Source organism: Podarcis bocagei (assembly GCF_964188305.1).
Source record: "Podarcis bocagei genome assembly, chromosome: 9".
NCBI lineage: Eukaryota > Metazoa > Chordata > Lepidosauria > Squamata > Lacertidae > Podarcis > Podarcis bocagei.
The window spans coordinates 28,185,518-29,338,950 of record NC_138134.1 but is presented as its reverse complement, the minus strand read 5'-3'; the positions used below and the strand labels follow the sequence as shown (position 1 = coordinate 29,338,950).

The 1,153,433-nt window shown below is 42.1% G+C and overlaps 21 protein-coding genes and 8 long non-coding RNA genes across 116 annotated transcripts in view; 16 read left to right on the top strand and 13 right to left on the bottom strand.

Annotated features, from left to right (window-relative positions):
• The window catches only part of TENM3 (teneurin transmembrane protein 3), a 1,319,439-nt gene extending 1,078,119 nt beyond the window's left edge, over window positions 1-241,320 (top strand). For 12 of the 31 annotated variants that reach the window (XM_081208565.1, XM_081208576.1, XM_081208559.1 and 9 more), the window contains 29 exons: window positions 65,750-65,959; window positions 104,415-104,652; window positions 125,527-125,765; window positions 140,216-140,338; window positions 149,430-149,644; window positions 154,331-154,541; window positions 154,985-155,086; window positions 155,264-155,458; window positions 157,460-157,660; window positions 161,739-161,924; window positions 174,073-174,099; window positions 176,039-176,059; window positions 176,973-177,119; window positions 186,934-187,150; window positions 188,862-188,981; window positions 189,224-189,485; window positions 193,931-194,198; window positions 195,128-195,271; window positions 199,342-199,591; window positions 199,952-199,972; window positions 206,058-206,290; window positions 206,896-207,050; window positions 209,748-210,622; window positions 223,335-223,510; window positions 224,172-224,407; window positions 229,074-229,370; window positions 231,253-232,864; window positions 235,519-235,649; window positions 238,357-241,320. In XM_081208565.1, the coding sequence (XP_081064691.1) occupies window positions 65,750-65,959; window positions 104,415-104,652; window positions 125,527-125,765; window positions 140,216-140,338; window positions 149,430-149,644; window positions 154,331-154,541; window positions 154,985-155,086; window positions 155,264-155,458; window positions 157,460-157,660; window positions 161,739-161,924; window positions 174,073-174,099; window positions 176,039-176,059; window positions 176,973-177,119; window positions 186,934-187,150; window positions 188,862-188,981; window positions 189,224-189,485; window positions 193,931-194,198; window positions 195,128-195,271; window positions 199,342-199,591; window positions 199,952-199,972; window positions 206,058-206,290; window positions 206,896-207,050; window positions 209,748-210,622; window positions 223,335-223,510; window positions 224,172-224,407; window positions 229,074-229,370; window positions 231,253-232,864; window positions 235,519-235,649; window positions 238,357-239,112 (7,868 nt within the window). In that variant the 3' untranslated portion in view covers window positions 239,113-241,320. The remainder of the gene's footprint in view (window positions 1-65,749; window positions 65,960-104,414; window positions 104,653-125,526; window positions 125,766-140,215; window positions 140,339-149,429; window positions 149,645-154,330; window positions 154,542-154,984; window positions 155,087-155,263; window positions 155,459-157,459; window positions 157,661-161,738; window positions 161,925-174,072; window positions 174,100-176,038; window positions 176,060-176,972; window positions 177,120-186,933; window positions 187,151-188,861; window positions 188,982-189,223; window positions 189,486-193,930; window positions 194,199-195,127; window positions 195,272-199,341; window positions 199,592-199,951; window positions 199,973-206,057; window positions 206,291-206,895; window positions 207,051-209,747; window positions 210,623-223,334; window positions 223,511-224,171; window positions 224,408-229,073; window positions 229,371-231,252; window positions 232,865-235,518; window positions 235,650-238,356) is intronic. The other 19 variants (XM_081208562.1, XM_081208560.1, XM_081208568.1 and 16 more) reach the window with 10 other exon arrangements.
• LOC308594449 (uncharacterized protein) lies at window positions 86,470-90,276 on the top strand (the record flags this gene model as incomplete). Its single annotated transcript, XM_081207520.1, has 3 exons — window positions 86,470-87,072; window positions 87,406-87,680; window positions 90,217-90,276. Exons 1-3 carry the CDS (start codon window positions 86,508-86,510, stop codon window positions 90,274-90,276), a joined length of 900 nt encoding a protein of 299 aa, XP_081063646.1. The 5' UTR covers window positions 86,470-86,507.
• Window positions 206,165-273,084, bottom strand: LOC308595189. 5 transcript variants are annotated; one of them, XR_014011887.1, is made up of 6 exons: window positions 269,959-271,036; window positions 268,818-268,990; window positions 259,001-259,104; window positions 230,275-230,399; window positions 215,804-215,981; window positions 206,220-206,300 (listed from the first exon to the last, which is right to left on the bottom strand). It is a non-coding gene; the product is annotated as an uncharacterized lncRNA (long non-coding RNA). The 5 variants fall into 5 exon arrangements; XR_014011888.1 differs by lacking the exon at window positions 230,275-230,399; XR_014011885.1 differs by lacking the exons at window positions 215,804-215,981; window positions 230,275-230,399; window positions 269,959-271,036 and adding an exon at window positions 271,579-273,084 and having other exon boundaries at window positions 206,165-206,300.
• A 13,723-nt stretch (window positions 273,085-286,807) lies between these two features.
• Window positions 286,808-310,193, bottom strand: DCTD (dCMP deaminase). Its single transcript, XM_081208524.1, has 6 exons — window positions 309,983-310,193; window positions 300,033-300,144; window positions 299,168-299,303; window positions 295,992-296,108; window positions 290,723-290,819; window positions 286,808-288,075 (listed from the first exon to the last, which is right to left on the bottom strand). Exons 1-6 carry the CDS (start codon window positions 310,078-310,080, stop codon window positions 287,997-287,999), a joined length of 639 nt encoding a protein of 212 aa, XP_081064650.1. The 5' UTR covers window positions 310,081-310,193; the 3' UTR covers window positions 286,808-287,996.
• Window positions 310,194-357,794: 47,601 nt separating this feature from the next.
• WWC2 (WW and C2 domain containing 2) lies at window positions 357,795-486,860 on the top strand. Of its 2 annotated transcripts, none has more exons than XM_081208725.1 (23): window positions 357,795-358,285; window positions 405,594-405,703; window positions 420,370-420,573; window positions 422,566-422,642; window positions 423,787-423,866; window positions 428,535-428,664; window positions 429,001-429,147; window positions 431,090-431,163; window positions 435,191-435,430; window positions 444,459-444,548; window positions 445,347-445,963; window positions 455,647-455,770; window positions 457,308-457,388; window positions 457,669-457,755; window positions 460,828-461,020; window positions 463,598-463,762; window positions 467,317-467,468; window positions 468,762-468,960; window positions 471,748-471,909; window positions 478,083-478,175; window positions 479,482-479,724; window positions 481,644-481,771; window positions 483,755-486,860. In XM_081208725.1, exons 1-23 carry the CDS (start codon window positions 358,155-358,157, stop codon window positions 483,819-483,821), a joined length of 3,594 nt encoding a protein of 1,197 aa, XP_081064851.1. In that variant the 5' UTR covers window positions 357,795-358,154; the 3' UTR covers window positions 483,822-486,860. The 2 variants fall into 2 exon arrangements, with proteins under 2 accessions (XP_081064851.1, XP_081064852.1); XM_081208726.1 differs by lacking the exon at window positions 357,795-358,285 and adding an exon at window positions 358,821-359,173.
• Window positions 486,861-489,317: 2,457 nt separating this feature from the next.
• Window positions 489,318-490,248, bottom strand: CLDN22 (claudin 22). Its single transcript, XM_081208243.1, has one exon. The coding sequence runs from the start codon at window positions 490,146-490,148 to the stop codon at window positions 489,480-489,482; it is 669 nt and encodes a 222-aa protein (XP_081064369.1). The 5' UTR covers window positions 490,149-490,248; the 3' UTR covers window positions 489,318-489,479.
• Window positions 490,249-495,829: 5,581 nt separating this feature from the next.
• LOC308595376 lies at window positions 495,830-512,833 on the top strand. Of its 2 annotated transcripts, XR_014012023.1 has the most exons (4): window positions 495,830-495,923; window positions 510,579-510,660; window positions 510,770-510,835; window positions 512,750-512,833. It is a non-coding gene; the product is annotated as an uncharacterized lncRNA (long non-coding RNA). The 2 variants fall into 2 exon arrangements; XR_014012024.1 differs by lacking the exon at window positions 512,750-512,833 and having other exon boundaries at window positions 510,770-512,711.
• A 13,920-nt stretch (window positions 512,834-526,753) lies between these two features.
• LOC308595304 lies at window positions 526,754-533,489 on the top strand. The gene is made up of 3 exons (XR_014011987.1): window positions 526,754-526,894; window positions 529,895-529,929; window positions 532,886-533,489. It is a non-coding gene; the product is annotated as an uncharacterized lncRNA (long non-coding RNA).
• A 6,949-nt stretch (window positions 533,490-540,438) lies between these two features.
• CDKN2AIP (CDKN2A interacting protein) lies at window positions 540,439-546,080 on the top strand. The gene is made up of 3 exons (XM_081209322.1): window positions 540,439-541,084; window positions 542,538-542,665; window positions 543,145-546,080. The coding sequence occupies exons 1-3, from the start codon at window positions 540,798-540,800 to the stop codon at window positions 544,281-544,283; spliced, it is 1,554 nt and encodes a 517-aa protein (XP_081065448.1). The 5' UTR covers window positions 540,439-540,797; the 3' UTR covers window positions 544,284-546,080.
• Window positions 546,081-551,848: 5,768 nt separating this feature from the next.
• ING2 (inhibitor of growth family member 2) lies at window positions 551,849-557,413 on the top strand. 3 transcript variants are annotated; one of them, XM_081209076.1, is made up of 2 exons: window positions 551,849-552,245; window positions 554,399-557,413. In XM_081209076.1, exons 1-2 carry the CDS (start codon window positions 551,993-551,995, stop codon window positions 555,067-555,069), a joined length of 924 nt encoding a protein of 307 aa, XP_081065202.1. In that variant the 5' UTR covers window positions 551,849-551,992; the 3' UTR covers window positions 555,070-557,413. The 3 variants fall into 3 exon arrangements, with proteins under 3 accessions (XP_081065202.1, XP_081065203.1, XP_081065204.1); XM_081209077.1 differs by lacking the exon at window positions 551,849-552,245 and adding an exon at window positions 552,590-552,747; XM_081209078.1 differs by lacking the exon at window positions 551,849-552,245 and adding an exon at window positions 552,590-552,829.
• On the bottom strand, window positions 556,390-602,969 carry LOC308594975 (uncharacterized protein; the record flags this gene model as incomplete). Of its 4 annotated transcripts, none has more annotated exons than XM_081208601.1 (32): window positions 556,390-557,832; window positions 559,408-559,665; window positions 560,087-560,208; window positions 562,308-562,402; window positions 563,075-563,281; window positions 563,776-563,930; window positions 564,479-564,639; window positions 566,563-566,693; window positions 566,861-567,062; window positions 567,812-567,980; window positions 568,340-568,587; window positions 569,664-569,792; window positions 572,588-572,721; window positions 573,225-573,556; window positions 575,230-575,358; window positions 576,300-576,439; window positions 577,946-578,817; window positions 580,509-580,718; window positions 581,786-581,909; window positions 582,309-582,467; window positions 584,336-584,446; window positions 585,828-585,967; window positions 588,486-588,694; window positions 588,797-588,951; window positions 590,072-590,484; window positions 591,372-591,571; window positions 592,183-592,744; window positions 593,520-593,615; window positions 593,696-593,773; window positions 598,694-598,813; window positions 599,586-599,648; window positions 600,108-600,212. In XM_081208601.1, 31 exons carry the CDS (start codon window positions 600,210-600,212, stop codon window positions 559,427-559,429), a joined length of 6,210 nt encoding a protein of 2,069 aa, XP_081064727.1. In that variant the 3' UTR covers window positions 556,390-557,832; window positions 559,408-559,426. The 4 variants fall into 4 exon arrangements, with proteins under 4 accessions (XP_081064727.1, XP_081064729.1, XP_081064730.1 ...); XM_081208603.1 differs by lacking the exons at window positions 556,390-557,832; window positions 600,108-600,212 and adding exons at window positions 601,165-601,373; window positions 602,683-602,969 and having other exon boundaries at window positions 558,236-559,665; XM_081208604.1 differs by lacking the exons at window positions 556,390-557,832; window positions 600,108-600,212 and adding exons at window positions 601,165-601,220; window positions 602,683-602,969 and having other exon boundaries at window positions 558,236-559,665.
• On the top strand, window positions 575,792-600,115 carry LOC308595220. The gene is made up of 3 exons (XR_014011934.1): window positions 575,792-575,912; window positions 581,176-581,263; window positions 599,997-600,115. It is a non-coding gene; the product is annotated as an uncharacterized lncRNA (long non-coding RNA).
• A 5,477-nt stretch (window positions 602,970-608,446) lies between the features above and the next one.
• RWDD4 (RWD domain containing 4) lies at window positions 608,447-614,385 on the bottom strand. Of its 2 annotated transcripts, XM_081209167.1 has the most exons (7): window positions 614,227-614,385; window positions 611,346-611,426; window positions 610,519-610,628; window positions 610,283-610,427; window positions 609,543-609,660; window positions 608,736-608,785; window positions 608,447-608,587 (listed from the first exon to the last, which is right to left on the bottom strand). In XM_081209167.1, exons 1-7 carry the CDS (start codon window positions 614,248-614,250, stop codon window positions 608,474-608,476), a joined length of 642 nt encoding a protein of 213 aa, XP_081065293.1. In that variant the 5' UTR covers window positions 614,251-614,385; the 3' UTR covers window positions 608,447-608,473. The 2 variants fall into 2 exon arrangements, with proteins under 2 accessions (XP_081065293.1, XP_081065292.1); XM_081209166.1 differs by lacking the exon at window positions 608,447-608,587 and having other exon boundaries at window positions 608,655-608,785; window positions 614,227-614,384.
• A 315-nt stretch (window positions 614,386-614,700) lies between these two features.
• On the top strand, window positions 614,701-692,172 carry TRAPPC11 (trafficking protein particle complex subunit 11). 4 transcript variants are annotated; one of them, XR_014011733.1, is made up of 31 exons: window positions 614,703-614,900; window positions 615,487-615,715; window positions 617,271-617,440; window positions 619,456-619,526; window positions 620,269-620,383; window positions 621,163-621,262; window positions 621,792-621,865; window positions 622,247-622,343; window positions 624,227-624,360; window positions 625,194-625,341; window positions 626,632-626,725; window positions 627,907-627,986; window positions 628,062-628,140; window positions 628,224-628,278; window positions 629,697-629,842; window positions 630,403-630,464; window positions 630,554-630,686; window positions 631,490-631,620; window positions 632,520-632,672; window positions 633,310-633,497; window positions 634,425-634,573; window positions 635,109-635,230; window positions 635,715-635,834; window positions 637,035-637,100; window positions 637,189-637,345; window positions 637,952-638,063; window positions 639,933-640,024; window positions 640,999-641,132; window positions 642,149-642,316; window positions 678,872-678,998; window positions 687,547-692,172. XR_014011733.1 is itself a non-coding variant. In XM_081208736.1 (30 exons), exons 2-30 carry the CDS (start codon window positions 615,512-615,514, stop codon window positions 687,571-687,573), a joined length of 3,381 nt encoding a protein of 1,126 aa, XP_081064862.1. In that variant the 5' UTR covers window positions 614,703-614,900; window positions 615,487-615,511; the 3' UTR covers window positions 687,574-692,172. The 4 variants fall into 4 exon arrangements, 3 of the variants coding, with proteins under 3 accessions (XP_081064863.1, XP_081064862.1, XP_081064861.1); XM_081208736.1 differs by lacking the exon at window positions 678,872-678,998; XM_081208735.1 differs by lacking the exons at window positions 678,872-678,998; window positions 687,547-692,172 and adding an exon at window positions 644,558-645,860 and having other exon boundaries at window positions 614,705-614,900.
• Window positions 654,066-787,121, top strand: STOX2 (storkhead box 2). Of its 5 annotated transcripts, XR_014011735.1 has the most exons (5): window positions 654,066-654,615; window positions 763,637-763,789; window positions 772,850-775,121; window positions 781,487-781,862; window positions 782,386-787,121. XR_014011735.1 is itself a non-coding variant. In XM_081208763.1 (4 exons), exons 1-4 carry the CDS (start codon window positions 654,141-654,143, stop codon window positions 781,680-781,682), a joined length of 3,096 nt encoding a protein of 1,031 aa, XP_081064889.1. In that variant the 5' UTR covers window positions 654,066-654,140; the 3' UTR covers window positions 781,683-787,121. The 5 variants fall into 5 exon arrangements, 4 of the variants coding, with proteins under 4 accessions (XP_081064889.1, XP_081064892.1, XP_081064890.1 ...); XM_081208763.1 differs by having other exon boundaries at window positions 781,487-787,121; XM_081208766.1 differs by lacking the exon at window positions 654,066-654,615 and adding an exon at window positions 706,596-706,973 and having other exon boundaries at window positions 781,487-787,121.
• Window positions 787,122-789,094: 1,973 nt separating this feature from the next.
• On the top strand, window positions 789,095-850,368 carry LOC308595138 (uncharacterized protein). 16 transcript variants are annotated; one of them, XR_014011742.1, is made up of 12 exons: window positions 789,099-790,164; window positions 797,883-798,028; window positions 801,224-801,305; window positions 822,572-822,598; window positions 823,952-824,155; window positions 830,815-831,001; window positions 840,812-840,954; window positions 842,822-842,985; window positions 844,587-844,637; window positions 845,730-845,761; window positions 847,662-847,774; window positions 848,807-848,962. XR_014011742.1 is itself a non-coding variant. In XM_081209124.1 (11 exons), exons 6-10 carry the CDS (start codon window positions 830,936-830,938, stop codon window positions 845,740-845,742), a joined length of 441 nt encoding a protein of 146 aa, XP_081065250.1. In that variant the 5' UTR covers window positions 789,095-790,164; window positions 797,883-798,028; window positions 801,224-801,305; window positions 822,572-822,598; window positions 823,952-824,155; window positions 830,815-830,935; the 3' UTR covers window positions 845,743-845,761; window positions 847,662-848,962. The 16 variants fall into 16 exon arrangements, 12 of the variants coding, with proteins under 12 accessions (XP_081065250.1, XP_081065249.1, XP_081065251.1 ...); XR_014011743.1 differs by having other exon boundaries at window positions 789,100-790,164; window positions 847,665-847,774; XM_081209124.1 differs by having other exon boundaries at window positions 789,095-790,164; window positions 842,822-842,989; window positions 847,662-848,962.
• On the bottom strand, window positions 797,139-825,496 carry ENPP6 (ectonucleotide pyrophosphatase/phosphodiesterase 6). The gene is made up of 8 exons (XM_081208968.1): window positions 825,246-825,496; window positions 818,027-818,206; window positions 810,855-810,966; window positions 809,929-810,070; window positions 806,672-806,851; window positions 804,961-805,098; window positions 800,573-800,696; window positions 797,139-797,387 (listed from the first exon to the last, which is right to left on the bottom strand). The coding sequence occupies exons 1-8, from the start codon at window positions 825,484-825,486 to the stop codon at window positions 797,182-797,184; spliced, it is 1,323 nt and encodes a 440-aa protein (XP_081065094.1). The 5' UTR covers window positions 825,487-825,496; the 3' UTR covers window positions 797,139-797,181.
• IRF2 (interferon regulatory factor 2) lies at window positions 845,315-887,991 on the bottom strand. Of its 6 annotated transcripts, none has more exons than XM_081209007.1 (11): window positions 887,759-887,991; window positions 887,160-887,527; window positions 879,487-879,607; window positions 856,383-856,475; window positions 853,412-853,511; window positions 852,515-852,691; window positions 851,827-851,864; window positions 851,351-851,465; window positions 850,377-850,541; window positions 848,971-849,017; window positions 845,315-846,708 (listed from the first exon to the last, which is right to left on the bottom strand). In XM_081209007.1, exons 4-11 carry the CDS (start codon window positions 856,467-856,469, stop codon window positions 846,385-846,387), a joined length of 1,053 nt encoding a protein of 350 aa, XP_081065133.1. In that variant the 5' UTR covers window positions 856,470-856,475; window positions 879,487-879,607; window positions 887,160-887,527; window positions 887,759-887,991; the 3' UTR covers window positions 845,315-846,384. The 6 variants fall into 6 exon arrangements, with proteins under 6 accessions (XP_081065133.1, XP_081065130.1, XP_081065129.1 ...); XM_081209004.1 differs by lacking the exon at window positions 879,487-879,607 and adding an exon at window positions 871,664-871,749 and having other exon boundaries at window positions 887,759-887,990; XM_081209003.1 differs by lacking the exons at window positions 879,487-879,607; window positions 887,160-887,527 and adding an exon at window positions 871,664-871,749 and having other exon boundaries at window positions 887,759-887,990.
• Window positions 885,896-887,331, top strand: LOC308595238. Its single transcript, XR_014011951.1, has 2 exons — window positions 885,896-886,315; window positions 887,136-887,331. It is a non-coding gene; the product is annotated as an uncharacterized lncRNA (long non-coding RNA).
• A 3,242-nt stretch (window positions 887,992-891,233) lies between the features above and the next one.
• On the top strand, window positions 891,234-895,871 carry LOC308595235. The gene is made up of 2 exons (XR_014011948.1): window positions 891,234-892,101; window positions 892,950-895,871. It is a non-coding gene; the product is annotated as an uncharacterized lncRNA (long non-coding RNA).
• A 1,091-nt stretch (window positions 895,872-896,962) lies between these two features.
• CASP3 (caspase 3) lies at window positions 896,963-912,088 on the bottom strand. 3 transcript variants are annotated; one of them, XM_081209087.1, is made up of 7 exons: window positions 911,951-912,088; window positions 908,413-908,494; window positions 905,686-905,810; window positions 904,577-904,705; window positions 903,223-903,398; window positions 901,218-901,335; window positions 896,963-900,192 (listed from the first exon to the last, which is right to left on the bottom strand). In XM_081209087.1, the coding sequence occupies exons 2-7, from the start codon at window positions 908,484-908,486 to the stop codon at window positions 899,966-899,968; spliced, it is 849 nt and encodes a 282-aa protein (XP_081065213.1). In that variant the 5' UTR covers window positions 908,487-908,494; window positions 911,951-912,088; the 3' UTR covers window positions 896,963-899,965. The 3 variants fall into 3 exon arrangements, with proteins under 3 accessions (XP_081065213.1, XP_081065214.1, XP_081065212.1); XM_081209088.1 differs by lacking the exon at window positions 911,951-912,088 and adding an exon at window positions 911,808-911,944; XM_081209086.1 differs by lacking the exon at window positions 911,951-912,088 and having other exon boundaries at window positions 908,413-908,537.
• A 79-nt stretch (window positions 912,089-912,167) lies between these two features.
• On the top strand, window positions 912,168-926,545 carry PRIMPOL (primase and DNA directed polymerase). Of its 2 annotated transcripts, XM_081208909.1 has the most exons (14): window positions 912,168-912,297; window positions 914,098-914,180; window positions 915,582-915,766; window positions 915,914-916,005; window positions 917,349-917,490; window positions 919,258-919,405; window positions 920,323-920,610; window positions 921,558-921,720; window positions 922,176-922,273; window positions 923,222-923,308; window positions 923,394-923,502; window positions 923,656-923,738; window positions 923,827-923,873; window positions 925,952-926,545. In XM_081208909.1, the coding sequence occupies exons 2-14, from the start codon at window positions 914,171-914,173 to the stop codon at window positions 926,252-926,254; spliced, it is 1,755 nt and encodes a 584-aa protein (XP_081065035.1). In that variant the 5' UTR covers window positions 912,168-912,297; window positions 914,098-914,170; the 3' UTR covers window positions 926,255-926,545. The 2 variants fall into 2 exon arrangements, with proteins under 2 accessions (XP_081065035.1, XP_081065036.1); XM_081208910.1 differs by lacking the exons at window positions 912,168-912,297; window positions 914,098-914,180; window positions 915,582-915,766; window positions 915,914-916,005 and adding an exon at window positions 916,249-916,525.
• On the bottom strand, window positions 926,239-951,264 carry CENPU (centromere protein U). Of its 6 annotated transcripts, none has more exons than XM_081208993.1 (14): window positions 951,134-951,264; window positions 948,674-948,741; window positions 947,805-947,856; window positions 946,177-946,246; window positions 945,558-945,684; window positions 943,967-944,039; window positions 942,750-942,881; window positions 942,268-942,343; window positions 934,828-934,951; window positions 933,382-933,460; window positions 930,656-930,703; window positions 929,358-929,419; window positions 927,955-928,111; window positions 926,239-927,326 (listed from the first exon to the last, which is right to left on the bottom strand). In XM_081208993.1, exons 2-14 carry the CDS (start codon window positions 948,688-948,690, stop codon window positions 927,204-927,206), a joined length of 1,140 nt encoding a protein of 379 aa, XP_081065119.1. In that variant the 5' UTR covers window positions 948,691-948,741; window positions 951,134-951,264; the 3' UTR covers window positions 926,239-927,203. The 6 variants fall into 6 exon arrangements, with proteins under 6 accessions (XP_081065119.1, XP_081065121.1, XP_081065122.1 ...); XM_081208995.1 differs by lacking the exon at window positions 951,134-951,264 and adding an exon at window positions 950,927-950,968; XM_081208996.1 differs by lacking the exon at window positions 951,134-951,264 and adding an exon at window positions 950,553-950,574.
• Window positions 951,265-951,345: 81 nt separating this feature from the next.
• Window positions 951,346-1,084,146, top strand: HELT (helt bHLH transcription factor). 6 transcript variants are annotated; one of them, XM_081209104.1, is made up of 5 exons: window positions 951,346-951,426; window positions 1,022,985-1,023,065; window positions 1,080,604-1,080,708; window positions 1,080,998-1,081,094; window positions 1,083,348-1,084,146. In XM_081209104.1, exons 3-5 carry the CDS (start codon window positions 1,080,691-1,080,693, stop codon window positions 1,083,833-1,083,835), a joined length of 603 nt encoding a protein of 200 aa, XP_081065230.1. In that variant the 5' UTR covers window positions 951,346-951,426; window positions 1,022,985-1,023,065; window positions 1,080,604-1,080,690; the 3' UTR covers window positions 1,083,836-1,084,146. The 6 variants fall into 6 exon arrangements, with proteins under 6 accessions (XP_081065230.1, XP_081065229.1, XP_081065228.1 ...); XM_081209103.1 differs by lacking the exon at window positions 951,346-951,426 and adding an exon at window positions 1,060,926-1,061,020 and having other exon boundaries at window positions 1,022,862-1,023,065; XM_081209102.1 differs by lacking the exon at window positions 951,346-951,426 and having other exon boundaries at window positions 1,022,862-1,023,065.
• Window positions 957,166-1,003,008, bottom strand: ACSL1 (acyl-CoA synthetase long chain family member 1). Of its 4 annotated transcripts, none has more exons than XM_081208861.1 (21): window positions 1,002,649-1,003,008; window positions 990,705-990,939; window positions 982,738-982,852; window positions 981,806-981,870; window positions 980,713-980,814; window positions 978,296-978,395; window positions 977,624-977,802; window positions 974,686-974,718; window positions 974,512-974,563; window positions 974,045-974,118; window positions 972,337-972,414; window positions 967,955-968,089; window positions 967,593-967,727; window positions 966,344-966,439; window positions 965,403-965,475; window positions 963,790-963,878; window positions 963,325-963,441; window positions 960,638-960,781; window positions 959,841-959,942; window positions 959,255-959,326; window positions 957,166-958,480 (listed from the first exon to the last, which is right to left on the bottom strand). In XM_081208861.1, the coding sequence occupies exons 2-21, from the start codon at window positions 990,897-990,899 to the stop codon at window positions 958,340-958,342; spliced, it is 2,097 nt and encodes a 698-aa protein (XP_081064987.1). In that variant the 5' UTR covers window positions 990,900-990,939; window positions 1,002,649-1,003,008; the 3' UTR covers window positions 957,166-958,339. The 4 variants fall into 4 exon arrangements, with proteins under 4 accessions (XP_081064987.1, XP_081064986.1, XP_081064984.1 ...); XM_081208860.1 differs by lacking the exon at window positions 972,337-972,414 and adding an exon at window positions 972,467-972,544 and having other exon boundaries at window positions 1,002,645-1,003,004; XM_081208858.1 differs by lacking the exon at window positions 972,337-972,414 and adding an exon at window positions 972,467-972,544 and having other exon boundaries at window positions 1,002,649-1,003,004.
• On the bottom strand, window positions 1,021,710-1,057,452 carry LOC308595212. 3 transcript variants are annotated; one of them, XR_014011921.1, is made up of 3 exons: window positions 1,056,284-1,057,452; window positions 1,051,675-1,051,791; window positions 1,021,710-1,021,834 (listed from the first exon to the last, which is right to left on the bottom strand). It is a non-coding gene; the product is annotated as an uncharacterized lncRNA (long non-coding RNA). The 3 variants fall into 3 exon arrangements; XR_014011922.1 differs by lacking the exon at window positions 1,021,710-1,021,834 and adding an exon at window positions 1,040,810-1,041,014; XR_014011923.1 differs by lacking the exon at window positions 1,021,710-1,021,834 and adding an exon at window positions 1,042,265-1,043,663.
• Window positions 1,084,147-1,088,373: 4,227 nt separating the features above from the next.
• Window positions 1,088,374-1,114,973, bottom strand: LOC308595222. Its single transcript, XR_014011936.1, has 3 exons — window positions 1,114,875-1,114,973; window positions 1,099,497-1,099,579; window positions 1,088,374-1,089,318 (listed from the first exon to the last, which is right to left on the bottom strand). It is a non-coding gene; the product is annotated as an uncharacterized lncRNA (long non-coding RNA).
• A 388-nt stretch (window positions 1,114,974-1,115,361) lies between these two features.
• Window positions 1,115,362-1,119,710, top strand: SLC25A4 (solute carrier family 25 member 4). The gene is made up of 4 exons (XM_081209082.1): window positions 1,115,362-1,115,627; window positions 1,116,785-1,117,271; window positions 1,118,494-1,118,634; window positions 1,119,209-1,119,710. Exons 1-4 carry the CDS (start codon window positions 1,115,517-1,115,519, stop codon window positions 1,119,364-1,119,366), a joined length of 897 nt encoding a protein of 298 aa, XP_081065208.1. The 5' UTR covers window positions 1,115,362-1,115,516; the 3' UTR covers window positions 1,119,367-1,119,710.
• Window positions 1,119,711-1,129,657: 9,947 nt separating this feature from the next.
• On the bottom strand, window positions 1,129,658-1,151,995 carry CFAP97 (cilia and flagella associated protein 97). Its single transcript, XM_081208933.1, has 6 exons — window positions 1,151,862-1,151,995; window positions 1,147,236-1,148,142; window positions 1,147,085-1,147,156; window positions 1,137,358-1,137,626; window positions 1,131,972-1,132,122; window positions 1,129,658-1,131,099 (listed from the first exon to the last, which is right to left on the bottom strand). The coding sequence occupies exons 2-6, from the start codon at window positions 1,148,110-1,148,112 to the stop codon at window positions 1,130,966-1,130,968; spliced, it is 1,503 nt and encodes a 500-aa protein (XP_081065059.1). The 5' UTR covers window positions 1,148,113-1,148,142; window positions 1,151,862-1,151,995; the 3' UTR covers window positions 1,129,658-1,130,965.
• Window positions 1,151,996-1,153,433: the final 1,438 nt, after the last annotated feature.

Genomic DNA, 1,153,433 nt, shown 5'->3' with positions numbered 1-1,153,433 from the left:
GTACTACTTTTTTCTTTAAAGAGCAGCTCCCCCCCACCTCTCCCTGCTATAAACAATGCTTTTAAAACATTTTCTGAAATTCAAAAATATTTGGGTAGGAGGCAATCAGATATTAGAAGAAACCCACAGGTTTATTAACAGATTCTAACTTAAATGTTAGCTCAGTGACCATGTTGGTTATGCTGGTGCAAAAAGTGAAAAAGGAAGTGAACTTTAATTTTTTTATATTGCTCATTTTAATGTCTCCTTTTTCATTGCATTGATTTCACCTCTTTATTTAGTAGTTCTTGGGTTCTTTTTCTATCAGACTTTGAGACATTCATTTAATAATTCAAGCTAGTTAAAATTTGATTGAAAATTATTAAGCCGCAACCCCTGCTGGGTGTATGAAATTCGTCATGTGGCACACTGGTTTGTACTATAATTTTTTTAAGAACCCTGACTAACAGAGTTTGTTTTTTGTATGTTGTTTGCTGCCTTAACTGCATGAGAGGCGGACAGGAAATTTACCAATAAATAGGTAAAAGAGAGGGGATAGCTGTGATCTTTTGGTTGTATTTTATGGCTATGTTGTTATTTTGTTCTCAAGATGTGAACTGATACGAAAGGATCATGGTGCATAAAAGTGCCAGGTAAGCTATAGGAGGATCTGCACACTGCTGTAACCAGAGTAATATATAGTAGATTTTACTTACCTTTGAGTGTTGTATCTTAGGTTTATTACTGCATTAGCGCAAGAATCAAGAGTAGTCATTTCTTGTGGACGACTTTTGAAAGAAAAAGATTTACTTAGCCTTTTGTAAATGGGTACATTTTTATTTTAGACAAAAGAAATAAATGTAGCTGTCCTGCAAATTTCAGTTTTAAAATGAACTTTTTATTGAAAGTAGCCATGTTCAAATTGTTTGTGCTAATTTTTGCAGAACACCTCTTTCAGTCATAAACTGATTTTAAGAGGAGGGGAATGTTGCCCGGGGAGCTGTAAAATGTAGTCTGGAAGACTTTTAACACTCTTTCTTTTTAACTAAAACAAAATTGCCTTATGTAACACAGTTAACATAGTTAACCTTTTATAATTATTTAACCATTATTTCATTAATGTTGCCCTCTGCTTAAATGTTATACATTACTGCAAAAGACACCTGGCCGTGCTCTTAAAAGTTTATTTGTCTTTCAGTTCCTGTGATAGTAGGGGGCAGTACATCTCCTTAATTATCTTTGTTCAGGGAAATGCTGAAAGGCCAGGGTAGTTAAACAAGGCCATTTGGATTTGCGATAAGGTCGAAGTCAGATGCAAGGAAAGTGGTTAAATGCATTATCATATTATTGAGCATATCATCAGTAAAGTGACCTTGATGGAGGTGGAAAAAAACATTTGGCCTTTTTTTTAATGACAGTCTCCCCCCCCCCCCCGCTTGGTTTACCACTGCAAGAGAATTCATCATATAGTTTTATCATCATCTTCTCTTTCTGTTTTGAAAGCTGGTTTCTTTTTATCATAACTCATCAGTCAGTTTTTCAAAATTTAGATGGTCATTTTACTGATGATGGTAGATTTTAGTACTTAAAGGTTTAGCCTATCGTTTGACAGATATGGAAATACACTTCATTAAATATTAAAGTGACCCGGCTAGCTGACCAGCCTTAAGGATCTTTTAAAGATAATGGTTATTTTCTATGCAAAGGATCAGCTGCTATCCTACTTCCCAGATAGCCAGTGTGGTGTAGTGGTTAAGAGTGGTGGACTCGTAATCTGGTGAACTGGGTTCGCTTCCCCACTCCTCCACATGCAGCTGCTGGGTGACCTTGGGCTACTCACACTTCTCTGAAGTCTCTCAGCCCCACTCACCTCACAGAGTGTTTGTTGTACGGGAGACAGGGAAGGAGATTGTCAGCCACTTTGAGACTCCTTCAGGTAGTGATAAAGCGGGATATCAAATCCAAACTCTTCTTCTCTAGATTTTTTTTTAAAGCTAATATGAAGAGTAAGTTACCAGCTTCAGTTTTAGCTGGTGATGTAGCTGGTGTATGAAACGGCTTAATTGGACTTGGTTCAAGTCAAAGCAGAACTGAGGCTGTTCTAGATATTACAGTAAAAATTAGATAAAAATGAAGGCTGTGCCTCTAGTTAAGCATACTATATGTAAGTTTTCTTGATCTGAATAAAACTTTAACTGGACCTCTTCCAAAATTCACAAGTTGTTATGGTGGCTTTATGTATTCTTGGGTCAATTCAGTCAGTAAATGCATTTAGAAAATTGCTGACTGATTGTGTGAATTCCCGTGAGGACTTCAACCACTGAACTGGAACTTTGGATATTATGAAAAGTTATTTGAAGACTATCATTGCAATACGAAAGCACATTTACTTAGAAGTAACTGACATGGAGTATGATTCGATCAAGTTAAGAACTTTTAAATCCTATCATTTCTCACGTTAAGCACATGCATAACTCCCGCCCACTGAAATTCATTATTGATACTAATTGCCTTTTAAAGTTCAGGTCTTCAGACTTTAGTTATAATTGAGATCAGTCACTACCAACTTTTTAAAATTAAAAATGTCCAAAATGTCTGTTGACCAGCAGTTACCACAATTAAAATCACACAAACCTACCTCACAGGGTTGTTATGAGGATAAAATGGGGAGGAGGGGAACTATGTATACCACCTCAAGCTGCTTGGAGGAAAGATGAGATATAAATGTAATTAAAGAAATAAATTAGGTAAGACAATTGGGTTTTTTTAAAACGACAACAGCAGTGGTGGTTAATCAGAGAGTTGCAGTCAGAGGCTTTTCAACATATCACGAGGCAAAGGTTTTTATTTCTGCCATTTGATTATAATTAAGCAAAATGTTTTTTCCCCTCTATCCAATAATATTGTCTATACTGTATAAATTATTTCATAGGTTCCAATGTTCTCAGTGGTTAATTATGAAACTATGTCAAGATGTAACTTAAGTGGTTTTTAATTCTGTGCAATGTAGACAAACTCCCACAAGCTAAGCATTTTCTCACTTAGATCTCTCTTATACACATTTTCTGCCTCTTTGTCTGTCTCAGTTTGTCTCTATCTTTCAATCATTTTAAAGTTCTAAAAAAAAACACAAAAACCCTATAATGAGCCTTTTTTAAGTTCAGAGCATCCTGCCAAAAATATGGCCAGGATCCAAAGAACTATGGAAGCACTTCCAGGAACCCAAGGGCCCTTTCTCTCCGCCTCCACATACCATGCCACATGGCTTTGAAAGTAAGGCAAGCCTTAGTACCCCGTGATGCTTCATGCATGCTCAACAGCAGTCAAAAAATTTTGGTTTGGCTTAATAGCCAGCAGTTACTAGGTTTTCAAATGTCTTCTTCCAAATGCCCCCAGGTGAGGTACAAGGAAACACAAGAGAGGCTGTTTTCAATGTTCCCACCCATCTGTGAAATGCTGTCTTCAAGTTTTCCTGGATACATCATTTTTTTGTTTTCTTGTGTCCTTTAATACTTCTAAATTTGATCTCATGCCCTGTTTATGGGGAGGAGTGACTAACCTGAGAGGCATGTTCACCTCTGGGCAACCCTCCAAGGACAACATGGCAGTCAAAAGTGGTTCTGGCCACCCTACACTCACACATGCATGCACACACACACACACACACACACACACACACACACACACGTGCACAGCCCCAAAGCTGATCCATGCAGATCAGCTGAGAAGGGGGGAATATTATCCCCCATTGATGGATCAATCTGAGGGCTGAGTTTTAGCAGTTTGGATCTTAATCAGGGTGCTAGACTGCCAAATCACAGGTGAATTGATAGGGTCCTGCAGAGGAAGAAATATTTTTTGGGGGGAGGTGCAGATTAGCTTCCTCTTATTTATAAGATGATTTTTAAATACAGCTATACCTTTTGTTGCTTTGTTTTATTGTAATAGATTTATATTGAGTAAAGCAATCCTGGATTGTTATTTTTTATACAGGATCTCAAATAATTATGTATAGTAGCCCAACTCTGCTACTTACCCCATTTATTGTATTTTAGTGTTCTGTTGGTAGCCGCCCAGAGTGGCTGGGGAAACCCAGTCAGATGGGCGGGGTATAAATAATAAATTATTATTATCCCTAAGCTCTCTAGCACATGCAGAAAGCTCAGCAAAAAAGGTGGTGCTTTTCTCTTATGTATCATAGATAAATTAAAAAAGAAAGTACACTTGGTGAGCTACAGTCCGTCCGTCCGTCCGCCCACCCCCGCATTTGCTGCATCTCCCTGCATTGTAGGCCTTTCCTAAAGGCCTCCACTTCTCAGGAATTTCCCAGGAGAGACTTGTGGTGGGCAAGGGCACAAAGAAGGGCCACTAGCCCCTTACCCCTGTAGCAGGCATAGAACATCATAGCAGTAAGTTCCTGTAAGGGATTGGTCTCGAGTGTAGGGGGGGAAAGCTGTCAAAAATGCTGTCAAAAGAACTGAAGGTACTGCTTGAAGTAAAGCACATGAAATACTGCTGCAGTGAGACATTAAATAATGGAGTCAGTCAAAGACAAACCCTTTCTTTGCTTTAAAGAGTTAGTGCTTTCAGAATATTCGACCATCATTTCAAATATTTCACAATATTTGACTGGTGGATTGACCAATGATTTTTGACTAATCAAAAGCACAACTTCAACACGCATCTTGTTTTCTATTTATTTATTTTGATAGGGAATATCCTTTCAAAGCACTACAGCAAAAGCACTCCTGAAAGTTACATCCATGTGTCTTTCATAGCTAGACAGCAGGTTAAAATTCAATAGACTTAGCCTCTTTTATCACTGTATCTGCAGCTCTTGAACTTCTGCTTGTCATGAGACATTTAAAATACAGAAACCCTGCCAGCAAATGTGAACCTTATCAGAAAACACACACATCATTATTGTCTAGTTTCATTTAGGGTTGGGTTTTTGTTTTAATACATAGTGGAGAGAGTGAGAGAGAGCAATGAAGCTAAAAGGAGCCTGGCTACTTTGAGTATTATTATTGGTTCCTATGTACCGTATTTTTCGCACTATAGGACGCACTTTTTCCCCTCCAAAAATGAAGGGGAAATGTGTGTGCGTCCTATGGTGCGAATGCAGGCTTTTGCTGAAGCCTGGAGAGCGAGAGGGGTCCATGCGCACCGACCCCTCTCGCTCTCCAGGCTTCAGGAAGCTATCCCAAGTCTTGCAAGCCCGGCGGGATGTCCCGCGGGCTCGCAAGGCTTGCGGGCAGCAGCCTGCACCCAAAAGCTGGGGACAGCGGGGAGGCGCAGAGCCGCCACCCCGCTATTCCCCGACCTGATCTGGAGGCTGGCGGGGGGAGAAGCAAGCCTGCTTCTCCCCCCCCACCATCCCCACAACCTCCAGATCAGGTCGTGGAAAAGCGGGATGGCGGCGCTCCGCTATCCCGCTTTTCCCCGACCTGATCGGGAGGCTGGCGGGGGGAGAAGCAAGCCTGCTTCTCCCCCCCACCAGCCCCACAACCTCCAGATCAGGTCGTGGAAAAGCGGGATGGCGGCGCTCCGCTATCCCGCTTTTCCCCGACCTGATCGGGAGGCTGGGGGAGGGAGAAGCAAGCCTGCTTCTCCCCCCCACCAGCCCCACAACCTCCAGATCAGGTCGGGGGAAAGCGGGATGGCGGCGCTCCGCTATCCCGCTTTTCCCCGACCTGATCGGGAGGCTGGGGGAGGGAGAAGCAAGCCTGCTTCTCCCCCCCACCAGCCCCACAACCTCCAGATCAGGTCGGGGGAAAGCGGGATGGCGGCGCTCCGCTATCCCGCTTTTCCCCGACCTGATCGGGAGGCTGGGGGAGGGAGAAGCAAGCCTGCTTCTCCCCCCCACCAGCCCCACAACCTCCAGATCAGGTCGGGGGAAAGCGGGATGGCGGCGCTCCGCTATCCCGCTTTTCCCCGACCTGATTGGGAGGCTGGGGGAGGGAGAAGCAAGCCTGCTTCTCCCCCCCACCAGCCCCACAACCTCCAGATCAGGTCGGGGGAAAGCGGGATGGCGGCGCTCCGCTATCCCGCTTTTCCCCGACCTGATCGGGAGGCTGGGGGAGGGAGAAGCAAGCCTGCTTCTCCCCCCCACCAGCCCCACAACCTCCAGATCAGGTCGTGGAAAAGCGGGATGGCGGCGCTCCGCTATCCCGCTTTTCCCCGACCTGATCGGGAGGCTGGGGGAGGGAGAAGCAAGCCTGCTTCTCCCCCCCACCAGCCCCACAACCTCCAGATCAGGTCGTGGAAAAGCGGGATGGCGGCGCTCCGCTATCCCGCTTTTCCCCGACCTGATCGGGAGGCTGGGGGAGGGAGAAGCAAGCCTGCTTCTCCCCCCCCACATCCCCACAACCTCCAGATCAGGTCGGGGGAAAGCGGGATGGCGGCGCTCCGCTATCCCGCTTTTCCCCGACCTGATCGGGAGGCTGGGGGAGGGAGAAGCAAGCCTGCTTCTCCCCCCCACCAGCCCCACAACCTCCAGATCAGGTCGTGGAAAAGCGGGATGGCGGCGCTCCGCTATCCCGCTTTTCCCCGACCTGATCGGGAGGCTGGGGGAGGGAGAAGCAAGCCTGCTTCTCCCCCCCACATCCCCACAACCTCCAGATCAGGTCGGGGGAAAGCGGGATGGCGGCGCTCCGCTATCCCGCTTTTCCCCGACCTGATCGGGAGGCTGGGGGAGGGAGAAGCGAGCCTGCTTCTCCCCCCCCACCATCCCCACAACCTCCAGATCAGGTCGGGGGAAAGCGGGATGGCGGCGCTCCGCTATCCCGCTTTTCCCCGACCTGATCGGGAGGCTGGGGGAGGGAGAAGCAAGCCTGCTTCTCCCCCCCCACCATCCCCACAACCTCCCGGCTTCAGGAGAGCCCCACCGCCAGCCCCACAAGCTCGGGGGACAGCGGGAGAGGCGCAGCGCGCCATCCCGCTGTCTCCCGACATGGTTTGGAGGTTGGCGGAAGGCTTCCTCCTCCCCCAGCCCCGCAAGTTCCCAGAGCGATGCCAAAGCATGGCTCTGGGTCCCGTTCTGGGGGAGGGGGAAGCTCGGGCTTCCCCGCCCCAGCCCCGCGCCTGGGGGGGGGGATAATTTTTTTTTGCCTTTATTTCCCCCCCCCAATCTAGGTGCGTCCTATGGACCGGTGCGTCCAATAGTCCGAAAAATACGGTACTTCTACTCTTTTCCCTACGCATGGAGGGTTTCCCCAGGTGCAATAAGGAACTGGCAGTCATGCTAGAGAACCATTAATACTTTAGCTGCTTACTTCATTCCTTCCTCAAAATGCAAGGCAAAATGTGAGAGGAGAGAGAGACCCCAGAAGACTCAGGGAAAGGGTTTTGCTTCAATTTTTGCTGAGCTTTAGAGAAGATGAAAGTGATGTGGATCTTCACTGCTTCTATGCCTTGATTCACTCTCTCTCTCTCTCTCTCTCTCTCTCTCTCTCTCTCTCTCTGTGTGTGTGTGTGTGTGTATAAAAGAGAAAGAGACACTCAATCCTTTACTCCCCTGATTTCTTTGTGTATTTTGGGACTAAGCTAGATGTGGAATTAATGAATGCCATTAACAGACCCATTTTTGTTTGTTTGTTATGTAAATAGCAGGTAAGGGAAGCCTGAACAGTCTTGGAATGCTGGGAGTGAGAGGGGAAGTATGACTTTTTTCTGCCACAGTCCTGAGCTCCTGTTAACATGCAATTAACATGTTTGGCCCTCAGACTTGGATGGAGCGGGATTAGCCTCTTATGCAGAGCCTAGAGGTCATTCTTTCTTCAGATTGCCCTACAGGTCTTTTGGAACACTTTTCAGAGACACCTCTAGAAAGGCTCTATATACCTGGATGTAATTGAGTTAATTGAGATTTTGTTTTGCTCTTGACAACAAATAGAGTTCCTTCCAGGATACAGTCTAATGGGATAGCTCAGATCTAGAGTATTTATGGCTTGAACCAACCTTGCGGGCCTGTTTGCTCATTAATTTCCCCAGAGAAATCTCAATTTGGTATGAGTCTTTTGCTCATGCATGCCCCTTCCATTCACTACAAGTAGAAATTAAAGAGTGAATAGGCTATGCAGCATTTGTTTGAATGCAATACCTCCCTGCCCACCAACCTGTCCTTGTAAAGAATGGCTTTGTTTTACTGGGCTTTCAGAAAAATATCACGCTCATATAAATGCTGTGCTACCCCATTCACTTATTACTTTCTCCCTGTAATGAAGGGGCATGCATGCTCCAGAGACTCATAAAGGACTGGCATTTCAACCTATAAAGTAATGAGTGAACAGTGAGCCCAGGTGATCTCACTCCACGGATAAAAACCATTATTCTTTATTACTAATTGATCAGACTGAGTATAACAGAGCGTGAATTCTAGGCATACGCTTTTCAGTTGGAGAAGCTATCTGTAGGACAAACAAAGCTTTGGCCTTCAAAGGACTTGTACACACTCTAAGGCATTGTGATTCTTGTGCACTAATTTACAGTTACTTTCTTTAATTGTTTGCATGCTGGTAACTTCTATTGTTTAGTTATGTGCTGGAGTAAACAGCTGTTTTGTAAGATACAAAATGAGATAAAAATGATGCAGTTCCCCTTACAATATTGATCCAAATTTTGTCATTGGCAATCAGTACTACAGGATTCACTTGAATCCCAACTTCATAGTTTGGGTGTGCACACATGTATGTATTACAGACAATGGCCAGTTTATGCATGTCCAATTGATGTGTGGCTGTGCATGCGCACATCACAACAACCCAGAAGTGGCTGGAAAAGGAGGTGGAACAGGCAGGCCGGGGGCAGAAGCGTTAAGTGTAACAGGATGAAGTGGGCTTATACATGCTCCACTGTCACATGTTATGACCTGGAATGCAAGCCCCACACAAATCGAGGGTTGCCTATACAGTATTATCCCACCTTTCATCAATAGAACACAAGGCAGTGTATGTAATTTCCATGCATCAAGTGTCCCTTACTAAGGGAGTGTTGCCTGAATTAGGTACTGCAAATGAACAACAGCTGCATACCTCAGGTGTGAAAAAAGAAGGGCGGAGGATCACCCTTGTCTGTAAAGACCAATGGAAGTTGGTGTGAGCAAAAGCATAAAAATGAAGGTGAAATTCATTAGGGCAATGGTTTAGAAGAAAACATTAAAAGCTGAGTTGGGCAACACTTCTCATATTATGAAAGGATAAATCCCTAACTCTATTGTAACTTTAGTGGCACAACTTGGAATATTATGAAAAAACTGGAGGGGAAAATGCATGTTGTTAAAATGTAATTGGCAATGAAAGAATCTCATAAGGGACCATCTATTTCCAAAGGCATTGAAAATGGCACCATGTAATACATGGCTGCAATAAGGAATGATTGAATGATGAGCCGTGTAGCATTCTTTGGGTTGTATCCAGTGTTGTCTCTCGCACTGGTGGATGGCTATTTGATCCAGAAAAGGCTTATGTCAGTGAAATAAGGACTGTTATTGCTGATCTCACTTGTCCCCTGAAGCCCCTGCCTCTATGCTGTTCCAAAGGATCCTAACCCTTTAGCAGTTTTGGGAGTGTGCAGGGAGCTGCACGGAGAGGAAGAACTAGTGAAAATAATCTCCCAGTTCTGTGGATGGATGTCACCACTAAAACAGCCATCTATCACAAGGAACACCATTGAATAGGATATTGTAGTTCTGCAAAGTTGTCCTTAGGTATCTGTATGTTTAAACTGGGTGGAATTTTACACACTTGAGTAATATTGACTTAAACTCACAGAGGATGTGACAGAATTGACCCCAGTTTCTATAACCAACAGTGGTGCACACTAAAAGTCAAAATGATTTGCAGTATGTTGAACTAGAATCATTGTACAAGCACTAAATGGTTTATTCAGGCAGAAATCCTAATCCCACTTACCTGGGAGCAAGCCCTATTGGGTTCAGTAGTATTTACTTCTGAGTGGAGATGGTTAGGATTACGCTTTAAGCAAATGTTGAAAGTCATTTGCTGGCTGGTGCATACTTCAGGAGCATGATTGTATCTGTGGCAGTGTTGATTTTGCCCAACATGACAATCATTAATAAACAATTTTTCTTTTAAAATCATTCTCCATATGTCATAGAGGAATTCATAATTTATTTATTATTATATTTGTATATTGGGTGGCGTTGTGGCTAAACCACTGAGGCTAGGGCTTGCCGATCAGAAGGTTGGTGGTTCGAATCCCACGACGGGGTAAGCTCACATTGCTCGGTCCCTGCTCCTGCCCACCTAGCAGTTTGAAAGCACATCAAAGTGCAAGTAGATAAATAGGTACTGCTCCAGCGGGAAGGTAAACGGCATTTCCGTGCGCTGCTCTGGTTCACCATAAGCGGCTTAGTCATGCTGGCCACATGACCCAGAAGCTATTTGCAGACAAACCCTGGCTCCCTCGGCCTAAAGAGTGAGATGAGTGCCGCAACCCCAGAGTCATTCACGACTGGACCTAACGGTCAGGGGTACCTTTACCTTTACCTTTTTATATTTATGTGGATCTAGATTATGGGTGGAATTTCTGGGACCATGCTTATTTCAGATATGATCAGTATTTCTGGATAGAATTGTCAGATTTGTAGAAACGAGAAACATATTTCCATGCACTACAGCAATACAGTCATTGTGGTAACAATAGGCAATACTTGAGGATTAAATAATGGCAATCTTTTACAGCCAGTTGTGCCAGTGTACAGTACTGATATATGTCATGCAGTACCATCCCTTTAGAAGTAAGTTCCACGGTGTTCAGTCTGTAATCCTGTACTTACTAACGAGAGAAAACCCTCACTGAAATCAATGGAAGTTACTTCTGATTAATATTTATTCCACCTGTGTATATTTACTTGGAAGAAAGTTGCATAAAACTTAATGGGACTTATTTATTGGGCTTTATAGTTGTCAAGGTGAGCAACTTATTGGAGAGAAATTGAAGTCAATACAAACAATATGTTTAGAACTGAACTCAAAGGCATGTATTTTGATTGATAAAATTGCAGTTGGTTCATGATTCCATATCATGAATAATAGAAGTAAGCCTACTATCCTACCTTAGACCAATTTTCTACAAACTAGCACTGCATATTCTAATGTGGCATATTGAAACAAACAGTTGTTAAATCTCAATTATTAGACATTGAGAGGAAGAATAATTCAAATATTCATCTGACGTGTGTGTTCATATTTGTAGTGTTTCTTTTCCATTCATTCATTTGTGGAAACAGAGTTCTTGGGAAATGACATAAATCTACATGCTATAATTTTCCTGAGTGCTAGATATTGCGTTTGTATATCTGACTTGGCTGAAACATTTCTAAATGGTCCCTTTGGCTACACATCTGAGGAGGCTCATAAACAGAAATAATTCCTTTCCAAGTCAATTATAACTCATGCTTGCTAAATTGATTCAAGATCTGCTTGTGTCAGACAAGTAACCTAATGAGTATTTTGCTTTTGAGGAAACCACATCTCAGTGCTTAAAGGGGAGATGAAGGATATGGAAACGAGAAGATCTTCATTTTTGTAGAATGACAGAATATGAACAAATGGAAGTTTTCTTCTAAGTGCTCTTTTGTGCATATGCCAGCTAGTTTGAGGTGTGACTTTAGTTATGAAGAAGAAGAGGAGGAGTTTGGATTTGATATCCCGCTTTATCACTACCCGAAGGAGTCTCAAAGCGGCTAACATTCTCCTTTCCCTTCCTCCCCCACAACAAACACTCTGTGAGGTGAGTGGGGCTGAGAGACTTCAAAGAAGTGTGACTGGCCCAAGGTTATGCTGTTGTACTCTCCTTTAATTTTTTTCCTCAGTAATATAAAAACATATTGTTAATATTTGCTCATGTTTCTTACTTGGAGAACTGAAGTGATAGGATTCCAAGGTAATGGAAGACATTCTTTTTCACCAATTCTGAGTGCTGCCAGATGGTGTGTTTAATGAGCACTCATCTTGATGTGTTTGAAGCGAGATCAGATGATGCTGTCCATTTATTATCATTATTATGTTATATTTGTTAAATTTCTATATTTAATAAGCATTCACTCTGATTTGTTTATGGGATGGCTGGATAATGTTGCCTCAAAGCTTGTGGAACATGTTGGCATCAGTTTGTCTTGGGAGACAATGGATGAGTGTGCCTTTGGGGGTGAAGACAAAGTGTTGGAGAGTTACAGCACCTGCTGTGGCTGTAGAGCAGGCATGGTCAAACTTGGCTCTCCACCTGTTTTGAGACTACAATTCCCATCATCCCTGACCACTGGTCCTGTTAGCTAGGGATGATGGGAGTTGTAGTCCCAAAACAGCTGGAGGGCCAAGTTTGGCCATGCCTGTTGTAGAGACTGATATGGAAAGACGTGTTTTGTTGCAGCTGGGCAGATGAAGGCATCCAGTTGTGCTGCTGCACCATGGCATTTATTCTCTCTGCACTCCCCCCCCCCCCAGCAGTCATTTCTTCTCTGGTCACTGCTATGGATGCACAACTTGACTATCTGGGTCTAGGAACTTCAGTCATTTGCAGAGGAATCTCACATGACAGGGTTGATGTTACCAGCCTTCATATCAGAGAACCAGTGTGGTGTAGTGGTTAAGAGCGGTAGTCTCGTAATCTGGTGAACCAGGTTCGCGTCCCCGCTCCTCCACATGCATCTGCTGGGTGACCTTGGGCTAGTCACACTTCTCTGAAGTGTCTCAGCCTCACTCACCTCACAGAGTGTTTGTTGTGGGGGGAGGAAGGGAAAGGAGAATGTTAGCCGCTTTGAGACTCCTTCGGGTAGTGATAAAGCGGGATATCAAATCCAAACCCTTGTTCTTCTTCTTCAAGTTTGCAGACATCTTTGTAATGCAGAGTTGGTCTTCCAACAGGCCTAGCACCTGAAGCCAGCTCCTTGTAGAGCATGTCCTTGGGGATTCTGCCATGTTCCATGCCTCAAAGCAACCCCATACTTTCTACTGCATTTTCTCATCACTTTCTCATCCCTTACTGCAAACAGTCCAATCTTTGGAGAAAGTGTTTTTGTTGTGTAAGAGATCCAAATTAGCTTTAATTGAGCACCCTGAATTTGCCAGTATGTATTTGAATCCCACCTGAAAGTAGTGATATTCTGTAAGTGTGTATACCTACATCTGATTATACTGATGGTACCAGTAGTGTTTGAAATAGAATAATGATTCCCACATAGACAAAAGCGCCTAAGCTGATATGCATGTGGAATTTGAGTATTGCTGATTTATGAATGCCCATATCCAAATATTTTAGGGTGGGGCAGTTGCTGGTGCAGATTAAGAATGCATATTGTAAGACAGGGGTTTTCAACCTTTTTTGAGTTCACAGCTCTCTTGACCAACTACCTTCTTTCTGTGGCATCCCTGCAGGGCTCAGGAGCCCAGTTATGTTACCCCTTAACCTGCAGAGCTGGCAGCCTCTCACCCTTTTTCAAACACCCTCGCTTGTGGAGTGTTCCCTCAGCCTCCTCTCCCCTCTCCTTGAGAGTCCTCTGTGCAACCACTGCTGCTGCCTGTGGTCTCTGAGCTGACCCTCCCCCCTGCCCCAAAGAAAGGACTGGCTGGCGGGGCTCCCTCACCCGCTTGCTTGCTTGCTTGCTTGCTTGCTCCAAGGCCGCCTCAACTCAACAACCAGCATCCCCCTGCCCCAGAGGCACCATTCGCTTGCAGTGCTTGTAGCCAGGGCTTCTGCAACAAACAGCTGTGCAAGCCTTTGGGAGGCAGAGATGTGAGACAGCATCAGAGGAGGGCGGGAAGGAATGAGGGACAGATGTCAGTGTTACCTGTGGCACCCCTGGCCATCATTCAAGGCACCCCAGGGTGCCACGGCACGCTGGTTGAAAACCACTGTCCTAACAGATTAGGAAAAGCCTGTACTTTTGCAGGTTCCTTATAATCTCTGCCTTCCCTGGTGCATCTCTCTCATACCCTTTTAGACAAACATACACTTCACATAGTGGTTAATGTTTATACAAGTGCCTCTCTTGACTGCAGCTGAAGTTACTTCAGTCTGGTTAAGATGAGAAACCTGTTTATTCATGTTAAAGATTGTAAATCCTGGTTAAGCAAATACCTTGGATAGCTTCAACTCTGGTCAAGGCCTTTCCTGATATATCTTAACAGCAGGGTTAAGAATTCCATGGGGTGGAATTTGTTATAGGACGGGAGGATCTAAGTATTGTCTTGCTACCAGCTTCTGATGGCATGATGGTTAGCAGAAAACCAGCATTATCAGGGCTGGTTCCAGGTTTGAAAGGACCTGCAGCAAAGTGCCACCACCATAAGTTTCTCCCCGCCCCCCCCCCAAGTTATCCCTGATGGAAGCTGCTGTCTTTTGTGCTACTGGATGGGCAACTGATCAGTATCCTGTGGAGAGGCAGTCATTATTTATTCCTCCTAGCTGTTCTTGCTTGGTTTATAAGCAGGTAGTTGATCAGTGCAGCTAGGAGAATTTGCTACTACTGCTTCCTCTTCTTCGCCCAGGCAGCTGTCATAGCTCCAACCCCCAGGAGGCCATAGAGAGAAGAAAATTGAGGTGGGTGCAGAAGCTTCAGCAACCATACAGTGATGCCAGCCCCTGAGCATTAAATTTATACTACTCTCTTAAGTTGGGACTAGCTGCTACTAGATATGGGCATAAGAACTTGCTTTCTTTACAACTATTTATGCTTCTTAGTTAACTTGAATCTTGCTTCATTGCTGTCCATATTTCTGTTGGAAATTATGTGAAACTTATTTTTAAAGTGGCCTTAGCAAATGTGTTAGGTGGAGAGAGGAGTTTCCACATTACAATGGAGACGTTAGAAGGAGAAGCTTTTCATCTGACACATGGACACCACAGGCATTAGTAATAAGAGTGTGACACGCAGAAGGAGCACTGCTGAAATGTAAGAGCACTTGTTTAAAATAAAAGGCTAAGAGTAAGGAAGGATTTCTTCTACATTCCCATATTAATCCTTGTCTCCAAATATCTACTCCTGGCATTCTTCCCAATCAACAATGATTAATATTTGTCTTAGTCTCTACTCCAGATTCCTCCAGTGCATGAAATGCTTTACAAAACGCCATCCAACTGGAAACTAAGCCAGTTCAGCTACTTAGCTTCTGACAGTCAGGAACAAATAGGGTGACGCAATCCAGGAGAACCTGAATTGCTTAAAATCAGCCCCAGATGAAGGTACCAATAAAATAATTTATTTTTAATGGGGATGCTTATTGTCCAGAATGTGATAAAGGGAATTTTTAAAAAGTAAAATTTGTATTTTTCAAATTATTTCATGTTCAGCAAAAAACAGAAGGCAATTTATTAGATAGGCAATTCCTACTCCACTATCTGCCCTCTCATGTGAAAATTCACTTATCCAAATACAAATAATTATGCCCAAAGCTCACTATATGCATGGCTGATTCAGCTATCTGAACAGCCAGAGTTTTCCCTGACTTTTTTTGTTTTGCTGGTTGGCGACAGCCATTTTCTGGTAGACCATGGAGAGAAGGAAGGGGAAGAGAGATTGGACAAATAAGGGAGCAGGACAGTTTTTCCTTTGTCTCTCTTTTGCTGGTTGGCTGCAGCCATTTTTGGAAGCAATTGGGGGGGGGGTGTTATTGCATATAAATGTCCCCATAGGATATAATGGAAATTGTGAGCTCGTTAAGCAAACGCTCACCTAACATAACAATTTAGTGGAAATACATTGTGTTCAGAAAATGAGACCTTTTTGTGTTTGTTCTGTAGCATAGGGTAGGAATTGAACTTGCCAGGTGTGAAAATCTAATGATCACTTTTGCTGTTGTTTAGTCGTGTCCGACTCTTCGTGACCCCATGGACCAGAGTATGCCAGGCACCCCTGTCTTCCACTGCCTCCCGCAGTTTGGTCAAACTCATGCTGGTAGCTTCGAGAAAACTGTCCAACCATCTCGTCCTCTATTGTCCCCTTCTCCTTGTGCCCTCAATTTTTCCCAACATCAGGGTCTTTTCCAGGGAGTCTTCTCTTCTCATGCAGTGGCCAAAGTATTGGAGCCTCAGCTTCGGGATCTGTCCTTCCAGTGAGCACTCAGGGCTGATTTCCTTCAGAGTGGATAGGTTTGATCTTCTTGCAGTCCATGGGACTCTCAAGAGTCTCCTCCAGCACCATAATTCAAAAGCATCAATTCTTCGGCGATCAGCCTTCTTTGTGGTCCAGCTCTCACTTCCATACGTCACTACTGGGAAGACCATAGCTTTAACTATATGGACCTTTGTTGGTAAGGTGATGTTTCTGCTTTTTAAGATGCTGTCTAGGTTTGTCATTGCTTCTCTCCCAAGAAGCAGGCGTCTTTTAATTTCATGACTGCTGTCACCTTCTGCAGTGATCACGGAACCCAAGAAAGTAAAATCTCTCACTGCCTCCATTTCTTCCCCTTCTATTTGCCAGGAGGTGATGGGACCAGTGGCCCTGATCACTAGGAGTTGGAATTTAGCATTTGAGGATTTTATCTTCTTCCCATTTCTCATTAGGTGAGAACCTAGGTTTTGTAGAAATTTTCATGCCATATGCTTTGGTGACTTTTAGAGGGGCACAGTCTTGTTTGTGGTGGAGCAGGACATGCTTTGGCCGATTGCCAAGGACACACTGCATTGGCAGGACATTAAATTCCAGCACAGCATGGCAAGACAGGCACCCCATTTCAATTCAGGAGGTCAAAATGTAGAAACTGTCACTTACTGTATTATGATCTGTTCATCAAAATGTTCATCTGAGTGTAAATACTGCCTATCTGTACTGCATTTCTTTCAAGGGGATGCATATTCAGATATTTATTCCTAGGTTGTTTGGTGAGCATTAGCATCCCAGGCCATCCTACTAGCATCTGCCCACAAATACCTAAATTATAGACCCAGAACCAGAAAACTGCATGGAAGCCTCTTGATTGTCTAGCTTCAGGTAGTCGAAGAAGATTGTTTTAAAAAGAAATAATGCTGAAGCAACTGTCATAATGGCCAGCAAAGATGTGTGGTAGAGGTAAAGAGGCCTGCAATTCCTTTTCATACAAAAGGAATGACCAAAAAAATGGTCCAATGGCCAAAATAAAGTCATAAAATTTATACACCACTTAATTGTAAAAAAATTACAAAGCAGTTTACAAAAGATAAAACAATAAAACTAGCCAAGAAAAATCTACAACGCTACTTTAAAACTTAAAATTCTAAAACAGATTAAAACAGGAATGTTTTTAGCAGGTGAAGGCTACTGCTTGATCTCAATAGGCAGGGAGTTCCAAAGTGTCAGTGCTGCCACACTAAATGATCAAGTTATTACAAATGTGGAACGGGGATTGTGTGGCAACTGTAGTTGTGTAAGTTCCACTGATCAAAGCAGTCAGGGGGGGGCACATGTAGAGTAAAGCAGTCTCATAGGTAAAATCAAACTACATATTGTCATTACTACTGGGGGAAGCAAAATACCCAGAGGATTATAATTTTGTGGGTGAGAGAAGATTAACATTTATGGTCTTGCAAAATCTTTTACTGTTTTAGCCAGTGGAAGTAAATGAACTCATTTTAAAACTGAGGGCTTATTGATGACTTAGTGTATTACAAGATAAATGTGGCATTCTTAGTTGTTTTGAGGGAGCCTTTTTTTTTTTTTTTTTACTAGAAGTAATATACTCTGGGACAATTGTGTTTTGACCTGACCATTCCAGTGGCTATGTTATTCACGAGGAGACTATAAGCTTACGTTTAAGTAGCTGCATAGAATGGTTGGGCTTGAAATGTGTCTTTATTTTTCAATTCACTATTTTGCATTCCACTTCCTCTCCTAAACCTTATTCTTAACAAACTCACAGATTCTGGAGATGGGGGCTGATGCATATTTATGATTGTTCACAAGAGATAGTACTTGCCCTGCTGTGCCCAGATCTCTTTGGCCCATGCTGTGCCTTTGGGTCCAGAGAGAATTTGAAGAAAGAAAGCTGTCCTGCTTCCCAAAGAGGAAAACATGCAGACTCTCATCCCCAAAGCTAGTATTAATCCCTCAAAGCCTTGAGAATTTGCTCCTATCTCAAGATCAGAGGTGAAGGGGGTACTAGTGTCAGTGTGCATAATTGCATGAGATGACCTCTGTTCCCAAGAAGTGATCTCTCAGACTGTCCTCTGCAGCTATAATCCTAAATTGAGGGTAGACAAGTGTGGTGCCCTCCAAATCTTGTTTGGCTACAACTCACAGCAGACCCAGCCAGCATGGGCAATAGTCAGGGATGGTGGGAATTGTAGTCCAGCAACATCCAGAGGGCACCAAATTAGCTAAACACACTGCTTGGTGAGTAAGCCCCATTGAGCACAGTTCTGAGTAAATTGGGAAATGATTGCACTATTATGTGTTTAATTTTACCCTTTTTCCCCATGTTCCTTTTTTTAATACAGCCAAGCTTTATAAAATGTGTAAAAAGAAGTAGAGAAAATCCCAGTGATCTGTAAGCTGTCCATAGAATTTTTGTTCTTTGTTTGGATCATTTGGCATTTGTATAAACACTATGGTTTAGTGTTGTGTAAGACATTGGTGGTCTTCTCACATCTCTTCTCTTCTCTTCTCGTGTGGCCACAAGAAGATCAGGAGCTTTCACTTGAATTTTAAGCTAGGCAGTTAGTGCTATATATGAACATAGCCTTAGCTATGGTCTATTGAGACAAGTCAACTTCACAGCCAGATGGGCGGGGTATAAATAAATAAATAAATAAATAATAATAATAATAATAATAATAATAATAATTATTATTATTATTATTAATTTATGAAGGTTCTTTCTTAAGGGGGGGACCCTTAGTTTGGGGAATAGCTGTAGATCAGTGATAGAGCTCGTGCCTTCGGTGCAAAAGGTTCAGTCCCCAACATATTTAGGCAGGGCTGGGAAAGATGCTATCTAACACCTTTCAGAGCAGCTGCTGTCAGCATCAATAATACTGGCCTGGATGGACCAGTGGTTTAACTTGGTATAAGGCAGCTTCCTGTGTTCATCATTACTGTTATTATATTTCTATTCCACACTTCAGCTCAAAAGTTCCCAAGGCAGTGCCTAACAATATATTAAATTCACAAATCTGCACAGTAACCATAAAACTTACAACATCAAACAAATCCTAAAACAGAACAACAAAACATCAATAAATTCAGTCAATCCAGCGGAAACCTCTCCCGGGAGCTAAATCCATGAGCCAGGCAAAATAAATTTACCTTTATCTGATTTCTAAAAGCAGTGTTTGGGACAACTGGATCTTTCCGAAGAAGAAATTACACATGCAGGGTGCTACAACCGATAAGATCATGCCCCACATTGTCACACCATGAGATAGGCCCTGCTCAGAGGTTATTCATATCACACAGATCTCCAGGCATGGGATAACAGTTAACAAGGTTTAGGGTTGGGCTGTAAAGCTAAACTGCGGTTAATTTTAAAAAGTATATATGTCTGAATTCTTATGCTACACTAAAGGATATGCAGAGTGGGAGGAGCAGACAAGCCTGAAGTTTATACACGTCGCTAAGTTCTAGCCAGGGTCTCTAATTATACAACTCAAGTCTTTGAAACAAAAACCTGTACTTTTCAAAACATTGGGGGGTAATATCCGAATTAATAGGAACATTAGTTTACTGAATTTCCACCACCAGATATGTATTCTGGTAAAATGAGAGTGTTTGAAAAACAGAGTTCATAATGGAAATGACAGCTCCACCATAGTACTGTCAGAGCTGCTGGAACAACAGTATTTAAAACGCCATAAAATTAAAGACTTAGCACATTTACATTTTCTTGCTACAGAATTATAATATGACCATGAAATGCAGGCTTGCTTTTATAACTAAATTCTGTGCCATAAGTCTAGGCCATAGTGGAAATAAGAACTTTCACATCTACAGCGGTAATTTCTTTTAAAAACAGCATTTCATCTAAAGCCAGTCTTTCCTTCCCCCAGTCATCGCAGAGGTGTTCTGAAATCTTTATCGGTGACAGATACAAACTTAAATTACTGTCTACTGGAGTATTGAAATAGGGCTGCTTTATATAGCTACACTTGTGTTTAATGTTTCACTTAATACATTGCAAGTGCTTATGCCTTAGCGATTCAGTTATTCTTATAACATATTGAAGGTTGTTGTTTTTTAACAGCCTGTGGCAGTAAATTAATTGTATATAACAATTACTGTGGTGAGCATTTAAGAACAGTCATCCCCACTTTTTCTGCCAAACCTTTTGGAAAAGAGAGTGTAAATGGGGGGGGGGCTACCCCAAAGTCTATTCTATCATATTTACATTTTGAAAATTATTGCTAGCATTTTATACACATTTGTCTCATACTATTAGTTTAGCCCAATACTTTTGTATGATGAGAAGACTATTTTAAGCTTTTCATCAATTTACTTAGAAGGTTATCTTGGAATATTTTATCCAACTAAACCTTTTATTGTCAAAGCATTACTAAATCTACAGGATTATTTTGTAACACACGGCCTTAAAAGAGCCTTAAAAATTTACAGAAGAGTAAATGGTCATTTTTGTAGTGTTACAACAAATAATAAAAATATGTTCCTGCAACCAAGTAAGATAATAATTGTGGCTGTCTAATAAAATTCTAAGAAATCATATACATTAACTTACTTATCAATCTCACGTTGCAGCCATTACCTGGTTCTTACTCCATGAAAAACTTTAAACTCTTGTTTGTAGCTGCAATTATTCACCCAAATTCAGCATGAAAGCTTTTGTGGTGTCAGCTGAACCTTGTGGGTGTGACTTATGAAGATAGGAAACTATAGTGGGGATTAAGAGGGAACAGCAAGGCAAAAGATATACCAGTGAAGCAGTTAGTGAGATGAGGAGCAAGTCCCAGTCACCATCCTCCTGCAGAAGGTGGTCTGGAGAGGGGGCTGGTTCTTAAGGATGGACCTGGATACCATGCTTATCTGTATTTATAGCAGCAAGCAGTTCACAGGTATACCTATGAAGGATCATACCGTTAGACTTAACAGACAGGTTTCGCTTAGAACTTAGGACTTCCTTGAGCAATAAGAAATCAGTTAAATTAAATGAAAATCTTTTCAAACCACTTTACATTTTAGCCTTTGAATGTTATGCATATTCATCAATTTAGTAAAATAATGCCATCTGTACAAGATCTAAAATAAGTGCAGATTTTGCTGTTAAAACAGAATTGCACATTAAAATGTTTTCTTTAAAGGATTCTCCTACATATCTTTGAAATGTAAGCTTTTAGGAACCCCATCTTCCGTAACACACCACAGTTTGCTGGCAGGGGCATACTTTGTTAAGTGTTTTTTTCATATTATTGTATGGCAACACCAAGCTGTTCTTAAGTCTAATATAGCACTTGTGCTTTCTTTTCTTCATCAAAGTGACATACATGACTTAAATTTGCCAGAGAATTTCAGGACCAACTCCAGGTTTTTGCGGGCCATGGGTTACAAAAATTTCAGTAGGCACCCATATGATGCTGTCCCTTACTCCTCTAACCACATCCCTTCTTCCTTAACCTTCCAACCACACCCATCTCCTCTCTAGCCTTTCCCTTCTGTTCCTTCCCTATAAATACAAAAATTGTCCAACATGACAGTCCTGTTCTCAAAGAACAATTTACAGTTTTGAACTTCATAGCTTGCCTTATACATATTTTTTTAAAGAAAACTTCAAAATACCAACAGCATGCAAGCATATCTACACCAATCTAGTTCCAAAGTAGAATCCATGAAAAAAGGGTAAAACACACCAACTGGCAAAATTTGCGTAGGATTGGGGTGAAAGAATAGATCAGAGCAGAATAGAGTGTGCGGTCCTTTACTCTAAATTTAGTGGGTCATACTTCTGTGTAAACATGAAGAGAATCAGACTGCACATCTTTCCCTAAAAGTAACTAAGCCTGCAATTCTATACCCACACACTTCAGAGTAAGGCCCACAGAAGACAGTGGGGTTTACTTCTGGATGGACATAGAATTATAATTTTTCAGAATGCCCATTGTGGGGGTGGAACTAAAAAAAGCAAATTTTATATTAATAATTGTAGCATATCAGACTGTGTTATATCTAGTATTTTTCTTATTAAACTATATAGATAGTTCAGTAATGGATAAACATAAGGAACCAATTTCATACATGTTGTCATCAGATTATTATATGCCGGTAAATGGAGAGCATAAACTACACAAACAACAAAATAACAAACTGATAAATGTTGGAGTATTGCTTTAATCAATAGCAAAAATTGAGTAAAAAAAGCAAGATAGTTATGGGGTAAATGGAAGCTACTTATTGATTATTGTATAGTAAATTCATTACTTCCACAGTCAAATTGAGGTTTTAGATTATCTTCAATTACAGTACTCTGTTAGGTCCTTTGTAATTATTCATATGTTTGAACAAACATCTTCAAATTCATGATCAAGTTTAAAACTTGTTGATTTTAGTAATGTGTCACATATACTCATTAGTGTGTGTGTATATCACACACTTTTGTATATAAATGTTTTATTTGTTTGTGTGTATGTATCATCCCTCTTCTTGTTCTATTTGAAAAGCTCTGCAGATCTTTAAATTTGTTAAACAGTAGATTTTCCTTCAGCTGGTGCCATTTAAAAGATGACACTGTTATTCCTCTCTTTTTATTCTCATCACCTCATACTAGTTTTTATTCTCATCACCACATAGTAGATGTGCAATGTTGATCTCTTTTCTTGCCTCAGCCACGTCATACAAATTTGTGAAGTTGCCTTGTACAGAATCAGACAGTTGGCCCCTCTTGCACAGTAACTCTCTGCTGCACATTACAGCAACTCTCCAACATGCCAGATATTTTTCTTCCAAGCACTGTACCTGAGAGAATAGTCACTAAATCTGGAACCTTAGGAATGCAAAGCATGTTTCAGCTTGTGAGCTATTGCCCTTCCCTCCTCCTCTATCACATTTTTGTCTCCATGTTTTCTGCCTGTTGGCATAATCCCCATCAACATATATATTTTTTATTTTCCAGACCTCCTTGGAGTTTCAGTCTGTCATAGTTGGTGCTAATATAGTTAAATTAAGTCCTGTTGTTGTTGTTTTTCACTGTTGAAATTGATTGCATTCCCAGGATAGGTTGGGAGGAGAAGCTGACACAGAAAATTCAAATGAGCTACTGAATATTTAATGAAATTTTTGGTTGAGCTTCATGGTAAAGCTTATCCTCAATATTCTGCTTTTTCTACTCCTTGCTATCTTGTGAACTTCCTATCTCAATTCAACTCACTATTGGAACCTTTTCTCAAACACCATTAAGACCTCAGACTAGTTTAAATAAAAAAGAAAAACCTCTCTGCTACTGTAGGTATGAGAACTAAGCTTACACTCTTGAATTTACATTGTCATTGTGGAAGTTGCTTTCAGGCAAGAAAAGCTGTTGAAAAAAATCACTTATCAAATGATTAAATAACATACTCTAAAATATTTAATAACTTGTTGTAAAATTAAGTTTGCTTTTCTTAAATGAAAGAAACGATCTATTAATTTTTCCAATTAATGATATTTTTCCACTTGAAAGAGCTTTCATATTACCTGTGAACATCTTTAAATAGATTCCATGTGGTTTGTGGTTAATTAAGAGAACCACTTATTAGCATCATAATCAGCATGATTCTGCCATGCTCTAATAACGAAGCTTCTTCCTCTGCAAAATCGATATCTGTAGTACAGATATGAAAAAGCATACGGAATGTGGTCATCAAAAGATAGTTGTTGCTAACTGAAGCATGTCTGAGCAGCAGAACTTGCAATGTCACAGGTATATCTTATTGAAATTAGCATTTATTATTCAATATTTAAGCAGGAGTGCCAAATAATCTGAAGTAAAATGAAAGATTCCTTTCACCTGCATATACAAATTATGTGAGAAAGTTTTGGAAAGAAACAGGATGTAACATTTGGCCGTTCATCCAATCTAAAACTTGTTAATGCTTGAAGACTTTCTATTATATTACATAATTGCCCCATCTCATCAGGCAATAAACTGGCAAGGGGTACTGCTAAAAAGCCAGTGGTGAGTCAAGTTTGGTCAGCACAGGAATAGTACAGTCCATTTAGGATCAAGGAAGCCTTGCCTCAAGAAAACAATGAACTTACATGGGGCTTTATGGCTAGAACACCTGCAGGAGGAAGAGAGGGTACAACAGCTCTAAGACAGCAGAGGATAGCTTGAATGTGAACATTACCTTCGTACAGTAGCCTAGTGTCTACACACATTTCTATATTCTTCTCTGTCCTCCATCCAGGCAAGCAAGATACATTAAAAATCAAGGATACATTCTAGTCAAACAATAGCACCTGGGATGTGAAGCAGGGCCAGTGGGTGGTATGGTCTGAGGAGAGCTCTGAGGGCCAGATAGAGAGACCTGAATGGTTGCCAAAGAATGTTGCTGCATTGATACATAGCAAACACTCTGGCAAGAGGGCACAGCTTTCAGGCCGAACTGATAGACTCTGGTGCATCTCATCAACTTTAATGTTTTGCTGGCCTCTTTAATAGCTAGGCTTGAACTGATGTTAAATTGAACTGAAACTCAGGTCCATTGCCAATGGTGCTCTAGGGAAGCTAGAAAATAGAACTTATAAAAATCTCAGGCTGCCTTGAGACATCGGGCTCTTTGAGTGAAACCAGTGTAGCTGTTGTGACCAATTTATGGCTGGTCCAAGACATTTTGCTACTTCAGGCAAAGAACAAGATGGTGTCTCCCCATTGCCCACGCCCCTCTGAAGCCTGGTAGACTAGCTCTTTTTTTAATCAGTGGCCCTAGAAAGTATCATCCAGCATACCTGTCAGGGAACTGCCATCAGAGCATCAGGTGGTGGAGGGACTCAGGCAGGATGAAAGAGACTCAACTGCTGAAGCAGGGACCAGCAGGGGGAGGAGTGGCTCTCTGAGGGAATGCGAGCAGGAGGGAGGGCTCAGGGAGGCTTCCAGCGAGAACAGTGGTGAGGTATCGGAGTCTCCCATAGGGAGACCCATACCTCGCAGGAAACTGTCACGCCGTGAGTCCAGGAGACGCGTTTCCGTTAAGGAACTTCTTTGCTGGAAACGCTTCCGCAGACAGCCACTGTCGGACTCTACTAGTGATTAGAGCAGACATGTCTGAGGAGCTCCGTCACACACGGAGGTTTGTGGGGGCGCACAAACTCTGAGGGAGCACGTTTTCACGCACAAGCAGCTAATCAAACCCTCACAGCAGTCCGACAGTCTTTGTACGCTGCCTGTGCAAGAGAAGGCATCATGAGCGAACCAACCGGAACCGGAGGAGCAGGGGCTGGAGCTGGTCCAAGCTTGGAAGATAGATACCGAGCGTTGGAGGTTCAACTGGCCCTGCAGACGGCGAGGCTGGAGGAGAGAAGGGCTCAGGATGCAGACAAGAAGGGGAGAGCCACTCAATTCCCCAGAAAGGTACCAGGATTGGTGCAGAAATTTGGGGGGGACCCCAAGGACTACCATGCTTTTAGGACAGAGATGCAATATGCCCTTAATGTGCAGTTCGATGAGTTCCCTGATGAGGAATCGCGAGTTGCTTTTGTAATTGGGCATCTTGAGAAAGGGGCTAGAGACTGGGTTCGACCCCTAATGGCAACGCACAATGACATACTAAAGGACACAATGAAGTTCTTTCGTGCAATGGATATCATGTTTTCCAGCGATATTGAGGAAGGGGTGGTGCGCAGACAGCTAATGGCTTGTAAGCAGGGGAGTCGATCTGTCCGTGAATATTGGACTGAGTTTACCATGCTGATTCACAGACTGAGTTGGGATTTATCGGCGGCACCCGTTCAAATGCTATTTGAAGAAGGTCTTTCTTCGGGGGTGAAAGACGAGCTGGCACGGAGCCCCAGGGCGGAGTCTATGGATCAGCTGACCAAATCTGCGCTGACCATAGGAGCGCGGCAGGAGGCAAGAGCCTTGGAGAGGCGGGAAGGGAGAGGGGAACGTTGGAAGGAGTTCCGCATTCCAGACATTCCTGAGCCAGCTTTCCCGCCGGCAGAGCCGATGGAAATCGGAACAGCGCGCGCGCGCGCATTTTCAAAAACCAGCGAGGGAGCTAAGAAGGAGGGAAAGGGCCCCCGGAAATGCTATCTCTGCCAACAGCCAGGCCACTTTGCCAGAGTCTGCCCCCAGAGGAAGGAATGGCAAGGGATGGTGGGAGCTGTTGAGGGGGGAGAAGAAGGGGGAGCGGAGCAGGTAAAAGCCAACGCCTGGTTGCCACAATTGGGGCACTGCAGCCAGGCCAAAGAGCAGTGAAAGTGCCCGTGCCAGAAGCTCCTCGACCTGCTCTAGTGATTGAAGTGTCGCTAGAGCTGCAGAATGGGCATCCCCTAAAAATAAAGGCGCTATTGGACTCAGGCAGCTCCTGCAATTTTATGAGCAAGGAGTTTGCTGCTGAACACCAGATACAGACCATCCCTTTAAGCAACCCCCTGCAGGTGACCACGATCGATGGCAGGGAGTTGTTGGGAGGAGGAGTCCGCTTGCAGACTGTCCCAATGATAATGAGGGTGGCAAGGCACACAGAACTGATAGCGTTTAATGTGGCCACCCTGGGAGGCGCTCCCATTATTTTGGGAATGAGCTGGCTAGCTCTACATGATCCGCTGGTTGGCTGGCATCAAAGAGTGGTGTCCTTTGGTTCAGCACATTGCCTAGAACACTGCAAAGGGGAGAAGGGTTCAGTAGGGGCCCAAGCCACCCTAGCAGGGACTGAAGTAATGGGGAAGGTGAAGGTACCACCACAGTATGCAGATCTCAGCGACGTGTTCAGCGAGAAGGAAGCTGACCAACTACCACCTCATAGACCCTTTGATTGTCAGATCAATTTACTCCCTGGAGCACAGCTTCCCGTGGGCAAGTTGTATGCCATGTCAGACAGGGAAATGCAGGAGTTGCGAGGGTTCATTGACAAGAACCTGAAGAGAGGCTTCATCAGAGAGTCCAAAGCAGCAGGGGGGAGCCCAGTGTTCTTTGTGGACAAAAAAAATGCGGACAAGCCGAGACTTGTATGTGATTTTAGGCGGCTGAATGCAGTGACTGAACCGGTGGCGTTCCCTATGCCCAGAATTGATGATATTTTGACCATGGTGAGGAAGGGAAAGATTTTCACAAAGCTGGATCTAAGGGGGGCGTACAACCTGATACGCATAAGGAAAGGGGATGAATGGAAAACCACCATGTTTACCCCTTTGGGGGCGTTTGAATACCTCGTTATGCCATTTGGATTACAAGCCGGCTCCGCGTGTTTTCAATCTTTTATGAACCACGTGCTGGGCCCTTTGCTCTACAAGAATTGCGTTGCCTTTCTAGATGATGTGTTGGTGTATTCTGAGAATGAGGAGCAACATGTGAGAGACGTCAGAGAAGTGTTGAGCAGACTGCAAGCCAACAGGCTGTGGGTCAAACTGGAGAAGTGTCGGTTCCATACCAAGGAGGTGGAATTCCTGGGGTACCGCCTGTCAGACAAGGGATTGGCCATGGATCCCGGCAAGGTACAGGCAGTGCTGGAATGGAAAACACCCAAAACCAAGAAGGATGTGCAGAGGTTCCTAGGGTTTGGAAACTTTTATCGTAAGTTCATCCGCAACTTCGCCCATCTGACGGCGCCCATCACTGACTGTCTCAGCAGTAAGAAGAAGTTTGTATGGACGGCGGAGGCGGAGCGAGCGTTTGAGGAACTCAAAAGGGCCTTCGCCTCTGAAGAACAACTTCTGCATGTGGATTTACGAAAGAAGCTAAGGGTTGAAACAGACGCATCTGACAGAGCCATAGGGGCGGTGCTTCTTCTGCAGCCGGGGAAGGAGGAGTCGGAGTGGCGTCCGTGTGCCTTCTTCTCGCGGAAGCTGAACAAATCCGAGAGGAACTACGCGGTGTACGACCGAGAACTGCTTGCTATTCATGAGGCGTTCCGGAGATGGAGGCATCTGCTAGTTGGTGCACAACATAAAGTGCAAGTGTGCACGGACCATAAAAATCTAGAGTACTGGAGAACGGCGCGAGTGCTCAACCAAAGGCAGTTGAGATGGGCCCAAGAGTTCTCCAAATTTAACTTTGAGATTTGTTATGTGCCAGGCCCAGAGAATGTTAGGGCGGACGCTCTCTCACGCAAACCTGAATATTTGGAGGGGGAGGGAGTACCCGAAGAAACCCATATCATTCCAGAGGACCGCTGGGTGTGTGGGGCGACTTTGGTGGGGCAAAGGGAATTGGTAGAGGGTACGGTGCAGGATGCATACGCCCAAGGGAAACTCAGGGATCTCAGAGGGGAGGAAGACAAACCCGGTGGTTTTGAGGAGAGAAATGGGGCATTGTATTATAAGGGAGCGTTATATATACCTGAAGGGGAATTGAGGGAGAAAGTACTCAAGCAGCTGCACGATAGCCCCACAGCAGGGCACTTTGGGCAACACAAAACCATGTGGCTGGTTACCAGGGAATTTTGGTGGCCCAAGGTCAGGGAAGATGTGCGGGAGTATGTGAGAGGGTGTGAACAATGCCAAAGAGCCAAGGGGGAGAGGCAGGCGCCGGCTGGTTTATTAGAACCACTGCCCACACCTGAGAGACCGTGGGAAGCAGTGGCAATAGATTTCATGACTGATCTGCCAAGGTCTAGAGGGAAAACAGCCATCATGGTTGTAGTAGACCTGTTAACTAAAATGGCCCACTTCATAGCCTGCTCACATGCGGTTACAGCAGAAGAAACCGCCAAATTGTTTGTAGAGAATGTGTTTAGGTTGCATGGCGCCCCCTTGAGGGTGGTTTCAGACCGAGGGAAACAATTTACTTCCAGGTTCTGGAGGAAGCTCATGAGCTTACTGCATGTAGAGGTTAATTTCTCGACGGCTCGTCATCCTGAAACCAACGGGCAGGCGGAAAGAGCAAATGGGGTTCTCCAACAATATTTGAGGTGTTATGTTAATGACAGAGAGAATGATTGGGTGGAGAAGCTGGCGTTGGCAGAATTTGCCTACAACAATGCAGAGAACGTGTCCACGGGGATGAGCCCCTTTTTGGCTAATCACGGGTGCCATCCCAGAGCCTTCCCAGGGGGGGAGGGGGAGAACTGGAGCGTTCCAGCTGCGGAACAGTTCGTGGAAGAAATGGAAGCGATCCATCGCCAGCTCCAACTCAACTTAAACAGGGCTAAGGAGGAATATAAGAGGCAAGCAGACAAAAACAGAAGGGAAGGTGAAAGCATCAGGGTGGGGGACCAGGTGTGGCTGTCAACCCAAGGGTTGCCATTCAAAGGAGGTTGTAAGAAATTAAGACCCAAAAGGCTGGGTCCGTTTGAAGTCATACAGCAGGTCAATCCAGTGGCTTTCAGGCTCCGGTTACCGAACCACATGAAGCTGCACCCAGTTTTTCACAGGTCGTTGCTGTCACCGTATAGAGGAGACAGTGAGGGGAGGGTCACTAGGGGACCAGCAATGGAGGAGAAGGAACACAGCTACCATGTAGCGGAGATCCTCGATTCCAGGTGGAAGGGAGATCAAGTAGAGTATTTGGTAATGTGGGAAGGGGAACCGGAGTCGGAAAACACCTGGGTTAGGGCAGAGGATGTCAATGACGAGGTTTTAATAGAGACTTTTCATCAGAGGTTCCCACGTAAACCTCAGCCTGTAGCGAGGTTCCGAAGGGAATACTTTGCCACCACCGACGAGGAAGAGGAGTTGGAGGGGTTCCCAGATTCTGAAGAGGAGGAGGATTCAGCTGGCCAGGACGACGATCGATGGAGAGAATTGTTCGAGACGTCAGAAGATGAGGAAGATTCGTTTCGGGGTTTTAGCCCTTCACCTCCCAGGGGGGAGGAATTGGGAGGGGGTGAGGGGGGCCCTGGAGGGGAGGTGGATGTCAGGGAACTGCCATCAGAGCATCAGGTGGTGGAGGGACTCAGGCAGGATGAAAGAGACTCAACTGCTGAAGCAGGGACCAGCAGGGGGAGGAGTGGCTCTCTGAGGGAATGCGAGCAGGAGGGAGGGCTCAGGGAGGCTTCCAGCGAGAACAGTGGTGAGGTATCGGAGTCTCCCATAGGGAGACCCATACCTCGCAGGAAACTGTCACGCCGTGAGTCCAGGAGACGCGTTTCCGTTAAGGAACTTCTTTGCTGGAAACGCTTCCGCAGACAGCCACTGTCGGACTCTACTAGTGATTAGAGCAGACATGTCTGAGGAGCTCCGTCACACACGGAGGTTTGTGGGGGCGCACAAACTCTGAGGGAGCACGTTTTCACGCACAAGCAGCTAATCAAACCCTCACAATACCTAAGGGTTAGGGGATGCTGGTCAAGCCATGTAACACACACAGCACTGTTGTGCAGTGGAGGGGATTGCCTGGGGCTGAAGAGGAATGCTTGGTGTGGCTGCTGCCCCCCCCCCAGCATCACCACCACCTGAGGTGGTGCCTAATGGTAGTGGTAGCACTGGATTAACCAGTTATACACCTTGATGGTAAGTAGGAATAGGTCATTGATCTCCTAGTACTGGTTTTGTCTTCTTCCAGGAAAGTTATTGGTTTCTGAGTTAGGCTCTGAGTGGGTTATGACACCATTTGCAATAGAAACACTGTGCTCTAGAAAAAAGCTGTTCTTTCTTCAAGGTAGCCCAATGCATAAGCTTTTCAAGACTCCCCTCTCTCCCCCCACCCCATTACTTTATAGAAGAAAAGGTTCCCTGCGAGAGAGAAAGATAGCTCGATCAGCAGGAGGCATATGTGTTACAAAAATATTTTTCCCACCAAGCCAGGCACCCATTCCTCAGACAGCTCAATTTGTTCTTTTCTCTAACACAACTGACAGATGTATACAGATCAGGTGTTCTCTGTTGAAGAAAGAGTGCTTCATGGAAGAATGCTTTTTAACTCTAGCTGGATTTTTTCCCTGGAAATTCATTCCCTGTTTTTGATAGTGTTGGGTTTTGAGTTACAGATTTTGGGACTGCAGCTCCCATCATTGCTGACCATATTGATGAAAGCTAGAGTCCAACAACATCTGGAGGGTCACGTCTCCTGTCCCCTGCTATGGAATTTTCCTCTTACTCCTCTGAGAGCTTGCACTTCTGCAAACATTTGCAGAACACCAGAGTTGGTTATTTGCCTTCTGTTCTCTGCATCCAATACTTTCTGCTTCTGAATTACTAGTATCATGCTAGTGTATCAAATCCATTATCTCTTTGCGTAGAAGTGCTCGATAAGCACAATCACTCTGAACAAAGAAGAATACAATAGCCTTTTAAATCCAAACATATCTGAAAAGAGGAAGAGGCCACTTATCTGTGTGTCTTACTCTGTGGCTTGTTGCTATTGCAGCTCTGGCATATTAACACAGCCCTGCCTGAAGGATAACACTGCTGTGCAATCAGTACTTTAGAGCTTTCTGTCCCCTAAACCCCTGCAGCTCAATGCTTTGTAAAAATCGTATTCTTAAAAATACTTCTCCAGCAGCTACCCATGGGCAGTGTCCCAGCAGTGCCTAATAGGCTACCTGTTACAGTAAAAATAGCTCTTCTAGCTGATATAGCAAGATTAAACCAAGTTTCTCACAGAGGGGAGTGTGCGTATCTGTGTGACTGCATTCATACGCTTTCTCCTTGCTGCACATACTGGTGTGCCACAGTTTCAGACAGTACTTATTCCTTGACAGCTTTGTGGGGCAAAGGAAACAACCATACTGCATTTATAGTTGATTCCTCAGATGTTGAGTAATCTGGTTTTTGCATTGATTTCTTGATCTGCCCATTATGCATGGCAAAGACAGAATGTAGCATTTCCGATAAATTAAAAATTACAATTAAAAATGTCAATGCTTTTCCAATTAATACCGTAGCATGTAGCCTAGCCTTCTTTGAAAGGACTGAATTTGAGGACAAGATCCTTTTGATTGTTATGTTCAATTAACAAGCGTGTCAGAGATTTGTTTAGTTCAGCAACTGCTTTGGAAATCACATAAACAAAATTGGGTGTAATGCAAAGTAAAACATGAGCTCTGAATAGTTGACATTATAAATTTAGGTGATTTGTCTTAAACATCCTCACTGTCGTTCTCTGACAGAATCCTATTTCTAACACTTTAGAGAATAATAAAATTGACAAGTCCATATCTCTCTCTCATTTATTTTGGAAAGCAGTAAGGAGTGAATGTTCATCTTCATAGTTTTCTCTATCATATGCTCATCTTTGTGGCCGTAATTTATTTATTTATTGTGCCCTAAGCAGATGGGAGTTTAAGATTTTTAACAGCTCTAGTATATTGAAAGAGGAGGAATACAAATCCCGTTTTCCTCCTTGTCAAGAAGGAGACATAAAATAGAAAATGTCATTTTAAGTATCTGAAGGAGGGGTGGGAGAAGACAGATCATATATTGGACCTGTCAAACATGACAGGCACTCTTTAAGCTGTATATGACAAATGAGTACATGTAAAGTCTCTCTCTATGCTTTTTGGCTGCTCTTGATTTACTATGGACAATTTTAATTACTCTACAGGGCTATGTGTGTATGCCAACTGTTAGGAGAAACATTTGTTTTACAGTACTAGATTGATCAATGTATTTGTGTGTAGAGAAATGGTCTTAAGTATGTACTACTGTAATTTGATATGGACAGATTTTATTGATACACGACCCAACACCCACATAAGTACATGCGCATGCGCACACATACTTTATTTCAAAAAAGAAGAGAAGTCAGAAGGGAGGGTTGAAGTAGTTATGGAAGCAGAATGCATAAACATACCTATCTGTTCATGGATAATTGATGTGGATTTCCTAGGACTGCAACGATTTTCTCAGGTTGCGCTTCTAGTCTTATGATTCTATAAACATGGTAATAGAATTATGCTTACATGTACACTCCTAAATAATGTTCTTGTGGTACAGATGTTGCCCCTTCTTTTCCTTTGCTCTTTTGGAAATCCTACTGTTCCGTGCAACCAGTCTGATTGTTGTCTCTCAGTTATATTGTTGGATGGTGGATATTATGTTGTTTTTATTATATTTTTATTACAAAATCACTCTGGTGTCTAGTAGGATCACAGGCAGTTTAGATTTTAAATAAATAAAAAATTGGTATTCTGATTAGATTTGTGTGGGTTTGGTAGACTGATCAGCATTGTTTGTAAGTTGGCTTTATAGTTAATTAAGGCATTTTATGTTCTGCTGTCTGTTTTCAGTCTATCTATTTTTCTTCCCAAGATTACTGGATACAGAGCTAATAAAAATTCAGGGTTGCATAGGCATTTGGTGAATTTGATGTATAAGATTTATTTGGGGCTAAAAATCTTCACTTTTTGTGCATTGTGAAATCAGTAGGCATAAGTCTATTACAACTGGTTGGAATTGGATACCGTTTATACATTTGTAGGGAGATAAAATGAAATGTTCTGACATTCCTATACAATGTGCAACTTGGCATGCTTATTTCTGCTAAAGGTTTTATTCTGGGATGGGTTGGCAGGAAGAAAACTGTGTTACATACAGCACTTAAAATACATATTGAACAGATTAAATGCATTTCTTGAAAAGTCTTTCTTGAAATGCATTTCTTGAAGTTTGTCTTTGTTATTTTCAGAATTACTTATTTTATAATAGATCTACAAACCTAATCTGTTCTGTACCTATTGTGAAGTTTCAGAATAGTTAATTTCCCTCTTGTACCCTATTCACATGCCTCCCAAGGCTAGTGCACACATGACTGTTTGCATTCGCTCATAAATCATGGCGTTGCCCTACATGAATCGACTTCAAAGAGCCTTAGTAAACCATTTAGAACCAACTCTGGTAAATGTAACAAGAAACAGGGTTATTGAACTGGTTGCTTTAAACTAAACTGAGTTCAATTTAAATTAGGATCCCTGGTTAGAACATAATGCTGTTCTGTAAAAGTGAAGCTAATTTGCCAAAGCCCTCTTCCTGGCCTGCACAGGAGCCTAAAAAAATCCCCTTCACTTTTCATGTTGGCCTCAACTATGATCAACACTAAGCAGTATTTTGAAACGTGTCATCTTCAAATCCTGGCTAAGAGCAAACCTCAGATGGAACTAACCATGATTAAGGCACACGCCAGTTTAAGCCGTAACTATGGTTGAAAGAAGGGACTGTGATAGGACGCAGGTGGTGCTGTGGGTTAAACCACAGAGCCTAGAGCTTGCTGATCAGAAGGTCGGCGGTTTGAATCCCTGCAACGGGGTGAGCTCCCGTTGCTTGGTCCCTGCTCTTGCCAACCTAGCAGTTCGAAAGCACGTCAAAGTGCAAGTAGATAAATAGGTACCGCTCCGGCGGGAAGGTAAATGGTGTTTCCGTGCGCTGCTCTGGTTTGCCAGAAGCGGCTTAGTCATGCTGGCCACATGACCCGGAAGCTGTACGCCAGCTCCCTCGGCCAATAAAGCGAGATGAGCGCCGTAACCCCAGAGTCGGTCACGACTGGACCTGAAGGTCAGGGGTCCCTTTACCCTTTGCCTTTATGGTTGAAAGATACTGAAGATGATATTTCCATGTTTTGGTGAATTTAGATAATGCGAAATTCTCATGATGTTCAGCCAGCATTATGATAAACTAATACATTTTTTAAAATAATAATGCAGCAAGGAGTGGTAATGTTAATTTAAAAAACAAAAACAAAAAACCTACAAAACACATATGTACAGACCAAACCTAACTGTATAAAGCTGGTGTAGATTATGTCAGCACACAGTACACTGGTGTAGGTTCCCCCTATTCAAAACTCCGTTCAGGAGGAATTTGACTTACAACCCAGTTCCTCTGGGTTTAATCACATTGCCAAACTGAAAGTCTCACTTTGCCCCATGCTGCCCCCAGAATGCTTTTGTGGGGAACTGAGACTCAGTCAGGGTGAGGGACTTACTTCAGCATAGCCCTGTATCAGCCAGGAAACCTGAAGATCTACTAAATCTGAACTCTGTCATGCTGAGTTTGGTCATGCTTTTAGGCAGTAGTCCTATGTACACTACGTATATCCCCACGGTTTTGCACATACATTTTTTGTTGCAAGGACTTCATCCTCTCAGTAGTAAAATTCCAGTCATTGCTATAAATAATTCTGAGCTCAAATCCAAACTTGCTTTTTAAAAATCTTTTAAAAGTAGTATGTACAGCATTGCTTCTCCAGCCATTTGAAATGGAATGTTATCAGTGGATTTGATGAAGTCTGGCTTTCAAACTTTTATCATAGTTTTAAATCCCCATGCAAAGCCTTGAACTTGTTTCTACAGTTGTGTGCAATTCCAAATATCTCATTATCAATTTGCTAATATAGTGTGTTTGCTGCTTTCACAGCTCTCAGTGAATATTTTATGTTTGAACGATGATACTTAGTAAGCAGTTGCCACACTGCAGGCATTGTCAATAAGATTCAAATAGTTCACTTTTTAAAAAAATCCTGGGAATTAAGCTGACTTTAGTACCTCAATTATAAATCAGTGCAGTCTTTCAGAAATGATGCACCATGTTTGATCCCCTTGCCCTGCCCACTATTTGTTGAATTTTTGTATTAACAGACATTTCTCATTTTATGTGCTCCTGATTATGGAACGTAAAGTTAATTAAATATTATATATCTGGCCTGTTCCTTCTTTTATCTATAGATAAATGATACTTGAAGTTTCTAGTATCGTCAGTGTTCATGATGTTCATTGGAACTATGTCCCGGATGATTATCTGAACGGTGTATGCTTTCACTTCCGCAAGACCTCAAAGTATTTGGGTCACTGCACAATGAAATACTTTTTAGGTTGAACATATCCCATAAGACACTCTAGAAAAGAACTGGCAACCAAATAGCAAAGTGAAAATGTAAACCTCGGAGTTTTATATGTTTAAAAGGATTTCCCGAAGAACAAAAATAAGAATGCATTAGCTGTGATCAACTTTAACTGCTTTGGTTTAGATTACCGTACTTTTGACCTCCTTAAATGCATCTGCTAGGCATATATCAAAATAAATAAATACTGTTCCTATTATAAAAGCTGATCAATAAAAATATGCTGTTTTTGCAGGAAACTTATTAATATGATACATGATACATGACTAACCCATTCCTCTCAAAAGAGATGTGTATTGTAATTAAAGTCTTCCTGTTTGTATCACATTTTCTATCAGATTTTCTTGGTTTCTGTTGATTTTAGTCTAGAAAAGAATTTTCTGGGGACTGTTTGCTTTCTACTCTCTAAAACCACACAAACTGCTATTCTCATGGGGTTATACTTGTGCCTTCTTCGTATTTCACGATAAGCTACAAATTTCCATAATCTGCTGTAACCAAGGTGTAGCAAAACACTACAATTTGTTGGTGGTTCTGAGACACTCCTCAATGATGCAGACCTAACATGCTTAACCTTTGTCTTAATTCTGCAGATCTAGAATGAAGCATTTGTCTCCCCCTAGGTTGGAGTCTTGGAGAGAAACTGGGGCACTCACTTTTAAGATGAAACTGGCACATCTCAAGAAACAGGGACATTGCAAGATATAGTCCAGTCAATGCTAGTATAGCATCAAATCTGGTTGTTCTGTCGAGAGCCGGAGAGCTCCCTATGACCAGTGTTGGCTGGAATACTTTATGTAGGCTGACCAGTTAGATATCACCTTTTAGCTGTCTGTTCCTTTAAAGGCTGCACTTTCCCCTCTCCTCCACATCTCGTAGAATAATTAAAAGTGGTGGAGAGATGGCTTGCAATTGCTTTTTCACTCTATGATCCCATGGTGATATAATCAGATGTGGCCATGTTACGGTGTTATGGTGGGCAAAATAAGTTCCTCAACTGGCCTCACTCTGGGAGACAAAGACGAAATGCATCTGTGTGTGCAAGAAACTGGGTCGATACATTCTGAGTTGCCACAATCTGCTAAGATTTTCCTTGGCAAGAATTTCAACTCCACTTATGAATGTGGGTGGAGCTAGAGAATGCAGATGGCGATGTCATCCATTCTCACTGCACACTTTTCAGTAGAATGTGTGTCTTAGGCCACATTCTGCCCCAGTTAGTCATCTCTGCTTGACTGGATTGGGATGAGAGAGCCTTGCCAATGGAAATGTGTTCCGTCTTCTCGGTAATAGAACGTTTCATAGCTTTTTTGGATAGAGAGGGCGTATATATGAAAATGCACTCCCTGTTGCCTCATCACTACGGAGCAGGCACACTGCCTCTGTTGGAAAGTATAATGAGTTAGATGAGATTATGTGAAAGCTGTGTGCGCACTTATTAGCTTAAAATACCCTAACTTGTCCTGTTCTTGCTATTATTTCTTGCCAGCTCCTCTGAGGGAGCCCAGTTCAGCATGGCATAGCGAAACGCTTAAAACCTAAGTGATTTCTCCACTCTTACCACTACTACCACTGAGGAGATATTTAGAAGATATATATTCATGAAAATGCAGCCTATAAGGTTGTAGGAAGCTGCAGGCATTGTTAATTAGCACAGCAGGTAGTATCCCAAAGCTCAGACTTACAATTTGGTTCCTTCTTGAGTGTAAAGAAAAAGTGTGCAGGAAAAAGAATTGTAAAATTACTGAGAGGTGTATAGAGCTGGTGGGGAAGTGTTGTAAGCTCAGTGAATGAGCATATGTTCTGCATGCAAAAGGCTCAATTTCCAGCATATCCAGGTACCACTAGGAAACTCTCCTGTCCAGAAGAGCCAGTAATAGCCAGTTTAGACAAGTGGTCTGATTCAGTACAATGCAGCTTTGTTTATTCTTTCCTAGAGGGTTCTTAACAACAAAAAAACAAAAAAACACACTGCAGATTGACTTCATAGAAGATTTGAAATTGCAGTTGATTCTTCTATTTGGATAAATTCCTCCCGGTTCTTTTTTCATCTTCTAAATTTATGTTTTCTGGGAATTAGGTAATGGTGTGATTGTTTTGTCAAATTTCCCTAGCCTCTGTAATTTTGCAGCTCTAAGATAGTGTGGGATTCTTCTAAGAATATGTTAGATTTATGATGTGATGATTCTCATCCGCAAAAGCATTATTACACCTGATACTCAAATCCCAGATATTGTATTTGCAGGTAATTACTGGAAAAATTACACTGTACTCACTTTAGGGAGCAGAAGTATTCTGAGTTATAATTTCAGATATTGGAGTTCATACAGAGAATGCTGACTGAAGGCAACCTTTTTCTGCAACTGGCTTTCAGTGTTCTCTTCTATCCTTTGAATAGGTGGCGAGGTTATGTAGCTTTTCATTCCTTGTCCCCCAGCATAAATGGGCATTCATTAAAGCAACATTGTCAGATGTTCATATATTTTGCAATTACTTTGCTGTAGTCTTTTGTTGTTGTTGTTGTTGTTGTTGTTGTTGTTGTTGTTGTTGTTGTTGTTGTTTCTCAGTTCTCCAGACAAAATTATGCTTGATTCTTCTATAAAAGACCCATTCAGGTAGTTTTGCTGTTATTTTGCACAAGTCTTAACAATTAATATTGTAAAGTTATCTTTTAGTTCTAAATAAGATAAATATTTTCTGCTATTTAAAATTGCATATCTTTAAAGATCAATGCCATGTAGGACAAAAAACAGCATGCTGTTTACTCACATTGAATGAAATGTAATAAATCAAATCAGTTTATAATCTCTGTTCTTCGATAGCTATAGAGATAAGGTTTCATTCTACACTACCATTCACATTTCTGCTTAGCAAGCAAAAGAAATTATTGCATCTTATTCTTGTGGTTTAGCACTTGTGTTACAAATTGCCTGTGGCTTACAGAAATACTATTATGGCCCAGTTCATTATGTTACCATGATTTGGTTCAACCTCAGTAATGTATGGAAGCTCAGATGATATGGAGTATTCTCATCATGCCATTATTACCCTTGGGAATTCCCACATTATATGAACATCCATAGGTTACCAGAGTGTTGTGGAGTCAGACAGTAGCTCAGAAAATTTAGAAATTTAGAAAGAAAAATGGTATTTCTGATCCCCTCATGGTTACAGGGATAAGCTTGATAATATGATGGTAAATAATTTCCAGTGTGGACTTCAGTACTAAGTGCTATTTAGTGTAGTGTTTGAGAAAACCATCAATCATTTTTATATGTTTCAAACTTTGTGTGTGTGTGTCTTTGAATTTCCAACGCAAAACCAAAATAGTTTAAAATTCTGTTCCCTGCTGTGCCAGCTGCACAAGTAAAAAAATCATTTTGTGTGGAAGAAGCTGCTTTAGAAAGTGCCATCCATGTCAAATAGTTACATAGGATGTGCTTGACCAAAATGAAGCTCATTTGGTCCAACATCCTGTTTGCCACAGTGGGTAAGCAGATTCTTCTAGGATGCTTGTGAGCAAAACATAAGGGCTGAATAGCTTTCCAGCAGTTGCATTCAGAGGTGTCCTTTCCCTAAAAATTGAAGTATTTCATGACTTTGATTAGGTAGAAGCGAAATCTGTAGCAAATACATTGTCTAGTTTAAACATAATACCAAACTCTATTTGGGTGAAACATGAGCAAGTCACTAGTGGATTGAGCAATGGGTACCTATCCTCAGAAAATGTGGGAGGAGTATTTTCTTTGTGGGCTTCTCCTCCACCACTATTTAGAACATAGGAATACATGCCCAGCCCTTCTAAAAGCAATCCGAGAATATCCTAAATAAAAATTATGATATAAATTTAGACAGGTAGACAGTTAGAACTACAAATGTTCATTTGACAGCCTAAACATTTTCTCTCCTTTTATTAGTGTACATATGTGAAAGCCGCCATCCAAATATTAATTCAGTAAGGGAAATTTCCTATTTGGAAAGGTTTACTTTTGCTTGAAATGTGTCCTCTCCCCACCCCCACCCCCTTCTGAGAAGAATACATCACTACAATTTTATATTCAGGCTTTTAGCAGAGTCCGTCAAAATCTGTTATGATCTCCTGATAATGTACAGCCACTGACTTGCTCTGTCTAATGCAGGCATTGTCTGATAGAGTTATAGCATCACTGTGGGCCACTTGATTGTTGTGGCTTGAAGGAGTATTTTCTTTGTAGCAGCATCAGCATGAACTGCCTTGCACCTGAGCCATAAGGCGGACACTATGAAATTGATGTGATAAACTAATTCATGGATAAAATTGCTTTTGAAAACCATTTTAAAAAAAAGAATTGAAGTCGCTATCTAATACTGAAGATAAAATGCTGCAAAGTTGTGCTGCTCTGTAGCATAATTAAAATGTGGCAAGGCATTTTCTGTTTCCAAGTATTAAAGGCTCAGTCTTTTATTTTATTTTCCATTCTGTGCTGCCTGAATTGCATACATTTTAGTAACTTTTACTAATTCTCCTAATAGCGAAAGCTTGTTCATGCATGTATCACAGTGCCTGGTACATTTGTCAGTCGAATGCAGCAAGCTCTGAGGTAGTGTTAATATCTGTCTTCCAGCCTATAAGACTGACCTACATAGTATTACGACATCCAAGGATACATCACCTTTACGTAATGAAAATTATATATTTCTTTCTCTTAGTCTTGATGGATGTCTACCTTATAAGATGTAAGCTATCCGTTTTTAGTTAATAGGGTCAAGGTTTAAAAAACTTATGATTTATAGCATTGTGATAGCGACTCCTACTTTTCTGCTTTGTTTCTGTATTAACTGTCCAAAGGATGGCAGTCTGTCTAAAACTGAACACTTTTCAGTCAGTGGGAGAGTTAAGTATGTTGTGGGAGAGTTAAGTATGTTATGTATAGTAGACTTCTGCCCTGAAACAAACGTTGAAAATGTCTATCATTGGCTGGATCCAGTGTTGTTTCTTTATCACATTTCTCTTTCGCATTCCCCCTACTTCAAGCCCCCAAGCAACTAACAAGAGGCCCTTAGTACGGATACAGTCGACCCTCTTGTTACGTCAATCTCCGGTTGCGTTTTTTCAGGATACAAAAGCGTGTGCGCAGAAGCGGCAGTCTAGTTGCAGACTTTTCGGGGTGCAAACGGCATCCCGGAACGGATCAAGCCTGTAACTAGAAGTACCACTGTACTGGGTTTTAATAGTCTCCTCTTCCCCTTTTCTGCATTGTCCACAATCTCTTCCTATACCGCCCCGCCCCCCAGAGAGAACTGTTAGGAAACCGCTCCAAAAGGGCTGCCCTTCAGATCTGCTGCTAAGCAGTAGCAAAATAAATCTATACTACTTTATCAGTTTCGCCACCAGTACTATTTTGTAGAGCCAAAAGTTCAGTCATACTCTACATAGGAATGTCTTTCCCGTATGCCGCGGGAACTCCCACCGGGCTTGCAAGGCTTGCGGATAGCTTCCTGAAGCCTGGAGAGCGAGAGGGGTCGGTGCGCACTGATGTCTCTCGCTCTCCAGGCTTCAGCGAAAGCCTGCATTCACCCCATAGGACGCACACACATTTCCCCTTCATTTTTGGAGGGGGGAAAGTGCATCCTATGGGGCGAAAAATACGGTACTTAAATCAGAAGCATAAACTTACAATCATGCATACTGATGACCTCTGGAGATTTGGAATTAGGAGACTAGGAAACCTCAAAGAAGTGGAAGATTCTTACCTTGTTCTGATTTTAATTAACAACACAATAAACCTTTTAATAGTGGCAAATACCAAACCCTTTATTGAAATTAACCACAGAAAACAAATGAGATAAGACAGTATATGGTTACATATTCATTCTGTATATAGCTGCTTAAAGAAATATTTCGTGCCATATTGAAAATACAATTTTGTACATTTTATGTGAGATTAGGTTCTTGGGGGCAAATGCTGAAAGATTTAACATTGTAGCCCTGATCACGTATTCATGCTGCCGTTAGCTAGCAACCTGCACTGTCCCCAAACATATTATAGTTCTGATCATTGCGGATTACCTCTTGGGACATTGAGGAAGAGGATGTCTGTACGTATCCAATCCCTAGGCCCTAGGCAAGTGAACTGTAACCAGAGATTACAGTGCCCTAAATATATGTGTGGTGCTGTGCTACAAAGGAGCAAGCAGCAGTCATTCCAGATGCCAGAGGTTATATTTTCACAACAGATGTATGCAGGCACAGGACTAAATCCTAGAAAGCACTTCTGTTTACATAAGAATTACCTCTGGACCAGGGCAGTGGAAATCAGTAAAAAACAGGAAATAGGAATATATTATTACATAATAGTTGATATCTGAATAAATTAATCTCTGAAAAAGGTATAACATTGCCTTTTCGTTGTTGGGGAAAATGTTGGAAATGTAAAGAAACAGTTGGTACATTCTATCATTTATGGTGGTCATGTAGGATAACAAAAAAATAAAATAAAATCGGACATGGTGTATAATAATTTTAAGAAAATGTTCAGAATAATGTTTCCCCAAAATCCAGAAGCTTTTCTTCTGTGAATAGTAATGACCGAAATCCCCCCCCAAAAAAACAACAACACAAATTGCCTTATGGCTGTATGTGACAACAGCCACTCAAATTTTCTTTCCCCCCAAATGGAGAACAGATACAGTACCATCAAGAGAAGAATGGCATCTCAAAATAATAGATTACATAGAACTAGCTAGAATGACAGATAAAGAAATAAGACCCTGAAAGAGGATTGCATATTACATACGGATTATATGTTAAAATATAACAATAAAATATTCGTAACAGGCTGAAAAAATACTCAGCAGTAGTAATAATAATAATGTGATATTATGTAAGGTAATGAAAATAATTTAGTAGAGTAAGAAAACACAGTTAGAAGGATAGTAGATAGGAAACCATGGAAAGAGTGGAAGGGGAGTATAATTTAAGACACAGAGGATTTAAATAATCTTGGAAGAATTTAGATACGTTGTTATTACTGTCATACGTTTGTTTTATACCTATGCTATATTTTTTCTATTTTATGTATGACTGTAAACATAGCATGTGTTGATGCCGAGATATAACAGAGTTCTTTGTATCTTAGGTATAGTATTTTGTTATCAGTTTGATTGTTTCTACCTGCCCCAATAGCAGTTCACAATGTTCTGTTGGCAGTGTAGCCATTTAGACCTGAATGTTATGGATGTCATACTGCACAGTAATTGATTTGGTCCAGCTAACCATACCAAGCAACCTCTGTTTGGCTGTTTGCAAAGAAGTTTCTGTGCCTTCTTTCATGGAAGATATGCAGATGCACACTCAAGTGCTGCACAAATGGTTGCAGAATTTAAGAGGACTTCAGAAATAATCTTCAATGCAGGACAACAAACTGCTGCTAGGAAATAAATAGGGAATGAATGAACTGGCTGTAAAGGGATTCTCTGAATTGTGTCCATGATTGCTATAATAAGATACTCAGTGTGGTATCAGTGTTAATTATTAAGTGGAAACAATAATATGTGATTGATGGATTGCCTAAAAAAATAAAAAGGGACAGTTATAGCCAGTTTTGATGCTACATCTGCTAGAAAAATTATTTCCTTTGGAATGATTAAGGTAATGCTCCAGCCATAAAAATACTTACTTTGGCAGCCTTCTTTGAAATACACAGTCCTATTCAGTGAATATTCTAGGCCTTTCTAAAGCAGAATCACAGCTATTTTACTTATGGTAAAATTACACTTGATTCAATCAAGTATGAATCTTAAGAAAGACGCAAATGTAGGTTTTTCCTATTAGTTTTCTCCCATCTCTTAAATGTAGTTTACCTTTTAGTTCTAAAGTGAACTAGGTGCTGTTTGAATTGTTGGTTTCCTAACACAGATCCTTTATGCCATAAAAATATCACAAGCAGATGCTGTAACAGGATTTGACACTTTTAGCATAATGCATTATGCGTAAGAATGACAGCATGCAATAGTTTATTCTTCCAAGCAATTTTTCTAGAGGAATATAGCAATAAAATATGTTTCCTCTGGAATAAGTACATGATCCATTGCAGATTATTTTTTTAAAAAGCTTTGTACTCTTCAGGACTGATACTATATTTTACAGTAAGCCAGAAATACTCAGTTGAAATAACTGTAAGTCATCAGTGTGTTGGTGATTGCTTGTACCAGCATTTTGTATTTGTTTCTTCCTTCGCCAGTCGTTGTGCTCTTGTACCATATGGATTATTCGCATGTATAAAACACTTACACATACTGATCTAGTTTTAAAATATCTCAGTTGCTGTTGCTGTTTTTAGTCTGTGGCTGTATATGTTTACTTGAAAGAAAATCTCACTGTGTTTATGGTCATACAGTGGTGCCTCGCAAGACGAAATTAATTCGTTCCGCAAGTTTTTTCTTCTTGCGAGTTTTTCGTCTTGTGAAGCACGGTTTCCCATAGGAATGCATTGAAAATCAATTAATGCGTTCCTATGGAAACCGCTTGCCAGGCTGGCGGTGCGGAGAAGGGCTTTTCTCCCCACCGCAAGCCTTCAGGACAGGTACGGGAACAGAGGGGAAGGGGCGCAGCGCTTCTCCTCTGTTCCCGGGGCTTGCAGTGGGAGGAGGGTTTTTCCTCCCCACCGCCAACATTCAGAACAGCATTCTGAATGTTGGCGGTGGGAAGGAAAACCCTCCTCCCACCGCAAGTCTTCAGGACAGCCGTCCGAAGGCTGGCGTTGGGAGAAGGGCTTTTCTCCCCACCGTCAGCCTTCGGAGGAGCCTTCCGAAGGCTGGCGCGGGGAGAAGGGCTTTCCGCCCCACCGCCAGCCTTCGGAGGAGCCTTCCGAAGGCTGGCGCGGGGAGAAGGGCTTTTCTCCCCACCGCCAGCCTTCGGAGGAGCCTTCCGAAGGCTGGCGCGGGGAGAAGGGCTTTCCGCCCCACCGCCAGCCTTCGGAGGTGCCTTCCGAAGGCTGGCGCGGGGAGAAGGGCTTTCCGCCCCACCGCCAGCCTTCGGAGGAGCCTTCCGAAGGCTGGCGCGGGGAGAAGGGCTTTCCGCCCCACCGCCAGCCTTCGGAGGAGCCTTCCGAAGGCTGGCGCGGGGAGAAGGGCTTTCCCCCCCACCGCCAGGCTTCGGAGGAGGTCCAAGGACAGTGGGGAAGAAGCGCTGCGCTTCCCCGCTGTCCCGGAGATTTCCCTATGGGCTTTCGTCTTGCGAAGGAAGCCCATAGGGAAATTCGTTTTGCAAAGCGCCTCCAAAACGGAAAACCCTTTCGTCTAGCGGGTTTTCCGTCTTGCGAGGCGTTCGTCTTGCGGGGCACCACTGTACTTCCAAGTAAGCAATCCTGTATAAAAGAAGCTGGCATAAAGCAAGCCAGTCTAATTTAAGATGGCATAAGGTAACATCAAATAACTCTCTTTGGCAGCGTGGCTACTACCAGCTGAGGTAGCCAAAGCCTGGCAGAGGGAAACAAGTCTTTCAAATGCTGCCTGTTATACCACCCTTTTTGCTGGTTTAACTTACGGCACATTGCCAGATCACATCATGTAGCTGAATGGACTTAATTTCCATCCTAAATTCCCCATCTTTGGTCCCACCCCATTTCTAGAACACCCCTTTTTCAGGGCTAATGCTGGCTTAAGATCCATTGGCTTTGGCTCAGCCAGCTGGGTTCCAGCTGAGCTGAAACAGCAGAGATATGCCAGCATAGCCCAGCTGTGCCAGGAATCACTTGGCTCAACCAGAGATCCACTGATCCCAACCCAGGCTTCCTCAACCTCGGCCCTCCAGATGTTTTGAGACTACAATTCCCAGCATCCCTGACCACAAGTCCTGCTAGCTAGGGATCATGGGAGTTGTAGGCCAAAAACATCTGGAGGGCTAAGGTTGAGGAAGCCTGTCCTAACCCTCTCATCCCTGCAGATCTTGCTATAGGATTGCTTCCAAAGTGTGTCTAGGATTGTAGCCTTACTGCACAATCCTAAACATGTTTACTCAAGAGGAAGTCCCACAACCGTTCTATAAAACCTGTGTCTCGGTTGCATAGGACTGCTGCTTAGTTTGCTTTAGATTGTTTTTAATATTTGGCTGCAGTTTCTTTTTCGTTAGCATATTTGTATATTTAAAATATCTACTGATGTAAAACTGTCTTGAATCCCTCTCAAGATTGTCACCAAATTCATTGTACTAACCATGGGTCTTGATAACTTAAAAAGAAAAAGAAAAATCAATGTAAAACTTCCAACACAGAAATAATGAAATAATGATAAATAATATAACAAAAGTTTTAAATACTGTATACTCAAATAGTTAACTCTGTGCAAACCCCCCCACCACAATTTAATCTGAGAAAAAAACTCTTTAACACTCCTACAATGCTGCACAGACCCTTTACATTAGACGTTTTCTTATAGCCAAAGTGTACGATGCTTATTTATATATCACAAATGGATAAATATATTCTAACATAAAACAGATAATTTGCTCAAAATAGATTGTTAAACTGGACAAGATGTTTTTCAAAGAAAAATTACTTGGTTCATCATATCAAGGATATTTCATTAATTAATAGATTACATTCTCTATCTATTTCATATTACAGATGCAAATACATTGGGAGACAGGTTTCTGTTTGTATCTGCCATCCAGCAAAGCACAATCTTTAGGTGTAGTCCTAGAAGAGTCCTGTGTAGAAGAACAGTGGTCAGTTCAATGTATACTTCTCTAGATGTAATTCTCTAGAAAGGCAGGACATTATCTCTTTATCAATCAATGAATCAATTATCTGTTTGAATGTAGATTACTGCATATGAGAGTATTTTATGTTTAAAAGTGTACACACCTTGGTAACCAATGTAGATTTCTGCATGTGTTCAGAATGGATCACATTAAAGGGGGTAGTTCTCCCCAACTGTTAGGATTTCCTTTTGGTGGAAAATTTTCAGAGTGATTTAGTATATGCATCAATGAGAAAAGCTAGTTGTAGCAATTCAGAGCATGCATTCCACTTTATGAAAGGGAATTGTAAAAATCCTTTAAAAATGACATTTGAAATAGCATTAAAATACAATTTCCCTCTGATAAGGTTTTAGCTGCTGGGTGACCTTGGGCCAGTCACACTTCTCTGAAGTCTCTCAGCCCCACTCACCTCACAGAGTGTTTGTTGTGGGGGAGGAAGGGAAAGGAGACTGTTAGCCGCTTTGAGACTCCTGAAGGGGAGTGAAAGGCGGGATATCAAATCCAAACTCTTCTTCTTCTTCTCTTCTTTTAAGACATTCATATGAAAAATTATACCACCCAGAGAGGGTTTGTGTCATCATAATGCAATGTTGTGTTGCTCATAAGTGGCATTAATCCATTAAGACTGCAATAATTTATTGTTATCTGTCATTAGATAAAATTATATATATTGGTTCAATCATTTGGTTTGCTGAAGTGCAATAATCTGTGTAATGATAAGAATTAGTAAACTGTTGTGAATATGTTTTTCCAGATCAGATAATATATTCATCGCTGCTAAATAAACCTTTTAATAGATTGTGATAATTTTGAGATACTCAGCAAAATTGATTTGTAAATTACTTAAGAATATTTGACACCCTGATTCCTCAGTCCTAAATACCTCAACATATTTTAATAAGGAATATTTAGTATTGTTATTGATATTAACAATAAATTATGGGCAACTAGGAACAGGAATCATGACCTTAACTAATCTAAAAGAGCATATATGTTAGACCTGTATAGGCAAATAATTTATTCAAAGCTTGTCTCGATCTATATAGTCTAATAAAAGAATTAACCCATTTAAATTAAATTATAAATACAAAATTCCAAAATTCCTGTTATGATAGGCTAAACAATGGCATAAAATTCTGAGTTTAGATTACTATTACACCCTAACCCTATTCCACTCCTTGAAAATAAATGATCTATCAAGATTTGCAGTTTAGCCCAGACTAGTATGTTAAACTTCACTTCCACATTATTCAGTTTCACTATGAATCATGGATCGTGTCCCAGATGATTAGAAATTTATCAGTGTTGTGGGCATCTTTATTGGGATACTAGAGGGTCTCCGAAAGGCCTTGCAATGTATACTTGCCCTTCTGTGTTTCGCAAATGATGTCAAATAGTAGAAAGTTTATTGCAGATTCTCTAGAGAAGCCATTGTGCACCCAGCCCTTTTTTCTCATAGTCCACTTGACTGCTTCATTGAAGAAAACCTGTGTAAAGTCATGCTATGATGACAAGCCTTCTGCCTATCAGCTTTCCCCTTTTAAAAGAAAAAAACTTAATGGAAGATGTTCGTAAGTGCTCATTCCATTCTGATGTGAATATTCAGAAAGCTGTGAAGCTGCAAGTGGCAGCGTTTAATACTGTGTCTCATAATGCCTGAATAATTTTCCAGAGAATGATCGCTGCAGCTGCTGTGAGGATGTATATTTGTTTATTTTCCACCTTGGTCCTTCTGGAATGCTGACATAGCTAATCTGCCATGCACATAGGAGAGAATGGTTTCATATTCATAGCTCTCTGCCATTCTTTCGAACAAACAGAATCGGAAGCCAAACCTTTGGACAATGTATGCTACTGTAATCCCAGAGAGTTTATTTGAACTGACTCTTCTGAGCCTCTTTCTTGAGTGAAGAATCTGAAGTGTCTTCATGAGGAATTTGGAAAAAGAGAGGTAGAAGCTGTCCTTTGTGTTTTTTAACAGATGCTTGTGAGAGAAAAGGGGATGGCATAGGCTGTCGGGGTGAGTTATAGAATGCATTTTGTGATCTTCCCCTGGTAGTACTGCTCATTATGTTAAACAGTGTAGCTCTTAAACCCTCTGTAGTTTTCATTTTATGTGCATTGGCCTTCATTTGCTGAAATGCTTCAAGTTCACAGCACTAAAGTCATTTTGAAAACAGGATGTAATTACAAAGGTTTCTTATGCTTACCCACAGCTTTTTGGGACCAATGTAATTATCATTACATGGGGATACTGTAAATTGAATATCCCTTCCCTAATTACATTAAACTCAAGGGTTAGCTGCTTAAGCATCCAAATAAGAAAAGTTCACCCTTCGCTATAAATAGTAGAATTGTTCTGTTAGTTAAGTTGACCTTTAAAGCTCAGCATTTACATGATATTGTCAGGTGTACATTATAAAGATAGCTTGTAATGAGATCTGTAATGAGTAACCCAGTTATAATGGCCTTTTTCTAAAAGTTCATTTATTCAGCATTTTCTAACGGCATGATGAAATTAAAGTTTGAATCTGTGCATGTCAGGCCCTTTTTAAGGGACCAGTCACACTGTTCTTAGTTTCGTGCTGTCCTGCCAACGGCTGGAATTAGTTTAACAATCCTGCCACAGCACAAAATTGACAAAAGTTACTATACATGTGATTAGTTAGTCCTGCCTATGTAAAGAAGAGTATTGAAAGGTTTAGTGTGTTCATTGATTTAGTGTTTTCTGTTCTACTTTCTCCTCCTTTGTGAATATATTCTAGTCTAGCTACATTTTGTGAAAAATAAAGTTGGAGGGTGTGAGTAGATGGAAGTGAATTCTCATAACTTTGGCGGTTGTGTCTGTACGTGTGTCCTAATCTATTTGTAGTTGTAAATGTATTTGCAGTTGTATTAGTTATATGTTTTGTCGCTGGAGGAAAAAGTTCTACTAAGTATTGATACTTGATGGATTTCTGCTTGTTTGCAAATTAAAAATATTAATGTTCCACATAGCTATCTCTTACTATTGAGTTTGTTTTTCTACTATGGCTTCAATAAAATACCATTCCACTATTGAAACTCCCTTACCCCACCCCACCGACACTTTTTACTGAATTCCCTTTATAAGCAATCACTTAAAAATGACAACCTGCTTATGTTGGACAAATCGGGAAGTATGCATTACAAAGGAATTTTCCTACTGTACATAAACTATAATTTTGACCAAACAAAATGAACACTAAAGTAACTTACTAAACAGCACAGTGCAAAGCTTGAATTGCAATAACCTAATGATTTAAACATTTTATCTTTTTAGTCTTGTGCTCCACTTTCTTGTACAATCATGCTTTCCTGATTTGAGTAGTAAATTATTTTTCTTGAATGTGTTTCTATTAATTTTAACATTAAACAGACTTTTGATCTAAGTCACATTTATTTTAGCAAAAGGTTAAAATCAAGTCAATTGTGTTATTTGACTTGTACAATAATATAAGGATTAGAATATACAAGAAAAACGAACACATCCCATTCGGCTATGAAATATAGGATTATGTTTTCTATTATCAGACATTATGCAACCTCGGGCAGGGGTGGAGAAATAGGCTGCAGTTTTATGTGACTGACTGAATTGGAATTCATTCAAAGCATTTTTGCAGAAATATATGTGAGGCTAGACAGTGCCACTAAGCAAGTAAGTAAACTGTTCAATTGTGAGGAGAACAAAGAGGTTACACCAAGAAGACAAATGAGACAGACGGCCTCTCTGAAAGTACAGCGGAATGCAGAGAGCCCTTTTCACCTGTTGATTCTTGGCTCAACTACAGTCCAGATATGTAGCCACCAAAAGTTATTTACCATCTGTTGGCTTGTCACTTCTCTGGGAAACTTTGGAAATGTGATCTCCCATTTCTAAACAGATTTACTTGGTGCAACAATATATCTAAGTTTCCCTCTCCTCTGCAGTATCTGTTCGATGCTGGCAGACAAGGATGGCCTGTCATTTAGTCAGAGGGAGGCAGCTGCCTCAAGTGTTGGACGTACGGAGCCGCAATAAGGTGTTTGTAGACAGCTGTGTGTACTATGAGGTCAGCCTTGCACCCCCTGCAGTGGAAGACGCTGCCCCATTACCAGTGTTGAATAGAGATTCAGCTGCCAGTCTGGTTTGCATCTGTATGTGGGGAGGAGGCGGTATGGTGCACCTCGGGCAGTAAAATGTTTTGGGCTGCTGCTCCTAGTGGAGCCATTGGCTGCAATGCTTATTGCCACATTCCATGTGGAACAAGTGTGCTACAACTAGACAAATTGCCACACTTGTAATTAAAGGGAAACCCTGTTTGCTGCAGCTGCTGACCAATTCTTGGCTGCACAGATGTTGGTTCTGTTCTTACAGTCCTTTAGGTGAGCCACAAGTTTAAAATAATAATAATAATAATAATAATAATAATAATAATTTATTATTTATACCCCGCCCATCTGGCTGGGCCTCCCCAGCCACTCTGGGCGGCTTCCATAAAAACCAAAAATACAGTAAAATGTCACACGTTAAAAACTTCCCTGAACAGGGCTGCCTTAAGATGTCTCCTGAATGTCAGATAGTTGTTTATCGCTTTGACATCTGCTGGAAGGGCGTTCCACAGGGCGGGCGCCACTACCGAGAAGGCCCTCTGCCTGGTTCCCTGTAGCTTTGCTTCTCGCAGTGAGGGAACCGCCAGAAGGCCCTCGGCGCTGGACCTCAGCGTCCGGGCAGACTGATGGGGGTGGAGACGCTCCTTCAGGTATACTGGACCGAGGCCGTTTAGGGCTTTAAAGGTCAGCACCAACACTTTGAATTGTGCTCGGAAACGTACTGGGAGCCAATGCAGGTCTTTCAAGACCGGTGTTATATGGTCTCGGCGGCCGCTCCCAGTCACCAGTCTAGCTGCCGCATTCTGGATTAGTTGTAGTTTCCGCGTCACCTTCAAAGGTAGCCCCACGTAGAGCGCATTGCAGTAGTCCAAGCGGGAGATAACCAGAGCATGCACCACTCTGGCGAGACAGTCCGCAGGCAAATAGGGTCTCAGCCTACGTACCAGATGGAGCTGGTAAACAGCTGCCCTGGACACAGATTTGACCTGTGCCTCCATGGACAGCTGTGAGTCCAAAATGACTCCCAGGCTGCGCACCTGGTCCTTCAGGGGCACAGTTACCCCATTCAGGACCAGGGAATCCTCCACACCTGCCCGCCTCCTGTCCCCCAAAAACAGTACTTCTGTCTTGTCAGGATTCAACCTCAATCTGTTAGCCGCCATCCATCCTCCAACCGCCTCCAGACACTCACACAGGACCTTCACCGCCTTCACTGGTTCTGATTTAAAAGAGAGGTAGAGCTGGGTGTCATCCGCATACTGATGAACACCCAGCCCAAACCTCCTGATGATCTCTCCCAGCGGCTTCATATAGATGTTAAAAAGCATGGGGGAGAGGACAGAACCCTGAGGCACCCCACAAGTGAGGGCCCAAGGGTCTGAACACTCATCCCCCACCACCACTTTCTGAACACGGCCCAGGAGGAAGGAGCGGAACCACTGTATAACAGTGCCCCCAGCTCCCAGCCCCTCAAGACGGTCCAGAAGGATGCTATGGTCGATGGTATCAAACGCCGCTGAGAGATCCAGCAGAACTAGGAAACAGCTCTCACCTTTGTCCCTAGCCCGCCGGAGATCATCAACCAGTGCGACCAAGGCAGTTTCAGTCCCATGATGAGGCCTGAATCCCGACTGGAAGGGATCCAAATGGTCCGCTTCTTCCAGGCGTGCCTGGAGTTGTTCAGCAACCACTCGCTCAATCACCTTGCCCAGGAATGGAAGATTTGAGACTGGGCGATAGTTGGCCATCGTGGCCGCATCTAAAGATGGTTTTTTAAGAAGCGGTTTAATAACCGCCTCTTTCAGCGGGTCTGGGAAGGCTCCCTCACGGAGGGAAGCATTCACCACCCCACGAAGCCCATCGCCCAGTCCTTCCCGGCTAGCTTTTATAAGCCAGGATGGGCAAGGATCCAGGAGACAGGTGGTTGGTTTCACTCGTCCAAGCAGCCTGTCCACATCCTCGGAGGTAACAGATTGAAATTGAATGAAACTGAATGGGTGGCTTTTCCCACATTCAGCTTAACTGATATACTGAATTCATTCTCATGTGTTGTGAGGTGACTGGTACTATAGCTGGGTTTTATAAAGGTCACCAGTGGAGGATAGAATTGGAACATGGACCTCCTAAGCAAGTGGGCATGATTTGGATGTTGACTCAGAAGAGAAGCAAGACTAAGACTGGATGGAGCATAGGGAAAGGTTAGGCAGAGACTGCACAGGACCAGTCCATGCTTACCTACCAGCAAGTCCATCCTTAGCTATGAATAGCAGCAAGTTCTTTTTCTTTTCTTATTTTAATACCCCAAACCCAGCTACCCAGCACTCTGTGGAGTTCCACATAACAGGAATTTCTCCCCCCACCCACCCAAGTACCCTCAAAATCTGCTCTGGAGGGCCTGCGCTAGAGGGGTTGCAAGGGAGAGGAGATGGTAGGGCTGCCATACACCCTGGATCTTAGGCAAGTCAATCTAAAAAATGAGTTTTTTGGCGTTTTCGAAAAGTTTAGGTCCACTGAAGTCTAGTGGAACAGCAGCTTTGGTTACAACCCCTGGCCTGAAAGGGGCCTTGTCTCATGAGTGTTACGATTTTCTGTTGTAGGTCTATTTCTGTCCCTTCTGCAATTAGCCTAGCATATAGTTTACACTTTCTGTGAAATATGTGTGCTACACTTCTGTTTTAGAATGAATTGGTAGCCACGATATGCAACATAAATAAATTCTATTGCTGAAATGAATAGAAGCTTTGCTGGGATAGTTTGTACTTTACTGTGTGGAAGTCCTGTTGTTGCAGAATAGGCAAGTATGTAAAAAGTAATTATGTCAGCTGTGCTGTCTACTATTGGAAAGCTGGTTATCTGGAATTTCAGTTATCCGAACAAAAGAATTATACCCAAACCTCACTGCCCGAAGAGCTGATTCTGATATAAGGAAGTGGCAAACTCTGGCTGTTCAGATTTGTCTGTGTTTCGCTGGCTGTCGGCAGCCATTCTGAGAGGAAACCATGAATGGAGGGAGATCGGACCATTCAGGTAGCAGGAGAGATCAGATAGGGAACAGTTTTTCCTTGTATTTGTCTTTTGCTGGTTGGCTGCAGCAGTTTGGGCCGCAAACGGGGGTGGGGTGGGGTGGAGATAAGAGAAATCACAGATTAGAATGTTCTCTTAGGAAATAATGTAAATAATGAACTCATTATGCAAATCTTGCCAATACCAGAAACTCATTGTATGCTGTGTAAAGATAGCTGGGAAAAGGGAAATTTGCTGGGAGTGGGCGGAAGAAAGAAAGACCTCCCTTTTCAGAGGAAGTGTTAAAGTAAATTAGAAAGTGAGATGATTATTGTTGTAATAAAAACCAAAGCTGTTACTGGAGGAAGAAGTGAATGCAAAAAGACAAGACAAGAGAGTTGAAAGAAATTGGCAGTTTGGGGAAAGGTGAATAGGGTACAAGTTGAGTAGGGAAAGAAAATAGAAAAAATTACAGGAAATGGATAATAATAAGATGTATATGGGATTGGCAATGGGAATATAGATATTTTTAAAAGTCTTCCCTGCTTAGAGCCTCTGGATCAGCAAATCCTATTTGAACTGGTAAGGATTCACAAAACTTTCAGATCAAAGTTAGCTTGAGGAAAGCAGAGTTCCTTCTTGATGCAAGGAAAACACACAGGAAAAAACGTAGAAATTTCCAAAAATTGGCATCAGTAGAAAGTGATGTTAGTAATTGTGACATGATTATGCCAAACTCTGCTTCCACCTGCCATCATTTTGAGACTGGATCTGGGTCTGCACCTCTGTTTTGTGACTAGTGGGCCTCATAAATCTTTCAGGCATTTGAAGTAGGTCCTGGAAATAAGAATCCACAGTGGTACCTTGGGTTACAGATCCTTCAGGTTACAGACTCCGCTAACCCAGAAATAGTACCTCGGGTTAACAACTTTGCTGCAGGATAAGAACAGAAATGACGCAGCGGCAGCAGCGGGAGGCCCCATTAGCTAAAGTGGTGCTTCAGGTTAAGGACAGTTTCAGGTTAGGAACGGACCTCCAGAACAAATTAAGTTCTTAACCCGAGGTACCACTGTATATGATCCCGTTGCAATTATGCCAGCACCCTTTAAGCTTATGCATTCATTTAGACTATGGTTGAGCATATCCCAGGATTCCTGTAAGTACTCACACAGTCAGTCATTTCCATTTTCTTCAGAAGCAGACAGAAGGAAATAAAACTGTCATTTATCTTTAATATTGCTAAATCCACTGTGGTTTTTGTGTGTGTGGCAAGGACACTTTTTAATAAAGGTAATACCCACATTACCTATGGCTAGGTCAGGATGGTATTGGGATGAGGGACCAACTCCCTTCTCTTGTGGGGGCCCAATTAGTGCCATTGCCTTCCGTTAAGAGTTTGGGTGTAATCCTTGACGCCTCCCTTTCCATGGAGGCGCAAGTTACAGCAACAGCCAAGGCGACATTGTTCCACCTTAGCCGCATCAAGCAGTTGGTCCCTTACCTTTCCCGCCCCGACCTGGCCACAGTGATCCACGCGACGGTCATCTCCAGGCTTGACTACTGTAATTCGCTCTACGCGGGGCTGCCCTTGAAGCTGTCCCAGAAACTTCAGCGGGTACAGAATGCTGCAGCGAGGCTCCTCACGGGGTCTCTGCCATGGGAGCATATTCACCCAGTGCTTTTCAAGCTGCACTGGCTCCCGGTGGAGTACAGGGTCAGATTTAAGGTGCTGCTTTTGACCTTTAAAGCCCTTCACGGCCTAGGACCCTCGTACCTACGGGACCGCCTCTCCCGGTATGCCCCACAGAGAGCCTCAAGGTCCATAAATAACAACACCCTAGTGGTCCCAGGCCCTAAGGAAGTTAGATTGGCTTCAACCAGAGCCAGGGCCTTTTCAACTCTGGCTCCGGCCTGGTGGAACACTCTGCCTCATGAGACCAGGGCCCTACAGGATCTGATTTCTTTCCGCAGGGCCTGTAAGACAGAGTTGTTCCGCCTGGCCTTTGGCTTGGAGCCAATTTGATTCCCTCCCTCCCTCTCTTTCTTTTTTCTTTTTCTTCTCCTCCTGCGATGAGGCTACATTTTAATATTTTAATGTTCCATTATTTTAATGTTGTATTTTATTTTTGTTTTTAAGTTGTAATCATTCATCTTGTTTTTATTATTGCTTGTAAGCCGCTCTGAGCCCGGCCTTGGCTGGGGAGGGCGGGGTATAAATTAAAAAATATTATTATTATTATTATTATTATTATTATTATTATTATTATTATTTATTTTTTATTATTATTTCCCCAGCACATAGAACTGCTCTTCTGGGTGCTTGTTAGCCCTTCCATCCCACAAAGAAACCCTAGTTTATATATAATTGTTTGCATAAAGACCCACATATAATGGCAGTAGCAAACATTGGAGAGCAGTAGGCATGCCATAGTGATATTTGGGGAGGTAGGGCTGCTCACTTTTTGGTCATTTGGGGGGGCGGGATATATTTTTCTTTATTTTCAAGAATTGTATCTAGGTACAGAGTAATAAAAATGCCTTCAGCAGTACAGATATTTGTCATTTTTGAGTCAGTAACAGTTATGCAAAGGTTGATGAATGCAATACATCAAGTAACAACAGAACAAATAACTGTTTAACCCACCCACCCAAATTATTATTTTTCTTAGCAATTCACCCACAGTGCATCAGAATAGCACTCAAGCAAAACTCTTGTTGCAAGTGGGAGACAAAGAAGATAATTTTACTGGCATTATTAAAATGACAATTTATTGGTCAATAGCAGCTTGTTTTCGAATCTATTCCTTTAGCCACTTTATTTGTACACTTGTACGCTCTTTCATCTTGCTCATTCTAAGCTTTCTTATGAACTGCATCTTAAGCTAAACATTTCAATGATTTTTCCCCTAGAATTTTGCAGGCTTAAAGGGTTTCTGTTGCCTGCTTCAACTATTTAGATTAAAAGCAGTTGCTGCTGAATTTGCACAGCGTTCAGATGGGATTGTGCTTTCATGCTCCTTCAAACAGATGGATAACCTCTGTCTGTTGATAGATTTGGATGGCCTAGTTGGCATTTCTTTCATCCCTGAACATACGCTGAAGTACTTGGAAGCTGTTTTGTGAAAGCGTTAGTTACTCCTGGTTTTAGGCTTGTGTAAACAATAATTTCCTCTGTCCTTGGAATTGTTTCCCCCCTCTTGTTGGCTAAAATTGGTTGTGGTCTACATGTTCATCTGTGTTTTTCATTTTCGTTTAGATCAGAATTATAAGGCATAACTGGTTTGTTTGTATTACACAAATTGGTTGCTTTTGTGATTTTTAAAAAGACTTCTATTCTAGTCTTTATTTTATTTTTTTGGTAATACTTGTTCCAAGGAACAGTCATTACAACTTCTTTTTTCATAACACATAACATTTTGAAATAATGAAATGGGGCAGATTCCTTCTAAGCTTGAGTTAAGGCCAAAATTATTTTTGTGATACCCTGCTTAGCCTTTTCTACAAGCAAGTTTATTTCTTTCCTTCTCCCTGCTCCTTTGCCCCCCACATTAAACCGGTCTTGTAATCCAACTATCTCTAAAAATTCATGAATTCTTTCCAAAATGGATTTTTACATTGAAAACTGGTATATATACACACCTACTCCCAGGTAGGTCTGTATAAGATTGCAATCTGGGTTGTGCAAATTATGTAGATTAGGCTTCCTCTAACAACAGAATGTGTGACCTGTGCATTTTGTATTCACAGGGGAAACTAGTATCCATACTTTCAAGCTGAAAAATATTCAGCATCTGCTATTTGATGCTACTTTTCATAGTGGTATCTGAATTGAGCTGTTATTTCCTGAGTATCTGACCCTTAAGCCTCCAGTCCCTTTTTACACTGCTGTGTTGTCTTAGCCAAGCCAGTGGTGTCCTAAGTTTGGGTGATAATATTAGGGTGTTTTATTTAAGCTTCCAGCTACCTGCCTGTGGTGTTCCATTTGTTCTATGGGCAAGAACATTTTCTCCACATGGGCCTAGCTCCTAAGTTCTGTTCCAGCAGAGAAATAAATTACAGACTCAGTATAATGAGAACATCTATGTCCAGTAAATGTCATTTTAGTTGTGAGAGCACTATTATGTGGGGCAACATTTAAGAATTTTTCTGTAATTTTTCCATTTCTCAAATAATGTTCCAGTTTATACATGATCTGTGTGAATTATTTTGTAGGATAGCTGCTGCTGAGATTGCCAGTAGAATGCCAGATATAATGCTAAGTCTGATAGTGCCAAAAGCAATTAACTATTTGTTTCAGCCAATTTAAGTATGCTTTCTCAAATAATTACACCTCCTAGCTCCTTAATTGGTGGTGATGATCCTTATAAGATGAATAAGAAAAGGCATTTATTTCCTAACAACCTTAATTCATTATGGCCACCAGTCTTAATAATGAATCAGACAATCCACCAAATGATTAAAATCTGCAGATAGTAATTATGAAAGTTGTCTGGATTACGAATATCCACCAGACACATTAGACACCTTTGATTATTCTTCTTTGTCAGTTGGCACCCTGGCTCTGGTCCCAAGAGTTCTCCATACTGCCAGGTAGTCTCTTATCCTTAGAAATTCCCCCTGGTCATCATAGGACCTTCCCTATTTTTTACATTCAGCTTTCCTTCTCTTAACACACTTTCCTCCCCATTCTGGCTCACTAGTGGGGTTAACAGCCCCAGACCAGTATTTCCTGTTCCTCTTTCCTTCTGTCCTCCCCTTAGCCCTCACTATGGCAGGGCAATTTCCCTCTGCTGCTCTCTCCTGTGTTCTAAAACTCTTTGGTCTTCTCACTTTGTGTCTCATCTTTCTTCACATCCTTCCTTTGCCGCTCTGTGCTCTTGCTATCTCTCTTCTCTCCCTTTGTCTTCTCTCTCCCCCCCCCCTCCCCACATCCGTGGGACCAGAGCTGGGTGCTCCTGTACACAGGCTTTTAAGTTGTTGTATGTCGTGCTGTGTCTTGCCAATGTAGATTATCTCCACGCAGCTCCACGTCAAGTCCTGACACCTTTGTGTCTTGCCAGACTGGCTGAAAAGCTCCATTGAGACTGCCCCCACTGGAGTCCTCTCACATTCTTAGGGCTTGTCCACATTTGACCATTGTTGTTGTTGGGCTCTAAAGGCAATGGCGTATGCTTCCAGGGACAAAGTCAAACCACATAGTGACATCTCCAGGGAGCAAGCCTGGGCAGTGTATATGGAGTTTACTCCTTGGCCTTTTCTTCTCTCAAATATATCCTCCTGCCCCTCACTTGCCTCTACAGCAGGCATCCTCAGATTCGGCCCTCCAGATGTTTTGAGTCTACAACTCCCATCATCCCAAGTTAAAAGGACCAGTGGTCAGGGATGGTGGGAATTGTAGTCCCAAAACATCTGGAGGGCCAAATTTGGGGATGCCTGCTCTACAGCAACTGCAGAAACTTCCTTCTTGATCGTTGAACCCACTATTATTCTCATCTGCTGAATCCACCAGAGCCTGTCTTTGCACGCAGGTGAAGTCCCTCACTCACGGAGGGTTTGAGACCCATTTGAGAATTATTTAGCTCTTACTCCACTTTCCCCTGTTCAAATTAGACTCGAGAAGTCCACACCCAGAAGTACTTGAATATGCGGAGTAACTTTAGTTTTTCCCATTGATGTTCATAGTCCCATAGGTGTTCATGGTATTGTTCTTGTGTTTCCCCCATCTTCTAATCTGTTGATTCTATTATTCCAATTAAGTACCAATAGGGCATGTGTGCAGATAGTTGTATGCAGGCCCATGCAGAGCTTGTCTGAGGCCCAGCACAGGAGTCTTGTTAGGATAAAACAAATCTGATTTCAGTGTGACCTAAGCAATGCACTAGATTGACGCCTCTGTGTAGACACAGGTCACTTTTGTTTCACTGTTCCAGAAGGGAGTGTGTATACAACTGAAAAGACATTTTGGAAAGCTAAGCATGATCAGATGTTCATATTTAGGAGAGTTAGACTTTAAAGGACCATTGTGATTTTCTGTTAAGAGAACATCTCCTAAAACTCAGTCTACCTGCTTCAGCTTTAATCAGGAGCAGCTGTGCATAATTAGGCATGGAAGCTTTAAAAAGAGTTGGCTCCCTTCAGAATGGAAACAGTCAGGGGGTCCCTGCCCAGATTCCAGGACTGGGAGCTTTTCTAAAGATGCAAGAGCTGTCTCCTTTATACTGCTTCATTGCTTAAAGGCAGTTTAGCTTCACAAAAGAACTTCAACTGTGGATTTCGCTGGCCTGTGCACCAAGAAAACAATATTTTATGAATCTCAACCCCCTGAAACATTCCCTTATGTTTAACTTGAGATTCATGCCGAGTTCTGTCTGGCTATACAGACTTTGGCTTTGGCACAGAGCAATGTGTTACGCTTGCTAGCTTTTCAAAAAAGTACCCAGCAAGAATAGTATGCCAGATTAGTCTAACTGAATGTATGCTAGTTAGAGCTCAGATCGTCACACAGAAAATTACTTGCTAAAGTTGGAGGAAAGCCATACTTGATTGTAAATTGCTTAACTTGACCTCCTTTAATGATGTACTAGCTAGGTAGCGGCTGTTGCCATAATAGCTACAACATTTTTTTTAAAAAAATCTCTCTTTGTGGGGAATTTGTACACATACTTCTTTTAATTGCACAGTTTGAGCTGTCTCCTACTATTGAATAATTTAACTAGGAATTTCACACCACTAAAACTAGTTTTTCCATGAACTTAACTGGGCTGCTCTTCAGTGGAGGAGGATGGTGGCTAACACATTGAATCCTGACAAGACAGAAGTACTGTTTTAGGGAGGCAGGCAGGTATGGAGGACTCCCTGGTCTTGAATGGGGTAACTGTGCCCCTGAAGGACCAGGTGTGCAGCCTGGGAGTCATTTTGCACTCGCAGCTGTCCATGGAGGCACAGGTCAGTTCTGTGTCCAGGGCAGCTGTTTACCAGCTCCATCTGGTACGCAGGCTGAGACCCTATCCGCCTGTGGACTGTCTCGCCAAAGTGGTGCATGCTTTAGTTATCTCTCACTTGGAGTACTGCAATGCGCTCTTTGAAGGTGACCCGGAAACTACAACTAATCCAGAATGTGGCAGCTAGACTGGTGACTGGGAGCGGCCACTGAGACCACAAAACACTGGTCTTCAAAGACCTACATAAGCTCCCAGTACATTTCTGGGCACAATTCAAAGTGTTGGTGCTGACCTTTAAAGCCCTAAACCAGCCTTTCTCAACCTGTGGGTCCCCAGATGTTGCTGAACTACAGTGTTCGTGAACTCCCATCACCCCTAGCTAGCAAGGCCTGAGCTCAGGGATGATGGGAGTTGTAGTCCAACAACATCTGGGGACCCACAGGTTGAAAACTGCTGCGAAACAGCCTTGGTCCATTATACCTGAAGGAGCATCTCCACCCCCATCATTCTGCCCAGACACTGAGGTCCAGTGCCGAGCGCCTTCTGAAGGTTCCCTCGCTGCGAGAAGCCAGGTTACAGGGAACCAGGCAGAGGGCCTTCTTGGTAGTGGCTCCTGCCCTGTGGAACGCCATCCCACCAGATGTCAAAGAGAAAAACAACTACCAGACTTTTAGAAGACATCTGAAGGCAGCCCTGTTTAGGGAAGCTTTTAATGTTTGACGGATTATTGTATTTTAATATTTTGTTGGAAGCCACCCAGAGTGGCTGGGGAAACTCAGCCAGATGGGTGGGGTATAAATAATAAATTATTATTATATTCAGTGGCAGCCTGTGTCCAGTGGTACTGGTAAGCTAGGGGGAAGAGGTGAATTGTTGGCAAAGCCAACTAATTCTGGTTTTGTTCTTTCCTCCTCCAGTGCAATGACACTAAGAACTCTTAACTACTGCAGCACATTTCCTTAGTACTTAACATTTGCCAGCTCTTCTTAGACAGAGAGCAAGGCCCAGAGCCAGAGCAGTCTGAGGGGCTAAAATCCGTTCACCAAGCTTGACAGCCTGCCTTTCTCCCCAACGTCTCACTTTCCTCCTACTGCTTCATCATGGGCAAAGACTACAGCTCCCCTTAAAACCTCTTATATATTTAAGTCTCCTATGCCTCTAACTCTTTATAGGAAAGAATTGCCTGCTAAGGAGAGCGCCAATAGCCAGTGCCAACCTCTGGACTGGTAGTAGGTAAGGAGTCTGGCAGGAAGGAAATGGGCAGGCTGGGGGTAGCCTGAACCTGGTGAGAGAGTGCCCCTTTCAGTCTAATAAGCCAGCATCTACTGCTGCTTTGGGTAGATGCTTTGAAGATTGTGGCGTTTATGACACCTCTAAGCAAAATGTTCTTGTTCTTTTCAAAAGGGAGTAGACATCTGGTGGCCACATAGAAATATCGGGCAGTTTCAGTTCACATTCTGAGCATATATGCTACGATAACAACAGAGGCATGTTCTGTACCAAGCCCTGCTTCCAGACATGCAGTAGAATCAAGGAAGCCGAGGAAAAGGATGAATAAGCAGCAAAATATAAACAATAATGTGAAGGGCGGGTTCTGTTGTGATGGTAAACTGAGTCTAGGAAAGAAGCAGTAAGTGAACTGTTCTGGGAGCTTGTGATGATGAAGAAGTAAAGGCTTTGTGGGGGAATTCCCCAGGGTGGGGGAGCATCATAAGAATAGAGAAATGATTGGGGGGTGTTTTGAAGAAAAGAGATGTGACAATGGTAGAACCTCAGCTCGTGTTTTATGAACTTCAGCTGCTTCTGCTCTGGAAGTTCAAATGAACACCTAAGTAATCACCCTTTTTGTTTATAAATGACACCTTTGAATTCTCCATTTAAGGGAATATATCATTTCTTCTCAGATTTGTATCTTGAGATATAGCTGACAGTTCATTAGAATTCGGAGGAGTCTGAAACTCAAAAGCATACTTCTTGATGCAAGGGTAAATGGGTCATCATCCACTACGTTGTTGGTTTTTGTTGGTTTTTAAGTGTTTTTTTTAAAAAAAGATGTTGCATAAAAATTGCTTTTAAAGAAGGAGCATTGTAAATTTTTTTTTTAAAAAACTAATGTGTCACGACTATGGAAATATCTATTAGTATCTTAAGTAATAAGAATTTGTTAAGCATATTTCCCAGAGGGAGAACTTAAACACTAAGTACACTGGTGCCCAGTATTAAAACTGAAGATAACAAGGCCTGTGCCGTTACAAATAATAGTGCTTTGTGTGCGCTCTGCTACAGCACTTTTCAGTAATGCTATTTGCATGTAGAGTTTTAATTAAGAGATAACTGTCACCACAGGTTGACTGCAGAAGGCTCTAGTATCCAGCAGAGAGATAAATGCCAGTGCCAAGTTATGCAGGTTGGATAGCATACAGGGGGTCTATAATATAAAATGGATTCATAATTAAAAGTCACTTATTACATAGCCATTGTGTTATAGAGAGAAGAGAATGCCTGAAATCTGGCCATTTTATGGTATAATATATTACCTATGCATTTTTTTTCTGGCTCAGCTGCATATGATCCTGTTTTAACAGAAAATGTTTTATGAACTTTTTGAAGTGTAACTTTATAGTCTGCATATACACACATACCGTATTTTTTGCCCTATAGGACGCACTTTTTCCCCTCCAAAAATGAAGGGGAAATGTGTGTGCGTCCTATGGGGCGAATGCGGGCTTTCGCTGAAGCCTGGAGAGCGAGAGGGGTCGGTGCGCACCGACCCCTCTCGCTCTCCAGGCTTCAGGAGAGCCCCAGCACCAGCCCCACAAGGTCGGGGGACAGAGGGAGGCGGAACGCCACCATCCCGCTGTCTCCCGAAGTGGTTTGGAGGCTGACGGCAGGGAGACCCCGCCGCCAGCCCCGCAAGCTCCAGGGACAGCTGGGAGGCGCAGCGCGTCTCCCCGCTGTCCCAGGACCTGATCTGAAGGCGGGCGGCGGGGAGAAGAGTGCTTCTCCCCGCTGCCTGCCCCGCAAGCTCCGGGGACAGCGGGGAGGCGCAGCGCTTCTCCCCGCTGTCCCCGGACCTGATCTGAAGGCGGGCGGCGGGGAGAAGAGCGCTTCTCCCCGCTGCTGGCCTCGCAAGCTCCGGGGACAGCTGGGAGGCGCAGCGCGTCCCCCCGCTGTCCCCAGACCTGATCTGAAGGCGGGCTGCGGGGAGAAGAGCGCTTCTCCCCGCTGCCGGCCCCACAAGCGCCTGGGGGGAAAAAAATTCCCCTTTATTTCCCCCCCAAAAAACTTGATGCGTCCTATGGGCCGGTGCGTCCTATGGGGCGAAAAATACGGTACTTAGATTTACTTCTGTCATGTCCTAAGGCTAAGAAAATATGGTAGATGGCCACTGTTCCATTTTATAAGATGGGACATTGAATACAAGAGTGACACATCCAGAATCTTCTAATGGACATGATCAAATGCCACATACTCCTCCCCTCTTTCCATACATCTTCAAGGAGGACATTGGAAGCTTTCATTTCCACTTCTGGTTAATTGTGATTTGTCATGCCATCTGGACTTAAACTGTGGTTGACGTTGCTCTAATTAGTATAAAACTGTGGTTTGTCTAGTTGGCTTATTTGAACTAGCCATAGTTAATGTTAACCATAGTTCCAGATAACATGTAACTGGGTGACTTAAAACAGAAGCCTCCAAACTCCTTGCAGCCGCAGAGGGGGAGGAGACAGGGAAGCATGTGATCCCAAGGCTTGCTACGGTTCATTCATGTCACATTAAACCATGCTTTGATAAAACAAAATTTAAAAAATCCTTCTAGTAGCACCTTAGAGACCAACTAAGTTTGTTATTCAGATACTGAAGAAGTATGCATGCACACAAAAGCTCATACCAATAACAAACTTAGTTGGTCTCTAAGGTGCTACTGGAAGGAATTTTTTTTATTATTTTTTCCCCAACTACGGCAGACCAACATGACTACCTACCTGTAATTACATGCTTTGATACGTAAGACATTTGAATATGTGATCAATGAGTCCATGTGTAAGGTGGGATTTCAACTTGGATCAGTGTATAGTTATCAATTGTTATCTATGCAATGAAATCTGAAAAATTATTCGTGTATGTTAGCAACATGGAATTTTGTGAAAATGGATCTCTAGGTTTCTTAAATCTAGGCCAGTCTCTTCATGCCTAAAGGGGGAAAATAGCATTGTCTATTGAAGGAGATAAGAGTCTGAGCAAAATAATTTGTCAAATGTATAGGTATTTCCCCCACCCCTGCCATTCAAAAATTATTATATTGGAAAGAAAAAGTATTCTATTGCTAGTATAAAATCCATATTCACTTCCTGTCATTTTCTGCCTTGCAATCTATTTGTAAAACATACTGATGTTTGTCCTGTACAGGATTACAGATTCATAAGTGCTCTGTTCTGTTCTACAGACACAATAAAGAAGAAATAGATTAAAGCAAGTGGGCTATGCAAATACAGTGGTGCCTCGCAAGACGAAAATAATTTGTTCCACGAGTCTTTTCGTCTTGCGATGTTTTTCATCTTGCGAAGCACGGTCCGTCGCAACTGCACCTCTTCAAGCAGCTTTAAGAAAAAAGCGCAAGACGTTTTCGTCTTGCGAAGCAAGCCCATAGGGAAATTCGTCTAGCGAAGCAACGCAAAACCGAAAAACCCTTTCGTCTAGCGAGTTTTTCGTCTTGCGAGGCATTCTTCTTGCGGGGCACCACTGTACTTAGTCTCTGAAACTAGAGCAGAACCATTGAGTCAAAGTTTGCAGTCAGAGATGTTTTAAAACTCTGAATTAATATTAAAATAAAGTGAAACTTAATAATTAAATTATCCGGTTCTGCTGTTATATACAACTAGGTTCTAAAAGCTATGTTGTTCAGGAAAACAAGCATCATATATACAGTGTCAATACCACAAGCTATCCATAGCATCATGAATTTCAAATGAACATTTTCATTATGTGCTATCATTTTGTTTGACCATGATTTATTAAACTTTTATAAATAGATATAATTTGAAGGATGTAAACAGTGTTTTTTGATCTGTCACTCATACAACCCTAACCATTTTTTTAAAAAAAAATATTTTTATTTTTTTCCTTAGGTCCTCCCATGCCATCCTCTTCATCTAGTCAATCCGTTATTGAACATTTACATTCCCCTCCTCCATCACCTAATCTCCATGACAACCAGAGATGGTTGCTAAGTACTAGTGCTATCCAGCCAGTTCAGGACTCTGACACTGATGAGGACTATACTGCCAGCTCTTATCTAGTACAGACCGGTCCTGTTTCAGTTTTTGCCTCAGGTCATGGTAAGATCAGCACATCTTGTCCATAGTTTAAGCGCACTTTTTATTTTTTTTCATCCTGTTTCTTCATTCTAATGAAATATTAGCAAAGTTGTTTGAGTGCATATGTGAAAGCACAAGTAGATTTACTTTGTTGAAACCAAGCAAAAATAAGAAGACAGAATCACTTTTTGTTGTTTATTTAATTACATATTTAATGAAAAAGTCCTAATTTAATTGAGATGTAGTAGCGTTTTCATTATATAGGAAACATTGATTCTTAATTGTACAGAATTGCAGTCAATACCTGCCTAGCTTTGTAGATGTTTCTTTTCCAGTTGTATGTCATTTAGCTCAGCTTTGCTGTAAAAATATACTCTAGTTGCCTGTACCAAATTGACTTCGTAAGCTCACAGATAATCCGTAATGTTTAAATACAACCAGCGCTAGCCCAAGACATTTTGCTGACAGAGAAGCACCCTCTCTCCTGTATCATTTACAAAAGCCCAGTGCTGCCAGTGGGACAGCATCCTCCATGGTGAAAGGTAAAGGACCCCTGGACAGTTAAGTCCAGTCAAAGACGACTATGGGGTGCAGCCTTTAACTTCCTTTAGGCCAAGGGATCCAGCATTTGTCCACAGACAGCTTTCTGGGTCACGTGGCCAGCATGACTAAACTGTTTCTGGCTCAGTGGAACACCATGACGGAAGCCAGAGCGCATGGAAACGCTGTTTACCTTCCTGCCGCAGCGGTACCTATTTATATACTTGTGCTAACTGGTATGCTTCTGAACTGCTAGGTTAGCAGGAGCTGGAACAGACCAGCAGGAGCTCACCTTGTCGAGTGGATTCAAACTGCTGATCTTCTGATCGCCAAGCCCAAGAGACTCAGTGGTTTAGACCACAGCGCCACCCATGTATCTATCCTCCATGAACACATGAAGGCAACAGGATTAGCTCAAAGTGGCAGGGTAAGATGCCTGGCATACATCGCTGACCTCCAATACCTTGCCAGTGCTTCCCAGCCCAGTAGCTGCCTCCTGACACAGCTGCTTCACTGTGCAAATATATAAATTATTTACGTAGCCAACCTTCTAAGACCAAATATGTCACACATTTTTTTGCCGTTGCATTATGCATTTATTTGCTTGGCAGCAGTTAAATGTTGGCAATTATGAGGGTTTGTGTTTTTAATAATAATAATAAATAATGTAATTATTGCCCGGTAGTGAGATAGGCCTCATTGATATGTTTAGGGACATTTTAGGAAAAGTAAAGCACAGAGAAGGACAAACAGGGCTCATGATTGGAAGGAGCTGATAATTCCCAGGTCCTGTTTGTGCTAAGGAGCACATTGTACAAGTTGACCTTTGCAGAGTGTGAGTTTGAGCATTTTTCGAGTGTGAAAAGTGTGTGTGTGCAATATTAGTGACAGAATCACATCCTTTTTGATATCTTGAAATTTACATAACTACCCAACTAAAAATCAGTTAATATTCAGATAGGAAATTAACTTCAAAGAAACATTTTATATATATTTTCATCTCTAATGACAGCAACAATCATCTCGTCCCTGCTGCCATTGGCAGGGCTAATAGTTGATTCAGGTGGGATATGATATTTTTGTGGGACAGCAGTGTATGTTCTGGCATGCTGTACTCCACACTAGCGACTCCACACTAGGGTTTCAAATAGAGGTGTGGTAACAGTGAGTTTAAGCACCCACATTTCCATATTTATTATGGGTGTAAGTTTTTAAGCAGCTAATTTGAAGTAGGCCCTAGGTATCCTATTATACTGTGTTATGAGAAAATGTTCCCAACATACAAAAAAGGAGAACCTTTTTGGGGAAATGATGGTGTCCCCAAGTTCATTGTGTTATCAAGGTTCCTGATCATGAGGCAACTTCTAAGCATGTTAGGATGAATATACTTAGGTGTCCCCTTCGGATATTAGTGAGAGGCATGTGAAATTTGGATGGTGCAGTGGGTGCACCTAACTTGCAGGAAGCATTGGACTGGCATGTACAGTCTTGGCTCTGTATTCAGCCTTAAGGCTGATAAGGCTGAATGTCTCAACAGGGCTAAGGTTTCCATGTTGTGTGGCTGTCAAGCGGACTCTTACAGTGGTATGTAAAAATGGGAATCATGGTATAAAAAGCAGCCATTTTTCCTTAAATGGTTGCATATTTTATTGCGCTTCATGATTTCTATGCTTTTGGGTTTTTTATTGTTTTAATGCGTAAGGATAGTAAGCAGAAAGAAAAATTTCAAAGTATACAAATGAAATGATTTGTAATTCAAAATATAATATGTAGCCACAAAGCAATTTCTAAGTGTTTTTAACAGTTTTTAAATGTTTAAAATATGTTTTCAATTTATCTTTAATTGCATTTTTATTAGATACTTTTGCTGCCCCAGGTTCCTTTAAGAGGAAGAGGGGATATAAAAAAAAATCAATTTTAAAGTATAAAAAAACTAACCATGAAGATGAAGGGGTTGATACACATGGAAATCTTTGAAAGGCTGGATATATATTGCACATACTGGCTAAAAATGGACAGGGAAGAAACAGAACATCAAGAGTGGAAGATATATCCCTGTGCATTGCATATAATTTATTTGTGAGCAATAAAATTTAGGAAGAGAAAATGTAGGCTGGGTAGTAAGAAAACTTTTCTGCCAGTGGATTATATTACAGTGCAAGTGTGTTTCCTGAGGGAAATGAAAAAAGTGCTACCACTTCCTAAGTTTTAAAACAAGAAGAAAAAATTTCTGATCAGTGCATCGTTGCAAAAGGTGGCCTGGTTTCTCTAGTATAAGGGTACCTATATTTTATTACTGCAACATTAGTTGACAAATGTGTAAATAGGTATATATAATTGTAATGAACAATCGGCTCATAATATGATAGTGAGCCATTTATGTGTGGTGTTCTTTCAGTGCTCTAATCGTTGTTTAAATTTGTATTTTTCTTACCACCCCTGAAACGTACATTATTATTTTTTTGTTATCACACAATATTTGACTCCAATAACATTAGCATGTTTTGAACTTGGAGCGTACCAGCAGAGTTGAGTAATCCAGGTGCCTCATAAGACAAAGTGCTGTGCTAGGCAAGGCAAATATATGTTTACCTATCAAACAACAATAATAAATACAAATTTAGCATGCATCAGCAACCAGCAGTAATAGTGGCGAACTGGACAATCTGGGCGGATTTATAAAATCATTTTATACAGCAGTATGTACTCTCTTCATTTATTATATATAAAGCATATAAAATATACCGTATACTACGGAGGTGCATTGCATTCGGATCAGTCCTGAATCCCAAGGTGAAGCAGAGTTTATTTGTCAGAGTTGAAGTGGGATCTGTACAAGGTGGTGCGAATCAAAGTGGGGGCTCTTGAAGCACATCGTGACACCTCAGCAATCCAGACTTTTGTTTTTTAACTGCTGAAAGCAGGAATAATGTCTGCAAGCTTGTTGCAGTAGGTGGTGATAGAGGAGAGCTGAAGGAGAGCTCCATTGTGATTGGCTCATCAGGCTTGTACACAGAGGAAGTGTTTTCACATTTCAATGAATGTCTTTTACTTCTCCCCAACGCAAAAACAATTTAAATAATGTCTAGCACCAAAGCCTTTGGACTGAATTGTCTGCAATTTGGCAGGTTTCTTACCAGGGTCACCTTTTGAATGTCTGCAGAGACTTAGAAGAACAAGCAAGCTTGCATAGGAAGAGGCAATACTTAGGTCTCAAGCATCTCCTATGCAATGGAGATGGTTGACTAGTTCTGTAGCTTACAGAGTAAGGCTTATTAAAAACCAACTAGAAAGAGGTGGTTGTCATAGATGCTCTGGTGTAAAGCTTATATAAATTCACAGAAAGAAGAGACTTGTTCTTTTAGTTTGCAATCCTGTACACATTTACCTGGAAATGTCTCATTTAATTCATTGGGGCTTTCTTCTTTCTACATGTTTTCACTGTTAGTTTCTTGTCTGCTTAAACAAGAGTACATATTTTGCTTTTTTTCTTTGATGAATTGGTTAGATCATCAGCAAACAAACACATGTAGACTCAGTCTAACAGAAACTGAACTTGAAGATTCAAAGGTTATCTGCTGAGGTTACTGAGGTTTAACATTTATCCCATAACCCTGGCATTCTGTGCAAACCTATTCATGTTCTTACATTATTTCCCATCCGTTTTTTCTCTCTCCCCGCCTTGTATCCCTTAGTGTAGACAAAATAACATTTAGACGGTAGCCCTAAACACAGTTGTTTTAATGACAGTTCAGTTGTGAATAATGGCACTTACTTTCAAGTATATACATTTAGAATGGGAATAACAGGCATCTTGGTAAAACTGTTTATACACTACAAAGATGTTTATTCAAACACAATAATTTGAAGGGGGAAAACCCCTCAGTAAATACGAAGCAAGCTTGTTCATGTACATTTTGCAAAAATGCATGTTGTATTCATCTAAGCCCACTGATTTGTTATGATTTATACACAGCACTAGCACAGGAATGCTTGAAGCATTTCTCAGTAGCTAGCCATAAAGGCATTTAATCTCCCCTCATACAAAACCAGACAATAAAGAAGGAGGTCAATATCCTTTATGTACAGTTCAACTAATTTCTCTGTTCAACATGCTTGAGGAAAATGGAGTGGCTTTTAAAAGTCAACAAATGTTCCTGAGTACCAGCCAAATCTGATCTTTGATTTGATGAATCTAGCATACATATATATATATTTCTTTTAATCACCCTGCCAAAAACCTGTCAGCATTGCTCCTCTAATGTGAAATAAAATGTACAGTTGTTCGGTTTAATTAAGCATTCAGTTCTTCTGCCAAGAGCAAATTAAAGTTCCCCATCATCTCAACCTATCCCTACCAAAATCAAATTATACAAAGTGGTGGGCAATTGGTTATAACAAACAGCTGTAGGTTATATTTGATTTCCAGGCTTTTTTAAAAAAAAAAAAATTTAAAAAATATATGTTACCTGAGAGAGAAGCCAAGACCAATTATTCCTTTACTGATTATGGCTTTCACAGCTTTAAGAGAACACTCACACCCACATTGGCTTGGTTTGGACAATCATTGTAGGCTTCATAAGCCTGTTAATGAGACCAGGCTTCCGCCATTCTTAAGCTTTGGCACAAAGACCCCAGTTTAGATTAATACAAGCATTCCCGTTATATCGGAACTGGGGAAGTCAGGATTAATGTTTGTTTAACTCTGGTCAACAACGCGTGAAAAATAAGTATTCCTGTTCATTTCCTTTTATAAACATTTTATACCACCTTTTGGCCCCAAATGGTACTGAAACCTGGAGGCTGTATATATTTGGTTTATCCAATTTGAAAGCCATTAAGCATTAAGCAGAGAGCCAGTGTGGTGTAGTGGTTAAGAGCAGTAGTCTTGTAATCTGGTGAACCGGGTTCGCGTCTCCTCTCCTCCACATGCATCTGCTGGGTGACCTTGGGCTAGTCACACTTCTTTGAAGTCTCTCAGCTCCACTCACCTCACAGAATGTTTGTTGTGGGGGAGGAAGGGGAAGGAGATTGTTAGCCGCTTTGAGACTCCTTCAGGTAGTGATAAAGCGGGATATCAAATCCAAACTCTTCTTCTTCTCTTCTTAAACATGGTAAGCTTCAGCCTTCATTTCTCCATCAGCACCATGCCCATAAGACCATGCCCATTGCAATAGGTGCCCCCCCAGCTCCTATCTCTAATCCTCCTGGTCAGTAAAAGTCTACTACTGGTATAGAGGCTAGTGGGTGGGACCTTTCCACACATAACATGAACATGAAGTGGATGTGGTGACACTAACGGAGGAACCAGAAGTAGCATTGTGGGTGAAAGAGGAGGAAGGCCAGGAGCAGCTGCCCAGCCATGCTGCCTGGTGCTGCCAGCCAACATTTAAGCTAGTACTCATCACCACATCCTGTACAGTGGATTCCATACATTTTCTGCTTTGCAAATGTGTAATTCATTTTGTCCATCCTTCATGGGAAAGGGGCAGTTTCCCTATGAAGAATGCTTGCGACAGTTGTTGTTGGTATTGTTGTTAGTTTAGGGAGAGGGTTTTTTAAGTTAGAGAGAGTTAAAGGAGAATAAGAGGGATATGATAGGGGTATATGAAGGGGTGTTCACTTTGTTTCATAAATAGGATTCTTTATCTTCTGCTCTCTATATGACCATAGCAGCTTCCTATATAAAAATATGGTTCTGTTGTCAAATCTAGTTCCTGCAAGGAAAGACTACTATGCCAGTTAGGATTTTTTAAGTTTAGAAAAGGGGGTGGGGGTCAATGAGAGTTTTATAAAATAATGCATGGTGTGGGCAAAGTGAGTATAAATGTGTCTTTGGATGAAATCCTGTTGGAAGAATGTGCAATTTTATCAGCCTTTGCTGACTTCTTCTTTCTACTGGATAGGTTCTGTGGAGGTCCTAAACATTCTACTTCAAGTCCTACCTGTACTTAAATTCTGTTCATTCATTGTTGTATCTATTTCTGTGATTGTATTTACTGTGATTGTATTTATTGAAAAGTGGACTAAATAGCATTGAGAATACATGTACAGCAAACCACTTCAGCAGGCTTGCAACATTTCAGCTTACTCTGCATTATTAATAAGATTGCTTAGTTTAAGGTCATACCTCTCCCAGATTAATAATATAATATTAAAATCCTGCTGAATGTGTTGACAGTGGTGAAATTTGGTTAGGGTCACCAAAATGAAAATGAAACTAGTTTTTAAATCTTATATTTTTACCTATGATTTTTTAAACAGTTGCTTATGAGGGGTGAAGAACCTGTGGGCCTCCATACATTGCTGCACTACATCTCCCATCATGCCTGATCACTGGCCAAGCTGGCTGGAGCTGATGGGAGTTGGGAGTCCAGCAACATCTGCAGGGGCCACAGCTTTTAAATCCCTGTTGCATATCATTAGTGGCAGACCTACGCTTTTGGAGCCCTGAAGCTTGAACTGTTATGGGGGACCCTTCTCAACCAGCAATGAGGTCTGGGTAACCCCTCTTATCTTCTTCAATGAGGTTGTTCCATGTCAGATCACCACATTAAAAACAACAACCCTACTACATCTCAGATTTTGATTAAAATTGCTGTCCTGAATTTTCTCGCCTGTCAAAGTCACTGGGGTTGGACTAGATGACCCTTGTAGTCCCTTCCAACTCTACAATTCTATGATTCTATTATTCTTTTTCTGGTTTTTCTAGCCACATATTCACGTCCAGTTTCATAATTGGAGAACTTTGCAATGTCATTTTCCGGAGACAATATATAGAAAGAATTTAAGTGCAGAACGGCCAATTTGCCACAACACTCTGCCTTTGCAACATCTGCACTACTGACTCTCAAACTTTGGGATTGTGGAAATATATCCGTCCAAAATTAATCTATTTGAGTTGAGTGACTCAAATTGAATCTACTGGACCCGTTTATTTCAATCAAGATGGACCAGTGTCGCTTTTGGGGCCCTTCCAATATTGGGGCCCCTGAAGCTTAAGCTTCATTGCTTTTGTAGTAGATCTGCCCCTGCATCATTAGAAGTTATTTTAAATCTGAACCCAAATTCAAGCAAGAATCTTTGCAAATTGAAATAGAAGCTTTCAAGATGCTGCAAAAGATTTCAGCTATTCATTCAGCAACCTTTGCCTTTGAATGTATTCCCTTCTCCCATTAAAGCTTCAGGGTAACTTTAAAAGAATAAATTTTCTGCTCTTCCCCATCTCTTACAAAAGACTTCTCCATTTAGTATCTTTCTCTGTCCGGATGCACCATTGACATGAATCTTGCTGTCACTAACCCATTAAGAGCACACTGAAGTAGTATCCCTGGTTTTTAAGGAATGCAAAATTTTGACTAGAAGGCACATCAACCTCCTTCCCTCATGCTAGATCAAGGATTCCTATTGTCAGATGCAATGGGCATGAAAGCAGCAATTTTACAGCACAAAAACTCCAATAACATTTACTGCGGTTGGCTGAGATTGAAATGCACACAGGCACTGCTCAGTCTTGGTTTCTTAAGCACCAGCTTCCCTTGGCTTCTTGCCAGTTTGTGCATTTCAAAGAGACAAGTCCTTTAAGGGGAAAGAGTTTTCCTTGTAACTTGCTGTGGGGTAAACAGACCATTCAGGCATAGTTTATTGCATTACATAGTTGACTATGCATAGCAGAATGGAACACCGTAATTGGCAGAATTATTTTGATCATTGGAATTCATAAGTATGAAATAGCTTTTCTAAGCCAAAAGAAAAGGAAAATGTGATAATTTATTATAGTGAATTGAGTGGTAGCCTGCATGCGAGAACACTTAAGCCATTTTGATTTTGACATAAATTGATTCTCCAGTTTTGCAATACCGTAATATAGAATATTAGCGGTTAGAAACAAATGGGACAATCCAGCTTAAGCACTCTTAAGACTCACTGATTTCAAACAGTTAGTGAACTTGCCTATTTCTCCTACTGAAATCAGGAGGACTAAATGCTTAATGATGGCTGGAGCATTCCCAACTTTTGCAAAATTTACCAGCAGGTGGGTATTATTTTGTTAGATCTGGTATATATGTTAATTAATCCTTCCTCTATCGAGCATTCTCTACCCCCATTCTTTACCCTAAGCCCTCACCCTTAACCATCTCTAACCTTTATAGGAGTACTGCTAGGATCAGTGCATACCACCATAACCTGAATTTGTTATCAAATTTTTAAGCCACTGGTGGCATATACAAAGAGGCATTTGGGGTTTTTTAAAACAAAAAATTCTTTTATTTATTTAATAAAAAGCATATTAAAATAAAGAAATAAATAAGAAATAATATAATTTCATGAAAATTAAATGCGCACACAGAGGATACAAATTTAGGTAACTGCATTTGGAGAGTAGTTACATGTCCTTAAAAAAAACATGTTTATAAATTATGAAGATATTGGCCTTGAGGGGGTGTATGGGGTGTTAGGGGAGGGGAAATACCTTTGGTGGGGTCACACCATGCTCTATCTGGGTAGTTCATCCACCACTGGTCTCCACTCTCATCTGTATCTCCTAGAAGCTGTCAGCATGCAGCGGTGGCCACACCCCAGGTAATTGCTTTGACTGGTTGGCTAAAACAGGTGAGGTTACCTGATATGTCTCAAACCCTCGTGAGTGAGGGATTTGTCTGTCTCCTGCATGCAAAGACAGGTTCTGCCTGATTGAGTGGATAAGACCAATAGCAAGTCTAACGGTCAAGAAGGTAGATTCTGCATGTGCTATAGAGGGAATTGAGGTGCAGATGGGGCTCATCAATCTCAGAAGGTAGTCCATCTAGGAGAAGGAATACTCTGATCCTAAACCTCCACCCCCTTTCAGCTATACTGATTCGTGAGAAAGTTTTCAGAAGTAAACCCTGAGGAAAAATCCATACTGACTGCCTTATTGAGTACAAAAGGCTAAGGAGCAAATCCTACACACATACGGAGTAGAGTCCCAAAGGTGGTTGGATGGCATCTTGTATGCCTGCTTCTGGCACCTCCTGTAGCCAGGTTGGTGCTGAATGTGTTGCTTTGCTTTGCTTTGAACTACATCAGTGAGGCTGAGAGGGGGGTCTTGTCGTCTTAGCAGCTCAGGACCTCCATGCACACTCTCCAAGCTTGTGCCCTGGTGATTGAAATCTTAAGATATTCTGACTTGAAGATGAGAAGTTAGTAAGAGTTCTAAATAGCATATTTCACAGGAGACATTTGAACCATGTCATTATTTACATACATATATATATATATATATATATATATATATATATATATATATATAAAGTTTTGTGTAATAGTTGAAAATTAATATTTTTTGTATATCCTCTACTTTGTTCATCATATAAAACCACAAATTTTAGCCAGTCTTACAACTGAATCATAGAATCAAAAAATTGTAGAGTTGGAAGGAACCCCAAGGGTCATCTAGTCACAGCTAAAGAATCCCCGACAAATGGCCATTCAACCTCTATTTAGAAACTTCCAATGAAAGAGAGTACACCACCCTCCGAAGTAGTCCATTCCACCGTTGAACAGCTCTTGCAGTCAGAAAATTCTTCATAATGTTTAATCAGAATATCCTTACTTGTAATTTGAATTCATTGGGTTGGGTCCTACCCTCTGGAACAGCAGAAAACAAGCTTCTTCTATCTTCCATGTGACAGCCCTTCAGATATTTGAAGATGTCTATCATGTCACATATCAGGTTTTTCTTACCCAGGCTTAACATACTTTCTCCATTTGTTTACCACTGTTTATCTGTAGATCTCAGGGTGATTCACAACATAAAAATGCATGTTAAAAACTCTAAAATACGTAATAAAAATTATATATGAGATATTATTTTTATCTTTAATATATTGTTATAGGTTCCCTCCTTTTTCTTATTCTCCTTTCCCTCTCCCCCCCAAATGGTAGAGTTGTTGTGGTGGTGAAACCCAGCTAAGTTCAAGTCATAACCCACATACTGAAGGGCAGTATTTTAAGGGAAGAAAACTTGATGTGAAAAACCTAATTGGAGCTTTTGATTGCATGAAGAAAAAAAGAGAGTAAGGCTTACCAAGAATAATCAGCTTTGCCATGATTAAAATGTCTAGAATACTGCTAATTGTTAACAGCAGCCTTGTTACATTGGCACAGACCGCAGTCCTATAGTGAAACAGTGAAAAACCATTTTGTGCATGTGCTTCTTGAATCCTTTAAAGAGTGCAGTCAACACGTTTGCTTTTTGTGTTATCAAGGGTTATTGTTATGATGTCCGAATATTAAGTAGCATAATTTGGTTATTATTGAACAAAAAATGTGACTGCAGTGTTTTTATGAATATTTTAGTTGCTTCAGATAGCTGTCAGTATGGTTTGCTATAAATGGTATTAAAACAGCCGATTTTTATTTTGTAATAGAGAGTGCTTAATTCAAAAATGAGCTCAAGGTCTCTCTTTTTCTTTCTTTTGTGTTGTGCTTTTTCCACACACACCCCAACACTCTTTCATGAACAATTGTATGTTGTATCTGTAGTAATCTTCCATTTCTGCGTTGCTTTCCAGTAGCTTGCCCTCTGCTGAGTAGGAAAAAGGCAAGAATAAGAATGACCTTGAACCCCTCTGCCAGTGTGTGCCTGTAGCGAAAATGCTTCAGAAACCAAGTGAAGCACTTCTAATGAATTGTGCTTTTGATTCTTTGAATCTGCACAGCATCTCCATCAGGTTTTTACAGCTGGACTCTTGCTGTAATTGCTACTGAGATGAGATGCACAACATGGGGTGTTGAAACCAAGTACTTATATTGTCTTACTGGCCAAAAATATATGGCATAGTAGGAGCAACAGACTTCATGAAATTTACACTTCATGTCTTCATGTTCTTCGCCCATTTCTGACATGCTGCTGATCTGTCAGCAGGCACTCTAGATGGAGGTGATAAAAACGACAAATCCAAAAGGTGTTTCTTAAAGCTGCTATGTATCCTTTGAGTAGAAAATTCTGGTTGATAAATATAGAATGCTCCAAGACTATAGTGTTAGCTGCAATCCCTAAACTATATGTACTGGAGTAAAAATGTTCTCCGTGGGACTGCTCTGTTGTAAATCATTTGTAGTCCTTTGAGAAACGCTGTCTCAATCAAAAAAGAGAGCTACGGCCTCTCAGAGGTTTATAATTACCGTATATAGCCAAAAAGTAAAATTCAAGAATCTTACATTTTTAATTCCTTAAAATGAAATATTACCTCAGGATGCATTTCGGTAATATTAGAATGAGGTTATGACCTACACTGATCCTATGAAATGGGGCAGGATAGAAATGCAAAAAATTATATTAGCTTTGAAATCTCTTTGCTGCACTGCTATACTGAAGAAACTTTCTCTTCATGACTACGGTTTTGTAGGAGAGTCTTATTAGTGATGTTTTAGATTGTGGCTATTCTCCTTAGATAATTCACAAAACAATGCATCTTACAGTTACTAGTTTCAAGTCTTCTTCAATGGATGTTAGTAATATGTAATTAGTTTTAACCATTAAAGTTTGTTCTTCTCTATTCTAACCCGCTGTGCCTTCTATATTGTGAAGAGTTAATTTTAACAGTACAGTCGTACCTTGGTTTTCAAACAGCTTAGTTCTCGAACATTTTGGCTCCCAAACGCCGCAAACCCAGAAGTGACTGTTCCAGTTTGCGAACTATTTTTGGAAGCCGAACGTCCGACGGGGCTTCCACAGCTTCCAATTGGCTGCAGGAGCTTCCTGCAGCCAATCAGAAACAGTGTTTTGGTTTCTGAACGTTTTGGAAGTCGAATAAACTTCCAGAATGGATTCTGTTCAACTTCCAAGGTACGACTGTACAGGCAATGACCGATTAATGCGCATCTGAAAGACACGCTACCATGCACACATAGTGCCGAACTCAGAAGTGATCTAACATCACTAAGAGGGAAGGAACAGGGATGGAGTGTGCTTGTATGTGCTCGGCCAATGCATGTGGGGGCCAGAATGGAACCCCCTTGCAAAATGGTTATTGACTGTGTCATTAAAAATTGTATCTTACATTTACAGTGGTGCCTCGCAAGACGAAAATAATCCGTTCCGCGAGTCTCTTCGTCTAGCGGTTTTTTCGTCTTGCGAAGCAACCCTATTAGCGGCTTAGCGGATTAGCGCTATTAGCAGTTTAGCAGCTATTAAAGACTTAGCGGCTTGGCGGCTAAAAGGCTATTAGTGGATTAGCGGCTTAGAAAAGGGGGGGGAGCAAAAAAAATTGCAAGACGCGCAAGATGTTTTCGTCTTGCGAAGCAAGCCCATAGGGAAATTCGTCTTGCGAAGCGCATCGAAAAACGGAAAACCCTTTCGTCTAGCGGGTTTTTCGTCTTGCGAGGCATTCGTCTTGCGAGGCACCACTGTATGTGACATTATGTTGATAAGAGACAATTACTTGTAGCCAGTATTATTGCTGCAGCATGGGAACCAGACTGCTATTGTCTGACTCCCATTGTGCTGGCTCATCAATCTTTGAATAAGGAAGTATTCTCCATTTTGCTTAGTCCGATCATGCTTGAACTGAGCCCACATGATATTTAGAAAGAACACAAAGAAACAGGAAACAACATCAAGTTCAAGAGAGTTCTTATCCCTTGAGATAAATGTAGACATTCACATGTTATGCAAATTGATGAAAATAGATGAAATGAAGAGCTGGAGGTTGGAGTTAGGACTCCAGAATCAGCCATTCAAGCCTGTTTCATAACCAGAACCTGCCCCGACTGCTCTTAAGTAAGCTTTGCTGGGCTTAGTGTGCAGCCTCCTCTTCTGGCAACAGCATATAGCTTCAGGAAAATGATTCTTCATCCAATGGGTATGGGACAATTCAATGACGGATACGTGGCAAGATGATGTGATGGATCCTCATGGGATAGCAGGTCAATTAATTATTCATAGGTAGGGACACCAGATGAAAGGAGTTTAGATACTAATACATAGTTCTTCCAGCAGTCCCCATCCCTCACCCCCTGTTCTTTTCCTGGGGAAAGAGTAACTCTAATAGGCTGGTACTTAATACTGCTTAGGGGTAAAAAGGCTATTAATCTGCCCTTGAGACTCAGATCAGAAGAAAACAACAGTTTCAAAGAATGCCTTTTCATCTTATTTAGAAAAAGCAAAGGGATGCACTTGGAGAAACTGATAGTGGTCGCCATGACGTTTATGGTGAGGATCAGGTTTTGCATCCTTCCAGCTGCTTTCCAGAGAGCAACTTATTTGGGTCGTTCCACAGAACTTAATGGGAGCCACTGACAACTGAGTGTGCCTTTATCTGCATAGCCCTTCTTCTTCAAAGTCATGTCTTTGTTAGAGCCACATATCTTGCTGTGAAAAGAATGTGCCAATACTCTGGGGGCTGTATATAGCTTGCTAGTTAGATTGATCCAAACTCAGAATACCATAATTCTCGTGTAGCACAAACATGTGCATTTCCGTCACACCCTCCATTCCCTGGCACAGTTCAGTCTGGCTACTTTCCCTCCTGCTAAGAAAATGTGATCAGGGAAGGTAGATTCATTGAGTCTGGGAACAAGCCAGTGAGAGAATTCCTTCTTTTATTCTCACACATCAGTCTCTTTCTGCCTAGCTTTGCTTTCTGGGAAGACTGGAATTAAAGGCGACAGAGACCACAGCTTCTTACAAGCATGAATAGAGATGGAGTGCTCCAGTGAAAAGGTTCTTCCTCTTATTTGTGTGTTCCTGTCTTCCACTTTCCAAAGCAGAGAGGGGAGGGAAATTGGCAGCTGAGCGTGTGTGTGAATGAAGCTGGTCAACTGGCAATTACCAGCCCCTGTGATAAGTTGTGCTATATGCAGCTTATTATGGGAATCCAGATAAATTACAAGACTACAAATGAAAAACCGTTGCTTTCATATAAACAACACCACATAAATGTTACTGCCCTGCAACTTGCGCTCATTTCAGCAGGACTAGTACAGAGTGAAATATAAGCTTGTCAAAATGGAGGCTGCACAGCAAAAGTGCTTGGTAGATAGTTCTCACTGGTGCTGACCTATACCTGATTGTCTTCTCTGTACTGCCAAAATTCAGGTCTCCCCTCCGGAAACCCCAGTTGGTCCCAGTTCCAGCTCAGCCACAGGCATCGCTGGAATTCTTTCACTGTAGCTTGTTGTGAAATGTTCCGTTTCTTAATTATAATGGACACAGGTAGCAAGGTATACATTCTGCCTAAGAGGAGTGATTAAGTTATTAGCATTGCATTGCTGTGCGTGCTTACTTGGGAGTCCCATGGAGCATAGTGGAACTTATTTCTGAGTAAGCATGTATAGGATATCACTGTAAGAGGATCAGCTCTGGCCAGTGACTTCACTTCACAACATACACATACCGTATACAGTGGTGCCCCGCAAGACGAAAAACTCGCAAGACGAAAAACTCGCTAGACGAAAGGGTTTTGCGTTTTTGAGCTGCTTCGCAAGACAAATTTCCCTATGGGCTTGCTTCGCAAGACGAAAACGTCTTGCAAGTTTGTTTCCTTTTTCTTAACACCATTAATACAGTTGCGACTTGACTTCGAGGAGCAACTCATAGAACGCGGTGTGGTAGCCTTTTTTGAGGTTTTTGAAGACTTTGGTGATTTTTGAAGCTTTTCCAAAACTTTCCCGACACCGTGCTTCGCAAGACGAAAAATTCGCTAGACGAAAAAACTCGGGGAACGAATTAATTTCGTCTTGCGAGTCACCACTGTATATCACTTGTATACTACAAATAGTGAGTTTCCCAAAAGAAATGCCATACAGTATCTTGTCTTTCCCCTCTCTTCTCTTGCTCCCCATTGCAACCTATTTTTCTTAATTTATATTTCATTATTTCCTAAAAACATTTTGTAGACTTTTTAGAAACTCTGTTTTATTATTTTTGCTTTTCTTATTGCCCCCCTTTATTATGTCCTTTGCATTTCCTCCTCAATTGCATTTGTTAAACCTCTCAATGGAATACAAACTTTTCAGTAAAAGGTGATTTTCTCAAAATGTGCCTGCCTTAGGACAGCTATTTAATTGGGAGAAATCCAAATTTCCAGCTCATACCACTTCCTGACAAAGACCTGCATAACAAATACCTATTGCATCTTTTTTCATAATTGAAATAGGCATATCATGTTTTCACTTTATTGATATTAGTTTCTCCCTGTAAAAGAAATGAAACATGTATGTAAATATATATACATATATATAGACAGTGAGTTTTCGCTCCATTACAGGCTGCAGTTCCCTATAATCATCCTATATAACCTAGGTCATCCAATGAAGTTATACTTTTACACACAATGCATCGTTAACCAATCGAATTCAGGCCCATAAGATGTAGTGGTAGTAGCATACTTTGAGGCTTTAAAAGGGGGTTAGACCAATTCATAGATGATAAGGCTATCTCCATGGCTACTCTAGTGCTGGAGACAGTATGTGTCTTAACATCAGCTCCTGGGAATCACAAATAATGTGTATACTGCTTGTGGGTTTCCCATAGGCATCTGGTTGGCCACTGTGATAACAGAATGCTGGACTAGGTGGCCTTTGGTCCAGCAGGTCTCTTCTTAGATTCTTATGCCTTGAGACTCTAGTGCACTGAGTTGAGTTGAGTTGAGTTGAGTTGAATTCAATAACAGCTTTTGACATTTGTTTGCAATCACAGCTTTTTCATAAGCTATTTGTGAGACAGCTCAGCTTAGTGCCTGGCAGTTAGGAATCACGTGACTTGCCTAGACTGGCTGAAAACATAGCTCCCATGAACTGAAATAATCTTCTTCAAAACGGCAAGTCTTTTATGAACCGATAGGCACTATAGCTCTACCTCACACCATAGTTAACTTTGTTCTAAGACTACTCTTGAGAAAACTCGGTTTTTTCCTCCAGAATTCTCTGCAGAAGCTCAAAATATTGGAACATCTAGAGAAGCTCTCTACCAACCATCTGTGTTGTTCTTACCTATTATTGTGAAAGGTGCAGGCCGGCTAGTGCAAATTCTGGGCACTCTTTAGCTTCTTCAGGCATGTCCAGTGTCACTGGGATGCATTCCAATATACTGTATTCATACCTAGGTCAGTGAACTGGGAGAGCTGAATGTTTGTGAGCCTATTAGAAAATGAACCGAGACTTTGTTATAATTGTAAGCTGGGTTCACAATGAAGGGTGAGCTTCTGCATGAGCTTCCATTAACCCTTCTGTCATACCTGGAGGGCCCCTGCGCCCTGAAGTTAGATGGGTGGTGACTGGAGAAAGGGCCTTCTTGGTTGTGATGCTCCATCTGTAGATTGCCCTTCCTAAGGAGGCTTGTCTGGTGCTAACTCTGCTGTCATAAGCTGCCTGCAGACGGATCTTATGTGTTCCGCTGAATTTTGTGAGCTACTTTTATCTGCTACTTTTTTTAGTTTTAGCTTTCCTAGACGTTTTGCTTAAGGTTGGCATTAAAGTATTTAAAATAAATAAATGGGGCAGTATCCAATGAAGTAATTCTTTTAGCACAAGGGTTTGCCTTTCTGCTATAGAATTTCCCCTCAGTCTACTCTCTACACGTGTTGCACAAGCTTTCCTGCACATCTGCTTCATAGGGTTGCGGAAAACTGCATGACAGAAGAGAAGAAGGAGAAGCTTCATTGCGCAACCAAATGTCCTTGTGCTAATGGAACTACACTTTTGGATACAGCCCTTAGCCTCTCTTGCTGAAGTGTCAGAAGCTTCACTACTTGGACATAATCCTAGGTTATAAACAGCCCCACTTTAGCTTATGGTAAGTAAGAATTGCCACAAGGAAGGGAGCTTCGAAATTTTTACATACAAGTAGATAACCTTTTCTTTCTTTCTTTCTTTCTTTCTTTCTTTCTTTCTTTCTATTGGTCACAAATAATTAGCATAGATAACTGTGGCCAGTGGGTTTTTCCTAGAAAAATAGGTGATGGCACTCACCATGAAGGTTTTACAGTAAATGCCACGCTTTTTAACCAAAAATAAGATGTGCTGGTACTGCGTACCCTTGAGTACCTCCGGGGGGAGCACTGATTGTGGCCCAAGTGGATTATTTAATATATTTATGGAGCTATTCACTAGGCTGATATAGGCTTTAATATCATGATAGACGAAATCTACAAAGCATTGTTTGTGCCATTTTAAAAGATGGATCATGGTTTTCTAATTTGGCATTTTCTTTTTTCCCCACTACAAATTATGTCCAGGCCTATGTTTTACTAGCTGCTACAATAATCATATTGTTTCCAAACACTTTGAGGGTTTAAAAAACAACAACAATCACCTGCAGTTTGATGAAGTTCTTTACCAAAAGTGGCTCCTGCTGTTAGTTTTGAACCCTCTAGGCATTTAGTAGAACAAGATAGTCATAGTGTTCTAGGATCACATATCTGCACCCTTCTAAGCTGTTGGATAACCTTCAACAGTTCTCTTCCCAAAATATTAGAATGACCGCTCCCCACTTAAAACGGGGGGGCGCCCTTTGCGTGGACGCGCGCAGCCCCTAGATCTGGAGCGGCTCCATCAGGAGGACTGCCCAGGAGGACTCCCCTGAGTGAGTGCTTGAGGGCCCTGCTCTTGCCACTTACCATCTGGCCTGGGGCGGGGCCTGGGGCCTCATAAGTACTGCGTGCTGCTTGCGGCCTGCTGCCCAGGAGGGCTCCCCTGAGTGAGTGCTTGAGGGCCTTGCTCTTGCCACTTACCATCTGGCCTGGGGCGGGGCCTGAAGCCTCATAAGGACTGCGTGCTGCTTGCGGCCTGCTGCCCAGGAGGACTCCCCTGAGTGAGTGCTTGAGGGCCCTGCTCTTGCCACTTACCATCTGGCCTGGGGCGGGGCCTGGGGCCTCATAAGGACTGCGTGCTGCTTGCGGCCTGCTGCCCAGGAGGACTCCCCTGAGTGAGTGCTTGAGGGCCCTGCTCTTGCCACTTACCATCCGACCTGGGGCGGGGCCTGAAGCCTCATAAGGACTGCGTGCTGCTTGCGGCCTGCTGCCCAGGAGGACTCCCCTGAGTGAGTGCTTGAGGGCCCTGTTCTTGCCACTTACCATCTGGCCTGGGGCGGGGCCTGGGGCCTCATAAGGACTGCGTGCTGCTTGCGGCCTGCTGCCCAGGAGGACTCCCCTGAGTGAGTGCTTGAGGGCCCTGCTCTTGCCACTTACCATCTGGCCTGGGGTGGGGCCTGAAGCCTCATAAGGACTGCGTGCTGCTTGCGGCCTGCTGCCCAGGAGGACTCCCCTGAGTGAGTGCTTGAGGGCCCTGCTCTTGCCACTTACCATCTGGCCTGGGGCAGGGCCTGGGGCCTCATAAGGACTGTGTGCTGCTTGCGGCCTGCTGCCCAGGAGGACTCCCCTGAGTGAGTGCCTGAGGGCCCTGCTCCTCCCTGCCACTTACCACCTGGCCCAGGGCGGGGCCTGACAGGCCTCACTAGGACAGTTGTTACTGCCGGAGAGGCACAGAGTGTTTTTAAAATGTTTTAAAAAATTTTCTCTGGATTTTTTGTATGTGGGGGGTGGGGGTGGGATTGATGTTTGGTTGGGCTTGGGGAATTATTATTTTTTTTATTTTTATGTTTTTGTAATTTTTACATTTTTTGTTTGTATTGTTTTATTGGTTTTGTTTGTTTAAGGTGTTATTTTGTTTTTAGGGGGAGGGGTCAGGGCTGCCGGGGAGTGGGCCCCAGCCCACAAAATGGCTGGGGCATGTTCCGCAGGGGGGGGATGCACTGGGACAACCGATCTCGGTGATCACGGGTAGGAGGAGGAGTTACGCTAAGACCAGACCATGTCATTACAGAGGAGGCAGGTTTAGTCGTTGTCTGAGGACTATCCCTGCCTCCGGGTCTGGTCCTGACCGGATGGATACTAGAATCAGCAAGGGATACCCACATGACCTGAAGGTGCTGCTGTGCAATGCCAGGTCAATGATTCATAAGACCACTGCCATCCATGACTTGATCATGGATGGAGGATTTGACCTGGCATGTGTAACAGAGACTTGGTTGGATGAAGCAGATGGGCCTGTCCTTGCCGCTGCTTGTCCACCAGGTTTCTCTTACGCACAGCAACCCAGGTCACATGGGCGGGGAGGGGGGGTTGAAGTGATTTTTAGGAAGTCATTAGTTTGCACCAGGCGTCCTATTGGGAAGACCCAGTTTTCTGAGTGCATGTTCTGGAAGTTGGGCAATAGGGGCAGTACAGGATTCCTTTTGGTGTACCGACCTCCCCGCTGCACCAAGGATTCCCTGCCCGAGCTGCTTCAGGTCGTGGCGGATGTTCTCCTGGAGACACCTAGCTTGGTCGTCCTAGGGGATTTTAACATCCATGCCGACACGACCTTACAAGGGGCCGCTCGGGACTTCGTGGAAAGCATGGCCTCCATGGGGCTGTCCTTGAATAAGTCTGGCCCAACCCATAGCCGTGGACATGCCTTGGACCTGGTGTTTACCTCTATGGATGTTGGTGATCTGACACTAAGTAAAAGCGAAACGAAAGAAGTGCCATGGTCAGATCACTTCCTGGTGCAACTGGACTTCTCTGCAACCCATCCCCTCTGCAGGGAGGTGGGACCAATTCGGATGGTCCGCCCCCGCCACTTAATGGATCCAAATGGTTTCCAGAGAGTGGTAGGGGATGCTTTATCCCATGTTGATGGCCTTTCAGCTGATTCCCTGGTGGCCCGCTGGAATGTGGAGCTAACCAGGGCTATTGACTGTTTGGCTCCGAAGCGCCCTCTCCGATTGCATGGAGCCCGGACAGCCCCGTGGTTTTCCACGGATCTGAGGGCAATGAAACAATCGTTGAGACGGCTAGAGCGCCGGTGGCGGATAACTCATTCCGAATCTGACCGGACACAGGTTAGAGCTCAACGTCGAGCCTACCAAGTGGCGATAGCGACGGCGAAGAAGAATTTCTTCACCGCCTCTATTGCATCTGCAGAAAACAGCAGCAGGAGACTTTTTCAGGTGGTTCGCAATTTAGCAGAACCACCTGCAACATCGGGGCCCAGTACGGGCCACATGTTCTCCTGCAATGATTTTGCAAAGTTTTTTGCAGATAAAATCGCTCAGATTCGGGAAGAAGTAGACTCCACCGTGGGAGCAGGGCCGGGGCGGGAGAGTGCTAGAGTTCTGTCTAGTCAAGTTGAGTGGGATCAATGCCAATCTGTTACCTCTGAGGATGTGGACAGGCTGCTTGGACGAGTGAAACCAACCACCTGTCTCCTGGATCCTTGCCCATCCTGGCTTATAAAAGCTAGCCGGGAAGGACTGGGCGATGGGCTTCGTGGGGTGGTGAATGCTTCCCTCCGTGAGGGAGCCTTCCCAGACCCGCTGAAAGAGGCGGTTATTAAACCGCTTCTTAAAAAACCATCTTTAGATGCGGCCACGATGGCCAACTATCGCCCAGTCTCAAATCTTCCATTCCTGGGCAAGGTGATTGAGCGAGCGGTTGCCGAACAACTCCAGGCACGCCTGGAAGAAGCGGACCATTTGGATCCCTTCCAGTCAGGATTCAGGCCTCATCATGGGACTGAAACTGCCTTGGTCGCACTGGTTGATGATCTCCGGCGGGCTAGGGACAAAGGTGAGAGCTGTTTCCTAGTTCTGCTGGATCTCTCAGCGGCGTTCAATACCATCGACCATAGCATCCTTCTGGACCGTCTTGAGGGGTTGGGAGCTGGGGGCACTGTTATACAGTGGTTCCGCTCCTTCCTCCTGGGCCGTGTTCAGAAAGTGGTGGTGGGGGATGAGTGTTCAGACCCCTGGGCTCTCACTTGTAGGGTGCCTCAGGGTTCTGTCCTCTCCCCCATGCTTTTCAACATCTACATGCGGCCGCTGGGAGAGATCATCAGGAGGTTTGGGCTGGGTGTTCATCAGTATGCGGATGATACCCAGCTCTACCTCTCTTTTAAATCAGAACCAGTGAAGGCGGTGAAGGTCCTGTGTGAGTGTCTGGAGGCGGTTGGAGGATGGATGGCGGCTAACAGATTGAGGTTGAATCCTGACAAGACAGAAGTACTGTTTTTGGGGGACAGGAGGCGGGCAGGTGTAGAGGATTCCCTGGTCCTGAATGGGGTAACTGTGCCCCTGAAGGACCAGGTGCGCAGCCTGGGAGTCATTTTGGACTCACAGCTGTCCATGGAGGCACAGGTCAAATCTGTGTCCAGGGCAGCTGTTTACCAGCTCCATCTGGTACGTAGGCTGAGACCCTATCTGCCTGTGGACTGTCTCGCCAGAGTGGTGCATGCTCTGGTTATCTCCCGCTTGGACTACTGCAATGCACTCTACTTGGGGCTACCTTTGAAGGTGACTCGGAGACTACAACTAATCCAGAATGTGGCAGCTAGACTGGTGACTGGGAGCAGCCGCCGAGACCATATAACACCGGTCTTGAAAGACCTGCATTGGCTCCCAGTACGTTTCCGAGCACAATTCAAAGTGTTGGTGCTGACCTTTAAAGCCCTAAACGGCCTCGGTCCAGTATACCTGAAGGAGCGTCTCCACCCCCATCATTCTGCCCGGACGCTGAGGTCCAGCGCCGAGGGCCTTCTGGCGGTTCCCTCATTGCGAGAAGCAAAGCTACAGGGAACCAGGCAGAGGGCCTTCTCGGTAGTGGCGCCCGCCCTGTGGAACGCCCTTCCAGCAGATGTCAAAGCAATAAACAACTACCTGACATTCAGGAGACATCTTAAGGCAGCCCTGTTCAGGGAAGTTTTTAACGTGTGATATTTTATTGTATTTTTGGTTTTTATGGAAGCCGCCCAGAGTGGCTGGGGAGGCCCAGCCAGATGGGCGGGGTATAAATTATTATTATTATTATTATTATTATTATTATTATTATTATTATTATTATTGCATAGGCTTGGCTTTGCCTTCCCTCAGGTGGGATACCTGGAGGTCTCCGCCTACCTCAGTCAGTTGTCCAATCCCACCTGGGGGAAGCGTTGCCAAGGAGACCAGGCCAGGTAGGGGAGGGATTACCTGCCCACACAATAGAGGGAGGATCTTACCTAGGAATCCTCACTTGGCTCCAGAGCTTCTCCCACCCTCAGTTAATGTCTTATTTTGCAGGTTAACTGTTCTTCACAGGTTTTGCAGGTTAACTTTTCTTCACAGGTATGCGGGCACTGCTACATTAAGGTCGCTGTTAAAGGGCCAGAAAAGAATTTCCCTGCATTGGCAGGTTTCGCCTTTCCCGTAGCAAAACGTCACAACTTTGGCGGTATCAGGCCTTGGGCGGAATCCTTTAGTCCATCTTCCTATTTGTGGCGGCGATACCAGGGTTCCCCGTTAAAGGGGTTTCTGAAGGGAGGCTTTGACCGTACGCTGAAAGGTCGTCATTGCTCTCCCCTGCGGCGGCGGCGTAACGGGGGCAGCTATCTCTGCTTGAACATATGTTCTCCAGAGCCGGCCCACCCCACACACACACACTGGATAACCCTGATGCTCCCTAGGTCCCCGGCTGAGGACTGGGGAGGGAGAACGCCCAATGCCTGAGCCAAGGTCTACCCACATTTGAAATTTAATAAAGTTGTGGCCAATTTAATCCCATAGCACGTTGTCTTGAGGTGTTATTCCACATGACGGGGGGACCGCTCAGGATCTGGGGACTCCGCCTGTCCACACAAATAACCTTATCCTTCCCCACTCCCCTGCTGAATGCCATCACTACTTTTCTCCTATTTCTCCTCCTTCACCACTTACTGTATTTTTCGTCCCATAGGGCGCCCCGGCCCATAGGACGCACCTAGTTTTTTTTGGGGGGGGAAATAAGGGGGGGTTTATTTTCCCCCCAGGCGCAGGGAAGCCAGCCCCCAGAACACGCAGCTCTCCGCAAAGCAGTGGGAGAGCTGCATGACTTCGCGCAGCTCTCCCACTGCTTGCGGAGAGCTTCCTGAATCCTGGAGAGCGACCGACCCCTCTCGCTCTCCAGGCTTCAGCGAAAGCCTGCATTTGCCCCATAGGACGCACACACATTTCCCCTTCATTTTTGGAGGGGGGAAAGTGCGTCCTATAGGGCGAAAAATACGGTATTTACTTCTTGTTGTTGTTTAGTCGTGTCCGACTCTTCATGACCCCATGGACCAGAGCACGCCAGGCACTCCTGTCTTCCGCTGCCTCCCACAGTTTGGTCAAACTCATGTTGGTAGCTTTGAGAACACTGTCCAACCATTTTGTCCTCTGCCGTCCCCTTCTCCTTGTGCCCTCAGTTTTCCCAGCATCAGGGTCTTTTCCAGGGAGTCTTCTCTTCTCATGAGGTGGCCAAAGTATTGGAGCCTCAGCTTCACGATCTGTCCTTCCAGTGAGCACTCAGGGCTGATTTCCTTAAGAATGGCTTATTTACTTATTCTGTGACAATTACTTTATATCATTTTTTTAATGCTGCAAGTCAAAATGGGGTTTAACCTGTGCTTTTTGTTTTTATTACTATTTTCATAGCATTTAATGCAAGTTTTATTAAATAAGAAAGTTGAAATAAGTCCCCAAAGTGCAGCCAGTTTCTTAAACCTATAATTTCCATTAAAACATACCATTGCTTTGAGCTGTTACTTCTAATGTACTATGAGATAATTTGCCCATTACACAAGGGAGAAAGACGGTGATAAGGTTGTGATAAGATTACGTGAGAGTGTGTGATTAAATTGATTTTCTTATTTTTCTATTTTCTTTTTAAGTCTTGTAGCCTTTCTTGGTGTTCATAGGTATTGCTATTTTGTCAATATGACAGGATTCTATAGGGCCAGAAACACCTTTACGTGATTCTTCTGTCAGTCCTATAAAATCATGAACTTCATTTTACCAGTTAAATGATGGTGGGCTTTTAAAGGCTCCTTACATTTTTTGTAAGGAAACAAATGTAAACTCCATTGTAAAATGTGTGGATATTATAAGTACACATTTCTTTAAAATCCTAAATTCTTTCATTTTGCCCTTGAGTTCATGGAGACAAGGAGAGTTAATATGATCATTTATCTTCCTTTCATGAAATATGTAAAACTTTTTATCGCAGTTTAATTGACTGAATTTAGACATCAGTGCCTTTGAATTCTAATGAAAATATAAATGAAGACTATTTCCTTCAATATTGTACTGTTTAACAGTTGTACACAGTGAGGGGGTTATCCTAGATGCCACACGTTTTGGGTTTTTGTTCATGTTTCATCCAGTGTGATTCCTGAATCGAAGAGTGCAGGCATGAACAGGGTTGAGTCATGAGCTCTGATCTCTCTATCTCTTATCTGTTCTGGCAGTCTCTGCCCTAGGACTAAAGCTTCACAGTAAAAAGAAAAGTTTAATATTGCATGGCTGGGCCACACGTGTTCATATTTAGCTTCAAACTGACGTTAAAATTCACCTGCACGAAAGAGAAATACCTGAGGGTGGTTCTACAATAGGTGGATTTTAAGATTGGTGTGAAGCTCATGCAGCCAGCCTGATTTTGACTAATGAAATACAAATAACGAAGGGCATACATATTCCAGCCCTATATTTTCTTTATCTTTAAGAAACAAGAGCTTCTGCGTAGTTGAAGAATTTCAAATATATTAATAATGCAGTCATAAACATTTCTACACAGAAATTAGCCCCAAAGTCTGTAAAGGATTGTAGCCTAAGTAGGGGGTTTTGACTATTTATGTTCTTGGTCTTTCCAAGGAAATAATTTAGTAAGACATTCTTCCTTCAGACCAATTTTGGAGACATTTCTCTACCTATTGTCCTTTGTCTCTTCTTGTAAGTTAAAATGCTATGCAAAGATGCAAACCTCTACTTTAATCTTCTTTCATAGTCCCCAGATAATAGACATTGCAATTGCATAGTGAGGTGATGGCCATTTCATTGTTTAAAATGGGCTCAGTTACTTGAATTGAAATAGATTCAATCTGGAAGGTGGAATTTGTTTTAATTACCTTGCCATTTTAAAGTTTAGTCTGACTTGAAATTACTGAATGCATCATGCTGTTAAACTAGAAGGCACATTAATTCAAAGGAATGAACATCTTTTGTGAAACTGAAAGGCATACCCATTTCTAGAATTGATATCTGAAAACACCTGATGGGTAGTGGAGTAAAGAAGTTGTTTCTGTGACCAGCCTTGCTTTGTTCCCGCACTAAAAAGTGTCGGATTCACCTGTATGTTCACAGAGTTTAATTAAAGTCATTAACGAACTGAGTATCTTCAGAGCAATTTTGGAAGCTTTAGTTTCTACTCTTCTTTGCTCTCATTTACTCTTTCCTTGTCTCATTTGCCTATCTTTGTTTTCAACAAAACATTTAAAGCTACTGTAATGTAGCTAAATGTATTGTTTAGTAAACCAAGCACTATTTCCTTTTGTCTTTGGAAGCATCCCTGTGTCAAAAAACATTCCTGGGGTTTTTGACATATATTTGTTCATTCATTCATGGCGCAAACTTGGTTTATTTAGGACATTATTCTAGCCAAGGTTAAATACTTCAGATCACCTTTATTCCCACAGGAGAAATTTTAGCACATGTCTAACACATGTAGAGAACACTGAATGTGGTAGAATCAAAAGGAATGAAAATGGCAAGAAATATTTCTGGATACAAGGGCAGAAAGATTGAGAGGGTGAGGGTATTGAGAGTTCTAACTGCAAGGACAATGACTTTCTGTTGGATGCGGAAGGGTATGGGAAGCCAATTCAGTGATTTAAGGAAGGGTGTAACATCTGTATGGTGAGACAGTTAAATGATCTTGGCAGTGGAATTTTGGGATGTTGTGAAAAGACAAAAGTGCAGTAAAGGGTAGGACAGGCTTGAGAAAATGCTGCCATAATGAAGGCAAGAGCTGAAAAGATCTGGATAGAGGGAAGGGGCTAGGTGTTTGAAAGGAGAATCAGCATGACTTGGCTACAACTCTGGGGTGTGCAGGAGAGGGAAGAATCCAAAGAAGGAAAGATTGTGACACTGTCACTGTCATTGTAGACTGATATCTAAAATGAAGTGAAGCCTAGCTCTATTGTGGGGGAGGGATGGAGGTATCTCATACACCTTGAGTGGACACAGACTTTCCTTATATTTTCTGGGTTACTAACCCATACATTTCCCATTAGAAGTATTTCCTATGGAGAATGCATAACTGAATTTGAGTTAGGATTCCATAAATGTTTTGTAAGTTGTTTTAAAAGTCACTGTAAAAATAAAATGTAGTAGATAATATTTGGGATAATATTTTCATGTTGTCCCAATATGGTTTTCCCTTCCCTTCCCACTCGTAACAGCTATTAATACTGTTTAAATTGGCCTTCTTTCATTCCTGTGTCTGTATTTTTCGCTCTATAACACGCACCTGACCATAACACGCACATCGTTTTTAGAGGAGGAAAACAAGGGGGGGATTCTGAAGAAACAGTGGATGTATCATTTTTGTGCCTCATGCTGTGGCCACAGACATGTTATCTGATGGTAAATTTGGGGTGACCCAATGCAAAAATCCTGAGAATCCCTGTGGATCTGTGCTTTGTAACCACGTTTTTGCACCATTGTGGCCCCAGGCAACAGTGGGTGCATGATTTTTTTGGTGCAGGCTGTAGCCATGGACATGCTATGTGATCTGATGGTGAATTTGGGGTGACCCAATGCAAAGATCCTGAGGATCCATGTGGATCCATGCTTTGTAACCACGTTTTTGCACCATTGCAGCCCCAGGCAACAGTGGGTGCGTGATTTTTTTGGTGCAGGCTGTAGCCATGGACATGTAATGTGATCTGATGGTGAATTTGGGGTGACCCAACGCAAAGATCCTGAGGATCCATGTGGATCCGTGCTTTGTAACCACGTTTTAAGTGGGGAGGGAAGGAAAAACACAGAAGGGACAAGGAGCACAAGAGGGGTGTGCAGAGAAGCAGCTGGCTAAGAATGCAGGAGAGGGGTTTAACGGGAGGGGAGGGAGGAAAGTAAGGCAAAAGTTTCCCCCCACCCAGCCACCCAAGCCCCCCCCCCTCTCTCTCTTTCCCACCTGCATGTTTTCCGGCTGCCTGCGAGTCCCTAAAATGCTTCCCTGGACGCAGCAGCACCGGAGCACGGAGAGGAATTAGAAGGAAGGACACGATGCTATCCTTTCCCCTCTGCTTGCTTGGAGGGGAGGGGATTTGCCTGCTCCTTGTTCTGTTTGAGCAAACAGCAACTGAAACAGAAGTGGGTGGGCAGTAAGACCCTGAGGCAGAATGCAGGAAACAACAGCTTCCTCTCTCATGGAGCTCCGTCCTCCCTGACGCGCGCAATTGGATTTTTGCTTGATTTTTGCCTCTGCGCTAGGGACAGTCGGCTCCAGGGACCACACATTCGCTCAATAACACGCACAGACATTTCCCCTTACTTTTTAGGAGAAAAAATCTGTGTGTTATAGAGAGAAAAGTACGGTACTTCTTTCTCACAGGTTCTGATCAGCAGGACACAAAACTCTCCATCTCTGTGAGATTGAAATTGCAAAAAAAAACAACCCACCTCAGTTCATTCATTCTTTTCAAGTGATGTTAATGATCTTGTCTTGTGGCCCCATAGTTAGTAGGCTACCCTACTCAGCGCTAAACTCAGTCACACCACTGACAGTAAACTTGCTCTTATTTGTTTATGTACGAAATTTCATAAATATTTTAGGAATTGTTCAATGTCTATGAGTGACACTTCTGCATTAGTGTTTGGTGATGCTTCCATCTGCTGAAATGTGCGTCTTCCCGTATGTTCTCGTGGCAATATTATAGAAATTCCCTGGGGAATTGTTCAGTTTATTGTGTGATTGTTGATAGTGCTCTTTCCTCTTCCTTTGCTGCCCAACACAATTGGCATCCTTATTTACATTTTTTTAAAAAGCTATGGACTAACAGGGATGCAGCTAATGTATAACAAATACTAGTTGTTGTCAGTTATTTTGTCCCTAAGTATTTCCAGTATAAGGCTGCAGCAGCAATGCATTCATAGGCTCAGCATATGTGGCAGAAAGAGCAGGCTATTTCAGAGTTCTGGTGGCAAACAAAAGAGGCCAAAAGCTAAGGTGACAGTCCATGTGGCAAGAGGAAAAGGGGGATAATCAAGTGTTATGTCTCACTTTTGGATAGCCATGTATTCTGTCTGTTTGTCTGTCTGTTTAGTATACTGCCCTTTATCCGTAGATCTCAGGGCAGGTCACAACATAAAAATACAAGATTAAAAACCACAAAATACCTAATAAAAATAAAAGCAAACCAATAACCCCCCTAACACAACACTATTCCATGCCAGCCATTAATTCATTATTTTATACATTAGTTCTTAATTGAATTTTGTCATTATACCCATACTTTTTTTTAAAAAAAGATATACTCTGCACATGTGCAGTTTCATATTTTAAAGTCATTAAGTCACAGAACTATAATGACTACAAGCATTATTTGCTTCTGCTACCTGATGTTAAACGTATTTACTGGGTATGCCACCATGTTGTAGTGGAAAAATGAATACATATATTAAGAATAATAACCATATACGTACTATAGAATAGTTTTTTAAATAAGAAGAAAAGATTATGCAGTAACCAACATCAGCTACAGTGAACCCAGATGCTGCTGTAGAGCCTACGTACTGCTGCCCCCATCATCTGCTGCTCTCTTTGTGGTTATGTGAGAACCTCACTGGCATCACTGGACTTTAGGTCTGAGGTCCAGCCCTAGCTGCACCACTGATTTAAGACTCGGCAGGGCAAGCTAAAAAGCAGGCAAGCAACAGCCAAACAAATGAAGTAGAGCAATCAATTGGCTTCCTATGGCAAGCAGTTACTTGACTGAGGAACCACAGCAGATCCTAAGTTCCTCAGAATTACTGTGTAGCCTGTGGATATGGAAATAACCAGCTCAAGACAGTCCTGCCAGAGATTTCTGCTAAATTATTTTTAAAACTATGTATATTTGTAATGGAGCTACCAGTGGCCTTCTAAACAGATTACGAATCTCAGCCATACTTCAACAGCACTATACACAGCATCTGGATTTTCTGACTAAATCCTGGGTCCTTCAGGCTGAAACGTTCCACCTCATGTGGTAGGTGGAATTCCCCTTCCTCAGTCTGACATCAGAACACATATCTGAGGAGCCCAACACCCAAGCAGATTGCCTAAGATGACCAGGTTGGACCCAGGCGAATGGACCCTCCGTGATCAAACATTCCAACAGCTACAAGCAACACTGGGACTGTGTGAGATTGACCACTTCACCAGCTGAGGCAGTCACCAATTCCCTGGATACTTCTCCCAATACCAGGATCCTCCAAGCAGAAGCATGAGATGCTCTCATATCACCCAGCCAACATTACTCCTTCCTGCCAATGTCTATACTGCATTCTATACAACACCCCATTCTGACCATGTTGTAGACCATGGGTGTCCAAAATTCTATCTTTAGTGATATTTCTAGCATAGTTTCTACCAGTCTGCCATGACATCCTATCACCAGTTCTAAGGACCAGTTATTCGCCTGGAGCCTTAGTGGTACAACTTAACTCCATGGACTTTGAACAGCAGATTAAGAATATACCAAGCCATCTGGAAGACTTTCCCGCAGTAGTGTGCAGCTAGATCTGCCCCAGTACATAAAGCAATGGTTCTGGATCTCCTGCCATTCCTCCAAGATGGCCTCAGAAAAGGCCAACATGCTGAAACATCAGGTGGCAGCTATTTCCTCAATCTTATCCCACTCATCCACACTGCCCCCCTCTCTCTCTCTCACCGCCTCTCTCTCACTTTCTAGTGCTTCCTACAAGGAGCCATACTACAGTGTCCCTGGTGGCACACCACTTTCCTTCTTAGGATCTTCATAAAGTGCTGTCCGTTCTTCAGAAACTGTCATTCTAGCCACTGAAGCAAGTTTCAAGGTCTTATTTCTAGTAGCAGTAACCTCTGCCCGAAGGATCTCTGAATCAGTCACCCTATATATGGCTAGATAACTCTGCACATTGTTGCTTTCTGGATGTGAAAATGCTGTATTGTGCTGCGCTATTCTTTCCCAGCTAGTGAAAAATATTTTAGAGTGAACATGTGCAGCCCCCACAGAATGAGAGTCAGGAGAAGAGAAAACAATTCCTAACCAGTAAATACTCTTCCTTCCTTTTGTCACAGCCAGTACAAAAGTTTGTCCTCTCCCTGCACATTGTGGGTCTCATTGCTTTACTTACATGCATTTTTGTAGTGCTTGAAAAGTTCTGACTGTCCATTGATCTGCGAATAATTGATAAATATATGTTCTTTTCATCCTGTGCACTCCATGTTAATACCTTGTTACAGTTTTTGCCAAGTGAGATGTAGTACCTGCAGTTTTGCTACTATGGAAACACTCCTGTAGCAGCTTGCTCTGGGTGTGTGCCTAAGCTTCATTGTTGAGCAGATTTCAGCCATCTGGTTTTGTTATCCTCCTTTGTATGTGTGCTTGCTTATTTTTCACAATGTTGGGATCCACATTCAAAACAACCTTCTCTTATGGTTGTACGAAAGTAAAAAGTCACCTGCTAAAATTTGTTTCTCACTGCTGTATTAGGAATTCATGTAACTGAGAAAGTGTGGCAATGCTGTCATGTCCTGCAAGAAAATTCCCAAAAGTAATATCTTGGGGCAGAAGGAGGCAAGTGCATCTCTCCCAGCCGGCTGTGAAAATAGAGGGCAAAAAAAGTGCATAAGCAAAATCATAACTTTATCAGCAATTCCTTTATGTTGACACAAAAATCACTTAAACCAGCACTATCCCTGTACCAGTACATATTGATGGAACCATTTAAATTATTCACATATAATGCCAGTGTACTCCAATCTGAAGTGGGTTAAAATCCATGACAAACCATGTTTTACAGATCTACATTACAGCTCTACATTAAAAACTTTTGGCCGACCTTAATTACTGCGCAGTAAGTTTAGAATTTTCATAAAGACAAGCATCAAATGTCCCATTATAATATGTTCAAAACATATATCATTTCTAACTATTGTGGGGAGGGCAGATCTCAGACATCATACTTTTCAGCTTTATGAAAGCCCCTTCCAATAGATATTTTTACAGCTCAAACAAACTATGCTAACAAAACCAGGGCATTGTCTGCTTTGAATACAGATTGGAGCATCTAAAGCAACATCATGCTATGAGATTAGTTCTGCATGTCATGACTCACAGCAAAGGTTCGGAAGAGGGAAGAAGAAAAGGAGAACTGTATATCAAAGGAAAGAAAATATATGGGTTAACCCCATTCTCAATATCCTAACTTGCAGTCTTTTTTAATCCAGAAAAAATAAACCCACCATTAGAACATAAAAAGAGCCTGTGGCCCATTTAATCTAACCTCCTGTTCTCAATGTGGCCAGATTTTTGTGGGAAACCCAGAAGCAGGACTGGAGCACCAGAGCACACTCTCCTCCTGCAGTTTCTGGCAACTGATATTCAGAAGCATGGTGCCTCCAACAGTCCAGGCCAAGCCTAGCCATCATGGCTGGAAGCCACTGAGAGCCTTTTATCCTCCAGGATTTTTTCTAATCCTCTTTTAAAGCTGCCCAAGTTGTTGGCTATCATTGCCTCCTATGGATATGAGATCCATAGTTTAACTATGTGTTGTGTGGAAAAGTCCCTTTTTTAAATATGTCCTGGATCTTTCAGCATCCAGCTTCATTGAATGTGCACGAGTTCTAATGTTATGAGAGAGGGAGAACAACTTTTCTCTATCCACTTAGTGCATAATTTTATGAAATGCACTTTCTCAATGCATAATTTTATGAAAACTTCTATCATACCACCTTTTGTTTGCCTCCCCCCCCAAAAAACTAAAAAGTGCCAAGTGCTACAAACTTTCCTTAGATGAACTTCAAAGTACTTACACTTATTAAAATCCTCCACAGCAGCTATGTGTGGTGAGAAATTTCACCCTTTTACTACTCAAACAGAAAAATTGACTGGATGGTTACAGCCATCATGTGTTTTTTGGGGGGACAACCATGGTATGCAGAGAGGGCATGTATTAGTGGAAATGTACATTTAGTGGAAATGTATTGACTAAAAGAGAGTTCATGTGGTGGGCAGTGTGTTTTTGTAATCCTACTTTCAGTCACAAATGAAGAATATTTATTTGTGATGTGTTCTTCTCTACTGCCCAGCAGTAGTTTTTATCCACATACGTGTATATGCATTCTGGCACTTGGTGAAGTGATAAGCTGGGCAGACTGATTGATTGTGGCAGTCGCTGAGCTACATTCAAATATATTGCAGTCACTGCCTTCATGGGCTTAACAATCACTTTTATTGGTTTGGTTTTTTACTCCATTAGTCCTTAGCTTGCGAGTTGTATAGGTTTCCAATGCCCTTTAAGTCCATTTTGTGTGCCTCGGTCCAGTTCATGTCACAGTCAGTTTCTAGAGGTCTTTCCAGATGTTAAATAATATGAAACCTTGTATCACTGCATTACTTGCCAGTAGTACAAGTCCCTGTTCAAAGCAATCAAAAGGGAAAGGGAGAGTGGTCTTGCAGTTAGAAAAAGGAAAGGGTGGGTGGGTAGGTTTATCGGTAGTTCTGTAATGGGACATTAGGAAAGTGTTTAGTTGCTGAAAATACTGTGGGAATGTTGTAGATACTAGGAGAGGATATATTGATTTAACAGTATCCTTCCTAACTCATGCTTTTGAGCCAGCAGCAGAGTGCATTCCCCAGTATATAGCAGGAAGCTAGTTGGTAGATTTGTTTGAATCTCTTTACTTAAGCAATCCCATCTGGCTTTGTTCAGATTGGGTTTGGTTCCTGGTAAGTCCCCTTTTATCCCTCCTAAAAAGAATAAAGACACAAGGAGCTTCTTTTAAAAATATAACAAATAGTTTACTCACTTTCAGTTCACAGTTGGATCCCTGAAGGCAGGCTTTAGCTTAGAGTTACAGAAGAGGGTTTGAGTTCATCCCAAATGGGAATATAGTCACAAGACAGTGGAGGTTTGGGATCAGAGGTTTTTTTACCCCAGATGGGCTACCTTCCCAGGTTGACGAACTCCATCTGCCCCTCATTTTCCTCTACAGCATGTGCAGAAACCACCTCCTTGACCATTAGACCCACTATTGGTCTCGTCTACTCAGTCTGCTAGAGCCTTTCTTTGCATGCAGGTGAAGTCTCTAACTCATTAAGAGTTGGAGACCCATTGGGTACCCTCACCTGGTTTAGCCGGGCAGTCAAAGCCGTTTCCCGGGATGTGGCCAGTGTCACATACTGACAGCTTCTAGGAGCCACAGGTAAGAGCTGAGTGCAGGGTGGGGACCAAAGATGGACAAACTACACCAGAAGGAGCATGGCATGTCCTCCACCAGAGGTACTACCTCTCCCCTAACACCCCATACAACCCTAAGGTGAGATCCATGTCTAGTTAAATTAATAAACTAAAGCCATACAAGACAATTCAAACAATGCGTGTTCTAGAGCATTCTTGATCATAGGGAAATCCTAATCATTTTAATTATTCTTTGGGAGGTGCTGATATTTCACACACATTTTTGTATTTTGTTTGTTAAAGTAGCTCAGTTTTCTTTAATACCAAATCCTGCCCCCCGGTGTACTGTTTTTATCAAATGAAAAATCACTATTTTATATGAGTGGCTAACTGACAAGTCTTAGCTATCCAACTGTTATGTAACCAGTACATGTAACTAGTACATTTTGGGATAGTAAAGGCATACCAGTGTGAGTAGATAAATAGGTACTGCTGTGGCAGGAAGGTAAATGGTGTTTCTGTGCGCTCTGGCATGCATCATGCTGTTCCCTGCACCAGAAGTGGTTTAGTCATGCTGGCCACGTGACCCAGAAAGCTGTCTGCAAACAAACACCAGCTCCCTCAGTCTGAAAGTGGAGATGAGTGGACAACTTTTCCATTCTTTAATAACTAAGATTATAAATTACAAAATATTAAAGTGTTATTAATTCTGTGTATTGAACCATTTTAATTTTTCTGTCATCCTGCCACTCAATCTTTCACATGTTTGTTTTATGCTGTATCCTGCTTAAATTCAATAATAACAATTACATGTAGGTTTTTGAAAAGGGGTTTTGATGGAAAGCTAAAAAGAGAAACTAACCATTATCATTTTACTGCCCAAGTGGAAAATACTTCCAGTAGTTTTTTCTCTTAGATAAACAACTGTGTAGATGGGTGTTTAAAACAAATCAGAATATTTTAGACAGACCATTCCCAATCAGTTCACTTCAAGTCTTCATAGCATGCATCATTTTGTATGTTTATTTAATGAAGACAATTTACACAGGAAAGCACCCTTTTTATGTTTTCTTTGCTTATATCTCAATTATTATGTAATGAGATCAGTCAGGACTAGCCAAGCAATACATGGTAAAACAATGTGCTGTATTTTATCATTTGACTGCATAAATAATCTTTCCTTCCGTATATTAGATAAACTAATGTAGCTGCATGCTTCTACATTATTTTATTTTCTTGAATTTCTGCCTCTTTCCAAAATAGTTATTGTAGCTGCTGCCTTTATAGCCTTCAGGCTCGATGTCTTCTTTCTTTTCGCTCAGGCTTAGCATCAAAATGGAGCTGTCAGCCAGAAAGCTGGGCTGCTTTTGGCTGCAGCCCCATTAGAATTACTCACCAGCTGACTGACATTTCACTAAGTCTGAAAAGAATCCTCCTTCCTATGTATCAATTAGGATTGCCAACACCTGACTTTGAAATGTGTTCCGGTGCCTTTAATAGCTGTATGGAATGGATATGCTTGACAGGTGTGGCTTCCTTCATCATTGCAGTAGTGTGACAGGAGAAACTGCACCTCTTGAGTATTTGTCTGCCACATGGTTATGAAAGGGGCCATAATTGGCCACCTTAGACTCAAATCATGAAACTGCTTATGTTGACGTTGCCAGTCGTCTAGGATTACCATCACCATCTTTAAGGAAATAAGAAGAAGCCTGGCTGAATGAGTAACCTAAATTTGTGAGAATTATGGATTTCATAACATTAAACTAAAATTATCTTTAAAGAAGGGAACCCCTTTCCCCAACTATACTCGGGCCTGCTCTCAAGCATATATCATCTAATTTACAACCTCCTGACCTGTTTTGGATGCTGTTACTGAAATAGGCCAGAATCGGAAATCAAAGTTCAACCTTTGTTTGTTTCCGTAAACTATAGTTTAAATTGACCACAATTTTTCTGCACTGACTCTTATGACAAATTACAGCTAGATGAAAGACTGAAGCAGATGCTTCCAATTATTTCCTATGGTGCATGGTAAAGAAAGAGAGGGGAGGTCACTCAAGCCTGAGACTCAAACAGACTCAGTCCACTAATGCTAAATGATGATTTAGGGTTGCATCCAAACTAGGTTATAATAATAATAATAATAATAATAATAATAATATACCACCCTATACCCACAGGTGTCAGGGCAGTTCACAGGAGAGCCTGTCTAGTTTATTGGGTACCAGAATGACACTTATTCTTCCTGTTAGTCTTTTAGTTCCTCTGTCCATCTCCCATGAGTGTAAAATTACCAAGTCTCTTCCTCCCCCTTAAGTGGACAATGAGTATATTCAATGAATGGGTATTTAAGAGAGGATATTGGCAATTTGATCCCCTCTAGAATAAGGATCTGACTCCCTATAAACTTCCCTCAATTGACACTTTGCTAAATCTTGGGTGCTTCCCAACGGATATTTCTGTACTTATGTATACAATAAATTAAGTTCAACCAAAAGTGTGTGAAAGTAAACATTACTCACCCTTAGTTATGTTTCACAATTGGCAAAGATTTGAGCTTTTAAGGGAAAGAGGTGTATGGTACTTATTCTCAGTTGGTTTCTTTAAAAAAATAGTAAGTGGGTAGGCCTTACATAAAAGCAACAACAGCAAAATGAGCTGTGAATCAAGGAGGCTGGTGGAGAACTAGATAGGAAGTATAGTGACCAGATTTATTGATTACCTGAATGTATTAAAATGCATAGGTAGGGGACAACTTAGTAAACTTAGTTCCAACATAGATACATTTATAATGCAAACCTATGCTTATTTATTCAGAAGTAAGGCTTGCTGAGTTCAATTATACTTACTTCCAGGTAAGTTAGATAGAATTGCAGCAGAGGGAGTTTTAACTTTATTCTAAATGAAATGGTGAATTTACTAAGGCTTACGATATTGTCACAAATCACAGATAACTGGGTTACTTTCTTTCCCGTTTTCTGGTTTGGGACCTTTATTCTTTTTTTAAAAAGAGGTGGTTTGTTACGGAGATTATAGTTTGTAAATGAGATGTAGAAGTGAAGAGATGAAATTTAAAGGGATGTGCCATAACGGATGTTTGCATGAAATAAAGTGGCTTGTGGTAGCCATGTTAGATATTAGATGAGAATTGCACCGGGGTGGGGGGAATCTAGAGAGAAAGCTTAAAGTCATGTGTACCTTGAAGACTAACAAAATTTATTAAGGCATCAACGTTTGTGGACTCGTGTCCACTTCATCAGGAAAAAAATGACTTGTACAAACAGTTCCTGTAGCTCGAGTAATCATTTTCATATGTATTTTTACATAATGACCTAAGTTACTTCTCGAGCAGCTGATAATTAACTTCTAATCTAAATCAGATAAAGTTTTAAGCAGACTTGAAAAAAAGCCTTTGTGGGCTTTAGCATGTTAAATTATCCTGTAGCTAGCTGTGAATATGCCTTAAAGCTTTCTATAGTGATTCTAATCATATGCATTGACACCCACTGGTGTTGGTAAAGACAAATCTGATTAATTGTATGCTACCTGAATAATAATATTTTCTTCATATGATTTTGTCAAGCTTTTTCTATACCAAAGTCTGAGAAAACTTTGTGGATTGTGTTAAACTTTTAACCATGCTATTGCCAAAACTGCATGTCTCTGTCAGCCCAATTCACAAGTCCAATAAGATGAAGTAATTAGATGCAAGTCGACCTACTACCACTGAAATAAAAAGGATGAAATTAACCCATGTACATTCTTTGTATAGCTTCAGAAACATGTGCTAGGAACTGGATCTGTAGTATCTACCATTTGTTCTATGATGTACAGAAGGTGGGAAAGCACCCCTTATTAACCACGGATGATATAAAGCATGCTGAATGAAGCAGTATTGGCATTATTGCTTTAAAAACAATAGGTATACACTTTCTTAGGAACCATGACATATATATACTGTTGTGATGGCAAGTTTCTCTGATCACCTGTGACTTGCTCTAAAACATAGTTATACCACATAGTGTGAAATTGGAAAATCTGTTCTGTGTGTGTTCTAATGGATGTAACGGTCATTAAGTATATGAGTCTTCTGACGTTGTAATCAGATGTGATTCAGGCTGTTAAATATCCATGAAGCAACATCTGCTTCACAGAGTGACCTTCTGCTAAAGAATACTTAGCATCTATTAGCAGATCATAGTGCAGATCTGCCTTATTTGAAATGCTCTAAACTAGACTAGTCTACTGCTGTTTAGTAACTAGCTTGCAATAATTTATTGCAGTTAAATAAAGCTTTTAAAAATCCATTAAATAATTATAGGGATTACATGCATTTCAAAAACCTTTGTATTCTATTTAAATTACCCATTTAATTTCAGGGTTTGTTTGTTTAAAAAACCTGAATTCTAAAGGCATGTTAGGGCACTCTTAACTGTTATTTTCTGTAGGTGTTAATAAACCAGTTTAAAAAAGAAAAGAAAGAAAACACAACCTGAAACAAATTAAAACCAAAAGCAGCCACACCATCTGTTGTATATTAATTAGATCTTAGTCTATCAAGGGTAAACTGACACTTGAAAAATGTCATTGAAGACAATCAATAGACTAACATGCAAATATATTGGATTAAGGTCTTTCATTTCAGTTTCTGCTTTAGATCTAGTAAAGGTGAGGATGATGTATATAACAAACTTTAATTTTCTTTCTTCTCAGAGCAACCTCCAAATAACCAAGGCCAGTCGACCCTGCAACCTTTGCCACCTTCTCACAAGCAGCATTCAACACAGCATCACCCATCTATCACCTCCCTTAACAGAAACTCACTGACAAATAGGAGGAACCAGAGTCCGGCCCCGCCGGCTGCTTTGCCCGCCGAGCTGCAAACCACACCCGAGTCGGTCCAGCTGCAGGACAGCTGGGTCCTTGGCAGTAATGTGCCACTGGAAAGCAGGTAATCCTTTAGGAACTTGTAAAACTTCAGTTTTGCTCAGAATATTTAAGAAGCCTAAGATTGATGCATCCCTTAATTCTGCCAGCAAGAGGTGTAATCTGTGGAATTTTAACCCAGTACAGCCAAGATTGGTACTGCCACCTTGTCCCAAAGCTCACGTTGTAACTTAATTATTCCCTTACAGTGTTTTGACTTAGAACATGTATAGAAGCTGCACTTAAGACATGTTATTATCTAGAAGCAAGCAATTTCTCCTTAATGTTCATTATTAGTGCTGCTGTATTAGTTATCACAAAGAATTGTTTATAGGAGTTAACAGACACGTGATCACAGTGCAACTAGAGAGGCTTGTCCACTTCTGAAGCAAGTTTCACTCTTTTGTACATTGTGATTACTTGATCTTAGCCTTAGGGTTGTATTTAAATGCACCCTGTACTTATGTGACCTTTCATTCTTCCATAATGACCAGTTAAAGTTACAAATGTCTCCATTTAGGCTTAGACCTATGATTACCACATTAACAGATCCAGAGTGTGAAGTCTGTCTTTTCAGCTCATTTAGATGAGCAGCAGTTGTAACATTAGTGGAATGCCATTTGTGTTTTGACCCCTGTTGGGAATGTTTTTGTAACTCATCAGTTTTGCTTGTGTGAGGATGTCCCCAAGCACTGATAAGTAAGAGCTTCCTTGGAGATGCCTGTACATGGTTTCAGGCAACTAGGACTCTGTGTTGAAAAATGGAGAGAAATAGTAGTGGGTGCTCTAACAACCTCCCCATGCAGTTCTGAAGATGAGGGACAACTACCTCCTTCCTTCTACTCCCTGCCACATGGAGCACTGAAAATGTGCACTTGCTGTCATTATCCCTACTGGATGGGGGAAAGTGGGGAAACTTTCCCTGCCTTAAGGCCCGGGATGTCACTCTCACTTTACTTAGGCATGTGAAATATTTTGTGTCTGAGGGTAAATTAAAGATGTGAAAGGGTATAGAATGATGGAGATTATTCTGCACAACGTATCATGTTTGTTTTGGAACTGTCTTTCCAGATGGATGTTTTATAAAGCTGTTTTTCTCCCTCACCCCCATTGACAGCAGTATCTTGCTGCAACTAGTATTTGTCAATATGTATAGGATATGAAGCTGTGTTGTTACTGATTAAAAGGACAAATGGTAAAGGGATGTGGAGCAGGGATTCCCATCCTTACTTAATAACTGTCTAAATTCAGCAGGGAAGAGAAACTGTCGCTTTCCCTTAAAAAGCAGTCTGAACAAGTGGTGATGATAAAAGTCATTCCACTCTTTTGTTGTTGTTTAGTCGTGTCCAACTCTTCGTGATCGCTTGGACCAGAGCACGCTAGGCACTCCTGTCTTCCACTGCCTCCCGCAGTTTGATCAAACTCATGTTAGTAGCTCCACTCTTCTAGAGAATAATAATTTATTCCTGCCATCCCTCCTTTTTCAACTTTCTGATTGCTTACCGAAGCCACAAAACTATCTTCCAAGTTTTAGTATTATGATTATTATTGCCACTGCTCATTACTCCTCTAGATATACATTCCCACTCTCTTTATGTAAGATCAGCCAGTAGGCCTAGTTCTCACTGAAGTGGTAAACTTTGGGGCTGTACCACTTCAGGTTGTAGGTGCGGTCTCACATGCCTGAACACATACAAATATAGAAACTAATGCAGCTAAACCCTTCTCCCTGACATTTAGTGTTCTATATGAAAGGATTTATTTGTTTGCTTGTTTTTGTTTGGAGGACTGTTTGGTCCCATAGGCATCCATTTGCAGTCTGAAGTTGATACATTACAGACACAGATTTACTGTGGAGAATCAGGCTACAGAAAGACGGGGTGGTGAAACTGGAGTCATTTTAGTCATTTGAACCTTTTATGTGACATTCTGGACTACACATAACATTCTGATGAAAAACAGTATCTCCTTGCTGTTAACAACATAGCTTATTTGTAGTTACTTGATAAGAGATATATTAAAAACCTGTCCTGAGGTGAATTTATTTATTAAGCTTTGATACCTCATTAGTTAATGTTTCTCTAGTTTTTTATTGTTTCATTTAAGATGAAACAACAGCGCAAGAATAAAACTACCAAATGTTTAGCCATTACCAAGGTAACAAGCTTCATTAAACAGCAGGACCTGGTGCCAGAAAACAGATAGGGTAGTTATTTTTGGAGTAGCCAACTCCAAAACCTTGAGTGCCACTAGATAAAAGGCCCTCTCTTAAGTGCTCATCCTGCAAACAAGGATCTTGGCACAGGAGGCATTCATAACTTATAAGGAACATTTAAAGAGCTAGTTTGTACTTCACAATAAACCATAGCTTATGGTGATGAAAATGAGCTGTAGGGTATCTCATGCTTATGTGATCCACCTTCCTTCACCTTTGGCATGATCACAAAGAGGCAATTAGAAGCTTTGTTCTCGCCTAAAGGACTAGGTGTGCAGCCTGGGAGTCATTTTGGACTCACAACTATCAATGGAAGCACAAGTCAATTCTGTGTCCAGGGCAGCTGTCTACCAGGTTCACCAGCTGAGACCCTACCTGCCCATACATTGTCTTACCAGAGTGATACATGCTCTGGTCCAACTTGGACTACTGCAAAGCGCTCTACGTGGGGCTACCTTTGAAGGTGACTCAGAAACTACAACTACTCCAGAATGCAGCAGCTAGACTGGTGACTGGGACCATATAACTGTTGGGATACTGCCAGGGAGACAAAGTCCATCATGGCCCCACGTCGCCTCTGGACGTCCATCGATCTCCCATAGACACGCAGTATCAGCAATTAGCGACACGAGCTCCAGAAATAGCTTGCCACATTCCAGAGCTTATGCACGCTCTTATCAGCAGATAATGCGCAGCAAAAGATGCATGCAGGAGAGCATATTTACAAGTTTATTCAGCGTTGGTCAGAACAGAGAAAAACATGACCGCCTGCTTCAGCGTTCAGGCACCGAGAGAGAGAAAACGAAAGCAATAGCAAAACATAAACATCCTGTGAACAGGAAAATACACAGACTCTGTGACTCACAAAGCCTGCTCCCTTTTAAGGTGGAACGGAAATATCCTAACATACTCCCCCTTTCCGCGTAACCTGTAGTACCTGTGGTTCAACCCAATTGCAACCTTTGTACGTAAACCTTAAGTTGTTCTCTGTTAACAACCTTAGACAACAGATCAGCAGGAATTTCATTTCCTGCCATGTAGGACACCTGAATGAGTCCTTTCTGAATACACTCTCTTGCACGATGTAGCTTAATCTGCAAGTACTTGTTTTTTTGCTTGCAACTCTCTGAGTTCAGCAAAGCCAAACAGGATCTATTGTCTTGATACACTTGTATAGGACATTTCACAGAAACACTGATGTCCTTAAACAGTTGCATCAACCATTCACAATCCATGAGTGAAAATGACAGAGCATTGAGTTCTGCTTCACAGGAATTTAGGCTTACTGTTGTCTGCTTCTTGAACAACCAGTCAAACAGGCAGTGGTTGTACATGTAGCATACTCCAGAAGTGCTTGTACCATCCGTGGTGTCACTTCCAAAACTAGCATCTGCAAAGATTTCAAGACCTCCAGTCTTCTGACTGGTGAACCTCAGCCTGTAGTGCAAAGTCCCTTTCAAATAGCGGGCTATGCGCTTCAGAGCTTTCCAATCCTGAACGGTAGGATTGTTAGCATGTCTGCTAAGCAGGTTAGTGCTTACAGCTATGTCAGGTCTTGAGCATCTAGCAATGAAATTCAACTTGCCTAGAATGCATCTGTACAGCATAGTGTCAGAAAACGCTTCAGCAGTACTATCTACCTGGTAACCTGTCACCATCGGTGTGTCTGCTGGGTTTGCATCAACCAAATTCAACCTGGTTAATACATCAGCAATTTTCTGTGTTTGGTGTACCAGAAAATTACCTGCTTGGTCTCTCTCCACCTGCAGAGAAAGATAGTTGGATACCTCACCAAGATCCTTCATGTCAAAGTGCTCCTTCAGCTGAGCTAGGGTGCTTTGGTAGAAAGCCTGATTCTTCCAAAACATCAGAAGATCATCAACAAAACATAAACAATACAGTTTGTTTTGCCTCTCCTCCTTGACAAACACACACGGATCAGCCTTGCCCTGGTGAAAACCTAGAGAAAGCAATGTCTCAGTGAGTTTTGTGTTCCAACACCTGGCACTCTGCTTGAGACCATATAAGGACTTCCGCAGCTTACAGACCATTCCCTTCTGTATCTGCATCCCGTCAGGTGGAAGCATGTACAGTTCCTCCCCCAAAATCCCGTACAAAAAAGCTGTATTAATGTCATGATGGGAAACATGCAGTTTGTCCTCCGCAGCAATCTTGAGCATCAGCCGAATGCTCTCATATTTGACGGTGGGAGAGTAGGTCTCGTGGTAATCCTGTCCTGGTACCTGTGAAAAACCTCTGGCAACCAATCTGGCTTTGTGTCTGACAACCTTGCCATTCTGGTCTGTCTTGGCCTTGAAGACCCACTGCTGCCAACCAGTCTCATTCCTGGGACTACCGGTACCAGTTCCCAAGTTTGGTTCCTATTCAAGGAATCAACTTCAGCCTTCATGGCATTAAGCCAAGTCTCAGCATCTTTAGAGGTTAACTCCTGAACCTCTTTGAAGCTTGAAGGTTCCCACACCTTTTCTGAGCTACTAAGAACAGCAGTTGCCGTCTTAGCAAACTCATCAGCAAATCTCTTTGGAGGTCTGCCTTTGGTCACCCTTTCAGATCTGCGTACTAGACGCAAGTCTTCTGGACTCATCTCCTCCTTCTTAGGAGAAAAGTGACCAATGGTGAACAGTGGTTCTTCCAGTTCATTGTCAGACGCTTCAGATGGTCTGACTGAGGCCTTTGCGCTCTTGTAGTCTGCTGTGTCATCACTGTCGCTGACATCAGCAGCAGCGCCGCCCACTGAGCTGGAATCCGAACTCTGATCATCATCATCATCATCCTCAGCTTCCTCAGCATCATCTGCTTTTTTCACATCACCTTCATCTTCCTCTGGGTAACTCTGGAAAATTCCCACATTTCCCCCCCCCCACTTAGGATTGTACTCAACACTCCTTGTGAACTTTATGGACTTAGAGTCAGTCATCCATACCCTGTATGCACCTTTTTCGTACCCCATGAACAAACCATGTGCCCCACGCTTCCCAAGCTTGTTGCTCTGTGGGGTGTGTACCCACATGTCAGAACCAAAGATTCTCATGTGCTTGACGTGAGGTTTCTTACCAAACATCTTCTCATAGGGAGTGCAACCAATAGGTGATGACAATCTGCGATTAAAAGTGTAAACAAAATTCGACAGAGCCTCCCCCCAAAACTTCTCAGGGAGATTGGCATCATGCAACAAGGTTTTCAGGCCTTGAAGCAAAGTTTGATTTGCTCACTCCGCAAGCCCATTCATCCATGGCGATCTAGGCGTTGACAAGTCATGCTGGATTCCCTTCTCAGTCAGGAAAGCTTCAAACTGCTGAGAAGTGAACTCCCCGCCCCGATCAGTAAAGAGACAGCCAATATGTTTACCGTGAACATTCTCCAACCAAGCACAGAATGCCTTGAACCTAGGAAATGCTTGCGATTTCTGCTCGAGCATAAACACATGAATGTACCTGGAAAAAGAATCAATTAGAATCATGAAGTACCTTGCTCCACCCAAAGAGGGCGCAAGTGGACCAACCAGGTCTGCGTGGACTAGCTGGTAGGGTTTGGAAGCCTGCCTGCTAGACTCCTTGCCTTTTGGAGCAACCTTCACCTTGTTCTCTGCACAAGATACACATTTCATGTGAAACTTACAGGGTTTGATGTTCAAACCCTCAACCAACTCTGGCATCTTGGCCAGTGCCTGCCAAGAGATGTGACAAAATCTTCTGTGTGCATCATGAATGCATCCTGCATGAAGAACTTTGTTAGTTTGTGCAACACAACAAGAATCAACATTAGACACAACAGCACCATTGTCAACATAAGTTATACAGAACAAGCCATCTATAAACTTTGCATGCAAAATGTCCTCTTTGCCTTTCCTGATGACACAGACGCTCCTCTTGAAGGAAATCTCAAAGCCACGCCCAGTAAGCTGTGGGACACTGAGCAAATTGTTTGCAGCACCTGGAACATAAAGTACATCTTTGATGGTAGTGTGCAGACTTGCCAGTTTCACGGTCCCTTCTCCTGCAATTCGCAACGTCTTTCCGTCAGCCAGGTGGATCTCTCCGTCTTGAGGCTTGAAGGAGATAAAAAGATGCTTATCTTTTGCAAGATGGCGGGTGCATCCAGAATCCACAATAAATCTGGCCTTGGCCTTTGGAGCAGCTTTTGCAGCAAGCAAAACCTTGTTTTTCACCGGCATGGGCTTTTGCTGCTTGCCCCCCTGCTCCTGGCCATCAGACTTGCCTTTAGCCTTTGGTGAAGCTGTGCCAGCAAACAAAGCCTTGTTTTCCACTGGCGTGGGCTCTTCACCCTCCCTCTGCTTCTGGCCATCTGCAGGCATCTGTCTCTGTTTACTTCTGGCCTTCCGGTATCTGTGAGGATGACCTTGGCTCCCATGAGAAACAACTCTCAGCTGCTGACTCCTTGGCTCCCCCTGGAGGCAGGAATGCTGCCTGGGATGACATCACAGTCAGCTTCCCCTGCAGCTTGCAACCGGTGCCCTCGGCATCCCTGCATTCACTCGCATTTTGGGAAACAGCCAGACCTCCGATGCAGTCAAACTCTGGGCTGGGATGACTGGCAGATGGGCTATCTTCAAAGCATTCCACATCTGACGTGCAGTCGTGTTGCCAGCTAGCGTGGCAATTTCCTCCAGAGAGACGGACAAGACTATTACGTCTATGGTCTTCGAATGTTGGGCCTTCCATCTATCTGTCAGAGGAACTGGAGGGGCTTCACACACAGTATGCCACACTCCAAACTGACACAGCAAACTCTCACACCACACAGCCCAGGTTTTATAATTGTGCCGATTTAGCTTTGGGCACTCAGCAGCCTCAGAAGCTTGGAAAAACTCCATTCCAGCTTTTTACTTGAGCTGTGAGTCTATTTCACTTCAGAGACTTCTTATCTCGGCAGCCCATTAATCATGAATTCTCTGGCGCAGCTCCCAGATCAATTAGTCTGCCGGAGTTCAAAGTCTCTTGCCGCGGCAAACAGAAAAGCCTTATTTGCTTTCGCTTTTCCACACATACCTCTCTCGCAGTCTTACTCTCCTATAAGTGCCGTGAATCTGGGCCCGAAACCTGTTGTTGGGATACTGCCAGGGAGACAAAGTCCATCATGGCCCCACGTCGCCTCCGGACGTCCATCGATCTCCCGTAGACACACAGTATCAGCAATTAGCAACACGAGCTCCAGAAATAGCTTGCCACATTCCAGAGCTTATGCACGCTCTTATCAGCAGATAATGCGCAGCAAAAGATGCACGCAGGAGAGCATATTTACAAGTTTATTCAGCGTTGGTCAGAACAGAGAAAAACATGACCGCCTGCTTCAGCGTTCAGGCACCGAGAGAGAGAAAACGAAAGCAATAGCAAAACATAAACATCCTGTGAACAGGAAAATACGCAGACTCTGTGACTCACAAAGCCTTCTCCCTTTTAAGGTGGAACGGAAATATCCTAACAATAACACCGGTCCTGAAAGACCTACATTGGCTCCCAGTATGTTTCTGAGCCCAATTCAAAGTGTTGTGGCTGCCTTTAAAGCCCTAAATGGCCATGGCCCTGTAAAGCTAGAGGAGCATCTCACCATCATTCAGCCCCGACACTGAGGTCCAGCTCCAAGGGCCTTCTGGAGGTTCCCTCACTGCAGGGAACCAGGCAGAGGGCCTTCTCAGCAGTGGCACCCTCCCTGTGGAATGTCAAGGAGGTAAATAACTATCCAATTTTTAGAAGACATCTGAAGGCCGTCCTGTATTGGGAAGTTTTTAATGTTTGATGTTTTATTATGTTTTTACGAGTGGCTGGGGCAACCCAGCCAGATGAGTGGGGTATAAATAATAAAACATGTGCTTTTTAAAGGGGGTACTCAAAGGTATGCAGTAACGACACCTATTTTTTGTTGTTAAAAAGTATGGCACTTACTGTAACACCTTCATGGAGAGTACCAGCACCTATTTTTCTAGAAAAGCACGGAATAAAATTATAAAATTATAATTATTATCCAACTGGGATGCTCGCCATGTTACAAAGGTATAATGCAAGAGTGCCTAGGATACAATATGTTCACAAGGTCAAGCAGCTTTCATTGGCAATTAATTATAGTGTACCTGTGGGCAGCACTGCTTCTGAATACCAGTTGCTGGAAACCACAGGAGGGGAGAGCACTCTTGCGCTTGAATCCTGTTTGCTGGTTTCCCAGAAGCAACTGTTCAACCATTGGGAGAACAGGATGCTGGACTAGGTGGGCCATTGCCCTGATCCAGGAGACTTTTATGTTATTATGTTCTTATGACTTCAGGTGATGGACCATTAAGTGTGTTTAAGGATCATGCCATGGGCCATTGGGGAGGCATGGCAGGTCTGCAGTGTCTGTGTCTGCTATGCTTTTCTGATGCCTTCAGTTAATCTGTTCTGGTGTCAAAAAGGAGTTCCATAGTACTATTTCAAGGGAGACAAGAGCTTGCACCTGTGCTTGTTTGAGCCTCACCTGAAATAAAGAAAAGAGAAATCGGGACCACACTCTAAGCGTGCTCCCTTTGATGTTGAATTGGTAACCAGCCACCAGCCAAAATGGCCTCCAATAGGGTGGGGGAGCCCACTGTCCAGATCCAGTTTCCTGCCCCTGATCTGAAGAGATGTGTGAAAGCACTGATAAAATCAGACATTATATAAATCTGGTATAACACCAAGTCTACACCTACTAGTCTATACCAGGAGAAATACTTTTGTCTTTGATTAAGTGAATTTATTCATTTAAGCGATACTGTGAATTGTTCATACAGTGGTACCTCAGTTGATGAACTTAATCTGTTCTGTTCTTAAACCAAAGCCATTCTTAAGCCAAAGCGCTCTTTTCCTAATGAGGCCTCCCGCCACCGGTGCCCTTCCACCATTCGACTTCCATTCATAGACCGAGGTAAAGTTTGCTAACCGGAACACAACTTCCAGTTTTGCGGAGTTCATATACCGAATAATTCGTTAACAGGGCTGTTCTTAAACCGAGGTACCACTGTATTGTATTTAGCATGGTAGCATGTCATAGGATGGGAAAGACAGGTTATAGTGTAGTTTACTAATGTTGCATAATTTTTTCATCAGAATTCTGCTTTAACGAAACAGTTAAAAACATGGCATTGTATTTAATTATCTGTAAATTTCATTATATAGACAGAATTGGAGTCACATTTGAATAATCTAACTACTGTACTAGTGTAAGAAGGTAGAATTTGATCAAAAACGTTTGCTTTTCTATATAATTTCTTAAGTCATCAGCAAAGCTGACCAAGGGGCGTGAAAAGTTTAGAATGCATTCAAGCTTGATGAAGCATTTGTGCTAGTAGACAATTAGGTGCTTTTATTGGTGTGATTTCCAATGGAACGACAGCCTTTAATATTGATTAAGCCTCTGTGAAAACAGGTATTAATCTTTTATGGGAGGGATCGAATCCATTTACCTGAAGGCCTTATGCTCCACAGGAGTACAATATATTGGTAGGAGTAGGGTGCATAAACGTTTAATAGCAGATAGTTTAATGTGCTTCATCAGGAAAGAAAGAGCTCAGCTCTGTCACATTCACAATCATTTCATATGCTGTGTTTTTCCATTAGTTTGTCAGCAGTAAATCTTAGCTAGCAATGACCCAGTTTGGTCGAGTTCCTGTTTCCTAGATGTGGTGTACAGAGAGAAGTTAATTTTAGCTTTAAATGCATCACTGGTTGCTTCTGTTGATGATGAGGTTAAAACACAAACAGTTTGATCTAGGTCCAGGAACATTTATCCACAATTATGTTGCATGTCTGATGCACAGCCTGTCATGATGTTTTTTTCCTGTGAAGTGGGCATTGCCCCTTCATAAATAATTAGCCATTTAGAAATAAATCCTGTTATTCATCTTGTTCTAGTATCCTCATGAGCTTTCCAGTGAAATAAAAATAAAGACAGATAGCTAAAAGTATTATGTATATCAAGTATGCAAAAATGATCATTGTAATAAACCAGAGGGGAAAATAACAAAACAAAAACCCAGTATATTGAGATTGCACCCCTGTAGTTCATTGGACAACTTTTGACTGGGCATATATGGGATTGCACAGTAAGTAATTTTTTAAAAATCCACCACATAAGCATTTTTATCACACAAATTAATGTATGCTCTTGTTCCCTCTAGCTCAATTATCCTACAATGCTAATTCACCTTTATAATTGATATTTAATAGACATATATGCATTCGTTTTTTATATATTTGTTATGGGAACCTCAAGTTGCAGGTACCTGGCAGATGAAGTGAGGTTTGATACAGATAGAGGTAACAGAGCAGTGAAATTTATCTTGTTTATAAGCTTTTGGCTTTTGAAATTATGCTAGCAGGGATCGCCTCCTGGTGTGAAACTTGTCCAGAGATAATAACCCATCAGTTACATAATAGATTTTAGAATACAACATACTGTCAGGTTGACAATGTAGCTTATCAGCCTCACTAATTCACAGCATCACAGCTAGAATTATTATGTTTTTGTTGTTCTCATGTTTTCATATCATGCATTTTTCACTTGCATTTTAAAAAGTTGCTCTTTGCAGGCTTTTGTATGTCGTTTAGCTACCTGCATTATTTGTTTGCTGAAAATCTGAATAAACCTATATTTTAAAAATATATATAAATGTAGGGTAAGTCAGCCAGGTATAGGACTTACATGTCATAAAATAAAATGATGTGTTGTATAGTGATAAATATGTACTGTTTATGTTGTTGTTGTTATTTATACCTACCTGTAAATACAATAATGATACTTGCTTTTGGATTTTGGGAGATGACATTGAAGTTGCATCCCTTAAGTGAAAGCAGCCACCTCTGTGGACATGGCTAAAACTGCAACAACTTTTTTTAAAAAAAAATATTGGTCATATATATTCTCCAGGTCTTTACTTTAATTTACTTTTGCATGGTGGAAAATCTTTTGGTCTTGGATTGACATTTATTTAGTTACTTATTTATCTTTGCACACAGATATAGCAAAAGTGAGAATCTCTTACCACATACTAGCATTTCCCATGATTTTTAATGCATAGCACTCACTTCTAGTCAGCACCCTCACTAATGAAATCCAGAGCCAGAGATTCTGACACCTATCATACTTGCAAAAATAGAACAAGCCTTGCATTTATACATATCAATGCTATACCTTGGATTGCCAAGTTATATCTTTGAAATCCACTTACTCCTTTGAATACACTTACTCAGCATGAAGGAAAGAAGCCATGGCTTGCTTATCCCACCTGTTCAGATATTTTTTTTGATGCCCTCCCCTACATTCAGCATTGTATATCAGCAACATAGTAGGCAGGATAAACTGCAGAACTGAAACACCCTTTTCCGGGAATTTAAAGATTCTGTACAAATCCTGAGATTGTGATGCGTCAGGTCTACTTTGTTCCGTTTCTGTTCATATACAACCTGATGATGCTTTATGACACTGAAAAGCAATGGAATTTTATGCGTTAGCTTTCATTTTCTCATATTAGTTTGATATGAAGTGTGTGTAGGTATGTCAGTAATTCATTGTCAAGGACATTGTTTCATTGTTCATTAAAATCAGAAATGTTCAGTCAGCACTGATTTTCTTCTTTCAAAAATATAGTCAAACTGCTGTGATATTTTTCCGCTGCAAATATTCTCTAGTGACTAGATTTTCAGTGCCATTCCATTATTTATATACCAGTTTGGGTGAGATCAAAAGGGTTTAAAATGAGAGACTACAGGACCTCTTAAGGGCTACACTTGCATGGTTCTCACAAGATTGTTATGGTTACACATATTATCCATATTTTTAATTGTACACATGCAGCACTTGCCTGTTAAATAAAAATATACAGTGGTACCTCGGGTTACATACGCTTCAGATTACAGACTTCGCTAACCTAGAAATAGTGCTTCAGGTTAAGAACTTTGCTTCAGGATGAGAACAGAAATTGTGCTCCAGCGGTGCGGCAGCAGCAGGAGGCCCCATTAGCTAAAGTGGTGCTTCAGGTTAAGAACAGTTTCAGGTTAAGTACGGACCTCCGGAACGAATTAAGTACTTAACCAGAGGTACCACTGTATTACATTTAAAGCACAGGCTGCCCTTTTGTTCTTGATGTAGTGTTTGCACTAGTCTTTAAGTGACATATCCAGTAGGGAAGAATAGACAGTCAGTTTCTAGTCAGTGTCAATTTCACAAGTGTTCATTCATAAATTCATTTTGTCCTGTCTCCATCCTCCGACTGGGGGGGGGGGGAATCCATACCAAAAATTGTATATAAATATTTAACTATGCATTTAATTACATACTTTACCATAAGCATCCTTAGCTTCCAGACACTTGTTCTAGAGTCCAAAACAAAAAATAATAATAATTCTACCCCTCGCTTTCCATTGTTTGAAACAGCTTACACAAATTAATTAGCAATTGAATCTCAAAATCCAGAAAATGTTGACAAAGGTAATATGCCAAATAATAGCAAATCTAATCTACAGAATAAATAATTTAATACCAAAATTGAAATTCCAAAATATTGGCATAAAAGCTATGCCTTGCCATTCATCCTGATCACTTGAGTTACCTAATGACAATGTTTGTAAGAAGTATTGCAAAGCATTTCTTACCTAATCAAAAATAGGTATATTTTTCTAATGCAAACCTTATCCGATAGCCCATTCTATAACCTGAGAGTTACTTCTGATAAGGTCCTGCTTCTCTCTTTTACAGTACAGTGGTGCCCCGCAAGACGAATGCCTCGCAAGACGGAAAACTCGCTAGACGAAAGAGTTTTCCGTTTTGGAGGTGCTTCACAAAACGAATTTCCTATGGGCTTGCTTCGCAAGACGACAATGTCTTGCGAGTTCCTGCTGGTTTCCCCCCCCCTTTTTGTAAGCCACTAAGCCGCTTATCAGCTGATCCGATCAGCAGATAAGCCGCTAATAGCGCTAATCCGCTAATCCTTCAATGGGCTTGCTTCGCAAGAGGAAAAAAACCGCTAGACGAAGAGAATCACAGAACGGATTCTTTTCGTCTTGCGAGGCACCACTGTAGTGATTTTAGTTTGTTCCATAACCTGCTTGACACAGAAACATCTGCTTGGGTCCAACAAAAGGGGAGACTTGTGATGAGACAAAAGTCTGTACAGTGGTGCCTCGCAAGACGAAATTAATTCGTTCCGCAAGTCTCTTCGTCTTGCGGTTTTTTCGTCTTGCGATGCACGGTTTCCCATAGGAATGCATTGAAAATCAATTAATGCGTTCCTAGGGAAACCGCCTTCAGACCAGGTCCGGGGACAGTCTGTCCCCGGACCTCTTCTGAAGGCTGGGGGGGGGACAAGGGCTTTTCTTCCCACCCCCAGCATTTTAAAAAACCCCGGGACAGCGGAGGACTTCTCCGCTGTCCGGGCGATCTTAAAATGCTGGCGGGCGGCATTTTAAAATCGCCCCGGACAGCGGAGGACTTCTCCGCTGTCCGGGGCGATTTTAAAGCCCCTGGGAAGGCAGGCAGGGGGGACAAAGACTTTGGCCCCCCGCCAGCCTTCAGAAGAGGTCCTGGACCTCTTCTGAAGGCAGGGGGGGGCGAAAGTCTTTGCTCCCCCCCCCGCCTGCCTTCAAAAGGTGTCCCCGCGGCGGGAGGTGTCCCCTGCCCCCCGCCCGGCTTCGGAGCACCGGGAGAAGCGATCTCCCCGCAACCCCTTGCTTCAAAAGAGGTCCGGGGGCAGCGGGGAAGAAGCGCGTCGCTTCCTGCTGCCCCCGGACCTCTTTTGAAGCAAGGGGCTGCGGGGAGATAGCGATCTCCCTGCAGCCCCTTGCTGCAAAAGACGTCCGGGGGAAGCGGGGAAGAAGCGCTTCGCTTCCCGCTGCCCCCGGACCTCTTTTGAAGCAAGGGGCTGCGGGGAGATAGCGATCTCCCTGCAGCCCCTTGCTGCAAAAGACGTCCGGGGGAAGCGGGGAAGAAGCGCTTCACTTCCCGCTGCCCCGGACCTCTTTTGAAGCAAGGGGCTGCGGGGAGATAGCGATCTCGCCGCAGCCCCTTGTTGCAAAAGATGTCCGGGGGCAGCGGGGAAGAAGCGCTTCGCTTCCCGCTGCCCCCGGACCTCTTTTGAAGCAAGGGGCTGTGCGGAGATAGCGATCTCCCTGCAGCCCCTTGCTGCAAAAGACGTCCGGGGGAAGCGGGGAAGAAGCGCGTCGCTTCCCGCTGCCCCCGGACCTCTTTTGAAGCAAGGGGCTGCGGGGAGATAGCGATCTCCCTTCAGCCCCTTGCTGCAAAAGACGTCCGGGGGAAGCAGGGAAGAAGCGCGTCGCTTCCCGCTGCCCCCGGACCTCTTTTGAAGCAAGGGGCTGCGGGGAGATAGCGATCTCCCCGCAGCCCCTTGCTTCAAAAGAGAAGACCCGCTGTCCCCGGGGCAAGCTTCGTTTTGCGAAGCAAGCCCATAGGGAAATTCGTCTTGCGAGGCAACTCGAAAACGAAAAAACCTTTCGTTTTGCGAGTTTTTCGTCTCGCGAGGCGTTCGTCTTGCGGGGTACCACTGTAGAGCTATATTTCTTCATATGCCTACTCCAGCTGCATGGATTCGAGAGCAATCTTGGTGACATTGTCATCATCCCCAGCAGACGAGATCATGCCATTTAGAAATAAGAGGGAGGGCACTGTCACATCGCCAGTCTCCTGGCAGCAGTGTTGTTGGATATACCAGGTTGGTATGGGAAAGTCAGGTGGTGTGGGCTATATTGGTTCCACCAGTGCACACATGTCAACTTCACCAATGCCCTGCCCTGCCCCACCAATGATGCCCCACCAAGCTCCAGAATACAGCGGGAAGAGCCAGTGGAGTTATGACACTCCTTGAAGATAGGTCAAAACTTTGCAGTCTTTTTTCTGAAGAGACTCTACTGAAGGTGTTAACGATGCCAAGACGGTTGTGGACCAAAGTGAAGGCTAACCAAGGGCATCATGATAACAGGAATTCTGTCCTCTCTTTTCACATTGGAATTGGGAAGATTCCTGTTGGTGCCCTGTGTGCTACTTTTTGACTTGAGTAGCATGACTACCCATTTGCTTCATTTGCAAAGTTGTGCTGTGCTGGCCAAAATCAGTATGTGAGGCTCCACATCTATTCCAAAAAGCTCCCTTTTAAACAAGAAAGAAAGAAAGAAAGAAAGAAAGAAAGAAAGAAAGAAAGGTGCTTTTCTAATACAGTTGTACCTTGGAAGTCAAACAGAATCCTTTCCGGAAATCCGTTCGACTTCCAAAACGTTCGAAAACCAGATCACTCCTGCAGCCAATCAGAAGCCGTGGAAGCCCTGTCAGATGTTCAGGTTCCAAAAGAACGTTCGCAAACCAGAACAATCACTTCCGGGATTGTGGCGTTTGGGAGCCAAAATGTCCAAGTTCCAGGGCGTTCGACAACCAAGGTACGACTGTATTACAGAAGTCTCTAGAGCTGTAAGGGGCAGTGCCAAGTCACAAAGTGGGCACAATTATCATACCATTTTCTGAACAAGTCACTTGGGGATTGGGTTCCCTAGGTAAAAAGTCCATGATTTGCCTTTTCTCTTACCAGTGCCTGGCAAGAATGATTGGGGCTAAATGGACCTAGCTGACTGACTAGATTTTGACAGTGGACCAACAGAAAGCTACCCCTGTGCTAAGCTGAAACACCAGCCTTCTTGTTAGGGGTTGGCTTTCCCACATTTTAAAGAAAACAAATAGCGGCTAGAAGGTTTTCTGACTACATTTGTCCAGAAAGCTATATAAAGTTGTAAAGGGAAACTTGGATACACTTGGATATTACACTGAAGTTCAGAGTAGTGTTTTGAAATCTCTCTTTTAATGAATTTTCTGGGTAAGGATTTCAGCGGCTTTTTCACAATACATAAAATACATTTCTGTTTTTGGCTACTTTTAGCACAAACATATCATGTAAGAAATGGTTTCTAACTTATCCTCGCACTGATGGATAAGTGGCTTTCATTTAATGTGGGTGATATTTATTTTGTAAGGTTTCCAGTTGGTGGTCTGAGCTACACTGCCTTTGGCTGGATTTACAAGCTGTTCCTGGTTCTTTAGAAGATGTTGTTTCCAGCTAATTTGATTTTACTATCCTACTTCTGTACTCTCTCATTCTGTTCATTTTTTTTAAACTCAACAACTTGTTTTTCCATTCTGGTTCTCTACTAAGAGGCTTGTAGTGAATTTTCTCGGTTTTGTGCTTTCAAAGAGATAGACACAGAACACATAATGCTGTGTGTGTAATTACTCTAGCATTTGTGTGTGTGTGTGTGTGTGTGTGTGTGTGTGTGTATACAGTTGTACCTCGGGTTAAGTACTTAATTCGTTCCAGAGGTCCGTTCTTAACCTGAAACTGTTCTTAACCTGAAGCACCACTTTAGCTAATGGGGCTTCCTGCTGCTGCTGCGCCGCCGGTGCATGATTTCTGTTCTTATCCTGAAGCAAAGTTCTTAACCCGAGGTAATATTTCTGGGTTAGCGGAGTCTGTAACCTGAAGCGTATGTAACCTGAGGTACCACTGTATCAGCAAGTTTTATGAAAAGGGAAAATATGTCATTCTAGAAGTAGAGCCCTGAGTCCTGTGACAATTTTGGAGGGTATGCCTTTTCAGCCTAAGGACCACATGCCAGTAATTGAAGGGGCCAGAGGCAAAAGTAGGTGTGGCAATGAGTGTAAATGTTACCTTTATACAATAAACTAGTTTCTCCACAAACTGACACATCCGTCTTTAACTTCCATTTAGCCAAACTGAAAGGCATTATCAACAGCTAAACAACAAATTCCAGTAAGGCCAAAATATTATTATTATTATTATTATTATTATTATTATTATTATTATTATTATATCTCCCATCTGACTGGGTTTCCCTAAGGAAGCGTGTAAAGCAGGGTAGTGAGGAGGCATGGCTTGTGGAGAGGATATTTGGCCTGGGGAGAATCCTGAAGGCCAGGTGGAGAGGCTTAAAGGGCCACACCCCTGTGCTATACGATGCTTTAGTATTATATGAGCAAATCTAGGCAAGCCTTGGGCTCATGTGCTCTCCCTTTTTCTCTCACAGCATGGCTGTGAGGAGTTTGAAGCATTCCCTTCTGTTTTTGATTAACTGCAGCTTGTCATTATGTCCAAATAGACAAATTGTAGTTAACGTTGACTGTAGTTTGTACAAGCAAACCAACTTGAAACCAAGTTGCAGAAACAGAAGCTAAACAAGAAAGCTTGAAACCAAGTAGCAAAAACATTTGAATTTTTCACAACCACACCAGAAGACGGAATGGGAGACTGCATGAGCTCAAGACTCACAGTCTTGCTCGTGTCACACAAAACTGTGACATCCAAACATGGCCTTAAGCCAGCTTTCTGTTATCCGATTCCTTAAAGATTTCAAACTTAATTATAGTTAATATTAGAAAGCTCACACCACAGCAAAGTCATTATCATAAAAGTCTTCTGGTTTTTCTAAATAAATCAGATTTTATTTCATCAAATATGATATCTTGAGACAAAATAACTTTAAAAAGGTAATTGAGTAATTGTTTACATGTATAAAGTAATTACGAGTTCTTGATTCATAATTTTGTTTAGTTGCTAATACTTCTAGCGGCATTAAATAGAAAAGCTTTTCAAAATGCTGCTAGATTAATTTGCTGCATACAAACAATATTACCAATATGATATTCACAATTAACATGCTACCTAAGTATGAGTAAGAAACTTTTATGGCAGTTTCTCTCATTCAAAATTTAGATCGAAATAGGGATTGTAGCACACATTTTGAATTGCAGATTTCTGTTTGTTAAGGAGGTTTCTGTCTCCCCCCCTTCTTTTCTTTTCTTTTCTTTTTTTTGCACCCTCCCCTGGAATTTCCTAGTTGATCTGCAAATGACAACTCCGTAAAGGCACTTACATTTTTAGCAGAAAGATGGCAAGGAGTTTAAGATGTAAAACTCCATGCCATACTGTGTGCTGTCTCAGACTTTCCCATAATATAACACTCCTGCTTGGTAAGGGTGACTGCGTAGGAGTTTGTAGAAAACCTATGTGACGCTTGTAAAGTGTAGGATCATTGCTGAGTCTACCCATTCCGGAAAGCCATGGCTTGACATGCTGCCTCAGTGCATTTGTGCTCGATGTGGACACAACAGAAGGTGTATGGTATTCTATGTGGGAGCTGGTTTAAAACTCCCTTCCTCGATTGCCTTAGCAAAGAAGCCAAAAGCAGCACAAAAGTGCTTAAATTAGGAAATCAGATTTTTTAAAAACATCTCTTTAGGCACCCAGTAAAGACATTCCTCTGCTCCCAGGCTTTTGGCTAATTAAACAATCTATGGCCTTTTAAACTTTGTGTGTGTGTGGAGTGGGGAGGTATATTGTTATATATTTTTGTGTTTTCATATTGTAAACCACCCTTAATCCTCTGATGAAGGGCAGTATAGAAATGATGGTGATGATAGCAATAATACTGTAGTCTTTTAAGATGTAGATAACGTAAGGTTTGCTACATCTTTATTAAGTTTGAGGTCAAACCACACATTAACTGTATTGTGCACAGCTCTATGCAGGGCCATCTTGCCCATAGGCGCAAGGGGTACAGGGCACCCGGGCTCTCAGGGGCGCCAGGCCAAGAGTCCAAGGCCCGAGAGTTGAGTCCGGGGAAGAGCCTGCCCGTTGGTCAGAGCGCTGCGGCAGGCTCTTCTGCTGCGGGCAGCGCTGCGACACGAGTTCGGGGGCGACCGAGCCAGCGAGACACTGAGGCAGGCTGGCGGCTCTGCCCTCCTGCGCACCTGGGACTGGGCAACCTGGAGGGGGTGCTAGGCGGATCTTTGCACCCTGCACCGCATATATTTAAGACAGCCCTGGCTCTATGCAGTCTTTTTACTTAAAAGTAAATGGAAGGGGGATTTGATTAGAATGGGACCGCCACCCAGAGAGGGGGATTTGATTCTTCCCCCACATACTGCAATGCTGAAAAACGTGGCTGCAGGATCATTGGGAGTAATGGGAGCTTTCTTCTTTCGCTGTTTGGTATGCAGGTCCTTTTTTTTTTTTTTGCATCAGATTAAACCTTCTCTCTCCATTCAATAGTCTTGATACAACTTGGTTGGTTTCTGTGAAGGCTGGATAGAGTTGCCATATTTCACAAAGTCAAAACCAGGACACCCCAAAAGTTGTTGAGCTTTTTTAATTTATTTACAAAAACGCCAAAAAACCATGATTTTTCAGTTGACGTGCCTAAGATCCAGGACAAAGTGCTGCCTTTCAGAAATCCCCCCACAGACGTCAATTCCGCCTTTGAAATCCCGGTAATGTCCAGGAAAATCCAGACGTATGGCAGCCCTAAGGATGGAAGGCAGTCCTTTTATCTTTTTATTTTCAAAGGACATGTACCATGAATACCCTCCTCTCTAACAATATTTATAATTAACTTCAGGAGATACTGAGCCAGATCAACATAGATCACAGTTAAATATAGACTATCTTGTTCGTATCATGAGTATTTGACAGGGTTGACAATTTATTCATTTTCTTCACTGACATTGTCCTTTATATGCTATAAAAATGTTAAGAAATCTGTCATGTTTACCTTGAGACATATATATATATAATCTACATAATACCCTTTATGCATCTCTAGAAACATAATTTGAAAACATTTTTTCCTCCTAACTCAAGTAGAACTGCCTTACCCAGAAAAAACCCCCAAAATACATTTTTTCCTTCCCCAAACCTGCCCACCCCTGTACAAAATTAGGCTAATGTTGGGCAAATGGCATTTCTTGGTCTCATTGTCATCAAGTTGTTTAGGCTGTTACCTAAGGAATACAGTGGTGCCCCGCAAGACAAATGCCTCGCAAGACGAAAAACTCGCTAGACGAAAGGGTTTTCCGTTTTTGCGTTGCTTCGCTAGACGAATTTCCCTATGGGCTTGCTTCGCAAGACGAAAACGTCTTGCGCAATTTTTTTAAAGCCGCTTGAAGAGGCGCAGTTGCGACGGACTGTGCTTCGCAAGACGAAAAACATCGCAAGACGAAAAGACTCGCGGAACGAATTCTTTTCATCTTGCGAGGCACCACTGTATGTGAGAATAAACAAAGAATCACAAATTGGGAAAGAGCTGTTCTAGACAGTATTTCCTCTTGAGTGTGTAAGGACAAATATTCAACTGAGACTTTGTATCTTGGTGCTTAAAACATTTTTTAATGTACACTGTGTATTTCTGGACTTCAAAAAGTTCTGGTAGCCAACAGAAATAAGCCATGAATATTTTTTTCTGAACAAGAGGTTTGCTTAACACTGTTTGTGGTACCACAGTGCCCAGATCCAGGAAGGGCAATCTGCACGCCACAATTACATTTCTGTAGGCTTACCATCTGCATCCAGCTTGCACACCGTAAGTAAGAGAGACACGCTGACTGCGTCAACAGCACCTGTCCCCTAATATAGGAATAGAGGACTGAATCAAAGTAACTCTCTCCCATCCAGAAGATTACATCTTTTGCCAGTCAGAATCTCTGTCAGGGCCATTGTATATAAAAATGCTCAAACCTGAATAAATGTTAAGATGCTATCCCCCAAAATGAGCAAATAAGGAGCAAGAAGAGAAGTACCATTAACTATCCTGGAATCTAATTTGTATTTATTTCTTATTTCTGCAGGCATTTCCTATTCAAAACAGGAACAGGGACAACACCACTGTTCAGTACTGCGACACCGGGTTACACCATGGCATCCGGCTCGGTTTATTCACCTCCGACACGGCCACTACCTAGGAACACCTTATCAAGAAGTGCTTTTAAATTTAAAAAGTCTTCAAAGTACTGTAGCTGGAAATGTACAGCACTCTGTGCTGTAGGGGTCTCTGTGCTACTGGCAATACTACTATCTTACTTTATAGGTAAGTTTGCTTTTTATGATTATTGTCATTATAAATCTATGTATCTTGGTTTCTGGTTATATATGGACACTGGCAAACTGCATAATATACAGCTGTCTTTTTATCCACAAGTGCTGGTAACAATAGAGGCGATGAAAGCAATTTAATTTAAAGTCCTTCAGATGGAATAGAAAATACCTGTGTTTTGTAACCATTTCCCTTCAAAATGGCAAGTGAAATGTCATTTTAAAAAATTGAACTATAATTTAGAAATTCACTACCTTTCCTTTTTAGGAAGGATAAGGCCATAATTCAGCCATCATTTCTCTATTAAAAAGGGGAGTGTGCTTAAGAAGTGAGCAAACTCATGCGGGGGGGGGGATTTGTTTCTGAGAAGAAGCTTAAGTATTTTTACATATGTGAAAATATGTGTACATAATGATAAACAGATAAATTTATAATTTAATAATATAGAATTTTGCGGTTCTAAGTTGCCATGTTCTGAATAATGATTTCCTTTTACTAAAATACTCAACTATTGACAGTGTGTATTCTAAAGCTTCAGTGGAACTATTTATTTTTTTAAAAAAACCCATGATGCATACTTAGTTGTAAAAACTAATACAAAGCTAAAACTCCTCATGAAATTAAAATGTTGGTAGACTCTATGTTGAAACAAACTAGTTAAGTTTCAGTCCATGCCACAGCATTGTGCTGAATAAAATCTTTGAAGTGGATCCCTGTTGAATCAGAAGCCACGGTGAATAATGCAAAAAAAAATAGGCCGCTGAGTAATGTAAGATTTTCACCTTCCCTGCTGATGGAATATGGCTGCCTTGAGAAGATTGCAAGTCTTCCTGTTGCCCAGGAAAGCCAAAGGAGTTTTACAGGAATTATGTTGGCAGTTTTGGCTGTATATTGCTATTTGAGTCCTCAGTGGATTTTCTTTGTCCTCTTTGATGCATACATTGTGATTTTCTGTGATCAATGTATGGGCCATGTTTAAGCAGCATAGTCCATAGATGGTGGATGGTGTAGTTACATTAATCAGTTTATGTTTTTATTTAGATTTATAGCCCACTCTGCTCCCACTTTCCCTGCCCCTGCAAAGTGTCAAAGCAAATTACATATATACGTGTCTTGAAACATTTAGAACAGCCAAGCCTGCATTCCTGAGCAGTTATGCAGATTTAAGTATCACTGATGTCAAGCATATGATGATTTTAATCATGTGTAGGCTGGATTGCAACCCAAAATATTAAGTAGATGAAAATATAAACATGCAATTAATAGCCCTTTTTACAAATTTAATTCTGTTAAATCAAATGTATTTTTATCCTTACCAAGGCATTAATTTTAGATTTTGTGTTAACTAAATGAATGGTTTTCTTTAACCTAGAGGGGTCTAAAAGTTGTCAACTATAGTGTTGATAATAAATACTGCTGCAGAACTGACCTTATTTTTCCACTTCTTAAATTTTGAAGCAAACAGTGTTGACTCTTGGTGGGCAGATAACCCATTAATGGCCCTTTACCTGCATTTATGATACTCTTGCTCACCCTTCTAATGCTTGAAGAAGGGGACAGTGCCATTTTGAACGTGCTGTTTGTACCTTAGAGGAGCCCTCTTGGGTTGGACCATCTTGTAAGTCCCATTGACTCATCTGTTTGCACTGCTGCTAAAGGCAACTTTTCAGTGACAAGTTTAAGGCTGTGTACATTAAACCCGCCATTAAAAATTGTCTGTACAGTAGTGGGGTGCATCTAAATAACATTAAATCTTTGTATTGTTTTTATCGTTTTTTTCATGTTTGTCATCCTGGGCTCCTTTGGGAGGAAGGATGAAGCTATACAATAAAAAAAATTCTATATAAAACGTTGAAATTAGCTAGATATAATGGAATTGGTAGAGTATTCAGCAGGACTGGGCTGCTTAGTTTCTTGTTGCTGTCAAATGAGCCTTGCCAACTCATAGACCAACTAATGATGCTCCTGCAGATGATTTCAGTGATCAAGCTGGGGTATATTATTGTAAGTTGATGTTATCATTTAAAAACAGGCCCATTTATGGCGGGTAGAAAGCAGCTACGTGTTTTGTTTTGATATTTTTTACATTTTCTTGCATGGTACACTGTTTAAAAGGTGCTGCAAAACACAAAATTGTCATGAAAAATACTTAAGGATCATTCCATATAATGGGGGACATCATAAGGGATAAAACAAACCCCAGGATACATGCAAAGCCACCATTCAATTATGGATGTTGCCCAGTGAGACAGAACCAATGAAGAATGAGGACTTGTGATATCAGGAAATAAAATGCTAAATAGAGAATGACACAATTACAATGGCTTGCAGTGCTTCCACACAGATGAAAAATGATTTGAGATATTAATGTGCTGAAGCATGTATTAGAATACCCGTACTTGTGCCATATACCTACTTAGGTGTTGAGAATATTTTTTCAAATATATATATATAATTCCTCAAACTGAGAGCCATACAGCATTTTATATAATTTGATTCTGTTGAGAATGGATATAGCTATGCTGCATTTCATCACAAATAACTAGTTCATCTGCCTGCTGAAATAAACAATTCACAGGGATTGCCTTCTCTATGTATTCAACAGGGAGCTCTTTATGTACTGGTGATATTACTGATATTTCAGCTAACTCAGCAACCTAAATGTAAAACCTGGCACTCAGGGACACACTTTGAAGGTTTTGGGGTCCATAAAGCAGTTAATGGATTAAATTCACTTGTATATGGAGCTTTCCCATCTCTTCGGATGTAATATGAAATTCTCACTTAATAGGCCATCCAAGTATAATTCACAATGAGTTACTTAATATGAAATTGAAATGGTTTCCCATTTTATTTACCTGTTTCATAACAACGTGCTTTAAACAAAGTAGTGAGATGAGAAATTATTGGCTGTAGAAATATTAGCTGTAGTAGGAAGTCACTTTTGAAGAGCCAGTTTGTAGCTGTTTCTAATGTTACACAAAACCATTACCCCAACTGAGACAAGTTGCAACCTGTACTGAAAAATGTGCTAATATATATTGATAATGAAAGGTTGGAAAACCTATTAAAATTCTGTATTGTGGTGTCATAAATGGGACAAATTCTGATTGAGGCACACAAAGCACTTTCTCACAGAAGATTCATAAATGGGCTTTGTAGTAGAACTAATACAGTCATGCCGTCTAGCATAGATATAGAATATAAGTTGGCGTGCATTCCAAGTCACTGTATTTATTTAATTGTTCAAGTGAAGGAAATGCATTTTTAAAGGACTTTTTTTGTTGCCTGCAGTAGTGCAGAAGGAAACCTAGCTTCCTCATCTCTCCGACCTTTCAGCCATGCAGCTGTTTTGGCTAGCTGGCACAAGGGTATGCAGTGAGGGACTGGTGTGTCGTGTCATTCTTCCAATACCATGACAACAAAGCCTTTGGTGATGCAGTGATTCAGAGAAAGGAAATGGGGGAACAAAGGGACGCAACATGAGAGAGAGGGAAAAGCCAGGAGGTCACAACAAGGAGACAGGAGAACAACAAAGAGGGAAGCAAGAGAAAACATAGGAAAGTGAATGGGAAACCAAAAAGTGGCTTGAGCAAAGCCAAAAATCTAATCCCCAGAATGTAGAGAAAAGCAGAAAGGAAGATTTTTTTTGGGGGGGACAAGTTGCTTAAACTCTTAGGAATGGTGTGTAATTTATATATGAGAACAAATAAAATGTATCCTAAAAATGTTGAACATGCTTCTACTTTTCTTCATTGAAAAGGTGAAAGGCAATTAAAGGAAGCAACTATAACATACTTTTAAGCATACTTAAATACTACTGAATACTATTTTTTTAGCAGACCAATATTTTCCAAAGAAATCTTCAGACTTAAATAATCCTATGCCACACGGTCTGCAGTTTAAGTGAGAAACAGTCCCCTTTATCCCTTACCCTTGACATAATCCCCATCTTTCCTCTGTTGTTGTAATGAGGGGCTGATATTGCAGGAGACAGAAAACTGTTGGGCTGGGTTCTTTCATTTGCCTGTGGGGGGGGGGGGAGCAAAATCCCCACAACTTCTCAAGTATGTCCAGTAACTGTGATCTGAGCATGTCGTCTTCAATGCACAAAAAACCCAGGCTGAGAAAAAAATTGGGAGAGGGAAAATCTTATTATGAGCCACTTTACTATATTTAGACCCTTCCCAGAGTGTGTGAACGTACACTTTAGGGCAGGGATGACTAATTTATGTTAGCCAGCCCCCTGCCCAGCTTAATATCCTGGTCGTAGCATTGCAATATCAGCTTAGCAAATTAAAGCTAATCAGTCTTGACAAAGAATTTTGACAGCACAGTGGAACCTCGTATTACGTACTGTCCCCCTTACGAATGCTACGGGTTACGTGCTCTGCTAACGCGGAAGTAGATGCCCCTTGTTGCGACATTTGCCCCGGGATGCGAGCGGAAGTCGTGCAGCAGCAGTGGGAGGCGCCATTACAGAAAGTGCGCCTCATGTTACGAGCGGTTTCCTGTTACGAACAGACCTCCGGAACGGATTAAGTTCATAACCGGAGGTACCACTGTAACAGATTCTGGGCTGCATTTACACGGTACCAAATTAAAAAGTGATCACCAACACATTTACCAGAGACTTGTGGCTTTCAGTACATTGCTGGCTGCTTATTTCATATTCTGGATTTTGGTTATATGTTTTGGAAAGTCCTTTAGTGTGTTTTCATGGACACAAGACTGCAGGACAGATGTGTCACTGCAAACAATCCTATGTCAATGCATTTTACTGGCCCTGTTTTATTTATGTTTCTTCTCTTAAGCTTTTTTTCAATGGAAGGGACAATTTGGGGACAGTTCAGACCACCTGTATGAACAAAAAAGTACTCTGTAAAAAACTGGCTCCAATAATTATAAATACTGTAATGTGTTATTACTAATTGAGATGTTATAAATAATGTTTAAGGGTTAAATAATGTTTTGATGTGGCATTATGACTGTGAAGTAGGTTTATTCATCAGAAGTGTTTTGACTAAAATTGAGCGTAACCTATTTGTCAGCCTTTTCTGCAGTTCGAACCTCCCAGCAGCTGTCATGTCTGCAGGTGCATCTGCATTTTATTAACATCTAACTTCAAAAGTCATTACTGAATTACCAAGGGTCAAAAGGAAAATGTATGCCAAGCAGCCTTTTCCTGTAGTAAAACAAATATTTAAATAGCAATAGCAATGTAAAATGCATTTTGTCATATATATATATATATATATATATATATATATATATATATATATATGTCAGCATCATAAATCCTGCTTGATTAGATTAAGCAGCTCATTGGTGCATGAGACCATGTCTTACTACTGCTTCTGTGAACCCTTGAGTAAACCCATCCATCTTGAGCTGATCTGAGGAGTGACACAACTGAAACATATCATAGCAAAATCATAATTTGTATTGCAGTACATTAAATATCGTGACATTTAAATCTTTATTCAAAGGGTGTTTTACTATGACACAGTAATCACAAGGACCATGTAGTGCAGGCAGCAAGCCAATGAGAAATACAGCTCTAATGAGTATCATTGACACTTCTTATGGTGATGGCTGCCAGCATGTTATTTTCAGTTGTTTTGATTTATAGTTTGCAAAGGGTTATTTCTCTTCCCCAAAAATGAAGATGCAAGACAAATGAGGTAAAGGGCAAAAAATGCAACAACTTATCAAGATCAACTATGAGCACAAATATGACTTTTTTTGTTCTTGCCCACTCATCCACTTACCTTAAAGATAACTGCAGTGAGCAAAAAAATGGGTTTTAATTAACCCATTGCATCATGCCTGGACAGCAGTAGATGTGTTCAAACTGAGTAATTCTTCTTCCATAACACTTCCTGTTGGTCAGCTGTCAGAAATCAATTACCGTAACTAAGGTAGCCTATATTTAACTCCCTTCATGACTATAGTGCACTTGCTAGCTGTGTCAAACTGAGTGTTGCACCAAACCAACCAAATTACCCTATCTCCCCATCCCACCACATGAATTAGGCAAATAAGAAATGAGATTTGTTTTGCTGATTGTGGGGTTATTACTTGGTCCCAGAAATGGGAAAGTAATCCCGTACTTTAAATTATGGGGGTACAAGAGGTTGGGTGGGCTGCCATGCAGGAAACAATAAGGACAGGGAAGGCAATGCCAGTCTTTTAAAGCCACCTGTATCCCTTATCACTTCAGGTGCCTCAGCATCTCAGTTCATTCTCCCAAAGGGGGTGCAACAAACTCACCTAAACTATGGACAGTGGCAGCAAAATTATGGCAAAAATACCCCCAAATACCAGATTTTTAAAGTGTGGTAGAAATAGGTTTGCCACATTTCAAAAAGTAATAATCTGGACACAAAAGTTGTTGAGCTTTTTGTTTTGCCATTTTTGAAAAGCAATCAATGATATGTCTAGATTTTGCAGATTTCTGCCAGGACCCTGCTGCCGACTACAGTATTCCAGGTATGTCCAGGAGATTCCAGACATATTGCAACCCTAGGTAGAAATTGGTGGCAGTCTGTAAGTTCACCACTGGGTACCCCACTAGATGGGTGCTTCACTTGTCTACTTTGTGGCTTTTATTCTACTACTGGTTGCCTGGACTTGTTTGTGTAGTCCAGAAGCAACCAATTTGGTGCCCTTCAGATATACCAGGCTTGCATGTTGAGCACACTGCTTTATGGAAGTGAGTCATGAGCAATTTACACCTGCCAGAAGCTACACCTCAACGCTTTCTACATGCGCATTGTCAGGAAGATTTTGGGCATCACACGGCAGAACAGAATCTAAAACAAAGATGTGCTGTCCCAAGCCCACATTGCCAGCATGTTTACAGTCCTATCTCAGTGACGTCTGTGCTGGCTTGGTCATGTCCACAGAACAGAAGATGGCAGGCTCCCCAAGGACACGCTCTACAAGGAGCTGGCTTCAGGCACTAGGCCTTTGGCAGACCAACTGTGTGTTACAAAGATGTTTGCAAGTGTGAAGAGAAGCCTGGCAACATCAATCCTGCCATGTGGGAATCCTTTGAAGAAAACCACAGTGCCTGAAGACAGACAGTCAGGTTGTGCATCCATAGCAGTGATCAGAGGAGAAATGACCTCTGGAAGGAGCACAGAAAGAAGAAACGCCATGGTGCATTTGCAGCAGCACAACAGGACACCTTCATCTGCCTCAGCTGGAACAAAAAGTGTTTCTAGAACTCTTTTTAAAGAAGCAAAGGGTATAATATTATTTTTTTTAAAAAAATACAGTTTTAATAAGAATTCTGAAGGTAACCTTTTTTTAAGAAATGCTGTATTCTTAGGTTTGGTGGACCTAAGTAAAGGGAGATCAATCCCAGATAGTTTTTCTACTGTCATAGGCAATCACCCCCAGTAATATTTTGAGAAATAGTTATCATGGAAATGCCTTCCACTTCATACAAAGCTCAAAGCATAATACAATATTTACAATTTCAGCACTGCACACTATTAATATTTGATTGGTGTTGCAAGTGTCGCATGTTGTTGTTGTCAGTGGCACTAAAAAGAAAATACTCAGTGGGGCAAGCAGCCTGTACAAAAAGAGATAAAGCAAGATAATTGGCAGTCAGAAGGATAAAAGCAACATGATAAGATATCAAGGAATTTAAAGTATAATGGTTCACCAATCATCACCAACCTCCACCTTGAAATAGGCTCATTTTCAACTGAAGGGTTTATCACAAAGTTGTTTTGCAAATCACACTGCTGCGTTTTATTTTCTGGGTTTGTGCAGTATGGCAAACTGAAACTGCATTTTTGATAATACCAAATTAAATTTTGAGCAAGCCACCCCTAAAATCCTAACGGAACATAGATATATGCATATAGTGATTCCCCCCCTCACCCCCAGAAAGGTTGACCATCTTATCTTATCTGATAATCTAGAAGAGAGATGAATAATTATCTAGATATTTTACAAGTAGAAAGTTTCCTTAGAGAGCTAAAAGTAGTATAAAGTCTGTGGAGCATCATTAATTCATTTCAAATTTTATCATGCTATTAGTGCGGTTCTTTTTGTTAGCTCGACTCTTATGTCTTTCTGTGTTTTGTTTTTTACTTTCTACACTTTCATTTTGAGCACCTTTCCCTGCTTACTTTCCTGTTTACTTGTGACTTAAAATCTAGGCATCTAATCTTTTCTTAAATTTAAAATATGACCTATACTTCAAGCTTGTATGGATTAATACACAGTAAAAAAAAAATTATTGTTCCAGCATCTTGAAGACCTCATTGTTTAAAGGAAGGATTGGGAGCCTGCAACCCTAGCCAGCATGGTGAATGTCCAGGGATGAAGAGAGTTATAGTAAAACATCTGGTTTGCCACTGGTTCCCCTGATTTAAACTAAAATCTTGTTATTTATGTTAGTCTGTACGCATTGCCTAGTCTGTATACCATAAACCTTTGTAGAGTACTAGTCCAGCCTTCTAACTAAAGGAGATTATGGTGTTAATATGAGTGCTGTGAGTGATGATAAGGAATATAATTGAATTCAGATATAATTGAAGTAAAATATAGAGTACTCCTGTTCAGGTTGCCCACCAGCTAGCCATGCCATCTTCCAGAATACTCTGCTCACCACCCCACTTTTCCATTTGCAGCAGACACTCTGTAGCCACTCAGCATCCTTTGTCCTCCTTGGGCTGTTTTGGGATTGTTGTTTTGGTCTCCTCATATTGTTTTGCCTAAAGATTTTGTGGTGCTTCTGCAAAACCTCTGGATCTTCTGAGGCTGCTGACAACTCCATCTTAATTTCTCAATGACCCTGTTTTGGCTACAACCTGAAAGCATTTACCACCTGAGTTTGCTAGAAGATACCTTTTGTTACAGTATTTAAAAAGTCTCTGGAGGTTCTAAAGTTGAAAATGTGGCTGGCAGCCTGGTGCTATGGGTGATTACAGAGAGCTGCTGCTCAGGAATTGCACTAGAAACTAGTCAGAATCCTGTTCTTAATTGGCAACCTGTTGTCTATAATGACATTTGATATTTGGATTTTTTTCCCCTGTGCGCTTTGCATTCATTGCCTTTCCTCGATTGTTTACCTCATTCTCTGACTTCCCCTGTGATAATCTGTCACAAATTTGAAAGCTTCATTAGCACCTTATTGACTTGTCAGAGCCAGAAAGACCCATCATTACTCTGGTCCTCTTGCAGTTGACTTCTTCAGCCCTGCTCCGAAAATTGTTGCAGAGCTGTGCTTTCCCCTCTGCTACACCATGATTACCAGATTGCCACCACAGATTGTGTTCAATAATGTATATATGTTCAATGATCATTTGTTATTTAAGTATTATTATGATATTATTATGATTATGATTAATTATTCAGTTTTTCATGAGAAATGACCCAAATCAACTCACAAAATGATACAAACATTAAAACCAAGTTGAAAAATGAAAACAAAATGAAAACCTAAAAACATGTCCATAATATATATATATAAAGACAGGTCTAACCCACCCAACTAAAGGATAAGAAAGAAAGAGACCACAAGTACCTAATACCCTCCAAATGAAGGGCCAGAAGTCTGGTGAATATATATATATATATATTAAATGCCTGACACCTAAAAATAGGTTAGGGTTAGGGTGGTGATGGGGGAAGAAAAGGGAGGGGGTGGCATAGAAATAGGAGGCACTAAGCAATTTAACTCTAACTGCACTCACTATTGGATCTGGTAGATGAGCAGTCCACCACAGAAAAGAGTTTACTATCCCTGCATTGGCACAATAATCTTTGGTTCAATTTCATCCACTGGTAGCTATACCCAGCTAAGCCATTTATACCACAGAGATGGAAGCTAATACTTCATAGTCATTGAATTATATTGGTAGTGCGCCTATGCTATTAGCAAGTTATTTAAAAATGAATGAAAACAATTTAGGAGCAACCATATGTATTTGGTATGTACAAAGTTCAGAATGCCAGGCTGTGCATCTCAGGGTTGAAGTTGTTTTGCTTAATAGATGATGAACTATGACTTGCCTATATATAACTTGCAGAACAGCATAGTGCAAACCATATAACCTACCTTATGATTATTACTCATATTGCTTTGACAATTTAGTCTCACACCTGCAAATATTTTTCCCACTAGAAATATATAGTTAAATCCCAAAGGATATCTGTAGTCTCCATTGTAGATTCATATAATGGTAGGTTATAATGTGTTATGATTGTAAAGCTTACATGAGCACTTGCATTTTGAATGCTTGGATGTAAAACATTAGGATTCTCCTTGATATTAAAACTAATCAGGCAAGATAATTATTTTGATTTACTTCTATGAAGTAGTATCACACATAGCAAATGGCTTAAGAACTCCATGTGAAAATTTGTGTATGAATACAAGCTCGGTGAGCATTTTTGCAGATAGGTTGGTCTGCAGTTTTGTTTTCTGTACAGTTCAAGGCAGTAGATAGTTTTATGACACCACATTGCAAAATAAGAAAATGCAAAGTAGGCAGTAGATAGTTTTATGACACTGCATAGCAAACTAAGAGGATGCAAAAATATATGCTTAAGCACCATATATTTAAAAGATGAATGATTAGTGTTGGAAACAAACCACTACATTCATTTAGGTTTCACAACACCATTCAATATGCAGCTGAATAGACCTAGACTATGCTTAATAGTCCTAGATTGGCCACTGTTGCAGAAGCAGGAAGTACACCATCCAAAAGAGGTCAAAATAAGTCACAGATTCACACATGCTAATTTATATGTATAGATGCAAATGTAGAATTGAAATAGAAATAGATATCTCACTCTAGGGGAAAAGGCTATGACCAGGTGAACTGTGTGCATGCTCAGTGTGTTGTAGTAGAAGTTTCGATTTTCTAGCCATAATATTTGCTTTCTGTAACTCTTTATATCTAAACTGGATTTGAACTGGACACGTCTTCAAAAAGAAGGCTATCATTGATAGGACACATAGATACAAACTAATAGCCTGTATGCATGAGATGAGTTTGATGGGCAGATTCACACACAATTTAATCCCACCACATCTGTTAATATGTTAATCAGCCATTGTGGATTGTACATCTTGAATTTCACATTTAACAATTTAAAATGAACTCTATCATGATCTTCATTCATCATTCACTTTTCAATTTAAACCAATTATAAAATTAAAATATAAATTTAAAACAATGAAGTTTTTTTTCTTCTGATTTATGATTCAAGGGGATGTAAAACCTTTCCAGTTTTACGGAGTACAAGGCACAATGAGAATGCTAATTTGATAGGACTGTATATGTGAGAGAGATATTTAATATTGTAAATGCACTATCCTCCATAGATAACTTTATGGAACACAAGTTTTCCCATTCATGCAATGAAAGGTCAGCAGATTGGGTTGATTGCTCCACCCACAGTCTTAAGTCAGGAAACAACGTTTGGGGACTCCCAAGTCTCTTATTTTGTTCCTGCCTTCATTGAGTGTAGCCAAATCACATTCTGCTCCCAACTTCTTCTCTCCTGACTTACTCCTGTCTTTATAGAAGCCTTTTACTGCCCCTCTTAGAAATACCTCATCTGCTTTCAGGAAGCCAGGATCCTTTTTGTCATGGCTCTGTGACTCATCACTCTCTTGGGCGGAAACTTAGCTGGAGAAGCCCAGAGTAGGCTAGTGGGAACAGCTGTTTTTTTCTACTTCAATTTTTGGTCCAGAGATCGGGAATGCAAACCACCCTTTTCTTTGGCTCTTCCCCACATCCGCTAAGCCTCTGCTTCATCCCTCCACTCTCACCAAGTCAACCAGATTGGGATAGCTCTGGTATGTCCCAATCTGCTGACCTTTCATTGCAGGAATGGAGAAAAAATACTCTTGTACCTACCTGAAGCATAGTTTTCCATTCCCAATGAAAGGTTCTCTTATTCATTCTCCAATATCCCTTTTATTTTCCTATAGCCACTTCAAATAAAACTTACAAAACTGAGGTTTGGTGTATTAGAAGATGAATGTGTTCAAACATTGTGAAGGGTGAAAGTATTTAAAGGAACCCGTAGGGAATAACTACTGCATTGTGGACAGAAAATACACAAAAGCTGTTTCCCTATCCCTCTCAAAACACACTCCTTCAATCGAGACTGGATGCTGAGTACATAAGTAATGGCACTGATTAACATTTTATCCAGATTAATGTAACATGGGAAATAACCATTGCAATTTTTAGACAAGTGCATTATATGCCTGCTTGGTGAACTAAAAGCAAGTCTAGAAACTCCTCTTTTAACTGTTGCTGAACAACTGTGAAATGAAAAATGAAAAATATTTGTTAAGATATTCTCTAACCTTTTTTGGGGTAAATAGCAAGTTTCAGAAAATTAATCCACAACATCATCTTGACATATTTTTGTAGATTGTAGTGTGAAAACAGAATTGGAAACTATACAATCAAGATTAGATCTTCCATTGATAAAACTCCAAATTGATGGATTGATCTAATCCACTCACAAGAATATATTATGCTTTCTGCCATCCAGTGACAAGAGATATGGGTGCAGTATTAGAAAGGCTAGGAGAGTTTTCATGAGAGCATGAACTGCATTCATTGTGGAGCTAGATTTGATGGGTACATTTTTGCTTTCAGAAGATAAATTTGAAGCACGCTACATTAGTTATATCTAACAAACACCTCAGCTTCTGTTGTCCTTTTCCCCCTAGTAGTTGAATCCACACATTATCGTGAAATGTTAAAATTCCAGAAGAGTGATGTTAACTGTAACAGCAAAAAGAAAAACAAACTATAATACCATAAAGGCTAACTGTCATAATATGGCATGAGCTTTCAGAGGCAAGAAGTATAAAACAGACGAAATAAAATAAGAATGTGATGAGTATATATGCACCATCTTTGAATAACAGGCAAAGATAGCCAGAAAACTACATTTTTATTTTTATCTTACAAAGTGACCGAGGCAGAAGCTGTAAAGAAAGCAAGGTCTTTTAATTAATTTTCTCTCGGAAATTAAAGCAATAAATGTAGGAGTGAATGGAGATGCTACTGTAAACATCAGACCCTGGAGATTGTCAAACTTCATCAGCAAATGATGATAACTCTTCAGCGGTGATTGTTAATATTCACTGGTAGTTGTCAACATATACTGGAAGAATGTTAAAAACTATATCCACAGCTTCAGATTTCTGACATTCACAATAATCGACATTGCTAAGTATTAAATCAGACTAGTTGAAACATTCTAAGTAATGAATATTTAGAACACACATGCCCAAGTGGGAATCAGTCTTTGGGTTTTTCCCCCTATTGAAACCATGATATTGAGACAGTTTAACTGACAGTACATTGGCCTTGGGGATTCTGCATACTCATAGTAAACTAAGGCAACAATAAAACATAAGCAGTAGGCAAGTCATGAAAAGGAATTTCATGTGCAGGGTATTCATAATATGTGTAAATCTGGCAGTGTTCCAGATATGATGTTTAGACAGGAAGAGTGGTATTGGGAATAAGTAATTATTAAGATGTAGAAAAGGAAATAAATGTAGAAAAGGAAATAGATCTTAGAATCAAAGATCTGAAACAAATACTTATTTATGTACCTTAGAGAAAATTTCAACTTTCTGGTTATGAGAGCAACAGAAAAGTGGGAAACAATGAAATGATCCATATGTATTGTTCATAGTTATTACCAGTGCCATCAACCAGGCTAGTGATACTAATTAGGATGGCTCTGAAAGGAAGACAGAATTTCACAACGACTTTCACACCCTTGAAAAGCACATGCCTTTGATAGCTTGAAACGGAACAAAAATACTCACCTGGGACTGGGTGGGATAATAATTAGGCAATGCTTCCTGTCTTGCTATGTTTCATCGCTGTGAAACTGCCACAGCACAGCATGGCAAAACAGAGAACCATCCGCCCTGTCAAATCAACAAGGCTGTTACTTCAGAAGCAGTTCAGTGAGGCAATGCAGGAAGAATCTTCAGGTAACTACTAGTAATCTGGAGGGTAAAGACACTGTCTCAACACTTCCAGGAAACCATTTGTTTTAAGATGAAGTGAGTTGCTCTGGGAAGGTAAGGGAAGTATGGAGAGTGATGTGGGAATTATGCTATAGTAAGAAGTGACAGAGTTGTGCCATGGTGGTGACCTGCATTATGTTTAGCGACCAGAACTATTTATTCTTGCTAAAACTGCTTTGCGTCTTTGAAGTGGATTCAGTAATTACGGTATTACCTAAACCAAAAACAAATTCTGAACAAATTAAATGCTTATGTGAACGAACATGCCTGTTACTGTGTTTAAAAATACAAAACTTAGATGTTCTTTGTAAAAGGCAAACTTCACTACTGGTTTAGTGTGGATTGTTTCTTATCTCTCATGAATTATTAAATGATATATTTTCTTTGTCCCCAGCAATGCATCTATTTGGCCTCAACTGGCAGTTACAGCAGACTGAAAATGACACATTTGAAAATGGAAAAGTGAATTCTGATACTGTGCCAACACACACTGTGTCATTGCCTTCTGGTGAAAATGGTAAGAGAGAATCTTACTTCTGTTTAGCTTGCCTTTTACATATATCAATATTATTAAGGTTCTCTCTCATTTCACAATTGTTCCGTCCTTTATTGAAATTTCAGTGTCAATTTTAAAAGGAAGAAAACCGAGAACTGCCAAGTCGCATGTGATGCAGCGCTTTGCATCTTTAATAGCTGTGAAGAATTAAAAATTTGGTAACCTTGCATAGGCCTTGTCTACTGTGCACACATACTTACTATGGGGTCCAGAATGTAAAAACCGCTTGTTATCCTACATGGAATATGGTTCCATTTGGTGACGCTACACTATGCGATCTCTTTGCTGCCTTCACTGCCATCAAGCCAGTGTTAATATGGGCTCTTAACAGATTCAGATTCATCCCACGTCTTTCTCCACCATCACTCTGCCTATCAAAGCACTTCATTGCTCTTTGTCTTTCAAAAACAGTAAGAGAGAATACCTCATAGTGATTGTGTCAACTGTCTGAGTCACCTCCCCATTCCACAGATCAAGGAATCCACAGCATTCAGGAATCCTTCTAGATCCAAAAGTCTCCAAGCAGGGAGCATATTAATTGAGTTCCTACCCTTTAGAGATCATTAGTTCCAGCAAACCTAAACTGGTACATCAGGCAGTGATCTGCCCATTGAAATTGATTTTTTTTTTTTTGTAGGGGGAGAACCCTACCCATTAGCAGCCTTGCCTTCATTAGCAGCAACTACAACTGATGTTACCTCAAAGAGGTCTCCCCCACTGGCAGTGATCTGCTGTCTGTGGCAAGGCCAAGGGATATTACTCGAAATCACCTCACAGGCCAACACATGTGTTATATAGTCTGGCTGTGGCGGGTGTTATCATCTACTTTCCTTACAGATGGTCTTGTGACTACTCCCAGATCTGCAGTTCCCTCTAGGGCCTAGGCCATTTACTACTACTGCTGGCTCATCTGGAGCTACAGCAGCCACAAGAGATATCTTCCCATCCCATGATATTACATTATGGGACAACACCCATAAAATGGATGCAATAGTCACTTTGGGACGGGGCTTTGATGTTCATCAGTGGAGGTGGAATTAACTTTACAGTGAAACAAGATTGCTTTATTGATTACGGGTGAAAAATGGCTTTGGCATGGGCATTGGGTATGTATCCTGAATCAGCCAACCTGATTGCTGGCTGATAATTCCCAACAGGGTCAATTCTGGGAGCAAACCCAGTCCCTGAAAAAAACTCTTGAGCATCTGCGGACTGTAAATTATTACATAGGCGACAAAGAAACTAGAATGGCTAAATTGTTGTATGTGTTAGTTGTGTGTGGCCTGTTTGCCTTTCTTTGAACGTGCTTAAGGCTTTCCTTGTGTTATATTGAAGATGTATGATTCCCTCCTATTGAAATCTACCAGATCATGTGCAATGTGTTTATCTTTTTTGAAAGTTGTATTAGGATTTCATATTGCATCTGCCTCTGCCAGGTAATATATAAAAGTCAAACACTATATTAATTTTGTTGTAGGAGCTTTTAAAACACAAATCACATAAAGGGATTATATTTTATTGACTTTCCCTGATGTTGCCCTTTAAGTTTCTCTAAAACTTCAAAGAGTCCATGCCCTTTTGGCTAACAGATCAATAGTTTTTAAATGGAAAACCTTATTTAAATGGTTGATGAATACTGTATTTACTGCACTATTTTCTTTAAATCTGTTTTCCCATTCACAGTGTACAGGTGACCTCTGTCACTGTGGAGGAAGATAGAAGAAGCCTTTTCTGTTCACTTTTCTGCCCATCACAGTTCCAAATTATAGAAATGATATGACTCAATTTCCCATTTCTGCCATTTTTTAGACATCTTGCCTAAGAAGAATGCTCCTTTATCCCTCCTCTCATTCCTTTTTGCCTCAAATCTGTGCATTGTACTTTGGTATCCATTATCTCTATCCTTATGTGGGCGGCTTCCTACTTAAAGTAAAGAACAAGGGGAGAATCTATTGTGCATTTAATGAATATATATACATTATAGCAGCAGCTGCAGCTGCGACATTCTTCAGCTATGACTAATGAATGCAAACTTCTATATAAAACTTCATTTTCACTATCATTATTGACAATTTCATGGAATTTGTGACAAACAGAGTGAGAAAGAGATGTGTTCTTGAAACTGCTAATGTATTGGTATTAAAAAAAAGATAAAGAATCAGATCATTATAATTGATGATTTCTAGTACATTCTGTTCAGATAACTAGTTTTTGCTACAAGATAGTTAACATTTCATGACATTCAATACTGGAACACTGCTACAAGTTACAGCGAAAGGAAAAGGAAGTATAATGATGTTATATTTTGGGATTTTTGCCATTTAGATTGTTGTGGACCTTTGAGCAACAGACAGTTGGTGGAGGGAAAGATGCTCTGCCCCCATCAATGCCATTTGAGAAAAGGCTCCATCAGTGCCATTTGAGAAAAGCCTCTCTTCCCCACCATTTAGAAAGTTGTCTCATCCCCCCAATCATTCAGTCACCCTCACGACTCAATAACTGATTGGTGGGTTTCATTGTTCTCCAACAAGACCAAACCCAATTAATGGTTCCTTGTCATCCTGGAAAAATGTGATAAGTGGGCTGCCACAGGGTTCTGTCCTGGTCCTATTGTAGTTCCACATCTTTATAAACGACTTGGATGAAGTAATTGAGGGGATGCTAATCAAATTTGCAGATGATATGAAACTGGGAAAGGTAGCTAATGCCGCAGAAGACAGAATCAAAATTCGAAATGACCTTAGCATTTGGAGAACTGGGCACAAACTAACAAGAATTTCAATAGGGACAAATGTAAGTTTCTGCACTTAGGCATGAAGAATCAGATGCACAAATATAGGATGGGGGACATCTGGCTTACTAGCAGAACATTTGAAAAGGATCTAGGGGTCTTGGTGGACCATAAGCAAAAAACAAAAACAAACTAACACTATTCTAGGCTGCATCAACAGATAAAGGGAAATAATAGTCCCACTCTGTTCTGCCTTGGTCAGACCACACCTGGAATACTGTGTCCAGTTCTGGGTGCCACCATTTAAGAAGGATGTTGACAAGCTGGAGCGTGTACAGAGGAGGGCAACAGAGATGATCAAGGGTCTAGAAGCCAAGCCTTATGAGAATGGTTGAAGGAGCTAGGTATGTTTAGCCTGGAAAAGAGGAGACTGAGAGGAAATATGATAGGCATCTTTAAATACTAAAGGACTGTCACAGAGAAGATGGAGCAAGCTTGTTTTCTCCTGCTCTGGAAGGTAGGACTCAAACCAATGGCTTCAAGTTATAATAAAGGAGATTCTGACTAAACATATGGAAAAACTTTCTGACAGTAAGAGCTATTTGACAGTGGAAGAGTCTCCCTCGGGAGGTGGTGGACTCTCCTTCCCTGGAGGTCTTTAAGCAAAGGTTGGATGGCCATCTAGCATGGATGCTTTAGCTGAGATTCCTGCATTGCAGGGGATTGTACTAGAAGACCATTGGGTCCTTCAGATTCTCTTATTCTAAGACCAGCAGCAAAATTGGCCCATGGGCCAGTCGTGCAGTCACCTGACACCAGTGATGCCAGCCAGAGCATTGTCCATCCCAGTCCATCCCTGCTGCTGCTGCCTAATGCTTTGCTCTGTGCTCCAGCTCCAATACAAGTAATAGTATTCAGGAGCTGGAGTCAGGCATAAGTCAGCAATAGAGCACCTGATGTCAGTGAAGTTAACTCCTTATTCAAAGAAAAAAATAGCTCAGTATTAGTGATCACAGCAACCCTTCCCAGTAGGTCTTGCCCCAATGAGGCAGTTGTGAGGACTGAAGGTCCCCGCCTTCCCACTGCTTTCTTCCCCTAAGGCTCCACCGTCTTTTCTTTTATTGCTCCTCCCTCTTCATTTCTCCGCATGTTCTGGGGTTTCCCCAGCTGGTGCCTTCCACCACTCCTCTGCATCCATGACAAGTATACACTGTGACCCACTCAATAAAAGGCATGCAGGTTACTGAGTGGGGAAAGGCAGTGGGAGCTTGCCAGATATGACCATCCCATAACCTACAGAAATAGCTGTTACTGCTGTCAGTCATACTCATATGTCTTGAGGTAGGAGACAGTTCTGCCACATCTGTGGTGGAAAGTATGGTTACATAATGGGAGGCACATGGCTGTGATGTGATGACTAGAAAGTTGTTGGGAATAAGGCTGAAAGGGCTCAGCTGATAGCTGGACATACACATATTGACCATGGTGGGATCTAATATATCCAAGTCAACTGTTGCCCAACTGCTAGTGGGTGAATAATAGAATCATAAATTGCCTGGTCTACGTTAGGTAAGAAGTATGGGGAAATGGCTGACTTCTGCCATCATTATTTTTTTTCTAGCAACTGGGTGATAGAATGGCATGTTTAATGAAAACAGGACTGTTGCCAAAAAGGGCAAGCTCATTGTCCATAATGCTTAATTCAGCTTTCCTCATGTTCTGATACAGTTGCAGCATGTATTTCCCCAATTTCAGTGCTCTATGTTGGCTGGCAGGAGTAGGAAAAGACACACTGCAGTGACATTATATATTAGAGTTAAGTTGAATCGGGAGCGTTTGGCATGGGGCTGCCATTTTCAGCAGAGTTTTGTTCTTTGTAACTTGTAGTTCTTCTCTGAATGTTCTGTATTTTATGACGGGAAAACTATACAGTCTTTATTTTTAAACAAAATGAGAAGTGAATTGAATGGAACGATGTTAAGAGCTTGGCACAGGCATACATTATATGTGTAAATAAATGGAAAGTGACTAAGGCCGCAATCCTAACCCCACTTACCTGGAAGTAAGCCCTAATGATTTCAATAGAACTTACTTCTGAGAAGTGTTTAAGATTGAGCTTTTAAGATATGGACACATCTGCAATGTTTACTCTGACGCTACTAAATGTTCAGATATAAAGTGCATTGGAAGTGTGCTACAGGGAAAAGTCTATTTAGGATGCCTTAGGTAGCTTAAACATGTAATCTGATTTAGTCCAGTACTGGCTTAGTTCAGTCTGTAGTGATCATTGCATCAATCAGTACAGTACAATATAAGCCAACTTGTTTCATATGTTTACAAACAGACTTTCAAGCTGCTACCAAATAAAGATTAGTGCTGATGCAGAAATCAATCCTAGTAATTACTTAATAAGTGCTGCATGTCAAAAATTCTTACACGTAAAAGAATTACACATTGTCTAAACATTCCTCCCTAATTATTTTGTGACTTTCCCTATGTGAGTAATTACACTGTGAAAAACAGACCATCTATTTAACAAGGTACAGTGTAATTGAGCTCTCTCTCACTTAGAGGGTGAACTCTGCTAGCTAATGTTACATTTACTGTGCATGCTTCCATGGGAGTTTGAGAAATTTCAATAAATGTTTGAAAAGTAAAGTAAATTAGGTTCTCAAATAAATATCCCTGTAAACGTCAGTGGGTTAATTTAAAATATTGATTACAATTAAGAAAACAGTTTGAGAAAAGCCAAGCTTATTCTGTTCTAGATGATGATTATTCTTCAACTACTCTTTTATATTAAAAATAAAATGCTGATTAGCATAATCTTCATGTAAATAATTTATTTGTCATTTGATGTACTCAAGGATCATTTGCTGAAGTTGTATACCTTAAGACATTGAAAAATAGCAAAAGACGAGATTAAAAATGCCATCGCACGCTATTTAAAATATTTGATATATTGTTTGAAATACTTCATTCTGATTAAATGATCTCCTGATGAGATTGTTTATTGATTTTTATACAAGAACCTTTCTTGTTTTTAACTATTTTGAGCTGCAGTTACTCTAACCAAATGTGCTAGGAAATGATGCTAGTTGTTTTTGAAAGAATTGTCTCAGCTATCTCACAGTTGGTGGTATGATTCCAAGGTTATGTTATGCAATTGGATGGTGTGCTATTGATTGGCTATAAATTTAATCTTACTCCTTGATACCCTTTAAAGCTTCCCATGATCACTGAAAGCTTGAAATTATATTAAACTATGCTCTGCAGCAGGCATTGTTAATCTTTTAATGTCTTGGTAAATTATACCAAATTCATTTTGTATTATTAAATTAAATTAATAATTACTTTTATTGATTTGTTTAAACTTTAGCCTACCTATTTGCTAAATAAACATTGTCATAGTTGTGTCTTGATTTTGTACATCCTTAAGAAAAAAATTGTTCATGTTGTTAAGTAAATATTTAAATACAGTAAAGTACAGATTTATGTATGTATGCTGTGTGTGTGTGTGTGTGTGTGTGTGTGTGTGTGTGTGTGTGTTTCTTAATAAAATTATGGAGCACTGAAATATGGGCTGAGGAGAATTTGAAAATGTAGCCTTTTAAACAATTTGTTTTTAACAATCATATAGGAATGTTAATACAAATACCTAGAGTAGTTGTTACTGGCTGTACTTTCCATATGGGTTAGGGGACAAGATTTTGCTTATCAGGAAGCCTAGCACCAATATTTTGTTTTACATTTTATGACAACACACTTTAAGGCACAAAATGAAATTATTGCAGATCCCTTCTACATGAAATGAGCCCAGTGTATAAAAATATCTGGACTGTCAGATCACATGTTCCCTCTTCTCCCACTGTCCCCACTTTATCATCAGCATTAACCCAAAACATGAGCTCCTTTGTTGGTTTTCATCTGATCATGGGAAGACTAAATGAGTTTTGGACTATCCCTGGTTCAATGCGCCCTGCAGGCCAGATTTCCTTCCTCTTCCTGACCTTCACATGCTTAGCACAAAGGTCTGGAGGGGACTTTAAACAGCTCAATTTGTGCAGAAACTTTCTGTTCAGCTGTTTTGTATATAGCACCCTCTGAGTCAGCATTTTGATACTTCAATTGAACCCGTATAAATAATCAGACTGGGTTTTGGGTAAAAACAGGCCACAACTTTATTGAATAAAGTTCAATGAAAGAGGTTTGGCTTGGGCATGGGGCAATCTAAATACTTCTGGCTCACCCGCCGGAAGTAACGCGTGGTCAGTCCAGGCAGGGGTTTCTAAGACTTACATCAAATAGGGTGACCCCCACAGGGACCGCTGTCTGGGGGAGTGCCTTTGGCCCTGGACACATGGACATGGCCACGCCCCCCGGATCCCTTTAATGGGATACCTCAGCATTTGGAGGGGCAGGTGGGGACCACAACCTCCCTTCCATCTAAAACAAGGGATTGCCCCAGTGCTCAACCAGTTGTGACGAATTGCTATGAGGTAGGCAAAACCACTGAATCAGTGCCAATTAGCCTGGTGGGCAAATTCCTACCCAGCCCCGTAAAGAACGGCGACCACCATAGCCACAGCAAAGTCATTGCCTATCAGCGTAAACCATGGGTGGGTGGGATGGGGGAAAACCTGGCGCAGGAACAAACAGGCTGTGCCCTCGGTGAGGGGGCGGATCCAAGGGAAGCCTACCATTGGCTTCGACTCCTGGCACAGCCCACGTCCCAGCCTGCATCCCCATTTGCCAATGCAGGGTGCAGGCTAAGATCCAGCTCCTGATAAGCAACGGGGGCATATGCCCCCTCCGCCTATCAGGAAGGGCCCTGCCATTTGAATTCCACTGTCAGGGCCCCAGTGAAGCCTCTTCTAACCAGCAACGCCGACACACCAAGAGAGGTGAGCGGACTTAGACACTCATACCTAATCTAAACTTGGGAAGTACAGTATTCAAAATACATAGCAGCTAGCATCTTTTGCTTTATTTGATCTTGTCCTATGTTTACAGCATCTTTTAATGCCATTATGTAAAAAAAAATTAATGATGAAATGTTCTTACAACATATTTTAAAAGATACTTTCATTATCCCAATACCTCTGACATATGTATGATCCATTAATAGTTTTCACAGGTGATGCTACACTTTTAAGTCTCTACTTGTTGGTGTTATTAAAGCACTACAGAAAGCAGAAGAGGGGATTTTGAAAATCAAATGTAGGTTTTGCTCAAACGTTGCTTTTCACCCAATTTAGAGATGCAGAAAATTCAAAGCTTGTTTTATCTACCTTTCTGAAAGCACCCTGCACCATTTATCAATAGCACTGTGCTAAGCAATTTAAAGGTAGAAAAAAAAAGAGTAGAGGTATTAGTAATAGCTGACAGGATAGGTGCGCTGCAGAATGGGGAAAGCTTTACATATGTTGCATGGCAGCTAATTTTAAAGAGGAGTTTCAATGATGAGAGACTATATTTTTGTACAGAAACCAAATTTATTGAAATGTTTTAAGGAATATGCACTATCTAGAGAATGATATATATAACACAATTAACACTGATGCTTCACTTGAGTAGGTTATAGATTGTAATGTTCTGTGGTTAGAATAGAAGGATGAGGCATCATAATCATATTTTCATATGCTCAAAGTATGTTGTTTCAAGAGATATCTCGTCATATATTGAAAGCAGGAAATCCCATTTCCCCCCAAAATTTGGCTGAATTTGTGTCTTTGCATGTGCACGTTATGTAACTAATTTAAATAGACAGAGTTTGAATTATTTTTCGCAGAAATGAATACGCTTTGAAAGAATACTTCACAGAGCATTCCTAGTGTGCAAATGAATGCCGTACTACCTAATGTAGCGTAAAATTGTACTTATCAATCCCAATGATTGTTTTGCTACCTGTTTACATGAGAATTTATCTGCAAAGCTGTATACTCCATTTCATCTTAATTTTCACTTGCAAGCATACTGTTGTGTTTAGACAGAATGATAAGCACCAGAGTTAATCCTACTTAACAAGATACATATTTTGCAGAATAATTAGGTTAAGAGTGATCAGAATGAGAGTATGTCCTACAACACTTGCCTTAACAATATACCTTGGGGAAGTTGTGGGATTTTGACTTTGAAGGTATTTATGTAAGCTGCCCTTGTGTTGTTAGCTCTTCAGTGAATTCCCTAGGATCGTTAACATTCTCTGAATGATTCTTAAGTAATATTTCAGTTGAAACTAGTCTAAATATTTGACTGCTTATTTAAAGGATAACTGAAAGCAAATATTTGATGTCTTAATATATTTTTTTAATCTCTCAGGAAAATTAGGAGGATTTGCACAAGAAAACAATACTATAGATTCTGGAGAACTTGATATAGGCCGAAGAGCAACACAAGAGGTTCCTCCTGGGATCTTCTGGAGGTCACAGGTCTTCATTGATCAGCCACAGTTTCTAAAATTCAATATCTCCCTTCAGAAAGATGCATTGATTGGAGTATATGGCCGAAAAGGCTTACCACCCTCGCATACTCAAGTAAGAGCTGTTTTCAAATACTAAATCTTGCTTTCATTAAAAACAATAGCTGCATATTTGAAAATACTTTATTACTTTGGATTTCAGTAATTCCTTTTGAATAGTTTCACTGTCTGTATTCCATATTGTGTGCTAAGCTGATAATGAGGACACTAGCTATTATTCTATAAGTAGCCTTTTAAAATGCAATTTGGACATTTTATCTCAACCACACATGGAAGTCTTTTCAAATCACTTTTATTGGGCATCATAAGTACAGTAAAAAGAAATTTAATGCTTGATTTCCCCCCCAAATGGGTCACTTTGTAGACCCAGTTAGAAATCTGTAATTTAGCTGGGGCTGTACATAAAGAAATCACTTGTACCACTGTATCCTTGCTAATAAATTAATGGTTAAAATGATGAAGCAAGGTTCCCATTGACCCAATTGTGATAGGTTCCCTGACAGAAGTACCTGGGCTGCAAGCTCAGCAACTATGGTGGTGTCACTAAAGGGGGGGGGGGCAAGGATAAGGTAAGCAGTTCATTGAGCCACCAGCTACTGAACATGAAACTACTCCTGAAAAGTACTTTGTATGTGGGTTGATGACAGAGCCATGGTTTGAAGTGAGACTGCTGTAAGAGACAAATGAAGACTACATGGGAGAAGGAAAATAGGACTTGAAAACTGTTTGGAGAGAGGGAGCGAAACAAGTGTTAGCACTAAAGGAGCACTAAAAGATATAGGCATGATAGAAAGAGTGTGGGCACTCAATACTTATGGGCCTCAGCCTGTCTTATAGGGTGATAAATGGGTTTTTATAACTGACATATAGGGCCAGAATGACAGATTAGTTGCTTGAAGTGCCAGGGTTCATGAAAGAATCCAGATACAGGCACACATGTCTAACTTGTTTCTGATCCAGACCCAGCAGATGATCCTCATATGCTTTGCCAACAGCATGAAATCAGTGTGAAATCAAGGCCCTCCAGATTTTCCTGAGCCCTTTCTTTCCTCTATAGCCTTTCCCTTGAAATAATGAGACAAGGTCTTTTTTAGCTCCCATGGTTCCTAGCCTAGCAGGATGCAACTGAGAGCATGTGGAGCAGTGTCCAAAGATGCTGTGGAACATGTGATATATGACACACTCCCAGCAGAGTCTAGGGACAGTGGTAAATAAGAGGATTGTTACACACTACTCTTGACAGGACTGGACATTGCTGTACATGGTGACAGCATATATACAGGACGTGAAGGACATTGCTTCCTATGGAGCTGACTACCCCAAAAATTTTCTAAGCGTGAGGAAGTAAAATGCAGAATTGATATTTCATGTTTGCTTCAGCTCAGGAAGGATCTGAGCCTAATCCAAAGGGAAGATAGAGTGATGAAATCTAGGGTTCGATCTTCTCTCTTCTTTGGGCCCTCCACTATTATAATACGTTAAGTGGCCTTTTGGTCACACAAACACACAGACTTTTTTGCCAGGACCTTTAAATCCCTTTTCTCTGGATATTTGAAAGCAGAGAGTAGTAAAAGTCTTCCTCAGAGAAAGGTATGTTGAATTGTTCTGTTAATACTTCCACACTCTTTTGTCCAGATTTTGTCTTGGTTTACAGCCATGAAAATCCATCTGCGAGGAAAAGCCAGTGAGAAGTCTGGATGTCTTACGCCATTATCACTTTTTACTAAATGCATGTGGTTAATCTATTTTATCATTTTTCCTGGCTGAATCAGCTTTCCTTTTTTAAAAAAAAAGAATCATAATTATTTATTAGTTTGTATTCTAAGTATCCTTTCGTGGCAATTACTGCACCTTTTCAGACCGTATCATTAGAAATGATATTTTGCCACATTTTCCCAGTTTTGCAACTTTATCCCCAGATGTGGTAGAGCCTATTGTGCTCTCTGCCTGTGTCAGAACAGTCTGGGTTGCACAGCTCTGTTTTCTCAGGTATCATAAATAAATCAACCAGAAGTAATTGATAGTGGCTGTCCGTTCAAAAACAATCAATGGTAGTCTGCAAGTCTTTTGTGACACATTCTTAAAATGTCAGTTTCATTGCAACCAGCCAATCAATAAGTTTATTTAAAGAGACTTTAAGAAATAACAAATGACTTTGTTAGCTTAAACTAAAAATGAATAAGTGTGAGAGATCCATATACATATACCCAACAAATATAAGGAGATTAACCTAGGAGGTGAAAATCTTGGGAAAAAATATTTTAGATTCCTACAGATTTATTTATTTATTTATTTTAATCCAGGGCTAGTTGCTTTCTTTTCACACTGTAACTTCCACATGGAAAAGTTGGTTAACAACAACAATTAGGATTCAGGGCATGGATCCTTGAAAGAAATACTATGATTAAGGAGAAGGATTTTTAAGCCAACTGTCAGTATGAAAGAAAAGGAGCAGTTTGCACTTTATCACATACTTAACATTTGGTAATTTTACACAAGTTGCTTCTGTGTTAAGGTTGTGTTTCTGTGGCCCTCAGTTGAAATGCTGGCTACTTCCCATACTACCCAAGTTAACTACTGTTATAGATTTGCTGAGGAACAGGTGAAAAGTAATGTGTAGCAGGTGCTTCTAATGCATTCAGCGATTGAAGGGGGCAGCCATCTTGTTGCCCTCCAGGTATTACTGGACTACAACTCGCCTTAACCGCAGCCACCATGGCCAAGGTTTAGGGATGTTGGAAGTTGTAGTCTTGGAACAACAATGAACCAAAAACAGACCCCTGTGTTTCAATAAGAACCAATCACAACAATACAAACACAACACATAGGCTAATAGTTAGTAGAAAATATATAATAGAATAATGATATCATTCAAATTATAGTCTTTCCGTTGCAACTTTTGAAAGACCATTGAGAGACTTTACTTTTGAAACTTTTGAGATGTCTTCTGTTGAAACTTCTGAAAGACTATTGTGAGACTGTCCTTAGACATCTGTTTTGAACACATAGCTTGACGGTCCTCACTACCACTCTGTTATATTGTACATATGAACTTTGATTGCCTTACTCTTATAATTTGAATGATATCATTATTCTATTATATATTTTATATTATTAGCCTACGCATTGTGTTTGTATTGTTGTGATTGGAAGTTGTAGTCTGGCAATATCGGGAGGACATAATGATGACTTTCCCAATGATTAAACACACACCTTGCAAAGCAGCCTTCTAGAAACACCAGGTTTCTTCCGAGTAAACAAGGATATCCAATTAATTCAATTAAAGGGTCAAAGCATTTCAGTTTAATCCTGTTCAGAGGCTCATTCTGAACTCAGTAGATGACAGTATGATTGTCACAGTTCAAGTAACAATAACTGGCTTTATAACTGGCTTGGATGAATTAGTGATTTTATACACTTACTTAAATAGAACGTAGTTGAGTGGTGAGTATGAAAGAAGAGTTTTTATAGAAGTCGTTCAGAAGCATCTTGGTGGAGCCTGCCAAGAAGGGGAGCAGGAGAGGCAGCACTATTGGAGCTGTGCAGGTGCACAACGGGACTGCCAGATTCGCTTTCCCGGTGCACCTGCACAGCCCCAACCTCATCATCACTTTGCTTCTCCTCCTCCAGGGAAGCAGCAGTGATCATAATCATTGCCAGGATGCAAGCAATGCAACCCTTCCTACATGGTGAGCTGCTTTAGTGGTTGTACATCCATAATAAACAGTGGTTGTACATCCATAATAAACATTTAGTGTAGAAATAAAATTATGGGCAAACACCACTTCAGAGTGGTCAAAACTGGGCAACGTATTTACTGGATGAGTACAAAATAATCAGTTTTAGCTGTGATTGCTTCAGTGCTGGGAATTTGAGGTACTTAGGATATAGTAATAAATCATAATAATTTTGCTGATTGATTGATGCTCACTTTATGAGATTTCACAGTTCTTCTTGTATAGTAACTCCATGCAACAACCCTTTAGCATAGATCAGTATTATTATTATTCCCATTGCTGATAGGATGCTGAGTCTGAGGATAGTAGCTGGGTTCAGGCTAAGAAGAGATTTCCCAGTTCACCCTATTAGCCTTTACCTTTCACCAGAACTTGACCTAGTTTTTCCTAATTTGGAGTGTAAAATAGGAAGTAATGCACACAGCAACTAAAGATTGTCTCTAATTTTGGCATATTTAATACTGTTCTGTCTAAGCCTCTGATAACCTCTTTGTTGCTGTTAATAAAACATAGTGCTTTTGACAGCTATGTTATCTCTTAAAGCTGATATAGTGTTTTCCATTATCAGTGTCTCTATTTGTAGCTTTTCTGTTATGTTCTTAAGCAGAAATAAATAAAATAATGAGTCACTGAGTTGTAGGGGGATCGACTGCCATTGATTGCTACCATCATCATGTGGTTACCTCTAGGTGACTATTCTTATACTGCTAGTTGTGTGCAAAAGTTAATCTTGTTGGCTTTCCTTCAGCAAAGTATATAAAATCATCTACCTCGGTGACTGAGTATAGCCATGAAAATGTACTCCTGGTAGCATACAGGTCAGGATGTTGGCATGCAAGCAGCATATTACGGAAGCTGACACAGGAACTGTGTGTTCCACACTACACTACTTCAAAGATTAACTGTTGAAAATACTTCAGGCACTGGAACTTTTAAAAGGCTGTAATCAATGTAACACTACATAGATGGATAATATATACATTTTGTGCAATTTACCCTTGCAGTATGACTTTGTGGAACTTTTGGATGGTAGCCGGTTGATTGCAAAGGAGCAGCGCAACCTTCTTGAGGCAGAGAGAGCAGGTAGACAGGCAAGGTCTGTCAGTCTTCATGAAGCAGGTTTCATCCAGTATTTGGATGCTGGGATCTGGCACCTGGCTTTTTATAATGATGGGAAAAATGCAGAACAAGTGTCTTTTAATACAATTGTCATAGGTAAGAATTGCATTCATTGTGTTTGTTTACAAAAGTTGCAAGCTGAACTATTCTCTAATATTTTCTTTGTTGGACAATCTTGAGTATTTTGCAGAAAATCTGTTTTGATGGAACACAGTTGTGTCAAAATCTGACTTACCTGAAGTGTATAAAATATTTATGACATGTTGTTATGCTCTGGTGTCAAAGTATAAAGATCTTGTAATAATTCTATTAAAATAGAATTTTGTTAGAAGTTACTGCTTTAACATTCTACAAGTAATTCAAATGAATTAAGCTCTATTTACATTCTCAAAGGCAGTAAACAAGCTAAGCACGCACACTCCTAAAAGTGTCTTAATTTGCTATCATTTACAAGTGATTTAAATAAGAGTTCTCTTCTGTTTTTGCTAACTGCTGTGATTGCAGGGTATTAGAATTTCTCTTCTTACGGTTCCTTTCAGAGTCTGTGGTGGAATGCCCCCGCAATTGCCATGGAAACGGAGAGTGTGTATCAGGATCATGCCATTGTTTTGCTGGATTTCTGGGCCCTGATTGTTCAAGAGGTATATAAATTGAATTCCTTTCTTAAGTCAATACAAATACAGAACAGAAATACAAGTAGTTACTAGAGCAGCAAGAAAAAGAAACTGAAGTACAACTTGTTGTCTAGATGTTCCTCTGCTTCTAAAGCTTGATTGAAAAGAATTGCGTTAAGTCTTCTGTCATGTTTTATTTCACAGCAGCCTGCCCAGTATTGTGCAGTGGCAATGGGCAGTACTCCAAAGGACGCTGTCTTTGCTACAGTGGCTGGAAAGGGACAGAGTGTGATGTGCCTACCACCCAGTGCATTGACCCTCAATGCGGAGGTCGTGGGATTTGCATCATGGGCTCTTGTGCCTGCAACTCTGGATACAAAGGAGAAAACTGTGAGGAAGGTAAATATATAAACATTTACTTAGGATTTGACTGTAATTCTTCAGAAGTGCTTTGCTACACTATTATGTTCTAGGCCCTAAATATAATACCAAATAAATGCAGATGCTAGCACATTTTAGATTTAATGAAAACATCTCTTTTATATGCATATTATTCACATTCAGAATCTTTCAAGCATATTAAACATAGGATTTAGAAAATCTTTCTTGGACTGTAGACTTTAGTTTCCTTAACTATTGAATGTGTAAATACATTTTAATCTCTTAGCTTGTGAGCTTGATCTTCTTTGTTACATCACTGAGCTAAGATGAGGTAGGAAAGAAAAAAGATAGTTTGACAAAAGACTCAGTATTTTCACATAGTAGAAGAAATTGCATGTACTGAAAATCTCCTACATAAACTACATTCCTGAAAGTGCTAATTCAAATCCTTCATGTTGAAAAACAGTACAGAATTTTTCTGTTGTGGTGGTGTAAATAACTATGATAGCCTTTCCTCTGTGCTGATATTTTTTTCAGATGGAAAAAAACCCACACGTTTCCATTCTCAATCAGATTGATTTTATTGATCTGCACATACAAAGTAATACAATTAAGTCTCTGGAATTAAATTTTCAGACCATTGACCCTACAAGTGTAACGTTTTATTGAGTCAAATTGCTAAATTAAATCTTGTCAACTAAAGCACATTAAAGTGAATTAAGAAAGATAGAGGGTATGCAAGTCATTTATTTCCTAAACAGGCTGATGGTGGTACACAGCTGTCACAACACAGGAACAGCAGAGTCCACTAAGACAGTCTATTCATATGCATGTCTTTGGGCAACAGAACTTCCCCTAACTTTTATTCATTTCAGTAGCTACCTTCAGATGATTTCAAACCTGTTTCCTTTGTTCTGAATATTGCAGTAAAGCCATCTTCACTCTGCCCTGGTATAACTCAGAAGATTAATCCATAAAGAGTATTCTTCCTTTCTAGCTAATGACCAAATCTGTATATAGTATGCACATGCACATCTCTATGCTAGAACAGGGAAAGGCCTATTTTCAACAAGGTTTAAATTTTGGAACAAACTAAGCAGCCATAGTAAGAGAAGACATGATAGAGGTGTATAAAATTTTGCATCTCCCTATCTCAGAACACTGGACCTTGTAGATAACCAAAGTAGCTGAATGTTGAACTATTAAGAACAGAAACAGCACAAAGTTAAACTATGGAATTAGCTTTCACAAGAAGTGGTGGTCACCAACTTGGATGGCTTTAAAAGAGGATTAGAAAAATTCAAGAGGATAAGGCTACTAGCCATAATGTTTATGTTCTTCCTCCACTATCAGAGACAAGTTGCCTCTAAATTCCCATTGCTGAAAATCACAAGTGGGGAGAGTGCAGTTGCAGTCGGCAGCTGCTTTCAGGCCTTCCATGTGCATCTGGCTTGTTGGCTAGTTAGGCATGGAACTTGCAGGTATTAGAAAATATGTAGGCACATATATTGGGAATGTAAAGGGGAATTCTAGCTTCTAAGGCTGCAATTCTAGCCATGTCTACTTAGAAATAAGTTCCATGAATTAAGTGGGTCAGTGGGGTTAGGATGGCAGCTTGTTGCATTTTGTTTTGTTTGCTTGCCTTTATGATTTGAAGCTTGCTTTTTTTAATGAGAGCTAAAATAATCATCATTTTGTGTTAGTAAGCCCTGTTCTGCAGCCCCTGCCACAATTACAGCCAGGTCTTTTTCTAGACCTTCTGATGATTAAAGCGTGTCCCTCTATTGATTTTTGCTGCTGCGTTCTGTTAACTTGTAGTTAAAGTAAAAGGAGCATAGCGAGGAATTGAAGGTTTCTTCTGCTTTGTACTCTCTTCTTTTTCAGAGCCTAATAGGAGCATTATACAGATCACTGAATTGTTGTGCTTCTTTACTCATGTGTAAGAATGAATATACTGTAGCCTAATTCATGGGAAATAACGATAGAACTCACAGATGCAAAACTGTCTTCCCGTTTCAGCTGATTGTTTAGATCCAGCCTGTTCAAATCATGGTGTGTGCATCCATGGAGAGTGCCATTGTAATCCAGGATGGGGTGGTAACAACTGTGAAATTCTGAAGACTATGTGTCCAGACCAGTGCTCTGGCCATGGCACGTATCTTCAAGAAAGTGGCACATGCACTTGTGACCCTAATTGGACTGGTCCTGACTGCTCCAATGGTAAGGACTTTTTTTTTTTTAAAGAAATCTGTTTGCTTTAATTGTTCATATTGGGCAATATTCTAGAACGATATTACATTTCGGTCCCAGTGTAGCTAAAGGCTATAAGCAATGAAGCAATGCAAGCAAAAAACATGTAGGAATACTTAACTGAAATTGGCCATAGATTGATAGCAGATTGCCACCACCAAGACTTGATTCATTTCATTTCATTCATATATTTCCACACCGCTTTTTACCCACATGAGTCTCAAAGCAGCTGACAAACAATATGTAGCAATAACATTACAATTGCAACATAAATCATATAGAATAATTAACAAATCAACAGTAAAATCATTTCATTTATTAATACGGGAGTGAGCCAAGTTCACGTCATGTATGCCCGACCACATGTGCAAAAGTGCCTCACATTCTGCATAGACTTGAAGGTTTTCTATTAAACAAACCTCTGCAAATTTCTTCTTCACTTGAAAGATGGTAGTGCAGTCTTTTTCTGAGGTACCAGCCTGCAGCACTATAATAACAAAATTAATATTGTACCTTGTGATGTCGCAGTAAGTCAGTGGTAGCACCTTATGATGCTTAATGTTTATTTTCTGGCTTAGCCAGTTTATATATATATCCAAGTGCCATTTATGCTCCCACCAGATGGTGGCTGCTGAGTTTAACAAACAATAATGTTGCCAGGGTCCTACAATGGCACTATTCTTTGGTAGGCCCTACAGCCTGGCTGCAGAAGTGTTGGTGGCATGGCTGCCAGAGAGTGACAGAAGCTGAGGGTAGCAGTGCAGTGGCAAACAGGCCAAGGGTCAACACCCCTGAGAATAACTAGGCTGACATTAGTCACCACAACATTCCTTTCTTTTCTTTTAAATCATCTTTTTATAACCAGGTGCGGTGAAGCTACAGCTTCACTGACCATCATCGTTTCCCCCCAAATGACTCTGGGCCCCTGCAGGTTCAGAGGCATTGGAAGGGGGTTGAACATGGTGGGTATGGTTGGAGCATCACTGTGCCACTCACTGGCTGCCCAACCTCCACATGTTAAGTAATAATAATGGAAGGAAACGTGACCTTTTCCATTCTTATCACTGCCTGGTAAGGGAGGGGGTGGAGGTGGGAGGAAGAGAAAAGAATGAACGGCTAGGATTGCAGTAGGATGGTGTGGAAAGAGCAGCAGACTGGCAAGTCAGGGTGATGCAGTGTCCGTGGAATGGTGGCGCTCATGGAGGAGCAGCCAGGGCAATATTCCATGGCTGCTGGTGGTGGTGAGTGGGTGGCTAGAGAGCTGATTGTGCTCCAGAACCATTGAAACATAGATTAATTACTTTGCTCCTTATTCTCCAAATGTTTCAAATAACCTGTAGATAATCAGTATAAAAGGGACGCGGGTGGCGCTGTGGGTTAAACCACAGAGCCTAGGACTTGCTGATCAGAAGGTTGGCGGTTCAAATCCCCGCAATGGGGTGAGCTCCCATTCCTTGGTCCCTGCCTCTGTCAACCTAGCAGTTCAAAAGCACATCAAAGTTCAAGTAGATAAAAAGGTACCGCTCCGGTGGGAAGGTAAATAGCATTTCTGTCCGCAGCTCTGGTTTGCCAGTAGCAGCTTAGTCATGCTGGCCACATGACCCGGAAGCTGTACACTGGCTCCCTTGGCCAATAAAGCGAGATGAGCACCGCAACCCCAGAGTCACCCATGACTGGGCCTAACGGTTAGGGGTCCCTTTACCTTTAATCAGTATATACATGTTCCTAATTAAAAAATTGTTTTGTTAAGATTCTAAGAGGAAAAGGAAAAGTTGTTTTGCTCCACCCAAAGGTTTAGCGGGGGGGGGGGGGGCGTTTAAAATCAACTTTGCTTTCCTCTGTCTTCATCAGCAGTTTGTCCATTAATTAGCCCTCCAATTCCTCTTCAGTTAAATTAACTCTAATTAATAAGTTCATTACAAAGACTGACGCACCTTGCTTAAAGCAAGTGTGCTAGAAGCTGATAAACACCTCCACTCTAATGAAAAATTGATTAGATGGAAGACAAAAGGTGGGGCCTCTGAAATAAACCTTTTCCTCCCAGAGCAGGGTTGATGTTTTGAAGTTAATCCATCCAGGATCTCATAATAAATAAATACATCATTTAGTTCAAAGTAGATATAAAAAGATTATATGAGAAACTCTCTTGGCTCCCACACCTTCTAGCGCATAAAATGTGTCACAAGTCTTGATAGTATGTTTAATGTTCTACAGCTCTTTGAGATACAGCAATGCCTTCTCAGGGGAAGGATCCTTTTCAGCTTCTTTATTATACATTCCTATTTCAATATCTATCACAAATAATTTCTGATCTTTGTTTCCAGAATTGCTTTTTCTGCTGTTTCTTTCTTTCAGGAGACAGAAGTCATATAATATGCTTATGAAACATCTTATGGCTGTGCCAGCCTTGTTCTAAGAGTCTTAAACTATATCCCTTAAGCTATGTTTTTCCTCCTCATATTAGCGCCACAGAAAACTATTCCCTCAAAAAAAGGAGAGATAAATGCAAACTGTAATAGACTGGAGTATTATTTCACACCTTGTATTCAGCTTGAGAATAAAGTGTTTTATGTAGCTTAGAAAACACTTTATTATTTTAGGAATCACAGTGCATTTTCACAAGATGACAAATAAGGAACTGAATACTGTAGATGAAAAGTGACCAGCCTACCTCCCACATGCGGCCTTTCCCCTAATTTTATGCGGTCCTTGGCCTAATGTCATGCAGGTCACAAGGATGGAGATAATGGGAGGAATGAGGTTGGCAGAGTGGGAGAACATGGGAAACAGAGTGAAAGAAAAAACAGGTGGCTTCATCCACTTTGGGCCCAACCCTACCCACTGCTTGCATGTGGTCCCCAATAGATTACCCCTGAGGATTACCCCTCCACAGAAAAAAGGTTGCCCACCCCTGCTGTAAATAATGGGTTAAATGGTCAGTTGATACTGTTTGGGGTTTTTTGCCTACCACATAGCAATTGTCACAACCAATCTGGCAGTTAGGGCATTGGGTTGGATCCTTAGTCTAAGCAGGAAGGAGATTGGAAGTCCCAGCCCCCACTCCAGTGGATCAGGGTACTCTGTTAGAGGGGTCCTAGGGGTAGTGCTTGTGTCCAGATGTCCAGATGTAGGTCATAGGGTGATCCTTAACCCAGAGGTGACCCTGCCAATCAGTCATCCAGCAGTCAGGTTGGATGGTTCTGGATTCACTCCCAATGCCTATGCCAAAGCTACCCAGTCAGAACACATGATATTTTGGGCTCAAGGATAGACACACACATACAAAATGCATCCATCTTGTGTTAATGTTCCACACAATAACTATACTTACTTGTGGACTTGGGAGTGTAGTTACATTAAGTTGCCACAATAGGGCAGAGAGTAGGAAAGAGATTTATCTCAGTGCCCTTTCTTTCAACAATCATGAGGATTTCAAGAATGGAAACACTTAATTTCAAGGTTACATTAAATAATACATTAGACTGACAATTTCAGGAACAGAAGTGCTGGAGATCATAGAACGGAAATAGACAAAAGGAATAGCTGTTTTTACTCCCTTGATGGAAGACTTAAGGCTTAACACTGGTAGAATCAAAACATTAACATGATATTGTTGTATCTTTATTTTTCTGTGGGTTAAAACAAGATCTTCTGCTGTAGCTACTATTAGTTTTCAGTGCATATGATCTCAATGCTCAGTAAGAATATTACATAAATCCTCATATGTGTAAGAACAGGTGAGTCTTAAGATATATGTGATTAGGAAATCTAATTTTAAAATACTCAAAGCTAACTGAAGAAAAGCTGTGGTAGATAGACATCACTAAATCTCCTGGGCAACTAATAGAGCATTAGCTAAGATCTAGATTCCCCAACCTCTTGAGAGATTCCTGAAAATGCTTTTATAGTAACTTTTTAAATTACATTTTCAAAGGGTTTGCCTTCCTCTGTGATCAGGTTGGATCAGGAATTTGGCTAATTATTGTGTTCTTTCTCACCCCCACCCCAACCCCATCATCCTATCTCCTGCTGTCTATTTCTGATGCAGAAATCTGTTCTGTTGACTGTGGCACACATGGCGTCTGCATGGGTGGAACTTGTCGTTGTGAAGAAGGCTGGACTGGCCCATCCTGCAGTCAGAGAGCATGTCACCCTCGGTGTGCTGAACATGGAACATGTAAAGATGGGAAGTGTGAATGCAGCCAAGGCTGGAATGGCGAGCACTGCACGATTGGTAGGCTAACTGTGCTTTAATATTATTCTTCAATGCTGAGCTTAAAAAGCCAGAGGTCCTGACCTTGTCTGAATCAGAAATTTAGCACTTTGAAGCCTGTTCCTTCAAATGGAATATTTTCACGTGTCAGTTTGTGTAAAGAAATTGTTACTTTAAAAAAAGAAGAAGAAATGATTATATGATGGATCATCAATCCTTTATAGCTATCTCACCCCCGTTGGAAGGGGCAAGAATCTCTATTCAATTTTTTCTTGGTTTTCTCTACACATAAGTTCACTGACTCGAGTGATAACTATTTTAGTATTCTTCCTAATCATTGGATAAATCAGCTCATTTCTACTGGCTTTTCTGATTTTAGTTTGTAGTCGTGCATCTCATTTCACCTTTATTAACAAAGGAAACTAAAGAAACATTGTACATGAACATAAAAGCTGGTTTGTTTGCCAGGAAATCTAGCACCCTGAAATAATTTTTGTTGAGTTTTGTTAGCAGGCATAATGAATTATTTAACATTTCCACAAAGCTTCTGTTTCGACAAATTGAGCAACTTGCTGACTTTCAGCACTTCCATTCATAGGTTTGTTTGCTTTTTTGCAAGCAAGAGCAGAGGCCCTATGTTTTTGTAGTACATGACTCATTTTTCCTTTACATCCTGCATATTATATGGATATAAAAGAAAGATGCCTTTTTTCTTTCTTAAAAATTTCTTTCTTAGAATTCTGTTATGTTTCTTTTCAGAAACCAGTCTTTGACCAAATAACCTTTGATATCTAACTAAGTTGGATCCATGATAAGTCATTAAAGATCACAAAGAGGACAAATGAAAGAAGACTTTTCATAGTGATCCTTCACATTTGTTTCCATATTTCCTGCTCCTTTTAAAAGTCTATGGTAAAATGGATGTGGGAGACAAAGCCTATCGCTAAGCTTTTGCTTGTCAGCTTGTAATTATTCAGCAAATCACTCTTCTGTTGGCCTCACCAACCTACATGGATTACAATTATATGTGGATGAACTGTTCTTGCACATTTTTTCCCAATGTATTAGACACAACAGGTTTTTTTTCATCAGCATTGGGAAGGCTGGGGTTGGACTAGATTTCAAAAGTATGTGTTGCCCGTGTATTTATTGCATTACTGCTTTTGCAATAATACACCCGTTGTTATGGATATTTGTTAAGCTTTTAAACATTCAAGTGGTTTGGGTAGGGCTTCCATTTTCCTGCAATGACTGACTAATTCAGCAACAGTTCTAATCCCATATATATCCAGTTTCCCCTTATACATAGTCATGGTTCCCAATAACTTTCAATCTCACCAATCTCTTTAAACCCTAATGGATGGGGACAGAATTGCAGCCTGCAGCTATGAGAATACCTATGCCAAAATGGATTAATTTTATTATAAGTATACTTTGAAATTCCATTTACCAATTTTAAACTTATAGAATACCAAATTTATTGATTTAATATTGGTGCTAGAGTGTATTTATTGATGGCAACAACACATAAAAGCTGTCTTGTGTACTCGTTATGCAAATGCTCGCCTAATGAACAATTTCCATGGAGCATATACTGTGTTTGGTAAACGGGAGCTGTGTGTATAAATAAATACAATGATAAAAAGCTTGAAAGGAGAAATGGGTAGAACCAATGAGTTGGATCTCAAGGTTACATTCTTCCAATGAAAACAGTTTTCCCCCAACAGAATTAGTATTTTGGATCCAACCTTCTGTTAGTACAGATAAAATAATATTAGAGAAAAATAAAACCTGCATAATGACAATAATGCAAAGTGTATTGCACTCAGCCTTTGTGGTACTCCCAGTAAGTCTGTGATCACTATCCAATAGCAGTAGAAAAAGGAGTCTGCAATAATTGTCAAGAGGAATAACTTACACCACCTATATTTCTGAGGGTCTTTGTAATCATATTACAGGGTTCAAAAGAAAAAAGACTGGAAATAACACAATGCACCATAATAATTGCACCATATGAGTTTGTACAGCAATACTAGTCGTACAATCATGATGCTTAATAAAACAAGATACAAGGTGCAAGACTGAAATTCTGTCCAGATTTCAAATGTTTTAGTCTTGTATGTAGTGTTTAACAGCTAATTCCCCAGCTGTTAGTGTTTCATTTTCAAATTTTCACTGATTGGCTTCCTAATCTCACATCAGCCTTGGTGTTTAACAGAGGGGCACTGACCAGCTTGCTACATTTTTCTTTCTGAACAAAGCATGTCTTTGTGATCATTAATGATCTTGCTTTCCAATGTAGTGAAGAAATAAAAACAAATAGCAGGTATTTCGTAGCTTAAAGGAATTAGGATTTCCCCTAGGCCAGATTTCCATTTGAATTGCCTACATCTACATGAAAATCAATGTAACTCAATAAAAAGCTTGGTGTTTAAAGCACTATTAGCAGAGAACACCTCAAAGGACTACCTTTCCTTAAACTGGAGAGATGGGATTTTTGGGGGCTTCTAAATATGTGCCCTGCTGAATACAAATAGAAAGAATTCCTTCCTATAGCACCTTAAAGACCAACTAAGTTAGTTCTTGGTATAAGCTTTCGTGTGCATGCACACTTCTTCAGATATCTATCAGATATTCTTCAGATATCTTCAGGTATCTGAAGAAGTGTGCATGCACACGAAAGCTTATACCAAGAACTAACTTAGTTGGTCTTTAAGGTGCTACAGGAAGGAATTTTTTTTATTTGGACTATGGCAGACCAACACGGCTACCCATCTGTAACAAATAGAAAGAGTAATTGAAAATTAGGTGGGAAAGAAATGAAACATTTTAAAAAACTAATAGAAGTTCTCAGTGGAAACTTGCATCAGGTGCTTCCTTAAACCTATGTTTATTGATGGCTTGCATATTGTAGAACTTTACTTCTCACTAATATGATCAGCATATACTTCCTCGCTCTCCAAAGTTGAGAACTTGTCCATTGTTCAGAGTTACATGCCAGGAGAACTGCAAGCTTTTCACATTTTACCAAGTTAATAGCTGTGTGCACAAATAGCTGTGTGAACCCTTGTGAGCATACATTCAGTAAAAGTGAGCAGAACCTCTCCTTGTTTTCAAGTCCAAAGCTTATCTACATGCATCAATTCAGACTGGCCTGAAGCTCATCTGCCTTATCAGCCTTCTTCCTACTGAGTAGAGACGTGGGAGGCATTGGAAACCAGTGCTCTGTAACTGTTGAGATATTAACCTAGTTTTAATATAGCTTTTAACTGGATCTAACTTGTTTGAGCATCAGTTCAGAAGCAACAAGTAATAATGAGTGGAGTCTGTAGTGGCTGGTGCTTATTGGGACAGGTAGGGCAGAAGGTGGGAAGCCCAGGCAGTAGGTGGTGTCAGAGACAGTGATGGGCAGAGCCAACTTATTATTGGTTTGTCCTTCTCATCCTCCTTGCTGAGTTCTACAGGTGTAACACTGAGACTAAGGATGACATACATTACACACCCAGCCCAGCAAGCAGCAAACTTTGAAATGGGCCCAAGGCTGGGCAGCAGTTGTCTCCCAGTGGCTCGATCTTTGGACCTTTCATCTTTGTCAACCTAGAACTAGGATAGCAAAGAAGAATGGGTAAGACCTGGCTGTACTTGGGATATGACAGTGGACTGACCACTCTGCTCCTTACTGGTCCTACTTAAGATTGCCTTCATGGAAAGATAACTCTCTAAAACGCTGGTCCATGTGGAACTGAGAATCAGGCACTAAAATAGACACAAGGAATTTATAGCTTTCAAGATGTTGATGCAGCCACAATTTTTAATATCCTTGGCTATTGGGGGCTGGAGCTAGAGTTCCAATAGCAACTGGAAAGCTACAAGTTCTCCATCACTGCGCCAAAACCTGCTCAACAAAACTTACTGATAAGGTACATTGTACAATTCAAAGAATGCTGTAATGTTTTGAACGGAGGGACCCATTCTGTATTGCTGTTTCAGTGAATGTATGTAGATTGAGTTCTTCCGTTGAACTGAATGCAGATACTGGATTCAGTCACTAGCATTTTGTGGTATTTATATGCTTTTGTATCCCACTTCCAGGGCTAGTGCAAGACTTTCTGCCACCTGAGGCATACTGGCAGCTGCCACTGCTCCAGCATGTTGACCTGCTGCTGTTGCTTTTGCCACTACATCATCAATAGCAACACAAGTGTGCCAAGGCTGACCACAGTCATCTCATCTGACAAAGTCTTGTGCTGCTTTGTTTCCACAGCAATAAATACATTTTTAACTTTAGGCTTCATTCGCCATGGCAATGCAGGGATCATGCAGGCACTCTCAGAGACCACTTTATCCACAATGACTCACTCTGAGGAAGAACTGTTCTTCAAAGTGAGGCATAGGTTATCTAGAGAGCCCTGTAAGAATTGCTACTGAGAGCTTTGCTGCAGCTCCACACTCCGTAGCAGACAGTGGAGGGAGGGGGCAGTTGGTGACAGCACTGACCCACAGTGAGTGGCAAAATGGCACTGAGAGTGTGTCTGGGCTGGGACACACACACAGAGAGAGAGATGCACTGGCCCTCTCCATCTGCCTGAGACAAAGGTCTCACTGTGGCTAATGGGTGGACCAGCCCTGACTATTTCAGAATAAAGTAAATTAAGTTCTCTTTCTAAAATAATTATAGGATGCAATTGGACATGTGATGAAGTATCAATGAGATCAGCTTATAACTAAATGCAGAGTTGTGGGCTTAACTTTAGGTCCATATAAGTTGCATTGATTCACACCCAACTGAGCAAGAGTGTAAAGTTGGAAGGGAGATTGTTAGCGATAGGCTATTGTTTTTGCAATTTAGCTGACACTTATCTTGGGTAAATTAAATAACTGTGATAGGAACACTATAAAAGTGAATGCTTCACCAGCTGCTTTGCCATTAAACGCATTTAGTCGAATGGAATTAGCAAATAATTACATTGGTAGGAATCTACTATATTCAAGTGTTTTATTAGTGGCTCCAATTAAAAAGCTTCATAATTTTTTTCTTTCTATACACATTATTATTGTTAGGTAATTTACATTGCAAATTAGAAAACCTGCATTAAAATTCTGCTGCATTCTGATTTGTCAACAGCCCTTTTGAAATAAATCTGTAACGTTAAATATGGGTGAGTAAGACCATCTGTTTAAAGAACTTGCCTGCAGCTCAAACACTTAACTCACGAGAAGCATTACAGCTGTTTAATTGTTATGGTGTGGAAACAATGATCGTTCTGTCCAAAATTAATATTTATATACATATTCATGTGGTTCAAAGTAAGTGGTATAAATGTGAGTGTACGCCATTAAGCATTCAGAGAAGAGATGGAGTTAGGCGTTGGTGATATTTTAACCTGGCTGGGAGACATGTATATTTTAACCTAGTCTCAAATGGATGGGGGCAATAAGCATATCATTAGTGGGATGCATCTCAGCGTATGAGGAAAACCAACTTAAGGAGACATGAATAGTTAACTGGGACTTCCCTGAGTTCTCTGTTTCCTACAAGAAGGCTAAGCTGTTTAGAATGAATTGACCTTTGGATTTGTGGAGCTAGGCAGAAAGCAGTTGGAGACATCTATCAGCAGACTAGTCTGGATTACTTGAATCCTGTTTTTTGCGCCTCCCATCAATTGGGAGGCAAAGTCAGGATTATTTGTACTGAATTGTTGGGCTCATGGAAGTACAGAGATTGTGTACTTGTCAAGTCTGTGGGGCAAGAAGGCAAAGCCGGGTGACTAGGGGGCTTTTTAAAGGTTATGGCTCCGGGGAAGACTATCTGAAACTGAAAGCACAGACTTTAGAATAGTGAGCTACTGCTGGTTCAGGCCTAATGCAACAGAACCTGTAGCTTCTCAAGCAGCCTATTGTTTGTTACTAGATATATCTTGCTAGATGAAGCTGCTGGAAGTTTGTTCTCCTGCACGTTAACATCAAAAAATGGTGTGAGTAATGGCGAGATTTTAAAAGCTTGTTTTAAATGGCACTATAAATAAGACAGGCATTCTGTGCCATGGAACCATGTACATATATGATTTTACATGGTTTTAATAAGGCACATAAATAGCACTTAGCTGCCTTCATACTGATAGCTAATTAGCAGTTAAGTAGTCCCAAAGTCTACTCTAATCCTATTTGAAATGTTACAATAAAAACATAAATGCTCTTACCAGATTTAAATGGGGAACATAGAACTTTACACAAGTAGTTTTTTTTTAAAAAAGCCTGCACGAAGGAAGTTTGTAAGTTTTAAAATTGCAGACGTGCTGTGAACACATTGAAGTTAGTAGCAGCCATTGCACAGGAAATTGATAGATATACGAGAGGACAAAATGTTCAAAGAATACAGCTGGTCTGGCACTCTACAAGCTATGCAAGAAAAAGTGCAATCTATTACAATTGTAGGTTCAAATTCAGAATTATTCTTACTTCTGCAGAATTAGAAAGTGAAGAGTAAGCATTCTCTGTGGGAAGAAATAAAGGCCTCTGTCAGCACAGAACTTTGAACACTTCAGAAAATGACAGTATTTTGATAATAAAAGAGAAGACTTGGGAAAACAGAAATACCATCTGTCAATTCTGAAAATATTAGGTATTGCATGTGAAACTGAAGATATTATGTGACTGAATTTGCAGCAATGTGACACTAATTACAATTAATGTAGACAAATAGTTTCAATTCAGGCCTGCGTGGAGGTTATGAAAGATCGCATAACTAAGCCTAGCTACTGCTACATGCTTGCACATTTTTCTACCACAGAGTGACTCTGCAGTCATGTTAGGGTATACTGATATCAGCTTCCTAGTTTTCTGAATGTTTTAACATTCATGCAGATTGCACTGGAAAAACATGTTCATGGATGTCCACACCAATTTAAGCAGGTCGTTACGTTTCTTTTGAAGAAAGCTTGACTTATTTTCTTTCTTTTCCTTCCTTTATGATAACTGGTTTCATGATTCTTTGGGCATTAAGTAGAAGTGTCACAAGGAGACTGCCTCCATCCTTTCTGGTAAAGTCCCAAATTGCATTAATTGTAAGGCTACTACAAGGTTAAAGGAAATATAGTAATGAATTTTCAATAATGGTTTATTTAATGCTTCATCACAAAACTAATGCTCAAGCCTTAAACAGCTTTGCTGGCCTATTTGCCTTCAGTCGCAAAGCAAAATCCTTACCACCACACTTCCTAATCATTTACAGCCATACCTTGGTTCCCGAACAATTCAGCTCCCGAACGATCAAAACCTGGAAGTGAGTGTTCCAGTTTTTGAACGATTTTCGGAAGCCGAATGTCCAGTGTGACTTCCGATTGGCTTGCAGGATGCTCCTGCAGCCAATCAGACTTCCAGAACGAATTCCATTCGACTTCCAAGGTATGACTGTATTTGCTAGTTAGCACTAAAATCCATCTCTAAGAGTAATCTCTGTGTCTGCAATCCTTTGACCTAGGGTCACAGAATACATCATGCAGATAACTCCAGTATTGGAGACCCAATATAGTTCCCTCTCCACCTCTGTAGCAACTTCTGTGGCCCTAGCAATGTTGGAGCTCTGATATTGGTGGAGCAAAATATGTTAGAGTGGTTTGGGGTGGGGGGTGGGGTGTTTCAGAGGACCAGGATAAGGCTTTGGGTCCCCTTTGGAACCAAAGGAGGAAATTCAATTTCAAATATTAGAGAGGTGGGACCTTAAGTGACTCTTAGGTAGCTGAAATATACTTAGGAGTCTCCCGTTACTTGTTCCTTCTCTACCCAATCCTGTATCATGCAGTGGGTTTCTGGTGCTAAATTACATCTGGTGATAACTACTGCGAAAACATCACCAAGAATATTCATAGCACAGTGAGCATAACAACCTTTGTAAGTTTTCAAGGCTACAAATTATGAAATTTCTCCAGTGCATCAGTCATTGTGCCCAAATCTGAGTATGAATTCACCAGCTTGTGTTTCATGGAATTAGCCATTGGAATTTGTGTCTCAGCTTTGCCTGCAAGTTTTATTTAAATTCCATTTTAAGTGGTAGGAAGGCATTTTTAATACCGGGTCAATTATTTTACCCCTAGCATGACATCTTAGCTTACAGTCATGTTGAAAAGCTGTGCGCAAAACAGGATAGTATTTTTCTTTTTTATTCTAGCCCTAGACAAGAAAGATCATGGTAAGTGAAAATATCTCGTAAAGGGCATGAATAAACTAATATGAATATGAATTTGTTATACTGCATTGAAAATTATGTCACTGCTATAATCCTTTATGACAGGGTAATCAGTAATAAAACAGTGCAGTGAGTACCAATTAAGGAACATCAAATCACTGAGCATGCTGTTCATGCTGATTTAAACAGGAGATGATTGGAATAAATGGATTTAATATATACTTTTTTGCAGGCTGTAGCTATTCTGTCATATCTACAGGAGCTAGCATATGAATAATCTAAGGGGGATACCTACTTATATCTCTAATGGAAGACTAATGAAAAGCATTAAATTTTAGAAAGCCTGCATTAAGACCTGTTGTTAAAAAAAAACATAATAGTAAATGGGAATTTTCCTGCTAGCTTTAATAGTTTATTGCTGGAGAAATTACAATGGAGATGAATAATTTTTCTTCTTGTTGCTATGCTTGTTTTCACTCTGCAGTTTGTTGATGTTTCTTACGTTAGTTGATTACAGAAGCTATTAGAAATCTTTTATCTTATGTGAATCCTAATGTATTCCCACCATGCCCTCCCACAATTATTGTCAAATTTCTTAATAGTACTAAGCCAACAAATTATATAATTCAAAATTTGTCTTATTTCCACCATTGTCATCTGAGAGATTTTCTTAAGAAGGTGTGAGGCTCAGGGGTGTTTTGGGGGGGGCAGGCTCATATTTTTTGAAGGTCTGAGCTTTTGCTAGGAAAGCAACTATATTTTTATAGTGAAATTTGGAATTTCATCCAGGAGGAAATGATACAGAGTGGAGAAGTAACAGGCACTACATAATCCTTTCTCTGCCTGCTTCTCAGCTCCATATCAAACTACCTTGAGCTATTTCCCCACCAGAGTTACAGAAATGTGTTTAACTTCAAAAAAGGGGTAAGTGCTGTGCTCTGTCTCTTTTCCATTGCACATCACCCTCCCACAAACATCATTTTTCTTGGGAAATAAATGGGATTCAAGTTTGTTACGCACCAAGCCTAATTTTGCCCTTCTATTCTCTGAGTATTTATTTTGGTATGGAGCTGTTATTTATGTACAGTATTAACTATATTTATACTTCCACCAAATTTATGTTAATTATTGTAAGGGTGGTATTCAACTATGTTTTACTCAGAATAGACCTACTGATATTAATGAACACGACTAAATTAGGTCTATTAATTTCAGAGGGTCTGCTCTGAGCAAAGAGTAAGTTTTGGAATATTGGTTGCAATGCCTTTGGCCATGGTTTTCATTTCCTCTCCCCCATTTCTTATACTGGAGCTCCTGACAGACCATAGGCATGGAAAATGAGGAGAGAGAAGCCAATTGGCAGATGATGATAGCATCATATTATCTTCCTGTCTAGTCTTTATCCCCCATCTCCCATCACACTCCTTCCAACCCTTTTGTACCATTGTCTTCAAACACAACTTAATGACATTTCTTACACATCTTCTCCTTCCACCTCCTGTAAACTAACCTTTTCTCCAGTCCAGATACTCCTCTCTGTTACCTACTCACCAGTTAGCTCTATAAGTGCTGTAAGATTCTCCCGTTAAATCCCACCCTAGTCTTCCATTTCACATATTCCCTTCAGCAAGCCACCTCTATACTTAGGATGTTTCCCAATGGGGGACTTAATATTGCCAACAGACTGCTCAGATATCTCACACACGCAGGTTGTTCACAACAGGTTCTTTTAACTTACTGTACTAGATTTTCTGTGGAAAAGATAAATCTAAATGAAATGATACACCAGTGACATCATGTGAACACTGAAAAATTTGTGTGCATGAACACTCATTCCCTAATGAACACCCTCCTGGAAGTACCCATGCTGTTTTTCTCCTCCCTTCCACCTTCCCACATCTTTCCTTAAATTCACCTCCCAAAGGTATGGCTTCCTTTTTCACTTATCCTTTCTGTGTCTTGCCTACAGACATTCCTATGTTCCACACTGGGTCCTCTACAATTCCATTTTATTCTTTCTTCCTATTCAGCGCATACACTGAGCCACTAATGGTATGGACACATGGAGCCATCAGTACAGATGTACATGACACATAACTTTTATCTTTCCGTATAGTCTGGTTCAAATCTTTCATTCTGCATGTAGCTATTGTAAATTGCACAGGGGTAGCCATGTTTATCTGCTGCAACAAAAAATCTGGGACTATTTCTGTTTTTATTGCTGTGTACCAATTGGAAGCAATGGCCAGGTGTGCTTCCTGCCAGCATCATCTAGCTACTAGTACAAAGCTTTCCAGATTTTTCATGCTGGTGACAAACTTTTTAGACACACATCATTTCACAACACAGTAATTCAGTTTTGCTAGTAAACCAGAGGGTAAACTAACTACTTTCCAGCCCAAGGAGGAGCGTAGGCAGCATTCATGCCACACACCTACACACTGCAGCAGACACACTAAGGTGTCACGACACACAATTTGGAAAGCTCTGATCTAGTAAGATGCCAACTTGTCTCCTAAAAGAAGTGAGTCACCAACTACATTTCACCAGTGCTTCAATGTCTGCCTTTTGTGCTCAGTTCACATTGCTGATCATCACTTACAGAAATCTATGTTTGTGCCTACCACACCTGAATATCCCATCGTAATCTCTCTTTAAGAGATTTGCTCATCAAGTTAAGATTCCAGGGATGCACCAAGCAGTAGCATTCTCCATGGTGCATCGAAAAATAGGCAGTCAGAAAGTGTACAGACTGGAATGGCACCAATTCAGTCCACCATCTCATCCTGCATAATGTCACTAATGACTCTTACAAAAAGGGCAAACCAGGTTCAGCTTCACTGATATGATCTTAGAGTGAATTCACACGTGCTGATTAAAGCTACATTTGGTAAGTGTTTCAATGAAACTACCTTCGTAGATCAGTCGATAGATGCTAGGCTAGGCTGTTGCCACTGCAAGTTGGGAGTAAATAAGCTAGTCACATATTGTCTGCTTTTTGTTGGTTTGTTTGTTTTGTTTGATTGACAATTGATATACTCCATCAGTGATTCTAGGTGCTTTATAGCATATTTAAGCAAAACAGTGCAATACAATGCATAATATACGGGTCACACTTATATTGAACTTAGCCTACAGTAAGTGACTAGAAAATAAGGCACATGGTGTGTAAGTAAGTTGCAGTGTTAAACATTAAGCAAGTATTATTTAACCACTGTCCTGTCTTTAAAAAACAGCAGCCAACCATTTCTTGAAATGACAGCTACCTGTGGGGAAAAAAAATAGACTTTCTCTTATTTTATGTTACATGCTACATTGTATATATGTATCTGTAACCTTGTTTCACTCTCAAATTTGAAAGCATCTGTTAGTTTCTTCTGCATTGCTAGGTACCGCTGCTTTCAATAAAATAATATAGTTCTGTGTTTTGCATAATTGCCTAAGTGCGCTGAGACAAATAAGTGGATTGCAGAAGTATATTGTTTCTTTTTTGAAGTAGTGATAATACAGGACAAAATTAAAATACAGTACTTTTTCTGTCCAGAATGTCTGAACTGTACACAACTTGGAAATCAAATATATGGTTCTTCAGTTTGGCCAAGCTGTAAAGCTCATGTGTTACGTAGCTGCTTTAACATGAACTGAAAATCAAAAAAAATTATGACTTTGGTTAGGTTTGCTCTACATAAAAGACTAGGCATAACAAAAACAGCTATAAAGTAAACTGTAGAGTTGGAAATGTGTTGGTTTTGTAGTCTGAAAACACATTTTTAAAATGCTGAGTGTTTAATCAAATGATGACTGTATATTTTTGCTGTAGATATAATAATTTACATTTTTAAACACTGGGAAACTTTCTATGCGATGTGAGATCTCATTTCAGCAAATCACTGCTCTTTCTCTGTGTAAATTCTGAACAATTCCTTTCCTACATTACTCTTCTGAAACGTCTGTCTGTTCTCTTTTTTCTTTTTAATTCTCAAGCTCACTATTTGGATAAGATAGTTAAAGGTACTGTATATTTGCTCTTCCTTGACATGCTTCCATGTATCTCTGTGTATATTATAGCAACCATTCCACTAGACTTGGCAAGTGCAACGTATTTTATATGTACTCCATGAATTATAAATTTCATTCATGTTACTTTCCATGTTCCTTGGATTTAAGAGATAAAGACTTTTAATGTTTTTTGTCACCTGTTAACATTTTTACTAAGCACTTTGTAAGTTTCACTATATCCTGTATAAATGGATTAGCTTTGATGATATCAAAAACTGAAGATAGCTGTGCATCTGCTGTTTGTGGTTTTTTTAAAGCCTTCTAGCTTTTGTTGCTTGAAGGAATCTCTTAGTCATCCTATACGATAAGAAAAAAATGAAATGTTAGTCACAGGATGAGAAAATGTCATAGCTTCAAGGATACATTGCAATAGAGATATGTGTGTAAAAGAAGCCAGTGGTGCCATTGGCCAGGATCCATGTCACACCATGGGTGGTAGCCCATGTAGACCTACTCAGAGTAGACCAATTGAAATTTCTAGACAGTGGATCTACTTGGGGTAGAACTTAGTTGGATATGGGTCCATATATGGGTGAAAAACACCGCTGTGCCTTCCTATTGTTCCTCACTGGGTCCTTGTCAGGACCTTGATGGCTTTGTGCCATGTGAAATCAGAACATCATGTGCGCTGCTTTGGATGCTGGCCATTGCAGCTGACAAGCTGCTTAAATTTATGGAAGCTGCGTAGTTGCTTTTATTTTATTTTTAAAAAATTGTTTATAAGCTTTTTAAAAATAAGCTTATATGTTAAAATATTTTATTGCCATTTACTAAGAAAATCTGTGTGAAATCAAATAATTATACTTCGTAGTTTTGGATTGCAATGGAAAAGTTGATTTAGCCAACTCTTCATTGAGCATGTACCACTAAACAGCGAACGTTCTCATATCTTCAGTTGTGGTAAAAGAAATGTGTTTTTGTTTAATTATCACAAGTACTCCCCTTTTTTCCAGATTGCCTTTCTTCTCTTCCTTATTTGTGCTTTTTCATTAGAGTATGGCAATATTCATGGCAGAATCCAGGCTTTCGTGTAATCACTCTTGAGTGCATTCAATTGTTTTCTGTAATTCTTTGCCAGTAGGACAGATAAAGCTGTGTGTCCTCTGTAACCACAGTGGAAGAAAAACATTTTAGAAGCAAAAAAATTTACCTTCTGCACATACAATTGAAAAGTGCAGATGGCAAATAGTACCTAAAGAAAAACTGGCAGCCAAATCTAATCTCAGCCTGGCATGATGACATGATATCCATAACTATAGCTTCATCATACCTTGTCATGAGATGCTACTATTATTCCCTTCCATCTGTAAGTACTAATTTTTGCTAGAGGCAATAACGGCCTTAGAATGATTGTTTCATTTGTGCTGCGTAAATGGAGAAAGAAGCACGTTAATAATTATTTAAGGATTCCTAGCAAAAAAAAGATGGTTTCAAGCACATGTGTGAATCAACAGAAACAGCACACTAGGCTAGTTCCCAGAGACACTAAACAGATACAACTTAATAAGGTAGTGGCACAAGTTATATTACATGCTGTATAGAGTTAGAAATAACTGCTTTGTCCTAAAATACCTGACTTGTAGCCACTGATCATAGTTCTGCTTCTGTACTTGCTTATGTGAATGTCTTACCGCAGTCATAGATAAGGAATACTAGAATTCTACATATATATACATTTATATATCTATATATCTATATCTCTATATATCTATATAGATATATACTGTTGTCATTCTCATACAGGTCATGTTGGCTGCATGCCAGTTTTTCCATCAGTAGGAAGTGACAGATACTGTTTTTGATGTACTGTTAGATGAAAAAAAGTAATAGATTTTGGATATATTAAATAATTTTAATTGTTTCCCAAATTTTCCCTCCTTGGCCATAAAAGCAGACAAGATAGGATATAAAGGTAACAGCACAAAAGCCTTAGGGAGATTGTCACAAAAGAATCACTCTCCGCTATCTGTCTTGAAGCACGTCACTACCGTGTTTTTGTTCAGTCTATCAATGTTTTATTGTGGTCCTTATGGTATTTCATTTTGTCCGTCCTAAGTAATCAAATACGCACAGCTATTACATTTAGTTGGAAATCCTGTCGGTCCTGTCCCATCCGTATGCAGCCTGAATCCTAATGTTTGTTAGAATAGATGCTAAGCTGCTTCACTATTTCCTGGGCTTTGCTTATTCTGTGAAAAGGAATGTACTTTCAGCATAAAGTATAGTCACTGAAACTGACCTATACTTTGTGCAATTATTTAATGCACTGTAATTTCACATGAACACATGGCAACTCTTGAGACCAGATAAAATTAACGTTGTTGAAAGCAGAGTGGCACAGCTACTTTGAAATTTCCAAGGATTTATTTAAAATAACGAGGAGCTTAACGAAATCTATACCATCAAGTAACCAGCAACGCATATACATCAAATAATTATTTCCTCTATAAATGCAGAACCCCTATCGTTTTGCCTAGAGGCTGTGTTGTGTACTATGTTATGGTCATATTGCCTGCTACTCTGATAAAGAACATGAAAACATAATTTTGTCTGGCCTGCAGGTATTTAGAGGTTTCTTGGATATATTTCCTGCCTGCACAGGTAAGTGGTGTCTCAAGTGTCAGACCAATCAAAGATGCCACTTAGTTAAGAATTAGAATCCCAGGTAATGTTGCTGCTACTCTCCATGTGCAATTACAGTATTTGTGCTGTTCTGAAGGCCTGTTCCCAGTAAGTGTCCCCTGTTCGTATTTTGATTAGATTTTAAATTGTTGTAATAGCTAAATCACATGCAGTGTCATTTTTTTTTTTGTCTGTTTTGACAGAGGGATGCCCTGGCTTGTGTAATAGCAATGGAAGATGTACTCTGGACCAAAATGGCTGGCATTGTGTTTGTCAGCCAGGATGGAGGGGAGCAGGATGTGATGTCGCCATGGAAACTTTATGTACTGATAGCAAGGACAATGAAGGAGGTAGGAGATGCAGAGTGAAATTCCTGCACTGCTAAAAAAAAATTGTAAAATTATCGGCTTCCCAATCAGGTGAAAAAAAGACTGCTGTGAGAATGATACAGAGCTTTTACTACCTGTGATGAGATACATGCAGGAATGTGCTACAACATTTATTGCCTTCATTTAGTATGCTATCAAATCCTTAAGAGATGGTTACAGCAGGCAAAATGTGTACATCGAAATCCATTAGTGAGCATTAAGTTCCAAGTGGTAGTATTTTATCTAAGGGCAAAAATAATACTGTAATTCAGAGAGCTTTATAATAAAGCTGCACACATGCCCAAAGTGAATAGTTGTGACATCCACATTCGGGAAAGTTTTTCAAGAGGTACAGATGTTGAGAAATAATTTAGTAAAAACTTCACATTTTTAAAAGATCCATTGTCAGCAACATTCTAATCCCACCAAGCTTCTTACTAGCACAACTGTTCCTTATCTGATCTCAGCTTTGACTCATTCCTGTGTTGTTCTTATAGCTCGTTATTGAAGGCCTTCCAGAATAATTTTTAGCAACTACAGCAACATTGCCACACCTTCCCCTGCCTTCCATCAATGCCTACTACTTTATCTCCTCTTTCCCCCAGCCCTATTTTCCACTCTAAAAAAATCATCTTCTGTGTACCTCCCATTTCCAGTTCCTCACAGTACCTTTTGCCTTTCTGTCTTCTGTCATTGCAATCATACATAAATACATATTTTTATTTCTATGCTACCCCCCCTCCCACAAACACATTTAAAAGGCCATGGAATGTTAATCAGACAAAGGTCTGGTTGAAGAGAAATATTTTTGCCTGGCACCTAAATATATGTAATGATGGCTCCAGGCAAGCCTCCCTGGGGAGAGCATTCCACACATGGAGATCCACTACAGAAAAGGCTTGTTGCCACCCATCGAACCTCTCATGGAGGAGGCACACAAAGAAGGGTGTCAGATTATTATTGCAGGGGCAGGGGCAGTTCATATGGGTAGAGGTGGTCCTTGAGGTATTGCGGTCATGAGCCGTTTGAGGCTTTATGGGTCAAAACCAGCACTTTGAATTGAGCCCGGAAACTAATTGGTAACTAATGCAGTTGGTTTCCAAACCGTCTTCAGATGCAGCCCTATGTATAATGCATTCCACTAATCTAGCCTAGAGGTTACCAGAGCATAAACAACAGAAGTTAGGCTATATGTCATGGAGTGGTTGGACAGAGAGGAATGATGGGAGGAACCAGCTGGGGAAGCCACAAGGGAAGAAGGTGGGGATTGGTGGTGGGGAAACAATGAGTGGTCAGAGGAAGAAGCGGAAGTGTTGGAAGCTGAAGAGTTAACGGGGCTTAGTGACTTGGGAGCATCTGTGGTGGAGAGAAGTCCAGAATCAGAGGCAGAAGCTGAAGCAGAGGAGGAAGGAGGCCAAGAGGCAGAGATGAGTCCTACTAGTGAAGAGTCATAGGTGTCTCCTTGCTGCGGCAAGCTGCCCTTCCCCCTTGTCTCCCAGAACCAGAAGAAACATGTAAAGGATGGAAGAGAGGTTGGTTTCATGCAGGCACAATCTCCGTTTGCTTGAAAATACAGTGGTGCCTCGGTTTAAGTACTTAATTCATTCCGGAGGTCCGTTCTTAACCTGAAACTGTTCTTAACCTGAAGCACCACTTTAGCTAATGGGGCCTCCTGCTGCCACCGTGCTGCCGGAGCACGATTTCTGTTCTCATCCTGAAGCAAAGTTCTTAACCCAAGGTACTATTTCTGAGTTAGCGGAGTCTGTAACCTGAAGCATATGTAACCCGAGGTACCACTGTAATTCTGGAGGGGAGGGGACTTTGAAGCTGGGGGTCATTAACAGGCACACATTTCCCCTGTCTCTCTCCCGACAGAGGTCATCATACAGGGCGAACAAAGCCATTTCTGTGTCAAAACCAGGCCTAAACCTTAACTGAAATGGATCTAGAAAATCAGTTTCCTTCAAAAGCATCTGATTCGAGTAGCAGGTAGTAGCAGCCAGATGGGATGGTATTTCTAGCCTATGTGGGTGGGCATGAGAGAAGCTGTTCATGTACGCAAGGGAAATGCTTTCTAGATGCTTAGTTCAGTTTACAGTGCCATGTACAGTGTGACTTGACTTGTATTGAAACACAGCCCGTGTTTTGAGTTACAGTGGTACCTCGCAAGACGAACGCCTCGCAAGACGGAAAACCCGCTAGACGAAAGGGTTTTCCGTTTTGGAGGCGCTTCGCAAGACGAATTTCCCTATGGGCTTGCTTCGCAAGACGACAGCCCATAGGGAAATATCCGGGACAGCGGGGAAGCGCAGCGCGTCTTCCCCACTGTCCTCGGACCTCCTCCGAAGCCGGGCGGTGGGGCGGGAACGCCTCCTCCCGCCGCCGCTGGGCTTCGGAACGATGCTCCGAAGCCGGGCGGCGGGGCGGGAACACCTGCCCCCGCCGCTGGGCTTCGGAACGATGCTCCGAAGCCGGGCGGCGGGGCGGGAACACCTTCTGAAGGCGGGCGGGGGGCGAAAGTCTTTGTTCCCCCCTGTCTGCCTTCCCGGGAGAGCGGAGAAACACAGCGCGTTTCTCCGCTGTCCCGGAGGGCTTTTGAAGGCAGGCGGGGGGGGAGCAAAGACTTTCGCCCCCCGCCCGCCTTCAGAAGAGGTCCAGGACCTCTTCTGAAGGCTGGCGGGGGGCAAAAGTCTTTGTCCCCCTGCCTGCCTTCCCAGGGGCTTTTAAATCGCCCTGGACAGCGGAGAAGTCCTCCGCTGTCCCGGGGTTTTTTAAAATGCTGGGGGTGGGAAGAAAAGCCCTTGTCTCCCCCCCCCCCCAGCCTTCAGAAGAGGTCCGGGGACAGACTGTCCCCGGACCTGGTCTGAAGGCGGTTTCCCTAGGAATGCATTAATTGATTTTCAATGCATTCCTATGGGAAACCGTGCATCGCAAGACGAAAAACTCGCAAGACGAAGAGACTTGCGGAACGAATTAATTTCGTCTTGCGAGGCACCACTGTACTTGCTATAGGGTCACATTTGTTGCTATGGCTAATTTCACTGACTGACCTGCTTTGCATGGTTTTGAGTTTTCTGTTGTGGTTTCACTGATTGAATTTCAGATTGTATGCTTATCTACATATCTGTAAACCTTTACGAGAATAACTTCGAAATGCTCAGTTCCTTAATAATGTGGTGTAGAATTGTGATGTAGAATTGCAGCGATGTATTTCGCCTCTACACTCATTCAATTGAATTATTTCCTTTTGGTTGCTAATTTTCGTTTTCAGCCCAGTTGTGGTCTATATTATTTTAGATTAATCTGTCCTGATAGTGTATATAGATGTGCTTCTTAGTGGCAGGAGAGTTTTCCGCATGTGCAGTCACTTACCACATGAGATGAGTGAAGTACTCCATGTGTGCTCTAGTCCCATTCTACCACTGGGTGCTGAATCTGATTCAACAGATTGGATCCCAAGATGCTGACCCCTGGGCCACATTTTTGTCTTCCAAAAATTTGCCATCCTAGCCTTGCAATACTAATGGGATGTGTTTAGTTTGGAGGTTCACTTTTTTTCTTTCTGGATTTTTGTTGTTTTATAACTTGTGGTGGCAACAGGTCCTTATCTGGGTTCTTTGATTCAGCAGCCTCGGAGATGGCATGGCAAAATAATCCATTTTTACCTGACTCCCCATTTTTGCTCTGAGCAGTGTGAGTGGTGGGACTATGGATATGGAAGTGGCTATCCTTCTCAGATAAGCCCTCTACTGCCTGGGGGTTTGGATTGTAGCTTCAGTGTCTATTTCTGCCAACATAAAAAACTGAACAGCTTTGTTGGGTTTCTGATTAGGTCTACCCAGCCCAATATAGCGAGTGAGCAAATGCTTCAGTTGCCTTTTTCAAAAACAAATATCCCAAGCATCATTCCTAGCCTCTGGTCATTTATTAGAAACCTAGTTCATTCTTGTGCCTCCAGCTTCTTGGTATTGCAAATCCACCATGAGATTGGCCATATTTGGTTGATTATACCAAGAATTGCATAAGCCTTATGCTTTGCACATGCTGCCCCATTGCTCCCTCTTTCATGCAGGCCACAATTAAAGCAGGAACACTATAATAACCATAGTTTCCCTTTTTATCAAAACTGGGAATCTGGTTACCACCTGAAGAACAAGCCAGGTTTAATTGTTTAAAGTTGCTTCTTGCCTTGTACCTGGTTAATTTTGAGTTTTTCTTTGTGACTTGAACAAAGAGGCTGCATGCATGGGGGGGGGAGCTGCATGCATATCTTAGCTTACTAAACCAATATATGATTGTCTGAATAGGTCTGCACACACACCTGTATATAAATTCAAGCATCTAGTAGGGAGTCTGCATGACATAGGACAAATTACGTTTTCTTAGTGAAAGCTGCTACCTTTGGATGTCATTGCCTTCCCTCCAAAATATAAAAAGGAACATAGATACCTTTCTTAATTTTTAAAATCTCAAGATTCTATATATGCTTCAGTTGTTATTCTTTAGTTACACCTTCCTTAGCAGAAGATGTTTAATATTTTCCTTTGTGTACTTGAAAGGTTTTGTATAGCCTCTGATTATTTTGTACATTTTCTCTTCACAGTTTCTAGTTATATCCTGTTTGAAATATGAAGATCAAAAGTGCATACAATAATCAAGATGAACCATGTGTTTATATGGGAGCAAACTGATATAATTAGAATTTTTATAAAAGCCCATAGTTTAGATTTTTGTTGACAGGTTGGACTTAGCCCTATGGGTTGAGATATTCTAAATGCAAGACTATCTTCTAGTACTATAATGATAATTTAGTGGACTTCAACATTCTGTGATTTTCTTTCAATTTCTTTCTTAATTCAAACAAAGATTGTTGTTGTTGAACCATAAGAGACAGGTGCAGTTTTTGGTCCCAACTACAATAGACTGATTATTTGGTAAAGGGATTTCACCTTTGTTATTTTACACATGGGGCAATAGAATACTTGGTAAAATGCACTAGCTGTATAAATACAGAGAGAGAGAGAGAGAGAGAGAGAATGAAAAATGTTTTTGCAAGTTAGAAGGAGCCAGATTCATAACCATCCGTCACTTGCTTGGGCAAGTAGCTGATAAACTTCATAGAAAAATAACAAACAGTGTGTCCCTGTATCTTGACTGGTGAAAATGAGATTCTTTTCCTGATTGATGTGAGTGGGGAGGCTTGTAAAAATGCATTTCCAGCTGATTAGTTCAGAAGATGTCAATCTCAAACAGTTTTATGACCTGCAGTCTACATGCCAGATGTACATTTGCTATTTATAAAGTAACAAAGATGAATGACTAAATTCGAGCATTCCTCTATGGCAACTGTGCTAAATATTGCCTGCAGGACAACATAGAGCAAACAGAGCAAAGCCCCCAAAAGCACATATTGCCAATATAGAGCTTTTAACAATTAATATACTGATACTAACATAAATTGGTTTAAGCCCAGATTGACAAGGCATTTGTCTATTACTCTGTTATTTTTAAGAGAATACGTTTTGAAGAAAATCATAAATGCATTTTAACTTAATTAGTGACAGACAACACAAAATATGTCAATAGGTTAATATTTGTAAAGTTTCAAAATACTTTGAGAAGAGCAAGCATCATTTCTCAAACTGCATTTGCAAGACATACATGGCAATCTCACCTGTATCTTAAGATGTGAACATACAGGAAAGCAGATAATGAACATGTTTTCTAAGCAGAAAATATACATGTTGGCAAAGTCACCAGAAGTGTTTACATTCTGGACTCCATACATATTCTTCTGGAAGAAGATAGTGTGTTACCCTTCTGTCACTAGATGTTCATGCAGTTTAACAAATGAAGTAGCCCAGAAAGATGGAAAATGAGTTATGAATGCTGAGCCAAAGCACACATTCTGATGTGTGTAAATAAATACATAATTAGCAATAATTTGTAGTTGTTGTAAAGGTAATTTGGGGATATGATGAAAAGGAAATTGAAGGAGGGGGATAGACGCATGTGTGCTATTTTGTGCACATACTACTAATCTCTTTGGATTGTGGTCACAGTGTAAAGTTTAAGATCTAGCTAATTAATCGTGTTTCCCTCAATGGCATTTAATTTAGTGGTGGCTAAAAACTAACAGAACAGTAAGGTTACTGTGCTAAGTGATGTATAGATATTAAGTGATAAATAGAACTTGTCTCAAAATAATTGCTACCAAGACAAGAAGATAGACACACAAGATAAGAGAAATATAGGACATAGAAGCAAAAAAAATAAAAAATTACATTTTACCGATTTCAGGTCAATTTCATATTTCCTTTCATTTTTCAGTGCACTGAGAAGCAGGTTGTATCATTTTTAGAAGATAGATAGGAAAATGTAGAACAGAAAAAAGATCATTTGAGAATGAGAAATAAGCAGACTGGTAGGAAATAATAAAAGGAGCTGAGGGGCAGCAGAGCTTGCACAGCTGACGCAGGGGAAAGCTTCTTCCCTGCACATCAGCTGAGCTGGTCACATGAGCTGGAGGGGTAGCTTCATTGAGCTACTCAGCTGATGCACTGGGAAGCTTTTCCATGCATTAGCTGAGCAGCCTCCACAAGCCTCTGGCTAACAAGGAGACCCTCACCAGAGCCTGAAGAGGATCAGTGGCGTAGCGTGGGTTGTCAGCACCCGGGGCAAGGCAAGTAATTTGCGCCCCCTAACCCGAGTGAGCCAGGTAGGGGCAGAGAGCTGTGAGTGCAAGCGCCCCCCCCTGATGTTGTGCCCGGTGCGGCCGGCCCCCCCCCTGCACCCCCACGCTACGCCACTGAAGAGGATGTCCTCTGGGCTCTGGGGAGGGTCTCAGTGCGAGCTGGAGGGGCAGCGGGGCTTGCTCAGCTGATGCACAGGGAAATGGCTGCTGCGCTACCCCACACATCCTCTTTGGGCTCTGGGGTGGGTCTCCTCGTAAGCTACTAGGACTCTCCATGGTATTCCCCATTGTATGTGATTTCATTGACTTGCGAGGGGGTTCAGAATCTAATCCCCACGTAAATGGGGATTCACCTCTGTATTTAAATATGTTGTGCATATGTGTGAAATACGCAGGTTTGTATTCACTATGTTATGTTATATAAGCTGGTATTCATCATTAACTGATTTGCATTAAGATTCAATTTGCTGAACATATATTGTGTTCTCATATATATATATATATATTCAGCTGAAAGAGCAGCTGAAATTACCTCTGCTTGTAGCAATGTAGCCTTTCTTCTAAAGGAAAAAGAATCCATCTTCATAAATGTTCTTAAATATTTAAAGCTGACTTGCAGCTCAAATGCTTTAAATATGCTCCAAGAAGCAGCCAAGCTGCAGTTACCTGCTTCTCTTTCTAGAAAACCAAATAACCTCACATAAAAGCTACTTTAAAGGCCCCTTGGAAATTATTTAATATTTATAAATCAGCAATATGTGTGTTAGCTATATCTGTGCTGGCATTGAAATGAAATTCTGCAGTGATTTGAAATCTGGTATACTTTGAACTTCTCAAATTGCAACAGTACTCAGTATCAATTCACAAAAAATTGTGGGTACTTTGTTGCTGTGCCAACATCTGCATAAAATCTGAATTTCATTGTGGCTTTTAGAACTTGTTTGCTTTGTACTAACGCATCACTAAGGACCCAGAAGTATTCCAAGCTACATCCTGCTCCTTCATAGGCAGTGTAAGCCCCGTCAAGAACAGGCCACCTACTATCCATCTGGTCCAGGGAACTGTCCACTAACAGTGTCTCAGTTTTATCTGGATTAAGCTTCAGTTTGTTGGCTCTCATCCAGTCCATTACCGAGGCAAGGCAACAGTCTAGCACATTCACTAGGTAGCACTGAGAAAAGCCTCTATCTGAAACCCTCGACAGCCACTGCTAGTCAGAAAGACAGTATTGAATGTGTTGCCCTCCAGATGTTTTAGGGCTCAACTCCAGACAACTTGGCCAATGGTAAATCATGATGGGAGTTGTGGTCTTTCTCTCTCACCATGTGATATGACGAAGGGGGGAGTATGCTTTATTGTTTCCCAACTTACCTAGAATAACATACCTGGGGTTCCTAGGTACTATCCCCTTAAGGCACTGTCTAGACTTTGCTTAGTTTCAACAGAGTTACTCTATCTTGCACCTTTCAGCTATTCTCAGAAACCTTTTTAGTAACATTGAGGGTTCTAAATTTGAACCAGCAGTGACAAGGCCAGCTAATTCTTTTCATATTCTGAGCATGCATATATCTTCATGTATCACATCAAGGATCAGATTTTCCTCTTGGGGGAATTGCAGCTGGGGAAATAATCACTTGTAAGCTGTTGGCATCATTGTGAATCTCCACTGGATGCATGAGGTGTTTTTGGCCCTAATGCTTAGATCAGGGAGGGTTCATATATATATATATATATATTTGCTTTCGTAGATTTTCACGGGTACAGGAATGCAGGTTTTGGTGTCTTCGGGTATCTTCCCGTGTAAGAGTTGGGGTGTCTATATATATATGCAGGTTTTGGTGTCTTCGGGTATCTTCCCGTGTAAGAGTTGGGGTGTCTAGGCGACGTTTCGACGAGGTCTCACTCGTCATCTTCAGGCTGGTGCTTTCGGCTTCTTGTTACTGGAACAGAGCAGGATCTCAGTGTTTGAGTTCCTATAAATACTGTTGAGGGGGTGTGGTGTATAGCCTCCAACGTTCTGGGCAGAGAGGAAGTTCCCAGGTTAGTGTGTCTTTTCTTCTTTTGTTCATTAATTACTTGAGGGATATCTTGAGTGATTTCTTGAGTGATATTCTGAGTACCACTTAGGAGGGTCATTAGGTGTGGATTAGTTGCTAAAGCTTTCGTGTCTTGACCTCTTGAGCTTGTGAAGAGTTTTTTCTGAGAAGATGGCTGTACTGCACTTAGTTGTGCTCTGGCTTGGCTTCGTGTATAGGGGCGAGCTGTGGTTTTGTGCCCTGTGCCAGCCAGATCTGTGTAGGGATTGCAGGGGGGTGCAGCATCCGGAGGTGCCACTATGGTTTGGCTACTGGATGGTGTCTGTAATTTATCTGTGGAGAGGGTCTGGGTTTGGGTCTGGTGTGGATGATTGGAGATGGCGTTCTGTGTGCCTCTGGTTCTGGTGTCGGTTTTTGTGGGGAGGGCTATTTTCCAGATGTCTGGCAGGCGGGACGTATCGTCACGCTTGTTCATGTTGTGAGGGTGTTTCTCTATCTCGATGGCTTCCATGATTATTCTCTTGTGGTGGTGTTCCATGTTAAAGAGCAATTTGGAATCTGAAAAATTAATTTCGTGTCCAGCACCTCCGGATGCTGCACCCCCCTTATAGCTTAGGATCCTGAAAGTCAGGATTCTGACAGTTGACATGTTAACTTGGAAAGTAAACTGGTTTTCAGCCTTTCCTTGGTGTGGTTATGCAGTTGTGATGTTTGCATTATATTTATAATAACTGTGTTTTTGTATGCACTTTTTAGATATTCATCCAGTTCTGTTGTGTGTGTGCTATTTCTCTTATTTATTTTGTCTCGAGTTTCTTTAATATGCAAATTTATATATGCCACATTTGCAACATGGACCCTCTTCTTCATTGCTTTCAGATTATTACTTAGCACAGTATCTGTCCTTTATTCCTCTGAAAGGCCTGAAATAACTTCTAAACTTCTAATATCTTTGCTTATTATTTACACTGTGAAAACTGCTGAATGTGATTGTTGTCTTTAATTGCTCATTAGGGGAAATGAATAGGAAGTATTGCTCCTTTTCTTCTAACTTTTTTGTCTGTAGATGGATTAATTGACTGCATGGATCCTGACTGCTGTTTGCAGAGTTCCTGCCAAAACCAGCCCTACTGCCGTGGACTGCCGGACCCACAAGATATCATTAGCCAAAGCCAGCAGTCACCATCTCAGCAAGCTGCCAAATCCTTTTACGATCGGATAAGTTTTCTTATAGGACCGGACAGCTCCCATGTCATTCCTGGGGAAAGCCCTTTCAATAAAAGGTGAGGGTTTTCTGTTATTCCTTTTGCTAGACTTTGTTTCAAAGATAGTTGGAAAAGTACAAAATTTGGGACTCTGCATGGCTGATTTTGTACAAAACCTCAGACAGACAGCGATACTGCTTTAACATAGCTTTTTATACTGTGTACTGTCTAAGTTCTAACAGGGCATTCCATTAAGGATTATATAAATCTTCATTGACCCAGCTGATTTGGGTTAGCACAGTTGGAAGTGTATCAAAGTGATGAAAACGCCTCAGAAGGGAAGACAGTGATGCACTTTTAAAGCTGAGCTCAGTAAATAATATAAATTATGAATTAATGTAATAGAACTGTTAACTGCATGACAGTATGATTGCAGAAGCTGCCTGCCTGGTGCTTTGCAGAGTGGTTATATACCTGAAAATAAGCTAGTAACTGAAAGCAGGTGTCCTGTGCCTTACTGAGTGAAAGTAGATGATTTACTCTGGAACTCCTGTGTCTGCAGTAATTTAGCTGCATTAATGTAGTTGAGCACAGCGGTTGATTAAAAGTTGTAACACAAATGTTCCTTATTACTCCTTTAAATTCTGTGCTTTGCAGCCCCCGCAGATTTACAGATTGCCTAAAAATTAATTGGCAAAACACTTTTCCGTAGGGAAGTGCAAAAAGATAGGCTGTTTAGAAGGAAAGCCTTGAGTTTATAATTTTAAAACACCATTGCTAATTTATTAATTTTGCACACTGATCCAAAATGCTTTGGTTGTGATCCAGAGAGCCCCTTTATATGCAGTCAAGAGATTGTTCGCGGTAGTAGGGGTCTATCCAAACAGCAGTTCCCTCCTACTGTAGCATATCATAAACGGCTTTTAAAATTCAAGGAACTTAAAAAGATTCTTACAGTGCAGCGCAGGAGGCTTTTGTTTGAAAAAACAAAACAAAATAAAAATCCTGCTTCATACTGAGGGTACTCCTTATATTTATCAGATTTCAGCCATTGGCTTAGAAGGAAGTTATTTTGATCCCATTGAAACCTACCACCAAGTGAGGGTGCTCACGTTTGCAGAGTTAGCAAGCGAGATGCAGCAGTTCAATTCTGAATACCATTACTAGGAAGTAAGCCACATGGAATTCAGTGGGAATTCTAAATAAACATGCCCAGGATTCTACTGTACAGTGGTACCTCAGGTTAAGTACTTAATACGTTCCGGAGGTCCGTTCTTAATCTGAAACTGTTCTTAACCTGAGGCACCACTTTAGCTAATGGGGCCTCCCGCTGCTACCGCGCCGCCAGAGCACGATTTCTGTTCTCATCCTGAAGCAAAGTTCTTAACCCGAGGTAATATTTCTGGGTTAGTGGAGTCTGTAACCTGAAGCGTATGTAACCTGAAGCACATGTAACCCGAGGTACCACTGTATAAGCAGACAGTATTTTCACATGTGAACACAGAGGCGAACCCAGATCTGCTGCTGAGTGTACATGTGACAACAAACCAATCAGTTACCACTGTATTTGTATGATGCAAGTGTTTGTCATATTCACACTGTAAGTAATTAGGTGTACACGGAAACCATCTCAGAGAGACTATAGATCCAAATGAGTTTTGAAATAAGGCAGTGGCTGCACAGTATACAACGTTGTGAACTAACAGGATGTTTATACTTTGGTACATTGGCATGGAAGTACTTGTTTGAGAAAATATTAAATGCTGTAATTTTGTACCTTTCCCTACAGCCTTGCATCTGTTATAAGGGGCCAAGTATTGACAGCAGATGGAACACCACTCATTGGAGTTAATGTGTCGTTTTTACATTATCCAGATTATGGGTACACTATCACTCGCCAAGATGGAATGTAAGTTTCATGTCACGTATGTTGAGATAGCAGTACAGAAAATTAACTTGCCTTATTTCATCAAAAGTTGTTTTGAGATGTGTGTGTGTGTTTATGTCTACACACACACACACACACGAGAAAAGGGCTACTGCTTCTTCTGACAAACTTAATAAGAATCTTCAAATTTAAATTGTATATATGTTTGTGAGCAAGATGTAAATTTAAGGCATTTTACACAATAATAATCTGATTTACATTAGGTTTGACCTGGTGGCAAATGGAGGCGCATCTTTAACCCTAGTGTTCGAACGGTCACCATTCCTTACTCAATACCACACAGTTTGGATTCCATGGAACGTCTTCTATGTCATGGACACCCTGGTCATGAAGAAGGAGGAGAATGACATTCCCAGCTGCGATCTGAGTGGATTTGTGAGACCAAATCCTGTCATTGTATCATCACCTCTTTCTACCTTGTTCAGGATTTCCCCTGAGGACAGTCCTATTATTCCTGAGACGCAGGTACAATACATCTTAAGTCCAAATATATTTGTGAGAATCAGGACCCTTTCTAAGTAAGGGGGGCTGGGGGCAATGTTCCTTCTAGGGCCCCCACATTCAGTGCCTTGTCAACTCCACTGCTGCTACCCGGCTTCCTACCCTTTCCTGGTTGCTTTGTCTCCCCCCCTCCCCTCCTTAACATGTGTTAATGGCAATAGTTAATCTGTCCCTTGTGGTGATGACTGCCTCCACAGTGTTTGCCATGGAAGCTAAATGTGGCATCTGAAAGCAAGTTAAAATTTAAGGAAATGTGTTACTGCTTAGGATATATGGGCTGCAATAAAATAGACATTGGGAAGGATCTAGGAATTACAAGGTTATCAGCATATTGAAATACATGGTGTGACCTATAGCATGTTTCAAAATGAAGAGTTGTTTTTATTTTGAAATTAAGGACTGCTATGTAATATTATTTAGGCAACTCAAAACATTCTGCTATAAAACTTGTGTTTTAGACTCATAATGCCCTACTCCATTAGCATTGTAAGGTGGAAGGGGATGAAACACAATCATTCGTTGATGTGGACTGGAAGCCTAAAGGAAAACACAGAATAATTAAGCAGGAGCCAGTTTTATCTGTCACTGTTATGCCTCTGCCTTTGGTTACTGCAGATGAGATCAAAAGTTAGTTTCAAAATACTACCCGTGGCAACATAGCTTTGATTTTTGGCAGTAGCTGATGAAATGTCTAAACTCAAGTCTATAAACAATTAAAATTAATAATTTACAAGCCTCTCGGTAAAGTGCTTTGAAAAAAAGGATTGTTTTAAGAAAAAAGTAAACTTTCACACCTTGATTTTATTTAAACTGTACTAATATGAATAGCTTTTTATGATGTGTGGGCACATTAGCGCTGTTGCTAATACATATCTGATATGTATTTTTCCGGGGAAACAGAAATTATAGGGGTGCTTTCTCCAAACTCTGTGCACTCACAGGATTCTTACTTTCTGTTGTAGAAGTGACGCATATATATAATTCCCAAGGGCTGAATGTTAAGCTCAGATGCACAATACATAATATTGAATATCCTCATCTCTCACAAAAACCATTAGTCACAATAAATCAATACAGTTCCAGGCTTTCTTGCAAGTGAACAGTGTAATTTTTCAAAGAAATTATCAAGCAAGACATATAAAGTATGTGTAAGTGATAACTTGAAAAACAAAACAAATAAGTTCATTTCCATTTGGTTTTCCTTCACTAGAATCAGCTACAGTAGTAAAATGAGTTGGCAACATTCTGCATCATTTTCAGAGCATACCAGTGTGCTACTCTAGTTATGGATTCAAAGCTTTATTAACACTTTACTGTTTGCCAGGACAGTCTGGTGGCAGAAAAGAACAGCAATCACAGATAACATTAAGCCAAGGTGTATGATTTGTTCAAATCATAATGTAAGACAATCCTTGACTTAGTTTGATATCTTAGTCAACACTCATGATTTGTTTCTGTCCAAACAAATTACCACGTGAAGCCAAATTTTGCTGTTGGCTTCCTGAACATGGTTGTTTGGGAGAAACAATCCATAAGCACTGGTTCAGACACCACACTAAAACTAAAGTTTGTTGTTCATTGCTCCCAGCTAGACAAAGGAAAAAGTGAAACACCAGAATGCAGCTTGGGCTCATTTTCTTGAACAGTATGCAGTGAAGCCTGGGCAATTGCCCCATCCAAGATCAGGTGGCAGCAGTTGCCACCCACACCCTATGCCATGCTATTGAAAGGGGTCCCTCCCACTCCCCACAGAGGGGGTTTTTTCAGAGGGAGGAGGGGGCAGAGCTTCCTTCCACTTGCAGTTTTCAAGACCTAACCCACAATTGCAGGATTCTGTTTGGGAGAAGGGAGACTCTTGTCTGGTAAACGTGGTTATTCAGCTCAGTTTTGCTCAGTTTTAAATTAATGAGCATAGCTTAGCGCCATTAATTTCAGTGGGTCTACTTTGATTAAGACTTGCATTGAATACTGCTTATACTGTTAACCAGTGAGGCAGGACTTCTTAATGATTCCTGCCACCGTATCCCCCTCATGAGAGCTCATGGAGCCACATGAAGCGTGGTGTGCCCTGAGATCTTGCAACGGGAGATGCTTCTCTCCAAACTTGGCCATGGTGGCTGTTGCATTGCCCTGCAAATTGCCTGAATGGCATCAACATGCACTTGCAGAACCAGTTAGTCTGCAGCAGCTCCTAAACTGGAATGCTGCTGAGCAGTGCAGATCTTTCCTTGATGGCTCCTACCTGGAAGCTTGGGTTAGGCTAACTTTGAGGCAGCTTTTTGAGTTGGTGGCCAACATCCTGAGAATTGAGCTTTATGTGTTTCAGAGGCACCATATTTTAGTGATATGAGATTTATCGTTGTCTTTTTAGAAATCTTCTCATCTTAATGGAGCTGTTTGGTGGCTTTACAGCTAAAGCTTTAGTGGTGTGGTTAAGAAAAAAATCTAGTTGGAAGTCTTGAATGAAATAAAGATGATTGACTACCTCAATCCATGGAAGACAGAAACCCATCTTGTCTAACTATCACCCACACACTTTTCTAGGCAAGAAAGGCTCTAAAAAGAAGATTGAATCATTGTGCTCTCCTGATATGAGAAAGGGTTGAATATTGATCAGAATGCATGAGGAAGCTTTCCCTAAGGCAGCCATCTAGCTTGAGAAAGAAAATTTCTGTTTTAAACATCTTCCTTGAAAAATTGCCAATGTAAATATTCTGAAGGCAATATTTTGAAATGCCATACAACAAAACCATAGTAATTAGTAATTAGAACTAAATTGTGAAATATAGTAAGTAGAAGCAGGAAAATCAGAGAGGGGTATGTTTAGACTTTAAAGAAGAGCAGCTCATCTCTGTAAAAGAAGTGATGTGCCACTCCACTTTCCCAGGGGTATGTCTCCATGCACATCCTCTTGCTGTACCATCTGGGGGCTGAGAGGCCCCCAGACTACACAGATGATGTCAGAAGGGCCAAACACACCAGTGGTTCATCAGACTCCAGAAGCAGCTGATGTGAAGGCTGAGTACCATTTCCCTCTAACCTGAAAAGGCAACTCTCCCAGGGGTTTTGCAGGATACACGGTCATCCTGCTCACCAGAGCCTCAACCCAGGTAGAGAGAGACTCATACAGCTCTCAGCCTGCATGTCCAAAGGTGTCTGACCTTCCCCCCATCTCTTTTCCCAGCCTGCTTCTTGAGGGAATCAACACTGGCAATAAATGCCCTCACATTCATTTCCTCTTCACCCACATCAGTTGATGAGGGATATATTTCAGGGAGGTTTTGTGTGGCTTTTTAAAGGAACCATGGCAAGACAGGAAATAAGTTTGATTGGACCGTAAGAGGCAGATTTCCCAGATAGAAAGGTTCCAAAATAAAAAGGACTTCAAAGCAGAAGGGCATGTGTGCATGCCTGTCCTGTGATGGCTGCAGTGCTTCAATCCTGCTGGATTTACCAACCAGAATTTCAGAGCAGGATGAAATCTTGGTTTAAATTTCTGGTTTAAACACACAAAGATCACAGCACCCTGAAACAACTAACAGAAGTGGAATACAAAAAGGGAGGTGTGAGGAGGTCGTGGAAATAAGTGAATGAAAGATAAGATACTGAAATTGTTTGATGTGTTTTAAACTGTTTTTGTTTGGCTATGTTAGTTTAATGTGTCAGTGTTATGTAGTGTTTTTGTATTGCATTGTATTGTTCTTTTTTTTGTAGTGTTGTATTTAAATTGTTGGGAAAGTAATAAATATTATTTTCAAAAAAAAAAAAAGAAAAAAAGATCACAGCACCAAGCCGGGCTCATGAAGGAGGGGAGGCATACAGACCATTCCTTCCTAAACCATTGTTTAGATCCAATGGATCCAAACTACAAGAAAGAAGATTCCACCTAAACATTAGGAAGAACTTCCTGACAGTAAGAGCTGTTCGACAGTGGAATTTGCTGCCAAGGAGTGTGGTGGAGTCTCCTTCTTTGGAGGTCTTTAAGCAGAGGCTTGACAACCATATGTCAGGAGTGCTCTGATGGTGTTTCCTGCATTGCAGGGGGTTGGACTTGATGGCCCTTGTGGTCTCTTCCAACTCTATGATTCTATGATTCTATGATTGTCTTTTACAGAACTCAGATCACAGTATTTTGTACACATGTATATATGTGACAGTTATTTTCTAGCTAGTACATCCATTGATGCAGCAATTGCTGTAGGAAATATGGTTGTAAAAACTTTCGCATATATTCATCCTAAAAAAAAATCACATCATGCTTCAGAAGTTTAGGTAGTCAACCCAATAATTGTTTAAACAATTGCATCCTTCTACAGAAAACGTATTTCTGATAGTTTCTAATCAATCACATGCACTAAAATTCTTCCTAGTTGAGATTAATTTGTCATTTTCCTCTTTTTATTTTTTAGGTACTACATGAGGAGACCACAGTCCCAGGAACTGATTTGAAACTGTCTTATTTAAGCTCCAGAGCTGCAGGGTATAAATCCGTTCTTAAGATCACCATGACGCAGTCAGTGATACCATTTAACTTAATGAAGGTTCATCTTATGGTGGCAGTGGTGGGAAGACTTTTCCAAAAATGGTTCCCTGCATCCCCAAATTTGGCTTACACATTCATATGGGATAAAACTGACGCGTATAACCAAAAGGTCTATGGTTTATCTGAAGCTGTTGGTAGGTCTTATTTGTGTTATTATGGGTTTTGTTTGCTTGTTTGCATTATCTAGAAAACATAGAATAATATTTAATAATGAAGATATACGAGAAGTTCAGTATGCTGTGTAGAATGAATTTAAACTTATAATTGTTAACAATTACTGTTACAACAGCTTACTATTAACAGTAAATTGTTGTAAGCTGACTTGAGGGCTCTTCTTAGAATTGAAATGTGGTATAGACATATTTTTTCATTTTTATAAAATGAATGGAACTGTAAAATCACAAAGTAATTACACTTCGTTTGTAATTATCACATCTAACCAAACTAGTACCTGGAAGTAACAAATTGTGAGGACTGTGTTGATCAGGTCTGAGACAGACTAAGATGGGGGAAATAGTTGCACCATCATTTTCGCAGAAAAAGTCTTGGACTGCCTGTGGTGCTTTCAAAAAACAAAATGATTTTAATTGCCTTAAATTGCTATTAAACATCTGATGTTTTTCAACAACTCAAGGCTTTAAATTATTTCAAGTGAGCATCAATATATCATGTGTATATAGAGCTTCAAGCTTTAATCAGTCAGTACAATTAATTGACTGAAACTTCAGTCACAGATTAAAATTTGCTCCCTGAATAATTGCTAGAGTTGACAAAACACAGTACACGGGACTCCTGAACTAATTCTAGCCATGCAGGCTATAAAGGTGTGTCACCTCCATCCCTGCAAAAGATTTGTTGAAAATTATAAATATATATTTTCTAGATTGTATCTAACACTAACCCAGAGGAAAAACTGATATTCTAAGTGTGTTGTGTTAACATGCCAAGAAACCTCCCTGTAACTGGAAACCCTGTTCAGTGAAAGTACTTAGAACCTGTCTTCAGGTACCTAGAGAGGAAGGGTAGTTTAAAAATAAATAAATAATTTTATTTTTAATTGCAGTATCTGTAGGTTATGAATATGAATCTTGTTTGGATCTAACGCTGTGGGAAAAACGGACAGCTATTTTACAAGGCTATGAATTGGATGCCTCCAACATGGGGGGCTGGACCCTAGATAAGCATCACGTCCTGGATGTTCAGAATGGTAAGTCTCCATTTTATTTTAATATTCTTTTTTCCTGGACTCATACTGACTATGTAATTAATTCATTGTCTGTCAAACAAAATTTATGAGTAATACGCATTCATGACTATCCTAGAATTATTCTTTAATTTGAATTAATGTCAAATTTATAAGCATAGCTTCAGTCGATGCCAACACCAGGAAATGTTTTCCTCTTCATACTACATAAAAGCATTATGCTGTGCCTAGTCTCCCCCCACCAGATGTGTTTCCATGGAACTGTGTCAAGTACAGCTAGCATTATTGCTCCTCTATTGCCTCACTGTATTTCTATGCAAATAAATAAGTGTTGCCTAAGCCTCTCATTGTCAATTCAAATATTTGGTGGGGAAATGTATTTTATACAAATATGTTATTGGGGGAGGGGGAGGTTTTTAGTCCACAACAGAATTGGGGACGCGGGTGGCGCTGTGGGTTAAACCACAGAGCCTAGGACTTGCCGATCAGAAGGTTGGCGGTTCGAATCCCCGCGACGGGGTGAGCTCCCGTTGCTCGGTCCCTGCTCCTGCCAACCTAGCAGTTCGAAAGCACATCAAAGTGCAAGTAGATAAAGAGGTACCGCTCCGGCGGGAAGGTAAACGGTGTTTCCATGAGCTGCTCTGGTTCTCCAGAAGCGGCTTAGTCATGCTGGCCACATGACCTGGAAGCTGTACGCCGGCTCCCTCGGCCAGTAAAGCGAGATGAGGGCCGCAACCCCAGAGTCGTCCACGACTGGACCTAATGGTCAGGGGTCCCTTTACCTTTACCTATGCAGGAAATATACACCATTCCTACTCGTCTCCAATACCAATTCCTTTCAGAGCTAAAAAGAATCAGATATGGCGCTAGCACATGTCATTAAGTTGCTCCCCCCCCCCTTCTGAATTCTGCTGTGTACCTGAGGCTCTCTTCCAAAAACTTCATACATTTTCCTTCCATTTCTGGTTCCTTGTAGTGGTTCTTCCCTGCTTCATTAACTTTCCTTTACTCATTTTTACATATCTTTATTCTTTAATTCCAACTATTCTTTTATTCTTTTACTTCTTTTAAATCTCTAGTATTTACTGCATTCCCCCCCTTAAATCTCTGATAAAAATCCATGTTTCAAAAAAAGGAAAAGGAAAGCCCATGTTTCCTTCCCGTAGTTCTCTGCTTGACCTGCTTTATCCAACCTTTTTCTTCTCTGCCATCACTAATGATGTTGTTGTTTTTTAGCAGCTAAACTGTGATCCTAAGTACACTTACTCAGGCACAAGCTCCCTTTTCACTTGTGGCTTTCAAGTAAATATGTCTGATTTACCGGAGAGCTTTATTGTTTCAATTAAACAGTTTGCTTGATGCCCCATGAAGCTTCTTCATTCAAACAGTTTAGGCTTAAATATATTGGGACTTCCATAGCAGTATGACTCCAGCTACAACTGCAATATAGCAACATGTATATTTCCTTCCATATTATGAAACACATTACAAGTTGCATGGAGGAAATATTTCTCCTGTCATTGGAACGCTGCCAGTTTTAGAGTGATATGTGCCTGCCATTTAACTGCAGGCGGCAATGACACACAGGTGCTTAGTAAAGGTGACTAATGACACTCATGTTGACTGGAAGTTATGTAATGGAAGGAAAGAAATGATCTCAGATTTAAGATAGGCAAAGACCTATCTTAGAAAGGAGGAAGCCAGGATGCAGAATGTTATGGGAGCCAGAGGACACAGAAATGATGTCTAAGGACTAGTTAACAAGATCATGTTTCTTGGTATGTAATTCTAGCTATTATGGGATTAGTTACAGAGAGACTTCTTTTCATGTGAATATGGTACATTTCACTGGGAGGCAAGGGTTAATAAGTGTACTGCCATTGAATGCCAATTCAACTTATCATGGGAACTGGCAGAAAGCAAGTAAGCACTGAGATAATTATGTGTGCATTCATTTTCCTCATTTTGTTGTTCAGTAGTTTCTGATCGTAAGGTGAGTCAGCTATGCTCCTAAATTTATGCTCAGGAGACTGTTTGACAAGTAATGACTTTTCAAAGTGATGCCTGTCTAATTGAATAAATGAAGTGGCTAGTTGTAATGACAGGGTGGATGAGCTGGGGAAATTTATTCACAAGGGAGCAAAGACAGTGACAGGTGTTTATACGGACACCCTGAATCAGTGCAATAAATATTCTAATGTTCATCTTTCCCCCTGTGGTAATAGAAGAGAGATGCGAAAGGGCAATTTTTCAAAGTAATGACAGAATAAATCAGGTACCATAGTGCTGAGTGCTGACTTGTATGATACCTCTGATGAAAATTATAGAACTCAGCTATTTCAGCAAAATTATGGTTTCCTGATTGTCATAAATGATGTGATCATAGGAAGGGGATTTCAGATTCCATTAGCGCATTCTCGTTCCAACTTTTCTTGGGGAAATGTAATCCATGTGCTGTTATGATGCAGCCTCATTTACATGGCTTTTCTTTTATATTTCATAAGCCATTTTCATTTTCTCTTATTTCATAATGTTGTCCGTCCTCTGGTATACCTCTCTCAGATTGCATGGCATTAGAAAAGTAATTGGCACAGCCCAAGGAACATGTTCTGTTTATGGAAAATATTTACCCATTGAAATTCAACTTAAAAGTAACCTAGGGTGGAGAAAGATGTCATAGAACTTCCTAAATGTATTTTAACAGTTATTGTGGGACAAAAATAAATTCATTAGTACTGTTATCTTTGAAATATTGTACACTTGATCAATAAAGCAAGTATTGCTATACAGTACAAAGTGACATGTGGTTTGCATGGATTATAACACATTGAGATTTACTGTGGAATAAGTGTAACAGTAATAGCAGACAGCTCTCACAGCAGACCTTGACTGAGTCATTAATCAGGATAATAATGAGGATAGTGGCAATGTTTGAACAAAATATAGTTGTAACCGTGGAAGCCTAATATTAGGCACATATATTGCTTCCCCACATTTCCTGTGAAGGCCATAAAAATGATCCTGGAGAAGTGCTTCTTCTTTTCCCAATGATTCTTGCCCAAACATTTTTGTTGTGTTTGACATATGAGTACAGAACTGCAGATACAATACAGAGCCGGGCTCTGCTAGCAAAGACAACTTATTCTTTTGCGTAAAATAATACCATTTGACAATGGGAAATTGAGGCTGTCAGAAAACTTGTTTACAATAATAGTTTACTGGTATAATGTTGTGGGTGTGTGATGCGTAACAGGACATATGTAAGCAATTTATTCTAACAGTACAGAATAAACGAACAGGAATGCATCATTCCAAACTAACGTTCACCCAAATGCAACTGAGAAAAATGCACATGCAAATGGGTACCATGTATGTTTCCCAGAGCCAAAAAATCCAGTTTGGGAGATTGTCAAGTCAAGTGGTTTTGAATAGTATGAGTTGCCTGCTTGGGAGGAAGGAGAAGGAACATAGAACCAGTATTTAGGTCAGAGAGCAATTTTTTATGGCAATCCAGTGGGGGGTTGCACAGGAACAGCTCAGCTTCTCAGCCATGAGAAGCACATGCACAGCACCCATTTGTATATCATTGCTCCCTATTGGATTGCCCCAAGGTAACTGTTGCAAACACGAGTTCTGCCTATTTCTACTTTTCCAGATGTATCCTTTTTTTAAGCATTTGCCAACTTTTCATAGAAGTTTGTTATTAAAAACATCACTGTTATCTTATATACTTTTTTTCTCTTGCTGTGGTTGCTCTGATTACCTTCTGAGCTGATTGTAAATATGAATAGTGATATTTTGATCCTTTTTCACAAAGAGTTTCATTCAGTGGGTGGGATTGAAATGGATGGCCACATGTGCAACAGACTTCTAACGTGCCACTTCCAGATAGCAGCTTCTCTTGAATTTCAGGAGAACCAGCGTGGTGGTCATTGTCCTCTCTCTTGATCTTGACACCTTTGAAATATAGTCCCAGTGTGGAATATTAAATGTATTTAGTATTTTCTGATCAAAATTTGTAACTGACAAAAATACTCCACTGATGTAGGAAACCATATTTGTGTTTTCTCCAGGAATCCTCTACAAAGGCAATGGGGAAAATCAGTTCATCTCTCAGCAGCCACCAGTTGTCAGTAGTATAATGGGCAATGGTCGACGACGTAGCATTTCTTGCCCAAGTTGCAATGGTCAAGCAGACGGCAATAAGCTTTTGGCTCCCGTTGCCTTAGCTTGCGGTATTGATGGAAGCCTGTACGTAGGGGATTTTAACTATGTTCGACGGATATTCCCATCTGGAAATGTAACAAGTGTTCTTGAACTAAGGTATATCTTTACCTACTCCTAAAAAATTTGGTTTTGAGATTATGTGGTGAATCAGTCATTTTATGATACCATGTTTCCATATACACCTGAACACTGTAATAAAAATGCAAATGCTTTAAAAATAATATTTTAAAATGAGGTTGAAGAAAGATGGGACATTTTCTCAAGCCATTTACTCATGGAGATAGCTGTCAAAATATCTCAGCTATTCAGATGATAAAAAATGACTGAATGGAATTACAATCAGCAACCTTATCAGCACCTTTACCTATTTACTGTTCCCTCTTTTAACAACTTTTCATCTAACTTTTTTTCTAATACTGTTTTTTTTGCTCTTCCTTTCCTTGCCTTCCCACCAAGAAATAAAGATTTTAGACATAGGTAAGCATTTTAAGCATGTTCGTACTTTTTGTTCAAAGTGTTCTTTCCTTTAAAAAAGAATGAACAAATAAATTCAATAGATTGAAGTGCTATAAAAATTGTTACGATCATAAGGAAGGAGTGCTCTATAAAAATGACTATTTTTGCCTTAAATCATAGAGAGGTGTAAGTTTGGAAGATTGCTACTATTCAACATAACCCAAATTCTTTCCCTGTCCTAGTTAAAATATTTATATTTTATCATAAGGCATCCCAGGAAAGTCATTTAAAGGATAGAGTATAAATGTCTGAAATGACTAGATAAATAAATAAAAACATTGCTTGCGCCCCATCACTTTTTGTTTTCCATTTCCAGCCTGTCTGTAAGGTATTGCTCCTATTTTTCCTCCTTGATGTGCTTATGTAATCCCTGCCTCACTCATTCACCAACATCCTTTCCTTTTCATTGTTCTATCCTTGCCCTGAATGCCACAGACAGAACTTTCATTTTGTCTTTGCATCACCTGAAATGCTGTGTGTTTCAGTGGAGTCAATTCAAACATTCAGCTGCCAGGTTTATAATAACCACTGATACAGAAATCCAGTGATGGGCATGTTATGTGTGCAGCATGCCTGCGCCACTTAGCAGTGGAGAACAAAACCAGCTATGTGGCTCAATGGCAGAACAATCCCTGGCATCTCCAGGTAGCGCTAAGGAAGACTCGTATCTCGGATTCCAGAGAGAGAGCATCAGTCACTGCAGACAAATACATTAGCCAAGGTCTAACTCAGTATAGATAAATAGTAGATAAATAGGTACTGCTCTGGCGGGAAGGTAAACGGCGTTTCCGTGCGCTGCTCTGGTTCGCCAGAAGCGGCTTAGTCATGCTGGCCACATGACCTGGAAGCTGTACGCCGGCTCCCTTGACCAATAAAGCAAGATGGGCGCTGCAACCCCAGAGTCGGCCACGACTGGACCTAATGGTCAGGGGTCCCTTTACCTTTAACTCAGTATAGGGACGCGGGTGGCATTGTGGGTTAAACCACAGAGCCTAGGACTTGATGATATCAGAAGGTTGGCGGTTCGAATCCCCGTGACGGGGTGAGCTCCTGTTGCTCAGTCCCTGCTCCTGCCAACCTAGAAGTTCAAAAGCACGTCAAAAGTGCAAGTAGATAAATAGGTACCGCTCCGGCGGGAAGGTAAACGGCGTTTCTGTGCGCTGCTCTGGTTCGCCAGAAGCGGCTTAGTCATGCTGGCCACATGACCCGGAAGCTGTACGCCGGCTCCCTCGGCCAATAAAGCGAAATGAGCGCCGCAACCCCAGAGTCAGCCACGACTGGACCCAGTGGTCAGGGGTCCCTTTACCTTTAACTCAGTATATGACATGGCAACATCCTATCTTCATAAGAGCAAAGTGTAGATGATTCACACTGAATTACGGCTAGGCATATCTTTAAAGAAGAGGGTGATAAAACAGCATGGACAGCGCTTTGCTTTCTGTTCTGTGATCACAGTGACTGCCACTAGCTAGAATGAAGTGGGCAGAGTTCAGTCTGAAATTATTTGCTAGACACATGCATTACATCACTGCTGTAATGGGGGGTGACATTAAGAAACCCCCCTTATTATCATGCATGCTTCGTCTTTATTTTTGGTCTTTCTCCCCCTCTTACACAAATCCCCAGAGACCTACATTTTATTTTATTACGTCTGGTTTCTGTTGAAATTCACTCGGGCTTCTGGTTCTACTGCCTCATGTGTGTTTTCTTCCTTAACTGTGAAAGGTTTTTTATATTTCAGAATTAATGTTTCACATATGTTGCTTTGTGTAGTGTCGGCAAGTAGCATTTTCTCCATGACTAAATATAATATGCACCCTTATTTTAAATTATAAGCATAGCTGTCAGCTGTTCTCATATCATTCTGAAGGTTCATTATTGCTTTTAAAAAACAACAACAACCAGTGCCCTCTGTCCATTGAAACCAGCTGATGCTTTAACAGTCATTAGATAGAATACTTTGTAAATTCACATTTTAATATTATACCAAATGCAAAATATGACATGCATTCAAAAGTTGTTACACATGGCTCCCTTCATTCTGTTGTTCATCTGTTGCTAAGCATATTGGGGAATTAAGAACATATGTTAAGTCATACCCATTTTCTGTGATTTAACTATATTATACAGCACTCGTACTCTCAAATACTGGACTAGGGAAAGTGAATGTGTGATCCATATATCATTCTTCTGGAGTAATCCACTTGTCTTTAGTGGGGAAAGTCTTTAGCCTTTGGAGAACTACAGGCAAAAACAGTTGCATGTTCAATGTTATATGAGTTGCACTTCCTGGATAGACTAGTGTGGTTCTGCTACAAAGGACATTTCTAGAGGGAAGCAGGCAATTGTGTATTAATGTTGAGTTCAACATCTTTGAGATTAGTCTACTACTACAGAGATTCCCTAGAGAAATACAAAGATGTATAAAGAGCTGCAGAGGCAACTGCAGTAGCAGAGACTGGATATTTTTCTGTCTATGAAGGATTTTTACTACACCAAGTATGCCCTGTAATGCCTACATTAAGGTAAAGATTTTGTTTCAATAGAAAGAAGGGAATATCCCATGTTAGTCAAAAACAGCCATTTTACAGCCAGCCAAGATTATTATTGTCAATCTCTAGAGCGCAGAGTCTTTGAAGTCTCCTGAGTTGAGGTTATTTTCAGTGCCGTGGATTCTCATGGAGCATGCTAATGATTATTCTTCAGAGATTCATCTACCTTGTGCGGGGCAGGCAATAGCACAGCTAGTGTCATTTTCAAAATTGTACTAAAATGATTTCTCTACTCATGTTATAAATGTTGTACTTGTCAGGAGCCTCCACTAGAATTATCCACACATTTTCATTGATTTAATAATCCTAATGGCAAAGAAATCAGATGACTTGTTCATTCAGCATTCATCCTCATATGCTGGTATAAAGCTTACACAGTGGTTAGACTATGTCCCATCTTTATTGAGCATTTGTTCTTAATTGTTTACAGGGCAGTTATATAACTATGAACATTGATCATTTGACATCTTTCCCCAACCAAGGCTGAGGTAGTAAACTAATTCCTCAGCTGTACCTTTTCATGATGCACGTGGGGCTCCAGATTATTGAATGCTCTGCTGTACAGAAATTTCCCCCACGTAGAAACATAACATGTTAGGGAGACAGGTTCTAGTTTTGTCCCTGACATCGTGTTTTCTTTGTGCGGTTTTTTTTGGCAGGGGAGCAGGATACGGCATTCACTCATGTAGGTCTCTACCTAAAGCTGTACAGACCATTTCTACCATATAAGTTAAAATTTCTCCACCTATAATACTCCAAAGATAACTTTCCTTACATTAATATACTATTTGGGGCCATTCTTTTTCACCATGCAAATAATAATTTGGGTGTGTATGTTGCGTGTTCACTTTCTCCTTTTATCAATGATGGAGTACATTGGTTAAAAATCCAACCAACCACAATATACTGCAAATTATGTGTTTTAAGCTTTAATTTCAAACTGTTCATCATTCTGCAACCAAACTAATTGCCCTGAAACTTATCCAAAGTTGGATTTTATATAAAGATTTGTTTATGCCAATAATTAAAGCACTATCCATACACCTGGTGCTGTTCAAAAAAAGAATTGCATATAACAAATAAGCACATTAATGAACAGAGATTAAAAGTACATATATAAAAAGGCACATATATCTTTTCAAATCTATTATTACCATCATAGTTTAGGTTCAGGGTTGCACAAAAACCTCTTTTAAGTTACGTGGCTAGTTCTCAGAAATAGAGAAAAGCTAAATCTAGTTAACAGAGCATTCAGAAGTTTAAAAAAGGCAAATAAAAACCCTTTTCCTGCTCAATTGACTACTTCCTAGTCGTGAAGCCCTGCAGCACCCCCTAGACTCCGTATCCAGTGCAGTGGAACCAGTCGCACTGCCCTAAATTTCCCTCTGCTTTGGACCAGGTTACCTGACAATCAACTCCACCACTTGCTTGGGTCCTAAAGTCATCTACATAGAGGTGCTTCTTCAAGTTCCCATGCTAAATGTGATGAGGTAGAGATAGGACTTTTTTGTGGTGGCTCCCTAGTAATTGAATAACCTACCTAAAGGTGCCAGGTGAAGACCTTTATGGTTTCCTGGGCTTTTCAGTCTTTAAAAATGTTTAGTGGTTTTAGCTCTTTCACAGTATTGTTATACCATGTTGCTTTTTTATTTTGTGCCTATTCTGCTGCTGTTTTATTTTGTTTTGGATGTTACATTGCTTTAGTTGTATACTTCAGAAATGTCTGTGCTCCAAGATGTAATTTGTTCACAACTTGTTTATGTTGGCCTCGGTTGCCTTTTGCAAACAGAAGTACATTAGCACTGTGTTATATTTATGAAATACGAGGCACTACGTTTTGTGAACAGATGCTCAGATATCACCAAGATTGGTAGGTACATTTTAGCACTGCATTTGCAAACACATTAGAGATGCAACTGACTGCCATGGCGCTTGGGCTCTGTGTTAGCAGGCACTAGCACTGCCATCTATATATTCATTTCAGTTCTGAGCACCATAACTCAGATCCTCTGTCATAGATGCAACTAATTAAGCTTCTGGATTGTATCTTTGAGCAACAAATGTATTCTCTAGAGCTACTCATTCCATAGGAGAGAAATGTTTCAGTTGTATAAGGTTTGTGGTGTCATGTGCTCTATGTTTTTTGAAAAGTGGCTTTATTTCATAGAAGGATGGTCCAGCATATTCGGTAGTTTTATGTGAAAGTTTGCAATGATTTAAGGTGACTTAAGACAAGAAACTGAACTACTTCTAAAACATGCCATCTGACCTGTTAAATCACATCCAGTAATCACATGCCTTCCAATCAGTAGCATGAACAGTCTCTTCTGTTTATGAATATTATGCATCATGTACTCAAGTGGCCTAGATTACTTGAAATAATATAGTTAGTGACATAGGTGCAATTTGAAAAACATAGGCTGTAGAGTGATCTAATCCAGTGCTGTTGATTTGAAGGTAATACTCAAAATGACGTTTGCACATTTATATAATTAAAAGGAACCAAAACGGTGTTTATTCCATTACCTTTCCACAAGGTGGAAGAATCCATACATCAACACTCCTCCCGTCTTTTAAAAATATGTATTTATTTGACTGTTTCTCAATTGCAAAACAACAATACACTAACCAACTTTTAACTAACCAACATTACACTTAGGTAAAGGTAAAGGGACCCCTGACCATTAGGTCCAGTAGTGGCCGACTCTGGGGTTGCGGCACTCATCTCGCTTTATTGGCCAAGGGAGCCGGCGTACAGCTTCCGCGTCATGTGGCCAGCATGACTAAGCCGCTTCTGGCGAACCAGAGCAGCACACGGAAACACTGTTTACCTTCCCACCGGAGTGGTACCTATTTATCTACTTGCACTTTGACGTGCTTTCGAACTGCTAGGTTGGCAGGAGCTAGGACCAAGCAACGGGAGCTCACCCTGTTGCGGGGATTCAAACTGCCGACCTTCTGATCGGCAGTCCTAGGCTCTGTGGTTTAACCCACAGCACCACCCGCGTCCCTTCATTAAACACTTACTTCAAACAAAACCACTGATTTTCGCTTACACATTCTCTTTTCAGAGTCAGCAGAGTTCACACATAACATACAATGTGTTTAAAACAACAGCAACACTTTCTGTTCCCCCTCCCACCCTTGAAAATACTTTGCAGAAAGTAAGAAGCAAGCATACCATGTTTTTATTGGGCCTTTTTGATACCATTATGACTAGGGGTGAAGTGAGATGGACACTGCAGTGCAATAAAAATGGTTTGAACACAGATTTGCTACATTCAGAGCTGTTGGTCCCCAAGACTAAGAATGTGTGTTAAGATCACTTCCACCACACTCAGCTATGGCTGCCTTCTTCACTCTAACTTTTGAATGGCAACAGGGGTTGCTTGCTTCAATTATTTGCTTTCTAAGTCCAACTGATAGACTGTCTTTTGAAATGTAATAGTGAATATTGCTTACTGTGCTAAAACGTGTTGTTTCCCTTTCTGCAGCAGTAACCCGGCTCATAGATACTACCTTGCAACTGACCCAGTCACAGGAGAATTGTATGTTTCTGACACCAACACACGAAGGATTTACCGTCCAAAGTCACTCACTGGGGCAAAGGACTTGACAAAAAATGCTGAAGTGGTAGCAGGAACTGGGGAGCAGTGCCTTCCATTTGACGAAGCCAGATGTGGTGATGGTGGCAAGGCTGTAGAAGCGACCCTCATGAGCCCCAAAGGTGGAGGAAACTGTCAATTTATGAAGAGCAAAACACAGTTCAGTCAGCACACACAAGAGCATTTCATGCTATCTAGTTATTTATTCAGTGTTTCCAAAAGCTTGTTTTCAGTTTGTGAATGGCAAAGCTATCCAAAAGTATAACTACAAAAAGTGAGGTTTTTAGTTCCCCATCCCCACTGAACATTAGTGATTTATTATAATTCATTATAAATATTTTTTCACATTCTAGTTATGCCACAAAGACTTCATACTGAGCAAATTGCAAAGGGTCCAGTCCAGAAGCAATATTTAAATGAGTCCATTAGGAGCAGTGCTTTTTGGATTTCACCCCCCACATGCAGAATGTTTTCCTTTCATACATGTTGTTCTAATCTACTAGCTATGTTTAATAAAGTACCATACATTAATATCTAAATTTTAACCAGTTAAACCTCATGAGGTTGCATGTGATGTTTAAAACCTGTCATTTTTGTTAATATTTTCAGACAAATTTTCTGGTTTTGTGGGAAAAGATGAACAAACAGAGCAGGAAAACAGGTTGAATAGTTTTGATCAAAAACAAGTAACAAGCTCTTGGTGTTGTGTTTTGTTTCTTTATCCAAGGAGTGGCAGTAGACAAAAATGGATTAATCTACTTTGTTGATGGGACTATGATCAGGAAAGTGGACCAGAATGGAATCATATCAACATTACTTGGCTCAAATGATCTGACTTCAGCTAGACCTTTAACATGTGATACCAGCATGCACATCAGTCAGGTATTTTTAAAAAAACAGATCTATTTGTTGTTTTAGGGGGACCATGATAGAAGTTTATAAAATCATGCATGGCATAGAGAAAGTAGATAAAGTTGTTCTCCCTCTCATAATACTAGAACTCATGGATATCCAGTGATGCTGAATGTTGAGAGATACAAGACAGATAAAAAGAAAGTACTTCTAAACGCAACACATAAGTAAATTATGACACTTCCTCCCACAGGAGGTGGTGACTGCAACCAACCGAGATTGCCTTAACAGAGGACTAAAATTCATGGAGGAGAGAGCTATTGATAGCTATTTGTTAGCCATGATAGCTACCGTATTTTTCGCTCTATAAGGCACACCAGACCATAAGATACCCCTAGTTTTTGGAAGAGGAAAACGGGGGGGGGGGATTCTGAATCCCAGAAGCCAGGACAGCAGGCGGGATCGCTGTGCTGCGATCCCGCTGGCTGTCCCGGCTTCTGGTGCAGCCTCTCCCCGGCATGGGGCTTTTTAAAGCCTCTCTCCCGCTCCACGGGGCTTTTTAAAGGGAGCGCTGACCAGAGCCTCCCGTGTGCATTCGCTCCATAAGAGGCACACACATTTCCCCTTACTTTTTAGGAGGGGAAAAGTGCGTCTTATAGAGCGAAAAATACAGTATGTTCTGCCTCCACGGTTGGAGGCAGCAATACTTCATAATACCAGTTGCTGAACACAGGAGGGGAGAATGTTTGAAATCAGTACCGTTGCAGACCCAGGGGCAGTGGAGCCAAGGCTGAGGGCATACACACAATAAAAACACAAGGCAGAAGTATTGGGATTTAATCAGGCCACAACTTCTATTGATAACAGATGTCAGCAGCTTCTGGAGTAGGCCTTGGGTAAGTAGCTTGAAATCAACCAGTGTTACTGCTGTTTGATCAAGGTTAAGGGTCACCTTGCAATGTGCATCACATACAGGAGACCCCCATGATCACTGTTGGGGGGACATTATGGCCCATCAGCCCCCAAGATGGAAGTCTGGATGTGTAGCACCCCAGGCTCCTTTAAGGAGATACTGCATGACAGCAGAGCAAGGAGGGGCATCCCCTGGCCTCCCAGACTGATCAAACCCAATGCATTATCCACCAGGAAGTTATGTTAATTGCTCTGGCGCAGGCAAATCCCTGCAGACAGGCCTAATTGGTCTGCAGGGAGAATTCTTCGCTGGCCCCAAATATGGTGACCCATGTACTTCCATAGCAAGGTCCAGCAAGGTCATGCTCACTTTCCCTCAGGCAGCCCATTAAGCCACATTAACAAGGGACAGAGGGTCGAGAATCCAATGTTGACTGAGGCCTGAGCTTTTATGACCAGAAAGCTGACCAGGAGGAAGTACTCCCTCTGGTCCACTTGCTTGCAATTGGCTGCTGAACCTTGCGAGCATGTCCTAGCAGTCACTGAGGCGAGAGGAGACAGAAGCTTCCCCTCCTGCCATGCTGAAGCTGAGGGGAGGAAGTCGCACCCTGCCATGACCGCACCAGGCCACCATGGCCACTCTCCTCAGTGCTGAGGGGGACAGGGACTTAATTCTGAGTAAACATTCATAGAAAGCGTCCTTTCAAACAGTTAAGATATCATAAATGGGTTGTTTGTTTATGTATTATGTATTTTTCAGATTTTTCCTGGGAAAGTGTAATTCTGGATTAGATGGGGGAAATACAACTGGCAATTTGATGACATGCATTGTATATATTGTAGCTCCAATCCTAGAATAAGCAGGTGTCTAGAAGCATCCCGAAATGTTTTTTATACTATATCTTCACAATAAGGAGCTTATTCTAAGAACATAAGTATCAGTATTATACACCTAAAAATGTGTCTTTATGTCTACCTTTACAATAAGTTTTAGGGACAGTAGAGAAGACCATAATTATTTACAAGAGGTACAGTCATAAAATACAAGTGGAGCAGCAAATATATTAGAAAAGTATTGACATTCTGATGTTTCTAATACCAACTTCTACTAATCCCTCTAGTCTGCAGTTTTGAACTCTGTAATATATTTTTTCAACACCAGATAACTTTTTCTATTGATTTCTATGGTTTCCCCCCAAAGAGACTTGCTATTCTGATAGAAAAATAATAGCAAACATTAATCTGTGTCATATTGGAAAAGATCTTACCTTTATTTAGCATTGGCATATTTTATGTTTAGAAATATATGATTTCTAAGTGCCAGATTCACCCAGAATTATAGTCGTGACTCAGTCCCATTAAAACCAATGGAACAACTTAGCACAATTAACTTGTGCTGCAATCCTAACACCGCCTACCTGGGAGTAAGCCCCACTGAATTCAGTGTGGCTTACTTCTGAGTAGACATGGTTAGGATTCCACCTTTAGTCATGACTAACATTAACTGAATCAGGACCATTACAAACATGTGCTCTTGGACTAAATGAAATGAAAATAAAAATATTGTTTTTAGCGTTCAGTTTTAGTGTTTCCAGCACTCCAGTTTCCCTGGTTCCATTCCCCCCTGCCCTTTATATTCACCCTAGGGGCAATAATTTAAACTACCACATTTCCTTTTATATATGTAATTCTATGTAACTTCAGAAAAACAGAGAGCTGTTTCAAAAGTGGTATCTCTAGCACTTGTTCAGTTAGAAAACTATGATTGCTAAAGATAATAATTGGCTAATAAAACACTTTTCCTTTTTTTAAAAGGTGCGTCTGGAGTGGCCAACGGATTTGGCCATCAATCCAATGGATAACTCCATATACGTGTTAGATAACAACGTAGTTCTTCAGATTACTGAAAATCGGCAAGTTCGTATTGCTGCTGGGAGGCCAATGCATTGCCAAGTTCCTGGAGTGGAGTACACAGTGGGGAAACATGCTGTACAGACTACTTTAGAATCAGCCACAGCAATTGCTGTATCTTACAGTGGAGTGCTTTACATTACAGAAACCGATGAAAAAAAGATTAACAGAATAAGACAAGTCACAACTGATGGAGAGATCTCATTAGTTGCTGGAATACCCTCCGAGTGTGATTGCAAAAATGATGTTAACTGTGACTGCTACCAAAATGGTGATGGTTATGCTAAAGATGCCAAACTTAATGCCCCATCTTCTTTAGCTGCTTCACCTGATGGAACGCTGTACATTGCTGATCTTGGAAATATTCGGATACGAGCTGTGTCAAAGAACAAACCGTTGCTGACTTCAATGAATTTTTATGAAGTTGCCTCTCCAACCGATCAGGAACTCTACATCTTTGATGTCAACGGCACCCATCAGTACACAATGAGTTTAGTCACAGGAGACTATCTGTACAATTTTAGCTACAGTAACGACAACGACATCACGGCTGTAACTGACAGCAATGGAAATACGCTTCGTATAAGGCGAGATCCCAACCGGATGCCAGTGAGGGTGGTATCTCCTGACAACCAAGTTATCTGGCTAACTATAGGAACCAATGGATGTCTAAAAAGCATGACAGCCCAAGGGCAGGAGCTAGTCTTGTTTACCTATCATGGCAACAGTGGACTCCTAGCAACGAAAAGTGATGAGACTGGATGGACAACTTTTTTTGAGTAAGTAACACAAAATCATATACTGTTTTTAGGAGGCATGCTTGGCTTCGTAGTATTGTGAGGGGAAAAGAGGGGGGATCATTCTGTCTGACAATTAGAAGAGTGCAATGTTGAAATAGCTATGGGGTCCTCTGCCTTGTCTTGGCATTCCCCCTTTGTCGTATCTGCATTATTTATTTTTCCAACTCTGTGCTACAAAGCTTGTTTGTAGCTCTTTTTCTCCTTGCCAGCTTGTTGTTATTACATCAGGGTCATTAACATGGCACCCAAGGGTGCACCTGCAGAAGCCTTTGCCCACTAGGTCCCTTCCCCACCGAAGGGACCCCAACCGGATGGGGCCTAGCAAAAAACATTCCACTGTAGCCAATAGAGTAGGTTGCCGAGTGTGTAGTCACCACGTCAGTTTCTTCAGTTTGCAAATGTACCCATGGATTCAAAAGATTTTCTGACCCCTAAACTGTTTAGTAGTGTTCATTGTGATCACTTCTGGCCACTCTCCATCTCATTAGAGGTGCAAGAATAGCAGAAGCTGTTTAATGGAAATGAATACTGAATTCAAATAAAAGTAGCACCAAGTTGCACAAAACCGCTGGCATACAAAATGTATTTTTATAATGATTTACAAATGAAAGGATTATGATGGTAGGTTTAGTCCCAATGCATTAGTGCACACCTGATGTATTGTACTGCATGTTGTACATCATTGCATATCTTTCTCTTTTTCTGGCCCTGCCAAAAGTACGTAGAAACATAATGATGAGAGATTATTCAGCCTGGGGCAATAAATGTACTTCTTATTCTTCAAGAGTTATAAATGTTTTTTCTGTTGCTGAACGGTAAAATCCCAAGTTAATAGCAAATGGGAATCCTTCTCCAGTGGGAATAAATATATAGCCATTGGATATGTTAAGGTTATAAAAGATTTCATCAATTTTGTTGGAAGCACCATATTTTTAAGAGTGTGTGTGTGCGTGAGTTTGTGTGTTTGTGTTTGAAAACAACAAACCATAGCCATAAGAATTAATGTGGGATTTGAGGTTTACCAAATCTGACATTCCTGCACAATGTTCATTGATTTCAATGTTGTCAAGACTAATTGAAGAAAAGTGGCCACTCTGAGGGCACAGGGCTGTATAAATGTTATGGGTCCATTAGAATGACCAACAATGTTAAAAAAATAGCTCAAAACTAAGGATACTTTTTCATTAGCTTGTGGCTTTTCTGTTTAAATAATTTAAATCTGGTGTGCTTTGTTGATCGCATCCCAGTAAATAAGGTTTAATTGTTTTTATGTACCCAATAACCCTGTCTTCCAGCTTGTGAGTTGGACCAGGTGGGGAATGAAAGAGAGGGAAATGCATTTCCAGAACAAATGTGTCTGCTGAGGACAGCTGGCATCTTTAGCACACTGGCATTCATTCTGCCTGGTAGAGACCCCAGCGTTTTATTTCTAGCAGTAATTTCTCCTCGTGTTTCTTGTAGTTATTGTGTGGCTGTTTTAATCCCATTAGGGAAATAGCTGAGGACTTCTGAATGTACTTTAATGGCTTCTATGTGGCCTTTTAAAAGATTTTATTCAGTATCAAGTGGCTTATATGTCTGCCTTTTTTGAATCTTAGGGAGGATTTACAGCAGTGTGCTTCATGAACTGAATAATTACTTTCTGGTTGAAGAGCCATTTCAGTTGCCCAGCTTTGTTAAATATAGAACCTCTGGTCTGTGTGAGAGGGATGTTCAATTGCCTGCTGAAAGGCCCCGTTTGATGCCTTAGACCAGCCTCATAACCAGGCTGGTTCATTTCAGCCCATTAGGGTGATACAAAAATGGTAGCTTGTTAACTAGCCTTTGGTCATGTCCGGCAGTTAATACTGTAAGATGTGCTGGGGCAGATGGCACCAAAAATACACTTTGTTGCCCTGCAGTATGTTAAAAGAAATGTCCCTAATCTTGGTGCTCCTTCATATGCTACTACTGCTTGCACTCTGGTTCTTCTGCCTCGTGAAGGATATGAATATTTCAATTGCTGCTTTTCTCGTCAAGATACAGAGAGTCACGGTCTTTGCCTTTCCTTGTATTTTGCTGAGAAAAGCAATTCCCAAGAACATCATGTTCCTTCTAGATGGGGGCTTAATACAGTGGTACCTCGGGTTAAGTACTTAATTCATTCCGGAGGTCCGTTCTTAACCTGAAACTGTTCTTAACCTGAAGCACCACTTTAGCTAAGGGGGCCTCCTCCTGCTGCTGCTTCGCCGCTGAAGCACGATTTCTGTTCTCATCCTGAAGCAAAGTTCTTAACCTGAGGTACTATTGCTGGGTTAGCGGAGTCTGTAACCTGAAGCATAAGTAACCCGAGGCACCACTGTACTGCAAATGGGTCATTCAGCCATCACAAATGTGTTGCTGGAAACAGGGTTTTTTATTTTTTTTTAAATGGATTTTCCATGGCAATGGTAAATCCAAATTAAATTGGAGATGGGGTGAGCTAGGGTGGCATTTTATGCTCACATGTGGATGTGTGGGCATGCAGATTCTGTGAAAACCTTCCAAGTTTGAGCAGCCCCAGCGTCCTGTTGCCAACAGTGGCCAGCCCAATGCCTCCTGGGAAGCCCACGACCCAGACATGAAGACGGTTGCTATCTCCCGCTCTGTGCTTCATAGCAATTGGTATTTAGACATTGGTTGGCATCCGTCTTCCTCAGGAGACAACGTGCACACATGTTTAAAGTACATGACTTCTCCCAAAGAATTCTGGGAATTGTGGTAACACTCTGAGGGGCAAGTTATAGTTCCCAAGATTCTTTTGCTTTAAATGTGCATTGGATCTGCTTTAAATGTATGGTGTGGATCTGCTAAGAGGCTTACAACTATCAGGTTTTGTAGCAGGCAGACCTGTTTCGTTGTTTTATGGCTCATTTGCCACCCTGGACTTCTTTGGGAGGAAAAGCAGAATGTAAATTTAATAAATAAAGAAAATAATTAAAAAAGACACAAACTGAGTGCACATTGTTTGCACATGCTGTCAGTAACCCACGGATCAATCATAGCTCTGGGCATTTTGTATATGCTGGCTTGGATCCTATTATATGTTAAGGAAGTTTCATGGAGGGAAACTCTTGGCCTGCTGCAGCTCCTGAAAGCTTCTCTGGAGCAATGTGAGATGAGTTGGATTGCTGGGGGAAGGCAGGGGGAATATTCCTTCCTTGAAGTTACATATTAAGTTATTCAAGCCCAGTTTTGGGAGATTCCACCTTCCTCCACATTGATCAGGAAAGCTGTGTACACACCATTAATTTACCTGTCAAAGAATCCTGGGAACTGTAGTTTATTAAGAATGCTGGGAATAACCATAGGAATAGCCGGGGGGGGGGAGGGCAAAAAAGTTCAACAACTTTGGCCCTAACAAAAATCCTGGCTACGCTCATGGGAATAACTACTGAAGTGTTCCCAGGAAGAGAGAAAGAGATGAGTCTCTAACACAGTTGGAGAGGAGGGAAAGCGAAAATTCATGGTAAATCTGAAAAGGCAGCAGAGGAGGATTTAAAGACAGATAATTAGTACTGATCATTGCTTATGTTCTTCTTATGTTCTGGAGAAGTGGTTGATTATAAGGCAGATACTACCCAGAAGCTTACTAGCTTAGGTGAATGGAAGGAGGGACTGCTGGGTAAAAGGAATTGTGGGAGAACGCAGGGGATGGAATTAGGTGGGAAAATCTAATTGTACAAAAAGATGGTTCTGAAAGGGCAATTTCCACATGTCTGCCCAAAAGAATCTGTTGTTTAACAAATGGGTGTCTAGGAACTCAGCTATACAGCTGCAAAAAAAACCACAACATTTTAAATGTGTTGTAAAGTGCAGTATACAAATGTGACACTAGATGTGTTTTTTTATATGTGTGTAGATTCCACCAAGGTTGTGGTGAGATTTGCAGTACTTGTTGGATGAACCTCCTGAAACCTCTGGTTTCTCATATCTAATTAATAGGTGGAACAGTGTGGTTTTGATTTAAGTTAGAACCAGAGGAAGGTTGGGCATTTACATTCTGATGTGATCCCATATGAGCTGAATAGCAGGTTGGAGGCTACACCTTGCTTATGCCAGTAGAGGTTTTTTGGCAAGAAACCTACAACTTATAACAGGGGTCAGCAACCTTTTTCAGCTGTGGGCCGGTCCACCAACCCTCAGACCATGTGGTGGGCCGGACTATATTGGAGGTGGGGGGCGGGAATGAACGAATTCATGTGCCCCACAAATAATCCAGAGATGCATTTTAAATAAAAGAACACATTCTATTCATGTAAAAACACGCTGATTCCCAGACCATCCGTGGGCCTGATTGAGAAGGCGATTGGGCCGCATCTGGCCCCCGGGCCTTAGGTTGCCTACCCCTGACTTAGAATAATAGAATTTGTTGAGGAAAGAGACCATGAGGGTCATCTAGTCCAACTTCCTGCAATGCAGAAAGCTTTTGAGCAATGTGGGACTCAAACTACAACCCTGAGGTTAAGAGCCTAATGCTTTACCAACTGAGCTATCTCAGCCTGCCCTGTGCTGCAAGATCCTTAATAGCTCACCTTTTCATGCAAATTGAATCTTTTGCACCCGAACACACACAGTACAGAATCATGCTCTCCTTGAGCTAAAAAACATGCAAAACAAACACTTCTTTTAGGGGGGGAAATGAAGTGCACTGTTTGGTATTGCTGATGTCGTTAAAGCTGTACTTTTTGGATGATTTCTCCCAGCAGCTGCATATAATCAAAATTATGCCAAAATGCCTGTACCTGTGACCCAGAATGAAAATAAAATACAAACTAAATGTTTGACTCCACATGAAAATTCAGTTTAAATATTTAGTCCACTGTAAGAGTCTTAGGAGACTGCCAACAAAGAAATGATAATTCTACCATCTAAAACACTTCCATGAATTCACAAACATTTCAGCTTTAAAGAGTAATGTAAGCAGCGTAGTCAGTATAGGATTTTTGTAGCCACTTACTGACAACCCTTTGCATGTTTGCTGAGAGGTAAGTCCTGTTGTGGCCAGTGGGGCTTACTTCCTGCTAAATACGTTTCGGATTGCAGCTGTTTTTCAAACAGTACCAAGGTTGATTGTGGCAAAACCTCCTTCATATGTCACATGCAATCAACCAATTGCAGCATCCCTCCCCCCCCCCTTACCTTTCTCCTTACTTTGCCTTTCAGCCTCTCACTGTGCTGTACTTCTCTTCCCCACACCCTTCAGTTCCAAATATTCTCCAGGCTTTTTATCTCTGGCTGTGATCAGGTGCTTTTTTTCCAGCTATGGCTCACCACAGACAGCTTCCCTTCATTTCACCTAGCTGGATAGCTAGTTAGCCTTGAACAAATACATGAATCAGTTTAGTTCAATCAGCTCTATTCTGCAGCATTATATAACTGAAAACTTTGAAAGAGCACGAAAAAAAGACAACTGAGAAAGTTGTGCTCGTTTTGCTGCAAAGGCCACCAAGCTCAGCTTTGGTTACTTCATGCTGCAGATGTTTCTGCTTCTGACTCACAGCAAATGAAGCATTTGCATTATTATACCTCACCTGTGCAACTTTTTTTCTCTAACACGCACAAAAGGAACTTCACGTAGGCAAAAATGTGATACGTTAAAAATTATGTTTGGTAGAGTAGATGCAATTAAATCTGTGATGGTTCAGTCATAATTCTGCAAAGGAATATAAGCTATACAAGAGTTGTCGGGGACTCTGGTGCTGCACTGAAGGTAGTGTTGCATTGAAACACCACACCCAGTGTAGAAAAAGTTTGGAAATACATCTTGCCTTACACTTTTTTACACATCTTGCCCATAACCAGTTATTTATTTGGAGTGTTTTGACCCCCTCTTCAGCCAAAGCAGCTTATGCACACACAATTAAAACAGGGCAAGCTTACCAACTAAAACACATAACACAAAAGGGAGTGGGAAGGTGACCAAAGAGGCTGAGGAGCAGGAGTGTCCAGGGGTGGGGGCCTCGGCAGGGGTCCAGCAATGCTCACCCCTGATGCCAGCCCTGTCAGGGAGACTGGGGCTTCTTCATTTGAATGTGGTATCCTACTCAATCTCTTGGATCTCTACTTGCAAAAGATTGTGATTTACAGTTGCAGCATCAGGAAGATGCCATAAGAAACTACACTCCAGCCACATAACTTTCTTCCCACAGTGAGTGCATGGGAGAGTAATGTGTGACTGCAACTCTAACCAAGTTGAGTCTCCCTCCCACAAAAAAGGTAACATCCAAACTGGTAGGGTTAGCCCTTTTTTGTGATGTCTGAGTTCTCTAGGTATTCTTTTTCTCTGATAAGGAATTTCTTGGCAGTCAGTTGAGGTTCCCCCAAAAGACTCACTATAAGTTAGATCCAAAGAGTTGGTGATAAGTTAAAATACACAATTACTTATTAAATTTTCAGCTAAAGCTTTCAAAGACTAGGCACTGACACTGTTGTAACTGCTCTGTGGAGTTCTGCTATGAAATACAATACCCTCCCTTGAACTGTGGGACATCCTGAAACCTTAATAGTTGGTTTTAAAAAAATCACTGTAACTTTCATCCACAAACTTTTAGCACTTGGCTGCTCTTGAAAGGATCTGAGCACAATTATAAAGCCTCCGTTATAAATGCAGAGGACTTGGGTATTTTTCTGGCATGCAGAAATCTCCAGGGTGTCATAATGCCAGAATAGTAACACTGCCAAGGGTATGATCAACAGAATCGTCCCTTTCAATATATCAGAGGAATGTGCCAGAGGGAATTCATCTGAAAAGGCTTCAGGGCTTTGAAATACACTTTTTGCCTCCAGTCTGAAATATTGTGGATTTTTTTCTTTCTTTCCAGGCCACATTTTGAACATTTCATTTGAACCTCACAATTCAGGAATGCTGGGGAAAATGTAGGAGGACCCTTTGTGAGACAGTATTTGTACTTAGGATTCTTGATTAGTCATAGGAATAGGGTATGAGAGATTTGCATTTTATTGGTAATCCTCAATAAAATCACAACCAACGGGCTTGCTGGATCCTAACTTGAAGGCAACCGTTTTGATTTTACAGCTCCAGCGCAATGACTATAGGAATAGGATCACTTGATGCTGCTCTGTCTGCTTCATACACCTGCTGTGGGGCAAAACTGGCTCTGTTCGTGACTGCAGGCAAAGGAAGTGGAGGGCAGGTCATCAGAAGTGGCAGAGAAAACTCACTCTCTGGGTGGTGTCTCTTCAGGCACTCAGTCTTGGATAGGAGGTGGAAACCTTTCCTCCTAGTGCTTTCTTATTACATTATTTTACAGTAAGATGGTCATTATGGGATAATTATTTAATAACAAATTGCTATTATTATCCACTTGATTACAAATGCACATTTTTAGTATGTGGCGTGGCGTGGCAAGGTAATATATGTCATTTAGCAGCTCTGATTGATTGTGTCATGTCACATTGTTTTTGTGTGTGTTGACCATACAAGCAAATTAAAAGTGGAAGGGAGGGAAGAGGCTGTCATGTTGAGATAAACGATTATGCAAATAAGCCTTCACACAAGATTCCCCCCCCCAATCTCTTTGTTTTTATTTATTTATAAGGTCCATTTGTATACCGCTCCTAATGTAGAAAATCCCGGAGTGGTTCACAAATCAAACTGCCCAATACATTACAAAACCAAAGACCAAAAACAAAACTGTGAAACATCAGCAATTTATAGCATTATGATAGACTTTTACAGTTACACAGAAACAGGCTCATAATTCACCAAACTACGTAGTTGATGGCATTGTGGGGCAGAAGTGATTAACTAATGTTCCAACAGGTGAATCACTGCTGCATGCTGGAAAGGGGAAGGGAGATCAAAATGGTGCAAACGTAGCAGCTGAGCCAATCCAGTAGTCCTGCTGCTACAATGAGCCGCCCTCCCCGCTGCCATGCTCCCCTCCACCGGCTGCAGTGACTAAATTGCCAAGAGGGCAGATCAGTGCCTCTACCCCATGCTGCCATGTGGCTACCAACACAAACATTAGGCAGATGAAATAACCCAACAAAAGGGAAGGCATCAGTTCATTTGATGAATTTATTTATTCAAGGCTACATGGGATCATAATGACTGGGAGGCAGTTGGGGGGATATTTTTTCAATAAAGAATTAGCGCTGACCCCGTCAAAATCAGAGACCCTGGCCCAGTTTTCACATGCAACAGAATCGGGTGGTAAAGCACTGGACTGCACTTCCACTCCAAGGGTGACAGGTGGATCCAAGTTGATTTGAATGCTCTCCCCTCTCCCAAAAGGCTTATTCCATGAAGAAAGCACAGGTATCATAGATATCATTCAGCGTAGACTTTTCCCCATGCTATTTTTATCTGAGCATTGAGCTTTTTAATGGGCAGCGTTGAAACACAGAAATTCTGCATCACATCCGAAGAGTGTTGCCAGATGAGACTAGACTGAGGATGTATTCTGTAGCTCCTACACTCAATGTGCATCTAGTTGTTCAATTTTCTTGCTGTGCTACTGACTTCACATCCTCAGCTCTGCCCCAAATTTGCAAATGTGCTCTTCTTCAGTGACTGTATTTGTATTTTCTTTCTGTTTTGGTATTCCCTGTTCTACAAGGCTACGATGAACATCAATTAGTTCAGTTATTTTTCGTGAAGCATTATCATTTTACTCTGGCAGGTTCAAATTCTTTGCAAAGGTTTTATCACATTGCAGAATACAATGGCTTGCATGAATCATTCAAGGAAAATTGGACTCTTCTTAATTGTGTTTTGGCAGCTGTGTTCATAAGAACAAACTTGAAAATACCACAGTAAAATGATGTTTGGCCTCACTGTCTCTTATGCTGCCATTTCTTCCCCTTTATAATTTCCATTGCTGTGGTAGCTCTGTCTTCAGGTTAGTTTGGAAGAAGTGAGATATATTCATTGTTTCTAAAATAAAAGGATGTGTGAATATAGTCATTGTGTATGCTAAAAGCAAAACTGTTTCTCTAAGCTTTCCATACAAGGAAAATGCCAGGGCGAGGAGAGATTTCCTTTGTGATGGACAAATTTAGCTTGTAATAAGAGCAACTGGTTTTACCAGGGCTCTCCAATCACAGCGCTTTGAGGGAGGAATGTTGTTGAAATAAGTAGCTTTGCTCTCCCACTGTTTCTTGCTGTTTTGCCTCTAAGGAGCAGTACCTGGGAATATTTCTGGTGGTGTGTGACATAGAAGCCTGCCTCTTGTTTAACAGAAGAGCTATTTATCTTCTCACATAAACACATAATAAGCAGGGGCAGAGTAAAAAGCATTTGATGTGAAATCAGACATATTTCATAGTTGTCAAATTAAATCTGAGACATATTTCTCCTGTGGTTTCAGGGTGTTCTGAAAATTATTAGAGTACAATGTGAAAGGCAGGAGTATAGATTAGAAAAACTAACAAACTGGGTGGGAATGTAATTTTAAAAGTAAGGAGGATGGACCTCAGAAGGGAGAATTCCAGTAGTTAAGGGAGTAAAAGATCAAATGTTTGAGATGGTGATCATAATTACCACTGACAAGTTGCCCTTGTACAAAAGTCTTGTAGTTAGCAATCAGAAATGGTTTTAAGAAGAGCAAGAAATCAATCTGTGAATGGTTGCTACCTATAAGATAAAGCTCTCACAGAAAAAAAATAGAGCAGTAAAGGCATAAAAATGACTACAAGTTTAATAAGGTACAACTGCAATATATTTTAAATATTGTGAGACACAATTAAAAATTGAAAGCCTCTTATGAAATGGGATATGTGATTAATGGCTGTGTAAAGCTTTTAGATAAGCCCCTAGATGTGCTGCTTGTGGAAATTGTTTGCCATGGGAAAGATTCATATTTGAATGCTTCAGAATGACTTAGTAAGACCTTGAAAAGTTGGGAGTCGATGCTTTTAACACCGAAATGTATCCCTGGAAGTTACAAAGGAATTGTCACATGACACCCTGCCATTGGCTCAAGAAAAATAGGAATTGTTAGTTTCTACAAGAGCAACTTCATAACAAAGTCTGTTCTGAGATTTGACATTTTAAATATGAAAGAAGTGGCATCACCATTTTTTACTCTCTTTGACTTGTTGAGAAAATCTTACCTAGTTTCTGTGGATTGCTGCTACCCATATTGGGTTCTAAAGAAAAGCTGTCTCATTCTCAAAAAGAAATACGAGGATCCTCACATTTGGTTAAGTGTTTGTTACAAGGCAGGATAATATCTGTAATCTCAAGGGTTGGAAACTGGTGTGAGAGCTGCAGAACGGAATGCAGTGTGTCTGTGGGTGTGCAGTGAATGTCCCAATGCTGGCAAGAACCTGAGACAATGGACCAAGTAGGAGCAATTCATCTGACAGTTTTCTGTAGGACTAGTTGTAGAATTTAAGGCTAAACTAGAAATATAGGAAATGGCCATGAGAAAAAATGGGAATGTAAAAGCTGTACTGGGTTTTATGTAGCAAACCCCAATCATCTGCAGATGAGCTACCAGTCTAACCTTGTAAGTTGAATTTGGAATCATACAGAAGATGAGCACAGACCCTGTGAGACTTGCAGGTGAGATGTGCACTTGAATGAGCCCACTGAACACTCCAAGTGATGCTCACATGATCACTATGGGACCTTTAAAGTACTTTAGAGTATGTATCCGCTGCAGGTCCTGCAACCAACAGCAAATGTAGGGAAGAAGATGATTAGAGTAAGGGAACATGGTACTTAAGTGTCCATTACCCTACAGAGAGGGAGAATACAGCCATCTCTCAAGTATGCCCACATTTTTGAAATTCCTTATTTTATTTTTAAATCTAATTACATATATAAGAGCCCCATTATTGTGTTAACAATGTTGTTAATATTCTGTTTAAGACCAGGGAGTTGATAAAGCTCTGCAAGCAGACATTACACAGCTGCTGCTTTTCCCCCAACACAGATATTTACAATGATTTGAATCCCACAACCACTGAAAGTTGCCCACCTTCAGGGCTCTTAAAAGGGACAGAAGCCCTGTTCTGAAGTGAATTTGGTCTCCATCATCTAAGCCAAGGCCAGTTAGAAATATTGTTTGACACTATTATGTATAACTATATATTGAACAGATCTATGCAGTTGCAAACAGAAGAAATGTGACTGGCACTACAACGTTTTATCTATATTTATACTGATCTCAGGTATTCAAGTGCTTGTAGTTACACCGCCGAAACACACATTCAAGAGTACTCAGGGAAAACCTGAGGTTTACAAAAATACCAGAAAAATATTTGGGGGCTAGGTGAACACCCTCTCCCCAAACATCCCAGTGATGACTAAGTGCCTACAGAATGCTGACTGGCTGTTGTGAAGGAGGAATAGAATGGAGCATCTTGAAAAAAAATAAAAAGTGAACTATCGCATTGTCTGTATATGCTCTTTGGAAGCTTACACTGAGAAGTTTACATGCTCTCCAGGAACAGAAGTGAGAGCTGCACCTAGAAACCAATGGAAAAATCCAAAACTTTCATGTAGATTGGATTGGGCATTCCACCCACCACAGCCCAAGGAAGACTGAGCTTACTATTTGGATAGGAAAAGCTGACTGCCACTGGAATCCTGAACAGAAACACTCCACCCCAAAGCACTGTGGCACCCCAGCTTTAGAATTCCCTCCTCACCGAGATGTGGCTGGTGCCAACTCTTTAAAGTCATTTAATGCTAGCTGAAGAAGGGGTTACTCGTCCAGGCTTTTGGTGGAGTTCAGTGCCGCTACTGATGGCTGTTTTAGCTGGCTGGTTGTAATTGTATAATGCATCTGGAAATGTTTTAATTTCTCCCTGTTCTGGAAATACATTTGCAATGCAGAGCGGCTAAGGAATCTTTTAAATGAATAAATATTGTTGCAAGGTAACCACTTGCTCCTTCTATTTCACAAGTACAGGCAGCCAAAATAGTACTGCTCATATCCAAGAGGAAGGTATCAGAAAGCTTTGGGAGTTGGTGAAATTAAAAGAAAAAGGGGCGTGCCAGTGAGGAAGCTAAGAACAGTGAAATAATTACTGAGCATGTTCAGTGACCACAGAATGCTGACTGTCTATTACAGAGGGTGGGGGGCAAAAAAGGGGGTTGGAAGGGGAAAATATCAGGGAGAAGGGTAGTTTACAGCTTGCTCCATTTGATTTTCTGCTCCAAGCATGTCAGGGTAGCAGCAGAGAATAATTGTTTCCCACTACAGCTTATCCTTGTAATACAGAGAATGTGATGCAGTGAAGAGCATAAGTGGAGGAGGTCTGCTCTCTTCACAGGACGATAAGGCCCGTGCTAAAAAATCTCAAGAGCCCCTGAGATAACATTCGCATAAGAGTGAACTAAATCTAGCCTGATTATGGGAAGCGAGTTCGGAATGTGAAGCAATTTATCCCCACCAAACATGTTCCCTTTGAAACAGCAAATTAGATGTGCAGCAGGATTTGGTCACACTTCAAAGAATAATATGCAGAACTGGAGATCCATCTGTTTTCTCTTCCACTGAGGCTCCTGTATGTTAAACAGGCTTTCAGTAACTTCAAAGCCTGTTTGAAGTCTTCATTGTGCATAACTCAGGCACAAAAACCAAGGATTCCTTAGCAATATTACCATCTGATATTTTCTGTTAGTTTTAATATGTGAAGAAAAACAATTTGTTCTTGTTTCTTATCATTTCATTTTCTGCTTTTTCTGCTTTAGCTACGACAGTGAGGGGCGATTAACCAATGTCACATTTCCAACTGGAGTGGTCACCAACCTGCATGGGGAGATGGAAAAGGCCATTACAGTCGACATTGAATCTTCTAGCAGAGAGGAAGATGTCAGCATTACTTCAAACCTATCATCAATTGATTCTTTCTATACAATGGTACAAGGTACAGTAACAGGATTTAACAAAAGCCCCTTTTTCTCAGAGGAAGAAAATGAAACAAAGCCAGTTATGGTCAGGATATTATAGTTAAGGATTAGCATTGGAGATCTGCAAGGTGAAATATTACATCTCATTCTTAAGCATACAGTTTGAAAGATGGGTTGACTATATTTGGGATGTGTGATTAACCTTTGTTATATAACTAGCCCAAATATTATTATTTGTATCTGAAGCTAACAGCAAATGAAGCATTAAAATTATTCTGTTACCTATTTTTATGTTGGGTTAGAAACTGTTTTTAAATGCTGGTTAATTTGAAGCTACTGCTCGTTAGCTGTTGTTGAAACTGAAGTTATGCTATTGAATTGTGGTTGTTTATATAATTTATAAACAAATTATATGAAGCTCCTATGCATGCAGAAATTCCTCTACAGAAGTGAATGCGGGGGAACACAACTGTGCTTTTTGCAATATCCATGGTGATGTGAATCAAGCAGATACATCTGTCAAATAGTGAAGTTAAAAGGTTGTATACAAACTAAAGAATTAGAATAAATTTTAACAGGGTGAAAAAATCTACAAGCTGTGGTTTGTTCTCCATTATGGCTCCCTTTAAATGAGAAGTCACAGCTCTGGAAGTATGCTATACTTTTGTTCCATTTCAGATCAGTTAAGAAACAGCTACCAGATTGGCTATGATGGGTCTCTCAGAATTATCTATGCCAGTGGCCTGGATACACACTACCAGACAGAACCACATGTTTTAGCTGGCACAGCCAATCCAACTGTAGCAAAAAGAAATATGACTCTCCCTGGAGAAAATGGACAGAATTTGGTGGAGTGGAGGTTCCGAAAAGAACAAGCCCAAGGCAAAGTCAATGTGTTTGGCCGAAAGCTCAGAGTGAGTAATACCTCTAATGCATTTTTAATTTAAGGTGGTATTGTGGAGGATATGCTACAAAGTTGCAGTGCCTGAAATGTGCATGCTCTCCTTTGTTTTCTGATAACAGTTCAGATAAAAGGAAAGGGCCATTAGTGGTTATAGTTTAGGGACAAATTTTGAGGTGAGAACATTTTGAGGTGGAATATCCTCTGTCAGGGACTGGTAGGACACTGACAAGTGTGTACCCGGGGGGCTTGAATCTGACTCAGGAGAGGTGGGCAGTGGTCTGTGGGGCCAGGAGGCAAAAATCAGAGGGAGGGGAAGCTTCAGAGCTGGAGGAAGATGCAGAAGAGGCAGGCCAGGCAATTGAAGGGCCAGGTGCTTCCCCACCTTTCCCTGCACCACTATCTCCCAGAACCAAGAGAGAATTAAGGTGGGAAGAGTAGAAGCAGCTTCCGTACAGGCGTTTTTTTCTGGCTGTGTTCGCACAGCCTGTCAGGGGAGTGGTCCCCAGTGTTGGGAGAGGCCTTGTGCCTTTCTCCAATGCAGCACCGCCTGGGATTCTTCACTCCGGTCTCCTGTCACGCTGTTGCAACCCATATCCTCCTGGGACATGAGCACACAACTAGTAGAGTCCAAAATAGAAGTGTTAGCCTTGAGGTGTAACATCTAATCCTTATTTATTGCAACAAAATCAAACATAACAGTACAAAGTAAACATGGCTCCTCTTTCTCTCTCTTCCTCGGAGAGAATGCTGAAACAAAACATCACTGTGGGAGAACAGTGGGAGGAAGGGAGCAAACAGCGTATCTCCCTTTACGCTTATATAGCTCTAACAATCAGCAGCTGAAATGCATTACATACAGACATGTGATCCAACAATCCTATATCTGCAGTGTAGGGAGGGGTGAAATCCTAACACCCAGTTGCTGAAACTGCTCCACAGAGTGCAGACCTGGGAATACCTGTCTAGATGCTAGATGGGTGTACTTAGGTTTCCAGAGCTGTCAAAGCGACTGTGTTCTCTTTGACAATAAAGAGTTAACTCTCTGCCGTATGCATTTCTTTGAGTGCAGTAAAAACAGGAGTCTTGTGGCATCTTAAAGACTAATGCATTTATTATGGCATAAGCTTTTGTGGACTCAAGTCTAGCATCTGACATGAAAGTCAATGAAAGCTTATATCAGAATGCATTTGTTAGTCTTGAATATGCCACAAGACCTTTTGATTGTTTGTGAATATATGTATTTCAAAAACTTGTCCATGGGACTTTGTGTCTTCAGTTAGCTTTGCTGACGATGAATCACTATTATACCGGAAACACAAACGTATTCTCTTCTCCACATAGCAATATCTTTAATTGTTTCAACACTGAAGAATTGCACTGATATTTTACATTTGACTTGGCTTTCTTTAAAAAAAATAGAGTGCTGTGATGCCTAATTTTAGAAGAAAAGGCTAGAAAGTAGCCTATAGCACTTAACTTCTGAAGGAGTGTTGCATGTAGTACTGCTTCATCAAGTACAACAACCATATATGTCTACAGAAACATACATTTCTAGGCTACCCAAGAACTATGAAAATGTGTAAAACCCTTTTTTTAAGGAAGCAGGATGGTTTTAAAAACAACAGACCATTGCTCTAAACAAGACTAATTGCAGGGCTCTGTTTCATTATTCTCTACTCTTCTTTGAAGTACTTTAACCAAAGGATTATGGAAGAGAAGGGCCAGTAAGGAGAGTTAAGCGTAGGATTGAAATTACCTGTTGGCACTCAACGAACAAGAGGATGGAAACCTACCATCCTTGTCAAAAGTGTCTTCCCTGTTTTAAAGCACCTTGAATAGCTGGAAAACTTTGAGCCCTTTGATAGTTTTGTGTTGCTCAATATAACCAATTCAGAAATGGGATAATACTTTATTTATGGATTATTTCTGCCAAAGGCTTCTGGCTATCTAACAATGTAAATCTCCTGGCTTAAAGATAGTAAAGTCTTCTGATAAATCCCCAAATTGATGAAACAGAAACATCACTAATCCATTTCTCAAAAGAGAATTATATTCCTGTTTTCTCAGTGCTCTATAAAGGGCTTCATTTTCACAGGGGGTTTTTTTTGGGGGGGAGACCAAGCAAAGCTCAAACAGGAGGTAATATATCTAAGCAAGGATAAAAAAATAAAAATTATGAAAGAGTAAAACAAAAAAGCATGCAAGAGCCATCTTCTACCCTTTCATGAAAGGAAGTTATATGAATGCCTCTTCTCTGCATGGTTCCCAATTGACCTTCATATAACTTTCTTTACTGAAACGTAAGAGCCTTGCTGGATCAGACCAAAGGGCTTCTCCAGCCCAGCATCTTGACTTCCACAGGGCCAGCCAGATACCTATGGGAAGCCCATAAGCAGGACATGAGCACAAAAGCCTCTCCTGCTGCTATTCTTCCACAATGGGCATTCAGAAGTATATGCCTCCTAAACCTGGCAGTACCATATAGCCATCATGACTGGTAGCTTCGGACAGATTTCTCCTCCATGACCATAGGCCTGGTTGCCAGTGATGATGATTATGTGATCAAGAAGGTTTTTTTAATTAAAAAAAAATACCAGGTGTTGTGGGTTAGGGGGTATTGTCAAGATTGCAGTGCATAAGGAGAGGCAGTTTAAGCCTTCCATTCCCAGCCAAAATATTTGTGAAATCCCATGGCGAGGGGGGATACTTCAGTAATTGTGTGCAGAAGGTCCCAGGTCGGGCATTTCCAGGTAGGGCTGAGAAAGGTGCCAGTCTGCAGAGATAATACTGAGCTAGATGGACCAATTGTCTGATTCAATATAAGGTAGCTTCTTGTTTTCCTGCTACCATATTATTTTAAGGATTTGCAAAAACTGAGACATACTTCACAAACATGTAGTTAAATCTGTTGCCCTCGGCTGTCTTAGAAGGGAGATTCAGAAATGCTCTATACTGCATTCTGAATGGACCTGCCCTTGTGGTCTAAAGGTTGAAGACCTTGTACATATTATTACAGATTGTCCTTTTTATAATACGTTGAGTAGACGAAAACTGGGACAAATTTTAGGGAGAAATGCAGAGAGGTTTGACCATCCGTCTTTAATTTATCTGCTGGGTTGACAACATAAATAGACAACCTGCCACCCGGAGTTCCTTTGGGAGGAAGTGTGGATATAAATTGAATAAATAATAATAGTAACTGTGAAGACTGCACATTTTGATGCAAATGTGCAGTTCTTGAGAGAGAGTTCTTCAGGGAGATTCAGAAGCTAAGTTATGTTTTATACTTTTATTTATGTTTTAAATAATTTTGAATAAAGTCATATCATACCATTTTGATATAACATTTCTTGAAAGAGTGTCAGTATTTATAAAGAGGCATTTGTTACCCATCAGTAAAATTCAGCATTTAAAGTTAATGTTATAGATGGCTTTATTTGAGTCTGAGTTAATATTTATTGATAGTTACTTTTATAATATTTTGTGATGGTGTGATGACTAGATATACAAATAAATAAATCTGATCTGTTCTAGAATATCTGCTGGCAATTAGCATGGGGGCAGGGAGGGATTCCATTGACATCAATGGGAACTTTTTGCCCAATGCTGATTGTTAGGCAGGGGGAAGTGAATTTCATGAAAATTGCAGCTGGAGAATGAGGGCTTCGGTCTCACCTCCCCCAGCCCTGCAATCTTACTAAAACACACACTTGGTAATAACATGTTTAGTTCAGCCCACAACCTGATCCCCTTAGTAGCTATTGCCACACCTTGTGGTGGTAGCCTTGTAGCACATTTTTGGTTTACAGTTAAAGCATAAGTTTTCACTGTCATTTCTCTTTAATATGTGGAGCTTTTGAGAGAGGGTCAGTGGTCCACTAACAGAAGTTCAGTGGATATAATGCTGTCAATTTCATTATTGATTTAACAGAATTTACTAATCATTAATAAACAGATTGTATGGGGTTTTTTGATGGAGACTGTTGTTTAAGAATGCCACTAACTAGCCTTGTTCTAATGGCAGGTTCATATATGGTTTGAGTCTTTCTGATTGCAAGCAATGCAGTTCCGTCAGCCCACCAGAAATAATTCTTTCAGAACTTACATATGGAGGGCAATCGTGTAATATGTACAATCCTGTGTACATAAATCATGGTTTATGTAATAATTATTAACACTAAAGACGCTTTAATATAAAATAATTTTGGGGCCATGTAAAATAATATTGTGTAGCCCTAACAATTAAATTGAAATATAATTATTTATAATTCATCAGTATATGAGTTGGCCTTTGTTTTCTTTTTCTGTATTAATTCTACACTGATAATTTTGCTGTATCTCTCCTAATATCCCTCATAAATCTAACTATTATAAAGTATATCAATGTATGTATTGTTTATTATATTAACATTTAACTAAATTCCATGGGAATTAACTGGAAAGGTTTGAATAAATGCCAATACATCTTTATTTAATGAAACCTTTTTAAATGGCAGTTAATCTAATGCCGGGTACTTATACCAAGAAGTTTCTAAATTAATTTACTGACAAAGGAAATCAGTCATTGCAAAGGGTGTTTAAATAATGATGTTCAAATAGCTGTTGCTATGAGGAAGTAAAACAGCCTGTGGTGAAACAACATGATTTATTTTGTCATCTTGTTTGTTTCATAAAAGGTTAATGGTAGGAACCTCCTTTCTGTTGACTTTGATCGGACCTCAAAGACAGAGAAGATCTACGATGACCATCGTAAATTTCTGTTGAGGATTGCCTATGACACATCAGGACATCCAACTCTCTGGCTCCCAAGCAGCAAGCTTATGGCTGTCAATGTTACCTATTCATCTACAGGTCAAATTGGCAGTATCCAGCGAGGAACTACTAGTGAAAAAGTAGATTATGATGGACAGGGAAGAATTGTATCTAGAGTATTTGCTGATGGCAAAACGTGGAGTTACACATATCTTGAAAAGGTAAAGTGCTATCCTATCGTAGGAATGTGTGTGTCTTGCAGTTAAATTAGTGAGTTATTACTGCAGAAAATGGTCACAAGCCATACACTGCAGTACAAGGTTTTTAGTTTTAGACTGTGGAGCTACAAATATCCATACCTGAAGAATAAGCATATGGATCTATACAGTTCCTAAAATAAGGTGCACTTCTTACATTTGTTGGTTTGCTGCCAATTGGTGCAATCCAGTGAAAGTTAATGATGCCATCGAAATAGATCAGAATTAAAGATTACTTGAGTGATTGCATCCCAGTGACCTGAAAAAGTTTAATTACAGTTGTTTTTCTCAGAATCATGCCAAATTTTATCCATTTTTAATTTTGAAAAGCAGCTTTCAGCACAGATAAAAACTATTGCTTGTATGCATTTGGTGTTTTCAGCTATTCTCCTACCCTTCTGCAGCCCCCTCCAAAATAAACTCTGGGCGGTTAGAAGGAACAGCATGGCAGGTGCTGCATGGGGCTTCCAAGGGGAAGGAGAATCACTAGAGACCACCCCAGTCCCTGTTCTGATGACAGAAAGCTATGCTGAATGAAAGAGCTTTCTATCAGCGAAAGAAGAGCTATTGGTTACAACCCAATTTAAAATTTGCAACAGTAAGGAAAAAAAGACACAGCAGCAGAGTAACAAGATAAAATCCAATTTGCAAAAGGAAATCTAAAAGGTGTGGAGAGCGTAAAGGTTTTCACCTGGTACCAAAAGGACAGTAGACTTTGTGTCAAGCAAAGCTCTACTGAGACCTCCAAAGCCAGGTCACCATTGCAGAAAAGACTTTTACCTCTAGTCACTACCTGCCAAATGTCACTGGTAGCCTGCTTGCATCCACACTGTAAATTTTACAGATGAACTAGCAAGATAAACTGTACCACATTTTCTTTAAATCTGAACTCTCACACATGTGCTGTGTCTGTGTCTGCGGTATAAGGGCATTTCCCCAGCATTGGTGCAGCAGTGCCAGTAACTTCTGCCGCCTGGCAGAGAGTGCAATTTCCTGTGCCAAAAGAAGGGATAAGGTACTCCTTTATATGTGCACTGGAAACTCAATCCCACACTTTGCTAGCATAGCACAGTACTGAGCAGAGCATAATGTAAGTGCTTCTAAATATGTTATGTCTTAAAATTGAGGGCTTCATATGTTCAGTCTTATGGAATTAATCAAGAAGTAATGAAAGCATCCAATTGTGTTGCCTTCTATTATCTTTTAAGGTGACATCACTTTCAGGGGGCCAGAGCAGGCTTTGCCTTAGATAAGAAAAGCCAGGGACATATTATGACTGTTTCATACATTTTCATGTGAGTAATGTAAACTAGCAACACCACTGAAGCTTTTACCAAAAAAAAGTCATTTGGTGACTGATTAACTCTACAAAGTTTGATGTAAATAACGAGAATAAATTGCTTTGCCCATCTGACAAATAGATGTGGAAGAGGAGGTTCAGGGATCTTCAGGCTAGTAAACTTCTCGCTAAATTATCTCTAATTACAGGAGTGAAATTGTCTCTTCCATATGTTGTTCCCTTCCTGAGTTATTGGCTTTAAGACAGTTTCACTTTTGCCAGTATTAAACATGACTTATCCAAATCCATTGACAATCTGCTGTTTGGCTGTGAGTGCCTGATAAAAGAATGGCTCAGTCACAACAAGTAGCACATTAAGAGTCTGGAAGCTACTAATTACCAAACCCCTTACAATTAAGTATCCAAATGAATTAGGCAGAGAATAATTACCAATATGTAAGGTCAAGGATAACTCAATTTAGAAGATGATGATTTACTCAAACAAAGTGCTGTTATCATACAGTGGTTTTGGCATTGGATTAAACTTCCTTTTCCTTTCCTTTTCAGTCTATGGTCCTCTTGCTGCATAGTCAACGGCAGTACATCTTTGAATATGACTTACTCGATCGGCTTTCTGCAATAACCATGCCTAGTGTTGCTCGCCATACTATGCAGACTATCCGTTCCATTGGCTATTATCGAAACATCTACAATCCCCCTGAAAGCAATGCTTCTGTCATCATGGACTACAATGAGGAAGGGCAGCTGCTACAAACTGCTTTCTTGGGTACAAGTCGAAGAGTCCTTTTCAAATACAGAAGGCAGACCAGGCTCTCTGAAATCCTCTATGATAGCACAAGAGTCAGTTTTACTTATGATGAGACAGCAGGAGTTCTGAAAACAGTAAACCTCCAGAGCGATGGGTTTATCTGCACCATTAGGTACAGGCAAATTGGCCCATTGATTGACAGGCAGATTTTCCGCTTTAGTGAAGATGGAATGGTAAATGCCCGATTTGACTACAGCTATGACAATAGCTTCAGAGTGACTAGCATGCAAGGTGTAATCAATGAAACTCCATTGCCTATTGATCTTTACCAGTTTGATGACATCTCTGGAAAAGTTGAGCAGTTTGGAAAATTTGGGGTTATATATTATGACATTAACCAGATAATTTCCACAGCTGTAATGACTTACACAAAACACTTTGATGCCCACGGCCGCATAAAAGAAATTCAGTATGAAATATTCAGATCCCTTATGTACTGGATTACAATTCAGTATGATAACATGGGACGGGTAACTAAAAGAGAAATTAAAATAGGGCCATTTGCTAACACAACCAAGTATGCGTATGAATATGATGTCGATGGGCAACTACAGACAGTTTACCTGAACGAAAAAATAATGTGGCGATACAACTATGACCTGAACGGCAATCTCCATCTGCTCAATCCAAGTAATAGTGCTCGTTTAACACCACTTCGGTATGACTTGAGAGACAGAATCACCCGGCTAGGTGATGTACAGTACCGTTTAGATGAGGATGGATTCCTGCGGCAGAGGGGTACAGAGATATTTGAATACAGCTCAAAGGGCCTGCTGACCAGAGTTTATAGCAAAGGCAGTGGGTGGACAGTGATATACCGTTATGATGGGCTTGGGAGACGAGTTTCCAGTAAAACCAGTCTGGGACAACACCTCCAGTTTTTTTATGCTGACCTCACATATCCTACAAGGATAACTCATGTATACAACCATTCAAGTTCTGAAATCACCTCTCTCTACTATGACTTGCAAGGACACCTCTTTGCCATGGAGATCAGCAGTGGAGATGAGTTCTACATTGCTTCGGACAACACGGGCACGCCCCTCGCTGTTTTTAGCAGCAATGGTCTGATGTTGAAGCAGATCCAGTACACAGCTTACGGCGAAATCTATTTTGACTCCAATCTTGACTTCCAGTTGGTGATTGGATTCCATGGAGGCCTTTATGACCCTTTGACCAAACTGATTCACTTTGGGCAAAGAGATTATGACATACTGGCAGGCCGTTGGACTACACCCGACATTGAAATCTGGAAAAAAATAGGGAAGGATCCAGCTCCTTTTAATCTATACATGTTCCGAAATAACAACCCAGCCAGCAGAATACATGATGTGAAAGATTATATCACAGGTAAATAAAGGTATTTTTTTTAGTGATTTACACTTGACAGGAATTTCTGTTTGCTCATAATCTACCTGGTTAGCAAATGGCATTGTACGCAACACCTTGGAATTAATTACCAGTGACAGTCAATTTGCACAGGAGTTATGTTCCAGGAATAGCACGTGAAGTCAAAATCGTGTAGAGTCAAAACTCTTGGCATTCAGTAGTAGGTGGTATTGCCAAAGTGTTTTTTTCACTGGCTACTCACACCCTTTCCTCCCCCTTAATTTTTTTTTTTAATTGCCAAGTGCGTAAAGCTGAACGTGCACAAGTTAAATGTGTGTAAATTGCGAGTTACTTGTATGCTATCTAGCTGACAGCAGTGTGTGCTGAATATGATGAAGAATATAGGCCACCAAGGCAAAATAGTTTTTGCCATGCATATTCTAGTTCATTCCATCTCAGTGAGAACAAAAGCAAATAGAGTTGTGTAAAATATATTCCAAAATACATCTGTCAAGGCCATTGCTTCAGTAATAACGATGGACTTTATCTCCTGGGATCATTAACTGGCATTTGGCTAGGAATGGTCAACACTCCTCATAGTGGGCCCTGTCCTTTGTCCTTGCAGAATATTACAGCCCTCTTAAGAGATTCAGAACAAAGGAATTGCAGGAAGGAATACACAATTTTGATGTTTCTATATGTGACTAGACAGTTCCCACAGCAACCATTTATAAACTAGTAATGTATTGAATATTAAAGGTGATATTATGCCAGATGGCAACTTTATCTAGAGTGCCTGGTAGGGATTGTTACTTGCATGATAACACCTCAGATGATCATCTTTGTGAAGGGAATCTTTCCAAGCCATTGTCTACCGGTATGAAAAATAATGTGCTATCACTCCCACTTGCTGTTTGTGGCAGTGTATTCATTTGCATATTAAATGAAAAATAGTGTTTCTTATTTCCCACTGTTTTGTCATCTCTTCTGGTAATTTAGGAGTTCTCAGACCAAATGGATTAATGCAGGACCTAGGCCTGCTTGCCATGTGCTTTTTACTGCCAACTTTCACTTTTCAAGTTTCACAAAACTAAAACTACTTGTTGTACCCATTTTATGTTGATAACTACTGTATAAATTGTTGTCCACAAATACCTTTTCCCCCTTCCCCACTTTGATGAGTAGATCCAGTGGTCATTCAGCTCAAATACTTATCCTAGCACTCCCAGCACCCTAAGAACAGTGTTTCAAAAGTACTTGTGGGTATTGTTTGCATAATTTAACTTCTTAGTAGTACATCTGCAACTAAGATGTGGTGCAAGAGGAATGGGTGGCAGAATGCCTCTTTCCTCATTATTGTATTATTATCCTTCTGCTCTGCAGCAATGGTGTAGACAGATTCCAATTACACTGCAAGAGTACTAGTTTGGCACTTCCCATAAAAAAAGATCCTTCAACTCCTGACATTATGTGCTGAATAAAAGGAGGACTAGATTCATTCCCTGCCTTCTAAAACAGTTATTTTCTGAGTTTTATCTCCAGCAGTCAAAATTATCGTAAAGTCTTGTTCCTAGTAGCTTGTTTTGCCGTAATAGGGGCAGGACAGGTATGGGAACGTTTTCCTGAATTTGCATGGTTCCCAGTCATGTGTAGACCTGAAGCAAGTCAGAATCTTACCATCTTGCACCCATCAGGAACCAACCATGTAAGATATTTAAAGAATAATGTGTGAGATTTTGACTTTGAATATTTACAAAGTTGTTGGCCTCATCTCACAGCAAAGGGATTTTGTCTAGAAAGGGTGCGTTGCTTATGAAGATTAAGTTGAGAGGAGGAAATAAGTTATTCTGGCTCTAGACCCTAGATCATTTATCATGTCAGCTAACAATCATACCTGCAGATACTGTAAAAGTCCATGCATGCACGTGGCTGTGAGTTTTGACAGTGCAGATTACCTGTTAGATGAATGAGCAAGGAAGGAAATTGGTACTTTGCCCATTGACACTTCTGCTGTAAAAGCCAACAGTGTTGCTTTTCTGTTGAGTCTGCACACCTATCCTCACTTCCGTTTGTCTTGTGATTTTAAGCATTTCCAAGTCATGGGTCTGAGAGAGGTTGTTGGGTTTTTTGTACCACCGCTTTCCCCGGGAAAACCCAGTATTTAGTGCTGAATGGGAGCAAACATCAGTCTGGTTTTCTGTAGATTGATGTGTGCTCTGATTAAGCAGTAAGGAGTGGGTATTCCCAGGGAAAATGGGGGAGGAACCCTCTCGAACCCGTGGCTTGAAATCACTTGAGATTGTGGGACAAATGAAAGTGTGGTTGGGCCCACAGTCCCAATCCAGCAACACAAGCCATGGAAACAAATCCAGCTGCTTCTTGCAGAGTGTATGCAGCAGGAGCCACACAGGCAGCTTCCAGTTTGAAAGGGGAGGTGCAGATGACTCTCATGGGCTCAGGATAAGAATGGATTCTGCATCTATATTGCCATTTTCCAAAGAAGAAGAAGAATGTTTAGATGAGCTAAGATATAACCATACTATGGTTTCCCCCCAAAGTATATTTGTGGCTCAAACCTGAATCCAGGCCAACTGATGTGAATGCCTATAAAGTTAAATTAAATAATCAGGGATTGAAAATCTGATATCTCTCTCTCTCCACAATAATTTTGTTAGATGTCAACAGCTGGCTGGTAACATTTGGCTTCCACCTGCATAATGCTATCCCAGGATTCCCTGTGCCCAAGTTTGATTTAACGGAGCCCTCCTATGAACTTGTGAAGAGTCAGCAGTGGGATGACGTACCGGTAAGGGGAAAAAAGGAAGTGAATATTAAACTGTGTCAAAATTGAATAAAAGACAACATGCTGTTTGAGCACTATAATCCTCAAAGGCTTACGTGGCATTAAAAAATATTTAAATACAAAAAAAAAAATATTTAAATACACTTTGTAAAGACTATTTTTTATTCACAAGATAGCCATAGACTAGATGCTAATTCTGCTCTTGCTTGGTGCATTTGCTAAAGATTAGGTCTGAATTTCGACATATCCTAATTGGCTTTTCATAATGCAAACTAAAATAGGAAGAAGGGTAGACCTAATCAATAAATAATAGTATTTTGAAACCCTTTTTTAGAATTGTAACTTTCCCAGTGGAAGCTCTGGAGATTGGATTTATACCGGTACCCTGCCTCAAGGCAGAAAGTGAACACTGTAATAAAAAATAGACTGTGAAATAAACAGAAGAACAGGTGATATAAATTATGCATACCAAGCACCAGTACAATTTTACTTCTCTTTAATATTAACCATGTTTTATATGTGAAGATAAAATATTGAATGTGAAATTACCTCAGGTAAAACCCATTACATTTCATAGAGCCAAAAAAACTCTAGGTGCTTATGAAATTTTTTGATAAAAAAAACCTCCTGCGGTCCAGAAATATGTAGCCAGTTTAAATGATGGACAAAAATAAATGGAATGTAAAACAGAAAAGCCCTATCTGGTATTTAGGAAAATAGCGATTATAAATCTTAACTGTTCAAAGATCAAAAGGCCATGCGCCATCAAGTTTTCAGTTACTGGCAAGGAATGAGAAACTTTAGAACAGTTGCTCACTCACGACAATTGTTATAAAGGATCTTTGTAACTTCTCTGGTTTTTAAATTAAAGAATCAGGATGGTTTCACATGCTATATAGGTCAAGAAGCCACCACCTGCATCAGTTTCCCAAGCTATATTCTCACAACAGAAACCATATTCACACAACCCAGAAAATTGTATCAGCAGATACTTCCTTTCCTGTGCACAGGCCCTGAACACAGGAGGAGCAAGTGCATTGGAGAAATGGCTCTAGCGTCTTCCCTCCTCCATTTTCTTGCATTGCAGGTCACGGGAACATAAGGCCATTTATACCAAATCAGACCATTGACCTAGCTAGCTCAGTACTGGCAACGCAGACTGGCAGCGACTCTCAGATGGGCCCTCTCCCACTCCTGCCTGGTGATGCTGTGGATTGAACCTACAACCATTTGCATGCAGAGCATGTGCTCAACCACTGAGCCATGGCTCTTCCCCTTCTGCGCTGTCCTTTCCTGGCTCAATAGCCATCCACCACTTCCACCTGCCTAGTCTAGGAGTCAGGCACTTCAGGCCAAGGTGCCAAAGCCAAGCCTCCTCGGGTCATGCCCCCTCCTCAGCCCACACCCATCACTGATCCTGCACTAAGCCCTCCTCCTATAGTTTAGTCTGACTGGAATGTGTCTTTGAACTGTAATAACGCCTCTCACTTGCCTGGAGAGGTGCATGTGTAGAAACCTCTGGCTTATATGCAGCTGGACTGTATTCTGCTATACAAAAGAGTCACTCTCATTGCCCCACCCACCACTGCTGTGCAGCCACCAGAAAACTGCCTAAGAGGGAACACTGCTCATGGCAGAGGAAATGTTCCCTGGCACAGCCTGCTCATCCCTCAATTCACTCAACTTTTGGTACCAGTCTGTGTGACCAACATTCAGGGCATTGGGTCTTTGAAAGCTTGAAATTATTCTTTTTGCGTTATGACGAGGTGAATGAGCAAATTAATGCCTTTTAAGTACTTTTAAATATGTACACGCCTCCACACAGGGCAAGGGGAAATGGGCCTTGGTTACTGAATGCCAGTGGAGACATATTATTAAGTGATCCACTCCTCACTTAATAAGTGCCACTTCAACCAATTATGTATGTAACTTTGCTTTATGAGAAGCATTAAATGTTCAAGGTAAATGACAAGAAGCCTACAATAGGTTTATCACCACCTAGCTTATGTTTCCATGTTGGATAATAGGAGAATATAACACTGCAATTATTATGTAAGTGATGTAATGTGCGAGGAAACTCATGACCATGATGTCTTTCAACCTTTCTGCAATAGGAATGATTCGGAGGGAAATTGCTAGAAATGTTTAGATCAATAACAAGTGCAGTAATCCTTTCAAACAATGTTTTTTGTCTGTAAGGTAAGAGCTGCACTGTGAACTTAGCTAGATGTAAATAAGTTTTTTTCATTTTAACCCTTGCCTAACATTTATTTGCCTCTGTAGCGTTTTGCAAGCTAGTTAGCCTCACTGCCTCCATTTCCCCATCTGGAAAATGTTTACGCTACAGCTTTGTACAACTGGTTTCATGATGGATTAATTAACATACGATATACTTGTGCAAATGCCAAGTATTAAGCATAATAATCCTTTATGTACCACCTTTTAAATTTCTTTGGAGTGATTCAGTGCTAGAGACTCTTTTTTTGGATTCTAAAAGAGACAGACAAAAATGAGAAAAACATCAAACAGTATCAAACAAAATAGCACTTGTAACAGTGGAATTCAGTATGTGGATTCAATTAACTCTTTGGCAGTGTCGGTTGTGGCATATCCTATTGTCAGCTCCAGGCATTGTGCCAATAAATGCATGACTGTTGGAATCTAGGGGCTACAGATGGTTTGTAAAACTTCTGTCTGTTCTTGTTTTCAGCCAATTTCTGGAGTGCAACAACAAGTGGCAAGGCAAGCAAAGGCTTTCCTGTCCCTAGGAAAGATGGCAGAAGTCCAGATCAGCAAGCGCAGACCCGGCGGCGAGAAATCGTGGTTGTGGTTCGCAACTGTGAAGTCTTTGATTGGGAAAGGGGTTATGCTGGCTGTCAATCAAGGCAAAGTGCAGACTAATGTGCTTAACATTGCAAACGAGGATTGTATCAAAGTGGCAGCTGTTCTGAACAATGCATACTACCTAGAAAACCTGCATTTCACCATTGAAGGAAAGGACACACACTATTTCATCAAGACCACCTCGCCAGAGAGTGACCTGGGCACGCTGAGACTGACTAGCGGACGAAAGGCCCTAGAAAATGGTATCAACGTCACTGTTTCCCAGTCTACCACTGTAGTGAACGGCAGGACTCGTAGGTTTGCCGATGTTGAAATGCAGTATGGTGCGCTGGCTCTTCATGTCCGCTACGGCATGACACTTGATGAGGAGAAGGCACGGATATTAGAGCAGGCTAGGCAAAGGGCTCTTTCCAATGCCTGGGCCAGAGAACAACAAAGAGTGAGAGATGGAGAGGAAGGTGCCAGGTTATGGACAGAAGGGGAAAAGAGGCAACTGTTGAGTGCTGGAAAAGTCCAAGGATATGATGGGTACTATGTACTCTCCGTGGAGCAATACCCCGAATTAGCAGACAGCGCTAACAATATACAGTTCCTTAGGCAAAGTGAGATTGGAAAGAGGTAACACACTGGTTGAGCCTGGGCTGCCAAAGAGACTGACCCTGTACCAGTGTCTTCTGAGAGGGAGACCAAATTGTTTTGCTGCATTACTACTTGAGCCTAAATGTACACCTTTGCTCAGATTTTTCTGTAGCACAATCCCAATAAGACTCTACAACAAAGAGAGAGCCTTCCAGAAGAATGAGATTGCTAAAAAGAAAAACTGGGAGTTGTTTTTCCCTACTCTGAATGACCTTAAAGGTGATCTGCTTTAAAGAATATGTTTACATATGCATATCGCTGCACTCGAGTTGAACTGAAAGTATTACAAGGAAGACCTAAAGGGTTTGCAACAAGCTGCCTATTCTTTTGAGGCACTGTCTTTTAACTAAGAAACAGATCCATACAGTGTTTCCAAATATTACTAAATTGTTGACCTTTGCTTACAAGAAACTAGTCTCTCTCTCCTCCTCTCTCTCTTGCTCTCTTCCTCTCTCTGCATAGGATGTGGTATATATCTTTGTTCATTTTAAAATGTGGGGCAAAAACTCTTGTTTATAGACACCCCAATGGCTTTAAACTGTGCTTCTTTCTAAAAGGACATTGGCACAAGCAATTTATGCTACAATGGGAATTTAATAATGGATTTTACAATGATAACATGGTTTGCCTTGGGTGGGGTGGGGGAATGGCAAGTAGAATCCTTGTCACAGAGCAGCAAAGGAAACCTTGATTTTTTTTGTAAATTATGTGAGACAAGTTGTTTATGGATTTTTATATGAATTACAATTTACTGTACATCAAATATTAGTCTCAGAGGAGTTAATTTATGTAAAGTGTTTAAAAAAGGTTTATACTTAAAATAAAATGATAAAAATGTGCAGTGTGTGAATTTTTTTAAAGGAATTGCACCTTTTGTTATGTTATAGCTGTACAGTATAAAGAGTTATATTGTAGAGATATAACAGTGTATACTAATGGACAGAAGTGTTAATATTTTTGTATTAGCTTTAAAAACAGTGCATTTTTCTCTTTCAATTGCTTGTGGGAAAGGTTAGTGTGGGGCAGCCACTCCGCCCCGCTTCCTGTGCCCTGCTTGGCCCTCGCCACTCGCTGCTAAGAGGGAGAGCAACTCAATAAAATTTATGTATGACAGTAGAAGACTTTTGTAGGCTGGGCTTGCCTTGTCCTCTTCCAGCCCTAAAGGTGTATTTATTCATTTTGCGGCTCTGTTGTGTATTTTTAATATGTGGGATGTAAAGCTGTGTTATGTGGTGAAAGGAGCAATCCTATACACAGAGAGGTTAGTCTCATTATGTTCAATGGGGCTCATTCTCTAGTGAGCGAGTTTAGGATTGCAGCCTCAGGTGCTCTGCAAATGTACATGAATGGAAAGTTGGTGCAGTGCTCGCTGCCACAACGACAGGGCTTCTGCCTATGTCTTCTGAAAAGGTTTTCAGTATTTCACTGGAAAAACACATAACATGGGTAGGTGGAAAAGCAAGTTAAACTAATACCCTAGCCTTTAAACCTCTTGTCCACCAAAAAGAGTCTATGAATTGCAAGAAAAAGGAAGGTGAGAGTATTGACTTAGTGCCTAATCCACATCATAAAGCTACCATACAGTTTGGCAGAGCTTTTTTCAGCCAGAACCTCACAGGAACTCAGTTCTGGCACCTCTCAGGTGGGTGCCATTGCCATTAGAAGAGAACAAGGGAGGTGTTCATGGTGAGTTCCAGAACCTCTTTTTCTAGGAAAAAATAGCACTACAGTTTGGCATGACCTGCTCATAAGGATAGTCCAATCTAATATGGTTGGACTCAAGACATGCAAACAGCAGAGGTTAACACAGGCCCTTTTGAGGCAGGTTTCAATACTGGGCATCTGCTCTGGAACATCTGAAGTAACAATCAAGGGGAATGCTTCTGATATGAATATGTTCCAAGTGCATCTCTCAACACAGTCTGCTGTCCCTGATCTTAGATTGGGGGGGGGGGGGGCGACATAAGTCTCATACCAAATGATAGAGCTCTCTGGCAGGTTTGAACCCCAGCACCTAACTTTATAACAAAATCAAATCACTGGGAGACAGTGGCTCTTAGTATGCCTGAGACTGCTTTCAGAGGAATCTAGGTCATGTAATCTCACAATATGCATTCTATTTCAGTAGCACAGAATTCATCACTCTTCCAAAATTCTGAGACTCTCAGCTTCCAGTGTGCTGGTTTGTTTTTTTTTTATTAAAAAAAACCTACCCCTCAGACTTGCAGAGATAACATTTAAAAATAACATTCACGTATGTACTTCCCACTAAGCCTTCCTGTGCTAGAGAATCTGCATTAAAGTGTTCCTTGGTTCCTGGCCTCTGCTCACATGCCGCCCCTTCATCAAATTTTATAACTACACCAGTTCCAAAAAGCTCAGCACTTGTAACTGGACTGAACCATGCCTGATTAAAAATGCAGTGTGGGGAGGTTGCATCATTTGTAAGTGGGCAGGGAAAGACAAAGAGGGGCATCTTATTTTTAGGGCTACTGCTTCCCACATTCCTCAGTATTTCTGGATAAGATCCCTTGTTCCTGAGTGCTGTTTTCAGCCACAAAATGACTAAAATATTGTGGGGTTTGATTGGGGTTTTTTGGGTGGGTGGGGGAGAAAGGTTAATTGTGCTGTACTCAGTAATGCAGAAGGGCAACAAATGGCAGGTGAATGTGTCTTAAATACCTGAAGGGGTGAAATAAAAATAGTTTCCTAACTGCTTTCTGCACCGAGATTCTATAGTATTATGTGTGCTCTCAACTGCACAGTAGGAGTCTTGTCAAACAGGCTGTGAGTAGGTCAAGCAAGTTACTGAATCCACACTATCAGTGCTGTTGCTATTCATGTACCCCTTGGGTAGAAGCTACAGAACTGCTGACATTTAGAATAAAAGCTGTTATTTTATTAAAGTGCAAATTAACAGTTAAGTTTGTTTTTATTTTTCAACCTTCAAAGAGCCCAAATTTAGCAACTATGATTCATGAAACCCACAGCTCAGTGCCATTATTTCACATATTATTTTTAATCTGGGAAATGTATGGGGATTGCAGTTCTGTTAACTCGGATTTAACAGCATTGTATTAGAGGTTTGTCAGCTCTAGCTGTGGAATTAGGTTCATGCTCAGAAAATGTAGTGGAATGTTATTGACTTGGAATACCGCAAACATATCCAGTGTGTTACATGTCAGAATAGAATTAAAGCTTCTACTTCCTGTGCCCTTGTTCTTTCTCCCTGGTTTAGGCACTGGTAGCCCCCAAACTATAGTTTCTCTTGATGGTCATCTAGACTTCGATAAAGGCCCAACCAGCAGCCTTTTCTCTAGCTATACACTAAAGAGAAAAACAATCATTCTGAGATGGACATGCTCCTACATGAGACAGAGACTTTGGGGGATTTGTAAACAAGAAAATTTAAAAGAAATGGGGAAAAATGTATTAAAATAAATACCCTACAAAAAACAAGGAGATTCAGAGTATTTTAGGCAAAATGCTTTCATGCTATTTTGAAATGTAAATTTTGTCTGATTTGTATTGTTCTTTTAATTTGCCTTCTGAACTTTATATGTGTCCTGAATTTTTCCACACCTTGATGACTATAGATTGCATCTAGGCTTTCCAATAAAAGCCAAGCCAATGTGTCTGCGTTTAGATTTGTTTTCTTAACTATGTGTGTCAGACATTATAACTGTGTTATTGCTTTTCTGTTCCTACTTGTAGATGCAAAGTGATCCAGTACTGCTAGTATTGATTCATTTGCTGCCCAGTTGGGAGTTATTTCCTGCCCCCTCTGCCCAGTGGCCCAGACTGCTAGCTCAGCAAGGCAAAGTACTCCATGGGATCTCTCTAGCGGCCTACTTTACAGAAGCATTAACTACACCTCACATTGTTAAGCATCATAAAGCTAAGAGAAAATGAAAAATGAAGGCTTATTCCCTTTCATATTAAAAAACACAGCACTTAATTAAAGCAGCTGATTATATATAACCAGTTTGACACTGATAAGTCATTCAAGGCCTGAAGAGCCTTCAATCCAAATTCACACCATTTGCTGAAAAGTGCTGCCTTCAAAACACTCTGCATGTTTTTATGTTAGGTAGAATAGGCAGACTTCATCACATTTGCTTTGTAGTGACAACTGTAGCTTGATAAACATGCTCATCCAGCCCAAATTGGTTATTCTATGTCACCTTAAAAAAAAAATGCTGATTACAGACTTGGTATTTTCACACAGATGAGAGAAACAGATCTTCCATTTTACAAGGGGAAATAATGTCATCCTGAAAGGATTATTAGCGTTTTTATAGAGTACTGACTAAATGCAGCAACAACAGTACTACAATACTTCACACGTGTATAACACTTAAGAATGTTCAAAGTGCTTCACACTGTAGCCTATCCTTATAACAGCTGTGTTAAGCCAATCTATAATTATTGCCATATTATAATACTGCCAGAACTCTAATAAACTATTGATATAAAAGGGGAAAATCCTAGCTTGGAGCCAAGTCCAGCTTCAGGAGAGCAGCAACATTTTGTTTCAAATACGAGTCATGAGAGTTTACTGTCTGAGGATATACTACACTGGTTTTACTAAAGGAAACATTAAGCATTGTAGCCCAAACAACACATTTTCTGTTAATGGTTGGTCTGTCTCAGCAGTGGACCACTTTTGGGGTGGGGGGGCTAAGTCATATGACCAGACTGGGGTGTGCTGAATGAATCCAGAGCCAGACTAGATTAGATAGAGATGACAAAAAGTTATAGATGCTCTACCAGAAACCCAGATTAAAACTCACATTTATGTACCACTGTACTGAGAAGCTGTATCTTGGAGGTAGGGTGAACTGTGTGCTTCGTAAACGGTGAAGCAAGCATGCCCATCACTGCAGCACAGGTCAAACCTAGCCTACATCCATTTAGGTCTGCAGTGGGGAATATGTGGCTCTCTACCTGTTGTTGGACTGTAACTCCCATCATCCCAGACCTCAATCAGATATCTGTTATAAAGACCTGGGTAACAGACCTCTCCACTAAGAGGGAGGGTACAAAAAAGCAATCTCACCTCTTTGTGCAAAAGAAAAATATATTTATAAAAAATTAATTACAAGTACTATTGCAGCCAATAGCATTTTCAAGAGCAAGTAGTTCTGGGGCATGATTTTCATCAGGAAAATGACACAGGTTGTTTTTTTTAATGCCATGCTGTGGTTCTATTATGATTTTGTACTATTATTGCGAATTTCTTATATCCTATGAAACACGTTGAGCACAAATGTATTTGTGGGAATTGTGGTATATAAATAAATAGACTATGGCTTGCCTTTATTACATACACAGCCCAATAAACCCCTTGACAGCATACAAATCAATAGGGCTAATTTAACCCAACAACCCCCACCCCCTCATACATACAAACAAACAAAACTTACTGCAATCAGCTAAATGCAACCAACCATATTCTGGGCTCTCCAATCTCTTGCACCGCCAACAAAAACAGACAGATAAATAAAGAACTTATCCTCACAACACTGGCACAAAAACTCTGCACATACACTAAGCCAAAGAATGAAAAATCACTACCCCCTTATTTCTCTCCCCCCCCCCCACTTCACAATGTCTGTGACAGCTGTGTCTCACACCGAACGTAACTGACCTGTAGAAAGGACTCTATGAATTGAAAACAGAGACATCGTATGTACCCTTGTTAACACTGAAAATCCTTTAAGGAAAACAACTTTAAGAGGTGGAAAGAAAATTAATTGACTATAACTATGATCCAGAGCCAGACCCACTGCAGGTATTCATGCTAAATAAGAAGATGGCCAGTTGCAAACAAGCATGTGTTTGACAAAATGTGTAGATTGGCCCTTCAATCTGTTTTTAGATTGCAGCCATATGTACCCAGCCCTTTCATTTGACAAGTTACATTGCACCTAGGGTGTCCTGCTCCGAGTTTGGAATTAACAATAATCAACAGTATTAACTGTATTTGGTCTCTGAAGCAATGGAATAGACTCTATGGTTTATGAACTGCATGGACCACCAGTGTTTTAACAAGCCCCTAAAGTGTGTTAAAAGTTATTTTGGCTTTTAAGTTCTAGAAATTTGATCAGAACCCACAAACTTTTGTCTGGAGGTTTGATGTACTGGCACCCTGACAAATAAACATCACTTGTAAATGTAAAAGTCTAGCCAACAGAAGGAAACTTTTTTAAAAAAAGCAAGCCTCTTTTGTACTCTATATTGCTCAAGAATGGAAGACTATTGAAATCTTGGCAGTGGTAGTAGGGGAAGCAGCCTATGATTTTCAAGATGGCCTTTATTGTTGACTTTACAAGTGCTTTAGTGCCAAATTTTTCAAACTACTGAGAAGGAGAAAAATAACTGCTGAAGATTTGCATAACTGTAGATGTAGTGGCATTTGCATTTATGCAAGTATAAACAGGAATATATTTTATAGAGATTTAAAGTTATTATTAAATTACAAAATGTAGAATGGAAAGCACATAACTTCAATGCTCAGGAGTATGCCCTGGTGGCCTGCTTCAAGGTTAGTGATCCCCCGTGGCTTGGATGTATGGCTCACATCCACCAGGGGGCATGTGTTTAGTCTGGTGGGTCCAATTTTATGGAAGTCCCTCTTCCAGATGAGGTCAGATAGGCCTCCTTTCTACAGGGCTTCCACTACCTACTGGAAAACTTTCTCCATTCAAGCAGGCCTTTTAACTGAAGTTTTGTTTTGTAGGTAGTTTTGACCTATTTGTATTATAACCTAATAAACCACTTAGGGACTATTGTAGTTAGGGTAATTGTTCATATAAATAAATGTCATGAATAGGGGTGCTGCTACCAAACAGGCAGGTATCACCCCATCTTAAAGGGAACCTGGCTCTCCTATGTGAGCAGATACTTGGACAATCCCGTAGGGGCTGCTCCACTCATGCCCCATCCAATGAAGGGAATGAGAGAGCTCTCGTCAGAAGTGAGGGCCATATGCACATTTAAATTGGGGCTGCCGTATTTCAAAGGTAAAAACCAGCAGACCCCAAAAGTTGAGTTTTTTAGGAAGACCCCAAATTTTTTAGGCCAGTATCTAACGTCTTTCTAGTGTTCAGCCACTCTCTCCCCCCCCCCACTTTTGCATGAGGGTCTCTTCATGCTACTAATAACTTTGAGTAAACTTTTCTATTAAATAACTTGACTTCAAATTATGTCATGGAGGAATAGGAATTCCTGGGGTCCTCCATAAGAGGAAAAATAGATTCAGAATTAACCAATTACCTAATAGTGCATTTTAGAGTCCATGGCTTCTACAAAACAAACTTAATACGTTCGGGAACAAGAAAGGGGAAAATATTATAAAGCTATGATTGAGGCTACTACAGAGGGGGAAGTTGGTTTGGTTCCCTGTGGCTCCTAGGTAACTTCCAAATAACCTGTTTGTTGAGCATTTATCCTGATTTGTTCCTGGAGAGGTTATACAAACATGCACCAAGCAAGTGTTATCCCATGCTTCTCAGTAAATTCCCTCATCACTTTCCCTATCACAAAAAGTCTGGGGGGGGGGTGTAGGAGTGCCAAATCAACTTTAATTGTTTTACCTAATTTTGCTGGCGTGGAACAATGTTTGAAGTGAATCACTGTTCCCTTGTAGCTTAGGGCAGCCATATGTCAACAACTTTCAGGTCTTCCTAAAATAAAGCTCAAGTTTTGAGGAAGCAAAACTCATTCAAATACTGGGACCCTTTACCTTAACATTATTACTGGATACATCCTCTAACTAGCACCGGCAAATTGTTCCAGGGGATGAAATTACAGGATCTAATTAATCTGAGACACTTAGGAACAGAAAACTTACACTTGACCCCCTGGGAATGTGTTGTTTCTATCCCTCATTGAAATTGTACCCATACAATTTAGAAGGCAATGAAAGCAATAGGTTTTTCACAGGAATTACGCTAAAACCTATCAGGTTTAATAGAAAATGGGAGCCTTCCCCTGGGTTGCTTGTTTTAAAGCCACTGAAGAGAATTCTACAGCAGAGGCAGAATCTGTCTGTTGCATTTTATAGCTAAAAGATTATTTTCAATCGCATTCTGTATGACAGTTCAAATAATCTTCACAGGACAGGGCGAACTCATGTTGTGCACGTGGAATAGCTCTCATGGAGAGATCGCTTTAAATGGCCCCTTCCGGGCACTCATGTCCAGTTCTTGCCAAGAGAATCAGTATGTTTTCCATGCTACACTTCCAGAAAATCTCTGATGCCGTTATGGGAAAGACAACACAAGCCGGTCCATACAAATGGCTCACTTGTGTTGAGACAGTCACCCAGGAGTAATTTCAAGGGGGCTCCCAGTAGTTTCAGAAGCTCTTGAGATACCTTGTCACCCATCTTCAATTATTCCCACCCATCCACCCAACACAGTGCTCTCCTCTACTGATGAGCCCTTCCCCACTACTGCTTTTCCAGCTGAAACTATTTTAAAGCCATGTGTCTTCTGATGGGTGTATATGACCAGGGAAGGAGTAGCTAGTAAAAAGTAGACTCCATAGGCAGAGCAGACGGTTCCAACTCCTTTCTCCTGCCCCAAGTGCTACACTTTTTAATTGCCTCCCAACCTGCCCCTCGAACGATTCAGTGGCAAAAACTCTTTTTTGCACACAGAGCTGCCAGCATCACATCTAGTTTGTTCCAGATTTCACAAAGACCAGAGTGCAAACAGACTCTGTGTAGTGCAAGAACGGTGGATCTCTACAACCGTCAGGGGTACCAACTTGAATAAAATATGGGGGGGCAGGTAAGCCCCATCCCGCACAATGAGTCGCATGACATGGCACACACCATTTGAACGGCAATGTCCATCAACTCTGGGGGAGGGGCGGACCCCTCAAATATTTTATTAGGGGGAGTGAAGGTACCTCGACCCAATGCTACGATCAGCTCCTGCAAAAGCTGCAATCCTAAACACCCTTATATTTGGAAGTAAATTCCCCTGAATTTATTGCTTCCCAATAAGTTTGTTTATTATTAGGGTACCAGTTAGTGTATCTGTTTTAAGAGATACAGAAGCAACATTCTGTACTTTTTCTGGCTGATCCGTAACATAAAATTACAAGCTGGCAGTCAAAAACAGCTCCACCACCTCCCACTTCAGCCAAGACCATTTATTCTTCATTTCTGTCATTTAAGCACAGTTTATGAGCCCAGAAGTAATATAAGAATTTGTAAGTCCATTACAAATACACTTTTATAAGTAGAGAGCTTTATAAAAAAATAAAAAAGCAATTTCCTCTGGATTTTGATTACAGGACTTCAGAGAGGTTGATTTTAAAGGGTCCTTGAAAACCAAAATTCCAGCTCAAAGGAAGGACTCTTTCAGGAGCAGCAGGCTTCCTGAAAATGCAAATTCTTTTTGGCAATTCTCCCACCTCTCTCCCTTGTAAACAGAGAGCATGAATGGGAAAAGTCTCGAACTGGTTGGGGAGCAGCCTGCAGTTCACATCTCTACAAGAGAGCAACCAGTGCAACTTGCTTTGATCAAAATACTAAGCACTTGTAGTACTCCTGAAAACAGGATTGGGATTTTCAACCAGAATAATTTGTTGGGATGTCAACAACCTGACTAAGGAGGGACAGGTAAACCTTTAAAAGGAGCCTGTCTTTTAAACATCAGTTAAGCTGCATGTGCTCCCTGTAGGTCGTGCAAATTGCTACACAGTTAATATGTCCCCTGCTCAAATCATAAATGGGGCTTAGACCCATAAAAAGGCCTTATAGGTAACCAGTCATCAGTTCTTCCACATTTGCTCTACCACAAATGTGACACTAGCACCCCCTAGTGGAGGACAAAAGTTTGGGCGAGACTCCGAAAGTGGTTGGGGGAAGGGGGCAGAGTATGCCTTGTGCCATTTAAGCAGAGTCTGCATTTCTTTTGCTATTGTTTGAAGAATTCTAATTATCCTGCATTTTAACAGCTTAGCACTGCCCACAGAGTTTCACAAATAAAGGCTATTACTGCTGCTTCATGCTTCAGCTCACTGATGCCTGGGCCTTGCAACAACAACAAAACAACAAAATCACTCCCTTAAGATTTCTTTTCACCTCAAGCAGAAGCTTTGTCAAACAAGGTTCCTCTCGCCTGGCAGATCAAAATGGAGCTTGCTGCCAAGAATTGTTTTCTGGTCAGCTGAGTGTGGCAGGCCCCAGCGCCAACACCTCTGACTGCTTCATGAACTACAGCCACGGCTCCAATTCAGCTGTTCTGCACGCAGCCCACCAGGCAGCGAAGAGGCCAGAGGAACTCAGAAAAGAACAGATGAAAGTGTAGCTCTGGGAGGAATGGAAGGTGCTGCTAAGTCAGCTCACCAAACTCACCCAGGTGAGCAACAAGCAGCAGGCCTGCTCTGCCTGCCTTGCCTCTTCCAATACTGGAGACTCTGAGCAAAGGAAAATCACCCCTCAGGTGGGTGGGGGTGGCTTGAACATTATCTGATAGCTATGCCTACTTGGATGACCCCTGGCAAATGAACACTAAACAGCTGGGGTGATTCAACTCACAGTTTCGTGGAACTAGGACAACACTCCAGAAACCAACGTTTTGCCTTTGACTTCTGCTGCCTTGAACTATCGCTAACAGCATATTACCACTATTGTGTTGTGGCTTTATTTTTTTATGGCATTTCAACATCTTAATGTGGGAAACAATTTAAAGTCTAAACATACCAACCTTTCTAGAAGACGGCTGTTAAGCTGCTTCCATCCAAGTGTGCAAACACGCACAGCACTAAAGCTGTTTAATTTGCTTCACGTCAGCTCACCAGCAATTAATATGCCTGCTATAACAAGGCCCATAAAACTCGCTAGCAGTAGGGGAGTGAAATGATTATAACATTTTCTCCCCTTTCAGCAATACCCGTCTACAGTTTGAGCACTGTCAAATCTTTTTAAAAGCAGATAAAGAAGCTGAGCTGCATCTGAACAGCTGTTGTTTACTGAAGCAATAATTAGCAACAGGGATAGTGTTAAAATACCTGCTACCTGATACAAAACCAAAACAGCACACACATACACACACAAACCTGCCCCCTACCTGCGGTTAGCCAAACAAACAAAAAATCAGCAATACAAAGAATAAGCTGCTCTGAGGTTTCTTAATTTGTTTTATTAAACAATCAAAAGCCACCCTCTCTACTGTGCACTGCTCATTTAGGCAAACCTGCTTGGTGCCACGTAATTAAATTCAAGTTGTCCCACTTGACTTTATTATGCATCTCTGGATAATTACTAATCAATATGTGCAAGTCTGGACTTACATGGCTGTTCTAGCGTATCTTCTCCAGGAAACATTTGTACCAGGTAGATAAATCAAACATATACTACAATCTGGGACCAGCATGGTACAAATAAAACCCAATTTTAATAATTAATTTAATCACAGACACACCCATGCAGCAAAAAAACTCCCACTAAGTTACATGAATCGAGGATTGCAGCCTAAATCAACACTTCTCCAAGCTTATTCTCAAAAACCTCAATCAGATATCTGTTTCAAAGCAACCTCATCCCTTTGTTGAACAACAGGAAAAGCTTGTGAGTCCGCACTAAAGTTGGCAGACCCAAAAATATACTGACCTTGAACCCAGAGTATGGTCTGAAGGCTCAAGAGGATAGCAGGCCTGCTCTTTTCCAATACTTGAGACTCTGAGCAAAAGGAAGTCATCCCTCAGAGGGGTGGGGGGTGGCTTGAACATTATCAGACATGCACCACACACACTGCCTTGGGTTCCCGGCATGAACTGTGACATAAATTTAACAACATAAATAACATAGGACTCTGAGTAGGACTTAGTTAAATACCACCCATTGGTCACAACCTGGGGCCCTACTAAGCATTTGTTACAGCTGACAGACATTCCTTTGTTAGGCAGATTAGCAATTGCCCAGATTGGTTAGCTGGTTGGTAGTTAATCAGTAGGTTATGAAATAGTCCTCTTGAGAGTCTAAAGACATTGTTTGATTGTTTTAAAGATGAGAGCCATCAGACCTTGAGGAAAGGGGGTTCTCCTTTACTCAGCTAAGAGGAGGCATATGTGTGTGAAGAAACAACAATTTGAGACACATCTGAAACAGACACAGAAAGGAAGGCGTTATCAAAGGAGGGAAGAGTCTCTCTCTCTCTCTATTGACTTGATACGGCACAGCAGATCTCCTGCCTCACTGGAGTGTGAATGTTGCTTGTAAATAAAGCAGTATTTTAAGTCTCCAGTGTTCTTTCCACCCAAAGAAATGCAGCATGGGTAATGCTGCCTCTCTAGAACTTCTTACTGCTCTTGAAGTGAACTGCTGTAACCAATCGTTTTGATTTTTTTTCAGGACAAGCCAGAAAGTTGCCTGAAGAAAAACAGCATCCTTTTCAGGACTGGAAACATTATTCTGATTTTGCCAGGAGGAAACAAAGTGGTTGAACTCTTTCAAAGCACACTCAAAGAGAGGCCACCTTTCTGGGCACATTTGGAGTAGGTAGGTAATCTGCCCAGGCTGAGACCTGACAACCTGCTGACTTCACTCTCTACTGCTGCAGACCTATCCCAGACCGATGCACTTCCCAGCCCTTCATTTAACCCAGGGGTAGGCAACCTAAGGCCCGGGGGCCGGATGCGGCCCAATTGCCTTCTCAATCCAGCCAACGAACTGAAATCAGTTCTGGAATCTGCATGTTTTTACATGAGTAGAATGTGTCCTTTTATTTAAAATGCATCTCTGGGTTATTTGTGGGGCATATGAATTCGTTCATCCCCCCCCCAAAAAAAATATATAGTCCAGCCCACCACATGGTCTGAGGGGCGGCTGAAAAGGGTTGCTGAAATCTGATTTAACCCTTGACTCTAATTCCTAGGAAGTATTACGCAGAAAGGAAAAGACCCTTTCTTGTTAAATTAGAAGGAAATAGTTCACGTGCTCCTGCAAGTTATCTAAGTCCCACCTAGAGCTAAAGATGCTCAATAAGGTAAAAAAGAAAAGAAAAGGTGTGACTATTATCAGGAAGGAAGAACATACCACAAGGTAAAACAGGTGTTGCCTGTGATACCTGGCATGATGTCTGAATTAGCTTTCACAGTGAAGGAGCTCAAAATGATTATCAGGAGCCTGTGCTCTTTTACCATCAAAACCAAGCAAAATAGGTTAAAGTAAACACTCCAGCAGTGACAGCCGCTGAGCAACAGAAGGAAATTCCTTGCTGACAGGCTGCAGTTAAGGCAGACTAGCAAGCCTGAAGTGCACAACCCAGACGTAACACACAATCATAACTGTGCACTGAAACCACCAGAATGAGCAGTCATAGCACCGTGAGTAAGCAATAGAGTGGAAGCCTTTCCACTGAAATGCTTCCTGGTGTCTAAACTAGAGTTCAAACTAACATTTCAAATTTCTTTCTCTTGCTCACTCCTGTATATCCTTCTTGAAGATTTTTGTTTTGTTTCTGTAAAAACAAAGAAGTGGGAATCTTTCACCTTTGGCTATGAGATTTAGGACACAACTGGATGTGATGTGGGAGATCTGCAATCAGGATTTCCTGTGTGGTGATTTTTGTTTTTTAAGTGAAAAGCAGCTAAAGGGAAGAGGCATGTGGGGAACAACCCTTTCTCTCCTGTTGTTTTCCTGAAATAAATTATGTCACCCAAGCCGCTCTTTGCCCCATTGGGAAACCATACATGTATGCTCCCTTCCAGCACGAACTCCTCAATCTAACCCCGCCCCCCAAAAAAACTGTTTTTTAAACTTTTTAAAATCACTGGAGATCACACCTAGTCAGGATGCCCAGATGCAAAAGAGGACAGGGCTCCTACAGTGCAAAATTTAATTTATAAGCCAGTGCATCCACCTCACAAGCCCCAGGTTCCCTTGCCTAAAAAAAATCAAGTGCTTTGAGGATGACATGATCAAAATTACATGCCCTCCAACATTTCTCCAATTAAAACAGGGACGTCCCATTCCATAATAATAATTTTACTATTTATACCCCACACATCTTACTGGGTTGCCCCAGCTACTCTGGGCAGCTTCCAACATATATAAAAAGATAATAAAACATGAAACTTTTTTTTTTTAACTTCCCTATACAGGATTGCCTTCAGATGGCTCAGGGGTTGGATAACTCCATACCCTCCAACATTTCCCCAATGAAAATAGGGATGTCCTAAGGAAAAGCAGGACATTCTGAGATCAAATCAGAAACCGGGACGGCTTCTCTAAATCAAGGACATCCCTGGAAAATAGGGACACTTAAAGGGTCTGAAATTGTCCACTGCTGTCTCACTCCCAGCTTTTCTCGTCTAGCAACACCACTTTCTAATGAAGCTTGGACTTCTGGCAGCGGACAGGCTGATTTCATGCCACATCAAACACAGGACAGGAAGGCAAGTGATCAGGCAAAAGTAGGAAATGCAGGCCTGGTAAGTTTTTCTCCCCTTAAAGGTGCAGGAAACCCAGCCAGAGATTTGTTTTCTTGACTCTCAGAACTTTAAGGTCCAGAAGGCATTCTGCAACCATGATTTCACCATAATTCAGTGGCTCTTGATACTATTGATCATAGTAGCCTCATGAACTGCTCTGTGGGACAGGAACAATATTCTACCATGGTTCTGCCCCTGCCTACAAAGTTGTGTCCAAAGGACAACATTGGGAGACTGTTTCAGCCCCGTAGTCTTTGCGCTGTGGTGCACCACAGGGTAAAACCTTGTCGCTTTCTATATGAAGCCATTGGATGTGGTCATTCAGAGTACTGGGGCAAAGTGTCAAAAATACACTGACGATACAGCTCTGTTTCTCCATAACATCAGTGTTAGGAGAGGGTGTGCATGGTCTGGACTGATGTCTGGGTGCAGAGATGAGGTGCAGAGGATGAGAGCCAATAAACCTTGGGAAGATGGAGGCACTGTGGGCTGGTGGGCCCCACGTCCAGGAAATTATCCATTTGCCTGTTCTGGATTGGGCTCCTTCTGAAATAAGAGGGTCCATCTTTGTCCTTCGAAGCCTCCATTAGCTATGACTTGTACTCCAGTTATGGCCATTCTTGTATAGGGATAGTCTGGCCACAGGGATTCATGGATTGGTAACCTCAAGGCTCAATTATTGCAACATGACCTATGCAGGGCTACCCCTGAGCCTGGTCCAAGGCTCCAGCTGGTGCAAAACACCACAGCTAGAATGTTGATGGAGACAGACCATCACTCCAGCGGCCAAAAGCTTGCACTGGCTGCCCATATACTGCTGAGCCAGGTTTAAAGTTCTTGTATTATGTTACAAAGCCCTTAAGACCTTGGGTCCAGGAAACCTCAGGGACTGCCTGATCTCTTAATGCCCAATTACTGAGGTCTTGAGAGAAGTCACTGTTAGTGCTTCCCTCCTGTTTCATATCCATGAATCGTATCCACAAGGAGCAGTGTGTTCAGTTTTGTGGGTCCAATTCTGTGGAACTTCCATCCAGTTGAGGTCAGAGAGGCTCCCTCTATCTTGAAGTCCCTGAAGACTTTTTATTTCAGCATACTTTTTAATCTGAATTCTGATTTTATATGTTTAACTTGTTTTTAGTCTTATTGTATTGGGGTCCCCAGTGCACTGCTTAGAGGCAGCTGTGATGAAGTGGCACAAAAATTGTTAAACAAATAGGCCATCATCACAGCTCTGCGACACTTGAAAACAACATTTTGCATCCCGAAGCAAGAGCATCTGAAACTTGAGTATTCCGCACACGCCCTTTTTGGCAAATGGCATTCGGACTGAGGCCTGCCTCTTAAGTCTCCTTTCCAGGCTCTGGTTGTTTGATTCCTGCCACTCAGTGGAATCGTGTGTGAAGTTTCTGATTTGTGTTGACTCCTCCAGAGTGGGAGAAAAAGCTGATCTTCAAAGGGGAAAACAGCATCAACCACTGATTAAAGTGCAGCTTTAGCATGCTGCTCAAACGCAACTGGGTGCATCTCACATGGCACATTCTGATTAGGAGCGTGCAGAAAACTCAAAGGAAGGATTTCTTTTTCTTTTTCCAGCAAGCTGATAGGCAGAATGATGAAAGTTTAAGGGATTTTTTAATAGCTTCGGATTTAAAACACAAAATGCAATTGAACTAAGTGCAGTAAATCCAATTAGTCACCCTGGCTCTGTCCTTTTATTAGTTATTTCATTGAGTTTTAATAGGCTCTTTGGCCCCATCTAGAACAGAGGCAAGAGGGCTTTGACCTGAGGGAGGCCTGCACCAAAAGGTACTCTGTCAAATTAGTGATGCAAGCACAGAGCTTTATCTGCAGTAGAGTGCATGGTCTGTCCACCACTCTGCTACCCTGAACCAGCAGACACTTAGTGCTCCCTCCCCTGGCCACTGACGGATTTGCAGAACTGAAGAATGGGGAGACTGCATAAGCACTGTCTTGGGGAACATTGTTAGGAGATATATTTCAAAGACTTGGTGAACTCAGGCAGCCCTCAGACCCCAGGGGCTTCAGCACATGCAAATTCCAAAAAGGTACACCATCCAAGCTGCAGTTTGGATATGGATATTAGTGGTACACTGAGGCAATCCCAGTAGCACACTCTACTCCTGTTCATTGCCAAACAATCTGACTGGCTGGTCCCCATAGTCACAGCTGTAGTACCAGTTAGGATACAGGTTTGTTTATTCCTCCTTTGCAGGAGGACAGGGCAACTAACCAACTGCTGGATGTCCCTCCAATTGGAAGCTTCTCCATTCCACTTTCCTACTTTTCATCTTACACGTGGATCTAGTACCTTATCTTAGAGCCACAGAGTAGGAGTTTAGAACTGCATGATCCAAAGATGAGAACTAGAGTCAAGTAGAAGCCCATCTCACACATGGAACATAGGAAGCTGCCTCACACCAAGTCTGGCCATTGGTCTCTCAAACGTAGTATTTACGCTACACTGACTGGCCAGCAGCACCCTAAGATTTCAGGCAGGGTTTACCCAGAAAAGCCAGGGATTGAACCTGAGACCTTCTGCATAGACATGGTGCTGCAGTTTCTGGATTTTACAAGAATCCTCACAACAAGAGTGGTTCTGGACTATGTACTACAGTGATACTTTGGTTTACAACCATAATCCATTCCGGAGGTCTGGTTGTAAACCAAAACAGGTTGTAACCCAAGGTGTGCTTTTGCCGATGGGGCCTCCCCCAAAAAATTGGTTGTAATCCAAAAAAAGGGACACACACTTCAGGGTTTGCCGTGGTTGTAAGCCAAAACGGTTGCAAACCAAGGTATCACTGTATGTGCAATACCTTAGGAAAGTATTGTTGTTTGTGAGCAGACAAGACAAACTCCATTTCCGGATCACTCTTTCATAGCTAACAAATTGAGCCAAACCTGGGTTTTGAAGGGCCTCTGCTCCAAGAGTGCTGAGTTATATGCCACATGTCAAAACTAAAATTAAGTGTGAAATTGCAGACACCTAGATTATTGAGTTAACCATCCATGGGAGAGCAGCAGGTCACACTATGGCTCTTCAAATAGGTTTTACTATATAAACATAAAGCAAAGATTGCTAAGTGTATCAACATCCCTATAAGGAGCCGAGTATTCTAGGGCAGCTTATATACAGCAGAACAAGGACAAGCAATTTTTTGGTGACCCAATGTTTACAGCAGAGAAAGGTCTAAGCAAAGGTCAGGCAAAATTGTCCTGGAAATATCATCAGTGTTACATTTAAGTGGTCACTTAAGCTAAAGGTTGCTTATTGCTGGAGTCTGCAAATGTTGTAGCTATTCACTCCCTGATAATCATGTTGTTTTATTTTTTCCATTTATTTATTGAGTAAATCGAACTAATAAAAACACAAACCATGACTGTCATGGGAACACTCCAAGGAGGAGTGATCCAGTGCGGCTGAGGAAAGGAGGGGGGTGCTGGCGTCAACTGTATTTTTACTCACAAAGCAATCAATACAGTTTAACACAAATAGTCCTTGAATGTTCCACATTGTGCATTGCTTTCCCGGGGATGGGAGGGGGGAGTGTATTCATTCTCTCTCTCTCTCTCTCTCTCTCTCTCTCTCTCTCTCTCTCTCTCATGGTTTCATACATGCCTTTTGGACTTATTTTACTTCTCTCTAGATCTTCACATCCCATGAAAGGACCTACATCTAAAGCAGGGCTGGGAAAACTTTGGCCTTCCAGATGTTGTTGAATTCCAATTTCCATCAGCCCAGCCAGAATAGCCAATGGCTAGGCAAGATGGGAGTTGTAGTCAGGTAGCATCTAGAGGGTGAAAGGGTTCTCAGCCCTGATCTAAAGCATGACATAAAATAAAAACAGCTGCAAATAATTTTTAAAACAATTCCAAAAATAACTGAAGATAAATTTTAAAACAATACAAAACGAACATCAGTGGCAGAGAGACCTTTTCATTCAGATGGAAAAGCTTCATGTGTAACAGTTGTTCTTCTGTCCTACACAGATTGGCGGGGAGGGCAAAGTCTGAAAAACGCCCATGGTCTACAGGCAAGAGCAGGAACACTTGAGGCTAAAGCTGCCTTTTTACAACCTCTTTATTCAAAGCTAAGGAGACACTGCTCTGTTATGTGGATTAGTTTAATTACATTTCGTTATTCAGCTTCCACATCAAGCAGAATCAGAATAGGGAAACTGTACATGGAGATAAAACTGCTGAAACTCATGACAGACTCGTCTCCTTTTTTTATCATCTCCCAATAAGACCTACAGGGGTCAGGTATAGTAAGATCACTTTTATAGGAAACATGAATTCATTATTTAAAGTCAGGTTACAGAATTTGATCTATCTATGTTTAGTACTGAGGTCAATTGTGTATATATAGTATAAAAATCAAGCAGGCCTAAAATATACACACTAGTTACACATGTCATGTCTGGTAAGATCATTCCACATATGCCTCAGCCAATATTTATCCTCTGTGCAAAAATCCTGTAAATTCATTTTTGAAAGCAAAAGTCTGAGAGCCATTATGAGGCTCATCCTTGATGGCATTTAGACAGGCAGTGAAAGCAGTCCATGTGCCTTTAAATATATGACTGAAGGTTATTTTAACTGTTCCATTTTGGTTCTAATGTTTTAGTTTTAGTTTTTTGTTTGGCTTTATTTTCTTCTTTTATGTAAACCACTTTGCGGACCTTGTTAGGGCAGAGTATTTTTGAAGCAAATAAATGTATGTTCCTATTTCTTTAATTTTTTTAAAAAATACAGGTTCATAGGTTAGTGAGACATTGCTATGGGCATAAACCCTACTCCTCTTCTCTAATTCTTTGCACAATAATCCATTCCAAATATTCTTTTTATAAAAAACACACCAAACTGCAGGTATGCAGGGGAGTAACCTGTAATATTATGACACAAATATTATTCACATAACAATTACAAAAGCAGTAAATGAGGTATGTGGATGAAGGACCGCACTTTGTGTGCTCAGTGAACAGGATGCCCCCACAATCTTGAGGGAAGCTGTGATGTTTTGTTCAATGAATTTAAAACTACTGGCACCAGCCCTTATCTTTTTAACTGACACGGGCTTTTCCATGCCTTTAACAGCTGTATGACAGGTGGGTCTCAACAGGTAAACCTCTTCCCATCACTATATCACCATGATGCAGAGAAGTCATCTGGTGGTTTCTACCTATTACAGAGTTGTTAAATAGATGCATTCTTTGCCCATTTAGAAAAGTTGCAACCTAGGAGAAAAGGCCACGCAGAGGCTACTTTTAAGTAAACAAGTAGCTGCTCAGGAATACCTTCCAAAATATGTTTCATCATTGGTGATGAATTATTCACAAGTGATGTCTGCTAACAATGACAATATTCTAAATATATAATGCAAACAGGTTTCTTACCTGTTCATTATGTTGTCAAGCTGGCATGCTGCACAATTCGCTTTCATCAAAGGTAAGGTGTATGCTCATTTAACCATTTGAAGATTGTATAGATCAGTTTGCTCCTATGTAGATGAAATAAACAATCAGAAATAATATTGGTCAATAATAAAAATGGCTCAAGAGGTTATCACTTACTTTCTAACATAGCAGCTCATTCAAACAGTGCTGAAAAAGAGATAGTTCACAGAAACCACTTGAACAGTATCATATTATAACGAAGTACATGTACAATATATTTGGTGCAATTTCTTTAGATGCCATTTATTATTCCACACAGTACTCAACATCCCTATTCAGAATTTACTATCCATGGATTGTAGCAACATGGTACAGAGTAGACTCATATTTGAAGAGTGAAAGAAGTTACCAGCAGAAATAAAGGCAAATGGAAGCAATTGGGAAAGGGGTCACAGAATTGTGCAGCATCCTCCATATTTCTGAGGCTGTTCTGCCACATTTTATGCCAAGATTAGATACAGAAACTTACATACAAAACATTTAGCAATAGATTATCTTGACCACGCCTGGAATGTGACCTAGAACACTGTTCCACACTTAACACAATAATATTTTATTATGATTTGCTGCTTGCAGACAAGTGAATCCTGCACTCTGCACATAGGCTAATATTTCAGCTAATTTTCAAGAAGAATGGCATTTCCCAGATCTACAGAAATGTCTACATCATGGTAACACTGGCCTTGGGACGCTAACCTTCTGTGTCTCACCCTGCGCATCTCCCTTTCCCTCTGAGAATGCCACAGAGGCTATTTCCTTCCCCCCTATGTCCGTAATTCTCATACCAATGGCTATATTGTGCCCCTTTCCATATTCTGGGAAACACACATCAGATTTGTCATTGAAGAATTGATGATTATGCAAGTCAGATCCCTTGTAACCCACACTGAAAACAGCCTACTACAGTGGTGCCTCGCAAGACGAAAAGAATCCATTCTGTGATTCTCTTCGTCTAGCGGTTTTTTCGTCTTGCGAAGCAAGCCCGTTGACGGATTAGCGCTATTAGCGTCTTATCTGCTGATCGGATCAGCTGATAAGCGGCTTAGCGGCTTAGAAAAAGGGGGGGAGGAAAAAAACCAGCAGGAACTCGCAAGACATTGTCGTCTTGCGAAGCAAGCCCATAGGAAATTCGTTTTGCGAAGCACCTCCAAAACGGAAAACTCTTTCGTCTAGCGAGTTTTCCATCTTGCGAGGCATTCGTCTTGCGGGGCACCACTGTAGCTGTACATTGTGGCAAATGTACAGTGGTACCTCTGGTTAAGAACTTAATTCGTTCTGGAGGTCCGTTCTTAACCTGAAACTGTTCTTAACCTGAGGTACCACTTTAGCTAATGGGGCCTCCTGCTGCTGCTGCGCCGCTGGAGCACGATTTCTGTTCACATCCTGAAGCAAAGTTCTTAACCTAAGGTACTATTTCTGGGTTAGCGGAGTCTGTAACCTGAAGCGTCTGTAACCCGAGGTACCACTGTCCCACCATATTTTTTAAGTTGCAGGCAGACAGCAAAAATAGAAGGTTCACTGAGCTCCTGCACTGCTGTGCAAGACTTTATGGGACACAACTTGTACAGATCTGAGCACAAGTTGTACAGATCTGAGCACAGAATTTAGTTTCAATTGGAGCAACAGGAAACATTTTCTTAGCACATTCAAACCTAGTTCCCAACATGGGTTAGGGACACTTAATAAAGCATAAGGGTTCAAAACAAAACTTTTAGACCAGACTGTAAACTGAAGCTAAGGAAAGCTGCAGATGTTTTGAGCATTCATTTTCTCTCCCAGCAATTGCTTTAATGGGTTGGAGCTCCTGGGAGACCATTTGACTTTTGCTCATGTCTATGCCATTCCCCCCTGTCATGCTGACTGTGCAAAAGCTTAAAGCTGTCAACAACCTGCATTCGGTATTATTTCAAGTAAAGAAAAATAAAGTGACATCTGATCTGTCAAGAGGAAGGTGGGGATTTTGTTCTGAAAAATAGAAAGCAAAAATGTTCTGTGCAGAATCAATAGTCAAATCAATATTGTGCCCTCCCACCAAAAGCTCAGCTTGGCCTGAACTGCAGTCTTCCTCTCACTGCCCCCATCCCCCCCCGGTTACAGCAACCATCCATTAAAGTGAGTGAATGGAACTTACTTTGCCAGGACCACATCTTTGGTAAGTGTTTCTGAAGCAATACAGTAATGATTATTTTGCAGTATTGCATTTTAATAATTAAAATAAAGCACTGAGCATTATGCGCACTACTCTGTGGGAAATACTTCCCAGTAACCAGGGCCCTCAGAAAGCATAATTCACATTAGCAGAGAGATGCTTCCACAGAGCAGAAGCCAATGGCGATAGCATAAAGGTGACCCTGACTCATTCTCTCTCTTTCTAAAACAGAATCAACAACCAAGCTTTCAAAAACATGCTTTTCACCTCACAGAATTGCTTCTTTTTCAGTTCTTCCAATTAGAGAGAGAAGAACCTACTGCTCACAGTTACTGTCCACATCAGAATGGAAAACAATTTGCATAAAACAAGAGTGGGGGGTAAAAGAGGAGAATGAAATAGAAGACACACAGACTGCAACAGAAAACATGTAGGAGAATGTCACAGCAAAACCAATAACTAACAATCTACACCATACATTTAAAGCACTCTTACACTGCTTTAACAGTCATGGCTTCCCCCAAAAGAATCCTGGGAACTATTAAAGGTCCCCCATCAACATTGTGTCCTCTCTCTGGTGAGGCAAGGTCAAAGGAAGCTTAATCTATTTCACCAGCATGATTTGTTGTTTTTTTCCTCTTCAGAAGGGGATTCATGTGGTCAACCACTGGGCCACATAATACTGCTCTAATTTTCAAAATGAACAAGACACCAAATGACAAGAATTTCGCCAGAATCTGGGACGGAGTGTAGGGGAAAGGAAGGAAATCATTAAGTAAAACTGACAGGTCTTTCACCTTATTTTGTCATTTTCATTAGAAACGATGATGATGATGATGATGATGTGACTTCAGTGGGCTTGGTGGGCAAATAATTCAGAAAGAAATCCATTCTCACACTGTCAGTAAGGTCACCATTAGGTCACGATGGAATTGCATCTGAAAAGAGTTACAGGGCAGTACGGGCCAGAACACACTAGCTGGAGGGGTTGTGACATTTAAAGAGGGGGATGCATAACTTGATCAGTGATAAAATGAATTAACTTATGTGGGGAAAGATAATTAAACCACTTGAAATGCATGTGTGATTTCAGCCTTAGATTTGCAAACTGCACCCTGAAGGCAGTAACAGCATTTGTAAAAGGTTTAAAACACACATTCTTTCACACCAGCCCTTAAATAAACGCTTTCCACATTGCATCTAGAAAATATTATCCTGACTGAGTATTACTTTGGAAACAACCCACTGCTATCCTGCGAAAGAACTTTCAAATCCAGAGGGGCCTATTTTTTGTTTGCATACACATCAAATGTGGTTTACAGGAGAGAAAAGAGTCTTTATTGGACAAACACACAGCCTCTTCAGTTGCGCCTGCAACACTCCAAATAGACGCCAGACCACACCTATAAGGTAAGATTTCCCATTTTTGACCAGCTCTTGTCTTTGAAAAAGTCTTTAAGGACAGCCTCCTAACAGATGAGACAATATTAACTACTATACTTTGCACAATGGTACACATACAAATTTAAAAAGTGAACAAGAAGCCCCCTCCCAATGTTCCCTGGTTTTGAAAATAACAGGCAAATGCTCCAAAACATAGTGTAATTTCTTCAGATGTTGAGAAGTCTAAACTCAAAAGATTTCCCCCCTATGTCTTTTGTCCTTCCCTTAAGTACAAAAAGTCCAATTTTGCACACCCTACATGAGGATTACTTCTGGACTTCACAGAAGTCTATTTCAAATTGCAGCAAGGCCAATCACTTGACTTAAATTGGTACAGGAAAGACGAAGGACATTGCTTTAATCTATGAAGAGACACAGTTAAGCACTTTCCAGGGTTTTATGTGCAGGTTTCATAAAAATCCCACATAGATAGATAAGATTAGGTAACACATTATCAGAGCCAGACTCACTAATGCCTCAAGAGCAAACGAAAAGAGTCATTGACTGACTATTAAAGTGTAACAAAATTACTGACAAGGAAATGGTTGGATAGCAGAGCTATAATAATTAGCAATACTTTTAATCAAATATTTTATATCTCTCCATCTCAACAGTGGATAAACCAGTTCCCATCTCCTGTTCCCCGCAGTAACAGAGAGATTTTTATCCATGTTGCCAACAGAGACACATCTGCCTGAAGAACATATACAGTGGTACCTCAGGTTACATACACTTCAGGTTACACACTCCGCTAACCCAGAAATAGTGCTTCAGGTTAATAATAATAATAATAATAATAATAATAATAATAATAATAATTTATTATTTGTACCCCGCCCATCTGGATGGGTTTCCCCAGCCACTCTGGGTGGCTTCCATAGAAACCGAAAAACACTAAAATATCATACATTAAAAACTTCCCTGAACAGGGCTGCCTTAAAATGTCTTCTGAATGTCAGGTAGTTGTTTATCGTTTTGACATCTGATGGGAGGGCATTCCACAGGGCGGGCGCCACCACCGAAAAGGCCCTCTGCCTGGTTCCCTGTAGCTTTGCTTCTCGCAATGAGGGAACCGCCAGAAGGCCCTCGGCGCTGGACCTCAGCGTCCAGGCAGAACGATGGGGGTGGAGACGCTCCTTCAGGTATACTGGGCCGAGGCCATTTAGGGCTTTAAAGGTCAACACCAGCACTTTGAATTGTGCTCGGAAACGTACTGGGAGCCAATGTAGGTCTTTCAAGACTGGTGTTATGTGGTCTCGGCGGCCGCCCCCAGTCACCAGTCTAGCTGCCGCATTCTGGATTAGCTGTAGTTTCCGAGTCACCTTCAAAGGTAGCCCAATGTAGAGCGCATTGCAGTAGTCCAAGCGTGAGATAACTAGAGCATGCACCACTCTGGCGAGACAGTCCGTGGGCAGGTAGGGTCTCAGCCTGCGTACCAGGTGGAGTTGGTAGACAGCTGCCCTGGATACAGCATTGACCTGCGCCTCCATGGACAGCTGTGAGTCCAAAATGACTCCCAGGCTACGCACCTGGTCCTTCAGGGGCACAGTTACCCTATTCAGGACCAGGGAGTCCTCCACACCAGCCCGCCCCCTGTCCTCCAAAAACAGTACTTCTGTCTTGTCAGGATTCAACCTCAATCCATTAGCCGCCATCCATCCTCCAACCGCCTCCAGGCACTCACACAGGACCTTCACCGTCTTCACTGGTTCTGATTTGAAAGAGAGGTAGAGCTGGGTATCATCTGCATATTGATGGACACCCAGTCCAAACCCCCTGATGATCTCTCCCAGCGGCTTCATATAGATGTTAAAAAGCATGGGGGAGAGGACGGAACCCTGAGGCACCCCACAAGTGAGGGCCCAAGGGTCTGAACACTCATCCCCCTCCCACCACTTTCTGAACACGGCCCAGGAGGAAGGAGCGAAACCACTGTATAACAGTGCCCCCAGCTCCCAACCCCTCTAGACGGTCCAGAAGGATGTTATGGTCGATTGTATCAAAGGCCAATGAGAGATCCAGCAGAACTAGGAAACAACTCTCACCTTTGTCCCTAACTCGCCGGAGATCATCAACCAGTGCGACCAAGGCAGTTTCAGTCCCATGATGAGGCCTGAACCCTGATTGGAAGGGATCCAAATGGTCCGCATCCTCCAGGCGTGCCTGGAGTTGTTCAGCAACCACACGCTCAATCACCTTGCCCAAGAATGGAAGATTTGAGACTGGGCGATAGTTGGCCATACTGGCCGGATCTAAAGATGGTTTTTTAAGAAGCGGTTTAATGACCGCCTCTTTCAGCGGATCTGGGGATGTTCCCTCACAGAGGGAAGCATTCACCACCCCGCAGAGCCCATCGCCCAGCCCTTCCCGGCTTGCTTTTATTAGCGAGGATGGGCAAGGATCAAGGAGACAGGTGGTTGGTTTCACGCATCCAAGTAGCCTGTCCACATCCTCGGGGGTAACGGATTGAAATTGATTCCATGCAACTTGACCAGACAGGGCTCTAGCACTCTCCCGCCCCAGCCCTGCTCCCACGGTGGTGTCTAGCTCCTTCCGAATATGAGTGATTTTATCTGCAAAAAACTTTCCAAAATCGTTGCAGGAGATCTTGGGGTCTTTACAAAGCCCCGGTGGTAAAGGTGGTTCCGTTAAATTGCGGACCACCTGAAAGAGTCTCCTGCTACTATTTTAAGAACTTTGCTTCAGGATAAGAACAGAAATCGGGCTCCGGCGGCGCAGCAGCAGCAGGAGGCCCCATTAGCTAAAGTGGTGCTTCAGGTTAAGAACAGTTTCAGGTTAAGAACAGACCTCCGGAACGAATTAAATACTTAACCTGAGGTACCACTGTACACATTCTTTTTGCCTCCTCCCCCTCCAATATATGTTTTCTAACTTTTTCTATTGTCAAATAGTGTTCAGAATACAAATAGAAAATTAACCTTCCTGTTACTAAGCCCTTTGTCAAAAGTCATTTCTAAAGAAAAGGACCAGCAGAATAAGAGAGAGGGGCTACTATGTTGAAACACAAAGATTTTTTTAACAGCTTAGAGTGACTGGTGTTGGGGTTTTTTTGGGGGGGGGGGTAAAATGTATTCTTGAAGGAGTCCAAACTGAAGGATGAAAATAAATTCAATTTTCTCACTCGGTGAGAAATTCTGAATTTCTGAATACAACCCTCCCATTTATTGAATGATTTTCATTCTGAGGTTCTTGTTAATGTTTATTTGTAATTCATAGGAACTGAGAAAGCTGCCTTGTATGCCTTGTATTGAATCAGACCACTAAGCCCTCTGGCCATGTATGTACGTGTACATACAGAAAAGCTCAACAACTCTGGTGAATCCTCCCCCAAAAAGCTCAACAACTCCGAGCAATCCTCCCCTTTCACTCACTCCACGCACGCTCCTCCTCCCTCCAATGACAATGGGTAGATCCTTGCCAATTTTTTTATACTGGAAGTAGATCACAGTCTCTTGGGAGTTGGACGTGCCTGTTCTACATGAACATGATCTACAGTTCAAGCTCAGTCAAATCCCTTCTTGGTCAAAGATGCTGAGCTATCCAATCAAGGGAGATTTTTAACAAAGGAAGGTCCAGAAATCTCATGAAGGCTCACACAGCACAGCTCTCAGTGTCTCAGAAATTAGAATTTTCATTTGCCATAAAATCAAGCAGCAGCCTGGACACTGCAGCAGCAGATCATTTCCCAAAACCACAGAAAAAGTCAACACTGGGAGCTCACAAAGGAGGCATGGAGATAATGGTGTCCCTGTTTGTCTCAAGCAACTGGTAATGAGATACTGTCTCTGCACATGGAGGTTCCACAGCTAATATACTTTGTAAAACCTAAACTTATGAATTTGTCTGACATTTAAAAAAACACCACCTAAGCTAATGGTGTGCATATTATGTTTGTCAAAATGTTGCTAACTACAATATGTACCTCTTTAAATGTAATGTTTAAAGTATATTTGTTTCCCCCCCACTTTGTACACATCATGGAAACAAACCTAGGTAAGGGTCTAATATATCCATCTCAGTTTCCAACACCATTTCCATTATACAGTGGTACCTCAGGTTAAGTACTTAATTCGTTCCGGAGGTCCGTTCTTAACTTGAAACTGTTCTTAACCTGAAGCACCACTTAAGCTAATGGGGCCTCCTGCTGCCGCACCGCCGGAGCACGATTTCTGTTCTCATCCTGAAGCAAAGTTCTTAACCTGAAGCACTATTTCTGGGTTAGCGGAGTCTGTAATCTGAAGCGTATGTAACCCGAGGTACCACTGTATATACATAAGAATAAAAAGCCACAACCAACCACAATGCATATGAGTTTTGAATGCCAACACCTAGAGAATGCAAATCTATAGCATAGTGTTGCACACCACTCCAATCTTCAAGCAGTCTGAGATTCCAGGGGTCCCACAGCATTGGATCCCAGCCGAAATCAAACGCTGCTTTGACACTCTTTCCAGCTTGCTGCTTTTTCTTCCAGTTTCTGGCTCACATCACTCAGCTCTCTACTCTGGCCTTTTGTCCTTCCATTTGCCATCTCACACAGATCCACTTCCTTGGTTCCCTTAATGGCCCATCGCCCAGGCCTCAACAGGAAGCTAGCCTGCCTTAAAATATAACACTTGCTGGATCCAGCGATTAGGAGGGTCTCTGCATACAGCCTACTTCCCCCCACACCAAGCACATAACAATATATTCCTTGAAACTATAACACATGACAAAGCCTTCCATTTTCCAAGGGCCAAATGGGAAAATAAGAATCACAAATTTAATGGAGTTGCTATGAAGATGAGTACTAGGAGGCTTGTAAAATGTGAAGGCCACAATCCAGACATGCCTGATTCCTGCTGATTTTTTAAAAAACCCCCCCCCCAAAAAAATTATTAGAAATCAAAACAAATTACTTTAATTTAATACAATTTCTTAAAATCAGGTTTCCTGCTCCTGTTGCACACATATGTCAGTCATGTTTGGGAAAGATAGAAATTTTGTTCCTTAGCACTTAGGATTGTTTCACAGGTACACAATTTCTTATCACCACTTGATGATCCCACAGAAAAGTATTATATGGAAGTATTATTTGTGCTACTGTCCAGGGCATGGCCTGAAGCGAAGACAAATGATGTAATAACCTTATGGAAGCTAAGCAGATCTGGGTCTATTAAGTGCAATGCCCAGATGGCTGAAAGGCTGGATATAAACGTAATGAATAAATGTGTGGTGATGACTCGTTCACACGTGGAGGTCATTCCTTGAAATTGCACTCAGTGTGTAACAAACTTTGATGTGTGAATGAGCCTTTAGACTAGGCCATTTCTGTCACTTTATTGCAGAATGGAAATCACTCTGATAGCAGCTGCCTAAAATGGCACTAGCTACTGTTGCTCAGGCTCTGGGGACAGCACTTCCAAACTATTACTCACAGCATGATGACCATTTCAGCAGGTCACAGCAGATATTTTCCTGCTAGATTCTCACTTCCTACCCCTGCATCTTCTATACTAGTTTCCATCTTTAAAACTTTACTGTTTGCAAACTTTTGGAGCTTCCCTCCCCCCAACCCCTTTCCTTTTTCTTTGCTGGGCAATAAATAGCAACCCAACAAATGCATACAAATAGCTTTCCATTAGAATTTTAATGTACTCTTGGAATGAAAGAAAAGCTTAATATAAATCTTTTTTAAATAAATAAATAAATAACCAGAACATAAATTCAGAATGGGACATTGCCACCTAGGCTGAGCTGGAGAGTTCACTGTCTGCTGTCCCCCTCGTAAATTAACTGAGGTCTCCTGCTGCTGTAAATGAATAGCGCATCTTGGAAAAGATCATATCTGTCAAGATTGCAGATTGGTTTTCTCTCAGAGTTTGCAAAAAGTCACAGCTTTACAATGCCTTCATTATGTCGATGAGAATGGCTTCCCAACTGGAAAGAAATGTGTGTTTTATTCCGTTAGGCCTAAGATTTACAGAAAAAGCAATTTTCCTTCACAGTCAAGATACAACTCCCACCCCCACGAAAAATGTCATTTCACGTCTTTCATTCAGTCACCTTTTTACTGACAAATGTATATTCTTTCAGCTTCATATGTACTCAAGAATTGTGACATTTAATGGCCAAGTAAGGTTAATCACAGGTGAGTGCATATACCTGATGGATATTGCAGCCAAGGCTGTATTCTCTGCCTTAAGAGAAATTGAATGATCTGAGCATATGATCTGGTGTCTCTCACACTTCTGTAAATGTGGGTAGCTAATATTTCAATTCCATCTGGAGAGCTAGGAAATCCACCTCAAAATGTTACAATACGCTAGGACTGTGACCTAAAAGAAAAAAAGGAGGGTAAAGAGATATATATGTATATATTGTGCCCGCAAGTAGGGCTAGACGCTTCTCTCTTTCTGACTTTGCATGACTGCAGTGCACTTAAAGACAAGTGTAGAACTGTTTCTGGCTCAGCTTTTAATTTACTAGTTTCTGTCACAATCCTGGACATTATGTGCACTGACCTTGTACTTGGCTACATGAATGCAAATAGGCAGTTTTCTCAGGGCAAAGTGCCCTATTAGCATTCATTAATGCTAATGCTAATGTTACTCCTCGGTGCAGCATAAAACTCTTAATGCCAAGTTATTTGCTGAGGAGCAATATAAAAATTGCTACTCCACAGCGAGCCTAAGCCACCTGCTGCTCCAAATCAGCAAGAAGATAATGAAGTGTGTGTCTGCTTGCTTTCGTTACGTAAGTGACTATTTCAAAATGAACAGCAGTTCTAAGGCTGTCTTAAGGATTTTTTTTTCGAGGTCTGAGACAAATGTGTTAATGAGGTCCCTGCCACCCTTTGTGCAGGCCAGTTTTGTTTGAACTTGCCACAGAGTTTTCACACAAAATGGTTGGTTTCATTTTTCACATACTTCCCTTCTCTTTCTTTCATTAGAAAGCTCCAAAACAACTGCCATTTTAAAACAAACCTGTTGTTCTGTTTCACCGTATCTTTTTACCCAAGCATATTTGCATCCCAGAGAAATGTCCCTTCCCTTGTACAATCATATTGCTGCAATCCAACCTGAAACCTTATGGTGCAGGGCAGTAGAAAATCTCTTAAATAAATTAAATCAAAGCTAGGAAAGCTATAAGTCATCAGTTATTCTAACCCCTTGCTTCCATTCTTAATGTGTGGACTAGGTTAGCATAGCAATATAGCAAAATAAAAGGTACAGGTTTCACTACTAATATAGCTCTCTAGCTCAGCCTACTCTAACAGGTTTACTTTCTGTGTGACTACGCTCACCTGTAAAATCCAGAGGTGAAGGAGTAGGAATTCAATCTATGTCTCATTGGTGCTGGTAGATATTATATATCTCAGTCCTCCTCTAAGGAGCTCAGATTGTTCTACATGGGGGTGAGGACTCTTTTTCTGCCCAAAGGCCACATTCCTTCATGAGCAACCTTGAGGACCCAGGTGCAGGGCTTATCAGGGGCAAGGGGTGTGAAAGCAGCACTAAAGACATTGCACAACAACTTGGGATCAAAATGGCCACAACTTTATTGATTATAGATGCCAGTAGGCTTTGGCACAGGCATTGGGTATGGATCCTGAACCAACTAACCTGATTGCTGGTTGATTACCGGTACTCCACCAGGGTTGATCCAGAGATAAAGGATTTCCCCCACGACGCAGGATCAAATAGGCCAAACCCACCAGGACACCATTTGGGGAGTTATATGGCCCATTAGCCCTCATCTAGGCCTTCAGACAAAACTCCGCCCCCCCCGGACCCTTTTACCCGGGTACCCTTGTTCCAGTTTAGACTAAGAACCCAACCCAATTCCTTTTTCTGTCATCTGAGTCAGCATCTCCTCGCCGTCTTGCCACCAAACCACTCACATCTACAAGCAATCACACAAGCCCCTGTAGCTATCCCATAGCCAGGCCTCATTGCCCCGAAATGATATATGCATGCCACCAGGCCTGAAAAGCTTTGCATCGCTGAAACAGATGCCAGGGTGCTGAATCACCTGGCCTCCCAATTGTTCCACTGTGCTGCACATTGCCCTGTTCACTTTCTTTCAGAAGTTCCAACTTCAGATCCTACTCTCAGCAGAAGGCTGATGTTCCTACACACACACACAATAACGCACGCACAAATCTATCCCCCTGTCCAAGAAAGCAAGAGGCATATCACAGTTCGAAGAAACATGTCAGCCTGGCAAAATCATCCAAGCAGAGCTCAGAGCAGGACAATGGAGAGGTGCAGCCTGGAGAGAATCTAAAGAGAGAGTGCATTTACCCCTGGGTTTCAGAGTCTCCACTGCGCTAATCACTGCACCTGTTCTCGCCTCAACACACGTTAGGCCGTATGTCTGCACATTTAGCTAAAACTCACATCCAATCCATATTTTCATGTAAATCAACTCTATTGATAACTTGAGCAGCAAGCAGCTTCTAAATGCAGGTAATCAAATGGTTAGTTTTAAAAAGGCTTAAATAGATGGTTGAATCTAACCGAGATGAAAGAGGTGGCAAAAAGTCAATGCAAGGCCAGGCCCTCCAGGTTGCAACTCAGAGTGGCAGAGAAACAATGCCAGTGAGAGGTCTCCAAAATCTGGTCTAAATAGGATTAGATATTCTACATAGGTATAACCAATCAATGCACGATAATAGATGCTAAGGCTTGAACAGTTGCTAACAGTTCCCTAAAGGGAACATTTAAAATGTTCAAAATACAGAGAAGGGGGGGGCACCTAAGAAATAACATAATGTTCAATTGGTGCAGAACACCACCATGCTGGCTCTTTTGTGGAACTAAAAGAGCACCAGAGCTTTTGAAAGGGCGCTTTTGTTCCCATATTTTATTCTGAAAGAATTTGAAGCAATTGCCAAAAGAAGGATACTTTAATGGCTGCTTACCTACAGGTCTGCTTTCTTCACAATGCAGCTGATAATGCAGGCCTCTCCCTGCAGACTTTCTGCAAGTGATGGTTCCTGGTACATTGCTAAAGTTATTTCCATTCACTTTAACAGCTTACTCAAAGAGGAGTGGGGGCAGCAGAAAAAGTTTTTTAAAAAAAACAACTGCATACAAAGAAAGGTTTTATCTATTCTAACTTTAGAATAGTTTTTCCCCATTCCAAATGTTAGGTTTTATAGAAGGTCTCTCATTTGAAGGGGAACAAGCTCAGTTTTAGGTACAGCATATGCCCACTTTGCAATTTCTTAATCTTCACTTTAATGTTAACATGCCATCAGCAGAACAGATGGTGACCATTCAACAATAATAGCGGTTCTCTGACAACTATATTAGAGGGATCAGGCCGCCATAAGGTGCACCTTGTAACAATAGTTTTTACCCTTTCCTTATTTTGCAGTTGTAACTGTTTTATTTAGTTTATAATTGTATACCTATTTTATTGCTGTAATCTGCCCTGGGACCTTATGGTCAGTGGGACTGTATGGTCAACTCCCATTGTTCTAGGTGCATTTTGCGACAGGAAATTTCATTAGTGTGAGCAGTTTCTAAGCACTGGGCGCCTGAGATTTCAGATTAAAACTGCAGAGTAGAAGGAAAGGAGGACCCTTTTCTGCCTCCTCACTTCCAGCCACTCTCTGAAGACGGGAGAAGAGGCCCTCTTAAGAATATTAGGGGGGTGGGCATAGGAAGGACTAGACCATGTGAAAAATGAACATAATATTTGGGCTACAGTTCATTCATTTTCAGCTTTGTATTCTTGTTTTTAAAAAGCATGCCTAGACATTCTCTTGTTGCTCCCATAACCTAGGTTTAAGGTGCCATTTAGCTCCTAGCTTTCATATCTCAGTTTCTAACACTGCTTATGGTAAAGGGCAGATAATAAATTGATGGGCCAAATTCCTGCTGGCCCACAATTCCAGCATATCAAAATGGCAGTTCTCAGTCTGCAGCTGCTCCTCCTCTGCAGGATCCAAGAGGAAGGGCACTTTGAACAGTCATGGCTTCTCCCAAAGAATCCTTTGAACTGTAGTTAGTTAAAGGTGCTGAAAGTTGTTAGGAGACCTCTATCCCAGTCTCAGAGCTAAAATTTCCAGAGTTCCCAGTGAAGAGGGGTTGATTGTTAAAGCACTCTGGCAATGGTTGCTTTGTGAGGGGGAAAACGGTCTCCTAACAACTCTCAGCACCCTTAATAAACCACAGGATTCTTTGTAGGAAGCCATGATTGTTAAAAGTGCTATAATATTCCCTTAAATGTATAGTACAGAAGAGGCCTAGGACTTAGTATGTGGTGATAAGTGTCCCTGCTCTGTGTGCTGCCTTCTCAGTAAAAACACCACACACAAACACATAAAAATAAAAAAGATACATAGCTAAATTCTATGTCGTAAGTGGTTTTTTACAGTTTGGCCCTGTAACAACACTATGTGAGGCATATTTAAAAAGCCACATACCAATATTGTGGGCTGCCCTCTGAGAGGAAGTGTCTCTGTTCTAGCTAGCACAGCCAGTGTTTTCAAGATGGATTCACAACACATACTCCGCTTCCCAAATTACAATTGCATCTTTTTTTTATAACAAATATCGCAACACAATTGTTTCTCATTAAATTGCAGCAGTCCCCAACTGGGCTTTACCTCTTCAGGCTCAATTCACATATTAACCATATTCAAATACTAACATTCTCGTCTTAGGAATCAATTTGGTGGTTGTCTTCAGATATAATCATCTTAGGTCAAACCTGAAGCAGCAAAATGGCCTTAGATCACTCTAGCATTCTGCTCTCTGAGGAGAAATCTTTTGGCTCCGGCTAAAATATTATTATTGCTATTGGTTTTTATTGATTTATTGGTCTGTTTGTTGCTTGTATAGGATATCTTGTTTTTTAATGTTCGATGTTTTGTTGTTTTATATGTTGTAAGCCGCCCGGAGTGGCTGGGGAAACTCAGCCAGATGGGCGGGATATAAATTTTTTATTAATTATTATTATTATTATTATTATTATTATTATTATTATTATTATTATTATTATTAATTATTATTATTATTATTAGTTGTTGTTGTTGTTGTTGTTGTTGTTCTAAAATAGCCAGAATCTTGAGGAAAGGAAGGGCCTGCTCTTTGAATTATGCCTTTTCTTCTTTGCACGACAGCTCCATTTAAGTGTATGAGTTCAGAATGACAAATTGCTATAAATTCTGGTATTTTGGTAGGGGGCTACACAGGGGGCAGGGATCTAAAGCCCAGGTTTCATCCTCCATCCTATTTAATTAACTGATTATATCATGGATATTAGCACTGTGTGTCTAGTTTGGGATGTGTGTGTGGAAAATATGTGTGTGGAAATACAGTGGTGCCTCGCAAGATGAAATTAATCCGTTCCGCGAGTCTCTTCGTCTAGCGGTTTTTTTGTCTTGTGAAGCAACCCTATTAGCGGCTTAGCGGATTAGCGGTTTAGCGGCTATTAAAGGCTTAGCGGCTTAGAAAAAGGGGGAATCGGAACACTCGCAAGACGTTTTCGTCTTGCAAAGCAGCTCAAAAACGGAAAACCCTTTCGTCTAGCGGGTTTTCCGTCTTGCGAGGCATTCGTCTTGCGGGGCACCACTGTATTATGCCGCCTGACTCAAACATTATTATTAAGTCAGGACTGGCAAGTGTTGATACCTTTTCCTGGCTCGGTTTTTAGCACCTTTAATGGCTGCATGACAATATCTCCCTTCATATCTTGTGCACTTGGAGGACAGTCATGTGTAGAACAAGAAGTGGGGTCAGGCCTGCTCCTTGTTCTGCACATCTGCCCTTGATGTGGGTAACTTGTGAAGGCGACTGTATGATGAATAAAGTAGCCACGTCTGCATCACCAAAAAAGGCAGGTGCAATATAGTGCTAAATTGCACAAATTTTTCATGTTGTGTATATGTGTGCATATATTAGGAATAATTGCTGTAATTTTAATAGAAATGCACCTCACTATAGTGGGGAAGTCTGTAATAAGGTAAAACCCAGTCTTCTTGAGTTCTTACAACTTATAGGATCCTGAAGAAGGGTATAGCTGGAGAAGGGTACTCCTGTTTGGGAGTGAGGATGAACTACAATGTTTTATGGCAAGTCTCCCGTGTTTCTTTCTGTTACACGATGGTTAAAAGTAGGGTGGTATGTAAATTCAACAAAGTAATAATAATAATAAGTCATAAATAGAAGTACATGAATTGTGTGGGGTAAACAGAGCAAAATTACAGTTGGAAAACAGTCCACCATCTGTTGTGAATGGTGACGTACTACAGGCTGGTACAATACTAATATAAGAAAGGCTGCTGTAAGATGTGTTACCACTGGTCACTGTACATTATGGCTTTGGACAGCTTTTAGAGCTGCTGCTGGTATATGCTGTAATATTTTTTGCTTCAGAAATATATATACAGCGGTACCTCGGGTTAAGAACTTAATTCGTTCTGGAGGTCCGTTCTTAACCTGAAACTGTTCTTAACCTGAGGTACCACTTTAGCTAATGGGGCCGCTCGCTGCTGCCGCGCAATTTCTGTTCTCATCCTGAAGCAAAGTTCTTAACCCGAGGTACTACTTCTAGGTTAGCGGAGTCTGTAACCTGAAGCATCTGTAACCTGAAGCATCTGTAACCCGAGGTACCACTGTAAATGTTTTTTAAACATTTAAACACAAATATGTTGTGTTGCACTCTGATCATGCTAACATTATATACATAAAAAACTAAGAATTATTATCACCATTGTGCATTAATGGCTCTGTTGATTCCTGTTTACACCATCCGTCTCCAAGAAACAATGGTGTACAGCAGTTGTCTGATTGAACTGTGATTCCAAGGCTATTGCCAAATATGAATAGAAAATGCTCTAAAACAGTGTGAACAGTACGTTGGAGATAACCATTTTATTAAGACTACTGGTTGTTATTTTAATTGCTTACAAAACACTAACAAGCGCCGATAAGATTCAGCCCCAGCTGTGATGCTTTGCAGCTGCACATCATGATGCGGCATTTTCCCACCATGACTCTGCAGCACCATGTCATGAAAGTAATTACAATACAATTTATTTATTTTATTGCAAGCACTAACATTATTCCCAGTACAATATTTAACAGTTTGAACAGTGCCTGCTTAAAAATAAAAAATAAAAAAAATGATCATGAGTCCAGAGCTCGAGCATCAAATAATCATGATAGTGTGTGTGGTGGTGGGGGTTCTATTTTATTCAGGAAGGTTTTTGTGCTGCTGAGTTTGAGTCAGGTTTTATTGACTTCGGTTGGATTTATATTTATGCTGCTTTAGTGTTTTATGACTGCTGTTTTAATTTGTTTTATATGTGGGGTTTTTTTATTCTATTTGTAAGCCACTGTGAGAACCCTCTGGATTAGTCAGCAGGATATTAACTAGTAGAAATAAAAAAATGTAAATAATGATATACTTGCAGTATGTTTAGCACAGCAGCCAAGCAGCTAGCGAATTTTTCTAAAAGCTGAGAATTAGCAATGACTCCCACAAGTATATCATCTGCAGTCAACTCTCTGTAGATCCATTCCAATCCAGGTCCATGCCTGGGCATGGGAATGAGTCAGTCTTGGTCACCCCAATGGATGACATTTGCAGAGAGTGGGCAGGGGGAGTGTGACCTTACCACTGCTTCCTGATAGCTCATTGCCTTTTGATACCATTGACCATGGTGTCTTCCTGGATCTGCTCCAGAAAATGGGAATTGAGGGCTATCTGTTACAGTGGTTCCAATCCTACCATCGTGACAAAGCATAGGCGCCGACTCCATGGGGCTTGAGGGGGCCCGGGCCCCCTCAAAAATTCGTTTGGGGGGGCTCCGCCCCCCCAATAATCTCCGGCGCCCCTCCAGCAGAGCGCCATCGCCGCCCCTCCCCCAGCCCAAAATGCACAGGGTCGGACTGCATGCCTCCTGCCCTCCCTCCCGAGCAAAAGCTCCACCCACTTTATTTGCATATTCATGAACTTATTTATTATTCATGAGCTTTCCCGGGCCCCCCCCCAATATTTTTTATAAGTCCGCGTCCCTGTGACAAAGTCCTGAGAGGATCATTGGGAGAATGCTTTTCAGCCGCTTAGCAACTATGTTATGGGATGCACAGGACAAGCTGTGGCTGTGGCACAGCTACACACACACATCACCTTTTGGGTGGCACAGTATTGCCTGCCTTACTTGAGTCTGGCTACAGCACCCATTACCACAAATGTAAAATTCTGAAATTTTAGAATTTGTGGAGGGAGATATTATGATAGAACAAAATGTTTCTAAATCTGCATAGAAACAACCCCACAGTTTCTAGTCTGTAGTGATTTCATGCTTTTAAAAAATTCCGAAGACAGAACAAGTAATCAAATTCCATAGTTCAACATGAACCCCTTGATCCTTTCAATATAAAACAAGTGTAAAATATTGACGAGTATATGATGCTTTAAAGGAGAAGAAAGAAGAAAAATAGAGTAGAATGGAGTACGTGACAAGTCTTTTGGAGTGGTTTTTAAATCTATGAACAACCTACAATATTTCAGTATAGTTTAAACAATGGCTTAATTTGTGTTGTGCTCCTAGGCACCATCTTGCCCTGGTAGATTTAATATTTTCAAATAATATCTAAGTGCCAGCAGATCCCTAAAGACAGCTTCATATAGTAGCAAATGGATACTAGGTTATATCAGTGGTCTGTTTGTGGGCCTCAGTGCAATGAACACTCCAAACTGTTGGCTTCATAGTCATCCCCAAAGGACATTTAGATAGCAAGAGTTTTGCTATTGCAGCAACAGACGAGGAATTTGTCACCTTAAAACAAAAGCTGTAACAATGAATGCTTCTGTTATGTGCTACAGTTGTTAGCAATCAACAGCAAGAGGAGGGGCAGGAGACAGAAAAAAACTGGACAGGGAGCACATATGGGAAAACAAATCTTCGAAATCTTGTCTGAGCAGCTATAAACTGAAATATTGTTCAGTAGGAAGTGAGGCTTTAAACATTAAAATGTGCTGGCAGAAGGTTAGAAAGCAAGCATTCTGGCTGGCTATAGCAATTCAGTAACTAAGGAATGAACAACCCCACATGAACAGTAGCTTCACTTCCTATATTGTTAACACAAAGGCTTAATTCTTTTACCCATTAAAATATTTTGCTGAGTTCTTTTGCAGCAGGTTTTGTCTTCTCTTGCTGGTAGGTAATGAGCTCACCTGCATCATCTCTGATGGCTTTGAGTATTTCATCTGATCTAGATGGTTTTCGTCCTTAGAGGATTCAAACAATTCCTAAAATGTTGTATTTTTTAACCTTCCCTAGAACCCGTGGCTTCAAAAGTAACAATAAAAAGAGCACAGGTCTAGTCTTAGCACACGGGGTGGTAAGTCCTAAAAGCCTTTTGTGGGGAACTTTAACAAAATATTGCACAATGTTCACAATGTTTCAGTCAGCAAGTCGTTCACCACTAGTCCATTATATTCAGCATTGCGTGGTCACTGAACATGCTCAAGTCTTTTAAGGCAGTTTGCTTGCCCCTCCCCCCCAAAAATATGGAACACTGTGGTTCCCAGTTTAGGAGAATAGGAATTCCTATCTATGAATATTTCAACATCCTTACTGAACAGTAGGACTATCATTCCCTTTATCTTCCTTTTGTATTGAACATACCTAGAAAAGTCCTTTTTGTTGCTCACTGGCCTCATTTGCTACAGCATTTCACTCTCTTGAATGTCTGTGCCAGTGTGCACATTTTTGACATGAAATGCTACCTCCACATTTCTTTCTGTTGCATCTGTTATTTTGGAACAAGTTAGAGCCTTCAGTTCCTAAATTCTAATTATTGAAGTCATCTCACCAAGTCTGTTATGCCTGTCAAGTTGAATGTATCTTCCAATACTAGAAGTTCATTATCTGTACTCCACATTGGGATACATTTAAATCCTTAGATACTCTTTTCTACTGACTCTCCTGTTACTTTAGTTACTTTACTCCTGTTTCCAGGTACCCCCATAGGTCTCCCAGTTTCCTCTGTAGCAAATTCCTATTTTTGGTGCTTGCATTACCTTACAGGTAATTTATCCTTACCCCTTTAAAGACCTTTTGATCAAGCACCCCATTTTTTGCCAAACACATTTTCTCCAGCCCTCAGGAGGTAGCCTATAAAGAAAGCTTACACCTTAGGTCCCAGAAACTGAACATCTCAGATCAATATTCATCTGTGTAGCCAGTAATTCACTTTAAGAAGTATACTTTTTTATACTCCTCTCCTCTTTATGAGAAGAATTAATGTGCTCTTTAGGTAAGAAGGGTGGGATATAAATTTAAAATAGTCAAACATAAAATGTAGTTCTGCCTGGCAAGTAGGGCTGATGAGTGTTCAGTCTTGGGCAACCTGTCTCTCATACCCTGAATCCATGCACTGAGGAGACAATGTACTTCACGAGTTTAACAGACCTGGTCAGCACACAGCCATCTCTCGGTAGGGGATCCCCAATCACCACCACCCTCCACCTTTTTTCTACAGACAGTAGTTGAACTGCCTTAGTCTTTGAAGGGTTGAAAGGCTTCCTTCCTACCTAGCACAACCTGCTGCAGCTGTCCTCTATCAGGATCCTCAGTCACACTCATTAGAAAGATACTAAAAGGTTTTTCTTAGTTCCTATAGATCAGAATGCCTTTGACATCCTGTCTTCCATGCAGTTTTATCTTCCCCATTGCCATTCTCATCATCTTACCTGACAGTCTCTCCCCTCTTTTCCTTGCTGAGCTGCCCTCTTGTCCTCTCCAAGAACTCATCTTCTCTAATGAGGCAAGGTGTGGAAACACAGTCCTTACTTCCTCTTTCAACAGAGCAATCAGCTCACACTTGCTGCAGGTGTAGTCTTGCAACCCCACTGGGTCTCTGCTGTCCACTTTCTTGGCTCTTGTTTACATCTTAAGACTCTTTGCCTGCTGATTAACTGGCTTTTGCTTCTTCCTTAACTTCTTTGTTAAAAATTTGCTTGGGTGTCTGCAATATTTTTGCCTGCTGTTGCAGAGAGTGCAGGGTCTCAATAACCCAAACCTCTGATCAGCTCACAGCAATCTTGTGTCTTCATCAGGGACTCCTGGGAGAGTATGCAGACAAGCAGCATACTTCATCAGACCATGAGAGAGAACAATAACCTACCACAGAGAGTTGTTGAGTGACTCTGAGAAAGCTATTCTTGATGCTCATTTGATTCACCATACACCCTGTAGTAACCCCTAAACTCCAAAGGCTTAAAATATGGTGCATATATTGTGTATCTATTTATTATCCCTCTTCTGAAATGCTCAGAACTTGTCATATTCCTTCAGACAATTTTGCCTACTAGATCAAGGGCTGACGACCTTTTTGCAGTGTTGTAGCATGCGTTACCAGTGCCTGGGGCCGTGCAAGCGGTGGGTGGGAGGAAGCAAAACATACAGAGTACGCATGCACGTTTCAATTGCCTTACAGTGTCCACATCACCCAGGAGATTGCAGCCGCAGACATAAGAAAAGAAGAGTCATTCCATTGTCTGGAGAGGTCACTTCCTGGTTCACATGAAGAAGTCATTTTCAACAGAACCAAGAAACAGAAGCGCACAGCTATATTGAGGCAGCACTGGATGTTGAAATTTTGCGCTCCTAATTTTGTGCCTGGGGCAACCGTTCCTGTGGACCTCACCACGCTACACCACTGCCTTTTTGGACCCAAGGGCACATTTGCAATCAGGAGGAACTGTTGTGGACCCCACTTACACCAGAATCAATTGTTAGTCACTATGGAATGCTTCTGTCAAGCCTAATTTCAGCAGAAGGGCCAGCACCAGGGCAGGCCACTTAGGGATACATGTGTGTCTCTGGGCACAAGAGTGGTGAACTCAAAACTAGGCCATATTAATATTGCCTCATATCTCATGCTTTCTCCCCTGGCAGTTACCTGTGGAAAAGAATAGCCTTTGAATAAAGTTGCTAAAGGAGGTTACTGCTTAGTACTTTTAAAGTCTAAAATACATTTTTAATTTACTACCCTTTGAACACTAGGTGTATTTTCTTCTGTATTTATTTATTAAATTTATACCTGACCCTTCCTCCCAAAAGAGCCCAGGGCAAAATTGGTATCCATATTCTGCATTACATGCAGAGAGCATTTGTTTAAAGTCATCTTTGTAACTCACTGTAGCTGCTTGGCAAATGTTCCTTGTGCAAAATCCCCTCCTCCCCCGGCTCCATTCATTTATCAAGTATAGATGTATGTTTTTCCTCACATAAAGGAAAGGCTATTTTATAACTATTATGCAGATGCTTTTTAAGGCTAGCCCATTAATCTTAATTTATGGATTCAAACAGCTGTTTAATTTATTTAAAAATGTTCCACTTTGGCTGCAATCCTAAATTTGCTTCTCATGAGTTAATCCCACAGAAATCAATATGAGCGCAGTCATTATGGCCCCAACCCAAGATGGCTAAGCCCATTGAGCACAATGGGCTTAGACCTATTTATCTCTGTGTTGGATTGTGGCCTTTGCCTTTAACTACTTAATTATAACGGTCCAAGTCTCGGGAGAGGGGGTAAAGAACTCTTTTGTAGCCCCTTCTTTGCCAGAGGGAAGTATAAACACACATTCTTCACTGATTTATTTCAATACTTAAACTAGAAATAAAGAGTAAGGAGCTTTCTACTGGTTGGCCGTAGTACAGATGGGGATGTGGACATATCAGACCTACAACTGCAGTTATTATTAGTACTGTTATGTGACAGTGACATCTGGTCCTTGGTGTGGATGTGTACACAGGTCTAATTGTGTCCAAAATAATCTACATTAAAACTAAGGGCTCATCCACATTTCCTTTTCTGCTGTGTTTCTAGGCGGTTTAAAACTCAGTGTCTGACCGCTTCCACCCTCCTGGTACTTTCCCTGCGAAGACCTGCTCTCTACCACTGAACTGGAGCAAATGGAAATCCCCAGAAAACCCAAATCACTGTTTGTTCTGATTCAGGGTTAAAGGGCAGGTTTTCCTAGAGAAAGCGGCAGGGCAAAAAACCCACAACCCACTAGGACACAGAGCTTGAAAGTGCAGAGCTGTGTCTAGAAAATGCAGGGCAAAAGGTAAGCGGAGGTAAGCCCGAAGCTTCTGGGCAGTGGGCAAAAAGGCTGCGTGAAATAGCTATAGATGGACACTATAAATCACTGTGTAGCAGAGCCAGAAGTTACAGCTATAGAGAATGAAGTTGGCAATATAACTGAGAGAGAAAAAGCTGCTCAGACCTGCTGATGCTCTTAACAGCAGCTACGTATATAGAAATCAGCAGGCTGCAGATCACACTGTGTTGCAGGGGTGAATTGAAAAGAAGACAATTTTAGCAGACGTGTGGTAACCTCTGCCCCCATGTCTGGAATTTCTGTGAATTTCAATAGCTACTCTTTTCTATGTAATTCATCTTAACAATAATTAAATCAGTGGGATTGTTGTGCAATTTATTTCTGAGTTTCTTCATATATATATATTTTTTATAAACCAAAATTGTCCTCAGCATGCTTCTCCTTTCTCTTCTTCAGTAGCTTTTGAAGATTCAAACTTCATTCTGTATGTTAACAGTGCTCCTTCTAGTCCAAGCCTCCTTTCCAGAGACTAGGCTGCAATCGACACACATCCAGTGTCACATTTGTGAATGTTTTATTTGCAGCTGTGTAGCTGAGCCCTAGGAAGATCAGTCCCGCTTTGCTGAACACCGCTGCTGGCTCCTATTCAGATAAAGGCATCAAAGCTTCCAAGCTTCTTCTTCTTCGCCGCCTGTCTGTCTCCTACACTGCGGCGATCAGGAGTTTGCCCCCTAAATTAAAACAGACAACCCATACAGGTAGACATGTTTTTGCAATGCTTACTACTCAGATCTCAACATGTGCAACCAAGATGCCTGTAGTCCTGGATGGAACAGCCAGAGAATGAAGAAAAAGAAGGTGTCAGCCCGACATGTATACAAGAATACATCTTAGATGAAGCTCATTTCTCTGGAGACAGCAACAGTAACTCAGAGAGGGCTGCAGGAACACTCCTGCTGTTCCTTTCAGAAGTAGGAAAGGAAAATAACATCTCCAAAACGATCTCGCCTTAAGTAACTGAATTATGTTATATGTCAGTGGATCTGAGGATATGATACAGTGCAAAGAACCTAGTGTTCGTACAAGAGGATGAGGCCCTTGCACCAGCACTGGAACTCAAGTTCTGGTACGTGCATGAGATGTGATGTAGTTTTGCAACTCTCGGCTGATTTCCTACTCCCCCTCTTTTTCTTCTTCTGTCCCCATCCCCTCTTTTAATTATATCACCAACGATAGAACAAGGACTTGAGAAAGGATAACTAAGACAGCAAAGGAAGTTATTTGGAGGTAAGGTAAAGGTAAAGGTACCCCTGACCATTAGGTCCAGTCGTGACCGACTCTGGGGTTGCAGCTCATCTTGCTTTATGGGCCGAGGGAGCCAGTGTTTGTCCGCAGACAGCTTCCGGGTCATGTGGCCAACATGACTAAGCCGCTTCTGGCGAACCAGAGCAGCGCATGGAAACGGCGTTTACCTTCCCGCCAGAGCGGTACCTACCGTATTTATCTACTTGCACTTTGATGTGCTTTTGAACTGCTAGGTGGGCAGGAGCAGGGACCAAGCAACAGGAGCTCACCCCGTCGCCGGGATGCGAACCGCCGACCTTCTGATCAGCAAGTCCTAGGGTCTGTGGTTTAACCCACAGTGCCACCCGCGTCCCTTTATTTGGAGTTATAGATCAATTATTACCTTATAAAATTAAAGTTGATACATGGTGCAGCTTTGTCGCAGATATTTTATAGAGAGAAGAAACTGGCAGAACTACCACTGGCTGCTTAGGCTGGGTTCTAAATGTGTTGGGAGCTGCCCCGTTTCAAAGCATTGGATGGGGACATGATATGTATTAGACAACCATCACAAACACTATTAAATATACCATTTGGCCTTGCTCTATCGTAAGGGATAAATGGGAATGCAAACGGGAGGGTGGGGGAATGTGTTATCAGTAGGGCATTAATATATGCATCATCCTTATGGCTGCAGCAGCAAGATGCCAAATGCATGCAATTATTTTTTATATTATATTTTATAATATTAACTGGTTTTATTTATGTCCACTTCTTGGCCTTTTCACAGCAGATATCCAAGAGCAAATTCTCCCAAGTCATGGTTCTATAAACAAGATGGGTTCTAAACAAGTTTGGCATTACTAGAAATGTACCTCCCATGCCCCTTGTTCATTATAAGTATACAAGCAAATGTAGAATACAGTCACTCACCAAAGAAAAGATCTGAGAAACACTGGGTTTCTGACAGCCCAGTACAGGGTCTCAATCACCTTTGCAACTGAAGTAAAACACCTGCAGCTACAGGAACTTGGTGGACAACACAGAAAGGTCCCATGAGTAAAAGGCTGCTTTATGGCAGGGTAGATTGCTCTGCACTCCTTGAGTACTGGACAAAACTCCACACATACAAATGTTCCTTTATTGCAAAGGAATATTTCTAGAACCTATCAAAAATGAAAGCTTAAAAGAAGCACCTCAGATTATCAGCCAGATGTGATTTAGGACCCCAGAAGAACAAAGCCATAAACAGTTATTGGATTTATAATAGAAAACTCTCTGTCTATGCCATACTTGCATTCTGGCATTGGCACATGGCCAATACAGTAAAAGCAGCATAAATATAATAATCTCAAAATGGAATGGCTTAAATACAGCTACCCTGTTCTAAATTTTAAAAAAGGAATATGCTTTGGTTAAGCCCAAAGTCTTCCTGTGGAGCTCTCTGTGGACATTTCATAGCTCTTCCAAGGAACCTGTATCAAACGTTATATGCAGGGGAACATTTCATTATTAAGTTTCTTTTTATTCCCTGGGGCCACTTGGCTAATGCAGTGTGAAAGGCACTGTGCAAAACTCTCTGCAACGGGGACATTCCAGGGCAGCAGTGTTCAAACTGTATTCTGGAGGAATCCTCAAGTTCATTCAGAGATTGAATGAAAAGATCGGTAACGGGAGAAGCTTCCCTGAAGCTTGCTAATCACTACTGATTTTATGCTGCATTGTGCAGCTGTACGTTGATATGTAGACTCCTCTAATATGGCCAATAACCTGTGTGAACACCCTAGAAATTTGCCCCAAGTCCTCCCAAATGAACAAGCGGATCCATAGCAGAGGCTTGGCAGTTCTGCAGCCATGTGAAAAGTGTTTCCTCCAGACAGAAATGCTGAAAACCAGTGCCCATCACATTACCCAAAAGAAGCCTGGATAGCACTATGAACCATTCCTACCTCTCATTCAGTAGAAGTTATAGCAGCACTGCCTTCAGGGATTCTTAAGAGTCTCTTGTGTACATGCACTATTCAAGTTCTTGTTATGAACAAAAAAACAACAACAATAACAATATTATTAATGGGTACTTTTAAATCCAGCAATATTCCAGCTAGAACATAGCACAACGGAGGTAAAAGCCAACCTGTATCCCTGATAAAACTTCTCCATGAAAAGCAAGCATAGGTTTCTCTGTTTATTGACTAGCTAAAATATGCTGCAAAATAACATTCCAAGGCATTAAGTGGTGACTTAACCATGACTGCATTTCTTTCCTTTGGTGGTAGTGGTCTTTTTGAAACCTTGGACTGCTGTACACATTGACTAAACAAGAAGACACTATTAAAAAAAAATCACCACGATTAGAAGACCTTAGTACCAGCATCCAAATGAGTCAATTCTGTTGCTTTTCATAATCTCCTCTTCAGGCATTTGGTACTGCTTAGGATAGTGGGTTTAAAAATAATAATAATTTTGAACATGCATAACTGAATGACTTCCTTTAGGCTTGTAAGAGGCCTGCATTTCTACCTCCTTGTGTATGCTGCTGAATATCAACCAGCAGTGACAAAGTAGTCTATCTCTTATTTTCCTGCATGTCTCTCCTTTGAGCGTACCAATTCTACTGAGTACTTTGGGCCCTTTGTGTTACTTATTGGTCATGACAGCCAGCAACACTCCTCTCAGATTTAGTGTTATTATGCCTCAGTTATCAAGGAATTCCTTATAGAATGACTCTTGCCTGTTTGGAATATTTCCTTTTAAATGCAACCATTTCAAAGTACTGCCCTACTAACCGCAACAGGAAAATGTCTCTATACATATCTAGGCAGTACAATTCTGCTCCTTCTTTAGATATACAGTGGTACCTCGGGTTAAGTAATTAATTCGTTCCGAAGGTCCGTTCTTAACCTGAAATTGTTCTTAACCTGAAGCACCACTTTAGCTAATGGGGCCTCCTGCTGCTGCTGCAGCTTCATCCTGAAGCAAAGTTCTTAACCCAAGGTACTATTTCTGGGTTAGCGGAGTCTGTAACCTGAAGCGTATGTAATCTGCAGCGTATGTAACCCAAGGTACCACTGTACTGCACTAAGAACAAGGGTGTTGTGAAACCCAAGAACATCACCACATAGGTGAATAACCAGCCACAAAAGCATGTCAGATCGCACTGCAGAGCATCCACACTTGTGCAGTGTTAATGCAATACGTTTCATACCAGATTATCCAGAGATTTGGGGGTGGGGAAGGGAGGAGTATTAAATTGGAAAAATGTTTCAGCTGGCCTTTGGATTAGGACACTGCGTGGACAAGAAAAATATGTGCACTTCAATCCACATGAAACTGCCATGTTAATACACTACCAAAGACTTTTTGTGTGTTTTAGGGGTTTTCCTTTAAATATTCAGAAACACACACAAGAAATAAAATTAAATGAAATGCCATGTATTTTCCAAAAACAATATTCATCTGCATAAATGGTTAGGCTGACCCACAAATTAAGAAAATACTCCTAAAACAATTAAGCCAGATTTCAGATGGAAATTAGGGGAAGCTAGAGCGTATTTTTCAATTGGCTGAATATTTAAAAAATATACTTAAAGGTTCACATGTAACCACCACTACAGCATGACTTCTTCAGCAGCTAAGTAATTTTTGATCATTACAATTTCTGTAATGATACAACAAATATACAAAATACACTTTGCATATGATTGCAGAAACAGCAGCTCTCTAGAGCCAAACATATAGTGTAATATAATAATAATGAGTCTACTTCAACAAAGTAGGATTTTAATAAGACTTTAATAATACTGGTGGCAAGCCAAATTACACAATGTCTTAATCTACAGAATGGTTTCAACATAGAAAATAAGAGTTCAGGAAAACATCACAATGTTTAAAAAACATGAATACCTTTGGGGTTGGAAACATTTTCTAAACATGCACAATTAGGCATTCCCTCCCAAAATCAAATAGAAGGGGAGATATTGAAAGCCCTTGATAGTTTTAGCCTGTTTTTCCAGAACTTATGGCACAGGGCCAGTTTTTAACAACTAAAAGCAAGCTAAAACCATAATTATGACATTTGGCATGTTCAACCTCAGTGCGGACTGAATCTCCTCATTTCCCTTAGAGGGAAAGCAGTGATTAAGTTACCTTAGAGGCTGATCCCAGAATTGTAATGTGCTGGATTGTCTAGTAGAGATTTAGACCAATAAATGTGTCTCCTTTTAGACATTAAAATCAGTTCCAAACAGAGTCCCATAGGTGAAAGCCTAATGATTTATGCACTTATCCTCTGCTAAATGGAAAGTATCTTGGGGGGAAAGGAATTAAAGCTACTCTGAAACTACATCCAATACAAAACATTCTTCAAACATAATTGAACACATGCTCACACGCTACACTGCAACAGGAGAAGCAATTAAAGAGGTGAACATCTGGTAAAATATCAAGGTGTAATGTACCAGTATGGATTTCACACAACACAATATTTTGACTGTTATAGAGACATCTAGCCATATTGCTTGAAAAATGACATTTTCAATAGTTTGTGCTTTATGCAGACCTGCTAGGCTGGTAGATGCATCCCTACAGTTACATGTCATCACACAAGCTATCCAGCAGCTTTCTTGATCGAGCTGATATTCATAGGTTATTGCTTGTGACTTTGGTCCTCTTCATTCTGATCAGATGTTTGCACAGTGAACACACCTTTCCTATTGTTCATACACAAGTCCAGACCTCACCTATAGGTTCCATTTAGAAAAGATTTGGAAAACTCCAGGAAGTCAAAGCTTAAAACATATGGCAAGGAGGACAAAAATTTTCTGGGCCTGACATATTCCTTAGATGTCTACTTACAACTGTAGTGGGCTATTAAAAAGTTATGCCAAACTTCAAGATGAAAGGCATTAGCAGCTTCTAAGAAAAGGATAATCACAATCTTCTAGAGATTTAATTAGATGTAACTCACAGAGGCTTTTGACACGGTCTGCTGTTAATTGAATCAAAATCAATGACTATCTTACTGCACTTAGGTTTGAATTTCCTGGGGAAGAAATGGAGAGAGAGAGAGAGATGGATATTATCTAGTGAAGTAGTTAAACATTTTGTTTGCTTAGCCTCCCAACTAAATTTTAAGAAGGGGAAAATATCATTGGATTCACTCTGTGTTTCATCTCTATAGGAGCCAATTATAGTGCACCATACTGAGAGAAACCCGGACAAGAAAGTCTAAGACAAAAAGACACATGGGGTTGCTTAGTTTGTATGTTCTTCAGCTATTGGAGTTCATAAATTAGCCAGGAGTCAAAGGATTTCTAACAACCTAGCTGCAGGAGGTGGCATCATGTAACCAGTCTTTCTGTAACATTTGATATTTTTTCATGCCAATTTTTTCACAGAAAACTTCCAAAGTTTGCTTCAGTAATTTCACTGCAAAGGGGGAAAATATACTGCATTATGCAAGGGATAGAAAATATAAACTAGTGAAACTGGAATAATTTTTAAGTTACAACTATAGAATTGTAAAATTAATATTGCCAACAAAGCTCATCCTTTTACATCATTAGAGCATCTGCTGCAGCAATTAGCAAGAAAGGTATTTGGGGACTGTGTGTATATTTTACAATCTACCAGTAAACAGAGGATTATGCAAATAGTGTGGATTTAGTGTCTCATTAAGCTTGACAATTCAGTTCTAGAGATTCATTAAGCATAACCATATCCTCACAAATCAATACGAAGAGGCAAAAACAGACAAGAGAATGAAGGACAAGTTTGGGAGGAGGGTGGCACACACACTTTATCCAGCCTATCGCTTGGAAGCGCTGGAGGCACCCTAATCATGGGCAAGCTCTGGAAATATTTCACTTGCAACAGAATGAGTTATGCCTCCACTTCACCTAGTGCCCATGGTAGACATATAATACAAGGAATAACTTTAGAACAGAATTTCAAATGCTGCATTATTGGCTCATGATTTCTACTTTAGCCCAGGAGCTAGAAGTCAGCTTAACGTTTTCAGTCAGAACTGTTAAAACATGCAAAACTTCAAGAAGGTTCTACATTAATATTAAGAATTTCAAGTTTTTAAATTCATAATAATTAGCCTTTCACCACGGCATCATAAAGGTGTTAAACCATTAGTTGAACACATTAACCTCCCTTAGTGCCTTATAAAATATACCCTTTTTTCCCTTCAGGCCATATTTCATGAAAAGATTGGCTTGGTTATACCCGAAGGCTGTGTACACAGTCTCCTTTAGTCTGCATAAAGTCCTCTCCCACCATTGGTTTGCGAAGCGGTGTACACACAACATTAGTCACAATCCGTATCTATCATGGATCTATACTGCAATTTCTTCTGGAGTATTGTACTTGGATGGGGAGTTGGGGTGTTAGGGGAGGGCAGTACCTCTGGTGGGGAACATGTTGTGCTCCTTCTGGGGTAGTTTGTCCACATTTGGTCTCCCCCCTGCACTCAGTTCTCACCTGTGGCTCCTAGAAGCTGCCAGCATGTGACAGCGGCCACACCCCAGGAAACAGGACATCCCAGGAAATGGCTTTGATTGGCCAGCTAAACCAGGTGAGGTGTATAGGATTGCAACCTGATGATTATCTTTTATGCTCTTACATGGAAGTAAGACACTGTTTTCTGAGTGAGGAAGCAGAGGCTTCAGCTTTAAGAAGTAACTTGCTAGGAATAACCGAAGACAACCTTTGTAACACCTCTACTGCTATATTCTTTAAGCACAGCCAATATAACAACATGCTATACAGCCTATATTTTACGTGAACAATAAATTCTTATTTGGCAGAATACAAACAAGAATAACACTGCAAACAATAAATATATGCATTTTGCAATGTACAAACAGAGGCCATATTTCTTAGGGAAATACTACGCAATATAGGAAGAAGGTATAAGGTTTTCCATAAAGGTATCTTCCTCATAGATAAATAAATATGACCTGCTTTTCTCTATAGGTTGGGGCAGGAGACTTGTCTGCCATGATTTTCAAAGAATCCAAATATATTTGGTGGCAGCCATTACATCCCTTTTTGCACAAAGGCTGTGAAATAGGTTACAGAAAACGCTTACAGCAGGCAACCACTTCCCTGTATTTGGCCCTGAACCTTTGAGCCCTTAATGATATCATTTCACTTACTTGCATCATGTAAGGGACGCAGGTGGCGCTGTGGGTAAACCCTCAGTGCCTATGGCTTGCCGATTGTATGGTCGGCGGTTCGAATCCCCGCGGCGGGGTGAGCTCCCGTCTTTCGGTCCCAGCTCCTGCCCACCTAGCAGTTCGAAAGCACCCTTAAGTGCAAGTAGATAAATAGGTACCGCTTTATAGCGGGAAGGTAAACGGCGTTTCCGTGTGCTGCGCTGGTGCTGGCTCGCCAGAGCAGCTTCGTCATGCTGGCCACGTGACCCGGAAGTGTCTCCGGACAGCGCTGGCCCCCGGAAGTGTCTCCGGACAGTCCTGGCCCCCGGCCTCTTTAAGTGAGATGGGCGCACAACCCCAGAGTCGGACATGACTGGCCCGTACGGGCAGGGGTACCTTTACCTTTACTTGCATCATGAATGGGAGGAGGCCTATAGATGAATAAGTGTGGGGCTTCAGAACAGCACAGAAGCATATGAAAGGATGGAAGGGAAAAAAGATGCAGGAGCCCATGCATTACCTCACCTGTATATAATTCCAGCTAAATCAAACAAGCGCCGTGCAGCTGTCATCTCCACAGTATCGTGATATTTGTCAGACATAAAAATAACTTCTTTTATACCTATGAGCAGACACAACAATGAGAAGCAAAAATGTTTAGATGCATTCAAGGAAAGACAGAGTTAAATTTATATAAAAAAGTAAAATCTACATAAAGATATTTTTAAGCAGAAGAAATGTATGCAAATCTTCCAATTACCAAATCAGCTGTGCTCCTAATAAAGCAGCCCCTTATGTGCAGCAGGATTTCACACCAGTGTATACAGAAAAGGGAGAAGACAACCCTTTGCTCAGAGAGTTCTGTTGGCTATAGGCAGTAGGTTCATGGACACTATTTTAATTACAGTCATACCTCGAGTTGAATGTGCTTCAGGTTGAGCACTTTCGGGTTGTGCTCTGCTGCAACCGGGCAGTAATGGAGCGCGTTACTCCCAGTTTTCGCCACTCACGCATGCGCTCAAAATGACATCACGCGCATGCGCGAAAGCGGCAAACTGCAACCCGCGCATGCGCAGATGCATCTTACGTTCCATTCAGGATGCGAGTGGGGCTCTGGAACGGTTCCCGTTTGCATCCCGAGGTACCACTGTATAGGGTAAAACCCATCAATTGGTTTAGGTGTGATTTGACTAATAGGGAGATTTGTCAGCTTTTTAGAAAAATTGAATGAAATATTTGCACATAAATAGTTATGTTCACACTAGATTGTCTAGAGATCTGGAGAGGATGTTAGGATGGGGAATTTTTTTTTGAGTCATTATTTGTTTCCTATTCAGAGTGTTCTCTGTTTAACCTGCCTAGTTTTCTTTAAACTAAACCACTTGTTACCAGTTAAAGAGTTTAAAGACATGCTGATACTTCATGTTACAAACAAGTTAAAATAGGGCATCCAACATTAGCAACAACTAGAACCAGCATGACAGATCCAGAGCATAGGTATTTTGTCCTATAATGCTGCTATATAAAATTTTTTAAAAAGTAGCTTAATCTGGGAAGAGATGGGATTGTTAAAGAGGCCAAAAACTCTGAAGGTCATGGAATTTCAAAAGTGGAGGAAGACAGATTTAGCCTCAGGATTTTCAGGCCCAGCACTTAAGAGGGTGCAATACCAAAAGTGTTATATATTTCCCCAAGCGGATCTGTAGAGTTATTGGTGGGATATATAAAGAAAGCTAGAGTAGATGGAGCCACACACTGAACTGCAACTGTGAAATTGCTGCTACCCAATTGTCTTCTGCTTTGCTGGCATTTCTGTTTCCAGGATGCGAAGCTATTACTGTCCATCAGTGTGCACAATGTTTCACACTGAAAGACAGGAGACATTTCTTCTCTGAAGAATTTGTATGTATCGTGAATTCATCCTTAAAAAAACACAATAGTACAGTCTCACGTAATTACTTAAAGCAGCTTTTGGACAATTTCAAAGCACTCATATCTCTTGCAATTTCTGTTTCTGCTTCCATGGCTCTTCCCTACCCCCACCGGACTGCAAGCATTAACTGTGACTGTGCTGAGCACAATCCTACAAATTTTCCCATTCTGCCAACATGTCAATATTACATCCTGAACACACAAAGAACAGAAAAAACCAAGAGTGATAACTGACAATGAGTCTGACAGGAGAGAGTTGAAAGAGTGATTGCTTTAAGAGCTTAACTATTTCACTGCTGCATATAAAGCAAATGAATATAATGGCAAATGAGTTTATTGGGCAAAATCGAGATGGACCGAGATTTCTAAAATGCCCCAATATTACATGGTGTCATTTCCATCAAAAATTAAGAAATATATACAGTGGTGCCCCGCAAGACGAATGCCTCGCAAGACGGAAAACTTGCTAGACGAAAGAATTTTCTGTTTTGGAGGTGCTTCGCAAGACGAATTTCCTATGGGCTTGCTTTGCAAGACGACAATGTCTTGCGAGTTCCTGCTGGTTTTTTTTCCCTCCCCCCCCTTTTTCTAAGCCGCTAAGCCGCTTATCAGCTGATCCGATCAGCAGATAAGCCGCTAAAAGCCGCTAAAAGCGCTAATCCTTCAATGGGCTTGCTTCGCAAGACGAAAAAACCGCTAGACGAAGAGAATCACAGAACGGATTCTTTTCGTCTTGCGAGGCACCACTGTACAATGCTGAGGCCAGGGCCATATCCCATGTAAAATGTGGAAATTAACCTTTGATAACTAAAAATTTAATTATCATTAAATCATACTTGTGTTTATGTACCTTACACATACTTTATTTCGCTGAATCTTATTTTACATTTATCAATTTATTTATTTATATCAAATTTATGCCACTTCACATCTCCAAAGGAATCTCTTAAGTGGTTTACAGCCTGTCTTAAACAACCAAACGGAAAATGATTTTATATATATATATATATATATATATATATATATATATATATATATATCAAACACTATATCTGAATGAGAATCAGATACAAATAAAACCGTGATCCACGTTTAAAGTAGCATAATTAACACATAAAAAGAAAATATTCTCTTAAACGTTAAAAAAGAAAATCCACAAAAAAGTTCATGGTAGCATTGCGTATGATTTAGAAGCAGCTCATTCGCCCCCTTCATCTAACGCAAAACAGTATCATACAAACACCTTTGGGAAGAACGGAATGATATACATTTAATAAATAAATAGACACATCATGCCATCTCCGACTCAGGTAGGGCCTTACTCTGTACTGATTCAGATTTCCCCCCAAAGTGGCATGAAACTCAGTTGGTTAGAGCATGGTTCTGATAATGCCAAGGTTGAAGGTTAAAGTAAAGGGTAAAGGGACCCCTGACCATTAGGTCCAGGCGTGACCGACTCTGGGGTTGCGGCGCTCATCTCGCTTTATTGGCCGAGGGAGCCGGCGTGCAGCTTCCAGGTCATGTGGCCAGCATGACTAAGCTGCTTCTGGCGAACCAGAGCAGCGCACGGAAACGCCGTTTACCTTCCCGCCGGAGCGGTACCTATTTATCTACTTGCACTTTGACGGGATTCGAACCGCCGACCGTCTGATCAGCAAGTCCTAGGCTCAGTGGTTTAACCCACAGCGCCACCAGGTTAGATCCCCGCAAAAGATAGCTGCATATTCCTGCATAGCGGGGGGCTGGACTATATGACCCTCGGGGTTTCTTGCCACTCTACAATTCTATGATTCAATCAACATTAAAACACTCAGAAACGTTGCAACACAAACTATCCCTCCAGGTTCCAAAACGCATGCAAAATTCAAGTTGCCATCCCGTAATACGTAACTCACTTTTGTATACCAGATGATTAAATTCAAAAATGCAAAATTAAAGAGAGTGGTACCCTCACTCTCTTGGTGACCCCAATAGGGATAAATCTCTTTGACGTCTCTCCTTGGGGGACAGGGGTCAACAACACTGGTGGTCTGCACTGGCACTGCAGTGGTCCTCTTATTTGGTTTGTGGGCAGGAACGCCAGTCAATTAGCTGTAACTGTCTCCACTCTCCTACTCCTGGCTGGCAGGGGAATTGGGAACAAGGTGGGCAGACAGGTGGAACAGTCTCTCCCAGGATCCCTTACTAGCCGCAGCAGTCAGACAAAGCAGGGCAGTGTCTTCTCAGAGGCAAGACTGCATTATATTTATAGTTTATTTTGGCACTTTTATTTTATAATTGCCCTTTACAATAGACTAAGTAATTGTGTCATGGCCGTGGTGTCATTAGGTATAACTTTTTCAAAAAATAGTGCATATCGTTTTCCCCCTCCTTACATTTCAGCCCTGATAAAATGCTTAAAATCTACAAGGGAATACTTGTGAGAAGTTTCTCCATGTTTCTAAAATTTTGGCCTGCCAATCCAGTTGATTAACATTAAAATTTAATCAAAACAGAGCCATTTATATTGCAATTAAAGCTCTTCCACTTGTGGCAGAGGAAATTAGCTGTATAAAAGCCCAGTGCCTGAAACCAAGTGTCACTCTCCCAATTTTCCATCATAGTGAAGTATGGCCAAGAAACAAGACCAGAATGTCCCTAGAGCCAGTGTGGTGTAGTGGTTAGAGCGGTGGACTCGTATTCTGGTGAATTGGGTTCGATTCCCCGCTCCTCCACATGCAGCTGCTGGGTGACCTTGGGCCAGTCACACTTCTTTGAAGTCTCTCAGCCCCACTCACCTCACAGAGTGTTTGTTGTGGGGGAGGAAGGGAAAGGAGAAAGTTAGCCACTTTGAGACTCCTTTGGGTAGTGATAAAGCGGGATATCAAATCCAAACTCCTATGCAGGCAGGAGAAGACTTAGACCCCATCCCAATGGGGCACCCCTTTATTTTCTCCCAAATAAGTGAGGGTTGCCATTCATCCCTACAGTGAAAGTTCACAGAGAAATGTCAGTCCGCACTGGTCCATTGATTGGCAGTAGCGCGCCAGAATTTCAGACTTAAAGATGCTGAGGATTAAAGTAGGACCTTTTGCAAGCACAGAATATACTCTAGCACTGTGGCATGGAGATTTCCCAAAGTAATGTGCTTGGGGAAAGCGTGCCTATGAGTGTTAACAGCGGGTGACCCAGGTCTCATTGACAAGAGATCCTGTACAGGTGCACGTTCCCCCTCTCTCAGACCGCAGGGATCTGTGAAATATATAAGCCTTCATTCTGCATCTTGTCATAATAATGGACATTTTACTAGTATCCAATAATCTGAAGAAAGGACTAATGATCAGACTAGCACACCTGCTGCAGTGGTGAAGATTTATCACTATTGTAATGAAAGACATAATTATAAGAGAGATCATAGAAGTCTCGGTGACATTTATGACCAAAGAGATAAAATCTTCAAGTGTCGACCATGTCTGACGCTCAAATTAAAATGTTACATATATATACTCCCAGCAGATCTTGTGACACACACAGTTTATTCTCTCTCCCCCACCCCCACCCCCATTTTCTGTTCGCGATGTGTCAGAGAATTGTAAATTGACACTAATTATATGCAACGCCTGCACAGTTCCTTGGCAGCTCTTGGTCGAGGAAGAGGCAAACCTGAATTAAAAACAAGCTAAGAATCACAGAGGATGCAATTAGCACGGGAAAACCTGGCACCACTCAAGTATAGAAAACACAAGGAGTGTCTTAAAGGTTGATAGTGCAATTAATTTAGATCTAAACAGCCGCAATTTGGAAACCAAATACATCTGTGATGAGGTACCCATGAACAGACAGTGCAGCAACACTGACAAATCAAGCTGGCACCTTCCCTTACCTGCCTGGATGATGAGCTTTGCACATTCATTACACGGAAACAAGGCAACATACATGCTGCAGCCTTTCACATCAGCAGAGTTCTTGTTCATTATGGCGTTCAGTTCAGCGTGACACACTGATTAAAGATAAAAAGAACCCAACAAATATTCATATGAGCGTTCATTAAAGTGAGTCATCAATCTGAAACTTAACAAAGTGTTACGCCGCAAATGCCTGCGTCCTTCCAGAAGCAAACAGCCAGCACAATCTGTCACACCAGAGAGAAATTTAAAGTGGGGAAGGGGAGGGGAAATAATCCAGAAATACCAAGATCAATGAAGGTCAAGCAATCTGGCCAGGCTTGCAGTGAGTAATGAAATCATTAAGCACATTAACATGGCCATTCGTGAACACCTACAGGACGAAGCAAAGCCATAGGCTGAAGGCCAAATAGTTTCAGTCACCCTAAGTGTGGCAATATCTCACAGCACCAGTGCTCCCAGAGAGCTCTAATTGCCATTATAAAGGAGCTCATTTGTGTGTTTACATGCATGGATAGGAATGTTCTTTTGATTATGCAAGTGCACTCTGTGTTCTTAAGAGCAGAGGGAATTATGAAGTAAAGCCAAGCAGCTCTCACCTCCAGGTAAGATAGCTGGCAATGAAGCTTGAGAAAAAGCGACCAGCACTAAGAATGCAGTTTAGACAATCATTTTGTACTGTTACCATCTTCACTAGCACCTATTAAGACTGTCTTAATTGCTACAAGGTCATCTTGGAACAACCCAAAAGTGAAGAGGTTATTTCTAATTTCCAAGAAGCACCATATTAGGCTCCTGTGAAAGAACAGTAACGCCATAAGGAAAACTCATTTTTGTTGTTGTGGAGAAATCATATTGTTAAGGGTTAACAGTTATGTAAACTGTCCTGGGTTCTCTTCTAGAGCTGTGGAGATAAAATGTTATCAGCAGGAAGCCAGCAGGTCACCTGAGTGACAGCTTAACTGCTGTTGTTTACACTGCTTCAAAAAGGAGATAACTAACTGAGTGAGATTTCTGTCTTTTTAAACAGGTGCTAAGGCATCAGAAGCTAGTAAATTCTAATTGGTCAGCTGGCGGGTGCTCTGCTTCATTCTTCTGCATAATAGCTGTAGGCCAATAAGGGGACACAGTTCTATCCAAATTTAAATGTTTGGCACCAGAGAATTATTATTTAAAGAAATCATTAAAAAGTAAACTATCTAGTTCATGGGTAGGCAAACTAAGGTCTGGGGGCTGGATCCAGCCCAATCACTTCTAAATCATGTTTTTCCTGTTGTTATTCTGTCTCTAACAGCAACAATAAACCTACCATTAAAATTACGGACTGGTCATTCCTTCGTCAGAGGGCAAACGGGCAAATTTAGCAGGGGATCAAATACTTTTTCCCCCCCCTCACTGTAAGTGTTCCAGTTTTCGAACGTTTTTAGGAAGCCAAACGTCTGATGCAGCTGTCGGCTATTGTTTCCAGGGCACCTGCACCAATCAGAAGCTGCACCTTGGTTTTCAAACATTTCGGAAGTCAAACAGACTTCCAGAACAGATTAAGTTTGGTGCTTTTGTTCTTGCTATTTATTTTGCATTTTTGTTTTTGAGGCTTTTTAGGTTAATTTGTTTTTGTGACTGTGTGGAACCCAGTTCAGCTACTGATTGATTGATTGTGTGACTGCGGAAGTGGATAAAAGCCTCCCATCCAAACAATGACTATCATCAGTGCAGGTAAGAATTATTTTTTTATCATCTATAATACTGTCTTATTTATTTTATAGTATAGTACACTGATTATTGCTTTCATTTTATGGATCAATGGTCTTGTTAGATAGTAAAATTCATGTTAAACTGCTGTTTTAGGGGTTGTTTTTAAAAGTCTGGAATGGATTAATCAGTTTTGCATTACTTTCTATGAGAAAGCACGTCTTGGTTTTGGAACGGACTCCCGGAACGGATTAAGTTTGAGAGCCAAGGTACCACTGTACATTGGACCCCCCGGATACGAATTAAATTCGTTATGGGGGTCCGTCCGCAACCCGAAAAGTCCGTAGGCAGAGGCACCGCTTCTGCGTACACACACGGCGCACAGAGCGCTTCTGTGTATGTGGTGAAACTCGTTAAGTATATACTTCTGGGTTTGCCACGTTCATAACCCGAAAGTTACATATCCAGGGCGGTACGTAACTAGAGGGTCCACTGTATTTTGTTCTACATTTAACTTAAGCAATTTGTTTGCAGAGGAGGTCGGGGGTGTATTTTGAGATAAAACAGAGGTTGCCAACCTTTTTGGACCACTGGACCCATTTGTAATTTTGGGCACCAGTAACAAAATGGCTGTTGTGAGGTGTGTAGGAGAACAAAAAATGTATGCCACGTTGAAAGAGCAGTAAAAGGCAGGGCCACAATATGGTGAGGCTTGTCCCACCTCATCTGCCACCCTCATTAATGGTAGGAAAAGGACACTTAAATCAGGCAACACCTCACTCACTGAAAGAAGCTCTTTGCACATCTATGTTCAGGATGGAAAGTGGATGCTCAATCCTAGCATCTAATGAAATGTGGACATGTTTAAGGGGTTTTTGAGTAATCTACATTGGCACTATTGCTTTAAATAAACATGCATTTTAGCGCGCTCTCTCTCTCTCTCTCTATATATATATATATACACACACAACAAAACTTAACAAACACTACTAATTGCTCATTTCTTAATACTATTCACATATGGCATCGACCTAATTAAAATACTACTGCAGTCCAATTTTATTTTGCATTGCCTAGCCTGTGTTGTGACTTGGAATATGCTTTTCCTAAAACACATATTTACAATTAACACTGAAACTCTTGTAAGGTTTGAAGAAATTCTGTTCAACTTCAGTTCTTACAAAGAATAAATACTATATTTGCCTGATTTTGGGTAGATAAACAAACATTTATTCTACTTACACTAGCTGCTAGGCAAGCATTCCTATAGGCTTGTACAAATAAAACAAAAAGCTTAAGATGACATTATGTGAATGCCTAAGTTTTTTTTATAGAGGAAAATTTGGTTGTAAAAGCCTCTTTCTTTAATATAAAAGAGAAAAATGTTTTACAAATAAAAGCAAGGATATTACTTAGTAAGTAAAAACAATAAGCGATCTGGTGTAGATATTGTATTCCTTACCATATGGATATTTTGTGTCAAGTTTGCTATCTGCTGTTCTGCTCCAAGGTAGCAAGTCATCACTGCATCCATTAGGCATGCCGTTGTAGCCAATCCCAACAATCTTGTTTTCTGAATTCACAATACATGCACCAACCTGAAATGAAATGAACAACTCTGTTTCTTGTAATAGGTCAGATATTTTGGTGATCCCGTACTCACCTGGTTTCTCTGCTACGGCAAGTGGTACCCACCCTGTTGTAGCTGGAGCTATACTTCCCCACAAAGGAAACCCAAGTGAGCCTGGTCTGACCTTGAGCATCAACACTGAAAATGTTCAAGCACTATGTAAGTACCATTTGAGACCATGCTTCTTCATTCAAACTGCACCATCCTGAAGAGGACAAAAGTTCCCAGCATAACAATTCAATTCAAAAACATGCAAGGTACAGAAATGCTTTTTATTGTGATGCTTTGTAGGCTAAGTTGGTCTGTTCCTACTTAGTGACATGCAGGTAAAAATGGAAAAGTCAGAACGTCAGTAAAAACATACCATATTACATGGCTAGATCAAACTATAATCTCAAATACACTAGCTTCTTCTTCAATTATTGTCATCAGATGCATTATCTGTAAACTGTAAGTATTTTTACTTCTTATGGGGAAGGGAACCACACAGCTCCTCATCTAGTACTATAAAATAACAATCTTCCCAAGAAAAAACAGCTCAAGTTACCACTTGATAGATAAAATCCTCGTTGTAGTTTCCTCTTTGCTCTAACTTTGGATATCCTTGTAATTCGATTGTGTTGAATGACTAGAAACATTGCCATATGAATTTATGAGAGACAGTGCAACATAAGCTGCCTGGGCACCATCTTCTTACCTGAGAATTTGGATCTTTGCTTCTTTGTGCCGACAAGAAAGCTACAGCCATGAAATATTCAGGCCACTCCAAATAGTCATCACGTTTTTTACAGGGTGTTTCACAGCCATACCTGCAAAAGTCAAATCAAATGAATGACACTAATGGTTACGATTTGCATGAATTGTTTTATTTTTTAAAAATAGTCTATTAGGTATACTTTGACCCCAGTGTTTGAGTCTCTGGAAATAAGTCAATTACCATGATGTAAAATTCCAGAGTGGCATGAGGGTTTAATTAGTACAACTAAGAGAGCAGCATCTGACCATAAAGGTTATAAATTCAGATCAAGAATTTAATAGTGGAGAATATCAGTGTTCCATATCTGCCCAGTGCCATATGAGCAACACTTCTTTTTCAACCAAAAAGGCCAAAAGGAGACTAAATTATCTCATTTAAAGCAGCAATTTGCAGTCTTTAGGCAGCGCAGTGCCAACTATTATCTATCCCTCAATGTTACCTTCTTTAGAGAAATATGCAAAAGGTTACGTTCTTTGCTCCAGCATTACTGACAGTTAAGTTGCTTGAGCAAAGATACCTCTTAGACCAGCTATTCTAATTGCAAGCATATGGTGTGATATCTTTTGTTACAGCTAAAATATAAAAATAGAATATGAGGCACTCTCTGCTGAACATTTCTGGTGGTATCACTGTCTGGTAAGAATGGTTTTCAGTTACACTGCCCATAAATAGTGTTGCCGATGTGCATTCTAATGTGAGGAGTCAAGTCTTTGAATCTCTCTATAGGAGTTTATAGACAGTAATGGCCCTTTTGCCAAATCTCTACAATTGGGAAGCATGAATAGGCAGGTGGAACAATTAACCCCAAATAGGAGCATTTAAAATAAACTCATTTCTCAAACAAATACATGGTCTAAAAGAGAAAAGCCTATGTGTACGAGTTTCATTCTTTAGATACATAACTAGAATAGAGCAGGAAAAAACCTTAAGAGTGTGAAAAGTGGTCTGTGACTTGCAAGAGGTTTTGTTTTCCATGGTGTGTATTGCACACACCAAATATAAAGGTAAAGGGACCCCTGACTGTTAAGTCCAGTCGCAGACGACTCTGGGGTTGCGGCGCTCATCTGCTTTAGTGGCCGAGGGAGCTGGCGTTTTGTTTGCAGACAGCTTCCGGGTCATGTGGCCAGCATGACTAAGCCGCTTCTGGCGAACCAAAGCAGCGCACGGAAATGCCGTTTACCTTCCTGCCGGAGCGGTACCTATTTGATGGGAAGTTTTGCTTCTGTACATTTGCTTCTGCACATGAGTCTGGCAAACTGCTCTGAGCTGAAACATTCCTTCCTAGAATGTTCAGTTCACATTGAGTTCATGAAACATACCCTGACCTGTTCTTAAAGCATGGTTGACCACATCTATGGAATACAATAGTTATGCCCTGTTAAGTTTTGCTATATCAATCACTAGTTATAGTTTATAAGTCTTGCTATATCAATCACTAGTTATAGCTTAAGTCTTGCTATATCAATCATTAGTAATTGTTTAATTACGAGGTCTTCACGCCTGTCCAACTCTGTGTTCCTTTTCCCAAACTTTAATCTATTGATGATTAATGTCTTATATGCAACCCTTGCAATGTATTTGTGTTAACCAATCAGCAACAAGCACATACGTGGCAATGCTGTAATATTCAATAAAAGGGACTCCCTGAGACATGCTCGGGAGATGCCTCCCATATGACACTTGTCACTCGTCTGACGTTTATTTCAACCCAACACCTATTTATCTACTTGCACTGCGTGCTTTCGAACTGCTAGGTTGGCAGAAGCTAGGACAGAGCAACGGGAGCTCACCCCTTCGCTGGGATTTGAACCGCCAACCTTCCAATCGGCAAGCCCTAGGCTCTGTGGTTTAGACCATAGCGCCACCCGTGTCCCTTACCAAACATATCCACCAAATATATCCACCCCAAATTTTGCCAGGTACACAAAGAAGCAGCCTCCCTCTTTCAGCTTGCCTTCAGCTCCTTGAAAAAACTAACATGTCTCCCAGCCTCACCTTTTGTCACTCAGCCATAGCACCTAAAACTCTAATTTGTAGGTTTTGTATATACCAAGACACCTGTCGTGCCAGCATTTCCTAGGACACCTCAACTGCATCCAGCATTTCAGAAAACAGAAAGTGACAGCTTTGAAATAACTCCTTTAGAAGTCGCCAGCAAGAATCACAGAGTGCAGCAGAGTGGCGCTCCTCTATTTTATTACTAATGTACAAAACAAACACTGAATTTTTTTTTTCATGCTTAAATCCTACAGTAAAGGTTAATCCTTCCACCTTTCTGTAATTGATTTTTAGGCACAGAACAACCTAGAAGGCCAAAAAACCCACTAATAGTCTGTTTCGTACTGTGGTTGTGTTATATTGGAACAGATTATCTTTTGCTCCCATACAAACTATTGCACATTTGAGTCTTACATGTACCAGGTAGAAGTGCTTAAAGATGACTAAGAGGGCACATAAAGACGTAACTATCCTGCCCCTTGCCGTTGATACTCAAACACATACAATCTTTGAAGTGAATGTTGATCTCCTCTTCATCCCTCCTTCAAGGGATAACACTGTCGCTGGGATGATTGATTTGTTGTTTGTTTTAGTTTGCTTTCAAGCACTTTGCATACTTAATATTTACATTTTAAGAAAGTTTCAAAACACTTTTTATGCACACTGTTCTTTACTCTTGAAACACTACTTTTAGAGTGGAGAGTGGAGCATCAGCTTCACCACTATCCCTATCAATGAGTTGGACAGCATCTGTTTGCCGTGAAGTGTCTCCTTTATTCGTGGAAGCTTCCCACACAATACAGAACTCTGAAAAATAAGTTGTACATTGTGTGGGAAGGCTCCTTGAGTAGAAGCAGGCTCCCCATTGCAGAGAGCCATTTTCCAATGACAAGGGCAAGGATACAAGCATGTGCAGCTAGCATGCTCCTCCCAGCTCTCATTTCTATTTCCTTGTTAGTATAATGCCTGAAGAGGGCTTTAGCACTGTGTAAACCCAGTTTCTTCGGTGAATGGACTTCTTCAGAGTTTGATTCAGGTTGGAGACTCAGACTGAAACCCTACTCAGGCCAGCCTATTCACAAGCTGAATCACTGCATGAGCATGGCTGAACTAACTTTGCACCTGACATCACACCTTCCCACTACCTAGTATTTGCACAAATGCCTCTGTGTGTGCAGCAAATGGGTTACATGTCAGTCTTTGTGTGTACAGCTACATGTGCAAAGACCCTCCCCCTGCAAACATTCATAGCCAGGGTTAATCAGACAAGGCAAGACTGGTTGGTGCATCCCCACTCCCTGCCCACATACTAATTCAACTTGAATAGGGCATATATACCATTATGAGGCAAATGAGCTTCCATGGTGAGCTCATTATGTCTTTATACACCCAAATTTTCTTTTTCCTGGTACAACAGAAATAATTTTCTCCTTCATTATGACACTTCCACACTGGTATCTATGGAAATGTCTAGAGAAAAATTACAAGAACAAGCTCTCTTCTCAACATTTTTACTCCTTGGGGAACCCACCTGAAGGACAATCATTACTTTAGTCTAAACTAAGACAAAGGAGGTATAAGGTGTATAAATTGGATTTAGCTAAGACACCAGTCAAGACAAAGGCAATTTGTTCATTACATCATGACAGAGATTCAGTTTAAAGGCACAGGTGAGCTTAGACTTGAAATTAAACTATTTCAGCTCTTGCTGAACAAGGTTTCAGTATGAAAGATAGCATTCTTTCTTGGAAGACAGACACAATGGATGGATTCAGATGACTTATTCCCTCAGGAGAACATAGAACTATCAATTTACAAGAACTAGCATCTTCAGAGGACCAAGCCAATCTGCAAAAGGCTCCAAGGTCACTAAAATTGTGGCTACCGTATTTTTCGCACCACAGGACGCAGTTTTTCCGTCTTAAAAACTAAGGGGAAAAGTCTGTGCGTCCTATGGAGCGAATGCAGGGGGGGAGGCAAGCAGGAAAAGCCCCCAAGAGCCACACACAAGCTTCGCGCGGCTCTTGCGGGCTTTTCCCCAGGAGGGAGAAGGGACTGACGCGGCCAGTCAGTCCCTTCTCCCTCCTCTAGAAAAGCCTTGCACAATCTCTCCAGTCGTGGGAGGCTGCGCAAGGCTAAAAAGGAAGCCCGGGCAGCGAGCGTGATCCATTCCGTTCGCTGCCCGGGCTTCCTCTTTAGCCGTGCACGCCTCTCCAGCCGCGGGAGGCTGCACAAGGCTAAAGAAGCCAACTTTTTAAAAATCTCTCTATCTCTACCTCTTTTTCTTTTTTCGTCCTTTCTCCACCCCCTTATTTTCCTCTAGATCAGCGTTTTTATCTAGATTAACGTTATAGTTTGGAGGGGGGGAAATATTATAAAAAAGGAAACTTTGCAGCTTTTATTTTAGTATACAATAAAAACAGATTAAACAAAACATAAGAGAAGGAACTAGCATAGAAGAAGAGAAAAGGGAAAGAGGGAGGATACAAAGCCATTTACCAGAGGTAGATCTTAACCCCTGCCTCACCTGGTAGCTTCTCTGGGCAGGAATTCCCTCGGCTTAAGTGGGGTGAGGGAAGAGTGGCAGGTAAGGGGGTACCTACCTAGACAGTGAAGCCACATGTCTCTCCAATGAAAATTGGGAGTGGGCATTGTGTGAAGCGGCTGTGGATCTCCTGCCGCAGAAGTGTAGGACTGTATAGAGTTGGGAGGGCCACCCGAGGGTCATCTAGCCCAGCCCCCTCACAATGTAGGAATCACAGCTAAAGAACGCCAGGCAGATGGTCCCCCAACCGCTGCTTAAAAGCCTCCAGTGGTGGAGACCCCCAACAACTTCCGAGGTCACAGAATTGCAGGGTTGGAAGGGAACCCCAGGAGTCATCTAGTCCAGCCCCGGTGGACAGCGGGCACGATCCATCCCGTTGTGCAAGGCTAAAGATGCTGCTCAAGGCTAAAGAGGAAGCGCGCAGCCTGTCCGTTGCTCTTTGGGGCTGGGGGGGGAATAATATTTTTTTCCTCGATTTCCCCCTCTAAAAACTAGGTGCGTCCTGTGGTCCGGTGCGTCCAATAGAGCGAAAAATACGGTAATTAGATTTGCTCCTCCTATACTGAACATAGTGTAAGTCATCCTGATGTGAAATAAGGAATCTTGCAGAAATGAAAATTAAGGCTAAGGTACCAAATAGAATTCCTTAAAGTAAAAAGGGGTAGGGGTGGGAATCCTACAACCATTATACTGTACTGTTATGAGTTGGGGGGGGAGGGGGTGTAGGCTGTATGAGATCCTTCAAACCCCTGGATCCAGCAAGTTTTTAAACTATAACCCAGACTAGCTTCCTGTGTTGAGGTGGTGGCCTGGGTGATGGGCCATTAAGGAAAACAAATGAAAAGAGCTTTGAATGAGACAGCAAATGGGTGAGGCCTCTCCCTCAACTCACAAATAGTTAGAAGGACAAAGCCTGAGTTTAGAGTTAAGTTGCAGTGATTTGACTTGGAAGTAAAGCAGCAAGCTGCAGAGAAAGTCAGTTTTGATTTCTGTTTGATTCCAAGGCTTGGGCTATGGGAGAAACAAGATCCTTTCAGAGTGCTAAATCTGTGAACCCTTCCATTGTAGACTCAGGTTATATATGTGTAAATAAACCATGTATCACAAAGAAACCACAGTCTCCGCTGTACCTCATATCCAAAAAGAAACACAAGTCCTAGGTACGTGTCTAGAACATAGCTGTCAACCGTCCCTTATTTGGCGGGAAAGTCCCTTATCCCAGCGCTATGTCCCGCTGCTGTCCCTTATTGATGATGTCCCTTAAATTTCCCAGGTTTTAAAGGAAGCAGCTCCTCTCCCTCCCTGCCTGCTGGCCAGGGAGGAGGGAGGCTCCAACTGTGTTGCTTGGCTGCGTTGCTCACCCAATAAGGAGTCTAAGCACGACTGGGGGGTGGAGCTTGCATGCCTTGTGCCGATCAAATCGGCTACGTTGCCTGGGGACTCGCATTTGCTCAGCGCTTTCCAGCGGAGAGGTGACGGAGGTTTTCCTTGATGCATCCCCTTTGCTGGGTTGATCGCTGTGGGAACCACCGCTTGAGGCTTCGTTTGGCTGCTGGCTGGGCTTTCTGCCTTTGGCTCGGAGGGGCTCAGAAGTTAAACATACATGTGTTCGGAAAATCCCTTATTTTGGCTGCTGGTCCCTTATTTTCAAATCTGTAAGTTGACAGCTATGGTCTAGAGCCCCTGGAATCTTGCACCACTCAGAAATTTGTGTGGCATACAACAATACTGTACTATCAATAAACTACTCTGTTAGTATATAGATGGGAAGTAAGGAAGCTCTAGTATTTTTTTTTATAAAGACTGAGACATCAAAGCTTATCAACAACCTGAACTGCATTCTCCACTATTCTGCTTCTTTGCTGCTAATTTAGATTTATTTGAGTAAGAACAAAGAGCATGGTCGGCTATCTTAGAGAAGAGCTTTATGACTCTTTCTTAGACAAAGCTCTATAAACCAGTGGTAGGAAAAAAAGCTTTTCACACAAATTCAATCCTATGTCTAATCCTTGACCACCTGTAGAATCAGAGAATTGTAGAGTTGGAAGGGGGTCCGAGGGTCATCTAGTCCAACCCACTACAATGTAGGAATTACAGCTAAAGAATCCCTGACACATGGCAATCCAACCTCAGTTTAAAAGCCTCAAATGAAGCAGAGTCAATCTGGTCAAGGAAAAACCTCTTTCCCAAAGCTGTTAAGAGACACTGCTCTTAAGGGAAGATAAAAGTTAACTGGATAAAAGTCTGGCTTAAATTTGTACGAAGCCAGCTCATTTAAGAATTACCTTGTTCATAAAACGTGTATGCATTCTGTGACCCATATGTACCTGCCCATAATGCATTACAAACTGTCTGAATTTGCTCATTTCAGACTCATAAACAAAAAAATATTAATAACTGTCTCTCGGTAGTATTTTATCATATTACTCAGCTCTCGAATTCAGATATAGTAAGGCTTTGGCAATACTCCACCTACCAAAGACCACATTCATCACCTTGGCTGGATTTCTTTGGACATTATTAACCTTCCTTCCTTCAAGGGCATCAACTGCTTCCTTTCCTTTAGATTTGTCTCCTTTCATTTCACAATCAAAATGAAGCTGAAATGCTTGCATAGAAAGGCCTTTTTTATCTAAATAGTTGTGTATGTTTTTTTAATTGCATGCTACCCCCTGCTCAGAATATTGACTGTAATCAAAACCTTTATAGAAGATAATATTGTTTAGTTTTATGGATTTCCAGGCTTTTGGCAATAATCAGTCCCGCCTGACACCATCAGAACATAATTTTTCTTACTGAAATGCACTGAGAGTTGCATCCACAACACTGTGCTGTTCATTTAATTATTTTGGTGCTTTTTATGCCTGTGTCTCTGGGAGAACATCACAGCAAAGCTAACTCAAAGAGCTATTTAGGGAATAGCTAAATGATATATTTTAAGATAATTCTGTATATCAGTTGTGCCCCTAATTTTGCAGCATCACTGTGAAGTACAGTCTCATAAAGTTCCCCTGTAGATTTATTTTATAGCCCAGATATCCTCTATTCTTCTTTATGTTATACATTTTCATTTCCTCAGCTACCCTTCATCTGTACCATCCCTTACTATGCATCCAAGCAAGAAGCCTCAATTATATCTTTGCCATTTGGTGCCTTTGCTCATGTACTTCACATATTCTGCCTCTCACACTCACATTCACAGTCAACTTCTTGCATATCTTTTATACACTGTTATTCTAAATGTCTTTCCCTTTTTAACATCCATGATGCCTACTCAGAGTATTTCCTCAGACCAAGAGACAACAACCCCCTGCAACATTTGAAAAGGTGGTTCAGCCTGTGTGGAGCAGGGCATATTGTTTTCAAAAATAAGAATATTAAAAATCCCTTCAGACAACCATTGGCCACTCAACACAAAATTACACACACAGGCATTTTAGAATGCTTCAACACTTCCACCATCACACACACACAAAATGTATGGGGCATCAGTTACATGACAAGTGGGACCAGCAATGAAATGTTGCAACACAGAGTGCTTCCTGTTCCAGCCACCCATCCACCAATACCCTCTTAATGATAGCCCATCCCTTATACCGGGCCGAGACCACTTACCATATAACTTCTGAGGCCCCTAATCATAATAAAATTTAAAAACAATGACACATGAAAACAAAATAAGGTATTTTTAATTCCGTAATATGACAAAATCTCCATCACTTAGCAAAAAGAAATATGTGTGTCTTTTACCAAATCACATCTCTTATTTGCTGAAATTTGCAGCTCTCAGTTGAGAGAAGGCATCACATTTTGGTACGGTGCACATAAAAACATATCACAAAATTTACCAATGGAAAAAAAAAGTAGTGCTGGCAAGAGCACTTACTGAATTTTGTCCTAGCCACTTTAAGGAATCACTCAGTTGGTACCTCAATATACTCCCTTTATCTTCATTCTTTTATATCAAGGGAGCAGTGTTAGAAACTGAGATATGAAAGCTAGGAGCTAAATGGAACCTTAAGCCTAGGTTACGGGCACAACAACAGAATGTCTTTTATAACAAGAATACAAAACTGAAAATGTATGAACTGCAGCTAAAATATTATGTTCATTTTTCACATGGTCTCTAGTCCTTCCCCTGCCCACTCCCCTAATATTCTTAAGAGGGTCTCTCCTCCAGTCTTCCGAGTGCGGCTGGAAGTGAGGAGGCAGAAAAGGTCCTCCTTTCCTTCCTCTGCAGTTTTCTAGGTGCAGTACTGCACCCAGAGCTCAGAAACTGCTTGCACTAATGAAATTCCATCGCAAAACACACCTAAGAACAATGGGAGTTTCGAACGCTGCAAGGGAGCCAGCCATCTCTCTTGAACCACACATTGGCCAAAAAAAAAATCCTGCACTGTAGGGGGTTGGATTAGATGTCCCTTGTGACCCCTTCTACAAGTCTACGAATCTACCCATCACCATGGCCTGCAAGAGACTGCCGCTACATATTCCCGACAATCTACTGAGGTTTCATTCACTACGCTGGCTGTGGATACATGAGCGAGGAAGGGAAACCAGACTATACCAGACAGGAACATAGGCAAGAGAGTATTGAGAACAAAAGGCAAGGGGTACAGAATTTCTAAACCAGAACCAGTTGGAAAGAATCCTGTAAGTCCCCATTAACTCATCTACAATTATTATTATTATTATTATTATTATTATTATTATTATTATTATTATTATTATTATTATTCAGTGTTATACATTTCAATATTTTTACAATCATTTTAACATTTTTCAAAACTCGGCTTCCTTCCCTCTCTTTCTGTGGTTCCTTAAATTTATTTTTTAAATATTTTCTGTGTCTACAATTGGCATCACCATCAGAACCACTACTTAACTATAAGCAGCCATTGCTTCTTTCCTGCTCTGCCCCTTTATCTACTTTGACTGCGGATACAAACTGGTTTGCCAAAGTGACTTTATAAAGCGACTTACAGTATATCTGTGTTAAGCAAGGTTGGCTCTGTGCAATAATAAGACATCACCGCATGGGCAAGGAAACCCACGACAGAGACGGAAGTAAGTTGAATTGCCTTCAGAAACGTGATTAGAAAAGAAAGAAGTTTCTAACCAGAAACATTTTTTAAGAAACTTCCTATTTATATAGCCGATTGAAACCACAGGATAGCCCGTTCAGAGACGCGGCAATCCCATATCCATTTACCTGAACTCTGGGACTTGCACCTAAGCAGGAAAAGCGAGCGAGAGGAAAGAGATTTTTCTAAGCAAGCCATTCCTTAAGCTTGGAGGCAGAAGCAAGAAAAGTTATGAGGAGGGAGACCCACCACCGTGCGCCTACCCATTCAGGCAGCTCGCCTGCGTCTGACCCCCACCATTCATCTCGCTGCCGTCTGAGGCAGGCACAACGTCACGGCCCCGGGGAAACGCCGGCTCCATGCTGGATACGTCCGCTTTACAATTTGGCGCCAAAGCGGCAGCTCGGGGGGGGGGGAGGAGGAGAGGAGACTTGAAACTACGCGCATTGATAACTTTTCCCGAGGCCGCTCCGCGCTTTCTCTGCCCGATTCCTCGAAGGCGCGCGGCGACTCAAGGAGCGGAGGGACAAAAGGCGAAGCGCTCCAAAAAGTTAAGTCCGGGCTCGGACTACATTTCCCAGGATGCATTGCCCTGGCTCACCGGAGGGATTGTGAACCACGGAACTCCTGGCATGCTGGACGTTGTAGTCCTCAGAGGGCAGCGGGCACTCAAACTTAGTGAATCAAATCGACTAAAGTGGACGCAGTTTTCCTTTGAAAGGCAAGGCCTCGTTTCAGTGGTGCGCACGCTGCGTTGTTCAGCAAATGCTGGACGTGCCTTGCAATTAGGGGTGTCCTGCCCGTGTATCTTTGTTGTCCCCGTAATGTTAATCTTTCAGAGCATCGCAGCTTAGTAATTTGTTTTCAGAACGAATTCAGAAAATTGTGCTCCTGTGTGTGTTCCTTAAACCCCTCAGCCTGTTGTATAATTCCATCACTGGCTGACTTTTAACGTAAGTGTGCAACAGGTTGGCTATGCTTAAAATGAACATGTTTACGTAATAAAGAAGTCACTGTTGGGTTCTTATGAAACAGGAGCTGGCAGCATTTAATGTGCAACATAAATGGAACTGGAATGATTCCTCTTCCCCACCACGCTTTTCCCTCTGAAACGTACGTTCTTAAGATACTTGCCACACACTGACTGTCCCAGTGTACAATAGTTTTTCTTACGTTAGTGACTGTTACGAAAATAAATAAATCAACTGTTATAAATACTGGTCTGAGTATATACTGAGCTGGTCCACCCTATCTATTGATTATTGTACATTTAATGACTAGCAGTGAGTATAGATGTCTGAGTCAATCTACCAAGGAACAACTTTTCTCGATACTTATTAATCCATTTTTATATTTCTGTAACCCTAGTGTTATAATTATATTTTATGGGAATATCTGCTGTACTTGAAAGATGTCCAGTGTAATTTCCATTTTTTTCTTTCAGGAGCCAAAACACCTCTGAAATGTCTTAAGTCTCTAAGATATATAAAAAATACATTTAGACGTTTTTAGGAACTTTAAAACAACATTCTATTTGTTTAGATTGCCCTTTCAAAATTACTAACAGCCTTTTACCATCTCACTAACACCAAGCTCATAAATTGGTTTATGATGGCATGATATTAATTCATTGCTAATAAGCTTTGAATTTCTCTTGGATAGTCAAACCTGAACCAGGTTTAATAACTCAGGCTGTGGCTAAGCTCATGCATTCTTGTCCTTGCTTTTGTTTCTGATACAGCTGGAGCCTCAGGGTTATGTTAGAGTAAACTGTGTTGGCCTCGTATCATATTGTTACAAGTTTGTGGGTGCCCTCACCAGGGCCGTCTTTAGCATATACGCCACCAGGGTGCAAAGACCCACCGAGCATCCCCAAATTTAGCTTAGCCCCCAAATTCACTTTTATTATGCTTATGTCACTATTATCATTTGATAAATAGTGCTCATGCCTGCACACCTCCAAAAGGAGTTTTTTGTGTTTTTTGTTTAAAACCAGCTTTTCTAAAGAAGAACACATTGGGAGTCGGTGCAAAGACTCCACGCATGTGCTTATGGTCGTAGGGAGGTGTCTGAAAGATGAGACGGGCGGGCATTGTGCGCATGCATGGGAGAGCCATCTCAGGCAGCCTTTAACTGTGGGAGCAACCTTATTTCTAGAGGAGCTGGGAGGGCCCTTGCGAGCGTGCATATACGAGTCCTTCTTGGGAAGGTTCCGGAGCCTGTGCACGCTCCCGTCGCTATATAGGCGCATTCTCTTTCTGTCTGTCTCTCCCTCTTTCCTGTCACTCTCCCTCCTCCCAGCTTGGGTGAGCGAGACTTTCCAAACAGGTGCCGCTGACCCCGCTGCTGCGTAGCAGCTCAGTACAATACCGTGGTACCTCGGGTTACATACGCTTCAGGTTACATACGCTTTAGGTTACAGACTCCGCTAACCCAGAAATATTACCTCAGGTTAAGAACTTTGCTTCAGGATGAGAACAGAAATCGCACAGCAGCGGCGCGGTGACAGCGGGAGGCCCCATTAGCTAAAGTGGTGCTTCAGGTTAAGAACAGTTTCAGGTTAAGAACAGACCTCCGGAACGAATTAAGTTCTTAACCTGAGGTACCACTGTACGCTTAGGTGGCTTAAGCAGCGGGCGCCTGGTGCCCCCCTGACGCCCTGCACCCCTTGTACGCCCGGGTAAAGACGGCCCTGGCCCTCAGTCCCTTGGGTTTCTGGGCATCCTGACCTGCTCTAGATGCTCCGGTTTAATCAGTGAGTTAACAGTGGAAAAATGCAGCCTACAGTAGTTAAGAAGAACAAAGGTACTGATGACCACTCATCAACACATCAAAGAAACATCTTTGGAGTCTGGGCAAATGCGGATTGGCAGGTTATGGTGGCCATGACACTACATGGGGAGAAATGTGTCCTTTTAAAACAGATGTTTGGAGAAAGGGGGGGGTGAGTGGAACTTCTTGGTGGGCTGGCCAAGACAGAAGGGTTGCAGTGGTGCCTTCTGCCCATTTTCCTTTTTCTATCCACGCTGGTCTAATCACAACTTCCTGTTCCGATACAGCTGTCACTTCATTGTAAGTGTGAATAGAAATAGGACAGAAGTCAAATGCCAGTGCTGTGCAAGTGAAATAAAAAGGAATAAGTTTGTGGATCTAAATTTCCCTTTCACATCTACTCTTGTAGACACTACAGTGTGGAGAATTTCAGTCTGGCTGAAGATGCTTAAGAAAGGGGATTACTGGAATGAGATGAGGTCAAGATCTTGGCTATTGCAAACCTAGCTCCTGTGCTGCTGTATGCCTAATAAACTGAATGAAACAATGGTTCTGCTTGCTGCAAAAGAATATCAAATCCTACTTCCTGAATTGTCTCAAGTCCTTGGGTGATATTTCTAACTTTTAAAAGGGCAGATAATCTCTAGGTACCAGTAAGTACGCATTTGCTCTCTTTCTTTAATCACAATTCACCCTCTGTTGAAGTAGAATTTTGCCCTTAGCCTTTACAGGGGGCATGAAAAAAGGAGGATGTTTATCACTTACAGGGAATGTCACTAGGACGTAGTCTTTAAAGCTACCTTTAAAAGTACGGTAGATATTATCTCTGAATAACAGGTTATTGCAAAATAACTCTTAATTAAGTTCTTTGCCCTTTTCTTTCCTTTTTTTTTAAAAAGCCTTTAATTATTTTGTTTTCCCTTTGCTCCAAAGAAATAAAAAGTAACTGAGGAAGAACAAAATATTTCAGGATTTTTTTTTATATAAAGTGAGAAGTTGGAAAGGTTTGCTGCAGTTGTTGTTGTTGTTTTTAAGGAAATTTTACTCATGGTGCTGTTTACCACAAGCATATCTAGGATGTTGTAAGTAACTACTGTTTCAGGCATCATGTACACTACATTTTATTCTAGAATCAAGATACTAGGTTATATCAGTGGTCTGTTTGTGGGCCTCAGTGCAATGAACACTCCAAACTGTTGGCTTCATAGTCATCGCCAAAGGACATTTAGATAGCAAGAGTTTTGCTATTGCAGCAACAGACGAGGAATTTGTCACCTGAAAACAAAAGCTGTAACAATGAATGCTTCTGGGATTTCCGGGTTGGTGCCTCCGGCAATGGCGGAATTCCTCTGATCGGGAGGAATTTGCCCCGTGGGAATTTGGGTCTGGCCGCCACGGCGAAGGCAGAGACCCACAAAAAATCACAGGCAGGAGAAGCCTGTTAACGTGGGATTCGGCGGGCACCTTTTGCGCCTCCCCTACTCGCAGGGAAACCCAGTTTCGGGGATCCGGAGCGATGTGGGGTGAGGGGCGCGGTGCTTCAAATCGTCTGCTTCTTCCACGGAGCGAAGCCGCACAGCTGTTGCCGGAGAGCACTGACTTTTTCCTGTGGACAATTTGACTCTAAAGTAATTACCCGTGAGTAGAGCTGAAGTGGGAGAATTGGATTTTTAATTTGGCATCGAAACGGGGAGGTTCAATACAGGAAGTCCGCCTCCCCTTTTGTAAATAAACTAAAGCAATTAGCCTGCAAGCTGAAGTCTTGGAAAGCCTTTTGTAAAAGACTAAATCTCCATCAGCAAAGAACTAACCCCCCCCCCTTTGGAGACAGGAGAAGGGGGGGGAGTGGTGGACTGAATATGCCTGTAGGAGAGAGTCAAAAGAGTTAAAATACCACCGCTCTGACCCTGGAAACGGGCTGCTAGCAGGATCGATGTCTTTTGGAATGTTCATTGACAGTGATTAGAACTTTCATTGACAGGTAGCTAAACAAGAGAATACATTGTTTCTACTGTCTCCGGCTGTTCTTGAAAAAAAAAAAGGAGTAAAAGTAACTGAAAACTGAAACTAAATTTGGATTATTGGAACTGTGTTTAAAAGAGAATTTTACTGACTAATACAAATAAAAACTGTTTTCCCCTAGTGGAAGCTTTTGAAATTGGTTGCTTTACAGGAGCTGGGCTAGGGGAATTCCCAGCTGCAAGATAAAAAATTGTGAGACTCTGGGACTGACCTTGAATCTCTTAAGTGTTATGGCAAATGGAAAGGAAAAAACAGACGGAATGTCGACAGAAGATGCCTTAGCGGCCGTATTAGTGAAAAATAAACGATTCGCTGGAACAGCTTCACAAGAAAACAGACGTGATAAATGTGAAAGTGGATGCTGTAAATATTAAAATAGACTTAATTGTAGAAAGTTTAAATAATCTGGGACAAAAGGTGAATACCAATACAGAAACCATCCAGAAATTGATACAGGAATCTATTCTGATACGGCAAACTGCGGATGAAGTCAAGGAGAAAACCCTTGCTGCTGAATGTAAAGCAATACAACTGGAGAGAGAGAGAGTCCCATCCATACAAGGACAACTTGATGGACATAAGCTGACATTTGTTATGATTGAACTTAAAGAGAAACAGATGAATTTGAGGATCAGAGCCCTACCTGAGGAAAAGGAAAGCTTGACAGAGTTTCAGGAGGAGACAGGACTAACATCGGTTGAGAAAGAGGTATTTGGGGGTTAGTATGACCGCCAGAAATGTGAATTTATTCAAGGATAACTGTGAAGGACGCTGGATTGAAGAGAAGGGGGATTTGAAAATATGGACAAATCTGAAGTTGTTATTGTTGGGCCGAGTTGCTGTAGTGGGGATGAGGGTTGCTGTGTTGTCGGGGATGTTGCTTTTGTTTCAAACATTGCAAGCTATGGATGGGATGGATTGTTTCAGGAGGTGGCAGAGGGACGTCTCTAGATTTGTTTGGCAGGGCAAGAAGCCTCGAGTAAAATTTAAGATATTGACGGATGCCAAAGAAGGAGGTGGACTTGCCCTGCCAGACCCCTAAACTTTGTTGTGAACCATCTGCTTTTTGCTGGCTGAGAGAATGGCTGCTTCTTGAAAGCACTGAAGTGTTGGATAATGGCAGATGAAGTTGATGGACTATATGGAATTGGCGGAAATGACTGGCAAGATCCGAGACCAGGGAGAAGAGTCGGGGGAAGAAGACTGGAAAAAGTTTAAAGACTATTTATAGAAATATTGTAAAATTAATGAATGTTAGAAGAATGCTGGAATGAAGTTATATGGCTTTAGTAGAAATGTTATAAGGAATTAAGTATAAATAGATAAATAGAAAATTAAAGGAAAAAATAAGGCAAGAATGTGTTAAGATAATTATAGGATAGAAAACAGAGGAAGATGGAAAGGAATTGCTGAAACAATTAATAGAAGTGGAATACAAAAAGGGAGGTGTGAGGAGGTCGTTGGAAATAAGCGAATGAAAGATAAGAAATTGAAAATGTTTGAGGTGTTTTTAAATTGTTTTTGTTTGTTTTTGTTTTGTTTTGTATGTAGTGTTTTTGTATTGTATTTGTATTGTTCTTTTTTTTCTTGTTTGTAGTGTTGTGTTGAAACTGTTCGAAAAGTAATAAATATCATTAAAAAAATAATAGAATCAATGAAGAATGAGTACTTGTTTTTAATACGTAAAATCTAGATCTATTGCATATGTTTTTGCCCTGAAAAGCGTTTCTTGAAAAACTGGTTTCATTCCAAATATAAAAGTTCATTGCATGTTGATTCCACATTATTCCAGTGTGTCCATTTGAAAACAAAGGTAGGCTCTCCCAGCAATGGAGGCAGTATCCACACCCTGTGCAGTGATGTTGTGAGTGTGTGTATATACTAAGATTGCAATCAGTACTTCCTTCTTCGCTCACCTGGGGCATGTGCAAGGAGGAAAAAGCCATAGAGAACCTAATCAAGGAGAGGGTTTCCAACTGCATATCAAGAAGCTACACCAGGCTTCCTCAACCTCGGCTCTCCAGATGTTTTGAGACTACAATTCCCATCATCCCTGACCACTGGTCCTGCTAGCTAGGGATCATGGGAGTTGTGGGCCAAAAACATCTGGAGGGCTGAGGTTGTGGAAGCCTGAGCTACACCATCCTTATGGACAGCAGGATCTAGGATAAATCTAGATTGAAAGCAGCATGTTGAGGACGAGCATTAATGATTCCAGACTGAGAAATCTGATACCAATTGGTTAGTGTGTACAGTATTCAGCATCATACTCACTACAGTGGTACCTTGGGTTACAGACGCTTCAGGTTACAGACTCCGCTAACCCAGAAATAGTACCCCAGGTTAAGACCTTTCTTCAGGTTAAGAACAGTTTCAGGTTAAGAACAGACCTCCACAATGAATTAAGTTCTGAACCCGAGGTACCACTGTACTTCCCTGCCAACCTAGCAGTTCGAAAGCACACCAGTGCAAGTAGATAAGTGGGAAGGTAAGTGGTGTTTCTGTGCGCTCTGGCTTCCATCACAGTGTCCCTTTGCGCCAGAAGTGGTTTATCCATGCTGGCCACATGACCTGGAAAGCTGTCTGTGGATAAACGCCGGCTCCCTCAGCCTGAAATGAGATGAGCGCTGCAACCCCATAGTCGTCTTTGACTGGACTTAACCATCCAGGGGTCCTTTACCTTTACCTTCTTCCCCCTGCATGGAAAACGTTTGATTTGAGCTTTGAATCCAAACCAAGTGATCCTGATGGGGAGCTACGTAGTGCAGCTGATTCCAGTGGGTCTCCCTGTTAGCTCTGACTCACAGGAAGCACCACATTTTTAGTTGTTACCTGCTTTGGGCTTTTGATAGAAGCAGAGAGGCCCTTTTCTTGACACCCTTCATGGAGATCTCTTAGTGACTCCCTTACAGCTCAAAATATCCACTTATAAAGAATCTATAACCCAATATTTGTTGAGGAATGATACTCCCAAAACTAAAAAGATTGTTTCGGGATACTTAGCCAAGATTTTCAAAGCTGATTTATTCAGCGGTGGTTACCCAGCCTTTTCTATATTGTATGTGTTTGGATTATTAATGTATTTGGATGACTTTGTATGATTTTATTGTTTAAACTTATGCCAATAAAGGTTTTAAAAAAAATCAGAGAAGTTGCTTAGGCAGAGGAATCTTACACAAGTGGAGCTCTGATTTTGGCCATTTCTTCCCTCCGCCATTGCAGCATTGTAGACTATGATTATGAAAGTGCTCCAGATCCTTCAGAAAGGCTTGGAAAGAAGGAAAGGGCAACTCATGGAAGGCAACTGTTTGAAGCAGGGAGATTTTGCATCTGTGAAGCTTTGCTGTGTTTTGGAAACCTGATACCTTCATGGACAGAAACGGATCTCTGTACATTCAGTCACTTTCCATGAGTTGGAAGGCGATTAAAATTATTATTATTCACTTGCTTCTCCTAACAAGTTGCAAGAGAGCACCTGGAAATTATTGATATCTGTGGCTGAGCTTCCACAGATACTAATTCAGTACTAAAAAAGGCCCGTTTTTTATTATTTGGCTTGGGAAAATGGATAGCACTTTGTTTTTTAGAACCTTAAAGGACAAGAGGTCGCATTCCATGCAATTTATACACCATATAGTAGAACAATGGATGTTCTTATTGGCTGCATAGATAATGGATATGCTGGGTGGGTGTGTTATTGATCACAGAGAAAAATATGCTGTCAAATGATACAAAGAAGTCCAAGCTGATGAATGCATGCAAATCTTGCTTCTCACTTTACAAAAATAAAATCTGATAAGACAACTGACAGTATTGACAGGAACAAGGAATGGGAGAGGCAGGGGGAGCCTATTTGTCAGAATGACTAATGGCTGACATGGATTTGTTAAGAAGAAACTGTGCTAAACTAACTTGGCTTCCTTTGACAAAGTATCTGGTTTGGTAGACAAGGGAACTACAATTGAATGTTTTAGTTTTACTTTTGATCTAGTTTCACATGAGATCCTCCAAAGAAAGCTTGATAAATGTGAACTAGAAAGAACAACTGTAAAATAGATACACCACTGGAAGAAAAACCAATTAATGTAAAAAGGTACCAAGCAAGAGTGTGCCAGGGTCACTGTGTTCAATATTACCTGGTCCCTGGTCCCGAGGATCCTGGTCTGAATATGTTCCTGTAAGATGTGCCTCTGTTCAGCAGTCTTTCATCTTAGAATATGATGCCTGTGGGAAGAAAAGTCAAAACCCTCCCAGCAACACAATAAAGAATTTAACTCAATGCGACAAAACCTTTCCTCTCAGCAAAAAGCCTTCGGGAAAGCACCAACTATATTCACCTAATATATGTACTTATAGCCTGCTCTTCTCCACCAATCTATCACAATATAGGTTGCAGTTTAATGCCTCAAATAAAGCCATGTAAACCTCATCATCAATGAGCCAACATAAAAATACAGTGGTACCTCAGGTTAAGTACTTAATTCGTTCCAGAGGTCTGTACTTAACCTGAAACTGTTCTTATCCTGAAGCACCACTTTAGCTAATGGGGCCTCCTGCTGCTGCCGTGCCGCTGGAACACGATTTCTGTTCTCATCCTGAAGCAAAGTTCTTAACCTGAAGCACTATTTCTGGGTTAGCGGAGTTTGTAACCTGAAGCGTATGTAACCCGAGGTACCACTGTAATCTTAAACAGCAATCAAGGCTAACAACAGCACTGTAACAGGAGCCATCCAGATTTCATCCTATAACACCAGAGCTAATGCCCCATAGCTTTAATTTAGAAGTCACATAAGTATTTTGCCCTTTCTCCAAGGGTTTGCCCATTTTTATCCTCACAACATTCCCGTTAAGTAGATTGCAATGAATGATGGTATAATACCATCAACTACTATATTGGCCCGAATATAAGCCACACCTGAATATAAGTCGCACCTTTAAAATTCAAGGGGGGGGGGAGAGAAAAAAAGACCATACCCAAATATAAGCTGCCCCCTTAAAATTCCACAGGCACTCACACCCATTCCATTTTACCATATGTCTGTTTCAGCAGCGATATTGTAAAAGCCAATTTTTGTAAGGTCACGACTTTAAGCCGCACTTTCACTTTTCACAGTCGGGATTTGGAAAAAAAGTGAGGCTTATATTCAGGCCAATACGGTATTATTACAGTCAAAGCTTGGTTTTCGACTGCCAGTTGCCAAAAACCCAGAAGTGAATGCTTCCATTTTCAAAATGTGCCTCGGATGTCGAACGGCTTTCAAGGTGCGTTTCTCAATTTTCCCCATTGAACTTGCTGACAGCCCTTTGATCCTCCATTTTCAAACGTTTCAGAAGTCGAATGGACTTCCGGAATGGATTACGTTAAAAAACCAAGGTTCCACTGTATGATGAAAACTCAATATGCCTATTCTTACCTGAATTTTTTCCAGCAGCAGAAAGCTGAGGGTTTTTCCTATTTCCTCCTCTGGGTTGTGATCCTACTTCTAGTAACCCCGTTGGACCAAGGAGACGATTTCAAATCCCCATTTAGCTATGAAGCTCGCTGGGTGGCCTTGGGCAAGTTACTATCTAGCTCAAAGAACTGTGAGCTGTGTGCCCCAGTAAAGTCCTTGGAGGAAGAGTTATACAAACATGATCAATAAATAAATAACATCTTTTAGCATCGCTCTGAGAAAGGAAGATAGCATACATCACAGGGGTTTATATGCTGAGTTACTACTGCAAACACAAGACAAAAGAGATGAAGTGCTACAGTTTTGTCTTTGCTGGGTGACCTCTAATTGTGAAAGCATAAAACCAAAGGCAGCAGTACTGTCACATCAGCTCCTTCCTGCAAAAATGTAATTCTTCTTTGCATTTTTGGAAATGCCCCTGTTTACACTCTCATATTAAAATTTCCCCATTCTGCAGTACGCAATTTGCTGAGAATACAGATTTATTTTTAATTTACTAGTAAGCTATGAAGTACTTCAGTTCATTTAGTTGGCTCTCTCTCCCTTCCAACTCTACAATTCTATGATTCTGTGATTATATCATCATAGGTAGGGAAACATGAGTAAGTGCTACGGGAGAGGACTGCCCAAGGAGAAGGTTTTGGACAGGAGTCTAGCATCTCTATTTTACACCAGGGATGCAGAACCTCCAGCCCTCCAGATGTTGCTGGACTGCCCCTGACATTATCCCTGACAACTGGACATGTTGGCTGGGACTGGTGGGAATTGGAGTCCAACAACATCTGGAGGGCCACAGATTCCTCATCCTCGCTCTACATCCATGCTTCAAAACATGTGTGCCCGAAGGACAGAAATAGCACTAAGCAAGCAAAGTAGAATGGCGTTTAAAAATTCATGCCCTTACAAAAGCTCAACATATATAGCTCAAAATAAGCCCTTCACCACACTAGATCGGACTGAATCGAATCCGCCAAGCAAACAGGTACGGTAAATCTATTGAACTCTGGGGATAGATGACCTGAACATTCTTAGCTCTCATCTTTCAGGACAGCAGAGACAAGGAGCAGTCTCTAGAATTCCTGGTTATCACTAGACATTACCCTTGTTTCTGAAGATTGTTTCAACTAGATGCGAAAAGAAAGCAATCAAAGCAGCAATATAAAATATTAAGCTTTTTTTGTTGAATAGCTGGAACAGAGACCAACTGAAATGTTACATTACTTATTTACTGTAAGTCTAACCAGGATGATCCCTATTGCCACAATAAAAACTGTGCTGTCCGCCTGCTGAATCCATACATGAGAGGCATCTGTCTCTGAAGAAGCACATTTTTTCCTACTGAAGCTAAACATTTTGTACAAGCTCAGTGAAAAAATAGGCCAGAAAGCATCAAAGCTTTAAAGCCCCTCTCCCGAGATAGAATATTTATTTATTTATTATATGCTATAGTAAAGGTTAATAATGAAGTTCTTACAACACAGCAGAGCAAAAGAAAGAAGTGAAATCATACGCCATGTACTTCGTTTATATAACAATGGGAAGCTAGGCTATACGGGCCCATATTTTTCATTGTATTACTCATTCAAAAAAACAGCATATAAAGGCCACGTTTTGTATACATCTGCCATCTTTTCTAAGTTGAGCATGATTTGCAAGCTTAGACATAACAGCAACATCCTTGAGTATATGTGAAAGGATTACCCCTCCCAAGGGTATGATGGAGCTGTGTGCAGATTCTCCACCCTGTTTGGGGACAGAGGGACCAAGGCTTCCATTTCAACAAATTTCTTCTCCAGCAGGGGAAAGGAAACCAACTATATCACTCTCTCCTTCCTCCAGCAGGAGTGACTGCTGGATTGGAGCCCCTTCTGTCACTGGAAAGAATTATTCCATTCACGGAAGGGCATGTCTGGATCCAAGCCATATTTTTCAGATTCACTTCACAATATTTGGTAATAGCAGAGCTCAACTAAAATATATGAAAAAAGTGTTTGGGTTTCTGTAAACCTTCTTGGGTTTATAGGAGTCAGGCACCACTTACACGTTATGTTAAAATAATTCTCTTTTTAACTTATACTTTATAAATTATTTGGATCTTTTCCTCTGTAGTCTTGAATCTTCACCTTGGATCTGCCTTATATTTTTGACACATTTTGAATTAAAATTAAAATGTTGTTATTAACATTTTCCTCTGTAACGGTGTCCAAGAAATTAAAAACATTTTGAAAATGTACAGGATGAGATGGTATAGCTCCTTGAAACATGGCAAAATGTCCATTTCATGGGATTTTTATTTGGTGGGAAGGATTTTAAATGTATTTTAAGAGTCTTTTTTCGGTGGATTGTAAGTACTGTTCTTTTAGGAGTAAAGCTTTGAGCATTTAGAAGACCTCGTCACAATCTTAAACACTGTTTTAGCTGAACAGCAGTGTGAGAACCCGAAATTATCTAGTGCACCGGGATCAATATCAAGCAATATTTCTCTTTGAAAGAAATTTAGTCTGACAGAAAGGAGTAAGAGCAATGTAAGGAAACTGAGACCCTAGCTAAAGAGCTGGATATAGAAATTCCCTGTAAAGCAGTACAAATTAGTTGATGTCACCAGAGCAAGAAAACCATAGTGACAGAGTAAAATGTTATCTAGGTTCCAGAATACTTTATTATCACCACCGTAGGTCACTAAGCTTCACAAGCTATATCCATCAAGTTTGATAGCAATTTATAAGCTAACAATGGGAGCTGGAGAGTGCTTTAGTGTGCTAGCCATTTTCGGAGACACCTGGGTTCAAACATGGCTTAGGACATGAATGAAACAGGATTGCTGATCTCAGCCTGCTCTCTAGTGGACAGTGTTACACAAAACGAGCATGGGAATAAGAAGAATCGCAAGATAGAAATGTGGGAGATTGTGGGGAAAGCAACAGTGATTTGAAAACCATTCCAGTGTGCAGTACGGGTTTTGTTTTAGGTGTTGTTCCATATTAGGCTATATCACAAGGAACGCTTACAGAATTTTCTTTTAGTTGCTGAAATAATGGGTTGTACAGAATGCTAAGTAGGAGATTCTGTTACTAAAACAGAGATACCATAGGGGCAGCAATGTCACTAAAAGAAGATGGTAGACTGACCTGAGAGCTTCCTTTCCTGCCACATTAAAAATAGAAGAGTTTCTAAAATTAGATAAGAGAACAGCAACTACACAACCCTGAGAGAGTGAGCGCATGCAGCAAGGTTCGTTTCTGTTCCAAAGCAGAACCTAAAATCACATTTTGGAGCCAGGGAAAACATGAGGCAACACTACTGGAAGAAGACAGCAGCTGCACAGTGGTGTACAAAGCTGCTACACTTTTAAAGGAGGAGAATGTATTTAATAAAGAAATGATTACATTCATGCTTATTGCAGCTAAGCTACAGGTAGACAGGCAGCAGAAAGCTGCTACTGACTTTATCTGGATTTGTGGGATCAGCAACTTTGGGATATTGCACTTTTAGAGAAACTGAAAGAACAACATCTCTTGTCTTCAAGAAAGGCAGAGGCGACGTGGCATTGTTTTTAATGTCTGATGTTTTACTGTAGTTTTATAATTTGTTGAAGCCACCCAGAGTGGCTGGGGCAACCCAGTCAGATGGATGGCATATAAATAATAAATTATAATAATTATTATTATTACTAGGGAAATGGAACACATTTGAAGCCACCAACCACTCATGGACAACAGCGGAAGATACTTTAGATCAGGCTTTGCCAACCTGGTACCCTCCTGATGTTTTAGACTGCAGTTCCCATCAGCCCAACCAAAGAACAGGGGAGCCCCTTGACTGCTCAATCAATTGGAGTGGAAGGGGGCAAGCGGGCGGCCCCAGCTCCAGGAGCTGCTCTTCTACAGCACACAACCATAGGAAACCTCTTAGATAGGGTACCTGCACATTTTGCTTCATAACTTTTCTTCTAGGAGGACTCTTGTTTTAAATGGCCATCACAGGCATCATGGCACCCAGACTGGACTAGAATATAAGCTCATGCATAGTTGTTGTTGTTGTTGTTGTTGTTTAGTCGTTTAGTCGTGTCCGACTCTTCGTGACCCCATGGACCAGAGCACGCCAGGCACTTCTGTCTTCCACTGCCTCCCGCAGTTTGGTCAAACTCATGCTGGTAGCTTCGAGAACACTGTCCTACCATCTCGTCCTCTGTCGTCCCCTTCTCCTTGTGCCCTCCATCTTTCCCAACATCAGGGTCTTTTCCAGGGAGTCTTCTCTTCTCATGAGGTGGCCAAAGTATTGGAGCCTCAGCTTCACGTACTGTCATTCCAGTGAGCACTCAGGGTTGATTTCCTTAAGAATGGATCATGCATAGTATTGTGAAGCTAATGGCTAGGATATGAGCTCATGCATTGTAAGGTACACAGGAAGGCTTGATCCACTTCAGAGTTACCTTCTAAAGCTCTCGTAAGAATGAACAAATAAGCACTCGCTGAGTTGTAATCCTGCACCATGTACCAGAACTGCCCATAACAGAAAGTTAGGATTCAATGCTGCACATTAAAAAGTATATTATAGAGCTGGAAATAGAGAAGAAAAAAAGCAACCATAATGATCAAACCAAGTCACTTATTGTAAGGCTTAAACCTTTGGTTCTATTTCATTTAGAAAAAGGTGAGTGAGGGGGGACATGATAGAGGTTATAAGCTGGTGTGTGCTATGGAGAAAGTGGAAAGAGAGATTTCCTCCTCTCATATAATACTAGAACTACGTTACCCAATGAAGCTGAATGCTGGACGATTCAGGACAAACAAAAGAAAAGAATTCATACAATGTATAGTTAAATGTGAAATTTGCAACCACAAGGTGTATGATGGCCATCAAGTTGGATAGCTTTCATAGTGGATTTGACATATTCATGGAGGATAAAGTTATTAATGGCTTCTAATCATGGTAGCTTCTGGATCAGAGGCAGCCAATGGCAGCAGAACAACAGTGGAAGAGTGTTGTTGTGCTCATGTCTTGCTTGTGGGCTTCCTATGGGCATCAGGTAGGGGGAAAGGGTGCTGGACTAGATAGGCCCTGCTTATATTCCGTTGCAGTTTGTTTGTTCTTCAGATATTGCCAGGGAGTGGAGATGTCAAAGGCAGGATGGGAACTTGTGATTCTCTCTGTTTCTGTGGGTTCAGGGACTGCCCTATCACATGTGCAACAGGTCAGCGTAAAACATGAGATCAATGTGAAAATCATGCACTTTCCATTGCAGAGTCATAGCCTGAAGAGTTCAAGAGACCACAGCCAGATACCCAACTAGGGCACCAGAAACGCAATTGGGCAGCAGTGTCACAGACTCCATGCATTACTGTTACATTGGCAAAATGTTCTGGATTAATTTATTCCCATGGTGCACTGCCACAAGTTGTGATATTCTTCCAGTATGGCAATCCAAACCTCCCCTATCACAAATACAGCTTCAAAAGAATGTGAAACATGCATTTAAATTTCAACCTGTGATATTGGCTGAGGCAATTTACCAAGAAAGTATAAGCTTTTGCAGCTTGTCAGTTTCTGACCTGACGATGAAAGATTATATATCTGGAAACGAGATACAGATGATATGAGAACTATGGCTCATGTGAGCTCATGCTTTTAGCCTTGAAGCCTGAAGCTGAAAGGAATATTAATAAAGCCATATGTCTTTTTGCTAATTGTCCAATAAAAAAGATCTGCTAATGTAAGACAATTTTTGATGGATGTCATGTTCTATTGCCAGCTGGCACCAGCCGTAATCCTTTAAAAAATATTTTCTTCCTCTTTTCTTATGAAAATTCCCCGGCAATAATGATCTACAAAAAGAAAGGAGGAAGATGGATGTGCTGCTACAAACTGAAATGAATGGGAGAAGAGAAAAGTGTTTGATGAGGGCCTTGCATTTTTCTAAAATGAGTTTCACATCAGCATTGTTTAAGTTCTTATAAAAGGCAGCATTATGGCAGCATAAAAATATAACAAAATTTAATATTATATATTAATAAAAGATGCTTATGAAGTTTGAGATATGAAAAAAACCAACCTTCCAGCTTTTGACTGGCTATTAGCAATGTGAAATAAAAACACGCTTGTGACATTTTCCATATACTTACAGTGTAGGCAACTTTTGATTTTCCAAAAGAGGTATAAATCAGTTAAGGGAGCTAGTTGTTAAAGTCAGGATTAGCTTTTTAAATGAAGATACTAAAACTGAAAACTTGACTATTCTCTTCAGGAAAATACTTTGATCACGGAGGCCTCAAAGGAATGTTGAATGGTTACAGTTTAACAGCATGATCCTATGCATGCCCTGTTTCCCCGAAAGTAAGACATCCCCCGAAAATAAGACCTACTTCCAGTTTTGCCTCTCGCTGTAATATAAGGCATTCCCCGAAAATAAGACCTCCCCGATAATAAGGCCTCTCCCGAACATAAGGCCTCCTGTATGTGTACCGTATTCTTCTTCGTGGAAAAATAAGACATCCCCTGAAAATAAAACCTAGCGCATCTTTGGAGCAAAACTTAATATAAGACACTGTCTTATTTTCATGGAAACAGGGTATCTACTCAGAGTGCAAGTCCAACTGTGTTCAATAGGGTTTACTCCCAGGTAAGCATGTATAGGATTGCAGCCTGAGTTGGTATGCACCAACAAATGTAATACTGCCAAGATCAGTATTGAGATCTGCCACTAGCTACTGTGATTAGAGGTGAAAACAGAAAGGAATGGACAGATGCAGAGCACAAACATCAGGGATTTCTGACATACATTCCGTTCTTCTACACTAATTCAAATGTAACATTGTGGGAATTCCATAAAACCATGTAATCCACTTTCATCACCTTAGCTGCTAGCAGGCTGTACAGCAAGGTGAACAGGTTGCTGGTAGCACAAATGAAACATCTGGCCAGCATGAAAAGAGATTAAAGAAACCGAAGACCTGGAAAAGAAACAGGAATTGGGCCGGGGGGAGGGGAGTATTTGTAAATTTTGCTGTAGTAATGATTTTGTGGTATGCCATGCCACCATGGCACCCTTTTTGGAGATAGTGCCAAAGTACTTTCTCTAAATTCAAAATGTGCCTGCTCATTTAATAAGCCTGGTGACCCCTGTGATACAGGTTTTTTTTTTTTTTTTTTTTTTTTTTTTTTTTTTTTTTTTTACTTCAGGCTACTTGTGGAACCTGGAAGGTCATATACTTTAATAATCATCCCCCCAACAACAAATTAATGCCCATATGAAAGCTGTCAAGTCAGGGTTCTAGACCACTACCATAGTAATTTTAAAAGCAGAATTTTACAACTGCACTGAAATAAACCTAAAGTATTATAAATCATTTTATCCAGTGTAAGTAATGTACTTCTGATTCTGCAGTTTGGTCTGCTTGAGTCTAGGAAAATTGGTTCTGCTTCAGACTCTTGTAACTACAGTGGGGTTTTGCCAGGCAAGTTTCCTAATCAAGTTGTTGGTTGCAGAATGAGGCACATAGCTGTCAAGTGTCCTTTATTTGAAGGGACAGTCCCTTATTCCAGCGCCATGTCCCGCTGCTGTCCCTTATTGATGGATGTCCCTTAAATGTCCCTTAAATGATGTCCCTTAAATTTCAAAGAAAGCAGCGCCTCTCCCTCCCTCCCTGCCGGCCAGGGAGGAGGAAGGCTCCAACTGTGTTGCTTGGCTGTGTTGCTCACCCAATAAGAAGTCTAAGAATGACTGGGGGGGTGGAGCTTGCATGCCTTGTGTGTGGCTAGTTAATGCAAGCTGAGGGGTTTTTTGAATGCTGGACGCCATTTTGTTGCACGTGCTGCTGCAAACTTTGCAGTGCAAAGCCAGGCCGGGGAGCCATCTTAAGTTGAGGCTGCATAGGCCTTGTGGTGCATGTGATTCAGATTCTATTCAGTTGAACCTCTGGTTACAAAGTTGGTTGGACAGTGTTCTCGAAGCTACCCAGCATGAGTTTGACCAGACTGCAGGAGGACAGGAAGACTGGAGGGCCTGGAACAGGTGAGGCTGCAGGTCCCTTATTTTGGCTGCTGGTCCCTTATTTTCAAGGCTGCTGGTCCCTTATTTTCAAATCTGTAAGTTGACAGCTATGATGAGGCATAAATATATTATTTCTTGTATCAAATAATTTATCATTTTTGTGGCATTCATTCTATAACCAACAACCTGGTTAAGTGTCTTAAGAGGGTTTCTCTCAAATGTTGTTCTTGTAGTTACACAAAAACCAATAAAAATATTTTTTGGGGGGTAGGTTTCTCTCCACCAAGTGTACCCAGGTCTAAGCATAAATTTAAACCTAGTTGCCTCATGTCTAAGAGGACCAAACTGCATTTCCAGAAGTTCCTCTTTTGCCTGGACAAGGACAATATAGACTATGCTGTGCATGCCTACAAGACCATATATTCCAGTGTTGATGCACTAGAAGGCAAAAACAATGGAATACCCATTCAGTGCTGGCACAGCAATGGAGTCACATTCTCACCTCATCTATGTGGCTAAGAAAGGGTGTGAGAAATGGGCAATTGAAATATCAGTATATTTGCCATTTAGTCTGCCATTAAAGGTGGAAGTTGGCATTTGCTGAGATCTGAAAATAGTTTTGCATGTTTGCTAATTTCTCAACTAGTCTACTTCATGCCCTAAAAGCATAATTGAAAGGGAAAAAAGTTTCAGCTGTGATGTCTGTAATAAAAATGAATACAATTTGAAATAACATCTGACAATATATGTTTTTTTTCTGAATGGGGAAAATCAATAATCTCAAGAGGCAATCAACCATTAAAAAACAAATTGCACATAAAGATACATGCTGTTTCGCTTGGCTATAATGGTACGTTGTAATAAGAAAGATCAGAATCTAGTGTAGCTGCCTTAGGCATCCATTGTAGAGACCTAGGGCAAAATTGCAAATCAAATTGTATTATTGTGGTGTTAGAGTGAAAATGTTTAACGTGCTTTATTCTCCTGCTGCTCCTGTTACATTGAACTCTGAGACATTGCTGTTGGTTCAAACTCCCAAATGATATTGCGATGCTTGTCCTAAATCAACCATTTTCAACTTTGTCCTTTCACTGGATAATCCACAGTCTGCTTCCTACTGGTCCCTTCCACTGAAATGGAAACTTTATCCTCTCCTGTTTCCAGCAGTCAACAGGACTGAAACAGCATATCACTGTAGAATGGGAGGAAACTGCAAGTGGTGAATCCCATATGGCAAGCTAAATTTGACTTTTGAAGTCCAATTAGCACCACACATGTAAAGCTGCCAATGACTGGCTGTTTGGGTCAAGAAACAGAGCTGCCACACTCTAGGCAGCCTCAACCTTTGCTCTAGGCAGATGGCATTTTGTGTGAGTGCACAATTCTAAGGACCAAACTAAGCACATAGTTGATTGTGTGGGTGCAATTAACCTGCAGGTCTTTACTACTGTAAATAGAAGCTGTGGGGGAAGCCTGACTATCCCTGGGGCCATGGAATGCAGGGGAGTGGAGGAGAGAATTTGGACTCATTTTCTTCCATCCATTTCCCCCACAAAAGCCACTTATCCAAAGCTACTGTTTGCATTTCAAGGGACGATCCAATTGGTGCCAATAGAGGCTTCCCTTGTCATACAGGTGTCTTCCCACTTACGCGTGATCAACTCATGCATGACCGTGTATACATGCAATACTGGGAAATAAATAATTTGAATCATACCAGAAAATGGTAGGAGAGAGCTGGCGAGTCCTCGTGGCTCACAAGGAGACCCTCCATGGGGCCTGAAGAGGATGTCAGTGAGGGCGAAGGATGCTCAGCCTCCCCGCCTAACAGCTGGTGTGTGTGGTAGTGCAGCAGAAGCAGCCGCTTTTTTGCACGTCCTCCAACTGGCCCCAGAGCTTCAATTCTTGTGGTGTATATTTTTGGTCTGGATTGGAGAGAGAGCAGCTGAGAGGGTTTTTAAAGGCTGTAAAGAGGGTGCTCTCCACTTATGCCATTTTTGCTTATGTGCACAGGGCCCCAGAATGTAAGTGCACAGGGCCCCCCAAAAGTGGGGGGTGACACACACCTGTACAAATAACAGCTTCGGAGAGGTGATTTTTGTTGGAACCATGGCAGGTTGGCAGAAAGATAAATTCATCTTCCTAGCTCCCATGACCCCTTCATGGATCACTGCCTTGCTGTGGCGAAGGGGCTTGAATAACTCAGAGAAGCTGCCTAATCACCTCATCTGTCTCCTGAGAAATCTCTATGTGGGACAAGAAGCTACAGCTAGAACTGGATATGGAACAACTGATTGGTTCAAAATTGGGAAAGGAGTACAATAAGGCTGTATATTGTCTCCCTGCTTATTTACAGGTAACTTATATGCAGAATTCATCGTGAGAAAGGCTGGGCTGGATGAATACCTAGCTAGAATTAAGATTGCTGGAAGAAATATCAACAACCTCAGATATGCAGATGACACAACATTGATGTCAGAAAGTGAGGAGGAATTAAAGAACCTTTTAATGAGGGTGAAAGAGGAGCGCACAAAATATGGTTTGAAGCTCAACATCAAAAAAACAAAGATCATGGCCACTGGTCCCATCACCTCCTGGTAAATAGAAGGGGAAGAAATGGAGGCAGTGAGAGATTTTACTTTCTTGGGCTCCATGATCACTGCAAATGGTGACAGCAGCCACAAAATTAAAAGACGCCTGCTTCTTGGGAGAAAAGCAATGACAAACCTAGACAGCATCTTAAAAAGCAGGGACATCACCTTGCCAACAAAGGTCCGTATAGTTAAAGCTATGGTTTTCCCAGTAGCGATCTATGGAAGTGAGAGCTGGACCATAAAGAAGGCTGATCGCTGAATTGATGCTTTTGAATTATGGTGCTGGAGGAGACTCTTGAGAGTCCCATGGATGAAGATCAAACCTATCCATTCTTAAGGAAACCAGCCCTGAGTGCTCACTGGAAGGACAGATCCTGAAGCTGAGGCTCCAATACTTTGGCCACCTCATGAGAAGAGAAGACTCCCTGGAAAAGACCCTGATGTTGGGAAAGATGGAGGGCACAAGGAGAAGGGGACGACAGAGGACGAGATGGTTGGACAGTGTTCTCGAAGATACCAGCATGAGTTTGACCAAACCGTGGGAGGCAGTGGAAGACAGGAGTGCCCGGTGTGCTCTGGTCCATGGGGTCACAAAGAGTCAGACACGATTACCGTAAATGGCTAAAAAACAACAACAACAAAAGCTCCCATGAGCCTAAGTCTCAGTCCCTCTTCCCACCTCAGGAGCTATTTACATAAATAAATAATTGTATATGTTAATCTAGTCATCTAATATGGATCTGAGTTTAGGCTTATAGGTGCTTCCATTTGCTCTCCACAAAGATACACTGAAGGAATGGGTTTCCCAAACCCAAAACTGACTGTACAGGCATTTTTAAACTGCACCAAAATCCCCATTTCTCCTTAGCTAAAATGCATAAACTTTAGCCGTTGAGCAAATGCAAAACAAGAACACAGCTCTCTTCCTTATCAGTTTGACGGCAAGACTGGCCTTGACTTTACCAGTAGAACAGACACAGACATATCTTATGTCCTGGCCACAAATGACGCAGAGACCCAAGTCTGGGACTAACGCCAGAGCATGTTCTCGGAAGTAGTGACCTCTTGCTCCAAGATAGGAGTAGGAACAGGAATATCCTTTTATGGTCAGGAGTGCAGGAAGGAAATCCCTTTTATGGTTGAGAGTACCAGAGCAGGAACATATGTGATGTCAACCTACGTATACAAGCTGACGTGGTTGGAAGGAGGGAGAGGGTGCCTGGAGGATATATATACTGCATGAAACTTGTCATTTCTTTGGACTTGCTGTGGACTCACCACGCAAGTGCCTTCTGCTATCCGGAGAGCAGAATAAACTCTTTCTTTGAACCAACTCGGTGTCATTTTGACTTCCTTCCTCCTGTCACGGAGCAACGCAGACCCAATCGGTGAACTCCAATAAGGCTACATTTCTTGGTGCATTGGCCGGGAATCCGCGTTCTCCGAGGACAGGACAAAGGACCGAGGCGTCACTGCGAAGCAAACAGCTTGGTCGGCGTCGGTGGCTCCAAGCGCGCACCCTACCATTTCTAGGGGGAGCCCCCCACCCCGTACCTGAGTGGAGATGCAGCAGAGACGGAAGAAAGACAGCAGCTGCACGGGGAAAAGGGTGCCCAAGGGAAGGGAAAGGTAGGCTCCACAGCTTGTTTGTGGGAGTCAGGGGTTTGATCAGCCCCGCCCAGTAGGAGCAGTAAAGTGCCGCTGGGTTTAGCCAGTAGAGAGCAGTAGTGTGCCGCTGGTTTGCCGGTAGAAGAGCAGTAAAAGTGCCACCGGCTTTGGGAAGTTTGTGGGTAAAGGGGATTGGGGAGGTGCGTGGGTTTTGTATGTGTATGGGGTTTGTATGTATGTGTATTTATTTGTGTATGGGGACACTCCAGTGAATGTTTTGAGTGGATGAGACGCTGGGGCTCAGAGCCACTGACGAAGCGAAGTGTGGTCCTTGTAAGGTGCGGTTCCTAGCAACGCGAGTCCGTCTAGGCCACTAACAGGATGCGGAGAAAGGTGACTGGGTGAGAAACAACTGTAGGTGGATGGAGTGTCTCAGGGCTATGGGGGAAAAAAAACCAAACCAAAACAAACAACAAACCAACCCCCTTGCAGTGTTTATTCTTTTTGGACAATTGGAAATGTCAAGCTACAGTTGAAAAAACCCCTTTAAGCTTCTTTCTGTATTCTGGCAGTGACCAGCATAGGTGCGTCCAGTTGGCTTGTATTATATTGCCACGTGGGGTCCAGAAAAAAAAAAAGATATGTGCTCTGCAGAGGCACACCAGGAATAGAACCCTGCATGAAGGGGTTCTCAATTCTGCCACATTCACTGTGCTGCATGTTAGGGGATTGGGAAACAGACCTTAAAACACCTAGAATCTTGTACAAGTATAAAAAGGGATTATTTGGTCTTTAACACTAAAAGTGACATGAGTTGCTCATGAGGTCAAATTTTATATTTTCATGTTAAAGGTGAGAAGGTTTCAATTACTAATACAATCATGTAATCATGTACTGGTTTCAGAATTTGAATGTCATCAATTCACTGTGCTTTGAGCTACCTGGTATCTTAATGTTTTTGTTAATAAGTTTGTTTCTTATTGACTCTGTTGCATAAGGTACCCTGAGTGATTTAGAAACCACTTGTTAAATGTTGATCAAAAGTAAAAATGTACAAATGTATGGAAAAAGGTAGTGTTGTCAAAAGGGATGGGGTTTTAAATCCCATGTTCAGACAGATGAGAAGAGAAGTGAGAGGGTTATGGGGACAAAGCAGTAAATCATCCCCCTTGTAGTGTCTGTGTTTAACACAGAAACAAAGACGCTATGCAGCCCTTGGTGGAGTCTGGAAACCAGGTTAAAATGGGGGCAGAGATCACTCAGGAAAATTACAAATTACCAAATATTGCATAGCAGGCCAACTCCCCAGAGCAAGAGTACCTGTGTCATTTAAACATATGATCTCTTTTGTTATCATAGAGGTGGTTCTGTAAATTTGACACACCTTTACATCTTGCAGGTAGCAGCAAAAGGGAATTTGCAATACTTGCAGACCTGTGTTTTAAAACTTAAAGGGGCGTGCAAGTTAGATTTTATTATAAATCTCAGCTCAGTTTAAAATAAGGAATAGCACACTATTTGATACCAAAATTGATTTTTGCAGTACCTTTCTTCTGATATATTTTTGAAATGCGTATAATTTTTATTTGTAAAAGGGATGAACAATTGTATGCAGAAGGTGTAGTAGTGGTCTGGGCTGGAGAAGGTAGAGGGAAGTAGAAAAGAAGGTGAGAGGTAGAGGGTAGAGAATGGAATGTTGGAACAGGAGAAAAGTTGGGTAATGGGCTGTAAAGACGGTTGAGTGTTTATGCTGATGAGTATTAATGAAAGTAATATATTAAGATGCTATTATTGAGAGAGAGTTTACTAAATATAGTAAAAGCTGAATTGCATAAAGGGTGTGTGTGACCAGCGACACACTGGTGTCAAAGTCTTGCATGTGCTGTTAGCATGCAGTCAGATTCTTGGTTGAGGTTTTCATGAGTAAAACCAGCTTTTAAATAATTCTGAATTAAGAATTAAGAATATAATATATTATAGAACAGCCCTCTTTTTGGCTGGCTGGACAGCTAACCATCCATAAATTAACGGCAAGATTAGAGACTTGGAATGTTGTTTGTACTTTTTTAGTATGTCCCTCCCATGAAAGATACTCCTTGGACATCTATTAATTGAAAATTGAGATGGCTCTGAGTGTACATGCCAGGAGAGGTCTTAGGCAAAATAATTTTTATTTCCCTGTTTACATTAGGCTGTGGAAAGTGTTCCAAAACAAACATCTTATATGAGAAAGGGAGATATTGAAGCTCTTTGTGTTGATTGAACCTCCAAAGTTGTCAAATGCATTAGTGACAGCAGAATCAAGATGTTGATAGACAAATACCTCAATGCTTATTGATACAATTACCCCCCCCCCACTAGAGGACTAGTGGGTAGATCCAACCCAATATTTGTGTGTTAATAATGTCTACAGCTTCAAGAGCAAACAAAAGCTCTATTAGAGGCTCTTTCCTTCAACTATACAATCTTGCAGGAAGTGCAGAGAAAGTGGAACTTGGGTTTTCAAACCAAAATGCTAAGTAAAACAGAATGATGTGAACACTGGCCCAACTGAATGCATGAATGTGTGAATCCATTTAGGAAGAGTGTTGGGGTGAAATAGCAAATGTGTGTATTGGGAAACTGGGACCTTAATTCATAAAGCAAATAACACCAAGCAAGCTTTATCCTTCAGCAGAATACACTTAAGATACAGTGTACACAAAGCTACAGTGATACACAAAAGCTACAGAGCTTTTCTCTAGTGTAGGATTTGTTTACATCCTCTGTAGCATACGCAAGCAGGACCAAAAATGCAGGAGGAATCAGATGCCACATATTGAAGTAGGTGAAGGCCCCACTGTCTGTGTTCATTCGTTTGTGGTTTGTGCCCTTCTTTGTGGTTTCAAATATGGAAGTTATCAGGCACTTCTTCTTATCAGGGCTGCTGATGTCATATGCTTTCGTAGCCTTCTCTGACATGGTGGTGTTCCCTAAAATGTTCCTAGTACTCTAGGTCAGATATATAGTTTCACATTATGAAAAGGAACAAGCAGGAACCTTTCCCCTAAACAGTGTCTTGCTTGGTACCTGCTCTCTCAACCCCCCCCCCATCTACTCTACATAGGATTGAATTAACTAGATATGCAAAAAAAAGTTGGTGTTAAAGAGTTGAGTTGCACTCTGTATCCTTCTGTGTGTAATATACAGATGCAGAAATGAGTTTATATTTAGTCAGCATGAGTTGCTTATTCCTCCTGTTTAATAGGAATACTCTTTCTGACTGTCATGATATGTTTTCGTATAAGAAAATTCAGCCATACAGCAGGTAGCACTTAACTTATTGTTGTACCATAATTCTAACCGAACCACTGTCCCAAGTCAATTAAGTACATGAATATGTGTATCAAGGATTAAATTATTTGCAGATAAATAATAAATAATAATAGGGGGGAACTGGGAAGGACTGTCCTACAGTTTATCAAAAAGGTCAATCAACTTTCAAATGCAGCCCAACAGAACCCCCTTTCGCAGTGAATATTCTGCAGAAAGAATTTAAAACAGAAGCATATCTTAAGAGGCAAAGGTAGGATAATCACAGTAATAGACTACCCTCCGAGAGAATCTCATTCTTTTGTGATTTAATTTCTGCTTGCAATTTGTGTGTATATGCTACAATCACATTTAACCCTGGAGAAGAGAGCCAGCATCTGGTACATTTTTTGTGTGTGTGTGTTTTTAAGCTTTCTGTTTGTGTGAATGATTTCAGATGCCAGATCATCACCTGTGTTACCTTGTTAACGTACTTCCTCTTTGTGTCAGTGTCACACACACCAAGAGAGAGAGAGAGAGAGAGAGAGAGAGAGAGGATGAGAGGGGGGGAATGATGTTGGGATTGAATAATTTAGAAAGGACTTAAGAAAAGGAGGTGAAGTAGACAAAAGGACAGTAAAAAAAAGGGTGTTTCAGTATATAAGATCATATAGCGATAAAGTGGGCGTAGCGCCTTTGGTCCTGAGGGCAGCAGAGTACAGGGATGGGAATTGGCTGAAGAAACAGAAGGCATTAAGGGGGTAATGGGGCCCTTTGGATGTCCAGCAGTCCTTTGTTGGGCTCAAATTGTCGTTTTGTGTGTGTGTGTTGAATATATGCTATATGGTGATTTGTGGACCTAGTAGGTATCTAAAGCCATTTGCACACGGTGAAATATGTTTTTATCAAGGTAATTTTATCAAGGTAATTGTTAGACCCTGTTGATGACCAACCCATAGCCTATTTGTCTGGAAAATTAACCACTACGGAACAAGGTTTGCCTCCCTGCATGTGAGCAGTAGTGGCGGCTGCCACTGACTAAAAGAGAACTGACAGGTTCGCCTTTGGACAAGAAACTACGTGTGTCACTCCTCATGCTGTGCCAGCATTGTTGGACATGAAAGGAACTTATTTTTCCATCTCCCTTTGCCAAGCACTGCTCATGCACCCGCAGTTGCAGCTTCGAGTTACTGAGGTTCTTAACCCGGTTACACCACCACCTATGGGAGAGAATGGGCCTCCAACACCTGACTGCATATATCCCAGCAGGCCTGATTTGAAGGATGAAGCAAACCCCAGGCAGTATCAGATTGGACTGCTACGATTGATCTACACCAACCCCTTCGACTCACCCTACAGACGCCGCCTCACGCTTCTCCTCACCGCATCGGCTCGGTGCCCACCAGACGACCGCCCTGCTGGTGCCACTTACGCACGGGAAAAGAAGAATCCAGCATGGACTAAAAGAGGACATTTTCTTTTCTTTCCCTTTGAATATATAGCTTTGTATGTAGCTTTGTGGGAAGTGCTAGAGAAAGAAGGTATTAGGAAATCGATATATCCCTGTGCCCAAATGATGCAGGTAGGGCTGTGGGGGGACATGGTTTTAGCCAGGATGGTAGTCATCTAATTTCTGGCCATCGCTGCGCCCACACCACTTGAGGTAACCACTTAAGGCTAATAAGAGAATGGGGTGCCCGCAACACGCAGAAATGGAAGCCTATTCTGCAAAACCGAACCAATTGCACGGTCTGCACCCGGAACCTCTCGCACTCTGTGACCTACAGATGCTTTGGGAGGAGTACCCCTCCTCCCTGTGCCTTGGAATGAGTCCTCAGTTACGGCCCCGATTTTGGCTTCCGCCGGATTTTGGGCTGCATTAAATTTGACAGAAGGAGCCTGTGGCTTTAACATTTCTGACCATGGTGTAGCTATTCGACACCTGGCAACAGAAAGAGAGAAAGTAGCCCATGCTCCTGTCCCAACCAGGAAGGGATGGGACATGTCTTGGTTGACTGAGTGGCTTCCAAACCTTGGGTGGCTTAGAGGACTTGTAATGATGTTAATGGACTAATCTTGCTTCTTTTCTGCTCCTGTATACACTGCTTAATGCAATGCTTGCAAAATATGATGCGTAAAATGATGTCACGAATGATTTGGCCCCAGATTATAGCAGTGACACGAGAATACCAGCCAGTACCTTGGGACGAGCCGAAAGGCTGTCCAAAAGAAGAGGAGGGAATGAAGGAATGGGTTTCCCAAACCCAAAACTGACTGTACAGGCATTTTTAAACTGCACCAAAATCCCCATTTCTCCTTAGCTAAAATGCATAAACTTTAGCCGTTGAGCAAATGCAAAACAAGAACACAGCTCTCTTCCTTATCAGTTTGACGGCAAGACTGGCCTTGACTTTACCAGTAGAACAGACACAGACATATCTTATGTCCTGGCCACAAATGACGCAGAGACCCAAGTCTGGGACTAACGCCAGAGCATGTTCTCGGAAGTAGTGACCTCTTGCTCCAAGATAGGAGTAGGAACAGGAATATCCTTTTATGGTCAGGAGTGCAGGAAGGAAATCCCTTTTATGGTTGAGAGTACCAGAGCAGGAACATATGTGATGTCAACCTACGTATACAAGCTGACGTGGTTGGAAGGAGGGAGAGGGTGCCTGGAGGATATATATACTGCATGAAACTTGTCATTTCTTTGGACTTGCTGTGGACTCACCACGCAAGTGCCTTCTGCTATCCGGAGAGCAGAATAAACTCTTTCTTTGAACCAACTCGGTGTCATTTTGACTTCCTTCCTCCTGTCACGGAGCAACGCAGACCCAATCGGTGAACTCCAATAAGGCTACAACACAAGAACTGGCATGCAGCTTGTACTACTCTGAATGCCTGTGTTCCAAAGGGGAAAAGGAGAAACGAAAAATAAAGGGAAGGGTGTTAGATGAGGAAGGAACAAGCTTTTGTTCTCACTTCCACAGCTATGGTTTCTTCCTTCCTGCTCATACTATTGCTCTACTTCTCATTGATATTGTACTCATGTCCTGCTTGTGAGCCTCCCATCGGCATCTGGCTGGCCATTGTTACTAGATGAGCCTTTGGTCTGATCCAGCAGGGCTCCACTTATGTTCTTTTTCCTGACTAGAAGTCTTGTCGCAGCATCCTCAGTCCCCTGTTCTTACCGTGCCTTTGACACTTGAGCCGTGTGTTTTCTGGACCCACCCTATTCCTGAGAGTGCAAATTCTGAATTGAAAATTGTTGTAACCAGTCTTGTGATAAACTTAACAACAACAACTCAGATTATAAAGGTCTGCAGAAAAATAGAAGTTGAAATGGTGGGAAATAAGTGCCAAAAATTACAGAATGCCCAGTGTCTGAATTGGCTTGGCATCGGGAGGAGAATTCATTTCAGATTTTCCTTCCTCCCCAACAAATGAGAACTGTGATCATGACCACTGCTACCCTTTCCGTACTATTTCTCACAAAAGAAAAGCTCTCTGATGTCCAGAGAGAACTGGGATACTTCCAGCTTTTGAGGCTGCCAGTCATAATAAAAATGACGACATGTGAAAACAAAATAAGGTGCCAAAAAAAGAGAGCTTTTGTAGCCTTGGCAAATTCTTCAATTTGCACCTCTAAGCTGTGTGTGTGTGTGTGTGTGTGTGTGTGACATTTTGGTCCAATGCCCACAAAAGCAAGTTGCAAAACTTATCAAATGCCGAAAAATAATAACAAATGTTCAAATTGGAAATATCTTCTGAGCTTGAAGCCCAGTCCTACACCTAGCCCTCTGACTGGTTCTGCTCACATAAAGAAAATGTACTCGTAGGATATTAGATGCTTAGTGTTGGTGAACCAACACGAGTGCTCAAAGTGCTAATGACTTGGGAGCAGAGTGATGTGCCCTGTGTCTTATGTCTTGACATATGGCATCAGTGTTCCTGAGTATCAAATACCTCTGGCACTGTGTTAGTTGGAGTCCTATTATCCTTTGTGATGATGGACAAGAATGGGGGGAAATAATCCAATATCCCAGCCAATAGGTGTTCAGTCAGGGACATGTTTGTGCTGCAAGATTGATATTTTGCTAGCACCACATTTTATTATTTTTACCCCCTCCCCTTCATTTTTAATTAGTGGAACGTTTACATGAAAACAGGATCTTTGTTTCTTATGAGCTCATCTGCTACTGTTGCTTATATTCCTCACTGAATTTGTTGCTAGCACAATGTTATATTTTTCAGGTGAGCAATAAGCAGAAGGAACAGATGCGCTCTGAAGAAATAAAGATCTTTTTTAATGCAAATCTTCTAATAAAAGCAGGTGAAGATAGAAACATAAAATACATGCTATGGGAAGTAATGACAATCTTCCCTCTCTCTCTTTCTCTCTTTCTTTTAAAAAAACAATGGTGTCTCACTAGAGCAATCACAATTCGAAGTGCTAAAATTTAAAACAGAAAATAAAACATAAAAACACAATATAAAGATGAAAGACACACGAGGCTCTGGAGAGAGATGAAGAAGGTAAGATTGTGGCTTTTATTGGACCAACTCCCATGGGTGTGGATACTCTTTTTATTTTTTTTTACAAAAGGAAATCCACAAAAACAAAACCTGAAGAAGATCTCTGTGAAGCATAAAGGCTTGTACAGACGCTAGCTCAATAAAATGCATTCTCTAGAGATGGTTAGATTAAAATACACTGTAAAACACACTGAAGCATATTCTGCGTTGCCAAATGCTTCTAATTCTCTAGGATATATTCCTCTGAGGATGATATTGCAGTCCAATGGCATCATTCACAGGAAGAGACAGGTGAGAATCTTGGATGAAGACTCAGGAGCTGTGGGCTCAAATTCATACCCAGCCATAAAGCTGACTGCGTGCCGTCAGCCTAACCTACTTCACAGGGTTGTTGTGAGGATAAAATGGGAAGGGAGGGGGAAGGGTGATGCACACTGCCTTGACTTTTTTCAGTGAATGGCCGTGTTTAAGCCCATTAGCTAATGCAGCAACAAAACTGTTATGTACTGAAGTTCTCACCCTGGGCCAGCAGGGGGATACTGTAGATAGTTATGCAAATAAGGGATCGAAAGTGACGTTCAGTGATTGGATAGTTTTAGTTACAGATAGGTAGCCGTGTTGGTCTGCCATAGTCAAAATAAAAAAAAATCCTTCCAGTAGCACCTTAAAGACCAACTAAGTTAGTTCTTGGTATGAGCTTTCGTGTGCATGCACACGAAAGCTCATACCAAGAACTAACTTAGTTGGTCTTTAAGGTGCTACTGGAAGGAATTTTTTTATTTTGGATAGTTTTAGAAAATTGTTACAGTTACGTTGTACTGGAGCTCTATATAAGCAGGCTGACTGAACCCTTCAGTTCAGTTCTGTTCTGGCCTCTGAATAAACAAGAGCTGTTTGAAGAATCATTGTGTCGTCTGATATGTTCACCCACAACTTAACAAAAACTATACTTAATTCTATACATTAATTATGCTGCTATATAGAGTCACTTCACATATTATGCTTTCCCTACATGTATAGCCCTTCTTCCTAACTCATATTCAGAGCTTGGAAAGTTCATTTCAAAAAGTAATTAGTTCAGGTTTCGTATGTCCCAAAGGGAACTAATTCAAGTTAATGTTTGTCCCTTTATACAACAAACTAAACCAGTTCACTATTCAGTCTGGGGGCATCCAAATGTTCCTAGGCTAGCAACAACACTCCAGCTTTCAGAATGTTACAAGCTGCTGTGCTGAAGTAACAATATATTTAAAAAGATTAAGAAAAGGCCTGAAGAGTCTAAAGGGTAAAATAAAAAACACATGTAAGAATACAAAGCTGAAGATGAACTAGAAATCATTCAAACTTCTACCCCAAATTACTCAGTTCACATTCACTTTACCCAACCATTATGGGAACTACTTTTAAGAGATTTTTGAACCATTTCAGTGAGCTTGGTTAAACTAAACTAGTTCACTGAAAGCTTTGCTCAGCAGTATCAAGAGATGGAGTAAGCCCAGTCAGACTGCCGTTCAGGCAACTTTGCTAGATCTAAGCAGTTCTGCGGTCTGGTCAGTGTGCTGGCTTGAGGTCTGTGATAGAAGAAAGACAGGCAATAAATGTAACAAACCACTAATCAAAAAAATAAGTGATGGAGTAAATGAAACTCATGCTTTCTAGCCTATGATTCTGGATTATAGATGGCAAGGATGGTGTCAGGGCACTGTCAAGGGAACAGGTTCATCAACAGCTCAGAAAGGAGACTCGAAGGAAAGTCAGCTATTTTATTTAGGAAATTAGGATACAACAGAGATTGCTCTGGGATGGCTGCCTCTGTGTAGACATTGCCAAGGCTGGCTCTTGGCACCCCTTCTTCCTGCTACCCCTCCTCTTCCGGCCATATTCTAAGCAGACGCAAAATTCTGGGGAGAGGAGACCCCCCCCCCCGGCTTTTCTGTTCAGCTACATGTAAAGCTCTTCATGACCTCGGAGTCAAACGGGGAAGGGAGCTCAAGGCAGAGGGACTGGGCAGCTGCTGTGAAGCTGTTGCAGCACATGGCCCTTCCCTGCCCTGGCCTTCAGATTCTGTTCAATGTGTGTCATCCAGTCCTGACCTCGGAGGGCTCCCTGCCTCTAGCTCTTCTTGTTCACTCAATCTCTTGTGTCTTCTGCCCCCAGCTCCTTCTCTCTTCTGATCTGTCTTCTGTATCCCACCACCACTCCCCTGGATCTGAGCCTTCTTCCTCTGTGGCTTCTCTAGGGAGTTCCTCAGCTGCAGCCTCCCACCATTCTTCTTCTAATAATAATAATAATAATAATAATAATAATAACAACAACAACAACAACAACAACAACAACAACAATAATGATAATATTTATACTCTGCCCATCTGGTTGGGTTTCCCCAGCCACTCTGGGCAGCTCCCAACAGAATATTATTAATAATAATAATAATAAAATGATAAGACATCAAACAATAAAAACTTCCCTAAACAGGGCTGCCTTCAGATGTCTTCTAAAAATCATATAGTTATTTATTTCCTTGACATCTAATGGGAGGGTGTTCCACAGGGCAGGCGCCACTACCAAGAAGGCCCTCTGCCTGGTTCCCTGTAGCTTCACTTCTCACAGTGAGGGAACCACCAGAAGGCCCTTGGAGCTGGACCTCAATGTCCGGGCAGAATGATGGGGATGGAGACACTTCTTTAGGTATACTGGGCTGAAGCCTTTTAGGGCTTTAAAGGTCAGTACCAACACTTTGAATTGTGCTCAGAAACGTACTGGGAGCCAATGCAGGTCTTTCAGGACCTGTGTTATATGGTCTAAGTGGCCACTCCCAGTCACTAGCCCCTGAGAGATGGCTCCACTTGTTATAGAGGGCTCTTGGCAAGTCCCTGCTGATAGAACCCATGAATGTGGTCCACCTGGCAGCAACAGAGCTCTGATGATTAACAGGCAATACTCAGTGAGTATCTGCGAGTGGTCATTAAAATTTTCCCCATTGCTCGCTAAGTAGCATCACTCCAGGACATTGTGGGGTTACTAGAACCAGTCACCAGTCATTCACTGGAGTGCTATAAAATACTTTAAGGGGGGAGAGGGTAATTGTTTAAAGAGAAGACATCATTTGTGGATCCTACCAAGGTGCTGAGGCCCAATAGCTGCCTGACAGTCCTATGTGCTAATGCCAAGCCTGTTAGACTGGCAGCACCTCAGCGAGTGGAACCACTGAATAGCAGTCCTAAGAATGCCCACAATCACAGTTTCAATACCCCACTCTCAGCAGGAGAAAGACCTGGGAGGATCAATAATGTGCGGTTTGCACTTACCTGTATATCTGGCAGAGAGAGTTGACCAGCAAGCCTCAGCTTCATTATGGCTACATTGAAAGTTTGCCAGTTATGTAAATGAGTTTGAATCTTGACAACAGTGATTCAGAATAAAACCAGTTGGATCTCAACACTAGTTGTATGTGAACGAGTCCCCCTCCATACTTATTCTATTCACATTTTACACACTGTTGATGTGAAATTCTACCTGGGCTTTACTTTCAATTCACCTGAATGACACAAGAGCAGATTGACTATGTAACTGACAAAAATGAAATTCTTTCACAAATATCAACACTAATAAAAATAGGAAACAGAGTCCCATTTGGCATGGCTTTATTCAGTGGAAAAGGCAAACATTTGCACATGGCAAGCCACAAATGGATAAAAGCTCCAATGAGAACTTCATAAGCCATCTGCTAGTTGCCTAATGAGGCCAGTAACTATCATTGTTTACAGTCGAACACTGGGGGTCATGGATTTTTGCTGTAATGAAGGAGTCAATGCATCACTGCGGAAACGAAAAGAGAACTTATTCTTGCAGAAGGCTAATTATAAATACAATAAAAGAACAAATTATCCCCCCCAAAATCTGCTCAGGTCTACAGAGAAATTGAACTTGGAAGGCAAGATGCAAAACCATGAAGCATTGTTTTGTTTTCCATTGGTCTCATGTCTAGTTTTGACACAAAGGAAATTACAGATTTTTTTCCTTATTACTAATGAGCAAGGATTATTTCTTTCTAAGTCTCAGAACCTCTAATGTCATTTAGATGTGTTATGTTTCAAACCTAGGTTGTTGTGGGTTTTTCCGCATGCATCACAGCGCTCCAACCTGGTCATAGCTTCCACATTCAAAACAAAGTCAAGGACAATTCAATTTGCATGGGCTGCCATGGACTTTGTTTTGAGTGATGATTTGTACTTGCCAGAAGTTCTACATTAGAATACACACAGAGCTCTGGACCAGGCTACAGATTTGTCATCCTTTCATTCTGTTTCTATTGCCTGAATGTTGGTCTACAGACAGAAGAAGCGAGCCACTAGGGAGAAGAAGTGAAAAATACATAACGTAGAAACAATTTTAATGGGATTAATACATAAATTTTAATGACCACAAGATAATAAAATTCAGAATCTAAAGACTGATAAAAGAAAGCAAATATCTAAAATGGAAAGTTTGATTGGCTGTCAGTGATATTGAACCATTTCAAGACATCTTCCTGAAAAGAAAATACGGATTCAGAGCTTCAGCAATCATATTATACAAGACAAGATTCCTGGTGCTGGGTCACCTTAGTAGCTCCTCAGAGTTTCAAAATACATATTCTGTGATTCAAATGTCTGAAATATTGAAAGTCATGGTGGAAAGATTCCTCAAGGGACACTCTTTACATACAGTACATGTTTTTGTATAGTTGATATTTGAGACCCTCACAGAGTACTCCAGGAAGCAATTCGCAATCTGACTCAATCTGAGATTGTTCATACATTACAATGTACAATATAGTTTTAAACCAGGTAGGCTGTAATCCAGGGATGGGGACCTGTGACTCTCCAGATGTTGTTGGACTCCAATCCTGTCAGTTCCAGGCAACATGACCAATAGTCAGGGATGCTGGGAGTTGTAGTCTAGCAGCATCTGGAGGGCCAAAGGTGAGCCACTTTTGATGTGGTCATTATCAACATAGTTTTAATGTGACGTCAAGTGAATAGTGTTTCTGTGTTGCAATTACACACCCCGTTCAGTGTATTTATATATTCAGACCTACCTCAGTGGGGATTCTAAGCATAGCTGTCAACTTTTCCCTTGCGAGGAATCCTATTCGGAATAAGGGAATTTCCCTTTAAAAAAGGGAAACGTTGACAGCTATGATTCTAAGAAGGCATTAGGTTTACTCACATGTGCACAATTTGCACTGACTTGCATTGATGAAGAATCACACACACTGTGAAAATTGTGCATTCTACACATAGAACTACTTTTGTCATTATTTAGGCTAGCAGAACAACTACTTTCTGGTTACATGCAGTGACGAAGATGCAAATATGGATCAGAAGCAGCACTAGGGGACAACAGGAATAACATTCATTTTTGTCCATTCAAGATAAATTAACCCTGAATAGCCCCCATCCCCATATTCCATATTTACAATCCACCATACACATCACAATTAACATTTCATAACACCACCATTTTAATTTCATAAACACCGTGATTGTGTGATCAAAATGTAAGTTAACCATGTTAAGTTATCTTGGGGCGTATTCAACTAAGTTTAACTCTGCATAGTACTGAAATTAATGGGCCTAGCTTTGTTGTGTTTATTAATTTCAATGTGTCTCCTCTGAGCAAATCATAGTTGAGTACACCTATTTATTACGCAGTACCTTGGTTCTCGAACTTAATCCATTCTGGGAGTCCATTCAACTCCTGAAACCATTCGAAACCCAAGGCGCGGCTTCCAATTGGCTGCAGGAGCTTCCTGCACTCAAGCAGAAGCCGCGTCGGACGTTCGGCTTCCGAAAAACGTTCGCAAACTGGAACACTTACTTCTGGGTTTCCGGCATTCGGGAGCCAAAACGTATGAGAACCAAGACATTCGAGAATCAAGGTTCTGTAGTAAGCTGGGGGGGGGGGGTTCCTGCTTTTTTATTTGAAAGTTGGCAAAGGAAAGCCTAGATTTCACATTATAATTTAGAAATACTGTATTAAAGTAGAAACTGATCACCACAAATGGATTTCATTTCTTGCTATAGCAGTGTGATGGTTTTTTCCTCCCTCTTTTTCCTGGTGCCTATAAACTGTTTTCTCTCCAAAATGCATGAGACAATGCTTATTTACCTAAATTACAGGGAAATGTGTGAGGATGTACTTACTTACTTAAATTATAGGAGTCACTCAAGGATTAATTAGTTAATTAATGTTTGCAAACTGTTCTACATGGGGAAAATGTAGTCGGTAAGTGTCAATTATTAAATCACAGGTTTATCTGGCTTTACAATTGAACCCCTAATAAAGCAAGTTACATAATAGTTACAGGTTTGAAAAGCCACTCTTACTGTCTAAAAGATATAAAGGTTTTAATTAGCAGAAGCCTGGAAAATGTTTTTCAGGAGAGAGAGAAACACCACTAAATATTATTAAAGGTTTCTTCTAATGAAAATAATAAGAAAATATAAACTCTCAGAATGCAACTATTACTTTGAGATCTATTACCTAAGGGCTTAGCCAGTGGGAATATTAACTGTGTTTGACAAGCTTTTCCTGAAAATAATTATATTTGTCAAATAAATGGTGAAAACCGAAAGCTATTTGTAGTATATATGCCATAATTTTAAGCAATGTTCAGAAGCAGAAGCAGATTAAAGAGCCATTCCTATTCAAGAAAAAATAAGATTTAGTGCCCCTTAAAACATTCTGCATAATGCTATGAAAGGACACTTTAACATATATTATTTAGGCACTATAATGCATAGTAATGCCCGAGTAGTTAAGGCTACAGTGGAACTATAGTGGGAGATAAAAGAGGGCCTGATCCTATCCATTCCAAGTGCAGCATCTACACATAGAGGATTCTAATAGACTCAATGGAGCCTTGTTTCCTTCTTCCCCCCTATTTTCATATGTGCATACACCTCTGTGAGCAGGCAGAAGGACCTGGAGGATGTGCAGATCTTCCACATCCCCATCTAACTTGCTCCCTCTCTCACTTCTGACTTGCTCTGAGCAGAAGGTGAGGCTAGACAGGGTGAAGGGGGATTTGAACATGTCCTCCTATTTACCCTGAGAGCTGCCACTTGAATTGCAAGGACAGCCAGAGGGGAACTGGCCCACTTATCTTTCTTATGATCCCTTCCTTAGCTAAAGTTTTTAGAAGGATGAAGGCTAAAGTTGGAGGGATTAGTGGGGTGGGATTGTGGATCAAGGCCTCATAACCTTCCGCCCCTAATTTGAGCAGTCCTAGTTGCCTGCTCATGCACCTGGCCGCGGGCACAGACAGTGGGAAGGTGAGACAAGGTCAGATGAGAATCCTGGTTGTCTGAGTACTGAAACTACACTGCAGAGGGTGTGTGTGGATGAAACTGGGTTCTAGTGAGCCAAAGGGAATCTTCCCCAGTGAAATCTCCTTCTAGAAATTTGCTGTACGTGGACTACATTGTTCCCTTAACACTTCAAAAAACACATGGCCAGTTTTAATGAAATGTTGTAGGTACCTTGTATCAGGTACAATCAATATTAGATCTTGGATGCTAGGCATCTGTTTCCCATTCCCTATGCCACCATGACAGCTGATCAGAAGAGGGAGCTGTACTCTTTCTAACCTTAGTCTAATATCCAACTGAAGTGAAGCCTAGGTACATCATGTAATTGCATTGGCTCTCAATCATCAGTGGCTACCTTTGCTCCTCCTGTCTCTTTCCTCTCTTTGCTACCTCCCAGTCCTGCCATATTGAAATTTATATTCTAATATTCTTGAGAACCGACTTTGTTGTTGTGGTTACTATAAGGTAAAGGTAAAGGGGACCCCTGAGCATTAGGTCCAGTCGTGGCCGACTCTGGGGTTGCGGTGCTCATCTCCCTTTACTGGCTGAGGGAGCCGGCGTACAGCTTCCGGGTCATATGGCCAGCATGACTAAGCCGCTTCTGGCGAACCAGAGCAGCACACAGAAACGCTGTTTACCTTCCCGCCGGAACGGTACCTATTTATCTACTTGCACTTGACGTGCTTTCGAACTGCTAGGTTGGCAGGAGCAGGGACCGAACAACGGGAGCTCACCCTGTCGCTGGGATTCGAACCGCCGACCTTCTGATCGGCAAGTCCTAGGCTCTGTGGTTTAACCCACAGTGCCACCTGCATCCATGTTGTTACTATACTACACTATTAAGCATCATATTGTGATGAGTCCATCTATCTTCAGACAGTTCTGTCTCTACAGTTTGAAAATTGTCTGGCAATGTGCAGTAGCTCCAAAGTTTTATCATGTAATGTCCTTTTAGACCTAGAAAAGTGTGTGTGTGTGTGTGTGTGTGTGTGTGCTGCAGCAGCTCTGCTGTAGAAGCTAACTAAGTCTCTAAGATGCTTTGATCAGTTTTTCACCTGAACCTATATATGTAAGCTGCATATACACAAATCTTCCCTGTTTACCACGGACAGTCCCTTTTGCCTGGTAAAACATTGTTCCTTTTGTTTTTGGGAGATTTTGGGAATGCTGTTTCAAAACGCTAGGTGAGTGCATAAATGTCGGAAAGCATCATTCTAGAGTTGCCATTCCTGTTTCATTCTCTTCATTCTCTAAGACTTGACAGGCAAAATTATTATGCCTGTCCCCAATGGCACTTTGGACAAATTTCCCAGATGTGTTCTATGCTCCTAGCACCATCTTCTAGTTCCTTGATCCTCATGAATGGATCTTCTGGAAACTGACTCTGGTTTGATCCCTGGCTAAATAGAATGTATGCCTTTGTCCTGTTGACACTCATGAGCTGATTCTTTTGGCATGGTTTTCTCTCTCCTTTGGTTATACTGGCCACTACCAAGGACTCATTCAGCAACTACGGTGTGTCCTATGATCAGTGAACAAAATATCAACTCAAGCCAATTAATTAATACATGTAGTTCAATTTCTCATATGTTATTGTAGTATTAAAATCAAATTATTTTATTCCAAATTATTTCATGTAATTCCTAACTGAACATGCTGCTTGGTTATACAGCACAACCAATGCTGTATATTATCAATAAAACCATAGCTTTGTTACTGAAACCACCCTTTTCTTTCTGAGCGCTTGTCTCCTTGGTGCCTTCTGCAGAACCACGGTAGCTACCAGACTGTTGCTACTTTGCAGTGGGACTGAATCGCACACTGGTAAATTCACATTGTAGAAGTGGATTTGCTGCTCTTGTGCAAGAAACCAGCCTCTTCCCACAAAGAAAATGGACTTTCTGTGCTAAGAAAAGTGCGCGAAAAGTACACTAGAAAGTATGGGATAGCAATTGTTTGATGCAATGTTGAAGAACATGCCCACAATTAAATCAGAATGAATGTTATATAAAGAGGTCATCTGGAAGCAACCCAATTCATAGGACAAATGTCCCACATTTCCAATAGATGAGCCAGCCCCAACTACATGGTAATCATCTGAGAGTGCCTTGTAATTGGAAAGTGGATTTGTCCTATAGTGGGCTCCTTCAGGCGAGAAGAGGCACTGTTCCATGTGTATGGAAATTAAGTAGTTTGTCCATTGCAAAAATTAAAATAACCAGATAGGAGATTATAAAAGAGACGAAGAAAAGGTGTCTGGCGTTTTGTGTGTTTATTTGACTGCTTTCTGTGTGCCTAACAGGAAGGAAAGCAAAAAGTGTAACAGATGGGTCAGTCTCACAGTATGATTCAGCGTAATGCCTGTATATACTTTAATCCAGTCTGTCTGAGACCCTCACACATGTCTATACATTCTTTCACTGGATTTCCAAATATTCAAAGCTAAAGAGGTTAATGCAGTCAAATGGAACAATATTATTAGGGTGGGGGACTATGAATATTGATTACAGCATAAAAAGATAATACACAGACCGTATAGAAATAATAATCCACTGTGCTATAAATGTGATAGGCACAAATACAAGATGGGTGACACCTGGCTTGAGAGCAGTACATGTGAAAAGGATCTAGGAGTCTTGGTTGACCACAAACTTGACATGAGCCAACAGTGTGACGCGGCAGCTAAAAAAGCCAATGCAATTCTGGGCTGCATCAATAGGAGTATAGCATTTAGATCAAGGGAAGTAATAGTGCCACTGTATTCTGCTCTGGTCAGACCACACCTGGAGTACTGTGTCCAGTTCTGGGCACCACAATTCAAGAAGGACACTGACAAACTGGAACGTGTCCAGAGGAGGGCAACCAAAATGGTCAAAGGCCTGGAAACAATGCCTTATGAGGAACGGCTAAGGGAGCTGGGCATGTTTAGCCTGAAGAAGAGGAGGTTAAGGGGTGATATGATAGCCATGTTCAAATATATAAAAGGATGTCACATAGAGGAGGGAGAAAGGTTGTTTTCTGCTGCTCCAGAGAAGCGGACACGGAGCAATGGATCCAAACTACAAGAAAGAAGATTCCACCTAAACATTAGGAAGAACTTCCTGACAGTAAGAGCTGTTCGACAGTGGAATTTGCTGCCAAGGAGTGTGGTGGAGTCTCCTACTTTGGAGGTCTTTAAGCAGAGGCTTGACAACCATATGTCAGGAGTGCTCTGATGGTGTTTCCTGCTTGGCAGGGGGTTGGACTCGATGGCCCTTGTGGTCTCTTCCAACTCTATGATTCTATGATTCTATGATTCTATGATTCTATGATAGTTGCTGCATATTTTGTAACACTAAGAACTCTTCCATCAACTCACTGTACAAATTACAGCCCTGTCCCGGCTCCTGTCCAACACACACACACACACACACACACACACACAGAGAGAGAGAGAGAGAGAGAGAGAGAGAGAGAGAGAGAGAAGCTCTTACTTGGATGTAGCAAAGACATTTTTATTCAGGCAACTAACAGTACCGGCTCAGCAGCAAGGATAGTGCTCAGGAGTCACGATTCAGGAATTCAGGAGCAGGACTAGAAGTTCAGAAATGGACAGAAGCAATGAAGATGTCCAAACAAGTTCCCCCACTCCTCCCAGCAAGATTTCAATGAGAGGGATGGTGCACTCATTTGTGAGACTCTCTTTCCTTGTGGGAATGTCAGGATTGCAAACATGCACTCCGTCGTGGCAGGTGGGTCTGCTCCCACCTGGGAAAGCAACATTTGGTTCTAGGTGACAAGACTGTACCCTTGTGTTCAAGCTCCTATTCTGCTTCCTGCCTTGGCTGATCAAAGCCTCCCCCAGCCTCTACTGAGACTCTCTGCTCCTCAGGACGGTCAGAGGGGGAAGCCAGCACCTCTGCTCCCCCCTCCAATGTTTCTGATGTACAAGAAGAAAGGGAAGATTCCCCTCCTCCAACTAAGCCCCCCCCATTTCAGCCCCGTCCCCATTTCTTCCTCCTCTATCAAAGTCTGCCAACTCAAGCCTGATCCTAGCAGTGCTGTGGGGTTCATGGCAGCCCCCTAATAAATCTGATTACATGATTAAGTGCAAGTTTAAATGTTTTCCTGGGCTGCTGTTTCAAAATACTGTAATAAAACATGAGAACAGGAAAACTCTGTCATTGTCAAATGAGGACTTGTATTTGCATATGCTTCAGTCTTGCATGCAATGCCAAAACATTTTCCTCCTGCTTTACTATTAATGCCAAATAATTTCATCTGTATTAGAAATATTTCAGATTGGTATTTATACTCCCCGACCTGTACTACGGAAATAAGTCTTTTTAACTAGGCACTACTTCCTTATTTGTGTCAAGGACTTTCCTTGTTACTAATCCTTTCTTAAGCTATATCATCCTACTGATGAGGCAAACATTCCCATGGAGAGCAAACTATAGGGCTTGAGCAGCCAGAATCTGCTCTCTGTCTTTATTGTGCATCTGTCTGGATTTTAAAGCACAGAGTTATCCTATGCCCTAATTGTACACTGGGACAGGAGAGAGATGTCAGTGGAACTGCCACTCTATCCTAAACCTACTCAGTTCAAGAGGGGAGCTGCAAAGCAGATAACCAGAAAACAGTGCAAAAAAATGGCAGATAACAACCCCCCAGCATCTTTGAAAACATTAACCAATGCCCACAAAACCAATGACATCTCGTGTCACCCACACACGGAGGGAGCCAATGAACTCAGGGAGGCAGGGGACACATTCAACTAGCCCACCTCCTGGCATCTTAGCACATACAGCAATGCAACGCTGCCTGTTCCCACTTACACGCACAGCAATGCCATCACCCTTGCTTCTGCTTACAAAGTAACTGAAGTCAGGGTAGAAGGGGTGATCCCCTCTCCTCCATCCCACCAGTGGCGAAGGAACCCTCTCCGGCACCCGGGGCGGGACGCTGAGGAGCAGGGCGAACCGCCCGGTGACGCATGTGTGGCATCCCGTATGGATGGATCCTGTACGTTCGCTGTGCGAGAGGCAGCCCATATGGATGGTGAGAGCGGGAGCCCGTACGGACGCCCCATGAGCGGCGTCCATACTGTGCGCACCCTCAACCACTCTACAGCTGGGGGGAGGCAGGGGTCATCTTGTCACTCCCCTCCCGAGTGGCACCCGGGGCGATCCGTCCCCTCCACCCCCCACTTCGTATGGCCCTGCATCCCACATCCCCCAATTCAGACCCCTCCCTCTGTTTCCTCTTCCTCCTCTTCCATCAGAGCCTGCCAATTGAAACCTGATTTTAACAGTGTTGTGGGGCTCATGACACACACCCCCACCCCACTTTAATGGGGTTTGGCTTAGAATCATAGAATCACAGAATCATAGAGTTGGAAGAGACCACAAGGGCCATCGAGTCCAACCCCCTGCCAAGCAGGAAACACCATCAGAGCACTCCTGACATATGGTTGTCAAGCCTCTGCTTAAAGACCTCCAAAGTAGGAGACTCCACCACACTCCTTGGCAGCAAATTCCACTGTCGAACAGCTCTTACTGTCAGGAAGTTCTTCCTAATGTTTAGGTGGAATCTTCTTTCTTGTAGTTTGGCTCCATTGCTCCGTGTCCGCTTCTCTGGAGCAGCAGAAAACAACCTTTCTCCCTCCTCTATGTGACATCCTTTTATATATTTGAACATGGCTATCATATCACCCCTTAACCTTCTCTTCTCCAGGCTAAACATGCCCAGCTCCCTTAGCCGTTCCTCATAAGGCATCATTTCCAGGCCTTTGACCATTTTGGTTGCCCTCTTCTGGACACGTTCCAGTTTGTCAGTGTCCTTCTTGAATTGTGGTGCCCAGAACTGGACACAGTACTCCAGGTGAGGTCTGACCAGAGCAGAATACAGTGGCACTATTACTTCCCTTGATCTAGATGCTATACTCCTATTGATGAGGCCCAGAATTGCATTGGCTTTTTTAGCTGCCGCGTCACACTGTTGGCTCATGTCAAGTTTGTGGTCAACCAAGACTCCTAGATCCTTTTCACATGTACTGCTCTCAAGCCAGGTGTCACCCATCTTGTATTTGTGCCTCTCATTTTTTTTTGCCCTTTTAAACATTGAATATACTTACACCGGAGAGGTTTCTGCATGATAAACTCCACCCTAAAGGGCTTGAACTTTCTTTTATCAAATACTGTATATACAACACCAAAGTGAACTAAAGAGTCACTGTGGGTCGATAACCTTTACTGAGTGGTTGTCTTTTGTGTGTATTGGTGAGGGGTGGTCCACCACACATCTGTAGTGCATTTTCCAGACTGCAGTAAACTGAAATTGTAAAATAAACCACTTTCCAAGCCTGAATTAAGTTCTGCCTTGGCACATGCTGGAAAATGATTGTTTGAACTTCCATTGGGTCACAGGTTTCCTTTGGTAATTTCCCAGCCAGGCCTACTTTTCATTACAAATACACCATGTGGTACAAAATATAGTTTTAGTCTCATGAGCTATCTTTCCATCTGTTGCTGTTATACATGGATCATGTTAGTACACCAAATAATGTAAATATGCCCTTACTCAAGTATGGAAGTTGTTGCATCTCATAGGACACTAGCATAATTAATTGCAGAGAAAGAAGCAAGGTAGATGAGATATCTGTACTAACTCTTTACAGTATATAGAATTTGTAGACCATGTATATAGTTGCAGAGGCTACTTAGACACAAATGTGCATTAGCTGATGAATAGGCTACTCTCTCCTTATAAGAACTTGCTCTGTTTTCATACTTTGAAGTTCTACTGTGGTGCCAAAATCAATACTTGGCAGCTGGGTTCAAAAGACAGGAATCTCCTCTTCACATTTTTCAATGTACATACTTTTGAATCTTATTAATAAAAGAAAGTGCATTTGATAAAATTAAAACCAGTTGGTCTGGTTGGGCACGTGTGTATTTTTTGCTGCAGAAAAGCTCATGCCTACATTTAAAAGTATGAAGGAAAGTTGGTGTTCTGTTAGTGCTGGTATTGCTGTTTAATTAAAATTGTTTTTTTGAGGGGGGATTCAAGTAAATATTAATTAAATAACTAGTTGTCAATTACAATTGAATCTAGTGATAATGCTTTTGGGAAACTCAAACATCAGGTTCAGAGCAATGAAGATTTTGGTTATTCATATGCTGATAGCTGCCTGCATAAAGATCACAAGGACATGGAAATGGATAGAATACCCTTAATAGGCTAATGGAAGAAAAACATCAGAACTTAATAGTATTGAATAAAATAATGTAATATAAACAATTATACAATGAATGAATCAACTCAATAGAAATATTTCAGAAAAAATACTTCTTTTATTCTTTACTGGAATCAGCATTGTACAAGGAATATTCTAAGCATGAATATTGAAACATGGTAATTAAAGGATATGAAACTTCCGTTCAGAATATAAATTGTTACTGTTATTTTGCTAATATGTACAGGGATTGTTTTATATTTTGCACATTTCTCTTATTTTTATTTATAATGACAAATTATGAATAGAAAAGGTGAATATTTTAACACACCACATACTATATGTGTCCTAGTCACTTTCTTCTTCCTTTTCCTATCTTTGTTTAGCTTTTTCTGTTACTTCATCATACATATATCTGATTTGTCAGTGAATGGTTATTATTTGTGTTATGACAGGAGAAAATGAGTGTGTCAGAAAAAGAGTAAGGAAAGACAGGAGATTATTATTACTATTATTATTATTAATCTTATTAGTCACTTTTGTGTCACAGGCAACTCAAAATGACAAAAAACAAAATAAAATACATACGTACAGTGCTTTTTTTCTTTAAAATGTTTAGGGGTACTCTCATTTTGACTCAAGAAAACCCTCATTTTATAGTTCAAAAAGGGAAAAATAAATACAGTAAATGAACAAAAGTACAAAGATTCACAAAATATTTAGGGGTATGCATAACCCTGCCCTCCCCAAAGCACTGCATACTTATATTAAAACAAGGTGGCGAGGGGGAAGAAAACATTAAAACATCCCACCTACTCTAAAAGGCCTTACTTAGATTGTTAAAAGCCAAAGGCCTCCATCTGGCCTGGTTAATTGTTCGATTTGGATAAGGTTAAAAACATAGGGTGCTATCCAACATTAAGGTACCCCTGACCGTTAGGTCCAGTTGTGGACGACTCTGGGGTTGCGGCACTCATCTCGCTCTATAGGCCAAGGGAGCCGGCATTTGTCCGCAGACAGCTTCTGGGTCATGCAGACAGCATGACTAAGCCGCTTCTGGTGAACCAGAGCAGCGCACGGAAATGCCATTTACCTTCCCGCCAGAGCGGTACCTATTTATCTACTTGTACTTCACGTGCTTTTGAACTGCTAGGTGGGCAGGAGCTGGGACCGAGCAATGGGAGCTCACCCCGTCACAGGGATTCAAACAGCTGACCTTCCGATCAGCAATCCCTAGGTTCAGTGGTTTAGACCACAGCGCCACCTGCGTCCACTCATACTCAAAGTAGACCCATTAAAATCAATGGACTTAGGTCTACTCTGAGTATGACTAACATAGGCTATCACCCATACAAATGGTTAAATAAACTAGCTTTCTTTTTCTGTATTAAGTAATAGGTTGATAGCTCCCAACTAGATTGTGATTCCAAGAATGACCAGATTATGTAAATTTGGGAAGCAAAGCACAGAGTGCTGCTACTGCTGCTGCTGCTGCAGCAGCAGCAGCTAGTGAGTCATCAGGTGGAGGTGTGGCCTGGCGAGACTTAGCAGATGCAACTTGTCATGTAATTGGCATGGTTCAAAGCTTTGGTAGACCCTTATCATCTGTTGGAACAGGCAGGATTGTTGTGAGCAGTGCTTTTTTCTTAAAAAATGTTTTGGGGTACTCTTCATTTTCCTACTCATATTGAAATACTGCCCCTCCATGAGGACAAACTTAGATTCACAAAATGTTTAGGGGTATGCGTACCCCTGCGTACCCCCAGAAAAAAAAAACACTGGTTGTGAGACCACCTGTGGCCTGGACAGATTGTGGAGAAATCTTAATTATAAGGCACCTTCAGATGAGGGTTATGCAAAAATTGCTGTGGCTTAAAAAGTGATTTATAAAGAAGTTAAACTAAAGCAGCCCCTAAAACAGTCTTAGTAAACTCTGCTGTGTATGTTGCTCTTTGTGAAATCTGTCCATTATAATTCCCCCAAATGATGACCTTCAATGGTCCCATGCCTGTAAGAAAACAGATACAGTATCCCAAAATAAGGTAGGAGCCTAGGTTTCTACAAACTTCTAGGACTCACCATGTACGAATACGTATACAGTATTAGTTTGTAAATGAAAAGAAATAAAAATAAAATAAAATTTTAAAATTAGAAAGACTGACTAGGAACTATGGAATGTTGCAGAGTTGGGCCATTGAATGTTCCCTTTCAGCTAATCCTGCAATAGTTGGGAAATTTCTCTTTTGAAATTAAATGTGACTGTTGGACTTTCTGGGCAATTTCCACTCATATATGCAGTGAATACGATAGTTAAAGCTACTTTTTCAGTTTCACAATGCTTATGCGCTGGACATCATTATGTTTAAATATTTCTCTCTCCATTCCACTAAATTCCAGCTGTTTGTCCACAGGACCATAACTGACTTTGTCTTCCCATTATAGGCATTCCCATTATTGATACCTGTGCTGAGAAAAACTACAGTAATACCTAAAGCAGGTAGTTCCTGCTTTATTTTTTCACTGGATTGCATCTGCAAGGCACCCCCTGATTTAAAACAAGATAAATGTGATGAAAAGGTTGTCTTTGTCATTTCAGGCTCAGGAACGCTCTGTGGCCATTCCAAGACTCCCAGTGGCATCTTGAGGGACAAAATGAAGCCTTCTGGAACATGAACACAATGTTCTTAGTTGCTGAAGTGACTCCTGAGAGTACTTGCCCTACTTATAAAAAGTGTGATGTAGAAAGCAGCCTTTGCTGGGCCAGAAATAATCTGGCTGCAGGTCACAACAGCAGACCCATTGAGGTCATACCTAACTACTTTGGGGAGCTGACTTGGTGGGACTGATGGACTTTCAAAGTTTGCATTTTGGGAGTTGTAGCAGTGAACTTTTAACGCCCCACCCTCACCCCCATACAGTTCATAGAGGGTTTATTATTATTATTATAATAAAAAAATACTTTTGTGATCACCTTTGTCTCTGCTTCTCTTTCCTCGCTTCTTCCTCCCCCATCACCCGCTTTTTCTGACTACCCGCCCCCCCCAGCACATTCACATATGATGACGGCCTTTCTGCCCGCCTGTCTTTCATTCTCCCTTCCTTTCTCCCTTTGGCACTGGCAGGGTTAACGCTCAGGAATGCCCCAGCGAGGAATGTGCATGCAGATGAGATGGATGCTAATCTCATGCTAATGAGCGGCTGCTTCTGCTACCGCCGCCGCCGCTCCGGGGGCTGAGCCGGGCTCCCCCCCCCCCAACTCGACCCTCCGCGTCCGCCCCGGATCGGAACCCAGTCGCCGCCTCGGCTCAGCCTGGACCCCCCCTGACCCGCTGCTGCTACGGAATGGGGGCAGGAAGCGGAGACTCCCGTTCAGACATGGTGGACTGAAACTCCGCCGAGTTTCCTGGCCGATTTGCAAAGGCTCTGCCTGCCTCCCTCCACCCGCCCAGGGTTCCCGGGGAGAAGTAAGAGGGGGTGGGGGGGAAGAGAGAGAGAAGTAGGGTCGTCCTCCTTTTTCCCGCTTCCCTCCCTCCTTCCTTCCTTTCTTGTTTTCTGGTCCCTATGGAGCAGCAGCAGCTGCTACCCCCCGCCCTCGGCCATGCCTAGGAAAGTGGGGAATGGGCAGCTGCCCTTACCCGACGGCTGGGAGGAGGCGAGGGATTTCGATGGGAAAGTCTTCTACATCGACCACAACACCAAGCAGACCAGCTGGATCGACCCCAGAGACAGGTGGGTGTAGATTGGGGGGGGGCAGCACAAGAGGCGGGGGCTGAAGCATGCGGGGGGGGGGGAGCACTTGGCACCAGCCTCGCTGGTCCTAACTTTAGAGAGTTTCTTTCCGCCTCTCCTCTCCTCCCCTCCCCACCTCCTCCTCCTCCTCCCGTGTAAGGGAGGGTCTCGTACAGTTATATAAGAATCTGCAAAGAGTAAAAATAAAAAGGGGAGTGGGTTCCTCTCCAGTATTATTTTGGGAGGAGATGAGGGGTGTGTGTGTTTGTGTGTTTTTCTGGCATGTGTTGTCCTGCGAGGGGTGTGTGTGTGTTTGTGTGCAGTTGGAGACAAGAGAGTGAAAGTGACTCTTGCAAGGCTGGGAAATAAAAAGGAGAGTTTGCGAAGAGGAAGGAAAGAACTCTGGGAATGTCTTCAGGCTCTCGTGACCCGCCACAGAATCCCCACCCATTCCTTCTCTCCAATTTATTTATTTTTAAAAAAATGCAAATTCCTTCTACCGTAAACTTTATTAACCTGTAGAACTAAAGTCGGTTGAGCCGCTCTCTTCCTTTTTAAAACAACAACAACTTTGCACAAGTTTTAAAGATTTGTTTTTTAAGAAACCAGCATTCTAATTAGAATAGATTTGTCAGTCTTTTAAAGAATTCCGCCAAGTTGTTTTTACACTGCCTTTTTCTCTCTCTTCCAAAATCTACACAGTCAAGATCTTGGGACTGTGTGCAAAAAAAAAAAAAAAAAAAAGTGATAAGACTGTATTTGACTTCGTTCTCTTTAGTACAAAACTTTTTTGAACAGCCTTTCTGAGGAGTAAGTGCTGCTGCTGGTGGGGAAGTGTAGGCAGTTTGCTCAGTCTGTTTTTGGAACTGCAAGTTTGGCATGTAACAGGTTTGAACTTCCATTACTTCTGACATTCTGGATTATTATTAGTTATATATATATATATATAAATAAGCCTTGTATGTTGTCTTGATCTCAACCCTAGATGTGTATCCCTTGTTCCACCCCACCTCTCTCCAAAGTGAGTTCTTGTGGAGAATCTGAGGGAAGTCTTCACAGGCCTCATGCCTGAACCACAAAACTAGGCCTCAACTGACTGCTTTTATTCCCCCCCTTACAGATTATAGGATGCTCCTTGCCTTTCCTAGTCCTCAAACTTGAGGTTTTGAATGTAAACAAGGGGATAAAATTCATGATGAGATATCCTATAACTAATTATTTACTTTATAAATATTAGTTTCTATTTAATCCGTTGCAAGAATAATACTAGTGATCTAAAATGGCCTGTCTTTGGTTAAGGAACAGTTTCTCCAGTATATAATTTTCTTAAAACATATCTAGTGGCCATTTGTTCACATTTGGAACTAGTGTTGGACTTTATTAAGCCCAATGAAATCCAGTTATCTCCCAACTAATAAGGGGCATTATAAATTTATGGCACAAACGGTGCTGAATTATTCATGAAGGTCTTGGCTTATATTTCCTGGCTGAAATAAGAAAGAGTAGCTGCAGTGACTCCATGGTGCTTGCACACTGAAAAGTTTGACATGCCTCGTGCAAAATGTTGTAGCAGCTGCAACAATAAACACGTTACTGGAATGAAACTGTTTTTAAACTGCTGATCTAACATTCTTATTTGACGTTCTGTGTACTTCAAAAAAAATCTCTGAAACAGAATGTAAATGTTGATAAAGCGGTGGGTTTTGCAGGTTGTGGTAATTGTACTGAGTTCTGCATATATTTGGCAACTTATAATGATAAAGTTTTGAAAACGTCTTACCTGTTTTCTGTTGATTTTACATTTAAATGTTTGTTTATGAATAGATTACAGAAAAAAATGCAATGCTTGAATGAAGGATATTTTGCTACTGTCTATCAAGAGTGCTGTAGACTCAAATTAAATATTGTTTTTGCTGTGCATTGTTAACTAAATTTTGAGTTGTTGTGACACCTTGAACATGTGGATAGTATTGATCAGATATCTGGTTTTTCTGTTCTGCTAACCAGACTTGCAACTATAACTTTACAATTACATTTCCCCCTGCTATATTAAGAAAATGAAGTGCAATTTGCCTCTTGTATTACATGAGATTTGAGTTGACTACTGTCTTTCACTTTTCATTAATTTCCTAACTTCTGAAGTGAGAGAAGACTTGGGGCACTTTCAGCCCAGAGCTTGACTGTATTTTCTTTCACAAGAGCTAATGAAGTGAAGTCCTTGTTAAACAGTGTAGGAGACAGTGTTTGGGGTAACTCTATTAATGCTTGTCAATCTCATTACTCACTGTTACAGAACAAACAGAAAGAGGTATGTTGCACTTCGTACTTAAGATAATCCATAACTAATGTATGGGTCTCGGCTGTGAGACACAAATATGGGAACAAAGGGGAAAAGGCAGGTAATGTATACCCTGTTATTTGAGTTCAGTATACAGTGCATGATCCGCCTTGTAAAAGGTGAACATCTCATCTTGAATCTATCCAGAGTTATAGCCCAGCTACATACTGAAATATATGACTTACTCCCAAGAAAGTGTGCATAGTATTGCAGCATCATCCTATGCATATTTACTCAGAAGTAAGAACTACTATCTTCAGTGGGTCTTATTTTCAGGCAAATGTGTGTCAGATTGTAGCCTAGCCCCAATTATTTCAGTTGATTTTCTTTCCTAGTACAGTGGTACCTCGGGTTACATACGCTTCAGGTAACATACGCTTCAGGTTACAGACTCCGCTAACCCAGAAATAGTACCTCAGGTTAAGAACTTTGCTTCAGGATGAGAACAGAAATCGTGCTCCGGCGGCGCGGCGGCAGCAGGAGGCCCCATTAGTTAAAGTGGTGCTTCAGGTTAAGAACAGTTTCAGGTTAAGAACGGACCTCCGGAATGAATTAAGTACTTAACCCAAGGTACCACTGTAAATGTGTTTCAGAGTAAGGGCTGACCTTAAGAACTGTTGTGCTGGCACAGTGACTTGTAGAATCGGGTGTAAGGGTCTCAGAATGGCAGCTCAAGAGTGGGCCATATCTCAATGCATGCTCTCAGTGCAGAAGGCCTTAGATTTACTGTCTGACAGCTCTACCTTTAAAAGGCATTGAGTAGCAGAGCAGAGAAAAACCTCTCTGACAGTCAGTCTTGGTCTTACCAGAGACATTTATAGTTAAAACCCCATATTGGGGATGAATTGCAGAGTAGTCACAGGACACAAGCATTGCATGTGAAAGTTACCAGGTTCAGTCGTCCTTGGCATCTCCAGGTAGGGCCCATTATGAAATGATAGAAATTTGCTGCCACCTAGTATAGGCAATAGTGAGTCTGATGGACCCAATGGTCTGTCTATGTACAAGCAAACTTCTGTGTTCCAGGTTTGCTATGGGGAAAGCTGCAGAAAGTTGAGTTAGGGTAGGTGCTTAACCATTTCTCTGCAAATACCCCAGAAATCTTTTCAAAACCTTTAGTTAAAACCCTAGATTCACTTGAAATAGAGCCCAGCTGAAAGAAAATGTGTGGGATGCCTTCCGCATAAGTAATCCCTCCCCCACATTCTTCCATCCTTGAGAAAATCTGGGGTTGGGACCATAAACTGGCTGAGATAAAGTCTACCAGTCAGTAGTAGACCATACTAAGCTACCTTAGATGGACCAGTGATCTGAATTTTAGATAAAGTAGTATCATATCTAATATATTGTATCTTCCTAATGTTAGGACAGTATTCAGTGTCCAGCACCTGTTTGGACACGGAGCAATGGATTCAAACTACAAGAAAGAAGATTCCACCTAAACATTAGGAAGAACTTCCTGACAGTAAGAGCTGTTCGACAGTGGAATTTGCTGCCAAGGAGTGTGGTGGAGTCTCCTTCTTTGGAGGTCTTTAAGCAGAAGCTTGACAACCATATGTCAGGAGTGCTCTGATGGTGTTTCCTGCTTGGCAGGAGGTTGGACTCGATGGCCCTTGTGGTCCATTCCAACTCTATGATTCTATGATTCAGTAGCTACCAGGTGCAAAGTCGATGCTCTTTGTACTTTTATAACATTGTTCTTTGTTGTTATTTTTAAGGGCACAGGGTTTTAAGGCATATTCAATGCAATCCTACACAGGTTTACTTGGAAGTAATCCCTGTTGTGTCCAATGGATTTCAGCCTTAGTTTTAAATGGAAAGCAAGAGGAATGTCATGGCCTGGCAGAGGATGCTGTTTTAGCCACTGATAGCTGGTGGCCATTGAGACTGGTAGGATGGAGGGTAGAAAGTTTCTGGAGACAGTCAATGACAGACCAAGCTGACTAATTATAGTTTCATCACCATCCTCCTCCATGCTGGGCCCTGCAAGGATAGCTGAGTCTAAGGCTGGGAAAGGTGAAAGACAGTGCTGCCACCCCCTGGACTGTTGCAAGTAAGAAGGCAAGCTGGTGAGGACTGGCTGAGGGCAGACGGGTTGGGGCAATGCCCCATTTGCCCAATAGACCAGTCTCCATTGGTTTTAACTCTTGCATCAGCAGCAGCATCCTCTGCCTGTGTCACTGCAGGGAAAGCAATCTGTTATGGTTGAGCTGTCTGGAGTATGCAGTCCCCCAGTGGCAGACCTTGGCATCTCAAATTTCAGTGGTGGCCTGTGCAACACCAAAATCCAGTGGCCCCTCACCTAGAATCATAGAATCACAGAGTTGGAAGAGACCACAAGGGCCATCGAGTCCAACCCCCTGCCAAGCAGGAAACACCATCAGAGCACTCCTGACATATGGGTTCGGTCAGTCAGCCAGTTACAAATCCACTGAGTGGTAGCATAGTCAAGACCGCATTTTACCAGCTTCTTTACAAGAATATCATGGGGCACCTTGTCAAATGCCTTGCTGAAATCAAGGTAGGCTACATCCACTGCATTCCCTTCATCTACCAGGCTTGTGATTCTGTCAAAAAACGAGATCAGGTTAGTCTGACATGACTTATTTTTCAGAAATCCATGCTGACTATTGGTGATCACAGCATTTCTTTCTAGGTGCTCACAGACTGTTTGCTTAATGATCTGCTCCAGAATCTTCCCTGGTATTGATGTCAGACTGACTGGGCGGTAATTATTTGGGTCCTCTCTTTTCCCCATTTTGAAAATAGGGACAACATTTGCCCTCCTCCAGTCTGCCGGGACTTCGCCTGTTCTCCAGGAATTCTCAAAGATGACTGCCAGTGGTTCTGAGATCACATCTGCCAGTTCTTTTAATACTGTGTTTCCTCTGCTGAATCATTTGCTCCAAATTCTTCAGGTCGGGCATTGTTTTCTTTATCGGAGAAGACTGAGGCAAAGAAGCCATTGAGGAGTTCAGCCCTTTCTGTGTCTCCTGTTTGCATTTCACCATCTTCTCCTCTGAGTGATCCCACTGTTTCTTTGTTCTTCCTTTTGCTACAAACATACCCATAAAAACCTTTTTTGTTGCTTTTAACCTCTCTAGCAAGCCTGAGTTCATTCTGTGCTTTAGCTTTTCTGACTTTGTGTCTACATGTGCTGGCTATTTGTTTGAATTCCTCTTTGGTGGTTTCCCCCCTTTTCCATTTTTTGTACACATCCTTTTTTAATCTTAACTCAGTTAAAAGTTCTTTAGATAGCCACCCTGGCCACCTCTTGCCTTCTGTTGGATGTTATTGTTGTGGTGGTGCTACCACACTCGTTGCGCTCCCCTAGATCTGCCTTTGCCCCCCCCCATTGAACCTACTTATATTTCACATAAATTGCTATAAATAACAAAAAATACACAATTGGATGATGGGGGAAAGGTAATCTGATCACTTCTGCGGTAACGATTCAGTGCTCATCTCTTTCTACCCTTAATTACCTTCCTTTCCTTTCCTAGACCTAGAATACAATTTTTAGAGTGTATTTGAGACCTCACAAGCAGTGTTTGGCTTGAATCCTACAGTTATTCCAGCTGAGTTGGAGATCTGGCATGATGGCATACTGTCACACTTCCCCAAAGTAGAGAAGTGGTTTGCTGGAAGTAAATGTTTTGTAAGCATATAAGGTCAACAATAGGTGGTTCGTGTGCTGCCACTGTGATGCATATCCAGGATTAACTGTTTACTACACGCCTGCCAATTACATATTTGAAATAGATTAACTGTCTAGCTCAGCTGCCAGAACATTGTTTTGAAGTTTGACAAAAAGAAAGTGGGTAGTTTTGAAGGAGTGATTTAAATAGCTTTTTAAAAAAGCAAATATGGTTAGTGACAGTCAAAATGTCAGTTACTGACAAAGGTTGCAGAGGTGAGAGTAGATAGACAGGTTTCAAATGCCAATATCAAGGGGATGTTTGCGTAGCCATAAGATTTGAATCACTGAGGACAGGGTGACTTTGCAATAGATTTATTTCTCCCCACTGATCATAATAGAGTCTCTGTATTTGTTATGGAATTGTGTAACAATTCCACCGTGCACAGCTACAAACACCTAAAAATGAAGAGTACAGTACAGTATAATACATCCATTGGAATGTGTCTGTATGGAGAGTTATTAACATCACTCTGCATGGCATAATATTAAACAGCATTGTATCACCTTCTCTGAGTATTCAGGTTCTATCTGGTAGCTGCTAACACTCCTACCTGTATATTTTAGCGCTAGAAACACCCCCTATATTCTTTTTCCTCTCTGTATGGTAATGTGAGGGCACTTACTATAACCCACAATGAATAGAGCTACTTGTTTTACTCCTTCAGAAAACTTTTTTTAATGGAATGAAAGTACACAGTTATAATTGCAGGGTTAAGTGCTAATGCTCTACGATAGCAGTAGGTAACGTTATTATTAAAATAATAATAGCTGCTCTGCAATGAGCTTTCCTCTTGGGTGTAGTAATGGGTGACACCTTTTATAGTCATAATGGGACAAGATTCAACCAATGTTAAGGACTTTGAAGCCCATTTATTTCAATCGGAAAGTTAAGTACATGCTTCAATATCTCCCATTGAAATCAGTTAAATTTCAAAGTGCTTAATGTTGGACAGGTTGTCTTCTGATGCAAATTGCTTCGCTTTGCATATTTGGAATAGTGGTGGTATACTTCCCCCTTGGTTTAACCCCTTCATTGAAACAGTTGCCAGACCAGTGACACAATATGCTGAACAGAGAGGAAGAAAAAAAAGTTGAAGGAGAGTTGAGACAGTGTTGGAGAAGACCTGAGAAAAAGACTCCATTGGAGAAAAAAATTGAAGAAGGCAGGGCAATGGCAGCTTCGAAAGCAATACAATTAATTGATCAGTGGAAGAGAGCAATTTAGAATGTGCTGCAGACATGACTGAATGAAATGAAAGGCATTTGTTGTTGTTGAATGCGAGATCTTTATCTTTGACAGTCAGAAAAAACTCACTTGGAGAAGGCTTCAATGGTGTCACTATGCTATTTGAGGAGTTGAGAGAAATTTTGGTAAATTGTTGGCATTTGCTTCGAAGCACCCACAAATCCATTTATCAGCAAATGCCACCACCCTTCTGATCCCATCCACGGATCCTTGCCCTGGAGGTCCTTGCCTTTATTTCCACTGCAGTTTTTGAGCATATAATAAATAGCAGGAGTCTTTCGGAGCAGCAGGCAAGACTTTTCTCGTTTCTTACCCCACACAAATGAGAAATTGCTCTGGATCTCTGTCAAGCCCCCTTGCACACCAGAAGACGCAGGAGAAGGGATTAGGAGTGACCACAAATAATGGCCGGCTAGGAAGCAAAGCCAGTGCTCGAAGACGATATTGTTTGGTTAATTACAGCACCATGGAATACTGTACCTTTAAGTTGTTTTACATAGGTACAGATATTAGAATAGTGCTAGTAAAGCAGAATGTTTGGGGCACCTCACTTGAGGTGTCATATTTGTGTTCTCAGGGTAGATATAATGCATTATATTTTGCATGTTTCTTTGAAAATGGATGTGATGCATCAAGCTAGTAATTGAACTCAAAATGTAGAATTGTGCCCTGAACATATGCATTAAATTTCACTCTGATACTTGAGTGCTCATCAGAGTGTTACTGCATTACAAGCAAACATATGGAATACTGAATGGACTTGCTGAACCGAAGGTCTTGTTTCTCTCAGCTAATTTGTTTGATTTGTTGTGTTTATAATTTAATAATTTGAATAATAATTTGAATAGCTTAATGTTAATTTTTGATATAGTGGTACTCTTGCCTTTCTGCACATCCTTAACAAATCAGTATATATGTGCATTACTATACGGTCGTATTGATCACTGTCAGTCTTTAAGGCTATATTGATCTGTTTGGGGAGAAGTGGAAATGCTCTTATCCTCTTCCTGTTGTGCTCAATATACACATTTATTTGTTGTTGCTGCTGAATTTCCACTACTGACAAAAAGATTGCTCAGAGTTTTCATACCACCTCTGGAGGTGCATGCCAAACTATCAAAGATCTTTGTACTATTCCCTTAAGTTCAGCTAGAGGCATGTACACTTTGTTGTGTGATGGTCACTGACACCTACTGGGTACTGCACTCATATGACACTATTATCACTTCCCAGGATTGAAACTCTGTCTGGCCATGTCTCTCTCACTTTTATTTTGTGGGACTTAGTTGTTACCCACTTTACCACATGCATTTTTATATTGGCTTTTAGTAGGAGAAAAATATTATATTCTTTTCCCTCTAGCAACGCAGGAGATTTCCCTTTTTTAAATATCCCAAGTTGAGTTCTTAAGATTTCTCCTAAAGGAATCTTTACGGGAACAAACAGCCACAGTGGGTTCATTCAAGTGCATTACCTAAAAGATCTGCATCTCCTTCATCTTTGGAGGGGTCCATTGGAAGTTTCCCTTTAGACTCAATCCGCTCCAAGGAGTCCTGGGCAGAAGATTTTGGCTCAAAGTAATTGTCAAAGGAGCCAGTCCTTTAAAATTGCTTACAACAATTATGAGATTAAAATTAAAATGCAAGAGAGAACGTTCTTGTTTGTGTGTACCTGCAGTCCATATACATTTGCTGGGTAATAAATTCTTTAAAGCTAAATGGGACTTTAATTTTGAATAAACAACATAAGATTGGACTACAGAGCTGCATTAGCTGTGTTCTTTTTTAACCTGTGGGTAGATTATTGAGAGCTAGAAGCTTTAATACATTAAAGTTCTCCGGTTTCTGAGTCTATACAAAACCTCATGGAGACAACTGGGTAGAGTGTTTTTCGTCACACTGAGTTGTCAGCTTGACCCCTGTTCCGTGAAAATATTTTCCCCTCCCCCAAACAGGGGACCGTTAACATGCAATAAATGGTGTGGGCGAATAACTTCTAACAATACATAGTGTTATGTGTCTTTGACTGGCGTTGAATAAAGAGTGGAATAGTTTTATAACTAGTTGTAACTATAGAACACAGTCTTGAAGAGGGAGTGTGCTGTATTTTTCACTTGAGATACGTATGGTATGAAACTTCCTTGTTGAAAGCAAACATGCCATTTAGTACAGTGATTTACAGTCATCCGTCTTTATTAAAGGGAAAATCCATAATTCTGTTGTAGAGTGTGCATTATTCATTAGGGTTTGATTAGCTCACATTAAAGAGATTTTACCCTCTTGCATGATTAAAAACCTCCAGTATCCATACAGTGTAATTCAACTCGCTTTGATAAAAAGCTAATGTGTGCTTCTGATATTTCTAGCCCTTAATGCTGTAAAAATGAGCTAAAAAGTGTGCTGGCCAGCACCTAGTTAAAATCTCAGAAGGTGCAAGGTGGGACTGGGTTGGAATTTCTAGTGCTCAGGGAGTGGGGTTGCAGTAATCCTTACAGTTATTTAGCCTTCTCGATAATGAGCAAGATAACTTAAGCAAAATAAGAAAATAAACACAAATTTGCATAATTTAAGCAAATAATAAAATTCTGCTTTCAGTGGCTCGGATTATGTGTTTATGTTAGAACCTCCAGAGTATGGTGTACAAATAACTCTGATTTTGTCATGTTATGAAGATATGCCTTTCAGAAATATCTTCAGTTGAGAAAATCCCCCCCCCCAGCTTTCTTTCGAAACGTTATAGCCCTTTTGTTCACACTTGATTTCTGTCCATGAACATTTGATGTGCTTGTCCTAAGCTGCCCCTTTTTAAGGATGTGTGTGCTGTTGTGCTTTTTGTCATTATACTTCATTCTATCTTTAGATTTGATTACATGATCACTTGTGCTGGGATAAGAATTCCCAAATTGTGTGTATGCCTTAATTCATTTCAATGATCAAGCAGTTAATGAGAGACTGAAGAGAGTTCACTTGAGTAAAAGAGACCTGAGATAAGTATGGGCTCTTTCGTGGTCTCAATTAAGTTTCGGGCAACCTGATGATAACAGGATTTTTGCCTCTGATATGTACTATTGGGAAAATTTGACAATTCACAGATAGCATGCAGTTACTTGAGAAGATTCGATACAATGAGCAAATATACCTGTTCAAAACATTGCTGTATTTCCTGCCAACATAAATAAACTTGAAGTGAACCTACGCATTTAAGAACTGTGAATTAACCTCTGGTATTCCTAATCATGTAACTGGTTCATGGTTGATAACGTACTTAAATGGCTAGTTTCAATCTCTCTAGTGCAATTACCTTTTACTGGTAGTATATTGAGAAAAACTGGGCAGCTACATTACTGAGATAATTATTGGTTTGCTTTGTAGAGTAGACCAAAACACCATGTAAAACCTATTTTCCTTATGCTTAGAGATCGCTGCTGTGTACAAAATAAACAGTTAATACAGTCATGGTTGTTAGATGAACAAAGGAATGCTATGGAGATTAATAATCATCTGACATGTTTTGTAAAACATTCCTAAAATGATGATTAGAGACTTTATGGGGCACAAAAAAGAGAAGAGAAGCCTTCCCAGTTAGTGTTCTGTGCTATACTGTGCTTACCATTGATGCAATACTTTTGGTTCACACAGTAAATAGAAGCCTTTAAAAAAATTATTATCACAGTAATTGGGGCTGTTTTTTCTTGGGATGTGTACTATTATATTTATTGTTTGATATCTTCAAGGAGCTCAGGGTGGTGAACATTGTTTTCCTCTTCCTGCTTTATCCTCACAATAGCCCTTTGAGGTAGATTAAGCTGAGAAATGGTGGCCTGGCTAAATCATCACCTAACAAACCATGAATTAATAGCAAGTTGTCCCACAGGCAGTCAAATAAATCATGTGGTTTTTTTCTTCAAAGTTTGATTTATTTCCAAGCTTTTCTTATCTTGTGCTCTTATAACCTTGTGAGTATCTGGGGTGAGAGTAACCAAACAAACCATGCTTAAGGAAGAGAGCCGTGTTCACATGTAATGCCATAGTTAAAACAAATCAAGGTTTGTAAGCCAACAACAAACCATGACTTCACATTAGGAGTCATTGGTAAACAAACCTAGTTAAGCCACTGTTTGGCGTTCACACAAAACACTAATAAACAATGGCTTAGAATTATGTGTGTGACCCAGGCCAGTGACCGACCCAGGGTCACCTAGTAAGTTTCTTTGCTGGGTAGGGATTTTAATCTGGGTTTTGTCATACAGAATCTGATGGCAGCCATTAGATAATTGCAGAATGTGTGTGGGCCACTAAGATACTGACTTCGATTTATTGTAAATCAGTTATTGTGAGAGACAGTACATGAATTAACGCTGATATTGTGAAAATTGGATTACCTTTTAATATGTAAGCTTTTCTGGCAGTATAGATTCAAAGGGCCCTAAGGAAGCCAGACTATCCTCCACTAGGGCCAGGGCTTTTTCAGTGATGGCTTTGACTTGGTGGAATGCTCTGTCCCATGAGACTAGGGCCCTGCAGGACTTGATCCCCTTCCGCAGGGCCTGTAAAACAGAGCTACCCCACTTGGCCTTCAATTTGAATTAGCCTGATCCTCTATTCCCTTTTCCCCTTTCCTCTTCTATGAAGAAACCCTTTCTGGGACCCCACATTTAAATTCTTCCCTGGTCTCCTTGCTGGCCCTAGTAGGACCAACTTGGCCAGTTGCCCTGGTGATCATTTGATGTCTACTGACGGGTCCCCCCCCCCCAAAATAAATGACCCCTGAATTTTTGAATGTTATTGATATTGCTGCATTTTATGTTGTGTTTTATGCTGTTTTTAAGTCACATTTTAATCAATGTTTTATATTTGCTGTTAGCTGCCCTGAGCCTGGTTTTTAAACCGGGAAGGGCGGGGTATAAATAAAAAATTATTATTATTATAAAGTTGGTGGTTGTTCCTTATTTTAGGAGAGCATCCCTTATTTGCAAATGTCACAGGATTCTAGAGCATATAGCATGATCCTTAATTTTCCTGCAGCTTAATACTACTCCTTGATCATACATTGTAGTCTATTTTTTAAAGCATTCACATTTGTTTATTATTCAAGCCCTTGTGTTATCTGTGGTCTTCTTTCAAATCAACAACTTCATTCTTGAAGGCAGAAAAATGAAAGTGTTTCACTGTAAATCTAACATTGAATTAATCTCTCGTTAGCCCAGACTAAAAGCTGCACACCTAGTTTAATATTGTAAATTTATACAAAGCCTCCCCTAGGAATATAGGAAGTTGCTTGTTCTGTGTCTACTGGGATAATTTGTAGATCTCTATAACATTCTTCCAATATAGTTTTCATTTCATTTATCTATTTACCGTATTTATAATCTGCCCTTTGCAAGAAGCTCTTAGGGTAGAAGTACACAGCAAAAATAAAACATTGTTTAATAAAACCAAAACATTATTAAATTCCAGAATTCAATAAAGTAGATCATGGTAGCAAGCTATTAAAGCAACAATAAATGAACATACCTGAGTGGATTGAAACCTTATCCCACACCAAAGGCCTGTATAAAGAGGTTCCTCTTCAGCTGCTAACAGAAATTAAATAATGTCACTGCTAGACCCACCTCAGAAGGAAGGTCATTCCAAAGTTGGGGAGCCACCACAGAAAAGGCTGTCCTGTGTACTGCTGCCTTCCCACTAGGACTTCCCCGGCAACAGAATCACCAGCAGAGCCTCCCCTGCAGATCTTAATTCACAGGCAGCTTGATTGGAAGAAGGTGCACCTTCAGATATTTGGACCCTGCATTGTTGCAGGCTTCCTCAACCTCTGCCCTCCAGATGTTTTTGGCCTACAACTCCAACTCCCATGATCCCTAGCTAGCAGGACCAGTGGTCAGGGATGATGGGAACTGTAGTCTCAAAGCATCTGGAGGGCTGAGGTTGAGGAAGCCTGGCTTGCATTGGGACCTTGAATTGGATTGTTGCTTTAGCACTGGTGTTAACAAGTCTGGCCAGTCAGCATTGTGGCCCCTGCATTCTACCTTGTTGTGCTATATTTTTGGATTCATCGTGTGGCTCATGAGCAGGGACAGAGGCAGAGGCGTCCTGGTGAGGCGGTTGTGAGATTGCGGAGCCCTGAGGTGGCGGTCTTAGAGATTCCTTGCCCCATCCCCATTCCAATGAGCACAGCCAGGAGGATGCCATTGCCTCTGTTTCAAAGGTTTTCTAGGTTCAAGGAAGGTACTCTCAGGCCAATCAGCACAAGCACCATTAATTCAGCCTTTGATGGGAAAGTGCCAGCTAAATTAGTTAAATGCTGGGCTGCAAGTCCAGTTGAGTGCAAAGGTTTTCTTTCCTTTTTAGCCCGTAGAGTTCTAACTAGTTTTACCTGTCTTGACTAGTGCATTTCTTCTGATCTTTGGACTGCAGATCTGTGCATTGCAAATTTGCTAACTTTAGTAGTCTGTCTTGGTTCCCCCACCCCCTGAAAGAATAGAAATGTTTCTTTAATGTGATTATTCAAAAGATCACTGATCTAAAGGGGATTTTCTTTCTCTGACAGAGGCTTTTAATATATTTTCTCATGAGTCTTGTAACACTTTCTATAGGAAAAAGATTGATTCAAGTTTTTTGAAACTCAATACTTCTAAAAACATGTATAAAAGACTTCAGTAGTTATGATATGAAGAAATAGTTCTGTGACATTCATTTGTATCTCCTGAGTTTGTATGATAAATTACGAGTTCAGCATAAATTGACTTCCACAGACAGAATATTGCATGCTTCATTTGTATGGAACCCTTCTTGAAAATAGAATGCCTTTCAGCTGTCATCGTCAAGTGGAGGTTTAATATACGGTACCCTTTTGCCATTAAGAAAGATGGAGGTTTAGGCTGCAATCCCATACACACTTATCTCAGGATAAACACAATTGAATTCAGTGGTGCTTACTTCTGAGTAAACATACCTGGGATTGTATTGTAAATGTTAAACCTAAATTAGTGGACTGCACTACCGTTTCAAGATACAATTCTACTGCTATTTTAAAATTACAATGTGGAATAGAATTTTACCTTGTGCTCTTCCATATATAGATATAATTGTTTATATAGTATACAGTGGTACCTTGGTTTAAGAACAGCCCTGTTTACGAATGATTCGGTTTATGAACTCCGCAAAACCAGAAGTAGTGTCCTGGTTTGCGAACTTTACCTCGGTCTAAAAACGGAAGCCGAACGGTGGAAGGGCACCAGCGGCGGGAGGCCTCATTAGGGAAAGTGCGCCTCGGTTTAATAACGGACTTCTGGAACTGATTAAGTTCGTAAACCGAGGTGTTACTGTATTAAGATAATATTTGCTGTGCAAAGGCAGACTTTATTAATACCTAAGGAGCAGTAGTGATCGTTGGAATATTAGTCATGTAATGATTTCTGTGAGTGATTGATTTTTTTAAAAAATAGGGTTTTTTTTGTTGCATTAAGGGAATGAGACATGGACAAGAGGGAGCCATTCTACCATTCTGTATTTTGGGCAGCCTTTCCCAGCTTTGAATCCCTGATCAGAGACTATGGAAGTTGTAGTCCAACAATATTTAGGGGAGGCTGTTCCAGAGTAGATGGGTGAACTTCCAGGTAAGAACAACACCAGGACATCTCTTGTTAGTCTTCTTTTCCTTTCTGTGTTCTCCTTCTCATCACCAGCAATGCACAATCTTTTATTTATTACCCCATAAAATGTTGTTTTACCAATCCAACAAAACAGGGAGGCAGTAGCAGCAATACCGGTTTATGACTGAGATTTGAATTTTGGAGCAAAGTTTTAAGCTGAACGTGTCTAATTACAAAAGAGGGCAGACACACTTAGACTATAGCATATATCAAATTATCTACCCAGACAACGTAAATGAAGCAAGTTAGGTTCCTTAAAGGAAACACAGACATTAAGTTTTCTTGTATTTTTAAATTGGAAATGTATATGTATATGTAAACGTGGAGTTAAAAAGGGCAGGATCCAGAACAACCAACCAACTACTACCATGTACTCAAGAGGGCTTTGGGTTTGTCTTCAACTGGCCCAATGCCACACAGCAAAAGATTGCTTTTGAAACTGGAGGGTCTGACTGCTTTTTAAATAAACCAAGTCAACTATTATTCGTAAAGTAGTTCTTTGGATCATGGTCACTTAACTACAGCTAAATCAAAGGCCTTCTAAACTCAGACCAGCAGTTACCCAGCCTCCAGGGACTACATTCTTCTCCTTTTTTTCTCTGCCTTCTGGTGTGTATTTTTTGTTTTTCCTTATTTGTCCTTCAAAACTGAATGTGAGTATAATGTAAGATATGGAATTTAGGCATTTGAAAGTAAACAGGCTTCCACCTTCTAGATGCATGAAGTCCAGCGTGATCTCTGGCCATGCAGACTATGCTAAGAGGCCCTCTTATTTGACCCAGAGCTTGCCTTATGGCTTTGGTGACACAAGATGAAGCAATGCATCATCTGAAGTAAGGCATCTCAAATAACTGTGCTTAAATGCTAAATAGTTTGAGCATGGAGAGATTGGAATAAAAATTGGTACATGGGTTCAGGGTAACATTTCAAGTGCAAATATCAGTTTTACATGTGCACAGATTTTAAAGTCAGGGAGTAAAAAGACAGTGCAGTGTGATAGCTCCCTTAAAAGATGAAGATATAGGAATAAAGGTAAATGTGGTTACTTTAGGTACCATTCTGTGTTTCAGGTTCAAAGCAGCACCTCAGCTCCTGCACCTATTTTCAAGGGGTCATGAAAAGAGTGGTATATGATTTGATGGTTGATAAACCATAATTAAACAAGTTTTTGGTATAGCTTTCACTTTGAACTTCAAAGCCTGCTAAGTCCCCACCCTTATTTTAAAAATAGGGTGGGGATGGGAAATGAAAATGTAAAACGTATTGTAATGCAGTGTTTGCCTTGGAGATCAGAGAAGTTGATGTCCATATTCAGGACACTATTTTAAATGCCAGCTTTATACCTAATAGAGCTCATTTTCCACAACTGTTTTCAAGAGAGCTCGGAGTGAATGAGACTTCTTGAGCACTGTGCTTTTTCTAGGCAAATAGGTGAACTCAAGTGGTTTCAGTTCTGCAGGCTTTTCTTGTGTAGCGGTTTTGACTCTCCATAGATATTGCCCCATAGCTGTGTAAAATGCATTGAAAAACTAAATTATAGAATGGAATTTAATGGACATTGACTGGACAATCAGGGTGACGTGAGGGTCTCCTAAAATGGGTTGTCTGGTGTGAGAGAAGCAAATACATCTAAAGCTGTTCAGAATCTTGTTCTGGTGGCAGTTGGAAGAAGAATTGCTAGTTGCTGGCAGCAAGGGAAGGTCCTACCCCCTGCCATTTCTGCCATTTCAATGCTTAATCTGCACTGGCAGGCAGACTTTACCAAGATCACCCTCCTGCAGAGCATTTATGAGAAAAATGCCAGCATTTTGAACTTTTATTGGGCTCAATTAATTTGCCTGTCAAAATGCCAGCTCTGGGAAAGGACTGCTTTACAGTCTGTGGGGAGGGGTTATTTCCCCTTCTGTTTTGCTCCCCTGTCTGAGATAATCTGCTGCTTGATCCTTGATAACTGCTTCTGGGACCAATAAAACAAAAGGTGAGTGCCTGTGCTGAATGTGCTCCCCTAGTCAAGTTAAAGCCCTGCCTCTTCGCAGGGTAAAACAGAGCATCCCTTAGGTATACCCAAAAAGTTTCTTTGAACTTTTCTTTCTACGGGAAGGCAAGGTGGCAAGAAAGGGAGGAAAGTGATTAAGATCTGTAGTGTGGTGTCCATTGTGGTAAAGGGCATAACAAACATCCTAGAAGCACAGATTATTGATTAAAAGAAGAAGATGTATTGGAATGTAGGCCTGTAACACAGACTTCTCTCTTCTGGACAGACCTCTTAAGACAGGTTGTATGAGTTGCTCTTAAAGCAATGATAACCTGGTTTGGACATCGTTTAGCGTTACGCATCACAAGTGTTCTCCTCTCTCCTTGCATTGCTGTGATGAGGATATTGGAAGCAGATGATAAATTGTGGTTAGTTTAAAATGGAAGCAGATGCTTTCAGTCGCCTTGGTTTTGGCCCAACTGGAGTAGGAGAGGACAAGCAAAAAGTTCATGCACTTGAGTCTATGGTTTAATGTAATGTCTAAATCTTCCCAGTGCTTCACATTGCTTTAGAACTATAAAACTCATTTCAACATCGCCAGCACACACAACAAATTGTATAGTATTCAGCATTGTTCTACTAACTTGTAGACTTCCTTTATTTAAAGGGTTAAGCAATCTCAAATGTATCTTTTGGCATGTTAAGAGTTCACTCACAGGCACAGGTTGTATTGCTTCCTGATTAGTGCTTTGTCTCTTGTTCCTCTGAGTCCATTTTATTATACAGTGGTACCTTGGGTTAAGTACTTAATTCGTTCCAGAGGTCCGTTCTTAACCAGAAACTGTTCTTAATCTGAGGTACCACTTTAGCTAGTGGGGCCTCCTGCTGCTGCCGCGCCGCCAGAGCACGATTTCTGTTCTCATCCTGAAGCAAAGTTGTTAACCTGAAGCACTATTTCTGGGTTAGCGGAGTCTGTAACCTGAAGCGTATGTAACCAGAGGTACCACTGTATCTAGTACTGCTAATCTTGTAGTATTCAGGGAATCCATTGTTATCAGTGGCTTGGATGCACCAATGGGTCAAAGACTGAAGAAGTTTCAGTCTAAATTATGTGTGCATCAGAAGGTGGTGAAGAAAGGTTTTTGGACGCAGCTGCATCACTACAATTAATCCCCTATAGTAGTGCATGTCATCTTGGTTCTTTAGTAGTGTGTACTGCTATTGTGTTCTTTGAAATCAAAGAGCAAAAATATGTTTTGTTGTTACCTTGGCAAATTGGAGGCATGTGTCTCACCTAGCAAGTAACTCAGGCTAGGAGAAAAAGAGATGAGGAGAAGTAGCTTCAGAGGCAAATGTGATGGTGGAGAGAGGGATCAGACTCACATCTACCCATGCTGTGACTAATATCCCCCAGCTTCACATAATATACCTGAACTTTGCACAATTCAAATTGAGTTGCACTGCTTATAATGTCTTGTTCACTCCTCTACTTTAAAATTCTTAAGGATGAAAATATCCTTTCATTTGACTGTCACTTTCCCTTTTAAAAGAGCTTTTAAAAAGCTGTTAAAATGCACATTGATCTAAATTATGGTTCTTTGCTGTTTGATCATGGCGATCAAATTGAGACCTAGCTTTTCAAGACATCTCCTTTCGCATTTAATTTTCTTTACTTTTTGTTGTACCAAAACTTCCAGCCTTTTCTGAGAAGTTTTTGATAATGACAGAAAGATTTTTACCGACTGGCAAACCTAAACAAAAAACCTTTCAGAAAACAAATCTTGTCAGGATCAGGGGACTCAGCTAGACTGGTAACGGAAAAAGGGATTTATGTGTGTTCTATGTGCGATATAACATTGTGCTACCAGATGGAGATGTGGAGTCCTGTTTTTCTCTACCTGTTTTCCCTGTTTAAATTTACAACGCTTTAAACTGAAACGCTTCTTTGATGTGTCTAGATTCAGCCAAGAAGTGCTCTGATGATAGAACACAAAATTCCAGAAATATGGACACAGAAGGTCCAAGCAGCTGAAGAGAAAAGAATCCAGTCTCATTCTCCATTTCTCCATCAGTAATAGAAGTTGGATCAATATCATCCTGTTGTGAATCTAACAGCTTAGTAAGACACATGGCTGGACACGTGGCTCTTCTCAGGCCTCAGAACAGGGGTGAGAGCGTATCCAGAGTATAAACATTGACAATGACATGGAGGTGGCCTTTGATTTTATTGCAAAAGAGCATATCTGCGCCCTGCCCTGCAATGCAAATTCTATCCTGACAGGAGCAAAAATGGAATCCATGTGACCCACTTAACTGCTGAGCTGAGGAAGTGACATTTAATTCACTTTAGAGTTATTGCTCCAAGCAAATACTAATAACTGGGCCATACTTTGGTTAGTCACCAGTTGTTACAATGCTAGCTTTGTTTTATTTGTTGAAGTTTTTGATGGGTTTTTGAGGGTGTGAAGGAAGGAAATGGCCACAGAACATTTAGATGTTTCCTGTTACATAAATGTTACATGCTTCTTAATCTTTAAGCCTCATTATGAGTGAGGAATGAATTAATATTGAAGCTCAATTCCCAGGCTGCTCTATAATTAACGATCAGAAACAAAAATCATATGGTGCTGCATAAAAATAAGGATATTCAGTTAATTTTTCTTCTTCAGGTAGTTTAAACATTCTGTTTTTCAACGAATCATTCTGTCTTCTTTCCAGTTCAAGGCTTTGTGTGCTTATACAAATGTAGCTGGACCTACAAACCACCTATGTACAAAAGGGAGGTATCAGTAGACTTTGTGTAAGCTTAAAGTTTGAGGGGGAACCACAGAAACCTCAGTAAGAACTCAGTGGCCATGGAATGCTGACTGACTGGGCTGGGGCAAACTAAGTGGCTGGAAAAGGAGGATGAAGGAAAAGACTCAGGTATAAAAGGGTAGAAAGAACCATCTCATCACCCAGATATGCATTTTTCTGGTTCACACTGAGAAACTATTTTTAAAATGCCCCCAGTCGCAGAGGTGAGAGCTGCCAATAAAAATCAGTGGAACAATCCAATATTTTAAAGCAGCTGGGAATGTGAACACACGTGTCACTCACACCTCTGTAAACAAACTAACAAAAACAAAGGAGGGATTGCTCCCTCAACAGCCCAATGTGGTGCAATGTTAGTAAGGGGGGAAAGGAAAATGTGTATATGTGTGGTGGGGGGAATAAAGTGTCTGGAATGCTGCAATGAAGCACCTTGTTCTTTCATATTATCGTACAGTGGTGCCTCGCAAGACGAAATTAATTCGTTCCGCAAGTTTTTTCTTCTTGCGAGTTTTTCGTCTTGCGAAGCACGGTTTCCCATAGGAATGCATTGAAAATCAATCAATGCGTTCCTATGGAGACCGTCCGGCGACAGAGGGGAAGCGCCGCTCTGTCCCCTCTTTTGAAGCAAGGGGCTGCGGGGAGAAGATAGCTTCTCCCCACCGCCCCTTGCTTCAAAAGAGGTCCGGGGACAGCGGGAAGCGCTTCCCGCTGTCCCCGGACCTGGGGCTGTGGGGAGAAGATCGCTTCTTCCCCGCTGTCCCCAGACCTTTTTTGAAGCAAGGGGCTGCGGGGAGATCGCTTCTCCACGCCGCCCCTTGCTTCAAAAGAGGTCCGGGACAGCGGGGAAGACCCGCTGTCCCCGGAGCTTGCGGGGCAAGCTTCGTTTTGCGAAGCAAGCCCATAGGGAAATTCGTCTTGCGAGGCAACTCGAAAACGAAAAAACCTTTCGTTTTGTGAGTTTTTCGTCTCGCGAGGCGTTCGTCTTGCGGGGTACCACTGTACTTGATCTCCCTAGAGTATAGGATGTCCAGTGTAGGGTACATGTTGCAGAATTTCTCTGTAGGCTGGCCATCTTAGATCAGAAAGATGGTAAATGCTGTCAGTTGCTAATACTTTTTGACATTTGGGGAAGCTACTGGGAAAATTTGGGTACATGATAAATTTCAGACCATGAAGAGCCTTTAGCTGATGATATTCTGCCCCTCCCCCTCGTGAGTCACCTGTTGGCAAGGGTAAAAGTATGCAAGTAGTAATATCAGACTCATTTAAGGTTCTCTTGCTATGCATTTTACATATACTTAGCAACATAGGCACAAAAAGATCAAGTTATATCTGTACAGGTATGAGCCTCACAATGTCTTCCAAACCATTTTGGGAATGGGGTGTGTGTGATGTAGTTTTAGGTCATTACAGATGACCTATTTGACTAAAATGTAGGGGTATTTGCATTTTTAAGCTCTTTAATACATACAGATGAATAATCCGGTCCAGAGTTAATAGTTGGGTGGGTTTCTTTTTTAAAAAATAAAATGGTTGCATCCTAATAAGGATTGTATTGAAACCATTTAGTCACAGTTGTGGACCTCTGCTACATGCAGACATGCATGGTATCTAGAAAGTGAAGTTGTTTAAAACTTTTAAAAACTGCTTTGATCAGTCAAGATCAGATATCCTGCTTGTAACTGATAACCATGAAGATGAATATCGCACTGTATCAGTGAAAGTGATGGTTGAGGCTCTTATATAATTATAGGAATTAGCAACAAATTTTATTCTTTAGAGAATTGTCCTGTTTTCCCTCACCTTAGGGTACTGGAGAAGTTGACGCTTATGCACTCTCTAATAGCATGCAGACTGCATCCAACAGAGCAGGGTCATGGTCAGTTACCGTAAGTCCAGTAGTTCAGTCAGGGTAGATGCCACCAGAACTCAGCTAGGACAAGGGAAAGCAAAAGACAAATTCTCAGCACCCTGGAGAGCTCACATCAACCATTGCTGACTACGACTCACTCAAGAGACAGTTGTTGCCTCAGCAGCATGCCTCAGCCTTATGAACGCTGGCTGGCTTGAACCTCCTTTCCGCCTTCCCTCTGAGGAGCTGTCTTAAGAGCCATTGCCTTATTCTGTAACTGCTGGTTCCTACAATATGGAGGCCACTAGGAATGAATTAGAGGGGTGTCCTGAGCTGGAGAAAAAGGTAATGCCACACCCTCTGGCCTGGGATGATCTGGGAACAATGGGTTCCTGAGTGATAAAAAAATAGTCTTAAGAAGAGAAGTGCACTTGAAGAAGCACTTTGCACAGTAAGACAGTGGTCCTAACCATGGGTAAATGTCTTATTTAAATCTGTGGGACTGACAGCTGCATAACTCTGCATGGGATTAGGGTCCACTTGCTTTATATTCCTTTTATTTTCACAGATTCCCTCCTCCCACTTTATTTTACCATCACAAGTAGTGTGAAAGTGCATGTTAAATATCTTGGAATAGCTCCCAACATAATGGCCTCTTTATAATTCTGCTGCTTCAGAGTTTCCTCTGGAAAGCTCAAAGGTCACATCATTTGGTTTATAGTGCTGGAATGATCCCTGCGCAGGGTATGGCTATCAGAAATTCCTAGCATTCCATTTGTCTAATATTTAGACCTTATATGCTCAAGCAGAGCAGAGTGCTTTATCAAAGAATCAGGCAGTAAAACTGTCATGGCAAGAGCTAAAAGAAAGAAAGAAAGAAAGAAATGATGCTTAGCAAAATATTTTCTCCACTTTGAAGCAAGTGCTGTAGTTTAACATTAATCTTCTTTTGCGGTTTTGTAGCCTTAAAATGTTAGTTTGACTTTTGTGTGTCTGTATCTAATTAACTTTCAGCTATGCCAACTGGCTGAAATGTGTAGCAGAAAGTTATTGTAAAATTCAGGAAGGTGTTTTCTCAAGGGAAGATGATTATAGACAGAAGTTGAAATCTTTGAGACTCCTGTTTTCTTCTGAAAGCATCCTTGCTTTCAGTAGCCAATATTTAACTCAGCTTGGCACCTACATAAGAGTCAAGGTTGAAAGATCATTAGTGGCCTCCCTCTTTAAAATATATATTATTGAAATACAGTAGCATTGCTTAGTATTTTGAATCCGCTTCAGAGGATAAAGGAATCAACCCTTTTTTAAATTATACCATGTTTATGGGAAGTTTCCAACAAATGGGACCAGTTGTGAAGACTTGGGTCATTTAAAATAATGCATTTTACCAGGTTTTCCTTAATTCTCAGAGATGCAAGTTGTATGATGTCACCATAATTTATTTGGTATCCAGTATACATATTATGTATACAGTAAACAGGTTATTTTAAGGAACGCGGGTGGCGCTGTGGGTTAAACCACAGAGCCTAGGACTTGCCGATCAGAAGGTCAGCGGTTCGAATCCCCATGATGGAGTGAGCTCCCGTTGCTTGGTCTCTGCTCCTGCCAACCTAGCAGTTCGAAAGCACGTCAAAGTGCAAGTAGATAAATAGGTACTGCTCCAGTGGGAAGGTAAACAGCGTTTCCGTGCGCTGCTCTGGTTCTCCAGAAGCAGCTTAGTCATGCTGGCCACATGACCCGGAAGTTGTACGCCGGCTCCCTTGGCCAATAAAACGAGATGAGCGCCGTAACCCCAGAGTCGGTCACGACTGGACCTAATGGTCAGGGGTCCCTTTACCTTTATACAGGTTATTTACACACAGTGTGACATAAACCATTTCTAGGTGTTTGACACCTATGCTGGGGTATTGCAGAAGAAGAGTATGTTCTACACACACCATATATTTAAAGCAACCCCCCAAAAAAGAACAATGGGAGCTGTAGTTTACACATCACAGGGCTATAGTTCTCAGTGCCCTTAACCCACTGCAGTTCCAAGGATGCTGTGGGGGGTTGCTTTTAAAAGTGTTTTAAATATGTGCTGCATTCATAGCCATAAGCACAATTCTTTCCTGCAAACTGGAATTTTTGGAATGTGGACTTTTCATCTGGATGGGGATCTTAAAAATGTGGTAGTCCCGTCTGAAATGGGACAGTTGTAGGGTGAGTAAGTAAGTATACGTTGGATTGCAGCCTGTTTCAGATTCTTGGTGTAATTTCGGCATCTATCATAATTATCATAGCTTCCAACCCTGTGTGTACATCTGAATCTGTTCCACTGAAATCAATGGGAAATATTTCTGAGCTGTAACTGCATGAATATATTAAAAAAGTTGTGTTGTGATTGCAGACTTGTTTCTGATCCAGGATGAGAGTAGAAAAAGGATAGTGGTATCCTTATAACAGAATTTGTACTGTGCTAAAAGCAGTGGCGTAGCGTGGGGGGTGCAGGGGGGGCCGGCCGCACCGGGCGCAACATCTGGGGGTTAGGGTTAGGGGGCGCAAATCCACGGTTTAGGGAGCGCAAATCCACGGGTTAGGGGGAGCGCAAATCCACGGGTTAGGGGGCACAAATTACTTGCCTTGCCCCGGGTGCTGACAACCCACGCTACGCCACTGGCTAAAAGTAATTATTTTCTTTCTTTCTTTCTTTTGCCTTTTCATTTTCAGTAAGATTTGCTTTACTTCCATCTTGTGAATCACGAATTCTTTCTTTAATATTTGTCGGGAAAGTATCCCCTCCTTATGTTTATGTTCACCAATCAAAGGGGGGGTGGTGGTGGTAAATGCTTTATTGTGTGCTAGCGGAAACCATACATGGAGTTATTTCCCTGCAGGGGTGGGGTAAAGCAATATGATGTGTAAACTATTGTTGTTTTTAAGGAACAACCTTCTTTTCCCATGTGAAAGGCTTTGTTTGAAATACCTTGTTCCATAATGAATTATTATATTTACTTAGTAGCCAATTCTATAAGGTTGGGGAAAGGCATTAATGATACCCCCATCCTGACATGCATAGTTAACCTTAAAATCAAATTATAGAGTTCCTCCCCCCCCTTTTCTTTTTTTACTGGCAAAGGATGATTTCTGAAATTAAGCAAGAATAGTAGCAAAGAATATTTTCATTAATGAGGTTGAAATACTTTGTCTTGACTGAGTGTCCTCCTTGTAAATTGGTCCATTGGGGCCAATTTGCTGCAAAATGTTTTGATCAATTGGGTCACATTTTTCTTACTAGGTCTTAAACATTATTCTGATGTTAATCAGAACTGTCCTCCATGGTTTATAAACTGTGAATAGGGATCTCATGCCCCACGTCTCTTTGCCTTCTTACCTGACCCCTGCAATTCCAGCCAGGCACCTATTAATTTGCTTGCCTTCTTGTTCTCTGTCCCCAACTGCATGTTACTTGACAATGTTAGCTGGGTATGTGGTTAAGGAAGAATTTCACTAGGAGGTAAAAGCAGAACTGCAAAATAAGACACGTCTCATTTTTTTCCTGTCCCTCATATCAAGCCTCCCTTTATGAATTGATTTTGTGAAGGTTCCGACCAAGTTTGCACTGATGCAAAAGTTGAAAAAGGAGCACATATCCATGAACAAGCACATGGCAGTATTATTAAACATTTATTTATTACCAGTTATTAGTGATATGCTTACTGCCTAGAGAACAGATAGTGTACAAGAGCTGTACAAAGACATTAATATTCTTTATGGAACTCGGGGGAAGTGTACATTTATTTTAATTCAGAAGAATTGATAAACCGTTTAATTGAAGAATTTCTAAGTGATTTTAAAAATATATCAATATATACTGTGCACTGTGCCCAGGGAATCCTGTTATCGCTGCTGCTGTGAAGAGTCATTCTGAATGTATATAAGCTCTGCTTGAATAGTCTGCATTCCATTGCCATTTAATTCTAACCTTTGCATCCCCTCCTTTACACCCACTTGTATATATATACCTGACAGGTGAGAATCACACTCACTGCTTCTGATGAGGTATGATCTCATCCAAAACTCCATATTAAAGTGCCTTGCCCTTAGTCTTTAAGGTGATCCCACCCACAACCTGAAAGTAGCTAGGCTCTCCTGTGCTCTTGGCAAGGAGCTATATTGCCGCCTCTGAAACTGGGACTAGAAACTCAAAAAGTTTGCCTTTTGTCACCTTTTGCAATCTGTCATTGATTTTCTCCACTGCTGTTGGGGTCAGGTCTGTTCTGCTGTGCCTTCCCTGTTCTCCATCTGTCTGCTTCTTTTCCCACCTTCCCTTTTCTTTCCTTCCCTTTTCCTCCTCCTGCCACTATCACCTGCTTTTTCCACCTTTCTCCCCTCCAAGCCCTGCTGGGTGCTCTGCTCACACTTCTGATAGTGCCATTGGCCGTCTGGGGAGGGGCTCCCACAGGGCTGCTGCAACAACCCATTCCTGCAACCGGATTCCTCCTCTGGGGTGCCCAGAGGACCCTGTGTGTCTCCCATGGTTCCCAGAGTAACTGAGGAGCAGCCCAAGGAGTGCGCAGGTGGGCAGGCGGCTCCTAGCCACTCTGAGCCAGAGTGGAGAGGCATGATTTTTGCACCTGCTTGTGCCCTTGGTGGGGGCAACCTAACCAACCCCTAGGAACGCCCATGTCCCCAATGTCCCCAGGTATGCCAACTCTACCCCCACATTCCCGTGTTTAGCAGGGTCTGAAAGGGGATTTGAAGCATATTTGGATGAATGCCCTTACAGGTCTCTTCATGAGCAAGACACATACACACACATGCACTTGCACGCACCCACCCCCACAATATGTGGAGGCTTCTAAGCACACCCAGCCAAATACCTTTGTGTTCAGACTCAGTGCCTGAAGAGGATTACCTAGTTAGCACAGGTGGTATGCTAGGCAAGAACACAGTATTGCGAAATATGAAATTCTTATCACCTTTATGAATAATTCTTTCTGCTGCCTGGCATTGTAATTCTGTTCAATCTCCCATCATCGCTGATCCTTTGTCATGCTGGTTGGGAGCTCAGAGGAGTTACAGCAATACCTGGTGGGCCGCAGGTTGGCCACACCTGAATTCTGCATTTTGCTAAATATTGACCAGTTAGGATACCTCTGAATCTGTGAGACAGTGCATTCAGGTGATGCTTAATCCTTGCTTGTCCCCATATACTTGTCCTACGTACAAGGAGTTTTGATTTCTTCTGTCATAGCTGATTACCATTAATACGCACAGGTCGTCTTCTTTTTGGAAGTCATTTAAATTAGTGGCTATCGTTGCACCTTGTGGCAGTGAATCCCGTAAGATAATTATATATTATGTGATGACTTGTCAGTCCTGAACCGAATCAGTTTCAATGGGTGATCTGCTAGGTTAGTGATATATAAAAAGAGTGGAAAGCCAGAGCTGCCAGCCCCTGCACCTTGCATCCTGACACGGGTACTGGAAAGTTGTAACCCCATAATTTCCACTTAAAATGTCCTGAAACTCTTGTTTCGCTGGATGTTCTTTAGGAGGAAAAATTTCCCTAATTATTTCTTTCCTTTTTTGAGCACTTGAACCCAGCTGTTCTGTAGCACCCATTCTATTGTAGAGTGGTACCTTGGTTGTCGAACGTAATCCATTCTGGAAGACCGTTCGACTTCCGAAACATTCGACAACTGAGGCACAATGGGCAGGCGGCAAATTCCATACAGAAAAATGGAGAAGCACGCCTCGGAAGCCGTTTGACTTCTGAGGCGCGTTCGAAAATGGAAGTATTCACGTCCAGGTTTTCGGCGTTTGGCTTCTGAATCATTCGGCCTCCGAGATGCTTGAAAACCGAGGTTCCACTGTATCTTGCTCTGATGATAATGTCTTAAGAAAATAACTTTGTTTCATAAAAGAGACAGCTATACCAGAGCTGATCTAAAATTTCATATTTAGAAGCATATACCGAGATGAGTGCTGCAACCCCAGAGTCGTCTAACGGTCAGGGGTCCCTTTACCTTTACTTTTACCGGACCCTTGCTTGACTCACCAGCCTATGTTTTCATGTTTGTTTTTATTTTTACATTACAGCCTGTTCAAACCCACGTGGGTTTTGTGATCGGAGGGCAACTGGGCATTAGATGATTGTTAATTTCACATTCTTCCTCATTTGTTCTTCCCAATTAATGGGGCCAGACCTCAACCAAATAGACTTTTATCCTGCTTGGGCTATTAGCCATGCTGTTCTCTGACCTGTTTGGACTATCAGGCATGCTGTTCTTTGACCTCCTAACTGCAGTAATAATTGGGAACAAAGGAAGGATTTAACATTTTAGAGCTCCCTTGTGCAAAACAAGGTGAGGAAATGGCTGAAGCTGATCATACGTTCCTTCTCGGAGTGTTCATCCTAATTAAAGTTGCTTCACACTGTTACAGGGAACCCTAGGAGGTAAAACAAAACTGCATTACCACCACTTGCTTTCATTCGGAAGACTTTTGAATGTCAGAGAAGCTGCTCCACAATCTTATTACACAATCTTTATCTAGCTGCCTCCATAAAGGAGAATATGCTGAAATGAATTAAATGCCAGTTAGGTGGTCTTGAGCTCATATTTTTTGTCACTGGCTATTTTCCTGTGATAATGAGTTCATTATTTATTTGCTCAATTTATTTCATTCCCATAGCCCCTCCATGTTGCCACCTTATTCGTTCTTAATCCCATCAGTTAACACAACACAGAATAACATGGACAAAAAGGCAGGGACTTGCAATTTGTGTTTCAACAGTGGGGAGTCAGAGGAACAGAACATAGGCCCAGGAAGCTAGCATAGGCCCAATATAGATGACCAGCAGTGGCAGACCTTGGTCTTTCACATTTAAGCAGCGCCCTGTATGAAGCCGAAATTCAGAGCCCCCCCCCACCTCTTGCCTTCCATTCTGTGCATATGCTACATCTTAGTTACGACGCCCTGCAGTGCCTGCCACCTAGGCTTGGCGCCCAGTGCAGGAGAACTAGTCATCTGCCCTAAATTGACTGTGACCAGCATACCAAATGGTAAGGTTTTCTGCCACAAATTTTGTTGTGTGGTAAAGGTTGGGGGCCTTAAGTGGTAAGACTCCACATTAGTCACTTTATAAGTTGATGGTCTGTATACTAATTTTGTGGCAAGTAGAAAAGGGTATTTATCTGAGCTGGAGAACCTCACAGCTAGAGTTGTCTTTTAATGAAAACCTTGTCTCCCCTGATTTCCCTTTATGTTTTGTAGATTTTAAGTTTTTAAGATTTCTATTCCAAGTGTTCATGTATTTTTAAAAGGTCTAAATATTTGTAGTTATCAGGAGAACTTAATGTTGGTGTGTTTGACAAGGAGCAGGATTTAAGTAGCAGGGGTGGGTTGGGCAAGAGTTGGGCTCAAGCTGTTTCACAGATTGGCACTTGCCCAAGCCATCTAGTTCATAGGTGACGAAGGATTTTCCAGATTCATGTTGAGCATTCTTTTCATTGCTCCTGTAAATCTAAGTGGAGTTGGCCTATTAATGTTTATCCTTCTCTGTTGCTATGGAGTGAAATAAATGGGACATGGGAAAGTGCTGTGAGCCTCTGAGAAACATGAGGCACTGCTTTGGTTTTTGGAAGGATAGGCACGAAGGCTAGTGATATGTAAGGAATAAGAAGCTTGAGTTTGCCATTAAGAAAGGCAAGAGAACCATTCAGATAGGTTCCTGAGACAGCTCCCAGAGTTGGAGGGGCCAATGATTCCCTGTGCTGCTGCTGCTTACAGTGACCCAGATTCATTAATGGTTAGGTTTGTTTCTCCTAGACTAATCCTAAAGACTTGGTGCAAACTAGCCCCTGTATATTTTATTATCCTTCTCCATGCCCTTTCAACCAAATGGTGAGTGGGAGTCTCTCTTGGAGATGAGCACCAGTTTCCCCCTCTTGGGTGTACCAGCTACAGTGGTACCTCTGGTTAAGAACTTAATTCATTCTGGAGGTCCATTCTTAACCTGAAACTGTTCTTAATCTGAGATTCCACTTTAGCTAATGGGGTCTCCCACTGCCGCTGCGCCGCTGCTGCACGATTTCTGTTCTCATCCTGAAGCAAAGTTCTTAACTGAAGGTACTATTTCTGGGTTAGCAAAGTCTGTAACCTGAAGCGTCTGTAACCTGAAGCGCCTGTAACCCGAGGTACCACTGTACTTGCCTTCCTCCTTCAGAGCACATATCTTTGTCAGGCTAGTTATTGTAACTGTCTCATGCATTCAGTGCCAAGATTAGAATTAACATCTAAGAGCTGTAAAGATCAGAAAACCAAAGTTGTTTGGAGACTTCTCACCTTTCTCTCCCAGCAGGCGTTTTCTCTAATAGCCATCAACACAAAAGTAGATTTGGGTTGAACATTAGGATTATGAGAAATAATCCTTATGGTGAGAGCCATTTGACAACAGAACCAGTTACTGGTGTGGGTGGGTGTACCCTTGCTTGGAAGTTGTTAAGTAGAGGTTTTAGAGCAATCTGAGGATGCTTTAGCTCTGGATTTCCTGTAGCAAGTAGAGGGTTGAACTAGAAGATTTGAGGATGCTTTCCAGCTTTTTAAGTGACTCCAAACGGAATAGATTCATGGGATAGCATTACATAGGCAAAGAAAAACAGCTTGGGTTATTTGAGTGTTCAACTGACAGTATAGAAGTCCTACTATTAGATTTTAAAGGTTCACAGCTCGTGGTACACTCGTGTGGCGGATGAACACACAATAAAAGTAAACCACATTTTTAATTTTTCCTTAATCTGTGTTTTGGGCTTTTTCACAGCCTGGAGTTGTAGGAGATAAGTGATTCTGGCAAGGGGCCTTAAGAGCTTAATTTGCGTATGGGAGGGTGATGAGGAATAAAAGAGAAAGACAAGATTTACTAGAAAATAAGTTTATTATCTTACTTGTAATTCCCAGACCATGCAGATTTCCACATGAGAAGCTATTTTAAGCAGGGGCTTTTAGGGCAATATGCAAATAATTGGGTTGCTGTTTCCCTTTGGACCTTCATGTTTTCTGAGAAGAAATCTCAAGCTGGAGAGACAGGCATACTTTCTCCCTCGTTCCCCTTCTACACAGGAAAAGTATCAAACAAGCTGAACTGTAGTGCATGCGTTTGAACATGGGATCTTTCTGTCTGTGTAGTCTATCCCCAGCTGAAAAGGGAGATGGATTGTGTGGTCAGAGGGGTCTGCATCCAAATCAATGTGATGCCCTATGGTTCACTTGTTTTCCCTCTGCATGGTGAAGGGGCAGGAGCTTGAGACTCTTAACTGGGTTGAGATTTCTCCCTGGAAAGTAACACATGAACAGGAAATTTCGTCTGTTTTTGTTACATTTCCCTTTTATGACTTGCCTCTAGTTACCTTATCTCTCTGATGTCAAAAAACAGATAACCATTGAAATAATAAATTGTGCCCAAAGGCAATTTACACTCAATATTTTCTGGATGCTTAAACTCTACTTCCTACACAGAGCAAAACAAAATTGAAATTCCAATAGTACGCTGTGGCCTGTGGATAGAATACTTGAACTTTTGCTTCTTGTCTCCATAATGTGCAATCTTTCATATCACTTGACAGTGTGCTTTTGTAACTAAAATTCCTCCACCATTAGCAAAAACACCTTCTAAAGGCAATTACTTAGACTATCTGCCACCCTTGCATCCTTTTTGTAGCAGAGCAATATACAGGACTGCATATACTCTGCACCTGTCAAAAATTCTGCACCATTGTAGCTCAAGAGAAACTGTTACACAACCACAACACAGTAGCAGTTCATTCACTGCTAATATGTAAATTTTGTCATATATCTTGGGTGCTGCTTGCTTGAGGCTCCTACGTTATGTAGGTAGTAATTAAATAAGCACTATAAACTTTGCAGAAGCAGAAAATCTAAATAAATAAGATCTGCTTGCAAGAGTTTAGACTTTTTTCAAGGTACCGTATTTTTCGCTCTATAACACGCATCTGACCATAACACGCATGTAGTTTTTAGAGGAGGAAAACGAGGAAAAAATATTCTAAATGAAACAGTGGATGTATGATTTTTATGGTTCATGCTGTGGCCACAGACATGTGATCTGACAGTGAGTTTGGGGTAGCCCAATGCAAAAATCCTGAGGATCCATGTGGATCCGTGCTTTGTAACCACATTTTAAGTGGGGAGGGAAGGAAAAGAACTCAAGGGACAAGGAGCTTTTCCGCGGGGAGGAGGGAGGGAAAGAGCACTGTTGCTTTAAAGGTATACTTAAGGTATTTGCCCTGTGCCTGGGTTTTTTTTCCCATTTAACAGTTTGCAGCCTTTTCCTTCCGCTCCTTGTTTTGAGGCGGAATAGATTTGAGCAAGTGAGGAGGACTTGAATTGCAGGGGATTTGCCATTAGCTGTGTAAAAGTGCTCCTCCTTGCAGCCTGAATGATAAGCAGCCACCAGCAGCAATAGAATGGAGCACAAAAAAGGGGTAGGGGCACTAGGACCCAGACAATGCTCAAATCTATCCTGCCTGAAAACAAGCTGCTCCATCCCAGCCGATCAGCTGAGATGCGGGGATTTGCGAAGTTTTCCCCTCTCCCTCATGCCCTCCCCAGCCTTTTTTTTTACTTCCTGGTTTTCACTGCGCTGGCTCAGAGCTCGAGGTTGGTTTTATTTTGCTGCTGGTTGCTTAAATTTTATCTTTCCTGCCGTCTCTCTGCAGCCTCATTGCTCTGTTTAGAGAGCGCGCAGACCTTTGCTAGCGTCTGTCCCTCCTCCCGTGTAAGCGGCTGCCGCCGGCTTTGCTGCTATGGCTCTCCTTCCCTCCCTCCTTCCTGGCTCCAGGTCGCTTTAAAGAAAGCAAAGTGAGAGCCTCGTAGAGCGTGTAAGTGGCTCCCGCTTTGCCTGACTGACGGCAGCCATGGCTCTGATCCGTGCATTCGCTCCTTAACACGCACAGGCATTTTCCCTTACTTTCTCGGAGCAAAAAAGTGCGTGTTTTGGAGCGAAATTTACGGTAAGTAGAATAAACATTGCAGACTGTAAGTTTCAGGTAAGTTCACAGCTGAGGTTCTAAAATGCAGTAATGGAAATTCTTTTAAATGTATTTGGGAAAGTTGTCTGATTTAACACAGATATAAGTGGGGCCCTGGTGTGCATGTGTTACCTGAGCCCAGTGCTGGAGTGTGTTCTGCTGGTGCCCAGGACATGCATGCATGTGCCAGGGGTGGGTGGGAGAGCATGGAGGATGAACGGAGACTGCTGTGCCAGCCCAGTTGGCACTGCTGATGTGATGCCAGCCCCAAGCAGCTTCGAGAGGCTGGGATGATCCCAGACTCGCAAAGTGGTTGGGGAGGGGAGTGTGAGAAGGCTGCAACAGCCATACAGTGGTACCTCGGGTTAAGTACTTAATTCGTTCCGGAGGTCCGTTCTTAACCTGAAACTTTTCTTAACCTGAAGCACCACTTTAGCTAATGGGGCCTCCCACTGCTGCCGCGCCACCGGAGCATGGTTTCTGTTCTCATCCTGAAGCAAAGTTCTTAACCCGAAGTACTATTTCTGGGTTAGCGGAGTCTGTAACCTGAAGCGTCTATAACCTGAAGCGTATGTAACCCGAGGTACCACTGTATTTCGAACCCATCCTCACAAAGTTGCATAGGGCTAGCCAGGTAGCATGAGGAGGACCCTCCATAAAAATGTTCCTGGGGTCATCACCCCAGCAGCTCCCCCCCTACAGAACAGGGGGTTCCTGTCTTTGATAGTAATTTATGACTTTATGTGCAAAGTGTGTGTGTTTATTTTTGAACATTTAAAAGTGCAATGTCAGGACTGGTTCAGATGCAGGTTAGCACTCAGGATGCAGAGACAAGCAGAAAAGTTAGCTCTTTATTCAAGAAAACATCACACCAGGTAGCAATGCTGACAAACAGGACTGGCTCCCATGAAACAGTTGCCAGGACTGAAGGTCTTTGCCTTCTACTTCCCACTAAGTCCTCCTACCCAGCCAGATGTCTCCCAAGCAGCCTTAAACTACTTTGGGCAGGGGCCACTTACGGTTTTTGTTCTGCTACAAGCAAAGCTTTCTGTGACCTTGGAGACAAGGAGGGAGGGGCGCTTACCGCAGTAGGAAAGGCAAGCTCCATGCATGCTTCTGCAGCCTTTGGCGGCTCCTTCTCTGCTGCATGTCCTGAGTCTGCATTGCTTTCTGCATCTCTCTCACTCAGGCCTGTTGCTTCTTTAGCCTCCAACCATTCTGCCTCCCCTTCATCCTCTGACTTGTCCTCAGTATCCCACCACCACTCTCCAGGCTCTGAGTTTTCCTCCTCTGAGGCTTCCCTAGGGTGTTTCCCAGCTGGTGCCTTCCACTTCTCCTCTTCGTCCACCCAGTCCCTGATATGCAACCAGTCTTGCTGAAGAACAATGGACGTCAAGGTTTCTGCATGTAGCCGTGCATAGTTTGGTCTGGCAACAGGACTGAGGTTGCAGTTTGAGAAGACTGACCTTTCTTGCAACCTGAAAGGTATGGGGGATTTTTGACCCAGAATCCCAACCAGCCTCTGTCCTGCAATATAAACAGTTAACTACATTGCAGGATTGAACTGTACTGCAGGTTTGTTGTATATTACTCTCTTAGCCCAATCTGCAGCATGAAGACAAAGGCAATGGATAATATTGCATTGTTGGGGGGGGGCGTTAATAATTTCCATCAAAATTGTAGGAAAGGTTTAAAACTTACCTCTCACTGTAATCCCCCTTGTGCTGCTCAGTTGACTGGGGAATAGCTAAGAGTATTGAAAAGAGGGTTGGACTGCAGAAAAAGTTAATCTTTATCTGGAGTCCTCCGTTCTTCCTGCTGCTTGGCTGATCAGTTGGAGGGAATGTTGGAGGCCATGTCAGATTAGGCAGTGGGCCAGAAGCCACCTGAAGAGCACAGATTGCACCCTTCTGAACAAGAAACTAAAAACAAAAATGTTTCTTGGCGTTTATACATAGTGACAAGAGAATATACAATTTGCCCAGAGAATGTACAAGATTCAGCAAATATATAGTATTTGTATCCCCCAAAGTGCTGAGTATTCTGCATGATTGCTGAAGAATGTATAAAATTCATTCAATATACAGTGGTGCCCGCAAGACGAATGCCTCGCAAGACTCAAAAACCGTTTTTGAGCTGCTTCGCAAGACGAATTTCCCTATGGGCTTGCTTCGCAAGACGAAGACGTCTTGTGAGTGTTCCGACTTTTTTCCGCCCCCCCTTTTCTAAGCCGCTAAGCCGCTAATAGCCTTTTAGCCGCTAAACCGCTAATAGCGCTAAGCCGCTAAGCCTCTAATAGGGTTGCTTCGCAAGACGAAAAAACCGCTAGACGAAGAGACTCGTGGAACGGATTATTTTCGTCTTGCGAGGCACCACTGTATGCCCATTTCCCAAGGCTTGTTGAAAATTATGTGTATTTGTGGAAGCTGGAACCTAACGAGTTAAGCTTTTCCCATGATGCTACACCATTCTGACGTCATTTTTAGAAGCTCGGGCGGAGCTTGGGCAAAGTTTGCCAGTCCCACTTCGAACTTTGTGGGGAAAAGACGTGGGCTTGGAATGGCTGCTAATAGCCCTGGAAAATCCTGAGAAATGTTGGAATAAATGCTGTATATAGACAAACCTGGACTCAGTGTGAGTTTGTCTGGAAGCCAAGCAACGTGACAGTTTACACCGCTGTGCAAAACTCTGCTTAGCCGTGACGGAGAGCTCGGAGCAGAGCATGCGGCAGAAGAAGCGTGCCGGGCAGGGAAGAGCTAATTGAGGGCCATAAATCAATTAGCGGGGGTCACGGCTGATAAAATACGTCACAGGTTATGGGCCCATAAATTACCGCTTGTAAAACTGTCGCGGAAGCTGTAAAAAACTCTGCGGTGTCGAGCAGAGGCTTTGATCTGCTGTGTCGGCAAACAAGCAAGCGGCAGCTGCAAGACGCAGAGAAGTGCCTGCGTTGCTGTGGAGCCAAGTTGCAGAGAACAGCTGAGGTATCGTTTCTCCACGGAGCTGAGGAGCCGGAGGAGCTGGTGCGTTTGTAAGTACAGCTTGGGGCCCCTTTGGGAGAACGGAAAGAGATGGCGGACGGCCATGAATCATTCTCCGTACCCTTCGAAAAATTAAACGGCCAAAATTGGGGAGAATGGAGCAGAAAGCTGAAGGCCTGGCTGGTAGCCAAGGGTCTGTGGGACGCGGTCCTAGGGCCTCCACTGCCTCAGCCAGCCGCCGGAGCTGCAGCAGCAGTAATCGCAGATGCGCATGCTTCGCGGAGGAAAAATCAGAAAGCCCTGGGAGCTATAGTGCTCAGTTTGGAGGGTTCACAGTTGCCCCATGTGGAGGGTTTGGAAACTGCGCATGAAGCTTATGCTGCTCTTGAAAGAGTGCACCACAGGACCACGGCTGGTGCTAAAATCCATACCACCAGGCGGTTGTTTGAAATGAAGCTACGTCCAGGTGGGGACATAAGACAACATGTTACAGAGATGCTCTCTGTGTTTAATGAACTGCGGCTGTTGCAGGTGAACTTTACTGATGAATTGAAGGTTTATATTTTGCTAAGCTCTCTGGACAAAAGTTATGACAATTTATGTCTAACTTTGGAATCTATGAATCCGCAAGATCTGACTTTGGCCTACGTCACAGGACGCTTGGCTGACGAACAGGAGAGACGGCTCAGGGAGAGCAAGTCTGGCGCAGCAAGCTCCACCGGGAGAAAGGGGGGGGCGAAGCAAGATGAGAGCTTTGTTCAGGCTTTTGCAGCTCGTCGGTGTTACGTGTGTGGTTCTCACGGGCATTTGAAAAGAGACTGCCCACAGAAAGCGAGAGCAGCTGGGCAGGATGCCTTCAAGGACACCTACCATGGAAATCAGCAGGGTTTCCATGGGAACCAGCCTGGGAGACAAGGCCAGCCTGGGAACGCAAGAGGAGGACGTGGAAAACAACGTGAGGAGACGTATCAGATAGCAGCGAGCATGGCTTTGTTCGAAGACGGCTGTGTGGAAAATTCCCAGTTTCGCTTTGTTATTGACTCTGCTGCTAATCGCAATTTGATTCCAGAGACACCTGCTGTTGAGAGGTGGAAGTGCACGGCAATACCTGCCGGGAAATCTGTACAGTTTGCAAATGGACAGAAAGGAAATCTGACTAACGTTGTAAATCTGCATTTTCGTGTTTTGCAGGAAACGCTGGAGTGTTGTACCGTTCCTGGGTTGCACCACTGTCTGTTATCTGTGCCTTATTTACTGAAAAAGGGATTTACGTTTTCTTTTCAGGATGATGTGTGCACAATCTCCAAAGGAGGGAGGATGCTTGCCAAGGTTAAAAAGGGGCAGAATGATCTTTTCATTCTTAAAACGTCTCTGGAGGGTGAGGGGAAGGTTGAGAAAGCACAAGCCCTGTGTACTGAGATTCCCACTCATGTGCAATGTGCACATATTTGGCATGCTAGGACGGCTCATAGTTCAGTAGAAGAACTACAGGTGCTGCCAGAAGTTTCTAAAGGGTGTAAGATTTCAGAATGTGGACATGATGTAAGTTGTGAAACTTGCAAGCTGGCAAAGATAAAAGGATGCAGTTATCCAAAGATTGAGAGGATAACCACTAGGCCTTTTGAACAAATTCATGTAGATTTGTGGGGTCCTGTGAAGGAACCAAGTCTGGGAGGGTCAAGATATCTGCTCTCAATACAGGATAATTTTACCCAGAATTCCTGGACACATGGTCTCAAATCCAAGGATGATGCAGCACAGCTGATCAAACGTTGGATTGAGGAGGTGGAACAAAAGTTTTCCACCAAAGTGCAAGCTGTCACAAGTGACAGGGGAGCTGAGTTTACAGGTTCTGCTTTGCAGAAGTACTTTCGCAAGAAAGGAATACGTCACACAGTGACTGCACCCAATCAGGGGGGGAAGGCAGAGCAGATGAGTCAGGCTCTGGTTAAAACTGCTCAGGTGTTGCTGAAAGATTCTGGGTTACCTCCAAGGTTTTGGTTGGAGGCAATCAAGTATGTGAGCTTCACCTGGAACCGCACCTACAATTCCATGGTAGGGGACACACCGTTTGGGCTGTTGCATGGCAGGAAACCCCAGATTCATTTTTTGCGCAGGTTTGGATCGCATGCATCTGTGTCAGTACCTGCAGCGTTGCAGGGGCCAGATGGATCCAAGTTCCGGAAAATGATCTTCTGTGGGTATGAGCCAACAGCAAATGCATGGAGATTTGCATTTCCATCAGGTGATCAGAGTAAGTTACTGATCAGCAAACACGCTGAGTTCTATGAGCAGGATGAAAAGTCAAAACCTGCTACCAAGCGTGATGTTCTTTCAGAATGTCTCTCTGATTCAGAACAGGAAGATTCTGAGGGGGAAGAAGGGGAGGAAGGAGAAACTGAGTCTGATGATGACGATCAGGTAACTGACCAAAGTCAGGAACAGGAGGAGGTATCTGTAGTTTCTCCACAGGTTAAGAGAACACCCAAAAGCGAGCCCAGTTCTCCGGTAAGTGTAATGGAGAAGGTCCGAAAACGTTTTAAGTCAGAGGGGGAATCCCGTGAGGATGAGGACACAGGTTCTGGTGGCAGTGAGTCAGAGGTAACATCTGAGTTTGTGCCCAGAAGGTCCAGTCGCTCAACGAAGGGAATTCCGCCGGACAGGTACCAGGCGACAAGTGCATGGGCCTGGTTCACACAGTGTGATTCTGGGAGTGTTGAAGGGGTTCAACGGGTGCCTGGGAAAGATGCTGGGAAAGAGCACAAGGCAAAGGGGAAGGTGTTGAACTCAAAAGGGTCTTGTCAGAAGGTGCAGCAAGGGGGGGTGTGGAAGCTGGAACCTAACGAGTTAAGCTTTTCCCATGATGCTACACCATTCTGACGTCATTTTTAGAAGCTCGGGCGGAGCTTGGGCAAAGTTTGCCAGTCCCACTTCGAACTTTGTGGGGAAAAGACGTGGGCTTGGAATGGCTGCTAATAGCCCTGGAAAATCCTGAGAAATGTTGGAATAAATGCTGTATATAGACAAACCTGGACTCAGTGTGAGTTTGTCTGGAAGCCAAGCAACGTGACAGTTTACACCGCTGTGCAAAACTCTGCTTAGCCGTGACGGAGAGCTCGGAGCAGAGCATGCGGCAGAAGAAGCGTGCCGGGCAGGGAAGAGCTAATTGAGGGCCATAAATCAATTAGCGGGGGTCACGGCTGATAAAATACGTCACAGTATTGACCAGGAAATGTGCAATACCCTCTTTATGGAATAATTATGTGCACAGTCTTGATGAGACCTTGCAAATGTGCACAGTGTCTAGTTGTTCAGCATATCAACCACTCAGTTTACATTCCCATTAAAGTATGTGTGTGTGTGTGTGTGTGTGTGTGTGTGAATGATAAAGAGGTATAAGGGAAGGGAAGAATCTCGGATTTATCCATTTATTTCAAGAGGCAAATCTTGCTTCTGTCTCAAAAATAGCTTCTTGATCTGAACCAGACAATGAGATGGCTCTATCAACCTTTTGTATATCTGTGTCTCCCTTCATCCAGCCTCCTTTCCAGGATGCTCCCTCCATTCCATCACCACCACCGTCTCAACAAGTCAGCATCCTGTGCCCCCTGAGCACGCTCTGTCCTCATTTAACATTTGGGGGGATTCTTCCCCTTTAGGGTTTTTTTTTTCTTTTAAAAAATTGCAGTTCTGTATACCTTGGGTTTACTCATGGACCACTATGCATTGATGGTGCTGTTTTGGCTGCATAAACATGAGCTGAAGGGGGAATTATTAAATTACCAACTGACCTTGATTTTATTGGCTTTGCTTTCAACTTTAGGCATGATATACTAGGATTTATAGGAGCCTAAATATGCATCCTAGATTTGCTTACTCCAAAACATCCTGCAACTCCCAGTGGGACTTATTCCCAGGTAAATATGCATAGAAGTGCAACCTACATCTGCACTCCTATACCTAATTACTGCCCTTGGAAGTATGATCCACTGAATTTACTTCTGAATTGGTATAATGAAGAATTCCCCTTCTGAATTAGAACAAATTCAGTTTATTCCAGAATGCCTCTGGCAGCTTCCTAGCAGAATATGAAACTGCTGCTTTCCCCTGGTACCTGGGACTTAAATCCTAAAGGTTTCTTTTAAGTACTATGTGTAATCACACCATTGGTAGAGCTATCCTATTTATAGCTGAATTCCATAAGTCTTGCTTTTGTCATGTTGCAATACTAAGGTTTGGATTTCAAAAACTGGAATTTAATTTTGTTTTTTGTAAGAGCTGGCAACCCACAACTTGACATAATTCTAGCAGTTTGTAATATTCCTTAAACATCTGAGACATAAAGAATGTTCCTTAGGTATTTAGAACCAAGCATGTTTGTAAGAAGGTTTGCAGAATAGAACTACTGTTTTTGCTACCATACGTTAAAAAATGCTTCTGAGATCATTTGAATTTATTTATATGGATACTAAACTTCATAGTGGTCTTTTAGGATTAGGCTCAGGCTTGCTCATGAATCTCAAGTATGCAATCCAACTTCTGTTTCTGTCCCAACCTTCATGCAGTGATTGATCCAAAACAAGCATGTTACTTATTAATTGGGACTGCTAAATTAGTTCCCTTCTGCAAGATCTGATAATGAGCACTACCCAAGTGTATAAAAAATAGAGCTGGGACAGATTGCATGTTGAATACTTCATAAAGTTGGTCAAAAGACATGAATTCTTTTACAGCTTCTCTGTCAAGAATTGGTTATATATTAAGTTGTGATGTAGCTCTCTCTTTAGAGGATATGTGCATATAGCCTCTGGTTAATGATTTCTTACATTGGAAATACTTATTTTTTTCCTTGGCAATTGAACATTATCGATTGACTTCCCCACTTTTGGCTTTCTTAATCAGCTCTGCACTATTTTTTTTTTAATCTAAAAGCCACTTCATACAGCATAAAGTGGAAGGCACTTGTATTTAGAAATTAAGAGACTCTTGCATCTGTGTAGATTGTAATATGTGATGGTCCCACATTTATACATACAGTGGTGCCCCGCAAGACGAATGCCTCGCAAGACGGAAAACTCGCTAGACGAAAGAGTTTTCCGTTTTGGAGGTGCTTCGCAAAACGAATTTCCTATGGGCTTGCTTCGCAAGACGACAATGTCTTGCGAGTTCCTGCTGGTTTTTTTCCCTCCCCCCCCTTTTCTAAGCTGCTAAGCCGCTTATCAGCTGATCTGATCAGCAGATAAGCCGCTAAAAGCCGCTAAACCGCTAATCCGCTAATCCGTCAATGGGCTTGCTTCGCAAGACGAAAAAACCGCTAGACGAAGAGAATCACAGAACGGATTCTTTTCGTCTTGCGAGGCACCACTGTATTGGACGCTGGCTGCCAGAGGGGGCTGTTGCACTAGGGCTACTGCGGCACATCCTTCCTAGGGAGAATGGTCAATAATTTTTTTTAAAATCCCTCCAAAGCCACAGATTTTTCAAAATACTTCTATTAGAACTCACAGAAGCTCCACAAATATTTCTGCCAATCAGATCTCTGCAGCATTCAACCAATCCTAATAAAAATGTATAGCTGTCGATCAGCTGACATCACCATGATGTCAGATGACCATTTTTCCTCTCTTTTTTTGGAATAATATTTATTAAGTTTTCCATTTTAACAATCCAATAAAAACCACATTAAAAACATTCCAAATGATGACAATTTTTTCCCTTTGCTGTGTGGATTGAACTTGAAAGAAATATTCAAGTAGGGCTTAAAGCCACTGTCAATCTCTTTTCAGCGAGGATTGGCTTCACTATGAAGATTCAGCTGGACAAGTCCTGATTGCCCAAGAACAACCTGGAGCTTATTTTAAGGCTTGTGCCTTTGCAACTGCAGCTTTACCTCCATACACTTGTATGACTTAGAGAAAATTTGGCTCATGATCTGGAGGTTCCCCATGACTGGTTAAACTGAGATTAGCAAGCTCAAACCAGGTTGATATCATGGTATCAAATTATGGTTTGTTCTCACTCCACAGCTCCATGAAGTGAGACACCACATAGAACTGTGGTATCTTCAGAACTAAAAGTAGCTCTTGGAGAAGTAGAGAAAGAAGGAGCACATGAGCTCAAGACATACTGTGTCTCTTGCTCATGATGGGAAATCAAGGTGCATTTCTAGACCTATAAAGTGGCCTTTTATTTAACAACACACTGTAGCCACAATGATGAGGAATCCCATGCAGGTGAGTGAATGGCTTAGCAATGGAGGTGATGGCTATCTCCATCCCTTGTCCACCATAGTGCTCCACCAAGTTGAGAAGAATGGGAAGGCAGTCTTTCAGCTCCACCCCTTCTTTGCCACCTGTGTTGATAGAATACAAGGAGGTTTTACAAGCCTGCTAAGAGGCTAGTATCCTCAATATCCGTATTGGAGATTGAGGAGGTAGTTCCGTGGTAATGCAGAATAGTACTCTCTTAACTAGTAATGTTATACGTATATTTACAGGCTATGAACTTTTGTGGGCATATTTACAAGGACGTTATGTACATTGCTGAAACTGAGACTAGATATGTAGAAGCAACTCCTTGAAATAAAATCAGTTTGGTGGTCAGTATCTAGCGTTTGCATTCAGGTTTGTCCATGTTCAGTGCTTCAGAGTCACAAAGATGCTCTCCCTTGGAAAGCTGTCCTTCTGACTCTCTGGAACCCTAATGCCGCCCTTTGAACATGCACACTAGTTTCATGCTCCTGCACTGGCACAGCAGTCAGTGCTCTGTTTCTGGGGTTTCTGAACATGGCCTTGACCCCTTTCTACTGTCTCTCTTGGTTGGAGCCAGAGGCAGAGTATCAACTCACTGGCTGCCCTATCCTAATCTGTGCCTCTCCCTTTGTGATTTATTGTTAGTGCTGGACTATCAGTAAGGCAGCTCTCTCCCTCTCTCCCTCCTTTTTTCCTGGAGTTCCTCTCATAAGGACTTTAAAGTGCGCTGTAAGCCAGCATGACTCTTCTTCCCTCTTTCTCTCTTTGCTTGCTCACAAGAACTGCCTGGTGGAAACATCTGTATTTATACTGATTAGTATCACCAATCTTCTACTTTAAAAAGGCGTGTCTATTTAACATACATTTAAGTGCTAATTATCACTGACTGTAATTGCTGCATCTCGTTGCCCCACCTTAGAGTTTTCTCCTTTATATACCTGCCAACTGATGTTTCACTTCATGCATTTGACAAAGCGAGTCCACGAAAACTTAGGCCACAGTACATTTGTTAGTCTTTAAGGCATCACAAGGCTCTTGGCTGTTTATAGTGGGAAGGCTGAAATCCTGAACCTGTTTACCTGGGGCTCAGCCCATTGAATTCAATAGGTTTTTTAAGAGACCTGTTGTATTGTATTGCCTGTTAGTTACACATGGGATGCCGAGATGTTGTTGTCTGTTGTGAGTTATTTGCCATACATTTGATCTGAATAGAGACAATAGTTTCCATTCCTGCTACAGGTGTTAATTAACTTTACATTGTCAGTTTGATTGTTTTATCACCTACTACTGCTGTTATAAAGGCCTACTGTGTTTATTTTGCACACACTCAAGCAGTAATTGAATTATCGCTGTCTGTACTACTTTCATTTCATTTCTCTTTGATCTCGCTGCATACAACTCCTCTTACAACCATGTGAATGTTTATCTGCATCTGAGGATTGCATCTGATGAAGTCAACTCTAGTCCACACAAGTTTATACCATAATAAAATTTGTTAATCTTTAGGGTGTCACCAGAGTTTTTGATATTATTGTTATTTTTGAAGCACTTACTTGCAGATGCTGCAAGTTTTAGCCTTGGTTATGGAGCTATCCTAGATGGGACAGAGAATCCTCATTTTCTTCCATGAAGAAGCACATTGCTTGGACCATGGGTGACCAAACTGAATGAATTGGCAGAGGCAGTGGAGATTTGTGACACATTTGTGGCAAGCCTAAGTATGGCACTTGGTTGGGCCAGCACTCCTGCCTGTTTTTCCAGCTTTGCAGTGCTTGCTGCTGCTTCCCAGATCAGTGGACAGACAACACAAATGTATTGTGATGGCCTGTAAATAGAACCATTCATTTTCAAGCATTGTAAAGAAATGACAGATCTCTGCCCCAGAGAACTTGCAGTCTAAAAAATAGGAGCAAAGAAGGCGAGAGTGAGTTTACACATAGTCTGTGTAAACACTCCAATTTTGTCTACATTCAGTGAGCTCCCATCGCTGGTTTGGGAAGTGGTATACACACCACGTTAGCCACAATCCATATCTATCCTGTTGTTTCTTATGAAATATTGTGTTTTGTTGTGCTTTCCCCTAAACCAGCTACATGAAAAATTTCATGCTTAAATATTAACTGGAATTGCATAAAGACCACCTTCTAAAGGAAGAAGGTTCAGCAGATAGTGAACTGTTTCAAGTGCTAGTGAGAGAGGAAGACTTTTAATTTCCTCCCATCTTCGCACACTGGGTCATAACTGCATCAACCTTTCTCTCTTTTCTGCCTCCCATCCCATTGTATTTTCATCTTAACTAAGCGACCCAACCTATTTAGGTTTTTTTTATCTGTTTGTTTATTTTATTGCCACTTAATCATCCCTGTCCCACAAGCTTGTAGTTCTTTTCCTACCCACTTTATTCTCAGAACAACCTTGTGAGATGGAGAGTTAGAAACTTGCCCAAGATTACCCAGTGAGCCTCATGACTGAGTTGAAATTGCACTCAAGGCCTGCCAGCTTCTAGTCAAGCACTTTAATAGCTGCACCACTCTGGCTGGCCCTACCTTTTGCCTTTCTCCTGAGAGAAAATCAGGAGATTTTTATTTGTACCCTGTAAGGCTCTATGATATCCACCCTAAGTTAGGGAAAGCAGAAACAACATACTTAGTATTCTAAATGTGAGTTTGCTATAGATTTATATAACGATATTATGATACTTTCTGTTTCATTTTCAATTTATTTCCTGTGAATTCCCATCACTGAATTTTCCTTCTCACTTCCCCAGCACACAGAGCCAATGTCTTCAGCGATCTATTTGCTATCATACCACCCCCCAGGTTTTTTCTTGGGTACTTACAGCCCATAGACCTGATCAGCATATCATGCTGTTGCATTTTACTGTATAAATTGCCTTTCAGTATTATTTTTATTAAGCCAGATCCTTGGCTTCCTTGTCAGTCTTCTATATTCCTCTGAAGTTCCTAACTTTGGTCAGAAATTGAGTGCAAGGTTAGAGTGGTGGAAAGGGCTTCACCCTTTTTTGATATCCCTCAGACTCCAGTTTCTAGAGATATTATAGCCCCTTTGCTCGCATCATGACAGTTCATAGCATTTGCTGATAGATCCTGCTCTAGCAAGAAGCATGCTGTTTCCCTCCCAAGACATCTTTCTGCAATTATTTATTAGATGTTTGGGTTAGGCAGGAGGGCTAGCAGGGTGCTTTGCCCTGCATGAAGCCACCAGAGAGGCGCCATTGAGACTTCCAGCCTGTGTTTGTGTGTGTGTGTGTGTGTGTGTGTGTTTGTACGCAAATGTGCATGGGGTGAGTGCCAAACTGGGTCTTTGACTCGGGTGAAATAAAGCCTAGTTTCCCTCCTGGATTAGGATACTACAACAGAGTCTCTTAACAAGAATCCTTAACAAGGTTAATAAAAGGGCAATCAGCCTTGTGTATGTATTATTTACGGTATATATGCTACTATACTGCGGCCCATGTTTTGTTAGCCCAAAAATAGAAAATGAGCGAGGTCCCAACCAAAGAAGAACAGCAACTTAAGTTGATAGAATTGGCACAACTTGCAGACTTAACATATCGAAGAAGAGAACAAGAAGAACATATGTTTAAAGAAGATTGGAAAACGTTTATTGAATATATGGGAAATAATTGTGTACAGCTGAAAACGCTGGCAGCATTAAAATAAATTCAACAGTGTAAATAACTTTTGATGGATGGAATACTGATTGGTATAGTTTTTGTAAAATATGCAGGGATTTACGATATGTAAAATGAACCAGGGAAAGAGAAGAAGGGAAGTCATTGATATCTTAAGGATGTAAAATGAGTATTTTAAATTGTAAAACAGAAATATATGAATGAAAGGTTGCCGGGTTGGCGACTTTCTACTGTATAGAAAAGGCAAGTAGGAGGCATGGAGAAAGTGGATGGAGAAAAGTTTTCCTCCCTCTCATGACACTTGAACCCATGGACATCTGGAGAAGCTGAATGTTGGAAGATTGATAAACAAAAGGACTTCTTCATGCAGTGCATAGTTAAACTGTGGAACTCAATCTCACAGGAGGCAGTGATGGCCGCCAACCTAGACTGCTTTAAAAGAGGATTAGACAAATTCACAGAGAAGGGTATTTATGACTACTAGGCATGATGTCTATTCTCTGCCTCCACAGTAATGCTTCTCATTGTGAATTACTGAATTCCAAAGGAGGGGAAAGAATGCTCTTGTGCCCAAATCCTGTTTGTGGGCTTTTTGTTTCATTTTTATTTGTAAAATTTCTATATTGCCCTTCATCTGAGGATCACGGGAGTTTACAATACAAGAACACAAATATACATAACATAGTAACCAAACACAGACAAAAACCCCACCATAGATTGTTTAATTAGCCAAAGGCCTGGGAGAAGAGGCATGTATTTCCTGGCACCTAAAGATATGTAACCAGAGTGCTGGGCGAGCCTTTCTAACAGGCATCCGGTTGGCCACTGTGAGAACAGGATGCGGGACTAGATGGACCATTGGCCTGATCCAGCAAGCTCTTATGTTTTTAACCCTAAATTAGGCAAATCTTCAAATTTGTCTTCTGGGTTTATATGGGATGATGTCTGTCTAGTTCAGGGGTCTGCAACCTTTAAGACAAAAAGAGCCACTTGGACCCGTTTCCTAAGGAAAAAAAACTGGGAGCCGCAAAACTCGTCATTATAAAAATAACTTTTTTGTCACTTTTTTATTATTTCTTTGTTTGACCCCTCAGAATTACTCCTCCTCATAGAAATAAACATTAAATTAACAAGTTACCTTTTTGTGTGTGTGTGTTTTTCACTCCCCTTCAAAACAGTGACCAGCGAACATGCCCCCTTTCAATGCAGTGACCAGCGTACATGCCCCTTACAATGTAGCGGGCAGGCGGGAAGGTGACGTCGGGACGGTGCGTGACTAATGCACGCACCGCCCCCATGCGACGTCACAGCCAGTACAGCGCCCGCCACAGTGGGGAGTGTCGGGGCACACAATGCGCCTCCTCCCCTCGCTAGTATCCGCCCCGAGCCACGGCAAAGGTGTAAAAGAGCCACATGCGGCTCCAGAGCCGCGGGTTGCTGACCCCTGGTCTAGTTTAATTCGGCTCTTCCCCATCGAGGAGGGGCTCCGATTTTTAGAGCAAAGAGGGAACATCATAGCTCTGGAAAATGGGTGTTCCAGAATGGCATCCTGTTTGGCCTTGAAAAAAGGAATATATTGAAGATTTCCTTGATTCTGTTTAGACATCTCAGACATTGGTTTTTTAGCCTCTTACCCTTGTCAGTTCATCCTAAACAAGCCTTTCTCTCTTCCTCGTTTGAAAGTGGAGATATTGAACAGTATAGTGCCTGAAGTGACACTTCTGAATTACTTTGCCTAATTTTCTGCATGTGTATGTCTAGGAAAAATTCCATAATCTTAATTCAATTACTTTCTGGTTTTGTTTTTAGGTTAACAAAGCCATTATCCTTTGCAGACTGTGTTGGAGATGAGCTACCATGGGGATGGGAAGCCGCATACGATCCTCAGATTGGTGTCTACTATATCGACCACATAAACCGTAAGTGTTTTCTCTAAGTGCTTTATTGATTATATAAGAAGGCTTAGCTAGATTAGACTCTGTTGTTAGACTCTTAACAAGAACTTGAAGAGGAGAGATTTCTTATGAGACAGTCAAAACTCCCCATAGCAATTCTTTTAGTGCTTTTCCTAAGAAAATAAATGAATGTCTACCGCAGCTACTCCCCCCCCCCCCACTTCCTTCCTTTTAAAAAAACTGCTCTTACATCCTTCTGTCTGTCAAGGACACGTAAAACTGAGGTTCTCAAAATGGAGATCAGAACTGCACAGGATTGACTGTTAACCTTAAAACCTCTGTGCCACTAATTAAAACATTCTGTTTTTCTGTTTATACAAACATAAGGAATAACTCCCCATCTTTGCCAAAACTTAACGTTCTAATTGGTCTCTCTGTAAGCCAGAAACACAAAATCCAGAATATGCTGGAACAATATTCAGTAAATATATTCATAGGAAACTGCATTAAATCCAAATATAACCATATATTCATAATTGCTTTTGTGCTGTGGTTTTCAAACCGAGGGATCCTCAAAGTGGAGGTGAGTCATGGCAGGCAGGCTTCCATGAAAGCCAGCTTGCTCACAGATGTCAATCTTTCCCTGTATTGTGCAACCACAGGGGAATGCTGGGTGTTTTCTGGGATGCATTCTCATTAGGCTCAGTAGACCTGACTAGCGCCCCATGTAAGCTGTATGTCTGCCCCAGAACTTGCCCCAGAATTCTTTGCCATTGGTAGAAGTTTCTCAGTTAATAAGTTAATGTCCCTCATCCAGACATTAGAAACTGAATTTTGCTACAGTGGTACCTCTAGTTATGAACTTAATTCGTTCCGGAGATCTGTTCTTAACCTGAAACTGTTCTTAACTAGAGGCGTGCTTTTGCTAATGGGGCCTCTTGCTGCCGCTGCACCGCCAGCACACGATTTCCGTGCTCATCCTGGGGCAAAGTTCTCAACTCGAGGTAACTCTTCCAGTTTAGCGGAGTTTGTAACCTGAAGTGTTTGTAACCTGAGGCATTTGTAACTCGAGGTACCACTGTACTTCTGACAGTATGGGTGATGTAAAAACCTCAGAAGTAGCTGATCTAATGACACACAAATGGTCCCAAAATTATTAGTTGGGAGTTGCATGTGGGCTGTACAGAGTGACGTTCCATTGCACAAGCAGAACTTCACAAACATAGCATTGGATACAACCCAGTGCAATTGCTTACTACTTTTCATTTAAGAATTTCTGTCATCTGTGCTGCTGAGATGTTACTTGTTAAAAAGCAGTGAAGAGCTTAATCTTCTTGGAACTGTCTGAGCTTTGTGTAGCTTGAGATTTAAAAATTTGTTTTTAATAACAATAAAACCAATTTTGGAAGAGTAGCCATAGCACAAAAAGGAAAGGAAAAGCCTGAGTAATTCATGTACTACATTGGTGTACTCTCAGCCTTGCCACAGAGAGAACAAAGTAACATCCTTCATGTTTGTACAGTGGTACCCCGCAAGACGAATGCCTCGCAAGACGGAAAACCCGCAAGACGAAAGGGTTTTCTGTTTCGGAGGCACTTCGCAAGACGAATTTCCCTATGGGCTTGCTTCGCAAGACGAAAGCCCATAGGGAAATCTCCGGGGACCTGTTTTAAATTGCTGGCGGTCGGGAGCAAAGACTTTCGCCCACAGCCGGCCTTCAGAAGAGGTCCTGGACCTCTTCTGAAGGCCGGCGGGGGGCAAAAGTCTTTGCTCCCCCCGCCTGCCTTCCCGGGACAGCGGAGAAGTCCCGTCCCGCTCGGGATGGCGGCGCAGAGCTGTCTGCCGTGCCGGGATCAGCGCGGGCTCTGCACGGCCATCGGGAGCCGGGGGAGAAGCCCGCCCCGCTCCAGATGGCCGCGCAAAGCTGTCTGCCGTCCGGGGACGGCAGGCACATCTGCGCCGCCATCCCAAGCGGGGCGCTAAGTCCCGCCCCGCTCGGGATGGCGGCGCAGAGCTGTCTGCCGTCCTGGGACTGCAGGCAGATCTGCGCCACCATCCCGAGCGGGGCGCTAAGTCCCGCCCCGCTCAGGATGGCGGCGCAGAGCTGTCTGCCGTGCCGGGATCAGCGCGGGCTCTGCACAGCCATCGGGAGCCGGGGGAGAAGCCCGCCCCGCTCCAGATGGCCGCGCAAAGCTGTCTGCCGTCCGGGGACGGCAGGCACATCTGCGCCGCCATCCCAAGCGGGGCGCTAAGTCCCGCCCCGCTCGGGATGGCGGCGCAGAGCTGTCTGCCGTCCTGGGACTGCAGGCAGATCTGCGCCACCATCCCGAGCGGGGCGCTAAGTCCCGCCCCGCTCAGGATGGCGGCGCAGAGCTGTCTGCCGTGCCGGGATCAGCGCGGGCTCTGCACAGCCATCGGGAGCCGGGGGAGAAGCCCGCCCCGCTCCAGATGGCCGCGCAAAGCTGTCTGCCGTCCGGGGACGGCAGGCACATCTGCGCCGCTCCGCTCGGGATGGCGGCGCAGAGCTGTCTGCCGTCCTGGGACTGCAGGCAGATCTGCGCCACCATCCCGAGCGGGGCGCTAAGTCCCGCCCCGCTCGGGATGGCGGCGCAGAGCTGTCTGCCCTGCCGGGACTGCCATCCCGAGCGGGGCAGGAGCCTCCATAGGCGCGCGTCACCTCTCCAGCCGGGGGAGGGTCGCAGGGGGCTGCTTTAGCCCCGCGCGCGCTCTCCCAGCTGGAGAGGTGACGTGCGCCTATGGAGGCTCCTGCCATAGGCGCGTGTCACCTCTCCAGCCGGGGGAGGGGCGCAGGGGGCTGCTTTAGCCCCGCGCGCGCTCTCCCAGCTGGAGAGGTGACGTGCGCCTATGGAGGCTCCTGCCATAGGCGCGTGTCACCTCTCCAGCCGGGGGAGGGTCGCAGGGGGCTGCTTTAGCCCTGCGCGCGCTCTCCCAGCTGGAGAGGTGACGTGCGCCTATGGAGGCTCCTGCCATAGGCGCGTGTCACCTCTCCAGCCGGGGGAGGGTCGCAGGGGGCTGGGGGGAGATAGCGATCTCCCTGCAGCCCCTTGCTGCAAAAGACCGGGGGAAGCGGGGAAGCGAAGCGCTTCGCTTCCCGCTGCTCCCGGACCTCTTCTGAAGCAAGGGGTTGCGGGGAGATAGCGATCTCCCTGCAGCCCCTTGCTGCAAAAGACCGGGGGAAGCGGGGAAGCGAAGCGCTTCGCTTCCCGCTGCTCCCGGACCTCTTCTGAAGCAAGGGGTTGCGGGGAGATAGCGATCTCCCTGCAGCCCCTTGCTGCAAAAGACCGGGGGAAGCGGGGAAGCGAAGCGCTTCGCTTCCCGCTGCTCCCGGACCTCTTCTGAAGCAAGGGGTTGCGGGGAGATAGCGATCTCCCTGCAGCCCCTTGCTGCAAAAGACCGGGGGAAGTGGGGAAGCGAAGCGCTTCGCTTCCCGCTGCCCCCGGACCTCTTCTGAAGCAAGGGGTTGCGGGGAGATAGTGATCTCCCCGCAGCCCCTTGCTGCAAAAGACGTCGGGGGGAAGCGGGGAAGTGAAGCGCTTCGCTTCCCGCTGCCCCCAGGACCTCTTCTGAAGGCTGGCGGGGGGCAAAAGTCTTTGTCCCCCCTGCCTGCCTTCCCAGGGGCTTTTAAATCGCCCCGGACAGCGGAGAAGTCCTCCGCTGTCCCAGGGTTTTTTAAAATGCTGGGGGTGGGAAGAAAAGCCCTTGCCCCCCCCAGCCTTCAGAAGAGGTCCGGGGACAGACTGTCCCCGGACCTGGTCTGAAGGCGGTTTCCCTAGGAACGCATTAATTGATTTTCAATGCATTCCTATGGGAAACCGTGCATCGCAAGACGAAAAAACCGCAAGACGAAGAGACTTGCGGAACGAATTAATTTCGTCTTGCGAGGCACCACTGTATACCGTAACCTGTGAAAGAGCTTGTGCATGTATGCTAATAGGGTTTCCCCATGTTATGATGATCACATGTTGCAGGAACATGTGGAGTCTACTGGCATTATCCCTATTCTCCACCCATATACATATTTACTCTAAACCAATGTAGTGTGTATAGCATTGTAGTGACATTTTATCACAATAGTAGGGTCTTGCTAACGAATATTCATATCAAAATAAAACCAGGCTCCAAGGGACTGCAGCAATTCTTGTCTCTTTAAAACAGAGCACCAGCAGAAAAGGGGTTATCACTTGGATAAGATACGATTAAAACATTTCTATTCTAATTGACCCTGATAAATATTAAAAGGTGACTTACTGAAGTCATAATGGTCCATCTAAAGAGCATGCTGTGAAGAAAGGAGAGCCATGGACCAGCTATTGGTTATTATTATCCTAGATTATAACTGGACATGGCTTGTCTGAGAAATAAGATTAAAACTGCATTAAAATCAGAGGCCATAAAGTACTATGTTTTGTAGTGTGCTAAAAATCTTTACAGGGCTAAGATCCATACTTGAGGCTTCAAGGATGAAGAAACAAACAAGATATGAACTATGCCTATAGCAAACCTGAGACAGCTTGTTTGGAATTTGTTTACACGGCGGGTTTTTACTGGGCATGCAGCACTGGAATGCAACAAAATACACATATTTGTAATGAAATGCCCCTTCTCCTGCTGTGGGCTTTAAAATGTGTGTAGGGGTGAGGTTTTTGAGGGGGTGTTTTTGTAAATGTGTTTTATGGAAGGTGGTGGAATGGGTGTACTTTTGTTTTGCTGAACTGGTTTTACCTCATTGTTTGAGACTGAGGTTTCAGGTACTTAATGCTCTCTTAGTGGTATATTAATCCATGTTGACGGAGCAATTTTGGTGAAACTTTTCTGGAGCGCAGTAGACATCAGGTATGTGGGGTATTGGAGTGGGTGTTCTGAAGAGAGCATTCTTTGTTTGAGTTACTGGATGGTAAACTGCCTGTGATAAGGGTCAGAGGCAGGTCATTTGTCTTACATGCTAAAGTTGAGATTATAGCTTTAATTCTCCTGCCTGGAATGCAACGGTCTGATAATTGCTAACTGCAGCACACAGGAGTTTACCAAAAGTTTCATTAACTTTTAGCTGTAGAAATGGCAGTTTGGGGAGGCATTTGTATACATTATCAGTTGTGCAGAAATGTAGATGATGTATTAACAGCTGCACCACTTGCGTTACTGTTAGTCTTTGTACTGTTGGAAGCAACATATCTCCCCTTTTTCAGCCCCTGAGCATTTTGCTTTTTAAAAGAAATGGATGCCAAACTATGCTGGCTATTTATTGTAGGTAGGAGGATAATGTTGCATCCCAAGCCTTTTCATGTAGCCTGAATTCTTTTGAAACAGCTGGCATGGTGTAGTGGCTAAGACTGAGAGCTGTCAACCATGGTGTTCCTGGTTCTAGGATTGTCCTTTCCAAGAATTCATGAGGAGGCCTTAGTTAAGGCACTGCTTTCTCAGCCTCTGTTCTCTTCAAAAAGATGAGGATGATAATAGTCACTTACCTTACATGGTGGTGGATTATGGGATGAATGTTCAAATATGCCAACCAAAGCCCCACATAAATGTTAAGTATTATTGTTGAAACCGTAAGAATCCCCAGCAGTGATTTCCATCCCTTAGCCATTCTGAAGAATTGACTTTCAGTATGTGATGACTGTTGGGCTTGATTTACTACCTCCTTTTTTCATTTTGGTATGGTTTCAGTGTTGCAGTTCAATAAATCAAAGTTGCATATCAGCAGCACTGCTTGGATAAGTTCCCAATTTGTATTGTAGGCTCAGGATCAGAAAGCAAAAACAGTTAAGAAGAATCCCTTGTTTAGTTTAGTCTTTAGCTTGCTCAAAATATATTTAAGTTCACCTAACTCATGTATGCAATTTTCTTTTTGAAAGGGTACCTCAGGGCTTTTCACATAATTTCAGAATTACAACACTAGTACAAAATAAGGGCAGCATGTCTACCAATAGTAGCTTTATGTAGGCTATTGACAGAGAAATCGTGGGTATATGTGTAAGGTAAATATATATATTCAGAAACTTGTGAGAGAGGTGGCACAGTCACTGTCACAACCCACTATTGATTAGTTATTGTTTGTGCACAACTTCTGGTTCTACAGTTGAGTTACTATATACAAGAGGGGCTTTGGTAAGCTGTCTGCACAACCAGAACTTACGTGGCCTGTTCTAGCCACGCAAGGAGATTCTACTGAAAAAATATGGAGCAAGGAAATGCAAGACTAAGGAAGGGCTACCTCCTGGAGTTGTTGCTCTGTTGCATCAATGCTGAGCAGCCAAAGACTCAGGGCTTTCCCACCCCCAACCAGAATTCGCCAAAACTCAGTTCCAGCACCTCTCAGGTGGGCGCCATTGCCATTATAAGAGAACAAGGGTGGCATTCATTTTGAGTTTTGGCACTTCTTTTTCTGGAAATATAGCACTGCAGAGACTGGTGGTGGTTGTTTTTCTTTTTTTAAAGTGGACCTGTAGCCTCACATAAGGGACGCAGGTGGCGCTGTGGGTTAAACCACAGAGCCTAGGACTTGCTGATCAGAAGGTTGGCGGTTCGAATCCCTGTGATGGGGTGAGCTCCCGTTGCTTTTTCCCTGCTCTTGCCAACCTAGCAGTTCGAAAGCACGTCAAAGTGCAAGTAGATAAATAGGTACCATTCCAGCAGGAAGGTAAACGGCCTTTCCGTGCGCTGCTCTGGTTCGCCAGAAGCAGCTTAGTCATGCTGGCCACATGACCCGGAAGCTGTACGCCGGCTCCCTCGGCCAATAAAATGAGATGAGCGCCACAACCCCAGAGTCGGTCATGACTAGACCTAATGGTCAGGGGTCCCTTTACCTTTACCTATAGCCTCACATCTTTCTGGAGCTTCTCACAGCCAGTATCCAGAGCACCTATGGGGTTTGTGTTTCCCTCCTAAGTAGTCCAGTTGGATGGTAGGTCTGAGGCTGCTAGTTGGGGATTGCGTCACCATACCGGAACTTCTGCCCAGGCAGAATTGCCACTAGTTCTGGAGTCCTGGAGAGAATGATGAGCAAGCCCAGGTCTGGAATCAAGGTCCCAATAAGGGACAGTGGGGTCCCTCATACTGGAGACCCATAGTGGAAGACTGTTATTATGGGGAAGGGCCTCTAGCTGAGCTTCATGAAGCATGGAATCCCCAGGTCTCCATTTGTGCTAGAGGGCTCTCTGGGACCATGTTCCTGCTCCTCTGCACAGGAGATCTCATTGGGGCTCAGTTCTGAGTCTGGATTCTGATGCTTAAGCAGGAGAAGAGAAAACAGAATCTAATGCTACAGCCATACACACACAAAAACGAGTTGAACCAAACCTCAAGATATATCTAATCAAACTAGTACTGTTGCCCATATAACATCTGTACAGTTTCCCCCTCAAAAGACTAACACTAGGTTTGATTGCTGAAAGAACAGTAATCCTCTTTTTTCTGCACAGGACAGGTACAATTACAACTAGAAAAAACACAGCATTATCCTCAAATGTCTTAGGAAAAGACACCTTCTTATAACAGCTTGACTTGTAAGTTGCTAGAAATCCTCTCCACTTCTCACAAGCCACAGTGTTGGAATTAATGTTTAACCAAGTCAAAATATTTTGCAGGAGCCTGAAGCTGCTAACCGATGTAAGCATCTCACCCATCATGATCTGAAAAGAGTTGTGTAATATGATGTATCATTTGTGGCCATTTCAGCAACATGTTCACATGTTTTATCCACCCCCCCCCCCCGTGTTGCTACTTTTATGTTTCTGGCAGGATTTCCATCCTGTGCCAAATGCATGGAGGCAGATGATGGATTTAAATAGCGCGCACACACACACACACACACACACACACACACACACACCTCGGCTTGAGATCTCAACATATAAATGGTTATTTTTCTAAAAACATCTACTAACTTCAAATAAAAATTCCGATGTCTGGTGACTCTCACTATGATGCAGACTTCATGACCCTTTATCACAATATGGCAATTTGTATGTTTGTGTCCATTGTTGTTTTTTTGTAAAGCGTTTGTGTCCATTGTTGTTGTTGACTTCCTGCTGCTTATGAATGGTTCCCCTGTAAGGTTCTCAAAGGTTATAGACCGAACAAATGTCTTGTGTCTTGCTCTGAATCAACGGCACAGACTGTTCTTTAGTACCTGGAGAAGTACCTGGTGAAGTATACTGGCAAGTGAGAGGATTATTTGCTCCTGGGCCCTTTTCTGTACAAGTCCTGGCAGGATTGGGATTGGAGATCCCAGTAAGTAGCACTGGAACAGGAAGTGTTTGCCTGGAAGCATTTATGTCAGGCAATGCCCGTTCCCACCAACTTTGAGTGCCAGAAGAGGCGTTGGGATGGATCCTTAGCCGACATGGCCAGGGGGTGCTCCCCACTGCTCTGTAGTCATGTATACCCTTAAGGGAGGCTACGGGGTGCCTCATGTCCAGAAACCCAGCTCAGGGGACCGTTGCACCCCTGTTATGGTGATCTTGGTGGGTCACCCAGATGTGATGCGTGTTGCAGGGTGACCCTTTACCTTGGTCAACTCTGTTTAAACATCAACCTGCACACGGGCTTGTTGATTTCAGGATACATACCCAATGCCTACATCAAACCATCTGACATCTGCAATGAATGAAAGTTAAGGACTTATTTCATTCCAACACTGTTGTCCTGTGCCTTTTGTTGTATGGTTGTATGTCCTTTGCACCTGGGACTGCAATGGGGAAACAATGCACTGCCTGAGATGGAAGGGAAGATGCAGTCATGGTGAAGTCAAGAAGGATAATACTATTACTTTCCCTTCTACTTTTTGAAGCTTTAAGAAGCACCAGTGTGCTCACCAGCTAGCTTCTGATTGAAGTTTTGGCAGATTGCCTCTTTGTTTCAGGGTTTGACATATGGACCTTGGATAATTTAATGCTTTAGTATGGAAATGTCTGAGCTCCAAAAGTGACCTGCTTTCTCTTAGCTTCTTCCGTGTTGTCATTCAGCTGTGGGTTAATGACTCCTTTATATAGGGTGCAGATACACTCGCCCCATTGGGATTGATTGGGATCAGTCAGTTTGTGGAAAGGACACCTGTATACACCTAGCTTTCAAGAGATGCCACCTTCACCACTCAGCTAACCAGTAGAGCAGAAATGACATATCTGCAGGAATTCAGTGGGTAAGGCTTGGTGAAGTCTTGACCCCCCCCCCCACCATGGTAACATTTTTAGTTAAACAAGTTACCTTCCATGGATCTCACCTAGCAATGCCAACACTAGAATACAGCAGGAAGCTTGATAAATTTAGAAATTCTAGTTTTGCATGTTATTGTTGGTAAAGAAGGTAAGTAACAGATTGTTAGCCAGTTTCATGAGTGGGTGTTTAATTATGTTGACCTAGTCTTCGCCGTGTGAATTGTGCAGTAATGACTTGCAATCAAAAAACATGTTGTAGAAAAGATGCATGGCTCCAATTTTTAGGGTTGATGGAAGCATGCCATACTTTATGAAGAGTTGATTAGGTGGTTAATCACGCTAGCAATTAATGCATTAAATCTACGTTGATTGGACTGGGGTTCAGTCCCCCTTTTTGCTTTTTAGGTTTTGTTTTACATTTGACATTTCAATTGTATGATGGTAATACACTTTAAGTAGGGAGAAACATAAGCAAAGCTTCTTCTGTAGATGTTTTGAAAGGAAACCCATGAAAAATAAAAGTACCTGGTGTTTTACGCACTATTTAATTTTACATTAAATGTATGGCAGTTGGGTTTGATTTCATTTTTCTTAAAGAACAGCTTCAAACGGGGGGGGGGGCTGGGTTGTGTTAGCACTAAAATAATGTTTTTTTCAAACGCAGCATGCTCTTTCTGCAAATCTGCATACTCTGTCTTGGGAATAAGCCCCATTAATTACAATGTCCCTTCTGTAGGATTCTGCTCTGTCCCTTTAACCCTTTCCTTTTCCAAATAGCATTGCCTTTACAGTGGAACCTCTACTCAAGACCACAATCCATTCCGGAGGCCCGTCCTTATGGCGAAACAGGTTGCTGGTAGAAGTGCCATTGTGCGCAGGCGCATTTGGCGGCGGCCCGCTTCTGCACAGGCGCATTGGGCAGCAGCCCACTTCTGTGCATGTGCAGACGGCGGCGGCCGCTTCTGCACATGGGCGAATTGCGGCAAACCCAGTGTTTACTTCTGGGTTTCCCATGGCCGTGACTTGGAACGGGCCTAAGTAGAGCGGGATGTAAGTAGAGGTTCTACTGTAGCTTGATTTGTTTTCCCTCCCTAAGTTATAGCTGGGGTAGGGGGATCAGGATTGGGACTTCAGCAAGGAGGGAGGGGATATTTAATGCTTTCCTTTCCCACCATGGTTCTGATGACCATTCCTTTCCCGACATTTGGGGCTGTTGAAAAGGGACTGTCCACCTGGCTACAGAATGTCGTTTTGGATTTCACAGGTCTGGTAGCAGCGTTGCTTTTCCATTTGCAGCTTGAAGCTGAACAGTGACAGTTGGGTGCTTTTAAATTCCTCATTTCTTCAAGCATCCCAAGGATTTAAACGTGATTCACTGTATTTCAGTTTCTTTTCTGATAGTCTCAGGAACCGTAAGGCAGAGGACCTAATTTTCCAACAAAGTCATACCGACAAAAGGTACATATGACAATGTGTGACAACAGAGGTACAGTCTCTTATATTACAGTGTTGTGCTTGTCTCAAGAAAGATGGGAAACTGTGTTGTCTACAAGCTATTTAGTCAGAGGAAGAGAAAACTCTGGTCCCTCACTGCCTTCTTTAAGTGCATAAAATTTTTATTTGAGCCAGCAGCTTAGAAGAGCAAATGGGTCCAAAGATTTGAGTTCTTTTTTTCCTCCCTCAGCACAAGAAATTGACAACCTAGCCTGAAATTACTTGCTGTTGTCCACTATGGAAGAACAAGAATACAAATGTTCATGATCCCCAGAAACACCATATGCCTTACACAAAAGGACAGTTAACTCAAAGAATAGAGATCAATTCCATGGTATGACATTTCAATCAAGCCTGACAGAGTCAAGAGAAATGCTCTTTTGTTATGGAATTACAATTGCACTGAAATTTATACAGGTAGATTGCAGCGCAGACCAGAGCTTCATATCTGCATGCAGAATGCTCTCTGAGTAAATACGTTTTTATTGGGAATAAATGGTGTTTATGAATCGAATTTATGGGCTCATATTTAACTGGTGCTCTGAAAATTATTTTTACGGCAAAATATGCTATTTTGCTGTCATCATTTGTCCCAGTATGTTCCAAGTAACAGCAGTTCTGAAACAGCATATGCGTACTGCTCTCTTCTGCTCTGCTACCAAAGGCAAGCTTGAATTATGTCTGACTTATTCCAATTGCTCTTATTTGAGGGAAGCAAGGTTGCAGCAAATATTCTGCAGATGCTTGCTGTGTAGTGTATCCAGCTTTGGCTTTGCTACCTTGAAGTGGAAAGGTAACCTTTTTCTTTAATGCAAGCAGGACTGGCTTTCGTCCCGCTGCTTCGTGGATGTAAAAGTACACTGCCCTGCTGTTAGGAATAGATGGCCTGTGAAACCTCCAGTAGGCTGAAATTCACCCACGTAGCCTTAATTTATATACCCGTTTGCCACTTGTCACAGTGAACCTTTTCATGCTATTTCTTGTAACAGCCATAGAGTGGAAGCCATCTTTAGAAAACTTAGGGTTTGGAAATCATTATTCGAAAGGATCTTAATTTTTCCTAAACCTGGAACGTTTCAGAAACAATATCACCAGTCCTTTTCAGGACTGAGACGATCACAACTGATTTTGTTTTCATATTCAGAAACAAAAATTGTGGCCACATGAGGTTTCATAAAGGCGAAAATAAATAAAATTGCTTGATTTGTGAGACTGTAAGTGCTAAAAAACGCACACCCTGCATTGAAACAGCTTTGTCCTTGTCCTACAGTCACAAGGACAGCATTGCTGTGGGCCACATTTTAGGACTCTGCAGGCTACTCCTTTAGTTTGGGCCACACATTGAGCAATCCTGACTTAAACCTACTGAGCAATTACCTGAAATGTGTTCGCAGATATGGCTTTTCTCTCTTGTGAGATTATTTTCCATTACGACTAGTGCTGCTCTCTTAAAGTACAACCGCAATCATTACATTCATCCCCCAAAGCCCAACAGAACTGCCTTTATCCTGTTTGATTGTAGAATCATTATGAAATCCCATTTGATGCTTTGGGTTTGCTTTCATGATCACTTCCCCTTAACCACCCCAATAATTGTTATTTTTGCATAGGTTAGTGTGTATGCCAAAAAAAAAGGCACACACAAAAGCAGTAGAAAAAAAGGCTCTTTCTGTCTCAACTAGAATTTCTCCAGAGTTTTTTCTGCCTCATGATGCCCAAGGGAAAGACTTGCTCCTGGCTCCTGGCTCTGAGATTTAAGGATGTATGCTGGTGCCCATAGGGATGATCTCCCCCTTTCTCTGTGAAGGGAGGGGGAAAAGGTGCATTTTGAAGACAAGGGCAATGGAGGGAACATCTCCTGTGCTCTGTCTTTGCTTGGGAAACACCTCTTTATTTCTGCTTGCCTTGACTGCATGTGGCTTTTGCCAGCTTCTCTGCTTTATATAAAAATTATTTGTATGGGGTGTTAGGGGAGGGGTCGTGCCTCTGGTGGGAGACACATTGTGCTCCTTCTGGGGTAGTTTGTCCCCACCCTGCACTGGGCTTTCACCTGTGGCTCCTAAAAGCTGTCAGCATGTGACAATGGCCACACCTCAGTGAACAGCTTTGACTACCCAGCTAAACCAGGTGACAGTATACAATGGATCTCAAACCCTCAATGAATTAGGGACTTTCCCTGCACGTGAAGACAGGCTGCACCGGATTGAGTGGATGAGACAAGTAGTGGGTCAAATGGTCAAGAAGGCAATTTCTGCGTTTGCTGTAGAGGGAAGTGAGGGTCAAATGGGGCTCATCAACCTGGGGAGGTAGCCCATCTAGAAGGAAAACTCTGATCCTAAACCTCCATTGCCTTGCGAGAGATCTTTGGGAGAAGAGAAAGCAAAGGAGTAAACCCTACAGAAACCCAGAGTGGAATCCCTGAGATGGTTGGATGGTGCCTTGTACGACTTCTTTCAGCAATTCCTGCAGCCAGGTTGGTGCCAAATGTATTGCTCTGGTTTCCTTTGGAGCAGATCAGCAAGGCTGAGAGGGAGGTCATCACCTGAGCAGCCCAGGACCTCCATGCACACAGCCCAGGGAGGTCACTTGGATGCTTCTAACAACAGCAGTTTGACTTCACCCCTAGAGGCTCACATCACTGTCCCTTGAGACCAACAGATGCCAAAAAAGTATTTGGATGGGGAGAAGCATCCTATTAAGCGTATGAGAAATCAGCGGTATATAAAGTTGTCACCTCTTATTTTCCTTCCATATGCTTGTGTAAAAACAAATACTATCTATCTCTAGTCTTGTTTTGAGTATATTTGGCAAAACTTTCCATAGAAATGTACCTACATAAACTGTATTTGAGTTTAAGGGGGCGCATGGGAAGCATTCTGATTCCTTTTTCTTTTTTTGAAAAAGAGCTACTTCCTCATTTACTTGCCTCTTGAATTCACATCAAAGTGTAGCAGTAGGAAGATTAAATGTGTAGGACTATTGAGCATTATTGGCAATTGATACCACCAGGGACCTTCTTCTGCTGCAGCAGAAGCTAACCAAACATATGTTTAAAGTCTATTGTGGTGCATTGGAGTTACTGTTTGCACTGGGTAATTTAAGTAGGCAAAAGTAGAGAAAGTGTCTTAGAGAAGTATATGTAACTAACGTTAGAGCTAGGAGAAGCACTTGAACCTAAATCAGTATCTTGGATTAATGTTTTCCTAGAGAGCTTTGAAGATGTAAAGTACTGTTTAAGACTATAGCATCTTTCATCAACATAAATTGAACTCATTAACCTGAGATGTTCTTAAAACCTGAATCTTTATCTTTAGCCTTAAAGGTTTAAACATTCTTTTCTGCCTTTTATATAGGAGAACAGCAGGCTGAAAGTAGTAAAGAACATAGAGCATAACATACATGTTACATGTAAAAATTGCTTTTTCACTTAAACTTCTTCAGTCCTAAGATACTTTGGAAGTAATCTCAGTTATTAACATGTTTTATACCCAGTAAGAGCTGTTCGACAGTGGAATTTGCTGCCAAGGAGTGTGGTGGAGTCTCCTTCTTTGGAGGTCTTTAAGCAGAGGCTTGACAACCATATGTCAGGAGTGCTCTGATGGTGTTTCCTGCTTGGCAGGGGGTTGGACTCGATGGCCCTTGTGGTCTCTTCCAACTCTGTGATTCTATGATTCTATGATCTGTGGGACAAAAATGTTATTGGATCCATCAGTTGTATTCAGTGTTAGTCCTTCTCAGGGTAGAGCTATCAAAATTAACTGACTTTCATTATTTTCTTTGGGTCTACTCTGACCCATTGTATTGCTTGAGTATGTATGTCTTGCTTGGGTCTGGTGAAAAATGGGTAGATAATGCAGAGGTTCAAAATGTGATTCAGTAAAGATGTCACTTAAAACTAGCAAGGTAATAGAACAAAGCTTTTTAAACAAGTCCTTTGGACATCACTAATTTGAATGTGGCTAAGATTGACCAGTTTTATTTTACTAAATAAAAGCTTTTACAACTGCATTTCTCCAGAAACCACACAGATAGAAGATCCAAGAAAACAATGGAGGCAAGAACAAGAGAAAATGCTGAAAGATTATCTTACAGTAGCACAAGATGCACTCAGCACTCAGAAAGAACTGTACCATGTGAAAGAACAGAGACTAGCACTTGCTTTGGATGAATATGTGAGGCTGAATGATGCTTACAAGGAGAAATCAAGTTCTCATACAAGCTGTACGTATCTTAGAAATACGGTATTTGTATTTATTCATTCATTTGTTGCTGTAATAGTAGTAGTAGTAGCAGTAGCAGTAGTAGTAGTAGTAAATTTGTACCCCGCCCATCTGACTGGGTTGCCCCAGCCACTCTGGGTGGCTTCCAGCATATATGAAAACATAGTAAAACATTAAACTTTAAAAAGCTTCCCTGTACAGAGCTGCCTTCAGCTGTCTTCTAAAAGTTCCTTGACATCTGATGGGAGGGCATTCCACAGGGCCACTACCGAGAAGGCCCTCTGCCTGGTTCCCTGTAGCTTTACTTCTCGCAGTGTGGGAACCACCAGAAGGCCCTTTGTGCTGTATCTCAATGTCCGCGCTGAACGATGGGGTTTGAGATGCTTCTTCAGGTATACAGGGCTAAGATCATTTAGGGCAGGGGTGTCAAACTCAAATTCATCGGGGGCCGCACCAGCAGTTTGGTCACCCTCAAAGGGCTGGTTGTATCTGTAGGACTTACAGTACAGGAGAGAAGGGTTCAGGCAGCCGTTGGATCTGTCACATCACAGGATGGCATGCGCTCAATATAAAAACAAGTGGAGGTTTCCTGAATGCATGTAAAGTGGAGGTTTCCTGTGTAGAACGGCCGGCGCCGCTAGAGGGCAGACGTTCTCTGGCTTGTAGGCTGCCGCGCATGCACTGAAGAGGCGGCTTTCTTGTGTTAAAAAAAAAAAGTGAGAATAAAAGGTGAAGGCTGGCGGCCGGTGGCGGCTACACGGGCCACATGACGAGGTCTGGCGGGCCGGATTCGGCTCGCGGGCCTTGTGTTAGACACCCGTGATTTAGGGCTTTAAAGATCAGCACCAGCACTTTGAATTGTGCTCGGAAACGTACTGGGAGCCAATGTTGGTCTTTCAGGACCCGTGTTATATGGTCTTGGCAGTTCCTCCCACTCGCCAATCTAGCTGCCACATTCTGGATTAGTTGTAGTTTCTGAGTCAACTTCAAAGGTAGCCCCACATAGAGCGCATTGCAGTAGTCCAAGCGGGAGATAACCAGCGCATGTACCACTCTGGTGAGACAGTACGCAGACAGGTAGGGTCTCAGCTGCGTACCAAATGGAGCCGGTAGACAGCTGCCCTAGATACAGAATTAACTTGTGACTCCATGGACAGCTGTGAGTCCAAAATGGCTCCCAGGTTGGGTAGCTGTTCCTTCAGGGGCTCAGTTACCCCATTCAGGACTAGGGAGTTCCCCACACCTGCCCGTCCTCTGTCCCACAGAAACAATACTTCTGTCTTGTTGGGATTCAACCACAATCTGTTAGCTGCCATCCATCCTCCAACCACCTCCAAACTAGTGATGGATGAAACTGTCAGTTTCGATTCCTCTCAGTTCCTTATTTTCCCAGCCATTTTCACATCAGTTTGCTATATATATATAAAGTCACTACAAAAATTATATGTATATGTACATTTTCGTGCACTTTTCTCCTAGCATACACATTTTTGAATGAAATTCTGTTTGATGTGCCATTTGCAAGCAATTTCCCTTAATATCGTACATTTTTGTACACATATTTTGAGTTGCAAACTACATTGCAAGATTCAGACAGGTGCAAATTCTGAAGGATAGTTCTGTTTTATTTTGCATCCTGGTTCAGGAAGTGCAAATTAGGTAGTTTCCTGTTAAAATGCAATGTGAATGAATTTTTCCTCCATCCCTATTATGGTTGTGTCAAAATGAATTTTAATCTTTTAAACCATGCATTCAGTTTTAAACACCCCCCAAAAAGCCAGTTGCTTGTTCATTTGTGTAACCTTCACTCATGTATCATCTTCTAATAATTTTATGGTGCTCTTCAGTTGATAGAAAGAAAATGTATTTGAATATTTGTTGTTCTCGTGCTGTAGCTTTGGCTGTAATGCAGCAATTGTGATGCAATTAAATAATGAGCCATTTCTTAGCTGGTTAAATATATTTTCCATTTTCTTTAAATTTTCCTAATAAGTATTTTCAAGCTCCTCTTCCAGCACTAAGTATGACCCTGATATTCTGAAGGCGGAAATCTCCACTACAAGATTAAGGGTAAGAATGCTTAATTTGAGATCTATGGGGAAATGTGTGTCATCTGTGGTGTTTCTTGTTAGACATTTGCCATCCAGGCACTGAAATCCCCAAGTATCCAAATGAAATGTTTGCTGGGTTTTTTGTGGCATGCACATACGAACACATATTTGGGGGGGGGGGACATTGGCAGTTCTAATAATACGAATACCACTTGGCAGTTCCAATAATATGAATTGTACTTGGTTTAGGGTATGTTCATGCTTGTTGGTGGTTTATAGAGGCGTGTTGTAACAGAAAATAAAGTTGTTGTTGTTTTTAAATGCAGTACATATTGTAGCATGTGTAGATTGACTTCCAGATGGAAACTTCTTGGTTTCTGAGTTAGTGTAGTGTAGACACACACACACACACACACACACACACACACACACACAGTGGCCTTTGGGGATCCTCTCCCGCTTGCATGTTTACTCTCTGTTTCATTCTCTCTCTCCAAGCTATGTCAGTAGGTGCTATGTTTCTTGAATGAGAACAGGTGGCATGCGCACACATCCAGTGACAAATTAACTTAAGCAAGTAAATGTTAAATTCAACTTTAATTACTATAATGAGGCTATCCAAATAAAGAGGTGTCTTAATCTGGAATGTCTCTTGCATTAGTTGCTTGTTCAGGAACATCAAGAGGAAGATAGAATTCCTTTGTGTTCAACAAATACTAACAAGGGCTTATTTATATGTGATAGGCAAGGCTGGTAGTGTTGAAACCAGCTATATCTGCTAGCAGGGTATCTTGAACACTGACGCACATGCTGCACTCTTTTTCAGAGCAGTTAGTCCTTTTGTGAACAGTTTTTTCACACCATATTAGTAAGCATTAGCATATCCAAGAGTGGAAATTGCCTGTTACTCCTGTAGAAGCTAACGGATTTATATAGTGTGCCAAAACTAATAAGGGCTAACAAGTCTAGAGATAGGACACAACATTCAAGCATTACACACACAGACATGTGAGGCAACCCCCAGAGGTATTGTGTCATGTGGTTGTAACGTCCAGTCCCTCAACTAACCAAGAATGAATGCCTGGGGGGACACCAATTGCTGATCCAAACCATGTGTTCCATTGTCTTAAACAAATGGCTCACTAATTTGTTTTTCATCCAAGGTTAAAAAGCTGAAGAGGGAACTCTTGCAGATGAAGCAAGAATTACTGTATAAGGAGCAAGGCTATGAAACATTGCAACAGTGAGTATGAAATGATTGAAATTGACTTAAATAATTCAGTCCGCTGGTTAGGACCAAATCAAATAGAATCATTGCATCCGTTTACTGAGAGAAGCTTTGGAATAAGAAAACAGCTGAGATAAATCTATTGCCTACCGGCAATGGAAGAACCTAGCCACTGTTTTAAAATGTTTTTGTTTTGAAAAATTAACTTCAAAAAAGTCAGGGGGAGTGCAAAGCTGATTCAAGGCTTTAAAAAGCATCACTGAATGATTCCATCTGCCACTTGCGGGATGCAGAAGAGCAAAGAATCAGCTGGAAAAGAGAGAGAAGAGCAGCAGTGTTTCATTTTCCTGCCTCATCAGCCACTAAAGTGGGATTAGGCTTTTACTGCATCCTTACCTGTCATGGAGAAAGACATGCTGTAGTGAAGAGGTTGAAGCACAAGAAAGCTGCTGTAGCTTGAAATGCCGCAAGCTGGAAAGATCTCAGGACCTTTTTCTTTTGCATTTCTTTTGCATTTCCAAATGCAAATTCTCCCCATGCTGTATAAAGTGTTGATGGGCATAATACAAGTATCTACAGTGATACCTTGGTTCTCAAGCGTAATCTGTTCCAGAAGTCCGTTCGACTTCCGAAACATTCGAAAACCAAGGCGCGGCTTCTGATTGGCGCAGGTGCCCCAGAAACAATAGCCAACAACCGCATCGGACATTCAGCTTCTGAAAAACATTTGAAAACTGGAACACTTACTTCCTGGTTTTTGGCATTTGGGAGCCAATTTGTTCGTCAACTAAGCTGTTCGAGAACCTAGGTACCACTGTACTTGAAGACCACCGCTCCTCTGAAAAGGAAAAGGCAGCAGTCTAAATAGGCTGCGGGGCAAAATAAAATTAATAATGATAAATAATGATAATTATAATAGGTACTAAATTTATAGGAACATAAGAAGCTGCCTTATGCTGAGTCAGACCGTTGGTCCATCTAGCTCAATATTATGCATGCTGGCTAGCAGTGGTTCTTCAGGATTCGAGATGGGAAACATTCCCAGTCCAACTTGAAAATGCCAGGGATTGAAGCTGAGGCCTTCTGCACGCAAAGCAGATGTTCTACCACTGAGCTATAGACCGTCTTCAAGGAACTTAGGGTTAGAATTTACAACACACGCTTAAATGTGTTTACTTGGAATTAAGTTGAACCACTTTCTAGTAGGTATGTTTGGGATTGCAACCAATGAGGCAGAGAATTCCTAGTCTGTCTGTTGCTGAACTTTTGATTAAACTTTACAACTGGTTGAGACTTTAGATATCTTTGTGTTGTGGTAGTTAAGGTGCTAGAAAGACATACCACATTTCACCCATATGTTGGAAGACTGAATAAAGAAAAGTTTGCACACAATTTACAGTAGTAATACTTTTGAATACAAGTAAAAGTTGTTGGGAGGGAATGAAGAGGTACATATTTAACCATAATTTAGCTATCCCTTAAAACATAGGGGTTTTTTTTGCGGTCGGGGGCCTATATCCAAAGCTTGGAAACTTCTGCTACTATCCCAAGATTAAAGCTTAGCCAAACATGCTGGTTTTATTACATTACTGTAACAATGAAGTATTGTTTTAAAGCAACTTGCTTGCAAGCAATTTTGATAGGAATCTAAAACATGTTTGGGAAACTTTCAGCAGCATACCACAAGCAAACAATGGACATTTGTTGGAAAAATTCAGACAGCCACTTTGGGAGGTCAGAATATCTTGTGTGCTGGAGCGCCATTTTATTCATTTTTGCCATATATGTGATGATATGGCAGCTCCAGCTTAAAATGTGAGACACCACACTCCACAGCAGCAGACATTCAGCATGCAACAAAACCACAGTCAGTTTCACTTGTTTCGGGGTTTCTTTACCATAGCTGGGTAAAGATAGTAAAATCAAACAAGATTAGGGACTATATGTTCACTATCCATGGCAGTTATGCATGTTTAAATTGGATCCTGATGTGGTCTTTGGCTGAACTAATTGTTTAGCATTGCAAGTCTTGGGCTTGAGTGCCTTTCCTTCTGAGTGGCCACAAGGAAGGCATGGGAAGATTTCAATTCCATTTTCAACAAGCCACAGTGTGTTGGGTCTGAACTCAGAACTATGGTTAATCTAAACTGTGGTTTAGGACAGGGCTGGGAAACCTGTGGCCTTCCAGATGTTGGAAGCCAACTACTACCAACCCCAGACAGCATGGAGAAGGGTCAGGGAAGATGAGAGCTGTAATCCAGCAACATCTGGAGCAGAGGCAGTTTTGTTGCTGTTTAGTCGTTTAGTCGTGTCCAACTCTTCGTGACCCCATGGACCAGAGCACGCCAGGCACTCCTGTCTTCCACTGCCTCCCGCAGTTTGGTCAAACTCATGTTTGTAGCTTCGAGAACACTGTCCAACCATCTCGTCCTCTGTCATCCCCTTCTCCTTGTGCCCTCAATCTTTCCCAACATCAGGGTCTTTTCCAGGGAGTCTTCTCTTCTCATGAGGTGGCCAAAGTATTGGAGCCTCAGCTTCACAATTTGTCCTTCCAGCGAGCACTCACGGCTAATTTCCTTAAGAATGGATGCATTTGATCTTCTTGCAGTCCATGGGACTCTCAAGAGTCTCCTCCAGCACGATAATTCAAAAGCATCAATTCTTTGGCGATCAGCCTTCTTTATGGTCCAGCTCTCACTTCCATACATCACTACTGGGAAAACCATGGCTTTAACTATACGGACCTTTGTTGGTAAGGTGATGTCTCTGCTTTTTAAGATGCTGGAGGCGGTTTTAGAGTGGTGCAACTGGTGTGGCAGCACTGGGTGCTGTGCTGCAGGGGACGCCACAACAAGGCTGTAGAACAGAGTGCGAGAGGCAAGGGGTACCGAATTTTTGTGTCACACAGGGCACTGCTGAACTATGAGATCCCAAAGTCCGCCACAGACTGGAGAATCACAGGTTCCCCATCCCAACTTGATTGAAGTTGGCTTGCTTCCTATAGTTAAAACCATCCACAGTTTCGGTTTGGACTAGCTAGGAACCCCTGTGAACAGCAGAAATAAGATGTGTGTCATCTGCATATCCAACCAGAGGAAGTTATAGACTCCTCTGACTGAGATAAATGTGTTTTTTTCTGGTTTTCTTGCTATACTTACACATATCCGGAGAGAGCGTGATTCAGCTTGCAAGAATGCACCTATGTCTTGACAACAATAACCCAAGAAGCAGCCAGTCATTATTTTGCTCTGTTTGCAGAGAGCAAATGGCTTTACCCGCAAAGTAACAATTGCTCTCCATATTGCAGTGTGGTGATAAAAGCCTCCTGTAATGATTGTCTCAGTCAAAAGAGCCTCTGGCCTTGATTGGCTAAGTGCTCTTATCCTACCTGCTAGCAAGGTAGAAGATCATGGGGGGTGAGGGCTAAAAGAATCCATAACCATGGAAGAGGCACTGACCGCTGCAGGAGAATGCAAGAAGTCAAGCAAACGTCTTGGAGGAAGAGGAGAACTGGCAGAGAGGAAAAGTTCATGTGGCCAAGAGGCGCAAGAGAGCCTGAGTTTGCATAGTTTGCTATATCTTTGGCTGCAAGCCTCTAGTGCATTTTAATGTGCTACCATGGTTGCATCTTGGCCACAATGGCTCTCATTCAAGTCAATTGGAGCTTTGCCATGGATTTCTATAGGAGCCAATTGTCACTCACAGTTTGTGAACTTGTGTTCACCTTTTGGAAAACTTAGCTTCCTATAACAGATAATGTTTAATTTCCTGTGCATGTATCAAGTAGCCATCTGCCTGTCTACCTGTGTTACTAGGTCGGAGGCACTTTTCTTCCATGAATTCTAAAGCATAGCAAACTATGTGTGCAATTTTAAACTCTCTTTAACACTGGGAGCTTAATGTCAGGGTTAAGAAAACATTGCATTTTCAATGCATGCATTCTGTGTAAGATATTGTATGTGTACTTGAAGCTGAAGACTACTTCTTATCTTTGAAGTGTTGGTGCATCCTTCTGTTGGAAAACATAAATTTATGACTGAAGTGGATAGATGAAGAAGCAGGGGCAAGGGGGAAGGAACTAAGGATTTTAAAAAATGCTGCTGCTTCTTTCTAGTTTGCTGCATCACTTCCTTTTTGTTGCTTCTGTAAGGCTGCTGTTTTCTTGGGTTTGTTGATAATGGCTTTTAAATGGTGGTTTTAATATATTTTCCGTTAGATATTTTTATTGTGTTTACCTTTTTAAGCAAACCACTTTGAGAATATTCTTGATGAATGATGGGGAGATAGATATTGTAAATCAATAACAATCTTTTTAAAAACTCATATGGTTATATTAAATTGTTCCTCTGGAAAGTATCCAGTCTGGCTAGAAATGAATATTTAAAAATGTTTGCCTAGCACTGGGTCATCAACCTTTTTGGACAAATGGGCTCATTTGGTACTTTGAGAAAGTGCTGTGGGTGCCAGAAATCGGGTTGGCAAAAATGGAACTCCACAGCGCCACCTGGTGTCACAGTCTTAGAAAGCATAAACAACTCATATAACAATCTTTTTCTTTGCCAATATAGCTGGGTCCTTACTATGCTATGGGAAACAATATCTTTAGAACTACCTATTCTTTCCCCTAATTTGGAGAACAGTATTTGTTTCTCTACAGTTACCCCCAGTGTCTCTGTTTTACAGAATTGACCAAAAAATGTCTGGAGGCCAGAGTGGGTATGAACTAAGTGAAGCCAAAGCCATTGTGAATGAATTAAAGTCTATCCGAAAGGCTATAAGCTCTGGTGAGAAGGAGAAGCAAGATTTAATGCAGGTATTTTTGAATTTCTATCCTACAACTGTAGTGGTAAATGTTCTTGCATTTTTGTTTTTTTGTTTTGACTACTCATTGTTTTTTGTTTTCCTCTTGAAGTAGTAGCTTATTTTTGTGATATGCGTATAATGCTTTTATTCATGCAAATATGATCAACCTTCAGTTGAGTTGATTCCCTAAGTGGATATGTTTAACTGTTGAGGGAGGTCTTTATACTGTTTCTCCTTTTATGGTTTGTCTTTTCCCTGCTCCCCCATCCAATGTATTTTTGCTGTGTGTCGATCTTTTACAATAAATGAAGCATGAAAGTGCATCATTATTTGTGTTTCCTTTCAGAGTCTTGCAAAGCTGAGAGAGAGGTTCCTCCTCAATCAAAATTTTGGCAGATCAGAACCAGATTTGAGGTGCAGTCCAGCACACTCTCAGCTCTCTCTCTCAAGGCAGACTTTGGATGCAGGGTCTCAGACAGACATTTCTGGTGATGTAAGTTTTTCATGCCATTCAAAGGTGGGGAAGAGAGAAAATAGCTGCAGAACATTCTTGAGGGGATTTGAGTCAAATGCTTGGCTTCTGCTATATCTAATCAAGATGGCTAATATATTTCCCACTAAAATATTTTTTTCTGATAGTGAAACCAAGTATTGCCAGAAAGAGGCTTTTCTGTGGTACATTTAGAATTCTGAAGGCTGGGTTTCAAAAGATTATTGTTAAAGTGATAGAAACAGAGTTTTGTCTTCCAATTTTGTTGCTGGCTTCTGAGAAGCTGCAGGTGGGTGAAAGCATAAGAAAATATGATAAGCTAAATACTCCTGTGTATGCTTTGCAGTATTTTGTGGGGGAGTAAAATTTTCTAGCTAAATATTTAGAATATAGCACGTCTTGTATCAAAAGAGTACCATCATCCATTTGGAGGAAATATATTTCAAATTCCTTTAGTAAAAGTAATATTTTTTTCTGACATTGAAACCGGTTTCTTATGCAAGCCATTTCAAAAGTAAAAAGCATGGGAATTAGCTGGTTTACACATCACATTAAGCCATAGGTAAGATAAACTGGTTTAATGTGGATGAGCAGCATGCTGGGCTGCTGCTGCCCCATTTCTGCTGCTACCAGGGTCCAAGCCATGGGCTGCTTCGTTCTAGCTTCCAGATCTGATGGTAAGCCAAGGTTTGTTTGAGAAAGAAACCACCAGCCTGGGTTCAGATGAGAAAAACCAGACCATGGTTTGTTTCCAGCAGTGTGGCAGCAACAGAAGTGAGGAAGGGGTGAAGTACAGTGGTACCTTGGTTCCCAAAGGGCTTAGTTGTTGAACAAATCGGTTCCTGAACGCTGCAACCCGGTTTGTGAACGTTTTTCGGAAGCTGAGCGGCTGACGCAGCTTCCAATTCGAGTGCAGGAAGCTCCTGTTGCCAATCAGAAGCTGCACCTTGGTTTGTGAACATTTTTCAGAAGTCGAATGTCCAATGTAGATTCCACTTGACTGCAGGAAGTTCCTGTAGCCAATCGAAAACTGCACCTTGGTTCTCGAACAGTTTCAGGAGTTGAATGGACTCCCGGAACAGATTAAGTTCAAGAACCAAGGTACTATTGTACCCATAATTTCATCAGCTTGCAGTAGCATACTGTCCATTCACATTAAACCATTTTTTATCTAGACATATGAACCCAGCCAGTAAGCAGTCATTTGTAATCTGTACCTTTCAAAATAAAAAATATAACTTAAATTATCCCATATTTCTTGAATTTAAGTGGTCCGTATTAGTTTTTCTCAAAAAGAAAATAAGTATATAAGTAAATAAATATAAGTAGGTGATAAAATAAAGTTGACACCTTTCTAGTTTCAAAAACTGGTGAGCAAAGATCTCTTCCAATCTCTGTTTTTGTACATCTAAAAGTGACTGATGGAATTACCACTTTAGTGACTTAAAAATCTTTGGCATCTCATTGACCCATATGTCAGCCATAGGTTTACATCCACAAATGTTTTCCAAATGCTGGCATATTTCTTTAAGGTAGCATGATGAAAGGCTGTGAAAGTGATTGTACTAAGATTTTCTGAGAAGAAGCCCAAACTTGAATGTGGTTTTTAGTAATCTTGATTTCATTGAAGTCCTACTTTGAACTTCATTGATCTCCACCAAAGTTCTGAGTTCAAAGTAGCAAGTAACAACTTGGGATGTATTAAATGTTACTTCAAAGTAGGCCTTAAACAGAATTGTACTGACTTGTACTAAATTCTGTCCAGAAATGATTTAGGAATTGAGAATGTAAATTCCTTAGAAAAACATTGAGTAATTATGAGTGTTTGTGCTGAAAAATCAATGGTTACTATTTTGAAATGTGTTTCTACTTATATTTCATTAAATTGCTTTCTCTCTTCATTTAAAAATGATCCACCCAATAAGCTTGCTGGTTCTTTCAACAGGTTGGTGTCAGGACTATGTCCAATTTAGCTGAAAAGGTCAGACTAAGTCTTAAGTACGAAGAAGCCAAAAGAAGGTAATGACTGGATTCTTTTCTTTTTAAAATGTGAATTTGTATCAGAGTTCATGAACCTTGTAGCCAATCTAATGCTTGCAGTGACATCTACTGGATGCATCTTCATGAAACATTGCTTATTAGCATCATTTATTTCTATTCTTTCTAGGCTGATTGTACCTTATGTATTGGGCTATTAGTAGATTCTGTGGTGTACACTTACACAGATTTATGAAATATGAAAGTACCAGAAACAAAATAATTCTACTGCTGCTTATAAGCAGCAGAAATTGGACCTAATTGAAGTGCATGTTCAGGAGAAGAGGACGTTTATTGCAAGTTCTGTTCCACTTCCTGGCTTGTATACTCGTATTATACTTCATTAATGACTGTAAGGATAGGAGATTTTCATGCACAAAAAACATAATTTGTATAATTAGTGCCCATGAGATCAGAGCCTTGATGGCTGTGCTTTGGGACTTTCTCAGACCGATCCACATATTTTAAATGAAGATTAAATTATTTCAAAAATATGTGTACTGAAATACCTTGATGGAAGGTACAAAGTGGGTCCACATACGTGTAGAACAGGAGGATCAATTCAAAGGTAGCTGGAGAATGAATGGAGAATTAGGTATCCATGTCTAGTGAGCATTTGACTTCTTTTTGTGGTTGGAGGGGGAAGCAGGGATTAATTATCAACAACTTCCCAAACTACAAAAGAAGTATTCAGTTTAAGCTAGGGTGTCTGGAAACTGCCATTTAAATGAAAAGATAGCAAAGGCCTTACTGAACACATCATAACACTTCAGTGTATTTGAAGGACTTCTCAGTATTAATAGCCTATATGGAGACAATCCAATTTCATGTTTCTTTAACAGAGCCAGCCCTACTAATATGCAGAGTGAGGCAATCACATCAGGTGGCAAACGCTTAGGGTAGCAATGGCTGCCGTACGCTATTCCCTACTATTGGAGATTAGAGCTATATGTTATCCCTAAATTAACCTGCTGCCCATTGAAGGGTCCTGTTCCATTGCCAGTGTCAAACTAAGATTTAGTTGCCAGTCCAGTCAGCTTCTGTACATGAAATGGAGGGAGGCACCATCTTGCCCTTTGATTCAGGTCGCAAAATGTCTTTGGCTGGACCTGTTGTTCGATACCAGTCATTTGATAGCTATGCAGCATAGTAAAGGACATTCTTCCTGCCCACACCATAAGTGACAAGAGATCCAATCAAGCACATCTTCCTCACTGAGTTGAAAGCCACAGATAGCTGCTCCCTGTTGCTCTAATTGATGGTGGGTGCATGGCTAAGTTAAAATCTGTGGCACAGAACAAAAATGTTTTGTACGTGCTTCCAGATCAAAAGCAGCTTAAGTATGAGTAAGGCAGAGAAAACAAAAGGCATGGGAAAGAGAACTGTATTTGATAAGGGTTAAGGTCAGGGAAGGAATACAAGTTTAAAGAATGAGCAGAAAAATTCAGGTTGTGTTGGTCCAAGAAAGTATTCGCAGGTGGAATTTGGTGAGAGATTTGGAGGTAGTGTTGATGCCAGGGCCCAGTTATAGTGTGCAGTATTGTAGATGGTGTGTTTTCAATTAGCCATCCTCCTCCCTCCCTCATCATTTTAACAAGTTTGAAGAATAGTTCCTGAAACTCTTTGAGGGGCCTCAAACAAACTCTTCAACATATACAAGGGAAATGGTATTGGATTGATTTAAAACATAAAAACCTGCCTTAAAAATGAAACTTGGTATTGACAAACAGTGCCAGTCAAGAGGCCAGAGACCTCTTCAGAGAGCAAGTACAGTATTAGATGAGGATATTGCAGTGTGTATAAATTGACTTTGCACTGTTAAAAAGATGTTCGCTCAAAGGTTGAAAGGGCATTTTAGTGTTCATGTCCTTGTTATCCTGGGCCCCTTTTATGAGACAGCTAACAAGGGTGCCAATTACAATAGCGGATAACTGTCAGCATTGCAGTGAAGAAAAAAGCCCCTGTGAGACTGCCACCTCATCTTGTAAGTCATTGAACAGCTGTCAAAAGCAGCTACTTTAAGATAATACGAAGGTTGGCTAGATTTGAACCAGTGACCCAGAGAATAAAGCTGCTGCATTCCATTATCAGTCTTGGGCTGTCAGGCAGGCTTCTCTTCAAAATGTCCCATATACATATTCCATGTGGATTTCTTAAACAAAATAATTATCATCCACCTGAATAATCTTCTGAATCAAATTATCATCTTCCAAAATCAAAATAATTTTTGGAGGAAAATGAATTTAATCACTGACTTCATACTCCAAATGATGATCTACTAATTTAAAAAAAGAAATTAAAATACAAATGATTATAACCTGAATTCTATACAGTTTTTAAAGCTGAAGTTTAGATAGAGTACACAAAATCTCCACAATCTTAAGGCTAATCAAAGGTATTTATAAAGCAGTTTCCTGCTCGGTTTGTGTTTGTGGCCCAAGAGAAGGAGGCTGTTTCTTGTATCATGTCTGTTCTAGCTTGTATTTTCTCTGGTTAATCAAACTAATGCTATGCCCATTAAAATGGTTGCTAGTTTTTTTAGTGTGTTGCGGAAATGGTTTATAAACCTGTAATGTTTGTTGTCGGAGCTTAAAAACAGAGGTTTTGTATTTGCTGGCTAATGTATGATTTCTGGAGACTGCTGAGATGCCTCTCTATTAATTTTACCCAAGGTAGAGTAAGGCATAAAATAAATAATTATAAAATTTTACAAAACAAAAATAAAATAATTGCTTAGTACAAATCTCTCATAATAGCTGCTTAAAATCAGTATAATTAAAACAAAATCTAGCAGTATTCCTGTATGCATTCTATGTACATGAAAGAACAGGGAAAGACTTTAAGTAAAGGGAGATTGTTACCTGCTGGAGAGAGCTGGTAAGGTAGATCTATTTTGAGAGCAAATTTCATGAAATGAGTGCTACAGCTGAAATATTTGCAAGCTGCAGCTTTTACATTGCAATAATGGGAAGAGAGTTCCTTCTCAAAATTAGCTGTTTCTAAAAAAAATTAAAATTGATTTGACTCACTGTGTGATAAACCCAACTATCAGATGACTAATGGGACAGGCAGTCTAAAACTACCACTAGGATGAGAAATGCCAGTACTTAAGATACCATATGCTGACTGTTTAAGCCAGTGTTTTATTACACATCAAGTTTTACACATTATTAAGCACAAAGCAAACATTGTCTGTCTGTCCTTTTGTGTGGTGACATTGCAAGATAACGCCATTTCCCTCCTCCCAGCTATTGACTGGGATGACAGAGGGCCAAATGGGATCAAACGGATCCACTTGGTCTCCTACATAGCATGGGAAGTAATGGGAGTTCTATAAGCAAGCTTTGCCTCCCTAGCCACTCATATGTCTGCCCTCCCTCTGACACAACTAGCCATTCATTCACATGAGGGCATAACATTTGATCAGGGTCTGTGTCCATAGACTTGCTCATATTGCACGGCCGCCTTTCCAAATGAAACTTAGGATTTTAACAGTGCTTTTTTCTGGGGGTACTCAGAGGTACTCATACCCTCTAAACACTTTGTGAATCGATGTTTGGTCTCATTGAGGAGCAGTATTTCAACATGAGTAGGGAAATGAGAGTACCCCTCAACATATTTTTTTAGGGGAAAAAGCACTGGATTTTAACATAGATTTTGTTAGATTTTACATGAGTCGTTCCTGCTCTAATATTAGGTCCCGGTCTGGGCAGCTAATAGCATTGGCTGTTTGCTTCTGCTCTCCACCACACATAGATCTGTTTCATACAATCTAGCCCAAGATCATCCTCCTCTAAAAAGCACCATGGCATACATTTGCTGCTAAGGCTTCTTAGTTCAGTAGGTTTGATTATTCTGCCCTGATAGTTGCATCCCATTGACTTGCCAAGTCTCAATATGTTCCTGTTCTACCAGGTGTTGTTTTTCACTCTTAGGGGCCTGTTGCTCATCTGCACTTTCTTCTTCCTTCCTTAATGTGTGTGTGTGGGTTTTATGCATATATGATTAGAATGGCAAACCTAAAGATTGAACTGTCCAAGTTAGAAAGTGAAGCTTGGCCTGGGGCACTGGATATTGAGAAAGAAAAGCTGATGCTGATTAATGAAAAGGAAGAGCTTCTGAAAGAACTTCAGTTTGTCACCCCATGTAAACGCACTCAAGATGAATTGGAGCATCTGGAAACAGAAAGGAAAAGGCTGGAAGAGGAGCTGTCTGTGAAAAGCGCACCTAGTGACGAACTTACAGAGAGGTAAGATTTCCCTCTTTTCATCCCCCCCTCCTTCCTCCTAACATTAAATTTCGCTTTCTTCAGTTTAACCTTTATACTCATTTTAGAGTCAGAGCTGCGCCCTGATGGGCCATTTTCCTTCAGTAGCTGTTCTGTGTAGATTTTAATTAAATTTATTATTAGTCCACCAGGCAGTAACACGAGGAGACCTTCAAACCGTGATAGAACTCACAGAGTTCCTATTATTCCACGCTCTATGTTTTGCATTTGTGACCAGCATGAGAAAACCTAGACCTGATGTTAAATAGTCGAAGGAAGTCAGCAGAGCGCAATTCATCATTGGCAGGTTTTGTGATAATAGCCACAACCTGTGTGAACTCCTCACAGCAAATGTTGTCCCGATTGCTTCAGCACTGGAACCTCTTACGCTTGATAGAGATACTAATTCACACATGTGCTTGCATGAGAAAATGAATGAATAAATGTCTTGCTTTAAGTTCAAAAGGGGAGACATACAACTGCCGGGGTCTGTTCGTTTCCACTGCAAGCCATGCCATGGCTTATCAGCTTTCTGAACTTGGCAAGCACTTAATGAATGATGGGGGGAATACCATAATAGTTTCTGCCAATAGAATTTATATGAGAATTTCAGTCTAATTTTATTTGTGATGTCTAGCAAAGAATTTTAAGTATACAGGGTACTGGTAGATAGAATCATAGAATTGTAGGGTTGGAAGGGACCGCGAGGGTCATCTAGTCCAACCCTGCAAAGCAGGAATGTTTTGATGTTAGGTGTGTACAAAATGTCTCTCCTTAGCTGCTGTCACTCTTCACCCAGTGAAAAATATAATAAGGGACCTTTCTTCCCAGCAATCAGTGCTATTGCCATACAAGTAAAAGTCTAGGGATTTTGACCCTCTCTGGTTTAATGGAGTCCGGAGTCTGGGTTCATCCACACTTCTGTTAGGTCTGCAATTTCTTTCGTTTGTCCTGTGACTTCTAGGCACTGGTCTGAGAGGTTTTCCTTGGTCCCACTGGTTTCCATGGGAAAACCTGTGGTTTAGCACTGAATAGAAACAAACATCCATTCACCCGATTGACATTTGTTGCAGTTCAGTGTTAAAATGTGAGTTTTCCCAGGGTAGGCTGCGGGAGAAAGGAAAAACCTACTGGACCCATGCCTCGAAGTCAAAGGACAAACAGAATAAATCACAGACCCTACAGATGTGTAGATGAGCCCTTAGTGGAAGGGCTATTGGAGATTTTGTTGTTGTTGATTCCTTCATTCCTTGCTTAAGAGGGTTAGAGAAACCCTTTGGAACAGTGTGGTAGGTGACTGGAAAATATGGGAGAAGAAGGGAATACCCTCTTCTCCCCTTACAGAAGCCTCCACTGGATCCAAGAGCCTTCCGTCAACAGAAGGACACAATTGGGAACAACCCTGTGTCCAGTTGTGGGTGGCAGAGTAGGATGGGGCAGATTTGCTTCCCTGACTTCCCAATGCAAAAGCCATTGCTGGTAACCGAGACTGATCTGCACAGCATCTGGGTTTGAGGAATTGTTTGTTGTGTTGTATCAGAGAGATAGAAAAGGGATGTTGCTACTGCACTGTTCATCCTGCTGTTCTGCAACCTGCCTGACCAAGCTGGTGTCTTGGATGTGGTGTTGGAGAACCCTCACTCAGTGGTCTTGGGGGACTTCAGTATCCATGCTGAGGCTGCCTCAAATGGGCTGGCTTAAGACTTCATGACCTCCATGACAACCGTGGGGATGTCTCAGTACAGTACATCAATGGTCCAGCACATGTAGCAGGGCATACCTTTCACCTGGTGTTCACCTTAGAACTGAGTGGTAATACTCGTTTGATAGGTGGGGTCACTGTGAGTCTGTTGTCATGCACAGACCATTCCCTGGTGAGGTTTGAGCTGAGCAGCTACCCACTCTCCAAGGGTGGGCAACCCATCAACATGGTCCGTCCTCAGAGACTGATGGAACCTGCTGGGTTCCTGAATGCTCATGTGAATTTCCCTAGGACCATATTGTATGCTGTGGTTGGCAGGGGGCCCCTCTTGGTAAATTCTCTGTCCTCAGAGGCTCAGGGGGTGGTGTCATAGAAGAGGACATTTACTGTGACCGCCCCTATGCTGTGAACTTCCTCACAGAGGTGCTTCTGGTACCTTCATTATAAAGCTTCCTGCGAATGCTTGTTTAAAACGCTTGAGGTATATATATTTTAGAACCCACCTTATTTTTGTGATTGTAAGTTGTTTTAAACTGTTGTTAATATTGTGTCTTAATGTAACACACCTTGAGACGGATGCTTAATAATATTTATAATAATCGTAACCATCACATCAATAATTGAGTAGTCTTAAGTTCAGTGTCAGAAAGGGAAGGCCCAGTTTTAAGGAGGTATATACTAACTCTGTAAACCAGTGTTTTGTACATATCAAGCACAAAGTGAAAATTGTCTAGCTTAGCTTTTGTCTGTCACTGAATTTAAGAGTATTAATTAATAAGCTAGCTTGGATTTGCCAGGGAAAAGCTACTATGAGCCTCCTTTATAGGACTCTGCTGCCAAGGATGCAACCATTAAGAATGTTCAGAAAAATCCTTGTTAACCTCAAAGGAAAGAGGATTGAGTGAGCCCTCAATCATTGTTGAAAACCAAGGGGAGAAAAACTGCAATTTTGTTTTTCACCAGACTTAAGCAAAGGATCTTTTGTACCTTTTTTGCTAGAGCTTTTTGATTTTTTATGCCTAAAGGTTCTGGTATATTCAAGCATCTACAGATACAAATGAACATACAGTATTCTTTCCCTTACGAAAAGATATTTTAATAGGTGTGTGACTTTCTGCCCCCAAGTGTGTGTATCTACATTTATGGGGATGTTTTAATTTAATGCTTTTCAAATCCAAGCCCTTTGTCTGCTTGGCGTACTTCTGCCTTTGGCAAGGTATTATCCTAGCCACAGAGGAACAGAAAGCCAAGTAAATACTATTAGGTTTTCTACAAGTTTTCTCTGCATTTTGAGAGATATTGATGAGGTGTCCGATGCACCATCTTGTCTAATTTGGGGGATCAGTTTCAGCATTTGAGGTCCAAGGATGTGAACAAAGTGTTTGTAGCTGTTCCGCTGAGCTTTTGACCCTGGCATGACATGCCTAATTCAAGCTATCCAGCAGGCGCTGATGAGGCGGTCCAAGGTGTGGTGAGCTTATTGTGGGAGGAGGCGCTGTCTGCCACCTTGAAAGAGATGGTGATGCATTCCCACTCTGGATCTTGAGGTATTAGAAACCTACTGCCTGATCACAAATAGCCCTTTCCTGAACTAGGTGCTGGAGAGAGTAGTGGCAGCCTAGTTCCAAGCATACTTGGAGAAAAGTGGTTATCTAGACCCACTTCAGTCTGAGTTTATTCGTGGGTTTAGAACTTAATCATCCTTGGTTGCCCTAACGGTTTTGCTATATCTCTGAGCAGCTTTTGATAACATTAGGTAAAGGTAAAGGGACCACTGACCATTAGGTCCAGTCGTGACCGACTCTGGGGTTGCGGCGTTCATCTCGCTTTATTGGCCGAGGGAGCCGGCGTACAGCTTCCGGTTCATGTGGCCAGCATGACAAAGCCGCTTCTGGAGAACCAGAGCAGCGCATGGAAACGCTGTTTACCTTCCCGCTGGAGCGGTACCTATTTATCTACTTGCACTTTGACGTGCTTTCGAACTCTAGGTTGGCAGGAGCAGGGACCGAGCAACGGGAGCTCACCCTGTCGTGGAGATTCGAAACGCTGACCTTCTGATCAGCAAGCCCTAGGCTCTGTGGTTTAACCCACAGCGCCACCTGCGTCCCATTGATAACATTAACCATCAGATTAATCTGGACCAGCTGTGTAAGATAGGAGTTAGAGCTCCTGTTTTGAAATGATTCTTCTTTTACCTGCGCAGCTGGTGACAGAAAGTTGCATTCATTGACTCTACCTCACCTCCTTGGCAATTATGCATGTGGTATCTCAGGAAAGCATCTTGTTCCCAATGCTGTTTAATATCTGTATGAAGCTTTTGGGTTTATTCATAAGAGGATTTGCAGTGCAGTGTCATCAGCTCTGCTTCTCTGTTACATCTGAATCAGGTGGGCTATGGAAGTGCTGAATTGGCGCCTGGATTTGGTCATGAGCCCAGAAAGTTGGATCTGAATCCTGACAACAGGGTAGTCTTGTGGGTGGCTAGTTCCCGAGTCTGGGACTCAGACAGTATGCCTTTTCTGCATGGGTTTTTGCTGCCTTCAAAGCAGGTGTGTAGCTTTGCACTGCTCCTTGATCCATCTTTGTCCCTGGAAGACTGTGACTGTGAAGCTTCTCTTTTACCAGCTCCAAGTGAGAGTTCCCATTGCAATCATTCCTGGACAGGGGTAGCCTTGCCACTGTGACTCATGTATTAGTAACTTCATGATTGGACAGCCATAATGCACTACCCTTAAGCCAAGTCAAGAAGCTGTGGCTAGTGCAAAATGCAGCAGGGATAGTTTTCAAAAATATTTCATAATTCCACTAAACTAGTTTAAAGTATCTGAGACCTGTGAAGTATTTCCTCTGCTTGCTTTCCCTTCAACCCAAAGCAAATCTGAAGATGCCCAGTTCTCATGCCCTGATAAATTTCTTCTACCACCTCTGCCACAAGTCTTGAAAGAGAGCCAAACTCCAGACTTCTGAGATGAAGTTATGCATATACTAGACCTTGCTTGCCAGCAGTGTGTGTTTGGTTTTTCTAAATTTCCTGAAATAGCTTCTCTATTAACTGGCCAGTAATTTAAACACAGTTCCATAAATATTTGAATTGGATACTTTACATTTAGTGCAATGTGTTTGAGCGGGCCAACCTATTAAAAAGAAAATTTTAAATCAAGGTATTAATATATGAATGTTAACCCACTCTCAGGAACACGAATGTTCTTTCAGCCTATAAAATGAAGAATTCATCCTTTCAGACATAGAAAGTGTTATGAGCAGAACTGAGGAAGCAATCGCTTATTTTTATTTGCTTGCAGCTTCCTAAGAAATGTTAGCTGCCTTGTTAAAACCATTACAATTATAAAGCAGGTGCCTCCAGACAAATAAAATAAAGCAGCATCCAGCTCCTACTGCCCTTAAAATCTATTTATTCAAGGAATTGAGGAGGGCCATATCCAAATGGCAGAGCAGGAACTTCCAAGCTAACAAACCCCTCTAACTTCTAGTGTTTTTCTAAGTTTATTATATTTAACAAAATAATTCCTGTTCCTCTTGATTGTAATAAAACTTCTGAGTGGTTTACAAGAAAGTTAAGGCTGTTTTAAATGGTCTTATTTCTTCAAGGGCTTGGGTGCACCAAATTTAAAAGGCAAAGCAGAAAACTCATAATTAGTAAAATGCAGCCGAACAACTCTTTTCTATGCTGTAGGGATTCGTACCACCAGAACCCTTGTCAAAAACAGACTGCATATGCAAACTGGAACTTCCAAACCACCAAACACTCTGTTTAAGTCTCCCTGAGGACAATTGCTCTTGTTCAAAGATCATTTATATGGTTTTTTATATTGTAGAATAAGAAGCAAACCTTTAATCTATTAAACATTGCTTGATATAAGGGCCAAAGACACCGAGAGGTCTGCGGTTTAATCCCTGTTTCTTTCTCCTTAATACAACTGTGAAGAAGGGAGGACCATTAATTGGCTCAGGAAAGTGATGGGGATGGGGAGGCGGGTTTGACACTTTCCATCTGTACTGATTTCCCCTCCAGGCACTAGGGGAGGGAGGTGCCTAAAATGTCCCCCTATGGATCAAATAGCACCTGGAGGATGTATTTTATATTGGGGAAATAGTCCAACAAAACGGATTAAGTGTCTCCACTCTACTTGTCTGATCAAATTAGGGCAGCCCCTTCCTCCAAAGATGTATTGGGGAAAGCATGAGAGAAGGAGGGAGATAGGAAGGTGAGTTTTAGATCTCCCTGTGTCATGTGCATTTTGCCCAATAAGACATTGCGGGTATACTATAGTGCCTACCTGGATGATATTCATGTTTGCAGCAGAAAATGGACATTATCCAGAGGACAGAAGCAAGGAAACACATAAACCTAGTATTTTGATCAATTTTCAAAGCTATCCACTGAAACATTCCCTTTTGTCATTTGTCGGCCTCCTCTAATGGACCATTTAGAGCATTATGCTGAACAGAAATAGACTTCAACCTGTATTTAAATGCTGCACTTAAGAAGAGGGCCTCTCTTAAGATGTCTGCATCACAAAGAAAAACCCTAGTGCTAAGCTCCCCCCCACCCTTGTATGTATTTTGCATGCAGAGCAGTATCTTTGATGGGGGTCTATGCATCTGAAACCTTGTCTTCTACCTGACATTTCAGAGAGGAGACTCCCAAAGGAAAGGTTTCTAAAACAAGTTTAAAACTTTTCAGGTGAAAGGGGAATAGTGTAATTTTTATTCAGAATACCTTAATATTCCAAGGCAAAGGAGCAGCTAAAAAAAGAATAGAGTGGTTTGGATAAATTTGGAAACTGTTAAACAGCACTGGGGGGAAAGAAATAATTTAATATGACATGTGGAATTTATATAGGAACACCATTAAAAACAGGGCTGTGAAACCTTTAGCCTAGATTTCATCAGGCTTCAAAAACATGGATGCTAAGTGATAGGATTCCTTTAGAAGTACATTTGGCAAAAATACTGCAGCAATCCTACGTTGATAAATAAACATCTTACCCCATATTTAACATTTATATGAATCTTTTAGATATGCATGGGAATGTTTGGATAACAAACTGAATGTGCAGTGAATCAGAATTTGGATCATGGTTTTGGCAGCAAGTATCATCTGAATCTTTATGAGGCAGCATAAGGTCCAAAGCATTTTCTTAAACATCAATGAATGTTATTTGAATGTTTGTGCTTTTTACAGTCTCCACAGTTCTTGTACTCTTCAAAGTAGTGAAAATGTATGGCAGTTGTTTTCTTCATTCGTTGTTGGTTTTATGTTTCAGAGCAACAAAATGCTCAAGAAACAGTATAAAAGCCAAAATAGATGCATTTCATTTGGTCTTTATTTTCTCTTCATGCCTTTCTTCCACAACCATTTTCTTTGTTCAGGTCTCTTTCGCTATTGGTATAATCTTTTTTTCTGAACCAGTGAGAGCAGGATGGGAGGTAAACTGACTCTTTTGGTAGGAAAGCGCTGTAGTTCAGCCTTATGTTAAAACAACGGAACTGCACAGAGATTCTGTGACAGAAATTCTGTAATTGGAATGATTTACACATGTTTAAACAACTTTACATTAATTTTACTTAATCTAGACTTACACGTTGCACATGATTCTGTTGGATCATTTTTGAAAAAAAAGCATTTCTGAAGAACAACCGTGCGGGAGGGTGAAAATTGCCCTGAAACTCCTTGTAGTAGGGGCAGCCGATCTCTTCTGCCAGGGGCAGCCAACTCTATAAATACACCTTTGGGCTGGAACATTGGGTGCTGCTTCCAGGGGGTGTGTAAAAGCATGCGCTTCCTTCCACACAGCCTTTCCCTTGGGGCCATCCAGCAGGCACAGAGGCAAAGAAGCCCAGTCTGTCTGTGCTGCTCCTGGTCAGCTCTAGGTTGGAGAGGGGTGGCAAAGGTACTTCCTTTGGTCTTTAATTTCATGCTGCGTTTCAAAGGTGCGGCATGAGGTCAAGGAAGAGACCGCACTCTTGGAGCAGGACACACCATGTCCTGGTGACCACAAACAAGAGAGAGAGGGGAGGGCAGGGGAGACTGTAATCCATGTGTGACTTCAGCCCCAATTAACTTTTCCTGTGGATAAGTGGCCCTCCGTTAAAAAAGCTTCCATATGCATCAGTTTCAGTTTACTAACTACCCTGGGGTCCCACAACCCTGGAGGCCCCAACACATTAAAACAGTCATTGGATGCTGAAGAAGAAGCCATTGTGGAATGTGCTTAGTTGCTCAGTGGAACATATGGAGCCACAATTGCCTAATATGTATAGTGTGTATTAATGGCTATTAATAAAATTTTACATCATGGAATACTGCATTCAAAATATTTTTTGTTATGTCAGTATTCCATATACTTAAATGCCCCTGGACCCAGGTTATCAGTTTTGTTCCTGCCTATTTTTAATGTTTGTTTTTGAAAATGGTTTTGTGTTTCCTTTTCTGAAAAAAGTGGCTAATAAATATAAATATTAAATAATATTGAACACTACTCTCTGTCCACCTCTGGCTATTCAGGCTGCAGTGCAACACAAAAAATGAAGTCAGTGGGATTTGAGCAGCTTAACGGAACAAGATCATAGCCTTTATCAGGGGCATATCACAATTATTTGGGCCAGAAACATTTTTTAAAAAATGAAACCAGTTGCTTTAAGGTACTGTGTAATATACACAGGAAATAGAAAATAGAAAAGGCATGGGCCATAGATCCTCATTAGTGCAAGATTGCTATTAAACAAATGTTCAACAGCTGGCCATAAGAATGACATTGCTATGGAAACTTAAAAAAATTCTAATTAACAGATACTGCTCAATCAGTTATTATTTGTGCACACATTATCTGCCAGTGCAAAGCTGTTTTACAGTTCCTTCAGTTGCTGTCACTTTGACCAGCAAGGAGAAGATTAGGGTTCTATGGGAACTTTGTCTGCTGTTTAAACTATAGTGGTACCTCGGGTTGCATACGGTTCAGGTTACATACGCTTCAGGTTTCAGACTCCGCTATCCCAGAAATAGTACCTCGGGTTAAGAACTTTGCTTCAGGATGAGAACAGAAATTGCGTGGCGGCGGCATGGCGGCAGCAGGAGGCCCCATTAGCTAAAGTGGTGCTTCAGGTTAAGAACAGTTTCAGGTTAAGAACGGACCTCCAGAATGAATTAAGTACTTAACCCAAGGTACCACTTTATTTAAATACAAGGTGGCAGTGAAGCGAGAGTTTTTAGGATTGTATTTTATGTGCTTGAATAATGAAGTCGAAAGAGTTTTTAAGTATAATTATGGTTCTTGTATCTTCTAGGTTAAAACTGGAAGAACGAAGGAATAAATTAGTAAAAAAACTTGAAGAAACTAGTCAACTAACTACTAACTTGCATTTGCAACTTAAAAGGTAAGGTTTCTCTGTTTACACTGTTGTTATTGACAAGAGAAAAACATAGGTTTGTCCAACAGAGCTCAGAAAATGTCTACTTTGAAATAGTACTAGTTTGTTTTGGGTGGAATTTTGTTAACTTGGAAACTACTTTTATGCCCCACAAAAATTTAATGTACCTCCTAATAAATATTTGGCTCCCCACAGCCTGTGTCCCAGACCACAGACTCCGCAGAGCAGAAGCAACTTCTATATGAAACAGCTGTTACAGCTGTCAACACACGTCTTCTCCAAGGCATTGCAGCTGCATGAGAGTGGGCAGAGGGAAAGGAGAAAACAAATTAGCAGACACATTTTAGCTGAACAAGGTCTTGTGCGTGCAGAGGTGATCACAGTGGAAATTTAAAAAAGGTCCTGATAATTTCTGTTATGTGTACATGTTCCATGTCACCTACCTACCTACCAAGGGGGAACAACGGAGTGTCCCAAATAGTGAAAAAAGAACTGATAAGGGAAGCTGTCACATAAATTGTGAACAAATTGATATCCTGTGAAAGTATGACCATTCTTGGACACAAAACCTCAAAAAATATGATGTATAGTTAATTAACTGTCCTCCAAAAACTGTTATCAGACTAATAGGCTCTACCCCCCAAAATTGTAACATTTGTCCTTTTTTCAGATGTCATTGCACTTGACATCTTTACGACCTGACTGGACTATATATTCATACTTTATCCTTTATTGTGGGCTGAGACTAATTGGACACATTGTAGTTTCAAATGAATGCTCAATCTTTTTCTTCCTTTTTTGCAGTCTTTCAGCCAGTACGTTATCTATGTCTTCAGGGAGCAGCCTGGGGTCCCTGGCATCCAGTCGTGGGTCTCTGAATACGTCCAGCAGGGGGTCGCTGAATTCCCTTAGCTCTACAGATCTGTATTATAACCAAGGTGAACAACCTACAGATTTAGACTATCAGTATAAACTGGACTTCATATTGCAAGAGAAATGTGGTTACATTCCTTCGGGCCCTATTACCACAATTCATGAAAATGAGGTGGTCAATTCCCATGGGAGAATGGACTACAGCGATTCTTCCAGCTCTCTGGCAGCAAGCCATGCACCAAAATTAACTGAACCTCCAAAATCGGTGACATCGCTGTCTTCAAGATCTTCCCTTTCCTCTTTGTCCCCTCCTGGATCACCTTTGGTTTTAGAAGGTGCATTCCCAGTGCCTCCTCAAGACTCTCCATTGCACCATCTCGCCACGGACTTTGAGGACTGTGATTTACCCAGTGACTTTGCAGGCATTAGCCTCTGTGGGAACCAAATGTTGTTGAACTCTGAAGCCAGAGCATCTTCTCAGTCATCAGTGGATGATAAAGACCTCCATGAAAGTGTTAGGCAAACCATGTCGCCTTCAAGAAATACAGGTAAAAAAGAAGGGTCAGGCCTACCTGTAACATATGGGTATATCTTGCTATTTGTACTCACAAATGTCCATTCTTCCCCCCCCCCCCCGGATAATTTTTAGTACTTAAATCCTGGAAATGAAACACACACACACGTTCAGAGGAACAAGCTGTCTTTTAACTCGGGGTGTCACACTTGGCATGGGACTGTAGGCAGCTGAGCATAGACAGGAATTATGAGTTCTGGCAAGATGTGAGGTAGAGTTGGAATGCAATGCTGGGGCAGATCCCATAAGGGCAACTGGGCAGAATGTGAGAAGTAGGGATGCATAACAAAGCTCAAGAAAATGGATGGCAGGGTATATCGTAGGCCAGGAAAAAGCTAGAACAAGAGTGCGGGGTAGAAGTAAATTGAGAGACAACCAGATAGATGGGCAGTGGGTGACTGGAAAAGTAGCAGGCAGAAAAGGAGACCACAGGACAGGCTGACTACCAGAATAATCTATAAAGAAGTACACAACTAATTACTTGGAGTTGCAGGTGAGCAGTGAGGTAGCCACCTTTGCTATTGACAAGAAGTTGTTCAGGGTGGTAAGAACAAAAAGGGATTGCATGGAGCTCCAAAAGGATCTCTCTAAACTGAATGAAGGGGCATTAAGATGGAAACAAGTCTAAAGTAATGCACACTGGGGCAAAAAATCCTCACTTCACATATACACTCTGAACTAGTGGTGACTGACCAGCAAAGAAATGCTTGTGGGAGATTGCTCAATGAAAATGACCCAGTGTGAAATGACTGTGAAAAAGGCAAATTCCATATTAGGGATCATTAGGAAAGCAACTGAAAATAAATCTGCCAATACCATCATGCCATTATACAAATCTATGGTGTGATGGCACTTGCAGTATTGTGTACTATTCTGGTCGTTGCCCCTTCAAAAAAGGATATTGCAGAACTGGGAAATTAATAAATGGCAACCAAAACGATATTGAGGCTAGAGCGACTCCTCATTAAGAAAGTTTGCAATATAGCTTTTTTAGTGTAGGAAAAAGAAGGCAAGTAAAGGATGATGGGATAAAGGTATAGAATTACGCACGAGGTGGGGAAGTGGATAAAGAGTTTTTCTCCCTTAATACTAGACCTGGTGTCATCCAAGGAAGGTGAATGTTGGAAGACTTGGAACAGTTAAATGATTGAATATTGCTACCACAGTATGCCGTGATGGTGACCAACCTGGTGGATAGGGATTGATAAATAAGGCTATCAATGGTGACTGTCCATGGTGGCTTTGTTACTAGGAGTGCAAGGGAGGAGAGTGCTATTGTATTTATGTCCTGCTTGGGGGGCTCCCATTGGCATCTGGTTGGCCCCCGTGAGAACAGGATGCTGACCTGCATTGGCCCAAGGTCTGGCCCAGCAGGGCTGCACTTACAGCTGAAGGCTCTGACAAGAATCTAGACCTGAAGTGTTTGTATTTACACTATGCCAGGAAGATCACTGGGCTGCCATTTTTCCAGAACAGGACTGTCCTGGAACCTGAGTTGTCAATATAGAATACGCCTGCCGTTCTGAGGCCTTAAGCAACTCACCCACAGAGTGCAGATTGTTGTTTTGTTGTTTAGTCGTGTCTGACTCTTCGTGACCCCATGGACCAGAGCACGCCAGGCACTCCTGTCTTCCACTGCCTCCCGCAGTTTGGTCAGACTCATGTTTGTAGCTTTGAGAACACTGTCCAACCATCTTGTCCTCTGTCGTCCCCTTCTCCTTGTGCCCTCAATCTTTCCCAACATCAGGGTCTTTTCCAGGGAGTCTTCTCTTCTCATGAGGTGGCCAAAGTATTGGAGCCTCAGCTTCACAATCTGTCTTTCTAGTGCAGTGTTTCCCAACCGGTGTTCCCCGGCACACGAGTGTGCCGTGAGACACCGGCTGGTGTGCCGCGAGATGCCTGGAGGGAGGCGGGCGAGTCGGGCGGCGAGAGGCGGGGCGGGGGCGGCGAGGAGAGGCCGCGCCTCCTGCTGCTGCCTGGCGCTCCTCCTCGCAGCCGGCAGCGCTGCCTGGGCGCCTCCGCGCGACTCTGCCTCGCTGGGTTTGGTCTCCCAGCAGAGACGGGTCACACGCGCCCCTCCCTCCCTCCCTCAGCCTGCGCGGAGGGAGAGCCAGAGAGAGGCATCGCTCCTGCGCTCCGAGGCGGATTGAGCGCAGCTGAGAGGAGCTGCCGAGGGAAAAAACGTTCACTTTTGTGCGTCCCTCCCGGCGTGACGCTGCGCGCTGACGTCACGGGGCGGGGCTTTAATGGTGGTGTGCCGCGAGATTTTTTTTTAGTACACAGGTGTGCCGTTGCCCAAAAACGTTTGGGAAACACTGTTCTAGTGAGCACTCAGGGCTGATTTCCTTAAGAATGGATAGGTTTGATCTTCTTGCAGTCCATGGGACTCTCAAGAGTCTCCTCCAGCACCATAATTCAAAAGCCTTTTTTATGGTCCAACTCTCACTTCCATACATCACTACTGGGAAAACCATAGCTTTCACTATACGGACCTTTGTTGGCAAGGTGATGTCTCTGCTTTTTAAGATGCTTTTTAAGAGTGCAGATAGAGAGACTCATAATCTAGGCTGAGCTTGACCGTCAAAAGTGGGTGGTACCCTTACTCTTCTGAAATATTCTGTCCTCTAGCATAGGACTCTAGTTTTGGGTTAAGGCAATTTCTGGCAGTGCCTTGACAGTTCTCCCCTGGTGCATGCCAAGTCATTCGAGACAATGAGTTAAAACTGTTTTAAGAGCAATCCGTGGTGTGCTGTTGTTTTCTTTAGCTAACTGACCAAACCATCTACAGTTTTCCAGCAGCTGACTGTTGGGAACTTAGCAAACGTCTTGTGAGTTTGTTGTGAATGGATTTGTTCTCTGGCATCAAGAGCTTTATTTGTGTTTCCAAGACCAAAATGATTTGTGGCTTTTAGATCCAGAGAGATAAGGTTTCCTTTCAAAGTTCTGTCTTGGAAGGATAAAGAAACAGAAAGAGAGGCATGTGTGTGTGAATACACACATACAGAGAGAGATGCTGTGTCTCAGCTCCTGCTGATACCTTTCTTGTGCTTCACTTGCGGTCTTTCCTTGATTCCTTCAGCTGAAGCTACACGTTCAAAACCTGTCCTCCTCTCCTCTCCCACCTCCCCATGTTCTTACATACAGTATTGCTGCCACCTTCTGGTTCATCTATTCAACTTCACAAGCATTTTGACCTGGTTATAGAGAATTTTGTTAGTATTTATTCATCCATCCATCCATCTATTCCTTCCTTCTTTTATAATACCTTCAATGAAGGAATTTCCCAGAGTATTCCTCAACACAACAGAATAATGATCAAATCAGTCACAAAGCAAAAAGAATAAGCAGCAGCGATTTTTAAAAGCAGATTAAAATAGTTAGAACTTAATTGAAAGAATAATAGTATGTTACCTGCTGCTGAAAAGACAGCAAAGGAGGCACCAAGTGAGCCTCTTTGGAGATGCACTTCCATAAATAGGCAACTACCATCAAGAAAGCTCTCTCTCCTGTTGCTCCTGGACTTACCTCAAATGACAGTAGCCTCTATAGCAAAGCTCTGCTCTGCAATCTTGGGCACATTGATGTGGGACTAGGCATTCTTTCGTAGATATTGACATCTCCTGCTATATAGTGCTTTGATGCCAATGCTTTGAACGAGTCTTTTTCAACCTGGTGCCCTCCAGGTATTTTGGATTACAGTTCTTATCATTGACCATGCTAGCTGGGGCTAATGGGAATTGGAGTCCAACAACATTTGGCGGGCACATGGTTGGGGAAGGCTGAATTGTGCTCTGAAGTAGGCATGTTCAAGAAGAGAAGAGTTGCTGGCACTGTTAGTTGCTTTGGATAGCTGTAGCAAGTTATTTTTATTTATTAAATTCATATAACACCTGTTCTCCCAAGTAGCTCAAAGTAGTACACGTGGTTCTCCTCCTCGTTTTGGGATTTGAAACCTGGTCTCCCAGGTCCTAGTCCAGCACTCTAACCATTGCACCACACTGGCTGTCAAGTTGATTTGGTCAAGTATTGGATTAATGTGGTAACTGAAGCTCGTTTCATGGCATAGACCATTGTAGCAAAGAATGCTGGTTGCAGCCCAAGTGGATTCATGACATACAATATCGATAGCCAGCTGTTATTGCCCAAGCCGGGCTCCCAGAGCTGACTGTCTGCCATCTGCTCAGTTGCCTGAGTAAAGAAAGAAAAATCTATTTGTAATATGAATGACAGTATTTCAGTGCTTAACTCAAGCTTAACACACTTGGCTGAGCTTACTTGATATGGAATAGTACATTCTCTAGCTTATCGCAAACTTGCCAAAAGTGTAAGGACTGCAGATGGCTAAAAGCAGGGTCGGGGTTTGGGTTTTTTTTTTTTTAAGATAGCAAGAGGCTTTTCTTCTTGCTCAGCTTGTATGCGTCTGTTTTGTGCAATGTGAGACTTTTATTGGCAAGCTGTAATCTTCTCTAGTTCTCTCCCAGTGCTATAGCTATCAAATTCTAATGCACGACACCATACATGTATGCTCAGGAAAACTGGACATCTGTACACCTTCAATTCTGCCTCACTGTGGTTATCTGATGCATCTGTCAGAACCTGGAATAAGTTGTGTTTTATATCTCAAACTTTGTGGAGGTTTCAACCGCTCATTAGTAATGGAAGAAATGGTTTAAAAATAAAGGCGTTTATTGGCAATACCGTGGAAGTTTTTTGTAACCTGGCTGAGGCTACATGTGACCTGAGAGGGATTGTCTGCAATTTACATACTCTCTCCTATTCTTGTCACTTGGACTTAGTTTCTGATCCAACATGTACCTATAGCTCCCAGTATTCAAAAATCCATTTATTCTGCTTTCCTTTCCCTATTGCCAGACAAATGGGAAAATATATCCTAGTTCTGTGCAAAGATGCAGACAAAATGAAGTTGATAAAGGATGTTGTCAGGGCCTCAGGAACAGAGGCACAGGAGAGAGAGGAAATGGAGAGCGAAGGGGAAGAATCGGAGGGCAGTGTAGGGGGGTATAGCAGTGACCCGAGAGATTCCATGAGCCTCTCCAGTGAATCAGAAGATTCCCAGAAGGAGGCGCCGATGGTCAGAGCGAGGGGGGCCAGCGGCGACTCCCAAAGCAGCAGCTGGAGATCAGGACCAGCTTCCCCACCAGAGCGTAGTGGGGGGGAAGGGTCCCAGGTGTCAGGGCCAGCGTCTCCTCCAGCAGGGAGAGAAGATGAGTCGAGACTGACCACGCCTCCATCAGAGAGTGGGGGAACGGAGGGGAGGTCAAGTCCAGCTAGCCTCCCCGAAGGGGGAAGCAGTGACAGGAGCAGTGTAACGGTCAGGAGGAAGGTTGGTGGCTGGGCGCGCGCGCCAAGTTCAAATGTACAGGCGCGCGGGACAGCAGAAAGCCCGGATTGGGAACCAGGTCCTAAAGCCCGCCGGAGGCAGGGGGAAGAATCAGGGGACTCAGCGTCAGAAGAGTCTAGGAAAGGCGAGACCGCAGCTGACAGGCGGAGCCAGAGGCGGAAAGAGCAGCGGAAAAGGTGGAGCAAGGCTAGGGTCTTAAACTGGTGTCTGGGGGGAGGAGACTCAGACGGAGCTTCAGCGGTCTAGAGTTTCAGACGTAGAGCTGCACGCTGCGGCTGTAAAAACGAAAATGAACTTCAATAAAGACTTTTGTATATAACAATGAACTGGCGTTGGTCCTTTGTGAGCTGGGACCTTGGGCAGCTCTGACAGATGTGTTGTAGAAATTTCCTTTTAACGGGATAGGGAATCCTTTTCAGACCATGGGTTGTATTCCTTCATGGACAACCTTTCAGAGGCTGGGGACAGGTAACACATCGATTACATGATGTGGTGCACATACACACTATTTGAATGGGAATTCCACTCAACTTTGCGGGGTGGCCCCCTCAAATATTTTATTGGGGGGCCGAAGGGACCTCAGTCTCTAGGAGTTGGTTTCTGTGATACACTATGTTACATCCTAGCTTACAAAAGGCTAGAATGGATTGTTTGTTTGTTTGTTTGTTTGGGGGGGTTACATGCACACATCCACCTGTTAAGATCAGCAGGAAGGGTGTCTCTTCGTATTTCTGCCACCCTCAGAAGTTTGGGAACAATAAGCAGCCCTGGAGAGGACATTCTCTGTGGCAGTCCCTACATTGTAAAATTCAGTCCCCACAGTGGTACCTCTGGTACTTCCACTATACAGCTTTCAGGGAATAGTGAAGACATACCTCTTTACCTGGCATTTGACACATGAGAGATGTATTTTCAGGATAGATTCTTAATGGCCAGATAGAGACGGACCTAGAGAACCACTTTTGTCCGCAGACCTGAGGTTCCCCATCCCTGTTACATATGATAAAGAGTGAGAAACAATTATCCCCTTATTCAGTCTGAGCCTGTATCTTGTGGAAGATAGGTGTACCATAACTCTGAATGTTTTTTTGCCCTCCCAAATTCAGTCATACCTTGGATCCCGAACGCCTTGCGAGTCGAACATTTTGGCTCCCAAACGCTGCAAACCTGGAAGTGAGTGTTCCGGTTTGCGAACATTCTTTGGAACCCAAATGTCTGGTGCAGCTTCCGCGGCTTCTGATTGGCTGCAGGAGTTTCCTACAGCCAATCAGAAGTTGCGCCTTGGTTTCCAAACGTTTTGGAAGTCGAACGGACTTCCGGTACAGATTTCATTCGACTTCCAAGGTACGACTGTACTGGAAAGATTTGAGGGCCTGTGTATACTTTGTATTACTTGCTTTGATAGAATTTAGCATTCCCAGTTGGCAGAATTTTTATTCTAACAAATGTTGTCATATGTACGCTGTGTGGTCCCTAAATGTACGTTTCTTGTGGCAGCTTGAATGGTCCTTTATCTCTAAAGCATTCAAGGGCTATAAGAATTTGACAGGATTTACTTTCCTTAAAAAATAACTCTTCTTTCATTTGCAAAATGGGATATCTGTAATCCTAACTTTGAGTTTAAATTGGGAGCAGGGGAGAGGTTTACTGATGGTACTCAATCTGCCATTTAACAGAGCAGTTCTATGCAGAGTAACTCAGTAAGTTCTACTAAGTTTAAATGGGTAAGTGTTCATAGAATTGCAGCTTTCACCTGCTTTTTACAACTGTAGTACCAATGTATTTGGTAAACTTAATCATTCTCTTGATACTAAGCATATTTTACTACTTGAATGTGAATTGGGTAGGTTATAAAGAAGCTACTCTGTAACTTGCATCCTTCTATGTATAATCTACAATCTCCATTATATCAGCTTTGTTTATCTGCAACTGCTAGTTATCTGAATTCACTGTGTGTCCTTTAAGTAGCACATAGGAAAGGCAATCCCTAAGTGCATACTGTACCTTTTGATCATTCATTTGCATTGAACTTATTCCTGAAATTCCGGTATATATCTAGTTTCATTGTTAGCTGCTTTTAGTTCTGTTGATTTCACTGAGAAATTTAAGCATGTGCTTAGTTCTCTCTCTCCCCTCATTGAAATCATCTCTCCCCCCCCCCCATTGACTTTGACTTTTTTATTTTTGCAACATCCATGCCTGCTGTCTCTTGCATCTTTATATGGTGCGGGGGCTTTGTCCTCAAACATAGGTTTTCCCATGCCAAATATCTTTGGGAGTAACAGAGGTAGAATAACCATGAAGTTCTTCCACAGACAGTCTCTGTCATTGTCAAAGTCGATTTCAGACTGCTGCGGTTATTCCTGGGGGTAATCAATAAATCATGTCATCACCTTCACCCCTCTCAAAGTGGTGGAAGAAAAAGCACTTCATCATCAAGGAAAAAGCATCCCCACTGCTACAAATGAAAGGAGAAATGCAGCAATCAATCCTCTAATCTGAAGCCTTAAAATTTAAACATCTTAACAAGATGTAAAGTCATGACTCAGGAGGGGGGCGTAATGCATACCAATACACTTGGCTCCTTGGCAGATGAAAGGACTCCTCAGCCTTGCAACTTATTATATTACAGGATGCTGCTTACAGTGTATGTTTCTTGCTCTCTGCAGGAAACTCTGGCTCATGAATGTGAGCTGAAGATTGAAATTAAGAGGTGGTTGGCCCTAAAGATTCTCCTTAAGTTTTGATAGTAGAATCATATCACATTCGGCAGAACATATCACTGCTGAAACGAAGGCAGAATTAGAATTAATTTCTTACAGGGATTTTGGTAGGAAGAATTCTATAGAGAGCCAGTGTGGTGTAGTGGTTAAGAGCAGTAGATTCGTAATCTGGTGAACCGGGTTCGCGTCTCTGCTCCTCCACATGCAGCTGCTGGGTGACCTTGGGCTAGTCACACTTCTCTGAAGTCTCTCAGCCCCACTCACCTCACAGAGTGTTTGTTGTGGGGGAGGAAGAGAAAGGAGATTGTTAGCCGCTTTGAGACTCCTTTGGGTAGTGATAAAGTGGGATATCAAATCCAAACTCTTCTTCTTCTTCTTCTTCTTCTTCTTCTGTATGATATTTTAATTCAAGTGTGGCCAGCCAACAAATGCCATCTGACCTGAAGCACTTGGGCAGCTTTCTTCCTAAGGAGAGATGCCTTTTCAAACATGAATTGCCCATCTGTCATCCATTCTGCAAGCTCCTTTCATGTGGGAGAGGAGCAACACCTTTGTGACCTGTCCAATCGGCACTTCCAGAGCTTCCTCTTCTCAGGTGTAACGTTGTCCAGTGCTGGGCAGTCTCCTCCTATCTGTGTCGAGTTTTGGAGATTCAGACTGGGGCATCTGACATCCAACCCAATCTGCACTTTCAGAGGCATCTCTTGGGCCACTGAGCCACATAAAAAACCAGTCCCCCAGTTGATTCGTCCTGGCTGTGGTTTAGTAACCTTTGATAGGGCAAAGGATAGGTTCCCCAATCCTGTCCTAATTGCTAGGTGTGGGGACTGATTCACTTGTTGGCCAAGTTGAAGAATGGGGCCTTTCCTCTGACTTGGCCCTTAGACGTTCCATTTGAAAGGCTCGTCAAGCACACTGCTTTATAGTATTTCTCAAATAGAATGTGGTGGCAAGCTTGAAAGGTGGGGAATATTCATTTGTAGCTAAGGACTTGGAATAATGCTGATGGGAAACTGTTATGGGCAAGTTAATAACGGTGCTAGGCTATGAAGCTGATTAGTTTTGCACAAAAGCCCTAATGAAAGTATGCAATACATTGGTTTTCCACTAGTATGTTGGAACCTACAAGTGGATCATTCCCAGACCTGAGATTGGTCACATCAATGCCACCAGCATTCCCATTTTCTTTGTTTGGTGGGAGTATTGTTTTTTGGGGGGAAGAAGTAGGGAGATTGTGATAAGATGCAAAGCAAGATAGTCCTCCTTTACCTTTAATGGTTGTACAAAAGAGAATTGTAGTGGCGGTAGCTTTTTTCAGCCCTAAACTGCAAGATGCACTTAACACATCCTCTCTTCTATGTAATTGTAGGTTGGGGTTAAAGGGGAGTCCTGGATCTAAAAAGGTGTGGTGTTGTTTCAGTAAATAACAATAAATGACTTGTGATGAAACGAGTTACTCTGCTTGTTGCCCAAGATGCTTTTCAACTTGACTGTGACTTTAGAGCTTTGTGTATATGCTTTTCAGATTGATAGAACCTAAAACAAAGATTTTCTTCCTTCTTGCCTACTTAGGTGTTGACTTACCAAGAAGAACAGTAAGTCACCACCTTGAGGAGAAGGCAGGGTGTGTATCTGCTGCAGTATCTGACGAGTCCATGGCTGGAGACAGTGGTGTATACGAAGCTTCTGTAAAACAGTAGGTTCAAGGCAGAATTCCATTTATCCAAAACTAAAATATGAGCATCTGGCTCTGTCATGTCCAGGCATTTTGCAACAATTTGAAAAATAGTATGTGGAGCTGAGTCGAAACAATTTATCTCGTTTTGTATTGGTTCCCCACTCCCTTTGCTCATTTGGGTAATTGTAAACACCTTCTCCCTATTTTGATGATGAGCTTCCCCTGCTGTTTCATTGCCCACACAATCCTCAGCCTCATTTGCCCACACTTACCGGCTATTGAAACTTATGTCATTTTGTCAATAGCGTCACAATGCTGCATCTGACATGATGGTGTCACACAGATGCCACTTACCAAAATAATGTGAGTTGCCACAACCAATCATATTAAAATGCAGTGTGGATGAACCAAGACTGTGGATTGAAAGGACAAAGAATTTTTAAAACTGCACAGAAACAAAACATCAACCAGGGGACCAAAGGAGTACTGTATAAGAAACAAGTATATCTAGGGGTTGTAATCTTTTGGGTATTTTGAAACCCTTGGCTTGAAGGACAGGTTATAAATATGTAATAGTAATATAAAAGGAATATCAACTTTGCAAAAACCATACTGCATGTCCCTAATTTAAATTTAATAGTGTACTGTTGAAACATCTGAGAATTCAAAGGCAGGATTAAAATATTAGTATTAATAGTAATTAAACATGCAGACCAATCTGAATCCCTTTTTTTGAGTGGAGCATCTGCATGGGCCCCGAGTGTGTTCACCAAACGCATAAGGTAACATCACTGGGAGCAGAAGAGGGGACAGAGCTGGATCAGCTAAGGATCCACTGGAACTTAATTAAGGTGGTCTAGTTACTGGCAATGGGCCTGATCTGAGCTTTTCTGCTGGGCCAGCTATGGTTTTGTTGCCCCATTCTGCCTTGCTGCTAAGAGTTAAAATTGCTCCCATAGTTGGCCTTTCATTCATTCATTCATGTCAGCACAGAAAGAGGAGAAAGAAAATACTACTTGTAGAGACTGAAAAAAATAATCTAACATCCCAATGCAATGCTTTCAAGAACAGAGGACTTTTCATTTGTTTGTTTTTTAAAAGCTCTTTTTTGTTTCAAAGCACAATTCTTTATAATAATCAGAATAAATGACCTAATAAACACTGAAGGGTAAAACACAATTTTATACAATTTGAGGCCAATTGCAAGCATGCATGAATGGGGGAGTTTCTAGTCCTTGTATTGATTTGTTCTCTCTTTGTGCATGCAAGCAATTATAAACGATGATGACCCTTCAAGGGAGGATCCTCAAATAATTAGCCATTAGTGAGATCTACCTTAGCAATGCTTCCTTCCTAGATCCACAAGGAAGTAGCTGTTTTCTGTCATCACTTTTTGACATTACATATGAAACGATAAAATCCTAAGCATTGACTTGAACAGTGCATTTGGAACAATCTTACAGTTTTGGTATAGAATAAATAAAGTATATTACTGCTCAAAGGTATAAATGTTGGTCTGCTGTGGCTATTCAACCTCTTTTCCTCTCTCCTGTAGACCAAACGATAGTGAAGAAGTTGCATATAGTGAAGATGATACAACAGTTCTGGAGGCACCTCAAGTGCAAATAGGACTCCGGTAAGTCAGTGGCGTAGCGTGGGGGGTGCAGGGGGGGCCGGGCGCACCGGGCGCAACATCTGGGGGTTAGGGTTAAGGGGCGCAAATCCACGGGTTAGGGGGCGCAAATCCACGGGCTAGGGGGCGCAAATTACTTGCCTTGCCCCGGGTGCTGACAACCCACGCTACGCCACTGCAGTAAGTCGGCGCATGTGAAAAGTCAGGCTATTCCTTGACTTCTGCAAATGTACTACAAGTGCCTGATGCAGGGTTTTGTTTTGTTTTTGTCTCTTCTTAACAGATACGATACAAACAGCTCAAGTTTTGTGGTCATTGTGGGGCAGTTACAAAATCTTCATGCCCTTTCTGTATCCCCTGGCTCCAAAGTGTAAGTAACGTAATCCCCGGATTACGGTTTATCACATTTTTTTGGATCCATGGGCGTATTTGGAATTGGGAGAAAGTGCTGTGGGGACCCCCTTTTCTGGTTGCTTATCTTTCACCACCTCCCCACAAACATACTCCCCACAGACATACCAAAAGTCAATGATCTTTGCTTTTCTGAGGAAGCTGGGTTAAAGTTGGATCCAGTAGAATTATTTAAGGGTTTTTTTTATTCTGTAAAGGTTGATGTCTTATTTCTGGACTGGATAAATACTCACATAGTCTTTAAGAAGATGGCGTGGTGGAGGAGGAAGGAACCGTACGGATGCAAGATTACACTTTCCCCTTCACACCAAAGCCCTGCCATGTGACCCTGTCCTTATTTTTCCATTACATTTCACCTTAGAAAGTTGTGTGCTCCTTCTCTGCATCACAGAAGCACCCATCTTCTTTATTTGCCAAGCAACAAACAGTGCCCTGCCCCACAAATAAACAGGAATATAGGAAGATATTTTTAATACCTGTGAGGTTTCAAACTGTGCCTATACACAACATTTTCAAAAGGTGGTCTCAGAGCTATAGGTGAACCCAGCTAAGGTGTCCTTTTAAGTTCCTGTTGCTTTTTGGCCTTACCTAAAAAGGACACAAGTTTCTATAGTTTAGCAATGCTCCATGCATGATATATGCCTGGATTTTTCTAACTATCAATTTGACAGGCAAGCAGAAAGTCTTCTCCAGAAGGAGCTGACCTTAAACTGACTATACCTTTTGAGTTGTATCTGAGATTTGTATGCTACCTGGAGACCATTTTAAACATTCATTGTATGTGTGTAATGCATTTGCATTTCAAAGGGAATGGAGTTTCACCTTCTCACTTGATAAGCAGACCAGCGCCTTTTTGCGAAAGCATGAAATGCCTCTTTTACTGGGAGCACTTGTTTCCGTCAAGGTAGCTTAATTTGTGGAAATATTTATGTACTAAAAGGCTGTTTTCTACATCGCAATATGGTCTGGGAGCGCTCCCACAAGACTTAAGCTGTGTACACATTACCGCTTACTCGTGCTCCAGCTCATTCCCACCACTGGGAAACCGAGTAAGCGTGACAATAAGCCACAGTCCATAGGTATCTTGTAGCTTCTTGAGAAATATTCCCAGCCTGATGCACTTTCCCTCAAACCAGCTTTCACCCAGTTAGAAAATGGAAGCTGCGGTTAAGTGGAGGTATGTACAGTTCTGGATGCTATTGCATGTGCACAGGTAACAGCTTCGGTGAATTGGGAGTTCAGCGTGGGGAAACAAACCAGGTAATAGGCATCAAGTGACGACATCCCTTCGCCCTATCTGGTTTGTATAGAAAAGTGAGAACAGGACTTGAAACACAGTGGGGAGAAACAACCTCACTGTGTTTCAAGCGACTAATGCAGTGTTTCCCAAACTTGGATCGCCAGCTGGTTTTTTTGGACTACAACTCCCATCATCCCTTGCTATTGAGGGCAGTGGTCAGGGATGGTGGGAATCGTAGTCCGAAAACAGGGGGAGATCCAAGTTGGGGAAACACTGCACTCATGTGTACATGGCCTTAGGAAACACAATGTAGAACAGAGAGCGAGAGAGTGCTCCAGCTTGGTTTCTATTTTATCCCTCCCTGCTTTGTTTTCAAGCACGCAGTGTTGTGCAAGGAGCACTCCCAAGTTGCTGAGCTGTATTGTGGGATGAAGCAATATTACGAGCATTCCTTTAAGCTTTAATTGTGTGCTTGTGGCAAATAAACAAAAGCAGCTGTTTGGGGATAGCAGGACTAGCTATTTTCCGAAGTGTAGATGTGGATGGGGTTGATAACTGTAAAAAAAACTGGACCATAAAAAGATTGGTTGACATGATTATATGAGTTGAAGATACCTGAGGGAAAGTCTTGGGATTTTTTAAATTTTATTTTAAATAATTTTTTTGCCTCTTTTTATTTAAAAATAAATCCCAGGGCAGTTTGCCACAAAATAATAGTAATGAGACAATAGAAATGAAATAGTGAAACTCCACAGTTACAGTCCCACGGTTGCTAAAAGGTGGCATCAGGAAATGCTTGTGCAAAAAGATGGGTTTTTGGTTTCACATAAGATAAATAAGTGTCTGTGAGAAAGGCAGCATTTGTAAATAACTTACTTTGTAGCATGATCAACAGAATTGTTCCAGAGGTCTGCATTAAAAAGTAATAATAATCCAAGAGCAATATGAAGAGAAAGTGGCCTTTGAAGTAGATTACTGACCTCACGATTTCAACTGGTCATTGGGGTACAGGAACAATAACAGAAATATTAGTGGGAATTGGACAACTTTATATGAAGGATTGAAGATTGTGGAAACTCCTGCTGGCTGCTGGGGATTGTATTCACATGCAGCTGGATTTACACTGACATTTCATCACCTGTCACTGGAAACGGTCAAAACGAATTGTGTGGAGGGAGAAATGACAATTTGTATGTGTGAACCAGCACTCAGAACCTGCTAAATGCTCTTAATATTTCTCTCTTCTCCTCCATTTTCTGCCACTTATTCTCCTTTACTTCTGTATTTTAATCTATGTGTCAGTATTCTGTTTACAATTCACAACGTTTCATTTCACTATTTCTTATTTCATTTCAAACTCTCAAATTTCTCTGCTTTATATTTCCTAGCCCTTTTTGCATCTTTAAAAGACTTTTCCAACTTTCTAGCATATCATCAGGATAGTATTTAGCAGCCTAACACATCCCCTGCTATTTCCAGTAGGATAACGGACTCTACAAATTCCATCTGTGATTTGTGAGCTCTTCTTAACTCCCACCCACTCTTGAGTTTCAGCATTTCCATTTCTATTTCCACTTATCTTTCTTTTCCCCCTATTTTTCCCAATGGCCGGGTTAGGTGACACACCTTTACTATTGACATCTACAGTATAAGGCAGTGGGCACCGAAGTCTCTGCAGTTGAACAAAAGACTTTTCCAGGAATAAGACATTTCTTTTACAAGTGTTTTGCACAGGGCTTTCGGATACTTGTTTGAATCATCTTCTGCATATTTTTTCTTCCCACCTCCTAGGTATTTGAGAGTTGCAGTTCTTCCCTCTTCCGCTGACATCAGCTGTCTTTTCCGCACGAAAGTCCACTCTGCTGCTGAAACTCTTTTATTTAGTGAGATGTTCAGAGTAGCCATTTCCCAGGCATCTTTGCAGCAGAAGACTTTGAGAGTGGATGTCTGCTCTGTCAGTAAAACTCGCTGGGAAGAATGCCTAGTAAGTATTCTTTATTATTGGCTTTGTTTGATGTTCTTTTGTTTTTTCTCATGCTGATAGATAGGAGGCTTCTGAGGCATGCATTAGCAACCTCCGCAGGACTTAATATATTCATCTCTGATATGGGATGATTGTGGAATTTAGATTCCCTTTTGATCACAGTATTACAGAGGTAGACAATTTGTTCAGTGCTGAGGGCTTCATTGAAAATGCATCATAAGCCTGAGGGCTGCAGCTAATATACATATTTTAGACACATGTAATAAGCATAATTTGCATATGGTTTTAATCGATGTAGTCAACGGCAAGCTACAATGAGCTTTGCAACAAAATAGTGTGCTCCAAGCATGGCAGCCTTTGGTTCAGCCTCTCAACTCAATTTTTTACATTTCAGCTTAGAAGCTGAAAACAGTAAGAATTTTTTTTTGGGGGGGGGATTTGCTACTATTTGCATTTTTTCATCAGATTCTTCTACATCTCTCTCCAGCTGTGACAACTAGGAAATTTAATGAAAACCGAAAATCCTTTGTTTCTAGCAGATATGCAACCCACATGGAGTAGTTATGCCTTTGGCCCTAAAAAAATTGTGTAACTTTAGGTTGCAGGTAGATGGACAGGGTTCAGTTTTGTTGCTTTTATTTTGACTTCCTGTCACATTCACAGGGTGGGAGGGGATGATGGAAGATTGGAATTGAACCTACTAAAAACTTAAATGCCAAACAGTTGGTGCAATTGTTGTGCTTGCAGGAATCAAACTTTTGTCTACCGGACAATGTTTTTGTTCTTTGGCTATGGAGAGAGGGAAATGCCCCTCTGCAACACAAGCACACAGGTTTATTTATTTTGAGAGGGTAGAAGCACTGGAATGTATTTTATGTTTGTGACACCTGTTTTCACTCCATGGCTGACGCGATTCTGTCTTACTGTGGCTCTCAAAAGCCCTATTGACATGAACAAGAAACACACGAGTTAAATACTTAAAATACAGTTTTGGCGCTGATGCAATTTCCTGGCCTACCTTTTATGTTGATATCTGACAGCATTGACCCACAACACACATCAATACAGAAATGATGTGCAGCCTAGAAAACTGCAAAGCTAGTAAGTTTCTTCCATTTGCCTTTGGGAGATGGTCTACTAAAGTGCCTTATACCAAATTGCTCCATGGAGCCCAATATTGCCTACAGACAAACTTTTTCCAAGACAGAATTTCCCATGCCAGGGAATTGAGCCTGGGAACTTGTGCAAGCAAAGCATGGGTTCTGTCACTGAGCTCTGGATCCTCCCCTACCTCAGTGGCAAAGGTGCATCAAGCAAAATGGTCACATCCCCCCTGGATAAGAGCACCCTGGTAAGAAGCTGATTGCTCTGATTTTCTTTGTGTTTCTCACGCTATCATTGCCTCAGTAACCATTCAGTGGATAATAATATAACGGAAGCATATTGATTAATAACCATGGACACTGCTAGAGTTTAAAATGATGGCACCTGAGGCATGTTGCGCAATAGGGCTCTTCAAGCTTCCGAATAGGAGCCTGAATTTTCTTTTCTTGCATATAAAACCACATTCTTTCCTCATGATGGACTGATGCCAGGGTTTTTTTTTGCCTCAGGCACCAACTTAGTACTGTTTCTTGCATGGATCTGTTATATTTGATTAGATTTACAGAATTTAAACTACTATATATATTTATCCTTGTGGGTATGCATTGTCTGGTCCTTAATATTTCTAGATTACAACACACACACACACACACACACACACACACACACACACGTGTGTCCCCTTTAAATCAGGTTGTCCCCACATTGAGGGAAAACACAACAGCAGCAAAAGACTGGCTGTTACCAACCAGTGAAGAAGATCTGGGTCCCAGGGCTTAGTTGGGACTCCTTTTGTAGAGTCCTTCTGAATCCCAGTTGCTTGTGGGTTTCCCACAGGTAGTAGTTGCTGTGAGAACAGGATTCTGGGCTACTGTCAATGGGCCATTGTCCTGTTATTATGTAAGAGGTACAGGAAGGTTAGAGGTATTTGAGGATAATAATAATAATAATAATAATAATAATAATAATAATAATAATAATAATAATAAAATAAAAATAAAAATTTATTTATATCCCGCCCTCCCCAGCCGAAGCCGGGCTCAGGGCGGCTAACAACAATCAAATAATCAAACAATCAAATAATTCAATATTCTAAAAACATTTCATTTTTAAAATTAATTAAAATCAAATTGATGGCAACCGTTAAGCAAAATTCTGTGCAGGTTGCCAGAGGAGGGAGTCAGGCTGCGCCCTGACCAAAGGCCTGGTGGAACAACTCTGTCTTGCAGGCCCTGCGGAAAGATGTCAGGTCCCGCAGGGCCCTAGTCTCTTGTGACAGAGCGTTCCACCAGATTGGAGCTGCAGCCGAGAAAGCCCTGGCTCTAGTTGAGGCCAGCCAGTGTAAAACTATGTTGACATATTTGCACTGTTTCATCAGGGAAGGGGTGGTTGTATCTATTAAAATTACTGTTATTTTTTATTGATTTGATTTTCTAAATAACCAATGAATTGTCATTTCACATTTCTGTGCAGGCTGGAACTCAAATAAGTCTGGCAGACTTGCCATGTTCGGATGAGACTTCTACTGTCTGGTATAACTTGCTGGCTTACAAGCAGATTCCTAGGAAAAAGAATAAGGAACTAAAGGAGGATCCTGTATTTGTACCAAACAATCAGTCGCCTGGCTCCTTGGACCTGGTGAGCAATGTGTGATGACTTCTGAACAGGAGACTAGAAAAATAGAAGCGGCAACGGTGAAGCAATTGTACTGTCTAATTATTTGCTCCCTCCTGCTGCTTTTGTTAGCTGACTGCCATATGGCCTGAGTGGAGGTGTGTAATTTGGCTTCTAAGAACCAAATCTACCTTGTAAGGGGGGGGGACGGACACCTGCAAGCCGCATGTTACCACATTAAAAATTCCCTGTGCATAAAAAACACAACGCTAGCTCATCATGGAGAAAGCTTAGGCTACTTTCCACAGTGTTACTTGTTTTGTTTATTTAACAAAAATTGTATTGTATTGTGTTCTTTTTTAAAAAAAACCCACTTGTAAGCAGTTTGCAACAATATAAAATAAACATTAAAAATGGTTGAAGGAAAACAGTTAAAAACAGGCAAAAGATAATTAAAATCAACAGAAGCCAAAGAAAAGCTCAAAACATATTTAACCTCTATGGGACTTCCGGGTTGGCGCGATCTGGAAATGGCGGATTCCCTCCGAGCTGCGGAGGGAATCTGCTCAGCTGAGGACGGGTCTTGCCGCGCCGGCGACGCGGGGACCCTTAAAAACCGCAGGCGCTGAAGCCTGCGGACTGAAGACTCGGTGGGCGCCTTAAGCGCCCCCCCGACCCACGAAGAGCCTTTTTAAAGGCTGCGGAGAGGGTACGGAGGGTGGCGTGGCGCTGAGAGTCGATCGCTACCTCGGTTGAGCGAAGCCGCGAGCCATGACTGGAGAGCGCTTACTTCCTTCCTTGAAATTCGGACTGAAAAGAATAACCCGTGAGTAAGATGGAATTGGATTTTAAGAATATTATCCCGTGAATTTGAGACGACCAGGGGGTGTGCTAAAAGGAAGTCCGCACCCCCCCTTCTGCAGACGATCTAAAGCAACGACTTAAGCTGGAGAGCCTACCCTTTGTGGGGTGAGTTAAAAAAGATTTTAACTTCCAAGATTTGGCAAAAAGAAATTTTGAGCTGGAGAGTGGAGTTTTGGAAGCTTTCTTTCTGTTGTAAACAACCCCCCCTCCCGGGCCCGGGAGCGTCCTGTTTTTGAGCTTGTGAAAGAGGTGCGGAGTTTGACAGCTGTCAAAGCTGTCAAACGGACAGTTTAGAGTGGAAAAATTTGTCATTTAAGATCCCTCTGGACTAAAATGAGTTACAACTGAACTAAAATTGTTGGAAACAAAGTAATAACAATAAGTTAGAGGATTGTTGGAGAAAGATTACCAAGTAACCAGATTCCCTCTAGGGGGAACTCTGTGAAACTACAATGGCTGTGGATGGAAAGTTACTAGTGGAAATCGAAAGAATGTTTCATTTTGTGGGAATCTTACAAGAGCAGAGTCTGGCTATGAATAAACAACTTATGACCTTGACTTCTGGAACAAGCAGCTCTGCTGAATGTATTGAGGACCTGAATGAGAAAGAATCCACAGCTGAATTGGAAATGATATCTAAAGAAGTGGAAGAGACTAAACAAGAAAAAGAGGAAATAAAGTTGGAAAGCACCAACCAGAAGCTGACATCTGTGGAATATAAGCAAGGAGACTTTTGGATCATATCTACCACAAATCTGCGAAAGATGCAAAAGAAGAAGGAGGAGGCCCCGGGAGTTTATGGAATACAGGAACTTAAAATAAAGAAATATGATTGGGGCCTCCATTTTGACTCTGACTCTGAAGATGCAGGCCTTGTGGAAATTTTCCAGCAGCTGTTTTTAAATGCCCTTGTGGGAAGAGAATATGGTTTGATGGTGATAGAACTCTTTCGAGATTCGACGACTGACATAAAGGACTACCAACAAGACCGGCGGAGAGGGACTGAAAGAGACTTGAAAGCCTCGGACGTGAGGAACCCAGGCTAAGAATTGCTATTTTGGACATGTATTGGGGAAGGGACGAAAACCGGGGATGGGAGGGAGGGAAGAATAGAATTTTAAAAACACTCAAGACCTTTGGGTTTAGTTAATATGACCTTTATTTAAGACAAAATGGGAAATCGATGGAAGGGAATTTGAGTCCAACTTAGAAAAATTTATTTTTCTTTATGAAAGAGGTAATATTAAGATGGTTAAGAGGAGAAATACCAATTTGCTGACATAATTCTGGGAATTGGGATGCATGAAGGGGGGTGGGGGGAAGTCAGGGAACAAGGTTAGGAAAGTAGGATTTTCTGAAATTATACATGTTTTTGTTTTTTGTCTTTTTTGTGTGTATTTTGTCTTTATAAAAGGTGAAAAACCAATAATTTTTTTTAAAAAAAACACATATTTAACCTCTATGTGTCTGGATAGGCTTGCCTAAACAAAAATATTTTAAGCAGGTTTTGAAAAGAGCACAGTGATGGTGCCTGTGGAATGTCAATAGGCAGGGACTTCCAAAATGTAGGCCCTGCCCACACTAGAAGCTGGACATCTTGCAAGGCCAGAATGAGAATTAAGGGGCACCTATAACAGTGCCAGTTCCACAGGTCGAAGCAGTAGAGTGTGTGCATATGGCATAAGGTGTTCCTGTAAGTAAACTTGAGGACTTTATATACTAATAGTCACACCTTGAACTGGTAGCAGTGCTGTTGTTTTTACATGGAGTTCAGTTATTCAATACACACACACACACACACACACACACACACCCCTTCTGCCTGTACTTGGACACCTATTCTCAGCTACAAAGTGTGCAATTATACTGGGCCTGCTTGGATTATCTTCTTTCCTTGATCTGCTATTCTATGTGTGATGAAAAGTAAGAGCATATCCTGCCTACCTGGCTTGCGTAGCCCTCCTGAAACATGTATAACAATCTTAAAGGCACATAAAATCTATCACACACAGGCCCGATCACATGATTGTTTCCTAGATTTTACCTGGAATGACAGCTTACAAGATCCGGGCCTTCCTGCATTGGATTTAATGAACGTGTTGTCTTTTATGAACATTATGTTCATGTACGATTGTCCCGCTTCAGCGATGTGGGAAGGGAATGAGCATTCCTGTTTGCTACTACAAGTCGAGGAACAGAGCCAGAAAAAGTTGTAATCTTACCTGGCTGGTTGTTGTTTATGAATGTCAGATACTTATGTAAAGTTTGCTTTTGCCAACTATGTATAAATGGCAGCTAGTTTTTTGCAGCATACAGTTAATACGTAATTTTGAACCAAAGAACCACAGTATATTTCCTTTACTATATCCTTTCTGAGACAGTACATTTTGGTAGTGGGTATAATTTTCACAAGGGATGCATGAATTCTGAAGTCACATGGAAACATAGTGTCACATGAACAACCAAATATGCTCGGCCCTGAGTTTCTCATGATGTTGCCCTGCTTATGTCCATGTGTTCCTGCAGATGTTTTTCTGATCAATACATTTAATCAACACCTTTTCTGAAAGGTAGATTCCAGTAGAGTGTAATTGGCAGTGCCAGTCTAATTGACAAAGGCATTGTCTGTTCACAACTATTAATAGGGCAGGTTTTATAAGTAACATCGCTCAGTATGTCTTCTAATGTAGATCTGCTTCCAATGTCTCTGTTAGGATGCTGTGTCAGCATTACTGGAAAGGACATCAGCAGAGCTGCAGGCAGTAGAACAAGAGTTGGCAGAGGAGGAAGATGAAGATGAGGAGGAGGAGGAGGAGGAGGAAGAAGAGAAGGGTGTACAGGAGCCACAACATGTTGAAGAAGACTGGTAGATTGATTTTTTTAAAAAAATAATGTTGTTATTTATAAAGCAACATCAAAAACAAGGCTGATCGCTGAAAGAAACTTCTGCTCACCATCTGCTCCTTGTGCATGTAAAATTAACTTCTTACCCTTTTAGACCCCTTGTTGGAGAACTGCATGTTTCACTTGCTGTTTTCCCTACACCAGTTTTCCCAGTGCTGAAGAGAGAAGCTGTTTTTATTTGTTTGTTTTAAATTGAAGTTGTATTTTGTGTCTTGAGTGGGAAGTGCAGTAGGAATTATGAATGGCATATCCGCCACACACGCTTCCACCATTGAGTCTGCACACAATTAAGATTTCCAGGAGATCCCCACCCCTTGAAATCCCAACCCCCATTTCCCCTGCCAGCCCTGGCACCACACTGTCTGCATATGAGAGGGGAAGCCTGGTGGACATGCATTGGCTCTCCCCATGAGATTGTGGGTGGACAGCGATGCAGCCGGAAGGCAAAGCCCTGCTCTCTCTCTCTCCTTAATAGCACAGAAGCTAATGACTTAAGGGACTACAGCCCACTCCCCATGCGTAAGAACCTGTGAGACCTGTTGGATCAGACCAAAGGTCCATTTGGTCCAACGTCCTGTTTCCCAGACAGATGCCTCCAAGAAGCCTATAAGCAGGTTGTGAAGGCACTAGCTCCTCCCTTTTGTTTTATGCTATTTAGGACATAAAACAATGAAGATGGGTATTATCTCTTCTTTGAAGCCAGCCTTGCATTGTCCACAATAAATGTCGAGTTTGGGTGATTCATCTTTCAGTAGAGATGTTATTAAATGTGGCTTAATTGCCTTGTGTTAAGATCTCACGTAAAAAAAAATTAATGCAGGTAGAGTACCTCCCCCCCTTCATGTTAATATAATATTGATATCTGTAGAGAATGTGAAAAGAATTAGTCTGTATTTGCTAGTTCTACATTTGCTGGTTAATAATCATGAGAAAGGTATCTTGCATCTCTCCATTAGAACCATCTGTGGATGTCAAACGTACTGCGCTTTTGTCAGAATGTTCTAAGGGAACCGATTTGCAACAGACCTTTCTGTTTTTCTTGGAGCGGATGACTAATATAATGCATTCACATGTCGGATCATGAAAGCATTGTACTGAAATTCTAATCTACTTCTGGCTGAGATAATGTGTCGATAATAATATATCTTTTGTACAGGGTTCAGATCCCAGGCATGCCAGTATTTTTTCTTTTTCTTTCCTCTTTGCGGGCCTTGTCAGTTTTCAAGGGTAAACTTGGGTTACTTTGTTCTCACAGGCTAGGAATGCTGGCAGAGGCATCCAGTGAGATTGTGACAGAAGAAGAGGACAATGTTAAAGGGGCAGAGGGAAGCAGATACTCAGATGACAACAGATTCTGCCTTAAACTGGTAGAGAAAGGTGAAACCAAGCACAGGGAAGACAGAAAACATGCACACGCGTGTCACAATGAGCAAGCAACGGCACCACCCATACTGGTGAATATTTTAGATTGTTTCTCTAATGCACCACAAAGAAGACACTGACATCCTGTGGCTGTGCTTGGTCGAGCAAGGTGGTGTGTTTAAAGGCAACAGTGTTTGTCATAAGGAATCTGTTTATTGTTTTCAGCCCTATGTTAATAAATGAAGGCCTGGTTTGCATGTAACATTAAACCATAATTCAAAGCAAACCATAGTTTATGAGCACATAGCTCCACTGGAAAACAAACACAAGCTGTAGTCTGGCTTATTGTGGTGCCTGGACCCTGTCACGTGGTTTCTTTCCTTCCAAACAACGTACAATCAAAAGCCAAGGTTTGTGCTCATGGTTTGGGGCAGTGCACCAGGAGTGGGAGGGGTCTGCATGCGGTGAGCACGAGAGCCAGTGTGGTGTAGTGGTTAAGAGCGGTAGTCACATAATCTGGGTAACCGGGTTCGCGTCTCCGCTCCTCCACATGCAGCTGCTGGGTGACCTTCGGCCAGTCACACTTCTTTGAAGTCTCTCAGCCCCACTCACCTCACAGAGTGTTTGTTGTGGGGGAGGAAGGGAAAGGAGAATGTTAGCCGCTTTGAGACTCCTGAAGGGGAGTGAAAGGCGGGATATCAAATCCAAACTCTTCTTCTTCTTCTTCTTCATGTTATATTTTTATGCCCGAACCTGGCCAAAGTCAGATCAGCGTTTAAACTCTCCACTGATTTCTAACAGGTTCTGTCCCCTCTGGCAAAGTGATCCTTTTTTTGTTTTGATATACAGCAAAGGGGAAAAGCAGAAAAGAGATTCTTAAGTCCTCAAGAAAAGCATTCAGCTTGCTAGTTAACATTTAATGTTTATTTGGGAGATTATTCATGTTTAATAATGAATGTATTAAATATTTAATAGGCTATTTTAATGTTTAAGCTATACTTGCATACATGGATGGTTTAATATTTTTGTTTTTGCATTTGTTATGAAGTTTTAATAATAAGGGCTCAGCGCTTCAGAGCAGTGCAGGAGAATTGTGTGTTGTGTGTTTAGGTTGAAGCTTTAGTCAAAGAATTGGTGGAATTAAACAATGAAAAAGCACTTTTGATCAACTAAAAAGGTGTCTCCCAGTTAAGGAGGCAGCACCTATGGGGTGGGATCCAGACCTGATCTTCTGTGAGCAGAAGGACTCCTCCTATGGAGGTCAAATGGACCTAGTGGAGACTCCCACTGTGTGAAGTGGATTCTGCTGTGGGCAGAAGGAGTGGGAGAGTGATTTTCACCAATTCCCCTTTCCCCTGTAGTTCTGAATGGTCCTCCAACCCTCTGGATCAGGGTTTTGTTTTTTGTTGGGTTTTTTTGCGAGGGGAGGGGGAGAGAGATTGGAAGGGAAGAGAAAATATCACCCCAAATTAGCTCTGCCTCTTCCGCTAGTTTTCAGAGTTCCACTTTATGCAACTCAGGGTCTGACGCACTAAAAACAATTACTTTAATTACAACAATTATGGGTGGCAGGCAGCATCTTCAAAGAGGCACTCCTCTTCCTTTTGCATGAAGGGATGGCTTTGGAAGCATGTGAGTACAGTATCTGTACTTTGATGAAGCATCTTCTTGCTCTGATCTTGAACTGCAGCCTGGTTTTTATGAATGGCTCTGCCTGCTCTCCTTCCTCTTATTTTTTTATTATTTTACTTTCCATATAAACAAAGTGATCTCCAAGTACCAGATGATAGTTCCTTCTTAGCACCACAGCTGCTCCTTTGGAAAAACCAAACAGAAATAGAAGATACTGATAAGACCTCCTGGTTGCAATGTCTCAGAATATGTTCATTGGCTAGAATCTGTTTGATACCCCTTACCACTGATGGTAGGAGGCTAAGTTTCCTACATTTTTTTATCATTCTGCAAAAATAACATACACATTTAACAGAAAGGATTGGTCCACGTTCTTCTGGTACGCCACTGAGAATTTTAGCATAATTCACAACAGTAGCCAGTTCTGGTTACTTCCATCAGTTCTTCTAAGACTTGGAATTTAAGTAAAGGGAGGAGTTGTTGTTTTAGAATAAGAAATATGTTTTTTCTCCAGTATTTGTTTCACCACCTCTAGAGAGGACAACAGCATTCCTGCAGTTAGCAAACGGTAGGCCTTGCTGTGAGTGTTAGTTTTAAACAGACAATATGACTTCATTTACTTAAAATGGTCTCTAGCTTTCATTCTCCTGCAAGGTTTTTGTTTCCATTAGTAAAATCAGAAACTTCTAACCTGAGGTCAACCTTTTGTCCCTTGTTTGAGCCTGAGTCACAAGCCTTTAATATCAAGTACAATATGCGTAGGGGAAATCATTGTTAATTAAGATTCACATACCATTCAGGCAGGTGAGTGTGTGATGCTTTGTGCAGTAAGATTCATATGTGTCCCACATTGAAATAGTACCTTCTGTCTATTACAGTGGTACCTAAGGTTACATACACTTCAGGTTACATACGCTTCAGGTTACAGACTCCGCTAACCCAGAAATAGTGCTTCAGGTTAAGAACTTTGCTTCAGGATGAGAACAGAAATCGTGCTCCGGTGGCGCAGCGGCAGCAGGAGGCCCCATTAGCTAAAGTGCTGCTTCAGGTTAAGAACAGTTTCAGGTTAAGAACGGACCTCCGGAACGAATTAAGTATTTTACCCAAGGTACCACTGTATTACTGAGTGGTGCATTGGATTCTTTGTCTTTATCTTAACTAATTTGTGCCAGAATGGGAGGGAAAGCAAGCTTCGTGGGGAGGTTTTGGTTTTAAGGATTGACAACAATGCACAATATCCTCAACAGGTTGATAAGGAAACGAACACAGAAGACAGACGTGAGGGTGTGGCTGTACGACCCAAGGACAGAGCCGGCCTCAAGTCTCAGCAGCATCCCTTTGTCAGGAACAGCATGATAGTGCGCTCACAAACTTTCTCTCCAGGCGAGCGGAACCAGTACATCTGCAGGGTAAGACAAACAGTGTTCTCCGCGAGGTCCCATTAACTAAAAGACTCATTTAACTTCTTTGGCAGTAGCACGCTACTGGCAATGAGCCATATACTGACAACCCGGCATCCATCTCTCAGCTGCTAAGCTATAGCAAGCTTGTCACTCTTGCCTGTGGACTTTAGAATTTGCTGCTTGCCATGAGCGAGCCTGGAGCTTGTTGCTGCTGTTGACATCCCCCTCACCCCACCCCACTGACATAAACACATTCACACTTTCCTATATAAACAGTACAGGGGTACCTTGGGTTACATACGCTTCAGGTTACAGACGCTTCAGGTTACAGACTCCCCTAACCCAGAAATAGTACCTCAGGTTAAGAACTTTGCTTCAGGATGAGAACAGAAATTGTGCAGCGGCGGCTGCAGGAGGCCCAATTAGCTAAAGTGGTGCTTCAGGTTAAGAACAGTTTCAGGTTAAGTACAGACCTCCGGAACGAATTAAGTACTTAACCCGAGGTACCACTGTACACACTTACTTAGGAGACAGGCTGCACCCAGGTATTTAAAGCACAAGGCTTCTGCCAAAGAGTCATTGGCACTGTAGTTTACCCCTCACAGAGCTACAATTTCCAGCACCCTTAACAAACTACAGCTCCCAGGATGCTTTGGGGGAAGTCATGTGACTTAAATATACGAGGGTGCACACAGGCCTCAGCCTGAAGTCAGTAAGGCTTGCTTCCAAGTGTTTAGAATTGCACTGTAATTCCATATGCCAGGAGTGGGGGGCCTTTTTCAGTCTGAGGTCTGCATGCTCTCCTGGGCAGCCTTCTGGTGTCTGTGTGCCAATGGTTGGTGGTGGTGGGAGGCCCAAAAAATGAATGCAGGCTAACACACCTAACTTCACATGTGTACTACTGGAGTGTGAACTGGTGGCGACTGATCTGGAAGAAGATATTGAGGCTGTAGCAGATGACTCAGTGAAAATTTCAACCCATTATTCAGTAGATGTGAAAAAACGGATTCCATGCTAGGGACCATTAAGAAAGGGATTAGAAATATAACTGCCATTATCATAATACTATTAAACAAAGCTATAGGGCAACCACACTAGGAATGCTGTTCCAGCATCATAGAGTTGGGAAAGGTGCAAATAAGGGCAGCCAAAATGATTATAGGGCTGGAGCAACTCCCCTGTGATGGAAGGCTACAGCACTGGGGCTTTTTAGTGTAGAAAAAAGGCAAGTAAGCAGGGAGGGGGCTCGATGAAAGTTTATAAAATTATGTGTGGTGTGGAAAAAGTAGATAGGGAGACATTTTTCTCCCCTCATAATACTGGAATGGGGGGGGGGGCTATCCAAATCAAACTGAATGTTGGAATACTCATGGCAGACAAGAAGTACTCTTCACATGACACAGATCAGCTAAGGAATTTAGCACCACAATACAGTGGTACCTCAGGTTACATACGCTTCAGGTTACATACGCTTCAGGTTACAGACTCAGCTAACCCAGAAATAGTGCTTCAGGTTAAGAACTTTGCTTCAGGATAAGAACAGAAATTGTGCTTCGGTGGCGCAGCAGCAGCAGGAGGCCCCATTAGCTAAAGTGGTTGTAATGGTTCTAGGGGTTGCTCGTGCGTAAATCGGCGCCACACCTGGCTGGGTTGCCTGAGTGAACCCTTTCTGTCTGGACAGCCACTCACCCGTGGCTGTCTCAATCGCTGGCAGAATCCGTCAGTGGGCGTTTCTTGAACTTCTTCCAGCAAAGAAGCTCTTTGATGCCTAGTCTCCGCCTAGTCTCCCTGCGCGGAAGCCTTCTGCACAGGGAGGGTGTGGGCAGCGGAGGACCCGTGCTCTCCCCGCTGGTCCCCGGCGAGGAGTCATGGAGCCACCTCGCCGATTCCCCCATCTGCCCCCCTTCTCCACTGGTGCTACGCTGATTTCCTTCCCCAGAAGATGTGCTGCTTCTCTCCCTCCCGGGACGCTCTCCGAAATCCCTCTGGAGCCCTCCCTCTCCCTCTGGCTCCGATGGCAGTTCCCTGACAGTGGTGCTTCAGGTTAAGAACAGTTTCAGGTTAAGTACAGACCTCTCGAACAAATGAAGTACTTTTTTAAAAAAAAATTTACTTATAAAATTTTTCAAATATAACAATAAAGGAAAAACATTCCATTCAAAATATACATCCAATTCTAATCTTTCCACTTTCAGACTTCCTTCAGTCTATCTGGAAATTTTCCATATTATCACCATTATTCACATTTCTTCCATCTGTATTGTTGTTGTTTTTTTAAAACCATATTAATCTTAACAATTATTATAAAACAATATTTCTTTCCATTATTATCACAGAGCTTCTTGAAAGCCTACAAATGTTAATTGTCCTTCACATATATTTTTAATATACTCTGTAAATTTATTCCAGTCTTCGGTAAATCTTTGGTCTCGCCGGTTCCGAATTCTCCCCGTTAGTTTGTCTAATTCTGCGTACTCCATCAACTTCATTCTCCATTCTTCTTTCGTCGGGATTTCTTCCTGTTTCCATTTTTGTGCCACCAAAATTCTTGCCGCTGTTATTGCATATAAAAACAACTTCTCATCCTTCTTTTTTATATCATTTATTAGTATTCCTAACAGAAAAGCTTCTGGTTTCTTAACAAAAGTATATTTCAACATTTTTTTCAATTCATTGTAAATCATTTCCCAGAAACCTTTCATTTTTTTACATTCCCACCACATATGATAGAATGTTCCTTCTTTCTCAGAACGAATTAAGTACTTAACCCGAGGTACCACTGTATATGTTCATGGCCACCTGCATGGATGACTTTAAGACAAATTAGTGGAGGATAAGGCCACTGAAAGACGCTAGCCACAATGATTATGTGCTGCCTCCAGTATCAGAGGCAGTGTGTCCAGCAGGGCTGCTGTTACGTCCTGGTCTGCTGTTAGTGGACCAATGGATGGAGTTTTTACCTCTGCAAAGCAGGCAACATTCCAATCACACAAAAGCAAAGGTTTCTACACCACAACCACCCCACATGCACACATCTGCCTGTCCAGGCAGGCAAGCAAGAGGTATTATCACAACATAAGGACACTTCCCAGTCAGGCAAAAGCTTTTGAGGAGGGCCAAGATTGCGTGTGGTGGAGATGGGGAAGGGCTTGGGAAGAATCCCAGTGGCTGGACAGAGATGCCTAGATGGCTGCATTGGCCTCCCCTCAAGCCTAAGATAATCTTGTCTCTTTTTCCTGTGGTGACCTCTTCTAATGCAATTGTTTATATGCAACATGCTGCTTCTGTGAGATATCTAGGAGCATATAATTTTAAAATTAATATATGCAATGTGGAAATGGCACTTCCTCTGACGGTGCTGTTTCAGAAATACCTTTTCTGGAAGAAGCTGTACTGACACAGTTTCCATGGAGCTCCTTTAGTTCTGAAGCAACAGTTTACATATTATCATAGTAGTGCTTTCAGACAAACTGCTCATGTGAAAACTGAGACGGTAGAGTTACATGAGAGACTTTCAAACAATCAGTGACTGAATGTATGAATATTCAGTTCGGCTTCCATTACTCTGAAAATCGCTCCTTATCCTCCCTTCCAGTTGCAGAAGGTTGAACAATTTCTGTCTGGTTCTGAAATGCTAAATATCTAAAAACTGGATGCTAAACAAAGCCTTGTTCTTCACACTTCATATAATATCATCTTTTTAGCTGTTCTTTAAATCTTTCCTAAATTGAACTGGGTCTTCATTCGGGGTGTGGAGGAAAGCTATTGTATTGTATAAATCAAGACCCCTACATTTGAGGTGCTAGTAACTTTCCATCATGGATATGACAATTTCAAAATGGCAGCCATCTTTGTGCTCGAATTGTGGTTAATTTTTTTGTTCAAGCTGTCCCTCCCTCTGTCTGCGATGACTAACTGGACTGGCTTTTCTCAAATAAAACTCTGAAGGCTTGAGTCTCAGTCTCAAATCCAAAGGAGGGACTAGGAGAAAGGTGGCAAATGTGGTTAAAGTAGCTACCGGCATAGCATGCAGCTATGGGCATGCAGCTAAGAAGTGGGCGTGAACACTTTCACACACAAAATGGTGAATCCTTGAGACAACCCAACTGGAGGCCCAACGTGAATGAACAAAAGGTAGCAAAAGGCCTGAAAAACTCTACATTGCCTTGCCAAAAAGGGGCACTTGGCATATATCTGCTGATAAACACTTGATCTATCTTAGTTGCCTTTACACAATCCCACTAGCTATCTCATTCAGACTATTAGCCTTTACACACACACACGTGTGTGTGTGTGTGTGTGTGTGTGTGTGTGCGCGCGCGCGCGCGCGCGGGGGCGTGTGTCCCCGTCCATGTGTCTCCCAATCTTATGCCCTCCTTTAGTGGTTTCACCCAGATTGAACATATATCTAGCACTTTGGGAACTAGGTCAAAAGTCTCTACTAAAAGAATTTATTTTACCAAACTGGGAAATGCGGTTCATCTACCATGATTAATTCCTAACAAATCTATGTTGGCTGCTACTGATCGCACCATTTACCATTATATAATTGCGGGTTCTTTTAATATATTTTTTACTATTTATTATCCATCTTTCTTTAAATGTAATAATTCTGCAAATCGTATAATGGGAAACTGAGCTTTTGATTCTGTTTGTACCTCTCCATATGCATAAGTGACATTTAAGCACTAATGTATGGCATTATCATCCATGGTCGCTTAACAGCGTACTTCCTAGAGTAGGAAAACGAATGTCTCTTTGGGGAGAGAGAAACCTAGATCACAAAGCTATTTTTCAAATGCTAGCTACATCAGCGTATTTTAAGACTCAGAACTTGTTAATTATTGAAAATTCTGTGGTATAATTCTTGTAAATAATGTTGTTTAATATGCCTTCTAGAAGAACTGAAATGTATATCTTGCATGTAGTTTCTTTTCATTTAAAGTTTAATATGACATTTTTGTTTATACAATACAAAATCATTCCCTCGGCGTTACCCTGTCTTGGAATGCAACCCTTTGAGGATATACAGCAAGAAAAATGAGATTATTTGAAGGGGGTGGGGGTTAAAAGTGAGACAATCCGCAATTAGTTAACAAAACTGGAGTTACAGTTCAAAGGCATCCAGAAAGTTGTTTGTTGCTCTTGCACTGTGATATCATTCTACGTGGTGTTTCATGGAATAGCATCGGAAACGAAGACAGGATCCTTCTCAGAAGGATCCTTCAATATAAGACAGAAATGTGAAGAAACAAACAATTCTACGTTTTAAATTGGTTGTAGTCTTGGGTCTGAGGAAAATACTCACTGCAGTCAACTGTAATAATACTAAATCATGGTTTAGCGTTCTATTAAATGCAAGCAGCTTTGAGTCTTGGGCTTACATATGCTCCCTTTCCCCTCCATGGGGAGAGAAGGATATTGGAAGCTCCCATTCCTTGTTTGCAGGAAACCACAGTTGGCTGTTTTGTCCAAACACAGCAAATTCCAGCCTTTGGGTTGCTACTAAATTAGAGCAGAAGCATTCAGTTACTGTTCCCAAGGGCGTGAGGAAGGAGTGCTTGAGCCCAAAGCTTGGACCTGTAATGCTACGCCAGTGTTCTGTATAAACAGTAGTTGACCAAGCAAAGGTCCCAGTTTGGTGCAGAGGGAAAAGTCCAACATTATATGCGCCTATGTAAGCTTAAAAAAAATAAATCAGTTTTCAATACATAGCTTCTGAATCCATCATGCACTTTCCTGCTTAGAGCTCTGCTGCACTCTGTAGAACCTTAAAAGCACAGTGAATGAAGCTTCCTCACATTAACCAATATAAAGAGTTTCTTGGTGATCCACTGACCAAACAAAGTTTCCTTTGAAACTTTCAGACAAATTTCTGCCTTAGACGCTCAAGTTTTGAAACTTGGGGGCAGCAGAGCAGTTGGTGATGGCTTCTATGTAAACATTGTTTAATGTAATGGAATCGTGGCACTTTAACCGGTTTAATGAATTATTGATAATCAAACTGTGGCTTTTTAGCAATTCTGCATTTATTACTAATAAGACTAATGGTGAGAGTGTAGGCACCTCCATTAGTACATGCGGTAGTTACTCTTGGCAGTTTTAACACTCGGAGCTGTTCCATTTCAAACCCAATCACTTTATGTTATAACTCTCTTGTCTGTTCCTTGTTTTGGCAGTTGAATCGAAGTGATAGTGACAGCTCAACCTTGGCCAAAAAATCCCTTTTTGTGAGAAATGCCACCGAACGGCGGAGCTTGAGAGTTAAAAGGGTATGTGCTGTCTGACCATTTGCTGCTCACTTTTCCATTTCACTGCAAACACTTTGCTAGATTAAAGAGGTTCTTCCACAAACTGAAGTTGCTTGCTGTGGTTTATTCTCATTCCAGGAAGCCCTAGATTCCCATTAATATTTGAATAAAGCCCAAAGGAAGTTGTGGCGCTGATCTTTTTTTTTTTTTAGCCCAGTTGTGCTTTCGTTGTGCTCAGATTGGGGAAACAGTGAATTGAGCTAGAGAACAACCTGAGTCAGAAAATCATGGCTGCTGCCAACAAGCTTTCAAGTGGTTGAGAAGAGGGTACCATTTGCTGTGGGTAGTGCCTGGGGCAGTGGGGACTAAATTCCTATTTAATTATTTCTGGGTCAGCCACTTTTTGCCTACAACTTACCCTCCACCTCGTACCACTATGAGTAAAACTCCAGGCAATTGCATTTCAGTGCCTAGTAGAGTCGGTCGGCATCTTGGATTTGCCACCAGTGTTCTGCTTACTGCTGAGCACTTGGTGGGGCGATGGTCACTGCCACAAATTCCAGGGATGTGCTTCATGGTGTAGTACAATTTAAAAAGGGGGGGAGTTGAGCAAGGCAGTTGTTGGGGGACTCATGAAATGGCACTTTGCCACAGACCTCCTCAACCTGCCCCTTTCCCTGCATCTACTGCTTTTCCCTTCAAGGTGGTAAATACTGTCTGGGAATCCCAGATGGAGGTGGAGGCTGCAGGTACAGTAGTGGATGAGAAAGGAGTTTAGGGCCTTCCCTGTTGCGAAATTTGTTCCTAACATGTAATGGTCTTTGCCTGGAATCATAGAGTTGGAAGGGACCCTGAGGATCATCTAGTCCAACCCCCTGGAATGCCGGAATATGCAGCTGCCCCAGATCAGGACCAAACCTGCATCCTTGGCATTCTCAGCAGCCTCTCGAACCAACTGAGGAAAATCTTCTTAATTTTCAGGACAACTGAAGGATAATGGAACTGTAGCATTTAGTCTGACCACAGCTTTGTGTGTGTAAATCTGTACACAAAGTATGTACATAGGTTTAATATTATTTATTGAACTTTGTGTTTTTAATGAGATGAAAACTCAAAATGACTTACAATATAATATAAAAATAAAAACCAATATAAAGCTAAAGCAAAGTAAAAACTGAAAACACTGTTATATGGGGAAAAGCTGTCTAGTACAGAAAAATAAATAAACCTGGCATGCTTTATGTAGGTATGCTAACATCACGTTGAGAGGCTTTCATTCCTGGTTTTAAATTCATTCTTATGTTTTTGGAATTCCTGAAAACTGTAGCCTGCCTGCCAGCCTAACATGCGAAGAGCAACGCAAGAGTGCCCTGTTCGCACCTCTCTGGATTTGGAGCTGGACCTCCAGGCTTCTCGCACCCGGCAGAGTCGCCTGAATGACGAACTGCAGATGCTGCGTGACCTGAAGCAGAAGCTGGAGGAGATGAAAGCGAGAGGAGAGACAGAACTTCCTCCACGGGTGTTGGAGGATGAAAGGTTCCAGAAGCTGTTGAAACAAGCTGAAAAACAGGTAGAGACATCAAATGGCTCATCTCTAAATGAAAGAGAAGCATGCACATGAAGGTACAATGGGATGTAGCCAGTGCTTTTTTTCCTTAAAAAAATGTTTAGGGGTACTCTCATTTTGGCTGCCCCCCTCCCCCCAACCCCCGGACGAGGGACACAAGGCGGAGGCGGCGTTAAGAAGATGGGAAGACTCCCAGTGACAATGGTGGCGGGGTCGGCTTGAGCGAGGAGGGGCGAGCGCTCGCCGGCTGGCTCTAGCCCGGCAAGAGGAGAAGGAGGAGCACGCAGCTGCCCCAGGCTCCCCTCCCTGGGCACCGGTGGGGAGAATGACGGCGCTCCAGTCTGCACTGCTACTGCGGAGACAGCTGGCATGTCAATCTGTCCGTCAATGGTCGGGGCAACACAAAATATTTAGGGGTACATGTCCCCCTAGAAAAAAAGCACTGGATATAGCCAATGATGTTGCTTAGCTGATGGTAAGGCTTCCTCAATGAAATGGGAAGGGAAGCAATTCCCAGCAATTGCCCTGAGACCCCTGTGCCTCTCCCTTAAATCTGCAAGTGGAAGTTGCTAATGGAAGAAGAACACTGGATGCAGTCCAATGGGCTTAAGCATACCTAATTCTGTTAGGTGTGGGCTATTATCTCCCATACATAAGAAAAATGTTCCAGTTGGTATTTTGTCCCCTCACCCCCACCCTTCAACTTATTTTAAATACAGTGGTATCTTGGAAGTCGAACGGAATACATTCTGGAAGTCCATTTGACTTCCAAAATGTTCAGAAACCAAGGTGTGGCTTCCGATTAGCTGCAAGAAGCTCCTGCAGCCAATCAGAAGCTGCGTCGGACGTTCAGGTTCCAAATAACGTTCGCAAACTGAACACTTGTTTGCGGGTTTGCGGTGTTCGGGAGCGAAAACGTTCGACTTGCAAGGCGTTCAGGAACCAAGGTACGACTGTATCTAAGTTCTGAAGTTGATTTTTTTTCTTAATACTGAGTGCATTATTATTATTTTTTGAAGAGCTAGAAATGAGAACCTATTCTGAAGTCTATAAAATTCATTTCTTACTGTTCAAGTCTATGTACTTCTATAGATCTTCAAAAGCTTGCTTGGATCCAGAAGGCAAAGCTGTGCTTACTGTAGAAATGTGGTGTCCATTAAAATGCAAAAGTCAATAGGCACTTTAGGGCTTTTAGTGTACTAAAGTAAAAAGTTGAGACAGGCAGTAAGATACCAAATACTTTATTAACACAGCAGGGGGGCATTTAATAAAACTAATCAACATCACAGGAAGTAAATAAATGAAAGATGGTTTGGGGTGTTTGAGATATTAGACACTCTTAATTGCCACAAGGGTTTTCAAAACACTTGGCTGAAGAACATTGCCTGATTATAAAATCCAGACCATACCTGCTTCTTAGTTCATCCTAAGGACTGATTTTAAATGAGATACTGGGTGTGCAAAAACAGGCTTTGCGTGGCTTGGCATCTCATTTCAAAAGCTTTCCATCCACCTGCCAGCCTCTGCGACACAGAGCTTGCATGCCAATAGAGCTGCCTTCTGGGCCATAAGCTTCAGATGCACCAGCACATGGATTAAAGCCCTTTAAAGGACATGCCAGGAAGTGGGGAGTCCTTTTCATGCATCTTGTTTAAAAATTGGCCCCAAGTCATTTTAGCTGCGGTGCCAGTAGGTCTTATTTTGTAAAATGAACAATGCACAACTTCCAGCTGCAGTATGCACACCTCTCCTCTGCTTGCAAGTCCACCCTGTGTCCCATGAGCATGTTGTGTTGAAGACATTTTGTGAGGTGCGCTCTCTCTCTCTCTCTCTCTCTCTCTCTCTCTCTCTCTCTCTGGCTTCTTGAATCCTGTCATATTGTCATTTGGTACCTGTTAGCTGTAATTTTGTTCCCTCACCAGGCTGAACAATCAAAGGAGGAAAAAAAACAGGGTTTAAGTGCTGAAAAATTGATGAGGAAAGCATCGAAGGATGTTTGCCGGTTGCGAGAACAAAGCCAGAAGGTTCCGCTACAGGTGCAGTCATTCAGGTAAAGAGATTCCTTGGAGCTGGAGAAAAATCTGCGACAGTTTCTCAGTTGCCCTTCCCATCTTATATATGCACCTTTCTAGAATTAGTTGATGCCATGGGATTAACTATTCAATAAATGCAATTCAGATATGCAATAAGATGTCTTCAGGGCATGCTTTGTGATGTGGTTTCTGAGCATCAGGAAGAAGGTGCAGTGATTGGAAGTGGAATCTGCTCCGAGTGCTGGAGCTAAAGGCATTAATGGCTTCATCAGTAAATCCTCACCCCAGTTTCATCCATTTACGAGCCAAATGACTTCAAATAATCCAGAGGAAACAGCCAACCAAATAGACATAGCTCTGTGATTCCCCGTGGCAGAATGCAAATACAGTGGAACCTCTACTCACGACCACAGTCTGTTCCAGAGGCCCGTCCTTGTGGCGAAATGGGTCGCTGGTGGAAGCGCCGTTGTGCGCAGGGACATTCGGTGGCAGCCCGCTTCTGCACAGGTGCAGACGGCAGCAGCCGCTTCTGCACGTGCACAAATTGCGGCAAACCCAGTGTTTACTTCCGGGTTTGCCACGGTCGCGACTTGGAGCAGGATGTAAGTAGAGGTTCTACTGTAGAGGTGTAGTAGAACTGATTTTATTTTCCCCAACTCCAGCAAGAAAACAGATGTTTTTCTGTCCAGAGAGCATGCTTGCTGTTTTTCTACTGGCTGTAAAGTTCCCTCAGCTCATGTACCGTATTTTTTGCTCTATAAGACGCACCCGACTATAAGACGCACCTAGCTTTTAGAGGAGGAAAACAAGAAAGCAAGCAAAGCCTCTTGAGCGAAGCGGGAGGAGCACTCTGGCTGCGCTCAAGAGGTTTGCGTGGCTATCCCTGAAGCCAGAAGAGCAAGAGGGATAAGTGCGCACCGATCCCTCTTGCTCTTCTGGCTTCAGCGATAGCTGCGCAGCCTGCATTCGCTCCATAAGACGCACACACATTTCCCTTTACTTTTTAGGAGGGGGAAAGTGCATCTTATAGAGCAAAAAATACGGTAATCTCCAGCAGATAGAATTATTGGTTTGTGGCAGGAGACTCAGGTGGTCAACATGCATACCAAATGCATGGGGAACGACAGGCAGGCAGACACAGACATTCAGTTGGCTAAAGAGAGATTTGTCCTGAGAACAAAACCTAAGTGGATTGACAGCCTGAATAAATACAGCAATGCAAAGTTTGATACCAGACTACCTTCCTTAGTAAGGCATGTAGCCCCAGACGAACAGAATACCATGGGGCCCTTGACAGAGGGAGGGAAGTCAAAGATTCACCCAGGTAGCCTTATTCAACAGTAGCTAAGGGGGCCAGTGCAAAAGGTCGAGGGAGGGCTGAGGCCTCTGTAATTTGAGCCCTGCTCCAGTAGTACAGTTTAATTAATAATATTTTTTTTAAAAAAAATTATACCGCCCCCCAATCTGACTGGGTTGCCCCAGCCATTCTGGGCGGCTTCCATCACATACAAAAACATAATAAAACATCAAACATTAATAATAACAATCTGATCCAATATAAAAAGTCGCAGTAACTTTAAAATACAAATTTTACCTCGGGTTACATACGCTTCAGGTTACAAACGCTTCAGGTTACAGACTCCGCTAACCCAGAAATATTACCTCGCGTTAAGAACTTTGCTTCAGGATGAGAACAGAAATCGTGCTCTGGTGGCGCGGCGGCAGCAGGAGGCCCCATTAGCTAAAGTGGTGCTTCAGGTTAAGAACAGTTTCAGGTTAAGAACGGACCTTCGGAACGAATTAATTACTTAACCCAAGGTACCACTGTAATCAGTTTATTCCAAAGGATTGAATTATACAGAGATTTGCTTGGATGGGTGGAAAATTGTTACTCAGTTCGCACATTGCTTTTACTTTGCCTGTTGGAGTTCACTGTGATTTTCTTTTTTCTTTCTTTTTTAACCACTGAAAATGTATTTCCTCTTCCTTCTTTTTTTAAGGGAGAAGATTGCATACTTCACAAGAGCAAAGATCAGCATACCATCTCTGCCAGCTGATGATGTCTAACTATGCTTCTCTCCACAACCTGTTTTTCTACTCGTTCGTCTTTTTTATTTTAAGATGACAGTTTTTTGTAGTATAGTCCCATGATGAAAAAAGCCTACTGTTTTACATCCAAGCCTAGATACTGTTTGTAAAAAAAATAATACAGTACATTATGTGGTGGTATATATTATGTGCTGGTAGATTTTATATATGCATATACATATAAATATATATCTATATAAAGGCAAGAGAAAGCCTCCTCTCTCTTCCCCTGCCTAAATCTTCCACACCAGAAAACCAAAGTAGAATATTTCTGGTACATGATGCTAATTTTGTACAGTTTGTATGTATTACAGATACGCTACTTTTTTGTAAAGATGGATCAAGGAACAAAGGCTGTACCAAGTGTGTATATCCTGTTGAACTGCACTGTGTTGAGAAATATTGTGTTCAACAGGCGGTTTCGTTTCACTGTTTTTTTCACAAGAGCAGACTGTGAAGATGGCTGTTAGGCCATGCAATATTTTTGTACAAAGTGTGATTTTTTTGTAGCTAGCAGCAAGCACGAGCCCTCTTCCAAAACAGCAAGACTGCCTCATGCAAACAGGTGCTGTTTATATTTGTGTCACTCACATTGGAACTTTCAATGTTGAACCCAGTTCTTTTCCTTTCTGTCTTGGTATGAAGGAAGTGGCATGGGATACTGAGTTGCAGGAGTATTATTTTGTGAATGTACTGGAGTTTGGGCTATATTGGGGGTTTTCCTAATGTTTTCTGCATCTATCTATAACCTGGGAGAAGTAATATGGGGCAAGTCTGTAACCCTGAAATGTGTCTATAAACTGAAACTACCCAAAGGGCAGCTGTTTTCTGAAATGGGACTCAGGTTCACGCACAAAGTATTTAAACCTGAGCTGAAAGATAAACTGAAATATAAAACTAACCCTTGAATATAAAATAGTTTGTTTAGTATTGCAGCCAGTAGCATGTAGGAAAAGTCAAGTTGATAAAGCCCAAACAGACCCATGCAATTTTCAAAGGAGTGGTTCTTAGGAAATTCATTGCTCTTAAGTACCGTGTGTGTGTGTGTGTGTGTGTGTGTGTGTTCTAAGAAAACTCATGATATGAAGCACTTAAAATGATGTGTTTAATTATGGCACAATAAGCATGATCAAGGTATCTATGGAATTGGAACCTTAACTTGTTTAAACAGGAATTTGTATTGATAAAAGGTAAAAGACGATATGAATGTGCTTGTCAGAATTCAAACTGGTAACAATCTGGTTACTTTTAAAAGAGGCATATATCTGCAGATGTGTCATGTGTATATTAGCACTACCAGTGATGGGCTCTGAATGTCACCGGGAAGCACATTGCTGATCAAGTCTGAGGTCGTCACAGTGGGGCTTGGCAAAGCTCTGTCTACTTTCAGCTGTGACGAGCAGCCCAGAGGAGAGCACTTGAGAGAACAAGCAGCAGTGAGCTACTTTTGCTGAATCAGGCCTGAAATCCTATGCACACTTAGTAGAGTGCAAACTCCACGGAACTCAATAGGACTTTTGTGTAGGCATTTATAGGATCAAACTGTAAGCCTCATAACTATTGCTTACAAAAGATGGGCTTTCAGACACCATTTTGCAAGTTGGCTGAACTGTTTGGAAGCATTTTGATGAGCACAAATAAATGGCTGGTTATGTACATGAATCATAAGTGCACACACTATATATGAAATCAAGCAAGGAAACAAAAGGGCTAGACTATTAGAACGCTGACCATTTTGCAACATTATTATAAATTATGTCATATTTTATTTTTTCCAGAATGTAATTGTCTCATTGAAAGATTAGGAGAACATAACTAAAATATGTTTGTTGCCATCTTTGGAAATCCTGATGGGGGGGGGGGGAACTTGTGCCTTAATTTATTTTTGTAAATCTCCCCAAGTGTTCTTTATTATGCAGAAGTCTGTGTAATTATTCAGATTCTTAAAATATTACTTCAAACCTGGAGGTAGTCAGTAAACTAACTGTGCCCCTTTTTCTTTACCTCTCTTTTTAGGCCTAATCTAAACACATACATGCCATGTATTCTGATGAGGTCAATCTCTAAAAGCTAAAGTTTCAAATTGTTTAATATAGAAATGAAGTTTGACTGTTTCAGCTTCTCAGTTTGACAATATAAATGTTTGTAGAAATGATGTATAGAGCTGTATCTTGTGATTTATTTATTTTCAGTCTTATTTATGTACTGCTTAATATAGTTCAGTTCTGGCCATTTAAAATTTACGGGTTAAAAAAAAAAGCTACTGTGAGAAATGTATACAGCTTTCTGGTTTCTTAGTGGAGAAGCTGTTCATACATACACACAGAGAGAGAGAATTTCAGAGGGAACCAAAAAGGATTCTCTGATAAATCATGAATATTGGCAGAAATAATATTGTTGGTAGTTCTGTAAAATTTGCTCATTTATAAAATGAGAGCAATTGTCACTGCAATAATACATCTTCTGACTTCGTCAGACTACAGTAATATCAACTCATTTTTAGGAATAATTTTTGAACTGTTCTGGGTTTGTTGGTTTGTGTTTTGAACTCAGTTTATATACAGTAATGAAATAACATTGGTGAGACACTGATAAAAAAAAAATACCAGCCACATTTCATGTTATACAGATACTGCTTTTATTGTAAGATTTACCCTTCATAGGATATAAGAAACATAATAATCCTCATGTTCCCATTATCAGTATGTTAGTACAGTTCTATATATCAAATTTTAAGTATTACAGGTACAAGGCAATATTATTTTTTTAGCCAACTGAACAAAGTATATAGCAAATCATTTATAGAATGAAAATCTAATTTCAACTTTTTGCCTTCTTGTTACATTTAAGTAAAAAAATGCTCAGGACTGAACTAAATATTTAATCAGGTTATATCACGAATGTCTTTCTGTGCTAATGTTGTCTGTAAACGTGCATATGTACATCACCTAGATTAACTTTCATCTGCACTTTCCATGTGTTTCAGTGATTTGGAAAAAAATACAGTTTTTTAACAAAGCTTTTGTGCTCATTTGTGTTCTTTTGTTTTTGCTTTTGTTTTTTACAAAAACAGCCCAGAAGTTTTGATTTTTGCATACAAAATACTCCTTGGTGTTTTTATAAGATCTGGACCATGTAATATTGGTGGTAAAGTGATCAATATTATCAATAACAGTTTGAATTGTATTTTGATACTTATCAGCATACCCCCATGTAAAATGCATGGGCTGGCAGTAATATGTGACAATGTCTGCATGATTCTGTTCTGACAGCCACAACTGAAAAATGGGATGTTATATGAAGACAGTGACCTGACTCTAAAATCCAGAGTCATACTTATGTCCTTTTTCTTAGGATATAATTGAACAAAGTTTCTTCTTTTTATGGGGGCCAAAGAAATCACTGCCATTTTGCAGAATGGAAAATTCTTTTCCGTCAGTATCATTTTTTTACTGTTCTTTTGAATGCTGGTAACTTTTAGGAATAGATTGGGCAAATAGGAACTGTTTAGTTTATAATCTTAAACTCCTGACAGTTTTGCCACGATTCCAGCAGAAACAGGAATTCATTATGTGACAAATAATTTGATGTTATGCAATATCTCAAGTTATGTGATAGGCAGCTAGTTTTGCAAATCGAATTATCATGGAAACATAGATACCCCAATAAACAAACATAGAATCACTTTAGTTTTGGGAATTTTCACTCAAAATCTGAACATTTTCTATCAGGCAGAAGCTTTTTCCTTTTAAAAGAAAAAGTTAAAGGAAGCATGCTTTTCTAAAGTACTTGTTTATCAACATCCCTCAGTCATCCTTAAGATATTAGTTTACCCATGACTGTATTGTCGATTTCAATGTTCTGATGATATCTTGAATTTCTGCCATGACCTAATGGATTGCAGAATTATGATGAATGAATCTCTGATGAAAGATGGGCAGAGAAACAGGAATCTACTAAAGTAACAAATAAACACTATACCCATCTGGTAGCAATCTTTTGAATAAGTGTCCTACCAAATTTCTGCAATATGGGTACACTAAGTAAACTGGAACAAGACAAACCTTGGAATCAGTCACAATGGCACTTGTGTTGTTGTTTTTTTGTCCCTCTGGTGTCCTTTCTTCAAGCAATTATCCATTCATCACAGATGCTAAAATTCTCTAAATTTTGACTTCTTCAGGCAAAGCTAAAGGAAAAATATTAACATTTTTTACATAATTCTTCTTACATAGTTCCTTCTTGGAATATTCACATGGTACTGTTGACACCTTGCTTCAAATCATATAAAACCCAAAGCTATTCCAGCCTTGCAAGTTATTAAACACCCTAGCTATCATTCCCTATTAAATACTGTAAAGTTTTCATAAATTGCATAGTCGGAGTTGTAAAAGCTGTGGCGTTAATTTCTGAACTTGCTGCAGTTACATCTTTTGGAAGTTATGTTAATACTGGCTATAAACAGATGTTCATATTCTCACACTGAAATTCTACTTGGTTAGCTAAAGAACATGAAGCCATATTTCATATTTGCTGACATAGAAATACTTTGCACATAAAGAAACAGTGCCAAGCCATTGTTTCAAAGAAAGAAAGCCCATTCTCCACTGAAACTGAATAACGAACTATGGTGGTTGTTTTTTGGTTTCTATTCAAATAACAATAGTCAATCCCTTTCTAGAATAGCTTTTCAGTGTCTGGTGGCGTTATTAAATTAAACAACGTAATACAAAACTACTTAATAAAAGTTAATTTAGATTGCATGGGACACGAATGAAGCAATCCCGTTCCTTCAAGCTGTAAACTAAAGACAACACTGCCCTCATGTAGTAAAATAAATGTAGAATTTATCAGATTTTAGGAAACATATTGTGATTATGCATGCTTAAAACTCAACTATTTACATAGAGAAGAACAGCATTGATTATTTACAAGAGCAACATTTAACACATTATCTCACAGGTTGTTTTCTGTTTGCTACTAACTTACATATATAGATATATAAAAATAGGTAGACACTAGAGCATTCAGATTAGGGAGTGAGGGGGACTTTGCATTTCCCATGTGTTAAGATGAGTCACTCGTTATTCCATAGATGCTATCACTGAAATCATTTAAACATTTTGCCAGTGTTGCAGGGCAATTTGTAACTCATATTAAAAGTCTTTTTGCATGAATTAGATTTGTTTCTTGCAGCAGAAACCTACAGGCAGGTTAGTTCCTTGTACTTTTTGACTTGAAGAAATTCAGTGGGCCATAGAAATAAATTACTAGCTTTAGTAGTATGAAGCTGCATAATAAGAGCTATCATGTTACATTTTTTTTCTGTCTTAACTTGAACTTGGGATGCTTTTTGTTTTTACATTTTAAACGAATCAGATAAAATCTACACAGTGGTGATTTTTTACACAGTCATTTTAATCTCATCCTGTTGGTGAAGTCAACATTCTCAGTTTTGTAATGAGGAGGGTAAAACACAGCTCTTGAAAGAAAAAGCGCAGGAAGAAAATTTAGACGCCCAAGTGTAATGAATCTGCTAAGGAACAAAGAGTCCTTTGAATCTTAATTGGAACAAGGTTCTGGCTCGTGTGTTTTAAGTGTCTGAAAATGAAAGAAGAATCCTCCTTTCTGTCTCTCTCAAACTCTTAGGCTTTTGGGTCTGTTGCTACTTTCCAGGTACTGACAGTTATCTTGCTCTTCTGCCACTGTATAATGGACCGAGGATGACTGGGCATCAGCAGAACAGACAGTGCAATTTAGCATTGAGCCTCCTAAGATGAGACAGAATCCAGCAAACCAGCCTACAAACAGTGCTTCCCCAAAGTCCCACCTGGGAACGATGTCTGGAATATTCTCATCCCAGAATTCCTGCACAGTGGTGTGAGCAACCCAGGAGACTGGGACTATGGCTGTGACTCCTGATATCCAGAAGAGTATTCCTCCCAACAGCAGTAACCTCCTCTTTAGGTCCAGTTGTTGTTCACCAATCTTCAAGCAGTCCAGTCCGAAACCTGAGAGCAAGAGGCCTGAAAGTCCTAATCCATTAGATACAAACATCAGAATCCTAGAAATTTTGAGCTCTGGAGGTAAAGCCAAAAAAGAATCGAATTCCTTGCACTGCATTCCCCCTTCTTCTTGAACTACACATGCTTGCCAGAGTCCCATTGTCCAGATCTCCAATTCATTCAGTTCCAAGTTGAGATTTTTCCACTGAGGTAAATAGGTAGTGAGGCAGGATAACACCCATCCCAACAAACAAAATAAAATCCCAGCTAACTGCATCATGGTTCGGTACACTAAAGCCATTCTAAAGGCAGAAAACGCACGGCCGGAAAATCTTGGCCAACTCTATAAGACTTGCTACTTTATATGGCGGCTGCAGCTCTGATGATCTTTAGCTCTTTCATGCCCTGAATATAAACTTTTGCATATTAACCCTTTCCAAGCCCTGAAATGTGTTTTTGTTCTTCCTGAATATAATGTTTCTTGTAAAGGACGAAGGACTCTGCTTAACCATGAGTTAGGTTTTGTGATAAGGATTTGATCTGTTACCTTCCAATTTGCTTGGTAAAATTATATCCCAATGCCTGGTGATTACAAGTCTGAGGATGAACAAAGAACGCTCTATGACCCCTAACCTCAAAAAAACAACAGAAATCTTTGTGCTTCAATACGGATTAATTAGATTTTAAGTGGTGATAAAAAACCAGCTCTGTCTGCAACAGGACTTCATTGTAATGGCTAAATCTGAGATTTCAGGGTTGCAAATCAAGGCCTTGTAAAGAAAGGTATACTGTTTTCCTATAATCTGTATTATTAGACTTCCTCAATACTGTATACGTATATATACACCCAAAGGCTTTCCTTCATTCTTCTTTTCTTTCACCACCACAGAGAAGATTGCAAAAGATCTTTTTCATGTGGTTTATATAAAATTAAATTTAAATAGGCTTTGTTATATATCTGACCCTTTTAGAGCACAGTGAAGAAGCAGCAATACATAAAGTAGGCTACAGGATCATTGTAGCTACCATACATTCCTGAAATATCCATTGTCAATGACGGAACATTCCTCATTTGTTTTAAAAAGTCAATTTTGGTTATCTTATTTTGTTTAGCAGTAGAGCATACCTTGCTTATCCCATATATAAATTTTATTTCTAAAAATATTTATATACTGCTATACCATAAAAAATATATCAAAGACCTTTACAGCAATAAAACATAAAGCCATACAATAAACACAAAGAAAAAAGAAGTTAAAAGCAGACATCAATTAACTGTTGTGGTAGAATGTATTCCTAATTGCCAGCAAAGGCCTGGCAGAACAGTAACATTTCCAGCAGGTGTTTAAAATTTGTGACTATTTTGTGACCAGTTTCCATAGACAAAGCCCATGATCCATAGCGTTGAATGCACAAGACAATCAACTTCTTGTGCTTCTCTGTGCATGGCACTTGTACAAGAACAAGAGTGTACACAAAGACTTAGATGTGCAAACTGGTTTGCACATGTGGAACAAATCACCCAGATACAGTTCTTTAAAAAGCTGCAAGCGCGCAATGAAAGCAGTTCCTCTGAATTTAGGGGATCTGTTTCCAATCCAGAGAATATTATTTGTATTATGTTGCTCAGTCTATCTGCTTCCAAATAGGGTCTAGAAAACATTTTGACCTAAGGCTATTGATTTATACCATACATTTAACTGTGCTACACAAGAATTCGCACAAAAGCAAATGGCATCAGAAGACTGCATTATAGCATTGTTATTGAATTCATTAAAAAGCTTTACAAATATTATTCAAGGTGCAAGGCTCTGATGGGGGGGGGCAGATACCACCAGGAAAAAAGCATTGAGTTCATCGATTTTAGTCCCAAAGGGACATCTAAGAATTAAAACACATCAGAAGTTTCAAGTTCAGGGGAATGTTTGTCTAAACTGGTGTGTCTTCAAGAGCCGGTGGAATGCCAGTATTGATGGGGGTTAGCATTTCACAACACAGGTGACATGTTATCACAAGCCAATAATCAGGACATAGCAAATTAACTGGGTTCAATTTTTTGGTCTTCATGTCCTTACTGAGCATTAGAGGGGGGAACAGTTTTTTAGGTTATTTAGGAGTGTGTGTGTATATGTATGTGTGTGTGTGTGTGTGTGTGTGTGTGTGTGTGTGTGTGCGCGCGCGCGTGTGTGTGTGTGTGTGTGTGTGTGTGTGTAAGTAGCAGAACATTAAAACTGACAGATCCTTTAGCACTGCTGGGATATGTACCCAATAAAGAGCACCACTCACCACCCAGGCTGTGATATTCTATGCCAGCTGTAGCCTCCAGACCAGCTGCAAGGGAAGCTCCACATGGGATGCTTTACACCAGTAATGTCTTGTTTGGACTATTGTTTGTCCAAATAATTCCTGTGCAAGAAAGGATGCAGTTGGCAAAAGCAGCTGAAGCTGATGTTAGGTGCTCTTTGCCACAGAGGCCACATGGGCCTCAATGAACAACGATGAATCCAAGAAAAGCCCCAAGCTGCATACCTGCTCCATCAGATACAGTGCAATCCCACCTAGAAAGGCAAACTCCCCAATTCTCAGGCCTGGGAACCCAATTCTCTTACCCACCATGTCTTTGACTTGGCAGGGTTTGGCTTCAACCTATTGGCCCTCATCCACTCCAGCACTGCATCCTGCCACTGGCTCAGCTTTCACTGGGCCTCTTCTGACTCAGATTTAATGTGGAAATAGACCTGGGCATCATCAGCATACAGTGTGCCCTAAACATTTTGAGGATTGCTCCCAATGGCTTCATATACATGCTAGATAACATTGGGGGCAAAATAGTGCCTTGCAGCACCCTGCCAATACAGCTCCCAATATGTAGTTATAGAGTGCCCTAAGTACGTTCTTTGAGACTTAGCCATGCAAGTAGGAGCAGAACCACCGGAAAACATTGCCTCCAACTTCCAACCCACAAGAAGGTAGTCCAGGAGGATACCCCACAATTTTGGGCATCAAAGGCATCAATGGCTACTGAGAGATCCTACAGCAGACTTGAGGAATGAGGTTATCACCCCTCTTTTATTGTCCATTCTGGGTCGCCCAACCACTGCCACAGTGTCCTTTCTCTTGGCAGATCAAGATGAGCAGGTGACAACAAAGGTTGCAAGGTTTTTAGCTGGGTCAATTAGAATAAGATCCACTATTTGACTATTGATTCAAAACCCTAAAATATAATTGACTTTTTATTTCTATTATTGTATTTCTATTATTTCTATTATTGTATATCGTATTGTTGTTTTATTGCTATGGCCGATGGCTGACGCAAACAAAGATTCATTCAGATCCTACAGCAGCAAAAGCATCACACTCACACTTTCTCCAGGGAGGTCATCCATCAGGGCAAAGTGAAATGAATACATAATATGTTTCTATAGGCTGAATTAGTTCATTTTAAAAAAAAAAGTTGGTGGTTAGAACACTATTCTGAAAGCGGGGATTTGAACTCCCCTTCTGGGAAGCCTATGGGTTCTTCAGAGATATCTCTTACTCCCCAGGCCACATAGCTGATTGGGTGCTCCAGTTGAATAGCATTTCTTCCTTTCCTGCCTGGCTCTATCTTTGCTGGCCAATGGTGATGATTTTCAGGCTGCCTATGTTTCATCTTGGAGTGTGTCAAAGCCCTGGAATGTGTGGCCATTGCAGTCCAGTTGCTGCCCTCTTGTCCTCTGCTCCATGGTAATCTGCACTAAGGAAGTGGTCTCTTTGTAGCTTTGTGGTTGTTCATTGTATTGGTTGCATATGTACAGGATTGCATATGATGCAGCATATGTTGATGTCATAAGGGAAGCTGACTCACCCAACTGTTCTCACACAGCCTGGTACAGTAATAAGGGAGACTTGCTAGTGTGCAACATCATGACCAGTGGGTAGCAGGGGATATCCTAGGGGTGCCTGTGGGTATTGCTACATTGGCAGAAATTGTGTTGCTTTAGGTCATTGGTAGGCAAACTAAGGCCTGGGGGGCGGATCTAGCCCAATCGCCTTCTAGATCCAGCCCGCGGATGGCCCAGGAATCAGCGTGTTTTTACATGGGTAGAATGTGTCCTTTTATTTAAAATGCATCTCTGGGTTATTTGTGGGGCATAGAAATTTGTTCATCCCCCCCAAAAAAAAATACATTCCAGCCCCCCACAAGGTCTGAGGGACAGTGGGGCAGTCCCCTGCTGAAAAGGTTTGCTGACCCCTGGGTGCTGTTTCAGCATAGGATTGCAACTATATTCGCACTGGTGTGAACCCTAGGATAGTGGCTAGCATCTTAGTTGGACCACTGCTTCGCCTGCCTTTAAACAAAGGCCATTCAAAAAGAAAATATTTAACAGCAAGGTAAAAGAAAGCATGGTGGTGCTTTACAGTATATTATGCACCCCCTAAATCCTGTAACAAAACCCAGCAGAATCTTATAAGGAACAAAAGACACAGGAAAGTAAAGATTAAGGCATATGTGAAGTGATGAAAGGTTAGAGTTAAAGCTCTAATCATTTTAGGAATGTTGGTTGTACTTTGCATTAACTTTTTAGTATAGATTCATCAGGTTTCCCCTTCAAAAGTAGGCCACGACATGCTGGAAGTTGCTTCCTCACAAATATCCCATTATACAAATATAAAATGCTATGTCGCTTAAGAGGGCTACCAATCTAGGAATAAACAGCTCAGTGATCACTCTGAAATCCTGAGTGAATAGTACACTCCTGTCATGGAAGTTAATTTAAGCACTTGGACTCGTATCAGTATTTATGGCGTGTATAAAATGTTGCCCAAGAGTACGTTCAAGTTAATGCCTTCAACAATACAACCTGTATTTTGGAGGTTTGTAACAAGACACAATTTACCTGGTGAGTAAGGAAGGGTTCTTAAGACAAAATTCATTCTCTTTACAGAGGGAGCCATGGGTCTGTGGGATCTCTGCATGGCTTTGGGTGTGTGTTTTTTTGGGGGGGTCTAACTCTGAGGTCCTGGTTAGCCTGTCCCCTGCAGCAGTGCAGCTGCGATTCCTGGTGGTAGGTATTTGTGTCTGGAGTCCTGAGGCAGGACTTTCTGCAGGGTCCTTAGAAGAAAAGTTTCAGCAATACGCATATCCCACTTGGGCATGATCCTTAGCTGTTTGAGCACATTGCCCTTTCACTCACATTTAGGATTTTACCTGTCTGGTATTGTACAAGGATTTGCTGCAGACCCCTAAGACCTTTACAGCTAAGGGGGCAGGAGGGTAGTATTTTCGCCACCTGAGGCAAAACAAGAACGTTTCACCCAGCACACGCGCAATGCCCACCGCCTCACTTAATGGGGTTGCTCAGCTGCAGCTTCCAGGTTCTGGTGAAATCTCACAAGAGCTGAAGAGATTTCACAGGACTTTCGCCGGAACCCAGAAGCCACTGCAGCTGTTTCTCTGGTGGGGGCACCAGTGAAGGTGACCCTTGGATTCTGCCACCTGAGGCGGCTTTCTCAGTCTACCTTATGGCTGGCCTTGTGTGGCATTCATGAGTGTCTGCAGGGAAGAAGGGTCTGAGTGCTTGCCAGCTCATCCACAAGAGGTTTAGAGTGATCTCTGAAACCACTCATTTTCTGGCTGCCAGTCTCAGACTCGCTGCACTTTTCTGAAGGAGAGCTTTCCTGGACCAACAGGTAGCTCATATGAATGCTGCTCATTCTGATCCAATGATGCTACTTTTCCAGATATTACAAGATTTGGAAAGCTTAGAAAGACAATGATAATGTAATCAAAGGAGTGGTGATGCCTTTTTTAGATCAAGTATGGAGCCTGGGTGTGCTGCTACACCAGGCCCTGCTTTTTGAGGGGCAGATGGGACCAGTGGCCAAGACTAGAAACCAAAAGTAACCCAGCAGAATAGAAATCACTCTCCAGGACAGTCCTGGATTTACAGAAGCCGTCTGTGTTTCTGATTTGATCCCAGAATGTCTTGCTTTTCCTTAGGACATCCCTATTTTCATCGGAGAACTGTTGGAGCTTATGGAGTTCTGAGAACCCCCGAGCTAAGAAGATAAGTGACTATACAAGCTTTAGAAGGTAGCCCTGTATAGGGAAGTTTTTTAATGTTTAATATTTTATTATGTTTTTAGATATGTTGGAAGTTGCTCAGAGAGGCTGGGGCAACCCAGTCAGATGGGCAAGGTATAAATAATAAATGGTTGTTGTTGAATAGGATGTCCCTATTTTCATCAGAGGGTATGCTGATATAGGTAGTGTCAGGGAACTGACATCGGAGGGAGAGGCGAAGGGGAGGCTCCCAGATGATGCTGGCGAAGGAACCAGCAGCAGGGGGAGAAACAGCTCAGTAGAGGGGGAAGCCAATCAGCGCAATACCAGGGATAAAGGGGGGCAGACAGGGGAATTGGAGAGAGGGCTCCAGGACTCTTCACTGGACATCAGTGAGGAGAGCCCAGGTCCTCCGCTACCCACACCTTCCCTGCACAGAAGACTCCCGCGTAGTGAGAGGAGGAGGAGACTGGGTGTCAAACAACTTTTATGTTGGAAGAGGTTCAAGAAACGCCCACTGACGGATTCTGCCAGTGACTGAGGCAGCCACGACGAGAAGGGGCTGTGCAGTCAGAAAGGTTTAACAATGCAAAATTAACCGAGAAAGGCACCAGCTTACGCACGAGTAACTCATACCTATTACAGCAATCCGTCAGTCCCTGAAAGTTGCTCATGCGCAGCAGCAGGCAGGTAGCATCATGAGCAAGACCGGAGGAGTGAATGCCCAGGAGGGAGCAGCTGGAGGGCAAACTCTGGTGGAGAGGAACCGAGAGTTGGAGCAGCATGTGGCCATCCTGATGGCGCGGCTGGACGAAAGGCGGTCTCAAGATGCACAGGTCAGGCCCACCCCCATAGCAAGGAAGGTACCGGGACTGGTGCACAAATTTGGAGGGAACCTGCAGGAATATAGTGCGTTCCGAATGGAAATAGAGTACGCCTTGAAACTGCAGGGTGACGATTTTGCAGACGATGGGATGAGGGTGGCATATGTCGTGGGTCACCTGCAAGATGGAGCCAGGGAATGGATCAGGCCCCTTATGGCGATGCAGAATGCCGCCATGCAGGACCTGAGGAAATTCTTTCAGGCGATGGACGCAATGTTTTCCAGTGATGTACAACAAAGTGTGACAAAGCGGGAACTGATGAATTGTAAACAGGGGAACCAGTCAGTTAGAGACTACTGGTCGCGCTTTGCCATGATAGTTCACCGCCTCGGGTGGCAACTGGACTCTGAACCCATACAAATGTTATTCGAGGAGGGGTTATCCCCTACGGTGAAGGATGAGCTTTCCCGCGCACCCCGCCCGCAGGGGATGGATCAGCTGACCAAGGCTGTGCTTGCGATTGGCGTACGGTAGGAAGCGCGGGTCCAGGAGAGGCGGGAAGGGATAGAGCAACGTTGCCATGACTACCGCATTCCTGAGATACCAAAGCAGCCTTCCCAGCCAGCGGAGCCAATGGAAATAGATGGGGCGCACGCGCGGGAAGTTTCAAACACCAGCGAAGGGCGCAAAAAGGAGGGAAAGGATTGGAAAACCACCAAGAAGTGTTTCCTTTGCCAGCGGCCAGGACATTTTGCCAGAGCCTGCCCTCAAAGAAAGGCCTGGCAAGGAATGGTGGGAGCCGCAGGGGGTGAGGAGGAGCTGGTAAAGTAACAGGAACAGGGAAACGGGAACGCTTGGCTGCCACTCAAGGGGCACAGCAGCCAGGCCAGCAACCAGTAAAAGTGCCCCAACCAGACCCCCCCAAGGCGGCAATAGCCATCGAAGTGGTGCTAGAACTCCCGAATAGGCACCCAGTCAAGGTGAAAGGGATGCTGGATTCAGGCAGCTCATGTAATTTCTTCAGCAAAGACTTTGCATTAGTACACCAGCTCCACTTACTACCTTTGGATTTCCCCTTGCAAGTAACCACCATTGATGGCAGGGAGCTTCTAGGAGGGGAAGTGACACACCAAACCCCACCAATGAGAATAAGGGTGTCCAGGCACTCGGAGACCATCGCCTTTCACGTCGCCTCACTAGCAGGGCCCCCAATAATATTAGGGATGAGCTGGCTGGCACAACATGATCCAGTGGTGGTGTGGCATCAGAGGACAGTCACCTTTGGGTCAGCTTACTGCCTAGAACACTGTCTAGGAGGAGAAACCCCAAGGATGAGCGTGGCCAGAGTGGCTGGGATGGCTGTGGAGCGGAAGGGAGAGGTGCCACCGCAATATGCAGATCTGCAGGAGGTCTTCAGCGAGAAGAAGGCAGATAGACTGCCACCCCATAGGCCCTTTGACTGCCAGATCAACTTGCTCCTGGGGGCTCAGCTGCCAGTGGGTAAGCTGTATGCCATGTCGGACAGGGAAATGAAGGAGTTGCGGGAATTTATTGACAAGAACCTGAAAAGAGGCTTCATAAGAGAATCAAAAGCGGTGGGGGGCAGTCCGGTGTTCTTTGTGGACAAAAAGGACACTAATAAACCCAGGCTCGTTGTGGACTATAGGGCCATCAATTTGGTGTCGGAACCCGTGACCTTCCCAATGCCCAGGATTGACGACATTTTAACGCGAGTGAGGAAAGGGAAAATTTTTACCAAGCTGGACCTGAGGGGCGCATACAATTTGATCAGGATGAGGGAGGGGGACGAATAGAAGACCACAATGTTCACACCCCTAGGGGCCTTTGAGTACTTAGTTATGCCTTTTGGATTACAGTCAGGCTCCGCCTGTTTTCAAGCTTTCATGCACCACGTGTTGGGGTCTCTGCTGTACAAGAACTGCATAGCCTTCTTGGACGACGTCTTAATTTATTCGGACAACGAGGAGCAACATGTTAGAGACGTCAGGGAAGTGCTACAACGGCTGCAGAAGCACCAGCTGTGGGTCAAGCTGGAAAAATGTCAGTTTCACGCCAGAGAAGTCGGGTTTCTGGGGTACAAGTTGTCTGACAAAGGCCTAGCGATGGACCCAAGCAAGGTGCAGGCAGTGCTGGAGTGGAAGGCTCCCAAAACACGGAAGGACGTGCAGAGGTTCCTAGGGTTCAGCAACTTCTACAGGAAGTTTATCAAGAACTTCGCCCACTTGACAGCGCCCATCACGGATTGTCTCAGTAGCAAAAAGAAGTTTGTGTGGACAGAAGAGGCCCAGCAATCCTCTGAAAAACTGAAGAAGGCGTTCGCATCGGAAGAGCAACTCCTGTACGTAAATCTGGAGAAACCCATGAGGCTAGAGACCGACGCGTCCGACAGAGCCATCGGGGCGGTCCTTTTGCAGCCAGGGAGGAGCGAGAAGGAATGGAAACCGTGCGCCTTTTTGTCAAGAAAACTGAGCAAGTCGGAGCAAAACTATACCGTATATGACCGCGAACTGCTGGCAATCTACGCGGCCTTTCGTCGCTGGCGTCATCTGCTGATAGGGGCGCAACAACAGATCCAGGTTTGCACAGATCACAAGAACTTGGAGTACTGGAGGACCGCACGAGTACTCAACCAGAGACAGATTCGATGGGCACAGGAGTTCTCCAAGTTTTTCTTTGAAATCCGATACGTGCCCGGAGAGGAAAACGTAAGAGCAGATGCTCTCTCGCGTAAACCGGAGTATTTAGAAGGAGAGGGGCCGCCGGAGAAATGACACGTGATCCCCGAGGACCGATGGGTGTGTAGGGGGAACTTTGGTGGGGAAACGAGAACTAGCCAGGCTGACCAGAAACGACGGGTTCGCACAAACTAAAATCAGGGAGCTCCGAGAGGGAAGACGGACCCAAGAAGGGTTTCAGGAGAAGGAAGGGGTACTGTACTATAGGGGAGCGCTGTACGTACCGGGGGAGAACCTAAGGGGAAAGGTACTCAAACAACTCCACGACAACCCCACAGCGGGGCACTTTGGACAGCACAAAACCATGATGCTGGTCACCAGGCAGTTCTGGTGGCCCAGGGTGAGGGAGGATGTACGGGAATATGTACGGGGGTGCGACCGCTGCCAAAGGGCAAAAAGGGGAGGGGGCTGCCCCCGCAGGATTACTAGAACCCTTACCCACGCCGGGGAAACCCTGGGAGGTGGTGTCCATTGATTTCATGACAGATTTGCCCAAGTCCCGGGGAAACACAGCAGTCATGGTAGTGGTCGACCTACTAACAAAAATGTGCCACTTTATAGCTTGCTCGCATGCTATAACGGCACAGGAAACAGCCCAGTTGTTTGTGGAGCACATCTTCAGGCTGCATGGCGCCCCCTTGAGGGTTCTCTCCGACCGCAGATGTCAGGGGTTTAGGAGCAGAGGCACGGGCAAGGGAGGAAACAGAGAGCGAAGGGGAGGAGGCAGAAGAAAAGATGAGTGATGACGACGACCCGAGATCTCCTAGTCTTTCCAGTGAATCAGAGGATTCACAGAAAGGAGCACCAGTGGCCAGGGCAAGGGGGGAGTCAAGGGGGGCACCCCAGGAAGATAGAGCCAGAAGGGACTCAGGGGGGAGCAGCTGGAAATCGGGACCAGCGTCACCGCCAGGAAGCAGGGAAGAGGAAGGGAGCCAGGGGGGAAGCGCTGGCAGCTCACCACAGGAGGGAGGGCATGAGTCAGGAGTGGCCACACCTCCATCGGGGAGCGAAGAAACGGTTAAGAGGAAGGTGGAAGGTTGGGCGCGCGCGCCAAGTTCAAATGCAGAGGAAGGCGGCGCAGTAAGCAGCCCCGAAAGGGAACCAGGTCCTAAAGCCCGGCGCAAGGAGGCAGGAGGGTCCGGGTCAGCGTCAGAAGAATCCCGGAAGGAAGAAGCCCCGGGGGGTAGAGGGACCCAGAGGAGGACAGTCAGGCGGAAAAGGTGGAGCAAGGCTAGGATATTAAGTTGGTGCACAAGGGGCGGAGATTCAGACGGAGCTTCGCCGATCTAGCTACTAGACGTAGAGTTTGCGCGCAGCAGCGTGAGAATGGAAACTGTAATTCAATAAAGACTTTTACTTAATGATCGCTGGCTAGCGTGATCCTCTGTGAGCTAGGATCTTCAAGCAGCTCTGACAGTAAGCTCCGTCTCTCCATTGTGGGCATCTACAGCCTCGAGGAGGGGAGAGAAACAGGTGCCTACTAGCGAGCTCACGAACGGCGGACGACATGACGGCTGAGCAGCAGATAGAGGACCTCAGAAGAGCAGTGGCACAACTGAACGCCGAGGTTCTCGCATCCAGGAAGAGAGAGGAGGAGGCAGCTGCCGCCTGCAGGGATCTCCAGGTCAGGTTAGACGTGCTGACAAAGCAGACCCCCCGGCAGGAGGGAATTGGGTTGGCGAGACGGACAGGCGGGCTGGTCTCTCACTTCGATGGGAACCTGCAACAGTATCCCAACTTTAGAGCCGACGTACTGTGCGCACTGCAACTGCTGCATAAAGACTTTAGAGATGAACAAGAGAGAGTGGGGTTCATCATGTCCCATCTGCATGGGGATGCGAAAGCATGGCTACGTAATTTATGGAGAGATAAGGATCCGGCGCTCCAGAATGCGGATGCCTTTATTAAAGCGATGGATGGGTGCTTTTTATCAAGTATTGACGTGGATCTTGCACGGAAGGAGGTGCATGGGCTGAGACAAGGGAGGGCCAGCGTCAGGCAGTATCATGCCCGCTTTTTCGCCTTGGTCAGTGCCCTGGAATGGGACAGAGATTCGGCTCCTGTAAGAGACCTCTTTTGGGAGGGGCTGCACAACTCGATTAAAGATGAGATCGCGAGGGGGGAGAGACCCCGAACCACCCAGGAGGTCGTTCAGAGGGCACTGGCAGTGGGGGTGAGGCTGGAAGGACGTCCGTGGAGCAAGGACGAAGGGCGTGGAGGGCGCGAACCAGCCGGGGGCCCCTCCTTCCTTCCCAGAGAAGCAGCGCGGGCGCAATCCACGCCTCCGCCAGGAGGAGGAGCCGAACCTATGGAGGTTGGAGGTGCAAGGGCTCAGTCAGCAACCAGAGCCCTAGCACCGGCAGCAGTGAAAGCGAAGCCTCCTAGAGGGAACAGGAAGTGTTACGTCTGTGAGGAACCAGGACATATGGCAAAGGAGTGTCCCCAGAGGCCCCACAAGCTCACTGCAGCCTCAGCAATGGTGACTGCAGCAACGCAGCAAGGAGGACCACAGCAGGGAAACGACGCAGTCTGGCTGGAGGAAGAGGCACTGGGGCCCAGCCAGACGTGTTAGTGACGCAGTCCCCAGAGATTTTACAGCCCGTGAACCCCCTCCCGCCCAAACCAGTAGTGCGGCTCACAGCATCTCTCCAGCTGCCCAATGGAATCACCATAGACGTGCCAATCACCATTGACTCAGGCAGCAATGCGGACTTTATAGGGCAGGACTTTGTCGACAGGCACGCTGTGCAGTTGCTGCCGGCCACACTGCCCCTGCAGGTTGTCACGGTGGATGGCAGGGAGCTGCTCGGGGGGCAAGTGGTGAAGCAGACGCCACCAATGGTGATGCGACTTGGGAATCACAGGGAAATCATCAGCTTCAACGTCACTCAACTATCTGACACGCCCGTTGTATTGGGCATGAGTTGGCTGGACAAGCACAGCCCAACGATGGCTTGGTACCAGAGGCAGCTGACCTTCGGCTCTTCCTTTTGTGCTGAACACTGCATCGTGCCCAGGCAGGAAGGAGAGGAAGAGGAGTCACAGCTGCTGCTAGGCACGCTGCAAGCGATTCCCCACAAGTACGCTGAATTTTTGGAAGTTTTCTGCGAGAAGGAGGCAGACAGGCTACCCCCTCACAGACCATATGACTGCAAAATTGACCTGCTGCCGGGGGCGGCGCTGCCTAAAGGGAGACTGTATTCCATGTCAGAGGACGAACTGCAAGAACTCAAGGAGTTCATTGATCATAATTTGCAGCGCGGCTTCATCCGGGAGTCCAGGGCAGTGGGGGGCAGTCCCGTATTCTTTGTTAAGAAGCGGGACACGCCCCAAAAGAGACTCGTAGTGGATTACAGGATTTTGAACAGTGTGACGAGGCCATCGGACTTCCCCATGCCCCGAATTGACGACCTCCTCGCAAAGGTACGGAAGGGCAGAGTGTTCACCAAGTTGGACCTGCGGGGGGCGTACAACCTCATTCGCATGCGGGAGGGTGATGAGTGGAAGACAGCCATGTTCACGCCACTGGGGACCTACGAATATAGAGTTATGCCTTTTGGATTGCAAAATGGCTCCCACGTTTTTCAAGCATTTATGCATCACGTGTTGGCGGGACTTCTCTACAAGACGTGCGTCTGTTTCTTAGATGACATCCTGATCTTTTCGGAGTCGCAGCAGGAGCATGACAAACACGTCAAGGAAGTGCTGAGCAGGCTAAAGCAACATAGGCTCTACGCCAAGCTGGAGAAGTGCCAATTTGACGTGCCGGAGGTGGATTTTCTGGGCTACAAGCTGTCTGACAAGGGGCTCGCCATGGACAGCGCCAAGGTTCGAGCGGTGTTGGATTGGAAGAGCCCGCGCAACCGGAAGGAGGTCCAACGGTTTGTCGGCTTTGCGAACTTCTATCGCAAGTTTATCAAGGGCTTCGCGATGCAGACGGCGGCCATCACTGACACGCTTAGCTCCAAGAAAAAGAAGTTCATTTGGACAGAGCAGGCGGAGCAGTCCTTCCAGGCACTCAAGCGTCTCTTCGCGTCGGAAGAGCAGCTGCTTCATGTCAACCCCAGCAAGCCGATGAGGGTGGAGACAGACGCTTCGGACAGAGCCGTGGGGGCGGTCCTGCTGCAAAAAGACCCGCAGGGGGTGTGGCGACCGGGAGCGTTTTACTCCAGGAAGCTCAGCAAGTCCGAGCAGAACTACACCATATGGGACAGGGAGTTGCTGGCCATTCACGCAGCGTTCAAGGCGTGGAGGCACTTTCTGATCGGCGCCAAGCACACGGTGCAGGTTTGCACGGACCACAAGAATCTAGAGCACTGGCGCACGGCACAGTTCCTGAACCAGAGGCAGATACGTTGGGCTGAGTTCTTTGCGAACTTCGACTTCCGAATAGAGTATGTCCCGGGGGACACCAACATCATGGCAGACGCTCTCTCCCGTAAGCCACAGTATCTGGAGGACGCAACACCAGCGGCCGCCATGCACATCTTCGCACCGACAGTGTGGGCGTGCGCCGCGGCGACCGTGGACCTAGAGGCGGTGCGACGAGCGTTGCAGGGGGACTCCTTCGCACAAGCAAAGATGGCAGAGGTGCAAAGGGGCAAGGCAGCGGCCGACGGTTTCCAGCTAAGAGATGGATTGCTCATCCGTAAAGGGGCCATCTACGTGCCGGGAGACGAACTTCGAGCCAAGGTGCTGCAGCAGCTGCACGACGCGCCCACGGCCGGGCACTTTGGCAAGGAGAAGACGGTGGAATTAGTAGCCAGGGATTTCTGGTGGCCTGGAATGAGAGGGGAGGTCGCAGACTACGTGGCGAGGTGTGACACCTGCCAGAGGGCCAAGCCAGTGCACAAACCGCCGGCCGGACTGTTGGAACCGCTGCAAACTCCGGTCGAACCTTGGGAAAGGGTGGCCCTGGACTTTGTCACGGATCTGCCCAGCTCAAGGGGCAAGACGGCAGTGCTGGTGGTGGTGGACCTGTTTTCCAAGATGGCCCATTTCATTCCGTGTGCTAAGGTGGCCACGGCGGAGCAAACCGCCAAACTGTTCATAGACCACGTGTTCAAGGTTCACGGTCTGCCACGGTCTATTCTGTCCGACCGGGGGCGGCAGTTCATCTCGAATTTCTGGCAGAAGCTGATGGGCTTCCTGAACGTCAAGATCAACCTGGCGTCGGCTAGACACCCGCAGACCAACGGGCAAGCGGAGCGGGTCAATGCCATCATGCAGCAGTACCTGAGATGTTATGCAAATCAACAGCCTGCGACGTGGGTGGATTACCTGCCGCTTGCCGAGTTCGCCTACAACAACACGAAGCACGTGTCCACGGGGGTCACGCCGTTCTTCGCCAACAACGGGAGGCACCCCAGAACCTTCCCGGGACTGGAAAGAATGGGGGAGGGGGAGCCGCAGACAGCAGATGCGTTCGCGTCGGAGCTGCAGGAAGTCCACGATCAGCTGAGGCGCCACCTGGAGCTGGCCAAGCACGCATACAAGGTACAAGCAGACAAGCACAGAAGGGTTGGAGAAGAGCTCCACGTGGGAGACTGGGTTTGGTTAGCAGCCCACGCAGTGCCGGCCAGGTCGTTGGCCAAGAAGAAACTAGGGCACAAGCAACTGGGGCCCTACCAAGTCGAAGAGCAGGTCAACCCGGTAGCTTTCAGACTGGCACTTCCGGAGGGTTCCAGAATGCATCCGGTATTCCACAGATCGGTGCTCACTCCCTACAAGGCACCGCACAGGTTCCAGGAACCCGGAACGGCGCCGAGTCCGGCCAGAGACAGAACAGGGCACGCGGGAGTGGCACAGAAGGAGCGCATCAACGAAGTCACGGAGATTTTGGACTCCAGATGGGGGGAAGAGGGGGTAGAATACTTTCTCGCCAAGGAGGGCACCCCGGCCAGTGCGAACAGCTGGGTGCCGGGCTACGCCTTAGACGAACCTCTGCTCAAAGACGAGTTTCATGCCCTCTTCCCACATAGACCTATGCCAGCAGACTTTTTCGACGACTGGCTTTTCACGCCCACGCTTTCGACCAGCACGTTCCGGGGGTTCGACTCGGACGAGGAACCGACACGAGACGTCCGTTCCCCGGAGGGGTCACCCTCGGGATCCGCCTCAGAACCCTCGTATTGGTGGGACGATAGGCCAGAGGAGCAGTTCCGCAGAAAGTGGCTGGAATGCTCAGGACGAGCAACGCCGCCAGGAGGAAGTGAGGGAGAGACGGACATGGACATTTTCGGGGACGACCCTGGTTTCGAGCACGGCGGCACAGAGATGGAAGCGGAGGTGACCGTCGTCGACGAGAGCAGGGAGGAAGAACCGGAAGACTTCAGATGGAGGCCCGCCACGGGAAGCGACCGATATCCGACGTTCGTCCCTTTGCAACAGCAGCCCCCAGCTCCAGCACCGGAAGGAGGGGAGGGGGGAATGGGGGGCTTCGAGGGGGGGATGGATGTCAGGGGTTTAGGAGCAGAGGCACGGGCAAGGGAGGAAACAGAGAGCGAAGGGGAGGAGGCAGAAGAAAAGATGAGTGATGACGACGACCCGAGATCTCCTAGTCTTTCCAGTGAATCAGAGGATTCACAGAAAGGAGCACCAGTGGCCAGGGCAAGGGGGGAGTCAAGGGGGGCACCCCAGGAAGATAGAGCCAGAAGGGACTCAGGGGGGAGCAGCTGGAAATCGGGACCAGCGTCACCGCCAGGAAGCAGGGAAGAGGAAGGGAGCCAGGGGGGAAGCGCTGGCAGCTCACCACAGGAGGGAGGGCATGAGTCAGGAGTGGCCACACCTCCATCGGGGAGCGAAGAAACGGTTAAGAGGAAGGTGGAAGGTTGGGCGCGCGCGCCAAGTTCAAATGCAGAGGAAGGCGGCGCAGTAAGCAGCCCCGAAAGGGAACCAGGTCCTAAAGCCCGGCGCAAGGAGGCAGGAGGGTCCGGGTCAGCGTCAGAAGAATCCCGGAAGGAAGAAGCCCCGGGGGGTAGAGGGACCCAGAGGAGGACAGTCAGGCGGAAAAGGTGGAGCAAGGCTAGGATATTAAGTTGGTGCACAAGGGGCGGAGATTCAGACGGAGCTTCGCCGATCTAGCTACTAGACGTAGAGTTTGCGCGCAGCAGCGTGAGAATGGAAACTGTAATTCAATAAAGACTTTTACTTAATGATCGCTGGCTAGCGTGATCCTCTGTGAGCTAGGATCTTCAAGCAGCTCTGACAGCAGAAAACAATTTTACGGTTCTGGAGGAAGCTCATGAGCTTGCTGCAGGTCGAAGTGGGTTTCTCGACGGCGAGACACCTGGAGACCAACGGGCTAGCAGAAAGAGCAAACAGTATACTCCAGCAATATCTACGCTGCTACGTCAGCGAGAGGCAGAACGATTGGGTAGAGAAACTAGCGCTGGCTGAATTCGCGTACAATAACGCGGAACACGTGTCCACGGGATTGAGCCCATTCATGGCCAACCATGGGTGTCATCCCAGGGCATTCCCAGGGAGGGGGGAGGAAAACTGGAGCGTACCCGCAGCAGAGCAGTTTGTGGAAGAAATGGAGGCCCTGCACCAGCAACTTAAGATGAACTTGGAACGGGCCAAGGTAACTTACAAGAGGCAGGCAGACAAGCACCGCAGGGAAGGGGAGACCATACGGGTGGGGGACCGGGTGTGGTTGTCCATCCAAGGGCTACCTTTCAAAGGGGGGTGCAAGAAGTTGCAGCCCACACGGCTGGGACCTTTTGAGGTAACACAGCAAGTAAATCCTGTGGCATTTAAGCTCAGGTTGCCTGATAGCATGAAAATACACCCGGTTTTCCACAGGTCCCTGCTCTCACCGCATAGGGAGGGGCGGAGATTCCAGGGACAAGAGGGAGAAGCCACCACACACCCGCAGGTAGAAGAAAGGGAACACCATCACAGGGCCACGGAAATACTGGACTCAAGGTGGCGAGGGCGCCAGGTGGAGTATTTGGTAGCTTGGGAGGGGGAACCCGGGTCCGAAAACACGTGGGTTCCCACGGAAGCCTTCAATGACAGCTATCTGGTGGAGGTATTCCACCACCGGTTCCCGGACAAACCCAAACCCCTAGAGAGGTTCTGGGAGGAGCAATTTGGACCCACAGACGATGAAGAGGGGTTTGAGGGATTTTCTGACTCCGATGAGGAGGGAGGAGAGGTTTTTTTCTGAAGAATAAGAATCAGACGGGGAGGACCATCCAGTTGGCAGGTATAAGAGTGGCTGGGAAGCGGGTTTCGAATCCACAGAAGATGGTGACAGTTCCTTCCGGGGGTTCCCCGCCTCGTCGGCCGACGAAGAGGACAAAGTTGATTCCACAGGTCGGTCCAGGGGTGGAGGGGGTCCTGGGGGGGAGGTGGATGTCAGGGAACTGACATCGGAGGGAGAGGCGAAGGGGAGGCTCCCAGATGATGCTGGCGAAGGAACCAGCAGCAGGGGGAGAAACAGCTCAGTAGAGGGGGAAGCCAATCAGCGCAACACCAGGGATAAAGGGGGGCAGACGGGGGAATTGGAGAGAGGGCTCCAGGACTCTTCACTGGACATCAGTGAGGAGAGCCCAGGTCCTCCGCTACCCACGCCTTCCCTGCACAGAAGACTCCCGCGTAGTGAGAGGAGGAGGAGACTGGGTGTCAAACAACTTTTATGTTGGAAGAGGTTCAAGAAACGCCCACTGACGGATTCTGCCAGTGACTGAGGCAGCCATGACGAGAAGGGGCTGTTCAGTCAGAAAGGTTTAACAAGGCAAAATTAACCGAGAAAGGCACCAGCTTACGCACAAGTAACTCATACCTATTACAGGTAGTGTAAGTCCTTTTATGATAAAGTTATACATCCACAGTCAGTATGCTTCTCAATACCAGATGCTGGGATTCACAGGTGAGGAGAGTGCCGCTTGCCAACTTCCCATGGGCATCTGGTTGGCCATTGTGAGAACAAAATGCTGGACTAGACAGGCTTTTGCCCCACTCCAGCAGGCTCTGCTTAAGTCCTTATGATTGCTTCATTTACTTTTGAAATTAATTAAATGTGCAAATGCCAAAACCCATAATACTGCATATCAGCAAAACTACTCAGTCTAGTTTAAATATAATAGATGAGTTGGGGGGGGGGAGAGATATTTAATATGGTTTTCTTTATAACCATAAAAAGTGTATCTTGAAAAATTAACCAGTTTTTTCCACCATCCAGCAATGTTTTGATCACTTTTTGATGGAGAGGTGGGTAAGAGGAATAAAAAAATAACACATTGCATTATGAACCAACAGAAGGAGGAGAAAGAAGTGTTGCTTCACTGGACTGGCAAAAAAAGGATGAGGAAATAAATATCAATGCAAGCCAATATACAATAGGCAAAATGGAGGCTTGTGATCGATGTACTGTGATTATGGTCTCCACAGATCTTTCAAATACAGTGGTACCTCTGGTTACGAACTTAATTCATTCCGGAGGTCCGTTCTTAACCTGAAACCGTTCTTAACCTGAGGTACCACTTTAGCTAATAGGGCCTGCTGCCATGCCACCGGTGTGTGATTTCTGTTCTCATCCTGAGGTAAAGTTATTAACCAGAGGTACTAATTCTGGGTTAGCAGAGTCTGTAACCCAAAGTGTTTGTAACCTGAGGTGTTTGTAACCCTAGGTAGCACTGTACAGTTCAGCCTGCAGCCACTGGGTGGAAATAGGCATGCTTGCAACACTCAGGCTGCCAGAAACAAAATGGTTGTTTTCAGGGGAGGAGCAAACAGGTATACAAAGTGTGACAATCAATACCACCTGCAAAACCTCTCTCGAGCGTCTAACCACCCACCTCAAAATATAGGGGTTTGGTGCTAATAATCTCCCACACCAACACTGTGTAAAATTTGCATTACACAAACTGTTGAACTTGTATAACAACACACACACACACACACACCAAAAAAAATAATAATCTGGAAGCTCAAAGTCTTTTGTAGTCAGTGCAACAGCAAACAGAACTTCAGTATCAACAGGCTGACAGGGCCCTTGAAGAGGCTTAGCCTTCAACTCCTCCGTGTGTTTTGCTGCCTAAAGAAGATGAGTTTGGAGACTCTCTGTGGCATAGGACTCTGTAGACACTGCAGAGGGAGTAGCTGGGAGTTTGAGGTGATGTCAAGTAATATTGAATTTCTGTCAGTTTCATTTGATCTTTGACAGATAGTTCATAAGTAGAAGGCATCACCCGACGGCACCATCATGCCTGTGCAAAATCCCCCCTTGTAATAGAACAAATATGTTCTGTTGCGTTAGTAAAATGCAAGGGCAAGGGTGGTCAAAAATGAATTTCTCCTTTTATTGTTTACAAGGGACACACAATCTGTTGTGTTAGTTTGGCTATACCCCACAGAAGCATGAATGGAAAAGCAAAGTTCACTGGGGGAGAAGTCCTCAAGGGTAGAAGTCCTCAAGGGTAGAAAAAGGCAGAACTTGGTAGCATTTGAAGGCTGATGAAAGGAAAACATGAAAGGCTCAGTGGCAGGATTGACGCTGTTAAGAAGTTTGTTGTAACTAGGATTATTTGAAAAACTCAAAAGACTGAAGCCAATTGAAATATTCACTAAGGGGGTGGGGAGGCAGCCATGTTGGGATGGAGCAAGACGCTACCTTTCAGACTTCTGCCACAGGTCAGTGAAAGAATGTTAGAGCTTAAAAGATAAAGCCAAACGAGATATTCTCAAAGTCCAGAAGCGGCAATAAATAAAGCAAGCTCACATGATGATCTGCTGGGCAAACGAAAGAATAGGGTGATTTCTTTGAGGAAGCACCTTGCAGAAATGTTGCAAATTGAAACACAAAAAAGATCCTTTGAAATACCAGATACAGTATGTATTAGATAATTAATATTGTATCCTTGAGATACTGTATGGCCGTGGGCATCGGGTAATAGAAAATGTCTAATTTATAAGGACAGTGAGAAAATCTTTAAGGAAAAAAGGAAAAAAGAGAATTTCTGATCACAAAGGAAAGATGAACTCTATTGTTTTAAGACTTTACATAAGCGGCACCACAGGAGCATTATGGGAATAAAAGTTTGACTTCCCAGTATTTCTGATCACACCTTGATCTTCTGAGTGTTGGCTTCTTACAGGAGCTTTTTCTTGTCCTTATCTCCTTTGGCAGTACAAGACTGCAGTGATGCTACTGAAATGTATGTTGAACAAGCCTCTTAGGTAACTTTCTTTACATCGTTCAATAGACAAGCGTGTTTTATGTGAACTGTTTAGAAAAACGTTGGCTCTTGCATTACTCTTGAGCCTTAAAAGGAAACTCTTGTTTCAGGCCAAATTGCTGATCCTTGTGACATGACAGCCTGATTCATTCCAACATGTACACTGTAATTAAAAGGTAATAACATAAAATTAACAAGGCCATCTCATAGATATACATTTCCATGCGCCCAGGAACACTGTAGACTGGAAGCATAGAAAATGATAGCTCCCACCACAAAACTATCTACAGTATATTGTGACTCAAGAAAGAACAGGATTGAGAAAGCTTTTTAAGAAAACCACCCTCATAATGAGAATGTTCCACAACGATAAGCTCCACTGTTACTTAAGATATCTTAGGATTTTAAATTGTGTATACTAGGAACTGCTGCTTTGTTTGGATCACTCAGTTTTGGTGATGTTTAGAATAGGGGTGTTTAGACAATGCATGATGGGGGAACAGGATTTTGCCTGCTTTGCCTCTGCTCCTAACAATGCACATTTTGTCATAATGGTTTGGGGGAGGGGCTATATGTCCTCTTCTGTACAACTCCTCTAAGTAAGTGGGAAGCCCTGGCCAAGCTCACCTAGATGAGTCCTACCTGCAAACATCTTCAGGAGCCCATATGTTTGCTCATTTGCACTAAGCTATGGTTTAGCTTTGAATATTGTGTGTGGCCAGTAGGAACACAATTCTACTCCTTCCCTTATGCATTTACTGAACATAGAGATGTGTGTTGTTTAAACATCCTTTATTATATGCTATGTGTAGCAAAAGGTGTTAATAGGATCTAATAGCACAGAATAGAAATCCTTAGTTAGTGCTCACTTAGCCTATAGGTGGCCAACCTAGTCTGGTATTGGCAGTGACAGTTTGTGGCATTCTTGAACAAGGACAGACGGACACACAGGCTTCTTCATGGCAGAGAGTGTGGCCAGCCGGCCTCTCCATGGTGTGCTGCTACCTCCCCCTGACCTAAAGACAAAGCCATCACAATGCATATTTATTGTGGCACTCTCTAATGCTTTGAACTTGATGTACAGCACAGCTGCCAGAGGTCTACTATCACCGAGCCAACGAACAGTGACTCCCAGTATCTTTGCTTTGTCCCGGTTACAAAAGGTTTTCATAAAATGGCCGAACTGTATCAATAAACGTGATTTGCATGATATTTATGTTTTAATGCAGAGCTGTAGCTGGGGGGGGGGGAGGGAGCTAGCCAGGTTTTTTTGCCTGGGGTGAATCCTCCAGAGGGGTGCCATTGAGGCTCCCAGCCTGTGTGTGTGTGTGTGTGTGTGTGTGTGTGTGTGTGTGCAAATAGCCATGAGTGGGTGGGTGCCAAACTGGGTCTTTGACCTGGGTGAAATAAAGCCCAGTTTTGCCCCTGATCAATGGTAACTTTTGCCAGAGCTGTGGGCAATTATCACACATGGGACAACTGCACAGGCCACAGCAGTGACCAGAGGTGAGAGGAGTTCAGCAAGAAGAAACACCATGGTGCACCTGCAACACACAACTGGGCGCCTTCATCTGCTCCACCTACAATAAAACATGTCTCTCCCATGTCAGTTTCTACAGTGACAGCAGGTGCCGTAACTCACTAATGGTTTGACTTTACCCCCGAAGGCATACTCTTGCATCCCCCCACCCCCCAGACAGATAGATGCTAACAATAAGAATTGTGACTCGCACTGAATCCTAGGGATGAGATGAAAAATAACAGTGCTGACCCCAGGCAGAGAACACAGTTGACACGTTGATAAGTAATTTCAAGGCATCACCAGTTAGTATCCGAATCCAGTCTAGGGGTGTTAAGGGTTCGTGTGTCCCCAAAACGTGTCCTCTGTGTAGAAATTCTGATCCAAATGTATCTAAACATGCTGGAATAGAAAAGCTGTTTACATGGACAGCCACAGCACTCTTCATAATCCCTTTCTTTGAGTACTTCAAACACTGCATCTCTTTTCCTCCCCCACCCCTTTTAATAAGTGGGCTCAATTTCTTTAAGCATTTCAAGGACATCATAATAACCAGACCTTCTGTGTTCAGTAACAGGTCCACTGGAGTCGCACTTGTTCTGTGAACTGCTTTGCCTCCTGTGGTGCTGCATAATAAATTGCTTTGACAAACTGGGCATTTTTCCATCTGAACATTAATGTTGGTTTTAATGAATCCTTTATTAGTGGAACAAGTTTTGTTTTTTTTAATTTCATCTGAAAACAGCCATAAAATTACAAACAAAGGCTGGCGTTTTTGTTTAGAATCAACTTGAGTGGAAGAGATGAATACATGAAGACCTTAACATTGATTTAAAAGTGGGGGGTGAGGGACAGAGCACGTTTCATTTGACAACAGTACATTTTACATTTCTCTCATTTCAAGTGCATAACATTATGTTTGCCTTTTAAAAAACAACAACGGTATATCTCTTGCCTAATGCAGACAGGGTTCTATGAGAACAAGTGAAACAATGTCTTGAGTAGCGCACAAAGCAGTCCATCTGGAATTGGAATCCAGTTTTGTTGGCAATTGATTGCCCTTGTAGGATACAATATGCTCCACTTATTCTGTAGCCATTAACGCAAACGAGTTTTGTGCAATATAAGGACATATCAAGGTGGTAGCTGATTGTATTCCCAGTGAACTGAGGCTGCACAAAGCTGAATATGCAGGCAACATCCTTGTACAGGGAGACAAGAAAAGGACCATAGCAAAATAGCATCCCAACTTTAATATTTCTGTGCCTGCTATTTAAAATGCACACACATTTAAAGGTGTGGTTGCTAATGACACATACAGTATAGTGTCACATCTGGGTCTTCATTGGGGCCCCTTCTTTGTGTGCCCCACCTGAGGAAAATGCACAAGGTGATCATATGATAAAAGGTGTTCTCAGTTGTGGGCTCCTGTCTGTGGGATGCTCTCCCCTGTGAGATGCTCCTAGCACCCCATCCACCCCACGACATTAGAACTGCCCATCCCACAAACAAGAACCGTGTGTCTATCTTCTGGGAAAGTTAGCCAATATATAGGGATGTGTAGTATCTGTGCTAACATTTTCCTCTGGTCAATTGCCATTTGGATAAATTATCTCATCAGGGCAGGGATGTTAGAACCAGACATCTGACCCCAGATGGACAACAAACAGCAAAATACATCCTCCCTGTGAAAAAATAGCACACATCTGCCTCAGACTGTGTAGAGGAGCCCCCACCTAGTGGCGGGCGGGGCGAGCTCCCCACGGGGGTGGGGCGATCTGCCCAGGGGAGCGATAGGTGTGGCGGCGATCTGCCTTAGGGGGGAATCGGTGCTGTGACAATCCACCCGGGGGGGATTTTGTCACTCCCCCTCTTGGATGATACCCAGGGCAGACCGCCCCCTGCCCCCCGCCCCCCTTCCTATGCCTCTGCCCCACCCTCCAGCTTTGCCGAACTGCCCTTGGTTACATTAGCTAAAATGGTGGAGCCACTTGCCCAGGTGGGGCCTGTGATTCTGTTCCCAGGGACCCAGGCTCCAGCTCCAGTGAGGGGTGGAGCAACCCGTCACATGCCTTGTCCCCTCGATACCTCTGCAGATGGTCTTTGTGAAAGATTTTAGACCTGTGCCTGGGACCCAACTAGATTTGGTATACCACCTCTCACTTCCCTCTACAGTACTTGTAGAAACCACCTTCTTGACTTTCGGTCTCATCCTCTCAATCTGGACAGTCGAAGCCATTCCCAGGGTGTGGCGACTGCCACATGCTGACAGCTTCTGGGAGCCATAAGTGACAGCTGAGTGCAGGGTGAGGACCAAAGTTGGACAGACGACCCCAGAAGAAGCACAATGTGTCTCTTACCAGCGGTACTACCCCCTTCGTTAACACCCATAAGTATACACACACACACAAGTACAGTCAGCGACCATTTTGTGTGGGCAGGGGTGCCAACTTAATATGGGGGGGCAGGTAACCCCTGCCCTGCATATGGTGTGGCACGCATACCATTTGAATGAGAATTCCCCTCAACTTTGCGGGGGCCCAGCCCCCTCAAATATTTTATTGGCGGGGCAAAGGGACCAGGAGTTGGCTACTATGTGTGCAGGGGTTCTGTTCCTGGCCCTGTGTGCATTGGCAGAACATGCATAAGCCCATCCCGTCCCATTACATCCTGACCTATCCTCATTTGCCCCTTTCCACCCTCTTCTGGGTCCAAAAGGACCTGCATGTCAGTGGTCATGTGTTAATTATATATACTGTATCTATTTAAAGCTGCACTCTACATTGTATGCAATAAAATGTGAAATCACATCAGTTAAAATGAATCTTAACATTAAAAAAAAATCACTTTAAATTGTCTTCACTCAGGCTCATTCCTGAGATGGCTCTCAGTTATATAAAAAGTGCATATCCTTCACCACAGCACTACAATGGAAAAGCTCAAGTATTCTCTCCTCTGTCATGTCTCTGGGAGCTGAGGATGGAAGGCCCAGCTTGATCTGAATAACTTTTTGGATGTAGGTTTCCAAACATTAGTCATCTTCAGAGATGACCCACTGAAATGGATAGAAGTGATTAACTGAGAGCCACTAAGCTAAGTGGGTCTGCTCTGTGGAGGACTAGCATTGGCTACAATTCTATATTTGCAGACTTAACTTGTGCATGTTATAAAAGGGTGCAATTAATATGTTGCTTCCGAATGTAAGAGAAATGTAAATTAGATGTTGGGGAAAGACCTTACACACAATTCCCCCACCCCCACCCTTGAAAAACAATTTAGTTTTTAAATATTTATAAGAACACTTGTTTTACTTTGAAAGGAAAAAAAGAACTGGGTACTTTTTCTGTAAAGTGTGTTTAGAAATAATGAATCTGGCAAAGTTAGTATTCTGGCAGGGATTAGAGTCCTGAGGGTTGATATATCCCATGACTCTGGGAGAACTGATAGCAGAAAAATATCCTTTGATGTTTTATTTAAAAATGTTGTTCAATAATTCAATAAAGAGATCCATTATAATCATGAAACAGTAAAAATGTGCCATGAATACAATGTAAGAGTGAAATGAACTGGTATACACTTAACCAATGTTTACAGTTCACGAACCATTTTCTGCACTCTTATACAATGAGCAGAACCCAGCTTACATCGGCTGTTTTGTGGGAGGTGTAAGTATTTGGTCGTTTCTTATATCTAGAGCAAAATAAGGATGAAAAGCAGGGCTTTTTTCCAGCCATAACTTGCCAGAACTTGAAGCATTCATGGTGAATTCCAGCACCCCTTTTTCTAGAAAAACAGCATGGGGGGGAAGGAAACATGACAGTGTGTTTATATTAATAGAAATGAGATCTTGCTGTTAGCAATGGCAAAGCAAATATTTTACAAATACCTAAGGAGGTAGGTGTATGATGAAGGTGGCATAGCCCATCTGGAAAGGTTGAAATATACAAGGAGAGGGGTTGACTCTCCCCATCTAGTTGTTGGGTGCATATAGGCAAAAGTTGACAATTTCATCACACAGGGGGAATGGCAGGGGGTTGTCTGCAGTTCCCCCACTTTGCTGCCCACTGATCCACACACTGGCTATTTTTGACTGGACTACATACTGCCCTAGCAGATGTTCTACTACACAAAGACTTCTGGATTGGGGCCAGAGAGTTTTGCATACCATATTTTTCCTTCCAATTAAACCCAACCAGTCCAGGCCTCCCTGGGAAGAATCGGGTTGCTATTTTGAGTCCCAGGCAAATGAAAATGTTTTTAAGCTATTTAAATTAAATGGCTTTCCACTGACATTGGTGAAGAAGAAAACAGTCAGCTCTGATTCATCCATGCAAAAGTGCCACCCAAAACATGAAGGATAGGACTGTCACTCAGTGAAACAAATCAATTTATCAGCATAGAATTCGCATAGAATAAAAGCCCATTTTAAATTTGCATAGAATAAAACAACAATGTTTTTGGAGAAAAAACATTGCTTTCCGGGGGGGGTTGCGGGGGAGGACCTTAGATTAGAAGTACAGTGGTGCCCCGCAAGACGAATGCCTCGCAAGACGGAAAACTCGCTAGACGAAAGGGTTTTCCGTTTTTTGAGCTGCTTCGCAAGACGAATTTCCCTATGGGCTTGCTTCGCAAGATGAAAAACGAAAACGTCTTGCAAGTTTGTTTCCTTTTTCTTAACACCGTTAATACAGTTGCGACTTGACTTCGAGGAGCAACTCATAGAACGCGGTGTGGTAGCCTTTTTTGAGGTTTTTGAAGACTTTGGTGATTTTTGAAGCTTTTCCAAAACTTCTTTTAAACTTTTAAAACTTTTTTGGGGGGGTTGGATTTTGGGTTGGGGTGTTTGGAATTCAAGGACTTGGTGTTGGGGAGGGGTTTGCAAGAATCTGGAAGCTTGTGTGTTTTTTTCTGCATTTTTATGATTTTCTGTGACCATTGGGCCACTCTGCTGTTTTTTAAAAAAAATTCTGGATTTGAATTTCTGTGTGGTGGGTGGCTGGGGGAACAGTTGGGGAGGGGGTTCTTCAGCAAGAAGCAAAGAGTGGAAGAGGAACCTTCTTTGAGTTGTCCCCCAGAGTCTTAGAAAATGTACTGTACACTTTGTTGATTTTTAAATGTTTTTCTGTCATGTTTAGAAACTTAATTTATTGTTCCTTCAATTTTTGAAATGCTCTTTACAGTATGTGTGACTTTAAAGAGCACTTAATAAACTCTTGTTGTACCAAATTTGGCTTTGTTTGGACTTTTTTTGACCATAGGAACGCATTAATTGGATTTCAATGCATTCCTATGGGATTTCGTGCTTCGCAAGACGAAAAATTCGCTAGACGAAAAAACTCGTTGAACGAATTAATTTCGTCTTGCGAGGCACCACTGTAGATGGCAGGCTTTTTCATACAGAAAGTCCCATCTCTGCTAATCTCCAGTCAGAAACCTTAGTAAGTGATGGGGGAAACTGCTGCTGCTTTTTCTCAGGAGTAGTCTATAGGTACCACCTGCTTATTGAAAGTGGGGGTGAAGCCAGCAATAGATGGAACCAGGGCAAAAGTGGTCCATACTGACCCCCCACCCCACCCAGCCTGGCTTCTTCCCTCTGTCCGGAATGGAGCTGAGGAAGGAGCAGTTTGCTTTCGCAAGAGGCCTGAACTGATTGCTTGCAGAGGGCTTTTGAAATTAAGCTGAGGGCCGTGTGAAATTAGGCCACAGGCCATATGTGTCCCTCAGGTCACAGGTTGCCCACTCTTGCCATAGAAAGCCATTGTCAGGCTGGGTATACAGTCATGGGCTCAATGGTTGAATGGGCTGACTCAGTATAGTGACAGGCTGTGTGGCAGCACCATTATTTCTTAGATGATATATATATATATGTATGGGCCATCATCTACACATCCAAATGTACCTTATATTGGAAGCATTAACATTCTTAAAATTATGTTGCCTGGTTAATTGGCTGCGCCATTTTTATGGATCAAAAGGGTTTTAGTCATTTAACTGATTGAGAGAAATCCTATGGTCCCATGGGGGGTGTCCCAGTTGCCATAGCAGAGAATCTCCCTCCCCAACCACAGAGAGCAAGATCTTGCAAGCCCCCCTGTTGAGGAAGCAGAAACCTCACTCCTCTAACAGGGCTCAGCTGGTGGTAACAACCAAAAAGGGGGCATGGCAGGGATATATATAGATCAGGAAAAGCTTTGATCATCTGGATTCAAAGCCCTCTCATTCTTCCAATAAGCTCCCACAATGGTGGGGGGGGGTGACCAATGGGAGGGAAATATGATGGGGTTGAACCACTGACCCAGAAAGTAAGTGGGAAGTCCGAAAAAATACCACCACTCAGGCTTCTGCCTTGCTGGTGTTTGGGGACAGAAGACTGTCGATTGCAATTCTCTCAGTTTCTCGGTTTTTTAAATTTTAAATTCCCTTCTCCACATTTCTTCAACAAATGGTGAATTTCCTTTTTAAAAATCCTCCTGAAAGTCCTTCAGTGTTCTAGCGTGACTATCTCTGAATAAACACATTTTTACTATTGTACAAGTTTCTGCAAGTAATTTGTTATAAACATACAGTTTCCCAAGCTCCGTGACTGCTTCCTGTTCAGTGGCCAAAAAGGCTGTTTGGGGGCATTTTCAGGTACTGCTTTTTGAAGTGCGCTTTTACTGCTGTTGTTCTTTATTCTGTTTTGAACTGTACTGTCATTTTTTTTATTGCGATGTTGATTGTGTTGCTTTTAATTTTTTATAATTGTTAGATTCACTGAGTATTTATTGACAAAAAAGGGGATCTGGAAAATGCAAGTAAAATCAAAGAGAAAAGTATCTCAATGCTTGAAGTTGCATGTAAATTAATTCCCACCCATTCTCTGTTTTTACTTAATAATGTTGGAGGAAAGACCTGATGGAAATGTGTTTTGTAGCCAAAATAAGTCATTTTGCCTAGAGCACTGGCTGCATCCCCAACATCTGGTGCTTTAAATATTCAGAGTAATAAAATACTGTAATGATAATGGAAATATTCTAAAAGAAATGGTGCACATAACCCATCACCTATGCAGAGAAAAGAAATGGGCTTGTCACAGTCTTACAGCTGTGGCAACCACAGGTATAAGGTGGGGGCATAATAAAAATTCCAAAATCAGTATTTGGGATTTATTACCTTTAATAGGCCAACTAAAATATCACCCAGTGCACAAACTTTCAAGTTCTCCCTAATTTTTCATCAGCCTAGATAGTAAACAGAGTAGGCGAGTTGGGGTGTCATGGAGTTTGCATGTGATCTATCAAGACGGAATGTGGGATGAGATAGCAGACATCCAAGATGTTGGGTGCTATGGAGGTTTCAGGCTGCACCAAAGGCTGAGAAGAAGGAATATAGTGTTGCACGCACCCACATTTCCAAGTAGTGAGAGACTTCATGGATGCCGGTGCTTATATCTTCATATCTGCATCATGAGCTTGAGGTGGAAGGGCTTACAACATTGACACTGCAACAGAACTTCCTTTAGTGTCTTCCCAGCTCCAGGTGAGACTAGCCCTTGGCCTATTGTTCTCCTACCCCTAGGATGATGTGACCTCCAGCGAGGTGAGAGGGAGGGAAGATGCCTGCCCCCCAGTTCTGAAAGTATTGCTAGCTAGGTGTTTATATGGCAACACACCAGTACTTGACCAACCCTTTAGACATGTAAATAGCATGCTTAGTTAGAGCCGTTAACAAGGAGACTGGTTTGAGCGCTTCAGCAGTCCTTTCTACTGTAGACTCCCATCTTACAGATATAAAATGACAGACTTGAAGGGGTTCCAAAGACAGCAGGATGTTTTGGGTTTCCCTGTCTGCTCAACATCCCCACCCCCTGGAGCTCCTGCTCATGAAATTGTCATCTGAGCATGCGTGCTCATTTGCACATGCATGATGGCCGCTGTCTTAAATGATCACATTGCCACTTATCCTGCATCCAGTTTCCTAGTTGGATTGATGCTCATTTGAGGGCAGGGGAATGCATCAAACAGTATTTGTCAAGAAGCTACAGTACTGTAAGGGACGCGGGTGGCGCTGTGGGTTAAACCACAGAGCCTAGGACTTGCCGATCAGAAGGTTGGCAGTTCGAATCCCCGCAACGGGGTGAGCTCCCGTTGCTCGGTCCCTGCTCCTGCCAACCTAGCAGTTCGAAAGCACATCAAAGTGCAAGTAGATAAATAGGTACTGCTCTGGCGGGAAGGTAAACGGCGTTTCCGTGCGCTGCTCTGGTTCGCCAGAAGCAGCTTAGTCATACTGGCCACATGACCCAGAAGCTGTACACCGGCTCCCTTGGCCAATAAAGTGAGATGAGCGCCGCAACCCCAGAGTCGGTCACGACTGGACCTAAGGGTCAGGGGTCCCTTTACCTTTACCATACAGTACTGTATGGGTTGTGCCTAACATTGTGCGAATGTGGCTTCGAAAACTAGCCGTGGGAGCGCACCAGATGTGGAGTAAGGAGTGTGAACACACCCTAATTCTGATGAGCTTCATGCGAGAAACACATCTGTCTTCCAGAATGATGCTGCTTTCACAATGTATCACTATATTTCTCACCGTGGTCCTTTCCTGAGGCAGGTTTTTCTCTCTCCACTCCACCCCCAGCTACCATCATATGACTTGCACAGCTGCTTCTAAGAAAGTAGCAGTATTGAGTCATTAGAAAGCACAGCTGGGCATTACACCAAGGCCATTTACATGAAAAGAGGATTTTACTTTAATTAATCTCCTGCTGCTCTACCCGCCTGATCTGAAGTCAAGTGCCAGTGGGCGGATGGGTCACGGGTGCAAATTTATGCTTTCAGTTGCAGAATAAAAAGCCCTTATTTCATTATTATCCTAACAGAGCTGTGAGAAATCAATCATGTTCTATTTAAAAAAATCATTTTTACCGAAAGAAAATGTTAACTATGAACAGGATCTGAGAATTACACACAATTGCCTTTTATAGTCTGAATTCGGGCAGAACAACTGATAAATGACAAGAACCTGGGCAATGAGGCAGCCCACCTCTGTTCCAAATGTTAATTTTTTTTCAGGGGGAGAAATATAGGAATGGAAAACTTGTCAAAAGAAATGCAGGAGGTTTCAGCAAGTTCTCTGAAAACAATATCTCTTTCCCCAGGGCTTCCCTTTGTCTCGTTGCTCACATTTCAAAAAGGGTGGTAGAGCACCGTCCCTTTACTGATTCCTGCAAAAGGTCATCAATATCCAAATGTTTCAAAAGCTGGTCTATTTTTAAAAAGAAAAAGAAAAAAAATGGAACTGGAGTATCCTGCTGTTTATAGACACATTGACAGCAGACAAGAAAGGAATTTGCTCACTGTTGACATTACTGATCTGGTGACTGAAATGATAGATCTGGAAATAACAAGTACAGCAATGCTAGATGACATTCAGCCATGGAAATATTTTATACAATTGGTTACGTGTAAGTGTTTATCATATGTTCACGCAAAAGAATCCCCCCCCCCCAGAGAAACACACACTGGTAGCAGAAATACTATAGATGTTGATGCTTCTTGAAAATTAAAATGCAGCAATTTACTGATAAATACATGCTCAAATTATTGTTTATGCTCCCCTTAATTATATTTTAAAGTTCTGTTGCCCATCAGGTCTCTGGATCCAGATCCAGAATGGGCCTATTATTTATTTACTTATTAACTACAATTTTATCCCACCCTCCCTCTGAGGACCACACAGTGGCTACTTCATTCCTCCACACAGTTTCATCCTCACAATAATCTTGGGAGGCAGGCTAGGACTGTGGGATACTGCAGTCAAACATGACTATGCATGAGTGCTAGTTATGGCATGATGGGATTAAGACCACATAGTTCTGTTCCTAGCCTCAGCTAGGTCACACCCACTCTCCTCTGCAAAGAAGGAAGTGAAGCTTCTATTTCCTTTCCTCATTCTCTGTTTTCACCATGTAATCCACTAGGATGGATGTATCTGAACTTAATCCAAGTTCAGACCACATGTTTGAAACTATATGCTGTATTTTGCACCCAATAATAACCTACCTGTGTTCTCTTTGCTGCTGCATGGAATAACTCATGAACCAGACCTTGGATTATAAGTAAAGCTTTTAAACTTATTCAACAATGTGTAGTCTGTTCATTGCAAGAGGGTGAGAGAGGGGAGGCAAGAGCTGTAAGCAGACTAAATGGGATATGCAAAAAGGTTTAACAGCCTGTATTCCATGCTATGCTGCTGGCTAACTCTGAGAGTGTTTTTAACTCTGTTGGGGACTCTCTCCTGCTGAAGAATGTACAAAGCGCTGCATTTTGAATCTAGGTGCCCAGCCAAATCTTTTTTTAATTACCCAAATGTGGGTCAGATCTAGTTTCTACCTCCATAAGGATGATAAGGGGGGGGGCACAAAGGATTGCTCATTGAGCATCCTGGTTGAGTGGGGGTTTGAACATAGGTATCCCAATTCTTCCTAGTCCAACCAGGAACCACTTAGCCACACCATTCCATGTTAACTCCATGAACTTAAGGTGGTATCCATATGGCTCTCTAGCGGCTTTTATCAACATACTGAACCTGCTTCAGCAATGTTACTGCATCACGTTACTTCAGAGCATGTTCCGGTGTGAAAGAGTTGAACAGAATTGATAATATCATCAGGTGTGGCTTTTCCAATCATAGGGCGCTTCCAGACTTGCTGTTTTGGGGGACTCAGCCACATGCTGGCAACTCCAGGTTGCACAATTTTAGCTGACTGGGAAGCCTTGCAAAACAAACCAGCTTCTCCAAATACTGGACTTCTTGCAATAAGGGAAATGAGGGGAAAATGTGTTGGGAAGTGTGGAATAACACTTGCTTTTTAAACATTTACCAACAGTTTTATTACTGCTGATCATTAAACTGCAAAAAGAAAGGCATTATACATTGATAAATGGGAGAGAGAGAAATCAAGTACAGAATCTGAATAAGATTAACAAATAAGATGGTGTCCATTTATTTTTAATTGAAAACACTTATATTGTTTTTATATATATATATTTATTATAGAAATCATCAGGGTGGTTTGCAATAAAAACAGCAACACATAGTCATACAAATACAAAAACCTGGCTGAGTTGGTGTGCTTTCTTTTTCCATGTCTAAATGAGAATTTCTTTTCCTCCCCTCCCCTGTCCCATTTCTGTCAGCAGTGCCAAAGGGTGGGGGAGGATGGCGAGTTAAGATGAAGTGGCTGGTTGCATGTGAGAGGGAATGAGTTAGGATGCCATTCTTGGATATCATGTTAAATCAGTGGGTGTGCAATTTAAGATGCATTAGAAGCTGGCTGTGTCAAGAGAATAAAGTCTCCTTGCTGATTACAGAAATGGAAGTGTCTCACCACATGGGGTTACCACAGTTGATATTAGATCAAGCAGTGTTCAAAGTGAATAAAACAGTTAAGTCTAAGTATATATTGAGGAATACAGTCACGCAGGGCTTTGAAGTGTGCTATCATCAAAAAGTACAGTTCTCTGTTACTTCTTTTGCTAGTTCTCTTGCTTCTACATGCAGACAACAACTCATTTGTAAACTGTGCCCAGATTCACCAAACACAAGTACCACATGCTGAATTCCGTCTTGAACCTGGCTGAACAGAATACCGCGTTGGCCTGGGGCTTCCCAGGTGGCTTATCAATCCAAGATCTGGCCGGCCAAGCAAGCAAGCAAGCAAGGACTGCTTCTGTTTCTAATACAGGGAAGAAAAGCAACCTGCTTCGCAGAACAGATTTCTGTGTATCTCGCTATGAAACAGCCTGATTTTTTTTTATTTGTTGTTATAAAGTATGTCAGATATTTTGTTGTGTAAATTATGTTGGAAATCAATAAAAGTATTATTTTAAAAAATGAAACTTTGTAGTCAAATATTATATTGCCTACTTCATACTCATCAACATTTCTCTAATGAAAATAGAGAAATCCTACCATACCCTCCAGCATTTCTCAAAATTAAAAGACGCCTACTTCTTGGGAGAAAAGCAATGACAAACCTAGACAGCATCTTAAAAAGCAGAGACATCACCTTGCCAACAAAGGTCCATATAGTTAAAGCTATGGTTTTCCCAGTAGTGATGTATGGAAGTGAGAGCTGGACCATAAAGAAGGCTGATCGCTGAAGAATTGATGCTTTTGAATTATGGTGCTGGAGGAGACTCTTGAGAGTCCCATGGACTGCAAGAAGATCAAACCTATCCATTCTTAAGGAAATCAGCCCTGAGTGCTCACTGGAAGGACAGATCCTGAAGCTGAGGTTCTAATACTTTGGCCACCTCATGCGAAGAGAAGACTCCCTGGAAAAGACCCTGATGTTGGGAAAGATGGAGGGCACAAGGAAAAGGGGACGACAGAGGACGAAATGGTTGGATAGTGTTCTCGAAGCTACCAGCGTGAGTTTGACCAAACTGCAGGAGGCAGTGGAAGACAGGAGTGCCTGGCGTGCTGTGGTCCATGGGGTCACGAAGGGTTGGACACGACTAAATGACTAAACAACAACAAAGAAAAACTACTTTTTATGCCTTTTAAGAACAGATGTGTTGAGATGTGTGTGAAGCAGGGTTGTGCTACTAGCCCAACCACCAATGCCATGTGCCTCCTGGATGTTCATGCATTGAGTATCGATGCCTGATTAAGGGGAGCCTTTGTACATAGAGCTCTACCCATGTAGGCTTCCAATTTATCTGAATGCCTGATTGTGCAATGTTCCAGATTCCCTTCCTCAGACTTCAGGTGGCCAGCAAAGAGGCATGAAACATCAAGATCAAGGACAGCTGGGCAGCCCCACGCCCCCTTTCTACTTTTGGAGCACTCTTTCAGTGCTATTTCTCTAGAGAAAAAGGTTCTGGAACTCACCATGAATACCTCCCTTGTTCTCTTATAATGGCAAACACACCCATCTGTTCTAACCAACAGTCAAGACAAGAAGTTGCTAAGAACTGGGGTTCAAATTCTCACTCTAAACTCAACTGCGGAGTCAGCGCTCCATGCAAAAATAATATGATTTGCTGGTATAAAGTCACAGGTTTAATCTCAGCCATATCTATCTAAATATTCTCTGGTAATTAGGTTAGGGAACCAAATGCGTTAAGACCTGTGCGTGTGCTACTATCCCAATCGCCTTGGAGGATGGATGGGATTCAAGTGTGGTATGTATATATACAGAGATATATCTGTTTATATATAATATCCAAGTTATATAATACAAGTAATCCCTGGTCAGCTTTTCTGTGGGAGTAACAAAGTAGTATTAATCAGATGTTTCATGTCACGCTAAGGGGGGGCGGGGAGCTAAGCTAGATACTATCACTGGCTCACCGCCTTGAAATCATTCATGGTTATTTAGTTCAGTATGTTCAAATTCAGTATGTTTATTTAGTTCAAAGGTGCCATACATTGTACCATTTACCCTGGGTTCTGTAATGTTGTTTTGTGCTGCTTTTATGAGAACAGCATTACCTATTCATTCCTATCCATGCTTTTTTAGAACAGCCTTTTTGTGGGGGGAGGGGACACGGACGGACGGGGGACTGATAACAAATAGTGTGGGAAATGTTTTAATTGCTTTGTGTCCGAAAAAGCCTTACTTATAGGAGGGGGGGCAAAATACTTCCTTGAAATATAATAAACTGGAAAGCATGATAACACACATGCTTAGAGATAACCCTCAGAAAAACCTTCTTATAAACACAGCTCTCTTATTGTTAGAGAAGATTTTTTTTTTTGAAGGGGAAGTAATGGAGCACTAGGCATCAACTTGTATGAATTCCAAAATCCATGACCAAGAAGGAAAGCTGATATATACTGCCTATCTATAGGAAAGGTAATCCCTTCCTCTAAACAAAAAAAAACCCAAAAACCCACCCAGCCCTTGTTAATTGCTCTCAGAAGAGAGAACAGCCTTTTCTCTTTAATGCTCTTCTTGGCGGGGTGGGCATGTGTACATAGTAGTCCTTTCTGAATCATTAGAGATTAGATCAGCAAGATGAAACTCAGCCACGTGTCCCTCTCTAGCTCACATCCACACCACACGTTAAAACATGTTTAAAGTACATGGCTTCCTTCAAAGAGTTGTGGAAATTGTAGTTTACCCATCAAAGCGCTAAAATCCCCAGCACTGTTAACGAACTACAGTCAGTGGCGTAGCCTGGGTTGTCAGCACCCGGGGCAAGGCAAGTAATTTGCGCCCCCTAACCCGTGGATTTGCGCCCCCTAACCCTAACCCCCAGATGTTGCGCCCGGTGAGGCCAGCCCCCCCTGCACCCCCCACGCTACGCCACTGACTACAGTTCCTTCACTTGCCGAGTCCACTTCCACACTGACACACATAATGTAAAAGCGTGAACATTAATTCCTGCTCTTAGTTGTTGAAAAATAAATACCATTTTAGGAACAAAAATATGACCATCAAAAACATGGCCTGATTTTTCTTTATAATTAATAAATGACTTCATGCGATTCGCCACCCCATATCTGTAACAATAGCCCCTTCCTGCCGGAAGTGACATCACATGAAACCTATATTCACTTGATTTCAGAGCTCTGGACTGTCACTTCCGTACTTCATGTGTCATCATGACCATTGGCCACGCTGGCTTGGGCTGATGGAAGTTGTAGTCCCAAATTTCCAGAGAGCATCATCAAGTTGGAAAAGGCTATTCTAGACCATTGACCAGCAAAATCTCAGGAGAGAAAGGTGATTCTCCCGAACTGTCATTGATTATAGTCTAGGAGAAGCAATGGGTTGTCATTAGTACAGTGTTGTTGCATTGTATTGAGGGTTTTCCTGTACAGTTGCTTGAGGATTTATTTGGGCATGTTGTTGTGAGTAAATTAAGACATTGCACAGTGAATTTGGAAATTTCACTGCGTCTTTTCAAAGTTAAGCTTCTTTTAATGTTTAAATTCAATATTTTAGCATTGTTGGTGTCTTGCTGCTTGCCTAGCAGATACGACCCAAGACATTTTGGATCCTGAGGGAGAAGGTCAAAATTATGTCCCCAATAGTGTAAAAAAGATAGCAAAATCATAATTTTTCTCCCCAATTAATAGCACCCCAAAAACTTGCCAGCTGACACTATCTACCTCACTGTGCCTAACTATAGAGCTGGCCTTGTAGGTGATTACAGGATAATGAGCAGCTTGGAATCATATGAGGAAGGCCATAGTGTCAGCTATTTTAACTGGACAAGAGGAACAGACTGTGAGGAGCCAACTTTGAAAAAACATTGTTGTGTATCTAGTATTAGAATGCAGCAAACACTGAAGGAGACAAGGGAATTAATTTGTGTGTTTGTATGTGTGTGAACAGACACACAATTTTCCCAAACATTATTATTATTATTATCCTCTGAAAACCCAGGCAGTAGTTAAGGTAAAGCTAGGGTTTTTGTTCAAGAACACTGCTCTACCATAAATATTTTGTTTCACGCTACATCATATAAAAAGAGCTCTTGTCCAAGCTGTCTAGATAGCCAGGCATACACAATTAATAATCCAAACACAGAAAAGCCTTATCTGACTGTAAAACAAACAACTTTATTTGCCTTTCATTGAAGACTCAGGGACTACAATTTATAAGGCCACAAATTTACTACAAGACAGCCCTAATTGCTTGGTACATGTGGGAGAAGATCATACACTATGAAAAGGACTTTGCATAAAATCTGTTTTATTGTCATCAATCAGAACTTTTCATTTTCTTGAAAGTCTCTTTTTGGCTTTCCCAGTCAGTGAACAGAGCTGGGATAGAATCCCTCTTTCTTCTGACTTTATTAAACTTGGGGCCCACAGTTGACAACCATAAATTACCCAGCCATGGTTTGTTCTATACAACAAAATTGAATGAATTCAACTTAGGCCATTTTCTTGCTTATAATCAACTGACCATTCCTTAATTAACGAAGGAAAATAGTTCCCATTGTGCATTAATATTGTTATTGCTGTTAATGAAAAGTCTGCTATCTACGTTTTTTCATGTTTGTTCGATTAGTGTTATCAGTAATATCATAGATTTAAAACAGAAGCTGCCACTGTGAGAGCGTTTGAAGGATAGAATACTGGCTTTATAGACTTCATAGTGTGATTGTATATCCTTTGATATCCTTCCTGTCTGCAGTGGCTCCAGCACATCACCAACAGATGTTCTTTCTTCTCAGTTATCCTTATCTGACTTTGTCCTTTGAACTGCTGTGGAGCAGGACATACTGTTAAAGACGGATTGGCTGCATTCTGCCCATGCTAGAGATGCTTGCCTTCTAGAAGCAAGCTATCGCAACCAAGTGTCATGTGAAGGTGCCCTAACTGCTTTGAAGAGAGTCATCTGCTTGCATAAGTATACTAAGACCACACGATTTGAGGATTCCACCCAGACAGATTCTGGCCCCTCCAGAATGTTCTGGCACACACCAAAACATACAGGGATGTGCTTGATATGTATTCATTGATACATGCTTGATTGAAGATGAAGTCACAGAGCTATTATTTATGACTGTGCACGCACTATACATTTAAAGAACATTTAAAAGCACCCCCCCAAAAAAATAACCTGGGAACTAAAGTTTGTTAAGAGTGCTGGGAACTGTTGCTCTGTGGAGGATGAACTACAGTTCCCAGGATTCTCAAGGGTAGGGTGTGTGCTTTAAATGTATTCTATGCACACAGCCCGTGATTTCACTCAGAGGTATTAAGAGACAAACTGAAACTACCTTGTGAAAAGTTATGAAATCTAAGATGGGGGGGTGGTACAAGAGTTTGGTGCAAATATTGTTTTTGACACAGAAACCAAAATTCCATTTTAAGGTAAAGGTACCCCTGACCGTTAGGCCCAGTCACGGACGACTCTGGGGTTGCGCTCTCATCTCGCTCTATAGGCCGAGGGAGCCGGCGTTTGTCCACAGACAGCTTCTGGATCATGTGGCCAGCATGACTACGTCGCTTCTGGTGAACCAGAGCAGTGCATGGAGACGCCGTTTACCTTCCTGACAGAGTGGTACCTACTTATCTACTTGCACTTGACATGCTTTCGAACTGCTAGGTGGGCAGGAGCAAGGAATGAGCAAAGGGAGCTCACCCCGTGGCGGGGATTCGAACTGCCAACCTTCTGATCAGCAAGCCTTAGGCTCGGTGGTTTAACCCACAGCGCCACCCGTGTCCCAATTCCATTTTACAAAGGCATAAATATATTCCATCAGGAGTGGGGTAGGGAAAGGTGTTGATCTTTGTTGAAAACAGGGTTTGCACGCCTTTGTTTGTGCAGTTTGATTTCTCAAGCCGTGCAGGCAAAGAAAAACCGGTCACCTGATGTCATTGCGATAAGTGGCTGGCGCATGGTGACACCCACCTATGAAAGTTGGCCTGTGAAACAGGTGTGCTTTCATGAGTTAAGGATTCAGCCTCTTGGCTGGATCCAACTGCCCACAGCTGTTACTGGAACCCCCCCCCCCCTTTTGCCATGTGTCATTCCAGTAAAGGATGCTAATGAGCCTAGGTAGAGCTTGCCTACATGTTGTAATTTCCTTTCTTCAAATTGCAAAACTTCTTTTTCTCCTTTGTCTCACCCTTCCCATGTTTGTCATAGTGACTCATGTGGGTCCCCACTTGCCGTGAGAAAAAGAAAAAAAGGGCTTCTGGAATGCCATGGTTAATTTCCTGGTAACAGACATTCCACTCACTAATCACATCAAATTTTTTTTAGAGTCACAGAAGTGCCCTAGGTTGATCTACAAGCAGGTACTCAAATTTCTTTATTGGGATTTGTCTTGAATTGGGTATTGAATATACTGTCCAGCTTTATAACAACCTGCAGTTTGGAGCACATGGAGGAAAAAGAATGGCTGCTGGTTCACAAAGCAATAGCAATTTTAAATTAATAAACCATAGTAGGCATGTGGAGAATCTTCTCTGCAGCAGAATAACAGTCTTTATAATTCTTTTCACAGTGCTGTTTATGTGGTGCCAATGACATTAAAGTTTGCCTTTTCTATGTTTTTATTATACAAATGCAGAAAACCAAACGTACCCTTTAAGCCTTGGGATGCTATTCCATTTTCGCAGCAATGTTGTACTTTGGGTTCATAGCTGAAGTAATTAATTATTTCCTGGCTTCCAGGCCTTTCCTGTATTGCTATTTTCTAAACAACAACCTCCCATTTTTGTATCCTTGTTGATTATTATTTTTTCCCAGGTGTATTACCTTACATTTATCTATATTAAATCTTATTTCATTTACTTCCATCCATCTCGCTCAAAATTTGCCCTTAGCACTATTCTTCAGACAGAAGAGATGGTTAGACAGAACTGGTTTGCTTTTGGGATACGTTGCTAGAAGGAGAGTTAACAGCTAAATTAATTGTTTTGCTCTTTATTTTTTTTCTTTTATAAAGATTAACATGTAGGCTCTACTGCGTATGCATTTCAGCTTGCCATTGCCTTTGCTGAGCATGTAAATAAAGGCATTTCCAGAGCTTTCCCATATTCTGCCCACCGCTGTTGTTCCACAGATTTCACCTGAACCATTGTTTGGATTAAATGTCACATTCTTCTCTCAACACAGGTGGAAGGTGTAGATAAGGGAATAAGCTGTGTCTTATAACACCCCAAACTTGCAAAAGGGCATAATTCCACATCAGGATTTCCAACTTGTTCCACTTGGATCTATTTCATTTTGAGTCAGACCAAATCTTTTGTTTAAATGCCTTGTTGCATTCTTTGGCACATCGTTCAGTACTGCACAACATCAATTTTACATACTGATCTCTCTAATCAAGTAGGATAGGACACTGTTTCTTCCTTTGTTGTTGTTAGCAAAAATAAAGCAGCAGCAGTTTGTATTTTGGAAAATGTGCAGAAAAGGTTTTGCTATTCTGGGATTTGCTTGAAATCCTGCTATTGGCAGTCAGTGCATGAGACATTGCAATATGAAAAATCCTTGGTTTCTTTGGAGAAAGATACTTTAACCATAGCATTTTCTCTCCACGGCAATGTTGAATCACAGATTTGCCTGTCTATACCACTAAGGCTTTATGCACAACCACACCAATGGCTAACTCCTTACATCCAAACTGGCACAAATCCCAAGTCAAGACCAAAAGCCTGGCCAAATAGATTATTAAGCGAAATCACTAGCCATGGAGACAGAGGGAAAGCTATGTAATTAATCTGAAAATAGTGAAGCATTGGGTTGTAGCAAATGATCAATTTTCAAGAGATCAGCAGAACTGTGTTGACTGGAGATTTGACAAAAGAAAAAGATCAACGGGTGTTGATGAAATCTAAAAATCAGTTTCTACCTGCCTACCCTCGGAGGATCTGGAAGGGGTACAAAGTATCCTAAACCCAATCAACAAAACAATTTTGAAACAAACTCATTTTAAAATATTATACTTAGCAAAATGCAACATTAAAATCCTTTCCACATGCATACCCTACATTATCCATTTTGGCTGTTTTCACATCAGTTTGTGCTCAACAGCACAGAAAATGCCTCTCAGTCTTTCTGTGTGCTATTAATGCAGGACACAATGCAGAAATGAAATCGAACGCCCATTTTGGGCAAGGCAGATGTTACATTCATATTAAAGACCATTTTAAGCAGAAATCAGTGTCATCTTCAAAGGTAAAAATATACTTCAACCCAGCTGCCAAATGCCAAGCCAAATAAAAAGCTATTCTAACTTCCAGTATAAATTTAATCCTTTGTAGGCTGAAGGAGCACCACAACTGTAGAGCACCAACCCCAAACTCCTCTTTTTTGGTATGGAGGTTGGTGCACAGATGGGCAATGATTTAGCAGATCGGAATAAAAGCATAAGAGCTACTGCATTACTTCATGCTGCCTGGGCCCTCCAGACATTGTTGGACTACAACTCCCATCATCCCTGACTGAGGCTGATGGGAGTTGAAGTCCAGCAACACTTGGAGGTCTACAGGTTCCCCATTCTTGTTTTAAGCAAATGCAGTTTTGAAACCATCAATGCAAAATAACTGCAGTAGGTGGGATACCGTTAACTATTTTGTACCACTACAGATACCACAACCTAGATATCCTTAAACTAAGTGAATAGACACAGCTAGGATATAAACTGAGCTGTGACGACTCAGAACCCCTAATAAGCAGATAAAGAGCTCCCACGCTGCTGTATTTTAAATTCAAATATACATTTTAATTCAAATATAAATTTGAAAACCCAAAGGCAAGCGATAATTATCAGGATGTTGGAGGTGGTATGGAACAAGCCTTCGCTGCTTCTGATGGAACTGATTCCAGCTCACTTTCAAATGCCAAAACAAGCAGGCACCATGTATAAAAAGGTGTTTTAAAATCAATCCTAACTGTGTCTCCTGAAAGTTTCTAACACATTAACTTTAAGTAGAAGTAAGGCACATACACAACATGCTTATAGGTTGCATTTAAAATTTCTCTTGTAATAGCCAGGCATGAATTTTCCTGGCAGATGCAATGGAAAATAACTAGCTGAAGATACTATCAACAAGGACCAAAGGAAAGAGATGCAAAATATCAAACTTCAATTTCTTTGCTGAGCAGTTGTGGCTTTAAAAAACAAAACAAAACCTTCTGTTGTGTATTGTTTTTGACATACACCAAGTAGACAATTTACAGAAAAAGAGGAACAGCCATCGCAATACCAGGAAGCTATTAATTTTCATTATTTTCATAATTTCACAGGTGTCAAGCCTTAATCTGCTATGCCCAGGCATATTACATTGCACAGTTCTTTGCTGACTTGCCACAAGCTAATTATTGATGGTTCACTTCATTCTAATAAAATCTCTATCTCATCTGCCTATCAAACGGAAGTGAAGGGTTGGAGAGGAGCTGCCAGAAGGGCTACTTGAGTTCCTTTCAAAAATAATAAAGAAGAGGAAACCTTGTTGTTGTCCCTCACCCCTCCAATACAGTTTGTGCCGTCAGTACATTTCTTTCCCCTTTGTTCCTCTGTTTACTAATGTGCAGACTATTCCCTGAAGGAATTACAAATTCTACATAAATGCCACACTGATTATAAAGGCTATAGCTATGGTGGGGAGGGGATTTCATTTATTTTATTTAAAACATGTATGTACTGCCTTTCATCAGTTATTTCAAGGCAGTTTATCAAAATTAAAACGGCGATGAATACGTAGGACTGGAGCCAGAAAGTGTCAGTGGAAGAGGTTTGACAGAAGGTGACTTTAGTTCCACCAGTGAAAAAAGATCAGTAGAAGCCTTCTTCATGCTAGAAGCACAAAGTCAGGGTGTGTGTGGTTGCAGGCATGGAAGAAAAGCCCCAGTGTGGACCACAGTATAATTTTAGAAATGTAGAAAATGTCATCTTAAAGATAAAACAGACACTTCTATTTCAGTGCTTGTGAAATTATATGTATGGGACTGGATCACTATGTTGGGCAGGGTGGAGAGGTATGTTACAAGTTTGCACTGGACCCAAAAATGGTGCTTGGGCCCTGATTCTATTCTGTGTCTTTGGAAGACTTGGGGCACATCTACCCTCGTGGTTTATAACATTAAAATTGTGTTATTAAAATGTGACACCAGAGGGTGCTACAGAGCAGCGACCCACCAGCGAAGGGAAGCTGCCATTATAAATGTTATAGAACGTTATTTTTTAATACCATTTAGAAGATCAATGTAGATCCAGCCATAGACAGTCACTGAAATAAGTCCTAACCTAAGGCTACTCCTGTTTCAAGTAATCAAGTTTCACAAAATGTCTGTGTGTGTGATAGTCAGACAGAGACACATGTGTTTATCTCAGTTTTCTCCTTCCTTGGATGCTTTGCTTCTGTGTCCCTGCTTTTGCATTTGGAGTTTGAGAAAGTTGTGGGAGGATCACACTGCAGCAGAGCCTCTCTTCATACCTGTATTAGGGTTCAGTCTGAGCTAAGGCTCCAATGTATCTAAGAGAAGTAGAGCTTGTTTCATTGGGAATTCTGCCTCCTACTATTATGGTTGAGAAAGCTAAATGGGCAACACAGGAAGAATAAGAAGAGACGTGAGGCTGTAAGATACGCGCATGATTGGCCCACAGAGGCCTTTCCTAGGGCAGTGGAACACCACCATCAAAGTGCTGAGTTCTTGGCTGCTTCTGTATTTCCAGACTCATGCTGCTTCTGCTGCAGAGGCAATCTGCAACAGTGAATTTATTGACAATTTAGCCATAGGCCATTTCACAGTGAGAAGAAAAGGAAAGCAATTCATGAGAGGAAGTGAATATGAGAGGGATTTCTTTTCCCCAAGTAGTCCCCGGCAGGATCTTGGCACACAAAGCAATTGAAGATGTGGTGGATACTTTCCTTCATAATAGTATCCCATTATATTAGAAATAAACTTCCAGGGTATCAAACAATTGTTCCTCAAAAATGCAGGTGAAAGCTTGGTTTGTATCAACATTTGCCCCAGAGGCATTTGCCCCAAAGAGGCAAAAAGTTACAAAGCAACAAGTTTTTAAAGTTATGGATTGTTTGTCATTGCCAAAGGAAGAGTTTTTTAAAAAGTTTACTGACATTCCAATCAACTGTGAAAGGTTGTATGACTGTGATGCTGTCATAACAGTGCTGCAGTGCGAATACAATACGATGTCTTTCAATGTTGCACTGGCTGGGGGTAGCTTTTGATGCATCCCATCTTATGCATCCCATCTTATGACTGTTTACTCTGGCTCTAGCACGCTCTCACTCCTGATGTTTGAAGCTGTGCACATGTGTTATTAGACACAGTCCATCCCATGGCTTATTGAGAAATACACCTGTTTGATGGACTTTCGCTCAAACCAGCTGCCATCCAATTAGAAAACAGAAGCTGGGGTTAAGCTGAGATGTGAACACTGGCAACGGCTGTTTCACATGCGCAGATGACAACTTCAGTGGAGTTTCAGCATGAGAAATAAATCAGGTAATGCACATCAAGCAATCACATCCCTCAGATGCTGATACAGTAGGTGGCAGACCTGAAAGCTATGGCTATCTTGGTTGATGACAACTGAAACAGTGGAAATGCACAAATGTATGATGTGGTACAAAAAAAGTGGCCTAAGCTCCGTCCCGTGCTTCGTTGTTTGGCACCGTGAACTTTAAACAGCTCTGTCCCAGTAAATCAGGGGTCCCCAAACTAAGGTCTGTGGGCTGGATAAGGCCCGAGGGACTCATTTATCCGGCCCGCAGTGACCCCCGCCACCACCCACTCTTATCGGCACTGCGCTACACAGCTGCTCACTTCCAGGTCAGAGGAGCACCGGAAATAGCTTGTGTGCATGCACGTTATTTGCGCATGTGCGTTATTTCCGGTGCACATCCGGGTTGGGGGAGGGCCGTGCACATGCACACAAGCTATTTCCGGTGCTCCTCCGACCCAGAGGTGTGCCAGAAATAGCGTGTGTGCACGCATATGGGCATGCCCTCCCCCACCCTCCGCATGATCGGTGCTGGAGACACCGGCCCGAGGCGCAGTAAGTTTGCTGATCCCTGCAGTAAATAAACTGTTGTCACCACTTTTACTCTCAACCTGGGAAAAAGAGCGGTCTGTCAAACTGCAGATGACTCAGTAAAGAACCTAGTTTCCTAATGTGATGTGTGAGTAATAAAAGTCTCATTGGGTGCTTCTATCTGCCATAGCAGTGAGTGTGGTGGATCAAAAGGTGTGGTGGGTTTTGCCTATATGTCTTATGAGTACACACACACACACACACACAGAGAGAGAGAGAGAGAGAGAGAGAGAGAGAGAGAGAAATGCTAATTGTGCTGCTGACAGAAATCCCTTGCCTTAGCGACAACATCATTCACACTTAACCTTTCCCAATTGCTTTTCAAAAGCCCTTTCCTTTATAGTTCAATGACTTTTCAGCTATTCTTTGGTTCTGAAGCCATTGATGCTCTTTCCTAACAGCTGAGCTCTCTCTGTACCAAGGTGGGACTCAAATCTCTGAAAACCTTCAGTTTCCCCTTTTATCCTAATATCAAGGAGTTGGACTCTCGGATTTTATAAATGCACTCACAGAATGAGCCCTCCCTGCTCCTGCTAACAGAAAAGGGAGGCAACTTGAGTTAATCACCATTTCCTCTGCTGCAGTCCTCCCAAATCTGCTCCAGGGGGTTGGGGGACCCTCCACAGAAGGTGACATTGGGAGACACAGAGGGAAAGTGAATCGGCTAAATCTCTTCCCTCTGCTTCGATTCCCAAGAAGCGTCACATAGGGCATTTCCAAATGACCTGTTTACTGAGCATCATCCTGTTTTGTTTGCGGGAAGATTAGACGATGTTGGTTATCTATTAAATGCAGTTACCTTCCTTGTCGCAAAAAAAGTCTGACCTTTGGGAGAAATGGGGTTTTTTTTGCACCAGATCTCCCAATCAACTATAATTGTACAATGTGAATTTGCTGGTGTGTCGTTGAACCAAGAGTCTGCAAGGTCTCACAAGCTACCAGGAGTTGGCAGAATCTAAGTAACCTATGTTACTTCTGAAACCTTTTTCAATTGCTTGAGATAAAGGAATTTATTGGGATCATGTCAGTTTGGGATACCTAGCATCCCAGCTTTGTCAGGCGATGCAAAAAGATGCTTACCAAGGAATCTTGCTTGTATTTATTTACTTATTACATTTGTATACTGCCTTTCATCCAAAGATCCCGTGGTGGTTCACAGCATAAAAATACAAAATTTTGTATGCATTGTTCCAGCTTTACAAGTATTTCCTGCAAACACACACTCACCAATATGGCAACATTGTCTGTGACTCTCCCACTGGCCTGCTTCTGCTAACTGCTACAATTATGCTATTAAATATTGCAACACAATGATTGGGACTTTGGGTGGAGGGTGGAGAAAAATAAGGCATCTCTGACAGCAGGGTAAGTTTCGAAGTGAAGGCAGAGACATGCATCTTTTTGTAAGTGTTGGACCTTTGGGGTGATAGGGGAGGCAGTCTGGAGCATGGTGAAAAGCTGGAGATGTTTCTGTGATGCATGGAGAGTATTTCTAGAAGTTCTAAGAGGAAGAGAGAGAATTCATTACAGGGGTGTCGTTTTTCTGCAGCATCCCATGGGCAGGCTAGGCATAATGTATAGGCTGGCGCTGAGGAATGGACTCTAAAGTTTCTGACAGATATTTGAGCTTTCAATGCAGCATGGAATTACTACACAATATTAGGCAATGCTCTACTAATCTTTAAACATGAATCTAGGCATTCTGCCAAAACTAAATCCCAAAACTCGGCACTACACATACTTTGATATACTGGAGGCACACAGTCACATAATGCTCCATAATACTGCTTCAGTTATGTTTATGATTACAAATCTAACAGAATTACAAATCAGGTAGCATTTGCCTGATATTTGAGCAGTGATGCAAATCAAGTATAACCCCTGAATTCACTTTCAAAATTATGTTAGGCTTGTAGAGCTATTTACATGTGATCGAGCCTCCTTCGGTGCCATCCAGTGGAATTAATGTGAATATCACAGCTATACAAGGGGAAGTTATAAATTATGTAGCATACAAAGCATCTTTTTATTTTCAGGATGCCAAAGTAAATAAAGGTTGTCAGGGTGACAGCTAAAACAACACTCAAAACCAGTAATTTTTTTTATAGCAATGCATTCAAATTAATGCTTGCCTGGGGTACCAACCAAAATACACACACACACATATATATATATATATATGCATACACAGAAAGAGAGAGATATCTAAGAAATATGTAGCTCTCACTTCTGCAGGGTGATGACAAAAATTCAATGCCATTAATTTGTGTAAAGCAGCTATTACCAATCAATGGCAATGTATTTCCTTCAAAAATCTGGCTAAAATAATCCCTAAGATGATCCAGGACAATAAGGGAATGTTTTCACATTACCTTAGCAGACCAATGGTTGTTCCCCATAGTAACCTATGCTATGGGGAGATCATGTGAAAGCAGTGCATGACTTAGTTACCCGCATCAGATAATTCTGCCCTTTTCTGGGGGCTGATAGCACTCGTGTAGGGAGGAAGTTACTTCAGAGGTGTCATTAGACCATTGTATTGTGGGACTAACATTGCACCCATACTTTCTCCAACACAGTGTGAGTATGCTAGTCCTGCGCCTATGAGAAATGGAGGGATGAGCTACGCAGTGGTACCTCGGGTTACATACGCTTCAGGTTACATACGCTTCAGGTTACAGACTCTGCTAACCCAGAAATAGTACCTCAGGTTAAGAACTTTGCTTCAGGATGAGAACAGAAATTGTGCTCCGGTGGCGCGGCGGCAGCGGGAGGCCCCATTAGCTAAAGTGGTGCTTCAGGTTAAGAACAGTTTCAGGTTAAGAACGGACCTCCGGAAAGAATTACCGGTAAGTACTTAACCCAAGCTACCACTGTATTATAATACAGTCAGTGGGACTTAAGTTGTATGTGACTAAAGTTCAGTTCATTTAAATGGGTATGGGAATCAAGCAAGTAATTGGCAGCCAATGCAGTTAGGCCAGGATTGGTGTAATATGCTCAAACCGTATTGCACCAGTGAGCAAGCTGGCCGCTGAATTCTGCACCAGCTGAAATTTCCAAATTGTTTTCAGTGGAAGACACACTGCAGTAATCTGACACAGAGGTTACCAGAGCATAGGTGACAGGAGTTAGGCTATCCCCATCCAGATAGGGGCACAGCTGGGTCACCAGCTGAAGCTGATGGAAGGCACTCTGCACCACTGAGACCACCTCAAGTGACAGATAAGGTAAAGGATCCCTGGACGGTTAAATCCACTCCAACGCAACTGGGGAATGGCGCTCATCTTGCTTTTCAGGCCGAGGGAGCCAGTGTTTGACCACAGGCAGCTTTCTGGGTCATGATTAAACCGCTACTGGTGCAACGGGACACCGTGCCAAGTGCCAGAGCACACGGAAATGCTGTTTACTTTCCCGCCGCAGCAGTACCTATTTATCTACTTGCACTGGTATGCTTTTGAACTGCTAGGTTGGCAGCAGCAGGGACCGAGCAACGGGAGCTCACTCCGTTGCCTTCCAATCAGCAAGCCCAAGAGGCTGAGTGGTTTAGATCACAGCGCCACAAGTGATAGCAAAGGATTCAGAAGCACCCCCAAGCAATGCAGCAGCTCCTTCAGAGGGAATGTAACCCCATCAAGAGCAGGAAACCTCCCATCTATCTAGTCTAGGTTACCAAGGCCAGACAACGGTACAGCACATCCACCACCACACCTGCAGATGTAACTATGGATGACACCACTCAGTGGTTTCATGTAGATGTTAAACAGCATGGGGGGGGGGGGTAAAATTATACGTATTTTATGTTGCCAGCAGTCCTGAGATCTACTGATGAAGGGCAGTATACAAATTTTAAAATAATAATTATTTCAGTATTTCTTACAACAGTGCTCAAAGGTAAACCTTTACATTATTATCCTAATGTTACAAATGGGAGGAACATTCTGCAAATCCATGATTGACAGCTTACGCTGTTTCGCAGTGTGCTGCTAGCCCCAACTCCAGCCTATCGAAGAACCCGTGTTCCCAGGAGACTCTCAAGTAACGTTAGGATTGGCCACATCTTCCTAGCGCAGGACCAGGATGGCTGCCGCAACTGAGGCTGGCTATGCTGCTGCAGCAGCGCTTTAGCGCTAAACGAAAAGCTCAGCGCCGGCCAAGCGGCTGCGCTTGGGATTTCAGTCTGAAGGCGGCGGGTGCCACCGCCACCGCGCGCCCGCTGGCTCCGTCGCTGCTGGGCTCCCGTGTTCCATTCGCTCGAGACAGCAACGAGAGCGAAGAGCCTCCTCATTGGTGAGAAAATGGTCCAATGATATCTCGCGTCGGAATTCCGGAGGGCGAGAAGGGCAACGACGAACCAATCGCCGAGTCAAGGGGCGGGGCAGGCAGCCATGAAAGTATAGAGGCACGGTTCTCAGTTGAATGCGACACCTACGTGACACTCAGCGCCTTTCTCTATCTCTGCGTGTGTGAGGAGCGCGTTGATGCAAAAAAGAAAAGAAAAGACACCCTAGAGACTTGGTAACGTGAGACAGCCGTGTTTGTCACTTTAAGGCAGTGATGGCCAAACATGGCCCTCCAGCTGTTTTTTGGGACTACAACTCCCATCATCCCTAGCTAACAGAACCAGTGGTCAGGGATGATGGGAATTGTAGTCCCAAAACAGCTGGAGGGCCAAGTTTGGCCATTACTGCTTTAAAGGGATAAAGGAGCCCTTCCCAGTTTGTATTACGCTCCTGCCTTGCACGCAAGAGGTAGCCGTATGAAAGCCGGAAGTGGCGATAACACCCTTGCCTTCCCCACCCTCTTGGATCAGCAAAGGGCTATGGGAAAGAAACGCAGCCTTTTATCATCATCCTCAGGGGCCGGCGGTCGGAGAGGGAAGTGAAGTCATAATCGTTCGCCGGAACTGGGTCTTGTGGGCATGGCCTCTTCTGATACGATCATCTCCGGTGAGGGGATTTTGAGTGTCCGCCACAGGCGCCGCAAGCCAGTTCGGGCGGAAGCTGGGGCCTCGCCCAGCGCTGCTTCCCAGGCCTGCCGTGAACAGTTCCCTGTCGCGGAGAGCGAGCAGCGGCAGGAGGCGACTTCCCGCCGAGCACCATGGCCGGCGGGGAGGCCGCCCCAGCGGCGGGGCCCGACTCCGAGCCCTGCCGAGGGGGTGAGGAAGCCGGCGACGCCGGGACGGGCTGGGTGGAGAAGCTGCGCGCGGAGTGCGAGCCCGAGGGGCACTGGCAGCACCGCCGGGAGTTCTTGATTCGCAACGCGGAAGGCCTGCCCTTGTCGCCGGGCGGGGAAGACGGCGGTGCGGGGGACGGAGACAGCCTGGAATTACGGCGACTGACCTCTCTGTCTATGGTGTGGGCCAACCATGTCTTCCTGGGATGCAGGTGAGTCACTGCCGGGAGAAGTGAAACTTAAAAGCGTCTCGTTTGCGTGAGATACGTACGTTACTTTAAGGGTAGTTAATTTCACAAGGAGGAGGAGGAGTTCCTAAGATGTCATAAACCTAAGAAGGAAACCGTGTTGGTCTGCCATAGTCAAAATAAAAAAATTCCTTCCAGTAGCACCTTAAAGACCAACTAAGTTAGTTGGTCTTTAAGGTGCTACTGGAAGGAATTTTTTTATTTTGACTAAGAAGGAAAATAAGGCATTCTCCGAATGTTGTTATAAATCTTTGCTTTTTCTTTAGAAGCCAATGCACATATTTTTGCAGCTGGCTTATGTGCTAAAATAACATTAACCCCCCATTTTTGAGCAAAAACTGCAAGATCATTTTCTGCCTAATCATATTAACTGTTTTATCATATTCATATCCCATGTTTCTTCTATCATGAAGCTCAGGCTGACATACATGGGATTCCCGGGTGATTTCCATTGAGGCACTGACCAGGACCAGACTTGTATACCTTTAGCAAGGTAGTTGCCTGGTGTACCTGTAAATTGCTGTAGTCCCACAACACCCTCATTATGTTGATCAGGTCCTGATTTTACAATATAGGCCAATTGTGCTAAAGCCTGTAATTACTTTAATTTTGCTACCTGTTGTTCTTCAGAACTGTGGTGCTTATAAGGCTTTTTAACAGCCAGCTAAACCAAACAAATGTATCTTCTATTTTGACTGTGTCCCCCCCCCCCCCGTTTTTGTTAATCTAGATTCTAAGATGAGAGGCAAGCTTGTTACTCTAAATACACATTCTGTGACTAAACAGTGCTAAGACTCTAATAACCTTAGAGCATTGAATTCCTCTTGTCTAGGTCTCATTATTCTGTCTTTCCACAAGTCACCCTGAATGGCAGATAAATTGCTCTTTGCTTCTTGAAACATTTTTGAGCAGAACATAAGACGTCTCCAGTTTTACACAATCAACTGGATCCAGGTGGAGCTAGTCACATTTAGTTGACACTGAAATCAATAAGATTTAAGTTGAATCATTATCTTTTCACATTGGGCTTAATGAGGCCTAATTAGAAGTAATTTTGTATTGATCTGAGCCATTCTTATATCAGTGCATTGAAAAATGGAATTACTATTCCACAACACAGATATCTGGGGTTTGGAGAGTGCCTCAAACTCTGAGGCATCAAAAGTTTATTTAAAGTATTTTAATTGCTTTTTAGAGCCAAGCACCCATGCAGCCAGATGTCTGAAAACATTCTGACCCTGAAGATAGCTGCCCCCTTTTTCTTTTTCTCTTGAGTTCTGCTTGGGGTGTGTGGAAGTGGAATTGGCAATATCTACAATCCAAATAACATGTATGTGTTGGTAGCTGTCTTGAGGATCAGTGAATGCGAACTAATTTTTTCCTCAAAATGCTAATTGCAGTTGCCTTTTCCCTTCAGGTATCCTCTGCAAGTGATGGAAAAGGTGATGGACATGGCTGCAGGCATCACAGTGACCAATGCTCCAACCCACACTCTGAGAGATGAACTGGTTGCCAAGGTGAAACGAGGCATATCCAGTAGCAATGGTTAGCAGATAATAGCTGTGCAAATACACATAGGAGCATAATAAATGAATACATGTTATCCTCTCAAAAATGTCAGCCAACATTCTTTAAATTGTCAGTTATGTTGATAATATTATTAATATTTGATCTAACTCATTTTGCTTTGGTAAATATTACAATCAAATAAGTGTAAGGTGAATTTGATTTAATTCATGCAGAAGTGTTAACTGTCAATTTGCCTTCCTAGTAGTTTTATGGCAGTAGTGAGCAAGGAACTTTGATCTAAACTACATACAGTAGGGTATGATGCTTTAAATGTACCTCTTCAGAGCAGACAGTTATTAATTATATGCCTATAAAATTCCTGCAGAGGCCATTAATTGTAAGACTTTAAGGTAACTCAGTTTCCTTGACTCTTTTTAAAGTGTGTGTTTGATTGTGATAAGGACAGTTACACTTACTCTGAATTACAGACATAATTTGTTTTTAACTTTTTTTAGAAGGGCCAGAAGAGCCCAGCAAGAAGCGTGCTGTTGGCACAGAAAAAGCTTCTGAAATTACTGGCAGTGATGCAGAGTCTGCAAAGCCAGAAGAGCCTATGGAAACAGATACTAATTCTGTGAAGAACCCAGGAAAAGAGGCAGCAAAAAATGCAGAGAAGCCACTGTCTTCGACTGCAGCCCAAAAGGTAGCACCTGCAGCATCTTCAGCTGTGGCCGAAAAGGAAGCACCTGCAGCAGCATCAGAAGTGGTTCAGAAGGTAACGCCTACAGCTCCAGTCTCTACAGCTCAGAAGGTGGCACCTGTAGCCTCTTCGACTGCGCCTCAGATAGTAGCACCCACAGCATCCTCAACTGCAGCCCAGAAGGTAGCACCTGCAGCGCCAGTCTCCGCAGCCCAGAAGGCAGCACCTGCTGCATCATCAACTGTAACAAGAGTAGAAGCCAGAGTTGCTAATTATGAATCTACAGCAACCACCAGGCACAAATCAGCTGTGGCTTCATCTTTGCCTGGCCCTGAATCAAAGTTGAATTACTCTTTAAATCAACCTTCAGAATCCAAATCTGAAAACACATTAGCATCTGAAAAGAAAGGCACATTGGAAGATACGGCAGTGTTAGCTTCAAAAAGCAGCTCGCACACAAGTGTGGTTCCTGCCAAAGTGCCATGCAAATTATTAACAAGCGAAGACGCAAAAGAGAGGCAACCATTTTTCAATAGACTGTACAAAGCTGTTGCTTGGAAGTTGGTTGCTGTTGGAGGGTTTGGTCCCAATGTCAATCATGTTGAACTCTTAAACTCATCCATTCAGTCTGTAAAGGCAACATTAGATGTTGACTTTGTCCCACTGAAAGAGCTGGCGGATTTACCTCAGAATAAAAGCTCTCAGGAAAATGTGGTGTGTGAACTGAGATGTAAATCGGTGTATTTGGGTACTGGCTGTGGAAAAAGTAAGGAAAATGCCAAAGCAGTTGCTTCAAGGGAGGCACTGAAACTGTTTCTCAAGAAAAAGGTAATTGTGAAATTATGTAAAAGGAAGTACAAAGGAAGGGAGATTGAAGATTTGGTGCTTCTTGATGAAGAATCAAAACCTTTAAATTTACCTCCAGCTTTAAGAAATCCTCAAGAAATATTATAAAACAGTGAAACAGTCACTGTTTATACTAGCAAATAATGTTCTATGACAAATAACTCAATTACTTTTTGTACACTATATTAGACTCCCATATATTTTGTATTTTTCATTTTTGAGGAATTCTTGTTCTTTTCACTCAGTAGCAAATGTAAATAATTTGTTATAGATGTAAAGCGTGCTGAGGTATGCCTTAACATATATAGCACATTAGTGTGCTGTTTTATTTGCTAAATAGTATACCAGGTCTTCTATTTTTTAAGGAACAATTAAGGTACAGTTTGCTGTTCAGTCTAATTTTCTAAATCCTACAATTTAGTATCAGTAATGCTCACTTCATAACTCATCCTTTTTAGCTGCGAACAGATTTGTAAACAAGAACCATTGTATCTGGATTGTAGAAGGTTGTCTAAAAGTTTCAATCAAACCTTTAATCACCTGCTTCATTTGTTGCTCGGAATGTTCATATGCCTGTTTTAAGAAAAGAAGATAGTTGATTTCACTCAAGATAGTTGATTTAAGTTTTTTAATGAAGTAGTAATATTTTAAATTTTAACTAAAATGATATGCTGGTCCTATTTAATATCATACTTGCAAATTGTCAGTCAATAATTACCAAATTACTTCTATCACTAAACACTTCTCTAAGCAGCTTTGACTTATATTTTGTGAGAAATACCATCTTTGCTTTTTTTCTAATAAATGCAGCTTTCTATATTCAGCAATTATTTATGTCTGTGTAATTTGGATTTTTAAAAAGATTTTATGAAATATTCTGCTTCCATTTCATTTAACTAACGATATATGCTTATAACTTAGATATTTGCTCAGTCTTAAACACGCTAGTATTAATTTGCAAGTTTAAACACTCAAATTAAGTGCTAATTTTATTAAAACCTGCACTGCATTATGACTTGGGGTTGTCAACAAGTATTAACTAAAAGGTGTTGCATTCACACACTGAATCTCATCTAAAGTTCTGCACTGCTGTGATGTCTGCACATAGGTCTACATGTACAGGCATCGTTCTGTTACCTCCATGTTAGTAAATGTTCTCTGAACAGTGAAATGTTCTCACAGCACTGATGCAGCATTTCCCCTTGTCTCTTAATGAGTGTTGCTGTGCCATTTAATAAATAGCCCAAGGCAACAACTAGCTATGCTAATTCCAGGATCTGGACCAAAGCTGTAAGATGGGAAGCAAGACAGCATTTCTTTCAGCTGAATGAAATACAAGTAGTGAATTACAACAGAGCCCTTCCTGAAGTTGCTTAAATAATTCCGCTCACCTCAGCAACAGAACATGCAATGGCTTAGTCTTAAGGAAACTTAAAGGAGATTTATGGAAGGAACATTTCTGTTCCTGCGGCCACCTGCCTCACTCAGTCTCTGGAGAGTTGGAGGGCCCATCCTGAACTGTGAGATGGGATACCAAGGAATGATAGGGGGAGGAAGGAAGGAAACACTCCTTTCACGAACTTCCTTACGTTGATTTAGGATCCAACTCATTATTCAAATTTTTGCAAATTGATTTCAAATGCATTTTAATAGAATATTGTGTCGTAGGGGTTGCTGACATCTTAGGGCCCATGAGCACATTTGCAAACCTGAGAAATGAATGTGGGTTCTGTTGAAGGGAAGGCCTTGTTGAGCACATCTGCACCTGCAGGTGCCATGTTGGTGACCCCTGTTCCCGAGCAAAAGTGGGTAAAAATGAATATGTGGCAGCTGATTGTTTGTTAAAGAAAGGTAGACTCCTTTGTAATAAAAAAAATACTCATTCAAATAAAGATATTTTCAGTTGTTTGGCTCCTGTTCAAACTTAATGGGTTAAACTTCTTTCCAAAAACTATTGGGAAAACAATTTTGATTTCAGATTTTAATTGTACAGCATGGTAGATTGCACAATCCACAACACTTATGAGAAGAGAAGAGTGGCAGAAAAAGTAGCATCAAATGTGTATTTCTTTGTGCTTCTTTAATTTGGCCTTGTATAGTAATATGTGCTTGTTAAACAAAAAGCACATCTGCAGCCAGCATTTTGCTACGGAGGTGAATAACCTTTTTCAGGTCACATCCCCTTGTGGCTACCATTCCTATCCAAGGTCACAAGTGCCTGCTGGATGAGGCCACTGACCCCTCCAATCCAGCAGCCTGTCCTTACAACAGCCAACCAGATGCTTGTAGGAACCCTGTAAGCAGGACATGAGTAACAACACACAGCTCATCTGCAATTCCCAGCAGCTAGTATTCAGAAGCATACTGCCTCTTGTGAGTGGAAGTAAAACAGTGATTGTGGCTAGTAGCCATTGACAGCCTTACATTGCCAGCAGCAGGCAGAGTCACCCTACACACTTCCTTACACACCCTTCTATTCTCTGACCAGGCATTCTCTCTCACTTGCATATGATCTAGCAGTTTCCACTTTTTAAAAAAACAAAAAAAAAGTTAAAATAAAAAAATTCCTTCCAGTAGCACCTTAAAGACCAACTAAGTTAGTTCTTGGTATGAGCTTTCGTGTGCATGCACACTTCTTCAGATACCAGGTTGATGGACTTCCATTTCATGCGGCTCAATGTGGTGCCTTCCATGGTTCCAGTAGTAGATAGGTAGCCGTGTTGGTCTGCCATAGTCAAAATAAAAAAATTCCTTCCAGTAGCACCTTAGTTGGTCTTTAAGGTGCTACTGGAAGGAATTTTTTTATTTTGACTATGGCAGACCAACACGGCTACCTAAAAAAAAAGTTGTCATTGGTGAAAACTGCAGCATCAATTTCAGGTAAAGCTTTGGCTACTTGCATCATTCTGCCCATAGAGATAGCAGTTTTAGACTAACACATTCCTTGACTTCCTATTTAATTGTTTTACACTGTTACAGAAAAGTGTAATGCATCTGTATGGAAGTGAGTGGAGCACAACCATGTCCTCTGGCGGACTGAAGTAGCCAAGGTAGCTGGCAGTTTTAATTAAATTTATTGCTACAACCTGAGGTACTTTTTGTTCTGAATTGATTTTGCTGGAAATGCATAACCACCTTCAGCCAAGCAGAAGTAGTGAGGATGCATAATACCCACTACAGTGGTACCTCTGGTTGCATACTTAATTCGTTCTGGAGGTCCGTTCTTAACCTGAAACTGTTCTTAACCTGAAGCACCACTTTAGCTAATGGGGCCTCCCGCCGCCACACAATTTCTGTTCTCATCCTGAAGCAAAGTTCTTAACCTGAGGTACTATTTCTGGGTTAGCGGAGTCTGTAACCTGAAGTGTATGTAACCTGAAGCGTATGTAACCCAGGGTACGACTGTATACATTTTTTTAAGTACTTACTAGTTAACAATTCTGGTGGTTGTCCAACAAGGGTGGTTATACTGTGTTAAGAGCTACAGAATTATTGTAGCTCTTACTAGACTCATGAGGTCTGCCCCCACATCCAGGGAGGGTGATACCCTTTTTAGCTTTTTGGGCATTTCCATTTTCATATGTGCTGGACTAAAAAAGCAGTGCAAGGGCATCACTAGCGGATGGTGTATGATGTACAGGCAAACTACCTTTTGGCCTTAAAGCTGGTGTTTGGTTCTGCGAGAAGTCAAACAATACAAGACGCAGCTGGCTCCAGTGTTTGCTACATGGGACATCTTCTGGGCTCCAGTGTCTGCTTCTGCTACCACATTTCAAGGAGAAGGTTAGGAAATAACTTACAATCTTATTTCTCGGACTCCCCCATAAGGTCTATGAAAATAAGGTTATGAAATTATATGTGTTTGTATGTCTTTTTATATGTTTGTATTGTTTTAAAAAATGCTGTAAAACCAATAAAAATCTATATATATATAAAAAAAGGAAATAACTTACAATCACACTCAAGCAATTTATGTTTAAGGGCAAGCATCTGCTCAACAGGTTAAGGAGAGGGATTCACCTGGCAGGACAACATACACATACATCCTAGCTGTGCTGCCTCCCGGCCTTCCCTGAGTGCTACCACTGGGTGAGTGCTAGCAAGAGAAGGCAGCGGCTCCTCTTTGGTGCACTCTTGCCTGCACTCTTCCTTTGCTCACCCGAAACCCACTCCTGCCCAATGCTGCTCAGTGGGTGGGCAACAAAAGTGACTGCTCCTTGCTGCTGCTCCACCAAAAGTTGTAAGGTAAGACTGCTGTTCTACTGCTGTTGCTTCAGATGGTTATCTAATACATTAAAGGTTAAGGGAACCCCTGACCATTAGGTCCAGTCGTGACAGACTCTGGGGTTGCGGTGCTCATCTCGCTTTATTGCCTTCTGAAGGCTGGCGGTGGGAAGAAAAGCCCTTGTCCCCGCCCCCTCAGCCTTCAGAAGAGGTCGGGGGACAGACTGTCCCCGGACCTGGTCTGAAGGCGGTTTCCCTAGGAACGCATTAATTGATTTTCAATGCATTCCTATGGGAAACCGTGCATCGCAAGACGAAAAACTCGCAAGAAGAAAAAACTTGCGGAACGAATTAATTTCGTCTTGCGAGGCACCACTGTATTTGCACTTTGACGTGCTTTCAAACTGCTAGGTTGGCAGTAGCAGGGGCAGAGCAATGGGCACTCACCCCGTCACAGGGATTTGACCTTCTGATCTGCAGGTCCTAGGCTCAGTGGTTTAACCCACAGCACCACCCACCTCCCTTATCTAGTACAGTGGTACCTTGGGTTAAGTACTTAATTCATTCCGGAGGTCCGTTCTTAACCTGAAGCACCACTTTAGCTAATGGGGCCTCCTGCTGCTGCCACGCCTCTGGAGCACAATTTCTGTTCTCATCCTGAAGCAAAGTTCTTAACCTGAAGCACTATTTCCGGGTTAGCAGAGTCTGTAACCTGAAGCGAATGTAACCTGAGATACCACTGTACATTGGAACAGTGGTAAATGGAATGTTCCATTTACAAACAAGCGAGGGGTCCTCAAGCTTTTCTAGCACTCATGCTTTCTGAGTTCCCCTCCCTTTCCAGTAGTTTTGGGAGGTGACAATTATTTAATGAAGCATGAATGGCACTTTGCACATGCTCAGAGGTTTTCTTTCTAATTTCCACAGCGATGATTGGTGTAAATCATAAATTTTTATCTGCAAAATAAGCAACAACACCAGGATCTCGAACGATATAACCTTGTGAGAATGTATTCAAACAAGCCCTGCAATGGGGCAGCAGCAGGACCAGCCCAATAAATTTTGGCACCGGATTGGCGCCCTCCAACCCTCCCCTGCCAGGGAAAATGGGGTGAGGGAAGATGTGCATCAAGAACATCAGGAGCAGCGGGGTGGTATCCGACACCCCGTGGATCCTGCAGCGAGCTCAACTCCTCAGTCTATACAGCCACAACCAAGAAGTTTTAAGCTGGCGGAATTCACCCTCCGCTTCTTAAATTCGTTAGTAATGGGCGGGGCGATGCGTTATATTTGCATACTATCTGCATGCACGTTTAGCATACGCAGCCAGACCTTATGTAGTAAAGAACTGCCGCCCCCCGCAAAAAAAGAAAGAGAGAGAACCTCCACACTACCATTTTATATAAAATAGAAAAGGTTTTGCATTTCATGCTGCTCGCCATGACCTGAAGAAAAGGCGCTTCTTCAAGGCTTTATATAGACGCTGTCAGCGTCGTTTTTTTATAGGGTGTTCTAAAGACCTGCTCTCTAGGCTACGCGCGGAGAACGCTTGTTTCTCTTGGGCCCCTGGGCCCGCCTAGGGGAAAGTCCCCGGATCCTGGGCAGAGAGTGCCGCGTGCTTTGCAGCGCGCAACAACCCGTCTCGCGAGCCCACGCTTACTCCGCCAAGAAGCCCTCAGGGCCGAGCGGGTGGGCGCGGGAGGGGCCTCTCGTCACCTCCATAGTCACGCAGGTAGTGCGCATGTGCATCTTTCACAGAGATCGCCGCACCAACAGAACGGGGCTCATTCTCAGAACGCCTTTTTTTTAACAAATGCACCAGTAGATTTGGGTCATCTAGTTCAAGGTATGGGGATCGAACCCGTGACCTTGGCGTTATCAGCACCACCAATAACAAAGAAAAAAAGCCTTACTGAGTTTCGTAGGACTGACCGCCTGAGCCTCCCAACCATCAGCAGTAATTTGTCTCAATTCCTGCTCGAGCTGCAGCTCGGCTGATTTGATTTTGATTTTTCTAGTGTGTTGTATTTTATTTGTTTGGTTTGATGCAGTTTACTCCATAGTCGGTTCACTCGAGTTTACTATGTGTACCTGGACTTGCATGTAGCAAGGCGAGCAGCACACTGTGACCAAGTTACTTTTCTCTCTGCATAAATCTGTCTCGACAGCATAGAAGTGGAGAAGCAGGAGGAGTCCAGAGACCCTCGAAGCAAGGGCGATCGACAAATAGAAGGGGAAGAAATGGAGGCAGTGAGAGATTTTACTTTCTTGGGCTCCATGATCACTGCAGATGGTGACAGCAGCCACGAAATTAAAAGACGCCTGCTTCTTGGGAGAAAAGCAATGGCAAACCTAGACAGCATCTTAAAAAGCAGAGACATCACCTTGCCAACAAAGGTCCGTATAGTTAAAGCTATGGTTTTCCCAGTAGTGATGTATGGAAGTGAGTGCTGGACCATAAAGAAGGCTGATCGCTGAAGAATTAATGCTTTTGAATTATGGTGCTGGAGGAGACTCTTGAGAGTCCCATGGACTGCAATAAGATCAAACCTATCAATTCTTAAGGAAATCAGCCCTGAGTGCTCACTGGAAGGACAGATCGTGAAGCTGACACTCCAATACTTTGGCCACCTCATGAGAAGAGAAGACTCCCTGGAAAAGACCCTGATGTTGGGAAAGATGGAGGGCACAAGGAGAAGGGGACGACATAGGATGAGATGGTTGGACAGTGTTCTCGAAGTTAAACATGAGTCTGACCAAACTGCGGGAGGCAGTGGAAGACAGGAGTGCCTGGCGTGCTCGGTCCATGGGGTCACAAAGAGTCGGACACGACTAAACAACAACAACGTTTGGGAGCTATTGGCAAAGTGGTCCTGAAGCAGAACATTCTATCCCACCCCCAAGCCCCACGTGGGCGCTCCAGTGTCACTTTCTCTCCTCTCCTCCCCCGCGCCAACTCCCTTTTGTTCCCCCAGCCCTTCTCTCCTCCCTTCCACGCGCCGCTGTCAACAGATTCAGACACAAGTGAAATGGGGAGGTGGGGGGGTGGGAGCGTTCGGTTTCTGCGGCTTCATTTCCGTCCCTCTCGGCAGCAGATTGGCTGGAAGAAAAAAAGTAGGCGGGTTCTGATAAAGAGTGTGTGTGAGAGAGAGGGAGAGAATGATCGTTCCGTTGAGACCAGGCACCGGCAGGAAGGGAAGGAGAGGAAAGCGTAATTTGCATGGAGCGGTGTCTCTTTAAGTTGAGACCCCGCCCTTCGTTTTCCGCGTTGGCCTCCTTGACGTTCCATCCGTCCGGACCAATCGCGTCGGGTGTGAGGGGAAGGCGGGAGAATGCGAACCGGCCGCTCCTTATAAGGACAAGGCCTCGCGCATGCGTGCTCCGCGGTACAAAAAAAAGCGAGGAGGAGAGGGGGGGCGCGGAAGGGAAAAAGAGGCGGGGAGTTCCAAGTGAGGGAGGAGGTTTTCTTTCGCCTCGGCTGCCCGCGCCGATTAACAGAAGCGGCCGGAGGGGCTTCCTTCCCCTCCCCCTCCCCATCGCTCGAGGGCCCCGGGTCCGCCGAGGGGGAAGCGGGGTCGCTGTCACGTCGCGTAATGATGTTGGGGTCGCCGGGGCAACAGCCTGGGGGGGCGGGGTCTGGGGCGGCGGCGGCTGCCGGTTCTGCCGCCACTGCAGCCGGCGGGGCCGGCGGCGGAGTGTCCGGTTTCCCGTGCAGCGGCGGCGGCGGCGTGTCGGAGAGGATCCTGGCGCGCTACGTGCAGGACTACCTGGAGTGCGTCGAGTCGCTGCCGCTGGACATGCAGAGGCTGGCCTCGCTCCTGCGCGAGATGGACACGCGCTGCCGGGGTGAGCGGGGGGGGGGGAAGAGCGGGGAGGAGGGGGCGATGGCGGCGGAGGCAACGGCGCTGCTCCCACCCCCCACCCCTCCAGTCCAACCGCCCTTGCTTTGAAAGGAGGAGGGGCGTCCACGCCTCACCAGGCGCCCGCAGGGGGAGGAAAATGGCCCCGCTCCGCCAGCCCCCCCCCGCCTTGGCCCTCGGGACGAACTTGAGGGGGTGGGTACTGAGGAATGACCCCGGCACTGGACCACCCACCGCCGCCCTCATTTCGGTCCGCGCACACCCTGTGACGCGAGCTGGGAGGGGGCGGCGGACGACTGGGCATGCCCTCGGTCACCTTTTTTTTTTAAGTCCAAGTTCACGAGGGAAGGAGGTTCAGTAGCAGACCCGTGTGACGCCTTCGTGGGGGGGGGTCTCCGGTGGGATGCATCGCCCGAAAAGTTCCGAGATGCGAACTTCGAAATTGTTTTCGTTTTTCGCTTGGTTGCACAGGGAGACGTCTCTGCAAAGTTGAGTTGTTGTTTCAAATGCAGTGCAGTGATCACCCACGCATGCACGCACCTGCACAGTTGCACACCACCCGGTTCCCAGGTAGGGCTGACAGGGCTAGATTTAGCTAGGTTTTGGGGCTATCATTGGTATCAACAGACTATACGTGTGGTAGGTAAAGTGCTTTTTTCTTTTTAGTGTTAGTGGTAGATGGGTGAAGAGCATATATTCAAGGCCATTAATTACTATTTGTTCCACTTGCAGCCAAGGGATCCCCCCTCACCATCTTTTTACATGGTTTTAGTCTGCTTTTATGACCAAAATACAAATTGAGCGGGTAGTAACAGCTCCAGGCAAGTGAAGCAAACAAGATTTCTGCACTGCAGGGGGTTGGACTAGGTGATACTCTTGGTCCCTTCCAACTCTACAATTCTATGATGTTGTGGTCTCTTGTGTATGATGTTAGAATGCGGATGGAGGTGTTTGGGGAATGGTGTATTTTCCTCAATATAATTTTTTCTCCACCTTCCCTGCAAAACAGAGCTGGGAAACCTGTTTTGTTGTGTTTTTTTTTAGCCTGAGGGTCACATTCTTTTGTAGGTAACCTTCCAGGGGGCACACAGTGAGTAGAGCCAGAGGCACAAGTAGGTAAAGCAGTGGGCATGACTCTTGCCATTGCACAGCAGGCTACATTCTAGCCATACAGAATCTGTATGTTTTACACAAGCATTTCTCTATTCGCCATCCATGCAAGCAAAGAGGCATTGCCATAGTTCTAGAATGCATTCCCACTAGGCAAAAGCAGAGCAAGGCTGATGAAGAGTGTGGCCTGGGGAGAGGTTTGAAGGGCCACATTTGGGCTTTAAACCTGAGATTCCCCACCTCTTGTAAATTGACAGAAATAGTAATTTTCAGTACTTAACATGTGAAAAAATGCAGCTTGCCATTTCAAGGTAGGATGTTGGGAGAGGAAAGAACTAGAAAAAACAAACCTGCTTTCCCCCCTCCCCTATGAAACACCAGATTTAATTATGTCACTTTATAATGCTGACATGCTAAATGACACATTGGCCTCTAAATGCTTTTTTAAAACTTCCTTGTATCTTGGAAGAGGCCTTGGACAGATTTGTTTTTGCATCTTAATGTGTTACTATCCTTTGAAAAGGGACGCAGGTGGCGCTGTGGGTAAAACCTCAGCGCCTAGGACTTGCCGATCGTCAGGTCGGTGGTTCGAATCCCCGTGGTGGGGTGCACTCCCGTTGCTCGGTCCCAGTGCCTGCCAACCTAGCAGTTCGAAAGCATCCCCGGGTGCAAGTAGATAAATAGGGACCGCTTACTAGCAGGAAGGTAAACGGCGTTTCCGTGTGCTGCGCTGGCTCGCCAGATGCAGCTTGTCACGCTGGCCACGTGACCCGGAAGTGTCTGCGGACAGCGCTGGCCCCCGGCCTCTTAAGTGAGATGGGCGCACAACCCTAGAGTCGGACACGACTGGCCCGTACGGGCAGGGGTACCTTTACCTTTACCTTATCCTTTGAAAGTATATGCTTTATTACATAGCCTCAGATATGTACTATTCACATTTTTAGTAAAAGATTAGCATTTGTCAACTTGAAAGGAGTGACTTGAAGGATTCTAGTTCATAATACACTTATTCTGACTTCTTTTTAACAGAAGCGTTAAAAGAAATCGACGAAGTCTATGAAAAATACAAGAGTGAAGATGATCCTGCTCAGAAAAAGCGTTTGCAGCAGCATCTTCAGCGAGCCCTGATCAACAGTCAAGAGCTTGGTGATGAGAAAATCCAAATAGTCACTCAGATGCTTGAGTTGGTAGAGAACAGAGCCCGGCAAATAGAGTCCCAGTCTCAGTGTTTCCAAGATCTGTCAGATACAGAGAAGCCCACCGAAAAGTCAAAAGTGGACCCTTGCCTACCAGAAAGATCTTCACGAAGACCACGTCGACAGCGCACCAGCGAAAGCCGTGATATATGCCATATAGCAAATGGAATTGATGAATATGATGACCAGCCCCCTAAAGAAAAGAGATCCAAATCTGCTAAGAAAAAGAAACGCTCTAAAGCTAAACAAGAAAGGGAAGCTTCACCAGTAGATTTTGCAGTAGACCCTAATGAACCAACTTACTGTCTCTGTGACCAAGTGTCTTACGGGGAAATGATAGGGTGTGACAATGAACTATGTCCCATTGAATGGTTTCATTTTTCATGTGTTGGACTCACTTACAAACCGAAGGGGAAATGGTATTGTCCTAAGTGCAGAGGAGACAATGAGAAGACTATGGATAAATGTACAGACAAATCCAAAAAAGATAGAAGATCGAGGTAGTCGATGCTCTGGATACATTGAGAGCTGCGTAGTTTTTATTAAAAACTGTTTAATAGGCAGACCCATATTTTAGAATAATGCATAAAACTATGCAATATTTTTTACAGTCTGTAGTACTAATGGAGTATTAATAGATGTTAGTACTTTTGTGCTTTTGAATATTCTGCACTAAAAAAACCAAATTCTTCGAACAGGGTCACATGGGAGTAGCACAAAGGGGATTCAAGAGTTCTTGGTCCCTCACTCTTTTTAATTGCAGAATTATGGTGATGCCTGATGAGGACGGACTGGAGGGATAATCATGTTAAGACTGGTATTTTAACATCTGTTGCAGTTGTAACTTTAGTCCATTATAGCCCATTCTGCTGAGAACACTTTCGTTCTATGACGCTTTTAGACTTCAGAGTCTTAAAAGATCATATTTAATTGGGGTTAATCTAGTGTTACATTTTAAGTCTTTCGGGGTGAAAAGCCAACATTCTTCTTTATTGCTTTCCTTGTAATTTCTGTATATGTCACTATGTTAATCTTGTGGTGATGAGGTTAGAAGCCTTTTTAGGGACGGTATATTAAACAATAAAATACGATGGCTAGAAGAGTTCTACTCAGCATTACAAAGACAGTCCTGAACTGAGGCTATTTGATTTTCCCATTCTGTTCCTTTCCATCTTTTAACTCATGTTGTGCCATCTTGCCACTGACTTCTTGGATGATGGCAGGAACATACAATCATGTTGAAAAGTTTACAGGTACAATGGATGCGTAAGTACTATAATATCTATAAGTCTTTGGACAAGTTATAAGAGTTTGCCTGGACTAGTATGTTAAATGGCTTTCGTGCTTTCTAGGCTCTTGGAGCTGAGGAAAGTTCAGTAGTAGTAAAAAGCAACTGCCCTCCTATAGAAGAGGGATACAATAGATGTAGATGTAGACAAAAGGAACCGTGTTCCTCAAAAGCGTAGTCCTTTTTGTAAAACCTTATGCATAAGGAACCAAGACTTAATTTTGGAGCAGACAGTAATTGAAGGTGTTCCAAAACTAGATATTATTTCTTTAATCGAGTTCTACATGCCAAATTTGATGACAAACAGCTGTAACCTCTGTCTAGCTGTCTAACATACTACTATCGGTTTTTCTAAACAAGGCTTTTTTCCCTCTAGCATTTGAGAGGGATCTATTTGCATTTCACAGAGGTTATAACGTGCATGTGAGGCAATAGCAATGTGAATGAAATGGAATAAACAGCCCGATAATAAATTCACATATCTTCAAACTCTTGTTTCCGCAACAACAAACTGAAACATTTCTGTGGCAGTTAAAGTTTTTGTGGTTTAACTGATCTTTGAAAAAGTTCTGGATACTTTCACACACAAAAAAAAGTTATCACGAGCTCTGACCAGATACTTCACTTAAGGTGGACATTTTTCGTTTTGTAAGGGTGAGTAGCGGCATCTCTGGGACCTTATATATTACCTAGTTTAACTGGGAACTGCTGTTATTGCTAGGTGTCAGGTTTTATCAGCTGAATCGTTACTTCTGTATTCCACAGAGGAATGGGACACTTGTTTCAACTGATTCTGAAACACTGTCTCACAATTTCATGGGGCAACATTGATTGTGAACTATCTCCCAGGGGAAGAGAAAGTCTTCTTCCATAAATAATATGTCTTCTGTTCAGGGTTTTTTGGGAAAAACAAAATGCAAGTTCAGATATATGTATTTGTTTTGGATGTCTAGTTGCTTCTCCCCAGTGTCCTGAACAAAATAATGCAACGAGTAGGAAAATTTAAGTCCCAAGGTACTAGCATGTTGTTGAAAATCTAAGAAAGAAGACATATTTTGAACAGTGACTTGATCCCAGCTGATTGAAGGAGACTGGGAACTGGTTTTGGATTTATTCGCTCCTGTGTGCTTAACACCATATTCAACACCTTCCACTGATTGTAAAACTACTTGTGCATTTCAGATCTGTTTCTAGGCATGATAATTCTGCAACCAGGTAATGGTGTGCATTAAATATCTGCACTATTCCTAAACAGGGAATGCCCAGACTAGCGTCTGCAATTCCTGTGTCTCCTCTGCTTCCAATTGACAACCTGACTCTTAGCCCTGTCTTAGCAAAATGATAATGTTTCCCATTTTTAAGAAACTGTCATTGCTATGAACTTCTAATGATTTTAAAATAAGTTTGCTTGCTGTGGTTTGACAATCTCCCTCTTGGTTCTAAATTTTGTAAGCCTGGGCACATGCAAATAAGAACTGTGCCACTGAAGTGTATCAATTACTTGGATCTAATATTTTGCATGCTATGTTTTATGAATAAAAACCATTTTGGTTGTAAAAATGGAACAGAACATTTTTATATTGCCCCCTTTTTCAGTAATGCACACAGAGGCTGGGATCCAAAGAAACATATACGTGTATAATAAATGTTTTTGTGCATGTGGAAAGAAGTCCGTTTTCCCTTTCACACTGCATTCTCCATTTGCCTCACAAAATGTCACTCCAGGGGTACCTTGACATAGGGTGGAGTGAGAATGAAAGTCCCCAGTACATGCCTGGAACACCCCACATAGCTCTTTAGCTCCTAGGTTTTGTAATATTCTTTTATTTGTAGCTGACAAATTGTATTGAAATAAAGCTATAAAAGTAATAGAGCTCTGATGAAAACCATCATAATAGGTATGAATGCTGAGATTCCTTCTGACTTGCTTGGCTTCTATGCTTGAGTGAGACAAGTAGTATTCTTCCCTTTGAGTGTCCCTAAATTTAGCAGCATATAATGACAGGAAAGAGGGAAGTGGGAACAGTAAGCCATAAACGTAATTTCATAATTGAAGGCATTCGATGCTGTATCATGTTGCACTTACCTCTTAAAACTGCATCTCAGAATAAATAGGGCATTGATGAAACAGGACATCTGAATGAATTCCTAAACAGGATGATTTTTTTTATCTCTGCCGGCTTGATGTTAAACTTCAAGTCAAGCCAATCTAGCATGTTCAGAAAGGTGGGATCCCCACTCCTCTCTGCTACATCACAACAAAATGAAGTTGATCGGCTGATTCAAAATGAGCTGGTAGCATATGCTATCAGAAATTGTTATACCAATGCTTCCTTATAAACTGATGTTCTTCCACACAAAGCTGACCTAAGTACAGTATGTGCCAAAGAGAGATGGTTGAGGCTAGTGTTTGTCAATGCCTGTATGTAAGGAATAAGCTGTGCCAACCCAATCACACAAAAGCCAAGCAGGGATGAGAACAAACACAGCCCTGTTTAAAACCATACTTTGAGATATTCAGATGGAGCAAAATCAGCTGGACCCAACTAAATTAGTTAACAGAATTCCTCATTGTTAGTAGCACTAAGACAAATGTATTACTCTAGCTTATTTTAGCTTTAGATTAGTATGATATCAAATGCATATTCATAATGCAATAGCCATTACCCAGTATCATCCAAATGTTTGCTATCATTTTAATTTACCAGTAAATTTCACAATAGTACCGGTATATCAATATTTCAATTGAAACATTCTGATTATATCTTTTACAAAATCGCTGGAATCCATTATCACTGTCATAACAATTCTTAAAGTTGATAGATAACCCCTTTCCTACCTTTATGAAACCTAATCAAACACATGAGCTTCACCATGTGTGTAGTGTATATGTATCCCAATTACTTTTTCCTGCTCCTAAAAAAAGGGAGACCCCCTTCCTTCTACGTATTCTGTTAAAAATTTCTGACATTTAGGGCACAAAATATCTTCTATATCGGTCTTGAGACCACATATATTGTTGGGCTGCAACTCTCACCAAACCTCAGCCAGCTTAGCCAATGGTCAGGGATGATGTGAGTTTTGGTCCAGCAACATTGGGAGCTCAAGGCTAAATAAAGCTGCTCTATATAACCCAACACAAATGGAACTAGTGACTTGGGTGTTTTATCCCTGATAATCTCTGTTTGGATCCTTAGACAATGCAAACAATGTAAGTTCTCACTGATGCAGAAGGCCAAGAAACATCTGCCAATAGCAAACTAAAAGTAGGTATTTTTGTTTGGGCAAGATTATAAACAAAGTTACAGAGTAAGGTAAAAGGTAAAGGACCCTGGGGTAAAAGGTAAAGGCGACTATGGGGTGCGGCACTCATCTCGCTTAGAGTAGACCCGTTAAAATCAACACAAGCTCATTGATTTCCTTGGGTCTACTCTGGGTGATGATCCAACATTACAGAAACTCAAAAGTATTTTGTACCAGTTCTCTCAAATCAATGGATATCTTGTAATATACTCTCTTTAAAAAAAATTCAATTGTGAATGCTAGCTTCTTACTTGGTTAAAATTTTGGCTTTTAAATAACTTCAGGTTCTTCTTCACTGCTTGAGGATTCCTCTCCAAACAAATCTTTTCCTGTTGAACTTGCAGCTGTGTTGCTGCTCAGCATTTTCAAAGTAATGAGAGTAGAGTTGTCACTCAAACCTAAAAGAACTGTGTTTCTATCAAACGCAACTGTCATGCAGGAGATTTTGCTGTCTGGTGTAAAGACTGATATAACTGTGCCACTTTCCAAATCCCAGATACTGACTTCACCTAGTGGGAAAAAATACGCATAACATCACATTATGTCCTGCTAAGGCACAGCATTGTGAATTCTCCCCCCTTTTCCATCAATCATAATAGCAACCCATTCATGTTGGTTAAATCTATGGATGCAGAATAGAAATCAATATTTCTTTCTGGATTCCCCCTTGTTCAAAGGGTTAGGGTAGCTGAAAAGTTAAAAATCATGCCAACATTGAAAGGATTTCCCCTTTTTCATTTATAAAGTACCCATTTCAGAGACGTCTTTTACCTTTGCTTTGCCATTAAATGTTTAAACTAACCATTGTAAGCAAATAAAGCAAACCGTGGGAGAAAATTGCATTGAGTTGATTCCCAGCTTAATGTAACAAAAATATTCTAGCCCTCCTACTGCCTCCAACAGCCTCCACAAAATAAATCTGTCACAAACCTGCAAGCAGAACAGCCTTTGCTCCATCTAATATGTGTAGTTTGCTGCACACAGTTAGATGAAGACCTTCGTAACCTTGAATTAGCTTGTGCTTATGTTTAAACGGATCCCAGATCTTTATCCTAGAAATTACAAAAAAGAGATCAGTTCTGTAGTACGGAGAGTGACAGACAGGCTAGTAAATATTTGTATGTAAATGGTGAGCAAATGTTGGTGTTTTTTTAAAAAAGTGTTGAGTTCACATTTTCTTCAGCTTGCCCTACAGTTTATTGAATGTTTGTAAATTGGGACACTTTGAATACTGGACAACATATTCTAATATGTGGGACATAATGTTCAACAGTCCAGATGCAGATTAGATATTCTTTCACTAAAGACTAGAGTGGTACCTCGGGTTAAGTACGGTACTTAATTTGTTCCAGAGGTCTGTTCTTAACCTGAAACTATTTAGCTAATGGAGCCTTCCGCTGCCGCCGCGCCGCCGGAGCACAATTTCTGTTCTCATCCTGAAGCAAAGTTCTTAACCCGAGGTACTATTTCTGGGTTAGTGGAGTCTGTAACCTGAAGTGTATGTAATCCGAGGTACCACTGTACTGTACTTAAAAGGTACCTGCCCAAAGTAGTTCCAACCCTTACAGAAGGGATGAGGGACCTTGGGCTGAATAAATGTTTCCAATCCATTACATATAGCTGTGGATCACTTCTTCATGGCCTCTTTGCTTCTTTCATTGCACCATTTTAAATTTTTGTATAAAAGTATTTGGAACCTAAGCATCTCTGCTCCAGGAAAAGCACCAGACAGTGGAAGCTTGGTTCCAGAACGCCTCTGATGTTGTAGGTTTTGGCTCTCGAACGCCGAAAACACGGAAGCAAATGTTTCTGTTTTTGAACACTTTTCAGAACCCAAACATGTGATGTGGTTTCTCTGAGTGCAAGAAGCTCTTGCAACCAATGGGAAGCCGCACCTCAGTTTTCGAACGTTTTGGAAGCTGAACAGGCCTTGGGAACGGATTTCATTTGAGAATTGAGGTACCACTGTATAGGTGTTACAATGTCATCTCACTAGTTACCCAAACTTACACAAAGTCATGCCAAGTAATGAAACCTGGCAAACAATTGTCCGGAAGTTTAGCTAGTTAACAGCTGTGCACTGAATGCTGGACAGTCAAGCCTTTCTTGAGCATGTAAATTAAATATATCTAGTCTCTAATACAATTTCTGATGAGACGTAGATACAAAGGATATACTAAAATTTTAGAAAACAAATAGGATTGGAACCAGGGTTAGTCATGCTTGGAACAGTAGAACCATTGGTATTTCTTCTCAAAATGAATAGTGGTCTATAAATTATTTTAATAATATTTTCCCAGTGGTACACACTTAAACTTTGGTGATAAGGGCTGTATGTGACAGGCCCTGTATGTTCACAGGGAAGCTCCGCCTTGTGTTCAGACAACAAGTGGAAAGCAGGAGAATTTCAATAGTCTGTGAAGCACAACGGGCCTATCTAGGAGGAAGACAACTTGAATTGGGAAGTTGTAATCCTTTGTACCTGCCCAAAGTAGTTTCCAATCTTTATGAAAAAATTCCTGTGTTACTAAATCAAGCCTAGTGTCTCAGTAGATACAGTGGTACCTCAGGTTACATATGCTTCAGGTTACAGACTCCGCTAACACAGAAATAGTGCTTCAGGTTAAGAACTTTGCTTCAGGATGAGAACAGAAATCGGGCTCCGGCGGCGCGGCGGCAGCAGGAGGCTCCATTAGCTAAAGTGGTGCTTCAGGTTAAGAACAGTTTCAGGTTATGAACGGAACTCTGGAACGAATTAAGTACTTAACCCGATGTACCACTGTACTAGTAATTATATGGAATAATAGAATTGTAGAGTTGGAATGGACCCCAAGGGTCATCTAGTCAATATACTATTGATGTCTGAAGAAGGGCTATGTGGTACTTGCAATCTCTTCCACCAGGAGGGAGAGAGGTGAATCCAATGAAAAATAGGCCTCTGTGTGCTTAAAAGTTTGCTTCATGTAAAAAGGCTTGTCTGTGTGGGCCATGAGGTTTTGCTTCCAAAAGCCTGAAATCAAAACCTGTTACAGTTGTGCCCAGTTGTGACACTCTTGCCAAACTGTTCCAGAAAACAATTAAGAACTGAGTGATTTAAGGGGGGGGGGACCTATTGTAGGAAAAAACTACTAAACTTTGGCATTTTGCTTACCTGTTTTCCACCATCACTCCAAAAATTATCCTACTAGCATCAGCAGCAATGGCTGTACAGCAGACATTTGGCTCATTTTTTAGTCTTTTCCTAACCTGCATTTTTAGGGGAGAGATAATCCATTTTAAATACATTGGTTATGTACTTACTTAGCACTTCCTATAATAATAATAATAATAATAATAATAATAATAATAATAATAATAATAATAATAATAATTATTATTATTATTATTATTATTATTATTATTATTATTATTATTATTTATTATTTATACCCCGCCCATCTGGCTGGGCCTCCCCAGCCACTCTGGGCGGCTTCCATAAAAACCAAAAATACAGTAAAATATCACACGTTAAAAACTTCCCTGATGTGTAGCACTGCCCTTTCTCCCTTTAGGTGGCAGGCTGGAGTAGTGTTCCAGTACATTGATGATGTTCACTCTACAGCTTTGGAAGAATGAGGTGTGAAGATATAATGAAGAGCCAGCTGCATCAGTAAACAGAGAGCAGGAGTTGCAGGTCTAGCTTTGGGACAGGAGGGAGGGCAAACCAAGAGGACATCAAGCTCAGAAATTCTAGAACTGGGAATGTTTTCTATCATTAATTTTAAACTGTTATAAGGAGAGCAAAAATCCCTTTAGTTTGCACACCATTTGTGAGGAAGCTGTGGCTGTTCATTGACCTCTTTTTGGGGGGAGGGGGTACATACTCCACAACTGCAAAGCTGGTTCTCTGCCACCTCAAAAGAATTTCAGAAAACATACCTTCCCCGTGGCTAAATTCCATAGTGTTACATAGCTGACTTTCTCCTTCTCGCTGTAATTGGAGAGCACCAGATAATGGCCGTTATAGGTCAAGGCGGCATTGTGTAAGAAAAGCATGGATTCTCTGCTCTCAAGGGTGTGGAGATGGGACATGCTTTCCAGGCTGAACACTGACAGGTGATGTGCATAGTAGGAACACACAGCAACCTAAGAGAAGATGTGTGGATTAATTTTTAGATATTGGGCCATAAATACTTGTGTGAAATAAAATGTTGGTGCATCTATCCTCTCTTGCAACTAGCAGTCGTATGAAAGGCCTTTGGTATAAGACAGCTGTGCTTATGAGGAATGGAGGGATGAGTTATACAGTGGTACCTCGGGTTACAAACACCTCAGGTTACAAACACTTCAGGTTACAGACTCCGCTAACCTGGAACTAGTACTTTGGGTTAAGAACTTTACCTCATGATGAGAACAGAAATTGTGGGGCGGTGGCGTGGTGGCAGTGGGAGGACACAGCATCTTAATTCTAACTCATATTTTTTGAGAAACCATAAAATGGCACAAGTTCATTTCTCAAGAAAGTTTACAATCTGGTATGGGTTACAAAAAACAGGATTGTAAGGCACTAAAATAAATGCAAACTATTAGCACATTGGCACGAGATAAACATAGGGTGCTTAGGACACATTGCCTCTCACCTTCTCATCTCCACTCAGGAGGAACTGGTCAATGGCATTGCTCTTTTCATTAGCAAGTTGCTGCAGCATTTCCGTCTCCATTTTCGCTGCCTTTTCCTTCCTCCGTCTCTTTCCAGTCATTGTTTCATTTCGCCTTTCCCATGGAAGCTGTAACACTGCCATATAATGCAATGGTGTTGCAAATAACTTTTAAAATTGTGATTTTTAACATATGCGTGGGTGGATTTCAACTGCTGTAAGCCACTTTGTGTGTTCTGGTGATACAAGATCAGGCCACGATCCAAAACACTCCTTCAAGGTCCCCCTAATGGCTGACCTATGCTCTGCTGAATTTTTCATTTTGAGCCAAAGGTCCTTAATGACAGGCAGGCAGGCAGGCAGGCAGGCAAGCAAGCAAGCAAAGAAACAACTAAATAAATATAAAAAGCAATTTGCTCTGCAGCCATATGTATGTGTGGTGCTTCATGAGGAGCAGCAAATGTAAACACCTCTTGGCTATGCTAAACTTGATAATTTGGAACCTGGCTGTTTTTTTGGTCCTGCCTCACTGCAATAATTATCTAACACAACTGAGAACAAAACCTCTGATAAAAGGTTTTTGAGGCAACTGGGGTGTGGTGGTGGTTGAACAATATATCCACTGTAAGTTTTAATATTTTGTGTAAACTGCAAAGGGAATTAATTAGAATGAAAAGTTTGAAACCTGTTGTTCTGTTAGGCAAGACTCCTTTGCATTGTTTCATGTTTTCCCTGGACGAGGAACGGTTAGGCTTCGCAGCTTGCGATGAAAATTTGTCCTTGTATTCTGGCCTTAATCGATCCTTAATAAATCCAGTTTCCAAGTTCCAGGTAATAAAATGGTCTCTGAAAACAGGAACCAGAAAAGCAAACAGAACTTATGTTATAATAACTTTCTAGAACTTCAAGGTGACCAGTTGATGTAAGATGGGCACAGAAATTGAGTAAAATCTCTGATTCAGTAACAGAGCAATTCAGGAGATAAAGGGTGGGGGGTGAGAATCAAAGACAGACAAACCACCTTTTACTATGTATGTGCTGCTAAGCTCACTCTCTGCTCATCCATCTTATGTCGGAAGCTTGTAAAGAGAGCTAGACTTCAGAAATGAAGCAATTCAGACCGCACTTTATACATGAACAGGACATTCTATCCCTTCCTGGTTCCATACTGTCATAGATCTAGGGTAGAGTCTGCTAGTGAATGGTAGAAATTTTTAGATAATAGTTGGGATGTGAAGGGATAATACAAGCTGCAGAATTGTGCCAGACAAAAAAATCCTGGGTGAGTTTATGCAAATCTTTCTGGCCCTAAGTGCAGAGCCATTGATAAACAATGGGGAGCCAGATACTGGGCCATTAAGGGCCATTGGCAATGCAAAAAGCTATGTTTCCCCCTTTCTCTGAGCAGGAGCCATGACTGACAGCTGCTTTGGACCCAAGCTTGCTGAAGCTATGAGCCGGCCAATGAGTATACTCTTGGGGTATACTGTTCTGCATCCTCTCCATTGAAGACTTTAGTTATAAATATGTGTAAAATAAACCATATTTCTTAAAGATATTAGCCTCCACTGTGCCTTGATTTTCCCAACAGAAAAATAACCTTGGAACCTCCTGGAATCTTTTGCTTTTTAATCTCAGTGTGTTGCTATAAGCATGACTTGGTTGAGTTTGGAAACTTATGAGACAGCCTTGTCCAGTGGTTCCCAATTAAGGGTACACAGACCCCTGGGGCCCGCAGGACACATCCAGGGGGTCCGCGACCCCATCCCTTGCCTCCCCTCCCAACTATTCTTTTGTCATTTTTGCATGTTAATGTCACAAATCTTATGGTGTGTTTTAGCGCTGTGTGATTTTTCAATATATTGGGCAAATCAGTTTTGAAACCACACTGCGGTAACGAATTTTGACCCAGCAATATGCAGCAATATATTGCTCCTCGCAGGAGGGAAAGCAGGGCAGCTGATTTCAAGGCACTGCTGATATTGCACAGTGATCTCAGCTGTTAACGCTGCTGATCTGAGCTGCCTTTCCTCACTTTGAGGGAGACCAGGGCAGCCGATTGCAAGGCGCTGCCTTCTCCTCACCTGATGGGGAACAGGGCAGCTGATCACCCTCACTTCAAGGGACCGTGGCACTACCTTCCCTGGCACTGAGGCATAGCAGCTTTTTTCAGTCAGCAGGAAAGCAGTAGCAGCAGCCACAGCGGACTGCATCTTCGCTGGCTGCCACCGCTGGCTGCCCAAATGACAGCAGCTTGATGTATCTCCCATCCCCATCCCATCCCACTCAAACCATGCAGTGGAGGTGACTCTGCTTCCTCTCCTCCCCCCAACTATCTGATCTCCACAGCTGCTCCTTCTTTCATCCCCATACCTGATCTGCACACGCCCCACCCACCTGATTTCCAATTTCAGACATCATGATATATCGGAATATCCCCATGTTTAGCTGCTGATATATCATGATTTTGAAGACTAGATATCGCTCCACCCTAGTCTGTTTTTTTCGTATACCTAAAATCGTTTACTTATTTAGGGCTTATTTTGTTCAAAAAAATTGCTTTTCAGAGGTAATTATAAAATTTTTAAAAAGCAGGGAGTCCGTGGCTTGGCTTTTGAAAAATAGGGGGTCCTCAGTAATTAGCTAATTGGGAACCACTAGTCTAGTCAATTCATGTCATACCAATATTAATAGCTGATGGTGACTATTCCGTTCAATGTGGCAAAAAGAAAACAGCCATATTATCTTCAATAGCTGTAAAGACATTACCTGTTCTCTGAAAGTCCAAGTAGAAGGCCTCCTTCAAGGATCTTATACTCATTATTTGGGCAGGGAATGATGTAAAGGCCAGTCTGCTTCCTTATGTACTTCTTTTTCAGGAGGTCATAAACTAAAAGAGTCTGGAATGGCATAAAAACATTTTTCGGTAAGGAAATATACGTGCAAATCATTTTCTTAACCATCTCAGCTTTTTCTTACAAGGTTCTTTCTGAACAGCCTTAGCTTTAAATGCCAATCACTAAAAAACAAACAACCAGTATTTACAGGACAGAGGTGCCTTCAATACCTGGAAAATGGGTCTCGGAGGATCTGCAAAAGAGGCCATCCCTTTGTCTGTAAGGACATAAAGTTTCATGTCTCTGACCAGAACTATATCCGTATTCTCTAGCAATCCCCTCTCCACTCTCACAGCATTGTGTTTACACTTTGATTTCATGATGTTCCACACTGTTATGACCCCTGGACTTGTGTTTCTGCACATGGCATACCTTGGGAAATATTGAAATGAATAGTCTTGTTATTGATATACAGCAAAGGTTGTGCAATGTTGTTATTTCTGCGCTGGTAAACAGTGTGGATAGCAATGATGGGAAAGAAATGAAAAGAAGGGTCTCCCTAGAGCAGGGGTCAGCAACCCGCGGCTCCGGAGCCGCATGTGGCTCTTTTACACCTTTGCCGCGGCTCCGGGGCCGATACTAGCAAGGGGAGGAGGCGCATTGTGTGCCCCGACACTCCCCACTGTTTTAAATGTCGCAATGGTTCCCAGTTTTTTTTTCTTTGGTCCAAGTGGCTCTTTTTGTCTTAAAGGTTGCAGACCCCTGCCCTAGAGAAAGGAATTTTCATATCCTCCATGGTACGGTACTTTTCTCTGCTCTTGGTCAGCAGTGCAAAAGAAACCGATATATACAAATTCTCTTTGTTTTGCCCATGTCATCATGTCTCCCCCACCCCCGCAGCCACTTTTTAGCATACAACAGCCCTGCTGATAGTAATGCACATATTTTGGAAGCTGTTCAGGGATCAAGTACCTTAGATGTCTGCTATCACTGAAACACAACAACTCTGTCTTTTGCATTTAAATCTCTGCATTCTCCCGACTACTTTTGAAAAACTGGCTACTTTCAAAACCTACTTTTGAAAAGTGCATAGCCAGAATTTTAAAAAAATGATGTTTGTCAAGTACAATATTTAAAACTGCAACTAACACATTCTTAGGAGAGTCGTGGGTCTTTCTTACCTAGGATAGTTCTCCATTGTTAGAATATCACGAATACCATTTGCTTTCTTGGCTTTACTTGCAGTGACTGTCAATGACTGGTCATTGATCTTGGAAGCCAAATTCCAAGATTGAAGATAATTGTCTCCATCACAGAATGTTAAACAGTACCGAAGGTCAGAGCATACACCTACATATTTATCATAATTTAAAAGAACCATTAGTCATAAAATCTCAACATTGCATAATAAAACTCTAATCATGTTACTAGAAAAACATGGGTTGTCTAGACCTATGAAACTCACAGCTGTTTCACTGAGCCACATGCTGTAGGTTCCCCACTCGTGGCATATATACTGGCTTCAATATACAGATACACTCTGTATTTAGATTTCCTGATAACCTTATTTGGAGTTATGTGCTGGTGAATGTCCTCACTGAGAATTCCTATAATTTTATATTTCCCCCTTGTTTTCATTGTACAAAAGTGCATGTTTCTCTTGCGGCTTTTTCTATAGAGGTTTTGAACTTCCTATAAAAGTTACTCACCACCAGCTGGGACTGAAGGAAACTTCACCAAGTGCTTGTGGTCTTCAGATTCCAGGTTCCACGACACTATTTCAGTGGTATTGGTGTTTGGGATGGGGCTGAACGCCAGCAGGTGAGAGCCCAAATGATTCACAGCAAAAATGTGAATATAATCATTGCAGCATCCCTTCAGATTGTGAGCATAGGCAAAAGTGTGGACGTTGTAGAGCTCTATATGCACAATCTCACGCTGTTTCATGAAGGGACACCTGTAATGAAAAAGCTAATATGGGTGGGTTGTGTGACATAAGTATTGTGATTTCTGGCTGTCTAAAAAGCAGTAATGAATGAAGAGTGAAGGAAAACTTATGTTCAAGGACAGTAGTGATGTGAAAAGTATGTTAATGTATCTATGATAAACAGAGAATCCAGGATGGCATTAAGCAAATTATGGTACTTACTTCTCTCACTTCATGTAAAATGGAACCAACAGTTACCTACTCCAAAGGGTCAATAAACTGTATCTTCAATGTTATAAATTAGAAGTGAGAATTAGTAGTGGTAGTACTAATAAAAAAGTGAATTTTGCAAAGAGGCTGCAATGTGGCAGGTTTCAAACAGAGGTTTTCAAGTTTTGTCCTAATAAGCCTCCTAAAGTTATAAATAAATTCAAGGCTTTGCAAGATTAAGTTAAGAAAGAACTCTGTGATATTCACATTCATTTCAGGTATAAGGGGGGGGGGGTAAAGGGGACTCCTGACCATTAGGTCCAGTTGTGGCCAACTCTGGGGTTGCGGCACTCATCTCGCTTTATTGACCAAGGGAGCCGGCGTACAGCTTCCGGGTCATGTGGCCAGCATGACTAAGCTGCTTCTGGCGAACCAGAGCAGTGCACGGAAACACTGTTTACCTTCCCGCCGGAGCGGTACCTATTTATCTACTTGCACTTTGATGTGCTTTCGAACTGCTAGGTTGGCAGGAGCAGGGACCGAGCAATGGGAGCTCACCCCGTCGTGGGGATTCGAACCGCCAACCTTCTGATCATATAATCAAAGGTAAATATTTTAAAAGGAGAGGCATCATAGGTTCACAAAGGAAATTAGACAGGGTGAGGCTACCCTCACCCTATCACTTTTTTTGGTCAATTGCCCCTGCTTTCTTCATCCTGAGGCTGAAATCCTATACTAATTTGGGAGCAAATCCCATTTCATTCAACAGGGCTTACCTGTGTAGACATATAAAATTTTGATGTGCGGGTGTGAGTGATTTTATACCATATTACCAGAATGGTCAACTGATAGTCAGTTGAAAGAGGGTAGAAAAAGTTGTTCTTTCCAAGTATTACCTGAAGATCACTAGGAAGTATTCCTTAGTTACAGCAACATCCTCAGCAGCTGCCACTGGTTCTTGGCTTTTCAGCTTAGCAACTACTTTCCCTTTTTTGCCACTAAAGACCATGGCTTCACTTCCACTCCTGCAAAAGAGAGGAGAGAGATTTACGGAAGCCACAATGTTACAGAATCAAGACCACATAGGCAATGATCATCCTCAAAGTCACAATTTGTTTACAATAATGACCATGTGAATCTCTAAAAGTGGCAATGTTGATTTACATCCAAATCCACCAAGAAGAAAAGATACAAATAAAACCCTAGTTTCTGAGGCATGCTGCTGTTCTCCTTTTCAGAAATTATTGAAGCCAGGAAACATTAATTTTCTAAAGACATACCTGTTTATCTCCATAACATCCTTCTGGACCGTCTTGAGGGGCTGGGAGCTGGGGGCACTGTTATACAGTGGTTCCGCTCCTTCCTCCTGGGCCGTGTTCAGAAAGTGGTGGTGGGGGATGAGTGTTCAGACCCTTGGGCCCTCACTTGTGGGGTGCCTCAGGGTTCTGTCCTCTCCCCCATGCTTTTCAACATCTACATGAAGCCGCTGGGAGAGATCATCAGGGGATTTGGGCTGGGTGTTCATCAGTATGCGGATGATACCCAGCTCTACCTCTCTTTCAAATCAGAACCAGTGAAGGCAGTGAAGGTCCTGTGTGAGTGCCTGGAGGCGGTTGGAGGTTGGATGGCTGCTAACAGATTGAGGTTGAATCCTGACAAGACAGAAGTACTGTTTTTGGGGGACAGGAGGCGGGCAGGTGTGGAGGATTCCCTGGTCCTGAATGGGGTAACTGTGCCCCTGAAGGACCAGGTGCGCAGCCTGGGAGTCATTTTGCACTCACAGCTGTCCATGGAGGCACAGGTCAAATCTGTGTCCAGGGCAGCTGTTTACCAGCTCCATCTGGTACGCAGGCTGAGACCCTATCTGCCTGCGGACTGCCTCGCCAGAGTGGTGCATGCTCTAGTTATCTCCCGCTTGGATTACTGCAATGCGCTCTACGTGGGGCTACTTTTGAAGGTGACCCGGAAACTACAACTAATCCAGAATGCAGCAGCTAGACTGGTGACTGGGAGCGGCCGCAGAGACCACATAACACCGGTCTTGAAAGACCTACATTGGCTCCCAGTACGTTTCCGAGCACAATTCAAAGTGTTGGTGCTGACCTTTAAAGCCCTAAACGGCCTTGGTCCAGTATATCTGAAGGAGCGTCTCCCCCCCCCCCATCGTTCTACCCGGACACTGAGGTCCAGCATCGAGGGCCTTCTGGCAGTTCTCTCACTGCGAGAAGCCAAGTTACAGGGAACCAGGCAGAGGGCCTTCTCGGTAGTGGCGCCTTCCCTGTGGAACACCCTCCCACCAGATGTCAAAGAGAACAACAACTACCAGGCTTTTAGAAGACATCTGAAGGCAGCCCTGTTTCGGGAAGCTTTTAATGTTTGATATATTATAGTATTTTAATATTCTTTTGGAAGCCGCCCAGAGTGGCTTGGGTAGCCCAGCCAGATGGGCGGGGTATAAATAATAAATTATTATTATTATTATTATCTTTCTCAAGTCTGATTGGGCCTAAAACCAGTGGGTTGTATCCAATGGATGTTCCATTCACGCAAGATCTCCCCCTTGTGCAATGCAACTTCCCCTCCCCTGCACCATTTGTCTCCCCCCCAAAAAAACCCCTGTTCTGCAACCCTCTGGATTTGGGAGGCACATGAAGTGGGAAGAGGGGGCGCAGTTCCACCACAAAAGGGATGACTTTGCACAAAAGGGATGACTTTGTCAGCTACAACCCAGTTTCTCTACTAATGCATTCACAGGAAAATATTTCCCTACAACAGAGATCTTCCTTGTAATAGCCACATATCTATGGCAAAGCATAAGAACTTTCAAAGAGCTTGTTGGATCAGGCCAATAGCCTACCTAGTCCAACATCCTGTTTTCACAGTGGCCAACCAGGTGCCTGTGAGAAAATGTATAGCTTAATTGCATAGGAAGATGCACCAGCTTGTGAATATTCTTGCCCCAACTTCTGGGGACATGTTAATTTCTCTTTAGCCCCTGTTTCAGACCATTTAAAAACTACATTCCCCTGTTAAGTAATTAGGAATGTGGAGGGAGACATGTAGTTTGAGACTGAAACATTAAGGCAGCCGTCCCCAGATGTTTAGGCCACAAACTCAGTCAGCATGTCCAATGGTCAGAAATTATAGGAGTTGTAGTCCAAAACTAGATGTGAGGGGTACCAGGTGGAAAGACTGCATGAAGGCATTGTGGTACTGATGGGGAGAAATAGCGAGAATACTATTGTGTTGTAGAATATAGGGCTGGATTCCACGAAGCTGGGGGACTAGCAGAAGCCAGTGCAAGGACTTTGGATAGCACAATTGAGCTTTCACTCTGCTTTCTTCCCCTAAATTCCCCCCATGCCTTTCCCAAATCCACTCTGGAGAGTTTGGAGAATCTGCTGAACAGTGTGTGAAGAAGGAGAGGGGAGGTTGTTCCATTTAGCAAACAGAAATGCCTTTGTTGCCTGAATTATCGTATTTGTGCGATGTTTAGTTCCACCCATATAGAATACATCAAAGTAGTGACTAAACAGTTTTGTAGTTGATCTACAAGGCTTTTCTTTATGAAAGATTTCTCAAATGCATAGGGTCTTTCTATAGAGAGGAGTTTACTATTTACCATATTTTTCGCTCTATAACACGCACCCGACCATAACACGCACGTAGTTTTTAGAGGAGGAAAATCCGTAGGCATGCCACCCGTAGGCATTCCCACCATAACACGCAGACATTTCCCCTTACTTTTTAGGAGGAAAAAAGTGAGTGTTATGGTGCAAAAAATATGGTATTTTAATACAATAAATTACATTCTACTAACCTAAAGGCACAGAGAACATAATCTTTTACTGAATTTTTGGATACCAAAATGGAATTGGTCTTGCAGGTAGGCTCTTCCTCTGTAGAAAGGTATACCTCATGGAGCAACTGACAGGAATGAGCAAGATCAAAAACCTGAAATATAATATAGTATGGAAATGAATTGGTTTGAGATGGCTGCTGACCACTTCGTATCTATGTAAAGCTATGCTGCGTGCCTTTCCTGCTCTCAGTACTGAGCCCAAATTGTAAAATCACCAAGAAAAGTAACTGTAAAAAGTGGTTATGTAAGGCCACTTGGAATACAGTTAAAGGCTTGAATCCTGTATCTCTTTCTTCTGATCCCAGCATCAGTATCAAAATATCTGTTAATGTCTGCTGATCTACATAAGACCTGATTCAAAGGTTAGTAATCCTTAAGTCTTGTTTGCTTTATTATCGATTACATGTATAGTTTCCCCATATCCAAGATTCATGGGGTGACTAACAGTTCCAAACAACTTAAAGACTTAAATTCAATACAATACCAATGAAATAACAGCACAAAAATCTAGCAAAACACAACCAACCACGTCAGTGCACAGAACATAATTTTACCCACTGTCATAGATGTGATTTTTTAAAAAACAACACCTCACCTTAACCATGTGGCTGCCATTAAAAAACACCAATAAGAGGTGCCCATTCATTGCAGATGTTAGTATTGGAGTACCAACAAATTCGCCAGTTGCATATACCACTTTTTCCAGGGAAAGATCCCAGATTTTAATGGTGCTTTTGTCAGACACAGCCACCAGTCTGTTCTCCAGACACACTGAAATTGCACTGATATTATTCCCAACTCCATGCAGAGTGAAGACAGCTCTGCCGACCCTCAAATCCCAGAATTTCAGAGTGCCATCACTGGAGACTGTTGCAACAGTGAGTTCTTCCTGGGTTTCTCCAATTGCTACAATTCTGTCCAAGTGACCTATGGATCCATGGGAGTAAAATGTTAGAATTCACTCTGGGGAAAAGCAGCTTCAGTAAAATCAATTAGAATTGTTTACCTTCCTCTGAAACTCAGATAAATGGGTAGCTGTTCATCATCATTTATTAATTTATACCACTTACTTGTCAAAATGGTTTCTTAGCAGTTTAGAAAACTGATTATAAGAAGTTTTTTAAGGCAGAGGCTGGATGGTCAGCTGTCATGGATGCTTTAGTTGAGATTCCTGCATTTCAGGGGATTGGGCTAGATGACCCTTGAGATCCCTTCCAACTCTACAATTCTATGATTCTATGATAATTAAAATACACACTAAAACAATTCCATCAAACCATTAAAATAAACATCCAGTTAATACAATAAAGAAACCAATTAAAACAACATAATAATTAAAAAGAGAACATAAACTATATTTAGGGATAATTACCATAATAATTTAAATGTAAGTACATATCACCATGATGGCGGGGGCTGGGGAAGACAGCGCCTAGGTTGATCATCATGCTTGCTTGCTCGGCCTACAGTCCAGGTCCTAACTGTGGACGAGCAATTTCAAGGGCTCTGTTTTCCCTTCTTTTAGATCTTTATTTTTAAATCTGACTTGGACTGGACAGACCTTCAAATAGAAGACATCCTTCAAACAGAGGACTGCCCTCTGTAGAATAGGACACATGACCACCCTACCCATTATCAAGCCCATAATCACTTAGCCCAGAATATGTCTCATGCCACCTGAGTACAATATCATGAAACATGATATTACTTAGCATTGTATTGCAGCGACATGGAATAAAATAACACCTGCAATTGACAGCAACTGGAGTGCCTATTTAAAAATAACAGCAATGTTTACAGCCCCCGCCCCAGTGTGTATTAGGAGTTTGATCCGTTTTCAGAAATGCTTAAGTGTCTCAGTAGAGATTGTAGGTGGGATTCAACACATTTGTTATGTCAGCACAAGGACTTTGGGCTGCACATACTGGAACTTCCCCTCCCTCTCTGCACAAATGTAGATATAGCTGTATTGCTTCTGGCCCAGTCACAAAGCTTGCCATGCTAACAAAAATATTTTTAAGAAGACTAAGTGCCAATGACCAGGGGCAGTCTGCTCATCAGGAAAAGTGAGGCTCAGGCAACAGATGCTGCAAGGCAGGGAGCAGCGGGAAGGTTTTGGAGTGTGTGTGTGTATGTGTGTGTGTGTGCGCCCTGTGTCCTCTATGCCTGCATGCTGTCCTCAGGGGTGGTGGACAATGTTGTCCCATTGCCAGCACTGGCATGAGATTCAGCTGCTAGTCACTTCCTAAATGGGGATGGGCACCATCTTGTATTTTGCCTCAGGCAGCAAAATGTCAGCAAACAGGCAGAGCGGCCAAAACACAAGTTATAAGAAACAATGTTATTATTTTCTCTCTCTATCCAAACCATAAAGAAAGATCTGATTGCTTTTCTAGTGGTGCGGAAGGGACTGAATGGTAAGAATGATAGATGCAACGCTAAAATGATATACATAGGGAATAGACATCAAGCAAAAGTTGCTAGGAACTTCGTAACTTCCGGTCTTTAGCAAAATCTTGCAAAGGGCTTAGAGGGCTTAGAACTTCAGCACTGATTCGCCATTAAAAGGTTTCTAAAAGATTAATATTATTCTCCCTTACCTCTCAAAAGGTCGCAGAGAAGTCTACCAGGTTCTATAAGGCAGGCTGTTGAAGGTAGAAGAACAGGAATAGAAGATTTCTGACACTGGGACAAAAGAGCTGGCAGATAGGGATATTTTTTGGGATCACCTGAACCAACACAAAATAATATATGTTAGTCATTCAATGAGCTGGTTTTAAAACTGTAATAAATATGACATGGGATTTTTTTTACCCTGTTTTTTTACCCTGAATTCTGCATTATTTCAAATGTTTTAAAATGCATGTTTCCATCCCTACAGGTGGAGAACCTCAGGCCAAGGGGCTGAATAGGGGGCCATCCAGGTCTCTTTCTCTCTGACCCTCAGAAGTCTCCTCAGGCCGCAATCCTCACTGTGTGTGTTTCACACCTCTAATGTTTTTTGCCTTACTGGAATGTGTCCTTTAACTCTGAAAATGAGTTAGTCCTCCCTGGATGGAGTACAGAGAGGAGTGTGTGTCTGTATGTGTGTGTGTGTGTGGAAATTAGACTACAAAGGTAAAATTTCTGCCCACTTTTGCCTCTGGCCCCATCACTGGCCCCATTCCTCAGAAGGGAATGCAGTCCTTTGACTGAAAAAGGCCTACAGCCCTCAATTACATTCTTACATTTGCCTCCAGTATACCTTTCTGCCTCCTGTCAAGACTAATCCTCTGGGAAACATGTAAGTATAGTTTGGGTCTGCCAGGGCCATCACATCCTGTTTCGCCGCCTGAGGCAAAACAGGAAGTGCCACCCTGTCCCGTGGAGAAGTGGCGCATGGAATCAGCAATGATTTTGGGTGAGATCTCATGTGCCCCGAAAGATGCTAGTGCAAATTTGGCTCCAGTGGCAGAGAGGGTGGGACATTTGCAGAGGCACCACTTTAGGGGTTTCCACTGCCTAAGGCAGTGGCCTCACTCTGCCAAATGGCTGGGCTGGCTCTGGGTTCTGTCTTGGATGCTTAAGTCCCAGTAGTGACAAATAATGGTTGGAGCTCAAAACAAAATATCAAAAATATAGAAAACGCAAAATACTTGCTTACAAATCTACATCTCATAATTTTCAGTACCTGGGGCCACTGGTTTATCTGCTGCAACGATACGATGAAGGCGGCCTATAAGCTGTGAAGCCATCTGACATGGGTCTTGTAGTAAAACTTTCTTGGATAACTTGAGCGCTTCACTTAATAAAGTTAAGTCACGTATAGTCCTGTGGAGGAGGCAAGGGGGCAGGAATCACATCACATTAGAGTTCCCTTGCTCTAATATCAATAAAACACTAGAGGGGTTTTTACAGAGAAGTGCTTTTCTCAAAGAGAAACATTGTGGGACTCAACTATTTATTGTTAAGAAATGAAAGGCCAGCTGAGGGGCAGGATGGAAACTAAACTCATAATAACTTGATTAGCATGTAACTAGAATCTTTATTTGAATGTAGCTTTGATTGTTAAACAGAATGGATTGCTGAACAGTGCTATAAACAATGGAAGTGGTTTGGAAGATAGAGCAATATGTGCCCACCTTTCAGCTAGCCTGCTGCCCATAGGTGGGGTGAAGATCAATTTACCTGCGTTAAAGAAAGGCCCCATCTGCACAACACATTGAAAGCGGGATCATATCACTTTAAGCAGTCCTGGCTTCACTTAAAGAATACTGAGAACTAGTTTTTAAAGTGCTGAGAGTTGTTAGGAGGCCCCTATTTTCCTGTCCAAGTTACAGTTCCCACAGTTCAATGGGAAGAGGGATTGGCTGTAAGCCATCCTGAAAATTATAGTTTTGTGAGGGGAAGAAAGGTCTCTTAACAACTCTCAGCACTCTTAACAAACTGTAGTTCTCAGAATTCTTTGTAGTTACCAGAATTATTTGGGATAAGCTGTGACTGGTGGAATCTACACACATATTTAAAAAAACCCTGTGATAATCCCTTTTTTAAAAAGTTTTGAAAAATACATTGAATTTGGCATAGCTCACTGTTGCCATCTAGTGTCACATTTGTTTATTGTACTTTACAACACATTTAAAGCACAGTGGTGCCCCGCAAGACGAAATTAATTCGTTCCGCAAGTTTTGTCGTCTAGCGAATTTTTCGTCTTGCGAATCACGAAATCCCATAGGAATGCATTGAAAATCAATTAATGCGTTCCTATGGTCAAAAAAAGTCCAAACAAAGCCAAATTTGGTACAACAACAGTTTATTAACTGCTCTTTAAAGTCACACATACTGTAAAGAGCAGTTCAAAAATTGAAGGGAAAATAAATTAACTTTATAAACAAAACATGTCTTTGTTTTTAGACAAAGGAAACAAAGTCGCGAGACGTTTTCGTCTTGCGAAACAAGCCCATAGGGAAATTCGTCTTGCGAGGCAAATCGAAAACGGAAAAACCTTTCGTCTAGCGAGTTTTTTGTCTTGCGAGGCATTCGTCTTGCGAGGTACCACTGCATTTTATTTGCAGCTGTATAGCTGGGTCCACTGTTAAAAATGGTATCAAACTGCTCTAAATGTACGTATAGTGCAGATGAGGCCTAAGAGTCAATGGCCACCACATAGAAAAATGGAGTGCACCATTTTGTCTTTCACCTGAGGCAGCCAAATCTCTTGGGCAGGCCCTACTATCATACCAGCTTAGTTGATGACAGGCTGTAAGTATGAGGGTTTGTGATTAAGTAAAACAAGCCCTAGACATTCACAGTTGTGTTCTACTGCTGTAAGCCTACCTGTCTGCATCGATAGCTGCTCTTAGATCCGCTTCAATGCTGATAACTGATGAAGCCCAGGCTTTGTATAAGAGAAACTCATAATTAAAGAGACATTCTTTGCTTAAGGCAGTAATATTCTTAGATTTGATGAGGTGATACGGAGCCCCAAGGAGCTTACGAATGTTAAAGGTGTAGCTGATCTTGGACTCTTTTTCTAAAGTCCAGGCCAAAGGTTGAAATGCAGACATTTCAATGAGTTTATGTGGAATTCTACTCAGGTAATAATCTGCAAAGGTGGCATGCAGCGATGCCTGGGAATCCTGTGTTCTGAGATATCTGTCCATGCAGACATGTCTCAGAGATGTATGAGCCCAATTAAAAACATAAGTGTGGTCAGTTCTTTGCTCTTTCAGGTGGTCTCCAAAATCATCCAAAAGTTTCAACCACAGCACTAGCGGGAATACTGAAATTGAGACTTTTTGGAATTTAGCTACTTCCTTAATAACCACATCATCCGTTGACATAAGGTGGAGTAGCTCTTCCTGAGTAATGCCATTTCTTGAAAGTGTGGTATAAGCTGCCATCTTTTTTACAACTTGCTCTCCGTGGGATTTTTCCATTCTGCTCAGTGTCCATGAATACAGTTCAGGTATATTTTGAGGAAGACACACCTCTGCCTCTGGGGTGAAAGATGTCCATAAACAGGACTCTTTATAGGCACAGTATACAAAGAGTGGTACTGGGCAGGCTGTGCATGCTTCCATTAGGCGATCATGCTGTTGCTGGGAAAGTCTTCGGGAATCCTTTTCTAACCAGGAGCTGATCATCTCATTTATTTCTCCAAAAGTCAAAGGAGGTATTTGTAAAATATTCTCTTTTGCTGTTATTTTCTGAGGAAAAGAAGCATATCTCAGTTATCATATCAGAGGCAGATTTAGAGCACTTGCAGCATTGAAGCTATGATGTAGTGCATGCGCAGAACGATAGGCAAAAGATGGGGGAGGACCAAATTTTGGCCTCGCACAGGGTGCCGCTGAAATTTGAAAGACCAAAGTCTGCCCCTGATCACATTGTCTCCAGGCCTGATCAATGCTAATCGAGTTGGTGTCACTTTGCCAGCCTAATACAATACAGCCTATTTACTGTAAAATATAAGAACCGAAAAAGGGTTTAATATCACTGGATTTCAGCATATAGATAGGTAGCCGTGTTGGTCTGCCATAGTCAAAATAAAAAAATTCCTTCCTGTAGCACCTTAAAGACCAACTAAGTTAGTTCTTGGTATAAGCTTTCGTGTGCATGCACACTTCTTCAGATACACACTTCTTCAGCACTTCTTCATCCAATAACCAGATTTGTGGGGCAGATAACGATACCTATAAATCTCTGCCAGGATTCCACAGGTTGGATCTTCAAGTTTTGAATCAAGACTCAGGGTTAATACTAAACACCTGTGTGGCAGTTTGACTATAAAAGATAGGTGGCATGTTCTCTTTTAGACTAGACAGATCAGAGAGGCACTGGAGCAAAATCTGACACTCTCCTGTGTCTTACCTTTCTTGACTCACATCTGATGTTGGGAAAGGGCTGGGGTACAAAACACAGACGTAACTGACCTTGGAATTATGGCATAGATGTAGAATGAAATGGCTGCCTTAAATGCAGGGATTTTTGATCCTAGTCTTTTTTGGACTTTCCAAGGATAGGGGGGAAAACACTGCATTTAAAGGGGGAAAGGTACAGGATGACACTGGCATAGGGGAAGTGTCATGTAGATGCCCCTCTGTTAATGTAGAGACAGGCTAGTGCGAATCTACATTTTGCTCCAGTGTGGAAAAACCCATAGAGGAAAAAGTGTATACACACCAAGAAAGCTAAACAGAACAGTTTGTATATGGCCAAAGAAAGAAAGCTTTTATAACCTAAAGTCTCTTCAGGGTCTGCTGTTGCTTTGGGGTGAATGTTGTTGTAAATCTAACACTCTCTTACCTATACCTTCCTATTTGCCCTGGGCTCCTTTGAGAGGAAAGGTAGAATATAAATTCAGTAAATAAATTACTCAAGCTTTATATAAACAGATACCACAAATCACCATGGGCTTCATCCAATGGGTCAATGTGGGTACAGCAATGCCCACATTTAGAAAGAGTCAGGATCCACTCTGAGGCCTAAGCCCATGAGCACTCAATATGCTAGTCTATTATTACATGGAATGGGAGGTCTGGGTACAAGTTTCATATCCCCAGCCAACTTACCTCTTCCACTTCCTCAAGGAAAGCAAGATTAGGGCACGACTCTCACTTTTCCCTAAGGATATGGGGTGGGTCACGAAATTCTAAGCCCTATGTGGGAATCCATGAACATTTGTGCTCATGGTGGACTGGTTCAAGGCCCTTAAGGTTGCAATCCTGTACACACCTATGTGGGACTTGGACCCATTGATTCCAACAGGACTTTCTTTCAAGGATAGGATTGTGCTGAAAGTGTCCAGTACTGACCCTACCAAACTGCCCTGGAATTTCCCACTGTTTGAGAAAGTGTGGAATGAAAAAAACAACAACTGAATAAGGTATTACTTTACCTCCAGTTTTTTGAAGCATGAAAAACTTGATTCAGTGCACGTGGAAACAATAAAATACACATTATTTGGTAATTCAGGAGGTATCCAAGGAAAATCTGCGACATATTCCTCTGATAATTCATCTATGCCATCCAGACATATTAGAAGTGGTTTGTCTTGTGTGGCAGACTCCAGTAAAGAGAGAAACTCTTCCACCAATCCTTCAAAATCCTTTTTGAGAAAGATAGCAAACATTTTAGCCAGTCCCAAGTAGCTAGGGATACTGTGTTGGGTCACAGGAACAGAGATGCCTGAAAATTCCGTTCAACGTTTTTCAGGTAATCAACTTAATTTGCATTCATTGTTATCCTTTAGCTGACATATCCCAGAAGGTTGCTACCTTTTCCAGATAAACCTTTTTCTTCAATAAATGTTGCAGAAGTTCTTCGTAGAGGAAAAGATGCTTCAAAATTACATGTTCCAGAGAGCCCTGTGATATTATGTTTCCACAAAAGTTCATAGTCCTTATTCATTTTTGCTGCTATATCCAAATCAAGCGCATCTTCAAATTTTTGCAACACTGTTTTCAGCTAAAAGCTATGTATAAAAATGTGTATTTTAGGGTATATTTTTGAAAACATATGTGTGGAAACAATTTGAATTTTCATGCATTTAATAAAATTCACAGGTTGATGTGGAAATGTGACAAAAGACTTATGAATGAACACATAAGAAACTGATATGGCGTGGAAATAAACCAATCTATTCATTCCTAGGTAAGAATGATTATTATTATTAAAGGCTATGATTGAGTAAAGAGCGGAAATGAAATGTCAGCTCAACAAAAATAATGGATACCAAGGGATTCCTAATGGCTTGCAGAATATTAAAAAGGTGTTGGCAGTAGAAATTGTGGGAAATCTTCCTTAACTTTGGAGATGTTCTCTGACATGAGTTGGCTATAGACATGTAACACATTACAGTGTTTGATGATGCAGTGATGGAGATGTGCCTCAGGAACTGCTTTGGTTCCCGATGTTGAACTGATATGAGCACTGTCAGCTGTAATAGTACTGGTCATTTGCTGAAAAGTGTTTCTTGGGTTCTGACCTTTCATTATCTGAGCAGCACTGTCAGCATTATGCTTGAGCTATTTTGTCATTTTCCATTCCTAACTTTTATTTCTTGCTGAATCATGTGGAGGGGAAAGTGTGTGCATGTAGGTGCTGCTGCCGTAAAAATGCAACAGTATAATTTTTTCTTTGAGCCTTAAAAAGAAGGAAAATTTAATTCATTACCTTGGATAAATTAACCGAGACCTTGTAGATAGAAGCTATCTGGTAGCAAAGACTGAAAAGAGTCAGTCGGATATTTCTGCTTTCACCAGTAACACCAATAAATCGAATTACAACTCTGAGGTTCCTGAATGAAAATTGGGAAAAAGCAAATAAACTAAAATAGTTTTCTTTTTAATACATGTGTTTAGCTGTTAAATCAATGTATGTGTGCCATTACTATATCATCTAGTTGAAGGTGGACTTAACGTTGTGTATGGTGAATGTTGGGCTCAGAGTAAAATATGCAAATATAAAGGTATTAGTTTAGTTTATATATTGTTATCAATATGGAATAATTTTACATTTCACAGAACTCACAGCACTCTGTGATACCAGCTAAGACAAATCAAAGGGAGCAAATATGGTAGCTAGTAAGCAGCAGTTGGGAGCTGGATATGGGTAACACTGGGTTTATCTCTATTATCTTTATTCAAGAACTTTTATCTGTGTTCCAAATATGTGTGAGGCTGCGAGAGGCCCTTACCCAGATATCCAGCTAGGAGCCAAAGAAGCGGCTTTTGCTATGACGGCAGTTTTCCCGCATCCAGCCTCTCCACAAATTACAACTAGCCTTCTGTTCGAGGATGCAAGACGATTCTTCAGTTTGCACAAAAACATTTCTCTTCCTATTAGACATTTAACCCTGTTTTGAGAGGGGAAAAAAAACACTATTTGTGTTCAGTCACCCCTGTGTACTGGCTGCTGCTGTGCACGCACCATACCTTTAAAACACATTTAAAGCCCACAAAGAATCCTGGGAACTGCAGTTTCTTGAGGAAGCTGAGAATTGTAGCTCTGGGAGGGGAAAACTGCATTTAATATGATTCTCAGGTGCGAATGGGCAGGGCAATGTGCTTTGGATGTGCTTTAAAGGTGTGGTGTGTATTCTCATAAGAGAATATTTATTTCAGTATGCAGCCTAAACTCCTATATCAACGTATCTGAGAGCTACAAGTAAGTGGCCCAGCACTCCTAGGAGGTGCTTGGAGGATGACTTATTTTTATTCCTCCAGCAAGGGGCAGAAAGTGAATTAGGGTTACCCATTTGTAGCAAATAAATAAATAAATGTAGTTTTTCTCAGTCTAGAATCATTCATGCTGTTCCACAACATGCTACTTTCAATCTAGATTTAGTATCCAGATAGATCCATCCTGCCATCCACAAAGGAGGGTATGGTTACTTGATAACATGTTTGACAACTCTCTCCTTCCTTAGGTTATCAGTGCCTTTTCCTTCCCTACATGTGAATGAATAAGGAAGTGGGTGAACAGGTTTCTCAAGAAAGACAAGAGCTGAGCAGTAAGCTCTTGCAGTACTCTGAGATGCTGGTTGGGATAGTGATGCATGTGGTGGGGCTCAGCAACCCCTACCGACATCAAAGCCACAACAGCTTACCTGGACAGGGATGGGGCAGGATGGGACTGAGTTCAGGGCCAGAGGGATGCACCAGCAGGAGAGCTGAACTGCTGCCAACCCCACAGGTGCACCCATGCAGACCTGACCTCCCTGCTGCCTGTTTGATGTTTTAATTAGCTGGAAGCCGCTTAGAGTGGCTGGGGCAACCTAGTCAGATGGATGGCATATAAATAAATTATTTGATGATGACAATGATGATTGAAGAAAATCCAAATGGTGCCCTTTTTGGTGGTAAAATTTCAATAGTAGAACTGAATATTTGATAATATGCTGTCCATTAATGGTACTTTTAAATCCACCTTCCCCAGAGTGGATTGTCTCACCTTGCCTAATGAGCCGGCCCTTCAAGGGCACTGGAAAACCTTATATTAGGTATCATCTAATGTCCAGAAAGCACTTGGGTGGTATGTTGGTAGCAGAGAAGAAGTGATTTACAAGAGTACAACTTTTATTTCTCAAACATGTCTATGTTCTGGTAAGAGGCAGGGTGTGGGTGTGAGTAGGAATTGGTATCATTTAATTTTCCTTCATATATGCTCTTGTTGAATGACTAGAATGCTGCCCAAATGAATGGGTAGGTCAGATTTTCACTTCAATAGAGGCTGCTAATAAGATTGTTCTTAAATCACAACTATCATATCAACTAGGAGGGACGCGGGTGGCGCTGTGGGTAAAAGCCTCAGCGCCTAGGGCTTGCCGATCGAAAGGTCGGCGGTTCGAATCCCCGCGGCGGGGTGCGCTCCCGCTGCTCGGTCCCAGCGCCTGCCAACCTAGCAGTTCGAAAGCACCCCCGGGTGCAAGTAGATAAATAGGTACCGCTTACCAGCGGGAAGGTAAACGGCGTTCCGTGTGCTGCGCTGGCTCGCCAGATGCAGCTTTGTCACGCTGGCCACGTGACCCGGAAGTGTCTCCGGACAGCGCTGGTCCCCGGCCTATAGATGTGAGATGGGCGCACAAACCCCAGAGTCTGTCAAGACTGGCCCGTTCGGGCAGGGGTACCTTTACCTTTACCTTTATCATATCAACTCTTCAACTGTTCTCCATCATGAAGCCTGGCTAAAGTAAATTAAGCAACCAAACACCACCAAACTCACAAGGCCTGACAGTGCCAGATATGTTCCAGAACCTCGTCGTCATTATGAGTTTCAAATACTTGCTTTCTTTGCACAGGTAGCATTTCTTGAATCTCCTTCAAATGGATTGTTCTGGTCAAATGAAAACATGGAGGGGAAAAGTTTTAAACCACATTTCAACATTGTGTATAGGTTACAGTGACTTTTGGACAGTGTTATTTATTTTCTTCCATTCATATCCCAGCTAGATGTCACCACACATGTAGTTGTTGACAACCACGTGAGGATGTTGAAAAACCTAGTTCCTTTTATGAATGTCCAAATACGAGGATATACACGGGAGAATGCTGGTGATTATTTAATCACAATTTCCAGCATTCAGAAGTGACAAACAAGGGAAAAGACTATCCTTGTAAAGAAATGCACAAAATGTGTTTGTGGTGTCAACATTCTCATATGATTGTTGGCAACCACATGGCAAGGGTTAGCCAATGTGGTGTACAACTCCCATCAGCTGCAACTAGTTTGGACTGATGGCATTTATAACCCCCAGCCTCTGGAGGATGCCTTATTAGCGACCCCACAGCATGGGATCTATGTGCTCATATTGGAATCATTTTATTAATGCTATTAATCACAATATTCAAAAATTGTATGGCTTTTTAGCACCACCACAAGTGACTAAAACAGCTTTATTTTCTCAGCAGTGCCAAGAATTACCTCCTCCTGATTTAGACACACACACACGTGTCACATAGTATTAAGTGCCACTGAGTACCCATCTTCAAGCCCTTCTGCCCACTTGCTAGAAATGGCATTTTGGAAAGACTTCACCTGAAGTCTAAAATGCAACTTTGGACCACTGGATCCTGCTCCCTAACCATTTCCACTGACCCTCCTAGCATTGTGCCTGCATGGGTGGCAATTCTTAGGGAAGGTCTGTCTGCACTGTTTTTTGACAAGGAAGCCAAACCATACTATATTTCTTTAATTTGCTCCACAAAATATGTGAAAGTACAAGAGGGCTGGGCTTTTTTTTGTTTTTGTTTTTTTGTGGTTTTGGCTTTCTTAAATCAGGCACATCCTGCCTCTACTAGAGACCAATCAGACAATTTTGGTAAGTTATAAGCACTGTATGATGCAGAGAGTTACCCCCTGTAACTACAGGTCCTCCCAGGTATATTATCTCTGAAAATGAAGTTCTATTCTTAGCTATAATGTCTAATAGCCATGCAGACCTATCCTCATGAATCTGTCAAATCCTCTTTGAAGCCACCTAAGTTACTGTCCATCTCCTCCTCTTGTGGTAATTACTTCCGTAATTAACGTGAGGAAGTGAAACAGAGCAAACAATACATCAGAAATTTTCAACTGTCATATTTTTTAGGCTTTGATTATTTAAGGTGCCATGGGAAAACTACTTCTATATTGAAGTATAATGGAACGAACCTTTACTATTAAGTCATGTATACATTATGAACTGTTTCACCAAAGAAGCAGTTATGTGGCTGACCTGTTGAAATGATTGATGACAATTTTCTGAAAGTCATTGCAAAGGCACTCAAGGTAGTAAGCATGGGATCTGTTGGTGGTGGGGCTGATGCCATCTCTTCCCCAGTTAATGCTCTTTCTGTAGATATTTGTGTGACGAAGCTGTAAAGACAAGCCTATAATGTTGGCATCATCCACCACCCAAACAAGGAAACAGCTGACTGAACAATACTGAAGAGAATAACTGTTTGAATCAGAGAAGTTTTGAATGTTAAACTGAGTCTTTGTGCCAGAGTAAGATCAACTTGTGGTTGGCGCTGTGGGTTAAACCACAGAGCCTAGCACTTGCCGATCAGAAGGTTGGCAGTTCGAATCCCCGCAACAGGGTGAGCTCCTGTTGCTCGGTTCCTGCTCCTGCCAACCTAGCAGTTTGAAAGCACGTCAAAGTGCAAGTAGATAAATAGGTACCACACTGGCGGGAAGGTAAACGGAGTTTCCATGCGCTGCTCTGGTTCACCAGAAGCGGCTTAGTCATACTGGCCACATGACCCGGAAGCTGTACGCTGGCTCCCTCGGCCAATAAAGCGAGATGAGCGCTGCAACCCCAGAGTTGGCCATGACTGGACCTAATGGTCAGGGGTCCCTTTACCTTTACCTTTAAGATCAACTTAAACCTGCTTTATCTTTTTGTATTGTAAGTTCTTCATACTTATAGCTGAGACCCTCCAAATGTCCCTATTTTCCAGGGAAGTCCCTGATTTAGAGAAGCTGTCTTGGTTTCTGATTTGATCCCAGAATGTCCCACATTTCCTTAGGATGTTCCCATTTTCATTGGAGATATGGTGGAGGGTATGGAATTATCTGACCCCCGAGCCGTCTGAAAGGAATCCTGTATGGTTTTTTTAAATGTTTCATGTTTTATTATGTTTTTATATATGTTGGAAGCTGCCTAGAGTGGCTGGGGCAACCCAGTAAGATGCGTGGGGTATAAATAGTAAAATTATCATTATGGAATGGGACATCCCTATTTTCATTGGAGAAATGTTGCAGGGTATGTTAGGTTATGTCCACGGGCGTATTTTATAGGAATAAGTTTCATTTAAACAGTACCGTTTCATTAGGAACATGGCCATCCAGTGTTTAGAATGCAGTATGAGATTTTGAGTACCACAGATCTAGCTGACACTATTTATTTAAGGATAAATTGTATGCAAAATAATAATACAAATGTTTCATTGACTATAGTTTATTTCAGCCTAGCAAATGAAGATGTTTCTTTCAAGCTTTATTATTTTGTAACAGTGCCTCATTCTGGTCTGAGATTGCACAGAGACATGCTGGGAAAGGAATCAATGAAGACCTTTCCTTTGAAAATAGTAAGCCATTTCTGTCAATACAGTGGCGTAGCGTGGGTTGTCAGCACCCGGGGCAAGGCAAGTAATTTGCGCCCCCTAACCCGTGGATTTTAGCAGGGGGCAGAGAGCTGGGAGTGCGAGCGCCCCCCCAGATGTTGCGCCCGGTGCGGCCGGCCCCCCCTGCACCCCCCACGCTACGCCGCTGTGTCAATAGCATAGTTTGAAGCTCAAGCTGAGAAATGCAAATAAATGAAAATGGTGCTTCCTATTCGATTCCTTCTAGTGTGTTTGGGGTTAGAATGTAGGTTTATATATAGAAGATGAAGCAATGATATTTATTTTGTCAGGTTTTACCTGTTCATTAAAGGCTCTACTTTGCTTCCATCATTTTCAGGTCTAGAGCATGGCTTAAGAAAGACAGTGACTAATGACAAGCAGAGGTGCAATAAAGATAGGAAGAGGAACAAAGCTTTAAAAAGTGCATATTGTGGGATAACTGAGAAAGATTACAAATTCAGATAACAGGATTAAAATAAATTAAAATCAAGGCCAAAAGTGTCTGGTGGGGGGCAGGGTGAGGTGGTGAAAATGTATATAATAGTACTTAGAAATGGTTTCTGAAAAAGGTCTGAATTGGTTTACTGAAAGCAGACAAAGTATACACTTGCAGATCATTATGTAGAATGCAGTGGTAGACAGAGTGGGAAATGTTTTCTTCATTTCCTCATGGATATTGTGGACAGCTTAAGAAAAAAATATTTCTTAAGTGGTGTTCAATACATTTTGCCCGAAGCAACTGCACTGCACAGTTCAAAATAGATACCCCAGGATTCCCTTTGCTATGTTGTAGAGCAGGGTGGGTAATCTCAGGCTCGGGGGCCAAATACAGCCCTCCAGGCCTATTGATCTGGCCCTAAGAAATTTCCCCAGGCCACACTCACTGGTTCTACTGCACCCCCCACCCCCAAGTGTTTTGCCTGGCTGGAATGTGCCTTTGCACTCTGGTGATTCCTCTTGTATGTCTGGATGGAGGATAGAGAGAGATGTGTGTAGAAATTTGCCTACTGTGCAAAGGTAAAATTTACATCTGTCACCCTGGTGCCACCCACCACTGGCCTATGTCCCTAGAAGGGAATATAGCCCTTGCACTGGAAAGGACTTTCCACCCTTGTTAACGAGGATGATGTGGTACAAATCTCATATCCCATGATATGTCATCAGGGCATCTTGAGATATTTTCAACCAGAATATCCATTGAGATGCTTCTATAGGTAGCCCAGGCCCTATGTGGCTGACAACTACCAATGATGTTCTGAGCAACCTACCCTAGAGTGAATGCTTTTCACAAAGTTCTGATGTGCTTCATACGTTGTTTTGTTGATCACTGGTCTTAGTGGGTGAACGTCAATATATTTTTGTGCATGGGGACTTGACAGACTGGACTGCAGATCTGTGATGTCTCTTTTGAAGCAGTGACAGTGATCCTCACACTTTCCCTGGACCTGGAATCCTTGATCCACTTCTTGTTGCAAAACTTGCAAAACAGAAATAATTCTATTTAAACTACTCAAATAAGCCACCACCCATATAATAAAGCAAAACAGCATCCTGGTCATATATTAGATGCCCTCCTCACCTGTTCTGAGCAGTGTGGTGGCAGCTTCATGTCCAAGAGCAACTGCAGCATATTCTTGAAATATCTTATGTAGTTTCTGAAAAGACGCCATCCATTTGTTCTTCGCTTGTTGCCTGCGAGTAGGATCATTGCTGAGGATATCTTGGTACACTGTGCTGTGCAGACAGCATGAAATGCATGAACCATGAGAAACAGGCTAAAAACAAAGAAATGTACAATTGCCCTTGCACTGGATGTACAAATGTACATCTTCAAAATGTACAATCTGCCAGCTCCGTGAAATGCTGAAGAGTAGCCCCACAGGCATGTTCCATTCACAAGTGAGTTTTGGATGGTTGAAAGGAAGATGGGAGCACAAGTCAACAGATCAACGATACACAAATGCCCATGATACACAGAGCATAGTGATTCATAGCACAGGACAGTGTCTCCATTTTATGGGAAGAAAGTTAGGAGAATCCGCAAATAAACACACAATCCAAAGCCTAATTTCACCTCATTTTAGCCATATATTATGGTCTCCATAAGCTTCCAAAAACAAATGGGGGAAAACAATGTGATTTTTCTAGAAAAAGAGGTGTTGGAACTTACCACGAGCACCTCCTTTGTTCTCTTATAATGGCAATGGCACCCACCTAAGAGGTGCAGGAACTGAGTTCCAGCAAGTTCCGGCTGAGAAAAAGCCCTGGGGAGCAGTAGCCAGCACAATTAAGAAAAGATGTCTCTGTCCCTCCATGATTCCCTCCTATGATTCAAGCACTGGCTTTTAGCAGATGAAACAGCAGATATTTCTGGCATAGAACGACTGTCTCTGAATGTAATATTCATGGAAGAAAGTGACGAGAATACATATTTGCATGAGGAACTGTTTTGGTTCATTTTAATCTCAGACCAAACTGCAGTAGACATAGCCAGCACATGCTTGTTCATGGGCTGGAGCTCAATAAAGGCTCATCCATACTTTCCGTTAAATCCAGACCTAGTTCCATTTTCAATTTGGTCTCGTGCTGGAGGTTCCCTTGAATTGTGGCCTGGGGTTTTACTCCAGGACAGGTTTCTTTTTTCATGTTAAACTCCTTTTGCTGGCCGGCAATAGCCAATTGAAGTAAATGGCATGCAAACCTCTGTCGCAGTACTGGAAAGGGAATTTGTTTACAAACAGAGCAAAATGGACACCAAATGCCAGGAAAAGTACACACCGGTTGTCCCAACACCTGTGCATTTTTGCCAAGCTTCTGTAATTTAATAATAACAACAACAATGACAATAACTAACCAAATAGGTTGAAGTCTGTAAACCGCAGGGATGTAGTTTTCATCCAACCTGTACCAGCAATCCAGAAGTTGAAATTCTCTCTCATATTCAGCTACAGTCTTTTGGGTGAGGAGAGAAGCATTAGAAAACTCCTGCCCATTTGAATTAATCATTTCATATTCCTTCTTGCTGTTTGTCCCAGCTTCAGGTTCTTCTGTTGAGACACTGGGGCTCAGGGCATATTGATCACTATCACCTTGGATTTCATTCTTTTTATCTATTAGCGTTTCTTCCCTCAAACCACTAGCCAAACTATGCTTTGACTTTTTGGTACTCAGCTTCATTTGTTCAATTGTGGCTTTGATTGCCTCTAAATCTTCCTTGACTATTACTGCTGGGAGAGAGGGGTCGTCATGCTTTTGCCCAATTAAAACCTGAAACAGAAAACCAAAGAAGAGAAAATTGGCTTACAATGGAACCAATAAAGCCTTGGTGCATTTAATGTTTTGTGAAACCGGTGGCATTCCATACTGAGGCTGCATACACATTCAAAGCACATCTCTTATCCCTTACAGAGTTAGAATACCCAAAAAATGAGAGTGCCCAGAATTCTCTGAGGGTAAAAACATGCTTCAAATGTGCTGTAAAGATATACAGTGGTACCTCTGGATGTGAATGGGATCCGTTCCGGAGCCCTGTTCGCATCCTGAAGCGAGCGTCTGTGCAATGCGTGAGCGGCGAAACCCGGAAGTAACGCACTCTGTTACTTCCGGGTCACCGCGGAGCGCAACCCAAAAATATTCATCCCAAAGCTACTTCAACCCGCGGTATGACTGTAGTGCATAAGAATAACCTAATGAACTGAGGCAGCAGAACAGTAGCCTAATGAACTGACTGCTACTAGGGGTGATCCAGATACAGAGGCATAGCTAGCTGCTCTGGCAACCGGAGCGGTGGGGGCGGGGCAAACTGTCCACGGAGTCCGCCTGGCAGACGCAAGCCCCACACTGCCGTTTCGAGCGGCACGGGGCCCTGAGCCACCGCATCACTCCCAGAAGAGACGCGTGGCTTGGGTGCCCTGCGATAAGTGCCACCCCCCACGGTGTGCCATTTTGTCACCCCCTCAGGGATGACACCCGGGGTGAACTGCACCCCACATACCCCTTATACGTCCCTGTCCAGATATATCCATTTTTGTTTTGATATGGACTCCCCTCTTTCTTCCATCCAATGACTTACGAAATGGAAAAACCAGGCCCTAAAATGGCATTTAAAAAACCCTCTGTGTGCTTAACGTATAGCAAATTCCATCTGAACTTACAACAAAGGTTTGGAATCCCAACTGCTGGCATTTCCTTAATGTCTTCATATGGAGGGAAGCCATGTTGTGATTGTTAGTGATGCCATCTTTTATCCCCCACCTCAGGTCCACCATCCGGAAGTCGTAGCCTCTCTCTTTACAGTATTTGTACAGCCAAGGAAAGGACTTTTCCATTAATGCATTTCGTTCTACTTCTGAATCTGATTAAGATAATAAAGCAAGCATATTACCTAAATCAATTTGTTGATTAAAAGCAACATTTTTATAGCCCGTGGAGATATAGAAGCAACTGGCAGACTTTCAGTATATGATTTATAGGCTCACTGCAGTGTAAAAATAAGGTGCTTATTTGAATGGAAAGGGGACTGGGTTCTGGACTCTAGCACCACTAGTTATCATGACTTTTAGGAGCGTAATTTATTTCACAGGCAATTGTAAATTCTCAACACACACTTTTCAAATTAACTTGCTATGCAATATCTGGTGTATTTTTTTGTGTTTTTTGATCACTTACATTTGCAAAAAAGCAGAAAACTGCACAAGCAAACTACATTTTCTATAATATGATTTGCTTGTGTTGTTTTCTGGTTTTGTGCAAATCTGAGGGGTGAAACAAACAAACAATAAAAATAATAGTTCAAGAGCACTCCAGAAATAGTTAGCGGCATGGCTGGAAAAGGAATGAAAACACTGAGGAGATAGGTGAGGAAAGTGACAATTTACCTATCCACCCCAAAACACCAGCTTATACCACAATAAATCTGTTAGTCTTAAGATTTTTAACACAAAATTCTGGTGCTCTTGGTTGTACCTTGATAGCCTCCACAGATATAGATCATGAAGATTTTCCTTTTGGATAAACACGGAGAATTGATTTGTCCTCTAATGGCAGCTCTGTTCATATCGCCATCTGAAGACTTGCATGGATAGCATCTGATTTCATTACTTATTCCCTGGTCTTGAAGCAAATGAGCACTAAAGGTTTTTACTTTTTCATTCTGGGTTTTCAGGTGAGGTAGACTGGATGATGAGGATCCACAGACAGCAGCTCTGTCTGCTTTATCTTCTGAACTATTTACATCTGATAACATTAGAGAACCCGATAACACACTTCTCGATAAATCCATTATCCTTCTGTTAATTTTCTTTTCATCAGTTGTCTTGGTGTTTTCTGAATGGTGGATTTCTTCACTTGTTTGCCTTTGGAGGAGCCATTTGTTTGTATACATTGATTTCTGGGTTTCTGTTTCTTTGTGTCTAGAAACTACAACTTTTTCAATCAATTCAGTAGTTTTATCCCCATCCGGTGACTCATTTGAACAAACACTAAAACTTGAATAGTGGCATTTCATCTGATTTATGTTTGCCTCCGGCTAAAAACAAATAAATGAACAAGCCCACAATTAATTAGATAGCCTTTATAAACTGCCATTTTAATTGCATATATACTGTTGAGCATGCATTTCTCTTTATCTCATATACACACAAAATGCCCGTTGACTTCTGCAGTAGTAGTACATATAAGAGATGCAAGATTGGAAAAGGAGGCTTAAATCATGCTTTGTTGATTTTTAAACTACCTAAATTTGAAATGCTTCACATTACACCAGGGTTAGCAGACATGAAGCCCTTCAGATGTTTGACTCCAGCTCCCATCCGCCCCAGCCAGCATGACTAATGACCATGGATGGTGAGAGTTGTAGTCCAACAACATTGTCCTCTGCAAGGATCTTGATCATACATAGACAGCAATGCATAGGGAGAGGAGAGACCAATACAGTATCTGTTATTGGAATCACCTGGCACTGCAGAATAATATAATGATAGAAACATCCTAGTGGAAGGCTGCAACAACCTACGCAGTGTTGGGGATGCTGCACAGGCCAGCACAACCTCACACCAAGCTGTGCCGGTCCCTGCAGCATCTCCTGACACCGCACAGGAACGCCCTCCCATCAGATGTCAAACAACTATTTGACTTTTGGAAGATGCCTAAACAGTGGCCCTGTTCAGGGAAGTTTTATTGTGTTTTTAATATTTTGTTGGGAGCAGATCAGACAGACTGGGGCAACCCAGTCAGATGGGCGGCATATAAATAACAAAATCCTTATCCGTATAATTATCATCATCTGGTGATTTGTGTCTTACCCTTAGAATAAACATCTCTGGGTTTCTCACGTGTGATTGACTTTTATCCTCTGATGTGTGTCTCAGGCTTTTAGCAAAATGGAAAGACGTGCAGTGCTAGTGACAAACAAAGCAAATGTTAGGGACATTTTGTTTTCCACCACTTTCAAAAAATTTAAAGGCAAGTAATTACCTACCTTTAAGTGTTTCCTCACTTGCATGTCTGTTTCTTCAGTTATTTTCATATACGGTACATGCCAATGACATTTTTGTTTCTAGAAGTAATTTAATAATATAATATAAAAATGGTAAATGGGGGGATTTACTGATGGTGAGGTTTTACTTTTAATGACCGCTCTTCCCCTTACAGAGCTAATTTCTAGTGTAGTTTAACAATCAATGCCAATTCCCAAGGTACTTGGGGAATTGTAACTCTGTAAGGAGTTGGGGTCTCCTAAAACTCTCAGTACCCTTAACAAACTACACTTCCTAGAATCCTTTTGGGAAAGACATGGCTGCTTGAAGAGGTATGATACTGCTTTAAATGTGCAGTACAGATGTGGTCAGAGAGATGTAAATGGGCCAAAATTTGTGAATCTTTCAAGAATGTTTTGACCCTACAAAAGTTTCTTTTTAATGCCCCAAGGGTCCACACAAGAACATTGCTGATGAATATATAAAGGTAACGGTACCCCTGCCCGTACGGACCAGTCTTGCCAGACTCTAGGGTTGTGCGCCCATCTCACTCAAGAGGCCGGGGGCCAGCGCTGTCCGAAGACACTTCCGGGTCACGTGGCCAGCGTGACATCGCTGCTCTGGCGAACCAGAGCCGCACACGGAAACGCCGTTTACCTTCCCGCTTGTAAGCGGTCCCTATTTATCTACTTGCACCCGGGGGTGCTTTCGAACTGCTAGGTTGGCAGGCGCTGGGACCGAACGACGGGAGCGCACCCCGCCGCAGGGATTCGAACCGCTGACCTTTCGATCGGCAAGCCCTAGGCGCTGAGGCTTTAACCCACAGCACCACCTGCGTCCCGATGAATATATACATCATGTGAAATTTTACTTGTAGTATCACAGACTTGTAGAGTTGGAAGGGACCACAAGGGCCAACTAGTCTACACCCTCCAACATTTCTCTGATGAAAATAGGGATGTCCCATTCCATAATGATAATTTCACTGTTTATACCCCACACATCTTACTGGGTTGCCCAGCCACTCTAGGCAGCTTCCAACATATATAAAAACATAATAACATAATAAAACACTAAACATTAAAAAACCAAATACCTTCCCTATACAGTGGTACCTCGGGTTAAATACTTAATTCATTCCAGAGGTCCGTTCTTAACCTGAAACTGTTCTTAACCTGAAGCACCACTTTAGCTAATGGGGCCTCCTGCTGCCGCTGCACCACTGGAGCACGATTTCTGTTCTTTTCCTGAAGCAAAGTTCTTAACCTGAAGCACTATTTCTGGGTTATCGGAGTCTGTAACCTGAAGCGTATGTAACCCGAGGTACCACTGTACAAGTTTGCCTTCAGACGGCTTGGGGGTTTGATAACTCCATACCCTCCAACATTTCTCCAATGAAAACAGGGACATCCTAGGAAAAATGGGACATTCCAGGATCAAATCAGAATCCGGGATGGCTTCTCTAAATCAGGAGTGTGCCTGGGAAATTGGGACACTTGGAGTGTCTGCTAGTCCAAGCCCCTGCTATGCAGGAATCTTTTTGTCCTACATTGGGCTCAAACCCATTAAGAGTCTCATGCTCTAGCGACTGAACTATAGTGACGGTTCTGTTCACATAAATGGGAAGAAATATATTTTCTAACAGTGTTTCATAGCTTCCCTGGGATTAATGATACTCATGCTGAAACCAGAGTTCCTAATAATTAATAGTACTTCTATTTAAAAAGCATGAAAGTTATTGGTTCTCCTTTGATTTCAACTTCCTTTAGACATATGTTTGTATCAGTGTATAATAATAATAATAATAATAATAATAATTTATTTATACCCCGCCCATCTGGCTGGGCCTCCCCAGCCACTCTGGGCGGCTTCCATAAAAACCAAAAATACAGTAAAATATCACACGTTAAAAACTTCCCTGAACAGGGCTGCCTTAAGATGTCTCCTGAATGTCAGGTAGTTGTTTATCGCTTTGACATCTGCTGGAAGGGCGTTCCACAGGGCGGGCGCCACTACCGAGAAGGCCCTCTGCCTGGTTCCCTGTAGCTTTGCTTCTCGCAATGAGGGAACCGCCAGAAGGCCCTCGGCGCTGGACCTCAGCGTCCGGGCAGACTGATGGGGGTGGAGACGCTCCTTCAGGTATATTGGACCGAGGCCGTTTAGGGCTTTAAAGGTCAGCACCAACACTTTGAATTGTGCTCGGAAACGTACTGGGAGCCAATGCAGGTCTTTCAAGACCGGTGTTATATGGTCTCGGCGGCCACTCCCAGTCACCAGTCTAGCTGCCGCATTCTGGATTAGTTGTAGTTTCCGCGTCACCTTCAAAGGTAGCCCCACGTAGAGCGCATTGCAGTAGTCCAAGCGGGAGATAACCAGAGCATGCACCACTCTGGCGAGACAGTCCGCAGGCAGATAGGGTCTCAGCCTACGTACCAGATGGAGCTGGTAAACAGCTGCCCTGGACACAGATTTGACCTGTGCCTCCATGGACAGCTGTGAGTCCAAAATGACTCCCAGGCTGCGCACCTGGTCCTTCAGGGGCACAGTTACCCCATTCAGGACCAGGGAATCCTCCACACCTGCCCGCCTCCTGTCCCCCAAAAACAGTACTTCTGTCTTGTCAGGATTCAACCTCAATCTGTTAGCCGCCATCCATCCTCCAACCGCCTCCAGACACTCACACAGGACCTTCACCGCCTTCACTGGTTCTGATTTAAAAGAGAGGTAGAGCTGGGTGTCATCCGCATACTGATGAACACCCAGCCCAAACCTCCTGATGATCTCTCCCAGCAGCTTCATATAGATGTTAAAAAGCATGGGGGAGAGGACAGAACCCTGAGGCACCCCACAAGTGAGGGCCCAAGGGTCTGAACACTCATCCCCCACCACCACTTTCTGAACACGGCCCAGGAGGAAGGAGCGGAACCACTGTATAACAGTGCCCCCAGCTCCCAGCCCCTCAAGACGGTCCAGAAGGATGCTATGGTCGATGGTATCAAACGCCGCTGAGAGATCCAGCAGAACTAGGAAACAGCTCTCACCTTTGTCCCTAGCCCGCCGGAGATCATCAACCAGTGCGACCAAGGCAGTTTCAGTCCCATGATGAGGCCTGAATCCCGACTGGAAGGGATCCAAATGGTCCGCTTCTTCCAGGCGTGCCTGGAGTTGTTCAGCAACCACTCGCTCAATCACCTTGCCCAGGAATGGAAGATTTGAGACTGGGCGATAGTTGGCCATCGTGGCCGCATCTAAAGATGGTTTTTTAAGAAGCGGTTTAATAACCGCCTCTTTCAGCGGGTCTGGGAAGGCTCCCTCACGGAGGGAAGCATTCACCACCCCACGAAGCCCATCGCCCAGTCCTTCCCGGCTAGCTTTTATAAGCCAGGATGGGCAAGGATCCAGGAGACAGGTGGTTGGTTTCACTCGTCCAAGCAGCCTGTCCACATCCTCGGAGGTAACAGATTGAAATTGATCCCACTCAACTTGACTAGACAGAACTCTAGCACTCTCCCGCCCCGGCCCTGCTCCCACGGTGGAGTCTACTTCTTCCCGAATCTGGGCGATTTTATCTGCAAAAAACTTTGCAAAATCATTGCAGGAGAACATGTGGCCCGTACTGGGCCCCGATGTTGCAGGTGGTTCCGCTAAATTGTGAACCACCTGAAAAAGTCTCCTGCTGCTGTTTTCTGCAGATGCAATAGAGGCGGTGAAGAAATTCTTCTTCGCCGTCGCTATCGCCACTTGGTAGGCTCGACGTTGAGCTCTAACCTGTGTCCGGTCAGATTCGGAATGAGTTATCCGCCACCGGCGCTCTAGCCGTCTCAACGATTGTTTCATTGCCCTCAGATCCGTGGAAAACCACGGGGCTGTCCGGGCTCCATGCAATCGGAGAGGGCGCTTCGGAGCCAAACAGTCAATAGCCCTGGTTAACTCCACATTCCAGCGGGCCACCAGGGAATCGGCTGAAAGGCCATCAACATGGGATAAAGCATCCCCTACCACTCTCTGGAAACCATTTGGATCCATTAAGTGGCGGGGGCGGACCATCCGAATTGGTCCCACCTCCCTGCAGAGGGGATGGGTCGCAGAGAAGTCCAGTTGCACCAGGAAGTGATCTGACCATGGCACTTCTTTCATTTCGCTTTTACTTAGTGTCAGATCACCAACATCCATAGAGGTAAACACCAGGTCCAAGGCATGTCCACGGCTATGGGTTGGGCCAGACTTATTCAGGGACAGCACCATGGAGGCCATGCTTTCCACAAAGTCCCGAGCGGCCCCTTGTAAGGTCGTGTCGGCATGGATGTTTAAATCCCCTAGGACGACCAGGCTAGGTGTCTCCAGGAGAACATCCGCCACGACCTGAAGCAGCTCGGGCAGGGAATCCTTGGTGCAGCGGGGAGGTCGGTACACCAAAAGGAATCCTGTACTGCCCCTATTGCCCAACTTCCAGAACATGCACTCAGAAAACTGGGTCTTCCCAATAGGACGCCTGGTGCAAACTAATGACTTCCTAAAAATCACTGCAACCCCCCTCCCCGCCCACGTGACCTGGGTTGCTGTGCGTAAGAGAAACCTGGTGGACAAGCAGCGGCAAGGACAGGCCCATCTGCTTCATCCAACCAAGTCTCTGTTACACATGCCAGGTCAAATCCTCCATCCATGATCAAGTCATGGATGGCAGTGGTCTTACGAATCATTGACCTGGCATTGCACAGCAGCACCTTCAGGTCACGTGGGTATCCCTTGCTGATTCTAGTATCCATCCGGTCAGGACCAGACCCGGAGGCAGGGATAGTCCTCAGACAACGACTAAACCTGCCTCCTCTGTAATGACATGGTCTGGTCTTAGCGTAACTAAGCGTGTATGACAACAAGGCTTTTTTTTTTTGCATTTCCTAGGATTAAGCTATTACTGTACTTAGGTTATTAAACCATTCATGCTTTGGGAATACACAGCACCTCATTAACCTCACCATCAACCCAGAACAGTAACTCACCCCAGTCCATTTTGAGCAAATATCTTTGCACACATATTTCTGCGAATGTGACATCTGTGGGGAGAAGAACAATTCCTGGAGGCTTTTAGAGTGTCCTCGGCTATGCAAATTACCGGAAGGCTAAAAAGAAAAATAAATGCATGTGGCAGGTTTGGTATAATCCCTTTCATTTCATTAATTTATTACATTTCTATACAACACTTCATCCAAAGTTCTCAGGGCAGTTCCCAACATAAAAATACAAAAATACAAAATAAAAACAAAATTACAAATTAAATAATTAAATTAAATTAAAGCAGTACCGTATGTACTTTATTTGATTACCCAGCTATTCTTAATATTCCACAAGCTAACTGATGGTGTCTTCAGACTGACACTTTATTGTGGGAAGGGTTCAGTCGTATACTGGATGTTAGGTTTGTACAATTAAAGTGGATTTAAATGCTCTGTTGCCCTAGCACAACAAATCCACTTAAAAAGAAACCCAGATATTTTGCAGTATGGAAAATGATGAGGAAATGTATTTAAAAATGTGGGGTGTACGAAGGATAAATGGAAATATGTGTAAAGATCCTACAAAACAAATCAGGAAGAATGCTCATAACTACCCCCACATAAACAAATCAAGAGGAATGCTTAATTAGATTGAGAAAAGTTTAACGACCACATATGCTTTGTGCAAGCAAGTCTGAATGAATGCTGAATAAATAGGTTGTCTGGAGGAGCATCAAGTTACATGCTAATCAACAGTGATAGAAATTTAGGTTGTGATTCCTAAAGAAACTTGATTAGGGAGTAAACCGCACTGACCACAGTGTAATTTACTTTCAAGTAAGCAGGGCTAGAACTCCACCACACATAATGAAAAGTGCATTATTGTTAAAATACTTACAGTCACAATATTATCCAATTGTCTCTTATGAATTGAAGGTAAAACAATTGTTTCTTTTTCACCCTGTAGGAAATACAGCATAAAATTTTGCTGTGCCTCAATTTTGCAGACTATGCATTCAGCCAAAGCCAGATAAAAATAATGTCTGTTGTTACAAGACTAGAAAAGTCTACACAGGCTCTGGAAATGGTGTGTACCAATTTTCTAAAAATGAATCTGTATCTGTATACAAAATACATAACAAAGTAATTTTTTATATAATTCTACGTAAAGTGTTTGGACCCCACCCCACCCCTGGAATCCAAAGGAAAGTGTTCAGAAACTTTAGCTGGCTCAGAATGCTGCAACCAGATTATTGAGTGGAGCAGGTTACAGGGAGAATTTTACTCTTTTGTTAAAACAACTTTGCAGGCTACTCGTCCATTTCCGACCACAATTGAAAGTGTTGGTTATGACCTACAAAGCCCTATGTGGTTTGGGCCCAGGCCTTCTGAAAGACTGTATCTCCCTATAAAAGCTTACGCAGATGCCAAGATCCTCAGGTGAGCATCTTCTCTTGATCCCATCAACACAGGACCCATGGTTGGTGGTGACGCAAGAGAGAGCTTTTTCCATTGTCGCTTCCATATTGTGGAATTCCCTCCCAAGAGAAGTTAGACTTGCTCCCCTCTTTGTTACCCTTCCCCCTGCAGGCTAAGATCTCCTTATTCAGGCAGGCCTTTGAAAATTAAGGTGCAGATGAGATCACTGGGCTGCTGGCAGGGCAAACTGATACCACCAGATAAGTGAGAAGTGGCTGTGGTGCACGGAGGCTGCCGCATGATCTCACAGGATCTTGCTGAAATCCAGAAGTTGCAGCCGTGCAACTGGTTAGCAAGGCCAGAGGCAAGGTCGTGTGTGTGGTACATGTGTCGGGCAGCCGCTTGCTATTTCACCTCAGGCGGCAAAATAGGCTGAGCCTGCTTCTGTGTCTGTATGGGCCTAGGGCACATGTACATTTTATGCTGGCTTCTAATTGTTTATGTTGACTGTATTGATATGTTCTTAATTGGTCCTGATGCTATTTGATGGTGATTCTGTATTTATTGATTCATAACTTTTGTAAACACCAAGATGACTTTGTTGATAAGCAGCATAAAATTGTTGTAAATAAGTAAATATGATATATTACATCTATTCTCCCTTTCTTAATCTCTGAGAATTTAACAGAAAGATTGGGCACTTTTAAATTGAAATGAAGTTACAGAGGAGGATATGGCCTCTAACAATATAAAAACTAGCATAAAAATTCAACATCAGATTTATTTTGAAGCAACGGTTTAGATAAGTAGATCATAACCTTTCAATATTCATAATGTGTTGAAATCTGCTGACAGTTTTGAGTTGAAAATAACACAAGGGTTAGGTATCTTTCATCTATGCTTTTTAACACTGGGGTTCTTACACAGCCCAGATACCCCCTCCAAAAATGTGAGGGTGAAATACAAAGTTTTACAACAGAAACCAACATAGGAAAACTAGTTTGTAATTTAAAACTAGTTTTAATAAAAGATCTAAGATTTACTCAAAAGGTACTTACTGTATGTAGAGGCTTCTGAGACAAATTTCCTTTTGTGTAAGCTGCCCACATGGTTTCTGCACAGATGTTTAAAGTCAGAAAATGTAGAAATTCAGCTTAGAGGAAAGTTTTATTTCATTGCCCCTTGGCGGATTGTTTTAGCTCTCTCCTGGGCTAAGAATCAGTTAGTTGTACTCCAAAACATATAACCGAACATCTTCTTATGCTTCCTTCCAAAGTTATAATTTTAGTAAGAAGAGAACAGATTTAGTAAGAAGACAGCAGGGCACAAATCTAATTACAGGTACTGCTGCGTAACTGAAAGTATTATCAGCCAATTGCAAACATCATTTCACATTTCCTTCATTTGCCTTTGAGAAGTATAACACGTATTTACAAAATACCCATGACGTAGTAGGATTTTCTCTCCCACAGATGCTTCCAAATAGCAAACAAAAACCCCATCTCTCTTCCCAGCACTATTTTTCTTCTCTGCCTCTTGGCGTATAGCAACATACAGTGGCAAAACCTGTTTGACTTGCCATTCAGATTTTAGCCTCCTTTTAAGAGCTGTTGGCTAGAACAGTCAGCTCCAAAGCCAAATAAAAAAGAGGAAAGAGGAAAAACAAGCCAAATAGCTGAACATTATTGTGCTCATAAGAATGTGTTCAGCACTCAATATGAATCTCTACCTTTATTTATTATCTCACTTTATTACAATTACAATCAGCTTAAAACAGATTCCTATACAAATTGTTGAGAAAAATAATTAAGCCAGTGTTGTCTGGAGTTTGTTAGGTGGCTGTTTTTTGCCGGTAGGTAACAATGAACAAATTTATTAATTATACAAAATCAATCGTGCTAGGTTGAGCAGCAACAATTGTTTCCCAATCAGTAGAGTTGAAATGGCTCATCAGGATAGTTGACCCCAGACCACAGCCTGCCTATCACACATGGTACAGCTTCATAGAAGACAATGATGCAACATGGGACCAACCACGCAGAACCACTGTGGAATTATTTCAGTTGGTCTCAAGTTTGAGCAGTTTGGTGAGGATTGTTACAGTTGCCTTACTGGACGAGATAACTAACTCTGTTGAAACCACAACACAGGGCAAATTCAGATAATTGTATTAGTAGTTATAATTGGAAGCGACTTCTGCCTGCACATTTTTTAAGCGAAAGAACACAGCTGGAAGACAGAGGTGGTTTTGCTGCAATATATTCTTAGGCAGCCTCCTGATGTTTTGGACTACAAGTCCACTTACCTTAAATGGTACAGCACCTCTTACCCCCACCATGATCCAGCAAGGGAAAGGCTATCAGTTTCCTTCCAGGCTGGTGCAACCCCAAAATTGGTCCTCGCACTGTCCTGGGAAGTGGGACTACAACTCTCATTAGCCCCAGCTCGGATGACCATTGGGGTGGGCTATTTTAAGATATTTTAATTACAAGGAAAGTGCAGAAGCAGAGTGTGCCCTACAATGCAACATGCAACTAAAGATCAACCAGTGTGTCTGAAGTATTTAGATATCCTACCTTTCAAGGTTTTCCTTCAAGAGCCTACCAATTCTGACTTCATGTCAAGTGGCAGCAGAAAGGAGACAAGCAATTCCGGTTTGTTTGTTTCCCCCCCAACTGGTCTATTCAGATAAATTGTCATGGTAACTAAATTTCTACTCTGCATAAACCGAGTTTCCTCTCCATTGGGGAGCTATTGAACAAAAGCACTCTATTTTCCATAGCTGGCAGTCTCAAATATGAGTCCCGTCCCCCCATCAGCAGAAATACAGGTGCTCACGACAAAGATGTTAGATGTTTAATATCTGGATTCCTTTCATAGAAATTGTGTGTGAAAGGCGCAATAATTTATGTAGGTATTCACTGCACTAAAAATTACATAGCTGAGTGTCTACATATCCTGTTCATTTTTGTGATGGCTCTAATTAAATTTCAAAGAAGCACAGATATAACATCTATTTGTAGAAAGGCGGGAGTTGTCAAAATATAACTTGGCCTGTGATCCAGTCTGTTGATCATGCTATTTAATTTACTTATTTGGAAGGATATGTAGGTTTGGATCCTATATTGATTCCCCAGTAGCAGGGGGTGGGGGAGAACACATGGAGCAGGCTAAACTGTTTCTGGAGCAGTCTTTCTCTGCTAAAATTATCCCGCTCTCATCAGTTTTCCTTGTTTGAAATGGTTCTTTACAACAGAAACATTCCACCAGTTTGCTCACATCCTCAACACTAGGACATCCCATGCATTTCTTTTATTCTGTGTGCTACATGCCAACTCACCCACTGTTGCTCTATCTCCCCTTCCCCCTTCCATGACGGCTATGTTCTACCCACATTGTTCGAGGCAGCATGTTACTGGGAATCACAGGTTGGGGGAGCTTTGTTTCCAGTGTTATTTTTCTAGAAAAAGAGGCGCTTACCATGAACGCCTCCCTTGTTCTCTTATAGTGGCAATGGCGCCCACCAGAGAGGTGCTGGAACTGAGTTCTGGTGAGTTCCATCTGGAAAAAACACACCCACACCCAATCCAGTGCTCATGTCCTGCTTGCAGCCTTCCAGTTGGTCACTGTGAGAATGGGTAAAGGTACCCCTGCCCGTACGGGCCAGTCGTGTCCGACTCTAGGGTTGCACGCTCATCTCGCTCAACAGGCCGGGAGCCAGCGCTGTCCGGAGACACTTCTGGGTCACGTGGCCAGCGTGACTAAGCGGCATTTGGCAAGCCAGCACCAGCGCCGCACATGGAAACGCCGTTTACCTTCCTGCTATAAAGCGGTACCTATTTATCTACTTGCACTTAGGGGTGCTTTCGAACTGCTAGGTGGGCAGGAGCTGGGACTGAACGGCGGGAGCTCACCCGCCGCGGGGATTCAAACTGCCGACCTTGCGATCAGTACTGAGGTTTTACCCACAGCGCCACCCGCGTCCCTGCAAGAATGGGATGCTGTGCTAAATAGGCCTTTGGTCTGCTGCAACAGGGCTCTTCATGCGTCTTGTAGCATATTGTTACAGAGACACATAATGCTGCCCAGCCAAATTGAAGCAGGTTGAAGTCACAAAGATTTTGATAGCAGATTGAAATATGTGCTGAACTCTACAGTTGAAGTTTCTGCTTAACTTTGGCCCACCGTATGCACAGGGCCTAAATGCAAATAAACACACAACACAGCAGATAAATATATATTTATTTAAACCCCTCCCTTCCCACAATAAAAATTAGATGGCATTAAGGCATCTTATGCTCTATTACTATTTAAACAGTAAAGAGAACTTTTAGATACAAAACGGCACATCTATGCAAAATTCCGTTTTATCTACCCATTTCGTAGTTATATCCATCTCTTTATTCATTAACATATACAAGAAAACATGACAACTCCTATTTTTCCAAAGGAAGAAAATAACAAACAGAAATAAATGGCGCCCAGCATTTAGGGCGGGTACTGTGCTACCTTTTGAGAGGGAAAATACAAACTACCATAAATGCATTTCCAACAGAGAAAATGTACTGGTGGGTTAGTACTAGTTATTTTTTCATCACAGTTTATCACACAGTGGAATTCTATACAGGTTTACTCAGAAGTTCTGAGTTCAATGAAGTGTACTCCCCAATGTGTTTTGGACTGCAGTCCTATCAGAATTCTAATTACCCATTTAAAAAATAATAATTATCAGAAGTGAAATTATATTTAGCCCATCAACTTTGTGGATGAGTGAGGAACAGTAACTTCATAGATAAAAGGTAAGATTCATTGCTGTCAAATAACAGTGGCTCTGGATTGAATAGGATAGTTTCATTTGTATTGGGAAACAGCTTGGGATGTGTATCTTTTGTTATGCTTATAAAAGAGGTGGGATGATTTGGCTGAAACTGGAGGGACTCAGCAAGTAAGCCTTGTGGATTTCAATATTCCCCCATAATTAATGACCTGACGAGGTCTGTGGCCACTGGAGTATTAGCTAGAGTCACAAAGTGTATCCCAACAATTCACTAGCTTTCTATGCTGCTGCTGCTGTAGTAGTAGTAGTAGTAGTAGTAGTAGTAGTAGTAGTAGTAGTATTTATTTAATTTATATACCACCCACTTACCCTGGTTACGTGCTGATGTAATAATAAATCAAGTAGTAGAAGGGTGTGTACAAGTGGGGCATTGCCTCTACAGTGGCTACCGGCAATCAACCAAAGGTTTCTGGGGAAAGGTTCATGGCTGGGATGAAAGGAGCTGGGAGAAATGATGGCATTCTGGGGCTTAAATTTATTTTATTTATTCAACCAAATTTGAAAACTGCTTGACTGTAGTAAAACCTCTAAGCAGTTCACCAGAACTATTAAAATTATCAACAAAAACAGTTAAAGTCATTAAACACATTTAAAGTTAATTAAAATCAACTGTAAAAAAGATTAAAACACCTCAACTTCTATGCAAGGCAAGTAAATATTTAAATGGGGCTATTGGCGCATGAACCGTTGACTCCCATTGGCTGTAGTGCTGCCCTGCCTCAAGTATGTCTATACATGCCGCTCTTTTCCAGCCTCTTCTGCTAGGATATTTCATCCAGGGATTGAACTTGCAACCCAATGTCTATGGAGCTTCTGCTATCCCATTCCACCGAGTTGCAGCTCCAAATGCACCTAGTGCATCTAAACATGGTTTGGGGCAGTGATGGCCAAACTTGGCCCTCCACCTGTTTTTGGACTACAACTCCCATCATCCCTAGCTAACAGGACCAGTGGTCAGGGATGATGGGACCTGTAGTCCCAAAACAGCTGGAGGGCCAAGTTTGGCCATCACTGGTTGGGGGAAAGGGTGTGTGTCATAGCAAAGGTTGTTGGGTAATTACAAAAGCCACATTGTGGGTCTGACTTGTGCTAATTCCTGTGGCAGGCGGTGACTTCATTCTCTTCTGTCTCACGTTACAGCATTCCATCCTAACAAACTACCAGATAACTCCTGGTGCTTTCTGCTGTGAACTCCCTACCATACTGTTCCTCCTTTCTTGCCTCTGGCTTCTCCATTAGCAAAATATCTTTTTTCTCCATGGAAGACACCAACATATAAGCTATGTGGAGTGTTCCGACAGTTGTTAGTGTATGATCACTGATCCCAGAGCAAATCTCAAATCTCATTCAAGGGCCCACAATTCTCAGAGCCCAGGGCTCACTAGGATATTGGGTTGCCAATGGAATGGTTCTTCCCTTCTTGTTTGCCTGGCAAAAATATTATTGTTGTAGGCTGTGGATTGGCAGAAGATTTAATCCCTGTCTGAAGGGAGGCCTGATGCTTGTAGTTTCTGCCTACTGCTACCTCCCTACAGCATGGAGAGGTGGAGCCATCTCTCTCTAGTTGTGCATGGGACACCAAATGTACTGGCTCAATCATATAATGAGTGCATTTGTTCTTTGCCATGGGCTGATAACTGATGCAGGGACTGTACCAATGCAAGGGCATCATTAGTGGCTGGTAGGCAACTGCAGATGTGCCGTGGGAATAAAAGTTGATACCTTATATTTTGTACCTCATGATCCTGTTTTGCTTTCTAGGACTATGACTATATTACAGCTGGGAAGCTGTGCTAGAGGGAGACAATGGAATTGGGTTGAAAAATGCATTTAAAGAATACCACGGTTCAGGAAGATCCAAAATTTAGCCTGTCATTGTAGATTTCATCTGAAAAGCTGGATCAGTAATGAATAGTATTTGAAATAACACTGAAGAAGCTATGCAAGAAAGAAATATAAAATAAGACTAGCAGCTAGAGCATTAGATGATTCACTTTCAGTTTTGCATGATTTAGTACAGGGTCAAACAGTATAAAAGCAAATTACATATTGTTATATTCAGAGGCCTGATAGTTGACATCGAAATAGAAGGAGACAATCTTCAACCAAATTTCTTTAAAGGCAAACATGTGATATGAAGAAAGTGATTATGGATACCAAAAACATTTCCCTCTAGGTAAGCACACCTTTTCAGATTACAATGTGCGAGGAACTGTCATTTTATAAAATGTAAATGAAAAAAGAGAGAATATGGCAGTTGATTCCAAACAGTGTTGTAGTAAAAGCTGATGTTTTCCTATATCAGTGTCCTCCTATTCATCATCCTTGGAGCCAGTTTTGCTTAGCTGAAAAAAAGATTAAAATATTCAGTAGCTACCATTTTTCTTGGCCTCAATCTGTAGATTTTCTGTTAACTTTTTTCTTTCTTAAAGGCAGGTATCTGAGACTGGTACTGCTAGTATCTAGAATGTCACAAAATTCAGTAACAGGTGTAAAAACCGATTTACTGCCAAAACGAAGAGAGCTGCTTATACAAAAAGTTGCTGAAAGGGTTAGAGAGACATACAGTAAAAAAAGAAACCCTGAGAGTACGGACCTGGGACTATAGCACTGATCAGAATCCCAGTGCATGGAAACAAAGTATGTCTTGGCCTGAGGCAGTTCATCAGATGCTTTGTGGCAACCTTAATGAAACTCAGTAGACATGTTTTACCACTTTATTAGACGGCCTGCCTGGACAGCCCTTAAAGTATTGTTTTTTTAATTAACATTAGATTACTAAAAAGTTTGATTTGTTGTGATTCTTCTGTGATCGTTCCTTCACACATGCAAACCATCACTTTGCACTATAGTCAATGGCCTTGTTTGCATATCACTTTATACCATGGTGAGCTTAGCTGTAGTTTAAAAGTGAATATGAAGTGTGATGAAGTACAGGGGGGAAATTAGGCATTGGTTTAAGGTGATATGTGAAGCAGGCTAGTGTACAACATAATTACAACGACGGAGGAATGCAAGCATGCAGGGAGATGGCAATTACACATGTGGGCATTGAACTTATTTGTAAACAGTTAACCTGTATTAATCACACATTTACAAGCACTGGGAACATCACACAATATTTTGATTTCCACTTTCTTGCATATTCAATACAGTGGTACCTCGGGTTAAGTACTTAATTTGTTCTGGAGGCCCGTTCTTAACCTGAAACTGTTCTTAACCTGAAGCACCACTTTAGCTAATAAGGCCTCCTGCTGCTGCCGCGCTGCCAGAGCACGATTTCTGTTCTTATCAGGAAGCAAAGTTCTTAACCTGAAGCACTATTTCTGGGTTAGCGGAGTCTGTAACCTGAAGCGTATGTAACCTGAAGCGTATGTAACCCGGGGTACCACTGTATTATATATCAGATTTGGTTGAAAAGCTCTAACAATTACTATTCTTTTCACAAAAGTGGTAGGCTGGTTAGCCAATACTTCTGAATTTGTTTAAAAAAATACGTGGACACAATTCAATAGGATTTCTTTTCATGTTTAGGATAAGTGCCCTAAAAACTTATCAAAAGGAGAAAGTATCCCAAATAACCTTGGAATTAAAAGTATCTCAAAACTAGTACAACAATTCAGGAAGACTGAAATACTTACATGCTACATAAGGACAAGAAGAGAATCCAAATGCCATCCATGTCCAAAATGGTTAACAAAAAGAAGAGAAAGGGAGAGAAACAGATTAAACACTGCTGAAGTCTCTTAAATATATATGTATTAAATAATTTTCAACTGTGATGTATGTTACCTTTATTACATCAACCCAATTCCATCCTCGAGGAAGCTCTCCTTTGTGATCTATTCAAAACACCACAAACAAGCCATTAATTTTCAAATCTCAGATTTTAATTAATCGCTTCCTGGTTTGCAGCAAACCACATCTTGCTGCGAGATTCAAAATGCAAAGTATTATTTGCAGCCACACACTAAATAATTAAATGGGGTTCATAAAGGGAGTGGGAAGGAAGGACAACGTGAACACAGGGTTCATTCTCATAGTGCAGGGGTCAGCAACCTTTTTCAGCTGTGGGCTGGTCCACTGTCCCTCAGACCATGTCGTGGGCCAGACTATATTTTTTTGGGGGGAAGTGAACGAATTCCTATGCCCCACAAATAACCCAGAGATGCATTTTAAATAAAAGGACACATTCTACTCGTGTAAAAACACGCTGATTCCCGGACCATCCATGGACCGGATTGAGGAGGCGATTGGGCCACATCTGGCCCCCGGGCCTTAGGTTGCCTACCCCTGTCATAGTACCAAACCATGGTTTGATCTTTTTATGGGAGCCAACTCAATAACTACTGAAAGATTAACTGTATTCACACACACACACACACACACACACACACACACACACGGCTTTAATAAACATTTTATTATTAAAGCACCCAAAAAAGCAAAAAATCCTGCACAAAAATATAAACATAATATACAAACATTGGTAAAATCCTGTACTTTGACAAACATTTGTTAAATCTCCTAATTCATACAATAACAAGATGCATATTTTAAAAAAATCTAAAAGAAACATATGAACTACACCATACACACCTGTTTTATCTGCTAACTTTCGTTTTTGTGTTTTGGTCAATTGTTCCTTTTTCTCTTTTTTCTTACTAGTTTGTGCTGCATCTGGATGTCCTGTTGAGATGCAGTTGTTCAAAGCTGTCTAAAAAATGTAATTTGTTAATAAGATATTTCTGTAATTTATTGGCACTTTCTCTCATCCTTGGGTTCCCATCTAGTAAAGATCCAACAGCTTCAGATTTTCATCTATACTTTTCTACACTGGAAACTTAGCATTTACTGGCTATGAAAGCTCATTTTGAGATAAGTATATTTGTGTTGTGACTTATGATAATCCTTGTTGACAATACAAGTTTTATATATTGTAGCCAGTGAACAATATACAATTCTAGGTATGATAATCAGCCATTTTTACTAACAACATCCAGAATACCGATTTGTAACTGAGGCAAACAGTTACCGTATTTTTTGCACCATAACACTCACTTTTTTCCTCCTAAAAAGTAAGGGGAAATGTCTGTGCGTGTTATGGAGGGAATGCCTACGGGTGGCATGCCTACGGATTTTCCTCCTCTAAAAACTACGTGCGTGTTATGGTCGGGTGCGTGTTATAGAGCGAAAAATACGGTACTTGTTTACTATAGGAAAGTGAAGCTTTTCTAGAAATGTGAACTTATTCTTGCAGTGGCAGTTTGGCATTGACTTCTTAATATTTGGGGGAAAACACTAGTATTTTGAGATATATAAACAAGTTATCAGCTTACCGCAATATTAATGGGTTGGTTTTCCATAAACAGCTCTTTATTATCTTTGGCATATTCAAAAATTGTGTATGTCATAGAGGTACCAAGGTTGACTTCAACTTCTTCCATTAATTTGTTCAATATACTTTGCTTTATGGTGGAGGCTCTAGGAGAAATAATAGAATTCCTTTTAGGGATAGATGCAAAAGAAGGCTATTCCAGAAGGAATGCCACTTCTTATAATCTGGACTACTTACATAGAGTTATTGAAGAATGCATCCATAGAGATGACTGGAGCAGTTTGAGGGTATGTTTCTGGCCATGATATTTCTATCAGGAAAGCTTTAGGGTCTCCATTTTCACCTATCTGGAAAATATTTATAAAGCATGGCAGTGTAAGAAGAATCCAGGACCCCCCCCCCCCCGATTTTTAAACCAAAGAAGAAATACTGAAATATATTTGTTTTATAACAAGGATCCTTCACTATTCATTTTTATTATTATCATCATCCATAGAATTGAGTCTTCAGATAAGACGACTGCAACACTAATTGATACAAATGTAAAATATTATTTCACAGGAATCCATGCAGCTGCCATTATAAAACAATAGTAAAAAAGATATTTGCTCCATAGGTAACTTTCCTCATTCTGACTAAACGCAGTATCATCACTGTTTAATTATTAATTCACGTTATTCTTAATTCAAATAATTATCGCTTAATTCAAATGAGATTGCTGGATAACAGCATGAATCTGAGCTCGACTTCACAAATTGCATGCTGTCAATCCTATGAAAATGAATGTGGCTATTGAAGCTTAAAGTTAAATATTCCTTCATTCACATTAGACAAGTGGTATACTTTTTTCTTAATACGTTTGTTGCCCACTTTTCCTATAAAATAATCCCAAAGCAGAGTACAGTAGCTAAATCACAGTAAATGCATGCAATTAATCAATAAATCAATAAAAAAAGTAAAAACTGTGAGCTACCTCAGATACACACATATGTCTTGGAGGAATTGGGACTCAGTTCACGTCAACACAGTTTACTTTTCTGTAATAAAACCTCACGCAAACTCACCCTATATTGAAAGGAAATAGGGCTAAGTTCCCTAAAACACTCATCACCTTCATAAATAGAACGTAATGCTTCTAGCTCCATCTGAAGGAAAGAACAAGAAAACTATTAATATTTTTAAAACCTAAAGAGAACATTTGGACAAATCTTTAAAACACAAAATAGTCCTAATGGTAGTGCTGCAGGAAAGGGCCAGAGATACTTAGCAGTAGTGGTCTTGGTGAACTCCTATTTGCTTCTTAACCATTTAAATTGTGTACAATCTGTTTAAGTATTAATATTTGATATTAATTTCATCACCTTCAACCTTAGTTCAAAATATTTTTTAAAAAGAGAACATTAAACAAAAAAGGGTTTAATATTACTACTACTGATGCACTGTGGGTTAAATCACAGAGCCTAGGGCTTGCTGATCAGAAGGTTGGTGGTTCAAATCCCCACGATGGGGTAAGCTCCCATTGCTCGGTCCCTGCTCCTGCCAACCTAGCAGTTCGAAAGCACACAGTGCAAGTAGATAAAAGAGGATGTTCCCTTTGGGCTCTGGGGAGGGTCTCCTCATGAGCCGGAGGCGCAGCAGGGCTTTATTGAGGCACTTCAGGTCTTTCCTCCTAATTCTGGTTTCCAGTGGCATGCATATGCACAGTCACACATCACTTGAATACACATAACTGGGGTGGGGTGGAGTGCCTGTACTTTTTAAAGTAGTCTGGACAGAACCAAAAGCCCTATCTTATTTTGCATGTGCTTTTTTTTTAAAAAAAAAGCAGTTATGATTAATTTTCACTGTTTTGTACAAGACCTTAAAATGCATATACACATGTAGAAAGATTGTAGGAGTATTCTGTGCATGGTACTCCCTATACAGTGGTACCTCGGTTTACAAACTTAATCTGTTCCGGAAGTCTGTTCTTAAACCTGTTTTGCGGAGTTCGTAAATCAAATAGTTCATAAACACAGCTGTTCTTAAACTGAGGTACCACTGTAACTTTTTGATCCCCCCACTTATGGACAATAGTGCCTTGTGTCATATTTCAAGCTACAGTACTTTGAAAGTCTCCCCTGTGTCCCTTGCTTCACAACCCATTTACTATGTGGCCTGGGAGACTGCTGTTTTGAGAAACAGAAGCCCAAAGTTCCATTAGGCATATGCTCTCTAATGCAGTTCTTTAAATCCAAGGCAAAGTTAAGAAAAGAAAACATGAAAATACATATTCTATACAACAGATAAATTTGGATATTTGTATCTATCTATAGAATTGATAGAATTATTCAATATGAACAATACAACAAAAATTATGATCCAAATCCAATGTTTACATCTTGTTGGAACTGAATATGTAATGAACACATAACTATCGGGTTTTCTACTGTGTAGCAAAAGTAAAGATGGTAGGTTGTCTTTGTGAATGTAGATGTGGGGTCTGTGTGTCTGGTCTGTGTTCGCGCACTCTACCACCAAGCTATGGTCCCACCAAGCTATGCTCCCTTCCGGCTTTCAATCAGTGCAGAGGTTTTCAACATTTTTGAGTCCACAGCTCCCTTGAGCAACTACATTCTTTCAGCGGTACCCCTGTGGGGCTCAGAAGCCCAGTTATGTCACCCCTTGCCTGCAGAGCAGGCAGACTCTCACCTTTTTGAACATCCTCCTTTGTGGGGTGTTCCCTCAGCCTCCTTTCCCCTCTCCTTGGGAGTCCTCTGGGCAGCCAATACTGCCGCCCCTGGTCTCTGAGCTGCCCCTCCCCCGCCCCAAAGAGAGGTGCCTCCACACACTGCCCCATAGGGGCCTGGGACTTGTCTGTCCATTCCCAACAGCAAGGGCTGGTGGACTGGCTGGCTGGTCTCCCTCACCTGCTTGCTTGCTTGCTTGCTTACTCTGAGGCTGCTTCAGCTCCTGGCAACCAGCACCCCCTGACCAGCCCCAGAGGCAGCATTCGCCTGTGGAGCTTGTAGCCAGGTCTGCCCCAACTAACAGCTGTGCTTTGGGAGGCTGAGACACAAGAGGGCATCTGAGGATGAGGGAAGGAAAGAGGAACAGATGACAGTGTTGCACCCATGACCATCATTCAAGGCACCCCAGGGTGCCACGCCACACTGGTTGAAAAACCACTGAATCAGGGTATTGCCTACTTGGTGTTGACAACTATAGTGAGTAAATTACCAAAATTATCCTGAGGTTTTTAAGCATGCTAACTTCTGTAATGTAGGGGTGGGCCTATGGGATTCAGTTTGTTTTTTTCACTAAGACTCAGAACCACCAAACAGAAGGAGGTGCAAAACAGTGGTTTAGCAAGGCAAGTCTGCTTAGAATTAAGGAACAGGATGTCTCTGCACATAAGCTCTGCTCTAGCGCTTGAGATCTGGATTTGAACCAAGCTTGCAAGCCCCTTCTGCAAAGATGCCCACTCTTGCAACCCATCTCTCTCCTCCCCCCCCCCCCCGCAGCCTAATTCTTGCTATTGTCAGGACACTTCAGAGTCAGGAAACCTTCCGGATCTTCTGCAAATCACCTAGATATCCAGCAGCGGGTGCTAGTCTAAATTCTGCCCAGCTCTGCTCTGTTCATAGAATTGGAGAGTTAGAAGGGACCACAAGGATCATCTAGTGCAACTCCCAGGAAGGAAAATGCAACTGTCTCATATGGGGATCGAAATTGCAGCCTCTGCATTATCAGCACCGTTGCTCTAAGCAATTGAGCTATGACCCATGTTGCCTGTACAAGCTTTTGGCTGCGGCAGGCAGAAGCTCAACAGGTGCAGCGCCTGCCCCGAGAGGCAGAGCGGGGGGTGGGGGGGGGAGAACTTCGCCTTTTGATTCTCTACTTGTGCAGCGGATGAAACTCTGCCCTTCTCCCCATCATCACCAAAACCTTTCAATCCTCACTCACCTCCTGGTCTTCGTTCGCCGTCATGGCGCGACACCGGAGGAAACAGGAGGCCCCCCCCACCCAACCCCTTTCACTGCCCACCGTCCCTCCTCCCAGGTGATCGCGACGCCCTCCTCTCCGCCAGGGCGAGATCCACGCAGCCCCGACTGATCCCGACAGCCGCCTACCCGTGCGCGTGCGCCGAAAATGACAAGGGGAGGCGGGGTCACGGCACCCGCGTCCTCACCGGCCTTCCTATTGGACGCTGGGGTCCACCCTTCCGCGTCTTGTTCCCGGCTGGCTATTGGCCACAGGCTCTTTCAGACGCGCCCTCTGGCTCGCTTCGGTTCCCTTACGCCAGTCCGGCCTCTTTCCTGGTCCTCATTGGCTCTTCGTCGAACTCTAACGTCACCCGCGCTCCAATGGTTTCGTCCCTTGATGAGTTTTGGCGCTCATTGGCCAGCTGGAGACGTCGCTCTCAGCTGGTTTCGCACCCCCTCTCCCAACCCCCGGCTTGTTTGCTGGGCTCCTCAGTCAGGCCTTGGGCTGCTGACGCTGCTGCTTTTGGACCTTTTTACCTACTCTCCTCCGTGGTTCGGTCGGGCCTTTCCCATGGACTGCGCCGGTGGAAGTTGAGCGGGGCCGCCTGTGGCGCTGAGGGGGAGCTGATTCTTCCTCACCGTGCAGCGGCGCAGGTGCGGGTGGAGCGGGGCCGCGCGGGGCGTGGTGGGCTGCGAGGGGAAGGGGACGCGGGAGGGTCAGGCGCTGTCAGCTGTAGGGAGCGCCATGACTGGCTCCGGGAGGGGCCGCGGAGGGAAAGCGCCGGCCAGCGGCCTCGGGCGAACAGGGACACCGCCGAGAAGCTCGGGGAAAGTTGGTCATTCATGGCCGCTTGGTCATTCATGGCTAAGCCACAAATTTATTTCAGGCTGCGGAGTTTGCAAAGCTAAGCAGGGTCCGGTATGGTTTCAGATTGGATGGGGAACCGCGTGTTGAGGTTCCTGGGTTGGACTGGATGACCCTTGGAGTTTTTTCCAACTCTACAATTCTATGATTCCATATACTGCTATTAAGGTGGTGGAAGCTGTGCCTCTTTCAATCCTAAGATTTTATTTACTATTGCATGTCGTATCAGCTTGCATTTGGGAAGAATTTAGTCAGAGGTATTTTTATTTTTTTAGCATAGGTTTTTCTTTCTTTTCACTATTGGTGTCCCAGAATAACGATAAATGTATCTGAGTAACAGACCAGTTCATTGAAAATGTATACTTACTGTTTCAGATTTCCCTGTGAACCAACCATAACGATGAGCCCTTCGCAATGGGACTTTCCTGTGGAACTATGCTGCCGTCCTATGGCCTTCGTTACACTCACGGGTTTGGATGTAGTGTATAATGCTGTTCATCGGGCAGTTTGGGACGCCTTTTGTGCAAACAGGAGAGCGGACAGAGTACCAATTTCTTTCAAAGTACTCCCTGGGGATCATGAATATCCTAAATGTAGGACAAAGGTATTGCTTTTCATTTTATGTTTGGAAGTAAAGGATTATGTCTTGATTTGTAAAATATATTTAATATAAATTACTTGCTACTTGCAGTGATTCTTGTAATTCTTTGAATAATCAGTTTTCCACTTGAAGGTTAATTGAATGCTGGAATCAGCTAACGGGATACTTTCAAAAGGAAGCATATAATTGTAGCTTAAATCTAAAAACTGAGTTATTATATAGGCTAGAACCCTTATTCTGTATGTGACACAAGCCAAAGCATGCTTTGCAACTCTACTTGAGACTATTTTAGGAATAAATTGACAGTTCTCACAATGGAGGGATTTAGAAAGTGGAGTCACCCAGGAATCCATATTGAGACTTCTGTTTTTAACCTGTCCATTCATAGTCTGAGTTAGGGGTGAACAGTGGGGGGGAAAAATTGTGACGCGCTCCAAAATATTCTTTCCAGACTGGGTGAATGGGCAATAAAATGGCGAAAGCAATTCACTGTAAGTGAGTATAAAGTGATACACACTGAGGGATGGGAAGTCCTAATTTCTTATATATGCTAGTTGGGTCTTACCTGACTGACCTGGAGCAAAGTCTTGGGGTTTTAGTGCATAGCTCTATGAAGATGTTGTTTCATTGTGCAGTAGCTGTTAAAACGGGAATATCACGTTAGGAATCCTTAGGAAACAGATTGAAAAATAAAGCAATATTATAATACCATTGTACAAATCTTTATTGAGGCCACACTTGGAACGCTATATACAGTTCTGGTCCCCTCACCTCAAGAAGGAAATTGTAGAGTTGCAAAACAATTTGGAAAAGTGCTACCAAAATGATCAAGGGGTTTGAGCAATTCCCCTGTGAGGAAAAGTTACAACAATTGTGCCTTTCTAATTTAGGGGGGGAAATGGGAATGATAGAGGTGTATAAGATTATGCATGGAGCAGAGAACGTGGATTGGGAGAATCTCCCTCCTTTATGATACTAGAATCCAGGACCTTGGAAGATTCAGAATGGGCAAAAGAAAGTGCTTCGCTCAAATGCATAGGAATATGTTCCCCCAAGATGTGATGGGCACCAATTTTAAAGAGAGATTAGGCAAATTCATGGAGGATAGGACTATCATCATCTTCTGGCCATAATGCCTATTCTCTGCCACCAAAGTCGGAATCTTTTAATATCAGGTGCTGGGAGGTGCAAGTGGGGAGAACACAGTTGTGTTCATGTCCTGTTTGCAAGGCTTCCCATAGGCATCAGGTTGGCCATTGTGAGAACAAGATGCTAGAGTAGATTGTGATTCTTGCTTTCTTACAATGAAGCATGTTTACGTAGAAAGTCCTCCTAAGTATAATGAAACTTTCCCCCAAGTGTACTCTGCTCTAGGCAGTAAGGTTGGTGACTAGCGTAGAGAAGAGAAAGGTTTGATCCTTTATTGTACTTCTGGTGGCCGTGATTGAGAAGGACATGGGATAAAGCAGAATGTTTAAGTCCTGGCATAAATATATCAGTCACGCAAACTTGTGTAAGAACAGAGAGAGCAGCTCACCTTGTTTGTCAATGCTTGCAGAGAACAACGTATGAATGGTACATTCCAAAAGGAATCTTGAAGACTGGTTGGATGAACAAACATCTGAACTTGGTGCCTGCACTTGTTGTGGTGTTTTATGAACTGGACTGGGATGAGCCACAGTGGAAAGAAAAACAGTCAGAGTGTGCTACTAGAGTTGAAATTGTCAGGTATAATTTCAAAAGATTTATTAGGTATTAGCTTAAGACAGATAAGCCAGGTGAAGTCATTGGGGCTTACTTCTGAGTGTAGAATTGCACTGTAACTTACATATGTAAGGATGCTTTTACAACAGAAGTGTAACCATAGGCTGGATTTAACTTACCGTATTTTTCACACCATAGGACGCAGTTTTTCCGTCTTAAAAACTAAGGGGAAAAGTCTGTGCGTCCTATGGAGCGAATGCAGGGGGGGAGGCAAGCAGGAAAAGCCCCCAAGAGCCACACAGAAGCTTCGCGCGGCTCTTGCGGGCTTTTCCCCAGGAGGGAGAAGGGACTGATGCGGCCAGTCAGTCCCTTCTCCCTCCTCTAGATAAGCCTTGCTCAATATCTCCAGTCATGGGAGGCTGCGCAAGGCTAAAGAGGAAGCCCGGGCAGCGAGCGCAATCCATCCCGTTCGCTGCCCGGGCTTCCTCTTTAGCCGTGCGCGCCTCTCCAGTTGCGGGAGGCTACGCAAGGCTAAAGAAGCCAACTTTTAAAAAATCTCTCTATCTCTACCTCTTTTTCTTTTTTCGTCCTTTCTCCACCCCCTTATTTTCCTCTGGATCAGTGTTTTTATCTAGATTAACGTTTTAGTTTGGAGGGGGGGAATATTATAAAAAAGGAAACTTTGCAGCTTTTATTTTAGTATACAATAAAAACAGATTAAACAAAACACAAGAGACAGAACTAGCATAGAAGAAGAGAAAAGGGAAAGAGGGAGGATACAAAGCCATTTACCAGAGGTAGATCTTAACCCTTGCCTCACCTGGAAGCTTCTCTGGGCAGGAATTCCCTCGGCTTAAGTGGGGTGAGGGAAGAGTGGCAGGTAGGGGGGTACCTACCTAGACAGTGAAGCCACATGTCTCTCCAATGAAAATTGGGAGTGGGCATTGTGTGAAGCGGCTGTGGATCTCCTGCCGCAGAAGTGTAGGACTGTATAGAGTTGGGAGGGCCACCCGAGGGTCATCTAGCCCAGCCCCCTCACAATGTAGGAATCACAGCTAAAGAACGCCAGGCAGATGGTTCCCCAACGGCTGCTTAAAAGCCTCCAGTGGTGGAGACCCCCAACAACTTCCGAGGTCACAGAATTGCAGGGTTGGAAGGGAACTCCAGGAGTCATCTAGTCCAGCCCCGGTGGACAGCGGGCACGATCCATCCCGTTGTGCAAGGCTAAAGATGCTGCTCAAGGCTAAAGAGGAAGCGCGCAGCCTGTCCGTTGCTCTTTGGGGCTGGGGGGGGGGATAATATTTTTTCCCTTGATTTCCCCCTCTAAAAACTAGGTGCGTCCTGTGGTCCAGTGCATCCAATAGAGCGAAAAATACGGTAATGAGTTCCACTAGTGCAGTGGTTCCCAAACTGTGCTCCAAGGAGCACTTGGTCTCCCCGAAGCATCTCCAAGTGCTTAGCAAATAAATAAGCACACGCCTTTGGCATAAAGGCAACAGTAGTACTCCATGACGAATTTCTCTCCTGAAAAGTGCTCTGCAACTGAAAAAGTTTGGGAACTAGTGGAAGCCAGTGCAAGGACCTCTGCAAGGACAACAGGGTTTTCTCTTTCTCTACTCCCTGCCTCCCCCCACCCAGCTGGAGAGATGAAAGGGGTCATCATTCTGACTGGCAAGCTGAAATGCTTGTGCTGACAGAATGATTGCTGTTGTACTATGTTGAATTCACCCCCATGTTTGAAATGCTACTTTTTAAAAAAGCACACATACCTTCTTAGTTTACACCTTTGGGAAACCTAACCTGAGTGGAAAGAGAGAAAGCCTGCTGCTGAGCTCTGTTGCTTTCTTTAAAACAAAAACAGAAAGCCTCATTTTAGTTAAGATTGTACTAAATGTTTGGTTTGACTTCACCCCCAGAGGCGCACTCTGTTGTCTCTTGAGACAGGCAACATTTATTACTAAACATATTTTGCAGTATGTATGGTCTAAAGGCTTGCATGCTTACCACCCTCAGTTTGATGTTATTTATTGTTCTTACAGGCAGAGTTTGCAGGGAAGAAACACAAAAGTTGCTGTGGTTTTGATTCAGAAGAAAACACCGTTACCTCCAGGTGAAGTACAATTGAAAGCTAAAATGATCAGATTTGAAATAAATGAACACAGTAATCTGAAGTTGTGAAATACACCTGTTTTTCAGTAGAAGGCAGAAATGTGTGCCATAAAAGGGGGGCGGCGGCTTGGTATAGGTTGAATGTTTTTCAGTAGCAGTTATTTTATTTATTTATAAACATTTTCATATACTACTGTATCATAGAAATATATCACAGCGGATTACAACAATATCAAAACACACAATTAAAAAAAAACAGGTTAAAAGCAAAAGAATTAAAAGTATACAGTATATCTGTCTTAACCCTTGGCTGGAGACAGATGACAGAGCTGAGACTGGTTTGAAAGCCTTTTATGGAGTGTATAGTCGTATCTCACTTTTCTCTCTGGTAATCAGGTTTTCTAGGTTCCTTTTTATTTGTGTTAAAAGCCTTTCACGCTGTCCTTGACGTTCTTTTAGGAATCTAGTGCACCACGGGTTCGGATATATTGTAATCAACTGCAATAGCAGTGTTGTTCCTGTAGGTCTGGCGGTCTTAGTTGTTTTTCTGAGCTGGAAGAAAAGACAAACTCCACACTTGCTTGAAAAGGGAACCATTCATCTTATATGTTGTAGCGCACAATGAACTCATTTGCATGTCATGTAAACTATGGTTAATAGCGTACCGTGAATGTGACAATCTGTCGCCCTTTGACAGATTTTCAGAAAGTGGATGGTTCAGCATTTTTAAAATTTTATTTTAGGAGAAGACGTTATTGCTTCTGAAAGGGCAGCGGCTTTATGCAATGCTTGTGACCTCTCTGGAAAGTCACTGTTCGTTTTGCCACATACTGATCACCTTGTAGGTTATATTATAAGGTAAGTAAATTATGTGAGAGGCAGGCTTTTCTTTAGTTATTTTTTTACCATGGCCGAAATCATCCTCGTGCTTGTTTGAGAGTCATATTGCACTCAGCGGAACTTGCTTCTGAGCAGTGATGACTGGTACCTATTGAGACAGGTGGGGAAGAAGGCAGGGAACCCAACAGTAGATGGAGCCAGAGGCAATGAAACGCAGAGCAAATGCATTTTAGTTTTGTCCCCATCCTCCCTGCTGAGTTCTGCAAGGGCAACACTGAGACTAAGGAGGAAGAAAGTGTCAAGCAATGCTACCATGTGGACTGGTTGCAGTTGAAAAGACAGGCAAGTGCAGCTGGCTGAGAGCAGACTGAGTTTGGTAAGGTAGTGCCCAGTTTGCCCTAATAGAACAGCCTCTGCTGCTTCTGAGCAGTTATAAGGTCAGGCTGAGCATATGGCTAGTTTTTAGAAAATAAGCATTTTTAAAACCTCTCCACAATTTAACACATTTTCTTTCATGTGTATTAAATCTCCACCAAGTGTGTTTACATTGACATTTTATGGAACTCTTGAATACACCCATTACGTACATGTTATGTATTTCTGTTGAAACGTAATGAATCCACCACCATTTTATTTCTGGAAAAGCTGTGTGCTCCTGTTCCATGCTGCTGATATACATAAGATTTATGGGAGAGAAATGAGGGTGAACATATTTGAAGCAAGGCAGCTAGCTATTGATACAGTGAAGTATTAAGACTCTTACTTCATTTTTAAGCAGTTGACCTTTTCTTTTATAGGTTAGAGAATGCCTTCTATGAACATGCACAGACATACTACTATACAGAAATCCGCAGGGTGAAATCTCATAAAGAATACCTGAACAAAACAACACATCAGGTATAACTAGCAACTTTATTAAACTAGTTGGGCTATCAGTGCTGAAGAACTTAGAAGCACCATTGCTGCAAATCCTGTTTTTACTGGTAGTTTTAAGAATATTTTATTTATAAATATTTTATTTATAAACTTATTTATAAATAAGTTTATTTTAGAAATATTGTTATTTATTTATTTCTTACTCTTCTACTAAAAGTATGCAGTGGCATATACCATAATGTTACAACCATATGTTCTATAAGAATGCAGACCATTTCTAAAATCATACCAGAATGCAAAACAAATCAAAATGCAACTTTAGCAGTAGCAAGAATAAAGCAAGTTATATGTTAAAACCAGCATTAATAACACTAGGTGTTACACGTTTAAAAGCAAGCCAAATCAGTATCCTTAATTTATGATGGAATAAATTGATTTGGTATTCTTAGAGTTTGGTATTAATCTGCATTAGTGTTGCCTAAAGCGTCATGATGATGGCTTTAAAACTAATACCACCTTTTAAAAATATTGTACGTTGGTTGTGTTGCAGCTTCTGTTTGTTAGACACCAGTTCAAAATAGGATTCTTCAGTGAATTGAAGCAAGACACACAGAATGCTCTAAAGTAAGTACTTGTATGCAGAGGCTAGAATCATGGGACCCTCCCACCTCCCCCAGTCTAGAAAGAGAGGCATATCTTCCATTTGTGGGTGGGATGAGAGACAAAGGAGTGGAGAGCACCTTTCTACTGCCATTCTTAAAACGATTAATTGCCATTCTCCATGAGTATATATGCACTGCAGCATTTTATGAAGAATATTTAATATATTTCCTTTCAAGTAACTTTACTCAAGAGGAGAGGCAACAGTAAACCCCTTTAATTCCAAAAGCACTCTGGGCCTCGCCGTTGTGGTCCAAAGAAAAGAAAAGCAATACGTTTGGGGCTCACTAATTTATTTATTCTACAACAAGTGAACAACTTCTAACTTTAACATTTCTTACTTAGAAATTACAGAACTGCATATAATCTTGTACATGAACTGAGAGCTCATGAAACAAACATATTGGAAATCAAGACTATGGCAGGATTTATAAACTACAAGGTAATGACTATTGATTTAACTTGGCCCGTCTTAGGACATTTTGTAGCAGAAGTTCCTGTTCTGAGTGATTTAAGGACAAGGAACACTTCTTAGGTGAATATCCTGAATATCCTGAGGAGGCAGTATAGGAAGAATGAGTAAGGTAAAGCTATGTTCCTACAGACCTTAATGACCTTTCTTCATGCTCTTTGTATAAAGTATAGAGGCATAGTGTAATTGGTCCTCAATATAGTCATAAAAAGTTATATCTAGTAAATGGACAGAGGACGGGTATGTTGGGTCAGGAAGGATGGCACTGAAATTGCAGAGGGTACAGTTTGTGCAATGATGAATAAGTAACAAGAACAGAAATCATAATCCTTTCTTAAATTAGTGCCCATGGTTTTGTGTTATCCTGGAGGCTAGAAAGACTAAAAATAGTGAAATCTTGCATTTATTTATTTGATTTTATTATATTGAATTCTTCTATACCTAATCACGTGAAGTATATGGATTAAAACATCTTTCTACATTTAACTTTTAAGTTCCATCCCCCCATTCAATTTATTCTTCTTTCAGATTCAAGTAATTGAAAAGTTTTGGTAGAGAGTATTCATCCCAAGTTTTCATGTTAACATGGGAAAGCACCCGTGAGAACGGCATTCTCCTATAAATGCAGATAAATTTCTCATCAAATTCTTTCTGAGGGGGAGTCTGTTGCCCATTGCTGTCCTTGACATCTTTGCGATGATTTGAGGTTACTTCCTATGAATACCGTACTTTTCTCTCTATAACACGCAGATTTTTTTCTCCTAAAAAGTAAGGGGAAATGTCTGTGCGTGTTATTGAGCAAATGTGTGGTCCCTGGAGCCGACCCTCCCGAGCACAGGAGCAAAAATCAGGCAAAAATCCAATCGCGTGCGTCAGGGAGAAGGGAGCTCCATAAGAGAGGAAGCTGTTGCTTTCCCGCATTCTGCCTCAGGGTCTTACTGCCCACCCGCTTCTGTTTCGGTTGCTGTTTGCTCAAACGGAACAAAGAGCAGGCAAATCCCCTCCCCTCCAGGCAAGCAGAGGGGAAAGGAAAGGATCTCCGTGCTCTGGTGCTGCTTCGTCCAGGGAAGCATTTTAGGGACTCGCAAGCAGCCGGAAAACATGCAGGTGGGAGAGGGGGGGGGGGCTGGCTTGGGTGTGTGTGTCTGGGAAATCTTTTGCCTTCCTTTCCTCCCATTAAACCCCTCTCCTGCATTCTTAGCCAGCTGCTTCTCTGCACACCCCTCTCGTGCTCCTTGTCCCTTCTGTGTTTTTCCTTCCCTCCCCACTTAAAACGTGGTTACAAAGCACGGATCCACATGGATCCTCAGGATCTTTGCATTGGGTCACCCCAAATTCACCATCATATCACATAGCATGTCCATGGCTACAGCCTGCACCAAAAAAATCACGCACCCACTGTTGCCTGGGGCCACAATGGTGCAAAAACGTGGTTACAAAGCACAGATCCACAGGGATTCTCAGGATTTTTGCATTGGGTCACCCCAAATTCACCATCAGATCACATGTCTGTAGCCACAGCATGAGGCACAAAAATCATACATCCACTGTTTCTTCAGAATCCCCCCCCCCTTGTTTTCCTCCTCTAAAAACGATGTGCGTGTTATAGTCATGTGCGTGTTATAGAGCGAAAAATACGGTAACTGGAATTTGTGCTTCTATTACATTTTGACTATCTATGGAAAAAAAATGCAATAGTCTGAAAGGGCAGAGAGGAACATAGTTAATATAAAACTAACGTGTGTTGTACTGTTACTGTTCACCTACAACAACTGTATTCTGTTGTAGTTGTCAATCTGGTATACCATTGAAAAATATTTTAATCAAAGTGTTCTAATTTCAATTCTTTTCAGATTTGTCGCCTTTGTTTTCAACATAATACACCGCTGGATGCAATTGCACAGTTCAGAAAACACATAGATTTGTGCAAGAAAAAAATAGGGAGTGCTGAATTGGCTTTTGAGCATGCTGCCTGGATGTCAAAACAGTATGTTTTTACTTAGTAATTTTACTACTGTGATTAGTGAATAGGTGAGCTTATTCAAGCTGCACAGTGTTGCTTTTGGTTTGCAAGTTATTACATAAACCTTATGACATTCCACATCAGATATAGCTTTAGCTCTAGGAGGAAGGTTGCCATTATACCCATTATACAAATGAAGAACCTGAGGCTTAAATGACTTACCTAAAGCTACTGGGATGTGAACCAAAGTGACTGGTGCAAGCCTCAAATTCTTTTGTGCTTGTTGCCTAGATTTCAGTGTTTTTCTGTTCCAGACATGTTTCAGAGAAGAAATGGGGAACATGTTCAGGGCTACACTAGAAATAAATATATAATGAGCTAATATATAGCGAGCCAGAGAATGTCCGCCAACTTGCATATTCTGTTAACAAGTAACAATCTGCATGCACCTATCGTACATGTAGTAGATAGGAAGCATTGCAGATGTTAATCACATGCATAATTCTGATTTTATTTTTTGGCCCAGTGGGATCATTAGAAAGTTTGAAACAAATATAGACATGTATTTGAGTTGAGACATGTAGTGATATATTTGGTGGGTTCCTTTATTTTAAAATTATTTTGGTTTGAAGCAAAGGATGCCCTGAGTTTTCAGACTTTCTATTTCTCATGGCTATATAGGAAAGTTTTGGATTCTTTCCTTAAATTAAGATTCTTGGGGTCCTGGAAAGAGGTCAGGATTTTGTGTGGCCCATGAGTTAGTTGCCTGTTACTACTCTGCTTAATCCTTCTGAAAAATCTGAAGTGTCTGGTTCTGCAGATGTGTGTGTGATTTCCCCCCTTTTTGTTTTAAACAGATTCCAAGCTTTTGGAGATTTGTTCGATGAAGCTATTAAACTAGGACTGACAGCTATTCAAACTCAGAATCCTGGTTTCTATTACCAACAGGCAGCATACTATGCACAAGAACAGAAGCAATTGGCCAATAGTCTCTGTAATCATGAGGTGAGTCATAGGCTGCCTTACATTTGTTTACGCTCCTTTGTGAGACCTTATTCTTACAAGGTTTTCTGCAAAAAGTGACTATAGCTTTTAGGTTTTTTTTTTTTTAAATACTGACTTCTAGATAGCTGTGCTGACTCATTTGTGTGAATGGTGTTACAGTGGTGTGCAAAAAGCTGATTCCTGTTCATTCCTGTGTGTGATTCCAGTGCAGCAAAGAATCCACATAGGCTGCTATAAAACCATACCTGCGGCACATAGGTTATAAAAATTAACCAAAAGTAAGGCTGAAAACAGAACTTATTTTGATTTCTCAGTGAATTTCAGGTAAAGGTAACATGGATAATAAGATTTTTGGGTTAGCAAGTTGGTATTTTTAAACTAATGAGTCCACGCTCAGAGTCATAAACTTGTAGAATTGGATCACTAGGATCACCTAGTCCAACCCCCTGTAATTCAGGAATCTTTTGCCCAACGTGGGGCTCAAGAGTCTTATGCTCTACTGACTGAGGTATCTCAGATCCTGTAATCTCTTCTGTAAGCTTACTTTTATAAGCCCATAACTTTTGGTCAAGAGATTTATATATTTACTTATATACATATATACACACAGAGATTAAAAAAACTTGGTTTGTGTATGGCAAATGCTTGTGTTGTATAGTCTAAATAATGTACACCTTTTAGAATCCTAGTGTATGTCTGCACTCTTACTCAGTTATAGGTTTCTAAGCAACTTTATTTGGGCACAGACTCTAATGATAGGTCATGCTACATTAGAATGCTAGAATGCCCATAAAACTAGAATGCCCATAAAAGCCCATATCTAAAAATATGTGGGGGGGGAATAAGAAAAAAAGAACTTTAAAGAGCAGTTCTGTAGTCTTCAAACATAATCCAGAACTCTGGAGGTGTTCTGGTCTCCCTCTATTAGTTAGATCATGCAAAACATAAACATTTTTACTCCTCTAATAGTTAGCTCTACAGAAGCCATAATTAAGTGTGTGCGCACGCACAGGCCTGCATCCAAATATATGTTCGTGAATTTCATTGAATTCAAGAGTCTTAAGCAGGTATACATAGGTTCAGTGTAGTACCTTTATGTACCAACAAGCATTTTTCTGTTTCCATCCTCTGTGCCAATACAGGTTTGGATGTGGTTTTGCTTCTTCTATAATCACATACATTTTGGAAGTCTTTCCCTCCCCACCCCCAGCATTCGGTTGTGTATTTTATTATCACACTGTGTCATAATCTTTAACAATATAGTTAAGGCTCTCTTTGCTTAATTTGCAGTCTTCCGTAATATATCCCAATCCAGATCCACTGGAAACTCAAACTGGAATGCTTGACTTCTACGGACAAAGACCATGGAGGCAGGGAATACTAAGTAAATATATTTTTCAGTTTCTTGCCTACAGAACATAAACGAAAAGCAATCTTAGTTAACAAACATTTATCCTAATGTGTGCATATTTCAAATTGTGTTCCTGAGAGCCTTATATTTCCTGCCAAGCATAGTGGGGAAACTTCTATGACAGGAGTAAGGAACCTGTTACTCTCCAGGTGATGTTGGTTCATTGACCATTCTGGCTACTACTGCTGGAAATCGTTGTCACTGGAGGGTGACAGGTTTCTATCTCTGCACTATGAGAAGACTGGTAATGCTAGCTGAGCTCCTCTGACTGACAGCTTCCCTGCTGCTACTGATGCTATCCTTCAGTGCCCAGGTGTGTATTTGCAGCTCATCCAGGGCAGTGATAAAGCCCAACAGACTTAACCTATGTCTCAAGTGAATCAAATATGGCCTAAGACATATCCTATATACTGCAATACATGACAGACATGAAGTTCATCAAGAGGCATATCAGTTCAGGAATGGTTCCGCAGAGTAGTAACGTGTTCCGTGGAAGCTTGTACTGTAATAAATTGGTTAATCTTTAAACTGGCACAAGCCTAGAGGAAACAGATGGGCTTGTATATTTCTGTTCATGTGGAGATCTACTACCTCTGTTGAAATGAATGAGGCAGCCTATGCTTGGAAAAGCAACTTCTGTCTGTTAGAGCCCATACAGAGATTTGGAACGGGATGACAGTGAACTAAGCCTGTGGTTTTAAACATTCCATTCAGAGGCTTAGAATGAGTTTACCAGATAAATGCAAACCCTCTCATTGTGAGATATAAGGCTTGTGTCATTATTAATAGCCTCTATAATAGCAAAAATTAAATAAGTGTTGCCTTTCTGGAACCATTCCTGTTATGGGCTGTTGCCAAGAAACCACAGATTGTGAGGTTTTGGCTTTGTTGCTCAGAGCAGTAATTTTCCTAGTAGGCTGACTTAGACCATAGCACTTAAAGGTGCTTTAGTTTTTAGTATGTTTAATTATTTCAGCCTATCTTTTAGAACAGTCTACTTAAAAGAACAAAGAATACACCTGAGTTCTAAAACATTCCTTCTCCTAAGATACAGAGCAGTGTTTAGAATCTGAACATTCTTGAACTAGAACTAGGCTTGTAACAAAAGAATGTACAGTAGTTCATTAAGATGGATTTTTCATTGTCATATGCAGGCTTTGATCTCAATGATCCCGAAAAGGAGAAAGTGGGAATTTTGGCTCTGCAACTGAAAGAGAGGAAGGTTCTTCACTCTGTAAGTCACATTTCAATAGTATTTGTAGTTTGTCATTGTAAGGGCAAATATAACTTTAACAATACTTTTTATTAGGAGCTAATAATCACCTTGCTGAGTAATGCAGTTGCCCAATTCAAGAAGTACAAATGTCCAAGAATGAAAAGTCACTTGAGTAAGTATAATATTCCTAACTAATGTTTAATAAAAGACATTTTACAGTTTTTAATACTGTAAATAATATAATGTTCTTTTCAGTGGTTCAGATGGGTGAAGAGTATTACGATACTAAAGATTACACCAAAGCTTTGAAGTAAGTATGATTTTTATAAATGCCACTGCATGATTTTAGGTATTTATTTTTAATTTTTGTTTAGTAATTTAAGTGAAAATTTAAGTGAAAAGTGAATTTAAGCTGAAAACTTTTTTCAGCAGTGTATAGAAGAGGGTTGTGAACAGGTCAATTTGAAAGTTATTGAGCGTGAATCTATCATAAATTGTAACAGGACAGGTTATCCTGGCATAGCTTCAGTGAGTTCATATATTGCAGGTGGTATGCAACTAGACAGTTCCACTAGCACAAGGACTTTTGGCTGTGCAGCAGAACTTTCTCTTTCCTCTGTGTGCCTCTTAAATCTATTTGGGGGGTTTCTCAAACTCTCTGTAGATTTAGGGGGCATGTGGGGAGAGGAGAGGGAGGGAAAGTTCTGTTGCACAGTCAAAAGTCCTTCTGCTAGTAAACTGTTTATCTGGATACCACCCTGTGGCTATAATTCAATATGTAGAAATGTAATAGCTGATAAATTCTGTATTTTTTATAACTGTTTCTAGAGGAAATAACTTGGAAATCTGAAGGTATAGGGGAAATACTCAGTTTCAAAAATGCATTAACGTAATGACAGTACTAACCAAATTTGCTATTTTCATAGTGGTTTTCCCTAGGACACGTGTTTTTATTGCCTTAAACCAGTAGAGTGCTATTGAGTTGCAAATATTTTGTGATTGATATTTCAGTAACAATATTTGTCAAGTAAATTATTGAATTTCTTTTTGAGTACAGCATTTAATCCTTGTTGAAGGTGAAATCCTAGGGTGGAATGTTTTAGAATTCAGCAACAGCCCTCTTTTATCAGCATCTCTTGAGATACACCAGCAGGAAGTCAGAAATATATCAATAGAATGGCCTACTGATGTATCATACCTAACTGCCAGAAAACACTGTTAGAGCAGGAGGAAAAATAGAGCATTGCTAGGGGAGAAATAGACTGATGCCATAGTCTGCACCCTCTCAGATACTGCTCCTAGACATTGCACTGCCATGATGGGTTTATTTCCCCTATGCAGGGCTCACGTGTCTTTGACATGCTCCCCTGTGGTTAGTGTGTGCCGGCAGTTTTTCCATGGAGGAGTAACCAATGGGATTTCTCCATTCTGTGCTCAGCTTAATATTTCAGTTCAGCTATTAGAACAAACCTCCAAGTTACTTTGGCGGCATGTAAAATTAACCTTATGTACTACTTTAGTTTTGTTTGCTAAGCGGAAGTCAAAGATGTGAAATCAGATCCCAGTTGTCATAGGGAACTGAAAATGTTCAGATTAATTTCCCTCCCAGGAAACTCACATCACAAAGCTTATTTGATCAAGTGCATCGTCTATTTGGCTTCTGTGTTATTTTTATATGAACTGTCAGATTTGTTTGCTTAGTTAAATTCTCTTTTAACCCTTTTACAGGCTGCTAGATTATGTTTTATGTGACTATCGTAGTGAAGGATGGTGGACTCTTCTTACTTCTATACTGACCACAGCTCTTAAATGTTCCTATCTCATGGCGCAAATAAAAGATTACCTTACATACTCATTGGAGCTGCTGGGAAGGGGTAAGGAAGTGCACTTCATTTCTGTCTTCTTCTTTTTAACTATTTTGATTTGAATGTTTATTAGTGCAAACATGGGCAGATGAAAGGCATTTGTAGTGTATGGAACAGCCCTACCTAAAAGGGTTGTTGTATCTTTAAGAGACCCCTTCTTTGTGGTTTTGCTTCAAATGTGGTTAGACAATCTAGGGCCAAGGAGTTCTATGTTCAAATCCAGACTACATTAAGAAATTCCCTGCGTTACCTTGGACTGTTCAGTAACTCTCAGCCTAGTGTGTGTGTGTGTGTGTGTGTGTGTGTGTGTGGAAGGTGGGCACTCATCTTGCTCTGAGAGCTTTATTGGATTGGGATAGAAATGCAACAAATATGTTGAACCTTCTTTGGAGCTGGTTGCAAGAAGTAGACCTTGATTTTGAGTATGAAGATGGATGGGGAATGTTAAAGCATTTGCAGGGATTTCAGGCAGTAACTCTTCATTATAAATTGAACGTGGGATATAATAATAATAATAAATAATAATAATAATTCCTTTTTTCCTAATTGTTTTTTGTATTTTCCATCAGCGTCTACTTTGAAAGAAGATCAAAAATCTCGGATAGAGAAGAATCTGATCAAAGTTCTCATGGTCAGTAGGTAGAATCCAACTTCTCTGAGAAAGTCTCCAAAAATGTAAATGTTTTACATATAAAACTGATATTCTTGTTTTGGATTCAGAATGAGAATCCAGATCCAGAACCTGAATGTGATACTGCTTCTGTGAAAGCTGCCCAGAAGTTGTGGACTGACCGAGTTTCTCTGGCAGGAAGTAATATCTTTACAATAGAAGTGCAAGACTTTATTCCGTTTGGTATGTATCAAAGCTATTGAAAATAAAAAAGTAACGTTTTGTGCACCTGTTGGAAAAATGAAAGTGCACACTTCAGTTCTGTAAACATCCATATTTCATTTCTGAAAGTTATATTTTTGATAGTTTACAGATTTTGCTATATTTGGAAGTAGGGACTTGATACAGTACATTGATATATTTATGCAGAAATCTGCACTAAAAAGTTGAGCATATACACTTTAGATCTCAGGGAAAAATTTCAACTGCAAAATGTTTGTGTGGTTGTATGTCACGTTCATTCCAGTTGCCACAGGGAACTGTATCAAATAAAAATCACACAGACGCATAGCATAGCACACACAAAAAACTTGCAGCTTGTCATAAATTTTGCAGGCTTCATCTCATCAGAATGATTACTATGCCTGTAAATTTAATCCAATACTGCCAAAAAGAAACTTGAGTTAAAGGCATTTTTCTATTGTAGTCAAGGAAGAATCTATCCAATGCTTTGGGAAATATGGCGATGTGAACCTCCACTTTGAATTCATGGTGAAACATGATGTTGGGCTGAGCTAAGGCATATTCTATTTTTTCTGTGCACACCCTAATATATAATGGATATATTATGATACATCTTGTTTGTACTTGATTGAAGATAAGTGAAGGCAGTAGAAAATCAGAAGAAGCTCTGCCTACAGCTAGGGCAAGAAAGAAAAGAAGACCCCACTTAACTGAACTACCATTGGTCTTCTGTGAAATATGACAGTCATACTTAATGCTGTGTTTCTTGTCTTTTTTTTTTTTTTTTTTGCTCCAAACTCTAGTGCAGTGCAAAGCCAAGTTTCTTGCTCCAAGTTTTCACGTTGATACACCAGTTCAGTTTGACATATGCTTGAAAGCTGATTGTCCACATCCTATCCGGTTTTCTAAGCTGTGTGTTAGCTTCAATAATCAGGTAATTAAACAAACAACAAAACTTGCTTTGCTTTTGAGGAAGGTTAATACCTTCTTGATAGGCAGTGGATAAGATTTGCCTTCTGCTAACCATTTTAATACTACAATATGTCAGTACTTCCTTTACCACTTAATTTTTTTCTTTTTTAGAATCTGCATCTTTATTTCTGTATAGGTAGTGATCCCTGTAAGTACAGAACTGATTTAATGGTGGTTCCAACAATATCAGGAAGGCACCGTGTTGGCTATCCCAAGTAACCAGTTAAACCACTTGCAGTGCAATCCTGTTTCTCTGTACTTGGAAGTTCACTGGGATGTACCCTCTAGTACCCAGGATTGCTGTATAAATTACAAATCTTTCCTTGAACTTTTCTCATCCAGTGCTTTGGGAAATATGGTGGTATGAACCTCCACTTTGAATTCAGCTTCAAAATGCTATTGATAGTTCTTTTTCAACATACAGTCGTACCTTGGTTTTTGAGCAGCTTAGTTCTCAAACGTTTTGGCTCCCGAACACTGCAAACCTGGAAGTGAGTGTTCTGGTTTGTGAACTATTTTTAGAAGCCGAACATCCGACGCAGCTTCCACGGTTTCCAGTTAGCTGCAGGAACTTCCTGCAGCCAATCAGAAGCTGTGCTTTGGTTTTCAAACATTTTGAAAGTCGAACATACTTCCAGAATGGACTCCGTTCAACTTCCAAGGTACGACTGTATATATTTATCTGTGAGTATTTTCTGTTGCTGCTTTGACATGAAGTGCATAGTATGTGTAACTTTTATTTAGCTCTAAAAGGGTTGGGGGGGCAAAACAGTAATCCCAGCAAATGAGATTTGGTATAATATTCTACTCTTGTAGTGATGCTATTTTTGAAAACCTGCCCACTTATTTCTTTGGCTATAGGAATACAACCAATATTGTGTGGTGGAAGAAGCCTATCAAAAAAGTGACATGGAACCACCCAGCCAGGGGACATTGTGTCTTATCCCTGGTAAGACAAAGAAGTTCACTTTCAAATTTGTGGCAAAGACTGAAGATGTGGGAAAGAAGATTGAGGTAAGCCGTTAACTAATATTCAAAACAATACATTAAAAAGCTCGGTGACAGGTTGATTATAGTTCAGGAGTTTGTTAACACTAACAGACTAATCCAAGGGAGTACTGTTTTAACAAACAGGAGATAGAATTAGATGCCCAAGGCCTTTGCACTAGTAGAACATTTTGAGCTGTGCTGCAGCACTGCACCAGATGGGACTCTGCAGGGCATTGCATTATTCAGAAGGCCAAAATTGCAGCATTGGTAGAAAGGGGACATGGCAGACTTGAAGTATTTTCTAGAAAACCCAGGAATCCTAAGATCACAATCCTGTGCACGTATAGATTGTAGTGGGACAAGTCCTTTTGAATTGACTTCTGAACAAAGTTTCCAGTAAAGGTGGTATATATTGAAAATAGATCCACACATAATTGTAAAATTCTGATGCTGGAGATTTTTATGTCCAAAGGGGCAGACTGATTTATGCACAGACAGTTCAGAATATTGATTTGCCCCAGCATAATTTCATAGAGAAGGAGGTGGCACTGGTAATGTGAATTTTATATTAGTATGGTTCTGGGTGAATATTGTATGTGTCATGGCATATGTTACATGGACTGGAGTGGAAAAGTCCCAGTGGTATTTGTCTCTCTTCCAGATCACATCAGTGGATTTGATTCTGGGTGGTGAGAACGGCCGGTGTTTGATTTTGAACTGGCATGGAGGAGGGGGAGATGCTGCTTCTTCTCAAGAAGCATTGCTTGCAGCTCGTTCCTTCAAAAGGCGACCTAAACTTCCAGATAATGAGGTTCATTGGGATAGCCTTGCAGTTCAGACGAGCACCATGTAAGTGGGAATCGGCATGTGCAATGGCAAATGTTTAATGGATACATAGAATGGTCTGGTGTCTTAGAGGGAGGGAGTGTGTGTGTGTGTGTGTGTGTGTGTGTGTGTGTGTGTGTGTGTGTATAAGGTAAAGGTAAAGGGACCCCTGACCATTAGGTCCAGTCGTGGCCGACTCTGGGGTTGCGGCGCTCATCTCACTTTACTGTCCAAGGGATCTGGCGTACAGCTTCCGGGTCATGTGGCCAGCATGACTAAGCCACTTCTTGTGAACCAGAGCAGCACACAGAAACGCTGTTTACCTTCCCACTGAAGTGGTACCTATTCTATCTACTTGCACTTTGACGTGCTTTCGAACTGCTAGGTGGGCAGGAGCAGGGACCGAGCAATGGGAGCTCACCCCGTTGCGGGGATTCGAACCGCCGACCTTCTGATCAGCAAGTCCTAGGTTCTGTGGTTTAACCCACAGCACCACCCGCATCCCGTGTGTGTGTGTGTGTGTGTATGTATGTGTGTGTGTGTGTGTGTGTATATATATATATATATATATATATATATATATATATATATATATATAAACTAGAAAAATGCCGAGTTTCCCTCTCTTCTTCCCATTTGTAAAATGGAAACGGTGGTAATGAAAATAGTATAGAGAAGTGCCTGAGTATGTGTTGTGCTGGGCAGCTAATAGTAGTGCATTTAGCATTAGTGCACATTTGTGACATTGCAGAAGTATGTGGCGAGAAGAGAGGATATGAGGGGATTTGAAAGGCATGTGGAACAAAACTCAACTGTTTGCCTTGCATAGAATGCTGCTGCTGTGGTGCAAGCAGAGGCTTGTGCTGTGGCAGCTAGAGGAGCGGATAAGAACAGGACATAAGAATGTTGAGAGGTAGCAGGCAGTTGATCTTTCTCTTGTTTTTATTAAAGGGTCATTTCCAGAGTGCCAAATATTTCTGTACAGCTAAGTCACGAACCTCCTGCCCTGACAAACGAAATGTACTGTTTGGTTGTGACAATTCAGTCACACGAGAAGACTGTTGCCAAAGATGTAAAGCTCACAGCAGGCTTAAAACCAGGTATTTGTTACGTGCCGTGGTACTTGCTCCCATTTCCTATAGAGAGTGATGGACTTATTATGGAAAGGATTAAATCACTCCCTTCTCCTGTACTGTTATGACAAATAAATAGCTATAGACAATTTGGATTGGTGCTGGAAGACAGCCAAACACAGGTCTTTTTCAGCAAGCTGACTTCAAAGTGTAACTTAAGAAGCTTTCAGCAAACAATTGTTAATCTTAACCACAGTTTAGGATTCAGATGTAATGCTAAAATAGGATTAATCTAAAATGGAAGCAGAAGTTTCCATCCTCCTTGTAGTCTTGCTGGGTTTGCGACAGGATGTTCAAGCTCAAGGTTCACAAATCAGCTCCACGACAATCTTTTATGTGAACTGGGCCAATGTGGTTCTGAAGAACTTAACTTCGCATAAGATCAGTGCTGCGTAAAGTTCATATTGACTGCAATTTCGTAATACAAGTAACTTAAAATCTTTCCTAGTTGTTGCTATTGTAAACCTAAGAAATATGACAATCTACTACCCCCTTATTTTAGGCCAAGATGCAAACCTGACTCAAAAAACTCATGTGACTCTAAATGGAACAGAAATGTGTGATGATTCCTATCCTGCTTTACTTACTGATATCCCTGTAGGAGACTTGCAACCAGGTGAAAAGGTAAATATGTCAGTGTAACAAGTATTATAAGTGTTAAAAAGCAGTGATGGAATTATGTTGCACATGAGTACCTCTGAGATATAGGCCCCAATCCAAAGAAGATTGATTACAGTTCAATTCCCTTTTCACTCCAATAGAAGTTCAGGATTATGATATTTCTTTGGATCTGTGCCACTATACATATGGGACAGTAAGGAGGGAAACTCTTTCAGAATTCAGAATTTGCTCAAGCATTATATTTGCACACAGTACAAACCACAACCACTTGTTTTTCCAAAGTAAAACACGAAGCAACCTAGGAACACAAAATGTTTCTCTTGGTTTCATATGCACACATAGTTGAGATAGTCCTAGAAATGTTTTTGAATGTGATGATGCTTTAAAATAAGACTTCTGCATATTGTACTTAGAGGTCTTCGGTATTTGTTTTGTCTAATCACTTTTTCTCCCTCCCTCCCTCTTTCTCCCCCTGATTGTTGTAAAGCTGGAGAAGACCTTATATATTCACTGTGGAACAGTTGGTGCTAGGATGTTTCTTGTATATGTTTCCTACCTAGTGAGTGCGACCATTGAGGGAAAAGAGATTATCTGCAAATGTCACAGGGTATGTTGGACTGGTTGGCAGTTGGTTTTTTCTTAGATTCTCCAAGTGTATCCTTGTGCGCATGACTAGCTTAAAGTCTAGGGTTTCCTAAGCATGCAGACTACATGCATAAGTTCTATTGGAATCCATTATGCATGGATGGTTTGACAAATGTAATCTTTTTAATTCTTATTTTTTTGTTTCTGTTGTTTTTATTACAGCATCAATAAATTGAAATGAAGTAGGACATTATAAATGTATAAACAGTATCATGAAATGGAATATGTTTATAATATATAAATAAAGATAAATTGGCTTTTTTATAATGTGGTCAAGCAGAAATGCATATTAAGAGAGACGTTTCTTCATTATCCACTGTGATAAGCTTGGCTATCAGTGATAAAAGTAGTCATTCCTCTGACAAGATGGCCAGAGGAAGAATGGGTGTACCATTCTATAACTGAAAGAAGGCAAACTTAAGAGGTGTCAGGAAATAGCTAGGATGGTGAACACCCAGGTCCTCAACATGCAACAGTCTCCTTCAACTCAAGAGAATGTTTATCTCCATCTAGCGCTAGTCTGCACACCTTGTAACCAACTAAGCTGAATGTAGCCGCATGTGTCCCTCAACTTTTGCATTCTGGCAGGCAGCGAAACCAGGAAGTGTATTGAGCCGCTAATCAGCTGCTGTGCATGAGTTCAGCTTAGTGAGTGATGACTTGTGCAGACCTGAGCATAATTGGGAGGTGCCAAATGAGTCTGGTGCTGAAATAATAGGACCAGTGGGATGAAAGACTATAATTGGTTTTAATAATGTGTGTTTTAAGAATGCAACTAATTTGAGACAGTAGTTACTAGTATTGACCATGCCTCTTTTTTTTGGTAAAAAGTAAGATGCTGGTACTCGTTATCTTGATAAATGTGTCATTGGTGCTAGCACATGATGGCTTCCAGGGTTAACGAAAAAAGAGGTGGTGGTGCTGTGTACTGGTCAGTACCATTTTACACACACACACACACACACTGAGTATGGATAAGATCAAACTATATTTGGAAATTTTTCCTTCTCTGATATAGGAGGAGGTTTTTTAGAGTACCTATAGATGGAGGAGTTACTGTTTGCATGAGTTGCAGAAGAATGATAAAGCTTTTGCTACTTTTTGGATGTTGGGCTATGAAAATTGAAACTGGAGGATGATTTAGGGTTTCTCTTTTATGCAGGATGAAACAGTTACTGTGGAGACGGTATTTCCATTTGAGGTAGCTGTTAAGTTTGTCTCAGCTAAGGTACGTTACTAAAACCTGGTTGAAAACATTGCCTGGACAGACAGTATGAACAATAAAATGACCCACCTTTTGTTTCTCTTCCTGCCAGTTTGAGCATTTAGATAAAGTATTTTTGGACATCCCATTTTTGTTGATGACAGACATCCTCAGTGCTTCTCCTTGGGCTCTCACTATTGTAACCAGCCAGCTGCAGCTTTCTCCTTCCATGATGCCTGTGGATCATCTAGAATCTTATGTGGAGAATGGTGAGAACCTTCCTGTGTATTCTTAAGCACCCTTCTGGGATGTTGTTTGGGAAGAAACCCATTGATTGTTACTGCATTACGCCAGGCATACAGTATGTGTTTTTATTTTATTTAAATAGGATTATTTTGACTTATATTGCATAGAGTTAGTAAGCTTTTCTCAAAAAGCAAAACCTGGAGATTAATTTGACTCCCTTGCAAATGTACTCTTTCTGCATTTCCTCCACCACAATCAACATTTTGTCATAGTTGCTGCACAGTGAAATGTCTGCACTTTTACAATAAAGTAACATTGCAGAGATGGTTAAGGCCCACCAAGTCCTGTTTGACTCTGCAGATATTTGATTAAATATAAGCCTACCTTTTGTCATTAAATGACTGCTCCTTCTGTCTTTATGTGATTTGGTTCCTCTGCTTTTTGCTGGAAAGTGTTTTTCACAGGAAAAAGTGAAAGTGTTCTGTGCATATGCTTGTGTTCTTTATAGTCTTCATATATTAATGTTTGCTACACTTACTTGTATGTAAATATAGAGTATGGTCATATAAAACATTCATAATGATTTCTGTATCTGAGAAACTTTAGACTGAACCTGACTTTTCTGATAGTTGTTTTACAGACAGGTGAAAGTGCTAGTGAATGTTTTTGCCTTCGTTGTCCATCACTTCCTACTGGTCAAAGTGGAGTGGCTACTGGAAGTTATGTAATTTCCTGGAAAAGGTAAATATTCCCATCTACCTCTTCAAATATCCCATAGGTTAGTCTTGTACAGTGATACCTTGGGTTAAGTACTTAATTCATTCCGGAGGTCTGTTCTTAACCTGAAACTGTTCTTAACCTGAAGCATCACTTTAGCTAATGGGGCCTCCCACTGCTGCCGTGCCGTTGGAGCATAATTTCTGTTCTCATCCTGAAGCAAAGTTCTTAACCTGAGGTATTATTTCTGGGTTAGCGTAGTCTGTAACCTGAAGTGTATGTAACCTGAAGCGTATGTAACCTGAGGTACCACTGTATATTTCTTCCTTATTGATGAATATCAATAAGCATTATCACAGTTCAAGCCTTCTGGCATACAATTTCGGCATAACCGAGAGAAGCCTTGGCTATCTAATATTGTATCTTTTAGCCAGATCCAACAGTAGTCCTTTAAAATAGCAGGGGTGAAATAGACTGTGGAAAAACATTCACACAGATACCCCAGGCAGAGGGCTGCTGAAGAAACCCATTCACACAAATTTTGAACACATGAATCTAGAGAGTTCAGATAAGGCAGATCAGCATTTCTCTGACTATTCAAGGCACACTCCCAGCCGAGGAGCTTGTTTTTTCATTATCAGCTCCTTAGTGAAACAAACAAAGCATTCAGGGAACCAGTTCTGTAGCAGAATGCAGTAGGAACAACTTTCATAATATATTGCTGAAAAGAAGAGCTTGGAGTGAATGTTGCCCAAGGCAGAATTTTGTCTGGAGTCTTAAGTTTACATTGTGGACTCTACTTTGTAATTTACCTGGGATGGGGGCTTGGGAAACTCTTCATCAGGTTTTGCTGGGCTTCTGAGGACCCAACCCACCTGGTGCCTTGAGGCCTCTGCAAAGGCTTTGGCCTGCCTGCCATGAATGGGGCTCTTCTCATTGCCCAGCCTGTGTAGTCCTGTGTGTGAGTAACTAACAGCATGCAGACCAAAGCCTGCCTATAAGCCTCATATGCTTATGTGCTGAATCTGTGCCCATAACGCCAGGTGGCCATGAATGCTTCTGCTAGTGTGGTGAAGAGCCCACGGTGCAAACCTTCAGACCCAACACTTTAGAGGCTTCATGTAGCAGATGTGGGGTTGTGGATTCTAGCTAGGCTGTAGTTTTAGGCAGAATCCAAATACTGGTTCTCAAACGGCTTAGTTGTCGAACAAATCAGCTCCCGAACTCCGCAAACCCGGAAGTAAGTGTTGCGGTTTGCAAACGTTTTTGGGAAGCCGGATGTCCGATGCGGCTACCACTTGAGTGCAGGAAGCTCCTGCAGCCAATCGGAAGCCGCACCTTGGTTTTTGAATGGTTTCGGGAGTCAGAACAGATTTAAGTTTGAGAACCAAGGTACCACTGTAGTATTTTATCAAATTCAGGAACATAGATCTTTCTGCAAAATTTATTTTATGTATTTCACTCATCCCTAAAATTTATGGCCATTGTATATTCTAAGTTCATATCTAGGTATTGCAACAACCTAAAAAAACCTAAAGCAAACAAAAATAATCTGCATTGAGTAGAAAGTGCTGTTGGCAAAATGAAAAGCTGAAAAACAAGGTCCCTATGCTTTTCTGTTCCCATAACCATCTGCCCTTATTGTATTTTGGTGTTCATGTTTTATAACCTTTATAATTCTTCACAATACTTATCTTGACTTATTATGCAAAGCACTGAATTGTGCAAATCTGTTTTTGTCACCTAGATCCTAGATCCCTTTTTATCCCATGCCTCTAATAATTTGATTTTCTTGTAACTCTTTCCTCTTATCTTTTAAACTGAAAATTAAGAAGTCGTTTACTGCTGATTTTTTTGTAGTGTTAAAATATTTATCTCTGTTTTCTTTTAAAGGCGCACAGCTGAGAAGAGCATACCTGTTGTTAATACTGTGATCACACTCCCCCACGTTATTGCAGAAAGTATCCCACTCCATGTTAACGCAGGTAATGTAAATTTATGCATAAAGTCATACTCGACCTCAGATGCTCTCAAACCGCAGTGCAAAATTAGATTCTGGTGTGTTGCAAAAGTGTTGCTTACTAACGTAGTTTGTGGACAAAGTCATTTCTCCATGAAATGTTAAGGATTGGGTTGGGTCCACTTTGTCATACTTGGATTAGATCCACTAAAATCAATGCAATTTAAGTTAGTCATAAGTCCTATTGATTTCAGTAGGTCTGCTGTAAGTATGACTAAGTTTAGATCCAACCCTTTGTGCTGCCACAACTCGCTCCAGTTTCTAAAATATAAGAGGCAAAAAAAGATCACAGTTCACACAATTGATAGATGCAAATTCTGCTTGTCACCTGTTTCCATCTTAAGAAAACTTCCATGAGAAGACACACCATTTCTTGAACATCACTTCTTTACCCAGAAACATACAAAAGCAGACCGACTCCCAAACCTGTCCAATGAGTGTGACAGGCTGAACATCCTGGGTTCAAATCTTTGCTAGGCCATGAAGCTGCTGGTGATATGGCGCATCATTTTGCATGTTTTGTATGTTCCATCATTTTGTATGTTTCTGGGGAAAGAAGTGATGCTCCATTCGTTTGTTACAGATGTGAATTTTCATAAAAGCAAAAGACTGAAATAGGTTACTCTAGTTCCATTTTTTAAAAATCCAGACTGTAATGCACAACCTTCCCTTTTCACTTACTGCTGACAGATGGAATTTGCCTTGCAGCACTTCAGCAACTTAACAGTGTCTAAAAAGAGACTGGTATTTTCGTCAGTCCTACGTGAAGCTACAATGTTTTCATGGTTACTCCTGTGTTTAGTACATTTTTAATCTTCTTGGTTTCTGAGGTATATAACCCTAAATAGTGTTAATATATGCTTGCAAAGTTGAGAAAGCAACAATAAATGCTATTTTTGCTGAAATACATGTAACTTCTGTTACACTTTCTTTCCAAAGATTTGCCCTCGTTTGGTCGAGTCAGAGAATCCTTACCTGTAAAATATCACCTGCAAAATAAGACCAATATTGTTCAAGATGTGGAAGTGTTAGTGGAACCCAGTGAAGCCTTCATGTTTTCTGGCCTTAAGCAGGTATGGCTTAGACTCCAAACTTAAAAGAAGTATTTTGTTACAGTTGTGGGATATTGGAAAAAACCTCTTGCATACCTTCAAACTATTATCTGACTCACACATAGGATAACTTGATTGTCCTAAACATGTCCAATAGTGTTCTGAATATTGTGTCCATTTGCAAAACTTAGAGGTGGAGAAACTGGGGAATAAAAACCACAAGATATCCTTGTTTGAGGGAAGAATGACTTTTTACATAAATCTGAAATATTAAGTTTGTATATACAGATATATATGGGGGGAACTTTGCATTTATCTATAATTGAGAGAGAAACTAGAGTAGAGAGAGGGTAGGGAAAGAAAAGAATGATGGTGGTAGGAAATTGTATGGTTTATTACCTTAAACTGTATGCTCCCATTCATTACATGGGCTTGCTAATCGGAAGGTCAGCGGTTCGAATCTGTGTGACAGGGTGAGCTCCTGTTCCTCTGTCCCAGTTTCTGTCAACCTAGCAGTTTGAAAGCATCCCAGTGCAAGTAGATAATAGGTACTTTTGCGGCAGGAAGGTACAGTGTTTTGTGTGCTATGGAAATCGTCACGGTGTTCCATTGCACCAGAAGCGGTTTAGTCATGCTGGCCACATGACCTGGAAAGCTGACTGTGGATAAACACTGGCTCCCTTGGCCTAAAGCGAGATGGACACCACACCCCATAGTCACCTTTGACTAGACTTAACCATCCAGGGGTCCTTTACCTTTTCCATGGGGAACTCTGATACGGTTGTGACTTCAGCAGCTGCCATTTAAGAAACAGACAACTTGTAACAGTCACAAGATATACTTGAGCCTTTGCAAGTGCCGGTCAGGAGGGTTGAAATTACAAGGTTAAAGTTGAAAGAGCGAGGAGGTTGAGAAATTGAGTGGGAATAAAAAGAACATACTAATGATTCACTGCTTCAGACAAACGTTTAAATAGCCTAGATTGAGATCGAAATCCCAAAAAAGGACTGATTACGGACTTTGAACTGTATTTTTAGATAAGATTGCGAATCCTTCCTGGTACCGAACAGGAAATGTTATACAACTTCTATCCTCTCATGGCTGGATATCAACAGCTGCCATCACTTAATATCAATCTCCTACGGTTTCCAAATTTCACCAACCAGCTGCTTAGAAGATTTATACCAACACACATATTTGTAAAGGTAAGGTATAATAATGACATCTGTGCTGTTTAGAGCTATTTCAGTACATGTGTCTTGCTTAAAGACAGTTGAGTATTAGGCTAGACTTTTCAAGCTGGCATAGCATCTACCCAGAAATTGCAAAATGTAAGAAGCAAATCTATAATTTGGAGTATAGTCAATTAGAAGGCTCTTGTTGACTGCATTTTGCAATAATTTAATTGGGATTCTGAGGAAATACTTCCTGTTAAGACTAGCTTACATCATTTTATGAGAGAACCAGAGTATCTATTCAGTCTGTAAAATGTGCTAAAGCTTCTGCCTGTAGTCTGTGATCCAAATTAAAATTAGGCAAACAATAGCTGCTATTTCATATTATATTTCAAATATACAAATATAATTTGTAAGATGCTTAGTTGAAATAGTTTCAAGATAGAGTAAATATCTCTTTGGGTTATGAATTACCATGATGCTAAATCAAACCTGGAAATAACTGGAATTGAAAAGAGTCTAATATGAACACAAAGCACCAATGGCTTCTTTGGCATTTGTTAAAAGTATTCATATGATAGTGGAATTATTAGGCACTATGAAGTTGATTAATGAGTCTTTTCTCCCAAGCCCTTTTTTTCATAGCAAGAATTGGTCTACGTTAATTGAAATATTCATACTCATTATGTTACTGTTACGCTAGTGGCTAGGAAGAGACATGTCCAGGCAGTGTTAGTGAAATAGTTGAAAAAATGTGATGTGCCTTTTGTGAACTACATTTAAAAAAACACAACCTAATCCCCTCCCCTGTCATAGCTCTTCATTCTACTTGATTTGCATTACAGCCAAAAAGGATGGGTGTTTCCCATACATTCTGACAATCAATATACTATTGAGATGAACCACCTACGTTGCTACACCTTTTTGCCAGCTAGAGACATAAGCCTGCTGCCTTTGGGAAAGAAGCTCTAAGCATGTGTAGCATCTTTAGCTGTACTTCCTTCTTGCCCATACTCTCATACATGGCAATATTAGTTTCTCTTCCTAAAAGAGGGTGGGGGGCTTCCCTAAGGGATACATTTCATTCCCTTTCTGCTCTAAAGGAAAAAAAGTTGAATAAACTGAGTCCCGGATTGTGTTAGACTTAATAATCCCTCAGCACTGAAATAATGTTAAAGATACTTGCCATTATAAGTATTGTAGTTGCTTAGATGTAATAAAATTGTGGTCTTAAATGCTAAAGAATTGTCATTTTGCAAGTTATACTTTTGTGCATTGTATCTATAGAGACTGTTGGAGCCAGTGACATCAGTTCAAAATTCATTCTAAGCTATTGCTACTAATGTTTTTGAAAACTAGGTGGAATTTTACAAATCTGGAAGAATGATAGGAGTCATCTTGCTCATGCTGTAAAGTTTCTAATTAAGTGGCATGTATTTATCTTCTTTAAGAGTAACAAAATGCAGTATTGTTAGTCCCACAGAATGAGAGACATTAGATAAACATTTTTTTAATAGTGGAGCAGCTTGCTGATGGAAATCCGAAAAAAGAGAAGGATGCTCAAAGTGCAGTTGCCATCTAATTATTGCCGCCTTCTGCCTGTGACTCTGCTGTAACTAACACATGTCCAAACTCCTTTTTGTTTGGATTAGAAGTGATCCAAGAAAATATGAAAAATCACTCTTACATTATTTCCACCAGTGAATGAATGTAATGCTCTTCATCATTATAGCCTGAACTTCATTGCTTCCTTGTAGCCAACGCCTAACAGTGTTTGTTTTAACAATCCTTCAGTGCTCACTAATCTCAATGGGACGTGCCTCCAATTAAATATTTTTAAGAGTAGAACCCTAGGCAACTTTCTCTACAGTAAATATGCAGAGTTTCTAAGCAGCAGTTGCACATGAAGAGGGCTGGGGGTGAGGATGAGGATGGGGGGCAAGGAGGCGGTGAGGTCAGTGAAGCTCTGGTTTGGTGGTGAAGAATGCCACCACTGCAGGTCCAGAGCTCCTGAACCTCGCCACTGGCTTGTTCCAACCCCACCCCAATGAATCCCAACGTAGCTGCTAGGAGGAGGATGCTACTCTAGCTGCATCTGCTTCTAAGTAATATTAGTCTGTGCCATGAATTGCAGTACAGTGGATTTACAGTTTGGGGCTGAGTGAATTCTAAAAGGCAAGAAACCAATATTGGTATGTAGATTTGTACTGTACTGCTGTATACTTGTAGATTCAACTTAAATATTAAATCTGTTCTCTCTTCCTTCTAAAGCCACAGGGCCGTCAACCAGATGATGCTTCTATCGCTGCTGCGTAACTGTGGATTCATGCACTTAAGGGGGAGAGTTTTGCACATACTTTATAGAACTCTGCTTTTTCCAAACTAATTTTGCTCAGTCTACAAATGAAAAACTTAAAAGCCAAAACAACTGCTTAAAGTCTTAATTGAGTCTCTTTATGGACTTGATTCGAACAAATAATATATGGGGGAAAGTCAGTGTTCTAATTTTGCGTGTGCGGGTTTTTCTAAGTGTGCGGGTTTTTTCTTGGACTTCACTGAAACGGAAGTGCTATTTATTATGTATATGGAATATTTTGGCAATATGAATGACGTTAACTTGGCTAAAAAGAAGAAGAAAATTTATTCTGCCTTCAGTAGCCAGTCTTTGAGGTGCAACGCCTGTGGTGTTTGCTATAATAACTGATTCCACCACTGGCCCTCAATTTCTATAGCATTTAAGTCTCACTTGCTTTTAGAACCTGCTTTTTGTGCCCTTCTATGTTTCGAGTACAGAACAGGATTCACTTCATATGCTTATTGTCTTCTTAGGCACTAGCTACTTGATGCATGATTGATAATTTGAAGCATTCCATGAATAAGTGTCATTTTGTGCTTGCATCTGGTGATAATTGAGAGTTGCTGGCTATTAGTAGTGCTGTGCAAACCACTGGGAAGCTGTTTTGGGGGCCTTTCTCATGAAGAGGCAATGATAGCAGTATTGAGAAGCTGCTAGTTCCTAATGGCAACTTTGCCACTGAACAACCCTTGGCTTTTTCAAGCAGCTCTTCAGCATCCTTTGACAGTCATTTACTATAGGAGAAGAGAAACCCTAAATACCACAATACTACAAAATGATATGGCTGGATTTTGTTATCAAGTAGCCAAATGCATCTTAAATGCTTGGCCACCCTTGCAAAACTATCCTATTGCTATGGTAGGCCTTTTGGGAGAAGCTGAAACATTTGGCTCATGTGTGAAGCCATATGCTTAATTTTAGCAGTTCACAGCCAGGTCTGCTACCATGGACTGGCTTAAAAATGCTTTCTACTGTAAACTCTAGTTGCTAACTGGAAGCCATTTTGTGGAAAAAGGCCATTACACTGCAGCAATATCATCCAGTCTTCAGACTTTTATCCAGTCAATCTCTATCAGGGTTAACTCTCCATGCAGAATGTCAATTAGTTAACAGAAATTCATCCTATCAATGTTCATGTGAGCCGGTCACAGTAAATCATGTAAATAAAAGTGTTTCGTGATTTTTTTCATTGTTCAATAAATTAATTTAAGCTTTGGCTTTTGGATCTCATAGTGTGTCTCCTTTTGGATCTAAAGGAAGATCAGAGCCCAGGGTACAATGTGAGCTAACAATGTGAGCTGGGAAATTTCCTTGTTCAAATATCTCCTCAGCCATGAACTTGCTAGGCCTTAAGCAAGTTGCCTTTTCTCAGCTTCAGTCCCTTCATCTGCAGTATGAGGATAACAACTGGCTTAATTTCCAGGTCTGTTGACAATTGCTGGCATAACATAGGCAATGCACTTCGGAATGCTTGAAGTGCGATCTAAGCACCAAGGAGTGCTATCCTGAATTTTTACAGCAATTTATGAGATGAATAGTGTCTTTATAGTATGATACAGGTTTAGGAGATACCGTATTTTTCGCTCTATAACACGCAGATTTTTTCTCCTAAAAAGGAAGGGGAAATGTCTGTGCGTGTTATGGAGCGAATGTGTGGTCCCTGGAGCCGAAAAATGAGGCAAAAATCAAACCGCGCTTCAGGGAGAAGGGAAGCCTGAAGAGAGCAAGTGGCAGCTTTCCTGCATTCTGCCTCAGGGTCTTACTGCCCGCCCTCTCTGTTTCCTTGCTGTGTTTGCTCAAACGGAACAAAGAGCAGGGGAAGCCCCTCCCCTCCAGGCAAGAAGAGGGGAAAAGCAGAGCGTCCGAACAAAGAGCAGGGAAAGCCCCTCCCCTCCAGGCAAGTAGAGAGGGAAAGCAGAGCGTCCGAACAAAGAGCAGGGAAAGCCCCTCCCCTCCAGGCAAGTAGAGAGGGAAAGCAGAGCGTCCGAACAAAGAGCAGGGAAAGCCCCTCCCCTCCAGGCAAGTAGAGAGGGAAAGCAGAGCGTCCGAACAAAGAGCAGGGAAAGCCCCTCCCCTCCAGGCAAGTAGAGAGGGAAAGCAGAGCGTCCGAACAAAGAGCAGGGAAAGCCCCTCCCCTCCAGGCAAGTAGAGAGGGAAAGCAGAGCGTCCGTCCTTCTATCCTGCCCCTGCTCCGGAGGAACAATGTTTGTAAAGGGAAGAGAGACTACAGGTTCGGCTTAAAATTCTGATTTGACTTCCTGCTTTTTGTTTTTGGAGACACACAGCATTCAAATATGCTTTCTTCCATTTAAAGAGGGAGAGAGAGAGAGAGAGAGAGCACACGCTGGCTGGCTTGGGTGGGTGGGTGGGGGGAAACTTTTGCCTTCCTTTCCTCACGTTATAGCCCTCTCCTGCATTCTTAGCCTTCTGTGTTTTTCCTTCCCTCCCCACTTAAAATGTGGTTACAAAGCATGGATCCACATGGATCCTCAGGATCTTTGCATTGGGTCACCCCAAATTCACCATCAGAGCACACAGCATGCCCATGGCTACAGCCTGCCCCCCCCAAAAAATCACGCACCCACTGTTGCCTGGGGCTGCAATGGTGCAAAAACGTGGTTACAAAGCATGGATCCACATGGATCCTCAGGATCTTTGCATTGGGTCAGCCAAAATTCACCATCAGAGCACATAGCATGTCCATGACTACAGCCTGTCCCCCCCAAAAAAAATCACGCACCCACTGTTGCCTGGGGCTGCAATGGTGCAAAAACGTGGTTACAAAGCATGGATCCACAGGGATTCTCAGGATTTTTGCATTGGGTCACCCCAAATTCACCATCAGATCACATGTCTGTGGCCACAGCATGAAGCACAAAAATGATACGTCCACTGTTTCATTCAGAATATTTTTCCCCTTGTTTTCCTCCTCTAAAAACGATGTGCGTGTTATGGTCAGGTGCGTGTTATAGAGCGAAAAATACGGTAATATTTTTAAATGGCATAAATGTCATCCGAAGCAGGTTTACACCTGTAACCTGAAGGAGGTTTCTAAAGTAGCATTTGGCATTATTGTAGCTGGCTTTGTACTAATAAAAGGGTCACCCATATGGTAGTATTGATGACCAACCCAATGTCAAAAAGTATACTTCCTCACCTTCAAACACCTAGTGGAGGTGGATATGTCTTCATCTTCCTCCTAAAGGAATCTAAGACCATGGCAAGATCTGCCTCAGTGCTACTATTGTGGCCAGCTGACCGGATAAGCAGCTATCTGGAAATGAACCAAATGTCTTTTTAAAAAATAAATAAATAAATAATGACACAACTATACTGAGGGACAAGGGAGAAGAGAAAATATGTGACTAACTTCCTCTAGCCTCATGAATGCAGTGAACCTCATTTTGATGAAAAAATGAATAAATCAAGTTGCTTTAAACCAGAAAATAACAAATTGTAGAAATAAAATAATAATTGTAACAAAGCAGTGTTGATCCTGAAGAAGTATGTTGTGCAACTGAGATGGGATATACAAGCTTTAGAAGTAAACTGACCAGTTATTGCTGCAAGATCAGTCTAGCTTGATCTTAAAGCTGCTCTTGAAATCTTATGCTTACTAACCATTGCATAAGTTGAGCTGCAACATCCCAGACATAACAATGCTGAGTTGAGGCTGAATTTTATTTGCTTTTTTTTTTTTGCTGCTTTGAAATTTTAAATTTAAGACTTTCACAAGCACATTTATTTTCTTCAAAATTCTGATGTTTGGTTAAAATACAAGCTGATTATTTGTGGTCTATCACTGGGTGAGCATCTTTAAGCCATTCCTAAGAGGGGCAGCCTTTCTAGTCCACCAATCCAACATTGATTTTCTTCACATAGTATTAGCAGCATTATAAATGCCATCTCTTGAGCCCTTAAAAAGTTGGCTTGCCTTTCATAAGGTCTAAAGGAAGGAAAAAATCTGCCCACAGACGCTGTATAAAGTGCACTCTGGTGGACTTTACAACCAATGTGAGTAAAAATAGACCATAAGGGTAGAAGATGCATTAAGTCCTCCTGATTTTTCATTTGCATTAACAGTATAAGATCCCCTTTTTGCCACCAACATGAAGCCTGCACATGACCCTGTCAAAGAGTCATGGAACTTGACAAGAAAAAAATGGTTATCTACTTGTTCAAGAACCCCCAGTCTCTTCTATTGTTTGAAGGCTTTCAGTATGTTTGATTGCATAAACAACAAAGGAAATACATCTCTGGAACACCATTTCAGAGCACATTGCATTGCATTAATTCTGTCCTCCTTCTAAAGCCACCTTTTTAGTTAAACCTTTGGCACAACCCCTTAATCTTCAACCCTTATTGAAGCTAAGTTTATGTGGAACCAAACTGAACACACATTCTTGCCCTGCTTTATCCTTCCGTCCATTTCCCTTCCCTGTGTTGGAATTTTTTTATTGGTCTCTCCTCCAAGAAGTTTACAATCTCTTTTGTTACTTGTGTTTCTTGTTTCTTAATGAACAATTCATGCAAAAACACAAAGCAGGTTTGGGAAATAAAGAACTGGGGTGTTCTTCAGTATTTAAAAGGCCAGGATCACAGGCCCATGACATAAATGTGTCTGGGCAAATTAAAATGTTGGATGGCTATGGTCTCATTGGCACTGCACAGCAGGGTGTGCTAGGTCACCCTGTAAGCAAGGGGGGGAAAGAGTTTTTTTATAGTTATTTTGCAAAAGGAAGAGAAAGATCTGACATGAAATGCTTGCCCCTTAACAACATTCCTGATACATTAAAAAAAAAGCAACAGCAACTGGGGGGGGGGGGAGATCTGGAATCTTTACTAGAAGAATTTCCAAACATCTAGTGGGGGGATTAAAGACTTTTCATGCTGGTAGTCACTAAGGAATTATGGCCTTCAGAAACCTTAAGCATGAACAATCTTGTGGCAAATAGTTTAAAATCCATACATACACCTAAAATAATAGCTATTGAAGAAGAGAATGAAAAAATACATTGTGCTGATGGCATATCTTTTTAATATAGGTTAGTGGTTTCCTTTCCATTTTAAGTCAAGGTTATAGCACTTTTCTTTATTGATTTTGTCATTGTGATGGCAGAGTGTTGTAGGGTGTGTCCAGACCCGTAGGCTATTGTACAACGGAGCCGTCTGTCTTCTCTTACTAAAAGGTTATTATATAAACACAAGTGAAGACCCGCCAAAAAGAAAACAACCACCACCACCCGCTGGTAGTGTATTTCGGTTTTACTTGTTTCTACATTCCATCCCTTTGTAAACTATGTGTTAAGCGCAACATTTTTTTAATTTGTAACTTTGCACATTACATCTTAAATGTTTACTCTGTGCAAAAAAAAAAAAGTATATAAATCCTTTTTATTTCTGTTAGATGTACATATGCCCCACCACAAATCACTGGTACATTTTGTCATTGCAATATTAAAAACTGTTTTGCTCTTTCTATTTTCATTTGTTTCTAATGATTCAATATAACATAAGTAGCAAACCATTAAAAGGATCAAAATCTACAGCAGTGGTTCCTAATTAGCTAAGCACTGCAGGCACCCTGTTTTTCAAAAGCCAAGTGGACCCCCTACTTTTGAAATTTTTTATAAGTCTATAGTAGTTTTTGTTACCATGTGAATGGTGCCATGGGTGGGTTATGCAGATACCCCGAGTTCCATGGACCAACAATTGGGAACCACTGATCTAGAGTATAAGGTTTTTCTCAGTGTTGTGTCTCTATGGCTTGCTCAGCAATTGGACATAATTGCTGAGTTACAGGGGAGAGAGAAAGCACTAGGACCAGTTACACTTCAATCAATGGGCCAAAAGAGCCCCTATCCCTTCTTTGCCACCAGCAAAGGTATGTCCCCACTTGTGCAAGCCCAAAATTATCAGTGTCAGCTGATATTTACAGCAAAGTAAAAGCTGGCGGTTATTTCCCACTTCAGAATGAATCGAAACCAAGTAACCCCGGAAGCTTCATACACTTCCGTGTCTTGGAAAAATGACTAGGCCCTCAAAATCAAAAAACATTCTTTGATTTATTTATTTTTTAAAGGGGAGTAGCTGCAGTGCTGAACTCTTAAGTTTATTTAGATGTGACCCAATAAGGATGAGGTGGGGAACTGCATCTGGGTGGAGGGCTGCATCTCACTCACAGGCCATGTTTGACAGGTTAGCCAGGCCATCCACCTATTATTCACCTGTCATAATTACGCCAGGTGACCCATTTTTCATACCTCTGAGCATGGGAGCCCCGGCAATCAGCTTTGCACTGGGGCTTGCAAAGCACCATGCACTGTGCTTTGCAAGCCCCGATGATCAGCTGGTTATTAGCACTTGCAAGCCACTGAACAGACATTCCCCACTGCTGCAATAGGGGTTTACTACAGCACCAGGTGATTCCGGTCAGGTTACGGATCTGGCAAGCAAACTCTATAAATAGATGGCTAGCAGTTGCTTATTATCCATTTTACTCTTTCATTCAGCTGGCAAAAGATTTGGATCCTGATGTTTATTTTCATACCAGTACCCAAATTCTGAAAGTGCTGGCAACCCTTATGGACTACAGAGGCGCAAAACACTTTATTTAAGCTTACACCTACCTCAGTAAGTGTTTACATTTGCATTTTTAAAATGAAGAAAACAATGAGAAGGAAATAGACTACTGCTGCAGTTGTCTTTTTGTTTGAGTGTAAAAAAAAGAGTAATTATATATGTGTGTGGGGAAAGGAGATATTTTGGCTGCCGTTATAATCCTAATTCTTGGGAGCCACCCAATCTATAGGAAAATCACACTGGAATAGCTTCAGTCAGTGCTGAGTTGTGATGTCAGCTAATTATCCTTGTAACAGTACAAATGAGGAATCTAATCCTCAGTAATAATATAATTTTGTGTGTCTGTGTGAAATCATTTTGTTAATTTTAGTTGTGTCTTATTGATACACCATTTTGAGACTTGCAATTAAGTGGTTTGTAAACCTAAAGAAATACATAAAAATTAATATTGTGGTGGCATGACGTCAGGGATATGTTTCATTTAGCAGGAAACTTTATTTTTCCTTTATGTCTCCCACTTACTTTGCATGGTGGTAGCAGTTAAAAGGATAAATTAAAGACAGTTGGGTATTGTTTGGGCTTGGCCTACTATCTGTTTAGAAGCTGCAGGAAAAACAAAACAACCCAGAAGTGCTAATTCATGGGCAGTTATTTTCAGTGTATGGCACAATATATTGTCAACTAAAAAAGATTTATACGTACTGCCTTGATCAGGTTCTGTTCTAAGAGTATGCCTCGCTGCCCACGTGCGCGTGAAATACTATCCCCAGCCAGAAAACCTTTAGACAAATTACCTACAATTATCTCTTCATTTGCCTTGTTCTCAACATTTTCCTTCCCACATACATGCTTAAATTAATTTAGACTAGTTTCAACAAGTAAGAGTAGTCATCAAGGTTATTTTGTTTATCTGTTGCTAGATCCAGTCGAATACAGGGAATGGCACAAAGCAGAGAAGGAAGAAGTGATATATGATTGCAGCTTTCATGGCGGTGTTATTAATGTGGAACATGGCCACAATCCAGAGAATTCTGTGATACCCTGAAATTATAGCTGCAGTTAATACTTGCAGCTGGAAGAGATTACAAGAGAACATGGACTCCCTAACAAGTCCATTCTAGGGAAGCACTGAAGAAAGGACACTAGAGTATAATTTACAATATACTTTTTAAAGTTTTTGTTAAAACAGTTATCATGGTGCCTAGGGCCTCTATCAACCATAGCCTGGTGCTATCAAGGGCATTAATGTTAACTGTAACTTTACTTTTGGTAGTACAGTTATTACTTTCCTTTCGAGTTTTGTCTCCTACATTCCTATTTAACCACAAATGAGTCAGTCAGTATTTAGTATTTTGTTTTACAGATAGTAGTTTTCCCTGAAGTCCACTGGGAAGAATGGACACTTATGCACATCAGATCTGTAACAGATAATAGAAAGTAAAACACAACCTTATAACAGAAACAAAATGCTTTCACCATGCCATTATTTTGCATTTTAAAAAATAAATCTAGGATGAAGTGTTGTGCACTGGGCACGGTATTGGGATACTGTTCCTTTTTAACCCCTTTTCTCTGCTTTGGTTTGGTGGATTTTGGTAAAACTATTTGGGTGTTTAGATTTACTGGGCTTTTTGTATTTTAAACATTTTAAGCTGCTATGTGTTTTAAAAACCCACCCAACCCTTAAAGTTTGTACCTTTCAGAACCTAAAGTTTGAGATAGGTAACATGTTTCTAAAGTGATAAAAATTTAAATTTCATGAATCAGCAAAATTAAAACACTTCATCTTATTTAGATAGCAACAATTAAATTCAATATATACTGGCTCTCCAATGTAATCAATGATGCTTGAAGATAATACTGCATTGGTTAAATTATGCCCATGGTGAGATATATAATAATTAAAATAATCCCTCAGTATTTAAATAGCTGTCAATTCAGAATTTTTAAAATACTATCTCTCGTCACAAGATGACCAGTAATAATAGTCGAGGAGCTGTCGCCAAGTTTGCTATTCAGGTAGTAAGAAAAGAATGTTTTTTTAAAAAAATGTGTGTGATATATGTGTGTGTCTGTATGCATATTACATATCTTAGTGCACCAATTATACAGTTGTCATCGTTTATCTTATACTCTTTGTAAGAGAATGTTATGTAAGAATTAAAAACAGAAAAGGTAGACAACCATCATCTTGTACGGTATCTTGCTTATTTCAAGTGACATGTAAATTGCGAGTAGGTTCTGTAGGTCTGATTTCATCCTTTGAAGTTTTAAAGGAATTTACAATGGCCCAGGTGACTTGTTGAACTGGGGTGCGACCGGGAGGAGGGAGAGAACGCTTCCACTCTCTCGCTCTCTAGCAGTGGATCAGGGCTGCCAATTCCTCACAGCGCCCGCGCGCGCGCTTTTCAAGAGCTGCCTGACAGGACTGAACAGTCCTCAAGTTCCAGGCGGTGAATTAAGTTCCCTTTCCCAACCTTCCAGTAGCTAAAATACACAGCGGGGCCCTGTGGGTGGCAACCCTGAACTGGAGGCGGGCGAAAGTAGTTTAATAATTTCCTCGAGTGTTGTATGATGCTGTGTGCCGCCCTTAAAACTTTTCTTTTGCTTTGAAAAGAGCGGCTTTATAACCTGAAGCAAACGCGGCAAAGGAGCCGGTCTGCGAGGGAGCCCGCGGCGCAGGGAGAGGGCGGCGCCGCTGAGGGTCGCCCGGGAGGCGGGCCAGGCGTCCACGTGCAGCGAGCGGGGAGAAGGCGGGGAGACGCGGAACCTGCCGCTGGGCCGGCGGGGGCGGTCCGTCCTGGCGAAGCTGGGAACCGCGCCAGGCTGCCAGCGCCGCGCGCAGTGCCGTGCCCGGCGCTCCTGGCCAGGCAGCGGCTGCTTCGACTACTGCTTCTTCGGCGCTCCGACGCCGCGATGCCTCGCCGGATGGAGAAGTTCTTGCAAATCGCCCCGCACTCCTTGGCCATCGTCCTGAGCCCCTGCGGCGGGGAAGAGGCTGCCTCGCGGCCGGCCAGGCACCGAGAGGAGCTGCAGGAGGACGGCGGCGGAGAGGCGGAGGACGACGACGACGGGGAAGGCGAGGGCAAGCGGCGGCGGCGGCGGCTGCAGCAGCAGCAGCAAGGGGAAGGAGCACCTCCGCCGCCGGGCAGCGACTCTCTGGGTCGCCACCACATCGGCTACGAGATCTTCGCCGACTTCAAGCAGGAGAACATGCAGCATTTCTGGAACAAGAAGGTGACGGCGGCGGTGGCCGAGACTTTCTTCCTGGGCTGGATCGACGAGCAGGTGCTGCTGATCCAGGGCAAGGAGGAGCACCTGGAGGCGCTGCGCGAGGGCTGGATGCGCAGGTCCCTCAAGCCCCCCGCGGGCTTCCGAATCAAGTGCCTGGGTAAGCGCGCGCCCGGGGCGCGGGGCCGAGCGCGCGGGGCAAGCCGAGGCAGGACGAGGGAAGCAGCGGCGTCCCCCAGTGGACGGGAGCGGGGAGGCGCGGGGTGCGCCTGCACAGGGCCGACGGATGTCAACACCCCCCCCCCCCAAGCTCCGCCTGGCAACTTGGAAAGGTTCTGAGGGAGCCCAGGTTACGTTTTTTGTTCCCTCTGCCCCAAGGGGAGGAAGGCCACCTGGGCATCTTCCTGGGAAAGCGCGCACTTTCCTGCTTCCCACTCAGTCCTTTACCCCTTCAGCGACCTCCTAATGATTTCTGCCCAACTGAATTCTTGTCAAATGCGTTTTCCTCCTGATAGACAAGGGGAGGGTGTGTGTAAGTATAGTATACTGTATTTTTTGCTCTATAAGACTCACTTTTTCCCTCCTAAAAAGTAAGGGGAAATGTGTGTGCATCTTATGGAGCGAATGCAGGCTGCGCAGCTATACCAGAAGCCAGAACAGCAAGAGGGATTGCTGCTTTCACTGCGCAGCGATTCCTCTTGCTGTTCTGGCTTCTGAGATTCAGAATATTTTTTTTCTTGTTTTCCTCCTCCAAAAACAGTCTTGTGGTCTGGTGCGTCTTATAGAGCGAAAAATACGGTGATACACGACGCAACCATTGTGTGATTTGAAGAAGAAAAGCGGTGATTGATTCCTGAAAAGTGGTGGGGGTTTTCATTGCGCCCATCCAGAAGCGGCCTATTATCTGGGGGGGGGGATATTGCCTCCTTTTCACCCCCTCTGGTGTGTCAGGAATTGAATACAGGTTTGACAGGTAAACTGCTAAGAAAAGTTCCATTTCCTTAGCATTTTACCTGTCAGTACTGTCTCTTGTTTTTTCTGTCTTTTTGATAGGCAGTTCATGTAGATTAACTAGTGAGTGTTGTAGGAAAAGTGAGAAAAATATCTCCACCCTCCTACCCCAGCTCAATTGGTCACTGTCTCTCCTTTCTCCAATTTTTTAACCTCCCCATCACATATGGTGCTCAAAATAAGCTAAGTGCACATGCCTAACATAATCGCAAACTCTCCCATCGGTTGTTTAACTTAGCTTAGGAACCGTGCCCAACTAACTGTTTTGAAGCAAATTCCCTTAAAAATAGCTCCAAAACTTCATTGGCCAAAAGTTCAACAACTAAAAAAAAAGCTCAACAACTTTGCCAAGGAAAGCTCATCAACTTGTGTCTGAATCTGAATCTGGGGCCTTGTGCATGAAAATCAGATGCTTTACCACTCAGCTGTGGCTCAGTAGCTGATCCGCTGAAGTTTCCAGGTTTGATTTTTACACTGCCTTATACAGTATTCGTTTATCCTTTGGTACATCAGACATAGGTAGATATGTATATGAGGAAATACTAGGAATTTGAAGATGAAATGTAATGGCTTCTTATAGTAGGCCGACCTTGGAAAAGTTTTTGCTTTTGTTGGATTTCCTCCAGGATTTTGTAGTGTCTGTCCAAAAGTCTCCTGTACCTGAGATGTTTCTCAAGACTTATTTGTTGTTGTTTTAGTGTGGACTTGCCTCAGAGTCTGTGTCGTGTATCTTAGACATTTGGGAATTTTATTTATGGGACAGTAATGGTCACTCCCTGCAGTAATTCATGTTTACAATGGCAGGTGCATTTGTGTGAGCTCTGTGAATCATGTTTTTGTAGATCATGCCAGAAAATGGTACCTCTTCACAGCACTGGCAGAAAGAAGCAATACTATTTAATTTGTGTTGTGGTGTCTTGTTCACATAAACATTCCTGCTTTTGTTTCTGTGGATGAACTGAAATAAGCTGCAGATTCTAATCAACATGATTTAAAGGTGCAGAGTCCCATTGAATTCACTGAAACTTATTTCAATGTAGACTTGAATAGGATTGAACTGTGAGTGGAGCAAAAGGCTAAAATTCTGGTTTGTGGCACTAAATTATACAGTAATTGACATGGGAATAACTTTCTGGATTCTGTTTTTAACTGCTTACAACATTGATCCAAGTTCCTTATGCCTGTATTGTTAACAGCATGTTGTATTTTGTATTTCCATAATCACCGAGAGCATTACGTTAAATTAGTTATGGTGGGCTGGTCACAGTCTTTCCTTTTGAGATGTGGGGGTCAACAGTTCAAGTAATATTTTAGATATTCCCCCAGCTCTTCTAATTTTAATTTGGATTTATTGGAAGGGTTACCCTAAAGGGCAGTCAGTTGTCAGTTGTTTAGTTTGTTGTCTTTGGGTTTCTTTCACCACCTTGAATGCATCATATTGTTTTTGTGCCTTGGGCAGCAAACTATATTGGGGTGAACCCAGATTGTCCTGCATTTCACTCTTTTCTTTTGAAAAGTTTTTATACTTACTTTTCTGCAAGCTTCACAGTGAGATGAATGTCAAATGTTACACCTTTTAAAAGTTTACCACAAGATTCTATCTTGATATTTAAAAGAGATAGTGGATGCTATTTATTTGCTTGTCACATTTGTATTTAACTGCCTTACTAGAAACAAGCAGAGCTCACCTTCCTCATTTTCTGCTCCACAGTAAGTAAAGTGTGTACCTAGCTGGGGGCTTTATAGAGGAGGAACAATGAGAAGTGTGGGTCTTGGTTGTAGCCTTCCACCCATTTCATTGATACTGCATTTCAAGATTAGATGCAGTGTTGTATTTATATCAAATGCCCCACCTTCCTGTGCTATTGTTTTTAAAAAGAACAAACATTGCTACACCTGCATATGCTTTCCTGGCTCTTTACAAATATCAGTTTTCTGGTTGCCCCTGCTATCCTGGCATCTGTGCCTGTGGATTCCCAAGCATTTGTACAAAATGGAGCTTGTTCACACCATGGCTTTCTACACACACCCCTCTGTCTTATACTATGTCATCTACCCCGGAATTTTCTCTTGTTGGCAGTGGCTCTTGGAGGTCTCAGAGCCAGTGGCGTAGCGTGGGGGGTGCAGGGGGGGCCAGCCGCACCGGGCGCAACATCTGGGGGTTAGGGTTAGGGGGCGCAAATCCACGGGTTAGGGGGCGCAAATCCACGGGTTAGGGGGCGCAAATTACTTGCCTTGCCCCGGGTGCTGACAACCCACGCTACGCCACTGCTCAGAGCAGTTCTTCCCTTCACCTGCTGTGTGATCCTTTTAACTGGAGTAGCCCAGGATTGAACTTGGGGCCTTCTGTGTATTTATCACGTGCTCTGCCACTGAGGTATTGCCATTATTAGATGCAAAATGCCACATTTATAATAGGCTGTACTTGATACCTTGAATTTGTATGTACTGCAAATAAGGATATGAAGGCTAAAGTGTTGGAACTCTAAACACTGTAAGGAATGGTTTACACAGTAATTGTTGAGTCAATCATGTTTCTGTGAGTGAAAGATATGAGTAATTGTGCAGTGCCCGAAGGCGAAATCTTTCTGCAGCTGTGAACTATCTTTGCTTTTAATCTTAGAATTAGTGTATCTTTTCATATTTGTAAACCATGTGTAAAAGAGAGAGAGAGAGAGAGAGCTTTGCTTACTTGGATATATAGCAGAAACATAGTATATTTGTTTCATTGTGACCTACTACACTGGGGCTCTTATTGTAAATCTAGTTGGAGAACATTAAGGTGTCCATGAACTGAACCTGGTCAATTAGTTGCTGCTGACAGCCCATCAGTGACCGAAAGTTTAGTGCAGGGCAAATAAGGCTGACAGGGCTTTTGAAACTCACGGAATGTGACATTATTGCTCTTCTCAGCCCTGTGTAACCCCTCTTAATATGAGTGGTAATGGGATTCTGTGATGTACTTTTTCTAGTTGCTTCTTATGCTATACTCAAAATAGTCTCTTAAGAGTTTATTTAGTACCAAAGTTGCTCAAGTGTTAGAAAATTGGAGGGTGTGTCTATACTTCAATGCTGGCTGGAGATAAAGCTTTGCATGGAATTTTGCACAGAAGTCAGCATTCAAAGGATGAGACTTAATGAGAATGGCATTTTTAAAAATGTTCTCCATCAGAGGAAACTCGTAAAGAGTTATAGATGATCACTACTCTAATCTGTGCTTGATAACTTCGCCTCTCAACCATCACGTGTGATATACTTATCTGGAGCTCTTAGGCAGGAGAATTTCAAGTTAATTCTACAGCAAGCAACAAAAAGGCACTTCTTTCCCCAACTTTTATTCTTCTTTATTGACAAACTTTGTCAGCTATGGATTTTCTCTGTGTCCGTCTGCAGCCAGTTGTTGCTGTTTGCTTTATTGTACGATGCTAATACTGCTTTAGTTGGTGGGCTTCAAATTTGCCCTATCCAACAGTTGCAGCTCTTGTTACAATCTTCACTTGCTGAATTACTGTAATGCTAAGCAAAGAGATTTGTTTGAAAAATGTCAGCATTATACAGCCAGGAAGGGCTTGACATTTGGCTGGAACAGGTCCACAGATTTTATAAGTGATTGGTATAGTTCAGAAGCCAGCTTCCTTAATTGGAAGGTGACTTCACCAGTATGTACAATAATTAAACAAAATATATCAGCAACAGTCTAGCAAGGGGAATTCAACAGGAATATTGTTCCTTTGTTTAGATGCTGCCATGCATAACAGTAGAGGGGCTATATGCTGTTCTCTTGAGTTGAAGCTGAGTGTGCACATTCTTCCTTTCCCCACACCTCCCTCTCCCTCTCTCTTTTTCTTTTTCTTGAAATGAAATTAAGCCCCTGCTAATTTTTGCTCCCAGGAGTGGTGCTTTGTTGTAATTTTCTGGTCATTAGTAGATAACTGTAGAAACGTACAGCAGATATAGCACATGAAATGCTGTTAATTTGTTGATGGGTAACAAAGTACAGTAGGTATTGTCATATTCAAAATATCCCTTTTTTACCATGAAAACTTCCTTTCACTGAAAAGTTGTTTTGGTTTCACAGTAATAGTTACTCATCTGTAGTAATACCTCCCCTAGAGGAGTAAGGTTTATTCATATGTAACAATTCTGTGTCTTTTAGAACAGTTCTGGAAGTTATCTTCATATCATCCATAGAGTTGATGCTCATTTGTTAAAGCATTTTCAGACATAATTTATTGAGGTATAGCTTCTATTGAGATGGGATGCTTCCCAGCATTAGCACAGAAATATTTGGCTGCAGCGGAAGTGGTGATTTTCTCCCCAGCTTATTATTGAGATAATAAGTACAGTGTGAAGTGTACATGTCTCATCATAGACACTGGCTAGATCGTTTTGTCAAGATACCGGTGGCAAGCAACACTATTTCCTCCTGTGTCTATACCAATTTGGTGAGTGCTTTAAAAATATTGTGGTGGTTTACACCATTCGGAAAAAAAAAATAGAATGTGTTTCAGCCCAATTTTCTGGAGGCTGGATTCCAGTGCTGGGCAGGGGACAAAGTGGGCAGGGCAAAACAAAACAATAGTCCCAAGAAAAAGAAAAACTGCACGTTCTTCTATCCACCACAATGTTGTCACAGACATAAGTTCACCTGGCACATAGCACTCATCGTCTACCTTCCAGGACCAGACAGCTGGTGCATCCTGCCACAAAGCCAGGCTCCAGGCCTGATGACATGCAGCCTAATCCCAGAAATATTTACTCAGAAGTAAGTCCCATTTAGTTAGACATTCCCAGTTAAGCATGCATAGGATTGCACCTTAATAATGGTCTATAAAGAAAAAAGTGTTTTTATAATGACTCTGGTGTGGCTGGAATGAAGCACCCAAGGGCGTCTGCCCAATTGCAAGAATGTTTTACGTCTTTTTACTAACTTTAGCTCTCTTCTCCCCAACTCCCGAGTTAAACTGGGACAGTCAATGGCTGGGCAGGAAAAAACTTGTGATCTCCATATTGCCTGTTTGTGATATTATTTAAGAAGTGTAAAAATAAGCTGTCTGCCCCAAAACTTTTGCAGGCACAAACAGTATTAAAAATGGGATTGTGTATAACTGCCCTGACACCATTGTGAACACAAACAATCATGAATGCAAAATAAAAGGGACCTCTGGAGGGCCCCCAAAGTTTTATTGTGAATATCTTCAGTCACACATCGGTTTCCTACATTAAAGCTTAGTTTTTAATTGCTTTTTAAGAGTATCATTAGGCTACCAAAAGAAACGAAACTGTTTCTTTGTCTTATAGGTTTGCATGTATTATCCTGCTATTGGGTAACACAGATAATAACTGTGTAGTAACTTTGTAGTTTGGAGTGGATATTTTATGCATCACAAGTTTTTGGATGCAATTTACCCTTTTTCAGCAGAAAAACAACCACACCGTTTAATTGGTGCCTCTTTTTACAAAGAGTTCATATTAGGTGACTCATCCTTAATGTCATACTAACCAGCCAGAAGTATCAGTATCAGATGATGAGATCTCTAAAGCAATGCAGTAGCTGCTTACAGTAAATTTATCTTGAACACTGAATAAAGCAATTTGGACAGCCTTAGGTCTTGTTGTTACTGAACATTGCTTATGTTTTCCAAAACCTTGGTTTCATTGTCTCCACTGAAATAACTTTAAGTGAGGAGAAGAAGAGAGAAGTATATTTGAGAACCGAATATGCGCCACTGTTGTACAGTGGTACCTCGGATTACATACGCTTCATGTTACATACGCTTCAGGTTACAGACTTCGCTAACTCAGAAATAGTGCTTCAGGTTAAGAACTTTGCTTCAGGATAAGAACAGAAATCATGCTCTGGCGGTGCAGCAGCAGCAGGAGGCCCCATTAGCTAAAGTGGTGCTTCAGGTTAAGAACAGTTTCCGGTTAAGAACAGACCTCTGGAATGAATTAAGTACTTAACCCGAGGTACCACTGTATCTACTTGTTGTTACACAATTTTGTCATTTCTGCAGAACTTGGTGTTTTCCACTGTTCTGTTCTTTGAATTAGTGTGTTTCATAACTTTAAGTTAACATACTGAATCCTGGATGCTTTTGGGGGAATAAAGAAAGTCTCTACATTTTAAAATAAACAAACATGAAAAAGGTATTGATGTTCTGCTGTGGTTAGGGTAACCTGCATGAACTTTTATCTCAAAGCATTAAATATTAGTTTATTATGTGGATTGGAACCAGGCTTATCATCATCAGGCCTTTAAGCAATAAGTACTGTATACCTTCAATAAATAGGTAAACAAGGAGATATGGGTATTTGACATGTTTTATTTATTTGAGGTATTTTCTTAGGACCAAGCAGTCCCAAGGTAGCTTCCAGCAAATAAAAATACAAAATATATTAGCCAAATAAATAAACAAACAAACTATAGTAAAACTCCCCATTGAAAATAGCAGTAGGGCTCCACAACCATAAAACAGCCATAAGAGCAGCAGTCAACCCAGCATAATAAAACCAAATTTTCTCATTCAGTAACTTAAAAAAAATTGCATAGCACAGTTAATCAGCAAACCAATTCATTTGCTCCTTCTCACAAAACAAATATTAAATGCACAAATCTTGCATTGTGTGTAACCTTGTACTTGGCAAATGATTAACAAGAAAGAAAATTTGTTATGAAAAGTTTACTTTCTTCCTGTATATAGCCCCACACTTGCTGTGCTTGATGTGTGAGTTTACAGCACCTACAAAGTACTATATACTATTTTCTGTGGTAAGGCTGTTCTTTTCGAAGTTAGCTAGCAGACATTCTAAAAATGTGCTGTTTATCCATTTACTTAACTTCAAGGAAAAGTGTTGATTCTGTGTTACTTCTCAGAAACGGCTTCTGCTAACTAATTTTTCATTGTGGATTTTTTTTGAGGGGGGTGTTGCTCTTTGTAGTATTTCCTGTTCCAGAGCTTGTTTGGTCCTGGGCAGCTGAGGCATTTCAGTCAACCTCCAGAAACCCAGCAGCCATAGCGCTTGTACTTGTCTTCTCAGTCTTGGGAGTTGGGTTGGGGTGAGGATCACCACAAAACCTCCAGGACGATTCCCACCCACCTCTGCAGGCTTTAAAGCAGGCATCCCCAAACCTGGCCCTCCAGATGTTTTGGGACATTAAATTTCCCATCATCCCTGACCACTGGTCCTGTTAGCTAGGGATGATGGGTGTTGTAGTCCCAAAACATCTGGAGGGCCGAGTTTGGGGATGCCTGCTTTAAAGCTTGGAAGGAGGACTGTTCATCGTGGTGCAGAAACTCACTTACCATGGGGAATGACAAGTCGGAAGGAAGCCTGCTCTCAGCTCTAACCCCCGCCCTAACTCCTGGTTTGAGCTCTCTTTTCTGACAGCTGTCTACAGCTTACCCCTAACCACCACCACCACCACCACCACCACCACCACAACAACAACAGCAACAACAACAACAATTTATTTATACCCCGCCCATCTGGCTGGGTTTCCCCAGCCACTCTGGGTGGCTTCCAACAAACACTAAAATACAATAATCTATTAAACATTAAAAGCTTCCCTAAACAGGGTTGCCTTTAGATGTCTTCTAAAAGTTTGGTAGTTATTTTTCTCTTTGGCATCTGGTGGGAGGGCGTTCCACAGGGTGGGTGCCACTACCGAGAAGGCCCTCTGCCTGGTTCCCTGTAACTTGGCTTCTCGCAGCGAGGGAACCGCCAGAAGGCCCTCGGCGCTGGACCTCAGTGTCTGGGCAGAACGATGGAGGTGGAGACGCTTCTTCAGGTATACTGGACCGAGGCCATTTAGGGCTTTAAAGGTCAGCACCAACACTTTGAATTGTGCTTGGAAACGTACTGGGAGCCAGTGTAGGTCTTTCAAGACCGGTGCTATATGGTCTCGTGGCCGCTCCCAGTCACCAGTCTAACTGCTGCATTTTGGAAGATTTGAGACTGGGCGATAGTTAGCCATATTGGCAGATAAATGCACATGTTAAACTTGCTCATTTCAGTGGTGGTCAGTTTTTTGGGTGAAGTGTGCCACAAGTCAAGTCCAGAGTATATGATAATGCCACAATAAACTACTAGTACCTTGGAGTAGGTTTGCCACTAATCTGCTGCATTCGAGAGCAGGCAAAAGCACATTGTTCAGGAGGAGGCAGGAAAGAGCCGCTATGCCATAGTCATTGCTGTCATGCTCTATCCAGGCCTATGGGTCCATGTGCTTCTATGAAAGTATGTCTCAAACCTCCATGATCCATGTGTGATATTTGTGCTGCAGGTTAGCCACCCATGTTTTCTCTGCATTTATAGTGCTGTTCCTTCACCACCTGTGGTGGAGGAGGGACTGTAGATCCTGGTTAGAGCACATGTGTTGGTTACGTATCTCCAATACAGTGCTGGTCTTGAATGGCCAATGGTTCAGTTGTTTAAAGCAGCAAGGTATGTCCCAGTGTGCATACCCCATCACAGTGCATCTTTGTTATTTTCTGGAGCTGTTTAACTTCAAATAATTATAGCAAATGATGCATTACTTTTAATTCTGCCCTTTTAGGATAAATGGTCATTTGGTTGCTGTTAAGCTTGTTTTGCCTTTTGTCAAATTCTAGTTAATGGTGTAAGACATGTGTTGGCAAAAGCCTTGGGGGGAAAACCTTACTTCCTACTTCATCTTAAAGGTTTTTTTTTGTATGAGCTTAATTACAGGGTTTTACCTTTCTTCTGTAATTAACCTTTCAGTTAATTCTGTTTTGTTTTTTTGCTTTTAAAAGCCTGTGATTTCTTGTAACAACTCATCTTCTCATTGACACATAACTGTAGACTGAGGACATGTTAGACAGCGCTTGCCTCCTCTAGAATATGAGCATCATTCAGTCTCTGCTTTCTGCATTCTTTTTTTTAAATATATATATGCACTAATATAGTAGTAGATAGCTTCTTGAGAAGTATGCTGAATAAAAGGTATGTTATCTGTTTGCTTTTGGTAATTATGTCTAATAACTCTGCCCTAATTAGAGATAACACTAGGGGCCTTCGAGGCAACCTAGACCAGTGTTTCCCAACCTTTTTTGGGCAAAGGCACACTTGTTTCATGAAAAAAATCTCGCGGCACACCACCATTAGAAAATGTTTAAAAAATTAACTCTGTGCCTATATTGACTATATATAAAGTAACTCTCTTTAATAGGAATCAAATAAACACAAAGGAAGTATTTTATAATTACTTTATTATGAAATAGTAAGTTGCAGAATTTATTCAGCACGCAGAAAATGGCCTTTTGGGGGGTGAATGTGGATGAAGCAGGAAGAGAACTTAAAAAAAAGGCATGCATGAAATCTAGCCCCAAACACACACACGCACACTTTCCCCAAAGTGGTTGATGACGCAGGATATTTCCACATGCTTCTAAAATGCACATTAAATAAAATGAGAGAGAGGAGTGCACGCACTCACCTGCCAGCCTCGGAGCTGTGGAATGCAGCGACATGAAGCAGTCTGTGTCCTTCCAGGCGCCAACTCAGACCTGCCGTGCTGTTTCGTTCCCCCGGCGTCGCTGCCTTCATCCAGCCGGATGCCTCTCCTGCCCAAGGGACGTGTCAGCAGCCACCCGGCGTGGGGTAGAGGCAGGACGGCCCCACTTCCTGCTGCCCACAAGGCTTTGGGGTGAGAAACACGGAGGGGCAGGAGAGTGGAGGTTCCCTTAATTGGAAAAAGCAGGGAGGCAGGCTGCTTGATGCCTGCTGAAGGGAATCCCGAAGGCGCGATCGCGCACGCGCAGGCCCAGTAGCGAGCGGCGATGGGATGTGGTAGCAGCGGCGGCACACGAAGTCCCCCAGGCAGCGGAGCAGCTCGCCCGTCGAAGCCTGCACGATCACCCGCCGCGGGGAGCCGGGGGCGGCGGCGCGGTTGCTGGGCAGCGGCGGGGGTGGTGGCGGCGGTGGCTGCTTGCCGCCCTCCTGGGCGGAGGCGGGCACGGTGGGCACCGGCACGGCCAACGGCCCCTGCTTGGTGCCGTCGGATGTGGGAGCTCGCTCGCTCGCCGCCCCGCGTGTGCTCGCCGAGCATGCGCAGGCCCAGTAGCGAGCGGCGATGGGGCTAGCCGGAGAAGAGAGGGCGAGCCCCCTCCGCTCCGGCCCTAAAAAGGGCAAGCCACGTCCCCTCCAGCCAGCCGATTGGCTGGCCAGGAGGCGTGGCCGGATGGGATTCCCCTGCTCTCGCGGGGGCTGAGATGGGATTCCCCGCTCACGTGGGGGCGGATGGGATTCCCCGCTCACGTGGGGAAGGGCGTTATGCCCGCAACCCCACCTCCTGGGGCAGGCCCAGTAGCGAGCGGATGCGCAGGCCCAGTAGCGAGCGGCGATGGGATGTGGGAGCTCGCTTGCCGCCCCGCGTGTGCTCGCCGCCGCCGCCCCGCCTCTCACCGCCCGACTCGCCCGCCTCCACGGAACACAAGGCAAAGTTCCACGGCACACTAGTGTGCCGCGGAACACCGGTTGGGAAACACTGACCTAGACAACCACCTGGGTTGCCCAAATTTCAGGTATCTCAGCCCTGCATATGCCAGGAGTTGGTGAGAGCTGAGCAGTGTAGAGGTTGTCAATGCAAACCCCACCCCCTGCTGCATAGCTCAGTTGTGGATTGTGTCCCTAATCTTGAACACATCACTAGCTTGCACTTTGTCATTGCTCTCTAATTCTAACTAATTCGATACTTGTAGCATTGTTCCTTCGTTCCATTATAACTGTGTATTAGTTACAACACTTAGCATTCTTACGGAGGTACTTATTAATCCTTACTCTTTGTATTATTATTATTAGCATATTGGTATCATTTGTGGCCCTAACAACTAACGGGAGTTTTGTAGCTCTTTGGGTGTCACTTGTGTTAATTTCACTTTCTCTCCATCTCCCGCAAAACACAACAATAAGAGGGAAACAATGGTGCCTGCTTGTGCATTCCTTTCTTCTTGCTTTGCTTTAAATACTTGCAAATACAGTAAGCTACCTATGAATAGTTCACTGTAAAATGCACATAATGGTGTCTGCAATATTCTTGGGTGATGTTGTCAAATCCAGGCATTGGAACAGTAGAAGATGGCTTGGAGACGTCCATTGCTTCTTCCAATATGTGGACTTCCTTCCTGACATTTCAATTGTTTCTTGCATCTTTCTTCTTTGAGCGGTGCTAGCTTTTCAGAACTGTCTATATTGAAACTGTCACGATGCAGTAAATATTGCAATGAACACCTTGCTGCAGCTCTCCTCTTTGCTGTTACTGCACAGTTCACTTGGCACTATTCAAAGTAGCCTTGCACCCAATGCCTGCAAACAGAAAATAAAACTTGGTAGTCGTTTGTTTACTTTTGAAGTTTATGCCTTGTCCTTCAATGGTCAAATGGCATTCCAAGAACAGCCTTTAAAGGAGTTAAAAAATGCAAATATGATAAAAGAAGAAACCAGGCAAAGGGCCTTTTCAGCAGTGTCACCCACCCTGTGGAATGCCCTCCCATCAGATGTCAAGGAGCTGAGTAATTATATAACCTTAGAAGACACCTGAAGGCAGCCCTATATAGGGAAGCCTTTTAATGTGTAATGTTTTAGGTTTTTTTTTTGTATGTTGGAAGCCGCGCAGAGTGGCTGGGATAACCTAGTCAGGTGGGTGGGGTACAATTTACTTATTTATTTACAAAATGTTTCCATTTAAATTGTGGGATGATCAAAATGCAACATTGTGGTTCATATCAACTGTTTCACAGGAAATTCATTATGCCAGAGTGTTTTTTCCCAGTTGAGGAAACATTGCTGATGCTGATGTACTCCATGTATTTTGTATCTCTTTTTGCAAACTAAGGCAGAAATCCTGTGTTAGCCATTGGAGTCTCTCTCTCTCTCTCTCTCTCTCTCTCTCTCTCTCTCTCTCTCTCTCTGGGCCTTAAAGCAGTCAGAGGTTGTACTGTCCAATGGCAGCTGCCATCAAGAGAAAGAGGATATTACATGTCTATAGAACAGAGGAAGCTGTGGTTGCTATCCCTTGTAAATGTACTTCCAAGGTTACTTTGAACTACCTCTGCTCAAGTGTGAGCCTTGTAGCATTAGGCCAGTGATACAGCAACTGGCCAGTGATAAGCACAACTGCACTTTAAGGTCCAGTTCAGAAGTTTACCTCTACAACATGGCTGCTGCTGACAGTCACTTCTGCACATGGTTGAGCTGGAATGCACAGCAAGTACCCATGCCAGCACTGCCAGCCTGTCAGATGTGTGAGGCTCGCTCACTTACTCACAGTGCAATTTGGCTGATCCACATGGAAAAGCAGACTTAAACTTCGCAGCTGCTGTATGGAGGAGCCCCAGCCACACGAAAGCGATTTTCAAGAGCAACCACAAACCCATAATTTTGTGAATATAAAGCAAATGTTTTTAGTGTGGAGCTCAGCATAATATTTAATAAAGGCATAGTTTGTCAAATGCTGTAGGATTTTCTGAGACCGCTACTATCTGTAGGTCCTTCTTGTCATTTGTGGGAGTAGATGCACTTACATTTCTGTCAGTTTCTTTGTATTCTATTTCTGAGCAGTAAAAAAACCACAGAGATAGGCTGAGGATTCCCCCCCCCAGCTTTTGACAAAACCTGCCTCAATGCCAGGTGAACAAAGAGCTAAAGGTGAAAATGTTCACAAATCCTAATGTTTCTTTGGCCACAGATGCTGTGGGAAGTATCCATGTAGATACTTGACAATATCTGCAAGTCCAGACAGTGAGTCTAAGACTCTCTAAACCCAGGATCAACAGCTGTCTCTCTAATACTCTGGTAGGGGCAAATCTAATTTCATTAAGCAAGGCATATTCCCTTTGATCCCGTCACTTGAAGCTATCTTTTTCTTATTAGCCAACAATGTCTGGACAAGTTAATGCATTGTTAGCTGTGAGCTACTTTCAGAAGGGACATTTTTGTGCCTTGCTGTGAAATCATTGTGACATACCTCTGTTCTGAAATATTTGTCAGGATCTTCACAGTCACTAATGGGTGTTGGAGGTGGGGGAGAAAAGAGGAGGAACAAAGTAGCTTAAAGCAACATTACCTAGCCAAACCATTAAATATGTTTTCACATATTGCTTTCTCTTGGGCAAAGGTAAAATCGACTTTCCTCTTCTCTCCCACGTTTGTTTGTTTGCATTCTAAGAAGGTTCCATTTTATTCCGGTTTAGTAGTCTTGAATAATTGTTTACTATTGCTACTAATAATACGAATTAATGAAACATTCATTAAATGTGTTTTATGAATGCATAATAATATTAAAAGGCACCATTATTCATGACTAAGTAATGTTTCTGCAACAACCCTGCAAACTAGGTCAGAATTATTATTATTCCCAGTCTGCATGCTAAGTGAATAGTGACTTCTAATGCGTACATGGCTGAGGTGAAGTTTTGAAGATGGCTCTCTCACTCTTAGCGACTATGATTTGGCAGCCTATAAATCGTTAACACCTGAAGAGCACTAGCAAAATTCAGTAACAGTCATTGCTTGAATGAATGCTGCTTACCTACGGCGTTAGCTGGTGATAAATGCCTGACATTTCTTTACTGCACCTACATACTCTATTTCTTACTCTCTCCTAGATACAAAATTGCTAAAGGTAAGAATAGGTAATAACATCCCTACAGGCTGCATCCTGCTTTCCAGGGCTCCTCCCTAGACCACACGCCCCGTGTGTGATGACTCATTTGCTGGCTGGTCCTTTTCCGAAGAATAAAGGGAGAAAAACTTTGATGGTGGAGCACCCTCAGCAATCTTAAGATGTGTCTTGCAAACTTCATTGATTTCCCCTGGCTGAGCAGTCTCAACACTACTCACCTGTGCTGTCTTTATTGCTAGGAAGTTCATAACAACATGCATCAACGTCTTTTTCTTAACTGTCACACTGAACAGATTTCCTGTTGTTGTGCATAGTTTCTGTGGGCTCTAGAAGATTGTTTTGCGTGGTGGTTGTTGTGTGTGGAAATCGCTTGCACTTTAACCAGCAGCCCTAAATTGCAGGCTTGATAATTATGTTTTTGTTGACCCATATACATATTAATGAAGGTGAATTGCTCTTTTGTGTTGGGAGCTTCACTGACAGACTTTAAAATTTGTTTGATAAGGGTGGACCCATTTTCTTCGAGGCCGTCCTGGCTGACTGCCTGGCTGACTGAATGTGCCCCTAATTGTACCGAGTTACCATATCCAAGTCCTATGTCATTGATCACCATTGGCAGAAGCAAGAAAACTTGTTTTGATTTTTTGTCATAGCAGCGGTTTATTAATTATCCATAACAATACATAATAAATAGACATGAAAGAGAATAATAAGTAAAGGGTTTTTTTGGGGGGGGGAATAGAAGTTTGAAAAACAAATATGTCTTCTTTTTTGAGTGGATAAACTTCTAAATAAATGAAATAATGCCCTTGTTACAATATCGGACTTACAGAAAATATACTGAATTGATGTAGCAAACTACATTCAACCATGATGGCTGGGGGTGGGAAACTGCTGAGAGATGAGATAATTTTATACATGTGTGAACTTATGGGATCAAATAAAATTCTAATTGAAGTAAATGGTTTCCTATGTTAAACCCTAGGGAAGGGCAAGTCTATATCCTAACAATAATTATGTTTTATGTCCGGTTGCTTACAAGTAAGAGAAACTTGAGTATATACGTTGTGTGGTAGATCTGTTAGGAGAAGCCGAGGAAAACTTTGTGTGAGGCATTGTATATTGATATGACACAGGTAAGCAGATTACCCTGGAGCTAGTCAGCTATTAAAACTGCTCTCGACTGTTTAACTTCTGTGGGGAGGATAGGAGCGGGGTTGGTGTAAATATTTGCACTCTAATCTTTCTAAAAGATCTGGAGAATGTTGATGTGCTAGTTCAGTTGTGCTGCAGCTTAATTTCTGTATAGTCCGGTTTCATGGGGTCAGTGCACTGGTATGCCAGCCAGAGCATTGTTTTGTATCGCTTTCTGTCTCTTTTTTACAGGCACAGCTACTCCCAGTTATGCTGTTGTTTCAAAAAGAAGTGAGTGAACCTATTGAGTTGTGCAACTGTTGTATAAAGAAAAACAAACTCACCTATGAGGAGTTATCTCATTACAAAGCTCTTGGTAAAGCTGCAACTTACTAATCAAGAAGCTACTTGATGAAATATGTAATTTTAGAAATGCATTCCTTTTTACCTGAGCACAGGGGTAGGCAACCTAAGGCCCGGGGGCCGGATGTGGCCCAATCACCTTCTCAATCCGGCCTGTGAATGTTCTGGGAATCAGCATGTTTTTACATGAGTAGAATGTGTCCTTTTATTTAAAATGCATCTCTGGGTTATTTGTGGGGCATAGGAATTTGTTCATTCTCCCCCTCCCCCCCCAAAATAGTCCAGCCCACCACATGGTCTGAGGGACAGTGAACTGGCCCATGGTTGAAAAAGGTTGCTGACCCCTGTGAGTTACATCCACAGTGTGTAAAAGCACCAGTTTTATTTATCAGAAAGTTATGCATACAAAAACTTCAAGATGTAAAAAATATGTTTGGTTCAAGTTCCACAGCTGTTGCAAACTCTCTAGAAGGATGGCTTTATGCAAACCACTATATCTTGGCTAATAATATTGGCCTATCTAACAGGGCTCATATAATGATTACAGAGATGCTGTGTGTGGAACTCTGTGTTACTGATGAAACTATCAAATTTTGTGTCACCTTTAAAAAGAACACACCTTTTGGGTGTGGAAAGTTCTGCTTCTGAACGTTGCTATGGAAACTGGAAGAGGACCATCTTAAAATCCAGATCACTATCGTGGACAGTGTTGGTTGCTTATTCCAGTGTTTCCCAACCACTGTTCCGCAGCACACTAGTGTGCCGCGAGATGTTGCCTGGTGTGCCGCGAGATGTTGCCTGGAGGGAGGCGGGCGAGTCGGGCGGCGAGAGGCGGGGCGGCGGCGGCGAGGAGAGGCCGCCCAGCGCGGGGCTCTCGCCGTCTGCCTGCCTGGCTGCCTGCGAGCTCGGCGGGCAGCGCCTCCGTCCGCAGCGCCCGCCTCGCGGCTCTCATTCCCTGCCCCTGCCAAAGCTCACCCAGCCAAGCCGCGCTCTCCTTCCTGCCTCGCTTTGCTGCCTCCTCCCCCCCCATCCCCAAAGCTTGGAGGTTCCCCGGCAAGGGGGAGGGAAAAAAATTGAAACTTACACTTTCGTGCGTCCCTCCCGGCGTGACGCTGCGCGCTGACGTCACGGGGCTGTAATGGTGGTGTGCCTCGAGATTTTTTTCATCAAACAAGTGTGCCTTTGCCCAAAAAAGGTTGGGAAACACTGGCTTATTCAAAGGCCACATTCAGACTATCATTTGGCTCTATAAATAATAGTTTATGAAGTTATGTCTGAGTGCTGTGGCCATTATTATTTTATTATTTATTAAATTCCTATACAGCCCTTCATCCAAGGATCACAGGGCAAAAATAAAAACACAAAAATACACAACATGGTAACAAACAAAACAACAGCCCTCACCTCGCCATAGATTTTTTTTAATTAAGCCATGTGTTTCTCCTTTGCCTCCTTCCATCTTGTGGGCTTCATTGCAGAGATCTTGAATTATGCCAGAGTTCCTTGTTAGGTCTAAATTTGGGAACCTTTGCCTTAATAATGTCTGTTAATAAACCAGAGGCAGGATTAGATTGAAGTGAGAAGAGAGGAGTAGTCTCTTGGGCCATCACCACCCTGAACTTCTGAGTTCAGTGAAGCTACCAAGAGAACTCCTTCTGCTGATCCTGAGAGGTTCTGTAGGGGGAAAGGTGGTCTCTTAATCATATTTGGGGCCTATCAATTAGGCCTTTTAAGCAATGGGCTGAGCATTTTTAACTGGGCCAAGAAACAAACTGGCAACCACACCTCTATGTTTTATTAGCAATGGTGGAAAAAAACCCCAGCTGGTTTGGGTCCAAGCCATACATGTGAGTATATCTAAAAGTAAATCACCCCTTGACACACAATTGTACATGACAATTATGAGATGATAATTTTTGTGAAGAATGAAGTGTCATAAATATGCCACTTAAATAGGGTTGAATATTTGGTCATGGCTGACAGGAAAATGAGTTAGAAAATAACAGAGACGTTTTAAAGAAATCTCCAGGCTTTTTGTGCTGTACTTTTTGCATAGATTCTAGAGGTTATCTCCGAAAATGATCTTTGTTCAGTATGTGAGAAAGCTCCGAGGTATGCAGCTACAATGAATGTTAGACTTGGAGAGCAGCACAGTGAGGAGTTTCAGCTGCTACTGCTTCCCTTCAGGTGAGCTGGTTGCAGGTGTTTGCATTACTGTACAGTGGTACCTCGGGTTAAGTACTTAATTCGTTCCAGAGGCCCGTTCTTAACCTGAAACTGTACTTAACCTGAAGCACCACTTTAGCTAATGGGGCCTCCCGCTGCTGCTGCTGCGCCCCCGGAGCACGATTTCTGTTCTCATCCTGAAGCAAAGTTCTTAACCCGAGGTACTATTTCTGGGTTAGCGGAGTCTGTAACCTGAAGTGTATGTAACCTGAAGCGTATGTAACCCTTTTTAGTCCACGGTCAACTTCCATTTTGCCATCATTTACTGCACTTATTTCTACTACCAAGTGCAAAAAAACTCCGTCTGTTTAATTTTAAAAAGGTGTTGCATTCTTTGCCTGTAGAATAGTACAGTGGTACCTTGGGTTACAGACACTTCAGGTTACAGACTTCGCTAACCCAGAAATAGTACCTCGGGTTAAGAACTTTGCTTCAGGATGAGAACAGAAATCGTGTGGTGGCGGCACGAGGCCCCATTAGCTAAAGTGGTGCTTCAGGTTAAGAACAGTTTCAGGTTAAGAAAGGACCTCCAGAATGAATTAAGTCCTTAACCCGAGGTACCACTGTATCTGAAGTGCTTTAGAATTGTTACAAAAGCCATAATATTAGCAGCAATAAAAACAATTATTACAAGCATGAAAATCATGATAAAACTAAGCTCAAACCATGGTATTTGTGCTGTGGCTAAAGTTACTTCACACATCACGGGACAAATCTGGTAGAAGCCGTTTGGGTACATAGGTGATCATCCCCCTTTTTTCCTTTTAGAAATAATCTCATTAGCCTAGCCTAGCAGTGCCATTTTGAAATGAGCATGTTTTTCCCTGAAAAATTGGGTTCATGGACCAGGGTAGTTTGAAAAAGATTTATGGAGAATTAGAAAGCTTCTCAGAACTATGTGATATTTTAGTTGGTTCTAATAAAGGTATTGCTTTTTATCTGGAAATGTTTGGTAACAGAAATCTGGTCATCTTACTGGATTTTTTTTTGGGGTGGGTGGGTTGTCTCCTAAAGTTACATGGGCAGAATGACAAATTTTAAATACCGCTCCTGTGTTTGCTAATTGAGTTGTTTGAGGTTGTAGTGCTCAATATGTCTTGCCTCTTTCACTTATATTCTAATTTAATTCACCATGGTTTCATTCTTTCATTCCTAGAGACTGTTGCTTACAAACCTCACAGGCAGATTTTTCTGGTTAAAAATCAGTGGTTTCCTGTGATTCATTGTTTGCAAGTCACAGTGAGATCTTTAGGTGCAAAGCAGTATAGATATGCAAAGTGGGATTTAGACAAGAGTTGCTAAGACCAGCCTTGTCCTGATTAGCAGCTTAAAAGTAATGGAAAACATGGATGAGAGTATTCATTCAAAAGATTATTAGTAGGGGCAGTGGGGGTGGGGTAGGAGAGCCATTTTGTCCCAGGGTCTCAGGATAAAAGGGGTCTTCAAATTTATTTTTTCAGCACTTGATAAGTTTTGCAACTTCTTTTTTATGCACATACGACCCAAATGTTTGCTACAAAAGCATTTATTAAATAAGAAAATGTATATTCAGATTATTTCTCAATCTATTTTTGGTGCCTTATGTTGTTTTTAGGTCTTGTCATTTCAATTTTTATTATGGCTAGGGAGTTTCAAAAGCTAGATGTGACCTGGGCCTTCCTGGACCTGTTAGGGGGCCTGATTATTAGGCAAAAGTTTTAGTATCCTTAAGTTATCAAGAAGTCATGTGTGTTTACTGAGAGAAAATGAAAAATAGATTGCCTGTGCCCAAGGATCACAACACTGGCTTTCTGCCAATTTTGAGTAAGGCTGTAATAATGAAGAAGTCCAAAGATTGATTTGGAATGAGGTCATATTTATGTAAATATGCAAATCAGGGCCACATTCTAGGAGACTAAAGCTTTTGTAATTATTTGAACAGAGGCCTGGGGCTCTTTTCATCTACTCAGCCGGAGTTAGACAATATATTACTTGGCTTGATGTGTGTCAGATTCTCTCTATGCATAAGGCATAATATAGTATCTTTCACAGGTTATTTCATATAGTTAGGGCCACTTTGAATGTGGTAACAGTTCTATGGTCTTGCTAAATGTTAGTTTTTTCATTGAGAGCAGGGAATAATTAAAAAGCCTTTGCCTGTGAGACACATTTCATGGAAAACTTGGGGTTTTCAGTGCAAGTAAAAACTAGAAACTTCCCCTGTCTGGTTTGTGTGTGTGTAAATCACAGGAAGGAAACTAGTCTTGGCTGCAGAAAAAAAATATGTTCCCAAGGAAATGAAAGGGTGTAACTTGTCCTAATTAAGAGGAAAGGGTGTGGATTTGATAATAATTTCAGGAAGCAATAAATAATTCAATTCTTGTCCAACCATCCATCCAACAGCAAACACTGATATTTGTTTGCTATTTGGTTTTTCAAGTTCTTTAGGCTTGTGATACAAAGTACATGAAGATCGCCCATCTTCTTTTTTGGGACATGCAAAGTGAGTTCATGTAAATGTAAAGGATTCTGACATGAAAGTCGTATTTTCGTGCAAAGCTCCTCTGACACAAATTGCTATGGGTAGGTGCCCCCTCAATATATAAGTTTTTTGAGTAAGGGGAAAGTTATCCATTAAATAGAACACAATATGCTAGCAACACAATACAGTCGTACCTTGGATCCCGAACGCCTTGGAACTCGGATGTTTTGGCTCCCGAACACCGCAAACCCGGAAGTGATTCTTCTGGTTTGCAAACGTTGTTTTGGAACCCGAATGTCCGGTGGGGCTTCTGCAGCTTCCAGTTGACTGCAGGAGCTTCCTGCAGCCAATCGGAAGCCGTTCTTTGGTTTCTGAACGTTTTGGAAGTCAGACTTCTGGAATGGATTCCATTCAACTTCCAAGGTACAACTGTATATAGCAGGCTGTAAAAATGTGTGCTTTCCTTTTCTGGTCCATAACAACTGTATGAGCCTGTCTAATGAAGAACCATCCTTTGTGTGGAAGATCCTACCCTATATTACTTAGCCAAGATCAGTTTCAAGAAGACCTGAACCGTTCGGTGAAGAAGGGGGGCAGTGTACCGTGATCTGAAAATACAAACACTTATCCCTTTCCCTGGGCTAGAGCTAGGGGGATGTGGAGCCAGGACAAATCACACCGTGTTCCCCACACCTTTCCTTCATCCACTCCTGCTCCTGGTAGTGGCATGCTCCTCCTTATTTTCCTGTTGCTTTAGCAATGGCAGTGCCAGCAAGGTCTTCTGGCACCTGCCTCCCTGCTCTAGGCATTGAGGAGGTGAAAAACCTCACTGGGTGGGTGGAAGACAGCTGGGCACCAAGCACCCCCCTCCCAAAAGTAGTTGGGCTGGGGTCATCACCCATTCATTACCCACACACCCAGGGATAGCCCTAGTCCCCCCCAGCCAGGTGCCATTGTAATTGGGACAAAACCTCTGTTCCTGTGTTACTCACATGTAGGGCATATTTATTTTGGAGCAGGGCCACACTTTTAACATTGCCCCTGATGTTGTGTCCTCTTCCTCAGTGTGGCACTTTGTTGACTGTAAAGAAACCCCAGTGCATGAGCTGTGCAGAGGCTCCACATGATCAGGAAAGTGAATACTGGGGACTGGCATTTTCTGTACCCTCCGGGTCCAGGGAGGGCCTGTTAAGAAAAGGCCACGCCACTGTGTCTTTCAAGATGGTAGCTATAAGTCCCTCGCATAGTGAAGCATTAGCCATCCAATCAATATCTTCCTTCTAGATTTTGCCAACTGTAATTGGTAAGGGACCAAGAGGGTGTGGAGTTGGCCTCTTCAGGCCACGACAACTTAAACATATCCCATAGATTGTAAGAAGACAGTGTTCCATGGAAATGTGGCTTCTGGTCCCCACAATTTTAATTGCTGGGAGTCCACCGTAGCTCAAATGCTGAGGCTAGCAGTGGTCTCGCCATTGGTGACACATCCTCCCAAGGTGCTGAGATATTAGCAATTCTTTATGGTACCTAAATTAAGTGTGGGCTGTAGTGGCAAGCGTATTGTTCTCTCAGCTTGATATGAGAGAATCTGCCCTAGGGGATAGTACTGGTCTGTTTTCCGTGACTGCCTTAAGGATTGCTGAGCTAAGGTATACAAGGTGCTTTTTATGCTTTTAAGCATGACTTATAAACACTAATTATTACTTTGCAGTATGCCAGACTAGTTAATAGCTACTTGCCTGGTTGCCTGTATTTAAAGGTTCTGGAATTGCTTACAGTATCAAACAAACTTTCTAAACCCAACCTAAAAGTATTATTTAAGTAACGGTTTCACAGCTCTCAGTAGCTTCCCTCTCCTCAAGCCAGAGGAAAGTGAATATTGCCCCTACCTCTTCCTAGTTCCTCTCAGGAAGCACAACACATGCAAGCTGTATCTAGTGGATCTGTCATACCGTTGCACCTAGTGTGTGTGTGTGTGTGGGGGGATATTCCAAAAAACTGTGCAGAGAAACTTTTTAGAAGCTGGCTCCTTTTTCATTCTGTTTTTAGGGCAAAAGACTGATACAGGGTTTGTGTATGCCATAAAATGTTTTGCACAGTAAAAAGCTATTGAATTTAAATGGGTTTTGCTTCAGCTGAATGTATTTAGTATGAGGATGTTCACTCCCTTTTATTTCTTACAATGTGTTTGTTTTAATCCACCTTTTCCCTCATGGAAAGAGGAAATAACTGTCATTCTTTTAGAAGGGAAATGAACTGCTAAAGTTGTTTCCTACTGTTGCCCATCTTTTGACCCTTCGTCTTCCTCTTGTGAAACACTCCTGTGCCCTGACCCCCTGTGACCAAAGCTGTGGTAAATTTTGGAATGGAAGGATGGACTATGTTTCAATGTGCTGTACTTGAAAGCAGTTAAAGTGCAAGGACTTCATTTTTATTTTGGTACCCTCTGTACATACATTAAATTAGTCAATGGCACTCTGCTCATCTGTAAGCTGAACCCCACATGGGAAATTTACTAGTGATTTTACTCCTGTTGTTCCATTGCTGTCATTCCACCAATACCGAATTACACCCAGTTGTCTCGTTCACATTTTTAATAGGATATAAAAAAATTTTCTTCCAGTAGCACCTTAAAGACCAACTAAGTTAGTTCTTGGTATGAGCTTTCGTGTGCATGCACACTTCTTCAGATCTGAAGAAGTGTGCATGCACACGAAAGCTCATACCAAGAACTAACTTAGTTGGTCTTTAAGGTGCTACTGGAAGAAAATTTTTTTATTTTGACTATGGCAGACCAACACGGCTACCTATCTACTACTTAATAGGATATGTATTGGATGGAGGACGAGGAGAGAGGATTGAGGTTGAAGAAAGAGTTGTGATTGGAGGGGCACCCTTTTCCCATCCTTTGGACCCCCGGGAAGCTCAACAAACCTTCTGCACCTGGAACTGGGTGTGGAGACAGCTGTGGGGAGGCTGAGGAAGTATCCCTCACCTTGGGCCTGCCCATGAAAAGCAAGTCTAGAGTGAGAGACTAGACTAGAGTTCCAGGAACTCTTCTTCTTGTGATACTTTTGTGGGTGAGGTGAGAGTTTGTTTGGACCCTGGGTGAGAACCTGGAGGCTGAGAGGGAGTGTGCATCAGAAGAAGAATGAATTTATATTGATTTATATATATTAGTATCTTTGTATTAATGTAACATTTTTATATGTAATTGTGTATTTTTGTAATATTTTGTTTAAGTTGTCTGTTGTTGCTTCAGTTTTCTGTGCGCAGTTTAGAGATATTTTTTAGTATATTAAGAGGTATATAAATTTTAAAAAATCAAATCAAATAGGAAGGGCATTTAACATGTAGGAGCCGGAGTTTCAGCCAAATATTTCTGCAAACATTTCCACATTATCTAATAACTCCCGGACATTTTTAATTACATGTTTATAATGGCACATTTTAATTATAAGCTTAACGTGTGAAAACAGAATTTACCTGTCTATTAATGAACAGTAAGGTATTAATTCATAAACCCAGTGGGGGATTCTGAGTATTATCTGTGTCAATATGCTTTGTCCTTCATAGGGTGTGACCTCCTTGGCCAACGTGAACAGCTGAAGGACTCATTGGTTTGGTTATGGCAATTTCTTCAATATTGCATTTCACCTCTGGGACATATAAAATTATTGTATACTACTTTATACCACTAGAGGTCAGTATAAACAAAGAAATAATGGTTGTATGAAACATTTTGTAAAGGAAACCCTGATTTCTGCAAAATAAAATAACATACAGTATTAAAAAGCTAAATAATATATATCTCAAAGCCAGCCTGTATTTCTTCTTCTGTAATAAATACTGGTTTAGGCAAACCTGTGATTAACCAAGGTTACCCATCTTATCCACTCTTTTAGATAAGGCTGACCAGTAGGTGATTATTTTGCTAATTATTGTGAAAATCTATCTAGCATACTGTTACTAAGTAAGTGGCTCTTGTGGTGTTCTTGAGTGGGTTTCTGGTTATAACGTTAAAAGAGAATTTTAACATTTCTTTCTAAAATTATGTTCAGAGCAATCCTAACTGTGTAATACTGTAACGTGCCCTGGCAGTCGGGACTTTACAGTGAAGGGCAGGCAAGCAAGTCATACATATACATACACTTGCTTGCAGGATCATCGCCTTGTCGTGGTGAGTGGGCTTGCACGTTCCTATGACCCTTGTGAGCAAAGCCACCTGGAGTCTCGTACTCCCAGCAGGGTCACCCAAGGCGGTACGGTCAAAGGGGAGGAGCTAGACAAAGAATGATCCAAGAAGTCCTCAACGACAGAACAGGCAGAAAATAACAAGCAGTATATTACATTGGCTGTGACGGCAGATGAAGGCTGCAGCAGATAGGAATCTACCAGTCGTTGTGATACTCATGCCATCGGAATAGAGTCTAACTGTGAAGACTGTGCATTGGTCAGCGTGCACTGATCTACACACACAAAACAAATTCATGTACAGGCGTCTTCCAAAAATCCACCCCAAACCCAAAAAAGTCCCATGGCGATCGGCAAATGGTAACAGGGGCAAGACCATGGAATCTGGAAGCCCCTAGTAGTGAACCAGCCTGTGGGCGGTGGATACAGATTCACTCGTTCTGACTCAAGGAATGAGGCAGTTGTGTAGCTCGGCAGCTGAGCAGTCCTATACACTCTGCTCACCATGAAAGGGGGGGGTAGAGAAGTTCCCCTAAACATAGTCTGCCTCCCTTTTTCGCTGACTGGATTACTGCGGCACCCAGCAGTTGTAAAAGACAATTGCACTTTGGAACAAGGAATATACGGACTTTGTTGGATAACACATATACTGAGTGTTCCGAGCTCAGGATCGCCATCATTGCAAGGGAGTTGCAACGAATAAAAAGGAGGCTACACATTCTTCTGGAAAGGTCTACCTGAACAAGAACATCAAATACATGGAGTAGGTTTTGCTATCAAAAATGATCTTGTGAAGCTCTCGTCAGGAGTCCCTACTGGCATTTCAACCCTTCAAATAAAACTCACCAAAAACCAACAGGCTGCTATTCTAAGCGCTCATGCACAAACACTGGATGCCGATGAAGACATTAAAGAAAAAAATTAGTCTCAGCTGGATGCCATCCTATCAGATAAAATTATCCTCCTGGGTGATTTTAATGCAAGAGTTGGGCAAGATTTTGATCTATGGCCTGGGACTATTGGGAAAGAAGGAATTGGCAACAGCAACCAGAATGGAATCTTACTTTTGACAATATGTGCAGCGCATAACCTCATTATTACCAACACACACCTTCAACAAAAATAAATTTAAAACCTCATAGAGGCACCCTTGGCCACACCACTGGCACCTCTTAGACTATGTAATTGTTCAAGCTGAAAATCTCTGTGATGTGCTCCTTGCCAGAGCTATGACGAGTGCTGATGACACTGAAAGGCCACTGCCAGTCAAGAGTAGATAATTATGGGATGGAAGGTACTGTAACTTACTGGCCAAAATATGCTTTGCAACTGGAGCAGATGGAAAAATGGTCTGACTTGTGTTTGGCTGTTTTCATTTCCCTATTCATGAGCTAAGATGGAACTCAATATCTAGTACAGCTGTAATCTTAAAGGGCAGCATAAGGATCTAATCAAAATCTAAATATTTAAATCTAAAACTCAATCATTCAAACACTGTTTCTTTTAAAGTAAAATTTATTTAGCAAATTTTCAGGCTGCCCTTAAATTGAGTTAGGACCGGAGTGCTGGGACATCTGGCTCATTCATTAAAGGATGCTCAGCTTTTTCTTACAATGCTTGTCTACAGAACTCATCATTTTCTTGTCTTTTCCTTTTCCTATTTAGCTTAGAGTTCAGATATTTCTGTACAAAGTATATATTTTAATTCAGAATAGATTCTCGGAAGATGCGGTGAAGTCTTAAAAGCCAAAAATTGGCAAGAAGTATGGAAAAATGAGGGTTGCGGCAGTAAACTTGAGATGTATAATTTTACCAATCTAATGATATTTGACAGTTTCCCCTTTTCAAGAACTTTCCTATGTAAACATTGCCGAACTGGAGTATTGTAAAAGCCACTTAAAAAAACATTCTTTACTGGCTGGATTTAAAGCTTTTGTTTGGCCATGTTTTCTTTTTGGCATATATTACATCCTCTTTCCCTCTTCTGTCTGTTTTAGTTTCAGGTTTGTATAGTGGTTTCCTTTTGCCGTTCGTCTTCTTAGATTCTCTGAGGTCAAGTGGTTACTAGTGAAAGCTGAAATATGAGCAGAGTAGTGTTTTATATACTCCCCACCCCTCACTAATGAGTTCTGTTAGAATTTTCCAAGGCGTTTACAGTCATGGACCAAAACTATACTGTGGGTTGACAAGAGACAGAGGTACAGTAATATGTAATTATATGTATATCTTTATGTTTTATCTCAAGTATGGATCAGAGTTGAATACAGGATTAGGAATTGGTCAGGATAGGACAATATCTAAAGGCAAAAGCAGTGGGTTGTATTGTGAGGAGTGATTTGTTGCAAGGTCCAAATGGCATCAGATTTGGGGCAGAGTTCATGCATGTTGAGAGAATGCAGGGCTGCTGTTAGGTTAGAGCTGGGCTCAAGAACAATCTGACTGACACGTTTTGTACCAACTGAAATTTTCAAGTACCATAGTCTTCAAAGGCAGCCCCATATACAGTGCATTAGGGCTGGGTGGTATAGCAATATATAGTCCAAAACTGGTTTGAAGTCCATATCGGAATATTGGTTTCATAGTTTTTGACCTGGTAATATATCGCAAATCATGATGTGTGTTAGGGCTAGGCGATATATCGTCCAAAACTAGTTTCAAGTCCATATCATTGTATTGGTTTCATCATTTTTGACCTGGAAATATATTGCAAATCATGATGTGTGTGTGCTATGTCAAAATCCCAATGTGGGGGGAAATGTGAAGCTAGCCAAAGCCTCTACATATCTCCATCCTTATTTTAGACATCGTGATATATCAATATATCACGATGTTTAGCTGGTGATGTATCATGATGTTGAAAACCAGATAGTGCCCAGTCCTACAGTGCATTGGAACAGCCATATTGGATCAGACTGTAGGCCTTTAAGATCCAGTAACCTTTTTCCTACACTGCCCAACTATATGCCTATAGGAATGTTCTAACAAGCAGGACCATGACTGCAGTAGCCCTCTCCAACTTTTCTCCAGTAACTTGAGACAGTATGTAGCTAACAAGGAGTGCTTGAATGCCGTGTCTTCCATGCTACCAGAACATCTTGGTATAGAGAAGAACCAGAAGAATATATTTAGGCTGGTTAACCTAACTACCTTCCCTCTGCAATTCTCTGAGCTCGCCACGATCTCCAGAGGAATGGGCAGCCTTTGGAAGAGTGTGACTGCTGAGGAAAGGGAGAATTTTTAAAACTCCTCTACCCCCCCCCTTTCAGTCACAGAAGACTCAACTGCAGTAAGAAGTACACAATTAGATATGTTCTATTGTTTTTCTTCAAATATTCACATTTCTTTTTTTTAATAATAATATTTATTCCTTTTACAACAATTTAAACACTTGCAGAAAAAACAAAGAAAAAACAGTACATTACAATACAAAAACACTACATAAAAATTAACAAAACAAAACAAAAACAATTAAAAAACACATCAAAAGAGAAGGGGGGGGGGGAAACTTCCAATATCTTATCTTTCTTTCACATATTTCCATGGCCTCCTCACACCTCCCTTCTTGTATTCCACTTCTATTAATTATTTCAGCAATTCCTTTCCATCTTCCCCTATTTTCTATCCTATAATTATCTTAACACATTTTAACCTTATTTTCCTTTAATACTCTATTAATCTATTTATACTTAATTCCTTATAACATTTCTACTGAAGCCATATAACTTCATTCCAACATTCTTCTAACGTTCATTAATTTTTACAATATTTCTATAAATAATCTTTAAACTTTTCCCAGTCTTCTTCCACCGACTCTTCTCCCTGGTCTCGGATCTTGCCAGTCTTTTCCGCCAATTCCATCTAGTCCATCAACTTCATCTGCCATTATCCAACACTTCAGTGCTTCCAAGAGACAACCATTCTCTCAGCCAGCAAAAAGCAGATGGTTCACAACAAAGTTTAGGGGTCTGGCAGGGCAGGTCCACCTCCTTCTTTAGCATCCGTCAATATCTTAAATTTTACTCGAGGCTTCCTGCCCTGCCAAACAAATCCAGAAACATCCCTCTGCCACCTCCTGATACAATCCCTCCCATCCACTCTGGTCCTCAAATTCATCTGCTTTTCTTTAAGTTCTATCATAACAGATGTCAACTTATGTTCATCGAGTTGCCTTTGAATGGATGGGGCTCTCTCACACTCCAGTTGTATTGTTTTACATTCAGCAGCAAGGGTTTTCTCCCTGACTTCATCCGCAGTTTGCCGTGTCAAGGTAAATTCCTGTATCAATCTCTGGATGGTTTCTGTGTTGGTGTTCACCTTTTGTCCCAGGTTGTCTGTTTTCCTGTGAAGCTGTTCCAGCGAATCGTTTATTTTCACTAATGCGACCACTAAGGCCTCTTCTGTCGACATTTCATCTGGTTTTTTCCTTTCCATTTACCATAACACTTGAGAGATTCAAGGTGAATCTCAGAGTCTCACAGTTTTTATCTTGCAGCTGGAAGTCCCCCTAGCCCAGCTCTTATAAAGTAACCAATTTCAGAAACTTCCACTAGGGGGAAACAGTTTCTATTTATAATAGTCGACAATGTCCCCTTTAAACGCAACTCATACAATCCAAAGTTAGTTTCAGATTTCAGTTACTTTTTACTCCTTTTTAGAAGCAGCCGGAGACAATAGAGACAATGTATTTCTCTTACTTTGCTAGCTGTCAAGGAACATTCTAAGTGCTGTCAATGGACATTCCAAAATGTCAGTCCTACTGGCAGCCCATTTCCAGGGTCAGAGCGGCGTTATTTTAACTCCCTTCACTCTCTCCTGCAGGCATACTCAGTCCACAACTCCCCCCCCTCTTCTCCTGCCTCCAAGGGGGGTTTTATGCTCTTTACCAATGGAAATTTAGTCTTTTACAAAAGGCTTTCCAAGACTTCAGCCTACAGCCTCCTTGCCTCAGTCTGTTTACAAATAGGGAAGGCGGACTTCCTGTTTTGAACCTCCCCGTTTCGATGCCAAATTAAATGTTTAAAATCCGATTCTCCCGTCTCAGCTCTACTCACGGGTAATTACTTTGGAGTCAAATTGTCCACAGGAAAAAGTCAATGCTCTCCGGCAACAGCTATGCGGCTTCGCTCCGTGGAAGAAGCAGACGATTCGAAGCACCACGCCACTCACCCCACGTCGCTCCAGATCCCCAAAACTGGGTTTCCCCGCAAGTAGGGGAGGCACAAAAGGTGCCCGCCGAATCCCACGTTCATAGGCTTCTCCCGCCTGTGATTTTTACGGGTCTTCGCCTTCGCCGTGGCGGCCAGACCCAAATTTCCACAGAGCGGAGCAGATTCCTCCCGGTCAGAGGAAATCCGCCATTGCCGGAGGCACCAACCCGGAAGTCCCCCCCCAAATATTCACATTTCCAGGAAGTGGTTTTTTAAATAAATAAATAAATAAATAAATTATGAGATAACTTCAACAAATCCCTTCTATTAAACTTTAACTTTTTAGTACCTCTTCAAACATTTCATTAAAAATAAAATAAAAGATCAAACAAAATCTGATTTTGCTGGTGACATTAGAATTAGGGTTAAAAAGAAGACGAGAGGCCTTTTTGCAAGTTGAGGGCAATTTTAGTGAGTGATACAGAGCCCAAAATGGCTCAGGATTTTTCATACATTTAACAAATGTGTGAGAATTCAAGATGTGGTCTAAAGAAAGCAGTTTCCAAATGTATTAAAACTTGAAGAAAGGACCAGGATTATTACTTGTAATTCGATAGCAGCAGGCTGTGAAAAAACCAGAAAGTTGCCAAAAGATGACAAAGATGTTTCTCAACAAATTTGTGGAGTGAGGTTTTTTTAAAAAATAAGTTTAATACAGTGAGATCTGTAAAAATTGTGCTGGGTGTTTGTTACTTCCAGTACATTGCAACAACTAATGGATGTCAGGCCCCTGTTGCTAATTAACCCATAATGCACCTTGAAGACCTCTTTAGTTCAGCTTTCTCATAAATTAACACCTAGCCCTGTTTTGACATGGAATTTTGGCTACAAGTAACACAGGCAGCCGTTTGTATGCAGTTTGATTCCAGTTGCCATTTAAAGTCTTCAAATCAAACACAACAGTTCTTGGGCTGCTCACTTGGTGGCCCTCAGGAAGGTGGCTTAGCTGCCTCTAGTTTCAGCGGTGTGTTCCAGCACTGCAGTTGGATCTGGGCCATTCTGCAAGGAACCGCTTGTACCTTTGTCACAAGTTCCCTATGACCTGTATGTTTGCAGTGGCTCTTAGAATTGGGCCACTGCTTTCTTTCGCTGTTACTGTGACTAACTTGGCTTTAAATGTTGATGTGCTTTTTTAGGGGGGTGGCAACAGCCAGAGTTTAAAAAGAGTCTAATGTACAGAATAATGTATACATACTTACAATGATTGAGTTAGATGCTAGGATAAGCTAATGCAACCCTTAAATCCTAGTCTAGACAAAGCCCTTGTGGCAATGTGAAGGATGCTGTGGAGAGCCAGGAGCACGCCTAATGTTTTTGTAAATTAATGGATTTTCTGGCCCAAACCTCAGTATGGAGGATGTGGAGTGGGATGTAGCTGATACTCTATGGCAGTCTGGCTGCGTGCCTGTCTCTGTTCTCACACTGGTTTGGAAAGGCCTCTTTGAGGCAACAAGTTTCATTTATTCAAGCATTTGGTTGTTTAGCATATTGAGTGCTTCTGTCTTTATTTTCTGTCAATTCAGTTTAGGATTGCTTCACCATTCAGCTAAGAGTTCTTTTTATTTGCTAATTTAAAGTCTCAGAATGTAAATTTATCTCTTTCTTTCATATATACACACACACAAAATATATAATTCCTAATCTATAGTTCAACCCGATTTAAATATTCTGCATACGCATTGTATCCCAGACTAGATTCAGAGTAAGTACAGCCTAAATGCATATGAAGTTAGAATACATGAATACTGCTCTGTTCTAAGCTATTAAGATACATCTTTCCTCAACATGCTTGCCTCTTTGTCTGTATTAGCACAATTGCTTTTGAGTAAAATTGTATTTTACATACTTGCAGGTCCTATAGCTTCAAAAAAAAAAAAAAAAAAAAGCGCTTCCACTTTGTTAGGCAGTCAGAATTCATAGTCTGCAGCAAGAGAATATATGTTAATCTTCTTAAAGGCAGCAGATAAGATTTCAGAATCAGATTAAATATTTGTGTTCCAATGTTAGCAGACCTCCCTGGATCTGTCTGACAATCAATAAATCCTCTTCAGATTCTTTGTTCCTTCTGCCTGCCTTTCACTCTTTTTCAAGTTGTGAGCATTTAAATCAACAACAAAATTTTTGCCATTTTAAAATGTTAAATTTTAAAATAAGACAGGTTAATGTTTTATTTGGTGCTAACTTGGATTTGCATCTCAAGTCTTTGACTGCAATAACTTTAGGGTGCCTCATCTATGTTTAGAGGAGGATTGTTTAGGACAATGTGGACAGATTAATTCATGCACTTCCTTTTGAGTAATAAAGGGTGTCTTGTGACTAGATCTTTATCATTACTCTCATTGGTATTTAACATAAGAAAAGACTCACTGGTGGATGAATGGCTCAGCTAGGCTTTTTCTGCTGTATAATATACTTTTTATTTCAGAGTTCCAAACTCTCTGTCAATAATACTACAATGCTACTCCTTAGGTGTGTTTTGGTGTTGTTGTTTTTTGTATATTTGCGATCAACAAAAATGTAGTTGCTACCAGAAAGAATAAACTGTACTAGTTCGGAGGAGAAAATGTTAGTTAGCTTACTTTCTTAGCCAATGTTGTACAGTTCGTACATTCAATTAGCCTAATCACTGAAAAGTATAAACTAGGCACAGTGACTGTTACCACTGATTGAAAAGGTATTTCATGTTATTGCCCTTGCTGGGCACTGCTGCACATTAGTTGTGCAGTAGAGGGCACTGTTTTTATGTCAAAACATGAGCCAAACATTTGGTTTGGTACATTAGATGAATGCTTTTTAAGTTGCCACTTTGAATTGCTTTCTAAACTGTTGTTTCTGTCTTACTTTTTCTAGCAAAATTCTGGTTTCCAAGAAGATTGACTATGGGAAATGACTGTGAAATAACATCCCCCACTGCCAGTGATACACATGCACATTGCTTTTTATGGGGTTCTTAAAATATTATTTATGCTCACTTTTTTCACCAACAACTTACAGGCTTTGTTGAAGTGATATACAGTATTCTTAATGCTTACATATATGGGGTAGATTTAATTGAACAGTGCAAACAGAACTGTCATCTGATAAAGAATTCCAAAGACTTGCATAGGTGAAACTCTCTGCCCATTAGATGTCATGTTACAGTGTTGTTTCTTGCTGTTCAATCATGTTATGATATTATTAAGCTGTGAACTCAACATGAGCTTTCTTATGATAGTCTTGCATAGCCTCCACTTTGGTTTGAGAAGTGTCCCACCTCCCCCCACCTTTTATTTTGTAAGGAGGCACAGCTGGGCCAACCTATTCCTCAGAGCAGGTATGGAGTGGTGATCAGGCAGAATAGTATGGCAAAGGCCTATTTGTTTACATGGTTAGTGAGTTGTTGTTATATCCTGCTTGCTTTTCTTTAAAACAGGGATGAGGAGCCTGGGGCCCTTGAAATCATGTTGCAGTATAACTTCCATCACCCCTAATCACTGGTCATTCTAGCCGGGACTGATGCAAGTTGGGGTCCAGGAACATCTGAAGGGCTGCAGCTTCTCCCCTCCTGCTTTAAAACAATCCATTGAAGTCAGCAAAATATTACAGCAAATCAAAATACAATGCAAGCTGTATCAGCCAAAACAAAGCACCCAAAAATAAAAGTGGGCAAGAGGCACATTTTATCACCTTACCAAGCCCTTGCCCAATGCTATATCAAAATGCCTGTTCTCAGAACATGGCGGACCAACTAGTCACCAACTAGGGGGCCAGGTAGTCTGGGATGTGGTGCTGCAATTGAAAAGTTTCTCCCCTCCCCCAGTGTGCCTACCTGCCATATGGTGAGGAAATTCTGAGAAAGCCTCTGGTGTCAATTGAAGTATGAACAGGTTGTACTATAGGCTAAGCACAATGTTATGGATGTATTGAACTTTTCTCTAAGCTTTTAAAATTTATGTTGTTGATTTATATGAAAACCAAAATATTTGCAGAACAGTAACACTTGTACACTTCTCTTGATACAGCAACATAGTCTTAAGTGTCTGTAGCATGCAGTATCAATCCATTTTATGAACTCTGCTAGGATTGCCTACTCTCCTGTCCCTCTGTACAAATAATGAATTTGCAATAGTATAGTTAAGAAAGTGTTTCAATGTGTGTGTGTGTGGGGGGGCTATTCATTCATTAGAAAGACTTTTTTGTGATCTTGTCATGCACTTTCCGTATTTTGCATTCAGTTTCAATGTAGTACTAAATAGAACCTCCTGAATTGCTTTGGTTTCATTGTTTTTATTCTTCAACAGCAAAGAACCTGGTAACTTGCTTTAGCTGAGTTATTGGAGTCTTAATTATGCAAAACCAAGTCAATGGCTTTCCCCCTTTTTGCCTCAACAATGCTTGCGGGCATATATGACATAGTGTATATATATGCATTTATAAGTAACATATAAATATGTAATGAGTTATTGTAGCAGAAATGCATATAGATTATGGAGTTTCAAGAAGACATTCCAGTTCCTAATTTAGAGTCATTGAAAGATACCAGACTTAATGTGGTTGAAACCTAAAAAGGCGCCCTATTATTTCCAGGCAAGTTTGGCAGTGGTTCAATGAAAAGAGAAGAAGTTGAATTGTACTTATGAAGTTGGTTCTATGTGTAGCCCTCCCAGCACATTGGTAGTGGGTGACAGACAATGTGGCCTGGATCTGGAGAGCATAAAACACAGCCCAAACAAGTCAAACTGGCTTTAGCTTCCAAACATTGTATGGAATGTATAACATACATTTTCTCTGTATGTTATACTGCTCATTTATTTAATTATTCTGGTAAAAACCTGTATTTGAAAGAAAAGGCAAACGGTGTTCATAAATATTGCTTAGTATGTAACCTTTCTTATATTATACAGTAGTGATTTGTTCTCTTTTTTTCCTAAGAGAGTATCAATAAAAGTCTTTTTTGGAAGGAAAGAATGAGTGTCACATGTCATAGGCCCACCTTTATTCTGAAAATCCATTACAGTTATATTTCTGGATTAGGTCACTAAGGATTGTTTTGTACGTGCAAACCTTTTGTTGACAGTGTATCAGTCTCAGATTCTTGCTTTCAACAATGTGGATGCAAGAATATGTGAATTAAAAGCACACCTCTATATGGGATTGCAGTGCACCTTCTGATCACTGTGGAATTTTTAGGAACTGTGAAGATATCTGGAAATGCTGCAATCCTATGTAAACATGGACACTTCTTCATATGGGACTATCTCGAAAGAGCTGTGGGCATTTGTGAGCCATGATTATGCAAAGAGAATTTGTTGCCTTGTCACATTTGGTAACCAAGCTCTTAGCCTGCGATCCAAGGAGGGAATATATATGCAAATAGGGGAGCCCACGTCCTCCTGGAAGATTTATTCGATTCACAACAACAGTTCCATGTCTACAGGGGCTATACTCTTTTAAAACACTGGTAACAGACTTGCTGTTAGACCTAGATTTTCATTTTTAAAAAAGTTTAAATAACCTTTCATATTATTTTCCATATTGTATTTCTTTCAGTGTGTTGCTGTTTAGCCACCATGGGCTTCAGTTTGAGAGAGAAACAGGGTACATAATTAATAGGAAATGAAATTAAGGAAGCACCAGTCATATGAACAATTCTTCATGTTCACAAGCAAGAAACTGTTTGGGATCCATGTAATGGCGAATGTTGGCTTGCCGCTAAACCAAAAGTGAGGCGAAGTCACAATATGTGAGGGGAGGAAAGAGGGCAGGCAGAGCACAAACACGGGGTTCATTCACATACCCTTTATTTATTTTAGATACGAAGAATATACAGAACAAGAACAGTAAACTTGAAAACATGAAAAGGCTCCCTATTTCATCCATTTACAAGTTGGTAGGTGGTTGAAATGGCAATGCGGGTAGAGTGAGCGAGCATGCTCTTCCCTACTGCCACCCTCATCTGTTAACGTGCTGAATTCTTAATGGCAGGAGAAGGTTAATGGAATAAAAGAAAGGAGCTCGTGAATCCAAAGATTGTCCATGAAGGGGTCTCGACCATGTTCTCTAGTAACCTCCAGGATGGACTACTGTAATGCACTTTAAATGGGTCTGCCCTTGAAATTAATCCAAAAGTTGCAACTAGTGTGGAATGCAGTTGGTGTCAATGGCAGTGGGCCAGTCGACCACAACTCCTGTTACTAAACATCTGCACTAGTTGTCAGTTACCTTCTAGGCCCAGCTCAGGGTGCTTATGTTGAATGGCCTGGATCCAAATGTATGAGATAATGCTTTCTTCTGTACCACCCTACCTGTGTTGGTTGATCAGTGGGAGAGGCTTTCATGGTGGTTGCTGTGTTAAAGGAGGTGTATAGTCCAGGGACCTGCGGAAGAGCATTTTTGGTGTTGGATCTGTGACACTGGAATGGCACCCCCATTGACTTGCATCTTGCCCCGACTCTGTATTCTTTCAGATATTGGGTAAAAAGCACACCATTTTTGCCAGCTTTTAGTGGTTGACAGTTAAGTCATTTTTGGGGGTGTTTTTGATTATGCTATTTATATAAATTCTGAGAATTATTTTAACGCTTTCATTTAATATGTTTTATATTACTTTTTTGGGGTAAATTGCTTCTGACCTTTTTTGTTGAAGGGTGGTATAGAAATCTCTTAATAAATAATGTTAAACTGTTGTTTGATGCTATGTGTGAAGAAGTAACTGGCCGCGTTTGCACACAACACTAAGCCATGGTTTATTTTAATCACGATCTATTGAACAAAAGAGGATCAACATTGCAGGTGAGCAAAGTAACTGCAAGTTGTTTTTGTAATACAGTGGTGCCTCGGGTTAAGAACTTAATTCGTTCCAGAGGTGTGTTCTTAACCTGAAACTGTTCTTAACCTGAAGCACCACTTTAGCTAATGGGGCCTCCCGCTGCCACCGCGCTGCCGGAGCACGATTTCTGTTCTCATCCTGAAGCAAAGTTCTTAACCTGAGGTACTATTTCTGGGTTAGCGGAGTCTGTAACCTGAAGTATATGTAACCCGAGGTACCACTGTATTGGTTTTGTTTTCTTACATTTTGTGACTCATCCAGGTACAGCCAGTGAGCATTTGAACTGGGACACTGAAACAAATTAGAGTACCATTTCAGACCTAAAAAGGAACCATGATTAAGACAAGCTCAGATTTGTAAGCCAACTTCAAGCCATGGTTTGTTGGTCATATTCAAAACTGTATTTTGTGAGCTTGGTTTGGACATATAAATAATTGCAGTGAAGCTAAACAAACCACGACTTAGCATCCTGTGTGAACAAACCTTCCCCAGAAACTTCTAGTGAAAATAAAACTGTGGCAACTCTTATGTATGCCGACCTGAGCTCCTTTAATAAATTTTCTTTCTCCCCGGTTTGGCATCTAACATGGCTTTCTTCTACCCTCAAGTCCACCATGTGATAACTGCTGTGAGATTTGTCAATAGCAAAATTAATAGAATCTTCTTTATGTGGGCTTCATTCTATATATAATTCTTCTGTGGTCCTTCTTTCTAACTTCCCATTCTTGCGAAATATTTTCAATGCTACTAACCTGGAAAAACAGTTGCTGAATCTTGAAATATGTCTTGATCTCTCCTTTCAGTGCTTTTCTGTCAGTAAGAAAAGTTACACTAATTACTCTTAATCTTCTAGTTCTTTTTGTGAAGAATATTTGACTGCCAGAAAAATAATACGAAATTACTTGGGGGATGGGAAGCGCTATTAAATCATCAGCGCTATAGTAATTGTAATAAGAATAATAGCAAATAGCAAAAGAGTCAAGGCTATGCATTTATGTATAATATAGTTTGCCATAAGTGGTGTTAAAAGGAAAATATTTTTCTTTTGAAATTTGATGTATGAACGTGTCTGTTTTATATCAGTTTACTTTCAGAAATGCAAGCTTCAGTTTAACTACTATAGATTTGTTCAGATACAACATTCACAAACTCTTAACCAAGGTTAAGAGATTGGGATCAGGCAATGGGGTTGCATGCATTATTATCTTTTCTTCCCATATCTTCTTTCCCATGACACAATTTTACATCTGGAGCAAGCCTGCCCATGGTTGCAAATCAGCTTTGGACTGTATGCTACAGTATGACGCTTTCGTTGGTACACTACAGAATCTACCACATATGGGAAATATAAGTTGCATGTACAAAATCTCTGCTGAAATACAATATCCTCTTACCCAATGGAATCTCTGCTTGAGAGTTTTAGTTTCCTTTCAGAAGCAACTGCCTGTATCCCTTCCATTTTTCTTTATCTTCAAGGGCTAGAAACTTGATTTATTTGTTTTTTTAAGATGACATTCAAGATCCTGCACTGCATGGTGAGCTTGCAGGTGTGGATGATCTGTATGATCCTGTTTGTAACTTGGAGGTGAGTGGGAATTCTTAGCATTTCACATTTTTGAAGGATGCAAGTAACCAAGGATTTAAACCACCACCACTGAAGCTTGAAACTGCAGGCAGTTTTTATCTTGGCAGTTTTAATCCCACCCTTTTATGTTCAGATTAGGTACATGTGGGGATGTGCTGAAAGGGTGTTAGCAGGACGTTCTTTATGGGCAGCTCAATAATAGCATCAATCTGCCCCTTCCACCACCCCCTCCTCCTCCTCCTTTTAAAGGGCTGTACATTGAATAGAAATCTAAAAAGTTTAAAAATGCTACTATTTGTTGATATAGATGTGCAGCTTGTTACACAATTTAAATATTTTCTTGGCAAAAAATGTTATCCGAAAACAAGATAACACTGCCTTCAGTGCCTACCCAAGCGTTTTTGGTTCTTTTCTTTGAAAGGCGTGCATTTCATGTAGGTTTTTAAACACACACACCATTTTCAAAGGTTTGCTTTCTGTCATAGCATGGCTTGTCCCCCCAATGCCTAGTAGTTGGTGAGTAAGTAGGAAATGAAAATAACAATGTGAGTTTGCAGTCATACCCAATGCAGAGACTAAAAGGGACCAATATTTAAAATACGTGTTGGAAATATTGCATGGTTTGCTTTTACCAAATTCCAGTCTGTTCTCGAGTGAAGCACTTACGTTTGGAGGGAAAACATATGAAAATGTGCCCTCTTACGCACATAAAAGTTGTGCTTTGACACCCTTTGGGCAACCCATGTGCTTCATTGTACAGTCAGCACAAGGTAAGTCACTGGGTGTATGCGTGTGGGTGGGTGAATAATATAATTATTACAGCACTGAATTGAATCCAAGTATCAAATAGCATTATTGCAGAGCATGCAAAGCTGGGTATGGAACATAATTAAAACTTAATACAGGCCTGGCCCACAGGTTTATAATCTAAAAAAGGCAAAATAGAAAAAAGTGCTCATGCAAAGGAGAAAGAGAAGTGACGCAGTTTCAGTCCAAATGGCCACTCCCCTAGCAAGTTATTTCTATGTTCAAGCCTCATGGACTCAGGCTACAGTTTTGGCTACAGTTCTTGGGGGCGAGGATTACTCTTGAGCAAGTGTCTAAATAATAATGTCTGCCTCCTTTCTTTTGCCTTCTCTGGGCTTTAGGTGTGAGCCTGTTTTCTCAGCCAAATAATCAGTACTTTCTCTTTGAGGAATGCTTCTGTTTTATGGTGATACACATTACGTGTACAATGAATGTTTCAGGTGGTGGCCAACCCTTCATGTGCCCCTGACTTCTGTGTTATTCTTGCTAGGAGGTTTGAAAAGGACTTGTTAATACAGCCACTGGGTGAGAGTCAGCGTCGCACTCTTTTAATCATTCCATCTGCACAAGCATTTCAGTTTTGCCAGATGGAACTATCCCTCCCTCTTCCCCCTGCACACTGTTCTGGAGGTTCTCCCAAGCCTTCCAGAGCCCATTTTGATGGGGAAGGGAGAGGGGGAGCAACCCATTGCACATGTGGAAGTCCTTGCACAGGGCTTCTTCCGCTGACGGGTCTGGTTAGGTAAAACCCGCCCACTGTACAAGACAAACACAGGATGTTGGGTGGCATGGTTGCAAGCCCCCACTACACACATGTACGTGTTCTCTCTCGTCTTCCTTACCCCTTTGCCACTAGATATACAGTGGCCTGGTTCACCTAAAATGATAAGACAAAGTGTGGCTTAACAGGACTGCACAGATGTGTAGCCTCCCAGGAAGAATCCTGCGGCTGCTATGCTCCTCCCTGCTCTTTTTTTTTTTTTTTTTTTTTTTTTTTTACTATTGCAGCAACACTAATTTGAACTAATGCATGGGTAGGCAGCCTAAGGCCCGGGGGCTGGATCCAGCCCAATCGCCTTCTAAATCCGGCCTGTGGACTGTCCGGGAATCAGCGTGTTTTTACATGAGTAGAATGTGTCCTTTTATTTAAAATGCATCTCTGGATTATTTGTGGGGCATAGGAATTTGTTCATTCTCCCCCCCACACTTCAAAATATAGTCCGGCCCCCTTCTGAAAAAGTTTGCTGACCCCTGAACTAATGTGTCATCTGAATTGAGCTCATGACTAAATTCTCTTCTTGCCAGCTATGAGCTGTAGCCAAGAATAAACCATTTAAACCTAGTTTGGCTTACTGTGTTGTATGAACCAACTAAATGTATTTCCAAGCAAAACAAGTTGCTCATAAGCCTTTTCAGCTAAAGTGCATGTGTAATAGCATCTCAAAAGATGACTCTCATGGATCGTTTTACTCCTGCAGTAATAAGAATATTTATTGTAGACGTGGCATTTGACCACCAACCATATGACAATCCATTAACTTTCTATGTAAAATAAAACGTGGTAATAAAAATAAGTTACACAAACAAACCTACGGACAATTAAATAGTATTTTGGGCTGGGATAAATGCTGGCCTCAACTTTTGTTTTCCACAGTTTTAAATATCTATAGCACAAAGGCCACAAGTTGACATATAGAAGCCAGCTGTACTGCATATCATTTTAAATGACAGCATGCTATAAGGGAAGAAGATAATAAATTTCCTCTAGCAAATGCCATTACACGATTTATCAGCTGTCCAAATATAACAGTAGGCACCTGTTTGTCTCTTCCCCCATCTTCATCAAAGAGCTCACTGGCAAGCAGGGCAAGTTACCCTGTGGCTTTTTAAAGCTGCTGTCTGTACAATCTTGCCTGTAACAAGAGAGCAGCTGTTGAATGTTTCAGCATTTAACACCATGCCTTAGCACGGTTAATGTTTTAGTTGAGAAACTGAAGGGAAATAATATAAAGCAAAGGGTGCTCAACAGGTGGCCCACAGGCCACATAAGACCATCATGCTATTCTCTCTGCTGCTTCAGCTGATTGGACCCTTCTGAGTTGTTGTCTGTCTCAACATACATCACTATAGTGATGGTTACCTCTGCTGTTGCTTTGCTGTCCCTTCCAAGCGACTGATAGGTAAACTCCTGTGAAATGTATGGCTCACATGAATCTTGGCAGTACCAGTGCAGAGCAGTTACAATGTGGATGTTTTCAAGTCCCCAAAATGAGAAGCACCTGTATCCTCTACATGCCAGTATGGTACTGTCTGACACACAAGGGTTGGAGGAAAGTACAGTAAAACAGGATCCAGTCTTAAGTACAAGTTTGAGAGGACATCATTCCTGCCCATTGGCCATGCTGGCTGATGGGAGCTGTGGGGTTGAACAGCGTCTGGAGGGCCACAGGTTCTGTACCCCTGCTCTAAGGATCATGCCAAAATTAGCGCACTGTATAACCACAGAACCTAGGACTTGCTGATCAGAAGGTCGGCGGTTCGAATCCCCGCAACGGGATGAGCTCCCATTGCTCGGTCCCAGCTCCTGCCAACCTAGCAGTTTGAAAGCACGTCAAAGTGCAAGTAGATAAATAGGTACCACTCCAGCGGGAAGGTAAACGGTGTTTCCGTGCGCTGCTCTGGTTCGCCAGAAGCGGCTTAGTCATGCTGGCCACATGACCCGGAAGCTGTACGCTGGCTCCCTCGGCCAATAAAGTGAGATGAGCGCCACAACCCCAGAGTCGGTCATGACTGGAACTAATGGTCAGGGGTCCCTTTACCTTTACTTATTGGTAGCACATTTCTGCTAAATATGTCTATTTATTCTTACAAATTTCAAATCAATTTCAAAATCAAACAGCAAGACTGAATATTGGGCAGAATCTTCACAGCTGTTTTCATGTTCTCATGCAGCAGTACCTCTCTTTTCTGAACAGCAAGCTCTTCCTCCCTATCACAAGCTACTTTTTTTTTTCAAAGTTGAAAAAGTTTTAAAAGCACCTTGTAGTGCTATGTGGAGATGCGCTGCTACCTGAGAAAAAGAAAATGGTCTTTGCCTTTGAGATCCTCCAGATTTCAGCCCTTGACTTGTGTACAGCCATAGAACATGGTTATGCAAAATGCATGAGAAATGTACTAAACCCTTTCCCCCTCTGCTTAAGCTCTGTATAATGTTGTACAGTACATATTATGAGAGCTGTGAAACTTGTAAAATCTTAAATCAACCAGGTGAAACTTGAGGATATTTATAATACCTGGGGGTTTTCCCCCCTGAAAACACATGCTCTGTGCTTTATTTCAGTAGTGAGGCCCTCAGTCCATCAGAGAGCCATGATGTGTTTTGGAGACGACATTAGTCAGCACAGCACAGCCCCTTGGTTTCAATAAGACTTACCGTATTTTTCGCTCTATAAGATGCACCACAAGACGCACCTAGTTTTTGGAGGAGGAAAACAAGAAAAAAAAATTCTGAATCTCAGAAGCCAGAACAGCAACAGGGATCGCTGCACAGTGAAAGCAGCAATCCCTCTTGCTGTTCTGGCTTCTGGGATAGCTGCGCAGCCTGCATTCACTCCATAAGACGCACACACATTTCCCCTTACTTTTTATTTATTTTTTTAATAAAAATTTTATTAGGGTTTTCTCATTTTTTTTTAGACAAACACAAAAACATAAACATACACATCGACACTACACACAAATAACACGTATAATTTTAAAACCTTATTTTCTTAACCACTTTCCCGGACTTCCCCCACCTCCCCTTCTTGCATCCCAATTCCAAAAATTTAGCTCAGCAAGTTCTTTATACCCAAATTATCCCTTATTGATATTTTACTTAATCCGTCTTAGTTAGCCAATTTTAAACTTCTAGACCTCATTTTAATACTCGACATTAACCCCTTTTTCTAAGGTCGACCCAAGTTCCCTTTCACGAGGTTCCCAATTATTAAAATAATTACAAAACAACCTGTCGAATGAAAACATATAATTGTACCTCTTTGGATTCCAAAGCTCCCCCCCCCCCCAGTTTCGATCCCCAGAAATTGTCCTTCAGTCTGTCAGTTCTCAGCCTGGATCTATCACGTCCGAGGCCCTTAAATCTCTCTCGGTCCCTTTCAGCCGGTTTTGTTGACAGTCCTTTATGTTGAACATCAGATCTTGGAGCATCTTTGACCCAGTAGGGTCCATGTTTTTTCCAACCAGACCTCCATATTCAAAGAAAAAGTCCAGGTCCTGCTTCTTATTTTTTCTAAGTCCAAGTGTCCCAAATGTCCCAAACATTCCAGTTTTCACCTTGATCAAATTTGTAATCCATAGGTCTTCCGGACTCCCCATAGGGAAAAATCCCCAATCTTCATTCTCCATTTCGAACCAAAATTTCGTCATCCAAACCTTGCTTTCCTTATATTCCAACTTAACAGGCCTCTGGTTGTCCTTTTTCACTTGCAACATTTCCGCTCCTCCTTCGCATTCCTCCAAAACAGCACATGTATCTTCCTTTCCAGCTGCTTTTCTTGAGTCCAGTCCTTAGCCGCTTCCGCAGATTTGTTTATTTTAAGGTTCAAGGTTGTAAGATTTGTAGCCATAACATCACTCTGCTCTTGCAGCTTTCCCAGGAAATCAAACACCCTATCCAACTCTGCCTGTATTTTTCCATCTGCAGCCATTGTAATATCTCAGAACCCCCTCTAGAGGGATTCTAGTTACTAAGTTTTCTTTCTCCAACAATCGGGTTATTTTGTTCTTATTTCCTCTCTAGTTTCGAAAACTTACAGTCCAATGTAACAAAAATAACCGGCACAAGTAGCAAAAGATAGAATTTCCTGACTTTGACAGCTCATTTGACAGCTGTCAAAATCTGTAAATATCTTCTACAGGCTCTCTCACGGATCGCTCCCGGAGCTCGGAGGGAATCCGCCATTTGCTGATCGCGCTAACCCGGAAGTTTCCCCTTACTTTTTAGGAGGGAAAAAGTGAGTCTTATAGAGCAAAAAATATGGTACTCCCTGGTAAATTGCATTGGGTTTCAGCCTTAATCGCTTTCCTTGCTCTGGCTGTGTTTGCAACATGCCAATCTGCTTTTTGCTCTCCACACCTTTTCTGCATCTACTTCCCATAACTGTGCCATCCCAGTTATCACCCCCCTCTCCACTACTTACCCTCATTTGTTATTTGACTCATTCTCCAGAACTGCTGTTTTGTGGTTCATCATATTTTAACCCAACAGTGTACTTTACTGGTCAGAAGAAATTTTAATCCAGAACTGAGAAACGCCTGGCAGGGGCAGCAACATTTGCTTTCCCATTGGCTCATTCTCATTCAAGCCAATATTCAGGGTAAATCCAACAGGATTTGCCAAAGCCTTTCCTTTAGGTGCCTTAGCTGCTCCTGTTTGCTAGTATGTAGAAACTTGTATGCTGTGAACTGCTCTGAGATCTTTGAATGAAGGGCAGTATACAAATTTAAGGTAGGTAGGTAGGTAGGTAGGTAAGTTAAGTACAGTGGTACCCCGCAAGACGAACGCCTCGCGAGACGAAAAACTCGCAAAACGAAAAGTTTTTTCGTTTTCGAGTTGCCTCGCAAGACGAATTTCCCTATGGGCTTGCTTCGCAAAACGAAGCTTGCCCCGGGGACAGCGGGTCTTCTCTTTTGAAGCAAGGGGCTGGGGGGAGATAGCGATCTCCCTGCAGCCCCTTGCTGCAAAAGACGTCCGGGGGAAGCGGGGAAGCGAAGCGCTTCGCTTCCCGCTGCCCCCGGACCTCTTCTGAAGCAAGGGGCTGGGGGGAGATAGCGATCTCCCTGCAGCCCCTTGCTGCAAAAGACGTCCGGGGGAAGCGGGGAAGCGAAGCGCTTCGCTTCCCGCTGCCCCCGAACCTCTTCTGAAGCAAGGGGCTGGGGGGAGATAGCGATCTCCCTGCAGCCCCTTGCTGCAAAAGACGTCCGGGGGAAGCGGGAAGCGAAGCGCTTCGCTTCCCGCTGCCCCCGAACCTCTTCTGAAGCAAGGGGCTGCAGGGAGATAGCGATCTCCCTGCAGCCCCTTGCTGCAAAAGACGTCCGGGGGCAGCGGGAAGCGAAGCGCTTCTTCCCCGCTTCCCCCGGACGTCTTTTGCAGCAAGGGGCTGCGGGGAGATCGCTTCTCCCGGTGCTCCGAAGCCGGGCGGGGGGCAGGGGACACCTCCCGCCGCCGCGGGGACACCTTTTGAAGGCAGGCGGGGGGGGGAGCAAAGACTTTCGCCCCCCGCCCGCCTTCAGAAGAGGTCCAGGACCTCTTCTGAAGGCTGGCGGGGGGCAAAAGTCTTTGTCCCCCCCTGCCTGCCTTCCCAGGGGCTTTTAAATCGCCCCGGACAGCGGAGAAGTCCTCCGCTGTCCGGGGCGATTTTAAAATGCCGCCCGCCAGCATTTTAAGATCGCCCGGACAGCGGAGAAGTCCTCCGCTGTCCCGGGGTTTTTTAAAATGCTGGGGGTGGGAAGAAAAGCCCTTGTGTCCCCCCCCAGCCTTCAGAAGAGGTCCGGGGACAGACTGTCCCCGGACCTGGTCTGAAGGCGGTTTCCCTAGGAACGCATTAATTGATTTTCAATGCATTCCTATGGGAAACCGTGCATCGCAAGACGAAAGAACCGCAAGACGAAGAGATTTGCGGAACGAATTAATTTCGTCTTGCGAGGCACCACTGTAAGTAAGTAAGTGAGTGAGTGAGTGAGTGAATGAATGAATGAATGAATGAATGAATGAAGATGCATAATAAGTGGCCTAAGAGGAAGAATTTTGTAATGACTCTGAGCAAAAGGGAATTTTCATCATGAGAGAAAGTGGCTGAGGTGCTTGTGGGGAGAAGGTTTTTGGGATCAAAGGCTCTGTTGGGAACTGAATGAGAAGCCTTATTCATTTTCTACTGAATCTGAATATGGGGGCCTGGGGGCCAAATGCAGACCTCCAGGCTGCTCTCTGTCTTGGAACTCTCCCTAGGCCACACCTTTCACTGGCTCTGCTATACACTCCAAACAGTTTTGTCTAGTTTGGAATGTGTCCTTGAATTCTGATAATACATCTTGCTTCTCTGAGAGATGACTGTTGGGACGGGTGCATGAGTGTCTATAGAAACTAGTTCAAACTACATTTCCCCATTACGTGTGCATGTGGGAGACAGGGAAGAAAGGTTAAATTTACATGTGGCCCTTGTAAGGTTGCCTGGGAGAGAATGCATCCCTTGAACTGAAGAAGGTCCTCCTAGCTCCGTCTTGGTGTGTTCAGCAGCATCCTAAGAACAGGTTGTGTGACCTTATTCAGGTCACATTTGCTTGGAAAGCTTCTCTGGTTATGTCCGTGTGAATGGCAGTGACTGTGGGCCCCCTCTCTAAGGACTCTGTATTCAGTCTTCCTTCTCACTGTCCCCTTGCCTGACATAGAGGACGGAGTATGAGCTGAAGAGGATTAGGATTTATTAAACTGAAGTAACTGTTCATGCAAGCATGGCTGCAGGTATTTCAAACTGAGGTGGTTTCCTGCTTCACTTTCAACTCTTTAAAAAATGCAGGGTAAGAAGTATGAGCCTTGAGTCATAGGTTGCCACCTATGAAATGTGTACCTGTGAGCACAAGCCTTTGGATTAAAAAGCAGAATAGGATATAAATCAGCAAAACCTTTCTTCTCTCGATGGGACATTTAGAGAATGGGGAATCTAACCGGACTAAAAGTAATTGTTTGTTAAAATAAACACATTGTAGAACAAAGGAAAAGAAAAGCTGGTGGAAGAGAAGCACTGCATTCCTGTTATTGTGCATCCCAGAACCACAAGAAGGGAGAGAAATATAATCTGAAATAAGCTTAAGAGGTTCTGTAATTAAGCCTGGATTAGTACAATAGCCTAATATACCTGCTGCCCTTCTGCAGGTAAGTGGCAGACTAGCCTGAGGATGTCTGAATGGCTCCTGCTTTTATATTTGGAAGATCCTGCTCTTACATCAGCAGCCTGGGAATCGCTTTGCTCTCTCTCTCTGTATCTCTCAAGTTTTCAAAAGACAAAATTTGTTCAAACATTGCATCTAAGAAGATATACCCTGAAATGTGTCAAACTGGCAACTGTGGTGCTAATTCAATTCCATCAGTGGAAACAATCTTATACGTACTTAGGATGGAGACAGCCAAAAGATTGTGATTCTTGCCAACTGTTCCTTTTTGTGGCGCCCTTTGTATATCTGATTTGGATGATGATGAGCATTTTCTGAAAGGGAACAAATTAAATCAGTGGCAGACATCCTAAGAGAGATGCTGTACTGTGTCCTTTCTTCATGTTACTTTGCTTAGTGAACCTCAGTATCAGTGTGGGAAAGACGAAACCTGGGACTTCCTGTAACCCAGTATTGGGCCACTCATAAAAGTCATTTCTTTTGAAAGTGACCTGAAAAGGGATAGAGGGGGTGCACTGCAGCATTTGTAATTGCCAACTCATGTGTATAATAAATCCCAATTCCTTTTCTCTGTTTAAGAAATTCCAGCCTCTTTCCCCCAGCTCTTAAGATTCAGGACTCTTACCAAGTGGTACATTAGTTGAAGCTCTGTGCCTGCACTCTCTGTGTATAACATCCACACTCGTTGGGGCATTTCTGTTATATCCAGCGTAGAACTTTAACCAATATATATTTTATTCACTAAGTAGCCATTGCCCCTGAACTCCTAAACTTGTTGGTTTTGTTGTTGCTTACTCCATGTGGAAGAGATGGATGGATGCAGAGCTCTGTTTTCATGTTTGAGCTTTCCAAACAAAACTTTTCACCATCTCAGCCTCCCCCCTTTGAACCTTTGAACTCTTTAAGGTTTCAATTAACATTAGCAGTTTAAGGCTGAAATGCGTACATCTTATGATGCTTTTTGCTTGTTAGTCAAGAGGCGGTCTTGACCCCAGACCAAACTTTCCACATTTAAAGGCTAGAGAAACTGCTGGTGTCCCAGTAGTGCCACCTAACCACCCATCTAACACCAACTTTCAGACTAAAGAAATTCGCAAGAACTGATCACGTGTCCCAGGGATGAGCATTGGCAAAGCAAATTGACAATATCATCCCCCTGCTTTTTGCTTCTAGTATGTCATAGACAGAAAGAAGCACTTGAGCATGGGAAATACATCTTCACCTGTCATGGCTAAATTCTATTGAAATGTACCCTCCACTAACTTGTTTAATCTATTTGAAGCCATTTGCCTTTTTTGTTTCAACACACTGGGTTGACATTCCTGGTGGACTTTCTATTATGATCAGTTTATTAGGTAGCCGCAGCCAACCTATGAATGTGCATTGTGTAGTTATGATTGTTTGTCCCTAGCGTGCATTACTTTGCTCTTACTAGCAGTGAATTTTATTTGCTAGTATATTTGTTTATCCAGTCAGTGTGGAGAGATCCCCTTCTGTCTTTTTTTCATTACTGTTTTGAGCTTTGTTATTCTGTTTACTTTGGTGTTGCCGGTAAACTAAACTAGAAGCTTATTCAGTCTTATCTCCAGATAAGTAGTGCAATCCATATAGAACTTCCAATATTTATTACTTTCTTTTATAAGAAGCATCCACTTACTCATGCCTAATTACTTTTGAAGTTGCACCTTTCAAATCCATGACCTTTTAAAAATGTGAAATATTTTGGCAATAATGGATATAGGGTTTTTATGTATTCATTGCTACGTTAAAGATATGCCTATTTATAATTATATGTAGTGAGAACCTTTCGTTGTTTAATATGGCTTTCAGTGGGGAAACTGTTGCAGTGTTTCACAGATGGTTAGCAGTGTGTATATATAGCGTGGAAGTGCTTGTGGAAATGGTACTGTAGTTGTGTTCTTCTTTGTGTTGTACTGGAAGAAAAGTGGGGAACATTAAGATGGTGATGTCTTGAGTGGCAGAAGTTTGGCAGCTTGACCTGGAAACCTCACTGACTTGAATTTATTCCTGCTGACTTGTTTGGAGCAATGACACTGTGGTCCATTGAAAATGGTCTCCCATGGCGTTCCCATGTGATTTTTTTGTTTAAATGAACCCCTGCCACGTTTAGCCTTAGCGATATTCTCCAAGAGATGGCTGTGTAATGGATGGTGCAATGACTTTTCTGCAGAAAGATTGCATCCACCACTTTTTCTCCTTTTAAGTCAAAGAGAACCATATGGTGGTTGTCATTGGTAAATTAAACTTGTGCTAATGAGCAAAGCTACTTCTTGGTCTCTGTGATGAATTAATAGTAATCTGTAAAACCAATGAAGGCAAAGCACCTCTTTACACAATCTGTTACCTTGGCCCAGGGTTAATGTTTTGAACTCACTCCAACCTCTGACTTGTTTACAAATCCATGGCCGAATTAGAAGTTGAAAGGAGGTGAAAGGAGGTCCACAACCCCAACCATATCTATGGTCCTTAATTCACCTTTCATTCATTACTGTAATGATCAGCTGAACAGCAGCAAAATTACCTATGGAAGGTGATATTTAAAATCCCCTAGAGAAACCTTGAAGTTGGTTTAAGATTCTGACTTGCTCTCAACCCAGTAACTGCAGTTTCTCCGTTTGGATGAAATGGGAACTACCATTTATATATTTTAAGCTGTTGAGAATTGCAGCATGGCAAGAAAAAAGGAGGGAAGAATGTTTAGCAGCAAAGTAATTTTCAGGTGGGGACCCGGGTGGCGCTGTGGGTTAAACCACAGAGCCTAGGGCTTGCCGATCAGAAGGTCGCGGTTCGAATCCCCACAACGGGGTGAGTTCCCATTGCTCGGTCCCTGTTCCTGCCAACCTAGCAGTTCGAAAGCACGTCAAAGTGCAAGTAGATAAATAAGTACCGCTCCTGTGGGAAGGTAGACGGCGTTTCCATGCGCTGCTCTGGTTCGCCAGAAGCGGCTTAGTCGTGCTGGCCACATGACCCGGAAGCTGTACGCCGGCTCCCTCGGCCAGTAAAGTGAGATGAGCGCTGCAGCCCCAGAGTTGGTCACGACTGGACCTAATGGTCAGGGGTCCCTTTACCTTTAATTTTCAGGTGGCAACTTGGGTGACTAATCTCATGTATGTAACACTGGATATCCCTGGGCAGCTTTGAAGTATTGATGACATCTCTATGAAAATAAGTGGCAGGAAATGTGTTCTCAGGGACTAGGAAAGGAAAAAGTTCTTCTTAAAACATTTCTAGTCCTAGTGTGGCCTTCATTGACTCTGGGGAGCAAAAGCTTTGTAGTGACTAGTGAGCCCAGCAAGGAAGAGAGAAAAATGTCCCGGGCTCTTAATCTGTTACTTTGCATATGAGAAGTTAACCCTTTCAGGTCCACACTGAAAACTATTGTTGGAAGTTCAATTTCACTACTCATATCCATTTCTTCAGAGTATTGTTTATATAGCATAAAAGGACTTTTTTAAAAAAGTGAACAGGTGAATGGCTAATGAAAACAGAAATGTGTGTGCGCGTGTGTGCTGGAAGGGTAGTAGCCTCCAAAGAGGCTCTTTATGTCCTGACTGTGACAGAGACATGATAAATAGGGACTAGAGAGAAAATCTTCTCTGTGGTCACACCTAAATTTTGGGACTCTGTGTCCTTGGAGATTTTATTGGCCACCTCTTTTATGGTGTTTCGCCATGAGGCAAAACCTTTCCTGTTCTGGCAGGTGTGTGTTTTATTCGGAAAGTTTTTTTTTACCTGGAGTTGTGTTTTTTTATCTGATGCCTTACTTTATCTCCTGTTCTAGTCTATTTGTGTTATATTGTACCTTATAAATTTTTATTGTACTTTTTGGTTGCTTTTGATTGCTTTCAGCTGCCCAGAGTGGAATGTAGGCACCAGATAAAAATGTTCCTATAGATAAACAAGGCCTCTGAATTGTTTGATAGTAAATAATGTTATTCCGAATGAAAATTATTGGCCTTAAGAGCTCTTGCGGTTAAAAACAAGCATAGTTAAAATTCCTTTTGGTGGAGAGGTAAAAGGGGTGGAGGGTGTGTGTGTGTGTGTGTGTGTGTGTGTGTGTGTGTGTGTGTGTCTCCCTCTAAGTCTCCAGATAGAACAGAATCCTACAGCCTTCCCACAGTCATTCTCTGGCTGCTTGGGTGCTCTCCAGCTCACAGACATCCCAAACAGAATTGGACCTCTCTCCTTTTAGTATCCTGCATGCATTGTTGTCTCACAATGATTGGCTATTGGACTAGAAACAGCTGTACCAAGCCTTTGGTTTGCAAAAGAGATTACAGGCCTTTCTCATAGAGTCTGATTGGTTGGCAGTGTGTGCTGAGAGAGAGAGAGAGAAGGGCCAAAGAAGTAGTAGTAGTACGAGCTGCTTCTAGGCAGTTTGATTACCGGTACTTTTGTCCTAGAGTTCCTCTCCAGCTGTCAAATGAATGGGTTACCTCCACCAATCTCCCTCCCCACCCACCCTTTCCAACATCAGTGATTGTTTGGACAGGCTAAGAAATCTATCAGGCAGGTTTGGTTTCAAAAAACAAAACAAAACAGAAAAACAAAGGCGTTTCTGTTTTTTCTTTGTAAGAAAAGAGAGAAGGTAGAGGCTGGATTGTTATTTTGAAAATTAAAAAAAAACACACAACTTTGTATGTAAATACGCACAAACTGATTATAGGCTGGGGCACAAGCGAAGGTTTGGGTGAGCCCAGGGCTATTTTACATGAGAATGTGCCGCCCGACTGGCTGAGCGCGTCTAACTTAAGGCAGCTCCTTGATTAGCATAAGACTGGGTGGCTGCCTTGTTTCCTGCCTTCAGTAGCTATTCACTGTAGTCGAGGCGGAGAGGAGCAGGGAGGCAAGGCAAACGCACCGGATTTGCAGAAAGCAAAGCGCGTTGGGCTTAATCTCGCGGTCCGGCTGCCCCCCAAGGCTGGAGGAGCTGGCACGGCTCGACGGGCGCAGACGTAGGCAAACACAGGCGGTGATGGGAAAAGAGGAATAAGCGTGCATGCGAGAAGGAAGGAAGGACGGCCGGCTGCAGGAGTCTGGAAGAGACGGGACTCGGGAGCCCTCGGCCATGATGACCATCTGCATCGAGCACCATCGCTGCTGCTTGTAGGTTTATGTACACCTTGAATGGGCGCGCGAGCGAGGGATCCTTGCTCTGCCAGTGCGGCAGGAGGAGCTGCGAGAGCTGCTAACGGGGAGAATGGTCGCTGCTGCTGCTGCAGCCATGATTTTTCGGCTGCTCCATTGATGTTTTGCTCGGATTCTGATAGGTTGGAGGAGGGCGGGGGAAGCCAGCCTTTGGCCGCTACCAGCACTTCCCCGCGATTCCTATGGCATTGCAGACCCGATGCTGCTTTGCTTTGCTCCCTGCCGTCTTTCGGGTCAAGCCCAAAGGCAGCCTGCTTTGCCTAATTCGCCTGGGCCTTTTGTGTTGCAGATCACAGTTGGCCGAGCCTTTCTGTGCTGAATCGACCTATTGTTTTGGGACCCCAGAGCTTCCACGCTGCAGATCGCTTCTCTTCTCCCCCCTCCCCCCTTTTTTTCGGTCGCTCTCCTCCTCCACCGCCACTACTCCCCCCCCCCCCGCCTTAGAAGCCACATAATTTGCCTCTCCTCCACATGACTCTGGAAGCTACAAGCCGGGTTTGAGCGCCAATGAAGTGTAATGTATTGTGGGACGTGTGTAAAAGAATTGGATCTTTCCAAGGGGGGAAAGGAAAGGACCTGCGGTCTGCTTGATGGACAAGGTAGTGGCAAAATGTTGCTTGCAGAGCCGACCCGAGCGGTGCCTGTAAAGAGACGGGTGTAAAACGAGTGCAGCGAGCAAGCCGTGAGGCCTCCTGGCTCATGCCGCTCCTGCTGCTGTTGTTGCTGCTGCTCGTGGTGGATTAGACTGCAGGTAGCCTCAAAATGAAGAAGACGCGAAGTACAACCTTGCGGCGAGCCTGGCCTAGCTCTGATTTTTCTGACCGGGCCTCTGATCGCATGAGGTCCCGCAGTGAAAAGGACTACCGCCTGCACAAACATTTCCCCCCAGCTTTCCTTTCCCAGGCTTCACGGGGCTACATGACATCTGGTCAGTAACTGGCTGTGTGTGTTTGTGTGTGTGTGTAGATCTGTATGTTTGTTTCAAGGCATGGGCTCGCATGTTTGTTTATCTCCCCTGTGCTGTGTAAAAAAAAAAGGGGGTTATCTTGTGACTGATTAACATAGGTTGTAATGAATAATGCAATTTCTTTTAAAGCTCACATCCACCATTTTGTACCTCAGGAAGATTCACAGCAGGGCCTGCTCAATATGGTGTTTAAAGCCTTCCAGGCCCCCCCCCCGCTTCCCCCTAAAATAAATGGAGAGAAAAATGGTCAGATCAGTATTTTCAACGAATCAAAATGCCTAGTAGATGTGATCCCAGAAGTCTCTCCCCCCCTCCCAAATCTGCATCCCTGGTCTCCTTCTGCTAAATCATGATTACCAAATCAGATATTGCCTCTTAATCCAGCTAAATGCAATTATCTCAATAGGCATTTCTGCGTTTCATTTTCTAAACAACAACAAAAAGTGTCGCTGCTGTTGGGGTTTCTGTGAATAGAGCCTTCGTGTCCCAGTAGACTGTTTTTGTCTATGGAAGTTCTTTTTGGTTATACAAAAATAAGTATAAATATAAACATTTGTGTGTTAGGAGGACAGGGTGTCTGTGGATATGTATCACATGTGTATGCTCATCTATTCAATTGCTTCAGTGGAAGCTCTTTAGAATAATGGACACTGCACCAACATGCTTGTGCATGCATGGCAGGATAAGAGCACAAACAATAAAGCTGTGGAAGATTATAACAAGGGGAAACAGTCATCTTTTAATAAAAATTATGAAAGGAAATGCCTCATCCCTCCCTTTTAATGATGCCTTTATATTCCATCCATTCTATGATTCCCTTTTGAGATGTTCAGGAGGGAACAGGAAATAATCTTTAAGAGAATGTTGACGAGAAGGACAAAATATCTTGGAAGCCTCCTTTGTTGTTTGAGTGCTTCGTTAGTGTGACAATCCGACATAATGTTTCATGACCATGATGCCAAATACCCCATTTATCATCAAGGCATATTTTTCCCTGTGAGACTCACTTTAGCTTAGAGAAATGAAGATTTCTTATATGTATCTAGAAAAGGTTTTCCATCTCCTTCCTGTATCCCATCCCCAGATTCAAGTCAAACTTAGTGGTTATCAGCAATTTACATACCTAACTTATTCCTTTGCATTCTAATAAATATGTCACTTTAAACAGTACTGGAGCAGATTCTTATGTTTTAAGAATCTCTTGTGAACATTCTTTTGTCAGCAACCATAAACATAAAAAATAAATCTTTTATGGAAATATTACTTGACTAAGTTTTGGTGAACAAGCTTATTTGTTTTGCTCAGAAGGTATGCATTAAATGAAATGACAAGTGTAATTTATGCTTTAAGGAGCTGAAAGGCAACTATATTGTTTATAGTTTGGTTGCTGCAGTACATATAGCAACACACCTATGAGAAATCTGGCCTCACTGTATACACCTAGAATCTGAGCTGGTGTTCATTATCACAGTGCAGTTTTTCCCCCCTCCCAAAAAAAGAGAGAGATTTGGAACATTTTAGATCAGAATGATTAGATAATGCCCAACAGAATAGACAATTAGTTTTCTGCAACTGTATTAAGACTATGGAGGGGGGGAAACAGGTTTCTTTGTTTTTCTTGAAAGCAGTGTTGTTGAAAGAGTTGTCCTTTTAACAGATGTATTTCACCTAAGAGTTTTATAGGTGACAATTAGCATGAATTAAATGCAAAGTATGTGTGTATTCATAAAAACAAACTCTGGAGAGTAGTTGCATGGTCCAGTTTGATTATCAATACTGAGTTGTCTGGTTCCAGAGGTGTGTGTATGTGTGTAAGTAATATAGACACATATATGAGTCTGTACTTGTTTGGGGGATGGGAAGGTAGTGCCTATTGTGTCTGGACATTCTAAAACAGAATGTTACATCTTTGAATATCCCAGAGGCAATAATCTGCAGTGCTACAATGCAAGAACGTATGGTGTGGGGGGTGGGAGGAGAGGGAGCAGGTGACACATCCACTATGAGTAATACACTATAATTGTTAGGAGTATAGCACAAGTGGCAGTTGAAACAAGAATGATGTAAAGCAAATCTAGCATGTGATACTGTAGCTGGAAAAGTAATTTTGGCCTCTTTGTGGGTTGACTCTCTCTCTCTCTCCCTTTTTTTTTAATGAACTCTGTCCTTTGCCTTTCCAAATATTGGTTTTGGGTGGAATGGGTACTGTATCTAAACACTTCGGCTATTTTAAAAGGAAGCTCTCTTCCTGACAGGAAATCTATAGGAAGTCGTCTTGCATAAAAGTAGCAGTGACTGTGAATACAAATGCTTTCTTTGTCACCCAAACTGTTTTACAGGAGAGAGGGCCTTGAAACACATGGGCTTTTCAAGAGGGCTGCATTCTGTTTATCCAGTCATTTGGCCTAATTACTATTAGTATTGTTGTGGTCCCTTTTAAATAAGTGCTGTATTGTTTGGGAGATAAGAGACAATGTTGCTTGCTTGGGCTTGATTGTTTGAGCCCAAGGACATTGAGGGATGCAAGCAAGTAGATTGTTTTCTTCTCCCTCCCACACTCAAAAGACTGTAAACTCATTAGTATGCACTTTGAGTCTTCGGGATTGGGCATGGGTTTATTAAGCAAGATCTAATTTAAAATTCTTTTTAAACGATTCTCTCTAACCCCTCCCCCACCAATACATGTACACAAGATCTTCATGACTGTATCAGACCAAAGGCTACTGTAATCCAATATCCCAGTTCCTACAGTGACCAATCGGATGTCTTGTGAGAGGCCCGTAGGCAGGACTTGAGCACAATGCCCCTCTCATGCTGTGGTTCACCAGAGACATGCTGTTTCTGATCCTGGAGGTGTTATACAGCCTTTGTGACCAGTAGCCATCACTAGCCACATCCTACAGGAATCCCCTTTTTTGAGCCATCTGAGTTGGCGGCCATCATTTGGTGGTAGAGAATTCCATTCTTATAAACATGCACTATATGAAGAGAAGTACTTTCTGTTGCCTGTCCTGAATCTCCAACCATTCAGCAGCTTTGGATGACCCTGAGTTCTGGCGTTGTGACAAAAGGAGGAAAAAATATACCTACCCACGTTCTCCGCACATGGGTAATTTTATGCAGCACTATCATGTCCCCTTTACTCAGCTCTTTTTTTTATTTTTATAAAAACCCCAAACAGTGTAACCATTCCATATAGGGGAGTTGCTCCAACCCTGATTATTTTGGAACCGAAGGTCAGTTTTCCTGTAAATGGCTGTAAGAGTTTTGAGTGTTGTTTAATTATTTTATTTCATACAATTTGCATACCACTCGATTGTAAAAGACCTCAAAGTGGTCTTAACACAGTTACCAAGAATGGTAATCTGACAGTGTATGTGCTTTTCAATAACAAAATGGTCCAAATAATTACTGTAGAAGTGCAACTGTCTACAAAGTTGAATGGGAGAGGGCTTCTTTTTTAAAAATTGCATTTACTTTATGAATTAGTAATATTATGAATTTATAGTAAAAAACACCAGTACCTAATGTTAGCATTTTGAATACTATTTTGAGTGGGCTACTAATAAACAGTGAAATGTTTTGAAAAAGCTGATAGACAACCCATGAAGAAACTGTTAGGTAAAGTAGTGATATTTTCACGGTGAGATTCTGTGCCTTTTGCTGATGAATAATTGTCTATTGAATGGCCTCTGCTGAAGTTCAGAGTTTCTTTAGGCTCCTGAGCAAGCATAGGGTTCAGAGGCCATGCAGAGAGTTCATTGTTCATGCTGAAAATATACATATCTCATAAGAAAGCACGCTGACTTTTATGCCTTTGAAATAAGTAGAAACTGCAACAATAAACATGTTTGACCTTGTATCTAGAGAGAGATTTTGACTACTGGTAGGTCTATCCTAATAATTTTTATAACTTGAAAATGAGAGTAACAGTAGATACTATAATAGTGATGAATTTTAACCAATAGGAAACAGTCATGCTAAATAACAACAACAACAAATGCTAGTATGCTGTTTATACTTACTGAGAGTTTAGAAAGCAAAGTGTTAGTGCATTTTGCTATTGGCCTGGGTCCAACTGCAACTACGTGGAGATTTCTGGACACCAAGTTGGCGACCACAGTTTAAAAGCCTCTGCCTTAGTCCATGGTTAATACCATTTCCATTACAACTCTTTGTGTTTCTCCTTCTTGCATACTGGGACAAGTGAATTGTAAGAGCAAGCTACAGTCAATCAGTATAGTTGAGATCATAGAATCATAGAATAGTAGCATTGTAAAGGACCCCAAGGGTCATGTAGTCCATCTCCCTGGCAAATAGACATTCCATTGTGACAACTGTATCTTAGCTTTAAGGTGCCATTTGGCACCTAACTAATATATCTGAACTTCTAACACTGCCTCTCACTGTCTATCATTTATTTGCACTTAACTATGTATTGAAAGCCCATTACTTAAATTCATTGCAAGAAGATGAGTTGTAATTAAGATAGCCCATGCATGTTTTTGTTTGTTTAGTAGATTTATATTCCACTTTTCCAGCAGTCCTCGAAGTGGCCAGTAATCCTTCTGAAACACAACAGATATATCAAGAACCACATCCTCAAAAAAAGAAAACAGTTCTGGAGGGGTGGGAGCTGACATCAGATGTTCCATCCCACAAGTCAGTTGCTATGTTAGCTCTGTGGGGATCGGGGAGGGGACAGTCCAACTGGAACAGGTCCTGACGTTGCCTTTACCTGCCTGCCTGCCTGCCTGCCTCTTTTCTTCCTTTCCACAGGGCAGCTGGTGCCAGTTGGCCCTGTGGGGGTGATTGGGGAGAGGACAGGGTTGCCATATGTCCAGAATTTCCTGGACACAGCCAGAATACTGCGGGCGGAAATTTGCTAAAATGTCTGGGAAAATGTGGACTTATGGCAATCCATGTCAGCAGTGTCATTTTCCATAAAAATAGCTCAAAAACTTTTTTGCGATTTTGCCAAAGAAGCTCAACAACTTTGGGCAACACTAAACAAACAAAAAACACCAGGGTGAAAAAAGCTAATCAACTTTGTGTCCGGATTCTCACTTTTTGAAACATGGCAACCCTAAGTATGATGCACATACAATATTTGTTCCATCAGAATCTGATTAAGCAAGATGAGTGTGATTGAGCTACTTTCTGCACTGTCTGCTGCTAGCAGCGGTGATATATAAGGTCTAAGGTATATAAAGTTTTGAACAGTCTGCATGAATGTCATTAACTCAAAATATATTAGTAGTGGCTAAATGTCAGAGACAGGCTGGATGCTGAGGACTGGTGAGTGGATACCGATGAGTGGTCACTGGGAGAAGCAGGGTTAGAAACTGACTTGGAAGAAGGGATCAGTGAATTGGGGTAACCTATAACAGCCAGGAAACAAGAGTCAGAGGCAGGAGAAACTGCAAGTTTGGAGAGTGGAAAATAGGTGTGGGAAGGGGAAGAGATAGGTCAGACTGGTGTAGATGCAAGGGTTTCTACACCACCACCTCCTTCCCCCACCTCTCTTGCTCCACTCTCTCCCAGGACCAGGAGAGGATTGAAGGAGGAGCAGAAAGTCACATGTAGACAGTCTTTGCCTGCTTGCGTGCATCTCTGATAGGGGAGAGATATAAGCTGAGGTTGGGGTGGGAACTCTGTGTTGCGGCAACTGCCTCATTGGGTGCACACTTAGGAGTAGCTGACAGACATAGGACGGATGGACATGCCTTTCCCTAACTTGTAGGTGTGTTTTTGACAATAAAATTTAATTTCCCCCTATTGCTACACCAATATATATGTTTGGAATAGTGAGGATGTATTGAGGATACTTAAATCTAGTAAACTCCAGTTTGGGGCTGCTCCTGAGTTTGGCTCAAAAGCTGCTGCTGCTGAAAAATACTGTGACTGGGCTGCTCACTGAGGCAGAATATCAGCAATATGTTGTGTCACTGGTGAAAGAATTGTACTGCCTGCCAGTTAGCTACTGGGCTAAATTCAAGATGCTGGGACTTGTGTACAAAGTCCTTACAGCTTGGGACTAGGATACCTGAAAGATTGCCTCATTCCTTCTGTATCTAACCAGCTATTGTGCTCCGCAAGAGAAGGCCACCTGCAGATGCCATATCATGTGTAGGTCCATTCCTTCAAATATAGGAATTGGACCTTTAGTGTGGTGGCACATAGCCTTTGCAACTCCCTCATGTGATGCATCGGATAGACACCCTCTCTACCATCTTTTTGACACCTATTTATTGAAGACCTTCCTTTTCCAACAAGCATTTTAGGTTGAGAATTTTATCCCGGTTCGCATCTGTATTGTCAAAGTTTTTGTTGTTAAATCACTTCAGTATGTTTAGTGGGAAGTGGCTCATGTATTAAAAAGGAACCAAATGCAAGTCTTGCCACCAAGCAGAAGCTTAAGCACTAATTTTGTTAATGGAGGAGTAACCTACTTGTTCATGTTACTTGATGAAATGCATTGAAAAAGCCATTTAAAAAAGAGATTTTTGGGGAAAAGGGCAGGAGCCTTTTCATACCTCAAAAGAGAAACTTATATTGAGCTTCTTAATACAATTTCAAATAAGGGTTGGTTGGTGCTCAGATAAATGAACAAAGTGACTAAAATACGCATAGGGTCACTTGTGCTTCTGAAATTTGGGCTGCTTATTTGAAGAATGGAAACATGTTGGCTTGAAAGACACTGTACTGTGATTAATTTAGCAACCCTGTCATGTTACTTCAACTCAAGTTTTCCTTCAACTCAATATTAAGAGTTTGTTTCCACTTCTGATGCAATACATAAAATTATTGAAAAACCTGCCAGTGGTCTTTTAGATATTGTTGGACTCCAAACTCTGTCCAGTCCAAGCCAGCATCACCCGTGTTTGGGGATGAGGGGAGTTGTGTTAGTCCAACAATGTTTGCAGTGCCACATATTCCTTGCCCATGTGCTCTGTAATAGAGGCTTGCCATTACATAGGGTGTGTAAGAACCTAGTGCAACATAGATATAAAGGTAAAGGGACCCCTGACCACTAGGTCCAGTCGTGATCGACTCTGGGGTTGCGGTGCTCATCTCGCTTTATTGGCCGAGGGAGCCGGCGTACAGCTTCCGGGTCATGTGGCCAGCATGACTAAGCCGCTTCTGGCGAACCAGAGCAATGCACGGAAACGCCGTTTACCTTCCCACCGGAGTGGTACCTATTTATCTACTTGCACTTAGACATGCTTTCGAACTGCTAGGTTGGCAGGAGGCAACATAGATATACTTGGCTAGAATTCTGTTCCTAAGTCTGAGGAGCAATATAGTATTTCAGCCTGAGTTTCTGACTAAGACCAGGCAGACCCAGGCTCAAATTCCTACTCAGCCCTGAGGCATATTAGGTTAACTTGGACCAATCACATGCACTCATTCTAGCCTACCTCACAGATTGTTGTGAGAATAATAATAAAAAAGTGAGCATGAGGAAGTAATATATTTTTTGCCTCTCTCGGATGAAGGAGAGATAAAAATTAGACAAGGCACAGTGGTTCTGCTCTTCCTTTTGCACCTGGCCTGTTGTCTAATTTTGTATATTTTCTCCATGACAAGGTTTGTTAAGCCTCGCCATGTAATTTGCAAAGTGTCGGTCCAGCTATGCTAAGTTGCAACTGCCCTGGACGAGCACCCAACTGTGAATTTGCTATGGCGAGATGCACATACATCATGTTTCTTTTTATAAAAAGATTATTCAAAACATTTGCGCTCCATCTTTCCACTAGAAGGCCCTCAAGGTGATCTACAATCCAAAATAAAACTATGGCAAAAGTAACCCACTTAAAATAATCAACGAACACACTCACAATTGTAGCAGCTGCAGATAAATTGGAAGACAACAAATGATACAAATATAGTTTTGTTTACTAACACTTGAGAGAATAAAATGTTTTAACAATACTTTAAGAGGGTAGGAACAAAATGAGATCTCTGGAAATATCTCCTCATTAGCCACCCACCAGAGGCAAGAATGATGACCTCAGTGATGAACAAGGAAAGGCGTTTATATTCCCTGACAACTGCTTGAAGTAGTCTCCTACTCTTTCCTGTCTTAAATGTATCGAAGAGATATCATTTTATATTTATAAAGCAGCTTAGACCAATCCTGTACTACAGTCCTGTACATGTTTTTTCAGCTGTCCCACAATATATAGAGCGTCTTCATTTTGGGTAAATGTATGTAGGATTGAAGCCTTAAGTTTGTGGTGTTTTTTGTTTATTTAATTGTTTGGGTAATGGCATTGTTCTAACTGGGCAGACATTGCTTCAGGACTATTTAGGTAAGTGAAGGATAAAATGGGCTGACTTCTTAGGTTAGGGCAAAAGCAAAGAGACATTGCCTCTTGCTACCATTTTAAATATGGCTGGCGTACACATGTGGTCATTGTAGAATGATTGTCCTAGAACCACAACTCTTCAATAAAATCATGAAATGTCATTAGGGGAACCTGGCTTTTATAAGAATATTCCAGAATTCATATTCTTTTAATGCTGCTGAGACCATTGATTGACCTGTAATCAAATTCGATTGGTTCTACTTAGCGCTAAGCAATGGTTTAGCACCATGTGGATAAGTATTGGCAAGTATGAGCTCTTACGCTTCCTGTCTCTTCCTTCCGTGCACCCAGGAGGAGGATCGCTGCTGAGTTTACTTTTAATTTCAAAAACTAAACTCTAGCAGCATGTGTGAACCAAGAATTCTGGTTTACAACCAACAATGGTTACTTGTTAAACAAGCCAGCTCCAAACCATGAAGTTGGCGTGTTTAGCATCTAACCATTGTTGGTTGCAAACTAGAATTCCTGGTTCACGGTTCACACATACTGCTGAGTCAGGGGTGTCCAGATGTTCTTGGACTCCAACTTCCATCAGCCCAGCCAGCACAGTCCAGTGGCCATGGATGATAGGGACTGTAGTTAAAAAGCATCTGGACGGCCATGGCTCCCATTCCTGCACTAAGTCACAAATTGAAAGTAAACATAGTAGAAATCCTCTTTGTTGTGTAAGAGGAGAGGAGACAAAGAGGAGTATGTGAGCTTTGCACAGACCTGCTGAGATTTATCGATATACTGTAGTGCTGGATCATGGTACTAGATGTGAACTAACCAAGAGTGTTTTTATTGTGTTTGAAGTGCAGGAAAGTTTTAATCTCCCTTTGTTATCAACTAACTTGTGGATAGGCTTAGATAAGCCTAAACATAATTTATCAGCTTTCCATTTTTGAAACATATATTTAGCAATCCTGGCATTGGATAGTGTACTGAATTATTTTTTTAAAAAAAACTTGAACTTTTGTGAAATTCTAATGTGTTTTTGGTAACATGATGATCTGTTAGAAATCTAAAATACAATGCTTCATTGTCGGTTCAGCTCACTGACCAACAGCTTGAACTGCTATAACATGCAAATTTTCTTTTTCTTCCTACCTGATGACTGTATAAGATCCTTCCCTTTTCATAATACTAGCAGGAGATGATTTGGAATTACTGTTATTAAGTGGTGGTATCACTTTTACCATGTCAACCAATTGCTTACCAACCAAAAATAACACTTTGTTTTCATCACATTGTAGAAAATGTGATTCCTGTTATTTGAAAAGAATAAGGAGGGGTTCCTATTCAGCTCAGCATAAATGCCGTCTGCTAAGAAAAGCTGCAGCCTCTTAATAGAAAATTCAGGCAGAAGTTTGTTCATTTTATAATATATACCCCATGTTGCCAGGAACACTAAGACGACAGTTTTGTCTTGAACATCAAACAGATATTGGTAGTTCTAGCACTGAATAGGGTGTGAGTAGAAGACCGAGAAAAAAAGAAATACTCAAATATTTTTTGCTTAAATTCTTTAAATTTTTGAACTGTCATGCTAAAATGGATATAAATACCACAAATGATTTGTGAATACATTATGTATTGGCCATATTTGTTTACATAGTTAAATTGTAATAATATGGATATGGATCAGATTAAGAACAGCCCTCATGGGTCAGGCAAAAAAGCTGTGTCTAATCCAGCATCCTACTCCTATACTGACCAACCAGATGCCTACATCAGGGGTGGAGAACCTCTTGGCCTCCAGATTTTATTGGAGCCCAAATCCCATCTCATGTATTATGTCGATTGTGTCCACCAGAGAGTTCTTAAATAACAAAGTGATTTAAATTCTCCCTAAGAATGGTGTCTTAGAACTGGAAGGTGACATTTAAAAGGAAATCCAGAGGGACTCATTCAGAAAATTATTAATTTTTAAAAGTTGCCCCCTGCTTTTCAGCATATCTGAGTCTCAAGTGGCTTACAAAAACAAACAAAAAACATACAATATACAAAATTTGAGGCATAAAATTAAAATGATCACGCATCTTGCTAAAGAAGAATCAATGTAATTTCTGGAAAGGTACCTAAGTCCTGTCTTACAAAGCTTTTAGAGTTATTTGAGCGTATCAGAAAGCATGTGGATAGGAGAAATCTGGCAGACACTGTATACCAGGATTTTCAAACAGCTTTTGACAATGTCCCTTACCAAAAGCTCCTGGGCAAACTTAGCAGTCATGGGATAAGAAGATAGATAAAGAACAGGAAGCATAGAATAGAAATAAAAGAGCTGTTTTCACAATGAGAGGGTGTAAGGTGTGGTCCCCAAGGATCTGATTTGGGACCTGTGCCTTTTAATTATTTACTGCTCACCCCTAAAGCCAGATCATTAACGTAGCCAAGTTTGTGAATGATACCAACTTATTGGTTATAGGGGCAAAAATGGGATTATGAAGAGCTCCCAAAGGATCTCATGTCATGAAGTCTTCAGAACTAGTGTTACTGAATCTGTATTTAAATGAGAACCAGGACTTGGTAGATAAACTAGTAATTGGATTTCTCTTAGTGGCTGCACATATGATTATAGCCATATTCTGGAAGGATTCAAAAGGTGTAAAACCGGAATGCCTGGTTCAAGAGAGAATGGTGCATTGCCCTTGCAGAAAAATTGACTTACAAATTAAGAGGAACAAAGCACAAAAATACCCTTTGCAGGAGAATGATGGAGCTTCATTTCATTTACAAATTCCCTAGGAAACCAAAGACCAGTTCCAAAAGTTTATAGTAACTTGCGGATCACTTATTAAAAACATGTTTTACAGATGCAGAAAAAGAACAAAATCTGTGGTGTGACCACACTTGAAATACTTTGTGCAGTACCCGTGGCCAAAATGAACATTGGGCTGGAGTAATTTTCCTGTGAGAAAGGGTTTAGGTTTTAGGGGGAAAGTGTGTAAGGGAAGACATGAAAGATGCATATGAAATAATGTGTGGAGAAAGTGGATAGAGAGAGGTTTTTCTAACTCATAATACTAGAACCTGGGGGTCATCCAGTGAAGCTGAATTTTGTGGAGTTCCAAGAGAAACTTCTTCACATAGCTTCCTCAAAATGTGCTGATGACTACCAACTTGGATGTTTTTGAAAGGGAATTAGCCGTATCCTCCATGATTTGCCTATCAGTGGTTACTAGCCATGATGGTGGTTACTAGCCATGATGGTTGATACAGTCTCCTGTATCAAAGGCAGCATGCTTCTAAATACTTGTTGCTGGGGAACAGAAGTGGAAAAGGGCTGTTATGCTCACATCCGGCTTGTGGGAGTCCTGTAGGGAGTACAGCTCCCGTCTTTCCTATATATTAGCCATGCTGGCTGAGACTGATGGGTTTCGGGCTCCAACAGTCTGGAGGCCAACAAATCCTCCCTGCCTGATGTAGGCCCTGTGGTCACTATAGGAGCAGATTGCTGTATCAGGTACACTTTTTGCCTGATGCAGTGGGGGTGATCTTAATATATTGATGGATTCCAATAGCTAAAGCTAAAACATGTGAAGACCAGGAAATGTTAGAATCTTCTATATTATTTTCTTCATACCAGTGAGGCTCATCTCAGAACAACAAAGCTGGTTCCAGAAGTGAAACCTAAAGCAAAATAGCTCTTTCAGCCTGTGCAAGTTTTGTTGTTGTTATTCTTTTTAAGTACGAAAGCATCAAGAGCCCTTCAGACATTGATGATTTTGAGGCCTAAACAACTTGAAGGTCTGTTTTAGGCCTGAGGCTGAAGCGGCCCTTCTTAGCTTCATCTGGCCCCTGTACATTTCCAGGGACACATTCCTGAGGTGGGTAAAGAGGCTGCTTGAGGCTGGCATAAAAGAAAAGAGCCCCTAACCCCCTGCCCTGCCCTACCCCGCCCTGTCCCACAGCACTTCAGAGGAAGTGAGGCAGTGCCTGAGTGAGGAAGGTGACTCTGAACCAGGCCTGGTCTGACGACAGAGGGAACAAAACACAGAAAAAAATGGAAAAGGAACTGCAGTTTCTGGGGGGGGGGGGGTTTGAGCCTGAAACAAAGGGTCCAAATTCTGTAGAGCCCACAAAATGACTTGCTGCTCCTTTAGGCAGTGGTACAACCATTCCTTTCCCTTTTGCATGAAAGAGCAGAGATGGGAAGCCCAAAGTCATAGAGCCCAAAAGACTACTGCAGGGGTCAGCAACCTTTTTCAGCCGTGGGCGGTCCACCATCCCTCAGACTATGTGGTAGGCCGGACTATATTTTTTTTTTGGGGGGGGGGCGAATGAACAAATTCCTATGCCCTACAAATAACCCAGAGATGCATTTTAAATAAAAGGACACATTTACTTATGTAGAAACACACTGATTCCTGGACCGTCTGCGGGTCGGATTGAGAAGGTGATTGGGCCGCATCCGGCCCCTGGGACTTAGGTTGCCTACCCCTGGACTACTGCATCAGGCGGCAGTTCAGCATCTCTTTCCTCCATGATGCCATCACTAACCACTGGTCAGGAGTTCTGCTTCTCCACTTGGAATACGTTATTCACAAAGTTTTTACTTCCCACACCAATCCTGTCTGTGTCCCTTCTTTTCTCTGTTGACTACAGTTACATGAAGTGGCAGGAGAGATGTGTAAGAGAAGGGGAGACTTTGTGATAGAGACAGAAAGACTTGGTTTGTTACTATCCCAAAAGAGAACCCCCCCCCTTTCCCCATTTCCTGCTGCACCAATAATTCAAAACGGAGGCACACAGCTCTTTCCAGATTGCAGGTTTCAGCCCTGTGCTTACTTACTTGGGATCAAATTCCATTTTTATGTGATAGAATTACTTGTGGATAAAGTGCATAGGGTTAGGATGCTGAACCTAACCGAGGAAAAAAATCCTCCTAAAAAAGGACAGCTATTGGTTTGCATAGAAACCAGTGGTCGGTGCCACATACTCCATTCAAGAATGTTGGAAGGAGCAGGTATGCATTTTCTCCTGCCTCCCTTTCCAGGAATATTTATAGTATTGTATCAGTTAGTTCATGGGTAGGCAAACTAAGGCCCGGGGGCCGTTTCCGGCCCAATCGCCTGTTAAATCCGGTCCGCAGACAGTCCAGGAATCAGCGTGTTTTTACATGAGTAGAATGTGTCCTTTTTTAAAAAATGCATTTCTGGGTTATTTGTGGGGCCTGCCTGGTGATTTTACATGAGTAGAGTATGTGCTTTTATTTAAAATGCATCTCTGGGTTATTTGTGGGGCATCCCCCCCAAAAAAAATATAGTCTGGCCCCCCGCAAAGTCTGAGGGAAAGTGGACCAGCCCCCTGTTGAAAAGGTTTGCTGAGCCCTGAGGTAGTCAGTTGTTCCCCTCAGCCTAGGTAGCCACATCCCAGCACTATCTTCCTAGATTTAAATATTTTTTATTATTTTTAATACATTTAAGAACCTATGCTACAATTAATCATGCTTATGACACCTATTTTTTCCCCTGCAGGTCACTTGTGCTTGATAGAAAACTGGTTTCCCACCCCTGCTTTTAAAAATTCAAGCACAAAAATAAAATAAAAAATCCTACACTCCTGTCGTTCTATAAAAACTATGCCATTTAAAACTAGGGCAGGTATCCACTTATTTGTTTGAAACACTCCTGTATGATAGATACGGTAAATAGTTCTTGATCCCTTCTGATGTAAGACTGGGGGGTGAAACTTCCTACTTTTCTTTCCCAAGCTTCCTAATGTGTCTAAAGGAAATAAATTGATTGATGCCTGAGAAGCTAAAGTTCTGTATGTAAAATTTCAGTCATAAGGACACATTTCTTAAATAGTAGTTTTGTTCTCTCTAGGCTCTTTCGGTACCTGCCTGGGACTTTTTCGCCTTTCCATCTTTTCCAGTATCCCACTGATTTCCATGTATGTTTATATTCTGGGATAAGCTGTGGTTTTTCTTGCTGTGTATGTTGCACCTCACCACATACAATGATTTAAAATAATAAATAGTTTTAGCTTTCTGTTATATTTGTCAACCCCGACAGTCTTGCAAATATAGCTAACTGGGAGGTCAGTTTGTGGCAAGCAGGGATAGAATCATAGAACTGCAGTTGAAAGGGACCCCTAGGGTCATCTAGTTGAACCCCCTGCAATGTAGGAAGTGGAGGGGAAACTGTGCTGTTGCATATGTGGGTGTGCTGGGAGGGCTGCCCATAATGACTTCTTTTCCTTTTCCCAACAGATAGCTGCTATGCATTGGAATGGGAAAGGAGGAGGGCAAGTTGGGTAGAAGGAGGGGGTGTCTGTGAGGAACCAATAGTCAGTGCCTGTCAAGATAGTGGTAACATTCCGTGGACTATTTTTGATGTTCACGCTGCAACTTGTTCAAAAACTGGTGACATTTTAGCTGACACATTTCCCCCTATTGATGCAGCTCTGTAGACCTCCTCTTTCTTGATTTCCTGCTTGAATATCTACATATGTAAGATGTGTTTAGTCATCATGAAGGCTGTATATTTTCCGTGGCTCTAGGTTAGAAATGAGTACATTTGGCAGGAATTCTTTGTGATTGGTTCTCTGCATGGTAATTAGTGTCTGAGAGATGGAATGCATCACATTGAGATTACTTGATTTTTTATTTTTTGTCAATAAGGCTAAGATCGCTGTTCCACACCTCAAGTGAGAGTAAGCTCCACAGAACTTGCATAGGAGTTCTGTGCTAAACTTGTGTATGATTGGGTCATGATGCTAAGTCAGCATAAAATCAAAAACCCTTGATTTAATTTATTTGTGTAGCTGGCTGTTGACATTTGAAACACTCCGTCAAACTTGAAGGTTGCCAGATTAGCAACCAACTCTACTTTAAAGTATGTGAAATTCCCATCAAGTGATTTTTACCCTTATATTTAAGTCCAGGTCTTTGTTTATACAGAGTTCACTGTTCTGAACTTAGTCTCAATTCTGGATGATGCTGTTGGCCTACAAACTTTATTTAGGTTCCTGAGTTCTATTGGATTGCTGTCCTCTGTTTAATATTGTTTGAACTATTGGGACCAAATGTCTGATGAAATAATTTTCTGATATTTGCAACAAAATGTGTGTGTGGCGCAATATACCCTAGTTCAGTGGTTCTAAACTTCCTACCTTCATGGACCATCTGGTGGTTGCTGATAGCCTTTGGTCTAGGTCAGGGGTCTGCAACCTTTAAGACAAAAAGAGCCACTTGGACCCGTTTCCGAAGAAAAAACAACTGGGAGCCGCAAAACTCGTCATAAAAATAACTTTTTTGTCACTTTTTTATTATTTCTTTGTTTGACCCCTCAGAATTACTCCTCCTCATAGAAATAAACGTTAAATTAACAAGTTACCTTTTTGTGTGTGTGTGTTCTTCACTCCCCTTCAAAACAGTGACCAGCGTACATGCCCCCTTTCAATGCAGTGACCAGCGTACATGCAGCGGGCGGGCGGGAAGGTGACGTCGGGACGGTGCGTGACTCACGCACGCACCGCCCCCATGCGACGTCACAGCCAGTACAGCGCCCGCCACAGTAGGGAGTGTCGGGGCGCACAATGCGCCTCCTCCCCTCGCTAGTATCCGCCCCGGAGCCACGGCAAAGGTGTAAAAGAGCCACATGCGGCTCCGGAGCCGCGGATTGCAGACCCCTGGTCTAGGTGGACCACTTCATGCTTTTCTGCCTGTAGTAGAAATTCCAATGCACTGTGCTAGATGCTGTATGATTGTAATTGAATTTTGATTCATTTTTTATTGCTTCTTTTTTTTACACTGTATTTTATTGCATTACAATTTGCATTCCATAAAATTGCAATAAAAGACAGTATAAGAAATAAAATAAACCATAAAAATATAATTTAATGTGGACATGCCGCAGACCAACTGAATGAAGCTTGCAGTTTGGGAAACTTTGTCCTGGTTGCTTTGCTAGCTCAGTTTCACATCCAACAATATCTATAGGGCCAATAATCCTTGCAAGATGGGTAAACATGAGTAACTGTACCAAATGCACCTCTGATTTCCTTCCAAAACCAGGTTATGAGGCATATTGCCTAAGTCTTGTCAGTTATATAAACTGACCATAGGGCTTGACTTAAACCAGTGGTTCCCAACTTTTTTGGCCATGCCCCACCTAAGCATCTCTAAAATCCTGATGCCTCCCCCCCCATGACTTATAATTCTTATTTTTCAAAAAACAAACTCCTATTCACGTGGAGGAAGCCTGAAAGGCCATTAACATGGTCTAAACAGGCATCCAAATTGCCCTCTTGTGGGGTGTGTGCCCTGCGTTGGGAACCACAGACTTAAACAATTAGAGAAATAGTATGATAATCAGAGCGCACAAAGTGTTGATGTTCTTTGTGCTATTAGCTGGCTGACACTGGAATACTGTGTCCAGTTCTGGGTGCCACAGTTTAAGGATATTGGCAAGCTGGAACGTGTACAAATGAGGGCAACAAAGATTATCAAGGGTCTGGAAACCAAGCCATATGAGGAACAGTTGAGGGAGATGGGTATGTTTAGTTTGGAAATGAGGAGACGGAGGAGATATGGTAGCCATCTTTAAATTTATAATGGGCTGTCGCATGGAAGACGGAGCAAGCTTGTTTTCTGCTAGTTTGGAGGGTAGGACCTGAACCAGTGGATTCAAGCTACAAGAAAGGAGATTCCAACTAAATACGGATGCTTTAGTTGAGATTCCCACATTACAGGGGGCTGGGCTAGATGACCCCTGAGGTCGCTTACAATTGTACAATTCTGCATTTCTATTATTTCCAATCCAAAAACTAGGAGATGGGGGGTACTGAGCAGAGGAAGCTATTGCTGTTCTCAAGAATAATCAAGAAACAATTTATCCAAGGAAGAAGAGCTGAAATTGAAATGAAGTATCTTGAGTCTAGCGCATAATCTGCTTTGGTGTTGTGCAATTCATAGGTGAAAGTTAGTTGCTTTCTATACTCACGTTGTTCCTATTGGATTTAAAGAAAAATTGTAACACAAGGGACATCTTCCCAACCTTGATGCATGTATTTGAGTCCCATTAGTTTTAATCACTAGTTATGTGTGAATACTGAGTTTACCAGTAGATTAACATTAGTCACAGTCAAAGCAGAATATTAATGTGGTTTTACAGGCCAAAGAGAACTTGGCCTACTGAATACTTTCTGAGAATTGCCTTGCTAATGCCCATGACTGGTGAAAATATAAGTACAGAACAGTCCTAAAACAAGACTTTACCAGTTCTTCCCATATGAATTTTCTGGTAAGGCTGGACTGTCAGTTTTTGTAATCCTTGACATACTATAGATGCACCAGAATACAGTGCTAGAGTTATGACATGGGTGGATTGTGGACAGATAGTTGACAGCTCCCCTATATGTGAAACTCCCTGCAAGCACAAGAATGACACAGAGAAATGACTAGTCTAAAACCTTTCTTCCTGTTGTACTATTAAAAAGAAATAAATAGAGGGCACGATTAATGTGAGGTAGGATTTTAAAATGACATCTCCCACCTGCATTCTGAAATAGTATGGTTCACTCTACCGCCTTGGGATAGAATTCTGTCATCTCATTCTGCAACATGTGTTCAGGGTTAACATACTTACCCTGAACTTCCAATTGCCTCCTTTTTCCTTTGTGACTTCAGCTGAGAGGAGTCCCTCAGAAAGTGGAGATTAGGCACTAGCAGTTATAAGAAAGGAAATTAACTTGGGCGAGAGAAGAAAAATGATTTTTCAACACCTAAGGTTCTCTGTTTCCAGAGTGCACTCTTCCTCCTCCCTTTTCAGAGTTTGTCTCCTATTTTCTAAGTCCAAGCTTATTCTTTGGTGTTGGCCGTGTCAAGCCAACACTGGGAATCCTATACAGCCAGTCTGTCAAATTTTATTTGCTAAAAAACATTGGTCTCGCATCATATTCAGAACTTATCCAGAAGTAGGGTTTCTTTTTAGGGCAGGGAGCAGGGTCAGGGTCTATAGACTGAAGGGGGGGGGAGAAAATAAATATCTCTTGCACTTGCTGCACAACCACTGGATACAGTCAGTATCCTTTCAAACTGAGAAAGTTCTCTTATGCCTTATTTTTCCAGAAGTTGTAATATTCCTTTTATTTTTCATTTGGAGTGACAATGGTGGTAGTCTATAACATTTCTGCTGAATTATTTTTCTGAGGAGAAGCTATTTGACACAATGCATGCAGGCCTGCTCTCTCTGTATGGGAGGTGTTTTGGCCAAAGTTTCTAGGTGTTGCCCAGAGACTTATTAATGTAATCCTCTAGTCAACGTAATTCATGATGCACTGTACCCACTTGCTCATATTATTTTAGTTTGATTTCATCTGGTGCAAAAGTGCAGCAGAAGTAAAAATCATTTCAATTTTCTCTCCAGAGAACACTCCAAGATTTTAAATACTTTTTTGTATCTTTTCAGGATGTTTGCACAGCAGTATAAGTGAAGAAATTCTGTTCTGGGGGGAAAAGCACCACTACTAACCATTTGTCTTTAATTTTTTTTTGCTCCTTACCTTTGTTGTTAAATCTGCAGAGCACAGATAGCCCTGGGGCTGCCATATATCCGGGTTTCCCCAGATACATGTGGGATTCCAAGGCTGGAAATGGCGCCTGGGTGGAATTTCCGGAAATTGCTAAAATGTCAGGGAAAACCCAGACGTATGGCAATGTGGCCAGTTTTCTGGTGAAAATCCTTTAAAAAACTTCAAAACTCATTTTTTAACAGCGCTTTTCTCAAAAAAACCCCCTCAGCAATGGCTACCTGGCCTCAGAGCTGCCCAAAATCTGCGAGCTTGAGAACTCCCAACGACCTGAGCACCTACATCAACCATTTACTTTTGTGCCTTAGACAGGGAAGCCCCCCCCAAAAAAAAAACTTTGGCTTTTTTTTTAAAAAAAAGCTCAACTGTCTGGATTTTCACTTTTTTAAATACAGCAACCCTAGATAGCCCACAACTATGTTCTGGCTAGCAACTTTTATCTGAGGAATTGCATTCTACTGACTTAATTGTGATACTGCGGCACTTCAACGTTTAACCTCAGATCACATAATCAGTTCTTGTCCTTCCCAAAAACTAACGCAAAGCCTTCCAACTGACCATAATCATACATATTTATAGAATTCAGATAATCATACATTCCCTTCTAAATTAGTCCATGCAGATTCCAAAAGAACTCTTCTTCTGTGTCATGCAATTTTATTTCCATCACTCCCTTCAAGCTGCTTAGTTTAGCAGTACTAAGATTTGCTGTGAAAATAATGTAGTTTTCTGGGGTTAACACTATGGACATTTTCATATTACATACTGTTAATTGTAATAATAATACCTGTTATTTCACTTGTGAGGGTTTAGCATTCTTAATATTTCTGCTGTGTAAACCTGTGCAGTTATTTCTGCTTAAACAGCTGATGGTATTTCCCTGACATTATGTGAATTAATATACCTACTTGTATAATGGTGATATGAACTATAGTTTATTTGCCACTGGTTGCAGTTTTGCTCCTTAAGTCACTATTGGTAGTAACTAATTTGATCCTTTTGTTTTGTGAATAGCCACTTTTGTAGCTCTCTACCTAGTCCTATCCTGCAGGTACTCTAGAAAGCTGCCTGTAGAAATGGCCTGTTTTGAAAGCATTGTTGAAAGGCTATAAAATCCTGCAACCATCCATATCAACTGAATGCTGCTGTTTATTTTCAGGCAGAGGTAAAAGTGGTGAGAGAATTTATAGAAATGGGTTGCCAATCCATTCTAAATGTTAGTAGGTGTCACTGTGTGCTTTCTTTACCCTGGAATATTGTAAATTTTATTAGCTTTCTGAAGCGCATCCGTGGAACTGGTAAGTGTAAAACAAACAAACCAAAAAACTCCGACCTATGTCTTTACACTCACTAAAAACTCATTCTAAAAACTTGGTTGTGGGTGGGTCACCAAACCAGAACCTCATTGTTTTCCTTTTGAGGAGTTACCTGGTTCACATGATTAAATCATACACATGAGCTCCGTTCACCCATAGGCAGCACTTTCATTCCCGCTTTTCTACACTCTATAAGAAAAGTTAACTTTTCCCAAAGATGTTTTGTTCAGATGACCCTACCACATTACATTTCTGATTTTCTCAAACCTAAGAACAGCGGTTATAAAACATTGACTCTCCAGCTCTCTCCTGCAATTTCCTGGTTTGAATCAATTTATTTATTTCCTGGGGCCGTGTGTACATGTAGTTGTTCGTGAGTCGATCCTGCGTAATTGGGGGCACCTGTGCAGTGAAGATTGTAGACACACTTCTGTGGAGAGGGAATTCCATAGAGAAAGCCGTCTCCCAGAAAGTTCGCTCTGCAGATCTTAATACCTGGAAGGGTTGGTGGGGATAGCTACAATCTTTCAGATATTTGGGGCCTACCGGTAAGTCTTTTAAGGTTTGTGGGCACCTTGAATGGGCCTGCAAACAAAATGGCAACCAAATTATGTGGAAAGAGGAGGGTCTTAGTGGAAGGGGTGCACAATCTCGTAGAAAAATCCAGTTCCTTAGAGCGGCCCTTCCCATTCTGGTGCCTCCCAGATGTTTTGGACTACAGATCCCTAAGACTGCCTTAGATAATGCCAAAGCCAGCTTTAGTTTTGCACCAGCTCTGGAAGTGTGCAGAAGTGAACGACATGTAGACCTTAAATTTATTATTTCTTTCTCTTTTCTAATATTTGATAATACTGTTGTTTTATCTTTCTGTGTGCTATTTTTGTCGGTTTATGTTTTCTTATTGCATTGTACAGGTTCTTAATTTCACCAATTTTTAGGGCTTCACCTCTGATTCAGTATAATAATCTTTTTTTCTTAGTGTCAAGCACATACACTTTTGAATGGACAACTCATTGAAATACATTGAGGCTACTTCTATGTAAACATGGGTGAGATCATGTTGTTAAATTTGAACTAAAGGGATTTTTGCAAGTAGACATATCTAAAATAGTCTACTATTTTAAAACAAAAGCCTCCCAACACAAAGAGGAAATTTAACTCTTGTGTGTACTGCTTCAACTTGCTGGTCCCATCACTCAAATAACTGAGACTCATAGATCAGTATAGCACTTCTTATATTATGGATTTTATGTAGTAGGAATCTCTGCATGCCAATTGAACCAGTAATAGTTCCTGAATAAAGAATTTAACTGGCCCAAAGTAGTATTGAGTTCTGTGAGGTGTCTGCTGCATTTATTCACCTAATCTGAGTGAAGCATGAAAATCTTAGGAAATACGTTGGTTTGTTGGTCTGTTTAAGTATTTTTCTTGTTCAGTAATTAAATCAGCTTAAAATTGTTGTTGGTGTTGTTTAGTCGTTTAGTCATGTCCGACTCTTCGTGACCCCCATGGACCAGAGTATGCCAGGCACTTCTGTCTTCCACTGCCTCCCGCAGTTTGGTCAAACTCATGCTGGTAGCTTCGAGAACACTATCCAACCATCTCGTCCTCTGTCGCCCCCTTCTCCTTGTGCCCTCCATCTTTCCCAACATCAGGGTCTTTTCCAGGGAGTCTTCTCTTCTCATGAGGTGGCCAAAGTATTGGAGCCTCAGCTTCACGATCTTTCCTTCCAGTTAGCACTCAGGGCTGATTTCCTTAAGAATGGAGAGGTTTGATCTTCTTGCAGTCCATGGGACTCTCAAGAGCTTAAAATAGCCTTTCTGTAATAATGCAGTGTATATATATATATATATATATATTTGCTTTCGTAGAATATATATATTTCGTGTATATATATATATATATATATATATATATATATATATATAGTCCTTAGGAGAATGACCCATAGCAGCCCACTAGTTTGACCTCTACTGTCAAAGGCAACTAACTGCCTAGTTGATTCTTGAAATGGAAATCTGTTTATTTTTGGCTATCAATAGTGCTCAAGATGTAGATAAACCACAGAAGAATGTAACTATGTAAAAAGCAATTATTTACTGCAAATATCCAGAAGAATTCACTCAGTTTTAAAATCACATTTGTTTGTGTTGTTAGGAAGTTCTGTGCCTAAAGTGTTTTTTTAAAAAGGTATTATGGTGAAAAAAGTATACTTCTAATCACATATGCTTGTCTCCTGCTAAAGCTCAGTGGCTTAGAGGTTTAAATTGCTCTACATTTTTGGAAGTTAGTGTTGTAATGAGATATGCCACGCAGATGGCTTTTCTGTATTAGGCATGCAGAACTGTCAGCTCTTAATTGCAGGAATTCTCATTTTCTCTCCCCACCCCCCTTTGTGGTTCTGATGATTTTACCTTTAAAGGCACAGCAGAAAATAATCTAATACTGTACTGTTTTTGTACAATTTGCTGCTGATAGTTGTGCAAGGTATTGCACATTGTAATGCATACTTAGCGATCTGTTCCGTTTAGTGCTTCACTTTCGGTTTTGTTACATGCAAGTTTGTATCACACAAAACCGGTACAGACTTTTCCTTCAACTAGTTTGGACAGAAATCTTGCTTTCCATAATCTTGGCCATTTATCATGCATATTCTCCATTGTTGGAATCTTTTCTTTAAACAAGTCTTCTTTCTATGTCGTTACAAGCACAACTGTGCAACCATTTGTTTTTAGTGGGAAGGTGAAAACCCTGAGTCTGCATCATGACATACATACTCTCAAGGCAACGTGGGACACAAACAGGCATTTATCAACACCTCTTGTACTGGGAGAGCCTAAAGCAGGCTTCCTCAACCTTGGCCCTCCAGTTGTTTTGAGACTACAATTCCCAGCATCCCTGACCACTGGTCCTGCTAGCTAGGGATCATGGGAGTTGTAGGCCAAAAACATCTGGAGGGCCGAGGTTGAAGAAGCCTGGTCTAAAGCTTCCTCTATGTGTGGCATTTGTATTCATTGACTTGGAGGAACTCACAGTGGCCTCCTCTGTACTCTCCCCCTCCCTTGTTTTATTGTCCCAGAAACCCTGTGAGGTAGGTTGGATTGAGAAATTGCAACTGGCTCAAGGTCACCCCCTGAGCTTTCATGGCTGAGGAGGAATTTGAACTCTGGTCTTCCAGGTCCTAGTCCAACCACTACATCACACTGCCCCCATAAGGATAAGAATATAAGAAGAGCCTTTCTGCATAAGTAAGGTCCATCTAACACAGGAATCTGTTTCTAACCGTGGCCACAAGTGTCACAGTTGTGAAAAATGGTAATAACTTGAAATGTGGCTGCACAAAATTTTGAATGTGATTGGGAGGAAGCTTCAAAGTTCTCTCTGCTCAAACAGGAGGCTGCCCAAAGTGAGGGCGAGAGAGCAAGTGAACAAGGAAGGTACCTTTGTATCTCTTTTTCTCTGTCCTCATTTCCCCTTACCTCATTGGTTTGAGACTGATGGTATGACCCGCTTGTGTGTGGCTGTTCTAGCTGCATAAGCAACAGCACCAGAGAATTAGAATGTAGGATGTGGCTTTGGCTTATCTTCTCAAAAGGCAATATGCAAACTACTATGCTTATTTGCAACCAAGATATACAGGCAACGAACATTTTGCACGCATTCTAAGCATGCGCCACCATGCATGCAGAGGTGGTTTTTGGACCTGGAAGAGGGTGGGCTTATGCACTCCACCGATGCATGCGATGATCAAGTATACAACCCCAGTGCAAATTGGGGGTTGCCTGCGTGTAAAGGAGTGATGGCTTATGATATGTTGCCAGCATTGCACTTGTAGCTGAAAAAGTTGCACCAGTGTAAGGGAGATAATGGTCAATCAATTGTCATGATGGCAAAGTATTTCCTGTAGAATCTGATGAATCCTGTTTATTGCAAGGGCCTAAAGTAATGTTAGGGACGTGGGTGGTGCTGTGGGTAAAACCTCAGCACCTAGGACTTGCCGATCGCATGGTCTGCGGTTCGAATCCCCGCGGCGGGGTGAGCTCCCGTCGTTCGGTCCCAACTCCTCCCCACCTAGCAGTTTGAAAGCACTCTTAAGTGCAAGTAGATAAATAGGTACCGCTTTATAGCGGGAAGGTAAACGGCGTTTCCGTGTGCTGCTCTGGTGCCAGTTCGCCAGAGCAGCTTCATCACGCTGGCCACGTGATCCGGAAGTGTCTGCGGACAGCGCTGGCCCCGGCCTCTTAAGTGAGATGGGCGCACAACCCTAGAGTCTGTCAAGACTGGCCTGTACGGGCAGGGGTACCTTTACCTTTTTAAAGTAATGTTGGCCTTTTCACACGACCGAAGGCTACAGGGGATATCCCTTCCATTCCACCTAGTAAGTTTTTAAGTACCGGTAGTTGCCATGGGATTAGCTATTGTCTGAATGCATTCTTCCAGTGGTTAGGAACTGGGACCAAAAAATGCTTCATCTAGAATAAATGTGGATAGTATCTAAAAATTATTTTTATAGAGCCTTAGACACAGTCTGTTTCATTCTAGTGTTTAACATGTCAAATGTGACGCTAGAGTCATGCTTTTACATCTGTGTCTCATTAGACCACATAACTACCGTATTTTTTGCACCATAACACTCACTTTTTTCCTCCTAGAAAGTAAGGGGAAATGTCTGTGCATGTTATGGAGGAAATGCCTACGGGTGGCATGCCTACGGATTTTCCTCCTCTAAAAACTACGTGCGTGCTATGGTTGGGTGCGTGTTATAGAGTGAAAAATACGGTATTTATCAGCCTTCCAAGCTGTAAAATGGGCTCATTAGTATTTCATGGTGTCAGTGGCTAGGGTCCACAGTGTGCTTTCAGGGAATTACTTAGTTACTGATAATGTAAAAAGTTCCCTAATCTCTATAAATTGTTTAAATAAACAGAACAATTATATTTTGTTGCAGATCTTGGGATGCCATCACACACATCCAGTCATCAAAACTACTGTCTTGTATTTCCACTTCATTGGTTGCACCACTTTCAGTTTCTCAGGTAGATGAAAAGATTTCCTAACCAGGCGTAAAATTCCCACGGTGTCGTCCCCCGCCCCCCCCTCCATGGTCTGCATTGCATGAGTTGCTCTGCTGGAGAGTGATTAATCACTGGCTACAAGATGGAACAGAGATGGCTGGCATAACTTACAGAAGCAGTGTTATCTGCTGGCTCCCTTGCTGCAGGAGTGATGGTGTCTGTCTATTGTGTGTGTGTGTGTGTGTGTGTGTCTCAGTGTTGTTTTGTGCTGCCATGTCAACTTCTAATGGATTGTTATTCAGGTCAGTAGAGATACTGCATCTACCCTTTTCAGTCATCCTAATGTATTTTTCCTTTGCCACTGAAAGGGAAACAAACAGTAGCAGTTACTGGTCAATACACAGCTTATTTTAGACTTGCCATTGGTGTCACGTTTGCAGCTTCAGTGGCTGCTAAGGGTTACAGACGTCCTAACTTGAATCCCTGCAATTTTACACAGAGTGGTTTCCACACTTGAAGGATTACTTATGAAAGAAAAGGGAAGGAGGTTAGTTATTAGTAGCATGGCAACAGAATTTTATATATGTATGATGCAGAATTGTGTTTTTGTATCCAAAATGGAACTTCTTAGTGAATGGGATTTTGTTTTATAAGAACAACTAATTCTCTGCTATTGCTTTGGAATGTAAAAGCAATAATTTTGTCCACTTTGTCTTCAACGTCAAATAAGTAATATTTAATATAATGAGGAAAAGTTCTGTGGGCCTGAGTTTTTGTTGTGTGTGTGTGATGGTTTGGTTTTATTCCATTATCATTTCCATACACTTGGCTGGGGGCGGGTGAAACCCTGGTCAGATAGTTGCCCAAGCACTTAAAATTTTGACAGTGTTTCTTGTCAGTTTTGACAGTCCTTTCCCCATCCCTTGCCCAATGCTCTGTAGAGCTGACGTCTAAAAAACCTGATTTCCCCCCAGTTTTGAATGCAATAGGGTGCTAAGCAAAAATCTAGAGTTCTTTCACTTTTCACAGTAGTACATTAATTTTTGCAAGAGTAAGGTTTCCATGTATGTGGGCTGCTAGGGAATACTGGTGCTCTCAAGGCCTGATTAGCCAGGTCAGAGGTGATGTAGTTCCATGGTTGCATGGTGACCCTGACATGCAGCCCACGCTCCCCATATAGTCTGAAGGGAACAAATGGGATGAGGGAGTTTCACAACACTGGGAAGAATACCTGGATCAACACACTATAGTAGACATGTCCAACCGTTCGACCGCGATCTACAGGTAGATCTTGGTGTTCGTTGTCGATTGTGGTCAACTGTGAGATCCTTATCTTTAAAAAAATGAGAATGAATGTCTCTGCCCCCCGCCCTCTTGCTCCATTATGTCAGTTTGGCACTCGTTTGGCGTTAGCTGTTGGTGGGTGATTTAAAGGAAACTAAGCTCAACAACGCTGGTGCCCCCCTCCCAAAAAACTCTGGTCCATCCTCCCTCCACTGACAATGAGTAGACCACTGCCAGTCTTTTTATAGTGGGAGTAGATCGCAGTCTCTGGAGAGTTGGATGTGCCTGCATAGGATAAGTCAGTGGTGTCCAATTTTTTCCCAAAAAGGGCCAGATTTGAGGAATTGAAGGGCCGTGAGGGCCAGCCAAAGTTGTAAGTTGTTGAGCTTTTTTTTAGGATTGAAGTTGTCCCGAAACGGAGTTTGGATATGCCTGGGATAAGTTATCTATATGCTACTGGCCTTGTTCTCAGAAATAATTTTCAGGGTAAACTATGCAAATTTTCTGTTGTATGTGTTGCCTTTTTTAATTTATTTTTTGGCAAATTATCAAAACCTCAGAAGTAGTCATTCTCATAAATGAGTCGATTTCTTATACATGTATCATTTCTATGTTGGGAGTTTAAGGAAATATATATCATTTAATGTAATTTTTACAGAATTTAATTTAATTTATATCATCATAAACTTTTTTGTGTTTATTTATACAATTGTGGCTTCCCTTCTAAACAGATCTACCTTCAAGGAGTGTTGGATTATTAATCTCCTTTTGTGTGTTTTTGTTAAAAACACACACTCTTAATTATGGTTCTTTTAAAAAACAACAACACACAAATATGTTTGAGGGAATTCAGTGGTCTGGGATACTTGAGGTGGGATCCAGTGCTCTTGTTCATAAGGATTTACTTTAAACTGGGATAGGGGAAGGACTGCTGCCAATAAATACCAGGTCAACACTGCCTCTGTGCCAGATCAACCATTTGAATTTAGTATTAGCCTCAGTATTAAGAAAGTTGTTTGTATTTGTTTTTCAGTTTTTGTGGTGAATTGCATCAAATAGGTATTCAGTGGAACCTTGGTTTGCAACCATTTTGGATTACAACCACACCAAACCCGGAAGTGCGTGTCCCTTTTTTTGGATTACAACCCATTATTTTTTGAGGCCCGCCTTGGGTTACAACCTGCTTTGGTTTACAACCGGACCTCCGGAACAGATTATGGTTGTAAACCAAGGTATCACTGTACTGGATCTAATACTGGGTGGAAAACTTCATTGTTGAAAGATACAATCAACACTGGTAGGGTTAGGAAGGACTGCTGTCGGAAACAGTGGCATTTGGATGACATTATTGCCAGTCAATACTAAGCAACTTGAGATGCTTTTGTACAGTATAAGGCAACTTCCTCTCTCACCATCCTAGCGGTGCTCACTGAAAAGCATTTTGCTACTTTTTCTAGCTCTGGAGTGTAGTTAATTACAAAACCTGATTTGTGAATCTTGTTTCTAATGTATAACTCATCTAAAAACTAGTTGTTATGCTGTACAAAATAAAATAATACAAATGCCAATCCAACTGGTTGTTTCCTCCTGCTCTGGAGGCTAGGCTCTGGACCAGTGGATTCAAGTTACAGTATAAGAAAGGAGATTCTGGCCAGATATCAGGAAGAACTTTCCAACGGTAAGAACTGTTTGACAGTGGAAGATACTCCCAGCAGAGGTGGGGTACTCTCCTTCCTTGTAGGTTTTAAAGCAGAGGCTGGATGGCCATCTGGCATGGATTTTTTGTTGAGGTTCCTGCATTGCAGGGGGTTGGAATAGATAACCCTTGGGACCCCTTCAAACATTTCTATGATTCTATGAAAGGTGAGGTGCAGCAAAAACATTGTGGAGGAAAATCAGTTGCAGTAAGGCAAAATGAGAAGTTTAGTTGTCAGCAGCCATTTAAATAAAGTACATGATGAGGTTAGTTGCTTGTCACCTGGAAAGCAGATCTGGTGACCAGGAGCAGAAATGGAACAGAGTAGTATTTAAGTTAAAATGAACAGCAATAATAAAAACCCATTAGTACAAAGTAACTAAAAATTCCAAGCTCCGATAGGGCACTTTCTTTTTTCTTAATGTTATTGTGGTTGCTTTCCTTAAATGATATTCTCCCATATATTCCCTACTGTACACTGTGTGATATCCAGACCCCAGAAGCCTGCCATCTGAGATCTAGTGTGTCCCTTACCTTGTGTAGCAGCATTATGTCTAGGTCAGTGTTAATAGTATAGACAAGTTACAAATCTGCATAGGCAGTAGAAGGGAGGAAGAGAGAAAGCGCAAGCTGAGAACACAACCCTACCTTTCAAACCATAGTTAGGAGGTCAGAAATGTTATGCCTGCACAGGATCAAACTCCTGTGGAATGCATATGTGGAATGCATATGGGAGTTTGAATTAAGCAGAGTTTGCAAACCTACTTTTAATTCCGTTTGCAAAAACTAACCATAGTTACAGTAGCATTATTGAAGATTTCACTCTGCACCATGCTTAGCTCCAAAAAGGGAAAGCATAGGAGGATTCATCAAGAAGCATGAAGATAGTGGGAAGGAGCATGTGAGTTGAAGCATGCAATTAATCTCCTAGCCATAGTTAGGAAATCAGAAATGTTACATCTTCACCAAACCTGAGGAAAGGGGTTTTGGTTTTTTCAAATGGTGCATGTAGTGATTTGTTATTGCACCTGAATGCAGTCCTCATGCAAGCACCTATTGTTCTATATGAACTGGAAGACTCTAATAAAAGAAATAAAAGGGAACATTATCTATTATAATTGTATAAAATGTATTACAACAAAGAAACAAAATAAAACTACTTTTCTATTGCACAACTGTCTGGGCTGCTATGGCTGTGCTAGAACGGGAATGCAAGATCGTTTCGGGCATAATCTGTTTCATGTAGGTTTGTCGAAATGCCAAGCAGTGCTGATACATTTTACATTCACCTCCTAGCCAGGTGTGATGAAGTGCAATAATTGAGTGCTATTAAAAGAGAAAAAGAATTGCCAGCACTCAAGGGCATCATAAAAAATGAATGGCAAATAAACAATCAAGAAGGTTACTATGGAAATTGCACATGTCTCCGTTAACCCTGTAGACGATATCATGGCTTTGTTAAAACCAATAAGACTTATGTTACATCTTTAAATGCAGCCAGGAATTTATACTAGTCACAGGGTCTGTCTAAAGCAAAGGATTTTAAAACAAACGTACAGTTAAAGATATATTTGTATTCTCTAAAAAGCAGGATGTATGTGGGAATTTTCTCACTATTTTAATTTCCTTTTTGCAGACATTAATCAGTTCTGCTCAGTGGCACACATCCTAAACATATGATGCCATTTAGTAAGACTGTGATTGTTTTCAGAAACATGATTTGAAAAACACACCTTCTCCACAGAAGCTGATTTGTCTGTTTTTGCCATTACCATCTTCATGCTGTTAATTCAAGAAGGAAACTTTAAAAATCTTTCCTCGTAAACTTTAATAAATGTATTGTGTATCAGTAGGGGGCTAAAACACTGGCAGATGTTCAATGCAAACCATATGAGATGAAATTGGACAACTTTTGGACACTTGATTCCTTTCTAACACACACCATGGAGGAGCTAACATGAAGAATGCTACAGTGACAGTGGCCAGACGATATTTTCCATTTCTGTGTCCTAATGTGCCCTTGCTATGGCATGTCCCCCAATCATCTGAGTTCTGAGTCATATAGCATATGTTGTTGTTTTTCTCATTAATCATCTTCACTTTTTGAATCATCCAATAAACAACCTCCAACAGGAAAACTAAGCTCAACTTGGTTGCCACTTGCTGGAAAAATGTATATGATCCAAACCTGCATTTCTGCGACTGCAAGTCTCAATCTGTATTTCATCTATTGCCTTGATAGATGCCTTGATGCCTCAGTTCTTAACAGAGCTGAAATGAATTTGGTCCTGGAAGTTTTCCTTGGAACATGTGCTTTGTGACTTTGGGTATTGTTCTGTGGGTGTACGCTAAATATTCATACCTGATACGTAGTAGCATATTATGGTAGTTGTCAACCTTTCCATATTTAAAGAGCACTTTTCATTTTGGCTCCCATGTATTTCTGAGGATTCCAGGGTACAATTATAGGATGTATACCCAGTCCATGCAAGTTATTGTTGAGCCTCTCCATTGCCCATCATTACATGAGTGTTTTCACTAGAACACACCCAAGATTTCCTTGAAGATAATCAGTAGCAGTGGGAAAGTTGTCTCAGGGTAAGTACGTCTGCCTTAACTATTTCTTTCATTGCAAAAAACCTGATGATAAAGGTTCTGTAGAACTAAGGATTCCCAGGGATTTACCACTGGCATATAATGTTTTACAATGTTTATTAGTTGCCATGTGGTGGTACTTTAGTATCTGGCGTTATCTGGGAGCGCCCCTCCGCTACTTATTTGTTTGTTATTGAGCAGCATCTTGCACATTAGTTTTTTCCCTTAGCTATTACCTATTTTCCTTCCTTCCTTCCTTCCTTCCTTCCTTCCTTCGTTCTTTCTTTCTTTCTTTCTTTCTTTCTTTCTTTCTTTCTTTCTTTTATTTGCAAAGTTTTATTATTAATTCATGTTTTAATGTCATAAAACGGAAACAACCATTATAACAAAACACAAATTAAAAGTTGAAAAACAAAACTATAAAATAGGCACATAGAATAGGTAGTTGCACATGAGTTAAAATAACAAAGTCCAAGTAAAGACTTTCAACTTTATCAGATCATCTAGTTCCTGTTTTGCCAGACTTATGATGAGGGTTGTCTTGGAAAAGATGGTTCTGCTGCATTACTTACAATTTCTAACCTTTTGTTACCATTGCTACTAAATATCTCAATACTACTAATTTTCTCTCGGTGAACGCTCCAGTAACTATGGATAAGCATGGGACAAAACAACACAGAGATTCAAATATTAAAGAAAAAGCAAAGTAAATTATATTATATTTTATTTACAGTGGTTATTAATATAGACAAATGCTGATGTTTGTATAGGGTAACATGCACACTATTCTTTATTACTGTTGCTTTAAATAAATGTATTTACACTATATGGTTGCAATCACTTTGAATAATATAGCAAATATGGTTTAGGGTTCCTGTCACCTAAAGCCAATTTCCCCATACCATTCCTCACTAGGTAACACTTAACTAGGCGCTGAAGATTTGCAGTCTTCAACCAGGTCTGTGGCCTCCTCTCTCTTGAATCTCTTGAGTTTCTCTCAGGACTTATTCTACAGTCTTCACTCTAGTCCAACCATCAGTGTTGCTCAAGGTTCTCAGCAACTCTGTTGACTTTTGCTGTATAACTTTCTTGAAGGCTGCCTTATTAGTCACAAGCTCTTCCCCACACACCTTGATTTCAGCTCCTGGCTTTTCTCAGGCCTCCTAAGTCCCACAATGACCATTGCCAGACTCAAAACTCCAGCTCTTAAAAAAACAAAACAAAACAAAAAACTCTGGCATCCTGAAGCAGCATATATGTGCCCTATAGACATTTTGCTCTGCAACTCGCATCATCTCCAGCCACTACCATTGTGATGAGAGTTGATGCCATAAGAGTAATGCATCTTCTTTCTCAACTTTATTGTTGGCCTTGGCCATTTTTGCATAAGCAGTAGTGCCACTTCACCATGGATCCTGGCAGAGCCATAGCTATGTGGTAGGTGGGGCTAGCCGCGTGAAGCCTCCAGAGGGGCGCCATTGAGGCTCCCAGTCTGTGTGTGTATGCAAATGTGCAGGGGTGTGTGTAATGCCAAACTGGGTCTTTGACCTGGGTGAAAGAAAGTCTAGGCACAGGGTGCTCTCTTACGTGCTGATTATTTTGACAAGTGAGTAGAGTACAGTTGTTCTGTGATGCAAATAAGTTCAGTTCCCTTTCTAGGTCTTCTCGATTCTTGGTGCTGTGCTTCATGGTAGTCAGAAGTGGTTTGAAACCTGTTTTCTACTGTGACTTTGGGGGAAAGTCATCTGGATCTCTGGACTGAGTCCACTGGGCATGCTTTTCCTTACACCACTTATTTGCAGGGCTTTTTTCCAGGGGGAACTCACAGGAGCTCAGTTCTGGCACCTCTCACGTGGGTTCTGGCACCTCTCTCAAGTGGGTGCCATTGCCATTCTAAGAGAACGAGGGAGGCGTTCGTGGTGAGTTCCAGCACCTCTTTTTCTAGAAAAATGGCACTGCTTATTTGATAGATAATAACTATGCCACCATTAGGAGCAGAAGCAACCTCTGAGCAAGCAGAGGGTTCTGAGTAGCCTTGGTTCTCCCTGACCAGGCACCTACTCCATCAATTTCAGCATTTTTTAGGTCTGTCAGCTCACACCCAGCAGTGCAGCAGTATCATTGTTTCCCCTCACCCCCACCCCCAAATTCTGTCTGCGCAAGGGGATTTAGTAGTGATCTTATCCTCCATATTATCATGCACATGTGTGTATGGCATAAAGATTAAACTGAATTCATAAATGAGTGTGGAAGGTGAGCCAAGTAGTGTTAATTGATTTACCACAGGCACCAGTACACAAGTATAGATTTCATCTGGGGAGAATGGTGTGAATTTCATTTCTTCAGTTGCTTGTGCTAGTTCCTGAAAATATTTGGCATGCATCCTCAACTGACTTTTCAATGCATGCTGTAGCCTGCTATTTCATCTTGGGTGAAGACAATAGAGACACACAGAAAAGCTTTATATCTTTACAGTCTGATAAAGACTTCAGATTTCACTCTGAACTCGTGTAGTGACTGGCTTAATTTCATTAAGCTGAAAATTAAGGTGAAAAATCTGGACAAAAGCTTAGCCTAATGCTAAAAATTAAAGTTCTGAATGGGGCTGAAAGAGAAATACTGCCCGTTAAGCTCCCCTCTCCTTTCTGTGTTTAGTTTAATTAACTGAAGGCAGCTTTGCACGACCCAGTTACGTCTTTGATGGATAGTGGCATCATTTCCCCCAACCTTGTGGATGCTCAGGCGTGTTGAGATTATGACCTGGTTCCATCCACTTCTGGAAATTTTCCAAGGTGTGATAAATTTATATGGTAGAACATCCCTAAGACTCACTTAATACCCCCAAATCATTTATAAGTGGCTACAAAAAATGTTGGTGTGAAGATGCTGTTACGTCCCAAAAACATAAATTAGAAATCTCCTTTTGAACATAGCCTTTAAGCTGCAAATGTTCCTCCACATAATATAGACCTAGTTAGTTCTCAGCAATGGGAAATGGGATAGATAAAGCAACGCACTTAGCCCACTTGCCTATTTCCAAGAATTGCCAGTTCTGTAAGTTCTTCAAAGGATTTATTTTGGACACTACAGTCACTAAATTATGCTCTTTGGGTTGCTTTACCATTTTAGGAATATTGCAGACTATTAACGACAATCCATGAATTCTTTAGACCTTATTAAAAAATTAACTATGGCTATTTCCGTATCACACTTTTATAAATAGGCACTCAACTGTAGCGAGTAAAGCTCTGTACCCATTGCCAGCTTTAAACGTAGCTAGATTGTTCTTTTTCTCGGATTGAACCTGGTTTGGGGATAAATGCATCAAAACACAGTGTATCACACGGAATGACATGATAGTTGCAGGATTGATTCCAGATTGAGTAAATGAGCCGTAAAATGGCAAATGAAGTTCAATGTAAACAAGTGTAAAGTGATAAATATTGGGGTAAGAAAGTCTCAGTTTCACATATGTCCTCACGGGGTCTGAACTGCCTGTGACTGACCAGGAATGAGACCTTGGGGTCGTAGTGGATACCTCATTGAAGTTGTTGAGAGTGTAAAAGTGTGAAATCCATGCTAGGGGTCAATAGGAAAGGAATTAAAAATACAACTGATGTTATCGTAATGCTGTTATACAGATCTGTGGCACAACTGTATTTGGAATGCTGTGTACAGTTCTGGTTGCCTTACCTCAAAAAGGATATTGTACAGTTGGAAGAGGTTCAGTAAACTGTGACCGCAATGATCAAGAGAATGGAGCACCTCCTCTAGGGAAAAGTTGCAGCATGTGGAACTTGTTAGCTGAGACAAAAGACAAGTAAGAGGTGACAGGATAGAAGTATTTAAAATTATGCATGACCTAGAGAAAAAGGGGATAGGGAAAGGTGATCATATCCTGCAAGGGTACTGTGCAAAGTCAAAAGAAGGCAACATCACCCTACAGAAGATGCATGTAATTGAAACTGCAGCAAAACTTAACAGGAGTGGCATCACGTCTCAGTCATCAAGTTTTAAATACAGTGGTACCTCAGGTTAAGAACTTAATTTGTTCTGGAGGTCCGTTCTTAACCTGAAACTGTTCTTAACCTGAAGCACCACTTTAGCTAATGGGGCTTCCCGCTGCCACCGGAGCACGATTTCTGTTCTCATCCTGAAGCAAATTTCTTAACCTGAGGTACTATTTCTGGGTTAGCGGAGTCTGTAACCTGAAGCGTATGTAACTCGAGGTGCCACTGTATGTGTACCCCCGTCTAAACAATTTACTGAGGAACAAGTGCTTGAGTATCGGCATTTCCACAGAGTCAGAATCTGTTTATGAAGTTTATGTGTCAACAAAGGTTGGGCCACTTGGACAAAGCATGACACAAGCTGTGGGGCCACAAACTAGCAAACTACAACTCAGTTTAGCTACAGATCAGTACACATTCAGCTTCATTGGCTATTCACAGGTTTTAGAGTCATGAGAGGGAGGTAAAGCATATTTCTCTGTGTCACCTCATCAGCTTTACCACGTTCACCAATACTGTTCCCACACCACAGTGTTCTAAGCTTGTGTTTGATGTGTCTGCTTTCGTATGCTTGTGAATTTTGCTGAGTTTTGCAATACTCCGCTATTCTTCATTAGTTGCTTCTAAACAGCTACATTCCCTCAAAAATGATTCATTCTGCTGTTCTTCACTTGGGTGTCCCACATTTCATTCTTTGGCCAGATGTTCATTACTTGGATACTGCTGTGGGAAGTTTTCCCCACTGTGGAGATTTGTGCTATAGTCTTGATGATATACACAGTCTGCAGCACGAAGTCGTCTTCTTACTATGAATGAGCACTCATCGCAATGTCTCTTACATGTAGTTTTAATGGTTTCAATAAACAGGCCTTATGTTTACATGTTCTGCTTTTGGCTTGTGCTCTGATGAAAAATCAACATGAGTATCGCAAAATAAACACTCCGATTGACTGTTAAACGACCTTTGACTTAAACAAATATTTCATTTGAGATACTGTTCACATGACAACCTTTTTAAAAAAGCATGTCTTTTAAGTTGGTAAATAACTCCCAGCATGCACACACGTGCGCGTTCGCGCATGCACACACACACACACACACACACACACACACACACACAAATATGATTGCTTATATGAGAGATTCAACACTACTGAAATATTAACCAGATTTATAGCATTTGACAGCAACTCAGGTATCTCCCCCCCCCCCGCTCACCTTCACAGGTGAAGTTCAGACATTACCTCATTATTTTTGGGGACTGAAAAATCCTTAGTTTCCCATAAATAATTTTAAAAAATGTGAACTTCATGAGGTATCAACCATACTCAATTCATTATACTTACCTGCAAATGAGACACAATTTTGACATGTACATTTGAGGGTGTTCCCAAGCTTTGGTTAGGTCATATTTTTGATTTGTTATTTCCAGTCATTTCTGACTGGAAAATTATTATGTTACAATCCGTTTTCAGAGTCAGTACCTTTCTTCCATATTTTACCTAGGCTGCATGGCGAAAACGCTTCTTCATAGTTAGGCTATCACTTAAGCTGTCAGAAGCTGGGAGTGGACAGGAAGATGGAGATTCAAAGATTTTGCCAAAATTGCTTCATTTATTTTGTCCTGGTCAAAAACATTACTAAAGCTTACAGTGGTACCTTGGTTTACAAACTTAATCCGTTCCAGAAGTCAGTTCTTAAACCAAGGTGTGCTTTCCCGTAGCAGCGGGGGACTCAGTTTACAAATGGAACACACTTCCATTTCTGCTTCCAAGGCAAAGTTCACAGACCAAAACAGAAGACACTGCTATCCTGAACAGAGTTGAGATGAGGCAAGACTTTCCATGAACTCAGTTTGCTGCCAGAGATATCTGCTGTGCACAGAACTTCCTTCCTCCTCTTCCTTCTTGTATTGATGCGTATTTTAACTCACTGAACATGCTTTTTAAAATAATGTTTATTGCCCCCTTTTTTATTTGAAAAGATCCTTGCTCTCTTTTTTCACATCTGAGGATCTTCCACTGCTGTATCCTGTATCCTTTCTAACAGCATGTATTCTCGATCTACTCAGGAGTAAGTCCCATTTTGTTCATTGAGACTCACTCCCAGGTTAATGTGCCTGTGGTTGCATCTTTAATCTCTGTTTTTGCTTGTTGTGCAGCAAGGGAAGTCCACTGGAAAAGCTGCATGTTGGAAGTTTCACCTTGTCCCATCTCCTGCTTTTGTCTCCCAGCCCATTGCTTCACTTACTATATTGACGGCTTAACTAGGTTCTTATCCCACACAATGCCTGATTATCCTGTGGGCAATTTGTGATTTTATTGGTCCTGTGTTGACACAGAGGACTCTCCGCAATCTCTTTGAGCAGAAATGGTATCTTTAGAGAGAGAGAGAAAGCAAAACAAATGTATTTCATGGAGGTCTGCAAGGTTTGAATCTGGGTGGAGTATCTTTAGGTCTGCGCGTGTTTGCTACAAAAACAAAGAGGAGCTTTAGTGACAAGTTCCATCTGTCCAGGTCTGTACAGCTGCCCACTGATTGGCTGCGGCAAGACTTTCTGTTTGCTTTAAATGTGTGTTTTTAGCTCTTTCGCAGCGAGTGTGTGTTTTGTTTCTGTTTCCTTCCGACATGCAAAACATAGGCCTAAATTTTTAATTAGCAAAAGTGAGTGGTGAAAAAGGGAGGAGGGGGCTGAGTAATGTAACAAGCCTCAGTGGAGAGCAGCTGGGATGTGTTGCCATGACGACAGGTTCAGCAGGCTGCCAGCTAGCATGTCAATGGGCAGTGTAGGGAGGGAGCTTTCAAACAGCGCCTGCTAGCCACAATGTGATTGGTCACACCTCTGTTGTCTTTGTGTGGACCAGGGAATGCTGGGTAGGACCCGGAGTGAATACTCAGTTTGTCTCAAAGCGACGGTGAGGTAATGCTTTTGAATCTTTTGGGATTACGGACTCGGATCTTTTGAAAGTCTGCAGTGTAGATTATTTTCATTCCCGTTTGAACTGAAACCCCCCCCTCCCCAGTACTCTTTATATGGTTTCTATGTATATTTATGTAGTGGGATGTGGGAATTTAGGAGAGCAATTTAAGATTTATCTGTGGGCAGATTGATTGGCAGTGTTTGGGATGAGCTGCTTTCAGCATAGCTACGTAGTGCTGGCATAATTGAAGATGCGCTGACAACTCCTTTGGCAAAGCGTGGTAAAAGGGATTGATGTGGGAGATAAGAAAGTTTGGAGTTACTTTCTGGTCACCTTTGGAAGAAGAGACCCAAGTTATGCCGCTATTTGAATGATAGGATTTGGGTGGTTCAGTTATGTGCAGGATGAATTTATTATTTAACACAGATGTAAAATTGTGAATATGTAATCCCAGTGTGCAGTGAGAAACCCATCTGTGTAATTCTAGGAATTTGATAGTTTGGAAAAATGTTTAAGATGTAGGATGCTAATGGTTGTTTGTGATGATTTTTAAAACTAATCATTATTGTTTCAAAGGCTGAGAAGCATTGGAAATACTGTCATACTGTGTTTGTAAAAAAACCTGCCCACAGTAGCTAAGACTTGACTGAATATCAGATGGTCCCCTTTTTGGCAGAAGGTGGGGGGAGAGAATTGTATAATGTATATGTTGTGAGCCAGTAAGATTTGGTGAAATAATTGCTTGCTTTCCATTTCAGTTGCATTTATACTTTGAGATAAATAACGTTAAGGCATTGTTTCCTTGCATGTCTGTTTGCCCATGGCATCTACCTTGAGCACTTGCATAACCAAATCAAAGCAACTTGCTGCATAACGATCATATTTGTATGTGCTAATAGAAATCCACATATTGCCCTCATTTGGGTATGTAGCTTTAATATGTGCAGGAGGTGAGGCCAAAGGAGGGCTAGCAAGTTCCAAGAAATGAAGAGGAGTAGAAAGAAGCTGTTCTTATATGACAGGATACTTAAAACAAGCAAAAACCATCTGACTCCACAGCTTAGCATTTTAATGTGGCACTCGCTAGCTTCAGCAGCTTTTGAAACAAACAAAAAAATTCCTGCCAGTAGCACCTTAGAGACCAACTAAGTTTGTTATTGGTATGAGCTTTCATGTGCATGCACACTTGTGTATATGAAGAAGTGTGCATGCACACGAAAGCGCATACCAATAACAAACTTAGTTGGTCTCTAAGGTGCTACTGGAATGATTTTTTTTATTTTTTGTTTCGACTACAGCAGACCAACACGGCTACCTACCTATAACTTCAGCAGCTTTGCCATTGTACTTTGGGCATGCTCGGTAGTGCATTTTGCCCTCTGTTAAGCTTATATACATGCATGTTCCCAGGTAGTGAAAGAAGCAGCAGCTAGGGCAAAAATAGATCTACGGGCAGGACATTCGAAATTGTACCAGGGAGGAATTTCTGGTGTTTTATGATGATGGTAAGATGCACTGTACTGTAGGTACCCACGATCCAAGTACAACAGCCTTCCTCACAGTAAAGGTTGTGGAAACAGCCTAGCGGACTGGAGCCAAGAATTAGGGGTTTAACAGTAACTTTGGCTGGCAGTCTGAATGAATGTTGGGACAACTCCAGTTTACCCACAACGGGAGTGCTTGCTGGGACAATGCTGTCTAGCTGGTTCAGCTTAGGAACAATAATATATTGACACAACTCCTCCTTCCTGCAGTACACTGTCATCTGTCTCTGGAAGTGCAGTTCATGCCTTGCTACGCTTTCCTGACAAATAATTTGGCATGTGGCTACATTGATGCAAGAAAGCAGCTGAGTTTCTCCTCTTTTTTCCTTATTTAGGAGAAGGAATGTGTGACTTATCAGGAAGTGTGGCGAACGATCAGGAAAAGAGAGTGCAGCACAGTCAAGAGTGGAAAATATAATGCATTTGTTGGTCGTCCCCCCCACTGGTTGGGGTGGGCATATGTGGTGTAGATACTGTGAAGTCCAGGAGGTTCTTAGTCTATTTTAGACATTGGGAGCGATAAATATGTCACGACTTCCTCCTTGATTTTGATTGCAAGCCTGTGGTTATTATTGTATAGTGTCTTAATACCTTTAGGCACTTTAAAAGTAAAGTATGACAAATACGACTTTTAACTGCTGTGGTTACTATTATGCATTATGAAACAGCTAAAATTTTAAGTGTTGTGCAAAGATGTGAAAAAAGCAGAATCTCTGCCTGCAGGCTTCTGATCTAATATATGTGATATAAAAGTAACAGAAAAAGAACATGAAAACAAGCAGATTTGGGCACTAATTCTTCATAAGTTAACTTTTATAAATAATTCTGATTTGGATATTGCCCTAACATGGATTTTTGTTGTTGTTGTTGCTGCTGATGTTGCTGCTGCTGCAGGCCAGCACAGCTACCTCTTTCTCTTTTTTGAGTGATTTGGAAAACACCAACTTTAGCTGTTCAATGTCAGGATGCTAAACTGGGTAGGCTGCTATAATCTGGTGTTACCTGTGTGATTAAAAACCTGCAGACAGTCACTGAGGTTTACACACATGCAGTGTTGTGTGGGATTGTCATCTGCATGTTTCAGGATTCCAAGGCCCTCTAACACATGGGTAGGTAAACTAAAGCCTGGGGGCCAAATCCGGCCCAATTGCCTTCTAATCTGGCCCATGGACAGTCTGGGAATCAGCATGTTTTTACATGAGAAGAATGTACCCTTTTATTTAAAATGCAGCTCTGGGTTATTTGTGGGGCCTGCCTGGTGTTTTTACATGAGTGGAATGTGTTCTTTTATTTAAAATGCATCTCTGGGTTATTTGTGGGGCATAGGAATTTGTCCATCCCCCCAAAAAAAATATAGTCCAGCCCCCCACAAGGTCTGAGGGACAGTGGATTGGCCCCCTGCTGAAAAAGTTTGCTAACCCCCTGCTCTAACACGTAAGGCTTAATTTTTTATCTTTTTTTAAGAAATAGCTTGGATATGCGTTTTTGTGTGTCCATGTAACAGCAGTATCATAGCTATTTTTAAATAGCAGGCTTTGTGTTTAGTATGCTAGTGAAGAACAGTAACAGGGCCACATTTTGCTAATAGGTTATACATAGGGTTCTTCAAATTCCCATTTAAATGTGAGAATAATATACAAAATCATGATTTCTTTATCACAGAAAGATGATTGTATACTAGTTTTTTTCTCTTGATTGTTATAACAATATACATATAACCACAGAAATGCAAAAAGGGGTGTTCTGACTACCACTCAGAACAACCTTGAATATTAAGCAGAGATTTTCATTTCATTAATTAAACTAAAATGCCTTTGCCTTTGGTTTAGGCCAGGGGTGAGACATGCTTGTGATTGTTCATTGGCTGTGGGGCTTTTAAACTGATGCTGAATGCAAGCCTCACCGAGATTGGCTCTGCTTGGTAGTTCCAGGGTGGAGTTGACGCCTGCCAAAAGTGGACACGATTCTACCTGACCTCACAAGATACACTCACCTATCAAAAGTGTTTCACAGAAGAGTGGCCAGCTTTGAAGCTGAAAGCGGTTCTCAGAAATTTCCACCGATAAACAAATATTCTTAAAAAATATGTATTTAAGGGTGTTGATTCTTTGTGCTATCAAGTGAATATGCCATATGCTTTGATTTTGAATATCTTGCATTATGGTGCCTCTTTCTCTGCTTTCTTTAGAAAAACCTTCCTGAACTGGTCTGGGTTTTGAACTGTCAAGCATTAGAAAACACTCTTGCGCAAGCAAATATGCTCTTTATGCTCTTTGCCCATCTCAGAAATCTGTGAGAACTTGCAAGTCAGCACATAATTAAATACTTCCTAGGAACAGCAGCTGTGTAATGCATTTCTATTGGCAGGTTTTTGGCCACAAGGAATACTCCCTCTAGTGGTTTATCAGCACACCAATTTGGGCTCCAGGTGCAGATCTGTGGCAGGTTTATTCTGGCACATTTTAAATCAGAGACTTTAAATGAGACCTGCAGCACAATCATATGCATGTTTAGGTAAATTCTACTGTAAATAAAAAGCACACTGTAAGTTTATTTAGGATTGCTGCTCTGTGCTGCATCATTAATAATACTGAGGTGCAGCCATGGGCTGATTCAGGGCAAAGGTTAGTCAAATGCAAAAGAGCAAAAAAAAAAAAAAAAACAATGCAAAACTCATTATGTTGTGCTTACTTTTCATTGTTTCTTGAAAGCGACTTATTTTCTCAAATTCTTCTGTGCTGTCTGAACCGTTTTCATTTTGTGCTTTCCCCCACATCCTAAATAATGTGCACTGCAGTTTGATCACTAGGGACAGTTTCTGATTTGTATGTATTTTGGTAAACAAACCATGGCTTAGTGTGCTGTGCAAACCAGACCAGTATTTCCTAAAGTTTATGAGCTGCTGCATTTAGATCAGCTAGGCCCTTTTCAAGAGGTTGCTTTGATACAGATTATGGTGCACCATTTGCCAAGTCCTCAAGTTGGCCTAAGGGAAAAAACTTCCAAGGTTATCCTAGCTCAATAATGTGGCTTTTTCAGATACCACTGAGGTCATCTTCTAATTTACATAGACCAGCCACCTACGTACTGGTAAGCAGAGGGAAAATTTGGGCTATTGCAATTAAGAATTAGGGTTGGGGGCATGATACAAAGGCTGTGCTTCCACAATATTTCTGTAGGGGACCAGCAGTTTTTCTCGGACTACTGGACACAATGGTGAAACACAATGGAGGATTTTACTATCATTCTCTAGGTAGACATACCTTTTTGATACAGAATACAAATCCCCTCAGCTGCAAAAATATTTGCTTTTTTTTTGTAATTCTCAGATGTGGACATTTGCATGCTTTTGACTTGTTTTCTCCAACAATCCTACCTAATTTGAAGATCGAGATAAGAAGTCAGTTTCTCAGGTTATTATGTGGCCAATATAAAACATGTATTTTTTGTAAAACATTTTAGTATCAAATCTCTTTTTTTCTTTGGCCTCTCTTCTGTTGCTTATTTCTAGGGATACACATAGCAATGTTCCTTTTAATACTGCAGATAGTTTGCTAATACTGACTACTGTTCTGTTGGCATCATAGCATGTTACTTGGTTAAGGATTTAAAAACTTAAAAGCATTTTAATGGGCTGTTACCTGTTATACTTGTTAGGAAGAATGGAATGGTCTGCAGTAATAGAAGCTTTTGTATCTAATTTCTGTATCCGAATATTCTCAACCTCTGCAAACAGTGAATTGAAAAGAATTGCCCTTTTGTGATGACAGGACATATTAGATGAGTTAAAGGGGGGAGACACTCATTCAGGGGAAGATGGAGAGCTAACAAATTCTTATGGGTGAGGTACACATCCTGATTACTGGCTTTAAGTCAAGAATTCTAACCAGGGGTGGTGAGCAGCTGGTATAGTCATACCTCGGGTTACAGATGCTTTGGGTTGCGTGATTTCGGGTTGTGCACCACGCCGAACCCAGAAGTACTGGAACGGGTTACTTCCGGGTTTTGGCGCATGTGCATGTGCAGAAGTGCTAAATCATGCTTTGTGCAGAAGCGCCGAATCGCAACTCGCACGTGTGCAGACGTGCGGGTCGCGGGTTGCAGAAGTTACAGGGTAGCAGTCTGACAGAAAGAGAAGTAGGAGGAGGAGACCTTGGTATGGTAGAGCCATTGAAAATATGATAAGCCAATTTGAAGTGTTAATAGGACTGATGGCTGACTAACACATTTGCAGGGTTCTTCTCATTACCTTTTGTCTATCATTTTAGTCATGAGACACTGGTTCAGGATTGACTTCCTCTAGATGACACAGAAGCTTGGCTTTGGAGCTCAGTAGGTATGTGTACGATACCTTCCAGTGGTTTTTCGCATGGCAGATGAGCTATTGTGCCGCAGGCCAATGAAAACAGCTGCCATCTCATCACAGAGAAGGCCTGAGAAAAACGAAACTAACCATATTTCAAACTCTTAACCTTTTAGCACAATTGTTTACTAGCCCAGAAAAGTTTTGAAAGCTGAGTTCCATTTAGAATGATACGGTCAAACTCTCTAGATTAGGTATCAAAATAGAACACAAGCTGCTATGGGCAGATCCTCTTGATAATATTTTGTGTGTGTGTGTGTGTGTGTGTGTGTGTGTGTGTGTGCGCGCACACACACACACACACAACTAATGACTGGTACAAGCTATATCATTTCCCCTTCCCTCCATCAATGTCAAATTCCTGTTTCTTGCATGTGATAGGTGCTACACTCACCATTCCCCTAACTCAAACACATGGGATACAAAATACATTTTCATCGCTGCAATCCAACCTCTTATAAGCCCAGACCTGCCTTGAGTTCTTTTTTTCTCAGATAGAATGTTACAGACTCTAGCGAAGGAAATACAAATCACATGCTGAGAGCAACCTCACACAGTGACCTCATTCTGAATGTTACCTTCTTTGTCAGGAGCAAGAGAAGCAGCCGTTTTACTGGCTTTCTGTCTTTGGAGCTGTTTGACATTTAATTGCCAACTTACTGGCGTGGTTTCAAGGCTTCCTCTTTGGTGCATGCATAAAAAAGTGAATAGGATGATGAGAGGCAAGCCTGCAAGGACTTGTTCACCAGTTTGAATTATTGGCAAACAGCCCTTAGCAGTGAATTTAACACAGAGAATTATTGTAAAAATAAAATAAAATTAATAATGTTTTTTCCACAATTTTCCAGAACACAACATGAATAATAAATAATAATCAATCACAACGGTATTCATCCACAACAGGTGAGTTAGGAAAGTTACAATAACAGGAAAGTAAAACTTTACTCTTTTGTGTGGACACATCCACACCATAATGTTGCATGTTTGGCTGGAGGATAAATAACATCTTTGCAAGCGTTGATGAAACAAAGAAACAGGAACCATGTTGCATCAAATTGATTGGACATTCCCTTGACTACCCTGTGAGGTTGTGTTAAATGTTATGAGAGGGTCTGATTTTAAGTTGGTGATTGCTAGAACCATACAAATTCAGTATTTATGTATTGTGTTCGGAATTTTATTATTCTGTATGTAAAATAACGCAAGGTCTAAACAAAAAAATTGTTTCATGATCTTGGCACATCCTCAAAGACCTGCCACCAAAAAGTCTGAAGTATTTCACAATTCCACATGTGCAGTAGCAACCGCATCCCCCATGTTCTTGTCAGCACAGAGTTGAGACTCCCTTAATCATAAAGCGCCACCTTAAAAGTAGTTTAATTGTGGTTTCTTGTATTTTAGCTAAGTTTGTTTGGGGGGGGGAGGTGTTGTTGTCTATATTCTGTCCCACTGCTCATCCTCGATTAGTGTTTCCAGGTCACCTTTCGACATGCTCTGAAATCTTACAGTTCATTTAATACCTTGTACAATTCAGAAGTCGTGCTTTTGCAATACAAACTTGTTGCCACGCAATGATGCTCAACCAAGGTGAGAGAGCGAAGACCCTTGTCCCTTCTGGTTAGAGAACTAGACTGAACCACCCTGTGATCTTCAGATGATTGGTGGATACAAATTTTAATAATAAAGCAATTAGTTGTGCTATTTGAAACCAGCTATGTTTCACTCTTGTAATTTATCTTGCAAAGAATGCTGTGTCATCAGGTAGCCCCTAATAATTCTATATTTTACTTTGATTATCCTTTTAACTCCCCCTCACTTCAATTTATCATACTTGTCTGGGCAGCAAAACGTCAAGTAGTCCAATATTGGAATAATGGTAGGCTGTATTTGAGCTAAAAAGGAGTTCCAGCATTTCTAGACCTGCAAAGATGTCCATAAAAAGGGATTGCTAATCTTATGTATTATTGCTCATGATGGGTTGAAAAGCAGAAAAGATGATACAGTAGGTATTGAAAGATACATCTCAAGTTGCACCTATTGTATTCCCTGGGATCCCCATATAATATGAATAAGATGCTTCAGCAGGAAGGTATCATAATACAGCTTTAGATTAGGCATTCCCAGAACCCCTGTCACGTGGTCTGTACAATGTGGCATTAATCATGCTGCTCCTCATGTTTTTTGTTGTGAAGCTATTCAAAAGCCACTGCTGCTTTGAGAACCAATTATTTGGAATAGTGACAGGGAGGGTCTGGAAAAAGAAGTAGTGCTTTGGCAGTATAGCCATTTTAATGCCTGCTGTCCTCCCAAACCATGACAAGTTCCGGTTATGCCAGTTTTTCATCTCCCTTCTAATCTGCCCATACAATTTCCCACAAATGTGTTTCTCAGCTTGGCCTTGTTACCCCGAAGTACCTAAACCCACTAAAATCAGCAGCAGCAGCATTTTATTTGTATGCCACCTTTCCATAGTTAAAACAATGCTCAAGGCAGCTTACAACATGACAAGATTTACATTATTACCAATGGAACAAAAGTCATAAGCAATAAATAAAACACATCAAAAGTACACAACCGAATGGAAAAGAATTTCCACATAAATCATAAAATCTAAAACTAGGAATACAGTGCTACCTCGGGTTAAGAACTTAATTCGTTCTGGAGGTCTGTTCTTAACCTGAGGTTCCACTTTAGCCACGCGATTTCCCATCCTGAAGCAAAGTTCTTAACCCGAGGTACTATTTCTGGGTTAGTGGAGTCTGTAACCTGAAGCGTCTGTAACCCGAGGTACCACTGTACAGCATTAATATCAATTACAACTTAAAATGACAAATAAAAAATAAAAGCAATTTAAAAAACAAAAATGGAGCCCTCTCTGCCCAGATGGAAGGAGGCAGGCAAGGCCCTTCAGGCCCTCAGCAGCAGGTGAGTCCTGCAAAGTGAAGCCTGAGGACAGTTCTTCTCTGCTTGTGACATATTTAGTGGTATTATATAGACTTGGAGTAGTTTATTTCCAGTCTGGCTACCCCATTGAAAAGTTGTAGTTCTATCTTTAGGGCAGGAGTGGGGGACCTTTGGCTTTCCATATGTTGCCGAGCTGCAGCTCCCATCAGCTCTGGCAAGCACAGCCAATGGATCCCCCACCTCCCATTTTTAAAATGTCTACCTTTGCCTGATTGTCCAGGCTCATAGTCATAGCTTCATTTGCAGTGTTATTTAACTCCACAATTTGCAAGAAGAGATCCTATAACTTGGCCTTGATCGACTTGAGCAGCTAATGTTCATCTAACCTTTGCAGTGAATTCATCGGTTTCACCCTTGTCCTTGGCCACATTTGTCAGTTTCACACTCCTTGTTGTTTTGCTGTTGCCATGCACCATGCTAGTTATGGCCTCCGTGTTTGACAGCTCAGACATGCTCTCATCAGTTACCTCTTCCCTGCTCAATTTGGCCATCTTTGCTTTCCTCCCAAGGGTTCCCCACTGCATAACAGATTTGCTGTTGTCTAGTTCTCAATACAGCCATTGCCTGAAGCAATATAAGCTCAGTGGTGGTGGGAGACTTGATACTAAGCCACCATTAAGCTCAAAAGCGAGCCACGCCTCCCCCAATTCTGCACTGCTCAAGTGGACTACAGTTTCTTTTTCTATGGTCGAAAGAGAGCCGTTCAGGAATCTGTGGTTGTATTATAAAAGCTGGTAAGTGAACCAGCCATCTAATTTATTATTTTAGAAGCTGATGCATATTTGAATTATTAACACTTGACAAGTTTTAGATCTTAATACAGTATCCACTCCTTCAAAAACTCTAGGAGTTAAAATGGTAACTACTGTATTTTTCGCCCCATAAGACGCACCGGCCCATAAGACGCACCTAGATTTTTGGGGGGGAAATAAAGGAAAAATAATTTATTTCCCCCCCAGGTGCGCTGCGCTACACCAGGAGCTTGGGGCGTGCTGAGCTCAGCGCGCCCCAAGCTTCTGCGTGCGCGCAAGCAGTCCGCTAGCCTTGGGAGAGCCGCGGGGCTCTCCCAGGGCTAGCGGACTGCTTGCGCGCACCTAGAAGCTTGGGGCGTGCTGAGCTCAGCGCGCCCCAAGCTTCTAGGTGCGCGCAAGCAGTCCGCTAGCCTTGGGAGAGCCGCGGGGTTCTCCCAGGGCTAGCGGATCGCTGCGCTACACCAGGAGCTTGGGGCGTGCTGAGCTCAGCGCGCCCCAAGCTTCTAGGTGCGCGCAAGCAGTCCGCTGCCGCCCCAAGCCTCGCGCACCCGGTGGGACCTCCTGCCGGGTGCGCGAGGCTTGCAGACACTCGCCCGAAGCAGGGGGAGCCCTCCCGAGGGCTCCCCGTGCTTCTGGCGACAGGCTGCCGCCCCAAGCCTCGCGCACCCGGTGGGACCTCCTGCCGGGCGCGCGAGGCTTGCAGGCATTCGCCCCATAAGACGCACCCCGATTTCCCCTTCATTTTTGGAGGGGAAAAAGTGCGTCTTATGGGGCGAAAAATACGGTAATTAGTGATTACTTGGTTATTTTGGCCACTGTTTTAGCTGTTTTGTTTCTGTTATACAGTGCACCTAGGCAGTTTTCCAAAAGCTTCTCTAGAAAACCTGGAACACTGTGCGATAGCATTTTCCCAGAGCAATTACTCATTTCAGCTTACAAAGGATTCTGGGTATGGTGGTGAAGAGTGAGGTTGGCCAATGCTTTCATATGACTTCACTTTGCAGAGATCCAGGCGGAAGGTGACACGGCAGAATCCTGAGGCATTGCAGCGCAGTGTTACTTCCCCCATCATTGTGAGTGCCTCCATTCCAGAAAGTAGAAGTAGAACTGGTCTAGAAATGCTGAGTTGCACTAGATACTGTAAAGCAAATTAATGAATGAGGAGCCACATTCCTAAAGTCCTTTCCAGCTAACTTAATTTTGCTTGTGTGCTCTGCGGTCTGATAAGTTGACATCTACTCTTAATTGTCCAGGCACTGCTGAATTATTTAACTGTGACCAATTTATAGGTAATGTGTTCTTGATCATAGCCTGATTTTAAAGGTAAGGTGTATTTGTCATTTTTCAGGTCCAGTGCAGTCTTTCAGAGAGTCCTGTGGACTCTAGTCTTCATCTATACTATGAAATAGATGTTTTCATAATAATATCTTTTTTTTGTCTGTATCTGGTGTGGTTGTCCATGCAGATGAAGGAAGCATATCTGCAAGGGGATAAAGACTGCTCCATTTTAGCATATTGTGTGGTTTTACTAACACATAGCTTTTAAAATCTTGGAAAAGTATGATTTTAGCCTTTTTAAACTTTTTTTGCTTTCGTTTAGGTTTTGTGAAGAACATGCTCTGTATTTTATATAGACTTTTTAAAAAAAATGTGCTTAGAAGATGTGAATTTATGGCATTGGAGTTTTGCCTAGCCGTTGAATGTGAGGGAAAATATATTAAAATATGGTTTTTTATCATTTTGGATATTTATTTCTGGCAAAAAAGGATGTTGAGGGCGTGACTTTTCCCTTCCACTGAACTTTAGCCATTGTTCTGTACATCTGTTCACTCTACCTGAAACAGCGCATGTTGAGAATACTTCGGTTCTTGTTGAAAACAAAACCCAAATAGGAAATGCTGTAATTTTCTAATCTAATATTTTTAATCCAGTGATGGCCTTTGTTTATCTTGTACCTAGATAGTCAGCATATTCTATCAAGCTATATTAAGATAAGCATGTATGAAGGAATGTTAGCATAAATAGAAATTTCAGAAGTTTGTTTTGGACAGGTCAAACTATACTACTAGCTTTAAATGTAAGCTTGATTGTTAAATGCACTCCCAGTTCCCTTTTGCAGTGGTTCAGTTAGGTAATTTTGCACTCTGGAATAAATGGTCTTAGCTTCTTTAGATGGTAAGGTATATTACTTCAAAATGTGGTATGCCAACACTGCTTCACTGAGTGTGAACTGGGGCCCCTGCCCCAAAGTCTTATCCTGATGGTATCACTACCCTTTTTGAAAATAATTTTGAATATAACTTGCAAATTTGAAATTTGTAATGCAAATGCTTATTGTCTTAATCTTCCACTGACCTAGTTTGCATATACGCTAAGCCAAACCATGTCTTAGTGCAAGCAGATGGATGGGATATAAATTTAATAAATAGATACTAAACAATGGCTGGGTGCCACTTAACCAGCAGTAGAAGTTCTCCACACAGCATAGAAACTTTCAATATTCTGTTGTCACCAGAGGCCAACTGACAGCATCATTGTTTGTGACATGAAGAGCAGAGTGTTAGTGTTCAGTGGAAATTATTGTGCATAACTGCTATTTTATTTATTTTTTTGAAAGTTGAAGTGTGTCTTCAAACAGGTTTTTCAGGTCTCATGTGTGCATATTTACCTGAGTTTGCTTTTGATTGGCTTATAGAGCAGGGGTCACCACTCTTTTTGGACTAGTGGGCACATCTCAAATTTTGAGAGAGTGCTGTGGGCGCCACTCACAAAATGGCTGCCACAGGGCTTGGCATGATACAAAATTGGTGAGTGTATAATCATTGATGCTTCTCCATAGCTATATCCCCCTGTGCCTGATTGCGAAGATACACCTGTTTAAGACCTTGGTTTCCCCATTCCCGCTCCTAAACCAGAGTCTAGGCTGCCACTCAGTAATGCAAGAATAAGCCCCATTAAACTCAAGGGGACTCATTTATGAGGTTGGCATATATGCCATTACCTCTTTAGGTCATTTGAGCAAGGGAAGCTTTTCATGGACTGGAAATTAAAAGCTTTCCTTGCTCAAAGGACCTAAAGAGGTGATACACAGATGTAAAGGGTAGCATATACTTAAAGGTAAATGTAGTACAGTGGTGCCCCGCAAGACGAATGCCTCGCAAGACGAAAAACTCGCTAGACGAAAGGGTTTTGCGGTTTTTGAGCTGTTTCGCAAGACGAATTTCCCTATGGGCTTGCTTCGCAAGGCGAAAACGTCTTGCGTTTTTTGCAAGTTTGTTTCCTTTTTCTTAACACTGTTAATACAATTGCGACTTGACTTCAAGGAGCAATTCATAGAACGCGGTGTGGTAGCCTTTTTTGAGGTTTTTGGCGATTTTTGAAGCTTTTCCAAAACTTTTCCGACACCGTGCTTCGCAAGACGAAAAATTTGCTAGACGAAAAAACTCGTGGAACGAATTAATTTCATCTTGCGAGGCACCACTGTATATGGGTGCTCTGGAACATAGACTTTACAATGTTGTGGGTGTTTTGACAGCTCCTGCTCTTCCTAAGCTCTCAGGTATGCCTGGTAATGGCTCTTTCTTTCAATGACTTGGGTGGAAGAAGAACCCTGTCTTCTGGTACTTCCTTGGGAGAAGGCTTCCACTGTTTCACTGTAAGATTGCAAGAGGCAGCTGTACACTCTGCTGTGAAACAGAAGTATTGCATGGGAGAAAGCATTTGATACTTAGAGTGTCTGCTGGAGCATGCCAAAACTTGCTGGCCTCTCAAGAGTGGCCTGTAGTGGCTCATCCCTCCCAGGACTTGGGAGGAAGAAAAACCCAATATCCAGGTCTCGCCAATCAGCATATAAACATCTGCTTCTCCACTGTAAAGTTGCAGGTTGCCCAAGGCTAGGACTTTGAACAGTCTAATAAGATAATGAAAGAGTTGACTTAGAGTGATGCAGTTCAAAAAGTAGAGCTAGAAACATGTAAGGCAAACTAGGAGAGAAATGCAGAATTAAAGTCTCAGGCATAACTTATATTTTGAGGTGTTCTAGAACACTTTGGTAGGTTTCTTTGACCAAATATTATTTGGATATTGAAAGCAGGGCTACAGTAGGAATTGAGATAGCATTTTGAAGAGGATCTTGCATGTTTCAATTCTTAGAAAGCAGCAGTTATAGGGCATTAAAGTGACTTCCCAAATAGTTTTAGTTTTAAACCACAAGCAAAGCAAATGGACTGTGTTCCAAATATATGATATGTGTGGGTTTGTGCTTCTGTTTGTTTTTTTGTGATGGCTTGTTTTGTGTTTTTCTTTTCTCTTTTTTGTTGTTGACATATGTATAGGGACAGTGGGAGGGAAGGGCGGAGTGGAATGTCAGTGACATTTGGGTGGGAAGAGAAAGGAAAACGGAGACTATTTCTAAGTGTATGAATTTTTATAAAACTGACAAAGTGTTACTAAAACAGAGCAAAAGGTAGCATTATATAAGAAATAATTTATTTCCAAAAAAATGGAAGATATGTGAAATTTAACTTGAAGTCAGGATACCATTTTTACTTATCAGCCAAAATATTATAAAATAGTATGGCACTATAGCTAATGCAGGATATGCCTCACTTATGAAAGCTTGGGCTCTTTCTGGAATGACTACTTCTCATCTTAAAAATGACTACTTCTCATCTTTAAAAAGAGGAAATTTTTAATTTGCTTTAGAATGAAGAAGGTAATGTTATTAATAGGAATCTAGAAGATGAATACTTTCAGTTTAATATCACATTAAAATGCACTTATCATATTTTTTATTTTTTAAAAAATAGCTATGGACTATTTAAAAATACTGCACTGGTCCATCCTGCTCACAATTTTGTGCTCTGACTGCTAATGGTTCTCCTGGGAAAATCAGAGGCTCACTATGTCAGGTTCCTACTGGAAGACCGGACAAATGCTAGAACGTTAGCAGTGGCAAAGTTTTTATCGGTGGTTGCAAGAACAAATGAGCCCTATATTCTAAACAAAATGCTTGTTTAACCTGGAGGTAGGCTGTATGAATTGTGTATTGATTTGTAATGATTTGTTGGACCGTAATAAAGATTGATTGATTGATTGATTGATTGATGGATGGATGGATTGTTTTACCACTGAGATAAGACTTTCCCATTTCACGAGAGAGAGAGAGAGAGAGAGAGAGAGAGAGAGAGAAAGCAAGCAAGCAAGCAAGTTGCTGTTTAGTATTGAGTTGTCCTATGAAATGAAAACTTTCCCGCCAAATCAAATCTTTTTTTCATAGAGTGGGTACATCTGATGTATTTCATACTATCACTAAACAATTGACTAATGGACACTTATCAGATAGTTTGGTTATCCAAAGGAGCTCATAGAGAAGTCCTCCATCACCCCTTATCTCTTCGGTTTCCACAAAGTCCTGCCAGTAGCAAGAAAGGATAAGATAAATGGGATGGGACATGAATGAAACACTTGCTGTTGTGACAAACAGAACTGTGTGCCCGATAGTAGCACCCAAATTACTCTGCATGCAATCATTCTATATTATAAACAAATTTATCAGGGGTGGAAATGATGCATAATTGGGCTGTATTCTGTGAACTATATTCTGTGGTTAAATTTGTTCTGAACAGGACCCTTCCTTGAGGGAAGACATAGGAGACGCTTGAAGTCTTTTCAAACTTAAGTCTGTTTGTTGGACTACAATTCCCATCATCCACTGAGCACTGGTCCTGCTAGTTAGGGATGATGGGAGTTGTAGTTCAAGTTTGAGAAATACTGTTGGAGGAAATGGGTGGAAAGTATATGCTGAGAATCTAACTGGATATTTCGAATAACATTCTCCTTAAGAATCCATTCATTATTATCCATTTTTTATCACTTAGAAAACTTTCTTATTAAATTAAATTTTTGTTTTTTGCAGTTTTTTATGTAGCCATCTGCAAGAAGCATCTTCTCTACTCAAGCAAATTCTGTTTGGTAGCCATTTTCAGGTTGTTTTCTTAGTATGATAAGAAAGTAACAGGGAACAGCTTTGCTTTTTTCAGTTGACTGTTGTTCCTTTCAGTTAGTAGTAGTGGTGATAAAACCAATTGTTGGGCATTTAAACAAACTGGGCAGTCAAATTGCAAAAGCACTCCCCCCACCCACAGCTTGCCCTTTAATTTGGAGCATAAACATTGGAAAGTTGAGTGTGGTAATTTAATTTTGAAGGAGAGCTGCTTTAAGCGAGCATCAGCCCAAGTTAATGGGAGCCATATGGTTGATTCCCCCTGCCTCCATGCTCCGTAAGAGTTGTGGTATTCAGAAGAAATAAGCTACCCAACTTTTTATTAAGAAGAAAAATGCACTTTAAAATTGATCTGAAATAATGTAGAAGATAAGTGTTAGCAAATATTATTTTTAAGAGTATGATAAAACATGACAAATTAGTACCTCTGAAGGTGAGATGAAGAGGAGCTGTCACTGGTTCTCTGTAAGCTCTACAAAATATTTGAGATGAGGAGCCACAAAATGTCTCATAGACATCTGTAGAGTGCCTATTGTATTAACTGTGTCAGCAGTGAAAATAAATGAGAATTCCCCTGTCACGATAAACAAGAACTAAAAATTATTTTAAGAATTAAAAAGGAGTGGCTTATGTTATGCTTTTAAAAGGCAGTCAGCCCATGCAAATATTTATTCATTGTTTAGTTTGACTTTATAATAAGTTGTGTAGAGTCGAAACATTAGTAGAGTTTTCAGGTATGCAGAAGCATTCAGAAGCAATTTGTTTAGTAATAGTAAATGATTTAAATAGAAAATAATAGCTGCATCCTAAGTCATACCACTGAATGCAGTGGCCACAATCCAGTGCAGTGGTGTGTTGGCGGCTGTTTCGTGTATTTAACATGCCCAAGACCCTGTGTTGTGTTGCTGCAACTATTTAACACAAAATCTAGTAAAGTTAGACACCTTCAAACACCCTGAAATCATTGGGCTTAAGTGCATTTAGAGGAGTATTTGATTTTGTCCCATGCACTTATAATCATAAGCACAGCTTCAGTCCAGCAGAGAGCATGTAGACCAGCTGGGCCTCCACATGGGAGCCTGTGTTGAAGGTGAAATTCTTGATAACCAGATGTTTTTTCAGAAAGGGACAATAAGGGAGGCTGAGTCCATCCCCCTGCTCTCCAACTAAAACAGCTGATGGGAGGGTTTCATTTTTTAAAAATGGGTTCCACATGTGCAATTTCAGGCAGGGGAATTGCATACACTTCACTGCATGGAACATCTCCTTCAGCTAGAGATATGGAAGGGTAGATAAATGAAACAAAGATAATCATTTGCCTGAATCTAAAATCCTTTCTCATAAGAACCGACTTTAATATTGCTTTTAAGTAAACAAGAAAGCACCTTGCACTTACAATCAATGCAATACCGTGTGTAAAACAAATTCTCTTATTAGCCTTTGTATTTTTGTAAATTTGAAGCCTCTCATTACTTGAAAGATGTACTCATGGTTTACCATTCCTCCTCCCTTCATTCCTTCCCCCCATCTCAAATTAAATTGTTGCCTTTATGAACCCCTGCTAGTGATGCTGATGCAAATTCACCACCTCAATGAGAATTAGGCTTGAAATAGTAGGTAGAGTTCAGACTTTGAAACGTCATGCATATGGGATTTTTGTCCTTTATAATCGCTTATCACAGGGAACGGTTCCATATTTTTTCAATGCGGTATTTATATTGCTCTTTAAAAAATTCACTGATTTTACACAGATTTTTAAAGAAGATGACGAAGGGGTAAAAATTGGGGAAACAACCTAATAAGGTCAAATACAGATGCCAAAAACTTCCATCAGATTTCTCTGTCAGCTTCTTCATTCTTGATTGACAGTCCTCTCAATACTCGTGGTTTCATTCTAGTAAAATGAGTAATTAATGTTAGCCCTCTGCTAGAATTTTTTTATAGAATTGTCGAGCAATCTGCTTAAAGATAGAGAGCAGGGTTTTTTTATATTTAAAAAAATGGAGGCTGCCTGTTCCTAAAGATTTTTTTTTTTGTAGCCTTTCATGTCACCATACTCCTGAAGACTTGTACATTTTAACCCCCTCATCACCACCCCATTAAACCAGACTTTTGGGATTGATATGTTTTAATAATGTCAGTTCTGTTGTGAAAATAGTCTAGGGTTGTTGTTGTTGTTGTTTTAATGTTCTCTATTCTTCTATTGTCCAGGTTTTCTTCCAAAACTACGTTGGAAACATCTGTGTCTATATAGTCAGCTTGCTTTGAGGATACTTAAGCAAAATATTTTCTCTCTGCAGGTGATGTATCGCCCATCAGTATGTCTCCCATCAGTCAATCACAGTTTATCCCACTTGGGGAAATCCTTTGCTTGGCCATTTCTGCAATGAACTCAGCACGAAAACAAGTCACGCAAGAAGCGCTAATGGAACACCTAACAACCTGTTTCCCAGGTAAAATACATGCTAATGTATCTGTGCTCACATTGACCCAGATTTTCTTTTCCTTATTTTTAAACAAAGCATTTCAAATGACCTGTAAAAGTTTTACAAGCTTGCTGTTTTGAAATGATGTATATTCAGGTTATTTCACTTGCTTTTCTTGTTATATTGAATCAGGGCTTGTCTGTCACCTCATTCTCAATTATATGTGCATGGAAAGGATTTTCTTTCTAAATAGATGTGAGTGTGGATTTTAAAGTATGTTTCAAATACTTCCTTCATCTTTTCTAAAAAGAGTTCAAAATATTAGAGAATTAAAAATGCTTGGGGGTTTTTGGGGTTGTTTTTTTTAGGGGTGGGAGTTGGGAAGTTAACATGCAGCCTGATCCTGTTTTTGCAGAAGTAAATCCTACTTAGTTCAGTGGGGTTTACTCTGAAGTAACTTTGCATAGGATTGTAGCTGCATTCTGTAGCAGAGTTCTTTTATTACTCTTCACGTGTGGCTTTATTTATAAGGTGAGTTGCCAGTGTTCTCAGAAGACTATGAAATTAATGATCCATGTTGGAGGTGGAAAGGCGGTGGAGAGGGCACATAAAGTTCATGTTACTTTCCAGCATAGCATATCTCAATGTTTTCTGCATGACAACTTTGGTGTGCTACAGTAAGGGCCGAAAGAATGAAATCCCAAAGAAAAGAACACTTCCACTAGACAGTTGAGATTAAAAATATTTCAGATGGCTAATTTGGATTTATACACATCAGTACAGTACTTTGCTTATCAGCCGAAAATATACTCCAGAAGAGATTTCTCAACCCATTAGCATATACTGTAGGCTGCACTTGCAATGGACTTTAAGACAAATTAACAACAGTCCCTTATGCTACAATCCTATACGCCTTTACCTGAGAGAAAGCCCAGTTGAACTCAGCATGACTTGCTTCTGAGCAGACATTATTATTATTATCGTCATTATTATTAAAGATTCCTTTTGGGGATTAACCCTCCTGAGGTAATGCCAAAGGACCTCACTTTTTCAATCAAAATTTGGATATTTTTATTGATTTTACAAAGAAAGTGTTTGCGAAAGTTTTACTCTCCTGAAAGGGAAATTAAAATTGTCCAATTTTCTCTTGCCCTATAATATTATTGGAGGGGTGTGTTCTCCACTTTTGTGGAATGATTTGATTTCCAAAACATTGATTTCTTTACTATTTTCCTGTAAAGCATAATCCTCTGTGAACAGTAACTGCTCATTTAAATTCTCTGTCTGTCCTTCAGTTCATCTTTGCTTTTCAAATCTTCCTCCTCGCCCCACCATAATTTTCTTTTCCATATTTAATAGTTGAGCTTCCACAACTGGGTGGGCAGAGCTTGCTGATACAGCTTTTTAAGAGCAGATCTGGACATAGTCAGAAATGCAATAGTGCTTCTGATTCTTTTCTTCTCTGATCTCACCCACACAAAAGACTATGAATAGAGATCTTACAGAATAGGTGGAATAACAGGGAGTGCCAATTCATGCAGGTTGCAAACCACCTACTTAACCCAACTAATAAATAATTTCTTACAACTGTTGGCTCTTTCCTTGGTTTTTGTTCCTAGCACATGGGAGCTCATGCACAGCTGCCAGCTTGTCTGTATGTATATAAAAGTTAAAAGTATACTCATTTTGTAATCCACAATCCTCTCCAGTGACTAAATTTCTCTACTCCGTTTCAAGTAAGACAATTTCAGCATGTGATATTTAAGTTAATATATCATCAACATGAAAAGCAATCCCATGGATTACCGCTTCCAGTTCAGCGAGAGGATACAGATATAAAAATAAAATAAAAAAGAGCAAGAAAATAGGACTTCCGGGACAGCGCCATTGGCAATGGCGGAGTTCCTCTGACAGAGAGGAACCCGCTCCGTGAAAATCAGGTCTTGCCACCGCGGCGAAGGCGGAGACCCTTTAAAAATCCCAGGCGGAGGAAGCCTGGGAACGTGGGATTCGGCTGACACCAGGAGCACCTCCCTTACTTGCAGGGAACCCCTTTTGGGGGGGGGCCTGAAGTGACGTGGGGTGAGTGGCGCGGTGTTTTGAATCAACCGCTACTTTTACGGAGTGAAGCCGCACAGCCATTGCCAGAGAGCGCTGACTTTTTCCTGTGGACAATTGGACTCTAAACAAGTACCCATGAGTAGAACGGAAAATTGGATTAAGTATTAAGAAATATTTCAATTTGGCACCGAAACGGGAAGGTTCTAAACAGGAAGTCCGCCTCCCGTTTTTTGTAAATAGATTGAAGCAAAAACTTTGTAAGCTAAAGTCTGGAAAGTCATATATAAAGTTCTAAATTTCCTTCATTCATCACCACCAAAACCCCTCTTGGAAGCAGGAGAAAAGAGGGGGATTTTTGACTGTTTAAGCCTGCAGGAGAGAGAGTAAAGAAAGATAAATTTTCCACCGTCTCAAACCTGGGAACGGGGTGTCAGAGACAGAAATTTATGGGGAAAGTTCATCGACTGTGAATGGAACGTCTTTTGACAGATAGTAAAAAAAAGAGAAATATATTGATTCCAATGTTGCTTCTTGCAATCAAAAGAAACAAAGTATTTGAAAAGTGAAAGTAATTTTTCCTTGTTGGTCCTGCTTTTAAAAGATGGATACAAATAGAAATTGTCTCCTCTAGAGGGGGGAGCTTGTTAATTTGTTGCCAGAGCTGATCTGGGGACCTCACAGCTGTATGATTAGGATCGTGAGACCAGACTCTAACCTTGGGGGGGGGGGGAAATGTGTTGACAAGAAGTTTTGGTGCTTGCTTTTTGCAAGACAAGTGCCTTGCTGGAGCAGATGCATGAGAAGATGGATTTGATGACTGTTGCAGTTAAAGACTTTGGACAAACGGCGAATACCCATATAGAAACCATTCAGAAACCAGCTCAGGAATCTGTTTTGATAGGGCAAGCGCCAGGGCAGAAGAAAATGGAGGAGGTTGTTGTTGAACCTCAAATAACACAAATGGAGAGATCCGAGGCCTTGCAGGAGTATAAGCCGCTGTTCTTGAAGTTCGAATCTGGAGTGGACCGGGGGGGGGGGTCTGGAGCTGTGAGGGCTCTTAATTTTGGAAAGACTTTGAAACATGCTTTTAAATATTTTTTGGATTACAGTGTTGACTGTGGGGAATGGGACTGTGGGGAATGGGCTGATCTGCTGAGGAGAGATGGAGATACTTTTGGATTGGAGTCCTCCCGACACCTACCCCCCAATGAGAAAGGAAAGAAAACAAGAAAAAGATCAACAAAAGATAAAGTAAAGGGCAGGTATAAACAAGAAGAAGACTTGCAGAAGGGACATGGAAAAGATTTAAGAGCCCTTTCAAAGGGCTTGTAAAAAGCCAATCAAGGAAAGTTATATTAATGAGAAATTTCCATCATGCTGATACAAACTAAGTTGGGCAACAAATTTCTGCCTAGTAAGAAATGGAGAAAACCTGGGGGACAGGCAGACCACGTCCAAACACTTCTCAGAATGGCTTGTTATAAGAAAAATGTGTTTCTGGCCCTCCCTGCAAATATAGCAAGAGTAAGAAAAATAGCAGTAATGTTAACAGAGATAGTGTTAAAGAATAATACTTTGGAATCAATAATTAAAATGATGCTGTACAATGAGAATAGATCAAGCAAACATATCATTCCATAGTGTCCTGTGAGAAGCTGGTGGACAGATGTTTTTTGTGGCTACCGGACCCTTTATTCTTAGAACTGTTTCATATTATAGGCCTTTTGTGTGTGTGGTGGTTACATAAACATTTTCATACCAACGCTGTTTTGTTTCCATCACAGATTGCAGATGTTATTACTGGTGATAACGGAGTCCTTTCATATTATTTTTATTGTGTCCCGTCGTCCCCCCCCCCCCCCGCTTTTATGTAAACCACCCACAGAATCTTTACTGAAGGATGGTATTCAAAATACTTGAAAGTAAGAATAGATCACCCCTATAGTCATCAGAATTGCTAATAACTGCTCTGGCATTTGCTTGTGAAAACCAGTACCAACCCACAGCCCATCTGGTTCAAAAACTGGTTGCCCATCTAAAGCTGCACTTATCAAACTGCTTCTGCTACTTTGCTGCTTTTTACACAACTCTTTAAGGTTGAGTAATTTCAAAGCCACAGCCTTAGAAGAAAAATGTGCTTCCTCAATGCAGGTTTTTACATTGCAACATAGCCACCTAGTTTGCTGAGCAACAGAGCAGGTACAAATCTGGGTCATGGCTATATCAGAAATAAGGTATACTAATTATTTATAACCTCACATTGCAAGCACTGTACATCTTAAACTAGTATATCATGAGCAAAGGATGGCTTTTTTTCTACCCCTTGTTAAGCCACAGTGACAGTTTGGGGGGGGTCATTTTAGAAGCTTTAGTACAGTATTTGGAATTTGCTTTTCATAAATCTGTATTCATAGTGAATAAACACCAATTCCAGTAGAACATGCCTCCTTTATTCTTATACCTTAGGGTTAGCTTTATTTAAAAGGAAGGGAGAGGGAGCAGGCTGCTACTTCATTAACTAAAGCATTTAAGTGGTTATTATTATTATTACTACTACTACTACAAAATACTGTCTATTTACTGAAAGATAAGATTGTGAGCCTATGGGCATGCACCATCTAACAGACATGATACAAAAGGAAAACAAGATGGGAAGGCAAGAAAGCATTTGATTCTGCATCTTCACCGGCCAGTGGATGGGGCCAAGCTGATCTCTTCCTTGCTGTGATGTTCTTCCTATGAGGCAAGGCATGCAGCCTCCCAGTAACCTTAGGAGAACATCCCTTCAGCTCCGCACTCCCAGCTGGAGCAGAGTGTTCTTCCATGCAGGAAGTGAAGAAGCAATGACACTGCAACTGTTCCTTTTCTGGCTGTTGGATAGGGCCAGGTTGGCCTCCACTTGTCATGCTTATCCTCATATATAGAGGAGAGAGAGATTCCACAAATCTCTTGGCAGAGCTTGACTATAATGATGAACATAAAACAATTCTTCCTAATAGGCAAACACGGTGAATGCCTATTATCTTATTAAAAGAAATCGTTTTATGTAAAGTTATGTTCAATATTTGTTGGAAGGCAGGTTGAATAATGCTCCCTGAGCCCAAGCTAGGAATGGAATAGGTGCCAGTCATTAGAATGCAGCAACAAAAGGGAAGACGTTTTGGCCGTTTTCACTGTCAAGGTAGCTACAAAATTAGCATAATGTATGGGACTATCTAGGCACGGTAAACTGAAATGCAATATAACTATTAATGCTGCTGTTACCTTGAGAAGTGAGGAAGTCATTTTCTGACAGCTGCCATGCTTCATTGTGGCCTCTTTCTAAAACTAGGATTCCTATACATTTCCTTTCTAAATTGCATCCAATTTACACACAGCAGCTTGAAATGTGTCTTACATTTAACTGGGTTCACCTTAGGTCAGCCTTCTTTTGTGGCCAGCAAACAAGACATAATCTTCTGTCTGGAAGCTCAGTGGAGGGCACAGCACACTTTCTTGAGATGTGGAAAATGTACATGTCTGATGATTCAGTGTCCAGACATATTTTGCTTTTGAATTATTAAAGCACTACATAATCTTAAATAACACTACTGCTGTCAGGCAGTATTTTAAATTCCGGTTTCGCTGTGTTTTATTTATTTTTTATCATTGAAAGAATTTACTGGTGAAGTGTAGGAATGAGGTAGCTTTTGAAGATGAACTAGACATACAAATATATTTTAATAGAAGTTTATCTAATCTGATTGCTAGTCGTGGTAGCAACATGAATTTTGTGTGATCTTTGGGGTGCATTTAACCTATAAAGTTTTCTCTAACTTTAAAATGGGTATAATATAAGGCAATGGTTATAGGGTTCATTTGAATTAATTATTTTGCCAGTATTGAAGAGATATACCTTCAGGTTGCAGGACCCTCTAAAATAGGGGTTTTGATTAATTGCAACCCTCAGATTCCCAGCTTCTTCTTTTTTAAAGAGCACATTTCTAACATTTTTAGAGTGTGAGATGTGAGGCAGAATGTACAGGCAGCTTCTCATTTTGTGCGAGAAATTAGCCTGCTCCTGACTTTCAGTATTTTACTTTGAACCCACCCACCTGTGGGGGCGGGGGAGAGAATGGGGTAGCCCTGGAAATTCTCCTCCTACCAAAAAAATCATTTGGATACCTAGGCATGTGAGGGAGAAGTGCCCTTGGAGGAGAGAGACAGAGAGAGAAGTGTATGAGTTCTCTGTGGGGGACAGACGGACCTATGCATATGCAGTATGTGTGGTCAGTGAAACGGAGATGTGTTATTTTTAAAGGTAGGTAGGTAGGTAGGTAGGTAGGTAGGTATGAATATGTGGTCTGCATTTATGTGTGGTTTGTGGGAGACACAGAGAGATGTTTATGTGGTGTGTGTGTGTGTGAGAGAGAGAGAGAGAGAGAGAGAGAGATGCACGTATGTCTGTGGGTGAGTAAGAGAACTAACGTTGTCGCTGCCTTGTATATTTTTCCTGAAGTGGTGGGGGAGAAACAATTTTGTGTGATCTCCACAATCGGTACCAACAGGACATAGCTGACTTCCCATGGTAAGCCTGAGGTTTCTGGGGTGGGAGGAATAATCAGCAATGACTCTGCTCTCTCTAATGTTTCGTTACGATAGGCCCCTTGTGGCTGCTGTTTTGTGACCGCTGCCTGCAGCTCTTTCTCAAAATTCAAGGTACTTATGCTGGTCCGAAAAGGTTTGCAACCCCTCCTCTAAAACACAGCGGAAGGTAGCACATTGGGCAAGAGGGTGCAGAGAGGGGGGGAGAATTGGCAGGCCACTGCACTAAAATGGATTGTGCATTTGTAATAAATTGTGAGGTTCAATTAAATTATGCTACTTAATTCGTGTTGTACAGTGGTGCCTCGCAAGACGAAATTAATTCGTTCTGCGAGTTTTTTCGTCTTGCGAATTTTTTGTCTTGCGAAGCACAGTTTCCCATAGGAATGCATTGAAACGGTTTCCCATAGGAAAAAGGAAACAAACTTGCAAGACGTTTTCGTCTTGCGAAGCAAGCCCATAGGGAAATTCGTCTTGCGAAGCAACTAAAAAAACGAAAAACTCTTTCGTCTTGCGAGGCATTCGTCTTGCGAGGTACCACTGTACTCTTAGGCCTTTTGAAGATGTTTCTGCAGGGTACAGAAATGTTGCTTTGAAATGGTATCCTAACATATTTGAGCCACTATGATATAGCGCAATGGTGGTGAACTCCAGCCTATAAGCCTCCTCCCCATTTGACCTAAACCTTGCCTACATGTTCACCACATGACTTCAGGCATGCTAAATTCAAAAGGGAAAATCGGGAGCATGCCCTAAGTGCCCTCCCAGTTCTTTCTTTCCAGCCAGTGCTTAAATCCAGCTCTTTTTAAAAATTTGTCACCTTTTCCACTCGCCCTCCAGTGACTGAAAAAGGTGACAAATTCAAAAAGTGCCAAGTTTAAATTAAATCTAGAAAGGAATAATGAGTAATGCACTTAGAGTGTGCCTCCACAGCTTGAATTCCCCCCCCCCAAAAAAAAGTATGAAAGCTTTTTCTTTCTCTTTTCAAATAACTGGATTTCTTCTCATGATTGTATGATGACGTTAAGATGGTGTTAAAAATTCTCGCACAGCCTAACACATTTTACAGCAAATTTTCTCACACTGTCACTTTTTCTTGTACTTTTTTCAGACATAAGCAGGAAAGTGATCTAAAAGCCTTCATTATGCATGGGATGGCTGCAACACATGCCTTAGGATGGGTGGTGAAACAAGCTTGATTTGTTGTTGAAAGATTATTTTGGAATCTTTGTTTTGGTTGGTGTCGCCCCCCCCCCCATTACTTTCCAAATCAATAGTGTATTCTATATCCATTATGTCTTCTTTGGTAACTAATGGTTTCTTCATGCCTTGTAAGTTTGCTTTAAAAAGTTAACATGTGCCTTTAGTAGCATAGAAATTTATTGTATTTACTCAAATGTAATGCGCACCTTTTTTGGCCAATTTATGTTGCGAAAATTAGGGTGCGCATTAGATTTGATGGCGCATTTACATTCGCCAGCAAAAACTTTTTGTTTTCAGGTTTTTGAAATTTGAGGTGTGCATTAGATTTGATAGCGCATTAGATTCATGTAAATACAGTAATTTGGGTAGCATCTTATGTTGCAGCTGCACAGTTTCTTTGGTTGCATATTTAGCCATATGGGATGGAAAAGAACAATCTCTTTAAGATACTTTGTTTGTCATCTTCATACTGAATATTCAATGTGAAGCTATTTTATTTGTCTAGCTTTTGCATAAAGCCTCCACAGTTTCTCTAGTCAACCTGTTGCATTTCTGAATTGGTCTTACAGTTAGCTTTACCTCAAGTTCAAAATCTAATGCTATCTGTGTATTGTGTGAAAAATTTGACATAATCTGACTTTCTCCTGATATTGAAACGACACTTTCTTTTAGATTGAATTCTGCACCTTCAGTTTTCTTAAGATAATAGTTTGCGATATAATCAGGGAAATGTTGATCTGCTTCTTTAAGGTGTATTTCCCTCCCCAAGGGGATTTGTTATTAATTTTCTGATATGATTTCTTTATTTAAATACATGTGCAGATACCAAAAACAGCATATTTATTCTTGCCTTGTTTTGTGTTATATGCAATAACTTGGCTAATTAGGATTTAAATATTTATCAAGGTAAGTGGTGTGTGTGAGAGAAGAATCCACAATGTTTAATAAAGATTTATTAGTTTGGGGCTTGGTATGGAGGTGTAACTTTGAACCTTAAGGTTCGCCAGCACTTTGAAAATAAATAAGGGGATTTTTTCACATTCTGCTAGTGCTTTCCCTTTTTAGTTAATAATTTAGAGACCTCAAGTGCAAGAGATAGGTTAAAAGCAAACATGCTGGAGGATGCTTGACCAAGTTTTGCTTGCTCAGCAGAAACTATCTTTGAGATCATGTCAAGGATCTGCATACTTTGGGAAGGGTTAAAAGGAACTCATAAATACATTTTGCTGTTGTTTTCAGGTGTTCCAACGCCAAGTCCAGAAATCCTTCGTCATACCTTAAACATGCTGGTACGGGAGAGGAAAATATACCCAACACCAGATGGCTACTTCATTGTGACCCCACAGACTTATTTTATAACACCATCCCTTATTAGAACTAACAGTAAATGGTACCATTTGGATGAGAGGATACCTGACAGGTCTCAGTGTACCTCTCCACAGCAAGGAACTATAACGCCTTCCACCTCGGGCTGTGTCAGAGACCGGACATTACCCAAAAACCACTGCGACTCCTGCCATTGTTGTAGAGAAGACATGCACAGCATGCATGCCTCCACTCTACAGAGGAAATCGGCAAAAGACTGCAAGGACTCCTACTGCCCCCCTTCCATGTGCCAGGTGCCACCCACTGAAAAAAGTAAAAGTACTGTAAATTTTTCGTATAAAACAGAGACACTTACAAAGCCTAAGGATGGAGAAAAGCAGTCTAAGAAATTTGGGCTAAAATTGTTTCGACTAAGCTTCAAGAAGGACAAGACAAAACAGCTGGCCAACTTTTCTGCCCAGTTTCCTCCAGAAGAATGGCCTTTGAGGGATGAAGATACCCCTACCACTATACCTAGGGAGGTAGAGATGGAGATTATTAGGCGTATTAACCCAGATCTAACTGTGGAAAATGTCATGAGGCACACTGCACTAATGAAGAAACTTGAAGAAGAAAAAGCTCAACGAAGCAAAGCTGGATCTTCAGCTCACCATAGTGGGAGAAGCAAAAAGAGTAGAAGTCATAGGAAGTCTCATGGGAAATCTCGGTCACATAGCAAAACTCGGGTCTCTAAAGGGGATCCTTCAGAGGGCTCCCATTTGGACGTTCCGGGTGAAAGAGAGTATGATTTCTATGATCCCCTCACAAGGTCCCCACGCGAAGGCTGTTTCATAATAGAACACAAGAGGGACAATTTCATTATGCACAGCAGCCCTAACGTTCTTGAATCTCACTTTCCTATGACACCTGAATGGGATGTATCTGGTGAACTAGCCAAAAGGAGAACTGAAATGCCTTTTCCTGAACCTTCAAGGGGAAGCTCCCATTCTAAGGTCCATCGAAGCCACAGCCATACGCAGGACCGAAGATCAAGGAATGAGAGGTCTAATAAAGCCAAGGAGCGGTCTCGATCAATGGATAACTCCAAAGGACCTCTGGGTGCTCCTTCTTTAGGTACACCTGAAGACATAGCTGAAGCTTGCAGTCAAGATGACCAAACAACCAGCCAAACGTACATTGACGATAGCACCTTAAGGCCTTCTCAATCACTCAGTCATCAAAGGGCTCTTATGTCATCTGCAAACTACAAAGAAGTAGTTAAACCTGAAAAGACTGGTGGCAATGCAGAAACTCCCATTTCCTGTAGCCTCTTGGAACAAAGCAAGCCAGCCGAGAATTTGCCCCCGTATAATGAGCTCAACTCCTGTACAACGAAATCAGCAATTGATGATTATTTTCAGTGTAACACTTCTAGTGAAACTGTACTTACTGCTCCTTCACCTTTGGGGAAAAATAAAGAAGACCACGACACAGTGATTTTGACAGAAAGCGTTAAAAAAGTGTCTCCCTCAGAAAGGCAGTCTCAGCACATAGCCAGAGAGCCTGGGGTGCACAAAGAGGAGTCACCTAAAGGGCCAAACAGCAGTGGTGGACCAGTTGCAACTAGCCAAACCCCTGAAGTGATTGCAAATGGCCGACTGGTTCAACACCACAACACGGAATCTAGTAGCCTTGATAAGAGGAAAGAAATATTTAGTAAAGACACACTTTTTAAGCCTCTCCACAGTACTCTCTCTGTGAACAGTTTTCACAAGCCTAGTGTGCCACTACTAAAACCTCATCAAAAGACACCTTCTGATGCATTGCCAGGCAGATGCGACAAACTCGAGCAAGCTATGGTGACCTCGGTAACACAAGTCATACCTGTTTCACAGAGACAGCAAGAAACAGCCGGGAACCAAGAGGCATCCTTTGACTATTACAATGTATCGGATGATGACGATTCTGACGAAGGGACCAACAAGAACGCTGAAGAAGAAAAGAACCGGGATGATGTGGGCACTATGCAGTGGCTTCTTGAGCGGGAAAAAGAAAGAGACCTGCAAAGGAAGTTTGAGAAGAATCTGACTCTCCTTGCTCCAAAGGAAACGGAAAACAGCAACAACCAGAGAGCCACACATTCAGCAAGACTGGACAGCATGGACAGCAGCAGCATCACCGTCGACAGTGGGTTCAATTCACCACGGTAAGATCTTAACACTCATTTACCAAAACCTGTAATATTTTAATCTTAAATTATCGTGTCCTACATACGCATTAAGTATTACGAAGCTGGGCTGTTATTCGATGATAGCATTTTATAGCAGGTTTTCTCTGCTAACTTTATGCTGGCTGGTTGGTTACTCTTGCCAAGTCAGGCAGCCACCAGACGTTTGTGAGGTTGTTTACACAACTGGGGATAATTGTGATTATTTCAGAGGATGACTAGGTCAGTATTATTCTGCTAAATAATCAACCTTTAAGCTCACAAAGTTAACCAAACTCTTTCTGAATGAGCTCTGTCACTGTACCGTCAAGTGGTAAAGGAAGCTTTTATCAGCCGAAAAGGGAGAGCATGAACCCAACAGAGCCAAGCTCTGCTTATACTTTTCCTTAAGCTTTGGCAAAAATGGATGTGATACAGATACTCAAACATGGTGCAGCTGTGTGGTGAAATTCTTGCCTATATGGATTATCTGCCTAGGTTTATACACTCGAGCATAGAAGGGATCCTATAGGATTGCAGAGTCAAGTCATTCTTTGTTTTATTGCAATGAATAGTGAACCCTACCAATCTCTGCACACTTCTGGTAATGATTGCAATAGTCTTTATATTATCAGTTATCCTGAAATGAAGACGAAAGTAGTGAGCGACCAATGTTGGAAGGACAACTCATTGGGAAGAATGCCTGTGGAGCCCACAGTTGCTTCCTCTAGCAGTGCTAGACTAGACTTGTGTCCTCTGAGGCCAGAGAGCAGGAGGAAAAGAGAGCATGATCTCAACAAGATCAGGTTCCTCCCACACTGTTTCTTAATCTAAGGCAAGAAGTTGTACAGATAGTCAGCTCTGGTGATCAGACTGTAGGCTGTGACATTTTTCCTACGCGGAAATGATCTTCTGTCGGAAATTTGTCATGCATGAAATAGCACTGTTAGCTTGATCTTGGTGCTCTTTGGCTCTGGAAAGAGAGCTTGCTTTCCTCACAGCTGCTTCTTGCTGTTAACTCAGGGAGCCTGTGCCTAGAAGATTCGATTCCTGTGCAGGAGGCTCTAATTACGGGTTTCTCTGAGCTTCTGTAGACCTTGCTGTTGTCTTTGTTTTCTGGTCAGCTCCCACAGAGCTCTGTTGTTGTTTCTCAAATTGGCCTATTTTCTACTGGGTTTGTAGCTCTTGGAGACCAGACAAAGACGAGGATAGTATTATTGCACGTGTTTTGTTAAAAGTAAATTGCTTCTATCAAACTACCTGCATCTTATACTGTTGCATGAGGCCTGAGGAAAAGAAGCAAAGCTTTCTGTGTGGTGATGGCTGCCTTTTCCAGGGTGTGTGTGGAGGTGCAATTTTATTTGACTATTTCAACCAAGGCTTTTTTAAAAAATGTCAGTTTTATGGACATGCTATCCATATCATTATGAATGTAAAAGGCAGGCTTTTGTTTCTATCCTGCAGGTTCTGTAATCTAATCTCTCTGCCTCTGTATAGCTCAGAGGGAGAGCATTTGCCTTGCAGGCAGAAGATCTTAGGTTCAGTCCTTAGCATCTCCTGGTTGAGCTGGAAACACACCTCCTGTCTGAAACCCTGGATAGCCACTGCCAGTCAGTGTCAGCAAAACTGTCACAGATGGTTCAGTATTCCAACTCAATATTAGGCAGCTTCCTGTATTGCTTCTCTCATAGACAGAAGCTTCTCACCCCTTCTTTTTAATTTTCTTTATTCTTCACTGGCTCAGGGAAGAACTTAGTGTTTTCCAAATCTCTGTGCATTACTACCCTGCAAAATGCCACTCAACAGGATTTTCAAAGTAATGGTTGGGGTGGAATTCTTTGCACTTTCCCTCTGTATGTGTGGGACAGGGGTTTTAGTCTGTTAATGACTGAGGTTCTCTTCAGATTATTTTCCATGGATTAGACTGAGTGCATTCCTTGCTCTTAGATATAATCCTTAATTTACTGTAACAACAAAACCAGCAAACTATGGTTAGTAATTGCTCTCGAAACCAGGATTGGAAACCATGGCTTGAGGTGGATTTCTGATGCTGGATTGGAGAACAGGCCTATCTTGCCAGTTCACAAGTCACACAGCAAAGCAAATTAGGATTCATGCTAAGCAGGTAACGGAAAGAGAAGCCTCAGAGGAAACAAACCAGGATTTGGAGAAACACCTGAATTGAGCCAGTTCAGATTAATAGCTTTGGAAGAACTACATATATGAACATGGATTTAAATTTCTTCTGCAGTTTCCTACATTTCCCTCCATATAGCACTGTAGGCAACTATCCATTTGTATAGTTTCATATACATTTTATGAGCAATTAGCACAAGTTACAATCTAATTTTGGTGCAGACGAAAACCAGAAAATACAGTGGTACCTTGGTTTTCGAGCGCCTTGGAAGCCGAACATTTTGATTTTCGAACACCGAAAACCTGGAAGTAATTGCTTCCGTTTTCGAATGCACTTTGGGTGTCAAATGGCTTCCACTGCGTTTTTTCCTCCAATTTTCTCCATTGACTTGGCAGCCAGCCCTTTGTGCCTAGTTGTCGAACATTTCGGAAGTCGAACAGTCTTCCAGAATGGATTACGTTCAACAACCGAGGTACCACTGTAGATACACTACTGGTGCGCATATATATATATATATATATATATATATATATATATGCAGGTTTTGGTGTCTTCGGGTGTCTTCCCGTGTAAGTACACGGGAAGACACCCGAAGACACCAAAACCTGCATTCCTGTACCCGTGAAAATCTACGAAAGCAATATATATATATATATATATATATATATATATATATATATATATATATATATATACACATACATATATACACACACATTTTTTATTTGTTACTTAAGCAGTTTCTTCATATAAAGAGCTATATTGCATTCACTCAAAAGTAAACATAATTTGTTCCTATTTTGAGAGAGTGGACAGTTGGCCTAGGACATGAACCCATCTGTCCATCTAGAACATCTATGCTAATATTGTCAAGGAACTGGGATGGAGGGTAAGAATAAGCATGCTTTCTCTACTTCCTTCCAATCTTCCAGGTTGCTACCACATGTTTTTTTAGATTTTTATATTGCTGAAGCTCCCTTTCAGTGAGTGATTCTTACATTGGCTGCCATACTCCTAGAATGGAAGGTAATATAAGAAGGTAATTCACAGGAAACAACCCAGCTGGGTGTTACAGCCTTTTGTGACCCTTATAACATGCTGTGTTTTAACTTTGAGAGAAAGAAGTGGAAAGGATTAAAACAGCTGGTGTGGAAGATATCTGAGTAGAAGATAGCAAATTCCTTTAATTTAATTTGTAATTTTAATGTATTGGGTTAAAAATATATATAAGCTTTTTTACTTCCTTGAAGTTTCTGTTTGAGAAATTTTATTTGAAAATTGTTAAGGCCAATGGCAAAAACAATAACATTGCTGCTGATAAGTGCTCTATGTGCGGTTGGTTACCCTTGAAAAGTGTTCTGAAACTGCAACTTCTGCAAAATGCTGTAGCCAGGTTGCTGACAGGTGCTCGATATTTTGATTCTGTCATGCCAGTTTTGTGTGATCTGTACACTGTTTACTGGTTTGTTTCTGGCCCCAATTCAAGGTGCTGGTGTTGACCTTTTGGGCACTGATTACCTTGAGAACTGCCTTTTTCTGCACATTTCTCCAGACATTGCCAGTCATTTATGTGAAGCCCTACTCTACATCCTTCAATCCCAGGAAGCAGGACTCGAAGTAACTATGATTTGGGCCTTTTCCCTCCTGTGCAACACATGTAGAATGCCAGCTTAGATGTGTTAGGTCCACACTATATTGTATTTGTGGCTGGTAAAAAATATTAATTAATTTAAAAGATTGTTCTCTCTTTGCTGGTTTATCTTTGTCTTGATTTTAGTGGGATTTTAATTCTTGTTATTCTTTTTATTTATTTTTACATTACACCAATATTTATTTTACTGGGGATTTTATATATTTTGTTCTTTGAGTTTATTTGGAAATTAAGTGTGGTATATATTTTTTTTAGAGTTACACAATCTGCAACTCTGTTCAGCAACATTTGTTGGTGATGGTGCTGTGAGCTCCTACCAATAGTCCATAATGCCATATCTCCCCTATATATTCAGTGAGAAGTGTGCCTTGGGTGTTCATTCTTACTGTTTTATTACTGATGTGATATTTCCACCATGATCACTCTCTAGTTGAAATGCCACTGCAGAATGATGGCATTTCAGGAATTGGCTGGCTATAACATTCTATTTGTGGCAGAGCAATTGGGTTATCTGGGAAAGATTTACCACCGGCTGAACAATATGGCTTCATATGAGATATTAATGGCCTAAAAATGAACTTGGAATTGAGGTAGGAATTGATTAGTTTGATTATTTAATTTCTATGCCTCTTAATATACTAAAAATATCTCTTAGGTGGCATACAGAAAACTGAAGCAACAACAGACGACTTAAAATATTTCAAAAATACACAGTTACGTACAAAAATGTTACATTAATACAAATATATATACAGTGGAACCTTGGTTCTCGAACTTAATCCGTTCCGGAAGTCCGTTTGACTTGCGAAATGTTCGGAAACCAAGACATGGCTTCCGATTGGCACAGGCACCCTGGAAACAATAGCTGACAGCTGCATTGGACGCTTGGCTTCTGCAAAACGTTCAGAAAACGGAACACTTACTTCCAGGTTTTCAGTGTTCAGGAGCCAATTTCTTTGTCATCTAAGTCATTTGAGAACCAAGATTCCACTGTATATAAATCAATATCAGTTCATTTGCCTTTTAACTCACCCTTCCTCTCAGCGTCTGGGTTCTCACCAAAGTCTAAACAAACACTCAATTCACCCACAACAAGAAGAGCTCATGGAAATAGTGGACATCACCCTAATGTTTCACTCTAGACTTGTTTTTATGGGCAGACCCAAGGTGGATGGCACTTCCTCAGGCTGCACACAGCGGTGTCCCATTGAGCTGCACTCTCTACACCAATTTCTAGGTACAGCAGGTTTGTTGGGTTCCCCAGGGGGGTCTAGAGGATGGGAAGAGGGAGCCCCTCCACTCACAGCTCTTTCTTCACACTATGAAAAATAAAAGAGCCACTGCTATTCTTAATATAAAACATGAATGATACTTAACTATAACAGACAAAAGTGAATGTTGCTTTACACAGAAGGAAAAAAAGGAGGGTAACAGAAGGGGAAAGTAAATAAATTCAGAAGCAAACATTACAATTGTCTTGTAGGTTCATGCATGCACATCATTTCTCTTTGCCCCTGCCCTGGGAGTGCCAAGCATCACTTGCTATACCTGTAGTTACTACCTGTCGTCTACGACGGATGATGTTTTTGATACCCAAAGGAATATTGGTAACATGCCTAGGCCCACACATATTTTAGGCAGGGATAAGGTCAGTCTTTTGTCATGGTTGCATGATAAAATTATGGAAAAAGTGTCATGCTGACAGCATGATATATATTAGAAATTATTTTTAAAGGCTTTTCAGATTTATCCTGAAATGTTCTGTATGCTACATAAGGAGCAGTAAGTGCCTGTGCTCAGTGGAGCCTGTGATACAGCAGTAATTCTTATATCTTAGTTCAGTCATGCAGCCACACGTCTGGTCCAGGGCAACCCTGTTCTTGAGTGCACCAGCCAGGAATGGAAAGGTGCTACATTTCACCTGCAATAAGGATATATTGTTTGCCTCACTTGAACAACAATTGACAATATCTGCACCTTGACATGGGCTCAGTATTAAGGACTTCTTAAATCTCGCGTAAAGTATTGAAATTATTAATTATAACATATATTAATATTCAGTGTTGAAGAATTTTGATCATGAGTTCAGATGACATGCAAAGCCATAACATGGCTTGGCTTAGCACATCACAAGAGTTAAAAAGACAGAGGATGCGAAAAGCAACTGTGAGCTCTTCTCCAGGAGTCTGCATGTTTACACAGCTCTGATAAGCTATAATTTTACTTTCTGTAATGTGGAAGCACCTGAACCCAGAATTTTGGTTTGTCAGTCAACAACAAACTTGGCTTAAGTCTGGCTAGAGATCCTGGTTTTTAAAGAAGGAAACAAACCATAATCGGACATCACACTAAGCTGTTTGTTTTTACCCACTGATGTCAGGGCAAGAGGGAAGTAGGAGCGATTGGGTTTGTGCACAGTATGGTTTATTAAACTAGGGTCCTTGGCTTACTGTTAAAATGCAAAAGTAGGAATTCCTTTATATAACCTTCTGTGTTACCTTTTCTTGCAGGCAAGTAGATAGATATATGCACAACTGTTATATGTGTGTTTGTTTCCCCCCCCCCTTCTCTCTCTAGTACTCGTGAGAGCTTAGCTTCCAACACGTCAAGCATTGTTGAAAGCAACAGGCGCCAGAACCCAGCTCTCAGTCCTGCACATGGTGGTGCAGGTCCAGTATTCAGCTTCCGTGCAACTGCTGACCCGCCAACAAGCGAAACTGAAAAACTGCAGAAACCTGCTAATTGCCTGCAAGCTTCTGTTACAAGTGTTTGATAGTGCTTCTGCCTCAGATCTTCTGTCTCATCCTATACAGCAAAGTTTACGACGCTGGGACTGATGTTTACGTCTTTTGGAGGGGGGGAAAAACCAGGCATCTCAACCGCACAGTTTTTGTGTCTACCTAAACTGTGTTGCTACATAGGCTAGGGACAACAAAGAAATCTTTATTTCAAGGTATTGCTTTTCACATTTTGCGGCTCTGTAGCAAGAGAATAGCAGTAGGGATAATATGTACACTTTTGCTTCACTTAATTGTAACTGAGCACATATATGAAAGTCTAGACACTGTAAGTGTAATCTGCATTTTCAATGTCATGCAGTTGCCAACTTCATTTTAAAATGCCACAGATATGTGATGCCCCCTACCACTGGTTAAACTATTTGCCACAGAGATGGTTCTTTTCCTTTATAAACTGAGCCTTTGTTGAAAGTAAACAGCTAAGGGTCACCTTGAGGGAAAACAATGCGAAATGAGTCTAGGAAAGACCTCAGCTCTACCTGTGAATTATTTATACATCTGTCATTTTCACTGTGAGTCTTCATGACATGATTTTGCAAGAATCCATAGCAAAAGTAAGTCAAAAGAGGTCGTGTTTTTGAGAAGAGGTGGGGAATAATGGAGATGTTATCTATTTTTACTTTGATTTTTTTAAAGTATGAGATGTTTACCTAAAACTTATTTCTTAATTTCCCCTAGTTGAAAGCAGGGATATAAGACTTTGAATTGAAGGTGAGGAAGGAGAAACCTAACTTTGATTGAGGCACATCACTAAGTGATAGAAGAGGTAACAGGTGTTTTTTGTTTTTAAAAATATAAAAGGCAAGTAAAGTGATCACTTTTTTAATGTGTCACTCCAGTTGTTACCCCAAATTATTAATATTATTATTATTATCAAAGTAATTTGGAAGAAGAAGAAGAAAAGAAGAAGAAGAGGAGGAAGAAGAAGAAAGCTCTTTGTGATACAAATGATGAATTATGGCCTGAAGGGTTGATTTCTTTCTATGGAAGGACATATTATATTTTTATTTTATGTAGCTTTTAGAGTGCCTAAATTAGGCTATTGAAACTAGCATACACTGTAGAGAAAAGATTTAGAGACTAATAAACTTCAGGCCTTTTATTGAATTACATTTCTTTGTGAGTAAACATTGTATGGAAATACTTAGTTTAAAAATAATCATGAGTTTTAAATGTGTCCAGGTGGATTGCTGATGAAGAGAGATTATTTGTTTGATCTGAGAAAATGAGATATTCATTGATGTACTCAAAAGCTTGCTAAGTTTTTCATCAACAAAGGTTAGTTCAATAAAAGACATCGCGTTACCTCTTTTGTGAGTCTCACAAAGTTGATAGCAGAAGTTCTGTATCCACAGGTTTATTATATCTAATGTGTATGTCCTGAAATTGCTAATCCAAAGTAATCTATTTTTTAAGAAAAGTATTCTAGATTAATGTTTAGAGAGATCTGCAATTTCAAGAGTAAACTTGAAAAGCATAAAGGGCCAAATTCTGCTGTCTGTTATTTATGCAACCCAGTACTGCATAAATTTTGTTTTCAAACAATCATAATGGTGGTACAAGTAGAATAATAAAATACAATAAGAAAGATCAGAAGCAGTGTAAATTGTTGTATGGATTAACATTTACACTTATCTGTCTTTTGTTGATACCCAGGTGATATAACCAAGCATACCATTAAAGACGGTATTTTCATCAGGTACTGGTGATGATTTGTATAACCTGTTCAAGCTTCACTTGTGTTCTGTGTTGTCTTCTGAAAGTGCACTCTTACCTTAAACAGTTTTAAACAGCTTTCAGGTGCTTATTAAATAGCTTTACAAACACTGGGCACAATTGGTTTCAGTTTACACCAGGGTAAATCAGTCCATTGCAAGTCCAGGGCACTCAGATGTGTGTTTAGTACTGAACAAACTGGAGCTCTTCCTTTAACTTTAGTGTTAGGAAATGCTCCATACATGAAATCCCATTGTGCACACTGAGCCTTCTGGGTCCTGTGAAGCTTTGAGTTGTAGCCCTGCTATCTGGAACAACCAGTGAAGGATCAGGCCTAGATACTTGCTTTATTATCATGTATACATTCTATTTGCTACAAGTAGTGAGATGGCTCAGTGCATATAATGGAGATTATTATGCTGCTTGGTTGGTTAGTTACTTGGCCTCCTGCCTTATACCTTTGAAGCTATGGTATAATAACCTAGAAATGCATTGCCTGACAAATCTCATTCCTTACATAGGTAACTCTGGGAATATTTAATACACGCAGATTCCAGAGTTATTAGGTTTTGGGGAGGAAATTGCTATAACACTATACAGTAGCAATGTGTGGGGTGGTTTTTTGGAGATATGCTCTGATATTTGTAGTATGCATCAATTCACTGCAATTGCTGGAATGATATCAGAATTCATAACTGAAAGTAAAAATTAAAATGTCGTATAAAAATGTGAATGAGGAAGATATTACCATGTATGGGAAATATGCTTCCATTAGTTAAGATTATTGAAATGGATACATTAAGTAGTTATACAAAAGACATCATTCCAGTTTTTTAACAATAAATTCTCCCTTGGTTGACATTTAAAGGTCCCCAAAAACGAGCTTTTAAAAGGTCCTGTTAATATTGGCATGGCTATTGGCCAATAATATGTTTGTGGCATTTTATTAGCATTAATTTTACTCTCGGAACATGTTATATAAATGAAACTTACATAAAGAAACATTCTTAATGTGCATTCTTTTCAAAAATAAATATAAAGAAAGTCCATTTTGAGATTATAGACATATACTCACAGGAGTGGAGCTTGAGTGTTTTTGTCACTGTTATCCTGTGATGAAATCATGATGACCTTATATTGCATGGTTGATCATCTATCATCCTTCTAATGTATCAACTTAAAAGGTTTACAGAACCAGAATGCGTTGAATCTCTATGTTGTGTTCAACTTTAAAGGGTCAACACAAATCTGTCGGCATTTTGCACACTTGATATGTATTATTATAATACAACATGTTACTTTTATGGTAAAATTCTTTTTTACACATATAACTACCTCCATGAATTTGATGAAATGCAGCAACATGTCTTTTTTTAAAAAGGGTATTGTTAAGAGCGACGTTTAAAACTTTATGAAGAAATAGGCCATGACGTTCTCTTGTGTGTCGGTGCTTGCATATGAAGTCATTTTTCATTGCCATGATTTCCTGTTACTGTATTCAATTGGCTTTTGGCTTTAGTAGTACGAGATTTTATACAAGGGTCATAGAATCTTTTAGATAAACAAGGGGGGGGCTCAAATTTGTCCTTTGTCTTTCCATTTCTGCTGAAGTTTCTACCTGGTAGAAAGTCTAGTGTTGCTTGTACTTTAGAAGCCTGTTAAATATATACAGTATATGGAATATGATTGGCAGTCTGGGGCTTAGCAGAAGACACACCGGGTATTTTACTGCCTCCGTTTAAACTCTTTGGGCCCTATTCTGCCTTCATTTATGGCAACATATCATGCCAGAGTTTAGCTTAAATCTTTGCATTATCTGCCTCCCAAGTGGGCCACTGGCGTAATACGCTCTCAGTTTTCTCAATCATGCGCATCTTGGGGGTTGAATATTATAGAGCCCAATATTTTTCACAATGAGATAAATAGTCTGAGATCCTGATATTAGTGTTAATAATAACAGAACCACCAAATAAGCCGTAGGAGTGTTTTTCCTTTAAACATACAGTAAAAAGAGCGAGGAACAGTTAAGAAAGTATCTTCAGAAGCATCCTTTGCGAGGGTGGGGGTGACAGAAATAAGCGCATTGAATGGCAGCTGCCCATCAAGGCTATGATTTCTCTATAAATGTGCTAGGTATATTTTTAGGGGGTTGTTCAGCTAAATCCATGCCATTATCACTCACACAGAAATACAAAACAAGATTGGAGGACCGTATTGTTAGAACCTTTTAACTAGTTAAAATAATACTGGCTTTATTGTAGTCAGGGCTGTGAATGTTCTGTACCTGAAAAAAAATCCCAATTCTACAGCAAAGTCATCCAGATCCTGTACCAAGAAGAGCCATCTCCTGAGAAATAAATGTATTTTCCCTGCATCAGCTACCTATAGAAGAAGGAGCGGGAGGGAGACACACATAGGATTGAAGCCACACACATCCCAACCACTGGTAGTCGTGTGCAGAGCCATTTAAAACATTTTAGATTTCCCCTTGTGTATTTTTGAGCCTCTGTTTGCAGAGATTCATGAGATGATTCCAGTCCACACATGTGCGGTACTGTCATGGACACACAGAATAAATATAGTCCTGATTGTAATAGGCAGATTAGCATAAATAGCTGTGTGGTTTAAAAGCATTATTTGCCTTCAGTAAATCACCAGCCATATCTGTCAATTGGAGGAAGTGGCAATTATTTCCCTCACCGCTTTCGGGGGGGGGGGGATGGGGACGACAAAGTTTTGCTATAAAGAGCAGTTCATGAAAGATTGGCAATGCACTGATACTGTACTTTTCCCTGAAAATCTCAAGCATTTTGCAAACTTAACTAGTAGAAATAAACTCCATTGCAGTCAAATGACTTCTTTCCAAGTCAATGTAGCCAGGTTCCAAACCCTCTCATATACAGGGTTTCCCTCATTCTACTTGTTTGACTGCCTAGTAACAATGAACATTTGTTTAATATTTAAAATAAGTTCAGCGTTAACATTACGAAGTTAGTTTTTAAGCTGTCTAAGAAAAGAAACCGTTTTGGAGCCTTGAAGTGGCCCTTACTACAGTGCCAAAATATTTTAACTTCCAGCAACATAGCCATTCTCACTAGTGAAAAAGAACTAAAATTACTACACATGAGAGAAATACTAAAATACATATTTTGAACAAGCCTTTTCCAAATGTGAAATTGCTGAGTTCAGTAAATTAGAGGCTACTGTAGTTTATATTCCTCTCTGCTCCTCCATAGAATATTTCCAACTAATTTCATTAACTTAAATAAATCACTTTTAAATTATAATTTTACAGATAATCATCCCAATCTAGTTCATTTGATTTATACCCCTCTGCTTCCAAAATGTAATACTTCTCTTTACCCATTAGACAATCAAGGCATACTTTCTTTTGCCTAACAGGTGACCATCGCAGCATCACTTTGAGAGAGAGCACACACAGAAACCAGTTGCTAAGTGCAGGTTTCTCCTCTTTTGAGCTTGCTCTGCTGGGTTTGGGCAATGGGATGAAATAAAAGTATAATGAGATGTCACAGCCATGCTGGTCTTTTGCAGCATAAGCGAAGAGTGTTCTGGTACCTTAAAAACTAATAAATGTATTGTGGCATCAGCTTTCGTGGCCCACAGTCCACTTCCTGCACATTCCACAGAGCAGCTGTTAGTCTTTAAGGAGCCACAACACTGTTTTTTTCATTCTAGTTCCACCTTCGCTTTCATTCATGTGAAATTACTAGAAAATACTTAAGCCTCTGTGTTTTAAATTCGTTTCAATATTTCAGTTTTAAGAACATGTCGTGAAAATGGTCCCAGCCCAGCCCAACGGGGTGTGTGCATAGAGGTGTTTTGTGACTTGTATTCACAAAATATAGCATGAGAGGGATTGATTATCGCTTAAACTAAATATGTTGTACAGCAGGCCTGTCGCTCACAATATTACAGTCTGCCTTGGATCTGCAAGGACATGGGGCTCAAATCTAAAGTGCCTGATAGGCTCAATATATGACTGCTGGTCCATCATTGTTCTGTTGGGGGTGAGTTAGATGGCTTGTTCTATAGTATGGCCACAGCCTAAGTGGGACTATGATGGAAGCATTTGTAAGTATCCCATAGTTCATAGAAAATACGGTGACAGTTCCAGTATCATATGACTGAGAGGCAGAGGCCATGTTAACCACTTTAGAAAAGTTTAAAATAACATTAGCCTATGCAGCATATACAGTTAGTGGACAAGAATAGTTAATGATATGAGATAAGTTGTTTTGGTCCATCTAACAGTGGCAGAAGCAAAGTACTTCTGTTGGGAGATGGTTCCCAGGTCACAGTTTATCATAGAGCCATTGTGTATCATATTCTGCAACTGCCAGACTCCTATCATGCCAAGTATATGATGCACAAACACAAACTCACCAGAGTGCCTCCACTTTGAGTTGTTCTGCATCATAAAAGTACCCTAAGAAACATTAAGCAAACTGTTCTTTTCTCATTGACAAACTCTCTCACACACACCCCTTGATGCTATTCCATAATGATTCACAACAATACTGTGATTAGAGGTTATAGACAGTTTAAAATACATCAGACACCCACCTGTGAGCATGAAAGATAGGGCCCGTTGAATAATTGGCACAGATGTTAACTTCTGTATGAACAGGAGACTTAGATTTAAAGGGATCATAATTCTGCAGGTAACCTGTGAGTGACTGAATGTGGTTGTTGCTTTAGGTTTAAATGAGTTAATAAATGCAAGTGGGACTTACTGTATGCTAGAAGGGAGTTTTGCAACCAAGACTGCCTTGTATAAATGTGTTTGCACTGAAAAAAAAATTAAAATTACTTGGTCTCTGGTTGCTGTAAAGGTCATCCGAACTGGATGTTCTGTTTATATTGTATAGTATTTCATATGAAATAATACAGTTCATGAAATGTCTTCCCTTAACGTTACTGATTTATAACAGCACATTTGTGACATGGTTTTTATTGTGTCAGTGTACCATATTGTAAATGATGATAACTTGTCATGCTTAGTATAATAACTTAAAAGAAAAAAAAGGACAGGGATTTTTGTAAGTCTATATTTGAAAGTCCCTCCATATGGTAATATTGTGTTCATGTTGTTTATGTAGTGTTGTGTGAAATATCCATTTTGGATTGTGTTACTTTTTAAAATATTAAATAACATTTGGTTATATGTTACGTTTTCAAGTCTTTTTTATTTTGCAAATGCCACTGATGTGAGGAAAACGTGTATGCTAGTTGTGTTTTGTGTTTTCAGTCCATTTTATCATGTTCATGTTATACTTTTTCTGTGTTAGAAACTAAAATGATTTTTGAGCATATGAAGCTGCCTTATAACATCCAATCACTGAGCCATCCAAACATCCACAAGTATGCTGGGGGATAGTTGAGGCTTGTGGAGGAAGATCACCTCCGTAGAGTTTTGTTTTTACTTCTGCAAACCTTGGTGTCCCGTCCCCCCCACCATGCTGATACCTCACTTTTGTTTCTTCTTGGACCCATTTTGACTCCCATGTAGCTAGTACTCATCAAGAGAGTTCATCATTAGAAGGAGTGATCAGTTAAATTTTGCTTACTACCACACACCCTGAGAAGGCTAATCAAATCATAGAGTTGGATTATACCTCAAAGGTCAGTTAGTCCAATCTCCTGCTGAGGGAATAAATAAAACATTCGTGGCCATTTAGCCTCTGCTGAGATACCTCAAACAATAATATATTCAGTGAATTTCCTTCGGGGAGGGGGAGGGATACAAATAAATATTTTGAAAATGTTTGGTTTAGGAGAAGAGGTAAATTTACGAATGAACTTGTGCACGAGAAGCTTGGAAATTGGTTATAGGCTTAACTAACAACCAGTACACAAATGCTGTTTATTTACATCTTGTCTTTAAAGATGCAATTTCTAACCAAGGTGGCTTACAAGTAAAATGAAAGCAACAATAATAAATTCACAAGACAGTATTGTTGCATACATCAGGATTGTTCCCACACGGCAGTTGGTGACATGAAATTGAGTACCTTGAACTGACTCTGAGGGTTTTTGTTTTTGTTTATATATTCTGCAGGCACACATATTACGCTTGATTCCAACTTAGCCTCCATAACCCCACAGTTTCCCTAGGCCTTCTAACCCATATCCTATGTGGGCTGAGGAAACATTGAAATTTGGGTCAATGCTCTATAATAGGGCATGTGCTTTTTATATTTTTAAATCTTAATTTGATAACAAACCTCTATCATAGCTTATCTTAAGCTGCAGAGCACATCATCTGGGATGGATGTAAAAATATTTGAAATTACTGTTATTCTAGAATACCGACTGAGAGCTTAAACTCAATGATGTGTTCGTTTGTTTTTCTGTCTCCCTTTGGAGATATTCTGTTCTGTTCCCTTTTTCTTTTGTGTTGACTTCTTAACAGGCTGCTTCCAGTAATGAAAAAATATTGGGCTGGGATGGAATGTGATCTGGCAGCTGATGCTGTCATTCATTTGAACCCAGTCTTTGTCAGTAAGTAAAGTCTAGCAATGTGCTTGGATGGATGGATGACTTGGTATCGAATTGGACCCTGCTGTTGTAGGTACTGGGTGCACTTGACACAACTTTCTGTATTTACAGGAATTAACCTTTGTGACCTATAACTTTAGAACAAAAACAGTGACACTCTTTTCACTGTGTACAGACACCATATTGTGATGGACTTTGTTTATCTTCAGAGATTTGCAGGTAAGGAATCCCTTTCCCTCAAGTATGTGATATCTTTATGATACTACAAAATATATATTTAAAAAATCCTGTTTGTCATTAATAACAACATGTTTTAGCTCTGGGTTTTATAAAATATCATTATAGAGCAGAATGTTTCCCCGAACTTGTTTATTTCCCTTATGGGTGACTTATCTCGTTAGCTTTAGTTGAGTCATGTATTTTTTCCTCTCATATTTCATGCCATGAAGATGTGGCTTCTGTTAAATCACTTCATTGAGTTATTCTAGCTTTGTGTTGCCTAAACACATTATCTATTCAATGAGAGACAACTAATACCCTTGTCAGCGCAAGTTTTGTTATGACTCCTTTTGTAAACTCTCTGGGGTCCCATATGGATGTAGGCTAGGAGCCATTTTGGAGAGCTACCACCATGCAGCTCTTAGGGCTGCCCTTCAGCCTACCTCTACTAACTGCCACCACATAGAACAGTCTTGCCCTGAGGGAAACAGGAAAGAAGTAGATAAGCACCAACAAAACAAAAACAGTTGCCTTTTTTGTTTGATTGATGCTTACTGTTTTTTATAATTTTATGTAAACTGCTTTGTGAGGTGGACCTGAAAAGTGCTTTAAGGGAGGAGAGCAGCAGGGAGGGGCAACAGGAACTCAGCAGTATGAAGAAAAATTATGGTTTTTAGCTACATTGGTAAAATTAGGTGGGAAATGATCTCGGAATGAGGGAAGCTGAGGAGAATGCATTCAAAGTGAGCAGTTCATTCACCGCCATTCAACGCTGGGTAGCAGGAGGACAGTTGAGAGTAACAGAAAAACTGGGGGGGGGGGGAACCTTACCTAAAACAGACTGAATTGCAAACCAGTATGCTGGATGGAGGGGAACATGTTCCAAAGGGATGCACAGCAGACAATGGTCCATAAAAGGACAAAAAAGTTAAGTTAAAAGAGCAACAGTTTAAAGTTTGAATAAATGTGGGAACTTAACCAAGAAGGGATGACAGATGTGTGTGTAAGTGGAAAAATTATGTGAGTGAAAGTGTATTGAAGTGTATTGAGAGCAGTGTGTCTATTAAAGAAAAGGAAGAGCTAGTAATTTAGAAAGTTAGAAGAATAAACTCAGTGAAAGAACACATTCTGCAGTTCCATAGTTCTGTGTATTGAAAGTATGTTCACATATTTCCTTCACAAAGGCCCTCCCACATTTCCAATAGCATTTGAGTACTATATGTATACTCATACATGAGTGTATCCTGCACATACTCATGTTTATACCAGGTCCAGTAAACACTATGCATCCATTTCTTCTTAACAGTGAATAGATGCCTTAGTTGAGCCTAGACATGTAGGCCCCATTTTCACATTCAAGAGGAGATTGCTTAAGCCCAAGGCTCACTCATATGCTCTGCAATTTGTGCAGGCTAACATGTTGAGGCAATGTGTGAACCAGCCTCAAATCCATCTCAATATGTATTAAATATAAAGAATAGGAAGACATAACTTGGATGAGTGATGTTATCACTGGCTTCACTCCATTGCTCTTAATGCCTCTTTTCCAAACTTCGAATAGTCTGGCTTTCCCCCTTCATGTAACTCCCACCCCCACCCCCCGTTTTAAGTATGCCTGGTTTTATGCATGTTAGAAAGTAAATTATGGTTCCGCTTGCCCGTGACCAAATATTACCATGCCTGATACTCTTGGTTCTTCATAGAATATACTGATGCCCAAATTTCCCTAGGAAGTCTGAAAATGAGTTGACTACTTTTGTGTCCTTCTTGTTCATGGAGCTAATACAATATCCAGGATATGAAAGTGTGTGTCTCTAGTTCAGGCTTCCTCAACCTCAGCCCTCCAGATGTTTTGAGACTACAATTCCCATCATCCCTGACCACTGGTCCTGCTAGCTAGGGATCCTGGGAGTTGTAGGCCAAAAACACCTGGAGAGCCGAGGTTAAGGAAGCCTGCTCTAGTTCCTTCAAAATAAACTGCTGAAACCAGACAGTGGTCATTCTTGAACTGTTATAAGCAGCCAGTCAGAGTCCGCTTCCCTGTTACATCTCATATTGGCAGTGCTTCCAGTCTCTTCATGTTGTTATCCTCTCCCCCTCTCTGAAAACATGTTGGTGCCATTAGAATAATAACTACAGTACTTTAGAGTATTGCTTTTCAGACTGCTTTTATCAAAGAGAGAAACCTTTCTTTGTGTGTTAACTTTAAATGTATTTGAATTTTTAATATAGAAGGGTAGGCCTAAGTAAGGCCAGAAGAGGGAGCTCTGAGTTAGGTAAAAAAAATGGTAGAAAAGTAGAGCTATATAATAAGCAAGGAAATTCTCGTCTTGTCTCTGAGCATTAGCCTGACATACATACATACATACATACATACATGTAAGCAATATATTTAATTATACACAGTTGTTTTCATGTCCTAATGCAGTTTTCATTACCAAAAGCAGGGTGGCCTCAAGCACCCCCCTTGTGTTTACCAATGTCCCCCCTCCCTTTAAAAAAAATATAAGGTGGGGTTTGAAGGTTTCTTCTGATTCTTTGATGGGGAGGAGAGTTACACACACAAACCTACCATTCAGCGTTATTGTGAGGGGGGGAAGTGGATAACAATGTTCACTACCCTGTTTTTTACAATTGGGGATGTGCAGATATACTTTTAGAATTTGATTATAAAATGAGCACAGTGTCTACGATTCTATTTAAAACAGAGCAAAGCCTTTACTGCTACCCCAACCCCCCACAAGCATTTTCAACTTGTTCATTTCATATAGCTGTAGAGTTCATACATGCCATGGAAAGGAAATGGCAAAAGATTCAAAATTTAATTGTACTGTAAAGACTTAGGTTATCTTCAGTTATTTCTCATTTTCCACCTTTATGTCCTTGTTTGACAAACAAAAAAACCCACAGCTATCATTCATTAAGCTGATGAATAATCAGAATAACCCTCCAACACTGTTGACAATTTCTTTTCTATTAAGTAGGGTAGCCAACCAGAAAGAAAGAAAGAAACCAAAGGGGGGGTCAGCATTTGATCTCTGGACAAGGTGCCAGAATTATTTGTGTAGATGCTGCAAATATTGGCAGATCACCTGCAAAAAATAGAAGAAAAGTTGCAGAGGGATCTTTACATTATTAGTGTGCATGCTTCACCTACACGCATACTAAGCTAGATGAACAGCAAGCTGTTTTACATGCCAGCTCATGCAAGACTGCAGCAGGGGACATGTGTGGTTCTTCTGTGGTTACACTTCATAGGCTATATTATACTGAGAGAGGTTGGGAATCGGAAGCAGGTGACAGAGAAACACAGTAGCATGGAAGTGGCAATTGCTCTGACACCCAGTTTTCTAGATATGCTCAGACAAGCTAAGCCTACCATGACTGCCAACACCAGAATTAACAGACAGCTTTTGCTATTCCTTCTACCTCTTTGTACAGTATTCTGAAATTTGCCACACTCTGCGTCTAAACTTGCCCTAAACTCTGGCTTCTGGCCACACCCATGTACCAGAAAGTTTTAAATCAAAACTTGGTTACCAATTTTTAATATTTCTTGTAAACCACTTACAGGTTTTAGAACAATCAAGCAGTGTATAAATTATAAAGGGGAAGGAAAAACCCTACCACTGAAGGTCAAAGTAGAAGTGATGCTAGATGTATCTTTACACTTCAGATGCCTGGTTTTTTAATAATTAAAATAGCAGCTCAGATTTTTTTTGGGGGGGGTCTCATCATCATCGTTATCATAGCAAGGAGGAGGAGTTTTTCCTCCCCTGCAGTGATTCGGATGAAAATCACTTTATTTTTCATGGGAGGACCCTTCCTCCCCCTATTAGCCTAATGGAAGATTCGTTTCTGGTACAAATAGTAGCTTCAGAGGAACCAATTTTATTTCATCAGGAGTGCAGCAGGGAAGGAAAGCGTTAAACCCCACACACCTGCTGTGATTATGATACTGGTATTTTTTTATTTTAAAAATGTATGTTAAATGTTTTTCTTGGCCCAGATAAGTGGGCCAAGCTGGTTGCCTTGATTTCACAATTAGACCAAGCTCTTTAGTGCTTTTTTGTAAACATATTGTATTTGCAATAATGCGTAATACTGTAGATATCAAAATCTTGCTGGTTTTTTTATATTAGTCTATTGTTTACCAGTATTCCAAACATCACTCATTGTTTCTTTAAACCCTGCCCCCATTCCTACCCTATCTATATGTTAAAAACACATATCCATTTGTGCTACGTACACATTAGAATGCTGCAGTGCAAATCTCTGACTTAAAAAAAAAAAAGGTATAACATCAATCAGTACAAAAGACACAAAAATACTGAGTGGTTAAATCATTCCTCGTAAGGTCATTCAACATTAAGAATAGCTACTTCTCTGTTTCCATTATGAATGACTGATATCTTTGGGGTGCATGTTAGTGAGGTATCATGCTGTATCTATTTGAACAACCCCCCACCCATTAAACTGGGAACATATTGAAAACTCTGTCCCACCACAATTACTGTGGAGGAAGCTCAGCATCAGTCAATAAAGGCACTTCTTTTCTATACAGATACAATAATGGTTCAGTTCAAAACTCTATCCCTTCTGGTGCAAACCAGGATAATTCAGCTGTTATGAATGGAGTGTTATGCTAAATTCGCATTGTATATATAGAAAACAAAAAGTGCCATTCTGTGCTCTCACTTACTTGGGTGTAAGCCCTGTGGAACTTAGAGGCTTTCTCCTGAGTAAACATATATAGGATGGCACAAATGTCTTCAAGTTTGAAGAAGATGAAAGGCAAAGCATACCAAAAAAAAAAAAAATGTTCACAAGAACACAAAGGACTTCTGTACTGTTTGCATATCCTAGTGCTTCCTGTTTGGGTATCTTCTTGAAAAATTGACTTGCAATTCAGTAATTTTTGTGATGGCTTTGAAATATTATTATTATTATTAGTGGTGAGGCATGGAGAGTGCTCCAAAGAATTCAAAGTGCCTGGTCTATTAATGAATGACACAGACTTTTAAACAATAGATGCTTGTTCCCCAGCTACTGCAAATGCTTAGAAAGAACTATATTGCCTTGTATACTCAATAGCTTGGTAACAAAAGACTGTTTTTCTTTTATTTATTTTTCCTTTGAATGGATTTGATGGTTCACTTGAACTTTAAAAAATTGCATAAAGGTTTACCAGTTACTGCAGAACTCTTCTGTCAGGATTAATATCTGTGTCTATGTGACAGAGACATGCAGAGGCTCGTGCATAGTTGTAATCCTTGATACATCTTCTGTTTAAAGAAGCCAAAGCTATGAAGAATTTTGAATATTTAATCTTTCAAAATTTAATTTTACATAGAATTTTTCAAAAGTTGCTTTTAACATTCACACTGGTGTTTCAAGCTGTTAAGGGAATTTTTTCTCTTGCAATTATGGTGAGTGAATGCACTCTTATCTCTTTAAAAGAGAGGAAGGGCTTGGCATCTCTCCCTTTTCTAGACAGTAAAACCTCAATTATCTGAATGACCTTAATGCAAGGAAATGCTAATCACACATGGTTGCTCTGGCATTAGGTTAAGTTGGAAACACATTTTAAATTTGGTTACCTGACTTCCAAAGAGTAGGGACTCTTTATTTTATTTCCCACTGGAAATATTTTAAAGAAAGCTAAAGCTAAATAAAATCATACCGATCTACAGCATTAGCACAGAACAGGAATGAAGAAGTGACTTGTGACATTTGTGAGGTAACTTCCATGCCAGGATAGAAAACTAGCACCTGGATCTTTTATCTGAAGCTGAGTGGCATTGCCATTAAGTTCTGGTAAAACCAAGGAGACTTTGTCTCATCTAAATGTTTACCATTTCAGTGCCAAATGCCAAAGTCTTCAGCTTAAAGCAGAAATGCAGAGAAGGCCATAGACAAGTAAAACATCATTGGTTTAGGACAGGGGTCTGCAACCTTTAAGACAAAAAGAGCCACTTGGACCCGTTTCCGAAGGAAAAAAAAACTGGGAGCCACAAAACCATTGCGACATTTAAAACAAATATATCTCCGGAGCCGCGATCTGACGGCGGGCGGGAAGGTGACGTCGGGACGGTGCGTGACTAACGCACGCACCGCCCCCATGCAACGTCACAGCCAGTACAGCGCCCGTCACAGTGGGGAGTGTCAGGGCGCACAATGCGCCTCCTCCCCTCGCTAGTATCCGCCCCGGAGCCACGGCAAAGGTGTAAAAGAGCCGCGGGTTGCAGACCCCTGGTTTAGGAACAAATGCTTGGTGCATATAGAGAAGGGCTTATGGCTCAAGTGGTAGATCTCTGGATAATTTGAGGTACATCAGCAAAGCTTTCTTGTTCCCAGCTGATCAATAATAACAAAAATTAAGCATTAAATGGGGTAGGGTGGGAGACCCACTGGGGAGGGTAGTTGTAAGCCATGGATCTATTTTGTGGAAGGACTCTAAGGTCAGTTCAGTTCTGGTACTACACTGAGCTCAGAGTCTTTTGTACCAGGCTCAGGTTGATGGATCTTGATTTAAAGGTGGGGGACACAAGTGGAGTAGATCCTTCAAGCCTTAATTCTGCCCACACCTTGCTTAAGGGATAGCCTAAGTGGGGGTGGCTGTCTAATCAGCAAATGGAGCTTTCCATATACCTTCTACATGTAGATAAATGCAAAGCCAGGAAGACTTCTAGGAACAGAATTGCTAGATTTCGTGTAGACCTTTTAGTCTTAAGCATGTGCTTGTTTCACCTAGAGGCTGGTTAGGGACCTGGAGATGAAAACCATGGAAAATGTTCCTTCTTCCCTTTATTGGTAGTGCATGCCCCAGAACTAGGAGCTTACATAATGTTTCTTAGTGCCTATAAACACGTGAAGCTGGGTTTGATGCTTTAGAAATGCATATGTATAATTTTCCCCAGACAGCATTTTGTTAATACTGCTATTCAAATGACGAATGAAAAAAAAAGACTGGACACACTGACTGACATTGTATTGGGACCGGAGTAACAAGATCTGTTATACAAACAATACAAACAGAAGTAGTGCCAGCACAGAGCTGCTCCGCTGGAATGATGGTGCCAAACTGGCATTATTTTTTAACATACACTGCACTCTCGACCAGGACCCATTGTTTGGCAATGGTTGTATTCCTGCAACCTTGCACATGACATTATAAACATCAACTGATCTGATTGGCGCGGCTCTGAAGTTAGACTTGAAATCTGAAACAAAATGACAATGAGGCATTTTAGATCAGTAGCGCACTTTGCAATACTGCAAGCTAAATTTATATCACCTGAAATTTAACGTTTGCCTCGCTTTTTGCATAAGGTCAGAAAGCCTTTAGTAACACAAACAAAAGTTAGCGAGCATGGTCCACATTTAAATGTTCATTTCCCCCCATAGTACTCTCATGAAAGCTTACTATAGCAGTTAGTCAGCCTCAATGTGAAGTTGCTTTCAGTCACTACTGCACAGTTATTAGTGCATGTTGTGAATCGGCCCTCTGGTCCAATATCAAAGGATCGGAGAGAACATGGCAGAACCTCCTAACCTAATGACTGGATCTTGCTGACCATGAGCAGGTGTGGGTATTTCCAAAAGTATTGTTTAAGTAACATTATGTTGTTGGTTTGGTATCCTATATTCTGTGTTTGGCGTTGTCTGGTATCCACTGTTCTTTTGCCTTTAATCACATCCCTGGATCTTGACTTCAGGTTATGCCGCAGTTTACTTTTTCCACTAGCAGAAGGATCCAATTTGGATGAATTTCACAGTAACAACTCTGCTGCAGTCCTTGCCATCCTGGATCAGTTTGGGATGGAATCCAGCTAAGGCTTATTTCTGCAAAGTAATTTTGACTGTATGTTCCATTTCTCCATATATGGCCGTCGTGCCACATTAGCTGTGTTCATATCCTTGATAACCTTAACATTTTCTTTTGAGATATTTGCTCCATTATGTTTTACTTTCTTTTCCCACTCATAGTATGCCCAGGTATGGGAAACAGTTACAGCTCAGTTGTTAAGCATCTATTTTGCAGTTTCAGTTCCGAGCATCACCAGGCTGGCCCTGGGAAGGCCAACTGCCTAAGATCCTGAAGAACTGCTGCCAGCCAGTATAGATCATAATATGATTAAGGTCCCTTCCCTTCACCATGATTTAGGTAAAACAAATGACAATCAAGAGAATATAGTGGGTCCTAAAGTATATCTCTCAGGTGTCACAGGCCTAGGTAAAGAGTTGCATTTTCAGCTTACAACAAGGTAAGGCTAAGGTAGGTAAAGAACCCCTGGATGGTTCAGTCCAGTCCAAGGCGACTGGGGTTGCGGTGCTCATCTTGCTTTCAGGCCGACGGAACCGGCGTTTGTCCACAGGCAGCTTTCGGGTCATGTGGCCAGCATGACTAAACCGCTTCTGGCACAATGGGAACCGGGGAGGAAGCCAGAGCACACAGAAATGCTGTTTACCTTCCCACCGCAGTGGTACCTATTTATCTACTTGCACTGGCATGCTTTCGAAGTGCTAGGTTGGCAGGAACTTCCAATCTTAACACCTCAGAGAGGGCCTGTTGACCTAGATGGACCAATGGTCTGAATCAATATAAGGCATTATGCTCCTATGTAAGACACTGAGATAACATAGCAAGAATATATATAAATGCATGCCCACATGTTTTTTACCATTTTGTGTTTGGGTCCTACTTGATAATAAAGAACCAACTCAGTCCTCCCAATTATAATTATAGGATGTGGTTTTTCACAATGGTTAAATCAAAGGCAGTTGAATATGTTGCTGGTGATATAGCCTTTTTTATACCAGTTGAGGAAATAATGAACCTTATCCACCCCATTCTGTGAGGGGGAGATGACTTTGGATGTACTTTGGACTGAATATGCTTAACAGACAAAGAATAGACCGTGAGACTTCATCTTAGCCTTGAATAATTTTGAATTGCTCTGGTTCCAGGAAATGAAAAAGTACTGCTTGGAATACTTTTGTTGAGTTCAGTAGAAAGAACTTATTTCTCCAACAAAAGCTGGTTTTCAATGCTTTCACAAATAAAGATACTCCTCTGGTAACAGACAAGTAACATGAATAGTTTAAGGATTGGATCAAGGTGAAATGTTTGAAAAATTGCTCCTTGTTTACTGTGAGTGGAGAGAGATAATTTCTCCGTAAGGTTTGAATGATGGATTATTATTCTTTTAACACAATAAAAAGTACACAGAGCCTTGACTGTAGGCAGAGGGGTCCAAAATTTGCAACTCCAAGAACAAAAACAGTTCATGACAAGCTAGACCTTTGATAAACACAGGGGGGCACAGCTAAATGTTTCCTTCTGCCAATATTACTCAAGAACATCCAATGTAGCTGATGAAATCTCAGACTACTGGCAACCTCTCAGCCCAGCACAATTATCATAGCTTTCAAAAGAAAATTGCCTTTAACTATAATATATATCCTTGAGTGGCGGCTTACACAGACCTACCGTACTTAACAGGTTTACTTTTAACTGAAATGTCTGAATTGTAATATTAAACAAAATAAATATTGCCCTATTTTGGAGGGCGGGGAAAGGAAATAATTTTACAGCATTGAGAAACTGAGCCTTTAGTGTCATCAGCCCAGTCTTGTGGAAGACCCTGCCAATAGAGATTCAGCAGGCACCTTCTGTGCCAACTTTTAAACCTTTCTATTCCACCAGGCCTTTGCAGGCAACAAAGAGTACACCCCCCACAATGGTATAGTGATGCTTGTTTTTAATTCTTTTGGTTTTTAACTTGCTTTTAACTTTTTAGGATTTCATATTGTTGGAAACCACTGTGGTTTATTTTTTTTATAAATATTTTTATAAAAAAATACTGCGTATGTTGCTCTGGCTCGTGACAGATTTAGGATTAGGATTTAAATAATATTCCATATTATGCAAGATTTACACTTTCTCATTCTGTGCTCTCTAAACAGAAAGACGTTTTATTAGTTTTGCTCCCTTACGTCGTTCATAATGGCTAGGACAATATATTTTAACAAAGTCGCTGGAAATATGCTGGTAAGGCAAGTTATATGCTATTTCCCCAAGCAGTTTAAAACAAGGCATAGAAGTTGGAAGTAGAGTAACTCTTGTTTCTGCTTCATTTGCACAGCGTGAGGAACCTTAGGCCCTCTAGACACTGCTAAACTGCAACTCCCATGGTCTTTGGCCATTGACCATGCTTGCTGAGGTTCATGGGAGTTGGAGTCCAACAACATCTGGAGGGCCACAAGTTCTCCACACTTGTAGCAGAAAGACTGAATCTGCACAATTGACTCGTGTCCACATACAATCAACAGACAGCACCAAAAACTGCATCTGTTGCAAGCAAGGAAGGAATAGGGTGATTACCTACTTCTCCAGTTGACCTACCTGGCCCATATGCAAGGAAGAATCCTTTCATAGCCATCAGTTCATTATCATAGCCATGCCATCCATTCTGCCAGGCATCTCTTTTCCCCGTTCCATTCTCCCAGAATGGAAGCTTTTCTTTGCTCTGTAGGGGAAAGAAATTCTGTTTAACGTGAGTGTGTTACACATCTTGGGCTTCAGTCCTGAACATAGTTATTGAGAAGAAGTTCCACTGTGAATTAATTAAACTTCCTTCCAAGTAAAGGTGATCATCCAGATGAATGGATCTAAAGTAATTGCATTTAATTGCTTTGACAAAAGGTCATACAGCGCTACAAATACAGAACCTACTCATTAAATGACTGAAGCACAATCCTGTGCATGCCCACTCAGAAGTAAGTCCCACGTTCAGTGAGACTTGCCCTAGATAAGTGTGCATACTGTATAGGATTGCCATGCTAGTTTTAATTTTGCACTGCAGTTTAGTCCTCCATAGACATAGGGTTGGTAAAATCAAAAATATGAAGGGCATCCTAGATGAGAGCCCTGTGTAAATGGGTCTAACTGGTTATTTAGTTGATATAGATTAAATACCATTACACAGTATTATAGTAACACAAACAGGTCAGTAGTGTTTCATGAAATGACTGCCCTCATCTTTTTAAAGAGCAGGAAGAAAACTCAGACATCCTTCCAAGCTACATCCATGATTGCGAAAACAATTCAGGATGACTCGTCTATCAAGGAGATATATGTGAGTAAGCATCAAGGAAATTTAAGAAAAGGCCTTGGTATCTCTTCCAGCTACCCCATAAACCCTCATACTATAGAGTTCTGTTCTGTATTCTGCATCTTTTAAACCACAATTAAGCCATTGTTTGTCTCCCACCAAACAAAACACTACTGTACCAGTAAGCCAAGAACAAACTTTGATTATAACTTATGGGTTTTTTTTTGGAGAGATACAACCTATGAGCCCAAGTTTGGACATAATGCTAAGCCAAATACTGGAGCAGAAATGGGAAAGAGAAAAGTGGCCCAATTTTAGCCCTGTGCACCAGCACACTGCAGCTTCACCTTTAAACAATAAACTCTGGTTTATCACTTCAGCCACAACAGCTGCAGCAAGCAATGGTTTTGAGAAGAGCTGGCTTTGACCCTTCTTTTACAGGAATGTATGCATCACTAACACAGTCCCCATTTTCCAATGTCATTCTGATAACTCTGGCCCTGTTTTTTGACTTCCACCTTAGCTGAATTACTGTGGTGACATATCGGTTTAATAAGAAAACCTATAATACATTTGAATGTATTATCCCATACATTCAATATGTTTGATTTTATGTACGGAAAGTTGCTGTGCTTTTGGACTTCATTCTCAACAGGCACTGATAGGCATTTTCTTCATACGTGGACCTGAGCAGAGGGCACTTTTGATTTATTAGTTTTGATGCGCTGCTAGATGAGCCAACAGCAACGTCTAGCAAATTTTGAAAGGTTTAACAAGTTATGTCATGCTGGCATACGACTATTTTACAAATTAGGTAAGACTTGGCAGGCCATAGGTTAATGCTCGCAAACGTGGTAGACGTTGTGCAGACCACTGACAGCCTGGAAATGAATTAAACAGAGCAGCGGTGTAAAGGGGCTCTGGAGTTAGAAGGGGGAGCCAATTTTTCCCCTTTGCTCACTCTGAGTGCTGTCAGTAAAAATAGATAGAGAAAAGGAAACAGATTTAATTTGTCAGCTAGAATTGTTCAATTATCTAGTACATCTGCTGACTATTAAATACAGATAAATGTATGGATACTCAAGGGGCTCATGAGTTTTTAAAGGTTTTTATTTTTTTAATGACTACAGTGCTGACAGGCAAGGATTCTCATCATAAATAGAAGCAGATAAAAATCAAAAGGGATTCCAGCATCAGTTTATTGTGTTACTAGCTCAAATTCACTGAAGCTATAAATTGGAAGGGCATCATTCTTTGGATCGAGCCATTGCTCACTTTTGTTGGCATCACTCATACAGGAAGGGGAATTTGAACACCCCATCACTGGAGGCAGTGGCAGATTTTATGCTGCAACTGTGTGTAGCAGAAATCATGCATCTCTCCACTGTATAAGCCTAAAATCCAACACAAGTGATAATGTGTCGTGCCAGTGACATTCAAGTTTTGCATATTTGTCACTGGCAGAACCCAAACCCAAGGTAACTGTACCTATATTTTGTTGAGCAGTAATAAAAAATAACAAATCATAATTCAGTTCTAACAGCTCTCCAGATGTGTGTAAGGCCATTGTTTTAATGGCAGCCCCTACTACTTTTTGGAAGGAATATGACATGGTGAGCAAGAAAGGGGACACCTACCAAATCAGCTATGTTTCCGAATTGAAGATGGTGATCTATGGAGTCCTCTAACAGGACAATCATAATAAGAACTACAGCAACCAAGGTTAAAATAGTATTGAGTTGGAAATTCAGCTTTATTTATTTATGAAGACTTCTAGGCCTTACTGCTCTCCTGGTGTCAACCAGCTTCTAATGAACTCTGTTTTGGGCAGTTGGCTTCCAAGACAAAAGAGACAGTAATGGGTGATACAGACAAACTGGAACAAGATAGCTGGCTGAGGTGCTCTACCAACTTCCCCCTACAGCTGGTGTCCCTGGCCCACGTAAACTATGTTTTATTTTAATCTTTTGAAATTTTTAAATATGTGTGTGTGTCTAAAATGGCGGATGATATGCTGATAATCTGTTAAAGTAGGCACACGCATCATCACACACTTTTACTAAAAAGATTTAAAATTTTACTTTCATTTTGCACACTATTGTTCCTCCTGTGAGCTGCAAAATTGCATTCAACTATACCATGTTTCCCACATTTGGAAGACTGTCAGTCCCTCTGTTATGGGCCAGGAGTCAGCTTTGCCTGCTGAACAGCAGCCTGAAGGTGGAGAGATTCCACCTGCAGCTGATCAGCCTTCAACAACACAGAAGAGGAGACACTGATGAGAAGCAGCTGGTGTTAGCTTTCTTAATCAAAGCTTCCAGCAGCAGTCAGGTGCTGGTAACAACACTTGCAGTTCCTGGCCCAACCTTGCTGCTTCCTGCTTGTCTTGAACCCCTGACCATCAGATTCCCTGACCCCTTGACTGTCTGGTCACACGGATTGCTGTTTGCTTGACCCTAGGACTGGACCTGACTTTGGATGCTGACTCTCCTTCCAGGCAAGTACACCTCAGAGACTCTTCTGGTTGGCTGTCTTCCCACTCCACTGAGCTCTGCACATAGTTGCTCAGCAACAAGACTACGACACCCTCTCCCCACCCCAAGAAATCTTCCACCACTATGTGCTATCCACAGTTTGAGTGTTACCCAAGAAATCAAAGTGAATTTAACCACTGGGCTATAATTTAGGACCAGATGTAGAATTGAAGGTTTTCTCAAGCCAAGAAAATCATTACACCTGTAGGTGTTATATATGGTAGGAAGCTTAAAATTGAGATCTGATTGTGTGCAAAATGGTGCAGATGAATAACATGACAAAGACATTTCTGACATCTGTGTTCTGCTTATGCCTTTTCAAAATGATGTGAGATGGAGCAGTTAAGAAGAAGAAGAAAACATTTTGAGTTGCTGAGACCTTTTCAACAATAACACCTTAAAAATATATCGAATATAATATTTGATAGGTTTGGCAGCCATTTTACAGTCCCTTTGATAGGGAGGAAATTAAAAATCAATTATTCGCTATATAATAAAAAGCCATTTTTGAAATTCTGTTCTGTTAATAATGAAAGCGGTTCAGGAACAACTGGTATAGTGGAAAGCTATTCTCAAAAGCTAGAAACAATAAAAAATTAAGAGTAGGAAGAGACATACTTACTCCAGTATCAGCAAAGTTTCTAACATTTAGAGAGAGAAAATATTTAATGTAAAATGCTAATCCACCCTGAACTAGATATTGTGAAAATAATTTTAGAATTTTGTTGTTTCGTCGTTTAGTCGTGTCCGACTCTTCATGACCCCATGAATTTTAGAATAAACCAGTTAATTAAAATAGATGTAAATATCTCCTTATATTCCTGAAATGAAAATGTGATTTCAGCTTTTCAAACAGTATATGTTAACTTTAATTTTCTTCCAAATACGGTTATATTGAAAAACAGCCTTAGTTTAAAACGACTCATACAAACTGTCAGTACAACCTATGACCCAACAAGCAAAATAGAGCATATCAGCCATGTATGGTGGCCCATAAGGGACTTATTAAACTTCCAGGCTTTGCTATAGAGCAAAAAACAAAAACAAAAAACAGAGGACTTATGAAGCATCAGACAGGCCACTATTCATGCCTGTCTTTTGTTTGATGGGTCACAACTTGTATAGCCCTGACACAGATGATTTACCTCCACTATGAACCATCCTTCTTCAGCGACAAGTGTCAAAGGAGAGACAAATTTCCCTTCTTTATAATAAAATCGAGCAGGGATATCCTCTTTCCTGTAAACTGTCATATGTGGCACATTTTTCAGTTTGTTGTATACCTGCAAAGAAAGAAAAGCTATGAAGCCTCAATGCACATCATAATTGCTGGCATGGATGATCACACTGCCCTAAGATATATGGTCTTTTAAAAACAACTATTATGGGAACACTGTGGGCTTACTAACTTGTGCAGAAAATCCCATGAAAAATATTCCTTTTAAAATATTGAGGTTGGATATAATTAAAGGAGGGAAAATTGGACTTCTGCACCCCATCTTGCTGAGAAGTAAATAATGTATTTGCATTCCTAGCTCAGCCAGTCACAAAGCTAGGTAGTAATATTTTGAAACGCATTAAGGTTGCAGTCCTGTGCACATTTACTTGGAAGTGGTGACTGGTGAACTTGGTTTCTCAAGTTCTAATTTTTCTTCAGTTCTCCACATTCCCACATCAATTTACTACTACAAAAAATTATCAGTGAATTTTGCCTAATACCGCACACATAATTTTGCAAATCCTATTTCCCTAATGTAATGCATTTTTGTATGTTATTTTCATGAATATATGGGGTTTTGTGCACACTTTACTATAGTGTGTGCATTTTTGTACATGTTACTTGGCCAAACTATGGCTTGGCTGGTAGCATTATGGCAGCAGAAGGCACAGGAAGGAGCCAAGTGGCCACTTTTTGTTCCATGCACCAGTTTAAAGTGACATGTAGACCCTGCTGATAAAATCTGACCTATTGATGGGAAGGTGATTCAGAGGTCATGATGACGCATAAAGGATGGACCAATCTCTTAGGCTGAGCCCAGTTTGTTAAGGGCACTACAGCAGCATTGCCTTAGGGCAGGCTTCCTCAACCTCAGCCCTCCAGATGTTTTGAGACTACAATTCCCAGCATCCCTGACCACTGGTCCTGCTAGCTAGGGATCATGGGAGTTGTAGACCAAAAACATCTGGAGGGCCGAGGTTGAGGAAGCCTGCCTTAAGGCTACGATGCATGACTGGAGGACGCTAGCAGACGACATGTAATTCTTCCTAGTCTAGGTTCTTCACCTTCAGTAGACCTTCAGGGGGTTATTGGGCTGTTTTTGTTTTGTTTTTTTGTTTGTTTTATTTATTTGATTATTTATTTTGGGTTTTTATTTTGTGATTTTTATCTTGTGAGCGGCCCTGAGACCTATGGGTATAGGGCGGTATGCAGATTTAATAAATAAAATAAATTAATAATACAGTCGTACCTCTGAAGTCGAACGGAATCCGTTCAATTTCCGAAACATTCGGAAACCAAAGCGCGGCTTCTGATTGGCTGCAGGAAGCTCCTTCAGCCAATCCGAAGCTGCGGAAGAGCCATCCGATGTTCGGCTTTCAAAGGAAAGTTCGAAAACCAGAACACTCACTTCCGGTTTTCAATCATTCAGGAGGCGAAACGTTCGACTTCCAAGGTGTTTGGGAGCCAAGGTACGACAGTAGTAGTAGTAGTAATGGACCAGGTTCTTTCCTGTGAATGCTCAAGTAACGCCAGAGTGTGGAGGCCAAGCAGTAGAACTGGGTGTTAAGTGGTACAGGAAAGCAGGGGTAACCCCTGATTGGCACAAAGTGGGTAAAGAAAGAGAAAAGGTCCCTTGCCTCGGACTGCTTCTCCTTGGCTGGCCACAAGCTTACAACAGGACCTCGGTCCTTTACTTGTATAACATCGCTCATGTTGATACAATTTCTCAGCTCGATCACTTTTTCCATCCAGTAAATGTCAGTCATCCCATGATCCGAGAAAAGAATGACATTCAGGTCATTCTGCAGGCCCTTGTCCTGTCAAGATAGTAAAGACTGTGATTGCAGCTTGGGAAAAATACACAGTGCACTTCCCATTTTCAGTTCGGTAAGCAGATTCACCATTCCTGCCGTGCCATCATTGATAGAAGAAAATGTACCATGGGGGAATAATCTCTTCACCATTCCAAGCTTAAAAGGGGCTGATATCAAATAATATTCTAGTCTTGATTCAGAGAAAATTGCACTTAAGTTGAAATAAATGGGTCTAGTTAGAGATGGAATATACACACTATACACTGTGATGAGGATGCAACCATTGATTGTAAGGGCCCTTTCAGATGTGCTGTTTTTTGGGTGGGATTCATTCCTATACTGGCAAATTCAGGTTGCGCAGTTAAAGTTGGTGTGGCAGTCTTGCACAGTCAACTCACTTCCCACAAAAAGCTTGGGCTTTGGGGGATAAGGAAAATGATGGAGAAATGGACTGAATTGTTTGATACAGCATCATACAGCCTCCCTGCAAACAATTCAGAATTCAATAAATAGCCAACACTGTCTAACCTCCCTGAAAACTTTCCACAAACAAATCAAGGTGCAAGTATAATAAACAGATAATGTGGAAATGACCTAAGTCTCTGCACACCCAGCCCTCATTCTTGGTGCCAATGGCTGGAAGCGGTAGAGATATACAATTTGATGTTCCAAACCATCATCATCATCATCATTAATTCAATTTATATACTGCCCTTTATCAAAAGATCCCAGGGTAGTGTACATCATTAAGAACACATTTTACAGAGCATCAATAATAAAAACATAATAAAAAGCATAACAGGCAGCATAATAATAAACTGATCATAATAGCAGTCATCCCCTCACCCAGCTTTAACAGGCCATAGATTATGGCTAAAGGCTTGCGTAAAGAGGAATGCTTTTGTCTGGTGCTTAAAGACATGTAATGATGGCGCAAGGCATGCCTCTCTGAGTGAATACTTCTGCGACTACACATTCCTACTAGAGCAGGGATCATTTGCCAGAGGGAGGCTGGTTTTGGTGGGTTCCCTGTGGCTGCACAATAAATATTCCCTCAGAAGTAGCACAATGAGAGATTAACATCTGCTTCTGCTGTTAGTCACAACTAAGTTACTACCCTCTTGGTTTGCAGACTAACTTTCTCTGATTCTTTATAGTTTCTTTAAAATATAACCATGTCTTGCCAAGCTAAATCGAGTAGTCTATGGACTAGCATAAAATGAGGAGTAGCAGGAACAACACCATAAAACCCTTTTGCTACTTGCACTCATTCTAACCTCTTGAGCACTATTTTATATGTGTAGGTCTTGAAATATTGGAGTGCTGGTGGTTTTAATGTTCAGTTGCAAGCTATGAAAGGCTTTTAAAGATCAAGAGAATAACCTTGCAGTTATTGCAGAATCAATTAAATTTGCTTCCACCTTCCCACACTTATGAGCAGGCAGGCTGCAGTTTTATCTTACTAGCTCATGCTTATTGTATGCTGTAATCTGGATGACGTGAATCAATCTGTTATGCGTGCTAAATGCATCTACTACATTTATTAAGGTAAAGGTAAAGGGACCCCTGACCATTAGGTCCAGTCGTGTCCGACTCTGGGGTTGCGGCGCTCATCTTGCTTTATTGGCCGAGGGAGCCGGTGTACAGCTTCCGGGTCATGTGGCCAGCATGACTAAGCCACTTCTGGCGAACCAGAGCAGCACACGGAAATGCCGTTTACCTTCCCGCCGGAGCGGTACCTATTTATCTACTTGCACTTTGACGTGCTTTCAAACTGCTAGGTTGGCAGGAGACTACATTTATTACATAGCTGCAAAATGTCAGTGGATGCCAAGAAAGTGAAAAAGAGCAATCCTTGCCCACTGATTTTCTATTTTAATATGGTAGATTTAATCATTCTTTGAGGGAACATGCAAATCTATGTACCCAGTCACCCGAATGTTTCACATTCAAGGCTTCAGACAGAGGCCTCTCCCAGTTCTGCTCAGTGCTCAAATGGCAGGGGAGTGGGCAAATAGATTCTTCCCCCTTTCCTTTTTATGATGACTCCTTTAGTGGCTAGTTGGAAAGCACGATTTGGCTTAAATGGGGTTGGTGGCTGAGGAAGTGTTGTAGATGTTACAATTGAAGGTGCCTGATACTGAGCCTGGGGACTTGGGTAATTTAAGGGCCCTGAAGACAGGCACTTAGTTGTCCCTTTTAACTTGGAAGAGGTGAGCATACAAACTGACAATCCTCTCACTTTCTCACCGAATTTATTGGGTACTCCGTGCATACATTGGCATTCTGACTTTGCTGTGGTGGTGGTGGTCCCTCAGCTTACCTTGGAGCTCTGACGAAACTGGTTTTCTTCACTATCTGGAGGCAGCCATTTGGGAACCATTGCAAGCACAGCATATACTATTCCCTTTATTTCCTTATATGTAAGCAGTAGCAGTGTTTATGCATTTTATGACATCACGTCCAGCAATGGCCACTTCACTTGCTAAGAGTACAGCAACAGCAAGTGTACTCTGTTGCATCTGAAGCAGTTATGTGCATTTATTTGAACACAAGTACCTATGACTCACAGGGACACGGGTGGCACTGTGGGTTAAACCACAGAGCCTAGGACTTGCTGATCAGAAGGTCAGCGGTTCGAATCCCCGTAATGGGGCGAGCTCGCGTTGCTCGGTCCCTGCTCCTGCCAACCTAGCAGTTTGAAAGCACGTCAAAGTGCAAGCAGATAAATAGGTACCGCTCTGGCGGGAAGGTAAACGGCATTTCCGTACGATGCTCTGGTTCACCAGAAGTGGCTTAGTCATGCTGGCCACATGACCCGGAAGCTGTACGCCGGCTCCCTCGGCTAATAAAGTGAGATGAGCACCACAACCCCAGAGTCGGTCATGGGGTCCCTTTACCTTTACCTATGACTCACATCTGGAACATGTACAATGTGTGTTACCATTTCAAACGATGTGTAGATGTATACACAAGGTGTGATGAAACCTTTGATGCATAGTTACAAAGAATGTTTAACAAAGATAAGGAAAGGACTGTGGGGCAATTAACAGACCCTGTAGCCTCTAAGTAACACTAACCTTGATAAGCTTTGTCATATTTTGCAATACGTTATCCACTGCTTTTAAGGCATTCTTCCTCTGAATAGATGAGGGACCGTAGTGATGACCTTCTACATCAATCCGTTCATAATACACTGCTGCCATATCCGCTCTGCCCCTTCTAGAGTAGCAACACCACAAAAGAGTTTGGTGTAAAACAAGTATAGTATGCTACTATTTTGAAGCATCTTTCAGAATCAACACTAAGACTTGGATTTTTTCATGCCATGTGCAGCTAGGTGTTGCAGACAGAAAAGGCGCAGGCCATGCTTTTTAATTCCTCTACATTCCTGAATTTGCTAATTTGCCTCTTCCTCCCCCCATTGGACCATTGTTTCTTATATTGTAAGCCATTTTTTTATATCCTAAATGTTTTGTCCAAAAGACAGTTTATAGATATAGTCAACAAGTAAACAGGCCGTTCCAAGTGGAGCAGCTTCGGAACTAATGGTAAAGTTCACACAACCAGTTGTTATGGTCAAATGCCAGTTTGTGTTGATGCTTTCAGTGGCTTTTAGCATGCCGAACTAATCTTCAGAATACTGTACATTGGGAAGGCAGTTGTATAAATAAGTACAAATCTTCATTTGGAAAGTGCTACATCCATAACCATTATTGACTTCTTCCTCTTTCCCCATCTTTGTGTGTCTGTGTGTCAAATTTAACTGGAGATGAAAACAAAGAGGGAACTGAGGGAAACGTTGTTGGTCTTTGCCATATTTTCCCCCCCCCCATCTGCCACCCCCTCCCTGCATTATCTCAATTAAGGGTCCTTTCTCGCATCTCCCATAATGCAGAAAACCAAAATGAATTACCTTTGTTATCATATCATGCTGCTACTCTTATGGGGAGGAAGGTTTTACTCCTCAGATTAGAGAAATAAATAAAACATTTGATTACTTTACCTCAGAAGCTCAATAGCACTATATACAGCATTGGAGAAATTGCCATCTGTTGGAACACTATAATATGGTAGGCAGTAGGTAGGTCGAATTCCAAGGATTTCAACTTCACACCCTAAAGCAAAGTGTTTAATTAGTTTAATTCAGCTTCCGAATTTTGAATTACGAATTTAAATAATGTTATCAATATTTAGATAGGAATGGATATATTGAAAGGAACTCTTAACTCTTAGCTTGAGATATACAAGCCTGCACCAGTAAAGTTCTGCTTTTGCACCAGGACTTCCTCTTTCTCTCCTCCCCCTGCACTCCCCTAAAATATCCAGGGCACCCCGTAAACATCCGTCTTGAAACCCAAAATCTGAAAATAAAAAATGTTGACCTTAGACATGAATTCTGTATATTCCTGGTATGTTCCCAAAAGAAAAGGGCTAATTTTGAACATTCAGAACTGGAATCTGAAGGATTTGCAGCCATTTTGGTTAGCTGCTTGTTAGAATTAAACTATTTTAAAATTCAACCAATTTTTTTCAAATAAAAACTCTTAATTTTATTCAAAAATCAGTTTTGTTTGTATAGGACTAATCAGTTACACTGCTCCATATTACAATAAATTAAGAACAGCAATAGTCTAGATTTCAAAAATACTTTTACCAAATATTTTGTATTTAGATGTGCAAAACCTCTTTCTGGAACTGAAATGTTGAATCTCTTTCCCCACAGGATCTTATGAAAGCATTTTACACCAATTAACTTTCCGTCACCTCAAACCTTTCCCAGAAAAAATGCACTGCTTTGAGTCCTAGAAGCTTGTGGCAACTTCTAAAGGGGGGAACATGAGCTCTGAACACAGGAGAACCGTGTTTTAGTATTAATATTTATAGCTGCTCTGCTTAGCAACAAAAAACACAAGCAGTTTAGTTTTTCATAACCCAGACACCCTGAAATCATAGTTCTGTAACATGTATTTTCTTGAATAGTCCCAGGAGAGTCAAACAAAAGGAGGAATGAGGGGAAATGGTGGTGGCATTGGAGAAAACAAATAATGTGGGAAGTCTTACACTGAGGAATCTGAAGAAGTGTGCATACACACAAAAGCTCATACCAATGACAAACTTAGTTGGTCTCTAAGGTGCTCCTGGAAGGAATTTTTTTATTTTTTTTTTTATTTTGTGTTGACTATGGCAGACCAACACGGCTACCTACCTGTAACTAGAACTGAGGGATGTCAGATGCCCTCTATATAAGTAATGAATTACATGCTTTCAAAAATTATGTGTTATCTAGTAACTACTAGTTCTCAGCAGCTGCCCTAAGAGGCCAGGTGTTGATGGTCCTCGTAGCATTTTCTGCTCCTCGTAGCATTTGTGCTCTTGGGTTTCTATTATTGTTCTTTTTCCGCTTTCAGGTCCCCCCCCTCTTTTTTTGTGCTGCATTTTACTATGTCCGTCTGACCTATAGAGAGCTTCATAAAGCACATTTTCCTAAACGTTAAGGCCCACCTGAACATGGGCCTTCTTTCTATGGCATTGTGTATTTCCTCCATGCCAGCAGGTAGAAACGGTGAGCAAAAACATGATTTTGTAAAGCATAGCTTGGTGGGCTCTAAGGCTGAAGACCAATTTTTCAAAATCATAGTACAGGTACACAGTCATTATTCTCCATTGAGCATGCACACATTTTTGTCCCACCATCATCATCTCCAATCAGGCAGGCTCTGCAGCTTCTGAAACTGTACAAAAATCTCCAAAACCAGTCAACAGAGGGGATGAGAGCCTACACAAAGGGCTATTCCCTTCGCTTAGTACAACTAACTGCAAAGGCTTTTGTCCGTCTGCAGCCTGTCTGATTGCTCTGCCTATATCTCTTTTGGTATTTAGACCATTTAACTACCCCAGTTGCACTATTTTGTATTGTAGTAGTAGTAGTAGTAGTAGTAGTAGTAGTAGGTATCATATTACCGTATTTTTCGCACTATAGGACGCACTTTTTCCCCTCCAAAAATGAAGGGGAAATGTGTGTGCGTCCTATGGTGCGAATGCAGGCTTTTGCTGAAGCTTGGAGAGCGAGAGGGGTCCGTGCGCACCGACCCCTCTCGCTCTCCAGGCTTCAGGAAGCTATCCCAAGTCTTGCAAGCCCGGCGGGATGTCCCGCGGGCTCGCAAGGCTTGCGGGCAGCAGCCTGCACCCAAAAGCTGGGGACAGCGGGGAGGCGCAGAGCCGCCACCCCGCTTTTCCCCGACCTGATCGGGAGGCTGGGGGAGGGAGAAGCAAGCCTGCTTCTCCCCCCCACCAGCCCCACAACCTCCAGATCAGGTCGGGGAAAAGCGGGATGGCGGCGCTCCGCTATCCCGCTTTTCCCCGACCTGATCTGGAGGCTGGCGGGGGGAGAAGCAAGCCTGCTTCTCCCCCCCACCAGCCCCACAACCTCCAGATCAGGTCGGGGGAAAGCGGGATGGCGGCGCTCCGCTATCCCGCTTTTCCCCGACCTGATCGGGAGGCTGGGGGAGGGAGAAGCAAGCCTGCTTCTCCCCCCCACCAGCCCCACAACCTCCAGATCAGGTCGGGGGAAAGCGGGATGGCGGCGCTCCGCTATCCCGCTTTTCCCCGACCTGATCGGGAGGCTGGGGGAGGGAGAAGCAAGCCTGCTTCTCCCCCCCACCAGCCCCACAACCTCCAGATCAGGTCGGGGGAAAGCGGGATGGCGGCGCTCCGCTATCCCGCTTTTCCCCGACCTGATCGGGAGGCTGGGGGAGGGAGAAGCAAGCCTGCTTCTCCCCCCCACCAGCCCCACAACCTCCAGATCAGGTCGGGGGAAAGCGGGATGGCGGCGCTCCGCTATCCCGCTTTTCCCCGACCTGATCGGGAGGCTGGGGGAGGGAGAAGCAAGCCTGCTTCTCCCCCCCACCAGCCCCACAACCTCCAGATCAGGTCGGGGGAAAGCGGGATGGCGGCGCTCCGCTATCCCGCTTTTCCCCGACCTGATCGGGAGGCTGGGGGAGGGAGAAGCAAGCCTGCTTCTCCCCCCCACCAGCCCCACAACCTCCAGATCAGGTCGGGGGAAAGCGGGATGGCGGCGCTCCGCTATCCCGCTTTTCCCCGACCTGATCGGGAGGCTGGGGGAGGGAGAAGCAAGCCTGCTTCTCCCCCCCACCAGCCCCACAACCTCCAGATCAGGTCGTGGAAAAGCGGGATGGCGGCGCTCCGCTATCCCGCTTTTCCCCGACCTGATCGGGAGGCTGGGGGAGGGAGAAGCAAGCCTGCTTCTCCCCCCCACCATCCCCACAACCTCCCGGCTTCAGGAGAGCCCCACCGCCAGCCCCACAAGCTCGGGGGACAGCGGGAGAGGCGCAGCGCGCCATCCCGCTGTCTCCCGACATGGTTTGGAGGTTGGCGGAAGGCTTCCTCCTCCCCCAGCCCCGCAAGTTCCCAGAGCGATGCCAAAGCATGGCTCTGGGTCCCGTTCTGGGGGAGGGGGAAGCTCGGGCTTCCCCGCCCCAGCCCCGCGCCTGGGGGGGGGGGTAAATTTTTTTTGCCTTTATTTCCCCCCCCCAATCTAGGTGCGTCCTATGGACCGGTGCGTCCAATAGTCCGAAAAATACGGTATATAGTAAGGTCCTGTTTAAGCCTTAAAAAACTTCTATTTCATTTCACTTTCTTATGTATAGTATTCTGCATCTTTATATGTTTGACACAGAGACTTGAACCTCTATCGTTTTCCAATTGTATATCTAAACATTGGTTTAGCAGTTGTATGCCGAATGTCATAACACAACTCTTTTAAAGGTTTCCAGATTGCTGCAAATGGTCTGGGAAATGTCTTGATCAGAAGGAGGGGGGGGGTAAAAGGAATGGAATTTGTGGTTTTGTACTTTAGATTTTTAAAATTCACTAGTGACATGGTCATTCAACTTTAGTTGAAGTAAACACGTCCATATTCTTATAAACAAACTGAGCAGCTGCATAGTCACTTCAAAATGTTATTTGACATGACCTTAAATCAAGTTTTGAAAAAGATGAGAGGATTGTAACATTTTATCAATAATAATCGGGTGCTCAAAAGCAGTCAATTTATTTGCATGGTTCTTTCACAACAGTATCAATGATCCACAAAAGTGTTGATGCACAGATGTTAGTTATGTCACGTATTCTGAAATACCATGTGCTCCGAGGCATATAGTTGTTCAAGTTTAACAAATATTCTGTCTAGACTGTATGACTTTAGACTGCAGGTGGGGGGTTCCAATGGTTCAGAACCATGATGTACACCTGGCACAATACAGTCTTCTTCCCAACTCCTGCTGTGCTCATCCATGGTCCATTCTGGGCCAAGCATGGGCAAGGAAGTGTTCCCAGGTTGTAGCATTAGTTCCATGGAACTGTCATCTTTAAGAGCAAACGATAGTATTTTCTTGTGTACGTTGCAAAGTCAGGTACAGATATGTTCTAAGTGGCTCCACTGTAACTGTGGAGTTTCCTTCCTCTTGAGACTCAACCATTTTTGAGTTTTTAGCATTTTTAGATGCCTTAGATATTTATGCCTTGTTTTGGGTGGCTTTCAAATACAGGAGATTTTAATTAAGCATTCTGCAGTATTTAAAATGTTAATGCTTATTTTGTCCTAATTGTTTTAATCAGGGAATAATTTAAAATGTTGCTGCCTAACTTGAGGGTGTCTAACCATTGAAAAAGACACATTAATTGAGTGCAATTTAACTTTTGAAGACAAAATCCTCCAGTAATTAATAGTTTCTACAGTTTTAAAACTTAGTTGTGAATCTGTTTTCTGATTATGAAATGATTCATGTTTTAAAATTTATCGAATGACTTTAATTCTTTATTATGCTGTACAAGTATTTATAAAAACTGGACAGGCTGACATTGTCAAACAATCATTTGGGAATTATCATAAGATGGGATTCCATTTGGATGGATTTGAAGAACATCTGACAGCAATAGCAATTTTTGTGCAAGGCTTAACGGGCTATGATAGTTTAGCTGTTCATCAGGTTTCCTATTTAAGAAAGGAAGAATGGCTTGGCTTGTTTCTCTGCCTGTCAGAATTGAGCAAATGCCAACTTGTATTGTCATTATTACTATTATTATTATTGTATCTGTCTGTTGCTGAGACACTGCCCTCTCTGTTGAATGGTCTTATGCAGTATTGTATGAGGGGAGACGTGACTAAGTGCATACGTGGTAAGATGAGATGAATTAGCATAGAACATGAATGAGTAGTTCAGCTGCCTCGTTGGCATTCTCTGTGCATAAACAGAGTCCTGCACATATATCAAAGTGCGCACACACATAAGGAGCAACAGTAAACTATTGCCATTACAAAAGCAATATTAACGTGGGACTCCATTTGTAGAAATAAAGCATAATATCCAGTGACTATATCTCAAGAGTTTTGTCAATAGTTCCACATTCAATGTTACCTCCAAAGCAAAAGTGGTTTGTGGGTTTAGCAAAACTAGTGACTGACTAGGAAATACACCAGTATATCCTGGGGTGCCCATGAACCTCTGGGTTATGGATGCCAATTTTTAATGGAAAAAGGGATTGCATATATTTGCATGTTGGCATTCCAGATACATAAGAGGCACGGCCTGATACATTGACAATGTTGATCAACATACTGCTCTTATTGGAAAACGTATTAGAAAATATTCATTGAAATAAATGTGCTTTTTGCCTAATGAACCGAATTAACCGAATACTATTTTGGTGAGATTAATATCAAAAGTTTGCAGCTCAAATGTTAGGATCCATTTAATATGATAGAACATCTGTTGGTGACTGTAGATAAGTGCTAACATGGTTCTCAAGGCAGCTACACTAAGCAGCTGACATATGCAGGTCTTTTTTTCAGAGGGAACTCACAGGAGTTCAGTTCTGGCATCTCTCGGGCGGACGCCATTGCTATTCTAAGAGAACAAGAGAGGTGTTAGTTGGTGAGTTCTGGCACCTCTTTTTCTAGAAAAAATAGCACAAATGTATTTTCTAGATTAAATGATTTGCAAATTGCAGTCAAGGTGAAGATACTCCTGTGCATCTTTCTCATATGACATCCAATACCCCACAGTATTGGTGTCCTGGTTGTGGTAGCACCACTCCAATCCCTGCACAGTTGTGCACAGGATTCCAGGTGTCTTGGCCCTCAACCAGGGTCTGTGCTGCTTTGGGGAATTGAAGACGTGGCGGAGGCTGTTGTAACTTTAAGAAATACTATTTATTCACATATTTACACCTGAATTTAGATGGTGGGAGTCCAGATATTGCAGCATGGTTGTCTCGAGAGGGGCTCGCTCCCCAATACAGTGCAGTCTAATTCATATCTTCCAGCTTGCCTGCAGCCAGCCAGCCAGGATCATTCTGCCTTTTCTCAGCTATCCCAAACCTTGAGCCAAAGGCCCAAAATATTCCTGTGCCATCATCCCCAGTTACCCTGGTAGCCTCAGGGCAGGTGGGAAGGGCAGTTCCTTGCATTGCCAATGGCCCTCAGTGACCCTGTATTGTTTCTTAATGGCCCTAGCTAGGCCAGATTGTTTTCTGCCTAGGCTAGCCCAGGAATTCATCCACAGCTGTTGTTTTCCCTTCATATCCCAAATAATCAAAATCCTACCATTTATTAATTTCTAGCTGCCCCCCACCAGCCTATAACAATATATAGATAGCTAAGAATAGGTGTTGCCATCCACTTAAAGGCTTCCTTGTGTGCAGAAGTGTGTACCCTGCAGTATACTAACCCCAGAATCGGAGGCACTTTGCCTCTGAGTACCGGTTACCGTGGAACAACAGTGAGAGATGGCTGTGGGCCATTTGTCCTGCCTTCCGTGCCCCCCATAGATACACAGGTTCCCTTAGGCTGACAATGTACGATATAGGATACTGGTTTAGATGGGGTTTTGGACTAATTCAGAAGGGTTCTTCTTCCATTCTTAGTCTTACTATGCTAGAAGAGAAAGCAATAAGTGGACCAGTTGCAGTTCCCATCTGCTTGACTTTCCTTGCTGGTTGATGGTATTTAAGCTTTTTAAACAGAGTCTTCTGGTTGCTGTGCATTGGATCAGAGCCAGAGCGATCGATCTGGAGGTTGCATTTAGAGCAGTTAAAAAGTAGAACATGTAATGTTAGTCAGCAATTTTAAGAAGTGCAGAATTCAGCAACACTCACCAGGCCAATAGTACATGAAGACTTTCCTCTTGGCTTTCATCATAGTGACCCACAAGGGCTCTGATCCATTCCACCAAAGAGGCAGCAGGCTCTCTTGATTCACGCCGATATCAAAAGACATATTTGTACTTGCATCCCACATGTAGTTCCCAGTCATTTGATGGACATTGCAGTGGCGACCTAGAAGGTGAGAGGATTGCTTTATAGCCTCACTTCTCAGTTACGTTTAGCAGTCATAACACCCCCATACCCATTTCAAGGCCCTGTGGAAGTAGAATAAAGTCTCACTTCTCTCTCTTAGACCTAGAGGGCACTAGATAATGAATTACTCCAGCTCAAATCTTGCAAATAAGCAATGAATGTAAAGATGCAGTTTTGAAGAAAAGTATATATTATTGCGCACCCCCAGAAGAGCTGCAAAACTCATGCTCCCTCCCTAGTATGGATGAATGAAATTACTGGTAAAACGTCATCAAGTTCTATTGTCATAAACCACCTAGATTGGCATTTGATATAATGCAAAATAGGGAGAGGAAAGTTAAAGTTGTATTGACTTAGTATGAAGAAGAAGATGCAAAGAGAAATTTCATGAGTTCTTCGCTTGCAGATTGTGGGGCAGATGTACATGTCAGTGTGCTCCAACGGAACGAGCTGTCAGTCTTGCCCCTCCCCTAATGATGTAGATGGGCTGCCCACCTTTTACTGTTTTTATTTTAAGGGTCACCTAAGCAACCACCTGTTCTCTACTGCTCCTTCTTGTTCAATGGAAACATTATAAGAATAATGGCAAACTTATTCAAGGAATGAGTGTGTGACATGCAGATTAAAAATAATAATAATGGCACTGAACCCTATTTAGAAAAAGTAAATTGGATTGAAACCAATGCCAATGCTTTTCTTCCCATGTATGAGCAATCCTTTGACATTTAAGACCTCAGATCTCTTGGCTGCTACAGAGCACCTATGGAAATGTAAGTTATCTTAAAAATCATACCGCAGAATGAAACTAGAATCCAAGCAGTAAAATGTAAATATAAAACCCAATTATGATTTGGGCAGGGGGAGTAGTAGCAGGCATCACATATTTCTCCCAAACATGATGGAACGGAACAGGAATGTTTTCAATAATTTTGTTCCATTTAACAAAGATATTACATAGCTGAATGTTCTACATCTACGTGGAGAAGTCATTACTCCATAAGCCTCACCTCTATCTCGACAAATTTCTGTCAGTTGCAAAGCAGGGATGATTCATCTGTTGTGGGGCTTTACATGTGGCATAGTGTTTGTCACCTGATTGTTTAAGCCTTTATAGGTAAGCCCTAACAGCTTTCTAAATAAATACCAGCACCTTCTGCCAAGCTTGGGTGCAAACTGGCAAATGCTGGAAAGGAAAGAAAGATTATGCAAGGTTGACCCAAGACAGTTTGCTGTCTGAAATACTGCAGGTGATCACAAACAAGTTGAGATGCACAGCATCAAAGACTTGTCAAATAATTTTCCCACCTAAGGCAAAAAATAAAATAAAATAAAATAAAAAATCCCATAAGTGCTTCTACCTGTCCCCAGAAGTAATATAAAAAATAAATAACTATTTTCTGCCCTTCAGGATACCCAAAATCAACTGCCTGAGGTGGCTTCCTCACCCATCCTAATGGTAGGGCTGAATCTGCCAGAAAGCTGTAATATCTGAACAGTTTTCTTTTTCTTTCTTTTTTTTAAATTCATATATCTTTATTAAAAAGTCAGCTCATGACAGTTCAGACTTCATGGGGATCAGGTCGTCTGTAGCCTCTGGACATATCTGAACAGTTTTCAAGGCCAGTCCCATGTAATAGATTTGTCACCAGATAGCGAACAAATTATCATATTCTCTTCCCCCCAGATTCTTTCATAATTAAGTATTAACTGGACTCTTTTTAGGTCATAACAGATGTATTCTTGAAGATTTAGGTAGGCAAAAATTACTGCGCAATAAATTGCTATGCAAAACATTGTTAACAGTAATAACTGGCTATTCATAACCTCCCTTGCTGTATTTAACTACCCATTGTTGTGGATCACTGTTTTCGTAGACACAGAGGAGGCATTGTAGCTGATTAAAACCATATAATAACAATATTTGATATTTTTCTTTTCTTTTCAGAGCATTTCACATCCCTGTAAGATGGGTCACTATCATTATCCTTATAATAAATGCAGTATTTTATTGCAGGTGATAATAAAAAATGTTTTAAACAAGCAAACACAGTTGGAGGGCTGAGACGATAAGAATTTCCCTAAGCCTTCCCCATCTCTCTATGAAAATTTTTGTGTTTTCAGGAGTACTTGTGAGGTTCATGGAAGTGATCACAGAGGCTAGCTGTGTGATTTGTAGCATAGTAAGTACAGTATGTTGAAATGAGTGGTGTAATCACCACTCAGTTCTGGATTATCCCTTTTACTTTTACTTTTTAGCATTTGCTATTGTTATGTACTGAAGCTCTCACCCTGGGCCAGCAGGGGGATACTGTAGATAGTTTTCACTCAGGTCCACATATGCAAATAAGGGATCGAAAGTGACGTTCAGTGATTGGATAGTTACGGAAAATGGTTACTGTTGCGTTCTAGTGGAGCTCTATATAAGCAGGCTGGCTGAACCCCTCAGTTCAGTTCTGTTCTGGCCTGCGAATAAACAAGAGCTGTTTGAAGAATCGCTGTGTCGTCTGATATGTTCACCCACAACTTAACAGTTAACATACTTTGTTATGTTCTATATGGGGATAAGACCTCAAATATGTAGGAATCAGCTTGCTGTAGTTGAACTGACCTTCTGTCAACAGTTGCCATGTCTTTCTACAATTGACCAAAAATTTCACAACAACTTTCTAAACCAGGGGTAGGCAACCTAATGGCTGGATGTGGCCCAATTGCCTTCTCAATCTGGCCCATGGACAGTCTAGGAATCAGTGTGTTTTTACATGAGTAGAATGTGTGCTTTTATTTAAAATGCATCTCTGGGTTATTTGTGGGGCATAGGAATTCATTCATATATTTTTTTCAAAATATAGTCTGGCCCCCCCCACATGGTCTGAGGGACGGTGGACCGGCCCACGGCTGAAAAAGGTTGCTGACCCCTGTTCTAAACCATCGGGGGGGGGAATCCCACTGGAGCATCCCATCACCACATTCCCTATCTAACTTCAGCACCAACAGTCTCTCCTTGCTCTTAGAAAAGTACTTTTTCACGCATCTTCCTGCTGCTGTAACCTTCCTGATTACACTTCATTGCCTCTGACAAGCTTCACATGCCAGGGAGTTCCCGTCTTCTAGCATCAGTCAGCCCAGATGTAATGCAGCATAGGTTAAAGAGCTATTGACCCCCTTATAGAAAACAGGGGAAAGTACTTCCATATTACTTTCTGTATAGCACATCGGGTCTCTGGATGCTTGCCCCGCTCAAAACTGTTCATTTGCTGCTCCCTTACTGGAGATGATAATCTTCTCTGGCAGTGCAGTGGGGTGGGGGGAATTTTAACAGCAATGGACTGTAAAGGTAGAGGGCTGGAATATAGAATTAAGAAATGTTTCTATATTTGCAAATTATGTTTGCATACCTGTGAATATTTATGATTCAGGGAACCTGCATCCCTATTTGTTTGTTTACAGACTGCCCGATAACACAGTAGGCAACTTACTTTTTATTTACTCTTGTTTTTATATTGTATTACAAGTGCAAGAAAAATCCAAAAAACCCACAGCAAACAGAACAAGCCTATGCTGATGTGATAACCCTTGATGGTTGGGGTTAATGAGAACTGTAGTCCAAAGTAGCTAGAGTGCTTGAAGAAGGCTGAACTACACAATTTTAAAAACTAAACAGTAGAGGTTTACAACTCCATAGCATTAACAAATTAAAAACACATAGCAGAAGAATAAAAATGCACAGAGCTAAAGCAGTACTTAACTACCACAAAAATTAACAGGTCTGGGACAGCAGGAGTCTTTGCCTGGCATTTACCGGAGTGTTTCACTAATGAGTACAGACTTGGGGCTATAATCAAAACAAACATGTACCAGTTGTGGTTTTCCTGAAAGATCCTTCTTCGTACAGAATCTGGGTGGCCGACAATTAAGGCAAGAGTGGACCTTTCTCAGTTAAAATATATTAAAAGAATTGCCACTGTGCCTACTGAGTGTTTTCCTGCAATTGGGTGATAACCAACTCTGGAAAGCAGTGTGTCAAACTGTTTTAGACTATTACCATAATTGTTTTCCAAAACTGAGCTCTGCTTTGACCTTGAGTGAGTATGTCAACTAAGGGATTGGCTCTTCTGGATAACTAGGAACACCAAAATTTCACCTTGGCACCCACTCCTGATAAAAGCATTTTAGTGTTAGTTATGCCTTTATTGAGCTACATTTCCAGACTTAGCTAGGTCACTCCCCATTACCTTTTCTACATGCAATCCTTGTCTTCAGGTACCTAATAATTTTGGAATTTTCACCATTTTGGAACTAACCTAAGTTTTGTTGCCTGTGTTTCCTGAATGCTGCATGGAAAAGCACATGAATCTGACCTTGGAAAAGTTTGTAAGTAAACTGTTTTTAACTTACCAAACATTTGGTCTTTTTCTGTGCTGGGGAAGTGGGAAACTCTGGAAGAAACTTAGAGGGTGTCTTTTAAATGTCTAACAGCCTATATTTCCATGTTTTACTTTGCAGCATATTTTGTGATTTTTAAAATCTCTGCTGGGGTTCTTTCACCAAAGAGTACCTGCCCCAGATCTGGATCCTGGCATCTAGGAAATTCTCTTTTTATGCACCTATTTTCCCTTGCCAACCAACAGCCATGTGGTATGCCATCTTGCTGGAGCACTCACAGGAGCAACACCAGAACCAGTATCCTCTTTGCAAAAATTATTTATTGAAGAAATGCAGCCTAGGTGTGCTTATTGTGATTTTCCTGCCCAATCAAAATCCTCTAGTATGGTAAGTAGTGCACTGTGAGAATCATAGCCCTTGTTCTTCAAGTATGGCACAAGGAAGTTTACTGCATTTTTGTAGTGTGACAGTAACTAAATAAATAAGGAGTGTCTGTTGGTTCACTCTCATCTAGCAGCCACTCCTGTGTAGTGATGTGTTCATTCCCAGGTCCTACTCCTAGAGTAACCTGATAAACCAGATGTGACTGGGTAGAAAAGATGACCATTCCAATTGGTAATATGGAGCAAGGTGTGTAAGCAGTATGCTGATGACACTCCGCCCTCCTTCTCTACTCCTCACATCTCTGAGGTGATAACAAGTCCAATTTGACCAATGTCTGGAATTATTAAGGGGCTGGGAAAAGGCCAGTCAACTGAAGCTGAATCCTGGTAAGACAGAATCCCTGTGGGCAAGTTGCTCCCAAGTTTGGGGAACTGGCAAGTTGCCTGTTCTTGATCAAGTTGCCCTCTCCCTGAAGGAGCAGGTATATGGTTTGAGAGTACTCCTAGATCTATCACTGTCTCTGGAAGAACAGGTGTCCTCAGTGGCTAAGAGTGCTTTCTTCCAGCTGCCCGGCCTCCCAGCACCTTCTTCCCATCATTGCATGGCAGGGGTGATTTGCACTGGAAACTGCCTTATTCTGAGTCTGGCCCATTGGTCCATCTCGCCCTGTTTTGTCTACACTGACTGGCAGCAGCTGTCCAGGGTTTCAGCCCTATCTGGAGATGCCAGGGATTGAAAGCAGATGTTCTACTGCTGAGCTATGGACGCTTCTCAACGTGCAGAGCAGGCCTATGCAGGTTTACACAGAAGTGTGTTCAAGATTACAGCCTTAGTTATCCAGGGGGTTCAGAGTGCTGTATGTATTTGAATAACACTTAAACTGTTGCAGATCCTCTCTTTAATTCAAGTGCAGTGCTTTGATCATACAAAGCTTGTGCTTTGCTTTTTTAATTCCAGGATTCTTGCACAGTTTTTGGACCAGCTGCCCCTTGTTTATATTCTTTTTCTTTCTCACACATTCCTGCTGCGTAACCGGAATGGGAAGCAAAGTGAACTTTGGAAACACCGCAGAAGTTCCAGTCCACAACCTTCTGCTTCTGAGGGGGTCCTATGGAAGTGAGTGGGGCTTCTTCAGAGTAAGACATTTCAGTGGCTAGCCGGGTAAGTAGTTATCTGCTGATCATAGAGCTAATTGTAACGCAGGAAACAATGTACCTACCGCAGCACAAGCACGAAGTCACAAACCATGACATTATGCCGGTTTTACTCACAAGGGTTTTTATTATGCCAGGGTCACGTGTGTTGACGCTGGCAGAAGTACTCAGACTGAGAAATATTAGAAGTACTCTAGAGAAGGATATAAATTGCAGTTTATCTAGGATGAAAAGAAAGCTTTATTGCAAAATATGAAAACTTGGAGAGCACCTTAGATGCTCTCCAAGTTTACATACCTAACATTATTTACTATATAAACCTGCTGTGGAAGCATCTACATTCTCAACTGTGACAAGCAATGAACAAAAATAGAAAGAAAATACTGTAATGATGGGGAAAACAACCCCGTCCTGTCCTGCCACAATATTTTCAGTTTTAGTTAGAATTGATGCAAATTTTGCTTAATAAAGTGAAATGATCCATAAAATGATTAAATGTGTTTACACGCCCTCAAATAAATGAATGTCTGTTTTCAGTAATTGTTAAATTATATCTTAACCAGTTATTCAGAAATGTGGGGAAGAAAACTCAGCACAATCTAATACTGTATTCCAGTGAGGGAAGATGCACCAGCTGAGAATAGTATTCTGTATCCTAGAATCATTTAATACTTTTGCTAATGCCTGATATTCCCTGAGGTGAGAAGTTAAGTGGTTTACTATCAAGTCATCACAACTACAGTTAATAGTCAAAATTTATTTTTATTTTTTATAAAAAATCTGATTGTACTGTTTGCTTTTCAGATGAGCCAACAAGGTCTAACTGTTTGACAAGATTATATTTGTGGGGGGGGAGTTTCTTTCTTGAGAATAAAGTGGAACAAAAACTTGACAAATTAATTGTTTTTATATATATAGTTCAGACTGACCTGCAGTCATTCCTTTTAATCTTCAGCAAAGACGAATCCTCATTTAAAAATCTAGTCCGTATTCGTCCCCGCAGTGTTACAAAAACTACTGACTTTATGCAATCTGCAACAATTAAGGCTGCCTGCTGTTAAGAGCCCTGTAGTGAGAAAGTCAAAGAATGTACTCACCAGTCATCAGTGTGTAATAGTTTGGATAGGAAAGACTGGGGAAGTCTGGTGTCAGGTAATCCACTTTCACCCCCCTGCTCACAATCTCTCTGAAGCCAGGCAAGGATTCCAGCGCTTCATCGCTGATATAATCGTGGCGAAGCCCATCAATCAAGAACAGCAGGAGCTTTTTTCGACTTGCAAGGGATGAGCTTGCCAGGGTGAGGACAAGCAGGAGAAAGGGGGCCATGTGCTTTGCCATGTTGCTGGGTGGAGAGGAGCTTTGGCAGAGCCCTGTCAGCACTGCCTGTCCCTGTGCAGTAACTCTCAATGAGGCATCTGAAGCTGCTCTGAAGGGCTGGACCTCACACTGCTTGCTCTCATTTTGCTGGTTTGATTCCAGAGTTTAAAGGTACAGCAGCAGTAACTGGAATTGCCAGACTTAAAAAGTTACAGGATAACTGCTATAACACGGTGGACTTTGCATTCGGATGTAGCGTAGCAGGATGCTGTGGGCTGCATTCTGGTACCGTGCTCTGACTATAGAAGTAAATGTTGCATTGAAGCAACAAAAACCTAGTTCTCAGTGTTAGCTCTAGTGGCGCTTCCAAGACACTCAAAAGGTTAACACAGGAACAATGCAACTTCTCGGTTCCCACATGTCAGGCTTTTCAGGGCACTCAAAACAAACTGGATGAATTTGAGAACAAAAACATAATGAATTTTTCAGATCTTAAACCTTTTCTTTAAAGCCAGTGAGCTGATATAATTTTAAAGTATGAGGAGTGCACTTTTTATTTCTGTTTTTGACTCCTACATTAGCTTCACCAGATTTTGGCACAGTATTGGATATTTGCAAATTTACAGAGGCATTTGACATCCAGGCTTGAAATTTTTCACCTATGTTAGTGACTTCCTATATTTATAATCTATTTATATTTATATTATAGTCTAGGTAAGTTGGTCCCTTACCTTTCCCACCCCGATCTGGCGACAGTGATCCATGCAACGGTCACCTCCAGGCTTGACTACTGTAATTCTCTCTACGCGAGGCTGCCCTTGAAACTGTCCCAGAAACTCCAGAGGGTGTAGAATGCTGCAGCGAGGCTCCTCACGGGGTCTCTGCCATGGGAGCATATTCACCCTGTGCTTTATCAGTTGCACTGGCTCCCGGTGGAGTACAGGGTCAGGTTCAAGGTGCTGGTTTTGACCTTTAAAGCCCTTTGTGGCTTAGGGACCTTGTATTTATGGGACCGCCTCTCCTGGTATGCCCTGCAGAGGACCTTAAGGTCCATGAATAACCATAGTTTAGAGGTCCCAGGCCCTAAGGAAGTCAGACTATCCTCCACCAGGGCCAGGACCTTTTCAGTGATGGCTCTGACCTGGTGGAATGCTTTGTCCCATGAGACTTGGGCCCTACAGGATTTAACCTCCTTCCATCGGGCCTGTAAGACAGAGCTATTCTGCCTGGCCTTTAATTTGAATTCAGCCTGATCTTTTATTTCCCTTCTCTTCCTTCCCCCTTCCCTTTTATGAAGATTACCCGCTCTGAGACCCCACAGCTAATTCCCCCCGGCCTCCTCGCTGGCCCAAGTAGGACTAATTCAGCCAGCTAGCCCCGGTGACTATCTAATGTTTATTAGATGGATTTTCCTCAGATTGATTTCTGAACTTTGAATTTTATTGTTATTCATGTTTTTATACTGTATTTTATGCTGCGTCTACAATTAAGTATTTTAAATTTGTTGTTAGCCACCCTGAGCCCGGTTTTCTGAACCGGGAAGGGCGGGGTATAAATAAATTATTATTACAGTGGTACCTCAGGTTAAGTACTTAATTCGTTCCGGAGGTCCGTATTTAACCTGAAACTGTTCTTAACCTGAAGCACCACTTTAGCTACTGGAGCCTCCTGCTGCTGCCGTGCCGCCGGAGCACGATTATTGTTCTCATGCTGAAGCAAAGTTCTTAACCTGAAGCACTATTTCTGGGTTAGCGGAGTGTGTAACCTGAAGCGTATGTAACCTGAGGTACCACTGTAGTATTATGTGAGGAAAGTCGGTGCCAGACTTCTGACATACCTCTTTGCATTTTACTGTTCTCTTCCTGCTGTGCTGTCACGCACATACACATCAATTATACGTTAAAAGTAAACAGAAAGGCAACTTGTGTGGAGGAATGTAGGCGACAGTTCAAGGGAGCAACAGGGCACTGATCATCACGGATGTGATGCTTGTTTTGACTCCTTTTCTTTGGCTGAGTATTTACTGTATGCCCCTGTAACTAAAGAAGTGTGCAGATGTCACACATTTTGGGGTGAGGACTCCTGTAATCCTTTGCTGATTGGGAAGAGAGACGTTTTCTATCAAGTTGTGCCTTTGTTGTTACAGAAAAAAACTATTTTACAAGCATGCAAGCCACAGATTGTGTCCCCTGGCGAAACTCAATTTCCCCTCTGCATTAGTGCTGACACAACACAGTGTATAATTGTACTAATGAATAATGCCTGTAACATCAGTGTTGAATAACTTGTACCACTCCTCATATGACTAGCAAGCTTTGAAACTGTTCTCTGTTTTTAAAATCATGTTAAGACATAGAGTTGGACTTGCCTGGGTTCTAATAGCTGCAAGACAGAGGGGGGGGGGTTAGCCTGTGCATTTTTCCTTGGAACTGCAGCACTGTGATGGAAGAAGTTGTGCCTGCTCGGTTTCTGTATAGCTATTAAAGGCACGCGATCTTTCTTTGAAAAGGAGCTGGCATCCTTATGGATGGGTTTGCACAACTTTCTTTCTTTTACAGTCAAATGACTTTGAAAGTCACCTCTGTTTGATTTATAGTGCTAAGCTCCGTGTCACTCTCTCCCATCAGCTTGATAAAAAACATGTCACCTCAGAAAGCCACCCTGTTGCAAATGTTGATAATGCAGTAGACTCTAGAGATCCAGAGGGCAACAACATGAGAACAGGCCTTTTCTGTGGTGGCTCTCCATTTGTGAAACGCTCTCCCCAGGGAGGCTTGCCTGGTTCCTTCATTACATATCCTTAGGTGCCAGGCAGAAGCATAGATCTGTAACAAGGCCTTTGGCTTATTGAGCATTCTGTGGCCTTTCAAATGTGTTTGTGGGACAGGGGTTATTGGTATGCTTTGGTTCTTGTTTTATTAAGTAATTTGTGTTCTGTTTTTTATTTTTGTGTTTGTGTGAACTGCCCTGTGATCTTCAGATGAAGGGTGGTATAGAAATAATAATAATAATTAATAATAATTTATTGTGTCATGAAATAAATAATGTATGTGAAACACTTTGAGCACTTGAGAAAAAGAGCTATATGTAGCATGCATATTATTATTATTATTCTGATTTTGTTTCAGTCTGGCTGAGTTAAGAAATCCTCTCGGTAAAAAGCAGCTCTTTATTTCTTGAATGGTCTTTGAGCCAAGTGAAAGGCCAGAACATATTGAATGTGGTTGGAGGCTGGCCAATGCAAAGTCCCAGAATCCAGAAAAGAGACAAAACTAAGAATCTTGCAGCCAAGAAGTTAGATTTGGCAGAAATAAAGTTTGGGAAAATAAAAGTGTCGAAGCCAGCACAGCAAATAGCAGACCGGTGGGGTCAGAGCTGCACCACCCTTAAAGTATGGGGTTAGGGCAACTTGTAATGAAAAACAAGAGCAAGGTCGGGTGCCAGAATGGCTGATTTCCTGGGATGCTCATGTGTTTTATTGGCAGCGTCCTGCTTTCTCAAATGCTTAAAACAGCATTCCTGGGCTGATGAAGGCAGTCCAAGCCTTCTGCAGCCACCTGCAGTCTCCAATCACCACACAGATTCAGTGAGTGGCACCTGCAAGCTGTGCTCAGACTTTTGTTTTTGTGGAGTGATGCAAGTGATTCTCCCCATTGCAACAGCACCGATACAACCTGGATAGCTTGATAATGGTGCAAGGAGAATGGAGAAGGGGTGCGTGTCCATCACTATGTGTGAGGGCGGGGAGAAGCCTGATCATACACAGTGCCCCAAATTCCAAATGGCAGCCACTCCTATGATGAAGCCCATGGAATTCAAATTGAAAATGGCACAAGGTCTAACAGGAATAAATGGCTTGCCTGAGGAAATTTTTCAAGAGAGCTTTGTGTCCATTCCTTCCATTTAAAAGCAATGAGATGTAAACCCAGTGTTTTTTTCTGGGGGTATTCTGGCACCTTTTGTTCTAGGAAAAAAGCACTGTGTGAACCTTTCTGGTTTTTGCCAGTCTGTACAAATTGCACCCCTCTGTGCCATTCCCAACTCTCAGGAGCAAGAGGATAAATGCACATGAGATGGTCTGAACTGTTTGAGCAGAAAGCTTTTCAGCTAAGTCTGGTATCCCAAATGGAGCACCCATGGGTGCAGTGGCACCCATGAAAGTCTCCCTTGGCATTTGAGAATCATCCTTGTGCTCTTTCTTCTGTTCTGTCCCTTTGCCTCACAAGTAAGTGTTTCATTTTTTATCAGGGTGAGAACCTTCCTCAGCCATGCCAAACAATTTTAAGTTTCTGTATTACCTGATGCACTGGTGCTCCAGTCTAGTACTCAAAGCAAGTGTCTGCATCAGTTTGACCTTCACAATGTTCGCTTTCAAAGCCGTAACTTTTATTTGTTAGTAGAACTATGCAAAGGCAAAACTTTGCTAATTGTTGAAGGAGCTGAAGCAAGCTAACACCCAACCACAGACACCCCTCCCCTGGAAAAAATGAAACAAAATTCATCTCTCTCTCTCTCTCTCTCTCTCTCTCTCTCTCTCTCTCTCTCTCTCTCTCTCTCACACACACACACACACACACACACACACACACACACACACACACTAAACAGATCCCAAGGCAGGATAGATAAACACAAACTCCCGGGCGGGGGGGACTAAGCCAAACACGTCAGAGAGTAGAAGTAAAAACTAAACCCATCTTTTCCTCTTTTTTTACTCCAAAAGTTTTTCAAAATGCTTTCTTTCCCTCCCTCCTAATATCCTATCTGCTCAGTCTGGAAAACCAGGGAATTGAAGGAGGAAGTGGAAATGAGTGAAACTCTTACCACTTCCTCTCTCAATTTGCTTTAGCTTTCCAGGTTGAGGTTGTTCTTTTCCCATTTCTAAGGAAAGCCCCTAAACTGCCAAAATGTCCAGTTTCACTCTTCCCATCGCTGACCTTTTGTTTCTTAATTAATTGCATGGTTTGCACGTGATTTTAATTGCTGGATAATTAGAAAAAAGCTGACTGAGAGCCAACAAACTAACTGCCATGCCAAATCAGTTAAAACAGTAGGCTGAACATTTTGACCTAAAGGAAAACTGAAGCCGTTTGGAAGTTTCTTCCAGCACAGAAATTATAGAAAAAATGATAGCAAAGAACAGTCTACTTACCGTACATTTCAAATCCTCGTTGTTCAGAGTGTTGAATAACAAAATATTGCTTTGGATTAGCCTGTGTAATAGCACTGTTTAATCTATGCCATTTGGGTGCAAGCTAAGTAAGTAAGTAAAAAAGTAAAAAAGTAAGTAAATAGTTATTCCAAAAATCCAAAGGAATAAATTCCCAAAGTTTGATTGTTTCCTTACAGAATGCCTTTCCTGCTATAAGCCTGTCCATGCCCTGTGATCATCATCAGATATCCTTCTCCAGCAGCCGTCCAGAGGGCCATGTGGGAACAGGCCTTTTCAGCAGTGGCACCCTGACATGGAATGCTCTGCCTGGTGCAGACATTGCTATCTTTTTGGCACAAGGCAAAGATGTTTCTTTTCTCAAAGGTATTTTGGTGTTTTTTCTTTGCAGCAGTTGATTGTACAGTCATACCTTGAGTTGAATGCGCTTCGGGTTGAGCGCATTCGAGTTGCGCTCCGTGGCAACCCGGAAGTAACGGAAAGCGTTACTTCAGGGTTTTGCTGCTTGCGCATGCACAGACACTGAAAATGACTTCACGCGCATGCGCAGAAGCGGCAAAAAGCGACACACACGTGCGCAGACGTGCTGGTGCTAGTTACTTTTGCTTCTAGATGCGAACGGGGCTCTGGAACGGATCCCGTTCATATCCAGAGGTACCACTGTATTCTTAATAAAAAAAATTCCTTCCTGTAGCACCTTAAAGACCAACTAAGTTAGTTCTTGGTATAAGCTTTCGTGTGCATGCACACTTCTTCAGATACACTGAAACAGAAGTTGCCAGATCCTTCTATATATAGAGAAGGTGGGGAGGGGTATTACTCAGAAGGGTGGTGGGAATCGGAGATTGGCAGATAGCTGAGATGAGCCTGATGAGCCTGTTGACGACTCTTAATGACTGTAATAGGTCTTACAGGAAAAGGCAAGGGGTGGGAAGGTGAGAAATGGTTTAGTCATGTATAATGAGATAAGAATCCAATGTCTCTGTTCAGACCAGGTCTCTCCATTGTTTTAAGTTTGGTAATGAGTTGCAATTCAGCAGCTTCTCTTTCCAGTCTATTTCTGAAATTCCTTTGTAGTAAAACAGCTACTTTGAGATCTTGTATAGAATGTCCTGGGAGATTGAAGTGTTCTCCTACTGGTTTCTCTGTTTTGTGATTCTTGATGTCAGATTTATGTCCGTTTATTCTTTGGCGTAAGGTTTGGCCTGTTTGTCCAATATAGAGAGCTGAAGGACACTGTTGGCATTTGATGGCATACACAATGTTAGACGATGAGCAATTAAATAGTCCCGAGATGGTATGTGTGATGTTGTTGGGGCCAGTAATGGTGTTGTCCGGGTGTATGTGGCAGCAAAGTTGGCATCTGGGTTTATTGCAGGCTCTGGTGCCAGTGTCCGTGTTAAGTCTGGTTGTAGTATTATTGTGGGTTAGGAGTTGTTTAAGATTGGGTGGCTGTCTGTAGGCAATGAAAGGTCTTCCTCCCAGAGCTTGAGAAAGAGAACTGTCATTGTCCAGGAGAGGTTGTAGATCTCTGATGATGCGTTGAACTGTTTTAACTTGGGAGCTGTATGTGATGACTAGTGGTGTTCTGTTATTTTCTTTTTTGGGTCTGTCTTGCAGCAAGTTCTCTCTGGGTATCAGTCTGGCTCTGTTGATCTGTTGTCTAACTTCATCTGCTGGGTATTTTAGTTCTGAAAAGGTTTGCTGTAGATCTCTTAGGTGAGAGTCTCTGTCTGTAGAATTGGAACAGATGCGGCTGTAACGTAGTGCCTGGCTATATACAATGGACTGTTTGGTATGTTTGGGATGGTAGCTAGAGGCATGTAGATATGTTTGTCGGTCAGTTGGTTTACGGTATAAGGTGGTGTCTATGCGTCCATCCTGTATTTTTATAGTAGTGTCCAAAAAATGTATTTCTTGCATAGAATTATTCATTGTAAGGTTGATTGTGGGGTGAAAATCATTGAATTTCTGGTGAAAGGTGTCCAGGGTCTGTTGACCATGTGTCCAGATGATAAAAATATCGTCAATGTATCGCAGGTACAAGAGAGGTTTGAGTGGGTAGGAGTTTAGGAAACGTTGTTCTAAATCTGCCATGAAGATGTTGGCATACTGTGGGGCCATGCGGGTGCCCATTGCTGTGCCGCTGATCTGAAGGAACAGGTCATCACCGAATTTGAAGTTGTTGTGGGTAAGGACAAATTGGCAGAGTTTGGTGGCAAGGTCCGCTGTGGTTTTATCTGAAATGGTGTTCCTTATAGCTTGTAAACCATCGTTGTGTGGGATGTTGGTATACAGGGATTCCACGTCCATAGTAGCTAGTATAGTATTGTTGGGAAGGTTATTTAAAGATTGTATTTTCCTCAGAAAATCTGTGGTGTCACGTACATAGCTGGGAGCACTGATGGCATATGGTTTCAGAACAGAGTCCATATAACCGGAGACACCCACTGTAATAGTGCCAATACCTGAAATGATGGGGCGTCCTGGATTTCCTGGTTTGTGTATTTTAGGTAGAAGATAGAAAGTTCCTGGTCGAGGTTCTGTTGGTGTGTTGGTGAGGATCTGTTCTTGGATGTGTGGGGGTAGCTCCTTAACAATCTTGTTCAGTTCTTTCTTGTATTCTTGTGTGGGGTCTGAGTCCAATTTTGTGTAAAAGGCGGTATTGGAAAGTTGTCTGTGAGCCTCCTGAATGTAGTCAGTTTTGTTCATGATGACGACAGCTCCCCCTTTGTCTGCTTCTTTAATTATAATGTTTGGGTTGTTTCTGAGATTATCAATGGCTCTCCTTTCAGCATGGTTTAGATTTTGTTGTAAGCGATGGTGTTTTCTGGTTACATCTGTTTGGATTCTGTATTCTTATTTTATTTTAGAGGCTGTCTGTGGTATTTTGGCCTGTGTTTGAGGATGGAGGGATTGTTTTTACACTTTGATTACCTCGCATTGCACTTCATTTTAGTTGTTTTGTTTTTCGTGTTTTGATTTTACTATTACTTGCAAGTCCCATTAAGATGCTTCTGTAAAACAGCCAATAAGCTTAATAAGTCACTGGGCTGGCCTGCCCATGAGGCTTCGTGAGGCAGTCACCTTGGGCAGCTGGCTAATTTGACAGCAGGGAAGGGTAGCAGATCTGGGTCCCAGCTAGGGCTGCCTTTTGCTGCCTCAGCTGACAGAACAGCAGGAAGGGGCTTTGGCAGGGGGCAGGAAGAGGAGGAGGGGTGGGCACCATTTTCTGTTTTGCCTCAAGCGGAAACATGTCCCAGCCCAGCCCTGATAAATCGTGGTGGTGGTGATGATGATATGCTAATGTTAACAACCATGAACTATTAGTGTGATACAGAGCTTAGCCAGACAATCACAGACAGTATATTTGTGTGTTGGGGTATAGCCCCGCAAAGTAGTGAAAAACTGTAATTTATCTTACTCATATAGAATGAATGTAGAGGTGGTAGCCTTGCCAAGAAGTGTTAGCATTTGCCCTTTGGGGCGCGAGTGGAATTGAGAGGCAGTGAGATTCAACCCTGAATAAGGGAGTAAGGAAATTTTAAAGAGAAAGAAAGAAAAAGAGAAAACAGATAAGGGTTTACTGAATTCACTCCCCAGGAAATCAGTGGGTGTCTGGAATGGATAAACCTAAATAAGATATCAGTCAGTTTGTGGTTATGTACAGTATCTGCAGTCTAGTTTATTGTTAGGTCCAGATATGTTGGAGGAACTGGACCATGGAGGAAGGGGTTACTTTCCTTCTTGAGCACAAATTGTCCCATGGAGGAACGAATTGCAGGTGCAAGGGCACTGCAAGCCAGTTGCCCTGGTCATGGCTAGGACAGGGAAAAGGAAGGAAAACCCAACTTGTAAATAGGGAGTCCTGTCAGTAAAAAAAAGGGGGGGAGCTACAAATATACTAATACAGTGGTACCTCAGGTTACAAACACTTCAGGTTACAGACTCCGCTAACCCAGAAATAGTACCTCGGGTTAAGAACTTTGCTTCAGGATGAGAACAGAAATCGTGCTCCGATGGCACGGCAGCAGCAGGAGGCCCCATTAGCTAAAGTGGTGCTTCAGGTTAAGAACAGTTTCAGGTTAAGAATGGATCTCCAGAACGAATTACCGTAAGTTCTTAACCCGAGGTACCACTGTAAATGAATGAAGATCTGTTTTCTTAAATAAAATAAAGCTGACAGAACCTCTATGTTCAAGATGCAGGCCAATGAAAAGGTCATCATCTTTATTTTGTGCTCCTTCTAGACGCACCTCCCTGGCTGACTCTTGTTGGAAACCAGAGTACTTAGACTTTCTCCTGATCCAGCAAGGCACTTCTTGAAATTGACTGAGTTGTGAGTGACCACTAGGTGTCAGCATTGTTTAAACCTAAGTTCAAAAAAGGACACTTGTCTGCATATCCATTGATAAATTGATCAGCCCCCATGCTCCCTCCTCCGTGTTTTGCTATCTTGATCTTAAAAGAGAAGCGATATCCTATCCAAATCTTTAATGTTGTGAAACTAGGCAAGAAATTAAACAAACAAACCTTCTCCAACCACACCTTTTTTTGTGAAATTGCTTTAATTCTAAGCTACTTCGTTTGATTTATATCCCAATGACAGAAGAACTGGTACTAAATGTCTGTGCATGCATGACTAATTATTTAAAAATATATAATTTATATATTTAAAATCAATAATATATGATAAATGTAATAATATATTTTAAATAAAGCCCAGCCATAACAACCTACTCACTCAGACCAGAATAGTAATTTCTGTTTAAAACCAGCTAAAACCTTATAGATACCAAACAGCCAGTTGAAACCTTGGAGGGCCAAAGCATCTTTTCCCAAGGGCCATCTGAAACACATGATATCTCTCTCACCCAACCACAGACACCCCTCCCCTGGAAAAAATGAAACTTCATCTCTCTCTCTCTCTCTCTCTCTCTCTCTCTCTCTCTCTCTCTCTCTCTCTCTCTCTCTCTCTCTCTGTGTGTGTGAGTGTGTGTGAGAGAGAAAGTCTTGCAAAGAATAATGGATGGCATATGTGCCACAAGTAGTTATTTTGCCTGCCCCCCACCCCACTTTTGACATGGTGACAACCCTGTGGATTAGGTTAGACTGGGCAACAGTGGTCAATTACACCCAGTGAGCTTCACACTGGTTTTCTTTTTCCTTTAAAAATTATGTGAAATTTCATTTTAAAGAACACTCGTGAGATTACTGGATATTTTAAATTTAGGTCTTTCTTGTATTTAAATGAAATATTATTGGTATTCTCTCTGTTCCCTCCCTTCCAAGTGGCACCCTAGCAACTGTTTTTACGTGAATGACTGTTGTCATGGCTGCTGCAGGGGAAGCAGGAAATAACCCTCAGGGCAGTGTTTACAATGAGCAGGGTTCTCGTCCTTAAATTTCAGGAGACTCCCTCCTCCGTCAACAGCTCTTGTGCATTCAGATGCAAAACAATTGTGTCCTAGACTAGAAGATAAGCAGACCTGGGAAGTAAAACACACACAAAAACTCCCGTGAACTCCTTAAAATCTTTATACATAATTGAAGTTATTCTGATTATATATGAGGTTCTGCTTGCTTGTTTTTGAAGGAAGGTACTTGATTTGACGCGGGTGGCGCTGTGGGTTAAACTACAAAGCCTAGGACTTGCCGATCAGAAGGTCGGCGGTTCGAATCCTGGTGACGGAGTGAGTGCCCGTTGCTTGGTCCCTGCTCCTGCCAACCTAGCATTTTGAAAGCACATCAAAGTGCAAGTAGATAAATAGGTACCGCGCCGGCAGGAAGGTACCGGTAAACGGCGTTTCCGTGCGCTGTTCTGGTTCGCCAGAAGCAGCTTAGTCATGCTGGCCACATGACCCAGAAGCTCCCTTGGCCAACAAAGCAAGATGAGCCCCGCAACCCCAGTCGGTCACGACTGGAGCTAATGGTCAGGGGTCCCTTTACCTTTTACCTGATTCTTCAAAAGTACTCATGGATTATGCACAGTGGGAATAGTTTGAGCATTGCTGTGGATTATTCCTTCCAAATGACATATTGCAGTGTAGGAGATGGTCAGTGGAATGGAATGTGTTAGGGGTATCAACAAGTCTGCCGCCTAAATTTTAATTAATTTGTTAAAATGAAAATCTGTATATTGAAAAAGCTCAACATAAACAAATCATATTACAAAAGTAATCAATATAGGGGACTATTAGAACCAGATATCCCTACTCAAGGTGGTGGGTGGGGGAGAGGGGACAGGTATTACCTGGGTGTCGGTTTTAAGGAATTTTCCTTTCTGCTAGAGACTAAGTGGAACAGGACCTTGTTCCGTATTCTGTTCTATTTAGCAGAATCGTTAGTGGAATCTAAGTCATGTACCTATGTTACTTTGAGGCTATCTAGTGCACTTGTCCTAAAAAAAATAAATTCTAGAGCTATCATCCATCTGTCTATCTAATAACAAAACCAAACAATTGAAAATGCTATGTAATAATTGGGTGGACAAATGGTATCAACAAATCTGCTTTAATGGAAAAGCTGCCTAAGAAGTTGGAGCAAGAAGTAATCTCATGATGATGAAAGGCACTTTTTATGAAAGTTGGTTTAATTGCTTATATTGCACATCAGGAACATGACTGGCAGCCTCTGTTGACACACACAGTGCTTTGTTGTGTGTTGTTGTTTTATTTATTTTATTAAAAAGAAATGATACAACATAGCAAAATACACAGGTAGCATTCACTTTGCCAAAAAGAAAACAAACGCTTTCTCGATACAACCTGAAACATTTTGAAAGGATAATAATGATAATCAGAAATAGCATGGAATCAAAATTTTGTTGTGCTTTATAATGCACTGAACTGTATTTTGCTGGTCATGAAATGGTTTTGCTTGTTTTGTTTTTCGTTTTGCTTGATAACTGTTATTATCTAAAAATAAATTATAATAAGATAGGTTTTTTAAAAGCTCAATATGTGCCTTTTTGGGGACACTGAAGAAATCCTGAAAGAGGTTCCATTTAATAAAAGTTCCTTGGCCTTTCCTTAATATGTTCTTCTTTCTCGGTTACAGTAACACACAGGAGCCAAAATGGCTTTAGTAATTAAGTGTGCTCTTCAAACGTAGCCCCACAGATTAAAATTTCATCTCACCAATTACCCAATTAAAAGTTCTGTCAAGTGAGGCCTGTATGTAGAATTCATGGAATGCATGAATCAGCCCAAATAGCAAAAATTACCGTAAATACTGATTTGGCCATTCCATTTAACAGAGCTCTTTAACCAGCAATAACTTCCAATAAAAACACATATCTAATTATATGGAAGCAAGAGTCAGCTTTAAAACTGTCAGAAGCTCTTGCGCCTTCCATAATTCTTTTGCACAGATATTTCCCATGACTTGGCCTCCTTCTCTTTCTATTTTTGGTTCTGTCTGTTTATAAACAGTGCAAGTGAAAGTGAGAATAAAATTGTATTTACAACTGAAATGATTCTTAGGATCAAATGCTGAAAATAATAATAAATAAAATAGACAGACAGACGTACTGTGCTGGCATGACAGCTACTCTGAGTGATATGTTAGATTTGGCCAGTCCTGGGGATGGAGAGCAGACGTGATACAGGATTGTGTTTCTTGAAATAATATGAAAATTGAAACCTGAAAACTGCATCACCATGTATGTGGTCAGTCATGTCCTCTCAGAAACACTCTGAGGTAGATTAGCCGAGAGAATTATACATTTAAAGCACATGACTTACCCCCAAAGAATTCTGGGAACTGTAGTTTACGCCTCACAGAGCTACAATTCCCCACACTACAGTTCCCATGATTCTTTGGAGAGCGCCATGTGCTTTAAACGTATGGTGTGTATGCAGCCTCAAGTGTTCAAGGCTAGTCAGCACAGGGATTTGAGTCCTTGTCTCTGTTGAACAATACCTAATGCTCTTTTCCCATTACCACAGATAGAGATAAATCAGGTTGGTTTGGTTTGCTTCGGAGTCAGCATTATAATAAAAAGGAAATCTGTTACAATGGATAATGTTGCCTTAGCATGCTAATGCAGTTGCCACCTTTTACCAGCAGGGCTCCGGAGCTCTTACATTCAACACATCAAGGCAGGAAGGGCACAACTGCAACCTTCCCTTTCACAGTGATGTAATGATTGATGGGGAAAGGTACAGAACACTTGTTGATGTTTTTGACAAAGACACGGCTTTTAAGAACAAAGGAGCCCAGCCCAGGAAACAAAAGGGAGAAACCTCTTTGCATCAAACTCTTTTAAGTGCATGTAGATCAAAAAGATTATCATTGACTTGGTGGTTGATTTCATTCCTTTGTTTCCTGAAGACGGCGAGTGCTCTAACATTAGTTATAGCTGGGTGTGCATGAAACAATCTGCTGTAACCTTTGAACTGATTTAGTGCAAGTATTTTGTGTGTGTTTTTTAATATAAAATTTGGCATATTTCCATAATGCAATGTTTGATGAAGTTGCATCATAGTTGCTATTTGTTTGCTCAAAGGGCCAGAGTTATAAAAAGGAAAGAGGTAAATAGTACTGGAAGTCTGGGTTTGTTAATTTGTCACTATAAAGAATGCTGCAATCTCTGGCTAGCATTGATAAACCCTTTTCGACTTTACTACTACCCAAGAGCCTCAGCGACTCCTAGCAATGAAGGCGGGAGGAAGATAGTTAACCAACTGCACTAATATAAGGAAACTTTATTATTTTGTTATCTCTAAACTGTTGCATAACTGTCACATCATGCGATGCTCATATTGCAGTTCAATGTGTACAGTGGTGCCTCGCAAGAGGAAAAGAATCCGTTCTGTGATTCTCTTCGTCTAGCGGTTTTTTCATCTTGCGAAGCAAGCCCATTGAAGGATTAGCGGATTAGCGCTATTAGCGGCTTTTAGTGGCTTTTAGTGGCTTATCTGCTGATCGGATCAGCTGATAAGCGGCTTAGCGGCTTAGAAAAGGGGGGGGAGGGAGAAAAACCAGCAGGAAGTCACAAGACATTGTCGTCTTGCGAAGCAAGCCCATAGGAAATTCGTTTTGCGAAGCACCTCCAAAACGGAAAACTCTTTCGTCTAGCGAGTTTTCCGTCTTGCGAGGCATTCGTCTTGCGGGGCACCACTGTACATATTCTGGTAATGACTTCAAGCCTGGAGCCAGTGGCTGGGTTCAGATGTAACATGAAACCATGGTTTGTTTAACTAAACCATTTTTGTAACACCCCTTTTAATACGTTTGGTGCCTCTGTGTAGAAAACTTTCTGCAACATTCAGCAGCAAAAGGGCACTTATTGAAATGACAAGAAGCAAGAACAGCGGTCCCTAACCTTTTTGAACCTGTAGGCACATTTCCTCTATCACTTGTTCTTTTTGCCTTTCCCTTGTGTGTGTGGCACTCCCTACTTCCATTTAAGTGAATGGAGAATCTGACATGAGTACCCGCAAGAAATTGCTGCAGGGGTACATATAAGTATACGACGTCCGTACGTGAAACAGTTGTCTACCTTTTCTTGTTCTGTAGCTCAAAGGTCATTCAGGTACTAGGAAATAATATGCAGTTTCCATGGCAAGGCAGCCAAGTGAATGGTTACTATGGGAACTTGGAGCAGCAACTAGCCGAGCAGGTTGTTGTGTAAACTGAAAGTGCAAACACATTGTCAAAGTCAGTTATTGAGGAGCTGGAGTTTTGATTATAAAAACATAGCTCTGTTTGAAGGAGTTTTGATATGTATTTAATTAGTCATTCTTGGGCCGCTATTTCATTGTAGCAGCTTAGCACTTTTTTAAAAAAACCAACACAGCTTTAAGAATATAGGCTACAAATGGTTTGCACTGTATGTACTGTACTTTCAAAAGGTTTGCCTTGAAATCTGTCAAATCCATGTAACAACGTGTACATTTTAAACTAGGGTTGTCACACGTCCAAAATTTCCCTGGAATACTGCTGTTGGAAGTAGTGTCTGGGCAGAAATCACAAAAATGTCTGGGAAAATCCGGACGCATGGCAACCCATATCGGCAGTGCTCAACAACTTTGGTTAAAACTAAAAGCAGCTCCACACCTTTGGCCAAAACAACCACCACCACCACTTTTCTGTCTGGATTTTTACTGTTTCAATTATGGCAACTCTATTTTAACTAATCCTGCTCTTGTGACTTTCCCTATCACTTCTTAGTTATCTAATCACCATGCCCCGTGGTTGGACTTTTGGAAAGTTGTTCTACCTGCTGCACTTTATCTCCAGGCCTTTGAGGTCACCCTTCCCACCTTTGGGTTTCCAGCCTCAGTAGCAGTGGTGAGATCTTTGGAACAGAGGAGGTAAGTGGAAAGGAAGCCTGTGATGTGGTATCGGGGCTTAACAAAGCTAAAAGACCCTAGCATGAAGTATGGCAGTGCTGGCAGAACAATGTACTAAGGCCACTCTAACCAATGCACTCTGAGGTTTAGCTTTTGGAAAGACACAGAGCACAGACAGAGTAGGACCAGTGAAGGACCAGGGCCTGGGTGGAGCTGTCCAGTGGGCTGGAGGTTCCCAACCCCCATCACCTCAGTTTCAGGAAAAGCTTCCGCTGATGAATTTCTGTCTCAGCAGAACAGGGCTGCTTGAAGGATGGAGTCAGTGCGTGGGGTTTGGCAGTCCCAATTATTTAAAATTAAGGCCTATTTAAGTACAACTCGGAGTACTCTCAGAATTATCATATACCTGAAATTAATACCTAAGTACTTAAATTCACAGCATAAATAATGAATGTGCCTAATAGCCACTGGTGTGTCAAAAATATTGGGCCTGAGTGTTGGCATGAAGGTTGCTGCAAACGTAATGAACTCATTCTCTGCTCCTATCCAACTACTATAAAATTTCACTGGCTCCTAAATTTTTGTATTCTTGTTGGGTTTTTTTTTAAAAAAATATGATTACATGACTGTTACTAATTATTTGAATTTGCATAGAATCCTATCAGGAAAAGAGCATGGCTCAGAATATATTCTTTGCAAATAAGAAGTTTTTGGTTTCAGTACTCGTAATCTCCAGCTTTAAAAACTTGGAGAACAGAGCCATCAAATGTCCATCCATCTGTGGTCATGAGATCCTACAGAAGTGCTGCTGGCAACTAATATTAGCCAGTTGTTGGGGTAGGTAGACTATTGCTTTGATTCAGGGCAAGACTCTTCATTCACATATGCTGGGATTTGCTACAAAGCTAGAGCTTCCAGAGCATATCAGTATTGCTGTGTCAGGGCAGCAAGGTCATAGTACAGAACCTATCGCTGCACATAGCCCCCTTCACCCCTCTGCAAGCCTGGCTGACCCAGGGACCACCCACCTTGCCCTGGGTCCAGCCAACAATTTGGGGTGGAGTGGTGCTTAAACCACAGAGCCTAGGACTTGCTGATCAGAAGGTCTGTGGTTCAAATCCCCGTGGATGGGGTGAGCTCCCATTGCTCGGTCCCTGCTCCTGCCAACCTAGCAGTTCGAAAGCACGTCAACGTGCAAGTAGATAAATAGGTACCGCTCTGGCGGGAAGGTAATTGGCGTTTCTGTGCGCTGCACTGGTTTGCCAGAAGCGGCTTAGTCCTGCTGGCCACATGACCCGGAAGCTGTATGCCGGCTCCCTTGGCCAATAAAGCGAGATGAGCGCCGCAACGCGAGTCTGCCACAACTGGACCTAACGGTCAGGGGTCCCTTTACCTTTAATGTTTAATTAGGGTTCTGACAACTGCAACTGAGATATGGTCAGGCAGAAGAAACGCTGCATCTCCTCTCCCAGCCAAGAGCAAGAGGATTCAGTCCTGCTAGGTGCTACTTTGCAAGCTTCAAAAAAGCATCCTGCAGCCCACAGGATTGAATCCTGATGAGTGGAGGATTCCATCCTGCTAAGGTTTGCTTCCCCAGCACATTCTCTGTGGGGAATATGCTGGCAAAGCAGACTACTGTAGCCTTTCCACCCAATGCCCTGTCCCTGATGGCTGCACATCACCCCAGATGGCCCAGCCTGATCCAGGGCTGCCCCAACCTAACTCAGCCAAAGTCCAGATCCCCTCTAATCAGCCCAATTTAGCCTGCAATTTGGCTGAATCTGGTGCTCAGCCACAACAGAAACCCTAAGGGGTTTTCTTACTATGTTTTGGAGTTGGGGAATCCCTGATGTATAAAGCAAGACTAAACCATATCCTTTTGTTCTAGGAGCACACACACTCCCTGTGAGACCTGGGATAGGTCTGTGTACAGAACTCTAATAAAAGAATCTCCAAATGCAGTTGTATCCTGGACCAAAAGAGCAATTGCAGCCGTGCCAAAGAAGGAGCTGTATCAACTTTCTGAAAGTACAAGCATTCGGACCTGTTACTGTAAGTAAGTGATTGGAACTACCGGTAGTTAAAATGCTGCACTGCAATGACGTTACAGCTAAAATATGAACAAAAGAGCACAATACTTGGGAAACTTCATTATCAGTAGCAGCCGTGAGCTGTGAGGCTTGTGTGCACTTTCCTAGTTGCACTGTGAAACTTCACTGTGTGATAAATTACCAACATTTAAGTTTGTTTCAAAATGACAGGATAAATGTGTGCTACTTGAACACTTTCTCAAGGCCCCTTTTGTGTGTGTGCATAAACTAGTACTGAAGCAGTAGAGCCATGGCTGGTGTGTGTGTGTGTGTGTGTGTGTGTGTGTGTGTGTATACATGCACTTTTAACAAATAAAAATACATTCTAGAAGCAAAATATATATTTTCTACCCATACTGACATATGGACATAAGTTGACATAGTTCAACTAAAGAGAATTCTCTGTGATATAATTACAGTACATACATTTTACAATTTCAATTTAGATTTGTATCCAAGCAGAAAAAGTAAAGATGGAATTTGCCCTAAGGCTCTGAAGCTCAATGAATAGCCTTGGGCTATCAGCCTAATGTACCTTGCTGCTCTGTCCTCATTTGGGTTGGGCAGAAATGTAACAAGCACATAGATTGATTTAGGCATAATTTGGCTGTGTTGCTAAGAAATTATCTGGGCCAAGTGGCTGATCTCACAATCTTTGTTGTTTTGCTTATGCCACAAGCAGCATCGCAGCTGCAAGAGGTCCAGTGCAAAGATTGAACAAATGATATTGCAAGCAAATAAGCATTCTGATTGATGATAGGTTTTATTTTTGGAGGGTAGGGGGAACATCATGTAGCACAAAAATGCTTTCCGCTTCATGTGTGAAAACTTTGGGTTATGCCGCAGATTAATATATACCTTAAGCAGCTGACATTTTAGGGGATGCTTCATTTATTATATAAACCATAAATGAATGTGGGTCTAACCTGTCCCTGTGCTGAATGCCTTTAAGTAAGGTGGCTGCTTTGTCATGTGTGAGAACTGCAGCCACATTCATAATAATTTATGTATTGGTTTCATGGTTAAAGGTAAAGGTACCCCTGACCATTAGGGTCCAGTTGTGACCGACTCTGGGGTTGTGCACTCATCTCACTCTATAGGCCGAGGGAGCCGGCATTTGTCCGCAGACAGCTTCCGGGTCATGTGGCCAGCATGACTAAGCCGCTTCTGGCGAACCAGAGCAGTGCATGGAAATGCCGTTTACCTTTCCGCCGGAGCGGTACATATTTATCTACTTGCACTTTGACGTGCTTTCGAACTGCTAGGTTGGCAGGAGCACAGACCGAGCAACGCGAGCTCGCCCCGTGGCAGGGATTCAAACCGCCGACCTTCTGATCGACAAGTCCTAGGCTCTGTGGTTTAACCCACAGCGCCACCCGCGTCCCGGTTTCATGGTTACTGATGATTAATTGTCATAAGCCACCTTGAGAATTGCCTGAGAGTCAGATTCTGTACTTGAGTATAAATACGTTTTACATATATAGGACAAGCCTTGACTCACTGCCTAGAATCTCTTCACTGATATTATCCACAGTTAACACTAACTGGGATTCTCTGTTCCAGGGCTTTTCTTTCGGTGGGAACCTGCCAGAACTCAGTCCCAGCACCTCTCAGGTAGGCACCACTGCTGTTCTAAGAGAATGAAGTTCCATCACCTTTTCTTCTTGAAAAATAGCACTGCTGTGTTCACCCATATTTCTAAAGTGGTTAAGAAAGCCAGATTTAGAAGTATCCCAGTTATGGGATACCAAAACAGAAAGCCCAAGCAGTAGGATTTCCAGCAGAAATTATTACAGCTTTTATTACCTCACTTCAAAATTAAACTACAATGCTGGCTTTTGGAGACAAGATCTATCCGTTTCCTTATAGATGTGCACCTTATAGCTCTTTAGCATTCAATTTGTTCTAACTGTATGTCTCAAGCAAATCTTCTGTCTCAAATTAGTAAAACTGGTCTGTGTGCAGGATTTCTTTGTAAGCATTCTGTGCACTGTAAATAACTTTTGACACTGAATGTACCTGAAGCACTAAGAAATTCCACTTAACCTAATCTAAAAAACAACAGCTATAATCCAGCAAAAGTTATCATTTATTCCTCCTGCCTCTTGCTATAACCTGGAACGTGCCCCAAGGCGCCTCTCAATTAATGGAACACACATCATATATTTTGGCATCTTTTGTTTTCAGAACATGAAAGTAATTGCCGCCTTAACTTTTTTACACGATCCCTTTGGAAGTGTTTTATCTTTTATATATATATATATATTAAATCCCACACACCAAATCCCACACACCAAAGAAAACGTGTTTATTTAAAAACTTATTTATATATAATATTTATTATCAATCCACAGGATAGTTTGATTGCTACATAAAATTCATTAAAAGCTATTTCACCTTTACAAATTGTAAAAAAGAAAAGAAATAAAGAAATAAAAAGAAAAAAAGGAAATGTGCCACAAAGATGCAATGGTTGCTGACAACCAAGTCACTGAATTGTAAAATTATAAATTTGCTGTAGAAAAGATTAAAAAAAGTAAAACAATTAATATTCACTTTAGAATTTTACTTTGAATAAAATATCCCACTGTATAAAAAAATAAAAAAGCTTACTCTGGTTAGAATTAGAGTATTTCTCTCTCTCTTTAAAACCTGGGAATTTGCATAATATATCTGTAATAGATTTTCTTCTATTGTACCACACAGCTTTCAAGCATAGCAGATTAGACAAGTATAAGGTAAGCACTCTTAAAAACAACCTGCGAAATGTACAGGAGGAGGTTTTACTTTCCTATTTGATTCTTTTTCCAAACTCCAAGGCGACATTAGCCAGAAGAGCCCTGGGAAGGAGCGAAGTTGAGGGTGGGGGAGAAGGGGCTTTAAGTGTGCCATTTAATAAGAGCATGATCATGAAAGGCCTTTTTTGCAAGTGCTTTTCTTTTTTTCAATAAGGTGCGAAAGCAGTCTGCAGTATTGCTAGTACAGCACTGCATTATGTACATATTCACAACTGATTCTGGGGAAAAACAAAAATCAAGCAAGTTCACATTTTTCTTTCCATTCCGAGGTTTCCAGTTCCATTGTGGCCTGAACTGCAAGAAATGGAGGAACTTCATTTGGGGAGGGGCTCTTGGTCCTCTTGTTTCCTGCCCCTGGGCTGTAACCTTGGACCTCTGTCCAGCTTCACGTCTACATTCTGTTGGTTGGAGTCCTGAGTTTAAAATGCTCCAGTGCTGGAGTTGGACACGGTCGCCTTCCGCACTGTCAAGGCTCTTCTCTCTTCGGTTTGCTGAATGTACATTAGATGTGCTCCTCAGAGCCACAACAGAGAATCCGCCAAGAACGTGCCAGTTTATGTGGCTTAGCTGCTCTTGACTCTTGACTGAGTAATGTCTGACGTTTTCTTGATGACGCTGGCCCGGTTCTCGTGATCCGGTGGCCTGTTGCTGTTGCTGTAGCTGGTGGAAGCCGAGCACACAATTTGTTGCAGAGGGAGCTCTGGGAAAGGCCACGAGCTGTTGTAAGGCAAGGGACAGGCTTCTTCCTTAATGGTGACCTGGAGGTCAGGCTTGTTGGAAGTCACAAAAGTAGCCATCCCAGGAAGCGGGTAAGGGGAGTTCCTGGACCCCAAGTTGCTGTAGTATTGTTTGCCGCCAACGTTTTCCTTTTGCCAGTGAAGATGACCCTGCAGAGAAGAGACAAGAGGGTTTTATTCATCCCACATACAGCATAATCAGGACACCTCTTGCAATTGGAAAAGTCATTTGTTGTAGAGGAGGCAATAACCACACTTGTAGGATGACTGTTGTCATAGTGTTGAGGGTACAGAAAGGGACTCTTCACCACAGGAGGATCTAGAATGCAAGGCAGTTTCCCCTCTCCCTCAACTGTGCTCCATATTGCAACCTGTTTGTTTTGGGCCTTACTGACTCCCTTCATTGCACAATTGGCCCTAGGCTCCTTTGCTAGGCCATGCCAAGTGAGGTGCGATAAAAGGGCCTCCAGCTCCCAACTTGGCATGTGGCAGAAGTGCTCCTACACTGACACATGCACTGTCTTATCATCCTGACTTTCATACATCTGGGGAAAGTCTGGGTGTGCGTTTGTAGCTTCTTTATGCCAACTGGGAAGCCCCAATTGCCCAGGGTTCCTGATTGCCTAGGCACCTCATTCGAACCTGTCACTGACTACACAGCGGTCAGGGAGCTGGTGCACATGCCAATGTCAGGGGTGGAACAATGGTACACTCCCTCTCCTTGTCCACCCAGCAGCTGTGTGGTGAAGGAGGAAAGTCTAGAGAGTTTCACTGACGCAGTACACATTGTAAACATACACACTTAAGACTTAGCCTGCCCAGTTGACAACAAAAATCAGCTACAGAAGCTAGAGTGAAGAATGTTTTTTCTCTCAGACAAGAAGTGACTGTGAGACTGGACAGAAATACTTTTGGTATTTGCAGGTACCACATGTGTAAGAGAGCTTTCCATCATGGCTAGGAGAACTTCCTGCCATTGTGTTCAACCACATGTGAGCTCAGGAAATCCAAAAGTGGCAGCTTGCAACCAAGATACGACAAACAAGCAAGCTGCAACTAGCTTTCATAGTCGGAAAATGTTATGCACAGTTGCTTGTTTGTAGCAGTACCCAACTGAAAGACTTCACTGCTCATTTTGAAGGAGAAAAAAGTGTCCTATTACAGATTGCTGCAGCAGTGCATTAACTTGCAAAACCATGACTCCTGAAGTGTGAAGGTAAGCAAAAAGACATGCAGTTTTCAATGATAATTAGCTACGCCTGGTGCAGATACACACCAGCCCCAATGGCTGTTCTGGGTCAAAAAAAGCACCCCAGAACACTACGTAAGGAAGCTTTGGCCTCTTCCAGCCTCTGATGACATGGCACAGCAGTTGTGCAGCACAACTGTGTCGTGCGGATGCTAGAGAGGCCCTGATCCAGCAATGCTGGCACCCGGAGATCAATGCAAGGGCACACTCTTTGCATTGATACCAAGGCACCTTGAACTGATTGTATCAACTTCTACCACAACTCGGCCCAATTTGCAAGCCCAGCTGAGCTAGAATGCTTGAAAAATGCTGCCTTTGGAGTAATTCTAAGGTTTCTGCAGCAACAGGGTTGCTACTGAGAACTGCTTGTGTGCGGCTGGCACTCCAGAGGATTTGTGCTAACTTTGAGATTCCACTTCCCTCATGGAGAAGGGGCAGCTGCAAAGCAAAGTCCCCCAGGGACTTTGCGTGTAGAAATACAGTCTGCTGTGCTAGGGCCGAAATATGAAAACGCCTAGTCATGGCTGTATTTTTAGTACTGCTTTGGCGGTTCAGCATTGTAAGCTGAAGCAAAGTGGTTATAGCCATTGGCTGAAACAGAGCGTTTATTTATTTACCACGTGGGTGAGCAACATGGCATGGTTGCCTCTGCTAGCAGCATACATCCCTGGGGGCTTTTGAGTAGAAAGCGAATGGCTCTTAAGTTAAAATCCTTAAATTTTACACCCCAAAACCATCTCAGTTATTTCAGTGGCCCTGCTCTGAAGTAGGTTCTGGGATAGCAGTCTGTGGAACTCCCTCCCCCTTAAGAGGCCTAGTTGGCTCCCACCATTTCAGTCTTTAGGTGAATGCTGAATACTTTTATTTTTGGCCAGGCATTTGGATTATTTTAATGGTTGGGTTTCTCTCTGCTATGCTAATGCCACACCAGTGTTTTAATCTTATGGATATAGCTTTAATTTTATTGTATATTTTGATTCTGTTGTGGGCTGCCTCCAGGGCCTTTGTAGATGGAAGGAGGGGCAGAAATTCCTAAACCAGCAAACGAACACCTCTACCTTGCTACCATTCAATTCACAGAAGAAATGGACTGAAGCATATTAGGGAAGGGGGCGGGAAAAGGAATAAAAGACTTACGAAATATATTCTATTCCTTTGCTTACCTGTGCACTTTCTTCGTCACTCGGTATGCTGTCTGTTGTCTCACTTTCTGTGGATAAAAATATGCATACTGAAAACATGTGACATATTGATTGTCAATAAACCATGTAACAGGATGTTTCTTCTTATTCAATCATGGATTCCATGCCAGCATTATGAGGTTTCTCCAGAACCAGCGACTCCATGTGGGGAAGGGCTGGGAGCATCAGATGCCCCAATGTTCAATCCCTTGTTTCTCCAGTTTGGGCAGGGAGAGGACCCCCCCCCCCCAGATACCCTGGACACTTGCAGCCAATTAGATTGGCTAATACTGAGGTTGATGGTCTGACTCAGTGTGAGGCAGCTATACCACTGAAATGCCACAACAGTGCCAGACAAAAAAAAGTCACTTTACTAGGACAAGATTATACTAGAATCAGAAGTTGGTAAAGAGGATGCAAAACTTTCTATTTGAGGGTCAAAAGGGGGACACAGCTAGAACCCAGCCTGCTGCATATTCAACAGCCCCTTCTCAACCACCTCTGGAGCTACAGACATAAACATACATCAGTCTTTGCACATTCTTCTGGCTGACCTCCAAGCAGCGCTATCGGCACCCACACCCAAGAAGCAACGAAACTTCTTTCACTTGATAATATTTATCTAGAACATGCAGCCTCAAGGCCTTTTTAAAACACACACAAACTGGTAGTGTATTAGGTTTCCTGCTCCATTGTGTCCCCCAGAACCAAGCCTTTGTCTGTGGTATAGCTTACACATCCCACAATTTCCTCTGTCACATAACAGGATTTCATGTACAAGTACATGTATCAGCCTTTAATTCCTAGATGCAGCAGCACAGAGACAATTCAGGCAAACAATGTTCTCTTGAACCCTGTGTAAGAAAGCCTCTTGCCCTTCGGTTCCCCTTCCTCACATCTCAAGTAATTTTATTTATACACGCATACATACTGAAATGTATACTCCACTTTTCTAAGTGAAAGCCAAAACGGAGCTTTTCCTAAGAAGCCACATTTGCAATCATCTTGGTTGTGACACCATGCACACTTGTGTATTATTATTATATACTTGTTTATACCCTGCCTTTCCCCATGAAAGGGACTCAAGGTGGCTTACAGATAAAAACAGAAACCGCTAAAAACATATTTTTTTGCACACTGAGTGAGGTTTACTGAACATATATGTAAAGGATAATTTTAATAAGTATTCCGTTTCTGTGTTTTACAGCAGGTTTAGGTCTTTTGTTTCTCAGAAGAAATAATACCTGTGTTTAGCAGAACCCAAGCACTAAAAGAATCTGACAACTATTCTAAAATAGAAAAGAAAAGCACCTACCTAACAAAAGTTAAAACATGGCACTGACTGAAACCAAGACCCCAAGTTCTTTTGCGAGTGCAATGTTTCTTACCTGCACAGGAGGAGACTGGGGAGATCTGTAGTGGATACAACTGACTCACACTGCTGGGTTGGTCATCACATTCTGTTGTCACTTCCACTACTTGGCAAACATCAGGTGGATTGGGAACTATCATATGATCCTCAGAACCACACTCAAAATGCGAATCTCCTACAACTTTGCATGATAACAAGAAAGAATCGTGATGATTACCCGTGCCTGCATTAATAAAGAGCATACATTACAGTCAAGCAAAAAGCACTGTTATGGACTGTAACTTCACAATGGCTGGAGAACTAGCCCTAAGATTGGTACACTATGTAGAGTCTTAAACTTGTCCCATCTCAACCAACATCTGAAACCAGGGTTTGAAGACATGCTTAAGAGGAGACTTGGTTAGGAATCAGATGGAAGGTTTGACTATGAGGAAGAGAGGGGAGCAAATTCCTGATTTGCAAACCTTGGTTTGCTGGGGCCAGCATAATGTATATACCAGAACATTCAAATAAGTGCATCAGTTTTAATTAGCCTTCCCTTGATATGAAATATACTATAATTAAAATGACCTTTCATTCATGATGAAAAAGTATTTCCTGTTTCTTAGTTTAACATGGAAAATGACGGTCTAGCCACAAAAATTCTTCTATTTCATCTCCTTCCCCGTCACCTTGTTAGGGTGTTACGGTGCTGGATTCCTACTTTAGCTGAAAAGTGCTGTCAAAGTTCCTGTAGTGTTTTTTCACTGGTGAGAAGGATTACTCCTGAGACCCACTCGAGCTAAATAAACCATTAAATTTCATGTCCACATTTGTTCTTAAGCGTTCTCAACTAAAGCAAAATATTATTAGGCCACATCAAAATACGAACTCCTGTTGCTGTAATTCCGCCGTGTTACCAACCATATAGTGAAACTGAACTATAAAAGGCCACAGTTACTGCAGTAAGAGTTAACCATATACGAAAAGGAATGTGCTGGGGCGACTTACCTACAATGTTTATTGTGCTGTCGACTTCAGCTTTTATTGCTGGAGATAAGCAGTAATCAGAAAACCCCTGGCATGTTCCATTACTCAGTTCATACGACGATTCCTCTGGTTCTTGCTGAAAAAATAAAATAAAAAAATGGAAGTGTGTTAAGATTGTTGAGTATACAGAAGAGCGATCTCCTATCCTTCGTTAGCCTTTCCCTACCCTTTGTCCCTGACACACCCTTCTCAGCCATGATGGTAGGCCTAAATGAAAGCCGAATGGCTGTTTAAGCTTCCCAAGATCAGACTGAAACAGCAACCTTTCCCAGTCCTTTTCATACATAAAAGCAAAGTGCGAAATTCACAAGGTGCCTTCCAAGAAATGTTAATGCATGGTTTGTAATGAAAAATTAAACATTACAGAGTTGCAAGGGTGAGGCGCTGCCTGAAACATTTATTCCTATAATTTGTCTATGAAATGATGAGATATTTACCTTAATTTGTTTCATTTTGTCTTCCTTGGGTTTCTTTCCTGTAGAAATGTAAGGATTCATTTATTGTTTTACAATCATTTCCTGGTAAGACTGGACAATTCTGCCTAGCCCCAACATACTCCAACTTGGGGAGTCACTGGACTCAGTGTTGAGCATAATTATAATTTACGTGGTACTTGACATGGCCTAGACTACCTATTTGAACCGTAATGAAATTAAGGAAACCTGGACAGCAGTACTGCCTGCAGCTTACCCTGCAAAACCATCAACTGGGGTGAGGAGCAAGATGCCCCACTAAATTTGGAATTCAAGGAAAAACTAGTTGCTCCTTAAACCATGGAGCTACTGCTACATCTTTTGTCTTCTCATCCCTGTATCTTGCCTGACCTGACATATGACAGGCAGATATACACAGTCTTGTGCCAACCAGGTAATCTTGCCTAGTGTGTATTTATTTTGTATATATATATATTTGTCTTGTATTAAGAAGCGTTTTTATTTGTTAACGTTTTGCTCTTTTTGTGAGGCACAGAAGTGAAGACGTTGCACAATTTATTATTATTAGCGAGGATGTTAAAGACCAAGTGTGCCTGCTATAAAGGAGACAATCTGACTAATGTAGGAAGCAGCCCACTATCAGCATGGCTCTCTCGATCTCCAGAATATCCGCAATGTTCCTCTCATTTACCTTTCTTTGAAGGCCTCTCAGATAATGGCAGCATCCGGTATACCCGGAAGGCATTATTTCCTTTCTTTATGCTTTTGTCCTTGACTTCTTCAATATCGGGTAAGGAGTTCATAGCACATCGAAAGTTTGCCTTCCATGTCTTTGGGTCTGGTTTATCAACTCCTGGCTGGAACTTCCCTAACAAAGAAAGAAAAACGGGATTCGTGGTATGACACACCTTATGCTAATAAATACAGTGGTACCTCGGGTTAAGTACTTAATACGTTCCGGAGGTCCGTACTTAACTTGAAACTGTTCTTAACCTGAAGCACCACTTTAGCTAATGGGGCCTCCTGCTGCTGCTGCACTGCCAGAGCACAATTTCTGTTCTCATCCTGAAGCAAAGTTCTTAACCTGAAGCACTATTTCTGGGATAGTGGAGTCTGTAATCTGAAGCGTATGTAACCTGAAGCATATGTAACCCGAGGTACCACTGTAATAATAATGTTGATGATTATAATAATATTAATATTAATAATAATATTAATAATAATGTTATTTATACCCCGCTTGCTCAAGTACACTCCAAACCTCTCTGCATTTGGCCCATCAAATCAGCAATGAGCTGCCAGGCACAGAGGCCTCTGATAGACATTATGACGCTGCCACATATACAGGAATGGAGGGGGCAGCTTCGAAGAGGCAAAAGGATGCATGTGTGGATCTGCTTCCCCCAGATGATTAAATAGCTGCAGCTATATCCTCGTAGCTGCAAGAACCCCACCTGCTCACTGCACTACAGCTGGGACACTGGGGAAAGGTGAAAATGTGGAAAAGCAAAATGGAACACTACAACGCTGAAAGAAGAGATAAAACCTCCGCAATAAACCTGCCCCAATAAACCTGAGCTCCTCTTACCTGTGTGAATAGCCCAGTTTCTAAATAAAGGAGCATCTTTTTCAACATCCCACCCATGGCGTGCTGCGTGCATCCAGGGAATCTGAAAAATCATTTTTTCCTGGAACAGAAAAAAGGAGGAAACGACCACAATTATCAACTTGCAGATATAGAAGTCTTAAACATTCTTACTTTATAAAACTGGTAGCATTTGTACAACCGGCACCTATTTTCCACTGCTTTCTCGTTTTCTGGCTCAATAATGTTCTGCATGGAATGAAAGTCAAAGTTGTTGATTTTACTGAGATTAAGCAAAATTACTAACTGCTGCAAAATATTCAGGTGCCTCCTTGTGACTTAAAGATGTGAACTAATTCAGGTACTATTGGATGTGCATTACTGTGATTTCAGGCAAACATTTCTAATTTCACTGGCCTCTTATCCTAAGCCTTTTGATTACCTGAATTACTTAAGGGTGTGGACCCCCTGGGAACAGAAATGTACATTTGGAGAATGACTAAAACTGGCTCAGAGTTCATAGAATAAGGCAGGCTATAACATTTCCCAGAAAACCATGAATATAGAAACCAAAATAGTATGGGTTGCTTCACATGTCATATGGCAGGCACGTCCAACTTCGATTAGGCTGCGTTCTAGTATCCAGTATCAAAAACTAACAGTGATCTACCACACTCTCCCATTGTCATTCTTCAACTTAAAACATACAGTGGTACCTCGGGCTATCTACTTAATTCGTTCCGGAGGTCCGTTCTTAACCTGAAACTGTTCTTAACCTGAAGCACCACTTTAGCTAATGGGGCCTCCCGCTGCCGCCACGCCACCGCCGCGCGATTTCTGTTCTCATCCTGAAGCAAAGTTCTTAACCCGAGGTACTATTTCTGGGTTAGCGGAGTATGTAACCTGAAGCATATGTAACCTGAAACGTATGTAACACGCGGTACCACTGTATTATATTTGGCTGAGGAAACCCAGCCAGATGGGCGGGGTATAAATAAAAAATTATGATGATGATGATGATAAAAATAACAACAAATTATTACCACACCAGCCCCCTCCCAGGGCCCTTGGTACATGTGAGAAGCCAACATGCCCCAAAATGTCCCATTCCCCCTTTACCAGAGGAAGAGCTCCGTGGGGAGTGGGGGCAGTGGCTTACTTTCAAGTCAATGCAGCTAGGTTGGAGCTGGAAAGGTGAGGAAAGTTCAGCATCCATGCAGAACTAGGAGGCAGAGCGTGTTTTCTTTCCACGGGAACCGGTGGAAAGGGGGAGAGGGAAGAGGAACGCCACTGTCTCTTCCTCACACAGCCCTTCCTGTGGCTCCCTCCGCAGCACTGCAGTCTGTGCAGAGCCCACACACCTTGTCTTTGCCTTCCTGCCCCGGGGCTGCGGCTTACAGGGGGCAGAGGCAGGCCTCACACTTTCCAGGCCAGCCAGCTGACTGGGCGTTGGGCAAAGCCGGTGGCCAGAGGAGGGTGCTTGAGGCAGCAGCAGTGAGCAAGCCTGGCTAAGCAGAGCCTCAGTCGCTCCGGCTGAGCGTATGCTAAGGGCGCCTGGCGGCCATGGGAGAGGGTGGTGGGTCGTGATTGACAAAAATCCATTGCGCAATCGACACGTTGGAGATGTCTGTCATATGGCATTAAACCCTGTCCTAACAGGCTCACTCCTTTTCATTTCGCACACGCCCCATAATTATTTACCTCCCAGTGTGCAGCTAACCAGGGTGGATAAAAATCATTAAAAAAATAAAATAAAAAGATTTTCTTTTATTTAAATTGGATTTTTTAAATTTAAATCGGATTTTTAAAATAAAATGCTTTTGGAGGGAAAATCTTTCTAAAGATAATTTTCTATCTAAGTTACATTATCGTCCAAAGGCTATTTATCAGGAAATAAGGATTTGTTATAAGGATAAGTTTTTCATGCATGCGAAAACTCAGTCTAAGTTTGTTTAAACGCATCAGTTAATAAACATGGATAAAAAAGGTAAAGGGACCCCTGACCATTAGATCCAGTCGTGACCAACTCTGTGTTGCGGCGCTCATCTCGCTTTACTGGCCGAGGAAGCCGGCGTACAGCTTCCAGGTCATGTGGCCAGCATGACTAAGCTGCTTCTGGCGAACCCGTGCAGCGCACGAAAACGCCGTTTACCTTCCCGCCGGAGCGGTACCTATTTATCTACTTGCACTTTGACGTACTTTCGAACTGCTAGGTTGGCAGGAGCAGGGACCGAGCAACGGGAGCTCACCCCGTCGCGGGGATTCGAACCGCCGACCTTCTGATCAGCAAGTCCTAGGCTCTGTGGTTTAACCCACAGCGCCACCCGCATCCCTAATTGTTTTAGTTAAATACAGTAAATTGTTTAAATTGTTACTTATGATTAATTTTCTCCTTCCAATAAAGTACAGCAGAAAAGTTGTCCAAAAATAATGAGTTAACTTATTAAACCTCACAATAATTTCATAATTATCTGTCCATGTCAGTAATTTTTGGTAACTGTAAAAACTGCTCTGAAAATTTATGCAAGAATGGGTCTTTTTGTAAAAAAAATAATGGTTTAAATCAAGTCTTGCTGACTAGTGATTTAAATTGATTCAATTTAAATCAAATCCACCCTGCAGCAAACCACAGTTTTTGGTAACACTCATTCCAATTTTGGTTATACTCAAATTAGAGTTTGATGAATGCTAATGCTGGACTAATTCCCCTAGCATCAAATCACTCTGTGGCATTATGAATGTACCATGTACATTCAACTGTCTACTTTATTGATCAGGTTGGTTATCCCTTTGCTTAGAATCATGCAGGCTATAAAAATGTTTTATTTCACCTGGCTTTTGATGGGTTTTTAATTCCATTCCTTAGTTATGCTTAAACAATGGTTTTGCTTTAACTGGTGCTTTCCTTTGCATTCTTGTTTTCGTATCACCTCATGGGCCCATAATAATGTTTAAAAACGCAGGCATGCCTTACCTCGTTTAGCCATTTCAAACCCGGTATTTTGTTTGAATTTATTTGTTCCTCCAGCCACGGCCGCATTCGCATTCTTTCCACTGGCATTGTTACCTTTGCAAGAAGAGAAAGCACAACTCAATTATTTGACAAGCCAGGTGTGCTTCCTTTACATCAGTAGCAGGGAAACTCTGGTGCATGGACCTTATTAGGTCTCACGGGTTGGGCTGCCATGTTGTTTTCAGCAAGACACACACACCCTCCTTTTTCCTATGTCATATATGAAAAGTTCAAGCTGCACTTTGAACGTCAAGACGTAGTTACAGGGAAGAATTAGGAGCAAACTTAAGAGTGAACTCCTAATTTCTTCCTTTGCTGTTGAGTCACATAATAATAATTATTAGTAGTATTATTCTTATTATCCAACAGAATTAATGATGATGATGATGATGATGATGATGATGATGATAATAATAATAATAATAATAATAATAATAATAATAATAATAATAATAATAAAGTGATAGAACATCAGGCATTAAAAACTTCTCTAAACAGGGCTGCCTTCAGAGCTCAGGATCCAGCCCACTCACCAGATATTGATTCCCACCACTACTTTACATTATACACAGAAGTGAAATTAACTATAAAGTTAATGTAAAAAATATCTATCTATAAACTTTACGGTAATATTCAACATGAAACTTGGGAACAAAGGCTCTGCCTACAGCACAGGCCCAAGATGGTCAGCAATGCATGACTTCCCACTTTGCTGACCTCAAGAGAACCAATCTCTAGGACTGCATTGGAAGGCTTTAATCACACTTTACTTCTTTGGAGGGCATTCTTGATAAGACCTTTCTGACAATTTATCTTACAAGCAATTGTTCTACACTATATTGTATTTCATAACAGTTCATTGGAGATGATTTTCACTGCAACACCATGTACCTACGCTGAAGTTTAAAAATGAAGTACAGTGGTACCTCAGGTTACAGGCACTTCAGGTTACAGACTCCGCTAACCCAGAAATAATACCTTGGTTTAAGAACTTTGCATCAGGATAAGAACAGAAACTGTGCAGTGGCAGCAGCGGGAAGCCCCATTAGCTCAAGTGGTACCTCGGGTTAAGAACAGTTTCAGGTTAAAAATGGACCTCCAGAACAAATTAAGTTCTTAACCCAAGGTACCACTGTACCTCTTGAGTCTCACAAGTTTTACTGAAAGATTTAAGCATCTGCTAAACTTTTCCCAACAGAAGTTGATGACACTTTGCCTGTAATCCTCTGCATGTCTACTCAAAACAAAGCCCGTCATATTCAATGGCCACATGTATAGGATTGGGGCATTACATTACCTGGGCGTAATGAGTCTTCTGAGTAAACATGTCCTGGATTGTGCTGTGAGTCGCTTTAAATTCAGGGGGATTTCTGAGCAAGCATGTAATCCTATGCACTCTTAATTTGAGAACTCTGCATGAGTCAATGGGACTCACTTCTCAGTAAACATGGAGTATCAGGTTGTTGTGCACTTTACACTTTGGATGAAATACACTCATCTATTTTTATTTGCTTTATACTTTATGGAAGGCTGCAATCATAGATTCAATATCATATTCTGTAACAGTGACTGATGAGCAAGTAATACCATAGAATAAATGATGAACCCGCAATGTAATATGTCAGTAAAATGAAGCCAATGTAATTTTAGACATCATATATTTCATGAATTAGGAATGTGTTCTGCCTCTAAATGGGTAGTAAGTCATACTGTAAGAAAGCAGGACGGTATGCTGTACTGGAGAGATCATGGCTAAATATAGAAGTGAATTCAGGCCTGATCAACAAATACAGGTGGGATTCAGGCAGGTAGGATTGCAAGAGCCAGAAAAGCCTTGAGAGAAGAAATCAAATGTGCTTTCTTTGCTTACTCAAAGATGGAACTTAAGCAATTATTAAAACATTTCCCTATATATAGATATAACTGTTCTCTATGACCAAATCCTGATGGCTTCTGGAGGGGCTTGATTTCCACAAGAAATTAGTACCACAGCTGCTACCAAAAAATCCATCAAACATCATTTGAAATTGTGGGGAGGAAAATAACAAAGAGGGGAAAGATCATTGTGCAGGTACGGGACACTGAGAAATTAACTGCTTCATTTGCCTAAGAGAAGGAAGATCTTTCTCTCTGACAGAATACTCTTAAACTTTTTTCAGTAGACATTTATTTTGATTATAGAGTATGCAAATCATACATCAGGAATTAAAACCCAATCAATATAATTGTTGCGTCAACAATGGAAAGTGGAGGTACAGTGGTACCTCGGGTTAAGAACTTAATTTGTTCTGGAGGTCCATTCTTAACCTGAAACTGTTCTTAACCTGAGGTACCACTTTAGCTAATAGGGCCTCCTGCTGCCGCCGCACCGCCAGAGTACGATTTCTGTTCTCATCCTGAAGCAAAGTTCTTAACTCAAGTTACTATTTGTAACCTGAAGCGTCTGTAACATGAAGTGTCTGTAACCCGAGGTACCACTGTACTCAGAAAGTGGGATCTACTGGTAGAGATCTGCATGAAGTACCGGTAGATCAGCAAGAATTTCTGACTCTTGATTATGGCAACAACAAAGAAAGTCCCCACTCCCAAATTAGACTGCTGAAAATGAAAGATACCTGGGATTGAGGGAGGAGAGTTAACCAGGAGTGGTTTTGTGAGGACAAACAGTGAGCTCAGTTGAAGTTTGGCTAATTAAAACTAATTCCTGGGCTCAGCATTCTTTAATTACAAGTGTATGTCTTTTGCACCTGGCTCTGGTTGGTAGATCTCAGGGTGCTAGTAAAAAACAAACAAACAGCAGAACCTACAAGTCTGAAGCATGTCCTCTCTTGACGTAAATGACTATGTAATTGCCTAGGCCTTCGCAGTTTCATTCACCAGCAGCCTCCAACAAACTCTTTGCATTGCAGTCGAAGGCAACAAGAATCCAGAGCTTCACCTGCACTTACTTCCAGCCTCCAAACTTCACCACAAGCCATCGTGTTTCCAGCATTTACTACCAGCCCCTTCCTCTAATACTCTGGCATTTTCTCCCATTTGTGCTGCCATGCAGAAGGCAAGGTGGTGCGGAGAGATAATTTTCTGTCTCCACAAATCAAACGAAGAAACAGATCAGAATTGTCATTCAGAATCTCACTCACAACATTAATTATATGAATGGGTTAACTACCAACCACCTATCAACATATAAATGCAAGGTGGCAAGCCTTGCAGCAGGTCCTTCCTGCTCATGCCTGACCAGTTTAGGGTTACAGTGGTACCTCAGGTTACACACGCTTCAGGTTACATACGCCTCAGGTTACAGACTCCGCTAACCTAGAAATAGTGCTTCAGGATAAGAACAGAAATCATGCTCCAGCGGCGCGGCAGCAGCAGGAGGCCCCATTAGCTAAAGTGGTGCTTCAGGTTAAGAACAGTTTCAGGTTAAGAATGGACCTCCGAAATGAATTAAGTACTTAACCCGAAGTACCACTGTACATGCAACCTCAGCAACTGTGGCTTGTGTACAAACACAAAAGAAGAAGAAAGAGCAGGACTCCAAAATTTCAACAGCACGCTATGATGTGTGTGGAAAGGTGACCTACACTGGGAAGAAATAGGATTGCCCATTTTAACTGGCAACAGGGATGGTCACCACAACGTGTTAGCCTCCTATACCGTAGCAAGATTTGTTAGTATTATTGAGCCAATCAAGAACCACCTGACTACAATCTTTGAGCGGCATACCTCATACTAGGCTGGGTGATATCTGGTTTTCAACATCATGATATATCATCAGCCAAACATCACAATATACCAATACAGTGGTACCTCGGGTTAAGTACTTAATTCGTTCCGGAGGTCCATTCTTAACCTGAAACTGTTCTTAACCTGAAGCACCACTTTAGCTAATGGGGCCTCCTGCTGCCGCTGCGCCGCTGGAGCACGATTTCTGTTCTCATCCTGAAGCAAAGTTCTTAACCCGAGATAATATTTCTGGGTTAGCGAAGTCTGTAACCTGAAGCGGATGTAACCCAAGGTACCACTGTATATCATGATGTCTGAAATAAGGATGGAACTATGTAGAGGCACTGGCTGGCTTCACAGTTTTTTCTGCATCATAATCGGCACCTGCTCTTTTGATTTGCTGCCCTCTGCATGATGCAGGGGAGAGCTGAGCTGGCAGAGTCAACAGGGGCTGCAGGAAACGAGAGATGCATTGACTGGCTTGACTGTTTCCCCCACATTGTGATTTTGGCATAGTGCACGCATGCACGATGATTTGCACTACACTGCCAGGTCAAAAATTATGAAACCCATCTCACGATATGGACTTCAGACAGATTTTGGACGATATATTGATATATTGCCCAGCCCTACGTCATACAGAGGAACTGCTCGATGGGAAGAAGCCATACTGGAATTTAGAGGCTCTACAATTTGAGACGGGTCCTTTATACTCAAGCATCCATTGCTTTTTCGAGAACCTTTAGGACAGTATACCTGTAACTTGAGAAACAGCCCGCATACATGCAAATATATTAGCAAGAGGATTAAGTGAGTTGGGTAAAGAAAGAAATAGATGCAATCGTTATCCTCTACAGCCAGGAGCCATTCAGTTTCTTCCTGTTGAATGAAGGAAGCAACGTGGAATTATATACAAAAGCCTTTTGGCACCTTCATGGCAGAATTCTTGTCACAAAATAAACAACGTGCTGACGTAAGTGAACAAAACAGACTAGCCTACAATGAGCAGGTGCTTTCAAGTAAGCCAGGGATCATCAACATTTTTAGGACTCTGGGCACATCTAGATTTTTGAACAAGTGTTGTGGGTGCTCAACCCCCTCCTCCCCTGGATCAGCCCCACACAACAGAAAGACACACACAGAGAGAAAGTGTGTGCAAGCAAATGTTGCTTTCCCAAGTGATCAGAGTTTGTTTTTTTTAAAAGTCAGATCCTTTAGAATTAATCTGAGCTTTGAAAAACACATAGGGCAAAAAGAGGAAGCGGGAAAGACCATCCGTCTTCTAAACCCCTCCTTCAGCTCTATATACTTTTCAAGGGAGAAAATGGCAACCATCCTTATGACCAAGAGACCAGTGGGTGGGTGGGTTCAGAGGCCACCAAGGAAAGGCCTCAAGGGTGCCAAGTGTAAACCCATGTGCTGCACTGGCACCCCCCAAAAGGAGAGAAAGCCCTTATGCTAGACACTGTACCCTCCTCCAAATTCCAGGATCCTGTAGCCGCCGGATCTGTCTCCCTCCGCAGGAGCCTATCAGCTGTGGCACAACACTGCGGCCACCACCTTCTCTATGCTTTGGCAAGATTCCTTCCATTATCATGGCACACACCTGACGATGTGCGAGGATCTCTGCACATTCACCCCCAGAACAGATGGTGTGGTGGGCAGAAGATATAGTTAGGTTCAGGGAGGGAGGTCGAGCTCAAAAGGTCTGTGTTGGGCATATAGATATCCTCTCAAACCCTGGCCAAACAAACAAAACAAAGGCAAAGGCGAGAATTTCAAACAACTAGCTCTGATTTAGCCACCTTGCAAGCAATTGCAAGTTAGTGGGTGCGGCATAAATGCAACTGAGGTGCTATCAGGCTACAGCTCAGTCCCACACAGTTGTTTTTTTAAACAAAAGGATGCCCATGTATCCAGCTGGCCGAGAGCAGCACACACTGCCTGGTACACCTGTTCAAGGAGCATGGAGACGGAGACAAGGACAAGCTGGTGCCTCACCTGCAGCCGCCGCCCCATGCGGGTGTTTCCGCCCCTTTGCCCTCCTGCTCTTCGGAGGTGAAGGTCGCCACCTGGGCTACTTCACTGCCAGCCTCATCGCCCTCCACCATCACGTCGGCAGCCAATGGGAGTGCAGCGGTGGTAGCCACACCAAGCCCTAGCCTGGGCCAGCTGTCCTCCTCCAGGAATGCCACTGCCGCCCCCCTCATGGGGATGCAGAGTGGCAGCAGCCACAGCAGCACCAGGGCGGCGGCAGCTCTGCCAATCAAACACCGCGTCTGGTTTACCTTAGCGTGGCGCGGTCTCTGCCAATCAAACACCACACCTGCTTTACATCAGCGCGGCGCAGCGTTTGATTGGCAGAGCCTCTGCCGCTCGGCCTCTTCCTCCCGTCACCATTGTCAGGAGTCTCAGCTTTGCAGTGGGTTCTTAAATGGCTGGGCGGGCTGGATTTAGAACCCTGGTGGGCCTGATCCGGCCCGGGGCCCGTAGTTTGCCGACCCCTGGATTAGATTCTTTTTGCCCACATGGATCTCCCAACTGTTTCCCCTACAGGTCCCAAAGCATTCAGATGTCTTCTGCTCCATAGTGAGGCTGGTGCCTGGTTCCTCAAGTGGCACACATGTATATGTACCACATTTTCCCATGTGTAACATGTAAGACTCAAAAATGAGAAAATGGGGGGAGATTGCCCAGAGTTGTTGAGCTTCTTTTGGGGGGATTACCCACAGTTGCTGAGCTTTTTCGGTGGGGGGGGGGGTTACCCAGACTTCTTGGGCTTTTTGGGGGGGAGGAATTACAAGACCGCAAGACCGCCACAGCCAATCGCACGCACATTGACAAAGCCACCATTTGTCTGCACGCTCAATGAATGTAAGCGCCAATAGCTCGCCCAATTATTGCATCAGTCAATTGCCAGCAGACCTTGACGCACCCACCATCACCCGCTAACACACCACTGACAATCACACGCCACACCCTAGAGAATACAGTATGAAAACAGACCTCCATTAACTTACATATCTCGTCCAATCTGTAGTTTACACAGGAGCCTTTCCTCCAATGACTTAGCAAACAAACTTCACCAAACAAACAAAAGCACATGAATGAAACAACAGAGGACACATATATAAGCACATAAGGGAGTGTGGCTTTGAAATAAATTGTTCACAATTGTACAGTCTGAGATAGTACTTCTCCTAAACGGAGCATATCTATATGGCAAAACCTAAGTATCATGTTTATTTCTTCTAATCTCTATGAAGCAACACCCACACATTTTGTTTATTCTGGTACCTCTCCACAGGATCAAACAGTCCATGCTTCAGAAAGTCTGGCTCTAGCATAAAGATTATTTGTACAAATCAGCAGAATCAAATGGCAAGAGGATAGCTGCATTGCAGCATAAAGTCATGCTGGAGTACCTTAAAAACTGGAAGCTTTTCTGGACCTGAGCATACTTTGCCAGACAGAATAAGTGCTATGCTCTTTTAACAAACGTATATTAGGGGTGTGCACTGGCTTGGGTCGAGGCCTAAGCCGAAGTGGGCATATTTGGAGGGCCTTGGACAGGTTGGGTACACACCAGGGCTGGGCAATATCTGGTTTTCAACATCGTGATATAGCAGCAGCTAAATGCCACGATATGATGATATATCACAATGTCTGGAATGTATCTCAGCTGCTTCTTTCTCCCCTCAGCTGAGTGGAGCCGCTCCGGCTCAGGTGAGCTGAAGGGTCAGGGGGCTTCCTCAAAGGCGCAGGCAGGCTCCATCTGCTTGCCTGCCTCCACCTCTGCTGTCTACAGGCAATTTGAACTGGGAATACATCATGGCTCCCTGGCCACCACAATGTATTGCCAGCTCAAAATGTCTGAAACCGGTATTGCGATCTGAATGCCATACAGCAGGAGTCAGCAAACTTTTTCAGCAGGGGGCCGGCCCATTGTCCCTCAGACCTTGTGGGGGGCCGGACTATATTTTGAAGGGGGGGGGAATGAATGAATTCCTATGCCCCACAAATAATCCAGAGATGCATTTTAAATAAAAGCACACATTCTACTCATGTAAAGGGACGTGGGTGGCGCTGTGGGTTAAACCACAGAGCCTAGGGCTTGCCGATCAGAAGGTCGGCGGTTCAAATCCCCGCGACGGGGTGAGCTCCCCTTGCTCAGTCCCTGCTCCTGCCAACCTAGCAGTTCGAAAGCATGTCAAAGTGCAAGTAAATAAATAGGTACCGCTCCAGCGGGAAGGTAAATGGCGTTTCCATGTGCTGCTCTAGTTCTTTTTTTAAAAAAAGATATTTATTAGAGTTTAAGTATTACAAATAGAAAAGAAAAAAAAGAAATACAAGCAATGAACAGTTACAAAATCTCAAAAACAAAAGAAAATACAATAAAACAAAACATCAACAGTACATCAAAACATTAAAAAAGAAAAAAGAAACGGAAACATTTGAAAAACACCAACCTTTAAAAAAATATAGAAGGGAAAAAAACAAAAAACAACAACAAAAAGAGACCCCATATTTTCATATCCTTGTCTTTCACTTGCTTATTTCCTCGACTTCCTCACACCTCCTTTTTTGTATTCTAGTTCAATTAATTGTTCCAGCAAGTCCTTTCCCTCTTTCTCAAACTTAGTTCCATAATTTACCGTATTTTTCGCTCCATTGGACGCACCGGACCATAGGACGCACAGGACCATAGGAGGGGGAGAACAGGGAAAAATTTTTTTTTCTTGTTCTCCCCCTCTAAAACTAGGTGCGTCCAAGGTACATTCACCAGAGCTTGTGGGGCTGGCGGTGGAGCGAAGCGCTGCTTTCCCCCACCGCCAGCCTCAAAGATCCCTGAAGCCTTTGGAGAGCAGCGCCCCGCTGCCCTGCAGAGGTTTGCGCGCAGCCGTCCCCAAGCTAGAGCAGCGAGATGGAGCCCTCCGTCTCACTGTTCTGGCTTGGGAACAGCCTTGCTAGCTTCTGCAGGACAGCGGGGTGAAGGCACCACGCTGCCCTACAGAGGTTTGCGCGCAGCCGTCCCCAAGCTAGAGCAGCGAGATGGAGCCCTCCGTCTCACTGTTCTGGCTTGGGAACAGCCTTGCTAGCTTCTGCAGGACAGCGGGGTGAAGGCACCATGCTGCCCTACAGAGGTTTGCGCGCAGCTGTCCCCAAGCTAGAGCTCCGTCTCGCTGTTCTGGCTTGGGAACAGCCTTGCTAGCTTCTGCAGGACAGCGCGGTGCCCCACTGCCCTACAGAGGTTTGCGTGCAGCCATCCCCCAGCTAGAGCAGCTAGACAGAGCCCTCCGCCTCGCTGTTCTGTCTTGGGAACAGCCTTGCTAGCTTCTGCAGGACAGCGGGGTGAAGGCACCACGCTGCCCTACAGAGGTTTGCGCGCAGCCGTCCCCAAGCTAGAGCAGCGAGACAGAGCCCTCCGTCTCGCTGTTCTGGCTTGGGAAAAGCCTTGCTAGCTTCTGCAGGAAAGCGAGGTGAAGGCACCCCGCTGCCCTGGAGAGGTTTGCGCGCAGCAAGCCCCCAGCTAGAGCAGCGAGACAGAGCCCTCCGCCTCGCTGTTCTGTCTTGGGAACAGCCTTGCTAGCTTCTGCAGGACAGCGGGGTGAAGGCACCACGCTGCCCTACAGAGGTTTGCGCGCAGCCGTTCCCAAGCTAGAGCAGCGAGACAGAGCCCTCCGTCTCGCTGTTCTGGCTTGGGAACAGCCTTGCTAGCTTCTGCAGGACAGCGGGGTGAAGGCACCACGCTGCCCTACAGAGGTTTGCGCGCAGCCATCCCCCAGCTAGAGCAGCGAGACAGAGACCTCCGTCTCGCTGTTCTGGCTTGGGAACAGCCTTGCTAGCTTCTGCAGGAAAGCGAGGTGAAGGCACCCCGCTGCCCTGGAGAGGTTTGCGCGCAGCCGTCCCCAAGCTAGAGCAGCGAGATGGAGCCCTCCGTCTCGCTGTTCTGTCTTGGGAACAGCCTTGCTAGCTTCTGCAGGACAGCGAGGTGAAGGCACCCCGCTGCCCTACAGAGGTTTGCGCGCAGCAATCCCCAAGCTAGAGCAGTGAGACGGAGCCCTCCGCCTCGCTGTTCTGGCTTGGGAGCAGCCTTGCTAGCTTCTGCAGGACAGCGGGGTGAAGGCACCACGCTGCCCTACAGAGGTTTGCGCGCAGCCGTTCCCAAGCTAGAGCAGCGAGACAGAGCCCTCCGTCTCACTGTTCTGGCTTGGGAACAGCCTTGCTAGCTTCTGCAGGACAGCGGGGTGAAGGCACCACGCTGCCCTACAGAGGTTTGCGCGCAGCCGTTCCCAAGCTAGAGCAGCGAGACAGAGCCCTCCGTCTCGCTGTTCTGGCTTGGGAACAGCCTTGCTAGCTTCTGCAGGACAGCGAGGTGAAGGCACCACGCTGCCCTACAGAGGTTTGCGCGCAGCAAGCCCCAAGCTAGAGCAGTGAGACGGAGCCCTCCGCCTCGCTGTTCTGGCTTGGGAACAGCCTTGCTAGCTTCTGCAGGACAGCGGGGTGAAGGCACCACGCTGCCCTACAGAGGTTTGCGCGCAGCCGTTCCCAAGCTAGAGCAGCGAGACAGAGCCCTCCGTCTCACTGTTCTGGCTTGGGAACAGCCTTGCTAGCTTCTGCAGGACAGCGGGGTGAAGGCACCACGCTGCCCTACAGAGGTTTGCGCGCAGCCGTCCCCAAGCTAGAGCAGCGAGACAGAGACCTCCGTCTCGCTGTTCTGGCTTGGGAACAGCCTTGCTAGCTTCTGCAGGAAAGCGAGGTGAAGGCACCCCGCTGCCCTGGAGAGGTTTGCGCGCAGCAATCCCCAAGCTAGAGCAGTGAGACGGAGCCCTCCGCCTCGCTGTTCTGGCTTGGGAACAGCCTTGCTAGCTTCTGCAGGACAGCGGGGTGAAGGCACCACGCTGCCCTACAGAGGTTTGCGCGCAGCCGTTCCCAAGCTAGAGCAGCGAGACAGAGCCCTCCGTCTCACTGTTCTGGCTTGGGAACAGCCTTGCTAGCTTCTGCAGGACAGCGGGGTGAAGGCACCACGCTGCCCTACAGAGGTTTGCGCGCAGCCGTCCCCAAGCTAGAGCAGCGAGACAGAGACCTCCGTCTCGCTGTTCTGGCTTGGGAACAGCCTTGCTAGCTTCTGCAGGAAAGCGAGGTGAAGGCACCCCGCTGCCCTGGAGAGGTTTGCGCGCAGCAATCCCCAAGCTAGAGCAGTGAGACGGAGCCCTCCGTCTCGCTGTTCTGGCTTGGGAGCAGCCTTGCTAGCTTCTGCAGGACAGCGGGGTGAAGGCACCCCGCTGCCCTGCAGAGGCTGTGCGAGCAGCCGTCCCCAAGCTAGAGCAGCGAGACGGAGCGCTCCGCAGTGCTCCGTCTTCCTGTTCTGGCTTTGGGCTTAGCGGTGCAGCCTGCATTCGCTCTATAGGACGCACACACATTTCCCCTTAATTTTTGGAGGGGAAAATGTGCGTCCTATAGAACGAAAAATACGGTATCTTAACGCAATTTAACCTTAAGTTTACACCTTTACCCATAGTCAATCTATTCATACTTAATTCTTTATAACATTTCTGCTAAAGTCATATAACTTCTTTCCAGCATCCTTCTAACATTCATTAATTTTACAATATTTCTGTAAATATACTTTAAATTTTTTCCAATCTTCTTCCACCGACTCTTCTCCCTGGTCTCGGATTCTGCCAGTCATTTCCGCCAGTTCCATGTAATCCATCAGCTTCATCTGCCATTCTTCCCTGGTAAGTAGATCTTGTGTCTTCCAGTGCTTTGCGATAAGTATTCTTGCTGCTGTGGTGGCATACATGAAAAAAATTCTATCCTTCTTTGGCACCAATTGGCCTACCATGCCCAGGAGAAAGGCCTCTGGTTTCTTTAGAAAGGTATATTTAAATACCTTTCTCATTTCATTATAGATCATCTCCCAGAATGCCTTAATCTTTGGGCATGTCCACCAAAGGTGAAAGAATGTACCTTCAGTCTCATTACATTTCCAACATTTATTATCGGGCAAATGGTAAATTTTTGCAAGCTTGACTGGTGTTATGTACCACCTGTAAATCATTTTCATTAAATTCTCTTTTAAGGCATTACATGCCGTAAACTTCATACCAGTGGTCCATAACTGTTCCCAGTCAGCCATCATAATATTATGTCCAACATCTTGTGCCCATTTAATCATGGCAGATTTCACCATTTCATCTTGAGTATTCCATTTCAACAGCAAGTTATACATTCTTGACAAATTCTTCATGTGCTGCTCTAGTTCGCCACGAGTGGCTTAGTCATGCTAGCCACAAGATCCAGAAGCTGTATGCCAGCTCCCTCGGCCAATAAAGCGAGATGAGCGCCGCAACCCCAGAGTCGGCTACAACTGGACCTAATGGTCTGGAGTCCCTTTACCTTACTCATGTAAAAACACCAGGCAGGCCCCACAAATAACCCAAAGATGCATTTTAAATAAAACGACACATTCTACTCATGTAAAAACATGTTGATTCCCACAGCGTCAGCGGGCCAGATTTAGAAGGCGACTGGGCCAGATCCAGCCCTCGGGCCTTAGTTTGCCTACCCATGCCATACAGCTTTCAGACAATTTACTGATATATCGCCAGGCTATAGTACCCAGACACGTTATCACTGGAAGTCAAATTGGATCGGCCTTGAGCAACAGGAGGCTGCTAGGGAGTCAGGCATTGGGCAGGAAGGAGGAGGAGCAAGCAATGTGTGAAAAAGGCCAAGTCTTACCAGACAGGCACTGGCATCTTTCTGGCAGAAGGCAGGCCCAAGACACGACTCTCCTCCCTGCCAGATGCCCTGCCCCACAGGATCCTTGTCCCCACTCAACAGTGGAAGGATCAGTCTTGCAGGGTGCTGCTGCTGCTGCTTCACAAACCACTTTCCTGCAGGAGAGCATTTGATGTTGGATAGATATTATAAGTTGGAGAAAGGATATTACCTTCTAGCAGATCTGTGCCCATTCATGCGCTATAAAAGACTGTAAAATCAGTTGGGACTGATTTTATATCTGGAATTGCTCTATCCCTGTGGCATCCACAAAGTTTTCATCAAACTGCTCTGAACAATTCAAGTAAACCTTAAGGTCAACTTTGCTGGCTAGCAACTCTTATGACATACAGAAAGTGCAACTTCTGGGGCTGAGCATGTTGTCAGAAATGGAAACAACACAGAAATTGAAACTGGTGTAGAGAAGAAATTAGAAATGAAACTGGACCTGGTATTTCGCTTATGTTAGTTTCAATTTCTGTCAGCAGCTGGAAAAATGTTATAAGTAGAAACACTGCAGTAACGACATCTATCTATATCCACCCTCCATGATAACGTAGTAAGTTTTGCCATCTTACGAGCTAGCCATTTTCACGCCATATGCCCTTACCTTAAAGTACCTGATATCTTCAGGTAGATGGGCAAACTGTAAAACTATGCTAGTGTGTAAGAGTCACAACTGGTAAAAGATATACTAGGCCAGATCAGGCCCTTTAAAGCAAGGATTTGTGGGACTGGCACCACACTTTAAGCCAGTGGTGATGGCCAAACCTGGCCCTCCAGCAGTTTTGGGACTACAATTCCCATCACCCCTGACCACTGGTCCTGTTAGCTAGGGATGATGGGAGCTGTAGTCCCAAAACAGCTGGAGGGCCAAGTTTGGCCATCACTGCTTTGAGCTAATTGGCGCAGCATACTAGCACATACTTATATCAGGTTCTTGCATTGCAAAAGGGTTCCAAGCCACATGCCCCTATTGCCCCTGTGAACACATTGCCATGGAAAGCAGTGTGCAATGAAAGCCCTCTGTAGCTTCCTGGTAAGAACTCACACCCATGACTGTGGCAGCAAATTCTTCACCATCCCAGTAACAGGAATCGCTGTCAGGGCAGCGGCAGCAGCTTATTCAAAGAAGGATCAGTTTACACAATGCAGTGTTTCTGTATTAACCTGTAGTATCCTCTCTCCCTGAACAGGCAGGTGCTGTTTACAGAAGAGCTCTGCCGCACAAGAGTTTCCTTCACAGGAATCAAATGAAGCAGATAAGCTCTCTGTTCCTCAACCCCAAGCAGGGAAAACCCCACTTCCTCCTGGAGAAGACTACCATAAGCTACTTTTAAGTGGGCCCCAATGAGCCTTGCCAGACTACAGGGCCGGCCCAGTTTCCTCTGGCTTTGCCTGCGATCATGCTGGATTCGTGAAACCTAATCTGCCCTGCAGTATACGAACAGAAATTCAGCAGCCAGCAAGCCTTTTACCAGTTCTTCTCTTGGGTTCCGTTTCAAGGTTAGAGCTGTTATATCACGAGATCCCCACCCACCCACTTGCTCCTGCTTAATGTTCCCCATTTGATTTTGCCTGGCCAATATCCTAGTTTAGACAGCTGACTCTAGTTGACATGACGAAGGGGCAGGTGCTGGGCCAAAGACCACAGGTGTTGCCAGAAGTCAGGTGAAATAGGAGCTCATAAGCCTCAGTTTGCACTGCTTTCCCTTCACATCTGTGGTACAACTTTCTGCTTAACAGAAAACACTAAATCTACAGCTGTGAAATGTGATTTTCAAAATTAAGCAGCAGCGACAAACTCAGCCTTCCTCTCCAGATTCACAATCATTTCATAAGTCTGGATATTATCTTGTGTGACCAGATAGAATTGCTCAGATGAATCTGTACTCTAATTATAGGATTCAGGGAACTTGGATCTGTTCAGAAGCTGGAGCTATTCCAGGATGTAAAGCAGCACCAGCCCTATTTTAAGGAACACCAAATACAAGGAAGTTCTGGCTGTTGGATGTACGCTTGACCACGACTCTCCCTTACATACAGAATAAAGTGCACAGTTAAAATATATTGTATGGAAATTTGCAATGTTTATCCTAATTGCACACTAAAGAGTATGGGTTTCCAGGTTGAGGAAAGTTATGTCAAGATCTGAATATCTGCCTTATGAAGCATATTTCCCGCACAATGAGCCACTTGCCTAGGCCCCAGAGCAGGAGAGGGGAACCTTTGACCCTCCAGGTGTCACTGAACTACAACTCCCATCAGCCTTAGCAAGCATGGTCAATGGTGCCCATGGTGGGGCTGTAATTCAGCAACATCTACAGGGCCAATGGTTCCCCACACCTACCCTAGGGCAAGACGCTTCTGGGATCCTCAGATGGTGGTCATCGTGGCCAAAAGTGCCTCATATCTACTTAGGGTGGTACTTTAGTTATGGTCACTCCTAGAATATGATGATCCGGGCACTATTGTAAATTCTATGGTAACCACTAGGTTATCAAAACTGTGCAGAAATGTTAAGTATGTAGTTCAAAATGCAGCCAGTTGTTTAATTATGCAAGTGAGCTGGAGGGGGGGGGTCATACCACCCCTTGCTAAGGTGTGTGCTTTGGATCCCAACTCATTTCCTGGTGCAGTTGTTTCATTAACACTGTGATCTTGCAAGCTGTCCTAGCAGCCTAGTCTATTCAGATTACAGATACAGCAAAGCTGAGCTCTGCACTTACCTGTCTGTCTCCTGCTTTTGTCCTATCTATGTGATACGTCTCACAGGCCATTTAAGGCTAGAAGGGAGAGATGGAGAAAGAAGCATCTGGGGAGACAATAGAAGTTGGATTATGATCCACCCCATCCCACTTACATGAGAGTGACCAGTGACAAATGTCAGGCCACCCCCCTGAACACTTATTTTAGCTGCTAGACTACATTTCTCACCACTTAAAAACTTAGCTAGCAGAGGCATTTAAGCATACTGAGATAACACCCTTGAAGCCTTCATTGTCTTAAGACTTGGAAAAACTGCCTATAAATCTTCTGAGTATATTTTATGGCTGGCTGGATGCATGCTTCTGAGCTCAGTTGTTCCACACATGGAAAATGCCCCAGTCAGCTACTCTGAAGCACATTTTGACATTTCCCCCAATGTGGCCTTCATCTAACTTGACGCAGCTGGTGAAGATTGGGGATGGTGGGAGGAACGGCAACACCCAAGGAAGAGGTCAAAGTGTGCAGAGAGATAAAATATACAACATTTCATATGTTTTCCTAATTCAGACAAGCCTCCAGAGCGCAATTTCCTCATTAAAAGTGGATCGCTTTTCTTGTTCTGGCACTTGCATTAGTACTACAGAGAAGCTAGGCAGCTGAACGGCACTGTGTTCCTTCATGCGCATGCTCTTGGCGCATAAAATAAATTCTAAGTCAGTGCCTGTGTGCATTGTCAAGGAAAGAGAGACTACATGCACTCATTGATTCCAGGTCTTTCTCCAACCCTTCCTTTCTCATTTGAACAAAAATGAAGAACAGCCTTCTACCACAAACAAAAGAAGACTTCCATCCCACCAAAAAACCTAGCAGATAATAAAGAAGAATTCTACATATGTGAAGACCCCCCCCAAGCTTCTTCCCATCAAATACTTCTCAAGAATTTCAGAGCTTTGCATGTATGCAATCTTTTCCACCAATGCTAATCCACAATCCTGCAGTGCAGTCACCCCAACTAGCCAGGATCTGCTTAGGTTCAGCGGTGACCAGATCAAAGTTGGAACATGGAATAAAGGTTAGCTGATCTGTTCTAGGCAGATGTGATGTTAAAAGGTAGGCGATATCCTCAGTTATGCTCTGAAATAAGAGATGACCCTTAAAAATCTAGCTCATCTTCAAGATATGGATACACATCCACATCCACCTTAGCTTAACCATGTATATTTTGTGATTGTAAATCACCTGTATACTTAAGACATGTTCAATGTACAGGGAACTCCTGATTTGCACAGGGGTTGTGTTCTGGGTCATCACGCATGGCAGCAGAGCACGCATAAGCCCACCGTGTTATGCCCCCTCCCCCTTTTCCAGCCACTTCGAGGTTGCCAAGAGGCACACATGCGTGGTCACGCGTAAACTGGACATGCATTTATCGGCCACTGCTTGTATTATAAAAGAAAGGTATGAACTTTGACCCAACTTCCTTAGTAAATTATATGGCTATCATCTGGCGCTTCCTGAATGTGCATTTAAGAAGGCATGGGAGGAAAAAATTAAGACTGGGTGGATGGTTTTAATTTAATTTGAGCCATAGAACCAAGGAAGAAAAACACAATCTTTTTGCCTTCGAAGCCTTCGCAAAAGTGACTCATTATTACTGACTCTGCATAGTGCAACCCTAATTTTCCCAGGAAATGTAGCTCCTCAGTTATTTCCATGCTTGTACAGGTTCTACCCAAAAGTTACATGAGAAAAAACTTTGCTATTGGAGAGCCAAGGTAAAACAGTCCAGCCATCGCTGGGCCCAGTGCTTTTTTGTTTTCGGGGGTACTCAAGGGTACACAGTACTGGCACCTCTCTTTTGTTGTTGTTTAAAAGTGTGGCACTCAGTGCTTTTTCTGGGGGGACGCAGGGGTACACATACCCCTAAACATTTTGTGAATCTAAGTTTGGCCTCATTGAGGGGCAGTATTTCAATGTGAGTAGGAAAATGAGAGTACCCCTAAACATTTTTTTAAGAAAAAAAAGCACTGGTGGCACTTACTGTAACAACTTCACGGGCCCCTGACCGATGAACTTTGTGCCTTCAAAGTGACATGTAAGAAGGATGGGCTAGTCCATAATAAACCACGTCTCTTGTGCATTATTGCCTGACCAGTACAGTCTATGAGGGAGGAGACTAAAAGCAACAGAATGCAAACCAGCAGTTGCCTATCTATCACCTAGACACTGCAGTGGGGAATCTGTGGTCCTCCAGATAGTGTTAGACTGAGCCTCAGTCAGGACAGTGAATGGTAAGGGATGATAAGAGCTGTAGTCAGGCAACATCTGGAGGGCCACACGTTCCGCTCCCTCATCTAACCCCTTTCTTATTGCTTCCAAAGGTATTTGTACTTGGAAGACATAAATGAACCCACCAAGAATACATCTAACGATGACTGAGAAAGTAGACAATAAGGTCATAGGCAGTTACTAGGAAACTTTAGCTAATCCTTCTCGTGAATGGCAGGCCATATTTCACATTAATTCTGTGACAAGATGCATGAAAGAAATGAGAGCTCCCTAAACCAAACAAATTACATTGCACCTATTACTGCATTTGTTAACTAGGGGCTGTGTCCCTGCTCCCTCTGCTCACCAACCACTCAGCCATTCCCTCATTAACCCCTATGAACTTCCCTTCCCACCTCATGTGACTACAGTGGTACCTCGGGTTACATACGCTTCAGGTTACAGACTCTACTAACCCAGAAATAGTACCTCGGTTTAAGAACTTTGCTTCAGGATGAGAACAGAAAACGTGCTCCGGCGGCGCAGCGGCAGTGGGAGGCCCCATTAGCTAAAGTGGTGCTTCAAGAACAGTTTCAGGTTAAGAACGGACCTCCGGAACGAATTAAGTTCTTAACCCAAGGTACCACTGTACTAAGATGACTTTTCACCTTCCTAAGCCCATTTCTGAAGCCATGTTTCTCTTTTCTGCAGCCCCACTTGCACCCAAACCAACTCACAGTAACCTTCTGCATCTTCCTCCTCCCACAAACTGCAACTTCTAAGCACCCTGTGTCCCTACATCCTTAGAATCATAGAATCATAGAGTTGGAAGAGACCACAAGGGCCATCGAGTCCAACCCCCTGCCAAGCAGGAAACACCATCAGAGCACTCCTGACATATGGTTGTCAAGCCTCTGCTTAAAGACCTCCAAAGAAGGAGACTCCATCACACTCCTTGGCAGCAAATTCCACTGTCAAACAGCTCTTACTGTCAGGAAGTTCTTCCTAATGTTTAGGTGGAATCTTCTTTCTTGTAGTTTGGATCCATTGCTCCGTGTCCGCTTCTCTGGAGCAGCAGAAAACAACCTCTCTCCCTCCTCTATGTGACATCCTTTTATATATTTGAACATGGCTATCATATCTCCCCTTAACCTCCTCTTCTCCAGGCTAAACATGCCCAGCTCCCTTAGCCGTTCCTCATAAGGCATCGTTTCCAGGCCTTTGACCATTTTGGTTGCCCTCCTCTGGACACGTTCCAGTTTGTCAGTGTCCTTCTTGAATTGTGGTGCCCAGAACTGGACACAGTACTCCAGGTGAGGTCTGACCAGAGTAGAATACAGTGGCACTATTACTTCCCTTGATCTAGATGCTATACTCCTGTTGATGAGGCCCAGAATTGCATTGGCTTTTTTAGCTTTTTTTTTCCCCCACACTGTTGGCTCATGTCAAGTTTGTGGTCAACCAAGACTCCTAGATCCTTTTCACATGTACTGCTCTCAAGCCAGGTGTCACCCATCTTGTATTTGTGCCTCTCATTTTTTTTGCCCAAGTGCAATACTTTACATTTCTCCCTGTTAAAATTCATCTTGTTTGTTTTGGCCCAGTTTTCTAATCTGTCAAGGTCGTTTTGAAGTGTGATCCTGTCCTCTGGGGTGTTAGCCACCCCTCCCAGTTTGGTGTCATCTGCAAATTTGATCAGGATGCCCTTGAGTCCATCATCCAAGTCGTTGATAAAGATGTTGAATAAGACCGGGCCCAAGACAGAACCCTGTGGCACCCCACTAGTCACTCTTCTCCAGGATGAAGAGGAACCATTGATGAGCACCCTTTGGGTTCGGTCAGTCAGCCAGTTACAAATCCTTGCTTTATTCAAACCTCAGCTGTTGTTTAAAACTGCCTCTGTGTTCCTCCATCCCTGGTGCCGCTGTTCTAAAGCACCACTTCCCCCCTCTCAGTGTCTCCCCTTTCTCACTCCCATGCCAAGACCCTGTTGTTGTGCACCCTGCCTTCTCTTCTGCTCACTTCCCCAGCCCTGACTTCATGCAAATCCAGGATTGTGATGAGGCACTACAAATCCTTCAATGAAAAGAACTGTGTGATGACAGCCTTATGTTTATATGTATATAGGAGATTAGAGTGTTCCTTTCTTTTATGAACTCCTGGAAGGCCCTGGGGTACTGGGGAAATTTGGAAGCCAAAACTGCACAGAGGAAAAATTGCTGCTTACACTTACAACAGAATTAAATATTCATTCTTGTATTAGAAGTTTATATCACAAAGGATACCTTTAATAGGTATCACTTAAATTATGTGTACTGAAAGCAGGAAGAATTAAAATAAATGGGCCCAATTCTGTAAAAGCACATGATGGTTTTCAGAGATTTATCTGGTAGCATATTCATTTTTTTCAGGAGACTGTCATACTGACTCTCTCACCTTCAACAAACAAAAGCAGTTTTCAAGCCAGTCCAAAATTCAAAGCAACGCATTTGAATTTTGCAATCTGCAGTCATGGCAAAAGAGAAAACAAAACAAAACACTGATGCTTTTATTGTTTATGGGCTCTTTTCTGATAGCTGCATGTTACAAAACGATTTATACAGTGGTGCCTTGCAAGACGAAAAGAATCCGTTCTGTGATTCTCTTCGTCTAGCGGTTTTTTCGTCTTGCGAAGCAAGCCCATTGACGGATTAGCGGATTAGCGCTATTAGCGGCTTATCGGATCAGCTGATAAGCGGCTTAGCGGCTTAGAAAAAGGGGGGGAAAGGAAAAAAACCCGCAGGAACTCGCAAGACATTTTCGTCTTGTGAAGCAAGCCCATAGGAGATTCGTTTTGCGAAGCACCTCCAAAACGGAAAACTCTTTCGTCTAGCGAGTTTTCCGTCTTGCGAGGCATTTGTCTTGCGGGCACCACTGTACTTGGGTTACAGAATGCACTCATATGTCAATTAGGAAAAGTATGCTAATATTTCAAGCACAGCTTCTCCCTTTAGAATACACAGAAGTTGAGGCTAAGAACAAATCGGTTCTTAAAAGACCATTTCATTAACCTCCTTTTAAGTGGTATTATAAAAGGACAGGGAGTATGTTTTCATTTCTGAGTAGAAATCAGAAAAAAGACACCAAATGTTTTAGTATGGAACGTGCCGGAGCACAAGATTTCAAGTATCTGAGGTACAAGCGTCACAATCACAAGGTGTACTTGCTATTCATAGTAATCTTTGTTTTTGTAAAACTGTTCTTTGTAATCATGAGCAACGTCTATTTGCTCAGTGCAATAAAGGTATGTGATATTTGATTAAAGAGTTTGTTTTATTACCTGGGCGGGGTTGTTCTAGCTGTTCATAAAAAACCTCTCCTATTTTGTAACCCTCCAGTTCTCAGCATGATTAACCCATGGCTTTGGGGTGCAGACATTCCCACCTACAGATCACCTGTGCCTAGACAGACAACTGGAAATAAAGATGATCTCTTTAGAAAGTGAAGTTCCCCACCCCTAGCCCTCTCTTCACCTTTAAGGACTTGGAAATCTCCCAGGCACAAGACTTTCCAAATTGGGCATTTTGACATTTGCTTGTACTTGCTCATTTGTGCTTTGTTTCTGTCACTCAAGCCCTGCTGTAATGTTGAGTTGCAAAGGTGAACACTCTGAACCACATCCCAAAGGATAATGAAAACATTTTTTTGCAATTGCAAATAATAACAACAACAATAACATAATTAGCAGGAGATTACCATTACTTGGCTATTGCAAAAGCAGTGCCTGCCACTGTAGTACTGAACCCCTGGCTGTTTGTGCAAACTTTCTTATGGGTTTTATTTTCTGTTTCCCATGTGTGAATTACTTTTTTGTTGCTGGTTTTAGCTTTACATAAATGAAGCAGTAATACTCGGTCACATGTGCCAGGGGATATGTATGATATTCAGTGCCTTTAACTATTACAGAATGAGGCTATTCCCCCCCCCCCTTAAAGATGCTCAAAAATTTACACGGCATGCCACAAACCAGCTATGGGGAACCTTTTGTCCTCCAGATGTTGAACTACTATCCCCACCTGCCCCAGCAAGCAAGGCCAAGGATTATGGAAATTGTAGTTTAGGAACATCAGGAAGGGCAAAGGTTTCCCGCAACTCCTATAAATGATTTAGTTTGGAGTTCTTGCACACATATATAACTTATAGTCAATGTGCAATGTATTAATGTACCGGAGAGCTATGGCTTAATTTCTGTTGGAGCATGATTATACAGCTTCATCTACCAGTGAGTGCATCTGCCTGTAACACCAGGGTAATAGCCCCACAGTGTTTATACTAGTTACACATGATAACATAAGAACATAAGAGCCTACTGGATCAGAGCAATGGCCCATCTTACAGTGTTCGAAATTAGTCGGGCGCCAGGCGCATTCTGCAACAGACAACTAGCCTTTTGCAAGGAAGCTTAGCATCTCCATCTGGCTGGCATGCATGGCTGTCACCAAGTCAGCTGGCACATGGAGTTATACTAGAGTAGGCTGCTTGCGATTACAGACTGGTGATTTTAATTTTAAGTATTACAATGGAGAACTTAACTGCACAACTGTCACACATATGGCAGGGAAAAGGGAAAAGTTCAGTCTCATACATTACAAAATTAATCTTTTTTGCAACCTGCCAAGGGGGATTTTGCCTGACAAGGTGTGCTGGACTTCCCCATGACTAAGCAGCTTCTCTATGAATGCAGCTTGTTCTACTGTTACAAACATTTGATGTTTGGGTTTCATCAGTGGAGATTTCTGCATGGGCTGACTGTGGGAATCAGGAGCTATGCTACAGTGTCACTTGGTGCTGAGTAGGCGTGTGACTGGTAGCCACACACTCTTTGAGATCTGTTGCCCTTAGACGTATTACCCACCCTTCTGAGTACTGTTAATCACAAATGTAGCATTCTGAGAAGGCAGAATGCCTTGCAATCTTCATTTCTTTAAAATGCCAATTCAACTTTATGAGACAGACGAGTCATAACACCAACCCGATGGGTGAGAAAACAAAACAAAAGGAACTACTTGCTCCCCATTGTGATCTTAGAACCATACAAACCTGTGAGTAAAACAATTTTTTAAACTAGGGGTGGCAAGCCCTGGAAAAGCTTCCCCGTGCAATTCTTTATGCCCCACCAGGAAGCCACCAATTTTAGAACTGGCAGTAGAAAAAAGTAAAGTACAGCAGACATAGTGCAGGGTCTTTTTCTATTTCCCCTACATTATTTATTTATTAAACTTGTATACCGCCCTTCACCCGTAGATTTCAGGGCAGTTCTTTACCTAGCTCAGCACTCTGATGAGGATGCCAATTGCTCCCGTATTTGATGCACAGATATTTGTGGAGGGGCTGTGTGTCCTATGCATGTGTAGACATGTCATAAATTTGGAAGTAGAATAAACTAACAGTGTTTCTCAAAATCCCTGCCGCCGCCTCCACCTTCAAATATCACTTGAAAAATTACTGGGGTCTCAGTGGACCACTTAGGAAACTTTTTTCCCTTCTAAAAATCAAAGCACATGCCTAATTTAGATTTTAGTAACCACACCCTTACCTTTCTTATGCGATGGATGTGTCTGCTTTTGTGAGCAAAGCTCTGTGAAGTCACTCAGTCATCTCACTTTCAAGTTTGGTCACTGGAGTCATCGCTGTCACTGTCTTCATTATCTTTAGTACTGTTTATTTTAAGAGTTTTATAGGTTGGACATTTGATTTTAAAAAAAAAATTGCTGTTTATTTATATTATCAATATATGTGTATTGAGTTGTTTTGTTTTGGGGCCCTTGGCTCCTTGTTGATTTAAGAATCTTTGGCTCCTTATTTTTATAAACCACTTTTGGATATTTTATATAAAGTGGTCCATACATGATTAAATAAACTTCTTGGATTTCTTTCAACATTCTGTTTTCAACCACCAATCAATTATTTATGGTCGTTGACTATCCTGCCTACTGCTCTGACAACTAGGCCTCACCTGCACTACGTGTTTAAGGCGGTCATTGGAATCTCTCTGTCTCGAGAGACAATGGAGTTTGCCTCTGAGGGTGAAGTCAAACTGCTGCATTGGCAGCACCCAAATGACATTCCTGGGGCGCAAGCCTGGGCAGTGTGTATGGAGGTCCTGGGCTACCCAGATAAGAAGACCTCCTCTCGGCCTCAGAGCAATACATTAGACACCAGCTTAGCTGCAGGAGTTTCCTCATCTGCACTATATGTTTAAGATGACATCATACCACTTTTAACAGTCATGGCTTTCCCCAAAGAACTGCAGTTTGTTAAGGTTGCTGAGAGTTGTTAGGAGCCCCCTATTCCTGTCACAGAGCTACAATTCTCAGAGCTCCCTGGGAAGAGAGACTGACTTCTAACCACATGGGGTTTACTTCCGTGAGGGGAATAGGGGTCTCGCCATAACTCTCAGCAACTCTTAATAAAGTTTTTTTGGGTGGAAGCTATGACTATTTAAAGTGGTATCATACAGCTTTAAATATATGGTGCAGATGGGACCCTAATCTAGACCACTCTTTCAGAAATTACTTAGAGGGAAATTAGTAGACTGCACCAGCATCTTAATATGAAAATCACAGCTCCTAGGCCAGAATCTTGTTAGCCTATTTGATAATCCAGCCCTGATTCAAAAGGCCTTGATCTCCATTATCATAAAAAAATAAAACATAGGCACAGCCAAGAACAGATATTCTTGACTGTACAACCTTTTCGCAGACCACAGAACAGAGTTCACAGACCACAGTTTGAGCATCTATCTCTGTACCTTTTTTTTTTTACTTCATAATCTGAGATATCTTTGCAAAGAAAAAGGTCAGTATGCAAATAATTGTACAAATAGTATTCTATAGTCTGGCAGGGGACAGGCTTTGAACTTGCAGACTTCTTTTACATAAGTGGCACATTTCATATGGCTCCTCTTAAAATGTAGGAGGGAGGGACTTTCCAAACTAGTTTTTGACATGGCATGGAAATCTAACGTTGATACAAAAACACAAGTTTGTTTTTCTAAACCCACTGGCCACGTACAAAACCCTGGACACGCCACAAGTATCTTTTCAGCTGCCCAGCCTATTAGTTTCCCCTTTGCACAGAGATCACACATTCAGAATTGTATTGGCAGCCCTGTACCTCCTCCCCATTCATAAGAAGCATGGCAAAAGTGCCCTTAAACAGAAAACAAAACTCATAAGCAGCATTCAGCATTACAGGAGTAGGCAGTGTTTTAACAAATCGCTGATGCTAAGAGTACCTTACTGTAAAGAACATCATGTTGAGAGCACATTTTGTTCTTGTTTAACACTGGAAGAATGACTCATGCTTATGAAGTAGCAAACTCAGGCTGCGCTCCGAAAGGCACTTGTGCCAGTAGAGCAGAGCAGGCATCAGTGCAGTTTGGAAGCTGCAAGGGTTTCTAAAACTGCAGCCCAGCAGGCTAATAATGCACAATATGCCCCAACAAGAGAAGTATTTCTGGATGGAATGAGGCTTCTGCAGCTGGAGACTTTTGAGAATCAGTGCCCTTCTGGGTAAACCCATTGTGACTAGACTCAAGATCCTCTGTGGGTGGCAATCTTATGCACATCTACTTGAGAGTAAATGCTGCTAAATTAAACAAAATTCACTTCTCTGTCTACACCATGGGTAGGCAAACTAAGGCCTGGGGGCCGGATCCGGCCCAATTGCCTTCTCAATCTGGCCCGCAGATGGTCCAGGAATCAGCGTGTTTTTACATGAGTAGAATGTGTCCTTTTATTTAGAATGAATCTCTGGGTTATTTGTGGGGCATAGGAATTCGTTCACCCCCCCATATAGTCTGGCCCCCCACAAGGTCTGAGGGACAGTGGACTGGCCCCCTGCTGAAAAGGTTTGCTGACATGCAAGTAACACAAACCCGTTTCTAAAATCTGACCATAGTTCTACATGCAAGTGGAAACAACAGCCAGTTTTTAATCTATATCCAACTGCACGCTACTTTGTGGCACAAACAATCCAAGTTTTCAAAGGGTGTCTCGCAACACCCTTAACGTCCTAAAGGGTACTCTCAATTTGGTGTGACTTTCAGATGCAGGTGTATCCTTCTGATTCACCCTCACCGTAAAGCAGGGGTGACTAACCTGTGGCTCTCCAGATGTTGTTCTCCAGGCTGTAACTCTCATCACCCCTGACCATTAATGGGTCATGCTGGGTGGGACTGGTGGGAATTGGTTGGGAGTCCAACAACATCTGGAGGGCTACAGGTTCTCCACCACTGCTTCTGAAAGTAGCAAATTACCTGAGATGTGACTATATGATCTATCTCAAGGAAGGAAGGGGTTTTTAACCAGGTGGCCAGAGAGATTGCATGTTAAAATAACATGCTTCTTTCTCCCCACAGAGAAGTCTGGAGACACCTGATAAGGGTTCCACACATTTTTGCTGGCTTTGGTAGCTGCCTGCCAACTGTACTGTTTTTAATGGTGTTTTGTGTTTTATTGTACTGCACACCACGTTGATATTTTACAAGATGGCAGCTAGAGCTGAGCAATGTCTGGTTTTCAACAAATTAATCAGAACTATTATTAAATTGAGATGGGATGGGGAGACACAATACATCCCTAACTAATGCTCTTGAACACAGCCCATGGTGTTATTTTAAAATGGCCATTCTTCAGTGCAAGCACAATTTCTGCCCCAAGAAATGTTGTGCCATTACCGGCGTCAGTGCTACAATATAGGAAACGTAATTAACTGAAACTTGTCCCAGTGTCCACATTAATTTTGAGAATGTGGGAAGAGCCATCAGGCCCAGGATTCTCTTCCCCAGTGGCCAGCCAGACACCTGCAAGAAAGCCGCAGAAGAACAGTGCAAAAACAGAACCTGGAGCATCCTGACTGAGACTGGCGGTAATATATACCGTATTTTTCGCCCTATAGGACGCACCTAGATTGGGGGGGGGGGAGAAATAAAGGGGAAAAAATTATTCCCCCCCCCCAAGAACAGGCAGCTCTCCGCAAGCCGTGGGAGCCCAGCGCGAAGTCGCACCGGGCTCCCACAGCTTGCGGAGAGCTGCGCGAAGCCTGCTCTGGGAGCATGCGGGGCTGGGGGAGGGGGAAGCCCGCCGCCAGCCTCCAAACCAGGTCAGGAGACAGCGGGATGGCACGCTGCGGGGCTGGCGGCAGCGGGATGGCGGCGTTCCGCCTCCCCGCTGTCCCCCGAGCTTGTGGGGCTGGCGGTGGCGCTCTCCTGAAGTGCGCACCGACCCCTCTCGCTCTCCAGGCTTCAGCCAAAGCCTGCATTCGCCCCATAAGATGAACACACATTTCCCCTTCCTTTCTGGAGGGGAAAAAGTGTGTCCTATAGGGCGAAAAATACAGTAGTAATCATGACTGGGAGCCATCAATATGCCTTATCCTCCATGAATTTGCCCGATTCAGCTTTAAAGCTATCTATGGTCACGATATCTTGCAGTAGCTAATGTTTGCTCTGAATCTCCCACCATTCAGCATCACTGGATGACCTGGGTTTTTAGAGGAGAAAATGCTCTCCACATCACATATTTTATAAAGCTCTATCATGTCCCCTGTTACTCATCTTCTTTTCAAAACCAGAAAGACCCAAGCATTGTAAGCTTTCCTTAGAGGGGAGTTCTGCTCTGCTTCCATGGTTGGAGGCAGTATGCTTCTGAATACAGTGGTACCTCTGGATGAGAACGGGATCCGTTCCAGAGCCCTGTTCGCATCCTGAAGCGAATGTAAAATGCGACTGCACATCTGGTTTCGCCACTTCCGTGCATACGTGTGACATCATTCTGAGCGTCTGCGCAAGCAGCAAAACCCGGAAGTAACGCGTTCCGTTATTTCCGGGTCGCCGCGAAGCGCAACCCGAAAATATTTAAGCTGAAGCGTATTCATCCCAAGGTATGACTGTACCATTTGCTGGAAAATACAGGAGGGGAGAGTGCTCTTCTCTTGAGCTCAGGTCCTGTTTGCGGGATTCCCATAGCCAACTTGTTGGCCATAGTGAGAACAGGATGCTAGCCTAGAGGTTCTTAGGAGTTGCTCCAGCCCCTTGATCGTTTTTGACTGCCCTTTTCTGCCTCAATATTGTGAGGTGAGATCAGAACTGCGGACAGTATGCTAAGTTTGGTCACACCAAAAGTCTGTAAATCTGCACTATAATATTGGCAGTTCTATTTTCAAACAATTTCCAAAAAAGGAATTTGCCTTCTCCTCCAAAGCTGCAACACACGGCATCAACATTTTCACCAACCTATGCACCACTGCTGGTTCACATTCCATCAGTGTATATGTGAATATTTTTTTACCCCAGTAAATTATCACTTCATACTAAACTGCATTAGCCATTTTAATACCCATTCCCCAGTTTGGAGAGATCCTTTCTGGGTTCCTCACAATTGCTTTTTGTCTTTTAATCCCCTGAATAATTTGAAGTCTTTAACAAATTTAGCTGCCTCACTACTCACCCTACCTCTAGATAATTTGTGAACAAGTTAAAAAGTACTTGTCCCCAGACTTTGGCTATGTTTATATTTTCATACTAACTGAGCTGGTATGAATATCTGAATCTTAAGAGTTAATGATAGGCCCTTTTCCTATGCAATCTCTGGGATCCAAGAGAACCAGACTGAGATTTTCAAAAATGGTAATATTTCCTCAAATTAGGATTTCTAGACTGTCCAATGCAAAGGATGCCGCTCTTTTGAAGGGATTTTGCTACAATTTAGGGATAGGGAAAATCAAACTTGGACCAAACAAAGACTTAGAACACCCAAAATCCCCATGTTCCAAATAACCTTTAAACCAGGACTGCCTTACATTCAGTAAAAGTCAGTTGCACTTAAGTCCATTTGAAATTAATGGGGCCTAGGTTTGCTGTTTAAAAACTTGTTTCATTGATTTCAATGAGTGACTCTCACTGGAATTGAGTTGTTGTGTTCCTAATAATAATAATAATAATAATTTATTATTTCTACCCCGCCCATTTGACTGCATTGCCCCAACCACTTTGGGTGGTTTCCAGCATATATAAAAACATAATAAAACATTAAGCCTAAAAAGCTTCTCTATACAGGGCTGCCTTCAGATGTCTTCAAAAGGTTATATAGTTACTCATCTCCTTGACATCTGACGGGAGGGCATTCCAAAGGTGGGTGGGTGCCACTAGAGAAGCCCCCCCCCTTACTTCTCACATAGTCTAATTTTCACGCTGAGCAATTTTTGCAGACAAAGTACATTTTGATATTACAGGGCACACAACATTGCAACATTCATAGCCAATATACTTTTATGCCCCTCACTTGAACGGCTCTTTTGTATTCAGTGTCATGATTCAGTGAAAAGTGGAAATGCAGGTTTACAGACTATCAAATTTTAATTCATGTAAAATTCTAATGGCTTCCTGAAGTGTGGCAACCACTGCTGACTTCTAGCTGTCTCCTTAGAGACAGTCACATACAAGACATGCACAGAACTCTGTGCACACTGGGTTTTCACAATAGACCTGCTCTGCACTGTGTATGCCTGCTGCCTCTGCACATGACATTTACGGCTAAATCCCAGTGAGAAAAGGGGCTGCCATGCCACAATCTAAGGTTGTTAGAACAAATCCTTTAAAAGTGGCAAAGCATAAACTGGGGTGGTAATGATTTTAGATTAATTAAAGCAGAGAAAATCAACCATGTGGCACCATGAATTTGCTAACTAGAGCTTCTGATCTAAGGTACACTTTCCTAAGTAAGGTAAGGGTAAAGGGACCCCTGACCATTAGGTCTAGTCGTGACCAACTGGGATTGCGGCGCTCATCTCGCTTTATTGGCTGAGGGAGCCGGCGTACAGCTTCCGGGTCATGTGGCCAGCATGACTAAGCCGCTTCTGGCGAACCAGAGCAGCACACGGAAACACCATTTACCTTCCTGCTGGAGCGGTACCTATTTATCTACTTGCACTTTGAGGTGCTTTCAAACTGCTAGGTTAGCAGGAGCGGGGACTGAGCAACGGGAGCTCAACCCGTCGCGGGGATTCGAACCGCCTACCTTCCAATCGGCAAGCCCTACACTCTGTGGTTTAACCCACAGCGCCACCTGCCTCCCCAAGTGCATGTACCTAAACACAATGACCAACAAAGGCGGCCATCATAGGCAGCTGTGACACTCTAGAACAGCTTTCCTCAACCTTGTGTCGTCAGATATTCCTGAACTCCAACTCCCATCATCCCTGACCATTGCCCATGCTGGCTGGGGCTGATGGCAGTTGCAGTTCAGCAGCACCTAGAAGGCCCACAGGTTCTCCAAACCCTGCCCTAGAATAACCACCATCCCTTGGCAGAAACAAAAAACGTCGGGTTCCAACCTATTCGGCCTGACTTCAAGCAAAAACGGGTAAGGCTAGCGCGCGAAAGGGGGTATATCTGCTAGCCCTTGCACCAGATAAGCCGAGCTTCCTGGAACAAAATGCACCTAGTCTCGCCTTTCTCCTCCCACGCCTCGAGCCGCAGAAGTATCCAGTGCCGCGTTCTATTGCCTCGAAGCCGGCTCCCCATTGGCCAAGCGGGGCAGACACGTCACGGCTTGACCCGGCCGCTGAGGCGGAGGAGAAAAGGAAGTGGCCGAGCCAGGCTTGTGTAACCAACAACCTACTTCGCGGGGGGGTGGGGTGTCACGCTTGTATTTGGGGGAGGTGGGGGCTCCCCCCCGCCGCCTCGGGCAGAGTGGCACCTCCAGGTGTGTCTCCCCCCCCCAAGCGCCAGTTGCTAGTTAAGGGCGGGAAGTGGCCATTTCCTCCCTTTCTCTCCGGCTCCAGCCCAAGGCCGCCTCCCTGCCTGGTTCTTCCTCTTACATACAGCCTCTCGGGGAGGGGCAGGGGAGAGCGGAGATGGCAGCCGCAAGGCCTCTGCGGGGAAAAGCAAAAAAAGAGCACACGGCGCCCTTCGGTACCAAGCACACGTTACGAAACCACCCAGCCCAATTCCCCCCTCCCCGACCTCATTTCACAGCACCGAGTGGGAAAGGAAAACTATATAGGAAGCGGCAGCCGCAGGGCCCCGGGAACCGCCCGGGTCTCCTCTCTCGGCAAAGCGATTTCTACCGGAACGGGCCTTGCCCCGCCATGGCTGGGTTCAAAGTCCCCGAGGTGGGAAGAGAAATCCTTCCCCCGCCCGCCCCCCCGGTTTTATGCACAGCTCCCCTTCGTGCATTGCAGGGTTGGGGGCCCTCGCTCGCTCACCTAGCTTCCACGCCCGCGAAGAGGCTGGTCAGCTGCCAGAAATAATATCCGCATGGCCAACGTATCCCGGGATCGAAAACAACAAGTGTCCACCAGCTCAGCAGCTCCATTAGCTTCTCTCGTCAACCTCCGCGGGAGTGAAAATAAAAGTTGCTTCCTCCGCGTCCCCCAAGCAAGGTGCTCCTGGGCTCGGTTCAAATTCTGTGCTCCTAAATTTTCTCCCTTCCGCCCCGTCGCAATCGCTCCTCGCCTTTGTTTCTGACGCTGCTATTTCTCGCCATCCGGCAACCCCCTAAGCAAACCGCCTGTTTCAGAGCCCCACAACCAGCGAGAGAAACGCGTCCTTCCAGCCGATCCCTTCCCAGCCTCTGCAAATCCAAAAGTGAAATTAAAAGCCCTGCATTCTCTTACCAGTAGCTGCACCTAAAATCATATGACCCGCAACGGCGCTGGCCTTTTATTTTTGTTTTCAATCAAGATCAATAGCAACATTTCTGAAAGCAAACGTCTCAAGCATGTGGGGGGCGGGGAGAGAAACGCCTAATCTGCAAAGGATTAATATTTGGGTTTTGGTTTTTGTTTAGAAAAAAATGCCTTACCAATAAGTTTGTTTCGCGTTATTTATGGCAGTTCCCTTCAAGGTTATCGCGGTTGCCAAGAGACGCAAAATGGAAAGGAAAACAGGCGGCTGCATAAATCGCGGGAGCAAAACTAAAAGTTATTCCCTCCTCCTCTGCTTTTGGCGGAGATCAGCCCAGATCGAAAGCAAAACAAGGGGAGGAAGCCGCGAGGAGCTGAGTCTTGGAAATCCCCCCCTCCCTTCCTCCTCCTCCTGCTCCTCTTCCAGGCCTGTTTGTGCAGAGAGCGAGAGAAGGGGAGGTGGGGGCTGGAAGGAGAGAAAGGGGTGCGGAAGTTTGCCGCAGCCGTTCATTGGCAGGCTCCGCTGCTTTCATCAGTTCTCAGAAAAGTCGATTTCATTTTCACTTCCCTCCAGCAACAGCGACATCAGCCCACGGCGAGCGGGTGGAAAGTGGCTGGTGGGGGAGGGGGAGGCGGAAATAGAGGTTTCGGTTCCTCGGTAAGGGAAACCAGGGCTTACAAGCAGCCACTGCTTCCCCCCTCCTCCTCCTCGTCTTCGCCTCCTTTTTCTGTGGTCGGATGCTGTATCCTGGGGACGGAATGGCGCCCGAGCATCTTCCAGAGCCTTGTGCGAAGAGACCCAGGGGGACGGAGAGATGCTGGATCCGACCTTGGGCGTTGCACGCCGTGTGTGTACGTGTGTGTGTGTGCGCGCGCGCGAGCGCTGTGGAACCGGCGGCCTCTGGCAGAACCGGGAGATTCGGCTTGTTTTGTTGCTAAAAAAAGAGAGCCAAGTTTCTAGTCATTGTGAAACAAACAATAACAGCCTAAGAGGCAGTGGCTGCTTATCTAAGCGAGGATTTGAGAAGTGCCGTGCCACATGTATAATTTTCTTTTCTTTCTTCTGAATTTTTATTTATAATGAGGTTGGGGAAATAACCAGTGGGATTGCTTTTTAAGCAGCCAACCACTGTGAAACTCCTCCCTTTTCGAAAAGTCACTTCCTGTATAGCATGTGCTGTTGTTGAAAAAACCACAGGTCCAAATCCTTCTCTTGGGTGTAGAATTAGCTGCATGGTCCTTTGGTTCCAAGCCCATGCCTTGTGTTTCTTTTGGTGGTGGCATCCTGCCTATGGAATGCAATACCCAGGGAGGCTTGCCTAGTATCTACTCTCTCATCATTTTGATTCCCTGCAAAGATCCATCTATTTTCCATGGCTTTTTAACATTTATTGAGTCTTTAATCCTCTTTCATTGATTATTGAGGGCTTTATTGTTTTTACTATTTCATTAGTGTCATATTCCTTTTCATGGTTACTTATTAATACATAAATTCATAAATAACAATAATAACCTGCCCTGAAAATATTTATTGAAAGCCTGGGGAAGAAAGTGAAACAAACATGTCTCAAGATGGCTTAAAAGAATTAGAGAAATTATCTAGCCAACTTAATTATTAAATTAGTCTTCCTTGCCTACAAAACTTAAAACGTGTCTTTCAAAAGACTGGCGTCAGTCATAGAATAAAGTAGATACATCTTCCAAGTCAGCAGAACTTCCTGGCTGATGGTTTTTTGTTTTGTTTCGTAGCCCACTCCTTTTCTGAGATGATTCAATTACATGGTGTATGATTTCTGGCAAAGATGAACTGGAATTCAGACATTAATGACTCATTGTGCTTATTGCCTCTAACTTCGCTTCTTCTTTTTCAGATGCCACTTGTAACTTCCACCTTTTAATCTTTGTTCAAAACGCATACCAAAAGCAAAACTTTGTCTCACACACCAGAGAAAATAAAATTATTGGCAACCAGCACTGCAGCCTTTAAAGGTGGGGGGATATTGCTGGACAAATACCAAAGTTAATTCCAGTCCACCTGTTGCCAGAATTCCCTTTTACATATACACATTGACACATATATTACACTTTCAATTTATCGAGTTAGCCGAATTTAATGGAGGTGTTTGGAGTCATGGCTCAGTGGTGGAGCTCGTCTCCCAGTATCACCTTCTAGAAAGGCTTCTCTAGAACATAAGGAACCACCACAGGACCAGGTCTTGTAAAAACAACCCAGATAAGCAGTCCAGAAGGACACCATGGCCAATGAAAGGTCCAGGAGAACTAAGAACATGGCACTTCTTCAATCAATTCTCTGGCATAAATCTTCCATTGGGGGCTCAGGCTGTTCCTGTGCCAAAAGCTGGATTGGAACAGATCCAAATAATTCATCATCCAAGACCATCTGGAGCTGAGAGGTCCTACCACCTGGCCCATTCACCTTGCAGTGAAGCTTATTTTGGAAGCTTACAAAACAACCACAGTTAACGTACGTGTCCTTTATTGGTAATGTCAGCATGTCCTGGCACTTCTCTCAGGCCTCTAAAATCTTAACAGATAATTTTTTACCATTCATCAAGTGTCTCATACTTATCATAACAATATTTTTTACCTCAGTCTAGCACCTTTCATGTGTCTTCCTCTGTCTTAGTTCACATAAATACTAACGTACATAATTACAGTGGTACCTCGGGTTACATACGCTTCAGGTTACATATGCTTCAGGTTACAGACTCCGCTAACCCAGAAATGTTACCTCGGGTTAAGAACTTTGCTTCAGGATGAGAACAGAAATCGTGCTCCGGTGGCACGGCGGCAGCAGGAGGGCCCATTAGCTAAAGTGGTGCTTCAGGTTAAGAACAGTTTCAGGTTAAGTACGGACCTTCGGAACAAATTAGGAACTTAACCTGAGGTACCACTGTACCGGGGAATCCCTTTATAGGTTACATATATTCTGCAAGCTTCTATTTCAAATACTGCTTCACATCAGAAAATGCGCTGTGGCTTTGAGGAAGCTGCCAGAAAAAGTGGTTCTTCAAAACAGGAACCTATAAATTTGCCCTCTAGGCAACTTTAAAAAAAACAAAACAAAACAAAACAAAACACGCACAGCAGGAATGGGGAACTTGTGGGCCTCCAGATTGGCAGTGCAGGGATGGGAGAAATTGTTAATAAATTCCGTTCTGACACAAATATATCTATATTTTAAAACCCTGATAATTTCAAGAATAATGGCAGTATCCTGGTGCCATCTTCAAAACCTGGAAACAAGAAAATATGCAGGCCATGCTTTTAACAACAGATCACATGTACAGATCCTGAAAACAAACAATACAGTGGTACCTCAGGTTACATACGCTTCAGGTTACATACGCTTCAGGTTACAGACTCCGCTAACCCAGAAATAGTGCTTCAGGTTAAAAACTTTGCTTCAGGATGAGAACAGAAATCGGGCTCTGGCGGCACAGCGGCAGCAGGAGGCCCCATTAGCTAAAGTGGTACCTCAGATTAAGAACAGTTTCAGGTTAAGAACAGACCTCCGGAACGAATTAAGTACTTAACCTGAGGTACCACTCTAGGTATTTTGATGCCTAAATGTAGTAAATGGAGGCAGCAGTAGATTTCATTATATTTTTCCTCATAAACAGGGAACCACTTTACAGTGGTACCTCGCAAGACGAATGCCTCGCAAGACAAAAAACTCGCTAGACGAAAGGTTTTTCCGTTTTCGATTTGCCTCGCAAGACGAATTTCCCTATGGGCTTGCTTCGCAAGACGAAAACGTCTCGCGACTTTGTTTCCTTTGTCTAAAAACAAAGACATGTTTTGTTTATAAAGTTAATTTATTTTCCCTTCAATTTTTGAACTGCTCTTTACAGTATGTGTGACTTTAAAGAGCAGTTAATAAACTGTTGTTGTACCAAATTTGGCTTTGTTTGGACTTTTTTTTGACCATAGGAACACATTAATTGATTTTCAATGCATTCCTATGGGATTTCGTGATTCGCAAGACGAAAAATTCGCTAGACGACAAAACTTGCGGAACGAATTAATTTCGTCTTGCGGGGCACCACTGTATTGGGTAAGGAATTAAGAAGCGGTACTCGTTTGTGATACAAATAGGCTACATTAAGGTATTTAACTTTGGTATAAATGACAGGCCATTAGGAACTTAACAATTGAGTGCTAAGTATGTTTCCTTGGAAGCAATTCAGACTGTGTTCAGCGGGACTTACCTCATGGCAGAAAAAGAGTGAGGCCTCTAAGGAGAAGCTGTGTGCCCAGGAGGTCTATGCCGATTCATAGATGTCTGCTCCCCACTTCCATGGGATCCTACTGTTTTAGCTTGTCTGTGTTGTAAGCCCTAAAAAGCCTGAAACAGCTCTTGTCGGACTCATAGATTTCCCCCCCACTTGACAAACAGTGACATGGATCAGTACATAGAATACCACTCTAGCATTTGTCAGATGAAACTAAGAATACCTCTTTTATTAGATGAAGACGTCCCAGGAAAAAAAAGGTATAAGTTAGGTTGGTGTAATGGTTACAGTGATGGGCTGGGACTTGGGAGGCCGAGGTTCAAACTGACTGTTAGGCGTGAAACAACTTGGATGATTGTGACTAAATACAGTCGTACCTCAGGTTACATACGCTTCAGGTTACATACACTTCAGGTTACAGACTCTGCTAACACAGAAATAGTGCTTCAGGTTAAGAACTTTGCTTCAGGATGAGAACAGAAATCGTGCTCCGGCGGCACGGCTGCAGCAGGAGGCCTCATTAGCTAAAGTGGTGCTTCAGGTTAAGAACGGACCTCTGGAACGAATTAAATACTTAACCTGAGATACCGCTGTATTAACAACAGATGAGAAGAATGGAGTCTATTGGGGAAATGTAAAATAGATGGAAGCAGTATAGAAACAATATATTTAAAAGTTATGAAGATTACTGAAATAAGGAGAAAAAATATTTAAGAAAAAAGAAAACACAGATTGATTGAATCATGTTAAGCTTGAGGAAATAAAAGAGACTTGGAAAATGATAGAACTCCCATATGACTGGTGGCTTTTGATCTGGTCTGTGATTGGTTCAGTTTGTGGGTGAAAGGCCTGACTGGACACTGAGTGAGGTTCTTAAATCAATTTGGCAGTTAGAAACAATCTAAGTGGCTCTATAAATCAAACTGCACCCCAGCAAAATTGCTGCCAAGAATATTGGAGTTCTATAGTAGCCTGAACCAATAAGAATGGAATGTTTTCAATTTCTGCTCCCTCCTGCTTGATTTTATCTAATCTGTATTTTCTTTACATTAATTTTAATATTGATTATTTAATTATCTAAATATATATTTTTATTCTGTTTTTCAGCCAAAAGAGGCTTCCACAGCAACTAATAGATCAATACAAACAAGACAGTACCTGCCTTCAGTCTTAGAACCTGGAGAAACACAGCACAGAAGGATAATGGATCTAATGTTTGTCTAGGGATGAAGAAAATTTTTGATTCAGCTTTCATTTAAAGGTCACACCTAAGTCACACTTTGCAAAATAATATGCAAACCAAAACACAAGTATCCTTCAATATTCACACCTCTCTGAATTTTGCAGTGTAGTTTTCTAGTCAAGTAATATGTTAAAAAAAATGTGTATACATCAGATAAAAATGAGAGGAAGGAGAAGGGATGGGGAAGAAATTAATTTCAGGTTGCATTTAAAGACAAACCTGCCAAATCTATGTTTTCTGAAACAAATATGCAAACGAAAATGCAAAAATCCTTTGAAATTCACACTTCTCTGAATTTTGCAATGCAGTTCTGTAGCCAAGCAGTGTGTACAAAAATAAATGTGATGCATAAATTAGTTAATATAGCACAGATAAATCCATTAGATTATGGAAAACTGTTTTCCAAAACTGTGTACATTAGAAGAAACCCACACTAAAATGCAGATAAATTTTCATGAGGAATAGTTTTTTTGAAAATTGCCAGCTGATGTGGAAATGTGGAGAACTGAACTTAAGAATGAGAAACTGAGAGGAACCAAAACTGAAGATTTGTCTACCCCTAGGAGGGAGAACTATGTATGATGATTAATATAATGCAATATAATAACATAGAATTTATAAGAAAAACAACATCCTGCCTGCGGCCTAAATAAACATACCTCTTTAACCTCTCCATTTCTTCCTTTGTAAGGGAATACAATGGAGTAAGAGAGACTGAATTAAAATACTTCATTTGGAAAAGATATGTGAAAATAAATATGTCAAGGCCCTTAAAGAGTAGGAAGGACTGGATGGTAGAAATAGCTGCAGGCGGTGACTTACAAAGAAAAAAGTATTACCAAATAAAGAAAATGGAAATGTAAGAACAAGAAGCACTCAGGGGTCTAGAAAGAATGTACAGGGAAAACTAATAATCTGGAGCAACAGAATGCAAACATTTCAAAGTTAGGTTTTAAAATCAATGCAATGCAGAGAGGAAGCCAATGTAAAGAGGTTTTTTAAAAAAGCAATATGAAAACGAGCCTTTTCAGTGGTGGCTCCCCATTTGTTGCTCTCCCTCGGGATACTCGCCTGGCTCCATTGTTACATATCTTCAGGCACCAGGCAAAAACATTGTTTGCTAGTCAGGCCATCCACACCATACTTTTTAAATGAATTTAAAGCAGTTGGCTTCACCCGAAGAATCCTGGGAACTGTAGTTTATCTCTCACAGAGCTACTATCTGTCTTGAGAGACAATGGAGTGCACCTCCAGCGGTGAATGCAAACTGCTGTGTCGTCAGCACCAAAGGGAACTCCCCAGAGGTCCTGGGCTGCCCAGACAACAATGCCACAAAAAATTGCAAGTATTTAAGCACTATGCTTTCTTTGCTGCAATTAAGTAAATTTGTATAAATCCTGAAAAGACACCGGACCAGGAAACATTTCCAAACTAACTTTCACTCTGTAGCACCATAGTGGAAATATTAACTCTATGTGGGAGACAAGGCTATAACTCCTGATTTCTCTGAAGATGTATACCAACCCATGCAAGTGTGGGTAGGAATTATAAGCAGTTCAACCATCTATTTATTAAGTGTGAATTTGCAATATTATTGAACAGTTTTAGATTATTTACCTAGCTATTAAGGCTACATACACACCATGCATTTACTGCAAACTTTAGTTTACTCCTCACACAGCTACAATTTATGACACTCTCGACATTCTAAGTTCCCAGGATTCTTTGAGAGAAACATGCTTATAATGTATGGTGTGTACACAGATTGCAGCACAGTCCTTTGTATGTTTATTCAGAAATAAATCCCTCTGTGGGACTTATTCCCAAGCAAATATATATTCTAGATGATACTTCAATCAGGATTTGTTGGGTTCTTCTGGTTTTACATCAGATACTCTTGAGCAGCTTTCAGCCTTGGCAAATTATTTCATTATCTCTAGTGACACCCTGTGGCAATGATCTGATGCCCACATAGCACATTATAATACAGTGGTACCTCCGTTTGTGGATGGGATCCGTTCCGGAGCTCCGGTCGGATCCTGAGGTTTCCATAACCAGAGGAACCACTTCTGTGCATGTGTGTGGCATGGTAGAGCGCTTCTGTGCATGCGTGTGCAGCGAAACCCAGATACGTATCCCGAAGGAAACGTAACTGGAGGTGAATGTAAGTAGAGGTACCACTGTAGTCTGGATTGAGATGATACAGTACTGTACAGTTAAATTCCTTTGGACTATTGCTGGTGTTATTTCTATAAAACCATCAGTCTATAGGGAGTTTTACAGCATAACCCAGGAAAGAAGAGACCCCTGTCCCAGGTATACATAATATTTTTATCAAAGCCATGGAAATTCCAGTCGTTGGACTGGCAAACGTAAATGAAAGTATTTTAGTTGGGTTTCCCCTCACTTCCAAGTACATCTGGATTTCAGGATTAAGTCACACATCAAGTAAATTAATGCATCTGGTGGGCCCTATAGCCAACCCTCCTGCAGCCTTGAGTCATGTACCATTAATATGGGCAGTATTATGTGAAATCAGCTTTCATACGCAATTCTAGCCTGCAGTCCTCAGTACACATACTGGCAGGGAATAAACATCCAACATGGTGGGACTTCAGAGTAAGTATTCATAGGATTGCACTGCAAAGAGACCAGATTAAGAAGAAAAATCAAAGTTGCCATTATACTTAAAATGGATATTGTGTAAAATCTTGGTTGATTCTTCAGGACATAAGGACACTTAGAAGACTCCTTGGAGAAGTCAATTGGAGATCTGGACTGAAGGGAGGTTGTGGAACTCCTTAATTGGTGTCTGGAGGCAATTTTGGGATGGATGAGGTAGACTTTGCCTTTGATACTTGAGAACTATATTTTAGGACCCACTCTGCTATTGTGACTACTATTTGTTTTGAGCAGTTTTTTTATATTAATTGCCTTCAACATAGTGCTAAAGTGAACATTCCATCAATGTATGGGTGGCACGGTGGGTAAACCCACAGAGCCTAGGACATGCAGATCAGAAGGTTGGCGGTTTGAATCCCCGCAACGAAGTGAGCTCCCGTTGCTCGGTCCCTGCTCCTGCCAACCTAGCAGTTCGAAAGCACATCAAAGTACAAGTAGATAAATAGGTACTGCTTCGACGGGAAGGTAAACGGTGTTTCCGTGCGCTGCTCTGGTTCTCCAGAAGCGGCTTAGTCTTGCTGGCCACATGACCCGGAAGCTGTACGCCAGCTCCCTTGGCCAATAAAGCGAGATGAGTGCCGCAACCCCAGAGTCAGCCACAACTGGACCTAATGGTCAGGGGTCCCTAATGGAACATTCTCCCCCTCTACTCCCTCTGTACACTCCCTGTATCCATTGGGGGGGGGGTTTCTCCCAACTTTCCAGGAGCAGATAGGGGGATGGCACAGGATGCATGTGAGGAGAGAAGGGGGGGGGGGTCCTGTTTCTTGCACAAGCACTAATCCTTGAGTTAGTGCAAATATTTTGTTGAGTTCCGCTCGTTGGTCCTGTCATGGCCACAAGTGGGGAAGAAGCAAAGTTGAGAATTTACTGCATGCTGCCTGTTTGTCTTAACCACTGTTTAAGCTATAGTTTAACATGACACGTGAACAATGTCTCTTTTGCCACACTAAATTATAGGCAGAGTGACATTAAAGAGGAACAATACTTTTGAGGCCAACTCATTGCCTGAAATGGAGGTTGCATTGCTGTTAATAGTTCACATCTGTATTTGGCAAGTGTTCTTTAAACTTTACCTGTAGAATAATTTTTTTCTATGTGGGTTAATATGATTATCTATACACTTTAAACAGGACCGAGAAACTGGAACTTGTAAGACGTTCTAAATGTCTAGGTTTTTTTAAATAAAAAAGTAACCAAAGCTAGTTAAACTATGCACATGGTTTATTAGGTTTTCATACAGGAGTTAAGATAGTCACAGTCACACGCATAAATTAATCATATCTAATAATTTAAACCTTTGCCAAAAATCTTGTTTGCAATGATGGGTAGTTTCAGATATTGCTCTGTATTATTCTTTTTAAAAGATTCATGCCTCTAAGCAAGAGACATAGTCAACTCTTCTGAATAAATTAACTGATTTATTTAGCTGACGATAAGTTCAAATGTATAGAAACTATTGCATATTATGCCATTTGAAGCACACTGCTGTGCTTGCTTCTCAAAGTTCAGTTATTTAGCAGGTGGTGAGTAGGTGGATGGATCAAATCCACGAGCCCCCATGGCTGAATAAGGACACCAAAACTTCAAGAAACATTGAAGTGTGGATCTGCGACTCTATTCCAAAGAGCCATGATATGCATATACACCAGTGAATGCTGTATTCTGTCCCACTTGCTCCCATTTCCTATTTTGCTGTTGGCAAATCTTACATGCATGCAGAACCTATTTCTGCACATTATCTCCCATCTGGATCAAGATGAAAGGTCTCAACCCGAAACATGCACAGCTATCTCAGTTACACTCACAATAATTTCTCCGAGTATTGCAAGCATCACAAGTTCACTAACACAAGCTTTTATCCATGCCTGAAGACATTCACTATCATGTTAATATTGAGCACAACATGCACAGGCACAGCAAGCCTTGGCTCATATGCTCCCTACATGGCAGAGGAGCTCAGATGCTTTTTCTTCCACTTTTAGTCAGCTGCAGTTTGCTGTGCCATCTAGACCCAGAATTGTGTTTGACATGAACTACGAATAGTTTAATGCAAGCTAGCTCAGTAACCCATGGTTTGAAAGTTGGCATAAGTAACATTAGCTACAGGTTGCCAATTCAGTGATGCAACAAACCCATTAACCGAAAATGGAAGCAAAAGCTTCTAAACTCTTCCTCCTGACCATGTGTGAAGAGGGCAAAGGGAGTGCTTGCAAAAACAAGGCTCACTTAACCTGCTTGTGCGTGTTGTGCAAAACCATGGTTTAGCATAAATTATTAACTACCATGTTGCCTGTACTTACTTATTTGTAAGCCTACTTGAAATCTACAGAAGTTCATATTGAGTGAAGGAGGGTGAATAGCATTACCTATCAAATGTGCACACCTAGAAAGTAATCCCAGATAATGATCATGATAGTCCCTGTGGGAAGCCCTGGGTAAAAATAAGAGAAGCAAAACATCATGGTTGGAGTATACTACAGACTGCAATACCAAGGAAGATTGGGGAAACATGTCCTGAAACAAATTACAGATGTTTCAAAGAAGCAATAACGCTTCAAATGCCCTGGTATCTGTGGGAATACAAACTCTGCTAAGCACAGATCATGCAACAAATTTCTGACATGACTTGCTGAAAACCATCTCTTTCACAATGTGGAGGAAGCAGCGAGGGGTTGGCTATTCTTGACTAGATCTTAACCAGCGGGGAAGTGGTGAGAACTTCAGGGGGGAAAGTAACTACTGTACGTAATGATGACATTACATATGGAAAGGTGGAAGAAAGTGTAGCAAAACTTGAACCTTTCATTTCAGGAAAGATGTTTTTCATGGTATCAGAGAAATAGTAGGTGGGATTCCATAGCTATATATAGTACTGGGGGAAAGAGCTCCAGACAGGCACAAGTTGGGTTGTTGTTGTTTTTTAAAAAGGAGTTACTAAGGACACAATCACTAACGATTCCAGATGAGAAAGAAAAATGGCAGATGTCTTAAAAAAATAATAAAGACAATGTAGCTGCACAAAAAGCTGAGTAATAAGCTGAAAATAGAAGCAACCTTCAAAAAAAGGGGGAAGGAAGGACAGGTCACCAGGGACACATAGCCCAGACTTGTAAGAGCCATGTCAAGAAAGCGAAGAATGAGCCAGTGCGGGCAGGACACAAAGTTGTATGAAGAAAGTAGTTAAGAATCTGCATGCTAGAAAGGGCCGAAGAAATATTTTACTTCGAGCTGAAGATGAACTTCTATTTTACATACTTGCTTCTAAGTCTTAGTATTTTAAAACATGCTGCTTTTTTAAAAAAAGGAATCAGAATCAGGATTGGGAAATGGGACATGCATTTTTCATATACTTCTTATCATCAAATAGAATATATAAATAAAACTAAGAACCACAAAAATGTGTTTAGGAGCTGGCTGAATTTATACTCTTCACAAACTACCACTTGCACAACACTCCTGCCTAAACTGAAATGTGAATGTAAGCATGCAAAACTGCTTTAAGGCCTGGATCCAGTAAGGATCAGCGTTCCAAGAACCATTTGCCATCTATTAGAAAAGAAGCACCTCTTTTTTAAAAAAAAAAAAAATCTTAAGGTATTCTATAGTGGTCAAAAAGCTTTGAAAAGGCTCAAAAAACATTTCATATAGCCATTTCTAAAAGGCTGAAGAACTTCCTCACAAGTTTGATTGTGCTACATGATTGTATATGAAAGATAATAGTTTAGTCCTTACGCCATATTGAAAAACTGCACTCTTGTGTCATGACATTAATTTCTCCAATTCTAATGGTATTGACTGGGGGGGGGGAGAATACCATTTCTATCAACAGTTTGCTTTCAGGTAAATAACCCCAGGATTGGGCTGCAACAGTTACCAAAGTTAACTAAAAGTAACCTTTTACTGCTCTTCAGTCTGCGGTAACTGATACTTTATTTTGACAGCAATAGTTGATTTCTTCCTTCAATCTATTTTAGCAATGAGGTTAGAGCATAACTGCAAATCTACATATATTTTCATTTTCCAAACTAGAATTTCTGAACTAGCAAGTGATCCCACTATTCTAGTGATTGTAGTAATCCACTCCATAGGTCATAACATTTCAATACAACCTATGTATTAGAGACTGGACATCGGGTCAAGAGTTAAAAATGATATAAAACGCTAGTGCTCTTCTGCTAGCTTTCACATCACAGTGTAGGAAGCTAGTGAGGAAAATAAAAATCTTTTGTGAGCATAGACACAATACAAGGGATCTGCTTCTTTCCGTGGAAGTCTGGTCTGTTTGAATAAGAACTGAATTCTGCAACCTTGCGATTTACACGTGTCAGAATCTGCATAAGTTCAAGTTTTGTAGCATGCTGTTTCAGCATCCCGCACAGTGACTGTATAAACCAGGAGCCATCTGATGAGTTCCTCCAAGAGTAGTAGCCTATAAGAAAAAAAATGAATTGAATAAAATATAATGTTCTTCAAAATGAGACTACAAAAGCTAATCATGTTTGAGAATCAGAATTGGGAGGGACCCCAGGATCATCTAGTCCATGCAATGCAGGAATCTTACTTTTATTAAACTGATTAAGGTCACAATCACCCCACAACTAGATAACTTTGCCCCAGAACAAGGGTGTTCATTCAGTTTAGTAAAGGGCTTCACATTAATCTCATTCAACTTTTATTTGTCCTGCTGTTAAGCCTACCACCCCTTAGTCTCAAATATTCCCCAAGAGAAGTGTTGAGATTAAAAAACCATCTTCATACATGGCCATGTTGATTTGGAGATATTTTCCACTTAGGCTGCCTAGCTAGTGCATGCGGGTTGATGGGCCAGTAACATTTTTGTACATTAAATGGTTTTGCAAAAGGAGGGAGAAGTATTCAGGCACCTTTGTTGGACTAGGACATGGGTCGACAAACTAAGGCCCGTGGGCTGGATCAGGCTCCATTGCCTTCTGGATCCGGCCGGCGGAGGGTCCGGGAATCGCCGTGTGGATCGCCAGTGCGCGTGTTCTTTCCCTCTCCCTTACACGGTGCTGCCGCCGCCGCCTCCTCCCTCCCTCCCTCCTGGCTTCTCCCCACCCTGCCTAGAGGAGGAAGGGGGCTGGGCTTTATTGATGCCAGCAGCAGCAGTGCTCAAGCAGCCCGCCATTTTAAGCAGCCCCTCTCCGGAGCCCTTTTGCGCACCGCTCATCGTCCCTCCACTGCCGCCAGCCCCTGCCGCTCGCAAGACACAGGTAAGCAGCCACCGGGGCTTATCCAATGCTGTGGAGAAGGGAGGGGAGAGTCGTGCGGGGGGGGGCTTATAGTCCGGCCCCCCACAAGGTCTGCGGGACAGTGGACCGGCCCCTGCTGAAAACGTTTGCTGATTCCTGGACTAGGATATGCATGAAATAAAAAGTTATAAAGTAATCTATGTATTTTGAGCAAAAGGTTGCATCTTTTATTCATTTATCTTACCGGGAGCAGTTGAATAGGCATATAGGAAGTCGGCTTCTACAGGTATTTTCTGACATGTGCTTTCATCCGTGCCACTGTCTGTTTCAATACCAGAATCAAGGTCTGTTCCTCTACAAGCCTACGCAAAGGAAGACAGAAGAGTAAAAGGAAGACAGAAAGTACCGTATTTTTCGTCCCATAGGATGCTCCGTCCCATAGGACGCACCTAGTTTTTTTTGGGGGGGGGGAATAAAGGAAATTCCCCCCCCTTTATTTCCCCCCCAAAAGCAGGTTGGGGAAACCGAACCAGGTCGAGGAACAGCGGGATGGCGGCGCTGCGCCTCCCTGCTGTCCCCCGAGCTTGTGGGGCTGGCCGATGTCTGCCCGGCGCAAGGGGCGCTCTGCTTCAGGGCGCCCTGCCCGCTGAGCGGCAGGCTGCTATCTGTAGCGTGGGGAGCCCTGCGGGGAACTCCTGCAGGGCTCCCCACACTGCGGATGTCTGTCCGGCGCGCGGGGCGCTCTGCTTCAGGGTGCCCCGCCCACCCGCCGGGCGGCAGGCTGCTATCCGCAGCGTGGGGAGCCCTTTGGGGACCTCCCGCAGGGCTGCCTAGGCTGTGGATGTGTTCCCGAAGCGCCGGGCGCTCTGCTTTCAGGGCGCCCGACGCTCCGGGAAGAAGGCTACTATCCGCAGCCTAGACAGCTCTGCGGGAGGTTCCGCAGGGCTGCCTAGTCTGCGGATGTCTTCCTGAAGCCTGGAGAGCGAGAGGGGTAGGTGCGCACCGACCCCTCTCGCTCTCCAAGCTTCAGCGAGAGCCTGCATTCACCCCATAGGACGCACCCACATTTCCCCTTCATTTTTGGAGGGGAAAAAGTGCGTCCTGTAGGGTGAAAAATATGGTAAATATTACCACTATTGGCTCGCTGAAAATGGCAACAGTCGGATACAAATGAACACAAACAAGGAATAAGAGAACTCATTTATGCACATCTTGAAAGGGGAGGCATGCTAATCTTGATGAGGTATGAGTTTCAAATTGAAATTTGCAGTTTTGTGACATGGAAAAGCCGTTCTGAGTCAGAGAAGAAGTTCACAGCACTTTTAAAGCACTCTGCTAAAACTGTGGTCACAGGTGAGAGAACCACCAACCTAAACTGAAACAGTAAGAAATGCTTTTCTGAACTGGTTATGGTTTAGAGGCATTAGTCAAATGCTTAGGTTTGGCCATTTTAGTTTCTCAGTGAAAGCCCTGGCTAATGTTTCGGAAGGTTGTCCAAGTAGACAAGCTTTTACTAATTAGTATAAAGAAGGCTTCCTCAACCTCGGCCCTCCAGATGATTTTGGCCTACAACTCCCATGATCCCTAGCTAGCAGGACCAGTGGTCAGGGATGATGGGAATTGTAGTCTCAAAACATCTGGAGGGCTGAGGTTGAGGAAGTCTGGCACAAAGTAATGTGTTCTCATTATTAATGCATTACACCGCCTTATTCTGTAGGAGACCTAAAATTAAATGACAAATACAAAATCATCATACTGATCTCATTTCCTAATGAAAATGAACAGGGATCATGGCGTTTGGGGCAGTTCTCTTGTTTTCCATCTGTTTACCATATTCAAAAAAAGCAAGGCAACTTAGAGAATAATTCTTAGCAGCTGCCCCACAACTATGATCCTAGTTGCATTTTCTAAAATCACTGTTAAGATTTTCCTTTTCGTTTTCAATGGCCAGTTTTAAGGAAGAAAAGGTATCTAATTCCATTTTTAGTTTGTTTTTTTAGATTGCTGCTATCCTCTCTAAGCAGTAAGAATTGTATGGAAACTGAAATATTAACACTGCTAGAAAGCAAAAAATTAACACTACCAGAAACTGGATATATTTTATATTCCCAGAAATGTAACCATAGATCTTATGCTTATAGTATAATGCAGACATAACATTTTCTTATCTTATCTTTGGGACACATTTTTTTGTTTTTTAAAATAAAAGTCTTCACAGTATTGTCATCTGCTGAATTTTGCACAATTACCTGAATAAAGAAGAGCTTTGGCTTTCCTGCCAAGGACTTGCATCTGTCTCCTCTGAAGAGACTTGTTAACATTTTTAGCTCCAGAGGACCATCTGTACCATAGATGAGTCCATCCTCTCCATGGCTTAACAAGACACAAACAAAACTGCTTCTCTTGTTGTGATCATCCTTGGCAGCTTCAAAAAACCCAGGTGGAGGGAAAACATTGTTTAAGTATTCAGAAATTCCAAATACTCATTTGACATTTTTTCAACAAGAAACTTTTAGGCAATAGCAAACCTTCAAGCACAATAATGCTTCCCTCAAACAAACAAATAGACAAAGTGAGACAAGCATTGTCAATCATATAGCTTCTTTGGGATAAGCAGCATAGGAACAGGATAATTTAACATTCCTATGAATTTGTGGCAACTGTAAAGCTACCTTAGGCTTGAATGCAGTTAAATTCTCCACAATGTTGCCCTGCTCTTGCCATACTAACATGGCATAAATCCATACTAATATGGATAAATCCTGCTGATATGCCATATAATCCTTTTTATAGGTAGGAGGCAGTGACAGCAGTTATTAGCAGGCTTATTATATAAATGAATATTGAAAAGAATCTTACTAAAGCAAATAGTAGTGGGGGAGAGCTTTATAAGTGGAAATGTTTAAAGAAAGTTGGGTCTGACAAATCAAAGGGTAACAAAATCAGGATTGAAAGTGACTTCTATTCTAGAATGAGCTTAGTGTCTAGACAAATATTTTCCTGAGTGAGGAATATATATCTTGATGACATTTCTAATCAGGAAGGAATATTTTTAGTTGCCAATTCAGGCTCTGAAGTTATCCAGGTTAGAAATACCAATTACACTGCTTAAGGCTTAAGCAAAATTAAAATATAACTTTAAAACCTTAACCTAAGGAGAGTTCATGAAAGCAGGCACGGAGGTGGGATTGTATTCAGTACCTGGGGCACAACTTCCAAACCTTGTTGCTGGGCCTGCAAACACATGGTTCCATGATGGACCTGGTCCACATATGCATTCCCTCAAGGTGGTCAATTCTGATCTCCAGCTGTTGAGGGGACTGTATCCAGACTTGCCCATTTCCAACAGATGACTTAAGACTGTCAGAGCATACTTTTTTTGATGGTAATCTATGCTTTCAGATCCTCCTACTCAGTGGTGCGCATGCAGCCTGCTGCTACACAAAGGGACCCTTAACCCTTCTGCCACACCAGGTGTTCTACTTATTATTTAATATCAAAGTTCCTCATTGCTAAGAAGAGCGGACAACACAAAAACCCAAGAGTTTATATTTTATATTTTGGCACAACAGGCAATACATCATCCGCCAAATCACTACTTACCATTATGCAAAACTTCAATAATCTGCTTACATGTAAGATCATTATAAGGCTTGACTGTGTACCCCAAGGTCCTGAACGTGTCTACAACATGTGCAGCATCTGCATCTGTACCAGATCGATATGCCATCCCTTTAGATAAAAAATAAAAGAAGTTGCGTTGACTTAATTTTTGAAAACAGTGTATGCCACAGGCAAATTCTGCTCAGTTATATGAAAATAAATATGGGAAAGCACAGCTGGAGCCTGAAGACTTGTTCCTATATGAAATATATCAGGATTTATGGAAGACATTCCGCCCTGTAAACACAGAAAGAATGGAAACAATGGGTGCACTGGTTTTATTGCAGATGAACAATTGAACTTGGCATCACCCGCTGATCAATGGAAGGACCGACTTTGTATATAAATAAAACATGTATAGAAAAAACCTTGTGCAGTCGTACCTCGGAAGCTGAACAGAATCCCTTCCGGAAGTCCGTTCGACTTTCAAAACATTCGGAAACCAAAGCACGGCTTCCGATTGGCTCCAGGAAGCTCCTGCAGCCAATCAGAAGCCACGGAAGCCCCATCAGACATTCGGGTTCCAAAGAACATTGGCAAACTGGAATATTCACTTCCGGGTTTGCGGCGTTTGGGAGCCAAAACGTTAGACCCGCAGGGCGTTCTGGATCTAAGGTACGATTGTATCGAGCTTGGAAGGAAAAGGAACAATATTGTCAGGCTTCATTTAGGTGTAATGAAGTCACCTAACTGCTTAAAGCACAGCGTTGCTATTTAAAAGGGGTGTTGGAAATCTGTGGCCCTCCACATGTTTTCAGACTAGAACTCCCATCGTCTCTGACAAATGGTCATGCTGCCTGGGGCTGATGGAAGTTGGGAGGCCAACATCTGGGAGGCCACAAGTTCCTCTCTCCTGATATTAAGACCAACAGCTCTCTCCTATGCAGATTTAGGCATGTTTGAACTTACGGACTTCCTTAAGCATACAACAGCCAACTTTGAAAAAGACTAAGCAGTAGATATATTTCACTTTTGACAGTTTAAAGCAGGTTACAGGGAGGGAAGCCTTACCGGCAGGGGGAGAAAGTTAAAAAAAAATTAAAAATTACCAGTAGCTGGATGGAAGTTTTTATTGTTGACTAAAAGACACATTCCCATTTCAGGGTGATCCATTCTGTAACTCTCATCTGCCGGTATCACAGAGTCCACAGATTTGCTAATAGGTATGCTCTTCCTAAGGAAAAAATAAAACACAATGTAAAACTAAACTCTCTCTCTCAAATTTTCAATTTTCTGATCCTGAATTTAAAAAGCAGACCGAGGCTACAATCCTACACACATTTGCCTACAAATAAGTCCAAATGAATTCAAAAGGACTTCTGAGTTTGCATGTATACAATTATACTGCAAATTTGATATCTTTTGGATTTTGCACAAGTTCAGAACAGCATGAATGTTAATGCTGAATGAGAAATTGCTAGCAAAACAACAACAACCTAGTTATAAAGAGTTCCCTCAAATATCCACTATTAAATAAATACAATGGAACAAAGAAAATATTTCATGTTTTTATTACAGTGGTACCTCGGGTTACATATGCTTCGGGTTACATATGCTTCAGGTTACACACTCCGCTAACCCAGAAATAGTGCTTCAGGTTAAGAACTTTGCTTCAGGATAAGAACAGAGATCATGCTCTGGCGGCGCGGCGGCAGCAGGAGGCCCCATTAGCTAAAGTGGTCTTCAGGTTAAGAACAGACCTCCGGAACGAATTAAGTACTTAACCCGAGGTACCACTGTACCATTAGATAGACTGGATAATTGAGAACAGATCTGATCCTTTGAGCACATGAAATAGATTAATGAGATGTAAACTCTCCCCTGCACTGCTGAGCTGCATTCAAGATGTTTGGGATGAAATAAATATGACAGAACCATAATAGGAAGAATGAGAGAAATGTGCAAATATTTTTCACACAAGAAGCTCAAAAGAGGTTTTATGACTGCAAGACCTCCATTGAGCATTTTGTATTCACCTTCTATACAGCAATACTGCTATTATCGTTATTATTAGTTAATGTGTTAACTGCCCTTCAACAACATATCCCTGGGCAGGTTACAGCAATTTAAGATTCAGAATTAAAACAGATTATAGTCACAGGAATAGGGTCTAACATCATAGCTATGCAATATAAACCACGTAAGAGGGGATCAAATTGGCTCTAGTTGTTTTTGTATTAAATCTGAGAGGAACAACAGTAGTCCTTGAAAAGTACAAGTGAATTTTAAAAATAAGCTTTTGAGTGCTTTTTAAAAGTGGGATGGTGAAGAAACCAGTATACACCAAGTGAGGATCCTATGAACAGATCTCAAAATGACTAAAGTTACAAGAGTTTTTAGCCTTAATTCTGTGAATTTATTCGCATAGTCTCTCTTACAGACCTCATTATGCATGGATTTTACAATAAAATATGAAGCACAACAATACAAAAGGGCAGGCAAGGTCTCTGAAAACAAGTTGTTTTGGCACATAGCTGATTATAGTCATACCTTGGTTGTCAAACGCCTTGGTACTTGGACGTTTTGGCTCCCGAACGCCACAAACCCAGAAGTGAGTTTTCTGGTTTGCGAACGTTTTTCTGAAGCCGAATGTCCAACACAGCTTCTGATTGAGTGCAAGAAGGTCCTGCAGCCAATCAGAAGCCATGCCTTGGTTTTCGAACAGTTTAAGGAGTCGAATGGACTCCGTGAACAGATTCAGTTTGTCAACCAAGGTACAACTGTACATGAGCACATCTCCTGTGTATGCTTTTTCTTTGGAGCAATCTTCTAGTTACAAGAGCAACTAATAGTCCTAACACCAAAACATACTGGGACATATTCAGCTAATAAGCTGTGATTCCTGAATTGCAAAGGTTTGAACTAGATTACCCTTGGGGTCCCTTGCGATTCTACAATTCTATGATGCTATGACATGGCTGTGCAAGCAGAAGCCAACACAACAGGACTTCCCCTTCTCCTTCTGCAAATATGCTCTGAGATAGGGGACAACCTCCAGAATAGCATGTGTGGGAGATGAGGGGAGAATGTGATGTAGGAGAAGAGGAACTGGAATAGTCTCATTAGTGCTACACTGAATAAAATCCACTGATTATTTGCAATTACAGTGGTACCTTGGGTTAAGTACTTAATTTGTTCCGGAGGTCTGTACTTTACCTGAAACTGTTCTTAACCTGAAGCACCACTTTAGCTAATGGGGCCTCCTGCTGCTGCCACGCCACCAGAGCACGATTTCTGTTCTCATCCTGAAGCAAAGTTCTTAACCTGAAGCACTATTTCTAGGTTAGCGGAGTCTGTAACCTGAAGTGTATGTAACCCGAGGTACCACTGTAATTGAGAGCTCATCTGCATTTCCCTCAATGATTACTCCATCAATGCATTATGAATTAAAAATCGGAGTCCTAGTTGTTTAATACACTTGTTTTCTTGATTACTTGGCTTTCTCAACTTATTCAAGTGGCATTCCTAAGATTGGTACCCTCTCTTGTATTTTCTTCTCATTTTTACCTAAGATTAAGTCCAGGGAGTTGCTGCATTTTCACTGCTGTTTGCTTGCCTTGTCTTTCCATGTAGGATAATGGCTAATGGCAAGGAGTCGTCACAACTCACCATCAGTTGGTGCCAGGCCCATGGGAGGAATGGGTATATTATGGGGTGGACACTCCATATATTTTGAGGGAGATCTAAACTAAAGCCGAAGTCTACAGTGGCTAGAAGAGAAGAAAAAGACCACCACAAAGAACCAACCAACACCAATAGCCAAAATCCCCACTTACCCTTCAGAACCAGGGATTTTTTTTGCATCTGTCACAGTTTGTGAGGATTTCATAATATGGTTTATGTCTGCCATAGTTGTTTCTGTAAACAAAGGATAAAGTTTTATCATCAGAATTTTTTAATGCCAATCAATGCAAGGAGAAAGCAAAGCTTCTGGAAAATAAAATTGTGGCCTCCCATGTATCAAGAGAACAGATAAAGAAAAATTAAAAATGAGCTGCCCCCAACTTCCCTCAGACAAGGAGAATACAACCCTGAGGCATAATTATTCTGAAGGAGCATAAATTTAGCTGAAAGCTAGGCATTTTTAATAAACCCACTAAGGGGAAATGCAAACGAGTAGTTTATAGCAATTTACAACACTTGGCTACCTGTTCAGGTTTAAAGTCAAATACAGGGTAAAAAAAATACTGCTTCAAAAATAACTTTATACAGTGGTATCTCGGGTTACATACACTTTAGGTTACATACGCTTCAGGTTACACACTCCGCTAACCCAGAAATAGTGCTTCAGGTTAAGAACTTTGCTTCAGGATAAGAACAGAAATTGGGCTCCGGCGGCACGGCAGCAGCAGGAGGCCCCATTAGCTAAAGTGGTGCTTCAGGTTAAGAACAGTTTCAGGTTAAGTACGGACCTCCGGAACAAATTAAGTACTTAACCCAAGGTACCACCGTACCTGAAAATCAACAGTCTGTTAAAATTAAGCAACTTGGCCACAAAAAGACCCATCCATCAGCAGACATCTGTTTTGATTTTGTGCAGTCAGATATATGCTCTGTCACTGACGGTTTGTTTCTTTTCCACAACACCAATGCTAACGTACTGAAGCATCAAAGCTCTTGGGAGGACAACACAGTTACTAGCTAGCTTCACTGGAGTACTAAAGCATTACCTCATCTTGGTTAGCTAATGCATTGATGTCATATTCTGTCAAGCAGAATATACATCTCTCTGGGGAGGATGATCTCATTCTAGAAAGGATGAAAGAAAGGCTTCTAGGAAAGTTAACAGATATTCTGCTTTGACGTTCCTCCTCCCTTAGGTAAGAAACATTTTAAAGGGCACATAAAGTTATGAGGCTTCTAGGAAAAGTCAGTAACAATACAGCTGACATGATTGGTCTTTTTACCCATTACATGTGGGATCATTATAGAATCATGAAATTCTACAGTTGGAAGGGACCATGAGGATCATGTAGTCCAGCCCTCTGCAATGCAGGAATCTTTCGTCCAATGTGGGGCTCAAACCCAGCCTACAGGTGTGTGTTTACACACCTTTCTGACTTTAATGTGGCTGGAATGAAGCCAACCGTGCAAAGATAAGAGTCACTTTCATTGCGCCATGTATTTTTTGCCTCTGGTCCTGCTCACCACTGACATGGTAGGCTCACAAGACATTCCCGTAATCAGAAGTTGTTGCAATGGGATCTGCTCAAAATGTGTTGCTGTGAAAGCCTATGATAAAAGTGGCTACTATGCATCACATAAAAGCCCTTTCACTAGTTGTTGGCTATGGTGCCTTTTCTACCATTTGCTACAGTGGTGCCTCGCAAGACGAAAAGAATTCGTTCCACGAGTCTTTTCGTCTTGCGATGTTTTTCGTCTTGCGAAGCACGGTTCGTCGCAACTGCTCCTCTTCAAGCGGCTTTAAAAAAAAAGCGCAAGACGTTTTCGTCTTGCGAAGCAAGCCCATAGGGAAATTCATCTAGCGAAGCAACGCAAAAACGGAAAACCCTTTCGTCTAGCGAGTTTTTCGTCTTGCGAGTTTTTCGTCTTGCGGGGCACCACTGTACTTGATGAAATAATCACAAAAGAAAACTGCCATCTAGATGCAACCTAAATTGATCTGCACGTTTTCACATGTCAATTGCTCCTAACGAGCTTTATTTCTACATATATCTGTTTATGTTGACTTAGCCACAAACATTATAAATATGGAAAATGTTTTCTGGAGCTCTTGACACTAGTGACAAATTTCATAGACTTGACTGAGAACACAGATAAGCAAAACTAGCTAGCCTATTATTGTGAAAACTGTACTTCTCTTTAACCTTGTTTATCAATCCATACACTCTTATTTTCACTTTTAACAGGAAGATACAATGAATTGCACAAGGCTGAAAAGATCTAGGCGCCTATCTGCAACTGTCAGTATAGCGCCATAGTGTGTCATTCCTCCTTGGAAAACTGACAATGTTAATTCCGAATAAAGTTTAGTTTCTAGTACAGAGCCAAAATCATATTGATTTTGGTAGTTCTTCCTTGGGTAATAATTAATCACCAGATTTTGTTCAAAATGAAATTCAAAAATTCCTCCTCAGGCAAAACACCAATTTCAAGGGAAATCTAAAGCATTCCTGCAAGACTGGCAACATTTTCCAAATACTGTTGTAGTAATTTTTTGTTAAGACTGACAACATAATTTCATATATTAATCTAAGCCATTTGAGTGAGGGCCATTTGAGTTCATGGGCAATGCTGCCATGAAGTCTTTGGTGGAAGGGTGATAAATTACTATGTTCCCATCTTGGTCTCCAAGCAAAACCTATGACAGGAAAAACTCAGGTTTTAAAACTGACAAGATTGCTAACTATAGAAACAGACAAGATGGCATTATTAAGCAACGCTTTCGATATGCCAAGTACTGCCATTGGGCTATTGTTCAATCCAAGTGCAGCATACACAATTATCACAATTTTAATTGTGATTCAAGTTTAACTAAAGTAGTTTAGCTACCATCCCCTGCTTTGGTACTCACAAACAAGATTATATTCCTTCCCTTCTGAGGAACTAGCATACATTAATGGGTGTTTGGGGAGTGGTGTTTGTTTTTTTTAAGCACTACTTCACTAATTCTTTCATATCCAGTCACAGAAGGATGCCACATGTCTGATGAGCTGAAAGAATATTAGAACAAAAACGACAGACAGTGAAGGGGAGATTTCTCAACTCTACCACCAAGCCACATGTGTGGGGGGTGGGTTCAGAGAAAACTTGCTGCATGCTGCTGAAATAAGATCTCTCGGTCTGCTTCCACTCTGTAAAGAAAAAAAAGAAAAGAAAGCGGGTCCCCTCTTGTTTGCAGCTCAGCGAACACTGGGCTGGATTCAGACCTGCCAGCTCCTCGCCTGGTTCCTAATAAAAGGCTCGAGGGCATCCGTGATCCGCGCCTCAGATGCGCTGGGACGGAAAGAAGTAGGAACAATAAGCAACTATGGCGCCGAGCAGCTGCAACAGCAGCAGCAGGGGCTGCCGGAGGAAGGGGAAAAGCCGAGCAGGAGAGAGGCGGGGGGGGGGGCGTGGGAAGGCGTGCGGGGACCGGGCTTCCCACGCGGGTGGGGCTCGCGGCTGGGGAAGCAACAGTTTCCCGCAGAGAAACTTTTCTTTGTTTTACCTTTGCCGTCTGCTTTCCCCGCGCGCTTCCTGCTATCAAAACAAGGAGCGCCACGCCGGGCGGGGAGGGCGCCTGCAGGCAGGCTGGCTAGCTTCCTTGAGGGGGGGAGAAAAAGCAGCCTGGGCGATCCGCGGGCTACTGACCTCGGACGCCTCCTCCTCCTCCTTCTTCGGTGCTGCTGCGGTTGCCCGCTTCCCTCTTTGGACCCAAGTGCCTGGCGGAGCGCGCTCCCTCTTTCCTCCGCACTTTGCTTCTTCGCTCCGTCTCCCACCCCTCAGCCCCGCCCCAAGAGGAGGAGGAGGAGGAGGAAAGGAAGAAGGAGAGGAAGCTGCCCTAGCAACGGCGACGGCCCCAGCAACAAGGAAGTTTGTCCAATGGAAAGCGCGGGAAACCGCCCGTCGGCTCCCTCTTTTGCGCGCGCAAAGCCACTCCTCTTCGGAAGCGGCTGCGGGGCTGCAGCTGCTCTCCTCTCCACGCTCTCTTCTTAGAGGTAGGTAGGGGGGCAGCTGCGATGCGCTTCACCCCACACCAGTGCCGGATTGACGTATAAGCTAAACAAGCTATAGTTTAGGGCCCCACTCTCTTGCCCCTCCCCAATTTCACTATTAATATACTTCTTTGTTGTATTTCAGCTGAACAATTGCTTTTATATAATACATATTTTGTTATGTGCAAATGGATTTAGATACATATTAGTTCCATAAATTGCCATTTAGCGTATATTCGACACAAAAAACAGCAACAATTGACAAAGGCCAAATGGACATATAAAGGGCCCCATAACCTTCAGTAGTTTAGGGCCTCATCAAACCTGAATCCAGCCCTTGTGTGGACCAGGATGAAATCGAAACAGTACCAAAGTTTTCCTGTGTAGCTATTGCTATAATGCCATGTTTTTATTTGATTTTTAAATTGGACTGGTATTGGGAGATACGTGTATATATAAACACTGAAACATACACTGTTTTGAATTTGAGCTCACCCGTTGCTATTACTTAAGCCGATTTCTACTGGTGGAGTAGAGTTAAATCTGTGGGTTGTGCCTAGACGCCAGAGCCTGCTTCCGCACTGAAATGTATTGTACAGTGGTACCTGGGGTTACATATGCTTCAGGTTACAGACTCTGCTAACCCAGAAATAGTGCTTCAGGTTAAGAACTTCGCTTCAGGATGAGAACAGAAATCGTGCTCCAGCGGCACGGCAGCAGCAGGAGGCCCCATTAGCTAAAGTAGTGCTTCAGGTTAAGAACAGTTTCAGGTTAAGAACGGACCCCCGGAACGAATTAAGTACTTAACCCGAGGTACCACTGTACAGCAATCCTGACGTTTGGGAAGACGGGCAGCCTTGGATGAATGGGTGTCCATAGTTCAGGCTGCTTATAGCAGAGCTTTCCAAACTCTTACGTCATGACACATTAGTGCAGGGGTCAGCAAACTTTTTCAGCAGGGGGCTGGTCCACTGTCCCTCAGACCTTGTGGGGGGGCAGGACTATATTTTTTTGGGGGAAACCTGAATGAATTCATGTGCCCCAGAAATAACCCAGAGATGCATTTTAAATAGAAACACACATTCTACTCATGTAAAAACATGCTGATTCCCAGACCGTCCGTGGGCCAGATTTAGAAGGCGATTGGGCCAGATCTGGCCCCCGGGCCTTAGGTTGCCTAACAATGCATTAGTGTGTCGGCTGTAGTGTGTTGTGCGAACGCTCCACACGCTCCTCCCAGGGCTGGAATGGGGTTAGTTTAACCTCCGTTTTGCTACTAAAACTGAATTACTGTGTCACGAAATGATGCAAAACTCAGCTACTGTGTCACGAAATGATGCATGTCTAAACAGTGTCACCAACATGAAAAGTTTGGAAAGATCTGGCTTATAGGAACCTGCAACCCTTTGTGTGTGTGTGTGTGTGTGTGTGTGTGCGCGCGGGCAGGCCTATTTGCATTTCCTTTGCATATGGTCTGGGTGCCAAGTGAATTTTGGGCCCCAGTACACAGTGGATGTGTACTGTGTACTATATGTGCACTATACAAATGTGTACTATACAAATACAAAGTATCTCCATTGCTCTAAATAAGTCCAGCAATTCAGAACGTAGCACTGGACAACTAACAGACTCTACTACTGAGCAGACATGTGTTAATCACAGATATAGTTGGAACACTGGGTCTTTACCATAGCAACTGGCTTGGCTGTTTTGCAGCTGCAATCAACCATGGGGTGATTTACACTTATGAAGGAATTTAACCACTTCTCATAATCAACATATTAATAGTCTATGTTTTTACAGGTATTTTCCCCTCACTGTGTTTGCTGTCTCAAAGTAGGATAAAGACTGATTGCTTCTTTGCAAGAAAGCTATCATGAGCACCAGTAAGTCCACTATTCCAAGTTCTGAAAATATTTACATTAAACTTTGCAGTATTAAGCATGATTAAAACTTATTGCAGATAAAATCACTGCTGATGCAGAATAATTTATTTGATTCAGTTGACACTAGTGGTTCGTTCCAGAATTCTGTGAGGAGACATCGCATGGAATTAGGTAGTCTTGGTGCCTCATTTTTCCTGTGCCCCTTAAAAATCTGCTTCAGAGGGTTGGAGGACTTTCTGGGACAGGATGTTAGGGCTGCAAGTAGAGGAAATCAGCAAAAGTCCCTTCTGTTTGTGGAAGAGCTGCTGGGTCCAAATTCTTTGGATCCAACCCAATAAAAATATGTGCATATTCTGAAATATAGGGTGGGAAATGCAGATTGAGAATATAGGATACTGGACTGAATATATGCTGAGAATGGCATGATCCATATATGTACACAGACATATTTGCTTGCATCATTGGACTAATGTCCTGTTTCATGATCATGTGTATTAATACTTCCACTTTTAGAACTGATTTTCTGGTGGAACATGACATGCTTGCTGAAGGATGTAATGGCTTGACATGAAAATATGTACTTTGAACAATTTAGTGTTAAGAGTGGTGTGTCAAGTGCAGCCCTATTTTTAAAAAGTGCTTGTTTATATACACAAGCTTTCTGTCTTATTACATGAGCAGCAACCAGCAAAGGACTGAATCCCTGTTTAATGTATATTTTAAAGTAGAAATTGTGGTCTATGTGCACCTTTCCCAATATGTTTGAGCTTTCTAATACAGTGGTACCTCGGGTTACATACGCTTCAGCTTACAGACTCCGCTAACCCAGAAATAGTACCTCGGGTTAAGAACTTTGCTTCAGGATGAGAACAGAAATTGTGCTCTGGCGGTGCGGCAGCAGCAGGACGCCCCATTAGCTAAAGTGGTGCTTCAGGTTAAGAACAGTTTCAGGTTAAGAACGGACCTCCGGAACGAATTAAGTACTTAACCCAAGGTACCACTGTAATATCAATACCCAGTTGCTAAATAAATTGTAAGAAGTGGGTTGTGTCCTCTGTTGAATGTACTCCTGATGCTAGACATATCGTTTGCATGTCCACCAACCCAGTTAGCCTGTGAAATATCTATCTATGCACTTCCCAAGTGTCTCTTAAGATACAGGATAAGCTGAAGCTTCAAAAGAAGCAAGTACCTTGTCTTACTGGTCAATGGTTTCAATTGATTCTGGAAGTGGTTAAGTCTGTACTTGCGTGCTTCTTCTTTGCACCACCCATTTACCAATGCCACAATTTCATCTCTGGGCTATATTGTATAATAACTATCTGAAAATGATCATGAGCTTCGCTTGTTATTTATTGGAACTCTTGGTTGAATACAAACTTGATATTTTGATTGCTTTAGAACAGAATAAGAGAAAATGGGAAGAAAGGCTGAAGGATATTGAGGAGCTAGCATCTTCGTATAAACGGCGGCCCATCTGTGCACGTTACAAACCACAGTTGTCTAAACCATGGCAAGCAACCCCAGTTTGGAAGCTATTTCATCGGCAAACTCAGGCATTTAACTTTGCCAAAACTTGTAAACAGGTATGATGGTTAATGATTAGAATGTGGCTTTGCCAGCAATATACCTTGCACATGTTAAGTTTTCGTTATAGCACATTTATAATTGAGAAATGACTTGGCTTTGGGTACTTTGATTTGTTGATTGAGGATTTTTTTTTAATTTTAAAGGATGTTCATGTATTTGCTTTGGAAAAGAATGCAGAAAACAAACAAAGGATTTATCTTGTGACAACATACACAGAGCTTTGGTTTTATTATAGGCAAGTATCTGAAAAACAAATACTGTACGCAGAATGATTTATGTTCATATATTGATGTAACCCAAACCTTTGTGTGTTTACTTTGAATAAGTTCCCCTATGTTAAATGGCACTTACCCCCACTTAGATGTGTGTAAGGTTGCAGCCATTGCAATTTAGAAGTTGAATCCAGACTTTGCCTTTGGGATATGGAAGGGCTCCTACCTTATACCTTTGATCCAGCAGTGGGATCACACTGAGAGAAGACAAGGTGAGGGGGAACTTTTGCTGAGTTCCCCAGAAGCCCCTAGCATCACTTTTCACAGTGTTCCAGTAGGTCCCTCAATCATGTGAAGCAGATTTTTGGAGAGCACTAAGGATTGGAAGGGGAAATGGGATTCTGTAATAGTCTGCTTTCCTTCCTCTGCTGACTAGAGCACCTCCTGAGTGGAATTCTGCTTGGGATGTTCCTGGAACCAAGCCTATGCAGTGGAACCTTGGTTCTTGAATGCCTTGGTACTTGAACATTTCGGCACCTGGAAGTCCGGTTTTCAAACGTTTTTTTGGAAGCCAAACGTCCGATGCAGTTGTCAGCTATTGTTTCTGGGGTGCCTGGCCAATCGGAAGCCACACCTTGTTTTTTTAATGTTTTGGAAGTCGAACGAACTTCTGGAACGAATTATGTTCAAGAACCAAGGTACCACTGTATATTCATTTGTGTTTCCCCCCCCGGTGTGACAGAACATTCAACTTTCCATTAGATTTTTATTAGATTGAGGGTATATTTTCTTTTTCTTCCAAAAAGGAATCAATCAATCACTATGTGGGTGCATCTTTTGCACCTTTGACCTCACTCAACAACATGAGTTCTGGTGTAGCACCAGACATCTGTTGCCACATTAGTTCACTTCTGGTATTAGCTCGTTGCAACAGTTATGCAGCTTTACTTAGATAGGCTCACTCAGCCAGCACATCTTTGTGCTTTTGTGTTCTCCAACAGTGTAGTGGCTTTCTATAAAACCATACACATAAAGAACTGGGACATATTTTTGGAGCAGGCAATAACTCAAAGTGTTCCCAAACTATATATTTCTTTATAGTTTAGAGTTACTCATTCCAAATTTGATGATAAACAGCTGTGTTCATCAATAGGATGCTATGGGTTTTTCCAGACAATAAGGGTTCTTTTCTGTTTGGCCTCTCAGAAGGTTCTATTTGCATTTCACAGAGGTTATCACCTGCATGCAAAGCAATAGCAATGTAAAGTAACTAGGATTTTATTTAAAATAATTTGGAATATTTGCTGTAATCTGATAATTGTAATTGCAATGAATATAAATTATTGTGATTCTCCCTTTAATCTAGAACATATAATGAAACAAGCCTTATGCATTGTTATGAGGTTATTCCAGAAGAAGCTGTTTGCAAACTTTACTTTGATTTGGAATTCTACATACCAGCTAATCAAGAAGCTGATGGGAAACAGATGGTAGCAGACTTGATAGAGGTAATATTAAAGTAATAAGGAATATAGATTTAGGCGAAACATTAGGGGAAATATGCTCGGTATAATGGAATTTTAACAATGATATAAGCCACCAAGGTAGGCAGTAGAATCTTGTTCTTTGGTGATTCAAACAAATGCTACACCATCATCTGTTAGTTTAAAATCTAATCCTGCAAGATATTGGGCAAGACATGTCATGACCTTTATATCTAATTTTAAGCACTTGAGAAGTAGTAGTATCAATTATGAGAAAATATAGTGTGAGCAGACTTTGATGTTGGTACTTTGAAATTTCAAGTAACATATAATACTTTTATTTTACCAAAGAAGAGTCCCTCGTCTTAAAGTTTCAAAAAAGAAGTTTAGTGGATGGTATGAAAGTTGGAGCACACTGGGGAAAATAGCAGCTGTCTCTGTTTTATTACGTAGTCATAAGATGTGCCCTTTTGACAGAGGTGTAAAGTCTGAGTCTTTCTGAGGCTGTGTGAAGAGGGACAGTGTGGTTGATTTCCCATGCGCTGTGTAAAAGAGGAAGGACTGGAGATGAGGCCTAAAACATCTGAAGTGTCGCTTGATCAAAAAGGCATTTTTTGGCCACAGTATAAGGGACTGTCAGTCCATCTGAAATGGACTGGCCAACAATCAAAGGGCTATGTGTAATGTACTACATATGCCCAGGGACTTTTCGGCTCCCACTCACCTGCTTGCTGTACCCCTTGCAAACTCGCTCCCAAAGCCCAGGGGTTTCTCCTGAGCAGCATTCCATGAAACAGAAAGGGCTGTGGCTTAAAGGGAAAACTGACCACTGTCTTTCTCCCCATGACCAACATATAGAAGTAAGTACCCCTAAGTTGGAGGTGGGCTTTTTCTACCAGATGTCTTGGATGGGACTATTTATTTGGCTTTTCCTCAACTATGTAATCAGTGAAAACATAAAATATCTATATTTTTAAATACTGTTACTGCACTAGGATATTCTTACAGAGTTCAGTCGTACCTTGGTTTTCAAACAGTTTAGTTCTTGAACATTTTGACTCCTGAACGCCACAAACCCGGAAGTGAGTGTTCCAGTTTGCAAACTATTTTTGGAAGCCAAACGTCCAATGGGCCTTCCTGCAGCCATTTGGAAGCCGCGCTTTGGTTTCCGAACATTTTGGAAGTCAAACGGACTTCCGGAACAGTACGACTGTAGGAGAGAGGAAGAGACTTGAATATGGGAGTGCCCTAGGGTAGTAACACAGAGGGGAATGGCAGGGCTTGGCGAGTTGAGTGAGCAGGGGCACAGCCCCTGGGAAGTAGTATGAGGGAAAAATAATTTCATGACTGAGGGAAAATGGCTTGGTTTCGGTAGGATCATATGAAAGCATTCGCTGTGTTTAACCAGCACAGCTGCAGCAAACCAATCTGTAACAGAGAGAGCACAAAGTATTGTGGCTTAAGAATGCCCAATTTCAGTGGAGTCAATGAGCTTAAAGTCATATACCAAGTTAAATCTTAGTCATAAAGATACTTACTTGTATTTTGCTGTATTTGAAATTTTCTGTGTTAAGTTTTTCTAAAAGCTATGAAATGAAGCCATTTTTTGTGCGGTTAATTTTGCATATCAGATCTTTTAAATATGTTTATATTATCGTATGTTTTTACTTATGGCAATGTTTAAAATATGTTGTAAGCAGTGTGGATACTTATTGGATAATAAGCCATTAACAAGTTTAACAATTAATAGGGGACAGAATGATAAAGGGAGAATTTCACTGTGTCTTTCAGTTCATTTGTAAAAAAATTGATGAACACTATGGAATAAAATGTTCTGTTGAAGATGCTTTGAATCTGGATTCCAGCACCAAAGAAAAATTTAGTTGCCACTTAATATTTTTGCTCCACAATGCTGCATTTAAGAATAATATTCATATAGGTAAGCACAATTTATTTCAAATGCATGCAAAATTGATCTGCAACCATTTTAAAGTAGTGGATATGAATATATATTATCATCATTTTTTTATATATCTAACAAGTTGGGCTGTATATACAGTCAATTGGCAAGTGCAGCTCACATGCTTCATTGGTTAAAGTGTCTGACTAGGAGCAGGAAGACAGATTCAAATCCTCACTCAGCCATGAAGTTGACTGAACTTGGGACAGACTATCTCTGTCTAGATGTTGGGCAAGATGGAGGGCACAAGGAGAAGGGGACGACAGAGGACGAGATGGTTGAACAGTGTTCTCGATGCTACCAGCATGAGTTTGACCAAGCTGCGGGAGGCAGTGGAAGACAGGAGTGCCTGGCGTGCTCTGGTCCATGGGGTCACGAAGAGTCGGACATGACTAAACGACCAAACAACAACAACATCTCTGTCTAACGAACCTCAGGGGATTGTTAAGAGGATAAAATGTTCTGGAAGAACCAACTTGAGCTCCTTGGACAAAGAGTGTAAATAATAGTAACACACAGACTCAGTACTTCCAGCTTACAGAGGGTCATTGTGCAAATTATTCCAGTCTGCACTGGTACCCTTGCCCTCATGGCTGGTTTGGTGTGGGTTGTGTATTGCTAGCCTCCTGCAGCATGCCAGCTAATGTCATAGGGTTCTTTCTATGCTTTTGTTTGTGTTCTAACCACCAGATCAGGAGCATAAGGAGCTAACTGGATAAGCTGTTAGTAAAATCTTGGAAAAGGGAATTTGTACAGTGCCTGATGTTTTGGCTCCCCCCTCCCCCCAATTTATAAAGATTCACTGTTTCCTATTAGGCAAACAATTGCATATTGATTCTTAGATTGTTTAACTTTCCTATTGTTGATCTCTCAAATTTCCCCATTCTGTTTTTTAGGTAACTTTTTAAGAAAAATTTTGCAACCTGCTGTTCTTTTAACTAGGAAAAGAGACGCAATGGTTCCAGAGAAACAGGTGGTCTCTCGTTCTCAGAGTTGCAAAGCTGCCACTGATTTGCCCAGCTCTGATGAAAACCAGACTGTCACCAAGGATGTGTCTCATAGTAGGCAACTTAGTGCAAACAATTCTTCGGGAAATAGTGCATCTCAATGGAAAGAAAATCCAGATCTTTCTTTTCTAATAGTGAATGGTAAACACGGAGAAAAGCAGTTGTTCGTAGATCTTGGTAAATATAAATGCACATTTAATACACAACTCTGTGGTAATATTTTTGCATATGTGAAGAACCTGGGAACATTTTATTTCTGCCTTAACAAGAGATCTGGCAGGTATATCTGAAAATCTGCTGTAGCTGGGGGGCCCTTTAGGTATTGTCAGGCTACAACTTCCAGGAGCCCCAGCCAGTATAGCTAGTGGATGGGGATGATATATGCTGTACTCAGGCAATGAAAGGATGGCGCCATGTTGATCCCTGCTGTAGCCCTTGTATGTATTTCAAGGTTGACAGCATAGGGTAGATGGGTAATGCTTTAAGAAGCTTTTTGCCACTAGGTTATTTCAGTACGGAGATAATTTCAAAATTACTCATTGTGAATTTGTCCAGTGTGTGCTGATTAACACTGATACTAAAAATGGTGGGCCTGATCTGGTCCTGTCGTATGTATGACTGGGTATGCGCAATTCTCCACCCATGTGAAGAGTGCCAAATGAGAAGATGAGGAACAGCTGTCAGGGACTTTGCATATGGGGAGGGAGGATGCAATAAGAACACAGTCATTCTTTATTTATACATGTGATGTTCAGGGACCATGGGCCAACATTTGCTGCATAAAGTCTACCTTCTCTTGATAAGTGTTTTCTGGCTCAGGGTGTCTGCGTATTTTCAAGCATACTTCATCTGACACCACAAACAAGTATTGTCAGGACTCTACATTCTAATCCCCTCATATGTTGGAAATCTTATTTGAGATACAAAAACATCCAAAAAAAAACCCTGTTAGTGAGATCCCATCTGTTGTTAAAAAGGTATTCAGTGATAAATTAAGAGCTGCATTCCAAGAGAGTTTATGGATTGAAATTGGTGGCCTTAAACACATTTAAATGTTGAATTGCTTTGTTGATTCCAAAAAGCATAAGCAATTGTAGATACAGCCAATAACCTTTTTTCTCTAGGAGTATATACAAAGAACAGAAACTTCCGATTATACAAGTCATCAAAAGCAGGAAACTCTGTTGTTTTGGACATTGCTGAAGATAACAGATTTGTTCCTGAACCAGTAAAGAATTCTTGTATAGAAGAGCAGTATTTCCTTTCCTCTTTGATCTGTAATGTAAGGTAACAATATCACTTTATTGAAATGTTAATTTCCCTAGTACTTTTTAGTGATTATTGAGGATGTCCATTATTTCACTTGCAATGGCAATGACTGATTATTATGTATGCTACTCCCCCTCTGCTTGGAATCCTGGAGAATTTGGAGCAACGTTGCCTTGTAGAGTCATGATAGATTGAGGTGTTTAAGCCTCCTGGCTTGAAGAGTTGCCCTCTCATTTGGCTATAAATCCTGGAAGGTGGTTGGTATAAAGCAGAATTTTTGCTGTTGTCCTGTTTCTTTTTTCTATGTCTGTCATTTTATCCATGATTTGTGATTGTTTCTCCAAGCACTGATATAGCCAAGTAAGTGAAAATAATGAGCTTTTTTTAAAAAAAACATGGTTTAAAGTGTGGCTATAGATAATATGCTTGTATCCTGCAAGTATTAAGATTCTTCCTCCTGTGTTTCTTCTCAGATATTCAGACAGTTTAAAAATTTTGTCCTGTGACAACCCAAAGGAGACAAAAGAAAAATCTACGGATTTAGACGGCAGTGTTTCTAATGGCTGTCTGGGTAATTGTGTTAAAATAAATTTTAATTCATGTTATGAAAATGATGCTATGGCATTTAAAATTTCAAAATGTTTTTATTTCATCATGTGGCTGTGAAAATGAGTATGTCTGAATTGTGAAATTTATGTCTAGCTGTGCTCCTGAAGAAGTTTATCCTGAAACATTATTATGCATAGTAAATACTTCAAATATCTACAAAAATTTTGTAAGCTGCTGACAAGTATTTGATTAAACCGCTCTTTGTCAGTGGTCATTGCAGTGTATTACGCACAAAAAACAAAAGGTAATCCAAAAATTTTCAGAAGTGTTACGTTATTAGAAATTTTAAAAATGGAGGAATGTGAAGCAGGATTAATTTGTACTGCTGCTGATGACTAGGCTAGATATGAAAAGCATGTTAGATTTTATTACTTTCTCAGTGCAGACTTGAGGAAAGGAGACTCGGAATTCAGCTTTCTTAGGTGAAGTTCATACCATTTCAGGCTCCATTCCTCTAATATGCGAAGCTGGCGGCTGCATTATTACATCCGGCCCAGAGCAGCTCCACTGGACTCAGCTGGTGGAGTGATGCTAGCATTATTCCAGCCTCTGGCAGTAGCCTGCTGAAAGCCCAAACCAGGGGTGGGTGGCCATTGCTATGCCAACGCTAGAATGCTGTAGCCTCGAACAGGTTTTTGCCTGCTGCCTCAACTGACATAAGCGACGTGGAAGCAACAGTGGCTATGTTTCTGTTATGCCCTGCTCCTGCCTGGCCAAGTTTTAGCATCATCTGTCAATGATTGCTTGTGTACTATGTCAGGCAAGCTAGAAATGGTTTTGGTATGGAGCTTTTTGCTTTTTTTTACCATGGCAATGAGGTCCTAATTCTGTTCCTGACAGTGTTCATATTTTATTTCTTAGTATGTGCTATGGAAGAATAAGTAATTAACAATTGTAATTTTTTTTATAGACCCCATAGGAGGATATCAATGCTCACCTTATCCAGAAATTGATAACTTCGTTCTCTCTTTGGTCAATAAAGCTAATGTTCAAGGAGGTAAGGAATATTTTTGGGCCAAGCAGAGGTGGTATTTCTAAAGATAATGAAGTTGTTTACAAAGTGGAACATCTCTTTTTTTCAGGGATAAGAAGATGGAACTATTTTTCTCTTGAGCAACTTCTTGTATATGACATCTCCAAGTATCGCTGGTGCATGAATATTGGCAGAGCTCACAAAAGTAACAATATAATGTATGTATACTTTGGTATTTTCCTAAAAATAATTTGTTCAATAGGTTAATAAAACTAGAATTACCTTTTCTGCAAAGCATTTATCTGTAGCAAGGCTGACTGAAACTTACATAAACTGAAACTTACATAAACTATTAAATCTATTATTTCAAGGATTGTAATAGATTTGAAAAGTGAGAATTGGTATCAAAAATGCCATGACCCTGTTTGCAGAGCAGAAAACTTCAAGTCAGAATGTGAGTACTTTCTTGTATTACCTACAATATTACAGCTTCTAATGTTAAATGGTTATAATTCAATATAAACTCTCTTTGTATTTAACAGGTTTTCCACTACCAGCTGAGGTATGCCTCCCATTTCTTTTCAAAGAGGTATGCTTTTCTCACAGTGCAATATTGAAATGTTTTGGTTATATCCTGGCAAGACCTATTTCTGTAGCAAACAGTTTAGAAAATGAGTTGCGTAGATGAAAAATGAGCAAACGTTGGAGGGGAAAAAATTCCATGCCTACTTTTTAAAATAAAACCAATATTTCATTAGCACAACATCATTGATGTTGTCATAGGCTTGCATTATTAAAGTTGTGCAAGTGCATAACTCCTCTCAATTTGTGTACAATATGCCCATAGAATTGAAAATTACTCATTGTGAGGGGGTTGTGAATACTGTAGTACTGCTTGTGTTTCTCTCATTAAAGTCATGCAAGCCCATCGCTGATCTGTGAATTCCTTTAGTCTGCACAGTTGTGCAACTGCTAGGAACCACATCCCACTGAAACCAGAACTTCGTAATAAGACCTTCTCCATGTGTTATTTTGGCAGAAGTATTGTTAATGAAAATGCAAGTAGAATGCTCCTGCTCTATCATGAGCTAGGTTAGAAAGTACAGTGGTACCTTGGTTTACGAACTTAATCCGTTCTGGAAGTCAGTTCTTAAACCAAAGCATTCTTAAACCAAGTTGTGCTTTCCCATAGCAGCGGGGGACTCAATTTACAAATGGAACACACTCAACAGGAAGCGGAACATGTTCTGCTTCCAAGGCAAAGTTCACAAACCAAAACACCTACTTCCGGGTTTGCAGCATTCTTAATCCAAGTTGTTAAAAAACCAAGGTACCACTGTATGGTGCAAAAATATTGTTGTCTAATTAGTAAAGTCTGAGCAGAGTTGTGTGTCTTAACTTTTTTCTTACCAGCAACAACAGATGACTAAATGTGCAATATAGGGTCATGTTGCTGGGACAGAAATCGCAAGAGTGCCCTCTATTAACCTCCTAATAAAGGAATTCCTAGCTTTTCATCTACCACTTTGAAAATATATCTGAGCTACACTACAGCTCTTTGACCATGTGGAATAGCACCCTTTCCACTTGAATTGGTGGCTTTTTTCTAAAAAAAATGTTTAGGGGTACTTTCATTTTCCTACTCATATTGAAATACTGCCCCTCCATGAGGCCAAACTTAGATTCACAAAATGTTTAGGGGTATGCGTACACCTGCATCCCCCCAGAAAAAAAGCACTGGTGGTAACCACCTCTTCATGACAACTTTTGAACATATAGATTAACTATCTTAACAAAAAGTAGGCCTCTGAGCTGCTGCACATATGTGACATCATTTAATCTGTGAACACTCAAGTTGAATGTGAAACATCTCAAGTGAATAATAGTAATGATGTTAGATGATGTGAAATTTATCTGGTAACTAATTTGCAAGTGAACTTGCATGTGTGGCCTCTTAGCTTTGTGCATTCAGGATCTTTAAAAGACCAACTTGTTAGAAAGTCTCCCACTGAGGCTTAGCTCTTTCCTACTGAAGGAAAGCTGCTTCAACAGCCATGATATATTATGTTGGGCAGCTGCAGACAGTTATTGGCTTATGCCTCTAAACACCAAAGCCAGGCAGTATTTAAGAGCGTTTGCAGCTACTGTATATGAATTGGAGCACATGGTGCTCTACTGAATTTATAAAAATCACCAACTTTGATTGGTGCATGACTTAAGGCCCTATAACAGCTCAGGACCAGGTTACTTGTGAGACTGCCCTGTCCCTTAGATTCACCCAGTAGATTGCTGCCATCTGAGGGAGAGTTTTTCCTGCAAGTTCCAGAGATCTCAGAAGCCCATTCCACAATAATTCGGAGCAGAGTTGTTAGTGGGGCCCTGTTCTTTGGAATAACATTTCTTTCACAATACAACAGGCACCTACTGTCTGCACTTTCTGAAAACAATGTTTTAAATTCATTTTTTGTTTTTCATGCTTAACTGTTTTTAATTATTTGTAAATTGCCTTAAGACATTGGTTTAGAAGGCAAGTAATCAGTGGTAGTAACAATAACAAAAAAAAACTTGTATCTGGTTGTATGAAATATATAAATATTTTAAAACCTGGTTAAAAGTTATAATCCTCAAATAACTATTTGTTTTGAAATCACTTGTTTACTTTAAAAGGATGAAGAATATGTGTATATAATGGATGAAAATGGAAATATTGAGGAAAAAGCAAACACACACCACAACCTTACAGAAAGAAAATCTTTAACGACAACACATGAAAATAGAGAGCTGAACACCAAGAAAAGCTCAAGTATTACAGGAGATAATGAAAATGACATCTGCTTTTTGGAAGCTGCTGAGGATATAGAACTAGCTGAAGCTGCTGAAACATTTCAGCCTTGGAGTACAGATGAAATACCTGATGAACTCCTAATAGAGGTTTCAAGAAAACACAAAGGAGATGAAACAAAAAAGTAACTACTTTAATAAATTAGATATGGCTGAATAAAAAGCATTCACTAGGGTAGTTATGTTGGCAATAGCCAGACAAGCTAGCCAACAATGTGCTTTTACTTGAGAAATCATGATGGTTTCAGCTAGCTAGTCCCAAGAGTTCAAACACCAAAAAACATTAGTACCCTTTTACAGGGCTGAAACAACTTAGCAACCACCAAGATGTCAGTTACTGAAATATGCTCTCTCTTAATTCTAGAAATGGATTAGTACAGCTAAATAGTCAAATGAATAAAGTTATAGTGTAGAAAGTGATTTGTGTAATTCACATACATGTCCAACTACACATATATTAACTGTTTCGCACAGAGTGTGAGATTGGTAGAAGAGGGGACAAGCCACCTGCTTCATTTTAGAATGTTTTTCTTTGGTATGTTTTATTATGTTAGTGATGGAAAACAAAGTAGCTTAATGTAAATTATACTACCCTGTGGGCCACAGGTAGCCAACATGCTGCTGTTCAGATGTTCTTAGGGCTTGACAGCAAGCAGTGAGGTCACTTCTCAAGCTTGCCATAAAAAACTATCAAGGTTTATCTTGTTTATATTCAGTTTTCTGTCCTATTCCACTACTTCCTATTTGCTTCCAACTTAACTGGCAATTTAAAAAAGCATTTATTGCTTTTTATGCTGAGTTCAGATAGCAACGCTAAAAGTATGAATAGTTCAGCCACTTGAGAAAAAATCTCTTCAAAAAAGGACTAATCTTCAAATTTCCTGCTTCAACTACAATACTATTAGAGGTGTCAGTAGGGTGGCATTCAACTATATTTTACTCCAATTAGACCTAGTGAAATTAATTGACATAACTTAGTAATGTTCATTAATTTCAATGGGTCTCTGCTGTGTAGTTGTATTTAAAATATGGCAGGGTATTCGGTAGGCAGTAAAGTGTAAATTATATGTATATATGTCTAGTCCTCTGTTTGTGAATCTAAAACCTGTTGTAATTTTGAGTTGATACGACGAACGTGGCTTTCAGCTCCTAAAATTCTTTGTGATTCCACCAGAAGTGCAGGAAGGCTGGAGGCACCATACTATGAAAGAAGAAAAGGGGGGGGGGGCAATGTTTCTAAGAAACACTTTGTGAAATAATTCAGTCACATCCCCACCCACCCATGCAGTTGTACCCAGATCAACACTAACCACTCACTGTAGTTTGGGGACTATTCAGAAGCAGGTTTGTCAAATCAGGTGGTAGCCTGGCAGGGCATTCCAGGGGCCATAGGATATACTGGATCTCCCTCTAGGTGGGCACTGTCACTTTTGTAGGCCCAAAAAGTAATAGCACCAAGGGTGGATCAGGTGCCTTTGGATCTGCTGGATCCAAACCCCTTCTTTCCCTCGGCATGCCACTGGGACTGCTGAGAGATGATTGAATACACTACCCCTGGAGCTGGTATACCAATTTCCCCCTCCCACTGGATGAGAGGGAACTACAAAAGAAAAGGCTGGAGCAGCACAGAATTGGGGGCAGGGGGGAGGTTAAATGTTACCACCACAATAAACCCTTTCAGAATGAGTACAACAGGGTTTGGGTGGTTTCTCTGCCATGGATTATCCCACCCACCCAGCTGCCCAAAACAACAGCAGCAACAATTAGGATTGCTCTACCTAAGTAATGAAATACTGCGCATGGCATCAAACTATTAAACATATACTTACTACTGTTTTTTCTTGTGGGTTTTCCTTTCTGACATTGACATATTTTTGTTTAAGATCCTTTAAATCAGTCACCAACTGAACTGCATTCCGGAGAGTGGATAGTTCTCCTTTTAGTTCAGCATATTCTCTTTCCAGTTTCTTTAGCTGTGGTTCAGTTCTGCAAAACACAAATGTGTAAGGGTTGTGCCTTGATGAGCTACTTGGTTCGGCTAAAAAGTAGTTAAATGTAGCTAACATTCAAGTGATTTTCTGCTCAGTCACACATTGGTTCTTCACTTCCACAGAACAATGTTTTAAAGAAGCTCCTGAGCCAAAGATTACTGATTGATTGAATTTCTAAACAGCCCTTCAGCCAGAGGCTACCTTAGTGCATTAAAAAGAAAGTAATAAATACAATAGAATGGGAGCTGGAACTTGTCCTTCCCTTCAAAGGTGCAGAGCCCACTCTATTTGCGTGCGTCAGTGCTTTTCCATCTAGCTCAAGATGAGCTTCTAAGAGCCTACAGCAAGAAAGAGATGTGTGACTGTACAGAAGACCACTCAAAGAACATCAGTTTAAAGTAAGCAACCTGACTTCCTTCATGCTATGTGTGTAGATGCAGAAATGGAAGTTTACCAAGCTGGCCTCCCTGGAGGACGCAATCCTGCAGGATTATTCCCCCAAAGATTTCCTGGCTCTAAGATCTAAAGCATAGTGACTAATGATGGCACAGCATAGGCTAGTTGGTTACCTAGCAAAAGTCTGTTAGCAACACACCTTGAAACAGTTCAAATCCATGAGACAGCCTCAGTGACAAATTATCAGCAGCAATGGACTAACATATGTGTAAGTTGTAACTACTAAGGCAACAAACTTCTAGCAAAAAGCTAAGGAAAACGGTTTAGAGTTGACTGAATAAACATGTATCCAACACTGCTGCTCAGCTGTCAGTTGAAAAAGACCTGGGCAGAAAGGCACTTGCTTCCCCTCATTTGAGAGGAGGCTCTAGGAATTTTCCAAAATGTTGCTTTTGCACAAAACCCACATGTGACTCCAGAGACTACGAAGAATCATCTTTAAAAAAAACCACACCTTGAAAACAGGTTGCTGCAAATTGTGTTTATGAAGCTTCTCGGTGTTTAGAAATGCATGTTAACAAAGAAGAGAACAGTGCTCTAACAATAAAATTATTCTCTGTCAACATTGATAATTGCAAAAAACAAGTGGAATTTATGATTCATGATAAAACACAAAATACTACAGAATATAAAAAAGCATACACAAATGAGCTTATGAGAGGTATATCATAAGAAAGCATTTTAAACTTTAATAATATAAGAAGTGTTCTGGACTATGTCTAAAACTTAAATCTAAAATGTATTTCAAGTTATTTCATAAAACATTTTAACTGATGAGAACATACTTAAGTAGTTCTCCTTTGACCTCTGTCAAACGCTGCCTTTTCTTATTTGTTGCTCTCACCATCTGTAATGACAATAAATATATTTTAAGACTGAAAAGCAAAACATACAAAGGGTGATATCCAGCTAAGTCATACTTGGAGCAGACCCACTGAAATCAATGAACTTAACTAACATGCCCATTGATTTCAGTGGACCTACTCAGCATATAACTAACATTGGATATCACTTCAGTCAGTCCTTAATCATTTGTATTAAATATTTTAATGGTTTTGTTTGCATCAAAGTTCATAATAATGAGTAAATGGGTCATATTTGGAATCCAAAAACAACTACAGTACATTTTCTGTACTTGATATTTAACTGCACATGATCCTGCTATAATAAGTACAATGAGTGACAGAATAAATAAATACAATTAATGTACAGGGGGACAAGTGATGTTTACTGAAAGGAAATCCAATTGATTAATTGGTATAAGAGGACAGAACATTCATTATATAAAATCAATACCTGCCATTATGAATACAATGGCATTAATGCCAGTGGTTTTATTTTTAAAAAATTGTCCACCAAAACTAATGTCTGCTTTTAGAAAAGCCTTAGCAAGAGAACAAAACAGTTGTAATAAAATCATTTTCTCATATAAGGCATACCAATCTATTTGGGTTCTTTATCACATGTAGTGAATATAATGTTCCTGAACATCCAAAATGGCAGGAAGAAGAGAGCCAGGAATTGTATGAAAGCTATGCATTTTGGTCTAAGACACACACACCTTTCACAAACTGGCTCCAGCAATGAGTACTGAATGCACATTTGCTTCTTATCCTGGGGAATGTTCAGTTGCAGACGGCAGTACACAAGCACTACACCTGATCAGGTTGAAATATGTTGACTGAACACATTTAAGTCAATACAATTAGCCACAGAGACAACATGCCCTCTGGTGTCCTGTCTTATGATTCCAAATATTCTCCCTCTAACAGCCACCTCGGAAGCAGAAACCTAGCCTTCCCACTCACTCCAAAGCAATCATGGATGAAAAACGTGGGCTTCAAAGCAGCACACCTCTAAAACTAGCATGTCTCAGAGCCAAAATCAACACGAAGGCATAAATTCTTGCCACAGCAGTTGGATTTAATCATTGGAAGGAGAGCTTCTCCCTCTGGTGAAATTCACAGGGCACACTGCGAACTCCAGCTCTTAATTCACTGAAATGTCCTAATCCAACATGCATACTCACTTCTGTAGTTAGACAGAACCCATACAATTAATGAAGATTCATGAAATTGTTTACCTTTGCATTTTTCAATTTTGTTGTTCTAAGTTCCTCAGCACCTGCAACCTAATGAAAATGTGCAGGTTTTAGTAATACAGCATAGCTTCTTAATTTACTCTTTTATTCAGTTGTTTTATTATGACACAGCTTTTTTGTGTCACTGTATGAGTTGCAATTCATTGGTTTCACATTTTCTAGCCACGGGGTTTCTGGAAGTAGATATCCAATTACAAGTAGTTTTTTTTAAAAGTTGAGGTCTCTGACATCACCATGCCAACAAAGGTCCATATAGATAAAGCAATGGTTTTCCCAGTAGTGATACATGGAAGTGAGAGCTGGACCATAAGGAAGGCTGATTACCGAAGAATTGATGCTTTTGAATTATGGTGCTGGAGGAGACTCTTGAGAGTCCCATGAAGAAGATCAAACCTATCCATTCTTAAGGAAATCAGCCCTGAGTGCTCACTGGAAGGACAGATCGTGAAGCTGAGGCTCCAATACTTTGGCCACCTTATGAGAAGAGAAAACTCCCTGGAAAAGACCCTGATGTTGGGAAAGCCTTGGGGCACAAGGAGAAGGGGATGACAGAGGACGAGATGGTTGGGCAGTGTTCTCGAAGCTACCAGCATGAGTTTGACCAAACTGCAGGAGGCAGTGGAGGACAGAAATGTCTGGCGTGCTCTGGTCCATGGGGTCACGAAGAGTCAGACACGACTAAACGACTAAACAACAACAACAATTTTTTTAGAGTTCTGTGATTTCCAGCTTTCTCCCTTTAGCATATATCTGTTGCAGCTTTGGGATCAAGATGGCTGGCTAGAAGGCAGGAGCTGGCTAACCATAACAGAGTCAACAAGAGAAGCTCAAAAGGCATGGTTACTCATATGAGAGACAACCAAAACTGTGACCATTACTTTTTGATTCCTTCTCCTTTCTGTGCTCTTTCCAAGGCTCTGGCTATACTATCCTGCTGTAGCCAACTAGGATGCAGCTTCTACAACTTTTAAGTCCATGAGTAAGTCCATGCCAGAATCCCAGGTGAATGCCAACTGTTGAGACACTGTCTTGGCTCAGTCCAACATTAGGGCGTAAGCTGGTAAGTTACAAAGATTCTGTAATTTGTGGAAAGTTACTTAGTTTTCATAGTTCTGACTTTATATTTATTATCCTAAGCCAAGAATCTTAAACGATCAGTGCTCACCTGGGGAAAATATGATTCAAAGTTTTATTTAAAAGATTTACCCCACCCCTCACCTTTCTTTCCTGGTTGTTTTACACTACCTCTTCCATTTGAGAAACATGGCTGGAGTCCTTTAAAAATGTTAAATCATTAATTGCCACAAACATTTTTCATACTAAGTATTATTTTAATTTTGCTGTGGGCACTTTGTTAACACTATCGTTTCCGAGGAGGGGCCACTAGGGGTGCATCAGAAGATGGCTGACAATAACATCTCTCCGACAAGTCAGAAATGTCGTTTGAAGGACTTAAGCTGTGGATTTATGTCTGTGTGGAGATAAACTTTCTAACCAAAGCATGCTTTAAGAAGAGCATGGAATGTATAAGGGCTTTGGAATGATGCAGTTAAAAATACCGTCGCCATATTGGGAAGTTCTGTCGGAGGACTTAAGTCTGGGAGGAGAAATAGAGAAATAGAGCTGTTTTTATATTGTGGGTGAAACTTCTCAGAGGGACTTAAGAACGACAGTTCTGTGATTAATGATGGAAAGAGCGATGTTATCTATGAATGCGATGATATATGGAAACCATCTCGATTTGAGAATTGGATGAACGAAAAATTCACACAGGATTATTATTGGTGTTTATCGGCTTAAGGAGATTATCAGAAGAGATCATAAAGAAAAAAGAGAAAATATACGAACAAGATGAGATGCGGAAACAGCAAGACAAGACTGGATAGAATTATGAATTTTGTTTGGACTGATTCGGACATTAACGCAGTAGCAAGAAGATGATCAGAATCCCCCTTTGGATCTTGAAATATGGGTCCCCTCAACAAAATTTAAAAATCGGCTTTGTAATTCGGAATTTATGTGATGTGATTTGATTTGATTTGTCGGTTAATAAAAATTATTTAAAACAAAAACAAAAAACACTATCGTTTCCAAGTTTGAGAATTAAATAATACAACAGGTTTCAGTTCAGTTTTCAAATGTTCTCTGTCATTTGAAAAACAAGTCTGCAGTTGGGAAAACAGCAGAGGAAAAATCATGTCAGATAATACAAAGCCTTTGTATGTGTAACAGTGGAAGGAAACCTTTTTCTGATAAGGGTCACATTCTCTCAGGTGCAATTTGTTGAGAACCACATGGTGAACCATCCCCTTATCCTCTTGCTACAGATCACTCTTGCTACAGGTCTGAACAGATAACTTGCAGAGGGCTTTCCCCCTTCCACCACCCCATCCATTTGAGCCCCTCATTTCCCTCACCGGTCTAACAAATGCAAGTCTGTTTGCATTTTGGCAGCGCTGAACCCTCATTTCCCTTTGTCAGCCTTATTCATGCAGAGCATTTCATTAGCTGGCATGCCACAGCCAATAACCAAATTTTATCAATGGCGGGCTGTTTTTGAGCTTTCCCTTTCCGAGGGTTCCCCCTATTTTTGTAATGCTTCTGCAAACTCCAGTACCTCTCTCTTTTGCCTGGATGGTGCCGTTTTGGCAACATAAGCAATGGCACTTACATCTGAACAGCAGAAATAAGGGAACAACTGTACTTACATTATTGGTGAGTTGCTCTCTGAACGCAATAGAAAAGCTATCAATAGCTTTCCTACATATTTTCAGCTCCACTCCTTGTCTGAATAGGGAAGAATGCATACAAATCAGTATATTAAACAAACCTAAAGAAAAATGCTGAACTGATCAGTATATTGAAAAACATATTCTAGGTATTGAACTTGATACGAGTGGACAAAAATTGGATAATGCCATCAACTATCTAAATTTCTCCTACTGAATAACATGTGAAATTATAACTTGAAACACTGAAAGCTTAATTTAGTTGCATTAAATTTACAGTGGTACCTCGGGTTACATATGCTTCAGGTTACATACACTTCAGGTTACAGACTCCGCTAACCCAGAAATATTACCTCGGGTTAAGAACTTTGCTTCAGGATGAGAACAGAAATCGTGCTCCGGTGGTGCGGCAGCAGCGGGAAGCCCCATTAGCTAAAGCGGTGCTTCAGGTTAAGAACAGTTTCAGGTTAAGAACGGACCTCCAGAATGAATTAAGTACTTAACCCGAGGTACCACTGTAGTTAGTTCATCCTCATTATGGTTTAAACTTGAGGGATGGGAATTGTTTTAGATAAGCACCCATTTGTTTTGTTCTAGTATTCTTTCTTCCTACATACATAAAAATGTAAGGTTGCCATTGCACAGCACCCATTGAAGGATTTGTAGTGCGTCATCACAATAATGGATTTGCATGAAGTCAGGACGGGGCAGAGGAACAGAAGAGAAGGCAGGCTGCACAACAACAGCGGTCATGTCATGGGAGTGAGCAGAGAGGGACACTGAGGGAAACTGCTGCTTTAAACAACAGCAGAGGATGTGAAGCCCTCAGATATTCCACAGCATCTTCCCACAAGAACGTATTTCATTCATGGTACCATGTGTTGTCTTTGACAAAATGTCTCAGATTACATTATAAGATGTATTTTATTAACAAGCAACTACTCATATTTGTACAACATTCATCAACTGAACTTAAACTGACAAACTTGCTCTTAAGATTCTACTGCTCTTAAAATTACTGTATCTCTTCATATTCTACTAATCTTAAGAGATACAGTAACATATCAGCATGGGGTGTTTGTGCAAAGAAGGCTGCAGAGGAAGAAACATGACTCTGGGGGGTGCCCTAAGGGTAGTAATGTGGGGGGAGGGGAATGGCAAGGGCTTGCCGAGTTGAGTGAGCAGGGGCAGAGTTCCTAGGAAGTAGTATCAGGGAAAAATAATTTCATAACAGAGTAAATATGGCTTGGCCTTTTGGTTACAATCATATGACAACATTCACTATGTTTAAACAGCACAGCTGCAGCAAACCAATCTGTAACAGAGAGAGCACAAAGTATTGTGGCTTAAGAATGCCCAATTTCAGTGTAGTCAATGAGCTTAAAGTCATATACCAAGTTAAATCTTAGTCATAAAGATACTTACTTGTATTTTGCTGTTATTTTCTCAAATGCATCCAGAATAACATCAGTTTCTTTGACACGGCTGGCAGCCTTTTTCATGTCTTTGGAACCCCAAACCTTTATCAAATCTGGCTCAGCATCTGAATCTAAATAAATGGTGTTTTTGAAGCAGCTTTTGAGATTATAGGTCTCAGCCAACCCTCAAAATTTATGATTTAAAATGCCTCAAAATTGCACCAACTTTTAATAGAAGAAATAAAATCCATAAACAATGGCATTATAAAACATTGTCTTTCAGCTGTGAAATTGAAGACAGAACTGCACGGTAGCACTAACAAACAATGCTAACGCTTAATGTTTCATATATTGGCAGGCAAAATAGTGACCATTAGGCCTTCTAATAGGCAATGGTCTGATAATATGATGAGCCAGTGTGGCATAGCGGTTAGAGTGTCTGTAGTAGTTAGGAATTCAATCCCAACATGCTGCCACCATGTAGTAATGTTAAGGGGCACAGCATCCCGCCACTACCCCTTGTAGTAATGTTACGGACACATGCCCCTTCCTCACCTGTCCTACAATCCAGAGGGACCAGGCTAAGAGAGGGAAGGTGGTGCCGCAATATATACTTTTTACAGGACCAAACACATTAAAAGGGTAGATGCAGCCACCACTCCCTTGTAACCCTGATAGCCATGAAAATTAACCCAAGAGAGAAGGTTGCTCTTCCTAGTTAGCGGCTGCCCCACCCTGCAAATTGCTTCCACAAAATACAGGCAGCAATTCGACAGGTTCCGCAATTACAGGCAGAAATTCACAGGTACAGTAGGGGCTAAATGGTCAGGCTATGGATTCAGACTTCCCCAGAATGGCACACAGAAAAACAAGGAAATCCTCTTTTATTTAAAATTTATTTTAAAAACAAGGTTGAACATACTTAAAAGTAGGCACATCTCTCACAACGTTTTAGACAGAAAAACAACAACATTGTAAAGCATCGCTAGCTAAATGTAGTTACAAAACGGGAACTGGATCAATGGCTGCAGATTGGAGGATTAATTTTCCACCACGAGAATTACTTTTCCGAAAATCGGACTGAATCAGCTGGGACAAAAACTAAGTCATTTGGTACAGTCACAGTATCAGAGTTTTTGCCTCGAAAGGAAGGCACAGCAATTCGACGAATGTGAACACTGGGGGGTGCGTTAGACGCTGAGTTGGACCAATGAATGCAAGGAGTGGCGGTACTTATTAAGCCAACTCTCTTCCCCAACCGGGTTCTCAGGAGCAGCAGTCTTAGCAGTCCCCGTGGTTGCGGGAATTGTAGCACCAGGCGCCAAACCTCCACCCATCCCAAGGCTTCCCTCAGCCCTCAAACCTTGAGGTGTCGTTCCCCAGTTTTCCATCACCTGTGCCTGGGTGGGTAAGACCTTAATTGACAAAGAGTTCACCGATATTTGCTGTGGGTGAACCTTAAATCCCAAATCATTTCCCAGCAGAACAGGGCTTTTACACACTTCAGGATCAATTTAGGGTCCGAACCCAAATCAGAGAATTTCCTCCCTTTTGTGGAAATTAACCAGATCCCCATTCCCAAGCACTTCAAGGACAGATGACATCACTGAGGGGGGGGGGAAGGTTCACACTCCGAAACCCAGGTGTCAGGCCTTTCATTAAATCAAGGATTCCTTTATCCTCATAAACCTCTCACGCCAAGGAGCCAGATTGTCTAGAGTTTAAAGAAACACAACTCCTTTTCCCAGGGTTCTTGTGGCTGATGAAATACCCACAAGGCCACACTCTTTTACTTGACCAAGGAATGATTTCTAAACACTGTCAACTTTACTACACCCTCCCCTTTAAGATGAAATAACAGGGTTAAGTCCCGTAATTTCATCCAAAACTATATACACTGAGGTAGATTTTCCGGTCCAGGGGGTTCTAGCAGCTTTAGAACATACATAACTAGCAGCACCCCCCCTAATCCAATATTTACACAGTTTCCAGACAACGATTTCTCAACAGAGGATGCAGGCAGAATACATATACATACTTCATTTAACAGATTGGTACATCCTAGATAAAGTATCAGCAACCACATTGTCCTTCCCAGCAATATGAGTGACTTTAAACTGGAAATCTTGTAGGGCCATGCTCCATCTAAGCAATTTCTGGTTAGAATTTTTTACTCTCTCCAACCAACACAGTGGAGAGTGATCAGTTGGAACTTCAAAGGAGTTACCCCACAGATAAGGACGCAATTTGGTCAGAGCCCAGACCAAAGCAAAACACTCTTTCTCGATGGTTGAATAATTTTGTTCCCTGGTTATCAATTTCTTACTAAGATAAACCACGGGATGCCAATTTCCTTCTTGATCTTCTTGGAGCAAAACAGCTCCTAGCCCAGTCTGACTGGCATCAGTTTGCACTTTAAACGGCCGTCTCTGATCTGGGGCCAACATGACTTGAGAGCTCACCAGGGCATGTTTTAACAAATCAAAAGCTCTTTGACACTCCTCAGTCCATTCTATCTTAACTGGCAAAGATTTCTTGCAAAGGTTAGTGAGAGGAGCTGCCAGGGTCACGAAGTGATTGATGAACCTCCTGTAATAATTTACCAGCCCTATGAAGGACTGCACATCTTTTTTCACCACAGGGTGGGGCCACTCTTGAACGCATTGCACCTTGGCCTCCAAAGTTTTGATGCTCCCCGACCCCACTCTAAATCCCAAATATACTACTTCTCCTTGAGCAAATTGACATTTATGTCTCTTCCCGGTCAGGTTTGGATCTTGCAATCGGGCCAAGACACTCTGCACATGCTTAAAGGGTTTTGGCCACAAATCAGAAAAAATCAACTTAACTTCTTCCAATCCCTCCCATTTTCCTCTAAACATACCCAACAGATTTTGAACGCAGGGATTGGGCAAAATGGAATTCCAAGCAAACCTGAAAACATTTTTGCTCTTAACATCATCATACTGTTTCCTAGGACTGAAATTCTGTAAAAGACCCACCAAATTCACTTTCCTCTTTACACAAACATTTGCATTACAAAACTTCTTTTGAAAAACAATAAACACATCATCAGGGTCTTTAAAGTCTTTAAGCTGTGGGCAAAGAATTTCTTTGTTAGCCACAACGGAGATAAACTTAGTCTCACCAGGGGAAGTATCTGCAGCTTCCCAGCAACCTAGGAGAGAATGACCAAAAAACTCAAAACTTCCTACAGCGGCTTGACTGGGTTGGGCTAACCCCCCTCCTTCTGCTTGCCTCTCAGCTTGTGGCTGACAGGGAACACTTGCACAGTTTTTAGTCTGTGTTACAAGGGGGTTTGCTGCAAGCGGCTGTATTGGAACTGCAGATTTCAAAACATTTCCCCCCAAAATAAAATTTTCACTAACTTAGGGTTCAAGAACTGGAACAAAAGGATCCCCCATACAACCCTTGGAGGTAAACAAATCAGCAGTTGCAGGGTGGGGAATTAAATTTCCACCACCAGGATTACTCTTCTGGAAGTCAGGCTGTTTCCATGGGGACAAAACGGAGTCTTTTGGTAGAGTCACGGTAACAGAGTCCATACTTTGCAAAGAAGGCACAACAATTTGATGAACCCTGGGGATTACGTCAGACGCTGAGCAGGGCCAATTAACACAAGGAGTGGCAGTACGTATCAAGCCAACCCTCCTCCCAACCAACAGTCTCAGTAGTTTTGGGAGTTATAGTATCAGGCGCCAAACTTCCACCCTCCCTATCCGGGACAAGGTTCTCCTCAACCCTCAAACTTTGGGATGTTGTTCCCCAGTTCTCCATTCCCTGTACCTGGGTGGGTGAAACCTTGATGGAACAAATGTTTGTTGTACGTTGTTGCTGGGAAACCCGGTATCCCAAGTCATTACCAACCAGGACAGGACTTTTACACATCTTGGGGTCATGCACTATAACTAACATTTTTCCTTGAAAACCCATATACGAAATTGGAATAATAGCAGTAGGTTGAAAAATCTCTTCCACCCCATAGGGACTAATTTTCATGGGTTTCTCCTGCACTTGTATAGGCATAACCAGATCACGGGACACACTGGTAATATCAGACCCAGTGTCTCTGAAAGAGTTCACAGCAATTCCGTTGACTTCAATGGGCGCTGTAAACTTCGAAATAGCCCACTTCACGTGAGGCGCATTTGGACCAGCACCGGTACCCACAGGTCCCACTGTAACGGCATTAGAAGTGGCTTCGGCTGTTCTAGGAGCCATAACATCAGGAGCTGCCACACCCTTCCCATCCAGGAGCGGGGTTTCTCCAGCTCCAGCTTTTTGTTCCTCCTCTTCCCAGTCCTCCTCCTGCTGCTGAATCAAACGCACCACAGGGGTGGAAGTCAGAATGGGAGGCTTTGTGTTACCCAACTGGGGACAAGCTGCTTTCACGTGCCCCAGCTTTTTACAAAAGAAACACAGTCCAGAAGTTGGGGACAATTTAGGTCGCTCTCCCCCTGCTGCAACAAAGTCTTTGGCAGGTGTAGGAAAACCTTTGCTAGGTTCCTTGATGGGGGGGGCAGTTCTTCCCGACGCAGTTGTAAGTTTGTGTGTATTACTCACCACCTTATTAGCCCAGTGGGCGCGGTTAACCCTAAAGGACTCAGCAAGAGCAGTGGCTTCCGCCAAAGTTCGTGGCTTTTGGTCTGCAACCAAGATAGCAATTTCTGGGGACAGGGAGCGCATCAGTTGTTCAATTAACAGGAGCTGCTTGATTCCTTTCACATCCTGAGCCCCCTCGGCTGCAAGCCACAGTTCAAAATTCTGAGCCATTTTAGCTGAGAAAACCGCAATGTTGTCAGTGAGCCCCGCTTTCTTGACTTTCCGAAAAGCTTTTCGATATTGCTCAGGGTGTAGTCCATGTTGCTGCATGACTAGCCTTTTAAAGCTCTCATAGTTATTAAGTTCATCTGGGGGGAGGTTTCCCATAAGCTCCGACAAATCACCGCAAACTAGGGGACGTAAAACCAACATATAGAATTCTGGAGCAACCCCCATGTCCTTGCAAGTTACCTCAAAAAGGTTTAGGTAACTCAGTACATCAGTAGGAGGCTGATATTTCTGGAACACCCTCCAATTAAGATTACTTAAAGTCAGTCCTGGAGGGGACTGTTGGCGTTGGTTTCCCCCCCGTAACGGGACAAGTTCATACCTCGGTGCTAAATTGGGAGGCATCTGCCCATCCGGGCGTAGCTGTTCCGCTGCCGTCGCGTATCCACGCTTGGGTCTCTGAAAAAACTCCTCCTCCTCCTCTGCCACGTACCGGCGTACTGGCACGCGCACCTGTTGAGCACTGACGAGCGAGTAGGCCTTTCCTGGACTGAACGAATGCTGTCTCACCATCCGGCGGACGTCCAGCGCACACGCCTCTCGGCTGTAGTCTCCCACCGTCACCTCCTGTAGCTGTTGCGGCAGCTCTTGGTAGTCATACGCCATCCGGCTGACTCTCGGCGCCATCATGATAGACTGGCCCACTTTTGGACACTTCTCTCGGGAACGGAATCCACCATCCACCGGATCTCGTATCCACTCCACATCAAGACCTTCTGAGAAATCCATCTCTCTATACTCTGTGTAAACAGGAAAATTCCCCCTAGGACGTGTGGAGGCCGCCTCGGCTTCCACCTCCTCACGAGGAGCTAGGGTTTGGTAATCTGGTGCACCCTTCCCTCCTTCCACAAGGCAGGACTCTTGCTGACCCCGCTGGACCGTGCCTGGATTACTGGCATCCAACAGTTCTCCCTCCGAGTCTGAGCCATCCGAAAACCAGGAAGCGGATTTATCTCCAGGGCTTAAAGTTCTAGTGGGGTTGGTTTCCACCGGCAGGGAGCTAGCTTTTCCTACTACTCCCCATTGATCTAAAGTTCTTAATGATTGCTGCAAAGTTGCTAAACTTTCCTCCATCCTAACTATCTCTATCCAAAAACAATAAACCACCTGTAAGCCACAGAAGATACGTGCCAATTTTTTTAAAAAAACATTACAGTGCTTTTCCGCAGGAAAGTTCTATCCCACCACGCTGCCAACATGTGGTAATCCTTCGCCCCCAGCTGCCCCTCCCTCACCTGTCTTTGCTCTCCGGCCAGAACAGGTTTCTTGAGCAGGCTGGCTGGCGAAGATTACTTTTTACAGAAACACAGGCCGAAATAACACCGGTAGGGCTGCCACCACTCCCTTTGTTCAGGGGAACCCAGAGCCACAATCCAGGGAGAAGGGTGTGTCCCGTTAGACTGGCAATTCCCCCCCTCTACAAGCTGAATCCACAGACTTACAGACAGAAATTCTTACGGTAGAGCGTAACTAAGCGGAAGGCTAGGATTTAGCTATTCCCCCGGAAAAGGCACAGATACCAAACAGGTTCTTCTTTTAAAAATTATTTTAAAAGAATAACAGAAAACATGTTGAAACAACAGGCACTTCTTATGAAACTTACAGGTACAAAATAAAAACATTGTATAGTGTAGCTGACTTACATACTCACAAAGACAAACTCAGATAGGATAGTCAAAGTCCTTTCAAGCATCTGCATATTAAAGGCGTTTGAAGATTTCCATTTCAAGACAAAACGACGGCTATTAGGTGGACATCACAGCCGGGCATCTTTGCGGATTGCAGAGCAATGGCAGAGAGCAACTTCTCTAACAATTCCTTGATCTTTTATTTCTAATTCGCCCTTGGCGTCGTAACTTTCCAGCCAATCATAAGTCCTAATTAACCAATTTACCCTTTTGCAGCTGGGTCAATTTAGGGTCCGAACCCAAATCAGAGAATTTCCTCCCTTTCGTGGAAATTAACCGGATCCCCATTCCCAAGCACTTCAAGGACAGATGACATCACTGAGGGGGGGGGGAGAAGGTTCACACTCCGAAACCCAGGTGTCAGGCCTTTCATTAAATCAAGGATTCCTTTATCCTCATAAACCTCTCACGCCAAGGAGCCAGATTGTCTAGAGTTTAAAGAAACACAACTCCTTTTCCCAGGGTTCTTGTGGCTGATGAAATACCCACAAGGCCACACTCTTTTACTTGACCAAGGAATGATTTCTAAACACTGTCAACTTTACTACACTCCCAGAGACAGCTAGTCTGCAGCTTAAAGTAACAAGGACACATTTCCCATAAATCCTTTGGCCTTTGGTCTTCCCACAGTGCTTTTCTTCAGCTTGACCAAAGTTTGTCTATTGAAATTTCCTAACTTCACTACAGCGTCAGACTAGGATCTCAGTGACTCACAGCCAAACCTACCTCACAAGGTTGTTGTGGGGATGAAATTATGAGTTGGTGGGGAACCATGAATACCACCTTGAGCTACCACTATCAGGCTAAGTGCCCTAATTTGAAAATTCCTGTACAGTGGAGTGAGTGACAAGCTATCCATGGATCCCCTCCACTGTAAGCAAAACAACACCACACAACCTCTTTCTCACCTGAGTAATCTGTCTCCATCTGTGGTGAACAAGCCTCTTTCTGCTTCTTGTGGCATTCAGCACTCCTAATAGGCATCTGTCAAATAAAAATGCATACATTTAAATGCTTTTATTTTGAAATTTATGATCACATTAGGCAGGAGCAGCAGCTATGAAGTTTGTCTGAACTCACACTCTTTCAACAAGTATTTCTGGCTAGTTCTGACCAAGGCATGTTGAGGAAATACAAGGAAATGGTGTCAAGAGGACACTTGCCCATTTGCAACAGCCCCTAACTAATTTACACACACATAAACTGCACCAGTGAAAGCACCACTGTGAAAAAAATACTGGAAACTAAAATATAGGAAGCACTGTATTTCTTCACTAATACTTTCTGGACACATTTTTAAAAAGAACAAGACCCAGATATGTGCTAAAAGGCATCATTCTTAGGACAAAGCTTCTCACAGCTATGGTGCATAGCAAAGTTTATAGTTAACCTTATCAGTATTCAAGTCCTCCACAAGATCTGGAATGTTATCTGATATTCTGCATTCTGAAGAGCTGCATCTTACTGGCAGCGGAGATGTTAATCTATAGTCCTCTGTGCTGGATGTAGACTCTGTGGCTCTCTAAATGAAAAGTCAAGTGATTATTCTCAGATTAAAGAGAATACAAATGCAGTGCCTTTCATTTTATAGGAACGGATGCAAACTTTCCCTCCAGTATAAAAACAGCTTTACATATTATGGAAACATCAGTTATAAATCTTTATGTAACATGCATCTGCAATGTTTTCTGCAGTCTGTGAGAAACATATGAATACTTGCTGCAGGGAGCCACAATTTACCTTGCTTTCCCACAGCAAACATAATTAAAAACTAAATGAAAGTAGGTTACATCCAATAAAGGTACCACGAAAATTTTGTAAAACAGGTAGCCATGAGGCACTTGCAGCCTCAATAAAACAGCCTCAAGTTGTTACCATATATGACAACTGTGATCACAACTGGACCAATATAAGCAGCTGTTTATAGTGAGCACATGGGAAGCAGCTGAGCTGTACTGTAGAAATATTAGACTAAGAGCACCACTATTTAAAAGCCTAAGTGTCAACTTCCATTAAAATAAGTTTCTAACATTCATAATTTCTGTGTAGTCGGAAGACATGCAGACAATTACCTCAACACAGAAAACAAGAGTCTGCAAAAGCCTATACACATAATGTGCCTGCAAAGATACAATGCTTTGTGCACCAAACATACAATTCCTGGTATGTCTGCCATTCCTCAACTATCATACTTGTGCTAATCTTCTTTTCTGAGCACTCAAAAGCTGCATTTGCTAGATTGGGGTAAATGCATTTAAGAGCTTCAGCTCCTAGAAGCGAAATTATAATATACAAGGGAATTTATATATATATATATGTATATGATTTCTAAGGCCAAGTCATGACTTTAAGAGCCATGCCATGTGAAGATAATATTACCGATATTCATTCTTCATTATCTTAGCTAGCATGAGATTTCAGCTAGTAGTAAATAAATCATACTTGCTTGAAATCTAGAGAATTAATTACCCAGTTATAATAATATACATTTAAAACATAGAGATCCAATTATTTATTTCCAATATATTGGAAATATATTGGAATTTTCAATATATTGTTGTCTGTTTTCCTGAAGTAAGTCACACAATCTTAACTTCATTTCTTTACCATATTCTCTTGCACAGGTTCCTCTTCAGAAACTTCTCTCTCTGATCTTGATTTCAAGATATGCTGACACTTGCTAGAAAAAGATATAAAATAATGCAATACTTTATATTCTGGCATGTAGCTTTAAAAATCAAAAGGTCACTTCTTTTCTTGCTAAGAAGTTTCACTGTTGGCACACAGGATTTGTCCAATGCTGACAGTAAGAATCAAAGAGCCAGCAAGAATATAGTGGGGATCAAATGGGTATGTGAATTGAATGGTATGTAGATGTGTGAATGCAAGAAAAAAAATAAGGATGCGACTGTTGTGTATATCTGAGTTACTCAAAAAGCTATATGGCTTGTGTTGCATAGTGTCGTGTTGCATAGTGGTTAAGAGCTGAAGAAGCTGATACTGCACAACAGTATGTGCTGATAGGAATTGAAGCTTAATTCACTGAGACAACTTACAAATCTCTAATATCTCTTACAATGTGTTCCTAGGGGTCACAGATGTGCCACTCAGAAAGGTACTGCAAGAGCTAAAGGTTCAGTTTTGATGACACAGTAGAGTACAAAGAGCCAAAGAAAAATAATGCAGTATATTTATACACTTTTGCTGCATAATGTATTGATTGCAAATAATAATCCTGTTTAGACCTTAAAGTTAGGAATACTCCTACAGTCATATTTTTGAAACATACAAGTTGGTTTAGAACACACGTGGGAAAACGTTTTGGCTTCACAGGCCAGATCCTTTGCATCATAGGCCTCGCAGGGTGGATGGGGCTGCCCACCTATCAAAACCCCATCTGTGGCTTTGCAATGTGCCCACTGAAACATTCACTCCTCTCCTTTCATTTCAAACAGTGCTTTGCTCTGCCTCCCCTTTAAGCAAAGGGGCATTGTTAAACCCATGTTTAGTGCTTTGGGAAGTTCTGAGCTTGTTTCTCCCCTCTCCACCATTGACAGGCATGAGAGAAACAAGGCTGAAGTTTGCTGGCAACAGCAGCAAGCTGGCAAACACCTGGAATAAGCTCTCTTGTGCACCAAGCCCAGTGCTTAGGAGGATTGATCTCCCTTCTCTTCAGCTTGTACGATCGGAGTGTGACCCTGCTTCGTGCTGGGTTCCAAAAGCACTCCTGAAAGCAGGTGGCACACAAGCTGCTTCACATAGCGCTTTTGAGCAGGATTTAATCTCTGCTTATCACCAGTGATGTCAGCTGATGGGGAGGTGGGCATGGTTTGGGGATAATGGCCTCATGGGCGAAAGTGGACCCCTAACAGACCAGATTGGTCTGCAGTTCCGCACCCTAGATTTTGAATATAAAGTAGGGAGCATGCTTGTGTTCACTCCTCCATATCCTTAGTTAAAAGTTTAAAAAGGAACAATCAAACCATCCAAGCATTTCACATGGTTTGGATGCTATCTTCTCAATTGCATGAAAAGGCACCTGAAAATTAGATGGGGGTTCTGTAGTGTGCTGAATGAATGGCCAATGTTAGTATGCCTAGCATATTTTAGTCAAGCTAACAGGTGTGAGAGTGAATGAGAAATGGATACATGATGTGTTACAAGGATAAACATGTTTTCAAATTTACATCTGTAGTACCTTCCTCTAGTATCTTTCTTTTTTGGCTCAGAATCTGATGAACTGCTTGTTGACCCATCTGAATACTGATCTTCTTCCTCATAAGCAGACACAGCGGTGCTATGTAAAGGTTCCTGTGAAGGTTCACCTAGATAACATAGACAAATCTAGCATTAATGAACTGCACCATCTTGTTTGTAGTGAGCAATAAAAACACAGGTCAGTCTTGGGCATTCAGACATTTGTCCACCTCGAATGTAAACATATACATGAGGGAGAGAAAGGGCACACTATCAGTGACAACTGTCCCTTCCAGCACAACCACTTTATTAAATTAAGAGTCCTCCTATTTCAGAACTTCACCTTCAAAACTCATGGAGGGCTAGTAACATAACAGTAATGTGTCAGAAGAGGTGGGCTTGACAGCCCATTCATTTCTCCTCATGGGCTTGTTTACATGTGAGGAGAACATATTTTTATATTTCTCACTTCAATTCCTTGTAATTTTGGACTACTCTAATGCCTCAGCCCTGAAACTGTTCACAGGATTTGGGGCACGACTTACACCGCTGAAGCAGATTCTATTTTATGTTCTGTAACTATTAGTGTCAATTTAAAAAGGCAAAATGCGATCACTAACCAAATAATTCATCAGGTTCCTCTGCTTGGTCAGTTTGGAGAACTTTCAAAATACCTGATACATCTGGTTCCTAAGGAGAAAGCAGTTTAAAATGAAAGTGCAACTTGACATGGTATCCCTGGGGAGGACCCTCAAAAAACAGAATCTGTAACAAATAGCTGAAAATTGAGATTTATTTCTTTCAGTGTAAGAAATAGAATTCAAACAAATTCAAATACTGGATTAGAACAAGAAAGAAATGTTTTATCAAAATACTATTTCCTATAATAAAAAACCCACAGAAAGCAAAACAAGACAAGAAACCAGGGGTTATGTATGTATTTTTTTTGGGGGGGGAGGGATTGGCCTTTGGGGTAGGGTGAGATAGATAGGGGTTTATGTGTGTGTGAATGACAGACACTTATTTCATCTGTGGAGTGGATTTTCTGGATCTGTATGTGCTGTTTGTGTGACTGATAGAGAAACAGTTGGACATAGAAAGAGGAATAGTAGTGTGATGGGGGGAGAGGGAGAGGCAGGCAGGCAAGGTATGTATGTATGATCTGTCAGAGAGGGTGAAATGTATGCAATGTGTGTGAGGGAAGGTATGCTAGTATGTGAGTGGTCTGCTTGTATATGTGGTCTGTGTAAGAGAGAGAGAGAGAGAGATGTTTGTGTAGCTGTGTATATGTAGTGTATGACATATATACATACAGCATTTTACTTGTATGCTGGCTTTCCAAAGTTAAAACCATGCACAAGGCAGCTTACATGAAAAAATACATAATTACATAGTCAAAATTAGCCATAAACAATAAATAAGACGCCAAAAAGTACACAACCAAATTGAACAATTTCCACATATATCTTAAGATCTAAAATAAAGATCCTTTTTTAAATTAATAACAGAAACACCCAGCCAAACAAAACTTCCTAAACAATAGTCCAGCTCAAGAGTCTTTTCAGCAGCCTCAGCTTTCATAGCTGGAGTCAGTCAGGGCCCTCCCCCCCCCCCAGGCCAGGTGGGAAAAGGCCTGCAAGGCAGGGAACAAGTCTTCCAAGACTCACAGCCAAGCTGTATGAGTGTGTATGTGTGAGAGATGTGTGTGTGTTTGTGGCCTGTATTTGTGTAGTGTGTGTCAGTGTGAGAGTGAGCAGGATGTAACCATTCTGTATATTTTTTTCTGGTACTGGGGAATTCTCTATGATTTGACAGCAACAGCACCATTGTGTGCATTTGAGGAATCAATACTGTGTTATCTCCAATCCAGAAGTGGCAAGCAGCAGATTTTCTGGGTAAGGGGAGAGGAGCAGCAGTGACTGTACCAATTTCTTGTCATGCCATGCCTCTGAATGTCAGCCATTCATTATCCCATTCTCTGTACACATGTATTTTACATATTCTGTATACTTATAGTGCCCCTAACGGAGGATGATTCTGTATTGCATCATGCTCTTTAAGCACTTGGGATATCATGTGTCACCTCTATAGTTGGAAGAGTGAAAGGTTTTTTTTAAAAAAAGTTTCAGTTCAAAATTCCCCATAGAACTCCAGTATGGATTATTTCAAGGCTGTGAATCAAATAAAACTAAACAGAAGTGGAAAATGTCTCATTTGTGTTTGAATGAAAAAGATATGTGCCACTTACTCCCAGTTTCTTTCTGAAGTCCCTCCTTGATTTTCTCTTTGGCATCTTTTTACTAACAAAATAGGGGGAAAGAAACATTACCATAAAGGGGTATATTATATTTTACATTTATGATTTTTTTTCAGCAGGACCTTTATCAACTCTTCATTGCACTTGTATCTGTGAGTTTCCTAAAACAGACTGACACAGTCCTAGGTAGTCTCCCATTCAAGTACAGAACAAGCTCAGTTCTATACAGCTTGAGTATTTCAGGTGCTTGCAGAACATCTCTGGAGTTCAATCAGTCAGTATATTTATTTTGCTGTTCCTTATACAAACACATTCCATCACTGTTCTGTCCATATGTGTATTGCATATTAATGAAATTATTATTTTGTGGAATGCCATTGTGAAAGTTAAAAGATATGGTGAGAGATGAGAACTGGAAGGCACAGAGGGGCTTAGATGCTATGTCTGTTGAGAGAAATTTAACAGCAGATCTGTCATTGCTGCTTACTGTAAAATAGTATTTTTTTTGAAAAGCACCTACCTCAACAGTAGACATACAGACTCAGGCAGATGATATTTATTGTATTACTCCTTTCAATTAAGAAGCCAGTATGATCTTGCAAAAAATGTAATTTCCATATAATAGGTCAAAATTCTAGCAACTTCTAGAAGCAAGTTCTTCAGTTATATGCACACCTTCATATTCTTATAGCTGACAAACACTCCCTTGTAATCTATACACTCTTTTACCAGCACAGATGTTGTGATTTACACTTGCTTAGGACAAATTAATCTATTTAAAAAATGCCAAGGACAAGACTGATGTAAATTTTGTTGAGAAAAGTGGAAATGAACTTATACTTTTTTTCATAGTTACTAACCGAACACCGTTTTCCATATTTTGCTCTTGTCTTGTCTGTACTGCTAATTTAAGATGAATTTATTTCTTCTGAAAAGAGAAAAACACACACACACACACACACACTTCATAATCACATTCAGGTGGAACAATAAGACATACACTTTCCACTTTTTATGAAGATGAGTAAATCCACGAACAAGTGTGGCTACCAAAATCGCATCTGGTTTGTTTCCCACTATTCCTCCCTACTTCCACCTTGTGGACGACAGAGATACAGGAATGCTATCTGCCTGTCTTACAGGGATGTAAGATTAAAGCATGTAAAGTAACCAGCCGCCCCCCAAGCTAGTCAACCTGGCGAGAAAGCTAGAGGTGTTTTCTCTCTCTTTTTTGGCTGCTAAGACTAAAAGCGTGTTATCTTCAACTCTTGAGCCAGCAAAGATTGGCACTACAAATGATGTAAGGAGGGAGCTGCAGCCCACGATAGGAAAAGTAGTAAGGGAACACCTAGCTACTTTAAATGAATTCAAATCTCCAGGGCCTGATGAGCTGCTTCCAAAGGGTACTAAAGGAGCTTGCGGATGTAATTTCAGAGCCTTTGTCTATTATTTTTGAGAATTCTTGGAGAACAGGTGCAGTCCCTACAGACTGGAGGAGGGCAAATGTCCCCATCTTCAAAAAGGGGGAAAGGAAGGTCCAGGTAACTACCAACCAGCGAGCTTGACATTGATACCAGAGAAGACCCCAGAGAACACCCTAGAACAGTTAATTCAACAGTCGGTCTGTGAGCATTTAGAAAAGGATGCTGTGATTATTAAGAACCAGCATGGGTTTCTTAAAAATAAGTCATGCCAGACCAACCTGATTTCTTTCTTCTTCTTTTTTTTGATGGAATTACAGACTTGGTGGATCAGGGAAATGCTGTGGACATAGTGTATCTTTATTTCAGTAAGGCTTTTGACAAAGTTCCCTATTATATTCTTGCGAGGAAGCTGGTAAAATTTGGGTTGAACGAGGTAACTGTTAGGTGGATTTGTAGCTGGTTGACTGACCGAACCCAAAGAGTACTCATTAATGGTTCCTCGTTATCCTGGAAAAAAGTGAAAAGTGGGGTGCTGCAGGGTTCTGTCCTGGTCCCATTGTTAACGTCTATATAAATGACTTGGATAAAAGAATTGAGAGGATGCTCATCCAATTTGCAGATGGCACCCCTACCGGGAGGAGTAGCTAATGCCACAGAAGACAGAATCAGAATTCAAAATGACCTTAACAGATTGGAGAACTGGGCGCAAGCTAACAAAATGAATTTCAATAGGGACAAATATAAGGTTCTGCACTTAAGACAGGAAGAACCACATGCACAAATATAGGATGGGGGACACCTGGCTTACTAGCAGTACAAGTGAAAAGGATCTAGGGGAAGCTTAACATAAGTTAACAGTGTGATGCAGCAACAAAAAAACCCAATGCTGTTCTGGGCTGCATCAACAGAAGTATAGTGTCCAGATCAAGGGAAGTAATAGTACCGGTCTATTCTGCCTTAGACCGCACTTGGAATACTGTGTCCAATTTTGGACACCACAAATTAAAAAGGATGTTGACAAGCTGGAAGGTGTGCAGAGGAGGGCAACCAAGATGATCAAAGGTTTGGAAACTAAGCCTTATGAGGAGTGCTTGAAATATATGTTTAGTCTGGAAAAGAGGAGACTGAGAGGAGACATGACAGCCATCTTTAAATATCTTAAGGGCTGTTACGTGGAGGAGGGAGCATGCTTATTTTCTCCTGCTCTGGAGGGTAGGACTCGAACCCATGGCTTCAAGTTGCAAGAAAGGAGATTTCGACTAAACATTTGGAAAAACTTTCTGACAGTAAGAGCTGTTCAGCAGTGGGCTCCCACCAGAGGTGGTGGACTCTCCTTCCTTGGCGGTTTCTAAACAAAGGTTGGTTGGCCACCTGTTATGGATGCTTTAGCTCAAATTCCTGTATTGCAGGGGGTTAGACTAGAGGACCTTCGGGGTCCCTTTCAAGATTCTATGATTAGCTTCTAGCTAAAATAAAATAAAATAAAATGCCAGAGCCGCTCCCAAGAGCTCCCTCGCTGAGCTACAGCGAATTCAAGCCGCCCCTCGGAACTCTTTTCTTTGCCTCAACGTTCACGCGGCGTGTCCGTTGGCGGGTGTGTCACCTTGACAACCCGCGCGCAACAACGGCTGCCATGCCCCGCCCCCGGCACGCAGCCTGGGGCCACGCCCTCCCTCTGTTGCGCTCTACCTTAACGTCCGATAAGCCCCGCTCCTTCTGGCCACGCCCCCTCATAACTCCTCTCGAGCCCGCGGCTCCTCTTGACAAGCCCCCGCGCCTCTGCACCTAGCGCCCCCCCCCCGCCCAAAGTGCCCTCTTGAGCTGAACTATTCGGCTGTGGCGCGCGCCCCCCTCAGTCGCCAGGCCCGACAGCTGCCGCGAGAGAAGCGAACTCACCGCGAGCTCCCTTCGGCGGTTTCTTTCCCGCCGTTGTAAACTCAAATGGCCGCGCCGGAACTGTCCCACCGAGCACCCGGAAATGGAGGGAGACGCAACTATTAGGACTTCCCTCAGCGTACAAGGAACAAGGCTTTTGAGGGCGCCCCTATTTCTATCTCGGCAGTTGGTTTGGTCCGCCGGCTCTGAGCTAAGAGGCGAAAGAGTATGCTAAGAGCTTTAGAAGACGAGCGGCGTTAGCTGCTGGTAGCTGTGAGAACAGAGGAGCAGCGCCATCTAGTGGTTGGAAGGGAGTAGGTAACCCTTATTTTTTTAGATACAGTTCATTACTGGCGTTCTTCAACCTTTGGTTGCCAGATGTTGCTGCGCTACAACCCCAGTTACCGCTGGCAGTTGACTAGGGAGTTGTGGGCCAACAACGTCTGTGCGAAACTGTACACCCAGAAGACAGAACGGAGTGGCTGGTTAGGAGTAATGCAGCTAGGGCTTCTTTGCATCCATCCATTCATAGATGGCTCTTTGATCTTCAGTTAATGTAAAATAAATAATAATAATAATAATAAAATAATAATAATAATAATAATAATAATAATAATAATAATAATAATAATAATAATAATAATAATAATAATAAATAATTTATTATTTATACCCCACCCATCTGGCTGAGTTTCCCCAGCCACTCTGAGCGGCTCCCAACCAAGTGTTAAAAACAATACAGCATTAAATACTAAAAACTTCCCTAAACAGGGCTGCCTTCAGATGACTTTTAAAGATAGGATAGCTGCTTATTTCCTTCACATCTGAAGGGACGGTGTTCCACAAGGTGGGCGCCACTACCGGGAAGGAGCTCTGTCTGGTTCCCTGTAACCTCACTTCTCGCAATGAGGGAGCCGCCAAATGTAAAGGAGGAGAGGGTTTTATTTTTATTTTTTAAGAAAGTCATGGGAATGCATTGCAAACAGTTTCAAATAAGAAACATGTTCTCTGCTCCATCAATAACATTGATTCCAACTCAGTGTTGGATTTCAATGTCCCACCTCAGTCAGAGCTTGTTGTCATCTGTATGTTGCTTCTTTCACCCATTGGATTCATGTGGCTGTTAGATAGCACAGGGATAAATAAAACAGAACTCTAGAGCAGAAAACCCGTGAGGCAGAGCAATAGTTCGTCATCTAAGGTCTGCCCATCAGCAGAGCCACTGAAGCATGGTGCATCCCACGTTCATCCTAGACAGGTGATCCTGAATGATATTGTGGTCAATCTCTGAAGGCCACTGAAAGATCTAGTAAGAAGCAACAGGGATACGTACCTTAGCCTGCCCCCCTAAAGAGCTTCATGGCAACCAAGATTAAGACAGTTTCAATTCCAAACCTGGGCTTGAAACCACATTGAAATTGATACAAATGACTGCCCCTTAAACTTCTGGAGCTGACCAGCCACAACCTTGACTCTAGGGACAAATAAGATACAGCACAAGTCAATAGTGTGACAAACCACCCTGGAGCTCCAAGGAGGCACTCAACACTTGCAGTCACACACTCTCCCTATGGTAGCTGTTAATTGTCATCATGGGCAAGGATCAAGTATACAGGTGATAGGCCACATGTCTTGGATCAACCTGCCCATAATGTCATGCTGTCTCAATAGAAAGCCATCCAAATAAAAAGGACCAAATGACATTAAGGAGATGCCCAACATTTGCAGTGCAGTCAACTTGGACTTCCAAGTGAGACACAAGTGATTTTATCCGCAAAGTTCTTGGCAACAATATCAATGGACACCTGAGGGTTCGTTGTACATCCTGCAAGAAGTGCCTCGGGACAATACTGTACAGTAGTACATCGGGTTACATATACTTCAGGTTACAGACACTTCAGGTTACAGACTCCACTAACCCAGAAATAGTACCTTGGGTTAAGAACTTTGCTTCAGAATGAGAACGGAAATCGTGCTCCGGTGGCACAGCGGCAGAGGGAGGCCCCATTAGTTAAAGTGGTGCTTCAGGTTAAGAGCAGTTTCAGCTTAAGAACGGACCTCCAGAACGAATTAAGTTCTTAACCCAAGGTCCCACTGTACTGACAAAGGCTTCTGTTAATGGAAAGGGAGTAAAGTATTTTTTGCTGACTTTTCCTTCCCTGTCTAGTAGGCATGGGGAACCTTTGGCCATCCAGATGCTGTTGAACAACAACTATCATCCCTGGCCATTGGCCATGCTTGCTGGGGCTTATGGGAGATGTAGTTCAGCAACAACTGGAAGGCTAAGGATTCCCCACACCTGCTTTACAGCCTCCTAAATCTGTTGCAGAAAGATTGGGGGCCCCCAGAACAACAGGAGATTGTAAAAGAGGTGAATTTGCAAAAAAATTGTCTCCCTTTTTTATTCATAGAAGCCTTCACTGGCTCAGAGACTCTTCCACTAATGGGAGGACACAGATATGACTCAAGGTAATTCTTTGTCAGATCAAAGAACTTTCTATGAATGGAAGAATACAGTTCAGTACTACCATCACAGCCATGCTAGGGCACTTCAGTTCAGCCTTAATCTATATTCTTTTCACTGAATTTGGCATATTATGTGCTGCCTTTCATGTTCCGCTTCCATCAGGGTTACTGAATGTCCTGCTCAGTACAGCTGAGGCTAATTAGATGATTAAATATCCACATTTAAATAAGAGTGGTGTGTTACTACTCCCTCCCTCAAAAGTGTGAAACACTGATGCATGTTATACTAATTGGAGCTTATTCTGAACAAGTCTTGACTTGATATTGCAATTTACCTGACAGTGCAATTAGTCTAAGATACTTCTCCAGCTTTACTACATCGGTATGAAAGATATTTATGCAAATGGAGAAAGAGCTCAATTTAAATTCCTGCAGTCCAGACCATGTGTTGACTATTTGCTGAACTATTCTTCTAGACTCAACCACCAAGCTTATAATGTTTCAGGTGCTACTGAGAACATACCCACCCACCTTGGACACACAGATTATGAAAGAGAAAAGGGCATGGGAGAGAGCTCCAGCCTTTAATTTGAACTGGCACCGACTTGTCAACATGTTCACCGGGAAGCCCTAGCACACATACACTGTGTGTAGTTAAACAAAATAAAAAAATTCCTTCGAGTAGCACCTTAAAGACCAACTAAGTTTGTTATTGGTATGAACTTTCGTGTGCATGCACACTTCTTCAGACTTCAACAAACATAGTTGGTCTCCAAGGTGCTACTCGAAGGAATTTTTTTATTTTGTTTCGACTACGGCAGACCAACACGGCTACCTACCTGTGTGTAGTGAGAAATGAGGAGGAGCTATGAAGCTAAAGGACAGCCTGTGCATCTTTTGTAAAGGTGATTGATTTGTCTTACTTCATCCGTGCAGACAGGATTGGAAGGTGTTTGTTTCTTGGTGGAAGACACTGGGCAGAAACTGAAACAGGCAGATGAGGAGGTCTAAGAGTGAAGTCTTGCTCCTGTCCATCATAATACTGGACAGATTACTACAGGGTGTTGAGAGGGGTTATTTTTAACTATTGAGAAACAGCGGCTGTAGTCTAGGCCAGAAGTGTTTCCCTTGGTGACCCCACTATGCTGAAAAGTGTGTGTGTGTGTGGCATTTCCTGTCCTTTCCAGAAAATCACTGTGCTGCATGAAAAGGGGTCTAGAACTTTTAAAAATAAATTAAATAAAACCACTTAACTCACTAAAAGATACATTTTTTTAAAAAAAGAATATTAAGGGGAGCCATGCCCATAGTTAAGCAAGGTAGCTAAAGCAATGGTGTCATGTCTTCGGCTGTGACACGTCCCCCTGCTGAGTGACTTGGCTGAGAACTTTGGGAGAAGCAACTATTTGAGGATAGTTGAGGTGAGCAAAGGTGGTCGTTAGTTTGTGGTGGTCGTTTTTGAGAAAGCAAATATGTTTTGAGAAAGCAAGAAAGTTTCTTCATCTAAAGTGTAAGTAGGATTCCTAATTCTTTCTGCATTCTGCTTCTTTTGCTATCCCTCAAGATTTAGAAACATAGGGAACCCATGTCATGGTTAGATTAATTTTAAAGAATTGTCCTCAGGGCCCCCTTAGATGTTTTGAGGGAAATGGCTCGCCTTCTCTCTTGCGGGCATCATCACAAGAAGGGCATATCCCAATTTTGGATGGTCTTTTGACAAGATGCCCTCCTCAGTGGGTTCAACTGCTTGCTGCACTCTCCATGAGAGGTTTCTGAAACCAAGTTCATCTGCCAGGTGCCCCAAATTCAGTGCAGAGTATTTGCTAACAATACTACCACCACCTACAGAGTTGCCAGGCTGCTTATCTGAAAGCAACTACAACACACTCTAAACTACAACAAGCTCTTTTGCTAAAGTTTTACTGCATGCTGTGGGCATGTTTCTGCAAGCATCTGAGATGTCAAGATAAAGCGAGATTGCATATTTCTGTCTCTTGCCAAACTAGGTGAAAGGGCAGCAGTAGACACTTACTTATGGTGGTTGAATTGCAGAAGTAATTACAGAGGGGTGGGGTGAGGTAGAACTTGGTGTACTCTGTAGGGTGGACCAAGAGCCAACAGATGTGCTCCTGAAGCGTGAAGATAAGGCATAAGCAGCACAACTAATCTTAGATTAGCAGAGTACTGCTCTATTCTTTTCACTTTAATGGGAAAGGGAGGATCCTGGCACTTCTTAGCCTGTAACACCTGATGTCACTGTTTTTCAAGTTAATCAGACAAACAATTTGTTAGAGAAGACATCCATTCCACCATTTGAACTAGAAAGAATCAGGAGTATGCTTTTAAAGGTGATCTAATTTTCAGTTCCACACACACCCAATATAGTAATAAAGGCCATGTTCTTCTAAGTGCTTTTGGTCAAACAAGAAGCAGAAATGTTTGTAAATTTTACATAATTTACAGTAAGCAGGACTATAATATAGATGGCGCTTCCTCAAAGCAAGCGAGTATCAAAAGACTGTTAAGGTATCAGAATATTACAGAGCAATTTACAGCTTCCAAATACAGAGTACATACATTAAAAACTTACAAAACAAGACACCAGAGTTAACAGTTTTGATTCAAATAGGGAAAGAGTTGAGGATACATCCTGCGTTTTCTAAATCCATGTCCAAGAGGGATATAAAGCTGCAGCCTGAGTGAAGTAGGGAACTTATTTCTTTAAATCAGGGGTGGGGAGCTGGTGGCTTCACAACTGTTGCTGGACTTCCAGGTCCCATCAGAATGGCCAGGTAATGGGAGTTTTAGTCCAACATATGGAGGGGCATAAGTTCTCCATCCCTGCTTTAAATTGTGGAGCCAAACTTTTTGCAGATATAAGAGCTACAAACAAACAAACAAACACCCCACGCTAGTCAAAGGGTTTTGGTAATGGAGCAGCAATGGGGAAGGACAAAGCCATTGTATGACCTCAGGTTATTTTTGGAGGAGCAGTCTTTTGAATAAGGCAGTTGCTGGGAAGCTCAAATGCATGGTTGCCTATGGGAAACTGAAAGCAGGACCTGAGTGCATCTGGGTGGTTACTGAAAACAGGACGCTGGATTAGATGAGCCTTTGGTCTGATCCAGCAGCGCTTTTCTTAAGTTCTTAACAAGCTTTTTTCAGACCACTGCAGATGTTAACTGTACCACAAGCTCCTCTTATGAGCTACTGGTTTCCTCTTGTTCATGTAGTAAGCTATAGCCCATGATTATTAACAGGCTGAGCACTCTGAATTTGCAAAGAGCTCTCTGCAATAGATGTACACAGAGTTGTGTGTTTATTGTTTCACCATAATTGCAGATAACTCCTGCGAGAGAAAGCAAGAGTTGAAAATCCAGCAGAGCAACTTTAAGGATCCTACAATTTCTTTTTCTTTGGCTTCATTTGGAACATGATTAAGTACTTCAAGTAACACCCCACACCCCATAAATAAATTAGTAATACTCAGTTTCTTTTAAACTACATTTTACCATGCCACACTTTTCAGACAGTGGTTCCCATTGTTATGAACATTTGATGCAATTTCTTAAAAAGGTTTACTCAAATTAAATGCAGAAATATTTATTTTGGTTTCCTTCATTGGTTTTTGGAAATTTTGGTTTATAAAATATAGAAATAGCCAACACTAAGCAAACAATCGAACTCCAATGTAACAAGTGACTTAATACTCTATGAGTATTGGCTGTGCAATTAGGGTACATATGTATGAAATTATACAACTGAGTAGTGCATTACAGTTACACAATCTTTAGTGCAAACTTCATTGTGCTTGTTTACATATATTTAAACAGGAATTTATGACTTGCTATGTGGAAAAACCCTCAAGCATGGATTATTACAAGGCATCTCAATTTCATTCCCCCCACCCAATGAAATACAGGTGCAGATACATGGTAACTGAAATATCTTTCCCCACTTCATGCCTAATGAAAGAATGTCCCATGTTAAACCACATCCCAGTTTCTGGGGTTTTTTGTATATTGGAGATCAGAAAGTGAGAATAGTGTGAAGCAGAAGCCAACTTTGCACAAAGATAATCAAGTTAAAAGTGGCCAAGGTTAAGCCTGCTCTGGCAATCTAGTGGCCAACAATGAATGAGCATGACAGTTAGCCCCAGCACTGGAATTCCAACCACATGCATGCTACAGCATGATGTTGCAATGGCCCAACCATCTCTGGAGCTCATGAAGTCAACATGTATTGCATTGGTAGTTTCATCTAGATTCCTAGGGCATAAGACACACCCAGAAAAGCTTCGAAGGAGTCAACAGGAAACCAAGTAGCCAAGTTTCTGCCAGCGTCCTAAGGGACCTGCCTTTCTCAATGTGCACTAAAAATCTCCATGGGGCAGAAACCACCAGCTGCACAATATACTAAAGACAATAAAATGTGCTAGCAACACACACACACACACATCCCTTTACATGCCTTGGAGAGAGTCACATTTTTGGCTGAGGAAGTCTTAAATAACTTACAAATCACATAGATACCATTTACAGTTTTAAGGCGCATTGAAGAAGTTGTATGTCACCATAAAAAATGGTCTGCAACACAAGTGGACAGTAAGGCAGTGTTCCATTTTCTTCAGTTTTCCTATGTCGAGTACCCCTTTGCGTACAAGTTAATGATTGCACTGTTTCCTTCCCTATATTTGCTGTAGTCAATTTAGAGATATGAAGGTCAATAGCAAATGCCATTCTCTCCAACAGTTTTCCTCAGTTACATTTGTATATTAGCATAGAGTTCTTCTATCTGGGACTTGAAGTATTTGCGTAGCTCTGGTCTCTTTGCCTTTAATGTTGGCGTTAGCAGGCCATTCTCGATAGAGAACATTTCAGGGTGAAGGGTAATGCCTTTGACCTGGAAAGATAAGACAGGAAGTCAGATTTTGCATACTTTTTTCATTAACTAGTATTAACAGCAAAATTGGCATTTTGAAATATATGAGATAATGCTCAGAACAGCTTGTTCTAAGTGATTTATGTTAGGAATACTCAGCAGTATAACTCTGCAAAGTAGGATTTAACAATGAAAACTAAAGGAAAAGTTAGAAAATAAAAAATAAACCAATAAAATATGCCCAGCAGATTATTTTATATTGTTCACAAGCATGCTTGTTGATGAGGCTGAAATTTTTGTAATATTTTGTGGTACCACTGAAGATGATCACTTGGGTTGAAACACACCCAGTTATTATAGCATTTTCTTTGAATTTATTACTATTTGTACATTACAGCATTTGGTTTATTATTGATAAACACAAACACAGTGCTAGGCATATTCCGTTGGTTATATTTTGTCAATTTATATTTTAAACTTTTGATCTTAAAGCTGCTTTCATTACTTGTTTGCAGCATTAGGTTTATTTTGTCTTTGTGATAAAATTACATAACTGACACTCAAGAGGGAAAGAGAAAGACACCTCTATTCTAGTCCCTATTGCAGTAAAAGTGGGATGAAATTAAGATGTATTCTCAAAAATCAGCCCCACAGATTCAAGTTTGTTCTAAAAATAGAGCTTTGATTCACTAATGAACCAGTTAAAGTTTCCAGCTGCAAAACTATGCAAATAAAGCAGTTTAATATGAAATCAAAGTACAAATATTATAGTTGAAACTTCAAAGAGATACTCACCTGTTCAAAGGACTTCAAGCCAAACTCTTTCCCAACTTTCAACAGGTCTTCCAGAATATATTTTTTGATGTCCTATTGGGATTCAGAATAATAAGAGTTATAGAACAATACTGAGAGAAAGTATTTCTGAACTATTTGTGGACCACCTATCAAAAGTGCACGTTTTATTGTGGATATTTATCCACCTTTATCCACCCCTCACCTGCATGTGTTCATTGAAGATCTAAAAGGGGGGAGCTAGCTGTACATGCATAGGCTCCCCCATGAGACTGAATGTTTCAGTAATCCAGGACTCTCAGTTGCTTGAGGGAAACGTATGAGTAGAGTCACCACATCCTTTAGACCGGAGGTGGCTAAGCTTTTGTGGACTGAGGGCCACATTGACCCCTAGTCAACCCTCTAGGCAATGCTAGCCAGAGCACAAAAGCAGACTGCGATGATGTGTAGACATTGTGATGAGGCTAGCAGGTGTAACCCCCCTTCACCTGCCACGCTGTGGTCTCAGGAGCAGAATGGATGCCTGGATGAAGCTTATGAAAAGGGTGGGAAGAAAAGACTTCTCTAAATCACAGATCCAATCCCTTACCTTGCTCCTGCATAGTTCTTCATAGGTGCCTCCCAGTCCTTTTTTCTTGGCCCAGCTACACAAAACATCTGGATCTGGTACTACAATTCCTATTAGGAAAGCCTAAGTAGAAGTAAGGGAGCATGTTAGAAGCTGCCCACTGACAATTCATTTTAGAAGTTTCTCTGAGAACCCCCCACCCCACCCCGCAAAGTACAGTCAAGTAGCAAGCTATGCTACTGTCAATGCTATTGAGGGGTTTGTTGCATCACTGCAGGTAGGAGAAGACACTGTGAAGAGATTCGATTGGCCTTTCAATGACAAAACATAATATTTTTATTTCAGCAGGTTTAAATCTTGGTGCTGAGTTATTAGGTTTGGGTCATCATTTTTAGCTCATTATGATGGTCTCAAATTAGGTTGCCCTTCTTAAAGGTCTCATTGCAGGTTTGAAAATGGGATGTAAATATTTAAATAAATCTGCCCTAAAATTCTAAGGACTTCACATTTAAGACTCAACATTTATGGAAGAATGTTTCCCGGCATAGATTAGACATTCATCAAGCCTGGCTTGTATCAGGTAGCCTAAATGTACACATTAGTACTACCACAGAAATAAATATCTTTTAAAAAATAGGCTTTTCCCAAATAAGCAATATCACTTTTTATATTTTACAAACAGCTCTTTGCTAGTCTAACCTGTCCAGAAGTAAGCATTTTATCTAACTGTAAATAAAATCCACTAACTACTAAAAAAAATTATGCTTACATGCTCCATTTAGAAGGCAATTTCTAATAGACATTTAAGGTAAACATACCTGCAAACTTTCACCATAGACAAATATCTGGGCAACAGGCTCACTCCTCATATAAACATTCTCTATTTTTTCTGGTGCAATATATTCTCCTTGTGCAAGTTTGAATATATGTTTTTTTCTGTCAATTATCTTCAGTGTACCATTCTGTAACACAATAATAATAGTTAGCTTACTCCTAAAAACTGTTCACGTAATGAATTCAGGACCACATTGCTCCATGAACAATAACACAAGTGCTAGCAGAAGACTCAATAGAAGGAATAGTTCACAGTAGCATTTGACCTTGCTCATTATCTTTGAATCATCTCTCTCTCTCTCTCTCTCTCTCTCTCTCTCTCTGTGATTTATGCCTACATTAGAACAAACAGTTCGAATGTATCAGCTATGAGCATGTTACAAACGTCAAATAAATCAATCAAAGATTCATTCATTTACATTCATTGCATAATACACTGTCCCAACTTTGTCAACAGTGATGGGATGAATGCCTCAGACTACTTAGAACGCATTCCCAGGTTCTCCTGGTAAAGAGGCCTCAGCTGCTACAGTGGTATATTGTCGCCCTCCTCCATTTGTTGGCTGGGTACTAAATGTTCTGGGCTGCTTAATCATCTGTCTTGGGGAAGAGTCTGAAATGCCTGGCATTCTATGTATTAAGGTTGGTATCCCAGGAGAGATACTATGCAACTTAGCTTTGCAGTTTGAACCCTTTCAGGTATACTGTGCAGCTGTGTTCTGGTGGCAGCACACTCTATTACAACAATTTGCTGCAGTTTATCCACTGTAGCAGTCAGGACCTCCTGGAGGTGCAGTTGCTTTGACTGATCCACCTCTTCCTGCCCCCACAGGTTGCAGGTAATCAGAGGGTTGCACTGCTAAATCCATGGACATATTCATCCATTCCTCATCTTGTTGATATATCGATCCACAGCTGGGCCTTTCTACTAGTTGTCTAACAGCTGCAGATGGCATGCCAACATAAAGAAATGTAGTAATTGTGGTAATACGAAATTTGCATTGTCTTAACTCCACTGAAAGGCCAGCTTCTATATCACAATCCTGATGGTGGTGTTGACTGACCCTTAAGGTAAGTATAGTAGCTGGAAGAAACGGTCTGCGTTCAAGTCAGAATGAAACTAAAGGTAAAGGTACCCCTGCCCGTTCGGGCCAGTCTTGCCAGACTCTAGGGTTGTGCGCTCATCTCACTCTATAGGCCGGGAGCCAGCGCTGTCTGCAGACACTTCCGGGTCACGTGGCCAGTGTGACAAGCTGCATCTGGCGAGCCAGCGTAGCACACGGAACGCCATTTACCTTCCCGCTGGTAAGCAGTCCCTATTTATCTACTTGCACCTGGAGGTGCTTTCAAACTGCTAGGTTGGCAGGCGCTGGGACCGAACGACAGGAGCGCACCCTGCCGCGGGGATTCGAACCGCCGACCATGTGATCAGCAAGTCCTAGGCGCTGAGGCTTTAACCCACAGCGCCACCCGCGTCCCTCCTTGAATGAAACTAGTTCAGTATTAAAAAAGGGACATAGTCTCTAGAATGTGCATTGCTGTCACCAGTGTTGTTTATTCTCAGATTCCTCTTGTCTAATTAGAAGCTTCACATTTCTGGCATCTGTTGCTGTTCCCTTTATTTTACTATTTCCCTCTTTTCCATCCCTTGTAGAATTAAACCAAGTAGTCACTACTCCAGTCTGAATGCTGTGTCTGTCACTAACTTGGGTTGTTGTTTTTTGTAATTAACTTCATATTATTCAGTGCTTTGGCTTGCCATCTTGATGACACTTGTACAACAGGCAATTTGATCTACACATGCAGACAAGGACATGCTTAAGTTACTTCTAAAGGCTTAGCAGTATGATGCTGCATCAAATCACACAGACTTTTTTTTTGTGAGTGAAGCTTAAGAGAACATTGGGTTGTTTTCCACTAAGTCCTACTTGGAACAGACCCATAAAAATCAATGGATTACATTGTGTTGTCGTTTAGTCGTGTCCGACTCTTTGTGACCCCATGGAATCAGAGCACGCCAGGCACTCCTGTCTTCCACTGGCTCCCCCAGTTTGGTCAAACTCATGCTGGTAGCTACGAGAACACTGTCCAACCATCTCGTCCTCTGTCATCCCCTTCTCCTTGTGCCCTCCATCTTTCCCAACATCAGGGTCTTTTCCAGGGAGTCTTCTCTTCTCATGAGGTGGCCAAAGTATTGGAGTCTCAGCTTCAGGATCTGTCCTTCCAGTGAGCACTCAGGGCTGATTTCCTTAAGAATGGATAGGTTTGATCTTCTTGCAGTCCATGGGACTCTCAAGAGTCTCCTCCAGTACCATAATTCAAAAGCATCAATGGACTACAATAGTTGTGACAATTAACTTAAATGGGTCTACTCTGAGTAGGATTAGCAATCCATCGTTCTTACTAACTTGCATTAATTTTTGCATTTTAATTGGTTTCTGATTAAAGGACTGAAGCAGCCCTCTGGTACCTTTCTTTCCCATTCCAACCTGAAACACTCTTAAAGGAGGATAAAGTATGTTTGTGAAGTTCAAAAAGAATGCAAAGAGGAAAGAAGATATGTAGGGCAATGGAAAGACTGGACATCTCTATCTGTGGAATTAAAGCAATGGCAAGCTATCTTGATATTTGTTCTTATGTCTCAAAATGCTCGATTCACAGGTTTACTTACTGGTAACCATTTCCCGATATCTCCGGTGTGTACCCAGCCATCTTTGTCAAGAACTTCTGCAGTCTTTTCAGGTTCCTTCAGATAGCCTAGGAACACATTTGGCCCTTTTACGCAAACCTGAAATAGAATGGAATACACGCTCTGTAAAAAAATCTGCAGGACAGGTTTGTCCTATTAAGTGCTTCGGTGTTAGGATGGAGTGGGAGTAAAGCTCATTTAGTGTAGCCAGTGCATCTCACTCAAGAGCTGTTCTCTCTAATCTCATGCTTTAGTGGTATTACCAGAGCATTTGTCTCTGTATGACAAACTGCATTGACCGAGATCACAATCCGAGGTCATTAAACTGAATGAGGTTTTTTATGGTTTCTTTGGATATAGATTGTATTTATTTTTAAACAATGGGTACAATTTGAGACGTAGGACTCCTGGCATAGGCCCATTCCTTGGATTTAGAGTGCTACTTACCTCACCCTCTCCTTTGGCAGCAAAATAATTCATTTCTTCAACGTCAACAAGCTTTACAATGTTGCAAGGCATTGGGGCACCAACGTGACCTATTTGTTGGATAAATAATGTCTTTAAGCATGTGGCAATAGTACTCGCTTTATAACTGTAGCTCTACATAAGCAGAAGTGGCGTCATTCAGACTGCAGTCTTTATTGTTTTCTCATGGTCCCAAGCCTGAGTTTTGAATGTTTCAAAGGGTACTTTGACCTCAGCTTTTTAAAGTTGTATTAAGGCTCCCAGCCATCACACTGATGAAAAGAAACTCTTCTAGAGTCAACTCATACATACCAAATTTGTTCATGGTCATTGACTATAGAGAGAGATCCATGTGACCTAAATGATACACTGGAAACTGCAGTGTATGATATTGCTTCAGTGATGGCATTGCTGTATCTGTATGTAATGCCCAGTGCTTTGTTACCACAATGCCTTATTTGCGTTACACAGGGCTTTCCATGTATGCATTTGCATCCAAGGCTTACTTTCATTAAAGTAGCTAGATCTGTGATTAGCTACTGTGTTCGTCTGGTCTTATCAAAATAACCAGTGGGAACCCGACTTGAGTTCAAGTGTAGCCAGGCAAGCTGGTACTTAGTGCGTAAATGTTATTTTTATTTTGTTTATTAAATTAGTATACTGCACTTCATCCTTAGATCTCAGAGTGGTTAACAACATAAATATATAAGATTTAAAAAACACAAAATACATTGGAAAACAAGGACAAAAACAACAAATAAATAAAACCCCTCCCCTTCCCACAAACACATTTAAAAAGGAATAGGATGTTAATCAGCCAAAGGTGTGGGGCCTAAAAGTGTATCATGAAGGCACCAGCCGAACCTCCTTGGGGAGAGCATTCCACTAACAGGGAGCCATTGAAGAAAAGGCCTTTTCTTGCATTGCTACCCTCAGGACCTCTCAAGGAGGCGGCATACGAAGAAGGACCTCAGAGGATGATCTCAGGGTCTGGGTAGATCAGGCTTCCTCAGCCTTGGCCCTCCAGATGTTTTGAGACTACAATTCCCATAATCCCTGACCACTGGTCCTGCTAGCTAGGGATCATGGGAGTTGTAGGCCAAAAACATCTGGAGGGCCAGGGTGAGGAAGCCTGGGTTAGGTTCATATGGAGAGATTTGGTCCTTGAGGTATTGTGGTCCTGAGCCATTTAAGGCTTTATAGGTCAAAAACAATACTTTGAACTGGGCCTGGAAACTAATTGGCAGCCAATGTAGTCAAGCAAGGAACGGAGTAATATGAAGATGGCTGGTTCTGCTATCATGAACTTCCACAGCTAATCTCCACCAGATATATGGAATATACTATCAATTCCAGTCTAATATGGAAATGAAATGCAAATTGAAAAGCTCCACCCTCTGTGGGATTGCACAGAGCAAAACAGCAAGACTCCCTTTATTTCCAGAACACCAGATATGTGGACCACTACTGGAAGCAATACAATTTTCCTTTCCTTGCACTAACAATCCATAAACTTCTTTGGAAGGCTCACTTCATGCTTGAGTTACCATGCCATCTTTTTAACAACGTTTCAAGAAAGAACACAGAAGCCCTACCAGCGGTCCAGTCACCAGGAACTGTTAGGGAACATCCAGCTGTGCATTCTGTCTGTCCATAGCCTTCATAAAACTGTTAAACAGAGTATAGAAATTAGCCATTGGAGCTTTTATAGACCCTCTCCTATTCTGTTGTTCCTTTAACACAAAAAAACCCAGAACTGTAGGCAATGTGCAGGCTAAGCTTTTACAAAAACCCTGTACGAATGTAGGATTCATTTTTGCTAAGCCACCCATGGTCTCTCTACCCTCCTGCACTACCAATATTTTCAGTAAGAATTCCAACATATGCAATCATTCCTACAGAACTGTCTTTAGTGAGTAATCACAAGTCTCATAGCTTTTGTTATAACATTTGAACAAAATCCCATCTGCTTTCAATTTGGAACGTTTTCTGAAATACATTCTTGCAGTTTTAATAATAAACATTAGCATCCAGCCCCTAGACTAACATTATACCTACAGGCCAAACACACTGAATTGTGGAAGCACATCTCTCTCTTTTAAGTGTGCATTGGGAATGGGATATTTCCACTCATGGGCATAATGCTTTCAGAAGGACAGGCATGTAAGTCTGTTGCAGCAAAATCAACAAGTGGCCTTGTGTCACCTTATGACAAACCAATTTATTATGGCATAAGTTTTCATGGACTACTGTCCACTTCATGGAAATACTGTGCTATCAAAAAGAGAGCTAGTTTTTGGTAGTGAGGCATCTAATGACATGTTACTAGAAGTGATCCCACCCCCAAATACATCCTTAGAGTGAGATAACCTGCACATCAGCTTCTCCCCTACTCAGATTCTACTCTTTTTGGTTATACTTTAACACTATGAGGAAAGTATGGCGTTTATACTCTTGACATTAAAAAAAATGCTTTAAGGAAACTACGAAATAACAAGTAGAGCAGATTTACAATTCAGTCACAGTCCAAACTCACCTGACAACCAAGAGCTGCTCGTAGGAAGGTCAGTACATTGGCAGAAACAGGAGCTGCTCCTGTTATCATTAGCCTGACTTTTCCTCCCAGATTTGCCTGAAAAAGGGGGGGGGGAGTGTCCACAATTATTTTCATTCCAACAGTAGCATCCAGGAAAAAGCTGTGGTGAGTGGCACTTGGATATACATCTCAATGTGACTCAGATGTGCAAATCCCATTGATTGTTTCTATGTACATGTGAGTTAAGTGAATAAAGAGATAATTCCTTAGAACAGTATTCACTGTACCACTGGCTGCCTTGTTAATTCACCATTTAGAATTGTTCCATGACATAGCAATGAAGATCAGTGGCCATTCTAAAAACATGCATGTACAGTAGAAGGCAATTTTCATTTATTTAATACATTTATTAAAAGTATATCCTGCCCTTCCTTCCAAAGGAGCTGAGGGTAGGATGACTGCATAATAAATTAATGTGTAAGTGGGCCCCATTTGGCAATTCTATGCCAGGAAAAGAGGAAGGCTCTTTACTGGGATTGTTTGAAGCCATCCTCTTGAAAGTGGATGTTTCTGCCATGCAGGGTGTACTTGTACTCCCGCTTCGACTATTGCAATGCGCTCTACGCGGGGCTACCTTTGAAGGTGACCCGGAAACTACAGCTAATCCAGAATGCAGCAGCTAGACTGGTGACTGGGGGCAGCTGCCGAGATCACATAACACCGGTCTTGAAAGACCTACATTGGCTCCCAGTACGTTTCCGAGCACAATTCAAAGTGTTGGTGTTGACCTTTAAAGCCCTAAACGGCCTCGGCCCAGTATACCTGAAGGAGCATCTCCACTCCCATCGTTCTGCCTGGACGCTGAGGTCCAGCGCCGAGGGCCTTCTGGCGGTTCCCTCATTGCGAGAAGCAAAGCTACAGGGAGAGGGCCTTCTCAGTAGTGGCGCCCGCCCTGTGGAACGCCCTCCCATCAGATGTCAAAGAGAGAAACAACTACCTGACATTCAGAAGACATCTTAAGGCAGCTCTGTTCAGGGAAGTTTTTAATGTATGACATATTAGTGTATTTTTGGTCTTTGTGGAAGCCGCCCAGAGGGTGGCGGGGTACAAATAATAAATTATTATTATTATTATTATTATTATTATTATTATTATTATTATTATTATTACTACTACTACTACCCAATTGCTTCTGCCCCCTCCTGTGAGCACACTATTTTTATTTTTAAAAATGCAGGGGTATAGTTACCTGTATTTTACGGAAAATCATTTTATCCCACAGGCTGTTATTTCTAATTATGCCACTTCTAAGTTCCGCTTCTTTCCTCTTGGAAGCAAAATCCAATATCCACCGCTTAAATGAAGTATTTGCTTGGCCAAAGATCTGAGAAGAGAGACCATTTTTTATTATGTTTGCAGCAAAAAATTGCATGGGTCATTTACTGGCTTATTGATACAGGTTCACCGAGCAAATCCTAGAGGCAACTTTGCTTGCGATGTCTGTGCTGATGGCTACAGGCAGGTTCACCAAGCTGCAAAGTGTGCTCTTCTGAATTTGTAAGGGGAGTGAGAAGGAAAGCACGGACTGGATTCGATTGCTCGTGGACTTACTTTATCAAACATTCTGTTCAGCAGTCTTGGCACAACTGGAAACACTGTAGGCTGCAAAGTTTTTAAGTCATCCATAAGTAGCCTGATGTCTCCCTGGAAAAATCCTATCCGAGCTCCATGGCAGAGAATCACGCACTGTTGAATGACACCATATAGATTATTAAAACCAAACCCACCTGGCTGGACAAGTAGATTTGCCCAAGTTAAAAATTAGGGACATTCTGCATATTTTCTAAGTGTAGTTTAAAGCATTCTTTACACTCTTCTGGCATATCACAAGTTTAACTGCTTAGCCATAGCTAGACTCTGACCAAGTATCTTTACCAAGAAAAACAGTGCTGTCTAAGCAACTTATTTCTATCATTTTTGCCTCACACACCCAACTAAAACAAAAGTTACGGTCCTCAATATGTTCTGCACCCCAATGCCAATGAGCATGCAAATGTTTGACTAGTCTGGTTCATACTGTGTTTCCTGCCTCACAATCTAGCACCAAGATTGGTAAATCTCATCCTTAACTCAGTCAGCAAGTTCGCTGAATTTCTTGCTGGGTAAATGCTGTAGGAATTACACATCTTGCTTGGCGAATTAGCCTGGAGACATATGGCTAAAGAGATCAGCAGGCACACCAACGTTTTTTCACTGGTCTACAGTAGAGCTGTATGTTTCAACTTTTGGAATGCACTGAAGGCATTCAGAAAGCATTAGAGACAGAGGATGAGACAATCTCACTTAAAATACACAGAACAGTGTGGTGCTTCTCAAACTCCCCCCCCCCCCGAGGGTTGTGGCTGGATCCAAGGTGGCTTGCAACAGGAGCACTACCACCATGCAAATATATGGTCAAAGGTTAAGAGGTGGGTCTCCAAATGCATGTTTGGGTTAAAAGTGGGTCCTGGGTTCTCTAACACTTGGGAACTCTGAGTAGAGACAAGAAGTTACAGTCATACCTCGGGTTAAATATGCTTCAGGTTGAGCATTTTCAGGTTACGCTCTGTGGTGACCCGGAAGTAATGAAACGCATTACTTCCAGGTTTCACCGCTCACGCATGTGCAGATGCTCAAAATGGCATCAGCACATGTGTGGAAGCGGCGAAACACGACCCGCAGATGTGCAGTCGTGTGTTATGTTCTACTCAGGATGCGAACAGGGCTCCAGAACGGATCCCGTTCACATCCAGAGGTACCACTGTACTTTGGCTAAGCCAAAAGTCCTGGCTTGCCTTTTCTGTATTGGATATAAGGTCAACTCCCTGGGACAGTTTATTGTTGTACATTGTTTCTAAATTTAGTGCTGTACATTGTTTTAATTGTCTGATTTAACCATATTTGCACAGCAGTTTCTAATGTTGTGTGTCCTCTAAGAGGCTTCTCCTCTGCAGCCTCTTATAGTTGTTTTATCTGCGAGTCTTTTAGTTCTTATGCTCTTACAGTTGTTTTAGCTGAGTGTCTTTGTTTGTTTTTAGTTCTTATCTGTTTTAATTATCAGTTTTTTATCGGGGGGGGGGTGCCGCTAGGGGTGCCTTGGAAGATGGCGGATATTAACTCTATCCAGCCCGCATGAGATAATTAGAGGCTGATTATGGGGGGTAAATCAGTCTCCCTAACATCTCTCCAGGGGGGAGAGATGCAGTTTTCACCCGCTGTTGCCATAAATCACCCCCGAGTTCGAAAGAAGGAGGGGGTGAAGCACTGGGTGCACAACCCTCAGCGGGCTTCGGAACTCCTCCGAAGCTACTTCCAGGAGCGAAACTAGTTGTGCTACTTAAAAGGAAAAAATAATGGTGAAAGATCACGCACATGCTTCAAGAGAGGCAGGAGGATTTTATCTGCTAACAATTTTACCACTGAAATGAAGAAGATTGAGATGGAAGATTACATCAAAGTACTACAGACATTCTGGTATGTGGAATGGAATGCAATAGAACTGAAAGGGGGGGGGGAATGACTTTTTATTTTTTTTGCTCTATGTGATTTACTAATAACCCTCCCTCTTAGAAGATCCATCAAAAAAACTAATCGGCAAATGGGACTAAAAAGGAACTGTGTGGAATAATATGGAATAATATGGATTTAAATGTTTTACTCTGTAAAGGACTTGGAAAGAAGGAAGGCTCTCTCTATGACGCAGTATGAAAGGAGATTTGATACGGAATGTGTATCAAATTTGATACGGATGCGTTGCAGGAGGTTTGGTCTTGGGGAGGGCGAGCTGAAGATTTATTATTTTCGATGAGATTGCGAACTGGAAGGGGCAGCCCTCCTGGATAAAGACTAATTTACGATGCAACAGGTCGGGAAAGTTAAAGAGCGAGCTTTTAGACTGTATTTGATTGGAACAACAAGATGGCGATTGCTTGCTCGAGCAAAATTCCTGGACCATTGGATGAGAGTGATTTATGAGAGAGCAGTACAAAGTCTGCACAGAAAGACAAATAAGACTGTTTTTTTCAACCCACTTGTGGAGCAACTTGGAGGTGAATGAAAAGGAAAATGAGTAACGACAAGGATTGAGAAGAGGGGACTGGAAATATCATTCTTAATATGAAAGCAGCAGAAATATTTGAGGATTGGACTCTTGCCGATCAAGAAGCATGGGTACCCCCCACAAAAATTTATAATTTGGAAAACAATTGGATTATATGATATGTATTGTTATAATTTGGACTAATTGGTTTGATGTGTTTAATTTGGTAATATGAAACTTAATAAAAATTATTAAAAAAAATTATCAGTTTTTTATCCATTCATTATCCGTGTTTAATCTTGTATTTTATTCAGATGTTTTTTCCTATGCCTGTTTCCATGTCCTCATTTGCTCTAACAATTATCGGTTAAAAAATCCTAACTGCTATTTTATCTATATGCTTTTTTTAATCCTGGTCTGTGACCGTAATAAAGTTTATTCATTCATTCAAGAGGAAGAAGTTAGCTAGCTAGATACAAAGGCTGAAGACACACTAGTGTGCCATGCTACACTTACCAGAACTGAGAGAAAGGAGAGGAGCAAAACGAGATCAAGCCCCGATTATTAGTGTTTTGAACTAAATGCTTACCTAGGAAAGTGTGTTCTATTTACAATGCCTTACTGCCCGTCAGAACATTCTTCCACTGGCTCTTAAAAGTAAATAATTTCATGCTTAACAAAAAAAAAAAAAAACAGGTTTGGCATCAGGAAACAAGCAGCAAATGTTCAGCCACTATTTCTGGTGCCAATCTTTCAGTCTGCTTCAAAATATTACACACTTAGCACAAACTTTTTATAAAGTATTTATGCTTTTAGTGAAACTTGTGTCTATATGTGCCCATGCAGCTTGCACTAGGGGTTTGAGTATGTGTATGGCTATCTACATTAGAGCAAGGAGGAAACCAGAAAACTATCAAAACCTCTACTTTGGAGCTTATTTGAATGGCTTAGCGCATTCTTTACACACCGGCTGGAATCAGCACAATCAACTGTAAAAAGAATGGTGTAAGGCTGGGGCGGGGGAGGAGTGCTATGGCACTGAAAGACTCTACTAGAAGGGTCAACATAGGCAAGAAGTTCATTGGGGGGGGCTCCGCTAGGGGCGCCTTGGAAGATGGCTGACAATACCATCTCTCCAGCTCACACAAAGTAATTAAGGGGCTGAGATGGGAGTAAATCAGCCTCCCATATTTCTTCCCGGTGGAAGGGAAGATGCAGCCTCGTCCGCGGTTGCCCATAAATCACCTCCGAGTTCGAAAGAAGGAGGGGGTGAGGGCACTGGATGGAAAGCCCTCGAGCAAGCTCGGATCTCCTGGATGCTGTCTCCGAGAGCGACCCAAGTTGCATTTCTTAAGATGAAAAATTGGATATAAGAATTATTGCACATGCGTCGAGCGAAGAAAAGGGTCCATGATTAGCTGCTAATTAAGCCTGCCACTGAGAAGTTAAGAGTGATGGATTGGATTGGAAACGGAAAGGAAAGGGGGGGAATAAAACTTTTTCTTTTTTTATTACAATACTGCCCAACAACCCCCCTCCTAGAAGAACCGTCAATACAACCTATAGCAAGTGAGTTGGGAAAATAAACTGTGTGGAAATAAAAATATCAACTAAAGCCTTTGTTTTTTGAAATATCTGGAAAGAAAATAAAAGGCTCTCCTGTGACGCAGTTTTGGCTATCTAGAAAACTTTCTTAGCAACTTGTGTCATACTATTGCTATTTTTTAGCTATTTGTGCTGTACTATTAAGACTAGAAGTGCAGTAGAAATCTTGATCAGATCAGGGAAGGGAAGCAAATTTACACTAATTTTCAGATTTCAAACATTTTTAAAAGTCCCATTTGGTCTACAGAGGCTTGCTTACTTGTTGACAGGCTGACAAAAAAATTGCTTCCCCACAAAGAAAGAGTCTTACCTGCATAAGTCTTTCAAATGCATGTGCAAGTGGCAAATAAGAAATGTGTGTGTCTCTGGCACTCATTATATAGCCACTCTGCAAAAAGAGGACACTACTTAATTGTTACATAGAAAATACAGGTTCCTACCTCCACAACTCTCTCAAACATGTGGGCCAGGGGCAAGAAGGATATTAAAATATCTTCTGTAGAAGGAAAAACTGCTTTCTGTCAGTGGAAGCACCAATAGAAGGAAAGAAAGAGAAAAATGTAAGAGTTAAATTTGTTTAGTGCAAGAACAGATACCCGAACACATATTTATCCCAAAGTCCATCTTTTTAATGGTTAACCTTGAATTTTTAAAAAGAGTTGAAACAAAGTTTGGTCTTTTGATTACAGTATTTTTTAAAAGTTACTGATGAGAAGTTCCAGTATTTTTTAAAAGTTGCTGATGAAAAGTTGAGAAGTTCCAAGTCACCAACTTATTCCCGCCTGTTATTCCATGTCAGTTAAAACAGAACTAGTACACATGTCCACCAAAGCAACTGGAAAGGATGCAAGCTACAAATTAAACAAAAACCCAAGTTAGCTGATCAAGTTAATCTGGAGACTATTTTTTATACCACATTGCCCTATCAGCTGCAAAATGGGGTTTGAAAGTTGTGTCAATCATTTCCAGTGTGGCTTTCACAGCTCACAGGGTTCTCGCGTCTAATCCTGGGTTATTGATAACAAACATATTAGAAAAGCTTTTTCTTGCCTCAAGGTCACAAGAAAAACTGGGTAAGTGAGATGTTCTATCATATCAAAAGCTAGATAGGAACATCAGATATAAAGGGCTGAGTGTGTCGTCCAATCATCCCTCGATTGGATCCTCCTTCTTAAACCGACTGATCTACTTGTTATTTTTTTAAAAATCCAGATATCTTTTGATACTGTGCTTTATGCAAGAGCTCTTTGAATCAGGCAAGTAGAGAAGCAATAATACACTTGGCTATAGAGTTAACACTAGGTTACGTTAGCTACAATTAAAATACGTGGGGAAAACTGGTGGAACATTCGTTATGGAGATAAGCTTCATGTCAGATAGCATCTGGCCCAAATACCATCCCAACCATCAAATGTCAGTGGCCTTAGGAAAGCCACTCAGAGCACTATTCATGTGGGAGCACCGGCTCACCTTATATTATTGCAGTAATTCTTACAACACTGTTCTGAGCACTACAGCACTTAGTACCATAAGGCAATCTGAAGTATTAAGAAATTTAGCAGACACACCTATGTTCTGGTTCCCCTTACAATTAATTTCAGTGAACCTTCAAGACAGGGTGCATTCTAAACCCAACTATAATTAAGATTAATTCACAAAGCAGCCTTTTCCATCTACTACCCCTCCAGGTGTTGTTTGACTACAACTCCCATAATCCCTGCCAACCAGCCATGCATGTTGCAAGTAGGAATCGAAAACATCTGGAAAGTGCCAGGCTAGGGGAGACTGCCACAGTGTCCAAGTATTAAATAATCATTGGGCAGCTTTGTGTTGTTGTTGTTGTTTTTAAAAAGACTGCTAACAAAGTTTTAATTGTGCAATGCAGTTGTCTATCTCCAACAGTTTGGTTATAACATGTTTCAGAAGCTTAAGGGATAGTACATTGTGGAAGGTCTAGCTGCTTCCATTCCAAGTGAGGTACACTCTAAGCTTTTAAAAACTCAACCATCACACTTTACCTCTGTAGCTTTCACAAATGCCGACATATTGCTCACTATATTTTGGTGAGTAATCATTGCTCCCTTAGGGTTTCCTAGAGGAAAAAGGGTGTTAATATATGTAATAGTGAATACATCCAGTTTCTAACTAAGCTGCTGAAAACGCTTGTATACATATGCAAGAGCTTAAGAATGATAGGTTATACAATGAATACACATAATCCATCTTACTTCCTTAAATGTCCTACCAAATGTGAAGATAAATCCAGGATATGGGCAAGGCTGGATAATTTCCCCTACCTCCAAAACCTTTGTCTTTCTCAGCAGCCTAGACATACAACTGAAGTTTCTGTGACCCATCAAAAACTAGGGCTCATAGCAGTTTAGTATAGAATCTGCTTTTATAGCATTAAAGTATCTCAAAATTCTAATCTCACGTCCCCAACCAAAGAATGTTGTCTCCCCACTACAATACTTCTAAGGTGTACCTGTAGTTCCACTGGTGAAACAGATTATGGCTAGATCTTCTGGTTTTGGAAGCTAAGAAGAAGAGTAAGAGATTAGACTAGCAGTCTGTCTTTAACAACTGATCACACACACAGTTTGAAAGGTTTTAAAAAATGTAAACTAGAGTTTTATATTAGAATCTGCATGATACTTACTACAGCTTTGTGTTTGTGGACTCTTCCCAGTGCCTTTAAGGAAGACAGGAAGGAGAAAGAGAAAGAGATGGCAAGTTAGGAAGCTAATGACGGTTGGGATTTCCATAGCTCTTACTTTAAGCTCTCTCAGGAGCAGCAGTGAAAACTACTTTTCATTCGTAAGCTTCTAACCAAGGCTCAACTATTTGGAAGGGAAAGCACAACTATTCACCTAGCACTTAAAACAATGACAGCTTTCCTCATTTATAGGCTATACACTTGGGCAGGTTTTAAACTCAATTAAGTTTCGGAAAGCTGGCAAGGCTTATGCTCTGTACTCATCAAATGCCTGCAGGTTCTGACCTTTCCCCTCCCTCGGTGAACTAGAATTGGAGCACCTCCAGTGGGAGCACAGTAAATTTTGTTTGATTGTGTGCAGTTGATTCAGGACAGATCTGAACTGGCACAACATACAACTAGTAGTAAATTCCACCTTGGTATATGCAAGAGGTAACTTAGAAACACTGCTTGTTGGGGTTTTCAAATTTATCACTTAAAACTAAATAAATAAAGGAAAGCTCCTTCCCTGAATGAAGAAAGGCTCATGCTGCTAATCAAGCATTTGGAAATCCACACCGTAAACTTCACCTCAGGACACAAGCCAGAAATTATTAAACTGGTTTAATATTAAGTTTAACAGTGCTGCCTCTGGCCTCTTTAGTTTTCTGAATGTTGCCATTTGGCTAGGGAGCAGAAACGAAAGAGATGCATGTGGTATGGCTATGATGTATGAATTTCTACCAATAATGAAACAAATAAACCTGGTGATAGTCTGGAGGCAAGAGCTAGGACTCAGCTATACAGCTGCAAATAAAATGTTTTAAGTGTGTTTTAAGTGCAATACACAATGTGACACTAGATGGCAATCATTATGGAATTCAGTGTATTTTTAAAAACGCTTTTAAAAAAGCATTTTCAGAACTGTTTTTATATATGTGTAAATTCCACCCTAGTCTGAACAGGTTCCCGTGAAGAATAAACAAGCAGATTAAAAACAAAGCCATCTTCCCCCCAGGAAAACGCTTCAGTGATACTACTTTAGCAGTGTTGAACTCCAAATTATTTATTTAACAAAATCTATAGACAATTTAATAACAACAGCTACAATAACAACAATAACAAACACTAAGCCAGCTAAATATTTTATGCATCGAAAACTACAGATCAACAGAAATTGAAAGCAAGTATGCAATTATGTATTTGAAAAGGCATAAAGAAACAGAAGTTTTGAGAAGGCACTTAAAACAATACAGTAGACACCTGCCTGTTGTTACCAGGCAGGAAGTTTTACAGCATGGGTATTGCCACAGTAAAAGGCGGACTTCCTCATAGATGTGAAATGAACATTATATGGCTTCTGCAAAAATGCAAGTTCCACATATCAAAGTGATCAAGTGGGCACATATGGGGCAAGTTGACCCTTTGAATAATCTCATTCCAGGCTGTTGAGGGTTTTATTTACTAGCACCTTGAATTTGCACATATCTTTGAGCACAGGTGTAATATACTGACAAGATTTCATTCTTGTCAGCAGCTGTGCTGCAACGTTCTGCATTAACTGAAGTTTCTGGATCAACTACAAGGGAAGCCCCACACAGAATTTGCTGCAGTAATCCAGTCTTGAAGTTACCAATGCCTAGTTTAACGGTAGCCAAGGTATCCCAGTCCAGAACAACTGTGGCCAAGGCCCCTAGTGACAAAGCTGGATTCAGAAGCATCCCAAGACTGTGTATCTGTTCCTTCAGAGGGAGTTCAACCCAGTCTTTGGACATGATGTTGGCAAATTCAGGAATTCTTCTGCAAGTGCAAGCACTTTTTAAACACTTTGGTAACCAAAACATGTGTAACTGTCTATTGGCAATAGGATTCTGAATAGGTAGGGCAAGGTTCAGACAGAAATGGACATCCCTGAGCCTCAACACAAAATAATATTGCAGATGCTTCAGTAGAAAGCCAGTCACCTAAAGGAGGATTTTGCCCTTGTAAAACAAGAACTCAGGTACACTAAGGAAGCGGAATGGCGGGAGATTCAGGACACACACAAGAAAGTACTTCACACAGCAAATAGTTAAACTCTGGAGTTTGCCTGCATAGGAGGCCATGATGTCCCAACCTGGATGGCTTTACATAAATTCATGGATAAGGTCATCAATGGTTGCTAGCCATGATGGCTACATTCTACCACTACTGTCAGAGCCGTATACTTTTGAATACCAGTTCCTGGGCATCACAGGTGGGGCAAGTGCTGTTGTGCTCAAATTCTGCTTGCAGGTTTCCCACAGGCATCTGTCTGGCTATTGTGAGAACAGGAAAGCTGGTCTATATGGGCCTTTGGGCTGATCCAGTGAGCTTTGTCTTGTGATAAAGAGTCTCAATTGACTTGCCTAATCCTAACTGGGAGCACATAGGCATCAGCGCTAGACACTCGGAAGCTGGATCTTTTTTCATGTCATCCAATTAAATGTTCAGGCTCCTCAAAAGTCAGACTTGAAAGCTTACTGGAGAACTACATTACAGAAGCACAAAGTACATTTGGAGTATGGATTTGCGCACAAGACCTCTGATCTTTGTTGCAGTGACACTTTATAAATCAGGACTACAGGTTCTTGTTAACATTTTTCAAGTGTGATTTCCCCCCCAGAATTGACACAACCTTTGAACCAGTTATACTAGGTTGTGTATCTTTAATCTTAGCAAATGTTTAGTGCCATGTTGTGAAATACTAATTTGTAAACTGGCCAGGAGATCCAAGCTTTTACACAACACAAGTCCAACCTTTATCCTTTACCCTGTTGGTCAAAGATCAGCATTTTGTAACTTGCTAAACTTTGCTTCTTTCTTCCCTTGATTCTGATGTATCATCAAAACTAGTGGCTGTCCCATAAACTACTTTGCTCACCTCAAATTCTTTCATGCTGATTACATCCACTCCACATTTCTTTCCACGAGTGGCAAGATCACTCTCAAAGGGATCCATAATCACAATTGTCTTGAGGACAGATATTTCTCCTTTCTCGATGTTATCCAGCAGAAGCTTCGCCTTTTCAGGCTTATCACAAAAAACCAATGCTAAGTCAGCTAAAATTGAGAAGAAAGGGGGCAAAATTGGGAAGAAAGGGGGCAAATTAGAATCAGCTTACCCTCACCCTGTCTAGTCTACTTCTGCACAAAAGACTATGTCACCAAGGTTGGGAGTAAATTGCATATTGTACACTTAAGTTTGGCGCTTTCATTTTGCTGCAGGGATCTCATTGTATGTAGGGCCATTCCAAGAACGCTCTTCAGGCTGCTCTTTCTCCAAAGCCATTATACCCCAAAACAGACTGTCGGAATCGATGGATTCACTTCCTATAGTCAGCAAGTCCCTGTGCCTACTCAGCTATTAAAGGCTACTTCATCTTACCTACTGCTATTCTGTTGCTGTAGCAGCTTTCAAAAACAATTCTGCAAATAACTCTACAGCTGCAAAGTTAGTTGCATTCTGTGATGTTTAGGTTATGGTGGGTAGACTTTTTAATAGTGATTGCATTACAGACAAGTGTATTCATTTGTTGAGGAATGCAGCATATACCTTTATTTACAATGTAAGTAATAGCTTCAGTTCCAAGGGTGTCGTAGAGGGGTACAGCCACCATAGAGTAAGAGTAGCATCCTTGTTCAATGATAACCCACTGCAAGAGAAGCAGAGTTAATGTAGTGCTTATTTGCCAAGCACAGATGCTACAGCCAGCTGGCCTGGTTTAGGTATTTTCACACTAGCATTCAAACAGTGACTCAAGTATGCCAGTGTCAGCCTTGTTTGTTTGCAAAGCAAGCTGCTGTCATCAACTGAAGTACGCAGCAGTAAGGAGAAAAGTCTATGCTTTTGCAATTCAAGTTTCCTTTATGAATACTGTCATGGAAGCTAAGATGCCATTCACGCAGCTATTTCCAGCTTGTGATCGGTGCTGTTTAGCCAGCCCATGCATGCGAGTGTTTGGCACGGATTTGTTGTTATGATAAGTTACAAGCCAGCTTTTGCTGATGCAGTTTGTTGCATTCTGCATGTGCATAATAACCACTTCAGTCACAAGCTGAGAGTCTGACCAGGCACCAAGATAAGGAAGAACTATTACCCCCTGACACACACAAACAGTCCTGGAACAGTCTGTTAATATATCATTGGAGTTGGACGTACATATTTGTGTTGAAATAGTTTGTAAGTCTGGAGTACTAGAAAAAGAACATTACAGTGGAACCTCGGGTTGCGGACATAATCCATGATGGAGGCACGTCCGCAACCCGCAGCGTTCATAACCTGCAGCGCTGCATCTGTGCATGCGCGTGATGTGATTTAGCGCTTCTGTGCATGCACGAGCGGCGAAACCTGGAAGTAACCCTTTCTGGTACTTCTGGGTTTCCCGTGGTCTGCAACCTGAAAACATGTAACCCAAAGTGTTTGTAACACGAGGTACCACTGTACTTCTGCATCTTGTTTCTCAGGGTTACTTCACATTGCCCCTGTGGGAGGAACTGGACATAGTAAACATAGGTCTGCTGCTGAAAATGATATAAAGAGTTTCCCTCTCCTCTTCTTTGTAATACAGTACTGGAAAAGTGTGGTGAGATCACATCATACATTTGGCAGCTGCAAGGGCATGGAGTGGTTAAAGAAGGGCTATTGCTCCACAACAGTCGTATCTACTTCCATCTTGTATACAGGTGTTGCTATCAAACCCAGTTCCCTGCCACATGGATTTGTTCAATACAAGCATTCACAAGAACACATTACAATTCCTTATGCATGTAAAAAGCAATCACTTGTACAAAGAGTATTTTAATGCAATGTGCATCAGGAAGTGCCATCGGAGGGCATTTCCATCATTATATGTTGCCATGAACCTAAAGGATAAAGCTGATTTAAGCAAGTAATAAGCAAGCTAACCGATGGTTAAAGCTAAGCCATATGCTAATGCTTTCTTAACTAAAGTCCCAGATATTTTCCACACCTATTTCTCTATAATGTGCTGTATTGTATTACTGGATCAATCAGTTCAATGGAACACCTTTCCTAAAGAGTAGCACATTAGATTAAGAGATAATGTTGGAAAAAACAAATGCCAACAAAAACAATGCAGGAAACAAACTCCCTGAACTAGTATTGAACTGGAAGAAACGTTTGGTATCTTAGCTACCACAGTTGTTATGACTCAGTTTTGTGGTCTGTTAGTATCAAGTCTTAGAGGCTTGCATTGTCTGCAGTTCACAATTCAAATTTCCATAAAGGGTGCATATGAAGGAACAGTCTCCCTCTGAAAAACATCTCAGTTATAAAGCTATGTACATACAAAGGATTGCTGAAAGTTAGCTAATGAGCAATTAGTTCCACCCTGGTATGAGCTTGGTTGCATAGTAGGGCTTGGTATGAATTCTTCTTACACATTGTGCAAGTTTATAGGTGCACTGCATTACAACACTCTTTGTACAAGTTTTTTGTTTTCTTTTACACACATCAGAAACGTCAATGCATTCTTAACAACAGAATTTGTAAGTGCATATCCAGGTGTGTAAGAGTTGATATTGCAATTTAGGGCTTGGCAATATCTGGTTTTCAACATCATGATATATCAGCAACTAAATATCAGTATATGCTGATATATCACAGTGTCTGAAAAGTATCTTGTCTGCTTCTTCCTCCCCACCTTAGGGGAGGAAGAAGCAGCCGAGATATATCACCCAGCTCCATACTGCTCTGGTTCCTGCAAGGAAGAACAGTATGGGGGCTTGATCAGCTGAGGGGTGGGCAGCTTCCTTGCAAGGGGAGACCAAACCCTTGATTCTGGCTTCCAGGTGAATTGGTTTCCTAGGGAACAAGATGTGATTTTTATGGATGATGGCAACCTCCCAACCATTCACTCTGTACGGGTGCTGCACTGTGTACAGGGCTGGGTGAAATTAGGATCATGGAAACTCATCTTCCCAGGGATGCAAATGATGGCCTTTGATTACCTCAGGTCTGTTCTGTGAAAAGATTCCTATGAACTGATCAGGAGATGGTTTGAAGCCTCTGTTCAGAAGTGCTGAGCCAACACATTCTGCTCTTTCTGCAACCTGGGGGAAAACACACATCTGTGTAAAGGTGCATCACTTACCAATTCTGTGAAAGCATGCAGGAATGTACTGTTCAATTTTCCATTTTTCCCCGCTCGGCCTCTTCAGTAACCTTAGCCACTTTACACATTTTACACAGGTACTGGCCAACGCTTAAGGTAGGCTATATACCATTAATGAGTAGGATGGAAGCCTGTTTTTTAAAAGCCAGGTATCTGCTCTAAAAAATTATGCCTAGGCAGAGCTAAGAACAATTCCACAACTGCCCTGGCCATTAAATTCACAAAACACATAAAGAATCAGATTTTAAATGAGCTGAGACATACTCGATTTGAATATGTAGGTGGGAATGCTGTTAAGTCTGTTTAGCTAAGAATACAAAAGCTTAGAATATGAAATATTATAAGGATCACACACAGGATCAATATTTCCAACACATAATATCTCTCTCGTGATATATATTAGCCAAGTTACAATGAAACATGATGGCTTAGATTCCAAGATAAGCTGACTTGAGAAAGTTAATTGAATAAAGTCCTTCCCCCAAAAAAACAAACCAATCAGATGTCTGCTATCGCCCAAAGTTTCCACCCATTCTGGGTGATTTCCCCATTGTGCACAGGGTCTGGAGCCTCTGACCCCTCCAGACAGGCTTTTCATGGATTGAAAGAGAAAGGAAGGGACAGGAAATAGAAGGAAGTTCACAAAAGGAAAAACTGATTAGAATTCAAGTTTTGAAAGATACTTGCAAGTGTCTGTTGAACTATAGATTAGGCAAGTGTGCAACACATAAAGCCTGGATACTAGTGAAACAAATTTTGTATTAAATATAAACATAAAGAACATAGGCCACTTAAGTATGCACCCAATAATTGTGGCTGTGGAACTTCCCTCATCCCAACATTTTTGAAAGGAAATAACTTGATTGCTGTAAGCATCAAAAGAACCAAGCACCAACCCCATCAACATACACAAAGTTGTGTCCGCTTACCTCCTTGTAAGAGATCCATTCATACGGTTGATTTGGTTTCCTTACACCCAAACAAGGGCCATTGTCTACAGTGATAAAAGTTTAAAAGGTTTAAGAATTTTAGCAACTAAAAAGGAAAAGAAAGAAATACAGGGGAGATTCTAGTTCACTCCACCACCAGATGGTTCAATCTAGGCCCGCCCCCAAATGATTCTAAAGTTAAAAATTCATGTGCAAGGCTTCATTACTCACAATGTCAATATTGCAACCATCATGATACACAGTTCTCACTTTAAACTTCAATCACCAGCTGATTACTACCGTATTTTTCGCCCCATAGGACGCACTGGCCCATAGGATGCACCTAGTTTTTTGGGGGGAAATAAAGGGGGGAAATTTTATTTCCCCCCCAGGTGCGCTGCGCTAATCCCGAAGCTTGGGGCGTGCGGAGCTCAGCGCGCCCCAAGCTTCTGGGTGCCGGCAAGCAGTCCGCTAGCCCTGGGAGAGCTGCGCGGCTCTCCCAGGGCTAGCGGACCGCTGCGCTTATCCCGAAGCTTGGGGCGTGCGGAGTTCAGCGCGCCCCAAGCTTCTGGATGCCAGCAAGCAGTCCGCTAGCCGTGGGAGAGCTGGGTCTCCCACAACTAGCGGATAGCTTCCTGAAGCCTGGAGAGCGAGAGGGGTCGGTGCGCACCGACCTCCCTCGCTCTCCAGGCTTCAGCGAAAGCCTGCATTCGCCCCATAGGATGCACACACATTTCCCCTTCATTTTTGGAGGGGGGAAAGTGCGTCTTATAGGGCGAAAAATACGGTATTTGCTATTCCAGCAGACAATATTTTACTGCACTATGAAAGCAGTCAGCTACTGTTTCTTTCAGGTGACTAGAGCTATGAAAGCAGTCAGCTACTGTTTCTTTCAGGTGACCAGTTTGCTTTCCCAAAGTATGAATACTCACTTGACACATGCATTCCTCTTTGGAAGACATCATAAACTGTCTTCACATCATCATAGTAGTATGACATTGTCTCATCACTATCAAGTAGTGATGATCTTCGGGCATGGTCTTCACCCTGTATATAAAAGAAGGTTAAATTACACATTTCTTTCTCCAAAGCGTCCTGTGTGACCCTTCTTTTCGATGTCAGACAGTAACAGCCAAGTGACTAGGTTGTTGCAACAGTTGATTGAATTAGGGAGCATATCAACGAAAGAAGCAAAACTCTGGCTAAAATGTGTGACAGATATAAATTCAGTTCCTATCTCATTTCATTTCTGCTACAATACTAGGGCATGCCATATAGTTCAATTTAAGTTCAGCTGTATTTGGTTGATACGGACACACACACAAAAAAATTAGTGCTGATAACGTAGTCCAGTTGCAGTTTGCAGAAAGGAAGTGTATTCTAGAATTAGTCAACCTATGCTTATACAGTGGTGCCCCGCAAGACGAATGCCTCGCAAGACGGAAAACCCGCTAGACGAAAGGGTTTTCCATTTTTGAGCTGCTTCACAAGATGATTTTCCCTATGGGCTTGCTTTGCAAGACGAAAACGTCTTGCAAGTGTTCCGATTTTTTCCCGCTCCCCCCCCTTTTACTAAGCCGCTAAGCCGCTAATAGCCTTTTATCCGCTAATCCGCTAATCCTTTAATAGCCGCTAAGCCTTTAATAGCCGCTAAGCCTTTAATAGCGCTAATCTGCTAAGCCACCAATAGGGTTGCTTCGCAAGACGAAAAAACCGCTAGATGAAGAGACTCGCGGAACAGATTAATTTCATCTTGCGAGGCACCACTGTAAATTTGTTTGAATAGAATAAAATGTTGAACTTAAAAAGGGGTTGCTTGCTTTTTTGCAGTCATGGGCACATCTGCAAACTATTGTGGGCAACACACACACACCACAACCTATTCCATTGCTAAACAAAATGCTTCTTTCAAGCCTAACATCAAAGGGGATGGGGGACCCGGTGGGAACATGTGTGTTTTTGGACATCACATTGGCAACTCCTGCTCTACACACTACAAGGTCAATGAGTCACTGCAAAAGGTTGGTTTCTCATTTCCACTTAAACTAGACCAAAGTTGAGAAAAGTCTAACATTATGCTGCAATAACTGTATAATCTTTTGCAATTGCCTTGTTTCAAGGCAGTGGTAGCCAATGTAAAGCCCTTCAGATGATGCTGAACTACAATTCCTATCATCCCTGACTACTGCCCATGCTTGCTAGCAACATCTAGGTCAGTGTTCCCCAACCTTGGGCCTCCAGCTGTTTTTGGACTACAATTCCCATCATCCTTGACCACTGGTCTTGCTAGTGAGGGATGATGGGAGTTGTAGTCCAAAAACAGCTGGAGGCCCAAGGTTGGGGAACACTGATCTAGAGGACCAAAAGTTTCTCACACCTGTTTTACAACCGCTGACAAAAACTGTCTCAGAAACCAGATTTCTCTTTAGTACGTAATTGAAGTATAAGAATTGCACCTGTGCCCTAAACATTTGTACAGCGTGTATTTTAACCCCTTTCCACTGTAATACACACTGCTCACCTTGCAAAGAAGGTAATTGTCTGGAAGCACCTTTTTGGTGTGTTTACAAACAGCTCGCTCGGGAAAAGAATTTTTCATTGTAAAACTGGTTCAGCTGGTTTCAAACTAGTTCTCACACAGAGTTTCTTATTCAAGAACAGACATCTATATAAAATACTACTTGAGTTTTACATGAAAGTTTCATTGAAAGAATTAGTCAGCTGATCAAGTTTTCAAAGTGACATTTTATGAACTAGAAGCTCCTCGCCATCATTATAGAATACTATACTCTTCAGTGAAGGCCTGCTTTGTAAGTGGACGTCTTGTGATCATGATCACTCACTATCCCAGCAACCAAAAAACCCCAAGATAAGAAATGCCTCAAATAAGAAATGCTTTATTTGCATCATTCCTATCTAACACATATGACTAATTGGTTGCAAAGTGCTCTCTACTCAATGAGAAGCTTACAGGATTTCTTCCTACATTCTCATTTACCTTGCTGCTTAGGGCCATTTCACACATTATTGTGAGAAGTGAAGTTACAGGAAACCAGGCAGAGGGCCTTCTCGGCAGTGGCACCCTCCCTGTGTAACGCCCTCCTATCCGATGTCAAGGAGATAAATAACTACACAACTTTTAGAAGACATCTGAAGGCAGTCCTGTATCAGGAAGTTTTTAATGTTTGACATCTTATTGTGTTTTTATATGTATTGGAAGCTGCCCAGAGTGGCTGGGGTAACCCAGCCAGATGAGCGGGGTGTAAATAATAAAATGATGATGAAGATGAAGCAGCAATAGCAAACCTGAATTTGTCCCAAGGTGGTAGAAGTGGTTGTGGTTCCTTGAAAGAGCACTGTCTGTATCATACACATGTGCTGTATCCATAATTTTAAGGTGTAACTGTACACAGTACCATAAAAAAAATGCCTCAGGTCTGCATGGCTTTTTATCTTAAAATATAAGCAGGATAATCAAAGTTAACCACATCCCATTGTTCTTTAGACAGAAGCTTGCATCCATACAAGCTAGCTGGAGAATAACTGCCCTACGGACTCTGGTTTATGGCATGAAGCAGTGCTGCTAAGAAAAACTCTCTAGCAAGTTGAATACTTGGCATTTAAACTTCCTAAGTCCAGTACTTCATACAGAAATCTTCGCTGTCACCTTTTAAAGGTGTATCGGTAATATTTCCTGTAGGAGACATGGGGGTGAGGTGAAGCTCAGAAAGGATGAGCTTTTATAAGACTGCCAAGCGTAGTAACACAGGAAGCTGCCTTATACAGTGTACACAGGGGTATTTACTCTACATCCAGTGTGATCCCACTGCTGGGTTTGTGAAGCAGTGTACACATGTTAGCCACAATCCACATCTGTCCTGAAGTTCCTTGAGAGATACTGTGTTTTTATGTTGTTTCCCCCAAACCAATTTCAATCCAATTTGCAAACGTATGAGGACAACCACTCCCCCCCTCCGCCCACTGGTGTAGGCAGGCAGCACTTGACTTGGAAACACATCCAACTGTACAGATGTGTGCAACCATGTGCAGATTTGATTTTAAAGGCAATGGGAGGTGGGGGGTGGACCTTGCTGCGTTTTAATGCATACACAACATTAAGTCAGACCCTTGGTCCATTAGTTCAGTACTGTCTACACTGACAGGTAGTGGCTTGCCAGAACTTCAGACAAAGGATCTTATTTGGAGATGCCGGCGATCAAGCCTGAGACCTTCTACACTCAAAGGAGATGTTCTACCACTGAGTTATATACCCTTCCCCTAAAATTCATAGCAAGAGAAAAAATCTAAACTAATTCCCAGCTCAGGCTCTTGAGAGACCACTGCAACTCTCATTGTGCACGTGGAATTTTGCATGCTGCTTTACAGCATAATATTCCAGTCCCTAGTTTACTGGCAGTGGAAGGAGGGAGGGGAACTACAACAGGCATAGGCGGGCCAAGTTTGCCTATGCCTGAGCTACAGCAATTGGCCTGCTGTCAGCCAGTGGCTTCACTGAAAGAGGTTGGGAGAAGAATGGCAGAAGTGCCGGTAGTTCTCAAGACTCTTTTGTTGCAGGCACACTTCTCTGGAGTGAAAGGATCCTTGGATGTATGCCTGAGGAAGCTATTGTGTTGTCAGCTGTGAGCAAGCTCTTGTTGATTTAAGGAGAGCGCACAACCCGAGCCAGCAGGGCCCAGATTGCCAGCCACCCACTAACCATCAGAAACTTGGTATTTTGCAACAGCTATTTGCCAACTACCGGTTTATTAGGTTATGGAAAGAGTGTCAGCATCACCAGCCGCTCTTTTGAAAGAATGCCATGAGGCGGCTCTGTTAAAATCAGCACCCCAGTTGCAAAACCATGACATGGATGCTGGGAAAAGGAGGCCCAAAGGGACTTCAAACTAGGATTTATAGGAACATTAGAGCACAGGCGGGCAGGCTGTCTTAACAGCAGCAATTGTGAAAAAGGGGGATTTTAGAAGATGTGGCTTTGTTCTCTCTCCTCCATTAGGCTATGTCATGGTTTAAAGTAACAAAATTCTGTGTTGCATTTCAGACATTTCCCAAAAAAAAAACCCACAGACACCAACTGGTTGCAATAACAAATATTGGTTTGCAGCTTGGAGGACCTTGAAGGAAAGAAAGGAAGGAAGGAAGGATATAATATCTATGGATATAAGCTAAAGCCTTTAACCCTGCTGCACATATGTCTTTCATATAGAGTAACATTCTGCAAGCAGATCCCTGTCTCTTCCAGCCCAATTGGGGAGAGGGCAATTGGTGGGCAGAAGTGGGAGCTTCTGCAGGAAGCACTGGCTGCTGCTTGAATTGTAAGCAGTGAGAAGGGGAGAAGCAGCTCAGGATGTGGTTGAGGAGTACGCCTGCACTTTGGAGAGTATGAGGCAGTCCCTAAGGTCCATACGCTTCTCCAGACTTTGGAGCAGAGGATTGTCTCTGACCCTGGACCACAGAGGACGCTGCCTCTGAAGTTCAGTGTGGCATTAGATCCTCTGGAGCAGGGTTATGGTATGCACAAGCCGAAATTCACAAGTTCCTGGAGAAAATGGTGAAGCTATTTCTGTTTGGCCACATGTGTGCACTAGCATAAAAAAAAAATCAATTTATTTGCAGCTAAGTTCCAAGAATTTTCCAGAAAGAATTGGTAGTTACTCCACAGAAGCAAACACAAATATGCTTCTTGTTTGGCTAGTAGAGTCAAACATTTACATCTGATCACGGTGTAAGGTCAGTACAAGTTGGGCAAGTGAGTGATCCTGATGGGATATAAGGTAATCCTTCCAGCCTGTGATGACTGGCCACCCTGGGCCCAGTAAGGAAGGGTCATCTAGTAGGAGCAAGAGTTGCAAAAACCAAGAACAGCCAGATTTTCTCTAGGTTTTTCCTTTTGTTTTACATAAACATTGTCTGATAGAAGCTCATTATTTCATTTGATACTACTAGTGATGGCTTTAATGTGCATGCCTTAAATACAGGATTTCCATCAGAAGTGAGCCTTTCTTTTTTAATGACACTAATAGAAAAGAACAGAACCTGTCAAAATTCATAATTATTAGAAGTGCAAGACCTACATCCTCATTTATTCCTTGCCATCTACTGGAGTACTTATTCAGATATACTTAACCTAAACTTGAAGGAATTACTGTTGAAGTCTATGAGGACTAGAATCAGAAGCAAGCACGTACCCACACCTCAACTCTCAGTTATTTGCCCTGCACTCAGAAATAGTGGTCTTCTCAAGCACAGTGACTTCCAGACCTATCAATTGATAAAGAAAATGAAGTCCTGATCAGAGTTTAATTTCAAGGTACAAAGTGTACTCAAAATCCATAAACCAGATGTACTTTTCCATACACATCAAATTGGCTTTGCAGCAAGTACAATGAAATAGCACCAGTTGATAATGGATTTTCATTTGCAAGAATTATTCCCAAGCACTCTGGAAAATATAATGGGCAAGATCTGTTGACTTTTTGAAAAGGACCCTACTAATACCTTATCAGACCTAAGTTAGCAGTTCCTATTCAGCAAAAACACCCCAGTTTATCCAGGATAATAGTTTGCTAGACAAAGCGAAGTATGAGCCAGTTCAGCACAAGGTTTTTATTTATCCACACAATCAGTTTTAATGCCATGAGCCTGAAAAGTATTGCTCCAGTATACTGCGGCAAGAGATCAAGCTCATTTCAATTAGGCTGTTTCAGATTTATTTTATTAAAATACTTACAACATTACAAAACATTACAAAATTCCTCTTTGGCTGGTCAGGGTATGGTGTATAAAAGAACGAAAACATGCAATTCCTAAGAATAGTGTAAAAATAAAGATCCACACTACACAGTGACCAATAATTAATGACCACTATCATTAACATGAAAATGAAAATGAATGAGTGAACCAAAAAATTTAATAGCATATGCAGGAAACAAAGCCACCAACACAATGAAACAGCACATGGATCTAACTAGATGCATATACTGTACAACTAATGACAGGAGAGTATTTAAAGAATTCAGAAAAGCTAATCGAGTATAATTTTCAGGTGCATTGCCTAATCACAATGTTTTGCATCTCTGTGTTCAAAATGTTTTGGTACCTGTGGTCTGGTGATTGCCTGTATCACAGTGTAAAAATGCTGGACCCCACCCCAAAAACCTGTAGGGCTGGAAGAAATCCCCACAATCCCTGAACATGTACTTAAACAGAAAAGGGATTGCCAGAGGGACCCTGTAGATGGAAAATTTCTGTCTATATGGAAAGACGGCCTCCTAATTCACAAATAGCTATGCTTGGCACAAGATGTAGAAAATGCAAAGAAGTTTGCCAAGGGTCATGTCTGGGGCAACTAGGATAGTGAAAGCCTACCCAGGCCCCTTGCTCAAAGCTGCTTGTTAAAGTCGCTCATAGAGGAAATTGCTACTGACCTTTATTTCACACTTGTATTGGACTGTATGGGATATTTTGACTGCAAGAATGAGCCTGGATTGGAGCCAGGCCAGACAGCCAGGGAAGGAGAAAGCACTAAGAGAAACTATCCTCTAAAGCAGGGCTGGCCAACTCCCAAAAGACTGTGATCTACTCACAGAGTTAAAAACTAGCATTGATCTACCCCCTTTTGGGGGGGGTTCAGGTCAAAGTTCTAGAGCTTTTTTTAAAGAAGGAAAGCCCTGTTTTGGGGGGTGCAGGGCAAAAGTGTTGAGTTTTTTTTAGGGGAACCAAAGTATAAAGCGATCCAACACAGACATCCAGTGATCTAACAGTAGATCACGATCTACTTGTTGGACATGCCTGCTCTAAAGTATCCAAGTACGACTGTGCATACTTGGTTCCACTCTCTCCAGTGCTGCAAAAGCAAAGAACAGCTACAATCTTGCGAACCTGAGGAGGCCAAATCCATCTTCATTCTCTGTACTAGGGTAAAAGGACTCACCACCTGCCTAGCCCAGAGGGAGAGAACAACACAGAAGAGGCACACTTTGTTTTGCATGTGGTTTTATTAGCAATTTACTATTAATTGTGTTATTATGCAAATGCACTTAAATAAAATGAATAATTCATGAACCTCAGTTACTGAAACTGATTTGGTGAGACCAGCTGAAAGTGAAGTTGTCTGGTGCGACATAGTTGTTTTAATTGTATGGTTGTATTATCTGAATTGCTGGTTTATGAATGGTTTTATTGTTGTTTTAGTGTGCATGCTGTAAATTGCCCTGGGATCCTGGAAGATGGAGGGAGATTTAGAGATAAATTAAATAAACAGTGCACATTATCCCTGTTCAACTGGAAACTAACCATCTGTGGTTACTGTAGTTGGCCTAAGGAGGGCAACACAGTGCTACAGCAGCACTGTGAAATATCAGAGGGTACATCGACAACAGTACCAATATAAGCCACCTGCCAAACTTTGCCAGCAGGGGTAGGGAGAAATAAGGATCTGGTACACCCAGCCAGAAAGGTTCCTCACCATTGCTTTATAAAAGTATCTGTTTGAAACCTACATGGCTGCAGAAAAGGTTCTGAGCTGTTTACATCTCAGAAATCAATGGATGCTTTGAACCAAGCCTACTCCAACACGTAGTTTTTCTGCCTTGCATAGCTTCCTAGCCCTTGCTCCTGAGCACATGATGCAGTCATTCCCTTTGCACACTTCCTAGACCTTGCCAGAATAGTCTGCTGCAATCAATATGAGAAAGCTATATAAAATGCTGCAACAGAACTATATGCTCTGGGGACAAAAGGAATGTGACTGGCACATACAACCAGATTCAAAGCAATGCCTTAATCCAATAACAGAACAGCTTAAAAAACCCTTTTATGAAACATGCTATGCTAATCTTACACGTAAATACGCAAGGGATGAAAGACAGCGATTCCTTACCTCCACCTCCACAGACTGCATTGCTAAATCACATGGTGGCTTCAGAGCTCTGGGTCTTGTGGCATACCAGTAAGTTGTGAGAGCTGCAAAAGCACCGAATCCCATCAGCGTGTTTGTTGGGAGAGTGCGCACGTACTGCCTTACGTCACCAAATTCTGGCATTCGCAGATGCCTAAACAATTCATGAGCTTGCATTGTGATCTCTTGTCCTTGTTATTTTTTTTAACGCAGCAATCTGTTGACAAAAAAGAAAAGTTGTGAACCCAACGTGTTATCAAAGAACCCCTTTTCCTCCCTAGAGAGGGAGATGCAGCTATTCTCATGCTCTACTACCATACAAAGCTGGAAACACCTGCATTTTTGCCACTTGCCCTCTTCCAGAAAGGCAAGAGATTTTGAACAGGCAAAGGCACTACGTTTAACATTTATGTTTCTTTGTTAAGGCAATTGTTGGCAGGCACCACACTTTGTTAGCCATAGTGCCCAAAGTTTGCAAAATACATTCTTGCTGTATTTTTGTGCTTTTGGAAAATAGAGAATCTGCTGGAAGAGCAACAGTAGTTCCTTTCCCTTCTCTTCCAAGGCAGCTATTTTTTTTTAAAGAGCCTGTGTGCAATTGTCCCCCCCCCCTGTTTTCCTCCAGTGCTTTTAGAGTGCAAGCTAGCCTAAGTTGTGTATAAAAATTATCTTAACTAAGCTTGTATTGTTATCCTAATGGTCCCTTTAAATCCCCAGCAAACACTGTAGAGTAGGAACAGCCCTTTCTTTCCCCTTTTCCTTTTCCAAAAGCCCTGCTGTGCCTGCTCAGCTGACACTTCCCTCCACACCAAGGTCCCTCAGGACACGATTCACGTGACTACACTTAATAAGTTTCTGCCCACTAGGGCAAAGGTAACTAGCAGGCACAGTCCATACTTAGCTCTAAGAGAAGGAGGGCCAATAGAAAGAGAGCACGGAGTCACCCCACTGAACACAGAGGGTGGCAGGCTAGGAAGCAAACATTGTTTGCCTCAGAAACTCACAACTGGCAGTGACATTCATTAATGCCCATCATCAGCTCATTCCTATCACCAGAGGAAGGCTGACAAAAAGGCTTTTCAAAGGGGGGGGGGAGAACGTGTCAGCGTGGAGAGTTTGTTTGCAGAAGCTGGTGGGGTTTTTGGAACAAGGCAGTGAAGATGAAGACAGTTTTACTATACCGGGAAGGAGATACAGTATTATGAATGCAGTTGTGGGGAAAGTCAACGCAAGCTCGTTTCGAGCCAGGCTATTAAGAGTAAGCTCATGAATGCTGGACCCATTTGTCATTGCGTATCAATGCCTTTTCCAGCTGTAATAACCAAGGGCAGTTATAGAGTAGCATTGTCAGCTTACCTACTAATATACCCGGGGGGGGGGGAATCACTCAAATAGGACAGAGCTGCAATTGGGTTTGAAGCTAAAAAAAATATCAGGGGAGGGGGAGGCGTAGTGGGGAGAGACAGTGGAAAGCTTCCTTCATGCAACAATTTTATCTGGCAGTTTCTCCAGTGTAAGGGTGAAGCCTGATGGTTAGCTCTGCAGCCCTAAGTATGCAGTGGGCAAGTGCCAGGGATGAACTGTCAATGTTCATGAGCCATGCCCACCAGCACATTTAAGGATTTTTGTTCTACCTTTTATTTACGGTCCCCTGTTTACAAAATTTAATATAGGGCACAATAACAATGGTTGTGAAAACAACAAAACAGTATGCAAAAGCATCAGTTAGGCTGTCTTCTGAAGACTGTAAAAGATTCTAAAAGGTCTGGGAGGGTTTTGCTGGGTGTCAAAAATATGGCAATGCAGAGGGCCAAGCAAGCCTTGCAAGAGAGAGTTCTCAAAATGGAGTGCCGCAACTGAAAATGTTTGCCACCCACTTCACCTCCAACAAAGGGCACAGTGTATGGGGCAGGCTGATACGGGAATGGCCTGCTCTTTGCACGCAATAAAGAATTTCAGTGTGACCATAGCCAACTTGGTTGCACAACTACTTCACGCAGGTTGTCAAAGAGGCCCCTTTTAAAGGCTTATTTTAACCCTGTCTTGCCGCCTAATCTCTCTACTGTACTTGATAGGAGGAAGCAATCAGGTGTTTACATGCTGCCTTAACATTCAAAACCAAGGTCAAAAGGTAAGGGTTGCTCTAAATAGAATTGCTTCAAGGAGGTATTGCTCTTTTGGTTTGCTTCTAGAGTACAGTGGTACCTCGGGTTACAGACGCTTCAGGTTACAGACTCAGCTAACCCAGAAATAGTATCTTGGGTTAAGAACTTTGTTTCAAGATGAGAACAGAAATCGTGCTCTAGCAGCACAGCAGCAGGAGGAGGCCCCATTTGCTAAAGTAGTACCTTAGGTTAAGAACAGTTTCAGGTTAAGAACGGACCTCCAGAACGAATTCTTAACCCAAGGTACTACTGTACATGTTTTAAATATTTGGGGGTTGTTTGTTTGTGTGTGTTAGCACTAAGCCAGCCACATTGGGGTGTTTTGGTAAGTAAAGCAGAGTCTAAATAAAATATGCAGAATAATGCTGTTCTTTTTATCACTATTTTGTTGCTTTCTTATTCTTAAGCTGGGGTTGGCAACCTAAGGCCCTTGGGCCACAAGTGGCCCATGGGTGGTTATTTAACTGGCCCATGGCCCCCTCCCACTCGGTTGGCTCCGTGCGCCGCACTAAACCAGCGCAGAGCAGAGCAGGAACCGCCTTCCGCAACACTGGTCAGCTTGCCATTGGCTGCAGGAAGCTCCTGCAACCAATGGAAAGCTGCGCATGCCTCCTCCGCGCCGGAAGGAGTGCCGGAAATAGTGTTTGCACATTCGTGTGTGCGAGCGCACTACGGCTCACTACTGTGGCATCTGCGGAACCATGAACTGGCCCAAGCCACAAAAACTTTGCTGACCCCTGTTCTTAAGCATGCAGAAAGCTATTTTCCTGTGCATTTGAGCAGCCCAAGCTTTTGCACATAAAAATACCATAGATATGTTTTATCAGCATACATTGGTGGTGAAGTAAGTGTTCGTTTGATTAACAGGAGACATTCACTTTCCCTCTTCATTCATCTTTAAATAGTTGCTGTGTTTCCTATCTCACATTTTAGCATGTATCTAACTTACAAGGCATGGATACCTCAGCAGTTATGTAGTCCAACAAAGCTTATTTGGCACACCAATTTGCACACCTTGACAGCTATTTGTATGCAGTAGACAAAAATATGCTACTGACCGTCTTTCAGCTGAGAGTGTGATAAATTGTACTGTGGGCATTTGATGCAGGCATCTAATCTTTCACTAGGGCAGTGGTTTTCAGACTGCCTTCAGTGAACACTTTCCACATCGGTTTGTCTGCTGCCAGACCGCATGCAAATTGCAGAGGATTCTGCTGACTGTTCTAGGCTGCATATTCCAAGTGTTCAAGTGGTGGCTGACTAGACCTACTTGGCCTAGCAAAGCCTAGAACACACCTAACACTCTTCTGCAGCTGTTCAGTACAGTGGTACCTCTGGTTGCGAACGAGATCCATAACGGAGCCCCGTTTGCAACCTGAAAAGAACGCAACCCGCATCTGCGCATGCGGGTCGCGATTCGCTGCTTCTGTGCATGCGTGTGACATCATTTTGCACGTCTGCGTGAGCAGTGAAACCTGGAAGTAACCCTTTCCGGTACTTCCAGGTCACTGCGGGATGCAACCTGAAAACGCACAACCTGAAGCAAACGTAACATGAGGTATGACTGTAGATCAGAAGCTCAATAGTGATGTACAGTCTTTCAGAAAAGCTCATTTGCCACCAATGTTCTCCATAAGAAGGTGCTGGGAAACTTCTGATTAACCTGAGCTTCTCTGGAACAATTTATTGATCTGATGGGAGCAGGGTCCAAAGTGATGTGTACGACTTAAGGTTATCTGCTTGCTGTGCCTTTCAGACTCTGCCTCCACCTACCTCTCCAGTCTATAATGCCTTTCCCCCTTAGTTCAAAGGCTGGCCTAGCAATAATAGTGTCAGCAAAATGAGCAGATTAATTTGAAAGCCTCAGAAGGCCAAGACGGTTTGCATAGTGCAGGAGTTAAGAAGCACAAGCTGTAAGGCAGGATGCTACCAGCTGAAGCCTCCCTAGCTCTTCTCTTCTCTAATAAATAAATAAATATCAAGCCAGTATACTCAAAGTCTCATCGCTGCCCTCTGCAATATGCCAAGAAGAAGAAGAAGAAGAAGAGGAGTTTGGATTTGATATCCCGCCTTTCAGTCCCCTTCAGGAGTCTCAAAGCGGCTAACATTCTCCTTTCCCTTCCTCCCCCACAACAAACACTCTGTGAGGTGAGTGGGGCTGAGAGACTTCAAAGAAGTGTGACTAGCCCAAGGTCACCCAGCAGCTGCATGTGGAGGAGCGGAGACACGAACCCGGTTCCCCAGATTACGAGACTACCGCTCTTAACCACTACACCGCACTGGCAAGAAAACTCTCTCTCACTGGCAAGAAAACTCTCTCTCACTGGCAATAAAACCAGTCTAGCTTGCATCATAGTTGGGAAGGTTTACAGAAACAAAATATGCTTTGATCACTACATGAATGCCAAGTTATTCTTATACATGCTGTAAAGACTTACCACAGTCAATTCCCCCCCCCCTCCAATTCACCAAGCTCTTTGAGGGTGCAAGGTCTTTTTTCAAAGCCTTCAAATCAAGCCATCATATCCTTCGACTTGCACCCTTTTGTACATGCAACATGCCAAAAATCTACACCAACTTGTTTCCTGAACTGTGTCTACATTCCTCATTAAAAGTAAGCCCTAGTTCAACTGGTACTGCTGCTGGTTTTGTTTTCACCCCACCTTTTTGTATGTGGGAGTTGGTGTGCAACAGAACTTGCCAATTTGCCATTAAAATAACACTTAAAACAATATGATAAAGAGCAATGTGACTTTTTAAAAAGAGATTAAATACAGTCAACTTATTTAGCGCCTGTAAAAGCCACGCCAAGAAGCTAGATGTACCTTATGCAGAGATAGGTCATCTAAGGATACTAGACATGGCAAGAGAAAATTAGGATAAGCAATAAGGTGTTATGCACTTCCTATATTTTGAGAAATATTCTCCTTAGCCTACACTCCATTTGGAAGTATAGCTCACTGAAATTAGCAATTCCTATTTCAGACTTAAGGTTAAGCTTATTATGAAATTATTGGGAAACCTTTTTACATCTAAGTTTAGCTCCTGTTGTGTCAAGTTTAGGATCCAATAAGATTTAATAGGACTTCAGTCAGAAACCACAAAGTCCAACTTGCCGTGGATAAGTCAGTATCCAAAGAGCTTCTGTGATATCTGTATTAACAGTGAACTCTAGATTAGACTGAAGCAGCGTGAGTCCATGCTGAATTGAATTCCCAGGTTTATAGTTTCTACTTGGGGATGATCTTCAGTGGCCTCATGTTGTAAAATTAACCAGTCAAGGGTACACAGTTTAGTATGTTGTATTAGCATTATAATATACAGTACTTGATATATAGCAAATGGGATTATACTTCAGTTCTACACCCAAGAGCTAAGGAAGTAAAACATTTTTGCAGGCATATGTAATATTGAAGTCCATTGAGGATAAGGACAATATCCTAGATATTACATCCAGATAACACACACTTTATATGTGGGACAGAACTAGCATCTTGTGTATATGGTAGAATTCAACTCTCCCTTTAAATATAATATGGTCATTACTTAGAGAGTAAAGGGTGCTTTCTGACCTAGTCAGTTATGACTAACTCAAGTTCACTGATCTCAATAGGTCTCCTCCGAGTACAAATTAGTCAAATGCCACCCAAAAGGTTTAGCTTTAGAAGAGAGTGCACAGTGAGGGAGCTGTGCATGCAGGTTTCTGTCCTTGTCTTATAACATGCTCAGTTAATAAATGCTAAGCTTCAAGCCAGCCAAAAGCTCCTTGACACATGAATAAGGAAAATACTGAATCAGCCAAGATGTGGTCTTTCCAGCTGAACTCAGCTTTGTGGAAGTCAGCCAAGTTGGCTGAATGCAGCCATTCCTAGCTCCTCCTCCTCTACCAGCAAGTACAATAATCTATTTACAGAAGGCAGAATGTTCTCCTTTTGTCTGGCAATAGGCAGACATCGTTCGAGGGCAACTGTCAACTTCTTCATTATAGCGTTAGAACCCAGCAGCCAATAGCCTCTCTCCCTCCCACTCTGCTGTTTGATTGAGGGAAAAAATAATTGCACGAGTTGCTTAATCAGAGGCATTGCTCTGTTACTGGAGTCAGTTCTACCTACATGGGGCTACTAGAAGCTGTGCAAGTCCCCCATTTAAAGTTCCAATTTAGCCCATCTTATCTTTGGGGTTAAGAAATGCTTAATCAACATGAATCTACTGATTGAAATGGAAACTTTTGCTCATGTTTTGGTTCCCTTTGGAACACTTAATCTTTTTAAAAAACAAATGGTCACATTTGAGAAATCTGTTCTAAGCCACATTAAGACATTGGTGTGTCTTAAGACAGGCATCAAGCTAGCTAAAACAATTCTCAGTGTAAATGAAATAGTTTTTCTATTACTTCTGCAGAATGTAAGTCAGAAAAAAAAATCCCAATAGTCTGGCAGAAGTCCATTTATTGCTTAATAGCACAATAGGGAAACGGAAAATGAAACCGATCAGAAACATTATTTTGACAGCGATTAATGAATCAGCCAGTGGTACTCAATTTAAGTTAACACTCAACAAAGAGCAGCAGCCAAGCATTCAGGTCCATGGTTTGGAAGGCTGGTAAAACAGCAGTTTCAAGTAGCCATTTATGGTTTGGTCTACACAGGCATTTTTTCAGTTGGTACCAAGGCCTTTGGGTAGCAACAGTGGAGCTCGCATGTTTGGAAATTTAAGTGATATTTAAATAACATATATAGATGTTTCAGCATTCACAAGATGGAGCAAGAAAGTTAGGATTGACTGTGGTCAAGTTCTGCCTTGAGCAGGAAAAAAACCCACTGCCCTAAAATTCAATGAAGACTTAGCAATGGAGTTTATGAAACAATGCATTGCTAAACACTGAGCATCATCCTAGCTAGCAACCCATGCAGATAGTCTTAAAATAGTATCACTGGAATGCATTTGCAAGAAACAAAGTCTAGCTTTCTGAAGCAGAGATCATTCTAAGGAAAACACGAAGATTTCTGTATTCCATGTAACTTTTCCGACACTTTTCTTTCTTTGTCAGGAGAAAAGTGTGGCAAGCACACCCTTGCGCTACGCAGAGGGTTTGTATTAATAAGCTACAAATGCCCCAACCCTCAATGAGCTTCAAAAGGTCTGCTGTTCAACATTGATATACTTGTTCTCAGAAGAGTCCCTGGTTGTCCCTGTGTGATTTCTTTCTTTCTAGTTTTGTTACCATGTGCAACATCTATAGAAACATCTATAACCAAGCAGAGATCTTAGCCACAAGGTTTCTCTTTTCTTGCCTGAAAGCAAGTATAATCTCCATTGCTGTTGAAACAAAGTTTGGAGAGCACTTTAAACCTTAGTTTGAGGATGAATACAGAAGTTAACTTGTTTTAGTTTCTTACAGATTCATAACCTAGATACAACCTAACTCATTTCTCCATCGTTCCCAACAATTTAAAATGGCAGTAAGTCTTGTGTATCTTTACAGGGACTACAAGTGTTTCAGCCAACAGGACAATCAGACCCCGGCTGTGTGTTGCTTCAGAATTCCAGGTTACTGAGCTGCAAATTATGTTCTCTCAAGACAGCATCTGGACAACACCTCATTAGACAGAAGCAAACATGACTTCTAGAGAATTAATGTCATAACCTTGAGAAATAGGTACTTCAGAGTCAACATCATCGTAACAAAAAAGGCATTACTTGTGAATGAACTACCTGCCCAAATGCTACTCCACTCATCTTAACATTCTGCACATTTTCTATAAAGAGATCAACTGGTGCCCAGTTACACAGCTAGGATCTTTTGCTCTGCATGTTAGCTTGCTAAATGTAGAAGGTTTATACCCTACCTGCAGTCTTAAGCAGTATAGTTATGCAACAAACACATAGTTAAGGCCACAAGTCCTAACCCTCTTACCTGAGAGAAGCTCCATTGAATTCAACAGGTCTTAAATAGGGAATTCAATAGGGTGGGATTGCACTGTTATTTTCATGATACATTTTGTTTTAGCGTATTCCTACTTTTAAATGTTTTCCCCTCAAGTAATCTATTTGTAACTTAGCTGTGGATAAATTTGAGCACCTATATTGCTACAAAAAGGCTACAAGTATACAGTACTTGATGGGCAAATCTTGGTCTCCTCAGGCACATTTATATAGCACAACAATTTAACAGCTAGTATAATTTTGGTTTTCACCAAAATTTTGGTGGTCACTGGACCTGGCAGGGCATCTAGGAGGTCACTGATTTCTCCCCATCCTCCTCCCTTGCAAATCATTGAAGTTTTACAAACACCTAGGGTAACTAAACTGAAAAATGTCTTTCTTTGGTTCAGAAGAGGTCCTTTCTGTTGCAGTTGCTTCTCTAATGGGAGAAAAAAAGCCGCGTGTCCATTAACTGTTCTGGCCCTCTCTTTTATCCTCCTTTTCAAGGAAACACTAGACGCTCAAACACCACAGTTATATAAATACTGAGCACCTAACCAAGCAGCTTAAATTGGTTCAGAATTGTTTGTGCAGATTCATGCCACAGTAACTGTATGTTACTCAGAATCCCATAGGGTTTGCTTCCTGATAGGTGTTTGCAGGATTGCAATTGGTTAGAAATGAAGGCTGGAATTGGTGATCCACACAGGACTGCTAAAAAAGGGACCCCATAAGTTTCCAAACCTATGGAAATATATTATTCTCCTTTCCCAGTTTATTCATTTATATGTTCCACATTCTTTCCAGAATGTGGAATAAAGTAGAAGGATATTAAATGGACTAAGACCTGGGAGATCCAGGGTAAAAGTCACCTACTCAGGCACAAAGGTTCCTGTGTGACCTTGGGTCATTCACAGTCTCTCAATCTAACATACCTCACAGGGTGGTTGCAAGAATCACATGGGGGAAAGTGGTTGCGTGAGTGCCACCTTGAGTTCCTTGAGTGAAAGGTGGAATGGATATAAATGTAAAACTGATAAATAAAGAACAAGCAAAATAAAATGTGTCTCCCACCTGCTTACTCCCAATTTTTGAACTGAGAAAGGGGTGACCAAGTTTGGAATCTTGGAAAAAGTCTATCTGAAAATCAAAGAGAAAAGCATCGGGAACACAATCAGGATATTCAGACCTACAAAAACCATACTTTACATGTGGGTCCTCAGCAAATGCAGTATGTGGCTATCTGCTAGGACAGGTTTGCCTGGGTGGAGGGTACGGGCAGTGTGCTATCCATGACCCTAAGTATACTACATATAGGCTCTGCACACTGAGTTCTCATCTGGACCATTCTCTGCACCATTCTACTTGTTTTAATAGCATTTTAAGTTTGGCAAAGTGTTTGATAGTTGCTTTATCCTCACAGCAATCCTGTAAAGTAGACCACAGTATGATTTTATCAGAACAACCAAAAACAAACATTAAGGATCAGAGGTGAAGTGTGGGAGGGTGTGTGTGTGCTGTGGCCCCAAACGCAAACAGGCGCCCCCAGAGTAGGCTCCTTCATCGGATCCTGGCCAGAAGGAGCTGCACTGAGGCTGCAGCGCTTGGGCCTGGCACAACTCTGGCCCGGGGTCAGGCCTGACCTGACCTGACAGTGGAGAGAAAGAAGAGAGTGGGCAGCAGCTTCCTCACCCCTCTCCTAACTCTGAACTGTGGCACGCGCCCCCCTCAGGGGCACATCCCATACGCCCACCCCGGGCAACACTGGCATACGTTCTGCCACTGTTAAAGACCAATTTATTAGGGAATGAGCTTTCTGGGACTACAGTTCTTCATTCTTGGTGACTGATGAAAATTTGTGGAACCACATATTTGTTAGCCTCTAAAGTTTTATTTCTGCTGTAAGTGATGGCTAAGCTGGCTATCCTTTCAACTGAAAGTGTATCACAACACCCATCATCCCTGGCTGTTTGCCTTGCTGGCTGAGGCTGATAGGAGTTGAAGCCCAACAACATCTGGAAGGCCACCACTCTAGTCCTATGGCAAGCAAACAAGTAGAAACAGTACCAGAACTTCTGGCTCCATAAGAGCATTTAAAAGCGAGGAACCCAAGGGGTATAAGGCCCTCTAGCACAACACGACTCTTAGTAATGACAGTAAATGTTAGTTCCAAAAGCATTCCACTAAGAGATCAAAGACTAATTTTACCTTACTAAAAGTATAGTATATTTTGGATTATCACTACCTTTTTAGTATGTAGTTAAGAGCTACCTAGAAAAAAACCCCAGCAAGAGTCTCATTAAGCTGCTTTTGGAGCCACTTTGCACTAAGCAATACGACTCAAGCAAACATCCACTCAGAAGGTATCTACTCCATCTTTTACTCCTAGGCAAATTTATGATACTATAGGGGTTACGTCTGCCTATTCCTTTATCATACTCCCTCCTTTTCCCCTCTTCTACCCGCCAAAGTGTCCCCTCTTCTGCTTTCTACATACCTGTGAGAAGCTATCCAAGCACCCAAAATAGAGGACATTAAACCACCACAGCAATGATCTGACCATCAACCAAAGCTGACACATATCCAACAGTAAAACACCATGAATATGCTTCCAAATGAGCTCTGGTTAGCCTAATCACCATTGTTCAAATATTGAAATGAAGCCACAGCCTTTTATCCTCAAGGAAGAAGATTCCTACTTCAGTTGCTAAACCTGTTGAATATTCTGCACCAATCTGTCACAACATTTTAGTGGCTTCCTAAAAAAAAAAAAAAAGGCTTGACAACTTTCGGGGTGTCCTGGTTTTTACTTTTTGAAATATGGCAATCCTAAATGGGAACAGAATGGCCCGGTCCATAATAAATTACTATTTCTGCAGCAATGCTACCATTAGACACTTTTACCTAAAAGCATTTCATGCCTATCCCAACTGGTTGGGCAGCAGTCCAAGGACCGCTGCAAGGCAGATCCCACCTCCAAATAACAATATCGTTATACTGAGCTGTTCTACCAAACCCTGGTGGTGCCTGAGCAAGCCGAGGAAAGTTCCATCATGTGATAAGAAGCCAGCCCAAGGGGGAGCAGGTTAGTGGCAAGCGGGCAGCATTGTTGACCTGACTAGCTGCACCTTTTTACAGGCCCATATGCAAAAGCTCTCGTAGTTTTAGCGTGGTGGCAAATAATAATAATAATAATAATTACACACATTCCAAGTCCGGGGGGGGGAATGGATTGGTCTCCCCTTTCCCTGCCCTGACATTCAGTGCCTCGGAATGCAGCAAACGCTTGTCCAAAAGACAAATCACTTCCCCGTCACCATAACGAGAAAATCTGCGTCCATCTGCGCCTTCAGACTCGCCGGGGGCGGCATGCGGAGGAGCCCAGTGCCAGCCATCTCCCGAGCCCTAGACAACCCGGAACATCATCTCCCCCAAACCACCTCCCGCCAACGCCGCCCCTCCCCCCGAAGATGCTGCGACCGACCTCGGCTCGATGGCAAGGCTCGCCTGGTCCCCGCAAACCGTGGCAGCGGCGGCGCCGCCTCTCCAGTCGGCCTACGTATGGCGGGGAGGCCCCTTGCTGAAAGCTTCGGCTTCCTGACGTGCGGCTCCCGAGCCAGGGCGACCCCCTCTTCCCCGCCCCCTTTCCCGGCAGCAGCCACAGAGGCGGCGGCGGCGGTTGGGAAGGAAAGGTCCGCCTGGAGGAAAGCGGCTCTAGGCGGGGGAAGAAGCGGGAAAGTCCCCGCGGGCCGCGGAAGCTTCTTCCGCCGCGCGCTGGGCTCAACCCTCTCCTTGCGGGATGACAGGCGCCGGTCTTGGCGGGCTGACTCACCCACCTGCTTTCGTCTCGCCCCTGGCCAAGTGGCGACGGCTGCTGCGGCGGCGGCTACACCGACGAGGCGCTCTGCAGCTGGAGCGCCCGGCCCGTCCTATTTAAGCGGCCCGCAAAAAAGAAAAAAAGGAAACAAAACAAAACACCCCCGGCCGGAGCTGTGGCTGCAGCGGCAGCAGAGCGTGTGGCTACGTCGCGTCGGGCCCGCCTTTCCTGCAAGCGCAACGAGAGCTGGGGCACTAGGACCCTCAGGAGGCTGGTCATCCAACCAGACGGCGTCCTCGCCTTTGCGCCCACAGCCAATCGGAATTTGGGAGGACGAGGACGAGGAGGAAGGCCGGGCGCAGTCAGTCACAGGGCGCCACCGGGCAGAGCCAGTGTTTCGGGGTTGGCCTGGAACTCGGAGTTGCGGTGGAGGGAGGGACTGCGCGCGGGCGGAAGGGCTGCGCTCTGCGCATTCTCAAGGGACTCACGGCGTGCGCTCGCCTGTCCACCTACCTCAGCTCGCGCCACCTAGCTGTGGATGCGCATTAAGGATCGAGGGTCTGGTCCGCGAAAGCTGATGCCGCCATAAAGCGGCTAATAATTAAAAGGAGGCGTAAGACTCCGCTGCGCGCCACCTCGCTTGTTGTTGTTGTTGTAAGGAAGGGATTAGTTCAGCGCAACTGCCCCCTGGAAACTGATTTATTGCACCACATGTTCTGTGGAATGAGACCGGCTCAGGGGAGAAAACAGGTTCTCTGGAAGAACCAAGCATCCATCAAAATTAAGCCCTTTAAGAAGCAAGAGCAAGCCAAAACAAACAAAAACAAAAACGTGCGCACACCCCTCACACCGTCAAGCACCCGGCTTAACAGGGCAGTTCTACACGGCTCTACTCAGAAGCATGTCTCCATGAGTTCCATGGGATCTGTGGCCTGGGAGAACAAATCCTAGGAAGCAGCATCACTTCAGTGCTTACCCCCCCCCCCAAAAAAAAATAAATGAAACAAACCTACCACCCTTTTTATATGGGGGAAAGAGAGTGTTCTTCAACTGCACATTTGCCGCTGAATTACTTCTCAGTAAACCTCTCCATTCTTAAGGAAATCAGCCCTGAGTGCTCACTGGAAGGACAGATCCTGAAGCTGAGGCTGCAATACTTTGGCCACCTCGTGAGAAGAGAAGACTCCCTGGAAAAGACCCTGATGTTGGGAAAGATTGAGGGCACAAGGAGAAGGGGATGATGGAGGATGAGATGGCCGGACACTGTTCTCGAAGCTACCAGCATGAGTTTGACCAAACTGCAGGAGGCAGTGGAAGACAGGAGTGCCTGGCATGCTCTGGTCCATGGGGTCACGAAGAGTCGGACACGACTAAACGACTAAACAACAACAAACATGATTAGTTGCCCACAGATGTAACTCATAGAGCTTGCCAAAGTTTACATCCCTCCCCCCTCTTCCTGGTAAATACCTGTGAGAATGGGACTTGCACAAGGTGCCAAGATGTATCCCCAGGTAGGGCAGAGAATGTCCCATCTGAATGCTCCACTAGATGGACCAATGGTCTTAATTAATGCAGCTGCCTGTGTTCCTCTCAGAGGAACTGGAGAAGGGAGAGGACTAGGAGACAGACTCAAATCTCTCTATCATGAGCAAAAGTTTGAATGCCCAAAAGGCATTCTTTCAGTATTGAAAGGTATTCTTTCAGTATTGAAACAGTATTGGGGGGGAAATGCTTGAAGTATCATTTTGCTATTCTGTTTTCAAACCTTTAAACCAGCCTGTTATTCAGTGGCATAATTCATACCTCTCCCCTCTACCTCACATTTTGTGTCTCGGGAGAGCATTTTTATCCAGTGGCATCTATGTATAGCGACTAGACTATGTCTGTCGTTGTGAAAGAGAGGCTTTTGTGTAACTTTAGCCAGATCTTTGTAATAGTCCCTCTCTTTGAGACCCTGCCCATAGCCCCTTCCTCATTGCTACACATACTCAGCAGGGACTAGTGTCATAATTTCCAACTTACATAATTCTTTATTGCTCCCCCAATAATATAACCAAACACCAGGGGTTGCAATATCCAACTATTAATGCTAAATGTTCGCATTGCATCCCTCCTCTCTGCCTGCCAGAAAGAACACTCTGCTCCAACAGAGTACCCTGGGGTTGCAAAACTGAAGGGAAGCATATCCTGTCCCCATTCATTGGCAAGAAAATTAAGGGTGTGTGTGTGTGTGTGTGTGTGTATTTAAAGGCAGGGATCTGTACAGGTAACTTTATGTTCTTAACACTCCAGCCACTGAAGTGCATTGATTCCACATAGGGTCATCATAGCTCTTGCACACCAGCTACTACAACATCATGTTTTAATGAGCTGTGTCATATCTAGCGATACCACTAGCTTATGTTATCTTACCTATAAGCTGCTGCAGTCTGATACTAGATTTATACCTATATATAACCCAAACAGATATATATAATTTATGCACTTTTGTGTATTCACGTAACCATGTTTTTGCATTGGTATCAATACGCTTTCTCTTTTTGGGGGTTCACTGACTTGCTCTTTAAATTGAAAAGGAACTACCAGTATGTTGCTGTTGATTGACCAGGAAAACATTTCAGAGGAAAAAACCCTTTCTACTTATTAATGTAGATCAGGGGTAGGCAAACTAAGGCCCAGGAGCCAGATACAGCCCAATCGCCTTCTCAAACCGGCCCACGGACAGTCCAGGAATCAGCGTAATTTTACATGAGTTGAATGTGTCCTTTTATTTAAAATGCATCTCTGGGTTATTTGTGGGGCATAGGAATTCGTTCATTCCCCCCCCCATATAGTCCAGCCCACCACATGGTCTGAGGGACGGTGGACCGGTCCACAGCTGAAAAAGGTTGCTGACCCCCGATATAGATGATAGAGCAAAAGGTAATGAATAAAATATTTCAGTACTCCATCTGTGTAGGGTTCTGTGTGTGCTTTTAAATACCCCTTTTATGCACTGTAAATTATAGTTTAACAGAAGAGTTCACTGTTGTTTATAGAGGACTACATTAAAGTTATGGTAAGTTACACAGTGTGGATCTGATTAAATAAAAACCTGTTTTGCATATCAAAGTCAATTCCTGTATTGCTGGGGAAATGTTTGGCAAATATGTCACGATAACCCATGAGGTTGCTTAACTGCATCTTCACTCCTGGACCAGTTCCCATCATCATATACCTTTGGGTGCTTTTTTTTTTGAGTGAGACATTAAAATTATTTGCCAAAAAGGGAGGGGGAAGGGAAACAAATGAAGAATATTGGGGCATTTTCTGAAGAGTGATATAACAGGAGGAGAAGGAAACAAAAATGAGAGACCTGACCATTTATGATTTCTATTTCTTTTTTTAAAAATTATATAGTTTTGAGTATTAGATGCATGCCTATATATAATTGCTACTATACATAAGCATTATTTAACCCAATTTAATTGTGTATTTGAATCAGGGTACTCTGATGCAAGAGAAGATAGAAAGCTAGGTGGGAAATTTATGACCTTGGTAATATATCTCCAGTGGGTGGATACTCAAAGAACTGGATTTCATCTGGTCTGTGCACTGATGCCAGAACAACATGTAAATACCTGTGTGGTAATACTTGTTTGTTCTTAGATAATTTTTTTCAAATAGTCATTTTGTTCTTAAAGGCTTATAGTACTGCAAGGAAGGATTGCCTTTCTCTGGGTTAAAACTAATCCGTTCATCCTTACAAAAAACCCAAAAAACAGGATATTCCACTCTGCCATTCACCTTCCCCAGAGTCTATTTACACGGAAATCTGAGAGAAGTATTCTGCTCTTTCTAGGTGCTAATGCCCGCAATTCCTAATGTACCAAAACCATAAATGGATTAAAGCTTATCCACTCAACTCCATGCATTCCTTTGCAATATCCACACCAAGCCCTCAGTCACGGTGCTGTGGAATGAAATAGAGCTGCTGGTGGGAATGCCTCCCTTTGCAAACTTCTCCATTTCATTTGTCTTTCAAAAGGTAGATGTGAAAACAAGTAGGCTGTGTTTCTCTCCATCCCTGCCCCTCCCCTTCAGGAAGATGTGCAGTGCTATACTGATGAATGCATAAGCTTCTTCGAAAAAGGAACAGAATGGAAAGGCTGTGTGGGCATAGCCAGGATTTTTTCATGGGGGGACAGGCTTTTGTTAGGGAAAGCAGAACCTCATTTTGGTATTGATTTGTATTGATTTTTCCTGATTTAGGGGAGCAGCTGCCCCCTTCTTGCCCCCCATGGAAAGGCTTGAAATGGTGAAGCCATTGAATATTGAGGGCACACATTTTGAGATCTACAGCTTGATCTTCAACATGTATGTAAATCACAGAGAATCTCATTGGGACTTGGGGGCTCATCCACACCATTGTTTAATGTGGACACTAAGCTTCATGTTCCCCCACTAATCCCCTATTGTTCATTTGACATTATCCTCTAAATCATACTTCCCCCTCCCTCAATCCAGATTTTCTCATACTCTTTCTTTTTTTGGAGTATCCCTGGTATGAGAAAATCTGGATTGAGGGAGAAGGAAGTATGGGAAGGCAGTGATTTAGAGGCGACCATCATATGGACAACGGAGAATTAATGGAGGCACAGGAAGCTTACAATTCACATTAAACAGCATCATGGATGAGCATCATTGCCAGACCTGCTCAATCTTGCCTCCCTTCTGTTAGAACCATATTCTATCTGGTGTGTGTCAGACATATGGCAGCCCTAACATAGACAGAGGAAGCAGACAATCAACATCACCTTCCAGAATAGGAGTAAGAAGAAAGCAGGCAGGTGGAGGCTAGCTTCCACTGGGTTGGTGTGTATTTCTACCCCTGGTTAGCTTGTCTCTCTGGTCCTTTATTCCACAAGTGATAAATGTGCTTGCCTCCAGATCCAATGCTGACTTCTTTGGTGCTCCCTCATGCTTCAGGGAGACTACGACTTTCCATTCTGCATGCCTTGTGGATTTATCCAATTTGAGATTTGTTCAGGGTGTTTTTAAAAAAACAAACCAAAATGGATAGGTTCCTTTTTTATTATTGGAAAAAGAAAACCTTGAAGAATGGCTCTAATTGTTACAAGGGCCAGCAAATCAAGCACTGTGCAGAGTCCCTTCACCTATAAAATGAGTTTTCCTTGAGGTGGATGCATAGGAGAAGGCTATACATCTAACTAAAATGGGATAAGTGATCCTAAGTCTTCTGCAGCAGGAGCCTTAGACAGGTTATACACATCTGGGGAAAGGTATAAACACACTCAAAGGGTGCAGCGCAAGAGAAGTTCTCTGTGAGTTTTGACTAATATGGCTGTGGCTTTCAAAAGCTGGCCATAATAGATTTCTGATGCCACCTTTCCCAAGCCTAGTTCCCACCAAATATTCATGGATTATAACTCCCATCAGCTGTAGTCAGCATGGCCATTGGTCATGGATGAGGGAATTTATTGCCCAACAACACCTGGAGGGCAGCAGGTTGGAGAAAGCTGCATTAAGCTCTCATTGTCTAATACAGTGTTTCCCAACCTTTTTTGGGCAAAGGCACACTTGTTTCATGAAAAAAATCTCGAGGCAAGCCACGCCCCCTCCAGCCAGCCGATTGGCTGGCCAGGAGGCGTGGCCGGATGGGATTCCCCTGCTCTCGCGGGGGCTGAGATGGGATTCCCCGCTCACGTGGGGGCGGATGGGATTCCCCGCTCACGTGGGGAAGGGCGTGATGCCCGCAACCCCACCTCCTGGGGCAGGCCCAGTAGCGAGCGGATGCGCAGGCCAAGTAGCGAGCGGCGATGGGATGTGGGAGCTCGCTCGCTCGCCGGCCCGCGTGTGCTCGCCGCCGCCGCCCCGCCTCTCACCGCCCGACTCGCCCGCCTCCACGGAACACAAGGCAAAGTTCCACGGCACACTACTGTGCCGCGGAACACCGGTTGGGAAACACTGGTCTAATATACACTTGTTTCAAACCCTAAATCCACAAACCCCAAATATATATAACATAATGCTATTGAGACAGGTGCAGCCAGTTGCAGGACATGGTTTCCTGTTGAAATTGCATTCAGTGAAACTGAACTGAATGAATTGTGAGCTGAAAGGCCTCTTCACCAGGGAAATGCCGATTTAAATGCCTGACTTGAGAAAATTGCTCACAAAAGGGGGGTAGGGAGAGAAAGAGTGAGAGTTCATTTTGCAACACATGAAATAGGCCTGCATAATGCAATGCTAGTGGGCTACTTGCAGACTCCATCCTATTTGTCACTCCTGCAGGAGTTAAAACACTCCCTGTTTGTGTCCCACCGCTGCCTCTGTAGAAATACCGTATTTTTTGCTCTATAAGACTCACTTTTTCCCTCCTAAAAAGTAAGGGGAAATGTGTGTGCGTCTTATGGAGCAAATGCAGGCTGTGCAGCTATCCCAGAAGCCAGAACAGCAAGAGGGATTGCTGCTTTCACTGCGCAGCGATCCCTCTTGCTGTTCTGGCTTCTGAGATTCAGAATTTTTTTTTCTTGTTCTCCTCCTCCAAAAACTAGGTGCGTCTTGTGGTCTGGTGCGTCTTATAGAGCGAAAAATATGGTACCTTCTGATCTGCATTATGCATACTCTCCACTGCTTCTCCCTGCATTCGGAAGATCTGTCAACCTGTTTTCCAGCCTGTTGCAACAATCCAGCTATGCCAAACAACCTGCTTGCTATCAAGTTCCTCTCAAAATCAATTCATACATTACATTTTAAAGTGTGCACTTAAACATCCTTTAGTTTTCATTTTGTTTTTAAAAAGAATGGCATTGGATTTCACTTAATGCTGTCGCAGTAAATAACTACTTCCTTGATCTGATTAATAGCCTTCTATCCTACTGTGTTTGAATTGGTGGGGTCAGTGCTCCCCCCCCAAAATAATATATTTAGGGGTACTTTCATTTTGACTGAAGAAAATCACCATTTTATATAGTTCAAATCAGGAAAAATAAACACAGTAAATGGACAATTGTACAAAGATCCACAAAATGTTCAGGGATATGCATACCCCTGTGTACCCCCAGAAAAAAAGCACTAGGTGGGGCTATCCTTTTTGGTTGCAATGTGAATTTTATTATTTATGCGTGCTGACTTGGGTCGCTTGCAGGTGCATGCATCACATGTAGTTCAGCCCCACACAAGTGATTGTATTTTTCTCTCCCTTTTGCCATTTCCCCTATAGAATTACCAAGAAGCATGCTTTCTATCTCAATATCTAACAAAGAGCAGCACCATATTTAGGGTGGTGCAGGCAGTTCATCCGCACAGGGTGCTGAGCTGAGGGGGGGGGGCACAAATAATAAAAAATAATAAAGGAATTATTGTGAAAATAAGAAATATTGAAGGGGAGGCCACCAAATTTTCTGCTTGCTCAGGGCGCTATATTACCAAAGTCCATCCCTGCAAAGAGAGTCCCTTTCCCTAACCTCGGGGTGACATTAGGGCCTCCCTTCACCTGAATAGTTATGACATGCCTTTTCAAAGCCTACATCTCCTTGCCAAACCAAACAGGAAAGTAGTTTCTGAAATACTGATCACAAAGAGTTCAGAAAAAAGGAGTCACATGCCAGAAAGAAAGCAAACATTCTGGGCACAACCTAATGTTTGTAAATGCTGTTTCTAAAGAGAAAGAATGGATGTTTGTTGATGCTCATTAGCTCAGTGTTTCCCAACCACTGTTCCGCGGCACACTAGTGTGCCGCGAGATGTTGCCTGGTGTGCCGCGAGATGTTGCCTGGAGGGAGGCGGGCGAGTCGGGCGGCGAGAGGCGTGGCGGCGGCGGCGAGGAGAGGCCGCCCAGCGCGGGGCTCTCGCCGTCTGCCTGCCTGGCTGCCTGCGAGCTCGGCGGGCAGCGCCTCCGTCCGCAGCGCCCGCCTCGCGGCTCTCATTCCCTGCCCCTGCCAAAGCTCACCCAGCCAAGCCGCGCTCTCCTTCCTGCCTCGCTTTGCTGCCTCCTCCCCCCCCCACCCCCAAAGCTTGGAGGTTCCCCGGCAAGGGGGAGGGAAAAAAATTGAAACTTACACTTTCGTGCGTCCCTCCCGGCGTGACGCTGCGTGCTGACGTCACGGGGCTGTAATGGTGGTGTGCCTCGAGATTTTTTTCATCAAACAAGTGTGCCTTTGCCCAAAAAAGGTTGGGAAACACTGCATTAGCTCTCAAAAGGTTCCCTTTTTCAAAAGCTCAGTTAATGGTATTTGAGCACAGTAATCTCTTGGGCTGTATCAGAACTGCTATATTCAATGCTATATCCTCCTAAGTCTGCACAAACCAAGGGGATACAAGTGGTTCCCTTTCCTGTCTTACCCTCATAGCAACTCTGTGAGGTAGGTTAGGCTGAGAGTAACTCTGACCCACCTGGTTACCCAATGAAAGCTTCATGGCTGTGTGGTCATTTCATACTTGGTCTCCCTTGTCCTACTGTGGCAACTACATCACACTGACAATTAATACTACAGTGGTACCTCAGGTTAAGAACTTAATTCATTCTGGAGGTCTGTTCTTAACCTGAAACTGTTCTTAACCTGAGGTACCACTTTAGCTAATGGGGTTCTCCTGCTGCCGCCGCGTGAATTTCTGTTCTCATCCTGAAGCAAAGTTCTTAACCCGAGGTACTATTTCTGGGTTAGTGGAGTCTGTAACCTGAAGCATCTGTAACCTGAAGCGTCTGTAATAATAGACTGTACAATAGATACTCAACAGAAGCACTGTTAAGACATACATGAATATAAATAAGGATGACAGCTTACTATCTCTTCCTGATTTAAAGGTGCCCTCATCGATTTTGTAAGCATCTGATTGTACGATGACTTTAATCACTGAAGAGGGTTTTGAGTACAGGTTTCTCTTCTTCATTGGCAATCACTCGTAGACGAGTAAGACTGTCTTCCATGGTCTTAACAGTGAGTCTGTAAGTGACTGTGGAGGCCAATTCTGGATCCACACATCCTTCCACAGTGGGGACATAGGTTTCCGGGCAGGAGTTGATCACAACAAGGGTTTGCCAAGTGTGCCTTCCTTTTAGCTTGTTTCTCCCTTTTGTCCTGAGTTCGAGTGCATTCAAAGCCCATGACACTCTACTTGTGCACAATCAACTTGTATATGTGCGGCACTAGAAAATAATTTAATAATTTGATTCATACCAGGAAATGAAGGGAGAGAGCTAAAGACCCTCCTCAGAGCCTGGCAAGGACTTCAGTGAGGGCAGATAAGAGACTGGAGGCACAGCGGGGCTTTGTTTAGGCTGCTCAGCCTCCCCACCTAACAGCTACTGTGCTTAGTAGCGTAGCAGAAGCAGCTGCTTTTCTACATGTCCTCCAGCTCGCCCCATTGCTTCAATTCCAATTGTGGATATTCTTTGTACGGTAATTTTGATCTGGGTTGGAGAGGGAGTGGCAGTGAGGGCATTTAAAGGTTGTTTTTAGAGGGTGCTCCTCACTTACGCGATTTTCATTTATGCATGCAGGGCACTGGAACATAGCCCGGTAAGTGGGGTGTCACCTGTATGTTTCAGAAAAGGGTTATCCTATTGGCTCTGGCAATTGAGGGGATGAAGACCCAGCCTCATGGCATTCCATGAACTGGATGGATAGGAGTTTGCATACCCTTAATGGAGTTACACACCTAATCAGATTTACTTCTGAGTAGAGATGCATAGGATTGTATTCTTAATGAACTAACTGCACCAGCTGTTCATCATTTGTCACTTCCTTTTTCTACTATGTTAAACACTCGTGATTTGGATAGGCGCACATTTTAAGAAGGTCATAGACTGGTTATTTAGAGGGCACCCTAATAGGAGGCAAGAGATGCCTATAGGAGGTATATGTATTTCCTCTCTCCATCTCAATGCTGGCTCTCTTCTCCATAATTGCCCCATTTGCCAGAATGGCAGCTTGACATATAATACTAGAAGTACAAGAAATAAGAAGCATAAACAGGATGTTTAGCGACTCAACAGGCTTTTACAGCTTCAGGCTCTGATGATGTCACAACACCCTGACACTGTTGTTGAACTCTTCTTTACTCACATTTGATCAGCTACATGCAGGGGCAGACTTTGGTAAGATGGCACGGTGAGTGAGGACAAAATTGGGTGCCTCCGCCTTAAATATTTATTTTTTCCACAATAATTCATGTTGGTACAGTTGCTTTTTATGGATCTTCTCAGCAGATAGCTGTAAAAATCTTCTTCTTCTTCTTCTTCTATTATTATTATTATTATTATTATTATTATTATTATTATTATTATTATTATTATTATTATGTGCCCCCTCGGCTCAGTGCCCTGTGTGGTGGAGCTGCCCAGGCAGCCCTAAATCTGGGACTGCTACATGGATTGCCAGTTTGTTGGAGTCTAGCAGGTTTGCCTTCTAATCCTTCCCAGGGTTAGGCAAAGTAAAGCACTACTGACTTCTGTGTGCTGGGGCCGCTCCAGCATAGGCTTGCACACATTCCAGTTCTCAGCCCTTCCTTCGAATTCAGTTGTGCAAAACCTGGGCAAAGCCCTTTCTGCTGGAGAGCTGCAGCAAAACAGGTGCAAGCACAGTCATCATAGCTGATTGTTTATATGCTTTTTCCTACAAGAGAATGTGCAGATGTAGCACATGCAAGGCAAGCCAAAGTGGTGCTCTCCATATATTCTGGACTACAAATCCTATCAGCCCTAGCAAACATAGTCAGTGGTCAGGATGATGGAAATTGTAGTCCAAAAGATAGGGTTGCCATATTTCAAAAAGTAAAAAACCAGGACACCCCGAAAGAGCTGTGGAGCTTTTTTAAGGAAAACCCCTAAGTTGCTGAGATTTTTTTTTTTTTTTTACAAAATCGCCAAATAAACATGATTTTTCGATTGACTTGCCTAAGATCCAGGACAAAGCGCTGCCTTTTGGAAATTCCCCCCAGATGTCAATTGTGCCTTTGAAATTCCAGTAATGTCCGGGGAAATCCAGATGTATGGCAGCCCTACAAAAGATCTATATGGCACTGCATTGGCTACCCAGCATACACGCCACACATTTAAAGTTATTGACGTCCGGGAGGGGTGGGGGAATAATCCTGGGAATTGTAGTTTTTTTTAAAAAAGGGAAATGTAACTCTATGAAGGGTAAAGCACAGTTCCCATGATGCTTTTTTGGGGGGAGGGGGAAATTATGTGCTTTTAACGTATGATGAATACACAGTTTCAATGGCTGCAATCCTGAGTACATTTTCTAGGGAGTAAGAACCACTAAAACAGCAAGTCATACTTCTGAGTAAACATAGACAGGGTTGCCCTGCATGACATGTAAAATCAGCAGATATATTGCATGATCAACAAAATGATCAGGTGGTTTGCTTTACTCTTGAATAAATAAAAGCAGTTTCAGTCATATATGCCCAAGATTGACCTGTCTGGCTTGAAATGTATGAGCCACTTTCCCAGAGGGCTCTTAAGGTGGCATACAAAAAAACCCAATGCAAATACAATAAAAATTCCACAAGCTGAAAACAGGCAAACATTAAACAGTGCGTAAAACAATTCAAAGCCACAGAGCAAATTAGCAAAATCAACAAGACAAGCCATCTTCCTTCCTTGCATTTTCAAGTTGTACCAGCTTCTGTTCTGTTCTGATTAGGTAGATTTGGGATCACTTCTATGGCAGGCAAAAATTACTGGTTATCAAAGATCAGGGAAAATACAGGAAATAAAATGAGGCACTTTGCAAAGATGGTTCTCCTGTTTTCTCTTCATCAAGCTCTGCTCTGTCCATTTGGCTCAGTCCCCCCTCATAACTTAATAACTTGCTAAAGAAACATGTGCAAGGAGTGTTTACAGGTCGTTCCCCTTGCCCCACATTTGATGCCAAGAGCATGTGCTATATTTAATGGACCAATCTGTAAGGGAGGAATGCAATCCTGAGAACACTTAAATTGGCAAAGCCCCATCCAAACGTCCTTGCTAAAGGATAGCGGATGGGGACAACAGCAGTGAAAGAACACTTGTTTGGCAGACAAGTTGTCTCAATACTACAGAGCAGGAGGATTAAGCTGTGTCCTTCCTGCATCTCTCTGAAGAAGAGATGGAGCCATGTGCCAGTTCTAGCTCTTGCTTACTGAGGCTTACTAAATGAACAGGTGTGATGTTAGTCCTAAGTTTCTGGAGTAATACTTATCCTGCAGTCCAGGTGACTTGGGCAACCAGAAGTTGCAAGATGAAGAAGAGTTTGGATTTGATATCCCACTTTATCACTACCCTAAGGAGTCTCAAGGCAGCTAACAATCTCCTTTCCCTTCCTCCCCCCCAACAAACACTCTGTGAGGTGAGTGGGGCTGAGAGACTTCAGAGAAATGTGACTAGCCCAAGGTCACCCAGCAGCTGCATGTGGAGGAGCGGAGACGTGAAACCGGTTCCCCAGATTACGAGACTACCGCTCTTAACCACTACACCACACTGGCTCTCTAGCAACTCACCTATGCGATAACCCCCAGTACAGTGGTACCTCAGTTTAAGAACAGTCCTGTTTAAGAACGATTCGGTTTACGAACTTCACAAAACCGGAAATAGTGTCCCAGATTGAGAACTTTACCTCGGTCTAAGAACGGAATCCGAACGGTGGAAGGGCACCGGTGGTGGGAAGCCTCATTAGGGAAAGCGTGCCTCAATTTAAGAATGGTTTTGGTTTAAGAATCATAGAATCATAGAATCATAGAGTTGGAAGAGACCACAAGGGCCATCGAGTCCAACCCCCTGCCAAGCAGGAAACAATGGACTTCTGGAATGGATTCAGTTCGTAAACCGAGGTAAAGGTAAAGGTAAAGGTAAAGGTACCCCTGACCATTAGGTCCAGTAGTGGACAACTCTGGGGTTGCAGAACTCATCTCGCTTTTACTGGCTGAGGGAGCCTGCGTTTGTCCAGACAGCTTCCGGATCATGTGGCCAGCATGACTAAGCTGCTTCTGGCGAATCAGAGCAGCACACGGAAACGCTGTTTACCTTCCCACCGGAGTGGTACCTATTTATCTACTTGCACTTTGATGTGCTTTCGAACTGCTAGGTGGGCAGGAGCTGGGACCGAGCAACGGGAGCTCACCCCGTTGTGGGATTTGAACTGTCGACCTTCTGATCAGCAAGCCCAAGCTCAGTGGTTTAGACCACCGCACCACCCAAGGTACCACTGTATATATATTTAAAAATACCATGGGTATACAGGGTGTAAGGGAAGAGGTAGTGCCTCTGGTGGGGGACTTGTTGTGCTCCTTCTGGGGTAGCTTGTCCACCTTTGGTCCCCACCCTGCACTCAGCTTTTACCTGTGGCTCCTAGAAGATGTCGGTATGTGACAGAGGCCACACCCCAGGAAACAGCTTCAACGGGCCAACTAAACCAGGTGAGATAGCTGATGGGTCTCAAACCCTCAGTGAGTTAGAGACTTCCCTTGCATGTGAAGACAGGCTCCGGCGGATTGAGTGGATGAGACCAATAGTGCAGTGTTTCCCAACCTTTTTTGGGCAAAGGCACACTTGTTTGATGAAAAAAATCTCGAGGCACACCACCATTACAGCCCCGTGACGTCAGCGTGCAGCGTCACGCCGGGAGGGACGCACGAAAGTGTAAGTTTCAATTTTTTCCCCTCCCCCTTGCCGGGGAACCTCCAAGCTTTGGGGGTGGGGGGGTGGAGGAGGCAGCAAAGCGAGGCAGGAAGGAGAGTGCGGCTTGGCTGGGTGAGCTTTGGCAGGGGCAGGGAATGAGAGCCGCGAGGCGGGCGCTGCGGACGGAGGCGCTGCCCGCCGAGCTCGCAGGCAGCCAGGCAGGCAGACGGCGAGAGCCCCGCGCTGGGTGGCCTCTCCTCGCCGCCGCCGCCGCCCCGCCTCTCGCCGCCCGACTCGCCCGCCTCCCTCCAGGCAACATCTCGCGGCACACTAGTGTGCCACGGAACAGTGGTTGGGAAACACTGCAATAGTGGATCCAATGGTCAAGAAAACAGTTTCTGCATGTGCTGTAGAGGGGGCAGATGGGGCACTTCAACCTGGGAAGGTAGTCCATCTAGGAGAAGGAAAACTCTGATCCTACACCTCTGCTACCTTGTGGGAGAAGAAAAGACTAAGCAGTAAACCATATACAAATCTGGAGTCCCTGAGATGGTTGGATGGTGCCTTGTACGCCTCTTTCCAGCAATCCCTGCTCCTAAGCTGGTGCCTAATGTATTGCTCTGTTGTCCTTTGAAACCATATCAATGTGGTCAAGAGGGGGCCTTGTCATCTGGGCAGCTTAGGACCGCCAGGCTAATGCAGCAGTTTGATTTTACCCGCAGAGATGCACTCCATTGTCTCTCGAGACAGATGGATGCCAACAACATAGAGCGGGCAATAGGCCTTTTTTTTTTTTTAAATCAAGCAAAGATATACCACTCACTGTTTACTTTGAAAGGAGAGGACCATGAGAGCCTGTGCTAGGCAGCTTAGAACTTCATTCTCTTTTAGCTAATGCTGACAATGAAAGTGGAATGTGTTCTGGTGCTTTGATTGTGGCTGGTGATATCGTGAGTAATGCTGCAGCTGTATAGCTAAAAGAAGGTAGATCAAATAAACTGAATGAACTGGCTTAGTATCACCTGAGGGCTCTTATTGTATTGCATAACAATCCCACAACCTTGCCATGCTCTCACCAGGTTTCCTTGGGAATTTAAGAATTGGAATAGAATCTTACAGCTTTCTCAGCAATCACAGGTGTGAACAAATGGAATTCTTTCAAGTGTGCTTGGTTTGGAGAAGTACGAGGCAGAGCTGTCCTTTCTCCGTTGATATTTTATTTGTGTTTGGAGCAGAATAGGAAAATTCATAGTTGTTGTTTTTTTACATGAAGTGGAATTTAAAATAGCTATTTTGCAGATGATTTGTTATTATTGCACACCACCCCAGTCTCTGAGCAGTGCATGATTCCAGGGGCTCTTGGTCATTCACACAGTTCATGTTTCCAAAGTTCATGTTTCCTGAATGGGGAAACTGTGCCCCTGAAGGACCAGGAGCGCAGCCTGGGAGTCATTTTGAACTCACAGCTGTCCATGGAGTCACAGGTTAATTCTGTGTCTGTCTACCAGCTCCATCTGGTACGCAGGCTGAGACCCTACCTGCCCGTGCACTGTGTTGCCAGAGTGGTACATGTGCTGGTTCTCTCCCACTTGGACTACTGCAATGCGCTCTACATGGGGCTTCCTTTCAAGGTGATCCAGAAACTACAACTAATCCAGAATGTAGCAGCTAGACTGGTGACTGGGAGCAGTCACTGAGACCATATAACACTGGTCCTGGAAGACCTCCATTGGCTCCCAGTACATTTCTGAGCACAATTCAAAGTGTTGGTGCTAACCTTTAAAGCCCTAAAAAGCCTCATATTTTCTTTTTGTATGTGTTGTATTAAAATGAAATAAAAACTATTATAAAAAAAGGAAAGGGGGAAAAAGCCCTAAACAGCCCGGGCCCTGTATACCTAAAGGACCACCTTCCCATCATTCAGCCCGGACACTGAGATCCAGCACCAAGGGCCTTCTGGTGGTCCCCACACTGTGAGAAGTAAAGCTACAGGGAACCAGGCAGAGGTCTTCTCGGTAGTGGCACCCACCCTGTGGAACGCCCTCCCATCAGATGTCAAGGAGATGAGTAATTATATATATTTTAGGAGACATCTGATAGTAGCCTAGTATAAGCTTTTTAAGGTGTAATGTTTTGCAGTGTTTTTATATATGCTGGAAGCCACCCAGAGTGGCTGGAAACCCAGTCTGATGAGTGGATTACAAATAATACATTATTATTATTATTATTATTATTATTATTATTATTATTATTATTATCATCATCATCATTACTACTACTACTAAACGAGGCACAGTGAAGGCTGTGGTGTCTTTATAATATATGGTTTATATATATAAACCACCTGAGCCTACGATGGAGGGGCTCACAGCATCAACACCCCGAAAGGGTCTTGCTTCTCCCATAGCCACAGACTTGGATTCGAACAGAAATCAAACACTGCTCTCTCTATCCCCAGTTTGCCGCTTTGCTTCTAGCTCACATCACAGCAAAACTCTCCTTCTAACTACTCACGAGTTGAGGGACGGAGGCCTACCCATTTGCCACATCACACAGATTCACTTCCTTTGTTCCCGTTAATGGCTTATTGCCCAGGCTATCACCTCAACTGAAAGGTAGCCTGGCTTATATTTTAACACTTGCTGTATCCAGGGGTTAGAAGGTTCTTGGTATACAGCCTACTCCCCACCCACCCACCAAAACTAATAACATTATTTGTCCGTGGGCTCAAAATGATGTTGCAGGTGTATTGGACTCCATAGCAACTTCCAAATTAAAGAGTCAAATTGATATCCTTTTACTCACAAATTTCCAATTGATTTTTCTTTGGAGGAATTGGCAGCTCACGATTGCCGGACTCAGAGCTTCGTGCAATGAAGGAAGCGCCTCGATTCCCAAGTGCCTCCGTCTCCAACCCCGCTCACACTCGGCACTCTTTTTGGAGTTTACCGGGGAGCGGGAGAGTCATTCCAGACACCCACAGGAACACCAGGTCCTCAGAACGCTTGATCTGAGGGTTTTTCAGGGTACCGCAGCGCTCTAGCGGTTCTCCCCTGCCTTCAAAGCACTGGCGCCCTTTCCGCGAAAGAGCTCCTGTCCGCCATAACGGGTGACTCAACTGGAATTATTTATATTTTCAGGTGTTCAGACACTTCTAAATTACATTCCCTTTTTGTGGGCACAATGAAAGCGGATCCTATGAGACATTATGGTGGCAAAGAGACTTCTGCTTCAAGACTGGAAGGAGAAGCACTCAACCTTCATTACTCAGTGGTTTGAAGATCTCTCTGCCTTTTCTATGTTTGAATTTTTATCAAATGATCATCAGTCTTGTTTGGATATTCATTTGGACATATAAATATAAATATACACATATATAAATAAATATGTTTAAGTTAGGATTGGGGGGATTTTTTAATTGTTTATATGAATTATTATGTTACATGATCCTGCACATGCGCGCACACACGGGACCCTCCAGAAAAAAGTATTTCACAAAACGTATCCTCCCTCAGCCAGTACTCCAGCCCTCCTTTGACACACCTAGCCCTAATACCTCCTTGATGTACCTACTGATACATGGATGCTTGTTTCCTAGGCAGAGCGCAAGCATCAGCATAGCAGTGCTAAAAGCTTTCACTGCTTGGGGACTGTGGACAAGGTCAGGGCTAAACTATTTGAAAGATTTCTCTTGTTCCGTCACATTTCCTGGGATGAGACACCAAAACCTGAACTTAGCAACTCTTGATGGCTCAGCAGCCGGTAGGCATTTGGTTGGGAAGAGAGTATGAGAATCTTACAGTGCTTTGTGTAATACATGTTTATAAAATATTCAAGTTGAGCACAGAGGAGAAGACCCTTAGGCAAACAGTGTGTTTCTCCTTTAAAGAAACATTTGTTTCGCAGAGTTGCATTTTGCCAGCTGGCTGCCAACCCCACCCCTTAGGATCCTTCTCCTCCACTGACTACTGTACATTCCAATTCTCAGGCACTTTCCCTGAGGCATTACCCAGATTGAATGTGCTAGATAGCTAGTAACCAACAGTCATTGAAAAGCATTAAGCAAACGAACTCGTACAAAATTTTTCAGACAAGGCCATTCTGCACAACGACGAGACAATTCAAGTATTGTTTGGAAACCTACGTGAACATTGCTTGAACTTTGTTTACAGCAATGCCTCAATCGGTGAAGCAACTTTCGCGTTGAACTTCAACTAGAGGCTCATCAACAACACATTTTAAATATGTGAGTAACACATGGATGGATAACATGGGAGTCAATAAAAACTTCCCATGCTAGAGAAAGGCCTCAATTGTGTAGTCACGAGTGAAGGATCAGGCTTGCACACTCGCAACCCTAGGGCTTTGGTAGCATTTACTTTCAGTTTCACTGGGTCTCAGTTTCCCGTGGTTCAGTTAACAAGCAAGCTATATAAGCCGGTGGTCACTGCTGTGAAACTGAGAACGGGGTGGGGAAATGAGTCACCGGCTGACCTCTGTACTGGGCAGCCCACTAAAGGAGCCTGCTGCCTTGCAGCAAGAAAGCCAGTGGGTAACCAACCACCTGCAGTCAGGGATAAGGGACACCTTTTATGAGGTCACATTGAAAGATGAAACAATGCACAAACAGAAACCCAGCCAGCCTTTGAAATTTGCACTTCTCTGAATTTTGCAAAATTTGGGGATAGTGCACAACATCATAGGAAGGCTGTTGTTCAGCCAAATAATATGGGTAAAAATGCACATGCTAGAGGAAATGTATATAAATACTGAGGCCTGGTGAATGTACACAATGGCTGGTTGTTATGCACATTGACCATTCAACTTACATTCCCCTTAACATTCCCCTATAACAGCCTCATCACACAATGCTCACATTTATCCTTATTCAAGAACCCCGTGCCTCAGGTTCCCATTTCCAAAACTGGTATGTCACTGTGCATATTAGGGTAGATGCATGCCTTGCTATGTTTCTATAAAGCACCTGTGGCATGAGTTTACATGGAAGAGATCTGTTTATAAAAACAGTGGCATTTCATTTGTTTAGCTTATGTTTCATTTTAAAACTGATAAGATAATAGTGGGAGCAAATGGAATGAAATGGTGTCCGCAGGCGTTTTTGTTGTTTGTCTAGCCTCTGTTTACAACGGAACATTTTTCCATTTCCTACGTACGTCAGCTCAAGTTACACAGCAAAACTGCAATCTGAGAAGCAGTCGGAGTTCTAAACCTTTAATAAAAACCTTGTGCATGCATTAATGTCGATGGGAGCTTGAGCCCCAAACACCTGGAGGGCACCAGGTTGGCAAAAGCTGCATTAATTAGAAGCAGGGCTATCACAGGTGGCATCTAGCCTTAGCCTCCCTTGACGTCAGTTCAATGTTTCACTGAATATTCACAATCAGCAAGGCTGCTCTGAACTTTGGATGACCCAGCAATAATTTATTTATTTTTAATGAGATTTTCTGTTTAAAACATTAACTTTTTTATTATACAATTTGTGGTGCAATCTTTTGTTGTTGTCGTTGTCCCAGACCAATTGAGGTTACTTCGGATTTCGCTTTTCTAGTATAGCAACTCATGGCATGCCTTCCTAAGTGAAAATAAATGCACACCAATAACTAAGACAATTCCATGTTCCAAAAAACAACAACCAGTGCCTCATTTCTAAAAGGATACCTACCAAGGTCCAGGATTAAACAATATCCCGTGACAAGAAAGCCTTAAATCAGTACTTATGCCTATGCCTATTACCACTTCTATTTGTTAATTTAAATGCAGGATCTAACTCTGGATACAGTGGTACCTTGGGTTACTTAATTCGTTCCAGAGGTCCGTTCTCAACCTGAAACTGTTCTTAACCTGAAGCACCACTTTAGCTAATGGGGCCTCCCGCTGCCGCCGCGCCGCCAGAGCACAATTTCTGTTCTCATCCTGAAGCAAAGTTCTTAATCTGAGGTAATATTTCTGGGTTAGCGGAGCCTGTAACCTGAAGCGTATGTAACCTGAAGCGTATGTAACCCGAGGTACCACTGAATTAGGCAATATTGCATACTCCCCCCCCAAAGTATATTAGGAGAAATTCACAATAAGATGATACTTTATTTATGAGAACTAGTTTTTAAAAATTCACAAACAGATGTGGAAGTGTGGGGAAACAAATTTAAGGCTGGAAAATGAGAAACAGAAACTGACCTATTTGCCCATCCCTACTGTGGAGTCTCTGAATACTGTGAATGCACTCACCTCATGGGATTATAGGAACACTGGAAGATGTATTCTACTGAATTAGATCATTCATCTCTCTAGCTCAGCATTGCCTGCACTGACAGGAAGTTCTCCAGGGTTCAGAAAGGGGGCATTCCCAGTCCTATCTAGAGATGCCTGGGATTGGAACCTGGGACCTTCTGCATAAAAAGAAAACATATTCTCTACCACTAAGCTTCAGCACTTCTTTTGACCTGAGCTCTCCCAGCTAGCCTGTCTCTAAGTGCGACTCATCCCTCAGTGCAGAGTCCAGAGCCAGTCAGCTTCTGCTGCTGGCCAAGAGACCAGCTGGCTGGCATTCTTTATCTCGCAAACCTACTACAGAGGAAAGAAAACCACACACAAACCTGGAAATTGGTTGCAGGGCTTTCTGCTGAGACTCTAGTTTTGTTCCCAACATGCATTTCCTTAGCCATTGGCTCCTCTTAGTTCCTGTCCCCAATCCAAGACACTGAAGGTGTTGTTTTTTTTAACAGGGTTATATGGATGCTTCATGAAGATGGTGACACTGGTCATCACTTAGCAATGATTACTCGGCCTGCCTGGGGACTTCCACTGTAGGTAACATTTCTGCTTGTTCTTGGTCCTTCCCCTCTTATTCCCCTCACATACCATTGTCTGTTTTCAGTGGACATTCTTTCTAGTGGTACAGATCTGCCTTAAGCAACAAGGTGATGAAAAAAGAAACAAAGTTTGTGTTTAAACACTGGCAAGTGCCTCTCCTGCCTGAAGGAAGATGTATGGAGAGCTAACCAGATGACCATGGGAAGTCCAACAGCAGGCAAACATGTTTTGTGTTTTGCCTGGCTAAAGAAGAACCCCAGAATCCAGTGACATCAAAACGTGTTTAAAAAGCAGGGGGAAATGGGGAAAAGTCCCACAGGTTCAGAGAAATGTCTTCTCTCCGCACACACGCTGCGATTTTGGGAGGATTTTGTTTTATCTGCATCCAGAGAGTGAAGAAATTATTTCTTCGGCAAAGCACTAACTTAAATCTATATCTTCATTAAAACATATGTATTTAATTAAGCATTTCTTTTTAAAGAAATAAATATATACATATTTAAGGCATACTTTATGGGGAGTGAGCCCCACGGAATGTTTGCTGGGTACAATTGTGTACTAAATGTTACATAGAAACTGAAATCCCAGGCATAAATATCACTGCGGTCAATGGGATTTGCTTACCAGTATAAGTGTTTAGGATTAGAGTGTTTGTGGTTTCTTTGATGTTCAATATTTCTCCAGGAATGAATTTGCAGAATATATTTCTTAAGAAATAAGCTACTTTGTATGGCAGTGGAAGAGGATCCCCTTGCCCATTCTTTATCTGGAGCATGGGGGAGTGCTGAAGTAAAACAGCAAGTGGAACCCAGGAGGCAGGAACGAAATAAATAAATAAATAACTGCTGATCTCTAGAGAAAGCATCCATAAGAGCTCCTCTCTTCCAAAAAGGCACATGCTTCCCTCCCTATGCAGTGAAATGGAGCGAGAGATTACTTTATCCTCATTCATTTCCATTCAGGGAGGGTAGTAAAGGTAAAGGGACCCCTGACCATTAGGTCCAGTCGTGGCTGACTCTGGGGTTGTGGCACTCATCTCACTTTATTGGCTGAGGGAGCCAGCGTACAGTTTCCGGGTCATGTGGCATGACCCAGCATGTTCCAGCATGACTAAGCCGCTTCTGGCGAACCATAGCAGTGCATGGAAACACCATTTACCTTCCCACTGGAGCGGTACCTATTTATCTACTTGCACTTTGCCGTGCTTTCGAACTGCTAGGTTGGCAGGAGCTGGGGCCGAGCAACGGGAGCTCACCCCATTGCGGGGATTCAAACCGCCGACCTTCTGATCAGCAAGTCCTAGGCCCACAGCGTCACCCGCATCCCTTCAGGGTGGGTAGCACCCCATATATCCTGCCTGCCATCTCCTATGTGTGATAATGAGGAGAGGAAGGAAGAGGCAGAGAGATGGGGTTAGCTCAGTAGGGGCCCCTCTGGAAACTCTTTTTCTTGCACATTCCTGATTATTTGTGCAAATGATGCTTTCAGGGTAGTCACATATGATCCTGCTTTCAGTAATTGTTTATGCCTGCAAAGTTCTGAGGCAGTTCCAATCAGTGCATATCCTGTAACTTCCTGCTTAAATCCCATTAACTTTTTATACCCCACGTTGAAGGATACACCTTCAATGACACACCTGAATGGAGGGGCCCAGTCTATGCAATGCTGCAAACTCCACCCACTTTTACCTCTGGCTTTGCTCACTGACGGGAATGCACTCTACAGGTGAAAGGCATCTTTTTCCTTCACATGTTCAATTGCTCCACACTGAGCTCTACAAATTCTACTGGTACAGCGGCCTTGTAGGAGGATGCTACTCTGGTGTTGCAGGTGAATGCTCTGCCACAAATATTTAAGTTCAAACAACCAGTTCCTTAGTAACTTCTTAAGTATCCTCAATTCAACCACGTGTTTCTAGTAAGTTTTTTTTTATAGAGAAGCTCAAAACAAAATGCAGTATATTTTTGAAAGGAATGTGGGGAAAGTTTTTCAAATAAGCCACAGGAAATATTTCACAAGGACACTGAAAATGGCCTTGAGTTTAAAAGGAACCGCAACAAAAAATCCCAAGCACGATGGTTTCACAAATGCTTCAAGTTTGCTTTTAAGAACAAGACACAAAGCAGACCTTCAGAATTAGCCCTCCTTGCTTTAATGAAGCACAACGGCTCAGAAGTGGACAGGACTTCTGCAACTCTTCCTTTCTCTTTTTGTTCCTTGAATTCCTTTCTCCTTAACCTGCCTCCCAGAACTGTATGCGCACACAGATCTATTTTTGAATCCTCAGACATGCATCAGCATTCCATGCTTGTTACACAGGGGGTTACTGTAAGGGTTACTGAACTCGGCAAGAGCATCTGCTAAACTGACTTGAGCATTTCCATGTTGTCAATTTCCTCCCACAACGCTACAGTAAACAAAACAGCTTTTGAGCACGCACTGCATGAGTCCTGGTGACATGTAGCATGGGACAAGTTATAAACTCTCCAGTTCACTGTGGAAATAATCCATTTGTCACTGTGCCTCTTTGGCTAGTCAATTTCACACAATGTTCATTATCATAGGACTGAGAAAGCAAGAATGTGGGGGTTTTTTTAGGGCTGTATGTCCAACAGAGCAACATTCATTTATTGTTGTGGACCCTCTCTAGCCAGGACCTGGCCTGAAACAAGATCCCAGTGCCCTCCAGATATTTTGGGCTAAAGATTGCCTTACCAGAAGTTTTTGCAAGGTGGTACCGTAGGTACAAGAGCTATCACTTCAGCACTTTGGGAGGACACAGTTCCTGGGTGGGTGACAATGCTTTGTGTGAGTGTGAGCAGTTATGGCAGTGGCCTGTACTAGGTGGTGCTATATGCCTGCGCGGTGTAGAGATAACAGTTCCCTGATCTCCACTGCCACCTCACATCACCCTTGGGTAAGAGTGTTGGGATCCTCCTTCCCGGTGCAGCAGTACACACCAGGGGAAGCTGGTTGCCTTCCAGAGAACTGCCATAGGATAGCTCAGTTGGTAGGGCATGAACCTCTTAATTTCAAGACCCATATTGAGCAAAAGATTCCTGCATTGCAGGGGGTTGGACTTGATGGCCCTTGTGGTCTTTCCCAACTCTATATTTCTATGATTCTGTGATTCTATGATTCTGTGCCACATGAGCTGCTGGCTTACTATTCCAAGTGCCTGAAGCACTGGGCTTTGGCAACTGGTGTCTGCATTGTTGAGGTTAATAGCTTCTATGCACGCTGGAGCCCTGCTATCTCTCAGTTAAGTACTGCCTGAAATGAAGGCACTGCGTGTCCTGAAAAAAGCTCAGAATGTACTAATGAAAACAGGACCCTTCTTCCTACAGGTATACTCAGGTATGTCTCCTTCTCCAGTCTGGCTCTTTGCAAAAAAAGCAAGATACAATTGCAAGCATAGTATGAATTCTGCAAATAGTCCAACAGAAAGTTACTTTCCCCGGTGTGCTCAAGAGCAATAGTGGACCTTGGAGTCTCAAATTCAAATGGGTGCCCTGTGCAACCCCAAAATTCGGCACTGTCTGCCTCTTGCTTTCCATTCTACATCATAGTTGAGGCGCCCCTGCAGCACTCTCAAGGCTCTATACCTGAACCGGTCATGCTCCCCTAAATCCACCTCTGCCAGGAGACAGGAGTTTCCCAGAGCAATGCAGACTTACTCGATCCGTGCAATTTTCCTAAGGGTGCTCAGAAGGAATGTGCCATTTATAGTCTTTAATTAGTCTTTCCAATCCCCGAGCTAATGATGATTATCAGTAGTCATAAATTCCTGGCTGTCCTTTCTATTATGAAAATAATATATGGAATTTAAAGAACTTTTTGTAGCCATGCAGCTTGCATTTTTGCCTATTGTATAATGCTTTGTTGACACAGAACAGGTTAAGAAAAACACTTGCCCTGTTCGAGCCGGTGTACTGCAGCCATGGGTGGGGAACCTCAGGTCTGGGGGACAATTGTGACCTTCTTGACCTCTCCATCTGTCCCTTGGGGCTCTCCCTAGGCCACGCTCCTCATGGGAACTACTTTGTGGGGGTTTTTTTAGGGCTGCCTGGTGCTTGTCTAGATGAAGGATGGAGTGGGGGGAGTGAGTGTGTGTGTGTGTGTGTGTGTGTGTGTGTGTGTGTGTGCAGAGGGTGTGTACCTGCTGTACAAAGGTAAACATTACATTCCTTGCTCTGCTCACTTTTCCCTCGGGCCCTGATCACCACTGAATGTGGCCCCCAAAAGTTTGCCCAGAAGGGGATGAAAAAGCTTCCCCATCCTTGCTTTAGAAGTTAAGAGATCCAGAGCCAGATTTCCCTAGTTCAATGTCACCTCAGCCATTAACAACAAACTGGGTGGCATTGAGCAAGTCATCCTTTCTAAGCCTTGTCTCTTTCACTGCCATGTGGAGGAAAAGACAGCTCTATCCCCCCTCAGCCCATTTTTTTCCTACCTGGGAGATTATTGAGATGTGTGAGTACTTTGTGTGCTCAGAAAGCAGTATACTGCATAACTAAGTAGATGGGACAGATCCATAATCAGGATCTATTGCATCTTTTTTATTTTCCTTTTAAGGTTAAAACTTAGAAAAGGGAAGCAGATTTGGGCCACGATGCTGGCAGAGATGTCAACCTCCCATGTCACTAATTCTACTTCAGAAATTTAGGTTTCCACTGCTGAAGCAAGTTAAAAATCCCTGTCACCAAAATTAGCCCACTAGAGGGCTCACTTTGGCCCACTTCACCACCACCAGAGGTGGCAGGGCAGGCAGGGCACCAGTGGGAATGCCATCTTGGGGGCTTCCGGCACCTGAGGTGGAGGCCTTACACCACCTAATGGCTGGGTCGGTTCTGTTTATGACAAACTACTTCCTACAGCAACTTTTCTTTCTTTATACTGATGCTGAGTGCATTCATATACATTCAGAAGCATTTAAAGCCATAGTTTCCTTTGAAAATCCTAGGAACTATATTTTGCACCTCCTTGAGGTACATTCCCTGCACCCTGAACAAACTATAGTTCCCACGATTCTTTGGGGCAAGTCATGTGCTTTAAATGTATGGTGGGCAGGCAGTTTGAGCATTATTGAATGGGTAGATGAAGAACAAAGTGCCCTGTTAGTAATGATTTAGAACCTGAACAAACTGGATACAAACTCTAAAGTTGTGGAACTCCATCCCCACAGAACTGTGTCTGGCAAAAGATGCACCTCTTGACACTTGAGATGTATATTTTTAGGACCCACCTTATTTTGGGGATTAAATTGTTTTTATATTGTGTGTTTAATTGTTGTAACCCACCCAGGGACCTTAGAGTGCTGGGTAGGTAAAATGATGATGATGCAAATCTTGGTATTTAACAACTTGACTTTAACTGACTTGTGTAAGTTGTGAGGCACTCTGTTAAAGCTGAGGGGAACTATCTTCTGTGGTGAATGGAAGGTCTCCCTGAGCAACACAGAAGCTGTGGTTGCCCTACTCTGACGTTTGTGGTGAATGACACAGGCTTTCTTTTGGTAACTGCTCATTTTCACTAGGATCATATGGGCCATCACTATTTTTTGTCAGCTGTCAACAAGAGAAAAACCCGTAACTTTGTGTATACCATGCACTTATTAATTAATGCTGGAAAATTCTGCCGATGAGCATCGTCAACTACTCTTGCCTACCTAGAGAGTCAAGCCCTCCACCTGTAACCTGGTGAGGGAGGTAGGCAAGCCAGGAGACTCTGTCAGGCCTGGAGGTCTGACAACCCTAAGCCAGAACCAATGTCAAACAGAGTCAACTCATTCTAGTTTTGTCCCTTTCCTCTCCCTTGCTGGGTTCTGCAGGGAATAAGGAAAGAAGTGAAAGTCAGTGCTGGTTGTTAGTAACAGGGCAGGTGGGTGGGGGCTGGCTGAAGCCAAACTGGGTGCCCCATTCACCCTAATGGTGGAACAACCTCTACTGGATGTGAGGGCCTTTTCTGTAACTTTCTGCTGGTGCTTGTCCCTCTCCTTAGCTTTTACTGTCCACAATTTAGTTAGCTTATAGTTTATTATTTATATTTACAGTCCATCCTTCACTAGATGGGTGGGCTTGTGGCCTTTCCATTATTTTTGGTATTTTAAGGTGACTCTACTTTAAATTTTCTGTGCCATTGCTTCTTAGTTTGTTGTTGTTGTTGATGATGTTGATGTTGTTGTTGTGTGTATTTGGCTTTTAAATTATTTTAGTTGTTTTATGGTTGGTTGTTTTAGTGTATTTTGAACGTTGTTAGCTACCCTGAGAACTACCTTGGCAAGTGGAAACTAAGGCAACGTATAAATAAATAAGGCTGTCCAGGGACGTGAAAGAATGGCAGTGGAATGCCACTCTAAAGCCAACTGTATGTGATCAGAAAACTTGCCAGTACTTATCACTTGCAACAGAAACTCAGCGAACAACAACATATTAGGAGCAGGTGCAAGGAGACCTGATAGGGATGCAAGTGGCCAGCCTAAACATGTGGTTAGAATCCTTAAATTCCAATAAACATCTGATTGGAGGAAACCAAACAGAAAGGTTTTGAGGAATTGTTCAGATAAACAACTGACAAGATAATAAACTGAGACATTTCTATGGTGGCAAGGCAAAAATATATTATTCTGGTGCGGGTGTCCGATTGTGCTTGGAGCAAATATAGATGTGAGACTGAAAGCTCTGTGCTCATTCCCCACAGGAAAGAAAATAGAGGTGGTAGTGTGCAGGTTATTTGGTGGGACACTATATAAACAATTAAATTTATTGGTTGTTCAGCTTTAAAAAATAAACAAGAATGCCACCTTCTTTTCAGGCTTCCACTATATACCCCACAAAGATGAGGGCCCCCAATATATTGGTTCAAGGTTAGGAACAAAGAGAGTTGCATTTGTCAGCTGTTCACCTATAGCCTTCAAGGTGGTGGATTCTTCCCAGAATTCCCTGTCTCCCTTGGAAGGTGGTGAACTCTTCTTCACTGCTGATTTTTACACAGAGGTTGGATGGCCATACGTCACAGAAGCTTTCCTTGCGTTTGCTTATTTTTCCTCAGTTCTCAATTAAGTGATTCTGCAGTTCTCTCCCTTCCCTGGAATCATGCGTCTCTTTTTCTTTCATTCATGTGTTTCTCAAGATATTCACTGTAATATTCTTTTCCAGACAAGTTACAAGTTACAAAATTTCAGTCTCTCTGGGTGAAAGAGTCTACTGGAGCGTGAGTGCTCACAACCCTTGTATTTCACCAACTGCCGTCTTGTGACCTTTCTGAAGCCAAGACTTTTTGCTGACTGAGGTGAGGAAGAAGATGGCCGACCCTCCCTATTCCTTGTACAGAAGCCAACTGGGCTGGCAGTTGAAACTTGCCCAACACGCAGCAGTGATAGTAAGAAAAAGGGGGAAATAGGCTCCACTGATCCTACCACCCTCCACTGGTATAGGTGCCAATATCATGTTGAATTTCTGACATATTAGGAAACCTTCTTATGCTAGAACTCCTAATCAAAAATTGGCAACTTGTTTAAACATTTAAAGAAGATTATAAAACGTTTATTGAATATGTGGGAAATAATTGCTCAGCTCAATACCTATGATATTCTACACAGCTGGGGCCTCAGGTCCCTGAAGGAACGCTTGCTCCTACATGAATCTGCCCATATACTATGGTCTCTGGTTGATGGTCTCCTCTGAGTGCTCTTTGTGTCAGAAGTGAGGCAACTGGCAACTGGGAGAGAGGATACTTTTGGTTTTTGCTCTTATCTCTGATACCCTTTCCCTAGGGAAGCTCACTTGTGCACACATCAATTTGATCTTTCTGGTACCTTTTTATTTTTTCCAACTTAGGCCTGTTTTTTTTGTCTGAACCTGTGCTCGGCTGAGCTGATAAAGCCCCACTTCCGGAATCGCCCTCCAACGTGATTAATGACCTGAGCCTTTGATGAGGCTCCAGGCACATTCCCATTCGGCAGAGAATCAAAACAGCACGCGGAAATGATGAGATTTATGGCTACATCGCTATGAGTTTTATTACTAAGCTACATAGACAGAAAATATATCATCCTCTCTCTGTGAGAGCAGAGAGCAACTGAAACAAACAAAGGGACAGGAAACCAGTAACGTCACATCCGTCTCCTGTCTTCCGTGAGACTTCCAACAGCACGGAATGTCTCTGGAATGTAAACAGAGTCTTGTGACTCTAAGCAGCTGCACAGTGGCAAACAGAAACTAACATTTTTAAGTTGCTTTCAACTTCTGTTGATGTTTTGACTGGTTTTAATTTGTAAGTTGCCCTCAAAGCTAATGTTGAAGGGCAGTATACACATTTCTTTTTGGGATCTGATGATGACAATGGCTCCTAATGGCCACTACTATATCTAGCCTCTGCAAGCCAATAGATATCCACTTGTGTTTTGATCAATGTGTCTTAAGACCCGATGCCACAGAATAGTCCAGTACATCAGCTTCTATGTGCTAGAATGACACTTCTGACCATCTACAAAGTGATTTTCTCTGTTCCTGATGAGAGAGTACAGCCAGTCATGTGGTCTGAAGTGGGAACAGTACAGGGGTTTCCAGATCAAATTATGGGCCTTTCAGTTTAAGCCAGTTTTTTCATGTCAAATACTGCCTAAAGATAAAGGACAACAACATGTCATGTACATTGCTATTTAGAATGATTGATTCAGAGGTTGCAAAACTATTATCAGATGGGAGCCTACATGTCATAATCAGCAAATTCTTAGTGCATTAAGTTGAATAACAGGATTATTTGGCTTTGTAAAAGCAGAAAATATGCGCAATTTTAGATCGCCTTGAGAATTAACTATATATGACAGCAACAGCAAGGTAGCTTCGCTATTACTTTGGGAGAAATACACACTCAACAGTTCTATTTCTAGATGAGCCAACAATGTGCTATGGAAACTGGAAAAGTCACTTAGGGAGCATTTTTAGGTATTGGATAATTTTAATAGTTTTAATTGCTCTTCATATCTATCTGCCTATGGTTCCCCTCTGTTTACTCATCTATAAAGTGTACCCATTGGAAAACAATCAGAAGCGATATCTACTTACAAAGATTTTTTTATTCTTTTAACTATTCCTAAGGGTAATTTATTAGGAATCTGTCGCCATTTTCAAAGCATTGATGAAGCTGCTAGCATGGGGTGGGGGTCTGGATGTGGCAGTGGCCACGGGATAGGGTAATAATTCTTGCCCTTGTGCTCTTTTTATTATCAATATCCTGCCAAACTGCTAATAGCCTCATGGGTGGCAGGGAAAACATAGGCACAATATTGTCCCTTCGAACTGGAAGCTTCACAGCAGAGCTTGGGGTTGTGGTGGTATGTGGATTTCAATCTGGAAAAGAGAGAAAAGCTTGGACCTACGTTTCCCAACACTGCAGTTCTGGTCCAATTCCACCCCACTGACTACAGTACTGTTGAGCTTTGAAAAAGATGCTGAAATCCAAGACCTTCCATATCATTGAGGTTTGCTTGACATTTGCAACTCTTTGTGGTATAGTCCCATATTGATCGACGGTGGCTCAGAACTAGTTGGCTAAAGGTAAAGGTAAAGGGACCCCTGACCTTAGGTCCAGTTGTGACCGACTCTTGGGTTGCGGCGCTCATCTCCCTTTATTGGCCAAGGGAGCCGGTCATGTGGCCAGCATGACTAAGCCTCTTCTGGCAAACCAGAGCAGCGCACGGAAACGCCGTTTACCTTCTCGCCAGAGCAGTACCTAATTATCTACTTGCACTTAGACATGCTTTCAAACTGCTAGGTTGGCAGGAGCAGGGACTGAGCAACGGGAGCTCACCCCGTCACGGGGATTTGAACTGCTAAGCTTCTGATCAGCAAGTCCTAGGCTCTGTGGTTTAACCCACAGTGCCACCCGTGTCCCTTGGCTAAAGGTAACTTTGCACTAAAGACTTACATGGGCTTGAACCCAGTGCTTTTTTTCTGGGGTTACGCAGGGGTACGCATAACCCTAAACATTTTGTGAATCTACGTTGGGCTTCATTGAGGTACAGTATTTCAATGAGTAATAATAATAATAATAATAATAATAATAATAATAATAATAATAAATTTTATTTATATCCCGCCCTCCCCAGCTGAAGCCGGGCTCAGGGCGGCTAACAACAATCAAATAATCAATCAAATAGTCGCACAATCTAAAAATATTTCATTATAAAAATTAATTAAATCAAATTGATGGCAACCAATTAAGCAAAATTCTGTACAGGTTGCCAGAGGAGGGAGTAAGGCTGCGCCCTGACCAAAGGCCATAGGCGCCGACTCCATGGGGCCTGAGGGGGCCCGAGCCCCCTCAAAAATTCGTTTGGGGGGGCTCTGCCCCCCAATAATCTCGGGCGCCCCTCCAGCAGAGCGCCACCGCCGCCCCTCCCCCAGCCCAAAATGCACAGGGTCGGGCTGCATGCCTCCTGCCCTCCCTCCCGAGCAAAAGCTCCACCCAATTTCCTTCGGAGCTGATTAATAGGCGCAGCACGCTCTCCCCTATTCGCTCACGAGGAGGCGGCGCCACTTATCTGCATATTCATGAGCTTATTTATTATTCATGAGCTTTCGCGGGCTCCCCCAATGTTTTTTATAAGTCGGCGCCCCTGCCAAAGGCCTGGCGGAACAACTCTGTCTTGCAGGCCCTGTGGAAAGATGTCAGGTCCCGCAGGGCCCTAGTCTCTTGTGACAGAGCGTTCCACCAGATTGGAGCCGCAGCTGAGAAGGCCCTGGCTCTAGTTGAGGCCAGCCTAACCTCTCTGAGGCCTGGGATCTTGAGGATGTTATTATTTGCAGACCGTAGGTTTCTCTGTGGGGCATCCCAGGAGAGGCGGTCCCGTAGGTACGAGGGTCCTAGGCCGTATAGGGCTTTAAAGGTTAAAACCAGCACCTTAAACCTGATCCTGTACTCCACCGGGAGCCAGTGCAGCTGGTATAGTACCGGATGAATGTGATCTCGCAGCGAAGACCCCATAAGGAGTCTCGCCACGGCATTCTGCACCCGCTGGAGTTTCTGGGTCAGTCTCAAGGGCAGCCCCACGTAGAGCGAGTTACAATAATCCAGTCTGGAGGTGACCGTCGCATGGATCACAGTGGCTAGGTCAGGGCGAGAGAGATAAGGGGCCAACTGCTTAGCTTGGCGGAGATGAAAAAATGCCGCCTTTGTTATAGCTGTAATCTGCGCCTCCATAGAGAGGGAGGTATCGAAGATTACACCCAAACTCTTGACGGACGGTGCTGGCACTAATTGCACCCCCGCAAGAGATGGGAGTTGCCCCCTCGATCCCATATCGTCCCGCCCCAGCCAGAGGACCTCTGTCTTCGAAGGATTTAACTTCAACCGGCTCCCACGTAACCATCCAGCCACAGCTTCCAGACATCTGGTCAGTGTGTCTGGGGCCGAGTCAGGATGGCCATCCATCAACAGAGTTGGGTGTCATCAGCATACTGATGGCAACCCAGCCCAAAACTCCGGACAAGCTGGACGAGGGGGCGCATAAAGATGTTAAAAAGCATCGGGGAGAGAATCGCACCCTGAGGCACTCCACACACCAAGGAGTGGCGCGATGACAATTCCCCCCCAAGCGCCACCCTCTGTCCCCGACCAGAGAGAAACGAGTGCAGCCATTGAAGGACTGTGCCCTGGATCCCCACGTCGGCAAGGCGGTGGTCCAGGAGTTCGTGATCGACCATGTCAAAGGCTGCTGACAGATCTAGAAGAATCAGCAGCCCCGACCCGCCTCGATCCAGCTGCCTGCGGAGATCATCTGTTAGGGCGACCAGAGCCGTCTCGGTCCCATGACCAGCGCGGAAGCCGGACTGGAATGGATCCAAAGCAGATGTTTCATCCAGAAACCTACCAAGCTGTTCAGCAACCGCTCTCTCAATCACCTTACCCAGGAATGGAAGATTCGAGACCGGGCGGTAATTGGATAGATCTGAGGGATCTAATGATGTTTTCTTTAGGAGCGGACGCACCACCGCCTCCTTCAGTTCCCCTGGGAATATCCCGGTGCCAAGGGACAAATTGATGATATCCCCCAGGGGGCCCCGCACCTCGTCTGGACACGCTCTAATCAGCCATGACGGGCACGGGTCAAGAGGACAGGTGGTGGGCTTTCCAGCTTGGAGGAATCTGTCCACATCGGCTGGAGATATCCGGTCAAAGTGGTCCAATACTGGACCCGAGGACAGTCGAGGGGCCTCCAGTTCCTTTATTGTATCCAAATAGGAAAATGAGAGTACCCCTACACATTTTTTAAAGAAAAAAGAACTGTTTGAACCAGTTAAACAGTTTTTGTTCTGCCCCCAAAGAACCCAGAGAATTATAGTTTGCGGGAACCTTTATAAGTGTTTGTAAAGAGAACTTTCTCCTTTTTGCAGAACAGTATTTCCTACGGTCCTTTAACTGGGAAGGTACAGTATTGTAATTAAACTTGTTTAAAGCTGATTTTAAAGTGTAGTGCATCAAGAATACTTGTGCCTAGATACATTGTAGAATTTGTAGAACTTGAAGTCACAGAGCTGTGATGTTGCTAAAGTACTGTATGTAAACGCAGAAATGGAGTTGCCTTTGATACTTCAAAATATCAAACTGAGTCACGGTAGACAGTAAGAGGCAGAGTTGCCCAATTTTGACTTTCCTCTGTAAGTATACGTGGTCTGCAGTTACAAATTATGTTCACGTTCTCAGTAAGTAAGAATTCTGACATTGTGTCAACATGACTGAGGCAAAAGCACTTAGGGTCAGGATTAGATTTCCCAAGTGCCGCTGTCATGGCAGAATTTGAACTTGGACCCACTATTGATGCAATTTTGGGTGGTCTGCCCAGAGCACTCGGTAGGAATTGCTTCATGTTTCATGTGTGATATAGTGAGATCCTTGTGCACTTCACCAGGTACATATCACTTCCATTAACATTTCTAGGCAGGAATGAAATCAAGTCACATATTTTACAGACTTGTTTATAAAAGTGCACTTTCCCTCCCAGATCTTGGTGCAATCCAAATTAGTGATTATTCCTCGTACTGCTGCTTCTTCTTTCTTGCTTCAGGAGGCACACAACACATGCTCCATCCTGCAGTAATACCACCATTTCAGGCCCTTCGTTCCCTGATTTTCAGATTGCTTTTATAATAGTTTGGTTTTATTTATTGCATCGTTTCTTCACCATGGATTTCCATCTGAATCAGCTGCATGCTATTATTTGGGTAGTGACTTCTCAATGTGCACCTGTGCTCAATCTGAAAGCTCTTTTCTCCAAGCCTTTGTTTTCCGTGGACTGGGGGAGGGGGAGGAATAGTTGCAATCATGGAAGGATTGTGATTGTGGTGATCTCTTCTCAGGCGCTATTTCTGGGGGTGCAGCCTCCTCCCCGCCCCCATGCAAACAAACCAAGAGAGCAATCCCTGTCAACTGACTTGCATAATCGGAAATGGAAAGTCTGAATCTCCAGAAATAGATAATGATGGTGGAAATCTCAGCAAGTATTCTGTTCTCCGGGTGATACTTGTTGGGGTGTGGTGAAATTCCCCCAAACAGACTCTCACATGTTCTGGGGATGCAGAATCTTCTGTCTACGCAGGTTAATTGAGAGCTCACTTTTAAAGCACATTCAATGCACATTCGAAGCAAATCCTGGGAACTATAGCAGGCTTCCTCAGCCTTGGCCCTCCAGATGTTTTTGGCCTACAACTCCCATGATCCCTAGCTAGCAGGAGCAGTGGTCAGGGATGATGGGAATTGTAGTCTCAAAACATCTGGAGGGCTGAGGTTGAGGAAGCCTGAACTATGGTTTGTTAAGATCACTGAAAATTGTATGTTTCGAGGGAAAACTACAGTTCTCATGATTTCTTGTGGGGAGTCATACGTGTTGAATATGCTTTGAATGTATAGTGTGGCTCTGCCCCAGCTTGCATTAGCTGTCTGTGTAGGTGCACATGCCTCTACCTAACGAAAAACCAAAACCAAACCACAGTGACCTTTCAAGCCCCGCCCTCTTCCCAAGTAGTTTCAATTAGTTACAGGGATGTTTGCCACAAAGCAGTGTGAGAAACAACAAGGGTGCAATTCACATGATGTAAGAACTTCCCACATTTTATTAAAAAAAAGAGATAGTGTTGTATTTTATACACCATGCCCCACCCGCCCGAGAGACAACTGCATGTGTGAAAAAGAGCACTCCAGTAATGTCTTGAAAAACAAAAGGGACACCAGCAAGGATTGCCCTTTACGGTTTCTGTAACCTGCGCTAGGGCTGGAGCTAGACACATCAAAGAAGCGTTTCAGTTAAACGTGTCGTAAACTTTGCATGAAAAACCAGATTGGCAAAAACAGAACTCCACAGCACCATCTGGTATCACAGTGCTATAATGTACAGTGGTACCTCAGGTTAAGTACTTAATTCATTCCTGAGGTCCGTACTTAAACTGAAACTGTTCTTAACCTGGAGCACCACTTTAGCTAATGGGGCCCCTGCTGCTGCTGCACTGCCGCTGCACGATTTCTGTTCTCATCCTGAAGCAAAGTTCTTAACCTGAGGTAATATTTCTGGGTTAGCAGAGTCTGTAACCTGAAGCGTATGTAATCTGAAGCATATGTAACCCGAGATACCACTGTATATATATAACGCGCATAAAGCGCTTTTTCTTTGCCAGTGTTGCTGAATCCTCGGTCTGGGGAGAAATAGTGATTCAATCAAACAATTGGCACTTTTTGAACTTGCCATCTTTTTCTATCCCCCTTCACTACAGCTAGCAAGGAAGAAGTGAGATAATTCCTTTGCCATTGGACTTGAATCCAGAAACTGTGAAAGCACAGAACACAGCTCTGAAAACACGTGAATATGTTGTCCCTACTCTGCATATTAAGGAATAGAGTATAAGGAAGCCAGTTCAAAAGGGTGAAATGCCTTCCTCACAAGCAGCTGTGAAAGGAGGAATTCAAAAGAAATAAGCATGGGAAAAGTGTGGAATGCAGCTAGGACTCAAACACTGTAGAGCATTTGGAAAATAATGTTTGAACTGTGGGAAGCATAATAATTTCAAAAGGTGTAGCTAATCCAGAGAAAGAAAGAAAAATCAGGTGCAGACTGTTGAAGATACTTTAGATGATACCGTATTTTTCCGTGTATAAGACGCCCCCTATTTGGGGGGACTCAAATTTAAGAAAATGGGGGGAGATGGCCCAGAGTTGTTGAGCTTTTTTGGGTGGCAAATGCAGAAAATCACTAACCCGAATGACATACGCTGACAATGGTTCGCTTTGCCAAAGAAGACAACATGCATCTGCCCGCTCACCAGCAGCAGAGGGGAACTGCATGCCCAATTCCCAAAGCGACAGCTAATCCACAGCAACCCTTGCCGCAGCAACCGATCACCCAACCAATTACTGCAGCAGCAGCCAATCCAAACCAGCACTTGATGGAGCCACCAATCACCCACAAAATCGCCACTGACAAGCTCCTGCTTGTGACTGCAACCAATCACCCGTTCCCCCCCCCCATGCACTATCAGTGTATAAGACGACCCCCATTTTTAAACATTATTTTAGAGTAAAAAAAAACTCATTTTATACACGGAAAAATATGGCAAGTTGTATGCTGATGGTAGTAGAGGTAATAAAGACTAGTGAAAGGGACTTGAGCTTCTCTGTGCAGGTGAATGAGACATCTATCCCATTTAAACAGGAACGGAACTCATCTGAAAAAGATTCTCCCAGTCTGTCAATAAGGCCAAAACAGAGAACAGCAGCTTGTTGTTCCTTATTGTACCCAAGAATATGACACCCATCTTGGGTCGCAACCTGTGAAAAACTAAATCTGGTAAAACACATCTTTGCATTGCAGGGCCATACTGTCCAAGGGTAAGGGCCACTCATAGCAGAATACCAGGACTTGTTTGTTGGATTAGGCTGCTTGACCAGGTGAAGACTCCATCCAGATTAATAATACAGTGCCTCCCGTTATTCAGCGATGCAGGAAAGTGCCATTTGCTCTCCTACAAACTGAGCTAGACAGGATGGAGGACTTCGAAGTAATTAAGAAAACAGATGAACCAGCTGACTGGGTGAGTTCATTGGTACTTGGGGAGAAACATAATGCTCAGTTGTGCGTATGCCTAGATCCAAGAGATCTCTTTAAAAAAAAAAAAATTATTAACCGACCAATCAAATCAAATCACATCACATAAATTCCGAATTACAAAGCCGAATTTTAAATTTTTTGTTGGGGGGACCCATATTTCAAGTTCCGAAGGGGATTCCAATCATCTTCTTGCTGCTGCGTTAATATCCACAAATCTGTCCAAATAATGTTCATAATTCTATCCAGTCCTATCTTGCTGTTCTCACATCTCATCTTGTTTCTTTTTTTTCTTTATGATCTCTTCTGATAATCTCCTTAAGCAGGTAAACACCAGTTATAATCCTGTGTGAATTTTCCGTTCGTCCAATCATCATGTCGAGATGGTTTCCATATATCATCACTTTCATAAATAAAAGCACTCTTTCCATCATCAGTCTCGCAAATCTGTCGCCTTCTTTAGTCCCTCTGAGGAGGCTCACCCACAATATGAAAACAGATCTATTCCTCCTCCCAGACATAAGTCTTTCGACAGAACTTGCCAAAATGGCAACGCTATTTTTTGCTGCGTCATTCCAAAGCTCTTATACTTTCCATGATTCCTTAAAACATGCTTTGGTTAGGAGATTATCTCCACACAGTCTTAAATCCTCATCTTAAGTCATTTAAACGGCATTTCTGACTTGTGACTTGTGGGGGGATTATTGGTTAATCACATAGAGAAAAGAAAGGAAAGTCCCCCCCCCATCCAGTCCCGTTGCCGAACATACCGAGCCTTGGTGTGTCTTCTCATGATTTATTCCTGTTCCTCCGACCCGTCTTGTTTCTCAGAGATCTCTTCGGTTAGCAGTCTTTACTCCCCATTCTTCCTTGAAATATGTGCATTAGCTTCCTCCTAATTGTTTCTTTTGAAGTTGCTGCAGCTAGAGGCGCGAATCAGAGACAGCGTCCAGGAGCGCCGAAGTCCGCACAAGGGCTTTCTGCCTAGTGCCCCCACCTCCTCAAATTCGGGGGTGGTATAGGGCACAGCAGGCAAGGGCAGTTCCCCCCACACACTTGGGGGGGGGGCGGGAGGCTGTTTACTCCCATCACAGCCTCTTAATTACCTCGTGTGGGTCAGAGAGTTGTTATTGTCAGCCATCTTCCGATGCGCCCCTAATGGCCCCCCCTAGATCCAAGAGATCTCAACAAGGGAATTAAAAGAAAAAGAAAAAAAATTACCAGCCAGAGAGGAGATAATGGCACAGTTTGAAAGTGCCTTTCTGCTGGTGCCTTGTTAGAAATAACAAAAAGGTAGGTGGGATATTGTCAGAAGTTCCTGCCTCTTCCTTGCCTGATTTAGGCTGTAGTCCTATGCCCAGTTTCCTGGAAGGAAGCCCCATTTACTTTTGAGTAAATTTACTTTTACTTTTGGGATTTACTTTTGAGTAGGATTGTGCTGTTAAACACCCAGTTTAACAGTCATTTGTGATTATTGAATTATGTCACATTTTTTTCTGGAGATGGGTGGTGGTGGTGCTGCCGCCGCCAATACACCTCCTTGCCATGGGCACAAGGGAGCCTAGGTACACCTCTGCACTGAGTACTCCATTTTGACATTATAGATGTTTGCACCTATCATTTGGTATTGCATCTGCTCCCAAAATCAATCATAAAACAATACATATGCTCTATGTGCACATCACTGAGTTGGATATCTCAATTACTTTATACTTTATAATACCTTACTTTATAATTAAGGGAGAGCAATAATCAGTGGCTTTGCCAAATCCTGATTTCAGAAGATTCCTCAACATCTAATTGAGTGCTGCGCTCTTACAAAGTCCTTACCAGTCCTTCACTGATGCTGAAACGAGATATGCACACATTGAGAAAGAGTTACTTAGTATATTATTTGCTTGTGAAAGATTTACTCAATATATTTATGGCAACACAGTGGCTGTGGAAACTGATCATAAACCTCTCATAACTTTATTCCACGAACCACTGAATGACTGTACATTACAGATCAAATGAACGATGCTCAAACTGCAGAAGTATCATCTGTAGGTGACTTAAACACAACAGGGAAATGTTTGTTCACTGCAGATGCGCTTTCAAGTGTTGTTTCCCCCCCTACAGTAGTGGAGAAGATTTCAGAGACATATTTATGTGGATATGCTTGTTGCTTCCCTTCCTGTGGCAAATGAAAATGGCAAATGAGAAACTACAGCAGATCAAAGATGAATCTGATAAAGATCTATGCAAATCCTGAATGAAGTAGTAATTAGCGGCTGGCATGAGACTAAGGGCATATGTGATGTAAGTTTCAGAGATTACTAGAATTTCAGACATGAACTCACAGCGATAGATGGCATCATCTTCAAAGGAAGCAAAGTGGTGATACCTCCTAGCCCTTATAAAGAAATACTACATAAAATCATCTTGCCATTGAGAAATGGGAGGGGGGGAATGCCCTCATAAATAAATACTACATAAAATCTACAAGGATCATCTTGCCATTGAGAAATTGGGGGGGGGGAATGCACAAAATGTGATATATTGGCCTATAATTAATCAGGATATAATAGCTAAGGTAGAAGGTTGTTTCACCTGCTTAAAATACAAGTCACATCAACAACCAGAGCCATTGAATCCAGTTCCTCAAAGGCCCTACCAGAAGAAAAAAACTGACTTAATCACATGGCATTCCAAGAACTACTTAATAGTTACAGATTATTATTCTCTCTTTTCAGAAATACACACAATTCAATGTACCAGCAGTAGAGCAGTGATTGCCAGCCTGAAATGGGATATTCAACAGACATCGTATTCCAGATGAAGTGTTCAGTGATAATGTTCCACAGTTCTCATGTGCAGAATTCAGGATGTTTGCCAAAGACTGGGATTTTCAACACACACCATCAAGCCCTAACTTTCCTCAGTTGAATGGGCTTATAGAAAGGTCTGTCCAGAACGTCAAAAATCTGTCGAAGAAAGCTTTCGACAGTGGAAGTGACTGATACAATTCTCTGCTGATTCAAGGAGCACCCCACTGGAGAATGGTTGATCTCCTGCACAACTTTGAATGGGAAGGGGTATCAGAGCTAAAACAGGGATGCGGGTGGTGCTGTGGGTAAAACCGCAGCGCCTAGGACTTGCCGATCGTCAGGTCGGCGGTTCAAATCCCCGCGGCGGGGTGCGCTCCCGTTGCTCGGTCCCAGCGCCTGCCAACCTAGCAGTTCGAAAGCACCCCCAGGTGCAAGTAGATAAATAGGGCCAGCTTACTAGCGGGAAGGTAAACGGCGTTTCTGTGTGCTGCGTTGGCTCGCCAGATGCAGCTTGTCACGCTGGCCACATGACCCGGAAGTGTCTTCGGACAGCGCTGGCCCCCGGCCTCTTAAGCGAGATGGGCGCGCAACCCCAGAGTCAGACACGACTGGCCCGTACGGGCAGGGGTACCTTTACCTTTATCAGAGCAAAAATGCCTATATCTGAAGATTTACTACAGCCTAACAAAACGGAAAGCCCCAAAAGAGTAAAATAAATTCAAAAGATGAAACAAAAATATTATTTTGACCAGAAGGCCCCACACTTCTAAAACTTAAGCCAGGATACAAGGTTTGCCTGAGAAATTATTCTACCAATCCCCATGATGGGGTGAGCTCCCATTGCTCAGTCCCTGCTCCTGACAACCTAGCAGTTCAAAAGCACATCAAAGTGCAAGTAGATAAATAGGTACCGCTCTGGCGGGAAGGGAAACAGCGTTTCCGTGCCCTGCTCTGCTTCACCAGAAGCTGTTTAGTCATGCTGGCCACATGACCCGGAAGCTGTACGCCGGCTCCCTCGGCCAGTAAAGTGAGATGAGCGCCACAACCCCAGAGTTATCTGCAACTGGACCTAACGGTCAGGGGTCCCTTTACCTTTTACCCGCAACATACACATTCATATAAGGTCGAACTGCATGCAGGACTCTGGGAATTTCATACGCCAAACTAGTTTCTGTGCAGAAATATTTGACTTGTGTGAATCAACCCTTAGAATGGTATAACTTAAAGCAATATAATTCGGCTTCACTATATTTTCTGTTGTATACTATAGTTTATACTATAGTATAGTCTATACTGAAGTCTATATTATAATCTCAGTGTCTGTTAAGAGTGCATTCACACAATGCCCTTGTGAATAAGTGCTGGAAACTTAAGAACTCTATAGAGGTGGTCAAGGGAACAGTTGGCACTCGCCTTTTCACACTTCTGGTGCTTTCATGGGAATACTGCTACAGCAACATGGTCATAACAAAAAGAGGAAAATGTTGGAGCGAGAGCCTCCACACTTCTGTGCAGATGAACATCTGACACAGAAGGAGAAGCATCAGATTGCAATATTAGTGCAAAAGCACGGCACCCTCTGTCTGCAGCAGGCGTGCAGCTGTCACAGAATGTCATATGATTGCGGTGGAAGGAAAAGAGTTCCACGCTGTTCTGATACAAATGGGAGTAAAATGTTGCACAACCTATAGGAAAGTAGCAGAAAATATATAGGTAAGGAAAGGAAGTGAGTTGTCCTGAAAGATTAGACAGATGTTGTTGCATACCCACTTCATGCTCTATGCCCTTCTGAGTCTGGCACAGAATGATTTCAGGAAAGTTCTGCAGTCAGAAACTGGGAGAGGTAGTTGCTGGCTAATGGTGACACTCAATGATTTCTGCTGTGTGTGTATGGCACAGAACATCATTGCTTCCTCTAGCAGCCAGCCAGCGGAGTTATTTCAGACAGTCCAGAGGTTACTGACTCCCCATGTGGAGCCCTCAAAGAGCTGCTCTGACCAACTGGCTGAGCTCAGAGATCTAAACTAGTTGCCGATGTACTACTGGGCTAGGTTCAAGGTCATACTATTAGTATACAAAGCCATTAATAACTTGGGACCAGTTTACCCATGAGATCACCATGCACCACATGTGCTTACTCAACTGCTTTGATCAGTGGAACTGGCACTGTTACAGGTGCCACATAATACCCGTTCCACATTTGTAAGATCTCAATCGTTTAGTGTGGTAGCACCTACATGTTGGAACCCCCTGCCTATTGGTATCAACCATGCACCTTCACTGTATTCTTTTCAATGCCTGCTAAAAACAATTCTTGTTTAGGCAAGCCTACCCAGATACTTAGAAATGCTGGTGTGAATTTTAATCTGCTTAGTATTCAAACTGTTTGTATGTTTTAATGCATTGTATTCCACCCCACCCTCCGATTTTATGGTTATGTCTTTTTTTAAACCACTCTGAGGTCTTTTACAATCAAGCAGTGTATAAATTTTATGAAATAAATAAATGAAATTGAAATGTACACATTTACTTATTTATTTATTATTTGCAATACTGAGATTGTGACATACCCAAATTACTATAAATTATTGTTTCCAGTAATTTGCCAGTTACTTATTCACTAATCACAGCACATGTTTTCCCAATGACAATAAAAAAGTGGTAGTGCTGGGCAAGCAAAAAAGTTAAAGAATATTGGGAAAAGATATATAATGAGATGGGGGGGGATGTTCAAAACAACCCTCTGAAAAATCCCATGTATGCAACAACAGCGACTCGGATTTTGCTAGCCCCAAAAAATGGAAAGTGTGGGAGGTCCCTAGCAAGGAGAATTGGCAACTTAAGGTGAAAAAATATGCAGAGTTAGGAGGTCTAACAAGCAGAATAAAAGAGCAAGAAGAACAGGTATTTAAAGAGGAGTGGGAAATTCTTGTTGAGTATATTGAAAACAATTGTGCGCAGTTGAAAACACTGGCAGTATTAAAGTAAATTGAACAGTATAACATATATTGAAGTGATGCACGATAGGAGAACAGAATTAGATGGATATATCAAAATACGCAGGAATGGTGGGTAAGTTAAATGAACCTTGGAAGGGGAAGGAGGGAAGACAATGAATGTATGGTATAATAAAAGATGTTTAATTTGAACGGTATAATTTGGAAATTTAATAAAAATTACAAATAAATAAAAAGACTTTTTTTTAAAAAAAGATTGTGATAAGGTCCCGAGGTGAAAAAATTAAGGTGGTAGGTTTGGTGCTGAAGTCTAGGAACAGTTCTACATGCAGAAGCAGACAGAGCTGTGAGGTCCCAGTGCCTGCATGTTGGGTAGAAAAGCTTAAGTTTGTTAAAGGATGGGAAACATTTTGGAACTGCTAAGCCTGTAGAAAAGAAAAAAAGGTCTCCACTTGAATCACAGAAGAACCAGACTGTGATTCCTTAATATAAAAAAGGTCACAGAGCAGCTTTAAAATGTCTTCAGGGGCAAAGGTGACAAGAGCTAGGAACAGTTGCAGGTAGGTAGCCGTGTTGGTCTGCCATAGTCAAAATAAAAAAATTCCTTCCAGTAGCACCTTAAAGACCAACTAAGATAGTTCTTGGTATGAGCCTTCGTGTGCATGCATCTGAAGAAATGTGCATGCACACGAAAGCTCATACCAAGAACTAAGAGCTAGGAAGTCTCCAGCTGATGATATAAATACTTCAGGTATTTACAGAACAGTGAGCACCCTGGATATAAAAATCTATACAAATCCATAAGGAAGGACATAAAGAGTGAGCATGTTGCTCTCTATGCTGAACTGTATACAGGTGAGGACTGCCATACGTCCAGGTTTTCCAGGATGTATCTGGGATTTGCCCGTCGGAGATAGCGTCCGTGGCGGAATCGCTAAAAATGTCCAGAAGTGTTCACAGAGGAAAGATGTGAAGTCCAATGTTCTTCAGCCTATTTCTCTCCCCCCCCCCACTCCCAGAGGAGCCCCCCCCCCCGTGCTTTGGTAGTAATAAAAATTGGTAGTTATTTCAAGAAATAAATGAGACTTTCTAAACTTTTGGAGCTAGCTCTCTGAGGCGAAGCTGACCAAAGATCAAAACTGGTGAGGCAACTTTGTTTCCTAAAATGTCTCCTGTTACCTTCTGCCTCTCTGTCAGCTCTAACCCCAAATTATTTTACCCCTCCAGGCACACCGACATCTGTGAATGGTTAACCGTGATCCCTGATAACTATTAACGTCCGTTTAGGAAACCCAAGACAGTTATAACTATAGTAACCTTTCCCCTAGATAACATTTTGTTCCATCCATTCTTATTAAACCTCCATTTGTCTCCCTCCTTCCCTAGGGCTGACCAGCAGAACATGCGGAAAGGCTATTGGTTTTTTTAAGGCTATTTGTCTTTTAAGCTGGCGGGATTTCTTTGCCATTTTACCTGTATAAGAAGCCTGTAGCCGATAGCACTTGACAGCTGTCCATAGCTGAAGGATTAGACAGATCCTTGCCAAACCATGGACTGTTAGGTTACATTGACACTGCCAAAGATGTGTAAGCCAATGTCAGAGTCAGGCACTGTTGGGAACAGTGCAAGGGGCCGACACTGTCAACCTCCGGGCAGCCTTTCTCAACCTGTGGGTCCCCAGATGTTGTTGGACTACAACTACCATCACCCTCAGCTGGCAAGGCCAGAGCTTAGGGATGATGGGAGTTGTAGTCCAACAACATCTGGAGACCCACAGGTTGAGAACTGCTGCTCCAGAGCCTTCTTGCCTAGCTGCTGCCTGCATTCACCTGCCCTCCCTAAGCATGCAAATCACTGAAAGGTCAGGAGATAGAGCAAGCTATTCCACTTGCCTGCTTTCCCTCTGGTGGCTTGTATGGTTTGGGTCCAGAGGAAGGGAGTATGTGAAAGGTCAGTGGAAGCAAACAAGAGGTGGACCCAAGAGGTGGGCCAACTAAAGGCATCTTCCCCAAGGGCTCTCCCAAAATCTGGAGTCAGCATTGCTCAAACCCACCAACATCAATAAGGAAGTATCATCTTCTCACTGTGATGTGACCGAAAAGTAGCTGTCAAGCACTTTCAAATATTTCCGAACCATTATAGCCCACATGTCAGCCAGTTACCTCCCAGTGTCTCACAACTGTGATATTCCAATGGAGCTATTGCAGATTGGATTTCCCTTTTAGTTTTGAAGTTAATTATTAATTCTGTCATTGTTGAGAACATTAAGACTTAGAATATCATTTGCTATGTTTTCATAAAATTGGGGCTTTAAGCACTAAGGTGAGCATCTTGTTTTTATTCATTTATTTCATAAAAATTTATACACTGCTTGATTGTAAAACAAACAAACAAACAAACCTCAAAGTGGGTTACAAAAAAGCTAAGCAGTTAAATCAATGAAATTTACAATACTTTGAAACATACAAATAGAATACTAAAACAGATTAGAATTCACAGCAGCATTTCTAAGCATCTGCGTAGGCTTGCCTAAACAATAAAGTTTTTAGCAGGTGCTGAAAAGAATACACTGAATGCACCTGATTGATATCATTAGGCAGGGAGTTCCAAAGGTGCTACCACAATGAATGACTTAGTTATTGCAAATGTGGAACTGGCATTATGTGACACCTGTAGTAGTGCCAATTCTATGGATTGAAGGCAAGTAGGCACATACCAGTATGGTGTAATGTGATCTCATAGGTAAACTGGCCCCAAGTTATTCCCGTATTTTTCGCTCCATAAGACGCACTTTTTTCCTCTTAAAAACTAAGGGGAAATGTCTGTGCATCTTATGGAGCAAATGTGTGGTCCCTGAAGCTAAATTGCCGGAGTGCGGCATGCTCCTGAGCCGCTCTTTGGGGCTGGCGGGGGAAACCCGGGCTCCCCGCTGCCCTGCGGAGGCTTTGGGGGCTACCCCAGAAGCCAGAACAGCTAGAGGGAGCACTGAGCAGCACTCCCTCTAGCTGTTCTAGCTTCTGCCTTAGCGGCGCAAAGCCTCCGCAGGGCAGCAGGGAGCCTTCATCCCGCTGCCCTGCGGAGGCTTCGCACGGCTATCCTTGGCTTTTGAGGGAGGTGGGGGAAGGGACAGAGCACACGGCTCTGTCCCTTCCTCCACCTCCCAGAAAAGCCCCCAAGAGTCGCACTCCCTTTAAAGAGCGCGCAGCTCTTGCGGGAGATGGGGGGAAAGCCAGGAGGTTTGCTTTCGCTGAAGCCAGGAGGGCAAGAGGGATCGGTGCGCACCGATCCTGCTTGCTCTCCTGGCTTCAGGGATAGCCCCTCAAATCCTCCTGAGCAAAGAGGGAGGAGCGCTCCCTCTTCGCTCAGGAGGCTTTGCATTGCTTTCTTATTTCATGTTTTCCTCCCTAAAACTAGGTGCGTCTTATGATCCGGTGCGTCTAATAGAGCGAAAAATACAGTAGCTAATATTACACACACACACAGAACAAGATCTAGGACCTAGCCCAGTAGCAGATCAGCAACCAGTGCAGAACTTTGAGCACTGGTTATATGTTGACAAGGCCTCACTCCTGTCAGCAACTGTGCAGCAGCATTCTGCATTAACTGCAGCCTTTGCACAAGGAAAATCCCCACATAAATCAAATCACAGTAATCCAGTCCTGGAGTAAACAACACATGAACTATTGCAACAAGGCTTTCTGGTTCCTGGAATGGCTGTAGCTATCAAAGCAATTGCAGTTGGTAAAAGGCACCCCCAGCTGCTGAGGCTACCTGAGCCTTCCATGTCAGAGCTGGATCCAATGCCCTAGGCTCTGTGGTTTAGACCACAGTGCCACCCATGTCCCATTAAAGGTAGAATTAGAACCAATGAAATACAGTGTCCTCAATTCCCCTTCCCCATGAGCATAACATAATCAGTGGTATCAAAGCCAATGAGAGATCAAGAAGCAGGGGGCAAGCTTGCACTCCCTCTGCCTCACACTTTGTCATCCACCAGGGAGACCGAGGCTGGCTCAGTTCCGTGAACAGGCCTGAACCCAGATTGGAATGGATCTATAATCTGTGTCCTCCAAGAATGCTTTCAGCTGCCCTACCATGGCCCTTTCCACCACTTTCCCCCTCAAAAGGGGGCATTTGCAACTGGTTGGTAGCTGTTCCAATCAAAAGGGTCCAGAGCTGGTTTCTTTCAGAGTGGTCATACCAGTGTGCCTCTTTCAGTGCAGCAGGAACCACCCAGTCTCCCAGTGAAGTGTTAACCAAACTCTGGACTCAACCAGTCAGCCCTCCTCTGCTAGGTCTGATAAGCCAGGAGGGATGGGGTCAAGGGGGCATGTCACCATCACCTTGTCCACATCAGCTGATTGCATAAGGTGAAACTGACCCCACAAAACATCCTCAATAGCGGCACTGGGTACTTAGTTGGAGTTGCAACAAGTTCAGGATTTCTCTGAAATCAGGCAAGCTTAACCTCAAAGTGTGTAGCCCGCTGGTCACAGCTGGTCTTTGAGGGCTCCAGAGGTCCCTCCTCCACACTGGAATTCAGTAACCCCTAGACCATCTGCATACCCTCCAATGAAAATAGGGACATACTGCTATAGCAGGCTACTACAGGATGCAATGCGAACTGAGCCCAGACTGCCAAATAGGCATGATTTTATGTTCTTACAAGTGTCCAATCTGCTTCAGGGTGATACTTGTGCCAGTGGCACTCCAGTCTTTGTCTGATCGAGGAGCTGCTCAGGCTCCAAAACTTTGGAGAAGGATGGTAAGGTGTGACCGTGTCAACTGCCTGTTTTATCTTGCCATTCCATAGCAAGAACTTGGCTTTTGACAGGATCACGTTTCTCCATTGGAAAAAAAAACCCTCAAAAACTACAGTTACCAGAGTTCCCTGTGAAGAGGAATCAACTGTTAAAAAACTCTGGAAACAAGTTTCATGAGGGGAATAGGAGTCTCCTAACAACTCTCAGCACCATTAACAAAGTACAGTTCCCAATATACTTTGCAGGACGCCGTGACAGTTCAAAGTGGTATCATAGTATTTTAAATGTACAGGGTGAATGTGGTCTTAGTTTTGCTTGGGTAGCAAGTCTGTAATTCATAAATAAATAGAACTATAGAAGTTCCTCTGATTTCTGTATTAAGGTATACCTGCTACAATGTTTCCTCACAGAGTATGTTCTCTTTCCAAACCCACAGGATGCTATAAAACCAAACTCATTTCTTTATTTCTTTTTTATATACTCATTTATCTTGTGAGATCCCCTGAGCCTGCAGGCTGAGGTGAAGAACAGGCCAAGACAGACAACCTGACAAGAGCAAAATCATCATTATTTTACAATCAACAATAATTGAACACCTTGAGGGGATCTTTGTAGTCTGCAAAGATTGCTTTGACTTTGGACTGCCTGCCAAGATAACCAAAATAAACAGGAGCTCTTAGCACAGTGTTTACCAGTCAAGTTTTCACCTTTTGCACATATTCTGTTCCAAGGATCTAACGTTCACCAGACTGGAAAAAGAAAAGTCAACACATCCCATCTCACTGAAGTGCCCATGGGGAAATTTACAAAAGCATTTTTGTATATCTAGCAGAAGCCCAGTTAGAAGTCTCTAGGAGATGACAGCAGCTAAAATCTGGATGAGATAAATCTCACTGAACCTATTTATGTTTACTCAGAAGCCAGTCCCAATGTATTCAACAGGGATTATGTGCATACTGTAAAAGCATTTATACTCTGTACAGGGCCACAGCCGGAGTGGTTCATAACAGACAAATATATTGGATCATAAATTATTTTAAATTGCAGGAGAGGCATTGATTTATATGTTTTAAAAATATAGCTGCATTACAGTGGTACCTCGGGTTACATAAGCTTCAGGATACATACGCTTCAGGTTACAGACTCCACTAACCCAGAAATAGTGCTTCAGGTTAAGAACTTGCTTCAGGATGAGAACAGAAATCGTGCTCCGGCAGCACGGCGGCAGCAGCAGACCCCATTAGCTAAAGTGGTGCTTCAGGTTAAGAACAGTTTCAGATTAAGAACGGACCTCCGGAACGAATTAAGTACTTAACCTGAGGTACCACTGTACAAAGATTAAGAAGGCTAATAGCAGAGAGTATTTGGAAGCCAAAGAAAGGGATGTGTCTTGCATTAGGTCAAGGAACCTGTTGCAGGCCAGGAAAATGTAAGGAAAAAAGAAAAGATTCCCCCCCCCCCTAATTATTTCTAGATTTAATCTATGAATAGGATTCAAGGAGGCACTTTGCATGCCCTTCAGAACATCTGAGGTCCCACTCTTTGAGTATATAGCCTCCATTTTCCCTCAGAAAATTACTTCCAAAACTTAAGAAATCTACAGCAAGGCAAATGGGAAATCAAGTCAATCCCTGCCATTGCTGTTTGTTGTGATTCAGTTTTAAAGAGCGGGGTTTTTTGCAAGAAAAGCTCTGGGGCAAATTTTAAAAAGAGTGCTTGAAGACAGAGCTTTAAAACGCAGAATTGTGCCTGGAAAGAGCAGGCAAAAGTTAAGTGTGGATAAGTCCTTAGCTTCGGACATAAAAACATCAGTATCAACACTCCCTCTACAGCTAGTAATGAAAACAACAGTACGATGACCTTAACAAAGAGTACTAAATAACCAGGTTGCGCTATCAGTAATTAGAGAAGTAACTAGAGCCAGTCTTTTAAACTTGATTCTCAAGTTCCAAGAAAGGTGATTATTTCACACTTACTATGGGTCCCAGAAATCTTCTTTCGACCGTGTTTACCAATCAGGGTTTCTTTTCTTCCTGGTCATAACCTAGTTCCCATAGATTGGGAAGAGACTGCACACCTTGATTGCAGATGTGCTCTTTTCTAAAGGCAAGCTGAGAAAGTATTATCAATACCCACATTCACACATTGAGAAATATCAGCAGGAAACAGGTATTCAAACCACACACATTCCTTTTAGGACTATCAACCCCTGCTTCCAAAGACCAAAACAAACAAACAAACAGATGGAGTATTTGGGAGCATCACAGCATCTGATTTAGGTGCGGGCAGTGCTTTTTTTTCCTCTAAAAAAATGTTTAGGGGTACTCTCATTTTCCCACTCATATTGAAATACTGCCCCTCAATGAGGCCAAACATAGATTCACAAAATGTTTAGGGCTATACGTACCCCTGTGTTCCCCCCAGAAAAAAGGCACTGGGTGTGGGCACAAAATAACAATTTATATTTTTGTAATAATGTAAAGTTTCAGTGAGCCTATTGAGAAAACCCATAAAAACGCAACTATGCCAAAAGGAATTAATGTGAAAATGAGAAATATTGGGAGGGGGCGCACCAGATTTTGTCCATAGCTTAGCTCCTGGCAATACAGCAGCAGCTGGACCAGGGGAGAAGCCGGACAGCCACAATTTTCTCCCTGTGCACCAACGCATAGTGTGTTTATCATTAAACCATAGTTACCTAAGCTTATGCTTAACTTGGGACACAGGTGGCGCTGTGGGTTAAACCACAGAGCCTAGGACTTGCCGATCAGAAGGTCGGCAGTTCGAATCCCTGCGACGGGGTGAGCTCCCATTGCTCGGTCCCTGCTCCTGCCAACCTAGCAGTTCGAAAGCACAAAGTGCAAGTAGATAAATAGGTACTGCTCCAGCGGGAAGGTAAACGGCGTTTCTGTGCTCTGTTCTGGTTCGCCAGAAGCGGCTTAGTCATGCTGGCCACATGACCCGGAAGCTGTACGCCGGCTCCCTTGGCCAATAAAGCAAGATGAGCGCCGCAACCCCAGAGTCGGTCACGACTGGACCTAATGGTCAGGGGTCCCTTTACCCTTTACCTTTAAGCTTATGCTTTAGAGTACCCATCCAAAAATTATGGTGCCAGTTCTTCAAAACAAACATAGCCTGAGTTTACATTCCATCTGAACATGGTTTGAAAATAGCTTTCTGTTAATACTACGCAGAATAACAAATGGTCCTGCCGTGTCACAGAAATTCCTAATCTTGCACGTTGGGTAAGGTGGGCCAGAAGCATTTATTGACCAGAAGCAATGCTCTGTCTATTCACCTAAAATTATGGCCCAATCATTTCATCTAGTGACAGTTCAGTATTGCTAATTATCCCTTCGCTGACAGGAATTCAGATAAACTGGAAGGCAAATTAAATCAGGCACACTGTCAGGATGAGTCACCTCTTTTGGAAAGAGAAATTAGTTTTGTCTTGTCACAAGCTATCAGGAACACCTAGGAAGCCATTTCCCCAGCCGACTGCTTAGGATAACCCCTTCTGTAATTTGAAAAGCAGTGTTTTTTTGCAACACAGGCTTCCAGATGGAGGTGTTTTCAGCTGTCAAGCATGCTGATTCAGCATGTACTGATAACCAGTAGTGTGGACTATAAACTGGAGACTAGTACAAGGGCTGTGGTGTAGACTCATCTTCCTATGCTAGTTGGTACCTCCTCAAGATGTTCTTTTCATTTCTTGTTTAGTGCCACAGGCTGCAGTGAAGAGCGTTTTCCTGCCGGAGGCAAATGCCTATTTGTTCTCTCTCTCACACCCCATTTGTTGTTCAGAAGCTGAGTGGACTGGCAGATGAATCTTACTGGTGACAGTGTGAATAATTGTCTGCAGTGCTTTTTTTCCTGGGGGTATTCATGGGTACACAGTACACTGTGGGCACCAGGGAAGGCCTCTGTGGGTACCTGCAGGCATCATGTTGGCAACACTGGTTCTGAAACATACAAAGGCCTATGTGGTTCGTGAATGAGGCATTTTAACTATGGGGCAGCCCACTCCCCCTTATTCCACCCTTCATCCTAAAGTCGCAGGGCAGGTCACTTTTAAAGGTATTTTTACCTTAAAAACAGCTTAAAATACACCCACTAAAGAGGAATGGGTAGTCAAATTGTGCAAGTGCTTGGAGCTCGCAAAGCTGACAGATGCAATAAGAGATAAAGCTAAAAAATTGGTGAAAGAAGAATGGGAATGTTTAAATAATTATTTAGGGGACAAGGGCTCAGCAAGAAAGATCTGGCTATGTTTAGAATGATACCGCATAGAGAAATGTTCCCTGATACCAAGATGAGGGATTCCTTTGGAATGCAGATAGAGATAATTGATAAGAATAATGATCTGTTGTGAGCTTGACGGAAGTGTCCAATAGATGAGCTTTCCTGCGTTGGCTCATCTTCCTTTTTCTTTTTCTTTTTTTTTCTTTTTTTCTTTTTTCTTTTATCTTTCCCATAGTTGCTTATGTTCTGTGTCATGTACTTCAATATTTTTTGTAGATTTTTTAGTTGTTTTTTTCATTACTATTAAGGAATTTTCCTTTGTAATTTTGGTTGTCTATATTTATATGTACCTGTTTAAAGCAAAAAAAAAACTTTAAAAACCCTAAAAAAACAACCAGCTTAAAACAAATTACAATCACAAACATTGAGAGGGTCCTAAAACAATAATCTCAAGGGTCAAAGGCCAGGGGAAAGAGGGTAAATGACTTTGCAAACAACTGCATGGTAAAATCAAGTTGATTTCCTCCTTAATTCACTCCAAGAGTTAATGGGTAAGTCATAACATTTCAATGTTACGTAGAACTACACTTGATTCTTCACCACAGCAGTGGAAAAAGAGCTATGATTTCTCACCTGACGTGCTCTGTTTGAATGGTTGTTTGCTTTAGGTTGGGTAAAGTGTTAATGCACTTTTGTAAAAGTCTAGCTGAGTAAATTACTAGACCCATTAGTGCAGGAATTTACCTTTCTTACACAGGCTTGCAGTGGAGAGTTGCCAGTTACTGAGAACAAAAGCAGCTGCCACCACCCCAGTTAAAAACCATTTATATGCATACTATTCACTTCACATTCTTTTATGCATTTATTTCAGGCCTTGGAGTGAAATAGCTCAGTTTCGCAAAGGTCACTGAATTAGTCTAAAAGTCTCCAAACACTTACTGAAAGTAGTTCCCATAATTTATGAGTGAAGTGAACATGTAATAAGTTTATTTTGGGGTAGATTTCTAGTTCATCATCTTCAAGTTTCTTAACAATTGTTGGGAAAAATAAATGAAATGGTTCACATTCCACTCTGTTCATTTTTTTATGCTCCCTTAGCCTTCGTGTAGGGACGCGGGTGGCGCTGTGGGTAAAACCTCAGTGCCTAGGACTTGCCGATCGTATGGTCGGCGGTTCGAATCCCCACGGCGGGGTGAGCTCCCGTCTTTCGGTCCCAGCTCCTGCCCACCTAGCAGTTCGAAAGCACCCCCAAGTGCAAGTAGATAAATAGGTACTGCTTTATAGTGGGAAGCTAAACGGCGTTTCAGTGTGCTGTGCTGGTGCCGGTTCGCCGGAGCAGCTTCGTCACGCTGGCCACGTGACCCGGAAGTGCCTCCAGACAGTGCTGGCCCCCCGCCTCTTAAGTGAGATGGGCGCACAACTCTAGAGTCGGACACGACTGGCCCGTATGGGCAGGGGTACCTTTATCTTTACCTTAGCCTTCGTAACTATATTTTATACTTCAGCACAGCTGCTTGTAACATTCTGAATGCTGAAAAAACATTGCCAAAGATCATTAGGCTGAACCTGAACTGAATGTGATCCAAACTAGTCTGCTTCGTAAAGGGTTGACTATGAACTGTAATTACCGTAGTTCCTTCTGGGATATGCTGAACTTGAAGTAGAACCAATTCCTCTTAAAAATGAACATTTGAAGCTCTGATTTATTTTCTGTGCTGAGTTGCTTTATATTGTATTATACTGCTGCTGCTGCTGCTACTACTACTACTACAACTACTGTACTAGTAATTGTTATTTTATTACCCGCCCTTCACCCTAGGTTTACAGGGGAGGTTACAGGGCCGGCTCACCTATGAGGCAAGGTGAAGTGAGCGCCTCAGGTGGCAGGATCCACAGGGATCTGGCTTTTAAGGAATGCATTGGCCACTGCTGGAGTGTGCTGCTTGGAGGCCAGATATGCCTACTCTTCAGCAGCCCCCCTCAATACTGCCCCCACAGCAGCCTCTCTGTGAATAGGAGGCACTGCTGGTCTCCTTCCGCCCCTAGGAAGCAAATGGTGGGGGCTGCCCTGGGCTCTGCACCCATCTGGCATGATTCAGAGCAGCCCCCCCCCCCTGCAACAACCCTTGATTCCCACGTCAACCATTGGGTAAGGTTGATTTGATTCCCCTCCTTGTTACCAATATAGATCTTTATTCCCCACTTGTTCCTGATGTGGACCTTCATTCACCCCTTCTTCCCGCCATCTTCTGGTTCGCCTCAGGTACCAAAATGTCTTAGGGGCCGCACTCTTGTAGGTTACAACATCAAAATGCAATATATATATTTTTTAAAGTTTAGGACAACTTATATAATTAAATTGGGTCTCAAAAACATATCCCACTTTTCCACTGGAGTCCTCCAAGCAGCTAACCATGTGGATAAGACACACCAAGTACCACACGCTCACAAAACAACGCCCGCCATCCCACCGAGGGAGGAAACAGCACCAGAGGTTTCTTCCCACAGGGCAGTTGCTCCAAGTTGGCTCTGTGGGGTCAGGAAGGGGGCAGTTTACTCCTACCCTGGGCAGAGGAAGGAGAATCCAACTAGAGTAGGCCCTAATATTATCTTTTTGTACTGATACATATATACAAAATATGCACAGATGTGCACAAAAAATATAAAATAAAAAACAAAGAACAAAAAATTTAAAATAAAGAACAAAAAATAAAATAAAATAAATGAAAGTGTTAAAAAGAATAAAAGAAAATCAAAATAAATAAAAGTAATAAATGAAATCAAAATAAGAAAACAAAAAAAATAACAATTCACTAATCCTCAACCTAATCTCCACCAACCGCCACTAACTCCTCTCTCCTCCACTCGCCTCACTACTAACCCACAATGGCCGCCTGGAAGTCAGTGGCTTTTAAAGGAGAAGCAAGAGATGTCACAAAGGAGGGCGGGACCTTGTCACCGTGGCAACCCCCCCACCAGCATCTGGCCCCTCCTGAGTGGTGATGCTCCTCTGTCAGAACTCGGAGGCACCTGCTGTTCCGCCTGCAGCTGGGCTGCATCTTCATTTCACATCCTTCTTCCGGCAGCCCCATTCCCAAAGGGAGACCATCCCTACATCCTTCAAGGCAGGCTAGGCATCTCCACAGCGCAGTATTTTGCAGTCCTATTTTGTGATCTTTTGGTTGACCTTATAATAAACATATTGCCCGAATATGTAACTATACGTATTCTCTTCTGATCTTCTGATATCCCTTCAGAACCTAGGCATGATTTAAAACTGTTCAGGCCCCTTCAGGTCTAGGTTGTTGTTGTTTGTTTTGTAACCCTCTAATTCAGGGGTAGCCAATACTGTGCCTTCCAGAAGATGTTGGCTTCCCCACTCCCATCATCCCCAGCCAAGATACCCAATGGTCCAATCAAAAGAGTTGTAGTCCATTGTCACCTGAAGAACGTCTTGTTGATTACCTGTGTTCCAATTTCTTTAAAACATCCTTTCAGTCCATAAGAGAGGACTTCCTTTTTTAAAAAAAATCATATTTATTAAAGTTTCCAAAAATATAAAAGTACAAAGATAAAAGAAAAAGAAAAAAAGATACTTAAAACCTTACTTTCATTGCCTACTTTCTGGGACTCCCCCCTCCCCCTCCCAACTGTATTCCCCTTTCATTAATTTGGTTCTACAAGCTCTCACTCCCAGTTTGAAACTTAGTTTGTTTAACCCACTATCCAAATTGAATTGTACAAATCTTACCACCATCCCCCATCATTAACAAAAAGAAAAAAGATTTCCCCCAAGATCCACCCCAGTTCCTTCCACGAATTCCCTTTTTTAAACACGTCCAATCAAAATAAAATGACATACGTAAGTTATATAAAGAGATAGAAAATAAAAGATATAAAAAGATTCAAAAGATGGTTACACAGCCTTTGGATTCCAAATCTCTCCCCCCCCCTCCCCGGTTTGAATTCCCCATGTCCATCAGTCTATATGTTATCAGCCTGGAGGTCTCAAGTCATGGCCAAATTTCTCCCCAATTCCATCTTGCCGGTTTTCTTCTAATTTATTAATTTTAATAATATTTAACTTCAAACGTCCAATCTAACAGAGGCCTTTAATTTCCTTGATCTTTACCACTCCTCCCATTGTTCTTTCCGTGTCGTAGTCAGTCCTTTGTTCTTCTTATTCCTCACTTTCTCAGGTTTCTTGTCCTGTTCAGCTACTAAAACGTTCTAATTCAGAAATCTGGTATCTCTACAGAGGTTTGTTGTTCAGGAACAAAAACTTACGTCCAGTCCCTTCCTTTCTTCAATAGAGAATTCTATTGCCTCCTTTAATGTAAACACCTCTGTAGACAAAATACTATTTCAGTTTTGCAGCTTTCCCAGAAGATGACGCGAATCCAGGAGAATTTTTCCACTTACGACCGTTCTTGTAATGTCCCGAAACCCCTCTAGGGGGATTGCAATAACTTTGTATCCTCTAATCCAAAAGTCAAGTTGTTGTTCCTTATTTTCCGACAGTTTATATCCATATTGTAGCAAATTGTAACAAAATTAGCCAGCAAAGTCCTCATAACAAAGTCCTCTTTATATTCTCCAGCTTTGACAGCTACTTTGACAGCTGTCAAAGTCTCCGTCTCTCTTCACCAGGCTCTGCGAATCGCCCCAGTTCCCAGGGGGGGTTGCATTTTCCTTCTCACCCTCCACTCTTCTCCTCCAGCACAGTTCTTATAATTTCCCATCGTGGAATTAATGATTTTTAATCAAGAGTATACTTCTCTTTCGACCTTGGTTACCCAGTCCTTGTTTTAGAATGTTTACAATAGGGGGGGGGATTGACTTCCTTTTTAGATCACCCCCGCTCGTGCCAAATCCGAAAAAAAATTCCTTTTTTTTCTCCTTTTGAACCCGGTTTCCCAATTACTCACGGGTTGTTGTTAATAGTCCGAATTTCCAATGGAAGAAGTCAGCGCTCTCCGTCGAATGGCATGCGGCTGCGCTCGGCAGAGAAAGCAGAGGACTCAAAGCACCACGCCACTCCCCGGCACCCGATCCGAAGCCTTTAAAAAGGCTCCTTCACGAGTCGGGAGGGCGCTAATGGTGCCAGCCGAGTCACCCATGTCCACGGGCTCCGTGCCCGTGGTTTTTAAGGGTCCCCGCGTCGCCGGCGCGGTAGGACCCAGCCCCTGCCGAGCAGACTCCCTCCGGAGCTCGGAGGGAGTCCGCCATTCGGCGATGGCGCCAACCCGGAAGTCATAAGAGAGGACTTCCTTAAGCACCTGTTGTCATCCCTGTAGTCTTTTCTTTTGTGTGTGTGAAGGAATCTGGTGCTGGTGCATTGATTTAATTTTATTTCTTATTTTTTAAATGCATTCTGTGTTCTCATTTTGTATTTTTATGTTGTGAATCACCTCGTGATCTTCAGATGAAGGGGGGAATACAAATTTAATTAACAATAATAGTAATAATAATAATGATACACAGTAGCAATCCACTCACAAAACTGAAATGCAGCTTGCTTCTGTTTCCCTTGGGATGTGTGGAAGAGACTTTGGGAACTTAAAGTTTTTGACCTTACTTTTGTGGCAACCTGGGGAAGAAGCATAGACAGAGCGCAACTATGCAATCCACACTGAAATGGTTTCGCAAATTGCACAGAGGAAGAGCACTTTACTTGCAGAATTAAGGTAGGAGTAAATTGCTGTATTTCAAAAAGGGGAAAGAAGAAGAAACATAGGTATACAATGGATCACTATATTATACTCAAATAGTTTTTAAAAAAACAAGACTGGTAATGCTATTTTCATCCTATCCTTCCTTCTCACTGTACTTCTCCCTTGTGAATTACAGAAAGACCTGTCTACTTTGCTCATTTCTTTGTAAGTTTGAAGCTTCTTCTTTTTATTACATCTGTGGTAGAGCTTTTCAAAATGTGGTTTTGTAATCCCTATTGTGTCCCGGGTCAGGCAAGTTAAAGGACATTTGGATATATCTCAGGAGATTGTCCACATTGTACATTTCTTGACCAGTCGCTTACACAATCCAAGCTACAAGTCGTTTTGCAAATTGTCTGGAGCACTTGTCCTTTGCTCCAGAAGAAAGTTTCCTTTCCTAATGCAACACGGAGGAAATAATGCCAAAATAATGCCTCTTGCTAAATGTTATATATCCATCCATTTCTGTCCTGGCAGATGCCTTTGTAGGGCACTTAAGGCCATTCTATCTCTTAGCAGCCATTCTAAAGGAAGCACGCTTGAAATCAAATTCATTAAAATGAGAACAGGATTGATAGCTTTGAGCCTGTGATCCATTTTATTTTGAGGGTTTTTTGTGTGCAGGTGGTGCTAATGGTACACTGAATGTGTGCAATTCTGTTTGAGGCAAGATTATATATCAGTGTGAAACAGCAAAAACAACAACAACTATCTAATATGCTTAAAACTTTTCCATTACCATTTGATCCATTCCTATGTCTCCTTACCTGAAAGGAAGTATCCTTGAACTTTTTTGGGCTTACTTTTGAATAGACATATCTAGGATTTCTCCATAATTTTAAAAAGTCCTATAGCATCTAATTTGATGACAATTTAAGTGTCAAGTTCCCAAATTGTTCTCAGTTATTCTGTGGTGCTTCTACATTCATTGGCATGCTGGAAGGTGGGAGTATACTTACTGAAAAATTGAGTTGTTTGCTGCAACTGAAAATTGCATTGCAAAAGAATTTGGGAAGAATACAAGGGTGCCGTTAGTACTTTTCGTGGGTTATCATCCTAGATAGACTATTTGATAGTTCCTCTTCCACTGAAATGTTTACTTTTATGCAAAATATTTGTGTGTCATCTTTCCTACAAAAATATGTTTGAGTTAGTATATAAAAATCAATAATAAAAGCTTTCCTAGAGGATTTTAAATTATTTATTACTTCTGTCTTTTTCCCCAGGAAGAGAGGCTCATATGCATAAACAAGAATCTGTTTATAATACAGATTGCCTTGCTGGGTGCAATCCATATTCTCTCGGTTATAAAGCCAGCTGCATTCCACTGAAGGCAACTGTTTAAAATGATATTAATAATAATTAGGTATGTTCTCTCACCACTTGGGGGCAGCAGCCAACACCAAATATAAAGTTCCACCATCAGATATACTTCCTGTAAATTGCCTGTGATGCTCAAAACTGTATGTTTCCTTTTTACAAAAGGAAAGGCAAATTAACCTCTCTTTGTATTTGCAGGAGTTTTCTTTTTTTGTTATGCATTAAATATCTGTGTTCAACAGGGGAAAGTATGTTAGACCGCACACATTTCATACAAATAGTTATACTAAATGTGTGTGTGCGCGCACACAGAGGTGGGTGCATAATAGTACTCATATACTAAATGTTTGTTGCTTTTTAACCAATTAATTAATCAGCTAAACAATGCAGTATTGGAATGCAGATGATATTTAATTAAATGCAGGTGGCGCTGTGGTGTAAACCACTGAGCCTCTTGGGCTTCCGATCAGAAGGTTGACAGTTCGAATCCGTACAACGGGATGAGCTCCCATTGCTCTGTCCCAGCTTCTGCCAGCCTAGCAGTTTGAAAGCATACCAGTGTGAGAAGCTAAATAGGTACCACTGTGGCGGGAAGGTAAATGGCGTTTCTGTGCGCTCTGGCACTCATCATGGTGTCCCATTCCGCCAGAAGCAGTTCAGTCATGCTGGCCACATGACCCTGAAAGCTGTCTGTGGACAAATGCCAGCTCCCTCAGCCTGAAAAGTGAGGTGAGAGCTGTACCCCATAGTCACCTTTGACTGGACTTAACTGTCCAGGGGTGATTTACCTTTACCTTATATTTAATTATTATGACTGCAATACTGTGCATAATTATAATTTCTCAGTAGTACAATCTTATTTGTGTTTATCCAGAAGTCTTATTGAGTTCAGCGGGACTTACTCCCAGATAAGAGTGCATTGGATCGCAGCCCCTAACCCTAGTAACTTCAATGGAATTTAAACTGAACTGAATTCAGGATCATAACAGCTTCCATTTGATGCAACCACTTGTTATTTAGAGAACCTTCTCACAGGCCAGTCTTATCCTCTGTTGTGGGATATGCAAGTGGGAAAGAATTCTAGCTCATCATTCTTGAGCTGGCTGATACAGCAACACTTTGCATTATTGACAGCTCTGCAGTCCTGATGTGGCATCAGCACAAAGGACCTAAATGATGACCCATCTGTGGCAATGCAGCTGCAAGGATATGATATATGACACGTGGTCTTAAGTCAAGGAATGGCTGTTGTGACATTAGTCAGCATCTTATCCGCAAGTGCAAATTCTGAACATTGCAGCAGTTAAAGGCTGTGGTTAAAAACAACAAAACAAAACCCAACTACCTGCATAGGAATACAGGAAACTGCATATTACCAATTCAGACTATCTAGCCAGGATTCTAGATTCAGGTAGGTAGCCATGTTGGACTGACGCAGTCGAAATATATATAAAAATAAAAAAATTGTCTAGTAGCACCTTAGAGACCAACTAAGTTCTTGGTATGAACTTTCGTGTGCATGCACACTGTTTGCATATGTGCTATGAGTAATGCATGCCAGCCCAGCCCCACTCATCCACAATCAAAGAATTGATGAGTTCGTTCTTATTTTGGACTGATCTAGCATTTTATACTAGAACAGCCCTACCAGGGTTACAAATGTTAACCAGCTACCGTCCCTGTTCTTAATCTGTTCTTAATCTAGTTAGGCTGTCCCCCTGCAAAATATAACTTGACCCTTCTGTAGAAGATTTCAGTAGAAGATTTCAAAGTTAGCATTATCGCCTGCTAATGTTTGCACCAATAATATAATCAGCATTCCTCATGGGGAGTGTGTATACATCCTGCCCCTTGCACTGGACCCTTTTAAAAGTCTGTAAATGCTATTGTTAGAATTTGTGCCTCACCATCAGAGTTCAGGGAGCGTAATTAATATTTTTAAATAGGGTAATTGGTACTGCATATGTTTTCCTTTATCTTTTACAACTACATGAGTGGCAGAAATTCAGAAGGGTGGATTTTTGCCAGTACAGATAGAAAAAGCCGCATTTACCAAATTTCTCCTTGTTTTATCAGTCTTTTTTTGTGGATAAATGAGATTATTACAAATTAAAAGTCGGGGGGGATTCTGGCAGTAAATCAAGATGATACATTTCTGCTTCTCTTGGAGGGTGGTAGAGATTGGTAGAGTTGTCAAGTTATCATTTGCACCTATTGTTTATTGTTTTACATCAGTAGTGATACAAAAACGAAACCAGAGAAGGCACAGCAAATGATAACATCACTCGGAAGACAGTTGTGGAAGCACAATATGGATAATAGTGCTCAGACTGAACTTTGTTCGCTGTTTCCCCTTCTGTGTTAACCTGGCCTCATCGCTAGGAAGAGGGAAGGCTGCCTAATGTCTACAACTGTTAATTAGGGTCTAGCGTTGTCCACTTGGTGGCAGTGTGACCAGAGCATCCCTGTATGCCTGGGTTTGAAGCTAGATTCTTATAGAAACTGGGTAGAAATTTACCAAAATTAGATTTAAAAAGGTATTTCTGCCTTGGGTAGTTGGTCAAATCCACAGGAACTATAAGGTCGCCAGCTTTTAACTGGGTTCTGCTCTGGTGCCTTTCTGCCGTCATTGGCGGAAAATAATGCTTATCTCATTGCCTTGAAAAGTTTCATCTGCTGATTTCTATAGGTCAGCCTTCCCCCAACCTGCTGCCCTCCCCGTATCTCGGACTGCAATTTCTATCTACTGCAGCCTGCATGGTTATTATTATTATTATTTATTAAATTTGTATACTGCCCTTCATCTCTAGATTTCAGGGCAGTTTATAGTTGTACTCCAAAGCATCTGCAGGGCACCAAGCCAGGGAAGGCTACTGTAGCTCAAGCTGCTCTTCATCATATAGGAGCCATTCAGGTTCCAGACATGTCTAGTTTATCTGTTGGAATGGCATATGATTTACAGGACAGGGAAGGCACACACAGCCATGTTACATTTTGCATCAGGCAGTTCTAACTAAATGTGAGCCATTCAGGGATAATAAAATATCAAATGGCTGGGATATTTCAAGGGTTCTGCACTCATCCTTAGCACCTTAATGTTGACCTATTCACATGTATGATTTCTGACTTCCTAACCAGGGATGCGGGTGGCGCTGTGGGTTAAGCCACAGAGCTTGGGACTTGCTGATCAGAAGGTCATCGGTTCGAATCCCCGTGACGAGGTGAGCTCCCATTGCTCGGTCCCAGCTCCTGCCCACCTAGCAGTTTGAAAGCACATCAAAGTGTAAGTAGATAAATAGGTACACTCCAGCAGGAAGGTAAACGGTGTTTCCATGCGCTGCTCTGGTTCTCCAGAAGCAGCTTAGTCATGCTGGCCACATGACCTGGAAGCTGTCTGTGGACAAACGCCGGCTGCCTCAGCCAGTAAAGCGAGATGAGCGCCGCAACCCCAGAGCATAGCTGTCAACTTACAGATTTGAAAATAAGGGACCAGCAGCCTTGAAAATAAGGGACCAGCAGCCAAAATAAGGGACCTGCAGCCTCACCTGTTCCAGGCCCTCCAGTCTTCCTGTCCTCCTGCAGTCTGGTCAAACTCTTGCTGGTAGCTTCGAGAACACTGTCCAACCAACTTTGTAACCAGAGGTTCAACTGAATAGAATCTGAATCACATGCACCACAAGGCCTATGCAGCCTCAACTTAAGATGGCTCCCCGGCCTGGCTTTGCACTGCAAAGTTTGCAGCAGCACGTGCAACAAAATGGCGTCCAGCATTCAAAACCCTCCTCAGCTTGCATTAACTAGCCACACACAAGGCATGCAAGCTCCACCCCCCAGTCATTCTTAGACTTCTTATTGGGTGAGCAACACAGCCAAGCAACACAGTTGAAGCCTCCCTCCTGCCTGGCCGGCAGGGAGGGAGGGGAGCTGCTTCCTTTGAAATTTAAGGGACATCATTTAAGGGACATTTAAGGGACATCCATCAATAAGGGACAGCAGTGGGACATGGCGCTGGAATAAGGGACTGTCCCTTCAAATAAGGGACACTTGACAGCTATGCCCCAGAGTCAGCCACAACTGGACCTAATGGTCAGGGGTCCCTTTACCTTTACCTTTAAGAGAGCAAGAGAACCTTTGCGCTTCCCTTTTCCCTCCTTCTCCTCTGCTATGCAAACTCCCTTCCTTTCTCTTTTTAGAGGTAATCATGCTGCACAGCTCAATTTCCACCAATATTACTGCTAACCATGGCTAGTTTTCAGGCAGAGGCTGGAACCAGGGTTAAGAGAAGGATTGGCAACACTAGCCGAGTTTGCATGTGAGAGGATGATGAAGAAGAAATGTACAAGCCTGTGGAGTCTTGCTTGATTTCCTAAACGCAGCTAAGAGAACAAGAACACCCGGTCTACCCCGGGCCCCTAATACTGGTTTGCTCTTGTTGAGTTGCCAAGCTGTTTTTCTGACAGGGCACCCCTTCTCTAATAGCTGCATGATAAGAGCAAATTCAGATCAGGTTTTTTAGACAGGACAGGGCTGTGGCTGCCCCACCCTCATGCCCACAGGACATACATGTGCAGGTCATCCAAGGAGGGAGATTATTGGGGCTTGTAGCCATCTCTGTCCTGGCACATTTCAAAAAACTGGCCCTAGGAGAAGATATTTGCAGGTGGCCTGGCATATAGAAAGAGCCTTCAGCAGGTTCATGATGAAAGCTTTATTGCCAAGCACATTACCAGGGTCATGCCTCTAGTTGTGTAGAAAGGATGTGCTTTTAGAACAGCCTCTTTCTGGACCTCCACCCAAATCTGAGCTTGAGCATTTTTTGAAGCCAATGGAAGGTACTTTTCTTCAGGCAGGCATTGGAAACTTTGGCTACAGCAACAGATTACTATGAAAGGGTTTGTTTACTAGCAGCATAACTGCAATTATTATTAAATTTCTTTTTTTGTTATATATGCCACATATCACCTCTTTGATAGATGAGCAATCATTAGACAATGATAACTACATACCACTGTAAGCAGGCAAATATATTATATTACATTGGGCAGTTTTTCCTGGTGTTCATTCAGACATGGATTTGTATTTTTTAAAGCTCAGAGACAGTTTGGGAGGACAGAGACGTGGAGTTTTCTGCTCAACTGCACCATCTGCTTCTACTCTCCCATCTTGACAATCTGCTCTGCTGTTTTTCTTTTGCATGGGTGTTCTGTGTGTTTTAATGTTTGGATTGTTAGCTGCTTTGATTTTTGTGTGCGTAAGAAAACCAAGGGAATAAATTTCTAAAAGCCCATTAAAACTGACCTCTGTAATTCACTGTAGGTGGTGCTGCCCTTGAAGATGACTCAGAAGTTTCAGTGGGTGGGAAACGCTTTAGCTGCCTTCCTAAAAGGATATGGAGTGGCATGTGCATATCTGGCCACTGTTCTGCAAATAACATTGCTTATCTGTTTCCTTCTGAGCACAACTCAAGGTGCTGGTTTAACCATTAAGCCACTTCATCACTTTCTCTCACTCTCCCACTCCCCTTGCTGTTGTTGTCCCCGCCCCCCAGACCAGACACTCCTGCACAAACACCTCACAACTGCTAGGAGTAAGTCCTTTACAGCCCTGAAATGATAAAATGATATTGTTATCAAAGTTAACATATGTCCCCCTTCTTCCCATATTCCCAAAAAAGTTTGTAAGACCTTTTTATTCTTACTAGAATCCAGTGACAATAACAGATCTGCTTTTAAGTCTAGCTGGTGGGTTTTTCCCCAATCAGTTTGATTGTTTGTAGCCAGTGGCCATTACAATATGAACACAAATTGCACAGCTGCAAAACAGAACAAAAAGCATTGCGTACACCAGAACAAGCCAAATCTACAATGTCAACATCCCTAGGATTTAGCACTGGTGGTTGTACAGTATTTAGCTTCAACTCCCATAAACAACTTCATACTGAATTTGTAGTTATTAAAAATTTCCTTAGATGGTTAGTGATATAGTTAAAGTTTATTTCTATGCTGCCTTTCAACCCCCCCCCCCCAAAGCCCCCAAGGCGGTTCACACACGATAATTCCCGGATACAAAACTCAACCAAAAAATAAATTTGAAAAGTACAACTTACAAAAAAAAAAATAACACAGCAAAATCTTAATATTTCAGAAAAGACCAAAAGCAAAATATATGCATGTTCCTTTGCCCAAATGGGAAATGGCAGCCCCCAGAAACTCACCAGGGAGAGCAGGAGTAAATCCTTAGGGGGCAGCTTCTCTTTACAAAGGTGATGTTGATGGGGACAAGGCAGGTGGAAAAGCGTCCCCTTTGGTGGCTCAGCACAGTCTCTTCCTGCAGCAATGCCTCCCAGGCAGCAGCTCATCCTTACAAAGGTCCCAAGCAGAGGTGTGGGAGGTGGGCAGATTCTGGATTGAGATTGCAGAATATGGGGTTGCAGCGCTGTGGTCTAAACCACTGAGCCTCTTGGGCTTACAGATCAGAAGGTTGGCAGCTCAAATCCCCGCAACGGGGTGAGCTCCCATTGCTCTGTCCCAGCTCCTGCCAACTGGAGAGTGCATCTCATTGGCACTCAATGGGCCCTGTGTCTGAGCAAGCATGTATAGGATCCCACAGTTAGTCTTGGCTTCTCTGATTCAAGAACTAAATGACCATGCACAACAAGTGAAGTTCTGACCCACCGTCTGCTACTGCCAATGATATAAAAGGATCTGTGAAAAGCAAAGACCCCACATTGCCAATATCATTGCACAGCTTAGGAACTGTATGTTACAAAGACCTTCACCAGCCTGGATAGCTCAGTTGAATAGTGCATAGTGCTGTTAACACCAAGGCTGCAGGTTCAGTCCCTGAATGGGACAGCTGCATATCCCTTCCTTTTAGGGGGTTGGACTAGATGATCCTCAGGGTGCCCTTCCAACTCTATGATTCTATGAATACTGATAATCTTATTAATGCAGCTTTTGATAATACCTCTCTGTGCAAAATACAATGATCAAGAGCAGAAGGAAAGGCATTCTTGGGATTGAACTCTACCTTTGGAACCGCCTTCCTCCAGAGGTCCACCCAACTCTGAGCTTGAACATTTTCTGAAACCAGTGGGAGGGATTATTTTTCAGGTGGGCTTTGGAAACTTCTCACGTAGCCATAGATTGCTTTAATGGGGTTTGTTTAACAGCAACATACTTTATCTGTTATATATATATATATATATATATATATATATATATATATATATATATATATATATATGCTTTCGTAGATTTTCACGGGTACAGGAATGCAGGTTTTGGTGTCTTCGGGTGTCTTCCCGTGTAAGAGTTGGGGTGTCTAGGCGACGTTTCGACGAGGTCTCACTCGTCATCTTCAGGCTGGTGCTTTCGGCTTCTTGTTACTGGAACAGAGCAAGATCTCAGTGTTTGAGTTCCTATAAATACTGTTGAGGGGGTGTGGTGTATAGCCTCCAACGTTCTGGGCAGAGAGGAAGTTCCCAGGTTAGTGTGCCTTTTCTTCTTTTGTTCATTAATTACTTGAGGGATATCTTGAGTGATTTCTTGAGTGATAATCTGAGTACCACTTAGGAGGGTCATTAGGTGTGGATTAGTTGCTAAAGCTTTCGTGTCTTGACCTCTTGAGCTTGTGAAGAGTTTTTCTGAGAAGATGGCTGTACTGCACTTAGTTGTGCTTTGGCTTGGCTTCGTGTATAGGGGCGAGCTGTGGTTTTGTGCCCTGTGCCAGCCAGATCTGTGTAGGGATTGCAGGGGGGTGCAGCATCCGGAGGTGCCACTATGGTTTGGCTACTGGATGGTGTCTGTAATTTATCTGTGGAGAGGGTCTGGGTTTGGGTCTGGTGTGGTTGATTGGAGATGGCGTTCTGTGTGCTTCTGGTTCTGGTGTCGGTTTTTGTGGGGAGGGCTATTTTCCAGATGTCTGGCAGGCGGGACGTATCGTCACGCTTGTTCATGTTGTGAGGGTGTTTCTCTATCTCGATGGCTTCCATGATTATTCTCTTGTGGTGGTGTTCCATGTTAAAGAGCAATTTGGAATCTGAAAAATTAATTTCGTGTCCTGTTTCTTTCATGTGTTGGTAAAGAGAGGAAGTTTTTTCTTCTTTTTTGACGGCATTCTTGTGTTCTGCGATACGTGCATTTATTCGTCTGTTTGTTTGTCCAATGTACGTGGCTGGGCAGACTTTGCAGGGTATTTCATAGACCCCTTGGTTTTCTAACTGGATTTTATCTTTGGGGTTTCTGAGGATATTGCCTATTTTTTGGAACACTGTCCAACCAACTTTGTAACCAGAGGTTCAACTGAATAGAATCTGAATCACATGCACCACAAGGCCTATGCAGCCTCAACTTAAGATGGCTCCCCGGCCTGGCTTTGCACTGCAAAGTTTGCAGCAGCACGTGCAACAAAATGGCGTCCAGCATTCAAAACCCTCCTCAGCTTGCATTAACTAGCCACACACAAGGCATGCAAGCTCCACCCCCCAGTCATTCTTAGACTTCTTATTGGGTGAGCAACACAGCCAAGCAACACAGTTGAAGCCTCCCTCCTGCCTGGCCGGCAGGGAGGGAGGGGAGCTGCTTCCTTTGAAATTTAAGGGACATCATTTAAGGGACATTTAAGGGACATCCATCAATAAGGGACAGCAGTGGGACATGGCGCTGGAATAAGGGACTGTCCCTTCAAATAAGGGACACTTGACAGCTATGCCCCAGAGTCAGCCACAACTGGACCTAATGGTCAGGGGTCCCTTTACCTTTACCTTTAAGAGAGCAAGAGAACCTTTGCGCTTCCCTTTTCCCTCCTTCTCCTCTGCTATGCAAACTCCCTTCCTTTCTCTTTTTAGAGGTAATCATGCTGCACAGCTCAATTTCCACCAATATTACTGCTAACCATGGCTAGTTTTCAGGCAGAGGCTGGAACCAGGGTTAAGAGAAGGATTGGCAACACTAGCCGAGTTTGCATGTGAGAGGATGATGAAGAAGAAATGTACAAGCCTGTGGAGTCTTGCTTGATTTCCTAAACGCAGCTAAGAGAACAAGAACACCCGGTCTACCCCGGGCCCCTAATACTGGTTTGCTCTTGTTGAGTTGCCAAGCTGTTTTTCTGACAGGGCACCCCTTCTCTAATAGCTGCATGATAAGAGCAAATTCAGATCAGGTTTTTTAGACAGGACAGGGCTGTGGCTGCCCCACCCTCATGCCCACAGGACATACATGTGCAGGTCATCCAAGGAGGGAGATTATTGGGGCTTGTAGCCATCTCTGTCCTGGCACATTTCAAAAAACTGGCCCTAGGAGAAGATATTTGCAGGTGGCCTGGCATATAGAAAGAGCCTTCAGCAGGTTCATGATGAAAGCTTTATTGCCAAGCACATTACCAGGGTCATGCCTCTAGTTGTGTAGAAAGGATGTGCTTTTAGAACAGCCTCTTTCTGGACCTCCACCCAAATCTGAGCTTGAGCATTTTTTGAAGCCAATGGAAGGTACTTTTCTTCAGGCAGGCATTGGAAACTTTGGCTACAGCAACAGATTACTATGAAAGGGTTTGTTTACTAGCAGCATAACTGCAATTATTATTAAATTTCTTTTTTTGTTATATATGCCACATATCACCTCTTTGATAGATGAGCAATCATTAGACAATGATAACTACATACCACTGTAAGCAGGCAAATATATTATATTACATTGGGCAGTTTTTCCTGGTGTTCATTCAGACATGGATTTGTATTTTTTAAAGCTCAGAGACAGTTTGGGAGGACAGAGACGTGGAGTTTTCTGCTCAACTGCACCATCTGCTTCTACTCTCCCATCTTGACAATCTGCTCTGCTGTTTTTCTTTTGCATGGGTGTTCTGTGTGTTTTAATGTTTGGATTGTTAGCTGCTTTGATTTTTGTGTGCGTAAGAAAACCAAGGGAATAAATTTCTAAAAGCCCATTAAAACTGACCTCTGTAATTCACTGTAGGTGGTGCTGCCCTTGAAGATGACTCAGAAGTTTCAGTGGGTGGGAAACGCTTTAGCTGCCTTCCTAAAAGGATATGGAGTGGCATGTGCATATCTGGCCACTGTTCTGCAAATAACATTGCTTATCTGTTTCCTTCTGAGCACAACTCAAGGTGCTGGTTTAACCATTAAGCCACTTCATCACTTTCTCTCACTCTCCCACTCCCCTTGCTGTTGTTGTCCCCGCCCCCCAGACCAGACACTCCTGCACAAACACCTCACAACTGCTAGGAGTAAGTCCTTTACAGCCCTGAAATGATAAAATGATATTGTTATCAAAGTTAACATATGTCCCCCTTCTTCCCATATTCCCAAAAAAGTTTGTAAGACCTTTTTATTCTTACTAGAATCCAGTGACAATAACAGATCTGCTTTTAAGTCTAGCTGGTGGGTTTTTCCCCAATCAGTTTGATTGTTTGTAGCCAGTGGCCATTACAATATGAACACAAATTGCACAGCTGCAAAACAGAACAAAAAGCATTGCGTACACCAGAACAAGCCAAATCTACAATGTCAACATCCCTAGGATTTAGCACTGGTGGTTGTACAGTATTTAGCTTCAACTCCCATAAACAACTTCATACTGAATTTGTAGTTATTAAAAATTTCCTTAGATGGTTAGTGATATAGTTAAAGTTTATTTCTATGCTGCCTTTCAACCCCCCCCCCCAAAGCCCCCAAGGCGGTTCACACACGATAATTCCCGGATACAAAACTCAACCAAAAAATAAATTTGAAAAGTACAACTTACAAAAAAAAAAATAACACAGCAAAATCTTAATATTTCAGAAAAGACCAAAAGCAAAATATATGCATGTTCCTTTGCCCAAATGGGAAATGGCAGCCCCCAGAAACTCACCAGGGAGAGCAGGAGTAAATCCTTAGGGGGCAGCTTCTCTTTACAAAGGTGATGTTGATGGGGACAAGGCAGGTGGAAAAGCGTCCCCTTTGGTGGCTCAGCACAGTCTCTTCCTGCAGCAATGCCTCCCAGGCAGCAGCTCATCCTTACAAAGGTCCCAAGCAGAGGTGTGGGAGGTGGGCAGATTCTGGATTGAGATTGCAGAATATGGGGTTGCAGCGCTGTGGTCTAAACCACTGAGCCTCTTGGGCTTACAGATCAGAAGGTTGGCAGCTCAAATCCCCGCAACGGGGTGAGCTCCCATTGCTCTGTCCCAGCTCCTGCCAACTGGAGAGTGCATCTCATTGGCACTCAATGGGCCCTGTGTCTGAGCAAGCATGTATAGGATCCCACAGTTAGTCTTGGCTTCTCTGATTCAAGAACTAAATGACCATGCACAACAAGTGAAGTTCTGACCCACCGTCTGCTACTGCCAATGATATAAAAGGATCTGTGAAAAGCAAAGACCCCACATTGCCAATATCATTGCACAGCTTAGGAACTGTATGTTACAAAGACCTTCACCAGCCTGGATAGCTCAGTTGAATAGTGCATAGTGCTGTTAACACCAAGGCTGCAGGTTCAGTCCCTGAATGGGACAGCTGCATATCCCTTCCTTTTAGGGGGTTGGACTAGATGATCCTCAGGGTGCCCTTCCAACTCTATGATTCTATGAATACTGATAATCTTATTAATGCAGCTTTTGATAATACCTCTCTGTGCAAAATACAATGATCAAGAGCAGAAGGAAAGGCATTCTTGGGATTGAACTCTACCTTTGGAACCGCCTTCCTCCAGAGGTCCACCCAACTCTGAGCTTGAACATTTTCTGAAACCAGTGGGAGGGATTATTTTTCAGGTGGGCTTTGGAAACTTCTCACGTAGCCATAGATTGCTTTAATGGGGTTTGTTTAACAGCAACATACTTTATCTGTTATATATATATATATATATATATATATATATATATATATATATATGCTTTCGTAGATTTTCACGGGTACAGGAATGCAGGTTTTGGTGTCTTCGGGTGTCTTCCCGTGTAAGAGTTGGGGTGTCTAGGCGACGTTTCGACGAGGTCTCACTCGTCATCTTCAGGCTGGTGCTTTCGGCTTCTTGTTACTGGAACAGAGCAGGATCTCAGTGTTTGAGTTCCTATAAATACTGTTGAGGGGGTGTGGTGTATAGCCTCCAACGTTCTGGGCAGAGAGGAAGTTTCCAGGTTAGTGTGTCTTTTCTTCTTTTGTTCATTAATTACTTGAGGGATATCTTGAGTGATTTCTTGAGTGATATTCTGAGTACCACTTAGGAGGGTCATTAGGTGTGGATTAGTTGCTAAAGCTTTCGTGTCTTGACCTCTTGAGCTTGTGAAGAGTTTTTCTGAGAAGATGGCTGTACTGCACTTAGTTGTGCTCCACACCTAATGACCCTCCTAAGTGGTACTCAGAATATCACTCAAGAAATCACTCAAGATATCCCTCAAGTAATTAATGAACAAAAAAAAAAAAAAGGCACACTAACCTGGAAACTTCCTCTCTGCCCAGAACGTTGGAGGCTATACACCACACCCCCTCAACAGTATTTATAGGAACTCAAACACTGAGATCCTGCTCTGTTCCAGTAACAAGAAGCCGAAAGCACCAGCCTGAAGATGACGAGTGAGACCTCGTCGAAACGTCGCCTAGACACCCCAACTCTTACACGGGAAGACACCCGAAGACACCAAAACCTGCATTCCTGTACCCGTGAAAATCTACGAAAGCATATATATATATATATATATATATATATATATATATATATATATATTGTGCATGTTATACAAGTCATACGTCATCTGTAAATAGATAATAAATACATACCAGTGTTAGCCAGCAAACATTTTGCATTTCATCTGTCATGGATGCTTTAGCTACACTGCAAGGGCTTGGGCCAGATGATCTTAGGGGTCCCTGCCAACTCCACAATACTATGATTCTACAATGGGCTTCATTTCAAATTCCATCATCTACCTGTGTTGGAATACGGTAATAAAATAGCTCCCAAGACCTTGAGTTCCTCAGTGGAGTGTATTTTTATATTTAAAAGAAAATGAGAAAAACCTCTCATCCGTCAATTAGGAAGCCAGAATTAAAAACCCAGAATGTAGGCTAGCTTTTGCCAACCTCTAGATGTTACAGATTACAGTTCCCATCATGCTGGTTGGGGCTGATGGGAGTTGTAGTCCAAAGCTTCTGGAGGGAACCAGGCTGTCTTAAGGCAGGTGTAGACTATCTAGAGAAAGCAGCAGTGGCTCAGAGCTGGATAAGTGTGTTGTGCACAACTAATGGCAGGCAGTGGCGTAGCGTGGGTTGTCAGCACCCGGGGCAAGGCAAGTAATTTGCGCCCCGTAACCCGTGGATTTGCGCCCCCTAACCAGTGGATTTGCACCCCCTAACCCTAACCCCCAGATGTTGCGCCCGGTGCGGCCGGCCCCCCTGCACCCCCCACGCTACGCCACTGATGGCAGGTCACAATGAAGGGAATGTACATCACCTTATAAGTCAGGAATGAGGATCCTGTGGCCCTGCAGATGTCCGTTGGCAATGCTGACTGGGGCTGATGTAGTCCCAAACATCTGGAAGGCCACAGGCTCCCCATTCCCTATTCTGAAAGGGGGTTACATTGATTGCACCCCTGGATGTGCATTGCATAATGTAAGGAGCAGTGCCGGGTTTATGTATAGACTAAGTAGACTGAAGCCTAGGGCCTCTAAATCTAGGGGGCCTTGCCAGCCCGCCCGCTCCCCAGCAGGCAGTCTCCCCTCTCCCAAAATTGCTAACCCAAAACTTCATGCGAGGGCAGGGCACCACCAGTGAAAAGGCCCTGCTCTGTGTAGCTCCTGCCCTGTCATCTTGTTTTTTGTACAATCTTGTTTGACCTCAGTAACCAAAATTATATTATCAATATATACAAGCAGAAAAGTTCTTTTCCTTCATCTGCAAGAAATCATACAAAACAAAGTGGCACTAATAATGAAAAGTTCCAGGGTGGCAACAGAAAGCAAACTAAAAATGCTTTTGCAGTTCATCAAAACTATCCAGCAATATCAAGTTATAGGAAAACTGGTGCTATTAACAGTAATCCTTCTTGTTGGTTAATTGGTCCGGCAATTTCCATGCACATGATGTGTGATGCTAATTATTCTTCCCAAGAGTTAAATGATAACTAATCAAAGGCAGCTCGTCGGGAGAGCTATGAGATTCAGGTGAGGGTCAGATGCCTTGTCAATCCCAGCAGGTATATGAGAGGACAGCCTGGCCTGCGGGCTGCCCATACTCCACAGGACAAAAGCAGAAAAGATATTTATTTTACACTGGAACACAATTTAATAGGAATGTACTATTAATAGGAATATACTACTCTTATTAGTCCTGTATACAAGACCTCTAGCATATAAAGGTAAAATGATATACGTCCAAGGTTACATATAATTTCTCTTTCTAAATTTACATTTTTAATACAGTGGTACCTAGGGTTAAGAACTTAATTCGTTCTGGAGGTCTGTTCTTAATCTGAAACTGTTCTTAACCTGAAGCACCACTTTAGCTAATGGGGTCTCCCGCTGCTGCCGCGCCGTTGCTGCACGATTTCTGTTCTCATCCTGAAGCAAAGTTCTTAACCCAAGATACTATTTCTGGGTTAGCGGAGTCTGTAACCTGAAGCGTCTGTAACCTGAAGCATCTGTAACCCGAGGTACCACTGTATTGTTACAGTTAACTTATATAACTACATATACACATACACAACAAAGGAGGAAATATAGGTTGCAATCCTTTACACATTTATGTGGGAATAAGTTCCATTTTTCTATTTTGCCATGATTACAACTATTTTTTCCATGCAGCCATTCCGCCAAGGAGTTCAGGGTGACATAGACAGTCCCCTTCCCCATTTTCCCTCACAACAACCTTGTGGAGTAGGCTAGGCTGAGAGAAAGTTATTAACCCAAGGTCACTCCAGTGAGCATCATGGCCAAGTAGGGATTGGAACTCTGCTCTCCCAGATTCCTAGCTCAGCACTCCAACCACTGCACAATACTGCCTCTACATTAGCTACATATTGATTACAGTGGGACTTACTTCCTAGTAAAAATTTCTAGGATTGGGGTGTTAGAACCTCGATTCAATTTCTTTCCATGACAGCACAAAACAAAAACAGTTGTATTGGCCCTGAAATCAGGGTGTGCGAAGCTCAACAAAGATCCAAAACCATTTGAAATTATTGTTTCTCTGCCACCCCAACTTGCATTTATGCCTGTGAATGACTCTCTATAACTTTATCCCCGTCATCAAAGATCCTTCTTTAAATGAAGCAAATGGCTACTATGGAAGAAGGATTGAGTAGAGAGGCAATGCTGAAGTAAAAACAAGAACCTCTTCTTGCTTTTGTGTGGTATGTCTCTTGCCAGATATTAGCCTATTAAAACAAGTGCAGGTTACAGCATAATTTCCCAATAAGGTTTTGAATTGGGGGGGGGGCGGTCTTCCAAGTATGCCAACTGTGCTCAAATGCAGGTGTCAGTGCTTTTATGTGTTTATGTCATGTTACTGTATCATATACATTCTTCACATTAATGTATGCAATTACCGCATAATTAAGAAATAATTAATATTATATATTAATAGCTGTATGGTATTTGGTGTCAATTTGCGGCAGCGCTTTAACAGGTGTATGCTAGCATGAGGCATTAAGTCCAATCCTTTGCGTGTTTACACAGTAAGTCCCATTCTATTCAATGGAGATTGCTCCCAAGTAAAATACACAGAGGATTGTAGCCTTTAAATAAATGGATGGAAAGAACTGCTTTGCATTCAAACTGCCTTGTTTCTTGTGTGTAAAGAAAAACAAGAGCATTTTCCAGATTTATGTCTGTGTTGAATCCTCATTGCTAAAGTGCTTAAAAATAAATCACAAACCAAGGGAGCTTTTTCTATGTATATACATGAAATCATGGCCATAGGGAGTACCCATTTCTAAATGTATGAAACATGTGCACTCTACTGTTTATGATGAATAAAAGAGTGGTGTGGGTTTTGTGTATTTCTGGAGAGTTAAGCGATAAATGCTGTTATACTTCTGGAAGTCTCCAACTGGAAATGTGTCAAGAGCTTTCCAAAGCAGCTCATAATGTCTGTCTGGGGCCCTCATTGTTAGTCTGAGCAGAGATGTAACGTTAGAAATCAGAAGTAAAAGCAAACATCTCCCCTTAATATGCCATAACGTTTCCAGCACTCCAGCTCCATCACCCCTGTCATATCCACTTTGCATGTGTCCTTTCTAGCTTCCATTGTCAGCCTGAACCTGCACCTCATCCAAGCCTGTCCTGACCGAGACACAATTCTCCGGCAGGGAAAAAGAAGCAAATAAACAAGTTGAGTGGTGTAAAAAATGGGGGTTGCCTTGCAGGTGCCTGCAGCTGGCGGTTAACACAGACAGTAAGAGGATCAACTCCATCTCCACTGGCTGGAGAGAGAGGGAGAGAAATAAAGCTCCCACATTTACTATTCACAGTTTAGTTAATTTGGATGATAACGGTTAGTTTCTAATCCCATTGTGCAGAATTGAATATACTGAAACCTACAAGCCTTCTGAAAGAGGGTATCTTGCAAACAGAACAACAATCAGGAGCGTCTCCCCCCCCCCCCAGACTGAACCGTGCAAGGCACGCACAGTTTTGGATAACATTTTGTAGGGGTTTGTTTAGTCACCCATCAGGTTGCAGACAAAACAGGTTACAGACAAAGCATCAAGAAGCGAGAGCTCTTTAAACAGACAAGAATCTGAATTTGCATTTTGCAGCAATAAAAAAAGAAGAAGCACAAAATAACCAAAAGCTAACCAAAACTACAGTTCTAGGAGATATTAAATGGCACAGTTTCCTTCATCTAAAAATAAAATAATAAAAATCAGGGAGGAGAACAGTAGCCTATTTTTTAAAACAGTTTGCAGAACGTCTCTCTGAAACTGTATTTCTGACTCTTTTTTAAAAAAACACGTTCATAATATTGCTTTGGAGAATACACCGTTTCCACGATGGAACGGACTAAAGTTTGGATACACTGGCACACATCTCCAAAGTCTAGGTGATGTTTTTATTTGGACGTGCAAACTATAGTCACATTCTGAGTTGAATTTGTTATTCATTTAGCCGATGTGTAAATTGGGCTTGTTTGAGGGGCGGGGGTGTCCCTATACAACTAAATAAGAAGGTGCCAATGAAAGTTGAAAGAGGCACGAAAATGCGCTCCGAAGCTTTGGAGAGGAAAAGGATACACCCTCTTTTTTAGCTAATTTCCTCAAGTTCCTGTTTGTGTGTTTTCGATATTTTCCTCTTCAAGCCTTTCAAAAGAAAGCAAGCAACTTCCCCAAGCTCCATTATTCCCTCTCCGGCCCCCCCTCGGACAAACTTGTTGCCCCCCAAAAAGACAGCCCTTTGCGCTCTCAAGGCGAGAAGCGCGGCTGCCAGAACAGAGGCCCTAGGAAAAAAGTTAACAATGCTGTGAAAATATGTTTGCAGAAAATAGACAATTGTTGGATTAGACGTATTCAAGTATGAAATAATGCCTTTTTGTGTAAAAACTTCAGCAATGTGCGTGTACAAAAGTTCCCTGTGGCAGTTACTTGCTCCCTTTGTGAGCGTTGCGCTTTGGCGTCTCCACTTGGCGCATTTCACTCCCAGCCCCTTTAAACGCGATTGTTTCTTTCTTTCTAATGACATTTACCGGATCAAAACATGCTGTTAATTCGATCAGAAAGCTTTACCCTTCCTAACAATGCCACAATAATTTCTCCTGAAGTTTGTTAAATTGACCAAAATTAGGCAAATGAATAGGGGGTCTGTAGGCGACCCTTCTCGCAGGTGACACCACATAATGCACTCTCAGACCAGCTGCGATCCCCTCTTTATTTTGCCCCTCTTTTCTTTGACCCGCATTATTAAGATTTAGGCCCAATGAAACCATTCACACTTTTCAATGGGATATTTTCCTATAGGATAATAGGCTACAAATTGAGCCTCTCCAAAGCGGCGAGGAGGAGGGGAAAAATAACAACCTCGAGAGACACACACACACTACAGAAACGACCGTCGTGTGCCAAAGGTTTGAGGGAGGCTCCTAAGGTCTGCAGAGGGGAGGAGAGAAAAATTTAAAGGACGGGGTGGGGGGAGAGGGAGAATCTCGTGCCAGCCTCCAGTCCCCACACCTGCCGGGGTGTCCCCGCCACATAAAGCGGGAGAAACAAAAAGGCCTGGCTGCCATCTCTCATAAAGATGGACGTGTCACCAAGTCGTGTGAGAAAAGCCTGAGAACAAACGGGCCCACTCCGTCTCCAAGGGCTCTTCCTTGAACTGGGCGGAACAGCCTATTAAGGGCTTACTTAATTACTTTAATGACTCTGGACAGGCTTTAAAATGCAGTCAGCGCTTGGACAGGGAAGGGGGGTGGCAGCAGGGTGTGTGCATGTGTGTGTTGGGCTGGGGGGAGAGTGTGGGGTGCCTGGGATTTGTAAACAGGCGGCCGCCGTGTGAGAGACCGACCAGGCGCTTGGCGGCCCAGTGAAAGAAGACGGCCAGTGTTTCGCAGCCTGCAGGCGCGCCACTGCGCTCAGCTCCCTCAGCCCTGCGCGGGTCGTTGCCATGCAAATGCCCTTCGGGGGCCGATCACGTGTCCTTTGAAGGGCCACGTGGAGTGACAAAGCTGATCTGACGTCCCCCTACCCCACCCTTACACGCCCCTTAGGCTGGGGGTGTGGGGTGGGTGGGGGAAGACCCGAACATACACACATTTTAACAAACTGATCTTTAATGCATGCCTCCTCCTCTTCCTAACGCTGCTTTCCCTAATCCTGGGGAATCAGGCAGGCCATGAATATATCCCCCCCTCCCTCAGAAATGATCGCTTTATAAACCGCTCCTTGGAAGTTAGGGCTCTGCAATCCACCTGGGCCACTTGAAGGAGGACATCGGGTGCCTTCTGCGAGCTTCTCCCCCAGCAGCGGCTTCTTGTCACGATGGCCTCCAAATTGAAGGAACGGAAAGTGAGTTGGAGAAGGAACGGTGCCCTGCGCGCTGCCACCGAGCTCGACCTTTTCTCAAGGAACTGGTGGCCCTTAGCTGCACAGGCTTAGACATCGGTTTTGAGGCTTGTGATGATGTGTGGGATAGGGGGGGCAGTACCAGAACTCAGGAAATAGAAAGAAAGAGGCGAAGTCTCGAAAGTGCTGAGATATAGGAACCTTGCAGTATTTGGCGCTTCATATATCTGGACGTTTCAAATCTCGTATGGAAGTTTCCAATATCTCAGTTTTGAGGCTTTGCCGTCCCCCATCCCAGTTTGCCTTCTTAGGATTATGGTACCATCAGCAGATGATGGGCCCATCGTCGTCTCCAGCAGTAGGGATGCTGCATTGCTAAGTTTTGGGGAGGTTTTTGTTTCTTTTTTTCCTCCAGTATGTCAAAAGCTTGGAGAGTTGGATAGGAGGGGCTCACAAGTGCCTGGCTCTTAAAGGGCTGCTCCAAGCTGTACAGAAGTAGGTTGTGGAAGGGCAGAGAAGTGTCTGGAGACGTCAAGAAAACTTAAAGGTGATGGAGCGACTTCGCGTTCTGATGCGATGCTCCCTTCCATCTTGCCATACCACACGTGTGTCTAGCCTAAGCCTGTCGTTCTCATGCATTTTCCAGAGGATCCCGGTCTCCCATAAAGTGATCGAGAAAAGGAGAAGGGACCGGATCAACCGCTGTCTGAACGAACTCGGGAAGACGGTGCCAATGGCTTTGGCAAAACAGGTGCGCACCCCAAAGTTGCGTTTTGCGTCTTTTCGGCCGAGAGGGGAAGCAATTTGCGTACGTGGGGTTACTTAGGAGTGGCTGCTGCTGCTGTTCTTTTTGCGTGGAGGGGGGGGTGTATGTGGCATTTTGCAATATAAGGGGATCGTGATCATAGCTTTGTGAATGAATCCTGCTTATTTGCAAGCCTTTTTGTCGTTAGGTTAACTCACACTGCTGGATTCAAAGCTCCGGGTGCACGGGGTTGGAAACAACTCCCTGAAGTCCTGTCTGCCTTTGTGCATTTCAGAGTTCCGGCAAGCTGGAGAAAGCGGAGATCCTGGAGATGACCGTCCAGTACCTGCGGGCCCTTCACTCTGCAGATTTCCCTCGGGGGAGAGAAAAGGGTAGGCGCGCTCTTCTTCCGTGGCTGTGCGTTTCTGGCCACGCAGGCGCGCAGGGAGAAGACCCTTGGCCGGGAACTGCTGGCTGAGCTCTCAGAAGCCTTGGGAATGGATCACCCTTTGCTGTGGGAAATCCCATTAGTGAAATTGGGGGATCCTGGCGACACGGGTGGAGAGGGAAAGAAATCTCAGCTCGCGACACTGGGAGGGATTTTGGACACAAACGTTTTCACGACCAGATTAGTGGTCCAGGGGTTAAATCGCCAAGAGCAACCCACTAGCTCTTAGTCTCAGACCCCCAGTGCAATCCTCTATAAATCTTCTCAGAAGTAAGTCCCACTGATTACAATGGGGCCTGCTCCCAGATAAATGGGTGTGAGGTGGTGGCCTTAGTTTTCAGTATGTAATTTGGGAATCAGTGATTCTACCTCACAGTGAATGGATTGCATGGAACATAAATAAACAATCCTTTATATGAATTAAACTCCCCCCCCCCAAAAAAAAATGAATAAGCAAATTAATGGAAGGTGGAGTTCTCAGTGATTAGAGACAGTTCATTACAGTAGCTTATGCGTTGTTTTGAGCTTTCCAAGCCTGGGTGGTTTTGGAGACAAGAGTGCGGGACTCAAACAACATTTCATTTGATCCAGCAAGGTAACTTCATTCCCTGATAAGGAAGGATTTTACAGACTTGTGAGATGTAGAATAATGAACAAATAGTGCATTTATTATGGCACAATCTTCTGTGACCAACAGCCCACTTCATCAGCTGGATGAAGCATTAATACTCAGCAGATGTATATGATGTGAACATATACTCAAATAGGTGTATATTTTTTGTATATACCTGGCTACATAGGGGGGAAGTCCAGTGCAAAATTGTTGGCTGAGAATTTACCAGTACACTCTGAGGCTGTGTACGCACTATACCTTTAAAGCACATTATTTCCATCAAATATCTCTGGGCACTGTAGTTTACTCATCACAGAGTTGCAATTCCCAGCAACCCTTAAGAAACAAAAGTGCTCAGAATCCTTTGAGTGGGAACCTGTGCTTCAAATGTGCTTTAAACATAGCTGCTTTTCCTACCTTAACTGGCAAGACTGCAGAGCATGGGTTGCTCTGTTCTTATGCTGTATTTGCTGATCTACCCCTGATTTGTTAGGCTTCATGGGATGTGTATTGAACATTCATTTTGAGTTATTGTGGGGAGGTTATGTGATGTCACATCAAGCGATTGTTATCTCACACTTTCCAGTGGGTTTTCCCATCACTGGGGTAGGGAGTGAGTTCATCCACACTCCCTTTTGTCCTGCAATTTATTCCATTTGCCCCATGATTTCTAGGCATGGGTCTGAGAGGTTTTTCTTCTGCCCCTTTGCCTTCCCCTGGAAAACCCACAGTTTACTGCTGAATCAGTACATACATAAATCTGGAGAAAACCCATTTGACGTTTGTTCTGATGCAGTAGTAAACCACAGGTTTTCCCAGGGGAAGTGGCAGGACGAAAGGAACACCTCTTGGCCCCCTGCCTAGAAATCATGATACAGATGTAAGTGTGGATGAGCCCTTTGTCACACAAGAGCACTAAACCAACTCTAATTGTGCAACTTTAATTTGCCAGTATATGGCTGAATCCTATCCAAAAACAGCAACATTCTTGAAGCATCCTTTGTCCTGTTGCATTGCCTTCCACAGGATGCCCACGTTAACCAATGCACCTTTTCCCATGTGTAAAATGGTCAGGTGAAGAAGATACAGGTGAATACCTGCAAAGGTACAGGAGCCTTGTCCTACTTTTTTACTTCACCACTCCACTGAGACCCCCCACTTGGGAAACACTAGTTTCCAAACAGTGGCGTAGCGTGGGGGGTGCAGGGAGGGCCGGCCGCACCGGGCGCAACATCTGGGGGTTAGGGTTAGGGGGCGCAAATTACTTGCCTTGCCCCGGGTGCTGACAACCCACGCTACGCCACTGTTTCCAAACTCTACTTACTAAATTAGGCAAAACAGGTTCCCATTAATTTGCTGCAAGAGGCAGGAAACGCAGGGTGTCGATTGTAGGGTGGGGTGTTCGAGTTTCTTCCTGCCCCATGTAGGCAAGCCATGATTCCCAACCACACGCCCCACAGGGGGCAATTTGATTTTGAAGGCGGGCAGTTCAAGAATGATTTATTAACAGTTAATGGCTTTTTAGGCTTCCTCCATGCGAATAGGAACCACTGCTGTAACCCAATTTTTCTTTCTTTCCAACAGAGCTTCTAGCTGAATTTGCCAACTACTTTCACTATGGCTACCATGAGTGCATGAAGAACCTAGTTCACTACCTGACCACAGTGGAGAGAATGGAGACCAAGGACACCAAGTACGCCCGGATCCTGGCTTTCCTGCAGTCCAAAGCTCGCTTTGTCACCGAACCCATCTTTTCCTCACTGGGATCTCTCCCAGAGCCAGACTTCTCCTATCAGCTGCCACCAGCTCCAGACTGCTTGGGCTACAGCCCCAATGACCCTGTGTTCCAGCAGGGATCTGGACACGGCCCCTTTTCCTGGCACAGCTCCGCTAGGAGTCCCACTCTCCCTTACCTCCCCAACGCTCCTGTGCCCCTCACTGGCCACGGGCAGCAGCGCAGCACCTTCTTGTCATCCGTGCAAAGTCTGGACCGCCACTACCTCAACCTGATTGGCCATTCCCACCCCAACACATTCAGCCTGCCTTCTGGCCAGCATCCATCGGTGCTATAGCCTACGTCTGGCGTTGCCAGCTGGTTGTCCAAAAAGGGTCCCTGTGTCTTAAAGAGCTGCCAGAGAGAGAGAAGTCTATGGCTTTTGCCTTCCCAGTGTTGCCATGCCATTGACCTTCTCCGCATCTTGCAGTTCCTAAAGGCCCAAAATGCCTTCCAAGGCCAGGTAGTGCCGAGCTCACCTGCACATATTACCTATTTATATTATTTCAAGACAATAAATTATCTGGCCTCCTTCCACAACTGTAAATAGATATGAAATTAACGGTGGAGTGAAATAAAAATATACTTCTGGAAAAAGGTTCAGCCTGATATGTTTGCTGTGTTTATTTATTCATCCTTCTGCCAGCCAGTTCTTCTAAATGTTTGCTCTGATTTTGGCACAAATGGAGTAAGGTTAGGTGCACATTAGGTTTGTTTTGTTTTACCTTTTTAAAGAAAGCATTTTTAGAAGAAACAAACACAGCTAAGGGGAATGGAAACTCTATTTAAGCGATGGGGGAGATGCCTGTGCCAAATGGCTAAGGATGGTATCGTACACCAAGGTTATTTTGCTGTTGGTTTGATAGGAGCCAGGCTGCACCACAAGACTTTAACTTATGCAGCGGTGTCCTTTGATACGGGATGGGAATACCCTGGTGTATATATGGTGTTGTTTGTTGTTGCAACCTGGCCTTGAGATCTCCATGCTTCCTTGGAAGCAAACCTTATAGGATTTAATCTCAAAGGCTCTGGAGCCAATTCACACAATCATATTAGCATGTCATGGAATCATAGAACCTGAAGGAGCGTCTCCACCCCCATCGTTCAGCCCGGACACTAAGATCCAGCGCCGAGGGCCTTCTGGCGTTTCCCTCATTGCAAGAAGTGAGGTTACAGGGAACCAGACAGAGCGCCTTCTTGGTAGGGGTGCCCACCCTGTGGAACACCCTCCCTTCAGATGTGAAGGAAATAAGCAGCTATCCTATATTTAAAAGACATCTGAAGGCAGCCCTGTTTAGGGAAGTTTTTAATACTTAATGTTTTTAACATTTGATTGGGAGCCGCCCAGAGTGGCTGGGGAGACTCAGCCAGATGGGTGGGGTATAAATAATAAATTATTATTATTATTATTATTATTATTATTATTATTATTATTATTATTATAGAATCACAGAACTGTAGAGTTGGAAGGGACCCCAAATAATGCAGGAATCTCAGCCAAGGCATCCATGACAGAGAAAGGGGGCTGTTGAATGGATCATTGCAGATCTCACCATGGAGCTGTTTTACTACTGCCCCATTAAGGCACCCATGGAGGTCTCACACCATTGCACATGGGAATGCACTAGGTACCAGCTGGACTCCAGGTCCACCTGGGGCCCACGGCTGGAACATTTCTTCAAGCTGCCTTATACTGAATCAGACCATTGGTCCATCCAGCAGCCCTTGGACCTTCTACCTGCAAAACATATATAAAGGTAAAGGGACCCCTGACCATTAGGTCCAGTCGTGACCGACTCTGGGGTTGTGGCGCTCATCTCGCTTTATTGGCCGAGGGAGCTGGCGTACAGCTTCCAGGTCATGTGGCCAGCATGACTAAGCTGCTTCTGGCGAACCAGAGCAGTGCATGGAAAGTCCATTTACCTTCCCACTGGAGCGATACCTATTTATCTACTTGCACTTTGACGTGCTTTCGAACTGCTAGGTTGGCAGGAGCAGGGACCAAGCAATGGGAGCTTACCCCATTGCGGGGATTCAAAGCGCCGACCTTCTGATAGACAAGCCCTAGGCTCTGTGGTTTAACCCACAGCGCCACCCGCGTCCCTAAAACATATATACTCTACCATTAAACTATGGTCATGTCCCATTGCTTGTGTGGGGAAGGTATTCACATGGGGGTGATCAACATGCAGCAGTCATATAACCTGTGTGACTGCAGAAGCAGATAAAAGATCTACAATACTGCACATACCACAATGGCTGTGTGTGTGTGTCCAGCCCTCCAACCTCATGCAGAGGTGAAAGTTCAAATAGTTAGAGTTTCCATGTGATCCTAGTTGAATTTCACATACACACACCAACAGTGATCCCATGGAAGACAGCAAGTGTCTGAATGAGACCTGGGTGTTTGCTGTGTAATTCAATACACTTTGGGAAGCTGGGCAGTGATGACCAATTACATGATTCTGTCACCCTCAGATGATTCCTGATGTGACTTCCACATCTTAACATGCTAGAATTCATTCAGATAGCTGTAGATTAACATACTTCTGAGCAAACATACAAAGTTTTTATTCATCCACATTTGATTTAAGTGACTATTAATTCCAGGTGGGGGACTTAGGGCTGGTTATCATTATGTCCAAAGATGTCTCATGATTTCCTAGCAGAGGGATTTCAGCCTGGATTATCCCAGCATTTGTTTATTACTGTATTTTAAAATTCTTGTTGGGTTTTTTTAAATCTTTTGAATATTCTATTTCAGTACTTTACTTTCTATTTTGGTTTATTATTTAGTTATACTGCATTTCATATTTTTATATTGTCTGATGGAGTTGGTTTTCAATGGACATTATAAGCAGCTTTTTGGAGAAAGTTCCTCAAAACACAGAGTATACATATTTAAATAAGCAAAACAAAGCACAATGACTCAGTGAATCCATAAAGAAAATGATGACTAAGCCTACTTAAGGTGTGAGAGCTCTTTCCATGATAGTTTGTGCTTCTATTCATATATGCATTTCAACCAAGTAATGCTACAATTCAACAGAGATGCACTGAGGCTGCAAGAGGTGAGATTTAAACTTGCTTTCAGATCGTACACTTCCTGCCTTTATGCAAAACATGCAAGGAAGTCCTGTGGGGAAATTGAAAGGCTCCAATTTTACATTGTACAATAAGGTGAAGTCTTACATAATGAGGATAAGCTTTTTTTTAAGATGAAGAAGTTGAAGTACTCAAATCCTGAAAGACAAATGCCCATGCCCTTTCCCAGTCACCTTTTGCAGGCTGAATGGAATGTTATCATATATAAAATGAAAACCAAAAAGGGAGTGTAAAACACAGAGCAAATAAGAAAGAAAAATACTTACTGCCAGGGATTTTGACAGCTTGGTTCTATAATTGTTCAGAACAATGGTAACAAAATCTTGCTGAGGTACATAGGCATAGCTGCCGTGAAGGTAAACTCCATATAAGATCTCAATATAAGGAAAAAAGGAAATTCAAGTACGCACTGACCAAAACTCCCGTGTTATTGTTGTTACATTTATATCCTGCCTTTCCTTCAAAAACTCAAGGCTGCATACGTGGTTTTCCTCTTTTCCATTTATCAACTGTAAGGTAGGTTAGGTGGAGAGACAGTGACTGGCCCAAGTTCACCAGGCGAATTTCATGAATGAATGAAGATCTGAAACCTAGTCTCCCAGGTCATTATCTCTCATTTAGGCTTGCAGATTATCTCCTAATACATTTTTGTAATTTTCTCTCAAGATCAAATCAATACTATTTTGATCCATTGTCGTGGGGCCCCTAAAAGTCGTGGGGCGCATAGGCTACTCTGCCTATTTGGTAATCCAGCGCTGTTTGGCTTGCATATGGCAGCTGCTGCTAGATCTGCGCTGCTTCTCTCTTTCCATAAAAACTATTTATTTTTAAACTGCATTAACATACCTCCTTTTGTCCAATGAGCTCAAAGTCCATGCTTTCCCACATGGAAAAAAAAAATCATTCATGCCATACTGAAGTAATGTCATCGTACAGCATTTTTTCATTCTTATGTATAAACAGATATTTGATCTCAAAACCATGTAAAGGACAAACAGACTTCATTTTCAGCAGTTCACAGAAGTGTCATCGACTAAAACTTCAAAACTCCAGAAAAATGTTGTTAGTTTAAAAAAAAAATGATTTAAAATTTGCCAAACTAACAAAAAGTATAGGTTTTGGCAATCCAGTGATTCTAAAAGTTACTTTCTAAATTCAGATGTATTACTCATGCTGCAGTGTAGTTCTCTCTCGCCCCACAAATATTCCTGTATTTTAATATCCTATTATTACCTCAGGTTGCACTTACCTTTGCTGTGTTCCAGACCAGCATTCACTCATGTGCTATGGGGGAAAATATTTCCCTACGTGTGTGTCAATCAGTATTTTACATTGTTCAGTGTGTTTTGGGCTTCCGGATCAGTTGACGGAAGGTAAATTAACTTATTCCATTTCATTCTGCAGGCTTTAGGGAGATCTGAGCTGGATTGTTTACTAAGGTCATGGAAGAGGCTGACCCACAATTTGTGAGCCATCAGCTCCATTATCCTGAGACAGACAAAAAAATCCTCATTACAATGAGTATAAAGCATAGTGTATTTCTTCCATTTAAACTGTAAACACAGAAAAACTGGGTGTGACAGATTGACTTAAAAAGAGGTCATATTGGTGGACAATTTGAGGACAGGGAAGAAATAACTGTTTTGTCAAGACACACTTGTGGCTCCAAATCCAAATGAGCGCTGTAGGAAAATAGCGCTTGTTAAATGTCCACAGGGATAATATAGAAGCAGCAGAAATTGAGTGGCTGGCGCCCATTATCGGAAAACATGTCTTACACTCATTTTCTTCATCCCTTGAGATAGAATATGGAGAGAGAAAGAAGAAGGAAAAAGAACTTTGACTATTTCTTTCTCTCTCTCCTGGCGCAAAGCCATTCAGAAACTCCTGCAGCATAGAAGCATTACAGAGATAGTGTTACCCTGGAAATAAAAATTATTATTAATTTATTCAACTTTTGGCCACTGTTAACCAAATTAGACAAAAACCACCACACCGCCCTCCCTCACTTTCTTTTGCTAAGTAGATATTCTCTCTGGGATTAGCACAAGGCCACCACATTCAAAACTTAGGTCATTTACATATAATTCTGCAAACTTGCAGTGGCCCATGACAGTCTTTGTGGCTCAAATGTTGTTCTTGATCTCAACACCCCCTGCCCCAATTTTCATTTCACAGAGGAGGATAAACCCTGCTTTAAATTTACAATGGCTTTGGGATAAAAGTCTTGTCCCCTTGTTACACACACACACACACACACACACACACACACACACACACCCCTCAGATATTTCCCTGACTCTCTGAACCTCCTGTCTCCATCTCTAGCCCTGAAATGCCTCCGCTCATTTCTGCCTTCTGCGATAAAGACTGAGAATTACTTTGGAAGTAGTTTCAATTTCCTTCCATTAAGGACAATAATGTTAGTCTTGGCCAGAGAAGTATCTGGAGGCAGAGTTAAGAGTTCAGTGTGTCTCCCTCCCATCTTGTCTTCCCACAATGTGTCGATTCATGCCGCCTCCCCTTCTCATGCGCTCTCCTTTTAAGTAAGTTGTATAGTGCTGGTTTCCAGGAGCCCTCAACAAAACACAGAGAAAACTTCCCAGTGGTTTGGGCTGGAGGTGATCCATTGTTGCGTCTCTGAAAGGGGCAATCTCTTGTTCCTTGGGCTTCATCCTTGATTGGGCAAGAATAAAAATAATCATCCCCATGAAATCAAAGGTTCTCTCTGCCCATGGGAGTAAGGAACAAAGCTGCTTGCTAGGACCAGGCCTCAGTCTCCTTGAATTTGCCTTAACTGCTGGAGGAGCCTTACAGTCAGCATGGGTCTACCCAGTGACCGGCAGCCTTCTTAATACAGAGGTCACTTGTGCTTTCAAGCGTTATTGAACAAACAAACCCCTCATGGCTAGAGACTCTTCAGCCTGGACTGCCCCAGGACCATGCAACAGGGTGAAGTGAAAGACAGAGACCAGTCAAGAGCCAATGGGAAGGTGGCAGGCAGGATTCAAAGACTAATAATAATAATAATAATAATAATAATAATGCAATATGGACACAGGGCTTTGCACACTCTCCCCATACTCCCAAATGTCTTCTTTCAGCAGTCAAAAACATGTGCTGTCCAATCCCAGCTGCAAGTCACGAAATGGCATCAAGCAGGTCCCTAGCTGCACAGAACCCCAGAGAGCTAGGTACGCCTTCACTTGATATAACACAATAGCATTCTCATCACTCATGGCAGAGGTGGTTTTAGGGTAGTACAACTGGTGTGGCCACACTGTGCACCGGCACTGGGGGTGGGGTGGGGGGACGGCGCTGCAACAGTGATGTAGGACAGGGCACAAGAGGCAGGGAGGGAGCTGGATTTTAGTGTCGCCCAAGGCGCCACAGAAATTTGAGGTCCCCAAATCTGCCACTGAACACAGCTTGCTTGTTCTTTCATAGCAGGAAAGAATGATTTATTATAATTCACACAAGCACTTGCACAGCTGTGCACAGGACTGCGTTGCGGTTGACTCCTGCATATTGACAACTAAGGCACACCCCTCCAAATATATGTACCCTCTTCAAAATGATAGGCAGTTTTCACAGAAAGGCTGAAAAGCTGTTCTGTGGGTTTGGGGATTTTTTTTTTTTTAAAAAAACAAACAAAACAAAACCCCAACCAGGTAGCTGTGTTAGTCTTCTGTAGGGGCAAAAACAGCAAAGATGAAGAAAAAACCCCCACCTTATTATAGTAGATGTTTTTGCAGGCATGAGTCCATTTCAAAAGCTTATGCCAGAAGAATTTTTTTAGTCTTAAAAATGCCACAAGGCTCATTTTTCCTGCTGCCTGCAACAGACTAACAACACAGTCCTCCTAAGAATGTCTACTTAACAATGTTAAGTCTTATTTAGTGCAGGGTGTCTAACTCCCAGGTAAATGGGCTAGGATTGCAGTCTAACACAGTGAACCCTCTGGAAATGTTTTTTTTCCACCCTTCTAGTATTCTCATAGTATTTTCATAGTATTCTATGAAAGTATTCTATGAAAAGAGTATTGTTTCATCATGAAAGCTAACATGAGCACCTGTCTGACATGTGGATCAAATACTCTCCAAATAAATTTACCCTTTCCAAAATATATGGGAAGTATTTTCATAGTATTCTATGAAAATACTTCCCATATATTTTGGAAAGGGTAAATTTATTTGGAGAGTATTTGATCCACATGTCAGACAGGTGCTCATGTTAGCTTTCATGATGAAACAATACTCTTTTATTGCTTTTAGTGGGGTGTGCATTTTTGGTTTGCTTTTGGGGAGAAACTTTTATGAGATTGTGGTAACACTGCTTATCTGTTGCTGCTTGTTGATGCACACCTGTCAAAGTTCACTTCTGTGCAGCAATATAATACCTATGCCATTGTGCACAAGTTCATCTTAGGTTTTTGTTTCTGGGTGGGTGTTTTTTCCTTTTTATTTTTAAAGGATCCATGGCCCTTGAGCCAAGACAATGCAGAAGTGAAAGGATGCAGCAGAGTCCCTGTGGTGGGCTCAACTTAAAGAGTCCTGCAGGGTTAAAGGGGAGAATGTTCAGATTCATCCAAGACCTGAGAAACTTGACATATGTAACCCTTACATGCATTGCGTATAGAAGCCAGAAAAGAAAGGTGCCCCCCTAATGAGGTTTTTTTGCGGTTGGGTGAGCGGAAGGGGCTGCTTCAGAAGACTAATAACTGAAAAACCTTTCCAGAGCTTTTGTCTGGAGCAATGGCAGGCACTTTCCATCCCTTTTGAGGAAGGGGTGGAAGGGGAGGAAAAGGCAGCCTTTGGGGAGCCTCCACGAGAGATGTGGGTTTTAAGGGCGACCCAGGTCATACAGAACTAATCAAGCGAAAACAATAATAAAATTAGCCTGACAGTCAGCAAGTATCTGAGAGGACTTTATCAGAAAAAAAGAAAGAAAATAGAAAAAAAAGAAATGGGGAAAGAAAGAAAAAAAACCTCACTTGGAGCAAATCCGCAAAGGTGTCATTGTGCAAATGGGGAGGGCGGGAGGATTAAATTATTTATTCATTGTTAATTTATTTATTTATGTATGTGTAAACGACTTAGCTGCTGCAGGTGCTCAGAGGCGTTTATGAAAAGGCCCAGTTTGAGAGCCAAGGAGAGAATATTGGTCCATTTAACTCATTATTTCCTTTAAGGCGATCAAAACATTGACTTTTATATAGAAGATAGAGGCTGGGTTGGGGTGGGTGGGGACACATGTGTGCCGGGACTCCTGCAGGGTCTAAGCAACCTTAAGAAGGAAAGCATTTATCTCGCATTCAGGAAATGCAGGGTAGGGAGGCGGGGAAAGAGAGAGGAGGCTCAGTGGTGGAGTTTAATGTCCTGCAAATTAGCAAATGAATGCTTATGTCAATAAGCAAAAGAAAAAAGGGGGGGTGGGGAGAACCACTAGTTTGTTTAAACAGATTAATAAAAGAAAGCGTCTTGGCAATGTGCAGAAAATGTGTTGTTGCTGCTGCTTTTCTTCCTATTCTTTAGTAAAGAACAGCTACAGTTTTTACTTAAGACGCTTGTCCTCATGTGATCTTGAACATAGATGACATATTTCCAGGACTGAAACCTAAGAAGCACCCACTGGCTGTTCTTGGGAACACGCTTGCTATTTAAGAGGCTGAATCCAACAAGTTAACAACAGGGCCACCCTGTACCCACCTAAAGGTGCAGGAGGACCAGAAGCCTAAAACGGCCCTGCCATTAGCGTTCCATCGCATTTCCAGAAGAATCTGGATATGTGGGTGCAGAGTGCAGCTATTTTGTTTTCCTCCTATGTTTATGGTATTTCAAAGTGTCATCTCATGTTTCTGTGACCCAGCAGAGCATGCCGCAGTGGGGATGCTGTGTAGGACATGACCCTAGGAGGGAGAGGAACAAGGCATCTCAGCATGGAAGGGGTGAGGAGGCACAAGGCAAGAAGTCAAGTCTCTCAGAAAAAGCATCATCGCATCAAGTTAATGCCTGGTGAGGAGGGGATCCTGCTGCTTTTGTGTACTTCTCTAAAGAAAGACAGGAAGCCCAGAGAATTATGTGCCACAAGAGACTCTTAATTAAGCAGCAGAACAGGATATTGCTGAATAAGGAGGTGCTAATTAGATATGGCTCACCAAAGCAAAGCTGGGAAGCAGGGCTGTTGTGTTCTGTAGCAGCAGGGCAAGGAAAACTGCTATTGTACCTCAGGGACTAATTGGCTTACTGTGGCACAAGCTTTCCTAGACAACTGCCTGCTTCAACAGTTAAAAGGAACTGCAGATGTAAGCAACCTAAGGACCGTGGGTTGATTTCAGGTGGTTTTTGCAGCCCCCTTGTAAAATGGCCACCCCTACCACTTTCTCTGAGGTAATAGTGGTGTGTTATCATACGGGGTGCGGGTGGCGCTGTGGTCTAAACCACAGAAAGCACTGTTTAAAAGCACGTCAAAGTGCAAGTAGATAAACAAGTACTGCTCCGTCAGGAAGGTAAACGGCGTTTCTGTGCGCTGCTCTGGTTCGCCAAAAGCAGCTTGTCATGCTGGCCACATGACCCAGAAGCTGTCTGTGGACAAACGCGGGCTCCCTCGGCCTATAAAGCAGATGAGAACGCAACCCCGGAGTCATCCGCGACTGGACCTAACAGTCAGGGGTACCTTTACCTATCATATGGCAGCGGGGAGAGAATGAAGCAATACAGAGAAAAGCCTTTGCAGGCCCTGGGACCCACATTGCCAACCACTGAAGAAAGGGGCTAAAAAGGTAAAGTGTACGGAACGTGGTTAATGTTGACAGTTACTGGTATGACACAAGGAGTTACATGCTGGCAGTAGCTTGCCCTCACCTAGCCAGGGCCAAACCAACAAGACTGGGAGGCTGCCTCCTCATGATGCGGTTACACTCCCTCTGAAGGACATAGTTTGTGGGTACTCCTGGACAGGGCTGCCAACTTGAATAAAATATGGGGAGGAGGAACAGGTAAGCCCCGCTGTGCATAATTGATCACATGATGCGACACACGCACTCCATTTGAATGGCAATGCCCATTAATGCTTTTGTGGGCAGGCCCCTCAAATACTATATGGGCGGGGGCCAAAGGGTCCTCAGCCCCTAGGAGTTGGCTCCTATGCTCCTGAACCTCTGCTGTCGCTTGAGGCTCGGATGGCCTCAGTGGCATGGATGGCCCAGCTACACTCCTATCTACAGATAGGGATAGGGACAAATAGCCCAATTTCTGTAGTTTATTATCCAGTAAGCCCTAGGCTGGATTACTGCAACACGTTAAATGCCTCTGAAGATGGTTTAGCTGGTCAGAGTTTGAATCCCCAGGTTGCTCACTGTGCCAAAACTGTTTGAGCATATTACACCAATCCTGGCCTGACTGCACTGGCTGCTGATCAGCTTCTGGGCCCAATTCAAAGCGCTAGTGTTGACCTATAAAGCCTTAAATGGCTCAGGACCTCAAGGACGGCCTCTCCCCATATAAACCACCCCGTACTCTGTGTTCATCACCTTCTTCATGTGCCTCTTCCTTGTGAGGTCTGGAGGGTGGCAACACGAGAACAGGCTTCCTCTGTAGTGGCTCCCCTTTTGTGGAACGCTCTCCCCAGGGAGGTTTGGCTGGCGCCTTCATTATATATATATTTTAGGTGCCAGGTGGAGACGTTCCTCTTCAACCAGGCCCTTGGCTGATTAATATTCTACAGCCTTTAAAATGTGTTTGTTGGAAGGGGGAGGGTTTATTGTTTTGCTGCTTTGTTTTAATTATTTGCTTGTTTTTATCCTGTATTTTATTTATGTGAAATGCCCCAAGATCTTAAGATGAAGGGCAGTATATAAATCAATCAATCAATCAAACAAACAAACAAACAAACAAACAAACAAACAAACAAGGCTCGTTCCACATACAGAGCATTGCGGAAATCCCAGCCTTGAGGTTACCAGCATGTGTTCAAGCTATCCCAGTCCAGAAACAGCAGGCAATCACAAAATATACTATTGAGCTATAGCTTATTATATGGACCCCCTTCCTCATGCTTTGGCATGGAAGTTCCAGTAAGTCGGCCACCTTCTGGTATTATTTTGGTATTGCAGGTGAGTGCTAGGGCTATGGCGTCCTTTTTCTCAAAAACCTGACCAAAATACCCACACATTTACAATGATTCCTATTTAGGAACAACGATCCAATTTTTCTGCTACCTGTTCTTGGCAAAACACTGTCTCAATTTTTCTCAGGGAGGCAGAGTTTGTGCAGGCCTCTTACCGCACTGCAGCTGCCAATCTTCGGTGTTCAGCCCTCCTTCCTCAGGTCTCTCAAAGGCACATTACCAATTGCGGGGCAAATGCACCTCGACTGTAGTGTATATACATAGGAACGCATGCACCTAAGCACTAAGACATCACAGGCTGCCATTCCATCATAGCTGTTTCATTTTAACTATTAAATATAATCCAGTGGTACCTCTGGTTATGGACTCATTCTGGAGGTCCGTTCTTAACCTGAAACCGTTCTTAACCTGAGGTACCACTTTAGCTAATGGGGCCTCCTGCTGCCGCCAGTGCGCGATTTCTGTTCTCATCCTGAGGTAAAGTTCTTAACCCGAGGTACTACTACCGGGTTAGTGGAGTCTGTAACCTGAGGTGTTTTTTTAACCCGAGGTATCACTGTATACGTGGGACGCGGGTGGCGCTGTGGGTAGAACCTCAGCGCCTAGGACTTGCCGATCGCATGGTCGGTGGTTCGAATCCCCATGGCGGGGTGAGCTCCCATCGTTTGGTCCCAGCTCCTGCCCACCTAGCAGTTCGAAAGCATCCTTAAGTGCAAGTAGATAAATAAGCACCGCTGTATAGCGGGAAGGTAAACGGCGTTTCCGTGTGCTGCGCTGGTGCAGGCTCGCCAGAGCAGCTTCGTCACACTGGCCACGTGACCCAGAAGTGTCTTCGGACAGCGCTGGCCCCCGGCCTCTTAAGTGAGATGGGCGCGCATCCCCAGAGTCGGACACGACTGGCCCGTACGGGCAGGGGTACCTTTACCTTTACCACTGTATAGGAAGCAGAAGGGTATGTTGTGGCTGGCCACTGCAGTAAAAAAGAATGCAAGGAGACAGCCGATGCATCTCCTTCCACTGGGCCAGCTGCTCCTCTACCTAATGGGAGGGCTGGCCCTTTCCCCGCCACCCTCAAACCCTGACAAGTTTAACTTTTCACATATTCAGGTGAAGGCTTGTTTTGTGGCTTACTGACAGCCTATGAGCTTCCACAGCTAAGTGATGCTGAACCACAGTGTGGCCTGGGCCTGGTTGCCTTGACAGAAGCAGAAGCGCAGCTGCTTCCGTGCTTTGCTATGTCACATGCTGTCAGGGAACTGACATCGGAGCTAGAGGCGGAGGGAAGGCTCTCAAATGATGCTGGAGAAGGGCCCAGCAGGGAGAGAGGCAGCTCCGCAGATGGGGAAGCAAATCAGCGCAACACCAGGGATATAGAGGGGCTGATGGGGGAATCGGCGAGAGGGCTCCAGGACTCTTCGCTGGACACCAGCAGGGAGAGCACGGGTCCTCCGCTACCCACGCCCACCCTGCGCAGAAGACTTCCACGCAGAGAGAGTAGGATGTCAAACAACTTTTATGTTGGAAAAGATTTAAGAAACGCCCACTGACGGATTCTGCTAGCGACTGAGGCAGCCACGAAGTGAAGGGCTGCCCAGACTGAAAGGTTTAGCAAGGCAACAAAGCCTGGAGAGGCGGCAACTTACGCACAAGCAACCCATACACATTACACATGCTATAAGTGGACAGTGGCACTCAGGGTAGGCAAAGTTTCTATTAATTTAAAAATTTCAGCAGACAAATAAAGTGAAAGAAATGGGAGGGCGGGGGGAGAAAATGGTGATGGAAACTGAACACAATATATAGGTATATAAATAATGCTATTATTCCAGCAAGCATACAATTATTAACGAGTCATAATTTTTATAAATGCATTCCAAGGATCGTTATATCCATGTGTCTAAAAACAACCTGTTCACATGTTGCAAGAGTTGTCATATCTTCTATTCATTGATCAAAGAGGGGGGTGTAGTGTTCTCTTTCTAGTGAGTCAATATCAATCTTTTGGCAGAAGTAAGGGCACGAAAAGTCTATCTACAATGACCGGCTGTCAAGATCCACATAATTGGTATGTGGTTTAGGATAATATTATCATTTGACGATTTTAATTCCCCTCCCCCAAAAGTAGTATTTATACATCCTAATGCTTTTATCCAAAAATGTGTGTTGGACATTGCATAAACGTATGTTTCAAAGAAGCAAAATGTGAGCAAAGATTATGACCTCATTGACCGGGGGCTGCTAACATGGGAATGACAGGCTCCCTGGACAGCTTGCAATATGGATTCCTTTCGATGGCTTATGCTCAGACATACACTAGCAGGAATCAAAATATTTGCTAATGTTAAGGTCAAATGATTTGGCATGAGAGAAGGCCAGCTCCCAACTGCAGCACTTTTAATAGACCTACTATATTTGGAGACTGGTTGGGCAGACTGAAATTTCTGTAGCTCAGATTACTCTGTAAGAAGCCGACGGTAAGAAATATATTCCATATTGTCTGAAGGTCCTTCATACTTACACTTTGGGAGAACTCAAAAGAATCAATCTGAGAAAATGTATGCGAAAAGAGCTAGATTCCCCTGTTTATTTGGGATGGAAATATCAAAAGGTGCCATCCTTTGCACATTTCCTTGGGTGTAAGCCCCACAGGACTCACTGTGATATATGTATGAGCCAATTAGGCCACCCAAATGAATAAAATAATTTCCTAGCAGCGTAGAATAACCACTTCAAAACTGAGGGGATGAGAATCATGTTTTGTGTCTAAACGAGATTTTGCTAAACTGAATTCATTACCCCGCTTATTGTTTTGGGTTTTTTTGGTCGCTCAGAAAACATGGCCATCGTTACAAAAATTTGCATAGATTCATTTTGCAATGCACGTTAATTTGGCATCTTGGACCCTTTTTGAAAAGCCAAGTGTAGGACACTGATCGATAACGCACACCTACGAAACACATCACACCCTCGCGCAATATGGACTCAACTTTCCTGTATATGAACATAATAACATGAGGAGAGCCTGCTGGGCCAAGCCAATGGTCTAGCATCATGTTCTCACGTGAGCCAGCCAAATGCCTGTGTGAAGCACACAAGCAGGACTTGAGTGCAGAAGCACTCTTCCCTCCAATGGTTCCAGCAAGTGTATTCTGTAAGCAGGCCGCCTTGATAGACTTTAAACTGCCAACTTCAGAATTCCACAGAATTGTATGCCCGAGAGGGTTAAAGAAGAAGCATTGCGCCCTCTGCAGGCTTAGACAAAGAACTGGTTTCTTTTCATCAATATTTTATCATGCTTATAAAAGAACTTGGCTTTAAAGGTGCTATTTTAGTTTCCTTTGTTAAAAATATGCCTCTTTTCCTCAAAGCTCCCATTATTTGTTTGTTTATTCTGGTTTTTTAAAAAAATATTATGAATACAACAGAAAAAGCAATTTAAATTTAAATTTAAAATAGTAATAATAACGATAATTTTAAAACAGCAGCAACAACAATAAACCATCACCAGCTGACATTAAAAATGAGAATATTCCATCAATCCTGATTTCAGTGTATAAAGTAATGTGCACTATCCAAATATCTGAACAGGTATTTCAACAAAATTGAGATTAAAAACCAGGTGTTCATACGTAAAAATGCCCCTTATATATTAAAATATTTCTGGCTAGGCAGAGCTCTAGCTATGTGTTTAAACAGTCCTTTTGTTTCCCCCACACACCCCTCTGCAATCACACTGAGTTGAAGTTGATAAATTGTCAGAGTTAAATGTATAAATTAAAGATTCAGGTATGCACATGGAGCATCTATTGTTTTGAGTTGTTAGACAGCCAATGTATAGGTTTTTAATTTCCCATGAAAACGTGTGCATTGAAAGTGAGGCTCAAATTCTAGCCTGCCCCTCATAAATATATATTTGAATTGTGGAGGGAATGGACAAGGAAAAAAACAGCACTTCTCATTTATTAGCAGGGAAAGGACTGGACAGATAGCATGGCTCGCTTTTCTGTTCAGGCCTGACTTTCTAACCTAGGTCTACAGCTGCTGTGACCGGGGTCAAGTGATATGTCACTCTGTCAGATCACACAGAGAGGCAGTGGCTCTTCCCGGATTAGAACTCAGCCACATGGCCCCTCTGAAAAGATTTCTAAGAAGTGCCAGAGCTGACTGTCCACTGCTTAAACCTTATGCTAAAAGGTTTTAGACATCTCAGTCAAAAGGTATTGTAAATATGGGGACAAAGCGTATAAATTCTTAACTGTGGGACCTTCACAGGAGAGAGCCAGACTTCTGATCTTCGATAATTAAACTGGGTAATAAAAGCTATACTATGGAAATATGAGTTCAATTTTATACTGGTCCACAAGTGCCAAAATGTTTGTTGCTAATGAGCTCAGATATGTCACCTTTGCAGCAACAGTTTTGTCTTAAAAGCAGGTGGTTATGATGTGGCATTATAACTGAATCAAGATTTGCTTCTCCAGCCTTTTTTCATCGTGGTGCAACTCCCCATATCCACCTCCACCCTATTTTATTGTAGACAACGCTAGGTTTCTTAGTCCTTTGTACATCCATTAATCATGGTGTCATACAAAAACTCTACACCTAGAAATAGTGAAGTGAAGGGGCTACAAGTCTAGGAAGTCCATGGCTCAAAACTCACCGCCAATAGGAGGTCCAGCTTTGGCAGTCTTATTTCTGCAAAATGAAGAAGATAAATACTGACTTACTTTACAGAGCTGTCGTAAGGATTACTAGGGAGAGTTCAGCTCTGGTCCAGCTAGGAGGCTCCTCAGAGACATCTGGTTTCCCACTGTGAAAACAGGATGCTGAACCAGAATAGGTCATTGGCCTGATCCAAAATGACTGCTATTTTCCAATAGTTTCCCTGTCCTTCTCTCTTTTAAAAGGCTTGGTTTGTGGTGATTTGCATGTGGACTGGCAAAGTGATTTTGACCTGCCTGGTAAGAAGCAATGATGTTCTGTGAGGCAACTGTGATATGGAAGGTGAAGCCCTGTCCCTGCCCCCCCCCCCCAAATTTCTTGTTTGAACTGCTACCATCACCTGCCCTGCATACCTGGAACCCTTAACAAATTCCACAAATTAGCAGTTTGCAAGAGGGATCAAGAGACTGGATTTGTCCTTCCTCGGTTCCTTCTCTCCCTGATCAGTGGGACTGCACTATGTGTTGGCTACTTCTCCCTCCACCATTACATGATCTGCAGTGTGGTTATTTCCATCCATTCCTTTTCTTTTGTATTTGGTATTTGAGTGGCTTTAAAAAACAACATGCTGGCCACATGACCTGGAAGCCTGTCTGTGGACAAACACTGGCTCCCTCGGCCTATAAAGTGAGATGAGCGCCGCAACCCCAGAGTCGTCCATGACTGGAGCTAAACAGACGTTACCTATACCTTTAAAAGCAAACAAACCAATTTTTGTTTCAGTGCTAAAGTGCAAGTGCAGTTGTCATCATCATCATCATCATCATCATCATCATCCTTTTTTTTTTAAGCTTGGCTTAGCTTATATTTCTGTCATGTGATTAAGGTTTTAAATGATAATTTTAGGTTATATTTTAGTGATCAAGATTTAATATATATTTTTAACTGCTGCTATATCTGAATTGTCTCTGTTATACCCAATTCCAATTCAATGTATTCCTGTTGTGTTTTATGATTTTCTGGATATTGTAAGTGAGCTGGAACTGGTATGTGACCGTAATAATAAAATTCTATTTCTGTCACATGAAGCTTGGGCTTCGTGTGGTTCACACATGGGAGTGGGCAACTGAAGCACATTGGGGTGGGATGAATTCTGCCACAGCCTCTATTTCTGTTCATACCAGGAAAGAATTAGTGAAAGAGCCATCAGCTAGCATCTTGCAAGCTATCTCTGCTTGCATCCAGAGAAAGCAAGATACACAAAAATGGGGCTATTATGAGGGCCAGAGAGAGAGCCCGGGAGGGCAGATTAGGCCCTTAGGCCTCTAGCTGCCTGTGCCCATAGCCACACCCTACATCTAAAGCACCATTATACGACTTTAACAGTCATGGTTCCCCCACAGAACTGTGGGAACGGTTCCTTGTTAAGGGGACAAAGCTACAATTTCCAAAGGGTTTTAACAATCAATCTCCCTTCCCAAGGAACTCTAGAAATTGTAGCTCTGTGAGGGAAATAGGGGTTTTCTAATAACTTTCAGCACCCTTAGAAAAGTACAGTTCCCAGGAGTCTTTGGGGGAAGATAGGACTGCTATAGTATAATGGTGTTTTAATTGTATGGTGTGAATGTGGCCTACTCTAAAGTGCCACATACCTGCCATTTACTACAATGATTAATATTCTTTTTATTAGTATCACATAGCTTCCAACATTCCTCAGATGAAAACAGGGATGCCCTATTTCATCATCGTCATCATTATAATCATCACCCTGCCCACCTGACTGGGCTGCCCCAGCCATTCTGGGCAGCTTCCAACATATATATAAACATAATTACACATTAAACATTTTCCGTATACAGGACTCCCTTCAGATGGCTCGGGGGGTCAGATAACTCCATACCTTCCAACATTTCTCTGATGAAAAAAGGGACTTCCTAAGTAAAAGTGGGACATTCTGGGATCAAATCAGAAACCGGGACAGCTTCTGTAAATCCAGGACTGTCCCTGGAAAATAGGAACACTTGGAGGGCCTGGTATCATCCACAAGCCATTCCTATACCAGATTCACCAGAATGTGCTAAATGAGCACAAGATTAAGTATACCATGAGAGTCACAATTAGCCCAAAGGAGAGACTCCTAGCATTTCATTAAAGAGGCTTAAGTAATCTTTGTTTTAAATCAGTGCTCATGGGAACATAAAAACTTCATTGCCTGCAGTGTACATTCAGTTTATCTCCTGAATTCTAAATTCTGCATTAACAGCAGTCATGTAAAAGTGTTAGAGAGATTCAAATTAGTTTTTGGGTGTCTCTTTTGAAAACATTCTCACATCCAGTGACAAAATCCAGCTAGAAACTCCCCAGATCCCCTCCTTTCTTTTGCTGATCAGTGTTGGCATCTGATTGCCGGGTGCATCTCACTGGATCAGGGCCTTTGAGGTGATGTCAGATGATATGAAGTTTCAACCTTGATCAGTTTTGTGCACAAGGAAACTATTGAGTGATGTAACATTTAGCCATTGAGTGATGTTACATTTACGGTACTTAATTGTTGTATAGCCTGCCATAGAAAAACTGAAGTTGGTACTTGTGTTTTGATGCATATATTCCTTTCTATGTATCACATAGGTTCATTAGGTGCTTTAGATAGGGTCCTATCTCTCAGTCACAATAATCCCATTGATAAAGTGGGAATAGTAACACTCTGTCTCATATGGGATATTGAGGAAATGACAGGGAAATGTTTTTTATCTTCACTGAGTTTGGGGGATAGGGCTGGCTGTAGGTAAAAATTAATTAATGATCAAAGGAGTCAATGTCATCCCAAAGCAAAAGTTTATAATAGCACTGAAGTAACAAGATCTTCATTGGGGAAATGTTGGACTGAAAATTTCAGAGTCGTTATGGCTCCATTGGAATCAGGACTGACCAGTAACCATTCTTAGCGAAGCGTATAGATATAAATATTAGATAATAAATCTAGACAAAGAAAGAAAGATATAGGACAAATGTGTAAAAGCACCCATATCAGAAAAATAACTTGCACAGTAAAAGAAAGGCAAATAAAATGTATAGACAATTAACGGGCGAAGCCTTTTGCAATATATGTTGCTTGAGAAACCAACAATTCCATGGAGACCAGAAAGCATTTGACACATTTTGACCCCAAAGGCGGCATTCCAAATCTTTTCAATAGTGTCCTATGAGAAGCAGCTTGTATGACTTGGACCAAACTAACTTTTAAACTGTTACCTAAGTGGCAAACATGAATAATTGCAGACCTTGTCTGTTTTTCATAGATCAGAAATACCTAGGATAGAGACGTTCTTTAAGTTTATTGCAGGGTCTACTGAAGCACATGCTTAGGCAACTGTGAACAGGACCTGGTTACTTAACTACAAAATTGCTGTTTATTCACAGACCTGACATTTCCTTTTCCAAATGTTGGACTTGCATGACAGCAGGCACTTCATTGTTTGATTGTAATTTTTAAAAGTGGATTATTGTCATAAAGCCTGCAGTACACAGAAGTACTTTCTGTCCTAAGTCTATTTATGGTTTTATTCCCACATGCCACATTTATTTCCCACTACAGTAATTTCTTCTACTGGCCATGTATCTGCACCCAATATTTGCATCATAGCTGTTGTTAAAGTAGGTTGTTTTCTAACCATGGTTTACTAGGCAAAACTGTTAATATTTAGCATTTCAGCCTCCAAGAATGTTGCCTGAACATACACATTTTCAATTTCAAGGCAGTTATGTGTAGCGAGAAACTAGCCAAGCCAGCACAGGAGCACATCGAGCTTGGGCACCCAGCAGCAAGCATGCCTTGCGTTGCCAAAGAAAATAAGAAAAGGCTGAGCATTAGACAGACAGACAGACAGAATAAATGTGCTTTTTCTCATGCAAAAGGATAAAAAAAAAATTAGATGCAAACTTTACATTTAAAACTGCATTGTTCCCCTTTTAATCTGGCCACCATCCGAGTGGTGATCTGGATGTTAGAGAAGAGATGAATGGGAGACATTGGCAGGGATTGGAGCTTGCGGATGAATGTGGAAATGTAGAATGGATGTTTCTTTTTTCTGGCTTTGAGTTGACTGTTGTTTCTGTCTGTTTTTGAGAACTGATCCAAGGGACAGGGAAGTCAGTGTGGGCGCCTCTAAGGAAGGCCCTCCTCTACAGCTGCAGCTCAGCGGATTAGGAAGCTTCATCCACAAGGCAACATTACACAAGTAGCCTTTGAACAAAAGTCATAGATACTATTAATGATATGGTAATCCTTAATCGAGCTACCTCCCAGTAGTGATTATACTGACATGGGAAGAATATCTAAGTCGTAAAAGCAGCCCATAACAACACTGCGCTATTGTTCGCCCCAAGCTTGACCACGACTAACTTTTACCAGCATCTCTAACGTCACCTTTCTCTCCCCCCCCTCACCATCACCACCCTGATCCTACTTATTTTTAAGATGGGCTTTTTTTTCTCCCCCCCAAGTTCCCACACACATTTTGTACCGTCTCAAAATTCACACTGCCAAACGCGTCAAGCGATCATTTCCATCCGAGACCAAAGACCACACAAAGGTTAGTTCTGTAGGTCCCAGTGAAGATGTTTTAATTGGCTGACAAAAGGCACAGTGGATCATTTGACTTGTAAATCCTCTCTCTCTCTCTCTCTCTCTCTCTCTCTCTCTCTCTCTCTCTAACACAGCCGGAATTAGACAAGTCTGGTGTTCACTGTAGTGCTGCACCCAATATTCTCCAGCAAATATTTTTTGACATGAAATGAAGGGCTTCAGGAGGCTACAGCCAGTATGTTTCTGGACCCATTGTTTGCATATTTTTTGCACCTGTTCATAACCAATTTGAAGCCCCTCTTGGCTGCTACTACAGTATCAGTTCTCCTCCCACCCAAACACATTCTCTTTTTCTGAGACCCCGATCCCCGTGATCCCCTTCTGGAGTTTAAAGTTATCTGGAGAGTACCTCTTACAGATACTCCTGCATACTGAGGTAGAAGAGTGGGGACCAGAGATCAGGTGACACCCATATTTGGAATGTCCTCCTTTGGCCTATATAGCTCATTGCTACTCCTTTGAATTTTGCAGGGCCATCCTGCACCTTTCTACCCAGAAGTACATCCTGCTGAGTTCAATGGGATCTTGGTCCCAGATAAATGCATATAGGATTACAACCTTAGACTCCAGGTAAAGAGAGTTTTCTTTGGCCAGGGCTTTTGACTTATTTTGTTGCTTTCTGCTCGTATTGTAATACTAATAATTTAAATGTGCTGCTGCTTTTGAATTTGCGCCGCTCCACCCATTCTCAAAACCAAAATCTTTGGAGAAGAAAATATATTTGTGGAGAGAGTTAAATCTGCCCTTGTAGAAACCAGCTTTGCCACAATTCCACACAAGCATTTCAGTCCCACACTTTCTAAATGTGGCGTCAATGTGAGTGTCTGCATGCAACTAGGAATATTCAGTGTTGCTTAAATAAATGAAGAAAAATGAGAGAAGGCAGCCTGGGAACCATATGATGACCTGTACCAGGATAACATTGGGACAGGCTGCGCAACTGATTTCTTGATTGCTAAGTCAGTGTTTCAGTTCTGCCATATGAATCCAAGTTTTGGCATTTACATAAAATACCTTCACCAGTCACAGCCTCTGCATCCTAATGATAAATACAGTAATGAAATGCTTTATTTGGCTTTTAAGTTCCATGTTAAACCAATATTGTTGGCTATTTTATTTTGAAAAGTAAAACTTTGGAAAAAACACAAAAATCTAATGGTGCATGGATAGCAGAAGAATCACACACACACACACACACACACACACACACACACACACACAGTGATGCCATCACAAAGGTCAGGTCAGGTTTCTTTCCTCAAGTTAGTTTCGTCCCCATAAAAGGTTAACACACACACAATCACTAGTAGTTTGTGGTAGAGCTATGATGGATAAGTCTTATCAAATGGGGAGTGGAACATAAACCTAACCCATTGCAAACATTATGGGTTTGTATGTGTGCAGACACAATATCCACCACTCTTGTTTTTACAAGCATTTAAAAGCTTCAAGGGAAATTGAGAAAGAATAGATTCTCATTCACTCAGAACTCTGGACTTATCTCCTGGGGAAGACTCAATATGAATACCCTTCCCCAACATATAATCTGCCCATTATAACAGAACCAACACTAGGAATGCAGATCTAAGCAGTCAGACACAGAAACACCTTCAATAAAAAAGCTTTACTAAAAAAGTATGTCTTACAAAACTTTTGAAAAAGTTGTTCATTTGTCACACTTGCAAACATATTCCCAGTTCAAACAAGAACGTTTTCACACATGAGACTAAGAACCACCACATTTGAGCCACTATCACATTCTTTCTGCCATCTGTGAGTATTTTCAAAGCATAACAAGTTGGAATAAAAATTGCAAGTGCCTTGTAGCCCGTATAGGTTTTACCTCCATGGTAAGGACCAAATTTAAGCCTAGGCTGATTCAACTCTCAAGTGTGAAAACACTTGAGCTCTTGTGTGTGAAAATGCCCTGAATGTCAAACTTTGTTCAGTGCCTAAACACCAATTAAGCTGTCACTGAATGAGGCAAATTGCATTTCCTGAAAATATTAAATGCTATAAAATGCAACACGGACAGATAGCCTGAACCTGCTCTCGTGGATTATTGCAAAGCTTCTCTAGTAAACAGAACTTGATTGACATATGACAAATTCAAAAAGTCGAGGCTGTAAATTGTGAATCAAACATGGGTATGAACTGGGGAAATTTGACATTTCCATCTTCATCAAGAGGGATTCTGTCAAGTAGAAGCTCAAACTCTTCATCAGTAATCTGCACGCCAAACTTGGAACAAACAGCAGTTCGCTGCAGTCACTCATGGAGTTCACATTTGGGTCAGCGGAACCTACAATACCCCAAGCATATGGCTGCCATTAACTCTTTGTTACAGCTTCGGTCCCCAAGATCAAGAGCAGCACGTGAATATCAGAGGTTAATCAGGGTTTTGATCGCTTCAGCTTTCTCTGAGAAAGAAATTCTGCCACAGAAATCCCTCCATTGGTGGTGCACAGAAATAGAAATACCGGCATACTGAGCGATGTGTGATTGTCCCCTTTGAAAAGTTATTCATTACACTAAAACACTGGCATCGCTGAAACTAGTTAACTCTGAAAAGGCCTTTTCTTTGGACTGTTTAGCATGAGAGAAAATGTGAGAGGGTTTCTTTTTTCTTCTTTTTTTCATGGTTGCAAAAAGCTTCTTACTGCCTTTTCGCAAAGCATTTTCATAATGGCCTTCGATACATTTTGCATACAAATATTTTTAAAGCGCCTGTGTTTATTCACAGGCAAGAAAGTGTTTTCATAAAAACATAATCCATGAAATACCGGCATAAATAGGAATGACTTCAGTGATAATAATGAGCAAGGCATTCATTCTCCATTTTGCAGAGCTGATAAGGCAGGGCTGACTTCTGGAGAGCTGGGGAGAACAGGCTTCCTTTGGGCCAAGCCAATGAAAGAGGTTACTTATGCAGTGTGGATTTGTCATTTTGGTCCCACCATTCCCCTTCCCCTGCTGCTCCTTATAAATCAACAACCGGAATAAAGTTCCTTTCATATGCATGACATTTAAAACATTTTTTTTAAAAGTGAAGTCACGAAAGGAACTTCTTCAATTTTTGTTTGTCCTTGTTTACAACCATCTGCCCAGATTGCTTCCCCCCATAGCTGTCAACGTTTCCCTTTTTTAAAGGGAAATTCCCTTATTCCGAATAGGATTCCTCGCAAGAAAAGGGAAAGGTTGACAGCTATGCTTCCCCCCCCCCCATCAAGTCTATTAAACAGTTAGGAGGAGATAAACAGTTGCTTCATGTATGTGCTGCTTCCACGAATTGGCTATGCTTATTTATTTGATTGCTTTCACAGATTTCTAAACTGCTTCAAAGTCAGAAGCTCTCAAACTGTTGTACAATGAGATGAAATGAGATAATACACAAAAGATGCAGGACCTTTCCAGTTGGCCATTTTATTAATGATTTGTGATCATGATGGTATCAGAGCAGTTATACGTGATCCTGCTTTTAATGCTGTTTCAGCTTGCAAAGGTTTTAGGGTGTGCATACTGCTTTGTTTCTAATCAGTGCATGTCCCTTAACTTCCTTGTGGAAATCATGTAAGTTGTTGTAACACAAATAACATTGGGGGAGCATTGCAGAAAAACTAATAAGGTGAAACTGTGTGTGGACACCACCCATGCACTATAATTGCCTTGATGCAAAATTGCAGAAGCAGTGGCTTGGGGGTCCCATAGACTTAAAAAAAAAACAAGATAAAAAAGATACAGACTATAAAATCAATAAAAACCCATTTCTAAAATTTGTACAATTATACAAACCAATGTTGTTGGTGTATTTATATAATACCTTTGTATCTGAGTTTTTGGTTCACCTTTTTTAAAGATGCTGCAGAATTGCTGGGAGAGGTTTGTGGATTAGCCACCCAGAAACACTTGGGGGGGGTGAGGATTAGCCACTCCTGCTAGGCAAACACCTAATTATTGTTATTGTTATTGTTTTTATTTGTTTGTACCCCACTCATCTGACTGGGTTAACCCAGTCATTCAGGGTGGCTTCCAACATATATAAAAACATAACACAAAATTAAACTTTAAAAAACTTCCCTTCAGATGTCTTCTAAAGGTTGTATAGTTACTTATCTGCTTGACATTTGATGGGAGGGTGTTCCACAGGGTTGGCACTACTATCGAGAAAGCCCTCTGCCTAGTTCCCTGTAGCTTCACCTGTCAAAGTGAGGGGCACACCAGAAAACCTTTAGAGTTGGACCTTAGTGTCTGGGCTGAATGACGGTGGTGGAGACACTCCTTCAGGTATACAGGGCCATGGCCATACATACATCCTACTGAACTCAGTGGTCTTACTTCTAAATAGACGTATACAATCACACTGTAAGTTCTCACTGAAATCAATGGGGCAGAAGTACAAGTAACTTAGTTCTGTAGCCAACCGATGATTATGATGACTATTATTAATAATAAAAGTTGCATTCTTTTTATTATACGATGCAATAAGTGCAATTGATTGAAGCAACAATTTGAATATTCCAACCTTTGCCGGTACCCTTCTCTGATCCCCTCTACCCTTACTAGGTAAAGGTAAAGGACTTCTGGATGGTTAAGTCCAGTCAAAGGTGACTATGGGGTTACAGCGCTCATCTCACTTTCAGGATGAGAGAGCCGGTGTTTGTCCACAGACAGCTTTCTGGGTCATGTGGCCAGCATGACTAAACCACTTCTGGTGCAACAGAATACTATGATGGAAGCCAGAGCACATGGAAACACCATTGACCTTCCAACCGCAGCTATTTCCAACAGTACCTATTTATCTACCTGCACTGGTATGATTTCGGACTGCTAGGTTGGCTGGAGCTGGGACAGAGCAATGGGAGCTCACCCCGTCGCAGGGATTCAAACTGCCAACCTTCTTATCGGCGAGCCCAAGAGGCTCAGTGGTTTAGACCACAGCGCCACCTGCATGCCACTACTAGCCCCCCTCCCACCTACCCATTGCAATAAGGATCAGAAGGCTGAAGTGGCAGAAGTGATCTGGGTGGTGGGTGAGACCTGCCCAAATGCTGAACGGGGCAGATCCCCTATGAGACTAATGAAGCTTAAGCTCCCACCAGAAGCGACTTTAGTCCATATGGCTTTTAAAAAATGGAGTCTAATAGACCCATTATTTGTTGTATATATTTCAACAATCCTGAAGTTTGAGAGTCAGCTGTTGTAAAAGTGGAGCGTCGCGGTACAGCAATTTTAAGCAAAATCCGAGATGCAGTAGTTTTTTGTTTTAATTGTGGTAATCTGGCATGGAATAACCCCACTGAAGAATATAACAGTGGCTACCCAGATCTCGGTGCTTATTGTGAAAGGGCCTCCAAAAGAGTTCAAGCTTCAGGCCCCCTCAAATGCATGTGGTCTGCCTGCTGCTGAGCTTGAGGCATAACCCTCCTTGTACGAGAGCCCACTTGGTCAGATCTAGGCAATGGGTACTCTGCCCTCTAGTGGCAGAAAAATATTCAGCCGTAGCAAAGCTCAGTTGAAATGTTAATGTCAGATACAGTACCTACTGCTCCTACAAATCCTACAATGAAGGCACATCCCTCCCAGGAATGGGTGACATTTTATATCCATTCTAATATTTCTGATTCTAATATTTGCATTCTTAAATTAAGTTCTACACATTTCCATGTCAGTTTTGATTTTGTTTTTTAATCCTCATGAAAATTCACCAGCATTTTGGTGTGAATTTGTCCCCATATGTGCATTGTTTATGCAAAATAAATTTCCAGATTTTGATTTTCGATCCTTGTGATTTATTTATTGTTTTAGCCAGCTTGTAATTTATTCTTAACCAACTCAACTTCATTATAGCCTTGCTAGGAATTTCTAGAGTTTAGTTTATTTGCCAGCTTGTAATTTGACTGATTCCCAACCTACTTGACTTCATTATAGGCTTGCTAGAAAGTAGCCAACAGAGACAGGAACACAAAATGGCACTAGGTTGCTAATTTGCTTCATCAGCAGCCTATGCAGCCTTTGGACGAAATGTGGAAGGGGAGAAATGAAAAAGGAAAAGGTTACTGCTCAGAAATCACATGCAGAAGTTCTGTTCTATTTATGCTCACCATTCTGTGTGACAGCTTGACACAGAGCAGGTGACGTTATAGACACCCGGGATCTTGGCTCTGTTCCTGAAGTCACATGCATGGCTATGTTTTAAATACTGACACCAGCACAAATTCCCTTATGCAATGCATTTCAGCACGTCAGATTGTTTGTATGAATTTTCCTATGTATGAGCAGTTCACATGAAGCATCACCTTTTGCAGAATATCCACAATGCATGAAATTATGATCCAGACAATGCTTAGCAGTGTCCTTCACATTGCATCCCTTTCCTGCTTCTTTTTCTCTCACTTGCAAACCATCACATATGATCCTGGTAGTCTACATTGCTATACAACCATGGGGACATCTCCCCACTGCCACACTATCACTTCTGTCTGTGGGGAAGAATTAAGCAAATCAAGCACCACCACAATCATGTGTCTGCTTGGAGCATATTACGTATATGAGTTAGGAGAAAGGGCCTTGTCACTGCTTCGCTATGCAAGCAACCAGTGAGTATGTGGCTCAGAGCTTCCATGTGCCATTTCTGATGCTTCTGGGATGCGGGTGGCGCTGTGTTCTAAATCACTGAGACTCTGGTGCTTGCCGATCAGAAGGTCAGCGGTTCGAATCCCCGTGACGGGGTGAGCTCCTGTTGCTCTGTCCCCAACCTGGCAGTTTGAAAGCATGCCAGTGCAAGTAGATAAATAGGTACCTCTGTGGCAGGAAGGTAAATGGTGTTTCCGTGCACTCTGGTTTCTGTCACAGCATTCTGTTGCACCAGTAGTGATTTAGTCATGCTGGCCACATGATCCGGAAAGCTGTCTGCAGACAAACGCCGGCTTCCTTGGTCTGAAAATGAGATGAGCACCGCAACCCCATAGTTGCCTTTGACTGGACTTAACAGCCCAGGGGTCCTTTACCTTTCCTTTTTTTACCTTCTGGTGCTTGTATATATTTCATTCGGACTAGGGCAACTAGATGCAATTAAGGACATTACAGGGGTAAGAAAAGCTGAACATCCCAAAAGTTTATTTCTTGATGTGATCATGAATGGTACAGAACTATCAAATAACATTTTGGCTTTCTTTGCTTGTCAGTTAAGCAAACCTTACTTTGACACTGGTAAGTCTTATCTCCAAATAAATGCAGTTACAATAAGTGAATTAGGTGTTTTAGACACTTGGACAATTTCACTCCTGCCACAGCCCCAATGCTAGAACTTCAAAAGAGATGGCAAATACCAGCATAATCTGAAACTATGAACTTTTTAGCTGCAGGTACAAAATAGGAGATGAATGTCACTGGGGAATGAATGTACATTTTGAAACAGAATTGTGTGGAAGTTTTTAAAATTGTTTTTTCTTATTCATATCTTCCAGAGCCAAGGTAGATAATAGTGATTTTAGCATGGCTAAGATTGAAATCGGTCTCTCCGGAGATACACTGCAGGGATAATATTACAGTGAATATGTTATAAGGTTATTTCAGGTCACTTGTCTTAGAACAGAGACAGAATCCAGTTGCTACAGCAGTCTGCTTTCCAAGCAGCAGAAGTCCTTGAGTTTTGGCTTTGTACCTTATTATTCAGGTGAAAAGTCAGCCGACCTCAGAAGGCCTGTGCTAAAATAAACCAGTTTGCTGAGAGATCTACAGGTCAACTCAGGGGAAGTAGTCCCAAGTAAATAAGGTCTCTTGCCTCTTCGCAACAAAACTCCCTTTAATTAACCCTATCCTTCCCATCACTGAAACCGCATTGATATGGGGTGACAAAACGTAACGGATGGCAGAACTCCTGTACCTTTAAAGATTGCATGGGAGAGTTTTTGCCACCTTAGAATGGCAAACTGTTCCCACTTCTGTACAGCTGCTTCAAGTACAAGAACTCTCATGCAAGAAAAGTTGGCTGTGATGATCTGTAAGAGATACCCAGCATATTTAAAGTAGCTCTATGCAATTAACATGGGTGGCGCTGTGGTCTAAACCACTGAGCCTAGGGCTTGCTGATCAGAAGGTCGGCGGTTTGAATCCCCGCAACGGGGTGAGCTCCCATTGCTCGGTCCCAGCTTCTGCCAACCTAGCAGTTCAACAGCACGTCAAAGTGCAAGTAGATAAATAGGTACCACTCTGGCAGGAAAGTAAATGGTGTTTCTGTGTGTTACTCTCGTTTCGCCAGAAACGGCTTAGTCATGCTGGCCACATGACCTGGAAAAACTGTCTGCGGACAAACACTGACTTCCTCAGCCTGTAAAGTGAGATGAGCGCCACAACCCCAGAGTCATTCACAACTGGACTTAACTGTCAGGGGTCCTTTACCTTTTTATGCAATAAAGAAAAGGGCTTTTATAATGCAGAGATAGAAAATCAGAGTGACACATAGCCTGAACTTTTGGTAAACATGAAGAACTTCTGATAGCCATTTTTCTCTATAGTTGCACCACTATTTGCCTAGCACTGGTGTCTATGTTAACTTTGCTAAAGCTAAAGTGGAAAACCAGTTCACAAGTAGAGCATGAGTTGACAACAGTGCTGTCTAAACTTTTCCTTTTCCACAAAGGTGTTTACTTGATACACTTAGGTTTCCATGCCTTTTCCTCCCTGCACATGCCGCAGGTGAACAGAGAAGGAAGTGGTGGTTGTGCTTCTTGTATATACCACCCATTGCCAGAATCTCCTAAATCTATTTTCAAATGGACACACCATGGAGTAATGTAGAACCAATCTGCAATGAGCTTTTTTAAAACTTTCAGTGGCAAAAAATATGCACTGGCTTCTGTGTGGACTATGTAGAAAAAATGTAGTCAACACTGATTCTAGAATAAAATGTTGTGTGCACACAGCCTGAGCCTCCATTGTGAAAATGCCTCTCCAGTAAACAATGCAAAGAAGGATGTGAAGCTGCATACTCATCATAAATTTAAAACACATTTAAAATGCATTTCCTCCCAAAGAATCATGAGAACTGTAGTTGCTCCTCACAGAGCTACAGTTCCCACCACCCGTAACAAAATACAGCCGTAACTTGGATCCCGAACACCTTGGTACTGCAAACCCAGAAGTGAGTGTTCTGGTTTGTGAATGTTCTTTGGAACCCAAAAGGCTGATGGGGCTTCTGCAGCTTCCGATTACCTGCAGCAGCTTCCTACAGCCAATGAGAAGCCACGCTTTGGTTTCCGAACGTTTTGGAAGTTGAACGGACTTCTGGAACATATTCTGTTCGATTTCCAAGGTACGACTGTAGATTCCAGGATGTTTTTGGAAGGGGGTGGAAGATTGGGCTTTAAATGTATGCTGTATACACAGTATGAGAATATTTTATGGTTGTTGCCATCTGTCTGTCTCAAGAGACAATGGAGTGCCCCTCTGGGAGGTGAAGTCAAACCACTGTGTTAGCGGCACTGAAGTGACCTCCCCAGGGTGCAAGCCAGGGCAGTGTGCATAGAGGTCCTGGGCTGCCCAGATGACATCAGCCTCGCTGATATGGTCCAAAGGAAAACAGAGCAATATGTTTGGCACCAGCTTTGTTGCGGAAGTTGCCAGAAGGTGTACAAGGCGCCATCCAACCGTCTTAGGAACTCCACTCCGAATTTGTGTAGGGTTTACTCCTTAGCCTTTTCTTCTCCTGAATATATTCTGCAAGGCAGCAGTGGTTTAGGGTCAGATTTTTCCTTCTCCTAAATGGGCTGCCTTCCCAGGTTGATACGCCTACATCCACAAGATCCATGATGTCAGGCAGTGACTGGATTATACTGTATACAAGCACTTCCTGTACTTATAGTTCATATTTTGGGTTACGAACTTTCCATTTGCTAGTCATATGCTCCTGGCACCTCCCACCAGCCTCCTTTTCACCTAAAGAGTGACACCTGCCTTCTGATCACATGCAGTGGTTCTCCTTTCAAGGCACTACTAGGAAAAGAGCATTAACTCCTCCTCACTACATCCATGAATGGAGAGAAACTGCTGGCATGAGAAAGACGCTCTCTCAGTGGAACTTTAAAGCTATAGCTCTGCGCTTTGCAAGAAAACTCATTGGTCTCCCTTCATATTCTAATTCCAGGATCAGCATCTTAAATATGGACGCACACTCCTCGCTTCATTACTTTTCAGAGTTCACCATGCACAATAAGTAAATTATGAAGGCAAAAACATATGTGTACATGAGGAAGGCCATAGCTAAATGGCTCAGCACTTGCTTTTCATGGGCAAGGGTACAAGTTGACATTTAAAGGATCTCTGCAGATGAGCTGAGACAGGTCTCTGCCCCAGACACTGGTGAGCTGCTGCCAGCCTGAGTAGGCAATAGAGAATTAGAAAAACAAGGCAAAGGGCATATGAAAACACAATCCTAATTTTACTAAATTGGAAATAAAAGCAGGTGAATGGAGGACAGGGCTATCAGTGGCTACTAGCTTGTTCAGGTCCGGGGAGTGCATAATAAAGAACCTGATCTGATCTGGCTATTAGCCACAATGTCTGCGTTCTACTTCCAAAATTTAATAAATAGAAAGAAATGCGAGGCACAGTGCAGTGGGCTTACAAACTGAAAATAATAATGTTTGGGTGCAGCGAGTGTGACCCAGTAGCAAGGACACGGACCGGGAAGATCCTGAATCCATCCCCGGGCAGATAACATCTTCAGCCAATCACTGTATCTCAGCTTCCCTAGCCTACCTCATAAGGCTGCTGTGCAGGCTAAAAAATGGAACCCCACCTCCTGAGCTCTTTGGAGGAAGAAGGGCGGGTTTCTTTGATTTCATATGTTGCAACAGCACGCACAGGCGCGCGCCACCATCGCGAGGGCGCACCGCGCATCTTCTTGCGCCGCTTGCGCTCCTCCTCGCCAGAACTTCGGTCGCCCAGTGGAAGGGTTAACTCTTCTGCCCAGAGAGTGTCAGTTTCGCCCCCTCACCTCCCCCGGCCAGGGCCGCCCCGTGTGCTATTAATAATAGCGCGAGCACATGCCGTGACATTGCGCTCTCCAACAGGGAGCAGCAGATAACTTTACTTTGCCCTTGCCGAGACATCCCCCTCGCCAGGGCTGCCCCTTCAGGGGAGAGCAGCATGGCGGCTTTGCCCCGGTGCCCTCGCCTCACGGGGGGTCCCAGCCAATGTGCGCGCGGAACGGCCCCCGGCCGGCCCCCTCCGGCTATCGCGAGACCCGGGGGGAGCTATAAATAGCTGAAAAGGGGGTAAGGGTCCGTCCATTTGGAACGCGGGTGCTTTAGGTTGGGGGGGCGCAGCTGGGTGGGGAGGTGCCTGTGGACAGCTCCTCCATTAGCCAAAAAGAAAACAAATAATAAAAGGAAGGAAAGAGGAAGGGGCGATTGGTGTGTCGCTCTGACTTGCCTCCATCATGTCTGACCAAGCTCTCAGTTTCCTTAAGGACTTCTTGGCTGGTGGGATTGCTGCTGCCATTTCCAAAACTGCCGTAGCACCTATTGAAAGAGTGAAACTGCTGCTACAGGTAAGGAGGTTGGGTTTCTAAAGTGGTGTGCTTGCGCGTGCACAAAATAAGCTGCCCAAAAAGTCAACCCGCACCTGTTCCTGGAAAGGTTGCATCGTTCTGTGAACCTAAAAGTAAATGGCAGGGACATTCTTTCCAGATTGACAAGGACAACAAGTTGTCTAGTAATTTTTTTGGCTTAGAAATTCACAGGCCCTTTGTTAGAAGTGGTGATGGCGATGCCTTAAGTTTGCTGCCCTCAAGAGCTGTTGCTCGGCTGTATCTGTAAGGAAAGGATCTTCCTGTGACTCAGGAGTGTAGCAGGAATTCTACTGTCAGATGGGCTAGAGCTTGAAGTGACTAAATATGGAAACTCCAGTTGTGCAGTTCTGATTACACAAGACCAGCGCAGCTCTTTTTTCCTTGGCTCTGTTTATAGCACAGATCTGCAAGTGTGCTGAGCATTGGGGAAAATGCCTTGAAATCTTGGGTGTTTTATTCTTTTCTTTTCAGTGTGTGCTTGCACGTATATGGCAGATGGCCATTAAGTCCAATAACTCGTAAAAAAATACACTAAAAAACTATTGTGAAAGGAACAGTGTTTTGAACTAAACTGGGGGGGGGTGCTATTTGCTACTAGGATCAGTGGCCTGGTAGCTAACTGGAGGTCAACTGAAGGACATGAGTTCTTGGGAGGGCCATATAAATGGAAGAATGACGTCTTGCATATGTAGCCAGTCTCCCTTTAATACTGCATATGCTACCGAATCACCATGGTTTTTTTTAAAAAAGTGTGTATAATAGAGAAAATCAAGCTAGTCCATAGCCTATCAAGAACTTCATATGTGAGGGGGGGATTAATTGTTTGATTGGAAGGAGGAGCAACTACAGTTCTTCCACTTTCCATTTCTAATGGTCAAGTAAGTTATTATAGTTACACATTATGTGCAGCTGTTATGCCCTGGTGTTGTAGGAAGTGATGCTAATCTCAAGCGGATGGCCAACTTTGGCACCAAACAGTAATCAAAGATAAAGCTGCAGGTGCAAAGATAGGAATGGCTATTTCTTCCAATTGAGAGGTTGTGTATAATGTGCCACAATGATTTTCCTTCCTTCCTTCCTTCCCACCTCCCTCTCTCCATCTCTCTTTCTTCCCATCCCTTTTCTTCCTTTAACAGGTCCAGCATGCCAGCCAACAGATCACAGCTGATAAGCAGTATAAGGGGATCATGGACTGTGTAGTACGGATCCCCAAGGAGCAGGGCATCATTTCCTTCTGGAGAGGCAACTTGGCCAATGTCATCCGGTACTTCCCCACCCAGGCCCTCAACTTTGCCTTCAAGGACAAGTACAAGCAGATCTTCCTTGGGGGTGTGGACAGGCACAAGCAGTTCTGGCGTTACTTTGCTGGCAACTTGGCCTCTGGGGGTGCTGCAGGGGCAACTTCTCTCTGCTTCGTTTACCCGCTGGATTTTGCCAGGACCAGGCTAGCTGCTGATGTGGGCAAAGGGGCGAGCGAGAGGCAGTTCACTGGGCTGGGCAACTGTATTGCCAAAATCTACAAATCTGATGGCCTGAAGGGTCTCTACTTGGGATTCAATGTTTCAGTCCAGGGCATCATCATCTACAGAGCAGCGTATTTTGGCGTCTATGATACAGCTAAGGGTAAGAAAGGGAAGCCACTTGATGTTAGCCGAGTAGCAAAACACAGCCTAGATTCTATGAGTTATAGCGTTTTCCCTGAATGTAGAATATGAAATATTTAAACATGCTCCCAAAATAGGGTTCTTCTTGCTTCAATAGGTTGGTAAGTATTTCTAGTTAAGACAGGTTTGGAGTGTGCTTCATCTTTCTCCCTTTTCTTAGAAAGAAAGAAAACAGAACAGTTCTTAAATGTCTACCTCCTCATCCAAGTATTTTCAAAGATTTATAATAGGTATAATTTGTATTATATCTAGTTATGAGTAAACTTCATAGGGCCATGCACTGATTAGTAAGGTTCTTTTAATTGCCAGCATAGGGAATCAGGCTGCCCTTTCCATGCCCCATTATTCAGATACCCTATCCTACCCTTGTTGTGACTCTCATCATACAAGCTTCTTAGTCTCCTTCAACCAATCATCTCTTAATATTTGCCCAACTGGCCAAGAGGTCAGTACATATTCCCACCTAGAAAAAAAACACCTTTCCTTAGGTTCCTACTCTGTTGTTAAGTTCTGGCAGTAGAAGCAATTCCCCAAAAGTATCATTGTAGTGTAATAGTTTGAGTGCTGGATTTGAACTGTGAATATATGGGCTTAAATTCCTGAAGTATACCGAGTGAGACTTTGGGAGTGGCCTAATTTTGTGGGGCTGTTAGGATAAAGTGAGATAGCTCCATGTTTGCCACCTGAGCTTCTTGGAGGAAGGCTAGGATGCTAACTGAGTGGACTACTCAGCGTCTGCATATATCTGAGGGTGGCTTAACTGCTTGGTTGACAACCCCAAACTTTCCTGTAACTAAGGATTATATGAATGCACTTGCTATCTGGTAAAGCTATACATTCTAGGCACTGAAAACACAACAGCATCTGTGTATATGTACGTCTTCCCAAAGTAGCATGCAAAATGACTTGCCTTGGAATTCTGCTGCAGCTGCTGATGTCTAGAATAATAGAATCTTAGAGTTGGAAGGGACCCAAGGGTCATCTAGTCCAACCCCCTGCAATGCAGGAATCTCTATCATGTGACTTGGATTGATTGGGTGTAAAACAAAACTTAACTGGCATGATTGGTCTTGCTTGAGGTAGAATTGATAAAGTGGTACTGATAACACCCTCTTCTCACCCCTCTCTCTTCCTCTTCCTCTTCCTTCTCCTCTCTTTGGGTAATCTACTCCCAATGGTAGGTATGCTGCCTGATCCAAAGAATGTACACATCATAGTAAGCTGGATGATAGCACAGAGCGTTACTGCAGTAGCTGGGCTGGTGTCTTACCCCTTTGACACTGTCCGACGTAGGATGATGATGCAGTCTGGCAGGAAAGGAGGTAAGAAAATAACCCTACATTTTTGTAATGTTGCCAAAAAAAATTCCTCCATTTTAAATGCTCAAGGGAAGCTAGAAGCCTTAAAAAACAAGTACTTTTCCTTAAGAGGTTAGATTGAAACAGAGACACAGGTGCAACTGACCGTAATAATTATTATTATTATTGACGCAGTTTCCTTGAGCAATGCCATTTGATTTTATATTACAGCTTTTCTGTTTGGTGTATGTTTACATTTTGTAGTAAAGTGCATTAATAGTACAGTTCTATTTCTGTTCTGCAGTCTTCGGGCAAGTTATACTTATCTATATTTGTCTTGTTTTATAGTTTTAGTATGCGTGTATACAAATCAAAGGGAGGAAGGTTCTTTCACTCCCAGAATGTGGGGACAAATTTGAATGTGGTTTCTTTGTGGTGCTGCTGGTGAAATTATAGTTTCATTGTCCTCCTTCTGAAGCAAGTAAAGAGCAGAGAACTGCATTCCAGGTCTTGGGAGGGGAATTAAGGCAGTATTGCGGTGGTCTTTTTCTCCAGGTAATGTAACTATGTTTTACCTGTCCATGTTTGTCTTCCACAGCTGATATCATGTACAAAGGCACAATCGACTGCTGGAAGAAGATAGCTAAAGATGAAGGGGGCAAAGCTTTTTTCAAAGGCGCCTGGTCCAATGTGTTGAGAGGCATGGGCGGTGCTTTTGTATTGGTCTTGTATGATGAGATCAAGAAATATGTCTAAGACTCAAATGGCTTGATTCAAATGAAAGTTCTCTTTTGTAAGGTACCTACATGTGGTTTAACGGGCAACAAAATATTTCCTAGGGAAATAGAGATGGCTTTCGTGGGTTAAATCCAATTCAGAGACCAGGTTGCAACATTGTAAGATAGATCAATGGTTTGTTCATTCGATTACAGCCAAACTCTTTTGTATGGAAAAACTAAAGAGGCACCTGTATATATAAATATATTTGACAAAGATCCATTAATATATTCCTATATTTAAGTGTGTTTCCTGAAGGCGGCAAGTTACACAGTATTCAGATAACTAGAAATGTGAATTCAATAAATACTATTTAAATCAAAGCTCTGCCAATTTTCTTTTCCTGCATGGCTCGTCCTTTATAAAGGTAGCTTCAAAGACTGTGGAAAACATAGGCATGTTACCTTGCATTTGTGCCACCCAAAAAACTACAACCATGTGAATGGTTCTGACCTGTGTATGTCAAACACTGCCAAAAATATTTCATGGGAAGTACAGTCATACAGGGTTGAAGCCCAAGTGCTTAAAGTAAACAAACTTCAGAAAGTGAAGCATAATTTCAATGGATTTCTGTGTGTAATTTCTCTGGATTAAAATCATGCAATCACTTTTTGCGGTTTAAAATTGTGTAACATGAATTATGCAAGTTTTATCTCTTGTGCTTAATCATTGGTGTAATTGCTGCAGAAAACAGCGTATATACATTTTTTTTAAAAAAGGTTTTAGTTTTAGCTTCTGTCCTCCCTTCGCACTTACTGGAAGTTTGTGGGTGAAGATTAAGTGTGGGCAGGTGTTGTCGTACCTGTATAGCTAGAACGGACCTGTTCTCACAAGAAAACCAGACAGGCTCAAATGAGGGCAGGCAGGAATATGAGAATTCCAGTAGGAAGATAATGAAGCTGGAAAATAATCAACAATTCTGAGAAGAAGGTATAGGGAGAAGAGAGGGAATGCATGTAAGAACAAGATAGACATCAAATAAATAAAAATATTTTTGAAACTACTTTCAACTACTTTAAGGGGAAAGTTCATGGAAACCGTAATAGGCAGCTGTAGATTTATCTGAAATTTAATATATGAAGAACAAGAAAATGGGGGAAGTGAGGAAGAAAACTTTTTTAAGAAAAGCAACCTGATCTTAAATGCCCTGATCAAATAATTACTGGAAAGCAAAGGAAAATAACTTTCTTTAAAAAAGAGACTTGCAGGATAATTCTATACATGCCTTGACTGAAGTAAGTCCCACTGAATTTAGTGGATTCATTCAACAGTTACTAGCTATAGGATTCCAGCCTAAAGCACTTGTGATATCCTTCTTATTCAGATTAGGCACATAAAAACCAATGGCGAAAGATTTTAGGTCAGTTATGAATAGGGCAGTTCACTGTCTCCTATTCTATAATCTGCATAAACACACGAGAGTATGTGTTGAGGTAATGGGATACCATTCCATAACACACCCAAAATGGCATGTAGCCCACTAGAGGGTTGGGTCAAAGGTGAATGTGGCCCTTGGGCAAAATGCAAGCTAGAAACTCCCCCCAACCACTATTACACATGCTATAATGAACCAGATATGCACTGCAATTCCATTTATTTCTGCACGAAGAACAAAATCATCTTGTGTTTTTAATGTATTTGTTGAACATGTGGCAGCATACTATCATCAAATACAACGGGCCATTTATTATACTTGCCTACCATGACACATGTAACAATCTAGCAATCAAACTTTTTCAGCAGGGGGCCAGTCCACTGATGAATTCCTATGCCCCACAAATAACCTAGAGATGCATTTTAAATTTAAGGACACATTCTACTCATCTAAAAACACCAGGCAGGCCCCACAAATCACCCAGAGATGCATTTTAAATAAAAGCACACATTCTACTCATCTAAAAACACCAGGCAGGCCCCACAAATCACCCAGAGATGCATTTTAAATAAAAGCACACATTCTACTCATGTAAAAACATGCTGATTCCCGGATCGTCTGCGAGCCGGATTTAGAAGGCAATTGGTCCGGTTCCGGGCCCCGGGCCTTAGTTTGCCTACCCATGGCTTAAGAGGAATCTTGCCTGTGACACTTTTGGTGCAGTGCCCTGTAAGGTCATTGGCACCGTTGTCAAGTGTTGTTTTTATTTTGCTTTTGTAATTATAGGAAGCGGAAGCAGCATCTTGAAGCTGATGGAAAATTAATCAGCAATAGACTATTTTTAACTCCTGCCACAGTGGATTATAGATTAGCACTTTGTGGTCTGCAGTTCTGGTTCAGATTGCTTAGCATAAATGTATTGGGATCTGTTTCTTGTCATTCCCTCTATGCCTGTGATTCAGGCTAGACCCTTGATGATTATATAGCAAGGGGAGCTCCATCGGTACACAAGAAAAAGGTCTCAGCAGGCTTGTCCAAGCCCCAAGGTATATCAAAGTGCCAAAAAAAACCCCCCAACATTTTTAAAAAAGACCCCCACTTTTTTACAAAAATATTAAACACAACTGTTTATATATGCAGCACGTGCCTAATTCACCCACATCTTCTGCGATTAAAAATGGTACCAGGGCTTCTACGATGCTCTTCCAAAGGCCATTTTGGCCAAATTTGATATGAGATGGAAGATGCTGGAGCAGAGGGAGCTTAGAGGAAGGAAATAGAAGAGCCTGCCAATGGCTCATCTGGTCCAGCATCCTGTTCTCACAGAGGCCACCTGATGCCCACGGGAAGCCCAAAAGCAGGTTCTGAGCACAGCACCAACCTCCCCACTTGGGATTCCCAGCATTCAGGAGCCTACTGCCTCCAACAGTGGAGGCAGAACAGAGCCATTTTGGCTAGTACCATATTTCACCGCATAATGGTCGCCACCACCTAATAGCCCTTTTTTGGTCCATAAAATCTGTCCCAAAGCATTCACCACATGATAGTCACAGGGCATTCTCAGCACGCATTTTCTGTACTAGCCCAATCCATGCCTTCAGAGTTCCCATGTTTAGGAGTGTTACCCCACCCCGGGCAGCTTCAAAGAAGAAGAAGAAGAGAAGAAGAGTTTGGATTTGATACCCCACTTTATCACTACCTGAAGGAGTCTCAAAGCAGCTAACATTCTCCTTTCCCTTCCTCCCTCACAACAAACACTCTGTGAGGTGAGTGGGGTGAGACTTCAAAGAAGTGTGATTAGCTCAAGGTCACCCAGCAGCTGCATGTGGAGGAGCAGAGACGCAAACCTGGTTCACCAGATTACGAGTCTACCACTCTTAACCACTACACCACACTGGCTCTCAAAGGCTCCCACAATACACAAAGTGGAGCTTTACTTGTACCAGCCTATTATAAATATGTTTTGTTTATAAGCAGTTATCCTAGGATATTTTTGGTAGTCCTGACAAACGGTTATTGGTTCCATACTAAACGACAGCTGGGAAAAGATCTCTAAAAAGACATGGCATGAGAATCTTGAAGCAGCACTGCATCATGAATTGGACAGCCCAGTTGGGGTTGGTTTTGCTCCTACCCTTGCTTGCTCTGCTGCCAGACAGAGGCCTCTGAAGGCTGCCAACTACAGGTGCTGGGGTAAGAGGGAATGTTTCCTGTTCAGAGAAAGTCTTAAAATCACAAGGGCAGACTGCTAATCGTACATCCAGATGGCAAAACAATCCTATTATGAGAGTTGTACAAATGATGTGTTGCCATTTGGCAATGTGTAAGTTAACAGAGCAGTGTGCTTCCTGTAGTAAATGCAGTAATTGCATTTGCTACATGGAGATTAGCTTGGAACTGAGGCAGTAAAATCTCATATTTACGAAAGGGCTGCTACAGCTGTTGTTTGTTTCCTACACAGGCAAAAGTATCAAGAAATTCTTTGTTGGAAATGGGAAGAACATGCCAACCAACCACCTCCATTTCAACCCTCAGCTCCCTTCTTCACAAATTATTAGAGGTTTTCTACTGTCACTGTAAGCCACATACATTATATGGGCTTGAAAGCAAAAAAAAATGACACCTCACAGTAGCCAACAACTCTAGGCATAATTCAGAAAGTTCTTGTACAGCATAGAGAATTGCCATTCAAGTAAAAAAAAATCAAAGTTCCCTGTGCCTTTTTTGCTATCTGACATTTGAGTATTTTATCCAAATAAGACTTCTAGGTTGAGTCCACTAAATCTCTTGAAATGCCACCATCCTCAATCCTTGGCCTCTTTGATGCTTTTTCCAGGATCATAATCATCAAGATGTTTGTTAATTCTGAGCGATACACTGATTGAAGACAGGCCTAAGAGCATTCTGCTAAATTAAGTGCCTCCAGAGGCCTCATAATAGCCATGTACAGCACACTTTATCCTAAAACAAGAAAGGAGCAAATTATGAAGCACCCTATTATGCTGATGCACAGCTTTCAGCTGTCCTAGTTTCTGGCAATCCTTCCCTGATTTCAAATTAGAAAGGCTCTCTGCTAATTAGGAGCTGTGGACATCATTAGAAGGGAAGAGATTTCAAATCTGCAACCCAGCATTGAAAACTTCTGAATGAAAGTGAGCCTTCAGTTTTCCAAGTCATTGTGACCCAGGCGTTACCTTGGTAAGAAAAATGTGGATACTGTTCTCATTTTAACACAGGTTTGTTATTTGGCTCAGGGCTGGCCCAATACATTGTGGCACCAGACCCCAAAATGGAGCCACCCCACCATCCTTGCTTGTGAAGAAGGGGGTCAGGAAGATCTGCATCAGATACGAGGGTGGTGGGAAAAAGATTCACATCAAGATCTGCTGCCCTGGTGGCGATTGCTTCACCTTATCTCATGGACCCAACTGTCAAAGTTAAGCACTTATGAGAACCAGCCAGCAAGAACAAGACACATTTGACTAACCTACAAATGTCAATGGGCCTTAAACACGCTTAACTATGGCCAGTTGCTAAATTGTGTCATTAATAAAAATTTGTACAAAACACTAGGAGTTAGTTACTGATGGATGCAAACAGAGTTTTGCAAAGCTGATGTATGTAAAGCTAGAATTTTGAAGTCGTAGTGACTGCATTACCATCGAAAGGTAGGTAGGTGATGCTTGTAGAAATGAAAAATCACGGGAGACGAGAGAGGCAGGTGTAACATGAGGCGTCTGTCAGGGCGGGCCCTGAGAGCCTATTTTATTGAATATTGCAAGCATTGCCCCAGGTGGGCCTGTGGTTGATTGGTTGATACATACACACAGAAACTTGTAATTGGTTAACATAAGTACTAAGGCGGGAATTACATCTGAAAGGTGGGGATTACATGTGATCATTTATCATTGATGGGGAGAGGCTGAGAATCTGAGCTAAGAACTAGACAGGCATGAAGCCTCCTAATTGAATTGTAACTAGGGATTAATTGGCACAAACAATATAACAATTGGGTTCTGTATGTGCGGTCAGCTAGGCATGGAGAGCAGGTACAGTTTGTTTTCCATGAGCTTGGGATGTCTGTTACTTAATGATTGATCATAGCATGAGACAATGTAATAATCAAGTTCTGTGAATGTGGTCAGCTAGGCGTGAAGAGCAGGTTTGTACAGTGTGTGCAAAAGCAGGGAAAAGCCTGCAAGCAGAACTTCTCAGAAAGCAAGAGAAAAGAGGAGCAAAACTTCCCCAAAATGGAGCAGTTTTGTGTAGAAAGAAGACTAACAGTTATATGCAGAAAGAAGACTTCCCTTTATCTCCCCCTTTCTTTTCTTGTTTGCGAGGCATTCTGGGTAGATAAGGCAAAAATATTTCAGGATTAGTGGTGTGCCAACAAATGCCCAAAATAAGTTCGCCAGGGTCGATGGGACAAAAATATTTCGGGATACGTGGTTTGCCAACGCATGCCCAAAATAAATCCGTCCAGGATCGATGGGACAAGAATACTTCGGGATACGTGGTTTGCCAACGCATGCCCAAAATAAGCCCATCCACATCTCACCTTAGGTTTACTGTTGGTGTTGCCATTTCGCAAAGTAGGCGGCAAGGAGTTTATTAGGTGGTTGAGGGGGAGAGAGAAGCCGAGAGAAAAGACTTATGAGGCCAGGAACGCATTGAAGGAAGCAACATAACAAAATTAAGATGCATATAATGACAAGGGCATATTGAAAGAGATTACGAAGCTAAGTAAGATTAGGTAGCCAAGCAGTAAGCCACTGGGTGAAAGAACCCCAGTGGCCAGAAAAACCAACGTCTTGTTTAATGTGGTGTGTGAGATTTTGCAAATGAGAGATCTGCTTTTGGATGGCTTTGGAATTATCAGTAATATTAAAACAGCACATGTTGTCAACTTGTTCACATCCATAATGATGAATCATCAATAGATAATCAATAGCACAATTTTGTAAAAGTCCATTATGTAGTCCACTCTGTTCTTTATTCAAAAGGTGAAGAGCTTCTGAAGTAAAATTCAGGGCTTCTTCTGCAGAACAAGCTAAAGAATTAATGTTCATACGATTCTGTACAGCCAATCCAGGGACTCCTAGGAGAGAAACAACTAAAGAGATATATTCAGACCTACTGAAAAAGGAGACAAAAGCATCACAATCGTTAGTCAATTTCACAGAGCGGCGATATCAAGAGTGGGATAAAGGATCCAGAACTCCTGGAATAACCTGGATTCCTTCTTTGGCCGCAGAAAATTTGGGTAAAATTAAGCCTGCGACTTTAGGAGGTAGTGGGCCTGCCAATTGGGTGGTCATAAGCACAATTTCACCAGGTAAAAACAGTGTCTTTGGTTTTTTGATTAATTAAGTCGATGGTAAAATCAGAGCGTGTATCCTTTGAGATGGTTTTAATAGTGGAGACTAACGGCGGAGGGCTCCCTATTTGTCCTGGCCCGGGAGTGGGGCCCCTAAGGAGTTTCCCGAACTCCTGCACTGATTTGCCCAATGATAGCCTTTACCGCACTTTGGGCATTTCTTGGAAGGCTTAGCCTTATTGGCATCACCATTCCTGTTTGCACCCCTGCCAGGGGCTCTGCATTGTTTAGCAAAATGACCTGGGCAATTGCAGTTGAAGCAGTTGCTATTCCCTCCAGCATTCCTGTCACATAAGTGGATTTTAAACCGGAATCCACAATGGCCCTTCTTAATTCTCGCATTACAGAATAAGAAAGGGTTTCGTATAGCACCTGTTGTTGTGCTGTGCCTGGGTTAGTGTAGGAAATAGGGAAAGCTGATGGGGTTGAGCTGGAGACAGGGAAAGCTGATGGCATTTCACCAGCCCACGGAGATTCTTCCTCTAAGGAAAGGAGCCCTTTCTGCCTAGCTTGAGAAAGTGCAACACGGACAGCTCCCGTGAAACAGGCAGGAGCTGAGGCAGGCAAGGGAAGGGTGGAAGGAGGGAGGGAAGAAAGTGGGGGGGAAGAAAGAGGGGGGGAAGTGGATGTTGGCTGAGACACAGCTTCTGAAGAAGCGGATGCATGCAAAGGAAACACAGGAGGGAGGGAAGGGGGAATGGGTGTGGGCTGGTTCATAGCTCCTGTATGAGCAGATGCAGGAGGGAGGGAAGGGGGAATGGGTGTGGGCTGAGGAATAGCTCCTGTATGAGCAGATGCAGGAGGGAGGGAAGGGGGGGTGGATGGGTTGGAAGCAGGCAAAGGAGGGAGGGATTGGCAGGATTGTGCAGGAGGCAAAAGCTTAGGATAAGGAGGGGGGTTGTCTCCAACAGACAGAGATGCAGGGGCCGAGGGAGACGCCTGGGACGCCTGAGGTCCAAATTTTGCCACGGCATCTGCGCACTTCTGCCAAGTTAGCAGACAGTGGATAGGAGCCCTGGGCTCTGCAAAAAAGGTTTTTCCAATCTTTTGCCATGCCTCTACCCCCAAGGAGCCTGCCTCAGGGTACCAGGGGCATTGGAATGCAATCTCACATAACAAACGTTCAATTTCCTTTAAAGAAACATGAGCACCTGCACCTCTCTGTCTGACTAAATGAAGCAGTTCAGTAGCATGCACTTTCTGGGACTTTGTAAGCTCCCCCCCCATACTCACGGTGTAGCCGGCTAAGACTTCTCCAGTCGAGTGAAGTATGAGGCTGGCTGACTGCTTCGGCTGCGCAAGGGATCTGGCACGTCTTTCTGTGCTTCCTAAATTATTTTTAAAAAACCTTACAACAAGAAAACTAGTAGTAGCAACCGAAGGTTGGGATTCTACTACATGTGTAAATCTAGCACAAGGCCTATTTTAGAATGAACATATCTATCTATCTACCCTTTAAGTCCTGCAGCTTGAAGTTGGGGGGGAAATCTAGCTAAAAGCAGTATTGTGTGCTCATTTTGTTGCACAGCCTGCCAGCAAATGGTCTGAAAATGAAAAGGACACGGTTACAATTTTTGAAGCTAGTTTGACCCTTAAGCCACATGAATGAGAAGCTGTCAAGGAACCACATTAAGCTGCTCTGAGCTCTTTAGAAGAAGAGTGGGGGTAGAACTGTAAAACATATACACATACATATGGGTCATATTACAAAACAGGTAGGCATTGCTTTCCCTGAGCAAACCAATATCGGCTTTTATCTCTGCAAATGTTTATCACTACTATTGTTCCTTCCGAAAAGGAGACAATGTTCTTGGGTGTCTTACCAGAAGCAGAAATATAATTATCTTGCTTCCAGCTAAAGTTACAGACAAAGCACTTTAGACTGCATATACATCAAACAGGCAATTATTTCTAACCCTCTTCATGGAAACTGCTGATGCCCTTAATTAGCAGAAGATACTAACCAGAACTTCAGGGAAAATGTCTATACTGTACCGGTACTGCAGAAATGAACAGCAAACAAGCCAATGAAGTGATGGGAGAATGTCAAGACTACACTCTTGGATGCTGTGCAAGTAAATGACATCTCATATATTATGTGAGACATGTAAACAGAACTTGCTTTGTGGGCAAAAGGAGCAGAACACATAGACACTAGTTTCTGCCTCCAAGCTGATCACTGCTTGATTCAAGCTAACAGAACAGAAAGCACCCAATATACATAGAACAATACACTTTTAAGAACATAGAAACCTGCCTCAGGGAAGTTTTTAATGTATGATATTTTAGTGTTTTTTGGTTTCTATGGAAGCCGCCCAGAGTGGCTGGGGAAACCCAGCCAGATGGGCGGGGTACAAATAATAAATTATTATTATTATTACTCAATATGAGACTCTCTCATCTTAGCAGATGCTTGACATAATCAGCAGGATAGGATTATTACAGCTATGCCCTGCATGTGGTCTTTCCCAATAAGTATCTCACAGTATGGCAAACTAGCTAGCTATTCAGTCAAATCCAGCAAGGAGGTATTTGTGAAAATGAATGTGTACACTAACCTAAGTTACCTCTGTATCCTTGATTAAAGCTTTCCTGCTTATACATCAAATCATGTTTAACTATTCTGTGAAGCTCCAAAATCTGTATAGGATAACAACTATAGTTTCTCAGGGGGACTCTCCATGCACTGAATTATGTACACTAAAATCAAGTGTTTTCTGCACACAAATAGCTTGTGTATAACTGACACAGCTTTATTTATACTAAAGAGCTGAGATAGGCTATAGTTCTCTGTAGCACATACATATTGTGTGTTTAATGTAGTGTTTGCTCCTTCACACTGTGTGAGGCAACTCTCTTGATACTAGCAAGAATCTACAGTAGGCCTGCAAATTACATGGAGTTTAAGTTCCGGGGATCGCAACTAAAGCCAAAATCACATCAAAAGTCACTGGGTTCAGTGGCAGGACTTAACAAAGTCATTTTTCCTGGAACCCTGCAACCTTTCAATTTTTGGCCATGCGCATAAATCTGCATGTTAAGTTAAATGTGTGCAAGTTGTGGGCTTACCATACTCCAAACAAACCAGAAAGCTACCCAGAAAATACACCATCAATAGAACTTGTGTTTCAGGTGGAAGCATTATTTCCTATATCAAAGAATAATGGGGAATCACTACAGAGTGCTAGAGTTGGCAATCAGTACAGAGAGAACTTTAATTAGAAGAAGGAAGGGAATTTGACTCTATGACAGACTTACTAAACTTAAGCTCCAAATTTACCTCATTTTGTTTATATCTGGATAAAATATTCACAGAAAAGAAGTACAATGCTGAACACAGATGTAATTCAATTAATCATTTACTTAAAGCTTTAAAAAGAGTGACATACAAGTTTCATGTCTTCCATAATCAATCAAGTAAAACATTTAAGAGTTTTAAAGCTAGCACACACTGTGCTTTCTATGAAGAGAAAAAAGTCACGGAAAGGTTTAAAAGTGCTTAGTAGTTTTTTTAAAAAAACAACAACAGTGCAACCAGAAGATGGCTTGCTCATTTGTACTTCATTCAAGAAACAGTGAAACTCTACATAAAGAACCATTCAGTCAGCATAATTGTGCATATACTTCACACCGGCAGAGCTACTGAAATGTTAGTTACATTGCAAGGTCAATAAGAGAGCTTTAGTTCACAGAGGCTACTCTTTTCCACACCACTGTCTAAATGTTTACTGCTTAAGACATTAAAATCGCTGTCAAAATTGAGTTTAATCCACAAAAAGGAGAGCTTTATTTAATTAACAAAAGGTTTGCCAAGCTTTAACGGGAGACAATGGATAAAACCAAATGTACTGCTTAAATTACAAGTAGCAAGGGTCAGCATAGAAGGTTGGTGGTGCTTATCTCCTGTCACCAGCATGGTTGCACCTTACGAGGAGGCAGAGAAACAAGATGGCCTGTGGAGTGCAAACACATCTGGTGCTTCTGCCAGCGTGTTCACACCGCATCAGGTATGCCTTTGTCTTGCCCCTCCTGGTAAGGGCACAGCAACACAAGGGGAGGGTCACATAAGCACCTCCACCCCTCCATTCTGACTGCTACTGGATATATGTAATGTTTAAACATTTAAAGATAACATTTCTCAGTATTAAGCATGGAGACCTGATCAAAAATCATTCTTGGAATGTGACACAGAAGCAGCAGCAAAGCATAAGCTCATCTGAAAGCACTCAGCCAAACAGAACCATTTCAAGAATCACCAGAAAGAAACAGAGTTGAATTGTACTGCATATCGTCACTCTACCATTTCCACAAGACCTCATAAATAATTATACTGAACACCAGCGATGTAATTCTCCTTGAAGACTGCATAAATTGACTGTGCTAAATTAAAAACAGCAGCTACACTGTAAGAAACAAAAGATTGAGCAACTAATCCAATGAAAATGTTTATTGTACAATGAAAAATGAAATGCATTTTTTTTACACTGGTCCAAAAGTGCTACAAGTCCACCCTCTACTCTTCACATCTGAACTTCAGTTGTGACTCAAGAACATAAATAAGATTTACAGTGCCACTTTTCTTATACAAATATATCATTAGCAGAAATACTGATTGGGAAGATATTATCCAACACATATAGTAAAGATCTTGCTTGCTCAAAAAACAACAACAACAATAATAATCAGTGTTGTATCTGTTTGTAGTTAATGTCACTTTCCAGTGTCCTTTAATCACCAACAGTGAATATTACAATACTCTTGCACAGACTTTACAGCAATCTGCAAATACATCAGAATTAAAAATCTGGTGGCAAAGTGCAAATAACTTAGAGCCAGGCAGTACGAATACTAGCGGGTTTCAATCGCTGCAGGGCACCACTGGATGAGTCATAAGCGGGTCTTTCACTTCTCCGACTCACGGTACTAGATGCACTGTGGCTGGATGCTCGCGAAGCACCTCCTGTGGGGAAGGACACAGAAAAGGGAGGACAGCGTTAAGGTGCTTGCATAACTCCGCCATTTTGAAAAACAAAGCCATCTAAAATCTATGCAAGCAAGTCCACGTTTTATGATCAGAAATATTGGGTTAGGGTCTTAACAATTGCAAATGGGGCTCAGCTCATGGGAAGGGGCTTTCTCCATGCCGGCTTTCTGCTGCTGTCTTCTGAACCCTCAAAAAGCCACTTCTGAGCATCTAGGACATGTGGGGCAATACTTTGGATCCAACCCGTAATGTGTATTTCGCTCTTGAAACGTACCCCCACAGAATCAAGAAATCTGATTTTCCACCCCGTAAATATTCATATATTGTTTTTTTGTTTTCTTCTTCTCTTTTTCTTTGTGTCACTTTATTTCTTTATCATGGAAAACTTTTCCATAAAATATTAACACAAAAAACAATAATCTGAAATTTAGTGCACAAGTAACCCTAACCCAAACACTCCAGGGGACTAGAAGACGCTGAACAGTAATGCGGACTTCCTTTAAAAGGGGGAACATGAACTCTACAAATAATCAACATTCGCTAGAAGGCTGTAATTTGGTAGTCATGTTGCCCAAAACATTTTGTTTGCAAGAAAAATCTGAGAATGGGACTTGTTCATCTCCCCATATAACTCTCAATGCTTAGCTGGACATGAAGGGCGACACACACTGAGCAATGCAAGTTGCATATGGGACTAAATACTGGGCTTTAGTAATTTTCTTTTCTTTTCACACATTTGAATCATGTTGAGACTGGGGGATGAAGACACCCAGAATTATGCATGTATACTTGAAAGCATGATTCACTATTACAAAAAATACATAATGAAAAGCGCAAACTCTGCTTACGAGAAGGGCTGTGGTGGCTTAAGGCAGACTTCCCTCGCCTTGGAGAGGGAGCAGAACTGAGGTAACTCATCTGCCGCTGATAGTCCATGAGTTGTTCAGAGCGCCTCATACCAGCCGTCGGTTTCACTGCTTCAAGCCTCTTCAAAAAAGCCTTAAATTTAATTTGTTAAAAATATTACTTTTTGTTTAGAGGAAATCCATAGCAGTTATCATAACTAGTTAAAGCTGAATACCATTTCTTTGCTATGATATACCGGTAATTTGTGTTAGGGAATCATGGGCAGCAGAAAAGCTTACTTTTAAAGAACTAAACCAAGCCAAATTTTATGTTGTTGATATAACAGTTAAATGGTAAAGTAGCCCATTATGTTTCCTACCAGCCTAATTCAAATACCAACAAAAAAGCAGTGTCAAACTTTGGAGTGATTGTGGGGTTTATACATTAGATCAGCTAATAGGGTCAGATTGTGAATTTTGTTGTTTTCTGTATTGCGGCTTAAGTATCATTTACCGGTGAGGGCCAAATAGTAATCTAATCGCTGCAGTTACCACTCCTTTGTAATTTATGTTCAGATACTCTTAAACAATATTCCTATAACCATGGGGATTAATGAGAGGAAAGCAGAAGTTGTGAGCCTTTCTTGTTGCCAAGGTATTTTGAACTTGCAAGAATAAACACACACCATCCATTGAGCAACTGCCTGAGGGCCTCACCACCCTTGCTACATTTGAACATATTTTTTTATAAACACCAATTTCACGAGGATACCTATCTAGATGGCTTATACTGACTTCTGTGTTTAGTTTTGGAAGGAAGTACTGGTAGCTATTATATTCTTGATTTGTGTAGACAGCGTGTACTGTCACTCTCTGCCCCCATCTCCCTGCCCCCTGATCTTTGTTTTTCCCTTCTTCTTTTTTATATTTGGCACTTAAATAAATGTGGGTTTTTTTAAAAAAGCTCAAACTTACTCCCCCCAACAGTGCTTTATTCAAAATGGAAGTCAAATGTGAGGGAGACCACACACTGAAGCTACCAGCTACACATGAATTATGAAACAACTGGCCAGTGGACTCTTGGACAGATGTTTGCCTTTGTTTATATGATGTCTCCTCTAATTTCATTCGCAACAGAAACCAGAATTATTTTTCACAGCAGAGGCGGAAGAGTACATTTCAAATCTAAATTTAGCTTCTTTAGCTAGTTGAACTAGAAATAAAATTTCTATCTCGTACCTTAACTCCACATTTTCAGATTTTTATCCCTGCTTCTCTAACAGAAAACCCAAAACTATCAGACACATCAGTGCAATCATTTTGCTTGATGACACTGGTGGGTCATATAAAATCTGAATATTTAGTATGGGCAAGTATGCGAGGAGATAGTGTGTTTGTATTTCAGTGTGGCGTTGTGGAAAGGATGTCAGCCTTGGATTAGGGAGAGTCCAAGTTCAAATTCCTTCCCTGCCTAAAAGACATCTGAGTGATCTTGGGCCAGTCAAAATCTTGCAGTCAGGATTACCTCACAGAAGAAGGAGGAAAGGCAAGATAAAAATGTAATAATAAAAAAGAGGAAATGCTTTTCTAGAAGAAAATTCTCTTCAGCTACAGCAACGTACTTCATGTTGCCAATTCTGTTTACATGTAACAGTCACAGGAAAAACAGGAAACTGGTTTTTGTCCAGTATAAACAGCTGTCTATATAAAAATGTCCAGAACACACAGAATATCCTGTATTACTTGGCACTGGTTCATTTCCCCCAATACAGATAAAAAATAAGTGCTGTTGTGAACTTTCCAGAAAAAAATGAACTGGAGCATTTCCATAAACAAATAAGGTTAATTTACATTGGATTTCAACTCAATTTAGCAAGTTAGCATTTTACTCCTATTTAGTAAACTTAGCTAAATACTACCCTGTATCACTGCTACTACTAACAGTTACACTGAAATATTCCACTGTCACTCAACAAAAAATAAATAAATAAATTTGCAGTCTGATATTTGGTTCCGAGAAGTAACAGAAGGAAATTTTGGATTAAGGTGCTTAAAAAGTTGTCTTCATAAAACCAAGGGCAGGGGAGATAATCAATTTAGACTGAGGATTTCAAAATTTATTTAAACTTACATTGATATCAATGTGATGCTTGGGGAGAGCGCAGGAAAATGTTCTTGCACTAACTGAACAAATACTTTAACAATGTATTGAGGGGGAAATAGAGAGAAATGGCAAAGAAAGGGCTTTGACTATAATCTAGAGCAGTGGGGAATGTAAAAATAAAAGGTTACTTTAAAATGCAAGTGGAAATTTTACTCATACAAAAATTATGCTATAAGGTATATTATATATAACTAGTTATTTCACAATGGCCAGGAAAGAGTGTCCTGAGGCTATTACGTATCAATTGTCAGAATGACTATTTTCAGATATAACTCAGTCTAAACCATAGGTTAGCATTACAAGAGCAAGCCCCAATGACTTTTGAGATTGTGGATTCCTTCTTATGGCAAAGTCAGAAGCTTTTACTTCCACTTCAATTTAACTGCAGTTTAGCTCATCGCCTGACCCCTAAACTGTGGTTAATCTTCCTTATGATTAACTGAAACAGGCCAGCTTCATCAACCATGGTTTGGCTTGTTTCAGGAAAAAAAACCCATCATTAAAATTAATTAGTTTGTCAGAGTTTGGATGACATGACAAATTGCAGTTAATCTAAAATGGAAGTGAAAGCTTCTGAACCTCTCCTCATGGCTCCAATGAGAGAAGGATGCAGGTCTGAGGCATTCTGTGGGCTGTTATCGTAACACTAAACCATGGCTTAGTGTTATATCCGAACAAGGCCAGCAAATTACATTGATGCTGAACAGTCACATTGAAAGGGCACCTGCCAGGTGAGGAGAAATGAAAACTTCAAAATAAGCTATAAACTTTGTTTTAACCTGTAAATGTGTTTCTATCTAGGAAGGGTAGCAGAAAACAACATGGAAGATCTGCTCCCCTACGAAGGAATGTATATAGAAAAATATGATACGAAGGAAAAAAGATTTAAAAGGATAATTGACTTTAGAATGGGACCAATGACTAAAGACAACCTAACCATGTACCAATAACTAAATGAAGTATAAATGCAACCTGGGTAATTATAATGAAATGTTAAATAACCAAAACAGAAATTGAGCACTCGGCAGTGAGAGTTCACCAAAAAAGAACCTTTTAGGTCAATCTTCTGAAAGATCACTAGTTTTCTGAACAAATGTAGTCAAGCTATTTCATTTAGAGCACGAGGGATGTGGTTGCTAAAATTGGGAAATATGAGCTCAATGCAATTACAGTATATCGAAAGAACCAACAAGCAAAGAACAAATACATTTGCCTCTTGGTGAAAACATGGACAGATATTTCTGTCTACAGCTCTTAGCAGATAATTTAAGCCCTGATAAAGAAAATGTGCATGGACCAACCTCATGGCACAAAATTCACCAAGTATGTGTATATGTCAATATACTGGGCTTTTGGAAGCCGCCCAGAGTGGCTGGGGAAACCCAGCCAGATGGGCGGGGTATAAATAATAAATAATAATAATAATAATAATAATAATAATAATAATAATAATAATAATTATTATTATTATTATTATTATTATTATTATTATTATTATTATATCTGGTACTATGAAGAATAATGCAACTGCAGATGTGTTAAGAGGCTGTTTGTGGGAATCATAGTATCATAATGTCATCAAACCATTCTGCGATGAATTTACATCCAGAATATTTGTATGCATTTGTGGTTGCTGCACCTCAAAAGAATATAATTGAACCTGTGAAGGTTCAGAAAGAGACCAACAGAGCAATGGGATTGCAGGGTGGGGATACACAAGGAAAGGCATCAAGTGCTTAGACATCTTAGTATAGGAATTTTTAAAATAAAATCCTGAGTATTGGAGAGACAAGAGTACATTATGTAATTTACTGCAAATTTAGGATTCATAAACCCTTAGCAGAGATCAGAATTCTTATGCAAAAAGCAGACAGACCATGAATCAAACTCTCTCTGTTCCTGCATGTAATAATACTTTGCAAAATTACATTATATTACTATTTGATCAGCTCTAGATAAAGACCTATTACATGGAAATGCGAGTTTCCATTTGCCTCAATATGTGTTACTATGGTTACAACAATGGTTTAATGGTAATGGAACAAGCAAAGATACAGCTAATGAAACTGACTGCTAGCTATCGCCTCAATTATTTCCATTTCATTTTATGTTGTGGGCTGTGGTGTAGTGGTTAAGAGCGGTAGTCTCGTAATCTGGGGAACCGGGTTCGCGTCTCCGCTCCTCCACATGCAGCTGCTGGGTGACCTTGGGCCAGTCACACTTCTCAGCCCCACTCACCTCACAGAGTGTTTGTTGTGGGGGAGGAAGGGAAAGGAGAATTTTAGCCGCTTTGAGACTCCTTAAAGGGAGTGAAAGGCTGGATATCAAATCCAAACTCTTCTTCTTCTCTCTTGGTACTACATAATTTGTTTTTCTTCTTCCATTTTCTTCTTCCTTGCTACCAAGGAACTCCTCAAGTTAACTTTCTTTTTTCCTAGGGTGTGGTAGATAGGGATCCCTCCAACCCACTCCTTATCGTAGGTGTGGAGCCCTTGTATATAGTAGGCCGCATTTCAGCCATGCAAAAAAGGTTTACACACAACTGTGCATCCAGACAAATAATGCAGCATGCACACTATTCCTTTAAAGCGTATATGAAGCACATTATTTCACTTAAAGAATTCTGGGCGCCATTTACCCCTCACTGTGTTACAGTTCCCAACAACCCTTAAGAAACTACAGTGCCCAGAATTCTTTGAGGGAAAGAATGTGCTTTAAAGGTACAGTGTGTACGCAGCCCAAGAAGCATTATCAAAATTTAGGAACACATTCCAGCCAGGGGAAAGTACTCAAGAGGGGCATGGAACAGGGTCAATGAGGAGGGAGATGTGACTATGGCACTGCAGCCAATAAGACTGGGTGTGCTGCACCATGGTAGTGTGTCCTGCAGTCGGGGGCTGTATCATTGCTGGGGGTTCACTGGTTCCTTCTCCATGTGGGTGGCATGTGGACCTCATAGTTCACACAATGGTGGACTGCGGTTGTATTTCCAGGGGTGCTGGGGGCATGCCATTTTTATATCGCCTTTTATTTTCTGGTTGGCTGGTTTCCCCCTCTTCCCTCCTAGGTTGAACATGGACAGAATGTGGCGTATGTTACAATGACACATCTTTCCACATCATAGTAATAGTACAATGACACTGCTCAATGACTTACTAAAGATTGTAATAGATGCACTTAGTAGGTACAAAACTCTGCTTAATAAACGAAAGAACTTCAACTAACCAGATTCTCTCTGTCAATCCTTTGCTGCTCTCTCTGCCTGTTGATGGCACTGTGGTACATCTTAGGTGCTGGGCCTGAAGGCTTCTTCAACGAGGTACTTTTGCTCCTGGGCTTTGCAGAGTGCTTTGTCAATTCCTTTAAGAGCCTTTGGTTCTCCCGATCAATTTGTCGAACTTCCTCATTTGTGAAAGAGTAGTTTTTCCTTGACCCTATAGAGGACTGATCCAAGACCAGCTTCTGTTGTTCTTTTTTCTCCAGCTGCAGAAAAGCTTTAAAAACAGATAAACCTTTGAGAAGCCAACATATATGAAGGGGGTTGTATATCTTCACTTGAAATCCAAAAATATCTGAGTTCAGATTTAACCAGTTAACTTAAGTGAGGGGGTTACCTCATTTTCAGCCTATAGCTTTTAAATGACAACACATGCATACGTAGCAAAAGCTTACAGTAGCTTTTCCCAGCCTGGTGTCCTGTGGGTGTTGCTGCACTATGACTCCCATAATGCTCCAAACCATTGACTATGCTGGCTTGTGTTGTTAAGAGTTGTAGCCCAAACACTCAGAGGGCACTAGATTGGGAAAGGCTAGCCTAGAGAGAACACAATACTGCTGCTACCATGGAATCAAAGAATATTTGCAGTGCACTCTTTTGCAAGGTTATTTATCCCAGTTTGATCAATGGCACTTAGTTCTAGAAAATTGTGCATAAGGCTGCAATATTAGGCTCCAAGCGTAAGAGGCACACCAACTCTCATTTGTTTCCAAACAAAAGAAACAGAATGCATGTAAACCATAAAAAGTCATGACATAGCACAGAAGTATACTTAAGGAGGAATCCAACACATATGTGAAGCTGGGTCTATGATGTGCGTTATAATTCTTAAACATGAGCACTGGGCATTAAACACTGGCCATCAAACACTGGGCAATGTGAGCACTTGGCCACATCTAGAAATACATGATGAGCTGATAATATAGATAATTTTGAAAATGTACATGCAGTTAAGACAGAGTTCTAAAACCAAAGGCATACTTGAAAACTGGAGATACTATTGTGGGTGCTTATCACAACCTATTCTATTAGCTATAGCAAAATGCTTCAAGTCTAATTTCAGCAATTTCAGAGAGCCAGTGTGGTGTAGTGGTTAAGAGCGGTAGTCTTGTAATCTGGGGAACCAGGTTCGCGTCTCCGCTCCTCCACATGCAGCTGCTGGGTGACCTTGGGCCAGTCACACTTCTTTGAAGTCTCTCAGCCCCACTCACCTCACAGAGTGTTTGTTGTGGGGGAGGAAGGGAAAGGAGAATGTTAGCCGCTTTGAGACTCCTTAAAGGGAGTGAAAGGCGGGATATCAAATCCAAACTCTTCTTCTTCTTCTTCAGCAGCGGGCAAAGGGACACAGGAAGAGACCCTGTAGTCACATGTAGTCTACCCACAAGTACCATATTGGTGATCCCTGAGTTAAGATGTCCTACACTGGCAGTTACTATGGAAGAGTCTCTCCATACTTGGAGAACCACACTAAATCAACTTACATTTCTCATCACTGGCAATATGTACACTGCTGAATGAAACATGAGCATTAGCCAAGGACAGTATGTTTTAGAGTTTCAAACACCAGATACAGTGGTGCCTCGCAAGATGAAAAGAATCCGTTCTGTGATTCTCTTCATCTAGCGGTTTTTTCGTCTTGCGAAGCAAGCCCATTGACGGATTAGCGCTATTAGCGGCTTATCTGCTGATCGGATCAGCTGATAAGTGGCTTAGCGGCTTAGAAAAGGGGGGGAGGGAAAAAACCAGCAGGAACTCGCAAGACATTGTCGTCTTGCAAAGCAAGCCCATAGGAAATTCGTTTTGCGAAGCACCTCCAAAACGGAAAACTCTTTCGTCTAGCGAGTTTTCCGTCTTGCGAGGCATTCGTCTTGCGGGGCACCACTGTACTCTGTTCTTCAACCTTGCGTGCTATTGACTTAGGCACAGAGGTGTGGTTAAGCAACCCAAAGTGACATGGCAAAGGGCCTACAAATAGCACAAAATATTTAAACAAACATTTCTCAACATTTGCCTTGCATTTTTCATTCTGGGGATTGTGGGATTTCATTTCCATGATTCAACTTCTAGCATTGTAGGAAGTATACTGTCTCTGAGCAAAAGCCTTGACTACTGATGATTTCAGGAGTGCTTAGGTCATCTTCAAGAAAGTATCTTGCCTGCTTCTAACCTATGATTCTACCACATATGAAGAAAGGAAACTGTTGCTTTCTGCTGAATGGATATGAGACTGCTCAACTAATCTGTTTACAGGAGGCAGAGGTTATTTCAGAGGCCTCTGGCACAGATACATATCCTCTAGTAACTTTTTGCTGTTTAGTTTATCAAAAGTAAACCATGGACTGGAATTTAAAATCAAATGCTTCCCAATTTGCAGCAAAGCAGATAACTGTGGAACTGATGGTAGCCTTAAGGTGTGTGTCTTGGGCAGGCAACTCCCTTGTAAGTGTAACAAAAACCCACAGTGATGTTAGAGACTCTGAAATTGTTGAACAAGTTTGATTTGTCTTTAGGGTCTTAAATGTCAAGAGTAAAAGCAGACAGAAGGTGGTACATAAATTTTAAATCTTAATTAGGTTCAAAACCTACAGAAACCAAGGGAACATATGGTGTGTTGAATGGTGTGTTCAGCAACTCTGCATGGATAGGGACCTCCATTACTCTTAGATAAGCTTCTACGTGACTCTCCAAACCCTTACACTGGTGACAAAGATAGAAATAATAAGCAGTATGATAAACTGCAAACAATAGGAAAATAAGTTTTGGGAAAGGGCTACTCAGTTCATGGAAAGAGAGAGAGATTTTAGCTGTAGGGGTATGCAACTATTTAACAAAACATTTAGCTATTCTCAATGTTTTAAGAGGTTTTAAATATAATTTATTTTAAGTTGCACTGTTTTGCTGCTTAGTTGATTGCCACCCCTGGGCTATGTTGAGAGGAAGGGTGGAACAGAAACATAATAAATGATGATGATGATGATGAGGAGGAGGGGGAAAAGGTAAAGGTAAATGACCACTGGATGGTTATGTCTAGTCAAAGGTGGCTATGGGGTGCAGCACTCATCTTGCTTCAGGCAGAGCTGGCATTTGTCCACAGACAGCTTTCCAGGTCATGTGGCCAGCATGACTAAACCGCTTCTGGTGCAACGGAACACTGTGATGGAAATCAGAGCACACAAAGACACTGTATACCTTCCCGCCACAGCAGTACTTATTTATCTACTTGCACTGGCATGCTTTCAAAGTGCTAGGTTGATAAGTAATTATAAGCCAGGATTCAAAAAGAAACCTAAAAGGGAAAGCCAATGCATACAGAGAAAACAGCTAGTTGTTCCATCCTAATACCCATCTTCGCTTGGGGCGAAATACCAAGAACTGGTAGAAGAGTTGCAGCTAGGGGAACAGTATCATGAGATGCATACAGTAAAGAAAGGGAATGATTTATTTCCAGCAAAAGCACAAAAATTGATAAAAGAGTTTTCCCAAAATTAATAAAAGGTGCTCTCACACTACTTAGTACTGAATTTCATGCCAGTGTAAAATTAAATTCAATTAAAAGTGTTACTCTTCCATGTGCTCAGTTTCTCCCAATATATTAGTATACAATTCTAAGTTACCAGTATTCTACCTGTACTTCAGTTAAATACAACAGGTTTGATTCAAAGGTGCCCTTCTACTCACAGAAAACTGTTTTGTATCTGGCAGTGGAGTGCTAGGTAAGGAAAGTGAAATTAAATCAAAAGATTACATTATGCCTGCATGATAGTTTGTGCACACTAGCAAAAGCATGAAAACAGCCCTATATTATATTATTATAGTACAGTTGTGTGGTTATTTAGCCAATGACAACCTTTACATGTTCTGTTCTAATGCTTTACATATTGGAATGTGGCAAAACAACTATTAAATATTGCATATTAAAGAGTCACTTACACATCTCAACCCTTCATTGCTTGAAGCTTCTACATAGATAATTTCTTCTAAATTAGAGTGCTTTAGTTCTCTGCAATGGATAAAGCACCCCAGTCTTGCTCTATCATACAGTCCCTACGGAGGACAGTTAAAAATGTATTGTTTAATACTGAAACACGAGGTCACCTTAGGAAACAAAGTGAAATCTTAAAACTCCTAGATTAGCAGATTAAAATGATTGTTGCTAGATATAATATATAGGAAAGTTGTGCAAGACTAATCTTTCCTACACCTCACTGAGAACAGTTAAAAATGTGCATATTGTGACCACTTGGCTTCTGCTTCATAAGCAATGCCATCATAAACAAAGGTAAAACAAATGTCCTAAGGCACAAGAAGGGTTTTCCACTTCTGGCCCCCCTCCTACAAATAATATAGGAGTTCTTTTATATAACCAAAAATGTGCTCAAGAATATTCTATCACCACAATTACTATAGATTCATTAAGAGAAGTGCTAATTTTCTAGAAAAAGAGGTGCTGGAATTCATCATGAACACTTCCCTCCTTCTCTTAGACTGGCTATGGAGTCCACCTGAGAGGTGCCGGAACTAAGTTCCAGTGAGTTCTGGCTGAAAAAAGCCCTGATTAAGGGATTGTTGATTTGTTACCTGGCACCAGGTTTTCTCCTTTCACCTTGGGTAGAAGTTAACAATCTGGAACAGGGATAAGGAAACTATGGTCCTCCAGATGATTTTTGGCTATAGCTCTCATCATCCCTTACCAGGGATGATGGTTAGGGATAAAGGAGACCAGCAACAAATAATCTGCATGAACATCAGCACCTAGCTTAATAGCTATATTCAAGACTGTCTGCTTCAGCTGCACCAAGGAGTCAAGCCCCAGGCATGTTCTTTGGCAACTTTCGCAAAATGGTCACAAATAAGAAAATATTTTGGGTGGTATTTGTAAACCAATACCAGTTGGTTTGGCAGTTTGGGAGATACAGCACTTCATGTAATCTGTTAAAAGTTTGTTAGGGTGATCATGTTGAACTTAAAAGGGACTTCACTATCAAATATATTTTATGTATATAATTCCCCCCCAAAAAAAAGTACAATTGTGAGATAATCAAAACAAAGATGTCTTGCAAGTTGTACTGGGTTATCCATGGATTGCAAAATCCTTCTGGAGACAATCCTGGCTTAAAAGCTTACATATAACATGTGTATACATATTTTTATTAAATAGGTGGTCTATGGCAGCACCCAGACTGTTTCCAGAATTAGGATGAAACTATGTGCTAGGTGCTGTACAAAATAAATGTAGATTGATTTTGATTACAGAAATGTTTAGTTACATATTCCAAGTCATGTTTAACATATTGCCCATTAAAGTAACCTCTCTTTGATGCTGCCCCTTAAAGTTCCACATTAGTTTAAATTTCTTTCCCTAATTTCTGTCTACAGCACTCACCTATTTTCTGCCAGCAAATTCCTGAAAACTGGGATGTTTCATCACATTGATCTATAGCAAGTCTAACTGTATGGAGAAATCCTCTTTCCTGCTGTTCAACTCTTGAAACACTTCTGATGCTGCAATGATTACTGCCAGGATGTCATAATACAGAATCTGCTTACATGACATCAGCAGTGTGTCATAATAGATTGGCACCAGACATCTCATATCAGAGCAGTGTAATCAAATGATAGAAAGCATTCAGCAAACTACATATATTTGTACTAATTCCAGAATCCTCAGCTCCAGCCAATAACTATTCCACAATGTTTGAAGGCATACTGGTGTTATCTCTAGATTGGTTACATTCTTAACTTTTTAAAAACTTTTCGAAAACAAGAGGACATGCCTATGTGATCATCATCTGAGGCCCTTCTTTGTGTGTCTCCTCCGCAAAAGGTCTGGAGGGCAGCAATATGAGAACAGGCCTTTTCTGTGGTAGCTCCCCTCTTGTGGAATGTTCTCCCCAGGGAGGCTCACCTGGCGCCTTCATTACCTATCTTCAGGTTCCAGGCAAAAACAACCATCCTCTCCCAGGCCCATGGCTAATTAAGCAATCTATGGCCTTTTAAACTGTGCATGTAGGTGGGGTGTTATTGGGTGGCACTGTGGTCTAAACCACAGAGCCTAGGACTTGCCGATCAGAAAGCTCGTGGTTCGAATCCCCGCAACAGGGTGAGCTCCCATTGCTTGGTCCCTGCTCCTGCCAACCTAGCAGTTCAAAAGCACGTCAAAGTGCGAGTAGATAAATAGGTACCACTCCGGTGGGAAGGTGAACGGCGTTTCCGTGCGCTGCTCTGGTTCGCCAGAAGCAACTTAGTCATGCTGGCCACATGACCCGGAAGCTGTATGCTGGCTCCCTCGGCCAATAAAGCGATATGAGCGCCGCAACCCCAGAGTTGGCCACAACTGGACCTAATGGTCAGGGGTCCCTTTACCTTTACCTATGTTCTTGGTATGTAGTTTTTTGTTTTTATATTGTAAATCATCCTGTGATCTTTAGATGAAATTCGGTAAAAAAAAATTAATAGCTAATAATTTATTTATTTATGCTAAATTCTGCAGCTTAGCTGCATTTAACTTGTAAAGAGAGCACATGACACATAATTCCTCCCATGTTATATCTTTTGCAAAACTGGGCTGTACTTGCTCTTCTGAATGAGTTATAATGTGGAAAGTGTCCTCTGGGTGGACTGAAATATGTGATTTATTGTGCTAATTTCTATCGTTTATTGTTTTGTGTACAAGGAAGACTTCCGTTCCCTATCATGCATTGACGTGTATGTCCAATTGAGTCAATACAAGTTGTCAAGGAACTGTAATGAGCTACTGAGAAGTAAAGCAGCCACTTCTGCTAATTGTGTTCAGAGAGCTCCAATTGCATTCTAAGACAGGCTTCCTCAACCTCGGCCCTCCAGATGTTTGGAGACTACTATTCCCATCATCCCTGACCACTAGTCGTGCTAGCTAGGGATCATGGGAGTTGTAGGCCAAAAACATCTGGAGGGCCGAGGTTGAGGAAGCCTGTTCTAAGAGTACTATTCTAACTCACTTATGCTCAGAGACAGACAAATGGCTCCCTTCATCTACAGGACATTTTAATATTTGCATTACAAAAACTGGAGGCTAAACAGGAGGCTAAAACAGTGTGGTCTTTGCATTGTGTAAATATGTGACATGAAAAATGTATGCAAAAGGAGAAGTTGGGCTGCAAGGGGGAAAAATCCAAAGTCTGTATTTGGGCAATACCTTTATTAGGTCAACCCAAATGCCACAAATTAGCAGGCAGGAACTCTATATTAGATGGCAAAAAGAACAAGGTGGGAGGCAGAGAAGGGAAAAGTTGGGTGACAGATGGAGTCTGCATCTGATCACAATCTCAAGATGCAATGTGAGAGAAGAAAGCAGATATTAAAATGAGGTTTCAGGTTGTCTCTGGGGCTGCTGGCAAGAAAGAAAATAAATTTCTCTTTACCTGAGAAAAGATGCATACATTATCAAGGCTCTTCTGGAGTGTTAACAGCTAAAGAACATACCCTTTCAAAAGCCAAATTACCAGTGGTGCAAGAACAGAAGAAATATTACCTTGAAAATAAGTCTATCCAGAATTCAAGTGCAAGAGGATGAATAAGTATACAATTATCAAAGGATATGAATAGTGTTCTAGCATCACATTTTAAAGCAATGATGATCTGATATCTTTTCAGTCTTGATCTGATAAAACATCTTTAAACATTCAAAAACCATGATTAAGCTAATGTGTACAGCCATTCTGCATCAAAGTGACTTAAACTGTTAATAATCCATATTTATCTATTTGGTGATATTGAGTTTCTTTTTAAATATATATTTTCAAGAATTAATTGGAATACCCTCCGCTCTCTCTTTTGATTTATCATCCTCTTTCAAAAGTGCCTGAAAAATGTAACATTCAGTTTACGACTGAAGTACGTAATTTTGTGTTGCTAATATCAGATACTATTTCCCCAAGACTGACACCTGGATAGTTCCTGCACAGGAAAGACATGTGTGAACTTATGTGCAACTGAGGAGACTCCTGAACAGCAGAGTTTCATACACATGACAATTTTATATGCTTGGGTTATCATTTTCTGCCCTGCAGGAGGAGATCAGCACACGTTTCCTCTATTTCATGCCAGTGAATTTAGTACATTGTGTTCAAACAGTTCTCAGGCAGCATCTAGACTTTTGATCACGTCTTCCCAAGGAGTACAACTACTAAACTTCTATTGCAGTAAAGAAGGGAAGTTTTACAGAGTCCTAGAGTTTTCCCATATTCATGGTTTGCCCTCTAAAACAATACCTCTAGTTGATTTTCAGAATAGTTGCTACCATGGGTGCAATACTTTGGCAAATTTAAGACAGTGAGATAAAAAGTCTTGAAGGCTCTGTATGGGTTGAGAGAGTTTGAGTCCAATAGAGCATTGATGCTTTAGCCTTTTGGGAATTGATGCTTTCTTTTCCTTATTTACACGGAAGGGTGTTTGGATGTGTTTACCAGAACCACAAACTAACAGACAAGTATATCCTGAATTCCTGTTTCATTATTAATTCGATAATTGTAACAATCACCTCATAACAACAAGTAAAGCCACCTTAATTAAATACATAGCATCGAGTCATCATTGATTATTGCCTCTCAGTAATTTATTCAACAATGAACCTCTGCTAAGAGAGAAAAGGTTGACATGTATCAGATACAAGCATCCTAACATCTGAAAACTGCAACTTGAAAATAATAACTTATTTTACTATAAATATACATTGAGGGTCCATTGTTATGATGAACTATGAGATCTGGTTGTTGCTGTTTCGCGAAAATGAGTAGAAGGAAAATTGGGTTGGGAGGGCCTTGGTGAACTAGGATCACCACACCCGGTTTATCTTTCAGGAGATAACCAAGTTTCCCCAGTCCCCCTTGAATGTGATTTTTTTGGCTGGGCCATAGCAGCTCTGCTGGAAAAAAAAAGTGTCTTCCATTGACTGCCTCTTTAGTTTCTAAGCCGTCCACAGAATTTGCCTGCAAATTTCAGGTTCTCTTTTCAACTACAAACCTTAGCTAGCAATGTACTATTTAAACACATACATACATAGAATCAAGAGTCTGCTTCAGAGGTTATATGTTGTCATTTATGCTACTATGGCCATGCAGATTTTTACTACTACTCTGAATTCAAAAATATATCCAGTGGAATCAATGGTGACCTTTTGAGCTTGTTGCACAGATGGGCTGGGCAGACCCAGATTCAAACACCCACTCAATCACTAAGCACCGTGGGGAAACCTTGGTCCTGTAATTATTTATCAGCCTAACCTCCATAGCAACTTATATGCGTTGATGGAAGTATAAAATGGACAGGGAAAACTCTGTGTCCTTTCTTGAGTTCATTGGAGAGAAGGCACAATATAAATGTAATAAACAGAAATAAATTGAAAAGACATTTATCGTGTATAGAGTGCAGTCTATCTAAATAATAACTTTACCACAATATAAATGTAATAAACAGAAATAAATTGAAAAGACATTTATCGTGTATAGAGTGCAGTCTATCTAAATAATAACTTTACCAAACAAATATTTTTGTTAACAATTGCTGTTCCATAGAACTCAAGGGGAAAAGTGAAAATGTTTATCCAGATCTGAAAGAACAGCAGAGACATACATATTACATCAGAATGTTATTACTTTGAGAGCAAATCCCATATTTTTAAAGTTAAGAAAATGTCACCTTTCAAAAGATGATTCAAGTCCACAGCCTCTTGCAGGACCTTTTGATGACATTTGTGATCCAAGTCGGGTTCTAAGGAGAAACAGAAATTCAGTCAGGGCTTATAATTGTTCTCCTCAAAAATGTAAAGCTTTTTGCACCTCATGCTTACCATATAACTCCTGGCTCACATTTTCTTGTCTTTTAACCTTTAGTTTCTTATCATTAGATGCTGCAAGTTCAAAAGACTGGATGGGACTGATGTCTGGAGTTGACAGAGGAGTCACATCAGTCACAGTATCTTCAGACTCTTCTGCATAGTCACCGAGCTTAGGTTTTACTTCCACCGATTTAATTCCTGGGCTGGGTTTTTCTCTCAGAGAAAGAAGCGCCAAGTTACATTTGCTTTTCTTTTTTGAAGAAGAGCAGGATGAGTCTGACAAGCAACCATCTGAATCTGAGCAGTCTGTATCAGAACTACAGGATAGGCAATGTGAGGAGGAGGAAGACGAGGAGGAACTGACTGCAATATTCTTGCTAACCTTTGCACTATTAGACTGCTTAGACAACTTAAGTCTAACCCTCTGGTTTCTGCTGTCATCGCTACTGTCTTCTTCATCTGTATAGTAGTTTTCCTCAGATGCTTTAACTATTTGGTCAACTTGAGAGGAAATATTTTTTCCATGCGTTCCTTTACCTTGTGCTGAAATCCTACCAGATGTACTTGCCGTTTCTGAATTTAGAGAAGCTAACGACAACACAGAATTTTCAGGATCACAAGCACCATTGTTTAATTCCTCCCCCTCCTGAGATTCTGTATCTTTATTTGCTTTGTCTTCTTCCTCAGTACAGTTATCCTCCACCACTTTGGTTTCCATGTTCAAGCCAGGTTTGCCTATAATTGTATCTTCTGTTTGTGTGTGCTCACCATTTCCCTTCTCATCTGTTTTCGTTGTTGCTCCTTTCCTCGCCACATCTTCTTCAAAGTCACTATCGAAGAAAGAGTGATCCACTTCACAGTCTGACACATCTTCATACATACGGTCCATGATCAAAAAAAGGGTGCTGAAATGCGGTTCCTGCAAATGGAACACCAGAATTACTGAGAAATTTAAAAAATATAGGTTCAAAACCCACTCTACAACTACAAGTCAGTCAATCAATCAATCAATCAATCAATCAATCTCCTTTATTGGCATAGAAAAAGTGCATTCTATACATGAATCGGGGACGCGGGTGGCGCTGTGGGTAAAACCTAGGACTTGCCGATCGTCAGGTCGGCGGTTCGAATCCCCGCGGCGGGGTGCACTCCCGATGCTCGGTCCCAGCGCCTGCCAACCTAGCAGTTCAAAAGCACCCCCGGGTGCAAGTAGATAAATAGGGACCGCTTACTAGCGGGAAGGTAAACGGCGTTTCCGTGTGCTGCGCTGGCTCGCCAGATGCAGCTTGTCATGCTGGCCATGTGACCCGGAAGTGTCTTCGGACAGCGCTGGCCCCTGGCCTCTTAAGCGAGATGGGCGCGCAACCCCAGAGTCGGACACGACTGGCCCATACGGGCAGGGGTACCTTTACCTTATACATGGATCAGAACACAATACAGTTAACAAAACATAGTAGGAGATATTTTACGATAAAGCTGTCCAGACATTGTGAGGTATGAAAATGGCTCTTAGGACCTATGGTGATGTAATTTCATGGCGTCACTCAAAAATCTTGCCACATTCTCCACAACGTCATTACTACAATTGTTCAGAAGATAGAAAACCCTGGAAGAGCCAGTGCGATAAATCCCCTCCTTCAATAAGGGGGACAAATACTTATCATATACTTTTGCATAAAATGGGCAATTAAAAAAACACGTGTGTGATGCATTCAACCTGTTTTGTGCCACAAGGGCAGTATCAGAGCATGGGATTTTCGAAAATCAACCTTGCAAAACTGCAGATGATAAGACATTAACTCTTGCGAGGGAAAGAGCTCTGCGTAGGTGGGGATTGTAAAGCTGGTGTAAATATGGAATGTCCTGGCCAAAGAGGGTGGAATTCCCAACCCCAATGGGGAACAGGGTTTATTGGCTGTGCTGCTAAGGGTTTGGAATTCAATCTCTAGGGATTCTGTGCTTGATTGTATGGAATGCTTCCAATTGTGGGAGCATAAGCAGCAACTTGAGTGATAGGCCACAGGTTCTGATTTCGCTTTCAATGCGACCTAACCATTTGGAGTGGTGGGCTTCTGCCATGTGGAAAGTTAAAGAAGGATTGGACATGAAATGTAGGCAGAGCCAGAATTTTATAGTGGTGACCCATGCTTTGGTTTAACTACAGGTCTTATAGATCTGCTTAAGTTTGCATCCCTGTATCTCTGTCCAACTTTATGTCTATGCATAATGTTAATCATTTATCTCTTTAAAAAAGACAATAATGATCCTAGAGAGGATTTTGTTGCCCCCCCCCCATTTCATAAGGAAATCACATTTATTTGATATTGCACGGAATTGCTTGTTTTTGTTCTGAGCTTAACATTTCATATAATCTAAAGGTGCACAAAAGCTTGCCATGCTGAATCGACAGCTCCTGGTCAAGTCTCACATAGAAAGCCACTAAAATGCTTCCATAGGAACTCAAGGAAATGCAACATAGAAAAATACAATTTTTAAAATGTCTGATAATTGCCACTGTTGCTTCCTGAGTATCATTGTTGAAAGCAAGGGAGGATGCAGAGAACATTTCACAGATGCATGTGCTGCCAACTGTGTGTACGCAAAAGGCAAGAACGCTGGCAGGCATGCGACACTGATCTGGACTATTCTAGTCATGGAAAGGAAGTATGTTTTACAGTGGAAGTGGGGAACCTGTGCTCCCAATGTTGTTTGACTACAATTCCCATCATCCCTGACCACTGGCAATGGTGGATGGGGCTGATGGGTGGAAGAGTCCAACAAATACTGTATTTACTCGAGTCTAATGCTCCATCAAATCTAATGCGCATCTCAATTTTCGCAACGTAATTTGGCCAAAAAAGGTGAGCATTAGAGTTGAGTAAATATGGTAAATTGTTATAGACTGAGGGGGGTATTCCCCCTAAACCTTAGGAATGAATAAATGTTAGGATTTTGATTAACTGAGATACTGATTAAGACACAAACTTCCCACCGCTCAGCAGCGGGAGGGGCAGGCACCCGGTTTATGTAACAATATGAAAGGCTAAAGGTAAAGGGACCCCTGACCATTAGGTCCAGTTATGACCGACTCTGGGGTTGCGGCGCTCATCTCGCTTTATTGGCCAAAGGAGCCGGCATACAGCTTCCGGGTCATGTGGCCAGTATGACTAAGCCGCTTCTGGCGAACCAGAGCAGCGCACGGAAACGCCATTTACCTTCCCGCAGGAGTGGTACCTATTTATCTACTTGCACTTTGACGTGCTTTTGAACTGCTAGATTGGCAGGAGGAGGGACTGAGCAATGGGAGCTCACCCCGTTGCGGGGATTTGAACCGCCGACCTTCTGATCGGCAAGTCCTAGGCTCTGTGGTTTAACCCACAGCGCCACCCGCGTTCCTGTGAAAGGCTACAGGTTGCCTAAGCCTGCTTTACAGAAAGAAAGGATCCATATTAACAGATGCTGTAAAGCTCTGCCACTCTCTTATCTTACACTACAGGTATCTATGTATTGAGGTAAACAAAAGGAAGCAGGCTCCAGCCTGCCTGGATACCACTTTATTTGATCTGGACTCCCTGGCCCATGGCAAAGAAAAATGAAGAAGGTGGTAGAATGATCTATACTACTTCAGACTGTTGGTGAGGTGGATGAATTGCTTTTTAACTTTTTTTAAAAAAATAAAATCTCCCTTTATGTAGAAAGCTAGCACAGTAAGGAGAAGCCTGGGCTAGAATCATTGTCTCCTATGTGCTTCCCTGCCTCACTTCTACGTGCAAGGAGGCATTTGTATGTTTAACATTATGAAGGATTCAAAACAGACTTCCTCCCCACCATCACTTGCATCTGAAGCAGTACAGCCCAACCTATCCAGCTCTGAGTAATCTGCTACCTATCTAGACCAGGTCCACCCCAGAATGCAGGATGCCCACCGCTCCTTTGCCTGCACAAAGCGAAGTTTAACACTGGGAGATGGCTTCAGGCTCACTCTTCGAAAAGGCATAAGCATTCCCCATTCGAGGCAGTGCTCAAACACCACGTGCCCTCCCCAGTCACAGCCAAACAGGCTCCGGCTGCCTAGGAAGACATCTGTCAAGAGCGCGGTTTCCTCCCTCCTGAGTCGTGACCGCGATGCGTCAGGGCGCAATGGGAGCGACTATAATCGCGCGCAACTCGCCCCCCTCCCGCAACGACCTTTGCTGGCGACAAAAGCCCGCCCGCACGTCAAGCGGAAGCCTAATGATAATTATTGCAGCGACATTGCACGGAGGATTAACTAAGGAGCGTCTCGAAAAGGCTCGGCCCCTTGCGAAGGAGGCTGCATAGAGAAGGCTAGCCACGCGCAGAAAATTGATTTCATGCAGGCAGGGTCGGACGGAGGGCAGACCCCTTCCTCTCCTCCATTGGAAAAAGGCCGAGGAGTCCCCGTCCCCCGCCACTACGGCCAATGCTCCTCCGATACGTCGGAGGAAACGCCGGCACACGCCCGCCACCTTCCCGCTTTGTTGTGGTTACACAGCCCGCGGCGAGGCGTCGGAGGGCGGCGGGTCGGCGCTCTGCAGCTGCGGCTCCGCCGATACCCACCTCCCTGCAGAGGAGGCGGGAGGGCGAGCAGCCTGGAGCAAGCAAGGCTCGGGTACTCACCGCGGGCCGGCCGGGCAGAAGACGTCGCTAGCGCCCCGGCGCTTGGAGGCCCCTTCGGAGAGCGCTTCTCGCCTCGCGCTCTCCACTAAGCCCGGCTTCTCCTGCCCGGCCTTGTGTTTGCGTAACCACGGGAAGGGCGGGATTGGGGAGAGGAGGGGAAAGAGGCTGCTTCCGTCTCCGCGTGGGCATGTGTAATAGTTCCCTTTCCAATGCAGCAGGTGGAAGCCTTGAGCTCGCTCGCTTTGCCTCGGGGGCTGCCGCTTTAGAGGCGCTTGCCAAGGTGTGCCCTCAGGCTGCCAGCAGGCTCCTGGGCTAATCTTGGATGCGCCGGCAGGCTAGCTAGGCGGCCGTAGCCGCTTACTCTCTAGCTAAGGTCAAATCTTCGTCTCGTAAATGGTAGCGACTGGCAATGCCGCAAATAGAGCATGTAATCCCCGCAGATTAGACGGGGATCTCGGATCTTTTTGCCTTTTTCTGTCGTCATCACCCAGCGTCAAGAGAGCCCCTTAAACGTTAAGAGCTTCCTCCTCCTTCGATGGCTCCTTCACGAGGCTGCTCAAAGGGTTTTGTAAATAAGATCTGCTACAATCAGTGTAAATAATGCGATCTCTTGGTTCTCAAATTCCTCATGGCATCTACACAACCGTTGCCTTAAACTTGCTTTTCAAGTGACTTATGGCTGACTGAGTGTTTAAGTTGCATTCCCAAAAGCGTTAAGGAGTAGGCTTAATATGGTCACTGATTTGGGGTTAAGTCTCATTAAGAAGTGAGATCTTCCGATTAAACGTGCAAACGCCTGTGTTGCAAGGCTACTGTTCAATACACACTTATCACTCAATCCCATTGTTTTAATTTCTGAGGAAATGCATAGGATCATGGTGCAAGTCTCATTTAATTTAACAGCCTTTAGGGGTACAGCCTGAAGCAGGATCTAGGCATATTTACTTGAGAATAAGGCCCACATTATATTCACTGATTATATAAAATAATTAGCAATAATTATCAAATGTAAGGTTCCACACTTAGGCAGGAATAAGCAGCTGCACAAATCTAAGATGGGGGACACTCTGGCCTTCCAGTAATAAATGTGCTTCTTAGACCACAAGCTTAACATGGGACAACAATGTGATGCAGCAGCCAAAAGGGGGGGAAAGCTAATGCTATTCTAGATTACGTCAACAGAAGACCCAAAACTATGGATTCAACTTGCAAGAAATGAGATTCCAGCTAAAGATCAGGAAGAACTTTCTGATGGTAATGATAGCCAACCCACAAGGGATACAGGGCTAGGTGGACTTGAGTTGACAATCATTAGCACCAGGACGTTTCTAACATGAAGTTTTCTTTTGCTTTTTTGTAACTGCCCCCCCCCCCATGGTATAGCAGAAGCCTCGCTATGCTTGCATGAATTTGAGGACTGCTGGAAAAGACCCTGATGTTGGGAAAGATGGAGGGCACAAGGAGAAGGGGACGACAGAGGACCAAGATGGTTGGATAGTGTTCTCGAAGCTACCATCATGAGTTTGACCAAACTACGGGAGGCAGTGGAAGACAGGAGGGCCTGGTGTGCTC

Coding starts and splice junctions, on each gene's coding strand:
- DCTD (XM_081208524.1), bottom strand. CDS start 310,080: ATGGAGCCGGCGTTTCCCCGGGGCCGTGACGTTGTGCCTGCCTCAGAC. Junction 299,304..300,032: donor GCAAAGATCCAAATTCTCAG/GTAAGAAGATGG, acceptor ATTTCATTTCAG/GTTGGTGCATGTATTGTGAA. Junction 296,109..299,167: donor TGACACAAAATATCCATATG/GTAAGGAATACA, acceptor ATCTTTAATCAG/TGTGTCACGCTGAACTGAAC.
- TRAPPC11 (XM_081208735.1), top strand. CDS start 615,512: ATGAGCCCTTCGCAATGGGACTTTCCTGTGGAACTATGCTGCCGTCCT. Junction 632,673..633,309: donor ATGTGGGAAAGAAGATTGAG/GTAAGCCGTTAA, acceptor TCTCTCTTCCAG/ATCACATCAGTGGATTTGAT. Junction 641,133..642,148: donor TGTTTTCTGGCCTTAAGCAG/GTATGGCTTAGA, acceptor CTGTATTTTTAG/ATAAGATTGCGAATCCTTCC.
- CENPU (XM_081208993.1), bottom strand. Junction 944,040..945,557: donor AAGAAAGATACTAGAGGAAG/GTACTACAGATG, acceptor ATCTTTTTCTAG/CAAGTGTCAGCATATCTTGA. Junction 933,461..934,827: donor AAAATAACAGCAAAATACAA/GTAAGTATCTTT, acceptor TTCCCTATTCAG/ACAAGGAGTGGAGCTGAAAA.
- CLDN22 (XM_081208243.1), bottom strand. CDS start 490,148: ATGGCTTTAGTGTACCGAACCATGATGCAGTTAGCTGGGATTTTATTT.
- RWDD4 (XM_081209167.1), bottom strand. CDS start 614,250: ATGACGGCGAACGAAGACCAGGAG. Junction 611,427..614,226: donor CGGCGAACGAAGACCAGGAG/GTGAGTGAGGAT, acceptor TCTTTCCTTCAG/ATGGAGCTAGAAGCATTACG. Junction 609,661..610,282: donor ACCAACCCATTAATATTGCG/GTAAGCTGATAA, acceptor TACATTTTTTAG/ACAGCTTTGAACAACTGCAT.
- ACSL1 (XM_081208861.1), bottom strand. CDS start 990,899: ATGCAAGCTCATGAATTGTTTAGGCATCTGCGAATGCCAGAATTTGGT. Junction 980,815..981,805: donor AATGGATCTCTTACAAGGAG/GTAAGCGGACAC, acceptor GTTTTCCCCCAG/GTTGCAGAAAGAGCAGAATG. Junction 974,719..977,623: donor TCAGCATGAAAGAATTTGAG/GTGAGCAAAGTA, acceptor TCTTCCTTAAAG/GCACTGGGAAGAGTCCACAA.
- ING2 (XM_081209076.1), top strand. CDS start 551,993: ATGATGTTGGGGTCGCCGGGGCAACAGCCTGGGGGGGCGGGGTCTGGG. Junction 552,246..554,398: donor GATGGACACGCGCTGCCGGG/GTGAGCGGGGGG, acceptor TCTTTTTAACAG/AAGCGTTAAAAGAAATCGAC.
- PRIMPOL (XM_081208909.1), top strand. Junction 916,006..917,348: donor GAGCTTTGGTTTTATTATAG/GCAAGTATCTGA, acceptor CCTTTAATCTAG/AACATATAATGAAACAAGCC. Junction 921,721..922,175: donor TCTTTGATCTGTAATGTAAG/GTAACAATATCA, acceptor GTTTCTTCTCAG/ATATTCAGACAGTTTAAAAA.
- IRF2 (XM_081209004.1), bottom strand. CDS start 871,714: ATGGCCTGTGAGACGTATCACATAGATAGGACAAAAGCAGGAGACAGA. Junction 852,692..853,411: donor AAACTGGGCTATTCACACAG/GTAAGAGGAGCT, acceptor TTTCTTTGTTAG/GGAAGTTCCAGCCAGGAGTT. Junction 850,542..851,350: donor CAGCACAATAAACATTGTAG/GTAAGTCGCCCC, acceptor TATCATGCAAAG/TTGTAGGAGATTCGCATTTT.
- WWC2 (XM_081208725.1), top strand. CDS start 358,155: ATGCCTAGGAAAGTGGGGAATGGGCAGCTGCCCTTACCCGACGGCTGG. Junction 445,964..455,646: donor GTCGCCTTCAAGAAATACAG/GTAAAAAAGAAG, acceptor TTGCCTACTTAG/GTGTTGACTTACCAAGAAGA. Junction 455,771..457,307: donor TACGAAGCTTCTGTAAAACA/GTAGGTTCAAGG, acceptor TCTCTCCTGTAG/ACCAAACGATAGTGAAGAAG.
- SLC25A4 (XM_081209082.1), top strand. CDS start 1,115,517: ATGTCTGACCAAGCTCTCAGTTTCCTTAAGGACTTCTTGGCTGGTGGG. Junction 1,115,628..1,116,784: donor GAGTGAAACTGCTGCTACAG/GTAAGGAGGTTG, acceptor TTCCTTTAACAG/GTCCAGCATGCCAGCCAACA. Junction 1,117,272..1,118,493: donor CGTCTATGATACAGCTAAGG/GTAAGAAAGGGA, acceptor TCCCAATGGTAG/GTATGCTGCCTGATCCAAAG.
- ENPP6 (XM_081208968.1), bottom strand. CDS start 825,486: ATGGCAAAGCACATGGCCCCCTTTCTCCTGCTTGTCCTCACCCTGGCA. Junction 818,207..825,245: donor CTATTACACACTGATGACTG/GTGAGTACATTC, acceptor CTCACCTTCTAG/GTCGCCACTGCAATGTCCAT. Junction 805,099..806,671: donor CCAAGGAGAAGCAGTCCGAG/GCAAGGGACCTT, acceptor CTTTCTTTGCAG/GTATACAACAAACTGAAAAA.
- CDKN2AIP (XM_081209322.1), top strand. CDS start 540,798: ATGGCCGGCGGGGAGGCCGCCCCAGCGGCGGGGCCCGACTCCGAGCCC. Junction 541,085..542,537: donor CATGTCTTCCTGGGATGCAG/GTGAGTCACTGC, acceptor TTTTCCCTTCAG/GTATCCTCTGCAAGTGATGG. Junction 542,666..543,144: donor AGGCATATCCAGTAGCAATG/GTTAGCAGATAA, acceptor AACTTTTTTTAG/AAGGGCCAGAAGAGCCCAGC.
- STOX2 (XM_081208763.1), top strand. CDS start 654,141: ATGCCTCGCCGGATGGAGAAGTTCTTGCAAATCGCCCCGCACTCCTTG. Junction 763,790..772,849: donor CCTAACAACCTGTTTCCCAG/GTAAAATACATG, acceptor TGTTGTTTTCAG/GTGTTCCAACGCCAAGTCCA. Junction 775,122..781,486: donor AGTGGGTTCAATTCACCACG/GTAAGATCTTAA, acceptor TTCTCTCTCTAG/TACTCGTGAGAGCTTAGCTT.
- LOC308595138 (XM_081209126.1), top strand. CDS start 830,936: ATGCTCTGCCTGGTGCAGACATTGCTATCTTTTTGGCACAAGGCAAAG. Junction 831,002..840,811: donor AGATGTTTCTTTTCTCAAAG/GTATTTTGGTGT, acceptor ATCACTTCTTAG/TTATCTAATCACCATGCCCC. Junction 840,955..842,821: donor AGATCTTTGGAACAGAGGAG/GTAAGTGGAAAG, acceptor CTTTTGTTCTAG/GAGCACACACACTCCCTGTG.
- CFAP97 (XM_081208933.1), bottom strand. CDS start 1,148,112: ATGGACCGTATGTATGAAGATGTGTCAGACTGTGAAGTGGATCACTCT. Junction 1,147,157..1,147,235: donor TGTGAGCCAGGAGTTATATG/GTAAGCATGAGG, acceptor GTTTCTCCTTAG/AACCCGACTTGGATCACAAA. Junction 1,137,627..1,147,084: donor CTTGAATCATCTTTTGAAAG/GTGACATTTTCT, acceptor CTGTTTTTAAAG/CTTTTCTGCAGCTGGAGAAA.
- CASP3 (XM_081209086.1), bottom strand. CDS start 908,522: ATGATAAAACTTTATCCTTTGTTTACAGAAACAACTATGGCAGACATA. Junction 905,811..908,412: donor AAAATCCCTGGTTCTGAAGG/GTAAGTGGGGAT, acceptor TTTTTTCCTTAG/GAAGAGCATACCTATTAGCA. Junction 900,193..901,217: donor TGCCTATTCAACTGCTCCCG/GTAAGATAAATG, acceptor TTTTTCTTATAG/GCTACTACTCTTGGAGGAAC.
- HELT (XM_081209099.1), top strand. CDS start 1,080,508: ATGGAGCGACTTCGCGTTCTGATGCGATGCTCCCTTCCATCTTGCCAT. Junction 1,080,709..1,080,997: donor CAATGGCTTTGGCAAAACAG/GTGCGCACCCCA, acceptor TGTGCATTTCAG/AGTTCCGGCAAGCTGGAGAA. Junction 1,081,095..1,083,347: donor CCCTCGGGGGAGAGAAAAGG/GTAGGCGCGCTC, acceptor TCTTTCCAACAG/AGCTTCTAGCTGAATTTGCC.